The sequence below is a fragment of the Sebastes umbrosus genome, chromosome 12 (assembly GCF_015220745.1).
Source record: "Sebastes umbrosus isolate fSebUmb1 chromosome 12, fSebUmb1.pri, whole genome shotgun sequence".
NCBI classification, from domain to species: Eukaryota; Metazoa; Chordata; class Actinopteri; order Perciformes; family Sebastidae; genus Sebastes; species Sebastes umbrosus.
The window spans coordinates 31,264,973-32,356,291 of NC_051280.1; the positions used below are offsets into that span (position 1 = coordinate 31,264,973).

General features: G+C 40.6%; 34 protein-coding genes, 3 long non-coding RNA genes, 7 other non-coding genes and 1 pseudogene across 81 annotated transcripts; 19 read left to right on the forward strand and 26 right to left on the reverse strand.

Moving 5' to 3' along the window:
- Positions 1-4,454: 4,454 nt before the first annotated feature.
- Positions 4,455-6,245, reverse strand: LOC119499428 (putative leucine-rich repeat-containing protein DDB_G0290503). Of its 2 annotated transcripts, XM_037788738.1 has the most exons (3): positions 5,657-6,245; positions 5,331-5,483; positions 4,455-5,091 (listed from the first exon to the last, which is right to left on the reverse strand). In XM_037788738.1, the coding sequence occupies exons 1-3, from the start codon at positions 5,978-5,980 to the stop codon at positions 4,963-4,965; spliced, it is 606 nt and encodes a 201-aa protein (XP_037644666.1). In that variant the 5' UTR covers positions 5,981-6,245; the 3' UTR covers positions 4,455-4,962. The 2 variants fall into 2 exon arrangements, with proteins under 2 accessions (XP_037644666.1, XP_037644665.1); XM_037788737.1 differs by lacking the exon at positions 4,455-5,091 and having other exon boundaries at positions 5,135-5,483.
- A 17,316-nt stretch (positions 6,246-23,561) lies between these two features.
- LOC119499279 lies at positions 23,562-34,588 on the forward strand (annotated as a pseudogene).
- A 3,298-nt stretch (positions 34,589-37,886) lies between these two features.
- On the forward strand, positions 37,887-39,785 carry LOC119498702 (tripartite motif-containing protein 16-like). The gene has a single exon (XM_037787743.1). It carries the CDS (start codon positions 38,019-38,021, stop codon positions 39,690-39,692), a length of 1,674 nt encoding a protein of 557 aa, XP_037643671.1. The 5' UTR covers positions 37,887-38,018; the 3' UTR covers positions 39,693-39,785.
- Positions 39,786-44,823: 5,038 nt separating this feature from the next.
- Positions 44,824-50,439, forward strand: LOC119498705. The gene is made up of 3 exons (XR_005209169.1): positions 44,824-44,938; positions 45,020-45,203; positions 50,380-50,439. It is a non-coding gene; the product is annotated as an uncharacterized LOC119498705 (long non-coding RNA).
- LOC119498704 lies at positions 46,750-49,115 on the reverse strand. Its single transcript, XR_005209168.1, has 2 exons — positions 48,683-49,115; positions 46,750-48,498 (listed from the first exon to the last, which is right to left on the reverse strand). It is a non-coding gene; the product is annotated as an uncharacterized LOC119498704 (long non-coding RNA).
- Positions 50,440-50,931: 492 nt separating the features above from the next.
- On the forward strand, positions 50,932-52,977 carry LOC119498700 (tripartite motif-containing protein 16-like). Of its 3 annotated transcripts, none has more exons than XM_037787741.1 (2): positions 50,932-52,312; positions 52,346-52,977. In XM_037787741.1, exons 1-2 carry the CDS (start codon positions 51,208-51,210, stop codon positions 52,906-52,908), a joined length of 1,668 nt encoding a protein of 555 aa, XP_037643669.1. In that variant the 5' UTR covers positions 50,932-51,207; the 3' UTR covers positions 52,909-52,977. The 3 variants fall into 3 exon arrangements, with proteins under 3 accessions (XP_037643669.1, XP_037643668.1, XP_037643667.1); XM_037787740.1 differs by having other exon boundaries at positions 50,937-52,282; positions 52,316-52,977; XM_037787739.1 differs by having other exon boundaries at positions 50,938-52,279; positions 52,313-52,977.
- Positions 52,978-56,464: 3,487 nt separating this feature from the next.
- LOC119498699 (tripartite motif-containing protein 16-like) lies at positions 56,465-58,979 on the forward strand. Its single transcript, XM_037787738.1, has one exon. The coding sequence runs from the start codon at positions 56,732-56,734 to the stop codon at positions 58,403-58,405; it is 1,674 nt and encodes a 557-aa protein (XP_037643666.1). The 5' UTR covers positions 56,465-56,731; the 3' UTR covers positions 58,406-58,979.
- A 2,925-nt stretch (positions 58,980-61,904) lies between these two features.
- LOC119498701 (E3 ubiquitin/ISG15 ligase TRIM25-like) lies at positions 61,905-64,171 on the forward strand. Its single transcript, XM_037787742.1, has one exon. It carries the CDS (start codon positions 62,003-62,005, stop codon positions 63,605-63,607), a length of 1,605 nt encoding a protein of 534 aa, XP_037643670.1. The 5' UTR covers positions 61,905-62,002; the 3' UTR covers positions 63,608-64,171.
- A 2,059-nt stretch (positions 64,172-66,230) lies between these two features.
- LOC119499281 (tripartite motif-containing protein 16-like) lies at positions 66,231-68,414 on the forward strand. The gene is made up of 3 exons (XM_037788555.1): positions 66,231-66,305; positions 66,618-67,713; positions 68,383-68,414. The coding sequence occupies exons 1-3, from the start codon at positions 66,231-66,233 to the stop codon at positions 68,412-68,414; spliced, it is 1,203 nt and encodes a 400-aa protein (XP_037644483.1).
- A 2,870-nt stretch (positions 68,415-71,284) lies between these two features.
- Positions 71,285-73,445, forward strand: LOC119498698 (E3 ubiquitin/ISG15 ligase TRIM25-like). Its single transcript, XM_037787737.1, has one exon. It carries the CDS (start codon positions 71,285-71,287, stop codon positions 72,962-72,964), a length of 1,680 nt encoding a protein of 559 aa, XP_037643665.1. The 3' UTR covers positions 72,965-73,445.
- Positions 73,446-75,398: 1,953 nt separating this feature from the next.
- Positions 75,399-76,448, forward strand: LOC119499284 (tripartite motif-containing protein 16-like). Its single transcript, XM_037788558.1, has 3 exons — positions 75,399-75,473; positions 75,840-75,938; positions 76,050-76,448. Exons 1-3 carry the CDS (start codon positions 75,399-75,401, stop codon positions 76,422-76,424), a joined length of 549 nt encoding a protein of 182 aa, XP_037644486.1. The 3' UTR covers positions 76,425-76,448.
- A 4,751-nt stretch (positions 76,449-81,199) lies between these two features.
- On the forward strand, positions 81,200-83,173 carry LOC119499433 (tripartite motif-containing protein 16-like). Its single transcript, XM_037788748.1, is given in 2 exon segments — positions 81,200-82,128; positions 82,130-83,173. Coding segments are annotated over 2 exon segments (1,677 nt in total). The 5' UTR covers positions 81,200-81,244; the 3' UTR covers positions 82,923-83,173.
- An 11,740-nt stretch (positions 83,174-94,913) lies between these two features.
- stard3nl (STARD3 N-terminal like) lies at positions 94,914-111,593 on the forward strand. The gene is made up of 9 exons (XM_037788266.1): positions 94,914-95,069; positions 98,326-98,688; positions 103,939-104,016; positions 105,052-105,129; positions 106,416-106,469; positions 108,028-108,145; positions 108,849-108,947; positions 110,460-110,527; positions 110,611-111,593. Exons 2-8 carry the CDS (start codon positions 98,482-98,484, stop codon positions 110,522-110,524), a joined length of 699 nt encoding a protein of 232 aa, XP_037644194.1. The 5' UTR covers positions 94,914-95,069; positions 98,326-98,481; the 3' UTR covers positions 110,525-110,527; positions 110,611-111,593.
- Positions 111,594-119,063: 7,470 nt separating this feature from the next.
- LOC119498639 (solute carrier organic anion transporter family member 5A1-like) lies at positions 119,064-149,363 on the reverse strand. Of its 5 annotated transcripts, XM_037787665.1 has the most exons (11): positions 149,219-149,363; positions 146,895-147,117; positions 145,758-146,001; positions 131,142-131,274; positions 130,393-130,610; positions 129,841-130,005; positions 125,532-125,730; positions 122,397-122,556; positions 121,935-122,179; positions 121,728-121,792; positions 119,064-120,390 (listed from the first exon to the last, which is right to left on the reverse strand). In XM_037787665.1, the coding sequence occupies exons 3-11, from the start codon at positions 145,957-145,959 to the stop codon at positions 119,870-119,872; spliced, it is 1,908 nt and encodes a 635-aa protein (XP_037643593.1). In that variant the 5' UTR covers positions 145,960-146,001; positions 146,895-147,117; positions 149,219-149,363; the 3' UTR covers positions 119,064-119,869. The 5 variants fall into 5 exon arrangements, with proteins under 5 accessions (XP_037643593.1, XP_037643591.1, XP_037643589.1 ...); XM_037787663.1 differs by having other exon boundaries at positions 145,758-147,117; positions 149,223-149,363; XM_037787661.1 differs by having other exon boundaries at positions 145,758-147,117.
- Positions 149,364-168,127: 18,764 nt separating this feature from the next.
- trnas-uga lies at positions 168,128-168,209 on the reverse strand. Its single transcript has one exon. It is a non-coding gene; the product is annotated as a tRNA-Ser (tRNA).
- Positions 168,210-169,358: 1,149 nt separating this feature from the next.
- Positions 169,359-169,440, reverse strand: trnas-cga. Its single transcript has one exon. It is a non-coding gene; the product is annotated as a tRNA-Ser (tRNA).
- Positions 169,441-170,007: 567 nt separating this feature from the next.
- trnas-uga lies at positions 170,008-170,089 on the reverse strand. The gene has a single exon. It is a non-coding gene; the product is annotated as a tRNA-Ser (tRNA).
- A 528-nt stretch (positions 170,090-170,617) lies between these two features.
- trnas-uga lies at positions 170,618-170,699 on the reverse strand. Its single transcript has one exon. It is a non-coding gene; the product is annotated as a tRNA-Ser (tRNA).
- A 260-nt stretch (positions 170,700-170,959) lies between these two features.
- On the reverse strand, positions 170,960-171,041 carry trnas-uga. The gene has a single exon. It is a non-coding gene; the product is annotated as a tRNA-Ser (tRNA).
- Positions 171,042-171,605: 564 nt separating this feature from the next.
- trnas-uga lies at positions 171,606-171,687 on the reverse strand. The gene has a single exon. It is a non-coding gene; the product is annotated as a tRNA-Ser (tRNA).
- Positions 171,688-171,918: 231 nt separating this feature from the next.
- trnas-cga lies at positions 171,919-172,000 on the reverse strand. The gene has a single exon. It is a non-coding gene; the product is annotated as a tRNA-Ser (tRNA).
- A 5,533-nt stretch (positions 172,001-177,533) lies between these two features.
- Positions 177,534-195,678, forward strand: LOC119499286 (double-stranded RNA-specific editase B2-like). The gene is made up of 9 exons (XM_037788559.1): positions 177,534-177,616; positions 178,441-179,381; positions 186,080-186,185; positions 187,758-187,926; positions 189,089-189,264; positions 189,716-189,869; positions 190,669-190,862; positions 192,206-192,387; positions 194,748-195,678. The coding sequence occupies exons 1-9, from the start codon at positions 177,541-177,543 to the stop codon at positions 194,910-194,912; spliced, it is 2,163 nt and encodes a 720-aa protein (XP_037644487.1). The 5' UTR covers positions 177,534-177,540; the 3' UTR covers positions 194,913-195,678.
- A 2,451-nt stretch (positions 195,679-198,129) lies between these two features.
- Positions 198,130-201,245, reverse strand: LOC119498877. The gene is made up of 2 exons (XR_005209201.1): positions 201,190-201,245; positions 198,130-201,112 (listed from the first exon to the last, which is right to left on the reverse strand). It is a non-coding gene; the product is annotated as an uncharacterized LOC119498877 (long non-coding RNA).
- Positions 201,246-204,768: 3,523 nt separating this feature from the next.
- LOC119498883 (WD repeat-containing protein 37) lies at positions 204,769-226,515 on the reverse strand. 4 transcript variants are annotated; one of them, XM_037787984.1, is made up of 15 exons: positions 226,351-226,515; positions 221,364-221,529; positions 217,126-217,222; positions 213,776-213,871; positions 213,596-213,660; positions 213,267-213,353; positions 210,317-210,452; positions 209,434-209,505; positions 209,122-209,166; positions 208,791-208,867; positions 207,681-207,918; positions 207,372-207,513; positions 206,737-206,871; positions 206,516-206,630; positions 204,769-205,888 (listed from the first exon to the last, which is right to left on the reverse strand). In XM_037787984.1, the coding sequence occupies exons 2-15, from the start codon at positions 221,499-221,501 to the stop codon at positions 205,757-205,759; spliced, it is 1,575 nt and encodes a 524-aa protein (XP_037643912.1). In that variant the 5' UTR covers positions 221,502-221,529; positions 226,351-226,515; the 3' UTR covers positions 204,769-205,756. The 4 variants fall into 4 exon arrangements, with proteins under 4 accessions (XP_037643912.1, XP_037643911.1, XP_037643914.1 ...); XM_037787983.1 differs by having other exon boundaries at positions 207,681-207,921; XM_037787986.1 differs by lacking the exon at positions 213,267-213,353 and having other exon boundaries at positions 226,351-226,514.
- A 1,759-nt stretch (positions 226,516-228,274) lies between these two features.
- On the reverse strand, positions 228,275-239,955 carry gtpbp4 (GTP binding protein 4). The gene is made up of 17 exons (XM_037787864.1): positions 239,802-239,955; positions 238,136-238,306; positions 237,943-238,046; positions 237,201-237,337; positions 237,011-237,111; positions 236,803-236,895; positions 235,428-235,619; positions 234,618-234,683; positions 233,450-233,539; positions 233,234-233,344; positions 233,072-233,149; positions 232,914-232,965; positions 232,722-232,822; positions 231,827-232,024; positions 230,721-230,786; positions 229,672-229,815; positions 228,275-229,049 (listed from the first exon to the last, which is right to left on the reverse strand). The coding sequence occupies exons 1-17, from the start codon at positions 239,847-239,849 to the stop codon at positions 228,897-228,899; spliced, it is 1,905 nt and encodes a 634-aa protein (XP_037643792.1). The 5' UTR covers positions 239,850-239,955; the 3' UTR covers positions 228,275-228,896.
- A 2,818-nt stretch (positions 239,956-242,773) lies between these two features.
- Positions 242,774-289,513, forward strand: larp4b (La ribonucleoprotein 4B). Of its 3 annotated transcripts, none has more exons than XM_037786361.1 (18): positions 242,774-243,740; positions 250,757-250,890; positions 263,984-264,137; positions 267,053-267,226; positions 268,012-268,093; positions 270,968-271,104; positions 272,446-272,549; positions 275,927-276,037; positions 276,747-276,800; positions 278,102-278,311; positions 278,848-278,954; positions 280,100-280,363; positions 281,666-281,711; positions 282,009-282,179; positions 282,825-282,860; positions 283,001-283,197; positions 283,543-283,654; positions 285,319-289,513. In XM_037786361.1, exons 2-18 carry the CDS (start codon positions 250,810-250,812, stop codon positions 285,649-285,651), a joined length of 2,373 nt encoding a protein of 790 aa, XP_037642289.1. In that variant the 5' UTR covers positions 242,774-243,740; positions 250,757-250,809; the 3' UTR covers positions 285,652-289,513. The 3 variants fall into 3 exon arrangements, with proteins under 3 accessions (XP_037642289.1, XP_037642291.1, XP_037642290.1); XM_037786363.1 differs by having other exon boundaries at positions 242,775-243,740; positions 281,687-281,711; XM_037786362.1 differs by having other exon boundaries at positions 242,775-243,740; positions 268,015-268,093.
- A 6,458-nt stretch (positions 289,514-295,971) lies between these two features.
- On the reverse strand, positions 295,972-298,796 carry LOC119497926 (tripartite motif-containing protein 16-like). The gene has a single exon (XM_037786364.1). It carries the CDS (start codon positions 297,675-297,677, stop codon positions 296,001-296,003), a length of 1,677 nt encoding a protein of 558 aa, XP_037642292.1. The 5' UTR covers positions 297,678-298,796; the 3' UTR covers positions 295,972-296,000.
- An 8,030-nt stretch (positions 298,797-306,826) lies between these two features.
- On the forward strand, positions 306,827-520,764 carry LOC119498129 (disco-interacting protein 2 homolog C). Of its 7 annotated transcripts, none has more exons than XM_037786663.1 (38): positions 306,827-307,115; positions 418,504-418,575; positions 426,035-426,145; positions 430,291-430,416; positions 434,293-434,628; positions 449,218-449,346; positions 454,542-454,661; positions 455,175-455,372; positions 465,316-465,407; positions 470,249-470,359; positions 474,597-474,720; positions 477,725-477,834; positions 478,723-478,825; positions 478,954-479,018; positions 479,319-479,412; positions 479,662-479,781; positions 480,347-480,461; positions 482,840-482,979; positions 483,343-483,479; positions 483,567-483,775; positions 484,292-484,406; positions 486,724-486,925; positions 487,182-487,291; positions 496,049-496,129; positions 497,452-497,575; positions 498,740-498,861; positions 500,411-500,522; positions 501,048-501,157; positions 502,354-502,484; positions 503,104-503,272; positions 503,698-503,868; positions 505,222-505,251; positions 507,603-507,664; positions 511,273-511,330; positions 511,421-511,495; positions 515,022-515,196; positions 515,977-516,100; positions 518,391-518,643. In XM_037786663.1, exons 1-38 carry the CDS (start codon positions 307,037-307,039, stop codon positions 518,641-518,643), a joined length of 4,815 nt encoding a protein of 1,604 aa, XP_037642591.1. In that variant the 5' UTR covers positions 306,827-307,036. The 7 variants fall into 7 exon arrangements, with proteins under 7 accessions (XP_037642591.1, XP_037642589.1, XP_037642590.1 ...); XM_037786661.1 differs by having other exon boundaries at positions 306,828-307,115; positions 449,197-449,346; positions 518,391-520,764; XM_037786662.1 differs by having other exon boundaries at positions 306,828-307,115; positions 449,197-449,346; positions 487,182-487,282.
- Positions 520,765-525,051: 4,287 nt separating this feature from the next.
- On the reverse strand, positions 525,052-561,842 carry zmynd11 (zinc finger, MYND-type containing 11). 8 transcript variants are annotated; one of them, XR_005209099.1, is made up of 18 exons: positions 560,262-560,433; positions 552,969-553,104; positions 547,617-547,776; positions 544,701-544,748; positions 543,030-543,053; positions 538,081-538,242; positions 537,768-537,845; positions 536,237-536,329; positions 534,915-535,002; positions 534,732-534,787; positions 533,771-533,848; positions 533,118-533,236; positions 531,770-532,181; positions 530,063-530,137; positions 529,019-529,327; positions 528,743-528,928; positions 526,952-528,304; positions 525,052-526,727 (listed from the first exon to the last, which is right to left on the reverse strand). XR_005209099.1 is itself a non-coding variant. In XM_037786977.1 (17 exons), the coding sequence occupies exons 2-17, from the start codon at positions 553,097-553,099 to the stop codon at positions 528,182-528,184; spliced, it is 2,142 nt and encodes a 713-aa protein (XP_037642905.1). In that variant the 5' UTR covers positions 553,100-553,104; positions 561,506-561,842; the 3' UTR covers positions 525,052-528,181. The 8 variants fall into 8 exon arrangements, 7 of the variants coding, with proteins under 7 accessions (XP_037642905.1, XP_037642904.1, XP_037642908.1 ...); XM_037786977.1 differs by lacking the exon at positions 560,262-560,433 and adding an exon at positions 561,506-561,842 and having other exon boundaries at positions 525,052-528,304; XM_037786976.1 differs by having other exon boundaries at positions 525,052-528,304.
- A 1,983-nt stretch (positions 561,843-563,825) lies between these two features.
- Positions 563,826-565,802, reverse strand: LOC119498973 (tripartite motif-containing protein 16-like). Its single transcript, XM_037788110.1, has one exon. It carries the CDS (start codon positions 565,795-565,797, stop codon positions 564,145-564,147), a length of 1,653 nt encoding a protein of 550 aa, XP_037644038.1. The 5' UTR covers positions 565,798-565,802; the 3' UTR covers positions 563,826-564,144.
- Positions 565,803-567,441: 1,639 nt separating this feature from the next.
- LOC119498971 (tripartite motif-containing protein 16-like) lies at positions 567,442-570,295 on the reverse strand. The gene has a single exon (XM_037788108.1). It carries the CDS (start codon positions 569,680-569,682, stop codon positions 568,006-568,008), a length of 1,677 nt encoding a protein of 558 aa, XP_037644036.1. The 5' UTR covers positions 569,683-570,295; the 3' UTR covers positions 567,442-568,005.
- A 1,912-nt stretch (positions 570,296-572,207) lies between these two features.
- LOC119498969 (tripartite motif-containing protein 16-like) lies at positions 572,208-578,106 on the reverse strand. Of its 2 annotated transcripts, XM_037788106.1 has the most exons (2): positions 577,950-578,106; positions 572,208-573,847 (listed from the first exon to the last, which is right to left on the reverse strand). In XM_037788106.1, exons 1-2 carry the CDS (start codon positions 578,071-578,073, stop codon positions 572,208-572,210), a joined length of 1,764 nt encoding a protein of 587 aa, XP_037644034.1. In that variant the 5' UTR covers positions 578,074-578,106. The 2 variants fall into 2 exon arrangements, with proteins under 2 accessions (XP_037644034.1, XP_037644035.1); XM_037788107.1 differs by lacking the exon at positions 577,950-578,106 and having other exon boundaries at positions 572,208-573,936.
- A 6,424-nt stretch (positions 578,107-584,530) lies between these two features.
- On the reverse strand, positions 584,531-586,591 carry LOC119498974 (E3 ubiquitin/ISG15 ligase TRIM25-like). The gene is made up of 2 exons (XM_037788111.1): positions 586,279-586,591; positions 584,531-586,173 (listed from the first exon to the last, which is right to left on the reverse strand). Exons 1-2 carry the CDS (start codon positions 586,585-586,587, stop codon positions 585,034-585,036), a joined length of 1,449 nt encoding a protein of 482 aa, XP_037644039.1. The 5' UTR covers positions 586,588-586,591; the 3' UTR covers positions 584,531-585,033.
- A 1,505-nt stretch (positions 586,592-588,096) lies between these two features.
- Positions 588,097-591,018, reverse strand: LOC119498972 (tripartite motif-containing protein 16-like). The gene is made up of 2 exons (XM_037788109.1): positions 588,586-591,018; positions 588,097-588,521 (listed from the first exon to the last, which is right to left on the reverse strand). The coding sequence occupies exon 1, from the start codon at positions 590,320-590,322 to the stop codon at positions 588,655-588,657; it is 1,668 nt and encodes a 555-aa protein (XP_037644037.1). The 5' UTR covers positions 590,323-591,018; the 3' UTR covers positions 588,097-588,521; positions 588,586-588,654.
- A 222-nt stretch (positions 591,019-591,240) lies between these two features.
- On the reverse strand, positions 591,241-596,541 carry epdr1 (ependymin related 1). The gene is made up of 3 exons (XM_037788115.1): positions 596,193-596,541; positions 592,584-592,792; positions 591,241-592,350 (listed from the first exon to the last, which is right to left on the reverse strand). Exons 1-3 carry the CDS (start codon positions 596,429-596,431, stop codon positions 592,157-592,159), a joined length of 642 nt encoding a protein of 213 aa, XP_037644043.1. The 5' UTR covers positions 596,432-596,541; the 3' UTR covers positions 591,241-592,156.
- A 975-nt stretch (positions 596,542-597,516) lies between these two features.
- nol7 (nucleolar protein 7) lies at positions 597,517-602,464 on the forward strand. 3 transcript variants are annotated; one of them, XM_037788114.1, is made up of 8 exons: positions 597,517-597,795; positions 598,138-598,198; positions 599,887-599,942; positions 600,018-600,043; positions 600,125-600,215; positions 600,380-600,515; positions 601,740-601,817; positions 601,927-602,464. In XM_037788114.1, exons 1-8 carry the CDS (start codon positions 597,602-597,604, stop codon positions 601,957-601,959), a joined length of 675 nt encoding a protein of 224 aa, XP_037644042.1. In that variant the 5' UTR covers positions 597,517-597,601; the 3' UTR covers positions 601,960-602,464. The 3 variants fall into 3 exon arrangements, with proteins under 3 accessions (XP_037644042.1, XP_037644041.1, XP_037644040.1); XM_037788113.1 differs by having other exon boundaries at positions 597,524-597,795; positions 600,128-600,215; positions 600,380-600,501; XM_037788112.1 differs by having other exon boundaries at positions 597,525-597,795; positions 600,380-600,501.
- A 4,911-nt stretch (positions 602,465-607,375) lies between these two features.
- Positions 607,376-632,887, reverse strand: ranbp9 (RAN binding protein 9). 4 transcript variants are annotated; one of them, XM_037788103.1, is made up of 14 exons: positions 632,167-632,887; positions 626,418-626,529; positions 623,336-623,388; positions 620,492-620,659; positions 618,725-618,747; positions 615,362-615,546; positions 613,687-613,799; positions 613,347-613,455; positions 612,081-612,235; positions 611,419-611,572; positions 610,071-610,189; positions 609,630-609,781; positions 609,297-609,414; positions 607,376-608,824 (listed from the first exon to the last, which is right to left on the reverse strand). In XM_037788103.1, the coding sequence occupies exons 1-14, from the start codon at positions 632,384-632,386 to the stop codon at positions 608,694-608,696; spliced, it is 1,812 nt and encodes a 603-aa protein (XP_037644031.1). In that variant the 5' UTR covers positions 632,387-632,887; the 3' UTR covers positions 607,376-608,693. The 4 variants fall into 4 exon arrangements, with proteins under 4 accessions (XP_037644031.1, XP_037644030.1, XP_037644033.1 ...); XM_037788102.1 differs by having other exon boundaries at positions 610,071-610,192; positions 632,167-632,885; XM_037788105.1 differs by having other exon boundaries at positions 609,297-609,408; positions 632,167-632,884.
- Positions 632,888-638,418: 5,531 nt separating this feature from the next.
- On the reverse strand, positions 638,419-641,369 carry rnf182 (ring finger protein 182). 2 transcript variants are annotated; one of them, XM_037787841.1, is made up of 2 exons: positions 641,320-641,369; positions 638,419-640,180 (listed from the first exon to the last, which is right to left on the reverse strand). In XM_037787841.1, the coding sequence occupies exons 1-2, from the start codon at positions 641,356-641,358 to the stop codon at positions 638,984-638,986; spliced, it is 1,236 nt and encodes a 411-aa protein (XP_037643769.1). In that variant the 5' UTR covers positions 641,359-641,369; the 3' UTR covers positions 638,419-638,983. The 2 variants fall into 2 exon arrangements, with proteins under 2 accessions (XP_037643769.1, XP_037643770.1); XM_037787842.1 differs by lacking the exon at positions 641,320-641,369 and having other exon boundaries at positions 638,419-640,459.
- A 2,029-nt stretch (positions 641,370-643,398) lies between these two features.
- Positions 643,399-664,711, forward strand: retreg1 (reticulophagy regulator 1). Its single transcript, XM_037787840.1, has 9 exons — positions 643,399-643,673; positions 644,928-645,034; positions 647,513-647,543; positions 661,522-661,639; positions 662,157-662,241; positions 662,692-662,814; positions 662,917-662,987; positions 663,525-663,648; positions 663,788-664,711. Exons 1-9 carry the CDS (start codon positions 643,456-643,458, stop codon positions 664,282-664,284), a joined length of 1,374 nt encoding a protein of 457 aa, XP_037643768.1. The 5' UTR covers positions 643,399-643,455; the 3' UTR covers positions 664,285-664,711.
- A 4,110-nt stretch (positions 664,712-668,821) lies between these two features.
- Positions 668,822-676,462, forward strand: znf622 (zinc finger protein 622). 2 transcript variants are annotated; one of them, XM_037788381.1, is made up of 7 exons: positions 668,822-668,977; positions 670,972-671,545; positions 671,982-672,278; positions 672,437-672,599; positions 672,773-672,888; positions 673,225-673,368; positions 675,767-676,462. In XM_037788381.1, the coding sequence occupies exons 2-7, from the start codon at positions 670,978-670,980 to the stop codon at positions 675,898-675,900; spliced, it is 1,422 nt and encodes a 473-aa protein (XP_037644309.1). In that variant the 5' UTR covers positions 668,822-668,977; positions 670,972-670,977; the 3' UTR covers positions 675,901-676,462. The 2 variants fall into 2 exon arrangements, with proteins under 2 accessions (XP_037644309.1, XP_037644308.1); XM_037788380.1 differs by having other exon boundaries at positions 668,927-669,026.
- Positions 676,463-684,199: 7,737 nt separating this feature from the next.
- Positions 684,200-699,861, forward strand: march11 (membrane-associated ring finger (C3HC4) 11). 2 transcript variants are annotated; one of them, XM_037786313.1, is made up of 4 exons: positions 684,200-684,956; positions 692,649-692,804; positions 696,598-696,794; positions 697,415-699,861. In XM_037786313.1, exons 1-4 carry the CDS (start codon positions 684,567-684,569, stop codon positions 697,698-697,700), a joined length of 1,029 nt encoding a protein of 342 aa, XP_037642241.1. In that variant the 5' UTR covers positions 684,200-684,566; the 3' UTR covers positions 697,701-699,861. The 2 variants fall into 2 exon arrangements, with proteins under 2 accessions (XP_037642241.1, XP_037642240.1); XM_037786312.1 differs by having other exon boundaries at positions 696,598-696,790.
- Positions 699,862-704,151: 4,290 nt separating this feature from the next.
- On the reverse strand, positions 704,152-838,394 carry myo10 (myosin X). Of its 2 annotated transcripts, none has more exons than XM_037787266.1 (41): positions 837,952-838,394; positions 800,141-800,239; positions 788,157-788,315; positions 769,281-769,468; positions 755,362-755,496; positions 755,129-755,253; positions 753,874-753,887; positions 752,581-752,665; positions 752,078-752,181; positions 751,422-751,551; positions 751,095-751,216; positions 750,152-750,298; positions 749,766-749,866; positions 747,642-747,708; positions 746,919-747,011; positions 745,560-745,628; positions 745,299-745,381; positions 744,772-744,880; positions 743,671-743,751; positions 732,510-732,634; positions 731,973-732,087; positions 726,350-726,456; positions 726,006-726,251; positions 725,634-725,673; positions 724,365-725,330; positions 723,975-724,095; positions 723,460-723,703; positions 722,627-722,722; positions 721,512-721,605; positions 719,812-719,867; positions 711,719-711,861; positions 711,291-711,482; positions 711,010-711,167; positions 710,468-710,591; positions 710,007-710,304; positions 709,669-709,876; positions 709,281-709,417; positions 709,022-709,142; positions 707,408-707,893; positions 706,291-706,482; positions 704,152-706,102 (listed from the first exon to the last, which is right to left on the reverse strand). In XM_037787266.1, the coding sequence occupies exons 1-41, from the start codon at positions 837,970-837,972 to the stop codon at positions 705,992-705,994; spliced, it is 6,312 nt and encodes a 2,103-aa protein (XP_037643194.1). In that variant the 5' UTR covers positions 837,973-838,394; the 3' UTR covers positions 704,152-705,991. The 2 variants fall into 2 exon arrangements, with proteins under 2 accessions (XP_037643194.1, XP_037643195.1); XM_037787267.1 differs by lacking the exon at positions 837,952-838,394 and adding an exon at positions 815,045-815,615.
- Positions 838,395-848,201: 9,807 nt separating this feature from the next.
- Positions 848,202-907,209, forward strand: basp1 (brain abundant, membrane attached signal protein 1). Of its 3 annotated transcripts, none has more exons than XM_037786951.1 (2): positions 848,202-848,353; positions 903,869-907,209. In XM_037786951.1, exon 2 carries the CDS (start codon positions 903,885-903,887, stop codon positions 904,539-904,541), a length of 657 nt encoding a protein of 218 aa, XP_037642879.1. In that variant the 5' UTR covers positions 848,202-848,353; positions 903,869-903,884; the 3' UTR covers positions 904,542-907,209. The 3 variants fall into 3 exon arrangements, with proteins under 3 accessions (XP_037642879.1, XP_037642880.1, XP_037642882.1); XM_037786952.1 differs by lacking the exon at positions 848,202-848,353 and adding an exon at positions 877,140-877,340; XM_037786954.1 differs by lacking the exon at positions 848,202-848,353 and adding an exon at positions 899,228-899,356.
- Positions 907,210-950,997: 43,788 nt separating this feature from the next.
- On the reverse strand, positions 950,998-1,044,829 carry adcy8 (adenylate cyclase 8 (brain)). Its single transcript, XM_037787730.1, is given in 23 exon segments — positions 950,998-952,216; positions 952,219-952,333; positions 952,335-952,484; positions 952,486-952,601; positions 953,469-953,583; positions 953,912-954,004; positions 957,496-957,642; positions 962,538-962,644; positions 962,647-962,695; positions 968,285-968,337; positions 968,340-968,362; positions 969,812-969,984; positions 971,549-971,638; positions 972,506-972,707; positions 973,616-973,716; positions 979,094-979,291; positions 990,167-990,437; positions 992,513-992,671; positions 997,254-997,381; positions 998,751-998,862; positions 999,843-999,973; positions 1,009,900-1,010,049; positions 1,042,884-1,044,829. Coding segments are annotated over 23 exon segments (3,669 nt in total). The 5' UTR covers positions 1,043,811-1,044,829; the 3' UTR covers positions 950,998-952,157.
- LOC119498689 (tripartite motif-containing protein 16-like) lies at positions 1,021,102-1,024,204 on the reverse strand. Its single transcript, XM_037787731.1, has one exon. It carries the CDS (start codon positions 1,023,920-1,023,922, stop codon positions 1,022,246-1,022,248), a length of 1,677 nt encoding a protein of 558 aa, XP_037643659.1. The 5' UTR covers positions 1,023,923-1,024,204; the 3' UTR covers positions 1,021,102-1,022,245.
- Positions 1,044,830-1,091,319: the final 46,490 nt, after the last annotated feature.

Here is a 1,091,319-nt window from a genome sequence, read left to right on the forward strand (position 1 = left end):
GAAACTTTTGCACTGATTAGTGGTAACATCCTAATCTGTTTCGTGCACCCATTCAAATGGTATCAGCCCATTGAATGGCCATTATCACTGCCATTATAATGCCTCAGACGGGCTAACTGCACCTACCTGCACACTGTGAATCGGTCTAAGTTTTAACACGTGGTTAACTTGTGAATTGAAACAAAACTACTTGTTAGGTTTAGGAAAAGATCACGGTTTGGGTCGTATGATTGTTACAGAACTCAAGTTATGTACGTAATTAAATAAGTGTTTAGTTTTGGTTCTCACGCGGGACACAAACAGCCGTCTCACTTGGTGAAAGGTCCCGTGTTTGTTTGTGTTTGTCTTTGTCAATCTTAATACTACGTTACCTGACTTCCGACTTTGCTTCCGTCATAATTACCACGGCCGCTAGAGGTCTCCGTGGAATAATTTTGAACCTCCCTGCGGTAATCCAGTTTACCGACAGATGCCTACTGATTCAATTAGGACTGATAATGGCATTTCATCGGCTGATAACAAGTGTGTATTTGTGCCCTCTGACATCTTCCATGATGTAGCCCATCTAAGCAAACAGCTCCTCCAGAGTTAATGCCACATTCATATTATGTGGGATGGAAGGTAGCGAGTGTGGATTCCCATGTTTACGATTTGCAAGTGTTTACATTATCTGACAACTGAAGACAGCAACAGCCAGTCTTAATGTGCTCTTGCTTTTTTGCTCCTTAGTGGAGATTCCAGCTGTTTTACTGTCTTACTATCTGCAGTTCTGTAATGGTAGACACCAAATGTACATAACTAATAATGTCCACCAAATGTGGCTGTGTCAGCTGTCCACTGGAGGTCTTTGAGAAGGGAAGCGTCTTCAAACAATCTCTGCAGCTACATTTGTTGTGTATTACCAGCATATTGAAACACATTTGTCGCTTATTATGATTGATGTGGTGGCATTTTTGTTTTTTCATTTAAAGGGACAGCGTAATATGTGACTGGTGTGTTGGAGGAAATCACGACATGAATAAAAATGAAAAACTCCTGCACATTGTTTTCGGCTTACTGACTTAAACGTGCTGGTATATTTATTAATTTTACGATGTTTCAGATATGATGTTTCGATGATCAGGTTCCAAATGTGGATTGATCAGACCAAAATAACGTTCTGAAACATCTGAGGCGTGGATCATCTCTGGCAGCTGTCAACGGTCATTAGGGGTAAAATAACCTGGCAAATATATTATTTGATATCATAACGCTCCATTAGATGGCTACTAATACGCAGCCCGGTTGCACACAGCAGTTTGTGAAAATTGAATATACTGATTCGTGTACAGAGCAGAGGTTTAGGTGGATGGGTGGGTCAAAAAACACAGGACGATTAGCCCGGAGACCAGCGGTTGTGTCCCCGTGTGAAAACCAGAGGTCAACGGTGATTATTTGTCACTAACGTCCGGTGTTATTTTACCCAAACCAGCGATCTTTTCCTAAAACCTAACCAAGTAGTTTTATTTTGAAAAGACTGGAGAGGAAATTGGCGCATGCATCATATGTTGCTGGACATTTGTAGGAAAACACTCAAAAAATACATTGTTGAAGAAGTCGTGCTGAGCATCATGAAAAAAAAAGGGTAAATTTTGCGTCATTCAAAGAGATTAATTTGAACTGTAAATTAAATTAATAATAAATAAAGTACCTTTTGATTATTTCACGAACTGCCGTGAGACTGTGTTGAATATCGAGTGTAAATTTGAACATTGAGAGACAGTTGGCAGAGTTGTTGGCAGAGTTGTTGACGATGCCTTGAAAAATACTGTGCGTCATCAAAAAATTGCACAACAAACTCGGAAAAATCCTGCAAATATATGTGCATACTGCAACACCAGAGATGGGTCAAGTTTAGATAAAAGATAATGGCTGCAGTTAATAAAATCAGTCATGTTAATTGCAGGCCTGTAACAGGAGGTGAACTCAGATGTCAGATGTTGTATTCACGCTGCTAGCAAGCCCACAAAAAGCTACAAGTGATAGCGGAGAGCTACGAGGTGGAATAAAAAATATATACTGTAATAACAAGGAATGATACCGTCAAATAGGTATTGCTTTTTTTGTCAGCTTTGTCTAACTAATTAACTTACTAATTGCATACTGAGATAAGATACATTGCCATGCAAAATTGAGATAACACTTTTTATTAAAACCAGGTGTAAAATGGCAAAAGCCGTGGGATCGGATGTCATTAATAATGTAGCCTACTCAGATACCGATCACCTGTTAATACCAGGTAAACATGGGGCCATCGCTACATAGAGGACAAACTACTTTCTGATTATATTGCACCATCAATATGTATTTAATTACCTTGAACGACTTTCTTTGACTGATGTGAGACATCCATTAATTGCTTTTCAGGCCCTTTCATATTATTTAAAGCCACGTCGGAGCTATTAAAGTTTTTGAAGTTTCTCAGTCGTAACTACAAATTGGCTGTTGATGTGAACAATATTTCGGGGAACAGTCAGAAAACTGATGATTATGGTAATCTCACATGATGGGAGCAACAACAACACAACAGGTGTACTTGCTTGCTTTGTCCTGATTGGACCTCTTCCGTTCCCAGGGCTGTGGAGTGTGTAAAGACTTTCCTCCCTGACTCTCTGACGCACCTGTTGACATTTAAGTTGACGTCCAATTAGACAAAACTGAAAGCCACCTGTGTATGTAAGGCTACTAGATCCTCATGTAGTCAGCAGGCTGAGGGTGAGAAAGCAATGAGTTTTTCTGTTTTGTTTGCTTTGTGAGTCTAATATTGGTGATGGACTCCCTGTCAGCCTTATATTACCTTTCCCATGTTGCATCAAGCTGCTTTTGAAAGGTTTTCCTGCACATGATGAACTATTTAATCAATAAAGACGGCTTTCTGAATGAGCGGGGGATAATTAATCTGGTAAGAGTGCAAAACAGCATGAGCAAAGAATGCAGATCTGTCTGAACTCAGGCGCAGCAGGAAATACAAACACCAAAGAAACATTTTAACATTTTAATGAATAATCTTGAGACATGCATAACGTTCTTTCACAAAATCCTGTGTAGTCGATTTTATGAAAAAGAGAGAGAGAGAAAATGAAGTCTCATATGTGCTTAAAAACTTTAAAGTTTGTTTCACACAATCTCCCCTGTCAATTAAAGTAAAAACAAATGAGAAATCTTGTTAAAGGACATTCATCGTACAACTCTGACTGCCGAACTCCTTTAAAATATTGCTCAATTTACAGAAAGCTGGGAACCATGAAGATTAATTTTGAAATGCTGCTCAGCACTGCGTGACAGATTCTTCTAGTCATAAATCAGAAATAAACATAAATTAATTAAATATATTAAAGATAAATTATTAAAGTGAATAAGGGTTACGAACAATTATTGAGTTGAAGTATAATGATGCCCATTCCCCATGCTCTAATTATGTCTCATAAGTTGTTGCTGCAATTTTTGGGTTGTTACTATTCGTTACAAACAGATTTGGTGCTAAATATAAACCATTTATTTTCCACTGGAAAAATTGATAAAAATTATCAATAATCCCTCAGAATACCCACATTAAGACACCAAGACCTTGAGAACAGCATAGAAAACGCCATGCTGTGATTTGGGATCAAAAACTTTTGACATTTGGAGATTTCTGCAAGAATTGCATTTTTGCGGCGATTGGATGGCGAGCACTTCTGTCGTGTAAACTTCTCAGAAACCCCCTTATTGTCAATCTAGCTAGGAAAGCCATCCATCCTCTGAATGCTCTAGGCCTCTAGTTGTGGCTGTAAAGTTTCAATGAGGCTGGGATTATCCTAGAGTCACCACAAGTCATTTATATCAGTGGAGTCAAGTTTAAATAAAAATGGTCTCACTACAATGACATGTCTCCTATGGGGACTAACATCATCACACATGAATACACAGTTGGAATCATTGGATCCACAAGAGTCTCAGCTTTACAGTGATACCCAATTAATGTATTCAAAACTGTCTAGGGACCCCAGTATGCAGAAATATTCAAATACACCATTTAGAATAGGAGAAAATAACACACTTTATACTGCTTAGCAATAAAACTGCATGTGATTATCATAAAGTGTCTGTAAAATGGGAGCTCGTTGGTACCCATAGGACCTCTCTATTGAGCTCTTGTTGTTAACCAGCGCCTGAAATAACATTTGGAACCTCTTTAATATTCGTAACATTGATCGTTTTATTGATCACGTCAGTTATAAAATCATAACTTAAACAGATACCAGTGCTTTTACTTTATAGTGACCAAAATATCATACAATGCATAATCTCTATGTTTATTCAGAGAGGCAAACACATTGAACTTTTGTTTGATTGTTTATTTGATTTTTAAAAAACGATTTTTTATTTATATATTTGGATTGTGTGAGAAACCTAGACATCAGGAGAAAACCATATATGATCATTATTTTTTATTTGATTTGGTGTATACTTGGATTAAGGGAGAACCTGATCACCAGGAGACACCCTATCCAAATCTTCATCTAGTATATATTATATATATATATAATATTTGGGAGAAACCTGATCACCATGAGAACACCCTATATGATCGAACTTTTGACTGTATTTCACTACAAGCCTCAAATTCGTACATTTTAATTGTGGGACACCTGATCAACAGGAGCAAAACCAAAGGGATGGACTAATGGGATGAGAGGGTGGAGGGGGATGGAGGGAAGGTGGATAGAAGGAGGGGTGATGGAGATGGAGGAGGGGTGAAAGAGATGGAGGGTGAAGAAGTGAAGGGTGGAGGAAGAGAGAGCTATTGTTGTCCCATCTTGAGCTGATCAACAAGCAGCCTCCTCAACCACTCTTGTGTCATCGGCACAACGTCTTCTTGCAAAACCAGCTAAAGCAAACCCTTCTTCTTTTCCTTCTTCTCCGTCTGCTCCTCTTGTTTTGTCAGACCATCTTTCTTAATTGGTTGGTCAGCGCTTTGTATCTTTCACGAGAGTTCATCGCCACTGTACGCATCATGTCAGCAGTCTCTCTGAGGTTCTTAGAGATTCTGTCCTTCTCTTTGCAGAGCTGCTGGAGCTCCTCCACCATTGACGCTAACTCCTTGTTATTAAGCATCAGCGAATCCAAGCTCTGCTCTTTTCATCGGCCAGGGCTCTTGTCATCCTGTCCTCAAGAGCGTCGTGCTTGTCCCGCCAGGCTCGGTCCGACTGTGAGAGTTCGGCTTCTTTGCTCTGTAGCTGACTTGTTGTCTCAGTCAGCGTAAGAGAAAGGCTGTCATTCTTCTTGCTGAGATCCAAGATCTCAGAGACTCTGAGATGCATCTTAAGCGTCAGCGAATCCAAGCTCTGGTCTTTTTCGGCCATAGATCTTGTCATCCTGTCCTCAAGAGCGTCGTGCTTGTCCTGCCAGGCTCGGTCCGACTGTGAAAGTTCGGCTTCTTTGCTCTGTAGCTGACTTGTTATTTCCGTCAGCGTAAGAGAAAGGCTGTCATTCTTCTTGCTGAATCCAAGATCTCAGTCTGGTCTTTTTCGGCCAGAGATCTTGTCATCCTGTCCTCAAGAGTGTCGTGCTTGTCCTGCCAGGCTCGGTCCGACTGTGAAAGTTCGGCTTCTTTGCTCTGTAGCTGACTTGTTATTTCCGTCAGCGTAAGAGAAAGGCTGTCATTCTTCTTGCTGAGATCCAAGATCTCAGAGACTCTGAGATGCATCTTAAGCGTCAGCGAATCCAAGCTCTGGTCTTTTTCGGCCAGAGATCTTGTCATCCTGTCCTCAAGAGCGTCGTGCTTGTCCTGCCAGGCTCGGTCCGACTGTGAGAGTTCGGCTTCTTTGCTCTGTAGCTGACTTGTTGTCTCTGTCAGCGTAAGAGAAAGGCTGTCATTCTTCTTGCTGAGATCCAAGATCTCAGAGTCTCTGAGATGCATCTCCTGCTTCAGCTGATTGACCTGCTCGTGGGATTCCATCCGCTGTTGTTCTTCGTTGTCCTTCAGCTCGTTGAATCTTTTCTGCCAAGCTGCCTCAGTCAGTAGGAGTTCACCTCCCTTGCTGGTCAGCTGGCCCGTGGTCTCTCTGAGTTCCTGGAAGAGACCTTCCTTTTCGTTGCTGAGATTCAGGACCTCGGTTTTCTTCTGGTCAACCTGTTCCTCTAACTGAAACAAATCCTGCTGGTATGTTCAATCAGCAGCTTCTCCAGGTTTGGTTCATTTGCTGCCAGGTGTTTAGCAAACTTGTCCCTCAGTTCCAATCTTTTCACCCTTACTTGTTTGACTTTTGTCTACCACGAGCTGAATTTTTGACCGTCCCAGCTAACTGGTCATTTGCTGCGCCAGGTGTTTAGCAAACTTGGTCCTCAAGTTCAATCTTTTCGCCCTCAGCTTGTTTGACTTTGTCATCCATTAGCTGAATTTTTGACTCCCAGCTCTGTCATTTGCTGCCAGGTGTTTAGCAAACTTGTCCTCAAGTTCAATCTTTCGCCCTCAGCTTGTTTGACTTTTGTCTCCATTAGCTGATGTTTGACTCCCAGCTCTGGTCATTTGCTGACAGGTGTTTAGCAACTTGTCTTCAAGTTCAATCTTTTCAACCTCAGCTTGTTGAGACTTTTGTCTCCATGAGCTGAATTTTTGACTCCATCTCTGGTCATTTGCTGACAGGTCGTTAGCAAACTTGTCCTTGAGCTCCCTTCTTCTCACCCTCCATTTGATTTAGTTTGGTCTCCATTTGTTGAATTTGAGCAGTGCACTTTTCATGGCAAAGAGTGTCACTCTGTGGCTGTACAGCTTTGGTCAGCAGGTTGTCGCCTCAAAGAGCTTCTGAGTGAGTTCTTTATTTTCCCGTGCAGGCGATGGTACATATGCGATGCACCACTTGTTCTCGGGTCGGCCACGATCTTGCTGTAGTGGGTCACAAGTTCCTGTTTTTCATCCTCGAACTGTCCTTGCGGTAGTGTCTCCCGGTGTGACTTCCGTCTTCAATCCCTGTTTGTTCAAGGCCTGTGTGCACTTTTCTCCGATAGCCGTGTATCTTTCCTCCAAGAACTGTAGCACTGCAGGAGTTTCAGCCTGTTTGTTTTCAGCATGATGATCGTCTCACTGAGGTTCTGACGGAGGTTCTTGTTCTCGTTGTCGGCGTATTCAAAAAGCCTCTGCCCCCACTCCTCTTGCTCTTTGAGCTTTTCAGCGAGATGCTGCTTCTCCCAATGAGATCCATAATTTGAGCTTTCTGCTCGCTGGATCTGCTTCTCCATCTGGGCATGCATCCTCAGTTTCTGGAAGGTGTCATCTTCTCGACTCTGTCTGTTAGCAGACTTGAGATGTGCGTAGAAGACTGTAGAGAGTCTCTGTATTGTTTTTGTAAAAAAGACTCGATGTTATCACTGACAGTGGCTTAGATGTCAGTGATGACATCACTGAATGGAAATTCCGATTCACATTCTAATGACAACACAGATTAGAATGTGATGACATCACTCAAAGGGAAGGAACAACACTAAGGTGTACAGAGTGGAACAGGGTTTTAGCTGTGTTACCATGGCAACAGTGAGCTAGAATTTTGATTTAAATATCTGTTTTGGGTTTTGTTTACCTTCTGACCCTGTTCTGAGAAAAACTCAATACACTGAATTTAAGTTGGAAAACAACGCTTTAACTGCAGTTTATTACAATTTGCTCTGCAACTTGGAGGCCAAGGGCCAGTTAAACAAACATTGATAATATTTATCGATAAAATGAATAAATATTAAAAGGCCCATAACTCATCTTTCTTTGACATTCTTTATTTTCAAATTAACTGACTTATTAACTAAATGAAACTTGGCACAATGATTTACATTATGACAGATCAGATAAAGTATGGTACATACAAGCAGCTGCTACCTGAAATAAGGTACAAAAAAAAGTAAAAATACATTTCATAGAAGGCTTATGGGGAGACTATAGAACAAATATGACATGTTTTCTGATTCAATAAAAAGATTAAAAGCATTCAGAGGCGGAAATGTTAATCAAGTAACCAAAAAAATACAGCTCCAACTTTAGAAACTCTTTATGACAATAAAAAAAAAATGTTTGAAATGAATGGGGACTTTTTGACATTTTTAATACAATTGAGATTGTATGAAAGTGTGTTTTAAAGGATACACTAAATTACCCATTTCTGTTCCCGAAGGTGACGTATGGATCCAGAATCTGCCTATAGTTATAGGAATAATAGTCAGACTTTGTGGCCAATTGTATTTATAAATAAATAAGAGAGTGTTTTAAAATAACAGATATGCTGACAGTAGGTATTTCCTCAAGAAAAAAAAGACACATATACCACTCCAGAAGTGGCTATAAAAATAAATAGGGTAGTAGATATTCTCAAGTATGATACCTGCTAGATGATGAGCCAAACACTGCACCATTACAGCTGCCGAACACGTCCTCACTCTGATCTCTCTGCAGAAATCCAGCTGTACTGAGGATGATGTGAGTGTATCTAGACGAATAAAAAGACCTGTTAGATGACCATAAATAGCAGTTAACAGAAGCATATTAGTAATATAACATAATTAGTCCATGAAAGCTGTAATATTCAATGAACTAAACACTCAGTCTGGTTGCACGTGGCAAATTTGGAAAGTTGTTAATTTTTCTGAATAGTCTGAAGTGAACCGAAGGACGGTAATTAGTTAATATGGATGTCAAGTCAAAAGAGATGAAGGAAAGAGCTTCACTCAAATTTGACAGAAAAATCCAAAGAAAAAGATGCCACATTCAAACTGTCTGACTGAGCAACACTCGGCAACAGAGATGGAACACAATTTAAAAAAAAAAAAAAAAAAAACTTGACATTGAGTCTTACAACTTCTTCATTTTCCCTCATTTTTCTTCCTCCTCCTCCTCCTCCTCCTCGTCCCGTGTCCTTCCTACATGTCGGCTCCATCCCCGGGGTTGCCCGGCCTGGAGGTGGCGAGCTGGATGTTCAGTCATCTCTGAGAAGACGAGTTGCTTTATCAGAGCTGACAGAGCGACTTGAGAGCGATGGCGCCAGCTAATTGGGAGGGAGAGGGTGGGTTGGGCGGGGAAGGGGGTCGGTGTTAGGGCGATGATTGAGCGCTTGGCTTCATGTTGCTGGTTGCTGTGCGTGGAAACCAGAGTCCTCCAGAAGGGGGAAACTGAGTCTTTACTGCAGTTTCTTAACAGCCATTAATAAAAAACATAGAGGAGACAGCAAAATACAGAAAATATTTGACCTTTGAGGCATTTCACTGACAGGTTCTGCAATGACTCAGCCAGTGTCAAACAGGCGGCAACATCGGGTCTCAGAAGTGAAGCCAATGCAGAAGTGCCTTAAACTTGCATTCTCTCTAACAGCCAGCAGGGCGACTCCTCTGGTTGCAAAAAGAAGTCTGATTGTATAGAAGTCTATGAGAAAATGAGCCTACTTCTCACTTGATTTATTACCTCAGTAAACATTCTAAACATGAGTTTATGGTCTCAATCGCTAGTTTCAAGTCTTATTCAATACAGCATGATGTTCATTTAGTAAATTATGGTCCCATTTAGAGTCAGATAGACCATAAAGCAGGGAATGCTTAGGGCGGGGGTCTACCTTGTGATTGACAGGTCGCTACCACGGCGTTGTCCGGTCTGAGAGTTGTCCGTGTTTCGTCGTACAACTTTAACCCTTTCACAGTGTTTACAGCTCATCAAAGTTAATATAGCTCCACCCTCTCGTATCACTTCTGGTTGCAAAAAATCAAGATGATCAGACAGCCAGAATCCAAGATTTTATTTTTACATACAGATTTTACATACCTACATTTTACAGGAGTTCGGTAGGGTCAAAAACACAGTACTTTCACTTAGGAGATCACTGTTTGTGTCCCGTATGAAACCAGAAGTTCACATTGATTTATTTGTCCCATAACATCCGGAGTTATTTAAACCCAAACCGCAATCTTTTCCTAACCTAACTAAGTAGTTTTATTTTGAAAAGACTGGAGCGGAAAGTGACACGTGCTTCACGTGTTGCTGGACATTTGTAGGAAAGCACGCCAGAAATACGTTGTTGAAAGTCGTGCTGAGTGTCACGAAAAGAAAAAGGGAAATTTGCGTCTAATGTACACAAATCAAATAGATTAAATTTGACTATAAATTAATAAAAAATAAATTAATACAATTTCACAAAATGGCCGTGAGACTGTGTTGAATATCGAGTGTAATTTGAACACGTAGAATAACTCCTCTTACGCTGAGAGACAGTTGGCGGAGTTGGTCACGAGGCCTTGAAAATACTGTCAAATTGCACAACAAACAGAAATCCTGGATTATATCTGCATATTGCAACAACAGCAGGAGCTACCAGGAGGAATAAAAAAAAAGATATAACAAGGAATGAAGCCGGTGAACGGCACTGCTTTTCTTGCCAGCTTTGTCTATTTCTTTTAAAAGACTGGAGCGGAAATTGACACGTGTGTCACGTGTTGCTGGACATTCGTAGGAAAAATGCATGAAAAATACGTTGTTGAAAGTCGTGCTGAGCGTCCACGAAAAAAAGGGAAATTCGTGTCTATGTACACGAATCAAACAGATTACATATTCTGACTATTTCACAAACTGCCGTGAGACTGTGTTGTGACATACATGTTTCACTGTTGTAAAACCTCATGCCCCAAAATGATGCATCTGTAGTCCGGTGAGATGAGGCCAAATCTGTCTTTTTTTCTGCTGAGGTGTAACAGTATTTCCTACATTTAACACTGCACACACACACTGCACAGTTGGCATACATCATATGAACTGACAGGAGGAGAGGATGTGATAGGTGTCATTATCTGTCATGATGCATCATTTCCACAACGTATAGGCGGATCTTTGACAACCTGCCAGTCTCCGTCATTCCTCTACAGATTAACCATTTATATTTCTGGATGTGTCCCAGGTGTCCCAACGGGTGTAATCACGTTCCTAACAGCTCATCCAGGTTACTGATACGATGTCTGTAATGTATTTATAATGTATTTTAGAATCTTGTGTTGGTGCACTCACACACATACTGGAAACAGTTTAAAAGAGGGAGATCAGCAAGAACATGTATTTATTGTTTATTATTAGGGCTGTCAAAGTCAAAGCTGAAGTAGGCAAGATTGGAGCAAATATGATTTTAAAAAAGTTATTTTTATAAAATGGTCGCTATATCGTGACAGTAGTACATGAAACAGGTAACCTGAAAAAAATCTGGCATCTGCAAGATGTCACTTACCGGAGGAAAACAAGCAGGAGGGAGGTGATCTGAGTTGTGCTGTAATGTCTGCTGTCTAAACACCTGCAGAAAGTGGGAGCATTTAACATCTAAAGAGACATATTTTTCTTAGGAGTGGAGATGGAGACCAAAAACAGAGCTAAAAAAAAGAGAAAATTGGACTTACATTCATCAGGTGGACACAAACACAAAGACTCCTAATGAATCATCATGTTGCTCTATAACTGCTGGATGTGGAAAATAAGCAACTTTTATGTGATATTGTCACGGTCTGGCTCTGTTCCCAGAGGTCCTTGGACTTTTTGTTAAAGGTCCCATATTGTAAAAGTGAGATTTTCATGTCTTTTATGTTATAAAGCAGGTTTAAGTGCTATATAATTACTGTTAAACTATCAAAACGCTCAATATACGGAGAAAAACACACATAGACCGTATTCAGAAATTGTGCGTTTGAAACAAGCCGTTAGGATTTCTGTCCATTTGTGATGTCACAAATATACAATATTTAGACCATTACACGTTTTTAAATGTAAACGTTCTAAATGTGTCCCAGTTTGTTTCCTGTTGCAGTGTATGTTAATAACATCAGCTGACAGGAAGTAAACATGAACCCAAACTGTTGCCTAGCAACGCAATTCCGTTGCAATTCTGTGAAATGCACTAAAACGGAGCGTTTCAGACAGAGGGTGAATACAAGTATATTCAGGGCAGACAGTATGAGGAAATAAAAGTTTTTTGAACATTACAGCATGTAAACATGTTCTAGTAGAAACACAAAATACAAGTATAAACCTGAAAATGAGCATAATATGGGACCTTTAAGACTTTAGACTATCTTGTGTTTATCTTTTTTGTGGCTTCTGATTTTGTCCGGAGGATTTTGGTTTGTAGGTTTTGGGGTTTTCTGTTATATCCCTTGTTCTTTCATTTAGTGTTTCCTGTTTTATTTTTATATACTCACCATGTATGTCATGTCTAGCTTTACTTCCTGCCTTTGGATTTTCCCGCCTTTGTGATTGTCTACTCCGCCCTGATTGGTTTCACCTGCCCCTAATTATCCTCACCTGTCCTAATTATCCTCACCTCCTCAGTATATTTAGTCTGTGTGATTCCCTGTCTCTGTGTGAGTTCGTTCTCCTCATGTCTTTCACTCTTGTCTGAGTTTTTCTCCCATTCAAGTCTATTCTTTCTGTATAAGCAAGAACATTTTAGAGACTGTCTACAAAAGTCTTGTTGAAATTGTCTTAACTTTTAATATGTGTACATGGTATGGGCACCTGGGGCTAAGAACAAAACTAGACTATCCAGAATCACAAACATGGCCAGTAAAATTATTGGGAAAGAACAAAAACAACTGGGATGTAGATATAAAACACAGGCGGGACAAAAAAGCCTGACAAATTGTGTCTGATCCCGTTCATCCTCTTTTTAAAGAGTTTATAAAACTGCCCTCGGGAAGACGCTACAGATCCGCCGCAGCAACCAAGAACATTTACAAAAAGTCTTTACTAAATGCAATAACTTTACTAAATTCATAAACACCATTCACACATTATTGTAGTCAGCACTTTGCATGTCTTGCTATTTATTGTATTTATTGTGATTCACTATGATGTGTTTTAACCAAACTGTAAAGCGAAGGTTAATTTTCCACATTTGTGGACAATAAAGATTATTAATTTTATCCATTTGTGACCAAACTTTTAATGAATTGGTTTGACTCTGCTGACGTTTCTGCCGGATCAGCTGCATTTTTGTTCTGCATTCTAAGTTTTTCGTTATAAAATCATTGAAACTCTGCCGGCTGTCGCCATCATCCTTACCTGTGTTTGGGTCCAAGCCTTGAGCACAGCACTCGGATTGTTTTTCTTCATTTGTTCTTTCTGATGTGTCCTCTACCAGTCACTTGAATATGGTGAGATTGTGTCTGAGAGAGCTGTGAGGGGACGCCACGGCATGTGTTTGTGTGTATAACTGAGGGGAACGGGTGATATAAGACTGACAGCGCAGCGTGGGGCAAGTGGTGGTCGGTGGAGGCTTGACGTCGCCGGGGTTCAGGGGTCATCGGTGGAGCGCGGCATTACGGTAACAACCAGAGGCGTCGGGAGGGTGAGCTGTCACTCCGCCTCAGCCGACAAAAGCCAAGACGTGGTGGTAAATCTGCAACAATCGGGGCCGCCGTCAATCATTCCGAACCGTCATCGATTCAAATGAAATTCAAATTGATTTCCTGTTTCTGAGCTTTTGTTGAGCTCTTACTCGACAACAAATGAGCACAACACGTCCTTTCTTCAAGGATCTCTGCCAGCCGTTTGCAACCTGAACAGAATTTCAAATGATCAAGTTGAAAGGTTCAGCTGCACTGAAAATTACATGGAGACCTTTGCATTTCTGAATATTATTATATTTTCATGTGGAACTTTGAAATAGTGTCAAAGGATTTGACATCACAGAGAGAAAAAAACAAACTTGAGTATATGAATCTTTTTCAACAAAATGATTAAGAAGTCAACAATTCTTATTGATTTCATATTTAGATTTTCTTAAACACATTAACGGAAATTCCTTTCAACGCCACTAATTGTGATTTTTAGGCTGTAGGCTCAGTTTAAGCCTAGATTGCAGAAACAGGCATCATATCAACTAGAAAACCTAATGAATCCATTGGTACCAACCATGTCATACTAGCTTTCGCTAAATTTGGCAAGGAAAAACTGGCATGGCCATTTTCAAGTGGGTCCCTTGACCTCTGACCTCCAGATCAGTGAATGTATATGGGTTCTATGGGTACCCACGAGTCTCCCCTTTAAAGACATGCCCACTTTATGATAATCACATGGAGTTTTGGGGCAAGTCATAGTCAAGTCAGCACACTGATACACTGACAGCTGTTGTTGCCTGTTGGGCTGCAGTTTGCCATGTTATGATTTGAGCATATTGTTTTATGCTAAATGCAGTACCTGTGAGGGTTTCTGACAATATCTGTCATTGTTTTGTGTTGTTAATTGATATCAGATAATAAATATATATATACATTTGCATAAAGCAGCATATTTGTCTACTCCCATGTTAATAAGAGTATTAAATACTTGACAAATCTCCCTTTAAGGTACATTTTGAACAGATAAAAAAAAACGTATTTAATCAATTGACAGAAATACTATATACAAACATTAAATTGGCAATGACAAAATCCAATTTTACTATTTATTCACTTATTATTTATACAGTAAACATGTTAGTTTGTGGTATATAGGGTGCACGAGGGAGTGACTTCTGACACAGCTGCAGCCGCTAGCTTTGTATTTCAAACTATTCCTTTAACCACTGGTGTAGTGATCTGTGTACAGGACTATATTAACTGCGGAAGGGGGTGTTAAAACTGTATGGCAGACGACACTCAATCGACTATCTGGATTTCACCGCTACATGTGAAATCCATGTTGTAACAGGGCGGCTGGATTCTTGTGTCATGTCGTGTTAGAATCAAATGTCTTCAGATGACACACACACACACACACACACACACACACACACAAGCCTAGCTGACGTCCTCAGGATAACATCACCACTCACTGTCGCTGTCACACATGAAATAATCTTTTTTTCTACGATTATGATGCTCCCTCACAGCTGCCTGACAGCAAATTAGTATTTCCTGGCTGGAAGCTCTCAAGATATTCTGTTCTCTGTGGAAAGACGTGCCCTATAAAGTTTATGAAAGTGCCTTTGTGTTTTCTGTTCCACCATCTACGCATCACTCTGGACGTGACTCTACTCAGAATGAAAATGGTCAATTTTTAGCTCTAATTTACAGCTGTGACCGTATAATTTTTGTATTTTCTGTCATTAATTAATACTTTCAAAAAAGAGGTCATCGCAAAGTGCTTTCCAGAGCAGCAGATGCATGACCTGCATGCACATAAAAACAGGTTTGAACCAACACACCATGAAGGATATATAGTCAATGCTCCCAGTCAACCATTAAAATTCAACTCGCCTTGTCACCCATTTACAGAAAAACCAATAGAAACTCTGATAAAGAGGAACATGCTGTGAGAAACCAGTGATGACAGTAATGTGCACAGCTTGACATCAGCAGATAAACACAATCAGCGATACAACAAATGACTGAAAATTAGTTTATTCTCAAGGGAGGCATATTGAGTATTAATGGACCAGATTAGTTCTGTCTGTGCAACGTAGCCTCATACAAGGGTTCGTATGATATCTTACGGAATGCTCATTCGTAAGATATAGCCATAAAGTAGTGGACATACTACCAACGTCAGGAGCGCGTGGCGGCTGCGTGGCGTGTTGTTTTTTATTTCGGCGTCCATGTTAACAGGTTAGAGCAGCCACACTGCCCGCATGAGACGCGCGTCTATTTTATAGGATAGAGGGCTCGCCTATTTTCTCAGCTGCAACAGACAGGGAAGGTGATCTATTGACAGTATATTAACTTCATACCAGCAAGACTTTACTACAGTTTTGATGTCTATCTGTAGAATATGTTACGGAGATGAAAAAAAGTAAAGACTTATTTTAAATCAACACTTCCTGCTTTCATTTCAAAATAAAAGCCCTCAGAGCATTTTGAGAGCTTCATGAATTGATAAAGTTTGGGGTTTGGGGTTTAAATCAACACTTCCTGCTTTCATTTCGAAATAAAAGCCCTCAAGCGTTTTTTCTTTGTATAGAATTCCTTCATTTGTTAACACGAGGCTTTTATTCTGAAATATGTGCCGGACAGTGTTCTAGAACATAGAGTGACTTGGAGAGCTCAATGAATGAATATAGTACGGAGTTTTAATTGTGGATTATTACTATTATTTACTAATTACCACACACGTTTCTGAACCTTTCTCTGTCTAAAATAAATATAAATTATATTTATCATGAAGTTAAATGGCCATTAAAAGGCAAACTCTATGCAGAAAGAAAGGGCTGACAGCAGCAGCAGAAACACAGCCGTCACGCAGCCACCACGCGACGCAGCCGCCACACTCTCCTGACGCGCTCCTTACTTAAGTAAGGTCAAATAAGTCAACGGTGACTTTTGCTTTCACACGGGACATGAACAGCGGTCTCCTGGGTGAAAGTTCTGTGTTTGTTTGACCCACCCATCTACCCATCCATCCCTCCTGAAAGCTGCTGCTGGCTGCCGCCTGCTGCTGTCAGCACCCTCTACCCAGCATCCACCTGTAGGCTCCCAGTCTAGCTTCCTTCTAGGGGCGGGGGAGTTAGAAAATGTGGCTCCCAGCTGAGCTGAGCCTGATGTTTCCCTGTTGGGAACCTGAACACCAAACCATAAATGCTGTACATAAATAATCTATTCCAGTGAGTTGACTGACTGAACTGCAAATGGAAACCGTCTTTGTGATGGTCTGCTACTACAGAAACTGACCCTGTGAAAGCTTTTGACACTTTGTTCTGTGTGGGGAACCCCAAGAACCAAGCTGACGGATGAAGGAAGGACAACCACTGCCGTCATTGCGGCCTCAGCTAATGCATGAGCTAAACCTAACTAAGTGGTTTTATTTCAAAAAGACTGGAGCTAAAATTGCATCATGTGTTGCTGGACATTCGTAGGAAAACACACAAAAATACGTTGTTGAAAGTCGTGCTGAGCGTCATGAAAAAAAGGGAAATTCGTGTCTATGTTCACGAATCAAATATATTACATTTCATAACTGTGGTATGAACTGACATGAGACTGTGTTGTCATTAAACACATTTATTTTCCAACAGTGACTTGTTTTGGAAGTCACTGTCAAACGATGTCGTCCTGCCGAAAAGTTCTGTATCAATAAAGTTATTACTAACTTCCTCCACCGCTGCCAAGAGGAGAATTAGTCTCTGGAACAATACTGAAGCACATGCTACACTTTGTCACCATGACAACAGGGATGCTGGGATTGAATTCAGTTGGCTCAGAGAGAGAGAGAGAGAGAGAGAGAGAGGAGAGAGAGAGAGAGAGAGAGACAGCCTCAACAATTCCCTTTTAGTATTTAAATCTAAAAAAAGAGGCATATCTTCTGCATAGAGATGGTGAGTGTGAGTGCATGCGTTCAAGGCTGATACCTCCTCTGGCAGCTCCAGTCACGTTCCAGTTTGGTGCCCATGAGGAATTCTTGACATTCTGCATCCTGTCATCAATAATGAAGATGTTCCTCTCGCTATAGGGGTCTAAACAGAGAGAATATCATGCACGGATGGGTAATGCTCCACAAGAGAATGGTTCATTGTGTGTCCCCAGCATGTAAAACCTGACGCCACCATGGTTATCTGTCATGACAGTTATCGTATCCACACTGAACCTACAGTGAACTGTTTACATGTCTCAAAGGGATGTAAACAAGCTGAGAGCATGTCAGTGGCTTCTAAAGTTTACAGGTCACTGACCTTAACCAGCATATTCTTGGAACGAGACACTAATTCTGCAATTAACGGGCACAGTGCTGATCCTATACAGTAGCTGTCTGCTTTGTGTGGTCTGCTGATGAGCTGATTAAAGAGCCATGCTGGGAGGCCACGGAGCCAAATGTTGGACCTCGTTGAGGTCAGGTCCAATTCTGTGGACTGGTTCAGATGAGACAGAAGTTTCTCTCTGACCAGAGGGAGTTTCTGGCCGGGACTAATATGCAGGGATACAGGATGTAACAGGGTGATGGTTACATTGATTTCTTTTAACCATAACTGTAGTTATTTTAAGCCCGAACTAACACTAAGTTTGAAAATGAAAAAAATCTGGAGGTGTGGAGTTAGAGAGGAGTGAGTTTACCAGACCTGTAGCCCGCTCCACATCTAAGATATACTTGTGATAGTGTTTTGAAGTGGGGGCTTATCCATAGTAGGTGTATTACCTACAGTAGATGACGGTCGACACGCCCTTAGCTTGGAGAAACAGACAGGAATAACCGACACCGGATCAAAGCAATACAGTGATGTGGACCACCATCTACTGTAGGTAATACACCTACTATGGAAAAATACCTCATTCAACCCCACTTCAAAACAAAAACTCAAACTATCCCTTTAAGTCTAGCAACTCAAGGCTACATTAGCCAACTACTATATACTGTATATACGTATATATATTTCTTTATTTTGTTGTCGGTCTTTAAACTATGTCAACACACTCCCGGAGCACTTTCTCTGAGCGTTTAACATTGACTCATATGGGTTTACATTGTAGTTACATTAACTAAAGCGTGCCTTGTGTTGTATTTAACACCCTGTGAATGAGACCATGTCGGCTTTTTCCTGTTCTTTCCCATGAGTCTGTGGAAAACATCTGACTTGAATGCCATATAAGGTTTAATAAGACTCTTCATGTACAGTTTAACTGCATTAGATACAATGGATTATAAGACACCTTTTATCTAATGGTGTCACTAAAGGCATCCATGCTCCTCCATTTTCCCTGTAATCTGGTTTGTCTGTTAAAATCCGAAGGAGATGAAAGTGGTAAAACAAATGGTGAAAATGAGGTGATAACTGCTCGTCGGTGTCTCTAGATAGAACATGGTGGGCATGGTAATTGTGGTCTGTATTAAAGTAAAGTAAAATGGGGGGAGGGGAAGTGAATTGAAAAGAGTTAGAAAGTAACTTTCTCAAAACAGTTTTCCTCGAGTATTTCTGTTAGTGGTTGAAATATATGTTGGACTTTTAAAGTAGTTTTAGAAAACTTTGCTAAACTATGAAGGAATCATTTTTATCAGATCTGGCTTAAACATTACACTGGGTTACTACGTTATTAACAGTGGCATGTCTGATGGGTTTATTGAAAACAAAAGGCTGTTTTACTGCCACAGTCGGTTTAGCCTGTCTGATACAACAAAGAGTGAGCGCCTGCAGCCACAATTAAAAGGAAATCCAATCCATCGGTGGGATTCTGGAGAGCAGCTCACAGCAGATGAGTGATGCACAGCAAGTGAAGAGAGTCAGTGCCTGCTTAGTTTCAGTGAACCAAGTCTGTAAGATTTCAGTTCAGGCAGACGAGCACAACATCACACATCTGGTTGTTGCTCCTGAGTCCTGCACACAGTGTCGAGCAGAATAAGTAGAAACTATGGAGAGTAGCTGTAACGTTCTCCTCCAGTCTTACCAACCATCCTTCAGACTTAAAGCTTAGCAGAGAGCTGCTGTCCTGGCTCAGATTTTCCCTTACAAAGAAGAAGTTTATTCAAGTATGCTATTAGTATACTTCTTTTAAAACGTATGTATGCATAATATGCATTCAGATTACTTTTTATGTACTTATCAGATTATACTTCAGTATACTTGACTTATACCAACAAGTATACAGAAAAGTCTAAGTATACTTGGCAAGCATACAGAGAAGTCAAGTATACTTGGCTTATACTGAAAAGTATACGGAAAAGTCCCAGTATACTTTGCTTATACCGAACAAGTGCACAGAAAAGTCTAAATGTACTCGGCAGGTTTACAGAAAAGCCCAAGGATTCCTGGCTTATACTGAAAAGTATACAGAAAAGTCCAAATATACTTAGCTTATACTGAAAAGTATACAGAAAAGTCTAAGTGTATTTGGCAAGTATACAGAAAAATCCAAGTATACTTGCCTTATACCGACAAATATACATATAAGTGTACTTGGCAAGTTTACAGAAAAGTCCAAGTATACTTGGCTTATACTGAAAAGTATACAGAGAAGTCTAAGTGTCATTGGCAAGTATACAGAAAAAGTCTAAGTATAATTGGCTTGGCACTATACGTTTACTTAAAGAACCTGCAGTAAAAAACTACTAATTCTAGTAGTTTACTGAGAGTATTCTTTAAAGTGTACTTTCATAAACTAAAAAGTGGGCTACAAGTATATAATTAACAGTATACCTATAAGTTCACTTGTAGTATAGTTTCATATTGTAGTTGCAGTACAAATACAACTTGGATGCAAACTAGTTGTGTACTCATTACATTTAAAGTACACTTTTATAAACTAAAAAGTGGGCCAATTTAGTCCCAAGATGTATTGAAGTAGTATACTTAAAAGTATACTACTCATACATTGATATTATTATGCTTATTACATAAATTATACTTGACCTATACTTAATTTTACATCATGAAATAAACTTGAATTAAAATTCTTTTTTGTAAGGGTTTTGACAGACAGATGATACAGTCTTTTTAGTGGTCTAAATATTCCTCAGTTCTCACTGCCAACTCTTGTTGGGCGGTATCAAACGCAGACGTCCGTGACAAAGCATCAGTGTTTGACGCCCTATGAATGAGAACGGGCTGGATCAGCACAGTGCTTCAGGGTGAATGGAGAGAGAGAGTGCGGTGGGCGGGGGGGCGTTATGTTCTCTTGTTATTATGGAGAGAGTCGTTGTTGGTTTCAGGACTGACCCATTGTCTTTCAAAACGACAGTGAAACTCATTCAGGTCGTTGGCCGTGTACAAGTCGTTGGTGAAGTGGGTGAAGATGATCTGAGACCCTTTCAGACAGGAGTAGAGTCGTTTGCTGCTGTTGGAGTTTTCTCCGAGTACAGTCGTTTAGTTTCTCTCATCGCCGTGCTAAACCTGTACTTTGTCTCTTTAAACATGTCCTTTCCAACCTTTGCTGTCTGAGCTTAGCTGTGAACTAGGGTATTATGTCTATATTGAAATGAAAAAAGATATACATTATTGGATTTCTATCCAACTTCTGTTCACGTTTGCTTAAAACTGAAGAGAATATGACAGATCACATTTTATTGTTTTATTTTAAAGTTTTATTTCATCCATTTTTATTTGCTTTAAAGTAGGGCTGTCAAAGTTAATGTGATAATAACGCATTAACGTAAATTACTAATTTCTTTAACGCAAATTGCGATTTTTATGGCTCAGTTTTAAAGCTATGTCATACAACTTATCAGGAAGGAGGATAAATAACACGCCATACTTGCGCCAAATTTTGGTGAGGAAAAATTGTCATTGCCATTTTCAAAGGGGTCCCTTGACCTCTGACCTCAAGATATGTGAATGAAAATGGGTTCTATTTCATCAGTGCCAATGCTGTTCGTGAGATAAAAGCATCTTTTTTATTTATCTTCTGTAAAATGAAGATCCTTGTTTCAATGATCTTATAATTTTATTATATTACTATTATTTATTACAATTTATATTTCTTTATATTAAATTATGCCTTGAAAAGACATATTCTACTTAATAATTTGTTAGTAACTTTAATATAATAACAGTAATATGAACATTACTCAAATTAATGGAATCAAAACTAGACTTTAAAATAAAAAAAATACATCAGATACCAAAATAAATGTCAATTCATGATGATTTGCTGGCACAACCAACAACCCAATACAACATTCAATTCATCACTTAAGATTATAAGTATAAGCGAAGCAACAGCGAGATTTAATGAGCTTCACTTTTAACACGATGCAGGATCTCCTGCAGTCTCCAGTCCTGCCTTCCTGTTATGACATTCTTGACTGAAAATAGGAACCTGGCGCGTTTGTTTGGCTCTGCAGGGGCAACACGAAACACTGAACAGACCGCTCGCTGCCCAGAAGCTCCGGAAACTCCACTTTGAATGATTTGAACCAAACTCCTCTCCATGCAGGGACACCACAGGCACCAGTTTAAGGTTGATAACAGTGGAGCGATGTGAGCTGCTAGAGCAGGATGTGACGATCAAAGACTCTCATCCACTTTCAAGCTCATGCCTCATTGTTTTTTTGAGCATGGATTTTTGGAGACTCAATTTAAAGGTCCCATAATTGAGATATCCATGTCTTTTATATTATAAAGCAGGCTTAAGTGCTATATGAATACTGTTAAAACTATCAAAACGCTCAATATACAGAGAAATACACACAGCCCGTATTCAGAAATTGTGCGTTTGAAACAAGCCGTTAGGATTTCTGTCCATTTGTGATGTCACAAATATACAATATTTAGATCATCACATGGTTTTAAACATAAACATTCTAAATGTGTCCCAGTTTATTTCCTGTTGCAGTGTATGCAAATAATATCAGCTGACAGGAAATAAACATGGACCCAAACTGTTGCCTAGCAACGCAGTTCATTGCAATTTTGTTGAAATGCACTAAAACGAAGCGTTTCAGACAGAGGGTAAATACAGGTATATTCAGACAGACAGTATGAGGAAAATAAAGAGTTGTTTGAACATTACAGCATGTAAACATGTTCTAGTAGAAACATAAAATGCAAGCATAAACCTGGAAATGAGCACGATATGGGTTATAAAGTTTATAAAACAGAATACATTGTTATAGATTATATTTGTGTCCCCTGAGAAAGACCCATTGTTACATTCTAGACCTCAATATCCCCACGCACTAATTTGTGTAGCAAAACCTATGTTTTTTTTTCCCTCTTCTCTCAGATTTATCTTGTGATCTGACCTCTAGGCTGGGAACCACCGGACTACTCCCTAACTGTATATAAAATAGTTAAAACATGATGCACACTGATGCATCAGGATTATAGTTTATTATAGTCTAATAATCAGTCACAGGAGCCCAACTGTCTGCAGAATAAATACTTTCACTTGTGATAGTTCAAGTGCATTTGTTCTTTTACTTAAGTAGGATTTTGAATGCAGATGTTTTAGTTGTAATGCAGTATTTTTACACAGTGCTTGAAGTGGAAAAAAAAAGTGCTAGTTCTCTCTTATTCACATGTTGTTGTGTGTATCGGCCGGTATCAGCAATCTCTTGTGACTTATTCCTATGTATTCATTATTTCTTTTAGCATGTTGTACTGTGTCAGTCATAATCAGCTGTGGTTTTAGTGCTATATTATTATACTTGTGCTATGCATCTTCTGTTGTAGGCCTTAATACTCCAATAATATTCACACTGGAACATTCTAGGGTTAAGCTGGTGTGTTTAGTGTTAATACTTAAAGTGCTTTCCTGTGTTATCTGTAGCCTATAGTTCGGTATCATTGAGGTTTTAGCAGCAGGATAGAGACATATTCTGAATTTCTAGAGTGAATAAAAGATACAAGGAGATATTGGGTTAGGGGTCTCCCCCACCAAAATGGAGGATTTTTTTAATTAGAACTATGACATTTTACATCATTTTGGACCATTATTATTACTAGTTAAATGATTATTTTATTATTTACACATATCACAGCCTTCGTCTGAACATTTAATTATTCTTGTACATGTTTGTCCTAAAAGAGCAGATTCAGAAAACTTTAAAATAATGTTTCATTAATTATATTTGTTCACAAATTTAAAAAAAGTTATGACCAACAGTTCACAGATTATTTTACAAAACTAAAATGGACGTTATGTATCTCCCTGAGAACCTGATATGGAGAGGGCAGAGGAGAGTATCAGGAGCTTGTGAGAAGTGCCGGTACACAAGAAAAAGTCAAGATACGCCAAGGAGTAAAATGTGACTAACACAAGGTCTGCCCCCGCTCTGCTTCGGTCCAGTCAAAAACCTCCTCCTGCTGGACATCCTGATAACTCCTCCCTCGTCTTCCTGCTCTAAAACACAGCCAGCTCCACTCTGAGAGCTCAGTTTCTGTTTGGAAATGGCGCTGCAAGGAGTTCAGCTTTACTGGGAAACCTTCTCTTGTTCCATCTGTCTGGATCTACTGAAGGATCCGGTGACTACTTCCTGTGGACACAGCTACTGCATGAACTGTATTAAAACCCACTGGAATGGAGAGGAATGGAAGAAGATCTACAGCTGCCCTCAGTGTAGGCAGACCTTCACACCGAGGCCTGTCTTGATGAAAAACACCATGTTAGCAGATTTAGTGGAGGAACTGAAGAAGACTGGACTCCAAGCTGCTCCTGCTGATCACTGCTATGCTGGACCTGAAGATGTGGCCTGTGATGTCTGCACTGGGAGGAAACTGAAAGCCTTCAAGTCCTGTCTGGTGTGTCTGGCCTCTTACTGTGAGCAACACCTCCAGCAGCATTATGATGTGGCTCCATTAAAGAAACACAAGCTGGTGGAGCCCTCCAAGAAGCTCCAGGAGAAAGAAGAAAGGACCGAGAGGCAGAGAGAGCTCGAGGTGAGTTGTCTTAACATCCAGCAGAGGATCCAGGACAGAGAGAAAGATGTGAAGCTGCTCCAACAGGAGGTGAAGGCTGTCAATCGCTCTGCTGATAAAGCAGTGGAGGACAGTGAGAAGATCTTCACCGAGCTGATCCGTCTCATGGAGAGAAGAAGCTGTGATATGAAGCAGCAGGTCAGATCCCAGCAGAAAAGTGAAGTGAGTCGAGTCACAGAGCTTCAGGAGAAGCTGGAGCAGGAGATCACTGAGCTGAAGAGGAGAGACGCTGAGCTGAAGCTGCTGTCACACACAGAGGATCACAATCAGTTTCTACTCAGCTACTCCTCACTGTCACCACTCAGCGAGTCTGCACACTCATCCAGCATATATATCCGTCCCCTGCGCTACTTTGAGGACGTGACGGCGGCTGTGTCAGAGGTCAGAGATAAACTACAGGACGTTCTGAGAGAGAAATGGACAAACATCTCACAGACAGGTGACTGAAGTGGATGTTTTACTGTCACATTCAGAGCCCAAGACCAGAGCTGGATTCTTAAAATATTCACGAGAAATCTCACTGGATCCAACACAGCACACACAGTGGTGTTATTATCTGAGGGGGAACAGAAGAGCAACATCAGTGAGGACGCCAACAGCCTTATCCTAGTCACCAAGAACAGATTCACTGATTGTCCTCAGGTCCTGAGTAGAGAGAGTCTGACTGGACGTTGTTACTGGGAGGTGAAGTGGGGAGGGACAGGAGTTAATGTAGCGGTCGCATACAAGAGTATCAGGAGAGCAGGGAATGTCGAATGAATGTCTGTTTGATTCAATGACAAATCTTGTGCGTTAGAATGTAAACAAAATAGGTTATACATTTTGGTACAACATTATCAATACTCCCCTCTCAGGTCCTCTGTCCTCCAGAGTAGGAGTGTATCTGGATCACAGTGCAGGTATTCTGTCCTTCTACAGCGTCTCTGAAAACCATGACTCTCCTCCACAGAGTCCAGACCACATTCACTGAGCCTCTCCATGCTGGACTTTGGCTTCCTTATTACGGAGACACTGCTGGGTTCTGTTAAAATGAACTAGACAGAAGTCATTTAAGGGTTAAATTCTGTGTTTTAACTCTTAAACTCATTTTGTCTCCATGTTTGTTGCTTAGAGCTGATTGTTGTGTCGTTTCTTCACTGCTCAGAAATCAGCTGACAATCAAAACATTATGGTGATTCTTGGACATCTTCTCATGAGTTGTTCTGTAAATGTGTGAGTGTCTTCAAGTGGCGCTCCTTCCTGTGTCTGTTTCACTGCTTATTTACTGTTTATTTACCTGAACTGACTTTGCATTTTTAGGTTGTTCCACTGTATGGATCTTAAGAGAGAAAGCACCAGACCTTACTTTACTGTATGTTGTTCTCAACCACTTTGTCACTGTAATTATCCTGATCATAATCAATAAGGAGATCATTCATTATTCTCTTTCACATCGCTGAGATTCTGGTCAAACCAACTGATTGTGTTGATGAAGTGAATCTGTATATGATTATTGATGGGATGTGTGAACAAGCTGAAGGTTTACATGATGAATAAACAAACAAGAACAAAGTGTTTCCTCCTGTCTTCATTCCAGGGTATAATACAAAACTGATGGAGAAAATGTAAAACTAATATGAGAGTATACACAAAAAACTACAAAGCACTTTCCTTTTAAACAATTAAAATGCCTTTAAAATGCCTTTATTGTAATGGCATAATCATGTTAGACCCAAAAGCAAACTTCAACTTTGGCATCAGGCCTTTGTCAGGGAGTCAATATAATATAATATGAGAGTATAACTGAGACAGTTTTCCTCCTGAAACACCACAAACTACAGTGTTCATGTTTAGAGCAGTCATTCTCAGTCCTTAAAACTTTCCTCACTTAAACACCTTTGTCACAGAGAAATGAGCAGAGTTTTTAACCATTGTGTTGCATAAATAGACCGATTTTCTAGGATGGCATCATTTAAAATAAAAAAAAAGCTGAAATGATTGCCTTTATTAGTGGTTGTTTGGGTCATGATACTCACTGACTGGAGGTTTAAGTTCTGTTTTCCCTTCTTTATTTCAACTTAAAATCACCCATGTTTTACAAAAGTGCTTTTGGACTTCCTGCTTCCACCTCCTGAAGTTCAGGTCGACCACGGTGTGTTTGAAGATTTCATTTCAAGCTGATACTTTATCATGAACTGATTTATTTACAAATATCAGTAAATCTGTTCTAATTTTAAAGGTATGAAGAAACTAATAAGTTTGAGTGCTGTCTGTTGATTAGTTGTGAAAAAATAAAAGGATAATATTAGTTTAATTAAAGGGACTGTTTGTAACATCTTACACGTATAAATCAATCCGGGTTGGTGTCCCATGCGCGCTCGCGTGTGGGCTACGCTGTTCAGACTCCAACACAAACTACACGGAAGCACCAAAGTTATATCTACTGAAGCCCATCTTGCAAAACACTGTTGGTGGAGGACGCGGGGGAGACCGTAGCTTTGGTCTCCAGGGCCGGAGTCTCTGCTGTACTCTGCTCCTCTGCTCCTCTGCCTGCCTTCACTCAGCTCGCTCCACCTCACGTGCACTACACACAGACATATTAACACCTGGCAAAGTACTCAAAACCGCTTCTGTGGAAGTTCCCGCTACAGAGGGTGTCTCCAGGACCACATTTTGTCATGATGACACACACACAGACTCACAAGGTGAAAACAATATGCTGTCAGGGCTGGTAATTAAATGCATAACTGTTGTGAACTGAGTGTCCTAGCTTTAAGTCCAGCTATTCTTACTGCATGTTGTAAATGACAGATAACACACCTTGCTCTTGAAAAAGACTCTTTGTGGAATGCAGTAAAGCCTGAAAATCATTCCCTTTTTCCAGCTCTCAAACACAGCGAACTCCACCCTATCAAATTATTTGCTCGTTCCCTCCCTTCACAGATCTGCAGGTATTAGGATACGTGTAAACAACATGTTGTGAAATGTTGAGCTGATAAACCTCATTCACTGCAGCAACTGAACAAGAGCAGAACGAGCAGAGATTTGTTGTCCGTCAGAGCACAGAGTTTGTTTCTCTTCATCGAAAGTAAGACTATTTGACAGTCATTGTCACAGAGAGGTGAAATGGCGGCAGCAAGAAATCAGAGGGATCAAGCAAAATTCTGCTGTTCGATCTGTCTGGATCTACTGAAGGAGCCGGTGACTATTCCTGTGGACACAACTACTGCATGAACTGTATTAAAACCCACTGGGATGAAGAGGATGACAATGAGATCTACAGCTGCCCTCAGTGTAGGCAGACCTTCACACCGAGGCCGGCTCTGGTGAAAAACACCATGTTAGCAGATTTAGTGGAGGAACTGAAGAAGACTGGACTCCAAGCTGCTCCTGCTGATCACTGCTATGCTGGACCTGAAGATGTGGCCTGTGATGTCTGCGCTGGGAGGAAACTGAAAGCCTTCAAGTCCTGTCTGGTGTGTCTGGCCTCTTACTGTGAGAAACACCTCCAGCTTCATTATGATGTTGCTCAATTAAAGAAACACAAGCTGGTGGAGCCCTCCAAGAAGCTCCAGGAGAACATCTGCTCTCGTCACGATGAGGTGATGAAGATGTTCTGTCGTACTGATCAGCAGTGTATCTGTTTATCTCTGCTCTTTGGATGACATAAAGGCCACGACACCGTCTCAGCTGCAGCAGAAAGGACCGAGAGGCAGAGAGAGCTGGAGGTGAGTCGACTCAGCATCCAGCAGAGGATCCAGGACAGAGAGAAAGATGTGAAGCTGCTCCAACAGGAGGTGGAGGCTTTCAATTGCTCTGCTGATAAAGCAGTGGAGGACAGTGAGAAGATCTTCACCGAGCTGATCCGTCTCATGGAGAAAAGAAGCTGTGATGTGAAGCAGCAGGTCAGATCCCAGCAGAAAAGTGAAGTGAGTCGAGTCAAAGAGCTTCAGGAGAAGCTGGAGCAGGAGATCACTGAGCTGAAGAGGAGAGACGCTGAGCTGAAGCTGCTGTCACACACAGAGGATCACAATCAATTTCTATATAGCTACCCCTCACTGTCACCTCTCAGTGAATCTACACACTCATCCAGCATCAATATCCGTCCTCTGAGCTACTTTGAGGACGTGACGGCGGCTGTGTCAGAAGTCAGAGATAAACTACAGGATGTTCTGAGAGAGAAATGGACAAACGTCTCACAGACAGTGACTGAAGTGGATGTTTTACTGCCACAACCAGAGCCCAAGACCAGAGCTGGATTCTTACAATATTCACGAGAAATCACACTGGATCCAAACACAGCACACAACACAGCTGTTATTATCTGAGGGGAACAGAAAAGCAACATTAAAAAGTCAACATCAGTCTTATCCTAGTCACCCAGACAGATTCACTAATTGGTGTCAGGTCTTGAGTAGAGAGAGTCTGACTGGACGTTGTTACTGGGAGGTGAGTGGAAAGAAGGAGGAGTTTGTGTATCAGTCGCATACAAGAGTATCAGCAGAGCAGGGAGCTCAAATGAATGTAGATTTGGACACAATAACAAATCTTGGGCGTTAAATTGGTTACAAAAAATATTGTAATTTTTTGTACAACAAAGTCAAAAGTCCCGTCTCAGGTCCTCCGTCCTCCAGAATAGGAGTGTACCTGGATCACAGTGCAGGTATTCTGTCCTTCTACAGCGTCTCTGAAACCATGACTCTCCTCCACAGAGTCCAGACCACATTTACTGAGCCTCTCTATGCTGGACTTTGGTTTATTACATTTATGGCACTGCTGAGTTCTTTAATGACATTATATAGACATACATAATTTAAGGGTTAAATGCTGTGTTCTAACTCTTAAACTCATTTTGTCTCCATGTTTGTTGCTGAGAGCTGATTGTTGTGTAATGTCTTCACTGCTCAGAGATCAGCTGTCAATCAAACATTATAGTTGTACTTTGACATCTTCTCATGAGTTGTTCTGTAAATGTGTGAGTGTCTTCAGTGGCGCTCCTTCCTGTGTCTGTTTCACTGCTCATGATGATCTTTGTTCACCTGAACTGATATTTCTCTGCATGAAAATGTAAACTTCTCTGTGCTCTAAATGTTTAAATATTTATAATAATGCAAATTTTTTTTGTTGTCACTCTTCCACTGCACGGGTCTTAAGAGAGAAAGCACCAGACCTCCTTTATTGTAGATATTTTGTTCTCACCACTTTGTAAATTCGTAAAGAAATCTATTATTACATTTACATTCTTTTGTTTGGCAGATCTGAGTTATTAACTTTAATTATCTTGATCATAATCAAAAGGGTAATTCATTATTCTGAGATTCTGGTCAAACAAACTGATTTTGTGGATAAATTGAATCAGTACATGAAATAATTGAACAAGAGTCATTTAACAGACTTTACTGATGGGGTGTGTGAACAATCTGAAGGTTTACATGATGAATAAACAAACATGAACAAAGTATTTTCTCCTTGTCTTCATTCCATGGTATCGTACAAACCTGGGAAACTAATATCAGAGAATAACTGAGACAGTTTTCTTCCTGAAACACACACAAACTACAGTGTTCATGTTTAGAGTCAGTCAGTCTCAGTCCTGTAAACTTTCCTCACTAAAACAGCTTTGTCACGGAGAAATTAGTAGAGTTTTTAACCATTGTGTTGCATAGAAACGTAGCATTATGTCTGTGTGAGTGTGATACATAGTGTAAAAACTGTGCAGCTCTCCTTTACTTTAATATGTGTGTATGTGTATGCAGTTGCTGTTGAGTTTATATTCGCTCCATGTTGTCTTCTTTGGTGATGTTTTATTCTGCTGTTGATTCTATAAGATGTGGTAGGTTATTTAATTTATGTGGCTTAATAATGCCTTTTGCACCCGCTGCTGTGTCCATAGATTCCTTATTTATTGTTTGTCCCTTTTCCTTAATTGTCTGAGTTTCATTAATTCTGTTGACAGACAACAGAAGAGTGATTTCCACACTGTTACTTTATTCTACAGTACTTAACCTCAACCATACAATGCCAGGTCTCCATGTCACTATATTCACTAATCATACATGAGCAGGAGAACATGCATAACCTGCACCAACTCGTTACGGATGAGAGTTCTCTCGTGGATGTCGGTCAGTAGGCTGGTGACACTGTGTGCACAACTCTCAGTACATCAACTCACACGTATATATAATGTTGTAGGAGAGAGGGCTGCTCCGATACCTTACCTTTTACAGCCTTTCTAGGACGGCATCATTAAAAATTTAAAAGGTGAAATTATTGTCTTTATTAGTGGTTGTTTGGCTGACTGGAGGTTTTGCTTTAGTTTGCTCTTATTTATTTCGGCTTGAAATCACCCATGTTTTACAAAAGTGTTGTTTTCTTTTGGACTCATTCTACTTCATGCTTCCACCTACTGAAGTTCAGGTCAACCACGGTGTGTTTGAAGATTTTATTTCAGGTGATACTTTAATGTGGACAAATTTATTTCCAACTATCAGTAAATCTTTACTAATTTAAAGGGTATGATGAAACTGATAAGTTTGAGTGTGCTGTCTGTTGATTAGTTGTGAAAAAATACAAAGATAATATTAGTTAAATTAAAAAGTAAATCAATGCTACAGATTCATCATTTCATATCAATCAACAAAAGAGCAGCAGAAGCAGCTGATCTGGTTCATTCTGGATTAGAGTCTGCTGTTTGCTGCTGAGCAGGTAGTGTACAGTTGCTTCTCTTGAACAGCCTGTTAACGTCCCTCTCCAGGATGGAGAGAGTCGTCGTCGGTGTTCAGGACTGTCCCATTGTCTTTTAAAACATCAGTAGAACTCATTCAGGTCGTTGGCCATGCAGACGTCGTTAGTGGAGTGGGGTGGGGGGGGGGCTTTAGGTTTGCATTTGGTGATCTATCTGTGACCCTTTCAGACAGAAGCAGAGTCGTTAGTGGAGTGTGGGGGCTTTAGGTTTGCATTTGGTATCTATCTGTGACCCTTTCAGACAGAAGCAGAGTCGTTCACTGAGAACTGCTGTTGGAGTTTCTCAGTGTACAGTCGTTTAGTATCTCTCACCGCCGTGCTAAACCTGTGCTTTGACTCTTGAAACCTGTCCATGTCCCACTCCTGAATGATTTGTCCCTTTCCAACCGTAGCTAACTGAGCTTGTGAACCAAGGTCTAAATATACCAAAAATACACATTTTTTAATATTTTTTTTGCTCAAAACCAAAGAGAATGTGACAGCCACACTTCACAAGAAAATCTTGCATATTTCTCGAATTATTTTGTTGATTTCTTTTCAGATTTATATCAATCTTTTATATTTAATTTGATTTCTTGTGTCTAAAAGATATGGTTTCAAAAGAATCTGCCTTTAATGAGCCATATGCCTCATTGTGTGGAAGTGACTGGGATCATAAGTGTGAGGCAACATCAGACTTGGCTTAAACATTACTTTCCTAACTTCGTAAAACAAAATGTGACCAATAAATACATAGATATGAACTAAGTGAATTGTTATTTATTCTTAAAATAATAAATCATACACCAACAACTTTGTAAAAATTTTTCAAAATTAACAGGAAAAAAAATTAGAATTTAAGTGTAAACCTTTTTAATGCAGCAACAAATTGGCCAAAACTTAAACAGGAATTTAATGAAATAACATAATAATAAAATTACAGTACATAATGTATATAGTATATTAACATAAAATTGAATTGAATAGATCGGCCCATTGTCGCCGATATCCGATCCAGCTATTTAAGTCAATATCGGCCCGATATCCGATCTGGTATCGGTGCATCCCTAATTATAACCTCTCCTATGAGGACATATTTTATATGTTTACAACTGTATTTCTCTATATTGTCGTTAATTATCTACAATTCTACAATTTGATTCTTAAAATCAAATTCTTTACCTTTTCAGATTTTATTGTTTAATTTTACCTTTCTATTTCATTCATTTTTATTATTATTATTTTCTTTGTCTAATGCAAGTCAAGCTCAGAATATGCCTTAAAAACTCCCAAAAGTTCAGAAACAATATCGAGGCCATGTCCTCAGATAGCCCTGATTTAATACTTGGTATAAAATAATTTTTGTCATTAATTTCTATATTATATTAAGCATTAGTTTCTATCAGTGGCAATGCTGTTCCTGAGATAACAGCCAATGGGGAAGCTCAATCTCCACCGACCAACGGTATAACTCCATTACTCACACAGGGCCCATCCCCGCTCTGCTGTGGTCCAATCAAAAACCTCCTCCTGCTGGACAGCGTGATAACTCCTCCCTCTTCTTCCTGCTTTAAACCACAGCCAGCTCCACTCTAAGAGCACAGTTTCTGTTTGGATATGGCGCTGCAAGGAGTTCAGCTTTACTGGGAAACCTTCTCTTGTTCGATCTGTCTGGATCTACTGAAGAATCCGGTGACTACTTCCTGTGGACACAGCTACTGCGTGAAGTGTATAAAAAGCTTCTGGGATGGAGAGGATGAGAAGAAGATCTACAGCTGCCCTCAGTGTAGGCAGACCTTCACACCGAGGCCTGTCCTGATGAAAAACACCATGTTAGCAGATTTAATGGAGCAACTGAAGAAGACTGGACTCCAAGCTGCTCCTGCTGATCGCTGCTATGCTGGACCTGAAGATGTGGCCTGTGATGTCTGCACTGGGAGGAAACTGAAAGCCTTCAAGTCCTGTCTGGTGTGTCTGGCCTCTTACTGCGAGAAACACCTCCAGCCTCATTATGAATCACCTGCCTTTGAAAAACACAAGCTGATGGAGCCCCCCAAGAAGCTCCAGGAGAAAGAAGAAAGGACTGAGTGGCAGAGAGAGCTGGAGGTGAGTCGACTCAACATCCAGCAGAGGATCCAGGACAGAGAGAAAGATGTGAAGCTGCTCCAACAGGAGGTGAAGGCTGTCAATCGCTCTGCTGATAAAGCAGTGGAGGACAGTGAGAAGATCTTCACCGAGCTGATCCGTCTCATGGAGAAAAGAAGCTGTGATATGAAGCAGCAGGTCAGATCCCAGCAGAAAAGTGAAGTGAGTCGAGTCAAAGAGCTTCAGGAGAAGCTGGAGCAGGAGATCACTAAGATGAAAAGGAGGGACGCTGAGCTGAAGCTGCTGTCACACACAGAGGATCACGACCAGTTTCTACCCAACTACCCCTCACACTCATCCAGCATCAATATCCGTCCTCTGAGCTACTTTGAGGACGTGACGGCGGCTGTGTCAGAAGTCAGAGATAAACTACAGGACGTTCTGAGAGAGAAATGGACAAACGTCTCACAGAAAGTGACTGAAGTGGATGTTTTACTGTCACAACCAGAGCCCAAGACCAGAGCTGAATTCTTACAATATTCACGTGAAATCACACTGGATCCAAACACAGCAAACACACGGCTGTTTATTATCTGAGGGGAACAGAAAAAGCAATATTAATGACAGAACAACAGTCTTATTCTAGTCACCCAGACAGATTCACTGATTGTTGGCAGGTCCTGAGTAGAGAGAGTCTGACTGGACGTTGTTACTGGGAGGTGAAGAGGGGAGGGGAAGGAGTTGATGTGGTGGTTGTATACAAGAGTATCAGGAGAGCAGGAGGCTGGGATGAATGTGGGTTTGGGTGGAATGACAAATCTTGGGCATTAAGATGTGACAAAAATAGTTATATATTTTTGCACAACAAAGTCCAAACTCCTGTCTCAGGTCCTCGGTCCTCCAGAATAGGAGTGTATCTGGATCACAGTGCAGGTATTCTGTCCTTCTACAGCGTCTCTGGAACCATGACCCTCCTCCACAGAGTCCAGACCACATTCACTGAGCCTCTCTATGCTGGAATTCGGCTTCCTTATTGTTACGGAGACACTGCTGAGTTCTGTAAACAGAAATAGACAGAAGTCATTTAAGGGTACTCTGACACCTTCTCATGAGTTGTTCTGTAAATGTGTGAGTGTCTTCAGGTGGTGCTCCTTCCTGTGCCTGTTTCACTGTTCATGATGATGATGATGTTTGTTTACCTGAACTGACTTTGCATTTTTAGGTTGTTCCACTGTATGGATCTTAAGAGAGAAAGCACCAGACCTTACTTTACTGTATGTTGTTCTCACCACTTTGTCACTGTAGTTATCCTGATCATAATCACTAAGGGGATCATTCATTATTCTCTTTACATTGCTGAGATTCTGGTCAAACCAACTGATTGTGTTAATGAAGTGAATCTGTACATGATTACTGATGCGATGTGTGAAGAAACTGAAAGTTTACATGATGAATAAACAAACAAGAACAAAGTATTTTCCTCCTGTCTTCATTCCAGGGTATCATACAAATCTGATGGAGAAATCTGTAAAACTAATATGAGAGTATACACAAAAAACTTCAAGGAACTTTCTTTTTAAACAATTAAAATGCTTTTATTGTAATGGCACAGTCATGTTAGACCCAAAAGCAAACTTTTTTGGGAATCAAGCCTTTGTCAGGGAGTCAATATAATATAAGACTGAGACAGTTTTCCTCAGTCCTTAAAACTTTCCTCACCAAAACAGCTTTGTCACCGAGAACTGAGCAGAGTTTTTAACCACTGTGTTGCATAGATAGACAGACTTACTAGGATGGCATCATTTAAAATTTAAAAAAAGCTAAAATTGTTTCCTTTATTAGTGGTTGTTTGGTTCATGATACTCGCTGACTGGAGGTTTAACTTCTGTTTGCCCTCCTTTATTTCAACTTAAAATCACCCATGTTTTACAAAAGTTCTTTTGGACTTCATGCTTCCACCTGCTGAAGTTCAGGTCGACCACGGTGTGTTTGAAGATTTCATTTCAAGCTGATACTTTATAATGAACCGATTTATTTCCAACTATCAGTAAATCTTTTCTAATTTTAAGGGTACAAAGAAACTAATAAGTTTGAGTGCTGTCTGTTGATTAGTTTTGAAAAAATAAAAGGACTAGTTAAATTAAAAAGTAAATCAATGCTACAGATTCATCAATTCATATGAATCAACAAAAGAACAGCAGAAGCAGTTGATCTGGTTCATTCTGGATTAGAGTCTGCAGTTTGATGCTGAGCAGGTAGTGTAAAGTGGCTTCTCTTGAACAGCCTGTTAACATCCCTTTCCAGGACGGAGAGAGTCGTCGTTGGTGTTCAGGACTGCTCTATTGTCTTTTAAAACGACGGTAGAACTCTTTCAGGTCGTTGGCCATGCAGACGTCGTTAGTGGAGTGGGGGGGGGCTTTAGGTTTGCATTTGGTATCTATCTGAGACCCTTTCAGACAGAAGCAGAGTCATTTATTGTTAACTGCTATTAGAGTTTCTCAGAGTACAGTCATTTCTCTCACTGCCTTGATTAATTTGCATTTTAACCCTTAAAACGTGTCCATGTCCCCACTCCTGCATTACTCTTTGCTTTTCCAACCTTAGCTGTCTGTGCTTAGCTGTGAACCAGAGTTTATAAAATATACAAATATTTAAATACAAATAGACCATTCATTATTGAATTTCTATCCTATTTCTTTTCACTTTTACTCCAAACTGAAGAGAACGTGACAAACACTTCACAAAAAAGTATTTGTATTGCTCCAATTATTTAATTTTTTTGAGATTTTATTGTTATATTTTACCTTTTTATTTCATTCATTTTTATAAAATGTTATGTTTTGTCTAACACGAGTCAACTTTAAAGATATGGAATCAAAAAGTATCAGAATATGCCTTAAAAATGTGAGGCATTTCATTTGTATAGAATTTAATATCCTATGTTGTCTAAAACATAAGGAGAACATTTCAGAAACAATATCAATGCCATGTCCTCAGTTTCCACAGTGATAGTTAAAGCCTGGATTTTATTGTTGGTATAAAATATTTTTGTCATTAATATCTATGGTATTTCTAAGCATCAGTTTCCATCAGTTGCAATGCTGTTCCTGAGATAAAAGCACTTCTGACATTTTGTAGTATATGCTGTAAAATGAACATTGTTATTTCAATAGTCTAAATAATGATGATCACATAACCAACCCACCTTTGTAGTTGTGCAATTGGCTGATATGGAATGTATATTTTTGGAATGTATATTTTTTTTTTACCACTTTTAATTTTTTTCTGCTTCATACCCCATTTGAAACCCTATTTAAATGTGGATTTGCCCAAACAAATTCAGTGCATATCGTCAGGTCCTGAGTAGAGAGAGTATGACTGGACGTTGTTACTGGAAGGTGAGAGAATAACTGAGACAGTTTTCCTCCTGAAACACCACAAAGTCCAGTGTTTATGTTTAGAGTCAGTCAGTCTGGTCAAGTTTGGGTGTGAGGAGTCCTGACACACATGAGACAACAGATATTGTGTAGATGATTCTCTACATTTGGTTATAAATATTTCAATGGTGTTTAATCAGAATTCATGACGTCAGAGAAAATTTAACCAACAGCCTCAAATCTCACATTCCCAAATACTATTTACAACCTGAGAGCTGATGTTAGAATAATATTTGTAAAGTGGAAACTCCTCTCTACCATCTTTCCCATGTGACCTGAATGCAGCCTCAGTGTTACAGGGTGTGACTCCTGTGAACAAACTGACATAGTGTGATATTACATCTATTTAAATGTCTCTTTACTGATGTTGTTTGAAGCTGCCAAAGGCTCTGAAGTTTTGACATGTCTTCCTGCAGTGAACATCACAGCAGGTTAATAACAAGAGAAATGTGAAACCTGATGCACAACACAAGAGGGCGCCCTCATCCTGCTAACCAGGGATGTAGTGGAGGTTAAAGCACCTCTACTCAGTCTGTCTGCATGTTTTAAACCATGTTTTTAAGCCCATCAGAAACTTTATAATGTCTCATACATCATGGTCAGGGGTGTCGGACTTCTGTTAGTCTAAGTGAATTCTGAAACTTTATAATGTCTCTTACATTTCTGCCAATAGATCCCCCTAATTGTTACTCACTGATCCTTTATCACACTGTTTGTTTTCATGCAGTTTGCATTTGTTTATTTAGGATATACTTATTATAAGACCAGTAATCTCCCATTAGAGTCAAATGATCTGATGCATTCATGTCCCGTGGGATTCAGGACAACTAACATATCGGATTTATGTGTTTAAATGCATCTGACGTTAAAATACACCTTTTACTCAAAATTATATTCTAGATTAAATCTGTTTTCTACACAAACATTTGAAAGACTTTATCACATAAGTAAAAACTTTTTGGGGATTTAAGTCCTTCTACAGCAGTGATTCACTCTTCTTTTTTTCATTTGCTGTATCAACGTCATCAAACAGTATTTCAGGAAAAACAGAAGAGCTAATTCTGAAAACTGACGAGCTGTCTCCAAACCCAGAGGTACCAAGAAGAGTTTACCTCCTAAAAGCTTATGGCTCCGGTGTTTTTAACTGAAAATGATCTCTATATTGTAAACTAAACACACACGTATCTCTCTCTAACCGCTCCTCTTCCTGGAATGAAGCAAAGCTTGATAACCCCTCCCCCCTTTTCCTGCTCTCAAACACAGCAGCTCCACTTGGTCTATTTATTTCCTTGTTCCCTCCCCTTCAGATCTACAGTTTGAAGGAGGGTGTAACCAACATGGTGAGAGCTGACAGGCCCTATTCATTGCACAAACACATGCTGTTTAGGTCAGAGCTCAAACTTGTTTCACTTCTCAGGAAGTGAAACTCAGACAGTCGTTGCTACTGAGAGGTGAAATGGCGCAGAAAGGAGTTCAGCTGGACCGAGAGTTATTCTCTTGTTCAATCTGTCTGGATCTACTGAAGGATCCAGTGACTATTTCCTGTGGACACAGCTACTGCATGAACTGTATTAAAACCCACTGGGATGGAGAGGAATGGAAGAAGATCTACAGCTGTCCTCAGTGTAGGCAGCCCTTCACACCGAGGCCTGTCCTGATGAAAAACACCATGTTAGCAGATTTAGTGGAGGAACTGAAGAAGACTGGACTCCAAGCTGCTCCTGCTGATCACTGCTATGCTGGACCTGAAGATGTGGCCTGTGATGTCTGCACTGGGAGGAAACGGAAAGCCCTCAAGTCCTGTTTGATGTGTCTGGCCTCTTACTGTGAGAAACACCTCCAGCCTCATTATGATGTGGCTCCATTAAAGAAACACAAGCTGGTGGAGCCCTCCAAGAAGCTCCAGGAGAACATCTGCTCTCGTCACCACGAGATGATGAAGATGTTCTGTCGTACTGATCAGCAGTGTATCTGTTATCTCTGCTCTGTGGATGAACATAAAGGCCACCACACCGTCTCAGCTGCAGCAGAAAGGACCGAGAGGCAGAGAGAGCTGGAGGTGAGTCGACTCAACATCCAGCAGAGGATCCAGGACAGAGAAAAAGATGTGAAGCTGCTCCAACAGGAGGTGAAGGCTGTCAATCGCTCTGCTGATAAAGCAGTGGAGGACAGTGAGAAGATCTTCACCGAGCTGATCCGTCTCATGGAGAAAAGAAGCTGTGATGTGAAGCAGCAGGTCAGATCCCAGCAGAAAAGTGAAGTGAGTCGAGTCAAAGAGCTTCAGGAGAAGCTGGAGCAGGAGATCACTGAGCTGAAGAGGAGAGACGCTGAGCTGAAGCTGCTGGTACACACAGAGGATCACAACCAGTTTCTACGTAACTACCCCTTGCTGTCACCACTCAGTGAATCTAAACACTCATCCAGCATCAATATCCGTCCTCTGAGCTACTTTGAGGACGTGACAGCAGCTGTGTCAGAAGTCAGAGATAAACTACAGGACATTCTGAGAGAGAAATGGACAAACGTCTCACAGACAGTGACTGAAGTGGATGTTTTACTGCCAAAACCAGAGCCCAAGACCAGAGCTGGATTCTTAAAATATTCACGTGAAATCACACTGGATCCAAACACAGCACACACACGGCTGTTATTATCTGAGGGGAACAGAAAAGCAACATTAAAGAAACAACAACAGTCTTATTCTACTCATCCAGACAGATTCACTGTATGTGGGCAGGTCCTGAGTAGAGAGAGTCTGACTGGACGTTGTTACTGGGAGGGGGAGTGGAGAGGAAGAGGAGTTTATGTGGTGGTCGCCTACAAGAGTGTCAGGAGAGCAGGGAGCTGGGATGAATGTGGGTTTGGCCAAAATGACAAATCTTGGGCGTTAAGATGTGACAACAACAGTTATATATTTTTGTACAACAAAGTCAAAACTCCCGTCTCAGGTCCTCCGTCCTCCAGAATAGGAGTGTATCTGGATCACAGTGCAGGTATTCTGTCCTTCTACAGCGTCTCTAGAACCATGACTCTCCTCCACAGAGTCCAGACCACATTCACTGAGCCTCTCTATGCTGGACTTTGGCTTTTAGATTATGATGTCACTGCTGAGTTCTGTAAACTGAAATAGACAGAAGTCATTTAAGGGTTAAATGCTGTGTTTTAACTCTTAAACTAATTTTGTCTCCATGTTTGTTGCTGAGAGCTGATTAAGTCATTTCTTCACTGCTCAGAGATCAGCTGTCAATCAAACATAATGGTGGTACTTTGACATCTTCTCATGACTTGTTCTGTAAATGTGTGAGTGTCTTCAGGTGGCGCTCCTTCCTGTGTCTGTTTCACTGCTCATGATGATGTTTGTTCACCTGAACTGATATTTCTCTGCATGAATATGTAAACTTCTCTGTGCTCTAAATGTTTGATGAATATTTGTATTGATGCATTTGTAGGTTGTTGTTTCTCTCACTGCATGAGTCTTAAGAGAGAAAGCATCAGACCTTCCTTTACTGTAGATATTTTGTTCTCACACTTTGTAGAGAAATGTATTATTTCATTTAATTGTTTAGCATGATCATAATCAATAAGGAGATCATTCATTATACATGGAATAACTGAACAAGAGTAATTTAACAAACTGAAGGTTTACATGATGAATAAACAAACATGAACAAAGTATTTTCCTCCTTGTCTTCATTCCAGGGTATCATACAATGCTGATAGAGAAAATATGAAACTAATCTGAGAGTATAACTGAGACAGTTTTCCTCCTGAAACACCACAAAGTCCAGTGTTCATGTTTAGAGTCAGTCAGTCTCTGTCCTAAATCAGTTTGTCACAGAGAAATGAGCAGAGTTTTACATCAACTGCTTCTTTTTAAAAACAACATTTTCTTTGTGCACTTAGTCAATAAACAGGATTTATTACACAGACTTAAAAACAGTATAAATGAATTTGGTCAAGTTTGGGTGTGAGGAGGTTTTGTTGAGTCCTGACACACATGAGACAACAGATATTGTGTAGATGATTCTCTACATTTGGTTACAAATATTTCAATGGTGTTTAATCAGAATTAAAGACGTCAGAGAAAATTTAACCTGCAGCCTCAAATCTCACATTCCCAAATACTATTTACAACCTGAGAGCTGATGTTAGAATAATATTTGTAAATTGGAAACTCCTCTCTACCATCTTTCCCATGTGACCTGAATGCAGCATCAGTGTTACAGGGTGGGACTCCTGTGAACAAACTGACATAGTGTGATATTACATCTATTTAAATGTCTCTTTACTGATGTTGTTTGAAGCTGCCAAAGACTCAGTGAAGTTTTGACATGTCTTCCTGCAGTGAACATCACAGCAGGTTAATAACAAGAGAAATGTGAAACCTGATGCACAACACAAGAGGGCGCCCTCATCCTGCTAACCAGGGATGTAGTGGAGGTTAAAGCACCTCTACTCAGTCTGTCTGCATGTTTTAAACCATGTTTTTAAGCCCATCAGAAACTTTATAATGTCTCATACATCATGGTCAGGGGTGTCGGACTTCTGTTAGTCTAAGTGAATTCTCCTTTTTTTCGTAAAAAAAACAAACAGAAATGAGTGATTTTCCTGGTGTTAGAATTGGCACAAAAATCCAAATTCCAAGACACTTTCTTTTTAAACAATTAAAATGCCTTTATTGTAATGGCATAGTCATTGTGGTATATTTTCAAGTCTTGCACAACACAGTGAGACCCCTAATTGTAAACTTATGAGTAAGAAGCATGCATGGAGACATATGATCATATGATATGAACGGGGGCTGGAGGATATACATGTAGGACAAAGGAGCCATTCGTGGTCATGCGCTCAGCTCAAGATGTAGCATGACATGAACACTTTCTAAGGAGGCGCGAGAGCCCTGAAGTGCAGGACTTCCAGATTTGACTTGAGACCTCCGGACGCTCTAGACGTTCGTTATGACATTTGTTGCTTGTTTGTAATAAACTCTATTATACCAGCAAGAACAGTGTCCGCGGAGCATCCTTTCTCATCACTTCAACAGCACTGTCGCAGGAAAGATACGACATCATGTTAGACCCAAAAGCAATCTCCAACTTTCGGCATCAAGCCTTCGCCAGGGAGTCAATATAATATAATATGAGAGAATAACTGAGACAGCTTTCCTCCTGAAACACCACAAACTACAGTGTTCATGTTTAGAGTCAGTCAGTCTCTGTCCTTTAAACTTTCCTCACTCAAACATCTTCGTCACAGAGAAATGAGCAGAGTTTTTTAACCACTGTGTTGCATAGAAATGGAGCATTGTGTCTGTGTGTGCGTGTGAGTGTGATACATAGTGTAAAAACTGTGCAGCTCTCCTTTACTTCAATATGTGTGTATGTGTTTGCAGCTGCTGTTGAGTTTATATTTGCTTCATGTTGTCTTCTTTGGTGATGTTTTATTCTGCTGTTGATTCTATAAGATGTGGCAGGTTATTTAATTTATGTGGCTTAATAATGATTGTTGCACCCGCCGCTGTGTCCACAGATTTGTTATTTATTATTCATCCTTTTTGATAAATTATCTGAGTTTTGTCTCTGTTTTCATTAAGTTTGCACCGAGGAAAGCTGTTGTATATTTGTAATCGATCATCAGGTGCTGCAAAGTCTTTACAAATAGAATTTAACTGTTGGTTTTGACATCAGGGATCTGTGGAGTGATGTTGTTTCAGTAGTGATTACATTGACATTTAATGCAATCTATTTTGTAGCCTGGTTTTCTTTAATTTAACAGAACTTTGTCAGGTAGTATTTTGTCACCGTGATGGCGTCACAACCTTGCAAGATGCAGCGATGAAACTTTACAAGTTGAGATCAAAATGAAGGCTGAGTAAAAAACTGGGTGTGATCCAAGCAAAGGTGCAGAATGTAGAGGGGCAGGAATTCAAGTTTAAAAATATGGTTTCAGAATATGTCTTTAAAAAATTGAGGCATTGAATTTGTAAATAATTATGTTTTTAAAAACCCGAAAATTTCAGAAACAATATCAAGACCATGTCATCAGATATCCCTGATTTAATCTTTGGTTTTAAAATATTTTTGTCATTAATTTCTATATTATATTAAGCATCAGTTTCCATCAGTGGCAATGCTTTTCCTGAGATAAAAGCACTTCTTACTTTTTTTATTATATTCTGTTAAATTAACATTGTTATTTCAATAATCTAAATAATGATGATCATATCCCAACCCAACTTTGTAGTTGTGCCTTTAGCTGATACGTGTGTAGAATGTATATGATTATTTGTCTATCATATTTATGTTTTTTACCACATTTTATTTTTTTCTGCTTCATAACTTATTTAATTGTTGTTTGGTAATGTGTTTTATGATGATCTTGATGAAGGCCACAAGCCGAAACACGTTGGTCTAACAATAATATATATTACAAATGTTGCTGGAGTTTTGACTTCTTCAGATAAGAAGTTTCAGGTTATTTAATTTACGTGTCTTCAATGTGCTTCTTGCACCAGCTGCTGTGTCCATACAGTTCTTATTTGTTGTTGGTCATTTTTGTTTAATTGTCTGAGTTGTATCCTCCTCTCTGATTAATTCTAGTGATGCTGCACTGACAAAAGGCTGTTGTATATTTATAATTGATCATCAGTTGTAGTTGTAGTTTTGATGTGTGTAACCGGTGGATTTCTGCATTGTGTTGGTTAGTTAGTAAAGACGCAGTGACAACAAACTAATTGTTCAGAGATTTGATCTCATTGTTTTGAAAAGAATAAGTGTGTATATTTGGTATATTCAAACTCTGGTTTATAGCTAAGTTAAGATAGAAGTTTTTAACAACATAAGGAGTTTAAATTATATACAAATTCAATGCCTCACATTTTAAGGCATATTCTGATACTGTTTGATTCCATATTTTTAAACCTGACTTGCGTTAGACAAGAGCTTTTTTTGGTGAAGTGTTTGTCATGTTCTCTTCAGTTTTGAGCAAAAGTGAAAAGAAATTGGATAGAAATCCAATAATGGATGTCTATTTTTATTTAAAAATGTGTATATTTGGTATATTTAAACTCTGGTTTACAGCTAAGTTAAGATACATAAGGTTATAAAAGAAAGAGTCATTCAGTAGTGAGGACATGAAATGAGCGAATGAGAATAACTTGAAATGTGTATTTCTAGCTTGAGCTTTCAGGGGAGAACACGTTGCTCAGCATTTTGGAACAGCCAATGGGGAAGCTCCATCTCCACCGACCAATGGAGTGACTCCATTACGCACACAGGACCCGCCCCCTCTCTGCTGTGGTCCAATCAAAACCCTCCTCCTGCTCCCCCTCTTTTTCCTGCTCTAAAGCACAGCCTGCTCCACTCTGAGAGCTCAGCCTGTTTGGATATGCGTATTTCTAGCTTGAGTTTTGAGGGGAGAACACATTGCTCAGCAACAGCAACGACTACTTTAGATTCGACAGACAAAGTGCCAGTCTTGACTGCATCTCCTCTCCCCCCAGCCATCAGCCACCAGCAGTAAACACAGTTCACACCAGCACCCCCCAGCTTTCTCCAAAAGCACCAAGCCTGAACACACCCCTCCCCCCCTTCACACCTCTGTCCATCCAAGAGGGGGAGGTCAACAGGCCGCTCAAAGGACAAAACCCCCGCAAGGCAACCGGCCCAGACGCTGTCTCACCTGCAACCCTCAAACACTGTGCAGACCAGTTGTCTCCAGTGTTTACAGGGATTTTCAACACCTCCCTGGAAATCTGCAGGGTGCCTTTCTGCTTCAAAGCCTCCACCATCATCCCGGTCCCCAAGAAGCCAAGGATCACAGGTCTTCAGGATTACAGACCCGTCGCTCTGACCTCTGTGATTATGAAGACCTTTGAACGCCTTGTGCTCCACCACCAGAGAGAATAGGGGCCCACTTCATGTCAAACTCATTTTGACAGGTGTGACTAATCAGGAATGTCTGGAATTTCCGGAACGAATTGGCCAGAACTAATTGACTTACTGACCTTAGTTTGGCTCCTGATGAACCAAGTGATAACACCTGTTAAAGACATGATCCGCAGTTTTGTCATTTAAAGAACTAAACAACACACTGGATATATTGCCTGTGTTTTTACACATCTTTGACACATTACCATGCATTTGGTTTTCTAAAAGCATTTGATTTATTAAAAATTTTCAAGATGAAAACTAATTTCTACCAAACATTACAAAAATAGTTCTAAATCTTGCCTATGATAGCTTTAATGTGTATAGTTGTTTCTGAATGTTGTCACTAAACCGTTTCTGACATTGACAGGGAAACCTTTCCAGAGCTACAGTATAGCATTGTGAAAAGCATTTGATGCATGATTAATGATTAATTTGTGACTCATCTGTGCAGAGATGACTATTATCATTTCATCCAACAACGTGATTATGATTAGCTGGAACAGAAACATTCGCTTTCCAAGGAGAGATTTGTTTGACTTGCAGACATGACAAATCTGTTGTTGAACATATGAATTATTAGGGGTATTTTTTTATTATTTGTTGTTCTGTTTTGCACAGGGAGGTTGGTCAGTCACATTTTGAAGTATAACAGCATATTACATTTTATAACAGTGTCAAGATTTGTAGGCATATTTGCTCCAAGGAGCAGTGTCAACAAAGATTGGAGTTTACTACTTATTTGACCGTTAACCTCACTCCAGAATATAGTGATGCTCAATCACCTGCTTTGATAATTTGTCTATCTTTGCTGAAATGGCTAGTTGGTGCTGGGTATTGGAGCACATTTTCATCTGCTACAATGTCAATTTACAGCCATTGGGGGGAACCGAAGTTGGAATTTTTCAAATTCTACACATAGTGGCTTTAAGTTGCACTTGCAAACAAGTGAATCTTATTTGAAAGGAGGAAGCACTGAGGGAGGAGATGCACTTTTCTTAGTTGTCTTCATCTCGCCGACAGTAGCTTTAAAACTACAATTCATAATTCACTTGATTGTATTATTTTTTGCAACAAACAACCATAAGATAAGATAAGATATTCCTTTATTAGTCCCACAGTGGGGAAATTTGCAGGTAGGGTGTGATATACATATATGTGTGTGTGTATATACATATACTGTATACATATATATATACATACATACATATATATATGCACATACAGTATACAGTATATATATATATATATATATATATATATATATATATTAGGGCTGTCAAAGTTAACAATAATAAAGCGTTCTTGTGATTGTTTAACGCTTTAACGCATTAACACAACTGATCTTTCAGAGGTTGTAGAGGACTCAGTTTTAAAGCTAGAGTGGAGCTAGTAAGGAATCCATTGGTACGAACCATGTCATACTAGCTTGTCACAAAGGAGGTTAAATAACACTCTAAATTACACTTTTTGTGCGCTTTGAGATTTTGGCAAGGAAAAACGGCCATGGGCATTTTAAAAGGGATCCCTTGACCTGAAAATGGGTTTTATGGGTACCCACGAGTCTCCCCTTGACAGACATGCCCACTTTATGATAATCACATGCAGTTTTGGGCAAGTCATAGTCAAGTCAGCACACTGACAGCTGTTGTTGCCTGTTGGGCTGCAGTTTGCCGTGTTATGATTTGAGCATAATAAAGCATAATGCGAATTCTTTTTTAACACCACTAATTTCTTTAACGCATTAACTCAATCGATCTTTTGGAGGTTGTAACAGGCTCAGTTTTAAAGCTAGAGTGAAAATAGGAAACACAGGCATGGCCATTTTCAAAGGGGGTCCATTGACCTCTGACCTATATAGAAATGCAAATGAAAAAGGGTTCTTTGGGTACCCGCGAGTCTCCCCTTTACAGACTTTATGATAATCACATGCAGTTTGGGGCAAGTCATAGTCAAGTCAGCACACTGACACACTGACAGCTGTTGTTGCCTGTTGGGCTGCAGTTTGCCATGTTATGTTTTGAGCATATTGTTTTATGCTAAATGCAGTACCTGTGAGGGTTTTTGGACAATATTTGTCATCGTTTTGTGTTGTTAATTGATTTCCAGTAATACATATATACATACATTTGCATAAAGCAAGTATATTTGTCCACTCCCATGTTGATAAGAGTATTAAATTATTGACAAATCTCTCTTTGAGTTACATTTTGAACAGATAAAAAAATATGATGATTGTCCATGAATAATGGAAATACATTTTTTTTTTTTTTTGGTGCAAGCAAAATATTTCATGGTGTGTAACTACTACTACTAACATACAATTGAAATAAAGAAAAGGCAGTTCATAAGTCTAACAGCTTTGATGCAGTCAGTATTCAGTCAGCTCGAGGTTTTACACCATTACATTCTGAAACTCTCATTCTCCTTACATCTTGCTCACCTTCATAAATACTTTATATCTATTCTAAGCAGGTTCAAGTATGTTTAAAATGCAAATCCTTTTCTAAAACCCACATCCAAAAGAAACTAATGTGTGTAAGTACTATGATTTAGAATACTTTTTAATTTTAAGCATCTAAGAGATTGGTGATTTGAAACGTTTAGAAAATGTTAGATTTTTCTTCTTTTTTTTAAACTTTGAACAGTCACATCCATCTAAAAGACAGGGGTTGAGAGTGACTGTAATTTCTCATAATTCTGCAGCTGTTTGGTCAAAACATCATAAACATCATGTAATTTTGATATTTTTCACATGTTCATTTCATTTAAACTGGACCACCTCAGTCCCTTATAAACTGACAAATGGATCATGACATTTTTTTATTATTTAATATTATGGTTTCACAAACCAGTTACCATTTACATGTCCTATGGTTTATTCTTTCATTAAAATATTACTATGAAAGAAAGTGATATTGCTATTATTATTATAAGTGACTATATTATACTGGGAATGCATGTGTAATTTATGCAATTACACAGCATTTCTGACTACATTTTGGAGCACCTTTTATTTCTATTATTATTTTCTATATGTCCTTAAAGTGCATAATAAATTACATGTTTGCAATGTTTTGATTTCATAGTTTATGACTTACTATTGCTTGTTTTGACAGTTTGTTTGCAGGCCACTTCCCATTCATGTACACTAATTTTATTTTTTATTTTATGATGTTTTATTTTTTACTATAGAACAGTGTAGAAAGGGGTTCCTAAAAGATCAAAAATGTTTTTTAAAGGGAGGCCATTTAAAAACAGAGGTTCACATTATGAAATGCGTTCCCTGTGTAAACTGCTTATAAGCCATCTTTACATTCTCTGTAGTTAAATTGTTGTTTATTGAGTGCTAAATAAGCAGTAAAAAACTTTTATCATTGGCTTACAACTTCGTTTTTTACCTTGTCCACTTCATTCCGAGGGCTGGCAACATTTTTTTGTTGTATCCGCTTTCAACATGCCTGGTTACCTGTAGAAGCAATGGCTAATAGTTGCACTGGAAAAATCCTGTAATGTCCGTTTGGTTATTTATCCATGGAAAATTGATAAATACGCAACCAAACATGGACCCAGGGATGCAAACATCCTGGGTCAAGATTTTATTTTTATATTTTTTAAATGGTGTAAGAAGTACATGTTTGAAACTATTTGAAATGTTCTGACCTTCCAATGAAACACTGAGCTCATACAAATGGGCTCTGACATCAGACACAACCCAACCCAAGTTTGCATTACTATACGAGCATACAAACATGTGGTCTAGTAATCCTGCAATAAGTACAAGCGTGTCTGTGATTCACACAGGCAGAAGACCAAACCTTTATATGCAGGCATGAGGTAACTCCCTAATAAAAAAACTCTTCAGATCTACACAACTCATGGATGCCGTAACTTAGATCCAAAGAATGAATTCGCTGATAGCATTTTTTTATTTAAAAATGTTTTATTTCTCTTTTTTTTTTTTTACTCAACAGGTTACAATCTCAATACAAACTCGAGAATACAAAACTCAAGTAAAACAGGATATATGATTACAAAAAGAAAACTTTGGATATATGAATACCAAAAAGAAAACATTTGGTAACAAGGTAAAAAACTTTGGATATATGATTACCAAAAAGAAGACATTTGGTAACAAGGTAAAACACTTTGGATATATGATTACTAAAAAAAAATAAAATATACAAACTACAAAACTCAAGTAAAACAGGATATATGATTACCAAAAAGAAAACATTTGGTAACAAGGTAAAAAACTTTGGATATATGAATACCAAAAAGAAAACATTTGGTAACAAGGTAAAAAACTTTGGATATATGATTACCAAAAAGAAGACATTTGGTAACAAGGTAAAAAACTTTGGATATATGATTACCAAAAAGAAAACATTTGGTAACAAGGTAAAAAACTTTGGATATATGATTACTAAAAAAAAAATAAAATATACAAACTACAAAACTCAAGTAAAACAGGATACATGATTACCAAAAAGAAAACTTTGGATATATGATTACCAAAAAATAAAACTCAAGAAAAACTTTGGATATATGATTACTAAAATAAAATAAAATATACAAACTACAAAACTCAAGAAAAACTTTGGATATATGATTACTAAAATAAAATAAAATATACAAACTACAAAACTCAAGAAAAACTTTGGATATATGATTACCAAAAAGAAAACATTTGGTAACAAGGTAAAAAACTTTGGATATATGATTACTAAAAAAAAAATAAAATATACAAACTACAAAACTCAAGTAAAACAGGATATATGATTACCAAAAAGAAAATTTTGGATATATGATTACCAAAAAGAAAACATTTGGTAACAAGGTAAGGTTAGAGACAGAAAAGGATAGAAATCCTCTCCCTTATCTCCAACATCCTGTGGAGCCATTCCTTCGCGGGTATCACTAAAACGTTGCGGAATAACCCGCAGTCAGGATTAAATCTCTCCATCACAAAGATGCTGATGGATTTCTCCTGTTCCGGGAATGCCTGTGAACTGTGTGAACGCAGACTGGCTTGAGTCATCCATTTGCCTGAGCCTGTGCTTTTGGATGGCCATATTGTTCCCAAAATGATTTTCATCTTAGCCAACTCCTGGTCATCAAACCGGATACCCAATCTCGGACGTTTCTCCCGAAGAGAGGACGAATAGGACTATGCACTCTCTTTCCGTTTTCCTTTTTCTCATTTTTCTCCTTATTCTCCTTATTCCCATCCTCCTCCTCCTCCTCCTCCTCCAAACAACAACCTGAATCTGACGTAGTCACATTAACATCCTCGCTCTCTTCTTCAGATGAGGCCTCTTTGTTCTCTTCTTTCACAGGGCTCTTGGTCATAGCAACAGCCATCTTTATCATCAGTTTCATCACAGCCCAATCCTCGATGCTCAACACCGTCACGATGGTTGAAGGACCCAGAATTTCCCCCTCACCCAGCTGGTACATCCACAGCTCACCCAACTCATACTTGAACACATAACCCCAGGATCCAGACATCCAGGGATATAGAGACCATTCTTCATGCAGAGATCCTGAAGGAGGAGGCATCTGAGTACGGCACAGATACATCATACATCTCTTTGGAGCTCCTGGTACCTCAGTAACATCTTGATAAACTGTTACAGGCGTCTGACTGAGCAATGATGAGGACCAGCCATCAGAAGGTTTTCTGTTAGAGGAAGACGAAGCCTCTTCATCCAAAGGCTTACAGTTCTCCATTTCAATCGTAATCAACGCTTGCGGATCCATGCTGAGTACAAGGTAGAAGGAAAGAATGAAAAATCCACTTTATTCTATCTTAAAAACCCCACCCTCCCCTCCCATTGCTTCAAAAGAGTTCACACCCCAGTCATCTGTTAAAGACATTATCCGCAGTTTTGTCATTTAAAGAACTAAACAACAACACTGGAGACCTATACATCTGTCCTTTCCCTTTTTTTTTTTGAATTAGATACCCCAGTCATCTGTTAAAGATATGATCAGCAGTTTTGTCATTTAAAGAACTGACGGGGTATACCGGAAGCCAATTCGTTCCGGAAATTCCAGACATTCCTGATTAGTCACACCTGTCAAAATGAGTTTGACATGAAGTGGGCCCCTATTCTCTCTACCACCTAAAGACTATCACCAACCCCCTGCTGGACCCACTGCAGTTCGCCTACAGAGCCAACAGATATGTAGATGAAGTGTTTAACTTCTTCGTATTTGTCTAATATAGTTTACTCTTTGTATAATGTGCCGCTCTGTCTGGCTGTCTGTCAGTAGTCTTATTCATGTCTGTGATTGGTCAGATGCTTCAAACACCTCCTCGTTCATATGAACGCGCTCATAACCAGACAGAGAAACCCTGGGTTGACTTACCGAGTTGATAACCAGCTTCGTAGTACAGTTTAGCGAGATCTCGTTTGTTAGGTTAAGTGAAGCCAGATAACGAGAATATACCCTGGGTATGTTGAACTCACTTCGTAGTACAGGCCTCAGGCCTCTGCTGACTGATGGAGACATCACTGGCTGAAACAATAACAGTAATTTTGTAACAGCCAATTGGGAAGCTCCATCTCCACCGACCAATGGGGTGACTCCATTACTCACACAGGACCCACCCCCTCTCTGCTGTGGTCCAATCAAAACCCTCCTCCTCCTCCCCCTCTTCTTCCTGCTCTAAAGCACAGCCTGCTCCACGCTGAGAACAGATGTTTGGATATGGAGCTGCAAGGAGTTCAGCTGGACCGAGAGTCATTCTCTTGCTCAATCTGTCTGGATCTACTGAAGGATCCGGTGACTACTCCCTGTGGACACAGCTACTGCATGAACTGTATTAAAACCCACTGGGATGGAGAGGATGAGAAGAAGATCTACAGCTGCCCTCAGTGTAGGAAGACCTTCAAACGGAGGCCTGTCCTGCTGAAAAGCACCATGTTAGCAGATTTAGTGGAGGAACTGAAGAAGACTGAACTCCAAGCTGCTCCTGCTGATCACTGCTATGCTGGGCCTGAAGATGTGGCCTGTGATTTCTGTACTGGGAGGAAACGGAAAGCCCTCAAGTCCTGTCTGATGTGTCTGGCCTCTCACTGTGAGAAACACCTCCAGCCTCATTATGATGTGGCTCCATTAAAGAAACACAAGCTTGTGGAGCCCTCCAAGAAGCTCCAGGAGAACATCTGCTCTCGTCACCATGAGGTGATGAAGATGTTCTGTCGTACTGATCAGCAGTGTATCTGTTATCTCTGCTCTGTGGATGAACATAAAGGCCACGACACCGTCTCAGCTGCAGCAGAAAGGACCGAGAGGCAGAGAGAGCTGGAGGTGAGTCGACTCAACATCCAGCAGAGGATCCAGGACAGAGAGAAAGATGTGAAGCTGCTCCAACAGGAGGTGGAGGCTGTCAATCGCTCTGCTGATAAAGCAGTGGAGGACAGTGAGAAGATCTTCACCGAGCTGATCCGTCTCATGGAGAAAAGAAGCTGTGATGTGAAGCAGCAGGTCAGATCCCAGCAGAAAAGTGAAGTGAGTCGAGTCAAAGAGCTTCAGGAGAAGCTGGAGCAGGAGATCACTGAGCTGAAGAGGAGAGACGTTGAGCTGGAGCTGCTGTCACACACAGAGGATCACAATCAGTTTCTAGTCAGCGACCCCTCACTGTCACCACTCAGTCAATCTACATCCAGCATCAATATCCGTCCTCTGAGCTACTTTGAGGATGTGATGGCGGCTGTGTCAGAAGTCAGAGATAAACTACAGGACGTTCTGAGAGAGAAATGGACAAACGTCTCACAGACAGGGACTGAAGTGGATGTTTTACTGCCACAACCAGTGACTGAAGTGGATGTTTTACTGCCGCAACCAGAGCACAAGACCAGAGCTGAATTCTTAAAATATTCACGTGAAATCACACTGGATCCAAACACAGCAAACACAAAGCTGTTATTATCTGAGGGGAACAGAAAAGCAACATTAATGAGACAACAACAGTCTTATCCTAGTCACCCAGACAGATTCACTGATTGGCCTCAGGTCCTGAGTAGAGAGAGTCTGACTGGACGTTGTTACTGGGAGGTTGAGTGGAGAGGGAGAGGAGTTTATGTAGCAGTCGCATACAAGAGTATCAGGAGAGCAGGGGGGAGGAATGATTGTGCGTTTGGACGGAATGACAAATCTTGGGCGTTAGTTTGTTTACAAAACAGTTATAGATTTCTGTACAACAACAAAGTCCAAACTCCCATCTCAGGTCCTCTGTCCTCCAGAGTAGGAGTGTACCTGGATCACAGTGCAGGTATTCTGTCCTTCTACAGCGTCTCTGAAACCATGACTCTCCTCCACAGAGTCCAGACCACATTCACTGAGCCTCTCTATGCTGGACTTTTGCCTTATTTTGATGTCACTGCTGAGTTCTGTAAACTAAAATAGACTGAAGTCATTTAAGGGTTAAATTCTGTGTTTTAACTCTTAAACTCATTTTGTCTCCATGTTTGTTGCTGAGAGCTGATTGCATTTCTTCGCAGCTCAGAGATCAGCTGTCAATCAAACATAATGGTGGTACTTTGACATCTTCTCATGAGTTGTTCTGTAAATGTGTGAGTGTCTTCAGGTGGCGCTCCTTCCTGTGTCTGTTTCACTGCTCATGATGATGTTTGTTCACCTGAACTGATATTTCTCTGCATGAATATGTTAACTTCTCTGTGCTCTAAATGTTTGATGAATATTTGTATTGATGCATTTGTAGGTTGTTGTTTCTCTCACTGCATGAGTCTTAAGAGAGAAAGCATCAGACCTTCCTTTACTGTAGATATTTTGTTCTCACATTTTGTACAGAAATGTATTATTTCATTTAATTGTTTAGCATGATCAATAAAGAGATCATTCTTTATACATGGAATAACTGAACAAGTCATTTAACAGACTTTACTGATGGGATGTGTGGACAAACTGTATGTTTATATAATCAATAAACAAATATGAACAAAGTATTTTCCTCCTTTTCTTCATTCCAGGGTATCATACAAAGCTGATGGAGAAAATATGAAACTAATATGAGAGTATAACTGAGACAGTTTTCCTCCTGAAACACCACAAAGTCCAGTGTTCATGTTTAGAGTCAGTCAGTCTGGTCAAGTTTGGGTGTGAGGAGTCCTGACACACATGAGACAACAGATATTGTGTAGATGATTCTCTACATTTGGTTACAAAATATTTCAATGGTGTTTAATCAGAATTCATGACGTCAGAGAAAATTTAACCTGCAGCCTCAAATCTCACATTCCCAAATACTATTTACAACCTGAGAGCTGATGTTAGAATAATATTTATAAATTGGAAACTCCTCTCTACCATCTTTCCCATGTGACCTGAATGCAGCATCAGTGTTACAGGGTGTGACTCCTGTGAACAAACTGACATAGTGTGATATTACATCTATTTAAATGTCTCTTTACTGATGTTGTTTGAAGCTGCCAAAGGCTCAGTGAAGTTTTGACATGTCTTCCTGGAGTGAACATCACAGCAGGTTAATAATAAGAGAAATGTGAAACCTGATGCACAACACAAGAGGGCGCCCTCATCCTGCTAACCAGGGATGTAGTGGAGGTTAAAGCTCCTCTACTCAGTCTGACTGCATGTTTTAAACCATGTTTTTAAGCCCATCAGAAACTTTATAATGTCTCATACATCATGGTCAGGGGTGTCAGACTTCTCTTAGTCAAAGTGAATTCTCCTTTTTTTAGTAAAATAACAAACAGAAATGAGTGATTTTCCTGGTGGTAGTTTGACTTGTGTCCCTCACTAACCGAGGCGTTTACTGTATGTCCTCCTTCATTTCACTTTTTAAAAACCTCACCTGTGTTTTTAATGTTTTAACACTGCTGTAGTAGATTTTCTACTAACTTTTCTTTTCTTTTTCTGCCAGCTACTGAAGTTCAGGTTGACCACAGTGTGTTTGGGTTGTGTGTCAGAAGGTTATTCTCATATTGAAGCCTTTTTTTGTGAAGAATTGTGTCGATAGCACTGATCAATAAATATCAGTAGTGGAGGTTAAAGCACCTCAACTCAGTTTGTCTCCAGTTTCAGTTAAGAGCATATTTTTAGTCTGATAAAAACCTTTATAGTAAAAGTGCATTGTGTCATATATCATGGTAAATGGTGTCAAACTGATATTAGTTCTTTACTTATAGTTATTTAGTCAGGAACCATACTGTCACTGATTTAATGCACCACCCTGCCAGCACGCTCTGTGACCCAAATCAATCACACCCTAGATGTTGCAGACCAACAAGGTGCATGCTGGATCTGGCCAACCTGCTAACATGCTACTCAACATGTCTGAAAACTTTGAGGAGCAGCAGAGTTGATCCTGGAGCAGATAATGGAGGACTTCATGGTGCACGAGACTCCCAGAATGACATCCAGACAGGTGAGTACAACAACCTCACTGATGGATGTAACTCACTGTACAGAGAGGGACGTCAACAAACACTGTGTTGTATAGAAACAGAGCACCGTGTCTCTGTGTGTGTGTTTTGTGCTACATGGTGTATAAAACTGTGCAGCTCTCCTTTACTTTAACATGTGTGTATGCAGCTGCTGTAGAGTTCATATAGTTTATACGACTCCATGTTGTCTGCTTGGTGATGTTTTATTCTGTTGTTGATTCTATAAGAAGTGTCAGTTTATTTTATTTATGTGGCTTAATAATGCTTGTTGCACCCGCCGTTGTGGCCATAGACTTCTCATTTATTGTTTGTCATTTGTCACGGAGACTGCTGTTCTTGTCCCGTACATTGCAAAATTCTGTTTCATGTTCACTGTCCAAACATAGTAGCTTTAAGTCCAACCATGTTATTTTTTTCCTAAACCTGACTAAGTGGTTTTGTAGCCTGAATCTAAACAAGCAATTTTTTTTAATTCACAACATTAAGCACGTGTTTACCGCCACCGAAAAGTGATGCCGAGGGGTCTGTTTTTTTGGAAAATGGCATTAAAGGAGCAGTGTGTAGGATCTGGCGGTATCTGGCGGTGAGGTTGAGACTGCAACCGACTGAAATCTCTCCCGTGTGCCAAGCGTGTTGGAGAGCTACGGTGGCCGACGCAAAAACGCAAAAGATCCTCTATAGAGCCAGTTGTTGTAAGAGCAGCCTAGGTCATCTGGAGCAGAGCCAGCGCTTAGAGTGTGTGTGTGTACGAGGGAAGTGAGTGGTGAAGCGAGAGAGAGAGGACAGGAGCGAGTAACGGGAGCGAGTAACGGGAGCGAGTAACGGGAGCGAGTAACATTATCGACTCCGGCCCAAGCCGTTCTGGGCTACTGTAGAAACATGGCGGTGTAACGTGGCGGACTCCGTGAAGAGGACCCACTCCCTAAACGTCTCATTCTGAGGTCACGAAAACATGATTCTTATTTTCAGGTGATTAGGCACTAAAGAAAACATACTTATTAATATTATATACCATTTCTGTCAATAGATCCCCCTAATTGTTACTCATTGGTCCTTTATCACACTGATTGTTTTTATGTAGATTGCATTTGTTTATTTAGGATATACTTATTATAAGGCCAGTAATCTCCCATTAGAGTCAAATGATGCATTCATGTCCTGTGGGATTCAGGACAACTAACATATTTGATTTATTTGTTTAAATGCATCTAACATTAAAATACACCTTTTACTCAAAATGATATTCTAGATTAAATCTGTTTTCCACACAAACATTTGAAAGACTTTATCACACAAGTAAAAACTATTTGGGGATTTCATTCCTTCAACAGCAGTGATTCATTCTTCTATTTTTTCATCTGCTGTATCAGCATCATCAAACAGTATTTCAGGAAAAAAGAAGAGCCAATTCTGAAAACTGGGGAGCTGTCTCCAACCTAGAGGTACCAAGAAGAGTTTACCTCCTAAAAGCTTATGGCTCCGGTGTTTTTAACTGAGAAATGATCTCTATATTGTAAACTAAACACACACGTATCTCTCTCTAATCGCTCCTCTTCCTGGAATGAAGCAAAGCTTCATAACTCCTCCCTCCTCTTCCTGCTCTCAAACACAGCAGCTCCACTCGGTCCATTTATTTCCTTGTTCCCTCCCCTTCAGATCTACAGTTTGAAGGAGGGTGTAACCAACATGGTGAGAGCTGACAGGCTCCATTCACTGAACAACCACATGCTGTTTAGATCAGAGCTCAAACTTGATTCACTTCCCAGGAAGTGAAACTCAGACAGTCGTTACTATTGAGAGGTGAAATGGCGCAGAAAGGAGTTCAGCTGGAGTGGGAAACTTTCTCTTGTTCGATCTGTCTGGATCTACTGAAGGATCCAGTGACTATTCCCTGTGGACACAGCTACTGCATGAACTGTATTAAAGGCTTTTGGGATGGAGAAGAAGACAAGAAGACCTACAGCTGCTCTCAGTGTAGGCAGACCTTTAAACGGAGGCCTGTCCTGATGAAAAACACCATGTTAGCAGTTTTAGTGGAGGAACTGAAGAAGACTGGACTCCAAGCTGCTCTTGCTGATCACTGCTATGCTGGACCTGAAGATGTGGCCTGTGATGTCTGCACTGGGAGGAAACTGAAAGCCTTCAAGTCCTGTCTCGCCTGTCTGGCCTCTTACTGTGAGAAACACCTCCAGCCTCATTATGACGTGGCTCCGTTAAAGAAACACAAGTTGGTGGAGCCCTCCAAGAAGCTCCAGGAGAACATCTGCTCTCGTCACGATGAGGTGATGAAGATGTTCTGTCGTACTGATCAGCAGTGTATCTGTTATCTCTGCTCTGTGGATGAACATAAAGGACACGACACCGTCTCAGCTGCAGCAGAAAGGACCGAGAGGCAGAGAGAGCTGGAGGTGAGTCGACTCAACATCCAGCAGAGGATCCAGGACAGAGAGAAAGATGTGAAGCTGCTCCAACAGGAGGTGGAGGCTGTCAATCGCTCTGCTGATAAAGCAGTGAGAAACAGTGAGAAGATCTTCACCGAGCTGATCCGTCTCATGGAGAAAAGAAGCTGTGATGTGAAGCAGCAGGTCAGATCCCAGCAGAAAAGTGAAGTGAGTCGAGTCAAAGAGCTTCAGGAGAAGCTGGAGCAGGAGATCACTGAGCTGAAGAGGAGAGACGCTGAGCTGAAGCTGCTGTCACACACAGAGGATCACAATCAGTTTCTACTCGACTACCCCTCACTGTCACCACTCAGTGAATCTACACACTCATCCAGCATCAATATCCGTCCTCTGAGCTACTTTGAGGATGTGACGGCGGCTGTGTCAGAAGTCAGGGATAAACTACAGGATGTTCTTAGAGAGAAATGGACAAACGTCTCACAGACTGTGACTGAAGTGGATGTTTTACTGTCACAACCAGAGCCCAAGACCAGAGCTGGATTCTTAAAATATTCAAAAGAAATCACACTGGATCCAAACACAGCACACACAGAGCTGTTATTATCTGAGGGGAACAGAAAAGTAACAATTGCAGAGCAGTTTTATCCTACTCACCCAGACAGATTCACTCATTTTTGGCAGGTCCTGAGTAGAGAGAGTCTGACTGGACGTTGTTACTGGGAGGTGGAATGGAGAGGGGAAGAGATTTATGTAGCAGTCGCATACAAGAGTATCAGTAGAGCAGGGAGCTGGGACGAATGTGAGTTTGGAAAAAATGACAAATCTTGGGCGTTATTTTGTTACGGAGAACATAGTTGTAGGTTTTGGTACAACAATGTTGAAACCCCTGTCTCAGGTCCTCTGTCCTCCAGAATAGGAGTGTACTTGGATCACAGTGCAGGTATTCTGTCCTTCTACAGCGTCTCTGAAACCATGACTCTCCTCCACAGAGTCCAGACCACATTCACTGAGCCTCTCTATGCTGGACTTCATAATGTATTCCATTATTCTTATACTGCTGAATTCTGTAAACTGGAATAGACAGAAGTAATTTAAGGGTTAAATTCTGTGTTTTAACTCTTGAACTCATTTTGTCTCCATGTTTGTTGCTGAGAGCTGATTGTTGTGTCATTTCTTCACTGCTCAGAGATCAGCTGTCAATCAAACATAATGGTGGTACTTTGACATCTTCTCATGAGTTGTTCTGTAAATGTGTGAGTGTCTTCAGGTGGCGCTCCTTCCTGTGTCTGTTTCACTGTTCATGATGATGTTTGTTCACCTGAACTGATATTTCTCTGCATGAATATGTAAACTTCTTTGTGCTCTAAATGTTTGATGAATATTTGTATTGATGCATTTGTAGGTTGTTGTTTCTCTCACTGCATGAGTCTTAAGAGAGAAAGCATCAGACCTTCCTTTACTGTAGATATTTTGTTCTCACAATTTGTAGAGAAATGTATTATTTCATTTAATTGTTTAGCATGATCATAATCAATAAGGAGATCATTCATTATACATGGAATAACTGAACAAGAGTAATTTAACAGACTTTACTGATGGGATGTGTGAACAAACTGAAGGTTTACATGATGAATAAACAAACATGAACAAAGTATTTTCCTCCCTGTCTTCATTCCAGGGTATCATACAATGCTGATAGAGAAAATATGAAACTAATATGAGAGAATAACTGAGACAGTTTTCCTCCTGAAACACCACAAAGTTCAGTCTTCATGTTTAGAGTCAGTCAGTCTGGTCAAGTTTGGGTGTGAGGAGGTTTTGTTGAGTCCTGACACACATGAGACAACAGATATTGTGTAGATGTTTCTCTACTGGTTATACATATTTCAATGTTGTTTAATCAGAATTCAAGAAGTCAGAGAAAATTTAACCTACAGCCTCAAATCTCACATTCCCAAATACTATTTACAACCTGAGAGCTGATGTTAGAATAATATTTGTAAATTTGAAACTCCTCTCTACCATCTTGCCCATGTGACCTGAATGCAGCATCAGTGTTACAGGGTGTGACTCCTGTGAACAAACTGACATAGTGTGATATTACATCTATTTAAATGTCTCTTTATTGATGTTGTTTGAAGCTGCCAAAGACTCAGTGAAGTTTTGACATGTCTTCCTGCAGTGAACATCACAGCAGGTTAATAACAAGAGAAATGTGAAACCTGATGCACAACACAAGAGGGCGCCCTCATCCTGCTAACCAGGGATGTAGTGGAGGTTAAAGCTCCTCTACTCTGTCTGACTGCATGTTTTAAACCATGTTTTTAAGCCCATCAGAAACTTTATAATGTCTCATACATCATGGTCAGGGGTGTCGGACTTCTCTTAGTCAAAGTGAATTCTCCTTTTTTTAAGTAAAAAAACAAGGAGAAATTTGTGATTTTCCTGGTGGTAGTTTGACTTTTGTCCCTCACTAACCGAGGCGTTTACTGTATGTCCTCCTTCATTTCACTTTTTAAAACCTCACCTGTGTTTTTAATGTTTTAACACCGTTATAGCAGATTTTCTACTAACTTTAGTTGTTTTTTCTGCCAGCTACTGAAGTTCAGGTTGACCACAGTGTGTTTGGGTTGTGTGTATGAAGGTTATTCTCATATCTATGCTTTTTTTTGTGAAGAATTGTGTCGATAGCACAGATCAATAAATATCAGTAGTGGAGGTTGAAGCACCTCAACTCAGTTTGTCTCCAGTTTCAGTTGAGAACATCTTTTTAGGCTGATAAAAAACCTTTATAGTAAAAGTGCATTGTGTCATATATCATGGTAAATGGTGTCAAACCGATATTATTTCTTTACTTATAGTTATTTAGTCAGGAACCATACTGTCACTGATTTAATACACCACCCTGCCAGCACGCTCTGTGACCCAAATCAATCACACCCTAGATGTTGCAGACCAACAATGTGCATGCTGGATCTGGCCAACCTGCTAACATGCTTACATGCTCATGGTGGATCCTCCAGCGGTGACTTGTGTATTCACTGAGGAACTTTTACCGTCAGTGAGGTGTGTGTGTGTGTGTGAGGCCTTTCTGCTGTTTGTGACAGTAATCCCTGATGTGACTGCAGAACCTCATTCAGCTCAACATGTCTGAAAAGTTTGAGGAGCAGCAGAGTTGATCCTGGAGCAGATCATGGAGGACTTCATGGTGCACGAGACTCCCAGAATGACGTCCAGACAGGTGAGTACAACAACCTCACTGATGGATGTAACTCACTGTACAGAGAGGGACGTCAACAAACACTGTATTGTATAGAAACGGAGCATTGTGTCTCTGTGTGTGTGCTACATGATGTATAAAACTGTGCAGCTCTCCTTTACTTTAACATGTGTGTATGCAGCTGCTGTAGAGTTTATATAGTTTATACAACTCCATGTTGTCTGCTGGGTGATGTTTTATTCTGCTGTTGATTCTATAAGAAGTGTCAGTTTATTTTATTTATGTGGCTTAATAATGCTTGTTGCAGCCGTCGTGATGTCCATAGACTTCTTATTTATTGTTCTTCTGTTTTGTTTAATTGTCTGAGTTTTGTCGTTGTTCTGATTAATTCTGAACAGGCTGCTCTGAGGAAGGCGGCTGTGTAGATATAATTGATGCCGCAAAGTGCATCAATAGAAATAGAGTTTAATTGTTGGTTTGGACATCAGGGCTCTGTGGTGTGATGTTGTTTCATCAGTGAGTACATTTACTTTTATTGCAATTTATTTTGTAGCCTAAAGGTGTAACAGTAGTATTGAGAACTTTGTCAGGTCTTTGGACAGATTGTGTCACCGTGATAGCGTCACCGTGCAACGTGCAGTCAGAAATTGAAGTATTTTGTCACAAATGCTTCAAAGTAGATCATTAAATAGTAGTATTTTATGACAGTTTAGTTCAATAACTCTGCTAAGCTACTGTCAGACAGCTGTTTTAATCAGTAAAAGAAAATCAAACTGAATTTGAGGATGAGTCAGAGAAATATGGAGCCGTCACCAAGAAGTATTTTAAAACTAAAATCTGAAATGTTTTCAAATGTGGAGCAGGTTTTAAACGAGGCTTCGTTGTAAATGAGGAAACAGAGGCTCTGTTCCAAATCGCATACTTCTACTTTTAGTAGATACTTCAGCTGCCCTTACAAAGTACGCACTGTTGCATGCAGTATTGGGACATACTACTTTGCTTTGACCTTTGACCCTCTTCCTCATATATCTGCTGCACAGAGGATTGTGGGTCAGAACAGCCAGAAAAGCATGTTTACTTTCTTTCTGCAAAATGTGACCAGATGTAGTAGGACATCCTGGTATTTTTTGGCATACTGCATTTGACATATGTATTGGGACATACTAAATCTTGTTCTGTCAGACTAAATAGTATGGTAGTATGGGTATTGGAACGCACAGAGTTAAAATTCACGAGCTCCTCTTCCTTGAATGAATCATAGCGTGATAACCCCACCCTCCTCTTCCTGCTCTCAAACACAAACAGCTCCACTCAGCCCTTTTATTTCCTTGTTCCCTCCCCTTTAGATCTACAGTTTGAAGGAGGGTTTAGCCAAAATGGTGGTGAAGTGCAAGAGCTGACAGGCCCCATTCACTGCACAGACACATGCTGTTTAGATCAGAGCTCAAACTTTATTCATGTCTCAGGAAGTGAAACTCAGACAGTCATTGCTACTGAGAGGTGAAATGGCGCAGAAAGGAGTTCAGCTGGACCGAGAGTCATTCTCATGTTCCATCTGTCTGGATCTACTGAAGGATCCGGTGACTACTTCCTGTGGACACAGCTACTGCATGAACTGTATTAAAACCCACTGGGATGGAGAGGAAGAGAAGAAGATCTACAGCTGCCCTCAGTGTAGGCAGACTTTCAAACGGAGGCCTGTCCTGATGAAAAGCACATTGTTAGCAGATTTAGTGGAGGAACTGAAGAAGACTGGACTCCAAGCTGCTCCTGCTGATCACTGCTATGCTGGACCTGAAGATGTGGCCTGTGATGTCTGCACTGGGAGGAAACTGAAAGCCTTCAAGTCCTGTCTCGCCTGTCTGGCCTCTTACTGTGAGAAACACCTCCAGCCTCATTATGACTCAGCTCCGTTCAAGAAACACAAACTGGTGGAGCCCTCCAAGAAGCTCCAGGAGAAAGCAGAAAGAACTGAGAGGCAGAGAGAGCTGGAGGTGAGTCGACTCAACATCCAGCAGAGGATCCGGGACAGAGAGAAAGATGTGAAGCTGCTCCAACAGGAGGTGAAGGCTGTCAATCGCTCTGCTGATAAAGCAGTGGAGGACAGTGAGAAGATCTTCACCGAGCTAATCCATCTCATGGATAAAAGACGCTGTGATCTGAAGCAGCAGGTCAGATACCAGCAGAAAAGTGAAGTGAGTCGAGTCAAAGAGCTTCAGGAGAAGCTGGAGCAGGAGATCACTGAGCTGAAGAGGAGAGACGCTGAGCTGAAGCTGCTGTCACACACAGAGGATCCCAACCAGTTTCTACTCAACTACCCCTCACTGTCACCACTCAGTGAATCTACATCCAGCATCAATATCCGTCCTCTGAGCTACTTCGAGGACGTGACGGCGGCTGTGTCAGAAGTCAGAGATAAACTACAGGACGTTCTGAGAGAGAAATGGACAAACGTCTCACAGACAGTGACTGAAGTGGATGTTTTACTGCCACAACCAGAGCCCAAGACCAGAGCTGGATTCTTAAAGTATTCACGAGAAATCACACTGGATCCAAACACAGCAAACACACTGCTGTTATTATCTGAGGGGAACAGAAAAGCAACATTAACGATGCAACATCAGTCTTATTCTAGTCACCCAGACAGATTCACTGAATGTCATCAGGTCCTGAGTAGAGAAAGTCTGACTGGACGTTGTTACTGGGAGGTGGAGAGGAGAGGGAGAGGAGTTTATGTGGTGGTCGCCTACAAGAGTATCAGGAAAACAGGGAGGTCGGATGAATGTGGGTTTGGACAAAATGACAAATCGTGGGCGTTAAGATGTGACAACAACAGTTATAAATTTTTGTATAACAATATCAAAACTTCCGTCTCAGGTCCTCCGTCCTCCAGAGTAGGAGTGTATCTGGATCACAGTGCAGGTATTCTGTCCTTCTACAGCGTCTCTGAAACCATGACTCTCCTCCACAGAGTCCAGACCACATTCATTGAGCCTCTCTATGCCGGACTTTGGCTTTATTACTATTGTGGAGACACTGCTGAGTTGTGTAAACTGAAATAGACAGAAGTCATTTAAGGGTTAAGTTCTGTGTTTTAACTCTTAAACTCATTTTGTCTCCATGTTTGTTGCTGAGAGCTGATTGTTGTGTCATTTCTTCACTGCTCAGAGATCAGATGTCAATCAAACATTATGGTGGTACTTTGACATCTTCTCATGAGTTGTTCTGTAAATGTGTGAGTGTCTTCAAGTGGCTCTCCTTCCTGTGTCTGTTTCACTGCTCATGATGATCTTTGTTCACCTGAACTGATATTTCTCTGCATGAATATGTAAACTTCTTTGGCTTTAAAAGATATTTTAGAAATAAAAACTATAATTACATTGACATTTATTTGTTTGGCAGACCTTTGAGCTTTATGAAACTGTAATTATCATGATCATAATCAATAAGGAGATCCTGCATTATTCTCGTTCACATCACTGAGATTCTGCTCAAACAAACTGATTGTGTTGATGAAGTGAATCTGAACATGAGATCATTGAACAAGAGTCATTTAACAGACTTTACTGATGGGATGTGTGAACAAACTGAAGGTTTCCATGATGAATAAACAAACATAAACAAAGTATTTTCCTCCTTGTCTTCATTCCAGGGTATCATAGAAAGCTGGTGGAGAAAATGTGAAACTGATATGAGAGAATAACTGAGACAGTTTTCCTCCTGAAACAACACAAACTACAGTGTTAATGTTTAGAGTCAGTCAGTCTCAGTCCTTAAAACTTTCCTCACTAAAACACCTTTGTCACCGAGAAATGAGCAGCATTTTTAACCACGGTGTTGCATAGATAGACAGACTTTCTGGGACGACATCATTCAAAATTTAAAAAAAGTTGAACTTATTGCCTTTCTTATTGGTTGTTTGGTTCATGATACTCGCTGACTGGAGGTTTAACTTCTGTTTTCCCTTCTTTATTTCAACTTAAAATCACCCATGTTTTACAAAAGTGCTTTTGAACTTCATGCTTCCAACTACTGAAGTTCAGGTTGACCACAGTGTGTTTGAAGATTTCATTTCAAGCTGATACTTTACTATGAACCAATTCATTTACAACTATCAGTAAATCTTTTCTAATTTTAAAGGTATGAGGAAACTCAGACGTTTGAGTGCTGTCTGTTGATTAGTAGTTGCAGCTCATCTGGTTCATTCTGGATTAGAGTCTGCTGTTTGCTGCTGAGTAGGTAGTGTACAGTGGCTTCTCTTGAACAGCCTGTTAACATCCCTCTCCAGGTAGGAGAGAGTCGTCGTTGGTGTTCAGGACTGTCCCATTGTCTTTTAAAACGACAGTAGAACTCATTCAGGTCGTTGGCCATGCAGACGTCGTTAGTGGAGTGGGGGGTTTTAGGTTTTAGGTGGGGCTTTAGGTTTGCATTTGGTATCTATCTGAGACCCTTTCAGACAGAAGCAGAGTCGTTTACTGAGAACAACTCATCTTCTGTTTACCTTCTTTGACATGTAAAAGCTGTTTGTTCAGACAATCAGCAGTGATAATGAAATAGTTTTACTCAAGTACTACAGTCAAGTACAACTTTGTGACTTGAGTATTCTTGTTTTCGGCTACTTTATACTTCTACTTCACTACAACTCAGAGAGAAATATTCTACTTTTTCCTCTTCTGCATTGGTCTGAAGGATACAGTTACTGGTAACAAATTTTACATTACAAAACATGACAAGCTTATAATGCATAGTTATAGATTATATGTGTCAACCCTGTGAAAGACCCCCTGTCACATTCTAGACCCCAAACGGTAAAATCCAATATCCCCATACACAAATGTGTGTTTTGATAGTAAACTGTGTTTACTATGTTTTTATCTAACAGACAATTACAAAGAAAGAAATCCCTGAGACTTTCTTAACGTGCAAAATTATCTTTTACATTGACAAACATCATAATGTGTGATTCATGACGCAATTTAAAAAGGGATCAAAAAGATATTTACAATGCAATACAATACATCTTTATTATCCACCAGGGAGGAAATTTGTCTTCGAATCACCAATCACAAGAAACAACATTAAAATCAGACAGGAGTTATTAAAAAACAGATATATAGACAGGCTATGTTACAAATTAAAACAGTTCATGTGGCTTAGATCTGCTCGGTCACTTTGCTGAGTAAAGAATATTGATGACATTTGGGATGAAGGATTTTTTAACCACATTTTTAGTTGCCAGATGGACTCTATAGCACCTCGTTCAGCTCAAACTAGCTGAAGAGAGGATGGGAGCTATCTGCCAGGATACTCCTCGCTTTCTCCTTGATACTGTGGTATCTGTGATTTATCTCTCTCCGTTGACTACTGTTCATATTTTTTCCGAAACAAGGTCCCATGGCGGTCCACCGGAAGAGGCGTGACTTTGGCTTTCTATTGCATGAAAGCTTGATAACTCCTCCCTCTTCATCCTGCTCTCAAACACAGCCAGCTCCACTCTGTGCAAATATCGCCTTGTTCCCTCCCCCTCACTGATATGCAAGTGTGAAGATGGGTGTTACCAACCTGTGATAGGGCAGGAGCTGACAAACCCCATTCAGTGCAGATTAACATATGAACATGAACAAAAGGAGCAGAGTTTGTATTTAAGTCAATGAAACTCTCACACAGTCACTGCTACAGGGCGAAATGGCGCAGCAAGGAGTTCAACTGGACCGAAAGACCTTCTGCTGTTTATTCTGTCAGGATCTACTGAAGGATCCGGTGACTATTCCCTGTGGACACAGCTACTGCATGAACTGTCTTAAACGCTCTTGCTTTGAAAAGCATGGGAAGAAAATCGTCATCTGCCCTGAGTGTTGGCACACCTTCACGCTGAGGCCTGTCCTGATGAAAAACACCATGTTAGCAGATTTAGTGGAGCAACTGAAGAAGACTGGACTCCAAGCTGCTCCTGCTGATCGCTGCTATGCTGGACCTGAAGATTTGGTCTGTGATGTCTGCACTGGGAGGAAACTGAAAGCCTTCAAGTCCTGTCAGGTGTGTCTGGCCTCTTACTGTGAGCAACACCTCCAGCCTCATTATGAATCGCCTGCTTTTGAAAAGCACAAGCTGGTGGAGCCCTCCAAGAATCTCTGGGAGAACATCTGCTCTCGTCATCAAGATGAGGTGATGAAGATGCTCTGCTGTACTCACCAGCAGGGTATCTGCTCTCCAGATGAACATTTAAAGCTCAAGCTGAGTCGACTCAACATCCAGCAGAGGATCCAGGACAGAGAGAAAGATGTGAAGCTGCTCCAACAGGAGGTGGAGGCTGTCAATCGCTCTGCTGATAAAGCAGTGGAGGACAGTGAGAAGATCTTCACCGAGCTGATCCGTCTCATGGAGAAAAGAAGCTGTGATGTGAAGCAGCAGGTCAGATCCCAGCAGAAAAGTGAAGTGAGTCGAGTCAAAGAGCTTCAGGAGAAGCTGGAGCAGGAGATCACTGAACTGAAGAGAAGAGACGCTGAGCTGAAGCTGCTGTCACACACAGAGGATCAAAACCAGTTTCTACACAGCTACCCTTCTCTGTCACCGCTCAGTGAGCCTACATCCAGCATTGATATCCGTCCTCTGCGCTACTTTGAGGACGTGACGGTAGCTGTGTCAGAAGTCATAGATAAACTACAGGACGTTCTGAGTGAGAAATGGACAAACATCTCACAGACAGTGACTGAAGTGGATGTTTTACTGTCAAATTCACAAGCAGAGCCCAAGACCAGAGCTGGATTCTTAAAATATTCCCGAGAAATCACACTGGATCCAAATACAGCACACACAGTGGTGTTATTATCTGAGGGGAACAGAAAAGCAACATCAACAGATCAAAATCAGAAATATTCTAGTCACCCGGACAGATTCACTGTATGGGGTCAGGTCCTGAGTAGAGAGAGCTTGACTGGACGTTGTTACTGGGAGGTGGAGTGGCAAGGAAATGGAGTTCTTATAGCAGTCGCATACAAGAACAACCGCAGAGAAGGTGGCTGGAATGAATGTGGATTTGGACACAATGACAAATCTTGGACATTTAGATTTGACAGAGACCGTTATGCATTTTGGTACAACAATGTTAAAACTCCTGTCTCAGGTCCTCTGTCCTCCAGAATAGGAGTGTACTTGGATCACAGTGCAGGTATTTTGTCCTTCTTCAGCGTCTGCACCAACAATCAAACCATGACTCTCCTCCACAGAGTCCAGACCACATTCACTGAGCCTCTCTATGCTGGAATTTGGCTTTATTACAATTATGGAGTCACTGCTGAGTTCTGTAAACTGAAATAGAGAGAAGTCATTTAAGGGTTAAATTCTGCGTTTTAACTCTTAAATGTTTGTTGCTGAGAGCTGATTGTTGTGTCATTTCTTCACTGCTCAGAGATCATCTGTCATCAAACATTATGGTGGTACTTTGACATCTTCTCTTGAGGTGTTCTGTAAATGTGTGAGTGTCTTCAGGTGGCACTCCTTCCTGTGTCTGTTTCACTGCTCATGATGATGTTTGTTTACCTGAACTGACTTTGCATTTTTAGATTGTTCCACTGCATGCGTCTTCAGAGAGAAGGCACCAGACCTTCCTTTACCGTATGTTCTCACCATTTTTTTTCACTGCAATTCTCCTGATCATAATCAATAAGGAGATCCTTCATTGTTCTCTTTTACATCGCTGAGATTCTATTCAAACCAACTGATTGTGTTGTTGAAGTGAATCTGTACATGATTATTGATGGGATGTGTGAACAAACTGAAGGTTTACATGATGAATAAACAAACAAGAACAAAGTATTTTCTCCTGTCCTCATTCCAGGGTATAATACAAAGCTGATGGAGAAAATGTAAAACTAATATGAGAGTATACACAAAAAAAACTGCACGGCACTTTCTTTTTAAACAATTAAAATGCCTTTATTGTAATGGCATAATTATGTTAGCAAAAGCAATCTCCAACTTTCGGCATCAAGCCTTCGTCAGGGAGTCAATATAATATAATATGAGAGTATAACTGAGACAGTTTTCAGACACCACAAACTACAGTGTTCATGTTTAGAGCAGAAGAAAATTTGTTTTTGTAAGTGTCAGTCCTTAAAACTTTCCTCACTAAAACACCTTTGTCACAGAGAACTGAGCAGCGTTTTTAACCACTGTGTTGCATAGATAGACAGACTTTCTACGACGGCATCATTCAAAATTTTAAAAAAGCTGAAATTATTGCCTTTATCAGTGGTTGTTTGGTTCATGATACTCGCTGACTGGAGGTTTTACTTCTGTTTGCCCTCCTTTATTTCAATTTATAATCACCCATGTTTTACAAAAGTGCTTTTGGACTTCATGCTTCCACCTGCTGAAGTTCAGGTCGACCACGGTGTGTTTGAAGATTTCATTTCAAGCTGATACTTTATTATGAACCAATTTATACACAACTATCAGTAAATCTTTTCTAATTTTAAGGGTATGAAGAAACTAATAAGTTTCAGTGCTGTCTGTTGATTAGTAGTTGCAGCTGATCTGGTTCATTCTGGATTAGAGTCTGCTGTTTGCTGCTGAGCAGGTAGTGTACAGTGGCTTCTCTTGAACAGCCTGTTAACATCCCTCTCAGGATGGAGAGAGTCGTCGTCGTTGTTCAGGACTGTCCCATTGTCTTTTAAAACGACGGTAGAACTCATTCAGGTCGTTTGCCATCGTTATGGGAGTGGGGTGGGGGCTTTAGGTTTGCATTTGGTATCTATCTGAGACCCTTTCAGACAGTAGCAGAGTCGTTTACTGACAGCTGCTGTTGGAGTTTCTCAGAGTACAGTCGTTTAGTTTCTCTCACTGCCTTGATAAACCTGTATTTGAACTCTTTAAATGGTAAATGGACTTGCATTTATATAGCACTTTTCTAGTCATCCGACCACTCAAAGCGCTTTACACTACATGTCAGTATTCACCCATTCACACACATTCATACACTGATGCAGAGGCTGCTAAAGGTGCCAACGTTGCCCATTCAATCTAATCTAAATTAAATACTCACTTTAAACATGTCCATGTCCCCACTCCTGAATGATTCTTCCTTTTCCAACCTTAGCTGTTTAAATATCCCAAATATACACATTTTTAAATAAAAATAGACACACCTATACCAGGTTCTGCTGAGCTGTTTGTTAATAAACTGCATTTAAAAACATCATAAAATGCTGTGCTGGTCTTTTTTCTGAATTTTTTCTAAAAGATGAGGCCGTAACGCTGCTAAAACAACACTTCAAGTGTATTTCTAGTAACAACATTAATACACGTGAAATTGTAGTTTTACTTTATAATATTTTTGACCATTTTTATATTGAAAATACATACTTGACTTTGAATTCTTTTTACATTGTTATTGATCTTATTTGTTACTATCTAAGTTTAACTTGATCATATTTCATTATTATAATAAGAATACTTTCTTTGGAGTCAAAGGTTTACTATTTAGTTGTTTCTTATTGATTTTATACCATGCACAATGGTAGAATGTGCTGATGCACAGGTTAAATGTCATGGCCAAAGAATTCATTGTGTGCACATAGCCTCCTGTAGTAGATATCAGTAGTATAGTAACAGTCACAATGTTACTTACAGTGGGGATGAACCACAGAACCACAACTGTGGTCTACTAACTCTCGTTGTAGTTAAACTGACTAAACACTTTTAAGCCAACAATATCAGGGACCAATTGTTTATTGATATTATACAGTTATTAATAAAAATGAGAAAACATAAATCACCAAAGACTATCGCCAGCCCTGCTACCTAGCAACGGTTTAGTACCATTAATATAATAACAGTGATATGAACATAAATCATACAGCTGGGATCGGCTCCATTCCCCCCTCCCGTGACCTTGAATAGAATAAGCGGTTGCGGATAATGAATGAATGAATGAATGGACATAAATCGAATAAATGGAAACAAAACTAGAATCCAAACATTTGCATCAAAGATACTTTATAAGTCATTAGTTAGTCATCAGTTATTTGCACAAAAAAAAAAAAACATGAAAAAAATATCAAACAAGAACATCAATATTACAAAATCCTGCAAAACGCTGGATTTTTCTCGGTGGTGTTTTGTCCAATCAATTGAATTTACTACAGGTGGACTCCAGTCAAGGTGAAGAAACATCTCAAAGATGATCGAGGGAAATGGGAGGCACCTGAGCTAAATTTCAGGTGTCATAGCAAAGGGTCTGAATACTTATGTAAATGTGATATTTCAGTTTTTCCTTTTTAATAAATTTGAGTGTAGATTGATGAGGGAAAAAAATAATTTTATCCATTTTAAAATAAGGCTGCAACATAACAAAATGTGAAAAAAAGTGAAAGGGTCTGAATACTTTCTGAAGGCACTGTATCTCTCTCCGTTGACTACTGTTCATATTTTTTCCGAAACAAGGTCCCATGGCGGTCCACCGGAAGAGGCGTGATTTTGGCTTTCTATTGCATGAAAGCTTGATAACTCCTCCCTTTTCATCCTGCTCTAAAACACAGCCAGCTCCGCTCTGTGCACATGTCGCCTTGTTCCCTCCCCCTCACTGATATGCAAGTGTGAAGATGGGTGTAACCAACCTGTGATAGGGCAGGAGCTGATAAGCCCCATTCAGTACAGATTAGCATATGAACATGAACAAAAGAAGCAGAGTTTGTATTTAAGTCAGAGAAACTCTCACACAGTCACTACCACAAGGTGAAATGGCGCAGCAAGGAGTTCAACTGGACCGAAAGACCTTCTGCTGTTTATTCTGTCAGGATCTACTGAAGGATCCGGTGACTATTCCCTGTGGACACAGCTATTGCATGAACTGTCTTAAACGCTCTTGCTTTGAAAAGAATGGGAAGAAAATCATCATCTGCCCTGAGTGTTGGCACACCTTCACACTGAGGCCTGTCCTGATGAAAAACACCATGTTAGCAGATTTAGTGGAGGAGCTGAAGAAGACTGGACTCCAAGCTGCTCCTGCTGATCACTGCTATGCTGGACCTGAAGATGTGGCCTGTGATGTCTGCACTGGGAGGAAACTGAAAGCCTTCAAGTCCTGTCTGGTGTGTCTGACCTCTTACTGTGAGAAACACCTCCAGCCTCATTATGAATTATTTGAAAATCACAAGCTGGTGGAGCCCTCCAAGAAGCTCCAGGAGAACATCTGCTCTCGTCACGACGAAGTGATGAAGATGTTCTGTCGTACTGATCAGCAGTGTATCTGTTATCTCTGCTCTGTGGAGGAACATAAAGGCCACGACACCGTCTCAGCTGCAACAGAAAGGACCGAGAGGCAGAGAGAGCTGGAGGTGAGTCGACTCAACATCCAGCAGAGGATCCAGGACAGAGAGAAAGATGTGAAGCTGCTCCAAAAGGAGGTGGAGGCTGTCAATCACTCTGCTGATAAAGCAGTGAAGTACAGTGATAAGATCTTCACCAAGCTGATGCTTCTCATGGAGAAAAGAAGCTGTGATGTGAAGCAGCAGGTCAGATCCCAGCAGAAAAGTGAAGTGAGTCGAGTCAAAGAGCTTCAGGAGAAGCTGGAGCAGGAGATCACTGAGCTGAAGAGGAGAGACGCTGAGCTGAAGCTGCTGTCACACACAGAGGATCACAATCAGTTTCTACACAACTACCCCTCACTGTCACCACTCAGAGAATCTACATACAGCATCGATATCCGTCCTCTGCGCTACTTTGAGGACGTGAGGGCAGCTGTGTCAGAAGTCATGGATAAACTACGGGTCGTTCTGAGTGACAAATGGACAAACATCTCGCAGACAGTGACTGAAGTGGATGTTTTACTGTCAAATTCACAAGCAGAGCCCAAGACCAGAGCTGGATTCTTAAAATATTCACGAGAAATCACACTGGATCCAAACACAGCACACGAAGTGGTGTTATTATCTGAGGGGAACAGAAAAGCAACATCAACCGAGCAAAATCAGAAATATTCCAATCACCCGGACAGATTCACTGAATGTTGGCAGGTCCTGAGTAGAGAGAGTCTGACTGGACGTTGTTACTGGGAGGTGGAGTGGCAAGGAAATGGAGTTCTTATAGCAGTCGCATACAAGAACAACCGCAGAGAAGGGGGCTGGAATGAATGTGGATTTGGACACAATGACAAATCTTGGACATTTAGATTTGACAGAGACCGTTATGCATTTTGGTACAACAATGTTAAAACTCCTGTCTCAGGTCCTCAGTCCTCCAGAGTAGGAGTGTACTTGGATCACAGTGCAGGTATTCTGTCCTTCTACAGCGTCTCCACCAACAATCAAACCATGACCCTCCTCCACAGAGTCCAGACCACATTCACTGAGCCTCTCTATGCTGGAATTTGGCTTTATTACAATTATGGAGTCACTGCTGAGTTCTGTAAACTGAAATAGAGAGAAGTAATTTAAGGGTTGAATTCTGTGTTTTAACTCTTAAATGTTTGTTGCTGAGAGCTGATTGTTGTGTCATTTCTTCACTGCTCAGAGATCAGCTGTCAATCAAATATTATGGTGATTCTTTGACATCTTCTCTTGAGGTGTTCTGTAAATGTGTGAATGTCTTCAGGTGGCGCTCCTTCCTGTGTCTGTTTCACTGCTCATGATTATGATGTTTGTTTACTTGAACTGACTTTGCATTTTTAGGTTGTTCCACTGCATGAGTCTTAAGAGAAAAGGCACCAGACCTTCCTTTACCGTATGTTCTCCCCACTTTTTTTACACTGTAATTATCCTGATCATAATCAATAAGGAGATCCTTCATTGTTCTCTTTTCTGGTCAAACCAACTGATTGTGTTGATGAAGTGAATCTGTACATGATTACTGATGGGATGTGTGAACAAACTGAAGGTTTACATGATGAATAAACAAACATAAACAAAGTATTTTCCTCCTTGTCTTCATTCCAGGGTATCATAGAAAGCTGGTGGAGAAAATGTGAAACTGATATGAGAGAATAACTGAGACAGTTTTCCTCCTGAAACAACACAAACTACAGTGTTAATGTTTAGAGTCTGTCAGTCTCTGTCCTTAAAACTTTCCTCACTAAAACATTTTGTCACCGAGAAATGAGCAGCGTTTTTAACCACGGTGTTGCATAGATAGACAGACTTTCTGGGACGACATCATTCAAAATTTAAAAAAAGTTGAACTTATTGCCTTTATTATTGGTTGTTTGGTTCATGATACTCGCTAACCACGGTGACCACGGTGTGTTTGAAGATTTCATTTCAAGCTGATACTTTACTATGAACCAATTCATTTACAACTATCAGTAAATCTTTTCTAATTTTAAGGGTATGAGGAAACTAATACATTTGAGTGCTGTCTGTTGATTAGTAGTTGCAGCTCATCTGGTTCATTCTGGATTAGAGTCTGCTGTTTGCTGCTGAGTAGGTAGTGTACAGTGGCTTCTCTTGAACAGCCTGTTAACATCCCTCTACAGGTAGGAGAGAGTCGTCGTTGGTGTTCAGGACTGTCCCATTGTCTTTTAAAACGACAGTAGAACTCATTCAGGTCGTTGGCCATGCAGACATTGTTAGTGTGGGGGGGGGGGGGGGGGGCTTTAGGTTTGCATTTGGTATCTATCTGAGACCCTTTCAGACAGAAGCAGAGTCGTTTACTGAGAACAACTCATCTTCTGTTTACCTTCTTTGACATGTAAAAGCTGTTTGTTCAGACAATCAGCAGTGATAATGAAATAGTTTTACTCAAGTACTACAGTCAAGTACAACTTTGTGACTTGAGTATTCTTGTTTCGGCTACTTTATACTTCTACTTCACTACAACTCAGAGAGAAATATTCTACTTTTTCCTCTTCTGCATTGGTCTGAAGGATACAGTTACTGGTAACAAATTTTACATTACAAAACATGACAAGCTTATAATGCATAGTTATAGATTATATGTGTCAACCCTGTGAAAGACCCCCTGTCACATTCTAGACCCCAAACGGTAAAATCCAATATCCCCATACACAAATGTGTGTTTTCACAGTAAACTGTGTTTACTATGTTTTTATCTAACAGACAATTACAAAGAAAGAAATCCCTGAGACTTTCTTAACGTGCAAAATTATCTTTTACATTGACAAACATCATAATGTGTAATTCATGACGCAATTAAAAAGGGATCAAAAAGATATTTACAATGCAATACAATACATCTTTATTATCCACCAGGGAGGAAATTTGTCTTCGAATCACCAATCACAAGAAACAACATTAAAATCAGACAGGAGTTATTAAAAAACAGATATATAGACAGGCTATGTTACAAATTAAAACAGTTCATGTGGCTTAGATCTGCTCGGTCACTTTGCTGAGTAAAGAATATTGATGACATTTGGGATGAAGGATTTTTTAACCACATTTTTAGTTGCCAGATGGACTCTATAGCACCTCGTTCAGCTCAAACTAGCTGAAGAGAGGATGGGATCTATCTGCCAGGATACTCCTCACTTTCTCCTTGATACTGTGGTATCTGTGATTTATCTCTCTCCGTTGACTACTGTTCATATTTTTTCCGAAACAAGGTCCCATGGCGGTCCACCGGAAGAGGCGTGACTTTGGCTTTCTATTGCATGAAAGCTTGATAACTCCTCCCTCTTCATCCTGCTCTCAAACGCAGCCAGCTCCACTCTGTGCAAATATCGCCTTGTTCCCTCCCCCTCACTGATATGCAAGTGTGAAGATGGGTGTTACCAACCTGTGATAGGGCAGGAGCTGACAAACCCCATTCAGTGCAGATTAACATATGAACATGAACAAAAGGAGCAGAGTTTGTATTTAAGTCAATGAAACTCTCACAAAGTCACTGCTACAGGGCGAAATGGCGCAGCAAGGAGTTCAACTGGACCGAAAGACCTTCTGCTGTTTATTCTGTCAGGATCTACTGAAGGATCCGGTGACTATTCCCTGTGGACACAACACCGTCTCAGCTGCAGCAGAAAGGACCGAGAGGCAGAGAGAGTTGGAGGTGAGTCGACTCAACATCCAGCAGAGGATCCAGGACAGAGAGAAAGATGTGAAGCTGCTCCAAAAGGAGGTGAAGGCTGTCAATCGCTCTGCTGATAAAGCAGTGGAGGACAGTGAGAAGATCTTCACCAAGCTGATGCTTCTCATGGAGAAAAGAAGCTGTGATGTGAAGCAGCAGGTCAGATCCCAGCAGAACTCTCTTAAACGCTCTTGCTTTGAAAAGCATGGGAAGAAACTCGTCATCTGCTCTGAGTGTTGGCACATGACAGTGGATGTTTTACTGCCACAACCAGAGCCCAAGACCAGAGCTGGATTCTTACGATATTCACGTGATATCACACTGGATCCAAACACAGCACAAAATTGGCTGTCATTATCTGAGGGGAACAGAAAAGTAACTTTAATAACACGACCACAGACTTATCCTCCGCACCAAGACAGGTTCTGTGCTTTAGGGCCTCAGGTCCTGAGTAGAGAGAGTCTGACCGGACGTTGTTACTGGGAGGTGAAGTGGACAGGGAAAGGGATTTATATAGCAGTTGCATACAAGACTATCAGCAGAGACCGGTGGACAGGGGAAGACTGTACATTCGGATTTAATGACAAATCTTGGTCATTGTATTGTTTCGAACAGAAATATGGCTTTATCCACAACGGTACCTTCACTCGTATCTCAGGTCCTGTGTCCTCAGGTCCTCTGTCCTCCAGAGTAGGAGTGTATCTGGATCACAGTGCAGGTATTCTGTCCTTCTACAACGTCTCTGAAACCATGACTCTCCTCCACAGAGTCCAGACCACATTCACTGAGCCTCTCTATGCTGGACTTGGGCCACACAGGGTTTCTGAGGGAGACACTGCTGAGTTCTGTAAACTCAAATAATACAGACAGGAGTAATTTAAGGGACAGTGGGTTGAATTCTGTATTTTGTGAAACATTGTGCGGATCAAGTGAATCTGTACATGAAATACTTGAACAAGAGTCATTTAACAGACTTTGCTGATGGGATGTGTGAACAAAATGAAGGTTTACATGATGAATAAACAAACATGAACAAAGTATTTTCCTCCTTGTCTTCATTCCAGGGTATCATACAAATCTGGTGGAGAAAATGTGAAACTAATATGAGAGAATAACTGAGACAGTTTTCCTCCTGAAACACCACAAAGTACAATGTTTAGGACGGAGTATTGTGAGCAGATATGTCAGTATATTAGGGCTGGGACGATTCACCTATCTCACAATTTGATACTATCACAATACTTGGGTACCGATTCGATATGTATTGCGATTCTACAAGTATTGTGATTCGACTCGATTTGTATTCACTTTTTTAACACTAGACCATGGGGAAAAGTTGAATCATACACTTCTAGGAACTTTGGAAAATATCAAAATGAATACAGTAAAAATGTCAGCCTGTATGTAGTCAGAGATGTCCTGAAGTCAAATATATCAGTCATTGTCAGGAATTATTTATAAAAGAATTTCCAGCAACCAATAAATCAAAAGAATAAAGACATTTCCCTCACAAATTAGAGGTATTTTCTTTTTAATTTATAAGGGACATGTAATGTTTTATACTTCTGGTGAATATAATCCAATCAATCTTATTTCTATATATCTATTTTGTATATACAGTTCCCTTTGTTAACACCTTATTTGGAAACCAGACGTAGTCACCCGTGTCTACTTCCTCTAACTTCTCCAAGGTGGTCTCTAGCTCTCCCGTCAGCTCCGTTCTCTTTATCCATCCATGGTCAGCTCCATCGGGGCCGTTTGAATGCAGAGAACATAAATGTCAGTATCTGGGTGATCTACAGTTGTAGCGTCGGCCCATTTGACCACGGAGATGAGAGTGACGGCCGGCTTGACCGCCACGTTACCGCGATACGATGACGTTTCCTGTCTGTGACAGAGTTAGCATGCAGCTTTAGCCGTGATGTCTAGCTCTGCTTTTCCTGTCAATGTGTGAAATCCAAAGTGTTTCCATTCTTTACTGGATGTGTAGTGTTTACCACGATGGATTTAACATGTGAGGGTGCAGGTCGGATCCACGAAGACCCTCCGCCGTTTTCTACTTTTTCGCTTCGGCTCGCTGCGGCCGGCTGGTTTGTTTGGTTGACGGATACAGAACGGATATGACGTCACGTTACTCTGACTACCACAATAAAAGTGGTAACTTCCTTCTACCTCCAAATTGACTCAAATGAAGCAAATATATCGATTCTGGCATTAAAAAATTGTTTTATTTAAAAATCGTAAAAACAAAAATGGCGATACATATGTGAATCGATTTTTTTTCCCACCCCTACTGTATATACATTGGTATTAGAGATCGTGCTTGTCTTTTTTTTTTGCATCTTAAGTTAGGACATCCTCCTGCAAAGTCTCGGAGAATTGCATTCTGTGCACATTTTTAAAGGTAAAGACGATGAGAGAATACAAGAGATAAAGAAAATATATATAATAAGGGTGTAAAGTCTACCAATAAAATCAAGAATAAGCTGAAGAAACCAAGTGGTCACTTTAATCACATTTATACGCAGTATATATACATTAAATAAATGGTTTATAACTTACTATAGTAATAGTAGTTGAAACCACATATAATTACATTTTTAAGTGTTCATGATTATACAGTATTTGTCAGTAATTATAACTAAACATAACAAACTGATAATTAACGACAATATAGAGAAATACAGTTGTAAACATTAAATATGCTGTTATAGGAGAGGTTATAATTAGGAATGCACCGATACCGGAACGGATATCGGGCCGATACAGACTCAAATAGCTGGATTGGATATCGGTGACAATGAGGCCGATCTATTCAATTCAATTTTATTTTGTATACTATATACATCATCTACTACAATTTTAATTCCTGTTTAAATTTTGACCAATTTGTTGCTGTATTAAAAAGGTTTACACTTAATTTTAATTCTTGCTACATTACAACATTTTTTACAAAGTTGCTGGTGTATGATTTATTATTTGAAGAATAAATAACAACTCACTAAATTAATTTTCTATATATTTATTGGTCACATTTTGTTTTACAAAGTATGGGAAAGTAATGTTTAAGCCAAGTCTGATGTTGCCTGACACTTATGATCCCAGTCACTTCCACACAGTGAGGCATGCAGCTCATTAAAGGCAGATTCTGATGACTTTTTGAAACCATATCTTTTAGACACAAAAAATAAAATTAAATAAAAAAAGATTGAAAAAAATATGAAAAGAAATCAACAAACTATTTGGAGAAATATACAATATTTTTAGTGAAGTGTGGCCGTGTAGGAAAATGTAGGAAAAATCATTCAGGAGTGGGGACATGCACACGTTTAAAGAGTTAAAATACAGGTTTATCAAGGCAGTGAGAGAAACTCAACGACTGTACTCTGAGAAACTCCAACAGCAGTTCTCGGTAAACGACTCTGCTTCTGTCTGAAAGGGTCTCAGATAGATACCAAATGCAAACCTAAAGCCCCCACACTCCACTAACGACTCTGCTTCACAGATAGATACCAAATGCAAACCTAAAGCCCCCCCCCACCCCACTCCACTAACGACGTCTGCATGTCCAACAACCTGAATGAGTTCTACTGATGTTTTAAAAGACAATGGGACAGTCTTGAACACTGACGACGACTCTCTCCATCCTGGAGAGGGACGTTAACAGGCTGTTCAAGAGAAGCCACTGTACACTACCTGCTCACTACCTACCTACCTACCCCCCCCCCCCCCCCCCCCCCCCCCCCCCCACACACACACACACACACACACACACACACTCCACTAACGACTTGCACCTGTCCAACGACCTGAATGAGTCCTACTGTCGTTTTGAAAGACAATGGGTCAGTCCTGTGCATTTTCTGGATAACCTGCTGCTGTAACTCAAGGAATTCCCAATTTGGGATTGATCTATTGATATCTATATCAAATCTATCTATCTATCTATCTATCTATCTATCTATTTAGATATCTATCTACCATACCAGAATATCAGTGTAGTCTAGCTCAGGGGTCAGCAACCTTTACTATTTTGTCCATCAGTCCATCTTGTTGCTAAATAATAATAAATGTGCTGCTAAAGACATGTGAATCCAGAGGACAGATGGTCATTTTGTAATGGGTTCTGTATGAATAATGGTGATGTGTTTTGTTTTTTTTGTCTGATGGGTCTTACTTGTCTGTCTGTCTATGGTAACAGTATGTCTATTGTATGTGTACTTTTTTTCAAACTGAGCTGCCTATGGATGCAAAATCAATTTCAGTGCAAACTGACAATAAAGTTGTATCGTATCATATCAAAAGAGCCATTTTAGGCAAAAAAATAAATATAATAAATAAAAAATCTGTTTGGAGCCATAACACATTTGATAATCGTGATGAAGGTAACACAGCTTATAGTCTAAGTATATAGTATATAAGTCTAATGCAGTGAGGGCCAAAGTGCAAATGTACTACGGAGTATTAGGGCCACATTGAGAGGGAAAAAAATCAGAGATTTCCAGAATAAAGTTATAATATTACGAGAAAAAAGTAGTAACATTATGAGAATAAAGTCATAACTTAACATGAAAAAAAGAAAAAAACAAAGAAAATTACTACTTTATAATATTATGACTTTATTCTCATAATATAACGACTTTTTTTCTTGTAATATTATGATTTTATTTTCAAATCTCAGATTTATTTTTTTCCCTCAATGTGGACCTAATAATCCGTCGTACAATAGATCTACAATAATGATAAATAAAAATGTAAATAAAAAACAGTTATTCATTTGCATTTTTATAAATCCACAGGGAGCTGCTGGAGAGGAGCTAAAGAGCCGCAGGTTGCTGACTCCTGGTCAAGGTGAATGTTGTTGTGTATCACACTGAGCGTTTTTACATTCCCATTTCAACTGCAGGTCAAAGTATACTGGGAAATGTCAATACTGTAGTAGCTACACGGAAGAAGGATTTGTATATACACAGTAAAATTATTTGTGTAACAACATTTTTACATATACTGTAAATAGAAAAAATTATGTTTTGATTTGATTTTTCATGTAAAGTCGTAAAATAAAATAAATTTAAAAAAACAAAAAACAAAAACAAGTTGTACCTCCTCAGAGTACTAATTTATAGAATATAAATGTATATTAATATAATTTTGATGATTTTGATAACTGAATGGATCATTTTGCATGTGGTGGCTCAAACGATGAAGGAATGTTTAGAAGTTGTGAAGAGGACAGTTTTGATGTGCAAGTGGTTATACTCTTTTGCACACATGTGCTAAAACTGGTGCAATTTGCTTGAATGAATGAGAAATTCTAATCTGTTGTGAGCAACAAACTAATTGTTCAGAGTTTTGATCTTATTGTTTTGTAAAAAAATAATAATAATAATTCTGAGAAAACCTGTGAATGCTTCTTTCTGGCTCGAGCTTTGCTGGGAGAACAAGTTGCCCAGCAACAGAAGAGGATAAGCTGATCGTGACTTCAGCGGCTGAAACAATAACAATCATTTTGAACCAACCAATGGGGAAGCCCCATCTCCACTGACCAATGGGGTGACTCCATTACTCACACAGGTCCCGCCCCCACTCTGCTGTGGTCCCGCCCCCTCATCCTGCTCCTCCCTCTTCTTCCTGCTATAAAACACAGCCTGCTCCACTCTGAGAGCTCAGTCTGTTTGGATATGGCGCTGCAAGGAGTTCAGCTGGACCGAGAGTCATTCTCCTGCTCCATCTGTCTGGATCTACTGAAGGATCCGGTGACTATTCTGTGTGGACACAGCTACTGCATGAACTGTATTAAAACTCACTGGGATGGAGAAGAAGAGAAGAAGATCTACAGCTGCCCTCAGTGTCGGCAGACCTGCACACCGAGGCCTGTCCTCATGAAAGACACCATGTTGGCAGATTTAGTGGAGCAACTGAAGAAGACTGGACTCCAAGCTGCTCCTGCTGATCACTGCTATGCTGGACCTGAAGATGTGGCCTGTGATGTCTGCACTGGGAGGAAACTGAAAGCCTTCAAGTCCTGTCTGGTGTGTCTGGCCTCTTACTGTGAGAAACACCTCCAGCCTCATTATGAATTATTTGAAAATCACAAGCTGGTGGAGCCCTCCAAGAAGCTCCAGGAGAACATCTGCTCTCGTCACAACGAGGTGATGAAGATGTTCTGTCGTACTGATCAGCAGTGTATCTGTTATCTCTGCTCTGTGGAGGAACATAAAGGCCACGACACCGTCTCTGCTGCGGCAGAAAGGACCAAGAGGCAGAGAGAGCTGGAGGTGAGTCGACTCAACATCCAGCAGAGGATCCAGGACAGAGAGAAAGATGTGAAGCTGCTCCAACAGGAGGTGAAGGCTGTCAATCGCTCTGCTGATAAAGCAGTGAAGGACAGTGAGAAGATCTTCACCGAGCTGATCCGTCTCATGGAGAAAAGAAGCTGTGATGTGAAGCAGCAGGTCAGATCCCAGCAGAAAAGTGAAGTGAGTCGAGTCAAAGAGCTTCAGGAGAAGCTGGAGCAGGAGGTCACTGAGCTGAAGAGGAGAGACGCTGAGCTGAAGCTGCTGTCACACACAGGATCACAATCAGTTTCTACACAACTACCCCTCACTGTCACCACTCAGTGAATCTACATCCAGCATCGATATCCGTCCTCTGCGCTACTTTGAGGATGTGACGGTAGCTGTGTCAGAAGTCATGGATAAACTACGGGTCGTTCTGAGTGAGAAATGGACAAACATCTCGCAGACAGTAACTGAAGTGGATGTTTTACTGTCAAATTCACAAGCAGAGCCCAAGACCAGAGCTGGATTCTTAAAATATTCCCGAGAAATCACACTGGATCCAAACACAGCACACGAAGTGGTGTTATTATCTGAGGGGAACAGAAAAGCAACATCAACCGAGCAAAATCAGAAATATTCCAATCACCCGGACAGATTCACTGAATGTTGGCAGGTCCTGAGTAGAGAGAGTCTGACTGGACGTTGTTACTGGGAGGTGGAGTGGCGAGGAAATGGAGTTCTTATAGCAGTCGCATACAAGAACAACCGCAGAGAAGGGGGCTGGAATGAATGTGGATTTGGACACAATGACAAATCTTGGACATTTAGATTTGACAGAGACCGTTATGCATTTTGGTACAACAATGTTAAAACTCCTGTCTCAGGTCCTCAGTCCTCCAGAGTAGGAGTGTACCTGGATCACAGTGCAGGTATTCTGTCCTTCTACAGCATCTCCACCAACAATCAAACCATGACCCTCCTCCACAGAGTCCAGACCACATTCACTGAGCCTCTCTATGCTGGAATTTGGCTTTATTACAATTATGGAGTCACTGCTGAGTTCTGTAAACTGAAATAGAGAGAAGTAATTTAAGGGTTGAATTCTGTGTTTTAACTCTTAAATGTTTGTTGCTGAGAGCTGATTGTTGTGTCATTTCTTCACTGCTCAGAGATCAGCTGTCATCAAACATTATGGTGATTCTTTGACATCTTCTCTTGAGGTGTTCTGTAAATGTGTGAATGTCTTCAGGTGGCGCTCCTTCCTGTGTCTGTTTCACTGCTCATGATGATGATTTTTGTTTACTTGAACTGACTTTGCATTTTTAGGTTGTTCCACTGCATGAGTCTCAAGAGAGAAGGCACCAGACCTTCCTTTACCGTATGTTCTCCCCACTTTTTTTTCACTGTAATTATCCTGATCATAATCAATAAGGAGATCCTTCATTGTTCTCTTTTCTGGTCAAAACCAACTGATTGTGTTGATGAAGTGAATCTGTACATGATTACTGATGGGATGTGTGAACAAACTGAAGGTTTACATGATGAATAAACAAACAAGAACAAAGTATTTTCTCCTGTCCTCATTCCTGGGTATGATACAAAGCTGATGGAGAAAATGTAAAACTAATATGAGAGTATACACAAAAAAACACTTTCCTTTTAAACAATTAAAACGCCTTTATTGTAATGGCATAATCACATTAGCAAAAGCAATCTCCAACTTTCGGCATCAAGCCTTCGTCAGGGAGTCAATATAATATAATATGAGAGTAGAACTTAGACAGTTTTCCTCCTGAAACACCACAAACTACAGTGTTCATGTTTAGACTCAGTCAGTCACAGTCCTGAAAACTTTCCTCACTAAAACAGCTTTGTCACAGAGAACTGAGCAGCGTTTTTAACCACTGTGTTGCATAGATAGACAGACTTTCTACGACGGCATCATTCAAAATTTTAAAAAAGCTGAAATTATTGCCTTTATTAGTGGTTGTTTGGTTCATGATACTCGCTGACTGGAGGTTTAACTTCTGTTTGCCCTCCTTTATTTCAACTCATAATCACCCATGTTATACAAAAGTTCTTTTGGACTTCCTGCTTCCACCTACCGAAGTTCAGGTCGACCACGGTGTGTTTGAAGATTTCATTTCAAGCTGATACTTTATTATGAACCAATTTATACACAACTATCAGTAAATCCTTTCTAATTTTAAGGGTATGAAGAAACTAATAAGTTTGAGTGCTGTCTGTTGATTAGTAGTTGCAGCTGATCTGGTTCATTCTGGATTAGAGTCTGCTGTTTATTGCTGAGCAGGTAGTGTACAGTGGCTTCTCTTGAACAGCCTGTTAACATCCCTCTCAGGATGGAGAGAGTCGTCGTCAGTGTTCAGGACTGTCCCATTGTCTTTTAAAACGACAGTAGAACTCATTCAGGTCGTTTGCCATCGTTATGGGAGTGGGGGGGGGGGCTTTAGGTTTGCATTTGGTATCTATCTGAGACCCTTTCAGACAGAAGCAGAGTCGTTTACTGACAACTGCTGTTGGAGTTTCTCAGAGTACAGTCGTTGAGTTTATCTCACTGCCGTGATAAACCTGTATTTAGCTCTTTAAATGGTAAATGGTAAATGGACTTGCATTTATATAGCACTTTTCTAGTCATCTGACCACTCAAAGCGCTTTACACTACATGTCAGTATTCACCCATTCACACACATTCATACACTGATGCAGAGGCTGCTAAAGGTGCCAACGTTGCCCATTCAATCTAATCTAAATTAAATACTCATACTACTTAGCTGTAAACCAGAGTTTAAATATCCCAAATATACACATTTTTAAATAAAAATAGACATACCTATACCAGGATCGGCTGAGGTGTGTGCTAATACACTGCCTTTAAAAACATCATAAAATGCTGTGCTGGTCTTTTTTCTGAATTGTTACTAAAAGACGAGGACATAACGCTACTAAAATACCACTCCAAGTGTATTTTGTCCAAACAAAGTTTGTTTGGTGATGATTTCAATATTTTTAGTAACAACATCAATACACGTGAAATTGTAGTTTTACTTTATAATATTTTTGACCGTTTTTATATTGAATGTACATACTTGACTTTGGATTCATTTTTGTTATCTTATTTACATTGTTATTGATCTTATTTGTTACTATGTAAGTTTAACTTGATCATATTTCATTATTATAATAAGAATACTTTCTTTGGAGTCAAAAGTTTACTATTTAGTTGTTTCTTATTGATTTTATACTGAGCACAATGGTAGAATGTGCTGATGCACAGGTTAAATGTCATGGCCAAAGAATCCATTGTGTGCACATAGCCTCCTGTAGTAGATATCAGTAGTATAGTAACAGTCACAATGTTACTTACAGTGGGGATGAACCACAGAACCACAACTGTGGTCTACTAACTCTCGTTGTAGTTAAACTGACTAAACACTTTTAAGCCAACAATATCAGGGACCAATTGTTTATTGATATTATACATATATTTTATCGATTTTAGCATAAGGCTGCAACATAACAAAATGTGGAAAAAGTGAAAGGGTCTGAATACTTTCTGAAGGCACTGTATATCTCTCCGTTGACTACTGTTCATATTTATTCCGAAACAAGGTCCCATGGCGGTCCACCGGAAGAGGCGTGACTTTGGCTTTCTATTGCATGAAAGCTTGATAACTCCTCCCTTTTCATCCTGCTCTAAAACACAGCCAGCTCCGCTCTGTGCACATGTCGCCTTGTTCCCTCCCCCCTCACTGATATGCAAGTGTGAAGATGGGTGTAACCAACCTGTGATAGGGCAGGAGCTGACGAGCCCCATTCAGTACAGATATGAACATGATAAAAAGGAGCAGAGTTTGGATTTAAGTCAGAGAAACTCTCACACAGTCACTGCCACGAGGCGAAATGGCGCAGCAAGGAGTTCAACTGGACCGAAAGACCTTCTGCTGTTATTCTGTCAGGATCTACTGAAGGATCCGGTGACTATTCCCTGTGGACACAGCTACTGCATGAACTGTCTTAAACGCTCTTGCTTTGAAAAGCATGGAAGAAAATCATCATCTGCCCTGAGTGTTGGCACACCTTCACACTGGACAGCGTGGAAGATGACAAGATGACAGTGACTGAAGTGGATGTTTTACTGCCACAACCAGAGCCCAAGACCAGAGCTGGATTCTTACGATATTCACGTGATATCACACTGGATCCAAACACAGTACAAAAATTGGCTGTCATTATCTGAGGGGAACAGAAAAGTAACTTTAATTACACGACAACAGACTTATCCTCCGCACCAAGACAGGTTCCGTGCTTTAGGGCCTCAGGTCCTGAGTAGAGAGAGTCTGACCGGACGTTGTTACTGGGAGGTGAAGTGGACAGGGAAAAGGGATTTATATAGGCAGTTGCATACAAGACTATCAGCAGAGACAGGTGGACAGGGGAAGACTGTACATTCGGATTTAATGACAAAATCTTGGTCATTGTATTGTTTCGAACAGAAATATGTCTTTATCCACAACGGTACCTTCACTCGTGTCTCAGGTCCTGTGTCCTCAGGTCCTCTGTCCTCCAGAGTAGGAGTGTATCTGGATCACAGTGCAGGTATTCTGTCCTTCTACAACGTCTCTGAAACCATGACTCTCCTCCACAGAGTCCAGACCACATTCACTGAGCCTCTCTATGCTGGACTTGGGCCACACAGGGTTTCTGAGGGAGACACTGCTGAGTTCTGTAAACTCAAATAATACAGACAGGAGTAATTTAAGGGACAGTGGGTTGAATTCTGTATTTTGTGAAACATTGATTGTGCGGATCAAGTGAATCTGTACATGAAATACTTGAACAAGAGTCATTTAACAGACTTTACTGATGGGATGTGTGAACAAAATGAAGGTTTACATGATGAATAAACAAACATGAACAAAGTATTTTCCTCCTTGTCTTCATTCCAGGGTATCATACAAATCTGGTGGAGAAAATGTGAAACTAATATGAGAGAATAACTGAGACAGTTTTCCTCCTGAAACACCACAAAGTACAATGTTTAGGACGGAGTATTGTGAGCAGATATGTCAGTATATTAGGGCTGGGACGATTCACCTATCTCACAATTTGATACTATCACAATACTTGGGTGCCGATTCGATATGTATTGCGATTCGACTCGAATTGTATTCACTTTTTTAACACTAGACCATGGGGCAAAGTTGAATCATACACTTCTAGGAACTTTGGAAAATATCTAAATAAATACAGTAAAAATGTCAGCATTTATGTAGTCAGAGATGTCCTGAAGTCAAATATATCAGTCATTGTCAGGAATTATTTATAAAAGAATTTCCAGCAACCAATAAATCAAAGAATAAAGACATTTCCCTCACAAATTAGTGCTATTTTATTTTTAATTTATAAGGGACATGTAATGTTTTATACTTCTGGTGAATATAATCCAATCAATCTTATTTCCATAGATGTATTTTGTATATACAGTTCCCTTTGTTAACACCTTATTTTGAAAACCGGAGGTAGTCACATGTGTCTACTTCCTCTAACTTCTCCAAGGTGGTCTCTAGCTCTCCCGTCAGCTCCGTTCTCTTTATCCATCCATGGTCAGCTCCATCGGGGCCGTTTGAATGCAGAGAACATAAATGTCAGTATCTGGGTGATCTACAGTTGTAGCGTCGGCCCATTTGACCACGGAGATGAGAGTGACGGCCGGCTTGACCACACGTTACCGTGATACGATAACGTTTCCTGTCCGTGACAGAGTTAGCATGCAGCTTTAGCCGTGATGTCTAGCTCTGCTTTTCCTGTCAATGTGTGAAACCCAAAGTGTTTCCATCCTTTACTGGATATGTAGTGTTTACCACACTGGATTTAACATGTGAGGGTGCAGGTCGGATCCACGAAGACCCTCCGTCGTTTTCTACTTTTCCGTTTCGGCCTCGCTACGGTTTGTTTTGGTTGACGGATACAGAACGGATATGACGTCACATTACTCTGACTACCACAATGAAAGTGGTAACTTCCTTCTACCTCCACATTGACTCAAATGAAGCAAATATATCGATACTGGCATTAAAATTTTTTATTTATAAATCGTAAAAACAAAAATGGCGATACATAGGTGAATCGATTTTTTACCCCACCCCTACTGTATATACATTGGTATTAGATATTGTGCTTGTCTTTTTTTTTGCATCTTAAGTTAGGACATCCTCCTGCAAAGTCTCGAGAATTTCTAATCTGTGCACATTTTTAAAGGTAAAGACGATGAGAGATACAAGAGATAAATATATATAATAAGGGTATAAAGTCTACCAATAAATCAAGAATAAGCTGAAGAAACCAGTGGTCACTTTAATCACATTTATACGCAGTAATATATACATTAAATAAATGGTTTATAACTTACTATAGTAATAGTAGTTGAAACCACATATAATGACATTTTAAGTGTTCATGATTGTACAGTATTTGTCAGTAATTATAACTAAACATAACAAACTGATAATTAACGACAATATAGAGAAATACAGTTGTAAACATATAAAATATGCTGTTATAGGAGAGGTTATACATTTTTTACAAAGTTGCTGGTGTATGATTTATTATTTGAAGAATAAATAACAATTCACTAAATGTTGCCTGACACTTATGATCCCAGTCACTTCCACACAGTGAGGCATGCAGCTCATTAAAGGCAGATTCTGATGACTTTTTGAAACCATATCTTTTAGAAACAAAAAATAAATATTAAATAAAAAAGATTGGAAAAAAAAAATCAACAAAATATTTGGAGAAATATACAACATTTTTTGTGATAGTGCGGCCGTGTAGGAAAAATGTAGGAAGAATGATTCAGGAGTGGGTACATGGACATGTTTAAAGAGTTAAAAATACAGGTTTATACAAGGCAGTGAGAGAAACTAAAACGACTGTACTCTGAGAAACTCCAACAGCTGTTGTCAGTAAACGACTCTGCTTCTGTCTGAAAGGGTCTCAGATAGATACCAAATGCAAACCTAAAGCCCCCCCCCCCCCACTCCCATAACGATGGCCAACGACCTGATGAGTTCTACTATCGTTTTAAAAGACAATGGGAACAGTCCTGAACACCGACTACGACTCTCTCCATCCTGGAGAGGGACGTTAACAGGCTGTTCAAACCAAATGCAAACCCAATGCCCCCACACTCCACTAACGACTTGTGCCTGTCTGAAAGGGTCACAGATAGATCACCAAATGCAAACCTAACGCCCCCCACTCCACTAACGACTTGTGCCTGTCTGAAGGGTCACAGATAGATCACCAAATGCAAACCAATGCCCCCACACTCCACTAACGACTTGTGCCTGTCTGAAAGGGTCACAGATAGATCACCAAATGCAAACCTAACGCCCCCACACTCCACTAACGACGTCTGCATGGCCAAAGACCTGAATGAGTTCTACTGTCGTTTCAAAAGACAATGGGACAGTCCTGAACACCGACTACGACTCTCTCCATCCTGGAGAGGGGACGTTAACAGGCTGTTCAAGAGAAGCAACTGTACACTACCTGCTCACTACAACCTCCTCCCCCCCCCCCACACACACACACACACACACACACACACACTCCACTAACGACTTGCGCCTGTCCAACGAACCTGAATGAGTCCTACTGTCGTTTTGAAAGACAACGGGACAGTCCTGAACACCGACACCCTGTGCACTTTCTGGTAACCTGCTGCTGTAACTCAAGGAATTCCTCATTTAAGATCAATAAAGTACATCTATCTATCTATCTATCTATCTATCTATCTATCTATCTATCTATCTATCTATCTATCTATCTATCTACTATACCAGAATATCAGTATAGTCTAGCTCAGGGGTCGGCAACCTTTACTATCAAAAGAGCCATTTTAGGCAAAAAAAAAATAAAATAAAAAATCAGTTTGGAGCCCGCAAAACATGTGATCATTGTGATGAAGGTAACACAGCTTATAGTCTAAGTATATAGTATATAAGTCCTAATGCAGTGAGGGCCAAAGAGACAATGTACTACGGAGTATTAGGGCCACATTGAGAGAAAAAAAAAATCTGAGATTTTCCAGAATAAAGTCATAATATTACGAGAAAAAAGTAGTAACATTATGAGAATAAATTCATAATTTAACAAGAAAAAAAGAAAAAACACAGAAAATTACTACTTTATAATATGATGACTTTATTCTCATAATATTATGATTTTATTCTCAAAATCTCAGATTTTTTTTTTCCCTCAATGGTGGCCCTAAATAATCTGTCGCACCGTCCGTACAATAGACCTACAACAATGATAAATAGAAATGAAAATGTAAACAAAAACAGTTATTCATTTCCATTTTTAAAGATCCACAGGGAGCCACTGGAGAGGAGCTAAAGAGCCTCATGACCCCTGGTCTAGGTGAATGTCGTTGTGTAATATTATGACTTTATTCACTGAGCGTTTTTACATTCCCATTTCAACAGCAGTCAAAGTTTACAGGGAAATGTCAATACTGTAGTAGCTACACGGAAGAAGGATTTGTATATACACAGTAAAATTATTTGTGTAACAACATTTTACATGTACTGTAAATAGAAAAATTATCTTTTTTATTTGATTTTTCATGTAAAGTCATATACAGTGAACAGAAATTTTGCCACAAAATGACATCTATGACTAAAAAACACAACAACCCTGCAGCAATGAAAAAAAACCTGCAGTAGTTCAGTTAAAAACAACAAGTTGTTACTCTTACTATTTCTATATTTATCAATATTAGCTTGCTGTCAATCTGATGTGGTGCTCTGTTTCTCTCCACATGGCACTCCAAATATGTATATAGGGTTCTTGGGAATATGTTATGATCATGTATGTATGTATGTACAGTATGTATGTGTTTATGTATATATGTGTATATATGCATATTTATATACTGTATATATATTTGTGTATATGCAGGTATGTATGTATGTATATATGTATATATTTAACTTATTTAGACAGCGAAATGTGATCCTGATTTGATCGATTTTTTATTTATTTTATTTTTCTTTCTTTCCCTCTCTGCTACTGTAGGTGTGTACCCCAACGAATAGCCGGGTGGGCGGGGCGGGCACAATGTTCATTGTATATGTACACTAAAAATCCCAAAAAATGGAAACACTTGTGTCTGCAAATAAAATGAATTTAAAAAAAACAAACAAGTTGTACCTCCTCAGAGTACTAATTTATAGAATATAAATGTATATTAATATGATAGATTTTGATAACTGAATGGATCATTTTGCATGTGGTGGCTCAAACGATGAAGGAATGTTTAGAAGTTGTGAAGAGGAGGACAGGTTTGATGTGCAAGTGGTTATACTCTTTTGCACACATGTGCCACAACTGGTGCAAGTTGCTTGAATGAATGAGAAATTCTAATCTGTTGTGAGCAACAAACTAATTGTTCAGAGTTTTGATCTTATTGTTTTGTAAAAAAAAAAAAAAAATAGTAATTCTGAGAAAACCTGTGAATGCTTCTTTCTGGCTTGAGCTTTGCTGGGAGAACAAGTTGCCCAGCAACAGAAAGGATCAGCTGATCAGTTCAGTGGCTGAAACAATAACAATCATTTTGAACCAACCAATGGGGAAGCTCCATCTCCACTGACCAATGGGGGGACTCCATTACTCACACAGGTCCACGCCCCCACTCTGCTGTGGTCCAATCAAAACCTCATCCTGCTCCTCCCTCTTCTTCTGCTATAAAGCACAGCCTGCTCCACTCTGAGAGCTCAGTCTGTTTGGATATGGCGCTGCAAGGAGTTCAAACTGGACCAAGAGTCATTCTCTTGTTCGATCTGTCTGGATCTACTGAAGGATCCGTGACTATTCTGTGTGGACACAGCTACTGCATGGACTGCATTAAAACCCACTTGGGATGGAGAGGATGAGAAGAAGATCTACAGCTGCCCTCAGTGTAGGCAGACCTGCACACCGAGGCCTGTCCTCATGAAAAACACATGTTAGCAGATTTAGTGGAGAAACTGAAGAAGACTGACTCCAAGCTGCTCCTGCTGATCACTGCTATGCTGACCTGAAGATGTGGCTTGTGATGTCTGCACTGGGAGGAAACTGAAAGGCCTTCAAGTCCTGTCTGGTGTGTCTGGCCTCTTACTGTGAGAAACACCTCCAGCCTCATTATGACTCACCTGCTTTTAAAAAACACAAGCTGGTGGAGCCCTCCAAGGAGCTCCAGGAGAACACTGATACTCGTCACGAGGTGATGAAAGATGTTCTGCCGTACCGATCAGAAGTGTGTCTGTCTTCTCTGTGTAAATGGATGAACAGAAAGCTGCAGAAGAAAAGGGCTGAGAGGCAGAGAGAGCTGGAGGTGAGTCGACTCCAGCAGAGGATCCAGGACGAGAGAGAAAGAGACATCATCTCACCGAGAGGCACTAAAGTGGAGTATTTACTGCCAGAAAGAGATCAAGCCCAGAGCTGAATTCCTAAAATATTCACGTGAATCAAACTGGATCCAAACACAGCACACAGACATATCGCCTTATCTCAGCACAACAAAAAGCACAGTAACGAACAGATTGATTGTTATTCTCACCCAGACCGCTTCACTACTGCCTTCAGGTCCCTGGGTAAAGAGGGTCTGACTGGACGTTGTTACTGGGAGGTGAAAATGGAAAGGTGAAGGACTTATTATAGCAGCCGGATACAAGAATATCAGCAGAAAGGGTTCGGAGAAACCTGAATTTGGACAGAACACAAGTCTTGGGCGTTGCAATGTTGCACCGATGGGTATATAGTATTTTGTACAACCGAGAGATCACTGAAGTAACCTCTCGAAGGTGTTTGGTCCTCTAGAGTAGGAGTGTACCTGGATCACAGTGCAGGTGTTCTGTCCTTCTACAACGTCTCCACCACCGATCAAAACCGTGACTCTCCTCCACAGAGGTCCAGACCACGTTCACTCAGCCTCTCCATGCTGGGCTTGGGGGTTTCATAATTGGTCCGACCTCTGACTGAGTTCTGTAACTGAAATAGACAGAGGTCATTTGAAAAAGACAATTGTTAAATTCTGATTTAGCTGATTCTTGTTGCGACATTTACTCTGACATTTATTTGTTTATCCTGATTCATAATCAATAAGGAGATCCTTCATTATTTCCGTTCACATCGCTGAGATTTAGGTCAAACAAACTGATTGTGTGGATGAAAAATGAATCTGTTCTATCTATTGATATAAAGAGTCCATTTTACTGACGTGATGTTTGAACAAACTGAAGCTTTATATGATGAATAAACAAACACAAACAAGTAGTTTCTTCGTGTCTTCATTCCAGGGGTATCAATAAAGCTGATGGAGAAAAATGTGAAACTAATATAAGAGTTGAACTGAGACATAATCCCCCAGAAACACCACAGCTAAATCAAAAACATTTAATTTTAAAATACACAGGTCATCTCTTTGCATTATATAACCGGTGACCATGTTGTTGCCTTTTACCTTAAATTTACAGCTTGCTTTTTCTTGTCAACGCAATATGGGAAAATACAAAGAAAAACACTGATATTGTACAAAATAATCCCTAAAATACAATCCCAAATAACTTTAAATAATTACCACTAAATATCATGTATTGGTCATGTGTTATTATTGCTTATAGACAATCATTGCCATTACTACACACTGCCCTCTGCGGTGACCACGAGTAACTACACCTCTGTGTAAATTGAAAGTTTATTTTGAAAGGATCTTCCGAAGTGCTATGACATCTGCATTAACGCTTCTTTGACTAATTTAGCAGTTCCTCTCTGTCACCACTAGAGGGCAGCAACACTCAGATCAACATCCTCCTAGCATCAACATAGAGGGTAGACTCAGGAACTACTAATAATTCAAAAATATATAAATTATTCAGGTTAAGACTACTGGTAAATAAAAAAAATGGGCCGTTGATAACTTCACCTGTGTATTTAAAGTTTTAATGTCCTCCAGTGGTCAAAGGTAGGACGCTGCATCATGCAATTTATTAAGCTTGCACCATTGCAGACTTTAGTAGGAATAATACAGTTTATCATTATGATTATATTCTATATATATATATATATAAATGTACATTTTCTTAGCACATACATGATGCAGGGCTTTATATTGTTTTATAAACAAAGTATTATGAACATATAAATGCAAAAAGAAAAGAATATAAAATGATATATATATATTTATATATATACACATTTATAAATATATTTATAAATATATATATACATATATATTTATATAGATACACATTTATAAATATATTTATAAATATATATATACAATTATATATATACATTTATACATGTATATATATATACATATATATAAGCATATATATGTATATATATATACACATTTATATATATGTATATATATATTATATATATATACACATTATAATATATTATATATACACAGTTATAAGTATATTTAGTATATATACACATTTATAAATATATTTATAAATATATATATACATATATATACATTTATACATGTATATATTGTATATATATATACATTTATATATATGTATATATATATTTATATATATACACATTTATAAATATATTTATGTATATATATATATATAATTTTATATTCTTTTCTTTTTACATTTATATGTTCATAATACTTTGTTATAAAACAATATAAAGCCCTGCATCATGTAATGTGCTAAGAAAATGTACATTACCCAGAAGTTGGCATGGCTGCATTGATGCTAACTTGACAAATTTAATATTTCAGTTCTTCACAGACTTTATTCTCGTAATATTACAATTTTTTTTTTCGGTAAAGTTATAACTATTCTTTTTTTCCCTCAATGTGGCCCTTTTTTTTTTGCCTAAAATGTCTCTTTAGATAGTAAAGGTCCCTGACCCCTGATCTAGGGTTAAAGTTAAGGGCTGCTGATCTCCAACATGGCCGCCAGGGGCCCTCTGGGTCCAACTGAAAGCTGTTTGGTCCAGAGACTTCATATCCCAGAATCCTTCGCGTCAGGTTCTTTCTTTTTTGTCATCTTCCGGTTACGTCCTTCCGGTCCGAGCAGACGAAGGGAACCAGATGACTCGTCGGCAGCGTTGAGGTTGAATCCTGCCGACTGAAAACCTTCCTATTCATGAAACTAACCCCCGAAGGAAAGACTGAGCTTTAAAGGTAATAAAACTACTAATATAGACCGGTTTAAAGACGTGACGTCAAGCTAACTAGCTGGTTTAGTTGCTCCACTAACTGCTGGTAAACACCTCTGTGTTATTATGATGGCATCCTTCCACAGCTGCAGCATGATGAGCTTCCTTCATTTCACCATCTGCTGGTGCTTATGGTTGCTTGTATCTAACAGGCTCAGATAATATGCTGAAGAATCCACAGCACAGTGGTGGTGTTGGTGGTGTTGGTGGGGTTGTTGGTGGTGGTGTTGGTGTTGGTGGTGTTGGTGGTGTTGGTGGTGTTGGTGTTGTTGTTTTTGGTGTTGGTGTGGTTGTTGTTGGTGGTGTTGGTGGGGTTGTTGTTGGTGGTGTTGGTGGGGTTGTTGTTGGGTGGTGTTGGTGGGGTTGTTGTTGGTGTTGTTGTTGGTGTTGTTGGTGTTGTTGTTGGTGTTGGTGGTGTTGGTGTTGGTGGTGTTGGTGGGGTTGTTGGTGGTGGTGTTGGTGTTGTTGGTGTTGGTGGGGTTGTTGTTGGTGGTGTTGGTGGGGTTGTTGTTGGTGGTGTTGGTGGGGTTGTTGGTGGTGGTGTTGGTGTTGTTGGTGTTGGTGGTGTTGTTGGTGTTGGTGTTGGTGGGGTTGTTGGTGGTGGTGTTGGTGGGGTTGTTGTTGGTGGTGTTGGTGGGGTTGTTGTTGGTGGTGTTGGTGGGGTTGTTGGTGTTGTTGTTGGTGTTGGTGTTGTTGGTGGTGTTTTTGGTGTTGGTGTTGGTTTTTATGGGTTGTTGGTGTTGTCGGTGTTGTTGTTGTTGTTTTTGGTGGTTGTGTTGGTATTGGTGGTGTTTTTGGTGTCGTTGGTGGTGTTGGTGTTGTTGGTGGGGTTGGTGTCAGTGTTGTTGTTTTTGGTGTTGGTGTTGGATTTTTTGTTGGTGGTGTTGTTGTTGGTGTTGTTGGTGTGAATGCTGGAAAGGCCTTTACAGTTTTCTCAAATGTGCAAGCACATAGTCGGTAGTCTCAGAAAATTCAATCATAACCAGAATAGACCTTTTTTCTGTCTCTGAAACAATCTAGGGTATCATAGGACAAAAGTGACCTAATTCTGACTTACCTTTCTCTATTATGGACACATAAATGGGAAGAAAAGCTGTTTTTGTGGCTGTATTCATACGTAGAAGAATCGACCACACTGGTTATTTGTGTCTTGCTCACCCATTAACCAACGTTTTTTTAAATCAAATGATGTTATGTAGTATTAAATGGGTGGTCGCGGTGATTTTAAAACAAAAGATATGGCTCTGCTTTCATCCCGTGAACCCGTGACACTACCTGCTCAGCACCAAACAGACACAAGCATTTTTCTCAGGTGTTGGTGGAGACCAACGAGAGCTAAGAGAGAGTGAATGCCAGATTTATGCTCATCATGTGGACACAAAACACCGCTCCAGTTGAATGATTACGCTGCTCTGTGTGCGAGTTGTTTGTCTTATCAGCTTCCTTTTAAGTAACCAGAAGAAATCAGATTAATTGGATGTTATTTTGATGTCTTTAATGAGCTGGTAGTCATTAGTCATGCTGTCACGGTGCACAAATATGCTTTGGTCTTAAATAAGCACAAGATTTAAAGAGCTTCTTCTGCATGACTGCGCTCTTCATCTGCAGATGGAACGATTACACTGGAGAAACCGTTTCACACGTGTTTCTGTGAAATCCACTAATCCGTAGAAATCCTGTGACCGGTAGTCAACTGAGATCTAAGAACAGTCCTGAAAAGGAATCTAAGCAGTCAGATCTGAAAGTGCAGATCATTATGATTGAGTTAGCTTGCTGCAGTTATTTTTTTTTAACAACAATGAGACGGAGCAAGTAGAGCCCCACCCATTAGCTACAGGACACCTACTGACCCACTGACCTTTATCTCAGTCTGATGAAATTTCATCTCACTGACGGCCAAAAGAAACATAATATGTCAAAACAAGAGCAGCATTTCAAAAAATAAAACACTTCAAATGGAGAAACACAACCAGATACAGAAACACGCTGCAGTAGCGCCACAACACAATGAAAACTGTTACCAGGGGACACTAGAAAGAAGTTATTGAAGTCAGCTATCCATCAGTCGTGTTGGAAAATGAGCTAAAATCAGGCACCAACCCATAGAAGCAGGTAGTGAGAAAAGTTCATTTCATACCCTGTTTGCCTAAAAAAGCCGAGGGTCAAATCAGGTTAAAGCGTAAAACGTTTAGTGTAGCTATAAAAGCTCTCTAGAATGAGAGAGGAAGCTGGTGGAGGGTTGTACTTTCAGGGGAATTACAGCTTATGATTTGAACTTGTGGGAGTTGCCTTCGTTTTTTGACTCACTCTTTTCCAGTAGATCACAATGATGCCGTCCAATAAACCTCGGGATCATTAATAAATCATTTACAAAATGCCGCTCTAAGCTCAGGTGTTGTAATACCCTGTGTGTTACTCAATCTGGAAATGTAATGCTTAAAAAAATGCATTTTGAGATGAAGCTGATTTCAAACTTAAGTATATGATATGAAAATCATGAGATCACGTGCAACCAGGTTATAACGAGGAGAGCACGTCCACTGTCTTTATCGTCGCTCTGTATCAGAGTGATTTTACAGTAAGTGCAAAAGAGCAAATAGTTTCACTTCCTGAAACACAGACATTTTAAACAAGTGTTACAGTCAAAGGTCACAGCACTCGGACAATAACAACACTATTATCTGAGTCATGTAACAAATCTGTTTTACAATATTCTTGTCAGGAAGAAGAAGTGAAGCAATCAAGCTTCTTCTTTTTTTCAATAAAGCAGTGTTTTGAAGTTAGACACCAACCTCTTGTTGCTACATATATTATTATAACAATATATACATATTTGTCAGTTGTTTTGACAAATGTGTTGGCAAACAGTTTCATATTTGCAACTCAACAGACATATAGCAAAATGATCCTTCATTCTGGGAAGTGTTTTTGTCCTCTTGGTGAATGTAAGTCCAATATTCCCTCTCCTTGTAGCTCTTGGGCCAGAGGAGGGACACATCTGAGGGACACATGTGGCTCTAAATGTTCACTTTCTTCACCAGCTTGTCACTAACTTTGTCTAATCTGCAGATTGATGAGTGGTAGGTAGGTAACGTATAGTGGGTTTATCAGACGTTTGATTAATTGATAATATAAACTTAATGATTAGTGCAGCTTTAAAGTGGATAAATCTCTCGTTCTAAAATCATCTTTTTTGACCTTTTGCTTCATCCTCCCTGCAGATGCAGTGATGAAGTTCACCTTCACAGACTGAGTTCACATCCTCTAAACCGACCTGCTCCAATGACCCACCTCCTCTGACTCCACCTGAGTCCACCTTCTGTTGACCAGCGGGCGGGGCTGGCCCTGCTCAGGGCGGGGGGTGTGCGTGACCGGGGATGGACAGCCGATGCAGCAGCAGCGCCGATTCACGGCTGACCGTCGGCAGGGGGGTGGTGTCTGTCAACACCACGCCCATCTGCGCGAGGGTGGAGTCGTATGAAACCGGGGAGAAGAAGTGCATCTCGGACGTGAGGAGGACCTTCTGCCTCTTCGTCACCTTTGACCTCCTGTTCATCACCTTGCTCTGGATCATAGAGCTCAATGTAAGACATCTGTTTTGTGTTGTGAGTGCGTGTCAGACACTGAATGCCTGGATCGAGGTTAATGAGGGGAGACCAGAGCTGTCAATCAATTAAGATATTTAAACACACATTTTTTATCTGTTCAAAATGAACCTTAAAGGGAGAATTTTCAAGTATCTAATACTCATTATCAACATGGGAGTGGGCAAATATGCTGCTTTATGCAAACGTATGTTTATATTTACCATTGGAAATCAATTATCAACACAAAACAATGACAGATATTGTCTAAACCCTCACAGGTACTGAATTTAGCATAAAACAATATGCTCCATCATAACATGTCAAACTGCAGCCCAACAGACAACAACAGCTGTCAGTGTGTCAGAGTGCTGACTTTGACTATGACTTGCCCTCAAACTGCATGTGATTATCATAAAGTGGGCATGTCTGTAAAGGGGAGACTCGTGGGTACCCATAGAACCCATTTACATTCACATATCTGGAGGTCAGAGGTCAAGGGACCCCTTTAAAAATTGCCATGACAGTTTTTCCTCGCCAAAATTTAGCGCAAGTTTGGAGCGTTATTTAACCTCCTTCCCGACAAGCTAGTATGACATGGTTGGTACCGATGGATTCATTAGGTTTTTCTAGTTTCATATGATACCAGTATCTTAGCTTATCTATCTTAGCAGTATCTAGCTTTAAAACTGAGCCCGCTACAACCTAAAAATTGCAAGTTGCGTTAAAGAAATTAGTGGCGTGTTATTATCGCATTAACTTTGACAGCCCTAAGGGAGACAAATTTGATTCATGATTGATGTTTTTTTGTGTACAATATAAAAGCTTTTGGGCTCTAAACATAGTAACCCTTAAAGTAAAAAAGCCCAACACTTCAGTCTCAGTCTTTTGGCACAAGTTTTTATATCAGTTTTGTTTCTTATTCGGCCGCAGGGAGACTCGTATCAAGGGAGAACTGTAAAGATTTTATTTGACTTGTGTAACAACAGAGTCGGCAAAGACATTAACCAAACATTGACTAACATTTCCACTTCCTATTAAAAGAATTCACCTGACCTTGTTCATGATGAGTTCTTGTATTTTATGTAACACTTTATCAGATACTTCCCTCAAATATATAGCTACGACTGTACACACGGTAATGGCTTTACCGTCAAATGTTTTGTTTGAACTGTGTCGAGGCCGAACAGATACGGATCAGGTGCTGCTGGAGAAGTTAATTGAGGTTATAAAACTTTGTGCCCCAGAAGGAGGAAGTGATTTCACCGCGGCACACATTCCCAGAATGCTCCAGTTTCAACAAAGTGAACCTTGAGCAGAGAAATAGATGTGTGTGTGTGTGTGTGTGTGTGTGTGTGTATGCTGACACACGCTCACACTTTTTGCATAACTGTATTTGGAAGAACTTTGAACAGTAACTCTGCTCACATTCATCTCTGTTAACGTAAACCTGTTGGACAGAAATTCAGATATGTGCTCAAGGGTTTTCCTGCACTTTTGGAAATTTGCCCTGCTTCTTCTCTAAACTGCAACGCTAAAATATAGAACAGTTTCGTTTTTACGGTATTCTGTTCTGAGTCAAGCAGGCTCAACCCGTGAAAACAATGCAACAAATTTGAATCCAGCATGAGACTACAAGTACTCGAGTTATTAGATTAGATTAGGTTCAACTTTATTGCACAGAGTTCAGGTACTGAGACAACGAAATGCAGTTTAGCATCCAACCAGAAGCAGTAAAGTGCAGAGTAATGTACAGAATAATATGCAGAACAAACATTAATACATAGAATACATATAATAAACAGTAAGGGGTAGCTTAACTCAATATTTAGCATATAAACGTTTGTGACTGGTAGCCTTATTCCTTTTTTTTTTATTTCTATTCCAATCTTGGTAATGATTAAGTCATATTTATCACCGGTTTGTCCACTTTTAAGATTATATAATCCTTTATTAGTCTCACGGCGGGGACATTTGCAGTGTCACAGCAGCAAAGGGTATAGTGCAATAACAAGAAACAGTAGATAGGCCTACAATACATAATTTAACAGTAAAAAAAAGCCAAATATAATGGTTGAATTCACATTATTACACATAGGAAATATTGATATTGAACAGTTAAATTGATATTGCCCATGTTCTGGTATGTGCGGTCTACTGGAACTGTGTTAATTGTTAAGTGTGACATCAGCAGGAAGGAAGGAAGGACCTGCGGTATCTCTCCTTCACGCACCACAGCTGAAGCAGCCTGTCAATGAAGGAGCTGTTTATAGAGCCTGCTTTAAACAAACATGGGGCGAAGTGTGAGATGCGCTTTTTGTCGTCCATCTTCGATCATCGTAGTTTCATCAAGGCAGACTTGCGTCAATAACAACCGCCGTTGCATCATCATAATGATGCAACGATGTAAGTGCAGTCGGATTCTCTGAGCACCGCGGTTGTCTCTTCCTTCACGTCTTTCCTTGACCTCATGACGTTTTCCATCGAGGTCAAGGAAAAGACAGTAGGATTTGTTTTGTTGACTTTTTGACCTCAGCCGATGTTGTAGTTAACACTCAGTTCACCTACGGTTGCACAGCGGCGTTGCAGAGGGGAGGATAAGGTCTTTTGCAGAGTACAGACGCCGGCTGCAGAGAGCACTTTAACCAGATATAAGACAAGTTTGGCCTGTTTATTTATTTATTTATTTATTTAGCGAATGCAAAGTCCTCGAGCCAGGCAGTTGCCTCCTGGTCTGCTGTATGGAGGGTGACTAACCCTCCTTTTAGACTGTGGAGCGGGCAAGCTTCGATGATGTGTTCCATTGTTTGCACCTCTCCACAAGCACACAATGGGCTTGGGCTGCTGCCCCATTTGTGAAGGCTGGCCAAGCACGGGCCATGTCCGGACCTGAATCTATTAAGGGTTGACCACTGTATCCTTGGCAGGTTGGTGCCAGGGACCTGTTGGGTGGGGTCTGACACCAGATGTTTGTTTGGGACATCCTTGGGCTCCCATTCCTTTTCCCAAGCTGATTGGGTGGTGAAGTCGGCTGCTTCACCACCCAATTTGTTTGGCCTGTAATCAAGTTCATCACGGAATGACCATGAATTAGTGCTCGATGAAACGTCCAAATACATGTTACATTTACATTACTATTTTATATTTACTTATGTTTATATTTATTTTAACTGCACTATTTTAAACCTTATAATATCATTTTGTTTTTACGTTTACTTGTGGGAGGATTTCCCCGTTTATATATACTTATATTTATGAGCATTGTTGAAGGAACCTGAGACCAAAGATGAATTACATCCTGAGGGAGACATTGAATGTTTGTAGTAAACTTCATAGCAGTCTATCAAACAGTTGTTGAGATGTTTCACTCTGAACCAAACATGTCAACCTGCTGGTGGCAGATGATTAATCGATTTCAGTGCCAAGCATCTGCTAGTTCTTTCTTCTCCAATGTGAGGATTCACTGCTTTTCTTTATCTTATATCATTGTAAATTTAATATATTGGGGTTTTGGAATTTGCAATTTGAAGGCTTCACGTTGGGATCTTAGAAATTGTGATGGCCATTTTCTCATAAATGTTTGACACTTCAATAAAGCGAATAATCTAAAAACTAATAGATTAATCAATGATGAATCATTAGATGCAGTCCTACAAAAATTCGTAGCAATCCTTTAAATAGTATATTGGATATTTCAGTCCGGACCCAAAGTTGGTTACCGACCAACCTACTAGTTATACTTCTCTGTTTGTTGACACACCAACAGCGCTGGGTTTTAGTGAGAGCTGCCTCCTCGCTGTGTCAGTTGCCTGAGAATAAAAAATAATCCCTGGATAACAATCAAACTAAAGACAAAGATAGACAAACAACAGGTCTTTGCTGGGCATGTAAATTCCAGAGCAAAGTTTAGTCACCGAAACAGTTTCAACAACAACAAGTGACCCTTCCTGCCAAACACTTCATTCCACTCATACTGATGATACCGCTGGAGCTGAGGAGGCAGCTGAATCAACTAGATCCAGTCAAATAAGGCCTGTAGTTTGCATTTTGCTGCAGTGTTTTTATAGCAGAGGTAGAGGCCTCCTCTCCTGAAGTAAAAACCACACAATTAACCCCCTGAGACCTGCAGACTCTGCTGTCTTTCCGAGGCTGTAGCAGGTTCAGTTTAACACTTGTAGTGAAGCTACTAAATAACACTCCAAAGTTAGGCTAAATTTGGGCGAGGAAAAACTGGCATGGCCATTTTCAAAGGCGTCTTGACCTCTGACCTCAAGATATCTGAATGAAAATGGGTTCTCTGGGTACCCATAAGTCTCTCCTTTACAGACATGCCCACTTTATGATAATCACATGCAGTTTGGGGCAGTAAACATTCAGTTTTTTGTATGCAGTATAAATGTGTTATTTTCGCCTATTTTAAAAATGGGGTATTTTAATATTTCTGCATACTGGGGTCCCTAAACAATCTTGGAATTACATAAATTATATATAACTGTAAAGCTGAGACTCTTGTGGATTCAATGAGTCCAACTGTATTCATGTGTGATGATGTTAGTCCCCGTAGGAGACATTTCATTGTAATGAGTGTGAGTGTTTTTTTAAACTTGACGTCACTGTATAAAATGACCTGTGGTGACCTCTAGGATAATCACAGCCTCATGAAACTTTACAGCCACAAACTAGAGACCTAGAGCATTCAGAGGATGGATGGCTTTCCTAGCTAGATTGACAATACGTTTTTTTTTTTAGAAGTTTCCAAAACAGAAGTGCTCCCCATCCGGTCGCCAAAAAAATGCAATTCTTGCAGAAATCTCAAAATGTCAAAGGTTTTTGAAACCAAATCACAGCATTACTTTGTCTATGGTGTTCCTCAAGGTCTTGCTGTCTTAATGTGGTACTTTGGAGGGATTATTGATCATTTTTATCAATTCTCAAGTGGTAAAAAAATGTCAAATTTAGCAGTGTAACAAATAGTATCTCCTGTGTTCGTTTTAAACGATCATGATAATAGCATTATTCTTATCAGTTATTAGTGGTAGGTAAATAGTGACCCGTAGGCCATATCCGGACCTCGAACAAAAATATTTGTCTCTTTGACGAAAGCTGAAGTCTTCCCTTTAGTTTACACAAATCCACTGCAGCGAAAAGTATAAATATATGTATATAAAAGACTTGCAGACTTAGTAATAACCAGTGTAAAAGTTTCAAGTGTAAAAGTGAGTGTTCTCATCACTGGTTTGTGTTTGACAGGTGAACGGTGGCATTCAGAAGCAGCTGGAGATAGAAGTCCTGCACTACGACTACCACGCCTCCTTCTTCGATATTTTTGTAAGTTCTTACATTTTTATTTTTTTTTTATTTTTTTTTTTATGAATGTGACATAGTTCAAAGACAGGACACATTTCGACATACAAAATATGCAGACATTAACACAAGACAAGAGGTTATGATTTTGATTTTGTTGGTGGGAATATTTGGTGTGATATCTGGTGTGTGAAGGTGTATTTAAAAAATGCCGAACTGTGAGCAGAGGATTGTGTGAGGAGGAAGAGAGAGGAATAAATAAATAAGTCAATAAATAAATAATATTAAAGGTCCCATATTATGCTCATTTTCAGGTTCATACTTGTATTTTGGGTTTCTACTAGAACATGTTTACATGCTGTAATGTTCAAAAAACAAATTTTTTTCTCTCATACTGTCTGCCCGAATATACCTGTATTTACCCTCTGTCTGAAACGCTCCGTTTTAGTGCATTTCAACGGAGTGGCAGCGGGATTGCATTTCTAGGAAACAGCTTGGGTCCATGTTTACTTCCTGTCAGCTGATGTCATTCACATCCACTTCAACAGGAAATAAACTGGGGACACATTTAGTATGTTTACGTTTAAAACTGTGAAATGGTCTAAATATTGTATATTTGTGACATCACAAATGGACAGAAATCCTAACGGCTTGTTTCAAACGCACAGTTTCTGAATACTGGCTGTGCGTATTTCTCCGTGGATTGAGTGTTTTGATACTTTCACAGTATTTATATATCACTTAAACCTGCTTTATAATATAAAAGACATGAAAAGCTCACTTTTTACAATATGGGACCTTTAATGTTGATAAATATATACATCAATTAAAAGGTGGTGCAAAATAAAATGCATATACTGTATGTATATAATGTACATGTATGTATCTAATATGTGTCTATTATATTATCTTATTGATGTTTAATTTTCATTTATTTTCCTACTTTTGTTTCCTCGCTTCCTGCCTCCGTTTCTTTGGTGTTATTTATCCTCCTCTCGTTGCTCCTTTTTAATCTTTCTCTCTTCATGATCACTGAATGTTTACTTCTTCCTCCCTCAGCTCCTGGCTGTTTTCAGGTTTGCCACCCTCATCCTGGCCTACGCCGTCTGTAAGCTTCGTCACTGGTGGGCCATCGCTGTGAGTCTTCTTTTTTTTTAAAGACTGTAATATGACGATATGTATTTCTTTATTTGTGTCAGTAGAGGGCGCTGCCGGTAAAAAGACTTTCTATGAGCTTCTCTTGAAATGAGATGAGTCATTTTTATCTGATGAATTGATTTTTGACTTTTCATTTTTTAAGAAATTAAATGAAACAGTGTTGTTTTTGTTGTTGTTTGTTTACCTGGATGTAAATGAGTGATCAGTGTGTTTCCTATTTCTGTTTATTGGTGCTTTTATATAGATCTGCCAGAGATTAAGATAAGATATATTTTATAATCCCAATGGGGAATCATACATTGAAATACATTTTTTAAAAGCCAATGTTAATAATAATGATAATAATAATAATAATAATAAACTTTATTTATATAGCGCTTTTCAAAACAAATTGTTAAAAAGTCCTTTACATGGTTGAACAAGGATTAAAACATTTCATCACAAATAAGACATGTTGAAAAAAAAATTAATAAAAGACTTTTTTTAAAAGATAAGTTTTAAGAAGTGATTTAAAAGATGTCACTGATAATAATAATAATAATGATAATAATAATTTTATTTAAAAAACAAGTTACAACGTGCTTTACAAAGACATAAAACCAAGAAATACAGTAACAAATAAGAATGAATTAAAAACACATTTTAGAATTGCAATTTTTCAATTGTTTTTATAAGATTTTATCCATTTAAACATTCCAGATTAAAAACAATATCAAATCATTACAACCGATAAAACCAGTAAGACTGGAATATAGCACATCAATATTACACATTGCACCAGAATATTCATTCAACAGTAAAACCGACAGATAGAGAATGCATATGCCACAGTAAACGCTGCTATAAAGTGCTCTGTCACAGCATTTAACTGCTGAATGCAGGGCGTTGTAAGATGTTTCTGTTATTTTGTCCACCACAATTTTCAATTTTCGATTTTTGTTCATCATATTGGATGGTTTTCAGTGCAGGTTTTAAAGCAGAACACGTGCAGATTGTGGAATCTCTGTGAAAATATTAGAAATAATGTCCTGATTTATGAGAAATGTTTTCAGACCGGGGACGCTGCGGTAACTTTACACATCTTAGACCACATAACGCCAACGGAGATTACTCTGACAAAACATTTTGTTGACCTAATTACTATTTTCCTCTGTGTTGTGTTACAAAACAAAGGTTAATAATGATTATGATCACGATAGAAACATGTAATAATACCAACCCTGCTGTTTGAGTGTCTCTAATCAGTGTTTCCTCGGTTTGCACAGATCACCACGGCAGTATGCTGCGCTTTCTTGATTGTTAAAGTCATAGAATCAAAGGTAAGAGTCACATGATTAATCATGATTTAAAAGATGCACTTCTGTTTAGTTTTTAGAACCGTTACATCACTATTGTGATCAGTCATCGGAGGTGAAGAGGTCGGCACCGTCAGGCTGCTCGCTCATTACTCCACCTGCTGCTCATTATCAGAACTACCATATTGAATAATATCACTATAACACTAAGGTTGTTTGGAGACTCTCGGTCTTCAGTAACAAAAGAAAAACCAACAGATATACTTTACGTTGTTTTATCAGCTTGAGACTTTTTATTATTTTATGATTATTGCATGTTTGTTTCCCTCGTAAAACATTGTTCGATAACATCGCCTAAAGCAGCGGTGTCAAACTCATTTTAGTTCAGGGGCCACGTACAGTCCAGTTTGATCTCAAGTGGGCCGGACCAGTAAAACCATTGCATAATAACCTATAAATAACAACAACATTGTCCCTTCCAGTTAATGAAAAGAAGTACACTCTGAAAACGTTCACAATGAATGAACAATCCATTTATAAAAGAGATGATGAGATGTCTCGCTGACCTTGTATCTTCTCAGCTTTCCTGGCAAGTTCTTGTATTTCACGCCACGAGTCTGATTGTATATTATATTCCTTGAGCACTGAAAGGTGCCGTGAACACATCAAGCACACTAGCTTTCCATTTACCTCTGTGACGAAATAGGAACAGGTCCATTTTCTTGGAAAACCTGACAGTGTCCACTTTTCTTTTCTTTTTTTTTGACAAAGATATTTTCCACCGGTGGCTCCTGCATGACCAGTTTCATGTCGCGTGGGATCTATAATAGCGTATCCAGCATAGAGCATGCTACACTTATTAGGACAGCGCGACCCGAATAGGAATAGCTGTGCATTTTGTTGTAAATTTGGAATTAATGACTTCTCTGCAATTTTTACACTTTGCAAAATTTGCAAAGTCATCTAGTGGGCCTCAGCCGGTTCTTATTTTACTTCTATTATCCTTATTTGATTGCAAATATCACATATATATGAAATGTTTTTATTGTTTATTCACTATTATTAACTATAACACTTTGTGTTGCGTTGCATTTTTATTATTATTTGAATTATTAATTGATATCTGTGATTGGTATTGGCAGTAATACCCCTTCCAAATCACAAATAAGTCTAAATAAGGAAATTGTTTTGTGATGGAGTTAGTTTCTTTGTCTGTGAATGACTTCCTAGTAAACAGAAGGAATATATATTTGTTGGTGCGTAACCCAAACAACGTATAAATTATGAGATATTTCCTTTTTCGGGGTAATAACAATGATTTATGCTTATTTAGCTCATTTTTTAATATGAAAGTGCAGTTTAACATGCTTTGTTTTTATTTTTGCAGCAGAGTTCAAACCTGTTTTAATGAAATATTCAGGCTCAAAATCCAAAATAACATCAGAAACTCTTTCAAATATATTTTTATTATTATTTTTTGTTGGCATGAAGAGTTGTAATCTTTTTTTTGTTAGATGAGGTACGACAGTGAGTGTACTGAAATCTAAAGGTATTATATATGTGTGTGTTTGTGTGTGTGCAGCTGCTGTCTCAGGGGGCCTTTGGGTACCTGCTGCCCATCATCTCCTTCGTGTTGGCCTGGATAGAAACGTGGCTGCTCGACTTCAAGGTCCTGCCTCAGGAGGCCGAAGACGAAAACAGTGAGTCGCAGACACACAGTTCTTCTCTCTGATAATAATCCACTATAGTTACTGCCTCTGCAGTAATACTACTGTTACTGCTGATATTCAGTTCTTTACTTAAACAAAAGTACCAATACATGAATTTAAAAATACTCACATACTCAAAAGAGTAAAGTAGGAAAGAGTAAAAGTATTGCACTCAAAATACTACTTAAATATTTCCCTCTAAAATGTAGTGGATTAGAAGTATGAAGTAGCAGAAAAGTGAAGTAGTAGTACCTCAAAAATTGGGTAACAGGTATTTTTCAACATATTTTGTTGTGTTTTTGTGTCTATACGGACAACAATTTCTGAAATTGGTCCACTATTGAAGGATAGCGCTGTAGACGGCAGCTCATTACTGTATTAATGTAGATATCTTCTAATGTAAAAGTCCCTAGAAGAAAACAAGGGGATAGAGGAGACATGACATGATGCAACAAAGGTCCCAGGTTGGACTCAAACCGGGGACATTGTGATGACAGTCAGCCTCCTCTAGACCACCAGGGCGCCCCGATACTTCTACTATTACTGCTCTTTATGTGACTAGTTTTGTGATTTCTAGTAGTCCTGCAGATATTATTACTACTACTACTTCTACCACCATTAATACTCCAGTATGTAGTCTTTGTCCAGCTGTTACAGTTGCCGCTCTCTTCATGTGTCCTCCTTTGTGTTTCAGGATATCAGTCCTTCATGGATGCCACAGAGCGAGCTCCTCTCATGTGTCAGGGTCCTTTATCTGACGGACAGTTCTACTCTCCACCAGAGTCTGTGGCAGGTCTGTTTACTCACACTGACAGTAACCACAACAGATCTCACACTTACATCAGCCTTTTCTTATCGCTTCACAAGCTCAGTGCGATGATAGAAAGTGTGATCCAGGTTCAAAACACACTGATACTTATATATCGTTTAACCCCTTAAAGGATTGACTCCTCTAAATCCACTCTGTTACCTCTATGATGAAGTCATGCAGATAGTTTGGATTTTATTTGTCCAGGTTTTCAGATATGTGTCTGAGAGTTGAATAAATCCAGTTGTTTGAAGGAGATGTTTTTACAGCAATATAAAATAGATAATAGAGAGGGAATTATGACGTGTTTAACTTCCTAACATTAGCTCTAAGCATCTTATTAAACATTATTAAAACTACTAATGCCAAGATTATTTTTTAATGAAAGTAAAGCAAATAAAAGTACAATAATTTAATTCCCAATCATTTGAATTGTGTGTTTCAATGCAAATAACCACTATAGGTGACAATAACAAAGTACAGTACCCTCCTACCTCCGAAAAATAGGGCGATACCGGAAGCTACGATGTAATTCAAACACTGGAATTTACCATCCATATAAAATAAAATATAGCGAACATTGAATTACATCAGATCTAAGATGGTATTCCTTCATTTAGCGCAGAGATTTCAAAAGTGGCAGACAAAAACAAATACTTGCCTGTCACAGTGGCAGGAAGTGAGAAAAGTTAATTTCAGATCCTTCTTGTATTACTATACTGTGACATTTTGTATAACATTTGTTACTATGACATTTTTATGGCAAATTTAGCATACTAAACTATGACATGTGTTGTGAAATTTTCAGTCATTCAACCTTTATTTAAATCTCGAGGATTATTGAGGACATGCCGAGAGGACAATAAAACTAAATAAATATACACAGAACATAATTAACGAATTACAAGAAGCGATCAGCCAGATAACCACAGAACAATGTTAAAAACAGTTAAATTATTAATTTATTAATTATGAATTTTTGATGGCATACTATAATATGAAAAAAAAACTATGAAATTTTACGGCATACTATAAAAACAAATTGTATTACTATAATTTTAGTCTAATATTGATACTTTTTTTAGTTTTTGTGTTAATTTCATAAATTTTCTTTCATAATCGTAATCGTGCTTTGGCAACACATGTTAAATGTCGTGGCCATTAAAGCTTATTTTTTTTATTTTATTTTATTTTATTTTAATTTATTTTATTTTAATTTAATTTAATTTAATTTAATTTAATTTAATTTAATTTAATTGAAATTAATTTAATTGAAATTAATTAAATTAAATTAGTTGAACTGAAAGGGAGGGAGGGAGGTAAATAGAGGGGGAGACATGTAGAGAGAGAGGACAAAACATTACCGGCAGAATCTCCTCAGCTAACTCTGTAAAACAGTAAATATTCCCAAACTGTTGCTTTAAGCTCTCAGGTTGAACTGTATGTTGAATTTAGCCGTTTTATCTTCACACTGATTTGTTTCTGTCTCGTGTTCAGACTCTGATGAGGAACTGGATGATAAACACGATCCAGAGAAAGGGCTCATTCAGCAGGTGATCTAACAGGTAAACAGGATGTAGTGACATCAGTATCTTTCCCCCAAATCATGGACCTCATTTTGACTCTCTTCGTTTTTTATTCTCCTCAGGATCTCCTCTTCGGAAGGTGACGTTTTTCTCTCGCTCCTGTTGTGCTACTGAGGGAAAATTCTGCCTTACACATTTCTGCCATTTTTGTTTTTATTTGCCTCAAAGAAGTCTTTCATAGTATGAAAACACAAAGAGCTATTTGAGGCATTCTGCACCTCTGTTTCTGATATCAGCCTTCTGCATGTGCACCTGGGAACGCAAAAGTGCCGCTTAAAAAGCAATTTCAGTATCACGACTTATTAACTTTCAGGATTTGTTTTCCCCGCTCACATTTAATAAACCATGTAGCTTCCAGGAGAATTCATATTAACGGATATTTATACACAAATTTGCACATTTTTTGTCCCAAATGCTCTATTTCAGTATCCGACTATAATTCAAAATGTTTGACAAGAAAATACAACTATTTATTTCTTCTCATTAATATCTTATATTTCCAAACATAATGTTTACTTTTAAGTTGATGATCATTTTCACATGCTTGGGTTTCACTGTAAAGGACAAATAGCTTGCTCCATAGACTCTGCATAAAGAAAGGAAGGATTGTTTTCGGCCAGTATTGAGCTTATGGACCACGTTCGTAGCAAACGCCAGGCGGAATATTTACAGTTTACTGCAGAACTCAGAAATGTATTTGACTACTTCCAGGTCTCAAAAAGCAGTGAAACAACTTGCACGCAACATTGGAACAATATTACAGTGTCAAGATTTTAAGACTACTGTCTGCTTCTAAACGAGTGAAGTATTACTTTACTTTAAAACTATATGAGCCATAAGTATGCAGCACATCAACGTAAAGGTATGAGCTGCTCTGTATGAAACTGTAAACTGCTCTTAAAAAGCTGCTATTAGATACAGTTGGAGCTCAATATGAGTTGGAAAAATACATGTACATATCTTCATGCATGCCTTGCAAGCCGAGTGGTTTTGTTTTTATGAAAAGCCTGTCTGTAAAATAGAAACATTAAAATGTGAAATCATGTATAGTTTTTCATGTTTTATTCCTCTCTTTATGCCTCAGGGTTGTCGGTCTGTACGTCTGTCTGTCCGTCCTTCCATTCTTTTGAACGTGTTATCTCAGGAACGCCTGAAGGGAATTTCTTCAAAATTTGGCATAAACGTTTAACGTTTGTCTCAAGGTCACGGTGACCTCACGTCCGTCCCATTCTCATGATATCTCGGGAACGCCTTGATCAAATTTCTTCAAATTTAGCACAAACGTCCACCTGAACCCGAGGATAAATTGATTTAGATTTTTGTGGTTAAAGGTCACTATGACCTCACAAAACCTGTTTTTGGCCATAACTCAAGAATTCATGAGCTAATTACGACAATTTCACAGAAATGTCTTAACAGGAGAAAATGATGAAGTGATGGCCTTTTGGACAGACATGGATGTAAAACTGCATCTTCACTGGTTGGTGGAGGCATACAACCGCGAGGCGGTAATTCTAGTTTGTTTATGGCATCAACATTCTCCTGAACTACGGAGACCCAAATCTATGGAAGGCCGGTGAGAAGTACGCAGATCTTTTTCTTAAGTGAAAGTTGTAACACCACCGTCTAAAAATAATCTTTTTTTTCATGACATTTTTCAACATACTATTCTATGAAATATTTTCATCAAATTGTTCGACAAACTATAATATGACTTTTTTAATCAAATTTTGAGACATACTATGAAATTTTTTCATCAAATCTTTCGACATGCTATATGACTTTTTGTCATGACATTTTTCAACATACTATTCTATGAAATTTTTTCATCACATTTTTTGACATACAACATTCAACTATGACTTTTTTTCCATCAAATATTTCGACATACTATACGTCTATACATATGTCTTTTTATATTTTGATATGACATTTTCTATGAGATACTATACTGACTTTTGTGACTTTATGACATTCCCTATGACATATGTATAAATATTCATACATATGTCATAAAGAATGTCATTCAAGAATGCCATTAATGGCATACTATAATATGACATTTGTACGCAGAAATAAACCCACAAACCAGCAGTTTCTGTAATACTGTTTTATTATTTTTTCACATTTTTATTGACAGAAGTCAAGTATCCAAGGCATCTGTAAACAGTGTGTCCACAAATCTACATTTTGCCTCTCATCAGTGTAGCTTTTCAGTCGGTCAAAAACACTGTCCTTTTGAAATAAATACAATACTGATTTAAAAAAAAGAAAAGAAGAAAGTAAACTGAGAATATTCTAACTACATCTGCCTGAAGAACCTCATACAGATCCAGAGTCTCTGTCTGTAGTCACAGTCTGGAAATGATGCCACATTACTACATGAAACGACCGCACGACACATGGAGGTAAATTACTCCTTCGTACCAAAGAGGAGGTGAACGGAGGATAAAAACTAGTGACGCCGTAAAATCCCAGACATGGTGTCCACAAATGTCAGTGGATTCAGAGAAAATCAACAACATGGGGATGAAATGCTCAGACCACCTTCATGACCGATTTTAGTTTTTTCTCAAACTATGTGTCGAGTGAGTTTCAGGATATTTTGGGTCTTTAAATCTGTCAAAAACACAAATTATGTCCAAAATACTGCAATTTTTTTCAGCTTAATTTTGCAAAAATATCATGTTTGAGCCAACAAATGTGAAATCAGGACATTAACGTAGCAGATACTTAAACAAAAACAAAAAACATTTTGGATTGATGGAGAGAGAAAAAACATTAATTACATGAAAAACATCGGGTTACGTCCCCGGAGTTGGTGTTTTTAAAAGGAATAGTTGAATCTCATGTCTGTGTGTTAGTGATTTCTGAAGCTACGGAGGATGTGGTTAGCCTAAATTAGCCTGATTCTGTTCACCTCTACAGCTCACTAACTGATTGAAGTGTTTGTACAGTGTATATATATATATATATATATATATAAGTACACAAACACAAATGTAAATTTGCATTATTTTTATTTTTTTTTCCGAAGCCTGCTGAGTTGGGCCACATTTTGCCTGTTTTCACGCCACTAAAGGAGGTCATGGATCAAGCCGTAAAGGATAAATATATTTTTCTTTTTGTCAACAAATCCCATTAAAAGACCAAAAACCATCTACTTCCTCTCTGTCATTGAGCTCCATTGTTGTCCAAAATTAAAAACACATCACGGAGCCTCACTGTGTCACTGGATGACATGTTCCTTCATCACCATGAACACACACACTGTAGTGTATTTTGACTAAATCCCACATACACATCCTGCTGCCACAAATACTCACTAGAGCACCAAATGTGGATTAATCCGCCGCTGGAAATAGTCCCCCAACAAATGCTCTATTTGCTCCTGTTTGTTTGATAAAAACTACAAGTCACCAGTTGTTTTAGGAAATTACTGAGACTTTTATAAAAAAAAAAAAAAAAACTATATATTTGCAAGTTGTTTTTTTTTAAGTTTATGTCTTCAGTAGGAACCAATGTGCTTGGCGGACGGACTAACACTTCATTTTACAGGTCCGCAAATTTCATGGTGATAATTAGCAAGTAACCAATTTGAAATTTCTTGTGAATTACTGCCAAATTACCCCAATATTTACCTCAAAATGTATCACAAATTATTTTATTATAAACATTATTTAATAATGAAATGCTAAAATAGCATATAATGGTTAAAATAGGGCCCTTAGGCTTGAGAGGCGGCTCTTCATCGGAGGTGGAAAACTAATAGAAGACACTTCTGATCAGACACAAATCTCACCATTGTGTGACTTATTGTCTACACAGATGTAACCTGGTAGCTAATGTCATGATTCAGGGAGTTTTATAAAGAAATTTCAAAGAAGTTATTTGCTATTTATTATCTATTTACCAGCAGACATGGAAATAAAGCATTTCAATTAACTTTGTATTCTTTTCCTTTAAATGTTTAACCAGCTATTTATTACTGCTTATTGGGAAATAAGTGGAATATAATTATTAAATAATGTTTATAATAGATATAAATAAATAATAATAAAAGTCCAGAGTCAAGTCCCAAGTCAAGACAGACAAACAAAGTCATTTTCAATACATTTTGAGGTAAATATTGGAGTCATTTGGAAGTAATTCACAACAAATTTCAAATATGTTACTTGCCATTTATCACCTAATTACCATGAAATTTGCGAACCTGTAAAATGAAGTGTTACCCACATTGTTGATTTGGTCTATTCATGGGATTCGTTAACAATTAGAAACATATATAACAACACCAGGCAAGTATGTCTAATAGAGAGGAACTCTTTTCACAAAATTGAAGAAGTGAATTCCTCAAAAGAGAAGCTCAGTTTTTCGCTCTCAGGAAGGTGGACTCAACATTTGATCCTCTCAGCGTCGCCGTATAAGAGCGTCACATAAAAAAAAAAAAACAAGATAAAAAATGTAGGCACAGAGAAAGAGGACGTGGGTGGATGAGTATCTCAGTGCTTCACTAACACTACACAGATCCACACTGGAGTTAGTTGTGTTTTGTATTTGTTTGTTTTCTCGCTTTACATGAAAATGGAAATGTCATGTTATGTGTTTCTACTCTAGTCTACTGTCTCTACTGTGTCGAGTACTCAAACCATGCGTCAAGTTTTCTTCTTCACTGCTCTTTGGCAAGTGTAGAATGATCGCCGACTACTTTTCATTTATCGAAAAGTGGTTCTTTTGTGTTTTCCCGCATACTTTTCTCTTCAACAGTGTGCGTCTGACAGACCGGTTATGTACGATTATTATCCTCTCGCCTCTGTAGATGTCACAAAAAAAAAAGTGAGAGCTCTAATCTTTATCTGTAGGACATTCAACATTGCACACCACATTTTAGATTTTAGCTGAATTCAAAGTTTGTTTCACTGGAGCCTTATTGTATAACCCCAAAACATCAGCTCCAGTTTATGTCTCTCGTGTTAGCGTCATTTGTATATTTGAGATTTCTGAACAGTTTTCCTAAAAAAAAAAAAAAAATACTCTTTCAAGGTTTGAAAAACCTGGCAGGTCATTTGACAACACTTAACGCTGATTTGAAGACATTTCCGAAGTCCTTAAAGACTCAAACAAAACGTCATACCTTGTTCAATGCAATAAAAATAGCTTGTAATTGAACATGAAAATAATAGGACATTAAAACCTCATTCCTTTTAGAGTGCCAACCCAAATCTTTAAGTAGCATTGAAGCTCTGATGGCGTCAAACGCTTGGTCAGACTCTTACTATTCTGTTAATCAGAAACAAACTAAATCAGGAAATTAGGAATCTAATGTAATTTTATATTTTTGAGACATATGCAGGTTCCTGTAATGCGTTGAGCAGAGCTGAATCGAGTAGTCCATTAATTAAATTAATCTGCCAATAATCTGTTATAATCAATTAATCCTAATATTACCAATGAATCATGTTAGAAGATTTACTGTTTTTCCTCATCTTGTGCGACTTGTGCGTAAAATTAATATATTTGGATCTATATTCCTCAAAAAGTTCTGCTCCAGTGTTGGTACTAATAACTGCTGTTGTTGGCATTAGTATTATTTAGCATTTATAAGCAGTATATAAACATTTAATAAATGGTTTATAACACACAAATGTAATTGTAAGCAGCATTTTAATGTGGTTATTAATGTATGTGGTTTGTCGTCCACTATAACTCCTCCTGCATGTCTATATTGCTTATAAATGTGAAAGAGGGGTTAAAACAGGTTTAACTCTTTACACCAGATAAAACAGTCTTATAAGGATTTCAGAAATATTCTCAAAAAGCAGTGCGTTAAGAAATGACGTGCTGAGGTTTTCCAGAGCTGAAACGATTAATTTAAGATTTTTCTGGCTTCTATGATCTGTGATTGTAAACTTAATATTTTGGACAGATAAAAAAAACACATCAACTTGAACTTTAGGACATCGTAACAGACATTTTCTCCATTTTTTATACACACAACTATTAACCATTAATCCAGAAATTAATCAGCAAATTAATTGATGATGAAAATAGTGAACAATCTCAAATGTAATCATCAATTCAAAAATCTCAAATGTAAAAGTACTGATTGCCTGAGACACATTTTGTCCTGTTAACACACTGTTTTGGTTGTTTTGTCAATCACAAACATCTGTCCTCTTTCTCTCGTTCTGATCTGAAGTCATGCCGTCCTGCCTCTACATGCTGTTCCACATCTACCCATCAGGTGTCCTCAGAGGACAACGACCAGCCAGACAACTCACGACTGCTTCTTGTATGTGTTTAATACTGTAAGTACACATGTAACACTGAACCTCTAAAGACAGCGGGACAGTCCAGCGTCTTCACTAAGGTCTGAAGATTCAGAGTAAGCAGGGAAGATTTCACACTGCTGTAACACTTGCATGAGCAAGAAGGCTGCCCTTTAGGAAATAATACTGCTTTTAGTTGTTGCATAATGCGTTACTTCAGTTCTTACAGCTCAGAAATGCTTTGGACTAAACCCTTTCAAATGTTTTTCAGCCCCCCCAACCACCAATTATCGCTATAATAATCTTTATTCTTATGAGTAACTGGTTATCTAACTGTGAAATGGAACCATTAGTGAATACTTCATGTTGAAATTTAAATGCCACTGAAATATTTGAAAACCATTTGTCTGAATTTATGTGGTTTCATTTCCCCTCTCTGACTTTGCCAGACGGTTAGTTTAAGTGGGGCAATTTAATAAAAAAAAAATGTTTATGTGTGTTTCTTTAAGATTCATAAAAGGAATAAAACAATAGGAATTCAACCAAATTCAATAAGGTTTAATAAAAGTCAAATTCAGGTTTCTTAAATTAGAGATTGATGAAGTTATGTTAACATAAAACAAAAATCAAACATCCGTGCTAACGTTAGTTATCTGAATTTCTAATTTATCAAATTACACCACTAGAAATGACTTTTGCAAAGAGGAAACCACATAAATTCAAATACATGGTTTTCAAAGTGAAACATCTCAGTGCTATAAATCCAGTGGTATTTCAGTAATGGTTTAAAGTCACAATTACGGATTCAGTCGCTTATTAAAATTCTAATTACGGCATTTACTTTGCTTCCAAACTTTCATTATCTTACCTAACTAACTAATTTTAGCATAAAACATTTAAATGTGGTTGAATTGTTTCTGCTGAAAAATAAAAAAGAATAATTTCTCCGTGCTTTAAAATGTTCCTCTTCAAAACGCCCGACTGCCTTTGAAGAATTACAAGATTAGAGGAGTTTGGTGATGTTCTGTTTGTTATTGAGTCCTAAAGATCTCATTTACGCAAAATAAGTGAAAAAATATTGTTGAAATGACTGCAGCAAAAAATATAATATATTAACTACTTAAACTACTGGGCCTAAACTGGGGACTGATCTAGTGTTAAAACGATTAGCGATTAGTCAAATGATTGATTTAAATTAACATTTATGATAATCAATTGAAGGTTTAAGTCATAACCTAAACATCTAACCGTTACAGCTTCTCAAATGTGAGCATTTGCTGCTTTTCTGTGTTTTCATATCACTGATTTTTGGGTCAAAACGTGAAGCGTGATGGGCATTTTTTCACTTCTTTTTCACTGTCTCTCTTTCGATCAAGCAATTAATTGATTAATTTTAAAGAATAATCAGTAGATTTATAGCTAAAGAAAACAATCAGTAGATTTTTCTGTATTTTTCCAGTGATTTTGTTTAATTTCTAAACTTTTCACGACCTGGAAACTTGCCTTTTTTCTACTTTTCCACACTTTAACCTGCATGTATGCAAACTGCTGTGTCGTCTGGTATGTGGCAAAGAAAACTGCAAATCCTATTCAGTCATTACCCATAAATCATTTGGACTACTGTTCAATTTTTAAGCAAGAAACTAACTTTCCACTCAGGATCCATCCCCAAATTCACCAGCAGCTTTCATGTCCGGAGGTGACGAAGAATAGACGACTACACTATGACCTCTACGTGACGGTCGACTACTTGTCTGCCTACATGTTCAGTATAAACGTCGGTGATGCTGTTGGTAAATGATTGGCTGTATCTCTCATTGAGCCTGGTAAAGAGTCAGAAATACAGTCTGTCAAAGAATGCCAGAGCGCCTCTCCCAGTCCAATCTCGAAAACGTCTCCAAGCGTAGTTTTTTCTTTTCCGTATTCCGACTCGTCCAGCCAGGAATGCGGTCAGGAGAAAAATGCCGACCCTGTTCTTTTCAGGTTAAACCACTTATCACGATGCCAAGTCAGGAGGGAAACAGCTCGGATGTATGGATGCATTGTACGGAGCTGGCAAAAGCCAAACAATCCGACTTCCAGCGGTAATACTACGTATCATTGTGTCAGCGGAGCAACAAAAGGCCTTGCATCGGACAGGAATGCATTCTGTGCGCGCCAAGCTGCTTAGCCCAGTGACATGTTGTCCAGTTGGGTTCTTTTCAAGTGTTTTTAACCCTACAAAAATGACCAAAAAGAACAAAAAAAATGGACACTAAACTTTTTTCACATAGCACCATGCCATCGGTTTCCAGTTCTTAACACTTATTTGCAGTGTATCACATTTCCACAGGTTTTTTTTTTCTTTTCTTTTTTGTTTTTTGTTCCGTGAGAGCGCCGATATGCAGTGTCCGGAAAACAAAAATCACTCGGTGAAGAAATGAAAACACGAATGAAGAAGAAGAAGAAGAAGAAGCACACAGACAGTCAGTGAGGTGACGGGGAAGCAGGAGGATTGGCGAAGCTGAGGTATCTGTTCAGGTGACTCTTATTCCTACAGGGTGACCACAGTCGGTCTGAGGGACGTCCAGTGTGTTTATACTGTACATGTGAGGACCGTGGTGACAGAAGGCACATATTGCCGAGGTGAGGCGGGGGGGGCAGGTGGGTATTTTTGAGCGATGAACTCTCCTCCATCCAAAGTGGGGAAGCGAAGCCTTTGTCCGCCTGCCGCGCCGGCTGATGGATCACAAAGAAAACACCCGGCTGCTTTCAACATTTTCGCCAACGAAGCAGGTTTTTTGTGTCAGAGGAGGGACTCCTGGCCGGATGGTCCCCAAACTGGTCCAACTTTTCATCATTCATCACAGATCTGGAGGTTCTGAATAAATCAGGATGCCCAGTTGATGGTTTTTAACCCACAGAGGCCGGCGGTGCGGACAAAACGTTTCACCGGCCACTTTGAGTTATGAGATGAGAGCGGGACCTTCATGTGATGGTTGGTGCCTTTGACAGCGGCTAAAATTATGTCAGTGGGTGAGACCTGCCTCATCGCCCACCCCGCTTCTGAAGCTCAGACTCGGACTGAAACGTGTTCCAGCGAACGTGCCGGCGCGGGGGCAGGCGGCGCTGCAGGTGGTGGCGCGGCCGCAGGGGGAGGCGTTATTGCTTTAAGCTCGTTGCCGGGGCAACTCTGGGTGCTGACGCCGCGGTTGAGGGGGCCGGCGCGTGGCGGTGCGTTAGCAGGCAGAGCGTTGGGGTCGGTTCGGGGGATGTTGACGGGGCAGGAGCGGGTGCGGGCATGGCCCTTGTGGCCGCCAGGGTGGCAGACGAGGCTGCCCACGGTGTCGACGGGCGACAAGTGGCGCTTGAGCCAACGCTCCACCCGCTCCTCCTTGTACTTGATGGAGTACCAGGTGAGGAAGATGAAGAGGAAGCCGAAGAACTTGAGGCTGGCGGCGAGGCCGAAGTAGACGAAGCGCAGGGAGGTGACGTCGTACTCCCAGCAGGAGCCGTGGACGCCGCAATCCTGCTGCCACAACATGCAGGTGGTGTCGATGACGGCACCGAAGTAAATGGGTGTCGGGATGTAGGCTGAGAGAAGAGAAGGAAAAGGAGAGAGAAGACATAAAAGGAGGAAGAGGAGGAGAGAAAAGAGTGAGGATAAAGAAACAAGAGAAGATAAAGGATGAAAGGAAAGTCAAGAAGGAGAATAGGCAAAGAAGAGAGAGTGAAAAGGAAAGAAGTGAGGGAGAGAGGGAAATGGGAAGAATACAGATGTGAAAATGGTGAGGGGAAGTGAAGACAAGAGAGACAGGGAGAGAGAGAGAGGACAGAAATTACCACACTGAGAAAATCAGGACTGTATATCTAAATCCTGTTTATGTTCCTCCAGTTATTGAGCATCACACTTCTGTAAAGCTGTTGGACTTGTAAGGAACAGATCAAAATGGTCAAAGCTGCAGTAGAAGATGAGATGTGTTCATCCTGGCTCAAACTCCACACCCCCAGTTTGTGTTTCTATTCTGACTGATTCATACTGACAGCAGATCTCTGATCGTTCCGTCTATCAAATCCAATTTACCTCCTTATTCAGGAGAGCAGCGACGTCGAGGCATTAAATAGATAACATCTAATTTCCTGATGCTTAATCAGCTCGACGGTCAGCAGTTACAGAACGTGCAGTGCATTTACCATCGATGCATTTAGCTGACGCTCTTTTCCTCTGTACAGCTGCACTTATACAGATTTCCGATTATTCAACTATTGTCGTTGGGTAGGTATTCAGTTTTCAATTTTGGAATTTGTTTTTTTTTATCCTCTCGGGATTACAAATATGCATAAAAAACACCAAACTATCTGGAAAATTCTTGCAGAAAGTGTTGCAGCGCTATGGCGTCCTTCTCAGCCGAGAACGGAAAAATGTCCTTCCTGAGTAAGGTCATGGAGACAAGCCAAGCCCCTCGTCGCCGTTGCTTATGTCGGAGTGCAACCCATGTGAGGCTCGGGCCAAAAGGAAGGAGAGGAAGTCGCCGCAGGCTGCATTACGCACGGGCTTACAGCTGGGCACTGCTGGAGAGACGGTGAGTGGAGACGGCAGGCTCAAAACGGCGCCGTTTAGGAGGAGAGGATCCGCAACGAGATTTTGAGGCCAAAAACGTGTGCGCGGGGCGTTCACGCGAGGCGTTACCATAGCACCCGTGGACTCATCATGACACATGACGTGTTTTTCGCTGTTGATTGCTATCGACGTTCCGGAGCCCCAAAAATGGTATTCGGGACAGCCCGAAAAATATCACCGCTGATATTCTACCTTTTCATTTTCATGTTAAAAACAAACCTTGTAAAAAATACTGAGGAGTAAAATGTCACCATAAAAAGACAAACTAAAGAAGTAGTTTTCTGTTTTGTCCTGTAGTTTTTTTACTCACCAAGAGTCCTGAGAAGAACAAACTGCATTCCCAGAGCGAACGGCCTCTCCTGCTCCGCTACAGACCTGCAACACACAGAACCACACAGAAAGGTCAAGACTGAGGAACTTCATAGAAATAGAGGATGATGTGAACCAAACAGTGGTGGAATGTAACTTAAGTACATTTCGTCTATCGATACAAATATTTAATTTTAGAGGGTCATACCTGAGCGTGACGATGATGGCGGAGGGCTGGGCGCAGGCAGTGATGAGCGTGACGATGAAGAGGAAGATGAGGAAGGGGATGAGGGTGCTGCAGGTGCGGTCGCACTTCCCCGACACGGCGTAGCCGTTCTCGTTCAGGTAGGTCTTGACGATGACGAGCTGCAGCTGGTTGCTGCCCTGACCACTGGACGACGGCGTGATGACCTGCCGGCTCTGGACGCAGGCGCAGTCCGAGTAGTTACGGATCTGGAGGTAAGTTACGAATATGTATGAAGGTTCAGGTACTGTAAGATCATCATCAACAAGACTGCCAGCCTCACATGAAATCACAACATTTCAATAATTCTATTAAGATCTTACAATTAGACCATCACAGAAACATTAGATGTGTAAAAGCTTGATATTCTTTTGAACTTTTTAGAGTTTTGTCGGTGAATCCCTCCCGGCCTCTTCGGCCTCTTACCCCGGTGCTGTCGTTGGACACGCTGTTGCAGCCGGCCAGGCAGGGGTTGAAGTACGTGATGCCATCGGAGCCGCAGACTGGAGCGTACTCGTGGATTTTACAGCCGCAGTTCACATTACAACCTCCGGTCAGGTTCCTCTGGGTCATGGTGAGAGTCGGTCTGGAGACAGAAAAAAGACAGCAGCTTGTTAGGTTTTGCATTTTAACCCTCTGACCCCCCGAGCAGTTCCAGGGCAATTCTTTTGCTCCGGTCACATTTTACTCACTGTGGTCTTGTTTTTTATTACTGTATATAAATCCTGCACCTCTATGGAAACAGCACAATCATGAACTCAACAATGTCTTTTGTGCAGCATAACACAGTTATGAAATGCCATAAATCATAAAAAAAGGAAAAGAACGTAAATTGAAGAAGATGGGCAGAATAAAGAAAGGTTGGAAAGGGAAAGTAAAGTGATGGATGAGGACAGAAAGGACAGGGACAATGATGAGGAGAGAGGGATGTGGAAACAAGACGGAAAGACAAGATACAAGGAGGAAGAAAGGATGAGAGATTAGAGGGTAAAAAAAGAGGGCGTTAAGGAGGAGATGAAAAGAAAAGGATGAATGAGAAAGGCAGACTGGAAGAAGTAGAAAGAATGATGGAGGAGGGATGAGAGAGGGGATAAAAGAACAAAAGATTATAAGACAAAGAGGATATTGAAAGGAACAAAAGACCAGAGAAATTAAAGAGATAAAAAAGGGCATTAAATAAACAGAGCTAGAGATGAAGAGAGGAGGGCAAGAAGGACAGACAGACAGACTGAAAGAGGGAAATAAAAAAGACCAGAGGGAGAGAAAAAACGAAGGCAGTCAGCCAAACATCGTCTCTTCCAAGCTGTCCTTGGACATTTTCCATCGTTGCCATGTAATCGCTCTCAGGGACGCTCCGTCCAAAAGAAAACGCCTCCGATTACTGGCTCGCTCTCTGATATCCTGCACCGATCTGAACACTCGCTTCCTCCCCGACGCCGGCCACAGATGGGGCGATAAAAACTACCACTGACTCGGGCACACCGGGAAGTGATTTCGTGTGAGAAAGGGCAAACTGCAGTCAGTAAACGGCTGTCTCCGATATAAGTGAAAGCCTCCCGGGACGACAACGAGACCTGAGAGAAGTGACCCCAAGAGAGGTTATAAATCTGTTTTTAGTGGATGTTAATGGTTGATCACGGTGAAAGCTGCTTCTATGTATTTATGCCAAAACTCAAAAGTCTGTCTCTGCACAAAATGTATGACAACGAAATATAACCCAAAAAATTTGTAATTAAAACTGTGATGAAAACAAAGTTATTTATTTGTTGTACCAAAGGTTTGATTTTGATATTTAGGGCTGCGACTAATTATTACTCTTGTTATAGATTGGTCTTCTGCTTTTTTCCTTGATAAATCAATTTCTAATTTTGTCAATAAAATGTTGGAAAATTGTGAAATATGCCAATAACAATTGTCTAGAGTTCAAGGTGACCTCTTCAAAATGTTTGTTTTGTTTCGCCGAAACCCCGAAAAATATTAGTTAACTATTATATATGACAAAGATCAGCAGCAAATCCAAACCTTTGAGCAGCTAGAACTAGAAAATGTTTGGTATTTGTACTGGAAAAAATTATTAATTGATTATAAAAACAGCTGCCGATTAATTTTCTATTGATCAGCTACTGTATTTGTTCCACCTCTAAACCTGTTTTAACTGAAACTGGTGAATTGGAGGTTAAAAACCATGTTTAGGAGGCCGGTCACGCTTTCCCCTCACAATGCAGGATGTGTTGCTAAACATTCAAGTATTAATTAAAATTACTAGGGCTGTCGATCGATACATTTAATCGTGATTAATCACACATTTTTTATCTGTTCCAAATGTACCTTAGAGGGAGATTTATCAAGTATAAAATACAACATTGGAGTGGACAAATATGCTGCTTTATGCAAATGTATGTATATATTTATTACTGGAAATCAATTAACAACACAAAACAATGACAAATATTGACTATGACTTGCCCCAAACTGCATGTGATTATCATAAAGTGGGCATGTCTGTAACGGGGAGACTCGTGGGTACCCAAATAACCCATTTTCATTCACGTATCTTGATGTCAGAGGTCAAGAGACTCCTTTGAAAAAGGCCATGCCAGTTTTTCCTCGCCAAGATTTTGCTCAAGTTTGGAGCGTTATTTAGCCTCCTTTATGACATGCTATGACATAGTTGGTACCAACGGATTCCTTAGGTTTTTCTAGTTCAATAAGATACCAGTATCTTCACTATAGCTTTAAAATTGAGCCCGCTACAACCTAAAAATCGCAAGCTGTATTAATGCGTTAAAGAAATTAGTAGCGTTAAAGCGAATTTGCGTTAACGCGTTCACGTTAACTTTGACAGTATTACATTCTAATCCTGTTCTGAATTTATTCATTTTTAAAAAGCAATTATTTAGTAATGAAAAAGAACAAGAGTATAGATAAAGAACTGAACCGATAAGGAGTATCAAGAGCAGCACCATGAATAAAATCCTAGCGATACCGATCCCTATATCACATCTTTTATCTTAAGCTGGTGAAGATGTTTGTCTGGGGGATTGAAACATCCATCAGGTTACAGCAGAGGAGTGTGTTTAACTGGATCAGCATAACAGGCTTGGACAGAGACAGAGAATAAGACAGACAAAGGAGAAAGAGAGACTATTCATGTGTTGAGATGACGTTAAAATAGTCACCAAGGCTACGTCTCTTTCTAAACCTGCCCTCTCTCTTTCAGCCTCTTTCATAATTCTGTGTTTTTCTCTGTGGGTGTTATTTTTTTTCAACTCTTCCTCCGCAGCCTGTTCGTCTCTTACTTCTGTCTACTTGTTCTCTCCTGTCTGTATCTCTACCTTCCTTCTCTCCTTTATCCTTTGAGTGTGCTTTGGGCTGCCTCCCTCCGTCCTCCACAATCACATCACTGTGGAAACCGCACACCGAACTCTACATCTTCAATTAAGATTCGACACAAAACAAGACAGCCTCGACGCTGCACTGACGTGCTTCTTCCTCGTCAGCAGTGATACATGACAGCCCACCGCTTCCCCGAATTTCACCCTCCCAGTTTCCCCTCCTCACCCGGTGGTGTAGGGGATGTTGATTCCTCCCAGGTTGATGCTCTCGCAGCCCACGATGAACAGCGTGGAGAAGCAGAGCAGGGAGACGCCGCTGCAGATCATAGCCAGCTTGGCCGACTCGCGAGCTCCCAGCTTCAGCTTCTTAATGATGTAACCGCCCAAGACGATGCCCACGCCGGCGCTGGGCACAATAATCACACCTGGGGGGGGGAGGGAGAAAGGTACATATTAGAAATTCAGAGAACTCTCTTATTCATACAGCTTCTACTCAAAGCATCTTACAGTTAGTCTAGTAAGATAAAATTGTAAAATGATATTATAAAAGCAGGAGACAGGGCAGAGAAATGTGGTCCAATGAGAATGTACCTTAAGTCTTATGTCCCTAGTGTAGATTAAAAACTCCACAAATCACCGTTTTCTATATTAACAATGAATCAAAAGACTTCTTTGTCATTCACACTAGTAAGCCCACAGAAAATGTGTCCCAACTCTGCAGCTCTAACAAGCACTTTTTAGACTAACTGGTGGAGAAAGTGGAGCATTTAGCAGCTAAATTGACAGATATTTTTGGTGGTGGAGACCAAACCAGAGCTAAAAAGAGAGTGAATATTGAGTTACACTCATCAGGTGGACACAAACACGACTCCACATGAAAGATAATGTTTCATTTACAATTTAACCTTAACAATGGTGGGATTAGGTATACCTAATATTGCATTTATGCAATGTTGTCAGAGCAGGAAGACCAGGAAAAACCTCCCGTTATTCACACTCTGGGGTGTTCACACATTATAAGATTCTGCCTGCTGCTAGCCTTTTAGTCATTTCAATGGCTTTAATTAGCTACGTTTGTGGTGTTACATATCTGTAGCAGTTTCTTAACAAATGAAACCAGATAAAAAATAAACTGTGAATAAACTATAGTGTTAATATTGGATTTCATGTAGATGCCAGCGACGGAGGCATTGCAGCCAAGTTGTCATTCTTTTTACAAAGTGTTGAATAGCTACAAAACAGCTTGACCTTGTTTTGGAAGCCAAGCAGTTCTTCTATTACTCTTTCAAAGATTTTAAAAGTCATAGATTACTTTGAAGCTCAACAAATTGAATCCGCTGTAAATTATAACTGTGGTCTTTGCAGCCTTCAATGACAAGACAAATCAATAAACGTAGCACAAGTTATACGTTTTAAAACAAAAACGTATTAGTGTGGATGTAGCCTAGGGATGTATTGTGATGTTTTGTAATGTAAATGGATAAGCAAAGCAAAGACGAACAGTATGCCAAGAAGACTGGTTTTCATTTTCAGAAACAGCCACATTAAATGTAGGAACTCCTCGGCTAAATGGAAAGTGACTGATCCGTCTTTCCCGAAAAAGATGTAAAGTTTGTCCAATCAAAAGAGATGACAATCTGATGAGACAGATGCTTCATTAGACCTCTCATGAACCAAAAAAAGGCTGAGCATGACCTCCTACTATGGGTACATAGCACTGAACAAAATACTAAACAAGCCAGGGCACAAAATGATTACCAACACTTGTCATACTTATTCTCTTGAGGGATAGAACCACAAACCCTTGCAAGTGGTGATAGTGCCTTGCTCTACCAAATCACAGCCATACTCCACAGACTTAACAGCTAATATCAAACTGGGGTCCTGTGACCTTCACAAGTCTGTGAGCAGGAATGTTTTGATTTCACCCACTAGAGGCTGGCATCATATAAAACTATGTATGAGTGGCAGCTTTAATCACAGACTTCACAGCCCACTCCACCGACAGCTGAGACAGTTACGCAACTCAACACTAAAACATTTGATAACAAAAGTCTTCCGAGATGGAATTTCTTTGGAGAAAATCTTACCAATGCGAGTATGAATAAAAGGTTTCTAAAACTATATCAAAATAAAGATTTTGTTGAATACAATTTGTTGGTTCAGTGTTTAAAAACTTCAGCCATCAATAATGGAGCTTTCTGTGTGGAAAGTTAAGATGACTCACGGTACCAGCAAGTGTGACTAATGATGAACTGCACTTTGCAATTTAATTTTTTTTTTTTTTTTCAAAAGATGATTTTTTAATCAAACTCTTGAAAATTGCAGTAAGCAAATAATTATATAATATTATAATTTTTGCTTGCTGTTTTAAGTCTAGACATCCAAAGACCTGTGACTCTTTTAGTCATACATTTAGTTGGAGAAGGCATCAACATTTTCAAAACATCATTCTGGTACAAATTATTCAACTAAGGAAGGTTGGCCAGTTGAAAACAGACACCTGCGTGTCATGATAGTGAAATAATACAGATATACAGTGTTTTAGCGTCTGTGCATCTGCAAACATGTCCCTGAAACCTGGAGAGAAAAGCAAAGGCGTCACCTTAACGTCCAAATACTTTTGCTATCAACAGCCACAGAATACCAAAATAGCCACCATCACTAAAAAAGGACATCAGGTCTGAGCAGAACATTCCTCTCAGCTTCTTGACTTATCAGCCACAGCAGAGAGCTGAGTGCCTCTTATCTGTAAGATACACACCTGACAGACTGAAGATTCCTTTGACACAATGCTATACTCCTCTACGGTTGGTCATTTCACTTCTATAACAGAGAGATGAGCTGGTCTATAGAACGATGACAGCGTCAACAAAGAAGTGACCTTTTCTTTACTAAGACTCAAAGGGCCCTATTTAAACTATCTATAGCGCGTGGTCTAAAGTGCTAGGCGCAATTGCATTTAGGGCGTGTCCATCTCCACTTTTGCTAGTTAAGCGGCGCATAATCTGGGCGCAAAAGTAAAACCCTCTGGCTTTGTCCGAAATCGCATACTATGCACTAAATACTCAATATGTGTACCACTGTCCAACATACTTTTGTGTGAATAAACAGTAGTATGTATCTTTTCGGACGCACTGAGCAGTAGTTTACGTCGTCACTTTCTGAGAGCCTCCTTGCCAGTTGGAGACGTGTAACCATGGTAACCTGTGTCAACCTCATGTGACCAAAACGACGGTTTGTGAGAAATCAAAGTCTGAATTGATTTAAAATACATTTAACGCCTAGCAAAGTGAAATCTTGTACTTATAATTAAATTTAAGCGTTATTGACATTACAGAGCTGTCCATCAACGTCCGTTGTTACTACCGCATTGCATTGTGGGATATTTATACCGCCGTAGTGTCCAGCGTTGCATACTGTAATATTTCACAGGAAATAGTATGCACATACTATTGGTTTCATACTAAGGTTTCAAACATAATAAAAAGTCTCACATACTGTTTTAGCGGACTAAATAGCATGATGTAGTACGGAATTTCGGACGCAACCTCTGTTTTACTGCATTTCAACAGAATTGCATTGCTATGACCCAAACATGAACAGCTTTGGGTCCATGTTTTCTTCCTGTTAGCGGATTCACATACAATGCAACCTGGACAAACTTAAACTGTTTACGACGGCTTCTTTCAAAGGCCCAGCTTCTGAATACGGGCTGTGTGTATTTCTCTATGGATTGAGCATTTTGATACTTTCACAGTATTCATTTAGCACTAAAACAGGCTTTATAATAATAAATACTCACTTTTTAATATATAAGACATTTAAAAAATATGTACAATATGTCTGTTTTCACAATTAAAGCTGTACAGTTTGTGCAAGAAATGTGCAAAATATTGATCATCTATTGGATGTAACTTTTGGCATTTTAGAATACAACATTAGCATGTTGTAAAGCCAACAATCTTTTATATGTTGCCTTTAGCAAGGTAGCTTGTTAATATGCTGTGTGTGTGTGAGCATGTGATGTATTAGCCTATATGCCTGTTTAAGCATGCATGTGATTGTGAGTGCATGTAGAGTGCATTTGTGCTTGTATCTGTGTGTATGTGATGCACTCAGTGCCCCAGCTGTGTCCCAGGTGCCCCCTTCATTTGAAGACCAGCAGTTTCTTTATTATTAATGTGTGTTGGCTTGCAGCTCTCTGCTGCTTCTCTAAGATAAAAACCAGCAGAGCAGCTGAACTGGCAGAAATTTTAAGTCCTGTGTGTTGTATGAATATTCTGGTCTGTCTGAGTCCTGTCTGTGCTGCTGTAGAGACGTAAAGGGGAGTTCAGAGAGGAAGGCTGCGAACATGTTTGTCTTTAATAAAAACCTATTTTGAAACATCACATTTAAGTGTATGAATGCCGATCGGTGGAGACAACCACACACCAGTTTTTCAGACAAAGATTACAGAGTGGATCAGAAATTTGATCTGGTGATGAGGTAACTTTGCTGCTTCAGCACAATGTGGCGTGTGTGATCCAGCTCACCGGTGTAGATGCTGGCGCTAGAGGCCGGGATGCCGAACTGAGACTCGATGAACTTGGGGATGAAGGTGATGAATGCGGTGACTATGGCGCTTTCTGCCGTGTAGGAGAGGCTGACGAACAAGAAGGTCACGTTGCTCAGGATCCTCACCGCTGCTTTGGGCAGGTCTGCAGGAGAAGAAGAGAGGAAAGGGTTTTATTTGTTGTTTATTGTAAAGAAGTTATTTGTTCCTGACAGAACCCTCTGTCCTGACCGAATCATAAAAGTATTGTGTTGTTGATTTCTCCTGAAATATATGAGAACAAATTACTTCATGTTTATAAAACATAACACTGATGTGAACCTACAGAGAAAAGAGCAGAAGTACTATATCTATATAACTACTATATAACTAAACTTTAAAGACAGATGTTGACCAGCTGGACTCATATTTTACACTCTGTTATTTTAAAGAGGAGCAAACACGCACAACTCTGAGAGACCCTCCATTTAAAGTCGACATCATCAGTGACATCAGCAGCCCTTTGCTGGCACGTCGCAGTATTTCCCGGTACCTTTAATGTCCTTTCCGAAGCCCATGGATGAGGTGACCGCCTGGTTCTTGTTGTTGGTCTTCTCCTTGAGGACGTCGTCGTCGCTGGACAGGTCGTCCATGCTCACCTTTTTCCTCCTCTTCTTCTTCTTGTGTCGGGGTGGCAGCTTCTTGGGGAAGAAGAACATGGGGAAGATGACCAGCAGCATGGCCACGGCACACAGCAGGAACCCGCTCCACCTAGACAGATGAGGTCAGTCGAGTCAGTCGTGGATGTGACACTTCTCTTAGTCTGAACTTGGTATCATTTTATCTATGTGCCTCATTATTGTGCACATAAATAAATAAATAAACTGTCATCAGGCTTGAAAATCACCGGTACACTCATCCATCCCCTTCCTGCTATCATCACCTATAATTCATGTAGGAAGCCAGCGGCTGTTAGCTAGTGAGTCACTGGTTATGCTGTCAGTTAGAGGATGGCATCACTGAGAGCTGGAAATAGATGACTAACAATATAATAAAAAAATATAACAATAATATAAGATATGTAAAAAAAAAAAAAAAACATGACCTAAAGAGCAAACATGCATCTTATGTGTTTAAAGTGATGTTGCATTTTGGTAGATTCTTGCACACAGTATAATTTAAAATGGGGTTGATTGTCTTTATTGGTTGCAGTTTTTCTCCTCTTGTTTCACTCCTATGCTTCAATAATCACACTCTGTATATTACACTTCAACCAGCCCAAAGCAGCCAGATTGTTCTCACCAGTTGCCGATGAAGCGGGGGTCACTTTGATCGATGTTGACGACGGTCTTGGGGTCCACGTAGAAGCCGATGAGGACTCCTCCCAGCAGGTAACCAGCTGCTGGACCCAGTGCTCCCATCACATACATGATGGCTGAGGAGAGGAGAGGAGAAACGAGATAAGAGTAGAGATCAAACTTTAAAGCTGCAATAAACAAGCATAAAAACAAATGCCTTTGTATTGTCCTTCCTTTTTTCCTCCACAGACTAAAAGGAGTGATCAGGAAAACACACGTAGTGGCAGGAGAAAGAGCACCAGTAGGTGTGATCCCTGATTTTTGCTCAGTATTTAGCCAGGTGTCATCCTCATCACTTTCCCGGACTGTCTGTGTCTTATGAAGATGATTTTAGCAACATCGGTCTGAGAGGAACGACTGTATGTCAACGTTTTTCAATTACCCAAACTCAACACCTATCTGTAACCCTTATGTAACGCTTCAAATCAACCTAATCTAGCTTTAAGAGCGGGGTACAAAAGGCCATGTGTGTGGGTCATGTGTGCAGATCATATGACCACGTAATAAGGGGCCTGCTTGAGGCTGAGAATAAGATTTCTCCAATTAGAGGGAATTAACATCTTTGAGTCCTTGGCTGGAGTTGAAAGCAAAAAAACACAAAAATCCGGTGGCGTGACTTAAAAACTCAAAGCTGGGCCAGGCACTGGACCAGACTGGACGTTATCTAACTGTCAGAGTCCTGGGAACTCACTGGGAGCTCTGTGTTCATATCAGCAGGAGTTTCAAAGTCGCCTCGTGTAGAATTTTTAATCACCAGAGTTGTGCTTTTCAAAATAAAATGACAACTCGTAAGTGATGCATCAACAGCTGTCATGGCTGACTGTGGGGACTAAATGAAAATCTAATCTTCTGTTATTTGGAATAACACACTGCACGTACAGAAAACAAGTATATATAAAAGTCTCTCTTGGGGATTGAACGGCCACTATAACAGACTATTTCCATACAGTTGATTATTTAAATGAACCTCAGAACAACTAGCAGCTTCTTTGTGGAAGCTAGTGGGGAATAAAACAGGTGTCTCCCACACCAGAGAAACTTCCTTCAGCAGAAATAGTAGCAATGAAAACTGTTGACAGTAAGGACTGGGAATAATCAAGAGTAACGTGACATTATTTTCCTATTTCTATTGACCTCTTTTGTGTTGTGGTGGAGGCGGATATCACAGAGACAGATATACGACCACATAAAAGCAAATCTCCCATCACGGCTGGATAACACTAGCAGGACTAACACACTAATGCATCCTTTTTTTTGGTACAGCATGGTATTAATCAATGACACTGGCTCACTCGTAACCTCCAGTTGTCTCTCCCCTCCCCACCAGCCTCCACCTCTCTCTCCTCATTTTGCTTTTTAAAATAATCAGCTATAGACCGCTTCATTTTTGGAACACGGTAGCAGCTAAATGGATCGTTTCATGGAGCCGCTACGTACACGTGCATCACGCGCTGTGCACCGCTACGTACTTCCTCAAGAGTGATGGTAATAGAAATAGAATATATATTTTATTTCTATAGGCTAGAGTTTTTTTTGTAAATTAAATTAAATTTTTTGTGAATTGACACTTTAAAGGGACTATTTGTAACTTTGTAAGCGCATAAATGTAGCGGGTCGTCACACATGCACGCTCGCATATGCGCGTTCGCGTGTAGCCGCTGTACCCTCCTCCTCTGCCTGCTCTCCTTCACTCAGACAGCTCAGCTCGCTCCACCTCTAGACGTGAACGCGCGCTCACTCCACACTGCAGAAGAGTTAGTTTAGCTCTGAGAATATCTAGTGAATGTACAGGGGACGTTTGTGCAGAAATAAATGCTGCAGCTCCTCCAGACCAACAGAGGTTTCCCGTGTCTTGTGAAATGACGGAGCTCTACAGAGATTTACGTTGTCTTCTCGTTACGGACCGGGTGCCGGTGTCTCCCCTGCTCTCTCCAGCTGCGGGCGGAGAGAGCAGGGAGACACGCTGCAGAGCCCCGCTGCCTCAGCCTGCACTTAGGCAGGAAAAGCCAACACTAGGATCAGATCGAAATCATGTTCATGGAGAGACCTTCGTCTGGTCAGCTAACATTACTGCCAAGCAGCTGAAATATAGAGTGATATTGTGGTTTTAGCTGACGTGTGTCGCCTCACTGTTTTGAGCGATGCTCGTTCAGGTATATTTAGAGCGAGCAAGCGCGAGCCCGACGCTGACTTTCGTTGATTTCACGGCCACAGGTGTCGCTGTTAAGAAGCATTTCTGAAAGTTACAAATAGTCCCTTTAATGAGAAAAGTTTCCTACATCGATTCATATAGAGCAAATGTACGCAAAATGAATAAAATAACCAACTGAATGTTCTATGTGACCACGATCCACTGTTATGCATTAACATGATTAAAGCTGCAATGATTATTTTCATTATTTGTCAATTTGACGATTATTTTTTACCATTAATCGCTTTTTCTTTATAAAGTATAACATGTTTAAACACGAGAAAATAATTGACATTACTATTTCCTAAATTGCGTTTGAGTCAAACCCCCAAACATATTCAATTTATAGTGAAATAAAACAGACTGAACCAGCAAAAAGAGAATGAAAAATGCCCCTAAATTAGTTAAACAATTAATGCATTATCAAAATTGTTAATTCATATTTTGTCAATTAATAAAGTCAGCACAAATTGTGAAAAACAACATTTACATGAGGTAAGATTTTGTCCATAATGACCAGCCCTAATGAATGAAAACTGATCATTTGTTTAACTGATAGGCCCTTTCCCATCAAATCTCCAAGATATTCCACAAACTGACAGCATCAGCACGGTCACTGTAGTTTCCCATCTGCAGAGCATCTTCACAGAGGGATAGTTCCTGAACCCCGCACTCGCCCCGCCACACTATTACATCATCTGACTGGGATAGCCAGAGCCTGGGATGATAAAGCATCGGGATGGGATTGAGAGCTTGGGCTTTCCAAGGGGACCCAGCGGCATCATGGATAATCCCTTATCTAGCAGGAGAAGAGGGAAAACCCTCGGCTGGCGGGCTGCCGTGTTACGCAACGTGATGCAGACCATCAGCAGAGGGATGAAAGACGATCAGGCTGCTGGTGGTAAAGACCGGCGACTGGGCACCGCTTGACAATAGAATAGAAATAATTTTGTTTTACTTTCGTAGGCGGGCTCTGCTGCTGGGCGCCGACGTTGCAATGGAACGATCAATTGACTTTCACTTCTTATCAATGTACGTTCTTTGACGGCAGTCCTCAAACCAATGGGTGACATCATGGTGACGACGTCTACTTCTTATATACATGTCTATGGTTTTAGGTTTCAGATTGGATAGACCAGCTGGACTTGTATCATCAACGGCTTTGATCAGACAGTCCATAGTGACCACTTCAAAAGACATAAATGTAATGTATCCTGTGATCCAGTACGCTGAAGCTACACAATGTGCCTTTTTAATATGTTGCCTGTTATACAACACCTAGATTCAGCCAAGCAGTCTGATCTGGTTTAAGACACATTCTGAACTGTGCTGAGTCATGTTTAACTGGCTGCAACAGCAGCTCTAGAGGTGAGCAGGTAGTCAATTAGCAAACGTTCATTTCATACTTTTTCCTTCCTTTCTGTACACGTAACTGAGAGGCAACTTTCTATAATAATAATGGTGTGTTGAATACACTATAATAATACCCTACCATGTCATAATGCCCTCTGCAGGGTTCCTCACAGTGATTATCGGCACTCTGGTGCTGCCAAGGTGTTGCATCACCATCACACACACACACACACACACACACACACACACACACACACACACACACACACACACACACACACACACACACACACACACACACACACAATGATGTTGTTACTGCATCTGTAGTCATCTGCAGCTCTACAACCCTGATTACATGAGTCTGGACCTGCTGGGCCTGCGACACACACCCCAACACGGCCGTAAAAGAGATTGATGGCCGCTGTAAATCAGAGGAGAAGCTAATAAAATAAATAATAAATGTAAAAATGTAATTTTGAAATGACTTGTGTGTGGCTTTCAGAAAGATGTGAACCTCAATCAACATAGCACAACGCTTGTATGCTTTCAATCCATTTAACATAAATCAAAAACATAAATCAGGATCGGGAGTTGCCAAGTTTCATTGGAGGTTTCATTAGATCTTCGCCAGTTGATGGACGGGTTTATTTGTGAGTTTTTACACGCTATAAAACTACAGCAGAGAGAGAGAGAGAGAGAGAGAAGTCATGTGACACAGTGTCTGGAGAGACAGACAGCTGAGGCCAGGCCAGGCCAGGCCGGGCCGTGGCGAGATGATTGGAACAACAACAATGAAATGTTATGGGATGACGGACAGCGTTGTCATGGCAACCTGCTGACACAGCACTGTCTCGTTACAACTTCCCAACGGGCTGCCAGCGCCGAAATCAGCCTCCCCCTGCCTCCATGAAATCTGTGAACAGGCTTACTGCAGGTTTTTGGAGTAATTTCCTGATGCTCAGTTTGTCTGTGTTCAACGTGCTGCTGGACAACACGGCTGTCAGTCTACAGCTGAACATTTACAAGTATTAAAACCACCGAGTGATCTCCAGAGATTTAGCATTAAAGTGCCATAAAGAAAGGGACTCACAAGAAACAGATATTTAAAAACAATAGTCAAAATCTGACTGTTAGTACATGGCATGGAATATGCTCCAAAAACATTGGATCTTCACTTCCCATAATGCGACTTGATAGCTTCTCCTCATTAGACCTTCTCTGCCCCCGTAAATGACATGACCTTCAAACTGTACAACCCAAATTTGTAACACAGGCTTTCCATAAAGAAATTAAGTCTCCAAGTAAAGGCTGGCCCACGCTAAAACAGATGTTGAAAATGTGAGAGACTCCACACATAATGACATGTTATGTTAAATTTAACAGTTTTGTTTCTATAGTGTGTGGAGAGCAACGATTTGGCCATGAAGTCATGGAGACACGTTAAATAAACACTCATGTTGTTCCCACAAATGAACGATCTGGTTGATCTCGGCACCTGTCTGTGTCCCTGCCTGTGGTGTTGCTGCATCTTGTCCGGGGCACGAGCAAGATGCACGGCGGGCTGTATGTCATTTCCAGTAAATATCACAATATAAAACGTGTGATTTCTGTTTTCTACAAATGTAGATAGCATGTACTACTAACCCATCTTTTAAGTGGTTACGTCTCCAGTACGATGTGGAACACACAGCTGATGTGTACGTGGTTTGTTTACATGACGTAGCAGAAGTGCATATTTAATGGATTCAGTGTCACAACAAGAGTGTTTTAGGTTTAGTCTATTTCAAACTACAAAAGCAGTTTATAGCCACATGTTTATATTCAACACCACCACCCGCATATCATCTCCGTTCATCCCACTGATGTAGCGAGTATTACGTTTTCAGTAACCTGTAATCTGTGAACGCAGCAGTGCAGTGTGTGTACAGTTTAGGATACTTGTCGGTGAATAAATGCTACAACTCCCGTGGCTTTCTTGGGGTTAGCCCCAAAGTTAGGCATAACGTCGGCTCAGGCTCTTAAGGTGGGCTGGCTTTGGTCCAGCTATTGACCAATTGTTTCACACTGAAGTGCAAAAGGAAAAAAATATGCAACATATACAAGTGGACCAAATGGATGTCTAGGTTTTAATGTCAACAAAAATTTGACCATTTGGTAAATGCTTTTATCCAAAGTACCTGGCAACACCATGAGTGCATACGTTATGCTATTAGTGACCCCAGCAGGTGTTTGAACCACTAACTCTGCCTGTCTAAGTGCCTTCCTCCTTCAGCTGTTCAGCTTCGCAGAACATTCTGATTTCATCGTCTACTCACACCAGCCGATAAAAGCCCTCTGAATTGAACTCTCTGAGTAGTGTAAAGACGCTTCCACTGACGCGCTCCACATGGCGGATCACTGCTAGATCAATATTTGTGAACACAAACTGTTCCCTGATAAACCAGGGAGCACGATAACCAAACCTCATGGCAGGAGGACGAGAGGCTTTTAAGAACATCTGAAGCTCTTCATCAGGAGAGAAAATGTTTCATTGTACTGGAAGCCTCAGTGTCCTCAATGTAAAAATGTAGGCAAAATGCAGCTTGTCTTAAATAAACAGATGCACTCTTCTGGGAATGTTTAGTTGAGAGAAAATTACCTGACAACAGTTTTAAGTAGGGCTTTCAAATTTAACGCGATAAACTCATTAATGCAAATTTGTTTTAATGACACTAATTTCTTTAACGCAACTTGAGATGTTTAGGTTGTAGCGGGTTCAGTTTTAAAGTTAGAGTGAAGATACTGGTATCATATGAAACCAGAAAACCTAAAGAATCCATTGGTACCAACCATTTTCAAAGGGGTCCCTTGACCTCTGACCTCAAGACATGTGAATGTAAATGGGTTCTATGGGTACCCACGAGTCTCCACTTTATGATTATCACATGCAGTTTGGGGCAAGTCATAGTCAAGTCAGCACACTGACACACTGACAGCTGTTGTTGCCTGTTGGGCTGCAGTTTGCCATGTTATGATTTGAGCATATTTTTTAAGCTAAATGCAGTACCTGTGAGGGTTTCTGGACAATATTTGTCATTGTCTTGTGTTGTTAATTGATTTCCAATAGTAAATATATACATACATTTTGCATAAAGCAGCATATTTGTCCACTCCCATGTTGTTAAGAGTATTAAATACTTGACAAAGCTCCCTTTAAGGTACATTTTGAACAGATAAAAAGCCCTAGTTTTAATATTCAACGGTTAAAATTACAGATCAAGAAAAAATGATAACTCAAAGATAAGTCAATGTATAAAAAAAATACCATTGATAATGAAAATAATCAGTTACTTGCAGCACAAAGTGGTTCCCCGTTTTTCACCGCTGACCCTTTTTTATTATTGTTTCCCGTAGTTCACAATGGTGCCCAGCGCAACCACACACACCGCACAACAGCATTCGATTTGAGAAACAATCCGCTGTGGTGATGGCCTGGTTTCAGACCTCTGACTCACCAACCATACCTCTGATTATTTTAACAATTTAACTATTGTAAGTCTGCTGTTGGGCTCGTTGACGGGGGTTTCCCCATTAAGAAAAACAACCAACCAATCAGAGCTTAAAAATGGGCATCACCTTCCCGTGCTGGAGCTAGAAAAACAGCTAAATCCACGAAACATAGCGACAGAAAATGGCAGCATGGATGAGATTGACACAGCTACACCGGTTGTTGTAAGTTGACTTAGAGAAGTATCAACATGCAAACATTGACAAAGATTAAGCTAACTCCTAGCAACTACCACAGCTTCTGTGTTGACGTTGGTGGGTCGACTATAAAGCAAAATAACTCCCCCACCCAAACAGAAAACCGCCGACATGAACATGGCATCAGGCCGATTAAAGAAGGGGCAATTTAGTCTGATTATCACTCTGATAAAGCTTCTCACAGGACTTAAACACAGTCCAATGTGATAGCAAGGGTTTCAAAAACCATGATTAACCTCTGAGAAAACAAGAAATCACAGTACAGACTTGCATGACTTTATATCTAATCCAGAAAGGGGGGGTTTGGGTGGTTGTTTTAATAGACTCTTAAAGTCCCCATGAAATGAAAAATACATTTTCCCAGTTTTAATCCCGTGTTAATTGTTCATTTTTCTCGTTATATGCCAAATATATGTAAAAAAAACAAAAAACAGAATCAGAGTATTTTTACATCAAAATTTGATAAAATCCCCGTTTGCTCTCTTCCTGTAAAAGTTTGATGACTCATTCTGCACTCAGAGGCGTTTTAAAAATGCATCCAATCAAATGAGACTATGGGCGACTAGCTAGCCAATCGTTTATGGATCGATCAATATACGTTGTTTGATTGAAGTAGCTAATAGAGCAGTATGGAGAGAGACTGGAAGAGATGTGTTTCTGGATATCAGAGGGCAAAAACGCTGTTTTCATTTCCAAAACAATGTGGCTGAGGTCCGATTCATTCAACGGAAACGCTTTCTGCCGGTAAGCGGGGGGGCTCCGGGCGCCGTTCATTTGTATGTCTATATTGTTAAGCGTCTTCGAGTTCATGAAAAGCGCTATATAAGACAAATTTATTATTATTATTATTACGTTCTGACCGCGATGCAGTAACGTTACCACACAGCTGGTTGAAAATCGGCCAAATGTCCCTTTAATCTCTCCCTCGTCCTCCTCCTGATCTAATAACAGGTGAGGGAGGTTTGTGTGTGGCGCCGAGCCAACAGTCCTCTGTAGATCCGTATCGGGCTAAACTCTAACTCGCCCACTTTTTGGCAGCCCAATTAAATGTGAATTATTTTATTTAAATCGCTCTTGTAACTGTTCACCACTCAAATATTCTGTTTCACTGTGAGATACGTCACAGTACCGTAGTTAGACGCTCTAACTTCCGTTTCATGGGGACTTTAATTACAACCTACAGTCATCAAAAAAACCTAACAAAGGTCTGAGGTCTTTATGTGCAGTAACATGACAAAGCATGCCAAACACAACCTGGCGCTGTTCAGGACCATATTGCATCTCTGAGCTGGGCTGGCACATTAAAATTTCAAGTGCCTCTCATGGAAGCCAAACAGAGCGTCTCTTATCGGGGTTACAAAGCAATATTGTGCTGAATTATTCTAATGGATGTCTGTTACGCCTTTGGGCATGATCTCATATGTAGGCTAACGCAAAGCAGGGCCAAAATGGACCAGAATGTTTGTTCTACAACAGACAGCGAGTGTGCTGCACCCATACTGGCAAAACACAGTGTGCTAATGCCGTAAACTAGGCCAAAATTAAGACCTTCCCTGTCTTTACCTCTTCTCATTTCGGTTTTCGCAAACTGTGAGCTGGCCCTTATCACCCAACATCAGTGTTGGATGTCACTAATGCTCTTGTGTTTGTGGTCTTGTGGTTCAAACACCTGGTGGAGAGACTGAAACCAGAAAAGTGATGCTGATTAATGCCCACATTCAACTAACACATATGAGTGCAACTGTCAGGTGTCCATATACTTCTGGACATGTGTTTAGGCCATAGCCTTAAAATATTGAAATATTATTAATAAGCCATACCGCCCAGCCCTAGTACAAATAGTTAGCACGACTAAAACAATGTGAGAAACATCAAGTGGCTTCAAAGCTGTGAATATGGGCTCGTCTTCAGTTGGATTCCTCGTTTAATAACAAGGGAATAAATCACATCTTTGTCCCGGCGTGACGTCCCGTGCTCTTATTTATTCGAGGCGGGGCCGGGCCCAAACAGAATATGCTGCATTGTGTTGCTGCTGGTCTGGCCCTGTTCCCAGTGGACACGGCCATCTGACTTAAGATTCACCAGAAACTCAAGTTTAAATTTCCCTCCCAAAGGTTGACCTTTTATCTCCATTAGCAGCTGAGATAAACCAGAAGACACCTTTGATCTAACAAGAGATTACGAAACAACTGGTACCGATTGATTTCCGGTTTACGTTTAGCGTGGCGGGCCTGTTCCAGGAAATCCCCGCCTCTGCTACCTTAAGCACTCGATCAATCTGTGATTTGAAAAGTGTCTGCAGAGATGAAGCGGTGGGCTAAATGAATACAGTAGTGGTCTGTCTGCTGAATCAACTGTACAGCTGCAGATTTACTAAAGACATCATCTGTCTCCGCTCGTCTCATGTTCCACCACTAACATAATAACCTAAGTAGGCTAAGTAGCATAAGAGGCCTATCTGTGTACAGTCAACCCTTTGTGCACGCTTCATGGTCAAAATCAGACACACTGTAGATCTCAAGTCAGGCAAAAGAGACGGAAAAACTGAAAGGCACTTTAAACAAATTGCAAACTAAAAACACATTTTTTATGCTTCCTCTTGAGCAGATTAGTCGCCTGCCAAAATTTCACAAATGCCGTACAGTAGTCACGTCCATCGAGATGTAACCGAATTTCCAGAAAATCAGCAAAAGAAATGAACGTGTGAATTAATACGCACTTGCGAACACTATTGTTGTGCGAGTATCGGGAGTTCAAGATAAACAGCTGGTGTCACTAATTCTCCAGTTGGGTGCTATTAAACCACTGAAGAAGAAGAGGATGCAATGAGAGGACGCAATTAAAACGGTGCCGGAGTGACATTTTTTTTTTTTTTTTGCAATATTTTGACATTCTTTTGAATTGCAGGTATTTCGATCAGTGTTTTTTCAATGTGCATAAACACAAGAGAGGGCGTTAAGGTTATTTTGGTACCCAAGATTTTTGATATGCAAGATTTGAGTTGGTTGCCTAAAACAATGGTTCACAAAGTGGGGTCCTTGAGAGGGTTCCAGGGGGGCCCCCAGCAAAAAGGGGAATAATTCATTTTCACAATATGTCCATCCACAAGTAACACAATGACAGAATCTATGACTATTTGGTAATGGGTTTATTATACTTTCTGTAATAAAACATTACAAAATCATATCAAGTGGGGGTCTGTGGTCTAATTTGTGTCAGTTTAGGGTTCCTTGATGTAAAAAAGTTTGAGAACCCAAACTATAACTTGCTATGTTATCATAAAATGAAACCCCAAAGTAAATCAATAAGGACGACATGGATATTATGAAATGATAAAAACTCAATTTGGTCGTATGGCAAGAAATAGGTTGCAATACAGCAGCTAACTATATGTAAAACATACTTTCTACATCTGATTACTTTGGAAAATAAAAGCGAGAGTGACTAAGCTTTGCCACAACATTTAACAGCATGCTGGTTTGTGTGTTTTCTAAACTGTGATGGTTTTTAACGGACGGTGTCCTCATTCCAGTGACTGTAGAAGCTGTCAGCTGCCATTAAACCAACGGACCACACCAACGTGTTTCTGCAGCCAAACAGTATCTGCTCCTGTTGGCTGGGATACCCTGCACAGCTCTGCTCTGCCGTTGCTGACCGTAGCCTGTTAAGGCCGGGAAACAAATGTTTTCATTCAGCAGTCACAAAAGCAACTGAATGCCAGAGTTTACTGGTCAAGTGGGTCTCGCCAGACAGACAAACACTTTTTGGTTACTTGCCAAAGTGGCTGGTAGAGCACATAAAGTTACGACCAACAACAACTAAAGATCATTTCAAGGTTAATTAAAACATTTTGTTCACCCAGATTATAATTCAAAATCAAAGTTTAAATGTTACATCTAAAATAGGGCTGTCAAAGTTAACGCTATAATAACACATATGCACGCTGGTGATGAAAAACTGGCATGGCCATTTTCAAAGGGGTCCCCTTGACCTCTGACCTCAACATATGTGAATGTAAATGGGTTCTATGGGTACCCACGAGTCTCCCCTTTACAGACATGCCCACTTTATGATAATCACATGCAGTTTGGGGTCAAGTCATAGTCAAGTCAGCACACTGACAGCTGTTGTTGCCTGTTGGGCTGCAGTTTGCCATGTTAGGATTTGAGCATATTGTTTTATGCTGAATGCAGTACCTGTGAGGGTTTCTGGACAATATTTGTCATTGTTTTGTGTTGTTAATTGATTTCCAATAATAAATATATACATACTTTTGCGTAAAGCAGCATATGTCCACTCCCAGGTTGATAAGAGTATTAAATACTCGACAAATCTCCCTTTAAGGTACATTTTGAACAGATAAAAAGCCCTAGTTTTAATATTCAACGGTTAAAATTTCCATTAAAAGGTACATTTTGAACGGATACAAAATGTGCGATTAATTGTGATTAAATATTTTAATCAATTGACGGCCTTTAAAAAAATCCCAATTCCCAGAACCAGAGGTAACGTCTTATATGTATATGTAAACGGAGAAAAGCAGAAAATACTTGAACAGAGACTGTTGGTACTTTTGCCTGATAAATGACAATTTATTGATTGTCAAAAATTACTGTTGATTCATTTTCTGTCAATCAACCAAAAGATGAATTTACTTATTGTTTTAGTACTAGCTGGAGGACAGGCCACGTGTACATGTCTATGCTAATTTTCATATTATAGGTATTCTATTTGGACATGAATAGGTTACAGACAACTCTACAACAAGATATATACGTAAGATGCTCAAGTTCACTGAGACAACATCATGTTGGCATAATTGTGGCTCCAAAGCATGTTCAAGGACACAATGTTCTTTCACAAAATGTTCTTTAACATGTATTTAAATATTGAATTTTAATGTTTTGGGTTTTTCTTTTTTTTACAACTTGCTCATAATACAGGAAACAATAAAGGGGAACTTCAGTGATCTCTTATCAGACTTCCTGAAAGTTAGGAAATTTGAGAGACACATTGAAACAAACCAAAAAAACGGTCAAAATCTAATCGTCGTTGCACTACAGCCAGACTTTTTCCGAACTTCTAACCACCGAGATGTTGTTGAAATCATTTTTTAACCCTCCATATTTTCCAAGGCCCTGCAGGTAACCTTGTACCACCAACTGGCCGCTCCACTGATCCGTAGCCAAATATTCAACAACATTTGGCAGGTGTCTGGGAGCTATTTCAACATTATAGTTACTTTTATTTTAATTTTACTTTCCAACACTATTCCAAATCTTGTTTTATTTTTGTTTCTTGCACTTTGACTAGGGCTGTCAACCGATTAAAATATTTTATCTTGATTAATCCCATGATTGTCCATAGTTAATCGTAATTAATCGCAAATTAATTGCACATTTTGTATCTGTTCAAAATGTTCCTTAAAGGGAGATTTGTCAACACAACATGGGAGTGGGCCAATATGCTTGTTTTATGCAAATATAAAAGGGACCCCTTTGAAAATGGCCGTGCCAGATGGCATAGCCTTATGCATTCTGCTAATTGCAGCCAAAAAGAGGTACATTTCTTCACTATTTCTTACTGTAATTATTGTAATTTCTAAGCTACAACCTGGAGCAGTCTGGAGGACTCCAGACTCCTTTCGAGGTGACATCGCACCACCAACCGGCTGCTCCACTGATCAAAGCCTCTCTCCTTTTGCTACTGCTTGTTTTAAAAAGAAGAAAAAAGGGGCTCGGACCAGAGCCCAGCCTCTGCGGGACTCTCACTTTATTCTCCCCCCCCCCAACGACAGGAATGCATATAAGACCTTCCCCTATTCCCTCCGCCTCCCCCACTCTCTTTCATAACCCTGCTCTCATTTGTTGGTTTAATTAGGCTTTACCTTGTTTGAGTCCACTGGGGCGAAAACTTGTGGGGAAGCATGTGAAAGGGAAAGGGAAGGATCACACCGTCGATCTGGCCACAGAGATATCTGGAGCAAGTGTCCGACATGTAGGCCACGGTGTTGGTAAAAACAGGGAATACAGGAACTCTCTGCTGATGTTTTCAACTTCCTGCTTGTCAGCCTTTCTGCTGATGTGCCTTTGAACATAGCTCTATGGCTTACTCAGTAAGTTCAAATGTTTGGGGACGTGACAAATGTGGTGCTACATGCTGATTGCAGTTGCATCTTCAAACTGCCAAGCTGCTGAAACGCACATAGCTGTGTGCAAATGGTGAATGTATGTGCAGTCATACATTGTCTGCAGACCAGTCTTTATATCTTTGGGCTGCATACAATGATGTTTTAGACAACAGTGTGCTTCCAACAGTTTGTGTTTGGCCCTTTCAACATGACAATGATCCATATAGGCACAGCCTATTACGCATTATTATCGTGTTAACTTTGACAGCTGTATTGTACATAATTTATTCTTATATTACTCAAAAAGCTAAGAGAGCTTGTAGCGAACTAGCCGCTCGGCAATCACCCAGCTGGAGATGTGCGCGAGCGACACCGGCCAGCTAACGTCACTTCAGCGTTCCTACTGTCGGTGCGAATGCAAACAGAAAAACGCTCCTGAAGGTATGTAGTTCAAGAATCCCCAGAACTGTAACGCCTACTGTGGAAAATTTCCTTTCTTGTATTTTATTGTATAATTCTGTTTTTTGGGTTAGTTTGGGTTCTCGTTGCATACTTGAAAACCTTCCTGATTTTCCTGGTAGAATCTCTTTTTTCATTGCCCCTTTCCTCCTGGGGTCACAATTCTCCCATATTTCTCCCGATTCATGGCCAATTTTCACACTTTTTTTCATTTTCGTTATCTCAACCTGTTTCTGGAACGGAACAGTGTGTATAATCCCTACTGTTTCCACCCGGACGACAATAGAGCTACACCAAATGTTGTTTCCCGGCGGATATGAGTAGGCTATGCTCGCGACACAGCGCAGTTTGAGCTCAGGTTTAAGCTGCGCTTGCTGCTGGGTTCAACAGAGCTGTAACGCAGCTTCCTTGAAGACGTTTTCAGATGCTGCATCACACTGGATGTGAATGTCAGATGATTCTAATAAGATTACAGAGAACATGAATATAACAACAAAAGTCACTGCTTCCCAAACACCTGCCATTTTTCATCCAAACCAATCACTGCAGAAGTGATGTCACTGATTGGATCATATTTAAACTAGATAGTAATGACTACTCAGTGACATCAGCAGCTGTAGAGGTTGGCTGGCGGACGGCGGCTCGTGTTCACTTCCTCTCACATTCACACAAACTCTTACCTAGATACAGCGAGGCGTTCTCCTTCTTGACGTTGTCGTCCAGGTAGGTGGGTCCCAGCGTGTAGATGGGCGTAGACCCCATGCCCACCAGGATCTGAGCGATAACGAACAGCGCCACGTACAGGTTGTGCTCGTTGCCCTCCTGGTCTCTGGGACAGGAAGTGATGTCGACGCGGTCCCTGCCGCTGGCGTTGCTGTTCATGCACAGGCCCTCTCTGCCGAAGGACGAGTTGACCTCCTGGATCTGGTAGGCCGGGGAGATGAAGTGAGGCAAGGAGAAGAGGGCGGCGCCTACAGCGATGAAAACCCCGCCCACCGCCAGCCATCGAGGCCTCTGGCCTCGCCCACCAAAGTAGCTGATGAAGACGACCACTAGGAGGCTCCCTATGTCGAAACAGCTGACGAGGAGGCCTGATTCGGAGCTCCTCAGGCTGTACCTCTTCTCTATGGTGGTGATGACGCTGCTGAGGTAGCCGGACACCATGAGCGACTGGATGAACGTCAGGTAGCACATGCAGAACAGGAAGCAGCGAGAGTCCTGTAAGAGGACGTTCAGGTACTTCCTAGTGGGCAGACGAATCCGAGCCAGCCTGGAAGCGAACAACCCCGGGGGCTTCCTTCTCGCCATGTTTTTACTCCTACGGTTCTCCGTGTTCTCCATGTACGAGCTCGGCCGGTTCAGCGCCGACTTCCCCGGCTTTGGCAGGTAGTTTGTTCTCGTCGGGGACTCGGCCTTAAAGGACTCAGTCTTGGCCGGGAGCTGGATAAATTCCGCGCTCTCTTCCGCCGTTATGGACACCGAACTAGCCAGTAAGGTTTCCTCTTGAGGCGCTTCTTCGTTTAAAATAGGCAAATTTTTACATTTGAAGTCCGTACCTGGCTCCTCCAACTCGCTGCTAGAAAACCCGTCCTCCTTCTGAAGGGACTCTGACAACTCCGCTTCCTCGTGGTCAGCCATTATTCCCAGTCACCTTTCTTTAAGGGGGTAGAAGAATAAACCGCCCCAGTTCCAAGCCTACGTTTACAGTTCAGGGGCTGCTGCCCATTGCATTTATTATTAATAGGTACATCTACTCCCACAAATACAGTCTGGCACACAAAGAGGCCCAAAAAAAAGCAAAGGGGAAGTAGACTCACTGCTTATCTGCAGCACAGGCTAGACAGCCTCTGTTTATCTTGTCATGCACACTTGCCTCATGCCACCATGTAATCCGGAGGTGGCGACCGCTCAGGCCTCCTCAGCTCCAGGGCTCCCTACAGATGCACATTTCCACTCAGAGATGGCTGCTCTCAGCTGGACTCTGCTGCTCCTCCTCGGCCGGCAGGGATGAAATGAAGTTGCAGCGCATCCCTGACACCCCTGCCAATGAAGATCACAGTCACAATGTCACTTCTTTCTGCACATTAAATGATGCACCCCCCTCTTCTCCTCCTAACTCATCCTCCCAGAGTCAAGGGCATCACCCCCCCACCCCCTCCCGATGTTATCACCGCACCAGCTGTCCTCCCAGCAGGCGAGCAAGGCTGTCATTTAGTGATTATATTTCTGTGTAAATCCCTGGAGATGTGCATGAAAAAATAATAATAAAAAATCAGCAAAGAGGAAGAGTAGTCGAGGGTAATGAAAAGAGAGAAGTCCAGGGAGTGTGGTGATGGGCTGCTCGGATAATAACGCTGCTCAGAAACACCGCAGTGCTCAGCTGCTCAGCAGTCGCTGTTTTCAAAACAACTGCGTCAAGCTGCAGAGTTAACTGCACGGAAACCGGAAGAGTACACTTCAAAATAAAAGCGTTAAAAACGTTTACTGTAAAAAAAAAAAAAAATGTACTGACTGAGATGTATGCATAAATATAAAACAGTTAGATATAAAACTGTTATATATGTGTGGATTTATGCACAAAATCAACCCACTGATTTCAAGTTTGCTGCAAAGCATATTTTGTGCTGCCCTGTGAAATTACACGAGATGAAAAAAGACAATGTTGGTAATATAAATACTATTTAAAGGGTTTGTATAAATCTACCGCTCGCATATGCGCGCTTGCGTGGGACTACGCTGTTCAGACTCCAACACAAACTACACGGAAGCACCAAACCTGCAAAGTTCTATCTAGTGTAGCCTGTCTGTTAAACATTGTTAACTCTTCCTGCTCCAGCCCCCCGACCACGACCAGAAGACACAGGGGAGACCGTAGCTTTGGTCTCCAGGGCCGGAGTCTCTGCTCCGCTGCTCCTCTGCCTGCCTTCACTCACACACCGCGCTCGTTCCCACTCTTTCACTCCACTCTCACGTGCATGCGCGCACACTCCACACTGCAGAAGAGTTAGTAGCTCTGAGAATATTTAGTGAATGTACGGTGGACGTTTGTGCAGAAATAAATGCTGGTGAAATATAGAGCGATATTGTAGTTTTAGCTGACGTGTGTCGCCTCACTGTTTTGAGCGATGCTCGTTGAGCGATGCACTTAACGGCCACAGGTGTCGCTGTAAACAAGCAATTCTGAAAGTTACAAATAGTCCCTTTAAGATATGTTGTTCTTATATATTGTTTCTTTTTTGGGGCTTTTATTGCCATAATCCTATGTATTTATATGGTTCTTATTGTAACTTGTCCCTCCAACTGCCCCATGCCTTTAATATGTTTCCTTTGACTTAACTAATTATTGGTTGTCTGTTGTAAATAAATAATAGAATAAAATAAAATGTAGATAAATAAAGTTGTCTGAACTGAACTGAACTGAAGTGATTTCATTCCCTGCTTGTACTATTTCCCTACACACATGCCTTCAAAGTGGGAGCCCCAGTACATGGCGTCAAATAAATGAAAAAAAAATATTCAGAAAAAATGTCGCCGAACCCCATTAATCATCTATATATTTAAGATTGTTTTCTTTGTAGCTTAATGTAACCCCCACATTTGATCGAACTTTTACTATTTCCTAAATCGATGATGTCTAAGGATATATTCGGCCTGCATTACATTCACCAAAAGTCAATGAACTAGACACAGACATGGCTCAAACCAAACGTATGCCCACTTTAGTAGCTAGCTAACGTTAGCAAGCTGGTTGACGTTAGCTAGAGCGATTGAGAGGAAAGACTACAAGGTTTGGTTATTATTAAATAACAAATAGCTAAATAATATGTGCCGAATTTACCAGTAGACAAAGACGCATTCAGAAAATGTTTCCGTTATGTTCTTCGACGTGTGAAATGTTACAGCTTGGCCAAATATGTATTAATTGATGTTTTTTTAAAGGGAGTTTGGTGGCATAACGGAGCGTTCCTCTAGCAAGCTAACCCGCAGAGGAAACGTTCACCGATGGATAAAACAACAACAATGTCGACTCTGCGCTTCACTAAGCTGACGACACGGTTTTTTAAAGCTTCATGTCCGAGTTACTCCACAAAGCAGGCCGTTAAAACCGATAAAAACACGTTCATATTAAGAAATATCTCACCTACAAAAACATCTTCTCACAGCGCTGCGTCAAGACGAGGGGAGTTAGCCCGAAGAGACCGGAAACTCTTCAAAATAAAAGCACTATCTATCTATCACAACTTTAAGAGAAAAAAAGTCGTAATATTACGAAAATAAAGTCATAACTTTACAAGAAAAAGTCATAATATTACGAGAATAAAGTCACAACTTTAAAAGAAAAAAAGTAATTTTTTTTTTAGTATACATAGTAACAGCAGAAAACATTTACATACAAAAGAAGCATTGCGAAAACATAAACAAAGAAGTGTGCCAAACATAAAAGGACAACAGAAATGAAACAAAACCAACATAAAATTAAAAAATTAAAAAAACACAATAAAAAAAAAAAAGACCACAAGAGTATGACAATAATTTCAATTAAAAACGTTTATTTACACATTTATTTATGTATTTATTAATTTATTTATGCACGATTTCACCCCTTATTTATTTCCCCAAACGTATTTATTTCTGTATTCTTTTCTTTAGACATTTCTTTTTACATTTCTTTATACATTTATGCCTCATTATGCAAATGAGAGGGCTGTCACTCAATGTGTTTCATGAGGTCAGAGCATGGGTCAGACAAGGAAGGTGCAAACAGGAGATGTCACGCGTCATCGTCGTGTCATATTATTGGGGTATAACACATGCGCAGTCTGCACTTGCCAAAATTGAGGCAATAGCAACGCAAGACCACAGCTCCAGTTACACTACGCATGTGTCATACCCCATAGCTCAAGACTGTCATCCAGCCTCTTTCAATAGGCCTTGGGGTCAGAGGGCATTGATGTACTTTATGTTAGTCAGCTAGCTGCACTCCAGTCATGGCGTGGAAAAAAGTATGTGAACACCAAATGACACTTATATGCAATTGTTGAACATGTTGTGCTGCCATAACAGCCTCCACTTTTCTGGTACCCATTCAGCCACAAGAGCATCAGTGAGGGTGACCAGTTCATCCCACAGGTGTATTTGTATATTGTAAATTGCAGTAAAGCACACCTGCGTATGTGATAGTGGAATGCATGTGTAAAGAGTGACCTCTAGTGGAGGATTAATATCTGCAAATAGCTGACAGGGAGCGAGACAGAAGATTAAAGTTCAATAGAAGCCACATTAGACATTGACCCAATGATCACCCAACCTTTAAACATACAGAAAGTACCTAAGTACATTTACTTGAGTACTGCACTTAATAAACCTGACAAATCAGCATTTAACTGGAGTATACTTAATAATATAGATGCACACTAGGGCTGTTAACCGATTCAAATATTTAATCGCGATAAATTGCATGATTGTCCATAGTTAATCGGCATTAATAACAAATTAATCACACATTTTTTATCTGATCAAAATGTACCTTAAAGGAAGATTTGTCAAGTATTTAATACTCTTATCAACATGGGAGTGGACAAATATGCTGCTCTATGCAAATGTATGTATATATTTGTTATTGGAAATCAATTAACAACACAAAACAATGACACATATTGTCCAGAAACCCTCACAGGTACAGCATTTAGCATAAAAATATGCTCAAATCATAACATTGCAAACTGCAGCCCAACAGGCAACAACAGCTGTCAGTGTGTCAGTGTGCTGACTTGACTATGACTTGCCCCAAACTGCATGTGATTATCATAAAGTGGGCATGTCTGTAAAGGGGAGACTCGTGGGTACCCATAGAACCCATTTACATTCACTGATCTGGAGGTCAGAGGTCAAGGGACCCCTTTGAAAATGACCATGACAGTTTTTCCTCGCCAAAAAAAATCCTAAAAATCGCAAGTTGCGTTAAAGAAATTAGTGGCGTTAAACGAATTTGCGTTAATGCATTATTATCGCATTAACTTTGACAGCCCTATTAACTATGTAATATTAATTTGGAGGTTGAATTCAGAATGAAATGATAAAACTTTGTGCTGTTTAAGACCTGCAGCCTCTGACAGTTTGATTCCCCACAGAGGAACAAACAGCACCAAGTCTACCATCAGTTTTTAATTCAACGACGAGCCGATCGCTGCAGGTTTCACTTATCAATAACGTAGATATTCCTCATCAGATGGAAATGTTTTGTTTAAAGCAGAGTGACTTTCAGCTTTCTGCTGTAATTAAGATCCTTTTGATCGACTTCGTTCTACACGCACCAGCTCCTCACTGGAAGATATCTTATCTAAATGTCTGCGAGGAGCTGATAGGGAACAAATTAATTTCAGTGCCAGCTGCAGTGCTGAGCATATCAAGAAGTCACGTAGGTTCAACTCGGATAAAGCTCTACATTTAGAGTCTAAAGGTTTCATTCTGGATTAACGGTCTTAAAATGTTCAGAAATGTATACAGTTTTCTACATTCATGATGCAAATAGGTTTGTAAATGTCATATTTTCTAATGTTCTTGTAAAATATTCACCCATGTCTGCAGTCACCAAGGTGTGTTTCACTGTCAGTATCTGTCTGTAGCAATATTTACTACGTCTACTGATGCTGTGGCTCGGATGTTTGGTTTCTTTACACTTTACACTTCTACAGATTGACTTGTTCTAAAGACAAGACACAGATTTTGTGCAAAAAAAATTGCGATGTTGTTCATATCTGTTAGTGTGCATTCTGAATGCCTCCATCATTTCAAAGAATCTGATGCAGTTACGTCTTATTGCCTCTTGGAGCCGCCAGAGTCCCATGTCTCCTATAATGCAGCATTGAGGGGCTTGTTAAGGTAAACTGAGCAATACAAAAGTCATGACTCAAAAAGTAAAAGAAAACAGTAGCAGATAACAGTATTTAACAAATTACTAAACTATTCTCAGCTGTTGTTGCCTGTTGGGCTGCAGTTTGCTATGTTATGATTGGAGCATATTGTTTTATGCTAAATGCAGTACCTGTGAGGGTTTCTGGACAATATCTGTCATTGTTTTGTGTTGTTAATTGATTTCCAGTAATAAATATATACATATATTTGCATAAAGCAGCATATTTGCCCACTCCCATGTTGATAAGAGTATTAAATACTTGACAAATCTCCCTTTAAGGTACATTTTGAACAGATAAATAATGTGCGATTAATCGCGATTAACTATGGACAACGATGCGATTAATCGCAATTACATATTTTAATCGATTGACAACCCTCGTACAGACATGAGCAGCGGTGGAAGAATATGGAGCTTGAACAGTGACAGTAAGTTTTGGCATCGAAAATAAGATTCAGCATTGAAAAAAGACCACCAGATAGATAAGACCAGAGGCAAACTAACGGATGTAGTTCCTACATTTTAATACCCTTATTCTCAGAATTTAATATTATGCCTCAAATTGACTGTTTCTGGAATTTCAATGCTCCTCTGAAATTAAAAAAAAGGACTCAAAACCCTGAAAACAGCAATATGTACGACTACATTTGATGCCAACTGGATGAAGACCTAGAAATAGGATTATAGATTATACACACACACACTAATTTACACGGAAATGTGCAGCGTTCTGATGTGTGCATCCATGTGATAGAATAATAACATGTCCATCATCTCCTCCTGCTGTTTCCAGACATCTGAACTGTTAAGGTGAGATATAGCCTGGATGTGAGACTTTAGCATCATACAGACACAACAGAGAGGCTATTACTGCGCCTGATGAAAAACAGATAGATTGTACTGTATTTCAGCCTGTGGCTAAGATCCCACAGGGCAGGCACAATGAACTGCTCTCCAAAACGAGCTCAACATCCCAGCAAATAGGACACAGCAGCTTCCTTGTGCGCTCCTCAGGCCAAACATTATACTGTACATTAGATCTATCTCACTGTTCCTGCGTAAAGAGCTGCTGCAACCTGCAGGCACGCTCTCTCTTTGGCTGCATGTACACCATAAATGACAAATGTATTGTTGAGTCATCTGGACATTTGTGTCATATTACAGAATTTGCATTTTTCTGTGTCTGTCTCTTTAACTCTTCTCAGCCCACACTTTCTTTGTCTGGTTTTCAACATGTTGCTTCCTGTGTGTTCGTTAGAGAGACATTACATTTATGACAACAGAACAGAAATAATTTAGTTTTACTTTTGTACGGCACTTTGTAGGCAGACGGAAGTCGCTTTCCAGAGTTCGCTCTCTCGCAGCTCTGCTGCTGGGCGCTGGCGATGCAATGGAGCGCCGGATCGGCCATCGCCATGTTGAGAACCGTGAGGAGACAATAGAAATATTCCTAATCTCGCATGTAGCGCCTTTATGCCGAATGTTTCTTTGTAACATATAAATCACAGGAGTCACAGGATCTGTCTACTGATTGGCTGCGGGTCCTCTCTGGCCGCACTTCGGCGCTAAAAGTTAAACCTTTCCCAACTTTTGTTTGGCCGTACTTCGCCGCAGAATCAAACGGCTGAAGCTCGGTGAGCTCGGGAGCGGCTGCCGCAGCTTTTCATTGCATGGCAGCCCGCCACACTTCGCCGCTGCTCTGGTGTGTATTCGGCGTTAAAGGAAGGATATAAATATGTAACGCTGATGGCCAGCGTTTAAAAGGGGTACTGCAGCCAAAATAATGTTATTATTAGAAACAGGAGCAGCAGTTTGTAGTTTCTTTCCTGGCCTTCCTTCCTTCTTTCTTCCCCTCTCTCTTCCTTCGTCCCTTTCTTATGTCTTTTCTGTTAATGTGCTGGATGCTGCTTCTTGTAAAGTGTATTGAGACTTTGCACACTTAATTTCTTTCCTTCTCTCCCTGTTGACTTCTCTTTATTTCCTTCCAGTCTACTTTCACCCACCTTGTCATCAGTGTGTGTGTGTGTGTGTGTGTGTGTGTGTGTGTGTGTGTGTGTTACTTTTATTGTTTTTGAGAGCGGCGCCATGAAGTCAGCCACCCTGGTCACGCCTGAGTGAAGTGGCGGGGAGTTTCATTACGCTGTGAAATAACGATCACACCGTGATTAAGTTGATTAGATTTCATGAATATTTGAAAGGCGAAACCAAATTGCTGATTAAATATTTACTGGTGGTTTCCTTCCTGACAGACTGGGAGATCATATCACATCTCCCAAATGACTGACTGTACTGTGCTGGGACGTCTTTATGTCTTAGCACTGCACCCTTAATATCATATAACTGTAATTATATGTTAATCAGGTTTATTATTGTCAGATTTAATGACATTTAGTTTACGTTGGGTAGCTGTTTACATGGCATGGTTGTGGATCTATTGTGGTTTCTAACTGTAGTAATGATAATAACAAATACCACCAACAAATATTCTACTGATATTTTATTTATGTAACAATAAAGCACTGATGCAAACACAACCTTTACTTAAGTAAAAGTACCAAAACAACATTTTAATTATAACTCCTGCATTCAAAATTGCACTTAAACTATGAAAAGAAAAGTACTGACCCTTAAATATAACCCTAGTTATATTCTACATTAATACTGAGTGTTAAACTGATGCATCAATAAGCAGCATTTCACTGAAGTGGAATTAATTTTAACTAATTTATATAGAGTTGGAGAGTTAAGTCAAAGTCATGAGATGATTAATGGGGAGAGGAAGAATACAAAACAAAGTTCTGCTGCCTGAATATATAATAATTTCCTTTAAATATTGATAGTGCAACATTAAAATGAATATTACGGGCATCTGTCCCTCTTATTATTATTATGCTTTGTCTTGCTGGAGTTTTAGAAGTTTGGTTCCCATAATGCATTGGGAGATGTAGAGAGGAAGTATGTTGTTGCCATGGAGACAGTTAGTCAGGTAGCTGTGGGCTACAACTTCTTTTGCCTGTATTTGTTTACTTTTTGGCACCATTATAAGTATGCTGAATTAGTTATTAGCAGTTCCTGTTTGCAGTGTACACATGCATGTACAGACAACTATCACTGGATTACTTTGATATTAATCGCACATTATTTATCTGTTCAAAATGTACCTTAAAGGGAGATTTGTCAAGTATTTAATCCTCTTATCAACATGGGAGTGGGCAAATATGCTACTTCATGCAAATGTATGTATATATTTATTATTGGAAAATCAATTAACAACACAAAACAATGACAGATATTGTCAGAAACCCTCACAGGTACTGCATTTAGCATAAACAATATGCTCCAATCATAACATGGCAAACTGCAGCCCAACAGGCAACAACAGCTGTCAGTGTGTCAGTGTGCTGACTTGACTACACTGTAAAAAAAGTGTAAAATAACAGAAATTTTCCGGCAGCAGGGGCGCCAGAAAATGTCTGTTAAAAAACAGAAAAATACTGTCCGTTAATTAACCTAAATAAACTGTAAAAAAAACAAAAAACAGTAATTATCTTTATATAATTAGCCTTTATCACTGTAATTTTACAAGAAATATTTTACTTTTAACATATATTTATTGTTAGAATAGTCATACACCGTAAGTCTAAGACCATTTACATATAAATCACAAATTAAACATGTAATTTTACGTTGCAAAAGCCCAAATTTATATTAACTCTAAGAAGTTTTGCAAAAAAAATCTGTATTTTTACAAGAAATATTTTTAGAATTCCATGAAATCCTTTCCTTCTAACATAAATTAATTGTTAAAATAGAGTCATAAACCTCTAAAAAACAGAATAATTATCTTTAAAAATGATCAAGAAAAGCTTAAATACAGATAATTACGATTGTGATTACAAAAAATACTGTAAATCTAAGACCTATTTACATATAAATCACAAATTAAACATTCTGTCATTTTGAAATAGAGACAAAAAATGTAAAATTTCTTGAAAAAAAATGTAAAAAAAAATGTTACGTTTGTTGTTATGAAATGTTATGTTATGTTTTTACAGTGTATGACTTGCCCCAAACTGCATGTGATTATCATAAAGTGGGCATGTCTGTAAAGGGGAGACTCGTGGGTACCCATAGAACCCATTTACATTCACATATCTGGAGGTCAGAGGTCAAGGGACCCCTTTGAAAATGGCCATGACAGTTTTTCCTCGCCAAAATTTAGCGCAAGTTTGGAGCGTTATTTATCCTAAGCTTTTCCTGTTTTTTTACAAGCCAAAATGTCTGTTGTGATTGGTTTAAAGAAATACGAAGAAGTCGGAGCATTAATGTGTGGAGCTTTCTTTAGCGCTGACACAGCGATGTGGAGATAAGTCATGCAGAGACTAGGACAAAAGTGACAGACATCACGATCCCTATAGAGTGATGCTGCTTGCATGGCTAAACAACAAACAGATACCAACTGTACATCTACATTTATTTTCATTTAAGTCACTTTACAAATACATTCCAAATCAAATCCCTAACACTTCTCCAGCGAGAGATTAGAATAATCCTCCAAAAGGAAAGTCAAATCAACGAGTTCATTCCTCCTTTCACTCTGCAGCGCTCAGATTTGCTTCTAACACATGATGAGTGAAGGCACGTGATAAGAAACCGTATAGATAATCTCACGCAGAACGCAGCAGTGGAGCTTTTGGGAGTCAGTGAGGTGAAATACTACAAGACATGTGAATCCCAGAGGCTCAGGAGCACGCCACCTTCAGCTGGAGACAAACAAAGAGGTACAGCATCTCGCTAATCCCCCGAAGAGGGAGTCAGTCACTGGAAACCTGCAAACCAAGAGGATCAGCAAAGGCCAGAGAGGAGGGGTGACGTGATGAAATGCGATGATAGCGACAACAAAATTATGTTGAGGAGCAAAACAGAGGGGACGATTCTGATCTTAGTTTGGACGTAACGCAGTCAGATTATCAGTTTGAGGACGGTGACTGGCAGGGATTAAACAGCTGCTGTTAATTGGAAGTAAAGGTGAAGGGGAGAAGATTATGCAAAGTTGGCATTAAGATGCAAAATAGTGAAGTGGATAGTTCAAATTGGAGCAGAAGTTACGGTATCAGGATGTCTGTTTTTAAAAAGACAGTTTCTTTGTTGTATTCTGTAGTTCATTATTGATCTTCTCACTAATTGACATATTTGGTGTCTTTGGAAGCTATAAGAACTAGAATTAAAAATCAACTTCTGTGGGTTTAAACAAATTGTACTGTATTTCACTTTATCTCTGTTTTATTATCTATTATTTATGTTTTATTTATTGTAATTTAGGCATTTTAAATCCCCCCTCAGTGTTCATTTTGCAGCCTTGCAGACCAAGCAGGAGAGACAAAGGAGATAAAAGTGCCGCATGACTACAGAAGCTCAGTTTGTCTCCTGCTGCTGCTGCAGAAACAGCACAGCTGGACATCTTTATAACCCACATTTCAGTGCTTTAATGTTTAATACATGTGTATATACTGTATGTGTGTGAAAGTAGCATAATAAAAAAAAAATGCATGCAGTATTCATAACTATAAAAATATATACTTTTATCAAATATTCTGTACGTCTTCAGTATAATTTGATGTTATAACACAATTTAATTATTTAATTCATGTTTATTTCTGATGTATGACTAGAACAACTTGACACACAGCGCTGAGCTGCATCTCAAATTAATCTCCAGGTTCCCAGCTTTCAGATGATGTACACCACTTCTATGTGACATGTACTGTTGACCTGCTATCTCCCCCTAAAGACCCCCTGTACCCCCCTAAAAAAGACAAAAACAGGTCTATTGTGGGTCTAACTTGGTGAGGTATCATAAGTGATATAAACGATGAAAAACAGGACTGTAGCCAGTGGTGCAATGTAAGTACATTTACTCAAGTACTGTACTAAATCTGAGGTACTTGTACTTTACTTGAGTCTGTTCTTTTCATGCTACTCATACTCTATTACATCTCAGACGCAAATATTACTTTTTACTTTCACTAGCTTTAGTTACTTTACAAATTAAGATTTTTGTAGTATTGGTGGGATAAAACAGTCACAGGAGACATTTTTCTGCATTGAGTACTTTTACTTTTAATACTTCAAGTACATTTTCCAGATTATACTTTCATACTTCTACTTAAGTAACATTTAAATGCAGAACTTTTACTTTTAACGGTGTATTTTTACCGTGTGGTATTAGTACTTTTACTTTTTAAGTGTTGGACCTGAGTACTTCTCTAGATATAACTGCCATGAGTCTAAATTGTGGGGCTGTCCTCGACCAAAGAAATTCTTAGTTGATGAACATTGATACGATTTTGTCGACTATCGATTAGTTGATTCGTTTTTCTCCACAAAGAATCACACAAAGCACCACTTTAAATCTTGTGTTTACCAAAGTTTCTTGTAAATAATTAATAATTCAGCATGAAAAAAGCATAAAAAATGACTAATCGAAAAAAAGCCAAGTTCACTCTGCACAACTATCAAAGTCGTCAGATCGCTGTATTGTTCTCACTTCACAACCTGCTGTTTTGTAATCGGGAGTCTTTATGTCGTTGTGGTTTTCACACTACATGACTGACCGGTGACAGGAGGTCACACACTACGAGATCTTTCACCAGGAGTAATCCCCGATGAGGTCTCCAGACTACGTTTTGTCACAAAAACACGCGAGAAATACACGGTAAATGACGTGATATCATAAACGAGACACTTTGCTGATGTTGTTGGCACGTGTTCACAAAATAGCCTGTTTCCACACTCTTTTTTACTATTTAATCCTCGAGGTGCAACAACTACTTACATTAGTAAGTTCCTGTTGTTATGGGCGACCCCTCCTCCCACAGGTTTCCCCTCAACCCGTGTCTTGCGCTCTCATTGGCTGTAGCTCGTGGATGGACAGGTCCAGATATTTAGCATGCTAGATATCTGGAATGTGTCTGCGAGGCATCGGCGAGCCTCTCGGGTCGTGTCTTTGAGCAGCTCACACATGAAGCTCGAGCGCCACTGTGCAAGCGGCGAGCCACCGCCGACTTGCCTCTGATCTGGGGTCTCTCAAAACGACCAATTAGTTGACTAATCAATTAAGAAGTTGCAGCCCTACTAAATTGGAAATCCCATTAAGCCACCAAATAGTTTTTGAGACATTTCAGAAAAAATGTGAACCTCAGGGTGGCGTCATAAGTCAGGGGAGTCTTCATCCTCTGGTGACCATAAATAACTGTCCCAAGTTTTATGACAATCCACCGTATGTTTGTTGAGATATTTCAGTCTGGCCCAACCAACTGACAAACCAACATTACCATCTATACAGCCCCGCCGCTAGCATGGCTAAAAACTGAGTGACTGTATCAGTGATGCTGAATCACAGCTTGAACCAGCGCGCTCCCTCTCCTCATGATGTCACAGTCTGAACAGCCGCCTGCCTCCTAAAGCCGGCAGCAGGGGGGAGAAGTCAGTCACTGTACGGGGCTTCCTGCAGCAGAGCTGCACTCTCAGTCCTCAACCCTGAGCTTTTTTTGCTTCAGACAGGAAGAAGAAGAAGAAGAAAGAGGACAAACTACTGGAAAAATTAAAAGAGGAAGGAATCTGGTGAATGGCGCCGGTGCATGGGACGTGCTGCAGGAACATGGAGAGGTCAGATATGAAGGGAAAGTCCAAGAGGAAGAGGAGGAGGAGGTGTAAAGGCAAAGGTTGGTACAGCAGGCGTGGTGGTGAAGTTTATGTGATTATCACTGTGATACTGATAAAACACTAATATTCATATTAATGTGGTGGGTTACAGTTTACTCTTTCTTATGTCTGAATTATTTTAATCTTCTATGGCAACGTTAAATTAATCCTCTACAGGTTTCTTCTCTCTTTTGTGTCTTCAGAGACTTTATTTTTGTACTTTGATATGTTTTTTTAATGTCAGTATAATATTCTTATGTAGGTTTACAGTTTTGCTCTGATATTTACTGTGATTATTATTACTAAATTACATTAATTTAGCAGATGTTTTAAGAAACTTACAATAAGTGCATTCGGGGAAAACTGAATGTCATCAAACTACAGCTCTTAAAAATTACTTCAACCCTCTTCTGGTATTTTTTATAGCAACTTAAGTGTGTTTATAGTGACTTTATTATACATTTTAGTGTTTTAAAGGCAGAAATAACCTTATAGTTTTTGAGTTAAACCTCTGTGGGCAGAGACAAATAATCACAGTTTAATGTTAGACTGAATCTCAGAGGAAAAACAGAGTTTTCTATTTAAATGTTTCATTACATTTTTGGCATTTGGCTTTGCTCTTTAGTTGTGGAGGGAGGGAGGCGTTTGCTGCGGTCACTGACTGTTACAGAATAAGAAAACTCCACTCTGCATAAGACTGCATGTCGGAGCTCCTAATCTTATTCATTGCAATCAAACTCAAGTCAGGTAATATCAAGTTTATTTATCTAGTCCCAACTTACAGATGCATGGTGTCAAAATCAGCTGCATGTGACCAACAAGCCCTTTATCATCAGACCTTTGAGTTAGGAAAGGAAAAAGTAGGTGCAGCAGTGCTTTAAGCTAAATGCTAACATGCTGTTTAGCATGTATAATGTTTACCATGTTTACCATCTTGTTATAGCGTGTTAGGATGCCAACTAGGGCTGTCAAAGTTAACGCGATAATAACATGTAAACGCACATTTATTTTAACGCCACAATTTTTTTTTTTAACGCATTAACGCAACTTACAATTTTTAGGTTTTAGCAGGCACAGTTTTAAAGCTAGAGTGAAGATCCTCGTATCATATGACTCTAGAAAACCTAATGAATCCATTGGTACCAACCATGTCATACTAGCCTGTCGAGTAGGAGGCTAAATAACGCTCCAAACTTCTGCAAAATTTTGGCGAGGAAAAACTGGCATGGCCATTTTTCGAGGGGTCCCTTGACCTCTGACCTCCAGATATGTGAATGAAAATGGGTTCCATGGGTACCCACGAGTCTCCCCTTTACAGACATGCCCACTTTATGATAATCACATGCAGTTTAGGACAAGTCATAGTCAAGTCAGCACACTGACACACTGTCTGTAAAGGGGAAACTCATGGGTACCCATGGAACCCATTTTCATTCACATATCTGGAGGTCAGAGGTCAAGGGACCCCTTTGAAAATGGCCATGCCAGTTTTTCTACGCCAAACTCTAAAAGTTTGTAGCGTTATTTAGCCTCCTTCCAGACAAGCTAGTATGACATGGTAGTTTCATATGGTACCAGTATCTTCACTCTAGCTATAAAATGAGCCCGCTAACCTCCATAAGATCAAAATGCGTTACTGAAATAAGTGGCGATAAAATGATTTTTGCGTTAACGCGTTACTATCGCGTGAACTTTGACAGCCCTATGTAAACAAAGCGACTTTAAGTGTATTAACAGAATGCTATGCAGAGAGGTGGCGTGCGTCTCCCAGAGATAAATGATAAAATCCCGTGTTTGCCTGATCTTCAAATCTCCTGGAGGTAACACAAGTCTGTTCTGCTGATAGTTCACAAACACTGTGTTCAAAAAGACCAACACAAGTAGATGAGAGGCGACTAAAGTCTTATAAACCTGAAAACACTGTACGTTCGATCTCTATTCATGTATCATGTATGTGCATAAATGAAATGTCTCATCATGAGCTCTGGTAATCATAATTACAGTAGAGTTGTCTGGGCAACAGGTCAGCCTTTTAGGATTAAACTGGCATTGTTCTCCACATGCTAATCCTCAGTAACTGCTGTAGATTACTCCGTGATGGCTTTTGTATTAAGTCCAATGGTTATTCAAAGTGCGCTAAGCCTATTCCACTTTCATTAATGACCCATTGGCCTTTTTTGTACATCAGTGCTGGAGTGAAAACTGTCTCTTTGAAAAATCATTACTCAGTGTAGCTCCTCAAATCCCACTATTTTTGGGCTAGAATGCACTTAGCTAATGCTTCCACTGTATCCAACAATGAGCTGTGCTTTAATGCCAGCTGTCCCAACAGAAGGTGGCATCTTTTTCTCGTCTCTGTTTACGATAGAGCTCTCTGAACGCGCAGCGGGAGGGAAACTCATGTTGTGGGACTGTTGTACTCCCTCTTCGTCCAACGCTAATAAAACAATGTTTCTACGGCTAACAACCACACTAATACCTTTACGTTTTAGAACGTGTGTATGTTTATACGTAGCGTCCACGCTACTACGTGTTCGAGCCCCTAAAACGGAGACGTTTGAAAACGCTGCTTTTAGTTTTTAAACTCCTCGGTTGCGTTTTAGTCTGGACGGACAGAAATGGAAACCTTTGAAAACGATGACACAGACACCAACGTTCGCTTCTTGATTGAGTCTTATCAGTCACGCCCCATCACGTGAACTTTTTCCGGAAGAAAACAAACAACATCAACCTTAATTTCAACACGGATGATAAGTTACAAGCGTTGCTGACCTGCGTTGTCTATGCTAGCAGCTGTTGCACAGTTAAATTCTGCATTTTATAATGCTACTACTGCTAATGCAGGAGGCAAGCTATTATTCAAGCGCTTTGCATCAATTCTCGTGTCCAGCGCTGCTTCCTGTTTACACCGGAACGTGCATATCTAGTGTACGTGAATGGTCGTATGATATGCATTTTCAGGCGTGGTAGTATGGACGGAGATTATTTCTGAAACGGCCCTTAAACGCTGGTCTGGATGGAGGTATTAGCATGGATGTAGCTTACGTCTGCATCCTGCCGTCTACATTTTAAAACAGCGTCTTTGTGTAAAAACGATTAACATTTCTACTATAGGTTGCGTTAGTAGAGACCTCGGTGCATATGAAACACCCGAACAACAGAACATATTCTTCTTTACCCTCCGTTTTTAGTTGGCAAACAAACAAAATTGGTTGAAAAAAGAAAGTTTTCTAGTCGTCTAGGTTAAACATAACTCTTGTTTCAACAACATTTCAATGTGAAGCATTGGACTAAAGTTATAGACGTGCTGCTGCTGCGGACTAGGAAAGATGGACTTTGCTGACTCAGGTTGAAATAGGAAACAAATTAAAATTTTATAGATGAAAAGAGCAACATTATTTTAGCTCCTTTGTTACAGAAAACTAAACTTCTCTCTCCCTGTTAGGAATTACTGGACAAAGTCTGTTGAGTACATAATGAAATTACTTTGTTAATAAGGATTTTTCTCTGTGTACAGATGAAGTTATTGCCTGCTTTTCAGTAAAAACAAATTGCCATTTGGCCGTGAAATCCCCTTCTGCTGGCTTTTCAGTCTAAATTTAACAAATTGTCATTTGTTGGCTGTAAAATCCAGTCGGAGGAATCATTTGATTGTCCCGCTTTCAGTGCGGATTATGATTCTCCAACATGGAACAAACAGCTGCTGTCTGTGATGGGCCTGTCAGTGGTTTTCTGATGTCGCGCCACGCGTTTTGGACATATCTGTATATTGGATGCTTTTTGGATAAGTGAGCTCCATCGTGCAGTCAAACTTAGTGGGGCATGCCAGTGTGCAATTTCACTGATGGATTCTGCAATCTCCACACTTCTCTGTGGCTCTGGCTTCATGAAAACATTAGCAATATGGTTTGTGTGCCCATTTAACTTAATTGCAGTGATGCTCGGCGGGTAAAGTGCGATACTAACTCTGAAAGGGTTAGGGGTCCCATTTCCTCTGCAGCTCAGTGTGAAGGCAACTGCTGCTGCCAGGGTCTGAGTTTTGATCCCCACTGGGGCTGAATACGCTACAAAAAAGTTAGTTATTAAAGGAGAAATCTGTAGAATTTCTGCATCGTTTTTGAATCAGTTTTCCTCCTTTTATTGTTTCCCCTGTCCAGCTGCAAAAATACTGTATAAAAACTGAACTAAATCCTTCCTTTGCAGACTCGTTGACTTAAACCTCGGTTATACTCCCAAACGGATGCCAACACGGACGGCTGTCAATCGATTAAAATATTCAATCGCGATTAATCGCAAATTAATCGCACATTTTTTGTTCTTTAAAAGGAGATTTGTCAAGTATTTAATACTCTTATGAACATGGGAGTGGGCAAATATGCTTCTTTATGCAAATGTATGCATATATTTATTATTGGAAATCAATTAACAACACAAAACAATGACAGATATTATCCAGAAACCCTCACAGGTACTGCATTTAGCATAAAACAATATGCTCCAATCATAACATGGCAAACTGCAGCCCAACAGGCAACAACAACTGTCAGTGTGTCAGTGTGCTGACTTGACTATGACTTGCCCCCAAACTGCATGTGATTATCATAAAGTGGGCATGTCTGTAAAGGGGAGACTGGTGGGTACCCATAGAACCCATTTTCATTCACATATCTGGAGGTCAGAGGTCAAGGGACCCCTTTGAAAATGGCCAATCCAGTTTTTCCTTGCCAAAATTTAGCACAAGTTCAGAGTGTTATTTAGCCTCCTTCATGACAAGGTAGTATGACATGGTTGGTACCAATGGATTCATCAGGTTTTCTAGTTTCATATGATACCAGTATCTTCACTTTTTCACTTTCAAACTGATCCCGCTAAATCCTAAAAATCGCAAGTTGCGTTAATGCGTAAGAAATTAGTGGCATTGAAACAAATTTGCGTTAGCGCGTTAATAGCGCATTAACTTTGACAGCCCTTGTGAAGATATAAAAGCTTACTGACATGGGTTGCAAGTCCAAACAGAAGTGACTGAGAATCCACAGGTAACCGGAATGGGACAAAAAGGTGCCGGCAGGTACAGATACAGGTTTCAGGATACAGGCTGCAGGTTCAGGTAAAGATTCCAGGTTCCAAAGTCAAAGGCAGGCAAACAACGGCATGAAGAAAAACAATCTGGCAACTGACTGGGCTGATGAGAGAAAGTGGAAACAGGTGAGCAGGTGAATGAGAGAGTCAGGTGACTGCTGGGACTGGTGTAAAAGTCTGAGGGCATCTGGTGGATGGATGGGGAGTGGCAGGTCCAGATAGTTCTTGGGAGATGCATGGTGAGCCTGGGGGAAGTGAGAAGTGGCTGGAGACTGGGACCGAGTGGCAGACTGAGTCTGGGCATTTCTACACCCTCTCCTTACCTACTTCCACTCCGTTTGCACGTTCGCGTGGAGGGTCCGCCACATTAAGTGCCATCCCAAACCAATTAGCGGAGAGTGGAAGTGGGTTTTATATCCCTCCAACAGCGAACCTGCATCGATGCCAATTTACTGTTTTTGTCATGAAACACACAACGTACAAAATTCAGTGGGCACTTCAGTGGTGGTAATAAGGGAGGGATAAGTGCCTCTCTTTCATTCTTCATTTATATATGTTTATGTTTGAGGTAGCAGTGATTTTTGATAACCTGCTTAAACAGCTGCTTTTTATAAATACAGAATCATCCAGACGGACATGATTATCTGTTAGTCGTTTTTTTATGTATTTCCATCCAGTCAGTCTGAGATGCTTTTTGGAAAATTGCAGTAAATTCTATTTAATGGTTCTCTCATTATATTTGTTTCATCCAGAGCTATCACAGGGAGAGATCCAAATATTAAACACACACACACACACATTAATGCTGTGAAAGCCAGTGGATGGATTCTCAAATGAGCTTTAATACAACAAGAATGAATTTACTTAAGTTGTCCGTCTCAGCTCAGAGGGTAAATAATGAATCTATGACCTAAAACAATGCTGGGCTGAAATTGATGTGTGTTTATGAATTTAACCTACTCTTAAGTACTCACACAGCAACGAGATTTTATTCCTCATTTTTCCTGCATTCTCCTGCAAATATCAAACACATTCTCACTCCCAACTCGTCGAATACCGTCGCTTGGTCAGGACGGACTAGGGACGGCATGCCAATATACGCTCGCTATATTCATAGTGTCCTTTCAAAATAAACTTCTGTTTTTCACCAGAAGTTAGGTTTAGGCAACACAACCACTTAGTTAGTGTTAAGAAACAGTCGTGGTTGACCGACGATACCAACAAATCACGAGACTAAAGACTGACGTGACAAAATAAGTCAACGTTACTTTTAGTTTCGCACGGGACACGAACACCGGTTTCCTGATTGAAAATCTTGTGTGTGTTTGACCCATCCACCCAAGATCGTGGTTTGGGTTAAAATAACTACGGAAGTGGCGTTAGTTAAAAACAGAAGTTACGTGACAAATAAATCAACGTTGACTTCTGGTTTCACACGGGGTACGAACAACGATCTCCTGGGTGAAACTCCGGTGATTTTAGACCCAACCTTCCACCCCGACCTCCTCCCACGCGGACTTTGACACTCTTCATACTTCCTGGTTCACGATTACGTGAATTACATGATAAAAAGAGTATAACCAAATGTATAATCCACATTGGAAATAGCGTTGGGCCCAAAAGAAGAATAAATGAAATGATTCAAACTTTCATTTAGTTGATATCCCCACAGTGCTGCATGAGAAGTTGGAACTTGGATTATGAATTTGTTTTCCAGTCCAGAAAAGCGTCAGTGGCCCTCGATCATTGTTGAACCACAACGGTGCAACTGGGCTCTAAATATTGATCCCTGCAGTCTACTCAGATGTCACATTGAAGAGGTTTAAACTAGGATTATGTTCAGATGATATTCCAATAATGCTAACATGAGACTAACTTTCTATTTCTCTTGTGAAGTGTGAAGAAGAGCTTTGCTAAAACAACACGTTGCAGCCGTTAATCCCAGCTTGTTGTGACCTTGACACTGAAACTGGAACCTGTTCTCGTTTAAATCTGCACACGTTCTGGTGCTAAACTTCCAGTTTCTTTAACCAATGACTGGTGATTTCTTCTATTTTTATTCAATTGTGCTCTGAGGGATCTTCCTCTTTCAGTTGTCAGTGTGATTGAACCATCGTACAGCGTTTTGTTCTCTACGTACAAAACAAAATAACATCTATTAGTTAAGAGGACTTTCTACAAGCTAAAAGCATCAAAGACCATTCAGACATAGAGAGTAGTCCTCTCAGATTTCTGACTACACACAATCAAGCTTCTATATTTATTACAAACTTTTGAACGGTGGTGTAGCTTTACCCAGACTTTTTTACCTGATTAAAACTTAAAAGAGAATAACAACGACACATACAATTCACAATTAGAAACAAATGAAACACAATCTGTCAAACTGATAGTGACAGTAAAGCAGCAGGCGAGGGCATTAAAAGCTGAAACGAGGCCATCGTCAGCAGTCAACAGCCTGCCATAGATTATCGCTGTCACTGTTATTATCTCTCAGTGCAATTTCATTGCACATTACCATATGTTTCAGGCAATAATTTCATCACTCATTTCCAAATAATGATCATCAGTTCGTTGATTTGAAAGCAGACGTTTAGCTTCGCTGCTTCAGTGTTGTCTGACTGAGTTGCTGCACTGAACTAAATTACACTCAAGAGTAGTAGTAATTATTTTCCTTAGTGTCAAGGTACATTTTTATTATGTTTTTCCAGTTTTCCAAGACACAAGACTCTGGTTAAGGTCTTATTAAGGTTAAGCTGTTTGCATGAGTTTCATTGTTGCCACGAATAAATAAATTAAGCTTCTAAACCCTGACTGCAGGGGAAAGAATGAAGTCAAAATACTAGGACTGGAGGTTCAGTGTGTAGGATTTGGCAGCATCTAGTGGTGTGGTTGCATGTCGCAGAAGGACATGGATCTGAATACAGATGGAAGATGCAGACAGACCAATCTGGAGCAAAGTTTGGTTATCACTTAACAAGGATTTGCACTCGTCTAGACTTCGATCGCTGTGAGCAGGACTTGAACCTGTGCAGGAAGACCCAATTGGACCTTGAATCGAACCCCTTAACCACTCAGCCATCACAACTGTTTTCAAAATACAAGCAAGCAGGTAGATACTTCATCCTGATCTATATCACTTTTTTTGCGGAATAAGGAGTTCTTATTTTTAGGATGTTCCTGTGAAAGAAGCCTTTGGGATCTTTCTTGCATTTGACTTCACTTGAATCTTTCTTGTTACTGTCAAATATGTATGTTTGAGCAATATCATATTTTTGGTTGTTTGAATCAAAAAGCACAAGTCTTGAAATGATATTCACAAACTATCGCTTGATCTATTAAGTCAGAAATCGCTGTGAGCAGGGTTCGAACCTGCGCGGGGAAACCCCATTGGATTTCAATTCCAACGCCTTAACCACTCGGCCATCACAGCTGGAAACCCTTTTGGGGGTACTGCACTAATATTCGATACCGGGGTCGTTACTACCAGCCATCCGGTTTTTATACAACAAAAATGAGAGCTGTGACCGTATACTCAGCACAAAGTCAAACACGTTTCCAGTGGGTGTTCACCTCTGCCAGGGTGGTCCCTTGTCACCAATTCTGTTAGTGATTTTTATGGACAGGATCTCAAGGTGCAGCCGGGGCGAGGAGAGTGTCCAGTCGAAGACCTCAGAATTGCGTCTCTGCTCTTTGCAGATGATGTGGTTCTGTTGCATAACTGGCCCCATCTTAAATATGACTGCATTTTCAACTGGTATTAACATTTCAACTGTGAGTTAGTGAGATCATGTCATGTTGAAAATTGGTCTCAAACAAAATTTCTGACCTGCCAGGAATTCAACCAGCCAGATGTTGAACAATGAAATCGTAAAATCAGTCATGGACTGCATTTTTCAAAGTACTTGAATCGAAATGTGTTCAAACTTTAACCGCATACTGTGGAGGGGTTGATCTATAAAGTCAGAGATCGCTGTGAGCAGGGTTCCAACCTGCATGGTTGCACGGCCATCACAGCTGTGTACAGTGACCACGCTGACAGTAATGAGTCACTTGTTGGATGACAAGAAAGGACTCATGTCACATGGCTTACTAAGAGAAACTAGCTCTTGAGCATAAATTGTAAATAAGAAGTGGACATAGTCACCTTGACATCACCCATTGTTTTTTTTGGACTGCCATTTCAAAGCCTCTGGTTCTTCATTTGGCTGTCGCCATCTTGGTTTTCTGCAACCAGAAGTGAAACGACAGGGTGGAGTTAAGCACAACCAAACGCTGTAAAAGACATTTTTATGTGACAAAAATGTTACATTAACTTTCATGAACTGAAAACACAAATTTGTAAGACGAAAACACGGACAACTCCCCAACAACACTGTGTGTTTGAAACTGCGCCGGGAGACCCCAAAGCCACTCGGGTATCACAGCTGTGTGTTAGTAGACATATACTGTTTACATGAGATCAGAATGTTTTTGTTCAGTATGCTTGAAACAAAGTATGACATTGGCAAGCAACTTGCTTATGTAACTGTATTATATAATATTCAATCTTTACAGAAAGACAATTGTTAAAGTTAACCATCGCTGTGAGCAGGGTTTGAACCTGCGCGGGGAATCCCCATTGGATTTCGAGTCCAACGCCTTAACCACTCGGCCATCACAGCTGTATTAGCCTTAACAGTAACAGTGGTCTAGATTATTCACGTACCACTGAAAGCTGCTTGTGGGAAACATGTACTACATTGGTGTTCTTCTGTAGCTACAGTTTTCAGTATTAAGGGTTCAGTGTGCTGGAAAAAATGCAGTTCGTCCAACCACACCCAAAGGCAAACATGTCTATACCTGTTCTAAATGGAAACACTCAAAGGTGGGGCAGAAAGCGAAGGACAAGGCGCGAAGACTCATGCAAACGGTTTGGGGGAAGGGGCTTTCAAATGATCCAACAAGCGCTTTGTTTAAAGCATACCGAGGACATTAGTATGGACAATTTGTATGACTGTTACAGGAGGATTACTCTTTGTGAATTTTCTTCACTCTTGCAGCCATGCTGTTACTGTTTTGGTATGTTCGTGTCAAATGCATGACTGGTTACATTTTAAATATGGTGGACACCGGTGGTGAAGGAGGCTGTCAAGCTGAAGTATGTGTTTATGGCTTACGACCATTTCCCCTGGGAAGTGTTAAATCTTTAAACGCATACTGTGGAAGGGTTGATCTATAAAGTCAGTAATCGCTGCAAGCAGGGTTCGAACCTGCGCGGGGAAACCCCATTGGATTTCAAATCCAACGCCTTAACCACTCGGCCATCACAGCTGGAAAGCCATTGGGGGGTACTGCATGAAAATGGGGTACGGGGGTCATTATTACCAGCCATCTGGTTGTTATACAACCAAAATGAGAGCTGTGACCGTACAATCAGCACAAAGTCAAACACATTTCCAGTGGGTGTTCACCTCGGCCAGGGTTGTCCCTTGTCAATTCTGTTTGTGATTTTCATGGACAGGATCTCAAGGTGCAGCAAGGAGAGTGTCCGGTTTGGGGACCCCAGAATTGCTTCTTTGCTGATGATGTGGTTCTGTTGGCTCCATCAGACCATGACCTTCAGCACACACTGGGGCGATTTGCAGCCGAGTTTGAAGCAATCGGAATGTGTTGGTATGTTCGTGTCAAGTGCATAACTGGCCACATCCTAAATATTTCTGCATTTACACCTGTTATCAACATTTCGACTGCATTGGTATAACAGGTAACCAAAGCAGTGTAGTTTGCATGCTCGTAGTGCACGCACCATCTACAGAGGCCCGCGCTACAGTGTCTCGCGTGATTATAACCAAAGCTTCTCGCTGTGAGTAGGGTTCGAACCTACGCGGGGAGACCCCATTGGATTTCAAATCCAACGCCTTAACCACTCGGCCATCACAGCTTACGTAGCAGTCAGGTAATGGGTATGAAACCACCACGTCGGTTTTTGACTTTTAGTCAAGAATTTTACCAACAACATGTCAAATGCTACCACATCACTAAAGATGATGTGAGATCAATTGACAGCAGTCATGTTGGAAACATTCACCTCTACACTGCCTCCAAACACAGTCTGGGAGTACCAGTTCAGAGCTTAATCCACAACTCTTAAATCATCACATGACAATTACTCAGCATGGCACAGACATCTAGACTTTTAAACGCTGTGAGCAGGATTTGAACCTGCGCGGGGAAACCCCATTGGATTTCAAATCCAACGCCTTAACTACTCGGCCATCACAGCTGGAAATCCATCGGGGGGTACTGCATGAATATGGGGTACCGGGGTCGTTTCTATCAGCCATCCGGACCTTGTACAACCAAAATGAGATCTGTAACCGTATAATCAGCACAAAGTCAAACAGGTTTCTAGTGGGCGTTCGCCTTGGCCAGGGTTGTCCCTCGTCACCAATTCTGTTTGTGATTTTCATGAACAGGATCTCAAGGTGCAGCCAGGGCGAGGAGAGTGTCCGCTTTTGGGACCCCAAAATTGCATCTCTGTTGTTTGCAGATGATGTGGTTCTGTTGGCTCAAATCAGGCCATGACCTTCAGCACACACTGGGGTGATTTGCAGCCGAGTTTGAAGCGATCGGGATGTGTTGGTATGTTCGTGTCAAGTGCATAACTGGCCACATCCTCAATATTTCTGCATTTACACTTGTTATCAACATTTCGACTGCATTGGTATAACACGTAACCAAAGCAGTGGTTTGCATGCACAGCTGCCCTCTGTGCATGCTCGTAGTGTGTGCACCATCTACAGAGGCTCGCGCTACAGTGTCTCGCTTGATTATAAACAAAGCTTCTCGCTGTGAGTAGGGTTCGAACCTACGCGGGGAAACCCCATTGGATTTCAAATCCAACGCCTTAACCACTCGGCCATCACAGCTTACGATGCAGTCAGGTCATGGGTATGAAACCACCATGTCCGCTTTTGACCATTAGTCAAGAATTTTACCCACAACATCACGTGAGATCAATTGACAGCAGTCATGTTTGAAACATTCACCTCTACACTGCCTCCAAATAGTCCGGGACAAACAGTTCAGATCTAAAGCTCCACAACTTTAAGTCATTACATGACAATTTCTCATCATTACAAAGACAACTAAACTTTTAATGCTGTAAGCAGGATTTGAACCTGCGCGGGAAGATCCCATTGGATTTCGAGGCCAACGCCTTAACCACTCGGCCATCATAGCTGTTTTAAAGCTACAAGCATGCAGCTATACACTTCATCCTGATTTATAGAGAAGTCTTCTCATAAACACCAAGAAAGTAAATATGTAAGGTCAAGGCAATCTAATTAAATAAGAAAATAATAAGCCAAACATCTACTATTACAAATATCATTACTGATTGTGAAGCAGTCGATAGAGAAATTATTCCAAAAAGTTTCTATATTTCTTTGCCCTTGAGGAAAGACAGTCCACATTACAAGTAAATGAAACTGCTTGCCATTAATTATGCTTAGCAAATGAGATTATCCACAGCTGTCAAACCACACACACACACCGGACAGCGAGCGGGTGCTTCTCTCTTCCCCCCCGCCATGCCTAATTTCATTATTCTATTAAATAAGGTTCATTAACAGCGGCTGGATGGAGAAACTTTGCTTCTAAGGTTTGATAAACACAAGCACTGTGGAACATGAAGCGATGCAATCTTCCTGTTCTCCTTTCTGCTCGGCTCTTTTGTCTCTATTCTCTCTTGTCCAGCAAATCATAGTCTTTTCCACTGAAGACAAAAGTCAGATGTTAGTGTGTGTTAGGGCTGGGACGATTCACATATCTCCCGATCCAATACTATCAAGATACTTGGGTGCCGATTCTATATGTATTGTGATTTTTAAGTATTGCGATTCGATATAACGATTTATTGCGATTTTTGTTAACTAAAGGTTCTAGGGACTTTTTTTTTAGTGACTCAAATGGGTGTTACAGGGTTTTTTGTCTGATGTTCCCTCTCGCTCTTTAGCTAAGTCTTAGGGCTCAGCTGTCCCACTGTGACATCAGCAGGAGCTTGAGGGCTCTGTCTCAGACGTTTTGAGCCTTTTATGGGAAAAATCCATATCCAATCCTTAACAGTCTCTCCCCGAAGCAATGTGACTGTATGGGGTCTTCTTATTTATCAGCTGTGATGGCCGAGAGGTTAAGCCGTTGTACTTGAAATCCAAAGGGCTCTCACAGCGATTGAAGAAGCTTAACACTTCTTAATTTGCCTTTCCTGTATCATCAGATAGACAGAGGCCGGCTGTGTACTGTAGCTCCACTGCCATCTGCACTTTAGTGTCATACAATTGGAATCTATTTTCTATGCGTTTACTCATCCAGATTAGACATCCAGATAAAGACCATAGATAGATTAATACCAGCTGTTAATGCAGTCATATTTAAGATGTGACCAGTTATGCACTTGACACGAACATTCAAGAAACAGTAACAGTCTGCAAGAGTGAAGAAAAGTCACAAAACAGTAGGATTCATGTTGCTATCAGTCATAACTGTTGACACACGGAGGGGTTTACACAACATATACATGAGAGGTATCGAGTGTTTTAGCAGCCTTAGGGTCACGAAAAGTGTGAATAAAGCGGGGACAGACTAGGGCACACACCTGCTTTTAGGAAATTATAAATTATTAATAGTTAAATTGGTAGCACTGTATAATAACCATCATTAATACATGGTAAATTGATAGTTAATTAAAATTGTAATAGTTATTTTACAGTTAACAAACCATGAAATTATAATTAATAATGTTTTTTAATTATTAGTAATGCTATAATGTTTGTTATTTTAAAAATGTATTGTTGCACATGTTATAAAATTGTATATACTATATTATAATTTTATTTTAATGATTACGATTTGTAATTATTTGTAAACCTTTAAGAAATTGTTTGTGAAACATCTATAAACATTACATAGAAAGATGGATCAGATAATTGTTATACTTTATTAATTCTTAATAATTGGTTTGTAAAACGTCTATAAACATTATTTGGATAGATAGTTAATACTCAATTGTCAATTGTTAATAATTGGTTTGTAAAAACGTCTATAAGTTAATACTTTGTCAATTGTTAATAATTGGTTGCTGGTCCATCTATGTAATGTTTATAGATGTTTTACAAACTGTTTCTTAAAAGTTTGCAAATGGTTTGGTAATCATTAATGAAAACTTAATATAGAATATAAAATGTGTGCAACAATAAACTGTTATATACTTAACTAATATAATCAGAATGTAATTGTTATTGTCTCTTATCAGCTATAATACAATATAGAATTTATAAACTAATTATTTCATATTACACAAACTAATGATAAAATAAATTAGCATTAATAATAATTTAGCAAACTTTATTAATTCTCATTTAATTGGTTGTTAACAGTAAAATACCGTTAACTAAGTTTAATTAACTATCAGTTTTTTTATAAATGATGGTTATTATAAAGTGTTACTGTCAAATTATTTGTTCAGTGAAATGCCAAATACACAACTTTACGCATTCTGGTATGAAATGACATCAGTAAATTAGTATAATTTGTAACTTCAAATAGACATAAACAATAAGAATAAGTGGTTTTCATCCACTTATATTTGCTCTGTTTTTAATTTTCATTTGTGGTAGTGCAAAGGACGACCTGACTGATAGATGTAAGTGCACAAGACCTTCACATCACCTGTGTTGCACAACAGCAGCTCCAATTTCATCTCTAAACTGCTCCACAAACCCATTTTCTTTTTGGAAAGATTTGCTTGTTAAGAAGATTACAGGTAGATTAAGCAAATAATTTGTCATGTTGCAACCTGGTTAACCTCTACTTAAATCAAGTGTAAAGTCTAACACTGCAATTCACAAATGGGGAGTGAGTTAATGAAGTGCTGCTCGAATGAGAGTGTGTTTACGAGGAGCGAGTGGGGAAATAGAGATTGAGAGTGGAGATGACAGAGAGTGTGGGAAGGTGCGAGGGGCTCAGCCGATGTAACGCAAAGACAAACACAGTTATTATCTTTTTTCATCCCCAAAATAAATGGCCCCATTAGCTGTGATGGTGCAGGTCATTAAAACACCTCCAACCTCCACCTGCCGCTGCCTTCAGAAGCTCCAGACTCACATCATTACATTCACATCCCGTATCACAGCTCTCGCTCATATCAACCCACCACTTAATGGCATCACACGCCTGATATAACTGCAAGGTGCAAGGTTAATGCAGAATAGTTTAGTGTGCACTCTTCATTATTCTAATGACTTTTAGTTTGCATTGCAGTGCCCTCCAGAATCACCAGTCACCGGGGTGAAAAAAGGGCCGGCAAAAAAGACTCGTCAGAAAAACATGCATCTTACGGTGATTGTTTCAGATGTAAAACTTATTTAATACTGATTTTTTTTTTCAAAAGCAGTGTCCCTGTTTTACAGATTAATTTGATGAGCTCAACACAGTTTTTCTCAACTGACTCCATTTGATTTATGTATTTTACAGCTTTATGTTTCCTGTACTCTTTTGTAATATTGGAATTTTAAATAATTTTTTCCTTTGACGTGGCTTAAAATTAAAATACAATGAATTATTTATTCCAAAAGTGTGTCTGGAAGCAATTGTAGCTGGTATACCGGTCATTAAAATAATAAAGTCTCTTAAAATGGCTCATTATTTTAATGTTGATTCATTATATGTTTTACTTGCAGCAGGCAGGCATTAATATTTCATAAGCAATATCAAACATAATTGCCCCCTGCAGCCCATATTTCTCTGTGTTTATGTCTGTATATTCTGCCCTGCTGAACAAAAGCTGTTTAAAGGTGGCAGGGCACCAGATAAATCTAACTGGGGATAAATGGGGTCACTGGTTCGGGGGGCCAACAGGGACCAGCAGGTGATCTATTACTATTAGTGATGGAGCTGCAGGTGTTTCCTGAAGCCAAATCCCAACATCAAAAGATGTGGAAGATATAGTACGTTGCTGAGTTTGGAGGCGGGAGGGAGGAAAGGCCTGGACGTAGAAAGGAGGTGCTTCAGAAGGGAGAAACATGTATAATTTGTTACCAACTTAGTTTTTTAATACACTTTAACGATTGGTTACCACAGTACAGTCTTTTTCCGTGGTGGAGGGATAAATCCTGGTAGTCGGGACAAAGCACCAGCAATAAACCTACACACCACCACAAGGACGGAGACGGTTTGTCGATACATCTTTACACCAAACGAGGACTGTAGATTTTGTCCAGCGTTCGAATTACACAGCCTTTATTGGAAGCCCCATTTTTCATGGATGGGAGGGTACTGTACACATGCATCAGAGTCCTGCACGGATCTGATCTCCAAGACCCGCTTCCGCCCCGGCAACGCAACGTGCAATATCGTACCCGCCTCGTCACCAATTAATTATTGACCCGACCCGAAACTGAAAATCCTACACTCACCATGCGCTGTTCAAATAACTCAGTTAGGCAGCACGTTTAATGCGATCATTTTGGGCCATTTCATACATGTGAAACTAATATATTTTAAAACAAAGGTAATTCAGGCATTACAATTTAAAGTAATATTTTGTGCTTATTCTTATAATACTGAGCAGCACATCTCCACAGTTGATGTGCCTGTTTGTAACGCACCTTATTGAAGTGGCTCTCATATTCTAGGTGGTGCAGAAGATAGAGCTGAAACACGACAAAATACCACCCCTGAATCACCTTTTTTGCAAGTTACCCCGATGCAGAACTATGACATGAATACATGAATGCGCCCGCCTATGTGTAAAAATATGTGTGCAACAAACGAGGCTTTCATCCAGGAGACCGTTCGTCTGACTGTTCGTGTCCCGTGCGTTACATTTCACTTTCACTTTACAATCAGCTGTTTGTCTTGTCCCGTGTTGACAATGTCAAGCCACATTTGCGCTGTAAAATCATAGTCAATTTAAGCCCAACCATGTTGTTTTTTTCCTAAACCTAACTAAGTGGTTTTGTCGCCTAATCCTAAACAAGTGTTTTTGTTTAATTCACAACATTATGTACGTGTTTACTGCAACTGGAAAGAGACGCCAAGCACATGTTTAGTGTGACGGAAAAAAGAGGAAAGAGGTCTGACGAAGACTCAGTATATGACGAGTTGGGATGAAAAGTGTTGGACATAATGTCATTATTGTTCAAAGTATAAAAAGATGGGATATTTTCTTATAATTGAAAAACAGCTATCACACCAAGGACACCCGTGAAACCTTCAAACTTACCAAATCAGTTGAAATCTAATGAAAAACGTTTGTGCCCGATTGAAAAACGGTGTGACTGGTTTAATAAGACAAAGCTTTAAGCCCCTCGACGCTTCCCGTCTGAAAACCTCGGTCCTTATCACCGACACCTTTCAATTACCCCGCCTGGCTCTGAGCCGCCTTTCTGTTTGCTTTCACTCCGTTCATCTAAGCTGGAACTCTAATGGCCCTCCCAGCCTCACACATTACGTTTGCACTATCGCCATAAACGTGTTTACCTCAGTCCATTCCATTACTTTTATGGTTGGGAGTGAATATAAAACTATGCAGTATAAGCGTTCAGAGTCGTGACTGTAATTGGGCTCATTTCACAAAAAACGTGTGAATGAGTTGTTTTTTATATTTAATAGTGAAATAGCGTATCTTTCTGTGTGTGATTTATATGATGCTGCGTCATGCTGTGGAGAAAATGCTCAATGACTTCTTGTATTTATGATGCTGTGTTTCAGAACGAGGCAACATGTTATCAACTCTCATCAGTCCCATCAGACACTGGGATGCTGGAGCATCATCTGCTGAGGATGCAGACAATTCAAGTAAATCTTTTTCCTCCGTGCACTTTTAAAAATTATGTTTTTATGCCAATAATACTGAAGTTTTCCATGTTCAGCTACCACGGAGCGATTATCATACTACTAAGAAACCAACACTGTGTATTATGTTGAAATTATTTTGATTATTTTGGTGTATTACATTTACTACATTTCATTTAATTTACACTTCGCAACTCACTCCAAGTGGGTAATCTATTTCCCATATATACTCATTTAGCATACACTGACATTACATTTTTAGTAGGAGTGTCAAAGTTAACGCAATTTCTTCAACACGATTTTTAGGTTGTAGCGGGCTCCGTTTTAAAGCTAGAGTGAGGTGTCATATAAAACTAGAAAACCTAATGAATCCATTGGTACCAACAATGTCATACTGGTTTGTCGAGAAGGAGGATAAATAATGCTCCAAACTTAAGCTAAATTTTGGCGCGGAAAAACTGGCATTGCCATTTTCAAAGGAGTCCCTTGACCTCTGATCTCAAGATATATGAAGGAAAATGGTTCTATGGATACCCACGATTCTCCCCTTTACAGACATGCCCACTTTATGATTACCACATGCAGTTTGGGGCAAGTCATAGTCAATATTTTATTTGCTAAATGCAGTACCTGTGAGGGTTTCTGGACAATAGCTGATGTTAGCATTTAGCTCACAGTCTCACGAGCCGCTAACATGGCTGTAGACTCTTAGTCTTGTCACTTACACGCAGGCCAACTCACACTTACAAATGCCTTGAGATTCTAATAAAAAGAAAACATTTTTCCATCATGTCACATTTCCCGTAATGATTTCGATCTGCCAACAGGTACAAGCAGCGTGGAGGTGAAAGAGAATCAGGAAGATAAAAGCCAGATGGACTGTGACCTTCTGCGAAAGTATCATCCATCAACCTTTTGCACAACTTTCCCCAAACACGGCCCGAGAGCTCTAAAGAGGAAGCAGCCGCTGGCGGATGGAAAAGACCGGCTGCTCCACCAGAGCCCCTTGACTTGTAAAAGAGCAGCCTGGGCCGTCACTCAGAAGAACGCGCTGGTGCAGCTGAACGAGTTGCGACCCGGTCTGCGGTACGAGATCATGTCAAAGACTGGCCCGCTGCATGCTCCGGTGTTCTCCGTAGGCGTGGAGGTAAATGGTTTCCACTTCGAGGGCAGAGGACCGACAAAAAAGCAGGCCAAGATGAGGGCTGCAGAGCTGGCTCTCCGCTCATTCATCCAGTTCCCAAACGCCTCCCAGGCGCACGCCTCCATGGGGAAATTCACCAGCACTCCTGCGGATTTTACAGCAGATAAACTGGACATCCCTGACGCTTTCCTCAAAGAGTTTGACCTGCATGAAAACTGTGATTTCCTGCACTGCAGCACGGCAAAAAAGGAGGTTTTCTCCAGCATTTACAACCACCGACGACTTGTCCGACTCACGCTGGACTTCTCCTCCACTAATCCCAAAAGACGAGTCCTTAGCACCTCACTTTTAGAGCACCTCAGTCCGGTGGCGCTGCTCAACGAGCTGCGACCAGGACTCAGGTACATGTGCCTGACGGAGAGAATTCATGGCAGGCCAATTAGGAGTTTTGTTATGGTGGTTAGGGTGGAGGGGAGGGTGTTTGAAGGGTGTGGTCACAGTAAAAGGCTGGCCAAGGCCCAGGCGGCGGCCGCCGCCCTGCAGTCTGTTTACAACATAAGTCTGGGACCGGAGAGGAAGATCACGGGCCTCCAGGGCAGCAGAGCCAAACATCAGCTACCTCGGGTGAGTAGCTCAGTCTCCTGTTGCCACCACTCAGTATTTAGATCCAAGAGTATAGAAACAAAGAAGCATACTAGCTTGTAGAGAAGGAGGCCAAATAACGCTCCAAACTTACGTTCAATTTAAGCATTTTCAAAGGGGTCCCTTGACCTCTGACCTCCAGATATGTGAATGTAAATGGGTTCTCTGGGTACCCACGAGTCTCCCCTTTACAGACATGCCCACTTTATGATAATCACATGCAGTTTGGGGCAAGTCATAGTCAAGTCAGCACACTGACACACTGACAGCTGTTGTTGCCTGTTGGGCTGCAGTTTGCCATGTTATGATTGGAGCATATTTTTTATGCTAAATGCAATACCTGTGAGGGTTTATGGACTATTTTTGTCATTGTTTTGTGTTGTTAATTGATTTCTAATAATAAATATATACATATATTTGCATAAAGCAGCATATTTGTCCACTCCCATGTTGATAAGAGGATTAAATACTTGATAAATCTCCCCTTAAGGTACATTTTGAAGAGATAAAAATGTGATTAATCTGCAATTATTCACAATTAACTACAGACAATCATGCTATTAATCACAATTAAATATTATAATCAATTGACAGCCCTATAATAAATTCATAATAAGGAACGTAATAGTTCATTTCTATAGTAGTGCTTCTGATCTCGTTAGAATTGCCTGTTATTGACCCCCATTACAGTTTGCATATGCAAAGTGGTGAAATAAAAAGACCAATCACTTCCTTTTGAGTCCTGAAGGATTAAAACAACTTTGTAAATCAATAAAAAACAAAATAGACATCATAATAAAAAGTGTTCTGCAGAAGATAAAAGTCTGGTCAGCGTGTTACACAGAGTACAGAGAGAGGAGACAGACTCAGTGTATCAGTAAATGCCTGTCATATGTTAAAGACAGATTTTCCTCACAAGGAGACATCAGTGGTGACACCGAATTCACCCCGAATCTCTTAAGCTTTCGCCAGTCCTCTAAATGGTCTGGATAAATGGGTCTGAGGTGCGCCGTATGCTACCAAATGGAGTGTGCCCGCCGCACATCAGCGCAGCCATCATGTCCTGAGGCCCGAGAGCTGGATGGTGTCCTGTATGCATCGTCTGTAGCATCTAAACAACTTCATTATGTCTCTGAGCCTCAGAGAATTGTCCTCCACGTCTTTTGCTGTCGTGCTTTATGAATACAAGAAGTCTCCCGAGATCGTCTCCGCGGAGCGACTGAGCATGGCTAATGCAGAACCACACTGTCATCCAAATATGCAAAGGAATATAGAGACAGACATGTAGATACTTTATTAAACCCTGGGGGGATTTGATGAGAGACAGGAGGATGAAAAAAAAAACATTTTGATGCTCTGAATTTGAACAAAAGGGTGATTTCACCCCGCTTTAGGCTGACACACCAAAACTTAATCTGCAGAAGCTTCCCTCCTCCTCTTTGTCTAGAAGATGATCTTTTTTACAGCCTCCCCGACTGATCATTTAGCATCGGCCCCCCCCTTCCCTTCAATATGAACTGTCTGTCAGGCGGCGTGACGCATTAATGAACATTATTACAGCACATTAGGGATGAAGGAGGAGCAGCAGCAGACCGAGGAGATAGAGGTGGAGCGGGAAGGCGGTGTGAAGAGCATAATAATCTGACAGATAATTGTTTAACACACTCATTACACACGACCTTGTGCCACTGTCATCCAGAAAATGTTGAGCCAGAGAGTTTCATTCCCAAAAAAACACCTGCTCTTACAAAATGAGTTGAGACATTTCAGATACAGATAGTTATAGCCTGGTCAAGATGAGGTCACATCTTGACACGAACAGCAGTCTCTTGGGTTAAAGTGCTGTATTTCTTTGACCCGTCCATCCACCCTGATCTCATCCCGACGTGGAATTTGACGCTCTTTATAGACTGTATTTAAGAAGTGGACGTAGTCACCGTGACGTCACCCATTGGTTTGAGGACTACGGTTTTAAAGGCTTTTCCAAATGAACATCATGCTGTATTGAAGAAGACTTGAAACTAGCGATTGAGACCATAAACTCATGTTTACAATGTTTACTGAGGTAATAAATCAAGTGAGAAGTAGGCTCATTTTCTCATAGACTTCCATACAAATCAGACTTCTTTTAGTTCCAGAGGAGTCGCCCCCTGCTGGCTTCACTTTTCAGACTCGCAGTATTTCCGTATAGGAATAAGTATGAAGAGTGAATGAGAATAGCTTGCTTCGTTGGTGCCATGTGAAATCATATCCAGTTTTATTTCTCATGTAATTAAAGGGACTGTTTGTAACTTTTTAAGCGTGTAAATGTACCGGGTCGGGACACATGCACGCTCGCTTATGCGCGCTCGCGTGTGGCCGGCGTCCCCGCTCCTCTGCCTGCCTGCCTTCACTCAGACACTGGCGCGTTCTCGCGTACTCGCTCCACCTCTAGACGTGAACGCGCGCTCACTCCACACTGCAGAAGAGTTGGTTTAGATCTGAGAATATCTAGTGAATGTACAGTGGACGTTTGTGCAGAAATAACTGCTGCAGCTTCACCAGACAAACAGAGGTTTTCGGTGTCTTGTGAAGTGATGGGACTCCGCAGAGAGAAACCTTGTCGTCTCGTTACCGACCAGGTGCCGGTGTCTTCCTGCTCTCTCCGGCTGCGGGCGGAGGGAGACGAGTTTCTCGCTGAGGAGCCCCGCTGCTGAAACCTGCGCTGAGGCAGGAGAAGCAAACACAGTATCAGCATTGATTCATGGAGAGACCTTCGTCTGGTCAGCTAACATTACTGCCAAGCAGCTGAAATATAGAGTGATATTGTGGTTTTTGCTGACGTGTGTCGCCTCACTGTTTTGAGCGATGCTCGTTCATGTCTATTTAGAACGAGAAGTAGCGCAAGCCTGGCGCTGACTTTCGTATACTTAACGGCCACAGGTGTCGCTGTTAAGAAGCATTTCTGAAAGTTACAAATAGTCCCTTTAAAACTGCATAAAACATGACATCCAAACCATTTTTATGTTGTTTTTCTGATCATGTATGAGCAATAAGTAGTTTAAACAATCAGTGGAAGTCTAGTTTGCCCACCCATTACATACACACATTTATTAAACATGAATTATTTGCAGCTACTGCTGGATTCAATTCAGACTGTCAAATATTTCATCTGACTGAGCAGTTTTATTTTCTATCAAATATTCAGCAGAAGAACATTCAGCACAACTGATATTTCTATGATCTAGTCAGAAGCATCACTGGTCCTCCTCCTATTAACATTGTTGTGATGCTCCTCTTGGCATTTCGTTGAACCTTGCTGCAGATAGCAACTAGCTGGAACTCCCTCAGAAAAAGAGTGACAGTCCTCTAAAAATATAATTAGACATATTTTGACAAGTAGGAGTGTGACACCTCTTCCTCCGCAGACTGGGGGAGTTTAGAGTGAGAAAACTCTCGGCCATCATTGACAGACTGTCAGAGATGTTTCGGCGAGCCTCGTGCTCGCGGTCCAGGCGAATGTCTCAGCTGTTGGTGCATCTCTGCAGACTTTGTTTGAAAGTTGTTCTGTGTGTATTTTTTGGTGGCGGTTGTCTGGAGAATATATACGACAGCAGAAGTCACGATGTCCTCAGGTTTAAATATAGGTTTATAAATATAGGATTAACAGAATGGAGCACGCCGTTTCTCCAGACAATCTTTATGGCAAATGTAGGAACATAAAAACATTAATAGCAACAGTGAGTTTTTAGTGGATAGAGAAGATTTTATAGAGGGAATAATTATTTATGCTTCACTTGCAAATATTGAGTCAAATGGTAGATATCGGGTATCGGTGACAATGGAGCCAATCTATTCAATTCAATTCTATGTTTATATACTATATACGTTTTATACTGGAATTTGAATTCCTGTTTAAGTTTTGACCAATTTGTTGCTGTATTAAAAAGGTTTACAGTAGAATTGTAATTCCTGTTAATTTTTAAGATTTTTAAGTTGTTGGTGTATGATTTATTATTTTAATAATAAATAACAATTCTGTAAATGTATATCTATGTATTTATTTGTTAGGAGAATTAATTAGACACTGGTACCGGATCGGTACTCGGTACCGGCCGATACCCAAAGCCCTGGTATTGCTATCGGTATCGCGACTGAAAATGTTGGATCGTGCATCCCTACTCAAATCTGTGCAAAAATCTTTCTAAAAAGCGAGCTTTCGGTCAGAGACCGCCTTCAAGGCAACAACAGGTAGCAAGTGAATGCACCAGTATGAAAGGTTCAAGGAAAACCACTTGATCAGCCTTAACAGTAGGGAGGCGTGGGGTGGTGGGCGTGCCCTTATCCTGTTTATATCTTAGATAATAATCCAAACTTTAGAAATACCAATTTCGTTTAGTTTTCTTTACAGAAATGAATGAAATGCTGAGATATAGGCCAACTGTAAAGAAATTGTCTTACACACAACAGGCTGTTCTCATACACTGTTCGTAGCTATAACTACGTAAAGTGATGTATTGTAATTTGTTTATATCCCACGAAATCAATTTGTATGTAATCCACGTAATTGTCAACCAGGAAGTATAAAGAGCGGTGAACGCATATGCATAAGAAAGCATTTAGTCAAGCATCCTGAACCCATGATGACACACGTTGAGTGACAGCCCCCTCATTTGCATAATGAGGCAGAAATGCATAAAGAAATGTAAGAAGCAATGTATAAAAAAAAGAATACAGAAATAAATAAGTGTGGGGAAATAAATAAGGTGTGAATTGCAAAGGGAAAATCGTGCAGAAATAAATAAAGGCGTATATAAATAAATAAATACATTTAAAAGTAAATATAAAATAAATAAAAATTAATTAATAAGAAATATATGCAAAAATAAATAAATATACAAAATGAATAAAGGGAAAATTAAACAGAAGAGTATATAAATAAGTGAATTAATACAAAGATAAATAAATAAAGAAGCAAATTAAACAAAAATATCAACTTATGTCAGATTTTATCAATTAATTAATGGCTACATTCATTTTTTAATATCATTTTATTTGCTATATTTCATGACATATTTATTCATTTATTGAGTCATTTATTTATTTATTCATTTATTTGTCCTCCATATAAAAACAACTACTTCAGTGGACTGACTAACACATGCAGCTAAATCCAGGCAAGCAATGCTAAATAATCAATATAACCACATTAAACATGAAGCACACACACAGCTCAGTGAACAGTAAATCCACAGAGAGAGAGAAGTGTGTGTTTCACTCACCCTGTTTGAAGAGGAAGCTCATTCTCCTGTCTGTCTTGGTGGAGAAGTGGCCACAAGTTTCATTGTGCTTCTTTGTGTTAATGCTTCTCACTAACTCCAGAAAGCTTCAATTTCACAGCTCAGTCTGTGTGACTTTTTGATTTAATGTGTGTCTCAATCACCTGTGACAGGTTGGAGAGGTCCATGAATCCTGTAGTGGTCCAATGATTGTCCAGTCAGCATGAATCCTTGTCAACAAGAATTCCAGCAAAGTAGCTACTGAAATTTAGTTAGGTTGCCTCTTCTGATTGGTTAATCCCCCTTTTTAGTAGTAGTGCAATGCAGTGTTTCACCACACAGTCAGAGGGGGCGCTGTTTCACTCATTGTAAAACACTCAATGTGCAGCAACAGCACAGAAGAATTAAACTGTTAAAGTATTTTTATTAAAATGACAACTACAGTCAACCACAAAAAAAAAACAGTGGGCTGAAGATAGCAAGAAAGAGTGTTTTTTTTCCTTTATTGCACATATAATTTATTAATTAAAGAAACCATAAACTATTGATAATCCTAATCATAACAACTAGATAAAATCAGAATCAGTTTTATTTTCCAAGTACATACATACAAGGAATTTGACTCTGTTTTTTATGCATTTATCTAAATGTATTTACACTGGTGTTTATACACTGGTGGACAGGTGGGGAATGACAGGGCAGGCGTCACCATGACAACATAAAAAATTGGATGAGATAAAAACATGTTTGAGATGGGATTTGATATTATATTAATGTGATATCTCTTGCTTTCCTTTTTTATTTAACTTTCATTAAAGGCAGAATACCGCCATTGGGATACGTTTTTACAAGTTAAAGCAAACCAGGATACACAAGGATGTCCAGACCGTCAAATGGAAACACACAGACATGATACACATATTTTTAGACTCAGTGTGACTTTTGCTTTCTGAGGATATCATTAGCCCAGATATCCGTAATGAATTAACTTCCATAAATCTGCTTAAAAATCATATGAAATGAACAGAACTGGCCTGAGAATCATCACATTTTTAAGTTTTCTTCAGTATGAAAGTAATCCAGTGATAGTTGTCTGTACATCCATGAGTACACTGCAAACAGGAGCTGCTAATATATAATTCGGCATACTTTTAATTGTGCCAATTGGCCAAAATGTGAAAAAATAAAGGCAAAAAAATTGGCAGCAAACTAAGAAATTCCCTGGCAACATTATACTACCTGTTTACATGCCTCAAAGAATAACAGTTTCACATTTAGATAATCCCAACCTTAGTCAGAATAATAATAAATACATCTCATAACAAACTTAAATTAGAGGAGAGTGACAGAAAGAAAGAGGACATGTTCATGATGCATCCTCCACTCTTGTAACAACTGTCTCTACAATTTCTTCTTCTGCAGTTCTTCGCAGAGTCCATCTTCCACCTGGTGAGAGAGAAATACTCCGAGCTGACAGACAGTTGTTTCTCCCGTCACAAGGTCCTGGCAGGGGTCGTAATGAGCAGAGGTGAGCGCTGGAGACACGACGGTCAGAACTCTGATAAGAGAGGATGAGGTCAGACACTAAGAGAGAAAATCACTGTCATGGAAATACACAAATAACTGTAGCTGCTGTGCAGCTGTGGGTCGGGGCCGGGGGGTTTGAGGAGGAAGAAGAAGAAGATGACAAATCACAGTCCATCATCACTAATCCTTTAAGGCTTTAGCATGTTTGTTTTAACTCAACCAGGGTTGCATCCCTTACAAAAAAGAAGTTTATTCAAGTGTGCTATTAGTATACTTCTATTAAACTCAAAATAAGAGAGTATGCTTTCAGTTTACTTTTATATACTTTACTTGAGTATACTTAGCTTATATCGACAAGTATACAGAAAAGTTGAAGTGTACTTGGCTTATAGGTCTACTTGTACTTAATCTTTTGATTGAGATATACTTAAGAAAAGTATGATTAAGTATTCTTGCTTTATAGGCCTACAGAAAGGAATACTTGGCTTGCAGTTGTGCTTACTTTTTGATAGAGTAACCTATTAAAGTGTTTGAGAGTTTGTAAAAGGATGTTTTGATATGAATTTACTTCAATTCATCAGAAAAAAAGTTTTTGTATTCTCCGTTCACCGTGGAGGCATGAACAAGAACAACACATTTTATTTATTTTTTTAATCTCATCACAAATCATCAAGTCAAATAGCAAAAGGAGTACATCTCTTTATGTAATATATAAACCATTGGCTAAGTACTATAAAGTTAGAGTATACTTTCATGAACTGAAAGGCAGAGATGCTCACAAGTCATTTTTTGCAAGTCAAGTCTCAAGTCACTGTGTGTGCGTCTTAAGTGCGACTCGAGTCCCCTTCTCTGCTTAAAAGTGAGCTACCAGTATATACAAGTATACTTGCAGCATACTTATAGTATAGTTGCGGTAAAAAATAAATCTTAGGTGTACTCAAAGTTTACTATTCTTATACTTAAATTTATAAACTAAAAAGTGGGCCTATTTAGTCTTAAGAAGTCTTAAAGTACTACACTTACAAGTATAGTACTAGTACATATATATCAGTGTACTTACTACACAAAGAATAAGAAATATTTCAAAATGTATACTTGAACTTTACTTAAGTATATTTCATAAAATAAACTTGAAGTATACTGCTTTTCGTAAGGGATGTTTTTCCACTCGTCATTTAAAGCAGTCAGAAGAGTAGTGCAGGAGCATCTGAGTACATGAAAACGTCCCGCTGCATTTCAAATGAGTCAGGGGAAACAGTCATCTTCTTTACCGTCCTGTGAATCTTTGATGAGGCCACATTGCAACACAACAGCATGTTTTTGTGGCGTTGGAGTGATTGTTCACTCATGCACTTTTCATCAGCTCGTCTCAGCCTGTTATTGTCCTGGTTATGACGGGACGCCGAGGCGGAGAACAGCAAAGAGGAAAATTCTTGTTCTGAGGGTCAAATGAGGCGTCTTGTTTGAGCTGCATCATGTTCTTCTTCCATCGGAGAGTCAATCATTTGCTCAACAAGTCACCAGAAATCTGAGCTGTTGCAGATATATCTACCCGTGTGTCTTTCTTTTCCAGGATTTGACCTCAGGTCAGCGCAGGTTGTGTCTCTGGCCACGGGGACTAAGTGTCTGGACTCGGACAACGTCAGCGACCACGGCAGTGCGCTCAGCGACTGCCACGCTGAAGTCGTCAGTCGGAGGGCGCTGGTTCGATTCCTGTATGCTCAGCTGGAGTTGCTGCTCTGGTACGAACCCGAACAAGGTTTTTGTTATTCTTTGTTGTCTAGTCTTGCTGGGGAATTTGCCTTCAAGGTTGTTTTTTAAAGAGTTTTAATCTAAAGCACAAGGCAAGGAGGAAATAGAGCATTTGTTGGGGAATATTTTCTTTTTTACATGTTTTATTTATGAAGTTTTTCCTTTTTACAATACAATGATGCTGCTTAAACCTAAAGAAGTTGTAGTTTTGTTGCCTAAACATAAAGAAGTTGTAGTTTTGTTGTCTAAACCTAAAGAAGTTGTACTTTTGTTGTTTAAACCTAAAGAAGTTGTAGTTGTGTTGCCTAAACCTAAAGAACTTGCAGTTTTGTTGTCTAAACCTAAAGATGTTGTAGTTTTGTTGCCTAAACCTAAAGAACTTGCAGTTTTGTTGTCTAAACCTAAAGAAGTTGTACTTTTGTTGTCTAAACCTAAAGAAGTTGTACTTTTGTTGTCTAAACCTAAAGAAGTTGTAGTTTTGTTGCCTAAACCTAATGAACTTGCAGTTTTGTTGTCTAAACCTAAAGAAGTTGTACTTTTGTTGTCTAAACCTAAAGAAGTTGTAGTTTTGTTGCCTCAACCTAAAGAAGTTGTAGTTTTGTTGTCTAAACCTAAATAAGTTGTAGTTTTGTTGCCTAAAACTAAAGAAGTTGTACTTTTGTTGTTTAAACCTAAAGAAGTTGTAGTTTTGTTGTCTAAACCTAAAGAAGTTGTAGTTTTGTTGCCTCAACCTAAAGAAGTTGCAGTTTTGTTGCCTAAACCTAAAGAAGTTGTAGTTTTGTTGCCTAAACCTAAAGAAGTTGCAGTTTTGTTGCCTCAACCTAAAGAAGTTGTAGTTTTGTTGCCTCAACCTAAAGAAGTTGTAGTTTTGTTGCCTAAACCTAAAGAAGTTGCAGTTTTGTTGCCTCAACCTAAAGAAGTTGTACTTTTGTTGCCTAAACCTAAAGAAGTTGTAGTTTTGTTGCCTAAACCTAACAAAGCCTTTTTGTTTGTATTCAAAAAGTGATGTTTCATTCAGTTTTAAAACATGTTAGAACGTGTTGCTTTTAAGTTTCACTTTCACTTTTACAACGTAGTAGGCGTAGTAGATCTTGTTTCTTTCACCCCGTCTCTGTCTCACGTTGGACTTCTCGTTGTCTTTCCTCTCTGAAGTAAGCCAGCAGACTGTGAGGAACAATCCATCTTCGTACCAAATAAAGATGGTGGCGGCGGTGTTGATGGCAGCGGTGGCCTCCGGCTGCGGGACGGCGTCCTCTTCCACATGTACGTCAGCTCGTCGCCGTGTGGAGACGCACGACTCAACTGCCCCTACGAGACCACAGCTGCATGTGAGACCAACACATTTAGACGATGGTGATGATGATGATACCGACTCATGACGTTTTGTCTTCTAGTGTTTTGCACCTTCATGTTTTTGTATTATTATCGATACGTACTTTGTTGTAGACACATACTGGGTAACACAGTATGCGTCCACAACAAAGTACATGCAAAATGTATTCCAATACATTCAATAGTTGTGCAGATATTTTACTCAGCAACAGCAAAAGGGAAATTTATGGTGGCGCTGGAGGAAAAGTTAGAGGATCACCAAAGTCAGTAGGATTCATCTTCTGGGGAACATGAATGTTTACCATGAATTTCACGGTAATCCACACGATAGTTACCGACAGACCAACATTGAGCCTTGCTCAAGAGCATTTCAGCAGTGGCAGCAGGGGAAGGGGAGATTATTAGTCACCTTCTAAATCTCCTTCTTCTGTTTCCTTATCGTGTCAGATCCCAGCAGGAGGTTCCACTGTCGCCTCAGGGTGAAGGTGGACGGAGGCGAGGGCACGCTGCCCATCACAGCGCGGAGAGCCAATCAGAACTGGGGCGGCGTGGTGCCGGGCAAATCTCTCGTCACCATGTCCTGCACTGACAAGATGGCAAAGTGAGTTTATAATCAGCCCTGGAAGGAAGGCGTGTTCTGATATTTAAGTGAGGGATAATGTACAGCGAGCCGGTCATTGTTGTGAAATAAACCCCGACAGGGCGATGCGAGGTTTATTTCACAACAATGACCCGCTAGCTGTACATTATCCCGCTTATTACACGGCTACTTACTTAAGGAATCAATCATTTGACACAAAAATGGTCCTCCAGAGTCCGAGATAAAATCTGTGCCCATAGCAACGGTCTGGTATACATAGCAACAGTAAAGAAATAACAGACCGTAGAACGCCGTGATCGACCAATCAGAATCGAGTATTCAACAAAGCTGTATAATAACCTATAATAATAATAATAGGCTACATCATTATCTAAATCTGCAAAGTAACTAAAGCTATCAAATACATATGTATAAAGTAGCATAAAATGGAAACACTGAAGTACATCAAAATTATACGTAAGTACTTGAGTGAATGTACTTAGTTACATTCCTTTATGTTGGGAAACACTTCAATTAAATATCCAAATCACCCAATATGGGATATAATCTAGATATAAACCATATCTATCCACAGTGTACCTCTCTTTTGGATCTCAGTGGATGTCTCTCCACCAGTCGTCTATTTCAGGGACACTGCAGCTGGTTTTCATATTATGATGTCCACTCCGTTCAGACAGCTTGCTGCAGTCTAGACAGTCAAACGCCGGTCAAACATTTATGAGCCCTGAGTGAAAATCTTCTCAGCTGTCAAACTGCCGTCATAACTGTGCTCAGATTTTATTTTATTTTTATAACTTGTGTGTCTCAACAGGTGGAGCGTTGTGGGCGTCCAGGGGGCACTGCTGTCTCACCTCGTGGAGCCGGTTTACCTGCACAGCCTGACGGTGGGGACGCTCAGCCACACGGGTCACCTGGGCCGGGCCATGGCACGCCGCCTGGCGCCCATCAAGCACCTGCCCTTCCCATACCGACGACAGCAGCTGCTGCTCGGCTGTAGGTCTAAATGTTTAAACACACCTAAAGTGTTACTCATCTTTAGTAACACAGTTCAAGACAGACTCAGAGTCTAGAAGTAGTCTAGTCTGATGCACAGGAAGTTTCATTCATTTGAGACGAACAAAAGAAGAACTGGGCCGTTTGCACGAGCATTAATAGCGGAAACTCAAACCACAAAAAACAAAAATTACTAAAAAAACCAACTAAATATCAAGTTTAAAACAATCTGATTAATACATATTATCACTTTAAATCAGAATGTTATCATAGCTATGCTTAGTGCATGGTGGGACAGCATCCTGTGGGGGAAATAAATAAGTACATTTACTTACTATATGTGCCGTACTTGACTATAGTTTTACATTTTATGCTACTATAAACTACTCCGCTACATTTCTAAAAAGGAAATATTGTTATTTTTACTCCACTATATTAATCTGACAGCTGTGATACTGGGCAGGTTTAGATAAACACAAATATGATGCATTGTTATATATTATACTACCAAACAGCACATACAGCTGTGCAGCTGTAACATTAAAATGTTGTTTTCATGTTAATGCATCAGTAATAACAAGCCAATAATTATAAATAATACATAAGGCCATGGTGTTTGGATACTTTAAATACTTTATGTACATATTCTGTTCTTTAACTAAAGTAAAGGTTTACTTGTAATGGAGTATTTTTACATTGGATTATTGTGGTTATGTGAGGATGTACTTAGGCACCGTGGTGCTTTGAGCTGCACGCAAACGTCAACATGCAAACATGCTGATGTTAAGCAGGTTTAATGTTTAGCATGTTCATCATCTTAGTTTAGCATGCCAGCCAGGGCCGGCCTAAGGGATATAGGCCATATAGGCGGTCGCCTAGGGCGCCACCTTCTGGGGGGTGCAGGTCGCCCTCTAAAAAACAAAATAATTATAATAATATATATATATATATTTTAATGTTAGTGTGCACCCTTCCTCATTTTCTGCATTGAGGTAACAAATAAACAAAGACAAAAAGAAAGAAATACACTTTTCACCCCTGTAACTCTCGTTGTGAAACTGACTAAACACTTTTAAGCCAACAATATCAGAGACCAATTCTTTATTTATATTATAATATATACATATATACATATATACATATATATACATATATATATGTATATATGTTGGAAAAATTAACATTTTGACCTGATGATGAAGAGATGAAAAGAGGAACACCAAAGTTATTACAGTTCATCCTGAGGGGGACATGAATGTGTGGACCAAATCTCATGGTAATCCATCCAATAGTCATTGAGACACCTGTCTGTTCTCCCCACCTTACCTGTGGTTTCCTCTCAGGTCTGAGCAGCAGCGAGGTTCGACCCACAGGGAAGGCCCCGAACGTCAGTGTGAACTGGAGCTGCGGTGACGGAGGCCTGGAGGAGATCAGCACCTCTACAGGAAGGAGGAAGGACTCAGGGACGCTGTCACGGCTCTGCAGGCGCTCCATGTTCGCCTGCTGGCAGCGGCTGCAGCAGCAGGTGGGTCAGAGACACTCAGAGACAGGAAGCACTGAACCTCGTCAGGAGACGCCTCAGGAGGCTCAGGCAGGGTGGACACCATCACCTGCTGGGCTTCTTTACAAAAGTGGTTGTATGTGGGATCATGAGGATGAACATTATCTGCTTGATCAATTAGTTAACATCAAGCACACCACAAAACATTAACAAAGGCATATGATTATTAAAAAAGGTTATTCATATAGAGATAAACTCATAACATTTACTTTAGGCAGCATTGCAATCTTTAAGTTGATTATTGAACATCAGCATTGGAGGTTGACTTATTCACAATGTCACATAAAAGTGGCATCACTTAGAAAAAGATACCAATAAAAGACAAATATGTTGAGACGCTGGTTGAGGTCCAAACCGTCCTCAAGCTCCGTCCCAGACCAAACCCACCACGATATAGTGATGTTTTTAAAAGCAGGGTTTCATTTCCACTGTGAGATGATAAATGAATGATAAAATATGTATGCCGAGAGTGTTGTGCTGGACCAAACGGCCTCGACTTTAAAATTTGATGACGGCAGACACAGTCGTAATAATTTACAAAAGCAACTGGACGCGTCGTAAGAAAAAGACACAGAGGAGGACGAGACAGAAAGACTGAATGAGATTATACAGTATTTTAAAAACTCAATGACTTGAGAAAGAATTAAATGAAGTGAACATGAAAGAAGGACTACACATTAGAAAAAAGGAAACCAAAGCTCCTCAATGTGAAAAACATGGATATACTGTAGATCTATTTCCTCATGTAAAACGTCTCTGATTGGAACAATAAAAAAAATCTTAAAATTATGCCTACTCTTTCACCTTCATTGAAAAATCCAGAATCTGTGAATATGCAAATATGTTTGCATTTCAAATATACACAACACAGTCTCACGGCAGGTATGTGAAACTGATGAAAACTTGTCATGAAATTTAATCTATTTGATTCGTGTACATAGAAACAAATTTCCTTTTTTTTTCATGACGCTCAGCACGACTTTCAACAACTTATTTTTAGTGCATTTTCCTACGAATGTCCAGCAACACATGACGCACGTATCAATTTCCGCTCCAGTCTTTTCAAAATAAAACTACTTAGTTAGCTTTAGGAAAAGATCGTTGTTTAGGTTAAAATAACACCGGAAGTGGTGTAACTTAAGTACGGAAGTTACGTGACAAAAACTACTTAGTTAGCTTTAAGAAAAGATCGACTTGGTTAGGTTTAGGCAACAAACTACTTAGTTATGTTTCAGAAAAGATTGTGGTTTGGTTTTAAATAACACCGGAAGTGGCATAACTTAAGTACGGAAGTTATGTGACAAAAACTACTTAGTTAGCTTTAGGAAAAGATCGCGGAAAACCACTCTGGATGTGCTGTAACTTAAGTACAGAAGTTACATGACAAATCAATGTTGGCTTCTGGTTTCACACGGGACACAAACGAGCGAAAGTCCGATGTTTTTTCACAATTACGTGGATTACATACGAATTGATTTTGTGCTGGCATCGTGAAAAAAAAAAAGTGAAATTCCTGTCTATGTACATGAATCAATACATTCAATTTCGTGACTATTTCATGAACTACTGTGCGACTGGGCTGATATATACAGTAACTACTACTACTATACTTCACTGAAAAGTCTATTCTGAGTGCCTGTGCACTGGAGGCTTCAAGTTTCCACATGACAACTGTATAAGTTGTATATTGGACAACGATTGGCTTCTACTAAACTAGATGCGATGTCTCAAAATCATCTCATACATACAAGTCTTAACACTTACTCCACTTGGATGAACACAGTAATAAAAGATGAAGTAATAAACAATGTAAACAGTAGAAGAGGTGGACTTTAAGTTTTAGCCATGTGTGCTTCTTCAGAAGAGTGGAGAGGCTTAATAGACCTTTCTCCTTGCCGATACTCCGATTTGTCAAACTCAGGTGTGACCAATAACATTATCGACGTGTCAGCTCCAGGTCCCTGCTGCTGAATCACCGCTGTGGTTTACAGGGAACTCTTAATGGTTAATGTTATTAGTTACACCGGTGCTTTACCCGCAAGTCAAAATGTCTGCTGTGCAAAACATCCATTTCCATGGGACAGGTGTCATTTAGTGGAGGCTGAACAGTCCAACACATGATTGACAAATTTTATTATTAGCCGAGAACTCAACATGGCCGAGTGTTTCCCTCGCTCGACTGTCATCGGTCGTTCGTATCAACATTTCAAATTGTAAGAAACAGTGGATGTCATCGTAACACTGCAAAATATCCACCACTTTTATTTGTGTATTTTGGTTATAACGGTATGAGAGTGAATCACGTTTCTGTCTTTCTTTCTCAGTTGAACGGTGCAGAAGCCACTCCAGCGACATATTCTGGTTCCAAACTGTCCGCCGGACGCTACCAAAGGGCGATGCAGCAGTTTACCAGCGCTCTGCAGGGCGGAGGGCTGGGAACCTGGCTCAGAAAACCTCCAGAACTGGGTCACTTCAACGTCGGTGTGTGAAAAACTGTGTGTTGAAGGCTGAATGTGAAGAGAGTGAAGTTTGTGAATGTGCATGTGGATGAGGTACAAAGAATGTGATGCTAGATAGAGAAGAAAGTTGTTAATTCCACCTCCATTTATCTCATGATTAACTGATCGGAGAGACAAGTAAAGAATTCACACAAGTAAATCAAATTTTAGGCAAAAGCTGGTGTAGACTTCTTAGTGTGTGTAACGTTAGCTCAAGTTGCATAAACGCTGCTAACTTCAGCTCTAGAAGAACTAATGCTAGTTTGTGTGGCTACTTTAAATCTTAACAACCACATCACTTAGTAACATTGAAGATATTTCATGTAAGTTTAACTGAGCGATATACAGTGTTTGAGTAACATTTAACTAATCACTAACTTGCAAAGAAACAACAGTTAGAGCTGGATGTGTAAATGTGAGTTTAGCACTAATAAAGCAGTGTAACTGTTATATCATACAGACTGTAATAATAATAATAATACTTGTCTGATATCGGGAACTTCCATAGCTATGATATCTCCCACCTGGCGAAAAGAACTACAGTAGGTATCAACAAACTGGTGGCAAGATGGCTGCAAAAATCCAATCAGCTAATTAAAAGTGGAGCTACACACTGTATGTGGTTTTATCTGACGACGTTAAGGCTTAAAGCTGCAGTAGGCAGTATATATTTTTGGCATCATTGGGCAAAAATTCCGTAATAACCTTTCAGCATATTGTGATTCAAGTGTTCTGAGAGACTTCTGCTCCTCCTCATGGCTCTGTTTTCAGGCTTTAGAAAATCTAGCCCGTGACGGGAGACTTTGACCAATCACAGGTCATTTCATTGAGAGAGTGTTCCTATTGGCTGTGCTCCGGTCATGTGACCGGTACTTGGCGTTCCTTGAACAGATTTTACAATGATGGCGACGTCACAAACTTTCTCAATTTACAGCTAAACCGTGCACTACAAGATGATTCTGGAAACATCTGAGGAGAGAAATAGGCATTAACGTAACATAATATTGATTCATATTTGATCAGCGTTGCCTAGTTTGACCGCTTGGTCGGAGTTTGCGAGTGATTGACAGCCGGCTCTCATAGACTGCAGATGGACAGCAGACCTCAGATCAGCTCTTACTGCTGGTTTTCCTCCGGTCTGTGAAATCTTGTAGATGCTGTTAGGAGCACCGGAGGACACTGAGGAACATGATTTTTTTCAGGTTACCTGTTTCATGTTCTACTGTCAGGATATAACGACAGTTTTATAAAAATAACTTGTTTTAATCATATTTGCTCCAATCTCACCTACTTCAGCTTTAATTTGTAATCATTATGTGCGACTACAAGGCTAGGCATTGGACTAACAAACTTGGAATAATTCTCTTTGCTCCAAAGTGAGAATAAACGGAAATTTTCCACCTCTATTATTTTTGCAAACATGGCATGGATGCTGCATCGTTCCACAGGAAACAGACACTGGAAGACCCTCCTGATGTGTTGTAATAAATGTGAATGGTGGGTCAAGGGTCGTGTTTGCTGCCCCCAGAATGAATAGCATTAGATACCCAAAGATAATCCAGTTGGACCCATTCATCCCATTTTATCTTCCGTGTATAATTTCTACTTGTAAGGCACCGTCACTGACATACTGCCCAGCACTTAATCAGCCTTTTCTCAAAGCAAAATCTTCTTCTGGTTTCTTTTACGACTGAACTGAAAGTCACATTTTCATTTTAATCTTACTTATTTGTGTTTGTTTTGTTTTACAAAATTTGTGTTCTGTTATTTCAGTAATATTTTAATGTAACTGTATGTCTCACCTGTTCAATTATGTTAACGTTTTTTTACCCTTCATGCATTTTGAACAGTGTTGTAGAGTACCAGAGAGTCTATATGAGGCTCAGGAGTGAAGGCATGTCGCCACCTAGAGGGAGACTGTGTGCATTACAGAACGTGGAGTCCAGGTTTTACAGAAGAGATGTTTCCCTTTATTTTGTGTTCTCTATATTTCCCCTTTTATCTCTTTAAATGATTAATTTTCTTACAAATATCCCAAAGGCTTTTATTTTCCTGAAAAAAAAAGTATTATTCCTGTGTAGTCGGTGTCTCTTGGTGTTAATTTGCAGAAAAGTTCTCTGAGGTAAGGAATGTAAAGGAGTATTTCTACTGAAAGCCACCGGTGTTGAATGATATGTAAACTTTTATTATTAGGTATGCAGAATGTATGTAGTCTATATTGGTCATGACTATTTTTTATCACTGGGAATAAATGATCCTATTTGTGTTAGTTTCTTGTGTTTGTATCACATCAGAGTCAAAGCTCAAATGCTGTTGATCACACGTGAAAATAGCCACTTCAAGAGCGTTTCACACTGTCCAAAAAAAAAGACTTTATATGAGTTACTCTCAGGATCTTTATTTTGTGCTGTGTGCCCGTGATGTGCACAAAGTGAACACCAATATGCATGTGAGCAGAATTGGCCACGCATGCATGTTTACACAGCCACCACTTCACTGGATCACTTCAAGTTACTTTGACTAATATATTTTGATTTGTATATCAGCAAACAACTGAGTACTTCTACATCAAATTTCATGTTTTCAAATGAATCTTTTAAATTTTTAAAAAAATGACAGATGGTGCTTTAATACATTAATTAAACCTGTAATGATGCCGCTTGGGGGCAGCAGGAAAGTTGAGAGGTTTAACTTGTTAGCAAAGAGTTGCTTATTTATGAGGGCTGTCAAAGTTAACACAATAGAGCAATTTCGTTTGAACGCAACTAATTTTTTTAACACCCTAAACACAACTTGTGATTTTTAGGTTGTAGCGGGCTCAGTTTTAAAGAGTGAGTGAAGATACTGGCATCATATAAAACTAGAAACCATAATGATACTATTGGTACCATGTCATGCTATGTCATACTAGCTCGTCATGAAGGAGGCTAAATACATTTTAAAGGCTAAATTTTGGCAAGGAAAAACTGTCATGGCCATTTTCAAAGGGGTCCACCTGATGAGTCCAATATTCTCTCTTTTAGCTCTGCTTTTGGTCTCCACCCACTCTTGAGGGAAATATCTGTCTCATAAGCTGCTAAATGCTCCACTATGTTCACCAGCAAGAGCTAAGTTTGCTCTTTGGTGCTGAGCAGGTAGTGAACAGTCGACTGAATCTGAATCCTTTGCATGCAAAGACAAAAACAATCCAAAAACAACACAACTAGAAAACGTTCAAACAGCACAAATGGTTTATTTTGATTTCACAAGCAGACGCTTGTTCCTTTATTACACAGCTTTAACCCACGGAACTGCTGTCAAGTCGATCCAACAGTTTTATTTTTTTCTTCTTCTTCTGAGAACTGAGCTGTGGTGTTTGTTGTTCTACATCAACCACACAAAACACTGTTAACACCAAGGAGCCACAGTTTAACAAGGCTTCACGACGGTGGATCTGAGATGGCAGATGCTCAGTGACGATGTGACGTGGTTTCATTGTGATTGAGAGAAAGAGAACATTGTTAACATTATTATGAACGTGGCAGCAGAGTGGCTCAGTGTTGGTAAAAAAATGAAGTTGAGTGCAGTGAAACTTGTTTAAACTCTCCGCGAGGAAGAAAACAGTATTGGATAAACTAGAGATCAAACATTCACACACGCACACACAAACACACAGCTTTTAAATTTCCTTCACACAAATAAAATGTTTTGTCAGTTAAACCAGGGATAACTCCGAGAAACACACATCGATGGTCTCTTCTAAACACATTTGGATTACATTCACCTTCCCTGGTATAAATGACAAAATGAACTCAGTTTTATGTGAATGTAAAGCCTTTGACAGATGAACTATCATCATCCATCATGAAGCAGTAAAATGGGTTTACACAGAATAAAAACAAACGCGGGATCATGTCATCAAGTTATAAAGGCTAATAAAAACTGCTGCAGCTGAAATACACTATACAGCCAAAACCGGCTACTTTCTTCATATATTACAATTTATATGATACAAATGTTATGGTTTTAAAGTAAGAGGTTAACACTTTACATTCGCCTTTTGACAAGTAATCACTTCAGTTTATTGGAAATCTCCATTTATTTCATCTTAAATGTAATGATGATGTTTTTAGACCTGTCAAAATACAAATTTATTTCAACTAACATGGAATTTCTAAGATTTTTCTTTTGTTATAAATACATTTCACTGCGTTAATACTCTGTAAAAAGGCAGCTGTAAAGTGTTACCAAATATACACACATATGTTCGTCATGTCAATGTACTCGTTTCAATGAACACTTTTGTTACAAACCGGCGAAAACGGTCCACAAACCTAAAGCTAGACTTAGAAACAATCAGTTTTAAATGGACTGTGCTTGTTCATCGTGTTAATGCTGTAACCACAGAAATAGAATAAGAGGAGAACGGACATTGGACTGTTTTCTGTGGTCATTTGAGCAGGACAAAAGGAAATGGCGATTGTTGTTAGTTAGTTGTTATGGTGACAGACATCAGTGGGGACGTAAAGTTTAGTCGCAGCTCGCTGGGAAGTGAGCGGACGTAGCTCCAGAGATAGATGGCTAGCTAATTAGCTGGGTAGCTTGTCCTTGTCCTTGTGAGTTTAGTTTATACAGAAGTTCGCCCGCTATAACGGTCGCAATGGCACACATAAAGATCGCTGCCACTCTGACCATCCTGTTACGTTGATTTGAATGGGAATGTCCGTTCTACTCCTATATTCTATATCTATGGCTGTAACTCATGAGTACAACAGAGTACAACAGTTGTACTGCAGTCAAAACTTGAACTGCCCTGTTATCACAACATTAAACACGTTTTTAGACGTTGATTTGTTTCACCACCACACAGACGGACACGCAGACTCGTGAAATCATCTCAAACACACACACACACACACACACACACACACACACACACACACACACACACACACACACACACACACACACACACACACACACACACACACACACACACACACACACACACACACACACACACACACACACACACACACACACACTCACACTCACATATCATTACAGCCTCTCCCATTCACTTAAATGCAGCTTTGGCTGTTTTAGTGGCAGTGGGAAAGCAAAGCAGCGGACAGCAAACGCATCACGACACTCCTCGAAAGATTTCACTAGTTTTAAAGTACCATAACAAATATGACACTGACAGAATCCCCACGACAGTGTTTCAACACTAATGACTAAAGGGCACTGCGAAGAAATAGAAAAAAAGTTTTTTTTACAATCATGTCAAGTATTGGTACAACGGCAGGGCCGGGCATCCGAGGAACACCAGTTAATAAATATCTACAATTTGACGCCAGTTTTAAATGAATCCTTTTTGTTGTTGAATGAAATCTGATTTCAGGATATGACAAACTGTTATGTAACATTTACAAATAAGTTGCTTTCTCCACTGAACACAGCTTATTTTATTCCCTACATATCTGCTAAAAGTCCCCTTACATGAGAACTCACTGTGTAAAACTTTCTCATACGTTAAAAGGACTCTACAGGCCTGGTGGAAGTTTGGTCCAATGGTCATTTTATTTCCAAGAGTTATCTCTGTGTAGACTTGTTTATAGACACAGTATGTTAGTATGTTTTTATTCAAAATTTTGTGCATTTAGTTTTAAGATTTGTGGGCGGATGTTAGAATTAGTAGCTATAAGTTTGAGCTCAGGATGATTAAAAAAAGGAGCCAACGCTGGAAACATTTTTATTCACTACTCTACACCGACAGAAGTAAACCTTTTTTTTTTACTGTACGTGGTAGGTATAGATACAGGAGTGTTGTTGTCCTTTTCTTTTCCTTTATTTCATTTAAATGACTGATTGGAAATATAGAAAAAATATATGTGGTTGATGTATAGTATTTTGAAATCAGTGCTTTTTTAATCTTATATTTATCATTATGAATTTTATGTCATCCTCCGTGTTTAAAAAATGTATTATAAGAGACGATAAAATGTTTGATGGATATTTCGTTGAAGAGAATAAAAAAAGGAGCCAATAGATACATTTATATCTGAAAACAAAAATGTCCATCATTGTTCAAGCTCTTAAGAAAAATTTAGTTGTTTAACTACTTATTCTCACTTAGGATGCATCGATACCGATACCAGATCGGGTATGGATCGGGTATTGGTGACAACGGGGCCGATCTATTCAATTAACTTTTATGTATATATATATATATATATATATATATATATATATATATACATACACACATATATATATATATATATACATATATATATATATATATATATACACATATATTGTTGCTGCATTAAAAAGGTTTACACTTGCACGATTTATTATTTTAATAATAAATAACGAGTCTTGAGTTTGCCATGTTATGATTTGAGCATATTTTTTCATGCTAAATGCAGTACCTGTGAGGGTTTCTGGACAATATCTGTCATTGTTTTGTGTTGTTAATCGATTTCCAATAATAAATATATACATACATTTGCATAAATCAAGCATATTTGTCCACTCCAATGTTGATAAGAGTATTAAATACTTAACAAATCTCCCTTTAAGGTTGGTTAAGGTAGTTTCCATGCAAAGATTAACTCAGTCAATACTTTATTCTATTTGCAAAGATATGCACCCTATCTGTGTATATGTGCCCTCTAAAAGTAGTGCTATGATGTTGGAGTTATAGGGACTGTGATAAATGCAAATACAGATCCCTCTGTTCCGATTGCATAAACAAGTTCACTTTTTAACTCTGATTTTATGCGTATGTTGGTGTGTTCTTTATACAACAGTTTTCCTCAGATTAGATTTAAAAAATTACAATATATCGCCTTGCTCATATATTGAATCCAAACCCCTGTATCATGATGCGTTATCGTATCGCCAGATTCTTGTCAGTACACAGCTCTACTGCAAAGTAGCAACAATAAACTTGGTTTTATTTATTTCTGTTTTAGTGCATAACCTGCTTGAATCAATTAGGAAATAGTTTTGTTATGCACTTGCTTGTTCTCTCGGTCGCACACTCTTTAACTTTAACATCAGTAAACATTCAAAGGAATTTCCACCCCTTGTCTTCAGGACAGGAAGTCAATTTAGACCTCGGTTCTTCCACTCAAATCACAGCTGAACTTCTTTAGTTCCTAAGAAGTTCCTGGAATAGTGTCTACGGTTGAAAAAGAGTCCATTTAGTCCTTCAAAATTAAAACAAATACCAAAAAAGAGTATACTGTGGGTGTTATGTCTTGGTACCCAGCCCTGCCTAACGACCATTTCAACAGGTGTTGCTCTTAGAGACTAAAGGTTTAATTAGCACATGTACAGAAACACTGAAATCACCTTTCCTCCCCTACATTTCCAAGTCTTAGATGGTACAATGTCTACACATCTATCAGCCTCTAACAATAAACCGTCAACAGGACAGGGAGTTGACTATTTTGTCTACTAGACACACAGTGGCTGGTTCATGGCTTCACAGAAACAGACGTCAACACTGTGAGCAGAGTGACCTATCAGCTAAAAGATCATGTGGGAGGTCATACTGGGACTACTGGGACCAACACTGGAGAAGTTTCAGTCAGCAAAGAACACCCAAAACACTAGAGCCTCCACACAGGAGAGGAAGCCGACATATGTGACCAATGTAAGAGGTTATAACACCAACACATCCAAACTGAAGAGAGACCACACCGGTGTCAGTGCTGGGAGAAAACACCAGCATCCACACTGAAGAGAAGCCATACTGGTGTGGAGAGAAACTGAGAGAAACAAGAACACTGTGACAAGGAAATCTGGATGGCTATCAAACGGAACGCAAACATTTGTGTTTTTGTTAAATTTGTTAAAGAAGACTGCTGAAAATACAATCAGCAAATTCAAATTTAATTACAAAACATGTTAATTAAAACGGAGCAGGATTTATTTTTCCGCTAACCAACTTGAGTGCTGCCTCTGGTGGCTGGAAGCTATATTGCAACAACATTACTATTAAAACAGTAGTGTTATTTATATATTTATATTAGGGCTGTCAAAGTTAACGCGATAATAACGCGTATCAAATGAAGGAATCCATCGCTACCAACCATGTCATACTAGCTTGTTGAGAAGAAGACTTAGTAACGCTCCAAACTTACGCAAAATGTTGGCGAGTAAACACTTGCATGTCCATTTTCAAAGGGGTCCCTTGACCTCTGACCTCCAAATATGTGAATGTAAATGGGTTCTGTGGGTACCCACGAGTCTCCCCTTTACAGACATGCCCACTTTATGATAATCACATGCAGTTTTGGGGCAAGTCATAGTCAAGTCAGCACACTGACACACTGACTTTTTTATGCTAAATGCAGTACCTGTGAGGGTTTCTGGACAATATTTGTCATTGTTTTGTGTTATTAATTGATTCTAATAATAAATATATACATACATTTGCATAAAGCAAATATATTTGCCCACTCCCATGTTGATAAGAGTATTAGATACTTGACAAATCTCCCTTTAAGGTAGTTCCTTCTTTTAACAAGCTTGTTCAGGTTCTGTCTGAAAGCCATCCAGAATTGTGATCTGTAGTATGGCACTACTGTATCCACACTACACGTTATAGTACTAACACAGCACCCGCACAGGAAATGTTTTTACTCACATTGTTTTTTTCAGATCGCCGTCACAGAAGAGAAACCAGCCAATTTCAGTTCCTTTATCAGCCATCTTGATTTTTACTACAGAATAGGACCATTATGTGCCAAAGTGTCTGGCTGTGCAGACGACGATCCTTCCAGCCACCAGCTGAAGCTCACCAGCTTTGAGCTGATTTGCATTCTGACTGTGTTGACTATGTACAGAAGCTGCAAAGACGTTTTTTGTTTTCTAAAACAGCAACAAAAAGCTATAAGTATTTTCAAAAAGGTGCATTACTGTATCACGCAGTCACTCCTGACCGTCTGAACCATGAATGTATAATAAGAACTGGATACCGGACCTCAAGATGGCGCCTATTCACTCCAATGAGAATTGCTCGCCTGGCGCATACGTCAAAAAACAGTATTCTAGCTTCCAGGTTTGCTTTTCTCGGCTCGAGGAAAGTTTTACAAATATAAAACCTCCATGGATCAAAAATTCATAATAGAAAGAGTCAGAATCAACCTTGTTTGCAGTTCGAGTTGTCCTGTCAACAGTTTTAAGGCCCTGACACACCAAGCTGACGGTCGGCCATCGGAAAGTTTGGTCTAGTTTTTGCAGTGTGTCCCGCAGCGTCAGCTCTAGTCTGCCCGTGTTGGAGTTTTTTCGGCCAATTCAGCATGTTGAATCGGCGGGGGAGCTCGTCAGTGAGAGAAATCACTCTAATTGGCTGTTCAGCTTAAACTAATTAGTGCACAAGAAGAGAAACGGAAGTGAGGAAAGCAAGCCGACGAGTAAAGTCAAGAGGACACACACAGAAGGCTCTTCTAGGTTCTAGGTTCATCTCATCTGATCATTCCAATACACGGATATTTTCACAGAATGAAAATGGTCTGCAAACGCCACTTTGTTTCATGTACGTATCATAACAACGGCTTGTATATCCGCCGTCCTCGGTCGAATTCAGACTACCGCCACCTGCTGGCATGGAGAGTTATTTCCTCTCACGGAGGCGCAGAACGTACATGGTAGTTGGTCGTCAGCTATAGTCTTTGCGGTGTGTTCAAATGCAACTTGTCGGCCAAGAAAAAGACGACGTGAGGCGACGCAACAGTCGGCCTTCATCACCGCTAGTTGTTTGATGTCTGCTTGGTGTGTCTGGGCCTTTACAGATGTCTTTTTTACAGTGGTGGTTTCTGGTGACAATGCTTTTTGGACCACAGGGGGATTTTTTGCTGCAATACTGCGAGTGGCCACTGGAAGCAAGACTACAAGCAAGACTTATTATACATCCATGGTCTGACCTCTGAGCAGGACTGAGCTGTGACAAACAAGAAGAGAGCTACTCTTATGATAGCCTGTTTTAAAGTGTATTTTAAATGTTAAACTATGAATCTCAGGTGGCGAAGAAAATGTTGTGGAATTAAACTTAAGAAGAAAAATCCACTTTTAACACTGTTAAAAAAAATCAGCTAACTGAAATGGACGACCAGCCAAACACAATTTAGACAATGTTTGTGTTGTCAAGTTATTTCCAGAAGCAGAAAATCTCAAAAATGTTTGAGAGACTCAAAAAAATAATGGTAAAAAAGATTTTAGCGTCAATTCCTCAAAATCAAAGAGTGAGGGCATCTCTCTTGTTCTGCACTAACATTTACCAATCATAGAAATCAGGAGATTTAAGTAAAGCAGAAAGTAAATGGCAAGTTATCACAGATTAACTCCTGAAAACTAACAAAATTGACGATATAAAACTAGTGGATTTTTCCTTTAAAGCATCAGACTGCCTTTCTTGTCCAAACATAAATCTGCTGTTAGTGGAACAGATTACATTACTCACTTATCTAACTCCTCAGTGTGTGTTATGTCTCATCAGCGGCATAGAGGTTGTTTTTTCTCTTTTGGATGGCGAGGAATCGCTTCCACACAAATGTGTTGTGCGTATATTGGTGGCGGTAAATTAGAGAGCATGACAGATGCAGTAGACAGTCTGGGGGAGGTCAGACTAAATACTGACGGCCAGTAGACTCAAAAGGCGGCTGTTAAAAGTCTATAATCTTATCTTTCATTGAGTCATTGCTCGGATCACGTTGGTTACAACATGTGACAAAAAGATTCTGTAAACTTTTTAAAGCCACCTTTTAAGCCTGCAGGATGCGAGTGTTTGGTGCTCCAGAGAGACAGACTTTGGGTGGAGTTTCACCGTGACATGGAGGTCATTTCTCCTGCAGCAGCGCAGGGATGTTGATGTTCCAACCGATGGCCTGCCGGTCAAAGCCACAGGTGAACAGGTTGCAGGAGGTGTTGTCTTCACACCAGGCGGAGCAGCACACCATCCGCCGGTGACCCTGAACCACGACAGACAACACAGCAGCAACTGTTAAACACTGAGGACATGTGAGGTGTTATGAAACATAGTAATCTGATTACAATATGCATATTTTTGACTAAATCTATATGCTTGTATGTATTTAATTTCTCCTTTTTTTGTCCTTTTCTTGTCTTTATTTTGCCGTATATGATACACAACAAAGATCCCTGGCCGGACTTTAAAGGAACAGTTTGTAACATTTCAGGGGATCTATTAGCAGAAATGTAATATAATATTCAGAACTATGTTTTCTTTAGTGTGTAATCACCTGAAACAAACAAAAACAACTTTTTTTCACCTGTTCTTAAGTCATAAACACGGAAAGAAAACAATTTAGATCAGGCTTAGAAAATGGCCTCTCAGGGCTTCCGTAGATACCTCAGAAATAGCATTATCCAGTCAGCAGACATATCACCTATTAGTCAACTATTAAGTTTCAATTGTTTTCATTGATACTATTATACAGTGCAGATGAATGATGATGTTTTTCTAAATGTTAAGTCTCTATTTTAGAGTCATAGTCATAATGAATGGAAAGGTTTGTGTGCTGTGTATGGAAGCTGTGAGGGGCCAATCGGAGACCCTTCCTCCTCCACTGACTGACCTGTCTGTTGCTTCGTGGGAGTCGAGCCAGTCGCACCCCGGACATGTCGAACAGCCGGACCTGCCGATTGTCGTGAGGAAGAGCGATGATTTTCTGACCCACCGACACGCTGATCCTGGACACAACAGCAGCAGGACGAAAGAGGTCAGATTTCAACTGCAACACATGCTGCTATACGATACACAATATACTATTACACATCTTGTTTACAGCTCACAGACCTGTTGACAGCGGAGTCGGTGCGGATGGTTGCTATGGGCGACCTCATGTTCTTCAGGTCCCACACTTTGACGGTTCGATCGTCGCTCCCAGACACCACGTTGTCGCCCACCGTGAACACAGCAGACGTCACCGTGCTGCCAAGGACAAGAACACAGGTTTGTTTAGACTGGAGGGAGGAGAAGGAAACCCTGAACATCTTAATTATTATGATGTTTTGTTTTAACCATATTTATTTCCGCAGCATTTCCCTTTTAATACTTATTAAGCTGAATATTGAGTATATTGTTTTATACAGTAGAAGATTGCTTTTTTTTTTTCATGTGTAGCTGTTACAACCAATGTCTTATCGACCCCTAGTGGCACAAATAAAACCAACATGTAATTTCAATTGTAGTACATTTAAATTTTGTTCACTTAAATATAATAAATAATAAAGTAAGTTCAACAATAATAAATCAATGTCAAAAGAGATTAAAGCCATAACTGAAAAGCTATAGTTTACTACCAGTCCCACAATACACACCTCAAAACTTTCAAGTTACACTTATAGTTTTTAATTAAATTATCAATACTTCATTTGTGTGTGTGTGTGTGTGTGTGTGTGTGTGTGTGTGTGTGTGTGTGTCACACTGACTCAGTGTGTCCCTGGAACACGTTGACAGAGTGGATGGACGGGTCTCTGAAGTCCCACAGTCTGAAGGTGGTGTCTCTGGATGAGGTGACCACCAGACGCTGGGTGGGGTGTGTGCAGCAGTGGGTCAGCTCCTGGTCATGGCCTGAACACACACACACAATGTTAGCACAGAGAAATCTCAAGAAATCTCCAAAACTCCCTTTTAAAATGGCAAATTAAACCTTTTTACATTTCTGACACAACACGTAAATAAATCAGCTTTAAAGATATCGGTAGTTTATCGAGAGTGTAACATTCCCTTCATCCTACCGGTGAGTGAGTGGACAAGCTCCGAGGTCTCTACGTCGTATAGGTTGGCCGCTCGGTCCCAGGACGCCGTCACGACCTGTTTGCCCCCCACAAGCCAATCGGCGGCGATCACCACACCCTGATGGCTGCGCAGAGTCGTGGTCGCCATGCGGATAGAAGGGCAGTCGTTTGGACCCTCGACCTCGCCGTCGGCCTCATCTTTATCTGAAAAGTCCACGTCGTCTTCGCAGGGTGTCTGCTGCTGACGAAGGAATACAGTTTCAGAAACAACTATAAGATCTCCGCCAGGTGGGTCTCCCTCTGCGCTCCCAAACAAAGAAGAGTTCTCTCTCCCGGCTCCCTTACGGTCAAGATGGCGGCGAAGATAACAAAAACGTATTGGGTATCATAACATATAACATATAACATATTGGGTATGGAATTAATCTGCAAATGCTCCAAGTCAAATTAGACCAAACTTTTCGATGGATGTCAGTTTTGTTTTGTTATTTATGATTATTTTTTGGGCTTTTTTGCCTTTTAATGGAGAGCGACAGTGATAGATATGAAAGGGGGAGAGAGAGGGGATGACACGCAGCAAAGGGCCACAAGTCGGATTCGAACCCTGGGCCGCTGCAGCAAGGACTGAGCCTTGCTACATGGGGCACCTGCTCTACCAGGTGAGCTACCAGGGTGCCCCGGATGTCAGTTTTTGAGCCACGTCAAAGGCCAAAATGTGGCCTGCAATAGACTAGATAAGGCTTGTTTTTAGCCTAGCAGATTGCCGGAAAGGCCTTTTACTGTTGAAGCAGATGTTGATCACCTGCGGCTCCTACCGGCCGGTTAAGAGGAGTGAGGAGTCAGCGGTCAATGACGCTATAAAACAGTCAATAAAATAGGTTTTTCAAAAGTGCGAATCGCTGTCAGATATGTGCAGACAAAATATGAAACTGATGGGTCCACTAGTATGCGAGATTAGCCGTGGACAGACAGATGCACACACACACATGACTGAACACATGATCTCCCCAAAGGCTTGCGTTTGGCGGAGATAATAAAAGGTCCAAACTTAAAGTAAATCAGGCGCTCAGTAACACACACAAACAGGTTTGTGGTGCTGTTGAAGCTTACACTGATATCAGCAACAGGCTGTGGAGTCGGCAGCTGCACCATGTATCTCCAGATGTGAGCTGTCTGGTCTCCAGAGGCTGAGGAGGAGAGGGACGAGACAGAAAGACTATTAGAGTCAAGATGGCCCTTCCTGAAAACATCACCATAAGAAACAGCGTCTGACTCTGGAGATGGTTTCCCAGCGCTGGGACACCAATATTTCATTCAGATTTTATTATTCCAGCTGTGGAAGCACTACAGCTGCTGCAAGTTAATAAATGTACAGGAAAAACCACCTGCTGTGTCTGCTACCACCGAGAGTTTTAAGGATGTTTTAGTTTTGGATCCTTACCTGTTAGAGCCATCTGTTCAGTGGGGTGGAACTTGATGGAGTTGACTGCGGAGACAGAGACACAGATGCTTTACGTCACACCATAATAGACACTGTTAACTCTGACCTTCAATTTTCTGATGGTCGCTTCCAGTTTGCCTTTTCTGATGAGTTAAAAGGGAATTAATATATTCTGAGGAGAGTACTTAAAGTTTTCTAATAATGTGCTCAACATATATTGGATTCAGAAAACAGTCTTGTGTCTGTGAACACAGTATTAGTGAATTTAATTTGATCTTTTCTTATAGATGTACTTTACGTTTCTAACTGTACCTGATCCTTGATGGCCCATATATTTGAGGAGGCACTTTCCCGTCTCAATGCTCCACAGCATCGCAGAGTGGTCTGTTGAGACACAGTACAGGAAAAAAATATAAGATTTAGAGGACATTTAGATTTAGAAAACATTTTAACTACTGTCTACATTCAACAGTGGTTATACAGTGCATACCTGATGTATGCAGACTGTCTGAATACAGAGCTTCTGAAGTTAAATCTAGCATGAAATTAACCGCTCTCTCAGAGTGGATCGATAACAGTTAAATAAATAAAAAAGATATTTCGATTTAGAAAACATTTTAACTACTGTCTACATTACATACAAATGGTTATACAGTGCATGCCTGATGTATAGAGACTGTGAGTTTCTGAAGTTAAATCTAGCATGAAATTAACCGCTTTCTCAGCGTGGATCAATAGATGTTTAAAAAAAAGATATTTAGATTTGTTAACAGTGTGAAAACCAGGAATACTGGTTACAATCCCACCTCTGACTGAATACAGTCAGAGGTGGGACCAAGTCATTGTTTTGCAAGTCACAAGTCAAGTCTTAAATAGTCCTAACCAAGTCATAATGTGCTCTTCACCAAATGTAACGCCATTTTAACAACAGAGTAACTGGCGCCGAGTGGCGTTCAGTAACGTAACGTTAGTTCTTCATGGTTTTGTCCTGCAACTTGATTGGATGCTTTAAAGTTAAAGTCCAGGTCGAGTCTAAAGTCATCAAATATTAGACTCGACTCAAGTCCAAGTCATGTGACTCGAGTCCACACCTCTGAGAGTGAGCCAATGAGATGTGTTAGAGACAGAAAACAAAACATTAAGCCAGGGAGAAAACTCATTGTAGGAAAGAAATTGATGAAAATGAGTGAGATACCTGCAGAAGCAGTCCCGAGCACCACAGGCTGTGTCCGGGTTACGCTCAGGTCCCAGATGCCATCTCTGTGGCCGACATACTCCCTGACCAGCTGGCACACCGCTCTGGACGTGGTCGCTTTGAAACTGGACACAATCTGACACCGACAACAAACTCACGTTAACACAGAAGGAAATCACGGTACTGAACCGATCCAGGGTTCCTACACACTTTACTCCTCAAAATGGCATCTTCTGCATCCGTTTGTTGGTATTAAGACTGATCTATCAGTGATTTCAGCATTCCCACACGTCAAATTAGTGACTTTAAATGTCAATGAAATTGTATCAAATCAATTAATCCATGTTTTGCCTGGAAATGATCAAATTTAAATATTTCAGACTTTTGCAGAGCTGTGTAGGAACCCTGGTCTGATAGAGGGAGGGAGCGGGTCAGCAGAACTGAGGAGCTGCTCAGCAGGGTCCTTGTAGTATGCCAGTGCTAAGAAGCTTTGGTTATTCATATCAGTCCTGGGTTCAAGAGGTTTTACAAAAGAAAAAAAAAATGTATTGGTATTTGTTTTAAGCTCGTTTTCAGCACATGCTAAGGTGGGGTCGCCACCAATCTGATGCTCCAAGTGCTTTAAAACAAACACCACCAATGACCAGTCAACCCAGATCTGGTATCAACACAAATGCAGACACATTAAGTATCATTACTGCATTTATCATACCAGGATTACTATAAATGCAAAAACCGCAAAGAAAAATCTAGAAGGGGAAGAAGAGGGAGCAAAAAATACAGTGTTAAGGTGAGACAAGAAATTGATCAGTAATTATTATCAGTTGTATGAATGTTTGATCAAAGTGTTTACATTAAAGATGGGGATGATACAAACTGGACCCTCGGTTCGTTTTGGGAACAGACCACTAAATAAGTTCCAACTGAAAGGAAGCAGGAGAGCATAAAGACCGACATCAACCATCCGAAAAATAAATCTCAGGCTACACATAGAACAGAGCAGATCCTTCAAATTTTTGATCTGTTAAAAATATATAAAAAAAATCAACAAATTATAGTCAAAATAAAACAGATAAAATTGACACTGTATGGAAAATACCATTGTTAAGCATGGTGGGAACCAGTGGTTGCTGGTTGTAAGCAAGCAACACGGCAGATTCTCTTGTAAAAAAAAAAAAAGTTAAGTTACTGTTTGTCAGAAACGCAAATGCATGGTGACAACGTGAAAATGAACGCTGACTCTGGATGGACAGTATTTTGTGTACTGAGAGTGATGATGGATCCAGAACAAATGAAGCAACATGCTATATTAAAAAAAAAAAAAAAAAAAGAAGCAACAGGGACAGGAAGGTTTAAGGAAACGCCAAGCACCGCAAAGAAATAAGCTGAGCGGCGAATCTAACGCACCCAGCAGGTTAAAGCTCTACAGTTTGTAGCTTCAGTGTGCAGTCTGCCATAGCCACATCAAGATTTTGCTTGTGTAACCTGGAATATTGGCTGATATAAGCTTATCACAGATATATTGGTACTGGTGTATATGTTGACTACTAAGTAAAAAGACAACCAGACAAGGCACAGGAAGTGCATTATTATCATAGTGTCGGAGATGTGTTGGTGTTTTTGTTCCGCTGCTTTGCATGGAACGGACACCCGCCCGCCCGCTCGCTCTCCTCCCCGGCTCTCTGGAGCTCTGTATCCCGCTGTTGTCTGGCAAAGGCAGCGGTGCCAGCGGCACAAAAGGTCCCTGGGGACCGCCGGTACCATAACCTTTTATTTTGATGTAAATAAAAATGTACCCGACTTAATGAATATGTATGATACTACTGACATTCATGTAATATTACGTCACAACGTCTGCTGTAGTAGATGTGGGTTTACTACGTGTTTATTTGCATATAGAGCGGGGAAGTGAGATCGGATCACAAGTAGTTACTCAAGACGTATGTGGAGACGCATTCTAATGCCAGGTGTGAACAGACATACTTAAAGCTGTCCACTTGTGATCCGATCACTCAGGTCGCATGTTACTGCCAGGTCCAAACAGGGACTAGTTCAAATTGGGACTATGGCAGGCTACTAGCGGTAGCCAGGTTGCTATCGCAAACGCCAGCAGCCAGAAAACGAACCAGGAGCCAAGACCGGCCAGAAACAAACATCTACGTTAGCTAGCATAGCTAGCGTTAGCCATGTTGCTAAAAATTGCTAATGCTAACACTAGCAGCCAGAAACATCTATGATTCATTGTCCGTTTGATAATCTCAACAAAGAACACATTTTCTTCCTGTGGCCTTTCTAAAAATGAGCAGTGGTGAATCTTAGCCTACTATATTCTGTTATATTCCTGATCCGGTTTGTCTTTGTGACAGCGGCATCAACAATTATACCACTTGGGAACGCTAGCGGGGGAAAAGTTGCACTACATCTGATAAATCTCTCTTAACAGATACAACTAAAGAGGTATCAACTACTCTAATCTCAGTGAAAGTCTGTGTTAATCTTAAAAGGATTAAAAAAAACAACAATAATAATTTGAAAAAGAAAAGCAAAATCTGATATGGCCGTGCACTTTTCAGCAGACCACACACTCTACATTGATTGAGCAATGATCTAAAGCAGCCAACGGATGCTCCTCTACCTTAACTATTTTATTAATCAAGGCACAAAAAGCATTTTGAGGTAACAGCTGCTTCATGTTAAAGATGTCTCCATAGTGTACCATTATGTGAATGCCGACAAGAAACTAAATGAAAGAGATGCAACTGAGGTGCAACTGAAAAAAGCCTGTTAGTGAGATAATAAAAGTTGTGTTTTATCTCACACCAGAAACTGATAGAAAAGCTCAAACTCCTACATTTGAATGACCAAGTCTCTTGGGGAAGGGGGAGTGTCGACCCCTTGGCTGGGCTGTTCATGCATATTGGCACACAAGGGGGAGAAAGCAACAAGTTACCCATGAGTCTCCACCCCACAACTCCCAACTGGTTACGCTGAAGTTGCGGGATCCACCTACTCTGGCATGGCAAGAGTTTGAACGCGGCTACGAGCAAAAAGGTGGGGGAAAAAACACAGCAATTCTTCTCTTTAACATTGAAAAGTCAATCGATGTACACTGACGAAAACACAATTTACCTTTAAAATAATTTTGTATTCTACATTCCCCTGATACAAGTCAACAGCTTACAAATCAACATTTTCTCAAAACATATACACACACCTATAATATCTACAACGACAATTTACAAATTTCTGGATCATAATTAAAAAAATAAACAGTATTACCTTGCTTGTGGAAGCCTTGTAGGTCGTCTTTAGTTTTTGTGACAGCTGGCTTGTGCTATGACTCGCTGTGTAATAAGAGAGAACAAGAGAGATCATGTAGACGTTTCACTATTTAAAATATTTTATACTCTTGAAATGCAAATGCCCATAAACACGAGGGGATAGTGAGATGTGTCCCACCTTTTGTTTTCAGTGCTCCTTTGGCTAAATCCGCCCCTTCGAAAGTCTGTCCTTCCGCGGCCAAACGATCGTTCAGCGTTTCGATTTCTCTGCGCACTGAGAGTCAAACAGATCACGTGTTAACAGACTGACAGCAATGAAACCGACTGCACTCTGCACTGCAACATTTAGCAGGTTTCAGCGCCGCCATGTTCAGTCCAGATTACTTGCCATGGAAGAGCAGGAGCTTATAAAAGCCTATCGGAGAGGCTCAGGTCTGACAAAAAACACATTGTTGTGTCATTGTTAGCTGGCTAGCAAGTCCAGTATAAGATACTTGTTCCACGAACAGACATCATGGGAGATTCTGAAATTATCCTGCTTAAAAAGTCCTGCAATGGGCAGAAATCTATAAAGACCGAGTGCCAGCATTGACACCAATGATGCTTCATGATGATCATGAACATTTTTAATTGATTATCAAAATAATTTGATCCACTAATCGATTAATCCACTAACCATTTCAGCCTTGTGTGTATGTGTGTGTACAGATGTATTAATGTGAAGTAAGCTGAGGCTGAAAAAAAAAGCAAAAATTGACAGACAAAGCATAAAAGGGATGTGAAATTTCATATTGACTCAGCACGAATCCCTTCTCCACTTTTTCTCCAATTACTTTATAGAAGTCACTATTTTTGATGAATTTTATTTAGCATATTCTGTATGTTCTCTTCAGCCCAGATGTCAAGCAAACATCAGTCAGTCCTCTCCTACTCATGTTAACCTGTCGTTCACCTGTGTCCATCTCAACAAATGCCGGATAGGCAGCCTGCCATTTGGAAACAGTCGCTTGGAAACAGTCCCGAGACCACCTCTTGAAAGTGGTCTCAGACCGGCTGTTTTGGTTCGCACCAGAGTACGATTACTGCGTTCACAACCGCCAAAACAAACCGCTCCAGAGTTTGATTAAAACTGACTAAATGTTGACTTGTGAAAGCGCCCTAAGAGACCTACTTTTATCAGAATTTTTTTTCTGACATTTTTTCAGACTTTTTTTCAGACATTTTTCAGATCTTTTTTTCGGACATTTTTCAGATCTTTTTTTTCGGACATTTTTTTAGATCTTTCTTTTAGGACAATTTTTTCAGACATTTTTCAGAACTTTTTTTTCAGATCTTTTTTTTCGGACATTTTTCAGATCTTTTTTTCCGGATATTTTTCAGATCTTTTTTTCCGGACATTTTTTTAGATCTTTTTTTTCGGAAACTGTTTCCGACATTTTTTTCCGACATTTTTCCGATCATTTTTTCCGACTTTTTTTTCGGACCATTTTTTTAGATCTCTTTTTTGGGACATTTTTTTCAGACATTTTTCAGATCTTTTTTTTCAGCCATTTTTCAGAACTTTTTTTCAGACTTTTTTTGGGACATTTTTTTCAGACATTTTTTCCGGACATTTTTCAGACTTTTTGTTTTGGATATTTTTCCAGAATTTTTTTTGGGACATTTTTTTAGACTTTTTTTTGGACATTTTTTCAGACATTTTTTTCAGACATTTTTCAGATCTTTTTTTTCATACTTTTTGTTTTGGACATTTTTCCAGAATTTTATTGGGGATTTTTTTTTTAGACTTTTTTTTCGGACTTTTTCTTTGGGACATTTTTTCAGACATTTTTTTTTGGACATTTTTTCCGGACATTTTTCCGATCTTTTTTTCCGACTTTTTTCAGATCTTTTTTTCGGACCATTTTTTAGAACTCTTTTTTCGGACATTTTTTCTGACTATTTTTTTGATCTTTTTTTGGGACATTTTTTCAGACCGTTTTTTTGGACATTTTTTCAGACATTTTTTCCAGACATTTTTCAGATCTTTTTTTCAGATTTTTTTTGTGTTGAACATTTTTCCCGAATTTTTTTGGGGACATTTTTTTAGACTTTTTTTTGGACATTTTTTCAGACATTTTTCCGACTTTTTTTTCGGACCATTTTTTTAGATCTCTTTTTTCGGACATTTTTTTCAGACATTTTTCAGATCTTTTTTTCCAGCCATTTTTCAGAACTTTTTTCAGACTTTTTTTGGGACATTTTTTTCAGACATTTTTTCCGGACATTTTTCAGACTTTTTGTTTTGGACATTTTTCCAGAATTTTTTTTGGGACATTTTTTTAGACTTTTTTTTGGACATTTTTTCAGACATTTTTTTCAGACATTTTTCAGATCTTTTTTTTCAGACTTTTTGTTTTGGACATTTTTCCAGAATTTTTTTGGGGATTTTTTTCGGACTATTTTTTTGATCTTTTTTTGGAACATTTTTTCAGACATTTTTTTTGGACATTTTTTTGGACATTTTTTCCGGACATTTTTCAGATCTTTTTTTTCAGACTTTTTGTTTTGGACATTTTTCCAGAATTTTTTGGGGGATTTTTTTTTTTACTTTTTTTTCGGACATTTTTTTAGATCTTTTTTTTCCGACATTTTTTCCGACATTTTTTCCGGATATTTTTTTAGATCTTTTTTTTCGGATATTTTTTCAGACATTTTTTCCGGATATTTTTTCAGACATTTTTTCCGGATATTTTTTCAGAAAGTTTTTTCAAACATTTTTCAGATCTTTTTTTTCGGACATTTTTTTTGATCTCTTTTTTCAGACATTTTTTCTGGACATTTTTCAGATCTGTTTTTTCAGACTTTTTGTTTTGCACATTTTTCCAGAATTTTTTTTGGGACATTTTTTTAGATCTTTTTTTACAGACTTTTTTTTCAGATCTTTTTTCAGACTTTTCAGATATTTTTCCGACTTTTTTTGGGGGATTTTTTTTAGACTTTTTTTTAGATCTTTTTTTTCTGACATTTTTTCATACATTTTTTTCAGACATTTTTCTGATCTTTTTTTCCAGATATTTTTCCGACTTTATTTTCTGACATTTTTTTAGACTTTTTTTTCAGACATTTTTTTAGATCTCTTTTTTCGGACATTTTTTCAGACATTTTTTTCAGACATTTTTCTGATCTTTTTTTCCGACTTTTTTTTCAGATCTTTTTTTTGGGACATTTTTCAGATCTTTTTTTTCAGACTTTTTGTTTTGGACATTTTTCCAGAATTTTGTTTGGGACATTGTTTTAGACTTTTTTTTGGGAAATTTTTTTAGATCTTTTTTTACAGACTTTTTTTTCAGATCTTTTTCGGACAGTTTTTCAGCCTTTTCAGACATTTTTCAGATATTTTTTTCAGATTTTTTTTTCGGAAACTTTTTCAGACATTTTTTTCCGACTTTTTTCAGATCTTTTTTTCCGACTTTTTCCCGACTTTTTTTTTCGGACCATTTTTTAGATCTCTTTTTTCGGATGTATGAGTAAAACTTTCTAACTTACATTCCAGGTTTTCTATGTAGAGGTTTTCAAACTCCCTCTCGATCTGACTGAACAGGTCCAGCAGATTGCTCCTCAGAGACAGCGGCAGTTTGGAGTCCTGCAGGGAAACAAAAGGAGGACATTAAACAACCTGGAAACATCAGTTTAGTGTGTGAGGCTGGTGCTTCACTTCAAATACTGAGTAAAGGACTCGTTTTAGTGTAAGTGTAGGGATGCAACTAACAACTATTTTCATTATTGATCTGCCAACTACTTTCTCAAATGATCATTTTGTTTATATGTCAAAAAATAGTGAAATATTTAGTTTCCCAGAGCCGGAGAAGGCGTGTTTATCTCACACCCAAATATGTTCTATTTAGTAACATTTATGACAAATAAAAGCAGCAAATCCTGACATTTGAAAAGCTATAACTGGTTAATGATTGCCGCTTTTTTTCTTGAAAAATTTTAATTGATTATAAAAAATAATTTGATCCACTAATTGATTAATCCACTAACCATTTCAGCCTTATGTGTATGTGTGTGTACAGATGTATTAATGTGAAATAGGTTGAGGCTGAAATAATAAAAAAAATTGACAGACAAAGCATAAAAGGGATGTGAATTTCTTGGCAGTCAAACCAATGAAGATTGTGAGCCCCTATTCTAGATCATTAGACCGTACTGTAACCTCAACATCATGGGTTTAATCTCTTAAAATGCAAATGTACAAAAAACCTTAGATACCGCCAATAGCAAACATATTACTGCAACAAAGCAGAAGAAAAGACTCTTATAACACAGTAAACACTTTGAGGAAGGAAATAAGAGTGAAATAATCAATAAAAGTATTCAGAGGTAAAAAGGTTATGGAGAACAGCGGCTGTGTTGGTGTCTTACAAACGCCAGAATGTGTTTTTAGCACCTGCAAACATGGACCTTAAACTTTGGTCTGTTGGCTTTAAGATGCAAACACAACATTGATTGTACCACTGTGCAAATGTTTCAGTTAAAAAACAAATTATGGACAAGATCCCATTCATCTTATTGATGAAAATGGGCCCATTTACGTATTCAAAACTCACATATTGCTTGTGGTGCGATATGTACCATATACATGTCATATATGTATTGCAGTAGTGAGTAAACAGTTTTAACATTTCTGCAGTTAATAACATCATTTATTACAGACAGTCTGTGACGGGGTCGACAGCACAGACACAAACAGGAAGTGGGCCACGTCTCCTCGAGGCTTTGTCCAATCATGATGAAACTGCTCAGTGTGTCTTTGTACCTGAGTGCAGTCGGTGTACTCTGCATAATGCACTCTTGCTTGGGCTGAATTGCTGCTCGCAGCCATATTTTCTAAAGGAATCAGTCAAGTGTGCTGCTCGCATTCACAGGCTGATGTTGGCAGCAGAAAGGTTTGTGCACACAGAATGAAAGCCTGAAGGAGAGGAAAGGCTGCAGCATGGAGAAAATGTACATATATGCATGTTGCATAAAGCCTTATATACACTGTCAACGGCTGTAGATCACTTCAAAACTTAAAGTATGTGGAGCAACTTATTTTGGAGCGTTTGCTTGTTTTATTCGTTCAAGTTCATTTAAGCATGTGAGAGTAATTAAGACTGAACCAAATATCTGAAATGAGACGCCTGAAAATTTCGATTCTAAATCAACTACAGGACACAATACTAAAACACATTTATGTTTATAGGTAGGAGCGTGTAGATTCAGATGTATGATAGAAGTCCCAAATGCTATAAAATCTTTGCATACACACCAGACTGATGCTCATATTTAGCTAATTTCTTCTTGTGTTTATTTAAGGGAAATTACAATCCATTATCCACATATTTTTGTGCATTATTATGATCGGTGACGACAACATTTTACTTTAAGAGGGTGCAACAAGATGACGCAATTAAAAAAGCACAAGTCAAACCTCCAAAATGGGAAAACCTGATATGGATGGTAGATGCATTTATATTTCATCCTTCTGCTGCCCATTTTTCTTCTCTTGAGTGGATGTTTGACATTTAAATCATGTTTTATGGACGTCATGATTTAATCTCTAAGCCTGTTTTCCATTGCACTTTGTCTCATTTTCTTTTAATCAAAACACCAACTTTTCCACCTCAACAAATGTCAGCTTTTTTCCACTCAGGTTTGTACATCAATTGATAATGCACTTGGAGAATATACCATATAATCATAGAGTCTGTAAAAAATCTGACATCTGGAAATACAGCAAACAGTTGCAGACAAGTGTATCATGTTTAGTTAAATTTACAGAACTGGACATTTCTTTCTTCTCTCTCTCACCATCAACATCTCATAACGACAGGTTACTAAACTGTCCAGTGAATTAAAGAGAATCGCGTGATCTTGAGTTACAAGCCCTGATTTGTTTTGAAACTGAACGGTGTGGATGCAACTGCACTAAATACAAAATACAATCAAGTCTAATCTTTCACTTTAGAAAAAGAAAACCTGCTGTTAGTGTGATTGAATCCTAAATGTTGCAGGAAAATCACATTTTAAAAAAGGGGAAAGGATATACTGATTCGAAACAGAGCAATCACTCTCAGAACCACCTCCTCTAAATACTAATCAAACCTAAACTACACCAGTAAAGCTAGCTCTAAAACTATTTTGGGAGATACACTACTGTCTGAAACACTAGACACCTGAAACTTACCTCCATTCTGATGAGGGACTCCAGATTATCAGAGGACTGGGACCAAAAGGGACCAGAGTGACAAAACAAAAAGTCATGAGGAAGAGATTACACTGTTGCATCTCGTTTGGTTAGAAACAGCTTCTTGCAACTGGCCAAAGATCACAGATCACAGGGGGGTGTGCCAGGATTTTTGAACCTCTCTTTTGGTTTATCTTATAACAATAAAGGATCACGCCACCAATTTTACACATGAAGCTCAGTTTACTTGCAGAGTACTACGGAGCCTTAGAAAACAGAGAATAATGTCTTCTGTGGAGGACCTGAGGGGTCAACGTTGGCAACCTCAGTAGTGTTCAGGACGTACAAATTTACAGGTGAAAAGCCCCTTCCGTTGGATCCCATGGGACCTTATTTCTGAAAAAATATGAACGGTAGTCAACGTAGAGGCACAAATATTTTTTTGATTCCGTTTGAATTGTGCCATGAGTCACACATTATGATGTTTATCAATTTAAAACATAATTTTGCAAGTCAAGAAAAGTCACAGTTTGTCGTAAAACTGTTGAAGTATCAGACTGTGAAAAAACGGAAATAGAAAGACGACACACACAAAAGTGGCGTTTCCCAAAGATGGTTTCATTCATTTTAGGTATTTTATCACACTGATGTATGTTCAAGTGTTCATTTCCCTGATAAATTTGGTTTTCATTAGTTATTTGATACTATAAAAAAGAGGGTGAGACGTCATGACTGGCAGCTTTGAGTCTCTCTAGCTGACAAGCAGCAGTTTGTGATTGGTTTGGGTGGGTGACCTCGATAACGCGGCTCCACCACCCGATCATTACTACGCAGACTCTGGCTCCAAATAACGTCAAAATCTCAAGATGGCAGCTCCCGTGTCCGGGATGTTTTGGCTTTACCTCTGTATGGTGGGAGGAAGTGGAGACGCGTCATCCATCTTTATATAAAGTCTATGATAAAAATTCACCAAGCTTAAACTAAATAATATAAATAAGTGGAATATAGCCAGTCTTTGATTCAGTGGCTCTCACTACCTTTTTTTTCTTCTTCTTGGTTTCAGATCATCAACTCCAGGTCACTGTGTTTACCCAGCATCCCAGGAGACATTCAGTTCCTTATTAGCAAGCCAGATTGAAACCAGCATGGCTCTCATTCCAGAGAACCAGGAACAAGCACCACCGATCTAACCGATCCACCTGAGCAAAGTGCAAAGCCTCTTCTGAATCCATCTGCTTTAACCACCAAGTTAAAATAACCTCACGGCATTCGTGTTGTAATTGTAGCACGCTTAAGCCGACAACAATATAAACCATTATGTGCCCTCTAAATGGTGGCATCAAAACCTAATTGGCTTAGGCTTACCACAAGAGTGCTTACGGGTGCCAACAGCAACGGCAGCACAGCAAGCTAATGATGGCAAACAGGAGTGTCGTTTGACACTTCCAGAGGAGCAGCTGGAAGTTCCGGGTGGTGATTCTAGTGGTTGTTACCTAGACATTTAGACTTTTAAATACTAGTTTTTTTGTGTATTTTTAGTTGTGTAAATGGTCACCTGTCCCTCCAGCATGTCTCTCTGCAGGCCGGAGCGCTCCTGCTCGGTGCTGTTGGTCCTGCGGATGGACAGGCTGTGGGACTTCCTCTTCTGCTTGGCCTGGCGGGCGGCGGCACTGCTCCCACTCTCCACCGGCATCCCTCCTTTCAAAGCTGATGTAACCAGTCTGAAAGCACAAAATCACAGGAAAGAAGGTGACCAACGGGCAAGAGAACAAATCCTGGTGGAAATAATCTGGGTGTGAGTCCTTCACTTGAAAACTACACTCAGTGGAAAACATAAAGACGGCTGTGTTGCACTTGGCAGTGGTTGTATTTGGCAGCTTCCTCGTGTGAATGTGTGAGATGACAAAGCGAATGAGTGTGAAGCAGAGTGGGTACCTTAAGGTGAAACATGAGTGATTACTGGAACAGAAACTGAGACGTGTGGAACAATATCAGAACCTTTTTCTTCCTATATTTTTGCTGGAGAGGGCTGAAATGTTCAGCTATATGGCAACAAAACACCTCTACCAAATCTAGTTAATATTCATCACATTGGACTGACATTTTAAATAGGCATTTAAATGTTTTAATACGGCAGCAATAAATCATTATTTTCAGTGAACAACCACGATAAGTTCGTAGAGCCCATGTTAACATCTTCAAATAGCTTGTTTTAACCAACACACAATCCAAATTAAAGATATTCAACTTAAGGATGCAACTAACGATTATCTTTATTTATTCTTTTAATTAATAGATTAATTGTTTGGTCTATAAAATGCCAGACAATTTCAGAGCTCAAGGTGTTGCATCAGATGTCTTGTTTTGTTCAACCAACTGCCAAAAAACCCAAAATATTCAGATTACTATCATTGCCTATTTTGGATACATACTTATATATATATATATAAAATAAAAGTAAATAAATAACGAAGCATTCGAATAGTGATTTGGAGGATGAATACCATGGCAACGCTTTGAAGCTTTGAGCCCTAAAATATACTGTTATTCCGTTAATATATGGACGGCCCACCCAAGGTACAGTCTACGTGTGAGAAACACTGCTCATGTTTCTAATGGTTTTTACATTTACATTTATGTTTCACAAAACAAATATATTTTTAAGAGTTGTACTGAAGTACTGAAACACTGTTCTTATTGAGTAGGTGAGTTGTAGAGCAGCTAAAAGGCTTTTGAAGCAGTTATTTAAAAGAAATAAATATTTTTCATGGGAAGGAAGGTTATATTAAAGTTTGTTTCATTCAAAGACAGTGTAATGAAATGCTGAATGGCTTTAAAAGAGCTCAGTTTCAGACAGAGGGTAAATACCGGCATATTCAGGCAGACAGTATGAGGAAAATAAAGTTTTTTTGAACATTACAGCATGTAAACATGTTCTAGTAGAAACACAAAATACAAGTATGAACCTGAAAATGAGCACGATATGGGACCTTTAAAAGAAATAAATATTTTTCATGGGAAGGAAGGTTCTATTAAAGGTCGTTTCATTCAAAGACAGTGTAATGAAATGCTGAATGACTTTAAAACAGCTCAGTTGTTTTTTATTTATTTATATAATGAAGAGGTCTTTGTTTCCCTGGCACAAAAGGGGCACAGTAAAAACAAAATAAACATCTGTTTAGGCCAAATTGTTATTTTAATCATTGGTATCTGTGCATCCCTAGTAACTGGAGTTAAATAATTATTTAACAAAAAAAGCCTGTAGGTTGTAAGTTGTCATACTATAATATGTATGTATCATAATACCTGTTAAAAGGACTGTAAATCTCTTATTACAATGACACACAGGACTCAGCTCATCAGAGTATCAGGATGGAGAGAGTAATTTTTTTGGATGCTCATATATCACAGTTTAGTTATGACACAACATAAGCCTGGCTCCAGCTGTCACTAATCTTATGTCCTTGAGTTGACATAAGAAGGTCTCTGGACACATGAATCAGGGGATTTTCTTTCTACCACCAGCCAGCCTTTTTTAACCAGTAAAGAAATAACATTACTGCTTCTGTTAAAAGTCTCTTTGTGCTGAATAAAGAGACTGCCTTGTTTAGCTGTCAGACACACAACTAACTAAGGCTGGTAGTTAGTTCCTCTTGCTGTCTGAGGGCAATGAAGAAAAACAACATTTACCGTGTATTTGGCAGGTGGCAGGTGCTAATTCCATTCCCTGCACACAGGACTCAGCTCATCAGAGTATCAGGATGGAGGGAGTCATTGTTGTGGATGCTCATATATCACAGTTTAGTTATGACACAACATAAGCCTGGCTCCAGCTGTCACAAATCTTTTGCCCTTGAGGAGACATAAGACGGTCTCTGGACACATGATTCAGGTGGTTTTCTTTCTATCATCAGCCAGCCTTTTTTAACCAATAGAATATAATAGAATAGAAAGCTTTATTGTCATTGTATTAAATACAACGAGATTCAAAGTTTGCCACTTCTGGTCAGTGCTTTAAAACAAATACTTGACAAGACTAAATGAGGCAGATAAAACATATAACAGGTCAAACACACACGCAGTTATAAAGCAAATAAAACAGGTAAAGTAGATGTAATAAATAAATATAAACAAGTGTTACACTAGAAGTATAAAATATAAAAAATAGATGTAATGTAAACAGAGGTAATTGCACTTGTAAAATAGGTAAAATATATGTAATAAATAAATATAAACAGAAGTGTTACACTAGAAGTAGAAAATATAAAAAATAGATGTAATGTAAACAGAGGTAATTGCACCTACAAAATAGGTAAAATATATGTAATAAATAAATATAAACAGAAGTGTTACACTAGAAGTATAAAATAGGTAAAATAGATGTAATGTAAACAGAGGTAATTGCACCTACAAAATAGGTAAAATATATGTAATAAATAAATATAAACAGAAGTGTTACACTAGAAGTATAAAATAGGTAAAATAGATGTAATGTAAACAGAGGTAATTGCACCTACAAAATAGGTAAAATATATGTAATAAATAAATATAAACAGAAGTGTTACACTAGAAGTATAAAATATAAAAATAGATGTAATGTAAACAAAGGTAATTGCACTTGTAAAATAGGTTAAATAGATGTAATAAATAAATATAAACAGAAGTGTTACACTAGAAGTATAAAATATAAAAATAGATGTAATGTAAACAGAGGTAGTTGCACTTGTAAAATAGGTAAGGTATATGTAATAAATAAAATGTAAACAAAGGTAGTTGCACTTGATGTATGTATATTGCATCAAGGATATATTGCACAGAAATGTATTCACATTCAGTGTATTAATATTGCACAGACAAGAAAGATCATTACTGTATCTGTTAAAAGTCTCTACGTGTCTCTATGTGCTGTTTAGCTGTCAGACACCTAACTAACTAAAGCTGGTAGTCAGTTCCTCCTGCTGTCTGAGGGCAATGAAGAAAAACATTTAGGCTCCATTGAATTGCTGCACATTTGGAGGAAAAATACAAAACCTGAGGAGTGAATACAATCCCCTGACAGTACGTGAAGGTGAACAAGTGTAGAGACAATGTTATTCGTATTACAGCTGCACCGTTAAACACCGTTAAACACCGTTACACACCGTTAAACACCGTTACACAGCGTTACACAGCGTTACACAGCGTTACACACCGTTACACAGCGTTAAACACCGTTAAACACCGTTACACAGCGTTACACACCGTTACACAGCGTTACACAGCGTTACACAGCGTTAAACACCGTTACACACCGTTAAACACCGTTACACAGCGTTACACACCGTTAAACACCGTTTCACAGCGTTACACACCGTTAAACACCGTTACACACCGTTACACAGCATTACACAGCGTTACACACCGTTAAACACCGTTACACACCGTTAAACACCGTTACACCGCGTTACACAGCGTTACACACCGTTAAACAGCGTTACACACCGTTACACCGCGTTACAAAGCGTTCAGCTCAGCAGAGCAGAGCGACCGTTATTATCCTCCGTTAGCTAGCAGGTTTCACACCGTTAGACAGCGTTAAACACCGTTACACCGCGTTACACCGCGTTACAAAGCGTTACACCGCGTTACACCGCGTTACAAAGCGTTACACCGCGTTACAAAGCGTTACACCGCGTTACACACCGTTACACCGCGTTACACCGCGTTACACACCGTTAAACACCGTTACACACCGTTACACACCGTTAAACACCGTTACACACCGTTACACACCGTTACACAGCGTTACACAGCGTTACACAGCGTTACACACCGTTAAACACCGTTAAACACCGTTACACAGCGTTACACACCGTTAAACACCGTTAAACACCGTTACACAGCGTTAAACACCGTTTCACACCGTTAGACAGCGTTAAACACCGTTACACCGCGTTACACAGCGTTACACACCGTTAAACAGCGTTATACACCGTTAAACAGCGTTACACACGTTACACCGCGTTACACCGCGTTACAAAGCGTTACACACCGTTACACCGCGTTACAATGCGTTCAGCTCAGCAGAGCAGAGCGACCGTTATTATCCTCCGTTAGCTAGCAGGTTTCACACCGTTAGACAGCGTTAAACACCGTTACACCGCGTTACACACCGTTAAACAGCGTTACACACCGTTACACCGCGTTACACACCGTTACACCGCGTTACACACCGTTACACCGCGTTACACCGCGTTACAAAGCGTTACACCGCGTTACACCGCGTTACAAAGCGTTACACCGCGTTACACACCGTTACACCGCGTTACAAAGCGTTACACCGCGTTACACCGCGTTACAAAGCGTTACACCGCGTTACACACCGTTACACCGCGTTACACACCGTTACACACCGTTACACCGCGTTACACCGCGTTACACCGCGTTACAAAGCGTTCAGCTCAGCAGAGCAGAGCGACCGTTATCATCCTCCGTTAGCTAGCAGGCTAACAGGCTAACGGTCAACACAACCAGCCCAATAAAAACACGGAGATACTACTCACCAGAAAGTCTACACACACACAGTTTTATTCCGGGATATTGTGGGATGTGTCGTCGTTTCTAACATGTTCTTCAAGGTGTGAGAAAGCAGCAGCAGCAGCAGGTTTAGTCCAGAGAACCGTGTTGACAGTTGACTGAGATCCGTTAAGTGACGTCACGACACATAACGAAGCCAATTCCGGCCCCGGGGTTTTTCACAATAAAAGACGATTGAAGACAGCGTAGAAGACCATAGTCCATTCACAAATGGTTAGTTTCTTGTTTTCTTGGGTGTTTTAACCATGGTTATTACATGACAGCATTTGAAACAATTAACTTACTTTTAAATGGCGTCTTCCTCTGAATTCGGCTTATTAAGAACTTACCAAAGCGCTTCAAATTAGGAAATACTACTACTACTACTACTAATACTACTACTACTACTACTACTACTACTACTACTACTACTAATAATAATAATAATAATAATAATACAACTACTACTACTACTACTACTACTACTACTAATAATAATAATAATAATAATAATAATAATGATAATAATAATAATACTTATACTAATACTAATACTACAACTAATAATAATAATAATAATAATAATAATGATAATAATAATGATAATAATAATAATAATAATAATAATAATAATAATAATAATAATAATATCAAATATATATATAAATATTCAAATTAGGAAATAGGAAATAATAATAATAATACTATTACTACTAATAATAAGATAAGATAAGATAAGATAAGATATATATTTATTATAAACTTACCAAAGCGCTTCAAATTATGAAATAACAGGAAATACTAATACTAATACTAATACTAATAATGAATTTATTTATATAGCACTTTTAAAAAGAGATGTTACAAAGTGCTTCCCAAGACAATAAAAAAAGATAAATAAAGTGAATATATGGTAACTGTTAAAACAGAACATCACAGAACATATCAATAATAATAAAGTGGAAAAATGGTACAACAAGGTGATAAAAACAAATATATATATAAATGTGTAACTATATACAAATTATGACACAAACAGGTGTGTGTGTGTGTGTGTGTGTATGTATGTATGTATATATATAGTTGTTTATTTATATGTATTTACAGACATGCCCACTTTATGATAATCACATGCAGTTTGGGGGCAAGTCATAGTCAAGTCAGCACACTGACACACTGACAGCTGTTGTTGCCTGTTGGGCTGCAGTTTGACATGTTATAATTTGAGCATATTGTTTTATGCTAAATGCAGTACCTGTGAGGGTTTATGCACAATATCTGTCATTGTTTTGTGTTGTTGATTTGAAATTGATTTCCAATAATATATATATACATATATTTGCATAATGCAGCATACTTGCCCACTCCCATGTTGATAAGAGTATTAAATACTTGGCAAATGAAACTGGACTGAATTTTGAAAACGTTTTTTGCTTAGTTTAAAATGTAATAAAGTTCTTATAATGTAATAACTCATCACATTATGCACAAAACTGTTGTTATTCGCTCGTGGCTTTCTCATGTGCTGATTATTACATTATGAGCTTTTTATCACATTGAAATGATTACATTATGAGTTGCTAGAAGGCTTCTTACTAAATAAAACACATGCCGAATTAAAGAGTCGCTGTTGACGGCTTGTAAAACGTGTTAACTCGTGTTTTATCACGTGGGTATATTTGACAGAAGCAAGGAAACGCTTAAATTGTTAAAAATCCAAATGGGTTTTGATCTGGTCGCTATCTCTGTGTGAAAGAACAAGACGCCAACGACAAAAGTCAAATAACCAACATTTCCAGCTCAATACAGGTATGATAAAGGTGAAGGTAAATTCCGTGCATGACCTCTGGTTTTCAAAATAAAAGCACACTATATAGAGGAATGTGTGTAAAACAACATGACAGACTGCAGTTTACTTCAAGTGTGTTTTTATTAAATTCACTTGTTCATTAATATCTATCAAAGGGAGTTATCATCATCACTTTATCCAAAGTAAACCCAGCATTTCCTGAGCCACGTACAAGCTGTATGGCATAAAAGTTCACTTAACTGTGAATTGCCAAGAGAAAAACTTGAATACAAATCAGTTTTACACAACTGAATAACATTTATATTTGTAAGTTTTTGATCATGGCAACTGCAGTAACAAAATGTGACATTACACAACTGGGTTCTGAGTCTCAGCTTTTCCATATAGTTCTGAGATCTTTACAGTTTTACTCTTGTGAGCAAACCTTTGACAGCTGACATTTAATAAGACACTGTTATTATAATAATTAATCATTTAAATGGGTAGGGTGCATTTCCCCAGCAGCTTTACAGTCTTCTATGGCGCCACCATCCTCAAGGATGACACGCCTATGTCACAAAAATATGAAATGACCAGAGTTTCCTCTCTTGAAAAGGGAAATATATTTCATGTTTCTCTTTTTTACTGCTGGGGAAATATACAGAATGAAGACACTGATCTCCACACAGAAGCCTCTCTTTTCCATAAGAGTGTCCAGGTCTCAACAGTCCAGAATATGCAGTTTTATCTGTAGTCGTGGGTGCCGGACTTCCTCTTCCCGGCAAAGAGGTGTTTGGGTTTGAGGTCAAACACGTGTCGGTCTGCCTCTCCCTTCTTGCCTTCGCGGTTCATGTCTTTCTGGGAGTTCTTCATCATCTTCTTTGCCTTCTTTGCCATCTGAGGAACAAACAAAGACACTGACGTGAGTTCTCTTCAAATTAACTTTCAGAACCAGTGAGTTTTCCCCCACATGTTGTAAAATGTTTTAATTCTTTCTATTTTCAGATTTTGAAGAACGACAGGATAGGAGTCTTGACCACTGCAGAATCACAATGCCCAATTAATACTGTAGTCATAACTGTATTAACAGAGTACTCTGTTGAAATTCAACACTTTCTAGAAAGCTGTAATATTTGATATACGATTAATTTAATTATATATCATATTATAGATTTCAAGAGTTGAATTTGTGTCAAATAAAAAAAAACATACAAAAATTGTGCATGTTTTTTCATAAAATGTTTCTAAATAAACACACAAAACATATTGATAAAAAAGATTTCTAAATGTAGAAACATGGACAAAATATTTCTTAACCCTTCGCAAGTTATTAGAACTATGCACATTTTTTAGACTCTGAGATATGCTCATTTTTATCAGCAGATTTAATGCAAAGGTGTTTTTGTAGTTTCGTTATGTTCCATATGTAACGCAACATGATGTCGTCATCACAAGCGTACAATGTAATGATGCAAAAGACAGAAGTCTTAGCTTTCTGCTGCAAAAACACGTCACGTACCTTTGGATCTCGTATACCAGACTGGTCTCGCGGTGGGCGGGAGGCGCTCTGGCTGCGGGTTTTGGAGGTCGGAGGTGCTGAAACTTCACGCTTACGTTTCTTGGTGACGCTTCGGGACCGCCGGGCCTGTTGTGCGTAGTGGCTCTGAAAGCACAAGAGGAACATACTTATGAATCCACTATGTGTGGGAACAACTATTTCTGTAGCAGGTTTCAGGCATTCACATACGGAGAACGTAACATGACAAAATCAGAAATATATGAATAAATAAATGAATGACTCAATAAATAAATACATTTCATTAAATGTAGCAAAAATATTAAAAATAAATGTTGACATAAATTTATATTTCTGTTTTAATTAGCTTCTTTATTTATTTATCTTTGTATTAATTCCCTTATTAATTTACTCTGTTTAATTTTCCCTTTTAATTATTTATGTACTTATTTTTATAATTTATTTAACTATATTTCCATTTATTTGTTTATTTTTGAATTAATTTTTTATATATTTATATAAAAAATAAATAAGGGGTGAAATGCGAAGGTAAATCGTGCAGAAATGAATAAATACATAAATAAATACACATTTAAAAATATATAAAATAAATAAATACTAAATGAAAAAATAAAGAAATATAAATAAATTATAAATGCAAAAATAAAATTGATAAAAATAAATAAATTAATAAATTAAAGGGAAAATTAAACAGAAGAATAAATAAGGGAATTAATACAAAGATAAATAAAGAGGCAAATTAAAAAAGAAATATAAATTTACGTCACATTTGATCAATTAATTAAGGGCAACATTATTTGTTTATATTATTTTTGCTGCATTTAATGACATTTATTTATTTATCGAGTCATTTATTTATACTGTCATCATAACTGTATTAACAGAGTACTTTGTTTAAATTCTAAACTTTCTAAAAAGATGCAATAAGTAATATTTTCACTTAAAATTATGAAATAAGACAAAGTCCCACATGATTAATTTGATTATATCGTATTATAGAGTCAAAGTTCTGATCTGAAGGAAGAACTTACATCGTCCTTGTCGTTCATGTCCAGACCGAGGTCACCCATCTCCTTCTCTAGCTTCTTTCTTTCAACCTGTACATAAAAACAAACACACAAACAGTGGTAGACAGAGGTTAGTCAAATATTACAAAAGGGAAACTAATTATTTCATAAAACAAAAGCACGATTAGCTCGTTCACACTACACGACTTTCACTTTAGCTTTAAAAGTGAGCCCGCTACAGCCTAAAAATCTCAAGCTGCGTTAATGCGTTAAAGAAATTAGTGGCGTTAAAACTAATTTTCATTAACGAGTTATTATAGCAATAACTTGGAAAGACCTACTTTATACACATCACTATTTTTGTGGACTTTATCAGATTCTGTATGTCTGTCTGTGTCCATCTCAACAAAATGCCAGGCAGCCTGTGTTTTGGTTCGCTTAGAAACGGTCCGATACCATCTCTTGCAAGCGGTCTCGGACCGTTTGTTTTGGTCCGCACCAGAGTATGATTATTGCGTTCTACTAACTCCACATAACATACATCCTGTCGTCATCACCTACGACAGCCGCGTCTGCCATATAGCCATCCTCTCGTATCCTCTCTCTTTCATCCTCTCCGAAAATAAGTGATAAGTGTCAGAGCTTTTGTGAGTTTCTTTCCAACAGACTCTTTGTAAAGTCGTCGGACCAAATGCCAGGTAAACATTTGGTCTCCTCATCCCGCCATGTGCTACCGCAGCTCATTTTGCTTTGTTGCGTTGTTCCTCTTTCTGATGACAGCTTACCAGAACTTCCTATAAAATTTTCTGTCCAAACCATCCAAAAAAACCTTCACACACTAGAAATGAACTGAAACATGGTTCGGTCTGATCCGGACCACCTCTTTGCGTCGGACCAAGGTTCAGCTGTTTGGTCCAGGGAGGTTTCACACCTGTAATTTTGGTTCGGATCAAACTGAAAAGTCCAAAAGTCTGGACCTAACAAAGTTGGTGTGAAAGGGCCCTTAGAAAGGAGACCTCTGTAGTCTTAATGTGAGTAATGTCTCAGTTATATTCCTCATACTGTAGGTTTAAATTCTCTCTCTGATACCTCTGTCAGCAGCAGACCCGACGTATTAACGGTATCCTCACCTTGGTGGTGGTCCTGGGCATGCGAGGCCCGTGCACGTCCTTCTCTTTGGACTCCACGATCATGCGGAACTTCTTCTCGCGGATCTGTTTGGCCAGGACGCGGATCTCCTGCATCTCTTCGTCCTCGCTCTCGTCATCAGAGTCGTACTCCCCGGCTTTCTCCTTCAGCTCCTCCTCCTTCTCCAGCTGCTCCAGTTTCTGCGAGACAGGAAATCAAGACGTTTAGAAAAAAGACATATTAATCCTTTCCTTTCCACTGTCAAAGTTAACACTATAATAATGCGTTAACAAAAATTCATTTTAACGCCACTAATTTCTTTAATGCAACTCGTGATTTTTAGGTTGTAGAGGCTCAGTTTTAAAGCTAGAGTGAAGATACTGGCATCATATGAAACTAGAAAACCTAACGAATCCATTGGTAGCAACCATGTCATACTAGCTTGTCGTGAAGGAGGTTAAATAACGCTCCAAACTTGTGCTAAATTTTGCCGAGGAAAAACTGGCAAGGCCATTTTCAAAAAGGGGTCCCTTGACCTCTGACCTCCAGATATGTGAATGTAAATGGCCAAGTTGTGTTTATGCGTTAAAGAAATTAGTGGCGTTAAAACCCATTTGCATTGACATGATATTATGGCATTCATTTTGACAGCCCTACTTAACGCTAAAATACAGTTTTGTAGAAACTGCTGGGTGCGACCGATAATATTCTAAATGAACCAGTAACTTGTTTGCCAGCCGCTCTCTGGTTCCAGATGCTAATATGAAATAAGTTTTATTTAAAAGTTTGAAAACTGCTACCGCACCCAGGAACCTTCTGTCACTGCAGACAGCTGCATTTAGTTTTAATTACAGTCTTCCAAGAGGCAGTTTTCCACTTAACTCTGCAGAGACTCACCTTCATGATTTCAGGATCAATGTAATCTGCAATGTTGTGGCCCTCCCACACCTCAGGGATCTTATCCTGCTTCTCTTCCTCGTTCATCAGATCCCAGTATTCTTTAAAAGTAACACAAATAAAAATGATATCAGCATTGCAGGTGTAAGCGTTTCTACAAATTCACAGTGTTGAAATGAAAAGTCTTCTTACTCTGTAGATCCAGAATGTAGTCATCGCCAAGCTCCACCTCCAGGTCTCTCTCCTGCGAGATGAACAGTAAAATGTTTTATTATACACAGAGAGCTGTTAGGGGTGTCACATCTCATCGTAATGAAAGCCCCGTTGTCTGACGTGAACACAGGACGTACCGTTTTGCGTTTGGGTGTGTCGACCTGCATCGCCTTCTTGCGCGTCAAGGCTCCTTCTGGGATGAACGGAGGCCTCACCTGGAAACGACAGGCTTCATATCAGATACAAATGAGAGGACGTAATTTGCGTTGACTTCTGATCGAGTCAGCGACTGTTTTTACCTTCTCGTCTCTCTTGGCGGGCATGGCCAGGTGGAGCCGGTTGAGAACGTCGTGGACCTTCTTGCCCTTCATCTTGGTGTCGACGCGATGGGAGAGGAGCCGGTCGCAGGCCTGACAAACACACAGAAGAAGCATGAAGCACAACGCGCTCGCTCACAGCAACAATACAACACTCTGTTCCTCAACACCTCCAGGACTCACGAGGCTGAAGCTCACCTCAGTTTTAACTTCCATGACTCCCTCCTCGGTCAGGGTGCTGGTCTCAATCACAGAGATTCCCTCAGTAGAGAAATCTGCAAAGATTTTCTGAAAGCGAGAAGACAACAGTCAAAAAGATAAACCTTTACACCACGGCGTATTAGGGCCATTGTAGGTTAAAAAAAAAAAAAAAAAATTACAGAGGCGGGGGATAATATCACAAATTTACAAGAAAAAAAACATGGAAAAATAGTGGAGTGCAATACTGTGGGTTTTTTTTGTCAAGGAACCACATCGCTTCATGTTGCAAGGTTGGATCACCCTCATTTATCTCGAAAGTTTTCTTTCTTAGAATATTACCCCCTTCCCCAGCTCCATAATTTTTTTTTTTTTTTTTTACCTACAATGGCCTTTATATGCCGCCGTACCTTTAACCTTAACTCTTGAGCTTATTGTAAGAAAGTTAAAAAGCTAATAAACAAATCTGCTTAAGACCTCTGATATGGTAATAATGACCACAAAACCTTCTGAAAACATTTGCATCAAAACAATTGAAAAACATCAGAAGAAATGTCCAAAAAGTTACTAAATATGTGAAAAAAATTGTGAAAAATTGTGAAAAATGTATGAAAACTGTCCTACAAATATGTGAAAAATATCAAAACATTATTGGTCAAATATGTGGGGAAAAAACTACAGAAACATTTCCGAAAAGAAATGTAAAAAATATCCAAAAATTAGCAAAATATATGAAACATATAGGTGAAAAATATCCGAAAATTAGTAAAATGTAAAAATAATAGTGAAAGATGTCTGAAAAAATGTAAGAAATATCCGAAAAATGTCATAATGTCATTATTAGTAAAATATGTGAAAAATATCAGAAGATTATTTGTAAAATATGTAGAAAAATTTACAACTTTAATCTCAATTTTGTTCTCTCTGAATATATCCGTTATTATTTTTTTGCCCTACAATGACCCTAATATGCTGTCGTACCTTTAACACTCGTGTTTATTGTAAGAAAGCTAACAAACAGTCTGTTTAATATTTAGATTTCACTACAACAAACAAGCAGTTCTTAGTGTTAAGAATCAGCTTTGCAATATACTCTCCTACAAGTTAATTTCTGGTTCACCTCGTCCACCAGAGACACTTTAGACAGATCAAACTGTAAATCACCCACCTGGTCCTCCTCAGACAGCTCATTGATCTTCTTCACGTCACACTTGTTGGCCACAACGATGAGAGGCTGCGGGGAGCGAGACACCAGCATTACTTCACGTATTACACTGTCAAACTTTTTCATCTTTTATTTATCCTCAGAGAGACCTGCTAAATATACAGGATACTTTCCACTAACAGAAATTCACCTCTTTTGCTCAAATTAAATTGTGCGGTTGGTATTGTTACATCCAAGGTTGGGTATTGAGGGTTCTAATTCGGAAAAAGGTTAAGTTTGCAAAGTTTGCACTTACTATGCTTCCATGTTTACAATATGGTAGACAGGAGCTAGTGCTCTGATGTGTGGCATCTCAAGAAACACATTAAACTGATGCAGCAAAATCACCGTGATAAAATAATTCCATGCAGGGAAAAAGATGGTCTTATATGACAAAGCATTTCCTGCAGCCTGGTGTAAGACCTGAAGACATTTCTGATGTCATAACTGTCATGAAATGACTGCTGCTCATATTTCTATTTTTATTTATTCATTATAAAATAAAAATATATCTTTACAGCAGCCTGTAGGAGCTGTAGTGGAACAGCAAAATGTATTTGTGCATCCTTGCAAACTAGGTGCACCTCTGCACTTGGAGGCCACCACTGCCCCACATTAAGAGGAGCTCCATCCAGAAAAAGCTGACATGTTTCACATATCCGTCGTTTCAGACGTGAATAGGAAGAAAATTGGGTACAAGGATTTTGCAGTTTTTTTTCTGACATCATTACTTCACATGATGAGTAATCAGCTGTAACATCGTAAAAGCCTGACCTTGTTGGCGAACAGGGGTCGGATGCTGTTAAAGAGCTCCAGCTGTTCCTGCAGGTTGTGGCCGCACTGCTCTGATACGTCCATGACGTAAAGAACCGCCGCTCGCAGGTGAGCCAGAGCCGTGATGGCCTGCATCTCGATGGTGTTCCTGTCCTCCAGAGGGTGGTCCAGGATACCGGGGGTGTCCACCACCTACACACACACACACAGAGTAGGCATAAGAATGACCGGGGTGGAGTGTGGAATAATAAGGGAAACGTGGATTTCTGCAGGTTTAACACCTTTATAATGATCTCAAACTACTTCACCTCCATGTGCAATTGTTTTCACTGAGTATTGTCCTCTTTTGTTTTGATTTGTTTAACTCTGTATTTCTAAACATCAGTGTAAATGAGGGAAAACTCAATGAATTGAGGCTTCAATAAAAGGTTTTGAATGAATAATGGAATTATAGTGTGTGAATCTATAATAAGACCTCTGATATGGCAATAATGGCTTTAAGACTGTATTTAAGACCATAAAACCTTCTGAAAACTTTTAGCATCAACACAATAGAAAAACATTAGAGAAGTGTCCAAAAATTAGTTAAAATTGTGGGAAATTAGTGAAACATTTCAGAAAAATTTGTGAAAACTGTCCTACAAATATGTGAAATATATGTGAAAAATTCTGAAAATAATTATTAAAATGTGAAAGAAATTAGTGAAAAATGTCTGAAAAAATTTCAGGAAAAAAATTTGAAATATATCTGAAAAAATGTCTGAAAAAATGCGCAAAAATATCCAAAAAATGTCCAAAAATTATTAGTAAAATATATGAAACATACAAGTAAAAAATATCCGAAAAATGTCCAAAAATTAGAAAAAAAAGGGAAAAATATCCTATAATGTCCAAAAATTATTAGTAAAATGTGAAACGTGTAAGTGAAAATATCCGAAAATTATTTGCAAAATGTGTGAAAAAATGTCCGAAAACATATCGAAAGATGTCCAATATTCTTAGTCAAATATGTAAAAAATATAATTCAAAAACGGCCGTGTTGATATACCTTCATATTATGAAACAATAATACATGTCATTATTTTCATATTTGGCATAAACACACAAAAAACCCTGAAAAACGTGTCTGTATGTTTAGGAAATGGTTGTACACCGTTCATCTGATAGGGATGTAAACACAGTATATTTAAATTGATTTAAATATCATACTTCAGAGTCAACACAATGAAAATGTGTGTCACTGCCCAAATACTTTGTCACTGCATCTACAGTTCATGTAGCCCGAGTTAGAACACATCTGTAGCTAAAGAACATGTATGTGAAGGAGAAAATAAACCATGAGTGATGTGTAAGAGTAAGAGCTGCGGCGTCTTACCTGCCAGCGGAGGTATCTGTAGTCCATGTGACCCACAAACAGAGACTTGGTGGTGAAAGCGTAGGGCTGGACATCGACATCAGCTCTGGTCACCTGGCGAGGAAGACCATTTACAGCATGTTAACTTTACTCAAAACGTCCAGGGACTGAAACACCCTGAAACCAATGAAGGGTACAAGTCTGACTCATGCTCAGCTCTTACGCTTACCTTGTTGATGAAACTGGACTTGCCAACGTTGGGGTAGCCGCACAGTAGCAGGGTCCTCGTGTTGGGGTCAATGCTTGGCAAACGGGACAGATGCTGACGCACTGTTGAAGGGGGACGACAGCGAGATTAGTCATTTTCACTTATCAAAAAAATTATTTTAATTTTTCGCCTCTGTAACGGACACCGTTACCTTGTTCCAGATACTCCAGACTTGACTTCTGTCGTTTCAGGATGGTGCACATACGACCCAGAGCAGCTCTCTTCAGCTGTTTACACCGGTAGAGAGAATCGCCATACTTCATCAGACGCACATAGTCTTTGGCAACACTGGAGGGTTGGAAAAAAGGCAGTTACAAACCTGTCTTTTATCTGTTTCTGGGTTATGTTGAATTGCTGTTGTTTCCTTCTCTTTTATAATTATTATGATTATGTATTAGATCTTGATTGATGTATTTTTGTGTGTATCACTGAACCCCAAAATCCCTCAATAAGCATTTAATGGCTTAACTTTAACCTTTTTTTAACAAATTTTACTAATAACTTTCTGACAATTTTCACATACTTAAAAAAAAAATTCTGATAATTTCACTTATATTTTTCAAATATTTTACTAATAATTTTCGGACATTTTTTGATATTTTTTTTCAAATTTTTTCAGACATTTTTCACAATTTTTTCACTTATTTTACTAATAATTTTCTGAAATTTTCAGATATTTGTAGACAGTTTTCACACATTTTTCACTGATTTTTTCACATATATTACACATTTTTGGACCAACTATTTTGCATTGCTTTAAGGTTCATTAGAAAATTAACTGGATAGATAGCATGAACTGAAAAAGGAAAACTAAAAGACAAACCACAGTAAATGTTACAGTCAACCACAGCAATGAACAACAACATGCAAGACAATAAGCACAACAAACTTACTTGTCGATCAGATTCTTGGCGATGTTTATCTGTCCCAAGGCCAACTTATAATGGTCTTTGTCATACAACACATTCATCAGATCAGCGTAGAATGGATGGATGTCCTGAAGGAAGATAACGGCACATTATCAAATTACCACAAAGTAAAACAATGATTACTTAAAGGACACAAGAGGAGAGCATCTTGACTTACGTCGAGCTTGGGGAAGTCGGTGAGGATCTGCGAGAGGCGGTCATGGTAGCTCTGCTGGGTGAACTTCACCTTTCGCATGTAGAAATGTCGGATGCGGTGGATCTGGTAGTGCTTGTGCACCACTGTGGGCGTCTTCCTTTGTGTTTTGGATAAAGTGATGTCGATGAAATCCTGCAGAGAGGGGAACAGTGTGCAAGGTTTTAGTGAAGGGATGTGACATTATTCACTTTATCAGATACCAGATAATCATTACCATTTTATTTTTGGTAAAGCATAGGAGTATTTTCTCTCTAAAAGAAGTTTGTGTTTAAATTATTTGCCTCATCTGTTATGTCTTTGGCCTCACCTGTTTTAACTTGTAAATATTAGGTCATTGCAAAATTTACTGTCTGTTATTTGTTTTTCATATCTATAAATACTGTAGCATGCACTGGAACAACTACATAATATTTATCCACAAAAACATGCCGTTTTCGTATATCTGCACCCATCAAAATCTCATGGAAACTGTTTTTCCCAGAGCGTCCTGCCAAACTACATTAACAAATGTGTCAGTTTAATATACATTCGCTTGTCGGCAAAAGCAGACACCTTATAGCAACGTTTTGTATGATGTCCACCAATAACTAATGTCCTCTTGATAATTCGGCATACAATTAATACAAATCGCAGCTCTTTTTCTCGAGGAGACTAACTTTTGTGACTACAGCTCCCAATAGCTACACGGTATTTAAATGGACAGACAGGAGTCTTAAACTGGCAGATTTTCGAACGGGGTTTGGTGCGGGACATATTTAATGTCAACTGTCTCATTTACTAGATGAGAAAGCCTCATTATCACCTAATACTTGTTAGATTCAATAGTTAACTGTTTCATCTCTTTTTTTCTCTGTTCCTCTTGTGATACTGTAAGTAATAAAGTAGACTACTTGGACATACTTGTATAGAAACCTGCTGCTGTCTCTTTACAGCAGCTCAGCACGTGTTCTTCATATCTATAAATACTGTATTATGCACTGGAACAGCTACATGATATTTATCCACAAAAATATGCCGTTTTCCTATATTTCCACCCATCAAAATCTCATGGAAACTGTTTTTCCCAGAGCGTCCTGCCAAACTGCATTAACAAATGTGTCAGTTTAATATACATTCGCTTGTCGGCAAAAGCAGACACCTTATAGCAACGTTTTGTATTATGTCCACCAATAACTAATGTCCTCTTGATAAATCGGCATACAATTAATACACATTGCAGCTCTTTTTCTCGAGAGAGACTAACTTTTGTGACTACAGCTCCCAATAGCGACACGGTATTTAAATGGACAGACAGGAGTCTTAAACTGGCAGATTTTCGAACGGGGTTTGGTGCGGGACATATTTAATGTCAACTGTGTCATTTACTAGATGAGAAAGCCTCATTATCGCCTAATACTTGTCAGATTCAATAGTTTGCTGATTTATCTCCTTTTCTCCGTTCCTCTCCTGATACTGTAAGTAATAAAGTAGCCTACTTGGACATACTTGGGTAGAAACCTGCTGATGCTCAGCACGTGTTTTCCACCATGTTGTTGTTTTATATCTTCTAATTGTCTCTTAAAGCTCGATGTTAGACGGATAAAACAAACAGCCGCTTAAAACAATAAAGACGAAGAATAAAACGTACCTTTGCGGTGGGAACCACCATAATCTTCTTGAAATTATATAGTGCCATTTTGTCGGACACGTTGTAGTCCGCTGACGGCACGGGGGGAAAGGAGAGCTCCTCGTTCCGTTAAAACCGGAAAAAGACGCTGTTTGTATGGTCGTGTGTAGAAGGTAACCCGCAAATTGCGAAAACTCGCGAGACTCGTTACCCGACGACCTATCTTAACCGTAACTATCCGAAGTTAATGCCTAAACTTAACTATTTAAGATTAATGCCTAACATTAACCATTCCATGTCAACACTTAACTTTAACTATTAGAGATTAATGCTTAACCTTAATAATCTCGCGAGAGTTGCTCCAAATTTCTGGTTCCCTTTTAGACACGACCGTTTTACATCCATGGACGAGTTTTCTGCACATCGCCCCCTTAAGTCCGAATACAGACATAACAGAAAAAAAACACATTTCTGTAACAATTTCTATCTAATAAATATTTATTTTCCATTTTTAAAAAGCGAATAAAGTTAGCTATGATTTTCATTATGTTTATATTTAAAGTCACTTTTGCACATTCATGCACACACCTGTACATCTTCTTCATTTTTATAACAGATGTATTGTGCATACTGTATATTTTATAGTATTTTTTCATAATTTTATTGTATAATTGTCTTCATACAGTATTACAGATTCATGTTTTTCTTTTTAGACAGTAATATTCCCCCTTTATCCCCCCCCCCCCCAGCAATCCCCCCCTTCCCCAAAATAAAAATATAAATATAAAATAAAATAATGATAAATAAATTAAATAAATAATAATAATAATAATTGAATAAAATACATAAATGCAAATAACAGAATGATTGTAGAGCTTAAAAAATAAAAATGGTTATACTGGTAATACGCAAAATCAAAAAAATAATAATAACAAAGATTGAGATATTACTCACTTTGAACAATCCCAGTTTTTTGGCAGATGAAATTTAAGTAATTCATTTGATTAATATCTTAGCAAAATATTATATCCATCAAATGATACCCTTAAAAAGCTACCCTCCTTTTATACTTTTAAAAATACTGATTTTAAAACATATTTTACTACGATTGAAGACTTAAAACTCAAAAATTCTAAATTGCCAAAAACATTAGATTAGATTATTTAGACATTTAAAATTTATTCCAACTGTTTAACAGACCCTGATTGTGTTTTTTCTTTCTTTTTTTGTTTTTATTCATCTTCTTTTCCTTTACTTTTTCATTTTTATTTTATTTGTTGTAAAATTTATTTTATTATATATTCTTTTTATACTGTAAAATATTTACTGAATTTTTTTATAATGAAAAATCTGAAAATTTTATGTAACTACTATATTGAACTTTCTAAATAAAGTATTAAATATATAATTTTTTTAAAGTACAGATTATCACCATGGATGTACAGACTCCATATTTGTTGTGATCCGCGACGATGGAGAATTAGCCAATCAGCGAGCGCCTTTGTCTTTAGGCCACACCCACTCCCGTTGATCACGAGTGGCTACGCGTGCGCCCACTGCCAGTCTCGACCAATCAGGACGCTCCGCTGAGAGAGCGAGGAGGGGCGGGAGCTCGAGCTCTGTGTGACAGCTCCGGGTTCAGTGCTGCACCAGAGAGAAGAAAAATACGAAGAGGTCTCACTCTGCTAAATTCATCTTTACCGACCATCTGTCTCTCTAAAAAGCTTAAACATGATACTAGTGTTTCCCCACTGGTGGAATGTAACTAAGTACATTTACTTAAGTACCATATTTAAGTGCAAATTTGAGTTACTTTATTGGAGTTTTTTTTTCTTTTCATGGCACTTTCTATTTACTCCACTACATTTCAAATGAAATACTTTTTACTTTAATTTAATTATTTGATATGCAGCTTTAGTTACTACTTTACAAATTGAGATTTTGGATTTATTGACACAACAAACATTAATCACTTCTTTATTGTTTTCTTCCATTTACATGCATGTTCTTTTTAAATATCTATATAATATAATTTGCTTAAAGGGATTATTTGTAACTTTCAGAAATTGCTTGTTAACAGCAACACCTGTGGCCGTTAAGTCAACGAAAGTCAGCGTTGGGCTCGCGCTTACTCGCTCTAAATAGACATGAACGAGCATAGCTCAAAACAGTGAGGCGACACACGTCAGCTAAAACCACAATATCACTCTATATTTGACCTGCTTGGCAGTAATGTTAGCTGACCAGACAAAGGTCTCTCCATGAACATGATTTAGATCACATAGTGCGCGTTCTCGCTGTCTCGCTCCACCTTCACTACACAGAAGAGTTAGTTTAGCTCTGAGAATATCTAGTGAATGTACAGTGGACGTTTGTGCAGAAATAACTGCTGCAGCTCCTCCAGACCAACAGAGGTTTCCAATGTCTTGTGAAGTGACGGGGCTCCGCAGCGAGAAACGTTATCGTCTCCGACCGGGTGCCGGTGTCTTCCTGCTAACTCCGCCTGCGGTCGGGAGGCGATAACGTTACTTGCTGCGGAGCCCCGCTGCTTCTGAGCCCCGGCACCGACGCTGAAGCAGGAAAAGTCAACACTAGGATCAGCATTGATTCATGGAGAGACCTTCGTCTGGTCAGCTAACATTACTGCCAAGCAGCTAAAATATAGAGTGATATTGTGGTATGTCTATGTAGAGCGAGCAAGCACGAGCCCGGCGCTGACTTTCGTTGACTTAACGGCCACAGGTGTCGCTGTTAACAAGACATCCTGAAAGTTACAAATAGTCCCTTTAATGAACTGTATATATGTATATATATGTTTTTTTTATTTGTATTTATTATTGAACGCTTATGCAATATTGTTCACCTGACAGTCATGATCAATAAAGCAAATTGAATTGAATTGAAGTTATTGTTTTGAGAAAAATAAAATAAAAATTCTCATTAAAATGAGAAGAAACTGTCAATGCGCTGACTGTTGGACACGGGATGACTGGCCTTTGCTGCTCCATCAACAACACTATAGACGATCTGTGAGCTGCTCAGAAAGCGAGAGGAAGCAGCTTCTCCTCCACTCTGCCCCCCTCCCTCCTCGCGCATCTCTAGCTGAACCGACTGTCTGATCGATCGGGAGCTTCAGAGACGAGTTCACGTTAATATCTCCGGTTTCACGGTTCCTCCGCTTGTTTCTGACCACACAGCCTGCTGCTGACCGTGAGGACGTTTCAGCTTCGCGTCAAATTCATCCAGATTCATCGAAGCACAAAGTTCATAGACGAGCTAGCTAGTTAGCCACCTAGCTAACTCTGTAGCTAGTTAGCCACCTAGCTAACTCTGAAGCTAGCTAGTTAGCCACCTAGCTAACTCTGAAGCTAGTTAGCCACCTAGCTAACTCTGAAGCTAGCTAGTTAACCACCTAGCTAACTCTGTAACTAGCTAGCTAACTATAGCTAGTTAGCTACCTAGCTAACTCTGTAGCTAACTAGCCACCTAGCTAACTCTGCAGCTAGCTAGTTAGCCACCTAGCTAACTCTGAAGCTAGTTAGCCACCTAGCTAAATCTGCAGCTAGTTAGCCACCTAGCTAACTCTGCAGCTAGTTAGCCACCTAGCTAGCTCACTAGCTAACTAGCTTGCAGTGCTGCTGGTCGGAGCAGGAGACAGTTTTTTTGGGGGGGGCGTCGTTTTGTGTCATTGCACCGCAACTAGTCGTGTCTTTACCACCCTTCAGATCTGCAGACTATTAGCAGGGAGTTGAGGTTTAGAGCGGTTTAAGCCGGTTTGCTTCCTACAGCTAGCGTGCTCGATATAGCCTGCTAGCTTTAATACCCTGCGTATTTAGACTGGAAGACAGTTTCAAGGCCTCAGTCCATCCAGCACCACCATCACCATCAACATCAGCTGCCTCCACCACCACCACCACCACCACCAGAGGATTTGCATTGCCGTGCAGTGAGAGTTGACAGGTGAGTAAAATAACTGTTTTGTTAACACTTATTGTTATGTCAAAGTGGACATTAGAGCAACAAACACGCAGGGTGGATACAGATAGAGATAGCTTTATTTATCCCCGAAGGGCAGTTCAGTTTCTGCAGTCCATCGAGACATACACACATTCATATACTGCACAATCATCAATGCCAGACAGAGGGAACACAGTAGGTGGCATATTGTAATTTGTAATGGGTTATGTATGAATAATGGTGATGTGTTTTGTTTTTTTGTCTGATGGGTCTTACTTGTCTGTCTGTTTATGGTAACAGTATGTCTATTGTATGTGTACTTTTTCTCAAACTGAGCTGCCTATGAATGCAAAATGAATTTCAGTGCAATACAGTTGTATCGTATCGTGTCGTATATGGGGAGGTGCAAGATCAATACCAGTACAAACTGTTTTATTGGCTGCTCTCTGAAGTCAGGTTAAGTTAGCCTGCTTGCTAACTGAATATTAGCTTGATTCAAAACGATGGTGGTGGTGGTGGTGGTGGAGGGGTGGTGTTGGAGGGGGAATCCGCGAAATCACGCCGGAGGTCGCCATCTTTCATTGGATGCTGCTGCTGCAGGCCAGCTAAACAGACATGGCTGCTACTTTCTAGCCCAGAGAGTCAACTTCTTTGGTACACAACGGTGTGGTGGTGTGTTTACGGTTGATTCGCCTCCCCCCTTTTATCATTTATTGACCACATTCAGCCTGTACTTCGCCCTCATGAAGCCGGCATATTGCCTAGTGACGAAGGAGTGTCGCTGTGCATGGCCCCTTTGGCATGGGCATGGCATGTGAGCTGCAGTCTTTTCTCGGCTGTGTCAGCTGCTAAGTGCGCCTGCATTGCGTCTTTAGTAGAAGTTGCAGTGCTCGATTAGTAAAAGTTGATGCAAACAAACGCATCTGGTCCCCTATATGGATGGATGGAGATAAACACTGGTTCAACACCCCCCGCAGGGACATGTAAGATGCCTGGTCACCATCCTCCACCAGCGGTAACCCACCCACGACTAAAAATAAACTCCTTTGGCCCCCCTGTTGCATTTTTCACCACCAGGCTCATTTTTAGAACAACAGAGTAGCATTTGGGTTATAAATCACCTCTTGTGACTATGCAGGGTGGAAACAAGGAGGAGGCGGACCGAGCAAAGCGTGTGTTTTGGTTCAGCCCTTGTCTAGACGTTATGATTGACTCACTCTATCTGTAGAGGAGGAAATGACATATACTGTGACCAGGGTCAGTCTTTTTATGGGATGTATCGGGTCAAACTGCATTGTCAACATTGTCTTGTGATTACCTTCTGCCCCATATTATATAAATACCAAGACCTGGCTACTCACAGTTTGACTATAGTTAATGTTTTTGCGTTGTGCTGCAAGGTAGATTGTGTGTTTGTGAAAGGTGTTGACTAGGGGTGTAACGATACCTTTTTACAATACGATACGTATCACTTTCTGTGGTTCCGATACGATTCAAGGACAATATTTGGCTCATCTAGAGCGATACAATGCGATTAAATGACTTGAAATCGATACAGGGGATAAGGGAATCAGGGATAAATTAATTATGGATAAACAAGTAAACACAACGATGAATGGCAAATACATACACCTTTTATTTGAAATGATAAAGAGTGCAACTTCAGGACCTGCTGCTTCAGTTCTCAATATACAAGGCAGAGCAATATTTAACAAAAAATAAAATAAACCAACTTCTAATCATGTTAAATGAACAGTAACCTGGTGCTTCTGTTTTTGTATTCAAAGCAAAAGGTAGGGCATTAATATTAACAAAAAATAAAATGCAACCAACTTCTCTTCATATCGAATGAACAGTGGTTTAACCACCTGCTGCTTCTGTTCTCATTTTCAATATAAACGGTAGAGCAATAATATTTAACAAAAAATAAAGTGCATGGCGTCTTAGTAGGTGCGTGGAAAGTTTGCTTGTGTAATCGTTGTATTTTCAGCGAGCGATTTATCAAGGACATCTCCCTTTTTGCAAAAGCCAAAATGTTTCCACACGCTGGACCTCAAACACGGCTTGAAAATCTCTCGCTCGTCTGGCTCTTCCTCGACATCAGCCATGCTTCGTTTTGTTGTCGTATTTCTGAGATTGGCGCTGCTGGCGCATGTTGATGACATCATACACAGGGAGCTTGAACTGGAGTTTAAAATTTCTGTACTATTAAAAGTGCAAAAAAATACATCCATAAAATGTTTGTCATGCTTAAATACAAGAAAATTCTTAGTATTGATACAATTGATTATTTACCCTGCAAATTGATTTTAGATCGATATACGTCCCCAGGGAAGGACACCTAGCTGAGTACCTATCGATGTAGTTGGATCGTAGGAATATAAATCGCTACACCGATGTAGTAGATGAATCGTTACACTCCTAGTGTTGACTTAAATAGTTTAAAATTCCAATGTTGTACACATTTATTATATTGTTGCATTCTTGTTAAAGTCATGGATCTCTAAACTGTTGGTGTTTCAGGATTTAAGGACCCACAGTCTGGTTTTAAGATGAATATTGTGCATTTTCAGTGAGTTTCTGTGACCTAGGATATAATCCGGGGCGCCCCAGTAGCTCACCTGAGCAGGTGCCCCATGTATCAAGACTGAGTCCTTACCGCAGCAGCCCGGGTTTGAATCCTACCCGTGGCTATTTGCTGCATGACGTTCCCTCTCTCTCCCCATTTCAAGACTATCACTATCAAATAAAGGTAGAAAAGCCAAAAAAGTGGATATAATCTCTCCCTCATGAAGTTGAAAAATGGACACCGACCTTTGAGTTTACACTGCTTATAGGCCTACATGACAGTAGCAGTATATAGTTTCCAAAACACAGCAAACTGTCGGAATTTGCAGCAGAGTAGGATGTCTATGGCCAAGTTTAGATCAGTTGCTCAGGTTTTTTTTGGAGGGGGACAAAAAAGGCCTCTTTGCCAAGTAGGCAGTGGTCTAAACCTACTTGTGAATGCTTGAAAAACCACAGAAATATATTTATTTAACAAATCCCTTAAGCCTGGTATTCATGTTATTTGCTGTGCCATGGTGTGGCTGAAGAAAACACACACACACAAAGGTCACGGACGTTAAATGTACATTTCAGTTGGCAGGTTTTAAGGCTACTGTTGAGAAACGTCTATCACACAACAGCTGTGTTGATAGCTGACTGGTATTGATGGAGAGACGTGTTTAGCCCCATTCATCGCAGTGGCATGACACAAACACACACACATGCCGTGTATGGGAATCAGTATGTGGATCAAAGGTCACCAGCTTTACAGCAATGCCATTCTTTTTCTGCTTTGTATGCAAACACAGCGAGTGGCCGTGTCAGAGACAGGCACCCGATTGTTGGGGTGGATTATCGCTGCTTTACAAACGGCTCCAACGGGACAGAAAAGAAGGGGTTTCCAGTGATGTTTGGACTCGGTGGGGTCACTTTTGCCTCTGTGAATGTGTAACGTTGAGGTCAGGTGTCGTGGAAGTGATTAACCAATCAGACTGATGGTACTGAAACTGCAGCCTTAAAGATGCAAGAATGATGCTGAAAAGTTGTCGCCCGCTGGTACAAAAAATAGGAGAGAGTGCAATTAAATGTCCCTACAGGGGAGAGTACAAGGGCTGGGACGATACACATATCTCATGATTCTATACTATCACGATACTTGGATGCCAATTCTACAAGTATTGCGATTCGATATTATGATTTTTATATTAGATTTTTGTTAACTTTAACACTAGACCATGGGAAAAAGTTGAATCATACACTTCTTAGGACTTTAAGTTTGGAAAATATCTAATTAATACAGTAAAATGTTTGATTATAAGCATGTATGTAGTCAGAGATGTCCTGAAGTCAAATATATCAGTCATTGTCAGGAAGTATTTATTGAATTTTTTCCAGTAACCCCAAAATCAAAGAATAAAGACATTCCCCTCACAAATTAGTGGTATTTTCTTTTTAAATTTATAAGGGACATGTAATGTTTTATACTTCTGGTGAATATAATCCAATCAATCTTATTTCCATATATGTATTTTATATATACAGTTCCCTTTGTTAACACCTTATTTTAAAAAACAGACGTAGTCACACGTGTCTACTTCCTCTAACTTCTCCAAGTTCGTCTCTAGCGCTCCTGTCAGCTCCGTTCTCTTTATCCATCCATGGTCAACTCCATCAGGGCCGTTTGAATGCATTTAACATAAATGTCAGTATATGGGTGCTCTACAGTCGTAGCGTCGGCCCATTTGACCACGGAAATGAGAGCGATGGCCAGCTCGACCGCACATTACCGAGATACGATAACATTTCCTGCCCATGACAGAGATAGCATGCAGCTTTAGCCGTGATGTCTTGCCACCCCTAGAGAGTACACTACACCAACTGAGGTGGGGAGTTGATGGTCTTTTGTGCTGAAGCAATTAAATGGCTGATTGACCAAAAGTTAATTAAATTGAATCAAATTATATCTAATTCAGCCGCTTTTCCTATATCTGCAAAGCCACTTGTTGCAGGCTCCTCACTACAGCCTCAACAATTTTTGTTATCAAATAATCCACAGATTACTTAAATGATTTGGTGTTTAAATTGTCAGAACATTTACATATAAATTCAAGCTCCCAGACCTCAATTTTCATTTTTAGATTACATGTTTTGTCTGAAAATACTCAGTTTATTAACACAGAAAACTTAGCAAAAACGTCATCTATTCACACGTGAGAAACTGCAACCAGTGAATTCTTTTGACATTTTTGCTTTAAAAATTTACAGATATTTGATTATAAAACTGATGATTATTATTTTTCCAGACATACAGCTTATCATTTCAGCTCTACTCCTTTGCGATTCAGATGAGCATTTTTGGAATTTCATAGAGTAAATGATTAATTGATATGTTGAACAGAAAGTAGGCCAAATAGTCAGTTGCAGCCCTAATGGTCGCATATTATATATCATCACGGCCTTCTTAAGATAAATCTGGATTTATTATTTATTACTACAAGATCTGATCCCTCCAGAGTTTGTGTTTTTGTTTTAATAATTAAATGTGCAAAAATCAAATATAAACTTTGAGTGAAACTCTGCACTTTAACTGTTAATTGTCCTCCTTTTTAAAATTGCTTTGAGGGAGGCATATTCAGAACGTCATTAGCAATTCCTTCCCGTTTTTATTTTCACTTTTGTTTTTCGTGAAGCAGCATGTTCTAAATTGTTGTAAACCAGTGGACAGTATCCTCAGGCAACAGGAAATGTGACATATTTTTAACAAGTGGAAACCTTAAGTCCAGGTTAAACCTTGAGGCTGTTTAATAGGTTGTTCTCATTAATAGTTTTTAAAATCTTTTGCCTGCCTGATTGTAAACATGTAGAGAGTTATTGTAAAGGAGAATTAGGTTTCTTGTGTGTTTTAGTCCACACAGTCTGTAAATAGCTATTATCTAATAAATTGGTTTGGGGGTCCTCCCCCAAGAAAATCTGAAGGTTTTTGACTCAAAACTATGTCATTTTACATAATTTTGGAACATTATTATTACTATTGATGTCGCCCAAAAGGCTGAAAGAGAAAACTTGCTGAAGTTGAATAATTATTTTTTATTTACACTAGGGCTGTCAACTGATTAGAAAATTTAATTGTGATTAATCACATGATTGTCCATAGTTAATTGCGATTAATTGCAAATCGCCCATTTTTTGTATCTGTTCAAAGTGTACCTTAAAGGGTGATTTGTCGAGTATTTATTTACTCTTATCAACATGGGAGTGGACAAATATGCTGTTTTATGCAAATGTATGTATATATTTATTATTGGACATCAATTAACAACACAAAACAATGACAAATATTGTCCAGAAACCCTCACAGGTACTGCATTTAGCATAACAAATATGCTCAAATCATAACATGGCAAACTGCAGCCCAACAGACAACAACAGCTGTCAGTGTTCTGACTTGACTACTGCTTGCCCCAAGCTGCATGTGATTATCATAAAGTGGGCATGTCTGTAAAGGGGAGACTCGTGGGTACCCATAGAACCCATTTTCATTCACATATCTTGAGGTCAGAGGTCAAGGGACCCCTTTTTTAAATTTTTCCATGCCAGTTTTTCCTTGCCAAAATTTAGCGCAAGTTTGGAGCGTTATTTAACCTCCATTCTAGTTTCATATGATGCCCGCTACAACCCCTGAAATATTGTTTGCGTTAAAGAAATTAGTGGCATTAAAACAAATTTGTGTTAACACGTTATTATCGCGTTAACTTCGACAGCCCTAATTTATTCACAGTGTCTGCTAATGATGATGATAACAATCATAATCATCATAATAGATGAAACTACCTGCCCAGTTTCCAGTTCTCTCTGCTCTAGCACACCTGAACCAGCTAATGCTCACACCCTGATCCAACAGTAAGGGCTGCTGAGTCAGGTGTGTTCAAAACATAACACGATTAGTATGTTATAAATACTATTGTTGTGTTATTGACTTTCACTGCTTGGGGCCAATAAACCAATGCCCATGACAGCGGTGTGTACTCACATGTTGTGGATTCACAGTGTTTAGAAAATTAACATTTAATCACAGGCAGCGACAGTCTTCTTGTACACTACTTTTTTGCTATCTACCTTGCTGCTATATTGGCATTTAATTAGTGTGATGAGCATTGTTTAATCAGTGCTCATTGTTGCACATCATTAGTTAACAACCGGGAATAATCGCGATCTCAATATTGATCAAAATAATTGTGATTATCATTTTGGCTATAATCGTGCAGCCCTATAACATACATTATTCTTTACACAAACTGGCATCCAAAACAAGTCCCATTTGTCTCAGGAGGTAGTTTTATTTTTAAAGTTCACCAGTCCTCAACAGGCTTTTGTAAAGTAACTATCGGACACTGCCCCCCCGGCCTTTTCATCGTACACGTGTAACATCCATTCTTGAATCTAACTTGTTTTTCCCCTCCGCCCCCCTGCAGCTTACTTGGTGACACAGAGACTTCTCCCTGAGGAGCCAAGAAGCAGACGGCTCATGACTTCTGACCAGGACACGAAAGTTGTAGCTGAACCACAGGTGCAGCAAGTACAAGAGGCAAAAGAGAACTCTCATTTGGTGAGTTTTTACATACACACATGCATGTTTTTCACTTGTTGTCCTGCTTTTTCTGCCTGAATCTTTTATGCATCTCTTGACGTATTTGTGTATTTCCAGTGACCATGAAAATCCCCAAAAGGTTTGGAATTTGTTAAGTTTAGGGCTGTGTATTGGCAAGAATCTGTCGATACCATATGCGTCATGATACAGGGGTTACGATTCCATATATTGTGATACTGTAAGCAAGGCTTTATATTGCGTTTTTTTTTGTTTGTTTTTTTTAAGCTGATTTTAGCAAAACTGTCATAGTATAAAGAACACACCACCATATCAGTGGGATCTGCATTTACATTTATCACAGTCCCTGTTACATCCAACATCATAGCGCTACTTTGAGAGGGTGCATCTCTTTGCAAATGACAGTGTATTGACTGAATTAATCTATGCATGTAAACTATTGATTAAAATTTGATACTGTGATTTTGAGAATCGATACGGTATCGCAAAATATAATATCGCAATACTCAATATTTTCAATATTTTCTTACACCCCTAGTTTAGTTGTAGTTGTTTACAGTTTTGTAAAATATTACAACAAATGGGGAAGAAAAATCTAAATGTAGTGAAATGAGATTGTCATACATACGAATAATATTATTGTGAATAATTTCCTCCTTTACCTTCATGGACACTGTTGGCAGTACACTCTTTATTTTACATTTTCAAATCACGAACAAATGAGTAGATTAATAAATAATTTCTCAAAAATTGTCAGTTTTCGATAAAATAATGTAATACTGGAGCATTTCCCGTTTGGGGTGGGCAGTATGGATAAAATCCTTGGTCTTTGTATATGTAATTTTATATTTTGATATTGATATATATATATATATTGTGATTTACTATATTTTCTACAAAATCATTTGACAAACTTTTTATGGATAAAATAACTGGACAGGAATGTGTGTCTTCAGATAATCCAGCAAATTAAATTAGGGCTTCAACTATATAAATATTATGGAAAAATCTTTGACGGTTGACATATTTTCTCACAGCATACATCATATCGCCCTGTATACTATCATACTTGCAGTTAAATCTGGTATACAGTCATGTTGGAAACGTAAGAATCAATTGCAAAATAAGTGTTTGTTCTGGCGCACACGTTTTGTAGCCGTTTCTCTGATTGATCCAAGTTGACTTCATTAATGTTATTACATATTTGTCAAGTCATCCACATTTTGTAACCAGACGAGCAACAGAGCTGAATGTGAGATACCTGCTGTGGCATCATTGTGTGTTTTTATTGAAACCATATGCCGGATGGATGATTGTGTTGCATCAGTTTAATGAGTTTTAGGTGTTTTTTCAACTATCAAACACATTTTCCAATGTGGACTGAGCTTGTATACACAGACAGTGGATTACTTGCATTGCAGTAAGACGTACAGTTGACACTCTTATCCTGTGTTCAGACCAAGAGCGTAGCAAATTTTCGCCTCGCTTTACTCGCGAGTGAGTTGGACCGCCGGTATTATTGATATTCATTCGGAGGAGGAGGAGCAGCAGCTTGTCTTCATAGATATCAATATCTTTTCGCCGTTTCCGCCATCAACCATGGAAGAAATAACCACTGTTGCTGCTTTGTACATGGTGTGGAAGTCCCAGATATGTCGGGGTCTGGGCTCATAACATCACTCGGCGGAGAGCTGTATGTGTATCTAAGCAAGCCACACTTCGCTACTGCGTTGTGAACTTAAATAAACAGATTTTGCTGTGCTTTAATTGCAATAAACCGATCAAAAGGATGGCGAAAAAAACTACATAATGATGCTGATTTGTAAGAAGTATGAATTCATGCTTTGTCAGGACGGGAGAGTTTGGATCAATAAGTGCCAGGCTATGCAGCTGCTCCATCAACACTCAAGATAAAGTTTATACCATAGACAATCTGTGGTTTATACACATACATTTATACACAGAGTTTGGTCCTGTCTCTGTACAGATATGATGTATTATCGTAGCTCTGGCTGACCACAGACAGCTACAATATTTATTTCCACCATTTCTGATTCAACAACGTCAGGACGTCAGTGATGAGAGGAGGAGAATGTCAACGCTCATAGGCTTTCATGACACAGCGCCACGTGCATTTCTCGCTCGAGTTGAAATATTTCGATTCCCGTGAATGACGCAGATATTGCGTGTTCGTGTTGTGTCTCTATGCCTCTTTGCATTGACTTTGTATGTAATCGCGCTGCACGAAAACTTAGCTTCGCTCTTGTTGTGAACGCACCATTACCCAGACTAAAGGAAGCAGTTAAACAGTGAAATGGTCTTTGAATTTGAACTATAAACTTGTAGTTGGAGAACGTTCGAGTCTGACCTGCTGGCCATGTGGCTTCAGCAGATGTTGTCAACGTTTTTAAACATAAAAGTTTACATGCAAACTCAGCAGTAGTTGGCGGTAACTTCAACAGTGCTGTATAGCGAGTTTGACTCAAGCCAGCTTTTGTCTTTTGCGGCTGCGGTTTGTTTTGGTTTTTAACGGATACGGAACGGATATGACTACAACAATAAAAGCGGTAACTTTCTTTTACCTCCACATAGACTCAAATGAAGCAAATATATCGATTCTGGCATTAAAACAATTTCACTTTTTGTTAATGTCAAATCTATCTTTCTATTCAAACTAGGTATGCATTTTGATTATGAAACATCCAGTTATATTGTTTATGTTTTGCATGTTACATCTGCAGCATTTCGCTGGTGTAAATGTGGATTGATGTTAAACAAGTGCAACATTAGAGGAAGTTTCAGTTCAGGCATCCAATAGTGAAGTATAGCAGATATTAATGTGGCTGTAGTGGTAGAAAAAGCACTCCCAAGTCATAGTCAAAGCCCTTCTAAACTGGCTTATTGATAAAGAGTGCATCATTACCAGCAACCTCAGCCCTTTCTTGACTGGCGTTGATTTCCCACACTGATTATGTATAATAGAGAAGTGCTTTGTAAAGAAACACAGAAGCAGAGAAAGACGCAACTGTAACTAAATAACCATGACCTGTTTTTATTTCTCTCTTTTCATGAGCTTGTAGTGGGCCTATTGATCACAGGTGTGACATTATGCTTCTTGTTGGAACGTGAAGGCCGGGGCTGAAACAGGAGCGGTGCCGAAGAGCAGCGGTCGAGATTTGATTCTCAGGCCTTCATGGGATGTGACGACGCAACATAGCACTTTTTAATGAGTTTTTGGGACTGAAAAATAAGATGGCATGTTAATGTCATCACACTAAGTTAGACTGGGTGTGGATGTTTGGTACGTTTCAGCTGCTCCTTCGTCAAAGTTGCTTGTCCTGGGTACGACACTTTTATTTTAGGATAACGAGAAAAATAAAGGCGTGTAGCAAGCCGACTTCCCTCCAAAATACATTATATCCTTCATAACACTCAGACTGAACTGTTGGTGGTTGAGTTGCATTGTGGGTAATGTAGGCGCCAGGTTTTGACAAGCAAGACAAACACATGGAATAGAAATTACAGTATCTCTGGTTCTACTTAGTGGTGTAGAAATTTCTCGATCATAAGATGGATCGTAATGCACACAAATGATTCTCATCGATGCGGTTTCCACATAATCGTGAGTTTGGTTTTATTTCAGCTAAGTGTGAGTCTTTACTGCGTTTTGCTGTCATTTACTGTCACTTGTTTCTTCTCTCTCTCTCCTCTGAGCGCTGTGTGTGACGGAGGGCAGAGCTTTGCACACATACTCCGTGTGCGCGGAGCTCGGAGACGGCGCACGGCAGTCTGCTGGCTTGTTGCTTTGCTACTAATATCAGCTGCTCTGTTTCAACAATGTTGAGCTGAAAAACGTGCATTCAGGCTGAAATTAAACCGTGGTGTCGTTCTGTCAGGAGATGACAAGTAAGAGTAGAAGAGCTATGAATAAGGAAAAGTCCGCTGGCCGCAAGGCTAATTCATACAGTGTAAAATGCTGTAGGCATCCAGGAAGAGCTTAGGGATGTGACAGTGAGGAAATTTTCCCACCGGTTAATAAACCGGTGTTACCGGTTACACCGGACATTTTACAAGAAAAGGTGACGTTCAATTTGTGTAGCCGCTTACTCTGATCTTTAACGGTGGATAGCTGTGTGTCTGGGCTCTCCGCGAGAGCTTTCGCAGCGGGGCCGCAGGTTTCCGCCCGACGCTGTGAATGCTCCGTCCTCCTCATGGCGATTACCTCATGAACGTTATGGTATAGCGCTGGGTTTAAATCTGAAATATTGCCAAATGGGCGCTTTTGCTTTTCGCTTCAACACCAAATCCTCCGCCATCTCTCGGCCTGTCTTCTCTCTCTCTTCCTGTGTGTGAAATGTGACTCCTGCTACTCTGACACTTTCATTTTCAGTTTGTAGTGTCCGTCGTCCAACTCTGTATTGATAACACGGCGCTGATATGCCAAAATAAAATAAATGGGTTTTATTTCTGTAAAAAAAAGCAAAACGATGGTGGGGGCGGTGGGTACGTATTGTAATCGGTGTCTTCCCGACCACCTTGTAACACCGACTGCCACGGCAAGCCTAGAAGTGCCCTGTCTTAGAACTGCTATGTGAAAACATTGTTTTTGCAGGTTACAGCACACTTTTAATGAACTGCAGAAGGATTTCTGTTTTGGTTTTGTAATGATTATGTACTGAGGTGGCTCACACAGATACTGATATTGAAAAGATACAGCTTTTTATATTGTAGACTGGTGTAGTCTGATTTTTGAAAGCACTTTCTAAATAAAAAGGAGTTCAGATTTATCTGACTGCTTGTATTAGTTGATGAAAAAGTAGCCTTGTGCAGTAATATAGAAAATTGAGGATGCGATACATTGAGATACATCGAGAATCTTTGTGCATTCGAGTCGTTGACAGGTGAATTTTCGATAATGTTATGGGAGTGCAATGCTAAATCGGTAGAGTCCTCTTTTAAGGAAATTACTTAATTTATTTGTTGTTTGCACACTTCATCTTTAAAGCTTTTCTACTGAATTGTTCAACCGGATGTGGACAAACTACCATGACTGCTTTAATATGTTTGGCTAAGAGTGTGAAGTGCCATTTTTGTCAAGTCATCTACCCATGTTGTATCTGCCAGATAAACCACAAATAACGTCAAGCTTAATTTTGTGGCCTCAAAAGTCATAACAAACCGTGAAGCATCTTTAATGTTTAATTAATGTTAATCTGTCTTTACTATTCGTGATGGGTGTGTGTTATGGGTGTATTATAAGATCACCACGGTTCTTAATCAGACATGTGCCAAAAGTTTTCATCATAGTAATGGTGAAGAAGCATCCAGCAGCAACATAACTCTTATTTTGGAAAGTATTTTTAGAACGAGAGCTGATCGTTTAGTGCTCTGCCTGTAATCATCCATCACACAGATCAAACAAACTTTAGTAGAAAACTTAACAAGGTGCTGAGGGAGTGTCTGATAATGTTTCTGGGCATGTAAACTGAAAAAAGTCCCTGTAGAGAACTGGCTAAAATAATTAGTACAACAGCACAATGTCAGTGAATCTTGTGCTTGACAGGTTTGTGTGTAGAGTTGAGCACCGTGTTGAGCGATGAGCAAACATTTTCAGTCTGATTTTATTTGTTGCATTTATTGTAAGCGTGTCAGAAACGTCCAGATAACTAACTGCATGTGTTACGTCTGTCAGTGGTTGGACAATTTTTATCTTTATGCTCATTTTTTTTTCTCATTGGTTGCCTCACATCTGCTGTCAGCAATATGCAAAAAAGAAATACCGGTAGATTGAAACAAAGCAAGGTTAGTTAACCGTGTAGAGCAGATGTGGTGGCTGTGCAACCAACCAGGAGCCTGTTTGATAGATCAGCCATCATTTGCTTTGATTTATATTTTTAGAGAGAGTATATGGTGGTAAGAACAGAAAAGACAGATGAGAAAAAAAAAATGCAAAGGGACATTATTAGTCGCTGTTTAACTCTTGAGCACCCAACTGATGCATTTTACATAAAAATTCACAGTCTCTTCAATGTAAATCCAGGACATAAACATGCTTTGAAATCACTTAAAGAAAATATTCTTATTATAACATACGAGGTGCTAACTGTCTGTGGTAAAATTAGACTATTTTTCAGTGTTTAAAGTAGCCCATGTGATTGTGGTCTGTACGTCCATGTTTACAGCGTGAACAGGAACTGCTGGTAGCCAATGCAGCGTGACATTTTATGGCTCCGATTCACTAGAACATGAACACCTGTAGGCTAAAAAGCCACTCCCAGCTAGCCCACAGCAAACTCGTCGACTCCATAGCAACATTATACTTCCTGTTTGCATCACCCAAAGCATGGTGGGAACTGTAGTGAAAACATATTAATCACAAAATACATGGAAAACTGCAGGCTTAAAACTGAGGCCGCTCCAAAAGACAGAATAGCGACCGGGGCCGCCGGCGGAAAGTCAAATTTTTAAGAGGTTAATTAAAAATCAATACAGCGTTTAGGAGAATCGATACTGTACACTTACACCCCTAATAGAGCACACTGACACTCTCCCGTGTATTCACATACAGATATTTCCTGTTTATTAAAAATATTTGAACATTATTTTTATAAAAGAGTGTTGGAACATATAAAAATGAATCTTAGAACATGTAGAGTACCACAAATAACGTCATTCCTGAGTACCTAAAGCTATCTTGGGAGAAGAATATGGCACAAGTAAGCTAAGAAATGTAGTGACTGTCCCAAAAACCTGTACTTTAAGGAAGTAAAAATGAAGCAAAACCATCCTGAGGTTCAAAGTGTACTGCTAGGAGGAAGTACCATTCATGTTAAGCTGTGTTTTCTTTCACACTGACCTCCCTGTGTGGGTGATCCTGCGTCCCCCACAGACTCCTCAAATCATTTGCACAGACTGTATAGGTTTGGATTCTGCTACACAGCCCTGCTGGTTTGATTGATGGTAGCACATGTGACACACAAAGACTGTCGGGGCTAAATGCGGTCACCAGGGTGGGATGTTTCACCAGCCTCCAGCCAAATACTGTAAATTCTGGCCGCGACGAGTAAACTTGCCTCCTCTACCAGCCACTTAACCAACTGTCGTTTAGCTTTCTGGTTCTTTCCTAAGAACAGACACGGCTGGCTGGCTGGACTCAAGGTGGGTGGTGAGTAGTAGTAGCTGCGTAAGCACAGTTACTACTGCGTAAGTACAGTATTTGGCACCAACACTATGGCTTGAGGTGGAAAGTGTTCAGGTTCCAGATCACTCCCCGTTTTGGTCGCGGTTATGTTTCAGATTCTGGCGCTTTTTTAAGTCATTCCTCCTCGGACCAGATATCATGGTTCTTTGTGTTTTTTAGAGGAAAATCTTTCACTCTCTCTGGCCATGATGGCAATTTACGGCTGCTGCTTCAGGACAGAGGAGAATTGAATTGAGAAAATGAACCGATGTCTGTCACAAAACGAGCACAGGGATGTGTCTTTATGTTTCCCTGATGGGTTTCAATCAACCTCTACAAATAGGAAAGAATGTGGAACGAAGGAAATGGGTAAGAAGTAAGCGGATGGCCTTCAGGCAAAGAAAAAGTTATTTTTCCTGAGCACTCCAAAGTTAGGAAATGGAAAGAGCCCGCTGTCTTTTTTTTTTTTTCCACTGTCATTTACACATGCTCAAGATCGGAAAGAAGATTGGCAGCGAAAAAGGAAGGGGCAAACTCCAGTGGGCTAATGCCTCAGGCTGTAGGTCTCATTACAAGCCCGGATTAGTGGTGGGAAAAGCGGTCAGAGAACCAAAATACTGCTGCCAGGGTTGAATACACACAGTTCAGGATGTCAAGGCTTTTGAGCAAAGTCTCAGACATTATAGAACACCCCCCCACACACACGTTTTCAGTTGTTAAATAGTCACAAAATGCACACGAAGTCTGTACAGAAGTTGTAGTTCAGTCCAGGTTATCTATATAAATACACATTTTATTTGCTTATAAACGTGTCACTATGTGTCTGTATGTTTAAGAAGACTTCCAAAATGTACAATGTATGGAAATTGTAAAACAGTGTTTTTATTATGCTTTTTATTGTTTCCTGACGAAAAATGACTACAACCTAAACCATAACAAATGAAGTAATTTGTCCATATAATAACAGATAGTAACTGTAAAAAACAGTATTTGAAAAAAGGGAGGAAAAAAACATTAATAAAAGATATATAAATAAATAAGAAATAAAAATAAAATATAGAAAAACAAAATATAGAATAAATTGAAAAATACAAATTTTAAATCAAATAAATAATAATAGTAGTAGTAATAATAATAATAATAATAATAATAATAATGAGAATGATAATAAATATAAATACAAAATAAATGAAAAGAAATATAAATAAATACAAAATTAAAAATATTTATATAATAATATATATATAAAATAATAATAAATAAAACAAAAAAAATGAATAATATAAATTTACACACCAGATTCCCAGCACAAATAGTGTTGTGACCACAGGAAGTAAAACAAATGTCAACCCACATACAAATAGTCAATAATTTGCTCAGAATTAAGATTAAATAAGCTATTGTGAAGGCTGCACTCTTATTTTTGCATGCCTGTGCAATTTAAATCATGTTCTACAATCCTTAAATATGGAGCATTTAACTTAGAAATATTAAAACATTTCATTTAACTGAGAGCACCTAGTAGATCTTACAATAAAAATATAGTACAGTTAATTTAAGACACATTTATAGTTCTTTTTTATCCAAGTAATCAAAATCTAGTTTAACCCCAAATCAACCGGGTACCATAGTAACACAAGCCATGTGGTGCTACCAAACCCATGTGTTTTCCACCTCATTCCTTATTCACACACATGCATACACAGTGATACACCATATGCTTAGCACATATGTGTTAGAAACACAGCAGAAATTGAACATGACCTATTTATTGCCCTGCGTGATAAAATTACAACCTTATATAGCTTATTATTGCACAACATTAGCTGTGTAAGTAATTCGTTTTAAGCATTTACCGCATAGATGGTGTGAAAGATTTGCAGTGTTGGAAGTGAAACTTGGTGTCTGGGGGTAGGGTTGGACCGGTGTAAAAATTGCCATTTCCAGTTGCCATTTCTTTCTACATTAAGTTTGCTTTTCAGACAGGCCATTTCATTATAAATATCATTCATATTTATTTTAGACAGATAAAGGTTAAATAGCGTGTGCTCATTTGTAAATAATAATAATCCATGATTTAAAGCTGCTACTCTATTCATTTATGGAGCCGTGCAAGTCCCTGCATTTTCCACAACACTGTTTTGCAAATGTTTCAGAATAAAAGCCTTGTGTTAACAAATGAACGGATTCAGTCCACAGAAAAATGCTAGAGGGCTTTTATTGTGAAACAGAAACAGAAAGTGTTGAGTTGAAAAATCTGAACTTTTTTCCTGTCTGTGACATATTCTGTAGATATAGACATTGAAACTGTATATACGATAAAAGATCATTTTCACTGTCTGTTTTTGCTTTGAACTGTCCCACGGAAAAATTAGGCGAGACCTCGAATCTCTTGAAGAGGCGCAGCCTGAGCCGCACTGCAGTGTGGCCTGGCTGTAAGCTGGTTTGCCAACCGTCAATAAACACTAAACTTCTTTTCGGCTTCAAATCCAAAATGTTGCCACATGCGCACAGTTTTTAGTTTTCTTTGAGACTAACTCTGTATGTCTCGTCTTGTCACCCGAAAAAACACATGAACATGATTGTCCATAGTTAATCACGATTAATCACATTTTTTATCTGTTCAAAATGTACCTTAAAGGGAGATTTGTCAAGTATTTAATACTCTTATCAACATGGGAGTGGACAAATATGCTGCTTTATGCAAATGTATGTTTGTATATATTTATTACTGGAAATCAGTTAACAACACAAAACAATGACAGATATTGTCCAGAAACCCTCACAGGTACTGCATTTAGCATAAGAAATATGCTCAAATCACAACAGGCAACAACAGCTGTCAGTGTGTCAGTGTGCTGACTTGACTATGACTTGCCCCAAACTGCATGTGATTATCATAAAGTGTGCATGTCTGTAAAGGGGAGACTCGTGGGTACCCATAGAACCCATTTTCATTCACATATCTGGAGGTCAGAGGTCAAAGGACCCCTTTGAGAATGGCCATGCGTCAAAATTTAGCGTTATTTAGCCACCTTCGCAACAAGCTAGTATGACATGGTTGGTACCAATGGATTCCTCTGGTTTTTCTAGTTTCATATGATAGTTTTAAAACTGAGCTTGCTTATCACATTAAATTTGACAGCCCTAATTTAAGTGCTATCCTACATTGAGATAACTGAATTGGTAATACATCATCACCTTGAGCCACTTCTGTTGATGCTTTATTAGTGGTGTCATTGATGCTCAGGACGAAGCATTTTACAGTAGTTGTGATGCGTTTGACTCCTGATTGCTCAGCACTCATCTGGCCCGCTGTCCCCTTCAGCTCGGTAGCTGTCAGAGAGGGAAGATGAGCCTCAGGTCTGCAGACAGACGGATACCTCCAAATTCAGCTGTTTTTGTTTTCTACCCTGAAGGACTCTTGCATGTCTGCTGTCTCTGTCTTTCTGTCTGCCGCTGCCGCGAGCTCGCCTCCATCTCCATCTCCATCAGACAGGCAAAGCAATAAACCCAGCGCTACACCGGCTGCCCTCCGATGACACTGACAATCACTCGTCTCTGTCCGCGGTTCATGATGAATCACATCTTCTCGTCTCCTCCCAAAATACGCCCTCGATCAGGGAAGCAGATAACCTTATCCTCCTCTGTGAATTTTATAAATGCTGAAAGGTCAAGCGGTGCCCAGAACGTACACATCCGGTGATGTCAGCAACAGTTTCTATGGCAGCCGGCTCGGACACGAGTGGGAGTTTTTCATTAGTGCAGGGCTGGATTATTAGTAGAGGGCGGGGGCGTGTGTCTGTCTGGCCAGACACATCCCGAATGATCTCGTAGTGCAGCGTTTGTGAAATACGACCCAGGAACAATGTGTTTTGCTGCTCATTTTGTATCAAGTCAGTCTTGTGCCCTTAACTCTCTTTCCTTTAATCTTCCTTTTACTTCTGACTAATTCTATATTTAACTCAATTTCTTCAATAAGAAGCAGGTTTTCCCAGCCTTTCTTGTGCCTCAGCAACTCGGCTCGTTAGCAGAATAATCTATTAAAACCAAGGCTCAAGAGGGCTGATTTAATTTGAGCGATGCCTCGGGGTTGATTTTAGCACGTGGATCACTGGAGCAGGCTCCGTTTGAGCTCAGGTGAGCAGCTCAACACTCCCTCTACAGCTCCAGTATTTTTTTGCCGGAGAATGACTCAGTGCATCAGCGACAAAACAAAAGCAGAGACGGCTGCTCAACAGGAGCAAGACAGCCAGTCAGCTTCTGCAACGTCAGCCTATAGCCCACCGGGGCAGCGGAGCCTCAGTGCTGTCATCAGATTTGTTGAATCAACCCAGCAGCTCGGATCGGAGAGGCCAGACGGAGCATGGCAGTGCCTGTGATTTGACAGGGATGACTTGGGAGAGGTGCGGTGGCGGCAATTTTGCTTGAAGGAGCCCAGGTTATGGCTTAAGGCATACAATGTTGGTTGGGAGTCTCCCTCTGCCTGCCTGTGGAGATACTTAGACTCTGTTTATGTGTGTTAATGATGGATTGGATGCAGTGGAGCCTTATATCAGCACCGTCAGGAAGCGCCTGGCCCGCTCTGCCTTAGGACTTCAATGAAACGCTGGCTCTGACCACGGCTCTGGGTTACAGTCTGTTAGCCTGTGAGACATGCATGCTAAACTGCTGCTTTGATCCTGTGAGTATGTCCGGCAGGCAGCTGGGCTTTATGGGCCTGGCCCCTGTCAGCTGGTACCAGTGTCTCTGCTATTTGAAGTGTCGCTTCTCCTATGTATCGTGATTTCTTAATATTTTTTTTTACAATTTTGATATTTTTAATGCCAGAATCGATGTATTTGCTTCATTTGAGTCTTTGCGGAGGTAGAAGGAAGTTACCGCTTTTATTGTTGTAGTCTGAGTAACGTGACGTCATATCCGTTCTGTATCCGTCAGCCAAAACAAACCACAGCAAGCCGATTCGAGAAAATAGAAAACAGCAGAGGGAAAAGCAGAGCTAGACATCACGGCTAAAGCTGCATGCTAACTCTGTCACGGACAGGAAATGTTATCGTATTGCAGTTCTGGCCGTTTAGCCGGCCGTCACTCTCATCTCCGTGGTCAAATGGGCCGACGCTACAACTGTAGAGCACCCATGTACTGACATTTATGTTAAATGCATTCAAATGGCCCCGATGGAGCTGACCATGTACCTTGGAGAAGTTAGAGGAAGTAGACAAGTGGGACTACGTCCGGTTTTCAAAATAAGGTGTTAACAAAGGGAACTGTATATAAAAAATACATCTATGGAAATAAGATTGATTGGATTATATTCACCAGAAGTATAAAACATTACATGTCCTTTTATAAATTAAAAAGAAAATGCCACTTATTTGTGAGGGAAATGTCTTTATTCTTTGAATTTTGGGTTGCTGGAAATCTTTTTATAAATAATTCCTGACAATGACTGATATATTTGACTTCAGGACATCTTTGACTACATACATGCTGAAAATCAAACATCTTTTTGTTAATCACTCACAATCTTGTTTTTATACAGATTCTCTTGTTGTTGTATTTGTGCTCTTTGCCTTGCTGCTTTATGTTAGACTAGCTCTATTTTCCTCTTCCATATTTTTACTGGCAGGTTAAGTTGTGAGTTTGTCAACTTTCTGTTGAGTAATAATATTTTATATATTGTATTATATTTTACATATTTACTAGTAGACAACAAATTCTTAATGATTTTAAAATTTTTAGTTTACTGCCCATTTATACTGGACATATCTTTCCTATCATGAGTCAGAATTTTCTTACAAATAAAGTACAATGAGTTGGTAAATATTTCTTTTTCTTTTTCAACTTTTGATGTGCAGATTTGCATCCGCCAATGTTGACATCTCTGACCAAAACTCTGTGTTGTGTTCACAGGAATCCGCCAAGGTTTCAGACCTCAACCCCAATGCGAAAGCATGGGCCAACCACATGTTTAGCCTGGACCCCAGCGGGAGTGCTCACACCACAACTGCTGCCCTGCAGCCATGGAAGGAAGGCTGCGATAGTTCGGCCGACCCCGGCCCAGAAGGTCAGCCAACGATTTGGGATGCAAAATATGTTGACCACTTCTATACTTAGCGTCTGTTTTTTTGGTCATTGTAATAAATTAAACTAAATATAAATAATACACATTAGAGGAGTCAACAAAAGTAATCTAAAACACATAGATGTAAGCAGGATGCACAATTAAAAAGAAGTAGTTAGATTGAACACTAAGATACTTGTAAAAAAGGGGGGAAAAGAAGTTCCCTGCCACTTTTTAATAATTGGCTCTTAATTCGATATTATTACTATCTGCAATGGAAAACGATACAGAGAAAAGTACTGGTACCAAAAGTGAGTCGAGTCAAGCCGAACCATGCAGTGGAAATGGGGCATTAGAGGTGTACTGGTACAATGTGCGGTGGAGAGTTTTACTGGGAAAGTGTCTGCATGTCTCCGATACTACACGCAGCATCGTAGCTGCTAAGTTAACGCTCCCAGACGGGTTAACTGGGGACTGTCTGTTGTGCTCATTCACAGCTGGCGCACCGCTGCATGCGAGGCTAACATCTTGTCGGTTAATGGTTAATAATCGGTTAACGAGAGTCGGTTATCGGTTAAGAAAATTTTTCAAAGTTAGCATCCCTAGCACACACACTCCTACAACACTAGTTTTCCCCCCCGACGTCAGTCACATTCCTGTTTTGCAAGACGGGCTTCACTAGATATAACTTTGCGTTTTTTGTGCTTCCGTGGAGTTTGTGTTGGAGTCTTTTGGTGGAGGCTGGTCGTTTGTCTGTGTCAGCGGACTCCATTTTCAACCGAATGTTAGCTATCGTTAGCTAGCGAAGAGAAGTAGGAACACGCAAGCGCACATGGCGTCACATCCGCTGGGACACCGACCCGACTCTTTCACATTAAAAGCAGTCTACAGGCTGATGGAGGAAACACAGAAAGTTACGGAAGGTCTTGTTTTTTAGGTTAGGTTACGACCAGTTCCCTCATTTGCAATAAAAAAAATTATTTATACGTGTAAAAAGTTACATACAGTCCCTTTTAATTCTGAAACACTAAACAGAAGACATTTGAAGTTGGTTGGGGTCGGGTGGAGTTGAGGCGTTAAAAGGAGCTGGAGTATTACAATGCAGCCTATTTACTGCTCATCTGCCAACACAATATATCTATAATAATCCAGTAATGTTGGCTCGTTGAAACAACAGTTGGGCTCCACACACGAGCCCTCATTTTACTTTGCAGCCCGCCTCTGTCCATTCTTGTCACTTTTCATGCTGCGACGCCTCTTAAATCATTCATACTCAATTTAGTATGAGCTATGAATATTCCAACCACAGTCACCGTTCCCTCCACACAAATGACCGTAATCACTCACTTTAATGTGCCCAGCCAAGTATAGCCACGCAGAGGCAACAAGGATATGGTGGCGAAACAGAAATTATTGATTAGTCTACGTTTAGACTCTGATTGACGTCCTGGCCCGTTTCATCTCTTACGTCTGCGAGGACATTTATGGAAAATTCATTGCATAAGGCTGGAGACTCGATATAGTCACATTGTGGCCTTTTTTCACCACTACAGAGACTTAGTGTTGAGGAAAATAAGTTCCCTTTCCTGATGGTAAATTCACAATAACAGTGGCTGGTTCCTCTTCCTTAACGACTCAATGTCACTATAGCTGTATCTGTAGGAAAGAATGGCACCTGCAGGCGGAGTTTTATTTGTATGTTTTGGTAAATAAAGATCTGAGTTTGAGTGGTGTTATTAAGGTGACTGCTCAGCACCATCAAGGAGTTATGGACATTTGAAATGGAAGTTACCCTACCACTGCTCTCATGCATGTTACCTTCCTCCATAACATTCATACTAGTTTATATATTTTTTTCGATCACCCTTTTTTTCAGTAGTAAACAACCTTCCGAGTCTAGAATTGTGACAATTTTGCAAAATCGTCTTTACAGTTGGGGAAATGTGTGGGACCAAGCCTTACGATTTCATATCAGAGACAGATCTTTATTTCTAGTTTAACCTGTCAGGTGTCATGTTTCCTCGAGGCGTCTCCCTGTTTTCTGACCAGTTTCCTGGTTTAATTTGCTGTGTCCTACTACGAGCTAAACACTTCCTCTACGCCTACCGGCTGTCTTGATTAAATTAAATAAACTGTTTATTCTAGAGCACTAATTCAGGCAGTATAACAACCTGATTATGTCATACTATTACTATGTTCTCTCTGAGAAAAACACAGTTTCCAATAACAAATAATTTACAGCCGCTTTCTCTTTGCTTTTTTTTTTTTATTGCTGTAAGCTTCTGTTAGTGAAACTCAGCACTTCCTTCCCAAAATGTTTCAGTTAAAGCACTCCAGCAGCTCAAAGGATGTAAATCCTGTCTTTCTTGTTGGACTTTTAATGTGAAATTTTTCCGTGAATTCTTGAGTTTCATTAACAGAATCTTAACAATGATAGAAAGAACAGAGAAATAGAGTAAAATATTAGTTAATAAAAAAAAAATTCCTGTTTTTTTTAAGATCTCAGAGCATCATATTATAGATTATGATATGACTTGGTTTTGTTTTGATGAAATTAGTGCTTCTGAATTTATAAATTAAGATGTTATAATAAAGGTAATCTCACTTGTTCTCAGTGTTTTTTTACCCAACCTTTATTTGTTTGTGCTGACTCGTCTATTATTTGAGATGCTCACATTATTTGATATACCATCTTATTTAATAGTGATCTAACAAAGACAAAAGAGTTAGGAAACTGATTGGTCCTTTCATATTTGTGGGCAATTACTAAAGCAGAAAATAAGAGACGAACATATTTACCAGCATCCCAGGCACTTTGACCTTTTAAAAGTCACCACTTTTAGTTTAAATGGCTGTTGAGATTTGCCATCCTCACACCTTTTAATAATCATTATACCTCCCCTTTTTGATTGTGACAGGCTATGAAGCCAGTGAAGACAAGGCTTTCAAGGAGCCCCTACTAACCGACCCAGATGAGCCTCCACCGGTGCCAGTAATGCTGGCCGAGCCGGCCCCCGTGGCCTCCGTCACCCTGGAGTGCTCCGAGCCAGCCTACACAGAATATCCCGAGCCTGGGCAACCAGGGCGCACAGGTGGGCTGGTTAGTGATTGGTTGTTTGTCAGAGCAGGCTGTGGGCTGGACCCATTGAATAGGTTTTCAATAAAACAAATATAGGAATCTTTATTTCTCTGTGTATGTGTGGCTGCTGGAATAAAAACAGAATCAAATTTAAAACTCTTATTAATGTTAGAAAGTTTTTAGGCTTTAAAAATGGTGTATTTGTGATATTAGAAATGCAACATAGTGATTTGTAGACGTCACAGTGCTGTTGGCTGAGACAGACTGTATCTACTTGTTGTAGTTGGCAGGTGAAGTGAATGATCACAGTTACGGACTCCTGTTGAGTGATGCAAGCACTTTTGTCTCTTTATTTTGTTGTGATTGGAGAAAAATGACATCATGTTGTTAAGAGCTGTACTCTTGCCTCGAGTGGCAGAATTTATCAACTTGGAGGCGTCGCAGTGACCGCTTAAGAGCTATTTGTTTTTATGTTTTATTTATCGCAGCATTAAAGTTTAATTGACCAGTACCAGACACTATTCATGACAAGACATTTATCCTTAAATGCCCTGAAGGGCATGGTTGAATTTTTGTTGAACTACTAACGAGCATGCTACATGTTTTGTGTATAAATAAACTACTTTTTAATACAAGTAATCCTTGAAATGTTCTGCATCTGCTCTTCCTCACCCACATCCTGCTTTAAACTCAGTTTATTTATTACCGTCTTAAATTTCACTGGTTTGAGTAATGTTTTGGTCAGGGATTTGTTAAGGTGCTCTTTAATTTACAAAAACATTTCCACCTGTGTGTCAGCAGGCAGTGATCCCCAACAAGAGAGTCCTCAGGAGGGCTTGAGGGAGCACCTGAAGAAGACCTTGGAGTTCTGTCTTTCCCGGTGAGTTTACCTTGATAGTTTTACATCACAATGAGGTACTGGCCGTATTTTTACACAATAATGAGTAGGTTTGTTTACAGAGAGGTTTCAGCAGATAGGTTTTTGATTCAAAACCAAGACACAGAATGGTGACGTTGGTCGTTCAGGTCCTCTAGATTATAGACTCAATAGTCTGGAGTCATGTTGTGATCAACCATTGTATATAATTAGGAGTTCTTTTCTTATATGACATTTTTTTTAAAGAAACTCTAAAAATATGGAAGCATTTTCCCTACAATGTGACACAGGAAGGAAGCAAAAAATATGCTACTAAACCTCTGTTCAGGAATTCCTTTTTAATGTACACCATGCTAAAATCTCACCGGTTTCATCACCAGTGTCACGCTCGGCCACGACATGGACTTTGCAACATCGTTATTACCGTGATAAACACACACACATTTTGGTTTAAGCACACACACCAGAGGGAGATGCAATACCCAATAAACTACGTCATACCCACACATGTCGTCTATGGTTACGTACAGGCTACCGACGTTCTGTTCCGTTGCGCCTTTCGCTTTGCATTTCGGTGCCCATGTTAACGGGTTAGAGCAGTCACACAGCCCGGGTGAGCAGCACGGCTGCAGCCGCTGAACTGCGGTTCGTACGTGTGTGGCGTCCACACAGACAGCGTTGCTGCCAGCCCTCAATGGATAATTTTCACCGTCTATTTTTGCTGAGAACCACGCGCGTCACGTGGAAAAAATAGGCGACACACGGCAAATCTCTAGATGAGCCGCCCGCAGCCGAGTCACGTTGCTCAAGGCCCACGGTCTCACGGTTAGCTTCAAGCCCTGACGGTACCTGTGGTACTGTAGAAAAACAAGTATCGTCAGGTTTTCAGAATATTGGCATCGACTTGGTACCGAAGTATTTAGTTAAAATCACATCAAAATAAATGTATTAATAATTAGTTCTAGATGTTTTCTGCCACCAATGTGGGACTATGCATTGTTTTTGATACTGATCAAGCATCTCTGCCTCTCTCTCTCTCACTCTCTCTCTCTCTGTCTCTGTGTGTGGGCGTCAGGCGTGGTCTGAATGAAAGCTTTATTTCATACTGTTAAATGCCTCTGTGGTGGTGGTGGTTTAGCTGCTGGTTTGGAGGAAATCAAGGCCTTGCAGACTTTGACTTTTCTTTTTTTTCTTTATCAACTTGGAACAAGTTATCAAATATAGTTTAGTTAGCTTCTCGAAAAACTACAGAAGAAGTAACACAACCTAATTGGCAATGACCAGACCTGAAGGGGAGACTAACGCTAAGAGGTTAAAGAAACCAGAAGGGACTGGGTTATGAAATACTGGATGAGAAAATATCCGGAGAAAGTGAAACCATGGACACCTACATAATATTTCCTTTGAGAAAAGCACTTAGCTTTCATAAGCCGAGCAGCCAAGTGTGCAACAGCTGTAGACTGAAGTATCTGAGAGGTTCAAGAGTTTCATTTGTGAAGGTAAAACTATAGAACATCTTCCCAGAAATGTCACCAATTTGTGAGAAATGGCAGATTTACTTCATCACTATGCATTTCGCCCTAAGTTACAAGAATTCTTGTTTGCAGTATTTTCATTTTCAAGGATTTTTAAAGTCTAAATAAGACCAGATCCACTTTTGGTTATACTAGGCACATCTGAAAACTCTGAAAAACCTACACAGCATCATCTCCTGTCTTCTGGCCTCCTTTGTGTAAACTTATTCTCTTATTCTGGAAAGGGAAAGATGTGCTGACTTTTAAATCCTCGACAACAACACTGACTGATACCTGATTTTTTCAAATGGAAACATCCACTTAGCGGTTGCAAAAAAGCAGTGATGTAGATTACCACAGTAAGCTAAAGGTTATGGATAATGTGAGCGCTAACACTAGCTTAGTCAAAGTTAGCTGTGCTAAGTTTGGAAATAGCTGAAAGGGTTAGTTTGGATTTTTTGAAATGGGGTTGTATGTATACTCTAGCGTGTTGAGGTGAAATTACTGCTTTTGTGAATGTAGTCTGGTGGCTTTGAATAGAGCGATATAACGGCTTCAGTTCTCCGTCAGAAAGAGTTGTCTGATGGTGAGGTAAAGCGGCTGTGGACGGGAGCGGCAGAAAAGCATATTTTAGCTACCTAAAAAACATCAATATCAGTTTAAGTGTAGGCAATATTCAGACTATTTTCACAGCTTTACCTCACCATCAGACAGCCCTTTCGGACGGGGAACTGAAGCCGTTATATCGCTGTCTATTATCTCACCAGACTCCATTCACAAAAATAGTAATTTTACCTCTCAGAACACGTGAGTTGCTGGTCTACCGCTGCATCAATCGGTCAGTTTGTTTGTGTTATTGTGTGACGTTCTGATCTGAACTAACATGGCGACCACAGCAGTACATTGCTTAGCTTCCTGCCGGTACTCCTGTCTGCTTCTCCAAACTGGGAGCACGCCAACCGCCATCTAAGTTACTGTATGTGACGTTAATACACTGACTATAAGGATGTATATATACTGTACATGTAGCAGCGTCATCATGCAGAAACCTACCTCAGGTCACGTGAGAAAAAGCTTTTTTAGGGGCTTGAAGGGAAAACAGCATTTTGAACGTTTGGATATGAATACATGAGGAGCACCACTGGGAAGCTACAGAATGATATAAAAACCTCCAAAAACAAAGCTGCTTGATGTTCATTAGATGTAGAGCGTATTTTAATGTGACACCTCTCAGGTGAGGACACTCTGTAGCTGGTAATCAGAGAAGTGCAGTCAACTTTATCTGTGTAAATAAAGGTTTAATTTCACCGTCGCTCGAGGTGCCATCTGAGCTGACTTCCTCTGCCTCTTCTGTTTCTCTCAGGGAGAATCTGGCCAGTGACATGTACCTCATCTCCCAGATGGACAGCGACCAATATGTGCCAATTGTGACGGTGGCCAACCTGGACCACGTCAAGAAGCTCAGCACTGATGTGGAGCTGATCGTGGACATTTTACGATGTGAGTAAAATTGTTGTTGTGTCTTATTATCCACTTTATGATTTCACTGGCCAACTAGAATCTTGGGAGTGAAGCAGGAGTTTAATGATGGTTGCTTACCTGCTTTAGGAGGCTGTAAGACAAGACAAAATTACCAAGCACGGTGCATTTTATCAGCATGTGGTCGGGGTTGATTTCCCAGGAGAGGCTGTTAAAGTGCATTCAGCAGAGTCTTACCTGCTTGTGTTTGATTTATACACAGACTTAATTTACTACTTAAATTAATCCCGTCTGGCTTGAAGCTGCTCTCCTGTTTTATGGCTCAGTGTCAAGATTTTATGTATGAAATTGGATGAGGTACTGTAAACAAACTAACTTTATTCGTGCTGCTGTTAGGCCTCATGTATTATTGTAGTATTAAGTATTTTTTTTGAGGCAACTAGGTTAACTCTCGCTAACAATTTGCCATGTTATGATTTAAGCATATTTTTTACGCTAAATGCAGTACCTGTGAGGGTTTCTGGACAATATTTGTCATTGTTTTGTGTTGTTAATTGATTTCCAATAATAAATATATACATACATTTGCATAAAGCAGCATATTTGTCCACTCCCATGTTGATAAGAGTATTAAATACGTGACAAATTTCCTTTAGGATACATTTTGAACAGATACAAAATGTGTGATTAATTTGCGATTAACCCTCTGAGACCCACAATAGACCCATTTTTTTAGGGTGGTACAAGGAGTCTTTAGGGGGAGATAGCAGGTCAACAGTAGATGTCACATAGAAGTGGTGTACATCATCTGAAAGCTGGAAACCTGAAGATTAATTTGAGATGCTGCTCAGTGTCAAGTTGTTCTAGTCCTACATCAGAAATAAACATGAATTAATTCATTCATTAATTAAAATAAATTATGATAGTGTATAATATTTAGTGGTAAATTCAACCATTTTTTTTACCACTTGAGAATTGATCAAAATGATCAATAATCCCTCCAAAATACGACATTACGACACCAAGACCTTGAGGAACACCATAGAAAAAGCCATGCTGCGATTTGGGATCAAAAACTTTTGACATTTGCAGATTTCTGCAATTGGATGGCGAGCACTTCCGTATAAACATCATTACACTTGAATACAATTGGAATCATTGGATCCACAAGAGTCTCAGCTTTACAGTGATACCCAATGTATGTAATTCTAAGACTGTTTAGGGACCCCAGTATGCAGAAATATTCAAATAGACCATTTTAGAATAGGTGAAAATAACACATTTATACTGCATTCAAAAAACTTTTTATAATTTTTGAAATCAAAGTCTGTGAAAGCCTCATTCTGTCTTTGTAATCTCCAGCTCTGCCACTGGTCCAAGTGGATGAGAAGGGGGAGAAGGTGCGACCCAATCAGAACCGTTGCATCGTGATCCTCCGAGAGGTTCCTGAGAGCACGCCCATCGAGGTCAGTGGATGTTGCATGGTGTCTCGCTCACTCTGGCAACAACAATATAGTCCTCCTTTACAGAGACGTTTGTCATTGATCTCCAGCATTGAGTCAACAAAGACTACATGTTTGATTATTCAGTTCATACACACTTTCACAGAATCTGCTCACATCCTAAATACAAGCTTAACGTATGCACATTGAAGGTACCAAACATGCCTGGATTCACATTTCTTGGTAGGTCTTTTATTTAAAGTCTTTAAAAACAATTCAAATATAGTCTATTCTCATTTGGTTATTTAGTTTTTTAAATGCCTCAAATTGTTATTTTTTATTAATCCAGAGTTTAAAAAGAAAATGTAACCAAGACAAAAAAAATGAAACCACATTGCGAATGCATTATTGATATAGTTAATATCAGTACTTTGCACAATCCTAGGTCTTGGTGATGCAGAACACCATCTGTGTAATAGAATCAGTTGAATAAACCATGACAGCAGGGTGGTGTGGTGACCAGGGAGCCCATCCTGCATTCATACATCCAATTTCTCACCTGTTGTTCCCTACACCGGGTCAGGATTTTAATATGGAGACGCACTCCATCCCCTTTTTCCACTAATGCAGCTGCCACACACTACGGTGCAGATTTTAGGAGGTTTAATGTTACTCTGAAGCCTTTTTCCTGAACCAGTCGAGCAGTAGAATATTTGCAGGTTTATAATATCAGTAACTTATCTGCCTCGGCGTGACAAAACATTTTCAGTTAAGCCGATTGAAGAGGGTTATTATCACAGCAGTACATTTTACACTTCCAACAGTGTGTCCAGTAATCCTTAATCGCATACAACAATTAATGTTATTGTATCGTGTTGTGTCAACGTTAAGGAAGCATGTCAAAAAATGATGTGTTCATGTTTATTTCAACTGCATTAAATGACATTAGTGGAACTTAGGGCTGCACAATTAATTGAATATTAATCGCGATCACGATTATGGCTTCCCACAATTGAATGAACATGATAGCCTACAATATTGATGTTTAAAATGCGTTCTCCGCTCATAGAAAACTCTGCTGCATAAATCAAGCGCCTCCTAGACTAACTGCTAGATATGCACCGTCAATCAGCAGCCGCCTGAAGCCGGCCCGTTTTCAACAGTCTCATATTCATATATCTGTTGTTTTTTTTGCCACGCACACACGCACGCACACACACACACACACACACACACACACACACACACACACACACACACACACACACACACACACACACACACACACACACACACACACACACACACACACGCAGCTACCACATGATCATCATGTAAAATATCATTGTAAAACGCACTTCATTCAAACTCGACAGAAACAAGATAAAACTCATCAAAACTGTGTTGGTCAGTCTTTCCACTGTTTCAACTATCACCAACTCTGGTTGCTTTCTACAGAAGCTTGGCTTCATTAGTTTTAAGTATGTATTATTACAACCTGCTCGGAGCTAGTGTTAGGAAGTTAAACAGCTCATAGTTCCCTCTCTATGATCTATTTTATATTACTGTGAAAACATCTCCTTCAAACAACTGGATTTATTCAAGTTTCTCTCCAAAAGCTACATTTTACGAGATTACATTTGAACACATTATAATAAAGTTAGAATTCACCTTTGCTTAATGCTCATTTTTTACTGAGCACAGATTGAATGTACCATACTGTAACCCAATGGAACATCCATTAACGTTTGCTGTTAGGTGCTTTATTTACATGGGAGAAGTTTGCTTTCAGGGATTTAGGATTTATGAGGAAAAGATCGTGGTTCGGGTTAAAATAAACCCGTTCTGGCAGAAAGTCCTGAAGGCATATTTCTCCTGTGTACGGACTGTGCTGCCAACTGGCTGCTAACAGCTAACGTTAACTAGCTCTCCTTCAGCCGGTTTCAACACAAATATGTTGTTCACATAGTAGCTTCACGCTATGGGTGCGTTAGAAAATAGTCACTCCGAGCGCCAGAGCACACTCTGGCACAAACTGGACCGCTGGTAAATTCGGAGCGCTGTTGGAATGTAACGTTACCGTTCAGTTATTCAGAGCACTTCACTCTCGGAGCGGAGGATCATATTCTGGGCACTCGAACGAAAGCATTAACACCGATCTCCGATCACATATTTTTACTGAATATCGGGACATCACTAATAAAGATCACATTTATTTTTTACTAGCCAGATCGGACAACTGCATGAGGCATTCCACTTGCCCGAACACAGAGTTTACTTGCCCCAGGGCAAGCGTTAATGTCGAGCCCTGCTCCTCCTGCTCTACTTCACTCTCCTCCTCCATGTCTGCCCAAATCACGTTACCTTGTGAGGCAGCTGGATTCGCGAGATCATGTGATAATCGCGAAAATAGCCACCGCGCTGGAAAAGATATTGCCTACCGGTGGACACATTTCTAGCGTTGCACGGTATATCCTGTGATATCGCCCTACCCTAATGCGGAATAAGGCCTAATTCGAAATATCCTAACTGAATATACTGTTTTTATGACTCATATCAAATTTGTAATATTGTTATATTTGGAATAATAGTGGAATATTAGTGTGCATGTAAACGTAGCGATGAGGTACCAATCAAGGGAGGAAACCTATTTTTGTTGTTATTTAATCTTTTTTATTTATTGTGCATCACCAGCAGTACAAGCACATACTTAAATTTATCAGCCACATAAAGTATTCAGAGACAACTAAATTATTTACAGGAGGACTCAGACATGATAATTGACCTTACAGCTTTCTTGCAAACAAATTCAAGTTCACGGAGCACCCCAGCTCCAACTATACTCTGGTGTTAATTTACCAGGCATATTGTGTTATGGGTTCTCATTTTTTTTTTTGTTTTTAGTCATTTTCGTCCAATGTTTGAGTGTGGCAATCGAGTATGTATGTTTTAAAAGAGACGGGAACAACAGTCAGTTTTGGGGGGGTGTTTTCAAGTTAAACAAGCCTGGAGTCTGCACATATTGGACCTGAAAAAGATTCAAATGATGGTTTATGTCACAGAATTTCTCAGTTCCTAAATGTTATATTAGCTTTAATGTTTTAACGCACCATAAATTAAGTCAATTAGATCATCTGCTTTCACACAGAAGGAAAACGTGTAATGTTTTTCTTAAGGTGGAAATATTTTGGATGCCGAGTAAACACCAACTTGTTGACATCTGTTTTAGGTCAAACTAATAGATAAGACACAGTTTTCCTGTATGACTCGATGCTTAATTGGTTTGGTTTAACTTTTATTTCCTGGTGCAAAGCTGTTATATTCTGGGAAAGGTTGTTTTTCAGTGCGTCACTGTGAAAACAACTGAAGGTGATAACTTCCTTTCCTGTTTTGTTTTGCAGGAGGTCGAGGCTCTTTTTAAAGGGGACAACTTACCCAAGTTCATCAACTGTGAATTTGCCTACAACGACAACTGGTTCATCACCTTTGAATCAGAAGCAGATGCACAGCAGGTAACAACAGTGACAAGATACTCTATTTTATTTTATTTAATTTTATTGAACTGTTATTTATTATTCTGCTTCCTCTCTCACCTGTGTTGTTAGAACAGGAGGATTAGGACGAGGGTGAATTTAATAGATTAGACCTCAACCACACATTTTTTTTTTTTTAACTACTACTGACATTCAGACACACTCACACCCCATGATGTTGCTCTGCTGGTTCCTAGTCCCACAAGCTAATGGTCAAATGCTGTTTTATATGAAAGGTGGGGTTAGGTTAACAAGTCACACCAAATCACTTTTGATTGGGGAACAGGATTAGAACTAATTCTTTTATTTTGCTGTCTTTAAGCCCATATTACATTTCCCTTCTATCTCGCAATCCACTTCATTAGTACGCTGGCGTATTAGGGCCATTGTTGGTTAAAAAAAAAAAGATAATAAATTACTGAGCCAGGAGAGGGGGCTAGTATACCGAGAAAAAAACTTCCAAGATTAAAGTTGTAAATTTACAAGAAAAAAACTTGAGATTTAAGTCACAAAGTTGCACTTCAGGTGTATATTGCACCAAGGATATATTGCACAGATAGCTGATGAGCTGGGTGGGAGGAGTGCCTGAGAACAGTTGTGGACCTACTGAGGCAGCGGGAGCTGGAGATCTCTTCCAGGGATGGCAAAATTGACCTAACACCGTGTTGTTCACTTTCTCTTGATAAAGGCATATCAATATCTCCGTGAGGAGGTGAAGACCTTCCAAGGGAAGCCTATTAAGGTGAGTTACATTACATTATTGTACAGAAAAACATCATGTGTACCAAATACTGACCCAACAACCAAAATCACACGTTCAAAAGACTGCATACCTCTTTTAGAGACCATCTTTACATTCCATATAAACTCAATATACATGTTTATCGTCCACTCTTTAGAGAGAGAAGATCATATACTAATCAGTATGAACTTTGGTCAATTGTCGCTCATTTTCAGGAAAGAAAAAGTCTAAATTAAACACTCATTTGTGCCGTGAACTTTCTGGTTTAAAGTGACGGTCAAACACTTATTTTTCTTTTTGTTCATTTCACTCACGTTGCCGTCCGTCTGTTTGTGGGAAAGTCTTTTATTTTCTGTGATGATAGGACTATGTCAAGGTCGGTTTATGCGCTTCAAGCCAAATTCAAGCACATTTGTGCTTCCACAAAGTCTTAAATGTTGAATTTTCATTAGTGAAGAACAGGAAAAGATGTTCTTCCTCATAATTAATCAGTGTCACACAGAAACACACATCGAGGTTTTCAGCAAGAGGACTCTCAAATCACAGACCTTCACTTAAGATGTTCATTCAGAGCCGGCGTGGCTTCACACTTTTAAGTAGTTCCACTAATGTATGAAAATCTCCATCAACACCACAGAAGAAAAGCTGCTTCTTCTCCCACTCATTTATATAACGTGTTGTTGGACTGCACAATGAGTTTGATTTTATTGGTTCTGTCATTTACTACTTATTTACACTTAATGAATACATTCAATTATAGAGCACAAAACTAACTTCTGTTTGCGAGCCACATTGGTTTATATACTTGCCCCCAAAGTTGTACTAAATTAAAAATGATATGGGACTTATGTGGCCAGTGGTTAGTCAAAATGATTGCTTAAATTCAGGTCAAAACATTAATATACCTTTGTCAGGCTTTGTCAGTGATAAGCAATAAACTAATGGCACAAATGTATATTTAATAACGAGGAGTAATTAAAGGAAATAGATGTAGACCAATGCTGATATTTATCAAACTGCTAAAAGTGAAAATTTGGGTTTAAATAAAAATCCTTCACAACACATTAGTGAAAGCTTTTTTTTTTTTTTAATCAAATTTAAGCAGACTTTTGTTTTCATACACCCAACTTCCTATAATTTCATCCTGCACATGTGAATTTGGGGTAAATCATTGTGTCTGATTGGTTATTTACTATTATATAAGTTGCTTTTTAAGTATTTAGAAGAAGCAAAGAAATGTGCAACTTGGTGTATAAAATGATAATTTCCCGCCCTGTTCTTTCTCTTTCTCTCTCTACCAGGCGAGGATAAAGGCGAAGGCAATCGCTATAAACACTTTCATGCCAAAGAACGGTTACCGGCCGGTGGAGGTGAACCCGTACGCCCAGCAGCAGCGCTACACGTCCTACTACATCCCGCCGGTTTACAGCCCCCAGCAGCAGTTCCCCTTATACAGCCTCATCACGCCGCAGGCCTGGTCGGCCACACACAGTTTCATCGACCCCACACTGGTGAGAACCATTGAAGTCAAGGAAGTGGTGTTTAATCAGTCAGTTGTGTGTTAAAATGGTTTTAAGATGTTATTTTTGCATTTTCATTTAACTGCTGGACATTAAGGCAAAAAACATCAATAGGGTCAAATTTATTAACGACTTTGTCCTGTATTTATGAACCAGTCGACACGCAGTGGATAAGAGGCAATACGATCCTTCAATTTTGATTTCATGGCATCTGGTTTATTAGATGTACATTTAAACTATTTAATTGTTCTTTTTTTAAACTGCTTATTTATACGTTCACAACCAGCTTGTGTAGTTGAACATAAACCAGCTGTGAAGATTGTATTTTTGATTTGGAGGTTAATTTTGTCCTAAATTTAAACATATTAGGATCTTGTAAATGCCTCCCAGAATTTGTTGGTTTAGTGAATGTATGTGTAATATACAACCAGAAACTATCAAATATAAACATTTTAGCTGCAATCACTGAAACTGTCATTCTGACTTCCTGTTTATGCAGCTGATGAATCATGTTTTCTGTCTGCCAGGTTGCACCATTTCACAACAACCAGTTCATCAATGGATTTACGACATCACACAGTTTCAAACCAGCGACGTCCCCCCTCACCGTCAGACACTACTCGCCCAGGAACAGGTTGGTACCTGTGGCTTCTCGTTAACGAATGAAGGAAAACGAGCACTGTCAGATCCTGCTAATTGAAAATGTTGTATTGCGTTGTAAATCTACATGAATCACTTCAATAACAGTTGCTTTTTATTTGTATTTTTAGGCAAAGTCTTTCAGTCATATTATTTTGTCTTCTCGTCCTCTCCTTTGTCAAATGAACACAAACAGCAGACTTAAAGGGACTGTTTGTAAGAATCAGAAATTGCTTGTTAACAGCGACACCTGTGGCCGTTAAGTCAACAAAAGTCAGCGTCCTGTTGCTCGCTTGTGCTCGCTCTACATAGACATGAACGAGTATTGGTCAAAACAGTGAGGCGACACACGTCAGCTAAAACCACAATATCACTCTATATTTCAGCTGCTTGGCAGTAATGTTAGCTGACCAGACGAAGGTCTCTCCAGAATCAATGCTGATGTTAGTGTTGGCTTTTTCCTGCCTCAGCCTCCCGACCGCGGCCGGAGGGAACAGGGGAGACACCCGAGTTTTGGTTGGAGACGATAACGTTTCTCTCTGCGGAGCCCTGTAACTTCACAAGACACGGGAAACCTCTGTTGGTCTGGAGGAGCTGCAGCAGTTATTTCTGAACAAACATCCACTGTACATTCACTAGATATTCTCAGAGCTACGAACTCTTCTGCAGAGTGGAGTGTGCGCACATGTACGTGAGAGTGGAGCGAAAGAGTGAGAACGAGCGCGGTGTGTGAGTGAAGGCAGGCAGAGGAGCAGAGGAGCAAAGACTCCGGCCCTGGAGACCAAAGCTAGATCTCCCCCGCGTCCTCCGACCGCGGCTAACACTGTTTAACAGACGGGCTTCACTAGATAGAATTTGCGATTTTGGTGTTTCCGTGTAGTTTGTGTTGGAGTCTTGTCTGAACAGCATAGCCACACGGGAGCGCGTATGGGACACCAACCCGCAATGATTTATACGTATAAGAAGTTACAAGCAGTCCCTTTAAGTTCTGATGTGATATTTTTAGCTATTTTCAATTAAAATCTCAACATCAAAAAACTCTTGCGACATCTTAACTGCAACTTATTGTTCTCATTATTCTTGCTGAGTCACTTTATCACACGTGGCACTTGTTCACTGAAGCGTACCTGTTTCCCGCAGGAATCACAGTAAACCTCACTTGAGGCCGACCATCCCCACAGCGGACCGCAGCGCCGGGCTTCTGGACAACCCAGGCCTCTTTCCCAGCTTCCCCAGCGAGAGGCTCAACGGGATTCGCAGCAGTCCGCCAACACGACTCCCCACCAGCCAGCCCAGAACCAGGTTACCCTCCACCGCAGCCTTCCCCCGCAGGGACACCGTTGGCACGGGGCGAGTGACCGAGCCCACGACCCCGGACTACTCCCTGGGTATCGGCAGAGGAAGGTACGGCGCTGCTCCATTAATGCAGAAGTCCTGCTGTGTGCCACTGAACACTGCTGTGGCTCGATAAGGACACCACGCTGTCCTGATAAAAGGGGTTTTCTTTTCCCTTTGGTTAAATATTCTGATCTTTGCATCTGCGAAAAAAGTACATTTATAGACATACATTTTTACCAGGTAGATAAACGACCGTCTTGTTAATCACATTGAGCGTCAGTAGCTATAAATTTAAATAGTAGGGCCTTTAAATCTAAATTTATTGACTTTTAACTGTCACACTAACATGCTGTCAAAAGTTCATATCAGCACACACATCGGCTTTTCAGTTTCTAAACTATTGTGTAAAAGGCTTTCACTAAAATAATGACCACCAGCTTTAGACTAGGCTGATGACTCAACATGTCAGCATGACTTGTTTCTTGAGTCAAACTGTGCAGAAATTAAAATATGAATACAGTTACACCTATTTAGAGATCGCTAACAGATACTTAGAGGAAAAAACGTTTTGTTTTTTGTCTCTGATCCAAAAAACATATACAATTAGGGCTGTCAATCGATTAAAATATTTAATCGTGATTAATCGCACATTTTTTATCTGTTCAAAATGTACCTTAAAGGGAGATTTGTCAAGTATTTAATACTCAGAAGTACTCGCCATCTAATCGCCGAAAAATGCAATTCTCGCAGAAGTTTTTGATCCCAAATCACAGCATGGCTTTTTCTATGGTGTTCCTCAAGGTCTTGGTGTCTTAATGTGGTATTTTGGAGGGATTATTGATAATTTTTAATCAATTCAAATGGTAAAAAATGGTTCAATTTAGCACCAAATCTGCGTAACAAATGGTTTCAATTCAAAAATTGCTGCAACAACTTATGAGACATAATAGAGCATGGGGATGACCATCATATACTTCTATCATAATATTCTAAACCCTGATACACTTTCACGATTAATTTTAAATAATGAATTCATGTTTATTTGTTATTAATGACTAGAACAACTTGACACACAGTGCTGGGCAGCATCTCAAATTAATCTTCAGGTTCCCAGCTTTCAGATAATGTACACCACTTCTATGTGACATCTACTGTTGACCTGCTATCTCCCCTAAAGACCCCCTGAACTCCCCTAAAAAAAACACAAAAACAGTTCTATTGTGGGTCTCAGAGAGTTAAATCAAACGATGTGAATACTTTAAAAACGGTTAGTGTTGTGCAGAATTATTTATTTTACGTTGTACAGGGTGAAGTCAGTGTTTCAGATAGAATGGATGTTTGTAAATTGAAGTGTTCTCTTTCTTAAAGGAAAAATGTTTCTGCTTCTAGGAAAAAGAGGGACGAAAAGTTTACAGTAAGTACTTTTTTTTTTCGTCTTCCTTGTCAGTCTAATGGTATGAATCGAGCTTCACTTTTTATGAAGACACTAACAGAAGGGAAACAATGAAAGCAGGATTAAACATATCCTGTAATGTAATTAGTAGTTTCATTGTTTTCCTTTCTGTTTTTAAGCTTGTAGTGAGTCCAGAGCTGTCAGCAGACGTCCTGTCGTCTGACTGACTAGTGCTGGAGTTTGACTTCCGAGGTTGTTTCTCTTTCCCTCCTCCTTTTTAAGTTTTGTGCTGACTGTGTGTTTGTTGCCGCCGTGTAGAGAGTGACGCCTCAGTCGCCGCCTCCTCCTCCCAAACCCCCGTCTCCGAGCTTTGAGCTGGGTCTTTCCAGCTTCCCTCCCCTGCCCGGAGCGGCCGGCCAGCTCAAGACCGACGACGTGTTCGACAACCGGCTGGCCAGCAGCGTAGTTGTCGGAAACGGCAAAGAACGGGTAAGGACGCGTACTGAAATTACATTTGGCATACTGCTGTCAACTTATCACCATTATTTAAAAGAAATTATCTTCAGTATTTAAGTTTCTGCATTTTAGTACAACAAGATTTCAGGGTTAAAATCTGAGGACGGAATGTTCCAAAATAAAAGATAAATAAATAAATGACTTGATAAATGTCATTAAATGTGGCAAAAATAATATTGAAGATAAATGTAGCCATTAATTAATTGATAAAATGTGACATAAATTGATATTTCTGTTTTAATATGCTTCTTTATTTATTTATCTTTGTATTAATTCCCTTATTTATTTACTTTGTGTAATTTTCTCTTTTATTTATTTATGTATTTATTTATTTTGGGATTTTCTTTTTTTTTTTGCAGAAATCGTGCAGAAATAAATAAATACATACATTTAATAATAAGTATAAAATAAATAAAACATAAATGCAGAAATGAATTTATTAATTAATTATTTAATTAAAAATAAATACATAAATAAAAGGGAAAATAAAAAAGTAGATAAATAAGGGAATTAATACAAACTTAAATAAATAAAGAAGCAAATTAAAACAAATATCAATTTATTTTCTGATATATTTATCGAGTTGTTTATTTACTGATTTATTTTGGATTTTTGCAGGTTCCATCATCCATAAAAAGCTGCAGCACCAAGACGGTAGATTTATCAAATACTCCTGTTCCTTCAATATTTACGTAGTATAGAACGACTGATGATAATACTTCTACTACTACAACAACTTGCTTTCATTGCTTCACTTTAAATCTCTTCCTGTTTGTGTGTTGTTTTCATTGCAGAATGTAAGTGCTGATTCCAGTACAGGAGGAGCTCTCTCTCCAGCGGGCCCCAAAGAGCCGCTCCGGTCCTCCACCTCCCCGATGCCCACAAGCTTCCAGCCCTCGCCGACCACCCCGACACCGACCCCAGCCTCAGCCCCGACCTTGACCCCAGCCGCCGGCACGCCGCACAGTCCCGCTCCCTCCCTCCCAGCAGCGTAAGAACCACACTGACGGTGTTGAAATCTGAAGTGTAGCGCAGGGTCTGGAAGTAGATTTTGTGCATGTAAACTTAGTCACTGTCCAGAAAAGCATCAGTTTCATGACATTTGTACCACATCCCGGCTGCTTTACCTCGACTTCTACTTTGTTGATTTGTACCACTGAGCATCACATTCAGCGTGTGTCACCCTTACAAGAAAGAGACTTTTCTCTCATTAGATTTTTTCCATCTTCAAAGAATGTCTAATTTCTACGACATCATCACTCTGACCTGTTATGTTTCTCTACCCTCTCACCGCCTGTTTAACGTGGCATTGCCTCCTTGGTTGTGTTTATTTCAGGGAGGTGAAGGTGGCGGAGGTGAAGCCGAAGGAGGTGCAGTTGTCTGTGGAGCGAGTTCCCGGCACTCTGTCCACCGCAAGCAAATCGGTGCAGGTCAACGGTGCTGCCACAGTCAGTATTGATTTCTTCTTTACCTGTCTCACCTCTCCAGTCCTTTTTAATGCTTACCCCCCTCAGACAAATCAATCCTAGCATGAACAAAAGAGGGCTAATTAATCGTGCCTTAATTCTGCAGCGTCCCGTATTGATTTGTTTGAAGTCAACTCCTGGGAGAACAAAAGTTGTGCATTTTTTAAAAAAACAATACAGTCTTAAAGATTCATTGTAAGGGAAGTTTTATTATTTAGAATTGATTGCACTTACCACTCCTCCCATAAGAAGGATGGCCTTGGCAGGAAAAACAAATCTCTGCTTCAGTCCTGGTGAAATTCCCCTCGGCTTTAGTTTTTTTAGCATTGCAGTAAAACACAAGTGAAGTGCTAAAATCTGCAGCTGATGAAACAGGATGATGGAAGGAAGACTGCAGATGTGTGTAGGTGTGAGCAGAAGTCCCCAAAGGACCTGTAAGATGAGGTGAAATATAATATAGGATACAGCAAATGAAATACTGTCTACACACCAAATGAGGGTTCAATAAACATCAGGGGTTGGGGAAAAAAATCTTTTATTTTTACAATTTTTAAATTGTTTTCCAATGCCAGAATCAATATATTTGCTTATTTTGAGTCTATGCGAAGGTAGAAGGAAGTTACTGCTTTTATTGTTGTAGTCAGAGTAACGTGACGTCATATTCGTTTCAAGACCAAAACAAAGCTGAAGTGGAAAAGTAGAAAACTGCGGAGGGTCTGCGTGGATTCGACCTGCACCCTCACATGTTAAATCCAGCGTGGTAAACACTACACATCCAGTAAAGGATGGAAACACTTTGGGTTTCACACATTGACAGGAAAAGCAGAGCTAGACATCACGGCTAAAGCTGCATGCTAACTCAGGAAACGTTATCGTATCGCAGTAACGTTGCGGTCGAGTCGGCCGTCGCTCTCATCTCCGTGGTCAGATGTAGCCGACGCTACGACTGTAGAGCACCCATATACTGACATTTATGTTAAATGCATTCAAACGGTCCCGATGGAGCTGACCATGGATGGATAAAGGGAACGGAGCTGACGAGAGAGCTAGAGACGGACTTGGAGAAGTTAGAGGAAGTAGTAACTACGTCTGGTTTTCAAAATAAGGTGTCAACAAAGGGAACTGTATATACAAAATACATCTATAGAAATAAGATTGATTGGATTATATTCACCAGAAGTATAAAACTTGACAGGTCCCTTATAAATTAAAATAAAATACCACTAATTTGTGAGGGAAATGTCTGTATTCTTTGATTTTTCTTTGAAAAATTAAATACATTTCTAACAATGACTGATATATTTGACTCCAGGACATCTCTGACTACATATATGCTGAAAATCATTCTTACTGTATTAATTTAGATATTTTCCAAAGTAAAAGTCCCTAGAAGTGGATGATGGTCTAGTGTTAAAAAAAAGTTAACAAAAATCACAATAAATTGTAACATCGAATCGCAATACTTAAAATTCGCAATACATATTGAATTGGCACTCAAGTATCGTGATTGTATTGAATCGGGAGATGGGTGAATCGTTCCAGCCCTATACCTAACATACATTAAGAGGTGTGCAGAAGGAATTACATGGTTGAGGCCAGTAGGCGAGCAGAATGTTTTATGACTCTGTTGTTGTTTTTCCTGCCAGGAGCTGAGGAAGCCCTCCTACGCTGAGATCTGCCAGCGGGTGAAGGACGCCCCGACATTACAGCAACCGCCGACCCCCAAGGAAGCCAAGCCAGCCTGCGCTGCCCCCGCGGGCGAGGAGAGGAAGTGCCCCGACGCCGCCACCCCTGCAGGGGAGGCCAAGGCCAGAGAGACATACCCCCCCTCCTCCAAACCCGGCTCGGCGGCCGTCACCTCGGGCAGACCCCCGAGGGAGGCCCGAAGGCCGGCCGGGCGGTGGGCCTCCCCGCCCCCACACCCAGGGAAAACCCCCAGCAAAGATCCCCACCACACCCCGCCCAAGTCCCCGCAGTAGGGCGACTCCCTGCCCACTCCACGAGTCCTTCAACACCCCCCACTACGCTCCACAGATGCGTTTAAAAAAAGGAAATATAAGTCAGGGCTACTCAATACTTATATCCCAGAATCACCAGTCACAAACGAGAATAGAGGACGCCTTCTTTTCTGGATCAGGGCTTGCAGACAAAAAGCACTTTACTGTGCATGTAGAGCACCGTTTCATTCTTTTTATTCTATTTATTTGATTTTTTTTTTTTTTTATTTCTGTTTTATTTCTCCTTTTCTCTTTTTTGCATTAGTTGTGTCAGCCTATAAGTCGGCACAGACAACACTGAAATTGATTCATTCTGTCCGAATGGCCTTGTGGGATTAAATTAGTCAGCAGGGCATTGTTGCATTCACCCCAATGGATGATGGGAAAGAGTGCGTACAGCAGACTCCACCTCGTTCGGCTCTCATAGTGAGGGGTTTGTTTGCATGTTGAGTGGCACTGTTGTGCATCTTTATGTAGCTTAATTATGGGTCATAATCAGCAGATTTAATACATATTCACATCCATATGCAAGACTTAACCTCTAAATCACCACAAGACTCGGATCCTTTTTGTCGCCTCAAACGGATTTTTTTTTCAGATTTATTTACACTTAAAGTTTGTTGATGTGTTTTTTTTTCCAGCAGCTCAGCTTTGTCTGTCGGTACAGTTACTCCCGGCGATCGTCGCTGGGTGTCGCCTCAGTGATTTCTTCCTCTGATCATTTTCTCTGTAAAGAATCACCTCCCTCTGCTGTGTTGTTGTTTTTACTGTTTGCTAACACTGCTAACTAGCTGGCTGTGTTGCATAGCTTGTATCTTAACGGCCGTGATGTGATATCAGTGCTGTTTTTTTAGCGTCAGACAAGAAGGGCATGTGGATATCTGCAACCAAAACTTTTTGCTTGAAGACGAATTAGGCATTGAGGCAAAATGAGTCCGTTGCTCGCCGTGTGTGCGAAGACATTTAATGAGTCGGGGTGGGGGGGTGAAGTTTCTTGGCATTGCATTTTTTGGGAAAAGCGGAGCAAGCTTTCACGGCTTCAACGCTCTCCTCTCTTCTCATTTTTCTATTTAAAAACTGTGGAATTAAACAGGCACATAACTGTCAAAAGAAAGACGCAGGGCGGGTTATAGGCAGATAAATTTAAGATCCAGCTGTGACGATAAAGCGGCTGCTACTCGTCTGAAGCGGTTCGGTTCACTCTGGAGGTGAGGAAACACTGGCGAGCTGCGATAAGGATGGAGGAAGTTAACACTAGCTACCATTCAGCTGCTCGGCCTGTTTACCGCTGTGACGGGTGACTAACCGTCATAAGGAGGAGGCTGAGACTTCTGCTGAGACAACGTGACAAAAAGTGTTAGTTTCCTGCCTCAAATGCACCAAAAGAGTTGATAGTCTTTGTCCAGAGAGGTGACCGTGGGATGTTTTATGTTCTTTCTTCTAGATATGGTGCTAGACGTCGAGCCCTGGAACCTGCTACTCATCTGATTATATGTAGAAAATACTTGATTTACATCGACAGAACTTTATTTGCACTGTTAGTGTTTTCTCAGACTCACAGGCAAATGCATTATTAGATTATTGTACCTGAAGCGGAAAAAAAAGGGAATTGATCCTGAAAGTCAAGGGAAGAGAGGAAAGAAAATAAAAAAATGCAAAATTGAGTTTTCCAGGAGCAAATCAACTCTGCAACACCAACAATCGCTGAAGCCTTTTTGTTTTTGTTGTTGTGCCTTGTGGATGCCTGTTGAACACGCCGTGGTGAAGGATGTGCAGCGTCACATGACTCGTCACGTGACGGCTCGTTACAGATGCTTATTTTTTGTGCTGAAGGAGTTGGTGCGGTGGTTTGGATTTTGGCCTCTGGTTCTGTATCGGTGAGGATTTTCATTGACAGAGTGCTTGTAAAATATGGAAAGTGAGGCGGTTGAATAGACCTAGAATGTTTTACTAAATGATGAGTGGGGGTTTTTTTTGGAATGTAGTTTGCCATGTTGGGAGTGTGAAAGGGATTTTTGTCGGGAGTCCTGCTGGGGCTCATGTGAACGGTGTTGAACCAAACATCCTTTAAAAATTGAAGACAAACAGGCAGACAAGAGCAGGTGGGTTTACAGCAGGAACGCGATCAGGGAAATCTGAAACAGTCGTGTAAAAGATGTTCGGCTCCCCCTTCTTCTTCTTCCTCGGCGTCGAGTCTTTACCACTTTGTTTTTCTGTCGGCATGCTCCCCTCGTCGGTTTCTTCTAGTTCGAGTTTGCACACTTTGATTTAGTTTCAAAAGAAGATCGGAAAAGATTGATCAAAGCACACGGTCCTTCTTACTGCTTCACTCCTGTGTTCTTGGGATTAATTGCACCTGTCAGGAGTTAAAATTTAAAGCACAGAGTGTAAAAGGAACCTTTTTTACATCCTTTACTCACTTTGAGCCGCCAGGTTGTGCTTCAGGATGGAGACCGCTAACACAAATTGAGGCTCAACTGGGACTTAAATCGAGCAGCATTTCGGACGACAGCTGGAACATTTTCCTTCCCTCGTCAGAGTGAAGTAGCAAGAATTGAGATGCAGGGAGGAAACTTTTGTTAAATGTAAGCTTCGGTTGGGAGGTCTGTCTACTGTAGCAGCCACTCTGGCAGATAACCAACCAAGTCTTGGATGTTTTACTGTATTCTAAAAATGTAATTGGCTGGCGAAATGGTAAAAATGATTGGTATATGAGTTTTGAAATGCCAGGCGAATGATAAAACTGTCATTCTGAAACGTTGAAAAGTTTTTTGGGGGCGTAACAGAATTTAAGTCCCTCCCTGATCATCAGTCGAGTGCTCGGGTTTAATCTCTTTCTAAAATTGTCACCTCAGATGCAAAACACCCTTAAAAAAACCACTGTACTATACACAATATCTGTTTTTCGGGGGAAACACAAACCTACATGGGACCTCACATGTCTCGCCAAAGTCTTCCTGCAACAAGAAGCATTCTGGGTAATCCCACTAAGAGAAAACAGCCCGTCTAGAGAAGGGGATGCTTCATTAAAAAAAGCCTGTACTCCTGCTCATAGCTGCTTTTGATTTGGACATAAAATCTTACTAAAAATATTTTTGTGGGATTTTTTTTTTTTTTTTTGAAGGACTGAGATGCACTTGGATGGGTCGATTTATTTTATTTTTTTCTCATCGGTGGAAATGGTAAAAGATGAAAATGCACCATATCCACCTATTTATAAACCAATGCTGTTTATTATTCCATGAGAAATATCGTTAAGTTTTCTTTTTAGGGAGAAGAAAATAAATAGAGATGCATCGAAGTCTCTCTCTCTCTATATATATATATAAATATATATATATACGCAAAATGTAAAAAAAAAAAAAAAATCCATCCAGTGTTTGAGAAACTTGAATTTTATTTAAACTTGAAAAATGACTTTGCCTTAACTTTTATACAAGACAAGCATAGAGTTTATTTCTTTTCACAAAAAAAAGTCCCCAAAATGTTAATGAACGTGACGCGTGGAAAATATTTAGTCGTACCGGACGTCACAAGTCTTACTGAGAGAGAGAGAGAGAGAGAGAGAGAGAGAAAGAGAGAGAGAGAGTACAAATCTAGCAGCAATTCTTTCTTTTTCCTTTTTATTTTTTTGTAAAATGTACGAAAACGATTTTTGTTTCTTGTAGTTTCAGGTGGTTGTTTTTTTTTTTTTTTTTTTTCGGGGAAAAAAAACATAAACCTTGTAAATGCAAAACTAGTCAATACTGTATTAAATTTGTGCACTTTGAAGTGTGTGCTTTGCTTGTACAGTTGTAAATACTCAGAAAAATATAAGAGGTACCTTAAAATGATTATAAAAATATATTGATCTTGTTGAACTATTAATGTCGCTATCGAGCTGGATGTAGGATATGAAAAAAAACTTAATGTTGTGCTTTCGGAAATATTTTTTTTTTTATTATTATGATTATTTTTAGTTTGGGTGTGCAGAGTTCTGCTCCTCTCTGCAGGGCGGGCAGCTTGTCTGATTGTACATTTGTTTTTGTTTGTGGTCTTTCATTCCATTTTTCGTACCTGTGTGGTCGGTTGCACCTGGGTGTACAGGTGTGTCCTTATCCCCCCTCCCCTCACTGTGCACTAATTGGAAAGAGCCTGTGGTACTGACGAGCATCTTATTAACCAACCTACAAAGCTGCGTGTCCACCAACGTCCTCTTTAAAGCTCTGGCTTCTTTTTGTTTTACTGTTTACGCTTGATTTTATCTTTTCCAGATATTTTTGTTTGTTTTTTTTAGCACAAAAAAAAAATCACTACATGTCAGATTTAGTCGTCAGCTGCAGCCACTAATGCAATGCTTTTTCTTTTTTTCATCTTTCAATACAAGTCCAAGAAAATGAATAGACGTAACATAAAGTATTGTTTTCCAACAGAACTGTAGAAGGTATGCGGGTGACACTAATACTGAACATCGACACACCGTGATGATTATGACATGTTCGTACATATGCAGCTCAACGGTGTGTAATCAAGCTGCGTTGTGTCCACCTGATGTGAGCAGCATGACAACAATAACTAATGTTAGACGATATTAATACAATAGAGAGCTGACGTTCTGCCGCTGTTGAACTTCAGCACGATGACGTATTTCAGCCAAATTGCACAGCAGTACGTGAAATAGTCGCAAAATGTAATGTATTGATTCATGTACATAGACACAAACTTCACTTTTTTTTTGTTGTGATGGTCAGCACGAAATCAGTTTGTATGTAATCCTAGTAATTGTGAACCGGGAAGTGTAGAGAGCGGCGAACACCGCGCATACGGAGGTACACACACGCAGGTCGGGGTGGATTGGTGGGTCAAAAAACACCTGACTTTCGCTTTTTGAGTGTTCGTGTCCCGTGTGAAAACACAAGTCAAAGTTGATTTATTTGTAACGTAACTTCCGTACTTAAGTTACGTCTTTTCCGGTGTTATTTTAACCCAGACCGCGATCTTTTCCTAAACCTAACTACGTAGTTTTGTTGCCTAAGCCTAACCAAGTCGATCTATTAAACCTAACTAAGTAGTTTTATTTTGAAAAGACTGGAGCGGAAATTGATACGTGGGTCACATACCGCTGGACATTCGTAGGAAAACGCACAAAACAAATATGTCGTTAAAGGTCGCGCTGAGCGTCACGAATAAAAGGGAAAGTCGTGTATATGTACACAAATCAAATAGATTACATTTCGTGACTATTTCACAAACTGCTGTGAGATTTTGTTGAACATTTTCTCTTGGAGGGTTTCTCTCGTCGTTTTTGCTGAACCTGTTATTTGTGTGTTTTTCTGTCCATATTCAAAGAGTATATTTTACTGTACTGCGTGACAACATTTAAGCGTTTTATGTTATTGAAGGAGTAGTTAAACATTTTGGGAAATGCACTTATTTCTTTGTGAGATTGAGACAAGAAGTCAGAACTGTTTTGTTAGCTTAGTTTAGCACAAGGAACTGTTAGCCTGGCTCTGTTCAAAGTTTAAAAACGCGTCCACCAACACCTTTAAAGCTCATTAATTAACACTTAAGTTACTTAGGAGTTCTACTAACAAGATACGTGTTAATTATTGAGGTTTAGAGGTGCTGGTAGGTGTATTTTTGATCTTGGGACAGAGCTAGGCTAGCTGTTTCCCCCTGTTTCCAGTCATTATGCTTAGCTAGGTCAGGGCGTCTGGCAAAAGTTCAGCTCAAAACGGCGCACAGCATTTCGTCGCTCACGGCAAGTTAGTTAATTCCAATAGAAATCAATGCAATCAAAGTGATTTTGTCACTGACGCTCGCTCACGTCGCGTCCTGTGTGGAGGGTGTAATATGTAGGCAACACACAGCATCCCATTACATTAGACCTCTCTGTGTTGTGCACGTTACATTCCCTCTAGATTGTTTCTGTGAACCCTCAACCTTAAAGTTAAAACTGCGCCTATGCGTCTGACAAAATACCAAAAGCTAGAGAGGAACAGAAGCAAAACTTGGCAGAACTTTTGCTCTCTAAATCACCGCGATGTCCGTTAGACCCTTCACTGCAAGCTGCACCTCCTCCAGCGCTCTTTAAAAAAAACAGAGCGAGGCCTGATGGACACGTCCTAGTTTTTATCTTCAGACACGCTTTGCTTCGATGTGATGCGGTGACGCCCACGTACGATATCAAAACGGAGCACATTTCAGAGCATTCAGCTTGTACCGTACACGACGCTCAAGTGGGAGGTTATTGGCAGCCGCCTGCAAAGGTGATGACACATTTTTGGGCCTGTGGATTGTACATTTTGCTGACACCAAGGGAGGGCATCTCATTTCTTTCTTTTTTGGGAAATAAAGTGAAATGTTTGAGTTGTTGTTGCGCTGAAAGTTCCCACCACGAGACATCCACTCAGCCAAAACGCTGTTAACCTGCTCAGTGTTTTTACCTTCTTTTCTTTTGTTTCCTTCTGATTTATCTGTTTGAGGTTTCCTGTTCATGTTCATCAGCTTTCATGACTTCCTCTCCTGAGAAATACATGTACAAATAATTTTTGTTTTTGGGGCGACAGAAGCAGAGGCTCAACTGGAATTTTATTTACCCGTGTTTCAGAGCGACATCTGGCACATACTACAGTAACATGTGCAGATTGAGATGTCTGTTTAAACCACTTGATCACATGTGGACTGCATTTTGACGTGGCAAAGAAACCCAATAACTGTGCCATTATACAACTGTTGTTTTGTTTTGTCTGGGCAGTTTAACCTGTACATAGCTGAGCTAGCTGAGCGCTTGCCATCTTTGGCTTGTAGTTTTTTTGTTTTTTTATTTTGAAGATGTGATTTTCTTGTTCCTGAAAATCCATCAAAGACTTCTCACATCTGGAGAAATCTACAATGTGACACCACTGACTGTAGGAGCAGATTTCCGTGCGTTGTGACTCGATGCGTGCCGAGGTCGAGGCACGTTCGACCTCCAGACTTTTCAAAACACAGACGCTGATTTTACAAACTGGGCATCCCTGAACTGTGAATGTGTGCATGTGTGGAATAAATAAATGTACCACCCAGAAATCCAGAGCGATGCAAAGGTGACTCTTTTTCTGAAGCGCGGTACCTCAGACTGGACGGTACCGCTTTCGAAGGGATCTCTCGTTTCTTTGGCGACCACGAGTTCTGCACGCCTCTCCTGCACCGCCGGCATTAACACAAACGCTCATGGCGTTTTGAGGAGCTCCTTTTCTCTCATGGACTTCTACACGGAGCCTCATATCAGCCTGTCGGTCGCCTCAGCTCTCAGTCTCCTCCTTCCTTCCTGTTCGCCCGTTTTTTTTGACAGTGCCATTGTTTTGTTTTGTTTTCCTGAAGGGTTGCATCTTGTCGTAAAAATGTTCCCCCTTGTGTCTTTTATTTTATTTGTCAAAGATAAAATAAGGAATGCACACCAACTGACTGGAACAAGATCTCTTTATCAACTCACTGTGGTTTAACTCATTAACACTCTTTACCATGCTACGCTAACAGCTGTGGACAATCGATGACTCCTTCCTGTTGGGGTTTGGACAGATAATTGTTTGCCTAACGACACCTTTAACAGATGTGGATCGGAGGTTGCGTTCAAGAGGGCTTCTATTTTTTTCGTTGTTTTGATTTTCTTTTTTGTTATTTTTTTTGGGTCTATTCTTCCATCGAGACTGGAATCAAGCGTACATGTCAGCTATAGATAATTTAAGTTACTCTGTGTCATGATGTAAAACTGTCTAATTTGGAGAAAAAAATGTAGCTTACTGAAAAATAAAGATTTAGGCACTGTTGAGGAGCCACTGTGTCTTTTTTGGGGGCTTTTTATAAGCAAATTTGCACCTTTAATTTGCAGAATTTCGTATTTTATTTTTAAATTTAGATGTTTATTTGTGCTAGTGCTGGCAATCAGTTAAGATATTAAATTGTTTCTCTCTTCAAAATGTATCTTAAAGGTTGATTTGTAAAGTATTTAATACTCTTATCAACATGGGATGGGACAAATATGCTGTTTTATGCAAATGTATGTATATATTTATTATTGGAAATCAAATAACAACACAAAACAATGACAGATATTGATCCAGAAACCCTCACAGGTACTGCATTTAGCATAAAACAATATGCTCAAATCATAACATGGGAAACTGCAGCCCAACAGGCAACAACAGCTGTCAGTGTATCAGTGTGCTGAATTGACTATGACTTGCCCCAAACTGCATGTGATTATCATAAAGTGGGCATGTCTGTAAAGGGGAGACTCGTGGGTACCCAGAGAACCCATTTACATTCACATATCTGGAGGTCAGAGGTCAAGGGACCCCTTTGAAAATGACCATGACAGTTTTTCCTCGCCAAAAATATAGCACAAGTTTGGAGCGTTATTTAACCTCCTTCGCGACAAGCTAGTATGACATGGTTAGTACCGATGGATTTGATGGTTTTGTAGTTTCATATGATGCCAGTATCTTCGCTTTAGCTTTAAAACTGGTCCTGATACAACCTTCGAAAGATTGATTGCTTTGTTCAATATTCAATTCTGATTGGTCAATCACGGCGTTCTGAGGTCTGTTATTTCTTTATAGCAGACCGTTGCTATGTATAACAGACCGTTGCTATGGGTGCAGTTCTGATGTTGGACTCTGGAGGACCGTTTTTGTGTCAAATTATTGATTTCTTAAGTAAGTAGCCGTGTAATAAGGGGGATAATGTACAGCTAGCGGGTCATTGTTGTGAAATAAACCCCTTCAGGGCGACGCAAGATCTGTCGTCCTGTCTGGGTTTATTTCACAACAATAACCGGCTTGCTGTTCATATCCCTTACTTAGTCTATTTTTACACTATAAAACAATGAAACCAACAGTGCTGAGAAGGTGTCCCACGAGTTACTGAACAACAGGCCCGACAACAAGGTAAATTAATTAATAATCCATTGTGACAAGTGGCTCAGACGTATGAAGAGAAACTTATGACAGTAGCATAATGTCAAATATATTTATTTAAAAGTGAGGGGAAAGAAAATCAGATTTACATATTTAGAATAAAATATTTCAGTTTTATAGCAAAGTGTGGTATAAAGAATCACATATGTACATAGTAAATACTGCGTTTTACATAAAAACAATAAATGATATATGATTAATAAACAAAAAAATATTTAAAATGAAGTTTGATTCTTAAAAATGTGAGACTTCAGCGTCAGGTGTCAGTTGTTCCTGATGAGAGTGAAGAGCCACAAGATGGCAGCATGTTCACAGAGAACGCTGCAGACGCTCCTTCATCAGCACTGTACTGATGATGATGATGCTGCTGCTGCTGCTGCTGCTGCTGCTGATGATGATGATGATGATGCTGCTGATGCTGCTGCTGCTGATGCTGCTGCTGCTGATGATGATGATGATGATGATGCTGCTGATGCTGCTGCTGCTGCTGCTGCTGCTGCTGCTGCTGCTGCTGCTGATGATGATGCTGCTGCTGCTGCTGCTGATGATGATGATGCTGCTGCTGCTGCTGCTGATGATGATGATGCTGCTGCTGCTGCTGCTGATGATGATGATGCTGCTGATGCTGCTGCTGATGATGATGATGATGATGATGATAAGAGAATTTGCAGCCGTTACTAAATCCTTGACATCTTGTCCTCTGATCTCTCAAACACTTTGCCATTTTTCCACAAATTGATTTTTCACTTTAGTCACACTATAAAATAATATATCAATAATAAGTACAAGAAGAAGAATCATTATTATTATAAATTATATTATTATCATGAATGTGTATATGTCTTTATATGCACATGTGAATATACTGTATGAATACTTTTGTAATAGATTATTATTATGTTTAATTAACCATCTTTTCTACATTTACATTTATTTTTAATTTCTAATTATTATTTACTACTATTTATTATTATTATTATTATTATTATTATTACTACTACTGTTTTAATTAGAATGTATCTATTCGTTCAGTTATTTGTTGTTATTTTCTCCATGTTGTTTACTTTTTGGGTTTCCCGGGTTTGTTGGAATATGTGATACATTGTTGAAAAATTTAAAAACGTATAAATAAAGTTATTTTTTAAAAGAAAGAGGAATGAGATATGGGTTATGAGAATGGAAGGAGATGAACGCGCTCACAGCCAGACTGAGAAAACCTGGGTTGACTTACCGAGTTGATAACCAGCTTCGTAGGACCGTTTAGCGAGATCTTGTTTTAGTTAAGCCAGATAATGAGAAGATACCCCGGGTATGTTGAACTCACTTCGTAGTACAGGCCTCTGATCAGTTTAAGAGTTAAAACACAGAATTGAACCCTTAAATGACTTCTGTCTATTTCAGTTTACACAACTCAGCAGTGACTCCAGAACCATATAAAAGCCAAAGTCCAGCATAGAGAGGCTCAGTGAATGTGGTCTGGACTCTGTGGAGGAGAGTCATGGTTTCAGAGACGCTGTAGAAGGACAGAATACCTGCACTCTGATCCAGGTACACTCCTACTCTGGAGGACGGAGGACCTGAGACGGGAGTTTCGACTCTGTTGTACCAAAATGTACAACTGTTGTTGTTGCAATATAACGCCCAAGATTTGTCATTCCGTCCAAACCAACATTCATTCGGCCCCTCTGCTCTCCTGATACTCTTGTATGCGACTGCTACATAAACTCCTCTCCCTCTCCTCTCCACCTCCCAGTAACAACGTCCAGTCAGACTCTCTCTACTCAGGACCTGAAAACATCTAGTGAATCTGTCTGGGTGACTAGAATAAGACTGTTGTTCTCTCATTACTGTTACTTTTCTGTTCCCCTCAGATAATAACAGCTTTGTGTGTGCTGTGTTTGGATCCAGTGTGATTTCTCGTGAATATTTTAAGAATCCAGCTCTGGTCTTGGGCTCTGGTTGTGACAGTAAAACATCCACTTCAGTCACTGTCTGTGAAACGTTTGTCCATTTCTCTCTCAGAACGTCCTGTAGTTTATCTCTGACTTCTGACACAGCCGCCGTCACGTCCTCAAAGTAGCTCAGAGGACGGATATTGATGCTGGATGAGTGTGTAGATTCACTGAGTGGTGACAGTGACGGGTAGTTGATTAAAAACTGATTGTGATCCTCTGTGTGTGACAGCAGCTTCAGCTCAGCGTCTCTCCTCTTCAGCTCAGTGATCTCCTGCTCCAGCTTCTCCTGAAGCTCTTTGACTCGACTCACTTCACTTTTCTGCTGGGATCTGACCTGCTGCTTCACATCACAGCTTCTTTTCTCCATGAGACGGATCAGCTCGGTGAAGATCTTCTCACTGTCCTCCACTGCCTTATCAGCAGAGCGATTGACAGCCTCCACCTCCTGTTGGAGCAGCTTCACATCTTTCTCTCTGTCCTGGATCCTCTGCTGGATGTTGAGTCGACTTACCTCCAGCTCTCTCTGCCTCTCGGTCCTTTCTGCTGCAGCTGAGACGGTGTCGTGGCCTTTATGTTCATCCATTAAGCAGAGATAACAGATACACTGCTGATCAGTACGACAGAACATCTTCATCACCTCATCGTGACGAGAGCAGATGTTCTCCTGGAGCTTCTTGGAGGGCTCCACCAGCTTGTGTTTCTTGAACGGAGCTGAGTCATAATGAGGCTGGAGGTGTTTCTCACAGTAAGAGGCCAGACACGCCAGACAGGACTTGAAGGCTTTCAGTTTCCTCCCAGTGCAGAAATCACAGGCCACATCTTCAGGTCCAGCATAGCAGTGATCAGCAGGAGCAGCTTGGAGTCCAGTCTTCTTCAGTTCCTCCACTAAATCTGCTAACATGGTGTTTTTCATCAGGACAGGCCTCGGTGTGAAGGTCTGCCTACACTGAGGGCAGCTGTAGATCTTCTTCTCATCCTCTCCATCCCAGAAGCCTTTAATACAGTTCATGCAGTAGTTGTGTCCACAGGAAGTAGTGACCGGATCCTTCAGTAGATCCAGACAGATCGAACAAGAGAACCTTTCGTGATCCAGCTGATTTCCTTGCTGCGCCATTTCACCTCTCAGAGACGACGACTGTCTGAGTCTCACTTCCTGAGAAGTGAAACTAGTTTGAGCTCTGATCTAAACAACATGTGCACTGAATGCAGCCTGTCAGCTCTCACCGCACCACCATGTCGGTTACACCCATCTTCAAAACTGTAGATCTGAAGGGGAGGGAACGAGGAAATAAGAGGACCGAGTGCAACTGGGTGTGTTTGAGAGGAGGAAGAGGAGGGAGAGGAGGAAGAGGAGGGAGGGGATATCAGGCTCTGGTTCATTCCAGGAAGAGGAGCGGCACTTTGTTTCCTCAGTTACAACAGAGCCTCGCGGTTAAAACATGCCCTTTAGTTGTGAAATACTTCTCGGCTCCTCGGCTCGTATTCTTGATGAAGCAGGTGAATTTCGTCCTCAACCAAACCTGCATTTCAAGCTTCAGAGCGATTTAAAACCAATATCACCAAAGAAGAAGTACTACAGTGTAATACTCCACTAGTATTACAAAGCAAAGAGTTAACAGTTCAAAATGAGCTCCAGCTCAACCAACTACTACAGTTAAATCCTGCTTTTACAGGAATGCATCAGTAATAATAATGTAATGATAGACCTGCAGCTTTAACAGAGTACTTTTACAGTGTGGTATTAGTACTTCTACTGATCTGAATACTTCCTCCACCACTGTTGATATGAGTATAAATCTGCATGTAGTGAGCAGTGAGATCTCACCTGACAACATGTGACTGGACCCTTCAGTCTTCTTCACCAAGTTCATCCTGTAATGTCAGAGTTAGGAACACAGAAATCAATGTAATACTTTACTTTTCTTTCAAAATAAAATGTGTCAGAGGTAATAGAACTGACATTCAACTGATAAGATCTATAAAGAGCTGATGGTAAAACACAGTTAACACAAAATGTGGTGTACAAATTCACGCTTTTCGTTTTACTGAAAACACCCGTTCATTTGAAATGTAACTAAATTAATTTATTTTCTTTTAATACATGAATAGTAATATATTAATTGTGATTTAAATTTGGAAACTAGAAACAAGTTTATGAGCAGCAGAAGATGAAGAAAGAAACAGTTTTATACACTAACGTTTCTAAAAGGATTAAAATATTCAAATACAGCGACGCACTAAAAGAAAAGTAAAAAAAATTAAATCAAAATTTTAAATTTCCGTTAAAGGGACTGTTTGTAAGAATCAGAAATGTCTTGCTAACAGCGACACCTGTGGCCGTTAAGTCAACTAAAGTCATCGTCCTGTTGCTCGCGCTTGTGCTCGCTCTACATAGACGTGAACGAGCATCGCTCAACACAGTGAGGAGACACACGTCAGCTAAAAGCACAATATCACTCTATATTTCAGCTGCTTGGCAGTAATGTTAGCTGACCAGACGAAGGTCTCTCCATGAATCACTGCTGATCCTAGTGTTGGCTTTTCCTGCATCAGCCTCCCGACCGCAGCCGGAGGGAACAGGGGAGACGCCGGAGTTTTGGTCGGAGACGATAACGTTTCTCTCTGCGGAGCCCCGTCACTTCACAAGACACGGGAAACCTCTGTTGGTCTGGAGGAGCTGCAGCAGTTATTTCTGCACAAACGTCCACTGTACATTCACTAGATATTCTCAGAGCTAAACTAACTCTTCTGCAGTGTGGAGTGAGCGTTCACGTCTAGAGGTGGAGAGAGCTGAGCGAGAACGCGTGCTCTGTCTGAGTGAAGGCGAGCAGGCAGAGGAGCAGTGAGTCCGGCCACACACGAGCGCGCATGTGTCCCGACCCGCTACATTTATACGCTTAAAAAGTTACAAACAGTCCCTTTAATATAGCACCATATACATAAAATGGCTCATTAACAGCAGTATATAAACAGTACAGTAGTTATAACAGTGTATGAAAAGACAATTTGATTAATGGCAGTAAAAGACTGTAGTTGTCATTTTAATAAAAACACTTAGTTTAACAGTTTAATTCTTCTGTGCTGTTGCTGCACATTGAGTGTTTTACAATGAGTGAAACAGCGCCCCCTCTGACTGTGTGGCCAGACACTGTATTGCACTCCTACTAAAAAAGGGGGATTAACCGATCAGAAGAGGCAACCAATTTCCCATCAGTTATTTAGCATTAGATTTAAATCTATTTCACCCACTTTTATATGTCATATGTGCCCTATTATACACATTTAATTTAAATCTAATGCTAAATAATTGCTTTAATAATCTGATACTTTACCTGTTATTTTCCTATAGTGATATATAATTTTACACATTATTTTTCATTGGAAATATCACAATATTGTAGTGTTGTGACACTGTGAAAATATTTAGAAAATAACCCTTCTAAACCCTCCCTGTAAATACTTTAGATTATGTTAACTAAAATACTTAGAATAAAAAAAAATATATATAATGCATAATAATATCAATAAGAAGACTTTTATAAACAGTCAAAAAGGGCCTTATTAATGATTTATGTGTGATTTATCTGCTTTATAGAGCAGTTATAAACCATTAATAATAACAATTTATGGGTTGCCAGGTTGTGAAACATCCCTTTGGCTGGTGTCAGAAGTAAGATCCGTCTGTCCTTAACTAATATATAGTCTGAGCTGGGATCATATGTGCCATATTGCACACATTTAATATGTAATGTAAAAGTGGGTGAAATAGATTTAAATCTAATGCTAAATAATTGCTTTAATAATCTGATAATTAACCTGTTATTTCCCTGCAGTGACATATAATTTTACACATTATTTTTCATTGAATAGAATAGAATAGAATAGAAAGCTTTATTGTCATAGTATTAAATACAACGAGATTCACAGTTGCCACTTCTGGTCAGTGCTTTAAAACAAATACTTGACAAGACTAAACGAGGCAGATAAAACATATAACAGGTAAAACACACACAGTTATAAAGCAAAAATAAAACAGGTGAAGTAGATGTAATAAATAAATATAAACAGAAGTGTTACACTAGAGTTATAAAATATAAAAATAGATGTAATATAAACAGAGGTAATTGCACTTGTAAAATAGGTAGAATAGATGTAATAAATAAAATGTAAACAAATGTAGTTGCACTTGAGGTGTATTTTGATGGACTTCTTTGTGTCAAGGATTCATGCTGACTGGACAATCCCAGCCAAAGCTACATAAAAGTAAATGAATACATTCATCATATATCTTCAAATTTGATATTTCTGCTTATTGTACTTATGTGTTTGTAGTACTGTATTTACTTTCTTGGCAGACTCAGATCATTTGGAGCCAGTAGCCAGATTATTTTTCTATTTTTCAGTTCAGTGATTCAGAGTGTTCTGTTGTACTGCAGCACAGCCTGGCTCAGTAGTATATCTGTAAAACTTAAAACTAAACTTTATAGCCAAATCAAAATCTGCACGAAGATCATGTAAAGTATCTAATATTCCTATCAACATGGGAGTGGACAAATATGCTGGTTTTATGCAAATGTATGTATATATTTATCATTGGAAATCAATTAACAACACAAAACAATGACAGATATTGTCCAGAAACCCTCACAGGTACTGCATTTAGCATAAAACAATATGCTCAAATCATAACATGGCAAACTGCAGCCCAACAGGCAACAACAGCTGTCAGTGTGTCAGTGTGCTGACTTGACTATGACTTGCCCCAAACTGCATGTGATTATCATAAAGTGGGCATGTCTGTAAAGGGGAGACTCGTGGGTACCCATAGAACCCATTTACATTCACATATCTGGAAGTCAGAGGTCAAGGGATCCCTTTGAAAATGGCCATGACAGTTTTTCCCTGCCAAAAATGTAGCAGAAGTTTGGAGCATTATTTAACCTCCTTTGCGACAAGCTAGTATGACATGGTTGTTACCGATGGATTTGATGGTTTTGTAGTTTCATATGATGCCAGTATCTTCGCTTTAGCTTTAAAACTGGTCCTGATACAACCTTCGAAAGATCGATTGCTTTTTTTTCAATATTCGATTCTGATTGGTCAACCATGGCGTTCTGCGGTCTGTTATTTCTTTCCCTGCAGTGACATATCATTTTACACATTATCTTTCATTGAATAGAATAGAATAGAATAGAAAGCTTTATTGTCATCGTATTAAATACAACGAGATTCACAGTTGCCACTTCTGGTCAGTGCTTTAAAACAAATACTTGACGAGACTAAACGAGGCAGATAAAACATATAACAGGTAAAACACACACACAGTTATAAAGCAAATAAAACATGTAAAATAGATGTAATAAATAAATATAAACAGAAGTCTATTTACTTTCTTGGCAGACTCAGATCATTTGGAGCCAGTAGCCAGATTATTTTTCTATTTTTCAGTTCAGTGATTCAGAGTGTCCTGTTGTACTGCAGCACAGCCTGGCTCAGTAGCATGTCTGTAAAACTTAAAACTAAACTTTATAGCCAAATCAAAATCTGCGCGAAGATCATTGGCCAACCTGTGACAGCCTTCTTTCAAGCAGCTCACAACAAGAGCATGCTCAGACTTCTGATCCCTTGCATGTTTTAAATGGGGAGTATCAACTTCTGCCCTCCAAGAGGCGATTCAGTGTCTCTACATTTGACCTCATCAGACTAAAGAACGCTTTTGTCCATCAGTCCATCTTGTTGCTAAATAATAATAAATGTGCTGCTAAAGACGTGAATCCAGAGGACAGATGGTCATTTTGTAATGGGTTCTGTATGAATAATGGTGATGTGTTTTGTTTTTTTGTCTGATGGGTCTTACTTGTCTGTCTGTCTGTTTATGGTAACAGTATGTCTATTGTATGTATACTTTTTCTCAAACTGAGCTGCCTATGGACGCAAAATTAATTTCAGTGCAAACTGACAATAAAGTTGTATCGTATTGTATCGTATCGTATTTCCTCAATGCATCAATATATTCACACTCTGTTTCTTTACACATGTAGAGGAACCCCCTGGCCATTATCACACCAAATTTGGGATCAATCAGAGCTTGCATTATGAAATTACAAAAATATTTTTATACAAGAATCCTTTTTGTATATGGGAGACCTAAGAGAATATGAAAATCATTGTTGTGTTTTGTTCTACCTCCGGTAGGGGTATCTCAAAAACTAAAGCACTTTTGGGGGTCTTCCCTCAGGCCTACATTGGACCATTACAGGATTCATGGACCTCTCCAACCTGTCACAGGTGATTGAGAGACACATTAAATCAAAAAGTCACACAGACTGAGCTGTGAAATTGAAGCTTTCTGGAGTTAGTGAGAAGCATTAACACAAAGAAGCACAATGAAACTTGTGACCACTTCTCCACCAAGACAGACAGGAGAATGAGCTTCCTCTTCAAACAGGGTGAGTGAAACACACACTTCTCTCTCTCTGTGGCTTTACTGTTCACTGAGCTGTGTGTGCTTCATGTTTAATGTGGGTATATTGATTATTTAGCATTGCTTGCCTGGATTTAGCTGCATGTGTTAGTCAGTCCACTGAAGTAGTTTTTTTTTATATGGAGGACGAAACCTGCCAAAATCAAAAATAAATAAATAAATGACTCGATAAATGAATAAATATGTCATGAAATATAGCAACAAAATTATATTAAAATAAATGTAGCCATTAATTAATTGATAAAATGTGACATAATTTGATATTTTTGTTTAATTGGCTTCTTTATTTATTTATCTTTGTATTGATTCCCTTATTTATTTACTCTTCTGTTTAATTTTCCCTTTTATTTACTTATGTATTTATTATAGTTAGTCCACTGAAGTAGTTGTTTTTATATGGAGGACGAACTTGCCAAAATCAAAAATAAATTAATGAATAAATAAATGTCTCGATAAATAAATATATCATGAAATATAGTAAAAACATGATATTAAAAATATATGTAGCTATAAATTAATTGATAAAATGTGACATAATTTTATATTTTTGTTTAATTGGCTTCTTTATTTATTTATCTTTGTATTAATTCCCTTATTTATTTACTCTTCTTTTTAATTTTCCCTTTTATTTACTTATATATTTATTTTTATAAAATTTTAAATGCATTTATTTATTTTTGCGTTTATTTAGTATATATTTATTTATTTATTCCTCTTTTATTTATTTTTTATTTTTTTATATTTACTTCTAAATGTATGTATGTATTTATTTATTTATGCACGATTTTAGTTGTTTTATTGCGGTTGTTTACACTCAGAAATCAGAACCATAGACAGCACCCATATAGAGCCAGGTTTGTTATTTTTTTTAACATTTGAAACTTCAATTCTTTCAATTTCAATTTCATTACTTTTTTATCTTCTATTTATTGTAATTTTATCTTATCTTATATATTGCTTTAGTGATGAGCTTGACCCGTTCTCTCATCCCATACATGTCATTCATTCTGTGTTAATGTGACTGGTGGACTTCTGGGTTGTGTTGGTCAGATAGTAAAGACTCCATGACACCAGGATCTCTTTATGGTTGGCCTCTGTTTATTCTGATAAACACCAATAGAGTGCTCGGTTTTTAGTTAAATGCCTTAAATAAGGTCTGTGGTTAACACAAGCTGAAGGGATTTTAATATTTTGTTGTACGATATAAAATACAATAAATATCCCACTTGTGAATTTTTAAGCCTTTATGTGTCTTAAAAAAGGCGGTTGCTAACAAGTGGCTAAATAAGACTACTAACTGACATCACGCCGACTCATCCACCTTTACAGCCTCGTTGTGTTTACACACACATATATATGTATATACATACATATATATATTTGAATCAAATGACACCTTTAATTAATGTCCTTAATATGTTCTCCTGAGATTTTAAGGGCCTAATTTTTGGGTTGGTTTATGCACTATATATATATGTGACTTCTTGTGCTTAGTTTAATTGTTAATGTGTAAAAAGAAAGTATTCAATACAAAGTCCAAATCTAGTATCTATAACTGGAATATGTGGTTTATCTGCATAGATAGATAGAAAGATAGATAGATAGATAGATAGATAGATAGATAGATAGATGGATGTTGTCTGGCGCCCTCTGATGGTTATTTTATTATTGTTATTATTCTAAATGTTTCCTCAAAACAGAAAAAACAACAACTTTATCTGAAGTCGATGTAAATAAAATAATTTGTGTTCAGTAACTGATGTTTTCAATTTGTCCAAAGTCACCTACAGACAGTTTATTCTAACTCTCAGACAATTAACAAGAGTCACACAGGAAGAAGGGTGATTTCACTTTCAAAATAAAAGCATAATGGTAGTTTGGTGAGTGAAAAATTAAGTTTTGGGTCTGCATAGTATAGTATCTCTTTCTGCAAAACAAAACAAAACAAATAATAATAATTATTATTATTTTTAACATAATGATACCAAATACTAATGTTTAAAAGCTCGCTCTGTGTAATTTTGTCTGCTTTACATTCCTGTTCTTAAACTATATATTATGTGTCCTGTTTGGTCTTTGTAACCTACATTTTTTTTATTTACTTTTAAACATTTTGTCTAATTTTATTTATCCTATTTTAAAACATTTAATTACATGGTGATTTTGTGTAAATTGTTTTAACGTTGTATTATGATTGTTTAACCCTATTATACTTGCAGTATTTTAAATTGTGCTATAGCTAAAATTAAATTGATTATTATTATTTTATTATTAAAGCTGTCAGACAAATGTATTGCAGTAAAAAGTACAATATCTCCCTCTGAAATATAGTGTAGTGGAAGTATGAAGTTGCATAAAATGGAAATACTCAAATACTAGTACCTTGAATTTGTACTTTGTTAATGTACTTGTACATGTTACTTGAGTAAATGTACTTAGTTATATTCCAGCACTGGAACTACAGTAGTAACACCAGTGTAGTGGCAGCTTGCTCTAAACCGTCCTCGCCACTTCTAGCAGGATGTAAAGGTTTCTGACTCACGTAGACTACCATGTCCAACTTCCACTTGCCTTCTGCAGACACTCACTCCCTGGTCAGCTTCAAAGATGAGGCTTGTATAGTGAGTGAAAAGTTTATTCCACGAAAATTAAAACAAACAAAAATATATCCCCATGACAAATCTTGGACTATCAAAAACAGACCAATTCCGCTGGAAAATAACTGAATCTGTGATCTGTGTGATCTGTGTGTGGTCAGAAAAATTGTTGCTCCCCATCCTGCTCCACTGAAGCCTAACTAGCATTAATCACACTTAAAGGGACACACCCACATTGTTCAATAGCAGGACCACTAGAGGAGCACATCTTAACAGGGCAAAACACACATCATTGAGTCTATATAGACCAGGGGTCAGCAACCTGCGGCTCCGGAGCCACATGCGTCTCTTAAGCTCCTCTCCAGCGGCTCCCTGTGGATTTTTAACAAATGTTTTTTTGTTTACATTTTCATTTTTATTTATCATTGTTGTAGGTCTGTGTTACGACGGTACGACGGAAAATTAGGGCCACATTGAGGAAAAAAATAAATCTGATATTTTGAGAATAAAGTCATAATATTACGAGAATAGAGTCGTAATATTATGAAAATAAAATCATAAGTTTAAGAGAAAAAAGTTGTAGTATTATGAGAATAAAGTCATAATATTATAAAGTAGTAATTTTACGTGTTCATTTATTTTTTTCTTGTTAAGTTATGACTTTATTCTCGCAATATTACGACTTTTTTCTTGTATTATTCTGACTTTATTCTGTAAATCTCAGATGTTTTTTCCCTCAATGTGGCCCTAATACTCCGTAGTACATTGTCTCTTTGGCCCTCACTGCATTAGACTGATATACTATATACTTAGACTATAAACTGTGTTACCTTCATCACAATGATCACATGTTTTGCGACTCCAGACAGATTTTTTTTTTCTTTTTTTGTCTAAAATGTCTCTTTTGATAGTAAAGGTTGCTGACCTCTGATATAGATCAAAGCCCATTCTATTACATGACTAACTGACCTAAATTATAATGTATCATTAATAATGTAACCTTTTTGATGGCATAACACAATGTACTTTTTAATTGATAATCAAATGCAAAAACTGTAACTAATACAATATGGCTCTTACAACCAGTATGTATTTATGATCCACAAAGAAATACTGCGTCGGCTCTTATTTTGCTAAAGCCACCGGAAGAGAAGCCTCCACGTGTTGTGCAGCTTGCCTGTGGTTCTGCAGGAGGAGGAGGAGGAGGAGGATGAAGAGCTCAGCTAACAGCCTGCTGCTGCTGCTCAGACAGCGACACGCAGAGACTCAGTCTGACTGACTTTGGATATTTTGGGGTGTTTTTGCAGGAGAAGCCTGGAGAGAGAGAGAAAAGAGGATAAAAGAGACGGAAACCAGAGATTTAAGTCGGTTTCTAACGGGGCTGGGGCTGGAATGGCGGACCGGGACCCGGTGCCTCTTCCTGCGGAGGTTCGGGCCAGACTGGCCGAGCTGGAGCTCGAGTTATCCGAGGGTGAGTACTGGATCTCGGCTCTGCTGCTGCTGCTGCTGCTCTGAGCTCTGAGCTCTGTGTGTGTCTCTGCTGGTCTCTCTCTGTCTCTCTGCTGAGAGGACCAGCCGGTTCAGAGTTTGAGCTGCAGAGAGGAAAAGTGTTGAGCTCAAACTGCCACAAGTTCAAGTCCATTATTTCCATATAAACACACACATGCTGCCACAGACACATGACTGCTCTGCTTTATCTGGCTGTGATTTGGATGCAGTGGATGTGGTGGTGTGGCAGACTCAGCATGCTCTGGAAGTATTCCTATGGTATTCCTCTGATATGTCATAGTACAAGTATAGAAAATTACTGCAGAAACACACCTTAAAGGCTTTACTTAGCACCAGTTATCATAGGAATACCATACAAGATAAAACTACAAAACTCTACAATTATGTTTTGACTTTCTTTACCAATTAATTAATTGATTCTCAATTTATAAAGTGCTAAAAAATAGTAAATAATGCCCATTCTAAACCCAAATTACCCAATTTACAATGATATAAAACAGAGAAAAGCAGCAAAGTAATTATTAGAATATTATTTTTTTGTTGATTTGTGGACTAATCTCTCCATCACAGCAGATAAACACCTTAAAGTAACACTTAAAATGTCCATATGTATAAACACACACATGCTGCCACAGTCAGACTGCTCTGGTTTATCTGGCTGTGATTTGGATGCAGTGGATGTGGTGGTGTGGCAGTGAAGTGGAGTCAGACTCGGCATGCTTTGGAAGTATTCTTATGATCTTCTTCTTATATGTCATAGTACAAGTATAGCATCAAATATGGCATAAATGGATCTAAAAGTACACAGAAATCTAAAATTACTGCAGAAACACCACTTAAAGTCATTACTTAAGCCCAGGTATCATAGGAATACCATACAAGATAACACCACAAAACTCTACAAGAATGCTTTCACTATCTTTCCCAATGAATTAATTGATTCTCAATCTATAAAGTGCTAAAAAAATAGTAAATAATGCCCATTACAAACGTCAAGAGCCCAATTTAACATCTTCAAATAGTTTTTTTTTTGGCAAATTGCAAACCTAAATTACCCAATTTACATTTAAGTAATTATTAGAATATCATTTTTTGTTGATTTGTGGCCTAATCTCTCCATCACAGCAGATAAACACCTTAAAGTAACACTTAGAAGTCCCTGCTGAGCACCAGAGGGGCGTTATAGCTCCCAGTGGAGACATCATAGGAATGCGATAGAGATTTATCTTTCAGGTTTGTCAATAAGAAGTTGTTGTCACATGTGAGGTTTCTTTTTTTTGTATTATTGGAAAATCCCGTTCAGCAGAGAGAGCCCTGCATGCTGCTTAGATTATGTGCACGGAGCGTGCAGCTGTTACCAGACACAGTTTTCACATGACACACTGCAGCCAGGCAGCTTTTGGAGGGGATGAATGATTTCCATTATATTCCAGCTTCTTTCCATAACACCAGAGCACATATTGGCTTCTTTTTGCAAGACACTGAAATACAGCCTTGGTATTGATTTTCTCATTAGCTCCCCCCCCCCTCCTCCTATTCTTTTCCAGATTGATATGTCACATTGCTGCAGACTCACTCTCAGCCTGGAGAGTATCATAGTGTCATATTTCAGCTGCCTGCGAGCTGTGTTTTCCCTGTTTCTCATGGAGGCTGGTGGCTTTCGCGGAGCTCAGCCATGTATGGAGAAAGAAAGAAAGAAAGAAGAGGGAGAGAAAGAGAGAGAGAGAGGAAGTGATTTCAACAGCTGACTGCAAATGCACACATTGCATTTTAATGTTTCCACTGCTGCTGCTGCAAATGCAGGTTTCAGAGGGATCTGCATCTGAGAGGGAAATGAGAGGAGAGGAGAGTTGAGGAGAGGAAGGGAGGAGAGGAGAGGAGGGGAGGGGAGGAGAGGAGAGGAGAGGAGAGGAGGGGAGGAGAGGAGAGGAGAGGAGGGGAGGAGAGGAGAGGAGGGGAGGATGGGGAAAAAGGTGACACACATTCCTTTTTCTTTTTTTTATTATATAAACCGCCAGCTCAGAGTTGCTCCAATGTAAACAAGTGCGTCTGGGGGAAATGGGGTCAGATGCCCCGGTGCATTATTTACATGCTTAGCTGATGCTGTAAATGCACGCCGGCAGCGAATGCAAAGCTTTCCCTGCATCCCGCAGACTTTGACCTAATTTTTTGATTTCCACGCATCATCCCTTTCTCCTCCAGAGCCCCTCACCGCAGGAAGGGGGGGGGTGGGAGACGGCGGCAGAAAATGACATTATGAACAGTGAGGTGTCACTACAGCTTCACAGGGGCCACGTGTGCTGTTGAGGAGCCCTTGAGCAAGACAGTAAACTCCTCTATCCTCCAAGAATTTGGCGATGCGTCATGTATCACGATTCAGGGGTAACGATTGAATACATTGCGATACTGTAAGCAAGGCGACCTTTTGGTCACTGAGCAGCTCCACTGGAGCAGCTGGGGGTTCACTGCCTTGCTCAATGGCACCTCATTGGTTGGAGGGTAAAGTGTTGTTTTGAGATTCGACCCACTAAACTCAACGTTTTCTTGGTTACTTCGGGTTTTTCTCCACCTTTCCTCTCTGTTTCTACTTAAGCCAGTGAGTTCCTACATTTCCCAGAATGCCCTTTGACAACCCTCAGAGGAGCACATGTGTGAACTTGAGAGGGACGTTTGCAGCGTCCAGCTGTTGGTTGCATGTGGAGGTGAAGAGTGATGCCAGAGGACAGAGCAACACAGTGAGCTGCTCTGCTGCAGATAAAATGGTCAAATGGCAACCTGTGTTGTTGCTGCATTGCATTCTGGGATATTAGTTGCCTTTGTGGGTGTGTAAATTGGTTTTCTGTCTTGTGCTGATTGCTGAGTATTGGTGCAAAAATGAAAGTCCCTGAAAGCAAAGCCTGATGTTTACTGCTGGAAAATGTAGCATGTGACGAGATGTTGTCCTGTTGACCTGCTGCTTCTGTTCTCATTTTCAAAGCAACAGGTAGAGCAATAATATTTAACAATAACTAAAGTGCATGGCATCTCAGTAGGTGCGTGGAAAGACTGTCTGTTGTCTGATCGATATACGTCCCCTGTGAAGGACAACTTGCCGAGTACCTATCGATGTAGTTGGATCGTAGGAATATAAATCCATACATCGATGTATTAGATGAATTGTTATACCCCTAATATCGAGTGACATTTTTTATTTAACCCACACACCAATCTGTTTAAATGTTTTGCTTGCAGGCTTTTTGAATAAGAAGGAGTCACTCGCAGACTAATAGATATTTCATTAATGGAGCTTCCTGCAAGTTAAAGGAGCATTTACACAAAATTTCCTGGCAGTCTGTGTACAAGATGCATCGTTCTCATCATTGTAATCAAGCTAAATTGCTTCATCCATAAAGTGATGCAGTGAAGGGATGAAAAACACTGATGCTCTGGTACTCATTAAACCTTTTCTCTTTTCTTCTTCTCTGAATCGTCTGACTTTAAATGCAGCAGAGTTTAAGACCCTTTTGAAAGTTGAGATGATGCCCACCGCTGCTACCTGCCTTGTACAGTCTATAGTGTTTATTACAATTGCAGTTATTTGCCTTTTCCTGAGAAAATCGAGTAATTCTATCGCCAAAAAATCTGTGAAACATGTTGCATTATTCTTGGGGAAGCACCTATCTGATGCTGGATCAATATCAAAACCTTGCATCGTGGTTACATCGTGGTTCAAACCGGTACATCTCTGCAAAACATTCAGTTTATTATTGATCGTTTCGTCTATAAAACATCAGAAAACGTGGAAGAATGCCCCTCTTAATTCACAATTCCCATGTCTTCGAATTAGGGCTGTCAAAGATAACGCAATAGTAACGCAATAGTAACGCAATAGTAACGCGTTAATGCAAATTAATTTCAACGCTACAAATTTCTTGAACGCATTAATGCTATTTGCTAATTTTAAGTTGTAACAGGCTGGAGTGAAGATACTGGCATCATATGAAACTACGAAACCCAATGAATCCATTGGAATTGCATGTCATACTAGCTTGTTGCGAAGGCGGTTACATAACACTCCAAACTTACGCAAAATTTTGGCAAGGAAAAACTGGCATGGCCATTTTCAAAAACAGTTTCAGGTTTTCTTTTGCTTAAAAAAATTGGGCTGAAATGCAAGCCATGATTTTTTTGCAGCTGTATTGTTTGAAACGGTTCAGTCAAACACGCTTGAGACACACGATCCAAAAGTGTGACTGATTCGGTGTATTACAAACAGTGGTTTTGAGCACAGTTTTCTATATGTGGAGGATGCAACGTGTTAAGCTAAAGCAGTGTTGGTATGACATTTCAAAAGAGTATCAAAACGTTACTTTTAGTATTAAATATGATTGTGTCATCCTGTCATAAAGGGAAATCTGGTGCAAAGTGAAATTGAGCACTTCTTTTATAACGCTGTAGATCCCCTTCCTTTTCCCCTCAGTCACATCTGGTCTTGATAAGATCCCTCTGTGTTATTTTAAAGCTCTCACTCTTCTGTCTTTCTCTCTCGTTCCTGAAAGATCTTTGTGTTCACGGCGGAGCAGAAAACCTCTTCCTGTTCTCATAATTACAGTCGGTACCTCAGTGTATGATTTACCGGCCTTGTTCTGGCCCACAGACGCCGTGTTTTCTGCTCTGAGAGTAGCTGTAAATGTGAGGTCTGAGCTCGGGCAGGCTTCTGGATCTGTGAGGGTCGGTTCCCAGAATGCATCTCACCAAACGTACAGTATGTCGTCTCGGTTCACTCGGTTTCTTTCCAGCTGATCTGAGCTCAAGAGGGACTTTTGTACTTGTTTGCTGTCATGATTGAGCTCTATTCCCAGAGGGCTCTGCAGGAGTTTATATCTTTAATAGAGTAGATTAGTCTCGTGTCAAATCGTCTCAACACATTTCAGGGTTTTTCCTGCGTAGAGAATTACGAGGCGGCGGCCGCCTGCGTCAAATTTTGCTCCAGCTCCCGACAAAACTCTGATGGGTGTCTTCATGGAAAATACTATTTTCTAACAAGCGTTGCACTTTGTGGATTTCTGTAATTTGTATCTGCAATGGCGGCATTACGCCGGGTTTCCGCTGTCAACGTCTTTGCTACCATAGCAAAAAAAATAAAAAAATAAAAGTCCTTTCCATTTTCGTTAATGAAATTAACACAGATACGGAAACAAAGTAGCATAAGTGTGGAAAACATGTGACAAACGACACTAAGAAACAGGTGACAAAAGTCACTAACGTAACTAAACACCGGTCTGAAAGTCCTGTGTTTGTTGGACTCATCATCTCCTCTGTTACCCACCATAAACAGTCTCTCTCACTTTTTATTCTACGTCACTAGCTCTGAGTGTAGCGTATTCACGTGGATGTGTTTGCATGGCAGTCAGTACAGACTACATGGTGTACAAATGACATGGCAAAAGCAAGGAAAGCGTTCTTATTGCCCATATTGAGCATTATCTTGTCATTCATACGCCTTTTCGTGTGAATGGGCTGCTTGTTTTGGCCGACCCAAAGATATTCACTTTATAGTGCTATAAACTGAGAAAAGCAGCAAATCATCACAATGGAGTGTTTGATATTTTGGCTTGAAAAAATGACTGACATTAATCCATTATCAAAATAGTTTGGGATTAATTTACCATTGTTCCAGCTCTTCAGGTGTACATCATTTACGTGCAATTCCACGGGACTGACTGTGACCTTTGACTCTTATTTTGTTCCTCTCGCTTGTCTTTCTTTTGCTTTAATATAACAGAGTCACCCAAAAAGTGTAAATACTGTCACCCAGTTCAGATAAAAGTCTCCTTCTTTAGAAACAACCTGATTAATGTTTCATGTATTCATGATCGAAACGCCAACAAAGATGTCTTTTACTTCTCTAACTGACTGAACTGACCTGTGGGATTTCTTGCTGTTAATAAAAGGCCAAACTCACTAAGCCTCCTGCTTCTTCACAGCTAAATGTATTCAGACAGCTGACATTTCACTGCATCACTTACAAGTTATGGGCTAAAAAAACGACATCTCTTTATATATTTAATTTCTGTCTACTGTCTTCTTTACTTTCCTTTTTCTTAACTCTTTCATTTTCTTACTTTCAAGTGAATTTTACAATCTTGACATGTGCCAAAAATCAAACATTCATAAGTGAGTCTGCATCAGAGGAATAAAAACAAATTACCAACAGAAACTGCATGCATTAATCTAAAAGAACAACTGATAAATAACTAATATTCATCCAATTAATTGATGGACACACGATCAAGAAGAAGACTTGAAACTTTGGAGTTTAATGCCAGAATCTTTATATTTGCAGAGGTAGAAGGAAGTTACCGCTTTTATTGTTGTAGTCTGAGTAACGTGACGTCATATCTCCAAACAAACAGTAAAAGTGGTAAACACTACACATCCAGTAAAGGATGGAAACACTTTGGGTTTCACACATTGACAGGAAAAGCAGAGCTAGACATCACGGCTAAAGCTGCATGCTGACTCTGTCACGGACAGGAAACATTATCGTATTGAGGTAATGTGCGATCATGCCGACCGTCGCTCTCGTCTCCGTGGTCAAATGTAGCCGACGCTACGACTGTAGAGCACCCATATACTGACATTTATGTTCTCTGCATTGAAACGGCCCCGATGGAGCTGACCATGGATGTATAAAGAGAACGGAGCTGACGGGAGAGCTAGAGACCACCTTGGAGAAGTTAGAGGAAGTAGACACGTGGGACTACGTCTGGTTTTTAAAATAAGGTGTTAACAAAGGGAACTGTATCTACAAAATACATCTATAGAAGTTAGATGTATTGGATTATATTCACCAGAAGTATAAAACATTACATGTCCCTTATAAATTAAAAAGAAAATACCACTAACTTGTGAGGGGAATGTCTTTATTCTTTGATTTATTGGTTGCTGGAAAAAATGTAATAAATAATTGCTGACAATGATCCTGATATATTTGACTTCAGGACATCTCTGACTACATACATGCTGAAAATCAAACATTTTTACTGTATTAATTTAGATATTTTCCAAAGTAAAAGTCCACCACGGCAACAGGTGATGTCACTTTGTCGTGGCTTTCATTGATTGCTAGGCGATCGAAAACTGGGTGTGGCCCGACCTTTGGATGGGAGCATGTAACCGATTATATATGTAGTAAGACACACACACACACACACACACACACACTTCCCTTATCAGTGACACTGACTGTGAATGAATGCTTAATGATTGCCTGTGACTCAGAGATGTAAATAGAAAGAGTTTCAGAGAAAAGCAGCTGAGACTCTCCATGTGTCTCATGTGTGGAGGATACGCTTCCTCAAGTCCTTCATCCTAATTTTAGGTGCTGAATCCCCCCCCCATTGACCCCATCAATTAAAGTGGTTAATTCGTCCTGTGAATCTGATTAAAGGGACATCACGGTTTATTACAGCTCGGGGTTTATCGTGTCATTTCTAAGATAAGATAAGATAGAACTTTATGGAATCGTTGTGCAGCAGTTACAGTATAAAGTAGGAAAGAGTTTGACATATAACATATCGAATATCACTACTTATCAGCGTCATAGATATGGGTTAGCAGGGGCCTGCTACACCTACTTGTAGGTTCAGGAGGCTGTTATCATCTATTCACATAGTCGATCACTGATACGAATACAAGAAGGCGACGGCGACCTCTAGTGGCCGTAGTAATTACGACACGAGCTAAGAAGGAAGTCAGGTGACGTAGTATAAAGATTGACAAAGTCCTGTGTGAAACCAGAAGTCAAAGTTGATTTATTTGTCAAGTAACTTCCGTACTTAAGTTACGCCACTTCTGGAGTTATCTTAACCCAAGCCGTGATGTTTTCCTAAAGCTAACTAAGTAGTTTTATTTTGAAAAGACTGGAGCGGAAATTGACACGTGCGTCTCGTGTTGCTGGACGTTTGTAGGAAAAAGCATGAAAAATACGTTGTTGAAAGTCGTGGCGTCCCGAAAAAAGGGACATTTTTGTACAGGAATCAAACAGATTATTGAGTGACTACTTCACGAACTGTCGTGAGACTGTGTTGCAGCGTCACCCAGGAGACCGCTGTTGGTGCCCCGGGAAACCAAAAGTCAACATTGACTTATTTTACTGTAGTTTTGTTTCGTAACTTACTTATTTTAACCACAACCACAATATTTTCATAAACCTAACCAAGTAGTTTGGTTGCCTAAACCTAAAGTTGTTTTGTTTCAATCCACAACATTGATTACATTTACATACAGGTTATAACACACACACAGACACCTATTGCTTTGTCTCCTTTGTGGGATTAAGTATTCCAATGGCACAGGTAAATAAAGCAATACTTTCCTTATTTGCATCGCTGCTTGTTGTTTTTGCTTCTTTCCCTCTTAAAGTAATCAGTGTAGTATTAACAGATCAGTGTACTGCAGGGTGAAAACATTATGCCTATGTGTCTGCTGGCTGTGGTCGCCGTGTCTTCTTCTCCTGCATCGTAACGTCTCACCTTTTAGACCGGCAGTTGCCATAGAGATGTTATTTTCTCTCCTCCTTCCTGTGAGATAACGACCTGTGGGGATGGAGAGAGGCTTGTTCTACTTTAGTGACACAGAGCTTCTATCACGCGGCAGCAGGGCCATAAATTCATATTCGCTCTCTTTTGTTGGCTCCCTCGAGCGATATGAGCGGTGATTCAGGACTCCAGACGTGCAGTCGCTTCACGTAAATCCGACCGCTGTCCTCTTTTGACTCCCGCCGGAGAAATATCCGCGGAAATTGTGGCTTTATTGCAGACGCGGCTGTTGTGTAAAAAACAGTCTTGGTTTGAGCCGGCTGAGGTGAGCAACACTTGGGATCCAGCGAGGCGACGCCAGCCTCTCGGGCTGAACAAACACCCCAAACGTACAGCGGTGGAGGGGTGAAAGCCTCCTCAGGGCGCTGAAGAGAAATTGTTATTTTCTCACTTTCTTTTTTAAACAAAACCCACAGGGTCATACAACTTACTCAGCACAAAGAAGAGCATGACAAACTTTCCACTTTGAGGACGAAAAACAAAATGAAAGTTCTGTTTTCTTTACCAAACAGCAGCTGTATCGGATTCCCCGGAGCGCCAACGCCGCCTTCATCCACAAACACTTGTTTCAACTGAATGCAAATCATCCTGCTGCAGCTCTTTCACTCGTCCCTGAGTGGCTTCTTCTTCTTCTTCTTGTCCTCTTCCTCCTCCTTCTTCTCGTCCTCCTCCTTCTTCTTCTTCTTCTTCTTGTCCTTCTTCTTCTTCTTGTTCTTCTTGTTCTTCTTGTTCTTCTTCTTCTTGTCCTCCTCCTTCTTCTTCTTCTTGTCCTTCTTCTTCTTCTTCTTCATCATCTTCTTGTCCTCCTTTTTCTTGTTCTTCTTGTTCTTCTTGTTCTTCTTCTTATTCTTCTTCTTCTTGTCCTCCTTCTTCTTCTTGTCCTTCTTCTTCTTCATCTTCTTGTCCTCCTTTTTCTTCTTCTTCTTGTTCTTCTTGTCCTTTATCTTCTTCTTCATATTCTCCTCCGTGTCCTCCTCCTTCTTCTTCTTCTTCTTGTCCTTCTCCTTCTTCTTCTTCTTCTTCTTCATCTTCTTTTCCTCCTTCTTCTTCTTCTTGTTCTTCTTGTCCTTTATCTTCTTCTTCATATTCTCCTCCTTGTCCTCCTCCTCCGTCTTCTTCTTCTTCTCATCATCATCTCCTCATTCTTTTTCACCCTCCTTCTTCTTCTTCATCTTCTTCTTCATCTTCTTCTTCTTCTTCTCCTTCTTCTCCTCCTCCTCCTCCTCCTCCTCCTTCTTCTTCTTTGTGACTTAAGACAAACATATGGCAGGTTAATGCTCTAGAATAGAGAAAAAACAACTGAATCCAATACTTTAATGTGTTAATTCATTCCTTTTTGTAGTGCATCTCTCCACATCCAGTCAGTAGGATGGTATGTTGATGGTGTGATCGTTATGCAAACATAAACCCATCAACCTTGAGTAGATTAATAAAGCTTAAAAAGTGAGAATCTAAGTGTAAACGCGCCGTGAGGTTGATATATAAACAGTGTGCAACAACAAGCAGTCAGTCAGTCAGTCCACATGTTCGTCATCAGCTGTCGTCCTCCTCTCTGAGCGCCGGGTGGCTTCTCGCAGGAGGCATAAAGCGCCATAAATATTCATCTGCCCTCGCTGTCAGCCTCGCAGCACAACAAATCTGAGGGCTGGAAATGTCAGCGGGTTGAACAGCCGTTTATTTCAGGTTGTCAGTTCTCGGCAGGAAGACAGAGGACAGGTTGACGTCCGAAGAAGCTCTCAAAAGACAAAATAAAAGATTGTATTTTATTATTATTTCTTTTGAGTGCAGTTAGAATAAACGGCTGGAGCCCCTTTAAGACATCATGCACCCCTTTATGTTAATCTGACGGCACTTTAACATGTCGGTCTGACCATAGTCATGTTTGCGACTGAACACCATCAGATTAATGTAAAAAAAAAATAATAAATAAAAAAATATGCACCTAAATATTGTTAAAAGTAGGGTAAAAATTATAATAGATATCACCATGAAACTTCCCCAGTTGATTACTGACATTAAAACAATATTTGTTTGTATTTTCTGAAATTAGAAATAGACTGAAAGTGGTAAATTAAACACATAAATGTATATTTTGGATGTCTTCTTTTCCAGTTTGTTTTAGTCTGAAAGAAGACATGTTAGTGGAGTACAGAAACCCAAAATCTCTAAATTAACCTGTGTAGGAAAAACGATGTTTTTGCCTGTAGTCTCACCTTAATAAACATTTGTTGTTTTATAACACTGTATAATGTTGTTGCAAATATAGTTGTAAGCACATTTAAGTATATTGTTTAAGTGTTTATGAATGTACAGTGTTTGAAAAATGAAAAAATATTTTGTATTATTTAAGGCTGTCAAAGTTAACGCAATGACACATTTGTTTTAACGCCACTAATTTCTTCGCAGTCGATCTTTCTGATGTTGTAGCGGGCTCAGTTTAAAGCTAGAGTGAAGATACTGGTATCATATGAAACTAGAAAACCAAAAGGATACATTGGTACCAACCATGTTGCACTAGCTTGTCTTGAAGGAGGTTACACAACGCTTCAAACTTAGGATACATTTTGGCGAGGAAAAACCGGCATGGCCATTTTCAAAGACAGCCCTAATATTCTTACAGCTGTGTTTCACTATATTGTCATTCATAGTCTTGTTTATACAGCAGCATCCACTTATAGGTGACCACAGACAGGAGACTTACACCAACTTACAACTACATAATCAACCATTTATTAGATGTTTATATACTGCTGCGGGACTTAGAGTAAAGTGTTGCCAAGTTTTTATTTCAATCTTCATTTCTTATGCATAAAATCAGTTTAATAAAGTAGAAAGCGCCGTGAAATATCAGTTTATAAACAATTTGATAATGTTTTTTGTCAGCCAAACTGAAAATATTCAAACTGTTTCACTTTTTAGGATTCAGTTATAAACAGAAACAAGTTGATAAGATGCAGAAGTTGCTTTTATCTTTACCCCGACGTGAAGCACTCAACCTTTCAGATCTCAACGCTCTTCTCAACATGTCTGAGAGGAGAGGCGAACCCTCAGTGTGTTTATCCTCCTCGTGATCTAAACGGAGATGGCATTTGTGCTTGCTCAGGCGATTTGTAAAAAAGATCCTGGGTGTAATGGGCTTCGGCTGCTCCATCTGCCATTAGAGCAATCAGAAGACCTCCAATCAGCATTTTCATTTTGCTCCGCCTCCCGTGTCCGTCCGATCAATGTCAGATCTCAGAGCTTTACAGCTCGGCAGCTTCTGAAGCAAAAAGCCCTTCAATCACCTAATTGGCTTCAGCAAGCGGCCGGGCGCTGATCATAAAAACAAAGTTGTATTTTCCTGCAGAATCAACAATTAATGAGCTGCGTCTACAGTCCCAGACGGGGCTGATTGTGGGAGTTGCTTTGTGGCATGACTGAGTGTTTATTCTGAACTCAGACCTGTTTTATTTTATTCATTTTTACATTAATACATTTGTTGGCAGCTGATTCTTTGGCTTTTGTGTAGGGGTGCAGACTGAGAAGGGGTAAAATGTCATGTCGTACAGTTTGTTATGCCCAGTGGTGGAAGAAGTATTACCCTTTTACTGAAGTAAAAGTGGCAAATACTACAGCGCAGTAAAAGTCCTGCATTTAAAGTCTTACTTAAGTAAAAGTACAAAAGTATCAGCATCAAAATATACCGAAAGTATCAGAATTAAAAGTACTCATAATGCAGACTGGCCCATTTCAGCATAATATATATTATATTATATTATTGAATTATAAATAGTGATGCATGTGTTCATCACTTTAATGTTGCAGCTGGTAAAGGTGGAGTTTAAGTACTTTATATACTGCTGGGTACCTTAACCTTTAATAATACATCATAATGTATTAGTTGATTTCTTTTCTACTAATAATCTGAATATGCAAAGTAACTAATTACTAAAGCTATCAAATAAATGTAGTGGAGTAAAAAGTACAATATTTGCTTTTAAATTGGAGCGGAGTAGAAGTATAAAGTAAAATAAAATGTAAATTTGAATGTCTTCTTACTGACAGCTGTTGTTCCCATTTGCATATTGTTTTATGCTAAATGCAGTACCTGTGAGGGTTTCTGGACAGTATCTGTCATTGTTTTGTGTTGTTAATTGATTTATAATAATATAATATATACATACATTTGCATAAAGCAGCATATTTGTCCACTCCCATGTTGATAAGAGTATTAAATACTTGACTAATCTCCCTTTAAGGTGCATTTTGAACAGATAAAAAATGTACGATTAATCCCAAATCGTTTGAATCGACTGACAGCCCAAATATTAGATAACTAGTGGAATGTTTTTTTGCGAAGGGAGAGTAAGTGGCGTCCAGACTGCAGACCTGATGAGCTCGGCCATGAAAGTGCGTGTAGGGTTAATCCTGTCAGACTGACCGGGAGAGTTTACTCTCTGCCACAACAAGAACATTTAAACCCCCATCTGTCCTCCCAGGCAGCTTGTGAACGCATCGCTGCAGCGCTGTGGACGTCAGCACTACACTCAGTAACACTCAGTGGTGGAATGTAACTAAGTACATTAATTAGTGGTATTTTCTTTTTAATTTATAAGGGACTTGTCATGTTTTATACTTCTGGTTAATATAATCCAATCAATCTTATTTCCATATATGTATTTTATGCAGTTCCCTTTGTTAACATCTTATTTTGAAAACCGGATGTTTCTGAAAACATTTGAAGAAGGCATTTTTCTCTTAAGAAAGGAAAAATCTTTACGTCATTTTTATTTTAGACATTCTTACTGTGATACACAATGAATCTACATCATTAAAAACATACAGAAATGTGAGTAGACCGACTTTATATGAGATTTAATTAGTGTGTTTTCATCGTTAGGTTTCTTCTAAAGGGAATTACAGCACATGAAGTCACTAATCTTGGATACAACCGTCTCAGTTACGACAGCTTGAAGTAACTGCTGTTGGAAATCCAGCGACCGCATGCCGCTGTGCAACTGTTCTCTGCCATGTTGCTTCTCAGGGAGGTGATGTCATCACTGGAGCGGGGAGGGAGGGAGATTTGGGGAGACTGTGTGTGTGTGTGTGTGTGTGTGGGGAGGTGTTTCTGGCAGATTGCATCATTAAGCCGCTCAGACAGGCACTTTCAGCCCTCTCTTGCCTGTTTTCTTCCCTCTTTGCCACTTCCCGCCTGTCGCTGAAGCCGGCGTGCTGCTGAGAGAGAGGGGGGGGTGGCGTTCAGAAAGTGAGGTCTCGAGGGGTGAAGGGAACAAAAAAAAAAAGCAGCAACTCCTTGTGCCCTCTCGCTGGGAAAATAAATGAAACTGACGGGGAAACACTTTTTCTTTCTGCTCAAACACACGCCACAAATATTTACCTTTCAGACGATGCGTTTCCTCTCTCCACCCCGCTCGTGTTCAGTTTCAGCTTTGACCCCTGTGAACTCCTCCTGTGATCCCTCTCTAACCTCGACCGACCCGGACACTGTGATGAATATGTTCCTTTCCGTGTTGCTGTTGGTGTGTAAATGACGCCACCTCCTGCGCCAGATGCTGCTTGTTTTTTATGCTTAAAACCACTTTTATGTTCACGAATCTTTGGAAAAGTTAGTTTTTTACTCATCATATTTAAACCAACTGTTGTGTCTGGAGCTCCTCGGAGAACAACACTCTCAATTAATGATCCCGAGGGTGACAGAGTTCCTCCAGCCGGCGAGTGGAGGGGGTCTGAACTGTGCCCCGCGTCGGGCTTTAGGGCTTTAGGGCTTCAGGACAATGAGGCTCTTAATCCGTTTAAATAGTACAGCTTTATTAGATTCTCTGCAGAGGAGCGAGATACGGCGCTCCCATGTGATGGATGTGGTTGGCCGAGGGCCGCCTGATTACAATTTTGTTTTTCTGCCTTTGCAACAGCATTTTCGGCGTTCTCTCTCTCACAGTTTATTTCATCCTCCTCGCTTGTTATTTCTACATCTTTTAGCGCTTTTAGCGTCTTCGTTCAGGCTGTTCTCATACACTGTTTGTACCTCGAATCAATGTGTATTTAATACTCATTATCAAGAACCAGGAAGTATAAAGAGCGAAAAAAAAACCCACCGGACTTTCGCCGCTCTTTGTGTCCCGTCTGAAACCAGAAGTCAATGTTGATTTATTTGCCACGTAACTTTTAGAGGTGGGAAAGAGATCGATTCACCTACAGTTAGGGATGTTACGATACCAGAAGTCTAGTAGTCGATACCAATACCAGTGAATTTCCACGATTCTTGATACCAAATTCGATACCACGGTAAAAACAAAACAACAATAAATCCCATGTAATTCAACACGTACTCTTTTATTAAAAACATTTGAACATTAGAAAAAAGTCGATAGTCAGACGACGGACGCTACATACTGACCGTGAACGCATCTGGTCCGTCAGCTCAGAGTAGTAGGAGTAGGAGGCAGAGGAGTCAGCGCTCTGCACATGTTGACCGTCATCTTTCTTGTAAAGTGTCCGGTGTAATCGGTAACACCGGTGTTGTCACAAGTTTATTAACCGGTGGGAACATTTTCCTCAGCGTCACATCCCTACCAACGACCGTTACAGACATCGTACGGTACCGTCGGTAATGTAGAAAAAGAGTACCGTCACTTTTTTTGAATTTTGGCATGGACTTGGTATCGAAGTATCGGTTCCCGTGACATCCCTACCTAGTACACCAGTATGTGTCACTTTTTTATTTTTATTTTTACAATTCTTACGTGTTGTTGGACATTCGTAGGAAAGCACACGAAAACATGTTGAGTAACTTTTTGTAAGATATCATACAAACTGTTGAGGAGGACGTTTTCCTTGTTGGGCTTTCTCTGCTGTTACTTTATTTCATTGTCTCCTCAGAGGTTTTCATCGTCTATCTTTAACCATTTGTGTGATTAAATGAAACCAGATTGGAACCACCACCTCCTCCTGTAGCATCAGCGGGTCAATAGAGGCTCTGTGTTGGACGTTTCTCCCCCCACCACCTGGTTGAACACATCAGTCTCTCTGCAGGTGAACACTGCAGCTTTGTCAGACGGTTTCTGTCAGAGAGGTATGCCGTTCCTTCCCGTGGACTCTCCTCTTCCTCTCGCTGTGTGGAAACACTCTTCTTCAAACACTGCTGCCCCCGTGACTCAGCCGCTGCCAGCCGGCATTCTTTACAGAGTAGCTAATGTAAAAAAGTCTTTCATACCAGTTGTAGTGTTAGAAACAGGATTGGTCTTAGCAGGAGAGATGGTTGCTTGTGATCTGTTCCTTTAGGCTATTAGTAAGATAAATAAACCACCAACCAGTGAGGCCTGCTGAAGTGTCCTTGAGCAAGATCCTGACACACTTTCTGCTCTCTCTGTGTACACAGTGTCTTTTATAACATCAGTTAAACTGTAAAATACGCCTTTGAAGACACACATCAGCAAGTCTGTGGTGCAGCTCTTGTATAATATAGACTCAGTAGCCAGTTTATTAGGTACACCCAGCTAAAACTAATGCAGTCTAATACAACAGTTGTTAGGCTCATACCCCTCTCCACCCGACCACCATAAGGGGTCTTTGTCACTTTTTCTACTACGTCACTAACTCTTACCGTAGCATTTAAACACGGATGCGTTTACATTGTCAGTACAGGATACATGGTGTTCAAATGACACGCGGAAATCAAGAAAGACATGCTTACTGCATGCTAAACGCCATGCGCATTATCGTGGCATTTATACGCCTTTTCGTGAGAACGGGCTGACTACAGATACACCTTCTAGTTTTATGTAAAATCCTAATTTCTTGCCACTTTCAATGCACCGACGAGCCCAAATGACAGACGTCTATAGAGTCACTCACCACCGTGCAAATATCAAGCTGAACTTATTGTCCTAAAACTAGTTCTTAACACTCTAAAGCCGGTTTTTAACAGGAGGAGGCAGCCTGGTCTGCACACAGAAAGAGTACAAGTGATGAATTCCATCTGTGTCTCTTCGTCTTATCCCAGGAATCTGCCTAAAAACGGCCCTCATCCTTAAAGACATTCCCCAAACGGGTTTATACCACTTTGGAGATTAGAACGTTGTTGGCTTTAAGAGACGAGAGGAGACGGATAAGAGAAGCATTGTGCTGTGAATGTTAACAATGCCACGACGGCCTGCTGGAGCTGAGGCCCGGCCCGTTGGAGGTTTGGCTGCTTGTTTGTCTCCCGGTATGTCGGGGTGATAAACCTTTCCTGAGCAGCGCGGATCCAGAGAGCCTGCCAGGAAAAGCTGCCTGGCAGATTAGTTGCAGTACTACGTGGACAACGTCTCACCGACTGAGCACCTTCCAAAACAACACCACAGTGTGCATGAAGAGACTATTGTAACAGGACATCATGCACTTGTGTTCAAAATCTGCACAATTAAAAAAAGATCCTGAAGAATACCAGTTGTTTCCAGAGCAGCTTGCAAATGCCGAGAGGCTTTAAACAGCTGGAGGGATCTGCACGCCGACTGTCGTGGAAAGTTTGACACACACGCCACCATGTTGGAAGACGGACAAGAAACTGAATGTAATATTCTCACCTCCCCCTCCTGGAACTGAGAAATCACTCTCAGCTAAACACAGACTGTAAACCAGAATGTAAATGAAGTGTATTTAAACTGATGTCAAACTGATTCAGTGAACCGGAGAAGCACGACGTGAACGTGCTGCATATGAATTACAGGAATCTCTTAATGCATTGAGTGTAGGGCTGGGACAATACACCCATCTCCCAATTCAATACTATCACGATATTTGAGTGCTGATTTGATATGTATTGAGATTTTTTAAGTATTGCGATTTGATATTACTATTTATTAGGATTTTTGTTAACTTCTTTTACACTAGACCATGGGGAAAAGTTGAATCATACACTTCTAGGGACTTTTACTTTGGAAAATATCTAAATTAAAACAGTTAAATGTTTGATTTTCAGCATGTATGTAGTCAGAGATGTCCTGAAGTCAAATATATCAGCATCATTGTCAGGAAGTATTTATTAAATCTTTTCCAGCAACCCAAAAATCAACAAATAGACATTTCCCTCACAGATTAGTGCTATTTTCTTTTTAATTTATAAGGGACATGTAATGTTTTATACTTCTGATGAATATAATCCAATCAATCTTATTTCTATATATGTATATATATGTTCCCTTTGTTAACACCTTATTTTGAAAACCGGACATAGTCCCATGTGTCTACTTCCTCTAACTTCTCCAAGGTGGTCTCTAGCTCTCCCGTCAGCTCCGTTCTCTTTATCCATCCATGGTCAGCTCCATCGGGGCCGTTTGAATGCATTTAACATAAATGTCAGTATCTGGGTGCTCTACAGTCGTAGCGTCGGCTACATTTGACCACGGAGACGAGAGTGACGGCCGGCTCGACCGCAACGTTACCGCGATACGATGGTGTTTCCTGTCCGTGACAGAGTTAGCATGCAGCTTTAGCCGTGATGTCTAGCTCTGCTTCTCCTGTCAATGTGTGAAACCCAAAGTGTTTCCATCCTTTACTGGATGTGTATTGTTTACCATGCTGGATTTAACATGTGAGGGTGCAGGTCGTATCCACGCTGACCCTCCAGCGTTTTCTGCTTTCTCGTTTTGGCTCGCTGCGGCCGACTGTGGTTTGTTTTGGTTGACGTATACGGAGACTACAACAATAAAAGCGGTAACTTCCTTCTACCTCCGCATAGACTCAAATGAAGCACGTATATTGATTTTGGCATTCAAAAATGAATTTCAAAATTGTAAAAAACATTTTCCCACCCCTAATTGGCTGTATGGCTTCTGAAAACTCTCCTACAGTTGGCGGCATTAACATCTGCCCTGAACAGTCCGGCCTCCAGCTCGTCCTGGAGACGAGACACTTGGCTCAGACTCAGTTTGTTTCTCATCGGAGACGAGACACTTTGGCCCCCAAAACCGACGGAGGAGGAACCGCTGGAGACCTTCGACCTCTGCCTCCCTCTTTGTATACAAACCATGTCGCTTCTCCTCCTACTAACGAGATCCAACCCCGGACCTGACTGTTGGGAGTCTGGAGCTCAGCCAAGTGTGGCTCGGCGGGGCGTTGGAGGTTTACAGTACTCCAGATGGTGTCTTTTACATATGTAAATAAAAATGCCTCTGAACTTGACAAATAGAAACCTCCCTCTCCCTCCCTCTCCCTCCCTCCCTCCCTCACATTGTGTGGTGACTCCCAGGTGCTGATCGTACACAACTGTCTTTATCTCTGTGGTGTTTTGCTCAATGGCACTAACAGGGTGAGAGGTTCAAATCCTCGGACAGGTGGACTGATAATCCAGTATTATCATCATGCTACATCAGAGATATTTCTTATGTGTATTCTGTTATTCAGCCTGCCCTCATTGATTATAAATGATTATAAAATATATATTTTTGTGAGTGTGTGTGTGTAGTAAAAAATCGGACAAAATGTGATTCAAACGTGATGATGTGACTCTTCTTTCTAAAGCAACATAAAGGCTTCACATTGGGATATAATTGTTCCCTTTTTATGGTTTTTATTAGACATATTTCAGGGGCTCAGTTTTTGCTGTTAGCGGTTTCGATGACAGGACGGCGTTTCTGTTGCTGTGTTCTGATATCACGTATTAATCATCTGCAGTAATAATTCCTCTCCCTCCCCTCTTTGTGTCATTTTCTTTTCAGGGTTGTAATCTTGAGATCTCTCCGTGTAGAGAAGCACAAACACCTTTTTTTATCGTTGATGTTTTTTTTTTTTAACAGAGAATGAACCTAATTTGCATTTTTATGCCGTTGGCTGGGCTCCATGACCGGGGGGCAGATTTATCTCGGTGTAATCAACACCGACATGAACAAAGAGAAACAGTCTCCGGATGATTATGGACTCGTGAAAATGACTTTGCCTCGACTGCTCATGTGGAAAAAGCTGCTAGTTTACAATTCAGCTTAAAATAACAGTAGCAGTGTTGTGTTAAGAACGTTTTTTGGGGTGTGGGAAACGTCTCGTAACTGAAAGGTCACAAGTTCAAACCCTGCAACAGTGAACATGTCCAACACTGAACCTCAACCTGCTGTTGTAAATGAATTGCTTAAGAATGCAAAAGAAGAATTGACTATTAAAATATGATACCTTTCACTGACGTTTCACAGAGTAAACCCCTCATTAAAAATGAGAAAAATTGCTGATTGAACGATACTTTTTCTCTTCTTTAAGTCCTGCAGCAACAGGTTAACACAACCAAAATGAAAGCAGTGTTGAGTGTTAAGCATGGTGCTGAAGCCAAAACACGCCAACACCGTGAAATGCTCAAACTCCAAAGCTACACAGGTTTAAGCCACGTATACCACGATCTTTTCCTAAACCAGACTAAGTCATTTTGTTGCCGACATCTATTATTAAAGTATTTCATGAGTTATTTTATCCCAAACCAGGATCTTTTCCTAAATCTAACCAAGTTGTTTCCTGTGAAGTTTATTTTGAAAAGACTGTATGCATGTAACGAGAGGAACATGACACACGTGGCTGAACATTCGTAGGAAAACACACATAAAATTAGCACTAACTTTTCTTAAGCTATCATACGAACCGTTGTAGGAGGATACGTTGCTTACCAACAACATGGTGGGAAAACAGAAAGAAAAAGAGCTGCAGCACTTGTGTGAATAAAAGCTCTCAAGTTCATTGAGTGACAGCCATTCTGCAGCTTTTGACCCTTAAAAAAAGGGGGAGAAACCTTCTTCACCCTCGTCATCTGTTAATGTGCACATGGCCTGTCTGAATGCACAGAGGAGAGGGAGTGTGTGTGTGTGTGTGTGTGGTGTCAATGTCTTTCCTGCTAAGCGTTGACAGGATTATCTAAGTCCAGTTTACTGATGAAGATGGATGATTTGTAGACATCCTCCCTCCCTCGCGAGCGCTCTCACAGAGGATGTTCCGCTTCACATCGGAGCTGATTGTCTCTCTGTGCAGGAAGGAAGGACGGCGATTTCATCATTTGTTCCTTTCAGGCTAAAAACAAAAAAAGGCTTTTCCATATTCCCTTTTTTTTTTGCTCTCCCGCCCGCGCCCCCAATTTGCTCATCAATAGCATCAAATGGCCTCCTCCTCACTCCTCGCTCTGTTGGGTAATCCTCAACAATGTGACTTTTCTGTGCTGCTTCAAATGAGCCATTGTACGTTTTTCTTTTTTTTTGGGAAGAGCGTGAACGGTGTCTTATGTTACACAGGCCTTCCTTCTTTTTGGTTTGTTTTCTCACATAACCAGGCAACTGGGAGCGCTTGGAGTCAGTAAGTGAGACTGTGAAAGTGATTGTTAGGTCTTGGTGTAAGTTCCTGATGTACTGTACGGGAGATTTGGATAAGGGTCCACCAAATGGGAAATATTACCCCAGATTGTTATGTGACAGTGAATTTGACTGGTTTAAGCCAACAGCAGACGTGCTGTCAGAGTTACACAACGTTGGCCTACTTTGAATATAATGAGGGTCGTGAACTATGGAGTATTATGTCATGCTAAGAAAGCTCTGGAGGGATCCAGCTCATCAGTTTGTGGTTACAGCAATGTGGCGTTGCATCTGTCATCACAGATACACGTTTTGACCCGTAACCTCCTCATTACTGGTGAGGATCTAGGAAATAAAACAGATTTTACTGCAGCAGCTTAAGACTAAAAGGATATATATCAAAAACAGTTTCCTCGTGGTCGTGTCTAGAAGGTAGGGATGGGAAAATAAATGTATTCACCTATGTATTGCAATTTTTTATGATTTTTAAATCAATTTTTTAATGAGAGAATCGAGTGACTCATTTGAGTCTACGGGGAGGAAGAGGGAAGTTACCGCTATTATTGTTTTAGTCTGAGTAACGTGACATCATACCCGTTTCAAAAGCCAAATCAACGCCGCAGTGAGCCGAACCCATAAATGTATTATTGGAACAAAAAAGTAGAAAACGTCAGAGGGTCCACGTGGATCCGACCTGCACCCTCACATGTTAAATCCAGCGTGGTAAACACTACACATCCAGTAAAGGATGGAAACACTTTGGGTTTCACACATTGACAGGAAAAGCAGAGCTAGACAGAGCAGAGCTAAAGCTGCATCCAACTCTGTCACGGACAGGAAACGTTATCGCATTGCGGTAACCTGCGGTGGAGCCGGCCGTCGCTCTCATCTTCGTGGTCAAATGGGCCGACGCTACGACTATAGAGCACCCAGATACTGATATTTATGTTCTCTGCATTGAAACGGCCCCGATGGAGCTGACCATGGATGGATAAAGAGAACGGAGCTGACGGGAGAGCTAGAGACCACCTTGGAGAAGTTAGAGGAAGTAGACATGAGTGACTACGTCCCGTTTTCAAAATAAGGTGTTAACAAAGGGAACTGAATATACAAAATACATCTATGGAAATAAGATTGATTGGATTATGTTCACCAGAAGTATAAAACATTACATGTCCCTTATAAATTAAAAAGAAAATAGCACTAATCTGTGAGTGAAATGTCTTTATTCTTTGATTTTTGGGTTGCTGGATAATAAATAATTCCTGACAATGACTGATAAATTTGACTTCAGGACATCTCTGACTACATACATGCTGAAGATCAAATATTCTTACTGTATTAATTTAGATATTTTCCAAAGTAAAAGTCCCTAGAAGTGTATGATTCAAGTTTTCCCCTTCATGGTCTAGTGTTAATAAAGTTAACAAAAATCGCAATAAATCGTAATATCGAATCGCAATACTTAAAAATTGCAATACATATTGAATCAGACCTCAAGTATAGTGATAGTATCAAACGGGAGATAGGTGTATCTTACATGATTAGATTTCAGTGGATACACATTGGGATGTAATCATTGAAGTGTTGTTGAAATATGTTTCCTAGATGTAATAAAACCCCCAGAATGATGCCCAAGAAGAAACCTGCAACTTTTGACCTGTGAATCATCACGTCAGTGCTTGCTGGGTTGCACTCTGGTTGTGCAACTCACACAGTGTATTCTTTCCAAACACCCGTAACATTGCAAAACCACAAGTCTCATTTATTTGTTTCTTTGGCACATTTGCACATTAGAACGTCTTGACATTTGGCCGACACTTTAATACTGAGATATGCGATCCAGTGAGCGGGAGGCTCGGTGTTTCAACTGTTGCAGGGATCAAAAACCTCCAGTCGTCGGGTTACAGGATGCTCTGCCATGCTCCGGCCTCACTGTGGCATCGCTCCAGTAATGAGAGTCTGTTTTTGGCCCGTGTTATCTAAGTGTTTGGCTGAGTGTGAGCTGTGAGTGGTGGGAGCTTTGTGTGTTTTTATTTTATCTACGCACAGCGGTCGTGTTTCTGTCTGATAGCGTCTCATCCAGATAATCACTCCCACTCTCTGCTTCAGGGATATTAACATGTTGTTCAGCCCGCATCCAGATTTTTTATTTTTATCTCCCAGACAAAACAGTCTGTAGGCAGGAGTGTGCATCTGTCAACTGTGTGTATGTGTAGTTTGGTAGAATAAAAAACGTGGCCCAAATATTATTTGGGGCACAAAAGTGGAATTTGACACCATCGGTCTCTCTTTAAGAAAAAAACAAACAAGTACAGGTTGTAAGATGATATTTGCTTTTGTCTCTTTCTGGCTCTACTAGTGGTAATTCTATTAACAGCTGGATAATGAAATAACAGCTCAGAATGTAGTGAAATGTACCTTTTTAAACAACTCACAAATGTGGTAAACACTGAGCTTAATGTGATTACATTCAGGAAATTGATGGCAATTTAGCAGCTGTTTCTCCTACAGTCAAACATGTAATCAAATGTGTCCTAAATGTAACAAAGTGAGCGTCATTAGGAGACATTATCACCACATATATTCTCTGTAGATAAGATTAACACTATAGGCCCTCGCTATACTAAATGCACTTCTTTCACAACTTAGTTTTCCTTCCTGTAATATTAAATAAACCAACCTGTTCTCACTCCCAGCTCTTCAATTACCACCGTTTGGTCAGCGCCCCTCGGCATCGGAAACCGGCGCACAGAGGCACCCTTTAGCGTCAGTATGTGACAAACCAGGCTTTCAACTAACTCCAATGTAAACCCACCCGCGGCGTTAATAGACGGTTGGAGGAAGTGATGTAGTATTAATAGCGTGAGAGTCCGTTCAGGGAGGGTGAAAGGTGTGGTGGACGGGTCAAACAAACACTTTCAACCAGGAGACCGCTGTTTGTGTCCCGTGTAAAAAATAAAAGAATGTTGACCTATTTTGTCACGTTAGTCGTTTTTTAACGTCACTCATCGGCAACGTCAGTCCCGTTAGTCACGTGATTCTTTAATATCGTCAGTCCAGTGAGTCACATGAGTCGCTAGTCACGTGAGTCGTTGGTATCGTCAGTCCAGTGAGTCACGTGAGTCGCTAGTCACGTGAGTCGTTAGTATCGTCAGTCCAGTGAGTCGCTAGTCACGTGACTCACGTTAGTCACTAGTCAGTGAAGTGAACGTCAACCACGACCATTTTTCTAACCCTAAGTGGTTGTGTTTCCTAGACCTAACTTCCTGTGAAAACTGAAGTTTATTTTGAAAGGACACTGTGCATGTAACGAGCTTACATTGACACACCGTCCCTGGTCCGTCCAAAAATAACACCAGCGGGGTACCCCGTGCGTTGGTCTCCGAGTCGGGAGCGAGAATGTGTTGAATAAACTGGACTGAAGGAATTTGAACTGAGTCATGGCAGACTAATAAAGAGGCTAACAAATAAATAGAAATACAGAGTGAAGAAAAATGAAACCTGAAGCAGCGTCGAGATCTTCAGGTCAAAGGTGAATCCTTGGCTCTGTGAGAGAGTTTGAGAAGCTCAGCTCACTTTGAGAGAAAATATATAAACACTTTACAAACCCACTGAGGACGCTATGGAGCGCCCACGCACTGTTTATATGCCTTCCCTCACATGTAAACACATTCTGATAGGCCTGTTTGTAATTCCCTAAATTCTGAGACGGGCTATTTTTACTGCTTTATTTAGGACATTGTCTTTTTTTACCAACAGAGTTTTTACAGTTAAATCTAATCCTTCATTAGGGTTTGGTATTGACGCTACGTTGCATTCAGGCTCAGTGTTTGTTTATGGACGTGCTACAGACATTACCTGAAGAAATAGAGTTGGACGTAGAAATTTTGCAGATGGATTCACCTCAAAATATCTGAAACATGCATTCAGTTTTGGCTGAATTCACCAGGAGACACTAAGAATTCATAATGGATTCCAGCTGTGTTTCACAATGCATGTGTGGTTTGCACACAACAAGGCAAACTTAAATTTGCTGATTTTTCAAGGGAGTTTTGTGACTTTTTACTCAGATGTGAAACAAGTGCATCAGGACAGAGTTCTTGTCAACTTGAGGTGTGAATGTGCACTTAAATATACATTGCAACTTCAGTTTGTACAAATCTTATTTCCCAAACATCGACGTCATGGAATCGCAGAAAGAAATGGCAATGCACATCGAGCAAAATGTAGAAATCTAATTTTGAGTATAGACTTATCTTCAAATACCTGAAGCTTGATTGATTACCTTTATGCCCGAATTCACCAGAAGACACAAACAGCGTGGAATCAGTTGCACATTTGATAATGCATATATTGTTTATTCATTGCAAAATTAAAGTGTTTACATGTATAAGATGCATGTTTCATAAATATCCATTGCAATTTTATCTCTACAAATTAAGATAGTGTGAAACATTATAGATGTAGAAATGCAGTGAGTTTTGCAGGACGACTGCTGATACTACACTGAGTAAGATATACAGTACAGGAGGGTGTATGTACACACACAGGAGGCATTTGTGTAAATCCAGGATGTACTGAGCTGCCAGGATGAGAGGATTAACCTGCTAGCGGTCCGGTCACACGCTGGAGAGGAAGATGCTTGCGTGCTGAAATATAATGCTGGAACAAAACCATGCAAAAGTGGTTTTAGGATGAAGACATGCTGTATAATGTTTTTTTTTAAAACTGCTTTGAAGAAGAAGTGTCATAAAAAATAGGGCTGGGACAATACACATATATTACACATATCTCCTGATTCAATACTATCACGATATTTGGGTGCTGATTCGATTTGTATTACGATTTTTAAGTATTGCTATTCGATATTACGATTTATTGCGATTTCAATCAATCTTATTTCCATAGATGTATTTTGTATACACAGTTCTCTTTGTTAACACCTTATTTTGAAAACCAGACGTAGTCACACGTATCTACTTCCTCTAACTTCTCCAAGGTGGTCTCTAGCTCTCCCGTCAGCTCCTCTTTATCCATCCATGGTCAGCTTCATCGGGGCCGTTTGAATGCAGAGAACATAAATGTCAGTATCTGGGTGCTCTACAGTCGTAGCGTCGGCCCATTTGACCACGGAGATGAGAGTGATGGCCAGCTCGACCGCCACGTTACCGCGATACGATGACGTTTCCTGTCCGTGACAGAGTTAGCATGCAGCTTTAGCTCTGCTCTGTCTAGCTCTGCTTTTCCTGTCAATGTGTGAAACCCAAAGTGTTTCCATCCTTTACTGGATATGTAGTGTTTACCACGCTGGATTTAACATGTGAGGGTGCAGGTCGGATCCACGACGACCCTCCAACGTTTTCTATTTTCTCGTTTCTGCTCGCTACGGCCGACTGCGATTTCTTTTGGTTGACGGATACGGAGCGGATATGACGTCACGTTACTCAGACTACAACAATAAAAGCGGTAACTTCCTTCTACCTCCGCATAGACTTAAAAGAAGCAAATGTATAAATTCCGGCATTAAAAAATCAATTTCAAAATCCTAAAAATAGCATCACTCATGTTTATTTTGAGGGTAAAATGCATCCATCTGTTCCTCACGCGTCCTCCAACGCCAAAGCCGTTCTTTCCGTTCTTTTAGATGTATGAAAACGCTCTGAAGTTTAATGACTCCAAACGTATTCTTTGGAAACGTAATCTGAAGCTAAAGATAAAGCTTTAAGACGCATCCTCTGCCAATGAGTAGCCTGGTTTGATTGGATTTATCTAATGAAGTGGTTTAGGATCTAAGGGAGATGTTGATAGTTGACCTTTTGATAAGGTCAGTAATGGGAGTGTTGCTCTCTCTGGTGGCCTTTAACACAGATATACCTACCCTTTGCATCTCAATTAAACCTCTATTCTCTCTCCGGTTTTACCTTTTCCTTGATGGGTTCCACCCACTTTTCCCTCTCTTCCTGTCTCCATCCTCCTACATCTTTCTCTCTCTCTCTTCCTTTCATTCATTAACCCCATGTGACTCTTATAGTCTTATTTTTTGTTTTCTCTCTATTCAAAACCAGCAGCTGCAGGATGAAGCTTTTTACTTCAGATTTCTCGGGGACGGAAATCCCTTTTTTTCCCTCTTGGTCCACTTTTTTTTTTCCTTCTGGATTGTCGAGAGATTTAGAAATCCGAGCTGTAATTATTTATAACCCGAGAACTCCTTTATCTCCATCTCTTCTCCCTCTCCGTCCAACCTTTTTTTTTTTCAAATCATGTCTTAATCCAGCCGTTTTTTGCTAAATATTTAATGTTCCTGACGCAGCAGGCTGTGGCTCTTATTGCCTCGAGGTCAGTGTGTGCGATCCAGACGGCAGGAACGCTTCACTCTGAACGTCTGTGAAAGTGCTTCGTCTTGTTTAAAGAAGTGAAACCTCACCGCTCCAGACTTCTTCCAGTTCTCCTTTTCAACCGGTGTGGAAAATACTCCTGAGCAGATGGTCGCTGTGGCTTTGGATGGAAGTCAGGGCCGTCGTTGAGTCATGTGTTGTGCTGCTGTATGTCCCACACGGTCCCTTTGGTACTGAATGTGACTTCCTGTCGCACGGCTTGTACCATATGTTACTCATATGCCTTGTAAAAATCTATAATTTATTAGTATCGAAGTGTCATCAAGGAAAAGAAACTGCAGTTTTGTCACACTAGGGGTTATTGATGATCATATAAATGTATGCATGAGACATTTCGGCTCCTGCAGGGATCGGGATAAAAAGCATTTTCTTTTACTACCTGTGTCTTACTTGTGTTCGTTGTCACCATCAATCCTGTCGGTTATGATGACAATATACTCGCCGAGTTAATTGTTGAGATCTGGGGATACAATGACACCAAGAGAGGAGATTAAAAAAAAAGGTTTACTGTTAAACAATAAATCATTGTGCATCAGACGTAACTCTTTGTTGGCTTGTTGGGTGTTTATGTGATAAAAAAATAATATCAGCTCATAAATCAGTATCATATGTTTACTATTCTCAAATACTGGTTTAGTTTTGACCATAAAATCCAGTTGCACAGCAGTACATCCACATGTCAGAGTCCGTCAGCAGTCTCAGGACCGATGGTTACAGTGACTTTGGTCGACATTCGGGTCAGTCCCACAATGTGAGACAATTTGCTGCCAGCCACATTAGACATGGAGCTGTGCAGTGTGTATGTGTCTTATTGTTCTGTACTGTAGCTTTGCCCTTTAGGGACGGAGGTTGGCTTGTGAATTAGGTCATCGCCAACCCGTCTGCATGTTGTCATTGTTGCCAGGCCGCAGAAAAACATGGCATCTGCTGCTGTAACCGGCATGTGAGAGATAGCCTTCGTTTCTTTTCCCCCTGTGTTTAGGAAGCGGCAACATTTTTTAAGAGACTTAATTAAATGTGAATCGAGCCCAAACTCGACTCCTTTCTCTTTACGATCAAACTTATTGTCCTCTAAATCTGAAATGTTGTCACGAAATCACATGCACTGCAAAATAATTTAATTAAATACTGAAAAAAAGACAAAAATTGGCTAAAAAAATCAACAATTGAATTTCACTAAGTATACAATATAAAAAATTATAAATAATGACAATGACTGATATATTGGACTTCAGGACATCTCTGACTACATACATGCTGAAAATCAAACATTTTTACTCTATTAATTTAGATATTTTCCAAACTAAAAGTCCCTTTTTGAGCTATCCTGGCCACAACATTGTTTAATATAAATGACAGTGAACAGTGCAGCTGGAAATACAATACATTTTTGAACCATAGGGACATAAAAGAGGCATACATTACAGCAGAATGTATGTAACTTATGTTTTGCAGTACAAAGCAAGAGATTCAGTAGAACAAATTGACGCGAGATCTCAGTTACTTACTTACTTATGATGATAAACATAGTTAAGAGACACTTGTTTCTCTGTGAGTAGTCTTTAGACAGTTAGTGACAAACTCCCGCCTAGGTCCTCTCTTTCTCTTTCTTTTGTTTTCCCTCTCTATAAACGCCTCCCATAATGCCTTTCTGTCTCTGTGCTGCAGGCTCAGAGAGGTCCGTATGTTCTGCCCTTCTGTCTCAACCCTCGATTCGGGGGGCGAACGGAGAGGAAGGGAAATGGGGAAGGGTTGAAATGATGCAAACATGACATGCCTCCAGGGGGTGGTGGGAGGTTTACTTACACCCTCCTGCACACCGCCACCCACTCAACACACCACCCACCGTCACCACCACCACCTACCGCCACTATCGCCCCTTTAACCACCGTTTCCATCATGATCATGAGGGCGTGAGACGAGGCGCGTGGGCTCTGACCTACATTTTTATCCTTAAACATCCTCTATGATGGGATGTACGGATCAGAGCTGGTGAGAGGAGGAAGGGGGTTGAGAGCAAAATCTTTTAATATGAACAAAGGCATACTGATATGTCAAATTTTAATCTTCAGATTTGTAAAAGCTCATCTTCCAACCAAAGCAGGCCAATGCAACGGTAAATAAGTGACTGTGGTTTGTGTGTACGTCATTCAGGATGCTGATTTCTTGTGTTATCTCCAGCTGATGGGAACTTCATTTACATTTCTGTTTGCTTGTTTGTCTCTTGTGTATATTTCATTCACCTCTAGTAGTGTTGCACGGTATACCGATACTAGAGAGGTATCGCTATACCATGCCGTTAAAAACGGTACGATGCCACGTTTTATTAGTACCGATACTTTAGGAATGACGGTGTTTTAATACGAAACGTGAGTTGCGTCGATGTGCGACCGCGGGGCCACGTGTGAGTGTGCAGCACTCCGCTTTAGAGGACCCCATCAGGATTGTGATCCCGCAGGAGCAGGCGGTCATAACTTAACTGCGTGGAGGATGGAGGAAGGATGGAGTCAACAAGTGAGGTTGAAAATAAGATTAAAGCAGGTCTTGAACTATAGTCCCGCTCTGAGCTGGTGTCTCTCTCAACAGAACACCCTTAAAAAAAACAAGGAAATAACAGCGTGGTTCTAATTACCAACCAAATGTACAGATAAAATTAGATTCACCATCTTTTCTGAATCTATCCAAGCACCTCCTGTAATACGGCAAACACATAAACCACCAAAGAGCACGTTTTAAAGTGTTATTTTACCGTGTTCCTCTGTAACGTGAAATGGACGGAGAGTAAAAGAGACTCTTCTCTCTCTTCACACCACTTCGACAAAACACAGCACTTTCTACAGTTACTGTGGTGTCTTTCTGATTTTAGCAGCTTTTCTCTCATCAACTTCTCACAGAACAACTTCATCTGAATTTATTATCGCTTTGTGAGTTTTTGTTTAGGAAGCCTCTTCTGTGCTGCAGTACCACTCTCCGCCTGAATTGTTACTAATGCGCCAGCGGGGGCGCTGTTTTACCAAAAAAAACTTATTAAACACAGGTTTTTTTTACAGTTGTTCCATTTTAGAATAAAAATATATATATGAATCCCCGGTCTTTGCAAAATATTATAGCCTGTGATTAAAATCTCTGTGGCTTAAGATGCATTGTCTTTAGATGTGAGAGGTTGTCAGACTAATGTCTGGTAGGCATAAGTTTGTCCTAGAATAGCCACCGTACAGAGGATGAACCTTTTGGTACCATCCTCCGGCCAAACTATGACTATATGTCTGACTATGTTTGTTGTTTTTATAATTTCAGAGCAAACAGAAATGTTTACTTGACGATGAGAGCATATTGAATCAAGTCGAGGAGTGAGATTGTTAGATTGTTCTTGTTCCTCCACTGCCAGGATGACGTACATTCACACAACAGCCTATACCGTGAGGCTTTCTCATTCTAGCTGAACTGATAGAAAATAAACATTCAGCCTTGACTCAAGTCTTTTATATTGTTTTTTTCTTCTCCAGTCATGAGGACGTGGGGAGAAAATAAGTGAGTGCAAACTGCAGGGGAGGAAATCAAGATGACAAATAGAGACAGGAAAGATAATGAGACAGGGAATAAATGAGTTAGGTGGTGAAAATATAAAGTGTGTTTATTAAAAAAAAAGCAAGAGAGAGCTCAAACAGAGGAGGAAGAAATAATAATAGTGTTGCTGATTACAGAGAAAAACAGGACAAGAAGGGAAGTCTTTTGTTCGTCATCTGTACTGACTCAAACCGTCTTTAAAGCTCAGTCGCCCAGAAAGCTTTGCACCGTTGTTGGCCAGAAAGCTGCGTCACCACAGAGGGAGCAATTAATGCCGATAATTCATGTATAATCAAATACTGAGGAATCAGTTTGGTATATTGGATTTTCTCATATGTGGAGAGGTTTGCTGATAATCAGGATTTAACCTTGTGGTAACCTGTTGGACTCACCAGTGGTCCTGTCATTTCTCACAAGAGCTTTGTTTAGTTCTTCCTTTGGTTTATTTTAATTGTGGTGGAGAATTTTTCCAAAGATATCAAACATGTCAGGCTGAATTACAGGGAAATGTGTGTGGAAACATATCTAGAATATTTCCATTTGATTCACTGGTGTTGGGCTGCAACTAACGATGTTTTCATTGTCGTTTAACCTGCCCATTATCTTCTCAATTAATCGATTACTTGTTCGGTCTATAAAATGGTGAAAAATGTCAATCAGTGTTTCCCAAAGTCCAAGATGACATTCTCAAATGTCAGTTTACTGTCATGGAGGAGTAAAGAAACTAGAAAATATTCACATTTGAGAAGCTGCAATCAGAGAATTTAGACTTTTTTTCTTTAAAAAATTACTCAAACCGATTTATCGATTATCAAAATAGTGCCCATTAATTTAGTAGTTGACGATTAATCGATTGATCGTTGCAGCTCTACACTGGTGCAGCATATTGATAATTGATAGCAGGTTCTAGGGGTGGGCAATACATCAGATGTACTCAGTGTACTGTCGGATGTAGTGACAAAATAAATATTTATTTTTGTAGCAGAAATATTTTTTTTCTTTTATTTGTATTCCATCATCTTGCAACCTTTTTTTTTTTTAAATTTTGGATCTACTGGCTGCTGGACAGAGTCGTGATCGGTATCATTGAACTGTGAAGTTGCTGCTGAGGATGCACGAAACATACAAAGTCTGAATTAGCATCAAGGATGACGCTCATTGAATATTGCTGTGCTCAGCACTCTCTTGCCATTCAATTGAGATGTTTCCACGGTTATTTGTAGTTTGGTGTGTTTGATAAAGGCGTCACGGCTCGCTGGTGTCGCCTCTGAGGGTAAAACTCGGTCAAGCTCCGGCTTTACTATGCTAATTTCCCCCCTAATGAATGTTTGAGCGGAGTCCAAACCCAGAAATGTGTGTTTGCTGTTAAGTGTGGTTCTCTGAAACACTGGAAGCACTACAGGCTGCTTACTGGTCCCAACACACACTCCACTTTCAGTTTGTTTTGCAGAATATGTTCATTTGACTCAATTCACTGTCACTACAATTGGATTATTTATTTTAATCTACTCACACACACGCTCTGTGACGATGCCTAGCAACCGCCTCTGCTGGGACTGAGAGGTAAAAATGTGATGACACATCATAAATAGGTCGGACAGCTGCAGTATAATTTCCAAATAAGTAGTTTTTGGGAAGAGTGATGTGAGATATTTGTCTATATAATCGTGGAATATGAATTTGCCCTTTAATTTGAGAAAGATAATGTTAGCTTAAAGGTTTATTTACTAGCTTTTTTGAGCTTTCAACATTAACTCATTGTCTTCACTGTCTTCTTTTGTGCTTGAATAAGACTGTGAGATGTACAGACAGTAAACCTTTAACAACTAGGATTTTAAATATCAACCCTAATAACCATCGTCTTCATTATACTGATCATTTCAGACTCAAATATCTTGGTTGGTAGTTTTTTTATAAATGCCTTTCTTTACCGACATGTTTCTTTATACACAGAACAGTAAATATATTATCTCGTTATTACGATTTTTGCAATTGGTTGATGCCTTTATTCGCGGTGCGAAAGCTTAGAAAAATCTACCATATTCCGTAAAAAAGTACACAGTAATATTCATGTTCTGTGTGAAAGTTATCAAGACAAAAACAACAGTTCGCGCAAATTAAGTGCACGAAAAAACCACTCCCGGTGTGTAAAGGCTTTAAGCCTAACCAAGTGGTTTTGTTGCGCAAATAAACCTAAAAACTTTATATTGAAAAGAGACTGTATGCATATGGGAATCATTATTAAAGTAAAATGTCGAAAGACGCCAGAAGAAAAGTCCGACAATAGTTAAAAATAATGTCGGAAAAAAAGTTTGATAAATTTCCTCTTGTCTTTTTTTCTGTGATGACTGCAGTTAGTGCCTTGCATTTTTCAGTATCAAATAAGCACAAATAAGCAATATATAACATTTTACTTTCCAAGAGCTCCTTTTTTAAACTGCAATGGGTAGTTGCACCGGTGGACGGAGAAGAAGGCAGAAGTAGCTTAAAACAACTGATGAGATTTTGGTCAGATTTGATCAGTTAAGATGGAAAAAGATGTGAAAAGTGGTTTATTTTAAGAGCTCTGGATATTGGCACAACATCTTCAACAGACTTAAAATAAGCACAAAAATGTCTTTCTCATTTTGAATTAGCTGCAGTCACACTTTGTTCTCACTCATGAACACACGTCTTATGACTGTCATGCTCGCTCTGCAGGCTGCCAGGCTAACCGTGTTAACCTTGTTGACTCCCTCCTCCATTAAAACCTTAACAGCTCCCTTGAGCTTCTGTACAGCCACTTTGGGACTCCAGTTCCCATGATCCCACCCCCCATGTTGAGGTCAGAGGACATCTCCCTGTAGGAAAGACGCTCCTGCCTACTCATTAATCGCAGCTGATGATTGTAGACTCCCATACTTGAGAGTATGTTTTTGATTGGCCACACTACATTAAAGTGATTTTCTTTGCAGATAACACGCTTTTATATCACTCTAGCAGGCTTTGTTCTGTCAGTCATGTGCCACGCAAACTTTAAACCTAAACTTGTTTCCTTATTTATTCACGTTTGTCTTGCTAACGTAAGCAGGCAGACCGTGACACTGGGCTGTCTGACCTCCAGGGCCCTGGATCCAGTTGAAATGTTGGTGGGCTGAATGTGCAGCCATGTGATGTCTGCTCCTCTGTCAGCAGCCAGAACAGAACAGTTAGAGCCTGTTTGAAATTCTCCAACATAACGGGTGGTTGATTGAGAAGCCACACACTTAAAAAAAAAAAAATGGCAGATTAAACAGAGTGTAAATGCTTTTCAAAATTCTGAAGAAATCAACAGAAGCTGTGGGAAACCAACAGAAAACAAGTAACACAAATGAACGCTGCATTCCAGAAAATAAGCATTATTTCCTGTAGTGAATTTTATAGGACAGAAAGCAACGTCTTCATGCAAAAGGCCTTTAAAACATTCGTGATTTCACAACAGTGTTGCCTGATTTTTGACTTTTCCGTGATGAAAATACCTCCCTTGTTGTACAAAACGAAGCTCGCTCTGGATTTTTTGCACCCTGCAGAAACCTACAAGCGTGGCGTTAAAATTTCGAGACAATTTCAGGATCTGGAGTTATCAACTGTATTTTAAGATATTTAATGAAAAGGTTATTGGTACCACAGTTTTAAGGGCAATGTAACTTGAATACAATTGTTGAAATATTAAATTTCTTATTATTTCTTTTGAAGTTTTGCATCACGTTTTCTGAAAAGTAAAATGTTTAGCTGTGAGGTCATATTAAAGGTAATATTATAAAGTATTTTATCCATTTATCAATTAATTATTTTGTATTGTTTGGCATTTTTGCTTAAAAGTTAACGATGACATGATTATGAAAATAGTTGCTGTTTAATTTTCCGTCTATCAGTTAATCGACTAATTGTTGCAGCTTTTAATGTAATTTCACAAAAACTAGCCTGAACTAAAATAAGAAGTAAGGTTGATTAGTCTGAATGCCAAATTAAAATCCATCGCCAGGCTTGTAGTTGGTTGCCATGGAGATCGGCCATTTATTTTAATCCAGCACACATGCTGCTTCTTCCTGCCAGGAGTTTGTTTTCCTGCGTTTTACTGTCTTGTTAAAGTTCAGGTTAAAAGTTGAAGTTTCCATAAAACATCTGACGTTGTGTTACAGCTGGAGGGGGTGTGCAGTGCATTCTGGGAGCTGTAGTCCAGTTGACTAGCCCTTCTCCCTCCCTTTCTCGTCTGTGCTTTATTCCCTTCCTCCTCCTTTCTTCCCTCTCTCCTTCTTCTTTTTGTCTTTCCACCTTCTCTCCTTCATCCTTCCTCCCACTTTTTCTATCTCTCTTTACTTCTTCCCTCTTTCCTCTCTCCTCATCTCCTTGTTTCCTTTTATCTTCCCTTCCTTTCATCCCTCTTTCCTATCTCCTTCATCTGCCCTTTCCTCCCTCCTTTCTATCTCTCCTCTCCTTACTCTTTACTTCCTCCCCCTTTCACTTGTCCTCACCCCATTGTCTCCTTTTCCTTTTCTCTTTCTTCTACCCCCCCTCTCTCTATTCGTTCTTTTCATTTTCATCCTTCCTGTCTCCCCACTTACTCCCTTCTTACTCCCTTTCTCTTCTGTGCTTTATTCCCTTTCTCCTCCTTTCCTCCCTCTCTCCTTCTTTTTTGTCTTTCCACCTTCTTTCCTTCATCTGTCCTCTCCTTCCTCTGTTACATTTTACTTCCTCCCTCTTCCCACCTCCTTTTTCTTTCTTTCTTTCTTTCTTCTGCTCTATCCGCCCTCCTCCCTCTCTCCTATTCTTTCTTTATTACTTCCTTTCTTCTCCAACCTTCTCTCTCTCTTTCTCTTCTGTGCTTCATTCCCTTCCTCTCCTTCCTCTGGTACTCTTTACTTCCTCCCGCTTTCCCCTCTCCTCCTTGTCTCCTCTTCCTTTCCTTCTTTCTTTCCTCTGCCCCATCCTCCCTCCATCCTCTCTCTCTCTACTCTCCCTCCCTTTCTCTTCTGTGCTTTATTCCCTTCCTCCTCCTCCTTCTCCTTCGTCCTCTTCTTCTTCTTCTTCTCTCTCTATCATGATTGCAGTCATGTGCTCCGGACTCACAAACACACACATTCTTTGGCTCTCTAACAGACACTCACAGTCTCACACATGCAGTAACACACACTCTGAGACACACACCCATCATTTACCTCTCTGATGGAAACCTGGGCGAGTCTGCAGAGTAAAAACTCACTGAATGCTCCTTTAAAGAACAGAAAACAGACTCTGTGTGTGTGGGATTAATCCTCAGGACTTTATTCTGAGTGTGTTTCAGTCCAGCAGCTCCTCAGTCTCATGTTCATTGTTCTGAACTCTTGTAGCTCCGCTGATAAAAGAAACGTTGTGTGGTCAACGGAAGACGTACAGAGCTGCTTTTGTTCACCGAGGACAAAGAAAGTAAGGAATTATGTCCAGAGGGTTTCAGTTACACAAGTTAACTCAGTAGTTTCTTTGTGTACATGCAGTAAAACGTAGTATTTAACTACATTATAAACCTTATTTTTTACAAAGTACACTTAAAATAATATAAAATAAAAGTGGATTAGTTCTGGTTTATTACAACGTGGATCTTATTTTTATAGTTTTGTTCATATTATTCTCTCAAATAAATATCAAAATATTGTACTCACATCATGACTTAATAGCTGAGACCCGGCGAGCTCGCTAAGAAGTCCGAGGCTCGGACAGGTTGGAAACGAAACCCCAGGTTAGCTGAGTTTATTTGTGTGGTTTAGATAATCTGGATTAACGGTTGGCTTGTTTAAAACCTGTCTTTGTTGTGGTGGTGTCTCTGTGTTCCCACAACTCAGTGATTAGTTTGGTCGGTACATAACTAATGGCAATGATGGCTCAAACTATGAAAATAAGATCAAACTTAGTACTTATCTTGTAAAATGAAGGATTTATTCCAAAGTACACATCATGTAGGTTCATGTAACTGGCCTTTAGTCTAATACAGTGCATTAGCATTAAAGAGTTAGCAGCAAACAACTGTTAGTGTACTGTATGTAAAGATATAGAGGAGTAATGTCTACCTGAGCAGAGAGTGAAGTCTCTCTCCCTCTCTGTGTTTTGTAATCAGAGCTTCTTTGTGCTTTGTTGACATCGCCGGGCTGGCTGCATGTACCTTTTAGTGCTTGTTTGTCATGTGAGCGTGCCTCACTCGCTAGCTGACGGCCGCCGCTCTGCACTGCTCTCATACGGCAGTTACAGATGATAACGCTAGAAAAGCTCCCAATCTCCCATTCAGCACAAGATAACATTTTTATATGAGCGTCGTAGCCCTCATCTTTTACAGCAGTTTCTGAAATATTACATTTTCAACTTGGTTGTTTTTCCTGTTCTCCCATACTTATTGCTATACATTTTATTTAGCATTCTTTATAGACTCACTATAACTAACACAGAGAGTATATAGGCTACTTTTTTCACTCGAAGGCTTTGCATTAGTACAGTTCTTATCTTTAAGGTAACTTTAAGTAAAACAGTACGTCTACTTTAGCAGGATATTGGGAAAGTTGACATAAGCTTCTGGTGAATGGTTTGCACATGTGCACCACTTTCCAATGCAACATGTTATTCACAGGTAGACGTTAATACAGATTGTGTTTGACAAAAGCATAAAGGAATTTCAACTGTCTACACAAGCATTTGTAGAAGACAGAGTAGGAAACGGAGAGGAAACAGATAAAAGAAATGAACGTGTTCTGCATGTCTGACTGGAGGAGGTGTCGTCCAGGTCACTTCCTCCTGGAGGAGGAAAAGTGTCGGTGGTGGAAATATGGCGGAAAGTCCCAATGTTTAACCTCAACAACATGTTTTAACACCTGGGCAGTTGAACGAGGACAAAGGAGACACAAATCATAGTAATTGTTAAGTTGTGTCATCAGTTTAAGACCCATAAATCTATTAGCTAATACTTTAGTGCGAATTCATGTTTTTATAAGACGCCAACTGCACAGAAGGTTTTCCGTTGCTAAATGAGAAAGGAAAAAACAAACACATATTTAAAAAAATATATAAAATAAATTAAAAATAAATGCAAACATAAATAAATTAAAAATAAATGCAAAAATAAATAAATAAATAATGCAATAAATAAATGCAAAAATAAATAAATTAAAACAATTTAATAAAAATAAATACATATATAAAGGGGAAAATTAAACAGAAGAATAAATAAATAAGGGAATTATTACAAAGATAAATAAATAAATAAAGAAGCAAGCTAAAACAGAAATATCAGTTTATATCACATTTTAGCAATTAAATAATGGTTATATTTATTTTTAATATTATTTTTGCTACATTTAATAACATATTTATTTATCGAGTCATTTATTTATTCATTCATTTATTTTTGATTTTGGCAGGTTCCGTCCTCCATACATGGTGGCGTTTTAATCTGAACACGCAGGAACAATGACGGCTTCATCTTGCAGCCACATGAACAGGTGCAGTCAGTCCTGCAACATGCAGTACACTGCACTCATTGTTGTCTCAAACCTCAAACTACTGACTGTAAATGATTAAACTGAAACTAAATCCTATAAACTATAAATTGATGAAGATGTGAATGAGGTGTTGAAACATTTAAAAAGCGGCTGCAGTTCACCAAAACAAAGTAAAACTACTCATCTGCATTTGCAACAATGCTTTATCAACTAATTTCATTCATTTTCATATTGTCTTTTGTCATAAAACGTCCTCAGTATGTAGTGGATGCTGTCGTCTTGAATTTAAAGCAGAAACATGAGAACTCAGTTTAACTGGAGTGAGATTTTTAATCTCTTTGTCTATTGTGGTCTCTCACTGCAGAACAAATATTGCAGGAATTCAAAAGCTGAAAAAAAGGAAAACAGACAGAAAGCAGTGGAGCATTTGGCATTCAGGCTGTTTTCAATTTTCTATCTGCTGAGAGGCCTTTTTCTGTTTTTGGATAGAGGGAATGTGGATGTAGCTGTTAGACTTTTCATGTGTGTTGCTAGAAGAGGAATGCTCTCTCTTTCTCTGATGACCAGTGACAGATGCCCTGCTCCAGGCGGGGGTTCAAATCTGTGTGTGTGCATAAATGTGCATGACACCGGGCTTCAAGACTCAGTACAAAAAGGGCTCCTGTGTTTGTGTGTGTGTGTGTGTGTGTGTGTGTGTTTGTTTGTATGCTGACATGCCCACAAGGAATTGTGGGAGCTGGGGCGGCGCTCGTAAAAGTGGAAGAGGGAATGAGTCGGGCGATGGAGTCTCTTTCTCTTTTTTTTATGTTAGTACTCAAAAATCTTCACTTAAATAAAAGTCTGTATCACAAGTGTTATCTAACGCTGCGTCTCGATTCACAGAGTCTAGAAGCAAAGAGACGAAACTCCGGTGCTTTTTTGTCAACAGCCGCTACGTAGCGGAAAGGGAGGGACCACCAAACTTGTGAAAATGGCGGTGTATTTTCTACCTCGTGTTAAACGGGGACACACAAGCAAGTAAAAGTTCTTTAATTGTCAAGTGAGCAATTAAAGAAACTGGCAGATATTTTGGCGGGCAACAATCGTGGTCAAATGTTGGCGGTAATGCTCCGTCCATTTGCAAAAATGGCAACAAAACAGAGACAACACTACCCTGTCGAAAGTCACACACTACGCAATTAAGTACATAGCGTACACAGTGTACTACATGGAAGTGTACTAATAACGGAAGTATCCCAATTGAGACACAGCAGTAGAGTGTTACATTATCAATGTATTGATCTGTAATCAGTATTTTAGTGCCGATACTTTGGTTTGCTCTACGTTGCTATCCCTCACTTGGGCTGGAGCCACGCTAGTGCTACCACTGATGGTGTTGTCTTTTCATAATAAAAGCTAATACAAGTTTCCCTTTCACCAAAATAAAGGAAGCTCAACTCATGATTCAAAACCGGCCACACATCTTGTACAAAATTGCCAAATTGTAGCCTAAAATATCAAGGGTGGAAAGGAAACATTGAGGTACTTTGCTTCATAATTTACATTTTATTCTACTTTTATTCTACTTTACTACATTTCAGAGACAAATATTGTACTTTTCACTACATTTATTTAACAGCTGTAGTTATTGGCAAATACATTTTAATGCACTTCTAGTAAAGGGAATTGTTTAATCTAATCCGGTTTGGTTTTGTTGTTTTGATTTTGTCCACATGGAGTCGTGTTATGTTGTGATATTTGTCCCAGCATCTTTAGTATATTACTTCGTCCCTTGATGATGTTATAAAGACGGCCTGTCCTCCCCGGTCCTCCCTCTCTCTGTCTGTCTTCCTCCCCTTTTCTCTCTACGGGTTCTATTTCCAGCCCTCATCCTTTAGTTCTGAATTATCACCATCATCCCCGTCTGGCCCTTGAGAGTCTGATTTCAGGCTCCGAGATGGACGACCTTTCGTCAGCTGGGGGGAAAAAGCTTTGAATGGCCGAGCGCAGCGACGCTCCGCACTTATTGATGTGGTGTAATTGTCTCCTTCTGAGCGGTGTAATTCTATCGGCGTCTATTCAGGCTGAATGCTGGGGCGGTTATGAATAAAATGTGCTGTAGTGAGACTGTGGGAGGAAACAGAAAGCTCAGACTCTTATTGTGCTCCATGGAATTGACTGATGGAGAAATTACATGGAAACTGTAATTCATTTATCCTAGAAAAGGTGACTCAGTTATTGCTGATCTGTCCCAGACACAACTGCTCCACTATGTATAATTGTCTGTTGGCATGCCTTTCACCACCTAGACTATCACAACTGCTCAGTAGATATGAAACAATGACTTAAGCAGCTGTATTTAATATATTTAAAGGAGCTGTGTCAGCAATTTATTTGGGTGCTCTGGGGCATGTAAACAGGAAGTATAAAGTTACCATGGAGTCACGTTTGTAGGCTTTGGCCTGCAACTTGAATCCTGTTTTCTAATCTATATTTTTGTTTACATTTTGCCAAATTAGCACCAAAAAAAGTGTGCCAAATTATCTATTAACAGTACCTGTTTGCAGTGTATCCATGAATGTACAGACAACTATCACTGGATTACTTTGATACTGAAGAAAGCTTAAAGACGTGATGATTCTCAGGTTCTGCTGAGTTTTCTATGATTTCTAAGCGGATTAAAGGGACTGTTTGTAACTTCTCACACGTATAAATCACCCGGGTCGGTGTCCCATGCGCGCTCGCGTGTGGCTACGCTGTTCAGACTCAGACTCCAAAACAAACTACATGGAAGCACCAAAACCTCTTGGTTGTATCTAGTGAAGCCCGTCTGTTAAACAGTGTTGGCCGCGGTCAGAGGACGCGGGAGAGACCGTAGCTTTGGTCTCCAGGACCGGAGTCTCTGCTCCTCTGCCTGTCTTCACTCACACACTGCGCTCGTTCTCGCTCTCTCACTCCACCTCTCACGTGCATGCTGCTCACTCCACACTGCAGAAGAGTTAGTTTAGCTCTGAGAATATCTAGTGAATGTACAGTGGATGTTTGTGCAGAAATAACTGCTGCAGCTCCTCCAGACCAACAGAGGTTTCCCGTGTCTTGTGAAGTGACGGGGCTCTGCAGAGAGAAACGTTATCGTGTCCGACCAAAACTCCGGTGTCTCCTCTGTTCTCTCCGGGTGCGGTCGTGGTCTGAAGCAAGAAAAGCCAACACTAGGATCAGCATTGATTCATGGAGAGACCTTCGTCTGGTCAGCTAACATTACTGCCAAGCAGGTGAAATATATAGAGCGAGCACAAGCGCAAGTGAGAGCAACAGGACGCTGACTTTTGTTGACTAAACGGCCACAGGTGTCGCTGTTAACAAGCATGTCTGATTCTTACAAACAGTCCATTTAATGGAATTATACTGATAGAGATAATGATATCCTCATGTCACACTGAATCTAAACACACATGTTTGAAGGCCTCTGTCTTCAGTCAGTTAATTACCTGTAACTTGAATCCTGTTTTTAGTAACCTATATTTTTTTTACATTTTGCCATTAAAAGTATCCTGAATTAGCTCTTAGCAGTTCCTGTTTGCAGTGTACTCATGAATGTACCGACAAAAACTTCAAAACATGACGATTCTCAGGGAAGTTCTGTTGAGTTATAAGGAGCATCTTTTTTCTATGATTTCGGATTAATGTAAATAATTTATATTGGCGTTTGCCTCAAATGGTTGAGGTTAGGATAGGTCGTCTGGCATCAAGTCTCGTGAGAGTTTTCACACGTAACTTGGGGATTACCTTCTAGACACGACCAAAAACTCTACAGCCACAATAATGGAAGCATTATGACCGTTAGCATGTCAGCATGCCTACTAAAGTTAGCAGACTTTTATCCCCTCATACTTCAAACTGAACTCTGAACCGTTGCTCACTCAGAGTTCCCATGAATCAATGAGGCACTTCAGCTCCCTGCTAAAGAGCACTTTGACTGTGGAGCCCCAGACCAGCTATAAAAAACAAAAAACAGCCATCTTTGGTCTTTCCTTGTGTTTCTGAGTCGGATTAGCTAAATGACGGAGTATGCAACAGTTGCTGTGTGTGTGACAGCTCTCTTTGTACTTCTTTGTGTGTGTGTGTGTGTGTGTGTGTGTGTGTGTGTGTGTGTGTGTGTGTGTGTGTATCTATGACTACCTCTTCAACACACCAAACTACAGATAGACATGCACACAGTGGGCATTGTCTATCACATAGCATACAGGACACACACACACACACACACGCACACACACGCTCACACACTCACACACACACACACACACTTTGAACTTCATACTGAGAAACATGCAAACAGGCGTCTCCTGTTTGGACGGTGGATGACAGTTTAACAGCTAATTCTGCTAAAGAGACACCTAAATACACCCCCCACACAGACACACACACACACACACACACACACACACATACTCACACACACACGCACACACACACACACACGCACACACACACACGGATGGCATTCAGTCATGCATTCCAGGCATATGAACAGCAGCGCTGGCAGTCAGACCCTCAGCTGTGCCTTAAGGTCACCATGAACACACGCACACACACAATCACACACACACTCACACGCTCACAATGTCACACACACACTCACAGTTGGTTTCATTAATGTAACTGGGACAGTGTTCATGTTCCATGTTCATACATCCTCTGTATATTGATTCATATTTGTTCGTTCAGGGGCTGAAACCACGTGAAACAGCCTATTGTGTTATGTATTGTGTTATGTAGTGTGTGTGTGTGTGTGTGTGAGTGTGTGTGTGTGTGTGTGTTCCTACATCGTATTGAATAAAACCGGGCTTCAAATGTAATCTAACACAAATATTTGCCCGGTGTCTCTGGGCTCTTTTGTCTGCTCGTCTTGCTGCAGCTCTGATTGTGTTCTGAGCTGGTTTGTTGGGAGCAGAGTGGCTGTTTGTTGATCTGGAAGACTCTAATGGGCCTTTTTCTGACCACAGGTGACCTTTTTTAAAAAGGAATACTAAACAAACAAACTAAACAAGAAGTATAATGTTGCTATGGAGTCAGTAAATGATCTGTGGCCTACAATTTGAATCCTGCCAGCTATATATTTGTTTACATTTTACCATTAAAAAGTATGCTGAATTAGCTATTAGTAGTTCCTGTTTGCAGTGTATCCATGGATGTACAGACAGCTATCACTGGGTTACTTTGATACTGAAGAAAACATAAAAACATGGCTTTTCTCAGGCAACTTCTGTTGAGTTATAAGAAGCGTCTTTTTTGCTATGATTTCTAAGAGAGTCTTGAAAGAAGGTTGAGTTTAGTTCAACCTGCAGCCTGTCTAGTTTGATTTAATGTCGCTTAGCAGTTAATTCCCTGTTGTCATGTTTCTCATTCTGCGTTTATAAGTTATATACACGCTTTCTTTGTTTCTGTTGGTTTCCTCAAGCGGCTTTGAAAGTTTAATTCCAGGTAGAAGTGAAACGTTATTAAGAGAGTACTGGAACACAAGCTTTTTACTGTGAAGGAAACAGAGATAGATGTGTGTGTGACCAGCTGTCGGAGGTTTATTTAGCCGCCACTCTGCTGCTTCTCATGACCTCCAGACGTCTCATATAGGTGACCTGTTGCACCCTGGTGTGTTAAATATGGTGCATGGGCGAGCGTCATTTAACTAAAGAAACATTTTGTTCATTATTAACGGAATTAGACATCGATGAAATACGGTTCATTCATGACTTTGTGATGGTTTTGATGTGTGTCAGTACTTTATTTATTTGTGTCTGTATGTGTAAGATGTACTTATCCCCCTGTGTGTGTGTGTTTATATATATATATATATATATATATATGACCTCCTCCTGTTTTATAGTTCAGCTCTTTGGTCTTTTTTTAGGCGGGTAAACGTAGCCTCTTGCCTCCTGAGAGTTGACCTCTCCAGTTGACCTCTGTGACCTCTGACATACTAAATACACTCACTGCTGCAGGAGCCAGTTTACTCAGGCCACTTGTAAATCCTCCACATCTTCAATTCTCTCTCTATTTTCATTTCATTTCTGCACCTCAGTACACTGAGAACACCTGTCAATCAAACTCCTTTTATATTGTGTGATTCTTCTGCTTTCAATAAGTCATACTAGAAACTGAAAACACAGAAATGAATCTCCCGTGTGCAGAGAAAGAGGCAAGTGCCAGTGTGTAGAGCATCAAATATAAAAATGTTCATAAACTGGCTTTAGGTTAATGTAATGTATATATATGAATATGTAACTTTTCCGCATTAAAATGTCTAAAAACATTGTTGAGTCGTATTTACAATATCCTAAATGTTCCCACTAATTTTCAAAACAGAGAAATCTGTCATTTTAATAAAAGTTTCATTTGGTCACATGTCAATGGCGTCATATCCTCTTTGAGCCTGCGTCAGCGCTGTGGTTGTCTGCCAGAAACTGTCATGAATAGACTTTTGTTCCAGTTTCAAGCCACATTTTTACAATACACTTTCTAAATCTTGTTGGTTTTTAACTCTATATTTAACCGGATGAAGGTTTTTAGTCGTCTGGATCTTAAGGCTCACAGCCCTTCAAGGACGTCCCGTGTCTGCTGAACAGCGTCGGAGAAACACAGATTTGTAATGTGTAAGGGGACGTTCACAGGCCGCGTCTTTTGCACACTCATCATCGTTGTCAATGTAGATTCGAGGCAGGCACGCTCAAACGCGAGAGCTGCGCCCCGAGATGAAAATAGTTGAACTTTTGGAACGCTGCAGGATTCACCGCATGTCATGTGATGAGAAACAACCAATCACAGCTGCCAGATATCTTTTCTTTCTTCATCAGTCTACAGTAAATATATGGAGGAGAAGTTAATCATTTGAGTGCAGGACTACCCGGAGCTTTACCAAATGTCCCAATGGGCTATTTTACTAGCGTGACCCTTTTTGTCCGAGGACGTCACAACATCCGGTTGAAAGGTCAAGCCAGACTGACTTTACTGTGGTAAAAAGAAGCTGACTGCAATGAAGACAGCAACTCCCATGATTCCACGCTGCTTCACCACGTCACCAAACTCCCACTTTTGGTATTGTTTTCTATTGAGAGACCCGTAGTGGCAGAGACACTGAAGACACTTTTTATTGTAGATACCTGTCTAGCGTTCACATAATTCATAACCTTAGTGATTAGCTGACTTTGGTAACCTACGTTACGGCTTTTCGCTAACGGCTGAGAACGCAGATTGAGTCGACCTTTAAATTCAGAGAGTGTAATCAAACAGAGATAAAAGCAGCCAAACAAACGTTTACTGTTCCAACCACACAGCAGATTACTGAGGGACTCGCTGGTTATATTTAATTCATGTTCTTAAATGTTTCTAGATGTCTAACTTTATGCTTTACATGCTCAGCATTGTTTTGCCTCAATTATTTAAGAGGAGATGACATCTAAACACAGTGTTGGATTGGATGTGAAAGTGTTTAGTTCATTTATATTTTAGGCTTTCAGTTGATTTAAAGTGACTTTCAGTGAGCAGGAAAACTCAGTGACTGTTGATGGACACAGCTGGCTGCGCTGGGAATTGAACCGGAGACCTTCTGGCTGCAGAATAACAACACAGAGTTGTTCACATTTGTTTTATTCATTCAGAAAATGATCGAAAGGGGAGAGACAATACTGCTTTATTTTGCTCCCAGCTGATCTGGTGATGCTTCCATGGTGAATCCATATCAACATGAAGCAGAGTTTGCTCATATAAATGTAGGATTTAAAAAGGAAAAGCAGCATTTTAATACTTTAAATGTTCTTTAATTTCAAGGACGAACATGAGCAGAAACCAGCAGACAGCGTCTCCTCTGACTGAGTTTAACTGGAGCTGTCGAGCTCTTTAACCTCATAATACGGTTTGTTAGTTCTTGATTCAATTTAACAATTAGGGGGTGATTTTCCAATCGCCGCTCGTCCCGTCGGCTGGATGAACGCCAGCTTGTATTTACCAGAACAGCACTCCTATCAGGTCGTTTGTCTTCATCTTTTGTCTGTTTCTGAAACCCGTCCAGACACTTCCAGAGAAGCTCCTCTCGCTGTCGCTTCTCATAATGTAACTTTTGACTGGAAATGATTTGCATAGAGTCTGGGTGAGCGAGGACGGGAACATGAATCAACAAAGTCGTGATGTTTGAAACACTGATGGACAGAAAAAGGTTTATGGTTTTAAATGCAAACTGAAAAGAAGGAAAAAGAGGAAGAAATATTGAAAACCTGTGCTGCAGAAAAATCTAAAAATTAAAACAAAAAAAAAAAACACCTTTTGTAAAATGTTTTGCTCCTTCGTTCAGAGAACTGGCGGGTACGAAGGCCACCAGTTGCGCCTTTGTCTTTGCCGACAAGTTGCACTCGAACACACCGCAAAGACTACAGGTTGCCCCGAGCGATAACATTGCAGCCTGTTAAGCAGCTGGCAGCTCTAACGTTCTCCCTCAATACTGGACGACTTTCAAAAATTCACTTAGACACAAAAACATACTGAAGTTATCCGTGAACATGCATCCACATATATCGAGTCTCATCAGTAAAAACAGCCAGATAATAGGATTAATAGTGTAATATATTTACTCTGTACCTTTTCAGACACACAGACCGCTTCATGGTAACAATATCAGGGTTATTAAATCGATCAAACATGCTGGTAAATCCTGAAACAAAAGGGGTTTAAGTGGTTAAACACACACACACACACACACACACACAGCGTATAAGAGGATTAGCTGAATCATCCTCGTAGGGTCGAGGGGGTCGAGGGCTCTCGCTCTACACTGATAGGTCAACAGCGTTGTTGACCCGGTAAATCTGGGCAATTAGACCAATTGCAGCCCAGCGGCTGGTGAGATGAACGAAGTGGGGTCGAGTGGGAGTCGACATTGAAACTGAATATTTATGCAGTTTGGTGGATGCTGCTTGTAGTGACTGCATACATACTGCATTATAGTACAGGCGTTATCATCAGGAATCAAACCTACAACTCCGGCTGTGTTGGTGCCTTGCTTCCTGTGGAGCTGATACAGGATAGCATCTGTTATAATATGCAGTTTTAGATAGAAAGAAACTAAATGTAAATAACCACGATAACAAATCAATTATATTTTCTCTAAGATGCTCTTAAATATATCATAAGTTTACAATAAAGAATATTATGAATCTACATGTTGCAGATGATTTGAAACAGAAAGGAAATAAACTAATTTGTATATTAAAAATGTATTAAAGTTCGAGAGTTGTACCTTTTATTGCCTCAGTGCTGCAGAAACATGAAATACAAAAAGCTTTACAACACCGGTCCTCTTCAGCGTCTCCCACGGCAACCCTGCGTCCGGCCCTCATTACATCCTCTGCTGCAGAACATTATTGCCAGCTTTATCTTCATCCTCTTCATAAATGCTCTCGCTGACTCCATTTGTCTTTGGCGTTTGCTCTCGTTTTAAGCAAATTGGCTGGTTGCGGTCTCTGGACATCCTAGAGTTCATTATAACAGAATAGATGTTTTTCTCTCTGTTCTTTCCTGGTACTAATTTAAACACCTGAACTCAGTTCTTTCTGCTGATACCAAACACCGATCCAACACCTGAGCTCACTTTTTAACAAAGTTGTTTTTAAATAAGTTAAACCAAACTAGTGTGACAGAATGAATGATGGCAAAAACACTTAGTTTTATAATAAAACTGACAAAGAAGCTTTATGTAAAGGAAAATTCCAGTGTTTTTCACTGAGATTCACCTCCTGAGGTCACTGACGTCCTGACGTTGTTGAATCAGAGATGAAGGAGAAACCTATTGTGGCCATTTGCAAACTCTGTGTATAAATGTATGTGTATAAACCCCAGACTGTCTATGGTATAAACCACAATATTGATGCTGTCTTTATGCCTAGATGACGATATGTTAAGTGTTGATGGCGCAGCTGCATAGCCTGTCACTGATCGATCCAAACTCCATTCAGAAAACAAGCATTTTAAGTTATTTGCTTGTCGTCTTGCAGACAGACCTGACAAAGCATGAATTCAGAATTTTTTCAAATCAGCAATGTTATGTCGTTATTTCTGCATCCTTTTGATCTGTTAACAACAACGTTGCTTCCATATTTATGCCTAGATGACGTTATGTTGAGTGTTGATGGAGCAGCTGCATAGCCTGGCACTGATCCATCCAAACTCCATTCAGAAAACAATTATTCTAAAAGTTGTTTGCTTGTTGTCTTGTGGACAGACCTGACAAAATATGAATTCAGACTTTTTACGAATCAACATCATTGTGTAGTTATTCCGGCATCCTTTTGATCCGTTTATTGCAATTAAATCACAGCACAATGTGTTTATTTTGGGTTCATACAGCACTAGCGACGTGTGGCTTGCTTAGATACAGTCAGTGCAATGGCATTGTCTGACTTGTTGTGAAGTAAATGCAACGGAACGGAGGAGGGAGGATAAAACATCTAGTGGCTAAATGTTATCAATAGCACCTTTTGAATGAAACTATAAATAATATACCATTTAATCCAACTTTAGGTGGGTTTACTGTCCACTTCATCACTGATATTAGTGGCTTTTCACTTCAGCTAAATCTTTATACCACTTCAACTTCCCTCATTAACTTTGTGACGTGCTAACAGCAGGTCACAGCTCAATGTCCGCCTGCTACAGTACATTTATACATTTCTTTTCCATTCATGTCGACATTTAAACAGCAGCAGCAGCAGCGTTTTAAACAGACATCCTGGTGTCACCTGCGCTCCCAGCTAACAAGGTGACAGTGAAAGTGAGATGACGTCCCTGCAGGCGTCAGAAACGAGAATCTGAAAAAAGAAAAAAAGTATTCCTAGAGTATCCCGACACTGACAGCTGTGTTTTGACTTCTCATTGCTTGATTGGTGCTCGTTGTGTAACTGGATATGTAGCTTCGGGGTGCCGGGATCCTGAGTGACGGCCCACAGACGGCGTCGTTAAGACATCTATATGTAAATCCTCTCTCGCTGGGCTGAATCTCTGCATTCATTTGTGCAGTCAGACATCCAGCTTCATCCAGCAGGCCGGTTCTGGATGGTAGGATTGCTTTGAGCTTAGAGAAGCTGGACTGCACATGGAAAAGGGTCACAGGTTCAATCCCCGATACACTAAACCCTCCCAGCCTCGTTCATTTACAGTCAGTGTGAGTAGGAGCACCGGTTTACTACTACACAGTTTTTACTCTGCAGCTTCATTAGATAGGAAGATTTGAACGTTTGGTTGACTCACAGGGGTTAATTGCTTTGCTCAAGGGCACGCTGACAGGTGTGTCTTTAAAGGATTACCTGGTAGAAGGATGAGAAGCTAGTATGAAGAGTATGAGATCACCAGTACACCATATTTTTTAAAATGTGAATATGCAGTAAAACCAAATTATTTCTGCTTTTATAGTTGAATACATCTTTTAGAATAAAATGTTTATTGTGTAAAAAGATTTTTGCTTTTTCAATTTAAAGTTCTTCAGTTTCCAAGCTGTTTAAAATACTTCACTTTTTTTTTATCTATATATTTTTTTTTACAGTATACAGTAGTGGTCAAATAGACAAACACAATTACACATAAACAAAAAACAGTCCTGGAACGTAACTAAGTACTGTACTCAAGTACAGTTTTGATGTTCTTTACTTAGTATTTTCATTTTATGCTTCTTCTACTCTACTACAATTTGGAGGCAAATATTGTACTTTTTACTCCGCTACATTTATCTGATATCTGTAGTTACTTTGCAGGTTCAGATTATTTATAAGATATAAATACACTAATAAATGATGATGTATTATTATTTAAATTGATTTAAGTGATCTCCACCTTTACCTGCTGCAACATTAACATCACAAACACATTAATCCATCAATATTTATAATCCAATAATATATTATAATATTTATTTTGCTGAAACGGGACATTCTGCATGAGTACTTTTACTTTTGAATATATTTTGATAAATATATATAATTATATAAATTATATATATTTATATATAAATATATAATATATATATATATATATTATATATATTATTATATATATAATATATATATTAAATTTATATATATATAAAATATATATATTATATTTATATATATGTGTAATATATAAAATTAAATAAATATATATATTTTGATAAATATATATATATATATATTTTGCATGATTGTCCATAGTTAATCACGATTAATCGTAAATTAATTGCACATTTTAATCTGTTGCACCTTAAAGGGAGATTTGTCAAGTATTTAATACTCTTATCAACATGGGAGTGGACAAATATGCTGCTTTATGCAAATGTGACAATAAATGACAATAAATAAATAACATTTAGATTAGTTAAATGTTGTTTGAGAGATTAATTGAGCTGGGATTCAAACCAGCAACCCTCCATTCACACAGCTGCATCCTCTCTGTGCTGTAATCCCTGTCTGGTACAGACTGTCTGGTTATTAGCAGAATTTATATTACATAGACACATTTTCTAATTACACTTTTTATTTATTTTTTTGACCCGTCTGCAGCACTCGTCTTCACACTCAGCTAATTATCTCCGTTATTAATTAATGAGCTGGTGATTAACCCCCTCTCCGCTCCTCCGACAGCCCGATCCCTCGTTCACGGATGTTTTACGGGCTGTGCTGCTCAGCCGACGCTGGAAATGTCAGTGTGGACTCCGCGTTAGAGGCAGCGCACGATAATCAGATGTGACATTTTGTCATGAAGAGCACTGCTGTTGTTACAGAGCTGGAATGATCATTTGTCATGGTAGGGCGACCTTAAGAAGGAAGGAAGGAAGGAAGGAATGACGGAAGGAAACACAGAAAGAATGAAATAAGTGCATCACAACCTTCCTTCTTCCTTCCTTCCTTCCCTCCTTCTTATATCCGTCTTCCTTCTGTCCTCTTTCCTTCACATTGATCTTATTTTGCTCCCTTGCCTCATTACATCCTCCCACCTTTCCTCTCCTCCTCTCCTCCCTATCTTCACATCCCTCCTTCCCTACATCCTCCGTCCCATCCTCTTTTGCTTCCTTCTATCCATTCTTCTCACTTTTCTCCATTCTTACACCTTTCCAATCTGCCTTTCTATCTTCTTGTTTTCCTTCCTTCCTCACATCTACCCATCCTCCATCCTTCCTCTCTTCACTCCCTTATCCTTAGATGCTTCCCTCCATCCTTCCTCTCTTCACTCCCTTATCCTTAGGTGCTTCCCTCCATCCTTCCCTATTCCTCCCTAATCATCTCAACTTTTCTCTTCTTTCTCTTCTTGCCGTTTTACGTCCTTCAATCAGTTTACTCAACACAGGGTTTTGATGCCTTGCTCAAGGGCAAGCATTAAGGCCACAAGGACACATTGGATGCAGTGGGAATTGAACCTGCAACCCTCTGAGTAACAGCACAGTCTTTCTAAATACAAGCGTCTGACTTTGCAGTATGTGAGCAGAGGTGAATCAGATCACATAGCTCTTCCTCCCCTGTGTGTGTGTGTGTGTGTGTGTGTGTGTGTGTGTGTGTGTGTGTGTGTGTGTGTGTGTGTGTGTGTGTGTGTGTGTGTGTGTGTGTGTGTGTGTGTGTGTGTGTGTGACATTGCAGTTGTTGGTATCAGGGACACAGCCAGTCAAGGGGAAAGAATCTGTGCACTGACACACACACACACACACACACACACACACACACACACACACACACACACACACACACTATCAGCTGTTCAATTTTACATAATCATTCAAAGACGCACACACCTCGGCTCCCACGCCTCAGGCAATTTTTAGACGTGTGTGTAGACGAACTCAATGTTTGTACCGGAGCTTACAGTTGGAAGTTGTGTGCCTTGCTCAGCGGCACGTGGGCAGTATTAGTAGAGGCTCCCAGACAATCCAGTGGTTCAAACTTTGTGGTTACGAGTTTGTTTCTGGCCCAGGTGTAGTGCAGAACCCAGCCCTGTCTCCTAAAAGTTACCTTCCATACAACTAAACTGCATATTTTGTCGCGGATTACGTCGGTCTCTTACGTATCACAATGACTTTTGTAAGTCTGCCGACGGCCGCAGCGAGTGACGTCGTACAATGAACAATGCACAGAGCAGGTGATGTAATATATATCGAGCGACTGTGAATGAAAGTGACATTAAATAATAACTAGGTCTGTCAAAGTTAATGTGATAATAACGCGTTAACACAAATTCGTTTTAACGCCACTAATTTCTTTAACGCATTAACGCGACTTGCAATTTTTAAGGTTGTAGCGGGCTCAGTTTTAAAGCTAGAGTGAAGATTTGGGAAACATATGAAGCCAGACGGCCGCCTCGCCAGGAGGAGACGGTAAAGAAGAGATCTTCTAATTCTTGTATCATTTGTGGTCTGATAATATTCAGTAAATTCATCTAAACTGGGTTGAAAAACGATGCAATCTGGTTGCTTTGGTGATGAATTACGTCTGACTATTAACCACAGCCCCGTTCTCTGTTTGAAAAACAACGTTAATCGAAAAACAGGAAGTAAAACCGGCTGGAGGGGGGGGCTTTAATACTGTTTAAAACAGCAGTTTCCTTCAAAACGTATTTTGGTTATACAGTTTAGTTGTACGGGAATGTAATTTTGTGGGAGAACCATATATCTAGATAGCTGTGAACACACACACACACACACACACACACACAGAGGCTAAATGCTGTGTTATTAATAGAAGCGTCAGGGTGACACAGTAATCCCACATGGTAGAGGCATTCCTCCTCTCTGATATCAGCACTTCACAGAGAGAGATAGCAGTACAGTATGTGTGTGTACTTAAGATACCTTAATTAGCTCCATTTAAAGCAGTTAATAAACCAGTTAATAAACCAGCCAGCCAATCAGTACTTTAGCACCGAGGGAAAAACCCAACCTGCATTACATTATTAGTTGTTTGGTCTATAAAATGCCACAAATTGGTGAAAAATGTCAATCAGTGTTTCCCAAAGCGTGAGAGGACGTCCCCAAACGTCTTGTTTTGTCATTACTAATAATTAGTAAACATTATTAATTATCATTCCATTATTTGTTAACGGTAAAATAACAATTAACAAAGTTTAATTAACTATCAATTTGCCATTTATAAATGATGTACTACCCAGGAGAGGGCGCTATAGGCTATGCTTGGCTGTAATCCGCCGGTAAACAGAGTAGAAGAAGAAGTAGAGGTTGTGAACTGGAAACAAAACAAGTCGCCATCTAATCTGTTCTAATCTATGAGGGGAAAAATTAATCGAGATCTTCAGGAATTAGTTTCAGTTGTTCTTTCATGTCAGCTGGTATTCGCCGTGTTTCATGTTGTCTATATAAATATATATCTGAGAAGACGCCGACAGCAGAAAACAGCTGATCAGTTATCGAATTTTGCCGTTTCCATTCAGCTTTTTTAATGCGATACTTACAAATATGTGCGTGTAGTGAAGCTTTTCAGCTGACAACACCAAGCTGTGATTACCAACAGACCACACACACACACACACACACACACACACACACACACACACACACACTGTAGTGTATACATGGGACAGGACTCCTGACTGTTCTTGGGACCGACACCGCGTGTAGCTGCAGGGTTTCTGGCGATACTGTGGACGCTGGCAGAGACTGAAACATGTGACTCAGCGACTCGCCTCTATTCTCCCAGCAGCCTCGGGGAGCAACACATCTCACAGCCAAGACCCGAGTAACACACACTGGGTTTCAATCCAAAAACACGATATTCACCCACTTAAAAGATTAACAAAGACATTCAGAAATGATTCGGCTATATGTGAAAGAACACAAGTTAATGTCTTTGTTTTTCATTGAGTCGGATACAAATGTGCCAAGAAAAGTGTCTCGAAAGAGGAAAGCACTGAGCATTTATGTTATCTGCATGGTTTATAGGGTTGTTAGTGGTTTTATAGGCAAGGCAGCTTTATCTATATATCACATTTCAAACACAGAGGCAATTCAACATTCTTTACATCGGCAAAGAAAGGCATTAGAACGGCATTTAAAAACAATAAGCAATAAAAAACACAGATTAGATCAAATAAAATACAATAAGAATAGATGATACAGTTAGAGTGCAACAAAGGAAATAAAAGTGCAGTGCAATTAATGAAAGGCAGCGGAGAGTTTGGTTTTATTCAGACCAGGTTTCACTTGTTCAAATCCCAATCACATATTTGGGTCACTTATGTGTGTTTTTTTCCCCACAGTTGGATTTGTAGTATGAATGTAATCACATTCCTGTAAGTCCACGTTCTTGGATGCAAAAAAAAATCACCTTCACCGATTCTCAATTGCATGCTGGACAGATGTTTCTGTGATTAAAGTTATTAAATGAAGTGAGAGCTGATGTAGCTCAAAGAGACCTGAGAACAAAGTGTTTGAGAGTTTGAATCCTGTTTGGATCTTAAAATGTCAATGGGATCACACCAGCCGCGACGCCAAATCAGGTTAGATGTATAAAGTCTTTTCCCCCCTACATCCGGCACCATTGCTCGGACCACACCCATCCTCGTACTCGACCGTGGGTGCATCCCAAGTCTCTTAATTGCATCCACGTATCCCTCACTTGCGTCTTTTCCTTGCGTCCTCCCACTGGGGAGGCATCGAGAGACACAAGGAAACCATGCGAGGAAAGAGGGAATGAGGAAATATGTTTATAGAGAAATGAGACGTCCTTTCCTCTGAAGCGTCACGTGAAACAACGTCTTTTTTCTGATGATCACGGCTGGATCAGCTGTCAGTCGGCTTTAACAGCTGTGGAGACTGTACTAGACTAATACTAATACTAATAAAGGCACACAGTTATCACTGCCTTTCTTCTTATTTTGCTGGTATCCAATAGAGCGCTGCAGGAATGAGTCCTAAAACCCAGAAATGAGTTAGTATTTTAGCACTTCCTGTTCCCTCGTCTGGAAGTCAATGGGTTTTTAGTTAGATGCCTGACATAATGTCTGTGGTTAACACAAGCTGAAGAGGTTTTAACGTTTTGTTCTACGACATCAAATACATCAATAAATACCCCACTCGTGAATTTTGAAGCCTTTTATATGTCTTAAGTGTCTAAATGAGACAACTGAATGTCATCACGCCGCCTCGTTGTGTGAACTTGCATTCATGCGACCGTGGTGTATTCGCTTATAGCCTAACGTTAGCTTTTTACTTCTAGTGATTGCATTCAAGCTTCAAAAATCATAAAAGCGGTGTTCATTTGTGGAGATTATCTTATGGAACAAAATGTGGAAGTATCATAAATGTGTATTTGCCACAGAGCTTATTTTCTGCAATAATACTAAACCCAATGGAGAAATCCCGTTGGCTTTTTGTCGAGGGAACCATGGCGATGCTAACTTCCTGGTTGGCCTACAAAAATACGTCATCCCTGGAGCGCTCTATAAAGGGGTGTGTCGGTCAATAAAAGACTTCCGTGAAGGCTGCTCTCATGTATCCTCGGCCATTGCTCCTCGGAAATCGCTCCTCACTCCTCTGAAGAGAGATAAGAGCTTTGAGACCGTCAGAATGACTTTTGGTTCAAGCGAGGATGGAGGAGGGCCAAATGGGGTCAGGGGCGTAAAGTGTGTGTGGGGAGGAGCCCCCCCCGCCCCCAAGTTAAAATGAAAATTGTCGGACAACTTTATTAGCTTTTGCTCTATAGTGACAGTGAACCAGTTTTGTGTTTCATTCCTGGCACCAGTTCAGTGGACCAGTTGGACCAGACTGAGGGAGCTATAGTTCAAAACATGGTGGATTGTGTTCGACGTTCACCACCAAAACGAGAAATGACCCACGGTTCACGCCTTCTGCTGACATGCTTGTCTTTCTGCACCCGACCATGTGTGCTCCGCAGAGACGACCAGTTGTCCGTTGGCATGGTGACACTATGAGTGTGTGTGTGTGTGTGTGTGTGTGACCTCCTGTACATACTGTGTGTTGCTTTCTGCTGCTATTGTTCCTATAATAGCTTGAATATAAGACTGTTTTTCAGTCGGTTACATTTATAAACTTGCATTCACATCATCACAACAGATGTTCTCTTTCAATGGAAATATTGTCTTGTGTTACAGTGTAAGCTCATGACTTTTAAGAGTATTATGGGTTGTTTTGTAGCCCTGTTGCCTGGTTACTAAGTTTCAATCCGTCCATCTTCAGTGTGTCTATGAACCACGTTTACATTTTATCCTACAGCCCATAATTATTAGCGGCCATGTAGAGGAAAAACTGTCAATGTCAATGTCTGAGATGATGTGAATGTCTGCCAGCTGCAATATCTCCGACATGTGGTGGAAAGGACTACTGACATATCAAAATATTAAATGGTAGCACAATGGCTGATAAAACCCAACATCAACACTAAAACAATCAATTCAGAAGACTAAAAAGTAGCTGTACACTGTGTATCTGGTTTGTTGTTAACAAACTGCTACATATCAAACAAATCTCATGGGAAGGCGTATAAATAGCACGACATTACAAGGTCATTCTGCATGTCATGATGCCTTTTTAGGCTTTTCGTGTCATTTGTACTCCGCTTCATTTGTAGGCAACAAAACTACTCACTTAGGTTTAGGAAAAATGTCATGGTTGGGCTTCAAATAAGTACGTAAACTAAGTAAAATATGTGCAGAAACAACGTAACGTGAGTATGGCAAACACGTCACAAACGTGGGGGCGGCTGTGGCTCAGAGAGTAGAGCAGGCTGTCCACCAATCGGAAGGTCGGTGGTTCGATCCCCAGCAGCTCCAGGTCACATGTCGATGTGTCCTTGAGCAAGACACTTAACCCCAAATTGCTCCCGAAGGCAGAGCCATTGGTGTGTGAATGAGTATTTAAATTAGATGCTGATGGGCAAAGTTGGCACCTTGGCAACCTCTGCCATCAGTGTATGAATGGGTGTGTGAATGGGTGAATGCTGATATGTAGTGTAAAGTGCTTCGAGTGGTCAGAAGACTAGAAAAGCGCTATATAGTCCATTTACAAACGTCACTAAAAGACATGTGACAAACGTCAGTAACTTAGAAAAACAAAACAACGGTCTGGAACACCGGTCTCCTGGTTGAGAGTTGTGTATTTGTTGGACCCATCCACCTCCCACCCACCATAAGCAGCATATTTACAGTCAGTACAGGTAGAGACGACAAGGCGTACAAATGACACGCCAAACGCAAGAAAGGCGTTCTTATTGCACGCTAAATGTATCAGAGTATACATTTTTTTCTACCTTTAACCTCAAGTGGTATCTTGTCCCACAGATAGTCTTGGATTTGTTTTCCTAGGTTTTCAGATATCTGTGTGAATGGAATATCTTTTGTTGCGTTCAAAGCAAGTAAAAAAAAATAGCAGCAGCAGCATCATCTGTTTCCAAACACAGTGTACCTGTTTCCACGAATAGTTCACGGACCTCTACCGTTTTAAAAGGATTAGTTTTAATGAAAACAGTTCACAGCGAGGTGGAGATTCTTTAGGATATAGTTTGTCATGTTCAGTCAGGGTTCTCTCCAGGAAATGGAAAAATGTTTCTGCACCACCATAATCATATATCAGGGCTTTCATAATTATTCCCATATGATGTTTTTAAGTGAAAGATTTTTGCTTTTACGTTTAAATATGCACACGGAAAATCCCCTAATTCATAACGACACACCTACACTTCTTGGTGAAATAATGGTTAAAACACAATGAGCAGAATGTAAATGGTTGAGAAATGTGTACTTAATAAGTGCAGTTATTGCTGACACCACAACATTTGTGGTCATTTAAGATAACATGTAGAGCTGGTAGACCTCGAGGGGGATTTCACTGTAGTGCTTATGCACTTTGTTGATTTTCCTCCCCCACCCAATAGGAAACATGCATATCAGTGTATCATAATTAACTGAGCGCTAATTCCCTCTCTGGTGGCCTCAGTGTGCTATATGGGTTACGCTGTGACCCAGAGCAGTGATCATTTATTTCAAATTCATATTTTTAATTAATGCTGCGTCGGTCGGTGCTGTGATTGATGTGTCTCCGGTCGCAGGGATGTTTAACGGCCACAAATCTCCATGTAGAGCGATTATTCAGCCGCTACCGGGCATCGCCGTGTCAACGATGTCACAGACCCGTGTCCATATGTTTTTTATTTGACTTATAGTTTAAACTAAATGACGGTGATTCAGATCTTTCTGTCTGAATGCTCTTACATAATCCCAACAATCTGGAACATTCCTGCTGTTTTTTCAATGAAATCCGAGTGGATTCCAGGGCAGCGCTGCAGGGCTATCTTTGGACACATGCACTATTGTGCCAAGTGTACTTTAGTATTTAAGGAATGCATCTTTTCTCCATTACAGGGTAGCCGTTTTTGGACCGGGGTCAGCTGGTTTATAGCCTGTCGTGAGAGTCTCTCCTGCCTGTAACAGCACGAAACAGACTTTAAGTGGTAGAACTACTCTGCAACCCTAAACTAAAACTGATGCAGGAGGGCTCATGGTTGGGTACATGTGCTGACAAACCTCCTTTTAAAGGAATGTAGTGGTTAAAACCTACATTAATAAACATGTTTTTACATTAACTTTGAGTCAAATGACTCTGTTTAATGTGAAAGTACAGCCTTTTAGTGATAAACCCACAGCAAATGATCACAACTCTGCAGCTTTTTAAAGCTCTTTGGTCTCTTCTGGTCTAATCTCATTTTGGTTGAACAATCTGTCACAAAAATCTTGCCATAAGTGTTCACAATAATCCTTTTGAAAGTTGAAGGCATTAGATCCAATTTTGGGGAGGTGAGATGGCAACAGGAGTTCACATACAGAGCAGAGAGATGGTGCAAGACATGCAACAAGTGACCAGTGATGCATTAGTCTTATTTAGGGCTGCCCCCTCTTCGTCGAACCAAAATATAATAACACCAACATACGTCATTTCTACCTTTTTGGAGTCCAATCTTTGACCACAATTTCACGGCTGAAACAAGCTTCTGTATTAATTGGATTTCCATCACTGTGAATGACCGCCGTGGAGTAATAACCCCAGACTACTGGATTAGCATGGTTTAAGCGTGGCGGGGCCTCAGTATCGACTCAGGTAATTACGTAGGAAAGTGAAGAGGTTAGATTGTGTTACTTCACATCACGGCTGAATGAGTTGGGAGGCTCCGGGAGCTGCTCACCGGCTCGGAAATGAGGAATTTGATATTTGGCCTCAATTCTCGGTGTCTGACTTTCATGAAAGAAAAGCTATCAGTACTTTTTTGGATATTTCCAGGACTTTTAAGAGCTGATGATTTCTGCAGCACCTGTCCAGTGAAAAGTGTTTTATTTCAGCCGGCCTCGTCTGTTTCAGTCATACCTGGGGAGTCTGGACTGTTGTCTGGGAGCGTTCGCCCAGAGTCTGGTGGAAACATTATTGAAGTGTTGTTGCAGAGAGACCAGTTCAATGCCAGTTGTACCACTCAGTTGAACCCGGTGCTCATTCCTGCCCTCTCCGTTTCAACCACCTCTTTCTATCTCAGACTTCCTTTAAACACACAAAATAGAGGACATTAATAAATAGTACATGCATACACACAATATAGTAAGATCAAATCCAAATAAGCAGTCAAAGACAATAAAACATCTTTCTAGTGTTTCGTCGTATTGATCTTTGTGGCACTAAAAAATGGTTTCATGAATATGTGAAACTTTATTAGTTGTCGTTCTCCTCACCTAATGCAGTTTTAATCTTTCATTTATCTGTTATGGCTGTAAAGTTTGATACTGTACCGTCTAATCTCTGGAGCTCCAGACTTATAATTAAATCCTGTCCCCTTAAAAATTACATTTATACACTACTAAATGGTTTTTGCCAAAAGCCTTTTGGAGGAAACTTAATTTGCTGCCTGGATTGTCTTCACTGGCGGTGCTTTTCCCAGTTTTCTTTAAACCATCCGGAAGATCATAACAGGGATGTTTTACTTTCCTCTCTGTGGAGGGTGGAGTCACAGCGATCAGCTGTCCTACAACCACACCATCCTCTAATCAAATCTAAACAAAGGAAAAGAAGAACAGTGTTTTTGGTAATGTACACTATAGCAGCATTTACACAAGTAGGACTATTGTTTTTTAGTACTGAAAATATTTGATATCTGTTCACAATCGACACTTTTTAATACCTTAGTTTGGGGGAATATAAACATGTTTTAACGTACTGTACATCATTTTCAGATCGAGAAACATCTCCTCAAAGAATAAATACACACGCCAGTGAATTTGACCAAAGCATGTACTCTAATTCGGGACGTATTGTTCTTGTGAAGCTCAGTTGGTGTTCACTAAACACTTGGAGCACCCTAAAATACAATGAAATATACTTAAAGTCGATTACACCATGATAATTTACAGTCTACAACTTTACCAGAGTTGAATTAGAGTTAAATACAGGATGAATACAGTAGAGTGAAGTACATTGTGTTAGATTGTACAGGTGTTAAGGTGTTTCCATCCATTGCATCATCAGTGTGTTCTACACACTGATGATGCATGAACCTTCTATCATTATGCCTAATTTTGTGTAGAAAGTATTGGTTGCAGACGTTTCTATAACTCCCAATCCCACAGTTTTGGCTGCTTCAGTGACCCAGTTTGATCGTGAGGAAATTCACATTTCACAGGTCTGTGCTCACTATTTTTACTCCCAGTTACGTGGAACCACATAAAAAGTAAAGCTCTAAACTGAACTAGGTGTTCTGAGTACAAAAGGAGAGCCAGGTGCATGGCTTCTGTTTGTCTCTCTACTCTTTGATGTGGCTTGTTGACTCAGTGATGTCACTCTTTCAGACACTTGTAGGGCTCATATATGAGGGGGAATACAAATATCTGCTTTAGTTTGGTGGATTTCTTAACCCTTTACTCTTTGATCAGATGCAATGGATGGAACAAGTTCTAATCTTTAACAGGATTTATCTTTTATTAACCCTCCGAGACCCACAATAGACCCATTTTTGTTTTTTTAGGGGAGTTCAGGTGGTCTCTAGGGGAGTATAAGGGCTGAGGACATTATGATAGAAGTTTATGATTTCCATCCCCATGCTCTATTATAAGTTGTTGCAGCAATTTTTGAGTTGATACCATTTGTTACACAGATTTCGTGCTAAATTTAACCGTTTTTTACCACTTGAAAATTGATAAAAATGATCAATAATCCCTCCAAAATACCACATTAAGACAGCAAGACCTTGAGGAACACCATAGAAAAAGCCATGCTGTGATTTGGGATTCCATCCATCCTCTGAATGCTCTAGGTCTCTAGTTTGATCCATCCATCCTCTGAATGCTCTAGGTCTCTAGTTTGATCCATCCATCCTCTGAATGCTCTAGGTCTCTAGTCTGATCCATTCATCCTCTGAATGCTCTAGGTCTCTAGTCTGATCCATTCATCCTCTGAATGCTCTAGGTCTCTAGTTTGATCCATCCATCCTCTGAATGCTCTAGGTCTCTAGTCTGATCCATCCATCCTCTGAATGCTCTAGGTCTCTAGTTTGTGACTAAAGTTTCATGAGGCTGTGATTATCCTAGAGGTCACCACAGGTCATTTTATACAGTGAGGTCAAGTTTTAAAAAATGGTTTCATTACAATGAAATGTCTCCTATGGGGACTAACATCATCACACATGAATACAGTTGGGCTTATTGGATCCACAAGAGTCTCAGCTTTACAGTGAGACACAATTTATGTGATTCCAAGACTGTTTAGGGACCCCAGTATGCAGAAATATTCAAATACACCATTTAAAAAAAGGAGAAAATAACACATTTATACTACAAACTGCTGATTATCATAAAGTGGGCATATCTGTAAAGGGGAGACTCGTGGGTACCCATAGAACCCATTTTCATTCACATATCTGGAGGTCAGAGGTCAAGGGACCCCTTTGAAAATGGTCATGCCAGTTTTTCCTCGCCAAAATTTAGCCTAAATTTGGAGCGTTATTTATCCTCCTTCCCGACAAGCTAGCATGACATGGTTGGTACTGATGGATTCCTTAGGTTTTCTAGCTTATGTGATATCTGAACCTTCACTCTAGCTCTAAAACTGAACCTGCTGCAGCCTCTGAAAGACAGTCATTTCGGTCTCAGGGGGTTAAGAATGCAAACATTACCCCAGCCTCTTGACGTGGGGTTTTGTCTTTGCTGTCAGTGATTTTGTTGTATCTTTATGGACGTCTGAGGGGAAACTCTGCTCAGTTTTTGCACTGCATTTTATCTCTATGATTTCTTTGGAGCTCTCTCCTACTTTCTTTTCTTTTCTCTTCTCTAAGATATCTGATAGAGATTTATGATGTTATCTCTCCCACATAGAGCGCTCATCGTCACTTTTTCACACGGTGGATGTCTCATCTCGCAGTGAAACTCCTCTTTTGTTAATGTCATCACAAAAAAGCGCCGGCTGCACATCGCTCCTATCAGCACTCTGCTTTCTCTTCTCTTTCTGAAGCTTTGCTGTTCAGCTCTTTTTCAGTCCGTCTGTGATTGATGCCTGACAGAGAAACCAGACGGAGTCCGTACAGACTTGGCTGCTCTGCTCGCTGCTATTGATTCTTTTTCACTTAGGCCATAATGAAGTATTGGTCAGCCTCAGCGAGTGTCAGCAGTGCTTAGCGAGGCAGCAGGTGAGAAGAGCCTCCAGACACTAGACTTAATTACAACCGGTCCTTGTGTATTCAGCTTCTCTTTGAGCCGCGCTGATGGCATTAGCGTGGAGTGGCGGTGGATGTAGTGGGAGTGGGCTGCAGCTATGATGAAATGAGATAAGAAATGATGAGTCTTTATTTATTACCGGGAGGTAAATTCATATATTCAGTGGTGAAAAGAAGTACTCTGATCATTTACTTAACAAGTAAAAGTCCTGCTTTCTCAGTCTCACTTAAGTAAAAGTACAGAAGTATTATCAGTAAACATACTTGTAGAAACTTAAAAACTAAGTTCTGATACACAAATCAGTTTTTATTTCCAATCTTTGCTTTTGTTGTGAAATATTGGATCTTTTTACATGACTTGCTAACAACTCAAAATCATCTAAAATGAAACAAAAGGCCCCAACTAGACACTGCTCCTCTAGAACGGCTCCTTTCCAATGTTAATATATTATATTATATTATAGAATATTATATTCTGTTTTTATCTCTACAGTACGGCACCATATCATTTAACCTCATTGTATGTTTTTTAGTACCTATAGTCGTCAAATAAATGTAGTGGAGTAAAAAAATACAATATTACCCTCTGAGATGTGAGATGATGATCTACAAGTATGTAATAGTATAAAATGGAAATACTCAAGTAAAGAACAAGTACCTTAAAATTGCACTTAAAGGTCCAGTGTGTAGGATTTGAAAGGCATCTAGTGGTGTGGTTGCAGATTGCAACCAACTGAGTACCCCTCCGCTCACTCCAGCTATGGAAGGATGCATCTGCTAAATGGCTCAAATTGAAACGTTGTTTGAGATAATCACAGGCAGGTTGTTGTGGCTGAATTTCTGCTGAAGTCCCTCCGACAGCAACGCTAACACCGGCCTGATTCTCTGGTTACAACGCCTTGAGCCAATCAGAACGCAGGTAGTGTACATGTCGGGATGCATATCAGAAATACCCCCCGAGGCCCTTGTCTCACACGCACGCGCGTACACACTCATATACACTCATATATTGGAAACATATGCTTGTGGAAGAAAAACCCTGCATTATTTATTACATGCTGTCAACAACACGTGCCTCCTAACACAGGAAACCATATGTTAACCCCCCCAACATGTATGTTAGTGGTGTGTGTGTTATCTGATGGAAGAGCTGAATGTTGGAGGGAAAGTATGTATTTGTCACGACTCATGAGCCAGGTTTCTAGCCAAATGTTTCACACATTTTAGCGGAGTTTTATGTAAAGAATACATGATTTCTAGGAACTGGTTTAAAACCTGCAAAATCACAGATTCTTTAAACGCTTTACTTCAAACCTGACCGTATGTTTCACTTGATATAAACCTTAACATATGTAGGATGTTTGTTAGGGCTGGGGCGATACACATACCTCACGATACTATCACGATACTTTGGTGCCGATTCGATATGTATTGTGATTTTTAAGTATTGCGATTCCATATTACGATTTATTGCAATTTTTGTTCACGTTTTTAACCATCGGAAAAATTTTAATCATACACTTCTATGGACTTTTACTTTGGAAAATATCTAAATGAATCCAGTAAAAATGTTTGATTTTCAGCATGTATGTAGTCAGAGATGCCCCGAAGTTACATATACCAGTCATTTATCAGGAATTTATAACATTTTTCAAAGAAAAATCAAAGAATAAAGACATTTCCCAAACAACTTAGTGGTATTTTCTTTTTAATTTATAAGGGACATGTAATGTTTTATTATTCTGCTGAATATAATCCAATCAATCTTATTAAGACAAATATATAACTGTATACGTAAATACAATTAAAGTGTGTTAAATATAAATGCAAGAATAGTATAAATAAGAATTAAATAAGAATATTGCTTGATAATGCGTGGACGAGTGGTGGAGTATTTTCTTTTTGTTATTTTGCATTTACTTGAAACGTGGATAGATGCAGAGAGATGTCATGCAACAAAGGTCCATGTTTGAACCGGGGACTCTGTAATTACGTGGCGTGCATCTGAGACCGCAAAGCCTCGAGGACGCCACAACGACCTCTGTCATTCATTTTGATCAGCACATGAACTTGTTTGAGACTCCTAAAGAGCTAAATTTAGGACGTCAGACACTAAATCTAAGCATCTGTGGTCTGGAAAACTGCAGCTTGGCTCTCTAGACGTCTCCTCTACGTACGAGCTGTCATTTTATCTACTCGTGATTTGCAACCCGTCTTTTGCTTTCCTCAAAGACGGTCTGTTGTAAAGATCAAACCTCCATTCCACCTTAAATCCCGGGGAAACTGTGTGTTGGTTTTCCTGAAGGAGCTCCGAGCGCACTGCCCATAAATGGACACGCTGAAGGGAGAGAGGAGAGAGAAAGGGGGGACAGATAAGAAGAGAAGAAGAGGTGTATAAAGAGGGCAGCAGGAGGGAGAACAAGGTTTAGAAAACGTTACAAAATGTAGAGAGAAAGAATGAGAGTTTAAAATAGGGAGAGGAAGGAATGCCAAAGGAAATGAAAGAGAAGAAGAGAGTGAGCGAGCGAAGGGGGAAAAGTGATCCGTTAGCCAACACAAACACAGGAAACGCCGAAGTCCAAAAAAGAAAAGAAACGTCTTTCTTTGAACAGAAACAGAGATCCCCTGACTCTCTGGCAAACACCGTCAGCCTGCTGACTCTATCCTGAAGTGAACCGAATGTCTTTTCTCCTTTTTCTCAATCGCTTCTCACTACGCCACCTTTTGTAAAGCTCCAACCAAATATTGATAAGAAGTGAAAGCCAGTTGATTGTTCCATTGCAACATCAGCACCCAGCAGCAGGCCTACGCCTCCGCCATTTTGGACTGAAATCGACTACCGGACACCAGTAAAACGTCCGCCTACAAAGTGCCGCACAAAAGTACAACAAAATTATTTCTTTAGTAAATAGCCTACAACTCCATTAAACTCTGTTCATGTCGTGCTACTAGCACTACTAGCTACTGGTTAATACATCCACCACGGTACAGGCTGACAGCATACAGCCCATGGATGTATTAGAAGATAATAAAAGTGATGAATTACAGCCAATATATCCAATATATCCATTATTACAGCCGCATACAGCTAGCAGGAAGCTGGCAGAACCCGAAATGTCATATGAGCGTGCCGGGCGTTGCAGTACAAACCATGTCATACTATCTTCTCGGGAAGGAGGTTAAATAACGCTAAAATACGTAAACTTTTGGTGAGGAAAAACTGGCATGTCCATTTTCAAAGGGGCCTCTATCAACCTCTGACCTCCAGATATGTGAATGAGACCACTTTATGATAATCACATGCAGTTTGGGGCAAGTCATAGTTAAGTCAGCGCACTGACACACTGACAGCTGTTGTTGCCTGTTGGGCTGCAGTTTGCCATGTTATGATTGGAGCATGTTTTTTATTCTAAATGCAGTACCTGTGAGGGTTTCTGGACAATATCTGTCATTGATTTGTGTTGTTAATTGATTTCCAATAATAAATATATACATACATTTGTGTAAAGCAGCATATTTGCCCACTCCCAGGTTAATAAGAGTATTAAATACTTGACAAATCTCCCTTTAAGGGATATTTTGAACAGATATGTGATTCTTCAGTGTGCATGTGCTTAATTGCTCTTTAAATGTGAAACACTGAGCTCAGATCAGCTGAAGTTTTAATGGAACGGTTGAACAACTTAACTGAGTAGCCTGGCAGGGGGTGGAACAACGTCCTAGAAAGCACTGAGGAGACAGTGTGTGTGTGTGTGTGTGTGTATTTATGAGTGCATATATAATATAGTATATGGGTCTGTCTGCCTGTGTGTGCTCATAAATGACAGCACAGGCTGCATCTTTGTGTGTTTTTGTGCAGTGGGACACGCATTTCTGCTTAGAGACATTTCCTGCATTAGGTGTATGTATGCACACGTTGCCTGTGTGTGTGTGTGTGTGTATGTGTGTGTGTGTGTGTGTGTGTGTGTGTGTCGGACCAGAAGGGCCCTGTCACCCGGCGGCGAGTGCGAGGTGAAGTGACAGATTTGGATCAGCGGGGGGAGACCGGCCGCTGCAAACTGTGCCACGCGGTTTAATAATGCAGCAGATCTAATTCACACACCTGAATTATGGAGACGGAGACGCCGTGTTTCCGGGGAGCGTTTTTCTTGGGACACAGTCTGAGGACTTGAGGCCAGACGGCCAGCAGACACCGCAGCCCTTCAGACAGTCTGGAGGTCAGTCGGGGAGAGACGACGCGCCGACGGAGATACCTTTAACTACGTGCTGCTTTCTCTGGAGGTAAATAGACGGAATCATTACATCCATTTATCGACCGCTGGTTGACTTTAATATATTTACTGTTAACAGACGTTTGCTGATGATGTTCGCTTTATTGATCAAAACAAGTTAGAGGGGGCTGTTTTTGCAGTGGATCAAATCAGAGCTGCAACAATTAGTCAATTAATCAATTAGACAGGAAATGAACTATTTTTTATTAGTAATCATTTTATTGATTTATTTACCAATCAGTGGCTGATTCCAGCTTCTCAAATGCTTTTCTTTGTCATACACGTTTGCAAACTGAATGTTTTGGCTTCTTTGTTGGACAAAAGAAGACATTTAGAAGACGTCGACCGGGCATGTTTCACCGTTATCTGACGTTTTATAGACATAACTGACCGATAAAGGAAATAATCTTCAGATGAATCTTTGGAGGAACTCGAGCTGTAACATTAACGGTAATTTCAGTGCTTCAAAATGCTCTGATTTGAATTAGTGATAAGCAATTAAAAATTGATGTTTACAAATGCTCCTCTCAGCTCTTTTTAAAGCTTCTTCCTCACATGTTTAATGGTAAATCCTTTCCTTTAAAGGGTGGATCCATTATTTTTGAGTTTTACTTAGCCAGTATGCTATTTTCTCACATGACCTGATGTAGGTTTCTTCACGCTGACGCTGCTACATGTACAGTATGTATACATCCTTATAGTCGGTGTATTAACGTTACATACAGTAACTTAGATGGCGGGCGGCGTGCTCCCAGCCCAACCCTTCAGTTATTTCCAAACTTACCACAGCAAGTGTGGTTGACCAACGTTGACTCAGCTAGTGCTAGCATTCGCATCATTCATAACCTTATTGATCAGCTTACTTTGGTAACCTACATCAACGGCTGAGTGGGCGTTTCCATTTGAGAAAAACAGAAAAGAACACAGATGGACCGGCCCTTTAACTTTCACCATAGAAGTGTTTTTTCTTTGGACTACAAAGAAAGAATGAACCAAATAGTTTCAACGTGGAGACGACAGTTTTAACTCAATAGCATGTTGAGATAAAAGTGTATGTTTCTCTGTTTGTCGTGTAATTACAGCAGACGGCCGGCTGCTTCACGGTAATAATGTCTGTTATTCAGACTGCAGGAGGCTCGATAGGAAACGAACACATGGACGTGCAGCACCGTCGGCCTCGCACGCTTTCGACTGCCCTCTCCTCCCTTCACACCTCACACATTCACAGACTGACAGTCACAGATAAGAGCTCTTAAAGGTCTTGTGTGAGGGTTTTGGTGAGTGTGTGTGTGTGTGTGTGTGTGTGTGTGTGTGTGTGTGTGTGTGTGTGTGTGTGTGTGTGTGTGTGTGTGTGTGTGTGTGTGGTCCACACTGATTTATTTCAGCCGACACCTGATTTGAGGAGTGTACTTCCTCAGTTACAGTTCTGTCTTTTGAGGTCATGTTCAGTTTACTCACATAGATGTTTCGTTCATTATTGAAGGGGAGGTTTGGGCCGTTAACTTCTAGTTTGAAATAATATCATCCTAGAGGGAATGGGAATCACGGAGCATTCTGAGGCGCGCTGACATTTTTGGAGGGTAGCGTACGGAGCTACGGTAGACTGTCATTATCTGTCACCGGTCTATTCATCTGTCATCTGTCAATCACTCATCACCACAAATGTATAAAGTATTTGCCAAAGACAACTATGCATAAAGTGACAGAGGCAAAGAGGCGATAAATTACAAAACTGAAGTTAGTTAATGATATAAATCCTTATGAATTAGGAGGATCTTGACAGTTTTCCTCCCATTACAGTCACTGATGTGTTTTGGCGTTAGTGAACATCTGTCAGCAGTTCAACATGTGTTAATCTTTGGAGGCCGATATATGACATTAAGAACTACAAGCTAAATGCCAACTACGCAATCATCCGGACAAAGATAAGCTAGCTTATCTTGAAACCTATAACGTTAGCCTACTTTTGTGTCTGACTGTATATTATATATACAACAATTCTGCTTTTAAATCGTATTCACTGTGCAGTGTTTCACGTTATCTTTGCAGTAAACAGCCAGCGAATGGCAATCTTATCCTTTATCCTCCCAGAATGGCCAACTTGCGCTCGGTTACGTCACATTTCCTGTACAGAAATTATCTTGACGTACACAGTAAAGACAGATTAATAGGAAGCAGCATCAACAATACTGTTTATTAAGAATAAACTGGGAACAGAGAGAGAGGTTTTGGCAATTAGTCTTCATTAACATCTGCTTGAAATGAAGTCCATGAGTTACATTATGATATCGTTCAAGCTCCAATCAGTAAAAAGAGTATTAGGCAAAGGTACATTATAATGTTATCATAATGTGTTCAAATGTTATCTTATAAAATTTTGTTTTTGGCTTTTGAAACTTGAATAAATCCAGCTGTTTGAAGGAGATAGATCTCAAAAGTGGCTGATACATTTTCTGAGTGGCAGACAGTGAAAAAAGATCTGATTTCTGCACATTTTTATGTTAATTTTGCGTGTATGTGTGTTGCTGGATGTTGTTTGTGTGTGTGTGTTGCTGGATGGGCGTGGACAGGATCTGTCAGACATTGAGGCCAGACGGAGAAGCAGAGAAAAGGGGAATACTCTGGAGATCAAATAAAGGATGAAAGAGACGGCAGCATAAAGGTAGAAGACAGAGGAGGAAACACACAGTAGGTCAGGCTGTCAGAGAGAGAGGGAGAGTGGTGAGAGGTCTCTGGTGTGTTCATGAACCCGTTTCCTCAGCAGCAGCAGCAGCAGCAGCAGCAGGAGGAGGAGGAGGAGGAGGAGGAGGAGGAGTAGGAAGAGGAGGAGGAGGAGGGGAAGAGTCTGTCGACGGGATTTGTTCCAACGTATGTTAGTGCTGTTTCAGACGGCATGAAAGATTGATGGAGATGAAAAGGCTGGCTGGTCGTCTGGGTGGGTCCCTCTGATGGAGGTGCAGGAGAGAGCTGCAGTGGTCCACTTCTACAGATACACAGGAAGGTATGATGAACGAGGCTTCGTGATCTGTCGACTCTTACAAGCTGCTCTTTGATGTGTCCTGTTGCATGTTGCTGCTGCGCTGGTTTAGTTTCCCCATGGAGGTTGTTAAACCTTAATTTACACTAATGAGGTAAAGTCTCTTCTGGTAATGTCACGTGGTTGAAACTACAGGTAGTGGAAGTAGTATTCAGATCTTTTAAAGGGACCTTGTGGAGTTTTTGACCACTAGCGGCGCTGCAGAGCAACGCTGTATTCTCATAGTTGATGCAATCCACATTGCAGTATGTCAGCTACAAGCAGGGAAGAAGGAAAGTGATAGCAAACATGGATGTAAACAATGCAGGTTCCACAAATATATTTATATATTTTTTAATTGGCTTTTAAAATTTGGAACCACTGACTTGGTTGTTTCATTGTAAGGGTTTTTAGAGGCTTGAAGATGTGAAAGTATCTAGTATTTCTCGAGCAAAAAATTAAACAAATGCAACATCAAAGAAAGAACAAATATGTAATAGGAGGGGAGGGTGTTGTAATGCATTATTATATTTAGTATGAAGCAACCAGACAATAACTACAGTACATGTTCTGGTTAGAATCACTCCGTTGTTCCAGTGATTTAGACGTGGATGTGTTTCATCTTGGTTCAGCAGTGTGAATAAACAGACTTTCCAGAGATTGCAACAATTATTTTCTGACTCCTTTGGGCTTGGATTTCAGCGATGCGTCACTCTGTTGCTTGTCCTTGCATCAACAATTAAACCTGATTGCGTTGTAAAAAAAAGAAAAACAAGCTTTGTGAGTGAGTAGAGACTGAAGTTGTGAAAACAGGAACAGCTGCTCCTCGAGGTGGACAACTCGAGGAGGATTTGCTGCCGGTGTTTTACAGCAGCGAGCGGAGCGCCGTTGCGTTATCGGCATACCACGAGTTCCTCGGTCGGTCTGTCGTCACCTTCCCTTCAGAGGACCACCTGCTGAGGGAATACAAACGAGCCGTTTCATCCATCCGTCTTTCAGCGGAGCACTTCATGTTGTTGCTGCTGTTATGATCAACATCAGTTCAACATGACGACGAGTGCAGAGAGACCGGGACGGTTGTTATCTATCCATCTGAACTCTCTGACCTGCTGCTTTATTCTCATACTTTTCCTCAGATGGCATTATATTCTGTGATTGACTCTTAAATTTGTCAACTCCACATCAACCTGGATTCATGTTTGGTTCAATTAGGGTTAGTTTTTTGCTTTGACTACCCCCTTAAAGGGACTATTTGTAACTTTCAGAAATGCTTGTTAACAGCGACACCTGTGGGCGCGAAATCAACGAAAGTCAGCGTCGAGCTCGCGCTTGCTCGCTCTAAATAGACATGAACGAGCGTCGCTCAACACAGTGAGGAGACACACGTCAGCTAAAAAGTATGCTTAAAAAGTTACAAACTGTCCCTTTAACTGTATCTTTTTTTTTTTTTAATCGGAAAATGCTCCATTTGGAATAAGGTTTACATGACCCGTATCAAATTCAGAATATTGTCATGTTAGAAATAGAGGAATATTAGTGTGCATGTAAACGTAGTTAGTGTTGGACCTCAGTGATGCTCTTGTGTCTGAATGGGAGTAAATCCCTGCAGACATGTTCTTAAATCTGGTGGGAAGCCTGAAACCAGATTAACGCTCATGGTTTTGGACTAACATGCTCACTAATCACATTTGGCTGTAATGCTCAGGCGTCCACATACTTTTGACCATGAAGGGTATCTGGTCTGTCCTCCTGCTGCTCCATCTCAAGCAACTCTCTCTTTTATCTCCGTTGGCTTCAGCGCTGCGATGCTTTGCTAATCTTGTCCGGTGTGACGGAGCGCTACAGCAGCCGTCCTCCTCCCCGTGATAACACCTCCACCTCTGGCTCCGCTCCTCCATCTTATCTGGACGAGAACGAGCAGCTGTCGACCCCTTTAGCTTTGAGCTAGGCTAACAGTTTAGCTCAGAGAGGCCTCACTTTCAGGATCAGCATCACACCTTGAGTTCAGCAGACGTTCCCAAGGTGACTGCTGCTTGATGAGCCTGTGGCTCCATTTAAGATTCATGTGTACAAAAGAAGCGTGTTACATTTGAGCTGTTCAGGGATAAAGTCGGCTCTTTTACAGTTTATACTTCAGCTTAGAGAGCCTATAGTTTGAGATTTATATAATATAATAAACTATATAAACAAACATTTAAGCTAAATGTCTTTACACACTGTGGGTGTTTTTTGTGTACGATTAATTCGCACGTCAATATATGTTTTCAAACTGTTGTTTTTGTCATGAGTACTTTCACACAGTTCACCAATATTACGCAGCAAAAAGGCGGAATGAGGTTGATTTTTCTGAGCTTTTGCACTGCAAATAAAGGTATCAACCAATCACGTTGTGCGGAACGGGTTGAGTTACGCCTATATTTACGAAACAACAACACAAAGATGCTGTAGTCTGAACCAAGACGGCAAACTGTATTACTCCTTCAACCTCGACAAAGGCAGCCTAAACCAGATCCACTCCTTCCCTTCTTACCTTTCACAATAAAAGCCCCACACATATAATATTTGAGTATTTCGCATTTTCGTATTGTTTATTTGTCACGCCCTCAGTGTGTAAAGGCCTTAAAGGGATAGTTCAGGTGTTTTGAAGTGTGATTGTATGAGGTACTTATCCGTAGTAGGTGTATTACTTACAATAGATGACGGTCGGTGTGCCCCAACACGGGACGGGTATGGCGGAAAACGTATTTTAGCCACCTAAAAGAAAGGCCCACCTAAATAAAATCCCCGTCCACAACACTGTATTGCTTTGCTCCGGTGTTGGTGCTCCTGTCTGTTTCTCCAATCTGGAGCCACGCTGATATCTACTGTAGGTAATACACCGACTATGGATGCGTACCGCATACAACCCCACTTCAAAACACCCAAACTATCACTTTAATTGTTATGCTACTGGAATTAAATTACCATTACCATTCTTTACGCCTACAGTTACAGGACAAGCTTTTTGTCTACTTGGCTACTTTTTGTTTTTTTGGCTACTTGCTAACATATGGATGGTAAATGGACTTGGACTTATCTAGCACTTTTCTAGTCTTCCGACCACACAAAGCTCTTTACCCTACATGTCAGTATTCACCCATTCATTCATACACTGATGGCAGAGGCTACTAAGGTGCCAACACCTTTGCCCATCAGGATCTAATGTAAATACTCATTCACACACCGATGGCGATGCCTTCGGGAGCAATTTGGGGTTAATTGTCTTGCTCAAGGACACATCGACACGTGACCCGGAGCAGCCGGGGATCGAACCACCGACCTTCCGATTGGTGGACAACCTGCTCTACCCTCCGAGCAACAGCCGCCCACGGATATAGCAGCTTTGAAAGTGAGTTCAACCTTTGAAGAGTGAACCAAAGTTTTGTTCTTCCAGACTTTTACTGCTATCAAGTCAGTGCAGTATTTTCTACACCCACGTCCACATGAAGAGGCGATGAGAGGAATGAATAACAAGACCCAGACATCAGATACCAAACAGTCATTCATGCTAACAAGGCTATCGTTCTCTCACGGAGGTTCAACCTTCAGGTGGTTTTATCAGTGCGGCTGCTAGCAGGCGACCTCGCCGGGGGCCAGCGCAAATTGATTTTTCCGTTCCGCTTCATTCCCTTTCTGATGGTGGACGGCTTTAGATGGACAGATTTAGCTGCTAACGGCAGCTAGCAAGGCTAATCCCCAGCCTCCTAATGCAGCAGGTATACCTCGGTGCTGCTGTTTGCCGCTGCAGCTGAAGGAGAAACAAGGTCGACATGTGGGAACCAGGGGGTTATTGTTTTATATTTTTTTTTACAGTAAACCAACTTTTTTTCCCCTATACCTGGCAGACCACTTGTATTTTTTGTAGTATATGTTTTAATTTGAATTGGACGTAGTGTATTTGTGCAGACTTGGAGCATCCTTCCTTATTATTTCACAATAAATTTCAAATTATAAACTGGATAATAGGTCATAAACATGTGAAAACCAGCCGTGTAACGTTCTTAACACAGCTTCAACACCCATAATATTCTTGTGCACTTGCAGTTTTTTGCCAGAGGATAATACACGTCTTTCCTGTTCTATTTAAATCCACGTGACGTGAGCTGCAGTGAAAAGTTAATTCAGGACAAAACCCGTGTTTAAATTGTTCTTGTGACTTCAGGCTGAGACGGAGCTGCTTCCTCTTACACAATATGAGTGATTTTTTACAAGACTCATTAGGGCTTTTGGTGCGGCGGAACTGCCAAGGTGTCGTCCTCGCCGAATGAACTCCTAATCGTGTAACGGTTAAATGAGAAAGTGTAATTAGAGTTGATGAAGAGGAGCAGAGGGGTAACTGGGTTGTTAAGCCACGAGGGCAGACGAGGACGCTGGGTATTATTCCTGTCAGACACCAGAGAATCATCGTCTGACTTTCCTTTTCTGCATTTCTGCTTCAAAATATATAAAATCTTATTTTTTCCTGTTCCTCTCTGCCTCTGCTGATGTTTGAAGCCTCTGCTGATGTTTGAAGCCTTGACGTTCTTTACAGTCGGACTTGTCGAAGCGTTGTTGACATGACAGGAGGCTCAGATAGTGGAGGAGTAAATATTGTAAACACTGCTGTCAGACGGGGTTATTCATGCTGGATAAAATCAGTGTGCATCTTGGTTTGTTATCCGTCTCTCTGAGTCTCCGCTAAACATGCAGCGAAAAGCAGATTATAAATACTGTTTTAGTTACACTGCTGAGAGCTGCTATTCTTCCTCCAGCCATAGAGGTCGAGTCAATTCACAAATATTCAGGAGGAAAACCGATTGTGTGATTTGGGTGAAGTGGAAAGTGAGTCCAATTTTCTTTTGTACCAAAACCCTGAAATATTGTGGTGTACAGACGAGTGTTTAAGAACGTGTTTAAGTTTGCTAACTTCGTCTTAAAAGCCTGAAAAGAAGGGAAGATAGATTATTGAGTTAGTATTTATTCTGATTTATGAATTTTGTTGTCGTTAATGATGATCTAAAGATTGGAACGTGAAAGATGCTTTAGCTGCTTCTCTATTTTTTTAGTTTTGTCTGGGCGTAGTTATATCTTATATTATCAATTATGTTTGGAGGGAAACTAATTTTCTCCCGGATCACGGTCGCAGTTTTAAACACGTAGTTCATGTTGTTAATTGAAACAAAACATACCAAACGCACCGGACCGACTCGGTGGGCTGCTGGCGACGGCAGCAACGAGCGGTGCGGATGGGGGAGCCCCAGTCTTCGCTCTGTGGTGTGCGTCGGCTTGGGATTATAACCGAGTGAGTGAGTTAGTTTGTTAGTTTGTTAGTTAGTTAGTTGAAGGAGAACACGGGTAACATTAGGCCGATAGTGTCTCTAGTGTTTGCTTTGGTGATAAGTTTTACTTTGCGACGGGAGTTTTGGTCTGCTCATGTTGAGCCAGTAGCTAGCTAGCAGAAGCTACCGGCAAGTTCCGTAAACAGACGCCATAACGTGGGCGCTTCAGAATACAGAGGTGCTTTCGGCGTTTATTTTCTTAGCGACCCTGTCTTTGAATGGTCTGAATGAGACAGCAGAGGAGGAGAGACAGGTGAGACAGGTGATCGGAGAGGGGAGAGGACGGGAGATGGGGAGACAGTCGGCAGCAGCTGGACTCAGTGCCTGTCGGAGGCTCTTTCAGTGCCACTAGCCAGCGCTGCAGTAACGTTACTGATCTCCGTTTCAGCGTCAGCAACTCAGCCGAGCCAACCAACCTCGTGACGTCACAGGCTAGAGTACTGCAGCATGGCGGCGCTATTGTCACAAAATAATGAAACGGAATCTTCTTTTTTTTCTTAAATGCTGACATTTGTCATGTTTGTTATTTAATAGTTCATCAGAGTGAAAATCCCTTCAGTAAACCAGCTTCACTTTGGTTGAACACTTCATTTCCACTTTAAGATTTAAGACTGTGCTCATGTGATCACAATCCCAGTTTGAGTCCCGCCAGTGACATTTGTTCCATTTTATTCCCGCCTCTTTATCCCCTGTCATCTCTCTGTTGTAGGATATCTGATGGAGGCAAAACACGCCCCAAAAATACACAAAACAAACTCTCAATACTTCATGCTGGGTGTATAGAAAGTAACAGACTCACTTTGCATCGTGCTGCCTCTCTGTTATTATCTCATAAGGTCATTTCTCTCTTCCATATGTTCATTGAGTTTTCATTGCATTCGTGTGATTGCAGCTGTGCTTCCCTGCTGTGTCTGAGGTATTTATGATAAACAGACTGAGATAAATGAGTAAAGTGGACTCTTCATTCCCTTTTAGAGTCATAAATCTTCAGCTGTTTAGTGTGCGAGGTATCATGTTTGTAGGTGTCTTCCAAGTAGAACAACCACATCTGTTCCCATGTCTAACGGCTGTAGGGATCTGGTGGAGATGTAATGTAATACAGAGATTAGAGCAGGACAATGCAGACAGATTCCTTCTCTTGTTCTCTTGGTGCACCTTCATTGCTTCACTTCCCTCGAGTCCTGCGACAAACTCTGGACCGGAGCTGCCCCTACCCCTTGGGGTCCAGTTTCAGATATGCTGAGAGGGCAGGGAGCGCCGCCACCGCCGCCGCTGTCGTAATGCCAAACCTGCTTTTCAAGAACTGATTATAACACTCTGCTGTGCCTCGAGTCCTGGACAATAAATGGTTTCATGGGAGCGGAGAGACAGTGGAGCACATTTAGTGCAACTTAATCCAAAAACACAATTTTCCTATAAAAGGTATTAGCTTTGCACAAAAAGCTCAAAACATAGAACCTCAGTAAATCAAAATAACACTGAACTCACTGTACAGACATTTTTTTTTATTAAAATAGAACAAATAGCTTAATAAAGTGGCAAAAAGTTCAATCCTCGCTGCAAAATACAGTTTTGACCTGACCGATCATGCAGACTTTCATAGCAAAAATGTGAAAAACATGTAAAAGCCAACAAGATTACTTAGTAATTTAAGTAATCTTTCAGTTTTCTGCTGTAATCTGAGTAGGCCTGTCACCATAACTACTTTTGTTGGACGATATATTGTCCAAGAAATAATTGCGATAAACAATATTATTGTCATTTTAAGACCATTTTGTGCCACCGATATAATGATAATATATTAGCATAATAATAATCCAAGTACACCTTCTCAAAGAGCAATGAACTTTTCATTTTTAAGAATATTCAGACATTGTAAAAAAACTGTTAAATATCTTAATTAAATGAAACATATGAAATAAAACCACACAACCAAAACAATAAATAAAATGGACTCTCACAACAATCGTCAGATACGTGACGTGATTAGTTTGTTGGACCCATAAACCTCCCCACCCCTCTCACCGAAAGTGGTCTTTATCGCTTTTTATACTACTACTACTACTAATAACTTAGTATAATCTCTACGAACTCCTAATGTGCTAACTGTACAGACATTAGTAGTTGTTGGCTGGCTAACAGAGTGCTTTGAGTGTGTGAGGAGGAGTGTGTGAGGAGGAGTGTGTGAGGAGGAGTGTTTGTAGGTGTTACAAAACCTGCAAAAAACAGGAAATCAAGTTTCTGTCCTTTTTCTTGAGTCTGTGCATTTGTGAAGTGGAGTCGTGCCGGTTCAAGTGCAACCTTCAGTCTCTTTTGTCTCTTTTCATGCCGCCTGTTTGCACTCGTCCACATCTTCACTTTGACTTTGTTTGCAGTTGAGCTGATTCTTAACATTCACTTTGCATTCAGTGTAAACGCCTTAACAATAACAGCAGTTATCAGTGATAATAAAGTGAATTAAATAACATTGGTAGCAGAAATAGCAGTAGAAGCTAGAGCTGTGTGTGTGTATTAGTAACCTGTAACAGCCGTCTCTCACCCCACACTGTTTAATGGAGTTTAAACTCTTCTTTATGGACTACAGACTTCCTGTTCAGAGACCGCCGCCGCCGTCTTGACGCTGTGTGCTGCTGCACTACATATGTTGTCAAACTTCACATTTTTAATTTAAAAAAATGCTCAACTAAAACACGGCTGATCAGCTTTTATATTCAAGTGACTTTGAATGTTTAAGAGTGATGTGAGCGGCGACGTTTTCATCCAGCTGTGGACCCACGATTGTACGAAATAATTGAAAGGTCATTTAAAGAAATCAAGTGTTGAGTTTACAGCAGCTGGGTTGAGCTTCAACTTCAACTTCAGCTCTCTAAAGGTTGAAAACAGTGTTTTGAAGTGGTGTTGTATGAGGTACTTATCCTCCATAATCAGTGTATTACCTACAGGAGATGGCGGTCGACGTGCCGGGAGCAAAGCGATGTACTGCTGTGGACGGGGTAGCAGCAAAACGTATTTTAGACACCGAAAAAAATCAATATCAGTTTAAGTGTACGCTATATTTAGAATATCTTTGCCACTTTACCTTGCTGTGAGACAGCCCTTTCTGACGGAGAACTGAAGCCGTTATATTCATCTATGCTCTCTTCAAAGCCACAAGACTCCATTCACAAAAACAGTAATTTTACCTCGCAGAACACAGGAGGTGCTGGTCTACCGCTGCCTCGATCGGTGAGTTTGTTTGTGTTATTATGTGACTTTAGTAGGGCTGCACACATTATCCTTTTTTAATCGTCATCGCAATGTCAACTTATGCAATAACACATCACGAATGTCAAAGAGAGAAAGTGTAGAAAACTGCACTTAAAAATGTAACTATCATTATTTTTGTATTGGTGCCTTTTGTGTTCAGTTAAATGATCAATTTGTTTAATAAATAGAAAATAATAAATAGTAATTTAGCAGAATTGAGTACACTTTAATATCTATTTATTTATCACATTATCGTGTTATTCATCAAAGTAATATTATAAGGATATTAGTAATAATATTTTCCTAATATCGTGCAGCCCTACACTTTAGTGTTAGATTGGATTCCCCCAAAGTCACACAATAACACAAACAAACTAACCGATCGATGCCGCGGTAGACCGGCAACTCCTGTGTTCTGAGAGGTAAAATGACTGTTTTTGTGAATGGAGTCTGGTGGCTTTGAGGAGAGCAGAGATTACGGCTTCAGTTCTCTGTCGGAAAGGGCTGTATGACAGCGAGAACATCAAAAGGAAATGCGGCAGCAGAAATCTGATAACAGAGCAAGAAAGGAACTATTGTGTATTTGCGCTGTCACAAGCAGGTTAGGAGTCTCTTAAAGTGAATCTGTGTTTATGTGACAAATGTTCTGCCAAATCTAAAACAGGCGCCGGTTGATCTTAACTTGACGGTCAGCGGCCTGTTGTTACTGTCTGAACCGCAGGATGTCAAAATAACGTTTTTATGGAGTGAAATGAGAGGCTGCTCTGTTGCTCAGCAGTGTCCAGTGGTTTGAAATCATCTGCAGGATTATGGGAATTGTAGGCTATTGTTAAAGTTGTTCGCAGTAGCATTTACATTCCCAGTTAAGGCACAGGGAGGAGGACTGTATGTTTGTGCTGTTATGTGTGTTGTTAACATGTCATCACATGGATGCAGAAGTGTGTGTTTGTCTTAGCATGAGTGTGTGTGTGTGTTTTGTATCTCAGCAGGATGTCTGCGTCCTGACTGGGTCGGCTTTCTGCCTTTTTCCAACATCCTGTTTTCACACATATGTAAAACACACACTGATACATAAACACACACCTGTATCCTCCACTACCGAGGCCACATAAGGCCTCACATTACCTCAGATGTTTGTCAGTATCAACAGACAAACAATTCTCACATGACTTCACCAAAAGTCCACTGAACTAAACTCAAACAGACAAATACCTGAATACTTCCTTCACCACTGAGCTAACAGTATGTATGTTTCAGCGCTGAGCAGTCGGCTGTAACTGGGTTAAAGTTCACTCTATTTCTACTGCGGTTACATTCAGCACCGTGTCCTCATTATATCACTGACAATCAACCATCCTTATTATCCCTTGTGCCTGTCTGTGTGTGTTTTCAGCAGAGGGAGTGGTTGTTGTAGTAATCGTAGTAGTTGTGGTTCTAGTACAGGTAGTAGCACGGTGCTCATGCCTCTGCTGCTGTTGCTCTTCTGCCTTTAGTTTTTCATAATCGTATAACTTTATATTTTGTGTTCTCATACGCAATACGTAGCTATACCTACGAAAAGTAATGCACTGTTATTCGTGCCAATCAATTTGTGTGTAATTCACGTAATCGTGAACCAGGAAATATAAAGAGCATCCAACGCCGCGTAGGGAGGAGGTCGGGGTGGATGGGTGGGTCAAAAAACACCGGGCTTTCGCCCAGGAGACCGGCAGTGGTGACCCGTGTGAAACCAGATGTCAACGTTGATTTATTTGTCACATAACTTATGTACTTAAATGACGCTACTTCCATAGTTATTTTAACCGAAACCACAAGCTTTTCCTGAACCTAACTAAGTAGCTTTGTTGCCTAAGACCCGGGACACACAGGGAACGTCAGCAGCGCGTGGTGGCTGCGAAACCTGTTGTTTTTTATTTTGGCGTCTATGTTAACAGGTACAGTAAGAGCAGCCACACAGCCCGCGTGAGCAGCGCGGATGCGTCTCTTCAAGAGATTCGAGGTCTCGCATATTTTTTACCGCGCGTGATTCACGGCAAAAATAGAGTGAAAGTGATCTTTTGACAGTATATTGACATCATATCAGCAACATTACCACAGTTTCAATCTCTGTATCTGTAGAATATGTCATAGACGTGAAAAAAAGTAAAGATTTATTTTTAACTCGACACTTCCTGCTTCCGTTTCAAAATAAAAGCCCTCAAGAGACTTTCTGTGGACAAAATTCCTTCATTTGTTAACACAAGGCTTTTATTCTATTTACAGTGTTGTAGAACATGCAGTGACTTGCAGGGCTCCATGAATGAATAAAGTACCAGGTTTTGAGCACACGCTTCTTAACCTTTCTCTGTCTAAAATAAATATAAATGACATTTATAATGAAATGAAATGGCCATTATGAAAGACAAACTCTATGTAGAAAGAAAGGGCTGACAGCAGCAGCAGAAACGCTTCCAGCGTGTACGCCACACGTGTGAGCTACGCAGCGGTTCAGCGAGGCAGTCGCCACGCGCTGCTGACGTGCCCAGTCTGGCCCGGGTATAATCCTAACCAAGTTGATCTTTTTCTAAACCTAACTAAGTATCTTTCTTGCCTAAACCTAGCAAAGTTGTCTCCTGTGAAGACGGAAGTTTGTTTTAAAGAGACCGTATGCATGTAACGAGCGGAAATTGTCACGTGTTGCTGGACATTCGTAGGAACGAAAAAGGAGGACTAACTTTTTCGTAAGATATCATACGCTCCGTTCTATGAGATTACGTTGGTTGTACGTGGCTGAACACTGGCAGTACAATAGATGTAAATAACATGACAGTACTCATTGTTCTGTTGGTATTTGTAGTACTGCTGATGGTAATGGTAGCAGTGGTAGTACACAGACGTACAGTAGTTGTAATAACATGACAATACTCATTGTGTTGTTGGTATTTGTAGTACTGCTGATGGTAATGGTAGTAGGTGTGAGATGGTTTATAAATCTACAGTCTGAGCCCAAAGCATCTCCTTCAGCAGGTCGCTGTGGCGACTGGTTCTCCAGGTAAATTGGGGCCGTTTGGGGCGTGTCCCGTCACGCTCTCACCCTGCAGGCTAAATAAATAAACCCGGGTGTCCTGTTACAACAGGGTTCAACTGCTTATCCCTCATCTCATCTAACGGTAACCCACATTAGTCCTGAAGTGTGATTCAGCAGATTAACGCCAGTCACTGGAAATGTGTGACGACTTGTTGAAGTACTTCAGGGGGAACTGGTTTTAGGTTTTTAAACAGGTGTATTGATGCAATAAAATAAAACATACTTTCTCACTCTCGATATCTGGCAGATAGTTTTGGTTTCATGTGTCAAAGTTGCTGCCTTCGATGCAACACAATGGAGTACACTAGGCGTTCACTTATGGAGGACAAAACCTGCCAAAATAAAAAATAAAAAAATAAATGACTCAATAAATAAATAATGTCATTAAATGTAGCAAAAATAATATAAAAAAGAAATGTAGCCGTTAATTAATTGATAAATTGTGACATAAATTGATATTTCTGTTTTAATTTGCTTCTTTATTTATTTATCTTTGTATTATAAATATATTATAAATGCAAAAAAATGCAAAAAATAAACAAATACATTTAAAAATTAATAAAAATAATACATAAATAAATAAAAGGGAAAATTAAACATACTTCTACCTCTGCATAGACTCAAATGAAACAAATATATCGATTCTGGCATTAAAATTTCAAACTCGTGAAAAGAAATCAGCATGCTTAAACACTACTAGAGGACCTATAAACAAAATTGCCTAAATAGCTGTAGATGTTCTGATGAGTGCCAGACGAGCATCGATTGTCAATACTCGGCTCTAGTGAAAAGGTTCAGATTGGACTGAAACATCATACAGTATATCCAGCCTCGCAAACTTCTAAATCAATCTCCCGTCCTTCAGCTCAGGCTTCCATCACCTCACCTGAATACCAAAAAGCAAATACAGGAGGAGCAGAAACCTGTGTCGCTGTGCAGCACCGCGGCTGCTGCAGAGAGTGTGTATAAAGTCTGATGGAGGGAGAGTCAAAACACCACCTGTTGAGACGGCAGCGATGACGGCGACGACTGCAGCCCAGTGTGTGTGTTTGCGATAGAAAGCTTTTTTTCCCCCCCTTCCTCCTCTCCTCCCAGATGGAAACAGTTTGCAGCTCATCAGTATGCGTCTGGGTTCGGTAGACGAGGCTGGAACATGTTGCTGTGGTGAACGCATCACAAATCATGACTGCCGCTCTCTCTCTCTCTCTATCTTCTTTTTGCCTCCATCGATCGGTCCGATTTTTTTTTGTCAGAGCATGAAATGGACCAGCTGCTGTGAAGTTGTTAAGGTGTGTGAGTTTGTTGTGTGTGTGTGTTTTTGTCGTTTGCTGCATCATCCGCCGCCTCCCTCTCAATTGAATTCATTAGTGTTTATTGGCATGAATGTTACATGAGCCGAGCTGCCAAAAGATCCTGAATATAGCAGCAGTTTATTATGAAACTGTAAATATCTGTGTTGCAGAGCCTCTCTCTCTCTCTCTCTCTCTCTTCTCTTCTTTGTATTTCTTTATACTTCTCTCCATCTCTCGGTGCAGCAGTGGCTCATGGGAGCAGCCCCGAGCGACCCTGTGGGATAAATCCATTTTAGAAAAACCCGAAATCTTGACAGATACTGTTTTTTTTCTCCTGTATGAGAAGGAAGGAGGGGAAAGAGGGAGGAGGGTAGAAGGAAAAGACAGAGTGCGTGCATGTACGAACACACACACACACACACTCAGCAGGGAGTGTGTGTGTGTGTTCGTACATGCACACACTCTGGCAGGAGCCTCCCAGGCATTTTACTCATGTAGGGAATGTAATGAAATCTGAGCCGCTCGTCCTCCTCTGCTTCCCCATGCACCACATACATGGCATTAAGAGGACAGCAGGAAATCCAACACAGAGGACCAACGCTGGGTTTTTGTTTACTGCAGAAATGATGATGATGATGATTTATAACAATATTGTATTCAAACAGTGAAGTGGAACTCAGGGACTCTGGAGCACAGAAATAATTAGAATATGAGGATTTATGTTGGAAGTGTAGTCGATTAAACAGACAGAAACTCATTCAAGCTGTTGGTCTGTACTAACTTTACAGATTAATGGCTTTAATATTTAACATTTAATTAGGGCTGTTAATCGATTCAAATATTTATTCACGATTAATTGCAAATTAAGGCACAAAATGTACCTTAAAGAGAGATTTATCAAGTATTTAATGTTCTTATCAACATGGGAGTGGACAAATATGCTGCGTTATGCAGATTTATGCATATATTTATTATTGGAAATTAATTAACAACACAAAACAATGACAGATATTGATCCAGAAACCCTCACAGGTACTGCATTTAGCATAAAACAACATGCTCAAATAATAACATGGCAAACTGCAGCCCAACAGGCAACAACAGCTGTCAGTGTGTCAGTGTGCTGACTTGACTATGACTTGCCTCAAACTGCATGTGATTATCATAAAGTGGGCATGTCTGTAAAGGGGAGACTCGTGGGTACCCATAGAACCCATTTACATTCACTGATCTGGAGGTCAGAGGTCAAGGGACCCCTTTGAAAATGGCCATGACGTTTTTTCCTCGCCAAGATTTAGCGCAAGTTTGGAGCGTTATTTAACCTCCTTCACTACAAGCTAGTATGACATGGTTGGTACTGATGGATTCCTTAGGTTTTTCTAGTTTTGTGTGATACCAGTATCTTCACTCTTAACTCTTTAAAACTGAGCCACTACAACCTAAAAATTGTGAGTTGCGTTAATGCGTTAAAGAAATTCGTGGCATTAAAACTACTGATGATATGTTTACCTGACAGTAGCGCTGCTCCCTCTCCTTCTATCAAATGAATATATTCTAGATGTCTTGTGCATTGTCATTTAATACACATTTTATATTTAGTATCTTGAGGAAACTTTGGGATCACATGCCGGATCAAACACGCTGATAACACACCAAACAGCCTCCTCTAATTACACTTGTCTGTGGCCGGGTGGCGTGTTCATGTGTTTCAGGTGGGAAGAAATTCTCTGTGGCACCTACATTACCCACAATGCAACTCAACGGCTTCAGTTTTGGTGTGTTTGGCTAATATAGCCTGAATCGTTATACAGCTTATTTTACATATATAGTCGTTCCCCTTTAAGCTTCCTCTCAGTGAATTAAATTGCTGCTGTGGGTTGATATTGGCCTTTACATGAAGTACAGCCATACCATAAATCTGCCAGACTCAGACTCTTGGCCTTTACGTCTGGGGTCTCCTTCAGGTTTTACATCTTCCTTCCTCCATCAAAGCACCGCTTGTTTGAGAGGAACCCAGTTCTTATAACTCACGTTTACGGCGATGTTGAAATATCCCGTCCTCTTTCCCGCTCCGTTCCTCTGAGAGGGAATCACAGCGAGTGTTGGTATAACACCCACCTGAGCTTGTTTCGTCGTTGTTTCCTCACGATTAGTGTTTATTTTGGCGGCTCCATCTTCGGTGTCCGTCTTCATTACTACATTATTAGTTTTGTTCAACCTCAATCACCTGAAATGAGGTGTTTGTGGAGGCGGGATTCCAGCTGCTGCTTTTTGAAACAGCAGCTGGCGATGGGAGAGGAGGAGGAGAAGGAGAGAGGAAGAAGGAGGTGAGCTGAAAGTGGTCATTTCTCTTCACCTCACCAAATCCCCAAATCATTTGGCTGTTCTGTTTTTTTTCTATTTAAACTGAGAGGAACGAGGAAGAGGGAGTAGAGGTGGTGTTGGTGGTTTATGGATCTTAATGGGCTCATCTAAATGTAAATGAGCACTGAGGTGGAGACGGAGTGTCTGTGTGTGTGTCTGTCTGTCTGTCTGTTTATCTGTCTGTCTGTCTGACTGTCTGTTTATCTGTCTGTCTCTCTGTCTGTCTGTCTGTCTGTCTGTCTGACTGACTGTCTGTTTATCTGTCTGTCTCTCTGTCTGTCTGTCTGTCTGTCTGTCTGTCTGTCTGTCTCTCTGTCTGTCTGTCTGTCTCTCTGTCTGTCTGTCTGTCTGTCTGTGTGTCTGTCTGTGTGTCTGTCTGTGTGTCTGACTGTCTGTCTGTCTGTCTGTCTGTCTGTCTGTCTGTCTGTGTGTCTGTCTGTGTGTCTGACTGTCTGTCTGTCTGTCTGTCTGTCTGTCTGTCTCTCTGTCTGTCTGTCTGTCTGTCTGTGTGTCTGTCTGTGTGTCTGTCTGTGTGTCTGTCTGTGTGTCTGACTGTCTGTCTGTCTGTCTGTCTGTCTGTGTGTCTGACTGTCTGTCTGTCTGTCTGTGTGTCTGACTGTCTGTCTGTCTGTCTGTCTGTCTCTCTGTGTGTCTGTCTGTCTGTCTGTCTGTCTGTCTCTCTGTGTGTCTGTCTGTGTGTCTGACTGTCTGTCTGTCTGTCTGTCTGTCTCTCTGTGTGTCTGTCTGTGTGTCTGTCTGTGTGTCTGTCTGTCTGTCTGTCTTTCTGTATGTCTGCCAGGAAAGTAAAACTATTTAGAAAGAGGCAAATAGTGTTTCTTTACAGAGTTCACTTCAGTCCACCTCGGTGTGCTTCACCACAGTATTTATTCACCAGAAGCTGCTGCTGCTGCTGCGAGCATCATTTTAACATCAGTAGCTCATGATAACATCAGTATGGAGACAAATTACAGTAAACAAATGAGACCATGATGGTAAAAACTGATTTTTGAGATGTGGTTGCTTTATGGCACAAAATATGAGCTAACTATAGGCTATTAGTTTTTATGCAAAAATGTTTTTAGCTTTGTAAGTATCCTGTTTTTCTTCATCTTGGCATGGTAAATAGAATATTTTGGGTTTTTTTGGGAAGCAATTCGAAGGACATTTTCCATTATTTTCTGACATTTTATGGTCAAAAGTTTAATTGAGAGAGTAATCAGCATTTGCTGCAGCCCCTAAATATATGTTTATATTTTCCACGCAAGCTTTATCACATCATCATGTGGAGCCTGGAGCCTCCACCGGGCAAAATCAACGTTATTTTTGAACGCGTATTGACTGTTATCAGCTTGAATATTGCTCCTGACACATAAACCAAACAGAGCGACACAAGCAGAAGGTCAAATAAGAAGATCTTCTATCACTGTTAGGAGAGAGAAAGTACTACAAGCAGCACCATTTCTGTCGGGGTCATTTACATCTTTATTCAGGCTGGAACTAATAATTAGTTTGATTTAATCCTAGTAAGCCCATTCAAGTGTTTCCAGAGCTCAATGCGACGTATTCACACTACTACAGTCCAAAACTCAAATATATTTATTTTACTATCAAAGGAGTTTCTTGAGAGGCTGGAATCAGACAAGCTTTAAACATTTTTACTAGGGCTGTCAAAATGAACGCGATAATAACGCAAATTCAATTTAACGCCACTAATTTCTTTAACGCAACTTGCGATTTTTAGCTTGTAGCGGGCTCAGTTTTAAAGCTAGAGTGAAGATACTGGTATCATATGAAACAACAAAACCAACCATGTCATGCTAGCTTGTCGGAAAGGAGGCTGAATAACGCTCCAAACATCGATTGCCGAAATAGTTGCAGATTATTTGAATAGTTGACAACTAATGGATTAATTGATTCATCTTTTGCAGCTCCACAGAAACAGTTTAAGATACTCTCTAGTTTGAGTAATGTGTCTGCCGTCAGCAGCTGCTCTGTTAGCGGGTCAAACAGGGATTTGGCTTGTTGATATCCACCCACCACTGCAGATACAACCACCCATGGTCTCAGTGTGTGTGTGTCTGTGGGCCTGGGGATTAGCCATATTAGCCATGTTAGATACACACATGTGGCCGGCACAGATGCTGTGGAAACTCAATCTGTACAGTTGGAACGATTGGGGTCACCAGAGGTGGTTAAGCACCAGCTGCGTGTGTGTGTGTGTGTGTGTGTGTGTGTGTGTGTGTGTGTGTGTCTGTGTGTGTGTGTGCTATAACTACGGCGTAGCGGAGGCTTCTGGACTCCAGTCTCATGGCCGGGATCCAGTCTGAGGATATTCAGGGTTACAGGAAGACGTCCAGCTTCAGCCGTTGCTTTGTGAGCAGAATCACTGCTTTATTTTCTACCGTAAAAAAACAAAACATTCAAACTATGTTCAACTATGTGACGTTTTCCTCCTAATTTGTTCCAGATGAGTTTCTTTTTTTTCAATTTTTAATATTAAATAGTAGAGGTAAACAAGGTACGGTGATGAATAATGTTTGTTTTGCTGATGAAAACAAACTGTAACTGCATCAGTAAACAAAAAGCTGGTGTATTTTGGTGTTACGATGTTGTATTTTGACCTGTCAATCAATCAGTTTCAGACTCGTGACAGATTTCAACCCTGTGGTTTGACAGTTGGCGGAGGGTTGTTTGTTTACATCTGCCAAATTATGCACAAATGTCATATATCCATCAGCAAATGAAGTAGTTTGGTACGATGAGGTTTTATTTAGTGTCTGTATTTGTACAGCAGAACAGAGTTTAGGTTGTTCTTCATCTGGTAATGAAGTCGAGCCTTTCGACGAGTTTCAGCCCACATAGTCTGGCATTTATTCACTGAAGGGATATTTTATTTGCATTTTAGCCGTTGAATTAAATCAAACCAGAACAAATCGACTCTTCAACATGCAGAATGTTTCTGTCCGTCTTCATCATTAATCCCTTTACTGAAAATAACTGAAAATGTTTCTGCTTTTTGCGCCTCACTGACCAAATACCTCGTCTTGTGCTCGAGCTCCTGTATCTTATATATGTGCAAATTAATATTTTAAGTATAGGGCTGGGTATCGTTTGAAATAGGGAAGTTATCGTAGCGAAAATAATTCACAATAACAACATTATCATGATATCTATAGAACATTTGAAAAAAGGATTATAATTATGTTATCAGGGAAATTCATTTTTGTTTATTGTGCATTTGTCTCTGTTTTTTTGCAAATGAGTTACACACAAAATATGAGTGTAGGGAGCTGGAGAGAGAGTCTGGAACCAGAACTGCAGAAATGAAATTATTTAAGAGGTACTGGATTATATACACAATATCATCTTATGTGTAATATTTACATGATATCAATGTTTCATTTTTAAATATCACGGTTATCGCCAATACCGATGTATCGCGACACCCCTAGTTTGAATAGTTTTTGGCATAGGGAATATACGGAAATAATACTTTAATGTATATATATTTGACAGTAGAGATAGACATGAAACATGGAAAGAGAGCAAGGAGGGTGATATGTGACAAAGTTCCCCGTCAGAAACAATTATTAGTATTCCTTTATAGCGGACCCGCTGCTATCAATAAGAAACCGTTTGCTCGAACGCAGTTGTGATCTCTGTACACAGCCATTTTGTGTCAAATTATTGATTTATTTAGTAAGTTGCCGTGTAATAAGCGGGATAATGTACAGTGAAGGTCATTATTGCAAAATGAACTCGGACGGGGTTGATTCAAGACCCCTCCGCACCCTGTCGGGGTTCATTTCGCAACAGGCTCGCTGAACATTATCCCTAAAAGACGCCCCCTCGGTGTGTCACTTTTCAGTCGCAGTAAACACCTGGTTGTGAATTCAAACAAAAACAATTGCTTAGGTTTAGGCAGCAAAACCACTATAGTTAGGTTTAGGGAAAAAACAACATGGTTGGGCTTGAAACTACGATGTTTGTGGAGTGAAAATGAAAGTGAATACAGGACACAAACAAACAGCTGATTGTAAAGTGAAAGTGAAACTTAACCTCATGGATAGAAGCCCTGTGTTTGTTGGACCCATCCACCTCCTCTCCCGCCCGGTGTGTCTCTTTCGCTCTTGAAACTACTTTCTCTAAGCGTTGACTGCTAGATGGGTTTACGTTGTACTTAATCGAAAGCTTGATGAAAGGGTGCCTTGTGCGTCGGTATCACACCCCAAGGGGCGTGACAAAGCCTCGGTTTTTGACGCCCTGGTAATGAGAACGGGCTTGGCAGCCGTACAAGAGCTTTGACTGAATAAAATAGTCAAAAATGCTGCTTTGAATCCGAAACTGTCTAACGAAACAAGAAGCTAAGAAGAGTTAAAGTCCGGTTTGATGCTCCATGCTGAGGACATATTCAGTAGGTACCAAAGAAGCATTGAGGTTGGATCCCCGGCACTAATATTGAGACATTCAGCAGCTTTCTTGCTCGAGGACAGTCTGTAGAATCAACCCAGCGACCTTCCCTGTCCAAAACTTATTATTGTGTCTTATTCACCGTCAGCTCACCCTGCCGGCCAACTTTCAAACACCACGATGGAGTGAACCAGAGCTGCTGTTTCACACCCAGTTCCTGTGGTCACATCAGGCTGTTTAAGTTGTAACGCCCTCGGATTTCACATTTCTGCAGCTTTAAATCTGCTCCGGACTGTATAGGAAATTGTGTTTTCTTCTTTCATAGCTTGGGCATTAAGTGGGATATACAGTAGGTTGAGTTGGAGAGGTGAAATGTGTGGGAGTCGGGGCGATATTTCACTGCTTTCTCAGGGTGATTTCTGTTTATGGAAGATTACATTTTGACAGAAAAAGAAACCCCAGACGTGAAATGATGGAGGACACCACCCTCGCTCATTATGTCGCGGTGAGGAGTGGAAAAGAGAGAAGTCTTTAAAACCCAAACACTTCACGAGAAAGCTCTCAGCGTGACGTCTCGGCCGTCCAGTTCTTCAACACAAACTGATTCAAAAGTGACAGGAAAAGACGTCTAACGAGTCCTTCGCTTGTGTTTTTTTAACCATCTGCCCACTTTGATCTCCTCTCAGCTGCTGCTACAACATTAATGTCTGCAGCCATGTTTGATTTGGGCCGAGGCCTGAAGTGTGAATAGCGAGGTATCAAGGTTGAGGGAGTTTCTGTGTTCCCGCACTTCGCAGTGAGTAGGAGTCCTTTAGCGACAGGGAGCTGAGGAGGCAGGGAGGAAGAGGATAGAAAAAAGGAGGAGATGATCAAAAACAGAAGAAGAAAGGGAGAACAGAGATGTAGAAGAACAATCTTCTGCTGACTAAACCTCCGAAGTGAAAGTGTTTTCTTGTATAAAGCAGTGAGAGAGAGAGAGAGAGAGAGAGAGAGAGCTCCTGAGAGACTGAGGGAGAAACTGAGCTAAAGGCCCCTCAGATTAAAACCACATTGTTTTAGCAGCACACGTTGGTATTTCCTCTCGGTCGGGCTGCTCGGGGGCTGCTGGGTGGAGCACCGGGGGGAACACGAGAGCCTCGCCAAGCAGCTGACTCTCTGCAGCACATGGAAGCACCTCCGCCGCTCTCGCCATGCCCGGCAACAGAGGGAGGGATGGAGGAAGTCGTCGCTAGCGGTTAAGGTCCCGGAGGGTTGAAGGGTGCGCTGGTCGACTCTCTCGGGCTCCGTCTGGCAACTGGGATGAAATGCGAGTAAAGTTTCGTCAGGCTCGTAAGGAGCGCTGACGAGCAGGAGAGTCACGGTTTGGATCAAATCAGTAGCATCAAAACGGTTCAACGCTGCAGCCAAAACCTTTAATCTGTAAACTTTTCAGGTGAAGACAGAACTGATTCGCAGGTCAAAAGATGTCAAAACATCTGGCTAGGAAAACTAGGAACAACTCATCGATTAGTTGATTCAACATGAAAAAAAAGCATAAAAAATTACTAATCGAATAAATAAATCTTAGTCGAGTAAGAACAACACAACAGATTATTCAATTAATCAACTAAGCTAAATAAATTATAATATAAACTCTTATTTAACAGAGCTTGATCTGAAAATATGCCGACTCTACAGGTCGTTTCCCCCGCTGTCTCTCTCTCTGCCCGCTGAGCAGCTGAGCGGAGGAGACCGCCGGCGTTGTCCTTTCAAAACTACTTGCTGACTGCTAACGTTACTCGTGATGAGTGTACGCCATCCAGTCGAGTAACCTTGACGGCTCGTTCATCCTGTTTATTAACTATTTTAGGGAACCCAAAAGTTAAACTTCATTTACAACTACTTTCCACTTATGAATATGATAAATGAAGCATAAAGACAAAAAGAAATCCCTCCTCTGACGGCTCAAACACATGAGTGACAGGTTGACACAGTTCACATTACTACCCAGAATGCCATTTGGCAGTGAGCAGCACGTCGTTGGCTCTGTGACATACTCTATTTCCAAATGAGCAGAAGGCAGTCATATCTGGGATCTGAGTGTGAAAGGCTAATACTGTGTGATGGTTTTACACAGCTGCTGGATTATGTACTCATATATGTGTGTATTTGTACGGTATATAATCTGCCGGGATTAAAACGCACTCTCGTCAAGCCACAGCAGAAACAGAGTATTCACAGTAGAAACCAAAACGGCGATATAATCGAAGCAAAGCTCCGTTTTCTAACCGTTCAGCACAACCAGCTGAAGGGCTTATGATTGGTTTAACTTGTATTTATTGAAGCTTTATTTACCCAGTCAACGCTAACTGAGCACACATGTTCTTCTACAGCAACGCCCTGCCTCAGAGCTCGCACATTTACACCAGCGTTCGTCTGCTGAGCTTCTCTACTGGAAGCAAATGGGCTTGTGTTTATTGGTAAAAGACTCCATTAAGTGACGGGAGCTGCTGACACTCCCACCCAACGTCTTCTGACCTGATATGTGAACTTCTAAACTTTAGTTTCCTTAAACTCGTAGCACGAGACACAGGTTGCTGGAATCAGTGGAACTTGCTTTTCCTGTGATGGCAGTTTCTCTGATGTCCACAGAGTACTGAGTACTCCGCATAACTTCAGATCTTCTTCAGTATTAACAAGTAGTAATCTGGGAGATTCTTGTGTTTACATCAGTGGGAACAGGAACTGCTGGTAGCTAATGCAGCACAATTACTCATGGTGGAAATCTGCCAAACATCTGGCCCGTTTCAGAATAATATATAATCTGGTATATTATTGGTTTATAATTATTGATGCATTAATGTGTTCATCACTTTAATGTTGCAGCTGGTAAAGGTGGAGCTCATTTTAATTACTTTTATATAATTAATAAGAATATATTACTTAATAATACACCATAGTTTATTTATATTTTGGGTAATTTTACAGGTCCGCAAATTTCATGGTAATTAGGTGATAATTAGCACATAAGTTATATTAATTTCTTTGGAATTACTGCCAAATTACCCCAACATTTAAATTTAATTTTAATATATTAATATAATTTTAATAAGAAATTATTTGCTAATTATCTTTTTATCAGCAGACATGCAAATAAAGCATTTCAATTAACTTTGTTTTCTTTTCCTGGAAATGTATTAAATAAATTACCAGCTATTGGGGAAATAGCGGAATATATTTATTAAATCATGTTTATAATAAAGTAATTTTTGATAGATTTTGAGGTAAATATTGGGGTAATTTGGCAGTAATTCCAAAGAAATTTCTAAAAGGTTACTTGCTAATTATGACCTATAATTACCATGAAATTTGCGGACCTGTTATCAAACCTTTTCGTTTTACGACATGTACGGTATCACCCTTAAGCCAGTTAATGGTACTTCTGAGTAGCTTAACTTATCCTTAAAATAACAATGTATGACATAGATAAATAAAGAAAGGGAGAGAAGATGAAGCCGAGGGTTCAGCCTCCGTATCCACGGGGACGAAGCATAAACTCCAGCATCATATAAATCCAATGAGGGAGTTTTGTAGCTGCTGCACTGCACCTCTCTGCACCGTGTTGTACATTTCCTGGCTAACACAGCTGCTCAGCCGCTCGGTTCCCCCTGAGATCACAGTCAGCTACACCGAGAGCCAAAGTCTGGGTCAACACTTCCTCTTCCTCCTCCTCCTCCTCCTCCTCCTCCTCCTCCTCCTCTTTTTCTCCAGATTGCAGCTGGCGGATGTAATTGAATTAAGGCGGAAGCTTTGTGTTTTGGTTGTGGATGCAGTAGAAAGATGCGTGCACATAGGTTACCTGTTGGTGCTTTTATTTAGAAGATCTTTCTCTTAAATAGTCTGGAGTTATGCTGGGAAACAGTCACACAGTATACTGTATATTTATATATATACACATCTGGGAGCTGCCCAATACAACAGCTGTCTGTCAGCCAACTGAACTCGTCTGCCAAAGCAATCAGGAGTTCAAGTGTTTTTAGGCAGTGGAGAAGGGTTTTCTTTTTCACTTCCACCGTCCAAATATTCTTTTACCTCCAGGCCAAACTCTCCGGCACTGAAGAGCAAAAGAGCCCTCTGCCAACACATGATGTCACACCCAGAGACTTCACTCCTGTCACTTTGATTTAAAGTCACTTTTATTTTTAGGCCCCGCAAACATGGAGTTTCTGTTTTGTCAGTTTAAAAAAATACTACGCTGAAAATGTATTTTTTGAGTATCACTTTACACCATCCGTTGGCTCGAAAGGTCATGCACTTCACTGTTTTCTACACCGGGTGTCGGCAAAGAACGTATATCGATAAGAAGAGAAAAAGTCATACACTACAGCTGGAGCACCGCTGCATGCAAAGCAAAAATCTTGCCGGTTAACGGTTAATAATCAGTTAACGAGGGTCGGTTATCGGTTAAGAATTTTTTTCAAAATTAGCATCCCTATACGTAACTCAACTCCAGAAAGTCCATTTTTACTACACCCTTTACAATTTGTTTTATCTATTAGCGGTAATCAAATAATAACAAATACCAAAGTTAATTGTCATGTTTAATTAGGACTATCAATCTATTCAAATATTGAATCGCAAATTAATCACATTCTTTATCTTTTCAAAATGTACCTAAAGGGAGATTTGTCAAGTATTTAATCCTCTTATCAACATGGGAGTGGACAAATATGCTGCTTTATGGAAATGTATGTATATATTTATTATTGGAAATCAATGAACATCACAAAACAATGACAAACACCCCTTTGAAAGAGCCGTGACAGTTTTTCCTCGCCAAAATTTAGCCTAGGTTTGGAGCGTTATTTAGCCTCCTTCGCGACGAGCTAGTATGACATGGTTGGTACCGATGGATTCCTTAGGTTTTATAGTTTCATATGATATCAGTAAATTCACCACTTACCCATACGGACAAGTGATTTGCTAGCGTAACTAGCCCGACATGACATTTTGCTCACCCCGGGCAATCAGGCAATCGTTGTTGTTATTGTTGAGCCCTGAAGAGTCCAGAATAGATCAGCTGCTTCTCCATCCTTCTGCCGAATTCCCCAGGAATCTGTTTTTTTATTTAGAGCCAAACTAACCCAAGGCTGAAAGATAACCTTTTTTTGTTGCAGGAAAAAATAAGAAAACATGTTCAAAATGTGGTTGTTGGTGTTTTTTTTTGGCACACTTAAAACCAGCCCGATCTCTTGGCAGATATCACCGTCATACAAAACAAGTTAAAGCTTTCGAGCTCCTCAGTAGATAATTGCACTGACTTGCGAGGCGGCATCATATTCCTCTAAATGACCCAGACGAGAGCGTGTGGGCTCCAATCACACAGGGTGCATTTTGGGAAGTGTGCGTCTATTTTGAGTCTGTGTGGTCGCTCCTGTGGGTTTCCTCTAAGTAGCTTTTAGCAGTGGTTTGATAAGACTTCAACACACACACACACACACACACACACACACACACACACTCTGTTAAACCCTGCAGTCTTACAGGGCATTAAACCCCCATTTTCATTTTCTCTAAGGCAGCTTTTGTTTGAAGGCGTGTGAAATGCGCCGGGCTCCCCTGATAACGCAGCACTTTGGAGGTTATCGACCGCTCTGCGCTGAAGTGATCTCTATCGGATCTTTACTGTGATGGGGTGCATACTTTCTCACATGCCAGCTCCTATTGGCTTATATCTTTAATCTTTTTTTACCTGTAAAGCTTTCAGGTGGATTCTTTCTTTATTGTTGTTAGCTGATGATGGATTTGGAGATTATTTGTCATCATTGAGGCTTAAAGGAAAAAAGGGGAAAGGTCAGCGTGGAGGAACAGGAAGGAGAGGAGGGATCGTCTGTTATCTGGACTACATGGAGTTTTACTTTCACTGCCCTCTTTTATTCTGCCGATATCGCAAATGTGCGAGAAACTGTTGCTCTGACCTCCCTGTGGAAGCAAATATAACAATTATACAGTGAAGCATTTAACAGTTTATAAGACATATTTATGATTACATACTGTTATTAAGCATCCGTTAACTTTTAATACGCCGGTTTTGAATGCTTCATGGCAGGAGTCATAGTTGTTGACAAACACATTAATAGACATTTAATAATCCGAGTTACTCAACATTGATTGTTTATATTATACTGATTATAAATATTTGAGTATTAACTAATTTACTGTATTTAATCTTTGTTTAGATTAATGCATCTACGTTAATACATTTGCCAAGAAAGCAGCCTCCTTTTTAGTCAAACAGTTCATAAAAACATCCACACAAAATACAATCAATATCATAGAAAAAAGGGAAAAAGCAAATGATAATCGCAATGTGATTTTGCTTGGTAACTACCTGCAACATGACTCAGTGTTGAGAAACGTCACGGAATATTTAAGAAGACTTGTTTTTATTAGACAACTTCACACTCATTGTCTGTATGCGTGTTGATGTCTAAATGTCATAAATGTCAAACCATTCACCAGAGTAGACCACAGCGCTGAACCCCAACACGACTATAACACCTGTTCCTTCAGACTCTCTCTTCCTTCCATCATAACTTCTGCTCACTTTGTGTTCCTTCACTTATCTGTTACTTTATTTCATTCTCCCTACAGTACCATGTACCGACGGTACAGCCCGTTAGAATCTGACCGAGTGTGACTGAGGATGGTTTCTGTTTAGACTCCATGATGGACTCAACAGAAGCTGAACTGGAGGTCTGCTGTCCTCTCAGCACCTTGTTGATTTAAGTCCTGGGTTCAAATGACTTCAAACTGTTTTTGTTCAGTTCAATATTCCTCTTCTTACCTGTTATCATGTAACATACTGCTCTCATGAGAGAAAAGCTCGATCAAAGGCTGACAGTGATTATTATCATCAAACCCTGCCTGGAGCTGAAGAACTGCAGTTGTTCACCTGATGTTCTGTCATTTCATATCATATATGTTAGATCCCTAAAGGAAACATTTAATAGTTTTCAGTTGACCTACATCCCTCCTTAGGGAGTTCAAAGGTCAAGGTCAGGTGGCGTCAAGTGAAGAGTTGGTGTTATGACTATTAGTCATGTCGGTGAAGGTGAGACAAAGAGGTGCAGCTGAGAGAAGAGAAAGTGTTTGTCTGAAGTCTAACTGTCATCATTTCAGCCCTCAAGGTAAATATCATGTGACTGACAGCCAAGTCTACCTGTAGCACAGGTGCTAGTGCTGCGTGTGTGTGTCTGTGTGTGTGTGTGTGTGTGTGTGTGTGTGTGTGTGTGTGTGTGTGTGTGTGTGTGTGTGTGTGTGTGTGTGTGTGTGTGTGTGTGTGTGTGTGTGTGTGTGTGTGTGTGTGTTGGCACAGTGGGACTGCAGCAGTATCGAGTATCAAAGGTTATCTTGTTCTATTTTGGGAATCTTCTTCTGTAGGCAAATTTCTACTGGCTGCAGGATCCGGTCCGTTACACACGCACACACGCACGCACACACGCACGCACGCACGCACACACAAACACACACACACACTGACACACACACTCCCACAGTTTATCCAAAACATTTTGTGTTCTTCACCTTCTGTATGTTCCTGTTGTTTTAAGAATATTGCCTTAAAATGGAAATAATACTTCCATACTTTATTACACTAGACTAAACTTTACAAACTGACTCATGTTCACTAAAGTGCTAAATTCATTATCCCTAGAGTAGCATCAAACAATTATTGCCTTTGTAAGGACATAGAGGAGTAATGTCTACCTGAGCAGAGAATGAAGTCTCACTCCCTGTTTGTGTGTGGGATGTAATCAGAGCTTCTCCTCGCTTTGTCGTGCATGTGAGCGTGCCCTACTGGCTAGCTAACGGCCGATAACACTGTCCAGGCCCACAGCAAAGAGTCCAGAAGCAAAGAGACGAAGCTCTGGTGCTTTTTTGACAACAGCCGCTAGATGGCGCTGTGGTAGTGCTGCCGCCATTTTGGACTGAAAACGCCAATAAGTCTTTGGATGTGTAAAGAGACGTCTGTAAATCAGAGGATCATTTTTTATAGGTAACTCAACTTCCCAGTAGGAACACTTAAATATCCCTCATTTAAATCATGATGTCCTAAAAGTAGTAAAATTAGTAATATCTGAATCCAGAGTTATTTTCCTCTCCATAATGAACATGCATCAGACCCACAGGACCGCACCGCTCTGCACGCTCATATGACACATCTGGTTCTGCCAGCTTCCTGCTAGCTGTATGTGGCTGTAATAATGGATATATTGGCTGTAATTCATCACTTTTATTATCTTCTAATACACCTATGGGCTGTATGCTGTCAGCCTGTACCGTGGTGGATGTGCTAACGTCTCTTTTCCCAAACAACCGGCTATCGGCCAGTAGATAGTAGCGCTAGTAGCATGACATCAACAGGATTTAATGGAGTTGTAGGCTATTTACTAACACGCAAAAGCACAGGACATTTCGGTTGAGATATTACATATGACAATAGAATAGAAATAATTTATTTTTTGTACTTTGTAGGTGGACGCTTTACCGGCGTCCGGTAGTCGCTTTCTGTTCAAAATGGCGCTAATGCTGCAATGGAACGACCAATTGGCTTTTGCTTCTTATCAATATACGTTCTTTGCTCTTGGCGCCATTGCGGAAGCGTAGCACCCACCTTCCAGAGAATTTCTTATGAGTCCTCCAAACAAAATGCCAAAACAGGCCGTTAGTAGGATGTGAACAGAGATTTTGTTACAGTCATGATCTACAAGAGTTAAACTTTAGGTTGACTAATGTGCATTATCCATTGATTTTGAGGTCTTAGTAAGTCAGACTTATTTAGTGATGCCTGATCAAACAGCTGCAGAAACGGTCTCTGTCAGTCTCTGATGCACTTTTGATTTGATTTGATTGACTCTCCCTGATGAACCGATTATATTAAAGCAGGATATGATGTTATAAAAAAGCCCAGTGATTACCAGAGATCATTAAGCATCCCTGAATGCACGTGTCAGCCTGTGAAAAGCCTCATCAAAGAGCAGCATGAATGTGTTTTTAATCTGAAGCGTGTAATCTACTGTAACAGACACATGACACTCACCCTGCTGGAAACACCGACCCAAATCATCGACCGTGAGTCGGTCCGCGAAAATCACAAGACCACCAACGAGGAACATCATACTTATACTGTTTTATTTTCTGCATCTGTCCTCCAGTCTGTGGAGGGTTACTGCAAACATCAAACACCAACAGGTCATGAAGTTCAGCAGGTTTGCAGTTCAGTTAGACTCAACAGTTTCAACCGTTTTGACAAACTGTTGAAAAGCTCCGTTACAGACAAATTAAATGCAAACATCTCTGTGCCATAGAGGATTCATTTTTAGTCGTTTCAGACGGTTGAAAAAGTTGAAAAACAGCCTCAAATCAGGTGAATCTAAATGTAAACAGAGTCAAAAAGTCTTGCGTGTAGGAGTAGTAGCTGTGTCTTTTTTTACTTACAGCGTCTATAAAGGGATTATTATTTGTCTCTCCATATAATCAAACGGAGAGACAATGAAGATTTTAACACAATCTGTCACAGTGAGAGGAGAACATCTTTTTTACGCAATAGTAGCGCAAATGTAACACCACTAATTTCTTTTAAAGCTTGAGTGAAGATACTGGTATCATATGAAACTATGAAAACCTAAAGAATCCATCGGTACCAACCATGTCATACTAGCTTGTCTCAAAGGAGGTTAAATAACGCTCCAAACTTGCACTACATTTTGGCGAGGAAAAACTAGCACTGCCATTTTCAAAGGGGTCCCTTGACCTCTGACCTCCAGATCAGTGAATGTAAATGGGTTCTATGGGTACCCACGAGTCTCCCCTTTACAGACATGCCCACTTTATGATAATCACATGCAGTTTGGGGCAAGTCATAGTCAAGTCAGCACACTGACACACTGACAGCTGTTGTTGCCTGTTGGGCTGCAGTTTGTCATGTTATGATTGGAGCATATTGTTTTATGCTAAATGCAGTACCTGTGAGGGTTTCTGGACAATACCTGTCATTGTTTGGTGTTGTTCATTGATTTCATTTGCATAAAGCAGCATATTTTGCCCACTTCTCATGTTGATAAGAGTATTAAATACTTGACAAATCTCCCTTTAAGGTATATTTTGAACAGATAATAAATGTGCAATTAATTTGTGATTAATCACGATTAACTATTTTAATCGATTGGCAGCCCTAGTTTAACCCTATATTATCAACATTAGTTTAACTTTTTACGGTGCGATTCTGAATATTAAAATAAATGTTTCTGATAATTATCACAATATTGATTTCATCCACATTGCTCCCCCCTTTTGTTGGCAGTTATCGCCATAGTAACCACTAGAGATGGGAGGTCCACATCCTGAGGTGCAGAGGCTGGGGATATGAAGACAAGAACCAGGGGGAAGTGTGTGCGTGTGCGTGCGCGTGTGCGTGTGCGTGTGTGTGTGTGTGTGTGTGTGTGTGTGTGTGTGTGTGTGTGTGTGTGTGTGTGTGTGTGTGTGTGTGTGTGTGTGTGTGTGTGTGTGTCCTTTCTCTCACCTCACTGTGAAGTCGGCCGACAAACAAACCAATTTGTCTGTTTTGCTGATGTCGCCGTGAAGCGTGTTTGGGCAGGGAGGTTGGACCGTACCAACTGAGGGGAGAAAGAGGGGAACGGACTCGGTGTTTATAGTCACACACACACACACACACACACACACACTGAACACTGAGGTGAAAAGTAGTTCCTTCCTAGCTTAAAAGAGGTGAAATAATTGCCAACCAATCCTCTGCTGCAAAGTGTGCATGTGTGAGTGTGTGTGTGTGTGTGTGCTTGCGTGTGTTTGTGTGTGTGTGTGTTAACAACAAAGGCAGCATCAGTAGCTAGATGTCAGCACACACCTTCAGCCCTTTGTCTGTGTATAGAGGAGGTTGACCTGCTCCTCTTTGAAACTAATAAGCTGCTTGTCTTTGTGTGTGCGTGCTAATAGTGTGTGTGTGTTTGTGGATGTGTGTGTGTGTGTGTGTGTGTGTGTGTGTGTGTGTGTGTGTGTGTGTGTCCTGCCAATGGGGAATAAGCAACCAGTGTTTTCACACAGTGAGCGGCGGGGAGGACCACAGACGAGGACGGAGGCTCGTCTGAGAGGAGCATGAAGCTCAGTTTGTCAGGTTGTTTTAACTCCTGCTGCCTGTTAGCGTTATGCTCGGTGAGTAGCTACATATCGGGTGTGTGTGTGTGTGTGTGTGGTCGTGTGTGTGTGTGTGCGTGTGTGTACGAGCTGACTGGATCTAATTAGCCTAATTGGAGAAATGTTTCACAGTTGTTTAGCTTCACTTTGTTTGTTTTTCTCATTGATGGATGGAAGAAGTAACGTGAGTTTAAATATCACAACTTGTTTAAATGAGCTCTGCTTTGATGTGAAAGTTAACATTTATGTTGTTAACTAGTAGCACTGAAAATATCATAAGTTACTATTAGTAATATCATTGGTAGTAGTGGTAGTAGTAGCGGTGTGTGATATAGAGTGCTGTGCCATGTGTTGCTCGTAGCGTATACAGTATGCCGATGATGTGATGTGATGACGAGCCATGCTGTACTTCAGTCAAACTCTGCTGACCTTCTTTCTGTGGACATTTTAATTAAATTGAAGTGAAGCTTTGCAGAAATATGATCTGCAGCTGCTTCGAGCTAAACAACCATTATATTATGTGTGTGATAGTAGTTCTCAGCAGCAGTAGAAGTAGTATTAGTGGGGATAGTAGTTCTCAGTAGTAGTGTAGGAGTAGTATTAGTGGTGATGATAGTAGTAGATCTCAGCAGCAGTAGTAGTGCTGAACTGGATTAGCTCAGTCTGCTCTTTAATGAACTGACTGCACTAATGAAGCCACGTGCTGCAGACTAATTCATTTCCTCCGTCGTTTCATGCGGTCCAACATAAACCGTGATGGGGACTTTCCACCCAGTCCTTCTTATTGTGCGTGTAATGGTTTTACTGGAACTACAGCCACCATAGTTAGCTCTGTTTTTCCACAAGTGCACGTACTGCTGGGCCCGTAAATCACTTGAACTGCGTCTCTTGAACTCACGTAGATTTATAATTGTGCTGGATGTGCCATGAGGAGAAACGGTTACATCGACCTCTCTCATAGTTTATGACAAGCGGCGGGGGAAATGTGTTATTTTAACACCTTCTGACATGTAGTTTGCTCCTTTATTTGCCATCAAGTGTACTTTGTGAATCACTCAGATGGGAGAAGGTAGCATTTGTGGTTTTCTTCTTTGCTTCTACAGTTTGGAAAGGACAACAAAGACGCCAAAAAAGCTCTCATAGTGTTTGTGTCCAGGGAAAATGTCATAACTCTAAAATGTCCTCCTCTCAGGAATCAAAGACGAGCAGACATTTTTCAGCTTGACAACCAAAATATTACGGCTGGAATGATACACCCATCTCCCGATTCTATACTATCATGATACTTTGGTACTGATTTTCAAGTATTGCGATTCGATATTACGATTTATTGTGATTTTTGTTAACTTTTTTAACACTAGACCATGGAGGGGAAAAGATGAATCATACACTTCTAGGGACTTTTACTTTGGAAAATATCTAAATAATACAGTAAAAATGTTTGATTTTCAGCGTGTATGTAGTCAGAGATGTCCTGAAGTCATTTGTCAGGAATTCATTTATACTTTTTTTTTTCTTCCAGCAACCCAAAAATCAAAGAATAAAGACATTTCCCTCACAAATTAGTGGTATTTTATTTTATTTTTTATAAGAGACATGTAATGTTTAATACTTCTGGTGAATATAATCCAATCAATCTTATTTCTATATATATATTTTGTATATACAGTTCCCTTTGTTAACACCTTATTTTGAAAACCGGACGTAGTTACTACTTCCTCTAACTTCTCCAAGGTGGTCTCTAGCTCTCCCGTCAGCTCCGTTCTCTTTATCCATCCATGGTCAGCTCCATCGGGGCCGTTTGAATGCAGAGAACATAAATGTCAGTATCTGGGTGCTCTACAGTCGTAGCGTCGGCCCATTTGACCACGGAGACGAGAGCGACGGCCGGCTCGACCGCCACGTTACCGCGATACGATGACGTTTCCTGTCCGTGACAGAGTTAGCATGCAGCTTTAGTCGTGATGTCTAGCTCTGCTTTTCCTGTCAATGTGTGAAACCCAAAGTGTTTCCATCCTTTACTGGATGTGTAGTGTTTACCACGCTGGATTTAACATGTGAGGGTGCAGGTTGTATCCACGCTGACCCTCCAACGTTTTCTACTCTTTCATCTCGGCTTACTGCGGCTGGCTGTGGTTTGTTTTGGTTGACGGATATGGAGCGGATATGACGTCACGTTACTCAGACTACAACAATAAAAGTTGCTCCCACCTCCACATAGACTCAAATGAAGCAAATATATCAATTCTGGCATTAAAAAAATTGATTTCAAAATCATAAAAAAAAGAAAATCCTTCTCAGTGAAGATAAAAAGCACCAGGACTGTAGTTTTCACCTGACGATGATGAAATTTAAAACCCCGTAATGCAACGTTCAGATGTATAAGGACAAACAAGCTTGATGTGCCTGCATTGAGCTTCTTCCTGTGTGTGTGTTTCTACCTGTGTGGAGGTGAGTTACCGTCCTGACTCAGCGTGTTGTCGCTGTAAACACCTGCGGCCTCCTGCTCCTCAGTCCCGGGGGGGTCTTTGGGCGTTTCCTCTCTGTGTGTTTGTATGTGTGTTTGCAAAGCTCTGTGTGTTTATGGGGATGTGTGTGTGTATTTGGCTTCCTCTCTCGATTATCTTAGCTCTGAGAATATGTCACTAATCATCGCCCATGTTTTTGCTAATTACAGCATTTAATGAAAAACCATAGAAGTAATGAAAATGCATCAGTTTAATAGAAATGCTCTCGGTGGGTTTTTATCTTATAACAACCGCTGTGAGACTTTTTATTTATTTCATCTGACCAAATATTCAAAATATTGTTTTATGTTTGTAATTTTGACAGAATAATGACGGTGTTGATAATTATGATACCAGCTTGACATGTTTGTAAAATTAAAGGCATGAGATTGCTGTAATGAGTTTGAGACAGGAGAGCGCTCCAGGGATGACAGATTTTTTTTTTTATCAACCAGGAAGTTAGCATCGCCCCGGTTCCCTCGACAACAAGCCGGTGGGATTTCTCCATCGTGTTTTTGGATTATTGCAGAAAATAAACTCTGTGGTAAACAAACATTTATGATACTTACACGTTTTGCTCATATATATATAAAGTATATAAAGATAAAGTGACAATGGTAAAATGGCCAAACCACGATCTTTTCCTAAACCTAACGAAGTGGTTTTATTGCCTAACGTTTTTTTTTTCCGTGAAGACGTCATGTAACGAGGGGAAATGACACACGTGTCTCTGGACATTCATAGGAAAACGAACAAAAAAGGGGTAGTAACTTTAAGATATCATACAAACCGTTGTATGAGAATATGTTGTACTACTAAACAATGTCTTTACACTGAAAAGAGCTGCTACACACCAATAGTTTATCCTTATAAAGAGCTTTTCTTGTGCCGCTACACATATTCAGCCCTGTTGTTGTTTTTCTGTCTTTTGCCTTCGTTCTATACTCTACGCACTATATTCCTGTTTCTGTTGGACAGAAATATTAAGACAGAGAGAAAGAGAGAGAAAGAGAGAGGGAGGGATGTTCTGTTCTTTCGTTATGTTTAGCTTCCAATGACCTGGAGTCACATGACACAAACCTCTCTCTCTTTTCTCCCTCTTTCTCTCACCTCTTCTCTTTGTCCCTATCTGTCTCTTCTTCCTGCAGTCCTTCCTTCTCTCCCTCTTCTCATTAAACTCTCCTTTATATGCTCTCAGTTCTCCTCTCTGTATTTCTATCTCTAGTGTTGCAGCGTGGAAACAATAAAATCAACTCTGTTTCCTTTTTAGGTGCTGGATGGATGCAACACTCATCTCTCTCTCTCTCTCTCTCTCTTCCCCCCCCCCCCCCCCCCCCCCTCTCTCTCTCTCTCTCTCTCCCTCTCTCTGTCTTTCTGCTTTGTTTTTATCAGTCTCACTCTTTCCTCTGCTCTTACTTTCTTGTTCTTTTCCTTCTCTTTCTTTATCGTCCTCACTCTTCATATTTCTGTCATAGCTACCACTCTCTCTCTCTCTCTCTCTCTCTCTCTCTCTCTCTCTCTCTCTCTCTCTCTCTGTCTCTGTGTCTCTCTCTTACTGTATATGGTCATGGAGGCTCGGCCCGGCTGTTTCTGTACAAACTGCCTGGAGGTGATTTAGCAGAGCAGAGTTGTGCTCTGACGCTGCATTATGAATTATGTGTCCAAAAGTATGTGGACAACCTGGACAGTTGGACTCTTCTGGCTTCAGTAGTCTTTCTGCAGAGATTTACTCCCATTCAGACACAGGAACATTAGCGAGGTCCAACACTGATGTTTTGTGATCAGGTCTGGCTACAGGCGCAGTTTGCGTTGGTTTCAGGGGGCTCACTGAACCCCCTAGCAATGCATCGATATTTATTATTATAACGCAGAACTAATAATTTATTGTAATGATGAATAATGTCGACCTTGTTGTGTCTTCATGCGACAGCATCATTCTCGCGTTTGAGTGCGCCTGCTTTATTGACAACATTGGATTTGAGCGCGCTAAAGACGTGGCATGTGTACGCTAAGTCTGCTTTAATCAAATTCTGGTGCGGTTAGTTTGGGCGGTTGTGAACGCAGTAATCGAACTCTGGTGCGGACCAAAACAACCGGTCCGAGCCCGCTTGTGAGAGGTGGTCTCGGAATCAAAGCCATGAAAAACAGACTAAAAGTAGCGGTGTCCACATACTTATGGCCTCATAGTAACATTGATATTTCATTAAAACATCTATCTGTAAAACTGAATGTAAAAAGTGACAGTTTGTGGAGCTATTACACAATCTGGTCGTCATTACATCATCCGTTGCCATGGTGACTTCAACAGCAGCCACAGATGCAGTGTAAGTGCACGAAGGAGAGATTTACACCACAGCGCTCGACTTCAAGGTCGAGGTTATGAGCAGACGAGCTTGGCGTCAACACAGGGAGTCACAGAGGGTGCAGCCTGCTGTATATATGTACAGTATATGTGTGTGATGGTCAATAATTCATAGGGAGCTTATAGTGAGGTTATTATACAGCCGTCATCTGGCTGCTGCTGCATATTTTAAAACTATCTAATGCGTTTTTACTCAGAGATGAACGCAGGATTGTTAGAGAGCATTCTGATCTAAAGTCTCATCACTATGGTCCTCATGCTTTTACTTCACTTTTACTTTGTTTTACTATATAAAATAAAATAAAATATTATATTCAGGACAGCCCTAATATTTGACTACATTTTACGCTATTGTTTTATGTTTTTACTTAATATTCAAAATAAGTAAAATTTCACAGACATTTAATGTCCAAAACTATTGCTACCTAATATATTCTGTTAGTACAGCATCATCTTCCTGAGAATAATTATTGTTCAGCTGTAAAAGTTCTTATCTCATACGCTCACTTTGGTTGCGTCTGGTTGCTATGATACGTTATATACGCAGAAGCACGTAGGGAGAGAGGACGGACCCGCCGGTCAACGTGTATTAGTTTCTCCTCCAGTGTTTTTGTTCAGCACTTGTTGCTACATGTAGGATGTGACGGTTGGTCTTTGTGGTATTTGTCCCGCCCCTCCTCTATTGTGATTGGACAGCTGGGTAAAAAGTGACAGTGACGAGCGCAGCGTTTTACCCAAAGTTGAACATTTGGCAACTCTCGGCGACTGGAAAAAAAACACACAGAGCTCAGTGCAGAATAGACACTCAGTTCATAGCATAGTGTTAATACGTGGCGCTCCCATTGCAAAGAATTCAAAACAGAAAAAACGTGAACATAGCGATTGTTGCGGTTGCCCGCCATCCCCTACGGTTGGCTTGTCAATAGCGCGGTATTGCAATAATGCAGTTATTGAGACAGTCCCAACGGCAGGATGCCTCTAAGAACAGTGTTCATGCTTAGTGAACTAATTTCTGACTGTGTTGTCCTCCTCCACGTGTGTCTAACTCAAAGACGTTAAATGAACGGTCTCTCTGAGGTCAAAACATGAAAAAGGTGATGAAGGTTTTGTTAAGGTGAACTCCCACGTGTGTTTCATGATGGAGTATTTTATTCATTGTTACTCGTGTTTTCACCATTTCTTAGCAACAGTATTTCAAATAGTACGGTTTTTTTTTATCTCCTGTCTGGGTCAAACTGACAATAATGTGAACTGCTGTCTGTGTGATTCAGAGAGTTTGAAGTCAAAGGTTTCATCTTATCCTCTCGCTAAACTGCTGTGATATGAAACATGTTGTCAGGCAGCGTGTGTGTGTGTGTTTGGATGAGCAGGAAACCTCCTCACAGCTACAGCAACTCTCTCTGACCTCTCTCTAACGGCCTGTGGCAACGTCATCCAGAGAGAGAGAGAGAGAGAGAGAGAGAGAGAGAGAGAGAGAGAGACGAGACAGTTTGGAAGCCGGCAGGAGAGGAATAGCAGCGCCTGAGTCATCCTTCCTTCCTCTGTCTCTATTTAAAGATCTTCATCCCTCCATCCTCATCAACGGCTGCTTCATTCCTCTCCCCCGGTCTAACAATGTTTTGTTGTTTCTGTAGAACTTAGATCTTATTTTCATAGTTTCATATTCCGTTTTATTTCAGTAGGGGTGGGAAAAAAAATCAATTCACCTATGTATCGCGATTTTGACATCAATTTTCTAACGCCAGAATCTATATTTTTGCTTCATTTGAGTCTATGCGGAGGTAAAAGGAAGTTACCGCTTTTATTGTTGTAGTCTGAGTAACGTGACGTCATATCCGTTCCGTATCCGTCAACCAAAACAAACCGTAGCGAGCCGAAACAAGAAAGAAGAAAACGGCGGAGGGTCAGCGTGGATACGACCTGCACCCTCACATGTTAAATCCAGCGTGGTAAACACTACACATCCAGTAAAGGATGGAAACACTTTGGGTTTCACACATTGACAGGAGAAGCAGAGCTAGACAGAGCAGAGCTAAAGCTGCATGCTAACTCTGTCATGGACAGGAAACGTTATCGTATCGTGGTAACGTGGTGGTGGAGCCGGCCATCGCTCTCATCTCCGTGGTCAAATGTAGCCGACGCTACGACTGTAGAGCACCCAGATACTGACATTTATGTTAAACGATTCAAATGGCCCCGATGGAGCTGACCATGGATGGATAAAGAGAACGGAGCTGACAGGAGAGCTAGAGACCACCTTGGAGAAGTTAGAGGAAGTATACACGGGTGACTACGTCTGGTTTTCAAAATAAGGTGTTAACAAAGGGAACTATATCTACAAAATACATATATGGAAATAAGATTGATGGATTTTATTCACCAGAAGTATAAAACATTACATGTCCCTTATAAATAAAAAAGAAAATACCACTAATCTGTGAGGGAAATGTCTTTATTCTTTGATTTCTGGGTTGCTGGATAATAAATAATTCCTGACAATGACTGATATATTTGACTTCAAGACATCGCTGACTACTTACATGCTGAAAATCAAACATTTTACTGTATTAATTTAGATATTTTCCAAAGTAAAAGTCCTTAGAAGTGTATAAATCAACTTTTTCCCCTTGGTCTAGTGTTAAAAAAGTTAACAAAATTGGCAATAAATCATAATATCGAATCGCAATACTTAAAAAACGCAATACATATCGAATCGGTACCCGAGTATCGTGATAGTATCAAGTCCTACTAACTGTCCGTGTTGCTGTCTGATGGATGGAGATTACTAACATGGAGCTGTTACAGTATCTAACAGAAGAGCTCGCAGACTGACGCATTCATTTCAGTTTGACTCGTCTTCCCTGATAAGACCGTGTGTAGCTGAGTGTGTGTGTGTTTATGTGACTTTAAGAAGTTAGCCTGTTGAAGACAAGGTCAGACCTCCCTCCATTCATCCCTTGTGTCGCCCTTCAGTGTCTCTTCTTTCCAGCTCCTCTTGCTCTCTGCAGGGTAGTTAGCTCCCCTACCAGAGACGCTAATTATTACCATGCGCCTTCACGCTACCAGAAACACACTCACACACACATAGTGACGCCGTCACCGATGACGTCCGTGCCCACAGTCAGACGGCGTGTTGATCCGTGCCAGTTAGTCACGTGTACGTGTGTTTAAGAGGGATTTGTCAAGTCAGCCGCACAAACAGCTTTTTTCCGTGTTCGACAAATCCTCTGCAGATTTAGCGTCACTCAGGCCGGCTTCACGCGTCTCTCACCGCTTGACTCAGGCGACGCTCGTCACTCTGACTTCCTCTGAATTTCTTTTTTTCTTTTTACTTCGTCATCCTCCAGTCGTTGTCTGCAGTTTCAGTTACAGATGTCGCAACATTTCTGAAAGCACATTTAGGCTTGATGAGTGTTTGAGAGTGAATATTTACTTATTTTATGAAGAGATATTTGGCATTTTTGAGAGTTGTGTGTGTGATTGGTTTGCTTTTAAAACAATAAACACATACGGCCACACATTTGTCCAATTTTTAGAAAATACACAAATCTAAAAAACACAATGTGGAACATTCCAATAAATTAAAATAACACAAAATGTTGACACAAGATAAAATGTTTGGCAAAATTACAGCAGAAAAACACTAAAAACATGCGTATCAAGGTGCTGTTTGTTAGAATGTCGTCTTTTACTGCTCACAAAAATGTGTTATTACTCTTCAAACTACAGTAATGTGATCCACCTTTCTAACAGTGTTTTATTTTATTAGGTGTTTTTGTCCTTATTTTGTCCGACTGTGTAGGAAAAGTACATTCAGCATTAGTAACAATGAATTCCAGATTTACCCTTATAAAACAATATATTATGATTATTTTATTATATATATATATATAATAAGATAATATATTATTAATTTCTTATATATATATATATATATTAAATAAAATATTTATAATAATATAATTTATATTATAATATAAATATACTGTTAGAGTCCACATTAATTGAATTATAATATAATTTATATAATAATATAAGTATACCATTAGATTCCACATTTACCGTTATAAAATAATATATATATAATTATTTTATTTTATACATTAAATAAAATATTAATAATAATATAATTTATATAATAATATAAATATACCATTAGATTCCACATTTACCGTTATAAACCGGGGAGTGTTAATTCTGCTGGTGGGATTTTGTGTAATTTACTGTGTTGATTTCACCCGTTCACAACACACACAAATGCAATGGTGAAAATAAACACACTAAACTAAAAAATAAAATGAAAACCCTCCGTTAGCTAATGCAACGCCTGCAGCTTGGATTATGACCGTTGACCTGCAGCTTCTAATCAACTTAGTCAGAAAATGACTCAAATAAAATGGAATGTCATAGAAAAGCCAAAATATGCCGGAGGGGGGGCTTTAAGTAGTTCACCCAGAAAGTATGTGTGAGTGTTTGCTTTACTTCTCTACTTGGAGTACACGTTCGGTGGAGTTAAACACATTCAGACGCTGTCAATCTAACACAAGCACTCAGCTGACATTCATTTACTCCCACAAGTTTCTGGCGCTCTTTTCTAAAACTTCCTTTGTAAATGTGACGAGCTCCTCCCGTCCGGTGTTCCCCGGAGATTAAAACAGAACGCCAGGAATCTCTTTCTGAAAGAGTTATTGGATTCAGATGTGCTGTGTGGAAATCTGCTGATGGTACCTTCAGGTGATTTATCGCTTCACTTGGGGAGATCGGTCAGCAAATTTTGAGGTGGTTAGTCGCCACCGTGAAAGGTGAATTAAGTGCATCTGCAGTGCGTTGAGGTCCAAATTTATGCACATACACACACACACACACACACATACACACACACACATGCACCCAAACTGCACCATCTGGTCTTGGTTGAGTGGAGAGAATGACTAAGCATAATGTGATCAGCTTTCGCTCTGACTGCTTTGTGTGTTTTCATCTCTTAGATTGCAGATTTCAGTGCAGCCTTGTTGTTTCTCTCTCATCTGTTTCCATTCATTCATGTCTTGTGCATCTTTTTGTAAATTTTTTTAGCCTCAGATATTTAGATTTCTAGCTTTGATATCTTTGAAACAAAGTGCTCAGGGGTTTGAAAAACGTCAACGACATGCATTGCATATGCTTTATTCTATACTGTGACTTTGCAGGCTTCAGTATTAAGAATATGTAAATTAAATGTCTCTCTCTCTCTGTGTTTTCTCTGGCAGGTGATATCACACAGAAGGGCTATGAGAAGAAGCGATCCAAGCTGATTGGAGCCTTTTTCCCACAAGCACCAGGTAAGACTGACTTCCCTTCACCTTTTCATGCAGCGCTTTTAATAAATGTCAGCTCATGAAGTGTTTTCAGTTTTTAAAAATATGAAAAATGATACCAAATACACACAAATTAGGGCTGTCAATCGATTAAAGTATTTAATCGCAAATGAATCGCACATTGTTTTATCTGTTCAAAATGTACCTTAAAGGGAGATTTGTCAAGTATTTAATACTCTTATCAACATGGGAGTGGACAAATATGCTGCTTTATGCATATTTATGTATATATTTATTATTGTAAATCATTTAACAACACAAATCAATGTCAGATATTATCCAGAAACCCTCACAGGTACTGCATTTAGCATAAAACAATATGCTCCAATCCTAACATGGCAAACTGCAGCCCAACAGGCAACAACAGCTGTCAGTGTGTCAGTGTGCTGACTTGACTATGACTTGCCCCAAACTGCATGTGATTATCATAAAGTGGGGATGTCTGTAAAGGGGAGACTCGTGGGTACCCATAGAACCCATTTACATTCACATATCTGGAGGTCAGAGGTCAAAGGACCCCTTTGAAAATGGACATGCCAGTTTTTTTTCGCCAAAATGTAGTTCAAGTTTGGAGCGTTATTTAGCCTTCTTCGAGACAAGCTAGTATGACATGGTTGGTACCGATGGACTCATGAGGTTTTCTAGTTTCATATAATAATAGTATCTTCCCGCTACAACCTAAAAATTGCAAGTTGCCTTAATGCGTTAAGGAAATCAATGGCGTTAAAACAAATTTGCCTTATCGCATTAACTTTGCCAGCCCCAATTCTGATTCATATTTATAACTCGTGAGTAAAATACACGGATATTTAGATGTGTGTCTTAATCCTAATGGGAGTATTGCAGATTGAAGAACTTGTATTAAATACGTTTGTTCATAGAAACGGATGCATTTTGGTTGTGCAGGATCTTTTTGTACTTGCTGGACTTTCCTTTTCCTTCAAACTGTTTTGTAAAATTGGACATCCTGTGGATACTTCTTCTTCTACGTGTTGAGGATGTTTAACCAGGACACATTGGAAAGACACTTTTTTGCCAAAAAAGCTAAAACAAAGAACATTTTGTGCACGTATGAGTTGGTTTTACACAGAGAGAATAATTCTTCTGAAGCACTGAAAGGGCCCTTCAGACAAGAATATCAAGAATAGACATTTATTTATTTATTTAGATGTTTTTGTATTCGTCTGTTCGGGTTGGGTTTTCTTCTAAAAGGAAACTGGAGACTTTGATTTTCCTTCGTATCGGATCTGTGTTGACTCTGATCTTCGTACGTTTAATAAATCATCACCAGTTGAGTTGTTTTGGTAACGCACCACGGATGGATGTTATTGAGTCCGACCTCAAAGGATCTAAAAGTCCATTTCTCGGTAAGACGCCACATCAGACTGACTGCTGAGGATGTGAGGATGGGACTGGAGCGTCACTGGAGACCAGCAGACACACTGGCACTGCCAAAGCTATTACTGGAATATACTGTGTCTGTGTGTGTGTGTGTGTGTGTGCGCGCGCGCGCGCGCGCGTGCGTGTGTGTCTTTATAGGGTGGAGGGATGTCAGGAAGTGCATTATGGGAAGGAATGAAGGGTGTGGGATGGAGAAAATGTGTGGTATTCACATCCAGGCCCAGCGGGGGGTCGTCCCTAGTTTGCTATGGGGGGGGGACCGGATGACTCACACTCTACACACACACGCACACACGCACACACACACACAGCTGTGTACTTCTATCTTTGTGAGGACACTCATTGACAATGCATTCCCTAGACCCTCACCCTAAATGCCCCGACATACCAAACCGACGGTTTGGGGTCGTCGGTGACTGTCTGTCGCCCTAGTTTTTTTGGTGTGTCCCGCACCGTCGGCTCTAGTCTGCCCGTGTTGGAGGTTTTTCGTTCGATTCAGCATGCTGAATCAGCAACGGAGCCCGCCGGTGAGAGAAATCACTCTGATTGGCTGTTCAGCTTAAGCGAATCTGTGCACGAGAAGAAAAAACGAACGTGAGGAAAGCAAGCCAACAGCCTCATCTGATCATTACAATACACAGATATTTTCACAGCAACAGCGACCTAAAACTGCTGCTGTTTTTAGAGGTCACTTTATGAACATCGTTTTATGCATTTTATTTCTTATTATTATTTCCAAGTTCCAAGACGGTGGCAATAAAGCCAAACCCAGGGGCTTTTAAAATATCCCTACTACACTTTCACTACGTCCATCTATCGTTCTTCTATTTCAGGACTATAGAAACTGTACATTACCCAGTGTATTAATCAATGATAACTGAAAAGTGTTTTCATTTTCTTTTCTTGGCTGATATTGAAAGGACGGCATGCTGGATCTCATGATATCAAAGTCCCCTCTGGATGAACTAAACCTAATCTATAATGTGAAACCTTGTGATTCTGGGTAACTGGGGAAATCCATTACTTTGAACACTGTGAATGCTTTAATCAAACTATATCAGCCTGACTGTGCACCGAGCAGTGCGGATTAACAGCCCTTAGAGCTGAAATACATCACAGGGAAGCAAACCGTGTTACTAGTGTGTTACTGGTGTGTGTGTGTAGGAGTGTATTACTCATGTTGTAGGGACATAAATCTGTTCAAACAGTCACATTGTGGGAACTTGCCTTCATTTTGGGGACAAATTGCACGTCACAATAACGTAAATCATTCTATTTTAGAGTGAAGACTTGGTTTAGGGTTAGGTTTAGGTTTAGGTTAAGGTCAGGGTTAGGATTAGGCAATATATATACAAGCCGTTGTTATGATACGAACATGAAACAAAGCAGCGTTTGCCCTTTATCCCTGAATGGAATATTACAGTCAAAACTCTCCCCCAAGTCCAACAAGCACATGTAGACGAGAGGGTGGAAGTTTCCTGAGGAGGCTGCAGTGTGATGCGCTAATAATTGGACCTTCCTTTTTTTGGAGCATAGGAGCCTCAAGTCTACGGGCGCAGATCCCGACCTTCATGCACGTTATTGAAAAGTCATAACAGCCATGCTTCCAGACAATATCCAGAGCCTTCAAGCATCTCAGGGAGAATATTATCAACCCTTGCATCTGTTATCTCTGTTCGAAGGATGACCATAAAGGCCACAACAAAGTCTCAGCTGCAGCAGAAAGGACTGAGAAGCAGAGAGAGCTTTGGATGACTCGGCGAAACATCCAGCAGAGGATCCGGGACAGAGAGAAGGATGTGAAGCTGTTTCAACAGGAGGAAGACTCCATTAATCACTCTGCCGAAAATGCATTGAGGAACACTGAGAAGACCTTCAACGAATTGATCCGTATCATTCAGATAAGAGACTCTGATGTGAAGGAGAAGATTAAATCTCGGCAGAAAACTGAAGTGGGTCGGTTCAAAATGGTTCGGGAAAAGGTGGAGGAGGAGATCGCTGAGCTGAAGAGGAAAGATGCTGAGCTGGAGCAGCTCTCACACACAGAGGATCACACTAATTTTCTATTAAATTACCCCCCTTTGGCACGTCTAAGTGAAAAAGACACACTAAGTGTCAAAGTCCGCCGTCTGCAGTACTTTGAGAAGGTTACAGTGGCTCTGTCAGAGGCCAGAGATAAACTACAGGAGGTTTTTGGGGAAGAATATGCAAAGATCTCAGTGACTATGATGAGACTAACGACTCACGGGGCCAACAATAATAACGACTCACATGACTCACAGGGCCATTGATAATAACGACTCACGTGACTAGCGGCTCATGTTGCCGACAAGTCACGTGACTGACGTGACAAAATAAGTCAACGTTACTTTTAGTTTCACACGGGACACAAACAGTGGCCTCCTGGGTGAAAGTCTTGTTTGTTTTTGTAATTTCATTTTTTTGGAAACTATGGACCCACAACGTAAAGCGTTGCCCAACTCTAACTTTATTGAACTTGTCTGCATATTATGTATATAATGAAGGCCCTGAATATGCATATTTTTAACTTATCCTACCATGTAAAGGCTACTTCCTTATGTCACATTGTGGTTGATTTTGATTAGCAGTTTACATTCACAATCAGTGACACTCTGCTTGATGAGTTGGCACTAATACTGGGGCTCACAATTCTCATCTGACAGGAAAAATAAAAGAAAACAAACTGGTTTCTGTGCAACAGGTATGTCATCATAAAAATGTTGCTGCTTACATTTACGCCCTTGGATCCTGCCAGTAATAACAAGCAACTGATTGAAAGTATCCTCCCCAGTATATGAACATTGAACAATTTGTTGAAATTTAAATAACAATATCTGATTGTCTTAACTGTGAATATGTTTCTGTAACAATACCAAAATTCAACTTCATTTATTTTTTAAGATAGTGGACATACAGTGGTATCATATGAATCTTGAGATTGCGATGAATCCGTTGATACCAAACATATCATGCTAGCTTTCTGGGAAAGGGAGTAAATATCGCTCCAAAGTTGAGCTTTGTCTTTACCACGAGGTCTGCGACACCTCAGTGGCAAACGGCAGTGTTACGGCCGGCTGTTTGTGCCTCCTCCGGCATGTTACTTGTCATGTTTATAATTTTTGATTTGTTTGTAATAAGTCAGTCTGTGCCTGAAAAGTACATGTTGCTCAGAAGAGAATCCGACTACTGGTAGTTTAACTCAAATGAGATCAACCATCTTTTACCCTGTTCAGCATTTATACACTTTCCCTCTGAGAACACTTTCCCTCATCTCTTATTCAGAGCCGGCTGTGAGCCGTGTACTGTGAACTTTTTAATGATTAATTAATGATTAATTCAGGCCTTTTGTTAGCGAGCATTTCTTCACTGTCTTTGAAGATGTCTTTTGGAGATAATATTTAGTGTTTCATGTTCCTGAAATGATATTTAAACTGTTGGGGAAACTTTTTAAGCAACATCTTTTGAATTTTACGAGGATTTCTCATCATGCAATCCGTAAATTGAACGTTTTATTAACCTCTTTGTTAAAATGAATGATTTATGAAGAGCTGATTATGTGTGCTGTGTATATATATTATGTATTTACTGTATGTTTTTGTACGAGTGTTGTAAGTGTAGTAAAAGATAGTAAAACATGTGGGAACTACAGTCTGCGGGTGTCACTCTTTAGGGTGTTTGAGGTGCTGTTGGTGTCAGGGTTGTCCACTTCATCCGTCTCAGTTCTTTATTGGATTTAGTGTCTTTCTTCCTGCAGTGGCTGACAGAAAGGGAATGAATGAGAGGCCCGCATTGATTTCCTTTAAAGTTTCCCTGTGTGCGACCGGGTCACATCGTGTTTGTTGTAAGGAGTATGAGACGGATGAGGTGTAACTGGGGGATTAACATGATTCAGATGGATGATTTATTTATCAAACGTCAGCTACCTACTTGTATTTTCCCAGCAGCGGCTGTATTGGTATGTTACAAACCTCACCAGTGTGACACTGGGATTTTAAAACAATCAATACATAATACGTGCAGGTATGACGTGTACTTGTATGAAGGGTTCCTGCAGGTATACATGCAGGTGCACCATGTGAACATACTGTCAGTTAACATGTGTGAATTGTTCATCTTCTTGATCTAATTTATTCAATATAAACTTCAGCTGATGCTCATAACTAGCAGGACGCCTCAGTAGAATTACTTTGAGCTATAATGATGGCTGCTCTGAAACTAATGCACCAGTTTTTGCAAGTGTTGTAGCTTTAATGATCATTGTGTCTAAGAGTGAGCTTTCCCCATCATTTATGTCGTTTTTAAATCTTTAGTTGGTGATTCAAAAAGTTAGAAACTTCAGAAACAGACCTGTTTTTGCTACAGATACCCAGAACAAGCAAACAAGACAGCCATGCTAGACAAGAGTCCAGAGCCAAACCGCCGGCTCTGTAAGACCATGTAATGTCTATGGAAAGCTGTGGCGGCCACTCCGAGCTCAGCTGCCGTTTGATTTTGCGGCAAAGTGCGACCAGACTAAAAGTTGGGGATCGTTTGACTTTTGGCAGCGAATTTCGACCAGAGAATACCCGCAACCAATCAGTAATCAGATCCTTTGACTCCTTTGACGTGTCTACCTATGTTACAAATCATTTCAGGTATTGTGTGATGTTTGACATGTTCACCATCGTACTTTATTACACAGCATTGTTGAATACTCTATTCTGATTGGTCAATCAAGGCGTTCTACGGTCTGTTATTTCTTTATAGCAGACTGTTGCTATGTATAACAGACCGTTGCTATGTATAACAGACCATTGCTATGTATAACAGACCGTTGCTATGGGTGCAGCTCTGATGTCGGACGCCGGCGGACCGTTTTTGTGTCAAATTATTGATTTCTTCAGTAAGTAGCCGTGTAATAAGCGGGATAATGTAAAGCTAGCGGGTCATTGTTGTGAAAGAATCCCCTTCAGGGTGATGAGAGTTTCTTTCACAACAACGACCGGCTCGCTGTACATTATCCCTTACTTAGCATGCTAACATTTGCTAATTAGCAATAAAAACAGCACTGGACAAATTGAAATTTTGACCTGATGATGCTGCTACAAGAAAAGTCCGAGGATCACCGAAGTCATTAGGATTAATCCTCTGGGAACCATGAATCTCTGTACCAAATGTTGTACCAATCCATCCAGTAGATGCAGAGATATCAGTCAGAGGATCACCAAAGTCAGTAGGACTTTTCCTCTAGTAACCATTGATGTATGTACCAAATGTCATGGCAATCCATCCAACAGTTGTTGAGATAATCCAGTCTGGACCAAAGTGTTGGACTGACTGACTGAAATCACTAAAATTGTCAATATTTTATCATTTTTCTGTGACTAATGAATAAATAAGCAAACAAAGAAATACACATGAACAGACAAAATAAGCTGAGTGAGAAGAGAGACATTTTTAAAGAGGAAGTAGAACGAGCCAGATGGGGGGGAATCCATCCATCCAGACTCCCCAGAGGGAACAGCAGAGCGAGGTATTTCCCAGACCCGTCATTTATCCCAGCGCTGGCTGGTAGCCGTTATATGGTCGGCTAATCAACTTTTAGCTTTTCTCCCGAGCAGCAGCGATACTCTGAGAGCTCTAATGAAGACAGACGAGGGTGGAAGTGTGAAGCTGAGATGGATGCTCATAGATCAGCAGCTCCGGAGCGGTCGTAGCTGTCAGTAACAGGGTGGTTATTATCATCAGACTTATTGATCGCTGTATAGGGAGCTTGTTTTACTCTGTCAGGGTGCATGGATCTACCTCAGTTTCTGTTTTGATATTTTATAGTTATTTATGAATGTATTTATTATCAATTCCTCATGTAGTTTTTAAGCTCATAGTATAGTATATGTGTAGAAAAACATACAAGAAATACACAAAAATACTAAAGTTTTGTGGGGTTATTCTGTGGAATAGATTTTTCTAGATCGGAAACATATGAAGGCTTTTAATTTAAATCTGATCCTTTCTGTTCCAGGAATGGATCCGTCCATGGGCCAGGAGAGGAGAACCCCGGTCACGCCGTCCTCGTCCTCCCGCTACCACCGCCGGCGGTCCTCTGGCTCCAGAGACGAGCGTTACCGATCAGGTAAGACGAACGGTTGTCCTTGACCTTACATCTTGTCTGTTGTCTGTCTGTCTCTCAAACACAGACATGTCTTACTCCCACATTCGCCTCACGCACACCAGATGCATCAACATGGAACCAACGGTGTGTTAATGTCTGACGTGCTGGCAAAGAAATAATCAGGATGTTAATTAGCTCCGTTAATCGCTCTCATTAGCATAGAGGGTCATGTGTGATAACTTAAGCAAGACATGGTAACATTTTTTAATTTTACTTTATTTCCAATAAAGACGATGATGTGATTATAATTTGGAGGTCTTGTCTGCATAACTTTGCATATCAATAAGGAAACCTGCTTTTATTACTGCTATAGCTCTTTAATACTTTAATACATATTAATATCACCCATGAGTTATATGTAGAGAAGTACGTGGACATAGAAATACTGAATTTATGTATTCATTATCTTAAAGCAGCAGTAGGCAGAATGTTTTGGCATCATTGGGAAAAAAATCCCATAATAATCTTTCAGCATCTTGTAATTGAAGTGATCTGAGAGAAAACTACACTTCTGCATCTCCTTATGAAGATTTATCTATTTTACATCTATTTTATACTGTATCTTAAAGGGACTGTTTGTAACTTTTTAAGCGTATAAATGTACCGGGTCGGGACACATGCGCGCTCGCATATGCGCGCTCGCGTGTGGTCGCTGTACTCTCCTCCTCTGCCTGCCTGCCTTCACTCAGACAGAGCGCGCGTTCTCGCGTACTCGCTCCACCTCTAGACGTGAACGCGCGCTCACTCCACACTGCAGAAGAGTTACTTTAGCTCTGAGATTATCTAGTGAATGTACAGTGGACGTTTGTGCAGAAATAACTGCTGCAGCTCCTCCAGACCAACAGAGGTTTCCCGTGTGTTGTGAAGTGACGGGGCTCCGCAACGAGACACGTTATTGTCTCGTTACCGACCAAAACTCCGGTGTCTCCCTGCTCTCTCCGGCTGCAGGCGGAGAGAGCAGAGAGACACCCTGCGGAGTCCCGCTGCCTCAGCCTCAATGAGGCAGGAAAACCTGTGCTGAGGCAGGAAAAGCCAACACTAGGATCAGCATTGATTCATGGAGAGACCTTCGTCTGGTCAGCTAACATTACTGCCAAGCAGCTGAAATATAGAGTGATATTGTGCTTTTAGCTGACGTGTGTCTCCTCACTGTTTTGACCGATGCTCGTTCAGGTATATTTAGAGCGAGCAAGCGCGAGCTCGACGCTGACTTTCGTTGATTTCACAGCCACAGGTGTCGCTGTTAACAAGCATTTAAGAAAGTTACAAATAGTCCCTTTAAACTTTATCTAGCTGTAGTCCTCAGTTCCCCAGTTTAGGATGGAGTGAAATAAATAATCAATTTAAGCACATTGGTTTCGGAGAGGTTTTCCACATGTCTGTTTTTGGTTTTGATCCAACACGTTGTCCCTATGAACACCTCCACACTGTGACGACCCTGTTTGATAGTCTCAGTCTTTCTCTGCAGCAAATCCACTGTTTGGCACAAATCTGTGGAGAAAAAAAAGCCTTTTGACAAATCTGTCCCAGCTCTTGCAACACGCATTGTTTGGTTTTGTTCCATCTGGTGTCCAGTAAAGATTAATAAAGGATTAACTGAGGATTTTACATTCTTTTCAGTGACATCTCATTCAAAATTAATCTGTAAGAATTCTCTGTGGTGACATTTTGGGTGTTAGCAATAAAGATCTGCAGCAGTCCAATAAGGAAAGAGTCGAGCTGGAGTTCCTGGACCAGTGGTTTACTTTATTATTCTACTCCCACATGCTGTTGAGAGAGTTTGTTTGAGTTTGTCCTGACAGAAAATAAATCCCGTAAAAACCTTTTAACCCATTAAATTGAAAAAGAAAAGCTGTGTGAGCACCTTGAAACGCCGCGCACACACACTCACTTTCACACACTGCGCCGTCACACTCAGTCAACCACAAGACAATAAACGTGCACTTGAGATTTAAATCACCTCCGTTCACCAACATAAGCACACACACACACACACACACACACACACACACACGAGCCAAACAAACGTACATCTGTGAGCCCCATTCACTCTGACAAATGTCTTACTGATGTCATTATCGGGTCCAGTGTTTGCCGTCTGACAGCGATGGACAGCGTTCAAACAAACCCGGCTGTGGCTCCATGGCAGCGCTTTATCTCCAAACACTAATTTACAAAACGTCTTCTTCGCCGACGCTCCCTCCGACCTTAATGCAGTCGGAAACCACAGGGCCTCGTGGGAGCCGCTGTCAGGCCGGGAATGTTTGTGTACGTAAACTGAATGTGAATAAATGGGAACACGGTGCTCATTGTAACGAGAACAGTGCAGCACAAATACAGCTGTTACTCTACTTCAGTGCTCTGGATGGACGGACGCTCTGGTTTCTCTATTATTTAACACCTTTCCTCAACGTTTACACCGAACGCCACGTTACTGCTGCCTGAAAAATCAACTTCTTTCCTTAGTTAGAGGGTCAGCCCTGCCATGTTTATACTTAGCAATCAGACTTTTTACTTATATAGAAGTAAAAGTACAACAATGGACAAATACTACAAAAATGTAAATCCTACTGTAGTAGAAGTAAAGAAGTATTATTAGCTAAATGTCCCCAGTGGCTGATTCTGATTATTCTGAATTAGATTGATTAAAACATTGATGTGTAAGCAGCATTTTACTGTGGTGAGAGTTTTAACTACTTCATATACAGTTCTGGCAGTTTAGTCCAGTGGTTCCCAAACTAGGGATCGGGCCCCTCCAAAGGGTCACCAGATAAATCTGAAGGGTCGTGAGATCATTAATAGGAGAGGAATGAAGAAGAAACAAAGTTCTGATGCCCAATATATAGAGATTTTTTAAAAAACTTTTCTCTCACCTTTCTTTTTTTTAAGAAATATTGGATAATTTATTCCTTGAAAAGTTATTTAAAGCTGAAGTAGGAGAGATTGGAGCAAATATGATTAAAAAGTTATTTCTATAAAACGGTCACTATATCGTGACAGTAGTACATGAAACAGGTAACCTGAAAAAAATCATGTTCCTCTGTGTCCTCCGGTGCTCCTAACGGCATCTGCAAGATTTCACAGACCGGAGGAAAACAAGCAGTAAGAGCTGATCTGAGGTCTGCTGTCCAGCTGCCGTCTATAAGAGCCGGCTGTCAATCACTCGCGAACTCCGACCAAACAGCCAAACTAGGCAGCGCTGATCAAATATGAATCAATATTCTGTTACTGTGATGCCTATTTCTCTCCTCAGATGTTTTCAGGAACATCTTGTAGTGCACGGTTTAGCTGTAAAATGAGAAAGTTTGTGAACCGGCAGCCATGTTGAGATCAGGTTGAGATGGCTTGAAGGAACGCTGAGGAGTCAGCAGTCAATCAATGGCAGTATCAAACAATAAAGGGTGTTTTGAGAAAGTGTGAGTCATTACAACCACAAGAGGTCCGTGAGCATGCAGCCATAAAAAGCAGTGTGCAAGATTAGCTGTGGACAGACACAGAGATGCACATACACACGACCGATGTCATTATCTCCTGGCGGAGATGATAATAATACGTTGTATATTATAAATGTGTCATGTGATTTACAGCTATGAACTACGGCTGTAGTGGAGTTAACAGTATAATATTTGCCTCTGAAATATAGTGGAGTAGTATAACATGAAAAAGGAAAGTACATTTTACTGTTTATTGTACTTTATTTACTTTCCTCCAGTGATGGGTTAGAGAAATATCCAGATCAGTGGGTTTAGAGCCAAAATGATGATAAATTTCTGTCCATTTTATGTTATTAGACCAATATTATGATATGTATTTCCCGCCCTCAGTGCCGCCTCTGGTCTCGGGGCAGTTGACAGTCTGGTACAGTTAATTTCACGCTGCATTATACAGCAGCAATAACATCTGATACAATCATATGCAGACCTGCTGGATTATCAATCTCAAGCAAGTTTTAAGTATCTACAAGATCATTTTCTGACTGTTAAAAAAATGAGAGGAAATCAATGGCTTTTTGGCAGGCAGAGAAAACTCATTAAAAAACATAAAACACTGCAGTTTGTCTTGGGAATCCAACGCTAATACAAAGTATACTGTTTGTGTGTCTCCAGATGTGCACACAGAGGCGGTGCAGGCGGCCCTGGCCAAGCACAAAGAGAGGAAGATGGCGGTGCCGATGCCTTCGAAGAGGCGGTCGCTGGTGGTCCAGACCTCAATGGACGCCTACACGCCGCCAGGTACGGAAACTCTTTTCCTCAAGTCTGTCACCTTCAAGCTGTCTATCGTTTGAGCATTTTTATTTGACGTTTTGATGTACGTTAAGTGTCTCTTACAGTAGTTATTAAAGCATAAAAGAGAGAAAGATCAGTTTGACTATGAAGTTCATAAAAGCTGCAGTGGTATTGATGTCCTTCTTGTGTCGGTGACGTTGGCAGATGATTGAATCAGATGATGGAGTCAGATGAGCCTTCATTGACTGAAAAGACAGTTTTCTCTGTGAAACCTGGAGATTGATGGACGCTCTGCTCCGTCAGCCAACTGGAAATAGCTAATCATTGCTTTGGACAGTCTATACTGCAAGAAAAGAGGAACTACTTTATTACACTTCTTTGGCATTTTAAGTAGATTATGGTTTTGGAAGTGAACTGGCTAACCTTGGAATAATCTCTCTCATCAGTCTGCTCTGCAGTGATGGATGTCAGAAGTGGGAGGTTTCAGTGACACTTTTATTGAAGAAGAAGATCTGAATACTTCTCCCTCCACTGTTGATTTTCATCCCTGTAGCGTGTCTTCTGTCCAGGGCGGGCGGCGGTGGCAGTCAACTGTGTCTTTATGGTGCTGGTGTCGTTTAATGAGGGCGTTAATGAGGCCGTTATGTCTCTGGCTGCAGGGTCGAGCGTCACAGGGCTTCGCTGAACTAGCCGTGATTTAGACTAACGGCACAAAGAGAAAGCAGCCAAATGTTAACTAAGAGGGTATGTTATTGGATCAATCTGCACAAACGTCGCTCCCCTCGTGGTGCTTGACAAATAGGATTTTGTCAAGAGTGAATTCAAATGTCCATTTTAGGACACTCCTCTCCTCCCTGCTGCTCTTCCTCCATCTGCCTTCTCTTGTTTGTCAGTTCTCATGTTCCTTCTTCCTTCCAATAAAACCAAAACTAGACACAATGCACATTAAAAATAGCAGCATTTTATTCAATTATCATCGGGGAATAACCTCTGAAATATGTTTGGCATTCAGCGGTATTCAGAACTGAGTTAACTTCTAACTGAGTTAAATCTCCAATAGAGTAGCTCTCAAGAATTCACATTAGCAGAAGTTTTTATCGTAGTATGTAAGAGCAAAAACTCAAAATGATTTAAAAAGACAACTCTTAGACCCGGCGCAAATCGGCCCAAAGCGCAGCTCTCATTGCTAGTTTGCAATGGAGTTGAATGAAATGTTTTGGAGGGGTGGGGTGTGGCACAATGAACAATCCATTCGATTTTTGATGGCAATTCAGGATTTTATTTACGGATTCCGATCAGCCTGAGCATTAAGACCACAAGGTATAACACATGCGCAGTGTAACTGCTGACGCGTTGATGACGCGTGACTCTGCCTTCTTCCTCCTTTTGAGAGCAGAGAGATACGTGTGTGGATGTGTGGCGAGACTCTGAGGTGCGTGAGCTGCTGGCCGTCCGCGGTGAGAAAGAAAAAAGCGGTAGATGACGGGACGGTGAGAGACAACGTAGTGTAACGTTATACAGACATAACAAGGCTGCTGAATGAGAGAGGCATCCGCCGATACGTTACACCGAAACACACCGTGTTAATAATAAGCCGACCGCCTCACGGTACCGCCGGCTGTGAGCTGGGATCTGTTTTTAAAGTCAGGTACCTTGGCGGAGGTCTGCGCTCTCCGAGTGCCATTCTAGTTTTCATTGTTTTAGTCATCACAATGCAGGAATCAAAGTCTCTGAAACTCAGTTTGTTTCTGGGGGAGGATCCATAGACCCCACGCTTCGGTTTTGAAATCCTCCCTATTTTTAAGGTCTCGAGGTTGGCAAGTATGGTACTTATACACGATGCACCATATTCACATGATTTCTATGTTTTTATTTTTATTTTTTACACAAAGGGGAGTAAAAACAAGCTGAGAGGAGTCACACATGACACACAGAAACACACGCACACACACACACACACACATAATCCATCTTGCAGATTTAAAAAGCTTGTCCTGAGGGAGCGGTAAAAGCAGTCTGACACACACACACACACACACACACACACACACACTAAACATCCACACACACACACACACACACACACACACACACACACACACACACACTAAACATCCACACACACACTCACACACGGCAGTCTGTCTGCCAGCGAGGTTCATTTGAGGACGGCAGAGTCGCGGGTTGCTGAGCAGCATGTCGTATCGTGCAGAGATGACAAGCGAAGGAGGACTCTGATGAGCTTTTTATTGGTTTCTGACTGCTGCTTTTTCTCAATTTCTCATATTTCAGCTTCATGAAGAGCTGCTGTGAGTCAGGGTCTCTCTCTCTCTCTCTCTCTCTCTCTCTCCTCTCTTTGTGTGTTTGTGTTTTTTTATTTCATGACATCCCCGGGTTGCCCGGCAGCATCTTATTTTTGTCAACATGTTGTTGTTTTGTCACTGGTAGCCTCCGCGGGGTCCGGCTGATAACGAGGCACAGATTCGCCAATCAAGCATGTCAGCAAAGCACCATGGGTAGTTAACATGTTGAGACGGCGTCCAGTCCTACGGCATTTTAAGCTGCAAATGTCAGCTGTAATTCGTGAAAACAAGAAGTGTCTACTTTTAAAGTTGGCGGTGACAAAACAAGGAGACAATCTTTGATATAAAAATGTACTTTCAACATTTTCAAACCTCTTTATGGAGGACGTTGAGTGACAAAATCTAAAGTAAATGCCTCAATAAATAAATAAAAGTCATTGAATGCAGCAAAAATAATATAAAAATAAATGTAGCCATTAATTCGTTGATTAAATGTGACATAAATTGATATTTCTGTTCACGTAATCGTGAACCAGGAAATATAAAGAGTGACAAACGCCGTGTAGAGAGGAGGTCGAGGTGGATGGGTTGGTGAAAAAACACCAAACTTTCGCCCAGGAGACCGGCGTTCGTGTCCCGTGTGAAACCAGAAGTCAACATTGATTTATTTGTCACATAACTTTGGAGTATAACTGGAGTTTTTTAACCCAAACCACAATCTTTTCCTGAACCTAACTAAGTAATTTTGTTGCCTCAATCTAACCAAATAGTTTCCTGTGTAACAAACGGAAATTGACATTCATAAGAGAACGCATGGAAAATGAGGAATGACTTTTTGTAAGATATCATTAGGAACCGTTGTCTGAGGATACGTTGGTGTGGGGGCGGTTCAATCCTCTTCAAATGCAGAAAACACACAATCATTAGTCATTTTAGAAAGCAACCTTCTGTTGTCAGACGAATCACAACGAGATCCTCACGACTAAAACCGGTTTTCCTTTTTGAAAAATCTGACCTCATTAGTTTTATTTCGGTGTAACGACCTGAATGTCTCCGTCCTCTGTCCTCCTGATGAACACGTCTGATTTTGTCTGATTTTTTTCATTTTGTTTGGGTGATTGTTGGACTTGTTTAATGTGTGCCACACACACACACACACACACACACACACACACACACACTCAGCACCTGTGTGTGTGAGAACTGGGTCAGCTTCTGTTGTTATTCATTATCACCACTTACCCTGTAGGCATTATGGAAATCACATGCAAAACATGTACACACACACACACACACACACACACACACACACACACACACACACACTGTAGCTTTCCAAAACAAACTTTACTCCATTCCCCCCCTGCGGCGACTCCACACTGATGGGAGCTCAAACCTTTCCAGACAATAGACTGCGACGTACAAAGATCCTATTGTTCTGTGTGTCTCTAAATACAGCAGATTATAATCTGGATGGGATTAAACCAGACTCTTATTAAAAGAGCAACTATTATTTTTCTATGGTTTCATTTAATTTTCACTTTGGTTCCTCATCCCTCTGATCTGTGTCCCTCCTCAGACACCTCCTCAGGCTCAGATGGCGAGGGTCAGGGCGGCGGCGATGAGGAGGAGGGAGGAGATGGCGAAGAAGGGGACGGAGGAGGCGGCGGCGGAACCTCGTCCAGCCATGGGAGCATCAGCATGGAGCGCTGGATAAACCGGGCCATCCAGGGCACTTCCTCCACCACCACCACCTCCTCCACGGCCTCCTCCTCCTCTTCCTCCACACGCAGCGGAGGCAGCGGGGCGGCCGGCGGCAGGCTGGCCGACGTCCTGGCCCAACACGTCCACATCTCCGCCCACCACCACCACCTTCGCCACCACCATCATCACCACCACCACCACCGCAAGACAGGTAAGAGGTTAGGACGGAGTTTAACAGTCTGTGTGTCCCTAATCCTGCCACCTTTAGCCAAATCTTAACGCTCTTCATCAAAATACAGACATCTTTTAGCAAAGCCCTGAGACAGTCCTAGCAAACACCAAATAATTGAAGCACAGACGCCCTCTAGTAAAACATAAACACCTTCAGCAAAGAACAGAAACACTGTTAGCAAACAAAACACACTGTAATGCCTGCAATACAATAGGAAACTATTATGAGACACCTTCTCACATCTAAAGACAGATTTTAGTCACAGAATATAATATTTTGTAAAGACTGGGGATCTTACAGGGTCACTATTTACAAGACTACAACTAGATTCCTTTAGAGATGATGTCACATCCTGCTCCTGGTGGAGATTTACAAGAAGAAAACCTGCTGAGAAACAAGTGGACAGAAATTGCTGCAGCCCTCCAAATCCCCGATGAGTATGCTAGAGCGAGCGAGTACTGCCGGCAGATTTATATGATTCAAGCCAGCAATCCTCAGCTGAAACGTGCAGATAGCTCGTAGGCTAATAGCAAACATTCCAGTAGTTAACGTTACCTTGCAGGTAGCCCTGTTTGGGACAGTGGTTAGCTAGCTAGCTATAGTATATAGCATTCTCACCGCAGCTGTTTTCCGTCTCCACTCTCTCGTGGTGCAAATGGGAGGACACGTCAAAGAGACGCTCTTGTTCACTCCACAACTCCACCAGTTCCTCCATGGTTACTATTCTACCCCGTTTGCTGCTTCCTGTTTGGCGCTGGAGAGAGCGCTCCTATTGGCTGTTGACGATGTTTCCACGTCATTGAACTTACGATATTATCAGAACGTCAAGACGAGGAAAAAGACTGACTCAAGACAACTCTAGCAAATATGGAAATTATGTCCGCGAGAGTGAAATCGCCTGAAAAGTCGTTTGGTGTGAGGTCGCTGTTAGCTAAATCTAGACACCTCAAACAAACTCCAGACATCTTTAGCAAAGTCCAGACACACTTAGTCAACTCATGAAACCGTTGGCCGAAGCTAGACTCTTTCAGCAAAATCCAGACACCCTTTTACTTTCAGCAAACTTTAGAAAACTCACGCAACGAAAGAGAGGTACTCAGCCACATTCAAACATATTTCACAAAGTCCAGACACCCTTAGACGTCTCTGGAGAAATCTAGATCTAGATTAGAGTCTTTTAGCAGAGACCAGACCAAAGGCTCAAGGCGACCTTGTTACCTAAACCTAAAAAAGGTATACGTCTTTGTATCAGGGATCATCCAGAGGTACATTTGGTGAGTTGTGAGCAAAAGAAACTCCATTAAATCAGTCCTTCATAAACAGTATATATGCATATATTACTTTTAGCTTCTTAAGAACAGGATATAAACAGTGCTCTTAAACTATTCCATATTTTGCTGAAGGATCCTCATAAGACCCCGTGGAGGTCCCTGAATCCCAGTTTGGGAACAACAAGGCCAAAAACATGAAGCGAGGAACTTCAAAGCTCGTCTGGTTCGGTCTTTAAGGAAAGAACTCATCCTTGAGTTTATTTAGTTGAAGGTAAAGTTAGTTGGCTGTTGAGAGGTTTCTAATAAAAGTGTGTTTGGCTGGGAGGAGTGTGTGTGTGTGTGTGTGTGTGTGTGAGGGGATCAGCATACAGTAGTGGGTGGGTGGGCTCACTGTGTTTGAAGTTTGAATGTGTGAACTGTGGATGTTGGGTGGTGACGTGTGTTTATCTGGAGGGTCGTAGCTTGTTGTGTACAGTGCTTCTGCTTCCTGTGTTAACTTTGGTCTGTTTATTATCTTTGCTTTGTGTCACATGTCTGAAATGACGGCAGCTCTACTATTTGGATTTTCTATTTACTTACTTTTTTGGAAACTTAATTTTCTCATTGAGTCTAATGCCCTCACAGTCCTGCTTTTTAAAATAGATTTAACATCATATTTAGCCTTCAGATTTCTTTCCTCTTTAAAGAACATACTTTTTTTGGTCATTCTTTGTTTTTTCCATGACAACAGTATTGTTGATACGCCAAAGTCCACTGAAAACATGTGCTATGTTTCATGGTCTACAGGAGCCAAGAATCAGATCTGTCATGATGCTCTTTTGGTCATTTTGTTGTCTCTTCGCATCCGGTTGGTTTTTGCCAGACTAACATGAAAAACCCAAAGCTTGGGATATACTTTTTTTCTGACTAAAAATGACATGGACATATAATCTTTAATATTTTTTTCAGTATCCTGTGACAAATAATGTATCTTTAAAACATCAACGTTTAATGTGACAAGAAAATCAGCCCTGTTTTTCAGATAATCTAGTTTTGTTTTTTCAAGATTTATTTTTATTAGCGAAAGGCTTATTTTACAATTCAATTCCAACGTGTATCAACATTTCTGTTTTGTTTTTAAAACAAATATTGAAAACAGAAAAATGAAATGAAATGAAATGAAATTTAATTTAATTTAATTTAATTTAATTTAATTTAATAATAAATAAATAATCATAGAAAAAGAAAATGTGGTAATGATATATTATTGATAATGAACCTATCCTTGTATCAAATATACTTTAACTACATAATAATAATAATAATAATAATAATAATAATAATAATAGTAATAATTATAATAATAATGAGTAAATGAAAAAGTAATGATGGAAATGATAAAGAAAAATTAAAATAAAATAAAAAAAATACATCTTAAAAAAGAATACATATTGAATAAAATGTATATAAATAATAAACACACATATTTAGTGTACATACACGTTTATAAATCTAAATGCGTCAGTAGCAGTCTGTCAGTCTTCGTCTGGGGGCGGTAGCCTATTAAAAACTACAGAACCAAAAGAGTCGCAGGTGAGCGAGACAAACCGGGTCCATCCCCTGTGAGTTCATAAATGTGGTGATTACGATGATGCAGTTCATATTACACCTGTTCCCCTTTAAAACTAAAGCCTGGAGGATTTACAAAGGAACATTCAAACGTACAAACCACAGGACAGATTGTGAACTCCTCACCTCACTAAACACACTAAACACACCACACTCCTGCATAGCTGAAAGGGCACCAGCACTACAGCAGGGTGGAAGTTCCTTTCCCACTGCTTCTCCCGCTGTTAGCTGAGGTAACGTCGTGACTAAATGCTAAATTGTTTTCATGCTGGTATCCAGCTCTGAAGATAATGCACGGACAGACACAGAGAGAGCCCCCCCGCCGGCTCCACCCAGCCGGCGTTCGGCTCTTCCACAGCTCAGATGTGACGGGAGAGGAACTGTGTGTGCGGCGCTGCTGGTTCGCTGGTTTGTTTGTTTCCACTGATTTCCTGTGTCACCTGTTCCCCGCAGTCTCAAATTAGCAAAGTCAGAATAGATGTTTCCAAAGGAGCAGCTGCTCAAAGCATGTGGGCCTCCGCAGAACGGCACTCAGTCTGGTCTAAAGGCAAGGCAAGGTTATTTAAATAGCAGCAACAAGGCAAATCAAAGTGCTTTACACAAAACATCAAAAAGCATCGACACAAAGAGCAAAAGGAACACATCAAAAAACAACATTCAAATATAATTAAAAACAGCCAGTAAACAGCCAAGAGAATAAAATTAAAACAAGCTAAAATAGAATAAGACGTAAAAATAATACAATAATTAAAGTTACAGTGCAGTGGAAGAAATGACTAATTATTTGGTTTGAGAATAAACTGAGAAAGATGGTGAAGATACCGGAGGAAAACCTGTTGCTGTTGTTTGAGCTGTTAGCACCGTTAGCTGTGAGCTGCCGGCTCATCCGTCTCCATGTTGAGAGCCGTGTGGAGGCAATAGATATGCTCTGAATTTCTCTACAGAGAGGCAAAGGCCCGCCCCTTCCGGTGTTTTTTGCAAGTCGAGAAAGTCTACTTCAACTACATTTATCAAAGGAAATATATTTGTGAACCTCCACCTACTCATGTGGCTTCTTTTGAGACTGTTTTACCGTGCTGTTTTCACACAAAATACACAAATTCAGTGAGCATGTGACTCGAAAAATGTCATATCTCATAAAACACAATGCACAAATAAATGCAGAGTGATTTAATAAATAGATTAATCTCCATCAGTATCTGTTATAATTTACAACTTGTATATCATCATTTGTAAATTCAATTCAATTCAATTAAATTTATTTTTATATAGCGTCAAATCATAACAGAAGTTATCTCAAGACGCTTTTTATATAGAGCAGGTCTTAGACCATACTCTATAGTTTAGAGACCCAACAAGAGAACACACCAAGAGCATTGCATTGCACAACAGTTGTATGAACACATTGTCATCCATCCATTATCTGTAACCGCTTATCCTATTCAGGGTCCACCAGCTAACCAACCGACCAGCTAACAGTGGGCGAAGGTGGAGTTGGTTTGGTAGATTTTGTCTGCTTTATGTGTTCATTCAGTCTTTTGTCCAGACTCCTCTTTGGTTGTAGTTTATAGTTTGGTTTCTATATGTTTCATAGCCATCTCTGACAGTTACACATTTCCATTACATCACATCATTGTTGTACATTTATCAATTGGCGTAAAAGTTTCATTGAGTCTTTTCTTCTTGTTTATCACAGAGGAAATCCTGTCGTTGTGCACACGTGTGACCTACAGCTCTGTTTCTCATTTCCTTGTCCGGGGCCAAAGCAGCAGGTCTCCAGTGTTTTCAGCGTGTGTGTGTGTGTGTGTGTGTGTGTGTGTGTGTGTGTGTGTGTGTGTGTGTGTGTGTGGGGGTGTGTGTGTGTGTGTGTGTGTGTGTGTGTGTGTGTTAATACTTCAGAGAGATTGTTTTGCGTACGGCCTCGTTTTTCATCCAGCTCTTATCGGAGCAGCTCGGCCTGTATCATGTAGATAACTTTCTGTTCCCTCTCCCCGATCTGTCGTCACTCCTTTCATCCCTTTTACGGGATCGTTGTGGACGATCTGGTTGTTCTGGTTGACTTTTGGCTTCTGAGTTTAGGTTCGACAGAGCGCACTGTGTTTGTGACACCTGGTGCCTCTTTTGTTTCAGATAACGGCACTAAGTGCTTGTTTGTGCTGCTGTTGCTATGTGATTATTGAAAACCCTTTAGAGACACATGGTGCTCTTTGAAAGTTGAAATATTTCTAATCTCAAGCACCTGAGAGCAATAAAATAAACACAAATACAGATTCTACGTTGCCCCTTAGTATATTGATGATTGATTTAATTTAAATGTCAGGTACAGATCTAGTCTTTTCACAAAAAGTACTAGCTATACTATACTATAATGGCATGCAATTCTGTATTATAAAAAAACTGACTTGCAAATATGTATGTATATATTTTTTTCTATAGCATGATAAAGTTTAATAGTAGTTTAACAAGACTGATGTGCTTTTTAAGGTAGATTTGTCTGGATATATAACGCTGTGTTCAAGACTCCAGCGCTGTTAAAGTGAGGTTCCTGAATGACCCACGACTTGACACCACTTTTCAAGATCCCCCCTCCCTTCTTGTTCCTCACATGCAGGCCTTTTAACCCACCTCTCCTTGAGGAGGAGGAGGAGGGCCGTGCCAGCTGGCACGGTAGAGAATGGAAACTCTGGGCCACGACGCTCCGGTAAGTTGAGATCGGAGCATGGCTGGCAGAGAGAAGAAGCAGGGTCAGTCTCCTGCCATCCCTCGGCTCACGGCAGGGATGCTGAATTTTCCCCTTCATAAGTTTCAGTGACTCTTCCCCCCCGAGTGTCCTCCGTCATATGCTTGCTGTTCGAGTCGTGCCCCTCGTTGGTTGTGCCCTGCTAAGTCAACTTATGCTTAGCAGTGTTGTGAAAGTGCAGAAGAAAATATATCAATGCTACCCTCACTAGCATTGAGCGTTGCATGAAAGTGTTTTTGTGTGGATTAAAACACAAAACAAGCTGTTGCATTCAGAGTGTGAATTGTTGTTGATGAGGAGAATCAACAATGCTTTTAAAGAGGCTAGATAGCAGCTTGTATGAATGAGTCTTCCCTCTTTTCAAGGTTACTCTGTTTTATTGATTTGACTAATTATGCAGCATGTTTTTTTTAGTTGTTTGCTCAGCCAGAGGCAATCTGCTTTCAGAACGGCTTCTCATCTGAGCCAGAAAGCAGATGGTGGAGGAATGTAGGCCGTCTGCCTGCGTCCTCTTTTCGGTTTTGTGGGGGTTTTTTTTGTTTAAAACAGTATTCTTAAAATGCTGTATCAAAGAATGTTTCACCTGCTTTTGTGTGGTTAAGAAAGGTCCTCATTAACAGACTTAATAATATGGACTCACTGTGCACAAAAGAGGTTCAACCTGAAGACTCCATCAGCCAACTCGCTGCTTGGCATGTGAAAAGGCAGCAGCTGACTCTCTCAATTTACTGAAGTGGCTCCCTCCGTTGAGAATACAAAGCGATCCGCATCGAGCATACAGTTAAAGAAAAGGCTGAATACTCGACCTTTTAATCAGCCATTCATCACTGTCAGAAAAAGAACACATATACCCTGAATCCATTAACACCGTTCTGGAAGCGTTCCCATATTCAATGTAATTAAGGCTGCAGTGTTGGGATTGCAGAGCAGCTTAGCCTCCAGGTCGGTGCTGTATATCTGTCAGGGGAACGCTCTCTGGCCTCTGAGGAATAACAGTTCAGCAGCTTATTCATCAGGTGTCTCGTAACGCTGATGTGAGGGGAGTTTTCGCTGCGGGGACGTCATGAGATGCAGAGTTGATTGAGGGTTTCTTCCTACATGAGCTCTCTTGACTTGTAGTTCTATAAATCCTGCCTTCTTTCACTTGAAGTGCAGTTTGGATAAAGTCTGATTTAAAGGCAAGGTATGTTCACTTGTATGGTTCTTTCATCAACAAGGCAATCCAAAGTGCTTTATATGCCGTAAAGGCCCAGACACACCAACCAGATATCAAAGAACTAACCTTTATCTTGGCCAAAAAGTTGCACTCGAACACACCGTTAAGACGACAGCCGACGGCCAGTTAACACTCTCCACACCAGCAGGCGGCGGTAGTCTGTATTCATCATTCAAAAAGGGAAACCGGAAGACCGAGGACGGCAGATATACAAGCTGAAAATATTCTAAATATAGCATACTCTTAAACTGATATAGATTTTTTTAGGTGTCTAAAATCCTTTTTGCTGCTCCCGTCCACAGCCGCTTCACCTCGACGTCAGACAGCCCTTTCCGACGGGGAACTGAAGCCGTTATATCGCTCTCTTCAAAGCCACCAGACTCCATTCACAAAAACAGTAATTTTACGTTGCAGAACACAGGAGTAGAACAGCGAACCAACCCTTTCAGTTATTTCCAAACTTAGCACAGCTGACGTTGACTCAGCTAGAGCTAGCGTTCACATTATTCATAACCTTATTGATTAGCTTACTGTGGTAACATACGTCACGGCTGAGTGGCTGTTTCCATTTGAAAACCCCAGAAAAGAACGCATGGATTGGAATGATCAGATGAGATGAAGCTGAAAAATGAGAAGAGCCTTCTGTGCTTTCCTCACGTCCATTTCTGATCTCGTGCATTGATTCGCCTAAGCTAAACAGCCAATCAGAGTGATTTCTCTCACCGACGAGCTCCGCCGCTGATTCGACATGCTGAGTCGTCCAAAAAATCTCTAACCTGGGCAGACCAGAGCCGACGTTGTGGGACACACCGCAAAGACTAGGTTGACAGACGCTCACCGACGACCCCAAACTGGCCGTCGGTGGACCATCAGCTTGGGGGCTTTAACCTCACCACCACCCTCTCCCTGCACCGTCACACTACTAGCTACATATCTAGTAAAATGCTGCCATTCTTCTGCAGATTTCAGTCACTATTTGCGTGCTCGTCTTGATAGACGGACTCACTTATCCACAGAAACGCCTCAACAAGAGTTTTGGGATGTGATGAAGACATTTCAACATGCCACCAGTCAGTATCTTAAACCATCAAACCACCTTTAAACCCTCCTTGACCCATGCGGGGGGGAGATGGAAGTGTCCCTGAATCAGCCTCCTTCAGCCGACCTGATTGGTATTCCAGCGGCGAAGGAGGCATTCATCATCATCCTCCTCCTCAGCCAGGGCTGATATTCCTCGCCGTCACACATCATCATAAATACATTCTGATGAGGTCACTGGATACTCGTGCATGTCACACACACACATTCAGATAGATAAACAACACGCGGCTTCATAGAGTGCATGTCTAGCTCGCTGTAGCTCAAACAGACAGCCCAGATGTTGCAGAGACAGAACGTACAGCGTGCTACAGTAATTAGCATGCCTGGGCTGTGCGCTGCAGTATTGATATGCAGTCCATGTCTGGATAAAGAATTCTGTTTGGTCTCGCTGGCGTTGACTCTTCGGTGCTTTGCTGGGAATCATTTCTCTCTCTCTCTTTGTCTCTCCCCTTGTTTCTTCATCCTTCCACTCTCCAGTTTGACTCTTTCTCAGCCTTTCAGATCATGTTCAGTTCAGTCTTAGTCAGCGTTATTGGCATGACTGGATGGAAGAGACATGACATGAATAGAAGAGAACAAACTTTTCCATCTGTTGGTATGTTTGGTATAAAAGTAGGCTCATAGAGCTATACACTAAAAGATGCAGATACCAAACAGAAATGGAGGAAATGAAGCGACAGAACTTACACACTAAGTTATAGACCCTTTTTGTGTCGACGTCATGATGACATCACAGTGTACAGTTAGCTGGAGGCTAAACAAAGGAAAGACTGGAGGCTAATGGTACGTGTCCACAGCCTCCGTGCTTTCCACGCTCCCCATTCAGTCTATGTAAGCAGCCGCGCAATGCATTCTGGTAGCGCGACGTCGCAATTCGAGAAACGGAGCGTCACAACGCCCGCTCCTCATTTGCATAAAGTTGCGGGCTCGTCTACTTTATGTTAATCACGGGCGTCCGACGCGACTCTCCGCCTCTCGAAACTCCCGAGAATCTTTTAAAATAAACGTTGCTGATCCAAAATAAAGACAGATTCAGCAACTGCGTGGATTATTTCTCGCCTCAAATGTTTTCAGAAACACATTTCAGTGAACTATTTTCGTGAAATAAGAGAAGAAAGTTTCCAAACGAGCCTCCATACTGGTTCCGGTTTGAAAGCTGGGAGCAGCAGCCAACGGAGGAAAAGCGTTCGTCCAATCAGGTGGGGAGAGCCTTGTGTCTAGTGACACACGCCCATCAAGCGTCCAATGTTGGAAAGCTCCGCGTCCCCTCGCGATAAATAACGCCCCTGTGGACACGTACCATAACGCTAGCAGTGGGCTAAAGTTACACATCTAAAATGTCATCTTGCTGTGTTGTTGGGTGTTAGAATCCAGATATCACAGAGGCTACCGTTGAGATGACAAACTGTGATTCGAAGCTTTAGCAGGCTACAATATCCCGAAACGTTTCAGAGATGGAGAGTAAATGTTGCCGTCTCCTCCTCCTGAAGTTTTCTCCAGCGGCGTCGGGGTCGGCTAATCTGGTCCGTTTGTTAATGTGAACTTTGTCAACTACCACTGGTGATCCTGGAGAGTGAGTGACAGCACATGTTGAGAGAAACAAGTATTTTCTTCAGCTATTGTTAAAAATACAAGCCAACAATACTTGCTAAACAGCGTTAACTAACATGTTCAGAGAATTATTCTGCCTCCACTTAACGCTCCACCCACAGGATACGTTGTCATGGTTACTAACAGAAAAGAGGTCTATAGGCTGCTATATTCAACAGAGACAAGAACACTAGCTGAAATCCAGTAAATGCAATTTAAAGTAGCCGTTTTATAATGTGAATTTGGCTTAAAAGACTTCTTTATAGTGTTAATTAAGGTAGAATTAGCAACTCAATATACAGCACAAAGTAAGTATGGTGTGTAGGTAAATATGGGGCGGACTTGGCTGAGGAGATAGAGCGGTTCAATAATCAGAAGGTCGGTGGTTCGATCCCTTGTAGTAACATGTCCAAGTGTCCTTGGGCAAGATACTGAACCACAAACTGCTGATTGTGAGTGTGTGTGTGAATGTTTATAGCTCCTGCTTACTAGAATAAAGCTTTATATAAATGCAGTCCATTCAGCGTGTACTTTATGTATTTCTCCCAGAGAGAACCAGCGATGATGAAATATTAAGTAAGAGGGAGACTGAGAGATGAGAGCAAAAACACATCTTTGTTCTATCGCTGGCAGTTTGTAGGTTTTGTTTCTTTGGAATACTGAACAACATGTTTAATTCAGTTCGATTGTGTTTGTACGAGTGGAGAGCAGTCAGAGTACATATAAAGTATAAGTATTACTAGCAGACGACTCACGGCATGCAGTATGTTTTCATAATACACTATATGACCAAAAGTATGTGGACATTATGTACTAACTGATATGAAAGAACTATTGAAACAAATTCCTGAATACCTCTCTCCATTCTTTCTGGTTCCCAACCTCTACTTCTTCTTCTACTCTGTTTACTGGTAGATTACAGCCATGCGTAGCCTATAGCGCCAACTTCTGACCAAACGACGCTGTAGCCGAGTTTATTTTCTCCAAACCAGCTGATGGAAACGCATCTAATTCATATTTCTTTTTTTTGCGGCATTTCAAAAGTTCACTTAAAATTTGCTTGACAATTGAATGGAAACACGGCTAGTGTTGTAGAGGTTTTCATTTAATCATATGTTTTAGCATTTAGGTCATAGCTAGTGGTGGTGTTGTACTGGAGGTGTTTTTAATATTTTGCCCCCCTCGTACGTAAATAGGGAAGACAAAAAAATAGAACTTGAAAAATGTTTTTTTAAAGAAATCATCATTAGTGGACTCGGAGACGGAGTGGTTTCTTTGTGCACATGAGCAGCCTTTCAAAATAAAAACATTCAAGTGTAACTTGCTCTGCTGCCTTTCCACTGCGGGAGCCTGAAGTAGTTTGATCCCCTTTATCTTCTGGTCCTTGCGGGGAGCGGGGAGGCGAGGGTTCCTCGTTTAAGTCCTCTAAAGTGGCAAGCTCTCTCAGCGTCCGTTTCTCTGAGGTTTTAGAAGTAGCATAAAGAAAACAGGCACACCCTCCACGCTTGATTTCCAATGCACTCAAGTGCATCTCTGAAATGTCAACTTTTCATCAGTAAATTGTTTTTTATCTTTGTCGTAAATACCTTGCACTCCTTCTACTTCTCATTCGTTTATACTTAAATGCATACATATTTATACATGGCCACGTAATGAGGTTCATCTTGTCTTTGATTGACCTTTCTTTATCTCATCTTTGAAAATTGTGGTTGATTATCATGCATATTTTACTTTATGCATATTTTACAGGGCAGTGCAGTGTGTTACCAGACTATTGTTTGAATACCTGGTGATTTCAAGCTCCCACTCTGCTGAGGTTAGCAAGACACTAATGGTGTTTATCAAATCTGAATGGTTCAGGAAAAGAGACCATTTGGACAACAAACAAAAGATGTGGTTATTGCAGTTTTTGTAAGGAGAAATCTTTGAATAGTTTCGGGTTTACAAACAACTATCTTTGACCATTTTTTGTTGACTACGTTTTACTTCTTCTTAAACAAAAATAAAGCAAAATCATGCAACAATTTTGAAACGAGCACAAGACATTTTTGTTGTCAGACACCTACAGTAGGGGTCAACCTCCGGGTCTGACAAGTGAAGCCAATGCTGAAGTGCCTTAAACTAGCATTCTTTCTAACAGCCAGCAGGGGGCGACTCCTCTGGTTGCAAAAAGAAGTCTGATTGACTAGAAGTCTCTGAGAAAATGAGCCTACTTCTCACTTGATTTATTACATCAGTAAACATTGGTAAACATGAATTTATGGTCTCAATCGCTAGTTTCAAGTTTCTGCTACAACCTAAAAATCGCAAGTTGCTTTAATGCGTTAAAGAAATTAGTGGCGTTAAAACGAATTTGTGTTAATGCGTTATAATCGCGACAGCCCTACTGCCAACATGTTCCATTGAAGTGAATTGATTGAGACTCAGACTGAATGCAAAGGGCCAGTAAACAACACCGCAGGCTGCACCAACATGCATCCCTTTTTTAGATTCAACACACATCTTCCTCCCCGCATCATTTCATGCTCCGACCACTCAAAGTAAAGATTCCCTCGGGCAGAACAGTAAACACCGTTTGATGTTGTCGAACAGCAGCTGAGCCTCTTGAAAGAGGTAAATGTGAAAAATGTTGAGGCATGGTGGGAGCTTTGAAACATCAGGCGCACCAGATAGGCTGAAACACAATCTAAATGTAGCACAAAACACGGGGGGAGAAACGACTTAAAGAGTGAACGTTATGGTGTGGGTGTTGATGGAAATGGAGTCAGCGAAAGGCGGGCGTCGCAGTTTGTGATGGTGGGTAGTTTGTGAGTCGTGGTGCTGGTTCTGGTGGATTTTCTCTCTATATTTGTGAAGTGTGTCGGATCACCAAGTCCCAAACATCATTTCCCTGAAGGTTTCTTTGCAGGAAGTCAATGAGAGATCATCCAAACTCCTCACCGTGTGTTTTAGCTCAGCGACTAGTTTCTAAATGCTGCCTGTAGTTTGATAGATAGAGTCCATTAGAGAGTGTAGAATTCATTATTTATAAGTCTGAGAAGAAATAGCTGTATCTTGAAGTCGCTTTAATTGCTGGAAGTTATGAGCTTGATTCTTTTTCTGTTATGTTTTGTTCTTTTCTCTCCCATGTTTGGTCTCTAATTGGACACAAATATCAAAAGTTTCATCCAACTTTAGATTCAATAGGAATCAGTTTTCTTTTGAAGTCACTGAGCATAAGACATCCCTCAGTTTACATTCATTCATTCATTCATTCATTCATTTATTAGCACAATGATTCACATGGTTTTTGCCCTCAGACTAGTTTACTGAAGAGTACAGCTTGCTAAGACTCATAATCTTCTTTTTTTTCAAATGTTTTCAGCACATGCACGTTAACAGTTAAAGTGAGTGTCACATGACCTGACACTTCAACTGCTTTCAGCACGTAGGCCCTGATCACACAGAAGTTGGAAAACGTGATGCACACCGCATCGGTTTTTTTTGTTGCCCGATCGGACGGAGCGTTATTTGCAGTTTGCTGCATCTTTTTTTAAGATTGTTGCTAGGCAACCACCAAATGAGTGCTAACATAACCTTAAAGCTGCAGTAGGCAGTATATATTTTTGGCATCATTGGGCAAAAATTCCACAATAACCTTTCAGCATATTGTAATTCAAGTCTTCTGAGAGATAACTAGACTTCTGCTCCTCCTCATGGCTCTGTTTTCAGGCTTTAAAAACATCTAGCCCGTGACGGGAGACTTTGGCCAATCACAGGTCATTTCAGAGAGAGAGCGAGAGCGTTCCTATTGGCTGGGCTCCGGCTGGTGGGCGGTGGTGCTTGGTATTTCCTCAACTGATCTCAACATGGCTGCCGGGTCACAAACTTTCTAATTTTACAGCTAAACAGTACACTACAAGATGTTTCTGATAACATCTGAGGAGAGAAATAGGCATTACAGTAACAGAATATTGATTCATATTTGATCAGCGCTGCCTAGTTTGACCGTTTGATCGGAGTTCGTGAGTGATTGACAGCTGCTCAGAGACGGCAAGGCTCCAGCTCAGCTCTGATTGGTTGTTTTCCTCCGGTGAAATCTTGCAGATGCCGTTAGGAGCACCGGAGGACACAGAGACACATGATTGTTTTTCAGATTACCTGTCTCATGTACTACTGTCAGGATATAGTGATCGTTTTATAAATAAAAAATGTTTTTAATCATATTTGCATTTCTACTCACTGCAGCTTTAAAACAAACCATGAACTGTACGCTACCTCATAGTTAATTGTACAGTTTAAATGAATGAAAACAACTTTCCAAGAATCTCAAGTACGGCACTAATTTGCCTCCTGCTGTTTTCTGTTCAGATCAATGGTAACTGCGGTTGGTAAAGTCATATACTGTAGCTCCGGGTATCTAGCAAAAGTCACCACAATGAGAAAAAACTGCTAATGACATCCGCTCTGAGTTGAACTCAGCGCAAAAGTAGCGCGCAAAACGCTTCACTCTCATCGAAAACGATTTCAAAAAGTCGCCCCGGTCTGCTGAAACACACTCTGTCTGATCAGGGCTTAACATTATTTAACTGACACATCAACTGCTTTCATCACTTACACTTCAAAAAACACCTCAACTGGTTTCAGTGATTGCAGTTCAGCTGAAGCTGCTCATTTCAGGGCTTTACACTTCAACTGACACGTCAACTCCTTTAAGTGCTTCTGCTTTAACTGTTTCTGCCAAAAGACAATTCAGAAGGACATTTTTAAATCTGCAATTTTATCAGAAGTTAGCACATTTAACGTTGGGTTCTAATCTAACTCATGGTTTTAAAGTCATTATTATTCTTACAACAGTGGGACGTCTATTTGAACTAACTACATAGTTAACACCAACCTGTCATGTATCCACGCTGTCTGACTCGTCCTGATTGTAAGAGTCCCCCGTTAAAAATGTTTTAACAGCAGGATGTGTGGGGGTGTGGGGGAACTAACCAGGCCTTCCTTCCCTCCTCGATCCCCCCCGTTTTCTCACATCCCAGAGAACCACTCTGCCCCTCCAGATGTCACCGGCTACACCAACAACACCTCCGCCGACGGGATCCAGGTGGAGAGAGCCCCCGGCGCCGGCACCGCGGCCCAGAGGCAGACGCCCAAGTACGGCAACGCCGAGCTGATGGAGACCGGAGACGGTGAGTTGATGATCTGGGGAAGAGAGTTTAGAGGGTGGCTCAAATAATTATAGTAACAAAAAGTTCACTCATTAAATGGTGACAATATTTACATATTTGTTGCTTAGTTGACAGCTTTTAAAGTTTAAATCAGTATAACATGGATCTGAGTTTATGGCATTAACACAAAATCTGACTTTTTTGGTGACAAATAAAATGTGAGCAATTCATAAATCTAAAGAGGCAGCAGGTGGTTTGGTTAAAGCGAAGGATTTACGCCTGAGTATCTGAATCAGGGTTCCCATTTCATTTATTCAATGCAGATTTTAACCCATTTGTGCCCGTAACTGAACTTTTTAATTTCCTTTGGTGGAAGTCTAAACTACTAGATCTAGTATTTGGGCACATGGGACTACTGTTTTTGCAATAGACTCATTATATTTTTGGAAAAAACAGAAGTCCCATGTGCCCAAAGACTAGATATAGTATAAGAAAATGGCTGTATCTCAGAAACTACAAGCAGCATAATCAAGTATTCGGTATCTATGAACTCATAACAAGTTGAATATCAAAGATATGCACACATATGCCGTGTGAAAAAAGATTTCATATGGAAAACATGTAATAAACACAATGTTTTCCCGCATAAAATCCTGATTTGACAATTAAAGATAGGGTCGACGATGTTGGAAAGCTAGCACAATTTGAAAGTAGCATCGCCTCAGGAGCTCTGTCTAGACCCCCCCACACACACACACACATGCACGAGCACCGCCGCATCATAACTACTTCACAGACACAGAGCGGAGAGAGGACCTCAACTCAACAACGCTACCTCATGACCAGTAACCGCGGCAGTGCTACTGCAGGGCTGAGTTTTCTCTTCCATTCTCCAGGAAACGTGCGGCGGCGACGCGCTTTGAGTTCAGGCTGGTGCACGCCAAGGGTAGAGTACGAGCAGGGAGTCAGGGAGGCATCTGATTGGTTCTTCCCAAGCGGACCGCGAGGCAGTGATTGGTAGACGTTTTTACAGGATCACAGCAGCTACAGATGACGGCTCTTTTCCGGTCCTTTTTCAGAGCTCCTCAGTAACGGATCACTGTCGGGGTGTAAAGACCATTTCAACCAATATAACTAATAGTGTTTACTGGAGAACATCCTCAACACTGCCTTTAATAAAAGTATGATTTTTCATGTGATCCAAACATTTCAAAGTTTTACGGCCCCAAATTGTGTCCGTACCAAATTTCAAGACTTTTGACCAATCAGAACAAATGTTGTGGCATTTTTCCTCATCATACTAAATCTAAGTCTTTGGGCACGAACGGGTTAATGTACCGAATCGTAAATATTAACTTGAAGTAGTTTTTTTTTATGTTGATTAAGGAATTCAACGACACATTGAATATGAGAACACATGACCTTTGACCTTTGGGTAGATCTGCATCACAGCTTTATTTCGTTAGAATCAGTCCGAGGTCATTTTGGGGGGATTTTTGTCTTCAGATGAAACCGAGAGATGTGAATCTAAAGACACGAAAATCAGGTCTTGAAAGACTTGTTAAACATCCAGACTTTCTTATGTTCTGCAGGACTGATTATTCACTCTAAATACAACTCACTTCCTTTTACTTAAGTTTCATTCTTCCCTGATTGTGACCTCCGCTGAGCTGCTGATTGGAGGACTTGTGAGTCATGTGTAAACGTATTGTGGACCAGCTGTTGTGTCTGTTCAGCAGCCTCCGGCCCGACTCTGTGGTCTGACATGTGATGAGGATTCACGTGTTGAGTGTTTTTAATCTGGGGAAACATGAAAGCTTCACATTTAATAGTCTGACTGGGAGAAAGAGTCACTCGGGTGCTTTTAAACTAGACGGACCTGCAGCTGCTCTGATACAGTCTTAATGTGTCTTCTTTGTTTCATGTGAAGGACGTTGTTTAAGCTTAGAAAGAACTAAAGTTTTAAAAATAAAACATCTCTACCAACTTGCTTTTAATGACGGTCTTTACCTACGTACAGTATTTACTGGCTGGACCGCCGAGGGCCAGCTCTACAAACACAAAAGTCTGTCACTGACTGAGAGATGAAGTTACACGATTGGTCTTCCGAGTGTTGGAGTTTCCTCATCGGTCGTTGCTCTTTCAAAATGAAAAGGCAGGAACAGTCCTTTGTTTACTTTTTCAGGGGGGGCGTGTCAGCGGTTTCACTCCCAGCATTAGACGCTTGATTGGCTGCCACTATAGACACTCGGCACCTGATTGGACGAACGCTTTCCCTCGTGGGCCCCCGCCACATTTGAAAACGTTCTTTTCTTATATCACGAAAATAGTTCACTGAAATGTGTTTTCTGAAAACATTTTATAGCCATGCAGTTGCGAACTCGTCTTTATTTTAGATCAACAACGGTTAGTTCAAAAGTTTCTCTGGAGTTTCCAGATGCGGCGAGTCGCGTCGGACGCCCGTCATTTGCATAAAGTAGCCTAGACCTCAACTTTATGCAAATGAGGAGCTGCCAACGTGACGCCCCGTCTCTCGAATCGCGCCGCCACGCTACCAGAATGCATTGCGCGGCTGCTTACATGGACGATGAATGGGAAGCGTGGAAAATATGGAGGCTATGGACATGTACCATTACTGGATTTAACAATTTGTGGGCTAATTCATGATAGTTCAGAGTAGATATTTCTGTAAGACGTCAGTTTGCTGGTTCATAGTTTCATAAGTCCTTCTCTGGAGGGACGTGATGCCGCAGCAGATGGAGTTGTTCATCAGACGCTGCGATCGCTGCCGACGTGGACGGAGATGTTGAACGCAGCTCAGGGCGGAGCAGCTTGACAGATCAGGTGCCAGAGTTTACAGATGGGAGCTTATCGGGATGTTTGGCTGAAAGAGGATTTCACCATCTTTGTATTATGTTGCTCACAATGGCTCTTGTGCCTTTTTGTTTTTAGAGATTTAGACTTTTAGATTTTTAAGGATTTAACCTTTGAGTCAGTGTGTGGGAAGGACTTTTGTTGCCCCTTTGTTTGGAGGCATTTCACTGCTATTACTGACCTATAAAACAATTCTTAATCAAATTCACACTCAGTTCTTGCTTGTAAAATTTATTTTATTTTTGATCAGATAAAAAGAGTCTCAGCCAGACATATTGTAAAATGCATTATAGTCCTCCAATATTCTTTATCACCATCATTTTTTTATTATTTTAACAAAAAAAAATCTTAAAAACTGCAATATCTTCATGAGCTACCCCCCTCTTAGTAGATTAGTCGACTAATCAGTCGTATTGGCGTTAGTCGACTATTTCTTTAGGAGATTAGTCATTTTTTATGCTTTTTTCATGCTGAATGACTTATTTCCAAGAAACGTATGAGCACATCTCTCGGAAAAACGAGTTAAAGTGATGCTTTTTTGTGATTCTTTGTGGAGAAACTCAGTTTCACAGATCTGTCGATTAAATCAACTAATCGATTAGTTGACAAAATCATATGAGTGTTGGTGGACTAAGAATATGTTTTGGTTGAGGGCAGCCCGAATATCTTCTTTGCAGCACTTTGTCTATTGCTTTTTGACCAACAACTTTTAGTTTTGCACTTCTTAACATTTAATGAACTTTCATTGAAAGTTTATGCTATTCCTCTTCTGATTTCTGCTCCATCTGACCCCGGCTGCCTTTGCAAAAACTCCCAATGTATGCCGTTGTTGGAAATTGAAATGTGTTCAAAATTATAGATGTGGGGTGATATTGAATATTAAATAAATGCAGACGTGAGTGGACTCACTTTTAACGTGAGTTAAAAGTCAATTTAGTACTTGTTTATAGCTCAGTTTGCATTCAGTGTGAACACACAACCCGTTCTCACTCCCAACTTGTCAAATACAGCCTTTTGGTCAGCGCCCCTCGGCATCGGAGACCGACGTACGGAGGCGCCCTTTAGCGACAGTATGTGACGAACCGGGCTTTCAACTAACTCCAATGTAAACCCACCCAGGCGGGAGGGAGAGAGGGGAGGTGGACAGGTCAAACAAACACAAGACTGTCAACCAGGACACCGCTGTTTGTGTCCCGTGTGAACAGACAATTTGTCGCATGAGTCGTTAGTATCTTAAGTTCTGTGAGTCGCTAGTCAGTGAAGTTAACATCAACCATGACCGTTTCCTAACCCTCACTAGGTGGTTTTGTTACCTAAATCTAACTTCCTGTGAAAACGGAAGTTTATTTTGAAAGGACACTATGCATGTAACAAACGTATATATTGACACGCCGTCCCTAGTCCGTCCAAAAGTAACGCAGTACCCCGTGTGTCGGTCTCCGGTGCCGAGGGGCACTGACCTAGCAGCGGTGGGGAATGTATTGGAACAAACCATCTGACTGTTAAAATGTGAAACAGTTCAGTGCTGAATATCAACAAAACTTAGATTCTGTTTGTTCTTTATGTGTTCACCCATGAAGATTTCTTCATCCCAGCTTGATGGAGACTGAAATAAAAAGTTCACCAGAGGATTGAGGGACAAGAATGAACCTCTGGTTGTTCCATCCAGAGACATAAACTACCTGCCAGTACACCCACTTCTTCATGGTCATTTTGCCAACTATCAGTTATGTCTTTGGCTCACCCAGCTGCCGAAACATCTATTTGCCTCCAGATCTTCCATCCCACCTCTCCATCACAAATCGTATTTTTTCCTTTATTGCATCTCCATTGTAATCTCCATGGTGATATAGTTTAATTTACTTACAATTCATTCATATTCCTTCGCTTCTTACCTTTCAAAGGAGACCAAATATATGCATATAGGCCGTATGGTTGAGGAGCAAGTCCTGATTCATTTTGGGTCGTTATTTTAGGCGATTTAAATTAAAATATTCACGTTTTTTAAGAGGTTAAAGCTCCACACTCACGGTCACAGTTGGGTTTAAAATCAGCCTTAATGAAAGAGCAATTTGTTCCTCATCTCGCATGCCGTATTCATCTCTGCCATCACGGAGTGTCGTGTTCAACGGCAGTTTCGTTGATTGCTCACTCGAGGAAAAAAAAGGTGCCACTTTAATGTAGATTTAAAACTTGTGGATGTTTTATCAGAGCTGAAGGCGAACGGGGAAATGACTACTTCAACACCTGTGAGAGCACAACTAGGAGTTTAGTCGAGGACATACCTTAATGTGTGTGTGTGTGTGTGTGTGTGTGTGTGTGTGTGTGTTCGTCCTCTGCAGGCGTTCCAGTCAGCAGCAGAGTTTCAGCCAAAATCCAGCAGCTCGTCAACACGCTGAAGAGACCCAAACGGCCGCCGCTGAGAGAGTTCTTTGTCGACGACTTTGAGGAGCTTCTGGAAGGTAATAACTTCACTCCCTTTATTTTGAAAATATAAACACTTTATAATAACCATCATTTATAAATGGTAAATTGATAGTTAATTAAACTTTAATATTTTACTGTTAACAAACAATGAAACAAGATAATACCCTGAAAAACAGTTGAGAAGCTGCACAATAATCCACACAACTAAATCACTCGAGTCTTTATTCTCTAATATCTGCTGCGACAAAGACAGAAACTAACTGATGCATATTTCTTTTTGTTTCCAGCATCAATGCTTAAGTTAATTCATAATTTAAGCATGAATAGTAAATGTTGGACAGACTGAGCTTGTTATCGAGCCGGTATTTTGAGTGATTAAAAGCTTGATTCCTTCCAATGAGCATTCTCTCTGTGATCCAGTAATTATAAAAACACGGAGTAAATGCTGCAGTACTTTTTATAAATCACATAAGAGGAGGCTGACTCTTAATTCAGACAACATTCTGTATCATAATGGTGTTTCAATCTCTTCTGTTATCCTCCTCCAGTCCAGCAGCCAGACCCCAACCAGCCCAAGGCGGAGGGGGCACAGATGGTGGCCATGCGGGGCGAGCAGTTGGGCGTGGTGACCAACTGGCCGCCGTCTCTGGAGGCGGCCCTGCAGAGGTGGGGCACCATCTCTCCGAAGGCCCCCTGCCTCACCACCATGGACACCAACGGCAAGCCGCTCTACGTGCTCACCTACGGTAAGCTGAGAACTCGCTGCACTTTTTATGGGATCGAAGAGAAACACTTTTCAGCTCAGTTGTCATATAGACTTTTTCATTTTTCACTCTATAGCTTTGGGCTTTTCTTGCGAAACAAGTAAGTTGTTGTAACATTGCAGTGCCTAATGCCAAATTTGGGGTTTTCAGGAGCAACTGAAAGTGGCATCATTGAAGTATTTTGATTTAAAGCAGGATTTTGATAGTTTTCTTTGACAAATATAACAGGCTGTTCTCAGACACCGTTTGTAGCTAAACCTACTCAACTTATCCTCATACAACAGTTCGTATGATATCTTACCAAACAGTTATTCCTCCTTATTTGTGTGTTTTCCTAAGAATGTTCAGGAACACGTGTCAATTTCCGCTTGTTACAGGCATATAGTCTTTTCAAAATAAACTTCCGTCTTGGCAGGAAACAACTTCCTGTAGTACAAAACTACGTAGTTAGCTTTTGGAAAAGATCGTGGTTTGGGTTAAAATAACTCCGGAAGTACGTAACTTACGTGACAAATGAATCAACGTTGACTTCTGGTTTCACACGGGACACAAACGCCGGTCTCCTGGGCAAAAGTCCAGTATTTTTTGACCCACCCATCAGCCCCGACCTCCTTTCTACGTGGTGTTTGTCGGTCTTTATACTTCCTGGTTCACGATTACGTGAATCACACACAAATTGATTTTGTGGAATCTACAAGAATTACAGTGCATTACTTTTCGTACTTATAGCTACGAACAGTGCATGAGAACAGCATGACCCATGAAAAGTAATGCACTGAAACAGGAAGTATAAGGAGCGACAAATGCTGCGTATGGAGGAGGTCGGGGTGGATGGATGGGTCAAAAAATAACAAACTTTCCCCCAGGAGACCGGCATTTGTGTCCCGTGTGAAACCAGAAGTCAACGTTGATTTATTTGTCGCGTAACTTACGTAGTTATTTTAACCCAAACCACCATCTTTGCCTAAACCTAAGGAAGTTGTTTGCTGTGAAGACGGAAGTTTCTTTTGAAAAGACTGTATGCATGTAACATGCAGAAATTGACGCTCGTGTTGTTGGACATTCGCAGGAGAACGAACAAAAAATAAGGAATCATTTTCATGAGATATCATACGAACAGTTGTATGAGGATACGCTAAATATAACGTTTATGTTCTTCGAAATCGATTTTTTTCCCACTAAAGAAATGCACCATCTTTCCGAAATGATAAATACCGACAGTAAACACCGGCAGTCACACAAGAACTTTGTCTAAATAAAATAGTCTCATAAATCATTGATCATAAATCAGATCATAAAATAAGTAAACACGATTACAGATCTGACCAGATGTTTGATGCCAGCTGTCAGACAGTTTTCAATAATCTGTGTGCACCAGATGTGTGTGAGAGAGTTTGTGCTGAAATATGGCATCGTGTCTTCTGTGAGTTTTTACTGGATTTCTAGTTGTTAAATGAATCAGTGCTGTGTTTGAAAGTTAGTCACCAATAACAAACTATTATAGATCAAATATATAAATCTAAGCCCAACATTTAACACTCAGTAATGAATGCTTCCAGTAGTTTCTGTTGCAGTTCAACTTTATGCATCATGACGCACGTAAACATACGTATCTGACAGCACACTCGACCTCAGATCAATCGTCTTCTCAGTATATCGTCTTAACATAACGATCGATACTAAAAATAAACGTTTGCTTTTTGTTTTTTTCTCTGACTTGCTTCCTGTTTTTTTGAGCCCATACGGTGGCTCTCACAAGCTGATTAACTGAAGCACCAAACAATGTTTAACACCCGCTGTGTGAGCATAATTCCACTAATGGCAGCCGGGCAGAGCGCTAAGCACATTAGCAAAGTGTGAAAACGACACTTTCAAGAAAGCTGCTCTGCTACGGCAGGAGGGAAAGTTTGTTTTTTTATATCCTAAAGGCCCAGATTTGTTTCCAAAGTATGCCTTTAAATGAAAGGAATTTATCCTGAGTGACTTACAGGACAGCCTGTGTTCGTCATACTTGTGTTATTTTGAAATTTTTGGGCTGACACTCCTTATTTATGATTTGGACAATGATTTTAGATGCATTTGTCCTGAGGCACGTATTTGGAGCAGTTTGATTAATCTCTGGACTCATTTTGGATCCCAAAATTGCAACAAAAAAAAGTGCATTTTGACACAGTTGCCATCAATCGCTTGTTTTTTACCTGAATGATCTGAAGCTGGATTAAAACCTCTGCAGAAGGATCCATTGAACGAAGCCTTCATAGCTACTACAGGCTATGCCAGAGCTGACATGCATTTCCTCAAAGTAGTTATTACAGATCAGGTGATGGCGATGGAGACTATAAGAGCTGGTGTGGACCTGGTCCAAAACGGGCCCGTAGAAAACTTATGGCACGCACAAACTAGTCAGCCAGGTCGCACGAAAATGCGTGAGAATGACACGATAATGCGCAAGGCAAAAAGAACTGAGTTCTTGCTTTTGGCATGTCATATAGTCCATGTAGTCTGTACTGACTGCAATGTAAACACATCCACATGAATATGCTTCACTCAGAGCTAGTGACGTAGAATAAAATTAAAGAGAGAAAGACTGCTTATGGCGGGTGGGAGAGGAGGTGGACGGGTCCAACAAACACAGGACTTTCAACCAGGAGACCGTTGTTTTGTTTGGTAAGTTACGTTAGTGACATTTGTCAAGTCTTTTCTGTAGTTGTGTTGCGTTGATTCCGTACGTATTTTACTTAGTTTACGCACTTATTTTAAGCCCAACCATGAGGTTTCTGATGCCCTAAATGTGTGTTTTTGTTGCCCCCTGCTGGTACTGCACCTTCATACATGTGTGTAATATTAAAACACTTTGGCGTGATACACGCGACTTTCAATGTCCTCAGATTGCTGTACTGATCACGTTACTTGACTCTGTCTTATAATGAGGTATCTTAAAGTTGGTGTGGTTTTCACATTACACAAGTGAACATTTCACTGGAGGAATCCCCGACAAGTCTGTCTGGTTTCCAAACTACGTTTAGTCACCAAAACACGCGCGAGAAATAATACAGGAAAAGATGCGAGACGAGTTCTTTCCTCTAAACATGGATGTCTACAAGAAGCTGGCGATCCAAGTTGTTTCTGCGCTGATTTGCAACGAAAAACCATGGAAGAAGAAGAAAAGAACAGCCGTGCTTGCTGATGTTGTTGTTGCAGGTGTTACTGATATTTGCGCTCTCATTGGCTTTAGGTCGTCGTTGCTGTCATTACCGCTCTCTTGGTTGCATCGGCGCATCTCTCAGATGGTGTCTTTGAAGATTCACACAGAGCGGTCGTCACTCACGGGAGTGAGCGCCGATTTCCCTCTGATCTGGGGCTTTTGTCGGCGGGCTAAAATCTTGTAGTGTAAACTATTACCTGAACTCAACGTGCACCTCATCATGGGATCCGAGGATAGACCAGGTCTAAAATAGATCCGAGGGATAGTTAGATCCAGAATGCAGTGATATTTGTGATTTCTCCTGCATTTCACAGGTAATAAACAGTCCACTTGGATTAGACATATTGACACACACTTTGGGAGACTTGAGACCCAACCCTGACTCAGATCTTGGTTATTAGGAACCAAGTGGACCTGTGAAAACCCCCCTGGAGAACGTAAACATAAAGAGTTAAAGAAAGTCTCAGTAATGTTTCACTTTTCAGTAACACCAGACGGATTCGATGATCTAGAAAATCCATTTACGCTGCAAACCATCTGCTCGCCACAATAGCGAGTGAAACCCTGTGAACACAGTCGTGGTTGTTTATATAGTTAAAGACACATCCGTCTAGTGTCGCGTGGTGCTATCAACAGGTGAAATCTGACACTGATCTATAAACTACGCCGGAGGCAACGACCGCCTCACACAGACGTATAAATCCTCCTTTAGTGTTGAATCTATCAGAAAGCAAATAGAGGGAAACAAGTTTTTTGAGCAGCCAGAAGTGAGAAGACAAACACACAGCAGGTAAAACCTAATGAGAACACGTATGAACCGTCTCGCCTGCAGCGCTGCCATCGCCTCAGTCACATCACGTCCTCTAACCGCCGCTTCAGCGCCACGCTTTAAGTCTACATTCAAATTGGAACAAACTCTTTAGTTCAGCGGTTGAAGGCTGCAGATCCGAGTTATTCATCTCCCCGAACAGCAGCGGAGGAAATGGCTCCGGGTCCGGAGGGTGTAAAGAGATTTAGCCGCCGCAGTGAAGCGAGCTGCTTCTCTCAGGTCCTCATGAATTTAGACACGGACCTCCTCGCTGCACAGCGGAGAGAATGAAGTGACACCGAGACGACACGCAAACACACACACGCATACATCACAGAGCCATGCACACACATTTTGAGGTTTAGAGTTTAAAGACGTACTCACATCTTTTCCTTAAAGGAACAGTGAGTAACATTTAGGGGGATCTATTGGCAGAAATGGAATATAATATTAATAAGTATGTTTTCTTTAGGTATAATCACCTGAAAAAACACAAGACTTTCAACCAGGACACCGTTGTTCGTGTCCCGTGTGAAACTAAAAGTATTGTTGACTTATTTTGTCACGTCAGTCTTTAGTCACATGACTCGTCGGTATCGTCAGTCACGTGAGTTGTTAGTATCAGGCTCGTTGGAGATGAGCCAGGCCTGCGCAGAATCGATCACCAGCGATCGCGCACAATGCATGCCGGTTAGATTTATGTCAAACTTGCTCTGACGTCATGCACACATGGGTAACGATGATTGAGTGCTCATTATTACAAAGTGCTTTACAAAGCAGACATAAAAAATAATAAAGGATAGAATCCAATGCCAGATACACGCACACTTCCACATAGATTTACAAACAAATATAAATACATCTGAACGTGATCTGAAAACTACAAGTATCCTACAGATCGGATCTAACAGGATGTGACTTTCTCTGTGACTAAATTCTTTGAAGGCTGCTGAAAACTGTCCGACTTGACCGCAGCTTTTTGTCTCCGCCCCCTGCTGCTGCCGCCTGATCTCGTCTACTTTCCAGGCGTGGCGCAGTTCATCTCGAAAGAGCCTATCGTCAGTCCCGTGAGTCAACGTGAGTTGTTACTCGAGTGAGTCGTTAGTATCCTCAGCCCCATGAGTCACGTGAGTCGTTAGTATCATCAGCCCCGTGACTCTTTAGTCACATGAGTTGTTAGTCCCGTGACTTGTTAGTATCATCGGCCCCGTGGGTCACGTGAGTTGTTAGTCCCGTGACTTGTTAGTATCATCGGCCCCGTGGGTCACGTGAGTCGTTAGTCAGTGAAGTTAACGTCAACCACGCCTGTTTCCTAACCCTAACTAAGTGGCTGTGTTGCTTAAACCTAACTTCCTGTGAAAACGGAATTTTATTTTGAAAGGACAGTATGCATGTAACGAGCATTTATAGAGACGCCGTCCCTGGTCCGTCCAAAAGTAACACTACAGGGGAACCTCGTGCGTCGGTCTCCGATGCCGAGGGGAAGTGACCAAGCGGCGGTATTTGATGAGTCGGGAGTTGAGTCTAGGTTGCCCACACACACACAACCCAGACTCAACTTTATCCCTGTAGTACATCAACTTTCTTCAAATAGGCGTACAGTGTGTGTGTGATTTGTGATGATGAGGCGATATGCACTCACCAGACTGTGAAATATCTTCAGCCAGCACTCAGGAGTCCGCCACCAGAGAGACGACAACATGGTGAGACAGTGTGTGTGTGTGAGTGTGTGTGTGTGTGTGTGTGTGTGTGTGTGTGTGCGGTGCTGAATCTAAATCTCCATCTTTCTTTATCTTTCATTCCTGTGGTGTCTCTCTCTTTGATGTCGGCCGACAAGGACAAACTTGTTTTGTTTTCTTCCTGCCGAGTCGTCGGAGAACAGAGAGAATTCATGATACTGAATTTTCCCGCTGTCCTTAAACTCAACCCTCGCCACGCTGCACTGCAGATAACCTCACATAATTGGCAAACTGTTTTAAGAAGTCGACCGAGCCCTCGGGGAGCTTTGATCATGTGTAAAAAAAAGCAGCAGGACTGATGTTATTTATCAGTGAATCACGTCATCGATGGAGACGTTTGGATTAGCGTACGGCATGAAGAGGACTCCTAAACCTTTAAAGCTCTGCGTGGTTTCATCTGCTTTCTTTGATTCTTCTTTGTGTTACATCTGCTTTTGTTTGGAGTGTTAAACTTCTGTTGTAAAACTAGAGAGAACCTCATCACCACCTTTTATAACATCCCTCCATAAACTTTCCAGGATCGGCTTTACTTACAAACTATCGTAGCATCTGACCCAGGTAGCTAGTTTAAAGAGTATTATAGGGGCCCTGGGTTCTTTAATATGGTGCCAAGACAACAACTAACCATAATATCTGTATAACTACAGTTATGATCAAATGGACACGTTCTATCACACAGACTGGTGATGGTTATGTAAGAGATAATGTACAGCGAGTCAGTCATTGTTGTGAAATAAAGCCTGACAGGACGATGCGACGATGTGCCGGGGACTTTATTTGATTTATTTCACAACAAAGACCCGCTAGCTGTACATTGTCCCGCTTATTACACGGCTACTTACTGAAGAAATCAATAATTTGACACAAAAATGAGTCCTCCAGAGTCCGACATCAGAACTGCGCCCATAGCAACGGTCTGTTATTAAACAGACCGTAGAATGCTGTGACTGACCAATCAGAATCAAGTATTCAACAAAGCCGTGTAATAATATGCTAAAGTTGCACGATGCAAAAAAGGATTTCATAATTTACTAACACAGTACAATACCCTGAAGAAGACGGTCATGTTGAAACGTTGGTAAATCGTTTTTTTGTATCGTGGCTACAAGTGTGCGACTGCTTTTCTTTCTTCTTTCTTTATTTTCACCGTCGTCAATAGATACAATAGTATACGTATGTTACAATACACAAAATACCACAAAAGTCAGTACAGGTTTTACAATTGTTTAAAAACAGAGGAAAAACACATTTCAATGTTGAAATTGTAGTCCTGTTCACAAAAACAGAAACTGCTGTATATTCAGTTGAAATCGGTCACTCAGTATGTCTGACCTCTCGTCCCGGTACAGAGATGTTGTGTTATCCTTTTGTCAAACCAGAGCTCAGTATGTGACCTTCTGTCTCTCACTTTTGTTCTTGCAGTCATTTTCTGAGCTGCTCCCAAACGGGCAAATATCTAATTTCAGAACAAAAGCACCCTCTTGAATTAAATTAAACTCGATGATTGGGCAGTTTCCTTTCCCCCCCTCTCCTCGGTTTCAGAGGATAAAAGGCTGCTGGATGTAATGTCATCCTAAAAAACAACCAGACCCCGGCTCTGCACAGAAAACACTCTGATTACATCTGCAGCTCTCTGATTTGGACTCTTGTGCAGTTTCAGCAGGAGAGATGCTTTCTAACATGCCAGCGGGAGTCCTGTCCTCTGATTGTTGGACATGTTTTTTCCAGCTGTAGGACGGCTGGTTGTCACCTCCAGGGTGCCCACTATCACTGCTGAAGTGCCCTTGAAGAAGGCATCCTCCTCCCCAAATCCATTCAGGGTCACTCAGTAGTTTCATCTACAGAAAAGATCATCTCTGGGTATCAGTTAGTAAAGTTGTTCCTGTTTTTTTAACACTATCCTGATACTCATCAGCGGGACATCACTCATAACAGTCCTACTAACCATGACCTAGGGGACATCACTCATAACAGTCCTACTAACCATGACCTAGGGGACATCACTCAAAACAGTCCCACTAACCATGACCTAGGGGTGTAAGAAAATATGGATACACACGAGTATTATGTGTTGTGATACCGTATCGATTCTCCAAAACACTGTGGAGATACTGGCATCATATGAAACTAGAAAACCTGACAAATCCATTGATGCCAACCATGTCATACTAGCTTGTGGGGAAGGAGGCTAAATAGCGCTCCCAAGCGTCTGTAGTGACGCGTCTCTGTAGTGACGCGTCTCATCGTACGTGTCCACAGGGTTTTTTGTTTTTGGATGCGAGGAGTCGCCTCTCTTCCTAGCAGTGGACATTTGATGGGCAGCCACAAGGCACTAGGGCTGAAACGATTCACCAACTGTATCTCCCGATTCCATACTATCCCGATACTTGGGTGCCGATTCGATATGTATTACAATTCTACAAGTATTGTGATTCGATATTTCGATTTATTGCTGAAAATGTCTAAACTGATACCGTTTGACTTTCAGCATTTGGTTTGTTTGGTTTTTGAAACTGATATGACGTCACGTTCTGGCATTAAAAAATGTATTTCAAAGTCTTAAAAAATAGAATAGGGATACATAGGTGAATAAATTTTTTTCCCACCCATACAAGGCGCTAGGCCTCTGATTGGATGAACGCTTTCACTCGTGGGCTGCTCCTCCCAGCTTTCAAACCGGAACCAACATGGCGGCTCGTTTGGAAACTTTTCTCTCGTATATTCTGAACATAGTTCATTGAAAATGTGTTTCTAAAAAACATCTGATGTAAGAAATAAGCCATGCAGTTGCTGAGTCTGTCATCATTTTTAGATCGACAACGATTCATTTCAAAGTTTCCAGGGAGTTTCTAGAGGCGGTGAGTTAGTCGTGCCGGACGCTCCTGATTTGTATAAAGCAACCTAGACCTCAACTTTATGTAAATGAGGAGCGGCCGATGTGACGGTCTGTTTCTCGAAGCACAATGCTACCAGAATGCATTGCACGGCTGCTTACGTGACGTTGAAAGGTGGCGGTGAAAGGACGGATCCTGTGGACATCGGTGTGATCAGGGCCTGAGAATATCTATAGCAAGAAATCCCTTTGTACTCCTGGAAGACACTGTTATTATCACTGTTATTTGTGGCTTTTAATTCTGAATTCATTCATTAAACTCTTTCTTTAAATTAGACTTTTCATGAACTCTGTTCGCACCTTGTGTAACCGAGTCACTGCTGCTGCTCTGCCTTTGTTTGCCGTTTATGTTGTTTTTCTCTCCTAACTGTCTGTTCTCCTCGTGGGATCCCAAAGCTCTCCTTTTCTTCAATTCATTAGCTCTGACAAACATCAGAAAAACCTCATTTAGCGTGAAAAACAATGAGGATTTCACGCTGGATCGCTCATGCATATTATCTGCGTCTGCCAGTCTGAATTAAAAAAAAAAAAAATACAGCAAAGGAAGGAAATTGATTCTATTGTTGTGAGTTACTGCGTTAATGAACAGAGCCAACTACGCCTGGCGGGTAAAATGAAACTGATCGGAAAGATTAGATAATATTATATATATACAAGGTGATATTTAAAGCTGCAGTTATTTTGACAAACACAAATATAATTCTCAGTTTGTTTCTTTTTAAAAAGAGGTACAGAGTTCATGTTGCCTAAAGTAGCGTGAGCACTGAAATTAAAACTAAATACATCCGTCAAGATACCAAAAGCCTTTATCGCTGTAATGATACACTGATGTGGCCTGTATGACTTCCTCTAATGTGCTGTGGTCGTGTCTCTGTGTGTGTAAAGTATCACTGTACATGGATCCAATTACTCCACAGGCTTTGGGTTTCTGCTGGATGTTATGAAATCTGTGTGATCATCTCCATACCAGTCTACCCGCGAGGTGAAATAATGTGTTTTAACACTGAGCGTCATGTCAGCGCAGTAATGTCTTGCATATGTGGACTCGTGATATCATCCTTTGTTCCTCCGTGCGCTCGTGAGAAAAAGAAAAAGTCCAACGAAGACATTTTTCCTTTTCTAAAAAAACACAGAAAAGTTTCCTGACGATCACTTTGACCTCTTGACCTTAGCCGTTAGCGGTCATTTCTAACCTTCCACAGAGAACTCTATGGTTTCCTCTCTCCTCCCTGCATGCTTTCTATAGTTTCATAATAATAATTCTCGTAATCTGCCTCTAGGGAAACTGTGGTCCAGAAGCGTGAAGGTGGCCTACAACCTGCTGCACAAACTGGGAACCAAACAGGAACCGCTCGTCAGACCTGGAGACCGGGTGAGTAAACAGAACAGATGGTGCTGATGGATTGGGGGTGGAGGGGACACACATTGGTGGTCAAAGGTTGGAGTCATATCCCAACTTGTGGCTCGAGAGTTGAACTTGATGTGGACGTCAGTCAGAAAACTTTTAACTTGACTTAGGACTGCTGTGAGAACTTGACGAACTACAGACTTGACTTGGAAGTAAAGACATTAAAGTTCCCATGAAATCAAAATTAGGGATGCACTGATATCAGATCGGACATCGGGCCAATACTGACTCGGTTCGGGTACCACGGACAACTCCCAGACCGGACAACGCCGTGGTAGCGACCTGTCAATCACAAAGTAGCCCCGCCCTAAAGTATCCCCTGCTTTATGGTCTATTTGACTCTAAAGTGGACCATAATTTACTAAATGAACATCATGCTGTATTGAAGGAGACTTGAAACTAGAGATCGAGACCATAAACTCATGTTTACAATGTTTTCTCATAGACTTCTTTACAATCAGACTTCTTTTAGAAACCAGAGGCGTCGCCCCCTGCTGGCTGTTAGAGAGAATGCAAGTTTAAGGGCGTTTTCACATTAGGTACGATTGATCCGTACCGTACTCCCCCCTCTCTTCTCAGACCCGGACGTTGCCCGCTTGATACCACTTTTTGTGTGAACTGACCCTTTAACAAGAGTCAACACTGCTCAGAGACATCAGTCAGTCTTTGTCTCATCTGTTGTCTCTTTGGTTTTCTTTGGTTTTAAACATCACAGAGCAGCTGGGTTAAAAAAAACAGGCCGTTAACTGACATCACCTCTCAAGATTTTTGGGTACCGGCCAAACGATCCTTGGCGACGCCGACGCACGGCCATTACTCAGTGTTTTAAAAATGGACACATGTGTAGTCCTTCCTTCCTTTCCTGTCAGTATAACCATCACGTCACACTCAGGGCCTCTTTAAGCAGCGCTCCACAGTCCACACGCCTCCACACATGAACACACGATCACACTGAAGTGGAAAAAGCTTCAGTAACAGTCCCACATGTGTCTGCTGCCATGCGACACCCCCCAGCGTCTCTCTTCTCCTTCTTCTTGTCCCTCTTTCATCTTTATTTTAAGCTCCATTTCCCTCTCGGTCGGAGACTAAGTCAAGACTGGCTCGATGCCAGTGTGTGTGGGTATTTATTTTAATGTATCTCAGCCTGAAGGGTGTGTGTGTTTTAATCACTGTACAACTCCTTTTCCTCGCCGCTCAGTGTGAATTACAAACTGCTGTTTCTCACAGTTTAGCTGAAGTTATAATAAGTTCCACACTGAGGAATTACAGTGTTGTTTTTTATTATTATTTTGACGAGGGGTGTCACCGTGTTGCAGGATGGTTTTACTGAGACCGTGTTTAGAGGCTGACGAGGTTTTAAATGATAGAGAAGTTGTTGTTTTATGAATTAGAGGTCGTCTCAGAGCCTGGTGAAGAATCAAGTATGGTTTATGGATGTGATGTGACTTTCAGAACTAAGACATGTTTGAATTTCAGGCTAGTTTTTTATTCATTTTCATTTTCATATCAAGTAGAACATTTCTAAATGGTTTCATGAAATATATGAAATGTTCCAGAGGTAGGAAATATTAAAGTTTCGCAACTCCAAAGCACTATATTCCGTGAAAACAAACATAAACCACTACAGAAAATTAAAAAGTTGGATTGGCATCACAAAAAATTCCTATAAGTATACATTTATTAATATATTTATGTTATTTTGAATGTCAATGGTGTATTCTAATAATATTTATACAAACATTTTAAATGTTATCCAACTTGCATTTAAGCTATTTTTTTTTAAAAATCAGATAAGCTACTGCATAATCAATAAGATATTTTTATTATTTTTAAATTTATATTTATGAATAAAACATTTTGTCAACTTATTAAATTTGTTATAAGAAATTATTATTATTATTATTATTATTATTATTGTTATTGTTATTATTTTTATTATTATTATTTTTATTATTATTTGTATTATTATTATTGTTATTGCTATTATTATTATTATTATTATTATTATTATTATTATTATAGCCTTTTTGAGAGGTTTTGAAGAAACCAAACACCACATGTTCCCATAATAATGTCTTTAAAGCTATTATCAATGACAAATCTGCAAAGGTCTTTATGTCTTTTTTAATTTCTGCATGTAGTGATTGACAGGGTAATATTTATGAATAATTTTAATGGACACTTCCTTATCCTTATTCACTATTAAGTATTTATGAGGAAGCATCCAGACCTTCTTCCGATCTACCGATCCCTGTATGTGATGATGACGTATCAGCATCTCTTAGAAACAGGGCAGGTGTGGCTCTGCATGGGAATGAACTACCTGTGTGCGTAATGTATCACTATATTCTATATATTTATTCTTTTATATATATTTTGATCTCCCTCTTGCCTTTATGGACCAGCCTCCGCCGATCTACAGATGAAACCTGAACGTCTCCAATGAGACCTGCACGTCAACATTAGTCCTGTTAAAGCATCATTACACCGCTCTCATTCGCTCAGGTTCACTTAGCTTATAGCTCCAACCACACACACACACACACACACATCCAGCCTTATGGAAGCTATTAAACAGCACTTAAGTCAGGGGGTTCACCGTTATCATCACAACATGCAACTGGAGCCAAACTGGATCCAACATGGCCGAGCAGGAGATAAAGGCTCCGCCGTGACGCTGTAGAGACATGTTGGATGTTTGGATCATGTCCCGGTGAAAGATGGCAGATAGAAGCACAGGAAATATGTTTCAGATGAGCTTTCATGGCGTAGATGTGATCTTCACCAACAAGGAAACATGTAGTGAAATGTACAGAATGAGTCTGTGGAGAGGACATTAACATGATGTTACTATTCTCAACTAAAAATAGCAATAGAGTCCAATGTACTCATGATAAACATTATGAACGTTATAGAGTGTTCCCCTGCATTAAATCCTTTTTGGCATTTCACTGAAGAAACTATAGAAACTAACTACTATATATGTGCATTAATTCAAAAAGCAGCAGAGCTACGCTTCCGCCATTTTGGACTGAAAGTGACTACCAGATGTCAGTAAAACGTGAACCTACAAAATGCCGTAGAAAAGTGAAACAATATCTACTCATATTTAATGTTTCTACTGAAATGGCCTGTGTTGAACATTAAAAAATTATAAATATGCATACTATTATAACTATTTTTTTACTTATTTATTAAACTTTTTTGCCCGGCTGCTTCCCAGAGGAGCGTAAAGGATGGACATAAATGGAAGTTAGAAAAATCCATCACACAGATTTAGAGAGCAATCTCCAAAATCGAAGTCCAACAGACCACAGACCATGGATGTAGAAGAGGGTCCAATAGACCACAGACCATGGATGTAGAAGAGGGTCCAATAGACCACAGACCATGGATGTAGAAGAGGTTGTGTCCTGTGCGTTTGTCCTGCGTGTTAGTAAACAACCTACAACTCCATTAAACTCTGTTTATGTCATGCTACTAGTGCTACTAGCTACTGGCTGATAGCCGGTTGTTTGGGAACAGAGACGTTAATCCATCCACCACGATACAGGCTGACAGCATACAGCCCACGGGTGTATTAGAAGATAATAAAAGTGATGAATTACAGCCAATATATCCATTATTACAGCCACATACAGCTAGAAGGAAGCTGGCAGAACTGAATATGTCATATGAGCGTGCCGGGCGTTGCGGTCCCGCCGTGGGTCTGATGATGCACATTCATTATGGAGAGGAAAATAACTCTGGATTCAGCTGTTAGTTCATTTTACTACTTTTAGGACATCATGATTTAAATGAGGGATATTTAAGTGAAAAAAAATGATCCTCTGATTTACAGACGTGTCTTTATACATCCATGACCACAGACTCATTGGCGTTTTCTGTCAAAAATGGCGACAGCTCTACCATAGCGCCATCTAGCGGCTGTTGTCAAAAAAGCAGCAGAGTTTCGTCTCTTTGCTTCTAAAATATTTGGTTCAGGTGTGCAGAAAAAAAGTGAAATAAATATTATGTTTAATGAATGTTTCACCCCCTTTCAATATATTTACTTCCCCCGTTCATAGTTTATTGTTCTGATTTCCTTTTCTTTACATCCACGGGTTTGTTGTCATATTTGCAGCCGTTATATAACAGTTTTTTTGCAGTTTAGCGTGACCTCAGTGTGCCAGTAAAACTGAAGTTAAATGAGCTGCAACAGAGAAAGGAGATAAACAGAGAGACACTCAGCCATGGAGAGAGATACTGGAGAGGGAAGTTCAACGGTATATACAGTATGTGATACTGTAGGTAGACTGACTGGGTAGAAAAACTATAGCAAACGTAGAAAAAGGAAGATATGAGGGAAAGGATTTAGAGACAGCAGGCGAGAGACACTGACCAGATGCCCTCTGAAAGATTTAGCTTTATTCTTCTCTGATAAGACCCATCGGCTGCTCGGCTGGCGACAGTCCATATCAGTGATCATCCTTCAACATCACACACGCACACGCACACGCACACGCACACGCACACGCACACGCACACGCACACACACACACACACACACACACACACACAGCACAGTTAGGTTTTTTGGGGGTTAAATTATTTTTGTTTTGCCTTTTCGTTCTGTAGTGAAACACAAAATGTGTCTGTGTCAGTTACATATGCAAATTAAATCACTTACTGACACACTTTATGATTTCCTTTCACTCGTCCCCCTCCTGTATATTTTAGATACAATTTCAGGCTTAAAAGGCAGAGAGAACTATTTCCTGTGTAGCAATGCTAACTCGTCTCCCCCGTCTCCCTCTGCCCTGCAGGTGGCGCTGGTCTTCCCAAACAACGACCCCGCTTCCTTCATGACGGCGTTCTACGGCTGCCTGCTGGCCGAAGTCGTCCCTGTGCCAATAGAAGTACCGCTGACCAGGAAGGTGAGCTTTCACGGTGCAGAACGTCAACCAAATAATGATGAATTTAATCCACAGGATGATTTGTGTGTCAGTGAGTGCTTGAACGGATGCATCATGTCGATCTAAACAAATCAGAATAGAGTGGCAGCCTTTTAATTAAGTCAACTTTCTTGGGTCAAATGTGTCAAGAAGTATGGATGGTATGGAGGTGTTTTGTAATATTAGATGGAAGAAAACATTATCAATATAATGCACTTCAATAAAAGTAAAGTAAATTTACTTTATTCATGGGTCATGTTCACAGAAGTCTCGAAACACTTTTCCAGACCACAGCGTGCATCCAAATACAAATAGATCTCCATATGCACGCTGTATTAACAGAGAAACTAAGACAGGAAAGTTGATAGAAAGAAAAAGATAGTGAATAACAACAGTAAAACATAGTAAACAAATACATTTGTACCAGGTGTGAAGAACTTCAGAAATTAGTGTCATGTGTGTAAAAGTTATCAGCTTTACAAAGACAGGATTTGTTGCAGGTCTATCTTCGTTGTACCCTAAAACGTGTGCTAACTTTATCTTTCTAAGACTAAACTTTGCTCGAGCATAGTTTTTAAGTATGCCGCCTAGATTATGTCATTTATCAGACTAACGAAGAATCGTTTATATTTAACGGATCTGCAAATGTATGATAATAAGTCAGAGAAGGAGAGAATGTGATGGGAGTCTGTTTTCAGTTGTTTGAGTCAACAGTTGGACTTCAGGCAGTTCTTCTTTTTCTTCACGTCAAACGGCATTAGTGAGTTGAAAAGAGGACTCGCAGCAGAGCCCAACAACGCTAATTCACACCAGTCAATGGGGCTAATTCTTCACCGGGGGGATTGTATTGAAAACATGAGTCATCAGAAAGGCGCCGTGGTGAGTCATGGTGCAGCACAGAGGACACTGAGCTCTGCTGAGGTGTAATCAGAGCTAAATGTCTCTGAAGAAACATCTCTGCTGCTGCTGCTGCTGCTGCTGCTGCTGCTGCTGCTGTTGTTGGTGTTGCTGTTGCTGTTGTTGGTGGTGGTGGTGGTTTGTTTGAGTCATAGTTTGGATTGTCACAGCGCGCTGTAGCGTCATCTGGGAGGCATCAGGACGGCCGAAGTGAGTGTGTCAGAGTCAGTGGAGGTCCGAGTGTGGCTTTGCCTTTTACTAATTCATGTTAAACACATTTATAAAGTTACAAAACACAATAAATATAAAAAAACATACATTACTTAAAGGAACAGTGTGTAACATTTCGGGGGATCTATTAGCAGAAATGGAATATTATAGTCATGACTATGTTTTTATTAGTCTGTAATCACCTGAAATGAATAATCGTTGTGTTTTCATTGGCTTAGAATGAGTCCTTCATGGTATTGCTATCTGAATACTTCTTCCATCATTAATTGAACCACACTGACACAGAGTGGGGAATTACTGCATTTCCAACAATAGTGATGCACTGTAAGGCAAAGCGCCACCTGCTGCTGGCAGCAGAAAATAAATGTGCTTTTAGTGATACTGAGTAATTAAAAAATTATATAATTCAGGATTAATGCATGACATTAAAAAAACAAAACTTGCTTGCTGCTGTTATATATCATTATTGTACAATTTAAGGTGGTGTTTTTAACTAGGTTTAAGAGGCCACAACAAAGAGTATATAGAAGCAAAGAGATAAAAAAAAAAATGTAAACCGCCGCTGCCGCCATGTTGGATTAAAAACGCTTATTATATTGATAATATTTTATTGTTCAACACAGGACATTTTGGTAGAATAAGACCGTAGAGTAGGAATAATTATCTGGACGTTATACTGTCGTCTGGTAGTCGCTCTCAGTCCAAAATGGCTGAATTGCTGCTGAGCGCTGATGTTGCAATGGAACATCTTGGCATTATACGTTCTTTGGCCGCAATGCTCACTACGCATGCGCAAACCTGCAAACTGCAATCTGATTGACTGTTTGCCACGTTACTGTTACCGTTGATTGCTTGTACGTCCCTGTCAGACGTTAACACAGCCAGCGGTCACCATGAACATATACACTAAACTTCTACAGCACACGTTTAAAAGTGGGCTTTGTAAAGAAAAAATGGAGATTAACTGTTAGTGAAGGCTGTATCTCCTTACTTTGGACACATTTCTGCAACTTCTGATGTTTCACAATCTGCGACTAGTCCATAAAGTGTCACCTTTAAATGGTTTCTGTACAACTTAAGCAAATAAATATACCACTAGATCCTGTAGAGCCTGCTACAAGCTGACATATAGCTAAGAATTGAATTGAAACAAAGGTTATATGGAATCAAAATGTCTGTTCACCTGCTGCTCAAACCATAAACTTGAACTTTAATACATTAAAAAAGAAAGCAAAATCCACATTCCTCTGCTCCATGAAGTCATTTTAATACCCTGGCCACAAAGAGAAGAATTCCACTTTCACAATCTCACATGTTTTAGATTAAAATGACGTGTTTTCATCTGACTCTACTGCAAGATATCACGGACAGCTAGTAATATGAATGTTTGATGAGAGCAGAGCAAATCAAATATATGGCAGATTAGTGTAAAGGGGGGTTAAATGGTGCAGTTATAAAACATGGGTTATGTATAGAAGTGTGGGTTTAGTGTTTACAATATGAATCCAGCAGAAATGTCCTGTTTGCCTCTTGGTTCATTTCTAACTGACTGGTAGAGCTGCAGCTGAAGGGATTTGAAAGCCGTCCAAACACTGACCACTTGATGAATCACATTTCTACAAACTATATTTTAAAAGAGAATATCACTGCAGTGGATGTTTAAGATTACAGACATGTACTTGTAGAGCGTGCTGCTATATCGACCGTTTAAAGGGGTCATTGTACGATAGTGTAATCTTGTTTTAGTGATTTGCCCCATGAGGCATATGATTTGTGATATTGGGCTATATAAATAAAATAGACTTAACTTGACATATACCAGAGAAAGAATATAATATGTTTACATTATTTAATATATATGGCTCACTTTCAGATTATCCTCATAAAGGAAGTTATAACTGCTCCATATTTTCTGACGTCATTTTTCACCTTTCATTTCACCGAATCAAATGACTTTGAGGTTTTTACAAAGTGTAAACTTCAGCTTCCATTTCCTGTTGCCGATGCATACATCAGAATTTTTAGGCTTAATTATTGAATGTTACGTACTTAAATGAACCTTGGGAGTTGTAGTTGACATAGGACTGCACGATTATTCATCCATTTTTATTGCACTTTCATATTTAAATAAACAGAGCACTGCTTTCATTTCCATGTTTTCAGTGCATTCCTGTAAAATTTACAAATCTTTGCATTAAAATAAGACTTGTCCTTATTCACAGTGAATCTCCTAGAAGCAAAATATAACTGTACCAAAACTTTTTACCTTAAGTGAAATCAGCAAAGCACTGCTAACACTTCCATGTTGTGCTACATTCTCACTAATCTTCAAATCTTTGCATCAAAATAAGACTTAAAGGGACTGTTTGTAACTTTCAGAAATGCTTGTTAACAGCGACACCTGTGGCCGTTAAGTCAACGAAAGTCAGCGTCAGGCTCGCGCTTGCTCGCTCTAAATAGACATGAACGAGCATCGCTCAAAACAGTGAGGTGACACACGTCAGCTAAAACGCTAGAACTCAGAGCGTTTTCTTTTTGCCCATCTGCTCTCTGTTGTATTAAACAATAGAGAGCAGACGGGCAAAACAAGTACTATACAGTATTTTACTCTTCTACTCTGGACTGCAGCGGCAACATTCAGGGACGTTTTTCCCAGGCTGCCGCTGAAGAGTTCACGCACAGCGGCATGACAGCTTTCTAAAAGTGAAGCCAAAACATCTCGAAGTGCTTGATTTGATATGCTGCAGAGTTTTCTATGAGCGGAGCACACATCTTGAACGTCAATATCGCAGTCGATCATGTTCATTTAATTGTGGGAATCCAAAATTATGATCACGATTAATAATTGATTAATTTTGCATCTCTAGGTTGACTTCTCTCCTTTCATTTTTATGTCCACAGGCTTTTACCTCATACCAGGAACCAGTTGTAGTGATGGTTCAGTTAGGAAAGTTTCATGTCCATGTTGCTACTGTCACAGTCAACTGTATAGAGCAGAGGATCTGAGCAGGACCAAGAAGCCGTTATCGATTGATTGATCAGAATCCAGTTGAGATGATTAATCACATTTGATGTCTCTGTCTCTGTCCAGGACGCCGGCAGTCAGCAGATCGGGTTTCTGTTGGGGAGCCTTGGAGTGACGGTGGCTCTGACCAGCGACGCCTGCCATAAAGGCTTACCCAAGAGTCCCACTGGAGAGATCCCACAGTTCAAAGGTCTGTACACACTCCGGTTTGGAGTGTCTTCGTGGCAACATGCACACACTTTACACACTAAATATCAAGAATCAAGATCCCAGTATTAGTGGCAGTTCTTGCCAGGATCAAACAATGTGGACACCTTTTCAGCATGTTAGTGTTTATGTGTTAGTGTACTGAAGATGATCATAAACACTGAAACATAAACACCATATCATGATTATCAGACAGCTGCTGACATTGCTGAATACTTAAAGGAATACTTCACCCACAAAATGACCATTTGTATATCAATTACTCACCTCATGATACGTTGAATTCTTGAAGAAAAAGTTGTTTTTCTCGCATGCCTCCATGTCAGAGGGGGAAACACTACAGGTGAATACGGTAGACATCTAACTAATAGATATGACCATCAAACTTCCCCAGTTGATTACTGACATTAAGACAATTCTGTTTTTGTATTACACGTTTTCCGAAATGTTATGTTTAAATGCAAATGAGGCATTATCTAATGCTAATTTTTGGTGAATTTAGGAGAAATCTACAGATTTAAATAGACAAAGTAGTAAAATAAACACCCAAATGTGTATTTTGGGTGTTTTCTTTCCACTAGTCTGAAAGAAGACATGTTATAGAAGCAAGTTTTTGTCTGTAGTGTCTTCCCTTAAAATCAAAGTTAATTTATGACAAAAATATTAGGAATCTCTCTGAAAAATAGTGATGCATAACCGGGAAGTAATTATTTTTAAATCATGGGAAAACATTAAACCATGGGCAGGTTAAGTTCATTTGTATAGTACCTTTCAAACACAGAGACAATTGCTTTACATAAGGTGAAGAAATGCTTCAGGGCAACATTTAAAAACACAATTTTAGAATACAATTAGATAACATTAAATAAAAATTAGACATAAATGCCATTACAAGGCAGTAATAAGCCCAATAATACAGTGAGTACAGAGTTCAGAGGATCTGAGCCTGTTTCAGCCCATCCTTCCTGTGTCTGTCAGTGGGATGAATGAATGGACAGACTGATGTCAGCAGACAGCGAGGCTGAGTAATGTACGACACAGAGAGAGAGAGTAGAAAAAGAGAAAGAGAGAGGCAGTGAAGCGATTTTGCAAATCGATGGGGAAGCAGCCGACAAGAAGGAAGAGCGAAAGAGACATATGATGAATTGAGAATAGAGAGACATTAGCACCGAACAGAGAGAGAGAGAGAGAGAGAGAGAGAATCCTAGTGATTAATAACGACTGTTTGCTTTTCAGTAATGGATGTATAAATAGCAACATGATGCCGCCAGATTTACTGCTCCTCACTCAGTATGGATTTAGTATGGAGTGTGTGTGTGTGTGTGTGTGTGTGTGTGTGTGTGTGTGTGTGTGTGTGTGTCATTAAGGTGGAGTGCTCCTCTTATTGATCAGCAGGCTTTAAACTCTTCTCATTCACATGGCTGATTGTTTCTCCTGTCTCACCGCCCGGCAGCATTAATTCAGACATTAACATACTCAGGATTTTACATCCACTCATGTTCTGCCTTGTAAACACTCACTGACATCCTCGTAGGAATGATCATCTTTATAACGGAAGCAGTAAAACCTGTAGATGCTCCACATGCTTCCACTTAAATAATACATTTCTTTTCAGTGATATGTGGATGACATGCAGCAGTCCGACGTCAAGTCCTGGATGTCTGATACTGTCCTCAAATTAAATAGAAAAAGAAATATACAGTATTGTTTGAGTTAACTCCGCACATAATGGCACCTTTCATTAAGCATACAGTGCTTTGCAAAAGTATTCACCCACTTGGTGTTTTCCTTTTTTTGTTGCATTACAGCTGTAGGGCTGTCAAAGGCTATTTCTTTCTAACGCCACTAATTTCTTTAACGCATTAACGCAACTTGCAATTTTCAGGTTGTAGCAGCTCAGTTTTAAAGCTATTTAAAGCATATGAAACTAGAAAACCTAAAGAATCCATCGGTACCAACTATGTCATACTCGCTTCTGGCGAAGGAGGCTAAATAACGCTCCAAGCGTACGCTAAATTTTGGCGAGGAAAAACTGTCGTGACCATTTTCAAAGGGGTCCCTTGACATCTGACCTCCAGATGTGTGAATGTAAATGGGTTCTATGGGTACCCACGAGTCTCCCCTTTACAGACATGCCCACTTTATGATAATCACATGCAGTTTGGGGCAAGTCATAGTCAAGTCAGCACACTGACACACTGACAGCTGTTGTTGCCTGTTGGGCTGCAGTTTGCCATGTTATGATTTGAGCATATTGTTTTATGCTAAATGCAGTACCTGTGAGGGTTTCTGGACAATATCTGTCATTGTTTTATGTTGTTAATTGATTTCTATTTTTTCTATTTATTTATTTATCTACCTATTTATTTATTTTTTATCTATTCCATTTTCTTTTTTTTCATCATTTTTTATTTTCCATTCTTATTTTTACATGTACTTTTGATTTTTTTAAATATTTATTTTTCCTTTCAATTTTTATTTTTTATATTTATTTATTCATTTATTTATGTATTTATATATTGTATTATACATATACAAATACTACATATACATATACATTATACATAAGTACCTGTGAGGGTTTCTGGACAATATCTGTCATTGTTTTGTGTTAATTGATTTCCAATAATAAATATATACATACATTTGCATAAAGCAGCATATTTGCCCACTCCCATGTTGATAAGAGTATTAAATACTTCCCTTTAAGGTACATTTTGAACTGATAAAAAATGTGATTAATTTGCTATTAATCTGGATTAAATATTTGAATCAATTGACAGCCCTAATTATGACCAAAGAAAGCAAACTAAGTATCATCACACAATGAATCCTAAATCCAAATCCAGTTCTAACTCTAGTTAAAAACCTGATTCCAGTCTATTTGAGGTTTAGCAGGTAAACCAGGAAGGAAATATCAACCTCTGAATGTTGTTCCCAGACGTTGGAGACATTAGGATGTTTGTTTTGTGTCCCTGTTCGTCCAGGCTGGCCCAAGTTGCTGTGGTTCGTCACCGAGTCCAAACACCTCTCCAAACCTCCCCGAGACTGGTTCCCACATATCAAGGACGCCAACCAGGACACCGCCTACATCGAGGTAACACACCGATACAAACACTGAGTGAAGTGTGTCCACTCTGGGGCAACGAAACATTTCCACTCGTGTAGTTCCACTCATTACTATCTAGTGAATGGAAATCAATGGTGCTACATGTCTTTTGGATTAGAATCACACTGCAGCCGGGTGGATGTCTCGCTGCTGATCGATGGTATTATCTCGTCTGATTGATTTGAATTTACCTTTAAGCAGCCGGGCAGTGGTTTCGCCGGCTGCAAGGTGAAATGTCTCCTTGATTGCACCGCGGATTGAAAATGATGAAAGTCGAGGGATGATTGAAAAACGATCGACCTTTTGTTTTTAACAGAGGGCCGCGTCCCAGACAGCCGAGACAGAAGAAATTACTGAGGCTCAAAGAAATCTGTCTTTTTTTTCTTTTCTTTCAGTAACACTAACAGTTTTTTTGTTAATGTCTCAGCATGATTCATAACTTTAATAGCAGCCCATAATGTGCCTACTTTTCATTCCTGCAGTCATTTGTCAGATATGTGCCAGACGGAGGAGATCTTATTTTGGAAAGAAGCAAATCGATTGCTGTCGACTCTGCAGCGCTCGCGAATCATTTTGTTTTTGAGACTCAAGAATAAAAGGTTCTTCAGGTTCATCAGTCAACATCAGGCCTCAAACATATATTAATATTGTTATGACAATAAATTCAATTTTCAAATGAATTAAAAAAAAAAAAAACTACAACATTTCCCTCTGAATTGTAGCAGAGTAGAAGTACAGAGCTGCATAAAGTGGAAAGAGTAAATTACAAGTACCTCAAAATAATCTGTCAGAACAAAATCAATGAGCCGAAAACACACAGTACTGTAAGTACACATCTCTAGTATACTCACTCTCTGTCTGTCTCTGTGTGTCCAGTATAAGACCTGTAAGGACGGCAGCGTCCTCGGTGTGACGGTGATGAGGATAGCCCTGCTCACACACTGCCAGGCCCTCACACAGTCCTGCTCGTACACAGAAGGTAACACACACACTTTTACACTTCACCTTAGACACAATACTGTTGTTGTTTCTCCCTGAATGTGGCGTTAATGTCTCTCTCTGTCTCTCTCTCTCTGTCTCTCTCTCTCTCTCTCTGTCGTCCTCCAGCTGAGACCATAGTGAATGTATTAGACTTCAAGAAGGATGTAGGACTGTGGCACGCCGTCCTGACTGTAAGAAAAACACACTTTACCGTCCCGCTGAATCATTTCAAATGATGAATGAAAGTTATGATGGCACAATTAAACTATTATATGTTTTTTTTCCTTTAATGCAAGATAGAAAATCCTTTTTATTTTGTCATTTGGTGACTTCTGAGCAGTAAATAGTGAGCGTAGAGTTCAATATTTACTTTTCTAACTTTCTATCTGTCTAAGTTATACATATTTCAACTTCATACTTAACAAGAGCGAGTTCTCCTGAAACATCCCTCACTCTTCCACTTCCTTTCTCCCTCTGTTTGTCTCCGTCAGAGTGTAATGAACATGATGCATGTCATCAGTATTCCCTACGCCCTCATGAAGGTCAACCCTCTGTCCTGGATCCAAAAAGTCTGCCAGTACAAAGGTAAACAAATCAACCCAAACTCTGTGCAAGCAGTACTGGAAATGTCCCAGTTTAATGATGTCAAAATGATCATTCCCTCTAATATCACAAATCATATCTCACAGAGACGTGTGTTGGATTTCACTACGATGTATTTTTCTGACAATAAAATGTGAAGTAACTGCTGAAACAGAAATCAAACAGTCGGCCACTAGATGTGTATAAATATACTGTATGTATGTGTGAGATGTTTTTGTGTTCTGTGTGTAGCCAAGGTGGCGTGTGTGAAGTCGCGGGATATGCACTGGGCTCTGGTGGCCCACCGGGAGCAGCGAGACGTCAACCTGAGCTCCCTGCGCATGCTGGTGGTGGCTGATGGTTCAAATCCCTGTAAGAACACACTCAATACACTGCTTTAATAAAGGTCATAAAGTCATTCATCCTCTGGGGACAATTAACCCCACACGAGCAGAACAATGGTGTTGGTTTAGCAGGTCATACTGTATGTATTTTATTGTTTTATATTATTTAAAGGGCCTTTAGTGAGTGAGAGATGGAAAGTACTACGAGAAAGAAATACTCAAGCGGAGGCAAAAATGAATGAATGAATAAGAAAGTTTATGCCAGAGATTCACCCCAGAGGAGCGAATAATTCAGTTCTCTTTCCTGAGAATTAAAAGTTAAATTAAAAGTAGGCCTATTTATCATAGCAATGCTGTTGCAGTGTACTTATTATTTTGTTATTTTCATTGTGAAAAATTACCAGGATGCACAAGACAAAGTCTCTGAAACTAATTCCTATTTTTGAGGTCTCAATGTTGACAAGTTAATAAAATGTGGCCATCGCCAAGTGTAACTAAAATTCTAATTACAAGTACAGTATCCAGAATATCTGTAATGATCTGCCTCCATCTTGACTTCTACTGTAACTGACTTTTTAAATTGTGTCTGTCAGGGTCGATCTCATCCTGCGACGCCTTCCTCAACGTCTTCCAGACTAAAGGTTTGAAGCCGGAGGTCATATGTCCCTGTGCCAGCTCCCCCGAGGCCCTGACTGTAGCTTTAAGGAGGTAAACACACACACACACACACACATATATATATATACATGTCTTTTTATTTTGTATGTGCACATGAAATGTCACAACACACAGAAATGCATGAAGAGTTACAAAATTTAATTTAAATTTAATGAATAAAAAAAGTAAAAATCTAAAATCATCTGTGTTTTTGACTGTAGAGATTTTCAATGTAAAATTCCAAATGCACTTATTTTTTAAAAATATAATCAGGTTGTCATCATCATACAGCAGGGCATCCAATCCTCCAACTTTAAACAGAAATCATGAAATATAAATAACACTTATTTTATCTCCTGCAAACTTTTCACTTCCATATATATATACACATATTTATTCACTCTCCTCAGTGTATAAATAGATTGTTTTTGCGTCCCGCTCTAATTTTAGCTCATTAAAATTCCTGACTTTACAGTTTTGTGGCTTTTGAAACTTACGACCTTTCCACCTCTTTCATCCTCCACATTACAGTCCAGCCAGGGCGGCTTTCATTCACGTGTCGGCTGTAATTTATGCTTCACGCTCTTAATTACGACACTGTAAAACGCTGGTGTATGTGTGAGCGTGCGCACGAGTGTGTGTTTTAAGTTTGTGTGTGTGTGTGTGTGTGTGTGAACGTGCGCGAGTGTGTATTTGTGCCACACACAGTCTAATAAATAGCTATTTGCCTCAGCGGGTGTTGTAGTAATGAACTCACTTTATTTTCAGAAGAGCTGCTTCAAAACTCATTAAAAAAATCTCAAAACACGACACACACACACACACACACACACACACACACACACACACATAACCATACTAGTACTTGCGAGGACCCTCATTGACGTACATCGTACAGCCTCGAGCTCCTAATTCTAACTTTAACCTCAATTTAATTCTAACCTTGAACCTAAATCTCCCTTAAAAGCCTCAAACATCCGGTGACGACCAGAAAAGAATCCCCTCTCTTTCCAAACATATCTTGACTTTCCAATAATGTCCCCAGTTTACAGAAATATGCCCCATCTTAAAGAGAGAGTGTACCCCAGAATCACAAATATATATTTGTCCTTTTACCTAATCTAGATTGTTTTGCATTTTAAAGGGACTATTTGTAACTTTCAGAAATGCTTGTTAACAGCGACACCTGTGGCTGTGAAGTCAATGAAAGTCAGCGTCGGGCTTGTGCTTGTGCTCGCTCTACATATACCTGAACGAGCATCGCTCAAAACAGTGAGGCGACACACGTCAGCTAAAACCACAATGTCACTCTATATTTCAGCTGCTTGGCAGTAATGTTAGCTGACCAGACGAAGGTCTCTCCATGAACATGATTTAGATCTGATCCTAGTGTTGGCTTTTCCTGCCTAAGTGCAGGCTGAGGCAGCGGAGCTCTGCAGCGAGTCTTCCTGCTCTCTCCGCCCGCAGCCGGAGAGAGCAGAGGAGACACCGGCACCCGGTCGGTAACGAGACAACAACGTAACTCGTTGCAGAGCTCCGTCACTTCACAAGACACGGGAAAACCTCTGTTGGTCTGGAGGAGCTGCAGCATTTATTTCTGCCCAAACGTCCACTGTACATTCACTAGATGTACTAGACACTGTCTGAGTGAAGGCGAGCAGGCAGAGGAGGAGAGACAGCGGCTACACGCGAACGCGCATATGCGTGCGCACATGTGTCCCGACCCGGTACATTTATACGCTTAAAAAGTTACAAACAGACCCTTTAAGTTGTGGCAGATTTCGGCCGTAGAGATGTCAGTCTTCTCTCCGTTAATGGAACTAGATGGCACTCGGCTTGTGGCGCTCAGAGCGACCCGGTTACTCAATATAATCCACAGACGTCGTTGTGAGCCGATTCATGTAAGAACTATTTTCTTTCTACACCCGCCTACCGTATCACTGCACAGAAGGAAACGTGCATCTACTCCTTTGAGCTATGATCGGACCCATTAAATCAGGCTCGACTCTATATGAACCTGCATAGCCATTTTGGGTGTAGTTCAGTAGAAAGAAAGTAGTTCATACATGAAATCTGCTCGCCACAAGCCAAGTGCCATCTAGTTCCATTATATTGGAGAGAAGGCAGACATCCCTACGGCAGACACCTCCAAGACTCAGCAACTCTCACCAAAACAATCTAGATTGATTAAATAGCACTACAGGCAAGAGGAGAAATATGTATTTTAGATTTTTGGGGTGAACTTTAACAAAACTTTCATTACTTACTTAAAATGTCCTCACCCCAAAATGTTCCATTACTTTCCAAAACTGGTGTCACTTTCCAAGAATCTAAAGATTGTTATGACAAAGATAGAGACTCAAGAGCACACAGCGCTCCGTCACCCTCCATGTCAGCTGATTGTCTGTCTGTCTCCACCCGTCCTGCAGGCCCGTGGAGGAGGGCAGCACCCCTCCTGGTCGCGGCGTCCTGTCCATGCAGGGTCTGAGTCACGGCGTGATCCGGGTCGACTCGGAGGAGAAGCTGTCGGTGCTCACGCTGCAGGACGTCGGCTCCGTCATGCCCGGAGGTGAGACAGACGATAAGTATCGGTGGAGGTCCTGGTGCTCCACTTTCTACTTTTCAGGGGGAGATATTGTACTTTTTACTATTTATCGGATTGCCAGAGTTACTTTTCACTTTGCAGATTCATATTTTACATTCAAGATAAATGTGAATGTTCTCAGGTAAAAATCGAAAAAAATCTCCAAAATGTTGACTAATGTTTTTGTTTCAACTTGATGTCTCTATGACTTTAAAACATTGACTAAAAAAATAAAAAAAATGTCATTTGAAAACGGTCATTTTGTGTTTTTTAATGAAGTAAAACTACACAAATCATTGTAATAATTTCTCATTCATAAAATCCCAACGTTCCTCTCTCCGTCTGTAGGAATGATGTGTGTGGTGAGGTCTGAAGGAGTTCCTCAGCTCTGTAGAACCGATGAGATTGGAGAGCTGTGCGTTTGTACTGTTGCCACGGGAACCTCCTACTACGGTCTGACCGGCATGACCAAGAACACCTTCGAGGTGAGCGTGTGAAGGATTCTGTTAATTCATCTATTTATTGTTTTTTTACTGTTTTAATACAGATGTTTTTCTCCCCCTTCTGTCCAGGTGTTCCCTGTGACCAACAACGGGGCTCCCATCAGTGAGTTTCCCTTCACCAGGACCGGCCTGCTGGGATTCATCGGACCCGCAGGTCTGATCTTCGTGGCGGGGAAGATGGACGGTCTGATGGTGGTCGGGGGCCGGCAGCACAACGCTGACGACATCGTCGCCACGGCGCTCGCTGTGGAGCCCATGAAGTTTGTGTACCGGGGCAGGTAAGTGTCCGATGCAGCGTTGTGGTCTGTATGTCGGCTGCTCTGTTCTCTGTTATAACATTTAAATGGATTATGATGCATTTCAACTGTAGGAAGCATTTTAATGTTGCAGTTGCAGAACGTCTTAATATACTATTTACTATTAAATGTAATATTAGTATTTTATTAAATGTATCAATGCACACTGACTACGTGAGACGGGCGTCTGACGGAGACCCACCTGCGTTTTTTTACACTTCAAGTCTAATTTAGTCATGTTTAGGGAAGCGTAATCTGCATAGACAGCTGTTTAAATCACACAGATATCCCGCTGTTTATGTGTTTTGAACTTATTAACTATATCTACATTGATTGATCAAGGCTACCAGTCTGTCTGAGAGCTCGCCTGTTTCACTACAGGAAGATTCCCCTCACTCGCTACGGTGGCCGTGGAAATAACTGTATATACATAGCGTACAGTTACATGACTGTATCTGGCTAAGACACCTGCTGAGGCTGTCTGTGTTTGTGTTTCAGGATAGCAGTGTTCTCCATCACAGTGCTTCATGACGAGAGGATCGTGGTCGTGGCGGAGCAGCGGCCCGACTCCACCGAGGAAGACAGCTTCCAGTGGATGAGCCGAGTTCTGCAGGTACACACACACACACACACACACACACACACACACACACACACACACACGTTTATGTACAGTATATACACAGTAGAGCTGTCACAATACCAGATTTTGACTACTTTATTATCTGTTTCTATATTCTGTTTTCACTACTTATTATCTGTTTCACAATATTAATATTTCAAAAAAGTAAATTGGCAAATGAATTACACTCAAGTTGGTGGTCATTTTTGCTATTTATATAAATTTACATATACACCTATTTAGCTGTTTTTCACCTACTTGTATGTACATAATAGCTAATTTTTACCTGTCTTTGTTCAGCTCTGTTGTCCTTGTTTTTAGCTCTATGTCTATTTCTAATTTTCTCTAAATTGTTCTTTGTGTAAATTACATTAAGAGCAACTTAAAACCGGAGTTTGTGTGCACAAACTTCTGATTCTGATACACAATGAGACTACTGGCTTTTACAACCACAGAGACACAACTTAAATGATAAGTCTGATGACAGTCTATATTTTTTTTTCATCCTATTAAAAGACTAAAAGCAACAGTGAATATTTCTACTAACAAGTAGCCTGATATCTCGGCTTCCTCTGAGCCATAGAGCTCCATTAAAAACACACCAATGAGCCTCACTGCGTCACTGGATGACATGTTCCTTCATCACCATGAACACACACTCTGTAGTTTATTTTGACTCAATCACACACACACCGTCCTGCTGCCACTAATACTCACTAGACCACCACATGTGGATTACTCCGCCGCTGAAAATAGTCCCCAACAGATGCACTGTTTCCTCTTGTTTTGATAAAAACTACAGTGACCAGCTGGTTTAGAGAATTAACTGTATATTTGTTATTTAAGATTTACATCACCAGCAGGAACCACTGGGCTTAATGCCATCGACGGGGTAGAGAAGATGGAAAGTACATGTTTTGGTCTTTTCATGGGATTTGTTGATAAAAGGAAAACTATTGAATAAGACCAGATTTATCCTTTAACACAAACCAGCTCAGGAAAACTGTCACACTCAGGAAACACACCAGACAGACACATTTTAACAGACCACCTCTAAAAGAGACAAAACAGCTCACACACATTCTTTCACACCACATTTCTGTTTCTTGGCTCCGCCACACACACACACACACACACACACACACACACACACACACACACACACAGTATATGATACCGTGCTGTACATTCATACTGTGCATGAACAGATAAAATCTCTATAAGCCGGCGTGGAGACTGCGGTGAAACTATAAAAGCTGTCTGCATTTTTACGGCTGCAATTAAAACCAAATCTCTTTATTCCTTTACCATCACAGATACTTCCTGCTGCTTTTCCATTCAGCTCGTTGGTTATCGACACACTCAGCGTTTTAGATCGAGGGCTGCTCTTTGGTATAGAAAGTAGATGATGGAAAATGTTTCAAAATGTATAAAAATAAATTCTCTTCATTACATTTATATATTATGTTTTAGCTAAGGATTATATCAGGTGTCAGATGTTAACCCTCTGAGAACCAAATAGACCCGTTTTTGTCTTTTTTTAGGGGGGAACAGGGGGTCTTTAAGGGGAGATAGCAGGTCAGTAGTATGGGTTTTGCCCCAAAACTGCATGTGATTATCATAAAGTGGGCATGTCTGTAAAGGAGAGACTCGTGGGTACCCATAGAACCCATTTTCGTTCACATATCTTGAGGTCAGAGGTCAAGGGACCTCTTTGAAAATGGCCTTGACAGTTTTTCCTCTCCAAAATTTTGCGCAAGTTTGGAGCGTTATTTAACCTCCTTCACGACAAGCTATTATGACATTGTTGGTACCGATGGATTCATTAGGTTTTCTAGTTTCATATGATACCAGTATCTTTGATCTAGCTTTAAAACTGAGCCCGCTACAACCTAAAAATCGCAAGTTGCGTTAAAATGAGTGCGTTAACTTTGACAGCCCTGAACGTCACATAACATAATGACATCATCACAAGCGTACAACGTAATGACATGAAAGACAGAAGCCTTAGCTTTCCACTGCAAAATGAATGCTCTAGCTATTATGGTTTTTATTTTACATCGATTTAAACAGGATCATACAAACAACGATCTCCCTCGGCCGCCCGTGGGAGGTCTGTTTTTAAAGGGTTAATGCAGAAAAGTTACATATTATACCTTTAAATAATCCCAACCTTCTACTCTATGATCCGTTCTTTACTGTGTAATCTCCGGCCTCAACATCCCTTCTTCTGCAGGAGTCACATTTAGGAAGTAAAGAACTTGTTTCATTCTGTCTTTCTAAAAGTAAACCCATCTCAACTTTCCAGGCGATAGACGGTATCCATCAGGTGGGGGTGTACTGCCTGGCTCTGGTGCCCTCCAACACTCTGCCCAAGACTCCCCTGGGTGGCATCCACCTGTCCGAGACCAAGCAGCTCTTCCTGGAGGGGGCGCTGCACCCCTGCAACGTGCTCATGTGTCCGCACACCTGCGTCACCAACCTGCCCAAACCCCGGCAGAAACAACCAGGTACAGTGTGAAGGAATGTGTGATGGTATAACTCTAGACCAGTAGAAAAGATAAGGTTTACTAAGGGAACAATAAATACATAAAATAAAGTATTCACAGACGCAGCTCGTTTTTCAAAACTAAAGCGATCGACGGCATGTTGCACTCAATTATGTAAAACAAGGTTGGAGATGCTGTCTCTTCTAACATCACATACTGTTTCCCTTCCTCTTCTTCTTGTCCTGATCTTCTTCTTCTTCTTCCTCCTCTTCCTCAGAGATCGGTCCTGCGTCTGTGATGGTCGGGAATCTGGTGTCCGGGAAGAGGATCGCTCAGGCCAGCGGCAGGGATCTGGGTCAGATCGAAGACAATGACCAGGCAAGGAAGGTGTGTGTGAGAAGGGGGTTGCTGGTTTTCACCATCGTCATCACCGTCATCATCAACATCACACAAACACACACACACATATACATATAATGAGGCCATAGGATCATTTCTTTGTGGTTATTTCCCAGTCGCGCTCGTCATTTTGTTTCATTTGTTTAGCTCAGTTCTTGGCTGGACCGCAGAGGGCCGGCCCTACAAACGCAAAAGCCTCACTGAGTGACTGACTGAGTGATGAAGTTACACGATTGGTCGGCCGAGTGTTGGAATTTCCTCATTGGCCACTGCTCTTTCAAAATGAAAAGGCGGGGAACAGTCTCTTATGAAAATGAGCCTGTCCAGTGCGACGCGTCCGGCTCACGAAACTTGGGCCAAGCTGTGAAACGAGGCGACTAGTTCTAAAATTAAACCAGATTCAGCGATGGAGTCGCCTGTTTCGGCAAGCAGGCGATCTTCCGCATCCATTGGGCCCATGGAACAGGCGCAGTAGCGTTTCCTTTAACTCCGCCTCCCAGCCCTCGCTCCATCCTCGGTCTGGGTCTCATTCACATGAACGGAGGAAGGGAAATAACTTTGGATTCAGCTATTAGTGCGTTTTACAACTTTTAGGACCTAATGATTTAAATAAGGGTTATTAGAGTGTTCATACTGGGGAGTTGATTCACCTCAAAAAAAATTATCAGCTGAGTTACAGACATTTCTTTGCCAATATAAGTCTATGGGAAAAAGTATTTTTGGGCCCAATGGCATCACGTGACGGACACGGAAGTTGTAGTACCGCCGTTTGGCCACTACGGAAATTTTCTTCAAAGCCGGCGCTCTTCCTGGGGGGCATGGCGTCCCCTAGTGTCTTCGCCGGATCTGGTGGACATGTAGCGCTGGATTTAACATCATAGACATGACCACTGACTATTAGTGGAACAATGACCGTACACGGTCCAGACATATACTCGGTTTGGACCGCGTCTTGTTATCCGTTAACTTGGCCTGCAGTTTATTGACATTCATTACATAAACATTATAAACATTAACATTCATTGTATCACGTTGTTTTGATTCATCACCTTTTTCCTGGAAAATCCAGCTGAATGTACGTTCAGATTCAAGATGCAAAGTGTTCTTCTTCCTCAAGTTGTTTTTATGACTGGAGATTAAAAAGCAGTTAATGAAGCAAGAAGGAAAGTCTGATGCCGGGAAGTGATGGCAGCGAAAGTTAGATGCTTTGGCAGCTCTGTTCATTTCCTATTTGTGCCAACAAAAGTGAGTAAGACGGGAGAGAAAAGTCAGAGAAGAAACCAAAGCAGAGAGCCAGAGAACAAGACTGAAAATCAGAAATAGAGATCATAAGAGCAAGAAAAAACAGACAGGGAGAGAGAGAGAGAGAGAGAGAGAGAGAGAGAGAGAATTGGAAATAAAGAGAAAACACAGAAAACAACGAAGAGTAATTTAAGTAGAGAAACAACAATAAGCGAGAGCAGAGGCGTGATGGAGAGAAACAGGCAGTCTGTGTTACTGACAGAACTGATTTTCCTCCCTTCTCTCGTGCTGAAAATGTCATCAGTTACAGCGTCAGGCAGCCGGCGGCGGTGACGGCGGCGGTGGCACACACCATGTAGACTCTAATGAGAAGAGACAGGCCCCAAATAATAACAACCAGCACCTCCACTGCAGCTCACTGGGAGGCCGCAGCGCAGCAGCCGGTGACATCAGCACGTCTCGCAACATGCTGCAAGTCTGTTGGTTTGTTTGGATGTCACCAAACATTCTTTCAAAATCTTGCCAACTAAACTCCACAACGCCTTCTCTGATTTCCACTTCTGGCTTCCTCAAAAGACCAGAACATGTTAGACGAGGAGAGAGACATATTGTGTCAGTCTGTTCTATTAAGTGGTTTAAGGTGTATTCTTGCCGTCATTTGACAGTTAAAGGAATTGTTTAACAGTTTGGGAAAGCCAGTTAGCTTAGCATAAAGACTGGAAACAGCTAGCGTGGCTCCGTCCAAAGTTGAAAAATTCAAAGATAGTGATTGTGTCAAGCAGTAAATATTATCTTGTTCACATAATAAACTTCCATCAAAAGCCAGAAGATACTGAGTTTTGTTTTTCAGATGTTCACAGAAAGGTCATAAAGGTTTTGTTTGACTGCGATTGCGTTGGAGCGTCTGTCTCCACAGTAAATCATCTGTTGAGTGTTTGATGGTTATTTATTTGTGCTTTAGAACGTTACCGCTGTGAAACAATCTCTCTTCCACCGCTCGCCATCTCAGCGCGCTCGCACGATCTCTCTCTCTCTCTGTCTTTTATTAAATGAGTCGGGAAGCCGACAGCAGAGCCGAACTTTACTTTTAATGTCATCAAACAAAGAGAAATGATCTCCCCTCGTTCTAAAATGGTTCTAAATCAATACTAGAGTACTTCCTTGTTTTATTAATGAAGCGGTACAGTTGAAGCAGCGGTGCTGTGTGTGTTTGACCAATCAGCGACAGTCAAAACTGCAAACTCCATCCAAAAGTTGGGGACATTTTACCCCCTAAAAAAGGCCCTGGTTGGGGGGGTAGTACTTTCGGAAAGTACCAGAACTTAATTTAGATCCTGATCCCTGCAGTCAGAATGCAGTGAGTTCCTCAAAAGGTTCCTAGTTCGGTTGCACACTTTAGCAGCTGCACTGTTGACTGTCTAAAAAAGACTATTCTTGGAAAAAGTGTCAGTATCGCTGGTTTGAAGGCAATGTTGCATCTAAATCTGCTCTGCCATTTTCAAAATGATGCTAATAGTCCTGAGGCTTGGTGCCATAATTACGAGGCTGATGATATTGGTGGTGATTAGCTCAGACGTGGACTGCATCGTTTGTGCAGAGCGACGTGTTTACTCTTCCTTGTTGAACTACACTTTAATCGACTTTGGCAACTTTTGTCAGCAGGTGAAGCGGAGGGGTCAGTGGTCCTGCAAAATGAGTTAGTGATCTGGGAATGATTGTGAATTTGGTTTAACTTGTCTGGCAGGTTGTTATTTTTTCAGAAGGTCAGAAGGGGACGCCTCATTCAAAATTAAATTTGTGATTTGGGAGTTTTGTTTGAGCGTGTCTGCTGAATGTTAATCAGGTTTAGAGGAGGAACTCTCTGCTTACTCGTACTGGGCTTTTGGCTGCTGCTGCTTCTCCTCATCAATAAGCTCATTGATTCATTCCTTCATCAATTTGTTTATTCATCGATCACTGTATGTGTAACATCTCTCTGAAAACCAAGAAGCCCTCTGTGTGAATGAGCCCCTCTGCAAACTGTTGGTGCTGAAAAGTTCCCGTGTTTATTGAAATATTGTGTGTATGTGTGTGTGTGTGTGTGTGTGTGTGTGTGTGTCGTGCATCAGTGTAATCTTATAGAGTGAAATGTGATTTACTTTGAACGTCTCCTCAGATTGCTCTTCTGATAACGTTTATTTATCCAGGGAAGGTTAGACTGAGCTCTGTGCTGCTACACATTGACTCTGTTAAACACGTGGGACCAGCTGAGTGTGATTTCTTTGCTCTACAGAACCTCAGCAGTAGTTGTTTAAGTCATGGAAACTGTCACTGTCTCTTTACCGTTGTTTCCTTAAAGGGTGTGTCTAACTGACTAATGGGGACAACAGCTTTTGAAATTGGTCCAGTACTGAGGGAGAGCGCTGTAACCAGCAGTCGTGAAATGAGCTGCGAGGGGAAGTGCTTAGCCTCTCATGGTAAAAACAAACACTTTTAGTGAACGGTGCCAGCTTGCCCCAATGAATCTTAAGGATTATAACTATAGTTGTTAAAACAGATAAAATGTGAGAAAGCGCAAACACTTGTGACTAAGTCGTCTTTGCTTTTTCAAACCTGAAAACATGACGGCTGCTCTGGAAATGTCAAAAACACGTTTTAGGTGCAACATACTGTAGGTGTTACAGGTGTGTAATCTTTTCTGCACTTTGCTGTTTGGTCCAGTGCCAGTTTTCTAGATTCCCAGTCCGCTTGGTTCAATGATTGAACCACTTTCTTTATGTAAATGTAGGCATTGTAAAGTGCTTCTAGTGGCAGGTGGTCGACGTGTCGGGTTTCAGCGAACATCTGATAATGACATCAGATACAACTGAGCTGCAGACTTCAGTGTATTAACATGAGAATTCAATACCAGCGCTCACAGACTGATAAAACTCTACTGTATGAGACCAGATTTCTATCTACGGCCTGAAACACACACACACACACACACACACACACACACACACACACACACACACACACACACCAGACAGAGGTCCTTTGTGTTGGTGTTTAGCATGCCGGTCCTCTCTCATAGAGATAACATGGGTTTTATCTGCAGGCAGGTTCCAGTTTGTTCTGTCTCAGGCTTCAGTCGAGCTCTGGTAGTTTAACCAGGGGTCACAGCTTCTCTTACATACAACACAAACCACATCTGATCCTTCTCATGGTTGAAAACAAAGACTCTGAAACACCAGGAGGTATCTCAGTACCCAACAAAATCTTGTATATTTGCTTGAAGTGAAAAATAGTTTTGACGTTCGTATACATTTTTTTGCATTCATTGGATATAAATAGCGACAAAGGATTCAATTTCATCATGCAAGTATTTTGGTTAAAGTACTTGTTCTACTTGAGATAAAACTTTATTTATCTCGAGGGAAATTGCTGTGCAGCAGTTGCAATATAAAGTCAGAAGAGTGCAAATATAAAAAGATAACAATAAGGTGCAAATCCAATATTTACAATGTCAAAATCAGGTAACAGTATATACTACGTTTATAGCAGATTATCAGTGTGTTTTCTTGCTAGATTTGTTCGTAGCAAGCGGAGAAAATAGATCAGATGACAAAACTATCGCTGCGAGCCGGCCGCCGAGTTTCGTGGCGCGTTGCGTCCTATGTAACAGCCCAAATGATTTACATGTGCGCTGAAAGGACGCTGAAAGGACGCTGAAAGGACGCTGAAAGGACGCTGAAAGGACGCTGAAAGGACGCTGAAAGGACGCTTTCAGCGCTTCTCCAAAAATTCCGCCGCCTCTTTCGCGGTCTCTGTGAACCTGGTTTAAGAGTACTTCAAGAAATGTTAAATCTACACAGCTACACTCTTAACATACTCTTTACATAACAATAAAACTGTTTTGGATGAACTAATTAGAATTTGGAGGTCAAAGGTCACTATGACCTCACAAAACACGTTTTTTGCTTTTAACACAAGAATTCATACGCTAATTATATCAATTACACACAAATGTCTAACGGGATAAAATGATGAAGTGATGACGTTTTGGTCAGACATGGATGTAAACTGCAACTTGACTGGTTGGTGAAGGCGTACAACTGAGAGGCAGTTATTCTAGTTTCTCCTGGTAATTATTAAAAATAGGTAATTAGAAATTATTATTAATATCGATATCGACTGAAATGAAACATTCTATCGTGATAAACCGATTAACGGCAGGGATCATCAGTCTATAGATATGTATACAATATCAGATCTGAAGTATAAGATTTGTAAGAGGACCTCAAGAAATGTTCAGTAGCTTCACTCTTATAAAAAAACATTTTTTTGTTTATATAATATTTCAAAGTTTCAAAACAAATGTTTCATAGCTATGTTTTTTTCGTTGAAAGCAGGAAATATGACATATATACATAATATTAGTTTAACACTGAATAAATCTCAGGTAGGCTGCAGTGAGTTAAATGATAAATGTTGCCGTAGTGAGTTTGTGACTTTTAGAGACTACACCGTTGATGTTTTATATTTGAGATTTTAGTTTCCTTTTTGCCAAAATTGAAATGTAACATTATGATAATTACCCCCTTATCAATGTTTTTAAATAATTCTGATTTAGTGGGAGGTTTGATTGATCGTCATGTTTTATCAGGAAGATTTTATATCACGTCCCACAATCAGGAGATCAGCCGTGACTCAATAGCTAGGTAAAGACTTGGACACTGTCAGGGTTCGTATGTGTGCAGTCGTGGTGCTTTAGGGCATTTTGGTAGATGGTAATGTTTGAGGCAGGAAACTGGAGAGGAAGCAGACTTTCATTTGCTGTTATGAAAGTTTTATGAAAGCTCCGAGCCGAGCCGACAAGCAGCTGAGTGATGTTTTCATCGGGGGAGAAAAACCTTCTTTAAATCTTTTAACCCCCCCCGAGAGATTTGTGAAGCATGAAGCTGGTGGTGAGTAGATGAGAGAGCGTTTCGTCAGCCAAACTCTGAGAGTCGACTACACAAGTTTAAACAGTGAAACGGGAAACTTTAACCGATGAGGAGCTGAGTGATGTTTTCAGCAGGAGAACACTGGAGGTTATATACACATCGCTTAAAGGCTTCCTGTACGACACAATCTCTTAAATTAACAATCGTGATAACTGGGGCAGTTAGTCTTTGTGTAAAACACACAGTACGGTGATCACACAACCTCACAGTAGAAATAATATGGATATTTAACTTCACTTTGTATTATTTAGACTTCATTCTGTATGTGGAGGCTAAAACACTGAGATATCACACCACTTAAAGCTGCATTAATCAATATTATAATGTTAACAATGGATCAAATGTGAACGGTGTCCCTCCTAGTATTCCCCTCAGCTCTATGAAGCAGTTTTTTGGGTCATTGTTTTGGTACGTTGTTTTAAAGTCCGGGTAAAGCAAAAATAAATATTTAGGTTGTCAAAGTTAACGCGATAATAATCCGTCTAATTACTGACAGATACAAAGTCTTTTCTTTTAAGGACAGAGTCTCTAGTTTTAATTGTTTTTATTCATATCTATCACTTTGTTTAACCTTTCATTCATGTGTTTGTTGTTATCCTAATTCTGATTTTTTTTACATGAAAGCAGGAAGACATTTTGAGTCATTTGATATCTAGATAAGAACCAATAAAGATGTTAAACATCCTGAACTGACTACCCATAAAACAGCTCATTAAGTATAATATGAATACTGAAATCAGGAATGTTATATTACACCCAGTACAGTACATATGGCAGAAGAACTTGATGGCTTAGTGGTTACGTTTGAGTCATGCTAACTGCCAAAGTGACCTTAAGCAAAGCATCAAACCACATCTCAACCATCAGTATTTATTCTGCAGCTGCATGAATGTGACAAAAAGAATCACACTTGCTTATTTCAACCCTCGGCTGCAGGAGCAAAGGTTCACACAGGAGCCCCTCTAGCATAATAATTCACTTTTGAACAGTTGGTGAAATTTGCAGTAGAAATCAAGCGCGCCCAGAGTTGCTCCCAGACGTGACGGACGCGGCGCAGAGCGGAGGTCCGTTTGCTTTGCGGTTGGCCGGGTTAAGACTCTGACAGCTGAATCCTCATCACTGATGTCGACGGGCTGGCAGCACACACACACACACACACACACACACACACACACACAAATAAAACTGACTTTCTCTGGCAGAACAAAACGTAACATGAATTACGCTCCATGCGATTCCCCCAACTCGGCAGCAAATCTTGAAAAATTCATGAGGCCAGAAACAAACTCTCTTGATTTGTTCTCTCCTCCCATCTCTAATTTCCATCTCTATCTTTCTGTCCCTGCTGTTGTAAAGTAGGAAGCCTTGTTACCTCACTTTGCTCTCCTACTTTCATTCATATTCACTTTTTCTCCTTCTCTCACTGTCTCTTTTCCAAATTAAGTTCACCCCCTAACAGACTGCACTGTCACCGAGCTGCCAAAATTGCATTTTATCTATGAATTTTGCAGCTGCATTTCCAAGAAATTATGCTAATTTAGCAACTGTTTTTCCAGCGGTACGTTTTAAAACTTCATAACCTCCACACACAGGTTCCATCTTGTGTATTTAACACGTGTAGAAAAAGAAAATGAGATGTATTAAAGGAGTGTAGGATCTGGCGGTATCTAGCGCTGAGGTTGCAGATTACAATTTCTCCCGTGTGCTAAGCGTGTTGGAGAGCTAAAGTGGCCGACGCAAAAACACCAATGGCCCTCTCTAGAGCCCGTTGTTGTGAGAGTAGCGTCGCTCATTTGGAGCCAGTGTGTAGAGTGTGTGTGTATGTGAGAAGTGAGTGGAGAAGTAAGAGAGAGAGAGAGAGCGGCGGCGACAAGAGTGAGTTACGTTATCGACTCCGGCCCAAACAGGAAAAGTTAACGGAGTTTGGTTTGTCCGTTCTGGGCTACGGTGGACTCCGAGGATAGAGGACCTGCTCCAAAGAACGTATATTACCAAGAAATGAAAGTCGATTGTTCATTCCATTGCAACATCGGCGCCTAGCAGTAGAGCAACGCTTCCGCCATTTTGGACTAAAAGCGACTACCAGACGCCAGTAAAACGTCCACCTACAAAAGTTTGAAAAAAAATATTTCTATTCTACGGTCATATTCTACCGAAATGGCCTGTGTTTAACAATCAAATATTATAAATATAATAAGCATTTTCAGTCCAAAATGGCGGCAGTGGCTGTTGTAAAAAAAAATGAACACCAGAGTTTCATGTTTTTGCTTCTAGGGGTTTAACAAGCAGAACTTTAATTCAGAAGAACTCGTGATTATAAATGTATTATGTACTTAACTGATAAGTGATAAAAGGTAAGTTGGGATGGATTGGTTAAGTTTGGGATGGGTGTGTGTGTGTGTTTGTGCATGCGTGTATGTGTGTGTGTGTGTGTGTGTGTGTGTTTGTGTTTATTTGTGGATATGTATATTATTTGTGTATATATTTGTGTGTCGTCACTCTGTCTCACTGTTCTTGTGTTTGTTTGTGTTTCCAGTTCCTCTTCCTGTCGGAGGTGTTACAGTGGAGAGCCCAGACCACTCCAGACCACATCCTGTACACACTGCTCAACTCCAGGGTAAGACTTACACCTGACGAAAACCAACATTTCCTGATTTTGCTGCTTCATAATAAAAGCTTTTAAATAACAAAATAAGGGGGAATTTTAGTGTGAGGAATATAGGAAATGAAATGTGTTTATCACCGTTTTACAGTCGTCTCCTTTGACAACTAGTCACAACCGTGGTTACGCACACTCTCAAGCAGGTAGCTCTGTTGTAACGGAGACGTAAATCCCTGCCACGCTGGGCTGACGCGCCGAGTAATGTATGGAAAAACCCTTCAAGACACAGGAACTTGGCTCGTGTCTTGAGGAGTTGTAGCATTTATTCACCGACGGCCTAAACTGTACACACACTGCACTGCTACGTTCACAGCTACTTACAGCTGACTTCATCTCACCGTCACTCCGTCACACACACACGCTCCCTCCCCACGCTAACGAGTTATTCCTTAAAGGAGTTTGGGTACTTGTAGAACACATTTTAGTTTAAAAAACATCTTAAAAATACGTAATTCCCCGATGCTTTGAGTCATCCGGGCCTGCAATACATTGGCACTAACCCTGCAATCTGCCCATATTGCTCTGTTAGCTGCTGCGATCCACAGACGGTGAAGTGCGGTTTTATATGACCAGTGTGGCTAGCTAGTCGCCCAATGTCTTAATTTGAGTGGATGAATTTCTTAAACGCCCCCGAGTGCAAGATGAGTCATCAAACATTTGAAACCTTTTACAGGAAGAGAAAAGATGGGACTTTGATGTAAAAATACTCTATTGTTTTTTTTTTACATATATTTGGCAATATAAAAAGAGATAATTGAACAATTAACACAGGGAAAATGTATTTTTCTTTTCATGGGGACTTTAAACTCAATCAAGCCCTGAAAACCCATAGTCATCTCACTGTAATATGAGTTATGAACAATGCCAGATCCCTTTCCCTGTGTTGCAACATTTGCTTTATATTACGCTGCTTTTTTGTTTTGCAGAACGGCAGAGAAAGAAATAATCTATGACATATTTATTCATTTGTTTGTTCACTTGATAGATTGTTGTACAGCATCCCAGAATAAACAAAAAGAATAGTTACTGTTGTGATGCAGTTTGTAAATGAGATTGAGTGTGATTTGTCTCTGTATGACAGCTGTGTTAGTTTGCATAATGGCAATATGATCCACCGGTTTTGTTTACAGCTGTTCAGCACCGAGATGCTGCGACGGAAAATGTGACATGACATCTGCTGATACACACTGCTGATTGAATGTGTCAATCATCTTTCTCTCTCTGTGTGTGTGTGTGTGTGTGTGTGTGTGTGTGTGTGTGTGTGTGATCTCATCCAGGGTACGATAGCCAGCTCTCTGACTTGTGTTCAGCTGCACAAGAGGGCAGAGAAGATCGCCGGCATGCTGGCTGAACGGGGCCACCTACAGGACGGAGACCACGTGGCACTGGTGTACCCTCCAGGTAAACACACAGCTCCATGCCTCGGTGCTTTGCATGTATCAGGTATCAGGTATCAGTTTCAGTCATAGAAATAGAAAGGGATAGAACAGACATTATACTGTTTGTCGTGGTCATTTGACTAGTTCAAAAAAGTGGCGCTTGTTAGTTATAAACATGTGTCAGCGGGGCCGTAAAGTGCGTCACACATTGTTGCTCCGCCCCTAAGCCGGCAGCGGAGTTAGACACACAATCGAATGACGAGACCTACATGGGATTATATGACATACATGATACCACATGTTCTGTAAAGAAGGACAGCGCTGATTGATTTGAAAAGTCTGCATCACTATATAATAGTGGCCTATTTTGGAGAATGGTCAGTGTTATCAAGTTTACATGATAATAAACAAGGACAGATGTTTTGAAATGAGGAAGGACAGGACAGACATTCAGAGCCGTCGGATCGAAGCGAGCACCGGCGGGGGAAAATGAAGGAGAACGGAAAGAATTATAATTTCCCTCAGAGACACGGAGCCTCGCGTCCGTCAGGGCAGGACGGACGCAGCCGTGTAGGACGAATTCCCCGACACGAGGAGATTGTCTTAAAGCAGCATTCAATTAAACGCCTCCAGAGTCCGCCGCTCAATACTTAACCTCCCAGCCTCTCAGTGTGTATGTGTGACTATTTCTTCTCTCCTTTCCCCTTCTCTGCTTTTCCTTCTTTCACCATTCTTCCACCTTCTCCTCCTCTTCCTTCCATCACTCCTCACTTCCCTCCCCTACGTCCCTCCTTCCCTTGTCTCCCCTCTTTCTTCCCTTTCTTGTGCATTTATGCCCTCCTCTCCCCCATCTCACCTCACTTTTCCTCTTCCTCCATTCTCATCTTCCCTCCCTCCTGCTCTCTTTCATAACCCCTCTGTCTTCTTCTTTCTCTCCCTCTCTTATTTTAATCATCTTCCCTTCTCTCCTCCCTCTCCATCCTCTTTCCCTACTCCTCTTCCCTTTTCCCTCTATCCTCCTCCCTCTACCTTGCTCTCTCCTCGCTCCCTTCATCCTTGTCCTTGTTGCTACCTTACACGTTTCCATTCGTCTCCCTTTCCTTACCATCTCTATCCACATCTCCTTCTTCTTCCTCATCCCCCTTCCCTCCTCTTCCTTTCTCCTTCCTCCTCCCTCTTCCTCTAGGTATCGACCTCATCGTGGCGTTTTACGGCTGCCTTTACGCCGGTTGCGTGCCGATCACTGTGCGACCGCCTCACCCGCAGAACATCGCCACCACGCTGCCCACCGTCAAGATGATCGTGGAGGTAAAAACACTCTGACAGATTATTTATAACTTCTTAAGAGCATCTTAAACAGTCTTGAATCACATAAATTGGGTATCACTGTAGAGCTGAGACTCTTGTGGATCCAGTGAGTTCAACTGTATTCATGTGTGATGATGTTAGTCCCCATAGGAGACATTTCATTGTAGTGAAACCATTTTTTTTAAACTTGACCTCACTGTATAAAATGACCTGTGGTGACCTCTAGGATAATCACAGCCTCATGAAACTTTACAGCCACAAACTAGAGACCTAGAGCATTCAGAGGATGGATGGATCAAACTAGAGACCTAGAGCATTCAGAGGATGGATGGATCAGACTAGAGACCTAGAGCATTCAGAGGATGGATGGATCAGACTAGAGACCTAGAGCATTCAGAGGATGGATGGATCAGACTAGAGACCTAGAGCATTCAGAGGATGACTAAATCAAACTAGAGACCTAGAGCATTCAGAGGATGGATGGATCAAACTAGAGACCTAGAGCATTCAGAGGATGGATGGATCAAACTAGAGACCTAGAGCATTCAGAGGATGGATGGATCAGACTAGAGACCTAGAGCATTCAGAGGATGGATGGATCAAACTAGAGACCTAGAGCATTCAGAGGATGGATGGATCAAACTAGAGACCTAGAGCATTCAGAGGATGGATGGATCAAACTAGAGACCTAGAGCATTCAGAGGATGGATGGATCAGACTAGAGACCTAGAGCATTCAGAGGATGGATGGATCAAACTAGAGACCTAGAGCATTCAGAGGATGGATGGATCAAACTAGAGACCTAGAGCATTCAGAGGATGGATGGATCAGACTAGAGACCTAGAGCATTCAGAGGATGGATGGCTTTCCTAGCTAGATTGACAATAAGGGGGTTTCTGAGCAGTTTACACAACAGAAGTGCTCGCCATCCAATCAACGAAAAGTACAATTCTTACCGAATGTCAAAAGTTTTTGATCCCAAATCACAGCATGGCTTTTTCTCTGGTGTTCCTCAAGGTCTTGGTGTCTTAATGTGGTATTTTGGAGGGATTATTGATCATTTTTATCAATTCTTGAGTGGTTAAAAAATGGTTAAATTTAGCACCAAATCTGTGTAACAAGTGTCATCAACCCAAAAATCTGCTTTATAGCCGTGAATTCACAATACAAACAGAAGTCGTTCATGTTCAACTCAATAAAAAGACGGAGTGAAAACCAGAGAAAGATGGAGTGGAGGGGCAAAGGATTCGACAGCTCGCTGTAACCGGGAAACTAGCCAGCAGTCTGGAAAAATAAGAGAGTGAATGAATGTGAGTCGTGAATAACGACGAGCCTCGTTCATCTTTTAAGAGAGCTGGCAGGAGGCGATGTAGGAGGTCAGAGCTGCAGCTACTTCACTATAAATCTCACAGGCAGTTGAATTTAACCGTTTTGTTTCAACGGGCGATTTAAAGTGAAGCTTCCGGGTAACGCGTGATAGAATGTACTGTGGTGTTTCTTTCACTGGTTCTTCTGTCAGGTTTCAAGTTGTCTGTGTTGTGTCGTGCAGGTGAGCCGGTCGGTGTGCGTGATGACCACACAGCTCATCTCTAAACTGCTGAGGTCGAAGGAAGCCTCGGCCGCCGTGGACGTCCGGACCTGGCCCCCCGTCCTGGACACAGGTACACACACACACACACACACACACACAAGCACAGGTTCTCACAAAGCTAGATATTAGGGCTGTCAATCGATTCAAATATTTAATTGCATGATTGTCCATAGTTAAACACGATTTCTATCTGTTCAAAATGTACCTTAAAGGGAGATTTGTCAAGTATTTATTACTCTTATCAACATGGGAGAGGGTAAATATGCTGCTTTATGCAAATGTGTGGATATATTTATTATTGCAAATCAATTAACAACACAAAACAATGACAAATATTGTCCAGAAACCCTCACAGGTACTGCATTTAGCATAAAACAATATGCTCACGATATGCTGATAGAGCTCACGTTGTTTAATAGAAAGTAATCAGTGCAGAAATGCACAGAAAAGAAATAGAGACAAACATTAAATGTAATAATATTAAAAAAAACAAATCAGATAAAAATCTTACTAATCCTGAATGCATGGAGATGTGTTTGTTTGTGTATTGTACATTTACTGTAAACTGAAGCAGCAGGTTGATTTTCTTTTTTAGACGATTTGCCAAAGAAGAAACCTCCTCTGCTTTATAAACCGTCCAACCCCGACACCCTGGCCTACCTGGACTTCAGTGTCTCCACCACCGGCATGCTCGCTGGAGTCAAGGTACACACACACACACACACACACACACGCACACACACACACACACACACACACACACACAAGGTCAAGTGTTTGCGACGTTGTGTGTGAATGCATACACGCATGGATGCATGCAGGTACTATGTGGTTGCGGCTATTGCGAATTTGCCCTTGTGCATTAACGTATTTCATAAATAAAGATTTTTGTTTAGGATCTAGTATGACACACGTATGTACTGAGCAGGAGGGCCCGTTCATCGCTGCTTGCAGCTTTAATTTTCTGATTGTTTCACAGCGTTAACATTCTATAGCACAAATAAATAACCATCAAACACTCAACACTGTGGAGACAGACGCTCTTCCCATCACTAGCGTTTTACCTGTCTGCCAAAGTTGTGGATGGCCCGATGATTTCACCCTCCGCTGTCATTTGGCGGGTGCTAATTTCAGACCCTGCTCCCACAGCTACAGTACATTGTAAACCTCACTTCTTACCCCTTTTGAACAGCCCTAACCAGATTTGATCTAATATATCTTTGTTAAACAGACAGCTGTAAAATGATTCTCCATTGCTGGTCGTTGTATCGTATTCTGTGTGCCACCAGATAATTCTTCTGACAATGTTCACACCATCAGCGACTGTTGCTTTGTCATCATAATCACAATATAAAAAAAACACAAAAGCCTCATTAATGAACGCTTTGAGAAACACACACTAATCAGCTAAAGAGGAAAAAGCCGGGCAGGAGGAAACAATGCCAGCATATTTTCTCATGTGCTGCTAAATTGCCTGTCCATTATGTTTAATCACCGTACTTAATGAGCAAAATCAGTCAATGCTGGGGTATTAAACGCTACGACGGGCAGCGCCAGTGTCAAAACACAATGAGGAAAACAAGGCGGACAATTCATCTGGTCACTGCTGCACCCAGAGTTTTGTTATGCTAATTGATGCGCTGTGGACATATCTCTAGTTAATTAATCGTCTTTAGCTCCAGCAGGACGGACAGGAGGTCCTGAGTCCAAACTTTAGATTTTCTCTGTGTGTGTATGAGGCTGAAGATGCTTTTTCTGTTTCTCATTTCAAGTTCACAGACCAATGAGAATATCCACACTTGTTGACGCTAGTAAACTAAAATCATTGTTTCTTTCTAGGAAGTTTCAATCTTGGATCTACTGCATGCACGAATGACTGTTTTCTGTTTCCTGCTGTTTAGATGTCTCACACAGCCACCAGTGCCTTCTGCCGCTCCATCAAGCTGCAGTGTGAGCTTTACCCGTCCAGGGAGGTCGCCATCTGCCTGGACCCGTACTGCGGCCTGGGCTTCGTCCTCTGGTGCCTTTGCAGGTCAGACAAACAAACGCCAATGTGAATCCAGATGAAAAAGCACAATTTAGTGTTACTTAAATACTCATTCTAGTCAGGGAGGGTCGATGCAGGAGAAAGGTTGAAAGCAGGTCGAAGAGGAAGTTTTGAAGAGTATCTTAAAGGGTCACTTTGGTGTTTTTCAACCCTATTTTCCCATGTTTTTGTAACTAATTGGGACAACAATTTCTGAACTTGATCCAGTATTGAGGGAGAACGCTGTAACCGGCAGCCGCGAAATAAAAAAGCAGCGTCGATGTAACGTTACGTTCACTGAAATGGCTTGTTCTTGCCACGGAAAGGCTCAGATTGTTATTATAAGTGTCTGACAACATTATGGAAAGAACCCTACAGGGAAATAAAACACTTTTCTTACCTTTCGCTCGATCCGGTCTGTTTGTTAGAGTCACAAGACTGCTGAACTCTTCAGCTCCTGAGCTCATCACTTGTCACTTTACCATTATTTACCTTTATAAACTTTACATACTGTTTTACGAACTGTTACACCTCTGTGTATATACAAATATACATTTATTTCCATCAGTACCTCGACATAATCCCTCCATGCTCAGCTGTTCTCTCGTCTGGTTTCTCTCTGCAGTGTGTACTCAGGTCACCAGTCCATCCTGATCCCTCCGTCCGAGCTGGAGGTGAACCCGGCTCTCTGGCTGTCGGCCGTCAGTCAGTACAAAGTCCGCGACACTTTCTGCTCCTACAGCGTCATGGAGCTCTGCACCAAGGGCCTCGGCCTGCAGACCGACTCTCTGAAGGTAAAGGGGACGCCGTGTCTCGACAAGAATTCATATTGCACACTTGTACACAAATTTAAAGAGGACCTGTTGTGCTTATTTTCAGGTGCATACTTGTATTTTGGGTTACTACTAGAACATGTTTACATGCTTTAGCGTTCAAACATGCATACCAGCAGTGCTGCAGCACCTCTTTTCACCCTCTGTCTGAAACGCTCTGTTTGAGCTCCTGTGTTTCTGTGAGGGAGAGTAGCTCCCTTTGGCGTTGACACTGGGCTTTGTAACTTTGCAGACCTTTTACATGCACAGAAAAACTGTATATAACACACTAAAGGAAAGGGAAAAAGCACAAAAGCTCCTCTTTAAGTGGCATGCAAAGATAAAAGGGAACGGATCACAGATATTAAATGTCAGACAACAACAACTCGTTCTTCGTCCTCCTTCAGTCTCGAGGGTTGGACTTGTCTCGCGTGAGGACCTGTGTGGTTGTAGCGGAGGAGCGTCCCCGGACGGCCCTGACGCAGTCCTTCTCCAAACTCTTCAAGGACCTGGGACTCCACCCTCGAGCCGTCAGCACCTCCTTCGGCTGCCGGGTCAACCTGGCGATCTGCCTGCAGGTCAGTCAGACTTTCACCTCTTTGCTCCTGGATTCCTCTGCTTCCAGAGACTCAGGACTTTTCTTTGGTGTGACACCGTGGCTGGATTCACTATTTAAATTGCGCGTTCACATTTGAGAAACTAGCTGCTTTTATGTCTGTCTATTAGCCTCAAAGGTAAATTACAGTTACAAGCGTATTATCTCCTTTATACTTAAAGATAAAGACAACACCAACTTCGCTTAACTGTGGATTAGTGTGTAAATGATGACCAGCTGCTTTTGTGTTTATAGCTGTGAATCCAGTTTGTAGTAGTTTTGTTTTGTTGTCGAGTACATTGCATCGTCTGCAAGGTGCAAGAAAGTCTCTCTTATCCAGAGTCTTTTCCTCTCCTGCTCACTTTAAACCTGTTCATTTCTGGCTTTGAAGTGTAAAGAAATACATGGATGTAAATGCAAGAATGACCAAAAGTACCTCTTCTTGCAGATGCAGGGTATTAAGTCAGTGATATGTTTGTGGGTAACTAGATAACAAGTTTACAGAGAGATAAGTCGCAAAAACGCAAAACATCCAAATTCAAGCCAAGGTCATTTTCTCTTCTTTCATCCAAACAAAGCAGTTCTTGAGACATTCAGCTTTGTCTCTGCATGTCTCTCTGGTTCAGCGTCATCGTTCCATTTCAAGCTGATCATTTGCTTTTACATCTCAGCTATGATTTGCAACCTTAAGTGGATCAAATCATCTTATTACCCAAGTTCATATATTAATGTCACAAAGTTTTTTTTTCCCTTTTGCTTCTTCTTAAAAAGAACGAAATGGAGAGGAATAAACTCATCTGCTCTTCATTTAAAGTTATTTACAAGTTTCTGTAAATGCTGACCATTTTATAGATATTGATGGTAAGATATGATGGAAATTCAAGCCTTTTTTAAAAAGACATGTAAAGAAATGTTATTTCAGATTTTTAAATAATCAGCTGTACAGTGATTTCTAACTGCACGGAGTCAATATACACTAATATTACAACTAATACAACTAATATTACACAGCGTATTGAATGACTGCTCTGTGATAGGAATAACAGAACTGTTTCTAGCAGCTTTAAATGACTAAACTAACATTTGGCTGAACAGTTCTTTCAGTCCTGACTGCCTGTTTTGTTTCTTTGAGTTTTCCATTTTGACATTTTTCTTCCTTTCGTCCTCCTTCCTTGTTTTAATCATAACCCCGCCACATATCTCATACTTGGTTTTGTCTCCGCCCTCCCTCCTTCCTTACCTCCCTCCTTACCTCCCTCCTTACCTCCCTCCTTACCTCCTCCTCCTCTTCCTCCTCCTCCTCCTCCTCCTCCTCCACCCCTCTCTGCTGCTGTAGCCTCACAGGCTGGGAAAGCTTGCCGACCAGGTAGGGAACCACCATCAGTCCCCCCCACCCCCCAACCATCACCACCTCCACCCCACTGCTTGTCAGCACATCACTCATCAACTGGATTTAGATCAACGTTTTTAGGGATTGTTTTGAGTATTTACATATGACAGGAGCTGCAGTCGGTTTGGAGTCACTAAAAGTTAGTGTCTGCTCACACCAGCATTTATGCTGAAATTACAAAATAATGGACCAAAATGAACACATTTCAGTGGAATCACTGCCCTGTCGGAGATAAAAAATACATTTGCTTAAACTTTGATGAACTTTGACATCTTAAAGGGAAACTCCACCAATTTTACAAAGTGTGTTTACAGGTGTTGAGGAGTTCTACCACATATGTGGAAAAAAAGTAGAATAAAATAGGGCTGTCAATAGATTCAAATATTTAATCATGATTATTTGCAAATTAATCGCACATTTTTATCTGTTCAAAATATACCTTAAAGGGAGATTTGTCAAGTATTTAATACTCTTATCCACATGAGAGTGGACAAATATGCTGCTTTATGCAAATGTATGTATATATTTATTATTGGAAATCAATTAGCAACATAAAACAATGACAGATATTGTCCAGAAACCCTCACAGGTACTTATATATAATGTATATGTATATGTAGTATATGTACTTACTTATGTATAATACAATATATAAATAGATAAATAAATAAATATAACAAATTTAAAGGAAATATGAAAAAATGGAATATAAAAAATAAGAATGGAAAATAAAAAATAGAAAAATAAATTAAAAACAAATATGAAAATGGAAAAGAAAAAATGGAATGGATAAAAAATAAATAAATAGATAGATAAATAAATAAATGAATATAAATCAATGAACAACACAAAACAATGACAGATATTGTCCAGAAACCCTCACAGGTACTGCATTTAGCATAAAACAATATGCTCCAATCATAACATGTCAAACTGCAGCCCAACAGGCAACAACAGCTGTCAGTGTGTCAGTGTGCTGACTTGACTATGACTTGCCCCAAACTGCATGTGATGATCATAAAGTGGGCATGTCTGTAAAGGGGAGAGGAGACTCGTGGGTACCCATAGAACCCATTTTCATTCACATATCTGGAGGTCAGAGGTCAAGAGACCTCTTTAGAAATGACCATGCCAGTTTTTCCTCGCCAAAATTTTGCATAATCTAGCTAGTATGAGATGATTGGTACCAATGGATTCATTAGGTTTTTTAGTTTCATATGATGCCAGTATTGTCATTTTAGCTTTAAAACGAAGCGCGCTACAACCGCTGGAAGATCGAATAGCGGCCGGAACCGACAGATTTTTAAGAGACAACTTAAAAATCACAAGTTGCGTTAATGCGTTAAAGAAATTAGTGGCGTTAAAACAATTTGTGTTGACATGTTATTATTGTTTTAACTTTGACAGCCCTAGTTAAAACATTTTAAAAAAAGCCCACAGAAACTTCTCAAACCACTTCTCCATCATTGGTCCGTATCTACCAAACAGTAAATGAATATTCTTCTGCTGGTGGAGTTTCAAAGTTAGAGAGATTTAGCTAGTCTGTGGAGATGATGCTCTCTGCCATGTTGTGCTCTGGGTGTGTGGGCTTCTGACTCCCAGCATGCCGCTGTGTGTCCGGTGGTGGGCTCTGTGTACAGTTTCCCTCTGCAAAGGTCTTTAATCACCTCTGAGAGAGAAGAGGGGGGATGGAGGGATGGTGGAGGAAGAGAGAGGTCGGAGCGGGGGTCTCTATCTCTTTCTTTTTCTCTGACTTGATTTGAAGTTTTCACTCTCACACAGTCAACACATCTACAGGATATGTTGACCACACATAAGTCCAATCATATTTCATAGACGTTTATGTGTTTATATTCAAGGATGTAATCACTCAGCTACGTCATCATCACCCCTTTCTTCCATCTTTCTTTGGCTTTGTATCACTTTCCCCTCTTTTCTTTCCTCTAAAAGACTTTGTGTTTGCATGTCGATCAATCTGAATTTAGAAAGCTTTTTTTTAAATGTTGGATTAATATATTTGTTTTGTTTTGCTGATTTCCTTTAATAAAAAACCATCCCGCTGCCGTCTGTCCCACATTGTTCTCCCTTCCATCTTGTAAAACGTTGTTTGTGGGATCCCGTCTTTGTTCTAAAGCCCAAAGCTTTTCCCTCTGCTGTGAAGGGAAAGCTTGTCTCTGTGAGCACTAATGCACGAGCAGTAGCCTCCACTGGTAGGAGTAGAAGTAGTAGTAGTAGTAGTAGTAGAAGACGTCTTTGTCCTGCAGTGGTACAATGGTAGCAGCTGTATTAAAGGACACTGTGTGACCCCGTTGTTGTTGGTTTCTCAGGGCACCTCAGGACCCGACCCCACGACGGTGTTTGTTGATATGAGAGCGCTACGGCACGACAGGTGAGTTAAACCAACCACATCTCAATGAACTGATTCATTGTTTTGTAACTGAGAACTGTGATTGTATATCTTCATGGATCTAGGCCTCATGATTTTGCTCTCAAAGTTCCCCAGATTGGTTTGAGATTCCTCAAACCAAACGACTTCTCAAGCGATCTCACTGTTGCAGACATATTTCCAATGTCGGGTTGAAATAAGGAGAGTGTTGTTGCGGCGCGTTCCCGTGATCTCGATCGTTTAGTGTAAGGTGGTCATAAAACTCAGTCCAAGCTGTCTTTAGTCAGTCTCGTCTTTAGTCAGTCTCGTCTTGACGCTCCAATAAAATCAAACAAGTTTAATATTATCGTAAGTTCAATGACGCGAACATTGTCAACAACCAATAGGTGAGCTCTCTCCAGCACCAAACAGGAAGCAGGGTAGAACTGGTGGAGTTGTGGAGTGAACAAGAGCGCCTCTTTGACGCATCCTCCAATTTGTACCATGATAGAGTGGAGACGGAAAAAAGCTGCAGTGATTATGCTTCATGCTATACAGCTTTTTTCCGTCTCCACTCTATCGGGGTACCAATGAGAGGACACGTCAAAGGGACGCTCTTGTTTACTCCACAACTCCACCAGTTTCTCCATGGTTACTTTCTACCCCGTTTGCTGCTTCCTGTTTGCCGCTGGAGAGAGCTCACCTATTGGTTGATGACAATGTTTTCACGTCATTGAACTTACGATAATATTAAACTTGTTTGATTTTATCGGAAAAACAGATTTGGAGGGCTGCAGCAATTTCTGTCCACTTGTTTCTCAACAGTTTTCCTTCTTGTAAATCTCCACCATGAGCAGGATGTGACATCATCTCTAAAGGAATCTAGTTGTAGTCTAGTAAATAGTGACACTTAAAGATCCCCAGTCTTTACAAATATTATATTCTGTGACTAAAATCTGTCTTTAGGTGTGAGAGTGTGTCACACTTTAAAAGTCTTTTCAAAGTCTCCTAGTGTATGGTAGGTAGGCGTTAAGATGTGCAACATGTTCTTCCGGGAGAGTAAGACCCTGGACCCCCCTAGAGGGTCCGAGGTCCCCCCACCACAGCCTCATCAAATCCTGTTGAAAACGCTGCTCAGGTATCTTCTTGTATTTTCTCCTGGATCTGTTTTCCATCCATTAAACATCTTCTGTGCCCACAACATTTTGTGTTGGGCCTTGTGGGGTTTTGTTCGTCCTGTTGCAGCCTCTTCTGGGCAGCTTCAGCTTCATGAATGTGAAGCAGCCGAGTGTTTGTGAATGGAGAGCATGCAGCTCAGCAAACACTGACAGAATATATAAAGTGCTCAGTAAAACTTGAACACGACTTGTTCTACAGCTAAGAACCGTCGCTCCTGGCTGATAGTAAAAAGTTTGAATATAATGACAAGCTGAAAAGTTTCTTCAAGACAATATGATGATTTGAGGCACGTCAAGCTTGACGCCCCGGCTGTCACCCTCACAGCCTCGAAAACACTTCCAGTCTGAGGAAGATGCACTTAAAACCCATCAAACCCAGTCTGAGTCACATGTCATGCTGGGTGACACCGTAAATAGCAGCTTCGGGAATCTCCAGAATTTGTTTCGCCAGGCTTTCAGGGGAGAGAAATGTGACGTTATGAACCGAATGGAGATTTGAAAATCGCCGCGAGGGTTCAACATTAGTGTCAGATTTCATCTTTCTAGGCGGTGAAGCTGTCAGTCTCCAGGCAACAGAGACGGACAACGACTCGGCGAGGACGAGCTAGACTTGAAATTTATTCAAACATCTCCTGACAAGGTGGTCCGGTGGGATTAAAGGAACAATACTGAGACCCAAATCAGCTCCGATAGACACCAGCTCAGAGCAGAAACCGTCGGGAGCTGTTTAACAATAGTTTCCCAGAGTGTCTGGAGGGACTTCAGCTTCCTGTTCTCTGATCCAGCAGATCATTATGTCCTTCAGCCTGCGACCGCTCTGCTGTCATTTTCCTCCAGAGAAGTCACAGTTCACGAAGCAGCGAGGCTGCTCAGTCCCGCTGTGTTTAAATATAACTGTCAGTGAACATGATTACATGTAATCACTGTTGATTTAAGCAGCCCTGTTTCTACCAGAGACGTTTATAATCTGACCGACCGCTTCCGTCACGTTCCTTTTGAGGATCAATATTTTATTTTATTTTTAGCTGTTAGGATAAAAGTATAATTATTGGTTTTCTCCAACATCCTTTGTAATTTCTTCTCAGATGATGTATTTACAGATTCACTTTTGGGTTGTGATGTACAGGAACAGAGATATCACTATCGACACGTCAAAGTGCTTTTGATCCTAAAACTACAAACAGTGAAATATGAAATTCTTTTATTCTGAGAAGAGAAGGAACAATTAAAAACTGCAGAAAACTGCAAAAAGATACAGAAAATAAAATATATACATTTTTAAAAAGTTGAAAGAAATTACAAATATTTAACAAAAAAAAAAAAGTTAATGGTATTTACAGTCGGGCTGTCAAAGTTAACGTGATAATAACGCATTAACGCAAATTCATCTTTACGCCACTAAATTCTTTAACTGTCATGTCCATTCTCAAAGGGGTCCCTTGACCTCTGACCTCCAGATCAGTGAATGTAAATGGGTTCTATGGGTACCCACGAGTCTCCCCTTTACAGACATGCCCACTTTATGATAATCACATGCAGTTTGGGGCAAGTCATAGTCAAGTCAGCACACTGACACACTGACAGCTGTTGTTGCCTGTTGGGCTGCAGTTTGCCATGTTATGATTGTGTTGTTAATTGATTTACAATAATAAATATATACATACATTTGCATAAAGCAGCATATTTGTCCACTCCCATGTTGATAAGAGGATTAAATACTTGACAAATCTCCCTTTAAGGTTCATTTTGAACAAATAAAAAATGTGCAGTTTATCGCAATTAACTATAAACAATGATGCGATTAATCGCAATTAAATAATTTAATCGGTTGACAGCCCTAATTTACAGATAAAATATTATAGCAGGACATACATTAGTTGTAGTTGGCACTTTTGGCCGCGCCGAATCAAACCATGCTGCGTTGATTTGCGTTTCCATCCGGAGTCCCGCCCGAGATCGACCATCTTCGGACTCAGGCTAAAGTGACACTCAAACAAGCGCGTGTTGCGAGAATCGACTCATGTCTGTGCAGGAGATCAGAGAAAGAAAGACGTTCAGTCAAATGTGTTCAACACTGAATTAGCAGAGTTTTTGTTAGCAGCAATAAAAACAAGTCTACTAATACTTCAGGGAGGAAGAGTACCAACAGAGAAAATAACGGGGGACTTTTAATGTGAAGAATTTAGGAAATGAAATGTGATTATCACCATTTTACAGCCGCTCCTTTCACTACTAGTCACAGCCATGGTTACACACGCCCACAAGCAGGTAGCCCTGTTGTAATGGAGATACAAGCTGAGCCAGCAGGTGTATGGAAAAGGGGCTTATGTGTTCCTTATTGGAGTTCCTGTTATGTTCACTTCTGTCCCCTTTAATTAAAACAATGTTGTTTCCTTGAATCTGTGTTAATGTTGTTCAGTTAACAGATTTCATGGTTTTGTTTTTCCTCTCCAGGGTCAGACTAGTAGAGAGGGGGTCGCCTCACAGCCTGCCGCTGATGGAGTCTGGGAAGGTGAGGTGTTTTTTTGTTTTTCGTTCGTCCCTGTAGTTCAAATGTTTGAATAATTTAAATGTTGATGATTGGTCTCTGGTTTCTGAACAGATCCTGCCGGGAGTCCGAATCATCATCGCCAACCCAGAGACCAAGGGACCAATGGGAGAGTCACATCTGGGCGAGGTTCGTCTGCAAAGCATTTTTTACACAAACAAAGATCATGACAGCAGACTGTCAGAGGACTACAGTACTTATTACTAGAAAAAGGTTTTGTACTTCCCTGTTTAGTTCTGACTCACCTCTGTTACCACACTCGAATGTGTCGGACAAAAAAAGTCTGAAAAAAAGATCTGAAAAATGTCTGAAAAAAAAGATGTGGGCAAACTGAGATTAGTACCGCTAAAAAAAGATTTGAAAAATGATTGCAAAAAAAAGTCTGAAAAAAAAGATCTGAAAAATTTCTGGAAAAAAAGTCTGAAAAAAAGATCTGAAAATTTTCTGAACAAAAAGTCTGAAAAAAAAGATTTGAAAAATGTCTGAAAAAAAGTCTGAAAAAAAAGATTTGAAAAATGTCTGAAAAAAAAGTCTGGAAAAAAAAGATCTGAAAAAAGTCTGAAAAAAAAGATGTGGGCAAACTGAGATTAGTACCGCTAAAAAAAGATCTGAAAAATTTCTGAAAAAGAAGTCTGAAAAAAAAGATCTGAAAAAGAAGTCTGAAAAAAAAGATCTGAAAAATGTCTGAAAAAAAAGTCTGGAAATAAAAGATCTGGAAAATTTCTGAAAAAAAAGATGTGGGCAAACTGAGATTAGTACCGTTAAAAAAAGATTTGAAAAATGATTGCAAAAAAGTCTGAAAAAAAAAGATCTGAAAAATGTCTGAAAAAAAAGTCTGAAAAAAAAGATCTGAAAAATGTCTGAAAAAAAAGATCTGAAAAAAGTCTGAAAAAAAGATGTGGGCAAACTGAGATTAGTACCGCTAAAAAAAGATTTGAAAAATGATTGCAAAAAAAGTCTGAAAAAAAAGATCTGAAAAATTTCTGAAAAAGAAGTCTGAAAAAAAAGATCTGAAAAATTTCTGAAAAAGAAGTCTGAAAAAAAAGATCTGAAAAATTTCTGAAAAAAAAGTCTGAAAAAAAAGATTTGAAAAATGTCTGAAAAAAAAGTCTGAAAAAAAAGATCTGAAAAAAGTCTGAAAAAAAAGTCTGAAAAAAAAGATCTGAAAAATTTCTGAAAAAAAGTCTGAAAAAAAAGATCTGAAAAATGTCTGAAAAAAAAGTCTGAAAAAAAAGATCTGAAAAAAGTCTGAAAAAAAAGATGTGGGCAAACTGAGATTAGTACCGCTAAAAAAAGATTTGAAAAATGATTGCAAAAAAGTCTGAAAAAAACGATCTGAAAAATTTCTGAAAAAAAAAGATCTGAAAAATTTCTGAAAAAAAAGTCTGAAAAAACAGATCAGAAAAATGTCTGAAAAAAAATTTGAAAAAAAAGATTTGAAAAATGTCTGAAAAAAAAGTCTGGAAAAAAAAGATCTGGAAAATTTCTGAAAAAAAATCTGAAAAAAAAGATTTGAAAAATGTCTGAAAAAAAGTCTGAAAAAAAAGATCTGAAAAATGTCTGAAAAAAAAGTCTAGAAAAAAAAGATTTGAAAAATGTCTGAAAAAAAAGTCTGAAAAAAAAGATCTGAAAAAAGTCTGAAAAAAAAGATGTGGGCAAACTGAGATTAGTACCGCTAAAAAAAGATTTGAAAAATGATTGCAAAAAAAGTCTGAAAAAAAGATCTGAAAAATTTCTGAAAAAGAAGTCTGAAAAAAAAGATCTGAAAAATTTCTGAAAAAAAGTCTGAAAAAAAAGATTTGAAAAATGTCTGAAAAAAAATTTGAAAAAAAAGATTTGAAAAATGTCTGAAAAAAAGTCTGAAAAAAAAGATTTTAAAAAAAGTCTGAAAAAAAAAATCGGAAAAATGTCTGAAAAAAAAGTCTGAAAAAAAAGATCTGAAAAATTTCTGAAAAGAAAGTCTGAAAAAAAAGATTTGAAAAATGTCTGAAAAAAAAGTCTGAAAAAAAAGATCTGAAAAAAGTCTGAAAAAAAAGATGTGGGCAAACTGAGATTAGTACCGCTAAAAAAAGATTTGAAAAATTTCTGAAAAAAAAGTCTGAAAAAAAAGATCTGAAAAATTTCTGAAAAAAAGTCTGAAAAAAAAGATTTGAAAAATGTCTGAAAAAAATTTGAAAAAAAAGATTTGAAAAATGTCTGAAAAAAAAGTCTAAAAACAAAGATCTGAAAAATGTCTTAAAAAAAAGTCTGGAAAAAAAAGATCTGGAAAATTTCTGAAAAAAAAGATGTGGGCAAACTGAGATTAGTACCATTAAAAAAAGATTTGAAAAATGATTGCAAAAAAGTCTGAAAAAAAAAGATCTGAAAAATGTCTGAAAAAAAAGATTTGAAAAATGTCTGAAAAAAAAGTCTGAAAAAAAAGATCTGAAAAATAGTCTGAAAAAAAAGATTTGAAAAATGTCTGAAAAAAAGTCTGAAAAAAAAGATCGGAAAAATGTCTGAAAAAAAAGTCTAGAAAAAAAAGATCAGAAAAATTTCTGAAAAGAAAGTCTGAAAAAAAAGATTTGAAAAATGTCTGAAAAAAAAGTCTGAAAAAAAAGATTTGAAAAATGTCTGAAAAAAAAGATGTGGGCAAACTGAGATTAGTACCGCTAAAAAAAGATCGGAAAAATTTCTGAAAAAAAAGTCTAGAAAAAAAAGATCGGAAAAATTTCTGAAAAGAAAGTCTGGAAAAAAAAGATCTGGAAAATTTCTGAAAAAAAAGACTGAGGTAAAAGGCAAACTGAGATTAGTACCGTTAAAAAAAGATTTGAAAAATGATTGCAAAAAAAATGAAAAAAATTATTGCAAAAAAGTCTGAAAAAAAAAGATCTGAAAAATGTCTGACAAAAAAGTCTGAAAAAAAAGATTTGAAAAATGTCTGAAAAAAAAGTCTTAAAAAAAAGATCGGAAAAATGTCTGAAAAAAAAGTCTAGAAAAAAAAGATCTGAAAAATTTCTGGAAAAGAAAGTCTGAAAAAAAGATCCGAAAAATGTCTGGAAAAAAAGATGTGGGCAAACTGAGATTAATACCGCTAAGGTTTACAACCTTAATCTGATTAAAGTGATCAAAATGTAACTGTTGATGTCACTTATTCAATCATTCCCAGAAAAAATAACCTGTTAGTTTTTTAATATTTAGAAAATATTAAGGCTGTCAATCGATTAAAGTATTTAATCACGATTAATCTCACATTTTTTATCTGTTCAAAATGACCCTTAAAGGGAGATTTGTCAAGTATTTAATCCTCTTATCAACATGGGAGTGGACAAATATGCTGCTTTATGCAAATGTATGTATATATTTATTATTGTAAATCAATTAACAACACAAAACAATGACAGATATTGTCCAGAAACCCTCATTTAGCATAAAGAATATGCTCAAATCACAAGTTCCCGTCATCCGTTTTTGATGGGATTCGTCCTTTTTGTATGACATTTTCTGGACATAAGCAAGTCATTGATTGATTGAAAATGTAACTGATAAATGAATTGATATCTCATCATGTCCTCTTTATAGGAGTCAGTTTCCCTCTTTTACACATTAGATATTAGAGCAGTAGAGAGCTCCACCTGCTCCATGTGGTGTAACAGCTGACTCTATGTGTTTGTAGATCTGGGTGCAAAGCGGCCACAACGCCAGCGGTTACTTCACCGTCTACGGAGACGAGGCGCTGCAGTCGGACCATTTCAACTCCAGACTCAGCTTTGGAGACACGCAAACCGTCTGGGCTCGAACCGGATACCTGGGCTTCCTCCGCCGGACCGAACTGACCGACGCCAGCGGAGGTGAGGACCAAATGATCCGTTGGTAGAATAATGGTGAACGTGTGATTGATCGATGGGGCCGACGCTGACCTTTTAATGTTCTCATATAACAGAGAGCAGGATTAAACCGCTTCAGGGCGGATTTTAAGTGCTGCCAATCTTGAAGGAATCCATTAGTCTGGTTTTCACCGGAGAGTTACGTGATGCTCTCAGAGAGGATTTTCCTCTCTGATGAATCTGACTCACTGCAGTCCTATTTGTTTATATCTTTTGTATTAATGTAGTCAGATGCTTAAACACGGAATAATAGTAGTAAATATGTTGCTTGAATCCAAAAATTTCATTACCAATCTTCACAAATCTATATCCGTTTTAACCATAAGGGCTGCATGTACCATCAGCTCAGTCCTTAAATCAGCCGAGGTTATCTTTATGACTATAAATCAGTGGAAACCGCTTATCGTGATCACGTCTGTCCGGGGCAAATTTATTACTATAAGCAGATTATTATTATATATATATGTATTTCTTTTATTTATTTCTCATGCAGATTACTGCGACGGCGTATTGTAGGTAAAAAAAAAAAATTAAATAAAATTACAGAGGTAGGTGACACCTTCACCTGCGTCCGTCAAACCCCTACCTCATGTGAAATAGCACAATACACAAATAGTATCCTCTAATTTTTATTTACAAAACATTTTGTCATAAAGTTGCTGTCAGAAAACAAAGTTACAAATGTATTTAACTTGTGTGTGTGTGTGTGTGTGTGTGTGTGTGTGCGTGTGTGTGTGTGTGTAGAGCGTCATGACGCCCTGTACGTGGTCGGTGCTCTGGAGGAAGCCATGGAGCTGAGAGGGATGCGTTACCACCCCATTGACATCGAGACCTCCGTCATCAGGACGCACAAGAGCATCACAGAATGGTGAGTAACGGCAACACGCTAACATGAGACATCATGACATTGTGACATCATGACATCATGACATCATGAGACATCATGGCATCATGACATCATGACATCATGAGACATCATGACATCATGACATCATGGCATCATGACGTCATGACATCATGAGACATCATGACATCATGGCATCATGACATCATGACATCATGGCATCATGACATCATGAGACATCATGACATCAGGACTACACAAAGAAAACTGGAATGACTAATTTGTGGTAATGTTTCCATGCAAATGATGGCATTTTTTCTATTAATTTTTTTCACCTACTGTGACTTTTAAATTACTTTTTATGACTTTTCGACATACTATACTATGATGAAAAAGTCACATACTAAATTATAACTTCATGACTACTTTATGACATACTATACTATTAATATTTCATTTTTTTGGAACTGCTTTACTATGACTTTTTTAGGACTTTTTGACATACTGTGCTAGGACTTTTTCTTTTTTTACATGCTATACATATGTAAAAAAAAAAATAATTCTTGGCATACTATTGCTTTTTTAGGACTTTTGCGATATTTTTCTTTTTTTTTCATTATACTATACTGAATTTTTCAACATATTATACTATGATTTTTTTTATGAGTTTTCTCGACATACTATACTAAGACTATTTTGGAACTTTTTTTGACAAACTATAATATGACTTTTTTTCAACATACTGAATTATTAATTTTCTTGACATACTATACATTTTGTTTTTCGACATAATATACTATGACTTTTTAATTTTTTTCACATATGACTTTTTCTCGCCATACTATGACTTTTTTTTCTTTTTTTTTTGACATACTAAGTATTCTTTTTTTTTTTAAATTCGACATACTATACTATGACTTTTTTTGACATACTATACAATGACTTTTTTAGTTTTTCGACATGCTATACTATGACGTTTTTATAACTTTATTTTTCTATGACTATTTTTACAACATACTATACTATGATTTTTTGTGACTTTTTCAACATATTATACTATGGATTTTTTTACAACTTTTTTCAACATGTTATATTATGACTTATTTTTTCGACATACTTTACTATGACTTATTGATTTATTTATCGGCATATTATACTATGACTTTTTTTTACTTTATGAATTACTTTTTCAACATACTATACTATGAATGTTTTGTTACTTTTCAACATTCTATACTAACACTATTTTAGAACTTTTTTGACATGCTATACTATGACTTTTTTATTTTTCAACATATTATACTTAATTTTGGGGTTTTTTTCGACATCATACTATGATTTTTTTTTTTTTTCGACATTATCATAATATGATTTTTTTTTTTTCGACATTATCATACTATGATTTTTTTTTTTTTTCGACATTATCATACTATGATTTTTTTTTTTTTTTCCGACATTATCATACTATGATTTTTTTTTTTTTTTTCGACATTATCATACTATGATTTTTTTTTTTTTTTCCGACATTATCATACTATGATTTTTTTTTTTTCGACATCATACTATGATTTTTTTTTTTTTCGACATTATCATAATATGATTTTTTTTTTTCGACATTATCATACTATGATTTTTTTTTTTTTTTCGACATTATCATACTATGATTTTTTTTTTTTTTCCGACATTATCATACTATGATTTTTTTTTTTTTTTTCGACATTATCATACTATGATTTTTTTTTTTTTTTCCGACATTATCATACTATGATTTTTTTTTTTTTTCGACATTATCATACTATGATTTTTTTTTTTCGACATTATCATACTATGATTTTTTTTTTTCGATATTATCATACTATGATTTTTTTGTAATTTTTTCAACATATACTATGATTTTTTTTTTTTTTTTTCGACATTATCATAATATGATTTTTTTTTTTTTCGACATTATCATACTATGATTTTTTTTTTTTTTTCGACATTATCATACTATGATTTTTTTTTTTTTTCCGACATTATCATACTATGATTTTTTTTTTTTTTTCGACATTATCATACTATGATTTTTTTTTTTTTTTCCGACATTATCATACTATGATTTTTTTTTTTTTTCGACATTATCATACTAGGATTTTTTTTTTTCGACATTATCATACTAGGATTTTTTTGTAATTTTTTCAACATATACTATGATTTTTTTTTTTTAAAGTAATGCAAAAAAATTACCACAAATTTTCGGGCGATCACAAATTAACCCTGTGAGATCCTGAAGGGACTCGTGTCATATCTTCTTCTTCTTCTCCTGTCCCTCCAGCGCGGTGTTCACATGGACCAACCTGTTGGTGGTGGTGGTGGAGCTGGACGGCTCGGAGCACGAGGCCCTGGACCTGGTCCCCCTGGTCACCAATGTTGTCCTGGAGGAGCACTACCTGATCGTGGGCGTGGTGGTGGTGGTAGACATCGGCGTCATCCCCATTAACTCCCGCGGCGAGAAACAGCGCATGCACTTGCGCGACGGCTTCCTGGCCGACCAGTTGGACCCCATCTACGTGGCCTACAACATGTAACGCCCCCTGGTGGACAATATGGAGTTGGATGAAAGATTATTTAGGAAGATGCAAAGACGGTTTGCTTCTAAGACTTAAAAGAATAAAACCGGAGTCCGAGGCACAAGAAGTTAGTCGACTTTTTTGCCCTGTATTTCTCAGGCAGCGCTTACCCCCAGGCGATGTGCTGCTACCAACTAGCTCCCAAAATCCAGTGGTTATGTTTCGGTTATTAGCGTTCAGGCCGTGGCTTTTAATTTGGAGGAGGCAAGATTTGCACTCTAGCCTGAGAGGAAGAGCAGCCAACCCCATGCAGAGCAAGAAAGTTCTCCTATGTGTCTCCTCCGACTGTTTACCGAAAAGTGGCAATCGTGCATCCCAGAGGCGGAAGAGGACAATCGTTAACAAAGATTCTGGCTTTTAAATTGCGTGTGGCTCACTTTAATATTTTCCTGTTAAGTATTTGCTGAAGTTGCTTGTTTTTTTTTTGTTTTGTTTTTTTTCGTTTAGTTTTTTAACATGTCCTTGAAAAAGTTTAGGCTATTTTTTGAAAAGGATATTTACACTAAAGCAAAACAAACTGTGGCAAAAATGATATTTTACGATATCAACCAATTACAAAGAGCGAGATATGTTTTGATACGAGGGTGTGGGTCTGAGGGGGGGCGAATCGCAGCTGTCCTTCAACTTTACGATGAGGTACTACATGTTTGTTTCATGCTAGCTTTGTTTTTTGTTTTGTAAGCGTTCATTTTTTTTAAAATTCTTTATTTTCTGAACCGTCCGTCCCATCTCAGCGGGACATCAGTGTGCTAATAGCTACCAGCTGCAGCCTTTAACTCCGTTTATTTGTTCCGTACAAACATGCTTCGACTGAAGCGAAACAATACAAATTCATATCATGTAAGTATGTACAAAAAGAAACTGATTTAATTTATTTTGTTTTCTCTTTTAGAAGTATATGACGAGACATTCAAGAATGTTTTGCTCTTGAATATTTGCTAATATAAAAAAAAACAATAAAGCATTGTATTATCTTGAGTGAAACACTCACGTCAAGCATATTATGGAAAAATAGAAATATATGATTATAGATTATATTAAAAGTAAAGGATTCACACCAGACTGAAGCAGATTTTACACGCAATGTTTTTTTTACCTGCACGTTGGTCTGAAATGTTTAAATCAGTTTTATTTCACATGAAGAGTTCTGAACCAAAGCATCAACTTTTATCAGATTAAAGGACCTTTTCCTTTCCAGGTTTTGGATTCTATGACACAAAGTTGACTTTAACAGAACAGCAGATCCATTTACTGTCTCTTAGTTCAAGATGAATTAAATATGTCATTAATTTCAGGGCAAAGATTACATATTTTAAGCATATGAATTACTGAATTCAGGGGGCAAAACTAAACGTATTAAATGCACAAATTGTAATTTAAGATCATATGACTAATTCTAATAATAAAAAAAAGTGTTGTCTAACATAACTGTGTGTGAAAAATAAGTGATCCACGACCTTTGCTGACCTCTAGTGGCAACCAGGAGGAATTAAAACAACATTGTCGTTGCACTTTGGATCAGAACTCTTCATATAATCACGTTTATTGGGGAACAAATAGGTTTTATGGTCTTTAAATAGGAATACATTTTAAATTTCTGTCATTTTTTTAAATTCTCCAATTCAAACAGACCAACAAGCAGCACTGGATTATTTTAAGAAAAAGGTGAATCCTCATCAACACCTTTGAGTGTCCCCGTGATGGTAGGTTGGCGAGCAGCCGCTACTATTGTAAATATCAGAGTCAGAAGTCCTTCATATTTTTTACATGGACAGATAAATCAGGGCTCATACAGTGATGTCACGACAGGAATAAAAGACTGAAAACAGGAAGCGGAAGGTGAAGGCGTTTTACCAGAGGCCCTTTAAACTCATCACAGAGCTGTGGAGAGGTCAAAGGTCTCAGGAATACAAGAATGTTCTAGTTTCAACACACGAAAAGAGAAAAAAAAGCACTTTCTTCACTTTCTTTTTCTTGTATCAGCAAAATGTATGTCGTCCCCTCCCCAGTATGTTTTTTTTAAAGGTTTTAAAAATGTCTTATTTGAGTTGACATAAAGTCTTTCAATTAAATAAATATTTCAGCAATTTTGACAATAAACATGGGATGTCGGTGTATTTATTATTAGTATGTATGTTTTGAGAAATTGTTGAACTAATGTCTGAAATGTTTAAAAAGTGTCTTTAGGCCATCTATGCTACATATACTATACTCTATAGTATGCTATAATATAGCATGTGGAAAAAAAAAAGTCATAGTATAGTATGTTGAAAAAAGTCATATTATACTATGTAAAAAAAACAACATAAAGTTATAGAAAAAAAATAGTATAGTATGTCGAAAAAAAGTCAGAGTATGTGGAAAATATTAAAAAAGACAAACTATAGTATGTCGAAAAAGTCGTAGTATAGTATGTAAAAAGAAAAATCATAGTATAGTGTGTCCAAAAAAAGTCATAATATAGTATGTAAAAAAAATGTAAAAGGTCATAGTATAGTATGTCAAAAAAAGTCGTACTATAGTGTACCGAAAAAAAATAAGTCAAAATATGTCAAAATGAAAAGTCATAGTATACTATGTCGAAAAAAATAAAAGTCATAGAATACTGTCGAAAAAAATAAGTCATATTATAGTGTGATGAAAAAAAAGTAAAAAGTCATAGTATAATATATAGAAAAAAAGTCGTAGTATATTATATCGAAAAAATTCATAGTATAGAATTTCGAAAATAGTCATAGTATAATATATCAAAAATAGTCAGTATAGTATGTCAAAAAAATTTAAGTCATAGTAAAGTATGTTGGAAAAAATCAGAAAAAAAGTCATTGTATAATATTTCAAAATTAGTCAGTGATGAAAAAAAATTAAAAAGTCATAGTATAGTATGTCGAAAAAAAAAAAAAAAAAGTCATAGTATAGTGTGTCAAAAAAAAAGTAATAATAAAAAAAACTGGAAACAGGAACTTGTTGATACATTTATTTCCTCCATGTTAGCACATAGAATATATTTATATACATATTGCTAGCTAAAGCATAAAAAAATGAAGAAATGTCAGGAGCATAGAAAAAATGTTAAGCCACAATTAATAGTTTACATATGGACAGAACAGAAGATGACCTACAGGAGGTGAGGACAATGGAAACTTTACACGGGTTTTTATTCCAGTTGGAAGTACATAAGTACTCAAAGTACAAGCAGGATATCATCTAGTACTCACATGGTATTATGTACTGTAATACTGTGGAATAAGAACAGTGAAAAGTCGAATTATGGGCGACAATCTGATCGATTTACTCACTTTTTCAAAACGGCTTCAAAAGATTTTAGCTTGACTGAAGTTCCAGAAAATAAAATTAAAAAAAACCCATCATTGTCATATTGCTTTACTCTGAGGGAGTGCAACTATGTCCATTTTTTTTTAATCAATGAAATAAAAGAAAAGAAAGAGGAGCCGAAGATACATACACCTTTTACTCATGCAGTTAAAAAAACAGATACAAAGTGGAATGACATCAAAAAGTTTTCCAAAACTTTTCACACTGAAACCTTTTTTTTATTTTTATTTTTTATGTTTTTTTTAACGGCTGGATGGACGAATATAAAAACAAAAAAGTGTGTAACATAAAAGTGTGTCGGTTTGTGAAGAACATGCAGTTTATTGGTTTGGTTTTTCAACATGACGTTTTGAAATATTTGGATAAATCGAAGGTGCAGTGTAGCTCTAACTGTGTTTAAAATAAAAAACCAACCAAACCAAACCAGAAACATGTCGTTGTGCTGAAAGTGACACAAACCTCAGAGTGTGGTGGGAACATCAGAAGCTGATATGATTAACGGTTGTACATTGTACAAAACTAGAACTAACAGTCATCCAGAATCACTGTGAACACAGAAAAAAACCCACAACTGAAATCTAATATGTGTAAAATCCATTTACAATGTACATATAATATGAAGGAGGAGATATTTATTTACATGTAGTGCAATGATGATTAAAAAAAAAACAAGCCTGCAGAGAACTGTGATAAAAACACGAAAACATTTAAGAACTGTTTCCAGAAAAAATCAAATAGAAGCCGCGGCACGCTGGATAAGAAGAGAGGTCAAACTGTACAATTACATGTTACATCTTAAAGTGATACACTTAAATGAGTTTCCAAAGAAAGACTCGGAGACGAGTGAGTGAAAAGTCTTTTAAAGTCTGGAACAACGGTTACCGTAAATTCTCTAATAGTGGACCCATTTTCAAACAAATAACAATCATTTTGTTTGTTCTTATAAAATAGTGATTTCCTCATTTAATCCCATTAAAGTATCTAACTACTATTGTGTGTGTATCTAAAGGCAGATATCTCTTCTTCCTCTGTGTCATAGAGCTCCATTAAAAACACATCAATGAGCCTCACTGGGTGACATGTTGCTTCATCACCATGATTTTATGATTTTTATTTTGACACAAATTACACCACGGATCCATATTTCATAGGATTTACGCTTCCAGATGTTCTATGTGTATGAAACCCATGACCAAAATAATAATACACTCTACCATCGTTCTACTTATGGATGTAATTATAGTGAAAGGATATGGTTCTCCTTTTAGCTGGGGACCTTGAGGGGGTTGCACTAGAGCACCAAATGTGGATCCGCCGCTGAAAGTAGTCCAACAAAAAGCACTATTTCCTCCCGTTTGAGTAAAGTTTGATAAAAACTACACTGATCAGCTGTTTTAGGAAATTACTAGTGCTGGGACGATAGACCTATCTCCTGATTTGATACTATCATAATACTTGGGTGCCAATTCAATATGAATTGTGATTCAATATTATAATTTATTGCGATTTTTGTTAACTTTTTTAACACTAGACCATGGGGAAAGTTGAATCATACACTTCTAGGGACTTAAAAAAAATATCTAAATTAATACAGTAAAATGTTTAATTTTCAGCATGTATGTAGTCAGAGATGTCCTGAAGTCAAATATATCAGTCATTGTCAGCAATTATTTATTCCATTTCCCTCACAGATTAGTGGTATTTTCTTTTTAATTTATAAGGGACATGTAATGTTTTATACTTCTGGTGAATATAATCCAATCAATCTTATTTCCATAGATGTATTTTGTATATACAGTTCCCTTTATTAACATCTTATTTTGAAAACCAGACGTAGTCCCACGTGTCTACTTCCTCTAACTTCTCCAAGTTCGTCTCTAGCTCTCCCGTCAGCTCCGTTCTCTTTATCCATCCATGGTCAGCTCCATCGGGGCCGTTTCAATGCATTTAACATAAATGTCAGTATCTGGGTGCTCTACAGTCGTAGCGTCGGCCCATTTGACTACGGAGATGAGAGCGACGGCCGGCTCGACCGCAACATTACCGAGTTAGATAACGTTTCCTGTCTGAGACAGAGTTAGCATGCAGCTTTAGCTCTGCTCTGTCTAGCTCTGCTTTTCCTGTCAATGTGTGAAATCCAAAGTGTTTCCATCCTTTACTGGATGTGTAGTGTTTACCACGCTGGATTTAACATGTGAGGGTGCAGGTCGTATCCACGCTGACCCTCCAACGTTTTTTAATTAGCTGTTTTGGCGCGCTACAGCTTTGTTTGGGTTTTTGAAACGGATATGACGTCACGTTACTCAGACTACAACAATAAAAGCCGTACCTTCCTTCTACCTCTGCTTAGGCTCAAATGAAGCAAATGTATTGATTCTGGCATTAAAAATTCTATTTAAAAAAATGTGCAATACAAAGGTGAATCCATTTTTTTAAATGACTATATATTTAAAAAAATGTAACTACATATATGTGTTTTCACTGTTTTTTTTGTCTTTTTTTGGGGGGATTCGATGACAATAATTAAAATATGGAACACTAGCCTTTGCTTTAGGCTGCTATTTATGAATCTAATCACACTTTGTGTATAAATTCCACAATAAAAGCCTTCCAGAGTAAAAGGAAGCGATTATATAACAAGGTCCCAATTCCATATTTCACACAAATTCTAAGCAACCAACTAAATTAAAAAAATGTATTTCTAAAATGTGAGGATTTGCTGCTTTTCTCGGTTTTATATCAACGTAAAAAAAAATATTTTGGTATTGAACGGACAAATGAGTAAATTGAAGACTTGAAGACCCTTTCCACTATTTTCTGCCATTAAGCAAATAAATAAAAATAATGGATAGATTAATCAATAGTATATTAGTTGCAGCCCTAACTTGACACAAAGGAATTGGAGGACATCCGATAAAAGAAAAAATAACTACTAGGACAAGACTTTAAAACGGGATAAGAAAGTAAGAGGATTTAGATATAAAAGTTCTGTCTTTAGTTGAGTTGAATAAAAAGGTCCCGCCCACTATGTGAGAATTTACGGTATTTTATTTGTCACATGTTAACAGAAGCACAAATTGATTAACAGCAATCTGTGTGTAAAAAGAAGCGCTGCGTCAATACAGAGTAACTGAATCATTTTCCTCCGTTCAGTCAATCTTCATAACTGAGGAAACAGTCAACAAACTTTAAAAGTGTCACACTTCTCAAAAGAAAATCAAAAACTGGCAATTTTATTGCCCCTTTAAAAAACAAAAAAGTTTCCAAGCACCATATTTATACACCATCAACACTCAACATCCAGCGCAGGGAGAACTAGAAAAGGTTAATTTGATCATTCACATTTTGCATAATATTTTATATTGGTCCATCCGTCGTCACTGCTTATTAAACACCAGCGAGCGTCTGGTCTTTTTTTTGTTTTTGTTTGTTTTACCGTAATGAAAGAAAAAAAGACAAACTATGAAACTATCAACATGCATGTCGCTTCACTGGGAGTCAAGAGGATGAGAAAAGAAAACGAGAAACAGGCACTGACCACCAACTACAGCATAAGCAGTGAAAGAGTCACTTCAGGTTAAAAAAAAAGAAAAGAATGAATTTTTCAGTGAACATCACTATAAAAATGTACGGAAGCCCCGAGAGGCAAGTGAGAAAAAAAAATTCTGGTGCTCCATTTAAGTGTGGTCTAAATTATTTGCCAGGATAATCTTTCTAAGCTCCTTATCTATTTTTATCTGTGAAACAGGTGGAAAAAAGTGTATTTGTTGTTGTAATACTCATTTCAGCCACAAGAGGCTGAAGTGCACCACTATCTCATGTTCTAAATAACATCATTCATGTTTTCTTCCAGGTGAGTTTTAATTTACATAACTTGCTAGCACACAATTATGTACTAGGGATGCTAATTTAGAATTTTGTTTCTAACCGATAACCCTTGTTAACCGATTATTAACCGTTAACTGACGAGATTAGTGCGTTTCACGCAGTGTTGCTATTTTTAGTGCCTAACAAGCCACCCAGTTGCAACGAAAAGCCGACGCACAAACAGGTTAAATCCATCATTTATCGCCGGCTGCAGTGTGTGAGCACAACAGACAACTGAGTCCCCAGTTCAGTCAGTCAGTTCAGCTGTAGCTGTGAACGTAGCAGTGTGTGTACACTTTATTTGTCGGTGAATAAATGCTATAACTCCTCAAGACCCGAGCCAAGTTCCTGTATCAACACCGGCTCAGACTCACTTAAGGTGGGCTGTTAAGGTGGACCAGCTATTCTCCTTTAAGTGAGAAGACGCTCCTCTAAGTTTTGCTCAGCTTTTTATCGATTTTTCAATATTCCCTTTAACCGTTTAGCCGGTAGCAATAATCGGTTAAAATTCTTAATGTCGGTTATTAACATCCCAACCTTGTGTTTAGAGTACATGGAGAAATTAAAACTCCCCTGGAAGAAAACATGAATGATTTTAGTCTTATTTATAACATTGGGTAGTGGTGCACTTCAGCCTCTTGTGGCCAAAATTAGTATTACAACAAACAAAAACAAAAAAATCACTAGGCTTGTCGCGGTAACCGGTGTTACACAGTGATACACAGTGTTACACGGTGTTCAGGCACACACCGATTACATAACGTACCCACCGCCCCCACCGTCGTTTTGCTTTGTTTTATAGAAATAAAACCCACTAAGTTCATTTACGCGTATCAGCGCTGTGTCACACACATAGTAAGACGGACGCTACAAAGTGAAAGTGTCTGCTGCGTACCGAGTCTCAGCTCAGCTCAGTCATCTTTTCGTGTAAAATGTCCGGTGTCATCGGTAACACCGGTGTTGTCACAAGTTCATTAACCCGTGGGGAAATGTCCTCACCGTCACATCCCTATAAATCACCGCCCACATTTTTTTTCGTGTTTCATAGATTAAAAAAAGGAACTTCGAAAGATTATCATGTTGTTGTTGTTTTTTTCCTCACTTGCCTCTCAGGGCTTCCGTAAAATGACACCGACGACGCTCGGAAAAAATACACAATTATTTGAAGGTTGTAGGAGGAGGAAGGATTCACCAGATCTTCTCAGGTAGGTTCAACCAAATATCAGATTTTTTTTTTTTTGGCAATATTACGAGCATTTGGGTTGTTAAGAAAACGAAGTGTGCAAAAAAGTGGTCTAATCACGGAACCTCTCTAAGATCCAGCTCAGGAAAGATTGCTCTACATTTTCCCCAATTTAGAACCAATTAAAAAGTTTTTTTTTTTTTTTTTTTAAATATCTGGCTCATAAAAACTAGTCTAATAAAAAAACACCCCCAAAATGTGCATAATATTATTATTATAATTCTAATAATACATGGAAGATTTATTTCGTCGACGTCTTTTAAGGCCGACATTGTGACCCTGTTCCCAATAAGTGACTTGAGGACACTAAGATTTTAGGTAGAAATGATAAAAAGGTGCTATCCACCGCAAAAGTTTCATGAAAAACCCCCAAAATATATATTAACACTGGTGAGCCACGTCATCCACAAAGCTTATGCAGTTTTTTGTCATTTTTTTAATGAAGTTTTTATCTATGAAAGCGGAGCTAGTCCTGCGATAGTACTCACGGTATGTTTTCATTTTTCTTGTTAAGATTGACGGCGTGTATTTGTTGCATTTACAGTAAGAAAAGTGATTCGTTTTAAAAATTCAGGTAATAAAGTGTATTCAGTTAACGCTCATCTGTTACGACACACTTAAATAACACATTCTCTGACACAAGCTCAAAATTAGCACTTCAGTAACGAAAAAAAAAAGAAAAAAGAAAAAAACAAAAATCATACCATGTCTGCATTCGAGCCATGCTCTCGAGCAATCCGTTCACGATTCAAAGAGAAAAAATAAAATATATATACGTATAGAAATCAATACAATGGGTACATTAAATAATAGAAACAAAATGAGAACAAAAAAAGGGAACCAATTGCTCTTTTCACACAGAAAACATCGGGTCCACAAAGTTTTCAGGAAGGCAAGTAGAGAAGCAGGAGGGAAGTGTGTGTGCATGTGCATGTGTGTGTGTGTGTGTGTGTGTGTGTGTGTGTGTTGTAGACACTGACTGACAGGAGGAGGAGAGGGCGAGAGCCAATGGCGAGCTGTGTAAGGTCAGAAGGGGGGGGCGGGGCTTGTTCATCTCTTCCTGCGGCAGGTTCGTTTGTGGTCGGCGTGCCAGTGCTCCTGTTGACACTTGATGGAGCAGTACGAGGTGTTCCAGCAGCAGTGATACATGGCCTCCTCCTCACAGTTATAACACTGCAAACAACAACACAAACAAGTCTGGTTACAACTTCAGCTAAAAGCATGAAGAAAACAAACAGAAAAATGTTAACTCATTTTATGGCAACTTTAGAAATTCTAACACCTGCTCCCCTTTAATTGTTGTGCATATGATCAATAAAGATTTTAAAAAATCTTTAAATATTTATGGTCCATGTGCAACAAACGGCAAAGGAACCTGTTATCGGCAGATGACAGAACAATTTTTAAGCTTTAGTTATATATATATTTTTTGGCCGAGGGCAGAGGAGAAGCAGAGGATCGCGCAGCCATGACATCTCATCGTTTTATAGATATTAAATTACTGAATGAATCTGGTTTCAGCTCAGGAAACAATAAACATGTATCGTTACAAACACTCAAACTTCAGTTGAAGAGCTGAAGGATCAGACAGCTAATTTGCCCAGAACTCACCCACTGCTTCTTCTTGGTCTGGGAGATGAACTGTTTGTGTTGGGCCACCACCTTCTTCACCTCCTCCACAAGCTCCTCTTTACACTTCTCCTTCACCTGCTTACACTTCCTCTCCATCTCCGCCTGAGCTCCGGCCACCGCCTTACTCACCGCCTGGCGCTTCTCCTCCTCCATCTCCGCACGGAGCTGTAGGGGGACAGAGACAGGCTGGGTTTCTAAACCGAGACACTCTCACAGATGCAGAACCTTTCCCCGATCGTCGAACGCAAACCACACCTTCTCCAGAGCCTCTCTGACGACCCTCTCCGTCTCCCGCTTGTTGTCGGCCTTCATCATCTCCTTGACGTCGTTGAAGACCTTGGTGTACTTCTCGTGGCACATGTTCTGGCAGGCGCCGTCGCTGTTGGTCTGGGTGCCACGATGCAGCGTGCGCGGCGACCCTCCGCTGGCCTTCTTGGTCTGCGTGGACACCGACAGCTTCTCGGGCTGCTGGGGCGCCGAGGACACCGGGATCTCCTGGCTGGAGCTGACCGCCTCCATCTCGGGCTCCGGGTCCTGGTGAAGAGACGAAGATTGAAGCACAGACTGAAAGTCAGATAAAAAAAGAAGAAGACATTTTTAAATGCTTAAGAAAAACTGATGCACAGGGTTAAATTTAAAGACCGTTTAAAGACCGTTTTAACCGGTATCGATAGTGATTATCAGCCCGCTACAACCTCTGAAAGACAGAATAGCAGCTAAGATTTTTTTCAGGCCTTTTTTTAAGGAAACTGAACTCAACACTTTTAAGACTTTCCAAGACCTGCAGACACCCTGGATGTTTGACCGACATTAGCTTTCTGGAAGCAAACATTTGGATATTAACGGTCACTTTTTGTGACGTACTACTACATTTCCCTGAAACTTCACTACCTTCTGCTGCAGACAGTAAATCTGATCTGGTAAATAATAAATAGAGAACAGCAAGCAAGCAGTAAGAGTGTCATCTTTCAGTTTTTTATCTTTTTAGCATCATCATAAATCCTCTGAAGAGGTAAACGATTTCAGCCTGACTCACACTGAATTTTTTAGTCCATTAATAATGTATTTTTTTTACATGAACATACACAAAACATGTCGATAAGGATTGAGATTTTTTTCGAAAAACCTAAAAAGTATTTGTAATATCTGTATAAATCTTGCAATCTAGCGTTGCAATTAGCTAGTACTGATAAGAACCAAAACAGACAATACCTTTATCCAACTACTAACACACATTATCTGTGTAGCCACAGTCTGATTTTTGCAGATTATTATGTGTGTGATGACAATCTAACTTACACTGGCTTCTTCTTTGGGCTCGACCATTTGAGATCGACGGCTTTTCTTGGCCTTGGGCTCCAGGCTGCCTTTGAGCTGGAAACAAAGAACAAAAAAAAGGAACAAGATTTGGTAAAACGTTCATCTTTAAGGTGTTTCAAATATAGACAGAGAAAGCACTGTGGGGACATTAATTTAAAGCATTTTACTTAATTGTTAAAAGGGAACCTGGATGCTAGAAACTATTTTAAAACAACAGTTACAAAATCTTTTAATTATCTGTATTTTACCATGTCATAGAAACCATCTGTGTCTTTGTGAAGGCGACAGGTAACTTTTAAAATAATAAAACACCTACTGCTCTGTTGCTATTCTCCCCTAAAACCCTTTTATTTCTACTTTGGTATTATGATAAGTTCATCTTGATAATTAATGAAATAATGTTTTCAGCTCTCCAAAAATGTGGATATAACTAAAATACCTGTACCATGTTGTACTAACAATGTGCAGTTCAGCCACCAGGTGGCACTATTTCCTGTATTTATCTCTACAGTATTCCAGTGTGTGTTATTTTAATGTATTTCTACCTGATGACTCATTTTTGTTCCTTTTATCCTTTTTCTTTAAAGCACTGTATAACTTTAGTTTAAACGAGTTTCACACCAAACTACCGGTTGGTTTGGTGTTTGATGTTTATATCAACAGACAAACTGATGTCTAAAGTAAAAAAGTGTGTGGATGTTTTATGTGTGACGGTGAGAGATGCTGTTTGTTGTGTCAGATGAAAATCAGCTGTGGCGAAAAAACAAACAAGATCATAGAAAGACACAAATAAACTTGATGAAACAGGTTTTGTTTTTTTCTGTCAACCTTCACTTTTCTGTTCTGCAGTGGTCAACGTGGACTTTATAAAAAAAAAAAGGTAATTACATCTACACAATTCCATTAAAAAAATGATGAACTACAGCAAAACAGAAAAGAACGAGGACTTGCATGACTTAACTTTTTAGTATATTGTTGGACCGTGTTCAGTCAGTCTGGGAATTTGTGGCTAAACTGTTCCACTAATAGTCAACGGTCATGTCTATAATGTTAGATCCAGCGGTAAACGTCCACCAGGTCTGGCGAGGACACTCGGGGACGCACTGCTCCACTCAACTGGCCGTTCAAGCAGTGACGTACTTTATCGTTGAATGCACCTGATTGGTCCCTGGTTTTCTGCTCGCCGTTTCAAACAGGAAACAACATGGCGGCCTGCTCGAAAACTTTATTCCTTTATTCCGTCTAAACAATCCACCAAAATCTACTTCTGAAAACATTTTAAGTGAGAAATAGGCTATGCCATTGTTGAATCTGGTTTCAATTTTAGAACTAGCTGGCCTTGTTTCACAGCTTGGTCCAAGTTTCCTGAGCCGGACGGGCTCATTTGCATAAAGGACTGTTCTCCGCCTTTTAATTTTGAAAGAGCAACGGCCTAGGAGGAAACTCCAACAACCGTGTAACTTCAGACTTTTTGCGTTTGTAGGACTGACCCTATTGGGTCCAGCCAAACACCTGGCTAAGTACACGCCCCTGTGGTAGTTCCTGCAACAGTAGGCGTCTCCAGGACACACACATTTGGTCATGATGACACACACACACACACACACACACACAGACAGACTCACAAGATGAAAACGATACCAGCGTCGCTGTCGCGGCTGCTAATTAAGAACTGATCCCACTTACATGTCGGACCTGCTCGTTGCTGGTGGAGGAGATGCTGGACTCGGCTTCGTCTGTCCGCTCCAGCCTGTCCGTCCTCCCGCTGCCCTCCTGCTGCTGCTGTTGCTGCTGCTGCTGCTGCCGCTGGCTCTGGCTCTGGCTCTGGTTCTGGCTCTGGCTCTGGCTCTGGCTCTGGCTCTGGTTCTGGTTCTGGCTCTGGCTCTGGCTCTGGTTCTGGTTCTGGTTCTGCTGCAGTTGTTGAGGAGACTGCATGTTGCTTTCCTCCATCTTTGTTTTCCAGAAGCGGCCCTCCCTCAGGAAGCGCTGGTAGAGCTCTAGCTCCTCGCACGCCTTCTTCCAGCCGTTGCTGCGCTTCACCTGCAGCTGCTGGATGCTCACCTTGATGTCCTGGATGTTGTCCGCCGGGATCCACGCTCTGCGGAAGGCAAAGAAAAACAGTGCTCGAGATTTACCAAGCAGCACTGCAGCTTTTTAATTTGTTTCAGTCCAGTTTAAGGGCGCTTTCATAACCCATAGTCTATTTGTCTCGACCGAATCAGAGTGAAATTGATAGTTTTGATTTGTTTTCCATTTATTTAGTCTGGTTCGGTTTCACAGTGCACAAATTAAAGCGGACCAAATAAAAAAATTTAGTTGCTGAGAGGCGCGTATGCAGGAGTGTCTTTTATGCAGGGATTCGCAGACTTGGAAATACTGTATTTTCACTTTGACTCGACACTGATCTACCGTTCACACAAATCCCCTCTCCTCCAGTTCATCTCAAATGACTTTATAAACTATTTTCACTATTTTTGTGGACTTTATTTAGCGTATTCTGTATGTTTTCTTTGGCCCAGATGTCAAGCAAACATCAGTCAGTCTTCTCCCATCCATCGTTTACCTGTCATTTACCTGTGTCCATCTCAACAATTGCCGCACAGGCAGTCTTCGTTTTGGTTCGCTTGGAAACGGTCCGAGACCACCTCTTGCAAGCGGTCTCGGACCGATTGTTCTGGTCCTCACCAGAGTTTGATTATTACGCTCACAACTGCCCAAACTAACCGCACCAGAATTCAATTAAAACAGACTAAATGTTGGCTTGTGAAAGCGCCCTATGAGCCTGGCCTTCTTCTTTAACTGTAATAACCTCGAATCTGAGATGTTCTTAAACTGGTTTCAGCTTTCTAAATGGTGTGAGAACAGAAACAAGTCGTCGTTCTGTGTGATCTTGAGAACAATAAAAAAATAATAAAAATAAAGATGCCCTGTAGTAATAAGGACACAAGCAGTCTCAACCTGAGGTGCTGATATCCAGCCAAAGCACATCGAACAGAAAAAGTGTGTTGTTGTGATGTCTGCCAGCTGTGCTAACCTCTGGTGCTGATGGCCAAAGAAGCGTACGTCCACCTGGCTTTCATCCCTCTGAAGGACTTTGGCCGGCCAGTAGCCAAATCCTTTCATCTTGGCCCACACCAAGTCGTGGCTGGGGCTCTGCCGAGGTAACACAGACACAAAGAAACCTAATAGAGCAAAGATACGACCCAGAGGCGTATCTCTAACAAGAAAAACTCACTTTATTTTATGGTGGGTTGACTTTTGTGCTAAAATTACATGTAATACGGCAAGACTACCTGCTTAGTACTTCTTATTTTTGTACTATGCATAAATGTATAAAGTATGTTATGTATTGTTATGTATGATGACTAGGGCTGCAGCATTTTTTACATCATCAACTAATCTATAAAATATTTTTTATTGTTTAATCCTTTTAGTCTAAAAATCCTTAAAGTCACAAAAAAGTAAAAAGAAATGTCAGTTTCCCTGCGCTTGTTTCTTTAAACAAACTCCTTCATGCTTTGTGCAAAAACAATCCTATAATTGCATCTTACAACTGCTACCAATAAAATGCTTCTGCCGTTAAAAGAAACAAAACCATCAGAAGATAAAACTGTGTGTTGCTGCATCTGTTACTAAAGTACAGTTTGGTCCTGAGAAGCTGATGGGAGCAGGTTTGGTTGTACTCACACAGGGGTAACAGAACCAGTTGTCTGGCCGGGCGTTCGACAGGTAGAAACAGTTCTTACACAGCAACAATTCATTCAACTGGAAGAGAAAAAATACAGGAAGAGAGAACGAAGTTTAATGTACGAGAACTTTTGAGTACTTTTTGAAAATGTTTTGGCTCAACACAAATTTAAAAATCAAAGGAAATGTATACTAATAAGCTCTTAACCTAAGAACTAAACAAAATAAAAAAAATAGGGCAGTCAAAGTTAACGTGATAATGACGCATTACCGCAAATTCATTTGAACGCCACTAATTTCTTTAACGCCTTAATGCAACTCTTTAAGGTTGTAACAGGCTCAGTTTGCAGGCTAAAGCGAAAAGACAATGTCATACTAGCTTGTCATGAAGGACGCTAAATAACCAAACTTACACTAAATTTTGGCGAGGAAAAACTGTTACGGGGTCCCTTGACCTCTGACCTCCAGATCAGTGAATGTAAATGGGTTCTATGGGTACCCACGAGTCTCCCCTTTACAGACATGCCCACTTTATGATAATCACATGCAGTTTGGGGCAAGTCATAGTCAAGTCAGCACACTGACACACTGACAGCTGTTGTTGCCTGTTGGGCTGCAGTTTGCCATGTAATGATTTGAGCATATTGTTTTATGCTAAATGCAGTACCTGTGAGGGTTTCTGGACAATACCTGTCTTTGTTTTGTGTTGTTAATTGATTTCCAATAATAAATATATACATACATCTGCATAAAGCAGCATATTTGTCCACTCCCATGTTGATAAGAGGATTAAATACTTGACTAATCTCCCTTTGAGGTACATTTTGAACAGATAAAAATGTGTGATTAATATGATTAATAGCAATTAACTGAACAATCATGCAATTAATTGCGATTAAACATTTTAATCGATTGACAGCACTACTAAGAACTAAAGTAAAAAAAAAAATTAAATAGTCACCTCATGGCATGTGTCGCTGAAGAGCAGTCGTGCAATCTCCGCCTGGTCGCTGTGAACTGCAACAAACAAAACCAGATGACACTTTTTATTGTTAAATTAAAAAAGGGGGTTTTGTAAAAAAAATAAAAAAAATAAAAAAAAATAAAAACAAACAAGGTTCCACAGATTCAAACTTTGACCCACCTCCATACAAGATGGCAGTGTTGTGAACTATCAGCTGAGCGTCTGCTTTGAACTCCTCGAAGGTTTTATACTTTCCTTCAGACAGGTTCTGAGAGAGAGACAGAGGCAAACAGAGAGAGAGAGAGAGAGAAATATGGAACGAGAGAGAGAAAGCTGGTCAGACAGAGAGGGAACAAGTACAAAGAGGTCTATTCACATGCTGGGCGGGTGTGTGTGTTTGTTTGTGTGTGTGTTTGGTGACCGACATGCGAGAGGTCCAGGAGAGGGCAGTATACTTATTAACACTAACACACACACACACACACACACACACACACGCACACACACACACATACAGGTCTGGGCAGTGCTCCAGTGTGTCTGGCAGAAGCTGGGTGTGATGCACCACTGACCACAGCACAGCAAAGTCCTGCCTGAACAAACACACACACTCAAAATCTCACAACACTCGCACTGAAACAAGGTGTTACCAGTAAGACGTAAAATATAACATCACAATAAAGGAAAAAAAATAGATTTTCAAAGAAACGTTGAGCAGTTCAGACAGCTCTTAGAGGCAGTTAAGGCGCTTTAAAACACTTAATTGCAGCAATTTGCATCAAAATTCCTTCCCTGAGTCATAACCCAGTCAAATCTGATCAAACAGGTATGATTCACAGATTTTAACATTTTCCCTGTGATTTACACTTTCCAGTGACATCATTATCTCCAATGTCCACCACAAAGAAGTGTCCATAAATCCACAAAGAATAGAAAAAAAAGATGCTCTTTATAACTCCAGAACTTTACAGTTTTAGTTTTCTTCAGTATCAAAATAATCCAGTGATAGTTGTCGGTACATCCATGAGTATGATGCAAACAGGGACTGCTTATAAATAAATTTGGCACACTTTTAATAGTGCTAATTTGCCAAAACATAAATGGGACAGTTGTTTCTAAGTTTTTAAACTAGAAGGAGGGATGTTTCAATCTAACAGTCTGAGGGGAATTTGAGTAAGGGTTAAAAATAAAAGCTTAAAAAACAATAAGGTCAATATGTCCACATAGAAATCCTAGAAAAAAGAAGATGCTCTTTATAACTCCAGAACTTGCCTGAGAATCTTTACAATTTTATCTTTTTTTCAGTATCAAAATAATCCAGTGATAGTTGTTGGTACATCCGTGAGTATAATGCAAACATGGACTGCTAATAGCTAATTCGGCATCTTTTAATAGTGCCAAATATAAACGAATATAGGCAAAAAAAAAAAAAAAAAAGGGGCAGTTGTCTCAATTTCAAAAAGAAAATCATTAGAAGAGTAAATGGGCATGATGATGGTTACCTCATGGATGTTTGAGACTTCCAGCGCAGTGTGGATCAGCCGTTTGTACATGGGATGTTTAGTGTCTTTGCCTTTCTTGTTCAGGTCCACCGCCTGCAAATGTAGAGGAGGGATGATGATTTAATACCACTTTATAGAGAGGAGGAAGAGGAGGAGGAGGAAGAGGAGGAGGAGGGGAAGTGTTAGAGGGAAGGTAATGAAGCAGGGACACATAGACGCAACATGGAAGGTAACTGATGAGATTTGATACCATTTTTTTTAGGGAGCGGTGGGATGAAGGGAGAACACGAGAGGTGGGGAGGAAAAGTAATGAGATTTATCACAACTTTAATAGAGTGGAGGTTGGAGAGTGAGGGAGGAGAAAGGAGAGAGGTAGTGGACGGCGATATAATGGATGAAAGGCAGATGAAGGGTGGGGGAATGGGAGGAGAACAAAGGGGGTATTTCTTTCCTAACTGGGGAGGAGTGAGGGTTATTGTGGGTAGTTATATTAGTGGAATATTTTAAAGTACACAGCAGAGACTGAGTGAAGAATTCAGCTACATGACAAAAGTCATGCTTTCTGCTGTCAAAAATCCCCAAATATCCTTTTATTTATAAAACTAATATTCTGAGATTTCAAAAATGCTCCTTTAGATGGTCTAACGTCCATGTCAGAGTGACAGCTGAGACACAATGCAAACAAATTTGCGCTGGTAACTGTAGTATGAAAGCATGAAATCACTGGCTTAAAGGTAGAGTGTGTTGGATTTAATTGCATCTAGTGGTGTGTAGTGAGTTCCCCTTCGCTCAGTCCTCCCTTTGAGGGCTTTCGGTAATGCGAGAGCCGCGGAGTGCAAAACAGTGGTAACGCCGTTTGCCTCGCTCAGAGGCCATCCTAATGCACACTCCTGTGTTCTGCGAGGTAAAATGAGTATTGGTCTGGTCTTGAAGACCGCAATATAACAGCTTCGGTTTCCCGTCGGAACGAGCTGTCTGACGGCGAGGTAAAGCGGCTGTGGACGGGAGCAGCAGAAAACATATTTTGGCCACCTAAAAAAAATCTCTATCACTTTAGTGTAATTATAGTGTTCGCTGTTATAGAATATTTTCACAGCTTTACCTTTAGCATCGTGCCGGTACTCCTATCTGCTTCTCCAAACTGGGAGCACGCTGACCGCCATCTAAGTTACTGTATGTGACGTTAATACACTGACTATAAGGATGTATATATACTGTACATGTAGCAGTGTCATCATGAAGAAAAAGATTTTAGAAGGGCTTGGAAAAATAATATGTTGACACTGAAACATACGTACTTTTACAAAATTGTAATGTTTGGATTTGAATACATAAGGAACACCACTGTGAAGCTACAGCATGATGTTAAAAACTCAAAAATAACGGGCCCACGCTTTAAGAAATATGAGAAGAATTAGTCGTAGACAGTCGTATGACGATAAGATAGTTAGTGTCTTAGGGAGGTTTGATGAGTTGAAGGCAGATGACAGCAAAAATAATAGGTAGAAGATAAATATGTGGTTGTTCTCACCCTCTCCTTCATACGCTGGACGATGAAGCGCAGGTATTTACTCATCTCCTGTTTGTTCAGGTTCTTCTTTTTACTGCCCTGCAGGCAGGAAGGAGGGATGACGTGGAGAGAGAGGAAAGAGAGAGGGAACGTTTAGATTAGGTCTGATCTGACCCTGTAACCCAAACCCTACTCTTAATCCTCAAACTGCCCTCTGAAGTAATAAGAACTGGACATAATGTCTTTCCTTTCCCAAACATATAATCATTAGTCATAAAAACATGAGACATATTAGTCATTTAAGGGAACACACACTTCCTGTCTGACCACCTACCCTGCAGACGACACACTGCCAGTGGGAGCCTCCGTCTCTGGGCTTGAAGTCCTCCGACAGACATTTGAGGTGGTAAACCCGGAAGCAGTTGTCACATGCGAGGACGTCGCCCGGTAGGTGACACTCAAAGCAGTACCAGTCGTGGCTCTCTGCCTCCCACTCCTGCAGGGAAGAAACAGCAGAGCACAAGTTTGGGTGACCCCCCCACCTCCAACCCGCGAACCGCAGCGGGCGGGAGGAGGAAACAACTTTCTTCATCCTCCATTTTTAATTACAACTAACTCTGAGATGTACAGATTTATGATGACTGGACTCCTCGGTGTCGGGGTGTTTCAGGTTCGACCCCACGACACTGAAGTGAACCTCCTCACTCAATGAAAATAAAGAAATTATGATTGCGATGATGAATTTGAATGAGGCTCGTATGATCACTGTGATGCTTTTTAAATGGAAAAAAAGACTGATTTAAAAGAACCAGGTTACGTTAAAGCTGAATAAAAAAAACAACAATGGCTGGTAACCTGTTAAAAGTGGCCGCAGGGTATACAGAAAAAATGTCACTGCTTTTTAGTTGCTACGGTTCCAAAACGCACCAATCTAGCCAATCCTAGTGCTGCTGCACAGAGAGTACGCGTTCATAAATTCAAGCTTGATTGACTGAATAGATTCAGATCTGGTAGCATGCTTGTTATATCTGGGCACACTCTCATTCCCCAGTGTATTTCACCAGCAGCTTCAAAATACACCATTTCATTGAAATTCTAAATCAAGCACTCTAAATGCAAATTTAATAAAAAAAAGAACTTTCACACAGTCCTTAAATTTTTTTTAATATTTTTTTGTTTTTTACCTCCTGAATATGTGAATAAGAGTTGAACAGGATTCACTGAAGGAGGCGTGAAGAAACTGAAGTGACTTTTGTAATTTAGACAGATGCATATATCTGGTCTCAATTTAAACAGTAAGAACCTAAAGAATATGAATAAATTGTATATAAACTAAACTATATTACCATGGCGATTAAAATGGAGAAGCAATAAAAGATTTATTTATCCTCGCCTAGTATAAAATCTAAATTTCAAAGGCAGTATCACCATTATAACAAATATCCCATAGACAATGATGCAACTGAATGTATTCTACTTTTTACTACAACTGGGACTGTAAATTTGATGAAAATACACTGAAATACAACATTTATGATACAGAAAGATCTACTCAGGCCAGGATATGTATTGTACTTAATGTTAGTATAACTATCATAATGTTATTAATAAAAATAACATCATAACCTGCCTTTATTCTGTGATGATTAGAAGTTAATAACACATTATTTGAGTGTGTGTTTGTGGCTGGAAGGTGCTGGATAGATGAGAATTAGTCAATGCTTTCTTTAATCTTAATAGAAACATAATACAGTAGTAGTTTCCATTAAGGGGTTCAAGTGAAGGGCACTAAGACGGGAAGTATGAAGCGCTAAATAAATCAACTATCAACCTGTCAAGAGTCCAACTCCTCCCACTCACAGTCTGGACCGACTCAGTAGGGGAGAGAGTCATGAATGAACGCCGCTCAGTAAAAGCTAGAAGAAAACAACAGCACTATCTTGATCTTTTCTCCGTGTGTCCGTGTGTCCGTGTGTCCGTGTGTCCGTGTGTCCGTGTGTCGTACGTTGGGTTTGAGCTGGAGGAAACATGCTAGATTTAGCTTATATTTGCTCCTGGGGGAAGTCTAGTTGACAATAGGTTGCTCAACGCTGTGATTTGGATTACAGAAGAACATCTTACCGGGAGAATGCATTTTCCTAAATAACCCTGACACGCAGAAGACGTTAACAAGAACGCACACTGCGGCAGCTACATGCAGATTTAAACCAACTTGGGCTTGAGCCCCTCCGTCGGATGTGTAGGGGTGAAACCGGCCCAAACGCAACCATAAATAGTCATGGAGTGACAAAAGGAGTGAGGACAGCTCTGACATTCATGCTGCCAGCCAGTGTAGCTGCAACAACCAAACCAGGCCTGCCAGGAGGAAGCACTAGTCTACACTCTGAAATCCAGGGCTTCATTCAGGCTCTTTTAAAAGGGAAAGTTCTTGAGGGTTCACAATTAATCAATTAATCTAGGTGTAAATATACCACTGAAAATCCTTCCACAGGTTCCTCAAAGGGGACTTCTACTTTTTAGAGCGTAACAGACTCTTCACCCACACAAACACTTGACAATATAGAAATGGTCCTTGTGTTCTGTCTAATGTCAAGAGGCACTTCACTATTGTTGGGCTGCCTGATGAAAGACAAGAGGCTGACTTCAAAAGGCCGGAGCTCTCTGAGCCAAGGACACTGCTTCTGTGATTCCACAACAAAGTGTGTTATTGACAGGAGCATGAACAGATATTACAGCGAAATAAAGTTTGACACTTAAAATTATAGCAAAACATATGAATGTTTTTGTTAAGATATTCTGTTAAACTAGATGGAACCAAAGTTAAAAAAAATGTTTAAGCCCTGACCAGCAAAATCAGGGAAAAACTTCAAAAAACAAAGCTGGAAAATCTGCTTTTGGGGTTTGAATCACTTCTCTAAACATCCGTTAAATACCTCTGTGCTTTTTGGAGGGAGAAATGGGCCCTCGACTGAAAGCTGCCAACAAGGGCAGGGACTTGGATAGTGATAGAGGACAAGTTGAGGCAGCCAGAGGGGTTGGCTGCCTTCAGCCGTCTCCCCACCGCTTTCCTACTCTGGTTAACAGCTCTGCGCTGCCCGTATCAAGCTGGGACACGCCAGAGAGCCGAGAGAGGCTGAGCAGCAGGGTTAGCATGCCTCCTAATGACCTGCACAAAAACAAGCCCAGGATCCTGCTGCACTTGGGAGTCTCACAGTTTCTTAAAATGCACATTAATCTGACACGGCGCCGTAAATAAGTATGCACTTTTCCAAGTTTTACCAAGTTTTCTATCTCCTAATATATATATTTTATGCTGTTAACATTGTAGGCAATGTTGCAAATCACTGAGCAGGACTGCTTTATAACAACATTGGACTTTATATGATTTTAGCATCAGTTATGTGCTTGGAAGTACGTTGATTTGTCAGGTATTTAATTTGCTAAAAAACAGTTATTTTATCCATCAGCAAAACATTAGCAGATTCAAATTTCTTATATTAAAAGGAGACACCTCTGTATAAAACCTGTATGTTAAATATCTGACAGTACAAAAAATGTACATATCCATGTTGTCTCTTTATGTACCATCATATCCGTATTTCAGCATTAATAGCACCTCTCTTCTTCCTCAAGGATTAATGTTTTATCTCATAAGTGTATGAATTGTTTACGATGTTAGCAAGGTGGTTTTTGTTTTTTTTGATGAAACTCCTGCACTCAAAATTCAAATTAATCTGAAAGCATCATCCATTTAGAAGCTTGTAAAGCATTCATAAAAAAAAACATTCAAAATCAAAGTAAAATCACTGAGGAGGAGGAGGAGGAGGAGGAGGAGGGTGTAAAGATGAATACCGTGTTTGAACAAGGAAGTTCACTGAACTTTGTCAAAATAATGGGTTAGTAAATGAAATGAAATAATGTGTATTTGGGCTCTTTTACAGTGTATAACGTGTATATTACTGTCAAAGTGCATCAAAACATCACATCATGTTCATTATCATGCAATCTCAAGATCACGCAAAGATTCAAGTTTCAAGATTTACCACCAAACTATGAAATTCACCAATAAATATGCTAAATTTAGGTCATGAATTCACAGATAAAAAGGTAATCATTTTGGGGGAAACCTGGATTTAATCCAATCTGACTTGAGGCCGTGCATTTAAAACTTATTTTCAAGAATTTGACAGTTCCATCTTTAAAATGATCAGTGTTGAAACGCTGAGGTTTTCTCTTTGAGGAGAAAATATTCCTGAGGTCAACACAAGGAACACGGCACATGCCAGTTAGATTGAATCCCGGCACCTGAGGAGGGAGAGCCACCTCCCATCTAGCAACTGCTTAACGGTGCTTCTCACATTCAAACTCTGCCCACAGCGACTTTATTGCTGACCTGAAAGAACCATTCGGATGTGTTACTAGCAGCAGGCACGGAGAAAACCAAAGAGCACAACCTCCTCCCCCCCGCCTCCACCCTGTTTCATCAATCCAAAAATGAAGGACAAAAAAGAAAACACGCATGCCAGACAGAAGTTAAGAACACGGCAGAACACACCCCCTCTGAGGAGAACTACAACTACCAAGACCAAAATACTACAAACGTACAGATGCTTGCTACCAACCTGCGGCTGTGCTAGCATTGCTTGTCATCTCATTCAATTAAACAAATGCTGATTAGTGTTCAAGATGAAATTTTACACTTGATATTTGACTCGTATAAATGCCAAAAGGACCGGATGCAGCTTTGTGCCGTACCAGGCGAGTGTTTGTGTTTTTAAAATCAAGCAACGGCACATCTGCAGATAAGTAGCGAGCACATATTTCATCAAGATCACTTCCACAAGAAATTTGTCCACGTGGATGCAGCGCTGCGATGGACTTTCATGAAGCTTTTTTTTTTTTTTTTTACAGCAGAATTGAATGACAGCAAATAGCTTCTGGTAGTGTGTTTAATATAATGTACTGTAGGCAATTTCAGGATGGAGATCTGATCACCTTGTGTGATGATTTGGTTTAACTCCATCACAAGCACTACATAGTGCAAGAAGACTGAATTTCTCACAAGCAGGTGTTTCCATATAATTTGTTTAATATAGCCTTCAACTTTTGCACATACCAGAACAAACTGTATGCTGTTTAGACTTTCTGCAACCTGCATAAAAAGATTCACTCAAATCCCCGACTGCACTGCATGTGGCAGAGCCCATTTCTCACAGGATGATGTTAGTTGAGAGGAGGGGAAGAAAATGAAGGGATCAAATGAGGGAACAAATCAGTCCTTACCTTGCTTCCCTCGGCTTTCGGCTCCTGTGATTGCAAGTAATTCAGAGAGTAATGTTTAAAAGTCTTGCTGCTTAAAAACGACCTGAGCTCCGCTGGACAACAGGAGCATGTCGTGAGAACAGATTATTTTTTTTCCAATCATATCAATATTTTGTGGTGACAACACATCAGTACAGACAGACCCCACAACAAAACAACAAGGACCACGATGGATATAAGTACTGGACTTTGTTTTTTTTGTTATCCCTGACAATGTCTTATAGACCATTAAACAAATGTGTCCCAGATTATTTCCTGTTGCAGTGCAATGAATATATAAAAGAAGGAAGGGTCATTACGTCACTGAACTCACATTGGCCAGTAGTATCCTACACGTATTTGATTGTAATGGAGCATCTTTGTTATCAATAACTAACCAACCATTAAGGAGGTTTTCACATCAGGGACCCGGGCCCGGATCAGAGTACACCTGACCCCAAAGTCCAGTTCGTTTGATTAGTGTAAACGCTCCATACCGTACTCGGGCACGGTTCGTCCATCCGTACTCGAGTCCACTTGAAAAAGGTGGTCTGCAGTACGGATCATGTGTACTCGGGTACGGTTCGCATCAGGTGTGAAAGCCGACTGTACCGAAATACGGAAGTGGACCGCTAGTTAACGTAAGTAACGTTAGCAGTCAGCGAGTAGTTTTGAAGAGGCAGGCTTTATTCAACGCAGCAGGTCTCCTCTGATTTCAGTTTATTTCGACCAAACCAGAGTTGGTGACTGTTGGAAAGACTAACGACGAAGGTTTTGGTGAGTTTTATTTTGTTTCCGTCTAGTTTGAATGAATTTTTTTAACGATGCTTCGCCGCTAGAACAGCTGATCTCAACATCAACAAATACACGTGGATGATGACGCAAGTGTCCTCGGGTACAGAACAACTTTACTAATGTGAAAGCTGAGCGGAGAGGGGGGAAAATCGTACTCGGGCATGGTACGGATCAATCGTACCTAATGTGAAAACGCCCTAAAACTGTTTATGATATTTAATAATATACAGGAGAGCTAACGTTAGCCAGCTCTATAATAATGTCATGAGGTGGCGCTAATCAACAAATTTGATATTCCTCTATAAATCTGGACCTTTATACTGGTACTTGTAAAATGAGAATGGTGTCATGATAACGTAATGACCCTTCCTTTTTTTTTTTATATATATGCCTTGTTGCAGTGTATGTGAATGACATCAGATGACAGGAAGTAAACATGGACCCACGCTGTTGCCTAGCAACGCAAATCCGTTGAAACGGTCTACACCATAGAAATAAAATAGGAGTAAAACGGATATTGAATTGTTTTCTGTGGTCATTTGACTAGTACAAAGGAAAATGGCGATTGTTGTTAGTTGTTAAGGACACTAGTGTTGCACGGTTTACAGATACTAGAAATGTATCGCGATACCCTGCCGTTAAAAACGGTACGATACCCCGTTTTATTAGTACCGATACTTTAGGAATGACTGTGTCTGTGTGTGCAGCGCTCGGCTTTAAAGGACGGCATTAGGATTGTGATCCTGCATGAGCAGGCACTGATAAATTTTGCAAGAATAAACTGTAGTGATAACCAGAAGGATGGAGTCAACAAGTGAAGCTGAAAAAGAAGATTAAAGCAGGTCATGAATCTCTCACCGGCTGCTCTGTCCCGCTCTGAGCTGGTGTCTCTATCAGCAGAACTCCCTTAAAAAAAACAAGGAAATAACAGCGCGGCTCTAATTACCAATCAAAAGTACAGATAACATTAGATTCACCATCTTCAGTGAATTAGTCCAAGCATCGCCTGTAATTCGGCAAACACATACACAGTTTTACAAAAATCCTTATTAAACACTGTTGAATAAGTGATATTATCCCCGAGGGGAAATTACAGTTGTTAAATTTTAGAATAAAAATATATATAAACATATACAAGATATAAGAAAAATAGAAATAATAAATAAGAATAGAGATGAAATGTAAAGATGTGCATTATCAAAAATGAATGCAAATATAAAATTAATTATCACAGAAATCACATAAACTTAAGTATAAGGAACATCAGATTACTGCATACCATTTATTCTTTTAATGAATACATTTTTACATTTAAAATTTTTTAATTAATAAAAGAATAATTTTAAGTTCTGTCATCTATTATTCCATTACTTTTCCTGATGTTTTAGATTTTTGCCACGGTATCGTTTCAGGATCGGTATCGAGATATTAAGGCAGGGTATCATATCGAAGTCAGAATTTTGGTATCATGACGACGCTATAGCCAGCTGCCCGCTAGTTAGCTAATTAGTTAGCTAGCTTGCTAATTCCACCATGCTTTACATGTTGCTGAACAAAGTTGTCACTAATCTGCTGATATCAATGTGCTTTCCTGCGCTGTGATAAGAGTTTGTGGATGAAGCATTAAGTTGTTCTATTTTACTCATTTACTCTGGCTCTCTGTGCTTCGTAACGTTACTACTCCACTGCTCGTTTTAGACTGTAAATCGGTTTAGTTTCTACAGAGGTTAGCCTGCTACGGCGGTCACAAAGATAACTGTACACATAAAAATGGCCGCCGCTCTGTCCATCCCGCTATGTTGATTTGAATGGGAATGTCCGTTCTACTCCTATTCTATTTCTATGGTCTATACACTTGTATTTTTACTACTGTATTTGGAATTTTGTAAAATTAAATACCCCAATCTTGCATGCTTATTTCCACAATTCCCATAACTCCTTTTCTGACTTGTTAATCATAATAAAATAACCTTGGATGCAGAGATGTTTTCTACAAAACGTACCTTGAATCATTATAAACTGGTACACGAGCATGTGAAAATCAAACCCACTAACTAGTTAGAACTGAGGAAAGCAGCTTAGTTACTTATCATATTATTCTTATCAGTTATTTCTGTGTTGCCTGCATGATATTTCTGCCTTAAAAAAAAAGAAATCACTGATGATGCTGCTCTTGTCGTTTAATTTAGCACCCTGGTGCAAAAAGCACTGGGATTAAAGCAGCCACCAAATACATGTTAAGGCCACTTGCACAGTAATCCATTAAGTGCTCTTTGCATTATAAATGGTAGAAGACATGAGGAGTCTCCCCAGGTAGTGCTGATACACTGTGAAATGACGACACTACTGTGGCAAAGACAAGTGAAAGCATCGCTACGCTGTGAACTAACAAGGGAAATAAGAGAAAATGAAAACAAGGACTTCACATGAAAACAGAAAAATATAAATATATTAATATAACCCCACAACGCTGCACAGGGCTGCCTGAGCAAGTTAAAAGATGATACATATTTAATATTTTTCATGTACACAGAGAACTAAATATTGAAGATCAATTTGGCCAAAATATCACTCTTTTTTTTAACTTTAATACCTTTCCTGTTGTCTCTGATTTCAGAGGCAAATTTCCCCTTTAACTGTGTATTTCTTCATCCTCCTTGGTCACTTCACAACAGAAATATTTGCTCCGTGTAATGTCTGCGTGCTGTGACTCTGTTAAAACTGTGTTCACACCACAAGCAACTTGACAGATGGGAAGCTACATCCTGACAGAATCTGTGTGCTGGGCTCAAATACTACTAACTTCATCACTGAAAATGTGTTTCCTACGGGGCTAGTTTCTCTTTATTAGCCAAACGGTCTGTTTATTGTTGTTGGAGAACATTATATAAGTAACAATATTTTATATAAATAATATATTGTGTTTCTTAATAAAATAATAAAAATAAACTGAAGCAGTAATCTGGAATCAGGAAACTAAACAAAAGAAAAAATAAATCTATTAATAAAAGAGATAGACGCCATTCAACGAGACTTTTATCTATTTAGAATTATTGTAATCTTTCACAGAGTTGCCAACAATTAGTCGATTAATTAACTATTTTAATAGCCGATTAATCGCTGATTGTGATTTTTTTAAGCAAAAATATCAAACATTCTCTGGTTCCCACTCATCAAAAACTGAAGTTCCTGCTTTTCCTCGTCTTACATTAGGGTCAATTTAATATCTTTGGGTTTTGGACTGTTGGTAAAAACAAAAATAGAAATGTAATGGCATCACATGGGGCTCTAGGAAACTGTGCTTTTTCACTGTTATCTGATGTTTTATTACACCAGATTATTAAATCAATCAATCAAGACAATACTCAGCAGATTAACCAATCATGAAAATAATCATTAGTGCAGCACTAAACCCTTCTAATAAATGTTTTAGAGAACTGTCGAGCTTTGATTGGCGATAATTATATTTCTTGTTTATTTTGCACTTGCCAGCTAAAACTTCATCATAAAAATAAATGTTGGCCTTTAGAGGCCGGCTAAAAGCAAAGTTATTCAGTTGTTATTAAACAGGTTTGCTTCCAACATTCAGCTCTTTTGGGAAATTTTGGACTTCTAGTGATTTCTTAAAAAAATGTTGCTCACAGTGTGAACACAGGTACTGACGGACACCCCCGCCCCCCCAGGTAGAGATCTGACATGAAAAGCTTGCTTTTGATGACAGAATCTAGAAAAAGGATTCACTGTTGCCTGTGTTAAGACGCCTGGTAAACTTACCATCTCATCCCCGGGCAGCCAGTATCCCTCCTGCTCGATGCCGGCCTTGGAGCCCTTGCAGCCAACAGTCAGGGTCTCCACCACCAGGCCGTCCTTCACGGCCAAGCTCAGCTGTCTGGCGGTCTCCTTCGGGTGCATGCCAAACACACGGCTCAGGTACCTGGGAAGGTGAAGGTTGAGAAGTAATTGAGTTATGTGCGATTGGCAGCCTTTTTATTTCCTTGGCGGAGACCTACAACTTGGATAAGAGCTGCTGTCATAAAATGTAAAACTTGCTGAAGACGCTTTACATCCTTGAGACCAGCTCTAATAACCGTATACATGATCATCAGTTAGAGAGCATGCATTTTCTATGGTCTGAAAATCACTCAGACTTGTAATTTTCCACCAACAATACCCTCCATAAATTGTATTGAAACTACCCAAGACACAGATTAGCGACACATTAGGTCTGAAATTACAAGCAGAGACAGTCTTCCTCCTCTAATTCATCCCACCATTTCAAATAACGGCCTGCTTCTTGATTTCTGCAGCTGCCTGCTGACTGGCAGGGAACCTCTCGGAGCAAGGTCATGTATCCTCCACTGTGGCAGACAGCCAGCTAACAGAGCGTCAGCGGGGAGTCAGGTGAGAGACTGTATTTACTCCTGAGTTACAATGGAGAGGCCTATAGTATGTCTGTGAGGTGAACACAAGTCAGACCGGATTACTTAAAGCAAAGATGTTAAAACCAAGGCAGGGCTGTCACGGTGAAGGATGATGATGATGATGATGATGATGATGATGATGATGATGATGATGATGATGATTGGCTCAGTGTGATATGCTGTATTATTTTGCTATATAAATATTATTTATTGGTAGGCTATAATTAGGTTTTTTTCAATGACAGTTTCAAAATGAATGAATTACTTATTGCTGAATGCAGAACACAGAAGGGCAACGAGGCGCAGCTGAGAAGTTTTGGTTGCGTCTGGTTGCTATGATACGGAATATCTGCTGAAGTAAATATGTCGGCACAAGGTAGAGTATTTCTTCTGGATGAAGGGAAGGCTGAAGCACGTAGGTAGAGAGGACGGACCCGCCGGTCTGTTTATTAATTTCTCCTCAATTGTTGTTGTTCAGCGCTTGTAGCTACATGTAGGATGTGACAGCTGGTCTTTGTGGTATTTGTCCTGCCCCCTCCTCCACTGTGATTGGACGGCTGGGTAAAAATGACAGTGACGAGCGCAGCTTTTTACCCAAAGTTAAACATTTTTCAACTGTCGGTGACCGGCAAAAAAAGAAAAACACGCAGCGCTCGGCAAAGAATCGATGCAGGCGCTCCCACTGCAAAAAATTAAAAAAAGAAAAAAACATGAACATAGCGATTATGGCGGATGCTCGCCATCCCCTGCGATTGGTTTGTCAATATTGCTTTATTACACCAGCAATAACAAAGGAAGAACTTTTATATATCAGACTGACATTTTTATCTATATTTTTCACTGTTTTTTTCTCTGTAGTTACCGTTTTGTAGTAAAACTGCTGCTTAAATTTAAAATGATAACTTTACTAATGAGTGTCTAAACAAACACGATCTGGTCTCCTCAGTTCATGAGAACAAAAACAAACCATCGAAAATTACAAACTTGCATTTTATAGCAATTACTTTGTCAATAAAATCTCGGAAAATATAAAATAAGAGCCAAAAATGACTTATTCGTATTACTCGTTTTTGTTTGACAAATAGTTCAAAACTTCAAGATAGCTGTTAAAAAGTCTTTTGAAGCAGTTATTTAAAAAAAATAATAATAATAATAATAAATTAAAAAAAAATATATATATATATATATATGTATGTGTGTTTTTCATGTGAAAGAAGGTTATATTAAAGGTTGTTTCATAAGTTAGTATGATTGAATTTGTGCTCATTCAAAGACGGTGTAATGAAATGCTGAATGACTTTAAAACACCTCAGTTATTATTATTATTTTTTTAATAATAAGCCCTTTGTTTCCCTGGCACAAAAGGGGGAATAAACATTTAAACATTGATATCGACCCAGAATTTTGCAATTGGTGCATCCCTAGTTGTTACTATATTCAAAGTGCAATATCACAGTCCTTCGTGTTGTGTTTATCGTGCAAGCTGACATCGCGATGATGATTAAAAAAAAAAGATATGTTGTGCACAAATCATTTCAGCTCTATCACTTCACCATTGCTGATGTGTGTTTATTTGTTTTGGGTCGACATAAAAGTTGTGTTGCTTTTATTTGGTCTCTTTGTGGTTAATTTTTATGGATACAGTACAGAGTTATTCTGTATTATGATGACTGATCGGGTGTTTTTTTTTTTTTCTTGGTTACTCTATTTCTTATTAACCAACTGATCATTTTGACTATAAAATGTTTACTAAAAAACATCCCATGAATTTTACAGTTGGTTAAACACATAGCAGGTTTTGTAACTTAGCAATTAGCTCAGTTAATGATTAACTAATTGGTTCTAAGCAGCCTGACTGTTGTGGCTTTGACCCGAGAAGATTACATTTTCATCATGTCAGAGAGAGGGCGGTTAATTATTTGCCGCTGCCTCGCTGACTTTAGTCTCCTCTATTTCCACAAAACCAAAGTCATCACCCTCTTGGCCACAAAGCCTGTTTGGTGAAATTAAGCTACAGTGTGACTGGGTAGGGTGGAGGTGTGTAGGGGAGGGGAGGGGGGTGGCTATGAAGGAGAGCTGGGGCTATCCGTTGCATGCCACTGCTTACTGTTGCCATGACAACAGCCGCTCGCCGCCGGGTATTGATCTGGCGAGCAGCCAGCCCCAAGGTGCTCGCCAACTTGCCGTATGAGATGTGCTAAGTGTTCCATTTAGTCTCTGCTCCATCCACGAGGTCTGCCACGGATGATACGTGTTCAGTTCAATTTGCATAGTTTGAACAATGTGAGATTCACTCCACAGATGAAATAAAGACGTTTAAAGCATCACGAACCCAACATGCTGTAGATACTATATCAAGGCCCACTGGGTGCAATACAGGGTGGCTGGCTTCATGGCAAGAATGGCAATGAGTGAGTAACGTTTGGAGAATGTCAGAAGTCCAACAGCTGTCAATCCAACTATTGATCACTGCCTGGCGTGGCACTGAGTGCAAACAGGGCTCAACAGAACATCCAGGCCTCGACTTTGCAGCTTGCGCCAATACACACACACACACACATTAACGACGATGTCAAACAATTAGCGGGTCCATCGATTAGTCATTCAACAGAAAATTAATCAGCAACTATTTTGATGATTGACTAATATCTCTCCAGCTTCTCAAATGTGAGTTTTGACTGCTTTTCTCTGTTTTATTTAGGGCCGTCAATCGATTAAAATATTTAATTGAGATTAATCATGTGATGTCCATCGTTAATCGTGATTAATGGCACGTTTTTTATTATTGGAAATCAATGAACAACACAAAACAATGACAGATATTGTCCAGAAACCCTCACAGGTACTGCATTTAGCATAAAACAATATGGTCAAATCACAACATGTGAAACTGCAGCCCAACAGGCAACAACAGCTGTCAGTGTGTCAGTGTTTTGACTTGACTATGACTTGCCCCAAACTGCATGTGATTATCATTAAGTAGGCGTGTCTGTAAAGGGGAGACTCGCTGGTACCCGCAGAACCCATTTTCAGTGGCACTGATTGATCCAAACTCCATTCAGAAAACAAGCATTTCAAAAGTTTGTCAGACTTGACAAAGCATAAATTCAGTCTTTTTACAAATCGGCATTATTATGTAGTTATTTTGGCATCTTTTTTGTTCGTTTATTGTAATTAAATCACAGCACAATCTGTTTATTTTGGGTTCATACCGTAGCAGCGACGTGTGGCTTGCTAGATACAGTCAGTGCAATGGCACTGATGATGTCATGAACCCAGACACGACGGCGTTTGGTTTTCTGACATATCTGGGACTTCTTCCACAACATGCACAAAGCAGCAACAATAGTTTTTTCTTCCGTGGTTGATGGCGAAAACGGGCAGAAAGAATAGTTGTTTAAGCAAATGAACACAAATGATACCGGCGGTCCAACTCGCGCAAGTAAAAGACGAAAATTCGCTCTTGGTGTGAATGCAACATAAGTCTGTGAAAACAAGCTATTCTACTTTGAACTCCAGGAAATTGTGATAGAATTTTTTGGCTACTTGATCCTGTAATTTTATAAACTAAAATGATCAATTGATTATTTTAAAAAATGTGTCAATAGATTAAATAGTTAGTTGCAGCCCTAAATTTTATGAGATATTCAGCTGCCGAGCCCTGAGATCTGCAGACACAAGTCAGCCTGTGAAAAGCCTGGGAAACGATTCATATTACACAACATGTCCACATATAGCAGTAGGTTCAAGTAACGGCATGTTTGTGTGTTGAGCTGTTTTTCTCCCCTCAGGTCATATCTGTGCTGATTTGAAGTACCTGAAACCTTTTGAATAGGGAGCTGTTAGGGAATACCTTGCTTAAGGACATGAAGGCAGGCCAAACCAAAAAAGTTTTTTTTTTTTTAAAAGGTTAAATGATTCCTCACAGACAATATTCCTCACAAAAGGACACTGCATTTGTACCTATAATTCTCAAAAATGTACATCCTCGTGGATAAGTGGGCCTAGACACATGCCATACAAGTCCATTACCCTTCTCACTCTTCTCAGTGTCTCCTGTCACTTTATGTTGTACAACAAAAATGTCAAAAGTAGTCACTGAGAAAACTATCAACAGTGAGATCTGTGGATTATCCAGAATAACCCGAACGTTGTTTCTAGAAGGACACGTGGCCGTTTACTTTTTCAAATGTCCCTTTTCAGTGCTGCGAACGCGATAAACAAACAATCACAATCACCTCATCTGTACTGGGCTGGTTATGAGAGACACATTTCAAACCCTCAGCAGATGAAATCAGAGCAACCTGCACGGCTAGATCAGTGCAGAAATCTCCAAATGTCAAAAGTTTTTGATACCAAATCACAGCATGGCTTTTCCTATGGTGTTCCTCAAAGTCTTGGTGTCTTAATGTGGCATTTTGGAGGGATTTTTGATCATTTCTATCAACTCTCAATTGGGAAAAAATTGTTAAATTTAGCACCAAATGTGTGTAACAACCACTTCTATGTGACATCTACTGTTAACCTGCTATCTCCCCCTAAAGACCACCTGTAACCCCCAAAAAAAGAACAAAAACGCGTCAATTGTGGGTCTCAGAGGGTAAACGTATCCTTTAACAGTATGGTGTGAACTTTAGTCAAAGGACAACTCACATATATTGAAAGATACACATCAACCTATCCATCCTGTTTGTGATTAACTTACTTGGAGATCCTGTCCATGTTTGCAATTTGTTTCTGGTTGCGGACGACCTCGATGGCCGCCCACACATACTGGACCACCTTGGGGTCCGCCTGCCTCTTCTTCACCACGCGTGACATGATTTCCTTATTCATCTCAACTGTGGGGAAACAAAAGGAAAAAATAAATAAATCAGCAGATGTATTTTTCTTTTGTTCCGTGAATCAAAAGTAGGTTTAAGTTTAGTTGAGTTGTTGTACCAAAATACAGACTACCAATTAATGAATACCAGCCTCTTTGTATATCTTGCTGCCCTGTAAGAAATAATACCAATCAGCAATGCTGAACATCAAAATATGTCTTTATATATGTGCATTAAATAATTGCAACGGTGTTCATCGTGTTGCCCAAAATGGTCATACTAATTCGACATAAAACAATTTTCAGTTGCATTTTATAAACTTGGTTTTATAGTCAGATTATACAGAAAATATGCTCGTTATCAACTTAGAAAGCACAAATACTCTGCATATATCTAAATATTAATACAATAATGAAGTTTGTAACAAGTCACGATGCTTTAGTGTGCACATACGGCAGCACACGTGATCTGAAATCAATTTTCTGTTTCATCAGCCAAGATCTGGGCAACTAGACAAAACATTTGCTGGCCAAAAATCTTTTTTTTTACAGGCAAATATAATGAGAGCTTTTCACAGCATTGGGTCATTTCTTTACAGTTTTGGCCACAGTGGTGTAGTAGTCACTTAAAAGTTTATAACACCATGAATTAAAGAGTGCCGTTTGTTGTCAAGAGAGGATTTTGTATTACTTTCACTGAGTTAAATTTCTTTGTTAATGCTCGGCTGGTATTATAATTATTATAATTAGACTAGCTAATCATCAAGACAGCAGGGAAACACAAGTGCAGGTTGTGCAGAGCAGCTTAACAGCAGCCCCTTTAGATAAAGAGCCACTGTTTTCATTCCAACTGATTTGCGCAGGACGAGAGCACACGGTGGTCAGCAGGACAAATGACGACAACAGAAAGACTGTGGAGAACCATGAGAATCACATGTGACCGTCTTTGAAGACATTACTGACCATTAAAGTCCAGATGAAATGAAAAATCCCTTTTTAACCCTTTTAGATCACCTCCCCGCCCATTTTTTTAGCGGTCCAGTCAAATGTGCAGGGTTTGATTTAAATCCCTCTCGTAACTGTTACACTGGGGAGTGCTGACAGTACAGAAGCTAAAGACGCTCTAACTTCCGTTACACAAGTATGATCAGGTGGAAGATTTAGCCATTTGACACCTGATGAGTGGTCATTTCATATCTTCCGAGCACTCCTGTCATTTTCCAAATATTCAGACTGCATGTAGTATATCCGTCATATTAAAGAACAGCCATGTGTGGCCATAAAATGTTTAACCAAAGACTAAGGAAATACTGTGATTAACAAACCAGCTAGTGTTTCTTTGTATATCTCGCTGCCCTGCAAGAGTTAGTCCATAATACCAATCAACAACGCTGAATCAACATGTCTTACATATGCAATAATCACATTAAACAATCGAACAAATGTTCATTGAGTTGCATTAAATGGTCATAATAATGTGACATAAAACAAAAAAAATATTTTAAATACTTGCATTTTTTTAATCAACATTTTTATAAAATATGTTATCAAATTAGAAAGCACAAATACTCCAATATATCACAACATCATCACAGTATAAATTCCACACAAGTATGATTAACAGTAATTGTAGTGACTACTATATATCAAAAGCAGCTAAGAGGTTAAGTAGGCTCTTAACGGTGACTCGCTCCAAGAAATCCAGAAGACCAGATGCGTTTATGTTGTTTACATATATGAAAAGAATCACAAACAATAGCTTAACTGGAAGAACTAAAGTATGCAATGCGGCGTGACGGTCAACAGAAAATGCCCAACCCTCTTTGTCTGCTTTCCGCTGTCCAAGCGCACAGGTAAATAAAGTGAAAACCACACACCTGTGCCAATTACCAGAAGTGATACTAACCAAAAGAACGTGTGCAGCCTAAACAAATAATAATAATAATAAACAATACAGGCTAAATGCATATTTTGGCTCCTACAGTAATATTAACAACATGACAGTATAAACGCAATGCAAACAAACAAGAGTATCTGTCCAGCCAGAGGATGGCTTAAATCTCCTTCCATCATCAAATGAGCTCTAAGCTTCTGAGACAAAACACCTCAGTGATTTATACCTCGGTTATTTTCATGTTTCCAATCATAACACATTTGGTCCAGCATTGTATCTCTGAAGCCATTACCTTAAATCTAATAACCAGAACCTTCACTAAGCATCCTTGACCTGTCTGAATCAACAATAAAACGTACTCAAACTCTTCATCCATCCTCCTCATTACAACAACAACAAAAAAATAACACTCATACGCTAGAAGAAATCTATTGTCCCAATCATTAAAATGTGGCTGGATGACTAAATCAATTATCATTATGCTTTAAAGCACAAAGTCTGTCAACCTTGCTGCTTGAAATTAGGAGCCAAACTACATTTTACGTCGTTGTAATAGTTTAAGTATCATACAAATATGAGTAAACAACCTACAGGGGATGGGTTAGGGTGACAGGGTGGGTGGCTTTTTTGTTTCCTTTTTACATTTTTTTCCAACTCAGTTTATTTAGTTATTACTAGGGCTGTCAATCAATTAAAATATTTAATCATGATTAATCGCAAATTAATCGCACATTTTTTATCTGTTCAAAATGTACCTTAAAGAGAGATTTGTCAAGCATTTAATACTCTTATCAACATGGGAGTGGGCAAATATGATGCTTTATGCAAATGTAATGTATGGAAAAGCGACATTTATTTAAAATGCATGTATGTAAGCCATATTCCTCCTGAAAAGCATTGATTACAAGTCAGACATAATTATATCATGTCTTGTTGTCATTAAGAGGACAATCTTAATATGATGTGGACTTCAAACAAATACTGTGGTTCTGATGGACGCTCAGAAAATGTCAGAGGGAATATGACAAGGAAAACTCTTAGAGACCTTCAAAGGTTCTGAATAACACTGGCAGCCTCTTTACTGTGGTGCAAAGGCCTGGCCTTCCACGAATATCTTCAAATCCAATTTTATGCGGTTCTCCTCTTAACCATCCGTGAAACTTAAGATGTCACTTTCATAAATCGCAGCCAAAAGCTAAACATAATAATGCTTGGGGCATTTTTATACGAAGGAGGAGGCTTGGCTTTAGTGCACTTTGTGGTAGAAGAGGCTGTGACAGATGTCGTGAGAGGATGTTCATCTTCACACTTCTCTCATGAGAGTATGGACTGTGGTTAAGGGTGAGAGAAAAACATGCAAAAAATATATTTGGTGTTGAGAGCAAATAAGCAACTCATCCAAAAATAAATGCACATGAAGTGAGAATCAACACAAAGCATGTGTAGAGGTTGATATTTTGATCATGGTCAGAGTGGAGGTTTCGTAAGTTGAGAAGGTGTGTGATAATCATCTCTTTAAGCATAGTATTTTATATCTCTGCTCTGTTTCAGGCTGGTACAGACTAGATCTGAGCCCGGGCTTAAGTACACAAATATCAGCCTGATGCATTTGATATTAAGGTTGCAAGTCAGGCTCACCTAAACCACTCATTGTCGGCATCTGGATTCCTTTAAATGAACACTTAGTCAGTCATACACTATATCTATATACTATAAAATCACTATAACATCAATAACCCTTTAACACCAAATATCCTCTGCTACCGTTATAGATTCATTTTTACATGACATTACATGACATGTACATTTACATTTTTTGGTAATATGTACATCTGTCCCTTTATGTACATATTATAATATGTACATACCTGTGACTGTGAACATAAATCCTACTCACTGTACATACAGTAAATAGACATCTCCACATGTGCATGCATGTACATGATCAAGGTTTCTTTCACAACAATGACCCGCTAGCTGTACATTATCCCGCTTATTACACGGCTACTTACTTAAAGGGACTGTTTTGTAACTTTGTACACGTATAAATCAACCGGGTCAGTTTCCCATGCACGCTTGCATATGCGCGCTCGCTTGTGGCTACGCTGTTCAGACTCAGACTCCAACACAAACCGGGTGCCGGTGTCTTCCTCCGGCCGCGGTCGGGAGGCTGAAGTAGGAAATGCCAACTCTAGGATCAGCATTGATTCATGGAGAGACCTTTGTCTGGTCAGCTAACATTACTGCCAGGCAGGTGAAATATAGAGTGATATTGTGGTTTTAGCTGACGTGTGTCGCCTCACTGTTTTGAGCGATGCTCGTTCATGTCTATGTAGAGCGAGCAAGCGCGAGCCCGACGCTGACTTTCGTTGACTTAACGGCCACAGGTGTCGTTGTTAACAAGCATTTCTGAATCTTACAAACAGTCCCTTTAAGAAATCGATAATTTGACACAAAAACAGTCCGCCAGCGTCCGACATCAGAGCTGCGCCCATAGCAACTGTCTGCTATACATAGCAACGGTCTGCTATAAAGAAATAACAGACCGCAGAACGCCGTGATTAACTAATCAGAATAGAGTATTCAACAAAGCCATGTAATAATTTGTTTATAATGAAAAGGAGTTTTTTTCCCTAGCACAAAAAGGGGAATATATAACCGCAAAAACAAAATAAACTAAAAACATCGGTATCGGCTATTGTTCTTTTAAACATCACTATTGGCCCAGAATTTTGCAATCGGTGCATCCCCACTTCACAGACTCACAACACAGCTGAAGGAGAAAGAGGGAATGAGAGCAGAAAGGTGACAGTGAGTAATGTGAGCTCCCATATTCTGTGTCAAGTGCAGCCAGTGTGAAGGAGGGACACCTGTGCCACGATGCCAAGGCAGCATGGCCACTCAGGCTCTCCTCCGCATGCGTCCGCTGGGCTGGCGTGTACACAACACACAGCCACCTCTGTCTGGCACACTGCTGCCAGCCTGCACCTCTGTCTCCAGAGAGCTCACACTACATGATGAAAGGTCGACGCCTACGTGCTCCCCAATCAATTAGACAAGGTGTGCGACACCGGAGGCCAATTAGAAGACGGCTAACACAGGTTGAGAGGGCTTTTTGGCTCCCAGAGTAAACAATGAGACTACACAGCGCTGTTGTTCCCGCTTAACCTCTTTTACCCCACGGACCCGGTACCGGGTTCGCCTGAGCTGTGTGTTAAAACGCTGCTTTTAAAAACTTCATAAAATGCTGTGGTGGTCTATTTTCTGAATTGTTTCTAAAAGACGACGCCTTAACGCTACTAACGACTATTTTGGGTATGTCTGTACTAGGCAAACCACACCTTCCAGCACCCAAAGGTTTAATAGGTTAATAAGACCTGAGAGAAAGTGACTCCATATCAAGAATCATCCCTGTTAGTTATGATATCAATTAAATCAGCTATGATGGCAGTCTTGAAGGATGCAACACTGTCCAAAGATTGTTTAGCATGACTCTCTGCCAGCTAATAGCAACCTCAGTGTGACACGGATATGAGGAGGCCAAATAGGCCGATCTATGACCAATCATCTCACTATCACACTGTCATTTAAAACTCAGCAACAAAGCTGGTAATTAAATGTCACATTAAATACAAACTCGTAGATTTGTGGCAACAAAGAGGCTGAGCCGTGGAAAGCCACACGGGACATTGCCATTCAATAAGCTGAATGTATGTGCTTTGTATTATTTATATCTGCTTTGGCACAGTTGTAGTCAATGAGTTACTGAATGAATTCAGTGGCATCTCTGTGCATGGCATCATTGCTATAATGGTGTTATCTACTGTCTAATCTAGAAAACATTTCAGGCAAGGATAAAAATGTAATTTTTTCCTTTGGTTCACAATGTTACTGACACTGGGGGTGAATTATCTGAGGTCTTACCTATGCATAGAGATCCAGATCCTGCATATAGACCTGCTAGTTGTGGAGCTATTCTTGATTTATTTTGTGTATGTCTGTCTAGGTGAACCACACCTTCCAACATCCAAAAGTTTAAGAGGTTAATAAGACCTGAGAGAATGTGAGTCCATATCAAGAATCATCCCTGTTAGTTATGATATCAATTAAATCAGGATCTTGAAGGATGCAACGCTGTCCAAAGATTGTTTATAGCATGACTCTCTCTGCCAGCTAATAGCAACCTCAGTGTGACACCGATATGAGAAGACCAAACAGGCCGATCATCTGTCACTATCACACTGTATTTTGAAACTCTGCTAAAACAAAGCTGGTAATTAAATGTCACATTAAATACAAACTCTTAGATTTGGCAACAAAGATGTATGTGCTTTGTGTTATTTATATCTGCTGTGGCACAGTTGTAGTCAATGAGTTACTGAATGAATTCAGTGGCATCTCTGTGCATGGCATCATTGCTATAATGGTGTTATCCACTGTCTAATATAGAAAACATTTTAGGCGAGGATAAAAATGTAATTTTTTCCTTTGGTTCACAATGTTACTGACACTGGGGATGAATTATCTGAGGTCTTACCTATGCATAGAGATCCAGATCCTGCATATAGACCTGCTAGTTGTGGAGCTATTCTTGATTTATTTTGTGTATGTCTGTCTAGGTGAACCACACCTTCCAACATCCAACAGTTTAAGAGGTTAATAAGACCTGAGAGAATGTGAGTCCATATCAAGAATCATCCCTGTTAGTTATGATATCAATTAAATCAGCTATGATGACAGTCTTGAAGGATGCAACGCTGTCCAGAGACAGGTCTCCTCATGCTGGTGTCACACTGAGGTTGCTATTAGCTGGCAGAGAGTCATGCTATAAACAAACAGGCTTATCATTTCACTATCACACTGTAATTTAAAACTCAGATAAAACAAAGCTGGTAATTAAATGTCACATTAAATACAAACTCGTAGATTTGTGGCAACAAAGAGGCTGAGTCGTGGAAGGCCACACTGGGAGCATTAGCTAGCTAACCACCAAACCAAAGCGTGTCAAGACAAAACCACCCATTTAACTAAACACTAAATCACTCAAACCAGCCAATTTACATTATTTATATCTGCTAAATGATAACACACCAGAACAAGCAGGCTAAATGACTGGTTGGCTGCCAGACAGACAGGCTGTTTTTGTTAGCTATATGCTAGCAAGCTAACGTTAGCTAACTAGCTAGATAACTAAACAAGATTCACAATCAAAGACGACAAACTGGTATTATTATTATTATTATTATTATTATTTAAGGTTCACATTTAACGCTCTAACTCACCGTTATAAGAACACAGCCGAACACACTCCGGTTAACTGGCTAGTTTGTTTTGGAGGGCGCCATGTTCACAGTCCTCCATCACGGGATGGAGAGGCAGCTAACGGCTAAGCTAACGGCTAAGCTAACGGTGCTAGCTGGCTGGCCGAGGCCTGTAGAAGGAGGATGAGACACGGCGGTCTGGGTGGGATGGAGCTACTACGCATGCGCAGTAGTAATGTGTCGGTCGCGAACGAGTCGGTTCAAAGAGCCGGCTCTTTTAAGTGAACGATCGATCGATCAATCAATCAATCAATCAAAATGTATTTGTATAGCCCTTTACAATAACCAAAAGGTACCCAAAGTGCTTTACATTAACATCAAGAAATAACAGGAATAAAAACACAACATATCAAAAAATCATAAAAAGGTGCATAAAAAGCACAGGAAAAATGTCACCGGGCTGCTAGGTATTAAAAGCCAATGTAAATAAAAAAGTCTTGAGTTTAGATTTAAAAAGTACTAGGTCAGTGACAGTGCGTATATATGGGGGTAACTAATAATAATTTAGGAGCAGCAACAGCAAAAGCATGATCACCCCACAGCTTATACCTCAACCTTGGGACTTCTAAAACATTTAGAAAGCAGCTGAAATATAGTGATATTGTGCTTTTAGCTGATGTGTGTCGCCTCACTGTTTTGAGCAATGCCCGTTCATGTCTATGTAGAGCGAGCAAGCGTGAGCCCGACGCTGACTTTCGTTGACTTAACGGCCACAGGTGTCGCTGTTAACAAGCAATTCTGAAAGTTACAAATAGTGCCTTTAAGAACATTGCGACAAAGTGCAAAAGAACATTAAGGCATAATTAAAACAGTCATAAAAACTTAGAAAATAAAAACAAGCTAAAAATAAAAGCTAGGATAGAAGCTGAAACAGAATATAACACACAAGAGTAAAAGCTCTAGTGCAGTATATAAGATCATTATCTGGTTTAATAAAAGGCAGCAGCAGCAAACAGGAAAGTTTTAAGCTTTGATTTAAAAGAACTCAGAGTTGGGGTTGGTTCTGCAGGTTTCTAGGAGCTTGTTCCAGATATTTGGTGCATAAAAACTGAACGCTGCTTCTGCATGTTTAGTTCTGCAGCTTCAGTCACACTGCGCATGCGTCATACACCAGGACCCGTGTCCCAGCCTCCTTCTATAGGCCTTGTCGCTGGCTGGCTAGATAGCTAGCTCGCAGTGTTTGTCAGAATAAACATCAAACTCACCTTTAATTCGGTGTCACTAAACACACAGCTTCTGCAAGGAAATCCGCGAAGGATTGAAGGTCGAGGCAGCTTACATTAGTGATGTTTCGGGGCTGGTTGAAGGCTGTGGATGGTGGTTGTGTTTGTGTCCAGCTGGCCACAGAACAGCAGCAGCGCTGGGCTGGGAGGTAAACAGAGCCGAGCTGGAGAACCAGAGGGAGAACTCTAGTGGTGGAATCCGACTCACTGCACCGAACACCGGGGAGACTTAAAGGGGCAGCCCGTACACTTATTTTACTAATATTCCCAGATTTTTCGGATATTTTCCCAGATTATTTCGTATCTTCACGTATTTTTGGGATATTTTTTACTTTTTTTTCACATATTTCTGAATGTTTTTTTCATGCTTTTAGAAAGTCCTCTTTAATAAATAATTTTTTTTTTGTTTTCATATATTTTACTAATATTCCCCGATTTTTCAATATACTTTTTTCACATATTTTCAGACATTTCCCCAGATTTTTCGTATCTTCGCGTATTTTTTTCACATATTTCTGAATGTTTTTTTCATGTGTTTAAGCTTGTAGAAAGTCCTCTTTAATAGATACTATTTTGTTTAGTTTTCAGATATTTTACTGGTATTTTTTGTGATATTTCTCAGACATTTTTCACTACTAATAACGAGCTGGAGAATCAGAGGGAGAACTCTAGTGGTGGAATCCGACTCACTGCACCGAACACCGGGGAGAGTTAAAGGGGCAGTCCACCGATTATACATGTCAAAGTGTGGTGAAATAAGAACTCGGATCTTGTGAAAAAATAACAAAACCACAGTGTAGAAATACTCTTTCAAGTCCTGCAAAATGTTATTTAAGTAAAAGTACATAAATGCATCAAAATATACTTAAAAAAACTCAAAATATACTCCAGTGTATTTTGGCATTTAGTGATATTCCATATTTATTTGACTCATTTCCAGACTAAGTTGATTAGCCAAATTTCTTTTGATAAATAACTTCATTTCAAACAGCAGACCTCAGAAACATATCTATCCGTACTCCGGTGCGCTGTGGTCAGCGTGCGGCGGTGTGGCTTCTCAGTGCAGCAGCCAGACAGCCGCCTCGCCAGGAGGAGACGGTTCAGAAGAGAGCGAGTGAGAGAGAGTCGGTGCATTGAGACGATTATTGTCTCATTTGTGGGCTGATAAACAGTGAATTCATCTAAACTGGGTTGAAAAACGATGCAATCTGGTTACCATGGTAATGAATTACGTCTGACTATTAACCACACCCCCATTCTCTGTTTGAGAAAGAACATTAACCTAAAAACAGGAAGTAAAACTGGCTGGAGGAGGGGCTTTAAAGTATTAAAAGAAGTGCTCATTACGCAGGGTGCCCCATTTCAGAAAAAATGTGTATTATATAACATAATGTGTTCATCACTTTAATGTTGCTGGTGGTAAAAGTGGAGTTAGTTTTAAAAACTTTATATACTGCTGGGTAGCTTTATCCATAATAATAGGCTATCTTGTGATTTTATTAGTTGATTTATATTTTGTATAAACACAGTAATCTGAATCTGCAACGTAAGTAGAGTTATCAAATAAATGTAGTGGAGAAAAAAAGTAAAATATTGGCTTACAAAATGTAGTGGAGTAGGACTATAAAGTAGCTTGAAATAGAAATACTCAAGTGCAAGTACCTCAAAATTGTACTTAAGAATTAGAATCGGATTTATTTGCTAAGTACGTGTGCACACACTAGGATCTCTCTAAATGTAGGCTATTTAAACAGAAATAGCAATAACAGTAAGGGATAAGGACAACAAAGCTGGACAACTAAAGGTAAAGAACAGAAAGGACTTATGTTTGCAAGTATGTGAAAAAATGGTGTATATATAAATATTATATTAAAAAAGTACCAATGATCAACAATAAAATAAGAAATAAAACATTAAAATCAAATGTTCTGTAAGTTGTAAACAATACAAATAGTGCAAATGGAACACTTAATGGCTATACATGGACTGGATGATCACGTCCAGTATGTACATGTAAAGCTGTCTATACTGACCTCAAGATATGTGAATGTAAATGGGTTCTCTGGGTACCCACGAGTCTCCCCTTTACAGACATACCCACTTTATGATAATCATATAGAGTTTGGGGCAAGTCATATGCTAAATGCAGTACCTGTGAGGGTTTCTGGACAATATTTGTCATTTTTTTGTGTTGTTAATTGATTTCCAATAATAAATATATACATACATTTGCATAAAGCAAGCATATATGTCCACTCCCATGTTAACAGTATTAAATACTTGAAAAATCTCCCTTTAAGGTACATTTTGAATGGATACAAAATGTGCGATTCATTTGTGATTAATCACGATTAAATATTTTAATTGATTGACAGCCCCTGTATCACACATTACACATACACATATTACACATCCCATCAGTAAAGTGATGATGATAGAGAAGCTCAAACATTTACAGAACAACTCATGAGAAGATGTCAAAGTACCACCATAATGTTTGATTGACAGCTGATCTCTGAGCAGTGAAGACATTACACAACAATCAGCTCTCAGCAACAAACATGGAGACAAAATGAGTTTAAGAGTTAAAACACAGAATTGAACCCTTAAATGACTTCTGTCTATTTCAGTTTACACAACTCAGCAGTTACTCCATCACAATAAAGCCTAAGTCCAGCATAGAGAGGCTCAGTGAATGTGGTCTGGACTCTGTGGAGGAGAGTCATGGTTTCAGAGACGCTGTAGAAGGACAGAACACCTGCACTGTGATCCAGGTACACTCCTACTCTGGAGGACTGAGGACCTGAGACGGGGGTGTGGACTTTGTTGTAACAAAATGTATAACTGTTTTTGTCACAATCTAACGCCCAAGATTTGTTTTTCCATCCAAACACACGTTCATTCCCCCCCCCTGCTCTCCTGATACTCTTGTATGTGACTGCTACATAAACTCCCCCTCTCCACTCCACCTCCCAGTAACAACGTCCAGTCAGACTCTCTCTACTCAGGACCTGCCACCAATCAGTGAATCTGTCTGGGTGACTAGAATAAGACTGTTGTTGTCTCGTTAATATTGCTTTTCTGTTCCCCTCAGATAATAACAGCCGTGTGTATGCTGTGTTTGGATCCAGTGTGATTTCTTGTGAATACTGTAAGAATCCAGCTCTGGTCTTGGGCTCTGGTTGTGACAGTAAAACATCCACTTCAGTCACTGTCTGTGAGACGTTTGTCCATTTCTCTCTCAGAACGTCCTGTAGTTTATCTCTGACTTCTGACACAGCTGCCGTCACGTCCTCAAAGTAGCTCAGAGGACGGATATTGATGCTGGATGAGTGTGTAGAGTCACTGAGTGTTGACAGTGAGGGGTAGTTGAGTAGAAACTGGTTGTTATCCTCTGTGTGTGACAGCAGCTTCAGCTCAGCATCTCTCCTCTTCAGCTCAGTGATCTCCTGCTCCAGCTTCTCCTGAAGCTCTTTGACTCGACTCACTTCACTTTTCTGCTGGGATCTGACCTGCTGCTTCATATCACAGCTTCTTTTCTCCATGAGACGGATCAGCTCGGTGAAGATCTTCTCACTGTCCTCCACTGCTTTATCAGCAGAGCGATTGACAGCCTCCACCTCCTGTTGGAGCAGCTTCACATCTTTCTCTCTGTCCTGGATCCTCTGCTGGATGTTGAGTCGACTCACCTCCAGCTCTCTCTGCCTCTCGGTCCTTTCTGCTGCAGCTGAGACGGTGTCGTGGCCTTTATGTTCATCCACATAGCAGAGATAACAGATACACTGCTGATCAGTACGACAGAACATCTTCATCACCTCATCGTGACGAGAGCAGATGTTCTCCTGGAGCTTCTTGGAGGGCTCCACCAGCTTGTGTTTCTTTAATGGAGCTGAGTCATAATGAGGCTGGAGGTGTTTCTCACAGTAAGAGGCCAGACACGCCAGACAGGACTTGAAGGCTTTCAGTTTCCTCCCAGTGCAGACATCACAGGCCACATCTTCAGGTCCAGCATAGCAGTGATCAGCAGGAGCAGCTTGGAGTTCAGTCTTCTTCAGTTCCTCCACTAAAACTGCTAACATGGTGTTTTTCATCAGGACAGGCCTCCGTTTGAAGGTCTGCCTACACTGAGGGCAGCTGTAGATCTTCTTCTCTTCTTCTTTTTCCCAGTGGGTTTTAATACAGTTCATGCAGTAGCTGTGTCCACAGGGAATAGCCACCGGATCCTTCAGTAGATCCAGACAGATCGAACAAGAGAATGACTCTCGGTCCAGCATGTTGAGCTGAATGAGGCTCTGCAGTCACATCAGGGATTATTGTCACAAACAGCAGAAAGGCCTCACACACACACACACACACACCACACTGACGGTAAAAGTTCCTCAGTGAACACACAAGTCACCGCTGGAGGATCCACCATGAGCATGTAAGCATGTTAGCAGGTTTGGCCAGATCCAGCATGCACCTTGTTGGTCTGCAACATCTAGGGTGTGATTGATTTGGGTCACAGAGCGTGCTGGCAGGGTGGTGCATTAAATCAGTGACAGTATGGTTCCTCACTTAATAACTATAACTAAAGAACTAATATCGGTCTGACACCATTTACCATGATGTATGACACAATGCACTTTTACTATAAAGGTTTTTATCATAATAAAAAGATGTTCTCAACTGAAACTAGAGACAAACTGAGTTGAGGTGCTTTAACCTCCACTACTGATATTTATTGATCGGTGCTATCGACACAATTCTTCACAAAAAAAAAAGCATCGATATGAGAATAACCTTCTGACACACAACCCAAACACACTGTGGTCAACCTGAACTTCAGTAGCTGGCAGAAAAAACAACTAAAAGTTAGTATAAAATCTACTAGAGCAGTGTTAAAACATTATAAAACACAGGTGAGGTTTTTAAAAAGTGAAATGAAGGAGGACATACAGTAAACGCCTCGGTTAGTGAGACACAAGTCAAACTACCACCAGGAAAATCACTCATTTCTGTTTGTTATTTTACTAAAAAAGGAGAATTCACTTTGACTAAGAGAAGTCTGACACCCCTGACCATGATGTATGAGACATTATAAAGTTTCTGATGGGCTTAAAAACATGGTTTAAAACATGCAGACAGACTGAGTAGAGGAGCTTTAACCTCCATTACATCCCTGGTTGGCAGGATGAGGGCGCCCTCTTGTGTTGTGCATCAGGTTTCACATTTCTCTTGTTATTAACCTGCTGTGATGTTCACTGCAGGAAGACATGTCAAAACTTCACTGAGCTTTTGGCAGCTTCAAACAACATCAGTAAAGAGACATTTAAATAGATGTAATATCACACTATGTCAGTTTGTTCACAGGAGTCACACCCTGTAACACTGATGCTGCATTCAGGTCACATGGGCAAGATGGTAGAGAGGAGTTTCCAATTTACAAATATTATAACATCAGCTCTCATGTTGTAAATAGTATTTGGGAATGTGAGATTTGAGGCTGTAGATAACATTTTCTCCAATTTCTTGAATTCTGATTAAACACCATTGAAATATTTGTAACCAAATGTAGAGAATCATCTACACAATATCTGTTGTCTCGTGTGTGTCAGGACTCAACAAAACCTCCTCATACCCAAACTTGACCACATAAATCTTAACAGTTTTTACGTCTGTGTAATAAATCCTGTTTATTGACTAAGTGCACAAAGAAAATAAAGAGAAAAAAGCAGCAATTGATGTAAAACTCTGCTCATTTCTCTGTGACAAACTGTTTGATTTGAAAGGACAGAGACTGACTGACTCTAAACATGAAGACTGGAATTTGTGGTGTTTCAGGAGGAAAACTGTCTCAGTTAATTTTCTCATATTAGTTTAACATTTTCTTCATCAGCTTTGTATGATACCCTGGAATGAAGACAAGGAGGAAAATACTTTGTTTATGTTTGTTTATTCATCATGTAAACCTACAGTTTGTTCACACATCCCATCAGTAAAGTCTGTTAAATGACTCTCGTTCAATGATCTCATGTTCAGATTCACTTCATCAACACAATCAGTTTGTTTGAGCAGAATCTCAGCAATGTGAACGAGAACAATGAAGGATCTCCTTAGTGATTATGATCATGATGATTACAGTTTTATAAAGCTCATAGGTCTGTCAAACAAATAAAAGTCAATGTAATATAGTTTTTTTCCCTAAAATATCTTTTAGAGCACCGAGAAGTTAATATATTCATGTAGAGAATTATCAGTTCAGATGAACAAACATCATCATGAGCAGTGAAACAGACACAGGAAGGAGCGCCACTTGAAGACACTCACACATTTACAGAACAACTCATGAGAAAATGTCATAGTACAACCATAATGTTTGATTGACAGCTGACCTCTGAGCAGTGAAGAAATGACACAACAATCAGCTCTCAGCAACAAACATGGAGACAGAATGAGTTTAAGAGTTAAAACACAGAATTTAACCCTTAAATGACTTCTGTCTAGTTCAGTCTACAGAACTCAGCAGTGACTCCATTAGAATAAATCCAAAGTCCAGCATAGAGAGGCTCAGTGAATGTGGTCTGGAATCTGTGGAGGAGAGTCATGGTTTCAGAGACGCTGTAGAAGGACAGAATACCTGCACTGTGATCCAGGTACACTCCTACTCTGGAGGACCGAGGACCTGAGACGGGAGTTTCGACATTGTTGTAAAAAGAATTATAATTGTTGTTGTCATATCTTAATGCCCAGGATTTGTCATTTTTTCCAAACCCACATTCATTTGACCCCCCTGCTCTCCTGATACTCTTGTATGCGACAGCTGTATAAACTCCTTCCCCTGTCCTCTCCACCTCCCAGTAACAACGTCCAGTCAGACTCTCTCTACTCAGGACCTGACACCAATAATCAGTGAATCTGTCTGGGTGACTAGAATAAGACTGACGTTGCGTCGTAAATGTTGCTTTTCTGTTCCCCTCAGATAATAACAGCAGTGTGTTTGCTGTGTTTGGATCCAGTGTGATTTCTCGTGAATATTTTAAGAATCCAGCTCTGGTCTTGGGCTCTGGTTGTGGCAGTAAAACATCAACTTCAGTCACTGTCTGTGAGACGTTTGTCCATTTCTCTCTCAGAACGTCCTGTAGTTTATCTCTGACTTCTGACACAGCCGCCGTGACGTCCTCAAAGTAGCTCAGAGGACGGATATTGATGCTGGATGAGTGTGTAGATTCACTGAGTGGTGACAGTGAGGGGTAGTTGAGTAGAAACTGGTTGTGATCCTCTGTGTGTGACAGCAGCTTCAGCTCAGCATCTTTCCTCTTCAGCTCAGTGATCTCCTGCTCCAGCTTCTCCTGAAGCTCTTTGACTCGACTAACTTCACTTTTCTGCTGGGATCTGACCTGCTGCTTCACATCACAGCTTCTTTTCTCCATGAGACGGATCAGCTCGGTGAAGATCTTCTCACTGTCCTCCACTGCTTTATCAGCAGAGCAATTGAAAGCCTCCACCTCCTGTTGGAGCAGCTTCACATCTTTCTGTCTGTCCTGGATCCTCTGCTGGATGTTGAGTCGACTCACCTCCAGCTCTCTCTGCCTCTCGGTCCTTTCTGCTGCAGCTGAGACGGTGTCGTGGCCTTTATGTTCATCCACAGAGCAGAGATAACAGATACACTGCTGATCAGTACGACAGAACATCTTCATCACCTCGTCGTGACGAGAGCAGATGTTCTCCTGGAGCTTCTTGGAGGGCTCCACCAGCTTGTGTTTCTTTAACGGAGCCACATCATAATGAGGCTGGAGGTGTTTCTCACAGTAAGAAACCAGACACGCAAGACAGGACTTGAAGGCTTTCAGTTTCCTCCCAGTGCAGAAATCACAGGCCACATCTTCAGGTCCAGCATAGCAGTGATCAGCAGGAGCAGCTTGGAGTCCAGTCTTCTTCAGTTCCTCCACTAAAACTGCTAACATGGTGTTTTTCATCAGGACAGGCCTCGGTGTGAAGGTCTGCCTACACTGAGGGCAGCTGTAGATATTTTTCTCATCCTCTCCATCCAAGAAGCTTTTAATACAGTTCATGCAGTAGCTGTGTCCACAGGGAATAGCCACCGGATCCTTCAGTAGATCCAGACAGATCGAACAAGAGAATGACTCTTGGTCCAGCTGAACTCCTTTCTGCGCCATTTCACCTCTCAGTAGCAATGACTGTCTGAGTCTCACTTCCTGAGAAGCAAAACTAGTTTGAGCTCTGACCTAAACAGCATGTGTCTGTGCACCGAATGGAGCCTATCAGCTCTCACCATGTTGGTTACACCCTCCTTCAAACTGTAGATCTGAAGGGGAGGGAACAAGGAAGTAAATGGACCGAGTGGAGCTGAGCAGGAAGAGGAGGGAGGGGTTTATCAAGCTATGATTCATTCCAGGAAGAGGAGCTCGTGAATTTTAACTCTGTGCATTCCAATACCCATACTACCATACTATTTAGTACGACAGAAAAATAATTAGTATGTCCCAATATATAGTATGTTAAATGCACTATGATAAAAAAATTCCAGGATGTCCTTCTACATCTGGTCGCATTATGCAGAAAGTCCTCCATGATCTGCTTCAACTCTGCTGCTCCTCAAACTTTTCAGACATGTTGAGCTGAATGAGGCTCTGCAGTCACATCAGGGATTATTGTCACAAACAGCAGAAAGGCCTCACACACACACACACACACACCTCACTGATGGTAAAGTTCCTCAGTGAACACACAAGTCACCGCTGGAGGATCCACCATGAGCATGTTCGCATGTTAGCAGTTTGGCCAGATCCAGCATGCACATTGTTTTGTCTGCAACATCTAGGGTGTGTTTGATCCGGGTCACAGAGCGTGCTGGCAGGGTGGTGCATTAAATCAGTGACAGTCTGGTTCCTGACTAAATAACTATAACTAAAGAACTAATATCGGTCTGACACCATTTACCATGATGTATGACACAATTAACTTTTACTATAAAGATTTTTATCTGACTAAAAAGATGTTCTCAACTGAAACTGGAGACAAACTGAGTTGAGCTGCTTTAACCTCCGCTACTGATATTTATTGATCTGTGCTATCGACACAATTCTTCTAAAAAAAAGCATCAATATGAGAAAAACCTTCTGACACACAACCCAAACACACTGTGGTCAACCTGAACTTCAGCAGCTGGCAGAAAAAACAACTAAAGTTAGTAGAAAATCTACTAGAACAGTGTTAAAACATTAAAAACACAGGTGAGGTTTTTAAAAAGTGAAATGAAGGAGGACATACAGTAAACGCCTCGGTTAGTGAGGGACACAAGCCAAACTACCACCAGGAAAATCACTCATTTCTGTTTGTTTTTTTACTAAAAAAAGGAGAATTCACTTTGACTAAGAGAAGTCCGACACCCCTGACCATGATGTATGAGACATTATAAAGTTTCTGATGGGCTTAAAAACATGGTTTAAAACATGCAGACAGACTGAGTAGAGGAGCTTTAACCTCCACTACATCCCTGGTTAGCAGGATGAGGGCGCCCTCTTGTGTTGTGCATCAGGTTTCACATTTCTCTTGTTATTAACCTGCTGTGATGTTCACTGCAGGAAGACATGTCAAAACTTCACTGAGTCTTTGGCAGCTTCAAACAACATCAATAAAGAGACATTTAAATAGATGTAATATCACACTATGTCAGCTTGTTCACAGGAGTCACACCCTGTAACACTGATGCTGCATTCAGGTCACATGGGAAAGATGGTAGAGAGGAGTTTCCACTTTACAAATATTATTCTAACATCAGCTCTCAGGTTGTAAATAGTATTTGGGAATGTGAGATTTGAGGCTGTAGGTTCAATATCATTGACTTCTTGAATTCTGATTAAACAACATTGACATATTTGTAACCAAATGTAGAGAAACATCTACACAATATCTGTTGTCTCATGTGTGTCAGGACTCAACAAAACCTCCTCATACCCAAACTTGACCAGACTGACTGACTCTAAACATGAACACTGGACTTTGTGGTGTTTGAGGAGGAAAACTGTCTCAGTTATTCTCTCAGATTAGTTTCACATTTTCTTCATCAGCTTTCTATGATACCCTGGAATGAAGACAAGGAGGAAAATACTTTGTTCATGTTTGTTTAGTCATCATGTAAACCTTCAGTTTGTTCACACATCCCATCAGTAAAGTCTGTTAAATGACTCTTGTTCAATGATCTCATGTTCAGATTCACTTCATCAACACAATCAGTTTGTTTGAGCAAAATCTCAGTGATGTGAACGAGGATAATAAAGGATCTCCTTATTGATTATGATCATGATAATTACAGTTTTATAAAGCTCATAGGTTTGCCAAACAAATGTTGTTGTTTTTTTTTTTTTTACAAATTTACAAATCGGAAAGAACAAAATATCTTTTAGAGCACAGAGAAGTTTACATATTCATGCAGAGAAATATCAGTTCAGATGAACAAACATCATCATGAGCAGTGAAACAGACACAGGAAGGAGCGCCACCTGAAGACACTCACACATTTACAGAACAACTCATGAGAAGATGTCAAAGTAACACCATAATGTTTGATTGACAGGTGATCTCTGAGCAGTGAAGAAATGACTCAACAATCAGCTCTCAGCAACAAACATGGAGACAAAATTAGTTTAAACACTGAATTTAACCCTCAAATGACTTTGATCTATTTCAGTTTACAGAACTCAGCAGTGTCTCCGTGACTATAACAAAGCCAATGTCCAGCATAGAGAGGCTCAGTGAATGTGGTCTGGACTCTGTGGAGGAGAGTCATGGTTTCAGAGACGCTGTAGAAGGACAGAATACCTGCACTGTGATCCAGATACACTCCTACTCTGGAGGACAGAGGACCTGAAAAGGGAGTTTGGACTTTGTTGTACAAAAAACTATAACTGTTTTTGTCACATCTTAACGTCCAAGATTTGTCATTTTGTCCAAACCCACATTCATTCGACCCCCCTGCTCTGCTGATACTCTTGTATGCGACTGCTACATAAACACCTCTCCCTCTCCACTCCACCTCCCAGTAACAACGTCCAGTCAGACTCTCTCTACTCAGGACCTGCCCACATACAGTGAATCTGTCTCGGTGACTAGGATAAGACTGATGTTGTGTCGTTGCTGTTGCTTTTCTGTTCCCCTCAGATAATAACAGCAGTGTGTGTGCTGTGTTTGGATCCAGTGTGATTTCTCGTGAATATTTTAATAATCCAGCTCTGGTCTTGGGCTCTGGTTGTGACAGTAAAACATCCACTTCAGTCACTGTCTGTGAGACGTTTGTCCATTTCTCTCTCAGAACGTCCTGTAGTTTATCTCTGACTTCTGACACAGCCGCCGTCACATCCTCAAAGTAGCTCAGAGGACGGATATTGATGCTGGATGTAGATTCACTGAGCGGTGACAGTGGGGAGTAGCTGAGTAGAAACTGATTGTGATCCTCTGTGTTTGACAGCAGCTTCAGCTCAGCATCTCTCCTCTTCAGCTCAGTGATCTCCTGCTCCAGCTTCTCCTGAAGCTCTTTGACTCGACTCACTTCACTTTTCTGCTGGGATCTCACCTGCTGCTTCACATCACAGCTTCTTTTCTCCATGAGACGGATCAGCTCGGTGAAGATCTTCTCACTTTCCTCCACTGCTTTATCAGCAGAGCGATTGACAGCCTCCACCTCCTGTTGGAGCAGCTTCACATCTTTCTCTCTGTCCTGGATCCTCTGCTGGATGTTGAGTCGACTCACCTCCAGCTCTCTCTGCCTCTTGGTCCTTTCTGCTGCAGCTGAGACGGTGTCGTGGCCTTTATGTTCATCCACAGAGCAGAGATAACAGATACACTGCTGATCAGTACGACAGAACATTTTCATCACCTCATCGTGACGAGAGCAGATGTTCTCCTGGAGCTTCTTGGAGGGCTCCACCAGCTTGTGTTTCTTTAACGGAGCTGATTCATAATGAGGCTGGATGTGTTTCTCACAGTAAGAAACCAGACACACCAGACAGGACTTGAGGGCTTTCAGTTTCCTCCCAGTGCAGACATCACAGGCCACATCTTCAGGTCCAGCATAGCAGTGATCAGCAGGAGCAGCTTGGAGTCCAGTCTTCTTCAGTTCCTCCACTAAATCTGCTAACATGGTGTTTTTCATCAGGACAGGCCTCGGTGTGAAGGTCTGCCTACACTGAGGGCAGCTGTAGATCTTCTTCTCATCCTCTCCATCCCAGTAGGTTTTAATACAGTTCATGCAGTAGTTATGTCCACAGGGAATAGTCACCGGCTCATTCAGTAGATCCAGACAGATCGAACAGCAGAATTTTGCTTGATCCCTCTGATTTTCTTGCTGCGCCATTTCACCTCTCTGTGACAATGACTGTCAAATAGTCTCACTTTCTCTGAAGAGAAACAAATCTCTGCTTGTTCTGCTCTTGTTCAGTTGCTGCAGTGAATGAGGTTTATCAGCTCAACATTTCACAACATGTTGTTTACACGTATCCTAATACCTGCAGATCTGTGAAGGGAGGGAACGAGCAAATGATTTGATAGGGTGGAGTTGGCTGTGTTTGGGAGCTGGAAATGGGAATGATTTTCAGGCTTTACTGCATTCCACAAAGAGTCTTTTTCAAGAGGCAGGGTGTGTTATCTGTCATTTACATAGCTGGACTTAAAGCTAGGACACTCAGTTCACAACAGTTAGGCATTTAATTACCAGCCCTGACAGCATATTGTTTTCACCTTGTGAGTCTGTGGGTGTGTCATCTTGACAAACTATGGTCCTGGAGACACCCTCTGTAGCGGGAACTACCACGGAAGCGATTTTGAGTACTTTGCCATGTGTTGATATGTCTGTGGGATGATTTTTTCAACACAATAGCACCACAACCGTGCAAGATGCAGTCACAAACTGCCAGAGTTGTGATATTGCTGCAATGCCAAATAGTGCCACAAAGTGGTAGCCTCCCCCTCCTGTTTTGTTGTAATGTACTGAGAGTTGAGTTGAAAGTTTAGCGCACAGTCAGCGTTGCCAAGTCTGCTTATTATAAGCAACTTTGGGCCTGTTTTCCTGGAAAGTTGCTTACAAATATTGGTAGTCTCTGTTTTTTTGGGCTTGTTTCTAAAGTTGCTTATCTGGGCTTGCTCCTGTCTCTCTTCTGTATAACGGTATAGTTTGTTCTGTTGCAGGATCCGTACACAAACCCGATCTCTGATGACGCACCGCCACCGCCGCCACTCAGAGTGTTGTTGTTGTGAGAGAAATGTTCATGGGGTTGATGAAGTTTAGCTAACAATGCCTGGTGCTAAGTGGGCAAAAAAGAAATATGGCGAAAAGTACAACAAAGACTGGAAAAAAGAGAGTGGACTTAAGGATTGGATTCACCGCGTGTGATATACGAGCACATCATGCCGATCTGGTTCAACATGCTAGCACTGAAAAACATAAAAGAAACACAGCACCGTTCTCTTCGATGAGGCTTATCTTACCTAAAAATGCAATGCAAAATAAAGTCATACACATATTTATATATATATATATATATATATACAAATATATATATATATATATATATATATATATATATATATATGTCAACTCTCAGAGTGCAAACGACTGATGACTAATTATAATACCTTTGTTGCAGATGCATTGTTTGGGTTCTAGTTTTGTTTCCATTAATGTGATTCATGTCCATATTACTATTATATTAATGTTACTAAACCATTGTTAGGTAGAATATACAATATAATATGTAATTCAAGGCATCATTCATTTTTCATAATCACAAGGTTATTCCAAAAAAGAAGAAGAAAATAGAGAATGTACATAAAATAATAAAATAACTAACATTGCTCGTTTCTACAGAAGATAACACAAACTGTAAGAAGTGCCTATATCTTATGAAAAGCATTACCACGGGTGAAACTGATTTAGACGTTAATGACAGAAATATTTTATAGAGAAGATTAAATGTTGCCTGTAGCTACCGCTGAGGAAAATGAGAACATTCCCTCAATATTCTTTTCTGAAATATTGTTTTCAGTTTCAGACAATGTGAAGAGGAATTCAAATTTGAATTATATCAATATCCTTAAAGTTGATTTGTTTTAGACACAAAAACAAAAATGTAATAAAATGATTGAAATAAAACTGTAAAATAAAATCAGAAGGAAAAAAAAATGATTAGAGAAATATTCAAGCCAATAAAAGCTGGATAGATGTCCAATAGTGTTTATCTATTTGTATTTAAATATACTACAAAATTAATACAAATCCTGTTTCACATCTAAGCTCAGACAGCTCAGGTTGGAAAAGGAAGAATCATTCAGCAGTGAGGATATGGACACGTTTAAAAAGTTAAAATACAGGTTTATCAAGACAGTGAGAGAAATCAAACAACTGTACTCTGAGAAACTCCAACAGCAGTTCTCAGTAAACGACCCTGCTTCTGTCTGAAAGGGTCTCAGATAGATCACCAAATGCAAACCTAAAGCCCCCCACACCCCACTCCACTAACGACGTCTGCATGGCCCTCGACCTGAATGAGTTCTACTGTCGTTTTAAAAGACAATGGGACAGTCCTGAACACCGACGATGACTCTCTCCATCCTGAGAGGGATGTTAACAGGCTGTTCAAGAGAAGCCACTGTACATTACCTGCTCAGCAGCAAACAGCAGACTCTAATCCAGAATGAACCAGATCAGCTGCAACTACTAATCAACAGACAGCACTCAAACTTATTAGTTTCTTCATACCCTTAAAATTGAAAAAGATTTACTGATAGTTTTAAATAAATCGGTTCATAATAAAGTATTCATTTGAATGAAATCTTCAAACACACCGTGGTCAACCTGAACTTCAGCAGGTGGAAGCAGGAAGTCCAAAAGCACTTTTGTAAAACATGGGTGATTTTAAGTTGAAATAAAGGAGGGCAAACAGAAGTTAAACCTCCAGTCAGCGAGTACCATGAACCAAACAACCAATAATAAAGGCAATAATTTCGGCTTTTTTAAAATTTTAAATGACGCCGTCATAGAAAGTCTGTCTATCTATGCAACACGGTGGTTAAAAACGCTGCTCAGTTCTCTGTGAAGTTTTAAGGACTGAGACTGACTCTAAACATGAACACTGTAGTTTGTGTTGTTTCAGAAGGAAAACTGTCTCAGTTATACTCTCATATTATATTATATTGACTCCCTGACGAAGGCTTGGTGCCCAAAGTTGAAGTTTGCTTTTGGGTCTAACATGACTATGCCATTACAGTAATGGCATTTTAATTGTTTAAAAAGAAAGTGCATTGTAGTTTTTTTGTGTATACTCTTAAATTAGTTTCACGTTTTCTCCATCAGATTTTTATCATACCCTGGAATGAGGACAGGAGAAAATACTTTGTTCTTGTTTGTTTATTCATCATGTAAACCTTCAGTTTGTTCACACATCCCATCAATAATCATGTACAGATTCACTTCATCAACACAATCAGTTAGTTTGAATAGAGTCTCAGCGATGTAAAAGAGAACAATGAATGATCTCATTATTGATTATGATCAGGAGAATTACAGTGAAAAAATCGTTGAGAGGGCGTCGCAGTAGCTCACCAGGTCGAATCCGACCTGCGGCCCTTTCCTGCTTGTCATCCCCTCTCTCTCTCCCCCCCAAAAAACTATCTCTCTGTCTCTGTCAAAATAAAGGTATAAAAGCCCAAAAAATAATCTTAAAAAAAAAAAAAAAATTGTTGAGAACAACATACGGTAAAGGAAGGTCGGTGCCTTCTCTCTGAAGACGCATGCAGTGGTACAACCTAAAAAAAGTTAGTTCAGGTGAACAAACATCATCATCATGAGCAGTGAAACAGACACAGGAAGGAGCGCCACCTGAAGACACTCACACATTTACAGAACAACTCATGAGAAGATGTCAAAGAATCACCATAATGTTTGATTGACAGCTGATCTCTGAGCAGTGAAGAAATGACACAACAATCAGCTCTCAGCAACAAACATGGAGACAAAATTAGTTTAAGAGTTAAAACACAGAATTTAACCCTTAAATGACTTCTGTTTATTCCAGTTTACAGAATTCAGCAGTGTCTCCGTAATCATAAGGCAGACTAAGTCCAGCATAGAGAGGCTCAGTGAATGTGGTCTGGACTCTGTGGAGGAGAGTCATGGTTCCAGAGACGCTGTAGAAGGACAGAATACCTTCACTAGGATCCAGGTAGACTCCTACTCTGCGGGACGGAGGACCTGAGGCGGGAGTTTGGACATCGTTGTACCAAAATCTATAACTGTCTTGGTCACCAGCTAATGCCCAAGATTTGTCATTAAATCCAAACCCACATTCATTCACCGTCCCTGCTCTCCTGATACTCTTGTATGCGACTGCTACATCAACTCCTGTCCCTCTCCACTCCACCTCCCAGTAACAACGTCCAGTCAGACTATCTTTACTCAGGACCTGACCACATCCAATGAATCTGTCTGAGTGATTAGAATAAGACTGTTCTTCTATCATTATTGTTGCTTTTCTGTTCCCTTCAGATAATAACATCTCTCTGTGTGCTGTGCTTGGATCCAGTGTGATTTCACGTGAATATTTTAAGAATTCAGCTCTGGTCTTGGGCTCTGGTTGTGGCAGTAAAACATCCACTTCAGTCACTGTCTGTGAGACGTTTGTCCATTTCTCACTCAGAACGTCCTGTAGTTTATCTCTGACTTCTGACACAGCCCCCGTCACGTCCTCAAAGTAGCTCAGAGGACGGATATTGATGCTGGATGAGTGTGTAGATTCACTGAGCGGTGACAGTGAGGAGTAGCTGAGTAGAAACTGGTTGTGATCCTCTGTGTGTGACTGCAGCTTTAGCTCAGCATCTCTCCTCTTCAGCTCAGTGATCTCCTGCTCCAGCTTCTCCTGAAGCTCTTTGACTCGACTCACTTCACTTTTCTGCTGGGATCTGACCTGCTGCTTCACATCACAGCTTCTTTTCTCCATGAGACGGATCAGCTCGGTGAAGATCTTCTCATTGTCCTCCACTGCTTTATCAGCAGAGCGATTGACAGCCTCCACCTCTTGTTGGCGCAGCTTCACATCTTTCTCTCTGTCCTGGATCCCCTGCTGGAGCTTTAGTCGACTCAGCTTGAGCTTTAAATGTTCATCAGGAGAGCAGATATCCTCCTGGTGAGTGCAGCAGGACATGTTCATCACCTCATCATGATGACGAGAGCAGATGTTCTCCTGGAGCTTCTTGGAGGGCTCAACCAGCTTGTGCTTTTCAAAAGCAGGCGATTCATAATGAGGCTGGAGGTGTTTCTCACAGTAAGAGATTAGACACACCAGACAGGACTTGAAGGCTTTAAGTTTCCTCCCAGTGCAGAAATCACAGGCCACATCTTCAGGTCCAGCATAGCAGTGATCAGCAGGAGCAGCTTGGAGTCCAGTTTTCTTCAGTTGCTCCACTAAATCTGCTAACATGGTGTTTTTCATCAGGACAGGCCTCAGTGTAAAGGTGTGCCAACACTCAGGGCAGATGACGATTTTCTTCCCATGCTTTTCAAAGCAAGAGCGTTTAAGACAGTTCATGCAGTAGCTGTGTCCACAGGGAATAGTCACCGGATCCTTCAGTAGATCCTGACAGAATAAACAGCAGAAGGTCTTTCGGTCCAGTTGAACTCCTTGCTGCGCCATTTCACCTTGTGGTAGTGACTGTGTGAGAGTTTCTCTGACTTAAATCCAAACTCTGCTCCTTTTGTTCATGTTCATATGCTAATCTTCACTGAATGGGGCTCGTCAGCTACTGCTCTGCCACAGGTTGGTTACACCCCTCTTCACACTTGCATATCAGTGAGGGGGAGGGAACAATGCGACATTTGCACAGAGTGGAGCTGGCTGTGTTTGAGAGCAGGATGAAGAGGGAGGTGGTTTCAAGCTTTCATGCAATAGAAAGCCAAAGTCACACCTCTTCTGGTGGACCGCCATGGGACCTTGTTTAAAAAAATATATGAACAGTAGTCAACGGAGAGAGATAAATCACAGATACCACAGTATCAAGGAGAAAGTGAGGAGTATCCTGGCAGATAGCTCCCATCTTCTCGTCAGCTAGTTTGAGCTTAAGGAGGTGCTATAGAGTCCATCTGGCAACCAAAAAATGTGTTTAAAAAGTCCTTCATCCCAAATGCCATCAATATTCTTAACTCAACAAAGTGACTGAGCAGATCTAAGCCACAGACACTGACATGAACTGTTTTAATGTCTAACATAGCCTGTCTATATATCTGCTTTTTAATAACTGCTGTCTGATTTTAATGTTGTTGTTTCTTGTGTTTGGTGAGTCGCAGACAAATTTCCACCCTGTCGGACAATAAAGATTTGTTGTATTGTATTGTAAATATTTTTTGATCCTGTTTTAATTGCGTCATGACTTGTAAAATTATGTTTTAAATTGACAAACATCATATGTGTGATTCATGACGCAATTCAAACAGGATCAAAAAAATATTTATCTCTCTCCGTTGACTACCGTTCATATTTTTTCCGACATAAGGTCCCATGAGGTCCACCGGAAGGGGTGGGATTCGCCTCTCTCTCCAGAAGGAGGGTTTTTATCTTCAATAATATTGAAGAGAAAATATTGTGTTCAATATTCATAAACTACTTTTTAAATCTATTGTTACAAAGTGCTTCACAGAAGAATGAAAACAGAAGGAGTGAACAGGGCCGGCTCTAGTCCTTTTAGTGCCCTAGGTGAAATCCAGATTTGGAGCGCCGCTCTAGGGCTGTATTCTAAACCGCAAACTATACTAGTGGTACATGATTTGGCCAAAATGTAGTATGTAGTATGCGAAAAAAAGCAAAATCTACAATATGCCAAAAGTACCCGGATGTCGTACTGATTTGGAAAGAATCTCCAGTATCCATCGGACCAGTCTACCTCGCCTTCTGTATCCCACAATGCAGAGCGCTGGAACAGAACAGGCTATGATTGCAACAACAGCAGCTAAAAACTGCTTGTTTTTACATTTTTTGTAGCTATTTCATCACTAAATTCATTTCTGAGAATTTTTTAGGAGAGAAATCAACTGTGTAGATTTTGAATATTGACAGTTTTACGATATTAGATGGCAAATCGAACATTTGCTCCACCGTTTTCGGTGTTGAGAAGCTCCACAAACTGCCATGACAGCTAACTAGCGCCTGCTGGGGTCGCTACCTCGTCAGGCGGGCGGTCACACTTTCAGACCGCTATGAGCTGGCTGGAGCTCTCTAGAGACACCGGTCTGTAGACAAGGGGCTTTTATTTCCTTGTTGACGGATAGTTTGTTTAAATATCACAACACAAATGTCCATTATAAAATTAACGGGAACCTGTGGTTGTCTGTCTTTTGAGTTGGAAAACTCCACAATTGCCCACGGGCACTACGAGCTGTTACAATATATAGTTTAAACCTGCAGTATCTTATGAAGTAAACAACCAGAAAATTTTCGATAATATTGTAATAGTGGTACAAGTTTGTTTTTTTGTCCAGTGCTTTAAGAACTGGTTTAAAGGCTAAAGCCTGGCCTAGCATACTGCAAAATACATCGCTTTAACTGTTTCATACTGCATACTACTGAGGAACGCAGTATACAGTATGCAGAACTACATACTGTATGTAGTAGGCGGTTTTGAATACAGCGTATGGCCTGAAGCCTATAGCCTGTATTTTTCTCCACTGAGAATAATTCAAAGTTTTGCAGAATTGTCTTATATTGATGTTCTTGTTTGGTGTTGCATTTCAAAAAAAAAAAAAAAAAATACAACCCTTTTTTTGCCCATTAAAATATCAGATTTTTTTCTTTGTTTTTGGTGCAAAAAACGAATGACGAATTAATGACTAACTAGATTATCTGATAGAGATACAGTAGATACTTCACTGAAACTTCACCAATGTGGAGAAATTCTCACATTCACACATCTGACACACTTTTCTTTTTGTGTAATTGTCTGTTAGATAAAAACATAGTAAACATAGTATATTATAAAAACAGATAGTTTTGCTACACACATTTGTGCGTGGGGATATTAGATTTTACCTTTTGGGGTCTAGAATGTAGAAGGGGTCTTTCACAAATATAATCTATAACTATGCATTCTGTTATATAAACTTGTTATATTTTTTTTTAATGTAAAATTTGAGAAGTAACCAGTAACTGTATCTTCCAGACCAATGCAGAGGAGGAAAAAGTAGAATATTTCTCTCTGAATTGTAGTGAAGTAGAAGTATAAAGTAGCCGAAAATGAGAATATTCAAGTGTTAAAGTTGTACTTGACTGCACTACTTGAGTAAAAGTACTTCATTATCACAGCTTTTACATGTCAAAGAAGGTAAACAGAAGGTGAGTTGTTCTCAGTAAACGACTCTGCTTCTGTCTGAAAGGGTCTCAGATAGATACCAAATGCAAAACCTAAAATGCAAAGCTAAAGACACCCCCCCCACCGTTGTCGTTCAAAGACTTAAAATACAGGTTTATCAAGGTGGTGAGTGAAACTCAATATGACTGTACTCTGAGAAAGTCCAACAGCAGTTGTCAGTAAACGACTCTGCTTCTGTCTGAAAGGGTCTCAGATAGATACCAAATGCAAACCTAAAGTCCCCCCCCACTCCACTAACGACGTCTGCATGGCACTCGACCTGAATGAGTTCTACTGTCGTTTTAAAAGACAATAGGACAGTCCTGAACACTGACGACTCTCCTTCCTGGAGAGTGAAGTTAACAGGCTGTTCAAGAGAAGCCACTTTACACTACCAGCTCAGCATCAGACAGCAGACTCTAATCCAGAATGAACCAGATCAGCTGCTTCTGCTGTTCTTTTGTTGATTCATATGAATTGATAAATCATACTTTTTAATTTAACTAATATTATCCTTTTATTTTTTCACAACTAATCAACAGACAGCACTCAAACTTATTAGTTTCTTCATACCCTTAAAATTAGAAAAGATTTACTGATAGTTGTAAATAAATCGGTTCATAATAAAGTATCAGCTTGAAATGAAATCTTCAAACACACCGTGGTCAACCTGAACTTCAGTAGGTGGAAGCGTGAAGTCCAAAAGCACTTTTGTAAAACATGGGTGATTTTAAGTTGAAATAAAGGAGGGCAAACACAAGTAAAACCTCCAGTCAGCGAGTATCATGAATCAAACAACCATCAATAAAGGCAATAATTTCAAATTTCTTAAATTTTAAATGATGCCGTCCCAGAAAGTATTTCTATCTATGCAACACAGGGGTTAAAAACGCAGCACAGTTCCCGGTGAAGTTTTAAGGACTGAGACTGACTGCTCTAAACATGAACACTGTAGTTTGTGATGTTTCAGGAGGAAAACTGTCTCAGTTATACTCTCATATTATATTATATTGACTCTCTGATAAAGGCTTGATGCCGAAAGTTGGAGTTTGCTTTTAGGTCTAACATGACTATGCCATTACAATAAAGGCATTTTAATTGCTTAAAAGGAAAGTGCTTTGTAGTTTTTTGCGCATACTCTCATATTAGTTTTACATTTTCTCCATCAGCTTTGTATTATACCCTGGAATGAAGACAAGGAGGAAAATACTTGGTTCTTGTTTGTTTATTCATCATGTAAACCTTCAGTTTGTTCACACATCCCATTAGTAAAGTCTATTAAATGACTCGTTCAATGATCTCATAATCAGATTCACTTGACGTGGAGGTTCTGTTTCCCTGTGTGTTTATCAGAGAATAAACAGAGACCAACTATAAGGAGATCCCGGTGTCACGGCGTCTTTACTAACTAACCAACACAACGCAGAAGCCCACCGGTTACACACATCAAAACTGATGAGTTTATCAGGAGTTTGTCAGGAGTGGGGACATGGACACGTTTAAAGAGTTAAAATACAGGTTTATCAAGGCAGTGAGAGAAACTAAACGACTGTACTCTGAGAAAGTCCAACAGCAGTTGTCAGTAAACGACTCTGCTTCTGTCTGAAAGGGTCTCAGATAGATACCAAATGCAAACCTAAAGCCCCCCCCCCACTCCACTAACGACGTCTGCATGGCCCTCGACCTGAATGAGTTCTACTGTCGTTTTAAAAGACAATGGGACAGTCCTGAACACCGACGACGACTCTCTCCATCCTGGAGAGGAACGTTAACAGGCTGTTCAAGAGAAGCCACTTTACACTACCAGCTCAGCATCAAACAGCAGACTCTGATCCAGAATGAACCAGATCAGCTACTTCTGCATTTCATTTGTTGATTAATATGAATTAATGAATCATACTTTTCAATTTAACTAATATTATCCTTTTATTTTTTCACAAATAATCAACAAACTCAAACGTATTAGTTTCTTCATACCTTTAAAATTAGAAATGATTTACTGATAGTTGTAAATGAATTGATTCATAATAAAGTATTAATTTGAAATGAAATCTTCAAACACACCGTGGTCGACCTGAACTTCAGTAGGTGGAAGCGTGAAGTCCAAAAGCACTTTTGTAAAACATGGGTGATTTTAAGTTGAAATAAAGGAGGGCAAACACAAGTAAAACCTCCAGTCAGCGAGTATCATGAACCAAACAACCATCAATAAAGGCAATAATTTCAAATTTCTTAAATTTTAAATGATGCCGTCCCAGAAAGTATTTCTATCTATGCAACACAGGGGTTAAAAACGCAGCACAGTTCCCGGTGAAGTTTTAAGGACTGAGACTGACTGCTCTAAACATGAACACTGTAGTTTGTGATGTTTCAGGAGGAAAGCTGTCTCAGTTATACTCTCATATTTTATTATATTGACTCTCTGATAAAGGCTTGATGCCGAAAGTTGGAGTTTGCTTTTAGGTCTAACATGACTATGCCATTACAATAAAGGCATTTTAATTGTTTAAAAGGAAAGTGCCTTGTAGTTTTTTGCGCATACTCTCATATTAGTTTTACATTTTCTCCATCAGCTTTGTATTATACCCTGGAATGAAGACAAGGAGGAAAATACTTGGTTCTTGTTTGTTTATTCATCATGTAAACCTTCAGCTTGTTCACACATCCTATCAGTAATCATGTACAGATTCACTTCATTAACACAATCAGTTGGTTTGAGCAGAATCTCAGCGATGTAAAAATGAATATTGAAGGATCTCCTTATTGATTATGATCAGGATAACTACAGTGACAAAGTGGTGAGAACAACATACGGTAAAGGAAGGTCTGGTGCTTTCTCTCTCAAGACTCATGCAGTGGACCAACCTAAAAAAAGTCAGTTCAGGTAAACAAACATCAACATGAGCAGTGAAACAGACACAGGAAGTAGCGCCACCTGAAGACACTCACACATTTACAGAACAACTCATGAGAAGATGTCAAAGTACCACCATAATATTTGATTGACAGCTGATCTCTGAGCAGTGAAGACATTACACAACAATCAGCTCTCAGCAACAAACATGGAGACAAAATTAGTTTAAGAGTTAAAACACAGAATTTAACCCGTAAATGACTTCTGTTTATTTCAGTTTACACAACTCAGCAGTGGTTCCATAATATGTAAGCCAAAATCCAGCATAGAGAGGCTCAGTGAATGTGGTCTGGACTCTGTGGAGGAGAGTCATGGTTTCAGAGACGCTGTAGAAGGACAGAATACCTGCACTGTGATCCAGGTACACTCCTATTCTGGAGGACAGAGGACCTGAGACGGGAGTAGTGACTTTGTTGTACAAAAATCTATAACTGTTTTGGTCACATCTTAACGCCCAAGACTTGTTATTGTGTCCAAACCAACATTCATTCCAAAACCCTGCTCTCCTAATAGTCTTGTATGCGACTGCTACATGAACTCCTCTCTTCTCCACCTCCCAGTAGCAACGTCCAGTCAGACTCTCTCTACTCAGGACCTGACTACAATCAGTGAATCTGTCTGGGTGACTAGGATAAGACTGTTCTTCTCCCATGAATGTTGCTTTTCTGTTCCCCTCAGATAATAATAGCTCTGTGTTTGCTGTGTTTGGATCCAGTTTGATTTCACGTGAATATTGTAAGAATTCAGCTCTGGTCTTGGGCTCTGGTTGTGACAGTAAAACATCCACTTCAGTCACTGTCTGTGAGACGTTTGTCCATTTCTTTCTCAGAACGTCCTGCAGTTTATCTCTGACTTCTGACACAGCCACCGTCACGTCTTCAAAGTAGCGTCGAGAATGGATATTGATGCTGGAAGAGTGTGTAGATTCACTGAGCGGTGACAGTGAGGAGTATCTGAGTAGAAACTGGTTGTGATCCTCTGTGTGTGACAGCAGCTTCAGCTCAGCGTCTCTCCTCTTCAGCTCAGTGATCTCCTCCTCCAGCTTCTCCTGAAACTCTTTGACTCGACTCACTTCACTTTTTTGCTGGGATCTGACCTGCTGCTTCACATCACAGCTTCTTTTCTCCATGAGACGGATCAGCTCGGTGAAGATCTTCCTACTGTCCACCACTGCTTTATCAGCAGAGCGATTGACAGCCTCCACCTCCTGTTGGAGCAGCTTCACATCTTTCTCTCTGTCCTGGATCCTCTGCTGGATGTTGAGTCGACTCACCTCCAGCTCTCTCTGCCTCTCAGTCCTTTCTTCTTTCTCCTGGAGCTTCTTGGAGGGCTCCACCAGCTTGTGTTTCTTGAACGGAGCTGAGTCATAATGAGGCTGGAGGTGTTTCTCACAGTAAAAGGCCAGACACACCAGACAGGACTTGAAGGCTTTCAGTTTCCTCCCAGTGCAGACATCACAGGCCACATCTTCAGGTCCAGCATAGCAGTGATCAGCAGGAGCAGCTTGGAGTCCAGTCTTCTTCAGTTCCTCCACTAAATCTGCTAACATGGTGTTTTTCAGCAGGACAGGCCTCCGTTTGAAGGTCTGCCTACACTGAGGGCAGCTGTAGATCTTCTTCTTATCCTCTCCATCCCAGAAGCTTTTTATACAGTTCATGCAGTAGCTGTGTCCACAGGAAGTAGTCACCGGATCCTTCAGTAGATCCAGACAGATTGAACAAGAGAATAACTCTCGGTCCAGCTGAACTCCTTGCAGCGCCATATCCAAACAGAAACTGTGCTGTCAGAGTGGAGCAGGCTGTGCTTTAGAGCAGGAAGAAGAGGGAGGAGTTATCATGCTGTCCAGCAGGAGGAGGGTTTTGATTGGACCGCAGCAGAGCGGGGGCGGGTCCTGTGTGAATGATGGAGTCATACCATTGGTCGGTGGAGATGGAGCTTCCCCATTGGCTGTTTCAAAATTACTGTTTTTGTTTCAGCCTGTGATGTCTCCATCAGCTGATTCACTTCCTCAACACACGTTCGGTTGTTGTTGCTGCTATCTATCTTGTTCTCTGTTTTTTATAATTACACAAAATTGATCTGGTTACAGTTTATTTTGACTGGGAGAAGCTTCAAACTCCAGAATATGTGAAGTTCAGAGCCCCTCCTCCTTCATTTCTTCTTCTGTGGTCTTTACTATAAACCCCTCTCCCCTTTTGTACAACTATGCTGTGGGAGAGTGGCTGTCATTACTTTTGGCTGATTTATTATCCTTATCTATCCCATTAATTATCCTACTCTTTTGTTCATATTTTTTTTTCTTACGATGTTATAACGTCTATCCCGACACAATATGGATTTCAATGAACTGGCATTTAGGAGTAGTTGTTTTAAGAGTAAATGCTGCTAGCTTAACGTTACGGCGAGTTAAGCTGACGTCCGTTGTGTATACTGTATTCGTGTGTGTCACAGCTGGAGTGGGCAGTAGATTTGACATGGAGGTTCTGTTTCCCTGAGTGTTTATCAGAGAATAAACAGAGACCAACTATAAGGAGATCCCGGTGTCACGGCGTCTTTACTAACTAACCAACACAACGCAGAAGCCCACCGGTTACACACATCAAAACTGATGAGTTTATCAGGAGTTTGTCAGGAGTGGGGACATGGACACGTTTAAAGAGTTCAAATACAGGTTTATCAAGGCAGTGAAAGAAAACTCAATGACTGTACTCTGAGAAACTCCAACAGCAGTTGTCAGTAAACAACCCTGCTTCTGTCTGAAAGGGTCTCAGATAGATACCGAATGCAAACCTAAAGCTCCCCCCCCCATCCCCACTCCACTAACGACGTCTGCATGGCCAAAGACCTGAATGAGTTCTACTGTCGTTTTAAAAGACAATGGGACAGTCCTGAACACCGACGACTCTCTCCATCCTGGAGAGGAACGTTAACAGGCTGTTCAAGAACAGCATACACACATCCTCCGACCGCGTCCAACACTGTTTTGCAAGACGGGCTTCACTAGATATAACTTTGCGGTTTTGGTGCTTCCGTGTAGTTTGTGTTGGAGTCTGAGTCTGAACAGCGTAGTCACACGCGAGCGCGCATATGCGAGCGTGCATGGGACACCGACCCGGGCGATTTATACGTGTAAGAAGTTACTAACAGTCCCTTTAAAAATAAAGTGTCTTGGAATTTGTAGTGTAATTTTTGTGTACACTCTCATATTAGTTTACTATTTTCTCCATCAGCTTTCTATGATACCCTGGAATGAAGACAAAGAGGAAAATACTTTGTTCATGTTTGTTTATTCATCATGTAAATCCTTTAGTTTGTTCACACATCCCATCAGTAAAGTCTATTAAATGACTCTCATTCAATGATCTCATGTTCAGATTCACTTCATCAACACAATCAGTTTGTTTGAGCAGAATCTCAGCGATGTGAACGAGAATAATGAAGGATCTCATTTATTATGATCATGATGATTACAGTTTTATAAAGCTCATAGGTCTGTCAAACAAATAAAAGTCAATGTAATATAGTTTTTTTCCCTAAAATATCTTTTAGAGCACCGAGAAGTTAATATATTCATGTAGAGAATTATCAGTTCAGGTGAACAAAGATCATCATGAGCAGTGAAACAGACACAGGAAGGAGCGCCACCTGAAGACACTCACACATTTACAGAACAACTCATGAGAAGATGTCAAAGTACCACCATAATGTTTGATTGACAGCTGATCTCTGAGCAGTGAAGAAATGACTTAATCAGCTCTCAGCAACAAACATGGAGACAAAATGAGTTTAAGAGTTAAAACACAGAATTTAACCCTTAAATGACTTCTGTCTATTTCAGTTTATAGAACTCAGCAGTGTCTCCATCATAATAAAGACAAAGTCCAGCATAGAGAGGCTCAGTGAATGTGGTCTGGACTCTGTGGAGGAGAGTCATGGTTTCAGAGACGCTGTAGAAGGACAGAATACCTGCAATGTGATCCAGGTACACTCCTACTCTGGAGGACCGAGGACCTGAGATGGGAGATTCGACTTTGTTGTACAAAAAATTATAATTGTTGTTGTCACATCTTAATGCCCAAGATATGTCATTCCATCCAAACCAACATTCATCGCAGCTTCCTGCTCTCCTGATACTCTTGTATGCGACTGCTACATCAACTGCTCTCTCCCTCCACTCCACCTCCCAGTAACAACGTTCAGTCAGACTCTCTCTACTCAGGACCTGATGACAATCAGTGAATCTGTCTGGGTGACTAGAATAAGACTGTTGTTGCATCGTAAATGTTGCTTTTCTGTTCCCCTCAGATAATAACAGCTGTGTGTATGCTGTGTTTGGATCCAGTGTGATTTCACGTGAATATTGTAAGAATCCAGCTCTGGTCTTGGGCTCTGGTTGTGACAGTAAAACATCCACTTCAGTGACTGTCTGTGAGATGTTTGTCCATTTCTCTCTCAGAACGTCCTGTAGTTTATCTCTGACTTCTGTCAAAGCCGCCGTCACGTCCTCAAAGTAGCGCCGAGGACGGATATTGATGCTGGATGTAGACTCGCTGAGCGGTGACAGTGAGGAGTAGCTGAGTAGAAACTGGTTGTGATCCTCTGTGTGTGACAGCAGCTTCAACTCAACGTCTCTCCTCTTCAGCTCAGTGATCTCCTGCTCCAGCTTCTCCTGAAGCTCTTTGACTCGACTCACTTCACTTTCCTGCTGGGATCTGACCTGCTGCTTCACATCACAGCTTCTTTTCTCCATGAGACGGATCAGCTCGGTGAAGATCTTCTCACTGTCCTCCACTGCTTTATCAGCAGAGCGATTGACAGCCTCCACCTCCTGTTGGAGCAGCTTTACATCTTTCTCTCTGTCCTGGATCCTCTGCTGGATGTTGAGTCGACTCACCTCCAGCTCTCTCTGCCTCTCGGTCCTTTCTGCTGCAGCTGAGACGGTGTCGTGGCCTTTATGTTCATCCACAGAGCAGAGATAACAGATACACTGCTGATCAGTACGACAGAACATTTTCATCACCTCATCGTGACGAGAGCAGATGTTCTCCTGGAGCTTCTTGGAGGGCTCCACCAGCTTGTGTTTCTTTAATGGAACTGAGTCATAATGAAGCTGGAGGTGTTTCTCACAGTAAGAGGCCAGACACACCAGACAGGATTTGAAGGCTTTCAGTTTCCTCCCAGTGCAGACATCACAGGTCACATCTTCAGGTCCAGCATAGCAGTGATCAGCAGGAGCAGCTTGGAGTCCAGTCTTCTTCAGTTCCTCCACTAAAACTGCTAACATGGTGTTTTTCATCAGGACAGGCCTCGGTGTGAAGGTCTGCCTACACTGAGGGCAGCTGTAGATCTTCTTCTCATCCTCTCCATCCCAGAAGCCTTTAATACAGTTCATGCAGTAGCTGTGTCCACAGGAAGTAGCCACCGGATCCTTCAGTAGATCCAGACAGATCGAACAAGAGAATGAGTCTCGGTCCAGCTGAACTCCTTTCTGCGCCATTTCACCTCAGTAGCAACGACTGTCTGAGTTTAACTTCCTGAGAAATGAATCTAGTTTGAAGTCTGATCTAAACAACATGTTTGTGCAGTGAATGGAGCCTGTCAGCTCTCACCATCTTTGTTACACCCTCTTTCAAACTGTAAATCTGAAGGGGAGGGAACAAAGAAATAAGCGGACCGAGTGGAGCTGTCTGTGTTTGAGAGCAGGAAGAGGAGGGAGGGGTTATAAAGCTATGAGTCATTCCAGGAAGAGGAGCTTGTGAATTTTAACTCTGTGTGTTCCAATACCCATACTACCATACTATTTAGTATGACAGAAAAATATTTCCTATGTCCCAATACATAGTATGTCAAATGCGGTATGCCAACAAATAACAGAATGTCCTACTACATCTGGTCGCATTTTGCAGAATGCAAGTAAACATGCTTTTCTGGCTGTTCTGACCCACAATCCTCTGTGCAGCAGATATATGAGCAAGAGGGTCAAAGGTCAAGGCCAAATAGTAAGTCACAATACTGCATACAACAGTGCGTACTTTGTAAGGACAGCAGCAGTATGTACTAAAAGTAAAAAGGGTGCAATTTGGAACATAGCCTCTGTTTCCTAATTTACAACAAAGCCTCAGTTAAAACCTGCTCCACATTTGAAAACATTTCGGTTTTTAGTTTTAAAATACTTCTTGGTGACGGCTCCATATTTCTCTGACTCATCCTCAAATTCAGTTTGATTTTCTTTTACTGATTAAAACAGCTGTGTGACGGTAGGTTAGTGGAGCTATCAAACTAAACTGTCATAAAATACACAGTTTGCTTTAAAATAATTGTTATTTTAAGCTGCGATGTTCACTGCAGGATGACATGTCACAACCTCACCGAGCCTTTGGCAGCTTCAAACAAAATCAGTAAAGAGACATTTAAATGGAGATTGAAACACTGGCATCTTTAATTCAGTGCAGCCTGTCTGGTCAGACCAGAACCAGTCAAATAAAAAAGATTGCTGAGAAGAAACATATTAAATTAAAATGACAGTAAAATATTAATAAAACTTGTGTCACTCACTGGGTGAGAGTCTATAGTCAGAAAACTACTCTGGAACATAAACTCTCCATCAAACACGATGAGTTGGCATCAAAGTAGTCTGAACATCTTGTTGCTTTTGGACATGAAGTCTTCCTGATGTTTATTCCCATTTGAGTGAATGCAGCGTCACATATATAGGCAGTAGCATTAAGATACAGTCCTTCTTACAGTATTTGTGTGATGTAAATAGTGTAGCAGTTTAATAAACTAATGCAATAAACTAATTAAGGTTGTGAAAGATTCAAGTCGTGAAGCTAACCGTTTATGGATCCCAATGAGCTAGTTTGTTAGGTTGCAGCTATAAAGTGCTCATTGGTCCGGGTAACAGTTTTAACAAATTAGCAGCAAGTTAACAAACAATTCTATAAAAACACAAGACGAAGACCGCGTCCGAAATCACTCCCAATGCATTACGCAAGGTTCTTCTGACTTTCCCAGTTGGAAATGCTACTGAAGTCGGGGGGCGCTCCAGTTGAAATTTCCGACTGGGAACTCAGAAATTCTGACTTTCCAGTTCAAATGAAACAATCCCAAAATGCAATATGCCAGATTTTATGGATGCAAAAGTTACATTACACCTGTAAGTGACAAAATAAAGATGATTAAGTGCCTGAAATCTCAGTTTACTGCTCACCATGACTGAACTGTTTTGTGTCTGTTATACAGGAAGCAGAGGATGAGTGAACAAGGGAGTGATTTCAGACTCAGAATGCCCATTAAGTGCCTAAGGTCAAAGGTTAGGGCGCGGCGAGGCCTCAGCAGACGGACTCGGCCATCCTCTCAGGCCGAGCTGATTGACAGGTGCTGGGCGGGGTGAAGACGTCGGGGTCGCTGATGCCCAGCTGGAGGTTGAAGAAGCGGGTGGAGGTGGTGACGCTGCTGTTCCAGGTGTAGGTCTCCTGCACTGGGTAGCAGTCCTTCAGGGTGTAAACGCCCACCCAGGTCTCATCTGGTGGAAGACAAGCAGACGTAGCAGCTCAAAGAGGAACTTATTCCACCGACAGCTGCTCTTTAAAAGGACCAATATGTAATATATTTACTGTAATAAATCATAAAATGAGCATTACGTGTCATTACAGATTAAGGAAACATGCTGAATTGAAATACTGGCTTCTCTGACATAATGCCTCTGCACCAGCGACAGCCGTAATGATAAAAACAAACCACATTTGTGTAACTTACGTTGGCGCGCCGGCTTCCTGTCCGACCACTCCAGAGCCTCCACGTTGTCCCCGGGGCCTCCGATGAAGTACTGGTCCTCGAAGGTGGAGTTGTCTGGGATGTCGAAGGGATCCCAGGCGTCCGTCAGAGCGACCTTTGAGCAGTCCTTCGTCTTCTGGTCGATCTGGAACATCACCATGCTCTGGTACAAGTAGATGTACTCAAAGAACCTAGAGCCGGACAGAGAGAACGAGGGAGGGGAAGTGAGAAGCTGCATTTTTTTTAGCCACTTGGGGGCAGCAGAACGACCTCAACACCATCCAAGACCTTGACCATGAACTCAGGCCTCAGTGAGAAAATCTCTATTTTTGTTGATTCTTTTTTAAAACCTCATTTTATGTCTCTTCTCCCACATTTGTGGGATACAATCGATAAGATTAACATCCTAAAATCTATTGAATACCTGTGAACCAAAGAACCAAAGAGACACATAGACAATAATAGATGGAGAGAATAGAATGAACACTGTGACCATGTGATTTTTTGCTGTTTTCTTATTTGGCCCATCGAGAAGTATTTTTTATTTTTTATTATTAAGCGGAATAAGGGGAACTATTATGATGATGTCATGATTATTATCATTTTAATGAATTTCAAATTATTTTCCACTCACTTATTTAGTTACCATTATTATTATTATTATTATTATTATTATTATTATGACTGTTTCTCTTTGCTTTTATTTTAATTTGTTTATTCTTATTTCTTTCTCCTCTTTTTTTTCTCTTGAATTTTTCCCCCCTTTTGCATAAAAATATTGCTTTTGGATTTAAACATGATGCTACGGCATGTTCTTTGTCTTATGTAAGGGATAATGTACAGCGAAATAAACCATGACAGGGAGATGTAGTTCACGTCTAGCATCGCCCTGAAGGGGTTTATTTCACAACAATGACCCGCTAGCTGTACATTATCACGCTTATTACACGGCTACTTACTGAAGAAAACACAAAAATAACGGTCTGTTATACATAGCAACGGGAACGCAGTCTGTTATACATAGCAACGGTCTGTTATACATAGCAACGGCCTGTTATACATAGCAACGGTCTGCTATACATAGCAACGGGAACGCAGGCTGTTATACATAGCAACGGGAACGCAGTCTGTTATACATAGCAACGGTCTGTTATACATAGCAACGGCCTGTTATACATAGCAACGGTCTGCTATACATAGCACTGGTCTGTTATAAAAAAATAACAGACCGTAGAACGCTGTGATTGACCAATCAGAGTCGAGTATTCAACAAAGCTGTGTAATAATCATTGATATAGTACGATGCAATGATTTTGTTGATCTTGGAGAACAAAGTACATGTATGGTTTAATTGAGTCAATAAATAAAAAGTAAAAAAAAGAAAATACCTGTGAACAATATATTATTTACCACATGCGGAGCAAATTGAAGCAATTTACTTTTTTCTGCAGGATTTTAATTTAAATATATCACCAAGTGTTGATTGCATGTAGGAACTAATAAAGTTGGTCTCAGCTAAGAAACGTTTTCATGTAGAAATATGAATTTCACCTCAAGATAAAAGCAGAACAAGCAGAGTTGGAAGAATACTGTAAAATATATATATATATATATATAATGTTGTAGCATTAAGACTTCCCTTCACTGGAACGACGGGGCTGAGGACAGGGTTGTCCATATACATTTGGCAGTGTACTGTAATTCTGTGAAACATGTGGCAGAGCTTAAGTAAGCAAGCTAAACAAACCAAAGTCGATTAGCTGACTTTGTCCTTGTTTACCGGCCAGAGAACATTTCTCAATGCAGACTTCAGTCCTGGCAGAGACTCAGTGTTGGTTTATTCTTGCATCACTGCTACAGTAAATAATACAAACTTTAAAAAGGCAGTCTCATACAGCAGGGCTACAACGAGCTGTTAAAGGATTGAACTCAAGGGAAAATGCATCAATTAGTAGGTAAGCCTAAAACTTTTGGGTTGCCAGGTTGTGAAAAACACTTGTAAACCTTCTGGAAAAGGCTGCAGATAATCTGGAAATGTATTATTATTTATTAGAAATAATTGTGTATTTTTTTATGTGTATATGTGTTTATTTAAATGTATTTTGTGTTATTATTATTATTGCTAGTGATATAACTTTGTACCTTTTCTAAATAAAGCTTTACAGATCATTCTATACACAGTCAATACAAATGGGTTTAGGGTTGCCAGGTTGTAAAAAACAAAACAAAACCTTGACTACTCACTTTCTGGATCTGGAACAAACATCAATTTATGAACAACTTATTAAGCATTTAGTAATACTAATAACACCATTATGACCTATCAGACAAGATGAACACCAGCCCAAGGGATGTTTCACAACCTGGCAACCCATAAATTGTTATTATTAATGGTTCATAACTGCTCTATAAAGCAGATAAATTACACATAAATCATTAATAAAGCCCTAATATTAACTCTTTGTAAAAGGTATTGTTATGTCTATCTTCTTTTTATTGATATTATTATGCATTACATATATATTTTTGTATTCTAAGTATTTTAGTTAACTTTAATCAGTTAATTTTAGTTAGGGTTTAGAAGGGTTATTTTCTAAATATTTTCACAGTGTCACAACACTACAATATTGTGATATTTCCAATGAAAAATAATGTGTAAATATATATGTCACTGCAGGAAAATAACAGGTAAATTATCAGATTATTAAAGCAATAATTTAGCATTAGATCTATTATTTATTATTATTATTTATTTTTTCTATTATTTATTTTCAATTATTTATATTAGATTTAAATCTATTTCACCTACTTTTACATTACATATTAAATGTGTGCAATAGGCCACATATGATCCCAGCTCAGACTATATTATACTAGTTAAGGACGGATGGATCTAACTTCTGTCAACCCATAAATTGTTATTATTATTAATGGATTATAACTGCTCTATAAAGCAGATAAATCACACATAAGTCATTAATAAAGCCCTTTTTGACTGTTTATAAAAGTCTTCTTATTGATATTATTATGCGTTATATATATATTTTTGTATTGTAAGTATTTTAGTTAACATAATCTAAAGTATTTACAGTGAGGGTTTACAGGGTTATTATTATTATTATTATTATTATTATATTATTTTAGGGTTATTTTCCAAATATTTTCACAGTGTCACAACACTACAATATTGTGATATTTCCAATGAAAAACAAAATAATGTGTAAAATGATATGTCACTGCAGGAAAATAACAGGTAAATTATCAGATTATTAAAGCAATTATTTAGCATTAGATTTAAATCTATTTCACCCACTTTTACATTACATATTAAATGTGTGCATAGAAATAACAATAATAATAATGACAAAAAGAAAGAGTAGATTTAGAAAAAACTAAACAAATTAGCAAACAAAAAACAACAACAAAAAAGCAATTATTTAGCATTAGATTTAAATCTATTTCACACATTTTTACATTACATATTAAATGTGTGCAATTGGACAGATATATATATATATCTAAATATATATATATATATATGCTCCCAGCTCAGTATATATATTATATGAGTTAATGACAGGTGGATCTTACTTCTGACACGGTGTGTGTTTCTTGTTCTGCTGCAGGACTCGGAGCCTCTGCTTCAGGCCGTCGTAGGAGACCGCTGCTCGGCGGTTCCTCCCGGTGCTGCTGTCGAACATCACCCAGCTGCCCTCCCACTGCAGCGGGGCGAGGCAGGGCGCGGCCGCCGGGGAGGCCTCCAGTCGGCCGGGGAGACCGAGGACAGACGCTCCGGCAGCGGCCACGAACACCAGCAACAGTCGGTGCATTGCGTCGTCTGGAACAGCTAGAGTTAGTCCCGTTAGATGGTTCTGGTGTTAGTGTTGTTGATGTTGTTGAAGCTGCTGCAGACAGGTGGACAAAAAACACCTTCCGGTTGGGTTTTCAAAAATAAAAGCTGGTATGAACCTTTCTGAAATTATATATAATGTTAATGTAGCGCAAGTGTCTTAAATAAACAGTCTGTAAATAATAATAATAATAATAATAATGATAATGATAATGATAATGATAATGATAATAATAATAATAATAATAATGATAATAATGATAATTGTTATTATAATGATAATAATAATAATAATTATTATTATTGTTATTATAATGATAATAAAATAATAATATTTACTTTAATATTTAATAATATTTATCTACTTATATTCAGTATATCATATTATATTCAGTATAGATTTATATATATATATATATATATATATAAAAAATAAAATAAAATTAAAAATTAAAAATAATAATACAAAAATTTAAATAAAAAAATATCTAAAAAAAAAATATATATATATATAAAATACAAATAGAAAATAGAAAAAATAACAAATTAAAGAATAAAAAATAAAAAATAAGTTCAACTGGAATTTAAAAACGCGTTTTGCTGCTCTCTGTTACAAAAGAGAGGAACTGCAGTTATTTCATGATGGTTATGGCTGTCAGTTGTGCCGACAACACAACATTAAACTTAAAAATAATACATTATTAAAAATGTTAAAATAAAAAATAAAAAAAATAAAATAAAAAGGAAAAAATTTAAAATTAAAAATAATAAAAAAAAAATTAAATAAAAAAATTTAAATAAAGTAAATATGTAAAATAAAAAAGAAAAGAAAAGAAAAAAAATAAAGAAATTAAAGAATAAAAAAATAAAAAATAAAAAAATAAGTTCAACTGGAATTTAAAAACGCGTTTTGCTGCTCTCTGTTACAAAAGAGAGGAACTGCAGTTATTTAATGACGTTACGGCTGTCAGTTGTGCCAATAACACAACATTAAACTTAAAAATAATACATTATTAATAATGTTTATTTCTGAGCTTGTGATTCTCCTCTCTGCCACTAGAGGGCAGACCTTCTCATTGGTCGCATTCTCTTTCCGTCACGCTGTGGCGGCGCGGCGTGATGACGTCTCCTCCTCCTCACCAGCACCAACATGGCGAAGAAACAGAAACAACGTGGGAAAACATCCTCGACCTCAAAGACGACAGATATGGAGAAACACACGGAACATTTCAGTTTAATACTCGCGTCCAGTGACGACGACGAGATGCCCGAAGAGGTGACGTTTGAAGACTCGAAGGCTGAGGCTTTACGGAGCATGAAACAGGCGCTGGACGCAGACAGACGGTAGATAACCAGCTAGTTCTGTGTTAACCAAACCCCATTCAAAATAATATGACTTTCGACATTTCCGTGCTGCATGGCAGAATGAACACACCACAACGAGTTGTTCACCACATATTCTGATTACTACAGGAGTACTCTTTACATCGGCGTGCACATTCAGCACTCAGCATCTCCCTATATGTGTAATTATTTAACAACTTAACAGCGTCTCCCCAAAAATGTTCTACATTTGCGTGAACAAGATGCGCTGTTTTTTTACCTTTTTTTCAATGGAGTTTGGTGTGACGATCTGACAAGATACACTGTCTGCTGCCACTAAGATAACTTTTAATGTGTTTGCAGGGAAAAAGAGCTGCTGAAAGAGAAGAGAAGGAAAAGACAGGAATTGTTCCAGGAACAGAAGGTCTGTGTTTGTGTGTGTTTGTTGTATTAAAATGTCTAATAATACCATTTCATAGACATCCTGGTAATTATGAAGCCTTTTAATGTCCAAATGGGACTTTTAGAAATCATTTGAATAGATAAAACCAATATCTAACTTTAACTTTTACAGTCTTTGTGTGCATGTTTGTGGTGCTTTCAGATATTTGGAAACATTAGTGTTTATTAATATACCAGGGCAGGTATTAATAAAGCCCTGTTTTTATTCATTTATATAAAGTCTCATATATACAGTAGAATATTAGCATGACTATTGGTACAAACTACATACATGGTGCAGATGTAATGAAAAATTATTTATGTATGTTGAATTACCAGGAATATTATCTCATAACAGATAGTGGCTAAACTTTTTAATATTGTGCATCCCTATATGGAGGACCATAGGAGTCACGGAAATAGTAATAAAGCATTTAATTGATTAATAACTAATTGTACAATAAAAATAGTTTATTAAACTATGAATAAATGGAATTAAATTACAAAATACTTAATTATTTGACATTTTAATGGGCATTAAAAAGAAAAATTATAAAATAATTTACAAATATTAATCCATCAATACATTTTTCAAATTAAAAAGGGATTTACAAAAAACACCGTAAAACGGTCAATAAGTACATCATGTAAAAAATACATTAATGAATTCATAAATAAATAATGGAATTTAGATTTGTATTGAATGTGCACTAACATGTTGTTGGTTTTGGTCTTTTCATGGGATCTTTTTATAGTTATAGAGATATACTTACCGTCAGTTGAAGCTGCGATATGGTGTCATATTAATTTATTGTGAAAGATTTTTAATTTTGGATTTTTTTTTTAAATCCATGCAAGCTACACTCTGTGGCAGAAGTCTGTAAAGACAATGATCTGCCTCAATTTGAGCATTGCTACAGTGACGTCTGTCGCGTCCCACTGAGGCGTCCGTTCACCTGGGACTCCTGCTGCGGACGCGACGGCGACATTTAACAACTTTAGTCCTGTAAAATGTTATTTGAAAATGCAGTTTAAAAAGAGAACTAAATAAATGGATTCAGAAATTGAATTAAGAATACAGGTTTTAATCAGGCATTTAAGAGGGCAACTTCTTTTCCCATTTGCAAATTTTTATTTATGGATTATGGTGTTTTTGTAAATCCCTTTTTAATTTCCAATTAATTTTTAATTTGAATTTTTTTAATTTAATGATGGATTAATATTTTATTTGCAAATTCTTTTTATTGCCCATTAACATGTCAAATAATTAATTACTTTGTAATTTAGTCCATTTATTCATAGTTTAATAAATAAACACATTTATAAACAAATGTATTAATGCCTATTTTTAATGTACAATTAGTTATTAATCAATTAAATGCTTTATTATTATTTCCGTGACTCTTGTGGTCCTCCATATCCCGAACTGTCAAGTAATGCTGCTTTTTAAAAAATGTATTCCTGAGTTTTTAAAAGTGTTTTATGGATTTTTTTTCTCCCTGAGATATATTCAGTGTCAGACCAATACATGTTAATCATGTTAAAATGTTATAATTATAATCTGAAACTTATCTTTCTTAATAATAAATAAATCGTCAGACTGACTGGATGCAGCAGCCAAATATAATAAATAAATAACATTAACCATGTGATTTTTAATGTTTCCCACAGAAAAGAAAACTCTTACCGGCGGACGTGTTGGAGGAAATCGCCTCGGCTCCTTCAAAGTAAGTTTACCGGTCCTGCAGCTCTCCTCCGTCTCTGTTTAGCGAACGCTTAATTAAATCTGCTTTATTTTACAGGAAGCAGAAACCGTCTGAGGCTGAAGGTAAAAAAAGCTCATTTCTGCCGTCAGATTTTAAAAATTAAGCTGACACACGTTAGACTTATGTTTTCAACCTGTCCTCAGCAGCTGAAGAGGAGGAGGAGGCTGAAGAGGAGGAGGAGGCTGAAGAGGGAAAGAAGAAGAAAGGGAAGGGGAAACCGGCACACGCCCGAATGTATGTAAAAATCCTCTTTTTCTATTATTGTTTTCGTCAGCAGTCAAACTGAATTAATCACTAAGCACACGCTGGCTGGTTGGTCTGAAGTCGAACTGATCAGACTCATCAGATTTAGCCGACGACGCACAATTAACACATGAACACTCGTTTCCGTTTGTCAGTCTGAAGGGAAACTACACGGTGACGACGGGGAAGGAGCGAGCGGCGGGGTCGTTCCAGCGGCAGGCGGCCGAGGACTTCCTCCAGTCCAGACTGTACGGACCAGGGAGCTGCAGGACCACGAGTGAGAAAGAATCAGTTAAATCATAAACTATAAATGTCAAATATGCTTGTTTGAACTCTGAACCCTGCTCTAAAATCATCTGTTTCTATTTATTATATTTGTATATGTACTGTACTCAGTGAGTCCTTGCTAAAGAGAACTTGCTCTCAATGGCCTTCCATGTTTAAATAAGGTTATAATACTATAATAATTTACATTTTATTAGACAAAATAATCAGTCTCTATGTCTAGATGAATGACATAGACCTAGATTCAAGAGAATATATATATATATTTTAAAATAATAGGACTTCCTGCTTGTTTGATTGAAAGCTACAGTGAGCAGCTGGAAATGACTGAGACTTTTAAAGAAAATTAAATATATATATATTTATATTTGTATTTGTGTCGGTAGGCCGACTAACACGTTGTTGGTTTTGGTCTTTTCATGGGATTCTTTTATGGAAATAGAGATATACTTAATGTCAGTTGAAGCTGCGATTTGGTGTCATTTATTAATTTATTTATTGTGAAGATTTTTTATTTTTTAAATCCTTGCAAGCTACACTCTGTGGCAGAAGTCTGCAAAGACAATGATCTGCCTCAATTTGAGTTTTGCTACAGTAACATCCCGTCGCGTCCCACTGAGGCGTCCGTTCACTTGGGACTCCTTCTGCGGACGCGACGGCAACATTTAACAGCTTTAGTCCCGTTTCCACCACAGGATCTTTCCCCCCCAGAGCTAGGAACGTTTTTATGAACTCTATATTTCAATAGCAGGGACATTTAACTCCCCAAAAAAGGCCCGGTGGTCGGTGGAGTAGTACTTTCTGAAAGTACAGGAACTTTCGGGGTGGAGTTTGCAGAAACGACCGTCTCTGATTGATCAAACACACACAGCGCCGCTGCTTGTCCGCGGCTCTACACGCAGCATCTAAGTTATCTATCTGCTAAGTTATCGCTCCCGGACGGGTGAACTGGGGACTCAGTTGTCTGTTGTGCTCCTACACTGCAGCGGGCGCACCGCTGCATGCGAGGCGGTTAATAATCGGTTAACGAGGGTCGGTTATCGGTTAACAACATTTTTAAAATTAGCATCCTTACCGGGGTGGAAACGCAGACAACAGTCGGCCGAAGGAACCTTTTTAGTTCCTTGAAAAGTAGTTTCAGGGACTAAAAACGTTTGGCGGAAACCCGCCTTTTCAGTCTGGCTTTCGGCCCGATGTCCGGCTGAACGTGTTCACGCTTTCTGCTTTCAGGTAACGAGATGCTCTCCCTCCAGAACAAGAAGGGGATGCATAAAAGTGCAGCGGTGCAGTTTGTTAAGAAAGACTGGGGTGAGTTCTGTAGAACAGACGAAGCATTTTATCCACGGATAATTATCGTGTACGTGAGCTGTGTGTCGGTCGGTCTGTAATCACTCGTCTCTTCTGTCTGATCCTCCAGCCAGTAACGAAAAAGCCAAAGCGGAGAAGCTGAAGAAGAGGTGGATCCACAAGCAGAAGATTTCCTCCTGCTGACCGGTCGGACCGGCATCGACCCGGGCCAGCAGACGTTCGCTGCTCCTTCCGCACGCTGAATTTAAACGGACACCAATCATGAGCGACCGCCAGAAACACGAGGAAGACGTCATGTAAGCTTTGGGCTGGGACACCCTCTGGACAACTGACTCTATTGACTTGATGTGGACACGGCAGCAGCCGGAACCGCTCGGCCCGAATCACCAACGTGGAGCAGAACAACGCTTGAATCTTGAGACTGATTAGAGGCCCTTTTCCACGCCTTTAACTACCCATCAACGGGTTCTCATAAACCTGAATTAAAAAAGATCATCTGCTTCTTAAAGAGCAGAACATGTGACGATACAGTCGTTTAGTGTTTAAGGATTTTTAATCTGTAACCTTATAGTCAAGTTAATTGATGAGAATCTGATAAACTTTGTTTTCTGTAAAACAAATAAAAAATAAAAGCTTATATCTGTAAATATTTTTTTCAATTTTCCAAGCAGAGATGCCAAATATTTGCAGCTCTTTTTTGGGTCATTTCTGGGACTTTGTTGGTCTAAACATGCATTTTGAAGACATTACTTTGGGCTCTGGTAAATTATAAGTTGCTTTTGTCACTTTTTTAAAATTTTATATACTTAAGAAAACAATCATTAGTTTCAGCACAAATTGAAACTGTTCCTTTGTTATTGTACCTGTTGGAAATATCTGGATATGATTTATCATTAATTTAGTACTGAATAGAAAGTCAATAGGCGGTGATATTCCCCTCAAAACATCTGATTGTTTCGCTTGAATAAAAGGCCAAAGGAGGCAAAACTGTCCCAACATTTCACAATAAAAGATTAGGGAAAAGTCCAAATATTTTGACCTCTCAATGTATCATGAGACCCTGGAGGGTTCCTGCACCCCAGATTTGGAAAGGGATCAGAAATTGCTTGTTAACAGCGACACCTGTGGCCGTTGAGTCAACGAAAGTCAGCGTCCTGTTGCTCGCACTCGCGCTCGATCTACATAGACATGAAGGAGCATCGCTCAACACAGTGAGGAGACACACGTCAGCTAAAAGCACAATATCACTCTATATTTCAGCTGCTTGGCAGTAATGTTAGCTGACCAGACGAAGGTCTCTCCATGAATCAATGCTGATCCTAGTGTTGGCTTTTCCTGCCTCAGCCTCCCGACCGCGGCCGGAGGGAACAGGGGAGTCACCGGAGTTTTGGTCAGAGACGATAACGTTTCTCTCTGCGGAGCTCTGTCACTTCACAAGACACGGGAAACCTCTGTTGGTCTGGAGGAGCTGCAGCAGTTATTTCTGCACAAACGTCCACTGTACATTCACTAGATATTCTCAGAGCTAAACTAACTCTTCTGCAGTGTGGAGTGAGCAGCATGCACGTGAGAGGTGGAACGAGAGAGAGAGAACGAGAGCGGTGTGTGAGTGAAGGCAGGCAGAGGAGCAGAGACTCCGGTCCTGGAAACCAAAGCCACGGTCTCCTTTGTGTCTTCTGACCGCGGTCGGGAGGCCAGAGCAGGAAGAGTTGACACTGTTTAACAGACGGGCTTCACTAGATACAACCAAGAGGTTTTGGTGCTTCCATGTAGTTTGTGTTGGAGTCTGAGTCTGAACAGCGTAGACACACGCGAGCGCGCAAGAGACACCGACCCGCAATGATTTATACGTGGAAGAAGTTACAAACAGTCCCTTTAACCATCTTTAGTTTTGGACTGTTGATCAGACAAAAAAATGAAATTCTTACTGATATTCCTTTATATGCGATAGCCGATAATTAACAAGAAATTACAGTACAGAAATGCATAAGATATGTTTGCGGTTAGAAACCGTTGCAATTTCACTACTTTGTCCGGCAGAGAAATTTATTTTTTAGCTGTAAAATGCCCGGTTTATAAACATGTTTGAGAGAATATGAGATGTGGTTCCATTTTTAAAAAATCAAATAACGGCGAAGAACATTAAATATAAATTTTAACCTAAAAAATCTAGCATCGCTTTCATGTCACCTTGAGGTCGGCAAACTTGTGATCATCATTTTCTCACATTATAGACGGACAATCAGAAACAACCGGGTTTTAAGGTGGACTTTTTCTTTCGGGCTTCATACGTGGGTTAGTGTGCTGAGAATGAAAAAAATAAACACTCTGAACAGCCTCAGCTGGTCAAAGAGGACAAAACTGTTTGGAGTCAGGAGAACAGACCTCATGGAGCTCCAGGCGTCATGCAGCATCCAGACACGTGCCATCATCATTTGTCATTTTTAATATAAATCTTTTCACCCTCACACAAATTGCACTTTTTTTTTTTTTTTTTTTCTTCTCCAAATGGACACAGTCAGCAGTGGACAACTTAACTGGTTGACATCTTCCTTACACACCGTGAACTGGCTAAAAGAAGGAGAAACAAAAAAGAATAAAAGAAGAGACATCTAACTTGATCTTACCACCACTTTTACTATGGCATGCATAGGTTTCAGACCTTACTCAGAGAGACAACAGACACTTTGTCTAAGAACGGTTTCTAAACGGTGCCGTGACTGCTTGCGATCCGAAAAAAAATTAAATAAAAATAATAAAAGAGGAACAAAACCAAGGTACAGAAAAAGCTCGGTTCCACCGTGTTGGAAAGTCAAAAACTAGAGGAAAGGATGGAGGTCGTTGTTTAGCGAAAGCCTCGGCATTCCCGTTTGTCTGCGAGTGGTGAGCACGAACACACAGGCTTCAAACACACAGCTGCGACGTCGTCTTCCTAAAGTATTTGGTTCTTTATTTTGTTAACAGTGCTGTTGACAATACTGAATGTTTTTATGATTTTTTTCTTGTTTTATTTTTTCCCCCGTCGAGGCTTCGAGCGCTAAGAAGGACCTGGTAACAAAACGGAGACCTAGTGGGTTAGAGGAAGCTCGTCTCCGAGGGACGACGGGGAGACACGGGTAGTTGGGAGACGAGCGGACTCGAGGGCTTTTCATACCTGAATGCTATTTCAACAGCAGCTTTAGAAAAGAATGACTAGACAGCAAAATGCTACCAGGGAGCAACAGGGAGTCGGTAAACCAGCGTCTCAGCTGGTTGGAGGTTCATTATCGGGCAAACTGAAAACAAAACAAGCAACAAAGTTCACTTCTGCTACTCAACATTAACAACATATTCGCAGAGAAATCAGTATACATCTCCTTGGTGTTTGAAATTAAAGTTTTTCTGCAACGATAGCGCCCTCTACATTAGGGAAAGTTTTGGTACCGACTGTTGTGTTGATATGTTCCCCCCCCACCTAAACCAAACTTATAGAGAGGCAAAGCCCCGCCTCTTCCGGTGGACCACCATGTGACCTTACTTTGTACGTTTGTCAATTTAAAAGATAATTTTGCAAGTTGAGAGAGTCTCAGTTTGATGTAAAACTGTTGAAGTATCCGACTGTGAAAATACGTCATTAGAAAGACGACACACCCAGAAGTCACGTAAGAGACGTCTCTCTCTCTCTGAAGCTACGATGTCTGAGTGTTTACTACTGGGATGAACTCACACCAGCAACGGGTCGGATCGGTTCTTTCTCTTCCCGGCTGATGAAAAGACCAGGAGTCGCTGATAAAACACATCAGGTCAGATAACGTTCCATCTGTGTGTGCGTGGATCATAGCTAAGTTAGCGTATGGTGACATATATTGCGCAAAATGAAAGATGTAGAGCGGTTTCACACTAAACTAAATGATACTAGAACAAAACTGAGACATTCTTGACTTGCAAAATGATCTTTTCAACCCCTGAGCTCCATCTAGTGGGCCGCGGAGGTACCGCCAAATGGTTAGATCAACTTAAAACTCCCGACAGGCCGCTATTCTGTCTTTCACATGTCGTAGCGGGCTCAGTTTTAAAGCTAGAGTAGACATACTGGTATCATATGAAACTAAAAACAACAACTAAGGAATCCATCGGTCCTGTGTCATGCTAGCTCGTCGGGAAGAGAACTAAATAACGCTCCAGAAAGACATGACGCTAAACTGGCGTGGCCATTTTAAGGGGTGCCTTATTAAGAAAATGGGTTCTGTGGGTACCCACGAGTCTCCCCTTTACAGACGTGCAGTAGCGTTATAACGTTCTGGGATGCAGTGACACAAAATGGAGCATTTGTCTTTTTAAACGAAGTCGTCGTTTTGGAGACAAACCCTGCACCAGTAAAAGCCGAAAGCGTGTGGTGACGAGATATGACCCTGAATACTTTGGATTCATGATTGCAGGCAGTGATGGGTGAGGGGAAGTCTCATTTATTTGAAGTGGGCCTCAAGTTACAAAAGGTTGAGAACATCTGGACTACCGTACATGTTTTTTCTGAAATAAGGTCCCATAGGGTGGTCCACCGGAAGGGGGCGGGACTTCGCCTCTGTGTACCCTAACCACGAGGGAAACGGACTTCGACACAACACCAGATCTCAAGTTGTCAGTCAAAAGATGGGAAACGTCGACTCAAGAGGCTTAAAGCTTAAACACCGTCTCCACAAATATGTCCAAACGTACTTTTATCCTCTTGGGGAAAAGAAAAGACTTCAGCTGCAGTTATCGTTATCTTTATCTTTATCGTTATCTTTCCTGACACGCAAAGTGAGAAGAACGTCAGTTCCACTTTAAAACCAAACGCAGCGCTCGTTTAGACGCCGACTTCACAGCAGCTCAGTTTTGCTGTCGCTTTGTTGTTTTTTTTCTTTCTGGTCTGAGTCTGAGTCTGAAAAGCCCGTCGCTGTGCTGCTGCTAAAAAAAACAAAACACCTGTACTGGAGGCCCCGGGGGGGGGGGGAGGGTCGGTCGGCTGCTTGGTCGGACCTTCCTATTCTAAACCGAGGAGTAGGAACAAAGGGACATTTTGGCTCCTGAGTTCTTTGTGGGTTAAGGGTTAGCATAGACATCGATACGAAAATAAAGATTAACAATGTTTGCATCAAACCTGCTGTGCAGCCGGAGATCTGGGGGGTAACAAGTAAAAATGGGGTCATCACAGGGTTCCTACACAGGGAGGGCTCCCATCTCAGAAACATCCAGACTTTGTCCAGAAGATTCTTTCCCATTAATTGACAAATTTAGCTAGATTAATCCGCGGCGGCAAGTACCACAATATGTGAAATTAAAAGTGATGTTTTCCATTTTACAGACCAGGAAACGGGTGAATACGTCAGCGTCCTCACCTGCGTAGGAACCCCGGAGTCAGCAAAAACGGGAGACATAAAAAGTTGTACGGACGAGGAACAACCAGCTTCAGGAGTCACTGGCGTCGGTACAAAGTTGTTTTGTTTCAATGATTTCCTTTCATTTGATAACTAAATATCTCACTCTATTGATATAATTCATATATAAACGTTAACATGTACACACGCTCGTCACTGGTAGTCGGTGGGATTGGGACCTTTATTATTAGGATAATAAGAAGTGGAACTTGCTCTTGCTGACGCTCAACAAATATACTGTGAATGGAAGTAACAATAATTAATATAATGATAATTAGAATAATAATAATAATAATAATCGTCTGCACCATGCCTTGTAAACCTGGAAAAACAAAAAAAGAGCCAGGTAACCACCTCCCCCCCCCCGCCACCCTCCCCCCGACTTCGCCCATGAAAAACAAAACTAAAGATTTAAAAACAGGGAACGTTGAGACTGTAGATTCTCTCTCCGGCTTCTTCAAAAGTCCCGAGTCCACATGCGTCACACGGATCTCCGCCGATGTCCTGAAGTGAGTGGAGGGTGTGGAGGGGTGGGAGGGGGGGCGGGGGAGGGGTAAGGGGGGGGAGGCTATCCCTAACGGAGCCGTGCGTTGGCTGGAGGGGTTTGAGCACTCAGCAAGCCTCGGTGGAGACGGACTTTTTCAATTCAGCATCAGCCTGCCTCCGTGTTCGCGTTTGTCATGTGTGAGAGAGAGAGAGTGTGTGTGTGTGTGTGTGTGTGTGTGTGTGTGTGTGTGTGTGCGTGTGTGCGTGTGTGCGTGTGTGCGTGTGTGTGTGTGCCAGGTTTACAGGGACCACGTTGAAGGGCGGTCGGCCATGGCGGTCAATCTTCTTTTTTTTTTGTCTTTCTTATTTTTCCATTTATATTTAACCAGGGTTTTTTTGTTTTTTTGTTGCCAGTCTGTCCGCCCCGGGTCGATGCCCCCCCCAGGTACACGGGGGAGCTGAGAGGGGGTTAGGGGGGGGGTCTGGGTATCTGCGGCGAGTCCACACGTGTTCAGCTCTCCGAGTATTTTCAAGTCGGCTACTCTTGGTTGGCGTCCCCCGCCGTCGGTCAGAATGATGCGGACGCCAGCCTCGCAGGGCTGGAGGTAGGGGCGGGGGGGTTTGCGAGGCCAACCAAGGTGGAGGCGTATTTTCATATTTACGATGGAAAGGGGAGGAGGTGTGTGTGTATATATGTGTGTGTGTGTGTGTGTGTGTATGTGTGTGTTTTTTAAATGATGTGTATTAGCAATCTAAAGATCTGCCCAGAAATGACTCCCCAATCCTCGGCGGTGTTCGTGAACAAGCAGAACAAGAAGCGAGTGAGGTGGTTTAACTTTCTACTACTTGTTATCGTGCAGAGGAGCGGCGCCTCAGCTAATAGGACTACACTGATGGAGGAGGTCGGAAGGAGACGTTTCTGGACAGGTCCTCAGAGTGTGTGTGTGTGTGTGTGTGTGTGTGTGTGTGTATGTATGTGTGTGTACACGGGGGGCTAGTGTAGGTAATCGTCCACAGAGGCGAAGGCGCAGGAGCCGCTGCCAGTTCGTGCCATGATGGTGAGGCACTGGGCGGCCTGACCCACGGCCTGGGCCAGGGGGGGCTGCTTGGGCAGGTTGTGAGTCTCTGTGAGGGAGAGAAGAAAGGGGAAGGAGAGGGGGAGGGGGGAACAACAATGTCAGGATGCAACAAAGAACAGGAGCGCTGAGGTGTCAGTATACTTGACTAGTCAGATCAGTACCTGAAGCTCCTTTCACACCTTCCAGACGTCTCATGTGGTTAAATTCAAACACATTTAATAGGGCCGTCACAATAAACTCAATATTGCAATACTGTGCTAATGACAAGCACCTTGGCGGAGGTCTGCGCTCTCCGAGTGCAATTCTAGTTAGTTTTAAAACTGTCATCTTTGTCATTAAAAAAAGCAATGATATACTTAATATGTATACAGCACTAAAATTAGGATAAATTAAGAAATTAAAATAAAAGGTAATAATACTGCATGTTGCTGTGAGCCAATCATTACCACCGCAGGAGAAATTCCTTCACTGAAATGGCCCCTAATATTTAATACAGAGCGCGTGGACAGCTGACCTACCTAATATTGCACTGTTGAGAGTGGAGCACACCGGCTCTCTCTGAATGGCGTCCAGCTGGTAGCCGACTGGGCTGCTCCAGGGGTCCGAGTAGGCCAGCAGGCTGAATGCATCCTGCAGCAGGAGACACAAAACAACAACAGACCTTCATTTTCTCTACCACGCATTCACTACTAGACTGTAGATGTGTACTATTATTCTATAGTATACTATTATCATACTACTACGAGTCTATCAGTGATGTCCAGTTCTGTACCAAGGTCCCTAACTCAATAGAATACAATATAATTCAACAATAGGTTTCACAGCATGGATCTTAGTGATTCTTTTGTTACCTTGAGCATCTTCTTGTTGGCTGAGTTCTTGCCACACTCGCGGCGGAGGTGTTCGCTCATGCTCTGGAGCTCCCTGCCAAAATGGATCATCCTCTCGATGGCCGCCTGGCTCCCGCCGCACAGCTGCCTCTTGGACTGAGTTGACTCCACCTCTGCAGAGCCACGGCCAGTTTGCCGTGCAAAATGGGCATGTTTTAATGTAGTGACGGTACATTCACAGCACAGGCATTTGAGAGGGGAATGCTTACTAAGGCTGGGACGATACACCATCTCCCGATTCGATACCATCACGATACTTGGGGTGCCGATTCGATATGTATTGCTATTTTATATTAAGATTTATTGTGATTTTTGTTAACTTTTTTAACACTAGACCATGGTAAAAGACAACCAGGAGTACGTTGCCATGCTGATAGATACCTCCGCACACACTCTACTCACCCATGTCTGCGTCACAGTCGTCGGGCTCGGTGGCGTGTTTGGAGCTGCCGTTGAGGAAACCATTGGAGGACGATTCTGTCACTCCGTTGGTGAAGTGGTCAACCTCCATATCCATATCGCTACTGAGGCAGGACAGAGAGGCAGTGAGCAGCGGGACAACAGGAAGTTCAGTCATTCCTCCTCAATGAATGTTGCATGCTGATTTCATATCATCACTGATTATCTCGTGTCAAACACTTTCTTTACCGCCGGTTCATCTGACTTTGTGTCAAGATAACGCTAATATCCTGGATAAGATATCTTATAGGGATAGACCGATACCACTGTTTTCAGACCGAGTACAGGTACTTATATTTGGGTATTCGCCGATACGAGTACCGATACCGAGTACTTCTCTGTGCCAAAAGACCCTCCTTAATAGCAAGCTGGAGGGTGTGAGCGACACACCGCAGGCTGGGGAGTCCCGCATACGAGGCGGTGCACTGCGACCGGCTCTATGTCGGCTTGGAAAGGCTCGGGGCGAAGGTGCTTCCCGGGGCCGTGGCCAAAGCATCAACGGGGCGGACTGTCCTTAGTGCGCCCCAAACCACGTCGTGCCTCCAGGGCAGAGCTCGGCCCACGTAAAAAGGCGCCAGGGGTCTGCGGCGATGTCGGCAACCCACATAATTCTGTCTAGTCATAATTTAATTTTAGATATCTAAAAATGACAATGTAGATATCTTCAATTGAGTGGAATTAAAGATATCTTGAACTGCAAAATATGACTAGTCAGAATTCATAAAACCCCAAACACATGAATGGCAAAAGTTGTTTGAATCGTATTGTTAAAATGTAATTATGGATGTCTAAAATTTGAGTTTTGCCTATAGTCAAAATAGAATTAGGGATATCTTGAATTAGAGTTTTGACGAGGCAAAATGGCATTTCAGATATCTCTAATGAATATCCTGTCTAGCTATTAAATGTTAAAACGTCTTGCCAAAAGCACCTGCAACCACACCCCCCAGTGATGTCACAGTATCCTGACACAGATGATAAACCACACGTTGCTCTTTAAGCTTACACTTTGTTAAAGGTAAGCTGTGCTCTTAAACACAGCAGTGTTTCTGTATGAGCTAAAATAGGAGTAAATGTAAAATCAGAATATCTAAGATAATGAATTATTGTTGAGTTCACAGAAATGTCTTTCAGCTACATAGATTGAATCTACTGAAGTTAATGTGGATTAAAAGGTTTCTGTGTGGGTGTTGGTACCAATCACGGACTGTTTCGAAACAGAAATTCAGCTTTCAAAAAGGGCAAATTAAATGAAGCGTTGGTTGTGTTAGTGTGTTTTTTTTCTCAGTACCTGGTTATGGGCTGTTGGCTGCGGCTCCCGTTGAGGCTAACGTCAGATGCTGGGAGGGTGGAGCCGGAGCCTGGGGGGCAGGGCTTGTGACTGTGAGGGGAGGAGCTGTGGCTCTTATTGGACGTCACACCATTACAGCAGTTACTATCGAACCCTAGAAACAACAACAGCAGAGTGAAAGATGGACATGATTTTAACTATTAACAAATTACTTTTCTAATATAAAAGAAGGCTCTGCTTATACTGATGAGTCCTTCTAAACTAAAACATGATTTAAAAAAGATGCAGCTCTATTTTTTTAGCAGCAAAGACCGGATTCATCAAATTATAAACTCAAACTCACTGGTAATCTGATGCCTAACCTTGAAACAGAGGAAATTTTGTTTTAATTTGTGGTTCAATGTGATTATTAAATGGTGCTTAAACATCTGTATTTTTGTTGCAACTTGCAATTAGAAAATGATCTGAACATTAACTTTTGATAAATGTTAATTCAGTGAACTGCACGGATACGGTTAAAAGTTTTAGCCAATGAAAAGGAAGATGTCAAGGCTGCATTATGACCACACTGAGAACAGATACTAGGCTGTAAAATGGAGAAGTACTTCTACATCTGTTCTAATCTCCAGATGTGAATACACCCAAGCACAGCTGGACTGTACCTGGGAGGTAGGGCTGGGAGCTGCTGGCTTTGTGGCTGGGGCTGCTGAAGGGCCGGGGGGAGCCGGGGTAACTGTCCTGAGACTTTGGGCTGCGACCTCCAAGACACCTCACCTCACTGTCCGTCCCATTCACCATCTCTATGAACTGTCTCACCCTGAGGACGCATTAAGGAAGGGGAGAGGATGAAAGGAAGAAGGTAAGAAGAAAACAGAAGACGCAACAATTAAAAGGACAGGAGAAGGAGACAGAGGAAGAAGGGAATGAAAAGAGGAAATAAATACAGACAAAATGAAGCAAAGATGGGATGTAAGAGTGCACAGAGAAACAGAATAAAAGAGAGGGGAGGGAAGGAATAAAAGAAAGGATGTAGAGAAAACAGGATGAACAGGAGAGATTATTATTATCAATATCATCATTAGAGCTGTACCATTTTTTTTTTTACATTTGAAGCTTCTATTAAGGATTTCGAATTAAGCTTTGAATGTCTGTCGTTATATTTTATGACGTCATCACCGTAACATTAAAAAAAAAAAATTAAAATCCTCGGACAAAATCCACAATTTTGAATAAAGTGCTTCATTGGATTAAATTAGTTAGTCTTTTTTTTTATTAAATCAACTTTCTTTAATGAATATAACTCGTCAGTGCATGCCTCCCTTTGTGTGCAGCCAGTGGGAGAGCGAACCGCAGTGAAAATGTCATCAAATATGGACTGAGGCAGAATATTTTGTTAGATTAAAACTTGTGTTTTTTTTAGTATAATACTAATAATATCTGCAACTGTGCAGAAATACCAGGTTAACAATAAAAGCCAAAGGTTTAAGCTCTCAAATGTTTTTATGTCATGTTTCTATCTGCTTCAGAGGCTGAGAAATAAAGGTTTTAGGAGGTTGTTTTGAAATGTTTCTTAGGTTTTAGAGTGATTGTTTTCTAGGCGGTCTCATCGGGTTAAACACAATGAATAGACACGCAAAAAAAAAAAAAGCTACCCAGCATTCAACTGTTGATTTTGAATTTGAATGTCAATGTTATGAATGAAGCTTCGAAGCATCAGACTATTCGGTAGAGCACTACTCATCGTTGCTAAATCCATCAGTTTCAATAAGCCGAAGATGCCACAGAAGGTGGACAATCACATTTTTACGCCATAAGCAGCAGGATTTTGTTGAATTATGGTCTTTGTTTTAGTATTTCTAAGTAATAACAGTCTTCCATTCGTCAAATATGTGAAAAAAACATCATTCAAATGCAGCCTTGGGTCTTACTTGAGCATGAAGAGGAGGTCTGGGTTCCTCTCCAGGAGGTTGGGGTAGAGCTGCTGGGTGGTCTCGATGGCCTCGCCCATTCTACCTGACAACACCAGCTTCTGGATTTCTGCAAACCGACAGTCGACATGTTTACAAGACGTACTGTAATACTTATTATGTCTTTCCAATGGTGATGCTGTCTGTGTGATTTCCTGGCAGATTTTGTTCTCCATATATTCATAGAAAGTTCTACTAGCCAACATGAAAAAAAAAAGTCGGTGCAGCCGAAAATCTCTGGTTCCTATTTTTACCCTGGTACCAGCATTATTTAGAAATGGGCCAACCCAGAAGGACTCACTCTGTCGGTTTTTGATGGAGGCCAGCTCCTCGTGCACGGCCTGGTCTGTGGATTTGGCAAAGGCTTCAGCCGTGGCACAATAACTGTGGTGCACCAGGTAGGAAGCCACCATCCTGAGACAAGACAAAAAAACAAAATGTACTCAGTGATTAGACACAGCACGCAGGAGAAATCAAACAGACCATTACACTGAACTAATGAGAGCTTCTCTTCATCTGGTCACACGTAAATGTGACGTAAACAAGCAAACAGATTATTCGGATTATCTAAACCATTTCATTTAGAGACAAAACTCAAAGTGGGCACACCTGAAATGTCACAAAGAATCCACTCATTGTTCAGGAAAGCTGCTCACAACTCTAGGTCAGAGTTGAACCAGGAAGTTGGTTTGTAAACCCGGTTTTACGATGGACAGTTTGGGTGATAATTGGACTGTTGGCCTTTGTTTTCATGTTCGTGGCTAAACTGTTGTCTGACTGCTCTTTAGTGTTCCCAAATCTGAGCAATAAACTTCGAGAGTTCAATAGAGTTGGGTCGATTTCCGGTTTTGCCGGTCCAGTCCGGTGTATGAGCTTGAACCAGTTTGAATTTATCTAAACCGGCTGAACTGGCATTTGTCATTATGACACGTTCTGGCAAATTCAGCAACCTGTGCCGACGCCATCATGACGCTAAATCCAGCTTGTACTGCCACAGTAATAAGCAATATGACAACGTCATCATGGTTATCATGTGTCTGCTGCTCTACAAAGACAATAACACTTCACATCCACCAGTCGAGCAAAGAAACGTTCCCGTTTTCTATCCCACACGGTGAGGCCACTTTCCTGGATAAAAAGGCAACAGCTCCCTCCACCCCGCCCTCGACCCCAATCCCCATCAAATGGGGATTAAATCCATTCAGGACAAGTAATCATAGCAACAGAGAGCTAATCCCATCAGGACATGGCATCAAGAGAAACCAAGTCCCACAGCTTTAACTTCTGGATCACGGCTCCTGCTCTCTGACGGGGAAGTGGTCCATCTGGGCCTTGATCCTCGTCATGTCAGCAGTCATTTCTTGTCACTTACAGTGTCCAGTACTTCCTTCTATTACACGGCTGTGTTGAATACTCGATTCTGATTGGTCAATCACGGCGTTCTGCGGTCTGTAATTTCTTTATAGCAGACCGTTGCTATGTATAGCAGACCGTTGCTATGGGCGCAGCTCTGATGTCGGACTCTGGAGGACCGTTTTTGTGTCAAAACATTAATTTCTTCAGTAAGTAGCCGTGTAATAAACGGGATAATGTTCAGCTAGCGAGTCATTGTTGTGAAAGAATCCCCTTCAGGGCGATGCTGCACTAACTTAACTGCTAACCATGGGATGGACAAGAACGGCACCTGTAACCATGGTAACTGTACACATCAAAAATGGCGAAAAGCCTCGCAATGCTTAAAAGACAATGAAAATGAGACTAGACCAAAATGTTTTTAGCTTTTGTTGATTAAAACTAATAATTATCAAATGACTAAAATGTGAAAATCTAAAAAAGGCATTTTAGTCAAAAGGCTATTATTAAAACAAAATCAGCTGCCAACATTGCTTGTATTCTCATCCAAAGCCCATTACTCCACAGTGAGCATGTATCGTACAGGTTTACACCAGAATAATTCACTTTTACAATCCTCTTACTTCTGGATCATGGACTGCCACTCGCCCTCGCGCTCTCCGATGGGGAAGCGGTCGATCTGGGCCTGGATCTTCGTCCTCCACTCGCGCATGTAGTCCTCGATGTCGAACACGAAGGGGTGCTGGCCGAAGTTTGCGTCCACCACCTCCCCTGGAGTCTGAAGGCCCACGGTCGGGTACAAGTTGGGCTGCAGCAGAGAGAGAGATTGGAGAGTGAAGAATTAGGATGATAGAGGAAAAGGAGAGTTTGGGAATGTAATCTGGACAATAAATCAAAACAGGAAATAATGAGAGGGGAAAAACAGGAAAACATGAAATCTCAGGAAATAAGCTTTTTGTCGGACCATCTTTTCACGGGAGAGCCGGGGTTCAAACTCCTGAGACGTTAAAAAAGGGGGCAGTAGGCAAGACCTCTATTGCACAGATTGACCACAATGCATCTGTCACGTTGATCAATGTACTGATTTGTTCTTAAGAACCAATGACTCAGTGATTATAATGCCAGGAGCTGAGATTTCTGCCTCACTTTCTGGTCTGCATCATTTGAGCACTCAACTTCCCGGTCTACTGTTTTATGGGAATCACTACAACCTCCACACCTCCAGATAAACGTCTCCTTCAAGGATCAATACTGTATCAGTTGGACGGCCTCTTATATATATATATATATATATATATATTGGTAGAAATGAGCAAACATAACCAGAGTTTAGAGGAGTAAGGGTAGCTTTAATTACTGAATACAGAGCATATCAAATACAACTATCTTGTTTTGGCAAACATTGCTCACACAGGAGGAAATGGTGCATTTGTTGAGGACTATTTTAAACCGCGGAACAACACACATTTGCTGCCGAAGTGTGCCCCCATTTACTTCACTGTATCAAGACTTTTCTATGTTTTTTTTTATTCTTCGTTCACCGTTGGAGACGTACGAGAAAGATAAAGTTTTCATCAAGAATTCAAAGTAACACGGCGTGAGTAATTGATATACAAATGGTCATTTTGTGGGTGAAGTATTCCTTTAATAGGAATGGTAAATGTGGAAAGGAAAACTGGAACCATATTAAAGTGCAAGTTGTTGTGTTGTTTTGTTTTTTTTATATTGCAAATGTTGTTGAAATTCTATACTCTTTACATTCATGTCGCCACTGACGGGCAGTTGCTGTTAACAGTGACGATGCTGCCACCTTGTGGTTTCCCGGTGCGCCCTCTCAATACGCACATACATGAGCAACTTGCAGTATTTTTTCCATAATGTTATATGGCCTCCAGAATAATATCAATGTTTTAAAAGAATGGCCGTTGCTCCCCTTTAAGTACATGCCTATGAATTGTTCTTGGAAACAGCCGTCCATGACATCGGTGATGACAGGATGAGGAGTCAAAACATGAGGTGAGGAGGCTTGTTTGGGTGCATTGTTCTACCATCCTACCAATCTAATCACAGCCTTGATTTGATCAGAGGAGGTGATGACTGATAGCAGGTGTTCACCACATTGACTGTGTGTGTGTGAGAGATTGTTGTTGTTGGATTGGTACAAGTGTCCTGAAAGTATCACTACAGGTTTAAAATCCTAGAAATATAAACAGTTGATTGTATGACGTAGTAGGGTTAGGTTGGAGTAGTAAGTAGTCTGAGAGTAGAGGTTAATGATATTTCAGGGTAAAGGAACTGGTTTGAGTTAGGAGCAGGGTAATGGTCAGGGAATAAATATAGTCGATTAAATAAGAGCATATTTTATAAGAGCTATAGCACAAAAGGTGTCTGTGTGTGTGTGTCTCTTCGAGTTGCCTTTGTCATGGTCCAATAACCACAAAGGTCAGCTGTGCCGAGGTGACGCACTTCACTGCACAACTCTGGAGGAACATGAATGTCTGGCTCACAGCCATGCCTGTTTTTGCTGCTCAATGGATTATTGTTGTGGCTAAGACTCTTATTTTCTCGAAAAACAGCCGGCCCCTTTTTCATTTGCTAGCAAGCGAGAACGGGGGGGTGGGGGGGGACACCCTTGAAAAACAACCGTTTCCCTCACATCTCAATGCGGTTTAATACATGCACGAATCCCATTAGAATGAATGTCCTTTTGGTGTGGGAGTCGTTCACATTAATGAAGCATGGGAGCCGACGGGAGTGAGACTCGCCTGACGATGAGCCACAACAGCACAAAGCGACACAAGTGATGTCCTGTTCTGACACAAACATCAGTTCTTGTTTCTTTGGCCACTTGGGAGCAGCAAAAACGAGCCGACATACACGGACATATTATCTCTTTATATTATGATATGGCAAAGATGTTAGCAAACAGTTTCCTAACTCCACATCCAGCAGATATGGAGCAAAATAAGCCTTAGGAATCTTGTTTCAACCGTGGTGTTAAGAGAATCTGACTGCACTTACACTAGGCTCCGTAATGCTGATGCGATGCAGCGGGTGTTAGTGACTGCCGTGGTGAAACTACAATGCACCGAAGATGGACTACAAAAATCGCTGCTTGTTAAATAGGTCTTTCAGCGACAGGCTGCTTCACCGGCGGTGTAATAAAGGATTATCTTACCAAACATAGACAACCGGTGAAAAATATCAGCTCATTACCAAGGTTGGAATTGAAAAAAGAATAACCTATTATAGGCTACAACAAAAGTTCATATGATAAATAATGAATTACTGTTTGAGTTATGGAGACGGTGTAGAACCATTAAATGTATATTTCTTCCTACTCCTTTTTGGATGTAATATTTATTTATGTTGATTATTTGTTTGCTATATGTTTACTGTTCATTATATTTGTTATTCTTGTTTTATTTTTTACTTATTGTTTGACATAAATAAATAGAAATAAAGTGAAACGAAATGGTTGTCACTGCTTACTCATATTTATCAACATGAATTAGTATATGACTGTATGAAAATAATATGCAAGATAAGCATATCGTTTGTTTTCATGAACGCGCAGAATGGCGCGTCGCTTTAAAAATTGCGGCCGCAAGGTATTGTGGGGCGGCATTATCTCCTTTCCTTTGGTAATAGATGCTCCAGTGTGCTAAACTATGCTAAAGGAGAAAGGAAGCACTGAAGCACCTTTCCCTAACATCTAGAGGATTCAAGCAGCTCTTATCACGGCTGCTACTGAGTCATTTTACTCCGTTAGGAACCTTACTAAGCAAAAGAAACGTGTCCTATTTTTTCCATCCAACTCCCCGACCATTAACATCTGAACCCCACAAGATCTCCAGCCTCCGATACATTACATACACAGCGTAAACATTTTTGACTACATTCTGCAGGAAATCAAACATTTCATCTCTATAAACAGCCTCATGTCCTACAGTTCTGATTGGAAACTAAAAAATGTGGGTACTTACTGGTAGGTCTGTGAAGGCAATGCCTGCAGAAGAAGAGAGAAAAGTGTCAGTATGGAGAGGAGTCCTTTCTGTTTCTACACACACACTGGGAGGCCACAGTCAGTGTGTTTACACGTACTGAAGTAATCTGGTTACTCTCATCTTCCTGCAGTAAGATGATTTCTTAAATGTCATGTTAACGAGAGTTATTTAACTTGAGAACCCTGATTTCTTCATCAGGAAAAAGAAAGAGACGATGGTGAATCCATCTAAACTTAAATATTTAAATCTATATACATCGGTTTCAGCAGGTTATTTGTAACATCCAAAGACATTTGAACAGCAAGTCGAACTTTGGTTTCCCTCCCTGAAACTCCAGCTGAAGGCAGCGGGGAAGAAATGATGATGACCGACCAGCTCTATGCAAAATGAGGGTTAACCGGTAGCCAGGTTACTACAGTGCACAGAAACTAATTCTCTCATTTCCTGTCCTAACTTTATTTTCTCCCCATAACCTGGTCTCTAGTGAGCATGAGGGTCCCTGAATCATTTTTTTTGTCTGGAATTTATGCTTTGTTGGCTAATTTGGGCACCCTTTGAGTCACCCTGAAAAGCACTACATATTTAAATAGCATTTAGTCATCCCCTTTTAGCACTCAGAAATAATGTCAACGTGTTTTTAAAATGTATTGTTAAAGCCCCCCTCCAGTGTATTTTGGCATTTCTATGAGATTTCATATTTAATCATCATCATTTTCAGACTGAGTTGATTAGCCAAACTGTTTGCCAACATTTTTTTGACAAATAACTTTTTTAATTCAAAGTGAAGAAAAGAAGCTTGTTGCCAAAATGGGAATATGACGTGTGACTATAGTACAAGCTGCAAGTCATACGTCATCCAGGCGCACTCACATAGTTTGAATCTGAGCAGCAGCAAACCGATAAACCTGTTTCTGTCAGTTTGTCTTTCTAATTAGTTAACTGGTTAGGTGTAGTTAGCTCGCCCAACTTGCTGCATTAGCTAACTGAGGAATTTCATTTTATTTTTTATTATCCCCCACTTTAGTTTAGTGAGTTTATTTTCCCAATAGTGTTTCTGTGTGCGGTGAATGGGTGAAATCAACGCAGTGAATTACCAAAAAATCCCACTGACTGTCTATCTCACTCGCTCTCTTCTTTAATGTCTCCTCCTGCTGGAGATAAACTAACGTAAAGCAGCCGATACCGGAGGTTTGCCGGCCTCTAACAGGTCTGAACGAAGGGGAGCGCACAACTTTCAGCCCGAAAGAAAACAAGAAAAGTCCCGTTAGAGAAATAAACGAATCACAGTGCAGCCCGGTGCAGTGGGAGCTGAGGCGAGAGCGGCCGTTGCTGGTGGACGGTGAACCTCCAAAACATCACAAAAGTGCATTTCAAACGGTGGCAACATGTCTATCCGTCCTACAGTGCGCTGTGGTCAGCATGCGGCGGTGAGGCTCCTCGGTGCAGCAGCAGCAGCCAGACGGCCGCCTCGCCCGGAGGAGACGGTAAAGAAGAGAGCGAGTGAGAGAGAGTCGATGTGTTGAGATGATTCTTGTCAACGTCTTAAACTTCCAACAATTTCACAACAAACTGCGACTTTCTTGACTCGCAAAATTATGTTTTAAATTAACAAACTTCATATGTGTGATTCATGGAGCGATTCAAACGGGATCAAAAAGATATTTTTGTCTCTCGCCGTTGGCTACCGTTCATATTTTCCCAAAATAAGGCCTTCACCTCCCTATGGTAATTGGCTGTGGTCCTTACCTAGGCTGTGGCCGTTCTTTGTGTAGAAGCAGGTGTTGTTGATGAGGTTAACGCAGCAGCCGATCACGTCGCCTGTCGTAAACGTGGGTCCGTAGGGTTGCCCGGTGCCGGACGAGCAGAAGGAGTGCCCGTCATCTCCGTGGTAACCGTATGAATGCTTGTCCCAACCTGAGGGGTGAGAAGTGTCAGAATAAGAGCTCGGTGCAGGCAGTTAAAAGGTGTAGAAACACAACAGGTAGCTCATTCACAGACTACATTTTAAAACAACGCACTCACACACAATAACAAAAAATGCATCAAGTCTAGTGTTTTTACAATAATCAAATCAATAATGAAGACTATCGAGGAGGACTTTAATGCTGTAACCAAGCCCTCTGAAAAATAATTAAAATGCGGTGTGAATGTGTGAATAAACAAAATAATGCTGAAGAAGAACTACCCTGCACTGTCTCCTCAAGAAAAATGTTAACCACAAACCATCAAAAATAAAGGCTGGATATGACCGTGATTTCGCTGCAACCCAAGTAATCGAATTTCGCAATTCCTGTTTTAACCATATTTTGAGGAAAAATGTGAAACGGTGCAAACAAACTGCAAGTCAGAAATTCTTTGGATTTTTTAAAAAAAGGAAATGTATCCAGTCCAATAATAGAAATGCTTCGTCATTGTTCCAAAGCTTCGGCAAATACTGGTGTGTTCATGTGCTCATGAGGGCTATGAAGCAGCAGACGCCTGGTTTAAAGGTCCCATATTGTAAAAAGTGAGATTTTCATGTCTTTAATATTATAAAGCAGGTTTAAGTGCTTTATAAATACTGTTAAACTATCAAAACGCTCAATATACAGATTAACACACACAGCCCGTATTTAGAAATTGTGCGTTTGAAACAAGCCATTAGGATTTCTGTCAATTTGTGATGTCACAAATATACAATATTTAGACCATTACAAGGTTTTAAATGTAAACATTCTAAATGTGTCCCAGTTTATTTCCTGTTGCAGTGTATGTAAATAACATCAGCTGACGGGAAGTAAACATGGACCCAAACTGTTGCCTAGCAATGCATTTCCGTTGCAATTCCGTTGACATGAACTAAAACGGAGCGTTTCAGACAGAGGGTGAATACAGGTATATTCAGGCAGACAGTATGAGGAAAATAAAAGTTTTTTTAACATTACAGCATGTAAAGACGTTCTAGTAGAAACACAAAATACAAGTAAGAACCTGAAAATTAGCACGATATGGGACCTTTAATGCCTTGCTAAAGGACACTTCCGCGAAGCAGGACACATGACCGCCTGCTGATGGGAACTATGGTAATTGAACCTAGGAAGTCAGTCTTTTCAATCACTGGGACAGCGTGTTGTTGTTTTCAGTGTGACTGCAGAAGGACACAGCAGAAAGCTGGAGATCCTCACAGGATATTTTAGCATTTGTATCTTAATTTCCTTCTTTGGCTGTTGATTCAAACACCTATAGACTGCAGATCATTTATTTTTTCTTTTTTTTCAAATCTCAACTCTTTACTTAACCTGAGTAAATATTACTTGTTATGAGCATAAAATACAACAAATGACGTATTTTCCACTGTTGAACAAATCTATGTAATGTACTTTAGAATGTTGGAGCTTTTAATATCTACATTTCAAGTCATGTAAAATTTCAGAAGAATTAAATACACAAGCAATATCGTGTGTATGCGTCGGGTTTATTTCTCAGGGGAGAGGGGAGGCTGCAGAATTGGTCGGCCTCAGGACCGTTTCAACTTTAGAAACCAAGTGGCAGGACCCCGTGAGTTACTGCTGAGCTGCAGAGTTAATCCTGCAATTGCCACATTCATCACTAGAACGAGCACTCGACTCTGAAGCATCAGTTCCTCACAATTAGTGGGTTTTCATTAGCATCTATCCATCAGCTGGGACTCCGCAGTTTGCTCTGGGCCTCCTGTTATCTTACGTACGAAGGGACTGGGGCTCCTGGGCGGGTCCAGTTCTCAGGCTGGTGAAGGGGTGCCGGGGGGCTCCTGTTTGGCCTGATAACCTCTGTGGAGCGCAGAGCTGATATCTACCAACGCTGTCTTTAATGGTACCATGTCACGGAGAGCACAAAGAGAGCAAGCAGCTAGGTAGCAGCAGAAATCTTTTCATAATGAAAAGTGGATGATACCAGTTTTGAAACTGTGCCAGATTTTGGTCTTTCTTAATGTGGTGGAGGATTTTATTTGTAATCTTTTCAGGCTAGCCGTTAACCTTTACTTCCAGTCTTTGTGCTAAGCTAAGTTAGCCAGCTGCTAGCTGTAGCTTCATATGTAACGGACAGACACGAGAGTGATATCAATCCTCTCTTCCAACTCTCGGCAAAAAAAAAGCAAATAAACATATTTCCCAAAAAGTCAAACTTTTTCTTCAATGCACAATTTTCAATTTGGTTATTAAAGAACTGTGGCCTTTATATGTAGTGAGCGGGACATTTTACAGTTGAAATACAAACTTGCACACCTCAAAACACAGGAAAAGTTAACGCAACCCTGCACAATATCAGTGCAATATCTATCTCCACCTTCCATACTCCATATCTCAATGTGTATATTGGAGGTTTGTTTGACTGTTGTTTTCACTTACAGTCACACCTACACCCAGCGCATCCAAGGCCAATCTCTACCAGACAATAAGTTCACAGACAAAATGACACCCACACAAACACAGTCTAAAAGATCTCTGGTGTAATATACAGCAGAAACAGACGGTGACACGCGCAAACAGACAAATTCTTCTCACCACACCCGAAAGGCAGTGTCAATGAACACACAGAGAGAAAACAAACACACACAAAGTGTCGTCTTACCAGGGAGTCTGTTCATGTTTACACCCTGAGCGGAGAGGCCGATGCCCATGTACCTGTGGAACAGACAGATGAGAGGTTAGTTGGACATGTAGAAAAAAAGACTGAGGAGTACATAGCTACCAATAATGCCTTGCTGATAAACTCCTAAACATCGTCCATAAAGGTCTACAGCCACACTAACAGCCTGTGGTGTCATGATACTTCATTCACATCCAAATGAAAAAAAAATGTTGGATGGATGAAAAACAGAGGGATAACTTTGCTATGCTTACATCCTCATTACAGTTAGCATATGAACGTGCAAATGCTTTGTTTATGCTCGACGCAGTGTCCCAGACAAGCCCCCAGGAAGAGCGCCGGTCATTGATGCCAGTTTTAGTAGTGGCCAACCGGTGGTACTACAACTTCTGTGTCCATCACGTGATGCCATTGGGCCCAAAAATACTTTTTTCACATGGACTTCCATTGGGAAAGAGACATCTGTAGGTGAATCAACTTCCCAGTATGAACACTTGAATAGCCCTTATTTACATCATTAGGTCCTAGAAGTTGTGAAATGCACTAATAGCCGAATCCAGAGTTATTTCCCTTCCTCCGTTCATGTGAATGATACCCAGACCAAGGCTGGAGCGAGGGCTGGGAGGCAGAGTTAGCAAGCCGTGATGACGCAGTGACGACGCCGTGATGTTGTGACCATGTAACCGAGCGGACGCTACTGTGCCTGCTCCATGGGCCCAATGGATGCGGAAGATCGCCAAAAGATCCGGGAACTTTTCCAGTTGGAAGTCGAGCCATTTTGGCTTCATGCGCCACTGAGCAACTTTCATAGGATATGAACAGGACCTTGCCTCCAACGCTGCATCCAGTTCTCTAAATACATCCATAGTCACAATGCTAACAATGCAGAAAATGTGCTGCCTTGATCATCTGTGCCATCCTGTCTGCTGAAACGTCTAAAAAAAGAGGCGCCGGCGTATATGGACTCGCAGGTGGCTAGGAAGACGTGGACGTGGACGAAGCTGAAATCCGGTCAGACTATAAAATGAGTCATGCGGCTCAAAACTCGGGTCAGAAACGGGCTAAAATTGTACAGCGTACGCCCGGCTTTAGATACAGTCATTTATCTTATGATAAACTAATGAGCTTGAACTTTTGACCTGCTGGAGGCGCTAAATGAAAAGTCAAGTGATCATATTAGGATGCATACTCTTGGAACCCTGAATGTGTGTACTAAATTTCAAGAAAATCCATCCCACAGTTGTAGAGACGCATATATTTCTCTCCGTCTCAACTGACAGAGCCGAGCAGCTAGTATGGCTGAACATGTTTAATTTGACTTTTGAATCAGATACTTCCTGTTTTCTAATCACTACACACACACACACTACTAAACCATGACAGAATCCAATTAAATGTGGGACTTTATTTATTATCAAAGTATTCAGACATCTTGGGTCAAAGAGGGTCAAAGAGGTTGAAAACAACCAGTGAAGTAATGTGACTTCATGTGGCTGTCACACTGTAAGATGAGGCCCTTTATGGCTGAAGTCTCAATTTAGGATTACAAATTGACCTCTAGCCTTGTGAAGATTTTAATCACAGTTCCACTTCATTACATTGTCCTGTGTTTTGCAGTCTCCTGATATGAATTTCTAAAAAATACGTATTTGCTATATAGGGCATGTTTTGAATAAACTTAACTAATGACTCCATCATAATGTATAACTAAATGATTCCTGATGATTTACAGTTTGGGGTCTTACAGAGTTAGCATGGCATTACTTAAATCAACATTCATATACATGTAGGAGTGCCCCAAGAACCTGCTTGCATTTAGATATTAGATATTGACAACATCACAATATGGCAGCACGCTCAAAGACATTATATAAGAATGTCAGGTATGAAGAGAAGGAGAACAGCATTGTAATCTCCTGTGGGCCATCATCTTTTCTTTAGATGATTACTGGTCTACCACAAATAGATTTTAAAAAAAAATTCAGGGCTGACAAACTGCAGCAGACGAACTGAACTGCTGATGCAAGTTTATGTCTTAAATAACAAGCAGCTAAAGTAAAATGAGAGTCACGGTGCTGCATGCAAATCCAGATTAGACTGGTCAATTGTTCAGGCTTGTATTGTTACCAAATTAAGCTTTGAGCAACTCTCCCCCTTGTGAAAAATAATATGAACACCATATTAGTTATGATAGTTGAGTTTGTAGGTCATTTATAAGATAGTTAATATTAAAAGTCAATAACTTCCTAATAGACCTCATTAGGCTCAAGTTTATCACACACACCTGACAGAAGGAGCTCAAACAGAGCGTTTCAGACCGAGGGTGAAAGAGGAGCTGCAGCACAGCCGGTACGAGAAAAATGAACTATTTGAACATGAAAGCATGTAAACCTGTTCTAGTAGAAACCCCAAATACAAGTATGCACCTGAAAATAAGCAAAACAGGGCCTCTTTAAAATCATTACAAGCTCACAAGGCTGTTACTGTGGCTGTAGATTTGGCTCAGTGTTCATTAGTTCAGCGCTAACATTAGCATGCTAACATTCTGTGTAGCGTGTCAGAATTACCACGTTAGCTGATAAGCACAATATGCATACAGTTAGCGTGTTGACATGCTAACATTCTGCATGTAACATTGTGTGTAAACAGGAAGCAGCGGTGGACATAGGAATAGATGCGAAGAGCTTGAATAATAACTTGCTAGTAGGGATGCTCATTTTGAAAAATGTTCTTAACTGATAACCGACCCTCTTTAACCGATTATTAACCGTTAACCGACAAGGTTTGTGCCTCGCGCCAGCTGCAGTGTATGAGCACAAGAGACAACTGAGAACCCAGTTCACCCTGCCAGAAGTGTTACTTAGCCACGGTGCTGCGTGTAGTGTCGCCGGAGTAGTGTGGACCCTAGGCGTAAACGTAGCAAAAGTTATCCGTTTTAAAATCTAAAATTTATTAGTGTGGCTGTAGCCTAAAGTCTTGGAGAAACCCATAGACACTGCCATCCCTTGAGCCAAGCCGCTAAATCACGTGTTGTGGAAGTTTTTGCTTTGCTCTGTGTCCTTACCCATCTCGGCCTTTGCTGATGATCTTCACCTCGAAGTAGTAGACTCCACAGGCTGCTGGGATGGGGTGGGTGGCCCGTACAGACGCTGCATCTTTAGGGGTTTTGCCGTGACCTTCAGATGAGGGGTAAAAACACACAAAAGAGTAACAGAGTGTGGTTATTACAAATAGATACTGGATCATTCTAGAATCAAAAAATAATCAAAATGAGTAGACAGAAGCTTTTCTCCTGTTGTTGTCAACCAGATCAAACAAAATGTGTTTAAGAAGCAGAGGGCTAACGTCTCAGCAGTTTTTAAATGTGATTCAAGTCTTTTTAAAATGTTCCTTATGTTTGCCACTCGTCGCCTCGGGTTTTTGAAGCTTTAACCCCGAAGGGAACGTTGACCAAACCCGCCAGTTATTTCCCCACGATGAAAGAATACTACTCAGAGCAGATGAAGTCAAACTGGATCAGAAGAGAGGTGGGGCTCAATACCAAAAACGTTTAACAACCCAAGTCACGGTGTAAAAAGAAAGCGGCTTGAAGGCAAATTAGTGCTCGTCCCAATATTTTTTCCAGGTACAATTTTATAAGTAGTATTTTGTGTTTAATAACTGCATACATTATTTGTTTTCCAGTGGTTTGACACATTTCCACATGAACCAAATAAATGATTACAAGTAGGTCTAGTGATCCCAAAACACATGATGCCAATTTTACTAGATGACATTTTGATGAATATCTGAGCACACAGTGGTTTCAAGATTATCACCTTAGAGCAGTCAATAGCATTATTAGGGGTCAGATATCAGAAATGTTTACAGTGTAAGAGGTTACTTAGCAGCAGTTTACAACATGTGGACAACTAGGCTGCTGTCAAGTGTACCACTAATATAATAATAACTTACTAAATGGGAGCTAAATCAGTCCGTTTTCTGTAGAAAACAAGCTGTTTACTGCTTTGTTTACTTAGAAGTTAAAGAAACTGGTTTGGGGGAAAACAGCATCCTGGGACGACCCCAACAACAAGCAACTGCATCATTTTAACAGATTGTTTTCACGTAGAAACAAGATAACTGTGATTATGCTAGATACAAACATCTTGTTTAATGCTGCACAGACCACAATACAAGCCTGGAGTTTAAACTACAAAAAATAATCACAATTTAAATATTGGTTAAAAAATAAAATAAAATCATAATAAGATGTTTTCCTAAGATGTTTTGTTCAACCCTAAGAGGAGGCATTTTTTTATTTCATAGGATGTTTAAATGGCAAGTGGTCTTTTAAATGGAGTCCGTTTAATATATATATAAAATGGTTGCCAGATGATTACACCATACAGGTGAGGAAAACAAGAAATACAGTAACACCCACAGAGCCTGTATTAAAAACCAAATTTGTAACACTATTATACGCTATTAAATATGCCCATCATAAACCATGAGCCCATGGTAACGTCTTAAAAGGTCTTATGTCTAACCAACAGTCCAAAACCTAAAGATATTCAACTTACAAAGAAACCAAGAAAACAGTAAATCCTCACTTTTGAGAAGCTGGAACCAGCAAATGTTTGGTATTTTTTGCTTGATAAGACTAAAATGATTTATCAATAACAGCGAGACGATTCATCAAATTAATCGACTAATTGTCTGAAAGTTCTATGCAAAACTCAAATCATTATAGTCATCATCATGATGATGATTACTAATTACCTGCAGAAATGATGTAAGGCACATTACTGTCATTATTGTTTTATTTAGATTTTCTTTGTTTGCAATCTGGGATTCCTAAATGAGATTGGCAAATGTTGTGTAATCAAAACTGTAATTTTCAGAATAATGTTTATTCCTATTTTCTGCTATACGATGTTGCCTTCACTTCAGTGACATGCTTTAGTTATTACACAGCTTTTCAGACATGTTCACCTCGAAGATGCATGACCTCATTACAAGTAGCTATGTTATTTTTTTAAACAAATGTCTCAAAATGCAGTATTGATGTTCTTGGGGCTCTAATTACTTTTATTTTCAATATTTGTTAATCTCCATAAAATGTCATAAGTGGAAAATTCTCATCGCAATTTTCCAAAGCACAACTTCACATTTTCAAACATCTTGTTTTGCCCAAACAAACACTAAACCCAAAGTTATTCAGTTTGTTATAATAGAGTATAAGGAAAACCAGCAAATATTTGCAATTAAGTAGCCGTATTGTTTACCTTTTATTTGTTAGGGATGCACAGATACCGGATCAGATATCGGGCCGATATTGACTTAAATAGCTGGATCGGATATCAGTGACAATGGGGCCGATCTAATCAATTCAATTTGTTTATATACTATGCATATTATATACTGGAATTTTAATTCCTGTTTAAGTTTTGACCAATTTGTTGCTGCATTAAAAAGGTTTACACTTGAACTGTAATTCCTGTTGATTTTGAAGATTTGTTACCAAGTTTCTTTCTTCTTTTTTTTAAATCTATGGATTCATTTGTTACATTTTGTTTTACAAAGTTAGGAAAGCAATGTTTAAGTCAGGCCTGATGTTGCCTGGCACAAAAAAGACTGATCCCAGTCACTTCCACACAGTGAGGCATACAGCTTATTTATTAAAAACACTGGTATCGGATCGGTACGAGATACCCAAAGCCCAGGTATCGGGACTGAAAAAGTCTTATCGGTGCATCCCTATATTTTGTTTTAAAAATGAATAAAGTGATCAATCAATTATCAAAATAGGTGCCAATTAATTGACTGATCATTTCAGCTCTATGATAGTAGTATCAAATGTTTAGCAGGCCTTGGTATTTGAACATAAGTGACATTTAGTTTTTGTAATAACAACTAGTGGAAGATCCTTTTGGTGGATTTTAGATAACACGGCTTTTACTGATTGATAATAATAGATGAGGCCATGAATACTAGGACATTTAAAATAGCATTGATGTGGAAATCATGTTCAAACATCTCTGGGGATGGTTCATGTAAAAGTTTGCAGTGTTTGAAATGCAAACGTTACACCTGCTATGACATTTCCAGGTGTATGTGTTGTGTGTGTGTGTGACAGAATATTCTAGTTGTAACAAGGAAGAGTGTGCGTAGAGGGCATGGTCAGACCCAGAATAGTAGAACACACCCAGGAAGCAGTTACACCTTTTTTTTTTCTTCTTCCTACTCTCTAGGCTTCTCTTGTAGGCCGACACAAAAAAAACCCCTATTGGTAGCTTTGCTAAGCAACTAGTCTGTCACTTGATAGTCACTTGATATTAAACCATCAAAGCAGCAAAGAACTAGCCTGTCATGGCATCAATAAAGGCTTTCAATTCTTCTGCGTAATTCAGGGCTAATCATGATATTCGACCCTGTGTATTTCCTGTCATTTAATTACCTGATAATGCTGCATTAGCCTACCAAGAAGGCTGTCTAGCTCATGTCTCTTTTGGGCTAAACGTTAAATGATTATGTGTGACTTTAACCTGGTTCTATACATGTAATGTGTTATATTCAGAAGAAGAAAGCCTGACAGGTTAAGGTTAAGGTTAAGGTTATTATTATTATTATTATTATTATTATTATTATTAGTTCTTATTGCTGACAAACTGGTTAACAGTGTACAAGAAGCTAACGAGCTAGTAGGTCAATCTGTTTATATCATGTTTATAGCTTATTTTGTATATTGGTAGAAATTCAATTTTTTTATTCTAACGTTTTTAATCTATTCTTTTTGTTATTATTATACTGCTTACTTGCACCAACAAATCCAAAGCAAATTTACTGGTGTATCCCTCTTACACCTGGCAATAAACACCATTCTGATTGTGATTGTGATTGTGATGCTTTGGTTTTGTTGGTGCAAGTAAGCAGTATAATAATAATAATAATAATAATAACAAAAGAATATATAAAAACTTTAGAATAAAATAAGAATACAAAAAAATTGGATCCACCTCGCCAGCTGGTCGGGGGTTGCAAGATGTCCTTTAGTCTTGTTGTTCTATACATGTAATCTGTTATATTTAACATTATTAGTTATTATTGTTGACAAACTGGTTAACAGTGTGGGAAGAAGCTAACGAGCTAGTATGTCAATATTTGCACTATCTGTTTATATCATGTTTATAGGTTATTTTGTATATTGGTAGAATTTCAATTTTTTTATTCTTATTTTATTCTAACGTTTTTAATCTATTCTTTTGTTATTATTATACTGCTAACTTGCACCAACAAAACCAAAGCAAATTTCCTTGTGCATCCCTCTTACACCTGGCTATAAACACCATTCTGATTGTGATTGTGATGTGTGGCTGTGGATCCAGCTCGCCAGCTGGTCGAGGTTGCAAGATGTCCTCTAGTCTTGTTGTTGATGAAGAAGCTAGTAGCCACTAGCCTACTTTGTTTTTAGCCACAATGGGCAGCTAACTGTCAAGCTAATGCTAACGTTAGCATTATTAGCAGCAAATAAAGTGCCACAGTTACACCTTGTTTTCTTCTTCTTACTCTCTAGGCTTCTGTTGTAGGCCGACACCAACAAAACACCCTCTTGGTAGCTTTGCTAAGCAACTAGTCAGCCTGAATGTCACTTGATATTAAACCACCAAAGCAGAGAACTAGCCTGTCATGGCATCAACTCTTCTGCGTAATTCAGGGCTAATCATGATGATATTCGACCCTGTGTATTTCCTGTCATTTAATTACCTGATAATGCTGCATTAGCCTTCCAAGAAGGCTGTCTAGCTCATGTCTCTTTTGGGCTAAACGTTAAATGATTATGTGTGACTTTAACCTGGTTCTATACATGTAATGTGTTATATTCAGAAGAAGAAAGCCTGACAGATTATTATTATTATTAGTTCTTATTGCTGACAAACTGGTTAACAGTGTAGAAGAAGCTAATGATCTAGTATATCATGTTTATTTTCGTTTATAGCTTATTTTGTATATTGTATATTAGTAGAATTTCAATTTTTTTATTCTTATTTTATTCTAACGTTTTTAATCTATTCTTTTGTTATTATTATACTGCTTACTTGCACCAACAAAACCAAAGTAAATTTCCTAGTGTAAGCCTCTTACACCTGTCAATAAAACATGTAATGTGTTATATTTAAAAGAAGAAAGCCTGACAGATTATTATTATTATTATTATTAGTTCTTATTGCTGACAAACTGGTTAACAGTGTGGGAAGAAGCTAACGAGCTAGTAGGTCAGTCTGTTTATATCATGTTTATAGCTTATTTTGTATATTGGTAGAATTCCACATTTTTAATTCTTATTTTATTCTAATGTGTTGATCTATTCTTTTGTTATTATTATACTGCTAACTTGCACTAGTAGGTCAATGGCAATATTTGTTTATATCATGTTTATTTTTGTTTATAGCTTATATTGTATATTGATAGAATTTCAATTTTGTTATTCTTATTTTACTCTAACGTTTTAATCTATTCTTTTGTTGTTATTATACTGCTAACTTGCACCAACAAAACCAAAGCAAATGTCCTAGTGTAAAGCTCTTACACCTGGCTATAAACACCATTCTGATTGTGATTGTGATGCTTTGGTTTTGTTGGTGCAAGTAATCAGTATAATAATAACAAAAGAATAGATTAAAACGTTAGAATAAAATAAGAATAGAATCCAGCTCGCCAGCTGGTCTGGGTTGCAAGATGTCCTCTACTCTTGTTGTTGATGAAGAAGCTAGTAGCCTACTTTGTTTTTAGCCACACCAGCAGCTAAATAAAGTGTGTGAGTCTGTTTCTACCTTTATAGTGAACACGCAGGTTGTTCTGAGAGAGCCCGATGTAGCTGAACTTGTCCTTCGGGCTCCAGGAGCGAGGCAGCGGACTCTCCGTCTCGTTGACGGCCGGATAGAGCCTCCGGAGCCGCAGGTTGAGCTCCTTCTCCTGCTCGTTCAGAGCCGAGTCTCCGTGCACCACCACCGACATCAGGAAGCCTCCACAGCCCGACGACTGGCCGGACATCACGGCTACACCACCACCACCACCGAGGTCTGCTGGTTAAGCTTTAATGTGGCTTGTCAGGAACAAGCCGGAGCCTCTGGCGTCCGTCAGTGTCAACGTGTTTTTAAAGGGTTTAGTAAAGCTAAGCTAAGCTAAGCTAAGCTAACTAGCATGCTAAGCTAACTAGCTAGCAGGCTAAGCTAACTAGCCAGCTAGCAGGCTAAGCTAACTGGTTTAGCCTCAGGTTGACATTAGCTGACACAAAAGACACAGAATAGAGACACTAGGACGGAAGGAGACTGGCTGTCAACGCAGGGATCCGGACACGGGAGTTAAGAGACACCCAGAGACAGAGACAGCGAGAGGACAGCAGCTGGTTCGTCGGTTGAGAGCAGAGTAAAGAACTCACTAACGTACTGACGTTAGCGGAGCGACCGGACGGATCCAGAGACCAGACGGATCCAGAGTCAGTCTAACGTTAGCGGAGCGACCAGACGGATCCAGAGTCAGTCTAACGTTAGCGGAGCGACCGGACGGATCCAGAGTCAGTCTAACGTTGGCGGAGCGACCAGACGGATCCAGAGACCAGACGGATCCAGAGTCAGTCTAACGTTAGCGGAGCGACCGGACGGATCCAGAGTCAGTCTAAAGAGCTCAGCTAGCAGAGCTCTTTTGTTTGTTGTCGGAGCGTGATCCGCTCAGCTGATTGGCTGAGAGCGGCTCACTCACTTCCTAATAAACACACAGAATGACCAGCACAGTGGATGGATGGAACTACAGCAGACAGATTCAAGACTCAAGACTCAATATGTTTATTTATAACAATCGTGTGAAATGCTTTTTGCTGGGAAGCTCCATTAAAATAATAAGATATATTACATTAAAGTTATATTACATTAAAATAATAAGTTATATTACATTAAAGTTATATTACATTAAAATAATAAGTTATATTACATTAAAGTTATATTACATTAAAATAATAAGTTATATTTAATTAAAGTTATATAACATTAAAATAATAAGTTATATTACATTAAAATAATAAGTTATATTTAATTAAAGTTATATAACATTAAAATAATAAGTTATATTACATTAAAATAATAAGTTATATTACAATAAAGATATATTACATTAAAGTTATATTACATTAAAATAAGCTATATTACAATTATAATTATAAAAGGAAATACTTTGTACAAGGGCATATTAAGAACATATACATTAAGAACATATATATATCAGGAAGTATGAATGTACATATATAAGAAATACTTTGTACAAGGCATATTAAAAACATATACATTAAGAACATATACAGTATATACATTATAAGATATATTTTTTAGATAGAAGATTTTTTATTTTTTTTTAGATAGAAGGTGTTCTGTAAAAACAGGACAAAAACCATCAGTAGTTTAGTTACAAGGTATACTCTAGATACAGTCAGTATTCTGAATTTAACCCCTATTACACTTCCTTAATTTTAATATCCAAAGACATCAGTTTGCTATACAGTAAATAGCATTTTTTACTTGTCATTGACCTATCATCACCAGGGCAACCGCTTTGGTCCAGGTTTACTTCCTGTCATCTTGAGGTCAGAGGTCAAGGGACCCATTTGAAAATGGCCAGTTTTTCCTCACCAAAATTTAGCTTACTTTTGAAGTGTTATTTATCCTCCTTCCTGAAGGCACACAGAATGACCAGTACAGTGGATGGATGGATGACTTTATTTTGAACATAAAATAAATAAAAACAGATACAAAATAATAAAAAACAAAACAAGAGTAATAGTGTCCGAAAAGGAGCAGGTAGAAGTAAAACTTATATTTCCCTACCCCTTTCTCACTTCTCCTCTAATAACTCATATATCATAGAATGATAATATATAAACTATCCCAGATTTATTTACATCCCAAATTGAATATATGAACAGCATCCCAGGTTTATTTACAACCCACATATCCATCCGGAGTTAAAAAGTATATAACCAACCCTTAACACAACCCTTATCACAACTCTTCCTCAACCATATACCTCCCAAAAATATCTTTTTTGTATAGCTTTTTAAATTGATTTATATTTGTGATCCGCTTCAACCCATCACCCAACCCATTCCACAAATCCACCCCACAGACTGAAATACACATACTCTTCTTTTTGTGCGAACACAATGCTTTTTAAAATTTAATTTTCCAGCAGATAGAAGGTGTTGTGTAAAAATTAGGGCTATGAAGCAGCAGACGCCTGGTTTAAAGGTGAGATAAAAAAGTGAGATTTTCATGTCTTTTATATTATAAAGCAGGTTTAAGTGCTATATATAAATACTGTTAAACTATCAAAACGCTCAATATACGGAGAAATACACACACAGCCCGTGTTCAGAAATTGTGCGTTTGAAACAAGCCGTCAGGATTTCTGTCCATTTGTGATGTCATAAATACACAATATTTAGACCATTACATGGTTTTAAACATAAACATACTAAATGTGTCCCAGTTTATTTCCTGTTGCAGTGCATGTGAATGACATCAGCTGACAGGAAGTAACCATGGACCTAAACTGTTGCCTAGCAAGGCAATTCCATTGCAATTCCGTTGAAATGAACTAAAATGGAGCGTTGAGACGGAGGATAAATACATCATATTCAGGCAGACAGTATGAGGAAAATAAAGTTGTTTTTTAACATTACAGCATATAAACATGTTCTGGTATAAACACAAAATACAAGTATGAACCTGACAATGAGCACGATATGGGACACTGTCAGACTCACGATGGAGAGGTAAAAAGAGTAATGGAATTAATGCAGCGAAACCAGAGATATTTTCGAGATATTGTCGTCACTTGAGGCAATTTATCAAACTTCATGCAGCTCCCTCTGGAGACACAAAACGCTTTATATAACTTTTTCCACATATGCAGTAGTAGGCTACTCTCCAACACTTTTTTTCAGCATAATATCAACTATAATAAAAAATGTAGACTAGATTTTGCCACAGGGTCCTCGAGGCAATATGTGTGCCCTTCATTAACACCAAACCGAGATATTTCACTAACCTTAAAGGTGCAACGTGTAACGCCTAGCCACCCGCTGCCTCACGGCGGCGGAGAGGACGAGGCGAGGGTGTGAGTCATTTTCTTATTTCTGCCATTTGGGATTTAATCCTATAAACAAACTATCAAAACCCACATGAACCATGGATGTATTATTGTTCTCACTCCCAACTTGTCAAATACCGCCGTTTGGTAAGCGCCCCTCGGCATCAGAGACCGACGTACGGAGGCGCCCTTTTAGCACCGGTATGTGACGAACCGGGCTTTCAACTAACTTCACGTGACTCGTCGGTATCGTCAGTCCCGTGAGTCGCTAGTCAGTTTCCTAACCCTAACTAAATGGTTGTGTCGTGTAAACGGAAGTTTATTTTGATTGACAATAAGGGGGGTTCTGAACAGTTTACACATCAGAAGTGCTCGCCATCCAATCGGCGAAAAATGCAATTCTTACAGAAATCTAAAAAATGTCAAAAGTTTTTGATACCAAATCACAGCATGGTTTTTTCTATGGTGTTCCTCAAGGTCTTGGGGTCTTAATGTGGTATTTTTGAGGAATTATTGATAATTTTGATCAATAATCAAGTGATAAAAAATGGTTAAATTTAGCACCAAATCTGTGTAACACGTGGTATCAACCCCAAACTTGCTGCAACAACTTATGAGACAAAATAGAGCAAACCTTTATGCACTTTTACAATTTATTTTAAATAATTAATTAATTCATGAACAACTTAACACACAGTGCTGAGCTGCATCTTAAATTAATCTTCAGGTTCTCAGCTTTCAGATGATATTCACCACTTCTATGTGACATCTACTGTTGACCTGCTATCTCCCCCTACAGACCCCCTGTACCCCCCTAAAAAAAGACAACAACAGGTCTTTTGTGGGTCTCAGAGGGTTAAATGACCCCGGACTAATTAACACACTCTGACCTTATGGCCTTGTTGCCTTACCAGTGCCTAAAACCCACCAAAGCACACTATAATACAGCATCATTTAACAAATGATTGGCAGTAATATATTAGTCATGATTGCCAGTGAATGAACTAAAAATAAAACCTTTAAACCATCACGTTTTGTCGTCTTGTTTTTGTTTCCGACCGCTCTGATCAGAGTTACGAGGTAGACCATAGGCTGAAGGGAGGGTTTTTTTTTTTTCAGTTTGGCTTGTACTTGTACAGCCTGTGAAAGTCCCTCACACCAACATGTGGGAATGTTCATTGCATCACTAAAAAGGAATCTGAAATGATGTTACGGTCCCTGTAGGGAAGCACTTGCTCAGATTCAGAGTCCCCTGGAAAAGAAACACAAATGGTAGAAGGCCTGGGCTGTTTATCATCAGCGAGACGAGTGTTGTAGAAGGAGGAGGACGGGGACTAACTGTTCTTGGAAAAGATCCTCGCTGTTTGTTTTATATCCTGCTTGGACAAGTGAAGTTTAACAGCATGAAGAAATACTTAAAAACATAGTAAAAACTGCAAATAATAACTTGATTGCAGTACAAGTGACAGTCCTGGATTCAAAACCAGCAGCCTAGTGGAAAGTACATTTACTACTAGTAAAGTAATTAGTACTAGAAAATACACTTTTTAGATACTTTTACTTTACTTGTGTATATATATTTTACTTTTTACTCCATTACATTTAAAAAGGTTGTATTATAAGAATAAAGTCAAAAGTTCAAGAGAAAAAAGTCATAATATTATGAGAATAAAGTCATAACTTTACGAGAGAAAAGTTGTAATATTATAAGAATAAAGTCATAAGTTTAAGAGAAAGAAAGTCATAATATTATGAGAATAAAGTCATAAATTTAAGAGAAAAAAGTCATAATATTATGAGAATAAAGTCATAAGTTTAAGAGAAAAAAGTCATAATATTATGAAAATAAAGTCATAACTTTACGAGAGAAAAGTTGTAATATTAAGAGAAAAAAAGTCATAAGTTTAAGAGAAAGAAAGTCATAATATTATGAGAATAAAGTCATAAATTTCACAGCACCCTCTGGTGGTCCAGGCTCGACCTCACCACACAGAATGAGTCATGAGTTAATGCAACACACTGCAGTCATACTGTCATACTGACAGTTCAGTTCTGTTCTGAAGGAAATTTGAGATTTATATTAACTATTTCAGCAGCCAGAATATTTGAATCAGAACCAAGAGACTTGATATCACACATGTTTCATTTCCTACATTTTAGAATTGATTGTGAGAGCTTATTGATTACTTTATTTAAATTGCGTCATGGCCATGCAACATTTTTTTTTACCCTGTATATTTAGATGGACCTGTCCAAGGAAAAAAGGCTGGCTGGATCAGTATCATCTTAATCTCCTCGTAAAACATTATTTTATCAGAGAGCATTTCCTGATTTTACTTTTTTTTTAAATTTTTTATAATGTCCTTTTATTTCTTTTATCTTACATCATTGGAATGAGTTTTATCTCTTTCATCATGAAATCTGATTATTTTATAATTTGTTGATTTTAATTTGCTGCCTTGTGTGAAGAACTTTGCAACTCGTGCTGTATGAATAAAAATTAAGATTATTATAGGGAACGATTGCGATAATTTTCTTTGTAGTTTCATCAAAATAATAATTATAAAAAAATATCAAAAAAAAAATCAAATTGATTTCATGTAAATGTGTGCAATGTTTGTCACACGAGACCTAATACAAAAAGAATAATGGTGCAACGCTTCTGACAGCTTTCAGTCAGCTTTTCCATTACAAAGCATACAATTCTTTAATATAAATATTAATTAATATATCTGATCCCTCACCGGCTTCCCATCTTTGCACACCGCCAGCGGTTGACCGCGGGTCTTTAGGTGAACGTACCATGGCAGCACCCGGCATGTTTTCTGGGAACAAATTAGCTGTATATTGGTGTCAAGACCCCCCAAATAAAAAAAAATAAAAAAAATATATATATATATATTTTATAATAAATTTGAATAATAATTGAGAATGTCATAGATGTCATTGCGCCTGCTAGGGTTTAATCATCCTCTGGTAAACAAAAAGCAATCCGTAATGATCCAGAAAGGGGAATACCCAAACTGGTCTCTGCTTTCCGTGTTGATGTCAAGAACTGTCAGGAATTCATGATGTTAAAGTTCACAATTGATGCATTTATGGCCGTGACACAATCTGAAAATTACAACAAATTAGATCCACAGGTGTCAGAGCCAAGTTATTATTACGACCTTAAATACCTTCAGGTTTCTCACTATAGGCTATTGTGCATAATATTTTAGCAGATTCCACCAGAACTGGCATTAAAGTTGTAGCTATAAATCTGACACTTTGAGCTCTATCTACCAAGCTAAACAAAGCTAACATGTATAATAATGAAACTGTGAGCTCCGTCTGTAATGTACATACTGTTCCTGCTCTCTTCTTCAACAAAGAAAAGGAGGCATTTTTGTTTCCTGCTATTGAAATGTTTACATGGTCAGTTACACAGTAACATCCCCATTAGTGGATTCTGGAGATCCATTGTCAAGCATATTCAAAGCAAAACCGTTGCCCATTCATCTGGTCCCATTACGGCGGCATGCAGTCCCACAACTCATGGCAGATACATTGGCAGAACCCGTAGACCATGATCATGACGAGGCTGGCGGGAACCAGGCTCACCAGCAGCACCCCGAGCGTCGTCCTCTGCATGATGAGCAGGTAAACCCCCATGGGCAGCGAGCTGAAGTACAGCAGCCCCAGCACCCACACCAGCGCCCGGGCCGAGGTCTGGCACAGGAGGGCTGCGCAGTTCCACACCGTCCACCTCTGCGTGATGGACGCCATGGAGTCCAGGCTGGACGAGCGGTAGCCCCGGTTTGACGTGTGAGATCCATGTGGCTGGCGGTGGAGGTGGAGATCTTGGCTGGACGTGGGCATCGGCGGGGGCTCCATGATGGTAATGACCACAAAGTTAGGGGAGCCCCGGATGGAGGAGTAGGTGGTGGAGGAAGAAGAAGCGGATGATGAGGATGAGGAGGACGGGGACGTCATGGGTGGGTTGCAACCCATCAGCGAGGTCAGGCGCCTGGGGCTGAGGAGCAGCTCCGTGGTCGCCTCCTGGTGGAAGTGGAGGTTCCTCTGATTCCTGCTTTGGAGGGCCAGCGCCGCCACCAGGTTGCAGTCATCTGGCAGGCTGCTCACCGCCTGGCCCGGCAGTCTGGTGACGTAGCGGCAGAATGGGCACACCACGGCGTTGGGAGGCGATTCGCCAAGGTCCAGGATCTTGGCGAGGCACTTGGCACACAGACGGTGGCAGCACTCGAGCACCTTCGGCCTGCGGCTGCCCAGGTTGTACGCACAGTAGCAGATCTTACACTCCAGCTCCTCGGTGCTCAGAATGTCCACGTGGCCACCTCCGCCGCCATCCTCAGTGCTTTGCAGCTCTATCATCGTCCTACCCCCCCGAGCTCTATCCTGCCTCGAGATCAGCAGAAAAAAATCCAGCCAAAAGCTCAGCTCCAGGCTGAGCACCGAGGGGCACGGCGAGTTTCCCACAGATGGCGACGGTGACAGCGGTCCACTGAAGGTCTGGGGTTCATTGTGGCTGTCCAACAGGCTCCTGCAGTGTGTGTGTATGCATGTGTGTGTGTGTGTGTGTGTGTGTGTGTGTGTGTGTGTGTGTGTGTGATTTGATGAGGGAAGTCCCTCGTGAGTTCTGGCCTCTGGGGTTCGCCTGCCTCTGAGCAGTTGGGGTAACGGTGCATCGTTTGGGGCAAAAAAAGCCTTTCATGGGCCGCATGAGAAAAAGAGAGAGAGAGAAAGTGAGAGTTAGAGAGAGTGTGAGAGAGAGAGAGAGAGAGAGAGGGAGAGAGATAACTGTTAACACAGCATTAGAAGAGAACAAACAGAGGCGAAGGGACAACAAAGCAAAGCCTGTACAAACCGGAGCTGGAATTTTCGAGCCTGATCTTTTGTTGCTCGGTGAAATTCAGTCCAATTAGTGGCTCACACACACACACACACACACTCACACACACACACACACACACACACACACACACACACACATTTCTGCTGCTGAATAAATTTCATGATCCCTTTTTTTTTTTTCGCACATTGTTTTTTAATTTTACAATTTGGGATTTCTTGTACAATTCTCAGTTTTAGTTGTACAATCAAAAGATAACCTGAGAATAAGGATCATCCCAACATCAAAAACAAAATCACAGAATTGCAATCTGGTTTTCTATATATATTTATAATGCAAACCGGAGGAACAGGATTTTTTTCCAGATTACCTGTCATATGTACTACTACCAGAATATAGTGACCGTTTTATAAAAAAAACTTTTTATAATCAGAATTTGCTCCATTTCTACCCACTGCAGCTTTAATAAACACTAAATATATCTGGGTTCTGACTCCAGACAGCCCGCGGGGTGTGGTGGTGGTGATCCAGGGCGGCAGGACGTTGAGCGTGGCCCAGTCTTCTAGGGATAGACTCACCAACACAACAGCCCATAATGCACCACACATGGCTAATATAGCTCGGCCTTCAACTAATTGGACTTCTTCGGATTTCCAGCCAGAGCACAGCCAATAGGAACGCTCTCTCTCTCTCTGAAATCACCTGTGATTGGTCAAAGTCTCCCGACACGGGATTTTAGACACATCGTTTTTTTTAAAGCCTGAAAACAGAGCCATGAGGAGGAGCAGAAGTCTCTCAGAACACTTGAATTACAATATGCTGAAAGGTTATTATGGATATTTTTGCCCAATGATGCCAAAAACATTCTGCCTACTGCCACTTTAATATCTTCTGTATGTTCAATCTTCACTTGATTAATAAAATGTTCTTTAAAAAATTTGAATATTTGCTCTTATCATTCGATGTCATCATCATCAAATCACAGTCTACTTACTGTAAGAGGAGATTTTTTACCGTATGATACCGTGTTCATCAGCGGAGGGAAGTTTGCTCAGTTGTCACGGAGACGGAAATCGTGGCAGCTGCAGGGCCTGCATGCCAGCAGATCCATCGCCGTGACAACTGGGAGAGAACTAAAGCTAGTAAGTGGACATTGAGTCGGGATTGTTTTTTTGTCAAACTACAAATTTTGCCTTGAGAACATGCAGGCCTGTAGACGTGAGCTCGGCGGAGTGGCGTGGCGTGGAGTGAGGGAAGGAGAGGCCCCGGCAGTTGGAAAAGTGGAGCAGGTCATTGTTGGAGATCACGGTTTGGCACTGAGCTCTGATCTTGATTTGGGTCCAGAACGGTGCAGCGAGGCGGCATGCAGTGTAAAATGGGTCATCGTGTCTTTGTGGTTCTTAGTTTCGCCGTTACTCCTCCCTAGACGGGTTCATTCTGACTCTGTCTTGTGTGGCAAGTGGCCCGGTCTGCTGTCTGTCACACAGCGTCTCCATAGCTATTATTCTGTTTGCAGAAGGCCTAAAATGTATCACAAGGTCACAGTAGTGGCATGCAATGACCTCAACGCTCGTTAATAAGCCAGATGTAGGGTTTCTGTGACTGCAGGTATGTTCACATGTGTCCATGGTGAATTGAACTTGGCAAATTTGTACGTGCAAAATGGCAGGGAGGATTGCAGGACTGGCTGTTAACCCAAATCCAACTACTTGCTTACTGTCTATCCAGTATTTCCACAAGAAGAAAAGTCAGAAAACTAAACATAATTTTCCAAAAGACATAAATTTAACGTCTCTGTCAACCGTCCAAAAGACGTCCACTGAGGAGCCAGAATGAAATTTCTGATTTGCATAAAGTAGACAAGCCCCCAACTTTATGCAAATGAGGAACGGTCGTCGTGACGCTCCGTTTCTCGATTCGCGACGCCACGCTACCAGAATGCATTGCGTGGCTGCTTACATAGACAATGAATGGGAGGCGTGGAAAGAATGGAGCCTGTGGACACGTACCATAAGCCAGAGGATAAAAACAGGTATATTCAGGCAGACAGTATGAGGGAAATAAATTACAGCATGTAAACATGTTCTAGTAGAAACACAAAATACAAGTATGAACCTGAAAATGAGCACGATATGGGACCTTTAAAGGGACTATTTGTAACTTTCAGAATTGCTTGTTAACAGTGATACCTATGGCCGTTAAGTCAACTAAAGTCAGCGTCCTGTTGCTCGCGCTTGTGCTCGCTCTACATAGACATAAACGAGCATCGCTCAAAACAATGAGGCGACACACGTCAGCTAAAAGCACAATATCACTCTATATTTCAGCTGCTTGGCAGTAATGTTAGCTGACCAGACGAAGGTCTCTCCATGAATCACTGCTGATCCTAGTGTTGGCTTTTCCTGCCTCAGCCTCCGGGGCTGAAGCAGGAAAAGCGGGTCAGTGCCGGGGCTGAACTAGGAAGAGAAACGTTATCGTCTCCGAGCGTGCCCGCAGGGAGACAGCAGCACCCGGTCGGAGACGATAACGTTTCTCGCTGCTGAGCTCCGTCACTTCACAAGACACGGGAAACCTCTGTTGGTCTGGAGGAGCTGCACCATTTATTTCTGCACAAACGTCCACTGAACATTCACTAGATATTCTCAGAGCTAAACTAACTCTCCTGCAGTGTGGAGTGAGCGTGCATGCACGTGTAGATGTGGAGCGAGACAGCGAGAACGCGTGCGGTGTGTGAGTGAAGGCAGGCAGAGGAGGAGAGACTCCGGCCACACGCGAGCGTGCATGGGATCCCGACCCGGTAGATTTCACGTGTAAAAAGTTGCAAACAGTCCCTTTAACGGCCACAGGTGTAGCTGTTAACAAGCATTTCTGAAAGTTACAAACAGTCCCTTTAACTGTTTAAAATGGGGTATAGGAAAGGTTACAAACAGAACCTTTAAATAAGATAAATGGCTTTAGCTGGATGCATTTAGAGCCCTAACTCTCCATAAAACAAATTGCTTTTATTTTGAAAACCCAGCACCAGAACTACACTGTGGTAAACCATCCGGGTAACTTGACAGGTCTCTGCTGGAGGAGCGGAGCGGAGCGGCAGAGAGAGGAGGAGGAGGAGGGCTCCAGTCTGTTTCTAATGCTGGGGAGCCGGGAAACAGGGACCACGGGCAGCGGGGAGGAGGCTGCCGGGGCTCCGGGGCCTCCGGGCCGGCCTCACCGCGGGGAGGAGCCGCCTCCAGGCCGGGAGGAGCCGCCTCCAGGCCGGGCAGGGTGTCGTCTCTCCGGCCTGGTCAACTGGAAGCAGAGACCCTGCAGGACTTCAGCGCTGTTTGCTGCAGCCAGCACGGTGATCTGGTAGGAATCATCATGCATCATGACGCAGAGATATCATCCTGATCACTCTGATCTCCTGTTCATTACAGGATGACACCTCAGGAAAACATCAGAATAACACTGATATGGCTTTGTTTCAATGTATAGCTATCTTCTGGGTTTTTTTCTTTTTCTTTAAATGTATTTAAAGGTGGTATTGATAACATTATAATGTAGTTCAGAGGTCAGCAACCTTTACTATCAGAAGAGACATCTGTCTGGAGCTGCAAAACATTTGAGCATTGTGATGAAGGTAACACAGTTTATAGTGTAAGTATATAGTATATCAGTCTAATGCAGTGAGGGACAAAGTGCAAATGTACTATGGAGTATTAGGGCCACATTGAGGGAAAAAACATCTGAGATTACAAGAATAAAGTCATGATATAATGAGAAAAAAGTAATAACTTTACGAGAAAAAAAAGTCGTAATATTACGAGAAAAAAGTAATTACTTTACGAGAAAAAAAGTCGTAATAATGCGAGAATAAAGTCATAATATTACGAGAAAAAAGTAATTACTTTACGAGAAAAAAAGTCGTAATAATGCAAAAAATTAAGTTATAATTTCATGAGAAAAAAAGTCGTAATATTGCAAGAATAAAGTCATAACTTTACGAGAAGAAAAGTCATAATATTATGAGAATAAAGTCATAACTTAATGAGAAAAAAATCATAGTATTATCAGAATAAAGTCATAATTTTTACGAGAAAAAAGTCGTAATATTACGAGAATAAAGTCATAATTTTACGATAAAAAAGTCGTAATATTGCGAGAATAAAGTCATAATTTTACAAAAAAAAGTCGGAATGAAATTACTACTTTATAATATTCCGACTTTTTTTCTCATAAACTTATGACTTTATTCGCGTAATATTCTGCATATTGTAACAGTATTTTTTATATCACAAGCAAGACCTTTGTAATCCTGCATCATTTTGAAACTGACATAAGTAAGTAAAAGAAGAAAATTATGGAAATCATAATGATAGGATATAATTTACATTGAAATACTGAAAAAAAATACAATAATAATTCATGTAATAAGTCCCTTAGATGGATAGTAATGTTATTCACCCCTCAACGTCCATTGCAACAAGAATCCAACAATAAAAAAATCTCTCAATAGTATCTGCTATGAACAGCATCAGTCCAAAGATATCAGCGTTACCCTTCAAACGACACACCCCGATACAACGTGATGCTGTAATAATAAACTGCTTTGTTTCCCTTCAGGTTTGTGGCCTTCAGCCCTCTCCGAGCCTACAGCCTCCTGGTCGTCCTGCTGGCTCTGCTGGTCGTCACGGTGACCGCCAGAGACATCGCTCGGTCCAGATCCACAGGTAGTGCCAAAAACACCTTATATACATGTACAGTATATTCTGGGGGCAGGGCTGCACGACTATGGCCAAAATGCTAATCACCATTATTTTGATCAATGTTGAGATCACAATCATTTATCACGATTATTCATAGATTTTAGGGACAAACTAGGGACGAGTTTTTCTCAGCTTTTAAATTAATTAATTAATTAATTGATTGATTAATTACATTTCTTTTAACCGTTTTAACCGACAGTGTTAATCAGTTAAAATGCTTTATGTCGTTTAACGGTTAAACGGTTAATTATTAACATCCCTACTTTCATGACATCACCGTTTTCAGATGTATGGACAATCAAGGAATCGAGAACTTATTTTATTATTGAATCTCTAACCGAAAAACGCTGGCAGCAGTTCATCCAAGCTGCTCCAAGACTTCCAGATGATTTCACCCTGGTGGTGACTCGTTAGCCTGATGAGAAAGGACATGAGACACCGATGGTGACTCATCAGCCTGACCGTTGCTCACCAATCCACTCCTGTTTAAATGCATGTATTGTTTATGTGAGTGATGCTTTTATAAGCATAAAAACGTACCGCTTCAAGTTGCTATTATCCAGAGAAATGATAATAGCTTTCCTTTTCATTTCTATGTCTTATCACTTATCTAGAAGGAGCAGCGTGGCTCCCGCCCTTGATTGTAACCTTAATGAAAACGCCATGTCAAGGCAGAAAAACAGGCACATTAAAGCAGTCTACAGGCTGATAGAAGAAACCCAGAAAGTCACGGAAGGTCTCATTTTTTAGTTCAGGTTACAACCTGTTCACACATTGGCAATAAAACCCCCCCCCAAAAAAACAATTCACAAACTTACCTACAGTCCCTTTAATGTTTACATTTTTGTCAGTACCTGAAAATTACAGCGTGAGCCCTTCTTCCTCTGATAGTCAGTCATCATTCTGGAATAAATGATGATCTTTGAAGGAGAAATGAGCAGTGTTGCAGCCTCTCTGCATCCTGCGTCAGCCTGCTGGACTATGAAGTACAAAATGTCCACATACGTTTGTGTACTCATAGACCGGAAGCTGTTTTTAATGGTTTGGGCCTCTTGTTCCAATGAAGGGAAATATTAATGTTACAGCACACAATATATTAGTTAGACAACTCTGTCCTGTTGGCACAAACCTTTAACCCCCCTATTCACTGTATAAACATGTAATAAATGGAAGGTATAATGTAGTTCAGAGGTCAGCAACCTCAAAAATCAAAAGAGACATTTTAGGCAAAGAAAAAATCTGTTTGGAGCCACAAAACATGTGATCATTGTGATGAAGGTAACACAGTTTATAGTCTAAGTATATAGTATATAAGTCTAATGCAGTGAGGGCCAAAGAGACAATGTACTACAGAGTATTAGGGCCACATTGAGGAAAAAAAAAAATCAGAATTTATCAGAAAAAAGTCATAATATTATGAGAATAATGTCATAACTTTACGAGAAAAAAAGTCATAATATTATGAGAATAAAGTCATAACTTTACGAAAAAAAAAGTTGTAATATTACGAGAAAAAAGTCATAATTTTACAAGAAAAAAAGTCGTAATATTACGAGAATAAAGTCATAACTTTATGAGAAAAAAAGAAAATAACACGTAACATTACTACTTTATAATATTATGACTTTATTCTCGAAATCTCCGATTTTTTTTTTTTCTCAATGTGGCCCTAATACTCCGTCGTACCATCGTACCAGAGACCTACAACAATGATAAATAAAAATGAAAATGTAAACAAAAAACAGTTATTCATTTCCACTAATTTTTTTAAAAATCCCCAGGGAGCCACTGGAGAGGAGCTAAAGAGCCGTGATGTAGTTAATCAGATTAACAGTATCAGAAATATTTGATTGATCCCTCTCTGGGGGTAAATTGGGGCGTTACAGTTGCTCTTATATATAAACATAAAGAAATGTAAGAAAATAGAAATAAAGGAGCAAGTATCATGTAAATTATGTACATAATGCTACAATATAGTATAACACAATATATGTAGAGAAATATAAGTAAATAATACAAATAAGAATTGATAAATATGTGCATTAAAGACGTACAATATATAACATATAACCACAGTGCAAATAAGTAAATACAAAATGCTGAGAAGTGAGATCTAGTGAATTAAATAAGAATATTGCAGTATTAATTGCACAGTTGAGTTATTGCACAAATTATTGTACAGTTGAGTTAAGTCAGTAAAAGTTATGAGCAGATATACGGAGATTTATGAATGTACAGTATTTGTCAACAATTTATAACTTATATGAAAACATATTTTATATTATTACAACGGCTTTTTTTTTTTCCTATATAGTCGTTCATTATCTGTTTATACAGCAGCCATGTTTTTATTAGTCATTTTACTCTCATGATGATGCCGTTTTCCCGTGACGTGACCTACTCAGTGATGAGGATGAATAATACATTTCTTTTCTCCCACAGGAGCTCACTTATGGCGCAGCATGACTGCAAGGTAGGACACTGAGATGGATGTTTGTTTGTGTGTTTGTGTTGGGCAGGAGTTGTCTTATTGGCTCGTAGGTTCGTAGGTTAGCTTACCGGCTAATCTGTGTGTTAAACTGAATGCTCAGATGTGTAGAACACGCAGTACTCATCCCAAACCTGCTCTGGACTGCTGAGAAGCTGGAAGCCCTGCAGAGCTGAGTGGTCACACATGACTGTCTACGTAATCTAATCCTCTGAGACTGAACCATGTGACCACCGCTCAGTTTCAATCACAGACTCACCTTGTGATACATGAAAGATTCGATGATTAGGGACTCTGTAGGGAAGAAATATCTTTTGAGATCTCAAGAATAAAAGTCAAAATATGTCGAGAATAAAGTAGGGCTGTTAACGCGTTAACGGAAATTCATTTTAATGGCACTAATTTCTTTAAAGCATTAACGCAACTTGCGATTTTTAGGTTGCAGTGGGCTCAGTTTTAAAGCTAGAGTGAAGATACTGGTGTCATATGACACTAGAAAACCTGATGAATCCATCGGTATCAATCATGTCATACTAGCTTGTCTTGAAGGAGGCTAAATAACGCTCCAAACTTGCGCTAAATTTTGACGAGGACAAACTGTCATGGCCATTTTCAAAGGGGTCCCTTGACCTCTGACCTCCAGATATGTGAATGTAAATGGGTTCTATGGGTACCCACGAGTCTCCCCTTTACAGACATGCCCACTTTCTGATAATCACATGCAGTTTGTTGTTGCCTGTTGGGCCATGTTATGATTTGAGCATATTGTTTTATGCTAAATGCAGTACCTGTGAGGGTTTCTGGACAATATCTGTCATTGTTTTGTGTTATTAATTGATTTACAATAATAAATACATACATACATTTGCATAAAGCAGCATATTTGTCCACTCCCATGTTGATAAGAGTATTAAATACCTGACAAATCTCCCTTTAAGGTGCATTTTGAATTGATAAAAAAAAAATATTTTTTAATTAATTTGCGATTGATCAGGATTAATCATGCAGCCTCTAATTTTCAGCTTTCAGATTGTTCAAAGTTTTTATTGATTGATAATTTGCGTATAACAGAAAACTGCGTATTTAGCCTAGAAAATATGATTATTTAAAAATAAAAAGTATAGTCCATGTTTCTTGCTGGATTTACACACCTTAATATTAATGTCTCTATGTGGATGGCACTGATGTGTTTGTCATTCTCTCCTCACATGTGAACTTGTACCACTTGGTGGAGCCTGAGCTCGTTCAGTTTGTTCAGAGGTGACAACATGAAAGAGTTTACATCACCTCAGACACCACAGACTGTAGACACCGGATCAACATGCCAAGTCAGTTATTTTGGGTAATGTCATGTTTCGGTCATGGTTATGAATATATAGTTTAGTATTTCTATGATCAGTTTACTTAAGATAATGCAAAAAAACTGCAGAGTGAATAAGATTCAAAAGCCAAAATGTAGTATATATACTGTAGTATACAGTGAGACACAAAGGTCGGCTAACGTTATGGGTTTGCAAGATACCGGTAGATTAAATATTAGGACTGAGACGATTCACCTATCTCCCGATTCGATACTGTCACGATATTTAGGTGCCGATTCAATATTACGATTTATTGAGATTTATTTATAACTTTTTTAACACTAGACCATGGGGGAAAAGTTAAATCAAACACTTCTAGGGACTTTACTTTGGAAAATATCTAAATTTATCCATTAAAAACGTTTGATTTTCAGCATGTTTGTAGTCAGAGATGTCCTGAACTCAAATTTGTCAGTCATTATTTATTACATTTTTTCCAGCAACCCAAAAAAATCAAAGAATAAAAACATTTCCCTCGCAAATTAGTGGTATTTTATTTTATTTTTTATAAGAACCATGTTATGTTTTATACTTCTGGTGAATATAATCCAATCAATCTTATTTCCAAAGATGTATTTTGTATATACAGTTCCCTTTGTTAACACCTTATTTTGACATCGGTTGCCTGGTTCACACCCCTGCCCTCATTATGGGGGGGTTGGTTGTCCGTTACTCGATGCCAGCCCTGAAAGCTCGGTGGGATTCAGTGGAGGTGACAGGGATTTGTGGGCGCCAGGCTGGATGCAACACATCTGAGTTATATAACTGATAGGCGGGTGAGTCCAGGTCAGGGGCAACTCACAGTGTTGAGTGTTTGAGTATAAAGACACACAAACAAACCTCACGAGCTTTCCATCTCACAGTAATACCAGTAATCAGGGTTAGAAAGACCATGACCACGTTTGTAGTCACACGCCTGTTCCCAACAAGTAGTATGGTATGTAGTAGGGATGAGATTACGATATTGAAATACATTTTTTAATGCCAGAATCAATATTTTTGCTTCATTTGAGTCTATGCGGAGGTAGAAGGAAGTTAACGCTTTTATTGTTGTAGTCTGAGTAACGTGACGTCATATCCGTTCCGTATCCGTTCCGTATCCGTCAACCAAAACAAACAGTAGTCGGCCGTAGCGAGCAGAAACCGTTGGAAGGTCAGCGTGGATCCGACCTGCACCCTCACATGTTAAATCCAGCGTGGTAAACACTACACATCCAGTAAAGGATGGAAACACTTTGGGTTTCACACATTGACAGGAAAAGCAGAGCTAGACATCACGGCTAAAGCTGCATGCTAACTCTGTCACGGACAGGAAACGTTATCGTATAGCGGTAACGTTGCGGTCGAGCCGGCTGTCGCTCTCGTCTCCGTGGTCAAATTGGCCGACGCTACGACTGTAGAGCACCCAGATACTGACATTTATGTTCTCTGCATTGAAACGGCCCCGATGGAGCTGACCATGGATGGATAAAGAGAACGGAGCTGACGGGAGAGCTAGAGACCACCTTGGAGAAGTTAGAGGAAGTAGACACGTGGGACTACGTCAGGTTTTCAAAATAAGGTGTTAACAAAGGGAACTGTATATACAAAATACATCTATGGAAATACAATTTATTGGATTATATTCACCAGAAGTATTAAACATTACATGTCCCTTATAAATTAGAAATAAAACACCACTAATCTGTGAGAGAAATGTCTTTGTTGTTTGATTTTCGGGTTTGCCGGAAAAAATAATAATAAATAATGCTTATATATAATAATAATATTTACATATTTTCCAAAGTAAAAGTCCCTAGAAGTGCATGATTCAACAAAAAGTTAACAAAAATCGTAATAAATCATAATATCTAATCGCAATACTTGTAGAATCATAATACTTAAGAATTGCCGGCTAAGTATGGTGATAGTATCAGGAGATAGGTGAATCGTCCCAGCCCTAGTATGTAGCCTAGGCCCTACACTGTCACCATATTGAGAGCCGTGTGGACTCTATCACACAGACTACATCACTGCACAGTACAATGCAATCCAATGCAACTGTTGTGCCATAAAGTCTACTTTTATGATGCCTATAATGTTGTTGACACTGTCATCGAGGTGTTTAAAGGTTTCATAAATTCCTCCATGTATCCGGTTGATGTTTGACCGGTAGCAGTTTGATCCTTCTGTCCCAATTTGCATAATATCTAGTACTAAATAGTTCTCTCTGCCCTCCGCCTGCCTCTCTGTCTCTGTGACATTTGGCCAGCGGGGTGTTTTGGATTGTGTTGTTGTCACCTGCTGTTGTCTGTCAGAGGTGTCTTGTGGGTAGTCAGTCGTACATCAGGCTCAGAGCGAGTCTCGGGCAAAGGCTTGTGGGAGATTAGCTGCTGACCCAAAATGCAGGCTGACAGCTGGGACGTTTGAGCCAACAATGTCCGTCCATGTTGTGACTGTGTGTGTGTGTGTGTGTGTGTGTGTGTGTGTGTGTGTGTGTGTGTGTGTGTGTGTGTTATATAAAATAATATAAAATAATAGAGCTACGCTATTTTGGATCAGCCGCTGTATCTGCAGGGCTCCAGACTAACTTTTTTTACATCGGTTGCACATCATTTAAGTGCACCCAAACATTTTCACCGTGCCTTTTGCCGCTGCAATATTACATTTTAACCACTAGGGATGTCACGAGAACCGATACTTCGGTACCAAGTCGATGCCAAAATTAAAAAAAACGGTACTCGGTACTCTACAGTTTCTACAGTACCGACGGTACCGTACGATGCCTGTAACAGTCGTTGGTAGTGATGTGACGGTGAGGAAAATGTTCCCACCTGTTAATAAACTTGTGACAACACCGGTGTTACGGTGACGGTCAACATGTGCAGAGCGCTGACTCTGATCTTTACCGTCGGGTGGAGGTGTGTCTGGCCTCTCCGGTAGCTCTTTTGCTGCGGGGGTCTACCTGGTGCCGCTGCTCCGTGCACACCGGCTGTGACGGCTCCATCCGCCTCGCACCGATTACCTCATTAACATTATGGTTCCCTTATAGCGTTGGGATTAAACGTGAAATATTGCCAAATAGGTGCGTTTGCTTTTCGCTGCGACAACAAATCCTCTGCCTCCTGCTTCTACTACTCTGAGCTGACAGACCAGATGCATTCAGGGTCAGTATGTAGTGTCCGTCGTCTGACTATCGATTAATAGCATGCCACTGATACGCCAAAATGAACAAAATAGGTCAATTATTTGTATTAATTACTTAAAGGCTACGTGCCTCTGTTTTTTGTAATGTTCAAATGTTTTTAATAAAAGAGTAGGTGTTGAATTACATGGGATTTATTGTTGTTTTTTTACCGTGGTATCGAATTTGGTATCGAGAATCGTGAAAATTCACTGGTATTGATATCGACTACTAGATTTCTGGTATCGTAACATCCCTACTACATCGGGATGTCAAGATTATTATATAATTTAGAAGTCGATACCAATACCGGTGAAATTCTATGATCCTCGATACCACAGTAAAAAACAAAAGTAAAACAATAACTCACTCTTGTAACTTTTTTAGGAGGCAGGTCAGAAAATGTTCATATTGGTTCCTGGAAAGCACGGACAATATTTTATTATTTGGTTTGGCGTGTGAGTGTTTTTCATTTTCCAGTTTTATGTTTCAGCAAAAAGAGATCCTGACTTAAATAAATAACGTGACTCATCACATGCATCATAGAAAACACACATATAGAGCACGACCGTCATCTCAGAGACGCGTCATTCTGACATGTGATCGAACGTCACGTGACTTTAAATGGATTTTGTTTTTGTGTCTCCGAGGAAAGACTCGCTGTGTCGCCGTTTGTTCCCACAACAAACACACAAAGTGTCTTAAGAGTTGTGAAACCTGAGCGCAGTGTGTGTGTGTGTGTGTGTGTGACTCAGCTGTTTGAACTGATTCAGAGGTGTGACATGAGGCAGTGGAGTCAATCGGGTCACTTGACACAGATGGGGGGGAGGGGGGGTGTGCTTCAGAGCCAACCCTCTGATTGGACGGAGGTCGACTGGTAGAAAACAACACAACAAACCAGCCTTGACATCACAGTCAAGTGATGTGATCAAGTCATACATGTATATAAACAAGAGTCATGGTGTTGAAATCTTCAAGTGTTTGTGATTTAACATGTTAAAATCAGACGTTTATCACTCAGAAATGTCTTTTTGTGGTTACTAATTGAAATCTGGTTGACCAAGTGGTACTTCTTTAACAATCTGAGAGCCACAATAGAGCCGTTTTTGTCTTTTTTAGGGGGGTACAGGGGGTCTTTAGGGGGAGATAGCAGGTCAGCAGTAGATGTCACATAGAAGTGGTGAACATCATCTGAAAGCTGGGAACCTGAAGATTAATTTGAGATGCTGCTCAGCACTGTGTGTCAAGATGTTCTTGTCATAAATCAGAAATAAACATGAATTAATGAATTAATTAAAATAAATTGTTTTAGTGTATAAGGGTTTAGGACATTATGATAGAAGTATATGATGGTCATCCCCATTCTCTATTATGTCTCATAAGTTGTTTTTGGGGTTGATAAGATTTGTTCCACAGATTTGGAGCTAAATTTAACCATTTTTATACCACTGGAGAATTGATAAAAATGATCAATAATCCCTCCAAAATACCACATTAAGACACCGAGACCTTGAGGAACACCATAGAAAAACCCATGCTGTGATTTGGGAGCAAAAACATTTTGACATTTGGAGCAAGAATTTCATTTGTTTGGCGATTAGATGGCGAGCACTTCTGTTTTGTTAACTGCTCAGAAACCCCCTTATTGTCAATCTAGCTAGGAAAGCCATCCATCCTCTGAATGCCCTAATGTCGTTATGTGTGAGGTCTCTCACATTTTACACATCAGTTGAGATTTGATAAATCTCTCAGTGTGGGCCAGCCTTAATGTGCAGATTCTGCATCTGAAAAACACTGCAGCATCACACTTGAGCTCGTATTGTATCGTCCTAAGTACACAGAATGACTGGAACTTGTTCTGTGCATCGGCAGCTGCTGATTGAAGCGGTGACGCTTGGTAATCACCAATTCTAGATCAGTTTACATTCCTGTTTTAACACAACATCTCCAGAGCTCTGTGTACTGAACATTATGTTTACCATAAAACTAACCATGGACCATCTGTGCAGCACTTGAGACTAGAATTTGCGCAACTTCCAAAGAAGTATGCGTGTAGTAACGTACACCTGTCATCATGACGTAATCATGTGGAAACAGAAAAAATCTCTACTTTCTTAAATCTGAAGTTTAAATCTGTCAGTAATGTTTTACAATAGGAATCATAATGTTTCAAATATTTTAGAAAGTCACGGTATTTTTTTATTCTAGTGCAGTGTGCCTCATTTAAAGGAACAGCACTGGCAGATTTGTCGTGTCATTGCGAGCAGCTCTCCTCCACTGGGAAAAGACATTAAAGGGGACATATGATGCTCATTTTCATGTTCATGTTTGTATTTTGTGTTTCTACTAAAACATGTTTACATGCTTTAATGTTCAAAAAACACATTATTTTTCACATACTGTCTGTCTGAATATACCTGTATTCACGCTCTGTCTGAAACGCTCCGTTTTAGCGCATTTCAACGGAATTGCGTTGCTAGGCAACAGCTTGGGTCCATGTTTACTTCCTGTCAGCTGATGTCATTCACAGACACTGCAACATGAAATAAACTGGGACACATTTAGTGTGTTTACGTTTAAAACTGTGAAATGGTCTAAATATTGTAGATTTTGTGACATCACAAATGGACAGAAATCCTAACGGCTTGTTTCAAACGCACAGTTTCTGAATATTCCATGTGTGTATTTCTCCATGGATTGAGTGTTTTGATACTTTCACAGTATTTATATATATCACTCAAACCTGCTTTATAATGTAAAAGTCATGAAAATCTCACTTTTTACAGTATGGGACCTTTAAGTGTAGCTCTGAACAGTAGAGCTTATACATTCTGTACAGCACCAGAAACAGGTTGAGGTAGCGAAAAGGGAAAAAAAGGTGAGAAAATTTACCACAAATCGGGAGAAATGTGACCCCGGGAGGAAACCGGGAGAGGGCGATGAAAAACGGGAGTCTCCTGGGTAAATCAGGAGGGTTGGCAAGTATGAGGCTTGGTGGTGTTGGGGTTGGTGGTGGAGGTGGGGGTGGTGGAGGAGGGTATTGCTGTTTCTACCCCCCTAACCCCATCCCTCTGTCCTCCTGATGGCTGCCAGTTGGAATGTAGTGTGACCGGGTTATTTTTAGACGAGGCCGCTTGAAATACTCCAACCGGGGGCTTCATTGAGGATAAACACAAGCTGCTCTCACGCCGTGTGGCACGTAAAATCCTAGAGTTTGGCTCGACCCTGAGTTTCATTATTTATTTATTTTTTATATATATATATATTGCGAAGACAAGTTCTAGCCGTCTCCATCATCTTGACTATCCAGCGTTTTTGGCTGCTGCCTTTAAATAGCGTCGTCACATCTTCCGAAGGTACCCGAAGCTCTTGTTGAGATGTCTCCTGAAGATCGCGGGGCAGGACTGAGGTATGACTGGAGAAGAACTTAAAGGGTTCTGCTCACCCAAATCACATTTTGTTTCTTCTTTTTTCTCACTTACCTCTTGTGGTATCTTGTCATGCAGATAGGTTAGGTTTGGTAATTTGTCTAGGTTTGGAGATATATGCCTTAGACATTTCGTCCATGCCAAAACAATGGAGGTAAATTTGTTTGTGGTGCTTTCCAGGAACAACCGCCCACTTACCCCAGGCTACTTTTAACTTAAAAAAAAGTTTTTTCATTTGTTTTCTTTTGTTGATTTGGTTGAACTGAACCTTTAAAGGTCCCATATCGTGCTCATTTTCAGGTTCATACTTGTATTTTGTGTTTCTACTAGAACATGTTTACATGCTGTAAATGTTCAAAAAACACTTTATTTTCCTCATACTGTCTACCTGAATATACCTGTATTCACCCTCTGTCTGAAACGCTCCGTTTTAGTGCATTTCAACGGAATTTCAACGGAATTGCGTTGATAGGCAATAGTTTGTGTCCATATTTACTTCCTGTCAGCTGATGTTAGTTACATTCACTGCAACAGGAAATAAACTGGGACACATTTAGAATGTTTACGTTTAAAACCATGTAATGGTCTAGATATCGTATATTTGTGACATCACAAATGGACAGAAATCCTAACAGCTTGTTTCAAACGCACAATTTCTGAATACATGTGTGTATTTCTCCGTATATTGAGAGTTTTGATAGTTTAACAGTATTTATATAGCACTTAAATCTGCTTTATTATATAAAAGACATGAAAATCTCACTTTTTACAATATGGGACCTTTAAGGCTTTTGATGCTACAAGATATCATCGGGGACTGAGATCTTGTACTTTTTGTTTGGATTGTGCAATCAGTGTTTAAAGTCTCAACTCATGATGAAGGAAGTTGGTTCACATTTCTTTTGGCACATTTGACTATTAATTTCAGTCTAAATAGATCAACAACATGAACAACACGCCACTTGGAAAGTGGTACACATCATTGCATCATCACACCCCATCCGCCCATAACACCGGTGTCTTGTATTACTTGTAGCTTTTGGCGTCGTGTCCTTTTACGAAGGCGTCAACTGTCAACTCGATCGGCTGTAACTGTGCGTTCTCACTCCGTTAACGTCGGCTCAATGTATACGTGGCTGTACGCAGAACATAAACAGGTATTAGTTGCTTCAGAGTCAGGTTTTCTGTGGTGTGTGTGCCCACACAGACAGGTGGGTAAACATATTTACACCCCCTCCTCTACCCTTCTTCCCAATCACAAGTGAAGAGCTGCGATGCTTTTGCCGCCATTCCTCGCATTGTTTGTCTCGCTCTATTTTTAAATCAGCAGGGCTTGTTAGAGGCTCAGACGTGCTGCTTCCTGTGTTGTTTCAGAGATTACTGGTTGGGTAGAAAGTAACCCGACAGCTGCCCTCCTTCCCCCGCCTGGAAGTCCTCTGACGTGACAAGTTGAAAAGTTGGACATTTGGAGTGAAAACACTTCTTGACTTGACTGATTGACACACCAGCGGGCGGTGGTGGCGGTGGCGGTGGTCGGTAATGATCTGGAGCAATGAAACGTGATATATTCGCTTCTCAGTATCCAAAGTGTTCGTGGGAGCTCAGACAGCATGTGACATGTGAGGGCTGGAAAAAAATGTCAGGATTTGCACCCCCCCCCGTGTGGATTAGGATGACAGTTATTCTTCTCAAGTTGTGCAAATGCTTCTGGGTTAAACTAGTGAGGTGTAATTCACTGGAAAATCTCTCGAGGACAGAGGCAGTCAGATAGACGGATGGGAATATAAATCCCCCCGACATAGAGTCTGGATTTTAAACCCACTGTCTCTGCTCTGTCGATCACTTCTGCTGTGTTCTACTTTGAGGAAAACGATAAGAAACTAAAAGGGAGAAATGTATATTTTTGTGGTTTCATGAGGGCAATGTGGCCTGCATTAATTCATCTTCGACATAGATCAGGGGTCAGCAACCTGCGTCTCTTTAGCTCCTCTCCAGTGGCTCCCTGTGGAGTTTTAAAAATGGAAATGAATAACTGTTTTTTGTTTACATTTTCATTTTTATTTATCATTGTTGTAGGTCTATGGTACGACGGTACGACGGAGTATTAGGACCACATTGAAGAAAAAAATAAATCTGAGATTTCAAGAATAAAGTTGTAATATTACGAGAATAAAGTCATAGTATTATAAAGTAGTAATTTTACGTGTTATTTTAGTTATGACTTTATTCCCGTAATGTTACGACTTTTTTCTCGTAATGTTACGACTTTTTTCTCGTAATGTTACGACTTTTTTCTCGTAATATTCTGACTTTATTCTGTAAATCTCAGATGTTTTTTCCCTCAATGTGGCCCTAATACTCCGTAGTACATTTACTCTTTGGCCCTCCCTGCATTATACTTATATACTATATACTTAGACTATAAGTACCAGTACAAACAAACAGTTTCACCCATGGCATTAAACACCGTCACCTCTAAGAAAAAGAGTTTGTCTCCACGTTGGCGGGAAAAAACAAACTCCCAACAAACTATACTCTCCATGTGGTGAAACTTTACGGTACTTAATCCTAGAAGACTCGCGTCTCTTTCCAGGGAGGTCGTCTGTCTTTCGTGGAACGGAGAAATGCTTATCCTCCTTTTCCAACCCTTACTGCTATTATTGCTTCGCGGTATCGCTGTCACATGTTCGACCCGTCATGTTTCCCTGGAAATCAGACTCCTGCGGGGGGCATGTGCCTGGAAGTCGAGAGGGGAGCAGCGGGTCGACCTTTTCGTCATAAGGGTTATGTGAGACTGGGCTGGGTGTGTGTGTGGGACGGGGGGGGGGGGGTCAGGTGGCCTCTTGTGTGCTGGTTCCTTGCAGCCTGGCAGATATACACTATTAAAGGGAGGCAGGTTTGGACAGGTTATGGGGGGGAGAAAGGGTAATAGGGTTCAAAACAGAAGGACTTTGGGTGGTTATAATAATATATATATTATATTATATATATAATAATTGCGATACATAGTTGAATCGATTTTTTACCACCCCTAATATTTATGTAATTTTACAGTACATATGTCATCAGATCGCCTGGTGCCCCTTTTCTGAAATAGTGTATAACTCAGTTCTGATGCTCACTTGCCCATTATAGGGCACATTCGGCTGTGGACACGGGTCAGCATGCCACAAAGAGACACAAAATGGCCACAAATGGACAATAAATTACCACAAATAAACACAAAACAACTACAAAGAGACACAAAATTACCACAAAGAGACAATAAATGACCACAAACAGACAATAAATGTCCACAAAGAGACAATAAATGACCACAAATAGACACAAAACAACCACAAAGAGACACAAAATGACCACAAAGAGACACAAAACAACTACAAAGAGACACAAAATTACCACAAAGAGACACAAAATGACCACAAAGAGACACAAAACAACTACAAAAAGAGACACAAAATTACCACAAAGAGACAATAAATGACCACAAACAGACAATAAATGTCCACAAAGAGACAATAAATGACCACAAATAGACACAAAACAACCACAAAGAGACATAAAATGACTACAAAGAGACATAAAATGGCCACAAAGAAACACAAAATGGATTGAGATCTGGAGAATCTGGAGGCCAAGTCAACACCTCAAACTCGTTGCCGTCCACATGATGTAAAAGAAAACGTGATTCATCAGACCGGGCCACCTTCTTCCATTGCTCCGTGGTCCAGTTCTGATGCCCATTGTAGGCGCTTTTGGCGGTGGACACGGGTCAGCACGGGGCACCTTGACCGGTCTGCGGCTACGCAGTTCCATACTCAACAAACTTCTGACACCGGACCACAAACAGGTGTTCTGACACCTTTCTATCAGAACCAGCATTAACTTTTTCAGCAGTTTGAGCTCCAGTAGCTCTTCTGTTGGATCGGACAAAACGGGCCAGCCTTCGCTCCCCACGTGCATCAATGAGCCTCGGGTCTGACCCTGTCGCCGGTTTACCGGTTCTCCTTCCTTGGACCACTTTTGGTAGGTCCTGACCACTGCAGACTGGGAACATCCCACGAGAGCTGCAGTTCTGGAGATGCATTGACCAGTTTGTCTAGCCAGCACTATTTGGCCCTCGTCAAAGTCGCTCACATTCTTACGTTGGCCCATTTTTTTTTCTGCTTCCAACACAAAGTTCAAAATGTTCACTTGCTGTCTAATATATCCCCCCCACTGCCAGGTGCCATTGTAATGAGATAATCCATGTTATTCACGTCACCTGTCAGGGGTCTTAATGTTATGGCTAAAGGGTGTAAAGTACCTTTTCTTATAGAAATGGAAGCCCGTGATCACACATTTCCAATTAGCACAGGAACCTCTCAGTTTGTGTTGGCGGGAACTTGCTCAGCTGTTGCGGTAACCAGATCTCCATGGTGATTCCACACCAGCTGTTTCCAGGACAGCTGCTTCCACAGGGACATGTGGTTTCCACCCTCTTAAATTTAGTACCTTGTCATTTCATCTGATGAAAGGTGTTGAGGCAGTTACCTTGCCCCTGAAAAACATAGTGCCATGTTGTTGTTGAATGTTTTAGCTAAGAGACACGCCCTTATCTATTTATCGCACATGACCTACACACGAGCCACACGTGAGCCTTTAATAGCTGTTTTATGTGAAGTGAGCACGAGGGGCTGATGATAGTAGAGCTTAAACAGGATATGCTTTTTGGGAAAGGGGAAAGTTTCATACATCACCAGGTGGCCCGTGATCCCCAGCAACACTGAAAGCACGTTCACATTCCTGTTCCCGTTCTGCCACCTGTCTGTTTAGTCATCTCGCCGGTTTTATTGTAGGCTTCTTAATTTAGACTTTGACATTTGCATTAGACTAAATTTCATCAGTGACCATCAACCAGTAGAATTCAAAGCCTCCTAATAAACCTCCTCAATCCCTCTCTTGGTCAAGTCAAATGTTGATACTATTTTTAATGCGGAGTCACTGCGTACGACATCAGTAATTACATGCTGAGCATCTACACACACCAACAACCAGAGTCTGAAATGCCACTGTGGTAGGCAAGTATTTTTTTTGTCTACCACTTTTGAAATCTCTGCGCTAAATGAAGGAATAACATTTTAGAGCTGATGTCATTCAATGTTCAATATATTTTACACAAAAAACATCATATACACGGTAAATTACAGTGTTTTCGAATTACTCCGTAGCTTCTGGGAGAGCCCTATTTTTCAGGGTTGGGATGGTACTGTACTTTGCAATTGTCATCTATAGTGGTTATTTGCATAAAAACACACAATTCAAACAAATTTACCTTCATCCAATGGTCATTTTACTGAACAGAGCTTGAACGCCTCATAATAATAACTCAATGGCACCTCTGTTAACGTTTACGGCGTTGCTGCGATGCTGTGATGTGCGGCGAGCGCAGCTCAAAGCGTGCCGCGGTGTTGCGAGCAGCTCTCCTCCGCCAGGAAAAGATAAGAGAGAGAATTGTGACCCCGGGAGGAAACCGGGAGAGGGCGATGAAAAACGGGAGTCTCCCGGGTAAATCGGGAGGGTTGTTAAGTATGAGGGTTGGTGGTGTTGGGGTTGGTGGATGGTGTTGCTGTTTCTACCGTCCTAACCCCATTATTTGCATAAAAACACACAATTCAAATGATTTTACCTTTACCCAATGGTCATTTTACTGTGCAGAACTTGAACGCCTCATAATAATAACTCAATGGCACCTCTGTTAACGTTAGAAGCTCCGTTATTTAACCAAGCAGGACTGTGCTGCCCCAAAATGAGTGATCTGGTGCCTTCAGCGGTCAAACAAAGACAGACCAGCAGCACTTTGTTTCAACTTTAGGCAACTAAAACTAATGGAATGTGGTTAGAGAAAGATTTTCTGTCAGACACTGTGTGCCCGCCTGACCTCCTCCTGAGACGTTTAGCAGCACCATACACTGTCAGGGTGAGTTATCTTAAAGATGACTAACATTGCTTTTGTCTGTCTTATCTTGTAGCTGGGAGATCATTGACTCAGGCCAGGACAGCCGGTCTGGGACCGGACCTCAGCTCAGCGACTCGATCAAACTCTTCCTCCAGGAGACGTCGGCTTTCAAACAGCAAAACCCCGGCAAGGTGAGGCAGAGTCGGCCGATGTCCTCCAGACGAACCTAAACTCTCTTTACTGAGTTACAGAGAAGCAGGCTTTCAGGCTTTTTATGCCCGTTCAGATTCTAATGGCGTATTCATATTAAGTACATTTGATCCGTACCGTGCCCGAGTACGATTGCCCCCCCACTGCTCAGCTTTCACATTAGTTAAGTTGATCCGTACCCGAGGACACTTCCGTCATCATCCACGTGTATTTGTTTATGTTGAGATCAGCTGTTCTGGTGGCGGAGAGTCATTTTACTCAATGGATATTTGAAAAGTTTGTACACAAGTTTCGACAGGTAGTGAGTCTGCAACCACATCAGCTACATGATGAAATTTGTATAAAACGATTCTTCCATGATCCGGGCGTCCGTGTGAACATTTTCTGCATTTTAAAGGAATAGTTTGACATTTTAGGAAAATGCTTATTTGCTTTGAGAAGATGGATACATGTCTTCATGTTTGTGTGTTATATGTTTGTGTTTTCTTTCTCTTTTAGTTTTGTCTGCTGGTTTGCAGTTTGTGCACCTTCTTTGCTGTCTTAGGACGCTACATTCCAGGGATTGTTATCTCATATATTCTAGGTGAGTAAACTGAAGTTTTGCACATGATGAGACCATTTATATCATGCTAGTAGAGACTTGCATGCTTAGTCTAGAATATCCAGTACAGCTGGAGGATTGCTGCATGTTGGTTAAATTGACCTCTAGAGGAAGCTAAGATGCAAATCTGTGCTCCTCTACTAGTTGGAAGAAAATTCTTTCACTTATATCAGACCATTTATTTTTGGTCAGCAGCAGTGATGCTGGATTGTGACACTTAAATGAGAGATATAATTGTGTGTCATCAGCATAACGATCAGTAAGATATCGCGATCAATAGCATCAGATATTGTATCCCAACATGGTGAGCAAACAAAATGAAGATAAAAATGACTTTTTAATGTGTTTTCATGGCTGGTTTGTTCATGGATTTTCTGAAAACAAATACTTATTAAGCCTATGTTTTGTCTCTCTTGACGTTTCTCTGTGCAGTGCTGGGCGTTTTCCTGTTGCCTTTGATCTCATCTCGTGAAGTTGGTTTGTGGCTGGAGCCAGTTCTGCAGAAGCTGGACTTTGGCATCGGGGAGTTCCTTCAGAAAATCAAAGAAAACCATGGTACCTATGAATTTGAATCATGCCCTAACAATCTTCTCCTTTACTTTTTGTATTCAATATTGGAGTAGAAATCTCAACGCATCCATGTTGTCTTCCTTTCAGAGAGGAGAATCATGCAGGCTCAGACTGAGAAAGAAGGCATCGAGTCGGACCTCTCTTCCATGTTTCCTAAGGTTGGCTGATCTCATCTCATCTCAGTCTAATGATGCCTCTGTTCACCGACAGTGTCCAGTTAAAGCTAATTGAAATGCAGTACACATGGTCCACGTCAGCATCGAGGCCTGAGCCAAAGGGAAGACGTCTTTCTCTTCAAGCCAAACACCTTGTTACACATTACAGGAGTGTCCCTCAAAAGTCTCAACTTTAGACCCCGCATACAGTATATCATCATTTTCTTAATAGAGTGGATGTAATGCAGAGGGATGAGTCATCATACAAGCAGGACTCTAGGTTGAGAATAGAGACGTCAGATTTAAGCCACAAAAATAAGGGCTCGATTTAGATTCAAGTTGAACTGAGACTGGAAAGCAAAGGTCCACTTACTTGAAATTTCCAAGCTCGAAAAATTTCAAGTATTAACCTGATAAAATCCTGGAACGATATAATATATTTTCTAGTTAATAATTCATCTTTTATTTCTGCCCCCATCTCAGCTCCGTCTGTTTTTTGCACTTTAAAATGTGACGCCTCCGTGTGTTTCCCTCCTACAGCTCGACTCCGCAGTGTGTAAGGAAATGTCTGTATCGGACACAGAGGTGTCTGATGTGACGTGGACGGACAACGGTACTTTCAACCTGTCAGAGGGACACACGCCACAGACTGAGAACTCAGAGGGTACGTCAGCTCCACGTTGTCCTACAGATGGACACGGGAGGTTTCACATTTTTCATCTGTTCAAAATGTACCTTAAAGGGAGATTTATCAAGTATTTAATACTCTTATTAACATGGGATATTACCTTTTTACCTCACAGACCTTGACAGAGAAGAAGCGTTCACTGGAGGCCTCCCAGAATTCCCCTCACTTGACAACGGCGCAACGACCAATGGCGACGACGACGACAGCCTCGGCCTTCCCTCGCCTCCACCTCAGCTGCCGATCAAACCCAAGCATACGCCACAACCCGCCGACAATGCCCTCGAATTAGTCAACCAGATGGCGGGCGACTTCATCGCCGCTGCCGTCACGGCTGCCATGCAGGAGAGGATAGAAGCGGCGATCGGCCTCGCGGCGCCGAGCTCCGGCTATGAGCGGTCGAGACTTCCGGATTCCGCCAGGCTGCTGGAGCTGGCCGAGGAGTCGGACAGCGAGGTGGAAGACTTTGAGCTGCTGGACCAGTCGGAGCTGGAGCAACTGGAGGGGGAGCTGGGGCTGGGAGAGGAGAAGGTCCAGGCCAAAGGGGAGGCTCAGGCCACGAGTGACGAGCCGGGCTCTTCTGGATTCTTCTCCAAACTCCTGAGACGCCACTGATTGATGAAAAGTACGATTGGCAAGGGAGGGGTTACAGAGGACATGTGGAGGAGAGATGAGGGTGTTCTGGTCACAGAAGACTGTCGGGGGTTGTGAGAAAACAAATGTTTCCATTTATATTTTTTCCTGTAGAGCTAACATCAACAATTCAGAACTGGACAGTTTGTCTAAAGCTGGGCATACGCTGTATCATTTTAGAAGTGTCGTTGTGTAACTCCTTCTCCGACTGTACGAGTACAACGCTTGCGATGTGAAGCCAAAACTCACGATTTATGTGCTCACGATGTACGGTCCGATCGACAGCCACGATCTGAGTGCTCACACTGTACGTGTAAAATAAAAAAAAAATACACGGCCCGTCGGCTCCTGCAGGCCGCTCTGGCTGTTGACAGCAAGCCCCCAGGAAGAGCGCCGGTCGTTGATGCCAGTTTTCGTAGTGGCCAAACGGCGGTACTGCAACTTCCGTGTCCGTCACGTGATGCCATTGGGCCCAAAAATACTTTTTCCCATAGACTTCCATTGGGAAAGAGACCCAGTACGATCACCTGAATAGCCCTTATTTAAATCATTAGGTCCTAAAAATTGTAAAATGCACTAATAGCTTATATTATGACCCTTCCTCCGTTCATGTGAATGAGACCCAGACCGCGGCTGGAGCAAGGGCTGAGAGGTGTAGTTATGACAGCGTGACAGCTGTGATCCCGTGACCGAGCCATGTGACCGAGCAGACGCCACTCCGCCTTCCGGTCCGTCTCTAAAATGAGTCGTGCGGCTCAGAATTCATGTCAGAAACTAACTAAAATCGTACAGTGTATGCCCGGCTTAATATGAAGGCCAAAGTCCCTTTAATCAGAGTCATCCATACGTGAAAAGATGAGTATAACTGCAGCAAAACTCTCCAGCCAACAACACACCTAACACTCACTTTTGATGCTGAAAGGATTCATCCAACTACAATACCCAGAATTCCACAGACACAGACAATCACGAGGCAATCACAACACCCTTAATGTTAAACATACTACTACTGGTTGCATAGCTGACTATGAGGATTAGAAAGTAGGAAACTTCTTTTTTTTAATTATTATTTACATTTTTAATTTTATAAGTATGTTTTTTTTTCATGAAACATTTATGTAGTTTTCATTTTATAACAACATGCAGCAGGTCTCAAAATACAATGCATGCAAATCTCATTTTGCAACATAAATCGATTTAAACATTTTACTTCCAGTGCCTTCCAACCCACGTGGCTCAATGTGGTCGTCAGTAAACATAAAAAAAAAAAGAATAATTTTGCATTTGGATCATCCTCGAATGAGTGAGAATTGTAAACTAAATTTATTATATTATATTTATTTATATGTCGATAGTCATTGTTGTCGTAATCTAAACTTCTTAACGGACATTTGACATTCAGAGAGGCAAAGTCCCGCCCCTTCAGGTGGACCTCACGGGACCATATTCTGGAAAAAATATGTCCAATAGTCAACAGTGAGAGAGACATTTTTTTTAATACCGTTTGAATTGCGCCATGACCACGACCTCCTCTCCACGCCAAACAGATAGAGCCAGAGCAACACGACCTCCTCTCCATGCCAGATAGTTAGAGCCAGAGCAACACAACCTTCTCTTGACGCCAAACAGGTAGAGCCAAAGCAACACGACCTCCTCTCCATGCCAGTTAGATAGAGCCCGAGCAACACAACCTCCTCTCCACGCCAAACAGATAGAGCCAGAGCAGCGTGAGCTCCTCTCCACGCCAAACAGATAGAGCCAGAGTAACACAACCTCCTCTCCACGCCAACCAGATAGAGCCAGAGCAACACGACCTCTTCACGCCAGATAGATAGAGCCAGAGCAACACAACCTCCTCTCCACGCCAAATAGATAGAGCCAGAGCAACACAACCTCCTCTCCACGCCAGATATGTAGAGCCAGAGCAACACGACCTCCTCTCCACACCAGATAGATAGAGCCAGAGCAACACGACCTCCTCTCCAAGCCAGATAGGTAGAGCCAGAGCAACACAACCTCCTCTCCACGCCAGACAGATAGATAGAGCCAGAGCATTATGATGTTTGTCAATTTTAAAACATAGTTTTGCAAGTCAAGAAAGTCGCAGTTACGTCATTTAGTTTTGTGTGAAACCGCTCGACCAAAATTTCTGACATTCCGACGGAATCGGTCCTCGGTACCCCTCCGTACACTGCACGGCAAACGACGCCTGACGAAGCTGAAATTCAGACCGTGCGGCTCAAAATTCAGGCCAGAAACGGGCTAAAATGGAACAGTGTATGCTCGGCTCAAGTCAACTGATAAATGGCCCTTTTAAAGCTACATTAAGCAAATGTTGACCGATTAGGAGGCAGAAAAAATCCAAAGTAAACTCAAAGCAGTGACCATTTAAGTCGTTACTGCAAGTGTGCACATCTAGTAAAACTGGAGGAACACTGGCCTCCTTTTAGAGATCTTTTTCTAACTAAATGATGAATGTGAAAGGAGATTTATAGTTGTGCGATAAGAGGTTATGCTACACGTCTGGCCTACGGTGGAGACACCTTGTGAACAATCCCAGCATTGCAACTGGTCAGTTCGGGCTTCTTGTGCAGCGATAGAACAGGATTCTACCCGACCCGGTCAGACTGATTAGAATTGGGAGCCGGCCCGACTCAAGTCCCCGGTCAAGTCTTGGCTACTAACTAAGTGAACTCACGTCACAGGATGATCCAAAATTAAGCTCAAAATAAAGTTTCAGTGCACTGAAAGTAAAATGTTACGAGATGACGTATTTCCATTTGCACCTTAATTATTATTTAACGATGTACCAACTGTACGTAGGTCAGTCCGCTGTGTCAGCATCAGTCGTGGATTCACCGAATGAAGACGGAAGAATGGCTGAACTGGTTCTTCAACATGCCTTGTACATTACAATACATTGTTTTTATAATAAAGACACAGCAATGTATAATGTATCCTCTTGTAATAATCATGTAATGCCTTGTATTAGCATAACTCATAACGATGACATATTGGTTTATCAGTGCCTAAGAGGACTTTGTAGTGGCTGCAGTTCATTTCTAGCTCACATGTGATGTATAACTGTATAAGACAAAGAAATGTTCCAACCTCTGAATAAGAGTTTAGGCAAGTTCAGGCTTCACTAAAGAAATACCTTTTTTAAGTAGTTAACTGACAAAATGGTCAATGTTTTTTCATTTATCTTCTGGTTGTATCCATGCATTTGGTCTAAAAATCCTTTGAATTTAGTTCAACATGTCAGTGGGTCAGAACCAAAATGTACTTTTATGTAATTAAACTCAAGAATGTCAATAAAATGTTGTAACACAGTCTGTAGTTTCATTTATTTTGACCTCAGTGTGTGTTTGTGATTATGTCTTGTTGTAGGGACACATGTTTACACAGTCACATGGGACTTGCCTACCGTCTGGGGACAAAATTCAAGTCCCCACAATGTAGATTATTCATTTTTAGTGTTAAGACTTAGGTCTTGAGTCAACTAAACATCCAGCAGAGGATCCAGAAAGATGTGAAGCTGCTCCAACAGGAGGTGGAGGCTGTCAATCGCTCTGCTGATAAAGCAGTGGAAGACAGTGAGAAGATCTTCACCGAGCTGATCCGTCTCATGGAGAAAAGAAGCTGTGATGTGAAGCAGCAGGTCAGATCCCAGCAGAAAAGTGAAGTGAGTCGAGTTAAAGAGCTCCAGGAGAAGCTGGAGCAGGACATCACTGAACTGAAGAGGAGAGACGCTGAGCTGGAGCAGCTCTCACGTGGACAAACGTCTCACAGACAGTGACTGAAGTGGATGTTTTACTGCCACAACCAGAGCCCAAGACCAGAGCTGGATTCTTACAATATTCAAGCGAAATAACAGACACAATAAACAAACACAGCACACACACGTCTGTTTGTTACTGGGAGGTGGACCGGCTGCTTTCCGTTAATTTGTCTGTTTATTGTCAATACTGTATATATTGTTCCAATTTTTTAATATTCCCCTTGAATATTGTTCCTATTTTTAATATTTCCTTCTATTTAAATTGTTCATATTTTACATGTCTGTCTACTTTTGTTTTGCTTTTTGCACTGTGTTGTATCTTGATTTTTGTTTTTTACTGCTGCTTCTTGTTTCTGCATTATTTCCCTTTGCTGCAGTACACTGCAAATTCCCCCACTGTGGGATTGATAAAGGAATATCTTATCTTATCTTATTTTATTTGTCTCCGGCAGGAGGAGACGGTAAAGAAGAGAGCGAGTGAGAGAGACAGTCAGTGTGTTGTGTTAATTCTGTCGGTGAGATTTTGTGTAATCCGCTGCGTTGATTTCACCCGTTCACCGCACACACGAAATATCAAAATAAAACACACTTAAAAAACTACAAGTTGGGCTAGCAAACTACACCTAACTAGCTAACTAACTAAAAACACATTGGGCACCCTTGCATTGTATCTCATAAGCTGTTGCAGTATAATCAGGCGCCTCCTGCTGCTGACCACTAGGTGGAGCTATTGAGTTTGAAACTGGTTAGCAACCACCAAAAAACACCCAGAAGAAGAAGAAGGTCAGAGTTCACCCGGAAGTGACCCTCGTGTGTTTCAGCAGAGAGGAGATCACTGAACAGAAGAGAAGAGAGGAAACAGCCTCGTTTCAGAGGAGACAGCTCACTGAACCAGTAAGTCAACATTAGACCTTACCCTCCTTCTGCTGTTGTCATGATTGTTGTGAATATTCTGATCTTTGAGCAGCTGTTTACATCAGTTAGCTTCATCTGTTGGTAGCTAGCTGATGTTAGCATAGCTCTTCTCAGACTGGAGCAGCAAAACAGTTTAACACATGTTTCATTAGTTTAATACTTTAATACGTCACGGTAAGTGTCCCTTAAAGTCTGCTTCATTACAAACCTGCGTGACTTTAACTGTTACCCGACAGCTAGATAGCAGCTACCTAGGAGCTAGCCAGCTACTGGTTAGGAGCAGGTGGCATAATGTCAACAGGCCAGGGCTACTGGCTACTAGTGGGCTACTGGCTACTGGCTACTATAATGAAACTCAACTCTATATTAAAGCCCTCCTCCAGTGTATTTTGGCTTTTCTATAATATTTCATATTAATTTCCTGACTAAGTTGATTAGCCACAGGAGCTGAAAATATTTATATTTTTAAACATAAATTAAAAACCCATCAATTTAGTCTGGCTTTTTATGTAGTGTTTTATAGTTTTATAATTTTATGGTTTTTATTGTTTCTACATATTTTATTTATCATCATCATTATAGTGTTTATTTTACTCTATTTTATTTAATCAATACTTTGTTGCTGATCGTTATTATCTCTTTTATTCTATTTTATTTTATTTTATTCCAATTTTATTATTTTAATATAGTCTGCTTATTTTGTGTAGTTTCTTAATTTTAGCTTCTAGCTAGTTAGGCTAACCAACTAACCAGATTTAATCTTAAACAATTTAACGTTAAATTAATGTTATTTAACCCAGAACCAGTCACCAGGTGAGCTAACTTTACATCCAAACAATAACATTTCTCCTCTTTGAAGCTCACATACAGGACTCTCACCAGCACACTGAGGAACAGGTTTCCCCAGGCCATCAGACTTTTAAATATTCATATGACACCTTCTCACACAAAAATATATCTTATACTGTATATACTGTATATGTTCTTAATGCATATGTCCTTAATATGCCCTTGTACAAAGTATTTCCTTTTATAATTGTAATATAACTTATTATTTTAATGTAATATAACTTTAATGTAATATAATTTATTATTTTAATGGAGCTTCCCAGCAAAAAGCATTTCACACGTTTGTACCTGTATAACCGGCGTGACAATAAACATCTTGAATCTTGAATCACATGTGTCAGGATTAGGAAACATCCTGTAAGTAACTTATTCTACTTTTCTTTATTTTTACATAACTACTCAGTGTCCAATTTGTTTGGTAACGTTACACCTAATGCTAATGCTTTAATACTGTCTAATACAACAACCCTGCAGTAAATCCTGTTATTATGAAGGTTATATAGTTTCTGTTGAAACTGTGTCAGTGTCAGTGGTGGAAAGTTAGTACTGTACTTCAGTACAATTTTTATGTACTTGTACTTTACTAGAGTATTCCCATATTCTGCTATTTTATACTTTAACTCCACTACATTTATTAATAATCCAAAGTCAAGTTTGTACATTCAATATAAACACGTTCAAAAATATTATAAAGTAAAAATACAATTTCTCGTGCATTGATTTTGTAACTGAAATATTGAAATCGTTGCCAAACAAAACAGCTTGGACAAAATCCACTTGGTGTGTTTTAGTAGCGTTAAGGCCTCGTCTTTTAGAAAGAATTCAGAAAAAAAGACCGCTTTGATGGGCATATTCCTTCCCTTTTTTTCATACAGTTATTAATTAAGGAAATGGATAAGTTGTTGCAGTCCTAAAGGTTAAATAAAACTGGCCATTTTTAAATTGAGTTTGGTCTGACGTTCTCTCCTTTCCTGAAAAGAATGGCACATATTTAGGGAAGTAGGTTTCCTTTTTGAATAAAGTGTCTAATGAAAGAGGGTGTCGATTGTGAAGGCCACTGAGACTAGTTAGTGATTTTGAATTATATAAATAATCTTAATTTGACTTTCCCTTCTTACCTTCAGGTTGCCATGTCCTCCTACACCTGCATCAGCTGCCGAGTTGCTTTCGCAGATGGCGAGGTGCAGCGAGCGCACTACAAAACTGACTGGCACCGCTACAACCTGAAGCGCAAGGTGGCCGACATGCCACCGGTCACTGCTGAAAACTTCCAGGAGCGCGTCCTGGCACAGCGGGCAGCCGCCGAACAGCAGCTGAGCGACACAGCGGCCACTGAGGGCTGCGCCGTCTGCAGCAAGAAGTTCTCCAGCGCCAACGCCTACCAGAACCACCTGCAGTCCCACAAACACCAGCAGGCTGAGAAGCAGGCCCTGCTCGCCGCCCAGAGGAAAGTGGAGAAGATGAACGAGAAGAACCTGGAGAAAGGACTCGGCGATGAGAAGGTGGATCACGACGCTAAGAACGAGGCCCTGCAGCAGGCCCTGAAAGAGCAGCAGAGGCCGAGCCCGGCCCAGCAAGGGACGTCACAGGGAGCGACGAGGCAGAAGGCGGAGAAGCTGGAGAAACCGCCCAGGATGATGTGGCTGGAGGAGCAAGCCAAGAGGCGAGAGAAAGAAGAGGGAGCCACAGCTGTGGAAGGTAAGGAGCAGAAATAAAACCATCATAGACATCACTGAATATACTTTTTAAAAGCACAGTCTTGCTTGTTTTTATGTTATTTTTCATACAGTTCAGAGGTACAGAGAGTGTTCAGAGAGTCTCAGAGTGTCTAGATGCCTTTGTAAACAACAAAATCCGTGTTGAAATCAGCAGGACGAGAGCTAGTTAACATAAGTTAATGTATTGAATTGGTATCGAGAATCGTGGAATTTCACTGGTATTGTTATTGAATACTAAATTTCTGGTATTGTGACATCCCTAATTCCTTCACTTGGAGACTAATCAGAGTAAATAAACTTCCATTGGTTGTAAGATAACGATCCATGATGTCAGGTGAATTTAATTAAGAGTTCAAGATCTTTATGATATTTTTGTGTTTAAAAATTGACACTATGTTCCAATAACAAACTTCCAGAAGAGTGGGAGGACGTTGACGAGGAGGAAGATGACGATGAAATGGAGCAGGTGGAGGAGGAGGAGGAGGATGAAGATGAAGATGAGACGATGGACCAAGAGGAAGGGGACTCGGCGGCCGCGTCTGACCCCCAGCCCGCTGCTCTGCCCGGTTCCATCCCCGTCACCGACTGCCTGTTCTGCTCCCACCACTCCAAGTCACTCATGAAGAACGTCGCCCACATGACCAAAGCCCACAGCTTCTTCATCCCCGACGTGGAGTTCCTCGTCGACGTCAAGGGCCTCGTCCGCTACCTCGGTGAGTTTTGGTCTGTAAATGTGAGGAAACTCCAGGTGAACTTCAGGCAGATACTAGCTGCACAGTGTGAAGGGTCAGGACTCGGCGCTCCTGTTATATGAGTGAAAGGTGTTTTTTTTTCCAACCCAATCTTATATTGTTCATTTGTTGTGTTACAGGAGAGAAAATCGGTGCCGGAAACGTGTGTTTATGGTGTAACGAGAAGGGCCGATCGTTCTACTCGGCAGAAGCAGTACAGCATCACATGACCGACAAAAGCCACTGTAAACTCTTCACAGACGGAGACGCTGCGCTGGAGTTTGCAGACTTCTACGACTTCAGGTAATAATAAAGTCATCTTTAACTAATTACTCTGTTTACATGTTTAATAATCTGGGATCTGTTTAACCTTGTTTAGTGGCTATGGATGAAATGGATTGCAGAGCAGTATCCAAAGGCTTTTATGCTGCATCTTTGTTCTTCTGATTCACACGTTTTGTTTTTTTTGCCAACAGGAGCAGCTACCCAGACAGGAAGGAGGGGGAGGATGCTGAAATGGACGAAGAAGAGCTGCCTGATGACAAGAGCCTGGAGTACGATGACGAAATGCTGGAGCTGACTCTCCCTTCAGGTGACCTTGAAATGAGTTTTTATAATTGGCAAAAGTCAACGGTGGAATATAATTGAAAGTACTGAATATAATAGGTCTTTAAAATGTATGAAAAATTAAGTACATCACATTTGTGGGTGAAATGGCAGATAATCGGGCGATTTACTGAAGTGAGGATTGTGAGGAGTTTCTGCTTTTCTCCGTCTCAAATCATTGTGAATAGAATATTTTGGGGTCAGACAAAAACAAGCGATGCAAAGACGTGAGAGATTGTGAGGGAATGATCTCTGCTATCTGTTTATGTTGAATGTGTTCACATTGTAACAGAATGCTCGTCCTTCCTGTGTGTTTCTTCAGGTGCAAAGATCGGCCACCGCTCCCTCATGAGGTACTACAAACAGCGGTTCGGAACTCAGAGAGCGGTGGCGCTGACCCACAACAGGAACGCTGTTGGCAGAGTCCTCCGGCAGTACAAAGCTCTGGGCTGGGGAGAAGTGGCAGGTAAGATTCAACCAGGACCACTAAACAATAGAATAGATTTATATTTAAGAGTTTAAAGGGAGAAACCTCTGACAGAAAGAGTCTGACAATGTCTCCCAAACATTCAAACTTCTCGTTTATTAAGCTTTGTCAACATTCAACTTGCATTTTACTCAGTTGTGCAGCACTTAGCATGCATGTTATAAAGATGAACTTTCATGGTCCCATCAAATGTTCAAGTGGCCCAAGGAAGGAAAAAAAGTCTAGTAAAAGCAGGTCTAGAAATACTTAATTAATCTTAAGAGGAGATTAAAATCTTTTAGGTAAAGGTAGCGGTGCTATTAGAATCAACTTTATCGGCCAAATATGTTGACTTATACAAGGAGTTTGATTGCTGTTGTGTGACTTTAGTGAATCTGAACTAACCCTTTCAAAGTCTCACAAACAAACTAACCTATCGAGGCGGCGGTAGATCAGCAACTCTCTTGTTCTGTGAGGTCAAATTACTGTTTTTTCAATGGAGTCTGGTGGCTTTGAAGAGATTATAGATAACGGCTTCAGTTTCCCCGTCAGAAAGGGCTGTCTGACGGCAAAGCAGTGAACATATTCTAAATATATAACACCCTCAAACTGATATAGACTTTTTAGGTGTCTAAACACACGCCACGTCAGTACATTGCTTTGCTCCCGTGCTGGTGCTCCGGTCTGTTTCTCCATCTACTGTAGGTAATACATGAACTATGGAGAAGTACCTCACACAATCCCCACTTCAAAACTCCCAAACTATCCCTTTTAAATTCAATACTTTTGGCGCAGAGCTGAGTTTCCTCAGTCGATCTGATTCCGACCCTGCAGTGTTGCCTTATCCCACTTCTGATTGATTGTGTTTACTCTCCAGAGTTTTGGGGAAAGAAGAGTCTCTTATCGCTTCCTTTGGAAGTCTGACTCTCGTAGCGGTTGTCAGCTTTTTGCCCGGGGAGCTCAATTTTTCAGTTGTGTTATTTCCTTTGCAGCGTTTTGAGGACGTGAATGTGAACGTTTATTTGAGTTCTGTATTGTGGCGATGGCATGTTTTTGGCAGTTTGGTTTTTATTGATAATGCTATTTCCTTTTTGTTTATCAGTTCCTCCAGCTTCATCTTTCACCCTTTTCTTTTTATTTATTTATTTCCTGTGTGGCCCCAGTAGGTAGAGCGAGGCACTATCACTGCCAGGGTGAGCGGGTTCCTTCCCGTGCTTCACATCTGATTAGTTTATTATTTATTTATGATTTTATTTATGTCTGGCAGCTGAAAGTAGAGCTATGTTCAGGCACAACGTGTGCTTTACAGTGCAGAGAGAAAAGGGAAAGGAGAGGACGAGAAATAATTCAATTTAGAAAGTCAAATAAAATTCATATTCCTGATAATGCACACAGACACAACAAACTCCTACAGAGAGACGGTGAACAACATATGGCTCAGAAGAAATACATAAAAACATTTGATAGGATGAAGGGAATTCCTTATTGAGGAAGCCGTGTCCCTATAACACTTGGTCCTGGATCCAGGGACAGACAGGAGCCTTTGATCAGAGGATCTCCTCGGGCCTTTCTCAAACCGGACCCTCCCCATTCCCACTCCATGACGGAGTGAACTCCGTTTGTAGTCACACTCACAGCTGACTGAAGCACCCGTCTTTAAGGTCTAGGGTATAAATACAGCGGCAAGCTTTGGGATGAACTTCCCTCTCTCCGACGGAAACTGTCGTAACGTTTGGTAGCCATGGTTTCGTATCAACTGTTATACACAGCACTAATAATAACTACCAGTGTGGGCAGTGAGGTGGCAGACTCATTACATTCACTCCACATAACATTTATTGCCAAGTAGGTCTTCACACAAGAAATTTGCTTTGGTGTTTTACTGCATTAACAAGAAAAATGAATGCAGAATAGAAAACAAAATACAATAAAATAGTAACAAATGGGCCTATTACTTAAAAACAATATGTACGAGCTTGCAGGAATGTGCAAATATATATTCTAGGTCAGGGGTCAGCAACCTGCGGCTCTTTAGCTCCTCTCCAGTGACTCCCTGGGGATTTTTAAAAATTTAAATGAATAACTGTTTTTTGTTTATATTTTCATTTTTATTTATCATTGTTGTAGGTCTATGGTACGACGGAGTGTTAGGGCCACATTGAGGAAAAAAAATAAATCTGAGATTTCGAGAATAAAGTCATAATATTACGAGAATAAAGTCATAGGTTTACGAGAAAAAAAGTTGTAACATTATAAAGTAGAAATTTTACGTGTTATTTTCTTTTTCTCTCGTAAAGTTATGACTTAAAGAGTCATAAAGAAAACTGCTCTGAAGCATCATTATGACACACTGTGTGAACATGCATGTTGTACCTCCCCATCTCTCTCTCTCTCTCAGGCAACGGCTCCTTCTATCAGAAACCGAAAGACATGCAGTACGTACAGATGATGAAGTCAAAGTGGATGCTGAAGATGGGCATGAGCCACAACTCCACCAAGCAGAAGCACTTCAGAGCCCAAGTGATGTTCTAGACTGTCTGGAGGGAACCCGACGTGGTGCAAAACGTGGCGTGGACTGCTGCATTTTAAAACTGAAGATCTTTGCTATTTTCCAGCCAACAAGACTTTCAGTACAGAATCGAGTACAGCTGCAAAGATGTTGGTTTGTGGCACGGTGGCAGGAAGAAATATCAAACATGTGGATCATGTATCATATCACATCTGTAACGCTGTATTGTGTTTGAAGGAAATGCAGACATGTTGATATGTTTGATAACTGCAACAAAAACTGGTAACACTTTATAATAACCATCATTTATAAATGGTAAATTGATAGTTAATTAAACTTAGTTAATAGTTATTTTACTGTTAACAATGATTAGTAATGCTATGATTTATTAGTATATTATTAGTTATTTTATGAAATAATTGTATAAATTATATATTGCATCGTAGCTGATTGGAGACGATGACAATTACATTCTGATTACATTAGTTAAGTACTTATCAACAGTTTATTGTTGCACACATTATAACATTTTATATACTATATTAAGTATTCATTAATGATTACCAGATGATTTGTAAACCCTTTAAAAAATAATTTGTAAAACGTCTATAAACATTACATAGAGAGATAGACCAGAAACCAATTATTAACTATTTAACAAGGTATTATAATCATCAGTTGTAACTTTACTTAACAAACTTAAAGTGTTACAAATATCTGGTCCATCTATCTACGTAATTTTTACAGATGTTTTTTATATATATATTTATATATATTTATATATATATATTTTTTATATTTATATATATATATATATATATATTTATTTATTTATATAAATATATATATTTATATATATAAATATATATATTTATTTATTTATATAAATATATATATTTATATATATAAATATATAAATATATATATTTATTTATAGTTTGCAACAATAAACTGTTAAAATAACAAATCATAGCATTTCTAATAATTGGTAAACATTAATTATCATTTAATTGTTTATTAACAGTAAAATAACTCTTAACTATGTTTAATTAACTATTAATTTACCATTTATAAATGATGGTTATTAAAGTGTTACCCAAAAACCTTGATGGGAGAAATCTTTACTAATTTCTTAGTATTCTTGTATAAAGAGCAAATTAAATTTTTTTCCTGGTGGGAAACCAGATTTCCATCTCAGTCATCTCGGTGATCTCTGTTACGGTGCGTCTCTGTGGAAAGTGTAGGTCCACTGAAAATCTGCTTGAAAATGACTTGCGATGTGAATCCAGTTGGAAGCTCTCTCGTCTCAACTTCACTGCAAAAGCAAAACATTTCTAAAAAATAATAATGTAGGTTTTACTATTCTGGACTCTATTCAGTTAGATAACAACAACTAATGAACCAATTCCATCTTTATGATTCAATGTGCTCGTAATACATCCAACCAAATAAATGTGTTTTATATTTATTGGATACATGGCAGTCTTCCTTAAATAATAACTATTCTTTTAACTCTTCCTTTTCAGGTGGTAAAACGTCATTCAGTGCTAAAACTCTCCGACTAAAATCAACACGTCTTGCTCTTTGTTTATTGTTAAAACTGTCAGGATACAAGCTTGTTAACATGTAAAATGTCTCGCTTAGTAGGTTGGCTTACATATCTTGGTCACAATAACCAATACAGTGAGGATTGAAGAGGAGGAGGAGAGAGGAGGAGGAGGAGGAAGAGGGAGAGGAGGAGGAGGAGAAAGAGGAGGAGGAGAGAGAGGAGAGAGAGGAGGAGGAGGAGGAGGAAGAGGAGAGAGAGGAAGAGGAAGAGGAGGAAGACGAGGAGGAAGAGGAGAGAGGAGGGAGAGGAGGAGGAGGAGAGAGGAGGAGGGAGAGGAGGAAGACAAGGAGGGAGAGGAGGAGGAAGAGGAGGAGGAGGGAGAAGAGGAGGAGAGAGGAGGAGGAGGAGAGAGAGGAGGAGGAGGAGGAGGAGGAGGAGGAGAGAGAGAGGAGGAGGAGGAGGAAGAGGAGAGAGAGTAGAGGAGGAAGACGAGGAGGAAGAGGAGAGGAGGAGGGAGAGGAGGAAGACAAGGAGGGAGAGGAGGAGGAAGAGGAGGAGGAGGGAGAAGAGGAGGAGAGAGGAGGAGGAGGAGAGAGAGGAGGATGCGGAGGAGGAGAGAGAGGAGGAGGAGGAAGAGGAGTAGGAGGGAGGAGGAAGAGAGAGGAGGAAGCGGAGAGAGGAAGAGGAGTAGGAGAGAGAGGAGGAGGAGGAGGAAGAGAAGAGAGAGGAAGAGGTAGAGGAGGAAGACAAGGAGGAAGAGGAGAGAGGAGGAGGAGGAAGAGGAGGGAGACACAGTAACCATAGTTATCAGTTGTTTTACGTGTTTATTGGCCAGTACTGTATATATATATAGTTATTGGAGTTTGTAATCTGTCATATCTTTCAGTATTGACCCTAAAAACATCTCATGTTACTGTAATGTAGTAGCATAAAACATGTTAGCATGCTATATTAGCATTCATTTCAATGACCAGCTGATGCTGAAGACTTCTGTCATTAGTTTAATGTTTCCATTCATGAATTGAAGTGCTAAGATCAAGAATAACACAGCTTATTGAATAACCTTAAATTTAGTATCCCCTGTTATCATGTTGTGATTTTTCTTTACAGTCATCTCTCTTTTCCCTCACCTGATCTGAAAGCACAGAAATCAAAGACACCTACACCCTACTCTTCTTCAGAGTGAGTATTCCTACTTTTGGTACTCAACTACTTTGTTATTAGTAGTATTTGTTCACTTATACTAAGTAAAACATGTGAAAACAGGCCTTTTCTCTTCTGTGGTATTGCTACTTTTCGTACTAAAACGAATGATTTTCGCTCATCCTCATCATCCCTGTGGTTCTTTTCAGGTGCGTCAGACTCATCAATGACTCTGAGCCTCGTGCAGATGATGTCATGGAAAGCTGATCAGGGCCCCGAGCAGGATGCTGACCCACCACACCACCGCCCCTTTAATGAGCTCAGTTACTCCATTTGTTTGTGGTCCTCCACTTTATCTTTGGCAGGCTCTCCACTTCCTTTTCTGCAGGCTGGGAGAGTGTTTGCGGCGTGATGGTTTCAGGGGGTTTTATGGCACTCTGCCCGTACACTATACGCACTGTTTGACAGAGTCGACAGGAAAAACAGGGAGATGGTGGGGGAGGAGGATGAGGCCGTGCAGACAGGCCGACGGCGAGAAGGAGACTAATTGATCAGGACGACTTGGGGAGAGAAACGGGGCAGATGGCTGAGAGGCATTATCGCTGTGGAAGTCATGGGAGGAGGTGATTCTTTTGACTAGAACGATGGTTGGACCAATCTCTGAACGCCGATACCGATCATTTTGGGCGCAAGCTGTTGATTCAAATCATTTCCTCACATCCAGTAATTTCAGATCTACTCCAGCTCATGTTGTTCATGATATTATGCAAATAAAAAGGCAAATTTGATAAAGTGAATTAATGTAAAGACAGCAGATATCAGCAGCAGCTTTCTTTCATGCAAATCTAGCAAACTGCTAATGTCTGCTGCTGGAAACTGGCCTGATTGGACAGATTTGAGTAATTAGATCACAGCTAGACTTTGTCCTGATTGGCTCCCTTCTCTGGTTCCTGGAGTTGCTCCAAAAGTTCCTGGAGGAAAAAATATTTTTAGCCACGTTAGAGGCGTGGCGGTCTGTTGGTCCATCGCTTTGTTTCAGACTGAAATATCTCAACAACTATGAAATATGGTTCAGACATTCATGTTCCCCAGAGAATGAATCCTGCTGACTTTGGTGGCAAATTTGTATTCGTCCAATACTTTAGTTTATGACCAAATACCTGCAGAACTAATGACATTGCCATCAGCCTCGGCTGTACTTTGCATGCTGGTGAACACAGTTAACTAATACCGGCTAAATGTCAGCATGTTGGAGTTGTTATTTTGAGCACGTTAGCATGCCGACGAAAAAAAGCTGTAGCAAATGGCGGAAAGATTAAAAAATGTTGGTTATGATTAGTAACTAAAAGCTTTTTTAATGGTTAAATTGTTTAGTAAAGCTGTATGCATCAGTTATAGTACGTTTATAAGGAGAACATTTGGGTTGCCAGGTTGTTAAATACCTCCATGCTTGCATAGTGCTTATCCTCCGTCATGATGCATTGACCTTTTGAGCTCTTTAATTCATCAGGAAGACGGCTCCAAAGGACTGTTTGACCTCCAAAGGACTGTTTGACCTCCAGTGCTGCAGTGCATTCCGGGCCAAAAGCCATTTATTAACATTTACAACTTGATGGATTTTGATTAAAAAGCATTTTATTACTAACGAGGGGCCGAAACGAACGATTGTCATTATCGATTATTCTGCTAATATTCAGTTTACCATTAGAAATGAATGGTAAATGGTACGGCAGCTGCACCAACGTGGACCGTAAGGCGCTGGAAAGGGTGGTGCGCTCGGACCAACACATCACCGGGTGCGAGCTGCCCAGCCTGCAGGAGCTTTACACCCAGCGGGGCCTCAAGAAGTCCCTGAGGGTCATTAAGGACACGACACACCCCCACAACAGCCTGTTCTCCCTCCTGCCCTCTGGTAGGAGATACAGGACCCCCAGGACTCACACCAGCAGACTGAGGAACAGTTTTTCCCCAGGCCATCAGACTTAAATCTATAATTCATTCGACACATTCTGACACAAAAACATATCTTATACTGTATATATTCTTAATACATATGTTCTTAATATGCCTGTATATGTTGTTAATATGCCCTTTTATAAAGTATTTCCTTTTATAATTGTAATGTAAACGTAATATAATTTATTATTTTAATGGAGCTTCCCAGCAAAAAGTATTTCACACGTTTGTACCTGTACAACCGGCGTGACAATAAACATCTTGAATCTTGAATCTTGAGAAAAGCATCAAATACTCACATTTGAGAAGCTGGGAGGAGGAAAAGTTAGGAGATTTTTCCTTGATAAATAAGTGATTTGATTGATTTACCGACTCATTATTGCAGCTCTATTAATGACTTACTAATATTTATAACTACTGACTTGTTGGCTTATTAAAAAGTGAGACGTAGCCTTTTATAAATGTATTATTAACGTTTCCAAAGGGTTTTTTTCACAGCTTGGCAACACAAACATACCTTATAACTGATGTATAAAGCATTAGTGAATGATGTATTTACATTAATAAAGTGCATAGTTGTTAATTTATAAACCCTTGATAAAGGAGGTTCTTCTCAGACCGATCTAATTTGGTTTCATTAACCGTAGTTGATTTGATGTAGTAACCTCTGACCTGTCTAAGAACCTGAATTCCTATGATAGAGGTCTTTTTAAATATGTATTAGATGGACGGGCGCCACGCTTTCTGACGGAAGGTAAAATACTAAAAGTAAATTCAGAGACCGTCCATCTCATCCACCCCTCCTAAACCAAGACCAAGGCAGTCCGCCCGGCCCTCCCTGCTCTCAGCACGATCCCGGTCTCCCTCCGAGCCCTGGGGACCTGCTATTGATCGGGGCCTCGTAGGTAGTGATTGGACATGAGTGGATAATTTCCTTTGCTGCATTAGAGTCCATTACTGGCCCGCTCCCCGGAAAGCGATAGACATCCTCAAAAGAAAAAAAAAAGGAAGAAGAAGATTCTTCTTGGAAAAGCAAATGATTCATCGGCCGAGGCTCCTCGAACTTTATTATCGGGTCCATTATTTAGAGGTCGGAAATTAGATACGAGGTCATGGCAATAATTTAGACTTTTTTTATGTCCTTTACTGAAGACTAGAACCGTGAGCAGCTCCAAGGGGGGGTAACACTTTGGTTTAAGTCCCCTCTGTTTAGTATTGAAGTAGAATAATAAATGGTTTATAACACACTATAATGTAGTTATAAGCAGATATAGAAGTGTTTATTAATGTATTAGTCACCAAATATAACTCACATATATATATATATATATATATAACAGTATAACAGTCATTAGTGGAGGCTGCTACTTCAGCACCACGGACAGCGCCATGGACTTATCAATACACAGCACAGTTAGACTACTGATATCTCAGAGCCGTGGTCGGGACCATAGATTCTAACTTACTGATATTTCAGAGCCGTGGTCGGGGCCATGGATTCTAACGTACTGATATTTCAGAGCCGTGGTCGGGGCCATGGATTCTAACGTACTGAAACTTCAGAGCCGTGGTCGGGGCCATAGATTCTAACTTACTGATATTTCAGAGCCATGGTCGGGGCCATGGATTCTAACGTACTGATATTTCAGAGCCGTGGTCGGGGCCATAGATTCTAACTTACTGATATTTCAGAGCCGTGGTCGGGGCCATAGATTTTAACTTACTGATATCTCAGAGCCGTGGTCGGGGCCATAGATTCTAACTTACTGATATTTCAGAGTCGTGGTCGGGGCCATAGATTTTAACTTACTGATATTTCAGAGTTGTGGTCGGGGCCATAGATTCTAACTTACTGATATCTCAGAGCCATGGTCGGGTCCATAGATTGTAACTTACTGATATTTCAGAGCCGTGGTCGGGGCCATGGATTCTAACGTACTGATATTTCAGAGCCGTGGTCGGGGCCATGGATTCTAACGTACTGATATTTCAGAGCCGTGGTCGGGGCCATGGATTCTAACGTACTGAAACTTCAGAGCCGTGGTCGGGGCCATAGATTCTAACTTACTGATATCTCAGAGCCATGGTCGGGTCCATAGATTGTAACTTACTGATATTTCAGAGTCGTGGTCGGGGCCATAGATTGTAACTTACTGATATTTCAGAGCCATGGTCGGGGCCATAGATTCTAACTTACTGATATTTCAGAGTCGTGGTCGGGGCAATATATTCTAACTTACTGATATTTCAGAGCCATGGTCGGGGCCATGGATTGTAACTTACTGATATCTCAGAGCCATGGTCGGGGCCATAGATTCTAACTTACTGATATTTCAGAGCCATGGTCGGGGCCATAGATTCTAACGTACTGATATTTCAGAGCTGTGGTCGGGGCCATAGATTCTAACGTACTGATATTTCAGAGCCGTGGTCGGGGCCATAGATTCTAACGTACTGATATTTCAGAGCCGTGGTCGGGGCCATAGATTGTGTTGTTAACCCTCTTTTATGCTGTATCTTTTTGTAAAATGGCAAAACAAACCATGGGGATATTATAGTGATGGAGGGATTAAAAAAGGAGTGATAGCACATAGGAAGTTGCTGCAATGCTATCATGCATTTTGGCACGACCAATGTTGCAGTTAATTAATTTTGTAATTTGCCAATTAAGTTCTGGTATTGACTCTCAGTACCTCTTATTATTGGACCCCTAAATTGTCCACCAAGAACCACAGGCTTCAGAGAGTTAATAGCTCTATCATGTTGAGGTGCGTCTTTAAGATGCAGAGACGCTTATAGCCACCACCCTGGATAATGATGGCATTTGTAACCCAGCAGGTGACCCTTTAACACAGGGAGGTGCTGCGGGTCTCCACATCTCACCACAGCCTAAAGTGGACGGACCGGGCTGTGAATATGATGCAGCTCATCTCTCTCTCTTATACAGCCAGCGGTGCAGAAGAAGAAGTGCGTGCACGGGTCTGGAAAGTTATCTCCTCCATCATATTAATGGGATAATAATGTGATTGATTGGTGATCTCTCCGGGGAAATGGTCTTTTCTGCTTCCTGAGAGCAGCAAGACTCGTCAGAGAAGTTGCTGCTGAGGATTCTTGCTCAAGAGCTCCTCAGCAAGGAGGTTACTATCGGCCACAGCAGGGGGGGGTTTCAACCCGGGTTGTCCTGTCTTCAGCTGCTGTGTGGCGGTCAGCATCCTCGGTGGGAACTAAAGAGGAGGAGGAGGAGGAGGAGGAGGAGAGAGAGGAGAAAGAGGAGAGGAGGAGGAGGAGGAGGAGGAGAGAGGAGGAGGAGGAAGAAGAGGAGGAGAAAGAGGAAGAGGAGGAGAGAGAGGAGGAGGAAGAGGAGAGAAGAGGAGGAGGAAGAAGAGAGAGGAGGAGGAGCAGGAGGAGGAAAGAGGAGGAGGAAGAAGAGAGAGGAGGAGGAGCAGGAGGAGGAGAGAGGAGGAGGAAGAGGAGAGAGGAGTAGGAGAAGCAGGAGAAGCAGGAGGAGGAGGTGGAGAAGGAGAGAGGAGGAGGAGGAGGAGGAAAGAGAGGAGGAGGAGGAAGAGGAGGAGGAGGAGCAGGAGGAGAGAGAGAGGAGGAAGAGGAGGAGGAGGAGGAGGAATAGGAGGAAGAGGAGGAGAGAGAGGAAGAGGAGGAGGAGCAGGAGGAAGAGGAGGAAGAAGAGGAGGAGCAGGAGGAAGAGGAGGAAGAGGAAGAGGGGGAATCCGGCTGAGTCCCGGTTGCGATGCCTGGAGGAGGCTGCTGCTCTGAGATGCTCCCCGGGTCTCCGGAGCGCATGAGGCGGTTCCAGCCGAGCGACGGGGCCGCTGATCCGCACCTCTGCCCGGCTACAGCACCATAGGTTCGGCTTTAGGAGCTCGGTTCGGTTTCCACGGAGCAGGAGACACATCTAGGAGCCTTTAAGGCTGCATCACACATCACATCCTCTCTGCGTCGCAGTGCTGCTGGATAGAACTGTGTGTAAAAGCTGTCGGGTGGTGGCATCTATGCAATTTATATCTCGACTTTTTCATTTTTATTATGAGCACAGAGGAGGGAGAGGCGGGTCCAGCTTGTGGGGGTGCAGACACCACCACCTCCATCACTTCCATCACCTCCATCACCCAGCACCACACCTGGGATGAAGGCGAAGCGCACGGATCCCAAGGACGCCGGCAGCCAGAGGATGAGGACGAGGCAGGGCAGGGAGAGGAAGAGGAGGAGGAGGAGGAAGAAGAGGGCCGGAGCTGCAGGGATGCATGCGAGGGGAACAATGTGGGTGATTTGTCCGGTGAGGATGGAGCTGATGGAGCTGATGGAGCAGTCGGAGGCAGATCATCCTGCAAGGAGCAGACGATGCATTCAAACTGCAGCAGCGACACCTGCATCCCCACTCCCAGCTGCAGGATCTGCTTCCAGGGTGCAGAGCAGGTAAATGCACTGACACCTACACAATAAAATAGAACACAATAGAATAGAAAGCTTTATTGTCATTATTGTATTAAATACAACGAGATTCACAGTTTGCCACTTCAAGTCAGTGCTTTAAAACGAATACTTAACTAAGACTAAAGGAGGCAGATAAAACATATAACAGGTAAAATACACAGTTAAATACACAGTTATAAAGCAAATAAAACAGGTGAAGTAGATGTAATAAATAAATATAAACAGAAGTGTTACACTAGAAGTATAAAATATAAAAATAGATGTAATGTAAACAGAGGTAGTTGGGGTATATGTAATAAATAAAATGTAAACAAAGGTAGTTGCACTTGAGGTGTATATTGCATCAAGGATATATTGCACAGACAAATGTATTTCACATTCAGTGTTTTAATATGCACAGATTTATTGTTTGTTCAGTGTCCATATGGCCCAGGGAAAGAAACTGCCTGTGAGTCTGGAGGTTTTGGGCTTTCATTGACCTGTAGCTGTAGCCAGAGGTCAGCAGGTCAAACAGGTGATGAGCTGGGTCGGAGGAGTCCCTGAGAATAGTTGTGGACCTACTGAGGCACAATATGTGTTTCCATGCTTGGGAAACTGGCCTGATTGGACAGGTATCAGTTGTTCTGTAGTGAAGAGAGCCAATCAGAACCAGAACCCAACCTAAAAAATTCAGACCCATTTACACCCGGGGAGGAGTGGTACAAATAACTAAGAAAATGATCTAAAACACATGTCATTCATATCATTGCATACAGTATCATCCACATGTGATTGTTAAATGCAAGCCGTCCATAATGGCACTTATTCAAAAACAGAGAAACAATGAATATATGAATACAAATGCTGTCAAACTGAGTCCAAATGAGATTCTTGAAAAGATTCTTCCCATTTTTAAATTATTAGTTCGCAATTTCTCCATGTGGATAACTGAAACCAGTTCATGTAACCAGTTTCTGAAGTTGGTGTCTTCCAGTTTTTGAGAATACGCTAATACCATGTCCATCAATAGAGCTGTTTGAATGTGTGAAGGGAGAGTTGAAGAGTAAGAGAAAGAAAACCAAACTTAAGAGTATACAGCCATCTATGACAGTACAGAAAAGTTTCATTTGAACAACGCCGGAGCTTTAACTGCTGCAGGGACTTCAGCACCATGGACAGCGCATAGCTCAGCAGTTCCAAAAGTGAGCTCGGGGGTCTTTTAGAGGCCCACAGAAAACCCCCCAGCGTAATGAAGAATATCATCATTTTACAATCTTAACAGCTGAGTTATTAGGGCTGAAAAGTAACTACATTTCAATTACAATTCCTTGTATGTGTTCACACTTAGTTAGCATTTAAAACTGAGTCGGATTTCAGAGAGAAATGTTATTTTTACTCGGTTAACATTTATCTGACAGCTGATTACTTTGCAGATTTTAAATACTTTAAAATGCACATTAACGTTAGTCCTCCCTCGACGTGCTACAACATAGAAAAGCAGTCAGTAATAATCTCAGGAAAGGCTAAAAGCAGCTGAAACCATTTCCAAACATAATGCATCATCAATGATTTAAAAACTGAAACCACAGCGAGCCACAGGGAGTGTGATCAGTAGGGCTAGGACGATACGCCGTTCTCCCGATTCGATACTATCAAGATACTCGGGGGCCAATTCGATAAGTATTGCGATATGACATTGCGATTTTTGTTAACTTTTTTAACAATAGACCATGAGAAAAAGTTGAATCATACACTTCTAGGGACTTTTCCTTTGGAAAATATCAAAACGAATGCAGAAAAAAATGTTTGATTTTCAGCGTGTATGTAGTTGAAGTGAGATGCAGCACTGTGTGTCAAGTTGTCCTAGTCATTAATAAGAAATAGACATGCATTTTTTTACCTCTTGAGAATTGATAAAAATGCTCAATAATCCCCCCAAAATACCACATTAAGACACTAAGACCTTGAGGAACACCATAGAAAAAGCCATGCTGTGATTTCGTGGGTACCCATAAAACCCATTTTCATTCACATACCTTGAGGTCAGAGGTCAAGAAACCCCCTCGCCAAAATTTAGCCTAAATTTCCACGGGTCTCAGAACTGAAATCACGGCTGTAGATTTTATTTGTACATATGTACAGATCTCTTATTAAAACATTTTGTCTTAAATACAATAGCAAACTACGAATTTTGAGCAATGTTTTTCTACTTTTCAGTTAGTTACAAGTGAATATCATGTGATCGTCGGCATAAAAACACAGCTATTGGTTCAGGGGAAGCTTGTAGGTAGATTGTTGTCTCCCAAATACCAGACTCAGAGAAAAAACTAAGACTGCCTTATCTCTGTAGATCAGACTTGCAGATTTCAAAGTTACACAAAAATACATAGTAAAGTCTAACCTGACTCTAAAGTAATACAGACATGCTGTATTGTAATCCAGGAATAATCATTTTAAAATGATACTAATTTTAGAGTGCAGAAAAGTTGCTTGTGAGGGCTCATGACATCTCTGAATGGCCGTTCAGATCAGAGCAGCAGCATGAATGAGTTCTCTAAGAGACACGTGGGTGTTTAATCATCTGTAATGCATCCAAATAACATTCCTTTGTTAATTCTATTCATCATCACCGATCAACTAAAGGCAGTATTGTAGTGCAGTTTTGTTTGCAGAGCTACTACTGTACTGTTGGTGTTGTAAACAAAATGTTATTCTCCAATTTGATTCCGACCTAAATCCAGATGCCATTAACTTTCCTGTTGTCCTCGGGTCAAATCTGACCCGTTTTCAAACTTCACTATATCATAAATATGGATTTCTGTCATCTAATTGACCTAAAATAACATGGATGGTTCCCTACTATGGTCTTTGCCAAAACAAAAACCCACTACTATCGTTGAATTATGGGTGTTTTATTCAATAGCATGTGCCTCTGATTTTTTTTTTACTCAAAAATGACGTAGAATTTCACAGAAATCAGGTTTATTAACCATAAATTCAAAAAAAGTGTTAAACTTTTGGTAATGCGTTGGAATGAAGTTGGTCAAAAAGGTGTATCACAGAATTGGGTGATAATTTATACTGTATGCTTTATAAACAGTCAAACCAGATTGACCCGGGAAGACGATAGGAGGGTTATACATGAGAGGAGGAAGAGGAAGCTAGAAATGGACATAGCAGGTCCCTCCGGAGGGTCTTTATGTTTCATAAATTAGATTTTATGGTATGGCTAACACTTATATAGACTGATTTCCAGAAATGTGGCAAGGCAAGTTTATTTGTAGAGCACCTTCCAAACGCAAAGGCACTTCAAAGTGCTTTGAATAATGTGAAGAAATGCATTAAAACAGGAAGATAAAAGCAATTAAAAGAGGATAAAAAGATGATGAGAACATTATTCTTATGAGGCTGAAAACAGCATTTAAATCCTCATGGAACGCCAAAACTCTCCACTGAAAACCACAATAATGCTGTAAAACTAGGGCTGTCAAAGGTAACGCGATTATAACACGTTAATGCAAATCCGTTTCAGCGCCACTAATTTCTTTAATGCATTAGCGCAATTCGATCTTTTGGACGGTTGCGGGTTCAGTTTTAAAGCTAAAGTGAAACTAGAAAACCTAATGAATCCATCGGTACCAACCATGTCATACTAGCTTGTCCAAACTTCCGCTACATTTTGGCGTGGAAAAACCGTCATGGCCATTTTCAAAGCGGTCCCTTGACCTCTGACCTCCAGATCAGTGAATGTATATGGGTTCTATGGGTACCCACGAGTCTCCCCTTTACAGACATGCTCACTTTATGATCATCACATGCAGTTTGGGGCAAGTCATAGTCAAGTCAGCACACTGACACACTGACAGCTGTTGTTGCCTGTTGGGCTGCAGTTTGCCATGTTACGATTTGAGCATATTGTTTTATGCTAAATACAGTACCTGTGAGGGTTTCTGGACAATATCTGTCATTGTTTTGTGTTGTTAATTGATTTCCAATAATAAATATATACATATACATTTGAATAAAGCAGCACATTTGCCCACTCCCATGTTGATAAGAGTATTAAATACTTGACAAATCTCCCTTTAAGGTGCATTTTGAACAGATAAAAATGTAATATTTTAATCGATTGACAGCCTAGATAAAGGCTAGATAAAATACATTATATTATCATATATATTTTTTTATTTATAGAGTCACTTAAGTTCAGGTCTTCCCATAAACTCTGGTAGTATCGGTCAGTTGTACGATCAATACACAATGAAACATCTTAGAGGTGGATGACAGTGACTAATCGTAAAATCTGTGTATAATAAATATCATCCCCGAGTGATGCATCAGTCTGCGTGTCTTCCTGGAGGTGGATGGACAGATGCGGACCTGTAGAGACAAATAGACACTCTGTCCACCCGTCTCTGAAATCTGACACTCTGCAGGCCTATTTGGCTCGTGACAGCGAGCGAGCCTCGGTGAGGGACGATTCATCCTTCCCAGAGCTTTAAGGGAAAGAGAGGAGTCAGGGCAGTAAATGCCTAAGTGAATATCCTGTCTTCTGAACGTGGGCTATAGACTATTAGCAGAGCTAATCTAATAGCTCTGCCTCCGGGTCCAGACTGATATTTGATTTTGATACAAGACCTGCAGGCTGAGCGAGCTCCCCAGTTATCAAGGAGATTGCAAAAAACGGAAATCTGACACTTTAAAATATTCATGTCTGAGCAGATAAGAGTGAGAATGAGATGTTCTTTAACACCAGAAGAAAAGGCCAATTAAACCTCAGTGGATCGCTGTTTTAAATGCTGATCAAAGTTGAACTTCATTCTTAACTTCGGAAACAAGCAGCTGATAAAACTCCAATTTGTGCTTGATAGTTTGTTCAAACAGCAGTTGATAACTGCTGCCTGCCAACACTAAAGGTTCACTTACTAGACTTTTCCCGAGATTTCAACCGCATCCCATGATCCTCAATAAGTGGACCTTGATTTAAGATTTTTTGGCAAGTTCTTTGACAAAACTGTCATAACTGAAGGTTTACTTACTATCTATTTCAGCAGCTACTAACTAACTGCATTTAAAGCTCCAGAACAAGTGAGTAAGTAGATCTTGAGTTGAGACTGTTTTGGAAATTTTGACAGGTCTTTAAAGGATCAGTGTGCAGCATTTAGTGGAATCTATTGGCAAAAATGGAATATAATATTAATAAGTATGTTTTCTTTACTGTATAATCATCTGAAAATAAGAGTCGCTGTGTTCAGGGGTCAGCAACCTTTACTATCAAAAGAGCTGTTTCAGGCAAAAGCCACAAGACATTTAAGCATTGTGATGAAGGTAACACAGTTTATAGTTTACAGCGTAAACGGGCCTGACGGTGAAGGGCAGTCATTGCAGGCTCCCTGGTAGTCTTGCAGAATACACTGTTTAGCATTGGCAGAGCATTTTGGCAAGTTTTTCTTGGGCGCTACCCACATAATCAGCTGTGCTGCTCATCCCTTAAAAGCATGATCCTTACAAGTTGGACATCATTGCGAAGGTAAATAAACAGGCTTTCCAACGATGTAAAATACAATGACCATTAGCATTGTAACAACAGAGAAATAATTGACCAAACACAAGTGTCCGAGTTTATTATAGTTCTATTAACACCCTTTAGTTGGAGCCTTGTTGACTTTCTTGTAGACTCCAGAATCCTTTGGCCTTTATAATACTAAAATAAGTGGAATGATTCCATCAAATGTGCCCTCAGAGATTTCAGAAACATATTAAAATCCTCCTTGATGTTGGTTTTTATTAATCACAGCTTCGGTGGATAGCCGACCTGCTTCAAGTTGATTCAAGCGAAAGCCTCCAAGGTCCTTTTAAATCCACAAGGTTAATATGACACGATGAAAAACGAGCTGCCTGACCACTGACCTTAATATACTATTAATATGCCACTCACAGCCCTGCCGGCAGGTCAGAGCTACAGTTAATGGCTGCTTCAGGAATGCCTGGAGGAAGAAAAAAAAAGAAATGGCACAAACAGATACGACCGCGATGATTAATGTCACGCCGCATCCCGCCGTTAATATCCGCGAGTGTTGTAGCTTTTGAGAAATGATCATTGATGTGAGCGATGCTGGTAAAGCCCTCTGGTGAACAAGTCGTGTATTTTCTTTGATGTATGACCCGCTGGGAGAAAAAAGGCCAAACAGGTCTGAAAACTTGACACTTGGACCTTGAAAATGGATGTAAGATTAATATAAGGGAGATGGTTCCGATATTGACCCAAGAGCAGATAGTTTCCCTCTATTTCTTCAAGACTCTGTCACTGGCACTACAGAGAGTGGTCAAGATAGTAGAAACACCAACACAAGATATGAATATTAAGTAACATTAGCAGTCTTTGTTTTGCTGGCTCCATGTTACATCGTTAAGTGTGTGCAAAAGGAAAGCTTCTTTACAGCCGCTCAGATGATGAAACAGGCAGAAGTCTGCTTCCTCTGTGCTGATTGTTCAGCCGATTAGACTGTGATCAAGCTATTAAATAGGCGTTATCAGTCACTGTAGGCCCCATAGTTGTGGGTCAAATAGGGGCCATGCAGCACCCATTAGTAGATTTTATCATCTATTCACATAGACCACTGAAAGAAGGTATAAAAGAACACGACAGCGACCTCTAGCGACCGTAGTAATAATGACAGGAGCAGAAGTGGAAGTCAGGCGCTGTAGTATAGACAGTGTGATACTCTGTAAGGGTGGAGATCGCATCCCATGAATCCAATAATGTGTAGATGTCTTTGTGTTCGTAGTTATTTTAAGCCAAAACAGTGTTTTCCCTGAACTTAACTATGTGGTTTTGTTTTTGCCTAAACCTAAAGAAGTTGTAGTTTTGTTGCCGAAACCTGTTTTTTTTTACCTAAACCTAAAGAAGTTTTAGTTTTATTACCTAAACTTAAATAAGTTGTAGTTTTGTTGCCTAAACTTAAAGAAGTTGCAGTTTTATTAACTAAACCTAAAGAAGTTGTAGTTTTATTACCTAAACCTAAATAAGTTGTAGTTTTGTTGCCTAAACCTAAAGAAGTTGTAGTTTTGTTGCCTAAACCTAAAGAAGTTGTAGGTTTATTACCTAAACCTAAAGAAGTTGTAGTATTATTGCCTAAACTTAAAGAAGTTGCAGTTTTATTAATTAAACCTAAAGAAGTTGTAGTTTTGTTGCCTAAACCTAAAGAAGTTGTAGTTTTATTAACTAAACCTTAATAAGTTGTAGTTTTATTGCTTAAACCTAAAGAAGTTGTATTTTTTTTGCCGACGCCTTTGTGAATGCTGGCTCACTGTCACTGGAATACTTGAATAGAACGATATTTATGTTTAGGTTTTATGTCAATATATATTCATGACAAGTATTTTAGGCGATTTAAAAACAAACAAAAACCAGAGTCTACAGCCATGTTATTAGCACCACTACAATAGTGCTTTGAGCTAAATGCTAACATGCAGGTATAATGTTCACGATCATTGTTTAGTTGGCATGACTATATGCTCATATGACAACATCAACTTTCTTACTGCCTTATTATCGTATTTCTGTATATTCTGTGTAGTCTGTATATTCTGTATATTCTGTATATTCTGTATAGTGTATTCTGCCACTTGTTGGCCCCCATTTATTCTACAGTATGTCCATATATTGACCTTTGGCCTCTCTCCGGTCTCCAGGGCGACCTGCTGAACCCGTGTCGGTGTGATGGCTCAGTGCGCTACACCCACCAGACCTGCCTGCTGAAGTGGATTAGTGAGCGAGGCTGCTGGACCTGCGAGCTCTGCTGCTATCGCTTCCACGTCATCGCCATCAACATGAAGACACCTTGGCAGGTAAATTACTGCAGAAGGGGCTGCTGGTTTAATGGGCTGGTTTCTCTGTTTAAAGGTGCCTCAGTTAGGGACTCTATTGAACGGTTTGGTGGAGATGGCTAAGAAAGGGCACACTTGAAGATATAGTCACCTATGGAAACACACACTTTCTTTTAGGAGGGAGGGAGAGCTGTGTTCGATTTAAGTCACATGTTGTTGGAAAGCACACTTTGTATGAAGATGGGAGTTTAAGTGATAAACTGAGAACTCGTGGATATCAATGAAAAACCGAGTGCTCTTCTTCCTGGAAAACCCTCTTTTCACATTAAATGCCTGGCAAGCGATGTGACATCAAAACTGCAGCCCATTATATTCTTTCTGGCATTTTAAACAGCTTTTTACAGCCATAAACATTTTGAGGTTACGGTTTTCTCCCTCCGAGCGTGCTCTCTAAATTATTCCGGAGGCATTAACAAGAGGTTGTTTTTTTACAGTCTCTGATGTTATCGACCCACCAGTTAGATTTATGCTCTTCAGAAATATTCACAGCTTTCTGTGCTGGAGGAAAAAACAGCCACGCAGAGCTGAACTGGTAAAACGCTGTTTAACTGGCGAACTGACAACAAATAAACCCACCTGCGTCTGTCGGAGCTCTTCCTGCAAAAAACCCAAATGTAGAAGTGCTCTTATGTAATTTAGTTCTTCTTCTTCACCCTCTAAATAAAACGTTTTAATAGAAGCTTATTATTATTTTTTTATGAAAGACTCATCACTCATAAAATGTAGAAATAAGTCAACAAGTCTGCCACAAGTGCACATTTTCAACCTTTTAAAATGCGATTTAAAGGAACAGTGTTTAACATTTTGGGGGATCTATTAGCAGAAATGGAATATAATATGAATAACTATGTTTTCATTAGTGTATAATCACCTGAAGTTAAGAATCGTTGTGTTTTTAGTTAGCTTAGAATGAGCCCTTCATCTACAATACAATTGCAGCCTTGTTAGCATGCTAACAAGCTAACTGAGATGGTGAACACAGTGGGCAACTCGGGGGTTTGAAAAGTGAAGCCAATGCTGAAGAGCCTTAAACTTGCATTCTTTCTAACAGCCAGCAGGGGGCGACTCCTCTGGTTGCAAAAAGAAGTCTGATTGTGTAGAAGTCTGTGAGGAAATGAGTCTACTTCTCTCTTGATTTATTACCTCAGTAAACATTGTAAACATGAGTTTATGGTCTCAATCGCTAGTTTCAAGTCTTCTTCAATACAGCATGATGTTCATTTAGTAAATTATGGTCCCATTTAGAGTCAAATAGATGATGAATCAGGGGATGCTTTAGGGCGGGGCTACCACGGCGTTGTACGGTCTGGGAGTTGTCTGTGTTTTTGTCTTCGAACTTTAACCCTTTCACAGTGTGTTTTCACTTCATCAAAGTTAATTGTGACATTTTGGTCGCCTAAAAATGTCGTATTCAGCGTTCGGTTGTACTTAGCTCCACCTTCAACCTTCTGGTTGCAAAAAAACAAGATGGCGATGGCCAAAATGCTGAACTCGAGGCTTCAAAACCGCAGTCCAGACCAATTGGACTGAAAGCGATGACCGAATGCCAGTAAAACATCCACCTAAAAAGTGCTGTACACAAGTAAAACAAAATAATTTCTATTCTATCGTCATATTCTACCAAAATGGACTGTGTTGAACAATAAAATATTATAAATATAATAACGGTTTTCAGTCCAAAATGGCGGCAGCAGCAGCTGTTGTCAAAAAAACACCGGAGTTTCGTCTCTTTGCTTCAACACTCTTTGGCCATATTATGTACTACAAATCAGGACATCTCTGCCTCTGCTGCTCTGATTTTATCTTTGATTGTTAAAGTACTTTTTCTGTTTCAAATAATTGTATTAGGAATTATGTGCATATCAGTAGTACAGACTTCTGTGAGGTGGATATCATGCCTCATTTCAGATATGTAGTAACACAGACAAACAATACTAGGAACTACAGGCAGAACAAGACAAAAAAAAGAGAAAAGCAAACACATGAAAACATGAATAATAAAAATAAAAAATACACCCACATACAACGCTCTAGGGCACACAAACCAGGAAAACATTAACAAAAAATATAAATGGATATTTACTTTGTCAATGGGTTCTGCTCAACCAAATTTAAAAAGCAGTGCGTCTCAAATCCGTTTATTTTCAAGAAAACACAGATGTTGTTTATGGCAGCGTTGACTGCGAACCTGCGGAGTGTTTCTGTTTCCTCTTCAGGTCTCTGTCGTCAGTTTGGATTCCTTCAGTCCTCTTTTCCTCCAAAGCTGAGCAGACAGAGACTCCCGAGGCTTAAAAATATCTGCATTCTGGATCGTTTCTTCCACTGAAGAACATCGAGGCCTTTTCAGATCTGTTCGCTCCAGATGGGACTTGAGTCACTGGCAGACTGAGCAAACACACAGCTGAGGCTCGGCAGAGCTCTGCTTTCTTGCTTTCTGTCCACTCAGTCTGCCTAGAAGTCTTTTCTTCTGAAGCGAACAGCGTGCAGCTTTGCGATCATCCGCTCGGCATCGATAATTTTCTGTTTTCCGAGTTGTTTATTCTGAGCTTTTCTGTTTTCTTCTCATCCGCTCTCCTATTTTCTCTTGTTGGTGATTTGTTAACTTTACAACTTTTTGTCGTCCTCTTTTCCTCCTGATTTTGTGTTTCCGTGTCGTGACGTAACTCGTCGTGTTCTGTTTCATGTTGTTTTCCAGCCAGACGGAGGTCCTGCCAGTCAGGCTGCTTGACATTTTAGCCTTTATTATGGTGGAAATACACATGGAAATAACTGGTGTGCAAAAATAATTGTATATTTTTTGCACAATTCATTATAATGTTTGCACGAGATTACATCATGGTCGCACAAATTACGAGTGGGTTTACATGGGAATCAATCTGTGTGGGTGTTATCAGGAGCATCATATGTGTTTGTTGCACTTAGAGGAGAGGAGGTCGGCGTGTTTGGCTGTACGATGACACTGAAGACCTTCGAACAGTCAGTGTATTAACCCTCTGAGACCCGCAGGATTGCAGGCGAGGCTAAATAACGCTCCAAAGTTGGGCTACATTTTAGCGAAGAAAAACTAGCATGGCCATTTTCAAAGGCGTCCCTTGACCTCTGACCTCAAGATATGTGAATGTAAATGGGTTCTATGGGTACCCACGAGTCTCCCCTTTACAGACATGCCTACTTTATTTAGTTTTGGGCAAAGAACATGCAGTTTTATGAATGCAGTATAAATATATTTCTGCATACTGGGGTGCCTAAACAGTCTTTGAATTCCATAAATTGGGTATCAATGTAAAGCTGAGACTCTTGTGGATCCAATGAGCCCAACTGTATTAATGTGTAATGCTGTTAGTCCCCATAGGAGACATTTCATTGTAGTGAAACTTGACCTCACTGTATAAAATGACCTGTGGTGACCTCTAGGATAATCACAGCCTCATGAAACTTTACAGCCACAAACTAGAGACCTAGAGCATTCAGAGGATGGATGGATCAGACTAGAGACCTAGAGCATTCAGAGGATGAATGGATCAAACTAGAGACCTAGAGCATTCAGAGGATGAATGGATCAGACTAGAGACCTAGAGCATTCAGAGGATGAATGGATCAAACTAGAGACCTAGAGCATTCAGAGGATGGATGGATCAGACTAGAGACCTAGAGCATTCAGAGGATGGATGGATCAGACTAGAGACAGTGGCAGATCAGAAAATGTGTGTTTGTAACAGTCCTTTGGGTTCTCTCTCTCCTCTCTGTGTGTCAGTGGCAGTCCATCACCATCACCCTGGTGGAGAAGGTGCAGATCATTGCCGTGTTCCTGGGCTCTCTCTTCCTGGTGGCCAGCATCTCCTGGCTGCTGTGGTCGGCTCTTAGCCCGCAGGCCGTCTGGCAGCGCCGCGACGTCCTCTTCCAGATCTGCTACGGCATGTACGGCTTCATGGACCTGGTCTGCGTAGGTAGGTGAGCCTGCAAATGAGTCACACAGCTGGAGTCAGCAGAATGTAAAGAATTTCCTCTGATCAAAAAACTGTTGAATTTCAAGTTGGGAAACTGATCAAACCTCTCTTTGAAACCTTGATGTTTATTTGTGCATAGAAAAGATGATTTCACATTTTTTTTTTCTCTTTCTAGGTTACATAAGACAAAATCTATAGCACAGATGGAGCATAGCTTTAGTTAGTTCAGGCAGAGCACTGAAGTCACAGCTTGCATTTGGTGATTGACATCAACTGCTTCATCGTCTTTCACAGGCTGCTTGACTACCGGCTGACTGTACATCCACTCATGTTTATACAGATGTGCACAACACCCTTTATAACCTGACACTGACACAAAGCTTCAGTGGGTAGAAATGGAGCAAATATGATTAAAAAAAAGTTATTTTTATAAAACGGTGAGATAGGTAATCTGAAAAAATCTGAGTGGAACCGCTAATATGTCCCCCCTTTTCATTTTGAAAGAGCAACAGCCAATGAGAAAACAATTGCTTTACTTCATCAGTCAGTCAGTGACAGGCTTTTGTGTTTGTAGTGACAGTATCAGAGGATTAACATTTCCTTTGTTTTATGTCCTTGTGACAGGCTTGATTGTCCACGAGGGGGCAGCGGTGTACAACGTCTTCATGCGCTGGCGGGCCGTCAACCTCCACTGGGACGTTCAGAGCTACGACAAAGCGAAGGACATGGAGGAGACGAGCGCCGGCCATTCCTCGTTGTCCCCCAGGACGCTTTGGTTGCCTCTGGCCACCTTCGGGCCCAACGGCCCTTTGCGTCCCACCCAGCTGGGGCCTCAGCCATGGACCTGCCTCTGTTTGGGCCCCTTTTGTCCCGGCTTGGTGCGCCGAAACAACCTCAGTCAGGACAGTGACTCGGGAGAGGTCGTCATTCGTGTAACATCGGTGTAACGGTATTTATGCAGGAACAAAAGCATCTGATGGTTTGCACTTGGTGGTAAAAGTCTGGGCTTCTCTGGGCGGGTTATAACATTACACAACATTGATTTTTTTTTTGCAGATTTCCTGTCACTAAATGTTTTCCGATTGAGTTGGAATTGTTTGTCTGCTCTGGGGCCGGTCCTCACAACAATCTCAACAGTTAAATGAACTCACGTGGTGATGTTCCCTTTCACAAACTACACCTCTACTATTTATTTTTCCAGACCATTTGCAGCATTCATGTCATGTTGGATAAAAGGTATTCAATCAGGATTGCTGTGTAAGAGTAAATAGATACTGTGCATGGTCAGCGTAGCACTATACTACCTTGAACAATGGGCTTTGACTGATTTGAGGCATCCGTGCTTGTTTGCTTTTATAGACACTTATTGTTCGGCACCAGGTCGGATATATGAGATCTTTTGGAGAAAAAAAATGGCTTCTCAGTCTTGACATGAACAAGTATTTGCTGAAGTTGCCACATGACATGAACGCAGCACAAGGGCCGATGTGTACTGAAACAAAATATCTTCAGATATTCTGATCAACCTTAGTTTTACAGTACCGTAGTTTCCTATAATTTCATAGAAAGATATTTAACTCTAAATTTTATAGGAAGGTTCCTAGAAAGAGCTGCAATTTGGGGGAAATGGAGGCCATGTTAAATTAGTACACCTCCAATTTACATAAATAAATAACGAATGAGAATTTACCTTGGGTTTACTTGGGATCAAATGGAGGTCCTTGTAATTGGTTCCAAATCATCAGAATCTTACAGGTCCATAAAATAAAGTGTTATTGATATACAGTTTAGCAACATGTCTTTCTAGCAGCCCAGTGAGGCTGTAAATATGTTACACATCAGAAAACAATTGCTGGACGGCGGCAAAATGAAGAGAAGGCGCTTACCACTAGTGGGGCAAAAAAAACCTTTTATCAATCTGATCTGGACTTTGTATTCAGACTCAATGCAAAGCTAGTTTTAGTGGTGGTACTATTGCACATTAAAGGTATAATATGTAACCGTTGTCGGTTGCTGTTTGTAAACACACCGCATTCAAAGTTGGCCCCTCGTTCTCAGCTGAACGAGCGAGCGAGAGAGAAAAAGAGCTATAGAGTGAATGAAGAGAGGGAGCGATGAAAAGTTATCAAATGTTTGTGTGTTCATGTTCAGGATTGTTGCCGTGGTGGCGAAAAGCGCCTTTCGCCATAAAACAGGAAGTTGTTGTAACTTCAGCATACTTAGTCCAATCTGCTCCAAATTTCTCAAGCATGACAAGGGTCCAGGCCTGAGGGCTTTTACCTGACAATATAGACTCATAGCCCCCGTCCTCTTTCATAACTCATGAACCGTCTGTCGTCGAGAGTTCCTGTTTCATTGTGCCTGGCCACGTCGACCGGCGTCCTAACCCCCGCACACAGGAAGGCGGAGGGCCCGTTCTTCGCTACTTACACCGCTTTGATTCTAGGTTTAGAACTGCACTGACTGAGTTTATATAGCTTTGAGTTTCAAACTGGATCCTTCCAAATCTGCTGGACTATGAAGAGAGAGCTTTGTATCTTCATCACTGTGTTTCCTTTTGGATAAACCTGCTTCACGTTTTGTACAAATATATCTTACCTTTTAGAAGACCAGAAGGAGGCAGGATTCAGAGATTTGGACAGATTGTAAATGAGCACAACAACCAACTGATGTCAGAAAGATACTGAGGTTTTAGTTTCACTCAACAATGCAGGCAGCGAATATGGACGTCTTTGAATGTCACTTTAACTCGGTCCTCAGATGAATTGTGCCAGTTATAAATACAGCTGTTGAAAATTGTGGATTTTGATCTGTCCGTATGCCATTCTGTTGAGCTTCCAGGAGCCCTGTGGTGTTTGGGTTGTGGGGTTTGGGGGTTTTGGGGATGGGTTTGGGGGTTCTGTTCTCAACCTTGGGTCATTTGATTTTTTTTGGTGCCTTAGGAGGCTGGGTGATGACGTCTCAATGACGTCAAAATGACTTGAATGTGACTTTTGCTGTTGGCTGTATTTCTATTTCTTTTGAGTGTTAACATGGATGTAATGTATAAAGAATATTTCTATACACAGAGAGCAGTGTGGGTTATTTGCTTGATGTAAAATAGAACGTAGTGCGTTTGGCTTTAGAGCTGCACTGTCGGGAAAATAAATGATGGCTGCTGTGGGGCGACGGCGAGTGGCTGAACTTCACTACCGAGAGATCCCAGTGGTAGCGGCAGTAGCTTCTTCACATCGAGACCCAAGGCACGAAGATGATCTAATGTTGGTGAGTCCAGCTTTATTCGGTATGCAGAGTTAGTGGCACTAAGGTTTGAACTTCTCTCTCAAGCTCTCTTTTTTTCATTCTTCACACAGGCTTACTTCTCACGTCACTGTTCATGTGTTCAACCAAGCACAGCATCTTTGAATGCCTTTGAGCAGAGGTTGTCCAAAGGTGAGCGCTTTTATATCGTATTATTTTATTCAATTCTGGGAGACGTTGGGACTAATATATATGGGACCCATTGTACAAGGATGATTATTTTAATGCTTTCACTTTATTCCCAGATTGAGTCTGCTGCCATCACAACCCGGAGAAGCACTGATGCCAGCAGGTGATATTACCAGGTGAGTTAGATTATCAGTCAGACGGGTGGGACCGAAACCTCTTCCGTGTTCACGGATGAAAGTGAGTGAAACGCTCAATTCACACAGAAATACACACAGCTCATATTCAAAAACTGCGCCTTTAAATCGAGTCGTCAGGATTACTGTACATTTGTGATGTCACAAATCTACCATATATAGAACATTTAAATGTGTCCCAGTTTATTTCCAGTTGCAGTGTATGTGAATGAAATCAGCTGACAGAAAGTAAACATGAACCCAAGCTGTTGCCTAGCAACACAGTTCCTATAATGTCACTGCTAGGAGTTGTGAATTATTCCAGTGTGGCTGTAAGCACAAGGCAAAAAAAAAACGTGCGTAAAGATCGTGAATCGTGTGCTACGACTTTTCTAAGAGATTCGCGCAGCGCATTCCGAAAAAATGGCGCAAAAGCGTGATTTTTTTGCTCCATAGGAATGAATGGAAAATCGACGGGAAGATAGCTCAAAAACACTCCTCTTTGGGGCCATACAGAGTCGCCATACGTTAACCTACAAACATGATTAAAAGTTTAAATGGATCATGAGACTTGGGACTTTATTGGGCCAAATGGGCATTTTGATAGCTATCACGATTTTCACGAAATCGCAATTTACGTTTTGTTAAATTTTCAGAACGTTTCACATTTTATAATGGGTGTGTATTGCGTGGGTCGTTAAAAGCTAGAGTGCGTGACATCACAGCTAGAGTGGAGGAAAGTTTTAAAATCTTTTGAAAATTTTCCGAACAAATTGCTCCCTCGCCTTCACTCTTCATAGATAATTTTTTCATCAAATTGTAGGAAATTTTGTGCTGGTCGCAGTCATGTAGCTATGGAATCAGTCTGAATTACACATTTGTCGATAAATGCCTGGAAGTGAGAGCAACTCCAGGCTACGTTCCCATAGGGGCCAATGTTAAATTTGGGACAGTTTTTATTGGAAGACAGCAAAAGTTAGTACTTTTAGAAACTGCTGCTGAGGTCACATTTTTGACACTACACACACAAATTCCACACCATATGTTCATCAGAGAGTCCTTACTCGTCTCCTCAGAAATCTCAGCGATAAGAGTCACGTTTTTTGTCAGAGAAGCACTTTTATGACAAGTATGTCTCTGGCTAACTTCAGCACACTGGTCTTGACCTCACTGCTTTTTTCCCAGATTGAGTCGGCTGCCATGACGACAATAGAAGCATCAGAAATGGATGGATGGACCTAAGAACAGGTGACATTACCAGTTAGTCAGATACAGAGGAAAGTTAGTTTAATGGCGATTATACTGGCCCACCAAACTGATCTCAAAGTAATTAATTGCAAAGTACTCAAAACATGAAACTACTTCTGTTGATTCTGTCTTGTGTAAAATAAAGGAAAAAGTGTGTATGAATGCAACTTCAGACCAAATATGTAATCATTTATTGTTAAAATCATCCTTTCAATACATAACACAGCTAATGCAGATTAAAAAACAAACAAACAAACAAGATACCAATATTGCGTCAAATATCCACCGTTAGTCGGATGGTTTGCGTAGAGAAAAATACAACAAGATTTTTTTAATCTTGAGAGAATCACCATGTGGTCATCATTCAGGAGAAAAAAAAAATAGAAGGCAAAGACTTACAGTATAAAATGTACAGCCACGTGATTATAATATATATATACTGTATATATATATAACATTGCACATTATACCAGAAAAAAAAGAAACCACACATGGAAAACAAAATACACAATATACAACAAGGCACTGTGGAAGAAAAACCTGCACACGCGTCTTTGGATGGATCTGCCGCCCGCGGAGCTCCGGTGAAATGTTGTAGGAATGTTACACTGTGAACTGTCCAACTGAGCAAGTCATCCCAACTCAAATCTGAGTGATCGCATCGACATCCATCTTCCAATAATGTCCAATCATTGCAGTCTGTGTTACTTAAAGGGGCATTGCGTAATGTTTTAAAGCCAAACAATAACTCTGCTACAATCTGGAGGGTACGAATTTCTTCGAAGATCTTGCAGGTGCGGTGAAGCAATTATGTACAAAAGAAAAGCGGAACAGAAGAATGAGTACTTTTATCTTAGTGTGCAGGGTTTTCTTTTTTTGTCTGTTACTATTTTGCAAGAAAAAACAATCTCCAAACATTAAAAAAATCCCTAAAATATTAAAGTATGTACAGTATATATATCCCAGTTAGAAGGTGATAGGTGACTGCACACCCCTGTTTAGTTAAAGGGGATGTTTGTGTCACTGCAATTCAACAATAACGATAACAACAAGTCCTTTTAGTGGCGATAAAGTACATTTTCTATACAATTAATTTAGAAACTGTTTATGGACTAAATAAGCAGACAGGAATGTTAGATTTGAGTGAATCCGGGAAATTAGATGATGTACTTTATCACTTTTTTTTTTACAAAAATCACATAAAAATCTATGCAGCAAAATAATTTGCAGCATTGCCAACAATAGTCTAATAAAACCAGAGATATTAAAAAGTATATATTCTTCTGTATAAATATAGTATGACAAACTCAAAACCCAGCCCTATTTACACCTGAGATTAACATCTCTTTGCAGCCATATCGGTTTGACGCTTTAAATTTTGCTAAGAAGTAATCAAACTACTGTTTCGTGGTAGTGTTGATTTGAGGAGCAAATGTGATAAAATTGATGCACCGATATTAAGAAATTAACAAGATTTGTCACGAGAACAAATTTGAGCTTGAATGACTTGTGTAGCTGGACAGATTCTGCAGTGTAAAAGTACATTGGTAAGTTAAAGGGAACATGGGAGCACCTTCCAGATTCTGGTTACACAGGAACAAGAGTGGCATCGATGAGACAAAAGTCTGATTTTTGAGTTCAGTTCGTCCTGCTTTAGTCTTAAAGGGATTTGTACGGGTGTTTTGAAGAGGGGTTGTGTGAAGTACTAATCCATAGCAGTAGATGACGGTCGGTTATGCCACCAGTTTGGAGAAACAGACAGGAGCACCGGCACCGGAGCAAAGTAATACAGTTTTTATTACGACTTTTTTTCTCGTAAAGTTCTGACTTTATTCTCCTAATATAACGACTTCTTTTCTCGTAATGTTACGACTTTTTTCTCGTAAACTTATGACTTTATTCTGTAAATCTCAGATGTTTTTTACCTCAATGTGGCCCTAATACTCCGTAGTACATTGTCTCTTTGGCCCTCACTGCATTAGATTTATATACTATATACTTAGACTCTAAACTGTGTTACCTTCATCACAATGATCAAATGTTTTGCGGCTCCAGACAGATTTTTTTTTTTCCGCCTAAAATGGCTCTTTTGATAGTAAAGGTTGACCCCTGACTTAAACGGATATTAATTGATTTTTTTTTTTAAGATAAGAATTTCTTCAGGTGTCTAAAATATGTTTTTCTGCCGTCCCCATATCTGCTCTGGTGTCTGTTTCTGGACGCTGTTGGCGTGCCGACCGTCATCTACTGTTGGTAATATACACTCACTATGGAGAAGTACCTCATACAACCCCACTTCAAAACACCCAAACTATCCCTTTAAACAGGCACTTGTGTGTGACCTCAGCAGTCATCAGCAAATCAATCCAAACAATGAGTCCCAAACTTGAAATGCTTCAGACGAGTACAGTTGCATATTATTTACAGTGAACAGATCATCCTAGAGAAGGTTTGTATAGAAGGTCAAGTCCCAGAGTGTTTCAAAGCAGAGGAAAAGGCTTTAACTATTTTCTTTATCTTCTCTGCTTTTTTTTTTTTTTTTTTTGCTTTTTACATTCAGACATGTAGACACACCTCTCTCAAAACTCACACTCACACACACCGAAACAGTCATACGAAAAAAAAACCTCAGTAACAAATAGCCCCATCCTGCAACAACAACAACAACAGTCCTTGTAGTGTCACAGCACATTAGCATCAAGAAGAAATTAACCGATTTATTCCAAAACAAGACACATCCGCACCTCCAGAGTAAACTCTGACTGAATGGGTTAAACCTTTCAGCTGGTTTTCTTTGGTCTGAGAAACTGTGGAGAAGTTGAACTTGTTGTTGTATTTGGCTGTTTCAGGAGCCCAGTAGGAGGAGAAATTGTTGTATCTTTTTTGTTATTGTCTAATCACTTTGACTTTAATGCGGTTTTATGTTGATATTTGACTAATATACGTTGATACACTTCTGTGTTTTGCTCTTAAACACAACATTGTGTTGTCTTAGTCCAGTGGTTTCTCAAACTATGGTACACGTACCACTGGTGGTACGTTAGCGGTTAGCAGCCGGTGGGCAGCACAGTCCTGACTGGCTAAATACCGGAGATACAAACGTTAACGGAGGTGCCATTGAGTTATTGTTATTAGGCGTTCAAAGGCAAATTATAACGTTATCATGATGTGTTCAATGTAGTTTTGGGTGAGAAACTTGAATAAATCCAGTTGTCTGAAGGAGGTGTGTTCACATCAATATAAAATAGATCATAGAGAGTTGAATTATGACCTAAGATCTAAGCAGCTTGCCAAGATTTTTTTTAATCAAAGCAAATAGTTAAATAATCATAATCATTTTGAATTGTGTGTTTTTATGCAAACATCCACTATAGATAACAATAACAAAGTACAGTACAGTACTGTGTACAGTACCCTCCCTGCCCTGAAAAATAGGTATTTTTTGACCTTCAGTGCATGTTTTTATATGTTGGCATGCTGGGGAATTCTCTGTTTTGTTAAGTTTTGTTAACGGAAACATTATTACCCAAAACAGTCAGTCCTGTACGGTTAAAAAACTCCTGCATATAATGTAATTTTCTTAATAATGATATGCTTGTTTGGTCCCCCGGCAACAATCTGGGTTTCTCATGTGTCTTAGACCGTCTTTTACATGCACATTTTAAGAGATAACAGATTGTTTCACTGTAAAAACTTTGATAATACTGAGGATGTCATCCTGTTCATAAAACCTTAGATTCAAGGTTCTTGTAGGAGGCAAATTAATGAAACTGTAATTTACTTACAATTAAGGACATTGAGGTTGATTTATCAAGCAGGGCTCCTGGTTTTCGTCAGTGTAAAGTTACACGACTCAAGTAGTTGCTTTGTTGGATTTTCTGAAAACTTGTGTTTGATTATGGGCGTCATCCCTCGACCTTCTCAGCACTGGAACCTGCTTACAATCAGATGTCTTATCATCATGATAATCTCTAGAGGTTTAGCTGGTTTCTAGTCTGTCACGGTTATCAAATTGTTCTGTGTGTGAACTTTAGCAGAGCGAAGCCTTGTGGACTCCAATAACAGCTTTATCCTACCTGCTTGAAACAACTGCTGACTGTGTTTCTTTTATAAGTTGTGATCTATCAGGTGTGGATGTTTCATGTTTTGGAATGAAACCAGTCAAAATAATTAACATTAAGAGCATCGTGGTTCGTCTCCAGCATTCACAGAGTCAGTCTGACGTGTCAAATGTACGAGCTGCCTCTCTCTCCAGAGCGCCGAGGACGGGCGTCCACACGACGGCCAAGCCTGACCCTCCGCGGCACTTCAGGCATGTGGCCATAAAGTCAAAGGTTAATAGGGGCGGAGTTCACCAGGCACTACACTGGCTGCCGTGGCTGCTGACGGACTGACAGTTGCTGTAGCGCTTCTTGACGATCATGCTGATGTAGGCCTTCATCAGCTTGGCGATGTCCATGACCTGCAGAGGAAGAGGAAGAGGAAGCGTTTATACAGTTCATGATGTTTCAAGATCAAAGGTTGGTGTTTCATTTCATCGTCTGCATGCTCTCCTAAATCTGTGAGATGAACTTTGACATGTGAATATGAGGCGTTGGCTAATTGTAAAATGATTTGATTTATTTCAAAAGTTTGTGTTGTCGTACGAACCATTTGCGTTTCAAAGACAATCTCTCGGCCCTCGATGGTGATCTTGTAGGCGTTGGCCAGCGGAGCTCCGAAGGAGAGGATCTGTTCATACGGGAAAACCTCCAGAGGCCACGGCTCCCCTCGCTTGTACACCGATATGGCCTCCCGGCTCACGCCCAGCCAAAGCTCGGAGGGGAACGCTCCGTCCCGACACTAAACAACGAGCAGAAACAAGCAGGTATGATGGTCAGATTCACATTTTGATTTTAAATGTTGGAACATGAAATCATTACCCAGTTTGCTTTTAAATACGTATTTCCTTTAATTCTCCGCAATTTAAAAAAAAAAATAAATTCCAATAATTCCCAACAATAATCGTCATTTCTTTCAGATGTAAAATGTTTGCCGGTATTCCAACACAAATATTATTATTAATACAGTCTGTTGGAGTTTTGGAGTTTGAAATGTCTATTATTTGTTTTAAAATTATATAAATAAATAATAAAATAAAGTGAAGAATTAAAAAATAATTTCATAAAATTTGACAGAATGTAACAAAATATTCAAACAAGGGACCCAACAAGCGAGCAGACTGACATTTAAAATATGATTCTTTTATTAAAGGTCCCATATTGTAAAAAGTTTTTTTTATTATAAAGCAGGTTGAAGTGATATATAAATACTGTGAAAGTATCAAAATGCTCAATCCATAGAGAAATACAAACAGCCCGTATTCAGAAACTGTGCATTTGAAACAAGCCGTTAGGATTTCTGTCCATTTGTGATGTCACAAATATACAATATTTAGACCATTTTACATTTTTAAATGTAAACATTCTAAATGTGGCCCAGTTTATTGTCCTGGTTGCAGTGTATGTGAATGACATCAACTGACAGGAAGTAAACATGGACACTTGCTGTTGCCTAGCAACGCAGTTCCGTTGCATTCCGTTGAAATGTGCTAAAACGGAGCGTTTTAGACGGAGCGTGAATACAGGTATATTCAGACAGACAGTATGAGAAAAATAAAGTTGTTTTTTTTAACATTACAGCATGTAAACATGTTTTAGTTAAAATACAAGAATGAAACTGAAAATTAGCCCAATATGGGACCTTTAAACATTAATCCCGTCCTCACCTCCACGTTGAACAGAGTGGATCCGTATCCCTGCCACTCCTTCGCCACCGTCATGTACTTGACCATGGCCTGTTCCTGGTTCATCCCCTGCAGCTTCTTCCACTTGTCCATCACGCTGGTTCTCACCGCCGCCGCCTCCTCCCTCATCCACGCCTCCAGGCTGTTCTCTTCCTCCAGCTTCTGCCGACTCAGCGAGCCGCTCCTGAAGCTCCGCCTCAGCGTTCCCTCCAGGAAGCTCGAGCGTTTCCTCTCCGACGACGACGTCCCCCCAGAGCGGTCGGCCACCGAGCCGGCGCCCGGGGCGAACGTCTTGGCCGAGTTCTGCACCCGGGCCCGCAACCGCACCATGGGGAACACCTGGGACATTTCGGGGACGCTGGCCTGGGAGCCTTGATCTCCCTGGAGGTACTGGAGTCTCAGGGCAGCCATGAACTGAAGAGTCTCCTCAGGGCCCGGGTACTGACCACGGATGACGGCTTCGTGGGCCTTTGGACAGCACACGGAGAACATGTAAGATAGTGACAGCTTCCAGAACAACTGCCTCAGTAAGTAAGCTTCTGTTTCTAGTTATATATCTGTCAAAGCCGGCATTCTGAAACTATAATAGGCCCACATGAAATATAACAACTCCCAAGATACCTGATTTACCTGATGAGCAATACTGGTACTAATACTACCAACTGTAGGTTTATGTACAATACCCGAAACACATGTTTTTCAGTGCCTTGCTTTGAGGAAAGAATATTAAAGAAGCTCAAACGCACCAGTGTTTTTAATCAACACAAAGCTGCTTTATTAGAACATTAGCTGGTTCTCACCGGACACATATAAATAAATATGTGTCCGGAATAAATACCCACCCCTGCTCAATACAAACTCGTGATAATGTTTTGGTTGAAACAAAAAAAATATTTTGAAAAAAAAAGTTAAATAAAATATATTCTAAATAATTTTTATTATTTTTTTATATATTTATATAAATATATATAATATATATATATAATATATAATGTATATATATATATACTATATTTATAGTATATATATAATATATATAAATATCATATATATATATATATATTATGTATTATATATATATTATATATATATAATACATAATATATATCATGTATCATATATATATATAATATATATATTATTGACTAATTGCTGAATCTGTAATAGAAATTTGATAAATTATATAATATATAATATATAAATTATATTATATATATATATTTATATATATAATATATATATTTATATATAATATATATATTATATATAATTTATCAAATTTCTATTACAGATTCAGCAATTAGTCAATAAATCAGTTAGTCGACAGAAAATTAAAGTCATGTAATGTTCATAAAAAATGTATATCTTTGTGATTTGAACTCAAGGTCGAACAAAATAAGGAATACGGAACCTTCTGCTTTAGGAAACTGTGATTGTGATTTAAAGACCAAATAATTGAGTAAGTAATCAGCAGATTAATCAATAATGAAAATACCTGTTAGCTGAAACTCAGATTAGATATTAAACTTGGACGGATCATCTGTCAGTCTGACGGCTCGGCACTAAAGAAAAATGCTGGTTTGGTTTACGTCTTACTTGTTCAAACATGAAGGCGAACTCCACGCTGTCTTTGGGAACGTTGTCCGTGTCCAAGAAGCAGTAGAGCTTGAAGTAAAACTTCCAGCCAGTGTTGTGTTCGTCTGGGCTGGCTGAAAGCCTGGAGACCAGAGAGAGAGAGAGAGAGAGAGAGAGAGAGAGAGAGAGAGAGAGAGAGAGAGAGTTCATAAGCATTTGTCTGCTTCAGACACAAACGCGTACACTGACAAACGCGCACAGACGACACCGCAACGCTTACTTTTCAAACTTGGCGAGCACGTCGGCTACCACCATGCGGCTCTCGATGGCTTTCTCTGTGGTGTCGTTGTGTTCAAACAGAGCGAACATGTTCCTGCTGTCCTCCATGGCCAGGCCTCGGATCAGCTTCTCCACCACCTGACACACACAGATACAATCAACCAACACTATCTTTAGAGCCGCTGCCTAATAATCCACAACTACATGTTCTAACATGAGCAGATCAGATGAATAATGGTATATATATTTAGGAAGAAAAGAAACGGGAGAGACTTTAGGAAGAGGAAAGTTAAATTAAACTTAAATGGAAAGTGTTGCATGAAAGAAGAAGAGGGAGGTATTAGTGGGGGATCGGTAATGTCTGGAAATGTTTAATATTGTTGCCGCACCTCTCCGGCTGTCGTGTGTGAGTTGATGGTGATTTTGCAGGAGCCTCCTCCGTGGCAGTGGACGGTGGTGCTCATGTCCTGCCGGGCCACGATGGAGCGGATCTCCTCCTGCGACGGGACGTTCTCCCTGGCTCGAGTCTTCCTCAGGGAGTTGAGGGCGAAGGCAGCGTAACGATCCATCTCCGAGCCGGGGAGGAGCTCTCGAGTCCTGCGGAGAGAGAGAGAGCGGTTCGGATTGGTCAGTGTGAGTGAGAGTCTGTAGATTGATCTATAGAGAAAAGTTCCTCCCCAAAAACCAGACCCAACCTGTCTCCATCCATCTGTTAACATGCCCATACCTCTTCAGGTGGAACTTGAGGTATCTGAGGACGCTCCTGGTCGGGATGAAGGTGCAGGACATGCAGGCCAGGATCTTCCAGCTGCAGAGGTTCCCGGGGCTGGCGGGCTGCGGCGGCCGCACCGTCTGCTTGATCAGCTGGCAGTAGAGCTCGTCCCGCAGCGGTCTGAGCTCCTGGCCGGTCTGCAGGACGCCCTGGATGATGGGCACCGGGTCGGCCACGCCCTCCAGGTGCTGCAGAGAGCTGAACACTTTGAGGGCTTCGTCCTGCAGGGTCGAGTAGCTCCTGTTTCTCAGAGCTGAGCGGGGCGGAGGGGAAGAGGTTAATGATGTGATGGATGGTATGTAATGTCACAGGCGCAGTTTGCGTTGGTTCAAAGGGCTCACTGAACCCCCTAGAAATACATCTATATTTCTTTATAATAACATAGAGCTGTTTCTTTGTTTGTCTGAGTGACTCACCAGTGATGTGGATGTCTCCGTAGGGCAGTGGCAGCAGCGGCGAGTGCAGCGGGTGGTGGCTGTAGCGGAGGATGGGGTTCCTCTTGTAGATCTGCTCCACCACCTCCGAGTTCAGACAGTTCTCCTGCAGAGAGCAGAGGAGCCAGACGTCAATACGACGCTCTGCTGATTATCTGTGGCTTTACTGCCTCACGTCGGTCTGACATTGGACTCTCGTGCAGCAGGTGTCATTGTAATAGTGTAAGTCAGTGAGACCTGAATTATGATTGCTGTAAGCATAGACATACAGTATATGCATAGACGCCGCATTGACTCCTGGATCGCACGTCAACGTGGGCGCCATATTGGACAGGGCAAGACTGGCCTGTTTTATATTCAAACGTTTATGATCGTATATATATACGTATATATGTTTATGGCTGTAAGTGTTTACTGTGTTCTGCCCATTCGCCCTCTTTTAGCTTCTGTTGGGAACTACAAAGACATGGACGGAGCTTCCACACACGTCTCCGTCGGCTTTACGGTTAAAAACAGTTTCCTACCTTGATGTCCTGGAGGAGCTGCTGGGTCGGCGTGTCGATGGGAGCTTTGGTGTCGATGACGTTCTGGATGGAGTTGGCCCAACGCGTGGCCTCATTCAGCAGCTTACAGTAGAGTCGGTACGAGTGTTTACGGCCATACACGATCACGTTCCAGTAGCCTGTCAAAAAGGATGACGACAAGAAGAGCCCAAAGAAGTGTTACGTTAAACGACATGGCAAAGGTACAGTTGTTTCTGTCTGTGAGAAAGAGATTTAAGTCAAGTGCTATTTTCTTTTCTTACCGGTGTCTTTGAAGACCTTTTCATCCGGTTGAACCACCGAGCAGAGGCTGTTCAGCACCAGCGTTCCCAGCTTCAGGGCGTTGCGTTCTGAGCTCTTGTAGTAGTCCAGGGAATTGTGGGTAAGCAGGAACCAGCGCTTCTTCAGCTTCAGTGAGGCTTTCGTACTGTTCCTCAACTCTTTGTGCAACCAGCCTGGTGGAATTAAAGGAATCAGACATCACAAAAGGTGAAAGCAGCAAGTGAAAGCACTTAATTACAGTTCAACCTGTCAATTGTTTCCCAAAATGTTGAATGGGGAAGTTATTATGTGTTGTTGCTCTGCTGCTGTAAATCTGATCTATTTGTGTTCTGCTTCAATGCATTCTAGGATGGACTCCTGCACTCGAGGCCCCTCAAAAGGCATGAAGAGTGAAGGGACGTCGACTCACCTCGGATGATGAACTCCTGGCCATCGACGCGGGTGTCTCCTTTGGAGCGCTGCAGCAGAGTGATCCAGTGGTGCATTTCCTCCGGCGTGTCAGCGTTGCAGTGCAGCACGCGGTTCGCCGTGATCATGACGAAGGAGTTCGGCCTGTGACGGTTCAGAAATGCGGTTAATGGTCATAAAAAGAAGATAGAAAAACAAGTATAACTTTTTATGACATACTGTACTATGAATTTTCATGACATTTTTTCAACATACTATATTATGTTTTGTTTTGACTTTTTTCGACAGACTATATTATGACTTTCTTAGAAATATTAAGCTATAACTATATGATTTTTTTTCGACTTATTAACTTATGACTTAGTTTTTTATTTTTCACAACATACTATACCACAACATTTTTATTACGTTTTTTGGCACATTTACTATGACTTTTTGAAAAAAATTTCGACATACTATAATGTGAATTTTTTGGGACTTTTTTCGACATACTATGACATTTTATGACCTAATATACTATGGCCTTTTATTACTTTTTCGATGAACTATACTGTGAATTTGAACTCTTTTTGAAATACCATACTATGATTTTTTTGATAAAATATATTATGACTTTTTTCAACATTGAAAAAAGTCATAATATATTTTATGACGTTTTTATTAGCTTATATTGTATATTGGTAACATTTCTTATTTTATTTTAACATTTTTAACTTTTCTATTGTTATTTTTTCTGCTTATTTTCACAAACAAACCAAAGCAAATTCCTAATGTATACCTGATACACCTGTCAATAAACAAGATTCTGATTCTGATTCTGATTATTTCATGCAACATACTGTACTATGAATTTTTACGACATATCATGTTATGAATGTTTAATCACTTTTTCAACATGCTTTTTTCATGAAATTTTTAAAATTGACTTTTTTCATGAAATTTTTCAACATACTATACTTTGACTTTTTTCATGACATTTTTCAACATACTATACTTTGACTTTTTTCATGAAATTTTTAAAATTGACTTTTTTCATGAAATTACTCAATATACTATACTTTGACTTTTTTTCATGAAATTTTTCAACATACTATACTTTGACTTTTTTCATGAAATTTTTCAATATACTATACTTTGACTTTTTTCATGAAATTTTTAAAATTGACTTTTTTCATGAAATTTCTCAATATACTATACTTTGACTTTTTTTCATGAAATTTTTAAAATTGACTTCTTTTCATGAAATTTCTCAATATACTATACTTTGACTTTTGTCATGACATTTTTCAAAATACATACTGACTTTTTTTCATGACATTTTTAAAATTGACTTTTTTTCATGAAATTTCTCAACATACTATACTTTGACTTTTTTTCATGAAATTTTTAAAATTGACTTTTTTCATGAAATTTTTAAAATTGACTTCTTTTCATGAAATTTCTCAATATACTATACTTTGACTTTTTTTCATGAATTTTTTAAAATTGACTTTTTTCATGAAATTTCTAAACATACTATACTTTGACTTTTTTCCTGAAATTTTTCAACATACTATACTTTGACTTTTTTCATGAAATTTTTAAAATTGACTTCTTTTCATGAAATTTCTCAATATACTATACTTTGACTTTTTTCATGACATTTTTCAAAATACATACTGACTTTTTTTCATGACATTTTTAAAATTGACTTTTTTCATGAAATTTCTCAACATACTATACTTTGACTTTTTTTCATGAAATTTTTCAACATACTATACTTTGACTTTTTTCATGAAATTTTTAAAATTGACTTTTTTCATGAAATTTCTCAATATACTATACTTTGACTTTTTTTCATGAAATTTTTAAAATTGACTTTTTTCATGAAATTTTTAAAATTGACTTCTTTTCATGAAATTTCTCAATATACTATACTTTGACTTTTGTCATGACATTTTTCAAAATACATACTGACTTTTTTTCATGACATTTTTAAAATTGACTTTTTTTCATGAAATTTTTCAACATACCATACTGACTTTTTTTCATGAATTTTTTAAAATTGACTTTTTTCATGAAATTTCTCAACATACTATACTTTGACTTTTTTCATGAAATTTTTCAACATACCATACTGACTTTTTTTCATGAAATTTTTCAAATTGACTTTTTTTCATGAATTTTTTAAAATTGACTTCTTTTCATGAAATTTCTCAACATACTATACTTTGACTTTTTTCATGAAATTTTTCAAATTGACTTTTTTTCATGAAATTTTTCAAATTGACTTCTTTTCATGAAATTTCTCAATATACTATACTTTGACTTTTTTTCTTGAAATTTTTCAACATACTATACTTTGACTTTTTTTCCTGAAATTTTTCAAATTTACTTTTTTTCCTGAAATTTTTCGACATACTATACTATGACTTTTTTTCCTGAAATTTTTCAAATTTACTTATTTTCCTGAAATTTTTCAAATTTACTTTTTTTCCTGAAATTTTTCAAATTTACTTTTTTTCATGAAATTATTAAAATTTACTTCTTTCATGAAATTTATCAGTATACTATACTTTGACTTTTTTTCCTGAAATTTTTCAACATACTATACTTTGACTTTTTTTCCTGAAATTTTTCAAATTTACTTTTTTTCCTGAAAGTTTTAAAATTGACGTTTTTCATGAAATTTTTAAAATTGACTTCTTTTCATGAAATTTCTCAATATACTATACTTTGACTTTTTTTCATGACATTTTTAAAATTGACTTTTTTTCATGAAATTTTTCAAATTTACTTTTTTTCATGAATTTTTTAAAATTGACTTTTTTCATGAAATTTCTCAACATACTATACTTTGACTTTTTTCATGAAATTTTTCAACATACCATACTGACTTTTTTTCATGAAATTTTTCAAATTGACTTTTTTTCATGAAATTTTTCAAATTGACTTCTTTTCATGAAATTTCTCAATATACTATACTTTGACTTTTTTTCATGAAATTTTTCAACATACTATACTTTGACTTTTTTCCTGAAATTTTTCAAATTTACTTTTTTTCATGAAATTATTAAAATTTACTTCTTTTCATGAAATTTCTCAGTATACTATACTTTGACTTTTTTTCCTGAAATTTTTCAAATTGACTTTTTTTTCCTGAAATTTTTAAAATTTACTTTTTTTCTGAAATTTTTCAACATTGACTTTTTTTCATGAAATTTTTAAAATTGACTTCTTTTCATGAAATTTCTCAATATACTATACTTTGACTTTTTTTCTTGAAATTTTTCAACATACTATACTTTGACTTTTTTTCCTGAAATTTTTCAAATTTACTTTTTTTCCTGAAATTTTTCGACATACTATACTATGACTTTTTTTCCTGAAATTTTTCAAATTTACTTATTTTCCTGAAATTTTTCAAATTTACTTTTTTTCCTGAAATTTTTCAAATTTACTTTTTTTCATGAAATTATTAAAATTTACTTCTTTTCATGAAATTTCTCAGTATACTATACTTTGACTTTTTTTCCTGAAATTTTTCAACATACTATACTTTGACTTTTTTTCCTGAAATTTTTCAAATTTACTTTTTTTCCTGAAAGTTTTAAAATTGACGTTTTTCATGAAATTTTTAAAATTGACTTCTTTTCATGAAATTTCTCAATATACTATACTTTGACTTTTTTTCATGACATTTTTAAAATTGACTTTTTTTCATGAAATTTTTCAAATTTACTTTTTTTCATGAATTTTTTAAAATTGACTTTTTTCATGAAATTTCTCAACATACTATACTTTGACTTTTTTCATGAAATTTTTCAACATACCATACTGACTTTTTTTCATGAAATTTTTCAAATTGACTTTTTTCATGAAATTTTTCAAATTGACTTCTTTTCATGAAATTTCTCAATATACTATACTTTGACTTTTTTTCATGAAATTTTTCAACATACTATACTTTGACTTTTTTTCCTGAAATTTTTCAAATTTACTTTTTTTCATGAAATTATTAAAATTTACTTCTTTTCATGAAATTTCTCAGTATACTATACTTTGACTTTTTTTCCTGAAATTTTTCAAATTGACTTTTTTTTCCTGAAATTTTTAAAATTTACTTTTTTTCTGAAATTTTTCAACATTGACTTTTTTTCATGAAATTTTTAAAATTGACTTCTTTTCATGAAATTTCTCAATATACTATACTTTGACTTTTTTTCATGACATTTTTAAAATTGATGTTTTTCATGACATTTTTAAAATTGACTTCTTTTCATGAAATTTTTCAAATTGACTTCTTTTCATGAAATTTCTCAATATACTATACTTTGACTTTTTTTCCTGAAATTTTTCAACATACTATACTTTGACTTTTTTTCCTGAAATTTTTCAAATTTACTTTTTTTCCTGAAATTTTTCAAATTTACTTTTTTTCCTGAAATTTTTCGACATACTATACTTTGACTTTTTTTCATGAAATTTTTCAACACATACTATGACTTTTTTTCATGAATTTTTTAAAATTGACTTTTTTCATGAAATTTCTCAACATACTATACTTTGACTTTTTTTCATGAAATTTTTCAAATTGACTTTTTTTCATGAAATTTTTTAAATTGACTTCTTTTCATGAAATTTCTCAATATACTATACTTTGACTTTTTTTCCTGAAATTTTTCAACATACTATACTTCGACTTTTTTTCCTGAAATTTTTCAAATTGACTTTTTTCATGAAATTTTTAAAATTGACTTCTTTTCATGACATTTTTCAAAATACATACTATGACTTTTTTTCATGACATTTTTCAAAATACATACTATGACTTTTTTTCATGACATTTTTAAAATTGACGTTTTTCATGACATTTTTAAAATTGACTTTTTTTCCTGAAATTTTTCGACATACTATACTATGACTTTTTTTCCTGAAATTTTTCAAATTTACTTTTTTTCCTGAAATTTTTCAAATTTACTTTTTTCATGAAATTATTAAAATTTACTTCTTTTCATGAAATTTCTCAGTATACTATACTTTGACTTTTTTTCCTGAAATTTTTCAAATTTACTTTTTTTCATGAATTTTTTAAAATTTACTTTTTTCATGAAATTTCTCAACATACTATACTTTGACTTTTTTTCATGAAATTTTTCAAATTTACTTTTTTTCATGAATTTTTTAAAATTTACTTTTTTCATGAAATTTTTCAACATACTATACGTTGACTTTTTTTCATGAAATTTTTCAAATTGACTTTTTTTCATGAAATTTTTCAAATTTACTTTTTTTCCTGAAATTTTTCAAATTTACTTTTTTTCCTGAAATTATTAAAATTTACTTCTTTTCATGAAATTTCTCAGTATACTATACTTTGACTTTTTTTCCTGAAATTTTTCAAATTGACTTTTTTTTCCTGAAATTTTTAAAATTTACTTTTTTTCTGAAATTTTTCAACATTGACTTTTTTTCATGAAATGTTTCGACATATTATACTTTGACTTTTTTTATGAAATTTTTTCTACATACTACACTAATATTTTTTTTCATGACATCTTTCGACATATTAAACTATGAGGTTTTTTTTCCAAGAAAATGTTTGACATACTATACTATGACTTTTTTCATGAAATTTTTCAACATACCATACTGACTTTTTTTCATGAAATTTTTCAAATTTACTTTTTTTCATGAAATTTTTCAAATTGACTTCTTTTCATGAAATTTCTCAATATACTATACTTTGACTTTTTTTCCTGAAATTTTTCAACATACTATACTTTGACTTTTTTTCCTGAAATTTTTCTAATTTACTTTTTTTCCTGAAATTTTTCAAATTTACTTTTTTTCATGAAATTTTTAAAATTGACTTCTTTTCATGAAATTTCTCAATATACTATACTTTGACTTTTTTTCATGACATTTTTCAAAATACATACTATGACTTTTTTTCATGACATTTTTAAAATTGACTTTTTTTCATGAAATTTCTCAACATACTATACTTTGACTTTTTTTCATGAAATTTCTCAACATACTATACTTTGACTTTTTTTCATGAAATTTTTAAAATTGACTTTTTTCATGAAATTTCTCAACATACTATACTTTGACTTTTTTTCATGAATTTTTTAAAATTGACTTTTTTCATGAAATTTCTCAACATACTATACTTTGACTTTTTTTCATGAAATTTTTCAACATACTATACTTTGACTTTTTTTCATGAAATTTTTCAAATTTACTTTTTTTCATGAATTTTTTAAAATTGACTTTTTTCATGAAATTTCTCAACATACTATACTTTGACTTTTTTCATGAAATTTTTCAAATTTACTTTTTTTCCTGAAATTTTTCGACATACTATACTATGACTTTTTTTCCTGAAATTTTTCAAATTTACTTTTTTTCCTGAAATTTTTCAAATTTACTTTTTTTCCTGAAATTTTTCAAATTTACTTTTTTTCATGAAATTATTAAAATTTACTTCTTTTCATGAAATTTCTCAGTATACTATACTTTGACTTTTTTTCCTGAAATTTTTCAACATACTATACTTTGACTTTTTTTCCTGAAATTTTTCAAATTTACTTTTTTTCCTGAAATTTTTAAAATTGACGTTTTTCATGAAATTTTTAAAATTGACTTCTTTTCATGAAATTTCTCAATATACTATACTTTGACTTTTTTTCATGACATTTTTAAAACTGACTTTTTTTCATGAAATTTTTCAAATTTACTTTTTTTCATGAATTTTTTAAAATTGACTTCTTTTCATGAAATTTCTCAATATACTATACTTTGACTTTTTTTCATTACATTTTTCAAAATACATACTATGACTTTTTTTCATGACATTTTTAAAATTGATGTTTTTCATGAAATTTTTAAAATTGACTTCTTTTCATGAAATTTCTCAATATACTATACTTTGACTTTTTTTCATGACATTTTTCAACATACTATACTTTGACTTTTTTTCATGAAATTTTTCAACATACTATACTTTGACTTTTTTTCCTGAAATTTTTCAACATACCATACTGACTTTTTTTCATGAAATTTTTCAAATTGACTTTTTTTCATGAAATTATTAAAATTTACTTCTTTTCATGAAATTTCTCAGTATACTATACTTTGACTTTTTTTCCTGAAATTTTTCAACATACTATACTTTGACTTTTTTCCTGAAATTTTTCAAATTGACTTTTTTTTCCTGAAATTTTTAAAATTTACTTTTTTTCTGAAATTTTTCAACATACTATACTATAACTTTTTTTCATGACATTTTTAACATTGACTTTTTTTCATGAAATGTTTCGACATATTATACTTTGACTTTTTTTAATAACATTTTTCAACATACTATACTATTACTTTTTTTCATGACATTTTTAACATTGACTTTTTTTATGAAATTTTTTCTACATACTACACTAATATTTTTTTTCATGACATTTTTCGACATATTAAACTATGAGTTTTTTTTTCCAAGAAAATGTTTGACATACTATACTATGACTTTTTTTCATGACATTTTTTGACATATTATAGAAAGTCATTAAAAAAGTCATAGGATAGTATGTCCAAAAAAGTCCTAATTTGTATGTTAAAGAAAGTAATTAGAAATGTCATAGTATAGTATGTCGAAAAAGTCATAAAAAAGTCATGTCTTTAAAAAGTAATTATATTTCAAAGAAAGACATTAAAATGTCAGTATATTATGTAAAATAAAAATTAGTGTACTATGTCAAAAAATCTTACAAAAAAGTCATAGTATAATAGGTAATAAAAAGTCATGGCATCTCATGTCGAAAAAGTCATAAAAAGTCCTAGTATTATATCGAAAAAATGTAATGAAAAAGTCATAGTATAGTATGAAAATTGAGTAATTGCAGCAGATATCAGTTACAGGAAGCCATAGAAGAAAACCTACATGAGCTTTTGCAACTATGAGGGATATTAAACCGAAAGCAGCATCAGAATGCTTTTATCTAACAGGCACTTTCCGGTTCCTTCACTTTGCTATAGTATGTGAAACAGTGTAAGTGTGTGAAGCAGTGCAAGTTTGCACAAAGAAAAGCCAGAGACGTGTTTGATGCAGGCCCTCACCTCTCTGGATTATCTGACGCACAAACCGAATCGATCATTCCCACATCCAACGTGCCCTGAAGAGACGGAGGGAGAGAGGACGGTTCAGTGACAGTGCTCAGGGTTTGGATAATGAGTTTGACCTTCTTCTGCTCCATGGAAACCAATTATTTCTCTCTCTCTCTCTCTCTCTCTCTCTCTCTGTCTCTCACACGCACAGGGATAAAAGCAAGTGTATTTCAAAGGTGGCACAACAAAGACAATGGAAATTGGTAGAATAGACATAAACAGACGCACATAATCTTAAATCAAAGAAAAGATACATCCACATGAGTTGAGATGCACTTATTAATAAGTGTAATTGTTTTAACTAAAACCTTTGTGATTATACTGAACCTGAAACTAGTCTGAGGATATTAACACAAACAGTCAGTGTTTTGGAGATTTTTCTATACCATTATAATGCGGTATCTATCCTTTTAATATCTCTGGGTGCAAATCAATGATCAGGACTGCTTTATGGCAATGTTTTGTTTACAGGGGTTTTGTATCAATGTGAGGCTTGAATCACACAACAAAGGACTGGACTTCATAATGCAGTAAACAGAGTGCCCTCCTAATCAGTAAACACAATATGAAACTCACCAATATAAGACAACTCTAGGGCTGTACCGAATAGTCCGAAGCTTCGAAGCTTCATTTATAATGTTGACATTCTAATGCAGCTTTTTTTTGCATGTCTATTCATTATGTTTAAACACGGTATTTCTGCACAGTTGCGGATAAAGATCAGGATAATATTATTAGTATTATACTAGGTGTAGGATTAGATTCCAGTGGTGGTTGCTCAGGATTGTTCACGACTTGTGTGATCCAAACATTTCCAATAACTCCAGAGCGTTCCAAAGTCAAAATGTATTGAAAAAAGACAAATGTAATCATATCCCAAAATTCACATGTTTTTTATCCAACAGAAAATTCTGCTTCAATCCATATTTGTTGGCGTTTAGCCTTTAAAAAACAACATTTTCACTGCAGAAAACAGCTCGTTTCTCCTATTTATTTTGCATGGCTATTCATTCTGTTTAAACCCGGTATTTCTGCACAGTCGCAGATAAAGATCAGGCTAATATTATTAGTATTAATTCGTATTATACTAGTTGTAGGTTTAGATTCCAGTGGTGGTCGCTCAGGATTGTTTACGACTTGTGTGATCCAAACATTTCCAATAACTCCAGAACGTTCCAAAAGTAAAAATGTATTGAAAAAAGACACATGTAATCATATCCCAAAATTCACATGTTTTTTATCCAACGGAACATTCTGCTTCAATCCATATTTGTTGGTGTTTAGCCTTTAAAAAACAACATTTTCACTGCAGAAAACGGCTCCCATTTGCCCAATCCGCCATTTACATAGCAACAAGCCAAGTGCAGGTGCACCTGGCTTTTAAAGGGAATGGGAGATGACACTCTGATTGGTTTATTTCATGTTACGTCCAAAACACACCTATGATTAATTAAGAGACTAAATACAACCCCTTTGCCCCTTGCGCCTTACTTTGAGCACAGACTATGTGTCGTATCCCGTAGTTGTTAAGACATCATTTGACAGTGTAACCAATATTAAGAAGTAGTTTTCTCTCTAAAAACTTCCAGCTCAGCATACAGTATTACAACTCCATTTCCCACAGTGCTTTGCTTCCCCCACACAGTACTCACCACTGCATTCTGGGGGTTGGCTTGCTCATCGTGCATCTCTCTGATCTCCTGTTCTGTAGAGCCGTGGACCTGACTCAGCACGCTGAACCACTGGCTGTAACCATGGAAACAACATCATCATCAGCATCAGTCACAAGTTTACATGCAAAATTATTTTGTATTTTAAGTCTGATTTACTTTTGTTTATATCGACAGGTGTGTACGTTTCAACGATTCTCTGTCACACATGTTAAACACATTGAAATTAACACAACGAGAGGAAACTTTAAATCTCTTTTTTTCAGATAACTTTTGTCCAATAGAAAAGGTATTAATGCACACCTATTACTGTCTATGTGTGTCAATATAAGTAAGGAATAATGTACAGCTAGCAGGTCATTGTAGTGAAATAAACCCAGACAGGGCGACAGGTCTTGCATCACCCTGAAGGGGTTTATTTCACAACAATGCCCCGCTAGCTGTACATTATTCCTCTTATTACACGGCTACTTACTGAAGAAATCAATAATTTGACACAAAAACGGTTCGCCAGAGTCCGACATCAGAACTGCGTCCATAGCAACGGTCTGCTATAAAGAAATAACAGACCGTACAACGCTGTGATTGACCAATCAGAACCGAGTATTCAATTAAGCCGTGTAATAATGTACAGTAAACAACGGGGATCTGTCTCAGACATCTGGAGCTGATGTTGGCTCACACTGAGAGAAAGGCTGGCACTGTAAACCTGCTGCCAAAACAGTTCATCGTCCTGTCAGGGCAGATATATGGAGGAAGTGGACTGTCCCTCTGAGAGGAAATCAATGTGTTGCCAGGGGTAACAGGCACACCGACACCATGGCGACAATGGCTCCTCCTCTTTACACTGTCTGTGACCGACAATGTTTATGTGAGGCTGGGTTTAAAAGCTAATGGGGAAATAATAAAAGACTTGAAGGAGTTAGAGAGAAAGAAAGAAACTGGTAAGAGGAGTTGAATGTGTGACGTTAGCGTTGTAATAATGATATAGTTTCTACATCTCTGCATGAAAGTTCCTATATAGCTGAAGTTATACATGTTTTTTTTTTGGTAGTTGTGTGGAGCTTAGCACATATCTGAAACAAACCGGAATTTACCTGGCATCCTCGGCAGACTCTGCGATCAGGTGGAACGTCCTCTCTGGCATCACGATGTCGAGTCCGTTCTCCTTACCGGTGTTATCAATGATTTCTCTGAAGATTACAAGAAACGTACAAAAGGTCAATCTCTCTCTACAAAGTCAAACATTGTGTGTGTCCCTGAAGGTGACATGAAAAGCCGGTCCATTTCAATACTTTCACTTTCAATAGGCTACATTTAATAGACTACTCTGCTACCTTAGCCCCCCTAACAAGCGTCTGTCAGGTTAGGTATAACACATTGTAGAGGTGCTACTGGTTGCTTGGCAACTAGTGGCACCTCGTGAGTGTCGCAGGAATTCCGTTCGGTCGTCGATCTCATTATGTCATCACTAAAGTTAACGATTTCAGCGGACAACCTGGCAGTTTAACGTGGAAGTGAGATGGAAAAGATATTTGGTAACACTTCGCCATCATTAATAAATGGTAAATTAATAGTTAATTCAACTTAGTTGATAGTTATTTTACTGTTAACAATGAAATAATAATTAATAATGTTTACTGATTATTAATAATGCTATAATTTATTTAGTTATTTGCTGATTCCCTAAATTGGCAGAACACAATAAAACAATAAAACATCATCTAATACGACTGTAACTTTTCTTGAAATATATGTTCTAAATTACATTTTTAGAAAGTAGTATAGTCAGTAGTACATTAATACCAGATTAGTGTTTTCAGCAATGCAAAAAACAAACAACTAAATGTCTTTGGGACTTAAAAACGGACTCCGCCCTGTTTGATGACATCACACTGAACATTTCTGAGATAGCCTGATTAGCCCTTACTTGGCATCGTGCATGTCCAGCACCCCCTTCATCTTCTCCTCGCCGTCGTTCTCGAAGTACATGAGCTTGCTCTGCCGCAGCACGAACCAGCGGCGCTTCCAGTTGCGGCGGGACAGCGTGGACGAACCCCCTCCCTTCTTGTGGAGCCAGCCCTGCTTCAGAGCCTCCTGCTTGGCCCGGAACCACAGGAAGGTCTCGTCCTTCAGGACGCACCAGCGCCGCTTCCACGTGTTCATCAGACCGCCTGGAGGAGGAGAAAATAGGACATTTTTACTGATGTGTTTACAACACTTCTGCTGCAGAGAGGACAGAGGGACGCTAGATATCACATGACATTTGATGCATTAAATCACCTGCAAGGCAAAATTTGAGGTGAGGATGGAATAAACAGGAAGAAAAGTCTAAGGGGCCGTGCACATGGGTAACACTACGATACTTTATTGTTCGAGAGGGGAATCTTCTCTTCTCTTTTCGGTTTCTTAAAAGAAGTTGGAAGTATGTGATGAAGGAGATACCTTTGATGAAGAGGAAGCTGTGGAAGTATGGAAGCGTGACGCAGCTGTAGACGGAATCCCGCCGGTACGACAGCTCGTCGTCGGTGTCGAACCTGTCGAAGTCGTCCTCGCTGTCCTCAAACTGGAATAGAAATGACAGAAATGAGACATTCAAGACGTACAAAGTAGCATTACTTTGTTAGTTGTGAAGTACTTTTAGCCCTTTGTATCAAAGGACATTTGCAAAATAAACACTGGACGCATTTTTACCTTGACTTGGACGACTATTAGAAAAGTGTTAAGTCTAAATGCATCCTCGCTGAGAGCGGTGACCATTATGATTGTAATTGACTCTTCTAACCGTGACCTTACTTCTACGAAACCCTTTGGGGATACTGAGACACGACTCACCGATGACTGAGCCCCCTCCGAGCTGAAGCGGTAAGCCCCTGAGCTGTTGTAGGTGCCTACAGAGCCGCGGTAGTCAGGAGACCACTGGCCGCTACGAGGGTTGGAGAAGGCCACACTGCCACTGGACACGATGGCGCCCTCGTCGTAGTCATCCTGGTCGTAGTCCGAATCCTCGTCTGGCGGTATGAGCTCCACCAGGTCATCGGACTGAGCCTCAGACGAAGCCTGTGGGTGGCAGTAGACAGAGTCCCCACTGGATGAGGCGCTGTGGCAGGCGGGGGGCACCGGCGGTAAAGGCAGCGGCTGGTGAAGCAGGGCGGTTGGCGGCAGCGGTGGCGTCACACCGTCATTGGCGTACGGGTCTTCTTCAGACGAGTCATCGCTCGTTCGGATCCCGCTCGTCCGCTGGCCGTCCGAGTGGCCGTGCTCGCTCGGGTTTGGCGAGTCTTTGAAGGCCTCGTCGTCGGCCCCGAACCCTTCGTCGACCTCTTCCTCGTCGTTGCCTCTCCGCCGCCCGCTCTCTTTCTCCTTCTCCTCCCCTTCGCCGACTCCCAAGGAGCTCTCGATGTTCCTCACGCACTCGTCGATCTCGTCGAAGTTCAGCGAGTCGAGGAACTGCTGCGCCGCCTTGCAGGCCTCGTCCTCCAGGCGCATGAGCTCCTGGTCACGGAGGAGCTGCAGGCGGTTGAGGGAGGCCTCCGTCAGGGAGAGCTCCTGGCGCTCCTTCAGCCGCTGCAGCGACTGGATCTCCCGCTCCAGTCGCAGGATCTCCTCCACCTGAGATGCCTCGTGAGGACGGATCACCGCCTCCTGTTCAGACGGCTCCGCCAGGGCCTCTGCTGACTCAAGCTCCTCCAAGGTGTCCGGTGATGTCGCGGCTGCTACTGCAGGTTCAGGTTGAGGTAGAGCCAGAGAGGCCAACTCCTCAGCCCGATGAAGCTCTTCCAGTCTTCTGGCCATCTCAACCTGAGGATGGAAAAAAGACCACAAATTTGAGAACTATCTTTTTGGATCCAGTCCAGCCCAGTACGACAATAAACTGAAGACCGTAAATATTGCAGGAACATAAGATTGCATCGTAAACATTGACCTTTGTCTGGCTTGAAGGATATAATAATAATGACTGTTCTTTCTGTTTGATAAAACTTTTTAAAAGAATTAGAAAATAATAAGAAAAATCAAGTTAAACAAAACCCATCAGTGAAATGTCGAAAATAAAACCTCACTTTTTCATACACATTAATTCCTTAATAATCAGTTCCATCATACCTCTGTGGCGAGTCTCTCAGCCTCCAGCCTCTGTCTCTCCCTGCACAGACACACACAGACAGACACAGACAGACATCAGCTGACTGGAACCGACAGTAAGAGATAGGATTTACCAAAACACGAGTAATTACATTTCCCGTCTCATCGTGGCATTAAAATCCCGTAAAACCCATCTAGAATACAGACGATAAAGATCGGAAAGCAAGTAAACATCAACATTCAAACACCATTTTAGAGTAGGCGGAAATATCACATTTAGACTGCATGAAAAAAACTGCATGTGATTATCAGCAGTTAGTATTTAGGATTAAAAACTAATAACTAGACTAACTAACTAAAGCACTAACTACTCCTTTTACTTGACTAGCCCACCTCTCCATCTCCATCTCCTCCTCCTCCCTCCTCCTCCTGCAGCGCTCCACCTCCTTCTCTTCCTCCCTCCTCCTCCTCTCCTCCTCCAGCAGCTGGCCGTAGGCCCGGCGGGCCAGCTGGCCTCGCACACGTTTCTGGAAGGTGAGCGCTGCCCAGCGGAGCAGCAGGAACTTCCTCCTCCAGTAGAAAGCCCGGTAGTTCTTCTGAATGACCACAATGCACTGCAGCAGCTTCCTGTACTGCTTCCTGTGTGGAGGACAGCATCAACAAATCAACGAATGGGACTTTAAAGCAGTTTCTAAGGAGGTTTTTGATGTTGACTGTTGAGCCGATGGTCTGCATACCTGGCCATGTAGCCCATGACGTGAGCCTGGATGATCATGGCTGCTCTCAGCACCTCCATCTCCCTCTGCTTCTCCAGGCGATGCTCCAGAGACTCCCGAAGAAACACCTGAGGGGAGAGAAGAGGAGAGGAAACAGGAGAGGAGAGGAGAGGAGAGGAAACAGGAGAGGAGAGGAGAGGAGAGGAGAGGAAACAAGAGAGGAGAGGAGAGGAAAGGAGAGGAGAGGAGAGGAGAGGAGGAGAGGAGGAGAGGAAACAGGACAGAGGAGCTATCAGTAAAGATCAATAACATCATTTTTTTCCTTTCCCCAATTTTGCAACACAACATTTTTATATATTATATTATTTATATATATTTTTTTCATATGAATGAGTTCTATATTTATTGGTAATTTCTTCAGCTTTGACTTGGATCTTGAAACTGTACCGGGGCTATAAATCTAGTCTTCCCTCCTCTTTTTGTGACCGAACAGGCCTGATGGAGAACGGAGATTGCTGTATGGTATTAAAACAGTAAATATGAACAAATATCCTCACAGTAGAATATGTCTGACTCCCAGCTTCTGCCTAACACAGTTCATCATTACACATTATGAATTTACAAGTGAACAGACTTAAAGAGACTCCTTTCTCTCTAACATCCCCATTTAACAGAGAGTACCCTCCACCAGAACAATGAGGTGAACAAAGCAGCCGACATAAATCAAAATCCAGATCCTCCTCTTTCTTTTTGTTCACGCCGCTAAAGACCGCCGATTACTGCAGCCGCTGATTTTCGGCTACATCTCTCTCTCTGTGAAAAGGCCGATCTTACGAGCACTTAGTGCAGCTGCCCCGCTGTAGGAGCCAAGCTGGCGTCCATTGATAGAGGAACCGGGCCCTCTGAGGGACGCCGGGGGTTAATCCGATTAGGGGAGGGAGGAAAATGAGATACGGGACGCGGTCTCGGGGCGACAGAGGAGACGGTGGGGAAATGTCACGGTGCTACGGGGGTGCAGATTGTCTTTCTCCTGTTGAATGATGTACCGTGTGTGTGTGCGTGTGTGTGTGTGTGTGTGTGTGTGTGTGTGTGTGTGTTGTTGGCACAGAGACAGTGTTGAATCCTCAGTGGTGAAGCACTAATGAGATTTTCAGGAGGAAATGTAAACTCGTCGGGGTGATTTGGACGTCACTGACGAGCAGGTTAATTAACAAGGAAACATGCAGTACATGCCCCTGCACGTGCACGCGCACACACACACACACACACACACACACACACACACACACACACACACACACACTAAACCAGCCGTGTCTCCCCCTGAATTCACATGTTGGTTCAGGTTGTAGAAGACTTTGCAACAGCAGTTAAAGCCGTCACAGCAGATTAAAACTCTAAAAGCATCTGGATAATTCCTCTATTCAGAGGTAAAAAAAAAAAAAAGGAAAGTATACTACACTCAGGGTCTGAAATTTAACTTTTTTCACTTCCTGCCACTGTGGCAGGCCAGTATTTATTTTTGTCTAAATAAATATGGTTAAATTTTATCTGCCACTTTTGAAATCTCTGCGCTAAATGAAGGAATATCATTTTAGATCTGTTGTCATTCAATGTTCAATATATATTTTACACAAAAAAAAACATTATATGCATTTGAATTACACCGTAGCTTCCAGGGGAGCCCTATTTTTCAGGGATGGGAGGGTAGTGTACACAGTACTGTACTGTACTTTGCTATTGTCATCTATAGTGGTTATTTGCGTAAAAACACACAATTAAAATGATTATGATTATGTAGATATTTGCTTTGAAAATAAAAATGTTGGCAAGCTGTTAGGAAGTTAAACAGGTCATAATTCTCTCTCTAATATCTATTTTTAAACATCACCACCTTCAAACAACTGGATTTAAAAAATGTAATTTAATGAGATTACATTTTAATGCATCATGATAATGTTGTAATTCACCTTCAGAGCTTGAACGCCTCGTAATAATAACTCAATGGCACCTCCTTAACGTTATTAGCTCCGTTATTTAACTAGTCAGGACTGAGCTGCCCACCGGCTGCTAACAGCTAACGTTATTAACTCTCCTCCTGTTGATTACAACACAGGTTTGTTGTTCACAGTGTTGCATTATCAGCAAAAAATAGGGTGCGTCCCCTCAGGTTTAGTAGCACCACGCTGTTGAGCGTTTTTTCTCTCTCCACCCTGGCTCCAGTCCGAAACAAACTGAAACATGATACAGCGTGCGTATGCGTCATTGTGCATACGTAACTGTCGGAAAGCATCAATACAGAGGAATCGATAGTCACGGAGGCATGAGATGCCAAGGAATCGGACAACTAGGAACCGATTCTCTATTCACATCTCTAGCGTTTTCCCTGTCTGCAAAAGTGGCGGAAGGCCTGATGATTTTATCCTCCACTGCCAACAATTTACCTGCATTTGGCGGGTGCTAATTTCAGACCCGGTCTACACTACAGTGGTGGTAGAGGCATTAAGAGCAAAAGAAACAGTACTGCCGTGTAAATATACTCTCTTACAAATAACTCAATACTCAGCCAGGACCTAGTTTCCCTTTTATAGACACGCACGCACATCCAAGTGTACTTACAAAACCACCAGGTCTTTGTGAGTCCCCACAATGTCTGATCGGATTTATGTCCCCACGGCGTAAACACACACAAGTAAACACATACACACAAAACACACCCTCACTTTATTAATCAACTTCCTCCAACATGAGTCACACATGCTCAGAAGGGTGTACGAGCGCACACATTTGCATCCCAATGAATTGAACAGCTAATCCTTTTTAATCATTACTATGCTAATTAGCGCAACAAAAGCCGCGCTAAGCCTCGGCGCACTTTTTTGATTCTTGCTGTCGGGGGCCTTTAGGGAGGAGCGCCGCTCGCCGTGACAGGTCAGGCCCGTGGAGAGAACAGAACCATGGGAGACGCGAGCGGAGCCGCATCACTTCCAGGAAATTAACTTTGAGGTTGTAAAAAAACAAAAAAACAACTCCCAGACAATAGACAGGACATGTGCCGACTGAAAGGAGCTGGAGGCCGGCTCGATGTAAATCTCGCTGTGAGCGGCAGCGGGACAAAGTGGACGAATCCCTCTGAGGGAGATAGAATTGATTTAACGGTTTACAGGCAGTCGCGGCAGCAGGAGAGACGCTCTACAAAAGGCTTTCAGGTGGCGTGACTCACACCCTGGTAGCCATGTTGGATGTTCTAAAGCAAAGTCTGCAAATTAAAATGCAAACTAACGTGTGTCAAAAAGAGAATTTTAACAAGCCCCAAGAAGAGGAAGAGGAGGAGGAGGAGGAGGCCTGAATAGCCTTCTACAGAAGAAGAGTTTTTACATCTTCACCCTTCAAACTCTGAAAGATGTCTTCAAGAAGAATATGAAATAGGGCTGTCAATCGATTTAAATATTTAACCGTGATTAATCACAAATTAATCGCACATTATTTATCTATCTAAGTATTTAATACTCTTATCAACATGGGAGTGGACAAATATGTTTGCTTTATGTAAATGAAATCAATGAACAAGTAGGAGATAAAAAAATAGTAATACAAAAATAGTAATAAGAATAAATAAATAAATAAATATTATAAGAAATTGCACTTTTAAATATTTAAAAAATGGGTTTTGTTGCACGTTGCAAGCTTGAATATATTGTGTGACATTTGATAATTTTTTGTATATTTGTTAAGACATTCCTAGTAGTAGGAGAGAAAAAAATGGGAATAATAATAATAATAATAATAATAATAACAATAATAATAATAATAATAATAATAATAATAATAAATAAATACATACATAAATATTATAATAAATTATATTTTTAAATTTTTGTTTGCATTTGTTAATTGTTTTGTATGTTTGGTAAAACATTCCTATTATTTTATTATGTGCAAATACATAAATGCACGTGCAAATTGGTGAATTGATAAATTGATGTAATATCAGGTGACACCTGAGTGCTGCAGTCCTGACTCTTAATTCAGTTTCTTGTGGTCTCGTTGGTCCTGGACACACACACACACACACACACACACACACACACACGACACACACACACTAATGGCCATTCATCCGTCCACCCACACATACATGCATCCACCACTGCTGTCACCTCCTGCAGCATCACACAGTCATGCTGTGATTAGGGATCTGTGTCCCCATCTGTCATTCCCCCACAGCAACACGCTGGCAGCAGTAGGTTCATTCTATCTGATCCGGTGTAGTGGAAGCAGAGAGCAGCGGACCGAGGGGGATGAAGACTGGATCCAATAACTGTTGGATTCCACGCTTCAGGTGCTCCGGACTTCAATTATTCATGATCTCACAGAGCCGGCAGCAACACAGGTTACCTGAGCTCTGGAACGGTTTCATCGAGCTGGATTTTGTGAGACGCGTGAAGCCAAATTAAGCCTTGAGGGGAGCGGAGTGCAGCCAACGTGGATTGGCGAAGTTAAGTCTGCATCCAGTCGTATTCATGTTAGCGAGGAGAAAAAGGCATCAGCCGGTGTGAGCCAGAGGCAGAACGAACGGCGGGGCATTCAGGAGCTCAGGGTTTGACGGGAAAAAGTAAATTATACTGTGAGCAAGAGGGATATCTTCCACCGCTGAGAGACAGGAAATGTAAATGTGAGGGAAAAATTGTTTCTGAGGAAAACAATTTTCTGTCGTTGATACATTTTTGAATTAACCAAAGGACCCTTAAGGCCTGGACACACCAAGCCGACGGTCGGCCGACGGACAGTTTGGGGCCGTCTGTGAGCGTTTTATTGGCCGATCCAGCATGTTGAATCGGTAGTGGAGCTCGTCAGTGAGAGAAATCACTCTGATTGGCTGTTCGGCCTAAACTAATCAGTGCACGAGAAGAGAAACGGACGTGAGGAAAGCAAGCCAACGAGTAAAGTCAAGAGGAAAAACACAGGGGGCTCTTCTCATTTTTCATCTTCATCTCATCTAATCATTCCAGATATTTTCAAAGCGACATGAACATCTGGAATGAGGCTAAGCGGTGAGAGAGAGTGGTGTGAAAATGGTCCGCCGTCCTCCGTCGAATACAGATTACCACAGCCTGCTGGTGTGGAGAGTTATGTCCTCTCATGCAGGCGCTGAACGTACGTGCTAACTGGCTGTAGTCTTTGCTGTGTTCAAAAAATGCAACTCTTCGGCCAAGACAAAGGAGACGTGAGGCAACAGTCGGCCTTCATCGCCGCTAGTTCTTGGTGTGTCTGGGCCTTTAACCGTTTTTCAGAAACTACCTGAGTTGTAGAAATAAACCACATTTCTGCACAGGGTGTTTATGTCTGCGTAGCACTTTTATCTTTCTGCTTGGTGTCTGTGTTCAGGATTAAAAATACATCGTTACAAAGTAAAGCTCCATGTGAGAGTCAGCTTGGATCCACTCTGGTATCAAACATACGGACACACAGACCAGAGACCTGTGGCAACACAACCGGACCCTACCAGACCCGATTGGACTGAGTATAAATTGGTCCTAACCTGACTAAAGGACCTCTGAAGACCAAAAACAGCACAGGAAGATGCCAAAACAACTTTATGTGAGTGTGGCTGTAAAAGCAAAGAGCATCTGTCGTCCCTCACCTTGGTCTTTCCCAGCTGCCACTCGGTGCTGCTGCTGTCGTAGAGATGCAGCAGCTGGACGCAGCTCCCTCTGGGATCTTCCGGCGTCGTCGAGCCCCGCATCAACACCTTGTACCTGGGGATAACCGGTGAGGTAAAGCGGAAGGTTAGAATCCAGCACTGTTGTGGTTCACGGGATGGAGCAGATAGGAGACTATTTAGAGCAGGGGTTCTCAACCTTTTGCAACTGAAGGCACACTTGTGATTGTCAAAACATTTCCGAAGCACACCTTCCGTGTTGACAGAGAGGGATATTGGTTCTCAACCAATGTTGAGAACCAGTGTGCCGCGGCACACCAGTGTGCCACGGCACACTGGTTGAGAACCCCTGATTTAGAGAGTATTGGAATTAATCAAACACTGGTTTCAACAGAGCAGTGTGGACACAACCATCTCTATCTGTCACAAAAGAATAAAGGATGATATACTCTATGTGTTCATATAAGAGTGATATATGACTGAGATGATGGGATGGAAGTCTTGGGTGTGGAGACAAACCTGCAGCAGAAGTCTTGGAAAGGTCTCCGGATGGGGAAGCCGGTGCGTCGGATCTTCACCGTCTCCAACATGCCGGAATATCTGAGCTGGTTCAGAACCAACGTCTGGTCGAACTGGTCAGGCATCTGGAAGCAGACAGCGATTGATGGGAATTTAGGATAAATATGAGGCTGAAAACAGTCACATTCACATCTGAAATGACAACTTTCAGACCCCATAAAGATGTTTAGATAACGGCTAAATATGTAAACATGTAAATATCTGAAAATGTCAACAACTAAGAAGATCATTTCTCACAGAGAAAAAGAGAGAGAGATCGTGCGAGCAAGATGAGATGGCGAGAAGAGAGAAAGACGTAGCGCGGCGGTGCTGTGAATGAGAGACAATAAAGTTCCTTTCTGATTGTTTCATGGCGTTAACGCTCTAAAGCACAAATAAAAAACCATCAAACACTCAACAGATGATTTACTGTAGAGACAGACGCTCTTGGTTTAATTTCATCCATTACATCCAACATGCATCAGTAAATATATGCAGCAGTAAATATCAAAACTGTAGTAAACGGGCGACACACTGAACGTCAGGCTGCAGAGTGTGTTTACCGCTGTGACCACCAGCTGTCCTCGTCACATGTCATGATGCTTTTTCATACGTCAGTGGACTCATTTCTCATTTTTTTCACATTTTTTACAGCTCTTTAAATTCCTTTGAGTGCTGAATCAGTCAAACTATGCCCTATGATGTCTGCAGCTAATCCACACGCCTCTTCCCTCTCTACGCATGCAGACATTCATACATACATAACGCCCCTCATTCGGCAACTTTGAGAGAGACGTGCATATGACAGCAGCGGCCGGCAACGAATCAAAACCCTCCAAAAAAACACACTTGGCATTGAGATACCATTATGACTTACAGAAGTACATTCAGTGAAAGCCATTTTCCCGGGGACCCCTCTCACCCTGTGACCTCAGTGGGCGTCGGGGGCTCCGAATAAGAGGGGGCTTTCATACCCGCTCCTAATGACCCCCTTTATTCAGCCCCCATCGCTCCCCTGATAGCCCGTTGATGGCCCATTTGAGCTGCTGACATGAAGGGAGGCCAATTCACCACCAGATCTTGACTGAGTGATTGAATGGCGCCCTTTAACTGCCGCCCGGCCGCAGAGAGAGCACCTCATTAGCATAAGGTCCATTTGCATACGGCCGGGCCGCGGCGTACAAAGCCGAGCGGTGTCAGGAAGCTGCCCTCTGCCTCCTAGCCTTTCTTCGCCTCTGTTTCCTCTTTCTGCTGTCATCAACCACTCTTTCTGGGAGGCTCATACAGTCTCCTGCCCAGCTTGGTGAATTAAAAAAATTCTCCTTCTTTCTTCTTTTCTATCTTTATTTCAGTCTATGGAACACAATCTGGAGAAGTTTCATGCTGTGTCAAAGAGCAATTTGAAAGAGAAAAAAAGGTCTGCAGCCGGTGCTTTCTCACTTCATCCGCGACATTTTCAGTTTCAGAAAGGTCCATTTTGTTCTTTCTATTCAGTATTTCTAATAATGAATAGACTAAAGCTGCCTGAAGTGAGAATGAATAGCTCAAACTGACACCAATACAGACTTTGTACCTTAGAAATTAAAGCAAAGGTTGGAATATTTTACAGGAAAATCTACAATTTCTTTCTGGGTCAAATGCGTGGCGGTCATCTGCAATATCCATCTAATGTAGGGATACTCAATTTTATGTTTGTATACTATATACTGTACATTTTATACAATAATTAGCAATTAAATAAATGTATATTCATGTATTTATTGGTCGCATTTTGTTTGACAAAGTTAGGAAAGCAATGTTTAAGAAAAGCCTGATGTTGCCTTACACATAAACCATTCAGTGAGACATACAGTTAATTAAATGAATTAAACACGGGTATCGGATCGGTACTCGGAAGCCCAGGTATGGCCATCGGTAATCGGTACCGAAAAAGTCGGATCGGCGCATCCCTAATCTAATGTCTTTTCTATCTTTGGAGCTGAAGAGTTGCTTATGGACGACCCAGAGACATGATAGTTAAAGACAACTCGTAATGTTACAGCATACAATAAGAGACAAGATAGTGTGCAAAGCAGCTCCATGAAGAAATGGTTCTCCCAGTTTGGTGTGGAAGAACTTGACTGGTCTGCACAGAATCCTGACCTCAACCACCGAACATCAGTGTTGGACCGCACTAATCCCTGCAACCAGGTTCAACATCTGGTGGAAAGACTGAAACCAGACGAGTAGCGGCTGCTGATTAATGCCCAAGGTTTCTCCAGATTACCCATTAAAACTGTTGCATATGACTGAAATGTTCAGTTTTTGTTGGGATTGTTGGGAAATGATGCCTCTTTCAGCCATATCCTTTGATTTAAAACTGTTTTGGGACAATATCCCAACTGTTCCGGAGTAAGTTAGCTAGAGTCCATAACAACAACAAGTGATGTGAATTAGCATCCAGAGGTCGGACAGACCGTCTCAGGAACTCTACAGGGGCGTGACAACAATAGCCTGAGGGGGTAAACTCAGTGTCTTTCTCAGCCCAACTTCCCTGCTAAAAGACTCAGAGCTCGGGGCATTCAACAGGACAAAAGGGGGGCGTGGTAGTCCGCTCCCGAGGGGGTTGGGAACCGGCGGGGGGAAGATAACCGAACTCAGGATGAGCCGTCCATCATTCACCACCGGTAAGAAGGTACAGGAAAGCTGCATCATCATGAATCTTCTTACTTAGACATTTTTCATTCTGTATGTGATCTTCAGCAAATATTCACGTATTCTAAAGATTTTCCACATGAAAATATGAAGCACTCTTTAAAGAATAGGGTCATCTTGGATGAAGTTAGGATGTCCATTTGTGTCAATGCTGAAAAATCATCTCTGACATCCGGCCCAAGGTTCTTAAGTCGTGTTTCCACGGCATGGTATGGGGGCTGGAGCCGATCCCAGCTGACATTGGGTGAAGGCAGGGTGAACCCTGGACAGGTCGTCGGACTATCACAGGACTGACACACAGAGACAGACGGCAACTTTACAGTTATCGTCAAGTCAAGTCAATTTTATTTGTATAGCCCAAACAGGTAGAGCCAGAGCAACACAATCTCGTCTCCACGCCAGATAGGTAGAGCCCGAGCAACACAACCTCCTCTCCGCGCCAGATAGGTAGAGCCAGAGCAACACAACCTCCTCTCAACGTCAGATAGGTAGAGCCCGAGCAACACCTCCTCCTCTCCAGGCCAAACCGACAGAGGCAGAGCAACAAGACCTCCTCTCCACCCCAGATAGGTAGAGCAAGAGCAACATGACCTCCTCTCCACACCAACCAGATCGAGCCCGAGCGATACAACCCCCTCTCCAATTGCACTTCAGCGGCCCGAGTGGCAGCAAGAGATAACTGAACATATTAACCCAGAAAGAATGAAATTAGATTTCCTCATTTACTCAGGCGACCTCTTTAGGAAAACAGAGTTTTATTCTTTCTTTTGCAAAATTAGTTTCTGCCTCTGATTACACTGAAAACCTCAAATATTGATGAATCTATACTATACAAATACAATGTCAAAAAGGTGACACCTTCTAACTGCTTCTTTTGTTTGACCAATAGTCCAAAAACCAAAAGGTTCTCAATTTACAATCAGATTAACAGAGAAAATCCTCACAGTTCAGAAGCAGGAAACAGAGAATATTTGATATATCTGATTTATGTTTCTACATATTATTGTTCTACCTCTAAAGTTGAAAGCTAGACGACCTTCGCTCTCTGTAAGGATCAACATTCTTGCTTTAAACAGGACTTAGAACATCTAAGAGCATCTAGAAGCCAAAGACCTCTGCGTTTCTTTGTCAGAAGTCTTGTTTGCTTCTGGGCGTTCCAGGTCTGACTGTGGGAGCCAGCAGGGATTATCACTCACTCCTTCACTGGGTTTTGGGGAATCCCTGGCTGGAACAATGTTTTCTGCACATAGAAGGACATAAATCCAACCTAAATCCCTGACCCTACTGGATTTAAGCCTGACCCAGTTTGCAGGAGGATTCTTGTGGGTTTGTATTTCTAAAAAAGAAAACATCAATGACACAAAGGAAACCTGCAGAGGGTAGAGCTACTGAGGTGAAACCAATAAAAACAAAGACAGACAGACATATATCATGGACAATTAAGTCTCCATTAGTGGATTAGAAAATTACCTCCAGCTTCTTTGTGCAAGTTCTCGTAATGAATGAGAATGTCAGAACAAATGCTGTTTGCATTTTTGTGCGGGTTGAATAAAAAGTTTTCACACACACCAGTCTGAACTAAAATAATAAAAGACAATGCACTTATTGCAGATCAGTGTTAAATGCTCTAGTTTTTCTTTTAAAAAGAGAAAATTCAGAATATCAACATGCTGCAGAAATAGCAGCTATGACCTAGAGATGCAACAAACAAGTTTTTCTTCCATTATCGATTCATCTGTCAATCATTCTTTCAACAAATCGATCGGAGGTTCAGTCTATAAAACGTCAAAAAAGGCAGTGAGAAATGGCCATCACAATTTCCCAGGTGACGTCTTCGGTCCAAAACCACTCAAATCACAATGATATGAATCAAAGAAAAGCTGCAAATTCTCACATTTGAGAAGCTGGAACCAAACAAATGGTTGGCATTTTTGCGTCATTAATGATTTTTAACACAACAGAAGAGATTAAAAATGACACCAAATCTTGAAAAACTGGCACCTTAAAGGGACTGTATGTAAGTTTTGACACGTATAAATGTTTTTTTAATCGTTTTTATTGCCAATGATTGAACAGGTTGTAACCTAACTTAAAAAATAAGACCTTCCGCGACTTTCTGGGTTTTCGCGAGAGCCTTTACTCTCTTCAGCTCTGCCACACGGCTCACAGTGTGCAACCATAGCTAACGTTGGGTTAGAAGTGGAGTTCGCTGACGCCATCAAACGACCAACACAACTCAGGTTTTGGACATCAAAACAGACCCCGAGCTCGCAAAATTCCTATTGGACAGATAAGCTAACATTACTGCCAAGCATGTGAAATATAAAATGATATTGTGGTTTTAACAGGCTAATGTTGCTAACGTTAATCACGTTCAGTCTCGTGTGTGTCGCCTCACTGTTTTGACCGATGCTCACACGTGTCTACGTAGTGCGAGCTCAAGTGGACGCTGTTGATTTAACGGCCACAGGTGTCACTGTTAACAAGCAATTTCTGATTCCTACATACACTTGACATGAGAGAGCACTGACGTTATTTCCCATCTTTGCATCACAAAAAAAAAATGAATCTGTGTTTGGGACATATTGAAGGATCAACAGCGGTGACGTCCCGTTAGAAAGAGAACTGAGCTTTTCTTACACAACAAGTCACCAGATAAACTACTTTTCTCCTCATCATCATGTCAGTAACCAAACCGTCTCCTCAGTATCTATTCAACCTCAATCACGCTTGATGCTAATAACCATCATGCACTTATAAAGCAGACACAGTAGACCTGCAGGCTCCATCTCTAGTCAAATGATGGTTTGTTTTCCTTCTTGAAATTCAATGTGGATCAATTTGGTTCTGAAAGCCTTCGAGTCCAATTAACGAGACAACAAACAGGAAACACCAGAGGGACTGTCTGTACGTCCAGTGCATGGCATTATATAAACCACTAATTCTTGCAGTTGAATTCATTAAAGGAACAAGCTGTTGCATCTCGTGCGTTATGGTCAGAACCGGGCTTTCCTCTAGTATGGTTCTACCCGACAACACAGACGAGCCTTCAGAGCCTTCCCATCGCAATTTTAGAGGAAAGGAAAGGAAATCTAACCAGAGTGCAAACTAGTAAAGTGCTGATTGAGACAATAATATTATATTATAAGTTATTATAAGTTGCAAACTGATGAAATATTGTATAAAAAATGTTGTTTAGGAGTATTATATATATTATCTCTATACACAGAGAGGTTATGCACATAGAGTTATATGCATATATGGAGGTAAGTGAATATATATAAGATGAATATTAGAGAATAGATTTTCTATATACAGGTTAATTACTGCTGCAGCTCTATTTTACTGTCTATGTTTAGAAGTGATTGAGCAGGAGAGCTGAATCGGTGTCATTCAAAAACACATTTAGATATTAAATGCATGCTTCTTTTTTAAAAAAAATTCCTTATTAGATGGCACTTTCTTCAGTTTGTGCAAAAGACTGGAAATCAAGCTGCCTGGAAAGCCTGGAATGATGAGAATTAAACCGCTGCGTCTCACCTCATTCCACAGCACTGGAGAAACCCCTCCACTGGACAGTTACACACCTCCGTGCAACAAGCGTGCACTTGACCACACCGCTTCCCATTTAAAAAAAAGCAAAGCAAGCATCAGGTCTCACCGTGCATCCTATAGCTCCCGAGCTTCGCTTCCTTCAGGGTTTGTCAGATCAGAAACAAAACGGGGAAAAATGACAGAAAAACTTCCCCAAAGCTGCTGTCTTGTCTCGTCTCTCTCTCTCTCTCTCTGTATGTGTCTGACCGGCTCACACACACTCACACTCAACACACACACACACACTGCCACCACAGAGTCAAACAAAGGCTTTCAAACCCAGAACTCCACTCCCCCTTTTTTTTGTGTGGAGAGGGAGGGCCGTGGTTGCCATGGCGATGCATCTCTCCTGCTGAGGCTAATTTGTGCAGGCCACTTGTAGGGCCTGACAGAGAGAGAGAAAGAGAGAGTGTGTGTGTGTGTGAGAGAGAGAGAGAGAGAGAGAGAGAGCGAGAGAGAGGCTGTTTACATTCAAACGTGGTGGTGTTGACTTCAGTGTCCACTCACTGCAGCTTCTACTGGTCTGACACACTGGTTGGTGTGTGACGCTGCCTCAGACTGGCTGAACATGAGCCCATCATCTATCAACTCCCCGTCGAACCATTTTTCTGATCTTATCATGAGATATTTCATATCGTAATGAAAGTAAAATAGATGCATCTTTAAATGCAGTTTATATATTAATTAAAGCTGGTGCTGCATCATCATTTGTAATTTCCATTTATTTCAAATTTTTCCATTTATTTTATTCTATTTTATTTAAACGTGCAGTAGGCCGAATGTTTTTGGCATCATTGGGCAAAAATGTCCATAATAACCTTTCAGCATATTGTAATTCAAGTGTTCTCCAGCTCGGCTCTGATTGGTTGTTTTCCCCCGGTCTGTGAAATCTTGTAGATGCCGTTAGGAGCCCCGGAGGACACCGGAGGACACAGAGGAACATGATGTATTTCAGATTACCTGTCTCATGTACTACTGTCAGGATATAGTGACCGTTTTATAAAAGTAACTTTTTTTTAAAATCATATTTGCTCCATTTCTTCCCACTGCTGCTTTAAATAAAAGAAAACCTAAAGCTCACAAGCAATTTCATTTTAGGTTTGGTTCATTTTAGCCAACTCAAAGGGGATAGTTTCTGTTTTTACGTTCCAGTCAGAGACAAGCGTTTTATATAAAACTAGAATGGCACTCGGAGAGCGCAGACCTCCGCCAAGGTGCGTGTCTTTAAAAACAGATCACAGCTCACAGCCGGCGGTACCGTGAGGTGGACGGCTTGTTATTATTAACACGGTGTGTTTCTATGTAACGTATCGGCGGATGCCTCTCTCATTCAGCAGCCTTGTTATGTCTATATAACGTTACACTACGTTGTCTCTCATCCCATCATCTACCGCTTTATTCTTTCTCACCGCCAACGCCCAGCAGCTTCCGCACACACATCCACACACGGATCTCTCTGCTCGAAGAAGGAGGCGGGGTCATGCGTCATCAACGCGTCATCAGCTACACTGCGCATGTGTTATACCCTGTGGTCTTAATGCTCAGGCTGATCGGAATCGCCACCAAAATCTAATGGATTGTTCATTGTGCCAAAGCCAACCCCTCCAGAAAATTTCATTCAAATCCATCGCAAACTTTTGGAGTAATCCTGCTAACAGACAGACAGACAGACAGACAGACAGACAGACAGACAGACCAACGCCGGTGAAAACATAACCTCCTTCCGTGGCCTTGGTGGAGGTCACTAGAGTTTAGTTGGAAAGCTTCAGGAGGCTTGCAGTGCTTGTAGGGATATATGTATTGTTTTCCTGGAGGTGGCGAATGCAGAGTTGAGAGAGATTAAGAGCCAGGTTGAAAAACACCAGGATTTTCCTTTCTACAACAATAAGTAAATATCTGATTAGGTTAAGTTACGTTACAGACAGACTGCTACCAGATCAGTGACCTGGTGGGACTCCTGAGTCGTTGGCGTGTGACTGTGTCCTAATTGTGTTTAGAGCCAACAGTCTGTCCACGCTATTATGCATTCAGTCAATATATTGATATTTCCAGAGACTCCACTTACCATCTGCAGGAGTCCCATGACCCAACACACCGTTACATCACTGCACCCAAAATAGCTGTTAGTCAGTCAGTCCGTCTGTTAGCAAGTTAACCTCTCCTCACTTCCCAAAGTGTCAAAAAGAAGAAGAGCTAAAGGTTGAAACTCATTCTGAGGGTTTCTGAGGCAGATCAGTCAAATATTCGTCTTTGTTTCCACATTGAAGTGTTCTTCATCCTTTCTTCTGACACCTGCTCAGAGTCAAACAGGCAGATGACAGGGACGCCTCTCAGGGGGCTTTTAGGGGCCGCGTGCCGGGTCAACCTGACCCTTGTGTGTTTCCCCTGGGGCGCCCCCCCCCCACCTCCTCGCCTCACTACATTAAACCCCATTCAAAAGTCATCATCCAGCCTTGTTTAACATTTGATCAGGAGAAGAGGAGTCCAGACGGTCGTGTTTCGCATCATAAAAACACGACCAGCTGGTCTCCCAGAGGACACCGAAGATACCCACAATGTGTGTCTTATCTTCAGATCTATGTATCTATCTGTCTTTTTATCAAGACATTAAGAAAAGAAACTGCCCTGTAGATATAAACGGCTCATTCTAAGGTAATTCAAACACGACGATTCTTATTTTCAGGTGATTATACACTAAAGAAAACATACTTATTAATATTATATTGCATTTCTGCCAATAAATCCCCCGAAATATTACACACTGGTCCATTAAAGGCACTATATGTAACTTTTCATAAGATCCTTATCAATGATACCTTTGGTTGTGGTTAAGTGAACTGCAGTCAGCATCCTGACATCCCTCCACGCCGTCCATTAACTCCTGATAATGGACAGCTCGTTGGGCATTATCCCTCAGTTAATGTTATGAAGCAACCAATGGCAGATCCATGCTGCATAGTTACTGTAAGTTACAGCGAGCTGGCCAATCATACCTTAAGCACTCAAGACAATATTTTGCTATGTTAGCTGCACACTGTTTGCGCTTTAGGGGAGCTGAAGAGAGGGCGAGGCACTTGGGAGCGCACATAACCGTCATATTCTTTGGATTTTCCCGGCAAAACAGTCCCGAAACCTTTACACAGAAATCAGTCCTCAGGCTGTTATAGGCAACCGAGAAAGTCGGGCAAGGTCTCAGTTTTTAAAGGTCCCATATCGTGCTCATTTTCAGGTTCGTACTTGTATTTTTATGTTTCTACTAAAACATGTTTACATGCTGTAATGTTAAAAAAAAAATGTATTTCCCCCATACTGTCTGCCTGAATATACCTGTATTTACCTTCTGTTTGAAACGCTCCGTTTTAGTACATTTCAATGGAATTGCGTTGCTAGGCAACAGTTTGGGTCCATGTTTACTTCCTGTCAGCTGACGTTATTTACATACACCGCAACAGCAAATACACTGGGAAACATTTTGAATTTTTACGTTTAAAACCGTGTAATGGTGTAAATATTGTCAATTTGTGACATCACAAATGGACAGAAATCCTAACGGCTTGTTTCAAACGCACAGTTTCTGAATACAGTCTGTGTGTGCATTTCTCTGTATATTGAGCGCTTTGATAGTTTAACAGTATTTATACAGCACTTAAACCTGCTTTAGAATATAAAAGATCTGAAAATCTCACTTTTTACAATATGGGACCTTTAAGTTACGTTACAATCCGTTCACACATTGTAAAATATAAAATGATAATTTCATATAAAATGTTATATATAGTACCTTTAACTCTGATTTGGGAGATTTTGTTAAACATTTTGAGAAAATGCTACGGAGAAATACCTGTACTGGGTGCATAAATCTTGGCTGGCAAAAACTGCTTTACAACATCTTAGTTTCCTTTAAAAAAAGAAGTGTGAAGTGTTTCCTCACAGATTCCCACAATTCACCTGCAGGTTAAATGCCAGCGCCTTCCACAGAGATGACCCTGTGGTCACAGAAGAATCTCCAGAAACGTTCACAGTCAGCTACTTAACACATCAATTAGTTTCTAGCAGACAACCTATGACTCTCTGGTAGTAAACCAACACCGACGACCAGGCGTGGGAACTATCAATAACCACTGGCATCAGAAATCAATCAGTGATTCCATGTTGACCGCATTCCCACTTAAACTTGACACAGCTGACGTTTGCAATGATGTTGCTAATGAGCGAGAGGACGAGGCACCCAGACAGATATCGATAAGACGCTGATCTAAGAATAGTCCTGCCGATGAGATAGTCAATACTCCCGGGTAGCCTGGGGAGTTTCAAACCACAGACGAACACGTGGTGACGTCACCCAGAAGAAGAAGAAGCTCTGATACCATCTTTCCAGTCACAGGCCACGAATAAAATATAGAGCAAAGAGAGAGGAGCCTGGTTGGTGCCGAGGAAGCAACAACCAGCGTGATATCAAGCAAACACACCCACGACAAGCCTCCCTTTCCAGGTTAGCCTGCGTTGAATCCCACCACTCTTTCCTGTATATCATTTGTGTACATTATCCACGCATTCTCCACTACTCCAGCCTGTTGCTAGGCAACCAGGGGGAAGGGTCAAAGGGCACCAAAAAGGGCCAGACACGTCTCATTCCTGTCTGCGGCTGGTTGGCTGGCTGGATGGTTGGCTGGTTGGTGGGGGAGGACTGTTTGATTATTAAAATGACACACACTCTCTCTGTGATACTTCAGCGCTCCGACATCCTGACCTGCTAATGTTCGCTCAAGGCAAAATGTGTGTGTGTGTGTGTGTGTGTGTGTGTGTGTGTGTGTGTATGCATATCAGCACTCACCTTGTGTGTATTTGGTTTGATGCATCGGATGAAGAACGGGTTGGAAGTGCTGAGCGTGGACATCAGGGAGTGCAAAGAATCCTGCAACCACACAAACACTTCTGTTACGACTAGTATCACTATTATTACTGCTGTTGCCTCCACTAAGACTACGGCTACTACGGTATTTTTACACTTTGCTACAAACGGCAGCAGCGTGACGAGGTGCTGAGCGTCTATTCTGCGCTGAGCGCTGCACGTTTGGTGTTTTTTTTGAGAGTTGAAAAATGTTCAACTTTTGGTAAAACTTCACAAAAGACCAACCGTCACGTCCTACATGTAACTACAAGTGTTTTACAACAACAACAATAGAGGAGAAATGAATAAACATAGACCGGCGGGTCCGTCTTCTCTCCCTATAGGTGTTTCAAACTTCCCTTCATCCAGAGCCAGTACTCTACCTGGTGCCAACATTTTGGTATTCCGTATCATAGCAACCAGATGCAACCAAAGCGCAGCTGAAAAACAAAACGCTGTGCTTCGTTGCCCTTCTTTATTCTGCATTTAACAATAAACAAGTATTTCATTAGTTTTAAAATCATCTTTGTCGTTAAAAAAACAACAATATAGGCTACGTAATCATAGCCATCAATAAAGCGTATTTATATATAGCACTAAAATCCGGATAAATGAAGTAGGTTGCGCAAAAAAAAGCAATAATACAGCATATCGCGCTGTTGAGCCAATTATTCTCACCTACAACTGTCATCCTTGTCATTTAACAACCAACAATATAATATATAATAATAACAATATATAATAATAATATTTATACAGCACTAAAAATCAGGATAAATAAAGTAATTTGCAAAAAAAAGTTGCAATAATATATTTATATATATATATATATATATATATAAATATTTCTTATAAATAAGGATTTCAAAAGGGTTCTTCCTGAAGGGCTGAGGTAACAGCCACCTCTACTACTACTAGAGTCAGAACTAACTGACTAAAATAACATGCACTTCTGTATAACGTGTCCTACGTCAGATCAGAGAGTGGTGTTGTGTTCGTGCAGCCGGTCCCGGTATTCAGCACCGATCTCCACAGTGAACTTACCTTAAACTGGGAGCTGACGGTGGGCCGTCTGTGCTTGGAGGTGTTCCTCAGAGTGTCCTGCTTGTTTCGGCTCAATACGTGTTCAAACAGATCGTAGACAAAGTCCAACCTGACGAAGCAAAAAGGAAATAGTTAGAAAACACATGCTGTGATTTACGCAGAGTCTAAACGTTAACAAGCACATTCAGATGCAGTACAGGACAGCACCAGAGCTTCATGATTTAATAGGAACTGCAGTTAAAATGGTTGATAATGCAAAATAATAATGAATCAATTTAAATGAAAATTAAAATGTCGATCTATACTGGAGCAGTTTAAATGGAGCTCAGTGGACATACAGAGGGAAGTTGGTTTATGAGTGAAAGAAGGTCTAAATGAGAACATCTGGAGACACAAACCAACATGCCACTGAGCAAGGCATTTTAATCCCCAACTCCTTTTTATACGTGTGAATTAGTAGATAGGATGAAGCATCCCTCTCTGCCTCCACCGGCCTCTCCTCTTCAGTTCGGACGGCTGTAATCTACCTGCTCTCCCTCAGCAGGTTGAGGATGTCGTCTCTGAAAGTGTCTCTGTTCTTCTCCAACATCCCCCTCACGTCGTACACCACCTGCAACCGGCCACAGGGGGGCGTCAGAGAGTTCACCAGGAACAAAGAAAAGAGGAGCAGCTCCTTTCAGCTACTCAGGTTAAATGAATCAGTTTAAAGTATCATGTACGACAATGAACTTTGTTCTTTTACACACAACTACACTATAATAAATAAACAATAGACAGGCAGCACTCACCTCTCCTGCATAGTGCCTGACTCCAAAGTTGTGCACGGCAACGCGTGGTTTCACATAGAAAGAGTTTTTCTGCAGGAGGAGAGAGGAACGAGTTTAATCACAGAGAAAGAGGCAGATGATTACTGTACAAACCACATCTGTAATCTTTACAACAGCTGCTTCCTGAGGGCCGAACTAATCACCTGTCCACCCAAATCATACCTGCATGAAACTGGGAGAATGATTTGTTCCTGATACTGGCATAAAATATAAAATAAAATGAGTTTCTGCCAGAAAAAAAAAGTTAAATTAATGTGTGGATAAAGACTCGAGTCTCGTAGATGGTTGTCCTTTCAACCCCGTTTTAACAGTCTTCATGTCTCTGGTTTGATATGTCCAAATAGTCTTTTATTTGATCATGATCCAGTTTAATAAGGTTGTAAAGCTTCACTGAGAACACAGCCAGGAAAATACTCACTGAAATATTTACAAGCGCTCATATTTATTCAAATTAAAGTCCTCCACCTCTTTTACTAGTCGCAGTCACATCAGAGTTTAAATCAAGTCAAGCTGTTCGCTGCTGCAGATTCAAAAACAAAGAACTGGACCAGACCAGATTCAGTATCCTGTTAGCAACCGATGCTAACTATCTTTAAAAATGCAGCTTTTACTTTTACCATTGAATGCTGAAATATTTATTTATTTATTTATTTATTTAATTATTTATTTAATTATTTATTAATTTATTTAATTATTTATTAATTTACTTATTTATTTAAAAAGGATTATTAAATTCATTAAAAATGCAGCTTTTACTTTTACCATTGAAAGCTGAAATATTTATTTATTTATTTAATTATTTATTAATTTACTTATTTATTTAAAAAGGATTATTAATGACAGGATTATTCTGTCAAAATAATAATGAATAAATGACCTTAATACCAAAGTACTAAGATCTAAAACTACTAATACCACAGTGAAGAAATACTCTGTTACTTATAAAAGTCCTGCATTCAAAATGTTACTTAGGTAAAAGTACAAAAGTATTAGCATCCAAATATACTTACCAAAGTATTAATTACAGAATAATATATATTATTACAGAGTTATAATGTGTTCATGACTTTAATGTTGCAGCTGGTAAAGGTGGAGCTACTTTCAATGCCTTTCTATACTGCTGGGTAGCTTCAACTATAATAATACATCATTAATTGATTTATGTTTTATATTAATAATCTAAATCTGCAAAGTAACTGATGTAGTGTGAAGTAAAACATACAATATTCACCTCTGAGATGTAGAGGAGTAGAAGTATAAAGTAACAGAACATGGAAAGGTGAAAAGGTCAACTGAAGGGCGTCGGGTGGATCAACGTACCGAGTGCTGGCTGTGGAGTTTCTCCAGTAAGGTGCCGTCTGTGGCTTTGGGGAAGTGACTCTCCTCATTCATCAGTGCCAGGAGACCCAGTTTCTATGGAAACACAAAGACATCATCATCATCATGATTGATATAATCATGATCATCAGCATTCAGAGGATGGATGGATCAGACTAGAGACCTAGAGCATTCAGAGGATGGATGGATCAGACTAGAGACCTAGAGCATTCAGAGGATGGATGGATCAAACTAGAGACCTAGAGCATTCAGAGGATGGATGGATCAGACTAGAGACCTAGAGCATTCAGAGGATGGATGGATCAAACTAGAGACCTAGAGCATTCAGAGGATGGATGGATCAGACTAGAGACCTAGAGCATTCAGAGGATGGATGGATCAGACTAGAGACCTAGAGCATTCAGAGGATGGATGGATCAAACTAGAGACCTAGAGCATTCAGAGGATGGATGGATCAGACTAGAGACCTAGAGCATTCAGAGGATGGATGGATCAGACTAGAGACCTAGAGCATTCAGAGGATGGATGGATCAAACTAGAGACCTAGAGCATTCAGAGGATGGATGGATTTACCTGCAACAAGATATATTTTAAAATGTATCATAGAAACTCTCTTTATCACCAACAGCATCCTCATCCTACTTCCTTCTGTGCACAACTTGACAGTTCTCAAGTCGAGCAAGACTTTTAAATCACTCCTCGTACCTTCTCGATCAGATCCAGACATTCTCCGTTGTCCATCCAGTTGATGTCGACCCAAACCAGGCCTTCCCTGCAGGATGCAGCCAAAAAATAAATAAAAAATAGGGGTCAGACATTTTACAGCAAATAAAAGACATGGACATCATGAAAGTAAACCCATCATTATGTCTTATTTGAGTCTTTCAGGGGACCTCTTCCTGCAAAGAGGGAATATTTCCCCTCCACCTCTGACTACTTGTTGCTGAGATTTTTCAAATAGTAATGAACGGATTGTGATGAACAGATGCTGTGCTCGTGTGCAGGTAGGAAAGTCCTACGATCAGGACTTCTAACAGCATTCTGGTGCCGTTTTTATCCAGAAACATCCGACCCAGAGGACGAACAGAAAGTCTCAGACTGGCTGCAGCTTTTACAAATGACACCGTTGTTGGTGGAGCTCTGGAGCGACTGCCTTCAGGCTGGTGACCTCAGCTTCTCTAAATACTGACAAACATCAGGTACCAATTGGGTCAGAGAGGATATGAGATGATGTTTTGTATATAAACTGTATGTGGAATACAACAACACTTGGCAGACTACTACACGCTGCAGGGCTCTGATTTTCCGTGCTAGCGTAACCAAAGCAAAGCAGCGTTTAAAGAGCGAGACTGAAGGTTCGACGGCCTTCAGTGACGTCTTATTTCACTTAGAACGTGTTCAGTTCTGAAAGATTCAGTTTAATCAAGACAAAACACACATTCACCATTTTAAAACAAGACAAAAGCCTTTAATATGGATTGACATTATTAAGTTATTGCCCTCGCTATAAAGCCAAAGTGCAGCAACTACATATTTGGTATAGGGCTGTCGAAGTACTAGGATTATATATGACACTTTTTAGTTTATAGCGGGCTCATTTTGAAGCTAGAGTGAAGTTACTGGTATCATATGAAACTAGAAAAACCTAAAGAATCCATCGGTACCAACCATGTCATGCTAGCTTGTCATGAAGGAGGTTAAATAACGCTCCAAATTTGTGCTAAATTTTGGCGAGGAAAAACAGTCATGGCCATTTTCAAAGTGACCTCTTGACCTCTGACCTCCAGATCAGTGAATGTAAATGGTTCTCTAGGTACCCACGAGTCTCCCCTTTACAGACATGCCCACTTTATGATAATCACATGCAGTTTGGGGCAAGTCATAGTCAAGTCAGCACACTGACACACTGACAGCTGTTGTTGCCTGTTGGGCTGCAGTTTGCCATGTTATGATTGGAGCATATTGTTTTATGCTAAATGCAGTACCTGTGAGGGTTTCTGGACAATATGTGTCATTGTTATGTGTTGATAATTAATTTACAATAATAAATATATACATACATTTGCATAAAGTAACATATTTGTCCACTCCCATGTTGATAAGAGGATTAAATACTTGACAAATTTCCCTTTAAGGTACATTTTGAACAGATAAAAATTGTGTGATTAAATATTTTAATCGATTGACAGCACTAATTTGGTCCTTTCCCCTCTGACGGTTTTCTGTGATTTATACATTTTCATAAACCTATACATCTTAGTAAGTTAACCTTGTTATCTCACATAAATAGCACTAAAGCTAATCTATCTATAAATCTATCTTAACGTAGCTTAGCAGTATCTTAACTGCCATTTCAGCCTCTAACTCCAGAAGAGCTAACTTACTTCGGTGTGGTTACGACACCTTAAATCACATTTTTTAAATGTATTAAATTGATTATATTGATTTTGATATAAATATTAAATAGTAGACACATAGCAAGGTAGAATTATCCCTGAAATAAATAATCAAAATAAAGATTATTTTCTTAACAAACTAACCTAATTCCCTGAGATTGTAAGAAAATAAGTGTCCACATCTTTTAGGTTTTATATAAGAGTTATGCCAGTTATTTTTGGGGTAACGTTGAATTAATAAGCCTAAAGAGCCCAACATGAAGGCATAACAACTTAACTGTTATTCTCATCAGCTAACAGTTAATAGCATAACAATTTTTAAATGAGTCTTATTATGAAACAACGTTTTGGCCAAAGTAATGAACCGCCAGACGACAGACTTTTTGGAGGGAAGTACAAAGCGATCCAAGGCGAGTAAATAGCCTCCACCTACTTGTTGTATTCAAGTTGCTCCAGGGAGAAAATGTGCTTGTTAAAATATTCCTGAAGCTTCTCATTTGCATAGTTGATGTTGAACTGCTCAAAGCGGTTGACCTGTTGGGGAACAAAAACGAGGCGTCAGACGTCAGAAGCAGAAAACACAAGACGGAGAGTTAATGAACCCCTGAGGTGTATTTACTGATTAACAATTAAAATATGATTAAAATACTGTGGGAGAAAGAGGAGGAATAAAAGGTCGTGCTGCTGAGTCTAATTGAGTGTGTGAGGGATTGGAATTTAATTCAGTTCAATTTAATTTATTTATCCGTTGGAGAGATTCTGGGTTCATATCAGACAAAAAGTGTTTTATGGTGAATCTTTCCTCGAGTCCAAACACACCTCGAAGTTCTCAAATCCAAAGATGTCCAGGATGCTGATGGACTTGAAGTCTTCTTTGCCCCTGATGCGGTTGTTGAGCTTGCGGATGATCCAGTTGAAACACTGTGCGTAAAGTGCCATGGCCATGGAGTCTCTGGAGTCCACCGCCTGCAGACGAGCAGCAGGGGAAAATACCACTCAGATATCAGTCAAAATGAAAACACAACTATGAGAAGACTTCAGTCACGCTTGATTTGTTTTAAACTAGCATTATACTACAGCAGGGGTCAGACACCTTTACTATCAAAAGAGACATTTTAGGCAAAAAAAAAATCCGTTTGGAGCCGCAAAACATTTGATCATTGTGATGAAGGTAACACAGTTTATAGTCTAAGTATATAGTATATCAGTCTAATGCAGTGAGGGCCAAAGAGACAATGTACGACGGAGTATTAGGGCCACATTGAGGGAAAAAAAGAAATCAGAGATTTCCAGAATAAAGTCATAATAATACGAGAAATAAGTTGTAATTTTATGAGAATAAAGTCAGAACTTTACGAGAAAAAAAGAAAATAACACGTAAAAAATTACTACTTTTAATATTATGACATTTCTCGTAATCTCAGATTTATTTCTTTTCCTCAATGTGAAATAATAATAATACTCCGTCGTACCATAGATCTACAACAATGATAAATTAAAACGAAAATGTAAACAAAAAACAGTTATTCATTTCCATTTTTATAAATCCACAGGGAGCCACTGGGACCCCTGTACTACAGTATGTATAACAGACCGTTGCTATGTATAACAGACCGTTGCTATGGGCACAGCTCTGATGTCGGACTTTGGCGGACCGTTTTTGTGTCAAATGATTGATTTCTTAAGTAAGTAGCCGTGTAATAAGCGTTATAATGTACGCTTCTGCACATTATCCCTTACGTGGTGACTGGAGTTTACTCACCTGTTCCACAGTGAGCGGTGTGGAGATCATCTCACCCCTGAGGATCATGGACCGGTGGGTCAGGACCTCGGCCATCTGATCTGGGTTCAGCCCCAGGAGGTCAGACGTCCGGCTGAGAGCCGCTGATGATGTTGAGGAACACACAAACACTCATCGTCAGAGACTTCAGAGATGTTTGGATTGAAAGTTTCATTTTAAAACTCAGCCAACGTTAGCAAAAGATGTCTGCTCGTAATCGAAGTCATTTATGATAGTGGAAGAGACGGAGGTGAAAGACGGCGTGAAGCAGAGGAAGAAGGTGAGGAAAGTGAGGAGTAACTCTCTGACCTGATTTGGAGGAGACTTGCGCTCCTCCGGCCGTCATGAACTCGATGTTCCCCGCCTGGAGGATACCAGCCAGGAGGCGCAGGATCTCCCCGATGTTCTCCTCTGTGAACTGCATCGTCCGCATGGCATTCTGGGAAACCACAGAAAAACCCAAAGAAGAAGTAAAACCTCAGGTCTCTGAATTCCTCCAGCAGCTGATTTAGTTTCTTCTGGGACTGAAAATATGTCTGAACGCTGCGGTTACTTCCAATCTGTCTCCAGCAGCTGATTAGTCTTTTGGGGTGTTCTGGATGTTTGGACCGAGTCTGTCGTTTTGAGTTTGACAGCAGTGGTTTCACTTTTCAGTCTCACCAGGATCAAATATTCAGAGAGTTTCTGACTCTGAATAAATGAATGATTGAGCTCCATACATACATTTAATGTATGCAAATATATGTGGGGAATCAAATCTAATGTTCTTGGAATACAAAATATAACATGCTAAAATGCAGAATTATTGAAAAAACGTTTTTGAGACGTGTCATTTTTGACATTTCAAAACAATTGAATCAAAAAGTAATCCCTGGATTAACACGTCTGCTACTTTTAGTCTTCAATGAGTGAGTGTATATATGCATGTACAGGTTTAGTGATGAAGCCGGTTGCGTCCTGCGTACCAGAACATCCTGAAAAGTGGCGCTGTCGTTGATTGTCTTGTCGGGGAGGCAGCTGGACTGTCTCAGGTAATGGTAGCTGTCCGGTTGGGTCAACCCGAACGCCTCTGCAGCAACGCAAACAAACACAAATACACATGCACACGGTGATTTCACTGCCAAATAATATGTCGATATTCACACTTTTGTTTTATTATCTCCTGCATGCACCATGTTGCAGCTGTAATACCCTGCGCTGTTAATATTACTGTGTCCCAAAGGTTTTGTATTTAAGGGGAGACACTACAGGGTGATAGATATCAGCATGAAACTTCCCAGGTTGATTACTTACATCAAGGGAACAAGTTTTCTGAAATTTGATGTTTAAATATGCAAATTAGGCGTTATCTAATGCTAACTTTTGAATTTAGGAGAAATCTACAGACACAAATAGACTTAAGTGTAGTAAAATAAACACGCAAACGTGTATTTTGGATGTTTTCTGTCCAGTGTTCAGCGGGACTGACCTCTCTGCTGGGTGTTGGTTCCTGCTAACAGGGCGTAGAATATGTGGTAGTTTCTCTCCCCTGGGTTCTGTCGGACCACTCGGTTCTGTAGGGAAAGAGAAGATATTAAGCGCTCATACTGATATCAACACAAACACACACAGAATCTCAAAGTCCGGCCCGTTCTCATTCCCAGGGCGTCACATACAGACACATTGTCACAGCCGTCGGCGTCTGATACCGACGCATTAGGCGTTCTATTAATCCATCTGCACCTATCGGAGGACAGAGGACAGGAGGAAGGACTGATACTGACTGATGTCTGTGTTCCTCATTAATTGTAAACTTCACTCAGGAATATTATTTATTTAATTGACATTCTTTAGATTAGCTTCTAGTTAGATATTATTGAGTTTATATAGTGATTTGTTGTTGTGAACATGACCGCTGCTGCTCTAGAAACAAATTTAAAATACAAATAAATTCTAATCTTTTCTGAATTGAATCTTTAAAAAAAAATATATATATATTAAAAAGCAATTATTTAGTAATGGAAAAGAACCATATTGATAAAGAACCAAACTGATAAGGAGTATAGTAAAGAGTAGTAGCATCAATAAAATCCTAACGATACCCATCCCTAGTAAAAAGGTCCAACAAGCACAGGGCTTTCATCCAGGAGACGGCTGTTTGTGTCCCGTGTGAAACCAACAACGTGTTGTTTGTCTTTGTGTTCACAACGTTCACTTTCACTTTACAAACTGTAATTTTAAACCACACTATGGTGTCTTATCTTAAACCTAACTATGTGGTTTTGTTGCTTAAATCTAAGCAAGTGTTGAAGTGTTGAATTCACAATATTAACCACACATTTACTGCGACTGTAGTGGAGCGGCTGGGCTACCGGTGCGTGAGAAGTGTGTGACGAGTCGGGATGAGAACGGGTTGCTAAGTAGTACTCCAACCACAATATAGTATATCTTCAGAGCCTGAGACACTAACCCTCTGCCTGTTTAGATCACTGTCTATAAAATGTTTCATCCTTAACAGAGAACAGACTCTGCGGTCTTCCAAACCCACTACTGCAGCATAATCTGTGCTGTCGCCTCCGAGCTTCAGTTCCTCTGTCTTCAGTCATATTTTGGCAAAGTGATGATGAGAGTTTGGAACGTACAGATCAGAAGACTATCATGCTGCGTTAGCGGTTTGAGAAGTTTTTGTTTTACAGCATGAAGTTGTCACCACTGAGAGCTGCTGGATGAAACTTCTAAACATAAATGCAGTTACAGAGGTGGTAGCAGGAAGGACACTCACCTTTTCTAAGAGGTCTGTGGTCAGAAAAGGGTCCGTTAAGGTACATAACAGTTGGAGACATAACAAGCTAGTCAGCTGTCCTGCTGTCCAAGGTGAACACCAGGGTTATGCATGATTAAAAAGCGGTGTTGGGCAGCAGAGGAGCTACTAGTTGGATGACATTTCTCAGTAGTGTGGTTGTAGCGTCGCTGCTTTCTGAATCAAATAGCCTTTCAGTAGCTTAGCTCTTCTGTTGATCAAGTTAGTGGAGCAGTTGAGCATAACAATTGTGCATTTTGCAATAAAAGCAACACATTTGGCACAGATGAAGGTTTACATGTTATGAAAAGATATAGATATCAGGCGCAGCCATTTTTTCAAAATAGCCGCCAAATAGGCGCTTTATATTCCTAAATGTTGCCTGAAACTGATTTTATGACTGTTGATAATTTCCAAAGGGTCACTTCAGGGTCAAACATCACCCCCTTGCCTTCATGATAGAATGACAACCTTTAGAACAACAAGATCTACTAATACGACCCAAAGTTCAGTATCACATTTACAGTGATTAGAGGTTACTGGAGAACTAGAAATGTATCCAGCAATATCTCTGTCAATTTTACTGCTAATGAAAAGATAAATACACCGATGGAAAGCTGAAGATCTTGTTGCTCTAAAGGTGGTTGTCATTCTATCACAAAGGCAAGGGGGTGACGTTTTACCCTGAAGTTACCACGCTCCTTTTATTCGGTTTTCGCGTTTTTCTCAGGTTAAAAGCTTTTAAAACATGTCTGTGATCTTCTAACAGCTGACCTAATCAGATTGAATACACCTTGGAAATCATCAACAGTCATAAAATCAGTTTTCTGCATAATTTTTGGAATATTTTTGGAATATTTTTGGCGGCGCCCCGATATCTATATCTTTTCGTAGCATATAAACCTACATCTGCCCCGCTATCAGTGTAGTGAAGTGAAGTGGGTAGTTTTGCTCACCACACTTTCTAAATAGCTTTCCCCAACACTGTTAAAAAGTCATTTCCATTTACCTGAGCAAGCAAATAACAGACTGGGCTTTTTATGACTCACACCATCAAAACAAATGCTCTAAAAGGCTGCAGCTCTTTCATTCTCCACGGTGCTCTGCATCTCTTTACCTTTGCCAACCCCTTCAACCCCTTCAACTACTTCCTTCCTGCATATTAAGCCTGCGTCTGAAATGTGCAGAAGGGAAGGAAGCGGCGGCCACTTAACACCGAGAGGGTTTCAAAGGATACAGTCGATGATTCGGCCTCCCTGGATGTTGCCCTTCTGGCAGAAATGCAGCTGGACAAACTTCCCAAAGCGACTTGAGTTGTTATTGTAGACGGTCTTGGCGTTCCCGAAGGCCTCCATGATGGGACTGTGGAGCGGAGAAGGTAGCGGGATCATTGACCACCAGGCTGACAAACGAGGAGGATCCTCTGGTTGATGTTACTCATCTGAAATAGTTGACCATAAACAACGTTACCTGCTCTCCAGCAGCGCCTCCTCCACGTGGGACGTCCCGTCTCTGGACGATACGTCCAGGGAGTGCTGGCTCATGGCCGACAGGAACTTGAGGATCAGCTTGGTGCTTTCTGTTTTCCCAGCGCCGCTCTCTCCGCTGAGGGGGAACAAAACACACGAGTGGTCAGACTACTGATCTGTTAGAGTGCCCTTGAGCAAGGCACTGGCCTCCCTGTAGGGAGGAGCGCGAGAACAATGATTTACCCACAGAATCACAATATAATTATTCCTATTTCCTATTTCCTATACTGTATACTGTATGTTGTTCTCATTTTTGAAAATAATAATATTAATATTCTTCTCCTTATTGATGTATTAGTATTTTCTGTAGATGTTGTAGCCATTTTCATTATCATTTCATTGTTTGTTAACAGTAAAATAACTATTAACCGAGTTTAATTGACTATCAATTTACCATTTATAAATGATGGTTATTATAAAGTGTCAACAATTTTTCATGTTTTATGGTTTTAATTTCCACAGCGATATGAAAGTCCAACATTAAGTCCGTTCTGGTTTCATCTGGTCTTTGACAGCCTCCAGCATCCTTTCAGACTTTAGATTAAAACAGAGATGAAGTGTGTCTTTATTTAAGGTGACGCTGTGTGTCTTTAGGTTTAAACTCACGTTCACTCACAACAAATCGTCTCAGACGTGAATTAACTGACTCATGAATGTACCACACAGATGCCATTTTTCACACATGCAGCTGACGGCATCATGGGAAATATTCAGGGTAAATGTTCCGGCCCTCGACCACCAGATGGCACACTGGATACTGCTAATTAGGAATTAGAAATCTAGGATGGCTCAAGTTTGTTTTAGCATCTTTTTCTCCTTAGAAAATCTGCTTAATGAGGATTTTTTTTTTTTTTTTTAAACAAATGTATTTATTGAGTTTTCAACATAACTTCTCCAGTATTTCAACGAACAAGCAAACAAGTAAGGTGCACTGAAGAACATTCACGTCAAGGCGCTATCTAATTATTATACAGTATGCTTTGACTGGGCAATACAACAAGCATTACTAAGAACAACAGAGATGCTTACTGTGGACAAATACTGTGGACAAATGGCCAAAAATCACCACTCATTGCTGCTTGAACTTGTTTCTACTTGCATAACAGTGACTGTTAAAGGTGAAAGGAAACATGATAATGCTATTTAATGACGATGACGATAAGGTGAACTGGTTAACACAGAACATGCATTTTGTTTGCTTCACAAAGAAGGTAATGGAATGAATAAAAACTGTGTCTCTGATGGGGCCGAACCGTCAGAGTCTTTGGCTTCAGTCCTGTGTAGTGACACCGTGACGCATCATCGTACTGACAGTGACGGTATCATTCAGGGTTTTGGCTGCGTGCACTGTAAACTCTGCACTACACAGAGCTGGCATTTAAAACAGCTCCTCTCCATCCACTGCTGGCAATCACTATGATTTTACATGTCAAACCACCTGACAAGCTTCATCAGCCTGTAATCACTGGTGTCACTCCCGTCCCACTGCAGGCTTTGTTTACACTGACTGACTGGCAGGATTGGAGACATTTTTCCATTCATCGTTATTATCATCGGAGCGTCTCGTACGGGGGCCTGGCAGCAGAGCGGCACGGATTCTGGGTCTCTGACGACTTTGTTTAACTTTGTAATGCTTTTTTTTTTTCTTTTTCTTTGTTGACTCTTTGATTAAAACAGGTTTGTAGTTTGAGTTATGACGCATTGTGAACTTTCTTTCCATCTTCATTGTTTTTCTGTCTGAAAGTCAAATAGTTTCCAGGACTCTCCATGTTTGGAGAGATTTAAATTTTAGATGCAAACGTCAATATTAAAGGAAAAACGTGCAGCGGCCATCAGCATACTGACTTCCCTCAAAATGAAAACTCACTAGAAACTAAATGAACCCAATGCAACATGGCATCAGATTCAATTACTGCAATAATAAAAAAAGCTTCTGGTAGAAAATGTCCAGAATTAAACTTTGATAATGTTGCACTAGAATAACCGCCTCACGGTTTTACACCTCCACCGAACAGTAAAGTTGCAGTTTACATCCACGTCTGTCCAAAATGTCATCACTTCATCATTTTATCCTGTTAAACATTTTTGTGTGAAATTGTCATAACTAGCATATGGATTCACTTCACTTCTCGTTGAGGCAACAAAACTACAACTTCTTTAGGTTTAGCAATAAAACTACAACTTCTTTAGGTTTAGGCAACAAAACTACAACTCCTTTAAGTTTAGGCAACAAAACTACAACCTCTTTAGATTTAGGTAATAAAACTACAACTTCTCAGATGGGATGCAAACTCCGCTCTCCTGGGTGAAAACCTTGTGTTTTGTGTCCCATCCATCCGCTTCTGCTCCTGTCATAATTACTACGATCGCTAGAGATCGCTGTCGTGTTCTTTTATACCTTCTTTTGGTGATCTACCATGTGAATAGATGATTAAACCTACTAGTGGGTGTAGTCGGCCCCTAATGACCCACGTCTATGGGGCTTATAGCGACTGATAACGCCTATTTAATTAACAGTTTAATCGGCTGGCTGCACAGAAAGCGATGTGTTTTTTGTTTCCGAGTCTGCCTGCAATAAAGAGGCATCAAAGAACACAAGGAAAGGGCAGCCAGCTAAAACTCTAACAGGTGATGATGATGCATGTGGAGTAAGGACAGATTAAAAGGTGCTCAACAAAGACAAAAATGAACCAAAATCAACCCGGACTCTGGAGGGTTTTAATTCTTATTTCATAATCTTACTGGTATGTTTGTGTAGAGAATCAATTCCCCTCAAATCTGATAGTTGATAGTAATTATGTACATATGTATGTTCAGTGTTGCAGGAGTTTGCACTCAACTGATGCCTTCAAACTGTATTGAATTTTATGTCCGTTTTATAGAGCGTGCAACCAGAAATGAGCCTTGTCAGGTTTAAAATTGATATGTGTGTAATTTGTACTGAAAACTTAATGTAAACTGCATCTGAGAGGTAAGGAACGGACTCATACAGTACAGCCAAAACTAATTAACCTCATCATTTGTCTTTTGGACAGCACTCCGTGCAGCGCTGCTTGCTTTAGCCGTGCTATATAAATAAAGTTGAACTTGAATGTCATGCATCAGCCGCGTAGCATGATCAGCCACATCCCCGGAGTCAGTGGCACATTCCTGATGGACAGAAAACAGGACTGGAGATAACGTAAACTCTCAGGGTGTCTGGCTATAGCTTGAGACGTGACCACGCTGCACATGTGGACAGATGTTATGACAGGACGGGCTGCGGTTTAGACGCTCCACATGGGAACATCAAGTCAGAGATGAGGTTCGGGTCACTAGCTTTCCTTTAAAGCGGCTGTTTGTAGCATGTTTAAAACATCAACATGTCATTATCTTTTGAAGAAGAGATTTGAAGAAGAATTACCATCAACAACGGAGAACATGGAGGAAATGATTGGTTGATTTCACCTCACACCAGTGGAACGGTTGTTGCTTTTGTTTCTCTACACTGAGACCACATTTCTGTTGTTTTCTTTCCTTCCCCTCCATGAAAAAGAGAAATATCTTGAGTTTTTTTTCCACCTTTCAATCCTTTCACTATCAGCCTTCAACAAAACATGTCTGTTTTGTGTCATAAAGAAACACAGCAATTTTCTGCCCCCTAGTGGACGAAACTGAATTAATGCAGCTTTAAAGTTTGTGTCTTTGTGCAACTGTAATAACACAACCAACGAAAGACAAGCAAAATAAAGCAAAATAAAACTTTAATTTAACTTTTTCTTATAAATACTGATTTTCTAATACCAGTATTTTTTTATTTATATGCAGGCTGTTCTCAAATACTGTTTGTAGACAACTTCTTTAGGTGTAGGCAACAAAACTACAAATTCTTTGAGTTTAGGCAACAAAACTACAACTTCTTTAAGTTTAGGCAACAAAACTACAAATTCTTTAAGTTTAGGCAACAAAACTACAACTTCTTTAAGTTTAGTCAACAAAACTACAAATTCTTTAAGCTTAGGCAACAAAACTACAACTTCTTTAAGTTTAGTCAACAAAACTACAAATTCTTTAAGTTTAGGCAACAAAACTACAACTTCTTTAAGTTTAGGCAACAAAAACTACAACTTCTTTAAGTTTAGTCAACAAAACTACAAATTCTTTAAGTTTAGGCAACAAAACTACAACTTCTTTAAGTTTAGGCAACAAAAACTACAACTTCTTTAAGTTTAGTCAACAAAACTACAAATTCTTTAAGTTTAGGCAACAAAAACTACAACTTCTTTAAGTTTAGGCAACAAAAACTACAACTTCTTTAAGTTTAGTTAACAAAACTACAAATTCTTTAAGTTTAGGCAACAAAACTACAACTTTTCTAGGTTTTTAAGTAGGAAATAACAGTTGTATAAGACTCAAATCTTTCTGTTTTGGGGGGGTCTTCTTCATTACAGCTGAAGAGAAGCAGCACAGCTACAGATCTCACCAGTGGCTCTCTCCTTTCTTAAAGAAATTGGATCTTAACTTTAAAGGGCTCGGTGTGTGTAACTCATTTAAATAGCTCAGACTATAGTGATGGCCAAATGTGAAAGGGCCTGCTAAATGTAACTCATTTAAAAGACCTCTGGCAGCAGGCCAACTTATCCAAACTAGGACAGACAACTAAACAGCACCCTGCCTTTGTGCTAATCCCTGGCTCTCCAACATGCTGTTGCCACCCACGGTAAAACCCCCCGCACAGGCAGGAAGGAGGGAGTCTTCGACTGTTGGACAAACTGCCCCCACAACTCTGGACCTCACCCAGGCCTTTTGTACCGAGGAGCAGAGCCGCAGACTCTGCTGAGCCCCTTTCCCACTGGACAACAAAAACCCACTAACACCCACTAACATCTGGCTTTTGCTTTCAATGGGGAAGGTTACAATCAGCATTCATTCCCGGGACAAATGACTCTGCAGTGGTGGCTGGTATTTATCGGCTCCAGCTCCATTCAGGAAACATTTAACACCTAGGTGGACTCACTAATATTCACTCCTTCTCCGATACGATGCTATGTGATATAATCAGCAGGGATTTTGATAATTATTGCAGTTTATTAAAGCTGCGGTGGGTAGAAATGGAGCAAATATGATTTAAAAAAAGTTATTTTTATAAAAACGGTCACTATGTCCCACTATATCCAGCTGTCAATCACTCGCAAACTCCGACCAAATGGAGTATGAATCAATATTCTGTTACTGTAATGCCTATTCCTCTCCTCAAATGTTTTTAGAAACATCTTGTAGTGTAGTGTTTAGCTGTAAAATGAGACCCGGCAGCATGTTGAGACCAGTTGAAGAAATACCAAGCACCGCCCACCAGCCGCAGCACAGCCAATAGGAACGCTCTCTCTCTCTCTCTGAAATGACCTGTGATTGGTCAAAATCTCCCGTCACGGGCTAGATTTCTTTAAAGCCTGAAAACAGAGACATGAAGAGGAGCAGAAGTCTCTCACAAGACTTGAATTACAATATGCTGAAAGGTTATTGTAGACAAAAATATACTGCCTACTGAAGCTTTAACGTACAAAGCATACAATTAACATGCTCTCCTCAAAGCCACCAGACTCCATTGACAGAAACAGTCATTTTGCCTCGATGATCATTGAAACACACTTCAGACTTGAAGAGAAAACTCATAAATACCATCTTTGTTAGTCTTTCCACTGTTCCAACAATCACCAACTCTGGTTTGAGAGTCCAAGGCAAGTGCAACGGCACGGCATACTCGCATTGGGGAAAGGAGTCTTGGAGGAGATGGTTTTAAAGATCTGTACATACAGTACGCGCTAATTTTAGTGGGAAAAAAGGCATTAGAGAGTGAAAGAGTTTCTGAGCAAGGAAGAGAAACTGAGACAAAAAGTGAAACACTGTCAACACGTCATCTAATCTGTTTACTATTTCACTGCAAAATATAAAGGACATGATCTCATCAAGCTACCTGCTTGTTTAAAGCAAATTTAAAGATTAAGATTAAATGACTTGTTAAAATGGACTGGAATGCAGGTCTGAAGTCTGCCAGGCTGCTCTGCAGGCGTTGAGCTAGTCTGCCAGAAATATTAAAGGTTAACAAGTCAATTAGTCGGCCACTTAAAATTAAAATATTAGCATGCTAGCAGACTGGCTTTGGAGATGTGGGTCTGTCGGTGCAACACTTGGATTCAGGGACAAACATCTCAACAACTACTGGATGAACTGAGTCAACAACAGGTAGAACTTTACACCTGTCCAACGCTTCCACTCATGACACAAATCTTCTTACTTGCAGAAATAAATTAGCATATTTTTTTTCGATCATTTCAAGTGTTCAGTCCAACAAACCACAAGAATCCAATGTGACCTCATGAACAAAGAAAACACCAAACTGTTTTACTTTGAGGGACTGAGATTCACTTACTCATGAATGCCTCTAAATTATAGCAATAAAAGACAAATACCGACAAACCAAGAAAAGCTCAGCTTTAAATAACTCCTCGCCTCACGTTACACCTAAAACAAACATGGTTAGTTTCCTTCCCATCGTGCTTTCCTCTTTCGCTGGTGATGCATTCCTTTCCTTCGGTCACAGTCAAATTATTAATCTGACTCACTGACGCAGACGACGCAGATAAAGCCTGCCAAATCCCCAGAGAAAACCCTCTCAGGTATGTTTTCGCAGAGCTCGGCTGCGGGGCTTTGGTGACCCCGGATGCCTGAGTAATTAACGAGGCTGGAGATCCTTGAGTTTGACCTCGCGCCCACCTCTGGGGGTCAGGAGGTCAGGGACGAACCGCTGGGTCGGGGGGGCTGTCGGCCGTGCAGGATAACACCCTCGGAGCTTCATCGTTTAATCAAATCTGGGCTGTTTTGGACACAACGGGCAACCAGTCAAAACAATATCAACCCTGAAATCTTAATTAGTGTAAATGAGAAAGTCTCCCAGTGTTTTATGATGCTCTTTGACCTTCAGATATATTCTAGAAACAAGTAGCAGCATCTTAAATCAAGTCACTATGAGATTTGTGTTTTGTTTTATTAAACTAGGGCTGAGTATCAAACCTCAAAACTTTTTTTTGGTACAAACCAAAATGTTTCTGTGATACTGAGAATCCAGTGGGCCCGGCCACTAGTCTGTCTTTCGGAGGTTGTAACAGGCTCAGTTTTCAAGGTATTGGGAATATACTGGCATCACATGAAACTAGAAAAACTAAGGAATCCATTGGTACCAACCATGTCATACTAGCTTGTTGGGAAGATAAATAAAGATAAAGACACAAACAATGTTGTGGACATACGGTGCTCTACATGACAAAGGTATGTGGACCCCTATGTGACCAGCGTACACAACCTCCTCTCCACGCCAGATAGGTAGAGCCAGAGCAACACAACCTCCTTTCTACACCAGATAGGTAGAGCCAGAGCAACACAACCTCCTTTCTACACCAGATAGGTAGAGCCAGAGCAACACAACCTCCTTTCTACGCCAGATAGGTAGAGCCAGAGCAACACAACCTCCTCTCCAGGCCAGATAGGTAGTGCCAGAGCAACACGACCTCTTCTCCACGCCAGATAGATAGAGCCAGAGCAACACGACCTCTTCTCCACGCCAGATAGGTAGAGCCAGAGCAACACGACCTCTTCTCCACGCCAGATAGGTAGAGCCAGAGCAACACGACCTCTTCTCCACGCCAGATAGGTAGAGCCAGAGCAACACGACCTCTTCTCCACGCCAGATAGGTAGAGCCAGAGCAACACGACCTCCTCTCCATGCCAGATAGATATGTGTTGTTTTGTTGCTGGTTTTGGTCTCTGAAGCTAATATCTTTGTTCATGACAACTGTACGGTGGGTGAATTTTTATATAACTCCTCTGTTTAGATTATATTAAAGCTTAAAGTTAGTGTGACAGGTGGGTGCTGCTCTGCCGCGTCACCCGGCCCGCCTCAGCTCCACCGACGATCCAACTCTTTGCCCATTTTTTTGATTAGTCGGGAGTTAGGATGTGTCGTCACTGCCAAGATGGCCACAGCCGGAGCCGCCCACTTTGAGCTTCGCAGCGACTCTTCAGAAACCTGTTTGACATTACGGAGACTACGTCCGTGCTTTATACAGTCTATGGTTCAACCTGCTGCAGGGATTCACTCCCAGTAGGACTCAAGAGTGTCACTGAGGTCCAACACTGATGTTGATCATCAGCCCTGGCTCGCAGTCGGCGTTCCAGTTCATCCCAAAGGTGTTGGATGGGGTTGAGGTCAGTGCAGACCAGTCAAGTTCTTCCACACCAAAACTGGGAAAACCATTTCTTATGGAGCTGGCTTTATGTCACAGGGGACACTGCCATGTTGAAAGAGGGAAGGCACAAACACAAACTGTTGACACAAAGTTGGGAAAGCACTGTTGTCTAAAATACAGCAGTGTAATCGAGGCCCAAACCAGGAGAAACAGCCTCAGACCAAACGCAGCGTATTAGGTCATAAAAACATGCAGATTGTGTCTGAATCTCTGTTTTATTGCTTTATTATCCAGAAGGAAACCTGCCATGGTGGCATCTGCTGCGTGCAGCAATGAAGGTCTGGAGGTTTTCCAGGAGTTTCTTCGTTGGCGGTTTAGAACAAAATCTTGCTGAAATCTGCAGCAAAAACCCAACGGGGGGGGGGGGGTCCATTAAAATCATGTGGCTGTACGCAGGCAGGTATCCGCATCAATGGAAAGGCAAAGTGGCATTCATGAGCATTAATGAGCAGATGCCTCGTGTTAGAGCTGGTTTCTTCTTCCTCCTCCTCCTCCTCTTCTTCTTCTACACCAGCTCCTGTTTCATTCGCCTCCCTCTGCCTGGATCTGATTACCCACAATCCCCTAAATCTGACGAGAAAGCTTCCTGCCTCGCCTGGATGTGCCAGCTTGCAATTTATAGCTCCTCACACACACACACACACACACACACACACACACACACACACAGATGAAGTGATGGTTTCTGTGTGTGGGTGGGGGTGCTGCCATGTTACATGTTTTACGAGGGTCCGCTCTGAGATGGCTTTGGTGTTTTTTGGGGGCGACCAGCGGGGGGGAAATGTGTGTGTCATCATTGTGAACCAGACCACGTACTGTGGCAGCTGGACTGTGACTCAGTGTTAAAGTGATCCTCCACCCAGAATCTAACTTTAGATATCAAACACACAAACATTACGAGCTTAAAACCTGGCTGTAAAAAAGCGTTGGTTTGTGAATGTTAACTTTTTAAAGGTCCCATATCGTAAAAAGTGATTTTCATGACTTTTATATTATAAAACAGGTTTAAGTGATATATAAATACTGTGAAAGTATCAAAACACTCAATCCATGGAGAAATACACACAGCCTGTATTCAGAAACTGTGCGTTTGAAACAATCTGTCCATTTGTGATGTCACAAATATACAATATTTAGACCATTACACAGTTTTAAACGTAAACATACTAAATGTGTCCCAGTTTATTTCCTGTTGCAGTGTATGTGAATAACATCAGCTGACAGGAAGTAAACATGGACCCAAGCTGTTGCCTAGCAACGCTAAATTGTTGCAATGTGCTAAAACGGAGCGTTTCAGACGGAGCGTCAGTACAGGTATATTCAGACAGACAGTGTGAGGAAAACAATGTGTTTTTTGAACATTACAGCATGTAAACATGTTCTAGTAGAAACCTGAAAATGAGCATGATATGTCCCCTTTAAAAAAGTTCAGTCTCGCGTCAACACATTCTGTTTCACTTCTATCACAGAGATTCAAATCACAGTGAAAATACATATCAATTAGGGCTGGCAAAGTTAACGTATTAACGCAAATTTGTTTTAACGCCACCAATTTCTTTAACACATTAATGCAACTTAAGATTTTTAGGATGTTGTATCTGGCTCAGTTATAAAGCTAGACTGAAGATACTGGTATCATATGAAACTAGAAAACCTAAAGAATCCATCGGTGCCAACCATGTCATACTAGCTCGTCCAAACTTACGCTAAATTTTGGCGAGGAAAAACGGTCGTGGCCATTTTCAAAGGGGTCCGTTGACCTCTGACCTCCAGATATGTGAATGTTAATGGGTTCAATGGGTAACCACGAGTCTCCCCTTTTGCTGCAGTTTGCCATGTTATGATTTGAGCATATTGTTTTATGCTAAATGCAGTACCTGTGAGGGTTTCTGGACAATATCTGTCATTGTTTTGTGTTGTTAATTAATTTCCAATAATAAATATATACATACATTTGCCATAAAGCAGCATATTTGCCCACTCCCATGTTGATAAGAGTATTAAATAATTGACAAATCTCCCTTTAAGGTACATTTTGAACAGGTAAAAAATGTGCAATTAAATCGTGATTAAATGTTTTAATCGATTGAAATCCCTAATATTGATACTTGTTGCTGCTCACCTCATTACCTCAAAGAGGACATTGTTTACTGTAACTGTGGTTAACAGGTTTGTCTTGCAATAAACTACAGAACCAGTTTGACTGCAGAGGGACGTTTCTTTTCTCATCATATTTTCCAGTGAAATCAATAAAAAACAAAGACGTAGTAAGCTGTATTGAACCACAGTAGTTGTAAGATGATTTAAAAATAACCTTTGATCAGGGTTGCATGTTGCCTCCCAGCAGAGCACCGTGAACCCTGAGCAGCCTCCATCCTGCCTGACGTTCACTCAGCAGTCGGCCCACACAGACGGGCAGCAGCCCTCCGGAAAAAAACACTAAAACTGAGTGTCACTGCTCCGCCCAGCGATTATTCACAGCCTCACACATCCATCACCCACAGAGGGAGAGAGGGAGACGGATCAGACGGAGCTCCAGCTTCTGCTTTTACTCCAAAAATCCAACACAAAATCGGACTTTCTAAAGTTTTAAGAAACTTAACATGCAACCACTAAATCACAAAATCAATTCACTGAAGTTTGATAATAAACAGTTTTCATCACGTGGCCATCACATGATGATGAGGTGGTCGGATATAAAGAGAACTGGAGCCTGAGACCGGATCACCTTCCGGCACCAAGTATCAAATCCATCAGCCAGCCTCGGGGACACAAACGGGACACTGACACGCTTTCTCCCGGTGGGCAGGCGGGTCTATTACACGCTTTGCCGTGAGCCTGGGCTGGATGTACACGGACAGACGAAAACCTGCCGCTCGGAACTCACGCGAAGGGGCGTACCTGATGGTGTGAGGTCACTTCGGCCGTGCGGACACTCGCAGATTGGTCAAGCATAAAACCGGCAAAAGACCCACAGCCCAAACCAGGGACACTCAACTTGCTTTGCCTGGGGGCCACTTCTGCAAAATGACAGCAGGCCAGGGGCCCGTTAATAAACCAATGTTAAACTCTCGGGGGTCCGGGGGGCCAGATTTAGCCCATGAGCCGTAAGTTGAGTATCACTGTCCCAGACCGTCCTGTTTGACTTTCACAATCCAGTTAAAAGATGAAACGTTTCAACCTCAAAATGTTCTCAGAGATGCACATCATCTGATTTAGAAGAGGAGTGTGTGTCTTGGGAGGCTCAGCGTGTCATTTACTCTATTCTAACACACAGGCAGCTCGTGTTTTAGCTGAGGCAACAGTTAAAGGTCACGGCTGTGGTCTGTGGTTGGTCCTGTCTGGCCTGCACGGCTTCATCTGTTGCTGCTGCTGCTGCTGCTGTCATGGAAAAACTATGCAACCAAACTGCTTTTCTTTGACTTGAAGTTACAGATTCTCAGAAGTCGTTGAAAAGTCTGCGCCATAGTTTGAAAAATAGCTCAAGAGGAAAATGCAAAATATGTTTTTTGAAAAGCAGAAAGAGACTGAATCCTCCAGGGACATCTGCTTGTTGCAGCAGAGCAGGAATCGGATGAAGCAGATCTACATCAGCGACACGTCTCTGTGAACAGAATGGCAGCGTTGTGGAGCTCAGGGCCTTCCCCGACGACCATACGACAACATGTTTGTGTTTACGCCTCGCCGTGTGCGCCCCGCTGCATATTCTTCCCACGACCAACATCCTGCCAGACAAAAGAGTTTCTGTGTCCCGAACAGAAGCACGAAGGCAACTCAGACCAGAGGACGACATATGAGGTGAGGCTGCACACACGGAGCTGCTGCTCTTCCCACATTTCAATAGCAATACATCATTCTGTTCAGCTGGTGTGTTCACGTCAAAGAGAGCTGACAGTGACCTGAGAGTGATGCAGGGATGTTTTCTCTTGTTTTTAAAGCTGCTCATGTTGATCAGTCGATGCTTCAGGCTGCAGAGACGCAAATCAAATCAAAGCAACGCTGATGGAAGTAAACTAAAGAGCTCTCATAATGAATTCTCACAATGAAAGCAAAGCCGCCTTTTTCACTTTCTTCACAAACTCAAACCAGCTTACGTTTAAAAAGGGGGACATGTGTGTCTCATTACCCACAATGCCAATGAAACCGGGCCAAACGGGGCTGTAAACTAATGCCAGTTAATTGTCAGAGAACTGCAACACTGCAGGGCTGCGACTCGCCACCGCTCGACTGGTTTCACCTTATTCTGCTTTACATCTGAGTTTCACAAGATCTCCGTGATCGCTGACATATTTGAGCTTGAATCTTTTAACCCCCTGAGACCGACTGACTTTACTGTCCTTCAGAGGCTCTAGGAGGTTCAGTTTTAGGGCTAGAGTGAAGCTACAGATATCATATGAAACTAGAAAAACCTGAGGCATCCATTGTAGGATGGATTGGGATGGGAATGGATGAGTTTCTGAGCAGTTTCCACAACAGAAGTGCTCACCATCCAATCGCTGAAAAAATGCAATTCTTGCAGAAATCTCAAAATGTCAAAAGTTTTTGATCCCAAATCACAGCATGGCTTTTTCTACGGTGTTCCTCAAGGTCTTGGTGTCTTCATGTGGTATTCTGGAGGGATTATTGATCATTTTTATGAATTCTCCAGTGGTAAAAAATGGTTAAATTTAGCACCAAATCTGTGTAACAAATGGTATCAACCCCAAAGATTGCTGCAACAACTTATAAGTCTTAGTCCCTGATCCCACCCAGTTCCACACAGTGAGGTTCACAGATTTAAATTCATTTAAAATCTTTTATTAGATTTATTTTGTTCTCGTATAACTCTCTTAACTCTGTGACTATTTTGACATCCCCACAGGACTGAAAAAAATCCACTGGCCACGTATTCAGGATACCTCGATGACCACAAGCACAACAGTTCCCACAGAGTCAGACGCTGTGATGTCTCCTGTATCCGCTGTCCGCTAAATCGGGGGGAACAAATATTATCATTTCTGAAATGTAAAAATAACTGTGGCTTTTTGAAGTCGGGGGGGAAAGAGAACGTCTTCGTCTGTTCGACGAAACAATGGAGCGACGTGCGGAGGATGTGAAAGTCGTCCAGCTTAAAGTCAAAGAGAGGAAGGATGTGAGGAAGGAAAGCAGCGGACAGCGAGGACGGAGATAGTAACAGAGTGTAAGTGTGGCGCTCAGATCCTCAGAGCTGCAGCCAAACTGCCCCGGGGATTTGAAACTTGATCAAAGTGTTTGGCAGACTGATGGGGAGAGAGCGATTAAACGAGCTTAAGACCAGAGCAGTTTATTCAAGCGGCCGATTAGACGGCTCGGTATAAACTCTGACAAGAAAGGTGCGGATATCCTGACTGGGCATTCGCTGTTGGTTGGTCAGCAAAAGTTGTGGAAAGAAAGAAACATTTTCATGATTCTCAGCCAACATCTTATTAGATTTCTGTGTCCGTCAGCTTGTTCTGGAGTTCTTTCTGCCCCCTAGTGGCCATAAATATATTGCAGCAGCTTTAAATCAATAAAAAAAAAGAACCAATTAAAATAGGAAGATCCAGTGAAGATCACCTACCTGATCAGGACACACTGGTTCTGCAGCCTCTTCCACAGTGAGCGGTAGCACTCGTTGGCGACAGCGAAGATGTGCGGGGAGATTTCACCGAGGTGGTGTCGGCTGTACATTTCCACGGCCGGCCGGTCGTACAGGCCGGTGAGCAGTTGGTAAGGGTTCACCGCCGCCAGGATGGAACCGATGTACGTCTGTGGAGCAGCAGAGACGGTGCGTTAGAAATATAAACGTGTATGAGAAGGAGGTACGTACAGTACATCTTCACCAATGCAATGATGTGAATCAGGTGTATCAGTGTTGTTTGAAGCTTTGTAGCATGGCTAGTGTGTCTTTCTGAAACCAAAATGTACTGCAAGCAGTGGCGGCTGATAGCACCATGAACTGTGCATCACTTGCGACCGCTATCTGCCCCGTCTGAAAGTCCAATTCACAAAAGATTTCACAGCTTTAAAGACATTACAGTGTAAACACGCCCATAAAGTTTTGCAGCTGAGTGCAATTTGGCCTTTTGTTTTGCGTCTGATTGCAATTATCTTTGTGGCAAAGTATAAATGTTGCCTCTTTTGGCAGAACAATGGCAGAGAGAAAAGACAAAATATCATTCAATACTGCCACGATCACTGGAAAGTCTGGACGTGACACTCCTAATAAATGTGCTTCAGTTCCCGCCAACTCTCTGGAGACGCTAATAATTAGACTGTAACTGTGTGCGGCTGTTAGTGTTGACCTTTGTGAATTGGACTGTTTCGTGAATTGGACTGTAATGAAGCTAATTTGCATAGAAAGTGGCCAATTTTACGCCAAATGTTTGCATATAGGTGCAAATAGCACAGTCCAGTGTTGGCGAGTTAAGAGTTTGTGCATTCATTGCAACCCAAACGTTAGACCAACCCGAGTCCCTCAGCAACCGTAACGTTACTGATCTAACGTTAGCTTAACGTTAGTTCCACTGAACCATTCCCAACGTAATGTTACATTGAACATGGTAATGTTTTATTATTATTTATTATTTGAATGATAAAAATTGGTTCAATTCAATTCAAATGCAAAGCGGTTCCTTTAAGGAACCTTTCTGAGGGGTTCTTTGAGGAACCTTTTTGAATTGAAAAGTCTTCCTCCACAGTGGCAATGGTGAGGAACCCCAAAAGGTTCCTCGAGGCTCTTCTACTTTGAAGAGTGTATCTGGAGAGAAGATTATAAAGCGAAGATGGTTGTATCTTTCTTTAACAGACTGAGGGGAATACTGACTGAATTAAAAATGAAAACCTGTATTTTACAGCACCAACAGTTGCAGAACATCCGTTTCTGAAAACCCATCTGATGACAATTACTCAGATCTGGACCTCTACGTAGTAATCCCCGATCAGAGCGATATATCTCTGCTGCCTGTCAGTGCTCAGGTGGAAGCACAGATGGGCCAAAGGCTGCACGTAATCCAATTTATCCGACATAAAACTCTTATTAAGTTTCCTGGAAGGCGAACGACAACAAACAAAACACGTGACCTCGGTAACACACACAAAACCTCCTTCACCAGTTGTACTCAGCAACACAACATTCAACACATTTGACCTTTAAGCTCTTCTTTTCACCCCTCCCCCCCTCCCTCCTCCTCAAACTGCACATTTTCCAAAACCAGCTTCATATTTCAAAGTTCAAAGCAAAAACAAACCAAAACTGCTGAAATAGAAGCTTGTGAAGCCAGAATACGTGTTGGCAGCAGCTTCACTGCTGCGGCGGTGGCGGTGACTAATGGATAAATAGGCAAGGCTTGGAAAAAAAGGGGCAGCACATCAGCATGTATCTGTGAGAAAACAACTGGATGTTTTCTACTACCGGCCTCGGTAGGTACGAGGAGTCGTAAAAGAGGTTACGGCAGCGTCATCTGGACTCTCGGAGTCACTCAGGTTGTGCAGAAAAAAAGAGGTGATGCTGTCAGAAATGCTCATCATCATCGTCAGTGGTGAAGCTTTGAGCGGTGGGAAAGGTTAGAGAGGCATTAAGCTGCTTTTTGAGCAACAAAAACAGTGATGCTGTCAAAACCGCTCAATGCTAAGAGGAGCAGTAAACAGGCTGAGAGAAGTTTCCATGATTACATTCCAAAAAAAGCTACTCTTAAATTGGCTGTTCCTGTTCGGAAACCTTTACTACCAAAAGAGCCATTTTAGGCAAAAAAATAATAATAATCAGTTTGGAGCCGCAAAACATTTGATCATTGTGATGAAGATAACACAGCTTATAGTCTAAGTATATAGTATATCAGTCTAATGCAGTGAGGGCCAAACAGACAATGTACTACGGAGTATTAGGGCCACATCGAGGGAAAAAACATCTGAGATTTACAGAATAAAGTCAGAATATTACAAGAATAAAGTCATAACTTTACGAGAAAAAAAGAAAATAACACAGCAAATTATTACTTTATAATATTATGACTTTTTCATGTAAACTTCTGTTTTTATTCTCGTAATCTCAGATTTATTTTTTTCCCCTCAATGTGGCCCCAAATCTCCATTGTACCGTCGTACCATAGACCTACAACAATGAAAAATAAAAATGAAAATGTAAACAAAAAACAGTTATTCATTTCCATTTTTATAAATCCACACGGAGCCACTGGAGAGGAGTTAAAGAGACGCAGGTTGCTGACCACTGGTTTAAAATAAAAACAAACATAGGAAGAGTAAAGCTGATCCACAGTTTGGAACTGTCCCTTGACCTCTGACCTCAAGATGTGTGAATGAAAACGGGTTCTCTGGGTGAAGATGAGAACGTTTTGATCTGTGCATCTTGGATTGAAAAGTGAAAATGTCATTACAGCAGCAGAGTGTTCCCAAAAGCACACATTAGGACGTGAGTGGCTGTTGCCTGGAGGAGGTGATGTTATGCATTTAGAAGAAAGAGACGGAGAGCAAAGGACATTTAGGTCTGCAGAGCGTCTCCGTCTCCCGTCTCTCTAATCCTGTTCATCTCCTCACTGACCGTAAAAACACCAGACGACATCTGAAAGCAAACATGGCCGTCCGTCTTCTGTCCGTCTTCTGTATTCCACAACTTTCTGACTTCTTCAGTAGCTATTTATTATTGCTTTATTACCTGTTAGTAAAAGTGCTACTCAGGTTTAATATATCAGAGCGGAGCTTCAAAGTGTTGCTAAAACAAGCAGATGAATTAAAAACAGACTCCTTTTCCTCATTACAGAAGTCAGTCAGAAAATAGTGTGTAGTTTGAAGAAGAAAAACACGTAAATGGATCTTTCTAACACCGTCTGCCACGCCTGAGGTGAAACCGTGTTCAGCGCTCTGAAGTGGAGAACTCAAATTACAGCCCATAATAACGATAATTAGCTTAATGGGCATGCCGACGTACGTATGGGGCATGAAAAGAATAGCAGCTATAAAAATCAGCCTGGCCGTGCTGAGTAGGTCGTAGCTGAATGGAAATACTTAAAGGTCCCATATTGTAAAGCAGGTTTAAGTGCTATATAAATACTGTTAAACTATCAAAACACTCAATATACGGAAAAAATACACACAGCCCATATTCAGAAAGCGTTTGAAACAAGCCGTCAGGATTTCTGTCCATTTGTGATGTCACAAATCTACAATATTTAGACCATTACACGGTTTTAAACATAAATATTCTAAATGGGTCCCAGTTTATTTCCTGTTCTAGTGTATGTGAATGACATCAGCTGACAGGAAGTAAACATGAACCCAAGCTTTTGCTTGCAACGCAATTCCGTTGAAATGCACTAAAACGGAGCATTTCAGAGAGAGGGTAAATACAGGTATATTCAGACAGAGAGTATGAGGGAAATAAAAGTTTTTTTGAACATTACAGCATGTAAACATGTTCTAGTAGAAACACAAAATAAAAGCATGAACCTGAAAGTGAGCATGATATGGGCCCTTTAAAGGGAACTTCTGATCTGACTGACTACAGTTATATTTACCAGAGACGGATAGTTATGAAGCTCATTCAGCTTTAACATTAGAAATATAAGAAACCATCAAACCTCTGGTTACACACATGCATGATCCTTACAAGTTGGTCATCATTGTGAAGGTAAATAAACAGGCTTTCCAATGAGGTAAAATACAATGACCATTAGCACTGTAACAACAGAGAAATAATCCACCAAACACAAGTTTATGAACTTTTTTTCCCCAGTTTATGTTCACATTATATTATTTTTTTTTTTGTCATATGGATTGTTTATGTTGTACTTGACATCACAGAACACCATGTTTAAAAAAAAAGTTAACAAAAAATGCCTTTAAAACCACCAAACCACCAAGAACCAGTTTGAGCCGTCCCTCCCCGTGTTACATCCTGATTAAACATCCTGGTTAAACATATCACATTACAGCAGCAGTATACTCCTTAACTGCTGCTTCACAGTCACTTTAAAACGGTAAGATGAGGTCAAAGAAAGTTTTGCAGACAAAGATAGACGTCTATTTGGAGTTACCGACTCCCCTCCTGTACAAACGTCTTTGTCACCTGCCCTCGTTAACCCCCCTACTACGCACTAATCTCCCCTCGCCATGTAAACGGCCTACTGACTGACTGACCTACATTCAGCCTGGATGCAAATACATTTGAATGGCAGTTGAGGTGACAGTATTTACATGACAAATGCATGGCTCCGGACGATCCCGCCTGTGCAAAGTGGGCGTAGAGAAAAGAGGTGAGTGAGGGGATGTTGTTATAGTAATGTACAGTGGATCATAAATCAGCATGCGTGTTATCTCTAAACTCAGCGAGGCAGCTCCCTGCTCAGGTGAAGGATTCAGTTTATAGGCATGAAAGCAGAAGTGTAACCGTCTTCCTGCCGGCAGTGTAAACAGTTTATGGTCGGACTGATCTCGTGCATCACTCAGCCCGCCATGTAAACGCCTTTGCAGACGCTTATATAGTGTCACGTAATGTTTGGGGATTTTTACTTGAGTTATGTTGTTTACAGTATCCGGGGGAAGTCGACCGAGAAGCAGCCTGCGACTCTTTCACACCTTGTGACTGCTGAACGGGGTAATTCTGCACGCACGCCAGATAGATAGAACCAGAGCAACACAACCTCCTCTCCACGCCAGATAGGTCGAGCCAGAGCAACACAACCTCCTCTCCACGCCAAATAGGAAGAGCCAGAGCAACACAACCTCCTCTATGCCTATTATAGTATCCGGGGCAGTCGACCGAGAAGTCACCCTGTGACTCAGACGTTTACACATTGTGACAGTTGAGATGTGGATCAAGGTGTTTATTTAAGTGTTTATTTATTTTTTTTCTATTTTGTTTCATTTATTTTCCCCTTTTGGATATTTCTCAAATTAAAAATGTAGTTATAAGTGAAATACTATTTACGCAAAATAAAAGTCACAGTTCCTTCAGCAGCGGTCTGGAGGGGGTTAAAGTTCATACGAGACGGTGAGCGTCGCTAAGAGTAAAAAAAATTTGGGTAAAGTCACGCCTCCCCTTAACTCCATGAATTACAACCATTTGGACTCAATTAGATCCCCCCTGTTGCTCCGTCCTGGTAACAGTTTCCACGGCAGCACCCTGGCTGGGAGCTAATTGGCTGTGACTCTCATCAGAACCCCCCCGTCCCCCTCACCACCCCCCTATTGGCTGATGTGATTAGCCGCGGCCCCTCGTCCTCCATGAGTGGTGTCAAATACGCTGCGTCTCAGAGTCATACCACAGAGGTGACGCAAGGAACGTGATACCCACATTTACATTGTTTGTTTGAGGTACTTATCCTGTGGTATTTAGGACAGTCAGTTTGACATCATTCCAACACTGTGGTGGCTGGAGAGGCCCAGGTTTTAGCATTTAGGAGGATCTATCGGCAGAAATGGAATATAATACTAATAAGTATGTTTTCTTTAGTTTATAATCACCTGAAAATAAGATTTGTTGTGTTTCCGTTGGCTTAGAATGAGCAGTTTATATCTGCGTAGGGAGCGGGTCCTCTTCACGGAGCCGGCCGCCATGTGTTCTACGGTAGCCCAGAATGGACAAACCAAACACCGGCTCTAGAGAGGTAACCCTGTCTCCTACAAAATTGCGTTCCCATACAACTAAACTGCGATTATGTTTCGAGGGAAAAGTATTTTTTTTTTCTAGATTATGGTCGCAGTATTAAATGGTTTCAAACACATGGTTAACGTTGTAAATTGAAACAAAACTAAAAACGTAACTGAACTACTTGGATAGTTTGGCTTAAAATGTCTACGTTTGTTAATTTATTTAATATATAAATTAAGTAAGGGATAATGAACAGTGAGCCTCTTAAAGGGACTCGCTCTACATAGACATGAAGGAGCATCGCTCAACACAGTGAGGAGACACACGTCAGCTTAAAGCACAATATCACTCTATATTTCAGCTGCTTGGCAGTAATGTTAGCTGACCAGACCAAGGTCTCTCCATGAATCAATGCTGATCCTAGTGTTGGCTTTTCCTGCCTCAGCCTCCCGACCGCGGCCGGAGGGAACAGGGGAGACACCGGAGTTTTGGTCGGAGACGATAACGTTTCTCTCTGCGGAGCCCCGTCACTTCACAAGACACGGGAAACCTCTGTTGGTCTGGAGGAGCTGCAGCAGTTATTTCTGCACAAACGTCCACTGAACATTCACTAGATATTCTCAGAGCTAAACTAACTCTTCTGCAGTGTGGAGTGAGCAGCATGCACGTGAGAGTGGAGCGAGAGAGCGAGTGAGAACGAGCGCAGTGTGTGAGGGAAGGCAAGCAGAGGAGCAGAGTACAGCAGAGACTCCGGCCCTGGAGACCAAAGCTACGGTCTCCCCCGCGTCCTCCGACCGTGGTCGGGAGGCTGAAGCAGGAAGAGTTGACACTGTTTAACAGACGGGCTTCACTAGATAGAACTTTGCGGTTTTGGTGCTTCCGTGTAGTTTGTGTTGGAGTCTGAATCTGAATAGCGTAGCCACACGCAAGTGCACATGGGACACCGACCCGCAATCATTTATACGTGTAAGAAGTTACAATCAGTCCCTTTAAGTAAGTAGCTGTGTAATAAGTGGGATAATGAACAGCTAGCGGGTCATTGTTGTGAAATAAACCCCTTCAGGGCGATGCAAGACACAACAATGACCGGCTTGAAAGTTGAGTTTCACTTTACTATTTGACATCACATATCTTACATTCAACGGATAACTCCCACTGATAAATGGCCGAGATGTGTCACCGGTCAAATTGCCCTGAAGTGAACCTTTCTCTCTCTCGGACAGATCGCGGTAACTGAAGCTGAGGAGACGTTTACAGAAAGGCGTCAGTCGGTGCTGACGGAGGAACTGTAGAACAGAGGGAGGCATGCAGGCAGTCGGACCGGTGTCCAAAAACACAAGATCTCTCAGAGACAGAGCCAGATAAATGCACCGAGAGGGAAATGAAGACCAGATGGAGAGAGAGAAAAAAAAAAGCTGCTGGAGGATCAGAGCCAAAGCGCCGTGCAACCTGCCTGACTGACGGCAGGAAATGTAAGAGAGTGGAGAGGAGGGGGGGGACGTGCAGCCGTCGCAGAGTTACCGTGTCACTGAGACAAATTCCTGCATTTGTTATACTTGGCGATTAAAGCGTTCCTGATCCCACAGTTCATGTTTAATGTCGCTGTTGACGGACGGAAAAGCCCACATCTGCAAAAGTCGGCTTGTTCAGGAGAGTTTATTCTCTCAGCGATGCTCGGATAGTTTTAAAATGATGCAGCGGCAGTTTTGACAGGTAACCTGGAGACGTGAAACCTGCTAAACGTACAGTACAATCAATTGTGGAAGGTTTTGATTCTAGAAGGGAAAAAAATAAATATATTAAAAATTCATTTTTAATTTCCTGACTGGAGGAGCTCTCTGACAGATGAGAAAAATTATGCTGGATCAGGATCTGATGCTGCAGAGCCGATGATGTTATATGGTGCCAAAAGTAAGAGGCAAGCAGATCATGTTTAGTTTTTGTGTGCATTGTTTTATACTATAAAGCCCCAAAACTGTGTTTTATGTTTAAGAAAGTTAGCTTGTTTACAGATCGCTGCCCACATCTCTGAAAGCAAATTACACAAAAGGACAATTCAAGATTGATAATCACCCACAAACTTCAAACAACTGTCAATGTGGGAGCCTCATTTAAAAAGCGCCTGGTAGAAACCAGTGGGTTACCTCTGGTTCTGAAAAGTGAAGCCAAGGCTGCCAAAGTGTCTTAGACCTGCATTCTCTCTAACAGCCAGCAGGGGGCGACTCCTCTGGTTTCTAAAAGAAGTCTGATTGTATAGAAGTCTATGAGAAAATGAGCCTACTTCTCACTTGATTTATTACCTCAGTAAACATTGTAAACATGAGTTTATGGTCTCAATCTCTAGTTTCAAGTCTTCTCCATACAGCATGATGTTCATTTAGTAAATTATGGTCCCATTTAGAGTCAGATAGACCATAAAGCAGGGGATGCTTTAGGGCGGGGCTACCCTGTGATTGACAGGTCGCTACCACGGTGTTGTCTGGTTTTCTGGGAGTTGTCCGTTAGGGAGGCTAATTTTGAAAATTTTTCTTAACCGATAACAGACCCTTGTTAACTGATTATTAACCGTTAACCGTCAAGATGTGTGCCCTCGCATGCAGCTGTGCGCCAGCTGCAGTGTAGGAGCACAACAGACAACAGTTCACCGTCCGGGAGCGTTAACTTAGCAGCTACGATGCTGCGTGTAGTGTCGCGGACATGCAGCCACTTTCCCAGTAAAAGTCTCCACCGCACATTTAGTTTAGTTTAGCAGGTTGTCAGTTGTGTGTCTGCGCAACGCAACTTTAGCGAGTGTCCGACAAACAGTGTGTTACCGTTAGCGTTAATCGGTTAAAATGCTTAATGTCGGTTAAACGGTTAATTATTAACATCCTTAGTGTCCGTGTTTTCGTCTTACAACTTTAACCCTTTTACAGTGTGTTTTCACTTCATGAAAGTTAATTGAAGCATTTCAGTTGCCTAAAAATGTTTGAGTCAGTGTTTGGTTGCACTTAGCTCCACCCCCTTTTGAGTCACTTCTGGTTGCAAAAAAAAACAAAATGGCGACGGCCAAAAAGCTGAACTCAAGGCTTCAAAACGTCAGTTCACAAACCAATGTGTGACGCCATGGCAACTACGTCCACTTCTTATATATAGTACAGTCTATCAGAGCAACCTTCAGGTCCAACACAGCCTAACGACCACAGCTGTAAAACTCTCAGATCTTGCAACCATAATTTAATGATCTGAGCCAAAAAAAAAACTGCGTCCACCAGATTCCAGACAAATCTGTTTTTCTGTTATTAGCAAGATCATTTAACAAATAACAGACGGGTGAATAACTTCTGCCAAAACTAACCGTAATTAGTAAACCAAAAAAATGCTAAAAATGGTGCTAAACACTTAAAACCACACTCTGTGTCTCATTCCACTACTTCACTCACATGTTCAACATATTTCTAACTAAAAAATGTAAATGAAACCAGCGGGACAGTATGGTCTAAATCTGGTCTCACAGGAAGTGAGGTATAAGCACAGAGTATTTGTACACACAGCCCAAAGGAAATGACATCAGGAGAGTTTTTCTGTGGAAGCGTGACGCTCCGTTGGCTGGAGGGCCGTTTCTTCTCCACATCTGAAACTAATCAGGACTCCGAAGCTGGACGACGACGAGCGCTTCGGCTGAAATCTCTGAAATGTAAATGGATCTTCCACACATGCACACGCTCTGCTTTCAATAAGGAGTAAAGTGGGTTAGTGTTTCAGTGTGTCTAAAGGAATGTGTGTGTGTGGTTGTTTATGTACAGATAGTACCGGATATCTGTGGGGAAAAAACGGACATGTAATCTAACTATGACTTTAAATGACTGCCTGCAGAAAACACTGCATCATCTGTTTTTTTTTTTTTCAAATATTGGGAAATGAATTTGGGCCAATACCAAACCATCTATCACTGTTATCATGCCTGTAGATGCAGGTCTTTGCTCGAAGGTATTCTGACAAAAGCAAAGGCTCAAATGAGGCGATTTAGCAGGTTTCACCGACTGTAATCTGGTTCTTCTGCTGCCGTACGTTACACCTCTCAGCTCTGAGCCGGGAGTGTGTGTGAAAGTGGAGCAGCAGCTCGGCTGTTGCCGTGTGTCAGCGGGCCGGCAGCGGACACGGTGACTTATTCAAAATAAGCCGAGAGACGAGTCACAAGACTGATTCTTGACCGAGTTGGCAAAGTATTCGATGGGAGCTGGAAAAGAGGAAGAACACTGAGCGTGATTGAGTGGTTTGCCCTCGATTTACCCGTGTGAAGCCTGGAGAAACACAAACCTTCCAACCATCTCTGCTAATCTGAGCTCTCTCGGTCCAACGAGACCTCATGTGAACCACAACAACGGGTCATGTGTGAGCGCCTCCTAAAACAAAACCACACAGAACTGCTCCAAAATGACTCATATGTGAGTGTTTTATGATCTGACACCTCTTTGGTTATAGTTTGGTTAAGTTTAGGCAACTAAAGTTACTCAGTCTATCGGCTCAAATCAAAACAGTGAGCAGGCTGCATTTTTCACGCAGAGCTAAAGTGGGTCTGAACGCAGCCTTAAGGCCTTTACACACCGGGGGCGACACCAATAAACGAAACAGAAAAGAAATAACATTGATTTCTCGCAGCGTAAAACAGCAGTTCGAAAAAAAATATATTGACGTGCGAGTTGATAATAATTATTTTGGTGAGTAAAGGCCTTTAGTGCTGTAAATTGAGACATGTTACCCAGGTAAGGAATGTCCTGCCATTAGCCGTACTAATATAACTAACTACATACAGTATTTATATTCCTATGTATCGGTAGGAATGAAAAGGTCTTGATTTGAAAGACCCCCTGCTGGGAAGAGAGAGAGGGGTATGTGTGTGTGTGTGTGTGTGTGTGTGTGTGTGTGTGTGTGTGTGTGTGTGTGTGTGTCTGTGTGTGTGTGTGTGTGTGTGTAGGGATGAGGGGGAGTTGAGAGAAAATATTGATGTGTGGGGGGGCAGACGAATAAAGAACAGCGTGTGATAGAAAAATGAGAGCATGTCAGAGTGTTTGTATGAGAGAGGGACGGTGTCGGGGTACAGAGATTCCTGAGAGAGACTGTGTGTGTGTGTGTGTGTGTGTGTGTGTGTGTGCAGTCTTTAGCTGCTGTGATTGTAACCAGCTGTGCTGTCGACTGGTAGCCTCACTCGTCTCCTCTGCAGATTCCAGTCTAAATTCCCTGTTCAGCTATATATGGAATGCTAATGTAGCATTGAGGCTGCGTAGCTTCACAGTTTAGCTAAAACTAAAATATGTTCCCAGGCAGACGAGCAGAAAGCAGCACCAAGAAAACAAGTTTGTATCCTCAAAAAACATCCATGAAAACCAGAAAGTTATTACAAGACGAGCGTGATTGTTGAAGTGATTTTAAATGTGTATGACATATTCTCTCAGTCCATCAAATCAGGCTCATACACTGTTCCTAGCTGCTTACAACAAGTACTGCACTGTAATTTGTACTGATCGTATAGATTCATATAGACGTAAAGCCACTTCTGTAGTTATTATAACCCAAACCGAGATCTTTTCCTAAACCTAACTAAGTTTTGTTGCCTAATCACCACAGGAGTTTCCGCAGAGGCACTGGTCGCTCGTGTTTATTTAGGTCTAATCCAAAGCCCTTAATAGTCCGTCTAATAGTAAAATAAGATACTCTTTCTTTAATAAACCAACATTTGGGTCAGCTTACAGCAAAGAAGGTCAAGAAGTAAGTACACCAAACTGTTTGGTGAACGTTGGTTAAACTCATTAATTCTCCTGATTTAATTCTCTCAGAAGTCAGCAGGGGTGCTTTGAGGAATTTCGGGGCCCCCTGACAGGTTACGACACCGGGCCCCTCGCTCTGATGCATTTCATTTCATGCATTAGCCTCGTCACCTCACCTTTCTCTGCCCCCACTTTTCCCCCCCGCAGGGACTTTTCTGGGAACCCAAAAACTGTTTTAGGAAGTCAGGAACTTTACCTGCGTTTCGCCCACAGAGTGAAATATAAACTCTACATATTATTACCTCCCACACACACACACACCTTCTTATAACAAGCAGATGATACACACACACGGAGGCATGAGTATTAATAATCTGCACATATTTCATAGAAATGTCTCTTTTATGAATCCACAACCAATCTGCCCTGAAAACGACTCGTAAAAAAACATCTCTCATGTCATCGAGGGCACCGACTTTTGAAAGAGGAAAAGAACATGTGAGGTGAGACCGAGGCAGCGTGTTTCTGGAAGGTCTCAGCCGTCAACACTCGTGTCCAGAAGTCAGGACAGATATCATCAAGAGACAGAGAGGAAGCAGCAAAGTGACAAAATCCAGACACTGGAAACATCTATGAGCGGTTAACTATTACATTATTGATTGATAAAGCGTCTGTAGTTTGGACTTAATTGAACCCAATCGTTTAAGTTATTAGTAGAATGAATTCAAGAAGCAGTTAAATCAAGAACAAATCAACTGTCATGGAGCCATTTTTAATAGCGAGCTAAAGACTATTCTCTTTTCCACAGCTTTTAATTAATCATTTCAATCAAAGGTACTCTATGTAAGAATCAGAAATGCTTGTTAACAGCCACACCTGTGTCCGTTAAGTCAACTAAAGTCAGCGTCCTGTTGCTCGCGCTTGTGCTCGATCTACATTGACATGAACGAGCATCGCTCAACACAGTGAGGAGACACACGTCAGCTAAAAGCACAATATCACTCTATATTTCAGCTGCTTGGCAGTAATGTTAGCTGACCAGACGAAGGTCTCTCCATGAATCAATGCTGATCCTAGTGTTGGCTTTTCCCGCCTCAGCCTCCCGACCGCGGCCGGAGGGAACAGGGGAGACACCGGAGTTTTGGTCAGAGACGATAACGTTTCTCTCTGCGGAGCCCCGTCACTTCACAAGACACGGGAAACCTCTGTTGGTCTGGAGGAGCTGCAGCAGTTATTTCTGCACAAACGTCCACTGAACATTCACTAGATATTCTCAGAGCTAAACTAACTCTTCTGCAGTGTGGAGTGAGCAGCATGCACGTGAGAGGTGGAGAGAGAGAGAGTGAGAACGAGCGCGGTGTGTGAGTGAAGGCAGGCAGAGGAGCAGAGGAGCAGAGGAGCAGAGGAGCAGAGACTCCGGTCCTGGAGACCAAAGCTACGGTCTCTCTCGCGTCCTCCGACCGCGGCCAACACTGTTTAACAGACGGGCTTCACTAGATACAACCAAGAGGTTTTGGTGCTTCTGTGTAGTTTGTGTTGGAGTCTGAGTCTGAACAGCGTAGCCACACGCGAGCGCGCATGGGACACCGACCAGCAATGATTTATACGTGCAAGAAGTTACAAACAGTCCCTTTAATTCTGCTTCATTATTTTCGCCTGAAGCTGCTAGTTTGCTGCTAAATTTATTAAAAGTTTGCAATGATTAGTTGTGTTTGAATTCTTCAAGTAAAAAAAAAATCTGAATATATCTAAAATAATTTTTCTTTGTGCATCACAAGAGTTTACGCTAGATAACGGATATAAACTGAGATAAATGTCCTCTTATTTCTACATACTATGAGCCATAGTTAGTTCATAACAATTATAAATAAAGTTTATAAGAATTATAAATAAATAAATAAACTGATATTCAAAGCAGTGACTTCAGAGGGTCATTAGCATGTAGCGTGTTTACCTGAGACCACCTGAGCTGCCATTTGAAATAGAATTTGATAGATATTTCATATATATTTAATATAATGTGTTTGTTGTATCAGAGACTGTTGTTGGCTCTCTGGCTCAAAGTCCTTCCCTTCGGGTTACCACGACCCGCTTCACTAAAACCTCTCCTCTAATTCTCCCTCTTTGCAGCTTTTGGACCAAAGAGGGTAAAAAAAAAAGCCCCGTCAGAGCAGAGATCAGGCGGCTGTGATGAATTGATTGGATAATTTCGACCATACGGGAGCATTCACATGTGATTAAAGTAACGAGATGGCATTTGTCAAAGGTTACTGCGGATAACGCGCGGCAGAAAGCACAAGGCCGTCTTTGTCGCCCGGCTTGTTGTGGTTTCTGGAGAAAGTGCTGGGTCAGGTTTGTGCATTAGTCCAAAAGAGACCGTAATGGTTGAGAGCTATTTGTCCTACATCTTGCTTTGTTTCCTACACGCCATACAGTAGACTCATTTACTCTGACTGAGGTCAGCAGGAACAGAGCTGCTTTGTTTGCTCATTAGCTCGCTACATGTGTAAAGCAGGAATACATTACAGGCTCTGAACACTACTACCACTCCTGCTTCCACTAGAACTGCTTATAACCCTTTGTATTGTGGGAATGCTGATTCAGCATTCCCAGTATTGTTCTTCTAAGGTTTATTCAACTTCAACTTCAACTATTTCTTCCGTACGTTTTTTGGCCTTTAACTAGTCCTGCATACTTTCAGCTACAGAAACCATTCAACTATCAAAATAATCAGCTCTTTATGTAACTACTGTTACTGCTACTACTACTACCAGTGATGTTACTGCTACCACTACTGCTACTACTGCTCCTGCAGCTGTTCCTACTGCCTCAACTACTACTACTACCACTACTACTACTACTCTTACTACTACTACTACTATTACTACAACAACTACTACTACTACTACTACTCCTTCTGCTACTACTACTACTACTACTACTACTACTACTACTACTACTACTGCTCCTTCTGCTACTACTACTACTACTATTATTACAACTACTACTACTACTACTACGACTACTACTACTACTACTACTGCTCCTGCTGCTACTACTACTACTATTACTACTACGACTACTAGTACTATTACTACGACTCCTACTGCTACTTTCCACCCAAATACCACTTTCTGTGTAACAACTTATAGATTTTAAAGGTTCATTCAGTGAAAATACTATTTCTGTCCAAGCACTTATAGTTTTAAAGGTTTATTTCACCCAAATACTACTCTCTCTCTTTCTGTCTCTGTTTGTGTTTAGCAATGCAGTTCATCTGTCTGATATACATACAAAGCATTTCTTCTTTCCACCTATTCAGGAAAATTCTAATCTACCACTTTTGACAGTATTACAGTTTAGCTTCCAGCTTTTCTAGCAATGTATTTCAGCTCTTAGCTTCTTTAGCTAATGCAGTTCAGCTTCCAACTCTGCCAGTTGTACATTTCATCTTCTAGGGTTTTCAGCAGTGCAATGCAATGCATTTGAGCTTTAACATTTTTAGGCAAGTCATTTCACATTTCTGCATTTTCAGCAATGCTTTGCAATAAATTTCAGCTGTCAGCATTCCCACGCATTTTCAGCAGGAAATGCATTTTCTGGTTTTAGTTATGATACACCCAACAAACACTTCCAGAAGAATACCGAAACCTAGAAAGTCTTATTTGTGCTTAAACCTTAACTATAGTGCTGTCACATACGTTCCATGAATATATTTCATTCCCCTTTAATTTGGTATATGGACAAACATCTTCAAAAACATGTTTCAGCTTGTTGAAAGAGACACTTCATAAGTGAGTTACCAAAGCTAGAGGAACAAAGATCAGAAGAGGGAACAACTATGACCACATGATCACATATATTACAGAGAGAAACAGCATTTTCACATTCACTGAGGTTTTGCTGCAAAGCTAACATGCTCTTAACTGTCTCGTCTCACAGCTTGGACGACATGGCGGCTATCAGAGCCGAGCCAGAACGCACCGGCTCCCGCCAAACTCCCGGTGAGGCCACCGCCGGAATACCAGCGTCTAAAATGAGCTTCATCCTCCGTCTCACTTAGCAACCTGCTGCTCTTGGCTGCCAAACAAGGAGCTCCGTTCAGGTTTTAACAACCTGAAAATCTCCCTACTTGTTTGGGTTTTATCACCTGAGCTTTTCATCACCTGGTCAACGCTGGAGTCGTGTAAACATCAGAAACGACCTTTAAACCTTAAACCTCCCAGAAACATGGTGGAACGGAGAAAGTTTATTCACGTTTGATTTGTTTTCTCTGATTAGAACGGATTTACTTTACGAGAACAGAACTAAACTAAACTTCTCTGGAGTTGTTATATTTGCAGTCACAGTGCAGTAATATATATACCACGTATTTCCTTTACTATAACAAGTATTTCATTTATTCTACCAAGTATTTTCTTTATTATACAAAGTATTTCCTTTATTATACCAAGTATTTCCTTTATTATACCGAGTGTTTCCTTTACTATAACAAGTATTTCCTTTATTATACTGAGTATTTCCTTTACTATAACAAGTATTTCCTTTATTATTGTACTGTATATTATTTGTGAATACACTGTTATTTCTATTTTTATTTTATTTTATTTTTTGCTACTTAACTTTTACTGTTTCCTTAATGGAGCTCCTCAGCAAAAAGTATTTCACACGATTGTACTTGTATAACCGGTGTGACAATAAACTTGAATCTACTGTATGGACCAATGTTACACACCTGGAAACACTTCAGAATTCAACTACTTGCATAAATACTCTGTTAATTCGGTGTAATTAAAGTCAATTTTTTAACAGCGTTTTTGGGGAAAAAGGTGACACCTAAAGTGATCAATGAACTCTTAGATATTAGATTATATAATGAGCGGTGTCTTTGGAATACTGCACCTTCTTTTCCCTAACATATAAGAAGTGTTTTAGAATAAAATGTAAGAGCTGGCAACAGCTTTTTTCTTTTTTATTCTGAACCCTCCTTTTAGCTCAGGCTGAGAGAAATGTTATATCCCATGTCGCAAAGAACAGCAGCATCTAAAATGACTATTGGCATATAGTTCATGGCTTAACCACAAGAGCTCAAAATACAGATCTGATGCAACAGAACGAAGCAGACTTGTATTTTTTTTTTTATGTGGACAGAGAAACAAGTGGTGGTTTTAGTGAGAACTAAGGGGAAAAGGACCATTAGAGAAACTTAAAACCTTAGCCAGGCCTAAAATGAACCTTCTCACACAACAGTGTGTATAGAAAAATATCTTATTTTGAAATTTTTTGCAGAAAATTCTGTCCTAAAAGATTAAAAAAAAAGCTCTTTCTATGCAGAAACTACAAAAAAATGAGAGTTTTATCCATGTTGGATTCATGCGGAAATCTCTGAATGTAAAAAAACAAACAAAAAGCAGTCAGACGGGTTTATGTTTCATTGTGAAAAACCTGCTGTCTGCACACGTGTCTCCTGGACGTTACTCATACTTCTCAATCAGGTGCACACCTGAACCTGGAGCTAAAACCTCACAGACAGAAAGCCAAACTTCTTTTGACAGGATGTCCACAGACAGACATCGCTGATCATTCCAGGAGGACGCGTCTCGCCGTTTCACAACAACAACAACCTGGAGCTTTCTGACCGAGCCATCACCTTCTGTTATCTCGCCTGCGTTTAGACGCTTATCTCTGCTCTTGCGCAATGATTGAGCAACTCCAGCCGTTCATGGGAGATTCCTGCGTATAGAGCTTTAGAAAGAAGGCAGCGTGGACGCCGGTGCTGCAGACAGTTTGTTTTAGAGGTTTTAATGTCAGACGTTCTTCTCCATTCTCAGATTTCCCCCTAACATGTCTCAGATCTGACGTTTTCTCATCAGTATGAACAGGAAGTCGTCATTTTTCACTGCTGTTTTATGATGCAAAATCAGATCCAGAAGCAACATGTCAGAATGTGGTGATCTTTTGAGCAATTTTCTATTTATTTTCACGGTTTTCCCCCCTACTTTTTCGCTATTTTCTCCTGGTTTATTATTATTTTTTTTAATTTAAATTTAGATTAAAAAAATCAGCATCATAAAACTCATTCTGTATTGATGCGTCTACCTCACTTCATCTACCGTTTTATAGTTTTATAGATGCTTCTATAAAAACACTCTGTTTTAGGCATTTACCCTCCCTGCTCTCTCTGGATGTTGATACGCTATTCATGTAAAAATGTGGATTAAGCAGTAGATAATATTCACTTTCATTTTGTGCAATTTTTACTCTTACTTTTTATCTTTTAAATTAATTTTGTTTTCTATTAGGGCCCGAGCACCGACAATGCTGAGCAGCAAGGACCCTATTGAAACTAAGGATTATTATTATTATTCAAATTAATTTGCCTTAACATGCTCAAAAAGTTGTTAAACTTGGCACACTTATCAGACGTGGTGAAAAATGTATTATTTTAAGGCTTTCGGGCTTGGGTGTTGCAAAATGGCTCGCTAGCGCCCCCTAGAAAGTTAGAAAAATCGAGCCCCTCGCTCCGGTTTCACCTACATGTATGAAATTTGGCAGACAGATGTAACATGTGGAGAAGCACAAAAAAGCCTCTTGGAGGTATGCCCACAACTCAACAGGAAGTCAGCCATTTTAAATTGAATGTGTGATTTTCGCCCATTTTTAGTGTTTTATAGGCCGTGTGCTTTAACAAACTCCTTCATTAGGGCCCGTTCATCGCTGCTTGCAGCTTTATATATAATTATTTGTTATTATATTTGTTTTTTGTGTAATTGTTTTCTCTTTCCCCCATACGTTTTGTACATGTATACTTTTTTGGTATTTTTTCCTTCGCCTATTAAATGTAAATAAAATACTCAAATGTTGTCTCCAGTGGAGTGAATGCAAGCTGTTGTAAAAGCAACTTCAGGTTCATTATCATCTTCTTTCCAAATCAGCTAAATTACGACCGCTGCTCTCATAATGCATACTGGGTCACAGAGAACAACTAGACACAGTGGACAAAATCCCGTCAGGCCAAAAGGTCAAAGTCAGCAGCATTGAAAACTCTTCAATGTTTTTAAATCATCATCATGGAGTGTGTCTCAGCTTGTAGGGAACTTACATAGATGTGTCTTTGCTGGTAGCGCAGGAAGAGGTTGTGCATGATGGCGCCGTCGTGGAGGTCCTCGAGGGTCGACATGTCCTCCACCCCTCTGACGCTGCTGTGGTGCATCGGCTGCACCTTCTGTCTGGTGAGTGCATTCTGCTTGTAGGTGTACACCTGGATCAGAAAACGGAAAAAAAAACATGAGGATATGCTGAAAAACGGAGGATCAAATGGTTTCCCAGCTCAACAATAATGCACAATAATGCATGACAATAACCTTAACCTTCATTTTTCTGTTAAAAAAATTCCAGTTCTCAAGTTTAAGAGTGAGATATTTCCCAAGAGGTAATATTTTTAAAATCACAGGAAAACATTCAACCCTGTTACTGAGTAGGTCCGTGTGAACCTCCTCTTTAGGTCTGGTCCAGTTTTTTCTGTACCACGAGTTTTACATCTTTATTTTTAGATGCAACTTTCTCTCTGGACCAGAGCAGCTTTTCATAAAAGCCCTGAGATGCTAAAAGAAAAATGACATGACATATCTGCACATTCTTTTAAACAGTAAACTAGCAGAATGAATTTCCCTGCAGTTCTTCACTGACTCTCTTATCAGGGATGAACTCTGAGTAAAGATCACATAGCAGACGGTTCAACACATATTTCTGTGCTGCAGTAATAACGATGTATGATAGAAAACAGAAGAGAATGTGAAGCGAGACTGAAAACATTAAGACAGACAGCGGTGTGACTTTATATAAAAAGGATTAGAACCAGCTAATATTGTTTAATCACTAGATTGAGCAGATGTTTGGGTGTTGTTTTCATCCTGCAGAAGATGACGTGATGTACTGCCGGGAGGTGAAACTCTGACAGGGTTCATCTGTTCGTGCTAACAGCCTGACTGGTCAAACAGTTTAACCGTGTGATTTACAGCAGGACACGTCCTGATTCCTGACTGACAGATTCTCTCTGGTGTTACTGGAGGAGGACAACGTCTGGAAGACAGCCTGGAGGTCAGAGAGAGACACTCCTGGATTACATGTCTTCTGTATCAGCCAGAGAGGTATTAGGGTAAATATTTTTAAAAAGGGTCAAAATTCACAGCAGTAAAAATAAATGAGTGGTTGTACCAGAGTGAAGCCAGATGGAGGTGAAATCAAAGCTGCTTTCAGTGGCAGAAGAAGAACTCAAATCGTTGACTTGCTCAGTAAAACGAGCAGCATCACATCATCCACAGGTTGACTCAAGAAAACTAAAGTAGCAGAAGTAAGACGCTCCGCAGTATCTAGAATTACCGACTGGAAGTCAGAGGACTGAAGTCAAATATCACTTCTCATGCTTTCAGATCATTTAAAGAAGGAGAAGAAGGAAGGACAGAAGAAAGAAAGAAAGAAAGAAAGAAAGAAGTTAATGAATGCAATCAATAAGGAAAAGAAATTAAGAAAGAAAGAAAGAAAAGGAGGATGAAACAAGTTAAAGAAAGAAAGAAAGAAAGACAGAAAGAAAGAAAGAAAAGGTGCAATAACAGCTGTTTTTGACGTGTAATAAGCGTGATAATGTACAGCGAGCCGGTCATTGTTGTGAAATAAACCCCTCCACGGTTGCGGCATCGCCCTGTCGGGCTTTATTGAATCGGATCGGAATCGGTATCGGGAAAAATGTTATCAGAACATCTCTAGTTTTCCAACCACCAGACAAACATAGTGGGGTAAAAAGTACAATATTATATAGTATAAAGTCTAGAGTAAAGTACCAGTAAGTTCAGTTCAAGAGTAAAAGTACCATTAAATAATCGTGTCCTGTGGCAAGAACATCTACCTTCCTCTGCTGGTTGGAAAAAACCTCCTCACGGCTCGTATTTCAGGTCACCTTCCACCGACGTGACATATGGCAGATAGCTAGCGGAGGTAAATACTGTATGACCCGGGGCCGGTAAATAAAGCTGCATGAGGGTTTCAGCAAACGGCTGCTTATCATCGGAGTCTGAGGAAGGACAAGGCTGGACAGCTTTTCAAGACAAAACTAGAATTTGTTGATGTCGAACCCTTTTACCCTGATAGATACGTGTGATATCCCCAGTTCTACGTGTTTTAAGGTCGATTAAGGTCAATTATGAGGATGAGTTCAAACTTTAGTCAAAACATCTTACACAAGTCTCAACTTCAACATCAACAGAGGACATCTTATCTTAAGAGACGTGTCTAACGGTGACATTATGATCTCAAAACATCCTGAATACGCTGGAGACATGAGAGACGTTAATGGTGAAGTTAAGAATGATTTATTTTCAGATTCCAGACAAGTCAAGTCAACACATTAGTCCTCCAGATAAGGCCAGTATACTCCAGTCCTTAATTGTTTTCTTTTCTGCTATTAGCGATATTAGATTTGACAATTTCCACATAAAACCACTTTTTTCACCCCAAAATGAGGAAAACAGAAAGTGATCCGGTTGTCTTTGCGACAGCGGCGACAGCCATAATACCACTTGACAACACCAGGGGGGAGAAAAGTTGAAAAGTTGTCCGTTGCCATAAGCCTCCAAAAAATGATTTAGCCTTTCGGTTTCATTTGAAGTAAACATAGGAACTATGAAAAAAGGTCTCCAAATCCCCAAATACATGCTGCAGTAGCGCTGAGGAACAAATATGGAGTCTCAAAATACAAGAATATCGAGGAAAACCACTTTAACATGTAGACAAAGAGGTTCTTCTTCTGCTTTGTACCGTCTCTCTATAATAGACAACTACTGTATGTTAGACCACAGGCAGTCCAGTCGAGAAGAGGACGAGCCGCTGAGGTTAATTAAGAGAAGAGCTCAAATTATCAGCACTCTGCAGGAGGTCTGCAGCCTGCAGGAGGACGCTCAGAGAGATCACGGCTCCAGATAATGATCCGACACGACGGCATCACAGAGGTTCAATAGAAGAAGTTAATCAATATGTTGGAGGAATTGTGTTGCCTGAAGCGACACAGAAGACCTCCTAAACTGTCTCCGACTCTGTCCAGGACACCTTTGGCAGGAGGTGCTATTTACATTCTGTAGTTTCTTCTGTGAAGTTTTTACACCGTCAGACTTTAACCACGTCGGCTTGTTCTGGGTGGAAACAAGGAGAGCAGCCAAACCCGGTGCTGTCTCAGCCTTTTCCACAAACAGCAACGCCACAAAAGATTATTCAGGAACACACGACGCAAACACACAAGAACACACGGGTCCGGCATTTCTTAGAGTCCGTGATGGATTTCAGTTGTTCCAAACCTTTGTGTCCTGTCTACTCTTTGTCACAGGTGTCTCTACATCTGGGTGTTTCAGATGATTTCATTAAATAGTTTAAGGCCTGAAAAATTATCCAGTATTATGTTTAAACATGAAGGAAATCTTGCAAACTGCTCGTCCACTAAAAACACCATTATATATTCACATTAAGACAGTTAAGGACTTTAAACCAAGAGGTCAGTTGGAGATGTATGACTTTGCGGAGGCCAATAAAACACAGACATTTCCTACCAGAGTTCAATATATTTAATAATCAGCGAGGAATCTCTGTCTGTCTTTCCGTGTGTCCTTCACATATCTCGAGAACCGCTCATCCAATCTGTTTCACACTTGGCGGGTGTATTGCCGGGGACCCAAGGGAGTGCAGTGTCAAATGTGGTGCAATTTGACCAGATGGTGGCGCTATAACAATGAACTTTATGTTTTGTCTTGTAACTTGTGAATCGTAACACTCAAAAACAAAATTAGATTCAGATTTTTTGCTACTCCTACAGATTTTGAGCAATCGTCACCAAATTTGGTACAGACCATCTCTGGACCAAGCTGGAAAAAGTAACTTTTTCGGATTTTTTATGTTCAATACAGTTTTGCCACAGCTGGCCCTCAAAGTTAGCTCAAATGCTGTGGGTAGGACTTATAGTATATTACAAAAAAAGTCTGAAAATCTCCTGAATGCTTTGTGCCATCGCAACCACATTTGGTGGACATGTGTAGATATGATGTCTGAGTGACCGTGACTAACTTGGTGCCATTTGGCCAATAGGTGGAACTGTAGCAGCATCATTTAACTATAAAGGAAGGAATCTCTGTCTGTGTGTCTATATATGTATGACTGCCCTTCGTATATCTCGAGAACCGTTCATCCGATCAATCTTCACACTTCCGGATAGCGTGCTCTGAACGGGTACACACTCTGAATGGGGAATGCAATAGTGTTAATAATGTTGATGACCCATGAAAGACATATTGCTCTTGTTGTGTTTACTTGTGTCTAACAGAAAATCCCAATTGAAGCTTTAACACTGTTGCTGGTGATGTATGTTGGTTTCCTCTTCTGTGGCTAATTGATAATCTGGTTTCCCACATGACCAGAGCAGCATAATGAAGTATAACAAACTAGCTGACTGACTGTAAGACCATAAGCTGAACATCAGAAATGTGCGCACGCACACGCACACGCACACGCACACGCACACACAGAACTCTGCTGCTGGTCGTTGATCCGCTGTGACCAAGCAGCTCGGGGTGACTTCCTGAAGAAAGCTGCTCTTTGTCTGAGGAGTCAATCACATCTGACCCCCCACACAACACACACACACACACACACACACTAACACCCTGCACACCCCCCCTCAGCATCCTGCCAGGCCTCATTTCACACATTCCAGCTTCGGTGACGCTTCAGGGGAAACTGAACGTCACAGATGAATGAAACACGATCGCATCTTTTCAACGGCGTGTCATCAACGCTGCGTTCACAACCGTCATGTTCTGACGGGTTTATCGCTCCTGAAACAAACAGAAGCGAAAGTCTACGGCTCCCAAATATATACATCCACCATTAAAAATGCTTTTTCTTCCTGTAATGTAATGTACTGTTACACACTGACCTGGAGGGGACTATAACTGCTTTAAGAAATGAGACACACTGTTCAAAAGACCAACATGTTTACATTCGCTGAGAGGTCGACAGTCACAGGGAGACTTGTTAAACTGGTTCAATGTAAACACAGTTTACAGTCATCAGTCAGACATGTGCAGTCAGTCCTGAGGTCTATATGTAGGGACCATAAACACACCTTCACCTCTCAGTCAGCAACTAAGAAAACTACTTAGTTGGGCTCAGGAAAGATCGTAGTTAAGTTACACCAAACCAAAAGCGGTTACACGACACCGGAAATGGCGTAACTTAAGTACGGAGGTTATTACTCCAGGAAAAGATCGTGGTTTGGGTTAAAATAACACCAGAAGTGGTGTAACTTATATGGAAGTTATGTGACAAATAAATCAGCTTTGAATTCTGGTTTCACACGGGACACGAACGCCGGTCTCCTGGGTGAAAGTCCTGTGGTTTTTGGCCCACCAACCCATCCCAACCTCCTCCCTACACGGCGTTCGCCACTCTAATACTTCCTTATTCACAATAATGTGGATTACATATGAATTGATTTTTGTGGGATATATAGGAATTACAGTGCATTACTTTTCGTAGGTACGACAGAAGAGCCTGCAAGGGCTGAGTCATTTTGGGGGTGAAGTGTTCCTTTAACTATTGGCAGGGAATGTCAAAGGGTTTCTATAAAAGGTCTTCACTGTCTCTCTTCTGGTCATGGACAGTAGTCATAGCATTACAGTCAGGCCTCAGTAGAGGACAGGTTGTCCTCTGGCTTTGGCCTAATTAGGTTTCTAATTGGTCCAGTTGTCTTGTGTGGAGCTGAGGAGGGTCCACGCCTCTAAAAAACAAAGCCGTGGGGCCCGGACGCTAAGCCTAGCGACAGATGCTAACGGGAGTAAATCTCTGTGAAACAAAGCCATTAGACAGCAGAGCAGGAGGAGGTGCTGGAGTCACTGCTGTTCCTCGGATCAACAGGCTCTGTTCCTGGATCAGTCGGGATAAAGTTTGTTGTTCTTTGCTTATGTGGATCAGGAAAGTGAATTCACAATTATGTTCAGGCAATTAGAAGACTCTTAACTAGAGAAATCAGTGACAGAGGAAGGACTTAATGGGTTTCTGGAGTTGATACTGGTCCTGTAGTGGTCCATCACTCATATTATAGGTGGATGTGAAAAGTAACCACCACAGTCAGTGTTATCAGCTATAGTGGTGGAGCGATACAGTGTTTTTGAGTCTTTATATTAATCCACATTCTTAACTTTACAGCAGGTTGATCTTTCCAAAATTAGATATTTAGTTTTTCTTGGTTATATATTGAAGTGTATTCTTGTTTTTATTCTTGTACATTGTCTTGTTCCCAAGAGGAGGGTTTTAATGACGCTTTGATTCAGGCAAGCTGTTCTCACACACAGTTCGTAGCTATACCTCCGAAAAGTAATGCACTGTAATTCACAGAATCGTGAACCAGAAAATATAAATGGTGGTAAACGGCGCATAGGGAGGAGCTCGAAGTGGATGGCTGGGTCAAAAAGAACGTTCTTGTCCTGTGTGAAAACAAAAGTTAACGTTGATTTATTTGTCATGTAACTTAAGGACTTAAGTAACGCCACATCCTGAGTTATTTAAGTTAAACCGCAATCTTTTCCTGAACCTAACTAAGTAGTTTTGTTGTCTAAACCTAACCAAGTCGATCTTTTCCTAAACCAAACTAGGTGGTTTTGTTGACTAAACCTAACCAAGTCGATCTTTTCCTAAACCTAACTAAGTAGTTTTGTTACCTAATCCCATCCAAGTCGATATTTTCCTAAACCTAACTAAGTAGTTTTGTTGTCTAAGCCTAACCAAGTCGATCTTTTCCTAAACCAAACTAAGTAGTTTTGTTGCCTAATCCTAACCAAGTCGAACTTTTCCTAAACCTAACTAAGTAGTTTTGTTGCCTAATCCCAACCAAGTCGATCTTTTGCTAAACCTTACTGAGCAGTTTGTTGTCTAAACCTAACCAAGTTGATCTTTTCCTAAACTTCAAGTAGTTTGTTGCCTAATCCTAACGAAATCGATCTTTTCCTAAACCAAACTAAGTGGTTTTGTTGCCTAATCCCAACCAAGTCGATCTTTTGCTAAACCTTACTGAGCAGTTTGTTGTCTAAACCTAACCAAGTTGATCTTTTCCTAAACTTCAAGTAGTTTGTTGCCTAATCCTAACGAAATTGATCTTTTCCTAAACCAAACTAAGTAGTTTTGTTGCCTAATCCTAACCAAGTCAATCTTTTGCTAAACCTAACTAAGCAGTTTGTTGTCTAAACCTAACTAAGTTGATATTTCTCTAAACTTCACCAAGTAGTTTGTTGCCTAATCCTAACCAAGTCGATCTTTTCCTAAACCTGACCAAGTCGATCCTTTCCGAAACCTAACTAAGTAGTTTGTTGCCTAATCCTAACCAAGTCAATCTATTCCTAAACCTAACCAAGTCGATCTTATCCAAAAACCTAACTAAGTAGTTTTGTTGCCTAATCCTAACCAAGTCGACCTATTCCTAAACCTGCAGAAGTTGTTTACTGTGAAGAAGGAAGTTTATTTTGAAAAGACTGTGTGCATGTAACGAGCAGAAAGTGACGTGTTGCTGAACATTTGGAGGAAAAACGCACAAAAAAGGAGGAATAACTTTTTGGTTAGATACCATACGAACCGTTGTATGAGGATACGTTGATTCAGGACTCATTTTTATATTGGTAAGACTGGTACATTCCCAGTAAGTTGTTCACCGTATGAAAGACTTTGTGTATAGTAGGTGGTCAATACAGCGGTAAATATCAGAGTATGTCCACCATATTTTTACGTGTGTCTTGTCGGAGGTCGCCGGGTTTCTCTCGTCTTGCTCAGGTTTCAGTGTTTTTGACTGAACAGACAGTCTCCTCCACTGAGCTGACTGCAGGACAATGCAGCAGGAGATGAATGGTGATTCAAAGAGCAGCTGCTGCTTTTGATGATGATGATGGAGGAGGAGGAGGAGGAGGGTGAAGCTTGAGGCGGGTGGAGGGGTTACCTGTTCAACTCTCTGACAGACAGACAGCGTGAGGGCTCAGTTTCCTCTCCTAACGACACATAATGACGAGTTTCATTCCTTCTCTTTGCTGGCGTGAAAGTGAAGATCCTGGTATCATTTGAGACTACAAAGCTAATGAATCCATCGGTACCAACCATGTCTCACCAGCTTGTCAGGTTGGAGGTTAAATAACGCTCCAAACTTACACAAAATTTTGGCGAGGAAAAACTGCCATGGTTATTTTCAAAGGGGTCCCTTGACCTCTGACCTCCAGATATGTGAATGTAAATGGGTTCTATGGGTACCCACGCTATGAGTCTCCCCTTTACAGACATGCCCGCTTTATGATAATCACATGCAGTTTTAATGATTTGAGCATATATTTTTATGCTAAATGCAGTACCTGTGAGGGTTTCTGGACAATATCTGTCATTGTTTTCACAATGGACAATCATGCAATTAATTGCGATTGAAAGCCCTAATTCATATACAAGCGTGCATGTACTGTACTCTTCAAACACACACACACTGAAGTGGGCGGGGTTTATAGTAGTGTGCTTCTCTGATTGGTCAGTACAGGTTTTCCTCACAAAGAGCAACATCTGCTCTGAAGCTGAACAGGTGACGTCCGTCTCCAGTTACACACAACAGACGGCTGGCACACACACACACACACACACACACACACACACAGGTCACTGTCGTATTATGGTCTGTTTCAGGGATTGAACCTGTGACTTTTGTGTTACAGGACGGTCCTGTTCTGTCAGGCTGCTCCTTCCATCTCACATTCATCTCATTGTTGCTTGGAGTAAAAATGATTTTGAGCAGCTAATGCTAACTCCTGTAAAGCTGTTAAACAGATCGAGTCTGGTGCTGAGAGGAGAAGAGAGGAGAGGAGAGGAGAGGAGAGGAGAGGAGACAGGAGAGGAGATGAGAGGAGAGGAGAGGAGACAGGAGAGGAGAGGAGAGGAGAGGAGAGGAGAGGAGAGGAGACAGGAGAGGAGAGGAGAGGAGAGGAGAGGAGAGGAGAGGAGAGGAGACAGGAGAGGAGAGGAGACAGGAGAGAAGAGGAGAGGAGAGGAGAGGAGAGGAGAGGAGAGGAGAGGAGAGGAGAGGAGACAGGAGAGGAGAGGAAACAGGAGAGGAGAGGAGACAGGAGACAGGAGACAGGAGAGAAGAGAAGAGGAGAGGAGAGGAGAGGAAACAGGAGATGAGAGAAGAGGAGAGAAGAGAAGAGGAGACAGGAGAGGAGAGGAGACAGGAGAGAACAGAAGAGGAGAGGAGAGGAGAGGAGACAGGAGAAGAGAGGAGGAGAGGAGAGGAGAGGAGAGGAGAGGAGAGGAAACAGGTGAGGAGAGAAGAGGAGAGAAGAGAAGAGGAGACAGGTGAGGAGAGGAGACAGGAGAGGAAAGGAGAGGAGAGGAGAGGAGAGGAGAGGAGAGGAGAGGAGAGGAAACAGGAGAGGAGGGGAGAGGAGAAGAGAGGAAACAGGAGAGGAGAGGAGAGGAGAGGAGACAGGAGAGGAGGCAAAAAGAGTAGAGGAGAGAATCAGACATCGAGTCACACCTCTATAGCGTTGCTAAGAACAGCCACATTACCCTACAGCTCTACAACCACAGCAACAAACAGCAGCCTCCTCCGGCTGAGACTGTAAACTGGTGTGAGGAGGCTCATTAGCTCCAGTGACCAGCAGGTCTAACGGAGTCTCTGTCAGAGAGCCGGAGAACAGGAGATAAGAATGTCTTAATCTGCCAGTAAATCTGCAGGACAATACGCTGGCTCAACATGACCCCAAATCCCCTCAGCGCTCTCATTTACAGACCGTCTCTCTGCTAGTGACCCTCTGCTGCACACCGCCGGCTACACAGGAAGTCTTTGTTAAAGCTGTCAGCACAGGAGAGTAAACCCCCCCCCCCCAAACAGTTCACACAGGTTACTGTCTGTTGGCCTCATGTTAAAGGCTTCGGTTAAACAGCAGTTAGTAGTTTAAACTCACTAAAGTTCAGGCTTGTTAAAGGGACTATTTGTACAACAAGCGACACCTGTGGCCGTTAAGTCAACGAAAGTCAGCGTCCTGTTGCTCGCGCTTGCTCGCTCTAAATATACCTGAACGAGCATCGCTCAAAACAGTGATGCAACACACGTCAGCTAAAAGCACAATATCACTCTATATTTCAGCTGCTTGGTAGTAATGTTAGCTGACCAGACGAAGGTCTCTCCATGAATCAATGCTGATCCTAGTGTTGGCTTTTCCTGCTTCAGCATCGGTGACGGTGCTCCGCAGCGAGTAACGCTATCATCTCCCGACTGCGCCCGCAGGGAGATACCGGCACCCGGTCAGACACGACAACGTTTCCCGCTGCGGAGCTCCGTCACTTCACAAGACACGGGAAACCTCTGTTGGTCTGGAGGAGCTGCAGCAGTTATTTTGCACAAACCTCCACTGTGCATTCACTAGATATTCTCAGAGCTAAACTAACTCTTCTGCAGTGTGGAGTGAGAGCGTGTTCACGTCTAGAGGTGGAGCAAGACAGTGAGACCGCGCCGCTTGTCTCAGTGAAGGCAAGCAGGCAGAGGAGCGGGGACACCGGCCACACGCGAGCGCACATACGCGAGCGCACATACGCGAGCGCGCATACGCCATAAAGCCATGCTGGTCTGGTCTATAGCTTGGAGCCATAAAGCCCTGCTGGTCTGGTCTATAGCTTGGAGCCATAAAGCCCTGCTGGTCTGGTCTATCTGGACGGGTTGATTCATGTTCATTCTTATTAATAACCGTACATAAAGGCCACTGTGACCCCTGCCCCGTGTGTCCTTCACCTCGTCTGTATCTGCTGTTTTGACAACACATGGATCAAAGAGGTAATGAAGGACCATATGGGGCTTTAAGGGGATTTGCAGCATCTTGAGCTTGATCCCAAATTATAAGTGGACCTCTTTAAGCCTTTGTTCTCTCTGAGGTTGACAAAAAAAATCTGTCGGCGTAAGAAGAAGAGGTATGGGAAAGACAGGAGAGAGAGACAGTCGACTTCGCCTGGTGTTTCTGGGACAATAAGGTCAGCTGAGGAACACAATATTAGACCTTTTCTACTACTCATTTTTGTTACTTCTTCACATCTGAAGCACTGTGAATATTACGCAAATTAGACCAAAAAGCGATCACATGTTTTGGGACGAGTTTGGGACATGACGAGACAACAACAACAGAATCATTGTGTTCTTTGTAATGTTTGTTCTTTGTCTTGTGACGAGTTGTTTTTCTGCTTTAGTGAGTTTTTACTAAACTGATTTAAATAGCAAATAATGTTAGGTTGCTGTTTTGGTTCCCTCACTTCTTCTTCTTCTTCTTCTTCTTCTTCTTCTTCTTCTTCTTCTTCTTATCCACACCAATAATACGTTTTAAAACGCATGACTTTTGCTACGTTAACGCCTCGCGTCAACGCTACTCCAGCCTTTTAGAAACCCTAAAACATTCAGTAGGCGTTTGAAAACGCTGCTGACGCTGTTTTAGTTGCGTTTCAGTCTGGACGAGCGGAAACAGAGACACCCACGTTCACGTCCTGATTGGGTCTTATCAGTCATGACCAGAGTTATTATAGTAAACGAAAACGAAAACTAGAGTGGCACTCGGAGCGCGCAGACCTCCGCCAAGGTGCCCGAGTACGATTGCCCCCCCTCTCCGTTCAGCTTGCGCCATCATCCACGTGTATTTCTGTTTATGTTGAGATCAGCTGAACGTAGCGGAGCATCGTAAAACACTTCATTCAAACTCTCACCTAAACCGTCGTCGTTACTCTTTCCAACAATCACCAAGCGTGCTTTGGTCCAACTCAACTGTAATTTCAGTTTAATGTGAATAAATGCCGAATCTACAGTTGTTTAACTGCAACTGAGATCCTGAAGTCAAAATGCAGGAGAAGTTCCTGAGTTTGTATAAACATTCATTGAAAGGTGCTGAAAGAAGACAAGAGGCTCTGATGGGATTCATCCATCAAGTTTTAAAAGACATGAGTGTGGTTTCAGAGAGAGGATCACAAAACAGGAACTTTAGTGGCTCTTACCTGGCCGTAGTCTGTGGCAAAGGCAACCACACCTCCAGAGCACGAGGACACGGTGCTGGGAAGGTACTGCTCATCCTCCCGTAACCACACACGGTCACCCTGCAGGAAAGGAAAACATATATATGAGTTTTACTTGATCAGGATGATCCAAGGTGGGCAGAGTTTACCACACAATCACATAAGAAAAAACGTTGAACTACCGACTGATTTAACAGACACAGAAACTGGATGTTCTAAAGGAAGGACGGTCCTGGACCAAATGACTTGTTTTTTACAAAGTAAAAACAGGGGTTCTAAAACGGCCCAGAAAGAAACCACAAAAAAAAGACCAAGGCACGTCACCTGTAAAATATGATAAACTTAAAATGTATATTTATTGTAGCATCTGATGTGCTTCCATCACTAAGTTGTTTTCCATCACGGACAGATCATTCATGTTCATGTTCATGATGTGTGAGTTTGAGGTCATGTAATGCTATACTCTGCACTGTGCTAATGGCACAAGAAGCTGTATTAGCCTCCATGTGTTGTTACCATGGCATTACCGTGACATTGACCTTTCCCTAAACCAATCGGAGGAGACCTCGGCCGTCGATGAGGCACGGAAACCTCTGTGCGGTGTCGGGTTTCAGAGTATCCGTACCTGCAGCCACCCGGGAGGCCCGTAAAACCTGCATGTTTATGGATGCTTTTTAGTGAGCGACAGCGGAGCAGAGTCAGAAAACACTTCCATACCCGTTGACCTGTTGAGTTTACAGCTCCTGGTTGCTACAACGTCTCCCTCCAGCTAACAGCTGCATATTTCATCACCGCTGCTCTGCTGTGTTTGTACAGAATTAGAAGGGAATTTGGGGAATTCAGGAAGAAAGTCTGAGTCTTAACTGTATGTTTGGAGGTTTGCATCTTGGTCTTTTTTTATATTTGTTGGCTTTGGATGTGACCACAGTACCAAAACAGTGACAGCATAGTCATCCTCCAGGTTTTGCCTCCCACTTGCACGATTACTGAAGATTATACTGACGGTATTCAGTGGTCAATTCAGACTAGAAGCACCAAACTCTCCCCTCGTTGAAATACGACTGAGCCGAAGAACCGAGGGGCCCTCCAAGTGGATTCCCTCTTAATCGCATAGCCACATGTGCCGCTGTTCGTTAGCATGACGAGCTAATGCTAATGGGAAAAACAAACTTTAAACACTTTTTGTGAGACGCCCCTCCTCCTCCTCCTCCTCCTCTTTCTGAACCAGGCATTTGGACGACCTTTGACCCACAGGCTCTCATTCTGACAGAGCTGTCCTGGTGTGGTGTGGAGAGGGGGGGGGCACCTGTTAACGGATGAATGGATGGAGAGTAAAACACACACACACACACACACACACACACACACACACACACACACACGGTAAAGCTCAGGTCTGCAGTGTCAGCAGTGGATCAGAGGGGAGCTGTGTGTTGTTCTAAACCCTCAGCTGTCCTCTCTGAAGAGGGAAAAGGTCCCGGGATGTTCTGGGACGGTCTGAGGAAGCTCATAAACAAACTCTTCAAATCTTTTGATTGTGACTTTGTGACATAAAGTCTGACACAGAAATGACTCGTCGTCTTCTACTTTGTTAATGTGCAAATTCTAAAATAAAACTTCATCATGTGGGGGCACAAAAATGATCTGGGATCGTCTGTGAGATTCTTGTTTTCATTTATTTTCTATTTAGTCTCCATTTTTGTTACGAATGTTGGTGGTTTCTGCACTTCCTTTAGACTTTTTGGCTGAACCGCAGAGGGTCAGACCTACAAACGCAAAAGTCTGTCACTGAGTGATGAAGTTACACGATTGGTCGGCCGAGTGTTGGAGTTTCCTCATTGGTCGTTGCTCTTTCAAAATGAAAAGAAGGGGAACAGCCCAGCCTTCAGGAAGAGCACCGGTCGTCAATCCCAACTTTCGTAGTGGCCAAACGACGGTACTGCAACTTCCGTGTCCGTCACGTGCCATTGGACCCAAAAAGACATTTTCCCATAGACTTACATTAGAAAAGAGACGTCTGTAACTCAGAGGATCATTGTTTTTGAGCTGAATCAACTTCCCAGAAAGAACCGAGAGACGGACTAACACGTCGTTGCTTTTAGATTTTTCATTGATTTTATATTTAAAATGATTTATTAATTTAAGTAAAAGACACACAGCAAAGGTGACTGTGGTGTTGTCGGTGACTGACGTCCGTCTCTTTGATGCTCCACAGAGGAACCGGACAAAGGAAGATGTTCCATTGTGACGTGCACAAAGAGGAGGCGTGTGCTGTTTACCAGCCCAGACCGTATGGACATTCCTGATGTGCACCACCGGAGGAATCTGATGCTCGGATCAAGAAAAGAGAGGGGTCTCCCTCCTCCCACCAGCACACTTTCCAAGGCTCAAGACCCCCCCAACACACACACACACACCACACACACACTAAAACACACATCCATGTTCTTTGTGGGCAGCGTGTGCCGCCCGCCTTCTCTCCGCTGAGGGGAGAGAAAGAGGCATCCGACAGTTGCACACTATCTTATTGTGTTTTCCCTCCCTCCCTCCCTTAATCCACTCCTTCTCCCCTCCCTCCTTCCCTCCCTCCCTCCTTCCCTCTCCCCTCTTCACACACATTGACCCACAGAGCTACTAGCCCATTTCTAAACTAGGGCTCTGAGCCAGAAGCCCCGTGCTTCACCTCGTCTCCCTCATTCATCACCACTGATTGCCTGAACTCTGAACATCAAAGATCTCTAATTTCCGACGGACCGAAGAAAATGAAAACTCGAGGTGCATTTCTCTGTTAGTGGATAAAAAAAACACACTCTAAAAAAAAAAATAAGCAAAAAAAGCAAAGAGAACTAGAAGAACCCTGTGAAAAATAATGCTTGTATCCGCTCCAAAATGTAATGGAATCTTCCTTGGCCTGTGCTACACCCTTCCACCGAATTTCATGGTAATCGGACCAGTAGTCTTTTCCGTAATCCTGCTGACAAATACACCAACAAACCAAACTGAAAACAGAACCTCCTCGGTGGACGTGACTAGAAAGCACTCAGAGAGCCAATATACCTCCCTCAAGGCAACACGATGTCAACAGAAAATGTTTCGAGGCTTTAAATCTGATCTGACATAATGCAGGCAAGCTAATGGCGGAGATGATTTTTTAGAGAAAACCTATATCCTGACTGGGGATATTAGGGGTTAGGGTTCACTTAAATCCATCAGGTACCCAAAAAAGTTCCAGGTACCATCCACAACTTTTGCTAATGGAAACGCAAAAATAACCATTGAACTAACAAACTGAATTGAACTGGACTGCTTGGTGGAAACGCGGCTATTGTGGTGCAACCGGATACAGATCTGCAACACAAATGAATAATTACCCAACGTCTTAGTCAATGACGTAATGTCTCACTAAATTCTAGAGAAATGTTGTTAAGCTGAGATTTTATTCTACAAACTATTAGATGGGACAAATTGACCGGAGCCAAAACATAAATCCTCTGTATGCTCCAAACAAACTAGTTTATATTAATCACAACACGGTGACGTTTAAGGCGACCTGTAGACGTGGTTGTTGGGGTGAAGAGGCAGTTGTCATAGAGACGCGATGAATTGTACAAATGGGGATAACGACACATTTTTGAACGTTCTCTTCTTGAAATATTTATGGTGTTGGACTGATTGTTTCGAAGAATGAAAATTGAGAGTTTTATAGAACAGTTTAAACGCTTCCTTCATTCACTGTAAAGTGGGTGTGATTGTTGGATTTTCTATTTTAAATTTAGAAACAGTCAGGCGCTGCACCCCCGCATTCTGCAGTCAGAAAGGAGGTTTCAGACGTTGTTGGACAATCTAACCAGCATTTGAAGCATACTGAGGCTGTGGTTTATTAATGTTATTCAGTCTAATCTCCCCTCCAGTAATGCCATGAATGTTTGAGATTCCCCAACGTTGACTTCCACTGTGCCGAAAAAGGCTCCACAAACAAACACCGTGATATTCTAGAAATTTCACGAACCACCAGGAATCACATAGATCAGCTTTCATGGACTCAAGATGTGACGAAACCTCGCTCGACACAAAACCAACAACTTTTAAATTAAGAAGGAAAAATAATCCAGGACTGCTTTGATGTGGTTTTTCTACCGAAGCGGAGACATGAAAGGAAGCTGGAAGCCTCAGCCGAGCTAATGTCAACACATGAGCAGTGAGACGCTAAAGAGTCTGGACAGGGACTGGGAGCTGTGGATCAAGGACCCAGCTGTTGCACCAGCGAGACCTCTGAGCCTCCATCAACTATCTCACACAGCAGAGACAGAGTGTGACCTACATCAACAGGTCGGATTGTTAAAGTGGGAACGAAGCTGTTGGGGGAATTAAAAGCCAGCATCTCACTGTAAAAAAAAAAATAGTCTAGACAGACTGCATCATTAAAATGTTTGGATTTAGTGAGGAAATGAGATGGCTTTATACTGATTTTGCTTTCTTGGTTATGTCAGCAATCATTTTGTGAGAGATGTCATGTTCTAGGAAATATTTTAACAATGAAGAACATCCTGCACCAACACTGAAACCCTACATTAATAAAGTCAAAGTCATCCATAGCTGAAATTAAAGGTCCAGAAACACCAAGCCAACGGTCGGCCGTCGGACAGCGGGGTCGTCGGCAATCATCTGTCGGTCTAGTTTTTGCGTTGTGTCCCGTAGGGATGTCATGAGAACCAATACTTCGGTACCAAGTTGATGCCAAAATTCTAAAAACGTGACGTACTCGTTTTCTACAGTACCTATGGTACCGTACGACGCCTGCAGGGTCCGAAACACACAGACACACAACAGCGCCATGCAGCAGCGAGATCCAGAGATGCAGAGATCCTTCATGTTCGAGAAGAGGATTCACTCGTGGTGGAAAAAACTGAACTGAACAAACTGAATTTCTATCTCTTGTTGCTTCTTGCTAAACCTCTGAAAAGTGGTGTTTTTTTTTTATTGAACTCTGGACTCTGTATTTCTGGTGAATGTTATTGGGACTTGCATTTGATTATCCACTTTGATCCACTTTGTTTGAACCGATCAAACAGCATCCAATCAAGTTTCAGGAGAAAACCATGAAGAATTAACGTTACGTTACTGAGCTCCAGTTGTATCCAGTTACTCTGCTGTTAAAATGACGTTACATCTGGTGAAGAGCGCATACGGCTTGTTTAGGACACCAGACCTGAGTTGGGACTTGAGTCACAGACTTGAGACTTACTTGTGACTTGCAAATCAATGACTTGGTCCCACCTCTGGTAGCCTTTAACCAGTGAGTGGATTTTCTATCGTCATAACTGTTCATGCTGGTTGATGAACTTGGAACCTGCTGCTGTTTACCGTCTATAAAATGAGGTTTTAGTCCTTTCTGATCCATAAGAGTTGGAGTTCTGCTCATCCACCACTGGATAACATCCTTGCACATCAAGTCAGCCACATGTGTCCAGAGAGACGCCTGGTTCTGGCCTTTATCTCGATCCTGACACCTCCTCCCGGGCCAGAAACCAAAACACCAACACAAACCTCCCGCCCTGAAAGCACTGGGGGGAAAACCGAGGCAGTGACCCTTCCCCTGCTTGTATTTTCCCTCCGTAACCTCGACATGTGTGGCTAATGCTCTCTCTGCGGGGCGCGGGGGGGGAGCTAGTAAAACGAGGATCTGTGGCGGTGGGAGCGTTCGTACGCCGTCGGGGTTGGAAATGAGCAGCTGTCTCGTTTGAGAGATTCCTCTTCCTCTCCCATAACAAACAGAGTCCTGTGTTCGACCACAGCCATCCTCTCTATCAGAGCCTTCAATGGGAGAGCCTGTGAGCACTAAAACTGTGACTCAACACTACTGCCGGTATGTTCTCCGAGAGATGATGCATTGCTGCTCTTGCAAACAGCTGGCACTATTTGCTGCAGTCTGTATTTATTCTTGAGCCTCTGGTGAGGACAGCAGGCTCAAGTTTACAGACAAAACCGTGCAGAACATTTGGAGGCGACGAACGAGACGGCAGAAGTCCAGTTGTTTGTACTGAGTGTGTGAACACCGTGTTGCCACTGCTGATCTTTGACCTCGTCTACACCGGCAGCACATCAGCAACAGCTGCAGTCCTCCATCAGCGGCTAAACACCGGATCAATTCAGCGACAGTCCTGCTCCGACTGATCTCAGAATAGAGTCAACACTACAAGCAAAAATTGCGAGTCAAGTGCGAACCCGATTCAGATTCAGTTTCAGACAACTTTATTGATCTCAAGAAGGACAATTCATTCACAGCTTACCTCATCAGCCCAGATCAGTAAAACTGACAAACAGAGGTCGGTAAAGGACAGCAGATAAGTTAATAAAATATAATAAATAGCAATAAAATAGATAAAAAGAGAAAACAAATAGATAATAAATAGACATTGTTACATGATTTGTCATGTAAGGGAACTGTCATTAAAAGTCTCACGTGAAAAGACTCCCGTCTTGAGTTTAATAACCTGATAGCAGAAGGAATAAAAGAGTTGGAGTAATGGTTAGTTCTCCTCAGAGGTGCCTGATAACGGCGGCCTGAAGGCATCAATGAGAACTCATGAGACAGAACATGAAGATGGTTGGCTGATAAGATTCTTAGTCTTCTTTACCACCTGATTCTCCCAGAGGGAACACAAGCCTCTTTGTTGGACTGCAGTAATCTTGGAGCAAACCTTAACGATGCTATAGAGGCTGTTTTTGTCCTTAATGGTGAAGCCACTGAACCAACAAGTAAAAGAAAAGGTTAGCAATAAAAGTTACTTAAGATCCTCTCACTGACATTAAAAGAGTACAAAGAACACGACCACAGCTCTTACGTGGCTTTTTTTGAATGCAAACAAAAAAATATCATTACATCTTTGTTGAAATAATGAGCCGTTTACTCTACATGTTACAGTCCAGGTTTGTCTGCAGCTGTCGGTCAAGTTCCAAAAATTGGCATCAAATTCTGGTCAGATTAGTAGTTTGGATTTACTTCTTCTTTGATCAGCTAGTTCCTGATTAAAATCCTAGTTTTGTCAATTTTAGACTTATTCATTCACAATGATTGTACAGCTGTTTAGACACCATTTAACATTTGAGAACTATGAAAACAAGGAGGTATCAAGAAGAGGCTTCAGTGTTGGAAGTGAAACTCGTACACTAGATTCTAGGGCTGCCCCCCTTCTTAGTCGATTAGTCGACTAATCGGTCGTTTTCTTCTTAGTCGACTAACATTTATTTTTCTTTATGCTTTTTTCATGCTGAATGACTTCTTTCCAAGAGACTTATGAGCTCATCTCTGGTAAACACCAGATATAAAGTGGTGCTTTTTTGTCATTCTTTGTGGAGAAACTCAGTTTCACAGATCTGTCGATTATTCGACTTAGAATTTCTTTGGTTTGAGGACAGCCATACTAGATTCAAAATATGTCAAACGATAGCAGCTCTAGTTGTCCATGTTGTACCATGTAATGTATCAGTAGATACTATGAAATTGTCCCAACAGTCTCCACCAATCACGTCCTTGTGGGTAAAAGTTCACCCCCCCGCCTGTAGAGCAGCAGGTTCTCAACTCTCAACTCAGCCGAGTGGAACAGATTATCTTCTCCATGTTTGTACAAGCCCCACATGCTCATCACGCCGTCGCCCTCAAACAAGGCTGACAAGAAAAGACGGGTCTGTTAATGGCAGATAAAAAGAGCGTCACGCAGCACTTTTAAAACCACCAGTTCCAAAAGGTGAACAGCGGATCAGAAGCGTCGCGTCACGCACCGTTTATCTCGTGTTTGAAAGGCTAAACGGCGCCCGTTTTCTTTTTATCTCGACTATCTGAGAGCAGGTGTGCTCGGCGTTTCTCTTTGACCCGCGGGGCCTTGAAACCTCATTCATGTGATTTCAAAAACACTCAGCTATCAAAGAGGAATTATTCTACGTCTGCATTGCTGCAAAAACTCACTCTCTGAGAGGCCTTTAATGTCCATCTACTAACAACAGCAGCCGGCTATAAGGCCGCTCATTCATCGACCAGACTGGCAGGCGTTTGCAAAACAGATGCAGAGCAAACACAGACGCCTTTATTACGTCCTCAGTCCTGCAGGTACTGATGCATTTCCATTGTTGGAGTCACACTACCAGTGTAACAGTAATAGTTTCAGGCCCTTTGCTTTGCTTTGCCGTTGGGAGATAAGCCAGGGACGTCTGATTAGACAGATTAATTATTAACTTTTAGAGGGAACTGCTCTTTATGACCGAGGTTAAAGTGAGTAACCGTCTCTCTTAACATGCTTGTGTGTGTTTTTGAATTTGTCTGGCTCTCCTTCAGCCAATAAAGAGCAAGACACAGATTTCAAAATAAAAGCTAGAGCTGGAGACTGAGCCCTTCACATTTCCCAGCTGTTGCAGGACAAATCTTACATTCAATTGTTGAAGACAAAAAACAGCAAAAGAATTTGGGTCTTGAGGGTAAAGAAAAGTGTTGAGCGTGCTCCCCTGTGATGACAGTGAGTGACAACACAATAGAGACAACGCACACACACACACACACACACACCAGTGTTTAGTGGGAAGCTGCTGTCTGGGAAAACGCAGCCAGGAGGAAGTCTACGAGCGCAAACTGACCTTGAACCTTCACCAGCATGCGGCGCGGACCAATCGACTCGCAAAAAGCCCTTTGTGGAGAACCAATCAACGCGAGGTCAGAGGCAGAGGTTATTTAGGTTTGAATGACTGGACACACAAAGAGCGAGAGAGAGCAGGGGATTGTGGGAACTGATTAGGTTGCCGTGTTGACTTTTGGAAAGAAGTCTGAGAAAATGGCCTCGCGATGACTCACACACACACACACACACACACACACACACACACACACACACACCAAAATAAACAATCATACGTGATTAAAGTGTGTCAGTGTGAACCCATCTCTCACTCACACTGTATGAACGAACACACAGCTGCACACACATCAGTATACAAACATGAATAAACATGCATGCATTCACGATCACATGCAAACAGATTAATAAACAGTCATGCATCAACTTACATGCGCAAACAAGCAAATCGTACAAAGATTTATTTACGCTGGTTATGTTACGTTTTTATCTGAACACCATGATCTTTTTTCTAACCTTAACTAGTGTAAATTGCATTGTGCATTTCTGCAAGCATGATACCAGGCGGATATGAAACGTATTTATGAAACATAGTTCTAGTTTAAAAACATCGACATCCAACGTATCCGTGGTTTGCAGAATTGTACAATGCCAACATGTTTTTCTGGCGACTCGGTTGATTAAAGTCTGGGAGTGTAACGCTACGTTTTTACAACGATACGATACGATACGATTTCATTGGTTCCGATATGATTCAAGGATGATATTTGGCTCATCTAGAGTGCTACGATACGAAACAATTCAATGATTTGAAATCGATACAGTAACTATTTTGCCAATGAGATCAACCGCTGATTGACGATAGTGATCAAACAGCTTGGGACAATAATCATTCCTATAGAAACGCTGTTTAAATAATCTGCTCATAGTAATTAAGTAATGCACCTACAGTGTTCATTTGGGGTCTTTTCATACATGAAAACATCTGCAAAAAACATTTTAAAACTCTCTCAGACTAACGTTAGTTGACTTTCTGTTTTGTTTTTTACTTTACTCCCGTGATGCTTTGCCTCGCGGACCGTCTGCTCTCCGGCTGGATTTGTGAGGCTGATGCTGCGTGCACATAGATATCATGACGGGAAAAAAGGTAATTTTCTCCAAATAAAAAAACGACAGCGCACGGGGAAAAAGCTCCTGTGGGTGAAGCCATCCTCGTCAATGGACTGATAGCGCCTGAAACTCTGCCAACCGGCCACTCTACCGGGTGAGAGAGCGAGGAGTCCAGTGCGCCATTCGTCTGCGTGCGGGCCATGGATGCGGGCCATGGATGCGTGCTCGCGCTGCAGAGGGCGGAGCTGGCAAGCTGGCGCACGTCTGGTGAGTGAACCGGAGTAACGTTTAACATTTCTTTACTAATAAAAGTGCTAAAAAACACTTTCATATAACGTTTGTCGTCCTTAAATACAAGGTGCAAATCCTTAGTAACGATACAATCGATTTCATATCGATATATGTCTCCCGTGAAGGACAACTTGCTGAGTATCTATCGATGTAGTTGGATCGTAGGAATATAAATCGATACATCGATGTAGTAGATGAATCTTTACACCCCTACTTAAGTCATTAGGATTCCTCCTGAACACAGTTTCATGGCTATCAAGTGGAGTCAAGATATATTGAAGTCTCTTCAGATCCCATATTCAGTGTTTGAACGGTTTAGTCGGCTCTCATTATATTGATTGTGGACATGTGTAACCTACTTTCTCTTAAAGTGTAACTTGCTTTAATGTTCTTCCATCAATGGGTCTGTAAAAGCAGCTCTTTTCTGCTCTTATCTCTGGTTATCTTTAGGAACCAAATTCTTCTGTAATCCGTTCAGGACTGAAGTCCACATAACTGAGTTAGAGGAAAGACTTCTGAGCCTGACGTACGTTTGTTTTTGCTTTAAAGGAAAATGATTGCTAGAGTTGTAGGAGGAGGGAGGTTAAATCTTCTTTGCGAGCCTTAACATGAAAACCCCCCCAGTAAATGTAGCTGGATCTATAGAATACACACACATCATCTGTCATAATAACTGCTGCCTTCACTTCAGCTCCCCTTATTGAGTTTCCAGACCCTTAATACCCCTTAATTAGATGTTAGATACCACTTAACCACCCGGCTCAGTGAGCAGTGCCACATATTATTCTACTCTAAGCGTCTGGAATTCATTCATTCATACATGACGTGTAACTTCGTCAGAGGGCCGACAAGGTTTTTTTCCAAACTTTAATCTGGACTAACGGAGACTGGTGGCTGATGGTTTTTGTCAAAAATCCAAATACCAGAGGGAGATTAGATCATATATACATGTGTGTATGTTGTCTGGAAAACATCTGGATCTATAGAGCCGAACGTACATGTTTATTTAGAGGGTTTAAAAGATAAATACATAATTAAGCTGACAAGCCTGAACAGTGAAATGAAATTGAATCATTACGTCAGACAAAACCTCCACTATTTGTTTTCTTAGTTACAGTTTGTTTGACATTATTAAATTAGGCCGGTAAGTTTTTTAGGGTCCTACTACTTTTTCATATGATCATATCATCATAATAGGATTCCACTGAAAGAGTACAACATTAACATTCATAAAGAAGCCTTTGCGTGTTACTTTATTAACTACAAACCATTCATTTAATCCACCATGTGAACTTGTAAAGACTTAAAGTAATAATCTGTGAGATTTACATTAAAATAAATGTCTGTAAAGTCACACAGTGGTGACTGAGCCTATGGCCCACTGATGACAGCATTTGCAGTACTACGAACATTCCCAGGAAACATCCCAAGCGGCACACAGTTAATGACGTATTTCAATCGTCCAGCAGTGGTGCTAGCGTTGCGAGAAAACGGTTACTATGGCCGAACAAACAGAAAAGAGCGATGAATGCCAACTGCCACCTGACTGACATCACACAGGCAACACGGTTTGGATCTCTGAGAAGTGAGATCCAAAAAACACACCGGTAATTACCGCTTATCACCAGAGGTGTCGCCAAAACGAACGAAACAGAAATCTTCGAGATCGTAACTTTAAAATTAATGAAATAATAAATCAACTTTATATTTTCTGCATCATGTGGTAACTACAGTTATGATCAACAAACATTTTAAGAAGTCGCGTGGTGCTGCATTCAAGGACAACACAACCAAACACAACACAGCAGCACAGGTTTGGCATTGATAAACTCTGCTGGTTGGTTATCACATCCAGAAAACAAACAAACACTGTAAAAAGAACATCCTAGAACACGAAAACTAAAAGTTTGGGGCCCGTGAGAGAGAAAAAATATATTGCATGCTTTAGCAAAATGGTCAGCAGCAATGTAAAATATATGAAATATTCAGCCGAGACATGCAAAGCTACGAGTGTTGGCCTTTAAATGTGAACAAAAGCCACTGATCTGAGTTCTCATGAAGACACAAACAAACCATCCCCGACATCCAAATGATTTCAGCATGTTGGCTTGAAGAAAATGCTTCACAACACGAGCATTGGAAATTACAAAGGGGGGCAAATTTACCCTTCAAAATGTCAGGAAGAAGAAAGATTTAACACACCAGAAGCCATTATCCGTCCCGTCTGCGACCGCTTGATGTGGCGGCGGAACAACGGAGCCCAATCACAGCCTGATCACACCCACTGGGCTTGTAAGTGAAACACAGAAAAAGCCCAAATTCCTGCTTTTCTGATGGGGGAATGAATGCTGTTAGCTTGTACGGGGATTAAATGAAACCATATGTGAGGCAGGAGTTCTGCGGCCACATCCGGCCGACAGAAGCCTCCCTCTGAATATTTCTTCATAATCCAGAAAAAGGATTTATTAAACCATACTGAAGGTCTATTTTGGATCATTTCTGATGCTGAAACTTATTCAGGATGGAAGCCGTCTCTCCTGTAAGAAGCCTTTGTCAGAGTGACTCAGTGCATTGTGGGAGAGAGGAAGCCAGTGGTTGGTTGGTTGGTTGCAGAGGCCGTTACCGGGGCAACTGATGATGATGGAGAAAGGAGGGCTGTGTTTATCGCACTCAAAAACACGCCAACAGACTAAAGGCACAGACATAAATACAGTAAATCTGCACACACACACAAACACGATCTGTGACTAATTGCTACCACATGAACATGTAGAGCGGCAGCCAATCAGACGCTTTGAGGAGTTGCTGACTGGAGTTTTAAATAGTTCAGTTCATGAGCTGCAATAATCTGACGAATGGCTTCATTCTGAGTCTGACAGTGTCTGGATGAAGCTGCTTGTTTATTGAACTATTGCACGTACATAGACAGGAAGTCCCGCCCCTTCGAGTGGACCACCATGTACCACCAATAGTTTTATTGTCTAAACCTAAAGAAGTTGTAGTTTTATTGTCTAAACCTAAAGAAGTGTTAGTTTTGTTGCCTAAACCTAAAGAAGTTGTAGTTTTATTGCCTAAACTTAAAGAAGTTGTAGTTTTGTTGCTTAAACCTAAAGAAGTTGAAGTTTTATTGTCTAAACCTAAAGAAGTTGTAGTTTTATTGTCTAAACCTAAAGAAGTTGTAGTTTTGTTGTCTTAACCTAAAGAAGTTGTAGTTTTATTGCCTAAACCTAAAGAAGTGGTGTTTTATTGCCTAAACCTAAAGAAGTTGTAGTTTTATTGTCTAAACCTAAAGAAGTTGTAGTTTTATTGTCTAAACCTAAAGAAGTTGTAGTTTTGTTGCCTAAACTTAAAGAAGCCTTTTTGTTTGTGTTCAAAACGTGATGTTTCGTTCAGTTTCACAACGTGCTAGAACGTGTTGCTTTTAAGTTTCACTTTTACAACATAGTAGGCTGAGTAGGCTCCTAATGACCCACCTCTATGGTGCTTATAGCGACTGATAACACCTATTTATGGCCTGATAAAAGTCGAATCGGGTTGTTTTCTGGTAATTCAATAGATATACAGTCTATATGAAATAACCACATGGCAAAGCCTATTTTTGTAAAACTCCTGATTTAAATTAAATACTCGACAAATTAAAAGTACTTTCTCATTTTAAGAACTGGAGTGCAAAATGAACATAACAGTTTTAAGTGAAACTAGAAGTGCACTCGGAGAGCGCAGACCTCCGTCAAGGCAGGTTTCATGTACGTTGCTGAACTGCTGAAACTGGATTTGTTTGAACTACATTTAACTCACCGCAGCAAAGAGAGCTGACCCACTACGGCAGGAAACCTGAAATTAAAATAATAAATTACAGCGAAACCCAATGTCTCTCTTTCAAAAACACAGAAAATATTTAGCTAATCGCTTCGGTTACTGCATTCAACCACCGAACAGTTTTAGTGCCAACGGTCGAACCAAAACCACAAATGACACCGGAGATTAGGGACAGATGTCAGAGCAGTAAAGACAGATCCGCCATATGAAATCCATATCACAAAGATTCACCACACAACGCGTACAACCTGCAGCTTTTTCAGGCAGAGTGTTTTTACCAGACACAAAAGGGACACAGAGGGAAGATGTGAGGTGAAGTTCACAGCAGATCCCGACAGACAGTGAAGAGCTGACGGCCTGCCAACAGGCTCCAGTAGCGCTGGTTTATCTTGATGTAGAAATTACAGAAGTGACTGCACTCGTTCATAAAGCATCACTCACGAGCATCAGCTAAAATGCCTTAAATTGTTTTCTCTTGAAAGTCAGAAACACATAAAGAAAAAGAAAAACTGGAAGCTTCAAAATGGGCAAAAGGAAATCTGTTTAGTAGAATTCATCCAGAGCTTTCAGCCTTTCCACCGACCACAGGATCAAACTTTTAACAAGCTTCCCTCTGCTTACAGTTGCTCCTGGGTTCTTATTCTACCGATGATGACTTCAACATTAGCTCAGAGGCTCCGTGGTTGGAATATATTTAAGAGCCCAGACTCAACTTTAGAGATGGTCAACATATAGTGTGTGGTGCGTTTCCTCTCAGCCCGGACAGAACTGCTTTAAACACATACGCTGACACCTTGTTGCCACGGGATGATTCAAATTGACCCTTTTTTCTGTCTGTTGCTATACTGTGTTTTAAGTTCCTTGAATGTAATGTAAACTATGTCTGTGACGTTGCACCATGTGACCGTTCATTTGTGTATTTCTAAAGAGTAAAGTAGAGAAGAAGTAAAGAATACAGCAACATATGTTTGACACAAATGTAACACAGTATAACCGCAGCTTTTAAATAAAACACCAGCTCACAACCCACTCAACAACACACCTAACACCTGGTGGGTTTGAATTATTAACAAAGCTATTGTCAGGAAGGGTCAAAGGTCACGTCACTCGGCGCGGTCTGGTGTTTGAGAGTGGGCGGCAGCAGAGGTGTCGACCGGAGGCTCCGATAGGATGCAGCTGCTCGTCGGCGGACCGGCGGTGATCGGGTTATCAGGAAAAGAGACGTGATGAAGAGGCGTCCACCAGGTGATGAAGGGGACACTGACTCCAAAAGGACGGCACTTTTCAGGAGATGGCAGGTCGATTAAAGAGCCAGTAGAACCAGATTACAAATGTTTTATGAAACCATTTCAGCCGTAAAACAAATGGGAGGACAACACTTTCCCACGCTGCGTTCTGAAAACTTCAGAGACATCGAGTTGAGGGAGATGAAGCTCTCAGTGTCCTCCTCAGCTGCTATGTGGATAATTAAAAGGCATGTTAGTCGTGGATCTGGAGAGCAGCTGTAGGGTGGATCCGTGCGAGTTTGCAGCTGACTCGAGAGAGAGAGAGACTTCAATCAATCAAACCGCCAGGGGAAAAACACAAGGCAGACTGAGAACAAGAAATCCAACAGAAAGCACTGCAGCAGAGGAGAGTCAGCAAACACAGCAGCTCTGGACTCTGGACGGGACGCTCTCATTGTTTACATGTTAAATATGTTTGGGACTGTTTTGTCTAAAACAGGAACCTCTAGTCTACAGTATGAGGTCTAACCTTCAGCAAATGACAACTTCTCAACTGTTGATGAAATAAAGAGAAGGAGGATTTTTTATGCAAGATAATATTCAGCTTATGAAGCTCTCAGCAAACCAAAACAGAGCTGCTACACCACATATTTAATAAACACATTTTGTGTAAGTTTGGAGTGTTATTTAACATCCTTCACAACGAGCCAGTACGACATGGTTGGTACCGATGGATTCATTAGGTTTTCTAGTTTCATATGATACCAGTATCTTCACTCTAGCTTTAAAACTGAGCCGCTACAACCTACAAATCTCAAGTTCTTCCAACTGAGTCCAGGTGACTTTATTTTACATTAGCAGCTACCGTATAACCAGAAGCACGGAGGACTCCCCCGCGGTGTGTAACTACTGCTCTAATGACAGTTTTCTCTCCGCCCGGCGCCGTCATTATCACCGCTGGAACTTTCTCATCTCACTTCTCTGCAGGTGAACGCCATCCAACAGGTAGTTTTCTACCTCTGACACCAAGTCACCACGTGTTAACACACAACACACTGACGTGCCTCAATGAAGGAAGTGACGGGACATTTGGTATCTTTTCTATATCCATATCGTCTCTACTGCTCGTCAGGGTCAGTTAAAAACCTTCTGAAACAGCACCTTTCCAGGAACAGACTCCCAGACAATATGTTTTTATTAATGCAGAAATGTGTTGCTGAACACCAGGTCCCTTTTTTCAATAAATCTAATTGCTCAATCGTCCATAAACTGGCTCGTGGCCTTCTGTGTCTGAACATGTCTGATTCAAGTTTTTCTGGATGAATCTGTAGGATTTGGTGATGACACCTGGCTGACTCAACGGGGCGTGTGAGTTTCACCGTCCTGCAGCCGCGGAGTCTCAACCGGCGGACTCTGACCCCAAAACCAGGGAATCAGTCTGAACAAGGAGGTGTTATTAATCACTGGTGTTTATTCCTCCATGTGACTGCAAGTAATGTTAACATCAAGACGTCTTGATTGAAGGTTTTCAGATGATTTGACTTTATTCTCATAATGTGACTTTTTTTATCTTGTAAAGTTATGACTTTATTCTGTAAATCTCAGATGTTTTTTTCGGCTCCAGGCAGATTATTATTATTTTTTTTTTGCCTAAAATGTCTCTTTTGATAGTAAAGGTTGCTGACCCCAGGTCTAAATTAAAACAATGAAAATTATAAAGCAATGAAAAAGTGACACCCTTCAGACTCCATATCATAATGATGTTATTTTACTGTAGAGCCTCCGTGAGTCTTTCTGTCATCCACAGTGTGGACCCGACGGCCGGTGAGCAAACACTCGCCCTCCTTCAGCGTTCCCTCAACAAACCGACCTCCACATATTTATTTACCGGAGCTATGAATTCCTGATGACAGCAGACGTTTGTTTCGCTGAAGATGAGTCACCGTGTCTCGTTAACTAGTCAACAGCTCTCATTATGTTGTTCTGGTAAACTCGCCGTACGCCGATGACACCGTGGTGTGTTAATGAGGCCGGTGTTTATGACTCAGCCGTGTGTTCACTATTCAGTGTAGATTAGACTTTGAAACGGGTCAATCCCTCACGACATGAAATTGCCCCATTTCCTACTTTGGTGCTGTCACATGAGCGGGACGTCTTTACATCCAAATGGACATAAATGTGTGTCACTGCTCAGTAACACATTGACACCATTTATGACGTTCCCTTGAGAAGACTTTGAGTGTGTGAGTAAATATATGAATGTGTAATTACAGGCTGAACATAATCAAACAAACAATGTGCAATGACTCAATTCATAAAGAGAAAACAGAGTTTAACATGTCTTTAAGGTCAGACTTGGAAATGCTGGAATGTCGCGACTCCCCCCTGAATATCTGAGAGAGGCGGGTGAGTTTGGTCGTGAGAGGAGGCCGATGGAGGAAACAGGTGTTTGTGTTTATAGCCCCGACCTGGCTGTTTCTTAAGGATTGTTAACACGCTCTACTTACTGCAGGCTACGTGCTGTAAAACACAGCAGACCTGCAGCTCAATGGAGAAAACAGGGCAGCGACTCTGCAGCATTTATATGTTGGATTCTTCCATCGGATTGAATGAAAATACTCCTGTACCACATGCACCTTCTTTTATAAAAGCTGTGGACCATTTCAGCCTCCTTTTACAGACCTGAATATGTCGTAACTGGTCGACAAGACGGTCCTGTTACAAAGCCAAATTTGCAACTTTTGCATGACTTTAAGGCCCTGTGTCTACACATATACACATATTTTTATAAAACAAATATTTCCCCCTCCATTTAAAAATAAAAATCTGTCCAAACGACCTTCGTTTTACAAAATATCTCTGTCCACAATCAACAAAACAAAATCTGCACCTTAAAAGGCGTTTTCAGAAATATCCGTTTTTGTGACCCAAAACTCCGTTTGGACGTAGAGGAAAATATCTGTTTTTAAAAATACCTGCACGTGCAGACAGGACCTAAGTTGCACCTTAGAAGTGTCATTTTTTGGCTGCACCTGCACCCGAGGTTCAAGGTTGATTTCTGACTCCAGAGGAGCGCTGCCAGATGTTCAACCCGGTATCACTCCAAAGTGTGTTATAGACCCGCCTCGACACCAGAGGATAGCATGGTGTCGGTGTCACATTTTGCCTATTACACACCTTTATGAAGGTGCAGTATCAGCAGGGGTCCAACAAAACCACTCACTTAGGTTTAGGCAGCAAAACCACTTAGTTAGGTATCGGAAAAGCATCATGGTTGGGCTTAAAAGAAAAACCTAAACTAAGTAAAATACGCAACATCAGTATGGAAAACACGTTACAAACGTGACTAGCGTAACTTACAAAACAAAACACCGTTCTCCTGGTTGAAAGTCCTGGGTTTGTTGGACCCATCCATCTCCCCACCCACCCAGAACAAAAATAGTTTGAAGTTTGTGTTTGAGCTGATCTAAGACGGTCACACTGTGACCTTTTACACTTTTTCTCAAACTGCAGAGCTCTTCGTTTTCTTTGAATTGGCTGGTTATTTCATCATTAGTGCCAGCACCCGGTCGGTCGCTGGCCCGGCTACAGACGACCGAGAGGATGGTCCCGTTTCAAGACGGCCACATGAAACAACAAAGGGGGTAAAAACAAACTCTGAGACATTTTTAACCCCCCGACTAGAACATAAACACACGTATCCTGTGCATGCGAGAAAGATGAACGTGTTCAAAAGAGATTTGAAGAAGCCCTTTGAAAACAAACAGCTTTGAAGTGAAGAAATTCTAACTTGCTTTTTCCTGTCTGGACTCATGTCTTTGGTCGACCGCCTTCCTGCTTTTCAGGTGGAATATTTTTATCCCGGCGGCGGGCATTTGTGGTTCATATTCATATCTGTTAGGGTTAGAGAAGGCCAGTGTGGATCCTAAACCATGTGGGATGATCCAGGTAAAGAAAAGGACTGATAAAAACAATCGTGTCCATCACTAAACCAACTTGTGATGTGGTTTGTGAGTAGACAGTCAGAGCAGCTTGCAGGTGAGACAGCAGCAGCAGAGCGTTGCTGTAAAGAGCCTGAATGCAGTCGACTCACCACGGCTGACTAAAAAGTACAAATAAATACTCTTTTCTCTTTTGTGTTTTTTTTCTGAATGAGGAGGCGCTTTCAAGCTGTTTTTGGTTTACAGAACAAAGCAGACAGTGAATCCCACAAGCCCAGGCTGTAATCTCAGTTATGCTTGCTGGGCAGCTTCCTTGTTTTCTCGTCACCGAGTCAAACATGCAACATCCACAGAAAAACGCAACAGGGTTTTTGTCTGACATTTTTAGTCAGGGGCCTCTGTAACCTAAAAATGGAACCGGTTAGTTTTTGTTTTAAAAAGGGAGAGACTGGGATGTTTAGCCACGGTTGCTTTTTTATTTGACCTTTTGGAGGTGACACGTCCGTCAGCAGGACGGCATCAAACCTGAGGATACGTTGCAATGAAAATAACTGATTCCATTTAGGTGTTTAAGGGCGTTTTCACACCTGTAGCTGGTTTGCTCTGCTCCAAATCAGGGACCGAATTGTTAACGTGCTGCACATTGCCTCGAGTTTAATTTGTGTTCACACGGCAGCATTTACAAGCGGACCAAAAATTTGGTGGCAAAGAAACGGCCCTCTCTCTTTTGTAGTAATGTTGTCTGGTGTCTGGTGTCGACGTGCACAACGCTGCTCGCTACCGGAGCTGGTTTAATCCAAAGAGGCGCAATGCTTTCTCCAGTTGGGCCGGATCGAGGTCGGATAATGTTCTCACCACAAACAAAGTGTACCGAACCGTAGCGCAGCTCGTTTGGGACCGAATCGAGAGACCACCCCTTCAAGGAGGTCTCGGTTCGCTTGTTTTGGTGCTGCACCTGAGTGCGATTGCTGCGTTCACACCTGCCCAAACGAAGCGCACCGAGAGGTTAAACGCTCCAGGGTTAGATCCAACCCAACTAAACAAGGCAGATGTGAAAACGCCCCTCCCACTGAGCAGCACCTCTCTAACACAAGGGACCGGCTGCACCACCATCACTGTTGTTTATCCCATCACAGAATCTCTGAATATCATCAGCCTTTGTGTCGTCTACTTCTGCTCATAAACACACAGATTCTACTTTCCAGATTCCATGAAGCCAGACCACAGGAAATCCAGCCTTGATTAAATAAAGTCACGCTATTTATTCCTGTCCGAGAGCTATTAGTCAAAGGAAGATCGATGCCGGGACGTCTGAACGATGAAGTGTGGAGTCTTTATTTTTGATTAAAAGGAGAGAACAGTTCAGAAATAGGGGCGATACGGGATCTGAAATCAAGGTTGTAACCTTTAAATCAGATCAGAAAGTCCCAGAGAACTGCATGCAGTGAGAGAAGTTTGTGATTAGGCAAATGTCCTGTCTGTGACTCATTAGTCACCACAACCATGCGTGAAGAAGAGCGATTCGTCTCCGCCGCCGTCTGAAGCAAACGAGCCAAATCAAACTCACATGAAGAGAGGAATTCTGAATCCAAAGAAAGAAAGAAAGAAAGTTTGCAGAGACTCTGCAGCATCAGGATCAACGAAGAACAAACTGGACTCAGACCGGTTTCCACCACTAAAGACCACTTAAAGCCCATAAAGGGGGGGGGGAGGTAATGACCAAACCCCCCTCGCTAAAGCCCACCTGACCTACTTTCTTCTCCTCCGTGTGTGTGTGTGTGTGTGTGTGTGTGTGTGTTCGTCAAAGTCAGCATGTGCACGAGAGATATTGTTTGTACAAGTGTGTGAAAGCAAGAGTGAAACAGTGTGTGTGCACATACAGTTACATGCATTAAGTGACTGTTGAGGAGGTGTTCATGGAGGATATCATGTGTGTGTGTGTGTGTGTGTGCGTGTGTGTGTGCGTGCGTGCGTGCGTGCGTGCGTGCGTGCGTGCGTGTGTGTGTTACGGGCTGGCAGCTGAGGCCAGAGCCGCCATGTGTTGCCCAGCTGTGGTCGGCTGCCGTTCGGTTCTGCAGACTCGTAGCGGAGGCAACGGGCAGAATATAAATACTGTCTTCCTCCTCTCTGCCTTTCTTCTGGGACAAACAACAGACGCCTCGTTGTGCAGTTTTACCCTGAGAAACACACTGTGTGGCTGATTAAAGCCGTATTTCACTGTGACCTGAAAGCGTTTAAAGGTGGGGGAAAGTGGTGGCACATGTAAGTCAGGACTGGGTCTCGGTTCAAGTCTGGTTCTTGAAGTTTTAAGTTGAATTTGGATGAAATCAAACTTTATTTTTAACACTATTTATGGTCAGCATTTTTTCAGCAATTTAACCATTCAGTTTTATCGTTAGTGGCGGAGTCCGCCGTTCCCGTGTCGGATTCAAATTACCTACACACGTGAGGTCAATTTGATCTCATTGCTCTTCGAACAGCGAGTTTCATTAAATTACAACAACTGATGCAAACGGAACATTTCCTTCTGCTGCTGCTTCACAATAAAAGCCATGAGACTTGAGGGTGGCTTTTATTGTGAAGGAGTCACAGGAAACAGGTGGCGAGATCATTGTTTTCTTAACCTCTGCTCAGAGCTGACACTTCCTGTCCCTGCCTCACAACTACAGCTTTACACCAAGCCCCCCAGGAAGAGCGCCGGACGTTGATGAGCCGAGGCTGGAGCGCCAAGCCGCGACGATGGCGTGACGTTGGGACCCCGTGACCGAACCGTGTGACCGAGCGGACGCTACTTCGCTTGTTCCACGTGCCCAAAGATCCGGGTACTTTTCCAGACGGAAGTCGAGCCGTTTAGGCTTCATGCTCCACTGAGCAACTTTCATAGGAATGAACAAGGCCCCGCCTCCAACGCTGGATCCAGTTCTCTTCATACATCCATGCTTTCCACTGGACAACCACGGTTCAAATTTTATTATGAAGTAGCTGCAACTTCCTGTAGTCTCAGTCGCCGACGTTGGTGCATCAGAAACAGGTCTACAGAAAGATGTGGATGCTTCTCTGCACTCTGGGTTTGTTTTAAATATTACGTACAGGAATGAAAAAAGAGGACAACACATCACCGAGGTCAGAAACACCTACAATCATGTCTGTTAGGAAACCCACTCACTCATACTGTGATGTTCCAGACATACTTTTACATACTAGCTTTGCTCCGCCACGTTGGAAAGGCCCAGACACACCAAGAACTAGCAGCGATGAAGGCCGCCCGTTGCGTCGCCTCACGTCTCCTTTGTCTTGGCCGACAAGTTGCATTAGAACACACTGCGAGGATGACAGCCGACGGCCGGTTAGCATGTACGTTCTGCGCCTGCATGAGAGGAAGTAACTCTCCACACCAGTAGGAGGCGGTCATCTGTATTCATCATTCAAAACAGGAGACAGGACGGTTCCGTCGCCGATTCAACATGCTGAATCGGCCGAAAAACATCCGACACGGGCAGACTAGAGCCAACGATGCGGGACACCTAGGACGACAGACGCTCACCGACGGCCCCAAACTCTCCGACGGCCGACCGCCGGCTTGGTATGTCAGGACCTCAAATGATAACGGTGGTTTAAACGCTCATCCGGTAAAAGTTATACCAACTTTTCTTTCAGCTGTTTTGGGAAACTCCCGTACACCACCTCCTACAGTATATTCAATAACATGAGATTTCCCTCTCATCCCGTTCAGTCACTCCTTGACCTACATTTTCACATTCTGCCTCTAGTTTCTGAACGACCTCTATCTCAGACAGATCTGACTTCAGGAAACGAGCCTCGACCTTCAGGTATAGAATCCCGTTTGAAGCAGTTTGACCCACCGAGCTGCACAGATAACCTCGTTCATTCTGGCTCGTATGCTCAGGTTTAGTGTGAGAAAGGCCGATGATCCCGGGAAACGCTTTTAACTTCCTCTAATGACTTTATGGCTTTTTTTTGGAAAAGTGTCAAGTCACTGAGTGCACTCGCGAAGACGGTCTAATAACTCTGGTGGCTTGGCCGTAGGAGACGTGGGTTAAGTGGCGAGGCGAGGGTGGAATTAGAGGAGAATTACTCTGCAGTGCATGTGTACACAAACTGGAAGGGTCTGTTTAACCATAGGAGACCCAGAAGTGTTTAAAACACCATATTTCACACAGTCTAATGAGGAAATTATCGTCTGGGACGCACTTAATGCTACACGTTTCAAAAAGAGAGGTCAGAGGTGATGTCACTAAAACAGTTCAGTGCTGGAACAGTCCAACAGTTTACTTTAAGACATGAAAACAAGCTGTGGTTCAATCTGTAGAAGGACGGTCCAGCGCTAAATGCTGGATTGATTGGTGATTTAAGAGTCATTGAACTAGCTAAAAGGCGTCCCGAGTTTAAGCCAGCAACAACAACAAACTGTGTATTGATCCGTCGGCGCTCCTCGCACCACAGAGGGATGACAACGGGCCAGACGGCGACTAAATGGCGACTAATTAACGGCGTCGCTGTAAATCAGACTTAAACAGTTGCGCCTTAATTATTATGTTTCTTTCCATGCTTGAATCAAGAGATTACACCGAGGAGTTGGTCTCCAGGCTGGATTCGGTTTAAATTTGATTTGATTTTTCTTTCAAAAGGTCTTTTTATTAATTGTCAATAATCAATAGAACAGTCATTATGCAGGGAATCAATCATACCTGACAACAACATAAACACAGACAGCCACAGCTGGCCACATGAGACACAACTGATTCTCAATAATGGATTCATAAAATTCAAATTGTAGGAAATACAGGGAGAATATCCACAAATAAGTCATGAAATAATAATAATAAGAGAAAAAAAAATAATAATTATAAAATGTAATAAAGAAATAAAGAAATATAATAATAATAATAATAATAATAACAATAATAATAATAATAATGACAATAATGAATAAAATAAATAAATAAATAATAATAATAATAATGACAATAATGACAATAATTAATTAAATAATAATAATAATAATAATAATGAATAAATAATAAGAAAAAAAGGAAAAAGAAGATACTACTACTGGCTACTCAGAGATTACTGTAGTGGGTTTCTCAAAAATGGATTAGATTATATTTTTGACTTCTAGGTTACTTATAAGTAGGGCTGTAAATCTAAAGTTTTTTTTCGGACAACAGTATGATATTTGCTGATATCACAAAGTCTGCCACGATAGGATTTAGATTCGATTCAATTCAGGAGCCTGCGATCGATGTGAGACGACATCATCACGTACATAAAAAGCAGATAAAATATGATTCGACAATTTCACAATAAAGGCGATATTTTCACTTTGCATCGATGCTATTGGATCGTTGATCACTGAATCGATGTATTGTTACACCTCGGGCTGGGCAATATATCGATATCATATTGATATTGTGATGTGAGACTAGATATCGTCTTATATTTTGTATATCTTAGTATTGTAATCTGGTTTTAAAGGCTGCGTTACAGACGTCCAAACTTTGTTGCCACCTCTCTTCCTACAACCCAAAGACACAACAACACATAAACATGTAATTCCAAAAGTTATCTTGATCATTGAAACTTCAGTAAGTCTTAATGGACTTCATGAATGAAGAATGACTCTCTGATGTCTACAGTGAGGAGACATCACTCCACGCTGCGCAGAAAAAAATCAACTAGCTCATTAACTCAGATAATGACCTGACTGCTTCCTGTACAGCAGCCAGAGTCAAACTCTAGTCTGATGAACCACGGAGCGCTCGGAGGAGTCCTGAGAGGAGAAGACCTGCACTCTCTCTCTCTCTCTCAGGACTACACCATCGCATGAGAAGCAGCTAATTGCTGGAAATGGATGTTTGGTTTTTCGGGTTGTGCCCGGCCAGCACTTGTTGTGTTGTTTTATGTTGTGTGTGTGTTTGTGTGGACGGGGCTTTCCAGGAAGGTGCTGTCAACAGAGTCCAGATCAGATAACCCTCCTCCTCCTCCTCCTCCTCCTCCTCCCTCCCAGATCTGATCACAAACACAACTGGATGTATCAGAGACAATAACCAATGTTTGTGAGTTAGCAAATTAAGATTTTTAGGTTGTTGTGGCGGCTCAGTTTTTAAAGCTAGAGTGAAGATTTGGTATCATATGAAATTAGAGAACCTGATGAATCCATCGGTACCAACCATGTCATACTAGCTTGTTATGAAGGAGGTTAAATAACGCTCCAAACTTACGCTAAATTTTGGCGAGGAAAAACTGTCATGTCCATTTTCAAAGGGGTCCCTTGACCTCTGACCTCCAGATGTATGAATGTAAATGTGTTCTATGGGTACCCACGAGTCTCCCCTTTACAGACATGCCCACTTTATGATAATCACATGCAGTTTGGGGCAAGTCATAGTCAAGTCAGCACACTGACACACTGACAGCTGTTGTTGCCTGTTGGGCTGCAGTTTGCCATGTTATGGTTTGAGCATATTGTTTTATGCTAAATTCAGTACCTGTGAGGGTTTCTGGACAATATCTGTCATTGTTTTGTGTTGTTAATTGATTTCCAGTAATAAATATATACATACATTTGCATAAAGCAGCATATTTGTCCACTCCCATGTTGATAAGAGGATTAAATACCTTTAAGGTACATTTTGAACAGATAAAAAATGTATGATTAATTTGCAATTAAATATTTTAATAGATTCACAGCCCTAATAAATAGAGCAGTAAGGATAGAGAGTAAGAATAAATTAAATTAAATTAAATAAGAGGTATATGCAACTCTGTAGAAAGAATGATAAAACAGTAATTAAAGACAACATTACGACATCGCCGAACAGCTGCCTTTAGACATGCTGTATGTTTGCCTGTAAAGACGGTTACTGTAGTTGAGTCCGTCTAGGGAATGGAAAAAAGCCAAACAGCTTCCATCCTGCAGGTGTTTCCATTAAATCATTACAGTGGTTTGTGGGCCAGGTGTGTGTGTGTGTGTGTGTGTGTGTGTGTGTGTGTGTGTGTGTCATGAATAAACTGCCCTCAGGCATGTGTGTGAATCGTACTACAACCTCTGTAGTCAGGTGTGTTTTGGACAGGTGGGACAGAAACCCAGAGCCCGATGTGTGCAGGTGAGAACACGCAGATCATGTCCTGGTGACACCTGTCCTCCGTCCTGCAGGACTCTCCGGGGAATCCCAGATACAGGCTTGTTTTGGTTTCAGTCATTTGGAACTTTTTTATTCTTTGCTTTTGATTTTTTGTATATATACAGTATGTTGTATATATTTTATCATTTCATTGGTGAATTTAGTTATTTTCAGATTTTCTGATCGCTGAAACAATTAGTCGATTGTCAATTGCCAATTAATTATTTAAGTCATTTATTAAGCGAACATGTAAAAACCTTCTCTGTTTCCAGCTTCTCAAATGTGAGGATCTGCTGTTTCTCTCCTGTTTTATAAAACAGATTTGTGGACGGAGGAACGTTTGAGTTTTTCAGACAGTTAGTCCGACAAATTTGCAGAGGACACCCTGTTCTCTAAGAAACTATGATGGACACTTCTTTACTATTCTTGGACATTTTATAGACGAAACAATGAAACGGTTAATTGGAAAAATAGTCGTCAGATTAAGTGAGGATAAAATGATGAACGATGAACTCTTGCAGATTCTTTTTTACTTTTATTGGTAGTTTTTCTTATCATGTGGTGATCGCTTAGTGGCAGCAGAAGGAGATATAAATAAAGAATACTCTAAAGAAAGAAATATGAATAAAGGATCAAACGTTGCACTCCAAAACCAGAGAGAAACATTGATCTGAATCTTGGCCCACAGACTGAACGGCAGCAGGTCCGACACGACCCGGATCAAAACGCTCGTCTTCCTGCAGCAGAGCAACACCTCGTCGGTGAAGATAAATCAAAACCGGATCCAGAAACCTCATTCCTGGTTTTAATTGACCATTTCAGCAGCGGGGTGGGGGGACGACCACGACGCAGCAGGACGCTGAGGGATTAGTGTCAGGAGAACGTCTCAGACACAAATATTACCTCTGCAGCCAGCGGACCGAGAAATGAGCTCTGAGCTATCAGGCAGCGGTTTGAAGGTTCCCCTGTTACTGCAGAGCTGTACAGTAAGTACAGTATGTGGTCGGGTGAACGCGTCACATACAGGAGGAGTGACGGATTTAACATCAGCTTAATGTTCGATCTGCCTTATTACACAGTGACGTGGGAGGTCATACAGAGGTCAGGTGTAAAGGTGTATGAATGCTACGATAATGCGCGAGGCGTTTAGCGTGCATGAAGAACACCTTTCTTGATTTCTGCGTGTCATTTGTACGCCATGTATCCTGTACTCACTGCGATGTAAACACATCCGCGTATAAATGCTACGGTAAGAGTTAGTGACGTAGTATAAAAAGCAAGAACGACCACTTATGGTGGGCCGGCGGCTGGAGTTGGATGGGTCCAACAAACACAGGACTTCTAACCAGGAAAGTTGACCAGTGTTTTGTTTTGTAAGTTACATTAGAGACGCTTTTTGTTGACGTTTGTGATGTGTTTTCCGTAGTTGGGTTAGGTTGTTTCCGTACATATTTTACGTAGTTTACGTACTTATTTTAAATCCCAACCATGACGTTTTCCCTTACCTTAATAACTAAGTGGTTTTCTTGCTTAAACCTAACTGCTGATGTTTGCGTTGAGCGCAAATAGTAGCGTATAAATGACACGCGAAAAGGCAAAAATGCGTCCACACGACACGCAGAATGTCAGTGTGATGTCGTGGTATTTATACACCTTATGCCAGGATTACACGATACTACACGATATTTTTGATGGTTACAATGTCAGATTAGACGATTGAGAGTCATAGATCCTTGTCGTGACTTGGCCGCGACACATGACGGACTACACATCGGTCCCCTGTTCCGACAATACACGCACTCTCCCGGCACCGCCGTCTTAATATACGGGCTTACCGGGGCTCAAGATGAAGACAGCCGTCTGCAGAGCGTGCTCTGTGTGAACACACGTGTGGAGGGAGCTAGAGTTGGAGGGAGAGGTCAGGAAGTGTCACAATCCGGAGGAATGTTTAGAGCCATCCGACAGGAAGTCGAGACTTTATAGAAAGCCAGAGGAGGAAAGAAAGAGGAGGAGAGAACAGAGGGAGAGGAAGGTGATGAGATTATGGATGGAGGGAAAGAAAGATATATGGATGGAGGGAAAGAGAGACAGGGAAGTAATAGATGGAAAAGAGATTTACGGTCCCTGCTGATCAAACTGAAGACCTGCAGTAAAGAATCACTCATGCAGGACTAAATGGTCAACGATTGGGAAGCACTCGAGCTCCTTTACTTTTCACATTTTCATCTCTGACTGGTGACTCAGTTTATACAGATATTCTTGCTTTCCAGCAGTCATATGCATTTAGTTTTTCAAGCTCTCCGTTTCATGAAAGAGATAAAAACGTTTTGTCCTGAAACACTTTATTGTACATCGAGGACATTAACTTATGTCAAGTTCCCAGTGTTCCCAGTTTGGCACCTGATTTTGACTTTTTGGTACATTAAGTAGAATCACAAGTCTTTTAATTCTTATCAGTTATATTCTAGTTTTAGTCGACAAAGTCATAAACGACTTTGTTTAGTTTTTGCCAGTAAATACGGAGACTTAGTCTAACTTTAGCGATGCTTTTTTTTGTCCCGCTGGACTATTTCATGAAAACTTTACAGTCACATTTCTTCAAACAGGTTTTATATAAAAGTGTGATGAACTTATTTCATGTCTTCATTTGTCTATAAATGGTGCAAACATACATTTTAAGGAGCCTGCAGTCATTATCTTTGGTGTGTTTAGTTCTCATCTGTCGACGGCTGATGTTTCCTGTTTAAACAACGAGCGGTCCATCTTTCACATCGGGGTTTCATATTCTTAAATTGACAAAACAAATGCACTCTTTTTTTTTCTATGGTCGGTGTTCCTTCATGTTGTCACTCTAGAAAAATGTGTGTAGTTTTGCATACATGTTGTTAAAGAACACAACGCTGCAGCTGTGAGCGAGCTTAACGTGGTTAGAGGAACATTTTATGAAATGAAAACAAAAACAAATAAAGACGATTGTAATGTTTATCCTAAAACCCTAATCCTTGCAGTCAAAACATATGTGAGAGATCGACCTTCACCTCGTCCTCGTCTGGACCCGTTATCACAATAACGCAGACCTGCACACACAACGCCGCTATCGTGGCGTCTAAATCACAGATTAACCCACAAACTGAGACGAGAACCTGGAGGAGACGGTGGTACGGAGCACTTTGAGGAGATCAAGTCCAAAAATGTCTTATCTTAAAAAGGAACTAATCCCTCGGTGTGTATGAACAGCAGCGATCTGGTCAGTCGGCCATGTCGGCGCCTGCAGCCAGTAGAGGCTAGTTCAGTCTGTGCGGCTGTTTACGGCTCTGTGTTGGTTGTCGTTTGCTCAAGGACACTTCAGCAGAGTGGATGTTTTAAGTCTAGTCCTGAACTTGGAGTCTCACCAGGAGGCTGCTGCTATTAAAACCATCAATTCAAATGAGAATTTTGGTCCACGTTCACCACCGCAGCCAAAAAGGAGGAAATCAGAATAAATAGGTTTCCTGTCTGGGCCTGGTCTCTGGAGTCTGGAGCTACAGGCCTGACACGCTGTTTGATTTCCCACAGTCACAGCCGCCCCCCCGCCCCGCCCCGATATACACCAGAGTGGGCTGAGACAGAGCAGTGAAACCAGATTCAGATGGAGTTCAGGCGGCTCTGGCTCACATCCAGAGTGTCTGCCTTCTTGAGAAGGTGTTATTTCAGCAGCAGCAGCGTAAAGAACACTCAACAGACCAGCAGCCATGTTTTACTTTCACTAAACATTAACAATGACGTGAGAAATGAGATACCAGCTCCCCGTATGTGACTCTGGAAAACAAGGTTTCTGTTGCAAACTTAATTAGAAGCTTCAAGGCGGGAAAGCAAGACAGTAACACAGCTCTTAATATACACATTTACACTATATACATACATACATAGAAGTATGTGGACAGCCCTGTTTCTCCAGACTGTTCTCATTCAGGGAGCCAAATACCGAAGGTTTGTCACGGCCGTCCCGTCGGCGTTCAGTACTGCCGCACAAGGCACCCTTTAGCGCCGGGATTTAACACAACGGGATTTAACACACCGGGCGTTCCATCAACTACAATGTAAACATGTCCACGGTAACAGTTAAAGCTGCAGCGGATAGAAATGGAGCAAATATGATAAAAAAAAAGTCATGTCCTCCGGTGCTCCTAACGGCATCTGCAAGATTTCACAGACCGGAGGAAAACAAGCAGTCAGAGCTGATCTGAGGTCTGCCGTCCAGCTGCCGTCTATAAGAGCCGGCTGTCAATCACTCGCGAACTCCGATCAAACGGTCAAACTAGGCAGCGCTGATCAAATATGAATCAATATTCTGTTACGTTAATGCCTATTTCTCTCCTCAGATGTTCTCAGAATCATCTTGTAGTGCACGGTTTAGATGTAAAATGAGAAAGTTTGAGACCCAGCAGCCATGTTGAGATCAGTTGAGGAAATACCAAGAATCGCCCACCAGCCGGAGCCCAGCCAATAGGAATGCTCTCTCTCTGAAATGACCTGTGATTGGTCAAAGTCTCCCGTCACGGGCTAGATTTCTTTAAAGCCTGAAAACAGAGCCATGAGGAGGAGCAGAAATCTAGTTTTCTCTCAGAACACTTGAATTACAATATGCTGAAAGGTTATTATGGATTTTTGCCCAATGATGCCAAAAAAATGTTGCCTACTGAAGCTTTAACACTCTGAGAAAGCGCGCCAGGAGTAAAGAGCAAAAAGATCCAGGAGACCGCTGTTCGTGTCCCGTGTTCACAACGTTCAGAGACATTTTCACTATATAGACGTAGTAGTTTTAAGCCCTACCATGTAGCTCTTTCCTAAACCTAACTATAGTAGTTTTGATGAAATAAAGTGACGCCTACGGGGTGTGAAATGGTTAACCCACCCGTTATCACATCAACAAATGTCCTTATGTTAACAACTAAACCATCTCCATTACAACCACTTGAGCCACTCCATTCGGAGAGGAAGGTCATGAGATGTGATTGAAAAAGCTTTGGAATTACAAAGTGAAGTGGACCTTGAGCTGAGAATCTTTTGCCAAGTTGCTGTTTTCAAGGTCAAGAATGAACCTTCAAGCTCATCCACATACTTTAGTCCCTATAGTGCATCTGCAGAATGTTTTCATTAGTCTGCCATAGTTGTACTATTCTTAGAGACAGGAGTCACTGTGAAGAGGAGATTCCTCAGACTCTGATTGGTCACTCGTCACGGTGACCTGAAGGAACTCCTGAATGAACAGAAGCTGCAGACTGAGCAACAATTCATCAATTCAATACAACACAGTTGTCTTACGAGGACAGCGAGGAGCGGGGGGAGGTTGGGGGGTCTGCAGTGCACAAAACGACAAATCTGCAAGCTGTTTAAATTCCTCCCCGTTCTTTGTGGCTGCTCCACATGGTGTCAGGTTTCTGCTTGAAACCAGCCAGGGAGACTTGGAGGGAGGGAGGGAGGGAGGGAGGGAGAGGAAACGCTCCGACACAGAAACCCTCCAAATCATCGTTAAAATGAAGCCATTTAAAACGAGGCGGGGCATTTTGTTTGCTGCGGTGAGCCTATTAACATCTGTGATGATTGGGCTCTTACTTTTTAATGGTTGTAATGAGGAATGCAGAGACACACCTGAGGAGAGGCTGAGGAGAGAGGACAGAATAGACTGAAAGAATAAGAAGAGATGGAAGTTTCTGGACTGTATGGAATCAAACCAGGTGAATCGCATTCGTACTGTCTACTTGGTCCTTCGTCCACTTGGACTCAAGGATTAACTGATTAAGTTTTTGAGGTCAAAGGTCACTGTGACCTCACAAACCAGGTTTTTTGGCCATAACAAATAAGAATAAGAATTCACATGCTAATTATGACAATTTTACACAAATGTCTAACAAACTTTTGTTCTCAGTGTTTTCAGCTGTCCTTCCTGCAGAAGGTGGAGGAGTTAAATGGTAATCAGACTATAGAACTCCTTCCCCTTCTGCAGGAAGGACAGCTGAAAACACGGAGAACAACAACAATAATATCAATATCATGTGCAATATTAAAGGTCCCATATTGTAAAAAGTGAAAGTTAAATGTCTTTTATATTATAAAATAGGTTTAAGTGCTATATAAATACTGTTAAACTATCAAAACGCTCAATATACAGAGAAACACACACAACCCGTATTCAGAAATTGTGCGTTTGAAACAAGTCGTTAGGATTTCTGTCCATTTGTGATGTCACAAATATACAATATTTAGACAGTTTCACGGTTTTAAACATAAACATTCTAAATGTGTCCCAGTTTATTTCCTGTTGCAGTGTAAGTAAATAACATCAGCTGACAGGAAGTAAACATGGACCCAAACTGTTGCTTAGCAACGCAATTCCGTTGCAATTCCAATTTCAAATGAAATAAAACGGAGCGTTTCAGACAGAGGGTGAATACAGGTATATTCAGGCAGACAGTATGAGGAAAATAAAGTTTTTTCAAAATTACAGCATGTAAACATGTTCTAGTAGAAACACAAAATACAAGTATGAACCTGAAAATGAGCACGATATGGGACCTTTAATGTCCATCGTATGCAATATGCTTCTTTTTCTGTTTTTTAGCTTACTTTAAAAAAATTAATAAAATGTTTTACTTATCTTATTTACTCATTTTACTAAATATATCTTACTTTATTGTTATTCTATTAGGCACTGGTGCTAGAAATACTACTTTTTATTTTATACACTTGAATTTGTCATTTCTGAGCAATCTCCGGTACAAGAATTTCCTTCGGGATTAATAAAGATCTATGTTATCTTATCTTATCTTAACAGGATAAAATGATGAAGTGACGAAAGTTTGGACAGACATGGATGTAAACTACAACTTGACTAGTTAACGAGGGCATACAGTACAGCCTCGAGGCGGTGATTCTCGCTAAATATGAAGCATTTTAGGCATCAAGTATTAAAAACTTTGTACTCATGTCTTATTAATACGTTGTATAGTAAGTAAGCCATTGATAAGCAACGTGTGCCGTCTTTCTACCTTTAGTAAGTCACTGTTGTCCCAGAGCCTGACTGATCTGAGGCCTGTTATCTGCCTCCCTTGACTAACACAGTCATCCCTGCAAAAACCCAACATCTGAGGCAAGCCCGCTCTCTGATTGGTGGACAGGTGAAGTCTGTACCTCTCACACACACACACACACACACACACACACACACACACACACACACACAGCACGCCCACCGGTTCAAATAAAAACAAACCCTGTAACTGTCAGACTCCACTGTGTCAACACACACACACACACACTCCAGCTTCAAACATCATCCAGCGCTGCCCGTTCATTGGATATGATAAAACAGGATATTATTGGCCAATCAGAGGCGAGCAGGATTCCTCTGCAGCCTGGAGGGAGTCAGTCTGTTGAACCTGAGAGAAACCTGCCTCGTCATGCCTCCAACAGCTGCTGCTCTCAGTGTTTCAAAATGTTCATTTCAGAGGGTTTTTTCCACTCTCATTTTTGTGCGATCCACTTTGGGTTGGTTAAAATGGAAACATAATGACACTCTGAAAAGGTTTGGGGTTTTTAAAGGCTAGTTTTGATACAAATAAGTAACAGTATGTGCCAATATGCAATATAACTATCTTATCAGGATGAAGGTGGTCTTTAAATCCTAATACTCTGCTTACTTGAACTCACACCGCAAAGACTACAGCCGACGGCCGACTACCACATACGTTCTGCACCTGCGTGAGATGAAATAACTCTCTACACCAGCAGGTGGCGGTAGTCTGTAGTTGTCATTCAAAAAGTGGAACAGGAGGACAGATGACAGCAGATCTATAAGTATAAGTATAAGTTGTGAATCAACATGCTGAATCGGCTGAAAAACCTCAGACACGGGCAGACTAGAGCCGACTGTGCGGGACAGACCGGCAACAACTAGACCGATAACTTAATCATTTTTTATTGCCAATGTGTGAACAGGTTGGAACCTAACGTAAAAAAATTAGACCATCAGCGACTTTCTGTGATTCCTCTACCTATCAGCCTGTAAACTGCTTTTAATGAGAATAATGTGGGACGTTTTTTCCGGTAAAATCGAACAAATGTGACGTCATGCGCGCTCGCAAGTGCCTTTACTCTCTTCAGCTCCGCTTACAGGGCTAACAGCGTGCAACGATGGCTAACGTTCGGTTAGAAATGGAGTCCGTTAACGCCAACAAACTGACCAGTCCCCCACCACAACTCAGACTCCAACAAAAACTCCACGGAAGCACTGGTGAGGTTCAACATCGGCCGGGCCTTTGATTCATGGAGGAACCTTCGTTTGGTTTTGGGTATCAAAACGGACCCCAAACTGGCAAAATTCCTATTGGACAGGTCAGCTAACATTACTGCCAGGCAGGTGAAATATAGAATGATATTGTGGTTTTAGCTGATGTGTGTCGCCTCACTGTTTTGAGCGATGTTCGCTCGCGTCTACAGAGTACGAGCACAAGCGTGAGCAACAGGACGCTGGCTGTCGTTGACTTCATGGCGACAGGTGTCACTGTTAACAAGCAATTTCTGATTCTTATAGAGCCCCTTTAAATAAGGTCCTGTTTGTGCAGCCACACTAAATCCTGTAGAGGATATAAAATGTTTGTGATTGAACTTGTAAAAATCTGCAGTCTGTATGTGTAGTCACTCTATTTATGGTCCCTGGTCCGACTCGGGCTGCTCACTAATTAGAAACCTCCCGTTAAAAGATGTGTCACTGTCAACACGTTCAGTAAACTCTATAGTGTCGGGACAATGTGCTTCGCTGCATCTCTTCAGCACTACATTTTATAGAAGTTGTTGGAAAAAAACTTTAAAAAATGCACCAACAAGGAGCAAAACGTCCCGCCAACAGGAGCACAGAACCAAATACAAAGACTAAACATCACACATGTACCCATGATGCTTTGTGGGTCTGAGTTTACACCGATAATGAGACGTGTTTTGTACACAGGAGAATGGAGTAAACCGGTAATCTTAAGAAGGAGGACGGTTGAAGGCTCCACAGAGTGTCTTTGTCCAGCTTCAGTCTGACTGTGGGTCCCTCATCTAAACTGTCTTCAGTATAAATATGAAACACTCCAGTTTCCTCCCCAGTTTAAATTCCTCTCAGCTCAAACTGCTGGCCTCCGTCTGCAGCGGGCTGGAAGCTGCTTCACTTCCTCGTCAAATGCCCTTTTCCTTAAAGACTGGGCTCTTTGTTTCAGCTGCGATTCGCTGGCAGATATAAAGGCAGGCAGGACGATATTTGAGACTATTGTGAACGCCCGCCTGCTTCTGGCACTCACAAATATTCCCCCTCTCTCTCTCTCTTTCTCTCTCTCTCTCTCTCTCTCTCTCTTCCTCCAAGACTTGCAGGGAAGAGCTGGACAGCCAGATGTAGCGTCCACTCGTCAGGAGAAAAACCTCAGAGTGTTTGTTTTACTCAGCTCAGTCAGCGCTGTGACCTTTGGCCCGTCATACCGCCGAAAGCCTCGCTGGGTTTTGAAAATGCACGAGCACCAATGAGAAAGCAGGCAATCTTTCAACCAGCAGTCTCACCGTTGCACCACTACCTGAAGACAAACCGGTTTTAAATCGCTCTCAGTGTTTTTCTATTCTCAGTGAAAGTACACTTCTCCTCAAAAATAAAAACACACACTCAGGAGTGACTCAGGTGTGTAGCTGCCGTTACCTGGCCGACGTCATCACGGAAGAGGTGCGGACGGCGATGTCGTAAATACGCCGCAATGAATGCTCATTAGCCGTGAGTCACAGCCTTCAGACTATCGAGATGAACAGGATTATCATGGAGGATAAACCCACCTGAACCACCCACCTGTCGACTCAGAGCTCACCTGTTACACCCCACTGAACTTCAGTTTGTATCAAGCGGCTGTCAGTGATGTGATGACAGGATCTTTCATGGGAAATAACAGGATTTGTGTTCACATAGGAAGTCATCTAAGGATCTTCCTATGAAGATACAACATTCAAACCAGCGGGGCAGCAAATGACAGTTGTTTTCTTGTTTAATCACTTCATCGTTTGTTCTATTAAACATCAGAAAACTGTGAAAAATCCCCACCACCTTATCTCAAATGTCTTATTTTGTCCAACCAACGGTCCAAAACCAAAAGATATTTAGTTTACAATCACAAAAGACAGAGAGAAGTTGGAGCTAAAGGATGTTATGTGATGACAGGATCTCTACAGGAAGATTAAAGCATGAATATCTGATCTTCAAAACAAGAGAATGTATGTTTCTTTGCCTCATAATGATCAGATAGCAGCTCAGTGGAAACAGCACCAGTGGAAGGAGGCATCCTCTCATCCTCACTGGGACAGTGTTGGCAAACAGGAATTAAAACCCTCAACTGTCCTTCATCACTTAATTGGCTCTCAATCAAACTCTCCCATTGGCTCCCACAATTCACACTTCTATTAAGAACTTTACAGTACTGGAACCAGGTCCAACCACAGACCCACTGGGACCAGGTCCAACCATAGACCCACTGGGACCAGGTCCAACCACAGACCCACTGGGACCAGGTCCAACCACAGACCCCCAGTCTGACCAGCACAGTCCCCTGTGTGACACTCCAGTAGGTGTGATGAGTTCAGGGCTCATTTAAAGCCCTTTATGACATCCTTTGCTCCAATAAAAACATTGTTGCGTAATTGTGCTTTTATCACATCTAATTTGCATAATATCATCTTAGAGGTGAGCTAATGCTACTTTATGGCACTTTATTGTATCTATATCCTTATAATAATAGAACAACAGCATTCTGTGAGAACTTGTGGAGGTGTTTAGCTGCAGGATGCTTCCTACACACACAGACTGTTCATACATGTTTTAATAGTTATAAACATGCTAAAGTTTATTATAGTAGTTATAAACATACTAAAGTTTATTATAGTAGTTATAAACATGCTAAAGTTTATTATAGTAGTTATAAACATGCTAAAGTTTATTATAGTAGTTATAAACATAATAAAGTTTATTATAGTAGTTATAAACATACTAAAGTTTATTATAGTAGTTATAAACATGCTAAAGTTTATTATAGTAGTTATAAACATGCTAAAGTTTATTATAGTAGTTATAAACATAATAAAGTTTATTACAGTAGTTATAAACATGCTAAAGTTTATTATAGTAGTTATAAACATGCTAAGGTTTATTATAGTAGTTATAAACATACTAAAGTTTATTATAGTAGTTATAAACATGCTAAAGTTTATTATAGTAGTTATAAACATACTAAAGTTTATTATAGTAGTTATAAACATACTAAAGTTTATTATAGTAGTTATAAACATACTAAAGTTTATTATAGTAGTTATAAACATGCATATGTTTATTACAGTAGTTATAAACATGCTAAAGTTTATTATAGTAGTTATAAACATGCATATGTTTATTACAGTAGTTATAAACATGCTAAAGTTTATTATAGGAATCCTAAAAGTCTTCGTGCATGTGGTGTTTGCGCTCCTGCAGACAGACAGCCGGTGTGTGTGTGTGTGTGTGTGTGTGTGTGTGTGTGTGTGTGTGTGTGTGTGCGTGTGCGTGTGTCCAACATGTTGCATGAATGAAGAGAAGACAGACAGCTCTCTCACCTCTGTGAAGAAGTTATCCATTGGCCTGGTTTATTTTAATCCCAGAGGGTTTAGTGTATGGAACCGGTCCGGTTCATCCAACTCATGTGCTGCAGGTTCGTGTTGAGTCCAAACACAACAAGAGAGAAGCGGATCCGACAGTCTCAGTCCATCATGGTCCTCCAGAGACGCACTACAGTAGGACATGTACTCTTTGTTTCATGGGTTACTGCTGCAGCACAGAGTCCTCTCAACAAACTTTCTCCTCCTGGAGCTGGACCTGGAGCTGGACCTGGAGCTGGACCTGGACCTGGACCTGGACCTGGAGCCTGGGTCCAGCCTCCTGTCTCTCTGTGTGTGGTCAGGAGGTCGCTTCTTTCTTCAGGTCAACTCTCTCTAACGTGCAGCACGAGAGAAGAAACGCGAGGCAGGCGGTCAAACTTTGGAGACGCTCACAGACAGACTGTGACACCGGTGCACAATAATCCTGAAGCTCCTCCTCCTCCACCCAGCACCTCCTCCTCCTCTTCCTCCTCCTCCTCCTCCTCCTGCAGCCTGCTGTCTCTCGGACCCCTCCTGCTGTCTGGATGTGGATCTGGAGCTGGAGGTGATGTTTGCAGGTAAAAAGCGCAGAAGCACAGTGGAAGGATTAAAACAGAGAAAATAAAATAATCTTCATTCTCATACTTTCCAACCTTGAGAGCTATAAAATAGAGAGCTAGTTAGGGATCCTCCTTGTTTTCTGCATTCTGGTGACTTTTAAAGAATGAAAATAACAATAATAAGTACTGTGCAACAGCATTTTTATGTTAAATAGACCTACTTTTAATTCTCTGGAAATAAAACTGAATAATTCCCCGCTCCGGTTTGAACTAATGTTCTTCCGTTTTTTTATTCATTCCTTCATGTTTTTCCCTGATGGAGTATTTCTTTCTCTTAGTACATTCACTTCCTTTCAGACACAATGAAATTTTATGTTTAAATATGCAAATGTGGCATTTTTATGATATTAAATATGTGCATACATTTCCGGAACAGAAATGTGAACATTGGATAAAGCCGGGTTCAAAATTCTGGTTTCATTTAGTGGACATATTGGAGTCAAAGGTTTTTACAGAGGTATCTTTGGATATCTCTTTTTTATCATTCCATAAATCAGAAAATATTGTCAACAGACATTAAAAAGATAAATTTTCTGGATGTTTTTACGGATAAAATGTTGTATAAATCCGGCTATGAATGATATCTGATCAAACCCAGAGAGGTTTGCATGATAAGAATATGTCAAATTAAGATTCACAGATATCCACACAGTCCATTTGTGTATATTCTGTATCCTGTTTCATCAGAACGCTTCATATCTGTGAGGAAATCGTCTCAACTGAAGGATTCTTGTTGAAACAAAGTACTGAGGGTCTTTGTTGTCCTGCCGAAAACACTTCAGAGTTCTGAAAGTGACTCAGTAATCGTCCAGTAGTTCACTGGAAGCCCTAAAGATACTGAGGGAGGTTTATATCAGACAGAAACATTACACAACGTTGCTGCTGAGGAGTCAGTTTAGTCTTTGTTTTGTCTTTCTAAAGGCCCGCTCAGTTCTGGAAACATTTCAGGTTGAAGATCTGAAGACTTCATTTAGAATTTTACACAAAGCCTGTGACTTCTATCTGTCTGTAGAATCACATAATGAGCTACACGGTGAAGCATTAACATTCCAGCTGTAGGTTAACAACACACACGTCTAATCCAAACATAGGAGCATGTGTGTGTGTGTGTGTGTGTGTGTGTCTGATTTTCCCCTCGACTTACTCAGCACACAGGATGACCCCTGACCCCTGCTGGTCTGGGCCCCCGGGGGCCCCGCCAGACGTCCATCCTGTCCTTTGGGATGTAGTGCCCCCTGCGGCTGACTGGCAGGATAGCAGCAAACCAATCATAAATAAACAAATAAATAAACAGATAAATAAATAGATAAATAAATAAATGTCATTAAATGTAGCAAAAATAATAACTGTAGCCATTAATAATTGATTGATAAATTGATACATTTTGACATAAATTGATATTCCTGTTTTAGTTTGTTTCTTTATTTATCTATCTTTGTATTGATTCCCTTATTTATTTACTTTTCTGTTTAATTTCCCCTTTTATTTATTTATTTATTTATGCATTTATTTTTTATTAATTTTCAAATTTATTTATTTATCTATTGCATTTATTTATATTTATTTATATATTTTTTGCATTTATTTTTTATTTATTTAATATTTATTTCTAAATGTACTGTATGTATTTATTTATGTTTTTATGCATTTTGTTTTTATTTATTTATTTATGTATTCTTTTCTTTTTCGATTTCTTTACACAATTTTCTTTACATTTCTTTATACATTTCTGCTTCATTATGCAAATGAGGGGGCTGTCGCTCAACATGTGTTATACATAAATAAATAAAAGGGAAAATTAAACAGAAGAGTAAATAAATAAGGGAATTAATACAAAGATAAATACATAAAGAAGCAAATTAAAAACAGAAATATCAATTTATGTCACATTTTATCAATTAATTAATGGCTATATTTATTTTTTAAATTATTTTTGCTACATTTAATGACATATTTATTTATCGAGTCATTTATTTATTTATTACTTGGGCAGGTTCCGTCCTCCATAGGAGTTATTTTCAAAGTAAAGTAACATATTTTAGCACTGCTAGGCTCCTAAACAGTTTTAATTAGAACATTAGGAGATGCAGGAGACTGAGGTGCTCCAGATGACACTGATGGTTTCACTCTGAAGCCTTTTCTATTCAAATGCCCTGGGCCTGTTTTGAACTTGTGCAACAACAAAACCACAATGTTGCATCATGTGGTTTTGCAATCCTGTGACTCAGCTGCTCATTGAGGAGTGAGAAAACAACCTGAGTCAGCAACAGACATAAAAAAATGTGTGGGTGTATAGGAAGGGAGGAGATGGATGAAGAAGGTGCAGCAGGTCTGCAGCAATTCAGTTCACATTCAGCTCAGATCTACACGCGTTCTAACGACAAGCTGAGTGTCGGTGCACTCGGGCATGTTCTGGCACCAGAAGCCAAAATACGGCTGACAGATTTGGGCAGTTTTGAGGGAGCTGACTAACTCAGCTACTGTAGATCAGATAACATTTCTTGGCCAGCTTTGGAGCAAATGTGACTCAAATTTCGCACGTCATAAGTATCAAATCTGGTATAATATCCAGCGCCCAAGCATGCCCAATTTAGGCCAATGCTGGGCCAATAAGTTTTGGTTATCCTCATGTGTGACTTGTTGTTTGTACTTTGTTATCAGCTGTTTCCAAAATGTAGTATTTTTAGATGTTGAGTATGTGTGTATCTGGGGATGTGTTAGGTAAAACAGGGGCCCATCATCTCATAAATAAATAAATAAATAAATAAATAAATGAATGTCATTAAATGTAGCAAAAATAATATTAAAAATAAATGTAGCCATTAATTGATTGATAAAATGTAATTTCCCCGTTTATTTATTTATTTATTCATGCATTTATTTGTTATTAATTTTCAAATGTATTTATGTATCTGTTTCATTTATTTATATTTATTTATATATGTTTGCATTTGCATTTTTATTTATTTAATAATTATTTTTAAATGTATGTATTCATGCATTTATTTATTTATTTATGCACAATTTTCCTTTTGCATTTCCCCCCTTATTTTTTCCCCCAAAATAATTTTTCCAAAATGTAGTATTTTAGATGTGGAGCATGTGTGTATCTGGGGGTGTGTTGGGTCAAACAGGGGCCCATCATCTCATAATCTGTCCAATAAAGAAAATACTTGAATGACTTTGCTTACAAACCTTGGATGATAAAAAAAATAAATCCTCCTTAGATGTCTAACTGTTGTTTCAACAGCATTTCCATGACTAGATTTCAACAAACGACAACAAACGACAAACCACTCACATCTACGTAGTGCGAGCACGGCCACGAGCAACAGGACGCTGAATGTCGTTGAATACCTGAAGTCATTAGGCGCTGGGCGGATTCTTTTCCTCACCTCACCGCCTGTTAATCCGTCTTCACAGCTGTCCTCTCCGAGGTGTCCTCCACCCGTTATCGCTGTCCACAGGTCACCTGTCTGGACAATGTCCCCTCAGTGACCCCTGACCTCTACCTCCCCGCTGCTGACAGGTTAAGTGACACTCGTTCCACATAGCGATGGGCTTTAAGCTGCTGAGGATTCTTCAGTCAGGGTAAAGCTGGATTTAGTGCTAGGAATGAGCTTTAAAAACACGCAGTAACGTGAACGCGGCTCCACCTCTCGTCTCGACCTTTTGTGTTGAGGGTTTTTGGGGAGTTGACGTTGCGGGTGTTGATTTTGAGTGATGAGGAGCTGCTGAAGCACTTCAGTAAACTCTGCATGCTTTACCATGTTCACTACAAATCACACAATGTTTCATATGTAAAGAGATCAAACTGAAACATACAAATACATCAGTACAGACTAAGATCTCTAACTGCACCATGATAACAGACACTACTCCCTTTGTTTCATCGGACCGATCATCTCATCCTCGAGCAGTACCGGAGGACTACAGGAGCCATGATGTCTCGTGTTGTTTGATTCTTCGCCAGCATCTCCAAACTTCCGAACTGCCCAAAACAGGATGAGGAAGACAAACATTTCCTGTGGCTGTTTCAGCCTCCTCCTAAAAGATGTGAGATAACGGGGCCGGGACTCCTGCTAGTCGTGTCAGTGGTGAAGCCAAAACCGACTTCCTCCGACCGGCATCACGCTAAGAAGAAGAGGAGGAGGAGGACAGAGAGAGTGGACGACTGGCAATGACACATGACAAGACATAAAACACCTGGAGGAGAAGGAGAGGATGGAGAGCCAGGTGATGTACTTTTGATCTGTTGTGTCACTTTAACCGCAAATTACAGCAAATTTACCATATTTTCATAGATTTCAACAGGGACAACAGGATGTATCATACAGTGTAAACTCTGAATACATTGATTGCACATGAGCAGTGGACTCTATTTGAATATTTCTGCATAATGGGGTCCCTAAACAGTCTTTGAATTACATAAATTGTGTCTCACTGTAAAGCTGAGACTCTGGTGGATCCAATGAGCCCAACTGTATTCATGTGTGATGATGTTAGTCCCCATAGGAGACATTTCATTGACCTCACTGTATAACATGACCTGTGGTGACCTCTAGGATAATCACAGCCTCATGAAACTTTACAGCAACAAACTAGAGACCTAGAGCATTCAGAGGATGGATGGATCAGACTAGAGACTTAGAGTATTCAGAGGATGGATGGCTTTCCTAGCTAGATTGATCAATAAGGGGGTTTCTGAGCAGTTTACACAACAGAAGTGCTCGCCATCCAATTGCCGCAAAAATGCCAATTCTTGCAGAAATCTCCAAAATGTCAAAGGTTTTTGATCCCAAATCACAGCATGGCTTTTTCTTTGGCGTTCTTCAAGGTCTTGGTGTCTTAATGTGGTATTCTGGAGGGATTATTGATCATTTTTATCAATTCTCCAGTGGTAAAAAAATGGTTAAATTTAGCACCAAATCTGTATAACAAATGGTATCAACCCCAAAATTGCTGCAACAAATTATGAGACATAAGTGAGCATGGGGATGACATCACAAAATGATATCATGATGTTCTACACTCTTATACATTTACACAATTTATTTTAATTGATTAATTTTTTTTAATTATTATTTATTAATTTCTTATTAATGACTAGAACAACTTGACACACAGTAGAGCTGCATCTCAAATTAATCTTCAGGTTCCCAGCTTTCAGATGATGTACACCACTTCTATGTGACATCTACTGTTGACTACTTATCCCCCTCTGAACATCCCCTGTCCCCCACCACTACCCTTCTAAGAAAGAGGGCAGAATGGTAAGAGGTTAAATTGCTGTAATTTACTGATAACACGTTAGCGGTAGTTCTATTGTAGTTAGGCTATGACCACCATGTGGTTCATCATGATGACGTATCATATATATGATTATGACACATTAAACTGTGGATCAACCTCAGCAACAAGCTCATCATTAATCATTAGGAACCCCCCCACTCCCTCCTCAGTGGATCCTGGAAAACCTTCAAGGACCCCAGAGACTCCTGGAAGTCCCCTCAAAGACGGATGGAGGGAGGAGAGGCTGATAATTACTTGCAGTCGAGCTTGTCTTCAACTCCCTGTGATTACTGAAGGCTAAATGCTAATCTTAACCACTTACCGACAAATGATGACGCAGCAAACTCTTCCTACGTGGGCAGGGCACGACAAGCCCAGTTATTACTATTAAGCCCTGATAAAGACACAGAGGCGTAGTGAATGTCGCGGTATGTCTGTGAAAGTTGATCTCAATCATTCAGGTGGTAGAAAATCAAGACTCCACTCCAGTGATTTGGTTACTGTGGCAGTAAATGAATAAGTGGTTAACTTTATAATCCTTAGTCAATCAGCCCAATCAATAATGAGTTTAACAAAATCAACCATATTTAAAGACGCTGCTATTAAAGATAGCTGCTATTGACAAATATCCAAACTTACGTAACTTTGCACTTAATTTGTTCCAATACTGACAATTTAAATTATTGTTTTTCTCCAATAAAAACGAAGGTAAACTGTCATTACAGTCTCAATTCACCTTAAAAATACAACATTAAAGGTGCAGTGTTTAGGATTTGGCAGCATCTAGTGGTGAGGTTGCAGATCGCAACCAACTGAAGACAACAACTCTCCTGTGTGCCAAGCGTGTCGGAGAGCTACGGTGGCTGACGCAAAAACGTGAATGTCCCTCTCCAGAGCCAGCGTTTGGTTTGTCCATTCTGGGCTACTGTAGAAACATGGAGGCAGGCTCCGTGGAGAGAGGACCCGCTCTGTATGTAGATATAAACGGCTCATTCTAAAGTAACGAAAACACAACGATTCTTTTTATCAGGTGATTATACACTAAAGAAAACATACTTATTGATATTATATTCCATTTCTGCCATTAGATCCCCCTAAATGCTACACACTGTTCCTTTAATTTCATTGAAACCGAAGTGAAATTCAACTGAAGCTGTGAAGAAGTTCAGGTGAAAAAGTGACGAGTTAAAGGAGAAAACAGATCTTATGCAGCGTAAGGCTCTGCAACCAACTGCAAAACTCCGGCTCGGACCGGACCATCTGGAGGCAGCTGATTGGTCCAGAGCATCAGGCCAGTGTTAAAGATGCACTGAGCAGCTATCAGTCACTCTGAGCTGTAGATCTTTAGTCAGTACATGATGAACTTCTATGTTTTTGACATTATAATCAAGCATTATTTGGTATACTGGATAAACAGCAGCAGTTCATGAAGCAGACTTTCAGTTCAGGACGATCTGCGCAGTATAATTAAATAATGCTGATGAGTGTGGTTCGTCTGTCATGACTCGTCCCCCCACCGCATCACCACAACCAAACGCTTCAAAGCTGCTTTTGAACTCAACTCTGATGTTTTGAAGCAGCTTCTTTCTTTTTTTAACCTCAGGCCGCATCTTCACTCCAACAAACTGTCTTTAATAATCTCTCCGCCGCGCAGACGACGACAGACTCTTCAGTTCAGAATGATAATCAAAAGGTGTAGAGGCGCCTTCAACCGGATGATTCAGCTGCAAATGAAAATGAAGCACCCTTAGTTAGTTATTATAGGTTGTTCACCGCAGCATGTGCACCAAACAAACTCATAAATATAAAGATAAAAATCTTCAAGGTTTCTGTTATGTCAAAGAAAAATGCAGCTGCAATAATAACAGTTATTTACAGTGAATGGCAGGTTAACAAGGGGGATGGCATCCCCCCCTCATCCACCTCAATTCTCCGACTGCTTACAGTAGACCAAACCAGAGATGACATCATTATGACTTTATTCTCGTAATATTATGACTTTTTTTCTCGTAAACTTCTGACTTTATTATCATAATATTCCAACTTTTTTTCTTGTATACCTACGACTTTTTTCTCGTCATATTATGACTTTATTCTCGTGATATTACGACTTTTTTTCTCATAAACTTCTTACTTTATTATCATAATATTACGACTTTCTTTCTTGTAAACCTACGACTTTTTTCTCGAAATCTCAGATTTATTTTGTTTCCTCAATGTGGCCCTGATACTCCGTCGTACCGTCGTACCGTCGTACCGTCGTACCGTCGTACCGTCGTACCGTCGTACCGTCGTACCGTCGTACCGTAGACCTACAACAATGATAAATAAAAATGAAAATGTAAACAGAAAACAGTTATTCATTTCCACTTTTATAAACCCACAGGAAGCCACTGGAGAGGAGCTAAAGAGACGCAGGTTGCTGACCCCTGCTATAAGTGGTATAAACTTAGTGCATCTTTAACATGAACTAGAATGAATTCCCTCCGTCGTCCTCATGTGGAGGCAGAACTTTCTAAAGTGCACATCTCAGCACATTAAAAACCAAAACTGTCGTCATGACGCCGCCGTCAGCGAGTGAAGGTTTTTCTGTGTGAACTGACCCTTTAAGATAAACAGCCAGAGGCCTGTGCAGCCCTGTTAGTGGTATGTGGCTTTGTGCTGGTTGTTAGTGACCAGAGAGGGAGAGATGTCGGATCTGAAGGGTCAGTTATAGTTCATAAGCAGCTCTCTGCAGCTGAGAGACACCATCTCAGAAACATGCAGGATTTATCAGCAGCTCTGAGCAGAGGTCAGGTACGGCCGAGTCAGTCAGGTCACAGCGTCTTAAACTGACATCTCTCCCTAATCCCTGCATAGTTCCTGCTGGAGGGGAGGGGAGGGGGCTGCAGTTAGCTGCTCCTCACCCTGGAAATCCCTCCAGCAGCTGAGATGTTGACAACAAACTGCTGACACCAACAATGAAGGAGGATGCATGTTCATTTAGCGAAAGAGCCTCTCCTGCATGGTAAACTCTACGTAAGTCAAAGTATGAGCAGTAGCAGTGCTCACGGTGTTGAGTGGTCCCAGTGGTGTTGTGTGTCATAAAGCAGTTTCTGCAACAGCCTATAATCTCATCCTGAGTGTCAGTAACAACATTTACCTCTGAAATGTGGAAAGTCTCCCAAAAGACCAGAACCTTCAAACTGAAGTACTGAACTAAATGAAAGCTTGAGGTTAGGTTAGAGAGGAGAGGTTAGTGATGTTCATTGGTTCAATTAAGCAAACACACTGACTCACCTGGAATCACCTCCTCAGTAGAAGGTTCATAGGAGCAAATGAAACGTCTCAATTCTTTGCAAACACTTCCATCTAGTGTCCAAGTGTAAGTACTACATACAAAACAAAACAAGCATGGAGAGCTCCAACATTACACATTATATTTTGTGATAACTCAAAGTTGACGCCTTCTTTTGGTAAATTCAAAATGCATCTTCATTCAGAAACTCTGGAAAAGTAACGCCAAAACAGTGAGTTGAATTATTGTTTTTTCTATGGACGTAAATTTAATTAAAAAAAAAAGATAATCAAGTAATTTGATATTTATTTCTTATTCATATTTATCAAGGCAGTATGCCCAACATCTTCTGGTTCCAGCTTCTCAACACACTATTGTATTATTAATTAGGCTAAAGAACATTTTTAGTTTTGACCTAAAATGCAGGGCACATGGGGTGTTTCTCTACTGATCACATGTTTTAATTAAATGAGTTCTTCTTCCACCTGTAGGGTGTCAGGTGCATCCATTTGTGCATCAACAAGTCCATCATTTTTACCCCCAAACTAAAGGACAGAAACGGTGTGGAGCTGCAGTGCACGGCAGAGGGCGCACGGAGGACACCAAACTGGAGAGAGACACAAGAGGATGGATGATGGAGGATGTATTTCCACTAAAACATGCGCAGAGAAAATGCACATTCCCCTCCAGTGCGCATTGCAAAAAACCTGAGTAATTATTGACTAAAAACACACACACATCCACCAGGAAGAAGAGATCAAAATAATCTGGTGCACTTTGGAAACACAGAGCTATTGTGATAAATGTTGGAGGGAATATTATTGTTGGAATATTACAGTGATTGCATCGACGATTAAAATCACCAATAAACTAGTGATATCATACAACAGTATGGATCACCATAAAGTATCGTCTCTTTTATTAGATATATCATAGAAAAAGACAGACAGTAAAATACATTTTTTCCTCTTGAGCAAAAAAAGAATTGTGCATCTGTGTGTGTGCTTGCTTGCTTTGCGTGCACCAACCGCGCGCGTGCGTGTGGAGCCGAGCTGAACCGTGCACCGTGCAGCAGCAGCAGCAGCAGGCACAAGCCGCTGGGCGCGCAGGAGAAGCCGCAAAAACACATTAGAGCAGCCGCTACTTGAAGCTGCGAGGAGAGCAGAGGAGCCGAGGAACTTCAGCGTGCACGGTAAGACAACCACACTCTCCATTCACCTACTAAAACACGCGCTTTGGACGCTTTTTAGGCTATTTTATTATTTTTGGTTCATCCCTTTTGTCTGTTTTTTTTTTTTTTCCATCTCTCCATTTGGTGGAGCCTCCGGTGCGCACGCGGCGTGCATGAGAGTAGACAAAAGATCCGGTAGATTTAATAATAATAATAATAATGAAATAGAAGAAAGCTGAATAAGCAACAATTCCAGAAATTTATTCTCCCTTTTCTTTTTTCAAGCAAAAATAAAATGTGCACGAGCTTTTAAAAAGGGGTGTGTACCGTCTGGAGGAACACGCGCTTCACGCACAGATTCTCCTTTTTATTCCTCACTTTTATTGAATGGGAAAAAATGCACCACGCGCTCTTTATTATTTATTGATCAGCCCTGAAATTGTTTATTATAATTATCATTATATAATTTGCGCAGGTTGCTAGGCAACGCTTCATCATTTACAGCCAGTTGAACATCCAGAAATCAAAGAAGAAGAAGAGGAGCCTCTTTGTCTGTGTGGAGGTGTGACACCATTTGGCTGCACATGCACACTCACATGCACACTATCACACACACATCCAGCGGCCTCTAACCACATTATGTCATGATTTAGATGAATTATTGATCTCATATTTCCGTTTTATTGCACTGAGAAGAAGAAGAAGGTGGAGGATGGAGGAGGAAGAGGAGGAGGAGGAGGAGGAGGGGGGGGTGATGAAGATGTGGGGTGGTGTACCTGAATAACCCCCACCTTCCGCGTGCACATACATCAGGTTCATCCTTTTTCACTCCTGCTTGTGTTGCTGCTGCTGCTGCTGCTGCTGCATCCATGTTGGATGTTATTTCTGCAGCGAGTCAAACTTTATTAGCCATCCTCCGTCGGTTCAATGCCTGGTCCTTTGTTTGCCGCGGCACGCATGCGCACTGGGAGTAGGGTGTGGATGGGAGAGATGCCACCTTGCCTATCAATAGGATGGAGAAGAGGAGGATGGAGGAGGATGGTGTTGGGGTTTTAATTCGTGCTCTATTTATTTACTGCGAAGAAAATTTGATTATAGAAATAATATGAGATGCTTTGTGTGTGTGTGTGTGTGTGTGTGTGTGTGTAGCCACAGTGATAGTGATGCTGGTTCAGGACTAGACCTTTTTTTTTGTTCACTGAAATATCATTCAGTAGATCATAAATAATTAGTCGTTTAATCGATTAGTTGACGAAAAGATAACAAGTAAACAACAATGCGGATAGTCAATTAATCCTTAAGGCCGTTATCAAGCAAAAAAAATAGATAATTCCTGTTTCTTAAAGGTACTATATGAAACAATTTACATGTATTAATTGCTATGTATTGAAATTTATGTGAACAGATTGTAATGTAACTTAAAAACTGAGACCTTCCCCGACTTTCTCGGTTGCTTATATAACAGCCTGTCGACTGATTTCTGTGTAAAGGACTCGGGATGGTTTTGCTTTGTAATGTTAGATGATGATTTGTAAATGGCGAACTATTTGGTATCATGGAGATTGGACAATAACGGTAATATAATATGATTGTACTGTAATGTCACGTTACCGTTTTGGCCGATGCCCAGGATGATTGCTGCACCCGATTCAACTGTTATCAGGCCATTGAATAGGCCTTATTAGTCGCGGTAAGCACCATAGATGTGGGTCAGTAGGGGCCTACTACGCCTACTACATTGTAAAAGTGAAAGTGAAACCTAAAAGCAACACGTTCCGACATATAAAATTGAATGAAATGTCACATTTTGAAGACGAACAAAAATGCTTCTTTAGGTTTAGGCAACAAAACTACAACTTCCTTATGTTTAGGCAAAAAAACTACAACTTCTTTAGGTTTACGTAACAAAACTACAACTTCTTTAGGTTTAGGCAACAAAACTACAATTTCTTTAGGTTTAATAAAACTACAACTTCTTTAGGTTTAATAAAACTACAACTTCTTTAGGTTTAGGCAATAAAACTACAAATTCTTTAGGTTTAATAAAACTACAACTTCTCTAGGTTTAATAAAACTACAACTTTTTTAGGTTTAATAAAACTACAACTTATTTAGGTTTAGGCAATAAAACTACAACTTCTTTAGGTTTAATAAAACTACAACTTTTTTAGGTTTAATATAACTACAACTTTTTTAGGTTTAATAAAACTACAACTTATTTAGGTTTAGGCAATAAAACTACAACTTCTTTAGGTTTAATAAAACTACAACTTTTTTAGGTTTAATAAAACTACAACTTATTTAGGTTTAGGCAATAAAACTACAACTTCTTTAGGTTTAATAAAACTACAACTTCTTTAGGTTTAGGTAACATAAAAACACTTGGTTAAGTTTATGGAAAAACATTGTGTTTTGGGTTAAATACTTAAAGACTTTCGCTTCTGCTCCTTTCATAATTACTACGGTCGCTAGAGGTCGAAGTCGTGTTCTTTTATACCTTCCTTCAGAGATCTAACATGTGAATAGATGATAAAACCTACTAGTGGGTGTAGTAGTCCCCTATTGACCCACATCTATGGGGCTTACAGCGACTAATAACTCCTATTTAATAGCCTGACAGCAGTCTAATCGTCTGTCACCGGTATCATTAATAACAAGGACTTTATAAAAGTTACATATAGTCCCTTTAAATGTGAGGATTTAATGCTTCTCTCTGATTCATATCGTTGTAAACTGAATATTTGTATTATGTTCTGTCCTTTTAAAGACTAAACAACTAATAAATTATTCAAAGAAATAGCCTACAGAGTAATCGATAATAAAAAGTTTCATTAGTTGCAGACCTAACTCCTCCAATATAAAGTAATCCTATTGGTGCACATCAATGCAATATTAATGTAATACTCCTTTAGGGACAGGCCTTGTTTCTGTGGTGCTCTGCTGTGAGTTTATGCAAGTACTCGGCTGAAGTACAATTTTCATGTGCTTATACTTTACTTGAGTATTTCCACTTGATGCTATAGACCTTTTCATTGCCATTCTGTTGCCGGGTCAACAGCTTTGGTCAAAGATGACTTCAAAGGGGCCCATTTAGAAGGTTTATGATGTCAAGTTTGAGTCTATACTACTCTTTAATCCACTATATTTATCTGACAGTGATAGTTACTATGCACATGAACATTTTACATACAAAAAATACAATAAAACTTCTGCATTTGTACAGTTTCACATCCCGTTGTCGTGTTTAAAACGAGCTCCTACATTCAAATGCTGCTTACATGTCCCTGCATCTGAAATGCTAATACACCAGTATAGGGGAGAGCGGGGTGAGTTGAGCCAGTTTTTAATGGTATATGTCTCAAACTAAAACATGTACACGTATGCATCTTTGGGAATGATCAATTTGGATATAAAAATAAACAGTTTTCAAAATATGACTTTCCAAAAAACAAAAAAGGTCTCTTGGCTCAACTAAGACAGATGGTGACGCACCATAAAACGTGAACCAATCACGTCCTAGAAAAGGTTAAAAGTCGATTAGCCTATAATATGATAATCTTTATCGTTTTTGAACTATTGCAGTTGACATTGCATTATATAACAAGTCGAAGCTATTATCTACTGATATATAATAATAAATAGCTCAACTTGCAAACAAACTTGTATCATCCAGCAGTTTAGAGCTGACGTCATGCTAACAGTATAGCCTCATATTGTAACTTCGTGTGAGATTTTTTCGAACTTGTCTGTAATTGTTGAGACACAAGAATCACGACTCCTTGAATATAAAAGAAAAATCACTTTGAGTGGTAAAAAGATGTTTTTGAACCTAAATGTGCTCACCGCTGGTCTTATGGGCCTCTCTCCATCACAGAGTCAGTAAAATGGAGGACTCTTGTGTGGTGTGTGTGTGTGGTCACATGACCAATTTTGTCTATGGTAGGCTCAAATCAAAGCTCTACAGGTTCTTGTTGAATTGGCGTTGAAGTGTTGGCAGCGATGGTGTCCCTCTGAGCCGTGTTATAAGATCACCGTGGCAACGTGGAGACTGTGTAGTAATGTGTCCTGTCAGTGTGGCTGCTGATTGGCTCCCATAAATCCGGTCCGTTCATTCATCCTGCTGGACGGAGACAGAACAGCGACCTGATGAGAAGTTACGACGATGACTCACCCGTTACCGCTGCCGCCGCCGTCGGCTGCTCAAGGTGTGTGTGTCGCATATCCTGTCTGACTCTGTTCTGTCTGGAAAAAAGTATGTGGACAGGAGGTCATAGGGCTTATAGGGGAGATGTCCATATACTTTTGTCAGACCGAAAGGAGACAAACAAAGAGAGGGACCGTGCAGGTCTCAGGAGGTCCTCTCTTTGTCTGTCTTTGTGGTTCCCTCCCCGCCGAGATGTCAACGATTAAAAAAAAACCCAAAACAAATGCACTCTTTGTGGCTCCAATGAATCATGTGATCAACAGGATCACTTTTCATCCGTCTTAATTAAACCATCAGCCTGTGTGTGATGCAGTTAACTTACAGCGGAGGAGATGGAGCAGGACAATGGGAGGCTGCAGCTGCCGCTTAATGCAACCGACTGTGTGTTTGTGTGTGTAGAGGAAGGTGGGGAATGGGTGCAGCTGCAGGTTGAGTCACCGCTGCTGCTGCTGCTGCTACTACTGTCACTATACCGCGGCAAAGAAAGTGGACAATTTAACACAATTGGGTCAGTTTTCGGTCCTAAAATTCTCATTAGGTGACATTTTCTTCACTACCTAGTGCAGCTTCACTCTAGAAATGAGTTTCAGTATCATGAAATTAGACAGAATAAGGGCGATTGCTGCTTTAGAGTGGAGAAAAACGCCTTTTTTATTCTAGAAAAGTCTTGAATCACGTTGATATACAATAAGTAAACAGCAGATGTAATTATCTCTTGTCATTTTATTAACATGAATAAGATGTCTGGGATTCAACCACGGACAAAATGAGCTGATATGATATGTCAGAACTATTGCTGGAGTGCAGGCAGCTGTGTGTCATGTTTAAGTACATATAGCGGGTATTATGGGAGCAGGTTGTGTTGTGTTTCACGCTGTAAGGAAAGTACAGTAGCCTATAGGTGGCCAGATGCTGACTGCCTCGCAGCATGTAGCGGTATCTGACACGGGGCGCTGCGGTTGCACTAAAACCAGTATGTTTAAAAGTGGTTGTGAGTATACTCTACGTTAAGCATGAAATAATGTGGAGGAAGCTTATTTTATTGCGTGTGTGTTTTTGGCATGAACATGAGGACATTTGAGGCCCACCTTGGTTGGCGTGAATGGGCATACTGTATGCTACATTTTTGTTATTTTGTTAGTGTGTGCATGTCTTATGTTAGGGATGTCACGATACCAGAGATTTAGTAGTCAATACCAGAAAATTCCACGATTCTCAATACCCAATTCGATACCACAAAAAAAATCCCATGTACTTTAACATCCTATATTACCGTTTGCAACCTGGTTTTGCATTTGAACACATCATGAAAACATTATGATTCACCCATTATTTTTACTGAATAGAGCTTGAGCACATCATATTGTAAATCAATGCAATCTCTGTATGTTAGCTGTTAGCTCAGTTATTTAGCCAAGCAGGACCGTGCTCAGTGTCACGTTTTTGTCTTGCGGAGATGTGAATATTACACGCCTGTATTAACATGCAGCACCAGCAGGGGGAAAAAAAGCCACTTAGTTAGGTTGAGGGAAAACGTCATGGTTGGGCTTAAAATAAGTACGCAAACCAAGTAAAACACGTACGGAAAACATGCCAAACATCACGTGACAACTGTCACTACAAAACATATGACAAACATCACTAACGTAAAACACGCAAAACAAAACACCGGTCTCGAACAACGATCTCCTGGTTGAAAGTCCTGTGTTTGTTGGACCCATCCGCATCCCCACCCCCACACCATAGGTGGTCTTTCTCATTTTATATACTACATAACTAGCTCTGAAGAAAGACTTACGCCTCGTCCACACTGGGGATGTCAGGAGCGCGTGGCGCACGTGGATTACATACAAATTGATTTTGTGCTGACCATCACAGAAAAAATTTGAAATTCGTGTCTATGTACACGAATCAATACATTCAATTTCGTGACTATTTCATGAACTCCTGTGCGACTGGGCTGAAATATTCTCATAGTTTATGTTTATGAGCATCAACAGAAAGCTGGGAATCAATTTGTCTGAGAGTGTACCTTTTAAATAATTAAAGAAAGAGTAATAAACGGACATTTTCTCTGCAAAATATCTTAAGAGAAAGACCTGACGCCAGCTCTTGCTTCAACATTAGCACTAACATGATTTTACAAATGCTAAACTCATGTCTTTGACCCGGGGTTTGATGTGTCTTACAGTCAAAAGTGCATGAAAAATAAAAGTGGAAGTGGCGGCCGACCCCTCCTGCCCGCTCCTCGTCCCGCCGGAGGTTTGACGGCGGTGCAACATGTCCTCGTCCTTCGGCAGCTCTTTCACCATGAGCGCCATCTGTCACATCGCACCTCGTCTTTCAGGAAATTACAGCTCAAACCGAAAGCGACAACGTTATCTGATATGTACCCCGGCGGGGCGGGAATGAACTCGGCAATCTCGGCTCGCTCTCTGCTGAATCCCAAATCCACTCACTCACTCAGTCGTCCTTGTGGATTGGAAAATGATTTGGCGATAGATAAAAGGCACAATCCGGCCATACTTCTCTCCACCGACCTGTCCTCTTATCAGTGGAGGAGACGAATCTCCTACAAGCAGAGCAGACAGTGATAACATTTTTATAGTTTGAGATTTCAATAGGCAAACAATTTCATTTCAGACTGAAAACAGGCACCTCTTACTGCAGAGTAATTGCTATGTAAGAGGAAGTGTTGGAGTATTGTTGAGGCTTTTTCAGCTCACAAAAACAGGAACATTTTGTTACAGAGTTATTGCTTGTGGTTTGGTTAAATAATAACTCCTGGCTCTGAAGGAAAGGGGAGTTTTGTCTCACTGGCTTCAGGCTTGTTTACCGTGTGAAATGTACCCAGCAGGTACAGAGCAGTCAATCCTGACTAAACCATGAGATACGTGGCATTCCTGTCTCGTGATTTCACAAGTCTTGGCTTCAATGGAGGTATTTCGGATATTGTGTGCAAGGATCAATTATTAACTGCTGGAATGTCCCCCTGCAAATATGCAGTGTGAATTATAGATCAGCGTGAACCTCAGTGAGAGTTCACAGTCATATCTGCTGGCTGCTGAACATGTTCCTTTACCAGTGAGGTGGGCAGCAGCCATCTTGTTTCAGCAGGCAATCTGCTTCATGAACACTGAATGCATTTATTTCCATAACAAAGTGTAATACCTGACCCCTACCCCACATGCTCCGAACAAATAGGGGTCAGCATTTCACGCCTACTACTCGGTCCATACAATCTGAAATGTACAGTCATCAGTTATTAACAAATAGCCAACTACTTACTAACGGCAGAGCAAGAATACGTACAAATTCAACCATACTTCATCTGCATGTTTACTGTGCCGCTAACCGGGGGCTTTACGGTCCACCTTCCTTTTTTTAATTGGATTAAATCCAAAGTGGCAGTAACGAGAAATGACTCGTATTTTCGTTGTTTTCGTCCTCTCCGCAACCAGGAGACTACTTCGCTGGGAGTAGAGTAGGGATGTCACGATACCAGAAATCTAGTAGTCGATACAAATACCATTGAATTTCCACGATTCTCGATACCAAATCCGATACCACCGTAAAGTAGTTTAAGTAGTTTAAATTCACTGACATGTTGACATTTCACCGGGTAAAGGCTACCAGAGGTGGGACCAAGTCATTGTTTTGCAGGTCACAAGTAAGTCTCAAGTCTGTGACTCAAGTCCCAACTCAGGTCTGGAGTCCTAAACAAGCCGTATGCGCTCTTCACCAGATGTAACATCATTTTTAACAGCAGAGTCACTGGATCCAACTGGAGCTCAGTAACGGAACGTTAGTTCTTCTTCATGGTTTTCTCCTGAAACTTGATTGGATGCTGTTGGATCGGTTCAAACAAAGTGGATCAAAGTGGATAATCAAATGCAAGTCCCAATAACATTCACCGGAAATACAGAGTCCAGAGTTCAATAAAAAAAAAAAAACACAACTTTTGTTTTTAGAGATTTAGCAATGAGCAACAAGAGATAGAAATTCACTCATGAAACCCACGAGTGAATCCTCTTCTCAAACATAAAGGATCTCTGCATCTCTGGATCTCGCTGCTGCATGGCTCCGACACAGAGAGCAGAGGACGGAAGCAGCCGCATTTGATGCTTGGCGGGTGTTAATTTAAGACCCTGCAGGCATCGTACGGTACCTCCGCTACTGTAGAGAGTAGTACCGAAGTAATGGTTCTCGTGACATCCCTAGAGTAGAGCGTGCGGCAACTCTGGGAGACGGACCTCCAGTTAGCGGCCACAGACACTTGAATTCAGCCAGTAGAAACTCCAGCACCAGGATCAGACCCAGTTTGCGCTGGCTGAATTCGAGCTAACTGCAAACTGAAGGTCCGTCTCCTGGAGTTGCCGCTCACCCTCTCCTCCTGGCGAAGTAGTCTCCTGGTGGACGAGAGGACAATTCTGCCACTTTGGATTTAATCCAGTAAACAAACTATGTAAACGTACACGGACCCTGTAGGCCTACCGCCAGCGTGACTGACCAGCCCCTCGCTGCAGCTCTACTTCTTCATGTCGGACTGAGGGCCGACTGTACGCCACAGAGACTCGGTATCGCCTCTCGAGGTATTGAAGAGGTATTACAAGACAGGACGGGCCGGGGCTAGCTGGTTAGCATGCTCATTTCACTAGATATCTCTGCAACACAATACATAGACATCTTTGACATGTTTGACATGACACATTGCACCTTTAATGATCAGTAGTGTAAGGTGATTGGAAGAAACAATATTTCAGCCTCACGCGGATTCGTTTAATCATCTGCCAAATGACTTTATAGCGGAAACAACACAACACTGACATATCATCACCCTTTAAGTTGATATGGTGAACTTAAGCAAAATGATCATTCTTTAGGAGTTGTGTTTGTGTCCACCTGATGAATGTAAGTCCAATATTCACTCTCTTTTAGCTCTGGTTTTGGTCTCCACCAACTGTTTGCTGCTGAGCAGGGTAGTGTACAGTGTGTTTTTACGGCTTTTTCTCTGAAAACGACGCTATGTGAGCCGTTAGAGTGAACCGGAACAGTAAAGCTGAGGGCCGGACAGTTGAAAACTCTCAGTTGAAAGCTCCGTAAGCCAGTAATGAAATATTATGTTATATGTAAATTTAGCATTTTCAACAAATATTTCGGTTCAAATTGGAGGACAGTGGACAACGGTCTGCTCGGCATGATAATGGAGCTAGAAAAACTGGACAAATATTATTCTATTATTCTACTCAGCAGTCACAATGAATATGTTTGAGCTCCGCAGCCGTCAGCAACGATCAGCATCTCCCATCATCCTCTCTGTCGTTACCTTTCCGCGTACATCTTTAAGGGCTGCCAAGGAGTCCTGAAAACGTTACGGGCGCTGCTCTTTCACAGTACGTGAATCTTAAACAGTCCCGAGACTGTTTCAGAGAGTCTGAAAATAATGAGATGGTACAACAGAGATTAGACTCGTAGGTGCTTTGGCCTCCTCGCGCTTGTGTTGCAGTCCCAGTTCTGTCAGCTCCCATCAACGAGAGAGAGAGGCCGGCGACGAGGAGGAAATTACAAGAATATCTCTCACCGGGTTTTTTTTTGGTTTTTTTTCCTCAAGTGCGAGACGTGATCAAGGGCTTGTCTGAAACACTCAGCGATGTGTGTGTGTGTGTCTGTGTGTGTCTGTGTGTGTGTGTGTGTGTGCCACATTAGACTGTGAGGAGGCTGATAGTTTGCTACATGCATGGTAACAGTAAGGGGTCGATTTTACAAAAGCTTTATTGTATTATTCAATGTTGTATTGTTGCATTTTTCAATATTCGACTACAACTGATTCCTTAGAAGCAGAAGTTTAATTAATTTTTTTGTAGTTATATTTAAAAAAATACTGTATTAATCCTTTAGAATATTTTTTAAGATTAAAATTAATGTTGAATAAATTATTTTTAATGTTTTTATATTTGTATTTTATTTATCTATTTTCATTTTGTTTACATAATAAACTAAATTAATTATTTAAAATATATTTATAAAAACAAATCTTTTATTTCAATTTATTTAATTTAAAATGAAATTAATTAAGTATATATAGTATAGTATATTGTATACATTATTAAATATAGTAAAATATATAATATAAACTATAAAAATAGTATAAATTATATTATTAATAAATATGTTCATATTAATTATCACATAAATAAAGACAATACATATTATTTTTTATATATAAATGATTAAATAAAATAATATATAAAATAATATATTATATATAAAATATACATGTATTTAAATTAAAATATTTCTTATTTTTAAATAAGATGAATAAATGTGGAATTAATAAGCATCTATAATTATGAAATAATAAAAAAATGCATACAACTTAATTTTAAATAAATTTAACAACATTTAGTTCAATATAATCATAAATGATGACATTTATTATATTTAATAAAAGCAATGAAAATGAAATTAAACTTTTATTTTATCTGATGAACATCTGTTCATCAATTATTGTCTCTATAGAGTATTTGGTGCTTAAACTTGAACCCATAAAAGCTTGCCGTTGCATATATCTCATTCTGCTCCTTGCTCAGCTATAACCCAGTTGATACCAGAAAGACCAATTAGACCCGTCTAGACTGTGTGCCCCGTGTCCTCAGCGAGTCCGCTCTGCCTGCATGGTGCTGGGTGATGTGTGTCTTGGCTCTCACCCCCCTGTGGCTCTTTTTCGGGGTTAGCTGGAGTTTAGAGTCGACTTTGTCCCGTCTCCTCGTCTGGCCTGCCACCCAGCGTCGCTGACTGCAGGGCTGCCCTCTCTCTCTCTCCCTCTCACTGTCTCACTGTTGTGGCTGGAGACAGCGGACGCCCGCCACGTCCAATTTTGCTCCGCCGGCGTCTGGCCGCCGGCTGCCGACGCGCTGGTGACAGGGGTCATTTAGATGCGACGCTGAGAGGGCCAGTTTAGCCGAGACAGCCAGACAGACGAATGGAGGAAAAACAAGGCTGGGGTGGATGTCTGAGTTTGCAGCAGATATGTTTGCTGTTGTGTTGTTGGATCTCAGCCTGAAGCCTCCTCTTACTGCTGCGTCTGTGGAGTCGAAGCTGAGTGCTCCTTTCTGGTGCCATTTTGAAGTTTCCTTTCTTCAGTTGAGCTCTGCTGGAAACCAGGCAGGAGGTCGGAAACCAAAGTCACCTGACTCACGTGCAGTTCATTTATTAGACACTTCTGGTGACCTGTCATCCCTCCAGGGGAGACAATTTTGGCAGCAGAGGAAGTTTGTGTCTTGTGTTGACACTTAAGAACAAAGTAAGAATTAAGGGGTTGCTTCCTGTAGTTATAGAAAAAGAAAGAAATATGTCTGTCAATCGATTAAAACAGTTAACTGGATTAATCGCACACTTTTTATCTGTTCAAAATGTACCTTAAAGGGAGATTTGTCAAGTATTTAATACTCTTATCAACATGGGAGTGGACAAATATGCTGCTTTATGCAAACGTATGTATATATTTATTATTGAAAATCATAAACAACACAATAGAACCCATTTACATTCACATATCTGGAGGTCAGAGGTCAAGGGATCCCTTTGAAAAACGGCCATGCAAGTTTTTCCTCGCCAAAATTTAGCGTAAATTTAGAGCGTTATTTAGCCTCCTTCGCTAAAAGTTAGTATGACATGGTTGGTACCGATGGATTCATGGGTTTCTTCTTGTTTCATATGATACCAGTATCTGAGCCTGTTACAACCTAAAAATCCCAAGTTGCGTTAATGTGTTAAAGAAATTAGTGGTGTTAAAATTAATTTGTGTTAATGCGTTATTATCGCGTTAACTTTGACAGTCCTAGTATAAGAAATAAAGAGAGGACGCATGTTTTTACTTGTGACTAAAACCGCTAAAATCCCACAAAATCAAACAACATTTTTTGAGGCGGGATCAAAGATCCAAAGCCAGGTAAAACTGTACAGCTTTAACACATTGAATGTTATTTTTTTTCTACATTTCCCATCCTGATAATCATCTTGCAACCTTGTAGGGGTCTCGACCCCCAGGTTGCGAACCAATAAATAAGGCACGAATGAGATCAAATATAAGTAATAAATATCAGCGATAGAAAGTGTAGAATCTGAGCAGGATGTATATTCAGGTAAAAGGAACTAACTGCTATTCTGAAAGAGGGAAGTGTGAGCGCTGCATGGTTGGTCTGCGTGGGCAGCAGCAGTTGATAAGACCGTTGGTCTCATGCTGGTGAGCTCGCCGCCTCCTTTAAAACGTCTGAGGGGAATCTCGTCAGATTTATGGAACGATATTAAAGATGATTCCAGTGCCGGTGCTTTATGTTTTCCTGTGCACTGGGATGGAGCTGGTAAAGCGGATCGTAAACATCGCAGAAAAGTCCCCAGAAAGCAGTCATGGAGTTATTACCTGACTCAGACGGCCGGAGAGCCTCGAAAGCTTGTGTACCCTGTTCTGATTGACCAGGAACGAACACATAAATATATTAAGCCGACCACCTGACGACATTGACTGTGTTTACATGCACAAAATATTCTGTTTTTTTGCCCTTATTATGAAAAAGATAATATTGTTACCAAGCCGTTTACATGGCTAATGAAAATGAATATTCCACTAATATTACTGTTTACATGCAGCCGTGCATACTCTGATTAACGTAACCGGTGGCAACCTCAACCTCCCTCTTTCATAACTTCAACCACCTTCTTGAAAAGGTTGGCATTGTGATCCAAACATCTGTTGATATCCAAGTCTTTCATAATGTTTAAAAGTAGGTGTGGTTCTCCTTCCAACCACAAATGTGGGCTTTTTTTTTGGGCATGCATCTCTGCAAACTGTTGGCTAGTTGGTTTGTGTTCAGGCAGGCAAGAGGCCGTATGTCGAAAACTAAGACGCACATACTGAATGTGCTGTATACATGTCCAAAGAATGCTCCTAAGACCTGAATAATATCAGCATAACCCACATATCTTAATCTGAAAATGCTCCACTCAGAATAAGGCTTAATTCAGAATATCCTAACAGAATAATCTGTTTACATGACCCTTATCAAATTCAGAATATTGTCATATTCGGAAATATTTGTGTACACGTTAAGGTGGATGGGTCCAACAAACACAAGGCTTTCATCCTGGAGACCGCTGTTCGTGTCCAATGTTGGTTTTTGGGCTGTTGCCATTTTGGTTTTTGGGCTGTTGCCATGTTGGTTTTTGGCCGTCGCCATCTTGGTTTTTGGGCCGTCGCCATGTTGTTTTTTGGGCTGTCGCCATGTTGGTTTTTGGGCCGTCGCCATGTTGTTTTTTGGGCTGTCACCATCTTGGTTTTTGGCCGTTGCCATGTTGGTTTTTGGCCGTTGCCATGTTGGTTTTTGGGCAGTCACCATGTTGGTTTTTGGCCGTTGCCATGTTGGTTTTTGGCCGTCGCCATCTTGGTTTTTGGCCGTCGCCATGTTGGTTTTTGGGCAGTCACCATGTTGGTTTTTGGCTGTCGCCATCTTGGTTTTTGGGCAGTCACCATGTTGGTTTTTGGCCGTTGCCATCTTGGTTTTTGGCAGTCACCATCTTAGTTTCTGGCTACTGCCATCTTGGGTTTTTGGCAGTCACCATCTTGGTTTTTGGCCATCATCATCTTAGTTTTTGGCCATCACCATCTTAGTTTTTGGCCATTGTCATATTCAGAATATTTGCCTGCACATTAAGGTGGATGGGTCCATCAAACACAAGGCTTTCTTCTAGGAGACTGCTGTTCGTGTCCGGTGTTCACAACGTTCAGTGTCATTTTCACTGTACAAACATAGTAGCTTTAAGCCGCCCAACCATGTAGTTCTTTCCTAAACCTAACGAAGTGGTTTTGTCGCATTGTTATGTTGTTACATCATTATTTGAACACAAAAAATAATCTTTTTTCTAACCATAACCAAGTCATTTCACAATGTTAACCACGCGGCATTGCGTGTTTCTTCAAGCGTGATACGAAGCTGATATGGAACGTATTAATGAAACATATTTTTGGTTTAGAAACATCAACATTCAACGTATCCGAGGTTCAGAGAAATGTCAAATGCCAAAACATTTTTTCTGGTGACTGGAATGAGATTTCAACAGTCCTCCTCCATTACTATGCAATGAAAAAGTATCTTTGGTAAGAAATAAAACTTCATTATATTCGTAATATAAATTTGACATACATACAAACATACAGGTACATACGTGAAATTTGTCCTGCATTTAACCCATCCTAAGTATTTAAGGGCCCGGGGAGCAACCTGGGATTCAGTGTCTCGCTCAAGGACACTTGGACATGCGGACAGTAGGAGCTGGGGATCAAACCGCCAACCTTATAGCCAATGGTTAAAGGACGACCACTCTACCCATTGAGCTCCAGACACCCCCATAAGTGAGATGCTGTTTACTGTACTTGATCATCAATCTCAGTAAATATCGTCTCTGAAACATGACTTCTATTCTGTATTTCAATAAGTGGAAAACAATTGCTGCCTGAAAAGTAAGAAGCTAATGAGAACTAATGACAGTCATGTCAAATATGTGCAGTTAATGAGCTAAAACATGATAAAAGACACTAATGATGGTCTCTTAAAAGCCATGATTTCCCATCAGAGCTGCTCGCTTCATTCCCAGAACTTTCTCAGAAATGTCACATTGGCTCTGATCCGTTCTGAGAAAGCCGCTCTGCTCACCGGGCGCAGCCCTGCAGAGATATTGATTGATGCCGGACCATGTCTGGCTCCGGGGTGGAAGCCGGGGGGGCCTCGGGGATCCGTGCAGACAGATGGAAAGGAGGATGGTGTGGGACGGCTGAGCTGCTAGCGGTGGGCTCAAAGCTGCAGTGCTATTGATTGACACAAGAGATAGAACCCTCCGAAGCCGAAGCTGAAAGCGAGACAAAGAGAAAAATAAATATTCTTCTCTGAAACAATACCCGGGTGGTTTTGGTAGCCAAAATGGAGCCTCTATCCTTGTGTGACGTGTGCAGATTATATCTACCTCTGTAGCATTTGTATCACTCTCACTGGAGTTGGACAAAGAGCAGATAAGCAGTAATTAGACATATCCCCACTCCCATATCGTACCCCATCACAGAAACATAATCTCTGTCTGGCTCCTGGTTTCTCATTTCTTAAAAGGCTTTGATCATTTCAAGGTTAAAGTAATATTGGCAGGTTCCTCCTCACTGTTGGTGATTAAAGAACTGACTTTATCTTCCCTTCACTGGAGAACATAACAGCTCATAATCCAGTATCCAAGTGTTTAATGATAAAGTCAAGCTTTCAGCCACTAAATCCTCGTTGTGGCAAATGTTTGCCCCCAGAGCTAATAATGACATCAAGCAGAGCACACCTGTGCTTTGTCATGCACGTACACACATGGGAAATGTAGTTCACAGTTGTATTGTAGTTCCTTCTGGTACGTGTCATGTAACAGAAATTGAGGACAACCGAATGCAGACAGCTATCAGGAAATCAAAATGCAGAACAGAAGTGATAAAAGGGAAGGAGATGTTTGTGCTGTTGCTTTCGCTGTAAGCTCTTCTGGGTAACTGTGTCAGATAAATGTCAGATGTAAATGTGATTACCTCTTTTGGGAACGCAGGCTGAACACAAACACAGCAGATCTCAAACCAATCAGGAGCTATTCTGACATCAATTAACGCTAACCTACAGAGCCCAGAGCTGCACGCTGATGCACCGCGAGAAAAGAGTTCCACTTCTCTTGGTCCTGTTTGTTGTGTCTGTGAAGGTTCATCTTAATCACTCAGATGGTACAATGTCTGAAAAAAGTTGAATCCAAATAATTCAATTGGAGTTTTAATTTTTATTGTTCAGCAAAATTTTCATAAACTGCTGCATTTTCTGAAAGGTGAAAAATAGAAATAACAACCAATAAAAACTTTGGAAATCTTTCTTATATTATGCATGATCCATGAGATGATAGCTAACAACAGGATCTTAACACAGAAACATAAATCTCACATGTAAGTGTAATGTTGTATGAGAATATACGTTGAACATCAGCATAACTTTATTAATTGCAGCATGCAGCTCATGTTGGAGAAATGCAATCTTCTACTTATTGATATTCATAACATTTTGATTGTCCTAACATGTAATGGCAACAAAGACTGCAAGTACAACAACAGCACACACATTATAGATTTTATTATTTAATATTTCATACGAAATGTCCGTAGACTGTATATAAGAAGTGGACGTAGTGACGTCACCCATTGGTTTATGGACTGCCGTTTTGAAGCCTTGAGTTTGGCATTTGGGCCGTGGTCATCTTGGTTTTTGGCTACTGCCATGTTGGTTTTTGGGCCGTCACCATCTTGGTTTTTGGGCTGTTGCCATCTTGTTTTTTTGGCCGTTGCTATGTTGGACTTTGGCTACTACCATGTTGGTTTTTGGCTGTTGCCATGTTGGTTTTTGGGCTGTTGCCATCTTGGTTTCTGAGCCGTCGACATCTTGGTATTTTGCAACCAGAAATGACACGAGAGGGTGGAGCTAAGTGCAACCAAACACTGAATACGACATTTTTGGGTGACTAAAATATTACAATTAACTTTTCTTTTTCCGTTTTTATGATCAGATTTCTGTAACTCCTTTATGTGTATGCTTCACATCTGCTCAACTACTCCACAACCGTGCGGTGTCTCTGTACCGACCCTGAGCACCTGTTCAGGCCCTCCAGGTATTCTCTTGTTCTCTATGTGTGCTTAAAACCAGATACAAAAGGGAAGGTATTCAAATAATGCAAATAACAAAGCTGATGTACATTATTGATAACATGCAAACACAGCTGAGAACACAAAGTCCTCTTCATAACACGGTCCACAATACTGCAAACAGTGGTTACGACACAGCGCACCATGGCTTATTTAAATCAGATTTAATATAGTCTATTGTTTGAATTAATAGACTCACTGTGAAAACCTCCACGGTGAAGCGCATTCAAATTGATTAATTATTTAATCGGGCCATAAAATGGCAGCACGCTTCCAGTTATTCATGAGGTGTTTTGTCTGTCCGGGACGCCCAGTTTGCATAATGACCACGCCGCAGGTGCATCAGGTTGTTTCCATAGGTTGTAGGTCAAAGGTGAACAAGTAATCCAATTATATGACTGTTTTTTTTTCCAGTTTTGAGTCAAAAAACGACAAAAAATAAACCCACCCAGCTTGCCAGGCGGGTGGGCCTCCTCATTTAAATTCAGCAGTGCCTGCGAGGAAAGATGCAGAGACGAGATCACGATTCCTTTGAAAGCACGCAAACCGAGTACTTGACAGCTCTTGAAGTCTCCTGTCTTAACAGCGTGTATCTGAGGCCGGGCGGCGGCGGCGGCGGCGGCGGTGGTGTGTGTTGGGAGGAAGGAATATTGGCAGGAGCCTGTGATGGAGTGGAAGATAGAGCCGGCTGTCACAACAGTTTGAGACGAGTCCCTTTGAGATGACAAGAGAGGACTAATACATCCACCCTGCGCCGTCTCCGACTCCGACTCAGGGTCCATTTTGATTTGTGGTTCATGATGTGCACTTTATTGCAGCTCATCTTACATGTACAGTGTGCACTCCCTGCTCAAAATGGCTGCCGTGTGGACTGATCAGAGAGGATGGCAGACGCTGCTGTAAGGCCCTCAGTGAAGGACCATCGAGCAACAGCTTTCCACATGGAGGTTAAACAAAGGGACTTTCTCATCCCGCTGGGCGAAGGATGAAAATCAAACTAGGTTCAAATTAACGTCATCATTGATATTCCACCACGCGTCCTGAAAAATAATTAGAGAGCATGTTCTGCTCGGACAAACTGAGGAGAAAATGGACTTCACATTAGACGAGACGAATGAGTTTAGTCGTTGATATTCCACCAACACACCGCAGGCACTAATTCACGTCCTCATGCCCTTGTAGCCGCTCTATTACACCGTGACACGATAACAAAACACCGCAGTTAGCTTGGAAGATGTTTGCTTTTAGCACTCCTGATTTATTATCGCCTGAATGCAAATGACCCGACAAGCTTCCTGACAATGTCACTGAATCAGACACCGTCTCGGTATTTAAGCCTATACGGGCCCAATATTCACAGGTATTTTTGCACATTCACATCATATGGGAGGACTGTATAACTGCACATATAGTTTTATATCCATTAAAGTTCAATTACATTTTGTCACCTGCACAAAAAGAGATAATGTCAGGACATTTTCCATTAAGTTTACGGACATTTTCTTCAACCCTAAAATTTTAAATTTCTGTTGACTTACAGTATATCCTCCATACCGAGCCAAATAGCAGGCCCAACCTTTACATTCTCGAGGGAAACAGACGCTAAAGCTAGCATTTGCATGTTACCTGTCGGTGTTTGCGGACCACCTGAAGCTAAACCTGGGGCTAACTCTACCTGACGTCCACTCAAGTCTAAAATATGAGCATTGGTGAAACGTAAATTACGATATCAAACTTGAGTTAGTCTCAAAGTGAGTCAGCAAAATATTCCTGGTGTATCTGGTAACGTTAACGGTCGACATAAACAGCTGAACTAAACGACAAAACAGCTTTCCAACTAAAACGATACGGAGCTCACGTTAAGTCCTGAACATAAATAATGTTGGTTAGACATTAAGTGTTGATTTTTTTTACCACTAAACTTTGCCGTGTGTGATGGTCTCTGCCTCTTCCAACTTTCGCGCTAGCTGAGGTTCTTGTTCCCACAATGCAATGTGTATTTAAAAGTAAGGGTAAAACTCAATAATACCGTACATTGGCCCGTATTTTTACGGACCTTTCTTAAGAGTGTGCTCATGTTTGCTGGGATGCCCATTCAGGGAATCAATCAAAATGTATGCCTGGACTGCATGCACCTACGAGTGTGCCAGGTGCACATGTGATGCAACACATCTATGAACATAGATGGCGCCCAATGTAGTATTACAGAACTGCATCCATGTCTGCATCCTCTGTCCATCTAGCAGTCCAAGTCCGTTTATATCAGGCACTTAATGGTCAGCTGACAACGCTGGCTAGCTAACAAACTGCAAATATGAAAACACAAAATCGATCAGTAGCGGAACAGCACAGATACGTAAAACCAAGTACTTCCTATCTGTTGAGAACTGTGTAGTTCAGACAATCAGGCTCATTCTTACCCGCCTCTACCCAAGATGGAGGGCCTCCAATATGTCTACCAGAGGTTACATTATGTTAGCTGAAAGCCTTCAAACATTTAACGTTAACAAAGACAACACAGAACACAGCTGATCCATGACACATACTGAATTTCTGTCTGACACAAGACACAACACTGACACAATGCTGGTCATTGTGTGGGTGTAGACGGTTTTCTGTACAACAGGGAGTGAGCAGGCGATGATCCAACAGGAAGTGAGAACGATTTACTTACAACTGATTTACATATAAGTGTTGTGAAATATGCAAGGTTACCAGGAAACACACGGAAATCATTACAAACTTGGGTGTTGTTCAGGTATTATGAGATTATAGAAATGTAGCTTCCAAGTACTGTTCCAGGTGCTGATCTGAGTATATAAGCATGTATTGCTTTTTTGTACCATAAACCAAACAAAACTTAACCAAACGGTTTGGAAGTTTGCACAAGGTTGTGGTCTCACAAGATCTCGTCAAAGATGTGATTGGTCCCTTTTATGTCAATGTATCCTCATACAACGGTCCGTGTGATATCTTACGAAAAGTCATCCTCTTCTTTCGTTTGTTTTTCGATCTATTCAAAATAGGGATGCACCGATACCCCTTTTCTTCAGACCGAGTATAAGTATGAGTACTTATATGAGTACCGGTATATATTTGAGTACCGATATGGGTACTTCTCTGTGCCAAAAGACCCTCGTTAACAGCCAGCTGGAGGGTGTGAGCGACACACGGCAGGCTGGGGAGTCCCGCATACGAGGCGGTGCGCCGCGACCAGCTGTAGGTCGGCTTGGAAAGGCTCGCGGCTTTGCAGGGCCGTGGACAAATTGCTCGCTGCGCCCTCTCTCCCAGCCAGGGAGGAGGGACGGGGCCCCTACTCACGGTGCGACTGTTGACTGGGGCGCAGACTGTCCTCAGTGTGCCCCAAACCGCGTGGTGCCCCCAGGGCAGAGCTCGGTTCACGTAAAAGGCGCCAGGGGTCTGCGTCGATGTCTGCAACCCACCCGACCCGTCTTGAAACACAGACCAAGGAGTCTAACGCACGCTCGAGTCAGAGGGTGCAAGCAAAACCCCGCAGCGCAATGAAAGTGAGGGCCGGCGCGTGCCGGCTGAGGTGGGATCTTGGCCCCGCGTCTCGCCCGCACCGGTATCGGGTATCGGTGCATCCCAACTTTCAAAATAAACTTCCGTCTTCACAGGAAACAACTTCCTTAGGTTTAGGCAACAAAACTGCTGATAGGTTTAGGAAAAGATCATGGTTTGGCTTCAAATTATGTGACAAATAAATCAACGTTGACTTCTGGTTTCACACGGGACAAGAACGCTGGTCTCCTGGGTGAAAGTCTGGTATTTTTTGACCCACCCATCCACCACGACCTCCTCCCTACGTGGTGCTCTTTATATTTTCTGGTTCACGATTATGTACATTAAGTGTTTTTTCATAATTAAGGACTTACAAAAGGACTAAATTATCTTACAAATGCAATAATTACTATACTGCTTCAAAGTTGTCTGTGTCCAATTCTATAGGAGCACAGAGTTATGCATTCATTCTTCCATAATTAGATGCATTTTCATTGCTTTTTCAAGTGTAGTCCTTCACTCAGCTGAGAAGGACTGTTTAAATGAATATTTTATGTAAAAAGAACACATAGTCATTGATATGCTGCAGCCACACTAGCCACTAATTTGCATCCAAATGCAAGTACAGACTGCTATTCATTAGCCTTAGCCATTTCCTATTTTCATACTCGACACGTTACAGTCGGGATGGAAAAGGATGGCTTTTTGTATCCTTTTAGTACAAAATGACTACATTTATAGCATAAATTATGGCAAATTAAGTCCAGCGCTGCCCATATGCATGCCAAACAAACGGTGAATATAAAATAACTACCTTTATTTCTTCAAAACTGATGTATAGGTAATATTTGCAGTTCTCTGAAGCAGCATCAGTTAATACCCTTCGGGGTTTAGCACTTCAGCTTGTGTTCGGTTCCCCTTTGAAACCAAGAGACAATATTAATAAATGGGTATTATAAATAAACTGCTCTGGCAGATTCACTGGTATGAAAACACCGGGGTGTTTTGGCTACACTTTGCAAGCTCTCCTAATTGAGAGGATTCAGAGCGCCTTTGACAGACTGAGTGGACTGCAGTGCATCGCACGATTTAGTAGACGGAGGGGCGAGTTGCCAGACTGAAAACATTCGCAGGGTTGGCAGCATCCAGAGCTGTGCACTCGAAGGAAAAGACAGCAGGCATCGCTTCAATTATCGTTGTCTTCACACAGTATTTGGTTCAATAGTCACTGATATGTAATGGAGTTACAGCGTGGGTGATGAATTGTTGATTTCTGATACGGTTCATGGTGAGGTCAGTCGGGAGTTGTTAACATATCGGTTTTCTGCACATTTATTTTCTCTTGAAAAGGACATTTTTAAAGCTGCACTGAGCAACATTTTATATTTATAATAAATCAAATGTGTTGCTTGTAGTGATAAACTTACAGAAAATCATCACCTGACCACAGTTCCCCCCAGCATTACAAAGCTTTTTAGCATCTTTCACCTCATTGCTTTAGTTAGGCTGCATGACCAGCCTGTTCTCATTCCCAGGGCGTAAAATACCAAAGCTTTGTCACACCCCTATAGGCGTGTGATGCCAATGTACAAGGCACATTTTAGCGCCTGTATAAGACGCAACAGGCTTTCAAGTAACTACAATGTAAACACACATAGGGCGGGCGGGAGGGGAGGTGGATGGGTCCAACAAACACAAGGTTTTCATCCAGGAGAACGCTGTTCGTGTCCCGAGCCGTTTATGTCCCGTGTTCACAAAGTTCAGTTTCATTTTCACTTTACAAACGTAGTAGTTTGAAGCCCAACCATGTAGTTTTTCCCTAAACATAACTAAGTGGTTTTGTTAGATATTTTTCTCAGGAGTCGGTGGAGACCAAAACCGGAGCTAAAAGAGAGAGAATATTGGGTTAAAGTCCTCAAGTGGACACAAACACGACTCCAAATTAATGCTAATGTTGCTCCGTGTTTGCTAGATGTGTAAATAGGCTAGTAAATTGTGCTGACAAGTTTGCCATATCAACTTTATAAGGTGGTAATATGTCCAATGTTGAGTTTTCAGCTTGTCGCCCCAAGGGGCCAAAAAAAATCAATTAATGCTGCTTTAAAACTGGGTATCAACCAATCAAGCATATAGCCTCCAGCTTTTAGTTCCAGTTAACGTACCAGCCAGCCCAAGAGCAGGATCACATTTCCAAAGTCAACAGAGAATCTGAAGGGCTTCAATAATCCTGACCTGAAGAGCACCTGATCATCGGGATGCTAAAGCTACCGTCTGATTTAAAAGTGTTGATCATTCTGAGTTTGTTTGCTTGTTTATTCACCCATTAAATTCCTCTATTCGTATATCTATCTGGTGTCCCCGTTAATATGAGTCACAGTGTGTAGAGGAAGCTGTTATCGGCACACACACACACACACACACACACACACACACACACACAACCAGTTCCTCTCTCCTGTCGACCTCCGGACGCAGTGAAACTGAAGAATCTCATCAGACTCTTTGTCACTCTGACAGGCCGAGCAAACCAACCGGAACAAATGTCGTCTCTCTGTGCTCAGCCCAAGGTGGCACATCTATTTGTCTGCATGGTCTCTGTGTGTTTGTGTGTCTTCAACTTTATTATCTCCCTCTGGTCGTCTCCTCGCTTAAACAGCAAAAGCTTGTTGCTGGGTGCTCTTAGCATAGAGCTAATTAAACCCATCGGTAGCGCCTGCCACCACATTTTTTGATACAGATACCAAAATTAGATTTTATCAATACGTCACTTTGAGGGAATTAAACATGTTCCAGTATCCTTTTGTTGAAATGTTACGTGGCTCCAGGTTTGCGTTTGGTAATTTAACGAAACACTTTAATTTGCACTGTAACCCACCTCAAAGCTAACCTCGGTACAGCAGCTGGATTCTCGCGATTTCACAAGATTACGCAAGAATCGCGGGATCATATGTCACATGAAAATTATATTTCTTTGTCGTTCATTCATCACGGCCCCGGTGTGGGAAGTTGTTCAAGAGCAGGACCCACATTAAAGGTGTCATATCGTGCTCATTTTCAGGTTCATACTTGTATTTTGTGTTTCTAATAGAACATGTTTACATGTTGTAAAAAAATGTTCCAAAAAAATCTTTATTTTCCTCATACTGTCTGCCTGAATATACCTGTATTTACCCTCTGTCTGAAACGCTCCGTTTTAGTGCATTTCAATGGAATTGAAACAGAATTGCGTTGCTAGGCAACAGCTTGGGGTCCATGTTTACTTCCTGTCAGCTGATGTCATTCACATACACTGCAATAGGAAATAAACAGGGACACATTTAGAATATTTACATTTAAAACCGTGTAATGGTCTAAATGTTGTATATTTGTGACATCATAGATGGACAGAAATCCAGACAGCTTGTTTCAAACGCACAATTTCTGAATGTGGGTTGTGTGTGTACTTCTCCGTATATTGATGCGTTTTGATAGTTTAACAGTATTTATATAGCACTTAAACCTGTTTTATAATATAAAAGTGAAAAGAAAATCTCACTTTTTACAATATGGGACCTTTAAGGCCCTAATGTCAGTTGATATTGGGACTTTCGGGGGTCCCTATAGGGGTCATGGGCTCCGGAGCAGTCGTCTGCTTTGCATTGTTGGTATTCCAGACTTGCACAATATGAACCAAACATATAAATATAAAAATACTAGTCTACAGTTGGCAAAATGATCATTTAAATGAGGAATTATTCGGTCACAGAATTAGTAAACAAACAAAAGTTTTATCAGCCAGTTTAACACCTTCTTCTTCTTCTTCTTCTTCTTCTTCTTCTTCTTCTTCTTCTTCTTCTTCTTCCTGTTCTGCTTTGTTAAATCAGGAAGTGATGACTTATGTCAACTTCTGACCTTATTGCATCAGCAGAAATACCGCTGAGCTCTGCCCACACTGGCATTAAAACCCCTATCCTTTACTGTAATATACTGCCTTGCTCAACCCAGCTGAACCCTCAACCTTTGATGGCCTGCAGGGATGCATGTTCCTTTAGTTCAGACCGCTTTTTTCATGATTATAATCTCAACAACAGCCTACAAAGAATAATAAAACATCTAAAGTATCTGAACCTAAGATTGCTAGCATGTGTGTCTGACGGGAATCCAGACAATCAGCAACAAAAATACAACAGCTGATAAAAAACAATCATATAATATTACATAAAAAGTCTGCAAATGTGTTTGTGGTTCCTGTTACAATGATAATCAATAACTGAGTTTCTTAGCTCTTTTCCAGTATTTTAAGATAATTGGTTCATCCCTCTGCGGCGTGGTGTGATAAAAGTACCGAGCACGCAACGAACAAATACAAAAATAGAGCTGGTGTCTCTCTGTTGCATAATATAAGGGGAGGGCTCGTATAGTTTAGAGTTGTAGCTGCACTTGCCCTTTTGAAGTAATTACTCAAAATATCAACACTTAGTGATGACATTTTCATGTGAGGCAGGACACGTCTGAGCGTCCCTCTCAGGTCCTGTTAGTGGGACATTTAAAAAATGTCACAATTACCTCATCGGCTCCACAGAGCGACCCATGAGAGATACAGTACGGTTACGTTTGAATGATTTCATAACCTGACGATTAAAGATGTGCTTCAGATTGGTTTAGAGGCCTGGGTGTGGCTTTAATTAGTAACATCCATGCTTGTCCTATGATAAGTCAAAATGTCTTCAATGAAAAAAGCCTATTATTAAAAGCTGCAGTAGGCAGTATATAAATTCCATAATAACCTTTTAGCATATTGTAATTCAAGTGTTCTGAGAGATAACTAGACTTCTGCACCTCCTCACGGCTCTGTTTTCAGACTTTAAAACATCTAGACTTTGACCAATCACAGGTCGTTTCAGAGAGAGAGAGAGGGTTCCTATTGGCTGTGCTCCAGCTGGTCGGCTGGTTGCCTAAACCTAAACTTCCTGTGAAGACGGAAGTTTATTTTGAAAAGACACTATCCCTGTAACGAGCATATATTAAACTCTGACACGTCCAAAGCGTCGGTATTTGACGAGTTGGGAGTGATAATGTGTTGACATAAACTATTTGGAAACTTTTTGGGACATTTTTCAGACTTTTATTTCGGTTATTTTTCATATATTTGTCAGATTTTGTTTTTCCCGGACATTTTTCAGAATTCTTTTTTTTTCGGTTATTTTTCATAAATTTTTCAGAATTTTTTTTTTAGGTTATTTTTCAGAAATGTTTTTTCTAACATTTTTCAGACTTTTTTTTTCAAACGTTTTTCCAATTTTTTTTTTTTTCCAAATTTTTCATAAATTTTCCAGATTTTTTTTCGGTTATTTTTCAGAATTTTTTTCCGGTTATTTTTCAGACTTTTTTTTTTCAAACATTTTTCAGAATTGTTTTTCGAACATTTCTCAGACTTTTTTTTTTTTTTTAACGTTTTTCAGACTTTTTTCTGAATTTGTTTTCTGACATTTTTTAGACTTTTTTTTGCAGAATTTCAGAATGTTTGCAGTGTTATAGCAGCAAAGGGGGACAGTGCAAACAACAAGAGGCATCTGTAAATAACAGAACAAGATATAATAAATAGTAAGTAAACAATAAAGATATAATAATAAGTAAACCATAATAAAGCTAAATAAAGAGACCTCCTGTGAGCCAAGATTGATCATCTCAAAAACAATCCTCTTCTGTTGACTACCCAAACAGCATATTAATTATTTAAGTTATGATTCATAGGTTTATCCAGTATAAAACTCCTAGAATAAAAGACTATAGATGTATAATACAATTCAGGGATTTGTTTTTCCTTTTTCCTCGTGGAAAACTCGATCTTGAAATAATTAAGTGTAATGATGGTGTTTCCAGGAGGAAATGTTCTCTTTCATGTGGACATGCTCCACTTTCTACTCCCAGAGACCCTCAGTGATCTCCCAGAGGATGGAAGTCCTCTGAGGACGTCGCTGCTATTTTAGGAGAGACCATTTGGGAACATGCACATCATTTTCATAAAGAGGTAAATAAATTCTTAAGTGCTTTTTTATGAGCTGCTCTTCTGTTTTGATAATGTGGACGCAAGTAAAATATATCGCTTCCCCTTTTTTTAAAATCAACTCAGAACTAACTACAATATATCAGAAGGACATGAATCAAACAGAGCTCATTAGAGTTGTTTCAGCTTCATATTAAGAGGATGTGACGGTTTCTAGGCTTTCTAAACCAAAGCTGTCATATCGAGGTTCATCAAGTTCATGACAACCCGGACAGGAAAGAAACACAAGAGTTATGGAAATCCTCTGGCCGGCGTCCAGAGTAAACGGTGGAAATCACATAAACCAAACAACGAGGCAAGAAAGCAAACTGAGACGACGGCTTGGCGGCTTCTTCTTCTTCAAATGAAACTCTCTTTGTTTGTTTAAAACTCTGAGTTTGTCTGTGAAAGAAGAACGAGGCTGACAGCCAACGTCCACAAACACAATGCACGGTTACAGTTTGTCGTCATTATTTCAGATTTGATTGGACATTTAACACCATCGGTCTTGACCTTTTTCTCTACTGGTCATTAGGAGTTGTTATTGCCACTAAACCTGCCAGTCAGACTGGAGCTTTTAGGTTAAAAGGCACTCTGCTGAACAAAGGGGTTGCTGGTTCAACTAGTGGAAACCAACAGAAACAGCTTCCTGTGTGAATGCATGGGAGCAGGATGGAGTAAACAGCACATGGACATTGCGTTCGTTACCAAAATCAAAGTATAAAAAGCTGCGAGCCTCTCCTCTCGAGGGTGACGACCTGCAAGGTGACGATCACATGGTCAACCTGGTAGAAAGTCCTGTGCTTGTTTGACCCGTCCACCACATCTCTTTTGCTACGGCCACCAGAGGTTGCAGCCCAACAATAAACGTAAATATAGGACGTAATAAGCTGCTTGCACAGACGACCTGCGGGGTCGGATAGTCTCTACATGTGATGGTTTACATTGGAATCACAGAAATAAGGTATTACTTTGTTAAAACTAATAGGCGTAAAACAGGAGTGTCAAACTTTAGTTCATGGGCCACGTACAGTCCAGTCTGATGTCAAGTGGGCCGGACCAGTAAAACCATTGCATAGCGACCTATAAATAACAACACCTCAACATTTCCCCTTCCTGTTAGTGTAAAGAAGCAGAAGTACGTCCACAAAACGTCCACACTTAATGAAAAATGCATCCCCAAAATAGGAATAGAATTGGAATTAATGATTAATTCTGACTTTAAAAAGTCATACATTTGACTTAATATCGATAACTTTGGCTTACTATGTCAAAATTTTGATTTAAAATCTGGACTTAATTCCTAATAAAAAGTCATGAATGTGACAAAATATCCAAAATTCTGACTTGAAAAATGAAAATCTCATTCTTTTGATATTTAAAATTCATAACTTCGAGTCGTATCTTTTAAGTCAAGTGAAGTTTAACGTAATTCTCATAATTATGACTTCCTATGATAATTATTACTAGTATCTCATAGTTTTGTTGTGAAAGGTCATTATTCTGACTTAAAAAGTCATACATTTGACTTAATATCAATAACTTTGGCTTATTATGTCAAAATTTTGACTTTTGTTTTTTTTACTTGAATTTTGAAGTATCTCAAAAGTGAGGCTCGAAAAATTTAAATCTTATACTTCCCTGCAATTTGTACAACCTTTACAGTACATGCAACCCAAAAAAGTCCATTGAGTCTCCTGTAATAAATCCCCTTAAACTGCCTCCTAAATGTGCCCTCAGGTAACCTTGAATAATTAGATGAATATAGTTTTTTTTCCACCGTGTGACTCAGTTTTTAGATATTTATCTTTTCCTGCTTGTTCCAACCGTTCATTGAAGCGATATCACTCCTTACCTTGAGAGAAAGTTTCAAACCGTTAACATCAAAAGCCACAGGTCTTATATAGATTTCCCCGCAGTTCAGTGTGACCTGCAGCGTCTTATCTTTGAGAAAAAACTCCTGATGAGAATTTAAATTGAACTTCTGTCAGTTTGGGCGAGGCTCGGCCACTGAAGAGCGCCTTTGTAACGATGGAAATAATGTGTGGGAAAGAAAAAGAAAGTAAGATAACTAACAAAGCCTTTAATGTGAAAGTAAAGTACTTTTGGTTCGTGTAAAGAGGAAAACTTTTCTACCCTTTCATACTGACTTCTTCTTCTTTCATCGTCACATTAAGTACACGGAAGTGTTTTATTGCCAAAGCGCTACCTCTTTGACCTCAGCCTCTGCTTTCTGTAATCCCACTGATAGACACAACTATTCTCATTCTGCTGCTGGATTTCAAAGGGCATCAGCTAAAAGCCTTAAACGTAGAAGGTGGTGCAGATTTGTTGAGGCCACGTAGTGACATTTACCAGGTGACATGGAAGCAGGATCTGCTGATGGAGCTGACCGCTTAAAACCACTTCAGAGACAAAGAGAGGACGAGACGGACAGATAAGAAGGTTCAGATTCTCAAAAAAGGCTGCGAGGAATCCACAAATACTGACGAAGGCTGAAGAGGTGAATAATGAAAATGTTGTAAACAAATTGTTCCATGTTATTTTTATGAAGTGATAGTAGATGAGAAGTGTGTCAGACAACCAGAAGTGGTTAACGGTAGAGCACAAGTTCAGTCCTGTAAACCTTATGTGGGAGGTGGAGCTGCTAAAGAGGCTTTTTTAATGTATATTTCAAGAGCTTCTTCTCTGCTTTTCTGATTTCCCAGTTAGCTTTCTGACTTCCTGCCTGTGGCTCTCAGCTCTGCGAGCTCATTGGTTCCTACTGAAGACGTAATCTTTAAAAACACCTCACAAATATATAGTTGGTATGTTTTTTAAAGGCTCGGTAATTTCCTAAAACAGCTGGGCACCGTAGTTTTTAGCAAACGTTACACAAACACAAAGAAAATAGTGCATTTGTTAGGGACTATTTTCAGCAGTGGATTAATACACACGATTGAAGAGTCATCTTCATTTCTTTACCACAACAAAGCTGAACCAGACGAGTAAGAAGCAATTATTTCGGTCATCTTGTAACTGTTTTTTTTTTTTTTTGTCATGCAATTAAGACGCAGGTTTGTGTAACGCCCCAACGTATCCTCACACAACGATTCGTACGATATCTTGCCTAGTTTGCCTACGAATGTCCAGCAACACGTGTCAATTTCCGCTCTTTACATGCATACAGTCTTTTCAAAATAAACTTCCGTCTTCACGGGAAACAACTTACTTAGGTTTAGGCAACAAAACAACTTAGTTAGGTTTAAGAAAAAGATCGACTTAGTTAGGAATAAGCAACAAACTACTTAATTGGGGTTAGGCAACAAAACTACTTAGTAAGGTTGAGGAAAATATCAATTTGGTTAGGTTTAGGCAACAAAACTACTTAGTTAGGGTTAGGAAACAAAACTAATTAGTTATGGTTAGGCAACAAAATTACTTAGTTAGGACTAGGAAAAATTCGACTTGGTTAGGGTTAGGCAACAAAACTACATAGTTAGGTTTAAGAAAAGATCATGGTTTAGGTCAAAATAACTATGGAAGTGGCGTAACTTATGTACGACACTAACAGTTGTCTCTTTTTGACCCACCCCGACCTCCTCCTTACGCAGATTTCTCGCTCTTTATACTACGCCAGTTGCTCTGAGCATGTAATAATGACGTAGATGGGTTTACATTGGAGTTAGAAAGCTTGGTACGTCTCATACAGGAGCTAAGTTGCGCCTTTGTGCCTCGGTATCAGACGCCGAGGGCCAGCGTCGGTATTTGACGAGTTGGGAGTGAGAACAGGTTGGAATATCATTTTTCTATATGCTTGCAGATAAACTGCAGATATATGATTTATTGTTTCCTGCTCAGATGGTGGAGTTTGTTTTATGAGACCAGCCGATGTGATAGGCAACTTGGTGACCTTATTTTGCGACTGACAGTTTACCTGACACCGTCTGAACTGCACTGACGTAGTAAACACCGCCCATCTGGTACGGCAGGCAGTTCAAAACAAACACCAAATATGGGCCAAGGGCCCTGGGCTTGTGCTGATGGAGGAGCGAGGCCGGGAAGAGGAAAACAACTTCAGAGTCCTTGACTTATGAGTGAAGAGCTGAATCATTTCAGCTGAAGCGCTCTGCTTCTCTGTTTCCCGACTATCCAGTCTGTGGGAGTGTACTGGATTCAAACGAGGCCACAGGTCACGATACTGCTCCATAAATAGCACCACAAAGAGAGAGAGGAATGAAAGTCTTTCAGCCCGTCCAGCTCATTCATGCGTCCAGCGAGGACTCCCACCCAGCGGCGTCTAGTAGAGCATATTCTACATCGCATGTTGCCTCGTAAACAAGTACTGACTCATGGAGCGGCCTGAAGCTGGGGGGGTGGGGGCAGAGGGGTCGTCAGCAGGTTTAGTTAGCATCGGGACCTGAATTCACCCCCCCCACCCCTGCAGTGAATCAGATCAGTCTGCATTTCTCAATTGTTTCTGGAGATATTTCTTAGAGTCAATTATTAGTCTGTAGGTTAAATACCTGAGACGCTGAAAGTCTTATTTTGTTATTTAACCTTCTTCAGGCCCTGCAGAATCCAGTTCAATCAAATCAATTAAATGAACCATACCAGCTGTTTTGCAGTTAGCCGCTATGTGGAGAATATTTATGTGATGGATTTTTAAGATTTTGTTCTTATAAAAATGAGACGCTCCCAGTGGAAATTGGTATAATCCCAACCCGTTCATGTCATTGTCTCTGGCTGGAGACTGTTGGAGGTATCATGCTTCCGCTGGGGGTCGACAAAGTCCCTTTAAAGGACCAGTGTGTAGTATTTAGGGGGATCTATTGGCAGAAATGGAATATAATATTAATAAGTATGTTTTCATTAGTGTATAATCACCTGATAATAAGAATCTTTGTGGGTTTTTTATCTTAGAATGAGCCATTTATATCTACATAGGGAGCGGGTCCTCTCCACGGAGTCCGCCTTGTTTCACCGCCATGTTTCTACAGTAGCAGATAACGTTACTCGCTCCCATCACCCGACGCCGCTCTCTCTCTCTCTTGCTTCACCACTCACTCACACGCTACTCTTACAACAACTGGCTCTAGAGAGGGACATTTGCGTTTTTACATCGCCATTGTAGCAATCCTACACGCTTGGCACACGAGAGAGGCTTCAGTTGGTGGCAATCTGCAACCTCACCGCCAGATCCTAAATGCTGGACCTTTAATTTGACAGCTACTACTTCTGCTGCCGGATTTACAACAAACAGTTCATCCTCAGCAAACAACATCATATAAAAACAGGAAAATAATATAATTTTTTGGGACCTTTAACTTTTTTTATCTCACTGGAAGACAAGTCATCTTGCAGCCACGTATCTTAAAAAGACTTCAGCTATGAAACCAGTGCTCTCTGAGGAGTGACAGATCCCTGTCCAGCAGAACACTACAATACACCACTGTTTCCATAAACACTTATATTGTGTTGAAAGGTTAGTCCAGGTTTCCTTGTCGTCTGAATCGTTCTTCACTTCACAACCACGTCTGGTTTTATGTCCAACTCACTGAAGAAAGTCTAAACCAGATTCATGCCTGATTCTGATTCTGTGTCTCTGCAGACATTTATAGCCGTACTATCTCTTTAAATGAGAATGTTTGGTTGAGTTTACATTTTGCAACGAAGGGCCCCTTCTTGTTTTCTTTATAGCAACCTTGAGGCTGACGGATGGCTCTGTGTGTGTGTGTGTGTGTGTGTGTGTGTGTGTTAGCAGAGAGCCGAGCTGTGGGCCGGTCAGAGGTCGCATATTTCTCAGACACACTGTCCACATCACTCATTAGTAAACAGCGTGTGTGTGTTTATCCGTGCACGTTTGTTTTTGTATGCAAGTGTTTCTGTGTGTGTGTGTGTTTGCGTGTGTGTGTGTGTGTGTGTGCGTGTGTGCGAGTGTGCGTGTGTGCGTGTGTGTGCGTGTGTGTGAACACATGCGTCAGCGGTGCCTCTGTGGCCTTCTGCAGAGACAGACTGTCACATTGAGGGCTGGAAACTGCTCCTAGTGTTTGGTCGTAGTCACCTCTCTACCTCAACAAAACGCACACAGCTTTATACTTCTATACATTCTTTAGTTCAGGGGTCAGCAACTTTTACTATCAACCGAGCCATTTTAGGCAAAAAGAAAATCTGTCTGGGGCAAAACATGTGATCATTGTGATGAAGGTAACACAGTTTATAGTCTAAGTATATAGTATATAAGTCTAATGCAGTGAGGGCCAAAGAGACAATGTACTACGGAGTATTAGGGCCACATTGAGGGAAAAAACATCTGAGATTTACAGAATAAAGTCGTAATATTACGAGAATAAAGTCATAACTTTACAAGAAAAAAGTCCTAATATTACGAGAATAAAGTCATAACTTTACGAGAAAAAAAGTCGTAGTATTGCGAGAATAAAGTCATAACTTTACGAGAAAAAAAGTCGTAATATTGCGAGAATAAAGTCATAACTTTACGAGAAAAAAATGGTAATATTACGAGAAAAAAAGAAAATAAGTAAAATGACTACTTCATAGTATTATATATATTATATATTATATTAAATCTCAGATTTATTTTGTTTCCTCAATGTGGCCCTAATACTCCGTCGTACCATAGACCTACAACAATGATAAATAAAAATGAAAATGTAAACAAAAAAACAGTTATTCATTTCCATTTTGATAAATCCACAGGGAGCCACTGGAGAGGAGCTAAAGAGCTGCATGTCGCTCCGGAGCTGCAGGTTGCTGACCCCTGGTTTAGCCCTTAACCCTGTGTTTCCCAACCTGACCTAGAGAGTTGTAGAAATAAAAAACAGTCTCATTTTCTTCATCATTATTGCTCTCAATCAGTTCTCAAACAGCTGGAAACACTTTGTTTCTTTTGAAATCCTGACACGTTGACATTAGACAAAACCTTCAAATAAACAATGTGACATCAACCGATCACAGCTAATGAAATGCTTCTGAGATTTATACCACTGGCTGCTTTTACAACCTGGGTCTCGCTCTCCTTTTAGCGTCACTCCTCTCAGTTTATTCAGCGCTGATGTCTGAGGACGCAGCGACAGCAGGAGTAGGAACACCGTGTACTCAGTTTAGACACTATCTGACACATTTGAAGGTGAAATAGCAGGTGAAGAAACTTTTATGTAGTATTTTCTGGAAGCAAATAAACCCCTCTGGCATCAGGACTTCCCACAAAGAGACACTTTGACAAACAACATTTCATCATGGATGCCAGGAGAAGGTCAGCAGGTCATTATCTCAGGCTGTTCTCGTACAACGCTCAAAGCTATACCTACAGTATGTAACCACTTCCAATGAGGCGTAACTTAACCGCAATCTTTTCCTAACTAAGTTGTTTTGTTGCCTAAACCTAACCAAGTTAGAAGATGGAAGTTTATTTTGAAAAGACGGGAGCGGAAATTGAAGCTGGACGTTTGTAGGAAAGCGCACGAAAAATGAGGAATCACACATCACACAGTCTGTCAGTATGATGGATAAGTCTTCCTCTAACGTCTGAACACTCACTGTTAAAGTATTTAGGGAGGTGAGGTCACTGTAGTCCGTCTTTCCTCTCCACATAACAGCTCAAACTCTCACCTACAGTCTCAGTACAGATGTATTACTCCGGCCTCCAGACACCGATGCTTGTTTTTAGATATCTGGAGTCTTTTTTTTTTTGGCTTCGGGCGGCTTCAACACCATCTTATCAGAGCCGGGAACGCCAGGTGGGACAAGACAGATGAGACACCCCCCCAAGCATCACAACGTTAAAGCCTTAACATCCTCTAAATCAGTGTTTCACAAACTTTTTTCGGCCATATCTATAAACCGTGAGAAGAGCAATGAACATTCCTGACCATTTTTTACTACCATTTCCACATCACCTTTTATTATCTTGAACAGGTAAAACAGCCATTTCAAAGGGATACATGTTTGATGTTGATTATGTCATTGAAAACCAGCCCGTTCACACGAAAAGGCGTATAAATGCCACGATAATGTGCAAGGCGTTTAGCGTGCAATAAGTACGCCTTTCTTGATTCAAAGATTCAAGAGTTTTATTTGCCATTTGCACCCAAGTACATTGGAATTCTGAGCAGTTTACACCGAGTCAGCTTTAAGAAAAGAAAAGGTAGAAAAGACACGAGGTAATTACAGAACAAAAAAAGTAGCACATTCAACTTGACACAATAAATAAATAAATAATTAAAACATAAAACGCCCTCAGTGTTGTCAATAAATAAACTAAACAACCCTCTGCATAGGCACGCGTGTCATGTGTACGCTATGTATCCTGCACTGACTGCGATGGAAATGCATCCGCGTATAAATGCTACTGTAATAAGTTAGTGACGGAGAATAAAAAGCCAGAACGACCACATATGTTGGGCCGGCGGGTGGAGCTGGATGAGTCCAACAAACACCGGATTTTTAACAAGGAAAGTTGACCGGTGTTTTGTTCTGTAAGTTACGTTAGAGACGTTTTTATGTTGGCGATTTCTGTAGTTGTTCCTGTACGCGTTTTACTTAGTTTACTTACTTATTTTAAGCCCAACCATGACGTTTTTCCTAAACCTAACTAAGTGCTTTTCTTGCCTAAACCTAACTGTGGACGTTTGCGTCGCGTACAAATAACACCCGGAAACATTAAAATGTGTAATCTAGTGGTATTTATACGCCTTCCCGCGATATCGAGTTGTTGAAAACATATACGCATGTTAAATACATGAGAGAGACCAAATAAATGCATTTAGGTGGAGTTAACAGGCTTGTTTCCTTCTCATTAGTGAAACAAGATGAACATTCAGGCTCCCTCATGTGGCTCAAAGGTGTACTGCAGATATAAATGTTAAAAGAAATTCTCCTTATAATATGTCCTGCGACCCAGTCTGTGGGTCCCGACCCAGTCTGTGGGAATCACTGCTCTAAATCAAACAATACTTCTCAAAGCCACCACTGACAGACGGCTAGCAGAAGTGAAATTAGACATAGAAACCACCGAGAGACAGACTTTGTACTTAAAGCAAGAAGTTGGGGTTTTATTGAGCACTGGAGGAACTTCACATCAAAGTCATAAAAAGTCATATAGTCATTTTAAATATCTGTAATAGACGTTGACAGATTTCTTTTCGCACAAGGCGTCAAACATTCTCTGTTTTATTTACACAGGAAGTATAAAATTCAATTACAAACATTTAAGGCTTATTTCAATAGTCAAACATGTCAATAGGTGTTGACACAGTACAAAAAGAAAATAACTCACTCAACAAAACCAAAGAAAAAACATCAAACAAGACTTGCTTTAACAAAGAGTGAGGGTCGTACCGGAGCATTGAAAGTCCAATAACGGAAAGAAGTTTCAGAGAACTTTTGTCCGTTGTGCACTGAGGAGATTTGGGGAGTTCATTCTTCCGTCCGTTGATACGGGTTTTAACTTTTAAATACTATAAAGTGGGCAAAGTTAGCTTGACTGTGTTCACAGAAATGCACCAAATCAATGATCTTTGCGGACTTAAAAACACGACGCTTCAGTCCATCATGGATGAAGATGGGAGATTGAAAACCTTCGAGTTTAACGTCCCTTTACATACACTGTCTTTATTATGTTTATGGTTTTGGCCGGATGACAAACTGCTTCTCTATTAGGCCACACAGGCACGTGGACGCCGGCCAACATCGGCCCATTATTGCATTAAATTAAATCAGACTACATCATCGGAGCGGACGGACGTAAAGTCGTCTGTATAGCTGAGCTGTGAGTCTGTATGTGTGTGTGTGTGTGTGTGCAGGTTAACGCTCGTCTCGGGGAGCTGCAGACATCGTAGCTGAAACGCACCACAAAAAAAATGCAAATCAAAGCGTTCAATTGGCAACATGTAGTTTTAGGTTGAGCTGTGATTGGTTCATTGCTGCAACACAATAAGGACACAATAAAAGGTCTATTTTCCTTCCACAAGCTTTGCAAGAGAAAACTTGCAAGTTGCAGTTACTGTCAATATCAGTTTGCAAATGTTATTGTTTTTTGGACATTTACAACTTTACCAAATAATTTCGGTACAAGAATTGTCTGCTTTTGCCGTGCATGCTTTCATTCAACGTAGGAAATGCTCTAATTAACACTGCTATAATATAAAGGAGGATATATGGATATGCGGCCTTCCTCATCTCTATATTTGTTTAAGATAAAGAGCATGTTCTCTGTGTTTGCTCTCCAACACTGAACTTCCGCTCCAGTATGGATGAGTCACATATTTACCTCTGAACTTCATGTTTGCCTCCTCTGTGTCGCCTCATCTTATCTTTTCATTATGCCGTACGGGTCAATACACGTTTCATTGTTAGCGCTCACATAATGGTGTTTGCCTTAACTGTTAGAAGCTGGATCTTGTTGTGTAGATTGATCGACAAATACAGTCTGAAATAATCTGGGCGTTAATGACGAACCCATCGAGCTCAATGCAAATCTGCGTGAGAGTGAATCTTCAAGCTTGCAGGGAAATATTCTGGAGTCAGAACGGCACCCACTGTCTTCAGTTTCTCTTCTGTTCCACTGAGTTGAACAGATTTTTATTGAAGTTGAAGTTAGGTCTCACACCCACTCATATCCGACATCTTCATCATCGTCTAAAAGACTTAGTGTGAAGTTGATCTGACCCTAAAAGCACAGATTTATGGATGTCTTGTTGAGTTATGTCTGTCAGATACTGTCTCTAAATGAATATCAGAGCAGATTTTGTGCACTAAATTGGGATTGGAAGTTGTTTCATGCTTATTAATCCGTCCCTGTGCACTCAAACCTGCAACACCTACAGGAGCTTAGTGTCTGTGCTCCTTTGTTTTGTTCTTAATAAACTCCACCATTTCCCAAACCGGTCATTCAGTTTTTACGACTCATGGAAGGTTTTGTCCTCTGTTGCTCTCACTCATCTAATTCCAACACGGTAGCCCGTGAAATAGTCATAAAAATTCAATCTATTTGATTTACGTACATAGACACGAATTCCCCCTTTTTGTTCGTGACGCTCAGAGTGACTTTCTACAACACACACGTGTCAATTTCCGCTCCAGTCTTTTCAAAATTCAACCTTTATTTAAATCTCGAGGAATCTTTGTGGGCATGCCGTCATTTACAATGATGTCAAGAGTACAATAAGTAAGGGATAATGTACAGCGAGCCGGTCATTGTTGTGAAAGAATCCTCAACAGGTCGATGCTGCTGGGTCTCTCATCGCCCTGAAGGGGTTTATTTCACAACAATGACCCCGCACATTATCCCGCTTATTACACGGCTGCTTACTTAAGAAAACAATAATTTGACACAAAAATGGTCCAACATCCGAGTCCGACATCTGAGCTGCGCCCATAGCAACGGTCTGCTATACATAGCAACGGTCTGCTATAAATAGCAACGGTCTGTTATACATAGCAACGGTCTGTTATAAATAGCAACGGTCTAATATACATAGCAACGGTCTGTTATACATAGCATCGGTCTGTTATAAATAGCAACGGTCTGTTATACATAGCAACGGTCTGTTATACATAGCAACGGTCTGTTATAAATAGCAACGGTCTGTTATACATAGCAACGGTCTGTTATACATAGCAACGGTCTGTTATACATAGCAACGGTCTGTTATAAATAGCAGCGGTCTAATATACATAGCATCGGTCTGTTATACATAGCAACGGACGGTCTGTTATACATAGCAACGGACGGTCTGTTATACATAGCAACGGTCTGTTATAAATAGCAACGGACGGTCTGCTATACATAGCAACGGACTTTCTGTTATACATAGCAACGGTCTGTTATACAGAAATTACAGACCACAGAACGCCGTGATTGACCAATCAAAATCGAGTATTCAACACAGCCGTGTAATAAAACAGAATAAATACACAGAACAAAATCAACAAATTACAAGAAACAAGCGGTCCTGACATGCAAATCGGTCGTCGGATCTGGGTAGCATATAGGGGCGAAAGACTAATCGAACCGTCTTGTAGCTGGTTCCCTCCAAAGTTTCCCTTCAGGACACTCAGGATACTCATGGGCTCTGAGTTGCAGTAATCTAGGTTGCTATAGGTTTCTGGTTCTGCAGCGTTAGCTAGTCTACTTGGTCTTGTAAACCAAATGAAATGTGCATGCAACTGCAAACAATGTTGTCAGGCCATGTGGAGCGATCACTGGGACAGAAATATACTAACATCTCATTCATTAGTGTTTTGCACGTAGCAGCACTGAACAGCTCTATAGCTCTTGCTCCTACAGATATACTCTAAGAGGCTTTGGACAAAATGTAAATGAATGAATCATGTAATTCAAGAATTAAGGGACAAAATCCACAACCCAAAACACTTTTGCATGAAGGCTTTGCTGCTACGAACTGAAAAAAACCCCCACAGTCAGCAACAACTCTGATAATCAATTAATCCTTTAAGTCATTTTTTTAGCAATAAAAAGCCACAAAATTCAAAATGTTTCCAGCTTCTCAAATTTGAATATTTGCTCATTTTCATTCAGTAAACCGTTAGACTGTTGGTCGAATCAAGGAAGCATTTAAGCTTTGGGAAAATGCAATGGGTTTTTTCTTAAAGACCAAATAATGATATTGAAAAGGAAAGCACACACTTCGATGGGCTAACTGCGAGCACTGGAGCATAACTTTGGCTAAAGCTGAAATGTGTTTATTTGCTAAATGAGGATTGTAGCTTTGTGGGTTTTTGTGGATTCATGCTGATAAGCTAACACAGTTAGGATAAGGATAAACTTAGGACAGACTCTCCAAACCCAGCCTTTGCTACATGCTGTCATGCTCTGCTCAAGAAGCTCTATCATTTCTACTCTTCAGCCGTCATCAGCGTGATGTGGATCAGGTGTGAGGAGCTGGAGCAAACACACACACACACACACACACACACACATGCACACCTGAACTCTTGACTCGAAATCACAAAGGTTGAATGAACCCTGTGGACGTGTTTCTTCAGGCTGAATATGGATCCATACAAACAGCTTCTGTCGCTGCATAACCTCCTTTAGGAATGGGTTTAAAGTTAATTTGTGGCGTTCATGCAACAAAGACAAACAAAGTCTCATTTAACATGTTCTGAAGAGGCAGATGATCACATCAACCCAACAATACCTCTCCCAAACATTGTCGAGTATTATATCCACGTACGTGAAAATGGAGCAAATATGATTAAAAAAATATATATTTTTATAAAGCGGTCGCTATATCCTGACATTAGTACATGAGACAGAAAGAAATCATGTGCCTATGTGTCCTCCGGTGTCCTCCGGTGTCCTCCGATGCTCCTAATGGCAACTGCAAGATTTCACAGACCGGAGGAAAACAAGCAATCAGATCTGCAGAGAGAATACCAAGCACCGCCCACCAGCCGGAGCAAAGCCAATAGGAACGCTCTCTCTCTCTTAAATGACCTGTAATTGGTCAAAGTCTCCCGTCACGGGCTAGATTTGTTATAAAAAAAAAAATATTACCTGCTGGAGGAGATGCAGCTTTGTGTTTAGAGTTGTATTCTTTCTTGTTAGTTCAGTCTGGTCTGCCTCTAATTGTCCGAGCTGTTGTCATTTTGCCTGCTAAATTAGTCAGACATCAGGAGATTAAAACGCTACCTTCAAAGTTTCACAACTTCACGTCTTAAAAATTCCTTTTTTTTTCCAACCTATGTCTTCATAGTTTTTTCTTATCAGTTATGAAAACATTTTGGCATCTAAAACACCTATGTGGTGGGGAAACTGAACGCTATATCAAACCCAAAATATTGGATATCATTTCTTTTTTTATGTAGACCTACTGTTGAATAACTGTTGAACCATCTGCAAGATTCTTATTAAGCAAAGTTATCATAATTAATAGAAACGTTGCCCAGATTGGTGATTGGTGATTGGTTTGATTTGTGACGTCATGTTTCCAGTTACAGTGCACACCAACAGGTTGCGACAGCTATTAGGCTTCATTAAATTTGCGTCCTGTCCCGGAGGACCCGCCTTCACACAGCCTCTCACTGAGATACAAGGCTGAAGCTAAAGCCCCTTGTGGGTCTTATGATGAAGGCTGATCCACCTGAAGCTCTTCAGCTGAGCAGGTGATGAGTCTCCGGGGTCCGGCCGTGTCGGCATTCATCGATATGGCCAGCAGTGAGTTATTCATTACCTCATAATGAAAACAAACAGGAAGGACACATAAGTATTAGCCTCTAGTTGAGGAATTAGACAGAGCTTCTCTGAGGCTGGCCGGTCCAGACTTAACTGTCTGGACCAGGCTGCAGGTTTCAGCAGATGACTCCATGTAGATAGTAAACAGGCCTTGGGGGCTCAGTGCCTTCGTCCCCGGCCTCCCCGAGTCTCTTATCTGTCTGAGAACACAAAGGCGAGGCAGCGAACGCATCTGACAAGTCACATTAACCACAGCGTCGGTCGGTGGGATCTACTACAAGTACACAAAAGGAAGTGGGCCAGGTCAGGTGACAGCCAAAAACCTGTATGATAATAATATAATAATAGGTTCATGTTGTTCTTTGTTGAATCCACCACCCCGTAGATAACCAGCTGACATGACCCAGTTATATCAACTGCTGCTGATTGGTAAATGCCTGTAGCGCAGTGGATTGTGGGTATTTCTGCTGAAGCTTTGATGGCACCTGTTCGATCACTTAACGGCGCCTGAAAGAGTCTGACCTGGATGTGTCAGACGACAACAAAAATCTCAGTCTACAGTGAGGAACGAGGCCAGAGGCTTCGCTCCGTCTCACAATGAATCAGGACGGAGTGACAAAGTGTTACAGGTTGGTGAGCGGAGAGAAGAAACGCTCTTTATCACCGCTTCAACCGTTCTTAGAGTCGACAAAGACGAGACGTCAGAGACATCAGGAACAGAAAACTTCGCTGGTTAATTAATCAGACAGGCTTTGTTTTCAGCTCTCCTGGCTCTCCTTCAGTCATGGCTGGAAACATTATTTTAAACTGTGTAGACGTCAGTGGATCCCTAAGTTTAATGTGTATGTTTAGTTTGAGCTCAGATGACCTTCGCAGGCTGGATCTCAGAGCCCATTCTGCAACGTGATCTCATCCCTACTCTCAGGGTCTGAAATGAACTTCTCTCACTTCCTGTCACCTCCATACCATTATTGCCTTCTACTGTGTAATTCTCTGAATTCTCTGAAATATATAATTGTTTTTTTTAAATATTTTTATGAGAGCTACAAGTTCTTTTAATATGGTGGTGCGGTGAGGTGAGGGGTATTTGTGTCCCTCTTTAACGTCCTTTGCCACCAGTCTTATTGTAGCTGGGAAGAAGCTGTTGTGAAAGCAGAGGTGCTCTGTGAGTGGAGATGCTCTCTGGCCTGTGGTGCCTCAGGTTCTATCCTGATTCCCTCCACCTGAACAGAGAGGAGCAGGAACAGAATAACCTTTCAGCATATTGTGATTCAAGTGTTCTGAGAGAGAACTAGACTTCTGCTCCTCCTCATGGCTCTGTTTTCAGGCCTTAGAAAATCTAACCCGTGACGGGAGACTTTGACCAATCACAGGTCATTTCAGCAAGGCATGTGATTAATGCCAATTTACAGGAAATACAAGCTCAATTTTCCTTTTGAGTTTCTTATTGCTGTTATAGCAAAAATATTGTTCAATATAAATCATATCTATTTTACCTCCACATACTCCGTATTTAGTGGATGCAGTCAGAAAAAAACAAAACAAGAGATAAAGGAATAACAGAAAATGTAGTTTGACAACTCAAACTATCGTTTCAAGGTCAAGAATGAACTTTCTCACTCATTTAAAAAGTAGTTTTGGTTCAGAAATGGAAACCAGCAGAGCATTTGTGGTGAGCGACTTTCCATCCAGACAAACTTCTGCCAGCTTTGCAGACATGGAGGTCATGTGAGCGTCTGAGGAGGTGGAGGAGGAGGAGGAGGAGGAAGAGGAGGAGGAGGAGGAGGAGAGAGGGATTTCTGCAGAGTGAAATGCCACCGACTCCACAGAGATGGACGTAATCCCTTTCACTTCTCTGTTTTGTTTTGTCTGCCGTTGGTTTCCCTCCGCAGCCAACAAAGCGTTGGGAGCGATTTTTGTATTCAAGTAATAAACGTCTCAGTAAAAAAAAAGCGTCTCAAAGCGCCTCGCTGGCTTTCATCTCCGCTGAGTGCGTCCTCGGACTCGTAAGCAGCAGCAGCTGAACACACAGCGGCTCTCTGTGGTCGCACCGCGCCGATCAATAACCATTTCTGGCCCAGGAGTTTTCTCAAGCTCCGTCAATCTGAGGATTGATCCTCTAAACACCAGTGAATGTGTGTGTGTGTGTGTGTGTGTGTGTGTGTGTGTGTTTATTTATGCCTCTGAATGTGTGTTTAGCTTTAGTGTGTGTGTGTGTGTGTGTGTGTGTGTGTGTGTGTGTGTGTGTGTGTTCAGCCTGAGGCCAGAATAAGCAGTGGGCAGTCTGTGTGTACTCTGGGTAATTACACTGCTCTCCAGAACAAAGTGATGACTTTGTTTAGATCACTTCCTGCTTCTGTATAAAATCCACAACAAGACACCAGATCCCAGGTTCAAAAAAAATAACTGGATCTTTTGTAGCCAGATTTGCAAGAATAATTTTTTGACCGTTTGACCAGTTTTAGCCGCATCAGCAGCTACGAGTACAAATCAAATATCTCAAAAACTATTGGATGGATCGCACGAAACTCATTTCATGACATGTTTTCTATTTTCAATAGGATGGATTCCAATAGGTTTGGTGATCCCCTGACTTTTCGTGTTGCGCACCATCAAGTGACATTCCCGTCAGCCTCAGCTGTACTTTGTGTTTAGGGCGTTGGAGGCTCCCGTTCCATTCCTATGAGAGGTGCTCAGTGTTGCATGAAGCCCAAATGGCTCGACTTCCAAGTGTTAAAGTACCCGGATCATGGGAGAGCAATATTGCAGGTTAGACTATTAAAGATAGGGTGCACGATGTTGGAAAGCTAGCGAAATCTGAAAGTAGCACCGTCTCATGAGCTCCGTCTATACCCCCCTTCCCTTTCCAAGGCAACGCCCCCCCCACACACTCACACATGCACGAGCATCGTAACTCCTTCACCGCCACAGAGCGGAGAGAGGACCTCAACTCAACAACGCTACCTCATGACCAGTAGCTGCGGCAGTGCTACTGCAGGGCTGAGTTTCCTCTTCCATTCTTTGAGTTCAGGCTGGTGCACGCCGAGGGTAGAGTACGAGCAGGGAGGCAGGGAGGCATCTGATTGGTTCTTTCCAAGCGGACCGCGAGGCAGTGATTGGTAGATGGTTTTACAAGATTACAGCAGCTACAGATGACGGTTCTTTTTCTGTTATATCTTTAGTGTACTACTGAAGGGTAACGCAGGTTTAAGACCCGTCGTCGTCGTTTTGGACAAAATGAGCATTATGCAATAATGAAATATTTGTTCTAGGTCCCCAGTAGTTCTCTCAGTTTAAGACTTTTAATAACATCCTATATGAAGCAGCTTCACCTCCAGTTAATTGAATTTTTATTTGAAAAGGGACGATGTACTCAACATTCAAACGTAAATGTAAATGTACCCGGGTTAGCTGAAAGGCTACTTTTCATTCTCCTGTAGACTGAAAGCATTTACTGTTGGACAGGAATAGCTGCAGCCGGCGGTGCTGCTGCTAGCTGTGACACAGGGGACCACTACTTTTTACTGATGGTACACTTTGTGCCTGCTACTGTATCCTGAAATCCACTCACACGCTCTACGCTTTCAGGCTGGAGTAAAAGTGTGGAAGACTTTTGCATCATCTTTGGCTCTGATGTCGTACAGCTCGCCAAGGTTCTGCCAAGGTTCTGCCAAGGTTCTGCCAAGGTTCTGCCAAAGATCTGCGTTTTTAAAATAGTGCACCGCTGTGGGAAAATCATACCAGCACCATCTGAGAATCTAGCTTTTCTATGGACTCCAATCTGTCATTTCAGCGAGCTGAATGTCTGAATTCGGACTCCCATCTCCCAGAATCCTCTCTGCTCCCCGCTGTTTCTTCCAACTCAGTTGCAGAGAGCCGGTGTGGAGCTTTTTTCTTTTTTTTTTTTATTATTTGTGTGTCTGTGTGTGTGATTGGGCCAAATTTTCTGCTCCAGTTTCTCAGCCTGTCCGCTCAGCCGCCTGCTGCACTTTGGTGAAACAGACTCATCTCAAATCAGCCAGCTGGATGACAGCGAGAGGAAGTGTTCAGGCCTGTGTGTTGAGTTTATAGCGTTACATTCACGTCGGGAGCTTCACTGTATTCCTTCACCTATCGCTGGGCTTAGAGGGTTTTTTAAGTCATATATTATTAGCAATTTTACAACATACCTTCCAAAGTGACAGATCAAAACAACAACTGATTTAACGAGGAGTTTAGTGCAGGCTAGCTGTTTCCCCCTGCTTTCAGTCTTTATGCTAAGCTAGGCTAACCACATCCTGCATCCAACTCTTGGTCCCAAAATGTTGAACGATTCCTTTCACTTCTTCTTCCTTTGTTAAGACGTGAATTACACAAGTGCTTTTTTGTCCGGCATAATAACTAATTTGTGATCAAAATAAATAAATGAATTGTGGTGTGACGAGTACTAACATCAGAGCATGTTTGAGTAATCGCAGGGTCGACTGTAGATACAATATTAATATTAAAATATGCATATGGACAGATATTTATGTTATAGAAGATGCTCATGTTTTCTGTAGGTATGCATGCTTTAAAACTAAAGCTTTGGAGCGGACTGACTGAGCAGTGACGGAGTCTATAAATGTACACCAACCGGGCTGAAGCAGAGAGCTGTGTGTGTTGTGTTGTGTTGTGTTGTGTTGTGTTGTGTTGTGTTGTGTTGTAGCCGTAGATCGGTTCAGAAACACTCTGATACGGCAGTAAACTGCTTTAAAATGGAGGTCAGTGTGACACAGGAGGTGGAACTGTGTCGTAGCCCCCTCAGGCTGGATTCAAAATGGGATGCCATCTCTGTCAGTGCTCCATGAAAAAACATGTTTCTCCCCAAATGTCAATTTTTAGCAACAAAAGAAACAGTGCTGCTAATGCCAAGTGATGCTTTTTTGATTTTTTTTTGTCATTCCAGCCAGGTATATTTTTGATAGGCCAGTATCACATCCTGTAGAGTGTCTCAATGGGATCACAGGCTACATTACAGCTGTGACGGGGGCCAAAAAAAGCAGGCCCGACCTGAAATGAGCCTGAACCACGGTAGCAGTTTTAGGTCCGAGTCTGATTAAAAACCTGAATTTCCACTAAAAAAATACAAGATATATAGCCTATAGTAAAAAAATGACATGCTTAAGTCAACTAGTCTTTCTAATACAGGTGCGTGTCTTCCTTTGTGTGTGCCGTGGCAAGCAGGACAGCAAACAGCTTTTTGACTGCAGTGAAAATGTTTTATTTGAAAGGCTAAACACCAACAATTTCGAGCACTACGCCCCTTACATGTCCTGGATTCAGACACAACCGTTTATCCACATGCGTGGGGACGTACCGGGGCAACGTATTGTTGTACGACAGTTCGTATGATATCTTACGGAAAAGTTATTCCTAATTTTTCGTGCATTTTCCTACGAATGTTGAGCAACACGTGTCAGTTTACGCTCGTTACATGCATATGGTCTTTTCAAAATAAACTTCTGTCTTCACAGGAATCAACTTCCTTAAGTCAAGGCAACAAAACTACTTTACTGGGTTTAGGAAAAGATCTACTTGGTTAGGATTAGGCAAGAAAACAACTTAGTTAGGTTTAGGAAAAGATCGACTTGGTTAGGATTAGGCAAGAAAACAACTTAGTTAGGTTTAGGAAAAGATTGATTTGGTTAGGTATAGGCAACAAAAGTACTTAGCTAAGTTTAGGAAAGGATCAACTTGGTTAGGATTAGGAAACAAGACTACTTAGCTAGGTTAAGGAAAAGATCATGGTTAACTCAGGAAGTGGCGTTAATTAAGTACGTAAGTCATGTGACCAATAAATCAACGTGGACATCTGGTTTACCACGGGACACGAAAGAGAGAAAGTAAGCGCAGGAAGAAGGTCCAGAAGAAGGTCATATCTGCCCAAATATCAAAAAAGGCAGCATACTTGGTTGCTAGTCCAGGTCAGACCTCGATTCATTCTCCGACTATAGCTGCTCGCAACTGCTGATTTTGCTCATCTGCATCCCATGTGCAAAGTGCACCTGGCTACGGGAGCTTAAACATGCAAGACTACGCCTGATATTTGGGTCACATCATAGTCTCACCACAAAAGTCCACGAGGACGGACCAAGCTCAGCACAACGGGGAGTGACGACACGTCTTTTCTAGGATGGCAGGTTTTGTTACGTCCTTGTGGCCAGTGTGGGTGGGTAATGCTCTCTGGAGTCTCGCTCCGATGACCTGTAGCCTAGATTGTTCTCCATTTTTTTCCTGCACACATCAAAATGGGCGCTAATGGCATTTCCCAGTAGTAAACCCTGCTGATGGTTGTTTTACTTTATTTCATGCAAAAATAGCTTTTCATGACATGATCTAAAAAAAAGCTCTGCAGCTCCTCCTGCTTTCTGCTGTCAAGTCGATTTTATCCAACGGACATGAAAGGGGGATTGAGAGTGTCCTATAGCAGGACGGGGAGTCGGGCGGTGACGCCTTTAACCTTTAACGAGTCATTTTGGACGGCAAGAACACAGAACCTGCCAGGCCGGGCTCACCACTGCTCCAAAGGCCAGGGATTTACTGAGACCCCAGGACCTCCTGGAGACCTCCATCTGCCTGACCAGAGGAACAGGAGAAAGGGATTACAATCCGACCCGCAAAACAAATATGCAGAGAGAAAACAGAGATCATATATTGACAGAGAGGAATACGATATGTGGGCACTATTTACACAGACCGCTTTAGTTTTGACAAGATATAAGGAGTAGGAGAGAGGAGACTTTTTTATTGATTCAAATATTTAACCGCGATTAATGACACGTTTTTTTATCTGTTCAAAATGTACCTTAAAGGGAGATCTGTCAAGTATTTAATCCTCTTATCAACATGGGAGTGGGCAAATATGCTGCTTTATGCAAATGTATGTATATATTTATTATTGTAAATCAATTAACAACACAAAACAATAACAGATATTGTCCAGAAACCCTCACAGGTACTGCATTTAGTATAGAACAATATGCTCCAATCATAACATGGCAAACTGCAGCCCAACAGGCAACAACAGCTGTCAGTGTGTCAGTGTGCTGACTTGACTATGACTTGCCCCAAACTGCATGTGATTATCATAAAGTGGGCATGTCTGTAAAGGGGAGACTCGTGGGTACCCATAGAACCCATTTACATTCACTGATCTGGAGGTCAGAGGTCAAGGGACCCCTTTGAAAATGGACATGACAGTTTTTTCTTGCCAAAATTTAGTGAAAGTTTGGAACGTTTTTTAGCTTGCTTCATGACAAGCTAGTATGACATGGTTGGTACCGATGGATTCTTTAGGTTTTGTAGTTTCATATGATACCAGTATCTTCACTCTAGCTTTAAAACCGAAACCGCTCCAACCTCCAACAGATCTATTGCCTTAATGCGTTCAAGAACTTAGTGGCGTTATTATCACGTTAACTTTGACAGCCCTACTATTAACATCACAAAGTTGCTTGCTTTTGGAGATGAATGAAGTGAAATATCTGGCTCTCAAGCAGCTAAACGTTCCACTTTGGAGCTCCACTTTGGCGCATTAAGTGGCTGGCTAATCGCTATCTTTGTCTGTCTGCTATTTGGAGTTGAACAGGTAGTGTACAGTGGATTTATCAGAGCTTATTTGCTGAACAGAACAGCTGCCTGCTGCTTCTGTTGCAAATAACACTGATGAGAGCACTGAGACTGATCCAAAACAGCAAAGTTGCGAGTTATAAAACCAAAAGAAAGATGCTAAAATGCTCCATAGAGATGAAGGGACGCGCAGAGTTGAGTGAAAATTCTCTGTGACTGTGAGCGGGCATCTATCTATGGCTTATTATTATCAAAGAATTGATTAGCGTAGCTCTACTCACGTAAAAATTCTACGCACATAGGGGCTTTAACTTTGCGTAACTATTAAGAAAGAAGAGGATCCAGCAGAGAGAAAAGAGAAAAGTGAAGCTGCATCCTCAGACTGAAACAGAAAGAGAAAAAATAATCCCAGGAGAGAGAGTCTAATTTAGACGTGCCAAAGAAAACACAACGAGAGGCTGCAGAGCAGGGAGGAGAAGCAATTCGGAGGGTTGAAATTGCACGCTCAGGACGGAAAAACACTGCAGGTGAAGCAGACGAGAGCAAAGACGTGGAGAGGAGGGGAGGCGGGAGTGATGATGGAGGGATTGTTGCAGAGAGAAGAAAGTGTGAGGCGGGTAGACGGGAAAAGAGAGCGGTGGCGTCGGCGTGTGGGCGTGACAGATGACTCGCCAGAGACGATGACACTTTGAGAAAATATCTGACGAGAACTCAGCCATCTGTTCCTTCGGGGAGATTTGCTCGTCTTAAACCGCTCTGCCACCTTTAGACTCGCCAGACACAGATTTGATCGTCGATTAATAACGTTGTATAAATACTTCTTCGCGGAACGCCGCCGTTCGAGTGATCAATCATGTGTTTTGTTAACTCAGCAGCTTGCGGGGTTGAGAGATTGGAGAGTCGGTGGTTAAGGGAGGCAACTGCTGAACACGGTGGAAAAAAAAACAGGGGAAAGAAAGTGCAGGTGGTGTTAATCTTGTGCATTTGCTCTCTCAGGAAAAAGAAATGGACCTTAAAAAGATGCACTGGGTTTTCACTGGGGTCTGTAAAGACTGCGTTTGAAAAGAGGGTGAGTGCAGATCCTTAAAGGACTCTCATCGGTGTCGTAATCGTACAACTGGTCTGAGAACTCTTGCAAGAGGTGGTCTCCAAGGGAACCCTTGTGCGGTTCGATTGCAGTGAGAACACAATCCCGCCCAATTGCAAGGAGGTACAACGCATGTGCGCTGTCCCAAAACAGGATGTTCCCTAAATTTGACTGGTTTTTTTTGCCTAAACTTAAAGAAGTTGTAGTTTTTTTGCCTAAACCTAAAGAAGTTGTAGTTTTGTTGTCTAAACCTAAATAAGTTGTTGTTTTGTTGCTTTAACCTAAATAAGTTGTAGTTTTGTTACCTAAACCTAAAGAAGTTGTAGTTTTGTTGTCTAAACCTTAAGAAGTTGTAGTTTTGTTGCATAAACCTAAAGCAGTTTTAGTTTTGTTGCCTAAACTTAAAGAAGTTGTAGTTTTATTGCCTAAACCTAAAGAAGTTGTAGTTTTGTTGCCTAAACTTAAAGAAGTTGTAGTTTTGTTGCCTAAACCTAAAGAAGTTGTAGTTTTATTACCTTAACCTAAAGAAGTTGTAGTTTTGTTGCCTAAACCTAAAGAAGTTGTAGTTTTGTTGCCGAAACCTAAAGAAGTTGTAGTTTTGTTGCCTAAACCTAAAGAAGTTGTAGTTTTTGTTGCTCATCTGGTTGAAGATAGTACGTGAAAAAAAACCCTGAAATGTAACCAGATATTAACGGACAAATGTGTGAATGGCAGGTGGAATCTTTTTTGACTAATAGTTTTATAACAGAAGAATAAGAGATTTCAAAAACCTTGGTCAGGGAACAAGAACTGATTTCACAGTGATTGAGATCAGGGATTTACACGGTTAGAAGATTAGCTCTTTACAGTGGTAACAATGAAACTGTGTCTAAACGGATTGAGACACTTGATTCCAAATCCTTATGGGTACGTCTGAAAGGTCAAGAAATCCATTTAACTTCATTAATTTAAAGATAGAAGCGATAGGAACGATGTCTTTGGTTGTAACGGGACATTTACTCATCGCCTCGTAGTAGGGTTTCACTTTGTCCTGATTGCCACCATCAAGCAGTCTCATCCAGGCATTATGCTTCTGTTGGACTCATTTTAAGACCTATTAAAGACCCTTTTTCACCTCATTTTCACACACTTTGGGTAGGTAAACTTGTATTCTTCCTCAGCACTGATAACTATCGTCCATATGAAGTGATGCTGGAAGTTCTCACAGCTGGCAGATCAGACTTCCTTTTGTGCTCTCCCTGACTGCAGTTTGCAGGTCAAATTAAGTCTTTTGTGCGACCCGGAGCATTTTCTCCAGGTTGTCTCGGCCCTGCCCCAGCTCTTCAAACACTAAAACCACACGCCTAGCAGCGAGAAAGCGTGCCTTTGGTTGAAAGGAAGCCATTGTCTGGCTCATATGATTGTGAGTCATTGTACTGGCAGCACAAGCCGGGAGTCAAATGATGTGATGTAGCAGAGAGACCTCCATTGTGGCTCCGTATAAAGCTGCGGCAGGAACGGCGGCCCTGGCAGATACCGACTGTTGGACGGTTCAGGGGAGTTTTGCATGAATAGTGGGGAGTAATTCCAGTCAGTGGCGACGAGGTGATTAGCATTTTGAGTGGATCCACCGCCGGCTCTGTCCCATTCACGGGGCGAATCTGTGAGTAGCCAGCAAGAATCTCTCAGTGGTCTGGTTTGTTTGGGAGGAAAAGGTCACGTCTGCTTTCAGAGACGTTGTGTGACGGATTTTACATTTACAGATGGACAAATGGATGATTTTGGTGGCAAACACATAAATGAAGATGACTTTTATTTGTTGATTTTACATTTTACACCATTTTCATTCACTTAATGTTGTTTTAACCAATTACAATAGCTATTTTTAAACATTTTTTAAATTCATATTGGCCATTTTATAATATTTGTACAAAATACCATGCAGAATAGTGAAATCATTTTGTGCCTGTTTACCCTGAGACTGGAGACCAGACTTATTTAAGTTCCTCTTTATTGCTCATACCTTTATAACTCATTTTATGTGGAAAAATCCCAAAAGGTGGGACCACGGAGGATGAATACAATGAAAACTCTTGATACATATGTAAATCCCAAAATGCATGATTTAACATTTGAGAAATTGAAAATGAGAAACCAAGGATCGGGTGTTTTTCGATCTTGCTTGCTTTTTAGTCAGCAAAATATGTAAAAAAAAAAGTGCTTTATAAATTGCATAATATAGTTAAATGGATAAGACAAAAAAGAACAACTTCATTGGAAGCAACAACTAAATTAAACTACAATCTCAGAGGAGTCGGAGGTTCAAAAGTTCACTTGCAGGCAACGGTTAACATAGAATTTTTAAATTTAGATTTAAACGATTGGACAGTGCCTACAGGAGGCTGTTCCAAGTGTGCAGCATAGTTGCAAAATGCAGCCTTGCCATGTTTTGTATTGACACTAGGGCTGTCAAAGTTTACGTGATAATTATGCGTTAACGCAATTTTGTTTTAACGCCCCTAATTTCTTTAACGCATTAACGCAACTTGCGATTTTTTTAGGTTTTAACGGGCTCAGTTTTAAAGCTAGAGTGAAGATACTGGTATCATATGAAACAAAAAAAAACTCTCGAATCCATTGGTACCAACCATGTCATACTAGCTGGTCATGAAGGAGGTTAAATAACGCTCCAAACTTACGCTAAATTTTGGCGAGGGAAAAACTGTCATGGCCATTTTTCAAAGGGGTCCCTTGACCTCTGACCTCCAGATATGTGAATGTAAATGGGTTCTATGGGTACCCACGAGTCTCCCCTTTACAGACATGCCCACTTTATGATAATCACATGCAGTTTGGGGCAAGTCATAGTCAAGTCAGCACACTGACACACTGACAGCTGTTGTTGCCTGTTGGGCTGCAGTTTGCCATGTTATGATTGGAGCATATTGTTTTATGCTAAATGCAGTACCTGTGAGGGTTTCTGGACAATATTTGTCATTGTTTGGTGTTGTTAATTGATTTCCAATAATAAATATATACATACATTTACATAAAGCAGCATATTTGTCCACTCCCATGTTGATAAGAGGATTAAATACTTGACAAATCTCCCTTTAAGGTACGTCTTTAACAGATAAAAAATGTAATTAATTTGCGAATTAATGAATGAATCATGATTAAATACTTTAAGCGATTGGCAGCCCTAATTGACACTATTCTCTTATGAACTGCCACACATAGTTGAATGAATGAAAGAGATTTGGTACATTTATCCATATGATAAATGAATGTTTAAATGCAGCTTCGAAGCCAAAGACCAAAAATCAAAATATAGAGGACTGTGTTTATGGCTGAGGTACAGTATGTGCTCTGAGTGCGAGTCATAAATCTAAGAGTGTTGCTTTTTCAGGGACAGTAAATAAATAGTTTAAGTATGTCCTTGTCAAAATACTGCCATGGTCGGAAAAAACAGATCTTTAGAGTTTAAGTGGTACTTTTCCACAGTGGATGCAGCAGTTTGGGAATTCAGAGGCAGAATTTAAAACATGCACAGCACTTATTTTTTTTCTGTCTTTTCCTAATGAGCAGAATAGACTGCCAAGTTGTTTTTTGGCAGTTTTACGCATCAACATACAGACTTCATATTTCAAACAACAAATTGTACCGTTCTTGAGTCTTTGCTCCTAATAAGCCTGATTTGTTGTGGCATTGAAGTCCTCTCCCCCACCGAGCAGACAGATGGTGATATCCATGAAAAAATGCTTCAACTGAAGGAGTGAGCCAGGAATCTGCAGGTGTTTGTGTGTGTGTGTGTGTGTGTGTGTGTGTGTGTGTGTGTGTGTTGAGCCTGCCTCCACACAGCGCTATCTACCTGCTCAGTGACGGTTCAGCTCTTAATCACATGAAATGCACTCTTGGAGTCCCTTCACATGGAGCGCTACAGATCCACGGATTACATTCAGTTTGCTAAAAAAAACGATTCTTTGCTGATGATAAAACGTTTTACATGTTACACAATATTTACATCCGTTTGGCTGCACATTGTTACTCCCAATTCGTCATCTCTTTTCATGCCTTTACCTACGAATGTCCAGCAACACGTGTCAATTTCTAACTGTTACATGCATACAGTCTTTTCAAAATAACTTATGTCTTCACAGGAAACAACTTGGTTAGGTTTAGGAAAAGATTGTGGTTTTGGGTAAAATAAGTACAGAAGTGGTGTTACTTAAGTGCGAAAGTTATGTGACAAATAAATCAACACAAGCAGTGGTCATCTGGGTTTAAGTCCGTTGACCTCCTCCCTATTATGTAGATTAAATACAAATTGATTTTGTGGGATATATACGAATGACAGTGCATTACTTTTCGGAGGCATAGCTACGAACGGTGTACGAGAACAGCCTGGTCAAGGACGGCGGGTCCATTTCTGCTCATTACATGCATAGTGTATTTTTAAAATAAACTTCTGTGTTCACAGGAAAACGTATAGTTTATGCTTGTTACATGCACACAGTCTTGCTTCAAAGTAAGTTGGTTTAATAAGTTATTAAGCTTAATTATGCAACAAAACTTGGTTAAGTTTAGGAAAAGATTGTGGTTTGGGTTAAAATAACTTTGTTACATAAAATAAGTAGGCTATGTTTATTATGTAACTGGCATTAGTAAGTAACTAAGTACATAAGCTACGTAACAAAAACTACAGTAAAATAAGTCAACAGCAGTGAAAGTCCTGTGTTTGTTTGACTCATCCATCCACCCTGGCCTCCTCCCTATGCGGACTTTCTCGCTCTTTAAGTCAGTTGCTCTGAGTGTCTAATAATGACGCGGGTGGTTTTACATTAGAGTTAGTTGAAAGACGCTAAATGGCGCCTCGGTGCATCGGTATCAGACACCGAGGGGCACTGACCGAGCGTCCGAATGAGGCCACACAATGGTGATTGAAGCCCTTGTATTCGCAGTATTACAATCTGGATGTCTGTGGCGACGTTCCCGGGAAAAATCACAAGCGGAAAGTGAGATCCAAAAACACTTATTGCCGTAGGTGCCGCCAAAACAAACGAAACGGAGATCTTCGAGATTTTAACTTTAAATAAATTTCAGTCAGCCAACTCACATGGAATGAGCTCATTATTAAAGGATCATTTCACCCAAATTACATTACCAAATAAACATGTGTTCTCGGCTACTCATGGTGGTAACAATTTAGGCGGATAGTTTTGGTTTTATTTGTTTTGAGACACAGATTCTGAAATCAGATGTTTGTGTTGAAATTTGAATGCTGTGAGCACCCCAAGCAAAATTCCAATCATCTCCATTGTATTGTGTTGGAGGCACATCGCTGCCTAAAAATACATTTTTATACTACTAAATGGTTTTGTTAAATACATTTAGGAGGGAACATAATTATTGTCTGGTTTACAGTATGTCCTCTGGCATTTAAAAATGTATTAGTACGTTCTCTGTAAGGTGTGGATTCAATTAGCCAGATTCAGTAGCCCTTAAAGGAACTGAGTGTTGTCTCAGTAACATTTCTCTGCTCTAGGCATGTCAGCTGTGGAAGCACTTTTTTTTTTGCATCCTTAATTAGAAGTGGTTGATCTGAGCTGTTCTGAGTCTGACAGAAGATGAACATCACAGATTCAAACTATTACACTACTGTTTTCATTCAGTTTTCTTCTCTGTAGCATTTCAACTCATGTTTAAATCAGCTTTGCTCTGCTCTGAGAGAGGAAAACATCATGCTGGGAGGCTCTCTGAGGACCATGTGCTTCAGTTTGAGAGACTTCATCAAAAATGCAATATGGGAGATGTTGTTCCATAAATGCATGGCTACTGCGTATCATTTCTATGAGCATCTTCTTCTTCTTGGTCTCAGCTCATACAGAGATGTCAGATTCTGCACTTACTGTCTTGTACAGAAACGTATGAACACAAAAATCCTCCTCCTCAGAAGAGCATTGCTCGAAGCATCACATCAGATATTTCATGTATTTCCATGAGGAGCTTCCAGTGTGCTCAAGACTGGATTTTTGTGGTTCTTGTTCACATTTGGTCCGTTGTTTGGATTATATTCGTAGAATGTTCTTGCTTCTTATTATACTTTCTTCTCAGGGAAAGAATGACTATAACTTCCTATAATTCTGAATTTGTTTATTTGTCCCTTCTGTTTCAGAGGCCAGAGATCCAAAATGGGAGGCAAGCTCAGCAAAAAGAAGAAGGGATACAACGTAAATGATGACAAGGCCAAAGACAAGGACGCCAAAGCAGAGGGGGCCTCTGCCGAGGAGAGCGAAGCACCGAAAGACAACAAAGACGAGGCCCCGGCTGCCACCGACACTAAGGAAGTAGCGAACGACACGGCGGCCAAGGAGGCGCCGGCAGCAGACGCTGCAGCGCCTAAGGAGGAGGAGAAGAACGCCACTCCCGCCGCGAAGGAGCCCGAGAAACCCGCCGCCAACGCCGAGCCGAAAACGGAGGCGCCCAAGAGCGCAGAGCCCGCCAAGGCTGAGGAGAAACCAGCCGCGCCCGCTCCGGTCAAAGAATCGGCCCCCGCCGCCAAGGAGCCCGAGGCTAAGGCCGCGGCACCCGCCCCGGCAGCTGAGAAAAAAGATGAGGCCGACGCCAAAAAGACTGAGGCCCCCGCGGCACCAGCAGCCAAAGCCGAGGCGGGCCCCGCCACCTCCCCTGACCCCAAGCCCACAGAGGCGGCGGCGGCGGCGGCTCCCGCACCGGCAAAGGAGGCCGCCGCAGCCCCTAGTTCAACACCAGCCGCCGAGCCTCCCGCCAAGGAGGCGAACGCCACAGAGGCACCAAGCAAGGATCAAACCGTAGCAGTTCAAGATTAATGGACAGCTTCTTTTCGGAAATGAAAAAAATAAAGTACCTAACTCAACGACGATGAAGATAAAAAAAAAATGAAATTAACTAGCCCACCCATATTATGATAATAACAATAATAATAATAATTGTAATGAAAATTGATTGAGGAGGACTGGAGCAACCACCTGGAGAAGTTTCCCACCGCTGCAGATGATTATTGCTATTATTATTGTTATGTTTTATTCTATTTTTTTCTGCTGTAGTATTTGAACTTTGATACGAGTCTGTGTCGGCCATTCCATAATCCATCGTTCCCTCTCCTTCATACGTCAAGAACCTGACTCCCATCTCAGTCGTCCAAACACTCACCTGCGGCTCTGCTCTGTGGATTTCAGAACATCACAATTTGGGGGAAATGGGACTGAGGGAAGGAGGGGGTTTGAGAAATCACTTTACCAGCTGGACTTCCATTGAATCTGTCCACTCTTCAGCTCTCCCCCCTTCCACTCATCCTCCTCTTCAGAGTATCATGCTCTCGGCTTTGGCCCGGTACCTCCACTTTTTCTTTTGCTGTGGAATTGTGGCTGTGTCCTTATTTAACCCGTCTCCCCCGTCCTCCCCCTCGGCTTTTTGGTATTGTTGGGTTGTGTTGCTAACCCATTTTTCCTCTCAAGGTTACACGCCACTTTCTCTGTACGGCAAAAAAAACAATACGCACCTTTAAAGGGTAGCTTAAATCTCCTGTGAGGACTGAGAATGCTCAGGCTTTCTAAAACATTTCGGAGGTTGTAAAAAGGCCGGCTTTGCAGAGCAAAACACATTCTTAGACGTATAAAACAGTCGTAGGAATTTTTCAGATAAACTTCTAGATTTTGTACTGAAACCCTTAGGTATATTGTAAGTGAACTAAGTGGGTTTTTTAACATTTGTAATACGCTTATAAAAATCTGCAAAGCCTCGCTGAACAGATCCACCGCAGTGTTTTTTAGAAAGTCTGATAGAAATCTCTGATCCTCCATCCAGATCTGATGACTGAAATTTTAATTTTTGGTTTTTAAAAGACATATCTACTGCTGACCTGTGTGAGATTAGTCCTACAGTTAGTCTGATTTTGCTTAGAAGACCAAGTCGGTGACGTTTAGTCCGGAGAGCTCTTTTCTGTGATTGTCTTCAGTTTCTGGACTGTGTCGCTGGACAAATCCTTCACTTACTTAAGTAAAAGTAGACATACTTTAATAAGTAAAAGGCCTACATTCTACTTAAATCGAGGATTAGCAGCAAAATATACTTAAGAAGCGAAAGTATATTGATATAATGGACAGCGATGGGAACTGTTAACATGTGCTTACCACGTGTTATTGCCTTTGTAAAGAAAATCACAAATCAAAATACCAATTTCTGGGATTTTGGAGTTAAATTTGGGATTGAAATAAAAAACTAGCATTTGTATTAAAGACTCTTCAACCAGTAGATTCATTTAAAATTGGCATATACAATGAAACTCTCATATGAATATAGCAGGAACATGAGTAAAGCAGTCTGTCCTGTGGAGCAAACCTCAACAGTTTGGTGTCTAAGCAGGTGAAAACACCCCCAGACGAGACCACGTTCAGGTCTGTGAGTCTCCGTAGCTCCGTGTGACTCTCTGTCATTAACAGTCTGATCCCGTAGAGGACAGGTGGACAACCTACTCCATCTATTGTGGTCCACGTTCCCATGGCAACCGTACGCCACGTTATCATTATGGGAAGGAAAAAGCCGTGCACATGAAACGGGAGCTTCTGATTTTGTCATTTTCACCCCCTCCATGCATTTTTCTTTTACTTTTCAGAAATATATATGGACGTATGCGTATACAAATATGCAGCGGCGGACGAACAAGGTACTTTACATCTTTTACTCAAGTAAAAAGTAATATTAAAATACTCCATAGCAACCGCCTGTATTGTCATATAACAAATGTATCCAAGGTGTAGTGAAGAAGAAGGTTGACTATTGTCGTGGTTTAGGATCAGCAGAAAGGAAGGAAGGAGGCTTTTATATGACAGAAAGAAAAATGAAATAAGTAAACAAGAAAGGGAAGATTGAAGAACACGAAACATCAGTGATATTTCATAATCGTATCTCGTGATTAATGGAAAATCTATCAGATCAAATATTACAAAATTTACCAGCCCTCTAAGATCGTACTGAACTTCTTTGCTTGAGTAAAATGTGCTTTCCTTATTTCCACCTTTGCATACATGTATGTATATAAGTATATATTTATTCATCTCAGCCATCCATTTGCCAACTTTTCAGTTTCATCCGACTGGCACACGACGTTTTCCTCCCAGCACTTGTCAAACCGTAGCAGAAACAAACACTCGAGGAGCGTTTGTGTGTCACTTGGTTCAGTTTTTTCTTCCTCTCTTGACTCAGTAAAATTGCATGTCCGTGGTTGGGTGAACCTGTAGTCCTGTCTTTTTGGTCAAGTGGAAAAAATAAATAAATAATAATTTCTCAGTCTGCATTCATGGCAACTACAGTTGATATTCTCATTCCCATGTCTCACCACTGCTATTTTCCACAACACACACGCTCATTCAAAAACAAAAACAAAAAGATGATATGGAAATTGATGCATTCAAAATTATATGTACTTGTATAAATGGTGCAACAGTAATAAAATGTAAGAAATTGACTGAAACTCGAGGATTTTGTGCAAAGTCAACTTTTTTTCACGCACTCACAAAACAATGTGTTTCTCTCAATACTTCCTTCCCGTCTGTGATTCTCAGCTCTGAGCACATTGGTTCTTACAACGGAGTATTAGGGAAAGAAATAAATCTGAGATTTCCAGAATAAAGTCAAACATTTACGAGAAAAAAAGTCATAATATTATGAGAATAAAGTCAAAAGTAGTAGTATTATGATAATAAAGTCAGAAGTTTAAGTGAAAAAAGTCGTAACATTATGAAAATAAAGTCAAAATTTCATGAGAAAAAAAGTTGTAATATTATGAGAATATAGTCAAAAGTAGTAGTATTATGATAATAAAGTCAGAAGTTTAAGTGAAAAAAGTCTCAATATTATAAGATTAAAGTCAGAAGTTTAAGAGAAAAAAAGTCGTAATAAATTTGGTATGACAATAAAGTCAAAAGTTTACGAGAAAAAAAAGTCGTAATCTTATGAAAATGAAGTCAGAAGTTTATGAGAAGAAAAGTCATAATATAAAGAAAATAAAGTCAAAAGTTTACGAAAAAAAAGTCGTAATATTATGAGAATAAAGTCATAATATTATAAAGTATTAATTGTACGTGTTATTTTAGAGGGGAAATAAAGTGAAAATGAGGAACGTGGAGTATCTGGTGAAGCTCTACTTTAGTTTAGGTTTCACAAATAACCAAATCCTTCATCTTCTGGCTCATCAGCAGCACATTATCATCAGTACCAGGACCTGAAAAAGATTGCGCAAGAGAGTTTATTTTGAAGAACGAGCCACACGGACCTGATGAGGAAACTGACTCTTCACTGGAGGAGGAAATGATTTCTCGTAAAGTTATGACTTTATTCTCGTAATCTTATTTATATTAGTATTTATTTTTTCCCTCAATGGCCGTAATAGTCCGTCGTAGGTTCCTACTGAAGACTTAAATCTTTAAAAACACCTCACAGATAATTTATATAGTTCCATGTTTAAAAAAACCTCTCAGTTCCCAAAACTGCTGGTGACTGTGGTTTTTAATCAGGAGTTCCTCAAACAGGAGGAAATAGTGCCTTTGTGTTGGGGACTATTTTGAGAGGCGGATTAATCCACATTTGCAGAGGAAGTGAGTTCAACATACCCAGAGTCTCTTCTCGTTATCTGGCTTAACTAACCCTAACAACCGAGATCTCGCTAAGCGGTCCTACGACGCTGGTTATCAACTCGGTAAGTCAACCCAGGGTTTCTCCATCTGACAGCGAGGGCGTTCACATAAAAGGGGCGGGGTTTACAGCATGTGACCAATCACCAACATGGGAAAGTCTACTGTCAGCAGAGCGGCTTGTTATACAAACCAAGAGCAAACTATAATATTAGACAAATACCAAGACGTTAAACACATAATCCAGACTAAAAGTTACACAGTTGAAGCTGCCAAATGCAGGAAGGACAGCTGGCAAAAGAAAAAACTCCCGATGTGTAAACGTAAATTAACAGACTTATTAATTTAACGGAATACTCAAAAGTCAGATATAGTCGTCTAGACGGGGCAGTGATATATAAATAGCTTTCAAAATATAATAGATAAATAGATTACAATTCATTATACCATTTAACATATTAGATACATGATATAAGATGTTTATTCTCACAATTAAAAAAAAACTTTTTGTTGGGAATTTCCATTAAGAAAACAGTAAGTTAAGTAGCAAAAAATAAAATAATAATAATAATAATAATAATATTATCATCGATCCGCGCACCGAGCTCTGATTGGTCGGTAGGCGATGCTTTTATACGAGTTGATGTCTTTTATCTGGAACATAATCTGCTCCGGAGCAGGTCAGGTGTTCAGCATCAGCATCGCCAAGGCGATCTACCCCGGTAAGAAGTCACCCACCGTCGTATAGGAGGTTACCTCGCTAACCGCAAATCCTGCTTCGTAGTACAGGCCTCGGCTCTGGTGAGTAATTCCAGCTGCAGGACTGTTGTTTGCTTCCAGAAAACAAGCTCAGACAAACCCAAGTGCTACTGCAGACAACTAGCCGTCCAACAAAGTGGCAACTAAAGAGCCAGTTTTCTCAGTTGTAGGTGGAGACCAAACCAGAGTTAAACAAATACACTACAGCCTCAATATGATTACATGATGTGTATTTGGACTCTACACATTTGCACCTGCATACTTGCAAGTAGAGTAGTAGTAAAAATGTCCTTTTTTAAAGTGTGTTTTGGCCTGCTGCCTTTACCTCTCATAAGGGTATGAAAACCATTCAGGCTCATCCGTGCAAAGTGATTCACAACTTTATGACACCTGAAGCACCTGGCACAGTTTCAGCAGCCTCTCCGTCTCTGCAGCGCGAGACATTAATACCAGGACAGACGTTATTTTAAGGAATCCAAGTGTGTAATTTGGGTTAGATCAGCGATGGATCTACTATTGGCTCTACTACTGATTAAGAAACAATGAGGAAGACATTTCAGGACTTTAAAGATAAAACGAGCAATTAGAAGATGTCAACTTGGGCGCTCAGGGAAATCATAATTTTTCAATGTTTCCTGACATTTTATCAGTCCCAAGACCACCTCTTGCAAGTGTTCTAAGTCCGGCTGTTTTGGTTCGCACCATAGTACGATTACTGCGTTCACAACCGCACAAACAAACCGCTCCAGAGTTTGATTAAAACTGACTAAATGTTGACTTGTGAAAGCGCCCTAAGAGACCTACTTTTATCAGACATTTTTCAGATCTTTTTTTTCTAGACTTTTTTTTCGGCCATTTTTTCAGACATTTTTTTCGGCCATTTTTCAGAACTTTTTTTTCAGATCTTTTTTTTCGGACATATATTTATATCTCATTTTTTCCGGACATTTTTTCAGACTTTTTTTTCAGACATTTTTTTCCGGACATTTTTTCAGACTTTTTTTTCAGACATTTTTCAGATCTTTTTTTTCAGACTTTTTTTCAGAACGTTTTTTTCATACATTTTTCAGATTTTTTTTTTCGGACATTTTTCAGATCTTTTTCAGATCTTTTTTTTCAGAACTTTTTTTTCAGACATTTTTTTCAGACATTTTTCAGATTTTTTTTTCAGACATTATTTTCCGGACATTTTTTCAGATCTTTTTTTCGGAAATTTTTTTAGATCTTTTTTTCGGACTTTATTTCAGACATTTCTTTCAGACTTTTTTTTAGATCTTTTTTTCGGACTTTTTTCCAGACATTTTTTTCGGACATTTTTCAGATCTTTTTTTCAGATCTTTTTTTTTTTTTTTTTCGGACATATATTTATATCTCATTTTTTCCGGACATTTTTTCAGACTTTTTTTTCAGACATTTTTATCAGACTTTTTTTCAGATCTTTTTTTCAGACATTTTTTTTTTCAGATCTTTTTTCAGATCTTTTTTTCAGATCTTTTTTTTCAGACTTTTTTTCAGAACTTTTTTTTCAGACATTTTTCAGATTTTTTTTTTCGGACATTTTTCAGATCTTTTTTTCCAGACATTTTTTTCGGACATTTTTCAGATCTTTTTCAGATCTTTTTTTTCAGACTTTTTTTCAGATCTTTTTTTCGGACATTTTTTTAGATCTTTTTTTTCGGACATTTTTCAGACATTTTTCAGATCTTTTTTCCAGACATTTTTTTCAGATTTTCTTTCAGATCTTTTTTTCAGACATTTTTTCCGGACATTTTTTCAGACATTTTTTTCAAACATTTTTCAGACATTTTTTTTCAGACATTTTTCAGATATTTTTTTTCAAACATTTTTCAGATATTTTTTTCAGACATTTTTCAGATATTTTTTTTCAAACATTTTTTTCGGACATTTTTCAGATATTTTTTTTCGGACATTTTTTCAGACATTTTTTCCAGACATTTTTTCAGACTTTTTTTTCAGACATTTTTCAGATCTTTTTTTCAGATCTTTTTTTCAGACATTTTTTTAGATCTTTTTTTTCGGACTTTTTTTCAGACATTTTTCAGATCTTTTTTTTCGGACATTTTTTCGGACATTTTTTCAGACATTTTTTCCGGACATTTTTTCAGATCTTTTTTTTCAGGCATTTTTCAGATCTTTTTTTCGGACATTTTTTTAGATCTTTTTTTCTGACTTTTTTTCAGACATTTTTTTCGGACTTTTTTTTAGATCTTTTTTTTCGGACATATATTTATATCTCTTTTTTCGGACATTTTTTCAGACATTTTTTCCGGACAGTTTTTCAGATCTTTTTTTTCAGACATTTTTCAGATATTTTTTTCGGACATTTTTTTAGATCTTTTTTTCTGACTTTTTTTCAGACATTTTTTTCGGACTTTTTTTTAGATCTTTTTTTTCGGACATATATTTATATCTCTTTTTTCGGACATTTTTTCAGACATTTTTTCCGGACAGTTTTTCAGATCTTTTTTTTCAGACATTTTTCAGATATTTTTTTCGGACATTTTTTTAGATCTTTTTTAGATCTTTTTTTTCAGACTTTTTTTCAGAACTTTTTTTCAGACATTTTTTTCAGACATTTTTCAGATTTTTTTTTTCAGACATTTTTTCAGATCTTTTTTTTCAGACTTTTTTTCAGATCTTTTTTTTCAGACTTTTTTTCAGAACTTTTTTTCAGACATTTTTTTCAGACATTTTTCCGATTTTTTTTTTCAGACATTTTTTCAGACATTTTTTTCCGGACATTTTTTCAGATCTTTTTTTTCAGACTTTTTTTCAGAACTTTTTTTTCAGACATTTTTCAGATCTTTTTTTTCAGACATTTTTCAGATCTTTTTTTCGGACTTTTTTTCAGACATTTTTGTCAGGCATTTTTTTCTGATCTTTTTTTCCGGACATTTTTTCAGACTTTTTTTCAGAACTATTTTTTCAGACTTTTTTCAGATCTTTTTTTCGGACATTTTTTTAGATCTTTTTTCGGACTTTTTTTCAGACATTTTTTTCAGACATTTTTTTCTGATCTTTTTTTCCGGACATTTTTTCAGATCTTTTTCAGATCTTTTTTTTCAGACATATATTTATATCTCTTTTTTCGGACATTTTTTCAGACATTTTTTCCGGAAATTTTTTCAGACATTTTTTTCAAACATTTTACAGACTTTTTTTTCCAGATCTTTTTTTCCAGAGATTTTTCAGATCTTTTTTTTTCGGACATTTTTTTAGATCTTTTTTTTCTGAGTTTTTTTCAGACGTTTTTGTCAGATCTTTTTTTCCGGAAATTTTTCAGACTTTTTTTTCAGACATTTTTCAAACTTTTTTTTCAAACTTTTTTTGTCCGACATTTTTCCGATCTTTTTTTTCTTTGGATTTTTTCTCCAGATATTCGGACATTTTTTATCCGGACAGATAATTAAAGTAAAATGAGCAAAGAAATCAGAGCTTGGATGTATGAGATATGTCAAAACGAAGAGAGAGGAATGAAAGCCAGATGGAAAACGAGAGAGATCAACTAATGAACCAGCTTTTATAGCCTGGAGAGCCTGGAAGGAGGAGCTCACCAGGTGAGCCACATCAGCTGACGATGGCCTGAAACTGTGCAGCAGTAATATATCCTGCTTTATTCTGATTGGTTGGGTCGTGGACGTGGTTTCGTCGCAGCACTCGCATTGTGAGAAAGCAGGTTGGTGGATGTTTTTATCATCATCTCAAGTCTCAAGTCCACCACTCTTGTATATGCAAGGGAAAACATTTATTTATATTAATATAAGATAGAAATGTCTTTATTTTTCATTCATAGCCAAACATTGATGATGTTCAGAGGTTGAAACAGGATGTTGTGTGTTACACCCTTGACATACTGTCTCTGTCAGAATCACAGGGTTGTTTAAGTTGACTGGGTTCGTGCAGATGACACACAGAGCACCCAAGAGCCCTCCTACAAACTGTCTCTGAGGCTGGTGGCGCTCCAGCTGAGCAATGATTTCACTCCTCGTTATCACATAAAAAAGAAAAAAAAACATTGTCGGGGACACCAGAAAGAGGACAAATATACGAAGGAACGAAGCCTTGCCGAGAGGTGATGGATGATGTGTTTATCTCTTCCTCTTTCTCGCCGCGCTCCCTCTCTCACAGAGACAGAGAGGGAGGGGCAGTAAATCAAGTACTTAATCTCTCTGCTGTGATTTACACCTGTTCAAACGTCGTTTCTCACCTGGTAATACCTTCCCCGTGCCTTTACTCAGGCCACAAAGAGGCTAGATAAGATGTGACGCTGTTGCAGAAATGGATGGAACTGGAAGGGACAATCCAATGAATCTAACACAAGGTCTGATAATGTAAAACTCCAGATCAAGACATAGACTGTATATAAGAAGTCAACGTAGTCACTGTGATGTCACCCATTGGTTTGTGGACTTCTGTTTTGAGGCCTCGAGTTCGGCATTTTGGCCATCGCCATCTTGGTATTTGGCCGAGCTCGTGTTTACAACACGGGAAGTCGTGAACACGATATACGTGGCGTTCAAGTGGTTAAGTCGTGAGAACACTGCTGCTAAGCAACGGCAATATCAACGTTACTGTCGGCGTCTAGAAGCCACAGAGGCTAACCATTTGGCGATGCAGGAAATGCAAAGGTATAATGACAGAGGAAAAAGATGAGGCTGTTGGAAATATCATCATTTTCCTCAGACCTGTTATAAAATTCCAAAGAAAAACAATATACGACTAAAATTACAATATATTCATTTATTATGCACCAAAAAATTAACTTCCATCACCTCCGCTGTGTCTGACAACGTCACCAAACGAGTCACAACTCGTAAACTCTGAGCTTTCGGAAACTTTCCACTTACGAGGTTGTGAATACAACATGAAGGGGGGCGTTCATACGGACTCATCTCATGAACACGGTAAACATGACCCCATGTGAAGGCACCAGTAATCCACGTATATGTGAACCGGGAAGTATAGAGAGCGGAATAGGGAGCAGGTCAGGAGGAGACCGTTGTTCATGTTGCGTTCTGAAACCAGAAGTCAAAGTTAATTTATCTGTCACGCAACTTCCGTACTTAAGTTACGGCATTTCCGGAGTTATTTTAACCCAAACCGATCTTTTCCTAAGTAGTTTTGTTGCCTAAGCCTAACCAAGTTGATCTATTCCTAAACCTAACTAAGTCAAATGAAAACACTGGAGAGGAAATTGACACGTGCGTCACGTGTTGCTGGACATTCGTAGGAAAAGGCACAAAAAATACGTTGTTGAAAGTCGCGCTGAGCGTCACAAAAAAAAGGGGAATTGATGTCTATTTACACGAATCAAATAGATAACATTTCATGACTACCGCCGTGAGACTGTGTTGTATGTTTCCTTTAAAACATATTTGCAAATTAGTTGTATATAAATGTAATTTCTAGGAGACGTTGGCTCGTATGAGCAGCAAGTTCAATACTTGAACGTTATTGCAAGATTAAAAGAGAGAGATCTACAGACACTGTCATCATTTCGACAGAGATATGAAGATATAGAGCATCATGACAAAGAACACAGGTAGATTTCAACCCTCGAACACACACACACACACACACACCCTCTCTCTAACACTCAAACAGCCCCGCTGTAGTTATTTCTGCAGTGTGGGGGGGCACGAGTGATGCTTTGTGACATTTCTATTTTTGTTTTTATTTGAAAACACTTGTAAGGCTATAGCTCTGTCTTTCTGTCTGTCAGAAATATTAAAATGCTCAGAAGCAGAAGCTCTGACCTTTAGTACCCCCCACCCCACACACACACACACACACACACACACACACTCCCTGTAGTGGTAACTACAGGCTGCCGGTTTCATGCAGAGGCAGAAAACAGAGCTGAACACAGATGGTGAACAATGAAGGAAAAATAAAACTTTTGTCTAAGCTGCTCTTTCCTCTCACAATCCAGTCCATCAAGAGATAAAAGAGTCAGACATGCAGTAATTACAGATATACAATGCTGTCACGTTGAGGCCTTATCATTTCCTGTCAGGATGACTGTGAAGTGTCAAGTAATGCCGCGGTGATGAGATGAATGCAGCAGGTGTCTCCGCTGAGTTAGAACAAATGTTTGAGGAAAAAGCTTGTTAAACATCTAACATGGAGAAAAAGCTTTTAGGGCCGAAGGAGATGATTTTGTAGCTGGGACAATGTGGCAGCAATGACTCGACAGAAAGTTTTGCACCTAGAGGTGTGGTTTAAAGCCTCGTCCACACAAGGAACGCCAGGAGCGCGTGGCGGCTGCGTTACCTGTTATTTTTTTACCTGTCGTCTCACGTGAGATTCCAGGTCTCGCCTATTTTGACGCGAGTCACGCGGTTCACAGCAACAACAGACAGTGAAGGTGATCTATTGACTGTATATTGACATCTTATCAGCAACATTACTACAGTTTCGATGTCTGTATCTGTAGAATATGTTACAGAGATGAAAAAAAGTAAAGATTTATTTTTAAATCAACATTTCCTGCTTTCATTTAAAAATAAAAGCCCTCAAGCGTTTTTTTCTGTGGACAGAATTCCTTCATTTGTTAACACAAGGCTTTTATTCTGAAATATGTGTCGGACACTGTTGTAGAACATGCAGTGACTTGGAGAGCTCCATGAATGAATGTAGTATGGGGTTTTAATTGTGGATTATTACTATTATTTACAAATTAGCAAACGTTTTTTAACCTTTCTCTGTCTAAAATAAATATAAATGACATTTATAATGAAATTAAATGGCCGTTATGAAAGGCAAACTCTATGTAGAAAGAAAGGGCTGACAGCTGCAGAAACGCAGCTGGTGTGAACACCCGACGCATCAATCACGCAGCCGCCACGCGACGTAGCGCCACAGCCGCCACCACGCGCTCCTGATGTTCCCACTGTTGACAAAGCGTCACTCTTGCATAGCCCACTGGTTTACAGGAAAACGCTGCATATCCAGCCAACGTAACAGACGTTCTCCAGGCCTCTAGAGGGAGCACTAAGAGGAACAGCTTGATTTTTGACCCGAGAGAGAGACCAGACGAAAGAGAGTGGAAGAAAAGTCGAGTAAAGACGCGACACAAAAACGTACATACTCTGTTTTACATTGGCTTCAGTGTTTTACAATATTATAAAAGAGCTAACGCTAGCTACGTAGATCTGTTGCCCTTTTATGATATTATAAAATTGTAGAGGCCTGGAGAACTTCTGTTGTGATGCAGCTGCTGCTGTTGCATTTATTTTCGGGGTTTGTGTGTTTTTGACTTTGAATTTGTTTCTGTTTCTGCAACGTGTCTGCTGTTAATGTATTTGTTTTAGCTTTCTGTAGTACGCTTTGCTTTATTTCTCACTTCAACGTATCCTCATACAAAGGTTCGTATGATAGTTTTCAAAAAGTTTGTGTGTTTTCCTACGAAATGTCCAGCAACATGTGAGGCATGTTTCAATTTCTGCTCCAGTCTTTTAAAAATAAACTTCTGTCTTCACAGGAAACAACGTCCTTAGGTTTAGGCAACAAAACTACTTAGTTAGGTTTAGGAAAAGATCGTGGTTTGACTTAAAATAACTCCAGAAATGAGTTTACTTAAGTACGTAGTTAAGTGACAAATAAATCAACGTCTTCTGATTTCACACGAGACACGACCGCTGAGCTTCTGGCAAAAGTCCTCCTGGTTCACGCTTATGTGAATGTACGAGAGCAGCCTGTGAATATAGAGACAAAGATAGGGAGCTTATAACTGGACTAAAACATAGGTGGTGTATGAAAAAAGTGTTCATTACAACTTCAAATTAACCATCTTGTAAGTGGCCTTATCTGTGAGAGGCCTAAAACATGACAACCATAAGTTTAGAGTGGCTGGAAGGCCAAAGAAACCTTTGTTTTCCTTCTTCTGCATTAGTGTGGACATGATCTGACACCACCCGTCTCCTGCCAGGTCCTAACCACAGGTCACCGTGTGTCGAGAAGCTGCTGGTTTGCTCTTTATTTGTCCCTTTCTGTTGCTCACTTGGCTTCCCTTTTTCCTTTCTCTCCGACGTGACTGTCCTTTGAAGCCCGTGCGAGGAACTGTGCGAGCGCTGCTTTTCAAAGCGTCCGTGTCATTTAGCTTGCTGACTGTGAGCGGGTCCTTACCCAGCCTCCATCTCTCTCCATTTTCAAAGCCAGGCAGCGTTGTGGGGGAGGATCAGAGAGAGAGAGAGAGAGAGAGAGAGAGAGCTAGACGGAGGCGAGGCTTTGTGGAAGATCAGTCAGATCCTCCTGACGCGTGGATACTTTGGATCGGGGGGTGGAGGGGGCCTTCGGGCCAAATGTGCAGAATCTGCCGGCGTCTCTGCTCGGCGGCTGTCAGGGAGGATCTGTTAGGATGTTTGTCAACCAGACATTCGGTGTGTGATGGTAATCAGACATGTTTCAGGCTCAGGGGACACAGACAGGGATCTAATGTAACGCTGGAGAAATGAGAACTTCATGATATATTTCAGTGTGTTGAACGTGGAAGGCTCTGGTCTCTCACAGGTCCTAAGGTGCAGAGTGTAAAACGACAAAATCTGAACTGAAACGAAGAAAATGTCAAACAGCTTCAGGTTCACTGGAATATTTGACTGTACTTTGAATACAGCTACAACCGATTGCAAGTTAGGAAGGAAAACTCAGAAACTCATTCCACGATGCAATATGTTTCTGTTTTAAAGAGTGATTACTTAAAGGGCGGGTTGACGATGTTCTCCAGTCTCCACTATTAGTTATATTGGTTGAAATGGTCTTTACACCCCGACAGCGATCCGTTACTGATGAGCTCTGAGAAAGGACCGGAAAAGAGGCGTCATCTGTAGCTGCTGTAATCCGGTAAAAATGTCTACCAATCACTGCCTCGCGGTCCGCTTGGAAAGAACCAATCAGATGCCTCCCTGCCTCCCTGCTCGTACTCTACCCTTGGCATGCACCAGCCTGAACTCAAAGCGCGTCGCCGCACGTTGGAAGAGAAAACTCAGCCCTGCAGTAGCAATGCCGCGGTTCCTTGTCATGAGGTAGTGTTGTTGAGTAAAGGTCCGTTGCCTTGGAAGGAGCCCCGAGGGGAGGGGTGGGGTTTATACGGAGCTCCTAAGGCGATGCTACTTTCAAATGATACTAGCTTTCCAACATCGTCGACCCTATCTTTAATTAATCGGACCCCAGATGTGATGGTAACGCTAACGCTAGCTGTTGTGGCTAGCCTCGTTCCGTGACCAACATTTAAAACGTTATAAAGTGTATATCAGCTACATCTTCAACATATCCCAGCTGCTGGGCGATCTCAAGCCATTTATTGTCCTTTATTTGGTTGCTGAGGTGGTCGAGTTTGTCGTATATATTGTTGGCTGTTGAGAAGGAGATGGATCATTGTTACTCCGACACACCAGTAGTTCGAAAAATGTCCCATTGGACAGTCCGGTACCCCGGAAACAAACGGCCTTTGTTTCAAGGCCCCCAAAAATACAAACTCTCCGTGCAACAAACAGAAGCACATGGCTAATTATCATGCAGAATGACAGTGATCAGTTGGAACAAAGCATTTCATAGGTCAAACATATATTTCCACTAGTGGAAATCCACTGAAGGTCAAGGTCCATCCCAATATGTTTTTTCCACACACCAATTTAACTAGCTTTAAATCTGTTATGTTGTATAAAAGCTTCATCTAGTTGTAATGTACAAACTGTCTATTAATGTATATTGAATATATGATGGTTAGTGCCTAAATGTGATTGCTATCATCTGAGAAGGTGTTGCCAGCTGTTACACAGGGAGAGGCAGAATAAAGTTCCTGATTTTAAGAGGAAACGACAGCACGTATATATACTGTATATATATACAGTATATAAAGCTTGGATCATCTATATATTAAAAGCCACTGAACTGATTACCTGAAGGAGTCGTTTCCTGAAATGAACATTATGGAAATGAAGCCATATTAATTTCATTAAGTGGCGTTTAGCTGTAATGAAAGAGTCTGTGCATTAACATGAGAGATGAAGAGCTGCAGTCCAAAATGAGAAAGTGACACCAACTTATTACAGAATGACTGACAGCATGGAGGAAAAGATAATAATTATGGCGCTTTATTACGGATGATAAATGAACAGCTCTTTATCCACTGAATGCTTTTATTTGACAGTATCAGTAGGTCAACCAGGAAGAGCATCTGTAAACTGGATTATCTTCTGTATTTGCAGCATGTTTGTTTTGTGCTCAAGTCAAGTCAAACTTTATTTGTCTCGTACGTTTAAAAACAACCGCAGTTGACCAAAGTGCTGAACATGTACATAATAAAAATGAATACAAAGCAAACAACAATAAGAACAGAGCAAAAAACAATAACCATAATGTGCAAATAACAGCAGTAAAAGAGCAGCAGCAGCACAACAGAAAATAAATTAATCGAACGCCAGCGAGAAGAGGTGAGTCTTCAGCAGCGACTTAAACGATTCTACGGTCTGAGCAGTTTTAATCTGAACAGGTGAGCTGTTCCAGAGATTAAGGGAAGGCCAAATCTGTCTGGAGCCGCAAAACATTTGATGACACAGTTTATAGACTAAGTATATAGTATATAAGTCTAATGCAGTGAGGGCTAAAGAGACAATGTACTACGGAGTATTAGGGCCACATTGAGGGAAACAAATCGGAGATTTCCAGAATAAAGTCAGAATAATATGAGAAAAAAGTCGTAATATTACGAGAATAAAGTCACAACTTTACGAGAAAAGAGTCGTAATATTACGAGAATAAAGTCACAACTTTACGAGAAAAGAGTCGTAATATTACGAGAATAAAGTCATAACTTAACGAGAAAAAAGAAAATAATACGTAAAATTATGACTTTATAATATTATTACTTTATTCTCATCATATTATGACTTCATTCTCTAAATCTCAGATTTTTTTTTTTTCCTCAATGTGGCCCTAATACTCCGTCGTACCGTCGTACCATAGACCTACAACAATGAGAAATAAAAATGAAAATGTAAACAAAAAAACAGTTATTCATTTCCATTTTTAAAAATCCACAGGGAGCCACTGGAGAGGAGCTGAAGGTTGCTGACCCCTGCACTAACCTAAGATCACAATACAAAGAAAAGCATCTATGTGCCAAATATGATAAATATACAGGGATGTGCACCAACTCCTCAGATAGAGATCACACACAGTACTGTACAGTATATAACTCTCTACATACAGTCAGTCATTAGCCAGCAGGTCAGTCGTGTGTCTGTGCATAAGAGGTCAAAACCGAGTTGAGTGAAATGTGCATTTTGCAGTATTTGTTAGCCACTATACTTGGAGCACTAAGTGGAGCATGAGGACGTTGTTAAAATATTCAGTGTTTCCCATGATCTCCCCCCATGTTTCCCCGGTCTCCCTCGTTCTTGCGTAATCTTACATAATGTGTTGAATATTTAAAGCGGGTTCAGCTCGACTGCTCGTTTTTGCCGCCGAAGGAGCAAGGACGACGGTTTGGATTCGCCGGAACGGTGATGGGAAAACACAACAAGAGACGACTGTTGGATGTAATTAAAGGACGTGTTCTCCTAGTCGTCGAGGATGTACGCACAACTGAACACGAATACTCATGAAACCTGCCTGGTGTTGGAGTTTGATTGAAATGTTAACTTTATTAAAAGTAGATGATAGTTTCACATGTAAACTGTCTAGGGTTTTTTATTCCAGCAGTTGTTTTTGTAATAAAGTATTCATTCTTTATGTGTATCGTTGTGTACCAATTTCTGTTGTTTCCTACATTTCCCAGAATCCCTTTCGACAGCCTCCAGAGAACTCTGGACTTCCACCCGGCTGTTAAAGATAATAATTATAGGAGCAATAGTCGTCACTCAGGAAATTGTGATTATTGATTTATCGTTTGAATAATTTGAAAGAAAAAAAATTCAGCTTCTTAAATGTGAATATTTAATTTTTAAAAATTTTTTAAAAACTGCGGCCGCCTCGAACTCGTGAGGTCATCGTTGCCCACGTGTGCATGACGTCAGAGCAAGTCGGACACAAATGTAACCGGCATGCATTGCACGGCGATCGCCGGTGATCGATTCTGCGCAGGCCTGACTCAACTGGAACGAACCTAACCACTGGATGATCCAGCAATAAAAGGAAGCCTTCTGATTGAGCGGGCCTGAGTGCCAAGTGGGTGGACCCTGGCCCACCCAGGCCCAACTAGGCCCACCCAGGCCCACCTACAGCTATACAGCTGATCTGTGGGTCTCTTTTAAAATAACCATTTTACTCTGAATATTTAAAGGAGGAAGAGATGGCTTAAGTTTTACAGCATTGTCAACACCATCTCCAACATCCTGATTACTTTATAATAAGTAAAAATATAATGAATACAATGACAGAAAACATGCTATTAAATTCTATTTAATCTCCAAACCCCTCTTTATGTCGGTATAATAAGAGGTATAATGTTTTTTTCCAAATGAAGACCTGGAGTTTAACTACTTATTTCACAAGAATTAATTGAGCATTATTTGTGGAACTATTAGACTTTAACATGTTTTTTCACATTAATGAGGCTGTCAATGATGCACAAAATCCATTTAAAGAAAAAAAAAAAAACTACATTTTTGGAGCCTCCACAAATGAACCTATTTATGAATTCCTTAAATAATGCGTGATAATTTCGGATGTGACATTTAAACAAAACAGAGAAGACATTCGTGGGATTAAATGAGGTGTTTTTTTGGTTTGTAGAAAGGTCAGGGTTGATGAACATTTTTAATAAGCTGCATCGAACCGGATACACAAATATGGACTGAAAACTGACACATGACAACAGGAGGATGATGAAATTTGAGAATTAATGATCACTTTAATTACTCCCGAGAGCTTCGCCGTTAACAGCCCACGACGGAGAAGACGACGCCACCGCCGCCGCTACTAAAACAAAATAAGGGGAGTGCTGAAAATATGTGCAGATACCTGCTTTGATGTCCAACACAGAACAACCCCATTGAGAAATCAGTCGGTAAAAACCTCCATGAAGAACCTGTGAGCGCCGGCCTCATTGGTCCGGGAGCTTCCTGCATCATCACGATTGGCTGCGGAGGCGGCCGACGGTGCCGACTCTCGCCTAGCAACAGGCACAAGTGCAGCCACTGCAGAGCACCCCCCCACCCCCCATCCTCCTCCTGCCTCCCTGTGGGGGAGCAGCTGATAGATGGAGCATGTGGAGAGAGAGCGAGAGAGAGAGAGAGAACATAGGATGGCACATATGTACATGAGCACACAAACACAGAATCACAGGGAGATGGAGATGCATGTGCACACACACACACACACACACACACACACACACACACACACACACATACAGTAAGTACATCTTGTACTGTCTTGATGAACCTTACATAACCGGGCGAACGTTGGCAGCTTCAGCCTGGAAGAGCAGCTGGAGGGAAATCAAACACACGACACGTTACACACTATTTTAATCTCCTACATATCTGCTCGTGAAAGAATAATAATTAGTGTTTCTGTGGTAGTACTCGGTTAAGGTTAGGGAAATGGTTAATACCGGGTAGGAGACGGTTTCGGGCCTGATTCGTCTGAATCCCTTTGATTTTTTGATGGTTCTAAAGATGATCTTTCCAGGTGTTCCTGTGGTGTGAGGTATGTTAAGAGTGTTTCTTTACATCCCCGATCAGCTCGGAAGTCCATCCTGGCCGCACAGATTTCAAATCGTAAATATTAAACATGTTCAATATTTACAATGTGATATCCTGTATCCTGGCGATGACGCAGTCCAACACAGTCTCACGGCAGTTTGTGAAAGAGTAACGAAATTTAAAGGGACTGTTTGTAACTTTTTAACGTTTAACGTTTGTGCAGAAATAACTGCTGCAGCTCCTCCAGACCAACAGAGGTCTCCCGTGTCTTGGGAAGTAACGGGGCTCCGCAGAGAGAAAGAAGCATTTCTGAAAGTTACAAATAGTCCCATTAATGTATTTAATTTGTGTACATAAAAACATTTTGTTTTCGTGACGCTCAGCACGACTTTCATCAACGTATTATTAGCGTGTTTTCCTACGAATGTCCAGCAACACACACGTGTCAATTTCTGCTCCAGTCTTTTCGAAATTAAACTACTTAGTTAGCTTTAGGAACAGATCGTGGTTTAGGTTTAAATAACCCCGGAAGTGCTGTAACTGAAGTACGGAAGTTACATGACAAATAAATCAGCATTGACTTCTGGTTTCACGCGGGACACTAACACCGTTCTCCTGGGAGAAAGTCCTCAAAAGTGAAATTTAGTGAGATTTCTGTTTCCACACTACAAGAACAGAACTGTTCAATTTAAAATATTGAAAACTCTTTTAGTGCGGGCCATCCTATAGTCTTTACAAAATTAACTTAAGTCTTAAAATATCTCTTGCATACTTGCTCTCACAATGAAATGTACATTATTTATTTGCATCAGTAAAATATATATTTCAAACTGCTGCAGATGTTTGGAGACAAAAGGCAAATCAAACATTGTACGAAACCTAACTTTGTTAAATTAAGATAAATGCAATAATGTAATACTCGTGGCAGAAGATATGCAGCAAAAACAACAAAGTAAATATATTTTTTAAAATAAATAAATGAGTAAATAAAGAAAGCCACTCATCCTCAACCTCGTGTAATGCTTCAGACATATCTTCATTTTACATAAAGTGAATATAAAGTTCCCAAATAGTATCAAAGGGCTCCTTTTTACCTTAAAGAATATAAGTGAGTTTCTCTTTTGAGAGGCAGAAAGACACATTCAACACTACATTTTTGGGAAATAAACTCCGATCTCTGTTAGTTATCCACATGCTACAGCATGTACTTCATACCTCAAGATGGAGAGGGAAAAGCTCATCAAATGGAGAACATGCTGTTGAGTGTAACAGTCCCTTTAAGCTGTCGGTTTGAACCCGTTGTCCTCTCGTTGGTTTTTCCAAATTTAGATATCACAAGTTTGGCAGACGGTTACAAAGAGTGACAGGTCTGAAGGAGGATGGGCCATCGTGCAGGTTTTGGAGAAGAGGATCGAGGGTGTTATGTACGATTTTAACAGTTTCATTTCAAGGTAGAAAAATGTCTCAATATTCACAGTGTGCACTGTAGCAGGATACTGCTGCAGATGAAACACTGTAGTTAAGATGCGAAATGGTCAATCATCAAGATGTATTCAAGTATTAATGAACACAGAGGGAGACTATCCAGAGCTGCATTTACAATTTCCCCTCACTTATCACAGATCGGGTTGTGTTTTAGTTGGACAAATATTTCTCTGAGATGGAAATAGTCTAATTTTTATCGATAGAGGTTGGTATATCTTCAGCGACGGTCCACAGAAGCTCTCTTTGACCGGAGACTTTCTGATTCCTCTGATATATATCTCACAAAAAAAGTTATTCCTCCTTTTTCTTTCGTTTTCCTATCAATGTACAGCAACACGTCAACTTCTGCTCGCTACATGCATACAGTCTTTTCAAAATAAACTTCAGTCTTCACAGGAAACAACTTCCTTAGGCTTAGGCAACAAAACTGCTTGGTTAGGTTTAGGAAAAGATCGCGGTTTGGCTCAAAATAACTCTGGAAGTGCTGACGTTACATGACAAATAAATCCACGTTGACTTCTGGTTTCTCATGGGACACTAACGTCGGTCTCCTGGGTGAAAGTCTGGTACATTTTGACCGAGACATCCACCCAGAGCTCCTCCTTACGCAACGTTCGCCACTGTTTAGTTTTCCTGGTTCACGAGTACGTGAATTACACATGAACTGATTTCGTGGGATATACACAAAATATAGTACAATACTTTTCGTAGGTGTAGCTACGAATGGTGTATGAGATTGTCGAAGATACATTTTAGTGAGACAAAGGTAACCACATTGTCATCTACGCTGTCTTTCTCCCTCTCTCACCTTTTCCCAGCCAATGTACAGCGTCTAAGGCCCGGTTCACACCTGGTATTAACATTTTGAAAATTTGGGTTGTTGTCTCACTTTGATATGACGCCATTGGTGCGCAAAGGCATACTTCCGCTTACCTAGAGGACGTCGTTTGAGTAGGCGGTCCTTCAGTGTGGCTGTTGTGGAACAATCAGTCCTGATATCTGGTTTGACCCCTTGTGAGTTGATTCTGAAAGCAGTGACGAGTTAGAGTTAGTATGATGTTATAATCAAAGGTATATGACTAGAACGTGGTCATTGTCCTGAAAAGTTTGGCACAACCCATGAGCCATTATGATGTTAGAAAGAGCAGAAAAGGTCCCAACTCCAGCGTGCTCCATATTCAGACTTTAACCACTAAATAATTAAAACCACTTCATTTTGTACAAGTACAACAAATGTTGCAGGAGTTTGTCCCGGTGGCACCGCTGCAGACGGGTCAATAAAACAGAAACGCTAACACAGCATTGATACGTGCAGCAGTACAACAGGAAGGAATTCAATACTGCAGTTTATACACATGATTAGATTTTAGATGCCGTCTCTGCTCTGCACCGTACCTGCCCAGTACAAAATAACTGCATTCCAAATGATGCTGCCTGCGTTCCTCGGGCTGATGGTAAATGATGGTAATAATATTATTTCTGCAACCGGTATTAAATCTCATTCATCAACGCCATTTTGCACTCAGATGCTCTTCCTCGAGGGAGGTGAAAGAACTGCAGCGTGTTCAGAAATCTTCACCTCTTTAACAGTTCAGACGACTCATTTTCTCCTCGCTAAATGCCTCACGTACACCAGCAGACCATCACATTCAAGTTCTACTCCACGGTCTTTAAAGAGGAACTCCATGTTATCCTTTTTTTTTTGCACTGTACACATAGTCTCATATATTCCTGTTGGTATATGATGTCACATACACACACTTCTCAAAATGTACTTGTATACGGTGGTCGTATATCAGCCAGCCTGATCCATAGACGGTGTATAAAAAGTGGACGTAGTCACCGTGACATCACCCATTGTTTTGTGGACGATGGTTTTGAAGCCTTGGCTTTGGCATTTTGTCCGTCACTTTCTTGGTTTTTTGATTGGAGCTAAGTACAACCGAACTCTGAATAAGACATTTTACGGCAAACAAAAAATGTCACAAGTATCTTTCCTGAACTGAAAAGTCACTGTGAAAGGGTTCAAGTTGTAAGACAAAAACACGGACAACTCCCAGACCGGACAACGTCATGGTAGCGACCTGTCAATCACAAGGTAGCCACGCCCTAAAGCATCCCCTGCTTTATGGTCTATTTCAGTGGTTCTCAAACTATGGTACACGTACCATTGGTGGTAAGCGGAGGAATCTCTGACTATCGATTCCTCTTATTGATGCTTTCCCAAAGTTACGCTGCACAATGACGCGTACACATGCTATATCGTGTTTCAGTTTGTTTTGGACCGGAGACACGGTGAAGAGAAAAAAAAGCGCTCAACAGCGTGGCGCTACTAAACCTGAGGGGGCGCACCCTATTTTCCCTGATAAAGCGACACTGTGAACAACAAATCTGTGTTGAAATCAGCAGGAGGAGAGTTAGTAACGTTAGCAGTTAGCAGCCGGTGGGCAGCACAGTCCTGACTGGCTAAATATTGGAGATACGAACATTAACGGAGGTGCCATTAAGTTATTGTTATGAGGCGTTCAAAGTTGGATCAGGAAAAATGACTATTGGGCGAAGGTAAATTAAAACGTTATCATGATGTGATGAAATGTAGTTTTGGGCAAGAAACTTGAATAATAATAATAGAACCGTTACTACCCAAAACAGTCAATCCTGTACGGTTCAAAAACTCCTGCATATAATGTCACTTTCTTAATAACAATATGCTGTTTGGAGTGATTTTCAGTGATTTTCTGAGGTGGTACATGATGTAAAAAGTTTAAGAACCACTGTTCTAATTGACTTTAAATGGGACCAGAATTTACTAAATGAACATCATGCTGTATTGAAGAACAACAAATTATGTGTGCACATGGAAACAAACTGCTTCTTTAGGTTTAGGTAAGAAAAGATCATATTGTGGGTTAAAATAAGTAACTTAACTTAACCTTTGCAAACTAGTTTTGTTTGTACAACTAAAAGTCTCAATTTAAGAAAAGCTTTTCTATGGATTATCTCTGTAAATTGCTTACTGATAATGAGTTTTTACTGATTATATTATAATGTGAATATTAATTCTTAATTTAACTTTGTCTCTGGAATGCATGTGATGCAAATATCTTTTTTTTTTTCTCTTCTCTCTCTCTTTACCATCCTTTTTTAATAATTTATTCCCTTTTTAAAATTGATTAAGGTATGCACTGGAGAGTGCCCTGATCGAGCCCCACCGAGGGTTTTGTGCACCTCTCCATCACATTTGTTTATGTAATCTCTACTTGTACCTTTTTTTATATGTGTAAACAAATAAAATATAAATCTAAAGAGAGTAGGCTTCGTGAAAACCTATGGCTGCAGCCTCCTCTACTGCAGGGACATGCTCCTCCTTTAACTTGTTGCTAAGGTTCATGTTGATTTGTTCATGTGAACTATAAGAGTATGCACGCAGCACATTCAAAAAATGTCCATTCAGAGAGAAAAGCTTTTTATTCTAATTTCATTCGGTAACCAACGAGTTCAACAAGTGCTTCTGCAGCTTCGTGCATTTCATCAAACTGCAGGACAGATTCAGGCTGTGACACGTTCACTCCCTCAGAGATGCTCGTCGTCAGCTGAGCCTCCTCCAGCTCCCTCCTCCCGTCTTTTTTTATCCACTTCTTCTTCATCCTGCCCAGCGGGGGTGGGGGGGGGGGGGGTCTGTGCATCCGTCAGGCGCCGTGTGGGAAACAGTGGGACTGGAGCTTTGTGATTGTTGTAATTTTCATCTCACCCCTCCCTTCCTCCACGTCTCTCGTCCTCGGCCACCTGCCTTTTTTTTTTTTTTTTTCTCCAGCTGCTGATGCTGCTCGCTTTCTCCTGAGAGGAGTCGGCGGGTGTCATTGGCTCACTATATCGTCATGGCAACCGCATACTTGGAAATTTGCTGCTCCCGGAGAAGACGCAGCGATGCCTCTGAGTCATATTTGTTATATATATATATATATATATATATATATATATATTTATTTATATATAATAACAAAAAATAAAGATCTTTTCCTTTCAGGATTTATTTGACTTTTACTGATTAAATGAACCTGAAACCGTGAGCTGCTTTGGTTTTGTATTTATTTTTTCTATTTCTCCATCTTGTCTGAGAAGAAGAAGTATTGAGTTCACAGAATCGAGGTGACAAAGTAGATGTTGAGTTTCAACTTTATCTGGCAGCATCAATTGTTATCAATAGGTGATTTATTAATCTTTAACAGGGGGGGGGGGGTGGACCCGGTTTGATTTGTTCACACCCGACTAGCGAACCGCCCCTTGAACGTCTCTTTTGGTAGCTTCATATATAGTTTAGAGAATATTATAGAACCAACACAAAACTGCCAGAAAGGCGGCACTCAGAGAAAAAGTCGCAATTACAAATCCGTCTGCTACTTCAGCACCACGGACAGCGTCGTGGATTTATCGATACACAGCACCGTCATGGTACGAGTCCAGTTTTTATAAGGAGGGGACGCGCCGCTTCCCAGCATTGGACAGAACGCATTGCACGGCTGATTACGTAGACGATGAATGGGAAGCGTGGAAAGGACGGAGTCTGTGGACACGTACCATCTTGCACAAACCCCAGTCAGATATTTAATCAGGTAGACTAGACTAATATATTCTGCCTCTGCACTCTCTCTGCTACTAGAGGATGGAGAGGGGGGGCGGCAGGTTAACAAGGCGGAGGTGGATTTTGGTCATTTTGCTAACAAGGGTTATGACATCCCTCCTCATCCCACTTCAAATCGCCTACTAGTTTTTATGATGACCTGAACTTGTGACTGATAATTCACTAAACAATTTGTGGTCTATTTAGGTTGAGAAACATTAACAAACTGCTTTGGCCTCATCCTCAAACTCTTAAGGTCACTAAACAGGCATGGACCAATGTCTTTGGTGTGCAAGGAGAAACAGAAACACATGTCTAACTATAGCTGCTGGGTTTTGTGCATAATATTTATCATGTAAATTCAGACTTGGTTAAAACTGTAACTCTGAGATGCTGCCGTTAGTCTCAATCACTGCTTAAATACGTCTCCGTTAGGTTTACAGCTGTGTTTATGTTAATGTGCTTACTCACATACATGGTCGGAGTTTACAGATGAACATTTAAAGATTGCAGTTAATGCTCTGTGTTTCTGCTCTGGGAGCTTTAACTGGCGCTCTGCACAGTCTCCCCGCTGAGGACGCCCATCACAAACATTTTTAGAACAAGCGAGCGAGAGAGAGAGAGAGCATTCATTTTTTTTGGCTCGTTCGCCTCAACAAGCTTCAATTTGTCTCCCACTTAGAGACCAATCGACTCGCTCAGCCCTTCGCCCCTGAGACCCGCGAGCGGTTTGGATTAGAAAATGGAGCTCTGCTAAACAGCACTCAGCAGTGCGTGAGGTCCTCGGCTTGGATGTTCGGTACAGAAGAGACGTTGGCTGTGGACAAACACAAACATCCAGATTGGTTACCTCTCCAACTATAATGTGCTCAGTAAGGTTCATCTGAGGAGGTTAATGTTGATTTGTGTCTGTTCTAGATCACGCAAGTGGTTTCTATAGATAGATGGTGAAAACTGAAATCTTTAGAGGGAATTACTGGCGTCAGGGGTTTCGGTCACGAAGGCAAAGAAATAAATCCATCCATCCATCCATTTTCTTTTTGCGTATCCGGGGGCCGGGTTGCGGGGGCAGCAGGCTTAGCAGGGAATTCCAGACGTCCCTCTCCCCGGCAATGTTTTCCAGCTCTTCCTGGGAGACCCCGAGGCGTTCCCAGGCCAGATGAGATGTATAATCTCTCCAGCGTGTTCTGGGTCTACCCAGGAGTCTCTTACCAGTTGGACATACCTGGAAAACCTCCAAAGGGAGGCGTCCAGAAGGATCTTGATCAGATGTTGAACCACCTCAGCTGGCCTCTTTTGACGTGAAGGAGCAGCGGCTCTACTCTGAGCTCCCTCCAGATGTCTGAGCTCCTCATCCTCTCTCTAAGGCTGAGTCCAGCTACCCTACGGAGGAAGATCATTTCAGCCACTTGTATCTGAAATCTCATTGTTTCGGTCACTAACCCAAAGCTCATGACCACAGGTGAGGGTTGGAACGTAGATGGACCGGTAAATCGAGAGCTTTATTGCCTTCCGGCTCAGCTCCCTTTTCGGCACAACAGTCTGGTACAACGCCCACATAACTGCAGACGCTGCACCAAACCGTCTGTCCATCTCCCGCTCCTTTTTTCCCCTGACTCGTGAACGAGACCCCGAGATACTTAAACTCCCTCGCTTGGGGCAAAGCCTCCCCACCTGAAGGGTGCAGTGCAACGTTTTGTACGGCAGAGCACCATGACCTCTCAGACTTGGAGGTACTGACTGTCATCCCGACCGCTTCACACTCGGCTGCAAACCACCAAGAAATAAATCTGCACTCTGTTTTTGCATAGAGTGACATTTTGGTGAACTTTGAGAGATAAATTTGCACCACTGACAAATTACAAACCATCTTGACAGCGCTGACCTTTGTAAGTAAGTGGAGGAAGCTCTCATATCAGCTGTGTCGCACCGTCCAACTTAATACAACCCTCCTCTGCTGCAGTATAACTCTCCTCTAAAGAGGTATGGCTTGTATTCGGTCGTGATAATGGTATAAATACATGTACAGCTATAGCTACAAACTCAACAGGTCCCAACAAAGTATGGTGTATTGTTCATGGGGGTTCAGGCTGTTGTTGCTTTAGCTCCATGTCATGTGTTGATAGTCGACTCCAGAAGGCAACAAAGGCCCAATGAGTGTTATAGACTTTTTATGCATGAAGTCCAAATAAAAATGGGTTTACTGTAAACTAGGGCTGTCAAAGTTAACGCGACAATGAGGCGTTAACGCAAATTCGTTTTAACGACACTAATTTCTTTAATGCATTAACACAATTGATCTAGAGCTAGAGTGAAGATAGTGGCATCATATGAAACTATAAAATCTAATGAATCCATTGGTACCAACCATGTCATACTAGCTCGTCATGAAGGAGGCTAAATAACGCTCCAAACTTACACTCAATTTTAGCGAGGAAAAACTGGCATGGCCATTTTTCAAAGGGGTCCCTTGACCTCTGACCTCCAGATGTGTGAATGTAAATGGGTTCTATGGGTACCCACGAGTCTCCCCTTTACAGACATGCCCACTTTATGATAATCACATGCAGTTTGACAAGTCATAGTCAAGTCAGCACACTGACACACTGACAGCTGTTGTTGCCTGTTGGGCTGCAGTTTGCCATGTTATGATTGGAGCATATTGTTTCATGCTAAATGCAGTACCTATTGTATTGTTTATTGATTTCCAATAATAAATATATACATACATTTGCATAAAGCAGCATATTTGTCCACTCCCATGTTGATAAGAGTATTAAATACTTGATAAATCTCCCTTTAAGGTACATTTTGAACAGACAGTTTGACTGAGACTTGAGGAACAGAGGCCAGCTGGGTGCAGAGCTTCAGCTCTCTGCCGTCATCATGCTGCTGCTGGTGTGGCTTAAAACATACAAGGAGACCAATACTGGAAAAATTCTCTGTTTGAGGGTTGGGGGGGGCACTTGTCACATTCGGTTAGGTGTGTATGAGACAGCGGCTGTGTGTGTGTGTGTGTGTGTGTGTGTGTGTGTAGGGGGGTGATGTTTGAGACTGGTCCTTGGATGTGGGTTGAGCCCCGACAAGCCAAACACCATCATCCCTCCATCACCACCCCCCCACCCCGAAACCCAGCCAGTCTAGCAGCTTGTCCTTCCCCAGGGCCCCGTGTCTGCCATGTCAATCCAAGTCTGGGTGGGTACACACTACTAGACATATAAGGGATCACACACACACACACACACACACACACACACACGCACACACACACACACACACACACACACACACACATGCACACACCGTTTATATAAACAAATTTTATAAAAGAACACGATAAGAACTAAATCAGAATCCGGATCATCTCAAAGCAGAACAGACTGGAGAGAAACGTCTTCCTCAAAGTGGGTTAGAGCTTCCAGAAGCAGTCATGTGTGTGTTTCATGTAAACACTTTCTGATTACTTTCTATTTTCAGAATGTTTAACCTCTTTCTGTACATGCACACATCCACTTAAAGGTGCAGTGTGTTGGATCTGGAAAAAAACACAAGACTTTCAACCAGGAAAGCGGTGTTTGTGTCCCGTGTGAAACGTCGTTAGTCACATGACGGTGTGGTTAATCAACTTTGTCAGGAAATGACTCAAACAAATATGAAATATCATAGAAATTCCAAAATACACTGGAGGGGGGCTTTGCTAACATTAGCACTGACTCCCACTAAACATTACTTTTGGCTCCTGTTATTTCATCCCGTTCTCACTCCGAACTCGTCAAATATCACCGTATAGGCGCCCCCCGGCATCGGAAACCAGTGTACAGAGGCACATTTAGCAACAGTATGTGATTAACCGGGCTTTCAACTAACTCCAATGTAAATGTCTGTTTTGTTTGTTATTATTTTGTATCTGTTTTTATTTATTTTTATGTTCAAAATAAAGTCTTTCATTCATTCATTCATTCATTCTTTCAACCCACCCGAAGCGTTATTCAACAGTCGGAGCAAGTGACATAGAATTAATAGTGTGTCCGCTCAGAGCGGGAGGTGGACGGGTCAAACAAACACAAGACTTTCAACCAGGAGACCGATGTCAGTGTCCTCTGTGAAACTAAAAGTAACTGCGGAACCTGTTGTTTTTTATTTCGGTGTCCATGTTAACAGGTTAGAGCAGCCACACAGCCCGCGTGTCAGCTGCGTCTCTTCTAGAGATGTGAGGTCCACAGCAACAGCAGACAATGAAAGTGATCATTTGACTGTATACTGATATCATACCAGCAACATTACTACAGTTTCAGTGTCTAGACATCTGTAGAATATGTCGCGGACATGAAAAAAAGTAAATATTTATTTTTAAATCAACACCTTCATTTCAAAATAAAAGCCCTCAAGCCTTTTTTTTTCTGTGGACAGAATTCTTTCATTTGTTAACACAAGGCTTTTATTCTGAAATATTTGCAAGACCTTGTTGTAGGACATGCAGTGACTTGCACAGCTCTATGAATAAATAAAGTACTGGGGATTATTACTATTATTTACATATGAGCACTTGCTTCTTAACCTTTTTCTGTCCAAAAACAAATATAAATGACATTTATAATGAAATGAAATGGCCATTAGGAAAGGCAAACTATGTAGAAAGAAAGGGCTGACAGCAGCAGCAGAAACGCTGCCTGTGTTGACGCCACATGGGTGGGACCCGCAGCAGTTGTGTTGCCTAATATTAACTTCCTGTGAAAACAGAAGTTTATTTTGAAAGGACACAATGCATGTAACAAGCGTATATTGACACGCTGTCCCTGGTCCATCCAAAAGTAATGCTAGAGGGGTATCCCGTAAGTCGGTCTCTGACTGTCCAAGTGGTATTTGATGAGTCGGGAGTGAGAATGTGTTGGTCAAACCTGATGCAGACATTCCAATGATTATTCCGATGTGATGAATGTTTAGCCAAGACATGAGCAGGAATGTTTGAATCCTCTAGTTTAGGTTTTGAGATGAACACCTCAACATCGTATCAGAGGCAGTAAAGTGAGAGTTATTTTCAGTCGGCCTCGTCGCAGGAGGCACAAAGATTACAGCATCTTCTCACTTCTGTTCATTATATTTTCATGGGTGTAATGGTTGCTAAGCAACAACAGCCGTACTTGTGTGTGTCTGAGGAACACAGAGAGGAAACTACAGACAGGCTGAGTGGGTTTTGATTAAAAAAAAGAATAAATCTTTGATCTTCTGCCGCTCCGCTCGTTGAAAACACGGTTTGGATGTGAGATTTGTTTTAAGAGTGGACGTGAACTTTCTGCTGCATCAAAGTGAAACTAATAATAGAGGCTGCGTTGAGTGACAGACTGAGCTTCTGTTATGTAAATTAATATCAGTCATGTTTTCCTTGTTTATAGCAAATCGTTTTCAGCTTAAAAGTCAGCTTTAACTTTTTCTGTACTTTGGTTTGTAGCCCACCATTAAAGGGGACATGTTGTGCTCGTTTTCAGGTTCATATAGAGCATGTTTACATGCTTTAATGTTCATAAAACACATTATTTTTCTCTTCCTGCCTGTCTGAATATACCTGTATTCACCCTCTGTCTGAAATGCATACTTACTTATTTTAACCTTACCTTTTGAGGGGGTTCAAAGCCGCCAGAAAATGTCCCTGGAACTTAATTTAGACCCTGGTCCCTGCAAAGGTTATATAGTCCCTGAGGAAAGTTGCTGTGGTCCAAAAAGGGGCTCAGGTAATCTGTCAGTGCCATCCAAAAAGACCCATAGGACCATCACAACAAAACTATTCATAGGACCACTGTTCGATCCTCCACCTGTATATTTAAGGTTACTTTCAGCAACTAAACCAACTTGACCTCTCGAAGAAGTTTTGTGGCGTCACGTTCTTTTTCTTCCAGGATGGACAGATGTGTATAGATGTCGTGTGTACAGAGTAACAACATAATGAAAATACAACATAGACAATCCATATGACAAAAAATAATACATGTAATGTGATAATATGTGAGAAGGTGTATCCAGGAGGATGTCAAGCAGCTTCCCGGCGTCGCCAAACAGATAGAGCCAGAGCAACACCACCTCCTCTCCACGCAAAACAGATAGAGCAACACAACCACCTCTCCACGCCAAATAGATAGAGCCAGAGCAACACAACCTCCTCTCCATGCCAAATAGATAGAGCCAGAGCATCACGACCTCCTCTCCACGCCAAATAGATAGAGCCAGAGCATCACGACCACCTCTCCACGCCGGATAGATAGAGCATTATGACCTCCTCTCCACGCCAAATAGATAGAGCCAAAGCATCACGACCTCCTCTTCACGCCAAATAGATAGAGCCAGAGCATCACGACCTCCTCTCCACGCCAAATAGATAGAGCCAGAGCATCACGACCTCCTCTCCACACCAAATAGATAGAGCCAGAGCATCACGACCTCCTCTCCAAGCCAAATAGATAGAGCCAGAGCAACACAACCTCCTCTCCACGCCAGATAGGTAGAGCCAGAGCCAGAGCAACACAACCTCCTCTCCACGCCAGATAGGTAGAGCCAGAGCCAGAGCAACACGACCTCCTCTCCACACCAGATAGGTAGAGCCAGAGCCAGAGCAACACGACCTCCTCTCCACAATGGAACCTAGAGAGAGGACCATATTTCTATTTTTGTTTCACAATTGCTTAGTAATGTAAACGTATGTTACCAATGCCAATAAGCCCCCTTGGACTGAAGTAACAGGTCACTTGTAACCATAACCATGGGTAACCATAACAGGTCACTTGTCAAAAAAACATTTTAAAATCTTGGCATTTGATCAAACAGCCTATGCCATTTTTTTTCTGGTGAGGACAGTCTCGGTTAGTCATTAAAATGTAAAAACAAAATGGTTAAAAATGTCCATTACACACAGAGCCCGAGGTGACATCTTCAAATTTCTTGTTGTGTCCAACCAAAATACTCAAATCACAATTTACTTAAAGGATTAGATTATTCAGATATTTGTTGATGACATTGACTTGTAATTCAGTTGGAAGGATTTATGCCACTAATGGCTGCTGAGTCAATGTGTCCTACACCGGTGAAATATATATCCCAGAGGATGATAACAAATATTTAAGTGTGTATTTCCACCATAAAACTCTTCTTTAATGAATCTTTTCTGTGGCCGTACACTGTTTTCAGACGCTGCCGGTCCCCATCGAGCAGGACTGAGGCGTCTGATGTATTATTTCCTGCTTTACAGAAAGTCTCCTCGTCGTTTGAATCACCCCGGCCCTCACTCGCTCTCCTGAATTATAGATAGTTAAGCTCAGTGATTACAGCAGATTGCCGTACAATTGCCTGCGTCAGTCAACCGGAGCGCTATCGACTGTCCTAGATTCACAAATTCTCCCCCCCTCGAGTGTCTCTCCTGGGACGGAGGGTGCTACTCGTCTCCCGACTGCTCCCGTTTAAGAGGTTTATAGGCTGAGAAGTGACAGGAATTCATAGAGAGAGAGAGTGGAACTATTTCCAGCGCTTTTCAAGTCGCGTGGCATGATGATAGTTCTGCGGTGGGACTGTTTGTCACGAAATCTTAAGTGGAGGTTATTTTTGGTGTGAAATTAACAAGGTTGCTGTGTTGTTTTTGTCTGTCAGAGGAAGTAGGAACAGAGACAAAGTCATTTCAGGTAAATCTCCTACAGTAAAAGTTTCAAATCTTTCTACACGACAGCCAACATATTCAGCAGATTTTAGTTTCAGATGTTGGCTAAAACAATTCTCTGATTCCAGCTTCTTAAATGTGAATATTTTCTGTTTTTTTTACACCTCTATGACAGTAAACTGAAGATCTTTGAGTTGTGGACAAAACAAGACTTTTGGGAAACACTAATCGACACATTTCACCATTTTCTGAAATTTTTTAAAGCAATCAATGAATTGATTAATCAAGAAAATAATCAACAGACTAATCATCAACTGTTTTTAGTATTTCCCATGTGAAACAGAAGGATAGTTTTACATCTTATGCGTGTTCAAATTGAAACACTTAAAACAGCATTTTCATGACAGTGAATGACGGATAAGCCAGATCATTCAGAGCCACGGTGTCTCCCACCACAGTTATGCAGATGACACTCAGCTATATGTCCCTCTCCACCCCGGTAACTCCTCTAGCTTAGATAGCCTTCTTTCCTACCTCAAAAATGTTATGATGATAAAACTGAACTTATTGTAGCCATTGGTACCAGCCTGCTTCACATCAAGTTTGGTTCCCTCAGTATAAACATGAAACAGACTGCTAGAAATCTTGGCCTAATATTTGATGCAGATCTCTGTCTCGATGCTCAAGTAAAGGCAGTTGTTCGGTCATGCTTCTTCCAGCTCAAAAAGATCTCTAAAGTCAGATCTTTATCTCCAGCCGGAGCTCCATCCCCCGACTCCAACTGGTGCAGAACGCTGCTGCTCACATCACTTCTTTGCTCGCCAATTTACACTGGCTGCCTGTTATGTTCAGAATTGATTATAAAATTTGAATGATCACTTTTAAAGCATTAAATGGCCTTGCCCCAAATTACATCGAGGATCTATTGACCCCCTTCGTCCCTGGGCGTTCCCTTAGATCAGCGGATGCAGCTCTGCTGGTTGCTCCCAGATCTCGGCTTGTGACCAAATGTATTTTTTCCCCAGATGTTTATTGTTTTTTTGCTGTTTTTCTGTTGTTGTTTTTTTCTGAAAAGCACTTTGTAACATTGTTTAGAAAAGTGCTATATAAATAAAGTTTGTTATTATTATTATAAGTCACATTAATCCTGCATCCCATTTTTTCATTTCGTCTTTCCATTTTTCCCCGTGAGATGTTGACGTTCCAAAACAAAACTTCTATTCCAACTTTTTATAGTGTCGAATCATAACAGAAGTTCTCACTAAAGCTATCTATAAAGAACCTATAGTAAGAGCACGACTCAGCAGGTAGATGCAAAATTAAAGAGTCTTAACTTCAATCATCCAGGCAGTTAAACAAGGTACAAAGGGGGTCAGGCTGAGGCAGAATCAGTAACACAAAGTAGGGTCAAAAAAACTAGATCTGGATCGAAGAACAGACTAACTATGAAACGCTTGAAAGGTCAGAAATGAAGCACAAAGACAATGTGGCAGCGAGCTGGTGGAAGTGGGCCGGTAACTATACCTACTGGGGAGCTAATGAGAGGATGGGGAACAGGTGAGTGAGGAGAACAACAAGGTGAGGTGAGAACTACTGGCAGGAGGACGGGCAGGTGGGAGTGGCCGGGTCTGAGATGGAAGCAGAATTAGAGCACTTTATACTACCTTGTATCTTTGTGTTTCTAATTTATCGTATCACCCATTGATCATATTGCAGTTGGTAGAAGAGTTACTGTAGAAAAGTCAAATGCAGCAGAAAGCAATCAAACCAATGCTGAAGCCGATCAACAGAGCACTCCACAGGTGTGTGTTGTTTCTCTACAGCACACCTGCAGCCCTCTTCCTCCTTTCTAATCAATCTCTCTCTCTCTCTCTCTCTGTATACGTTTCATAGGGGAGTACATGAGGAGCGAGCCCTCTGCGTCTCTGCGTGGATAGTGATTCGTAAAAATGTGGAATCAAACATTGATGAGGGAGCGGTGAATAATTCAGAGGGCGGCGTAGAGATCTGTTTGGTGAGCACGAGTTCAAAGAGCAACACCGGGGTTCGTTAGACAGGAAGCAGCGGCGAAGCCCAGAGAAACGCCACGGTTTGTGATTTATGTAACATGCACTTTCAGTGCACTTTCAATAGATTCTGTTAACACCAAAAGTCTACCTGACATTTTCACTCTGTGTGGGGAGGATCAACTATAAAGACATTATTACACTATTAGCCGTGTCTCCATTCTGTTGTCAAGGAATTTTTTAAACGACCTTTTGAAATGTGGCTGTAATCCGCCGGTAAACAGAGTAGAAGAAGTCGGCTTGGCCCTCTCACCGTCTACGAGAGAGAAACGGGAAGAGGTCTTCAGGATTTAGTTTTGATAGTTCTTTCATGTCAGCTCGTATTGGTCAGGTATCATGCTGTTCGGAGACAAAGACAATAGAAATATCCAGGAAGACGCCGATAGCTGAGACAGTTGATCAGTCGTGTCAGTTAAATGTTCGCTATACGTCAGAATTTATTCGGTAAAGGTATTTCCAAAGAGATGTTTTACAGACATATTATACTATCGCTTTTTTAACAAGCTATACTATTGCATTTTTTTATGACCTTTTTCGACATAATATTACTTTTTTCAACTTTTTTCAACATACATACGATGACTTTTTTATGAATTTCAACCAGGAGACCACTGTTTTGTCCCGTGTGAAACTAAAGTAACCAGTGATTTTGTCACATCAGTCTTTAGTGACGTGACTAGTCAGTATCGTCAGTCAGTGAAGGTAACGTCAACCATCATCTTTACTTTTCTAAACTAAGTTTCTGTGTTGCCTGAACCTAACTTCCTGGGAAAAAGGGTAAAAAGTTTATTTTGAAAGGACACCATGCATGTGACAAGCATACATTGACTCGCCATCATCGGTCCGTCCAAAAGTAACACTAGACGGGTACAGCGTGTGTCGGTCTCCGATGCCGAGGGGCTCTGACCAAGCGGCGGTATTTGACGAGTTGTGAGATAGAATGTGTCGGTTATTTCAACGCCTGCAGAGTCGCCGGCAAATCGTACACACTCGTGTATCCTCAGACTTTTTTAATGTCAAGTCAATACAATAAATACTATATAGTACAACATACACAGTCACTAAGATCTGTATAAGTAGAAACATGATTAAACAGCAAAATGAAGCAGATCAGACATCATCATGGTGAGTGAGCATGTTCCTCCGAGCTTCTGCTATGAGGCAGCAGCATCATCCCTTTACAGGATTTAATGCAGGATTTAGCACCTTGTGTATACACAGAATTATTGACTTTGCAGGCCGATGCTGAATGTGAATGTGAACTCCAGATGACCCACAAGTCTGTGAGGCAGGCCGTGAACTCTCTGAATGCTCAGACCTCATCATCAGTCTGCCCTTGAGCTGACGTCATCAGACGGAGATAATCCTCCGCCTGTTTGAAAAGAACCAACACTCAAGTAGTGTCTCTCATCTTAAGATACAACAACAGCAGCACTGTCTCCTTCTGTCTGTGCTCGGTCAGAGTTCCTTAACGTTAGATGCTGTCATCCCTGTCAATCAGCTGTCCCGTCTACAAGCTTTCCTTTTTCTAAGCTTCACATGCCTCTTCAGTCAGAACAATCTGATTTGTTTCTCCGATCTGATCTTTAAAACAGTCCTCAATGTTATTTGCAAGTGATCAGATGAAAAAATAAACAGATTTGAGCTGGCAGCTGGTTCCCTTACGGTCACGATGGCGGCGAAGTTAATAAAAACTGTGATTTATTAATCTTGCATCGTGCATAACTTTAGTGAATCATAACATATCGGGTACTGAATTGATTTCAGTTCAAAATGAGACCAAGCTTTTCAGTTTTTGTGCCAAGACAAAAAGCCACAACGGACCAGGTGAGGCTTGTTTTCAGCCTAGCAGATTGCCGGAAAGGCTTTTTCCTGTTGAAGCAGTCGTCGATCACTTGCGGCCCCTACGGCCAGTTATCAGGAGCGAGGAGTCAACAGTAAGTGACGGTATAAAACAGTCACTAAAACAGGTTTTTCAAAAGTTGAGAATCACCACAACCACGAGAGGTCTTTGAGCATACGGTCATAAGAAAATATATTAGGCAGATGGGTCCAGTAGTACGTGAGATTAACCGTGGACAGACAGACAGACTCACGCCTGGCGGAGGTGTTATTATGAATCCCAATGCTTTCCTTGGCAAGACCCACCCTGCGTAGCATTCAAGTGCTAGGATTTGCCAGGTACCAGTAACCTGATTTTTTTGGGTCGTGTGCCCGAACCTGTGGGCTGCTATCCTGATCCAGAACACTCCAGGTCAACTGAATGCGTCAAATATGAAAATGATGGGAATCATGTGCAGTGGCCTCCACAGTCCCCAGACCCAGAGGTCAGCAACCTTTACTATCCAAAGAACCATTTTAGGAGAAAAAAATCTGTCTGGAGCCGCAAAACATTTGAGGGCCAAAGAGACAATGAACTATGGAGTGTTAGGGCCACATTGAGGGGAAAAACATCTGAGATTTCCAGAATAAAGTCATAACTTTACGAAAAAAAAGAAAATAACATAAAATTACTACTTTATAATATTACGACTTTTTTTCTGGTAAACTTCTGACTTTATTCTCAAAATCTCAGATTTATTTGTTTTCCTCCATGTGTCCCTAATACTCCGTCGTACCATAGACCTACAACAATGATAAATAAAAATGAAAATGTAAACAAAAAAAACAGTTATTCATTTCCATTTTTAAAACTGCCACTGGAGAGGAGGTAAAGAGCCGCAGGTTGCTGACCCCTGACTCAATCCAACTGAACACCGATAGAAGACTCTGCAGCGAAAGCGTTTGAACGTTCCACCATCATCAAACCACCAGGATCCTCCTTTGTGTCACCTATCTTAAATCTGTCCAAGCAGACAGCTGAGGTCTCCCTTCACCACTTTAACTCTTCTGACAGAAACTGCCTGTTGTTGCTCTCCCCAGCTCCTCTTCCTCGGTCCGTCCCCCCCTGACTAACAAACCTCATTATACAGGACACACACTAGATGCTGAGTGCAGACCAGCACAGTCCCAGGGACATGGATGGTTTCATGTTCTTCTTTTCTTGCCGTTCGCCCGGTCTGTCTCTTTTCTTTTGTCCGCGCTGACCCATTTGAGCACTTTCAGGTATACAGCCGCGGCCCAGCGAGACTCGACGACTATGATGGGGCTCCGGGGCTTGTTGCCTAGCAACAGGCAGCAAGCCGGCTTGTGTGGTTTTATGTAACAGTGGGTTTGATGGTGGTTGAATGTAGGCCGCTCAGTCTCTTCGGGGGGGGGGGGGGAGGGGGGCGCTTGTGTCAGCGACCATGTCCCCCCCCCCCTACCCCGACCCCCCCCCACCATGCATGCAGTGGATGGACAGTAAACAGAGAGGGCACCCAGCGCGAATAACTGACAACAGACTCATCTCTCTCTGGATGATGATGATGATGATTGGGTAGGTGGTGTGATGAAGTGTTTGATCTACTATCATCTTCATGACATCATAAAAGCTAAAGAAAAGGTACAGATATCATATGAAACAAAAAAAAAATAAGGAATCCATTGGTACCAGCCATGCCATGCTAGCTTGTCGGGAAGGAGGCTAAATAACGCTCCAAATTATGCTTTATTTTGGCAAAGAAAAACTGTCATGACCATTTTCAAAGGGGTCCCTTGACCTCTGACCTCCAGATATGTGGATGAAAATGGTGTATCTGAATATTTATGCATACTGGGGTCCCTAAATAATCTTGAATTCTATAAATTGTGTCTCACTGTAAAGCTGAGACTCTGGTGGATCCAATGAGCCCAACTGTATTCATGTGTGATGATGTTAGTCCCCATAGGAGACATTTCATTGACCTCACTGTATAAAATGACCTTGTGGTGACCTCTAGGATAATCACAGCCTCATGAAACTTTACAGCCACAAACTAGAGACCTAGAGCATTCAGAGGATGGATGAATCAGACTAGAGACCTAGAGCATTCAGAGGATGGATGGATCAAACTAGAGACCTAGAGCATTCAGAGGATGGATGGATCAGACTAGAGACCTAGAGCATTCAGAGGATGGATGGATCAGACTAGAGACCTAGAGCATTCAGAGGATGGATGGATCAGACTAGACACCTAGAGCATTCAGAGGATGGATGGATCAAACTAGAGACCTAGAGCATTCAGAGGATGGATGGATCAGACTAGACACCTAGAGCATTCAGAGGATGGATGGATCAGACTAGAAAGGCCCGGATCCGAGTACACTTGTCCTGAAAGTCCAGTTAGATTGATTACTGTGAACGCTCCGCACCGTACTCGGGTAAAACTGGTTTAAAAAAAAGATGTAATCTGGTTGCCATGGTAATGAATTACGTTATTTTATTATTGAATTACAAACTATTAACCACACCCCCATTCTCTGTTTGAGAAAAAACAGGAAGTAAAACTGGCTGGCGGGGGCTTTAAGTTGATCTAGGGAGGAAATTGTTATCCGGGGTGTAACGACATCAAACATTGTACGTGAGTCGGTCAGTCAGCTTGTTCTCGGTGCGTATGTCAATAAAGCTTTACATATTTAAACATTGTTTTCCGCTGAGTTTCCTGCGTTTGTGTGCCTTTGCTTCATCAAGGTTGTGTGCTGACTTCTTGTTTGTACACTAGCTGCTTCTCCGTGCTGGTGTGTGTGTGTGTGTGTGTGTGTGTGTGACATTATATTACTTTTTATGCATGCGTGCAGTCACCTGTGACAGTGTGTGCTTGTGTCTAGTTATGCATGTCTAGTGTGTGTGTTGGTGTGTGTGTGTGTGTGTGTGTGTGTGTGTGTGTGTGTGCTTCACCCTCCCCCCAGATGGCGGTCGACTCTTTGTGGTCAACTGAGGAGCCTCACCGACGGAAAGGAGGCGGTTGCCATGGTGAAAGTGACGTCTGATTCATATTCAAACAGCTTCAGAAATTGTTGGTTTGACTTTGAGTATTTTTGAACAGTTTTCAGCAACACATGCAACGACACTGTCACGTTGTTTAAACATTAATACATCAGTTCTATCAGGAATGAACTGACTGTTGATGCCTTTCTCAGTTTGTTCTCTGTTATTTCTTGCTGTTTTTTAAAGTGAAGATTCAGTGATGGCGGTGGGTGCGGGGGGCGAATGTTTGCCTTCAGTGGCTGTAAATAAAGGCTCGTCTCTGGACTCTCCTTCGATGCGGCTGCTTCATTTGATCCGTCCGACAGGCTCTCGAGCTCTGAGGTAATAAATCTGAGCTCAGCTGCGATGCCACAGGGCTCTCTGCTGTGTCTGTGACAGAGGAGAGGAAATAGAGGAGTGTGTTGGTTGGTGTTTTACATTACAACAGGACAGTTCTATGAAACATGGCAGCAGCTCGGCGAGGCTGCGTGGCCAGAAAACAAAATGGTTGGATGCATGAAAAGATTGATTTGTCATTCTTATTATTACCCCGAGGATACAGATTTTAAAAGGTCTGTCCTGAGAGGCGACAGAGGAAAGGTCACATTGTTACTGAGGACACTTTAGGACATCTCAGACTCTCAGACTCTCAACATAGACAACCCCGTCTCCTATAAAATTACAGCCAACAGGAGAATACCAGTAGAAAAGTGGACTTGGCAGCGTTGTGTGTTTGTGGTCAGTCGGGTCGGAGACCTCTGAGAGCAGAAATGATCCGAACACACCGAGAGCTCGGCCTCAACCTGGACCTCTGACCCCCTGAGGCCAAACACTGCCTGGACAATAAAATCCATTAGACCCTCCCCCCCCCTGTCTGCTTGTTGTGGTCTGTTCTTACTTTACCAGAGAAGCTGTTTCTTTATTACATGACTGACAGCATATATTATTAAAATATCTAATAATAATAATAATCCCCTTTGCATAAAAGTGATTGCTATTGGTCATATTGATAGTTTACTCTCCTTTTGAATAATTTTCCATTTTATTTATTTCAATATTTATTTTTTAATTTATTTTTTTAATGTATTTATTTTTTTGCATTTATTTTTTATTGTATTCATTTATTTATTTTATATTTATTTCTTTATGCACATTTTTACCTTTGTATTTATATCCCCAAACTTATTTATTTCTGTATTCTTTTCCTTATACATTTCTTTTTAACATTTCTTCATGCATTTAAATACATAAATAAATAAAAGGGAAAATTAGGAGAGTAAATGAATAAGGGAGTAAAAGAGTAAATGAAAAAGAATATATATATATATATATATATATATATATATATATAGACATAAAAAATAAATAAAATAAAAATATCAGTTTAAGTCACATTTTATTAATTAATTAATTAATGGCTACATTTATTTTTAATATTATTTTGCTACATTGAATGACATATTTATTAATTAATTAATTAATTAATTAATTAATTAATTAATTAATTTATATTTATTATTTTTATTTGTATTTATTTTTTTGGCAGGTTCCGTCCTCCATACTAATCAGCCATATTAAGAGCAAACACCTGTTGGGGGGCGCAGTGCCTTTAAAGGACAATTCTGGTACATTTCAACCTAAAATCCTGTTTATCTGGCTGTAGATGGAGATGTAGATGCATCTTTGTGAGAGATGTGTTATTTTCAGGATGAGAGAGTGAAGCTGCAGCGTTACAGCTCCTGCTTCTGCTCTGCAGGATAAATCCCTCACAGGTCGAACATCTGAAATCTAAAAAACTTCCTCTGCTAACAGACACACACAAACATGCACTCATAGTCAGGGTTATACACACACACACACACAGTGCACCCCCCCCAACATGCCAGTGGTCGCCATGGCAACTCCATTCTCCACATCTCTGCCTCTCCCGTTGTTTCTCCCTCTTCCTCCTCCTCCTCCTCCTCTTCCTCTTCCTCCTTCATGTCTAACAGAAAATCCATTGGAGGGAGGGAAACGAGACAAACACGATCGATTCCTCCTGAACACACAGCGTTTGTGTTTGTCACCGTCGTGGTGGCCGGATGCTCCGAGTCGTTCGGTTTGATTTACTGATTTATTCATCGGCGAGGTCTCTATTTTTGGGGGACGCCCACTATGTGAGGCAGATGGGAGAGTGGGAGGACATTTAAAAGCTGCAATATGCAACTTTCAACACATTAAAATGGCAATAAATCAAATGCATGCAATATTATTAGTCTGTGTAATAAGGTAGACGGTCTGTTTGTGTGACATTGACTTTAAAAGGATTCCTGTGGGCGTGGTCAGCAGTGAGGTTGACTATAAAGAGTGAGCGCTGATGGAAGAAAACTATGAAGATGAACATCATCGACCTCCGTCATCATCAACCAGCCCCGTCACCAGAAGAAATGTTGGCATTGTCAATTCTACAAACCACGGATGTGTTGAATGTCGATGTTTCTGAACCAAAAATAGTTTCATATCAGCCTCGTATTACGCTTACAGAAACGCACAATGCCACGTGGTTAACGTTGTGAAATGATTGGTTAGGTTTGCGCAAAAAAATAATTGGTTATGGTCAGAAAAAGATCATTTCAGGTTTCTGTTCCAATAATATGTAACATCATAACAATGTAGTGTTACAACGTAGCGTTACAACGTGGCGTTACAACATGGCGTTACAACGTGGTGTTACAACATACAACGTAGCGTTACAGTGTAGCGGAGCGTAACAACGGAGCATAACGTAACATAACAATGTAACATAACGCCTCAACAACAAGCCTTGAGTTCAGCATTTTGGCCTTCACCATGTTGTTTTTTTTGGCAATCATCATCTTGTTTGCATGCCGCGTTTTTAAGCGCCTTCAATTTCATTGTTGTCAATGTAGACGCGCAGCAGGCGCACTCAAACGCGCTCCCTCTTAGCAGTTCACAAGTGACGCTCGAGCGCTGATGTGCGAGCGGCGAGCCAACGCCGATTTGCCTCTGATCTTTGGGCTTTTGTAGGGGTTCTCCAAAAACTGTCGGGGAGCACAAAATCAGGGCTAAAGCCGTGTAGAGTGAACTAGGCTTTAGTCGGCATGGATGCAGGCTCGCTGTTGGAGGGTTTCATAATCCACTTCCACTCCTCACTAATTGTCACTTAACATGGCCGACCGTCCACGAGGGCGAACGTGCAAACGGAGTGGAAGGAGGTAAGGAGAGGGTGTAGAGGTGAGAAAGGCCCTAACTCAAAGTATCTGAATAAATAAACTTTCGGGGATATCAATCTGTCCATTTAGTGAATCACTTTCAGCTGCTTTGGTGCAAATGAAAGTGACAACAGGTGGAGAGGCAACAGAAAGACAACCCCCAGAAAGGGAATGGTTCTGCATGTGGTGGCCACAGACAGTCCTCATCCTTCCTGATTGATTCTTCTCTAGTTTTGTGTTCTACTAGTGTCCGTGTCACTACTTGTAGCATGAGGCCGGTACCTGCAGCCCAATCAGGTTGCACAGGTAGTCCAGCTCCTGGACATCCATACGTGCGGTCGCAAGAAGTTTTGCTGTGTCTCAAGAGCACGGAGGAGATACCGGGAGACCGGCCGTTACACGAGGAGGGCCGGATGGGGCCGTAGAAGGACATCAGCCCAGCAGCAGGACCGGTATCTGCTCCTTTGTGTGAGGAGGAACAGGAGGAGCACTGCCAGAGCCCTACAAAATGACCTCCAACAGGATACTGGTTGTGCATGTTTCTGACCAAACTGTCAGAAACAGACTCCATGAGGGTGGCATCAGGGCCCGACGCTGGACTACCTGTGCAAACTGTTGTCACTTTCATTTGCACCAAAGCAGCTGAAAGTGATTCACTAAATGGACAGATTGATATCCCTGAAGTTTAACTGACAACACCATGTCCTGACTGAATATTGTCCTGTGTCACTTTTATCAGAAAACATTCACCACCAATGTTCTCAGGTCCAGTCCTGGTTCAGAGGTCAGAGGTCACAGCACCATGACAACAGATGGGATGACATACTCCTGCAGCCACAGAAGGATCATCTGCTTTAGAGGATGAAACCCTCCTCACTACACAGTAGAAGCTCTGACTGAGCTTCTACTGCCATCTAGTGCACGTTTGTACACAATGCAACAGGGTTGTGTTGAGTTACTGAGCTCTCCTCTTCTAATGGGTTCTCCTCTCCACTTGTGGATGTATGGAGACTAGAAAACCTTCCCCAGTTAGACAGTGATACACCGATGTGAGTTATTATCAGATGGAACTGCTTCTTAATGCGCTAACAGGGTTTTCTAAGCTGCAGCGTCTTTCTTCTTCTGTTGTTGAACAGAACAACCAAGAACACTTAAACATGGGGATGAAACCCCAGCGCCAGCGGAGACGACAGACAGACAAACAAACCGGTGGAAACAGGGAACACAGCTGTTTATCTGATGAGTTAATGAGTTAACTGGAAACACCTTCACCCTCTCACCACCTGATAGCTGTTGGTCTGACAGCCTCGTTAGTTTCTACATTAACAGGAGCCTGTTCTGAAACATGACTGAAATGTGCACTTTTCTTTCACATGTTGTTGTTAAATGAAGCACCAATTTTTAGAATCTGAAGACAGTTTTTTTTCCTGTGATGACCCTTTTTTTAAAGATCTTACAGAAGAATCTTCTCATAAGAGCAGCTCTTACGGCGTGTTGGTCTTCTCTTACTCACTAAAACTCCACTGACTTGTCACCTGTTAGTGTTTTAACTAACAGCCACCCCATCATGTTGTCTCTGCATGCTTCATAGAACTCCATGCAAAGTACAAATGGCCCTAAAATGAACAAAAGACCACCAAGGCCAATATATTAAAGTTTTAATCCATTATACTACTCGGGGAACAGAGCGTACATTTTACTATATTATTATTATTACTTTTACTATACTATATTATTTTTTAATATTTTATTTAATATAATAATATTATATATATATTTATATATGTATAAATAATAATTATTAGTAGTATTTTATTTATTTTTGTATATTTATTTTTATTTTCCTATCTTATTTATCAATTTCTATTTCCTTTATTACTATTACTATACTATATTATTAAAAAATTTAAATAAAAAAATTATATATATATAATTTTTTATTTTAATGTAATTTATTTTAATTATTATTATTAGTAGTATTTTATTTCTTTTTATATCTTTCTTTTTCTTTTCCTATCCTATTTACCAATTTTCTATTTCCTTATCTCTCAACTTTTTTTTTTTATAATATAGGTGTATTTTAGATATTTTCTCTGTACTGTTGTCTATAATTTGAACTTTATTTATCCATAATTTAAAATATGTTTTCGGTGGTCGGCTGTGTGATTGTTTTTTTGTGTGAGCAGATGGATGTGTTGTGAGGGTTGTTCGGCAAAACAAAATCTTTTCAATGTGGCGCCAGCGGCCGCAGCCTTAACGCATTGCCCACCCTCAAATGAGTGGGAGGACTGGCGTTTTGGCCTCAACGCCTGATCTGGTGTGAACGCAGCCTTTTAGAGATCACATGATCAAAGTTTACCTCTGATGCTTCTCCCCAATATAACTTTCTCTGCAATTATGACAAAATGATGCAACCAGACACACAGCTTGTATAAAAAATTAGACCCCTTTTATTGTGTTCTCATATATAAAAGAAATACAAAAAAGAAACATCGACACCGGGCGAGGGTCAGAGCGGGACGGGGTTTCTGGGTTTTTGGGCAGGGCGGGGCCGGGGGGGGGGGGGGGGGGGCGACATTAAAAGGGGAAGTGGAAACGACAGGAGGAACGTCAGACAGTCCGAGGGGATCATATCGAAACAGACATCGAACGGACGAGGGTGGACGGAAACAGAACGCAGCGGTCCCGTCCGGTCCCTCCAGACCCCACCTCCTCCTCCTCCTCCTCCTCCTCCTCCTCCTTCTCTTCATCCTCTTCATCCTTCAGGAACAACGTGGAGTTTCAGTTCTACAAACATTCATGAAAAGCAGAGCAGCTTCAGGAGGCAGAAACAACCTCATTGGTTGAGTCAAACCTGAGTGGGAGGGGCCAGAGAAACCTTTTTTTGTCAGAGCATGTTCAGGCAAACCTGTGCAAACCTGAAAAAGTGTAAATATGTGAGTGGCTTCATTCATTCTTACGTGACATTCATGGTGTTGAAAGGTCAGCAGGTCTGTTCACTAGGTCACCTCGAACGCTCAGCCAAACTAACCTGCTAATTAACCTCATAACGTGAGACTGGTTAATGTTCAGGCTGGACTATAGTCTGTATATAAAGATGGACGACATGACAGCTCCCCAAAAAGTGAAGCCAAAACAACTGGATCGCCCCCTGGTGGCTGGCTGCAGTACAGCTCATAAACCCCGCGCCCTCCATGTTAGTCGATGGGACACGAGCCAAGCTAAAAAGTTAAAATACACATCAAATACATTTTTCCTAAAGATGGTTTCTGTCATTTTAGGTAGTTCTTATCACGATGATGTACATTCAAGTGTTCATTTTTCTGTTAAGTTTGGTTTTAAATAGTTATTTGATGATGTAAATGAGATAGGAGATACTGTACGATAGAGGAAATGTAACTTTAACTTTCCATAACAGTCACGAGTTTGTGTAATAGAACATGTGTCAATTTGATCATAAATATAGTTATAGGAAGGTGAAGTCTCACCCCTTCTGGTGGACCACCATAGGACCTTATTTCGGAAAAAATATGAACGGTAGTCAACGTAAAACTATTAGTATATATAGGTATCAGACTGTGAAAATACGTAATTAGAAAGATGACACACCCAAAAGTTGCCTAAGTGACGTCTACGATGTCTGAGTGTTTCCTACTGGGATGAACTCACACCAGCAACAGGTCTGACTCCTTCTTTCTCTTCCCGGCTGATAAAAAGACCATGAGTCGCTGGATAAAACACATCAGGTCAGATAACGTTACATCTGTGTGTGGAACATATCTACGTTAGTTAGCTAGCTAGTGTTGGTGACGTATATTGTGCAAGACGAGAGATGTAGAGCGGTTTAACACAAAACTAAATGATACTATGACAAAACTGAGACTTTTTCTTGACTTCCAAAATTATCTTTTAAATTGACAAACATCATGAAACATGAAACATCGTGAAACATCATCACATTCGTGAAATAGTCACGAAACTTAATATATTGATTCTTGTACATAAGACACGAGTTTCACATTTTTTTTTCGTGATGGTCAGCATGAAATCAATTCGTATGTAATCCACGTAATTTTGAACCGGGAAGTATAAAGAGCGGTGAATGTGGCCGCGTAGGGAGGAGGTCGGGGTGGAACTACTATTGGTGCCCCGTGTGAGGCAACAAGTCAAAGTTGATTTATTTGTCACGTAACTTCCGTACTTAAGTTACAGCCCTTCCTGTGTTATATTAACCCAAACCACCATCTTTTTTCTAAACGTAACCAAGTAGTTTTGTTGCCTCAACCTATCTAAGTATTTTTTTTTATTTAAAAGGCTGGAGTGGAAATTTGCCCAAAAAATACGTTGTTGAAAGTTGTGCTGAGTGTCATGAAAAAAAAAGGGAAATTTGTGTACACGAATAGATTAAATTTCCCGAACTGCCGTGAGACTTTGGCTCCAAATGACGAGATGGCAGCTCCCATATCCGGGATGTTTATAGCTTCACTTTTGTACATTTGGAGGAAGTGGAGACGCGTCGTCCATCCTTATATATACAGTCTATTGCCTGTACATGTAGTTAATCTCAACAACCAACTCATCCGAAATGAGTATGTAGCAACTTTTTTTTGTTTGCATTGAGTGTTTCTCACTAAAACACACTGTGTGTATCCTTGAGATCTATCAAACTCCTTCCTTCATAAGTCAATTTTTCTTAAATTTGAAACCTGCATTGTTAGCATCCCTGGATATTAGCTGGCAGTCTTCATCTTCTTTGCCTTTGTTGGTGCGTTGCGGTGTTTCTCGGTACATTACTGCCACCTGTAGATCAGTGGAATAGTGTGACACCATTGTAAAAAGTTTCACAAACTGTGCTTTTTGTGATATGGGAGTCGTACTCTACACCCCATAACTCCTAACCTTCTGCGTAGACCTGCAGTAACGTTTACGAATATCTTTGGAGAACCATAATTGAAGCGTTAGGGGTCAGAAGGGTTGGCTGAAACATAATAATGGATTCCACTTTACCCTAACAAGTAGCGACGGATGTCTGACACCACTGTCAGTCAAAACAGAAGTTGCATTAGAATGGATTCTGGCTCCGGTACAGGAACATGATACCCCAGTTTTTAACCTTGCCTACAAAGCTCTGATGGGTCAGCTGTTGTTCCAACCGTGGAAACAACTGAACACAACACCTATGAACTGCTGTAAAATATCAGAGATACGTGCAGCCATTCAGCGGTCTGGAACCGGCAGAGCTTTCAGTACTCAAATACTAAACTCGCTACGACTCCTGAAGAACGTCCGCCTGCTTTTCTGAGTCCTAACGTTACTCACCACCGAAGTTTAACTCAACCACTGGGATGGTGTTTGCCTGCAGAGCGGCTCTGCCTCTGAGAAACCCGCGTGGAACTAAAACTCCAGTCCGCTCTTCAGGACAGCTCAGTCTTATCAGCTGCTTCGGTGTGATGCACCCCCCCGCCCACCTCGGAGCTACCGGGCGGCTAACAACGTCCTCCGGTTGTAGTGGTGGTGACCCTTCAACATGCCGAGTTGTTGTTCTCGTTTAGGATCTGCTTCTGCTTCTGCCTGTTGAGCGACTGCACCAGGCCGAGCACCACGGCCGCCAGCGAGTACTGGCCGGTTATCTTGCGCGGCTGCATGATGAGGCGGGTTGGGCTGCATGCGGCCCAGCAGGTAGTGCGTTCGGATCTTGCCCTCCTGCTCGCTGATGCCCTTCACGTAGATCTCGCCACGGTACTCGAAGGCGAAGCCGCGCTCCTTCAGGATCAGGTAGGTGTCCTCGGGCACCTGGATCTTTGCCGCTGATCCCCGTGCTGTCCATCCGGCTGGACAGGTTCACCGTCTTCCCCCAGATGTCGTACTGAGGCTTCTTGGCACCGATCACGCCCGCCACCACCGAGCCGTGGTCCATACCTGCCGGAGACACACAGATGTTTTTAGTAATCCAGTTTTAATACCAGCAGCCTAATGGTACGTGTCCACAGGGGCGTTCTTTATCACGAGGGATCGCCTTGCTTCCCAACTTTGGAGGCTTGATAGGCTACCACTAGACACAAGGCTCCTGATTGGACGAACGCTCTCCCTCCGTGGGCTGCAGCTCCCAGCTTTCAAACCGGAACCAAAACGGAGGCTCGTTTGGAAACTTTCTTCTCTTTTATCACAAAAATAGTTCACCGAAATGTGTTTCTGAAAACATTTTATGCGAGAAATAAGCCATGTAGCTGCTAAATCTGTCTTTATGTTGGAACGTCACTAATTTTTGTAACGCATTACACAATTACAATTTAGCCCCGCTGCTATTCGATCTTTTGGAGGTTTGTAGCGTGTTGTTGCCTGTTGGGCTGCAGTTTGCCATGTTATAATTTGAGCATATTGTTTTATGCTAAATGCAGTACCTGTGAGGGTTTCTGGACAATATCTGTCATTGTTTTGTGTTGATAATTGATTTCTAATAATAAATATATACATACATTTGTATAAAGAAAGCATATTTGTCCACTCCCATGTTGATAAGAGGATTAAATACTTGACAAATCTCCCTTTAAGGTACATTTTGAACAGATAAAAAATGTGTGATTCATTTGCAGTTAATCGTGATTAAATAATTTAAAGACTTAGTATTAAAATATGGATAAAGATGTGATGAGATGAGGTGGAAGACAAGATTGACTCAGTAGGGAATATTTAAGAGGAAGCATGATTAAAAATCTGAATAAAAACCCAAGAAAAACAAATGAAAAATAAAAAAGGTAGAATGAACAAATGACTCGGAGCTCTCACCGATCCTCAGCTCGAAGTTGTTGAACGAGTGCTTGTTGATCTCCTGGATGCTCTCGTTGAGGGCGATGGCGAAATCAGCCAACGCGCACAGGTGACCCCATTTATCTTCACATTGCTGCGGGTCAGAGGAGAAGAGAAGAAGAAGAAGAGTGTGAGTCGGCTGACGTTGGCATGCCGCACGAGAAAATCTGACACTTGAGAGAGAGTCGATGTGTCAGAGAATGAACCGGCTGCTGTCACTGTGGCCGACCTAGAAGTCTCTGACATAGGACTTATATGGCTGCATATTCAAGTACACAATGGTGCTGTACTGACTCCAGTGTTTATTTTTACACTGATTCGTATGCCCCATCACATGAACCTTTTCCAGAAGATAATAAACGACATCAGCCTCGACCACCTGGCAAACTGATAAAGTTTAAATGCAGCCTGGAGGATCTCACCTGTTTTTCAGGCGACAGGCCGGAGACAGCCATGTAGGTGCTGCCGATCGTCTTAATCTTCTCGATGTCCTGGAAACGATCCTCTCCGAGCAGCTGTGACAAATGATTCAGTGAGAAGAGTTTACTTTCCTGATCTCAACGACATCCAACACTTTAATGCATTGACGCAACTTACCACTTTTAGGATGTAGCAGGCTCAGTTTTAAAGCTAGAATGAAGATACTTGCATCATATACAACTAGAAAACCTGATGAATCCATTTGTACCAACCATGTCATACTAGCTTGTCGCGAAGAAGGTTAAATAACGCTCCATACTTCAACGCAAAATGTACGAAAAAAGTCTGAAAGGGGTTTCTGGACAATATCTGTCATTGTTTTGTGTTGTTAATTGATTTCCAATAATAAATATATACATACATTTGCATAAAGCAGCATATTTTGCCCACTCCCATGTTGATAAGAGGATTAAATACTTGACAAATCTCCCTTTAAGGTACATTTTGAACTGATTAAAAATGTGCAATTCATTTGGGATTAATTAACTGACAGTCCTAATTATTATAAACTAGAAAAGACATAAAACTATTGGTGATGAAGTAATACATATAGTCTGCTGTATATTCCAGTCATACAAAACTCAGCAGTTTTGCAGTTTCTGTCCGGGCTTCTTTCCAGCACAGGAAGTCAGATTTGGAATCATTCAACAGGACTGAAGAATTTCTATTTCTGACTAGAAAAACCTAAAATAAAATGGCGTTTGTGCAAGCTCAGTTTTCCTGACAAAACACCAAATGTCAGTTCTGATATTTCCCATCCTTCAGCCGCATGTGAACGCAGCATCAATAGAGGAGAAACTGTCTACTCAGCACGGCTGAGGATGAACCTGCATCAGGAGACAACTCAGCATAATCCTGCCGACATGACCGACTCACACAATGAGCAAGAAACATACAAATGAAACTGGGACGATTCACCTATCTCCTTATTCGATACTATCACAATACCTGGGTAGCGATTCGATATGTATTGAGATTCATTCACGCGATTTATTGCGTTTTTGTTAACTTTTTTTAACACCAGACCATGGGGGAAAGTTGAATCCTACACTTTCAGGACTTTTACTTTGGAAAATCTCTAAATGAATCCAGTAAAATGTTTTGATTTTTCAGCATGTATGTAGTCAGAGATGTCCTGAAGTCAAATATATCAGTCATTGTCAGGAATCATTTATTATCCAGCAACCCAGAAATCAAAGAATAAAGACATTTCCCTCACAGATTAGTGGTATTTTCTTTTTTAATTTATAAGAGTCATGTAATGTTTTATACTTCTGATGAATCCAATCAATCTTATTTCCATCCATGGTCAGCTCCATCGGGGCCGTTTGAATGCAGAGAACATAAATGTCAGTATCTGGGTGCTCTACAGTCGTAGCATCGGCCCATTTGACCACTGAGACGAGAGCGACAGCCGGCTTGACAGCCGGCTCGACCGCCGCGTTACCACGATACGATAACGTTTCCTGTCCGTGACAGAGTTAGCATGCAGCTTTAGCCGTGATGTCTAGCTCTTGCTTTTCCGGCAATGTGTGAAACTCAAAGTGTTTCCATCCCTTACTGGATGTGTAGTGTTTACCAATTACCCACGTGGACTACCGTTTTCTGCTTTTGGTTTCGGCTCGCTGCGGTTTGTTTTGGTTGACGGATACGGAACGGATATGACGTCACGTTACTCAGACTACAACAATAAAAGTCACTTCTTTCTACCTCCCACATAGACTCAAATGAAGCACATATATCGATTCTGGCATTAAAAAATCCATTTCAAAATCCCCCCCTACTATCTGCTGCTAACATTATGAGCCACTCTGCCGTCTTCCTCCGTGTCTCTTTGAAGGCGAGCTCCCTGACGGAGAACACAGAAGTCTGCTCGTGTTTGAGGAGACAGCGAGGAGAGAGAGTGTCCCGAGGCAGCACAGAGCTCAGCTGGTGTCTGGTGTCCCGTCTCTGCTCTTTATTAGGACACTTTGACACTTTCTGTCAAAAACTCTCGATCAGGACCGCGAGTTCCTCCTCCAGACTTTCAGTCTGTCCGCGGGGACCCCGAGCTGTGGAGAGCTTCAGGGGAACTTCAGCGAGCGGGCTACACATACATTCAGAAAGCTATCTACAGTCATTTGATGTGCCTGTTTCAGAAATCAGGACACGTTTAAACGTGTAAAGTTTCAGTTTAAGCAGTCTGACTCTGACTAACCAACACGGTCTCCACTTCCGACGCGTCAAATACCAATGTTTGAGGTGCCCTTTAGCGACAGTACGTACGACAGTACCGGGCTTTCAACTGACTCCAATGTAAACCCACCCATGGCGGTTATTAGACAGTCGGACGTAGTATTAATAGGGTGAGAGTCCGTTCAGAGCGGGAGGGAGACGGGGTGGACGGGTTCAAACAAACACAAGACTTTAGAAACTAAAAGAAACGTATTTTGTCACATCAGTCGTTAGTCACATGAAACCGTTTAGTATCGTCAGTCACGTGAGTCACTAGTCAGTGAAGTTTAAAGTCAACCACGACCGTTTCCTAACCCTAACTAAATAATTGTGTTGCCTAAATACCTTCTTCTTGCTTCAAATACATTTGAATATTTCTCACCGAAGCTTCGAAGCCCAACAAAAAGGTATTCGGGACAGCCCTGCGTGAGTCACATGACTTGTTAGTATCATCAGCTGTTAGTCAGTGAAGTTAACGTCGACCCACGACCCTTTCCTAAACCCCTAACTAAGTGGTTGTGTTGCCTAAACCTAACTTCCTGTGAAAACGGAAGTTTATTTTGAAAGGACAAAAGTACTTCTCGTTACTGCGTACTACACTCCCATTTACACCCACACTCCCATTTACAGTACTTCTCATCATGAATATACTACATCCTGTTTACATTCAGTTTTACCATCTGAAATACTGTCGTCAACTAAATTACATATTTACATTTACATTAATAATTTTATATTTACTTATGGTTATATTAATTTTAACTGCACTATTTTATGCCCTAGGTTATCATTTTGCTTTTATATTTACTTGTGTGATTTTCCCTCTTTATACATATATATATATATATATTATGAGCATTGTTAAAGGAACCTGATACCAAAGATTGGCTTCGCTGGAAATGACAAAATAAAGAACCTTGAACCTTGAGATTAAAGTGGCAAATTTACTCCTAAATGTTGTTCCTCCTAAAGTAGTGTTATTAGTGATTATTAGTTAGTATTTGTAGTTTATATCTGAGTATTTTCTCTGAATAATTTGGCCCTAAAAATGGTTGTGATAAAGAAACCTCAGTCCGACTCTTCCAACTCCTGTAACTCAGGAGGGAAATCAGTCCCTGGAATAGAAGCTCATACCTGGATTCTATTTTCTACGTTGAGTGTTTAGTCTCCTCAGGAGATAAATGCCTCGTGATAACCTGCAGACGTGAGCTCTCCTTGTTGTTTCTGAAGTGTTGCTGCTGGAATCAGAAACTCCTGCATGTTTAAGAAGTCGTGCTGAAGTGGGGAGTGGGGCTGCACTTCAGAGTCTCACCTCGTCGAAGTCGGCGATGATTTCGTTGAGGAGCCTGAGGCACTCGACTCCCTGGTTGTTCATCTCGGTCTGGGAGTAGAAGTCAGCGAAGCCCGGGATGGACGCGAACATCACGCCCACGGAGTCGTAGGACTGCGAGTACAGCTCCTGTGGGACAGACGTCACACGCTAAAATGTTACTGATGAAAACGCTGAATCATTTCAGTCAAAATGTGATCTTTGTAGAATAAAAGCTGTTGATGCCTACATGAGGAAATGAACTGGTAACACTTTATAATAACCATCATTCATAAATGATTAATTAATAGTTAATTAAACTTAATTAACAGTTATTTTACTGTTAACAAACCCATGAAATGATAAACAATAATGGTTAATAATTATTAGTAATGCTATGAAATAATAGTTTATAGATTATATATTGTATTATATATCATAGCTGATAAGAAACGATAACAATTACATAATGATTACATGAGTAAACTATTTATTAAGAGTTATTGTTGCACACATTATAAGATTTTACATACTATATTTAGTATTTGTTAATAATTACCAGATGATTTGTAAACATTTAAGAAATAATTTGTAAACATCTATAAACATTACATAGATAGATGGACCAGAAATCAATTATTAACCATTTAACAAAGTATTATTTATCAAATAATGTTTATAGATACTTAACAAAGTATTTATTAACCATTTTAACAAAGTATTATAATCATCAGTTTTAACTTTATAATAACCATCCAAATAAAAAGGCAATTAAAGGTTTACAAATAATTTTCTAATCATTAAAAGAAAAAACTTATATACAATTTTATAATGTGTGCAACAGTAAACAGTTAAAATAAAATTAATAAATAATAAAATTAGAAAGTATTGATTATCATTTTGTCAACAGTAAAATAAATATTAACTACTTTTTAATTAACTATCAATTTTCCGTTTATAAATGATGGTTATTATAAAGTGTTACCGATTGCATTCAGATTATTTTTTATTTAGTTTTGATTTTATGTTTTTATGTAATTTGTTTGATTTCACCGTGTGCAAATAAATAAGACTAAACTCAAAGTTAAGAGATGCTTTAATGGATAAACCCTTGCATGTGTTGTGTGATGCAGCAGCAGCAGCAGAGTGGATAACTGCAGCAGCTGCACTGCTCCGTCTCCACCACCGGGGGGGCAGCGAAGACACACGAGCGACACGAGACATACTAACGTCACATGAGTGATCCATCACGTCGTTATGGGAATATTTGAATAATAATAAGCTGGTAAACATTAATGTCCAGTTCAACAGTTCATATCAATAATTGAGGAGTCTTCTCTGTCTGTATTCTGCCTTTCTGACTTTTCAATTTAATCACACGTATAAAATCAGCCTCTGACGTCACCGTGACGTCGTCACCGACATTATTCACACCTAATGAGCTCAGTCAAATGTCAAAGATCAGTCCAACTAATTGACTGCGTCTCTTAGGATCACGTCAGTCAGCATAATGAGGTTTATTTGTGGCTTCATCCTGCAAGGTGAACGTACTTGAGGAGGATGTGGGTGAATATTCTGCAAATATATGAATATATTTATTATTGTAAATCAATTGCCAACACAAAACAATGACAGATATTGTCCAGAAACCCTCACAGGTACTGCATTTAGCATAAAACAATATGCTCCAATCATAACATGGCAAACTGCAGCCCCACAGGCAACAACAGCTGTCAGTGTGTCAGTGTGCTGACTTGACTATGACTTGCCCCAAAACTGCATCGCAAACTAAAAATGAAAACGTTATACGATATGAATGACACCTGATTAATTCTTAAGATCATCAACACCTCTTCAGGGTTGTACGAGCCCCCATTAGTGACGCAGGATCTAAATCACGGAACAATAATCAGCCTAATTAATAATGTAACGAGTGATCAGCGACCCAACCTGTCCTAATGGATGCATTTTTAATCATGTCCTTTTTTTAATTAGGAGGCAGGCACCGGGAGCAGAATGATATCAGCTCTCCTCTCCTGACATTCATAATTCCATCGGCTTGCTCGCCTCTTTGTTCGGGGAGGCGACGGAAGATTGGAGGAGTCGATAACGAAGGAGCCCGACGAGGACAATACGGCGATTTGACTCCGGAGCGCGATAACCGTCCTCTCCGCCGACCAGAACAATCAGTCATTATCGAGTCGGTAGACGAGAAGAACGCAGCAGAACCAACGGGGGAAAAGAAAGAAAGAAAGAAATGAAGCCATTTTCTTGTCACATTGTTTTTCTCCCACATGAAAAAAAGCTTTTTACTTTTGTGTGAATTAATATGGAACCCTGGTGATGGATGTTTAAATAGATTCATCCCAAAGTCATCTCATCTTTTCATCTTAATTGCTGGCAGCTCATTACAGAGTAAGTTATCAGCTACCCTTTGATTATGAAGGTTTCACTTTTATGGTGTAATAAATCTCATAAATCTCATTAAAAACTAAGATTTTTTTTTTTTACAACCCGTTCTCACTCTCAACTTGTCAAATACCAGCCGTTGGTCAGCGCCCCCTCGCCATCGGAAACCGACGCACGCAGGTGCCTTTAGCGACAGTATGTGATGAACTGGCTTTCAACTAACTCCAATTTAAAACCACCCACGCTGTAATTAGACGGTCGGAGCAAGTGACGTAGTATTAATAGCGTGAGAGAAGCTCAGGCGGACGGAGGGAGGAGGACGGGTCAAACACACACAAGACCTTTCAACCAGGAAGGGACCGCTGTTCGGTTTCCCGTGTGAAACTAAAAGTAACGTTGACTGTATTTAGTCACGTCAGTCGTGAGTCATGTGAGTCACGTGAGTCACGTGACCTCACGTGAGTCACGTGAGTCGTTAGCATCGTCGATCCTGTGAGTCGTTAGCCACGTGAGTCGTAAGTCACATGCGTTGTTAGTATCATCAGTCCCATAAGTCGTAGTATCGTCAGTCCCGTTAGTCATTAGTCACGTGAATCATAAGTATCGTCAGGCCCGTGAGGCATGTGAGTCGTTATATCGTCAGTCCCTGTGGGGTCACGTGAGTCGTTGGTGTCGTAAGTCACGTCAGTTGTTAGTATCGTCAGTACCGCGAGTCGTAAGTCATATGACTCGTCTGTATTGTCAGTCCCCGCGAGTAATGTGAGTCGCTAGTCAGTGAAGTTAACGTCAACACGACTGTTTCCTAACCCTAACTAAGTGGTTGTGTTGCCTGAAACTTCCATTTTTCATTGACTTCTATACAATCTGACCAGAGGAGTCGCCCCTGCTGGCTGGTAGAAAGAATGCAGGTTTAAGGCATAGAATATGTCATATTAATCAAATCACATTCAAGGTAATGCATTCAAGGATCTAAAGCACAATGATTAGAAAAAAGTATGCAGCAGCTTTACAGAAGACCAATCTGTGTGTGTGTGTGTGTTGTGTGTGTGTGTGTGTGTGTGTTCCCCTTTAGACGTTTAACGAGTGCGGAACCAGGAGGCATTAAAAGGAAATTAAAAGTACAAAAGGAAAAGGGCAGCAGAGATAAGGTGAACAACAAGAGAAACTTTGTAAAAAGTCTGACTCTGCAGAGTCGGGCAGCTGAGTCACTTCCCGCGACGGAGAGATGAATCAATGTGTCTGCTGCCGACTGACAACGTGTTATTAAAATCAAATCAAACGCGTACAACCAAAAAAAAAAACCTCCCCGGTCTGAACGAACCGCCCCACCAATTCCCTCCCTCTCTCTCTTCCCCTCCCTCTCTCTCTCCTCTCTCTCTCTCCTCTCTCTCTCTCTCTCTCTCGCTGTGTGCAGTTGTTGAAAAGCAATTACAGAGTCTTTTTCTTTCCTTGGCGGCTTGAACACTGAGGCGACGGGAAACGGCTGTAATAAACGTATAGGGGGACTCATTTTGGAGAGCAGGTCAGCGGTGAAGAATGAGGTGAATACTATGTGTGCAGATGTGTGAGAGGAGGTGCTGCTTTATAACAACTCTGAGCTCCGAGTCACCGTTGTGTTTAGATCTGTCATTACTGAAAATATTCATCCTCAGATTCATATCCAGAGGTTGAAAGGAGGTCCTGCATGTGGGTCTCATCATACTTACCACACATTTCTATCAACTACATTTTACTCACTAAGTTAATAGCTGAACATCGTAACGAGACGTCCTGCTCAGACAGGTTGGAAACAAACCTCCAGGTTAGACAAACTTCCTTGGAAGGTGGTTCACCTTTGAGCTTCTGTACTTATTTAATTTATATATAGAAATAAAATCCATTTAGCTCATTTTCTGCATATCAGCGCCTGCGTTCATCAAATAAAAAATTGAGTGTTATTAGTGGCCTTCGAATGAAAACTCGTGATCTCCTGTTACAACAACAGAAGTCGTGAATGACAATACAGTAGGCGTGGCGTTCAAGTGGTCCTGCTAGGCAAAGACAATATTAACTTTACTGTCGGCGTCTAGAAGCTACAGAGGCTAACAATTTAGAAAGCTAAATGTTTTTAAAGTTTTAAAGCATGCACCTTGGCGGAGGTCTGCGCTCTCCGAGTGCCATTCTAGTTTCAAATGGATTGTATCATGCCATGATGAATTTTCGCTGCATCGAGCAAAAAGCCGACTTGGTGCATTACGCGTTGTGATTCGCGAGAAGCTCTCTTCTGCTGCCGGTAAACGACATTAGGTGTAGCTGTATTGTTGTCCGGATGGAAACAGAAGGGATTATACACGCTGTACAGAGCCATAAACAGGTTGAGATAACGAAAAAGGAAAGAAAAGGTGTCGGGAGAAAACTGGGAGAAAGACGGGTAAACTGTAACCTCGGATTAAACAGGAGACGGCGATGAAAAATGGGAGTCTCCCGGGAAAATCGGGAGGGTTGATAAATATTGGTCGGAGACGCTGTTGTGAATAGTGAATATTAAAGTTATTAATAATATTAATTGTGACTGATGTATTCCTGTTTCATGTCTGTCTGTGGACTGTCACTGTGAGGGGAGAATTAAAAAAGCGTGACTGTGGTTTTGTTCAGACCTCGTTGTCCCGGTCCTTCTCCAGGAAGTGTCGGGCCACGTGGCTGGGCAGGATGTTCCTCAGCATGTTCTCGTTGTGTTCTCGCAGCTCCTTCATCTCGTTGATCCCTCTTTGGCCTGGACGCGCCACAGGAAGTCCAGCCGGGCCGTGTACTCCAGCTGAAGACGGAAGAAACACACACAAAGACAGTTAGTAGAGAGTCTTTAACTTCTCCCCACATGATCATCATCAGCTTTCAGATGATGTACACCACTTCTATGTGACATCTGCTGTTGACCTGCTATCTCCCCCTAAAGACCCCCCCAAAAAAGGTACTATTGTGGGTCTCAGAGGGTTTACTGCTTAAAGATGTAAGCAAAGACCAGAGGGAAGTCTGTTGTTTACGTCTGTCAGATGATGTAGAGGCTGAGCTGCAGCTCTGGAATGAACGGCTGAATTTAAAAATGCGCTAAAGGTTGGATCAATTATGGAACACACGATCAATAAGGGCTTTAATATGCAACCACAAATTGCTTTTCTGAATGCACAATTAATACAAAGTTCATTTGAATACATAAAGCCAAACGAGAATCGGTACCATTTAGTTTGTACATGCAGAAGAGAGAGAGGAAAAAAAAGAAATATTGAAAATTAATTCCGGGGGGCAGGCAGATAAGCCTGGGAGGATTTAGGCGTCTCCCTCCGGGCGATTGGCGGAAACCGTTTTGGTGATTAATATCGGTATCAATTAGTCGTTTAATCATACGAGGTGAGTGCAAAACTTCAGTATCATTTTTTTTTTTTTGTAATTGCGAATGCAAAGCCTGCAGGGCCGGTTTTAGCGGAGGGATAATGAGGATGGTGGGCCGTTGGCGGTGAAATGAAATGACGGGTTGCTCAGGCGTTAATCAGCGCGACCTCCGCAGTGCGCCCCCGCTTTCATTCTAAACAGCTTCTATTATTAACATGGGAGAGACAAAAACACTAATAAACATTTTACTCAGCATTAGAGCCGCCGTCGTCTGACACACTGTGTAATTACTGCAGATTAATGTTCAGCTGTAGCGTCATATGTTCTGCTCTAACAGCCCTTTCACCCGGCCGGTGGTTCAAATATATATATGAGGGTATTAAACTCAGAGCAGAGTGAGGCAGCAATAAAGTGTTATTAAGCTTTTTAGCTTTTGTTGAATGAACTTGCCATGGCGACGCATCATTCGCCATGAACAGGAAGCTGTTTTCGAAGGGCTAGATATACTTGCAAACAAACAAAACTTGGCACGCTCATTAAAAGTGCTCAAATGTGTTAACAGACATGGTTTATGTGCTTGGGTGTGGCAAGGGAGCTCGATAGCCCCCTTGCCACACCACGCACAATTTCAACGAAGCAGCCTTCGCCGTACGTTTCACCTAGATGTACAAAATTGTTGATACGCAAATGTATCACATGTAGACTTAAAAAAAGTCTCTTGGGGCCATGCTCTAACCCAACAGGAAGTCGGCCATTTGGAATTTTGTGTGATTTTATTTGTGTATTTTTGGCTATTTCCAGGCTCTGTACTTTAAAGAACTTCTCCTTCGGATTTAACCTGATCAACTTCAGATTTGGTCAGTACAATCTAAAGACCTTTGTGATGAAATTTGTTCAGATCGTGAGGTTTTTTTAAACAACGTTGACGTGGCGTGGCGGAGAATTTACATGATTCGCCATTGAAAGACAAAACTGTTGTAACTCGACTGTACTTGGTCCAATCTGCCTTTAACTTGACCTACTTCATAAGAGTTCAGGCCTGAGGACATCTACATGGCAATATGGCTCATAGTCATAGCCCCACCTACTGTACTGGCAACAGGAAGTCAGCATCATGTGACAAACATCATCCCATTCACATGAAATTTACATTGTGTGGTCTACACTTGAGAATGAGCAACATAATGCATGTTTAGCGTCTAGTGCCACATAGTGGTCATTCCTGTGCCACTCAATCCACACAGCAAATAACGTCTAACTTGTGCATGCAGTGTCCGATGGTCACTGAAATGTACGGGTGCCTGACCGGCGTTCCCGCCAGTATTGCCTGTCGTGCGGGAAGGTGAGAGGGCCCGATCATCGCAAGTTTTTTACTTATTTGTTACTTGTTCGACATAAATAAATATAAATAAAGTGAAACTAAATAGTTGCCACTGTCTACTCATATTTAATCAACATGAATAGTATATGACTGTATGAAATAATATACAAGATAAGCATATCGTTTGTTTTCATGAACGGCAGAATGGTGCGTCGCTTTAAAAGTTGCGGCCGCACGGAATTGTGGGACGACATTATCTCCTTTTCTTTGGTAAAGGATGGTCCAGTGTATCCTATGCTAAAGGATAAAAGGAAGCATTGAAGCTCCTTTCCTTAGCATTTAGAGGATTCAAACAGTTCTTATCACGGCTGCTGCTGAGATACTTCCGTGTCATTTCAGGGTCACCTTCTAAGAGAAAAAAGACTTTTCGACTGCAGCCAAACACTTAAAAAAAGTGGACTTGAGTACTACAGCCCTGAGTTATTACGACCTGTTATTACATTTACTCTGTGGCGTTACTTTCTTCACCATCACTGGTACCATTACGTAGCCTCGACTAATATACTGGTCCTAAAAATGATTCAGAAGAAAAGTAGAAGAAAAGAGAAATCTTAATCATTTCAAAATAAGAGCCTTGTCTGCAGCTTTGTTAATGAAATGCTTCATGTTGACTGTGCTTGATAATGTAATTACTGCTGTGACAGGAAGCAGCGCTCATGAAGAACAACCTCATCTGGCTTCAGTGCTCTGCTGCCATTAGTTTATGATGTAAAAGCTCAGTGGCCTTCTTAGGAAACAAACGTCAACGTCACACGGCAGAATACACATGACTCATTACATCATCTTGTATTACTCACAGTTAAATACACAATAATACAGTTAAAGAGAAGAGTGTTAAAATTGTACTGTAATCATCTCCGTTGTTATTGTGAAGACATCATACATAACACTCACATTTAACAAGCGCTGAATGAGAGCGTCCTGTAATGAAGAAGAATAAAAGAGTGTCCTCCATCTTTCTGCTCTAATAGGCTCTTCTTCACAACACAATAACATCACTGAAGTGTCTCTTGTGAAAGAAGCACTAACTAATGTTTTTTATACCCTTCTCAACAAAAGATGCGGTGCTTTGAGTTTTCAGCTACAAAAGGATTGAAAAGCTGTGTTCTTGTTCCCGAATCTAAATGATGAAGCTGCTACAGTGTTTAGTTTAGTTGATATTCTACCTCGGCTTTACTCCATCACTACGTGTTTCTGTTCAACGTATCCTCATACAACGCTTTGTTATGATATCTTACGAAAAGTTATTTTTCATTTTTTTGTGCGTTTTCCTACGAATGTCCAGCGTCAATATCCGCTCCAGTGTTTCAAAATAAACTTCACAGGAAACAGCTTCTGTTAGGTTTAACAAGACAACCACTTAGTAAGGTTTAGGAAAAGATTGACTGGTTAGGATTAGGCAAGAAAACTACTTAGCTAGCTTTAGGAAAAGATGGTGGTTTGGGTTTCAAATAACTCAGAAAGTGGCGTTACTTATGTGTTTTCTGTGCTGCTGTCCCTTTTCCCTCTCCATTAGCTTTAAAGTAGTAGTTTTAAAGCTGTCTTCTGTGGTTGGTTTGGGTCATTGTTGGAGTGTTGTTTGCCCCAATAGGGCTGCCCGAGGGTGGGGCGTAAACAAATGGTCCCGGACGAGCCCCCCGTTTGTTTATGCCCCACCCTTGGGCAGCCCTATTGAGGTGAACAACACTCCAGCACTGAACCCAAACCAACCACAACCACCAAGCACAGAAAACACATACAGTCCAGTCCACTTCTGACTGGAGTGGTTCAACCAATCAGATTGCTTGATTCTGAGGACTGCACTACATGTTGTTGAGACCCGTGTCCTCAGCTGCACATAATCTATAAAGCTGCACATAAGCAAATGTTCACAAGGGTTGTCTGGGCATGTTCACATTTATTTTACCCTTGCATGAATTGCGGGTATAATGTGCATGTCCACTAAGAAACGGTGTCAGAAAACATAGAAGAAATCAAGAAACTTGCTTCTCAAAAAGTCAAAAGGTCGAAGGAACCCAGTCTCATGTTTTAAGTTGGCATTGATTTTTAAATATCTAATCCTGATCTCTTTCCTCCAAATGTTTTTGAAAAATGCAGATTATTATAAAAATGTTACGTAAACATTTTGGTCATTATGTTGACCAAAACTCTGTGTGGTATAATATGCAAATAGCTTGAATATGAACGTCATTTTTAGGAGACATGGTTGTAACGCAACACCTGCTGTGAGTCTGAGCATGAGAAATACAACCAAAAGAGTTCCCATTGTGTTTAAACCAGACAAATCAAACCATTAACAGAGAGCTGGATGTGATGCTGCACCTCGGACCTCACTGTAGAGAGTTAAACAGTCTCTTTTATATGCGCTTCTTTTTCTCTGGCCTGATGCATCTCACACAAACAGCTTTTCACGCTGCGAGCCGTCCTTGTGTCTGCTTCGCACAAACAAGTGGTAAATTGACCCAGGGAAAATCAATAGGCCATCCCAATATGCCACTGGATGACTTCAAATGCAGCTGCTTTCTGCTTTTATGAGGCTTCAAAGGAATCTAAATTAAGGCCGTCTACCCTCCATCTCTGGTCGACGCTGAACTTGCGTGATCAAAGGTTACCGCAGCGAGAGCGTGATAGCAACAAGGTGATACCAGTTTCCTGCAGGCTGCTGGACTCTGACTGCATCTCTATACAAATTGGAGCTTTATGTGTAAACAAGCAGTTCAACCAAAGAGGGTATTTTTCCTCTGCCTTATTCCTTTATCTCACAACTCCTCACATTTACTGAAGAACTTACTTAACAGTTCTAATCTTTTGATTAACAGTGTAAATTGTAACAAAACAAAACAAAAAACACCTAACCTAGGTTTAGGCAACAAAATAATCAGCCCTGTTGCCAAGAAAAAAATGTTGCCATTGGACGTTTCTGCAAATCAGGGATACGTTGATACCGCTGTTTCGTGTCTCGTGTTCACAACATTCAGTGTCATTTTCACTCTACAAACATAGTAGTTTTAAGCCCAACCATGTAATTCTTTCCTAACCTAACTACATGGTTTTGATTCGTTGTTACGGTTGTTACCTTACGTTGGTATGTGATTACGTTATTATTTCAACACAAACCATGATCGTTTTTTAACCTTAAGCAAGTAGTTTTGCTGCCTAAATATGAGGCAGATATGAAGCGTATTTCTGGTTCAGGAAACATCGACATTCAACGCATCTGTGGTTTGCAGAAACGTCCAATGTCAACATTTTTTTCTGGCGACTTGGTTTGACAAAACTACTCGGTTAAATGTTTAGTAAAAAACATCATAGTTTGGCTTAAAATTATTACACCATTGAATCAAAACAAAACACGTTTCCCTCCAAACATGAGAATGCAGTTTAGTTATATGGGAACGTAAGTTTTAGGAGACGGGGCTGGTTTTTGGATGAATGTTTCTCTACTTTACCCGTGGACATCAGTGTCTAACAGATTAAATACAGCAGCATCTGGAAGATGATGCTCATTTTTTTCCAGTGAGCACCTCTATGGTTGAGGTCTGGTTATATTCAGGTGATCATTTTGTGGATTATATTCGGAGGTTTAATCTTAAATTCAGTGATGGTGAAAGTGTTTGGAGCTGGTTGCGATCTCACCTGCTGGCCGTGGGTAAACACAGCGAGGAGGAACATGGCCATCAGGAGCAAGACGTCTCTTTGGTCCCCAGGAAGTTCCTGTTGGAACAAAAGAGAGAAGAAGACGCTGCTGAAGGACGATGTTTAGCTCAGTTGACTCTTCTCTTCTGTCATTTCATTGATGCAAAGTGCAGCTTGTTGAGCAATAAGAAGGAAGAAGTCATGTTTTCATGCTCTGCTTTTTTATTTTCTTTAGTTTTTAGACTCGTATGACTCACATTGGGCTCACTTCTATAGTGAATCAAATAGTGAAATAAAACTATTCCCCATTTTTCTGGGGACCTCCTGGAACTCCCACAAGGACCTCTGGCCCGGGACCCCGGCGTATGAAAACCTCATACGCTGGCGTAAGAAGGTTTTGCAACAAAACCTAACGTCAGCGGATTAATTTGCCTAATCTCCGCAGGTCTTTAGACCGCGGTTGAAACACAGACAACGGTGGGCCGAAGGAATCTTTTAGTTCCTTGAAAAGTAGTAACCAGGGACTAAAAGTCTTAAAACTTTTGTGGAAACCGAGTTTAGTTTCACATACATTACTATTAAAACTTATGCTGCAAATTCTTTAAAATGAAATCAGATCATTAAGTGTACGAGGGGGAAGTGTCTGGTAGAGGAAGGTGGTCGTGTTCAGTCATGTTTTGTTCTTGAGTTCATATAAGAAGAAAGTTTGATGATCGAGCTGTAAAAATGTACCACCAAGTTGCAAGAGGAGTCTCTGAAAACTCTGACATTGGGAGCTTAACTGAAGCTTGATTTATCAGGCTGATACTGATACAATACGATATCTGAGAGTATGAAAAACTCTGTAAACTTACTTTAAAATACTACTTACTGTATAGCATTTAGGCTCCGTTACATATTCCATATGTGTGCAGAGTGGAGGGAACCTTGGTTCTTTCAGTGGGAACAAAGGTTCCAATGTAACCAGACTCCAATCTCTGAACCTGTCAGCTATCGGCATGACAACGGATAAGGCTCTGGGGGGCAAGAGGCTATATTCCTGTGGTTCTGGTGTAGCCAGCCAATACCCGGGCCAAGACTTTGTCTTGTCTTGTCATTGTTTACAGTTCCGATTAGAAACTGAGATGCGAGAATGGAGTCTGAGTTGAGAAACGACGTCTACGACCGGATTGTTTCTCAAGTAGCCAGTTTACAAGCTAATTTCAAACCAATAAAAAGCTAAATCATCATCAGTCGATAGCCGCTGGGTTCCCCTGATTGCGTTTCAGCCGATGCGTTCCGCCTCTTGTGCTCTCCACACAGACTGTTTACCTGCATTCAACCAAAGCCTGCTCAAACGTGATTGGTCGATACTACTCGGACATCAAACGGAAACCAATTTCTACTTGGAACTTATAGAATCTGTTTATAGAGATTATCCAGACGCTACATGACAATGGCACATCAACATCCAAACCAACTATGCACAGTACACCCGAACGTTACGCCGATAAGTGATCGCTGAACGTGTCATTGTAAAGCACTCACTCTGTGTTGTGGTGGACGGTGTCGTAGCGAACAAACAGCGAGGTGTAGAAAGCTTCGGTCAGCAGCGCGTAGATGGCGATCATCACCAGCAGCACCGCCAACTTCAACACCGAGTTCAGCCGCAGGAACACGGCACACGTCACCATCGCCAGGACCCCCGTGAACACGAAATACTGGGGAACACAAAGACATCGCTTAATCAGATCAAATCAAATCAAAGTGGGGTAAGATTGCTGTCAGACATTCATGTTCTCCTTTCAGGATGAATTGTAATAACTTTGGTGACGACCTTGACTTGTCTTCTAGCGCCATCGTTCAATGTGGCAGACGTAACCTCTATTTTATCACCACATTCATTTATAGAAAACATACAGCGCACTTATTTTTTCAGCATTTATTATACTGAAAATCACTCCAAACAGCATATTATTATTAAGAAAATTACATTATATGCAGGAGTTTTTGAACCGTACAGGACTGACTGTTTTGGGTAGTAATGGTTCCATTAACAAAACTTAACAAAACAGAGAATCCCCCAGCATGCACTGCAGGTACAAAAAGCCCTATTTTTTCGGGGCAGGGAGGGTAGCCTACTGTACATAGTACTGTACTGTACTTTGTTATTGTCATCTATGGTGGTTGTTTGCATAAAAACACACAATTCAAATGATAATGATTATTTAAACTATTTGCTTTGATTAAAAAAATCTTGGCAAGCTGCTTAGAGCTAGTGTTAGGAAGTTTAACAGGTCATAATTCTCTCTCTGATATCTATTTTATATTGACGTGAAAACATCTCCTTCAAACAACTGGATCTATTCAAGTTTCTCGCCACACATCATGATAACGTTGTAATTTACCTTCACCCAATAGTCATTTTTTCCTGAGCCGACTTTGAACGCTTCATAACAATAAATCAATGGCAGCTCCGTTAATGTTCGTATCTCCGGTATTTAGCCAGTCAGGACTGTGCTGCTAACGTTACTAACTCTCCTCCTGCTGATTTCAACACAGATTTGTTGTTCATAGTGTCGCTTTATCATGGAAAAAATAGGGTGCGCCCCCTCAGGTTTAGGTTTCTCTCTTCACCGTGGCTCTGGTCCCAAACAAACCAAAACATGACACAGCATGTGTATGCGTCATTGTGCAGCGTAACTGTGGGAAAGCATCAATAAGAGGAATCGATAGTAAGAGATTCCTCCACGTACCACTAGAGAGCACGCGTACCACCAGCGTACCATAGTTTGAGAACCACTGATATAAACATTATAATGACCGATCTGATACTCCACTGCACCAAACACTTCTGATTTGGCATTTTTTAGTTTGTGTGTCTAATTTAATATGCAGCTAAATAAAGAGTCAATAACTCTTTTCATGTATCTAGAAAGTGCTCTTATTTGTGCACACACAAGCTCTACAAGAAGGTTGTGACGTACGTATTCAACGACGATACATGACTCAACCCAAGCTTGCAGCTATATAAAAAGCGTTTCCTCCCTTATTGAGTCCATCGATCAGCTGCATATTGTGTGAGCAAAATAACATAATGGATGTTTTCTCCGTGACGTTCTGATGGCTACATCAGTCGCCGTTGTCTGAAGCGAGACCTCCCTCTGGGCGCGAGCAGATGTCTGGGATGTTTAATTCATCATTTTGCCGCCGTCGCAGAAGTGAAAAAAAAAACACAACAGATGGACCCGACTGCAAAATTCAGACACCTCATTTAGTCGGTACCTCTGGGTAGAAGCAGATGTCTGGGATGGAGGCCGACTCGTTGTACGTCTGGTTCCTTAAGGTGCTGGACTTGTCGAAGTCGCACCACAGCTGTGAGAGACCAACAGGGGGGAATTATACTGTTGTTGTACAGTGTTAAACCGATGCAGGATCAATGTTAAAATACACAGAATCACGCTTCAGACATTTATTCATCAAGCATTTCATCTTTCAAGGTGTTCAAGCTCTCTGCAGGAAGGACAGGAGAGAACAACTTTTGGGTATGTGAGGGACATAAAATCATAATTTATATATCATTTGAAGCACTTTAGTGGCTTCTACTAGCAACAGCAAAATGTATTTGCAAGAGCAGATCTGCAAAGTCACAAAATGTTTGGACCAAATGTGTCTGCAACATGTTCATGTCAAGTCACCATGTCATACTCACACAAGATATAAATAAATAAAGCTCCAAACTTACGCAAAATTTTGGCGAGGAAAAACTGGTATAGTCATTTTCAAAGTGGTCCCTTGACCTCTGACTCCAGATCAGTGAATGTAAATGGGTTCTATGGGTACCCACGAGTCTCCCCTTTACAGACATGCCCACTTAATGATAATCACATGCAGTTTGGGGCAAGTCATAGTCAAGTCAGCACACTGACACTAAAATAGTCCCCAACAAATGCACAATTTGCTCTTGTTGGTGTAACATTTGGTAACAGCTACAGTGACCAGCTGTTTAAGGAAATTACTGAGTCTTTTTAAAACATTAAACTATATATTTGAGAGCTGTTTTAAAACAGCTTAGAGTTTAAAGTCTCGGGGTCTCAGAAGGACACTTGTGCAAAGTGAGAACTAGAAACAGAACAAAGTGCTGAGTTTGGTGTATCCCTGCATGTTTAGACAAACAACAAATATCAACCCTGTAAATATCAAACAATCAAACAACAATCAGGAAGTGGAAACCGAGCTCACTATATTGATCATGGCCGCCAGGAAGTTGATGAGGATCGAGATGAAGATGATGACGTTTCGCGCTGCGTAGGTCTCGTTGATCCAGCAGCAGGCTTTGCGCAGGACCAGAGGCAGACACTTGTAGTCTTCCGCTGTCGTAACTAGGACCAGACAGGAATGGAGGACGATGAGGATTGAGAACTGGATCACCATGGTTACCATCCTGCAGAAACACAATGAATGTTACAACGTTACGTAAAACAACGTTACGTAAAACAACCTTACGTTAAACAACCTTACGTTAAACAATGTTACGTATAAAACAACGTTACGTATAAAACAACGTTGCGTATAAAACAACGTTGCGTATAAAACAACGTTAGGTATAAAACAACGTTACGTTAAACAACGTTACGTATAAAACAACGTTACGTATAAAACAACGTTACGTATAAAACAACGTTACGTAGAACAAAGTTACGTAAAATAAAGTTACGTAAAACAAAGTTACGTAAAGCAGCATTACAGAAAACAAAGTTACGTAAAACAAAGTTACTTAAAACAAAGTTACTTAAAACAAAGTTACGTAAAACAAAGTTACGAATAAAACAACCTTAGGTATAAAACAACGTTACGTAAAACAGCGCTACATATAAAACAACGTTACGTAAAACAGCGCTACGTAAAACAGCGCTACGTGAAAACAGCACTACGTAAAGCAACGTTACTTAAAACGTTACTTAAAACAACATTAAAAAACAATGCTACGTAAAACAACGCTACGTAAAACAACGTTCAAAAACAACGCTATGTAAAACAACGTTCAAAAACAACGCTATGTAAAACAACGTTCAAAAACAACGCTTCGTAAAACAACGCTACGTAAAACAACGCTACTAAAAAGCGTAAAGTCAGCGTTTATTTTGGTTTCACAGGGGACACAAACAGCGATCTCATGGGTGAAAGTCCTGTGTTTGTTTGATCCTGCCTTTGTTTTTTGTTAGTATGTCCAAATTCTCTTTGTGTGTGTTCACGAATTGGTGAATAAAGGGGAAAAAACTAAACAATAACGACTCTTTCTGTTATCAGTCTCTCAGTCAGAACTGTGCTGGACAGTCTGTCCTCCTTTACCTGGCAGAGGGAAGCAGGCTTTGGATGGTGGTGATGAAGATGAGCACGATGAAGGCGCACACCAGGTTGGACTTGAACACCTCGTCCCTCATCTGGGAGTACTGCAGCACGAGAAGAAGAAGAAGGAGAAGGAGGAAGAGGGAGGTGAGGGGAGGATGGAGAAACAAGTTTTCAGACAAACACAGAAGAGCGAACAAAGTGAAGATGCACCTCAAACACACACCGACGCACCGCCACAGACGCATTCAACGGTTCAACCACAAGCGTCAGAGAGAGACAGGAGCTGGTGGGTTAGCCGGGGGGTCCTGGGGAAGCTGCAAAGCTGACAAGCACAATGCTGGCTGTTAACCACCAGCTGTTAGCCGATAGCAGAGTCAGAGACACAAGCAGAGAGCGCTGCACCAGAATAAACTACCTGTTGGGAGGGTTTCCCAAAGCTGAACTGAAACGTGAATTCTCTGCATTTGAGAAATATTCATTTTTGAAATGTATTAATTTTCACAGGGTTTAATAGCGCCAACAACGCTAACAAGCAACGTCAACAAATACATGCATTATGTTAGTAGCCTACTATCTAAATGCAGTTTTCAGAGACTTTCTACATTGATTTTACCTTCAAATTACAATAAAGTCAACTTTTTTGTGTGCGTGTATACTGTATATGTGTAAGTAAACATGTGTACATTATGGACTACTGTAAATATAGGCTATATAGTATGTGTACTATATGTATTTGCACCATCATACTAGCTGACTTTATTCTCTTTTTTTCAATCTTTTGCCCTTGTTTTATAATTTTCTTTATTTTTATTTACTTTTATATTATTATTATTATTATTATTATTTGTCATTATAATGATTATTATTATTATTATTAGTAGTAGTAGTAGTAGTAATATTGTTAACATTATGATTATTATTAGTAGTAGTAGTAGTATTTTTATTTGTTATTATATGATTATTATTATTATTAGTAGTAGTAGTATTTGTATTGTTATCATTATGATTATTATGATTATTATTATTATTAGTAGAAGTAGTAATATTGTTAACATTATGATTATTATTATTATTATTATTATTTTTATTTGTTATCACTATGATTGTTATTATTATTATTATAATTATTATTATTATTATTATTATTATTATTATTATTATTATTATTAGTAGTAGTAGTAGTATTTTTATTATTATCATTATGATTATTATTATTAGTAGTAGTATCATATTGTTATTATTTTCTCTATAAAATATATAAACATTGTAGGAATTCAGTATGAACATCATCATTAAAAAAGCAAACGTACATTTTTTATTAACTCCTGCAATAAAGTATATATATATATATATATATATATATATATAAGACATAATACAGCTGTTGTTGGGTAAAAAGTACGTCAAGAATTTGGAAAAGTTTTTGTGATCCTTAAACTTCTTTTGAACTAGAGATATTATTCACTTGTAGTTGATTATTTTTCCATTACAGTATAACTATGTGTATTTTATTTCAGTTTATTTGCCAGGGAATATGCTCATAAATTAGCAGAACAAAGAAAAACTATGAATGAATTCAGATTCAGATTCATCAAATGTATGAAAAATAAATTTGACTTCAATTTGAGTTAATATTTTCACTTCAGTCATTGGTTGTATTGAGATAAAAGAAACTGCCTGCTATATTGAGGATGTGGGCATTAGCCTTTCCTGAAGAAAGCCCTGCTTTGTGCTGATGTAAGACTCCAGACTGATGAGTCACCGGTCTGGTACCGACAGCCTGACTCATCTCAATCTGAAGCTTTCCGCCCCCCCATGTAACCCCCGCTGCCCCGTCCTCGCTCTGTCTCTTTCTCAAAGGGTGCTGGGAAATTAGCAAGAGGATGCTTCACGTTTCGTCACAACTTTGGCAAAATAATAAAAATAAAAATGAGAGGAAGGCCAACAGCAAATCACTGCACACTTACTGAAGAGGAGGTTCACCCCAAAAGAAAATAAGATTCTTGGAGAAGTTTCGAAGATGGCGGTGGGGATTTAAAGGGAAACAGAGATGTGGAGGTGGGGGAGAGGTAGGGTCCATATGAAGGTCAAATCAAAGGTTGAAGGTTAAAGGTGAGCTTATTCATGGAACACAAAAATGGGGAGAAAGGAAAATCTACAGGAGTGCATTCACCAAAGAAAAAGAACATTCAGACACATTTTCGTGTAATTATGACTTCCATACATCATGATTATGACTTACATCCCATAATTATAAGAGACCTATGGATTATCAACGTTAAGTGATCAGTCAAACTGCTGCTAAAGGCTATTTCATTGTTGCCATGGAAACAACTTGTCCAAGTTTACTTGGTGTCAGCTGTTGACAGAAAGAAATTGCAGCTGTAAATGAACAAATTTAGTGTTTACGTACCTCTACCTTCCAACAAGAGAGGAAATATAGCAAATCAAGCTTTTCATTGAAGATATATTATAAATATATTTAGTAAAATGGTTCAAAGTATGGTTGAACCATCCAGTAAAATGGAGATTTACTTGATTTTTTTCTTGCACACTGTTTCCCCAAAATTCAGCCCGATATATTCAGTATCTTTTAGGACTTCCAATTGAATTTAGAATATATTTCTTCGGGTTTGTTTGGCTGCACAGGATGAGTTTGTAATAACCAACCCGGTCTCACGGGAAGGCGTATAAATACCACCATATTACACGGGAATGTCACGAGTACGCATTTTAGCCTTATCGCGTGTCATTTGTACGCCACGCAAACGTCCGCAGATAGGCTCAGGCAAGAAAACCACTCAGTTAGGGTAAGGGAAAACGTCATTGTTGGGCTTAAAGCTTCAGTAATTCAGTATATTTTTGGCATCAGTGGGCAAAAATTGCCATAATAACCTTTCAGCATATTGTAATTCAAGTGTTCTGAGAGCTAACTAGACTTCTGCTCCTCCTCATGGCTCTGTTTTTAGGCTTTAGAAAATCTAGCCCATGACGGGAGACTTTGACCAATCACAGGTCATTTCAGAGAGAGAGAGCGTTCCTATTGGATGTGACCGGTAGTTTGGCGTTCCCTCAAGAGATTTCACAATGGCGGCGGTGTCACAACTTTCTCATTTTAAAGCTAAACTGTTTACAAGATGATTCTGAAAACATCTGAGGAGAGAAATAGGCATTAACATAACATAATATTGATTCATATTTGATCAGCGCTGCTTAGTTTGACCGTTTGGTCGGCGTTCGTTAGTGATTGACAGCCGGCTCTCATAGACAGCAGATGGACAGCAGACATCATATCAGCTCTGACTGCTTGTTTTCCTCCGGTCTGTGAAATCTTGCAGATGCCGTTAGGAGCACCGGAGAACAGAAAAATATTGGTAGTCTCGCAATTTAGTATCGTAGTAATTAACTCTAGTATCTATATAAAACATTTTTCAAGGTCAAGGTCTCATAATTATGAGATGTAAAGTCATGATTATGGGATATAAGTCAGAAATTTGAGAAAACATCTCAGACATGCTTTGTTTCTTTAGTGAATGAAATGTGCTCCTGAAAAAAAAAAAAAAAGTCATCTTTTTCTAGCAGAGTGTAAACCGGTCCGTGGCACGGACCATGGGTTGGTCATGAGTAAACTCAAGGGGCTTCTGCAATCTTGGCAAAACAAATCAAACATCAATGTTTTCGCCCAGTTGACTTTTCTATCCTCGTCGAAGCAAAAAATCAAAAGCTGATTTATTTTAAAATTTCAGAATCAAACATGAGTCATGGTCAGGATGCTTTAACATTTAAACAACATTAGCAGTAGCTCAACAAAAAAGACTTTAAGTGAGTTAATATCTACCGTGTTTGTTAGTACGGAGTCTGAAGTGTGTCAAATTAGACTTCTACAGTCTTTCAAAATAGCCAATAAATCAATTCATACTTTTTAAAAAGCTATGATAAGCTTGAGAATGAAATATCATTCTTGACCTTGAGAATGGTAGTTTGACTTAACTCAAGGTCCATCTTCAGAGGTTTCAACTGCATCTCATGGTCTTCCTCAGGAGATGGAGTTGAATGGATGGAGACTCCATGAGATTTGCAGATAAAGACCGTGAAATGCAGTTGAAAGCTCTGAAAAAGTGGATCTTGAAAAACATAGACCTACTTTAAACTAATCAAGTTAATGTTGTTTTGAATGCTGCATTAATAAATAAAGTAAATATCATATTTAGGGAACCGATACTTGCCAATTCTGAAAAGGTGACGGTACTTGTTTTTTCTGGGGATCAGGGATTGAAACTATCGATGTCCCGTCCTCCCGAGGACGATAAAGAAATTCCTCGACAATGCTTCATTGTGAACAACAAATCCACGTTGAAATCAGCAGGATGAGAGCTAGTTAACGTTAGCTAACGTTAACTAACATCAGCTAACAGTTAACATACAGAGGTTGCATTACATTATGATGCATTCAAGCTCTATCCAGTAAAAATATCAAAAATATTATATTTATATTTTTTTTGCAGAGAAGCCTGAGGCGGAACATCAGGGATTAATAATAAATTCACTTCAATTCCACTAAATGTCTGGTATTGTGACTTCCCTAGTTATATTAGCACATTAAATAATTCAATCTATTTTATTAATAAGTGTAAAATGGAATTGCAAAATCATGAAACTTTTTAAATTAGACTTCTTTGTAATTTATAATCTAAAGGCAGAAAAATATTATTAATTGCCAAATTTATCTGCATTTTTTTTTTACGTTATTAGTGCATTATCTAAATCAATTTATTGTCCTTTAAATTGATCAATTTATTAACTGAGTATAATTAAAAAGTCCATAAGAATTCTGGTGAAACACTTTAGACTCCGTACACCGGAAGACCGAAATGGAGGAAAGTACTGGCCCTGGACCAAAGTATGTTTATTGTATTACATTATGTGGATAATTAAGGGATAATGTACAGCGAGCTGGTCATTGTTGTGAAATAAACCCGGACGCAGAAGCAGAGGTCTCTCATGGCCCTGAAGGGGTTCATTTCACAACAATGACCCGCAATAATTTAACACAAAAACGGTCCGCCAGAGTCCGACATCAGAGCCGCGTCCTTAGCAACGGTCTGTTATACATAGCAACGGTCTGTTATACATAGCAACGGTCTGTTATAAAGAAATAACAGACCGTAGAACGCCATAATTGACCAATCAGAATGAAGTATTCAATAAAGCAGTGTAATAATTTCCCATAATGTCCCTCAGTTACACCATGAACGTTTTTTTTATTAAAGTGACTCATGTGAAAACAGTAAAATAATTTAAAAAAATGCTAAAATTCGTCTTTTTTATCTCAATGCCTTTAGCTTACTCATGATAGGAGGAAAAAAATGTTGGTTGTTGTTTTGCTTTTGAAAATCTTCATCTAAGAATAAATATGGAGGAGGGAGAGAGAAAGAAAAAAAAAAAAAAAAACAGTGATCTGTCTAAAACCCCAGCTACCTTCTCTTCCAGGCTGGAGTCTTTAAACATCAGTGAGAAAGGCTTGATATGCTCTCTTCTCAACTTATCGCCACTCCGTAAGTCGATGGCGCTCTCTATTCGCTTGTTAATTTCCTCAGGACCAGAGTGGACATGCAAAGCTTGTGCGAGATGGTTTGGAAGCAGATTTATCGAATTTCTCGTTAGGGCAGCCAGAGTCTATAGGGGGAAAGCACATGCACATCAAATGAACCTGCTTGTCCCCCTTTTTGTTTCATTCAAGTTACAAAATGAAAAAAGAAACAGACACACAGTTACGTTCATTACATACTCGAAAGAAAAAATAAGGAAAAAAGGGACCAAAATGCAACGTTCGCTATCAAGACAGACACGAGCAGGTCATGCATCTCTCATTCACTCACAGCATCGATGTTAGTGGTGACAAAAGCTCGGAATTATGCACACAAAGCTGTGATTTATGTGCACGGCTGTGATTGGGAAGGGAAAAGGGCTGGGAATGAAAACAAAACGGATGAAAATTTAAAAAATATGAAGCATTAAATGCAGGACAAAAACACAGAAATGCACAAAATAAAAGCAAATTCTGATTTTACTGCATTAATCTTTAGTTATCCTCAAAATAAATTCATTCAACTTCCAAGTCGCTTTCGAAACAAACTTCTCCTCCTCAACCAGGACAACCTCGCATTACATTAATATGCAATATTTAAAAAAAAGAAATTGAATGACACAAGGTCCTTTGGTTTATAAGGGTCTCCTCAGGTTTTAATTTACCACTTCATCACTTCTCGTCTCGCTTGGCCTTCCTTCTCTCTGTGTGACAAAAACACACCGAAGGTCATAACCTTCCATAAACTCTCTTTTATTTAATCTTTAAAGAACCGCACTGATGGTTCGGCATGTGCAGTCTATTTAATATCCCCAATGTAAAGCTCTAAAATATGTTTTGGTGGAGAAGATAATGTATTTATTTGTGTGAATAAATACTGTAACTGGCCTATGAAAGAGTTTCCTCAATGGTACCTGGCTGCAGGCCATAGAATGTATATCAGAAGTGGATGTAGTCACTGTGACGTCACCCATTGGTTTGTGGACTGTTGTTTTGAAGCCTTGAGTTCAGCATTTTGGACGTCGCCATCCTGTTTTTTTTTTGCAACCAGAAGTGACACGAGATAGGATGTTTTTAGGCGACCCAAAATATTACAATTTGCTTTGATGTACTGAAAACGCACCATGAAAGGGTTAAAGTTGTAAGATCAAAACACGGACAACGCCGTGGTAGCAACCTCTCAATCACAAGATAGCCACGCCATAAAGCATTCCCTGCTTTATGGTACTTTTTCAGTGGTTCCCAACCTGGGGTCCGGGCCCCTGTTTTGCTCATGCATAACTAAAATCATAATAACAGACTTACTGGTTAATTTATACTAAAGTTTGGATGTAAAACTATTTTAAAGGTAAATTTTTTTGCAACTTAGTGGCAAAATCTAACGAAATATTCAGTTTCAATTGATATTTGTTGGCGTTAGCCTATCAAAAAACAACAATTCCACTGCAGTCGAAAACCGATTTGCTCTCCAGCTCGCTGCACACAAAGGAAGGCTGTATTGAATAGTGTATTAAAGTGTATTAAACACTTGACAAATCTCCCTTTAAGGTACATTTTGTACAGATAAAAAATGCAACAAAAAAAATACGATGCACCTTTTGCAAAGGTAGAAAATGTTTTCTGATCTCGGCAGCATACAATAAACTGACTGGTTTATCTTATTTCATAGTTTGTGGGATGGTAGACACTCCAGATACCTAAAAGTATGTTCACACACACTGAAAAGGTAAGTTTTTCATGATATATCCCCTTAAAAACACACTGGTGTGGGTCAAGGAAGTGAGTCAAGGTGAGCTCCTGTGCATCACGGCAGAGACGTCACATTTGTTCCAGAGAAAGCACTTGAGGTAAAAGTGGCAGAGGTCATACATGAGGATCAGAGTCATTCTCTCATTAGCTCTCCGCCATTAGCCGTGAGTTAAAGCAGCAAGCGTGGCTACTTTGGACAAATTATACCCTTTGGAGTGGCAGAGCCCCGTAGAGAGTCGGCAGCCATTAAAGTCATTATGAGAGAAATGTGTGAGAGAAATTCAATACGTCTCTCAATACGACTACAGGCAATCAATGTGTCACCTCGTCTCACTGAATCCAACACCTTACAGGGGTCATATCATGAGAATCTCACTTTTTTCAGTGCTAGTGCTCATACATCTGGATATCTAGAGTTCCTATCAATCCACAGACTGTGAAATAAGACAAAGAAGATATCGGCCAATTAATCCGCTTTTTTCTGCTCCAAACTGTCGTTATTATATCGGCCTTTAAAAATCGGTTGACCTCTAAATGCAGGTGTGAACCTGAAAATGAACATATGTCCCCCTTTAACAAATGAAATCCATCATACTGAGATCATTAAAAGTTCATTTCCAGACAGAATTGACTCTGACTATCACTGGCCGTCATTAGCGGTAGATTTACGTTTCCTCAGAGCTTCCTGGAGATTATAAATGACTGTAAATTTGTAGGTTTATCAGTCAACGTCTCATAAATCACAAGAAACTGCAGCATTTATCAACGTGAGAGGAAAGATATTCTCCCATATTGAGAAACATGGAAGCCAGACGAGCCAAACCACTCACTTCCATGTGATGATAACCAACCACATGAGCAACGCTAAAAACACTTGTTAACACAAGGATTTTATGTGATGGACAGTGCTGTAGAACATGCAGTGACTTGCAGAGCTTCATGAGTGAATGTAGTACAGAGTTTTAATTGTGGATTATTACTATTATTTACAAATGATCACACGTTTCTTAACCTTTCTCGGTCTAAAATAATTATAAATTATATTTATAATGAAATGAAATGGCCATTAAAAGGCAAACTCTATGTAGAAAGAAAGGGCCACGCAACGCAGCCGCCACGCAACGCAGCCGCAACGCAGCCGCCACGCAACGCAGCCGCCACGCAATGCAGCCACCACGCAACGCAGCCGCCACGCAATGCAGCCACCACGCAATGCAGCCGTCACGCGCTGCTGACGTTCGGGGGCTTACACTCCTAATGTTTTATATTTCTTTTAACTGTTTAACTGATAGCATTAACGATTAAACGGTTCCACTCAATCAATACAACGGTTTGTATGATATCTTACGAAAACGCTTTTGGTTTGCTTTCCTACGAACCTTTTCAAAATAAACTTCCGTCTTCACAAGAAACAACTTGGTTAGGTTTAGGAAAAGATCGTTGTTTGGGTTAAAATATCTCCGGAAGTGGCGTTACTTGAGTACAGACATGACAAATAGATCAACTTTGACTTCTGGTTTCACATGGGACATGAACAGCGGTCTCCTTGGTGACATTTTTATATTTTATGACGCACCCATACACCCCGACCTCCTCCCTGCGCTGCGTTTGTCGCTCTTTAAACTTCCTCGTTCGCGATTACATGAAAGACCGAATATCAAATAATAAAATTCATAATGTTATTGAATATCGTTCTGTTATCGTGGCCAACCATTATTGTGTTGAACGATAATGTGTTATTTTGAAATCAGTCAAAATGCTACCGTACCTATTTACTTGTTACTCACTCTTTCACCGACTGTAAAGAATCACTTCATCACTATAGCTGTTGCACTCTCCACCTTTATCTATGCAGCGCAGACAGCCCCCTAATGTGAGGTTCAACAGAGGGAGTTTTTGGGGGAGAGTAGGTAGGAAACCACTGACTTGAAGCAGAATATATAATAACTGCTGGAATGCTTTGAACTTCACACACTGATCATTTATTATCAGCATCTGAGGATGGATATTTTTCAGTTTTTTTTTCTTCTCGGTTCAGAGAAGCAGCTGGATTCAAACATTTCTTGGCGAAGCTTTGAAGCTTTAAACATTTGGAACCTTTATATCCCCCGTAGACTGCCAGCATTTAAAAGTTACAAAAACATATCTTCCATATATATTATCAGCTGTTCTCGTTCCGAAGAGCGTCAAATACTGACGTTTACCGACGTATACGGCCCCTTTTAGTGCTTCTATGAGACGCACTATTTTTTCTATTAACATTTGCAATGTAAATCCATCCACAGCAACAGGAAACGCTCAGGGGAGGTGCTGTGGTGACGTAGTTTAAAGAGCAAAGGAGACACACAGAGCGGGAGGGAGGGGTCCAACAAACACAGGGCTAGAGCTGGGTTTCCACCAAAAGTTCCAGGGACTAGGAACTACTTTTCAAGGAACTAAAAGGTTCCTTCAGCCCACTCTTGTCTGTGTTTCGGGCAATTAGTCCGCTGACGTATGAAAAGGCAACATGACATTTGACGAGGGCTGCTGGTGGTCATGGCAGTAAACACACTCTGCACCCTGACGTTCACTGTGTCGCCTGTTAACTCTAAAAAACTAAATGAGGTTTTGTCTTACTTTGATGACATTTACTGCTGCATATATTTACTGATGCTTGTTGTAAGTAATGAATGACATGAAACTAGGAGTGTCTTTCTCCACAGGAAATCATCTGTTTGATGGTTATTTATTTGTGCTTTAGATTGTTAACGCCGTGAAACAAAATAACCTTTCTTTCTCTCATTCACCGCGCCGTGACGTTACCGCTCACCTTCGCAATCTCTCTCTCTTTTTCCTCTGTCTTTTCTAAAATGAGTCGGGAAGCCGACAGGAAAGTCTAACTTTGCTTTTAATGTTACCAAACAAAGAGAAATGATCTCCCCTCGTCCTAAAACGGTCCTAAATCGATACTAGAGTACTTCCTTGTTTTATGAATGAAGCGGTACAGTTGAAGCAGCAACGCTGGGTGTGTATTTGACCAATCATTGATGGTCATCCCTGCAAACTCCACCCCGAAAGTGCCTGTACTTTCAGAAAATACTATCCCCCGACCACCAGGGCCTTTTTTGGGGTGTAAAAAGGCCCCGTTAAATGTCCTCAGAACTTAATTTAGACCCTGGTGTTTGCAGTCGAAATGCAATGAGTTCCTGAAAAGGTTCTTAGTTCGTTAGTCTACCGTGTGTCACAACGTTCAGCTTTCATTTTCACTGTAAAAACGTAGTAATTTCAAGCCCAACCATGTACTTTTTTCCTAAACCTAACTATAGTGGTTTTATTGCCTGAACCTTAGAGAGGGGTCTGACGAAGCGTCAATATGTGACGAGTTGGGATGAGATATAGTTGATACTATACAGTATACCCTCTTCTTTCCACATATTCAATTCATCTAGCAAAACATTCAAACCCAAGACGACACTTCTTAGAGATATTCTGCACTACAGTCTTCTCCCTGTAATTCATCCTGACACGTCTGCTATCTGATCTCCACTTCAACTCCGACACGGATCAGAGTAAAGAAACTCGATATCAGAGGGGGGGATCTAATACTTCACAGTCCACTTCATAACCTCAACAAGCCCTCAGACGTCCACTCAAGACACAAGACGCTCAAAGGTGGGTGGGGAGGGGCGGTTACCAGTGTTATGAGCCGTGCGGCCATGATTGTTTTTGGCGTGCACGTTCCCCCCCGAGGAAGCACGCGGCCTAAAGGCCACATGCTTCCGCATCTGACATTTCTCAGTTGTTTCTGTGTGATGTTGCTCCGGAGCGGTGCTTGGCTGTATGGGGGGGGCAGCAGTATGGGGTCACATGTATGATACGTATTATTAATAACACAACATATCTGTCTCTTGGAAATGCCAACATATGATGCCAGGAAAAGGGCAAGTGGATGTGGAGGGGGGGGGGGGGTGCATGGTAAGATCAGAGGATGTTCATGTGCTGACTGTCTCACATGTGTGGTCGTGTGACGGATTAACTTCAGAGCCAGAAAGTAGAATTCACCGCTACATGACTTGTTTGGAACCGGAGCTCTTCAAAGGATTGCAAGCAGGGCGTTATGTAAACTACAGACAGGCTTCAGGGCAAATGGATCTGGACTGTAGTACACTGTAGTACACTGTAGTACAAAGACAGATTGCCATGATCCTTGGTACATATATTCATTGATCCTCTGACTTCTCATGAAGCACCAACAGGTCAAATTTTCACTTGTCCTGAAACTAATGAAAGAGTTCCCATCCAGGGCTCCAGAGAGCCGTCTGTCAAGTGTGACTAAACCGTGAAACCCTGTACTCCTCCTTGGGAAACATCACAACCATAAAACCTTCCGGTATTTAAAAATTAACTATTGATTGTTTTTTGTCGTCAAGAAAAATGCTGCGGTACACCTGAACAGTTCAGCCCAGACCGACATCACCTCTCCATCACCTGTCTCCCCAGTAAGATGCCTAATACTTATCAGAGGCGACAGATTAATTTCACAAGTGGGGAGGGCAAACACGAGACATCTTCTCTACTTCGATCGATCGCCAAACAGCTGATCTGCTTTGAGAGCAGTTGTCTGTTGTCCGCTCACTCACAACGCACACAATACATCACGCTACTCTTCTACCAACATAACATGTGGATACCTGATGGTACCGTAGGTCAACTGTTTGAGACGCAGTAAACTCACTATTGGGTTGCAACCTATTTTTCCCCTGATAACGTAACATTGTGACCAACAAATCTGTGTAGAAATTGTTACGCCCCACCCTTGGGCAGCCCTATTGTGGCGAACAACACTCCCAACACTGACCCGAAGCAACTACAGAAGACATCTTTTAACACACTTTATTCCATAGGATTTATTAACAAAGAAATACGAAAAAGACAATACAGAAATCATAGGCCGAGAGCCAGCAGAACCAGCAGAAGCCTCTCCCTTCTGCTGCTGGCACTGGAGCTTTTCAAGCACTTCCCTTCCCAACCTCATTGAGCAAATACAGCACACCTGGGCAGAGATACCGGAGCCGTAACACCATTGATTTACATCATGAGGCGTTCAAGCTCCAATGACTGTGAATGAATGTCACGCAACACGTTTCTGCTCCAGTCTTTTCAAAATAAAACTACTTAGTTAGCTTTAGGAAGAGATCGGGGTTTGGGTTAAAATAACTCCAGAAAAGCTGTAACTTAACTACGGAAGTTATGTGATGAATAAATCAACGTTGACTTCTGGTTTCACACGGGACACCAACAGAAGTTTCCTGGGTGAAAGTCCTGTGTTTTTGACCCACCCATCCACCCCGACATCCTCCCGACACAGCGTTTGACGCTCTTTATATTTCGTTATATATTATATATTTGTTTATATTCGTATCAATGTACACAAATCAATACATTTCATTTTGTGACTATTTCACGAACTGAACTGTATAGTATGCCATCAAAAAGTGTGCAAGGAACGCCATTCACTGTTTCTAGGCATCAACATTTGTTGCACTTTGAAAGGTCATTGGCAACCGAGGTCAAAGTGGAAATAATTTGAACATTGAGAGAAGCGTTTGGTGGCAATTTCTAGCGGTGCGCAACCACGCCAAGGGTAGCGCTTCCATCTAGTCTGGCGACACCGCTCTCCCCATAGATAAAACAATGGCGGTTTAAGACTGCTACTGGGCAGAATGTAACGTGTATTTTAAAAATAATTTAATCAACACCTGACATTTCTTTTTTATTTGATGACACAAACAAAACCTTTTTTTTTTTTTTCGTTGGATGTGATTGGAGAACTGGAGCTGAACCGTACTTTGTTCTAATATTGTTATTTAGTGTTGTAGCCTTCGTTATGGGACATCTTAATGTGAAGAGGCGAATGGAGGCAGAGTGAAATACCACCTTCCATCATTTTAAACATTGAAGAGATTTCCCTCAGCAGACAGGAGAGCAGACGTCTCAACAACCAGCACTAACACAAACAGAAACCAAAAAAACAGAAAACGTGAAAATGAACCCATTTCCTTTTTGGCCTGGATTTCACAGCATAGCTGAGTAACCGGGTCTTCTGAGGAAACACACAACCTCCTTTGAGGTGAAAGCACTGTGACAGTGCCGTGCATCATGGGAGCCAGCAGGCACACAGCGAAGCATGAAAGAAGTAAAGACAGAGCCACTCAGCCGGTACAGAGAGCCTGCACAGAGCTGGGAGTCTGATTCCAGGACTCACAGGTCCTCCCTGCATCTTCTGGGTTTGATGATCACAATCAGGACCCGGGTGAACGACAGTTCACAGAGACGCAGTGACGGACAGGATGTGATGTCATTTATTCAATGCTTATCGGTGTGTACTATAATGGGCTAGCCTCAGATACCAAATAGTGTGTTTATGGCAGCTATCAGCAGAGAGCTGTTACCTGGATACTGCTGATTCATGCAGCCAACCGATGGGTTGTCTGTCATTACTCTTTATTGCATGTCTGCAACCAGCTGTCTACAGTTAAAGGGACCGTATTCGTCCTCTTACCCTGTAGGGCTATTTTGGTGTGAGTTGCATGACATGAGTTATAGTGGAACTAGACGACACTCGGCTTGTGGTGCTCAAAACGCCCCAAAAAATACATTTGAAAAACTCAACAGCGATGTCTCTTTCCAGAAATCATGATCTGATTACTCAAGATAATCCACAGACCTTGTTGTGAGCAGCTTCATGTAGGAACTATTTACTTTCTATCGAACTACACCGCTCGCCGATGGCCAAAAACCAACATGCCAATGGCCAAAAATGAAGAAGACAACAGTCAAAATGCCGAACTCAAGGCTTCAAAACGGCATTCCACAAACCAATGAGTGATGTCATGGTGACTACGTTCTCTTATTATATACAGTATGGATGGCAACGGCCAAAAAACCAAGAAGGCGACGGCCAAAGACCAAGATGGCAACGACCAAAAAACCAAGAAGGCAACAGGCGAGGTTTCTCCTTTTAACTGGTGACTACAGTAATTACTCCATCATCACCTAAACTAAAGATGTCATTGACAGTTACAGACCTCACAGCGCACCGTTTTCACGCACTTTTGCATAATTGAACCAAAATAAAATACACTCTTTTTCTCCGTTTCACTCACTCACTCCTCGTCGTCTCTTATTTCGTCTCTGCCTGACTGACACACACTAACAGTCTACCTTGTCCTCGATCCAGTGATGCTGAAAACCGAATCAGACTAACAGGGAGGGAGGACCGGGACCCCGGAGGACAGAAAAACCACCGGAGAGGGAGAAGTTCAGCTCCGAGCAGAGACCAAGCGACGGCATAAAAGACACTTCAAAAACTCCTCCGAGAAGCCTTTGATATGCAAAGAGACAATCTTTGAGATGACTGTCCTGACAGCCTCTCATTGTGCGCCAGAAACAAAGAAGTGGCACTTGTCAGAAATTTTTTTTAAAAAAAGCATTCCTCTGAATCCGAACGCACGACTACATCAAATACTGTGAGCTCCTGACAGGCCCGCGGTGAAGGCTGCACATCTCCTCATATATATACACACAGGAGGTAACGCAGAGTTCACTGTGAGCTCACTGCTGCAGGAGATGAAACAACAAAAATAAGCTGCGGCTCTGCACATTTGTCACAAGCTGAGACAAATTTCACAGTGAGCACGAGGGGCTGGGAAATATTGCTTCATCGTTTTATATTGTAGATATTATAGTACACAGTACTGAGTTACAGTATGTAGTGTTTGTATTTAAGACACCCGTCTCCGAATCGTGCCCCTTCTCTCGAATCGCACCGCCACACTACCAGAATGCATTGCACGGCTGCTTACATAGACAATGAATGGGAAGCATGGAAAGGACGGATCCTGTGGACACGATCAGGGTTGTAACGATTCATCTACTACATCGATGTATCGATTAATATTCCTACGATCCAACTACATCAATAGGTAATTGGCAAGTTGTCCTAAATGGGGGACGTATATATCGATATAAAATCGATTTGCAAGGTAAATAATCTATTGGGGTACTAAGAATTTGCACCCTTTGCCAGGGTAGTGGCGTAGAGGGAGACGAGCACCGGTCTGCATATGCAGAGGAGCCATTCTGCAGGGCGTTAAGTGACGAGGTGTTATCAATCCACCTGACGAGAGCGGCTTCACCCACAGGTGCACATTCGAGTAAACTGAATTGGATTTTGGACTGTTGGTTGAACAAAACAAATAACTATTTGGCTCTGGTAAAATGATGGATGGGCATTTTTTTAACTGATTAATTTAATCAATAATGAAAGTAATTATTAGTTGTAGTCCTAGTAAAATTGAATATCATCTGCATAGAAAGCTATTATCTCCCCAAAGGGGGTTTAAGTACAAGGCATGACAGAACCCAGAAATAAACCACAAGCCAGAGTTGCAGGATGAGGACGACACATAGTTTTACTGTAACTTCCAGTGGTGGCTCAGTGCCAAAAACACTCTTTAAACGCTTAGCTTCTCCAATATGAACCAACATTTGCCTTTATGTGCAAAGAGCTAGTTAGATATGGTTTGGGATGTCACATCCTTTATGAGCTGGTCTCTCACTTCCTCCATAAAGAAGAAAAACTCAAGCCGGCGCTGCTTTCTCTTAAAATCAAACCACCTCAGACAAAAAAAAACACCCAACATGTCAGCACGATGCCTCCGGGGGGGCGGACGGGAACGCAGACAAATGAATGAAGAAGGAGAGGATGGGGAGGATGTTTTTAATGGGCCACACAATCAGAAGCTCGTCATCCTCACAAACAGGCGATGCGTTACCACAGTAACACAGTCTCTCCACAGAAAGCCACTCATTCCCAGGAAAACAAAATAAAAAAAGACAAAACAACAAACAGGCGACACAACTGAGAAGATCCCATGCACTGCGAAAAAGAAACGTCCATCTTAAGAAACCACTTGCAGCGAGGCTTAAAGTCTATCTGCAGGCTCAGATTATTTCTGTTTGACAAACAGCTAACACGTCCTGTTAGACGCGTGATTTTAACACCATATGTCCTCCTAGAAAATGCAGGTTATTTACGGCCACCTTAGCATAAAAATAACAGTTTAAATCTTCAACTGCAGAACAGGTTTGCTGTTAAGTCAGACGTTTTCTTCACAGTGTGATAAAGTGCACACAACTCAATGACTTGAATCACGAGCAGCCGCGGGACTTACGTTCTGCTTCCCCACGATGTTGTCGAAGGGAAGCTCCGGGCTCCAGGACGCTTCGTTGAAGGTGGTGCTGCTGGCCCGGCGGTCGGACGAAGTGGCCGACTCCTTCATGATGTCCTCCGGCAGGCTGAGCATGCTCTCCTCCGGCTGCTTGATGAGGTACGTCTCGATGTTGTGGCGGCGGAGGAAGTCGTTGCGGTCCTTCCCGTGGCCCTCCTCCACCTCGTAGTCGCCGTTCAAACAGTCCAGAGCCGCTTTGGAGATGTGAATCCTCCTGTGAACGGTGACGGGAAGAGTCCAGTCAGATTTATTTAACAAGGAAATGCAACAACGTAGCGCAACAACGTAGCACAACAACGTAGCACAACAACGTAGCGCAACAACATAGCACAACAACGTAACGCAACAACGTAACGCAACAACGTAACGCAACAACGTAGCGTAAAGAGAGTCCAGTTCGATTTATTTGGGCATATTTAAAGTGTTTGGTGACTAGGGGCTGACTGACACACGGCTCTGACACTTTATCACCTTTTAAAGTTAAAGTTAACATCCCATTGGAGTGCTGTTTGTGTCCACCTGATACGCAACAGCATAACGCAACAGCATAACGCAACAATATAACGCAACAACGTAACACAACAATATAACGCAACAAAATAACAACGTAACGCAACAACGCAATGTAACAATGTAGCGTTACAACGTAACTTAACATAACTTAACATAACTTAACATAACTTAACAACGTCGTGCAGCAACGTCGCGCAGCAAGGTAACGCAACAAGGTAACGCAACAAGGTAACGCAACAACGTAGCATAAAGAGAGTCCATTTGGACTAGGGGCTGACACACAGCTCTGACAAATGATCACCTTTTAAAGTTAAAGTTAACATCCCATTGGAAACATCTTCAGCCAGAGAGGAGCAACTTATCAGTGAGATGTGCAGGTGTGAATGAAATCCTGCACAGTGTCAGGTGGTCCAGTATGTTCCAGCACTTATTGGAGGGCCCATGTCGGATGAGATGGGCCCCCCCACGTTATGCAACTGGAGCTCAGTATAGAGGCCACAGGTCTGGGTTACAGCGTGGCTCAACAGCAGATGCTGGCAGGATATTTAAAACCAGCAGTTATAGAGAACTAATCCCAGCCCGTGTCCCGAGGCCAAACAGCCACATCAGAGTGAAAATGCAGATATCATTTGGCAGAAAGACACTTCAAACTGATGACAGCAAAATATCCACATCACTGTGTATTAAACTCCAAAAAAACACCCATTTACTTCCACATTCCCAAAGGAAATGTTTATTCCACAAAGCTCAGACTTCTGTGATAACACTAAAGTGTACTGGTTCTTGTTTGGACTGCAAAAATGTGTATTTTTGTAAAAGAGAGGCAGAATTTAAAGCCATGACCTCTGTTACAAAACCAGCTTCTTTACTGGGAAACAAATACAAAAGTAACAAAAAACATACACAAAGTATAAAAAATAACAGCTCTGAAACTAAAACCTTTAAGTATGGTTAATATGTAAGCCAGTCGCCAGAAAAAAATGTTGGCATTGGAAGTTTCTGCAAACCACGGGATATGTTGAACGTCGACGTTAATGTAACAACGTAATGCAACAAAGCAACAACGTAATGCAACAGCGTAACGCAACAGCTTGTTTTAATGCAACAATGTAACGACATAACGCAATAATGTAACAACGTAACGCAATAATGTAACCACGTAATGCAACAATGCAACAATATAACAATGCAACAATATAACAACGTGACGCAGCAATGTAACAATGTAACAGCATAATGCAACAATGTAACGCAACAACGTAACACTGTAACGCAACAAAGTAACGCTGTAACGCAACAAAGCAACGTAAAAATATAACATAACATCATAACGGAACAAAATAACGTTAAAATATAACGTAACAGCATAACGTAACAGCATAACGTAACAGCATAACATAACAACATAACATAACAGCATAACGTTAAAAGCGTAACTACCGTAAATAAATAACAACCACCCTTAGCAGACCTTCTTATATAACATAACAAGCGTAAAGTCAACGTTTACAATTGGTTTCACTCAGGTAAAGGTTCTGTGTGTGTTTGTTTGACCCGTCCACCACCCCTCCCACTGTCACTTACTGGACTTTCTCACTTGTTATACTCATTATTATACCACATAACTCTCAATAACGATCACTTGAAACACTTCGTCACTTGCTCTAACTGAATGCAAAAAACATGTCTCTGTTTCCTGTTCGTCTCCACAACCAACAACCAACAATCAAATCAAAGACAAAATCCACCCAGAATGCTTCTACTGGGTTTACTCACCCTGGGATCCCTCCAGACTCCAGCTTGTTGGCGATGTCCACGTCCCAGGACCAGACGTCGAACTGCCACTTCCTGAGTCCCAACACGCCGCACAGCACGGAGCCCGAGTGGATCCCGATACGCATGTCGATGTCGTGTTTCGTACGTGACCTCACATATCTGGAAGAAAGAAAAAAGGGTAACCATCAGAAGGGATGCAGTAGTCGCTCTAACAGCAAATATATCGTTTTTACTACGGCTGTCATGTTGTTGATGTTTTAACGCCACTAATTTCTTTAATGTATTAAAGCAACTTGTGATTTTTAGGTTGTAGGTTTAAAGCTAGAGTGAAGATACTGATATCATATGAAACTAGAAAAACCTAAAGAATCCATCGGTACCAACCATGTCATACTAGCTTGTCGCGAAGGAGGGTAAATAATGCTTGGAGGGAAAATCTGTCACGGTCATTTTCAAGGGGTCCCTTGACCTCTGACCTCCAGATATGTGAATGAATATGGGTTCAAGGGGACAAGAAGACAAGAAGACTGACCCACCAACCCTTCCATTAACAGCCGACCCACTCTACCTGAGCTACAGCTTCATTATAATTCATAATAAATTAGTGATAAATGGTATAAAACATGCAAAGACACTGGTGTGGTCCTTTAAATTGAATACTACTAATAATAGGGTTTTATATTGTAATTAAAATGAATCTTTAAATTGATAAAAGTAATGATGAAAATAAATATTTAATGATGAGCATGTATATTTTAGTACAATATGAAAAATGTATATATTTAGTTTTTTCCTTTCAGCAGCATTCTGTCTGAACTATTTCAGGGTGACTTTGGGTCACTGTGCACAATACAGTCTGTGTGCATTAATTCAGCATATCAATATACATGGAATCGACCTCCTGCAAAACAGAGATAACGCTGATGGACAAACAGTGTTCATAAATTTATCAAGAAATGAGCAACAATACATTTCACGCGTATCAAAAAAAAGAGGTGGAAAACATTCTCAGCAGACTCTTCACACGTTAGTACGTCTGTTTCTCATTTCATACTTTATTATCTCTGAACACAATAAAAACAGGACAGACTGAGGCTGATAAGGAGGCTGTGAGGAGAAAAACACCTCCCGGCCTCATTTCATGCTTCATAACAGCAGTGATGAATGTTGAGGTGAAAGGCATCCTGGGAGATTGTGACAGGTGCTTAAAGTCAGTCGACTGCTGAACGACACACCCCGGGGGCTGGAAATTAACTCAGACAAACTGCAGTCAGTCACGACGATGACGACGACGACGACGACGATGATGATGATGATACTTTATTGACTCTGCGGGGAAGTTCGTCACCTCCCTGTGGAGGTCAGAGGTCAGCACCACGGCCACCAGAGCTCATCACAGTGACACCCATCTTACAAGCATCGACTACTACTAGAACATCACATGTATTCACTCATAAGAAGCAACGCAGTCACCAGAAAACATGCCGGCATTATACGAATGTCGACGACATTCAACGTATCCATGGTTTGCAACAACATGGTTTGAGTTAAGATAATGCAGCGTGACGCGACAGCGAACAAAATCAGATAAGTTGAGTTAAGGGTTAAAAAGTGGATTTGCTGTGCTGTTTAGAGTTTCCTGTGTTGAGGTTTAGTCCTTCACTCTGCTGTTGTACGTCTCTCACTGCCTGCTGTCATCACGATGGAAGATCAACACTATCCAGACATGTTAGTTTTTGCTTCGGAGGTTTTTCTGCTTCACCAAACACTTTGGTGTCAGAGCGACCCACAGCTCAGACAGACTGTTTTAGTATTGCGTAACATTATTTCATAATTCATATGACTCTTGGGTGACACTTATTATGTGTTTGTACATGCGGGCTAATAGCTGCCTTTGTACCAATTTAATAACCCAAATTTACTGGATGACCTCTTGTTTCTTTTTCAAATTTTGTATTCTTTTGATGATGATGATGTTCACAAGAGGTGAGCTAATTAAGAGCCAACAAAGAGGTCTAGTGCCTCGTTCATCCACACCACCGATGCATATCAAGATGCGACGTTCCTCTTAAATCCTGGAGGTCAAACATGAGTACGGAGCAGGTGAGACATGCTGTCCTGTATTGTTGTTTGTTATTGAGTGATATGGATATGGAGCAGTCCGTTTCAGGATTAAAGCTCCCGTACGTTTAGAGTTTCAGAGTTGGGACTCTGTGAAAGCTCAGCGCAGGCCACGCCTTCAATTATGCGTAACTTTAAGCCTTAATATAATCATAACGGGTGAGTTATATAAAGATTCACCCCCAGTACAGTTGTCATGAATGGAGAAATTAGCTGTAGAGACCAAAACCTTTTTTATACCAGGCTGTAAACATGTTTATTTCTGCTGTAAAGTTGGGTATTTGAACATGGAGGTGTATGGGGATTAGGGGCGGGAATAAAATCGATTATGATGATAAAAACGTTATCGAATGGCGGTAACGTGGCGGTCACAGCCGACAGCTCTACGACTGTAGAGCACCCAGATACTGACATTTCTGTTCTCTGCATTGAAACGGCCTCGATGGAGCTGACCATGGATGAATAAAGAGAACGGAGCTGACGGGAGAGCTAGAGACCACCTTGGAGAAGTTACAGGAAGTAGTAACTACGTCTGGTTTTCAAAATAAGGTGTTAACAAAGGGAACTGTATATACAAAATACATCTATGGAAATAAGATTGATTGGATTATATTTACCAGAAGTATAAAACATTACATGACCCTCATAGATTAAATATAAAATACCACTAATCTGTGAGGGAAATGTCTTTATTCTTTGATTTTTGGGTTGTTGGATAATAAATAATTCCTTACAATGACTGATATGTTTGACTTCAGGACATCTCTGACTACATACATTTTTACTGGATTAATTTAGATATTTTCCAAAGTAAAAGTTCCTAGAAGTGTAGGATTCAGCTTTTTCCCCATGGTCTAGTGTTAAAAAAGTTAACAGAAATCACAATAAATGTTTTCTTCTTAGCAATATTTAATCACATTTAGGCACCATTTAAAGTCAAATCAGCGACCAGTAGTTCCTGTTTGTAGTGTACTCGTGGATTGGAGTCAGAGTCCACATAGATTAGATGAACAGCATAATTCCATTTTTGACATGAACCTCACCAGCTGCAGACACTGGGTTTGATGAGAACTAACTATAACTGTGTGTCTGCAGCATTCACGGATCTGTTACTCAAAGCGTCCACTCTGGTCTGTATTTCACCAACACGGCTTCTTGTACTGCTGTGACAGAGTGCTACTGTCAGTGTGAGCACCTGCAGACCTTTGTATTTTTAGCTCCTTTAATTAACGTTTGGACACACGAGAAGAAGGCAACATGGACCGAGCTGCACTTTTTGCAGCACAAAGTGGTCGCCTGTAAGCAGCTCACCATATTGACTTAATAGTATACTGTACAAATCTCACAGTTTATCCATCACTAATCCCTCTTTTTCCTCTAAACATGAGGCCTCCTCTCCTCCCTCGCTGTCACGCTGAAAGTGATGCAACGGGGGGACAAACGGCGACAAAGAAGATAATCGAAATGAAAAAAGGCCTCGGGCTTTAAGAGCACAAACGCCGGGGTCAGTGAGCCTTTGCAGGAGGAACTGCAGGCTGACTGTGGGCTTTATTTCTGCCGCACACATCCCTCTCCTACATGCACTGAAGATTACAGTCAGATATGTGTCATGATTCATGAGCTTGTGAGATGTGTAAATCCCTGTTGTGTCATTTCTAAAATATGATACCATCACTGAGAGTATTTTGTCTTCCCGTCTCAGCGATGCACGGATGTGTGATGTGTTTTGAACCGCGGTGATTTTATGTATTATTTGCGACTGATATTCTGCAGAAAACACAGCCGGCGGCTGAATTCTTGCAAATGCAAATATTGCAGAGGAAGCTGCTTTCAGATCACAGACCTGGCGTACCGAATGCTGTGAGAAAATGAGATAAAAGAAATGTACGGATAAAAGCACTGCTGTCCGACACCTCGGGGGAGGGGAGGGGGGTTTGACATGTTATGATTGGAGCATATTGTTTTATGCTAAATGCAGTACCTGTGAGGGTTTCTGGATCAATATCTGTCATTGTTTTGTGTTGTTAATTGATTTACAATAATAAATATATACATACATTTGCATAAAGCAGCATATTTGTCCACTCTCTCCACGGCTTGTTTAGGACTCCAGACCTGAGTTGGGACTTGAGTCACAGACTTGAGACTTATTTGTGACTTGCAAAACAATGACTTGGTCCGACCTCTGGTAGCCTTTACCCAGTGAAATGTCACCACATCAGTGAATTTAAACTACTGCTTTCAATCTGAGGATACAGTATATATAGATGTACACATTACATGGGATTTATTGTTGTTTTTGTTTTTTTTTACCGTGGTGTCGAATTTGGTATCGAGAATCGTGGAAATTCACTGGTATGGGTATCGGCTACTAGATTTCTGGTATCGTGACATCCCTAATAGGTATAGATGTATGCAAATAAATCATGACCTGGATGTAAAGTCAGGGGATGACTTAAGTTATTTAGTGAGGGACCAGATTTGATGGGAACTCATCCAACAATCGTTTCCGTATTTCAGTTTGAGCTTGCGGTGTGAAGTGTTGGAGTCTCCGTCCCTAACGGTTACAGTTACAGGTGATGACAACCACACCAAACAGCATGATGGAAGCAGACGGTACCTGATGGTTTTGATCATGCTGAGGCCCATCTCCACACAGCAGTGGGCGTGGTCCTGTCTGGGCTCAGGTAGACCGGACACGCAGTAGTAACAGTCCCCCAGGATCTTTATTCGTAGACAGTGGTTCTCCTGCAACACACCAGTCACATCAGTTCAAAGCAACACTCACAACATACAATACATTTCATTAACCTTAATACAACACAATATACCAATATACGTTATTGAAAATAGAATTTCCATGTCATGCTGGTTCTGTATTAACTGTGAAATCCTGACTGGCCGAGCATGACGGTCTGAAACGCTCTTCAATCTAATATCAGACAAACATACAGTCCCACAGAGTGAATGCTGAATCAATTATTCGCTCTGTTGTTTTCAATGAAATATTAATCCGGCTACTGGAGTTTCTCTTTATTTAGCTTTCATGAGCGTTGGCAGGCCTGAGAGGCTGTCGCAGACGGGATGAGCTCAGAGAAAAGATGCAGCCGAGCCGCGTCACCGTCGGGTTTTAGAGGGATTTAGAGACTTGTTTTTTTCTGTAAGACATGGAGCGTAGAAATGTTTAAATCTGATCAGGAGCTGTGAGGAAGATGTCATCAAACTGGGGTAAGAACTTTAAAACACAGCGCTCCCCTCTCCGTCCTAAGCCCCTCCCACCAGACGAGCGTGGCCGTATGCACGTTCAACGGCGAGCTCTGAAACCAACGTGAAGTTCTCTGCAAATCCGAAACTGTGACTGCGTTTATTGTCGACCCTCTTCGCAGTGTCGGCAGTTGTTGCCAACGCTGGAATAGCAACTTTTCAGCCACTGGGGAGGTGCAGAAGTCTAGTTTATATTACAATATGCTGAAAGGTTATTATGGAATTTATGCCCCAAAACAATGCCTGCCCACCCCTGCTTAAAACTTAAATCTAATCTTACATTTTAAGGCAAGACACTGCAGGCAAAAATGTTTTTCATGCACGGGTATTTTTTAAGATTTTGTGCTATTTTGCTTCCATAACACATCTTCTTTCAGACTAGTGGAAAGACAACATCCAAAATATCCAACACAGTCTCACAGCAGTTTGTGAAATAGTCACGAAATTGAATCCATTTGATTTGTGTACACAGACACAGAACAGATAGACAGATAGAACAAATCCAGCATGTCGTAACTTTAAAGTGATACTAAAATACTGATTACGGGCAGTTGAATATCCTGAAAAACTACAGTTTCCTGGAAAATGCACAAATTAAAATCACTTGAACTTAAATAACAATCCTGTATTTCTTTGGCGATTCTGTCAAATCAAACTGCCCGTCTCTCCGTAACCGACAGCCGTGTGGATTATGCTGCAGGAGTAGTTTTAAAGGTCTATGAATGCTCTAATATTGTTTTTTGGAATCAGTAAGTGACCTATGTGAAGTATTCAATGCTGAAAACACAAAACAGAGCACTTAGAGAAGTGATAATGTACATGCATCTGGAGGTTAACAGCTAAAATCACTTACGTGTGCGAGGCGGTCGAAGCGTGCAAAGAGTTCATTCAACATTCGCACCAGCTCCTGCGCCGACAGCGTCGTGGAGAGGTTAGTGAAGCCTTTAACATCTGCGAAAAGAATGCTGAATAAAATACGGAAATGTCACTTTCATATCCAGATCAGTTCTTTTAACACCATCCAAATACTTGTAATAATATGTAATGCTACTGAAACATGTAACCTGGATAAGTCAGGTCCTGTTTTCAATGTACAGTCTGAGATGAAGATATGTGAAAACACAAAGTCCAGTGATGATAAACATGACCAGCTGTGACCTCAGGTCACAAATGAGAAGCTTCTCTGACAAAACTACAGTAGTATCAGTTAGAAATGTTGATGTCTATCAAGTTCTACTGTGACTGAAGCTGCAACTGGAGCTGTCATGGTGAAGGAATTTCCCCTGCGGTGACAATGATTGGCTCAACAGCGCAATATGCAAAAAAAAACAATTTATCCTGATTTTAGTGCTATATAAATAAGTTTTATTGTTCGGCATTAAATATTATATATATTGTTGCTTTTTAAATGACAAAGATGACGGTTTTAAAACAAAATTAAATACTTGTTTATTGTTAAATGCAAGACACAGAAGGGCAATGAGGCACAGCGTTGTTTTAGGTGTGCGTCTGGTTGCTGTGATACGAAATATCGTTGCTATGATACGGACTATCGTTGCTATGATACAGACTATCGTTGCTATGATACATAATATCGTTGCTATGATACAGAATATCGTTACTATGATACAGCATATTGTTGCTATGATACAGAATATCGTTGCTATGATACAGAATATCGTTGCTATGATACAGAATATCGTTGCTATGATACAGAATATCGTTACTATGATACAGAATATCGTTGCTATGATACAGAATATCGTTGCTATGATACAGAGATTACAGCATTACAACAGTAAATGAATGGGAAATATGAAATATGCAGAACATTAGAACATCATTTAGGAATAAAGCTTCTCGACAGTTTGGCTCATCACAGCAGAAAAAGGTACAGCAGGTGAAACTAATGAAGAAAACATCACAACCCAACTGGTGGCCTCACCTGACATTCTCATAGCGGTGGATGTAGATTCTGTGAAACTGGTGCTGGAGGTGTTCGTCCTCTACATTTGTCATGTCGTTGATCATTTCCAAAACTACAAAACGTGGCAGGACTGATAACACCAGTCTCTCCTGTAGGGGGTGGGGTGAAGGGAGAAGAAAAAAAGATCACATCAGTGCTCTGAAGCAACAGAAAAGACGGATAATAATCACATGTTTGGATATAATGAAAAGGACACCTGCACTGACTTCTTATGAAGTCATTTTTGTTGATTGCTGACTCTTTTTTGGCCGAAAAGAATCAGCCACTGAGGTCCAATATTAATCAGCTTGTTTCATGAAGGTTCTAGTGTAGGTTTAACAACCACAGCTCAAGGTGTTCTACTGTTTCACGGGGTGTCCCCCAGGCGTCAGTATTGGGTCCACTGTTATTTATCATTTACCTCCTTCCCCTTGGCACCATCCTCCGTCATCACGATGTCCACTTTCACTGCTATGACGACGACACACAGGTCTACATTTCAACAAAACCCACCGCTGCCCTGCCACCCACCTCCCTCGCCACCTGCCTTCAGGACATCAGGAGCTGGATGAGAAGGAACTTTTTAAAGCTCAATGGCAATAAAACCCTGCTCATCGTCTCCAAAAACAACCTCTTCATTGATGGCTTCTCCATCAAGCGCCTTGGGGTCACCCTAGACAGCACCCTCTCCTTTGCACCCCACATAAAAAATGTCACCCGGACTGCTTTCTTCCACCTCCGCAACATCTCCAGACTCCGCCCATCCCTGTCTCATCCCAGCACAGAAATATTGGTCTTTGTAAGGTGCCCTTCGGTGTCTTGAAAGGCGCCACCAAATAAAATGTATTGTTATTAATATTATTATTGGAAACAAGTTTTATTGCACTGGCAGGTTGTTTCACTTCTTTAAAGAAAACAATATTTTGACATTACAATATTATATTTATAATATACAAACAACAATTATGCTTGAGATCTTTTGCAGCAACTTTGAGTTTGTAAGTTTAAAAACGTGACATATGTACATTTCCTAAGAGTTAAGTGTTCTACAGTGAATAAACAGATTAAGAGCAAAGAGGAATTAAAAGGGAGTCAAAAAAATGGGAGTATTAAAGAGGCAAACACGAGTAAAAGAATCTTGTGAAAACAAATTACATAAAGGCCTGTCTGTGAGAAATGATTTAAACGATGACTCTGCCAGCCTAAGCTCCTCCAGCAGCATCCCTTCAAAGCCTCCAGGCCCGCAGGAACCAACGACACAAACAACCACATTTGTCTCATGTTTTTTTTTTTGTAATGACGCACTGTCCACTTGGCAAAAGCAGAAACAGATTTGGAGTGGGAGCCGTGCAGCGTCCCCTCGCTAGTTTTTGTCCTCGGGGATCTGCACAAGCAAACTGTCTCCATCAGATACTGAATACATTCAAACCAAGACTCAAGTTATTCAATCTCACAACGCATCGGCTATCGGTCTGACGACCATTTAGCCTCTGGGGGCAACGGACAATATTCCTGGGGTTCAGGTTTAGCCAGAAGATATCCCCGCCGAGACTTCCTCTTCTGTGCTCTCGTCATTGTTTACAGTCCGATTAGCAACTTGAGTTGGAGTTGAGAGACGACGTCTACGACTGGATGGTTTCATGTTTCAATGCAGATTGATTGAAATAGATTTTTTTAATGCCGGAATCGATGTATTTGCTTCATTTGAGTCTATGTGGAGGTAGAAGGAAGTTACATCTTTTATTGTTGTAGTCTGAATAACGTGACGTCATATCCGTTCCGTATTCGTCAACCAAACAAACCGAAACGACAAAACAGAAAACGTTGGAGGGTCAGCGTGGAAAACACTACACATCCAGTAAAGGATGGAAACACTTTGGGTTTCACACATGGCAGGAAAAGCAGAGCTAGACATCACGGCTAAAGCTGCATGCTAACTCTGTCACGGACAGGAAACGTTATCGTATGGCGGTAACGTGGCGGTCGAGCCGGCTGTCGCTCTCATCTCCGTGGTCAAATGGGCCGATGCTACGACTGTAGAGCACCCATATACTGACATTTATGTTAAATGCATTGAAACGGCCCCGATGGAGCTGAACATGGATGGATGAAGAGAACGGAAATAGAACGGAGCTGACGGGAGAGCTAGAGACCACCTTGGAGAAGTTAGAGGAAGTAGTAACTACGTCTGGTTTTCAAAATAAGGTGTTAACAAAGGGAACTGTATATACAAAATACATCTATGGAAATAAGATTGATTGGATTATATTTACCAGAAGTATAAAACATTACATGTCCCTTATAGATTAAAAATAAAATACCACTAATCTGTGAGGGAAATGTCTTTATTCTTTGATTTTTGGGTTGCTGGATAATAAATAATTCCTGACAATGATTGATATATTTGACTTCAGGACATCTTTGACTACATACATGCTGAAAATCAAACATTTTTACTGGATTCATTTAGATATTCTCCAAAGTTTTAGTCCCTAGAAGTGTATGATTCAACTTTTCCCCATGGTCTAGCGTTAAAAAAGTTAACAATATCGCAATAAATCGTAATATTGAATCGCAATACATATCAAAACAGCACCCAAGTATCGTGATATTATCGAATCGGGAGATAGCAACTTGAATATATGAACATAATATGATGTTGTTTTTGTCCTGTTAGGTTCGTTATGCAGACTCTCCAGTAAAAAATAAACCTCCTGTGAACTCTGTGAAGCTGCCTGACGCCGTCTGAGAGCTCTGAAGAGCCTCTTCAGACCTCCAGCATCCTCTCTGCTCCATTCACTCTCTACTGAAACACACATACATCTATCTTCATTCATTATTGTCACACCAAATGAAAAACAATCCAGAGACGCTGTTTCATCGCTGCCTTCGTTCACACACACACACACACACACAGGAAACCGGTCTGAACTGCCAGTCCGTTCGCATGAAAAGGTGTATAAATGCCACAATAACGCGCAAAGCTTTTAGCGTGCAATATTGACACCCTTCTTTATTTCCGTGCGTTATTTGTACGCCATGTATCCTGTACTGACTGCAACGTAAATGCATCGGCATATAAATGCTAAGGTAAGAGTTAGTGACGTAGTATAAAAAACGAGAAAGAGTGCTTATTGTTACGTTAGTGACGCTTGTCACATGTTTTTTTATTGACGTTTGTGACATTTTTTCTGTAATTGCGTTAATTTGTGTGTTTCACTTAGTTTACTTACTTATTTTAAGCCCGACTTTCACCACATGGACTGTTTAGCTGCATGCAACCAAAGCCTGCTCGAACGTGATCGGTCAAAACTACTCGGACTACAAGCGGACTAAAACCTGAATTTTTCCAACACAAAAATGTTGTCCCATTGCCTCCAGATTCTGGATTCATTTGCTGAATCTGTACAAGTTTCAGGGATGTCGGTTCACAACATGCTAATGTTAAAAAAAAAAACACATCACGTTATGTAACGTATTGGTTACGTTGTTTCCGTACGTTTTACTTAGTTTACTTACTTATTTTAAGCCCAACCATGACGTTTTCCCTTAACCTAACTGCGGACGTTTGCTAAATCTAAAATGCGTACTCATGACGTGTGTAATGTTGTGGTATTTAACCCCAGTCGCACAGCGGTTTGTGAAATAGTCACGAAATGTAATGTATTGATCCGTGTACATAGACACAAATTTCAAATTTTTTTCGTGATGGTCAGCACAAAATCAACTCGTATGTAATCAACGTAATTGTGAATGGGGAAGAACAAAAACGACGATGACACCACGTAGGGAGGAGGTCGGGGTGGATGGGTGGGTGAAAAAAACAGAACTTTCGCCCAGGAGACCACTATTGGTGCCCCGTGCGAGGCCACAAGTCAAAGGTTATTTATTTGTCACATAACATCCATAAGTTACAGCACTTCTGGAGTTATTTTAACCTAAACCAGGATACTTTCTTTAAGCTAACTAAGTAGTTTTTTTCAAGTAACTTCCGGGGTTATTGTTATAAGTGGGGATGTCTGTAAAGGGGAGACTCGTGGGTACCCACAGAACCCATTTTCATTCACATATCTGGAGGTCAGAGGTCAAGGGACACCTTTGAAAATTGTTGCCGTAAGTTTGGAGCGTTATTTAGCCTCCTTTGCGACAAGCTTTCTTTCCAGTTTGATATGATACCAGTATCCATACTTTAGCTTTAAAACTGCCCGCCACAACCTTAAAAACGCAAGTTGCGTTGATGCGTTAAAGAAATGAGTTGCATTAAAACAAATTTGTGTTATCGTTACGTTGCGTTAACTTCGACAGCCCTATCCAAATAACATTTTAATGTCAGGTGTAAAGAGGGTCTTATTTCACTTTTTTATTATATACTCATGTGGTTTTTTCATCCTAAAATATCCAGCGTCAGTGATGTCTGAGACATTATTAATTCCTTTTAATGTTGGTTAGGTAGCTTTTTCAATATGATTCTATGCATATTTAACAATAAAGGTACTGCAGCTGGTGATGCTGTGATTTTTTTAACCTGAAGCTGATTGGACGGCTCCTCTATGGACGCGACCATCAACCGAGTGTGTAAACTGTGTAAACTGTGTCGGAGGAGAGAGCAGGTGCTTCGCCTCGGCTCCGCTGTGTTGTGTGTGTTGACCTGCTGTCTGCGCTGGAAAGCGAAGAGCGGTGCATCCCCCAAATTAAGGTCTAGACAGACAAACATTCCAGTGGAGCGTTGCTAATGCTTCGGCTGCTGCATCGCAAACCAAACGCTCCGGGGGTCTGGTGGTGGAGGGTCACTGCAAGAAATGTTGATTTGATTTAGTTTTCTACAGAGGCGTCTTGAATGAAACACTGAAAGTTTGACCCTCCGAGGAGCTCGGCTCGGTTTAGTCTCTGCAGAGCTGTGATGTTTCTGTGCTGCACCACAATCAAACTGTGTTTACACGGAAGCCTTTGATTCCTCCAATCATCACATTGGGGTGTTTGTTTGAACAGAAATGCCTCGTGTATAAAAAGCTGTCTTTCATAATCCATTTAGATGAAATATGAAGTTGCATTTTTCTATTTTTGCTGCATTTTCTTTTTTTACATATTTGCACACTGACTTTACACATGTCGAAGTGATGTTTATTAGTTTCTAAAAGCATCTAGGAGATTGAACTTCCCTGTTAAACCTTAAGCTGATACATAAAATATATTATTATCAAAAATGCTATATTAGCTTGTCGTGAAGGACGATGAATAACGCTCCAAACGTTTACTAAATCTTGCCAAGGACAAACTGTCATGGCCATTTTCAAAGGGGTCCCTTGACCTCTGACCTCCAGATCAGTGAATGTAAATGGGTTCTATGGGTACCCACGAGTCTCCCCTTTACAGACATGCCCACTTTATGATAATCACATGCAGTTTGGGGCAAGTCACAGTCAAGTCAGCACACTGACACACTGACAGCTGTTGTTGCCTGTTGGGCTGCAGTTTGTCATGTTATGATTTGAGCATATTGTTTTATGCTAAATGCAGTACCTGTGAGGGTTTCTGGACAATATGTGTCATTGTTTTGTGTTGTTAATTGATTTACAATTTTTATATTTATTTATTTATCTATCTATTTATTTATTTTTTATCTATTCCATTTTTTCTTTTCCATTTTAATTTTTTTTCATCAAACGTCATCTATTTATCTATTTTTTATTTTCTATACTTATTTTTATATGTATTTTTGATTTTCCATTTTTTTTTTTTTTTATATTTATTTTCCCTTTCAATTTTTATTTTTTATATTTATATAAATATAAATTATATAAATATATAATAATATTTATACATAAGTAAGTACAAATACTACATATACATTATACACAAGTACCTGTGAGGGTTTCTGGACAATATCTGTCATTGTTTTGTGTTGTTAATTGATTTCCAATAATAAATATATACATACATTTGCATAAAGCAGCATATTTGTCCACTCCCATGTTGATAAGAGAATTAAATACTTGACAAATCTCCCTTTAAGGTACATTTTGAAAAGATAAAAAATGTGTGATTAATTTGTGATTAATCGTGATTAACTATGGACAATTATGAGATTAATAGCGATTAAATATTTGAATTGATTGACATCTCTAAAATAAATAGATATTATATGTTTGAAAAGGCGTAGGTAGAAGTAAGTACGTCCTACACCACTTATATAGCTTTAATAACTTAAATAATGAACTTAATGTTTATCACAAATGCGCATAAATAATCATCTTAATATATAAAACAACATAATATTTATATATAACATATATACTCAAATATATAACAAGTTTGTTTTTACAATTTACAATTTACTATATTTGTTTAGTAGTTTTTTTTTTTAAATGACATCTATGTCATCTCTGCACATGTGTTTATTAAAAAATAAAAACAACAGCAACTCACAATAACTTTCATTTTTTAGCTGGCTTTCTCTAGAATGTTCTGAAATACAATGACGTTTAACCAACATTTACATAGTGAACTAATCTTATTTGAATACACAGTTGAAGTTGCTTTTTATTGTTCTGACCACAGCAGTATAAGTGACCGGCTCAGGAGGACATTTTTTGCAGTGTGGGCAGTGGACGGGCGGTTGGGGGGGGGGGGGGGGGGGCTGCAGTGTGCGTTTGCTCCACTGGACATGGTCTCTGGTTTGGACAGCTGAGAGCCAGCGGACTCAGTGTCAGATTAGCTTTGAAAGTCATTAGCGCAGCTTGATTTTAGCCGAGAGCTGAAGGCCTCCAGCAGCTCGCTGACAACTTCTATCTTCATACTTCATTCAGATTGAGTTAAAGCTTCACTAGGAAACACTTTGTCCTGCTTTTAGTGTCGCTTCTGGTGTTTACATGTGTTAACACATTGGCTACCAGCTGCCCATTTACAAATCCAGTCCAGCAGACAGCAGGTGATGCTGATGTAAGTCCAAACTTCTCTCTCTTTTAGCTCTGTTTTTGGTCTCCTCCACCAACTCCTGAGGGAAATATCTGTCTCTTTAGCTGACAAGGGACCCCTTTGAAAATGGCCATGACAGCTTTTCCTCACCAAAATTTAACATAACTTAACCTAAATGTATTTAACCTCCTTCTCAACAAGCTAGTATGACATTGTTGGTACCAATTGATTCATTAGGTTTTCTAGTTTCATATGATACCAGTATCTTCAGTCTAGCTTTAAAACGAAGTGATTTATTTTCTTGCTATCAGTCAAAGCACAGCATCTTCTTCCTGTTTTATGCTGTAAAAAATCCCATCCAATGCACCACAAACTGTAAAATACATCGAAAAGGCCACAACGTCAAGGGACCCCTCTGAAAATGGCCATGACAGCTTTTCCTCGTCATAACGTAGCCTAACTTTGGAGCGTTATTTATCCTCCTTCCAGGCAAGCTGGCATGATACGGTTGGTACCTATGGATTCCTTAAGTTGTCAAGTTTCATATGATATCTTCACTCTAGCCCTAAAACTGAACCTGCAGCCTCTGAAAGACGGTGAATTTGGTCGGGATCGCGGGTCTCAGAGGGTTGTATCAAAATATTGATGAGAACAGCTCTTAAATTCAGCAGCCTCTTTCTGCTTGCACATAAATAGAAATACAACAGAGTTCGGAGAACAGAAACGTGGCTCTGTATTCTTACAGCATGTTGACAAAAATACCAGGCCCTGATTGGTTCCCATTAAGGTGGCCTGCTCGGGGCGGGGCCCCATCTCGATCCATTACAACCAGCCCAGAGCTTATCAGATCCGAACCCCTTCCAGGAAACACGACGCCGTAAAAGCTTTTCTGTGGCTTCTCAAAGCCTGACCGTCCACTCCACTGCATCAACAAAGCTCTCAGTGTGGCGCTGTGTGTGTGACTCAGACTGTGTGTATTGTTTTTATTTGTGTCTGTGTGTGTGTGTGTGTGTGTGCGCGCACGCTGCACTGATGCACAGTTTGCGTGACAGCAGCGGATCGATGCGGCGTCCATGTTATTCTCTTCTCAGCGGGCTCATTAGCCGAGCCGCTAACATCCAGTCTTGTCAACTGAAATCCATCAATCGCTTTGCTTCCTTTATATCAAAGTCTCTTCACACTGAGCTCCAGCACTCAACAACAGGAAGTACAAACACCTTAGTCTGTTGTGTGTTTTCGTGGTCCAGTGATTGATGAAGGTCAGCTAGAGGTCACTGCTCGATAACTCTTAAAGTATCCAGAAGAGACTTTCATGTTTGGCCCAACAGCTGACAACATCTTTCAGTCCAAACTTAAAGCCAATAACATTAAAACTCCACCATTCCTGCTGTGAGTTAAGAGCCCTTCCTTTACGATGAAGCACCCAGTAAACTGTACATATAAAGAAATAAACAGTAGAAGCTCATGAAGCTCTCACTGAGCATCACACACACAGAGAAACAAGTCCAGCAGCATCACTAGAGGCAAACAACATCTCAGCACGCTAGAATGCTCACAGTGACAGTGCTAACATGTTGATGTTGAGCATATACAATGTTTACCATGTTCTCTGTGTTAGTTTAACGTGTTGGCATGCTAACATTTGCTAATTAGCACTAAATACAAACAGAGGCTGATGGGAACGTCATTAGTTTTGCAGGTATTTGGTCATAAATTAAAGTATTGGACAAAATCTGAAAGATTATGGCCAAAATAATAATCACGATATTCTGATTAATACTGAGATCACAATTATTAATCAAGAATATTCATTGATTTTTAGGAGGAAAATATTTTTATTGCAATTTCACATTTAAATAATCAGAGCGCTGCTTTCACTTCCATGTTGTGCTACATTTCAACCGTCCAAAACTCTAAATGTTCTCCTTTTACTTTGTTATTGTCATCTATAGTGGTTATTTGCATAAAAAAAATCGGAAATAAATAATTGCATTTTTATTTAAATAATTGCTTTGATTTAAAAGAATCTTGGAATTAGTAGTTTAATTTAGTTAGAGCTAGTGTTAGGAAGTTAAACAGGTCATAATTCTCTCTCTATTATCTATTTAATATCGCTGTGAAAACATCTCCTTCAAACAACTGGATTTATTCAAGTTTACATTTTACAAGTTTACATTTAAACACGTCATGATAGAGTTTTAAGTTACTTTCGCCTAATATTAATTTGTACTGAGTAGAATCTGAACACACCATAATGTAATCAATGTTTTTTTTAAGGTTGTTCCTCTGCGGCTTATTTTGGACTTACAGTTGTGACAAATTGCAGCTTTTTGTCTTCTTCACTTGAACTGAAGAACTTCCACATCGACGACATGTTGCTGACATGTGACTGTGCCGCTGACGTAAAACCATCATGTGGCGGCTGCACATGTGTGTGACCAGCAAAAAAAACAGATATATGAGACCGCTTCGATCGGCTGCTGATTGACAGTACATCTCAAGCCGTTAGTTTAGGAAGCACTTGATTTATGCAGCACAGTTTTCTATGAGAAGAGCACGCATTTTAAAACGTCCATATCGCAGTCGTTCATGCTCATTGTGGGAAGCCAAAATCGTGATTAATATTTGATTAATTGTGCAGCCCGAGGATGATGGCGCTATAGAGCAAAAGTCAGGGGATCACTTGGCACCATTGTTATTTGTACCAACCCAGTATATGTTGAGAACATTTTACTGGAAAAGTGGAAATCTTTTAGTTGCTGGAACAGTGAGCACCCAAATCATTATTCCTCTAGGAACTTTGATTATCTGTTGCAAATTTCATGGCACATCCATCAAATAGTTGTTGAAATATTTCAATCTGACCCACAGATGTCAACCTCGCCAAAGTCAGTAGGATTCATCCTCTGGGGAACATGCATGTTTCTACAAAATGTCATAATTGTTGAGATACTCCAGTCTAGATCAAAGTGGAGGGCGACCAAACGACAGAGCGTCATTGCAAACCTGTCTCATTCAAAAGAACACATTGTTCCCAGTTTATCACTCTGGCAGCTCTGAAAGCAACCGGCACCTCAAGCAGTTTTCACCTTGTGTGTCTTTCGTCACATTGTGGACTCACCTGTCTCTGGTTCTCCGTCTCGAGTCGCAGCCGAGCCTCGATGCAGCGCCGCGTCTCCAGGAAGGCCTGGCGCTGAGCCCGGTCAGACAGGTAACTGATGAATATCCCAGCAGTGTTCATACACAGGAACAACACGGCCTGGGCCGCTACCTGAAACACACAGAGACAAACATCACACATACTGTACAGCTCTGGATTGATTTGTTTCAGTTCACAAAGGCAAGTCGCCAGCGAGTCAGTGACTGTAAACAGAAAAATAAATCTAAAATGAATAACAAATGGCCTACATGTGTCAAAGTAGCATTTTAAATTAAATATTGTGGTGCTGCAAAAGTATCCTGGCCTACATATCATATTCATATTCAGCGGTTTGTTTCGGTTGACGGATACGGAACGGATATGACATCACGTTACTCAGACTACAACAATAAAAGAGGTAACTTCTGTCTACCTCCACATAGACTCAAATGAAGCAAATATATCGATTATGGCATTAAAAGATCTATTTTAAAATCGTAAAAAAAAAAAACATGATATGTAGGTGAAAGGATTTTTTTCCCCCACCCCTAGTTTTAAAACAAAAACGTATTACACTTCGTCCGCACTGGGAAAATCAGGAGCGTGTTCCACGTGGCGGCTGCGTTGCGAGGCGGCTGCATTGCGTGGCGGCTGCGTTGCGTGGCGGCTGCGTGAATCATTCGTCGGATGTGTCTGCTGTGTCTGCTATGTCTGCTGTGTTTCTGCAGCTGCTGCTGTCAGCTTTTTCTTTCTACAGAGAGTTTGCCTTTCATAATGGCCATTTCATTATAAATGTCATTTATATTTATTTTAGACAGAGAAAGGTTGAGAAACGTGTGGTAATTTGTAAATAATAGTAATAATCCACAATTAAAACTCCGTACTATATTCATTCATGGAGCTCTCCAAGTCACTGCATGTTCTACAACACTGTCCAGCACATATTTCAGAATAAAAGCCTTGTCTTAACAAATGAAGGAATTCTGTCCACAGAAAAAACACTTGAGGGCCTTTATTTTGAAGTGAAAGCAGGAAGTGTTGATTTAAAAAGAAATCTTTTACTCTTGTGTTTAATTTTTTCATCTCTGTAACATATTCTACAGATACAGACATTTAAACTGTAGTAATGTTGCTGGTATGATGTCAATGTACAGTCAATAATAGGCGAGACCTCGAATCTCTAGAAGAGACTCAGCCGGGCTTGAGACGGGCAGTGTGGCTGCTCTAACCTGTTAACACGGACACCGAAATAAGAAACAACAGGTAACGCAGCCGCCGCGCGCTCCTGATGTTCTCTGTGTGGACGAGGCTTCAGTGTGGATGTATCCTCAGTAGATTTCCCGAGCAGATCCAGGAAGCAGCAACAACAAAACACATTGGTGACTCAGAAAAAACATGGCTGCCCTCCTTCAATTCTTTGAAAGAAGACTGTAGAAACACTGAGGGGTTTTCATCAGCTGTGATCCTGTAAAGTGGAGAGCAGTTGGGCCCGTTAAAACCAGCACAAAGCACAGCTGATGTAACACTGTGCAACAGGACCGTCCTCCTCAGCTGCACGGGGGATTTCACCACCAGCAGCACCTCCTCCACCTCCACCTCCTCACTTCCACCTCCACCCGGCCGGCTTCCTCCTGCCTGCTGAAGCTACATATGACGCAAGCAATGATCAGTTTAGAAGAATGAAAGAGTGTTTATTTATGGTACTCTCATGGGGTGAGGCATGTGTGTGTGTGTGTGTGTGTGTGTGTGTGTGTGTGTGTAGTAAATACAGTCAAAGACAGGTCTGGACAGGCCCTGAGAGCATCTGCTACCGTCTCTAGTGTCTCCATCAAAAGGTCACTGAGGACGTTTTTTATTGGCCCTCACAATGAGCAGACTGTTCTGTATCTGCAGGTGGCTGATAAGGTTGTCGATCAATAGCAATAAGTCATGATTACGTGTCCAGGTGAGGAGATTTCTGGCTTTTAAAATACAGTATGTCCTGTGAGGCAGAGCTGGATTACGATCACTGTGAGCTCCGAGGTCTGGGTCTTCTGGAAATGTTCATCTCTACAGCACAGAATGAACTAGCCTGATAAAAGGCCTTACAGCGATGGGCTCACTCTGTCAGAATTTAGTTTTAACACCTTCTTTATTTCAGATTTGAGCTTATATTTCTACTTTTACTACAAAGCAAACCCAACTCAGTCGCCAGAAAACATGTTAGCATTTCTGCAAACCATGGATACGTAAAATGATGACGTTTCTGAACCAAAAATGCAACACAGTCTCACGGAAGTTCGTGAAATAGTCACAAAATGTAATCTATTTGATTCATGTACATAGAGACGAATTTCCCTTTTTTTTTCGTGTCGCTCAGCACGACTTTCATATAACCCAAACCGGAAGTGGCGTAATGTAAATACCGAAGTCACATGACAAATAAATAAATGTTGAAATTCCCAACGACCTCATCTTTCTCCTCTGTCATTACGCCTTTGCATTTACTTCATTACGTTATCTACCTACTAACGTGCTAAATCGTTATCCTCTGTGGCTTCTAGACGCCGACAGTAACGTTAATATTGCCGTTGCTTAGCAGCAGACTTAACCACTTGAACGCCACACATATTGTGTACACGACTTCCCATGTTGTAAACACAAGCTCACCAGTTTCATTTGAAGGCACATACTAAAGTCCTGTGTTTTTTTGACCCGCCCATCCACCCCGACCTCCTCCCTATAAGAGGTGTTCGCCGCTCTCTATACATCCCGGTTCACAATTAACGTGGATTACATACGATTAGCCCTTAGCCGACTTTCTTAAGCAACAAGTTACGTGTTGCGTCTGTTTTGTAACCAGGTAAATAAAAAAAAACATCTAGAATCTGCCTCTAATTCTATCATTTTGGATTTAAAAGCATTTGACGAAATTAATGAATTGAGTTTCAAGTCTTTCTGCAACATATTCCACGCCAAGGATACACTTTTTCCTAATGTCTGTACAGGACAGGAAGCATAAAGTCAGATGATAAAGATAAAGATGACAGGTGCAACAGAGCTAAAAGAGGGAGTCTAATCAGGCAAGATGAGTGGAAGGGCCTTCATCAAACTGTAAATTCAAAGTTGGAAGCACACTTTTGTCTAATAATCTACCATTACAGCATTAAGATTTGAACATTTATCACCACATTTGCTGATTCTTGTCGGTCTGACCCAAACACATTATCCACCATCACAGCCGCTACAATAGAAAAACACCCCGCTACTTCCAGTATTAATCGTAAACTGCAGATTTATCCGTTATTAGAGATGTTTCCCAGGCAGCTGTTTCAGATGACAAAACGCATCTTTGATGACATAATTCCACGCCAAGGATACAAATTTTTCCAATGTAGGTAAGGGACAAAAAGCATAAAGAAGTCCTGTAAAATGTTGTAAAGTGTCCGGTGCTGACAGGTGTAACAGAACTAAAAGAGGAAGACTAATCAGGCAGGATGAGTGGAAACACCTGAGGAGGAGGATCATGAGTGTTCAGAGGTAGGCCACTAAAAATACACCAAAACAGGAAACTGTAAGCACACTTTTGTCTCTTATAGCCCTACCATTATTCTTGTCTGTCTGACACAAGCACATTATCCACCACCACTACAGCCGCTACAATAGAAAAACTCATAAACTGCAGATTTATCCGGTGTAAGCGATGTTTCCCAGGCAGACTGAGCTGTTTCAGATGACAAAACGCACCGTCGGTGACTCATTTCTGCTTCTAAAGCTTATAAAACAACCTGCTTTCCAAGAATAAATAAATGTCAATGCAGGTTTATTATTCCAGGATTCAGTACAGTGATATTTTTCTCCTGGATTACTGCTTTAATTAACGTGAGAACGTGCCTCCTGTTTGTCTCAGCGATAAAACATCTGTAAAAATGTGAACACATTAAATGTGTATTTAAATGCTTCTCTTATAGTTCACTAGTCTCATTAGCATGAGGCAAAACAAAGTGATGGTGATTAAATGTTTCATCGCTTCCTGTCTGCCGTCTCTGTGTTTTTTTTTAGGGAAGAGAAAGTGCTCTCTCTCTTACACTCGAGGCACGATTGTGTCACAGCTGATAAAAACCTCAAACAGACAGTTCGGCGTCCTCCGTCGCTGAGAGAGAAAAGCTCTGAAGTGCTCCGCCGCTGTTTTTCCTCTGCAGTAAAATTGCTGCACTAAGAGCACATTTCAAGAGGAAAAGATTGAACATGAAGAGGGAGTTTGTCTGATTCTCGGCGCTTTGTGGAGAGCATGTTGACATTTTATGAGAGGGGGTTTTCCCCCGACGGCGGCCTCTGCATCGCTGTGGATCGATGTTGGAGTTAGCGGAGAGGAGAGTCTGCTGGTTAGAGCCGTTAACTGAGTATGCCGTCAATGCTCAAATATTTGCCGGAGATTCTGGCGTTAAACTGAGACAGATCCTGAGTACGGCTGGATACGATACTGATAATAGTTTCTGTACCAATACCAAATTTATGATTTGTTTTATGTAACAATCCTGGAGCCTCCAGCCTGCAGCAGACACCAGAAGTCTCGTAGTCTGACTTCTTTTTAACTCGACACATATTCTTTTACTTTTCAAACTTGTAGACTTGAGTTTCCTCCCACACCGAGCGGCTGTCCCTAATGCCGGGATCAGACCAAAGGACATTTTTGTCTTTGATGATGGTCACCATGTCAGATCTAGCGATCACAGCGCCATAAACTCTTGCAGTGTCTTGGTCGGGTGACTGGCAGGACTACACGTATGACCACGATCAATCACGGAAAGTCGTATTCCACGATCATGCGCGAGTTCAGATGCATCGGAGAGCACCTGATTGGTCAACGCAAAGGAACACGTCGTTGGAGATGTCACACTAGGCGTGTCAAGACGAAACATTCTGACAGGCTAGACTTTTCCTCGGGGTGTCGTGGGGCGTTCCAGACGTGGCGTCGGTTGTCGTGAAACTATGACACACTACACCAGATTAGAGGATTGATTTTCGCACGGTGCGAGGCCGGTAACGGCAAGCGGTCTTCCGTACGCCAAATTTCCCCACTCCGCCCGTCGGACGCCGATGGGCACTGGGTTCTTCCCTCTTCACTCGCCGCCACTGAGGGAATCCTGACAGGCTGCACCTTCCCCTCTTGTGGGCGTGGTTTCAGCAATGGACATATTAGGAGAGGTTTCAGGTTTCAGCGTCTCAGAGCAGAGAATACTGATGATTTTTCCATGATTTTGAAAGCTAATTATATTTACTTGGCGATTTCTTTAATCATTCAGATTTTGGCTGCGTGGTTAGTAACACATTTTTCTGTGATGTGACAAACCCAGAATGCAGATTGATTTTTGCTTTACACAGACTTTAAAGAAAGTGCTGCAGGAAAACCTGCATGTCACCATAAAAACATGAATCTGTTGGTGTGTATTTCACATGTGTAGGAGTATTTTTCCCTTCAAGCTACACACACACACACACACACACACACACACACACACACACACACACTCACAGCCTTCTCCCCGGAGGCTCTTCACTGTATCTCACCGAGCTGAGGAGCCTCCCGGTGCATTACGGCGTGTTACTGTGTGTTATTGTGAATCTCTCCCAGGACGCCATCAGCGCTGATTCAATTTCTAAGTCGCCCCCTGAAGGCCTCCCTCTGCTCCTCCCACGGAGACCTAAATTAACCCCCTCCCCCCCCATAAGCTGCAGCAGCTACAGTAGCTGTGGCGGCGTCCATGTTGTTTTGGAAAAAAAAGAGCAGCACCAGCTCGCCATAAAGGGCATCAGCATGGAGACCGCCGGTGCACTCATTAAAAGGAAAATGCCAGTGATGTGGATGTTTTTAACAAGGCCTCATTAAAGAGCGGCGGGCCAGGAGGAGGCTTACAAACAGCTACATGGAAAATAATGAGGCAAGGTTAATAATAGTAATAATTATCATAATGTTTTCAATTTGATTCGAGGGGGTGAGTAGTGGCGTACGGCGTGACACGGAAAAAATAAACACGCTACAAGTCCAGATTTAACAATGCATAAATCACCCTTCAACAGATCAGACACACCCACCCAGCATCAATATTTCAGAGCTCTCAGTTACCTCCCCGCACAATGAGCCGACTCGTGTTACAGCCACGGAGGAGACTTTACAGAATTACATATAGAAGAAGCAACATCTTAAAAAGCTGTCGGGCCGCCTCGGTTTAAACCTGCTCCCGGTGTTTGTGATGGGATGACAGCTGTATGAAAACACGTTAGAGGGGCAGCTGGTGATGAGCAGCAGAGCTAAACCTCCTCCGCTGCCAGCACCGGTCTCTGCAGAAAAACACTCCTCTGCCAAATGAAGGGATTTATTCTGTGGCTCCGAGGTAGAGGAGAGGACAGCGGACGATTAACTCGGCTTCACACGCTCGCTTGTCGGCCGACGACTACATGAAGACGTCCCACAGTCAACACGGGCCGTCAGGAGATATTATATTTTTAAATTTAAGACGACACAGACAGCCGCCATTAACAATACCGACGAGTCACGACTGACGTGACATAATAAGTCAATGTTACTTTTAGTTCCACACGGGACACGAACAGCGGTCTCCTGGTTGAACGTCTTGTGTTTGTTTGACCCGTCCACCTCCCTTCTCACCCTCCCTGAACAGACTCTCACGCTATTAATACTACGTCACTTGCTCCGACCATCTAATAACGCTGCGGGTGGGTTTATGTTGGAGTTAGTCAAAAATAAAAAATCAAGACGGGGACAGCCAAAATGACGGACTGGAGGCTTCAAACCAGCAGTCAACAAAACCAGTGGGTGATGTAACGGTGACTACGTACTTCTTATATACCATAAACCAGGACCAGAATCTGTCACATGAAGAATGAGTCAGATGACACACCTAACAAGCTTTACGCAGCATTGAGTTTCAGTAATTAGCAGGATTGAGCGAGTCCATCAGGACCAATCAGTCATGATAAATGACCTAAACAAAATGCGATGAGAATCAGAACCACCTCCTCGTGCTCAGTTAAAAACCCGTCCTAACACAGAGTTGTGAGTGAGTGAATGACTGAGCAGCACACAAGACGAAGAGCCACAACAGTTTCAATTAATAAGATCCACACTGACGGCGTATTAGAGCAACATCTCTCAGGTGTAAAAGCCTCCAAAGAGCTGCTGCCACATTTACATTTCACTGTTTTATTAATGGTACTCACGAAGAGAGGCTGTTCAAAGAGAACCAGACTGACACTCCACAGATATTATAAACACTACTCTAAAATATATCTTTATAAGTCAGTAAATGTTCAGACTGGATTACCAAAATGTTCAGTTTTTCATTTGTTTACATACTTAATTTAAGTTACGCTTTTTAGCCCAAACCATGATCTCTTCCTCAACCTAACCAAGTAGTTTTGTTGCCTAAACCTAAGTGACACCACGGGGTAGCCAGTGCGTTCAAAGGTGACGCCAAGGGTTCCTGACACAGCGACTGACTGACTGAATGGAAAGTCAGTTAAGATCCTTTGTCTGTTCAATAGAAACACCGCCAGGCTCTTCAAGGCTACTGTTTTCTCCAAATCCCAGGCCAAAGAGCGTCCATTAGATGGGCCATTAACGCCTCATCAGTCTCCATCTCTTTAGTGCAGCAACGACATCAGTCGATACGCAGCCCCCACACACCATACACATCTTATCTAACAGTTACAACCTATATAAATATGGTCTACTCTTAGCAGTGTAAAATGTGCTATATATGCTTCGCGTCGGGGTCCAGCATCGCCCTGTCGGGGATTCTTTCACAACAATGATCCGCTAGATTTACGTCATCCCGCTTATTACACGACTACTTACTGAAGAAATCAATATTTTGACACAAAAACGGTCCTCCAGAATCCGACATCTGAGCTGCGCCCATAGCAACGGTCTGTTATACATAGAAACGGTCTGTTATACAAAGCAACGGTCTGTTATACAAAGCAACGGTCTGTTATGCATAGCAACGGTCTGTTATGCATAGCAACGGTCTGTTTTGCATAGCAACAGTCTGTTGTGCATAGCAACGGTCTGTTATACAAAGCAACGGTCTGTTATGCATAGCAACGGTCTGTTATACATAGAAACGGTCTGTTATACAAAGCAACGGTCTGTTATGCATAGCAACGGTCTGTTATGCATAACAACGGTCTGTTATACAAAGCAACGGTCTGTTATACAAAGCAATACAAGACATACAGACCACAGAATGCCGTGATTGACCAATCAGAATGGAGTATTCAACACAGCCGTGTAATAATATAATATATCATATATCTATTTTTAGAAAGACTATTTGCAGCAGTAGTCCATGGCGAAGCAAAAGTACCGAAAAACAAAAATGTTGTTTTTGAAAGGCTAAATGCCAACAAATATGGAAGCTGAAGCAGAATTGTGAAGACTGAGACAATACGCCCAATACGCTATACGACCATTATGCAAATGTCTATTTGACTGCCAGAGGAGAGGACCGACGTTAATCGGCGCTACTCCTGGCGACTAAAGGGGGCTTTTGCCATGAAAACAATACCTAACACACCATCTATTTGGTTTCCTAAATGTTATTCTATCAATATGATGATACAAGCATGTGCAGAATAGGTATTTAGGAAAAGTCAGAGCATACACAATGACAATAATTCAAATGTTGGAACCACAGCGTTAAACGGCGTTGGCTATGGCGGTCCCAGTGTTGGACTGCGTCAGAGAGGAGCTGGAGCGACTCAGCTATATATAAATGTTATATAGCTTATATAAATGAGTTGGACAAAAATATTTAGAAAGAATCTTAAATTTGACAACATTAACTTTGGCACGCTGGCAAAAGAAGAGTTAACGCCAAAGCACTGATCCTGATTCAGTCAACATGTTGTCAAAGAGAGACACAAGAACTTCCACGCTGTGCTCCGACTCTCCCGCTGACGTGAACGGCTCCGTTCCCACTGCAGCTCAACGTGTCCCACTTCAGGATCTTTTTTTTCCTCCCAGTGACACAGATCTGATGTTTTCTTCTCTTCTGTTTGAACATCAGAAGGTTGACTTCTTTTTTCTATTTTTCAAATTCATTCTAGATCCAAATATGCTCCAAAATATGAATCCCACGGCATATGACCTATATGTGACTCGTTACCATGACAATATCTGATGTCACTCAGCAGAGGCGATTGTCACAGGCGGTTTATTGGAGTCGTCTCAGTTTTCTTCTTCGTCATTGTTCGCGGTGAGGACGAGTGAAAGCAAAGGGAGGGAATGCAGATCCTACGGTGTCTGGGGAGAGAAGTCGAGACACATAACCGACATCTGTACGACACAACCAGATGTGCACGTGTGTGACTTCCAAACAAGCTACTTCCTACAGTTAGATATGTGCTACCGAATATACCAGAACTATCAGGACAAGCAACATAATAAAGGTAAAAGGTGTTCCGATCACAGACGAGCACATTTCCCACATTTACTCAGGAGCATGTTTGGAGTGGGGGGTTGCTGTGCTCTCTCTCTACCTCAGCCACCTCAGGGCAGAACGGTGCACCACCTGAGGCCGGGAGTCCACCTGTTCCACCTCTACATCCCAAGAGTACTATCTGCTGTTCTGATGTATTTTAAATGTGAAATAACTAGAGCTGTCAATCGATTCAAATATTTAATCGTGATTAATAGCACATTTTTGATCTGTTCAAAATGTACCTCAAAGGGAGATTTGTCAAGTATTTAATCCTCTTATCAATATGGGAGTGGACAAATATGCTGCTTTATGCAAATGTATACATATATGTATTATTGGAAATCAATTAACAACACAAAACAATAACAGATATTGATCCAGAAACCCTCACAGGTACTGCATTTAGCATAAAACAATATGCTCATATCATAACATGGCAAACTGCAGCCCAACAGGCAACAACAGCTGTCAGTGTGTCAGTGTGCTGACTTGACTATGACTTGCCCCAAACTGCATGTGATTATCATAAAGTGGGCATGTCTGTAAAGGGGAGACTCGTGGGTACCCATAGAACCCATTTACATTCACTGATCTGGAGGTCAGAGGTCAAGGGACCCCTTTGAAAATGGACATGACAGTTTTTCCTCGACAAAATTAAGCGTAAGTTTGGAGCGTTATTTAACCTCCTTCACTACCAGCTAGTATGACATGGTTGGTATATAAATGATATACAGTAGAAAGACATTATTGGTATAACAAGCTGAATCTGACAGTCAAATCAGAAACACTGTTTTCCAAGACAGTCTGTAAACAGCTCTTCTTTGGCACCTCCTCCTCCAGTATCACAGCTCGGCTGTTTTTCTCAAGCTGAACGTGTAAATTGGACTAACGACTGAAGATGACAAGTGAACGTCTGCAGGATGTGTGTGTGTGTGTGTGTGTGTGTGTGTGTGTGTGTGTGTGTTACAGCGGCTCGTTTCAAACACACAGCGATGATGAAAGCTGAGACATTCACCAATATGTTCTGAATGTGTGATCAGAAGCAAACGCCGTGACGAAGAGAGCGCTGGATTAGCTCTGCACATCATCCGGCTGGGCTGTATATGTATTTTTAGTGTGCGCTGTTTGAATGTTAATAAGAGAGCTGGATGCTGTCTGAGGCTTATGGATCAGCAGGACGAAGCCTCCGACAGCCTCTGAACAGGGCATGCCTCAACATCCGTGCGTCAAAACATGGCGGTTACACTTCTTCGTCTTTTCGCTGCGACTTCTGGGATCGGATGCACCAGTTCAGAACTCAACTGAGTCCACACTGAACACTTCAGTGCAACCTGCCTGATCGGATAGTGATCAGATGTATTTCGTGGTCAAAGGAGCGACTGTAAAACGCTGGATAAACACATTTCATTTCCTATGAGTTCTTCACAATAAAAGTCTGCCGCTATTTTTGCTGCTTCCTCTTCCTCCTCCCTGCACTGACGGCTTATCAAGAAGGAGGTTAAATAACGTTCCAAACTTCCGAAAAATTTTGTACTCCATACTCTGACACTTTGTCATTTTTTTTTTTAAACTTCATTTTTTACAAGTTTACAGAAAAAGAATACCTATAGATAGGACATGGGATGGATTACAATCATAAAAATACAATACAAAACAAATTCAAAGTCTGATACTCTGGAATGAAGACAGGAAAAAAAGACTTTGTTCACGTTAGTTTATTCATCATGTGAAGCGTCACTTTGTTCACACATCCCATCAGTAAAGTCTGTTAAAGGATTCAATGATCTCATGTTCACCATCAGCTGGTTTGACCAGAATCTCAGCCATGAGAAAGAGAATAATGAATGATCTCCTTATTGATTATGATCAGGATGATTACACTTCTAGAATACCTCAGAACAACAACAACATCACATCAATGTGATTCTAGATCTCTTTACAAAGAGAACAGAGTATCTACAGGATAAAGGAGGTCTTTGTCTCTTCAGAGCCATGCAGTGGAAGAGACACAACAACATACAAATACATCACTACAGATATTCATCACACATTTAGAGCTCAGAGGAGTTTACATCTTCATGTAGAGAAACATCATCATCATCATGAGCAGTGAAACAGACACAGGACGGAGCGCCACCTGAAGACACTCAACATTTACAACTCACGAGACGACGTCAAAGTACCGCCCACAATGTTTGACTGACAGCTGGTCTCTGTGCAGTGAAGACATGACGCAACAATCATCGAAAAAAAAAAATGAGTTTAAGAGTTAACACCAAGCGTGAACCTCCGGTGCTGAGCAGTGAAGCCGATGCAGAAGTGCCAACAAACTGCAGTTCCTCTAACGGCCACTAGAGGCTCCAAAAGAGAGTCAATCCCCACAGACCTCCGTGTTAAAACTGTACAGCAGAAATAAACATGTTTACAGCCTGGTACAAAACAACTGTTCTGTTCATGACGACTGAATATTTATATAACTCACCCGCTTGAATTATATTAAAGTTATGCATAATTAAGGGCGTGGCCTCTTTGAGTGACAGGTGGGCGCCATCACAGCCGCTAGCCAGCTGCTAGGCGTCGCCTCAGCTAATTCCAGTCATTGAGCTCTCAGACGTGTTTGGGGAGAACTTTTCATGCAACATCGGACGTAGTAAAGGCTTGCTCTGCGGGGCGTCGGATGACGGTCTGGATGACCTTCGCATCCGCATCGGTCGGTTTCCAACAGGATATCAGAAACTGTCCTTGTTTCACGGTAACTTGGCTAAATCCTGCAGTAACGTTACCGGACAGAGCCATTCGAGTCCTGTTCTAATTAGCGATCTGACAATTTAACCCTCTGTCCCTTAAATGACTTCTGTCTGGTTGAGTTTACACAACTCAGCAGTGGCTCCATAAGAATAAAGCCTAAGTCCAGCATAGAGAGGCTCAGTGAATGTGGTCTGGACTTTGTGGAGGAGAGTCATGGTTTCAGAGACGCTGTAGAAGGACAGAATACCTGCACTGTGATCCAGGTACACTCCTACTCTGGAGGACTGAGGACCTGAGACGGGAGTTTGGACACTGTTGTACCAAAATGTATACCTGTTATTGTTACATTCTAACGCCCAAGATTTGTCATTGAATCCAAATCTACATTCACCCCTCCCTGCTCTCCTGATACTCTTGTATGCAACTGCTACCTCAACTCCCCCTCCCCACTTCACCTCCCAGTAACAACGTCCAGTCAGACTCTCTCTACTCAGGACCTGACAATAATCAGTGAATCTGTCTGGGTGACTAGAATTAGACTGTGTTTGCCATGTTAATGTTGCTTTTCTGTTCCCCTCAGATAATAACAGCTGTGTGTTTGCTGTGTTTGGATCCAGTGTGATTTCTCGTGAATACTTTAAGAATCCAGCTCTGGTCTTGGGCTCTGGTTGTGACAGTAAAACATCCACTTCAGTCACTGTCTGTGAGACGTTTGTCCATTTCTCTCTCAGAACGTCCTGTAGTTTATCTCTGACTTCTGACACAGCCGCCGTCACGTCCTCAAAGTAGCGCCGAGGACGGATATTGATGCTGGATGTAGATTCACTGAGTGGTGACAGTGACTGGTAGTTGATTAGAAACTGATTGTGATCCTCTGTGTGTGACAGCAGCTTCAGCTCAGCGTCTCTCCTCTTCAGCTCAGTGATCTCCTGCTCCAGCTTCTCCTGAAGCTCTTTGACTCGACTCACTTCACTTTCCTGCTGGGATCTGACCTGCTGCTTCACATCACAGCTTCTTTTCTCCATGAGACGGATCAGCTCGGTGAAGATCTTCTCACTGTCCTCCACTGCTTTATCAGCAGAGCGATTGACAGCCTCCACCTCCTGTTGGAGCAGCTTCACATCTTTCTCTCTGTCCTGGATCCTCTGCTGGATGTTGAGTCGACTCACCTCCAGCTCTCTCTGCCTCTCGGTCCTTTCTGCTGCAGCTGAGACGGTGTCGTGGCCTTTATGTTCATCCACAGAGCAGAGATAACAGATACACTGCTGATCAGTACGACAGAACATCTTCAACACCTCGTCGTGACGAGAGCAGATGTTCTCCTGGAGCTTCTTGGAGGGCTCCACCAGCTTGTGTTTCTTGAACGGAGCTGAGTCATAATGAGGCTGGAGGTGTTTCTCACAGTAAGAGGCCAGACACACCAGACAGGACTTGAAGGCTTTCAGTTTCCTCCCAGTGCAGACATCACAGGCCACATCTTCAGGTCCAGCATAGCAGTGATCAGCAGGAGCAGCTTGGAGTCCAGTCTTCTTCAGTTTCTCCACTAAAACTGCTAACATGGTGTTTTTCATCAGGACAGGCCTCGGTGTGAAGGTCTGCCTACACTGAGGGCAGCTGTAGAGCTTCTTCTCATCCTCTCCATCCCAGAAGCCTTTAATACAGTTCATGCAGTAGCTGTGTCCACAGGAAGTAGCCACCGGATCCTTCAGTAGATCCAGACAGATCGAACAAGAGATTTCTTCCTGGTCCAGCTGAACTCCTTGCTGCGCCATTTCACCTCTCAGAGACGACGACTGTCTGAGTTTCACTTCCTGAGAAGTGAAACTAGTTTGAGCTCTGATCTAAACAACATGTGCACTGAATGCAGCCTGTCAGCTCTCACTGCACCACCATGTCGGTTACACCCATCTTCAAAACTGTAGATCTGAAGGGGAGGGAACGAGGGAATAAGAGGACAGAGTGCAACTGGGTGTGTTTGAGAGGAGGAAGAGGAGGGAGGGGTTATCAGGCTCTGCTTCATTCCAGGAAGAGGAGCGGTACTTTGTTTCCTCAGTTACAACAGAGCCTCGCGGTTAAAACACACTCTTTAGTTGTGAAATACTTCTCGGGTCGTATTTGTGACAAATCAGAAGAAATGCAACTCTCACAGCTCCAGTTCAGAAATCTCTGAGTGGGGCAACTTTCAGCTGCTTCCTCTTTTGACGGACAGTCTCAACGAGGCAGTGAGCAGACTGCCAAATGCCACCGCAGGAAGACTAGAAATCTAGTTTACAGGCATATGGTGCTGTTTACGCAACACCACTTGAGTTTACTTGTGCTGAAGAAGCACATCTGCTCTGCACGGCTATGTGACCATGTATGAGCGAGAGCTGCACCCACCAAACCACCAAACCACCAAACCACCAAACCAACACGCCACGGCTCAGTCTGAAGGGAAGATTAACCTGAGAGGATAAATATTTCTTTATGAAGCTGTTTCACGTAGCAGTGATTTAACACAGCTCTAATACAGCTGTAAAGAGGGATCATTAAATAGGGAGGCAGATATCAACCAGGGTTATTGTAGTAAACTGAAACTAAAATGAGCAGAGAAAATAGTGTTAGTGAACTGAAACTAAATAAAAACTATATTAAATAACACTGCAAGGACTGTCAAAAGTTAACACGATTATAACGTGTTAACGCAATTTCGTTTTAATGCCATTCATTTCTTTAACGCATCAAAGCAACTTGTGATTCTTAGGTTGTTTTGGGCTCAGTTTTAAAGCTAGAGTGAAGATACTGGTATCATATTAAACTACAAAAACCTAAAGAATACATCAGTACCAACCATGTCATACTAACTTGTCATGAAGGAGGTCAAATAACGCTCCAAACTTACGCTTAATTTTGGCGTGGGAAAAACTGGCATGGCCATTTTCAAAGGGGCCCCTTGACCTCTGACCTCCAGATCAGTGAATGTAAATGGGTTCTATGGGTACCCACGAGCCTCCTCTTTACAGACATGCCCACTTTATGATAATCACATGCAGTTTGGGGCAAGTCATAGTCAAGTCAGCACACTGACACACTGACAGCTGTTGTTGCCTGTTGGGCTGCAGTTTGCCATGTTATGATTGGAGCATATTGTTTTATGCTAAATGCAGTACCTGTGAGGGTTTCTGGACAATATGTGTCATTGTTTTGTGTTGTTAATTGATTTCCAGTAATAAATATATACATACATTTGCATAAAGCAGCATATTTGCCCACTCCCATGTTGATAAGACTATTAAATACTTGACAGATCTCCCTTTAAGGTTCATTTTGAACAGATAAAATTTGTGCGATTAAATATTTTAATTAGGGCTGTCAATCGATTAACATATTCAATCACGATGTGGGCAAGTGGGCATGTCTGTAAAGGGGAGACTCGTGGGTACCAATATGACCCATTTACATTCACATATATCTGGAGGTCAGAGGTCAAGGGACCCCTTTGAAAATGGCCATGACAGTTTTTCCTCTCCAAAATTGAGCGTAACTTTGGAGCGTTATTTAACCTCCTTCATTACAAGCTAGTATGACATGGTTGGTACTGATGGATTCATCAGGTTTTGTAGTTTCATATGATACCAGTATCTTTACTCTAGCTTTAAAACTGAGCCCACTACAACCTCCAGAAAAGATCGACTGCGTTAGTCCTAATTTTAATCGATTGACAGCCCTAAAAAAAACATTTCTAAGGGTCATCGATGGTTTCCTGAATGCAGAGGCCTGAAAAGGAGGAGTCACATGTACGTGGCTCTAGACCACATCGATGGTTTTATAACAGCGACCTCTGACCCCTGACAGACCCCTCCCCCCCCCCCCGTCTGTGGCCTCTGGCGCAGCTTCTCCTGAGCATGTGATCGTGACATTTCCCCACAGCTCAGCCTGCAGCTCAGCAGCGTGCTCGTCTCTTTAATGTCACTTTATGGATGTAACGTCTTAGAGCGGGAAGCTAAGAGAGCAGCGTTGTGGGGAGCTCCATCAGCTCCATCAGCTCCATCAGCTCTCTGTGTGGCCGTAAACAACTCTGACTGAGTGCTGACTGATATGTGAAGCACGTCTTCCTGTGTTCCCTCTCACGGTATTAAGAGTTTATCAATATTCTTCTAAGGCTGATTTACTGATATCGCTAATGGAATCCTCCCTGGACTCGCCAAGACGACAATATATCCTACGCATGAGCTCCCCTCTTCTCTTAAGATCTGGGAAATCTACAATCCAAATCCCCCAAACTATTTAAATAAATATATACATTTAAAATTTAAAAAAATTAAATACATAAATAAATAAAAAGGATCAAATTAAACAGAAGAGTAAATAAATAAGGGGAATTGGGCGCCTGGGTTAGCTCAGTTGGTAGAGCGGGCGTCCATGTATCAAGGCTTGGTCCTGACCGCGGTGGCCCGGGTTCGAATCCGGCCTGTAGCCCTTTCCGCATCCACTCTCTCTCTCCCCCCTTTCAAGACTCTATCCACTGTGCTCTCAATAAAATGGAAAATGCCCCCAAAAAATAAAAAATAAATAAGGGGAATTAATACAAAGATACAAATTAAATAAAGAAGCAAATTAAAACAGAAGTATCAATTTACATCAAATTTTCTCTATTAAGTAATGGCTACATTTATTTTTAATATTAGTTTTGCTATATGTAATGACCTATTTTTTTATGTATCGAGTCATTTATTTATTTATTTTATTTGTAATATTATTTTTGCAATATATAATGACATATTTATTTATTTATTTATCGAGTAACTTATTTGTTTATTTTATTTTTAATATTGTTTTCTCTATATTTAATGACATATTTATTTATTCATTTATTTATCGAGTCATGTATTCATTTTTTTATATTTTTAATAATATTTTTTGCTACATTTAATGACATATTTATTCATTTATCGAGTCATTTATTTATTTTAGTTTTAATATTAATTTTGCTATATTTAATGACATATTTATTTATTTATGGAGTAATTTATTTGTTTATTTTATTTTTAATATTATTTTCACTATATTTAATGACATATTTATTTATTAATTTATTTATCAAGTCATTTATTCATTTGTTATATTTTTAATATTATGTTTTGCTATATTTAATGACATATTTATTCATTTATCGAGTCATTTATTTATTTTATTATTTTATTTTTAATATTATTTTTGCTATATTTATTGACAAATTCATTTACTTATCTAGTCATTTATTTATTTTATTTTTAATATTAGTTTTGCTATATTTAATGACATATTTATTTATTTATCGAGTCATTTAGTTATTTATTTTATTTTTAATATTATTTCTGCTATATTTAATGGCATATTTTTTTATTTATTTATCGGGTCATTTATTTATTTATTTTATTTTTTATATTATTTTTGCTTCATTTAATGACATATTTATTTATTTATCGAGTCATTTATTTATTTATTTTTATTTTTTGGCAGGTTGCGTCCTCCATACTAGTGAACCCCAGTCAAAAGCACCCAATTGCAGCCTATGCAGTTAAAATATTTAAAATAGACTAGATGGATAAAATGTTTTACATGGGTCACTATCAGTATAGTTTTGAGAAAAAATAACTTAACGTTTTTTCGATGAATGTTGTTCCTTACAGTAGTACAAAAAATCATTTTGTCTTTCATTTGACCTGACTTGCACTTAAAATAAAATAATGAATCACTCCGATTTCCAGAAAAATCAAAACTTTAAAAGGAAGTTACTTAGGTCTGTTGTGAGCCATTTTTTGCAGTGTGGGCAGCCTGTTTGCGGAGGATTCCCCCCCCCCGACACAGACTGGGCGACAGATCCCTGAGGGCAGGTAGCAGCTTTAAGCATCAACAGCCTGAGGGAGAGGAGAAGGAGTCTGTGATACTGTAGCCGCCGAAGAGCGACCGGTCCTCCCAGGAGACGCTCAGCTCACTCAGCTCAGACGACGAGCCGCTACGAGCCTGGAGAGACGTGAGCTGCACGGTCCAGTTAGTCCTGAGACAGCACTGGAATACAAAAACATAGAGGACGGAGACGAATGTAGACGACACCAGTCTTACCGAGCAGGAGGGGACAACATGAAGTGAATTCTCACCGGCTCTTTCTTCAGCCTCCTTTAGCTCAATGTTTAGTTTTTTCTAGTTCAGTGTTTCCATCAAACAGGCTCTGATAACGCCGCTGTGCTCGACCTGCTCGACCTGCTATCATCAGCAAACAGCAGACAGCAGACAGACTCAGTTAGAGACCAGCTGGCTCGACCCGGTCTCACAGGAAGGCGTATATATACCACGACATCACGCGGAAATTCCGCATGTCACGAGTACGCATTTTAGCCTTTTCGCGTCATTTGTATTCTGATTTTCTCGTGTCATTTGAACGCCACGCAAACATCCACAGTTCAGGCAAGAAAATCACTGAGGTTGTTTTCACACTTTCAGAGCGATTAGTCAGCATTTTTTGCACATATGTGAACACTCCAAAAGAACTCAGACACATCTGAAACGAAGGTCGGCTTTACCTTTTGCCATCGCATTTTAGCCCTCTAGCGTTTAACTGTCTCTAGTAACCAAAGTATTCCTGACAACATGAAAAACAAAACAGCAACATGAGAAACAGTCCAGAGCCACAGACAACTGAAGTCCTGATAAGGATGTCTAGAACCAGCACACTTCCACAGTTCATTTTTTAGGCATGAATATTAAAATCCCAAATTACCAGCCTAAAGCAATATGCTCCAATCCTAACATGTCAAACTGCAGCCCAACAGGCAACAACAGCTGTCAGTGTGTCAGTGTGATGACTTGACTATGACTTGCCCCAAACTGCATGTGATGATCATAAAGTGGGCATGTCTGTAAAGGGGAGACTCGTGGGTACCCATAGAACCCATTTACATTCACACATCTGGAGGTCAGAGGTCAAGGGACCCCTTTGAAGAATGGTGTTTGTGATCACACATTAAAAACATTAAAAAAAAGTTGATTACAGAAACGCTTGACAAGTTGTAACTAGAAGGTGTTTTCCCCACGAGGGTTGAATACGGACGCTGTTCGTTCCTCTTCCTGAGTACCTGCTGTTTTTCAACATTTCAAACAGATAACAGTAATCCAAAAGTAATCTCATTAAAAGCTGACCGCGGAGGAGAGCGGTGAGCGCCGCTGGCTGGCGCCCGCTATGCTATGAATAGATTACAGCTGGGGAGGTAATCCCGTCTGAAATCACCCTCAATGTGAAGAATAAGCTGAAAATCACCCCCTCACTTTAAGCCTAAAAACCCTCACTCAATGTGTTCTCCGACTCAAACAGGACAAATGTTGCATATCAAACCTTAAAGCTTTAATCTGTGGGGGAGGGGACACAGGAAGCTGAGACTGATGCTCTCAAGAGTTGAGAGTTCAACTAAACATCATGTTGTTTTTGGGAAAGTGTTGCTCAGCGGACACGAGAGGAGAGTCTGATCCTGCTTTACTCTGCAGGAAATAACTTTTTATACCCGTCATGTTTTCAGAAAGCTGCTCTCCTCGACGTCCCTTAGATCCCTGAAGTATTTATTTTTGAATAAATAATACCAGAGTACAGTATGTAGTCATTGATATGGGAATTTTGCAACCCAAAATACTGAAAAAACTGTGAGATCCACAAGCTAAATTCGAGACGGGTATCACAAAACCTGGACAAAAGGTGCATAAAGATATACCATTAACTTGTGATTTTTAGGTTGCAGTTTTAAAGCTAGAGTGAAGATACTGGTATCATATGAAACTAGAAAACCTGATGACTCCATCGGTACCAACCATGTCATACTAGCTTGTTGACACTGGCGCTCTTCCTGGGGGCTTGCATTAAAGTTCAAGTCAAGTTGCAAGTTTTCTCTTTAATCTGTCAAGTCGTCAAGTCAGACCGTTGCTATGTATAACAGACCGTTGCTATGTATAACAGACCGTTGCTATGTATAGCAGACCGTTGCTATGTATAACAGACCGTTGCTATGTATAGCAGACCGTTGCGATGTATAACAGACCGTTGCTATGTATAGCAGACCGTTGCTATGTATAGCAGACCGTTGCGATGTATAACAGACCGTTGCTATGTATAGCAGACCGTTGCTATGTATAGCAGACCGTTGCTATGTATAGCAGACCGTTGCTATGTATAACAGACCGTTGCGATGTATAACAGACCGTTGCGATGTATAACAGACTGTTGCTATGTATAGCAGACCGTTGCTATGTATAACAGACCGTTGCTATGTATAACAGACCGTTGTTATGCATAACAGACCGTTGCTATGCATAACAGACCGTTGTTATGTATAACAGACCGTTGCTATGCATAACAGACCGTTGCTATGCATAACAGACCGTTGTTATGTATAACAGACCGTTGCTATGCATAACAGACCGTTGCTATGTATAACAGACCGTTGCTATGTATAACAGACCGTTGCTATGCATAACAGACCGTTGTTATGTATAACAGACCGTTGCTATGTATAACAGACCGTTGCTATGCATAACAGACCGTTGTTATGTATAACAGACCGTTGCTATGTATAACAGACCGTTGCTATGTATAACAGACCGTTGCCATGGGCGAAGTTCTGATGTCGAACTCTGGAGGACCATTTTTGTGTCAAATTATTGATTTCTTCAGTAAGTAGCCGTGTAATAAGAGGAATAATGTACAGCTAGCGTGTCATTGTTGTGAAATAAACCCCTTCAGGATGACTAGGGAGACCTGCAGCATCGCCCTGTCGGGGATTCTTTCACAACAGTGACCGGCTCGCCGTACATTATCCCTTACATAAAGCAAGGATGTATGTATGTCCTTCGCATAGGAAACTGCTCCTGGAAGACTAGAAGCAGCTCAGGAATGTCTATAAATGTGTGACTATCACATATAACCCCACAGTGGGAGTGAGTCTCCTGACTCAATGAAGATGGACGGGTCTCTCTGCAGTGATGAAACATGTCTCCCTGCAGTCATGATCCCAAACGTGTGTCACCGTCAGTCAACCGTTTTTTCTCCTCATTATTCTGTTAGTTGTGTGTTTGACCTCAGGAGACTTTGCTGGAGAGGAGAGGTGTCTGGATCAGACCTTTTCTCACCTTGCTGTCCATTAAGATGACAAAGCTGCTGCTGTGTGTTTTAACCTCCTGACCTCGCCTAGGGCCTTAGCTACACTTAATCAATACAGCAGCAGAGGGGGTTTGTTTCGGTTGACGGATACGGAATGGATATGACGTCACGTAACTCAGAATACAACAATAGAAGCTGTAACTTCCTTCTACCTCCACATAGACTCAAAAGAAGCAAAAATCTATTGTTTTTCCCATCCCTATTCTGTATATGATCATATACGATAAAGAAAAGTAGCAATTAAGGCATTTTTTAAATAGTTACTACTACTAATTGCTTCAGTTCTATATATGCTATATCTATATCTTTGTAACTGTTTTTGGTTTATCTTTAACCAAATCCTCTTTATGTCCCGCAGCTCTCTGTGAATCAGTCTGTGAACACTTGGCGAACTGTTTTCCTCCGTCTTTGTTCTCATGATTTAAAGTCTTGTTTACTCTGGACGTGACTCAGCTCTCTACACAGACTCCTGAAGCATCTCTTCATACACCTAAAGTACCTGGATGGGATCCAAGCCACATCCTCCATCAGAAGCTTTTGATTGTGCAGCAGAAATGCGTCACGAGGTAACGCTGACGAAGCATATTTCGCCGACACTCTGCTCTCGTGACGCAGCCGGGGTCTCCGAGAAAAAAAAAAAAAAAAGAACTCAATGAGTTTGTTGAATTTGTGCAGCGAGAGTTCCCATCAGAGCGTTTAGCCTCCTTATATATTCACCAGCTGCACCAAACACAACAATAACCAACAATAATGATGTTCTGTCAGACGTTCCAGTGAGATGAACGTCTGTCTGCCTGGATGATAACAGAGGAAGAGGAAGAGGAAGAGGAGGGTTGAGGGGGGTGTTGAGTCAGCGCTTGGCAGGAAAAAGTGAATGACTTGCAGGTATCTTTGGAGGTCGGTCGCCGCTGCTGAACACGCTGGATCGAAACTGACACTTTACATTTCAGGAAACTTCGAGAATAAAATTATAGCTGTACAGCAGCTGTCGGTCGGGGCCGGGCGTTTTGAGGAGGAAGATGAAGAGGAGGAGGAGGAAGATGAAAAAAGGAAGACAGATGAGGAAGTACAGGACGGTCCATCATCAATAAACCTTTAAGGCATTAGCATGTTTATTCTGCCTAGATCGGGTCACAAACTCACAACCTCAGACACCAACAACATGTCACGATGTTGAGCTTACTGCCCGGAGGAAACTACCTCTTCACACTATGACATCACAGCAAAATTGTGTTCATTTTCATGCATGGGAAGGCAGATTTCCTAGGAAGAAGATGAAGAAGAAGAATATCGATTAAAAACAAAGAGCATAAAAACACCAAAGAAATAAAGTTCAGTGACAGAAAGAAGAAGGTGGAAAAGCATTCATATTCCCTGGAGGCGTTTTCAGGGACCGAGCGCACTGTAAACCTACACAAGGTGTCATTTATCAGGTCAGGACACTCCTCTGGCTCTAGAAGTCCACAAAAACAGGTTTAAGAGCCCCCAGCGGAGAGTAGAGATGGGAGGAAATGAGCCACCACGCCTGCTTTTTATGGCTTCAGAGCCAGGACTCAGGGGTCTGTAACTCTCCCAGACAGACTGGTTCATTTGGTCTCAGCGAGGACGAGGCCGGAGGAATAAACAAGGTGACAAACGGGCGGCCGAGGCCAAAAAATCCCCTCAGTGTGAAGTTTGTGATGGCGTTGAGCCGGATACTAAATCAAGCTCCTCATTCTGTCTGCTGTTAAACAGACCTGAGTGGCTGCAAACGGCCACACTGTGTCTTACTGTTTAATCCATTTTATTCTTTCTCCCTTAATATCTGAGGGGCCGACATAAAACTGAGAGACAGTCCAGACTTTCTTCCATATTTCCTCTACTTGGATGGATTAAATGGATTCTAGGGTTGGAGCGATCGTTTCTTTTCTCATATCTCATATATTCTTTTCTCAATCGCAGCTACTCAAGATCGCCGATCGCCAGCAGGAGTAGTAAGTTATGTGAATAAACATTAATAAAAGTGCATTTTTATTTAAAATATTTGAATTAGGGCTGTCATTCGATTAAAATATTTAATCGCACACATTTTTTTATCTGTTCAAAATGAGATTTGTCAAGTATTTAATACTCTTATCAACATGGGAGTGGGAAAATATGCTGCTTTATGCAAATGTATGTATATATTTATTATTGGAAATCAATTAACAACACAAAACAATGACAGATATTGTCCAGAAAAGCTCACAGGTACTTATGTATATATCCATATGTAGTATATGTACTTACTTATGTACAATACAATATATAAATAGATAAATAAATACATATAAAAAATAAATAAATAGATTAATAAATAAATATAAAAAATAGATAAATAGATGAATAAATATACAAAAAAACAAACATTAATAAATATAAAAGAAATGTAAATTAAAAAATACCTATAAAATGGCTTAGAAAACCCAGAAAGTTGCGGAAGGTCTCATTTTTTTAGGTTAAGTTACAACCTGTTCACACATATAAAAAGGATTAAAACACGTTTATAGGTGTAAAAACTTACATGCAGTCCCTTTAATTACACACTGCTGCTCCAAGTTCCTCTTTTCAAAAGATTTTACTCACAGGTTAACTCCATTATGTCTTGTTTTGTTTTGTGCAGCGTTAAGCTACAAATATATTACATAAAAGGGAATAATTCCTCCCTTTCTTTGATATTGAACAACACACAAAGAAAAGAAGAAACAAATGGAGTTAATTAGTGAATAAACATCGCTGTAAAAAAGAGAAACTCAGAACAGCAGCGGTGGTGAGTTTGTCATGTAGGGAATCAACTAACGATTATTTTTATTATCGATTAATCCGACAGTAATCTTTTGTAATTATTCAATTCATCTTGTCTGTTTTTAAATCCCTTCCAGGTGTTTAAATGAATCATGTTTCTAATGTGAAAGAGATGCTGTAAGTGCTGCAGCGATGTCTTACTAAAATATGATAACAGGGTAAATTATTAATAAATGTCTGTCTCTAAAATAAGCCTGGTTCAGACACTATTTGACAAGTTATGGTACTTGTGCAAAATATTCAAGGTATAAAATAAATATTTAGTGACGAGACTAATTGAACTGTATTTGGAGGAAGCTTTCATAATATTTGAGATTCAAGCAGTAGAAAAAAAGAAGACATGTTTGCATGTTAAGTTTTAATAATGCCTGCTGATTTCTAAAGTGTTTATATCCTGTCCTGATTTTTGGGGGCTCATTCATGACAGAAGAAGAATAAGAACGAAGGACGGTAAAAAGCTTTTTAACGTCCTGCCGCAATTTTTTGGGAAAATGCCTCGGAGGTCATGGCGCAGATATGTCACTGGAAAAACTCTGCCGTTAAAAGCTCAAAACGGCTGCTGCTGCTGATGGCCCTGATCCTTCATTAAATATTAAGAGCGGCTGAGTGCAGTGTCTGGTAACGGCAAGATTGTCCGAGATCAACCGCATGACACCGGCGAGAGAAAGGAGGAGGAAGAGGAGGAGGAGGAGGAGGAGGAGGAGGAGGAGGAAGAGGAGGGTGAAAGAGAGGTGAGGTGAATGAGAAGGAAGGAGAGGAGAGGAGATAAAGGATGGATGGAGTCACTGATTCGCCTCCGCGTCATCAAGCTGAGTCAGTCTACGGACGCGTGGCAGCTCACAGGAAGAGGAAAGCTGCAGATAGACGGCACTCGTTAAAGGTCACGACGACCTCACGTGACAGAAACTGTGTCAGTATCAACCTGCTGCCTTTCATTGACTTCTTATTCAGGGTTTAAGGGACAGACAAGTACTAACTAGAGACCACAGGCTGCAGGGAACGCCTCAACAATATGTAACGCTGTGGACAGACCAGGCACATCAAGAGAGTGTGGAGTTGCGTCGCGTGGTGGCTGCGTGATTGACGTGTCGGGTGTTCACACCAGCTGCGTTTCAGCCGCATTTCTGCTGCTGTCAGCCCTTTCTTTCTACATAGAGTTTGTCTTTCATAATGGCCATTTCATTTCATTATAAATGTCCTTTATATTTATTTTAGACGGAGAAAGGTTAAGAAACGTGTTGTAATTTGTAAATAATAGTAATAATCAACAATTAAAACCCCGTACTATATTCCTGCATGGAGCTCTGCAAGTCACTGCATGTTCTACAACACTGTCCGGCACATATTTCAGAATAAAAGCCTCGTCGTATTTCACACACAGGACGAGAGAGAGTTGACAGGCCGAGAGATGGCGGAGGATTTGTTGGCAATATTTCACGTTTAATCCCAACGCTATAAGGGAACCATAACGTTGATGAGATAATCACCGCGAGCTCTCACAGCCGGTGCGCGCGGAGCAGCGGCGCCAGGTAGAACCCCAACGGTAAAGATCAGAGTCAGCACTCTGCACATGTTGACCGTCATCTTTTGTTGTGTAATCGGTAACACCGGTGGGAAATGTTCCTCACCGTCACATCCCTACCATCGACCATTACAGGCATCGTACGATACTTTCAGCACTGTAGAAAAAGAGTACGTCACATTTTTCTTTTATTTTGGCATCGACTTGGTACCGAAGTATTGGTTCTCGTGACATCCCCACACAGGAAACCTCAGATGTAAATGAAAGCACACAGAAGAAAACAGACGTCTTTGATTGCGATTGTCTGGCAGCGGTGTAAAACAGCACCGCCTCTTCAATGTTGAAACTCACTAAAGATTTTTTTTAAGGGCACTCTTAAGGGCAAGGGAATGAAAATGCACGCTTATGAAATCCACGCTCCCTCCTCTATCTCCTCGGTGCAGCCGGCGCTCCAGGTAAGCCGAGTTTGACCTTGAAAGAGGGAACAGCGGCGAGCTTGAAGAAGGAATAATTGTGTGTGAACACGAGTGTGTGAACAGAGGAGAAGAAGATACAGAGCTATTGACAGTTTTATAATGCTCTTAGCTGCACCAAAACACACACATTATCATCCACGGCCCAGAAGCAGCTAATCTGTTATTTACTGACGCCTCCGTTCATTTAACAGCAAGTAAAAAAAGGCTAAATGACTCCTGCAACAAAGGCAGCTGTCAATACGGCAGCGACTGGAGGACCAGGATCTGTTTTTCAGGAGGACAAAACGGGTCAATATGAGCTCATTGTTGAGAGAAGACGAGACGTGACAGCACTGGTGTGAAGGCTGATACTGAAGCACTCGATGGGCCGGAGACAAAAGGATGTGGTGCCAGGAGGGGCTCAGAGAGGCTCTAAAGAGACGGAGACGGATCGATGGAGGCTATTCTGAGTCTGACAGGAAGATTCAGGCTCAGAGGCGGAGGGAGAGGTGGACGGCGGTTAACGGTAATTAACCGGGAAAATAACCGTCTTTAGGGAAATTACACTTCTTTTAATTCTGCTACTTCAGCACCACAAACAGCGTCATGGATTTATCAATTCACCGCTAGAGCCATGGTCGGGGCCATAGATTCTAACTTACTGATATTTCAGAGCCGTGGTCTGGGCCATAGATTCTAACTTACTGATATTTCAGAGCCGTGGTCGGGGCCATAGATTCTTACTCACTGATATTTCAGAGCCGTGGTCGGGGCCATAGATTCTAGCTTACTGATATTTCAGAGCCGTGGTCGGGGCCATAGATTCTTACTCACTGATATTTCAGAGCCGTGGTCTGGGCCATAGATTCTAGCTTACTGATATTTCAAAGCCGTGGTCGGGGCCATAGATTCTAGCTTACTGATATTTCAGAGCCGTGGTCGGGGCCATAGATTCTAGCTTACTGATATTTCAGAGCCGTGGTCGGGGCCATAGATTCTAGCTTACTGATATTTCAGAGCCGTGGTCGGGGCCATAGATTCTAATTTACTGATATTTCAAAGCCGTGGTCTGGGCCATAGATTCTAGCTTACTGATATTTCAGAGCCGTGGTCGGGGCCATAGATTCTAGCTTACTGATATTTCAGAGCCGTGGTCGGGGCCATAGATTCTTACTCACTGATATTTCAGAGCCGTGGTCGGGGCCATAGATTCTTACTCACTGATATTTCAGAGCCGTGGTCGGGGCCATAGATTCTAGCTTATTGATAATTCAGAGCCATGGTCAATGTCCTCCCTCCTCGTCTGTCCTCTCTGTAGTTAATATGTACATAACGTGTTCTCCACATCCTGATGCAAACACAATTAATAAGAGCAGATTAGCACCGCTTGAGTCCAGGATGTTGAATTGCACAGCGAGCCCTGTCTTCCTAACCCCAGGAGTGCAGTATGAGCCGTCCTAATCCTCCCTCCGCCGCCGCATCCATCCAGCCGCACGCACCCGACCCGCAACACACAGCTCGCATGTCATCGTAGCCCCATTCAGACGAATGTGTAAGGCGCTGATCTCACAGCATTTTCAGGTCGACTAATACCAACACGCCACGCTATAATAATCCCTCCCGCCAACAGAGTTTCCATCGAGTTAATACTCACAATAATAATGACACAAGCTGAGACATATCACAGCGCCGGTGGAAGCTAATTAATAGACTCATCACTAAACCTACATGTTGGTGGCGTTGTTACACAGACATTTAAATAAATAATGTGTCTTTTGACAGGATAATATGTAGGAAAAAAATCAATTCTTTGTTGTTCAGCTGTTTAATGATCATAGTTTCTTAATGTTCATCATGGATTTGGAAGGTATTTGGTTTAAAACTGAGCTAAATTTGGCTAATTTGACACATTTAAACAGTACTTTGACTCCAAAAACCCAAAGACATTCATCTGATACTATAAAACACACCTTAAAATATGACTTTTTCTCCAAAAATGACTCAAAACAATTGATTTATTTTCAAACTAACTAGACTAATTGATTAATTGACTGATTGTTGAGGCTCTAAATGAAATATTGTCATTGAAATTCAGTTGAACCAACAGCCATAAGTAACCTAAACATGTAGAAACATTCACTTTGCAGCCCATGATTGTAACACTCACTCTCGACCTCAGGAATAGTAGTTTTCAACTGCATCTAACGGTCTTCAGCAGTAGTTGTCTCGGCACTAATGGAGAAGACCTAAGAATTAACTTCAGTCACCTCATAATGGATGGTTGGATATGAGATTATTTTTGTCAGATTTAGCCCAGTTGACCTAAATATGTAGACATTTTGTGGCACTGTTAAAGGGACGGATATAATCCTAAACTAATGCAGACACAGGCAGCGAACGCAACACAACGGTGTCTTTATAAGTGGCAATGTAAACGCATCCGCGATAATAATGTGTTCTTTAACGCATTAATGCAATTTTTAGGTTGTAGCGGCTCAGTTTTAAGGCAAGAGTGAAGATACTGGTATCATATGAAACTAGTAAACCTGATGAATCCATCGGTACCAATAGCTTGTCATGAAGGAGGTTAAATAACGCTCCTAACTTGCGCTAAATTTTGGCGAGGAAAAACTGTCACGGGCTATTTTCAAAGGGGTCCCTTGACCTCTGACCTCCAGATGTGTGAATGTAAATGGGTTCTATGGGTACCCACGAGTCTCCCCTTTACAGACATGCTCACTTTATGATAATCACATGCAGTTTGGGGCAAGTCATAGTCAAGTCAGCACACTGACACACTGACAGCTGTTGTTGCCTGTTGGGCTGCAGTTTGACATGTTATGAGTTGAGCATATGTTTTTATGCTAAATGCAGTACCTGTGAAGGTTTCTGGACAATATCTGTCATTGTTTTGTGTTGTTAATTGATTTACAATAATAAATATATACATATGTTTGCATAAAGCAGCATATTTACCCACTCCCATGTTGATAAGAGGATTAAATACTTGACTAATCTCCCTTAAAGGTACATTTTGAACAGATACAAAATGTGTGATTAACTACAGACTGTTTGTGACAGTCCTAGTATTCACTTTATTTAAGTATTACTGTAGTATTTCTGTATACTGGTGGTGTTGAATCCAGTCATGGTGGATATCACTTCAACAAACAAACCGGACAACAATCAGCCGGACGGCGAGTGTGTTTTTAGCAGCGAATGGAAAAGCTTTTAAGGACTGAAAACAAGCTGAATCACCGTTCAGACACCAGAGAGATTTATTGATCTGCATCCTAAAAACACCGCAGTCACTCACTGCATAGCAAAGTGTCAGCAGCCTCGACCTCCGACCTTTCCTCTGAGAGGCTCGGCGGCTGCGGGCTGAGCGGAGCGACGCCAGCTGAACCACACGAGCTGGGAAATCCCCCCACAGCTACACAACAAGAGACACGCACAGCGCGGCGTACAGTCAGCTGCATCACATCTACAGTCATCTATTACACGGCCACACGGAGGGTCAGCGGGCGTCAGCCGAGACTCAGGAGTGAAGCATGATGGGATTCGGCGTGACACCAGTAGAAGGACGAGGCTCTGTTCATCCAGGATGACGCGCACCGAGCATGCTCAGTCTCATCTCACCGTGTTTAAGCTGCAGTACGTGAGGTTTCTGGAGTATTTTGGGAGTTTCATGCATGACTCTGAGCTGCAGCAACATGACTCAAAACTTCACTGTGTCCCTGGTTTGTATAATAAGACACACTGACATTTGTTTATAACGTCACTCAAAAAATACAACGTGTACGTCTGCAATCATCTGTGAATACAAGACTGAGCACAAGAACAATCAGTCTAAATAAATAACATCCACTGTAACTAAATCTGACTAATCTGTGGGTTTGTCTTCTTCAGGTCTTGTTTTTTCCAACCTACAAAACCTGAAGATATTCAATTTACAATAATATAAAAGAGAGAAAAGCACGAGAAATGACTTAAACGGTTAATCAAAACTGTTGCCGAGGAATATTCGTCTTCTTTTTCTTCTTCTGACTAAAACATTAATTTAAAGGGACTGTTTGTAACTTCTTCCAGGTATAAATCATTGCGGGTCGGTGTCTCTTGCGCGCTCAATGTGTGGCGACGCTGTTCAGACTCAGACTCCGACACAAACTCCAGTGAAGCACCAAAACCTCTTGGTTGTATCTAGTGAAGCCCGTCTGTTAAACAGTGTTGGCCGCGGTCGGAGGACGCGGGAGAGACCGTAGCTTTGGTCTCCAGGACCGGAGTCTCTGCTGTACTCTGCTCCTCTGTCTGCCGTCACTCACACACCGCGCTCGTTCTCGCTCTTTCGCTCCACCTCTAGACGTGCATGTGTGCACGTGACAGTTTAGCTCTGAGAATATCTAGTGAATGTTCAGGGGACGTTTGTGCAGAAATAACTGCTGCAGCTCCTCCAGACCAACAGAGGTTTCCCGTGTCTTGTGAAGTGACAGGGCTCCGCAGAGAGAAACGTTATCGTCTCCGACCAAAACTCCAGTGTCTCCCCCGTTCCCTCCGGCTGCGGTCGGGAGGCTGAGGCAGGAAAAGCCAACACTAGGATCAGCATTGATTCATGGAGAGACCTTGGTCTGGTCAGCTAACATTACTGCCAAGCAGCTGAAATATAGAGTGATATTGTGCTTTTAGCTGACGTGTGTCGCCTCACTGTGTTGAGCGATGCTCCTTCATGTCTATGTAGAGCGAGCACAAGCGCCAGCAACAGGACGCTGACTTTCGTTGACTTAACGGCCACAGGTGTCGCTGTTAACAACACATTTCTGATTCTTACAAACAGTCCCTTTAAATATGAAATAAAAAAAATAAAAAAAAGCAAATTGTCTTAATATCACAAATCTGCAAAGAGATGGAAAAATGTGTGCAAATGTGCTGCTGACGTCAAGGACCGACAAACTGTCACATGAGACTTCAAAGTGTGAATCATCATCATCTCATTTTAAACAGCAGGACTTCCCTTCACTCACTGATCCTATAAATACTACTGGACACTGTTCTTTAACCCTCTGAGACCCGACCCAACTCATTTAACTGAACTGCCATTCAACCATCTAATAATAAACCCAACAACATCAACTATGATCAAGGAAAGATTCACTTCATTCTGTAGAAAACCAAAAACACCCAAACCAAACCTGTTCCAGTCAGACAGCGAGCACGCTTTCAACTGTTCACCACAGTTTCAAGAGCACACTTCAACAGATGCACTGCAGTTTATGTGAGAGCTGGTTTAAGATATAATATTCACCAGTAGGGGGGGCTGGACCTGTTCAGAGCTGCAGTGTGTGTGTGTGTGTGTGTGTGTGTGTGTGTGTGTGTGTGTGTGTGTGTGTGTGTTGGACAGCTCCTGGTGCTGAAACCTCAGCAGTCAGACCAGAAACAGTCTGATTCATTCCATTAATACAACTGAAACATTTCACTAAATACAAACACCAAATCAGGGAGCAACAAACAGAACAGGTGAACCAACAACTGAACACCTGTTTACACACACAATAACACACAATGACACACAATAACACAAGCCACGTGTAGTTTCACCAACGGAGAAACTGTTGCAAATAAACTGACGCTCAGTTTTAGTTTTTATCTGCAGAATCAAGCAAAAAAAATCTGAATGAAAAGCAGCCGGTGTTCTCACAGCGGAGCGTCTCAGTAAACATCAACATCTCATCAGACAGACACTCTGCACACACTCATCAACAAGTTCACAAGTTATAGGAGAGAGGAGGAGGAGAGAGGAAGAAGATGGAGAAAGAGAAAAAGGAGGAGAGGAGGTGGAGGAAGTGAGGAAGAAATGGAGATGGAGAAAGAGCAGGGTGGAAGAGACAAGAAGATGGGAGGAAGGTGGAGAAACTGGACGAGAGGAGGAGAAGAAAGAGGATTAGGTGGAGACGTTTTGAAGGAGGAACAAAGGAGAAGATGAGGAGGATTAGGAGGTGAAAGAGGAGGAGGAGTCCAACAAAGCAGAAGAGAAGAGGGGAGAGGAGAGGAAGGTGAGGGGTGAGATAAAGAGGAGAGGAGAGGAGGATTAGGGAAGGATGCATGGAGTGGTGAATGGAGAAGGAGGAAGAGGATGGGTAGAGAGAGGAAAGGAGGAGAGAAATTAGGGAGTCAAGGAGAGGAGACAAAGGGGACACTGAAGAGGGGGAAGATGGAAAAGAGGAGGGTTAAAAGGTGAAAGATGAGGAGGTCAATAAAGCAGAAGAGGAGAGGGGAGAGGAAGGTGAGGGGTTAGATAAAGAGGAGAGGAGAGGTGGATTAGGGAAGGATGCAGGGAGGAAGAAAGGTGAGGAGAAGGAGGAGGATGGATGGAGGAGATGAAGGGGAGAATGGGCGGTGTGTGAATGGAGGAGGAGGATGGATGGAGGAGATGAAGGGGAGAATGGGCGGTGTGTGAATGGAGGAGGAGGATGGATGGGTGGAGGAGATGAAAGAAGAAGAGGAGGAGGAAGATGGATGGGTGGAGGAGATGAAAGAAGAAGAGGAGGAGGAAGATGATGGATGGAGGAGATGAAAGAAGAAGAGGAGGAGGAGATGGATGGATGGAGGAGAAGAGGAGGATGGGTGGAGGAGAAGAGGAGGATGGGTGGAGGAGAGGAGGAGGAGGATGGATGGATGGATGGAGATGAAGGGTAGAAAGGGCAGTGAGTGAATGGAGGAGGAGGATGGATGAAGGGTGAATGGAGAAGACTCTGACAGGTGGAACCACCTCTTACCTGGTTGGTAGAGAGCGGTGCATTCTGGGAGATGAGCATCTGGACTACGATGTGCAGACCGGAGGTGAGCAGCCCGGCCATGATGCTCCAGGTGAGCGGCAGCGGCAGCATGCTGTAGGTGGCGAACAGCGTGAAGAGCACGTATCCGACTCCATCACCCAGCAGCCCGTAGCCCAGCCCGGCCGCCAGGATCTGCGTCGCCATGGCAACCCAGGTGACCACGCCGCTGTACTGCAGGTAGCTGTGCGACGTGGTGTCCTTCCGCACCACCACTAAGGCACAGATCACCACCTCGATGCCCGTGAAGAAGCCCAGCAGCGTGCCTTTGATGGGGTCCATCGGGTGCGAGGCCAAGGTGAGGTGGAGCACCAGCAAGGTGAGCTTCGTCACCACGTCCAGGATGTTCATCACCACCACCGACTTGCGCCTCTGGCCCAGGAAGTAGCGCTGGTAGAGGTGCTCCAGGTCGCGCGACTTGAAGGCGTTGCGCAGCGTCGGGAAGATGACGCCGCGGTACGTGTAGCCCCAGTTCAGGAAGAAGTCCGAGTTGCTCGGCGCGCAGTCGATCTGCAGGAAGCCCAGGTCGCTGCTGGCCGCGCGCTCCGCCGGGAACACCTTGGTGCCGCCGTTGTTGTGCCGCTCTCCCAGCGACACCGACGCGCGGCCCGCTGAATGCTTCCGCGCGTCGTCTCCGCCGCTCGACTCGTCCTTCACCGCGCCGCATCCACCGCTCTGTTCGTGGATGAAGCGCTGCTCGGTGATGTGCCGCACCGCGTTCTGCCACAGCAGCCGTTTGGGTCGCGCGTTGCCGCTGCCGCTCCCGCCGCTCCCGCCGCTGCTGTTGCTGTTGTTGCTGCTGCTCGAGGTCTTGTTGATGGTGTACAGCTCCTCGCTCGCGCTGGAGCACCGCACCTCGGACAGCTCCATCACGCACCTGAACAGCCTCTTGTTGTTCTCCTCCTCTCCTCTCCGTTAGTGTGTGTGTCGGTTTACTGCCCCCCCCTCCCTCCCCGGTTCTTCTGAGTTATCTCAGTGGTTTTGGGGAGAAGAAGAAGAAGACCTCTCGTGCGCATCGAGAGGATGCGCGCATGGAGATGGAGATGGAGGTCATCACCGTCACGCGAACGGTTCCACTGAAGGAAGAAACAGCAACATAAATCCGACTCCAGTGGAAAAAGAAGAAGAAGCATCTCCAGGATTAACCGAGAACCATCATCACCATCATCTTCATCATCATCATGCACCCATCATGCGTCTCCGTGGTGATGGTGCTGATGCTGCGTGTCCAAGCGAAGAGGCAGCTCGAACCGCCGTGCGCCCGCGACCTTTCCGCACCATCAGGGTGCCGCGGAGAACCGGAGAACCGGAGAACCGGAGAACCGGGGAGAAAAACAAGGCGGAGGTTTTTTTTTTTTTTTTTTTGGTGGGGTGCACGTGGTGTCAGGAATGTTTAAATTAAACCCCCCCCCAACACCACCAACACCACCTCCAAAAACAATAATATGCCTCGCGCGTCGTTTGGCACACCTGGATGCGCTTATATTCGCATCTTTACGCGCACCACCGTAGAGCAATACAATCACGGTAATTCCTGTAACGTTCACGAACAATGCCACATAAAGAAAAACAACAAGATCCGGTGAGGTCAGCAGCAATCCGGTGATGGAGACGACGTGGTCTCGAGCTGGAGGAAGAAATCAAAGGACAGGATCAAGCGTCCTCCTCGAGCCTTTCCATCCACACGAGGGGCTCGCGCTTCAGTGCAACACCTGGATGAGGTTGAGGTGTCTGAGGTGTCTGAGGCTGCAGGATGAGAAACAGAGATCCTCCTCTTCCTCCTCCTCCTCCTCCGGTGAGCCGTCTCTCCTCTCTCCGCTATAAGTCCTCTCCCGGTTCCTCTCCTTCTTCTTCTTCCTCTCTTCTCTCCTCGGTGTGTTTTAAAGCGCGTGCAGCAGGAGGAGCAGCAGCAGCAGCAGCCGCGTGGAGGAGAGAGGAGGATGTGCAGACAGCGCGAGGCTGCTGGTCAGAGAGGAAACAGAGGAGCGAGCCAGTCAGCTGGGCTCCGGTCTGACGTCACAGTCACCTCTGTGTGTGTGTGTGTGTGTGTGTGTGTGTGTGTGTGTGCGTGTGTGTGTGTGTGTGTGTGTGTGTGTATGTGTGTGCTCCCCCTCTCTCCTTGTCTCAACCATCTTTCTCATCCCACGCTCTTCTCCTCCTTTATCCCCATTTCTACCATTTCATTCTCCCTCTTTCTCTCTCTCTCTCTCTCTCTCTCCACCTCTTCTTCCCTCTCTCTATCCCTTTCTCTCTGCCTCTCTCTGTCTCCCTTTTTCCATCTCTCTCCCTCTCTTTCTCCGGCTCCCCTTCCATCCATCTCTCTCCCTCTCTCTCTCTCTCTCTCTCTCTCTCTCTCTCTCTCTCTCTCTCCACATCCCTTCCATCCATCTCTCTCTCTCCCTCTCTCTCTCTCTCTCTCTCTCTCTTTCTCTCTCTCTCTCTCTCTGTCTTCATTTCTTCAGATTCTTTGTCTTTCGTCTCGCCCTCTCAATTCTGTTCAGTGAACCTGTACCATGGGTCTATACTGTAGGTATGGATGGATTACTGGACGCTGGGCCTGCTCGGTACCGGCCCACAAAGAGACACAAAACAAGTAAAGAGAAACAAAACAACCACAGAGACACAAAACAACCACAAAGGGTAGAGCAGGTTGTCCACCAATCGGAAGGTCGGTGGTTCGATCCCCGGCTGCTCCAGGTCACATGTCGATGTGACCTGGAGCAAAACACTTAACCCCAAATTTCTCCCGAAGGCATCGCCATCGGTGTGTTAATGAGTATTTAGATTAAATCCTGATGGGCAGCCTCTGCCATCAGTGTATGAATGTGTGTGTGAACGGGTGAATACTGACATGTAGTGTAAAGCGCTTTGAGTGGTCGGAAGACTAGAAAAGCGCTGTATAAATGCAAGTCCATTTACCATTTACAAAGAGACACAAAACAACCTCAAAGAAAAACAAAACAATGACAAAGAGACACAACAATGACGAAGAGAGACAAAAAACATGAACAAAGAGAAACAAAACAACCACACGAATAACTACTCCTTTTAACCAGGAGACCCGTGTTCCAGACCGATGTTGACCGTGACGTTTGTCACGTGACGTTTGTTTTTGTCACATTTTTTTATTGATATTTGTGACGTGTTTTTGGTAGTTGGGTTACGTTGTTTCTGTACATATTTTACTTAGTTTCTGTCCCTATTTTAAGCCCTACCTTGAAGTCTTCCTTTACCCTCACTAAGGGGTTTCCTTGCCTAAACCTTACTGTGGACGTTTGCGTGGCGTACTCATGTTCGTGTAATGTCGTGGTATTTTAACGTCTTCCCGTGAGACCGGGTTGCATTAGCTGTAGCTTTTAGCTAGCAGGCAACATGTTGACATGTGACAACCGAACTTTTCCTTTTACAGCAACTATTAGTGATTTAAATCATCTATGTAACAAACAAAACAAAAATAAATTGATTTCTAAAGAAAAAAAATAATTTGATTTCAGTTTGATTTTTAACAGTTTAATACTTTGGCCTCTTTCGTAAAATGAAAAAAAAAAAGTACCTCAGAAAACACATTTAAATTCATTAAATTATTTAAAAAAAACAACTACTGTTCATTTCATGGCACAACTCTCTCTAGTTTAGAGAACCTTCCTTCAGTTGACTCTGTATGCAGTCGCCTCTACGATTCCCCTCACGTTCAGTCTAATCACATTATGCGTCTTCGTTCTGGATCCACGGTATCAAGTATCTGTCTGAGATCTGTTTTCAGCTGCTGCTCTACTTCTGATTCGTAATGTTGGTAATCTTTAATTTGGCGGTTTATTCTGCTTGCTCAGTGTAAACCACCCTTTAGTGAGAGCATCAATTTACTAACTAAAAATGTAAATAATATCCTGGGCGATATAGTAACTTGATCATGAATCTAATCGGATGCTCTGCAGGCTCTCACTTGTTAATCACAAAACAGTAAACTTCATATTAATCACCAAAGCAGAGCTCCCCAGAGATGTTTATTTTTACAATCATCCTCCACAGATCTTTCTACTCACTTGGTCTTGCCCCGGGAGATTAATTCAGATTAATTCATCAAAATGCCCAAAATGTAGACAGAATATTGGAGAAGGAAAAACGTTCACGGTGGAGGCTCCAGCATCATCGCCCCCTCGCCACCCCCCGCCGTGCGCGAGTATCTTGTCCCACTTTTTCCTTATCCGAGAGAAGCAGGGCCAAGGCCTGTCAGAGCTCGCCGGACGCGGATTAGATCGGGTAAAATTATTCCCTCCCTAAACCTTGAGGAGCTGCAAGAGGTCCTTATGAGGAGAATCAACCCCCACTTTGACTCACGCAACGGCTCCAGGCGAGAGGAAAGTCGCCTCATTGCTATTCAGTCTATTTTTACCGTCTCCACTGTAGCTTCTTTTTTTCTTTCTGCTGATTCCCAGGAAAGGAGAATTACTGAAATCCTTCCCCCAAACTGAATGCTATCAAGCACCAGTCGGAGCCGGCTATTATTCAACATGCCCTTTATTTGTCCTCGTAAGTAGGGCGTCCTAACTGAGAACAAAATTATTGAAATTGTAAAGCCGCAAGTTCCCACATCGCCGGAGTCTGAGCTTCAGAAGGAAAGCTGCTCCAGAACGACGTCACAGGAACTAACGCACTGTTTGTATTTAAGGAATAATGTTGCTACTCAGCAAAAATGTAATAACATTTTTCCTTCAAATGAGTCCAAAACATAATTCAATCATACCAGAATAAATGACTTGGCTCACCAGTCTATTACATTACTGAGCACTTAATTGTCATGGTAAATTGGAGCATATTTTAATTAAATTAAATTGTGTTTAGACATGATTCTTGATGTGCATGAAAATAGTAACCTTGTGAACTCAATTTGAAATGATACCATGAAGAAACTCTTAATCAAAGCATGTTTAAATCCACGAGTCCATGTCGTGTAGATATAAAAAAATATATATAAAAAACTGGAATTACCGTCTCGCGTTTGTCCCGTTAATTTTCAAGTAAATTTCAAATCACAAATCACAAACTTGCCTCGGGGCCAGATAGGTAGAGCCAGAGCAACACAACCTCCTCTCCACGCTAAACAGATAGAGCCATGGCAACACAACCTCCTCTCCACGCTAAACAGATAGAGCCATGGCAACACAACCTCTTCTCCACGCCAGATATATAGAGCCAGAGCAACACGACCTCCTCTCCACACCAGATGGGTAGAGCCAGAGCAATACAACCTCCTCTCCAAGCCAGATAGGTAGAGCCAGAGCAACACAACCTCCTCTCCACGCTAAAGAGATAGAGCCAGGGCAACACAACCTCCTCTCCACGCCACATAGATAGATCCAGAGCAACACAACCTCCTCTCCATGCTAAACAGATAGAGCCAGAGCAACACAACCTCCTCTCCACGCCAGATAGATAGATCCAGAGCAACACAACATCCTCTCCAAGCCAGATAGGTAGAGCCAGAGCAACACAACCTCTTCTCCACGCCAGATATATAGAGCCAGAGCAACACGACCTCCTCTCCACACCAGATGGGTAGAGCCAGAGCAATACAACCTCCTCTCCAAGCCAGATAGGTAGAGCCAGAGCAATACAACCTCCTCTCCACGCTAAAGAGATAGAGCCAGGGCAACACAACCTCCTCTCCACGCCACATAGATAGATCCAGAGCAACACAACCTCTTCTCCACGCAAAACAGATAGAGCCAGAGCAATACAACCTCCTCTCCACGCTAAACAGATAGAGCCAGGGCAACACAACCTCCTCTCCACGCCAGATAGATAGAGCCAGAGCAACACAACCTCTTCTCCACGCCAGATATATAGAGCCAGAGCAACACAACCTCCTCTCCAAGCCAGATAGGTAGAGCCAGAGCAACACGACCTCCTCTCCAAGCCAGATAGGTAGAGCCAGAGCAACACGACCTCCTCTCCAAGCCAGATAGGTAGAGCCACAGCAACACGACTTCCTCCCCAAGACAGATAGGTAGAGCCATAGAAACACGACCTCCTCTCCACGCCAAACCGATAGAGCCACAGCAACACGACCTCCTCTCCATGTCAGAGAGGTGCACACTTCAACCCACCATGACAGTGATTCATGTGCACTTTTATTTATGTATTGAAGAATAAACGTCACATTTTTTGAATAAACATCAACTACAAAACCTTTTAGTTGTTGCTTAGTTTTCTGATTAGTCTTTCCTCATTTTAAAGATCATTAAGCAGATTGAACGGCTTCATGTTAATGTTTTATATTAAGTCATGAAAGCCAGGTGCTGATTTAAATGTAATGTGTCTACATTTACTTTCAGTCACATTAAAGTCTGCATACATCATCTGAAGAGCATGGCGTCTGCGCGGCCCCCTCGGCCATCAAAACGTCGCCTCAGAAATTAAGCTGTTTTGCCATTTCGCCCGGACCTGCTCATTTCAGGGTGTCAGCCCCTCTGACAGCTCTGCGGGGTCGAGCGTGACAGCTCATCAATTCCACGGTGCCGTAAATTTGAGGTTTCAATGACGAGATGACAGAAAATGAGGGACGGCTCGGCCTCCCGTTCATATGTACGGAGCTTAACGGCGGCGAGCGAGCGCGCAGGGCAAGGACGAATGTGTCCTTATCGCCGTCACCTGACTGCGTGTCAAGGCTGCAGTCCCTCCACAGGCCATGCCCCGCGGCTAGCTGCAGAGCTAAAATAGGTCTTACCTTGAATAATGGAGCGAGACACGGGAAGGTTTTTTAGCTCTGCGGGAGCTTTTATTCTCATTATTTGTCCCCGCTGGAGGTTACAACCTGCCAGGAGCAGGATGTCGTTTCTACTTTACTTTCTTTCTTCTTGTGTTTTCTTCAGTTTGAGGTTCATTCTAGGAGCTACTTTGTCTATGAATCTTATATAGACCTAAGAAACACTCAGGACAACCAGATTTAGAGATTTGTAATGTTGGAAAGAGAACTCAATACTCATGAAAACACAAATACAAAACCATGAAAGGAAAATACTCCATTACAACTAATCCATGTTGTAGCCGACTTAAGTAAAAGTATCATAAGGATGAACTCAAGAGGGAAGTTGAACCGAAAGAAAAGAAGGAAAAGAGGATATAAAAGAACGGTTTTACGGTTTGGTTAAATATTCTAAATCTCTAAAAATGTCTAAAAGTCACGGTGCAGGTTGTTCGTAGCTTTACCTACGGAAATTAATCCACTATAATTCGTATATAACCGACTTAATGAATTTGTATGTAATGAACATAATCGTGAGCTAGGACAGGTGGCGTAGTATAAAGAGAGATAAAGTACGCGTAAAGGAAGGAGTTCAGGTGGACGGTGCTCGTGGCCCGTGTGAAACCAAAAGTCAACTTTGACTTATTTGTCACGTAACTTACGTACTTAAGTAACATCACTTTCGTACTTCTTTTAATCCAAACGTTGACTTATTTGTAACTTTCGTAGTTATTTTAACCCAAACATTGACTTATTTGTAACTTCCGTACTTATTTTAACCCAAACCTTGACATATTTATAACTTCCGTACTTAATTTGACCCAAACCTTGACTTATTTGTAACTTCCGTACTTAAGTAACGTCACCTTCGTAGTTATTTTAACCCAAATGTTGACTTAAAAAAAAATGTTGGCATTGTACGTTTCTGCAAACCCCGGATATGTTGAATGTCGACGTTTCTGAACCAAAAATACGTTTCATAAATACGTTTTACATCAGCCTCATATCACGCTTGCAGAAACACCCAAATATGCATATCTTACTCTGTAAACACATATTTTAATTTCACATAAAAATGTTATAGGTTTACATGTAATGTGATATATTCCCATTTGTACACGTGGAATGATATTTGCTCATTTATGGATCGCTTCCTGTCAGTCTGTGGACCACGCGACATTTGTAACTTCCCTTTCTGTTTGTTTACGTAATTTTGGCCAGTTCGTACCACATCAGATCTGTAGAAACTGAAATCTGTAAGTATGACGTGCATTTGATCGCTCCACCAGAAGGTAGTTACAACTATTAAAGTCCAATACAAACTTCCATATGAGATCAGATATACTGACATTTGAAATGGTGCCATGCCATCGTTCTGACGGCCCATTTCTACACAAAGTATGATGGTCGATATATCTTTGGTCTGAGTGTCCTCAGAGGGATTTGAACCTCTCGCCCTGCTGTAAAGTTTTTCCCGCCTGTCGTCTACAGAAACATTTTCTTCTCCTCTCTCCAGACTGCAGCCGCCCGCTGAGAAGGTCATTTACCACTTCATTTGTCAAACCACTTCAGCTACCTACGTTTCATACTTCACCACTTACAGTTTCCCTTCCCTACGTAATGATTTATTCCACGTTACTTCTTTGTCTTTGTTCAAACCGTGTTGTTGTTTGCGTAGCATGAGTAATAACCTTATTAATTCCTCTGGCAGGCTGGTTTCTGGTCCATTTCCCCCACTGAAGACGAGGTCTCAGAGGGCTTCCTCTAGCACCAGTTGTGTATCTGAGTCTTAATGTGTTTCAATGAGTGGAAATATGTCAGTTGATTATGTTGTATACAGTATATTATATTGGTTATATGCAGGAATCTCAGAGTGGATGTTAAACAGTTTGTGTCCTGTCTGAGGGTGTTTTCACACCTGTAGTGCGTTGTTACCATGCTGCATATTGCCTCGAGTTTGGTTTGTGTTCACACGGCAGTGTTTACAAGCGGACCAAAATGTTTGTGCGCAAAGAAACTGCTCTCTGATTGGTCAGAATTCCCATGCTAGAAAACTCCCGGAAGAAAACAAAGAAGAGCAGATTTCCAGAACGCAAAAAAAAAGCTGTGGGGTACGCACATCTGAAAGGTTTTTACAGGTGCTGGATCGACACAAGGCAAAAAAAATCATAAAACAGGATCTGCACACTGCATAGGTAGCTCCCAGCAACGTTTCGATCTAACAGAGATCTTCGTCGGGCGTTGTCAAGTCACCATCACAAAGCAGATCAGGCAATACGTGGACGCAGACACGTCACCACTCAGGTGCTTGTGATCTGCTTGATTGGAAGTCAATCAGGTCACACAGCTGGACCAATCAGGGGAGGCAGAACAATCCTCTAGAAGACAACACTGAAATGATCAAGTCGTTGTTAGATTTCAAGATTTGCCAATGTTGCTTGACAATCTTTTGAAATTCCTTTCCCAAAGGGGAATGATGTAAAATACATAGAGAACTTTCATTATCTGAATCGATCCTTCTCTTGTTGAGACATCTCTACAGCATTTTGGATTCAGCCTTCCTCATACTGCCTATCCCTGAATCTTTCCACCATGTCAACCCCTATGTTTATCCTAGGACTCATCCGAACTACAAATGTGCCGTATTCTATATACTAACTACTTTTTTTTAAGAGAGGTGGGATGAAAACTCTTACCATGTAATATTGTATTCTGTCAGCTAACCAAATCTTAACCTTAGGGGTGGCAGATGGCTCGTATTGAGTTGTTTTATTAATTCATTTTGTTGTAAAGTTGATAATGTAAAATTGACAAAAAGATTTATCGGCTCACCCGTGCGTTACACTCATTAGTCCGTGTTTCAAGATGGGCTGGGTGGGTTGCAGACATCCGCGCAGACCCCTGGCGCCTTTTACGTGGGCCGAGCCTCGCCCTGGAGGCACGACGCGGTTGGGGCACACTGAGGACAGTCCGCCCCGGTCGATAGTCGCACCGGGAGCAGGGAGCCCCGTCCCTCCCCGGCAGGGAGAGAGGGCGCAGCGAGCCCTTTGGCCACGGCCCCAAGCCACCTTCGCCCCGATCCTTTCCAAGCCAACCTAGAGCCTATGCGGGACTCCCCAGCCTGCCGTGTGTCGCTCACACCCTCCAGCTGGCTGTTAACGAGGGTCTTTTGGCACAGAGAAGTACTCGTATCGGTACTCGGTATCGGCGAGTACTCAAATGTAAGTACTTCGGTGCATCCCTATAGAGTATATACCATATATATAAACAGTTTGTTATATATGTGAAATGTTCCTCTAAAGCTCACAGCCTGATTTGAGTTGCTTTTTTTAGGTTTTCTTCTCCATACATGTTAATTCTGACTACTTTGAAACAGCTCTTCTGTGATTAAAGACATTTTGTATATCAGTTTTTCCAAACATCTCCGGTTCATTCGCTCTAATTCAGCTCCAATAAGAGCGAGCTGTGATTGTCCTGGCCCGCTGCCAGGCGTTAATGTACGACTGGAAGGAGGGAGTAGGTGGAAAAAGAAAAGAGTGTGTAAAAGCTCAGCCACCCTTCTCTAGTTAAATAAAGGTTAATAATTACACAGATAAATGCTTCCCTCTCTGCGTCGAGTCGGTGCTCTGTGGACCCGTTCAGGATGAAAACACAGAGGCTCTGCAACAAAACAGACTTTTATTGAGGCAAATAATGAAGTTTGTGGAAACCCGGTCTGACAGAGGGAACTGCAGACAGACTCTCTTCATTCCCTCGTAGGATTACCGCTCATCAGCGGACGGAACAAAGACGAGCAGCGAAAGAATAGAGGCCTTGTTTCATTTTTGCTTCTGTGGAAGCGTTGACTGACTTTGAATCTGGGTCAAACAGGATCCAAGAGTATAAGACTCCTTCTGATCCTCCTGACAGGGAAACCTGGTTTGTACTGTAGGGGGGGAACATACTTCAGATTAAGAACACAGTAACTCACTCTGGATGTAATGAGGACAAACCTCAGCTCATTGGATCAGACAGATTGATGCATTGCAAGGAACCTGAATTGAATCCTGTTTGTAATGTTGTTAGCCTGCTTCCAGAAACAGCCCAGCTAATCAGAGGCTTTGTGGGTTGGACTGAACACTGGGGATGTTGGTAACGTTAGATGTTAAAAAACGAGAGTAGTACGTTACTACAGTGTGTACATAAAAGTTTGTATTAGGGCTGTCAGTTTTTATTAAAATATTTAATCACGATTAATCACATGATTGTCCATAGTCAATTATGATTAATCGCAAATATTTCCCTCAATGTGGTCCTAATACTCCGTAGTACATTGTCTCTTTGGCCCTCACTGCATTAGACTTATATACTATATACTAAGACTATAAACTGTGCTACCTTCATCACAGTCATGAGTATGTATTGTTGTCAGGAAACAGTTAAGTTTTGATGCCAAGTTTTCAGGGGATGTAAACATTGCACTAGCCACGGTCAACTGTTTCCATCACTAGAGTAAATAAATAAATTAGACACATCCATTTATCTCTTTTCTAAGAGAGGTGAGTCACGCAGCAGACACAAAGCCAATGAAGACAGCCTGGCTATCTAACCTGTCAGATGGTTTGTTTCAAAGAACCATCTGAGAAGCCGTCATTGGACACCGTTTGGAAAAGGGCAGCCACTTTCAAAAAAATACTTGGCGGGTGATTGGATGAACCATCTGTCAATCAAACTAATGAAAGCGAAACACAACAAAACTACTTGTTTCGGTTTAGTAAAACATCGTTTGTTACGTTATTTAAGTTATGGACGTAGATTAAAATAAGTTAACGTTGAACATGAACAGCAGTCTCCTGAGTGGAAGTCCGAAAAATATGGACTTGTCAAATTGTGATCATGGGTAAAATAAACCAACGTTGACTGTTGGAAGGATGGGACTCATTTTTTCCCCTGAGGTCAGGTGGTGGGTTAATCCAGCCCTGCCTGTGGTTCGATGCCGTTTTGTTTAAATGGTCTTTACTGAATGAGTTTAAACACTAAGTTGATTGGCCGACAGCAGTAATAAGTCCTTTAATTCAAACCTGCCGAGCTGAGCTGAGGTTTTCCAGAATAATCTCAGCCAAAATGCAATCAGATTTAATTAAAGTGGAGAGACCAAATATCAAATTTCAGCAAAGCCTTTAAACATATTGGATCATATATGGATGTACATACAGGAAAATTTGACTTCAGTCGTTACAGAGGCTCTATTCAACAAACTGTTGAAGGATGAATAGTAGTCAGTGTTCACGGACTTCTATATTATCTTCCTGGAAAATGTCAAATAACAAAGTTTTGCTACAATGTGAAAAAACATCCCATCATCAGCTCATATCCTCCAAAGTCGAGTTAATACAAATGCATTAAAATGAGACATTAAAATGACCTATATCTAAAGTTGAGCTGCTGATGTCCACTATTTACAGATCTTAACAGAAAAACATAATTTTATCATTTGTATTACAGAAAATAAATCTAAAATACCCACTTAAATTAACATTTTTAAGTCTCCTACCAACCAGCCTGGTCTCCTAAAAGTTAAGTTTCTATCCGACAAAACTGCATTGTCAATTGCGTTTTGAGGGAAACATTTTTTTAAGTTAGGTTTCTTTATCAAAAATATGTTTGTAATAATCATAGTCCACAGAAGTCCTTAGACAGAGGGGCGGAGGTTGAGGTGGATGGAACGGGCCAAACAAACACAGGACTTTCACCCAGGAGACCACTATTGGTGCCCCGTGTGAGGCAAAAAGTCAACGTTCACTGAATTTAATTTACATCTGTAATTCAAATAACATAACATGCATATTTATTATTTGCCAAATCATGATGGTTTACTAATCCCAGTAGTTTTGTTGCATTTTTATTTTTGTTTTGTTTCGATTTACAACAAACCACGTGTTTAAAAAATGCGACCACAATCTGGGAGAAAATACGTTAACGAGGATGCAGTTCATGGGAACGTTAGTTTTGTAGGAGACAGGGTTGTAACAGTCCACAACTGACCACAATCTCTCCTCAACCTTAACCAAACCATAACCACAGAGGCACAGACACAAAATGTTGATACTTAAAGTTTTCAGTAAAATGGTCACTGTATAGACAATGCCATTTGTTGCTGGACATTTGTAGGAAAATGCTGAGCATCACAAAAAAAAAATTATAAACTATGAACTATAAACTGATAAACTATTTCATGAACTGCCGTGAGACTGTGTTGGTTGCCAATACCTAGCGACTACCATCAACCCGACCACACAACTCTCGTGACTGTCATGTTATCATCTTGGCAGACTAGTTTTTCCTTGTGTTTCCTCTGTTTCCCTGCCCTTTTGTCTCCTGTGTGTTTTCCCTGTGTGTCTAGTCTGTCAGTCCTCCCCCTCTTCCTGGGCAGGCACTGCTGGAGCAGCTGACAGCAATCAAGTAATCAACCAATCATCACACACACCTGCAGTATATCTACCCCGGTCTTCCTGCCACTCATCGCCAGATCGTTCCGTCACTCACAGTGGTACATGACGTATTCAGGCTCCCTTGTATCTTGGTTTTTGACTTGCTCATGCTCGTGTTTTTGGATTTTTGGATTCACCCTGTTTTGTCCTCTGTTCAGGTCTGTTCAGCTGTGGCTGCTTCCTGATATCAACCTGCCTGCTCACTCCTACACGCTGCTCCTAATCGACCTGGATCCTTACCTCCAGGAACTCCAGCCCTGTTCACAGTTCCTTTTATATTATTGTAATAAATTATATATTTGTTACACCTTCAAAAGACTTGTGTTTGTGCCTGCAATTGAGTCCATGCTTTTGGTGAACAAGATCATAACAGTGACGTACAACAACATAGCAATTGGAAAAAACTTAATCCGGGCAGCAATAACGTTTCCAGTGAATCAGCAAAACAACAAATTAGCTGTATATGAACATAATTTCCGCGAGGCAGGGATGGATAAAATGAAGCATTACCATTATTTATTTCCCAACGTGAAGCTCTAAATGCTGTTTCAAATCTAAAATATAAGGAGATGAACTAACTACTGCCTTACATGCAAAACCACTGGTGTGGTCCTTTAAATAGAGATGAAAAGGAAAAATCAATTCCCACTGAAATATGTCCTCATTTTACGTCATTGCCAGAAATCTGTGGAAGTCTGTGCAGCATAAAATACATCTCTAGTAATCCTACACTTGTACTAGTAAGAAAAATGACATACCATAACAAAAAGCAAGCTGATCTGCAGTGAAAACACACAGAAAATCACCCTCATGTGTTCCAAGTGATATAAGTTTTTAATCCTCTGTACAAGATTAAAGAGAGTTTTTGCACTCAGATGATGTCACGGAGACCGAGGCCGGCTCTGGAATTGATCATGTTTGAGGGTTAACGCGGCTGTTTGAGCCTGCTGCAAATAACCGACTGTGCTGGCATCATATCTGAGAGGCAGCCTGAGGGGATGAGTCATCCAGAGGACTTTCTTTTTTTTTTCCTCCTCCTCCTCCTCCTCCTCATTCCTCCAGTCTCTGGCTTGTAATCTGCTGCGCTCAGCTCGTCGTACATTTGGCTGCCGGTTCTCGTCGTTTGGCTTCGAGCCGCAGCGTTAATCATCTGTAATCACGTTGGTAATCAGAGAGAATACCGGAATATGATCAATACAGAAACATTTCTCTCTGATTGTCCACTTGAGCTGAAGACAGTCAAGATGCTGATGTACAGGAGACAAAAACATTTGAAATTCATGATTATGATTGTGACTCTGCATCATCTCTTCACTCAGAGTCTAAACGTGGAGTTTTGATTCGTCTAAATTTGTTTCTCGTCTCATTCTGATTTTTCATTTCTGTTCTTTGCTGTTTGTTGATGTTTGAGTGGCTCACTTGAAAGTCATGATTAGATTTATCAGCAATACAGATGATTGTTATTGTTCGTGCTGAAGAACAAATCACTTCCTCCTGTACAGGTTTTTACCATGGATGTATTAAGAGAACTGGATCCAGTGTTGGAGGCGGGGCCCCGTTCATTCATTCCTATGACAGTTGCTCAGCGGCGCATGAAGCCTAAATGGCTCGACTTCAATCTCGAAAAGTACCCGGATGTTGGGAACGTGGAACATGCGCAGTAGCATCCGCCCGGTCACATGAATCGGTCACGGGGTCACAGTCGTCAAGCTGCGTCATGCCGCCATCACGGCTTGCTCACATAACATAGCGTACACGAGTTTACCGCACGTTCATGAGCTTCCTCGCTCGTAGCTAGCGGTACTACTGCTGTAGTAGCCTAGCCTGCTAACCACAGCAGCTAGTGTTTGTTTAGGAGACAACGCTGCAATGGTAATTTAATAATCAATCGTTAGGTTGTTTGGAAACGGAGATGTTAATTAACGTACGTTACATTAACAGAATGCATGAATACATTCACGGCACAGGCTTTCCCTCATACAGCCCATGGTGTATTATAAGACAATAAAAGTGATGAATTACAGCCAATTTATCCATTATTACAGCCGCATACAGCTAACAGGAAGCTGGCAGAACCAGATATGTCACATGAGCGCGCAGGGCGGCGCAATCTAGTGGGTCTGATGTGCGTTCATTATGCCGAGGAAAATAACTCTGGATTCAATTAGTTCATATTACTACTTTAAAATCTTAATTTTAAATTAATTTATATAAGGGCTATTTAGGAGTTCGTACTGCGAAGTTGATTAAAAAATGAGCCGCTGAGTTACTGACATCTCTTTCCCAATGTAAGTCTATGGGGAAAAGTCTTTTTGGGCCCAATGGCATCACGTGACGGAAGTTGCAGTACTGCCGTTTGGCCACTACGAAAGTCGGGAACGACGACCGGCGCTCTTCCTGGGGGGTTGGTTTTTACTCCGTCATCGTAGGAGACACTTTCTTTAAGAGGCTGAATTCTGTCTTCACAAAAAGTGTTGCAGGGCAGCAGCAAGGCCTGATGGGAGAATCCCCGGTTTGATGTCCACACCGGTAGATGTGTTCGTCCTTGTGAAAAACGCAAGGTTTGTTTTGAGCTCTCAAGAGAGAAGTGTGCATCTGTTTACGGACAAGAGTGAACGATTTCCATCTGTTTGTTTAGGTTTAGTTTTATTTTAAAGGCTGGCTGACACTAAAAGATTTATCAAATCTTAACAGATGTGTAAAATGTGAGAGAGCCCACACATTACGACATGTTATGATCAATTTAACACTTTAGTTCCTATAGTGTGTGGAGAGCAACGATGTGGCCCAAACAGCACACCACACACTAACTAACTAATTTGCAAAATATCTCGTGATCAAACGTGACTTTAGTGTAAATAAACCGAGCTGATCGTGGGATGTAAAAAATCACCCCAACATACCTCACACCACAGGAACATCTGGAAAGATCATCTTTATAGAACCATCAAACAATCAGTCGGGAGAATCAGACCTGAAATCGGTTTGATTTTCATGTAGTGTGAACAACGAATCTGTGTTGAAATCGGCAGGATGAGAGCTAGTTACCGTTAGCTGTTAGCTCCGTGCAAGACGGTGCTGCTTACCAGCTGCTAACAGCTAACGTCAGCTAGCTCTCGTCCTGCCGATTTCAACACGAGAGGGATGTGCCATTGATTTACGTTACGATGGGTTCAGGCTCTATTTCGTAAAAAAATATTAGTCTGTTGAAGTACATGGGATTGATTGTTTTACATTTGTTTTTTACCATGGTATCCAATTGGTATCGAGAATCATGGAATTTCACTGGTATTGGTATTGGTTACTAAATTTCTGGTATCGTGACATCCCTACTTTCAAAATGACGTTCCCGTATAACTAAACTACATTCTCAATTATGTTTTGAGGGAGAAGTAAAACATTAGTAAAACATCATGATTTGGCTTAAAATAAGTACATTTTTACCTCATTAAAAAAAAAAATCTTAGGGGACAATAAAGTATTTTGGAGATTTTTTGAGGTTAGACAACATCCAGAAGCAAAGACTTCACACCGGGTCCATCAGAGAGTACGAGGCATCCAGAGAGTCACTCCTGTGTGATTTATTAAAACGAGGCTGCTGCTGCTGGTCGGTGGTATAATGATGTCTATCAGCACCACCTTCACCTCCGTTTCCCATGGGTCACTGCTTTTTTTAAAGGCAACACAAATTACCTCGACACCGAGCTCATCAGTCTTAATACCTGTTGGGGGGGCTTGCGGCGTCCACGCTGCCTGCGGAGGCGTCTCATTCGCCGATCAAACAGCAGGACGGTTCAGATTGTTCGTTTAATTCAGATCAATTCAGTTCAAATCAAGTGGAGTCTCCTTTCATTTAGTCTCTTTCTTTCTCGCTTTAAGTGTTTGTGACTGATGTTTTTCTGTTTCCCAGCGATCATCAGTCAGTCAGTGTTGACGAGGCTCTGAAGTCATTTCATTTCCTTTATCTAATTACGTTTCTGTAGGTTGTGCTCTTTTCTGATCAGTTGTGTTTTTGTATCACTACAGATACTAACTACTCCATTACTCTTCTGCTGTTTAGTATATTTCTATGCCAGTGTTGATTTTGTACTCTACATTTAATAACTCAGATGACAGCAGAGGTTGTGGCCTTCAGATGCTCATTCATGCAATCTGATAGTGTACAGGCGATCTAGCGGCATCGCCATAGAGAGGTGTCAAGTCCTGCCACTACCAATTACTTTGAAAGCTCCATAAATCACACATATTATGTTTGTCAAGGATTGGTGCTTGGACCAAGCCCCCCAGGAAGAGCGCCGGTCGTCGATGTCAACTTTCGTAGTGGCCAAACGGCGGTACTGCAACTTCCGTGTCCGTGACGTGATGCCATTGGACCCAAAAAGACTTTTTCCCATAGACTTACATTGGCAAAGAGACGTCTGTAACTCAGAGGATCATTTTTTTTTTGTTGAGGTGACTCAACTCCCCAGTACGAACACTCTAATAGTCCTTATTAAAAAAATTAAAGGGACTATTTGTAACTTTCAGAAATGTCTTTTTAACAGCGACACCTGTGGCCGTTAAGTCAACGAAAGTCAGCGTCCTGTTGCTCGCGCTTGTGCTCGCTCTACATAGACATGAAGGAGCATCGCTCAACACAGTGAGGCGACACACGTCAGCTAAAACCACAATATCACTCTATATTTCAGCTGCTTGGCAGTAATGTTAGCTGACCAGACCAAGGTCTCTCCATGAATCAATGCTGATCCTAGTGTTGGCTTTTCCTGCTTCAGCCTCCCGACCGCGGCCGGAGGGAACAGGGGAGACACCGGAGTTATGGTCAGAGACGATAACGTTTCTCTCTGCGGAGCCCCGTCACTTCACAAGACACGGGAAACCTCTGTTGGTCTGGAGGAGCTGCAGCAGTTATTTCTGCACAAACGTCCACTGTACATTCACTAGATATTCTCAGAGCTAAACTAACTCTTCTGCAGTGTGGAGTGTGCGACCATGCACGTGAAAGCGGAGTGAAAGAGCGAGAACGAGCGCGGTGTGTAAATGAAGGCAGGCAGAGGAGCAGAGTACAGTAGAGACTCCGGTTCTGGAGACCAAAGCTACGATCTCCTCCGCGTCCTCCGACCGCGGCCAACACTGTTTATCAGACGGGCTTCACTAGATACAACCAAGAGGTTTTGGTGCTACAGTGTAGTTTGTGAGCGCGCATGGGACACCGACCCGCAATGATTTATACGTGTAAGAAGTTACAAACAGTCCCTTTAAGTTTTTAAAGTTGTAAAAAGCACTAATAGCTGAATCCAGAGTTATTTCCCTTCCACCGTTCATGTGAATGAGACCCAGACCGAGGCTGGAGCGCCAAGCCGTGACGGCGGCGTGACGTTGGGACCCAGTTACCGAGTCATGTGACCGAGCGGACGCTACTGCGCAAGATGGAAGTCGAGCCATTTAGGCTTCATGCGTCACTGAGCAACTCTCATAGGAATGAACGGGGCCCCGCCTCCAACGCTGGATCCAGTTCTCTCTATATATCCATGGTCAGCACAAATGGTGGCTCTTTTAGTGAAAAAAATTACGAAAATCAAACCTGTTTCGAAAACTTAAATGACAGACGTAAGTTTCAGAGTCGGTGTGTAAACGTGATTGACGTAACGTGAGGTAGTATTTAGTTTTAAACGCGCGACAATTTCAGATGAAAAATACGGACTCGGTGTGCGACGGCCTTCAAGTGATCTAATAAACGTCTGAAAATAATCATGTGAGTCTGTGTGTCGACATTCTGCTTTTTCTATCTTTGTGTGTGTGTGTGTGTGTGTGTGTGTGTGTGTGTGGAGGAGAAGAAGCTAGTTAATGAGCAGCTATTTCCGACCCTCTCCAGGACAGGATGTCGTATTTGCTGTGACTACGCGGCGGTGGGAGGCACACATCAAATCAACACAGACAGAAATGGACCATTAATGAGCCTTCGAAAATTCAGACAGCACTTCTGATGTGTCACTGGGCATGTTCGCTGTGTGTGTGTGTGTGTGTGTGTGTGTAAGAAAACCTCAGTGTAAAACCCTCCAGGAACAGCGAGAGGTCTTTCAACACCGACAGTAATTTAAAAAAGCAAACGTGTTTCGCTGCGAATTTAGAGCCTCTACAGCCTGATTTCACACAATGTTCTGAGCTTATTTTAGTATCTTTACTCACATCTCGACCTCGAGTGGCGGCTGCAGGGGGAAGAAAAAGACACTTAACTACAGTCAGCTATTCAGAAATATATGTAAAAAAATACTTGTACTTTCTGCTCAGTTTCCAGTTTGTGATGATTTTGGTAGTTCTGTCCATCATTTCTACCACTGATGATGACAACATTGTACTCACCAAGTTAATATGTGACATCTGGGAACACGGTGACATCACTAGGAAGAAGTCCAGCCATTCAAGACTGTTTATCCAGATGAGCTAAACCACTTTATTTGAAGGTCAAACTGAAAGTGAGCGCACCTAAAATTAGAAAGTTGAAGCAGGAAATGTAAACTGTGATGAATGTTTACAGTGAACTGGTAATAATTTGGGAAACTCGCCTTTGTTGTCACTTGTCGTAGATATTAACTATTACCTTGGTGAGTAAAGTGTAATAACTAGAAATTGCAGTGTGAATGCTGGATGCTGAAGAATTGACGCTACGCTGTAATGCTGGCTTGAAGGTTGTGAGAAGAAGGTGAAGTAGTAGGAATATTTGCAAAAATGGGAATGGGTTAAATTCATATGAATGTCATTGAAAAGTTGAATAATACCAATAATGTATAAAAGATGTGGAATATTCTAAGTTTTTTTGAAGAGCTGATGCTACACTGCATTGTTTGATTTAATAGTTGAATAATACCAATAATGTATAAAAGATGTGAAATGTATGAAAGGTTTCAATGGAGTATGAATCACTAGATAAGAGTTGAAAATGCGTTAAAAACCAAAAAGACAAGAAAAACAAGATGTTTTTGTAGAAGAACATTGGTTGTGAATGCTTCCAACATTCACACCAACAACCAGTTCAGACCCGGCAGAATGACGTGAACGTTGTATTGATACATTACAGCATCCTCGTTGTCCCCGTGCCATGCTGGTAATGGGATTTAAATGTTGAATGATGGACTATATGAAAGTTTGAAAGGAGTTTCTACGTGAATGTTTGAATAGTAGAGTAGATAGCAGTTGAATGTGCTTGCAAAAAGCATTGTGTTGTGCTGTAGAGTTCTGTGTGTTTGTTTTTGGAAACCACGAAACATAAAGGTTGAACGCCACCAGATGAAACGACAAGTCGGCTCCCGGGCCAGTCCTCTTCCACACTGCAAGAAAAGCCTGATTCACCCAGGGATAAAAAAAACAAAAAACACTTTACACAAGATCTTTTCAGGTTAACCTACTCTAAGAGTTAGAGTTAGAGATAGAGATAAATAGTAGGGAAATTCTCCTCATCAAGTTTCTTTTATATATGCAAATTAAGTTTTATTTACCTAAAACAGGTGAAAAAGATTGATTGCTGTAAGAATATTTAATTTGTTAACATTGCAGTCAGAAATCACTTCATAAAATTTTATTTTTGTATTGCAAAACATTGGAACGGTCAAAGAGGTTGAGCAACAGCGGGTGCAGTGACTTTTTTGCAGTGTGGGGACGAGGCGATGGAAGAGCCAGCTCAGCGTGGTCGGTGTCGTCGACCCCCGCTCTATGATTAAACTGACAGTTGGGATGTCGCAGAGCGCCAAAGCACTGCTATCGAAACTGTGAACTAGCTGCCGTAATTAACGGCTTCGGCTGCACCGGGAACAAAGTGCCGGAGCAGCTGAGAGAGAATCAGACACACAGTCAGCAGCCTGATGTCTAGGAGAAATAAACTGTGAGGACAAGCTGTTGTTTTTTAAACTCTGTTATTTGCAATAGGAAAATGTGTTTTGGTGTAAATGTACAATAATGCCACCTAGAGTTCAGTTTTCTTCAACATACCAGTCAGAACAATCTGTGAAATGTCCATGTTTTTCAATTGACCTTGTCTAAATTGGATGTTGTTTGGCTCTTCAACGTATCCTCATACAACGGTTCGCATGATATCTTACGGATATCGGCTCATGTGTTGATATCCGCCTGGTACATGCGTAAAGTCATTCCAAAATAAACTTACATCTAAACAACTTGGTTAGATTTAGACAACAAAACTACTTAGTTAGGTTTAAAAAAAGGAAGTTCATACGGAAGCTACGTGACAAATAAGTCAACGTCGGGGTTAAAATCATTACGGAAGTGGCGTAACTTAAAGGTCCCATATTGTGCTCATTGTCAGGTTCATACTTGTGTTTTGTGTTTCTACTAGAACATGTTTACATGCTGTGATGTTCAAAACAACCCTTTATTTTCCTCATACTGTCTGCCTGAATATACCTGCATTTATCCTCCGTCTCAAACGCTCCGTTTTAGCTCATTTCAACGGAATTGCAACAGAATTGTGTTGCTAGGCAACAGTTTGGGTCCATGTTTACTTGCTGTCAGCTGATGTTATTTATATACACTGCAACAGGAAATAAACTGAGACACATTTAGAATGTTTACGTTTAAAACTGTAATGATCTATACATTGTATATTTGTGACATCACAAATGGACAGAAATCCTAACGGCTTGTTTCAAACGCACAATTTCTAAATACGGGCTGTGCATATTTCTCTGTATATTGAGCGTTTCAATACTTTCACAGTATTTATATAGCACTTAAACCTGCTATATACTATAACAGACATGACGGTCTCACTTTTTACAATATGGGACCTTTAAGTACGGAGGTTACATGGTCTAACGGGATTCAATCAGATATGTAGAGATGTCTGGATCAGTAATATCCGGCCACTGTGTTGGACGGGGGACATCTGAAGGGACATGGCGGCGAAAAAGCCTTCATTTATTAAGGTGTCACCAACGCTCAGATTCAGGAAAGATCGCAAAATAACTATAAGACATGTGTATGAAACAAACGCTTGTATAACAAGAGATGAATGCACACGAACTTGTCAAAATTTGGTTTTCTATCCCCCAAAAGGGGGCGTGGCCTTGACTTTTTGCAAAGTACCCGTATGTGCCGGTCTGATTTATGCACCCCCTGCTTCCCCAGTAGTGCCTTGCTTCAGCCACCGATCCGCTCAGACTTGCTGTGTAGATAAGTTGTGTGTTGTTATGCAGCACACACACCTCGTCTGTCCTCCGCTGAATAAATCTACACAAACCAAGGTCACACCTGTAAATATTGTCTCTGGCCACGGACAGGTTTCCCAGCCAGCTGTCACTGCAGAATGTTAATCACGGCTTCACTACTTCACGGTTAAACCATCGACAGGAAGAAGAAAAACACATGTTGTTCAGTGCACATCTTAACTGTAACATGTGCTCTAAAACCAGAGCAAACCTTTAGTGGAATCACAAGCAGGTGAGCTGAGTGCAGCTGACTGAAAGTCACTTCACACAATTTATGTGAAGTTAAGTGGAGCAGCCGACTGTGTCCTAATAGGCTGCGGCTCTAATCATCAGTTTGATGAATTAAAATGTGATCTGCCTGCCTCACTGGTTCATCGCCTCTCTTCATTTCCTGTCACGTTAAAAGTACAGCATTTGTTCTGCTAAAGTTAGCGACTGAATAGAAGCTAACTTTGAAGACAGACAGGTACCAATTTGACAACATAATACAGTTTTTGTATACACTGATCTTTAAGACAGAGTATTAGGGCCACATTGAGGGAAAACAAATCGAAAATAAAGTCATAGGTTTACGAGAAAAAAGTCGTAGTATTATGAGAATAGTCGTAATATTATAAAGTAGTAATTGTATTCCGATTTTTCTTTCGTAAAGTTATGACTTTATTCTTGTAATATTACGACTTTTTTTCTCGTAAAGTTATGACTTAATTCTCGTAATATTACGACTTTTTTTTCGTAAAGTTATGACTTTATTCTCGTAATATTACGACTTTTTTTCTCGTAAAGTTATGACTTAATTCTCATAATATTACAACTTTTTTTTCGTAAAGTTATGACTTAATTCTCGTAATATTCCGACTTTTTTTTCGTAAAGTTATGACTTTATTCTCGTAATATTACGACTTTTTTTTCGTAAAGTTATGACTTCATTTTCGTAATATTACGCTGGGACACCGACCCGAGTCCTTCACATAAAAAGCAGTCTACAAGCTGATAGAGGAAATAAGTCGTGGAAGGTCTCATTTTTTAGGTTGGGTTACAGCCTGTTCCCTCGTTTATACGTGTAAAAAGTTTCATACAGTACCTTTACGTGTTATAAAGATGTCAAACAGGAACTTTCCTTCCATACTTTTTCTTTCCTTTCCTTTTTTGTAATGGTAAAGTAAAGATGTCAAATGGATATTTCGTTTTCAGAGTAAACTGATTCTTGACTGCTGAGGTGAAAAATACATTTTTAAAGCAAGTAAAGAAAAGTGCTGTAGGGTCGACAGCTGGTTTTAATTCACGTAAATGAGTCAAATGACATGAAGACTGACGGTTTCTTGTTAAAATTCTCTCCATGTTACAATGAAAATGTGAATGAGCGGTAGGTAGAGGCAATATATGAGTTTTTTTTCCAAGAGGAGGAGCTGGGTCAGTAGACTGTCTAGACACCCAGCTCTGGTCCTGTGTACAGAAATAGACTGACCTGGTGTATATATCTGTCCAGATAACACACGGACTGAAGCATCCTGGATTTGGCACATACTCGTCTTATCAAACCAGTCAGCAGCACAGTACGTTATATCTGTGATGAGCAAAACGTTACAGACTGACTCTTACCTGAGTTTCTTTAAACTAGTCTTTAAAATATGGGACTTGTTTAGTAACTTTTGCATAAAGGTTAATACATTTATAAGTAAGTAATGAGCAGAGCTTTTATTTGCTTTAACTGAGGGGAGACCTTTATTTGAGACCAGCTATTAATAAAGGCAGGCTTTTATTTTGTTAAGGAGCACTCCTGTTTTACAGCCCGTTCTCATTCCCAAGGCGTCTAATACCGAGGCTTTGACACGGCCATCTGGGCTCGATACCGAGCGATGGGTCCAACAAACGCAAGGCTTTCATTCAGGAGACCGCTGTGCGTGTCTCAGTGTCATTTTCACTGGACAAACGTAGTAGTTTTAAGCCCAACCATGTAGTTCTTTACTAAACCTGGAGTGGTTTTGTTTCCAAAAACAAAGTGACGCTAAGGGGCCTGACGCTAAGGGGCGTTGGTCTGTGACGAGTTGGGATGAGAACGTGTTGTGTTTTCTGATCTGTTCCTGTTCGTCTTGAGTTTTGCAGTCAGTGGAAAGCAGCTGCAGCACCTTGATTTGGTGAGGTTATTATCGTTGCTTATGTTCACATGACGTCGGAGCGAGTCGGGATCAAGTCGTACAGAAATCTAACCGGCTGCATTGTGCAGTGATCCCTGGCCGTCCGTTCTGCACAGGACATCTCGAAACCAGGACTAAAAAATGACTTAAAGGGTCCATCTGCATTCTTTTCCCTTATTTTTTTTCCAAATGGAAACGCCCAGTCAGCCGTTACCAAAAAAGTGACGTAGGTTACCAAAGTTAGCTAATCATGAAGCTAATCAATAAGGTTGTGAACAATGTGAACAATGTGAACGCCAGCTGTAGTCAACGTTAGCTGTGCTAAGTTTGGAAATAACTGAAAAGGTTACTAAGGATTTTCTTAAGTGGGGTTGTATGTATATATCCGTGTTCTGCGAGGTAAAATTATTATTTTTGTGAATGGAGTCTGGTGGCTTTGAATAGAGCTATACAACAGCTTCAGTTCCCTTGTCTGACGACGAGGTAAAGCTGCTGTGGACGCGAGCGGCAGAAAAACGTATTTTAGCCAACTACAAAAAAACGCTATCAGTTGAAGTGTATGCTATATTTATAATATTTTCATCGCTTTACCTCGCCGTCAGTCAGCCCTTTCTGACGGGGAACTGAAGCCGTTATATCGCTCTCTTCAAAGCCACCAGACTCCATTCACAAAAACAATAATTGTACCTCACAGAACAGAGGAGTTCCTGCTCTACCGCTGCATCCATCGGTTAGTTAGTTTGTGTTATTGTGTATCTTTCAGATCCGAACTAACGTGGTGTCCACAGCAGTACATTGCTAAGCTTCCTGTCTGCTTTTCCAAACTAGGAGCACGCCGACCGCCATCTAAGTTACTGTATGTATTGTACTGTATATGTAGCAGCGTCATCATGCAGAAACCTAAGTCAAAGAAAGTTAAATACATAAAGAACATCACAGGGAAGCTACAGAATGATATAAAAACCTATAAATAAATAAATAATGGACCCAGGCTAACCACGTCTCTTTAAAAAAAACAAAAAACACTGTTTATTTATTTTCAGGTTTCCAAGAAGTCTTACTTTATATTCCTTCACAAACAATATAAAAAAAAAAAATCCTAATTTTGGAAGGAAACATTTTTATTTAGCGCCTGTGAACTTGTTGACAAACCTGAACCGTACGCCAAAAAAGTCATTTATTCTGATTGATGCATTAGCAGAACTGATCCTTTAATTCTGTTTCACACCCCAGTTACTTTTCAGGGCCTGACGGGAACACGACCTCCTCTTCCCCACATCCACCCCCACCCCCTCCCCCCACCCACCACCCACCACCCACCACCATCACCATCACCTATTTACCCAGAATAAACTCCTCATCCTCATCTCCTCAATGCCTTCATTATCATACCTGTGTGTCCCCATTTAAAACACAAATTCATCTCAGTAGAAATGATGCACAACAACAAAACTTCTGATCTAATAATTTTTCCGTTTATAGTGATCAATTTGACTCGGACAGACGTCATCAAATAATATGAAATTAAGTTTAAAAATATAATATCAAATCTTTCTGTTTTACTGACATACTGTTTCTTTTAGCTTCTGCTGCCGTTAGTTGAGTAAATATCTGTGAATGTGAGTGCAGTATCGGAGCTCCCTGCGTGCACATGGAGCCATCCAGTGAGTCACTGACAGGAGGTTAAATAAGATGGCCGTGACCTTTCCCTTTCTGAATTGGGCAGGAAACAAGCGTGTTGGCAGAATGTGATGTTTTCCTGCAGCTGACCGCTGTACTCAATCTGCCTCTTCAACGTGGTGTCGTTTTCTGCTGGCTGTTGGCTTTCAGGATTTCCATGACAGCGTGTGACGTACAGGACACGGCAGAGGGGTTCTTAGAAACTATGAGTTCACGCTGGAGACAAGGAAGGTTATCTTTTAGATGAATAACTTTGGACAAAGTAAGTATAAAAGATAAGAGATAGAAGAGGAGGAGGCTAATTAAATGAAGTCTAGTGATGTAATGATAAATTAAAACATTTAAGTAGGGTGACCATATTTTCAAATCCCCAAACCAGGTCCCTTAAGTGTACTGCATGTTTGTGCGCGTGCAACAAAACGATGGCTGCATCACATAGCATTGCATCATTTGACATGCATCGTGTACAGACAAGTAATAGTCAGCTTGCAGTAGCTGGTCGTGATGCGTGGGTCGACCCACAACCCCAGAGAGTCCTGTGGATTGACTCGTGGGTTGGGCAGGTTCGGGTCAGCTTATTAGAAAATACTGCGGGTTCAGGCGGGTCAAAGAGTGACACAGCAGCGTTCCGAGTAATTTATTAATAACTTACAGAAACATCGGTGCAATAGTCAACCTTCTTTTTGACTGTCTCTCTGTCTCTCTCTCTCAAACATAGGCCTACACCACCAGCCGTAGTGTCGCCAGGTAATGCGCCGTCAAAAAGTCGTGGTCATTTCACACAGATCACTCACGTATTTCTGTGAGATCACACACAGCGCGAGCCGCAGCGCTCGAGTCTGCTTGTCTCTGTCCTTGTCATTTATTGTGCTACTATGATGCATAAAGTTGGCGGCTTGCGGGTCGGTTTCAGGTGGTTGATTAACGCATATTTTTGAGAAACATACACCGGCGTTGTCAGGCGTAAGGTTGACGTTTATTGTAAAGTGTTCAATCAAATGAAACCAAACGGGCTACAGTCAGTCGCAAACAATGATGCAGTCAACACAACTGTGTTAATACACTAAAGGAAAAACAGGAAACGGAAGCAGATGGCACCGAAATAAACACAATAAACAAATAAAACAATAACTACTACAAACTAGAACTTGAAATAACAGCGATGGTCATGTTGTATCTTGTTTGCCTAAAGCTTCATTTTTCTTTCAGCCGAGTAAAATGCATTTAATACACAACTCATGTTGAAGGAAGAACATGAATAAACCCCGTGACTGTCTTCACTGTATGTGTAATTTCACACAGTCACCCTCCGATTAAGAGGACGGAGCATCGGGAGGCCAATGTCACGCTTGATATGCATCCCAGAGGCTGTGAAGGCATTACAAACACAACGCTCCACTCAACACACAACAACGACCCCCTCGGCTCCATTGATCACGCAATCGATGATACATTATCGTCGCACAATAACAACTCATCACCAGAGCGTCTGACATTCACCATCGGGGCCAAAGACCACAGAAGACCCAGGGGACGTCCGGAGGCTGGGTACAGTGATTGATAACACGCCGTCTGTTAGCGGCGGCCGAATGGAGAAAGAAGGGCCGGTGAAGACGAGGAGGAGATAGAGAAGGAGAGTTCTCCAGCTTACCCTGGGCGGCTCTGTTTCAAATGTCACTTCTTTAATTAGAGACACCAAAACAACGCAGCGCTGAACGATGAAGATCTAATCAGGACATCTGCCTCCGATGACCTGCCGTCTGCGTGTTACTCTCCGGCGTTTCGTCCGCCGTCGGGCTCCTTGTCACGTCTGTTTCTGCCTCCCTGACGAGTAATTAAACGTCACAAACGATTATTGTTCTTCCTCTCCGTCTTCATCAGTGAACACTTCCACAGTCGTTCCTGCTAACGGGGAAGGGGAAGATGTCGCACATGGAAACAACTGATGAGGGTTGGGGTTGATCCTGAATGACAAGTAGACTTGGTTCTGCAGTGTGATGAAAGTTTAGCTTCGAAATCATTAAGTGAAGTCGATGTTACAAAGAAAATGTAGGTTATAATAGTGACTTCTGTAACCTCTCCTCTTGAAGCCCCCCTCCAACCAGTTTTACTTCCTGTTTTTCAACCCAGTTTAGATGAATTTACTGTTTATCAGATCACAAATGAGACAAGAATTAGCACAACACACCGACTCTCTCTCACTCTCTCTCTTCTTCACCGTCTCCTCCTGGCGAGGCAGTCATCTGGTTGCTGCTGCACTGAGCAGCCGGACCGCCGCACGCCGGAGGACAGAGAGACATGTTGACGAGGTCCGCCCTTTGAAATGCAGTTTCGGGACGTTTGGAGGTGCATTGTCCACCAGCACCGGCCGCTCTCGCCTCAGATCCTAGCGCCGACACCGCATCGGGACTTTTTTCTCTTGGGTTAAGAAGCGTGTGCTCATTTGTAAATAATAGTAATAATCCACAATTAAAAGTCAGTACTTATTTATGGAGCCGTTCAAGTCACTGCATTTTACACAACACTGTTCTGCAAATATTTCAGAATAAAAGCTTTGTGTTAACAATTGAAGGAAGTCTGTCCACAACATAGACTGTGTGGACGTTGTCACCATGACGTCAACCGCGGACTGCCGTTTTGAAGCTTTGAGTTCGGTATTTTGGCCGTCGCCATCTTGGCTTTTGCACCCGTGACACAATAATTAAAAAATGCCTTAATGTTCTCAATCTGTGACTGTATAATCAACCGACACCTCTTTGATGTTATGAATATGTACTATATACTCCATGTCCAATGTGTAAATGTAATGCGACTGTGTAATTGAGCTACGTTCAGTTTAGCTGGAACACGTCGACGTCACAGAGAACAATCCCTTTACATTCATGTCATTCAGCCGTTACGGTCACACTGATTCAGCTGCTTCTCTCTGTGAATGTACAAACTCTCTCCGTCACGCATGTTGCCGGTGACCTTGTTATTATTAAAGTTGTGGAATTAATATGTTCGGAAAAACAAGATTCCTGATTGGCACGCATATGATGAATGAATTAGCCGCCGAGGCAGCTCTTCAGAGTGACTGAATCCAGATATCACAGACATTAGAGATGACAAACTGTGATTGGAGGCTCTAGCGAGCTACAATATCAGAGAAACGTTTCAGAGATGGAGAGAAAATGTCGCTACTATTTATTTATTAATCCCTGATGATCCGCCTCATGTTTCTCAAGTCATAGTCAAGTCAAGTCAGCACACTGACACACTGACAGCTGTTGTTGCCTGTTGGGCTGCAGTTTGCCATGTTATGATTTGAGCATATTGTTTTATGCTAAATTTTTTATATTTATTTATTCATGTATTTATATATTGTATTATACATAAGTAAGTACATATACTACATATATATATACATATCTATCATTGTTAATTGATTTCCGATAATAAATATATACATGCATTTAAATAAAGCAGCATATTTGTCCACTCCCATGTTGATAAGAGTATTAAAATCTTGACAAATCAAATCACACATGGTATATGTCTGATTTCCTACAGCGGTGTGGTATAATGTGTTATTGTGCAGCGTGTCGGCGTTTAGCCTGCAGTATAACAGCGAAGGTCTGCAGAGGTTAACTCTCAGGGAACAGTTGGATAACAATATTTTCTCCTCTAATCAGACCCACCAGTATTCTTAATGAGGTGATGGTGGTGTCTGCGGCACGGTCCGCCGTCTCCCACGGATACGAGTGGCTCTAAATCAGCCAAATGAAAAAGCCGGTCACCGCAGGGGGGGATGTAAAAACCCTGCCTCTCTGCCCTCACAAGACGGCTGAATAGTGGACATCTCAATGAGTTTGGAGAGGAAGTTGAGTCGTGCTGTAATTAACGAGACAAAACGGATGGATGGCTTTCAGAGGAAACCGTATGATTACTGGTTCATACATTCGTCTATACGGTCTGAACCTCAGCAGTAATATAGAGCCATTAAATAATCTGCACACTTCCTTTGCAGATGTACAAAATACCGAGAAATAAGAGACGCATACATCACACTGTCACACAGTTAACTGCAATAAAGCAGAGACTGGTTACAGCTGTGGGACAGACAGAACTATTTCTACTGAATAGAAGCTGCATTCAGTAGAGAGTGTAACCTGCAATTTGCAGTGATGGAGTTTGAATCCAAAACTGATGCTGTGAAGGCAGCGCGTCACTTTATGTTCAGACTGATCGGTCTTTAACGTGCACATTCATTCAGACAGGAAGAACAGAAGAATGCTGTTGACTTCCAACACCTTTCGCTCATCTCCATGAGCTGTCATCCATCCCGAGGTTTAGTTAAAAAGGTAGGTTCACATTCAAGTCTATCTTAGTTAGGGCTGTCAATCTATTCAAATATTTAATTGATTTAAATGATTGTCCGTAGTTAATTTAGGATAATCGCAAATTAATTGCACATTTTGTATCTGTTCAAAATGAACCTTAAAGGGAGATTTGTCAAGTATTTAATACTCTTATCAACATGGGAGTGGACAAATATGCAAATGTGTGTATATATTTATTATTGGAAATCAATTAACAACACAAAACAATGACAGATATTGTCCAGAAACCCTCACAGGTACTTATGTATAATGCATATGTAGTATATGTACTTACTTATGTATAATAAAATAAATAAATACATAAATATAAAAAATAAATAAATACATAAATATATTGAAAAATATAAATGCAAAGTCTAAAATACATATACAAAATAAAAATGGAAAATAAAAAATAGATAAATAAATGGAGAAAAAAAATGCAATAGATAAAAAATTAATAAATAAATAGATAAATAAATAAATATAAAAATATAAATAAATTAGCAACATGTCACATGGTTCCCACAATGGCTGTTTTGGCACAAACATTTTACAAAAGTAGAGAAAATGTTTGGAAGTGATGCAGCCAGCCACGTTTGTATTTCTATAATTTTATTATCAATATTTTTTTTTTTAAAGGAATCAATACCAAAATGAGTAGCGGTGAAAACCACAGAATCAATCCGCTGTATCATCTCTAACGCTGAGCCATTGCGAGTTTGATCCATACAGTTGTCTACACAGGCTCGCGTTTCACTCATGTAACCGCAACCCAAAGAATATTTATACGCTTCTATTTCCAGCCGTTTCAGCGTGTGCACCTCTACAGTCATTGTTTGCTGCAATGAGCACGGCCAAAATACAAAATACAGGTGACCGACACTCAATACTGGGGCCGAGTGCATCCTGTCTAGACGCTGACAGGATGCACCGGGACTGAAGCTGCTGCTGCTGCTCTGCTTGCATGTCGCTTCCACTGTGCAGACTGATGAGACAAACAGAAGGAATTCTGTTCTAAAAAGACGTTAACTTTGAAAGATATTTACCTGATTTGTCTAATTCAGACTGCTGAAGCCTCATATTACCTTTTTCTAAACTTTCAACCTAAATATTTCAGACCTGTTTCATAGTGATAAACAGAAACACATTTCAATTTGAATCATGTTAACACCACTCTGTTAATCCCCCACGCGTCCGTCCGTCCGTCTGTCCGTCTGTCCGTTCGCGTGTCACTTTAGTTTCTGGAGCAGAACTCGAAAACTTAGGAACTTCAAATTTGGTATAATGGTTGATAGTTTGGTCTATCTGTGCCATTTGAAGGTTAGAAATTGTTGCCATTTTTTTTTTTTTTCCCCCAAAAAATTAGTTTTTTTTCAACTTCCATTTCATTTCCGGAGCAGAAGATAGACATTTTTCCTGGACTCCTTCCAACTTCAGTTACAAACACTAAATTAAAACTTTATATTACGAGTTGTTGAGAAGTTTAATGGACATCGGCAAGAATGAATGTTTGTAACGGTTCAATCTGCTCCGTGGGATTCTATATCTCCTGCCGGAAGGTCAAAGTTGGTACTCCTGATGTAAGATGTGAGTTGGGTCTGATGACAGACTGCTCATGAAGCATCTGGAGGGTAGGGTTGTTTTTGACCCTCATAATCTTCATGGCAGTCTGCACCAGGCAAGAAATCTGTGACCTCGACTGCACGGTCAGGTTACCGTACCGGGCCGTGATGCCGTATCTTATGATACCTTACAAGACAGCCTGGTTAGAAAAGTACCATGATCTTCTGCTCCACTCTATAGAACCTGAGTCTGCATAAAAGCCAGCTTATTAGCCAGCTTGCTAACATTGTTCGCTCAATATGATAGCTACTTTGGGCTTAGCGTCATTTGATGATAAGGACTGATCTCCATGCTCTCCATGCTCGCTGAAAAGCTAAGCTAAGCAGCAGCAGGAACGGCTCGTTGTGCCCCGATTGAAGTGACTGAGAGTTTCTTTTGGACCAGAGCTAACTTCGGTGGAAGTAATGGACACAATATGCTTGTTTTATTGGTGCAAATGGTCCCAGTATGTAGATACAGTGTGCACTTTAGATTGTTTTCAGTTCCACAAAAGTAAAAACAAAACGGCAATTATGCAATCTAAAAGTTGTCATTATCATCTTATCAAATTATCATATTTTATGAAGTGAGAAACACAAGGGAATATGTTTTATATGCTATAATTAATTAAGTGAAGACTACTTTTTCACCATACAGGGGTCATTTCTATATATATGGGTATGTTAGATACATCCTTGCTTGGTTCCTCCAGTTTTTAGGGATATTACAAAGTTAATGTTTGGAACATTTCTCCTAAAATAGATTATAATATGTTATGAAATGAATCTCCAATCTTCCATTTCTAGCCCCCAAAAACAAAAACAATCAGAGAAGAGCTGGGAGCTTTGCTAATGATGGCAGGATTTGGAGGCTTTTAGCAGAATTGCGTCGGCGAGAGGTCACGAAGAGCAGGAAGAGCTTCGGTTTGCTCCAGTGGTCTTCGCCGCCCTGAATTAAGGTCAGAACCAAACTGACGGGGAGTCAGTCCCCCAAAACAACCATGCCAATCTATACACAGGTCTGATGGTGATGAGACATTCTGTACAAAACAAACACCTACTGGAACTTCAGCTGAACTCCAACCATTCCACCAACCAGTCTCCTTAAGCCTGGCCCACACTAAAAGATTTATCAAATCAATCATTATCTAAATGTGTGTAAAGGCCTTTATTCTGAAAACAAACGTCCATAGAGCGCTCCAGGGATGACGTATTTTTGTGGGCCAACCAGGAAGTTAGCATCGCCCTGGCTCCCTTGAGCCAGGGCGATGGGATTGTTCAATGGGATTGTGGGATGGGATTGTTCCATTGGCTTTCGGATTATTGAAGAAAATAAACTAGTAAAAAGCTAAACGAACTACACCTACGGTCACATGAGCGCGAGTATAAACACAACGAGGCTGTGAAAGAGGACGAGTCGGCATGATGCCGTTTAGTAGTCTCATTTAGCCACTTGTTAGCAACCGCCTTTTTTAAAGACACATAAAGGCTTCAAAATTCACGACTTGGATATTTATTGATATATTTTGTCGTAGAGCGAAGCGTTAAAATCTCTTCAGCTTGTGTTAAACACAGACCTTATTTCAGGCATCTAACTGAAAACCCGTTGATTTCCAGACAAGGGAACAGGAAGTGCTAAAATGCTAACTCATTTCTGGGTTTTAGGACTCATTCCTGTAGCTCTCTATCGCTCTGACAATACAAACCGTCAGACTAAAGAAGCACATGGCTAATTATTATGCAGAATGACATCAATGGACTGCAATGGACCTTCAAATTGATGTGCATTTGATTTGGGGACAATGGGCTTTCGGTCCAATGGGACATTTTTCAGACTCTTTGGGTTTTGGAATAATGTGACGTTGGAACAGTGGCATGGCGCTGTTTAAAAGGCAGCCCTACCTATTTTATGGTATTGCAAACTGGTTTGGGATTTATTTGTTAGTCCCAAGAGCTGAATAGGACAAGTCCCCTTTCTCTCCTGCATCAGAAGACCCTCCGTCTTGTAGCCGTCCACATCTTTTGTTTACTGACATTTCCTCGAGAGCAGATTTATTGGCCCACATAATTAAAATGGCCGGCGTCACACGCAGCAGCTCTGCTACCTGCCACCCCATAAAACGCTGTCGGAGATGTGACGGATGGGACGGCCGGAACGTGACGCCAAGGCCGAAAAACAAAACATCTGCACCGTAAATCTCTGAAACGGCGATAGAGGCCTCAGCAAGCCGCCGTACACACTCCGCGTGGCTCAATCTGCATCGATGAACAGTAGCCTATATATATGAGACACGGAGCGTATAACACCCGGGGCAGATTTACTGCAGGGAAACAGATCTAGTTTGTCAGCCACAACATTAATCTCATTTTGCTGAGCATACATTATGTTAATCTCACTTTGCAGATAACATGTGTGTCTTTAATCCGTCTTTAAAAGTGGGGCTGGGTGGAAACGGGCGCTTAAGCTCTGGATTTGATGTGACTTTCCTCTGTAATGTGAACAGATATGGGATAACTTTTGGTTTACTGTAATTTTAAACTCCGTCCTGAACGCGTGCACAGTAACTATAGCAACAGCAGGACCATTATTTTTGCATTGAAACAGAAGAAACAGAGGTCTTTTTGCCTCTTAAACTTTCTATTTATCACCAACAGGTTCTACGTTTTTTGAAATGACAATCACAACTGCACCTCATAATACACCATTATGGAACAATGGATGTACACATCACAAAAAGAAAATTTCTGTTTTGTAAGAATAATTGGTGTGTAATGGACCTATTAGATTCAAATTCACATGTATTACTTTAAAATGATTTTGTTGTAAATGTGACTTTTGATTGTAATATCAAAGTATTTAAATCTCTTATCAATAGCAAAACAATTATCATTGTACTCTCAGTTGCCATCTTATCTCTCCACACCTTTAATAAATGGAATGATAAAAGATGTTCCAACAAATTCACAAAGTCAATCAAAGGGGTCAGTAACCTGCGTCTCTTCAGCTCCTCTCCAGTGGCTCCCTGTGGATTTATAAAAATGTAAATGAATAACTGTTTTTTGTTTACATTTTCATTTTTATTTATCATTGTTGTAGGTCTATGGTACGACGGTACAATGGAGTATTAGGACCACATTGAGGAAAAAAAATAATCTGAGATTTAGAGAATAAAGTCATAATATTATAAAGTAGTAATTTTGCGTTTTATTTTCTTTTTCACTCGTAAAGTTATGACTTTATCTCGTAATATTCCGACTTTTTTTCTCGTAAAGTTTTGAATTTATCTCGTAATATTCCGACTTTTTTTCTCGTAAAGTTTTGACTTTATTCTCGTAATATTACGACTTTTTTTCTTGTAATATTCTGACTTTATTGTGTAAATCTCAGATGTTTTTTCCCTCAATCTGGCCCTAATTCTCCGTAGTACATTGTCTCTTTGGCCCTCACTGCATTAGACTGATATACTATATACTTAGACTATAAACTGTGTTACCTTCATCACATTGATCACATGTTTTACGGCTCCAGACAGATTATATATTTTTTTGCCTAAAATGGCTCTTTTGATAGTAAAGGTTGCTGACCCCTGACCCCTGGTCTATCCCAAAAAACGATCTATATCCTGCTCAGTATTGTTGAGGTTATATTTTGAGTATTCTTTGACCTACCATCTGTATCTAAACTGAGATCAAAGTATACTTCAAATACCCTGTTCCACCCAAAAGAAATTCACTACAAAATAATGAATGATTTCTACCCTTCCAGTGAATCATCCTGGGTAAAAACAACCACATTAATATTCTATTTAAAATCACTGCCTTTAGTATCAATCCACTATTTTTCCCTCCTACCATTCCCATCCACAGAAACGCAGTTGCTGGTGGAGCACGGAGGGGATTTGCGGAGGATTGATTCCCACGGTAGAACTGAAACACCAGTGTTTGCTTTTTTTTATGTACTCTGCGAGTCCTTAATTATTTGCTCCAGAAGCCCCTTCTTCCCACTTCATCGCCGTGCAGCCTGTCGCCTTCATCTGTTTGACAATCAGCCACCTGCTCACTGCTTTCCGACACAGTTTGACTCCAACCAGAGCAAAATGTATGTGGACAGATTCGCAGAAAGCGCCGCACGGTCGGCTGGAGACGACGGCAGGAATACGGGGGAGGGGGAGCTGCAGGAAAACAAGTCGGGTTCATATCACAGCCTTTTACATTAGTGGACATTGTGTTGCCATGTTACATGCAGTAGACAGAATAAAGACATTGGCGATTGAACTCGTGACCTCGTTGCAGGTGTAGTCCATCTATCAGCGGGGACACACAACAGTAAATGAACCTAAACGATATTGATCTTTACTCTAACACCCTCTTATTATCTTTCTGCGGCTCTATCGGTCAATCAGGAGCGGATCAATCAGGGTTGTCTGCTGCCGACCGGTCATGAATATCAGACAAGCAATTACAAGCAATCAGCTCTCGAATATGCACAAAATATTCACACGGACATCTCAAACCAGAGGGTAACAATCGTATAATCAATACCTGTAGGTTGAAAAGACTAAGCCTTTATAGAAACAGTTTGAATGCAGGACATTGGATGTACCAAATGATCTGAAGACTTGTTCCCCCACTGGCTGTTGTCAAGAAATAGTTACAGCAAGTACCTCCACACAAAGCCACATCTTTTTTTAGAGGTGCAGGAATATGGAAAATCTGGTTCCGCAGCGAATTATCAGCTTTGTTGTGTTTTATTTTCGTTAATGAGGACAAGTGAGTTTCCTCCTGAATAGTGCCCGTGTCCACTCCACACCAATAAAACCAAACAGCTGGACCATCAGCCGTTCCGTGACGTCTCTCTGCCTCTCCGGCTGGTGGTGCCTCATCCCACATGACAGACCTGGACCTCCATCCTCCACGAGATTTAGCCTCTTTAACAACTTACTTCAGTCCAAGGGGGCTTATTGGCATCGGTAACATGCGTTTACATTACTAAGCAACTGTGAATTAAGAACAAAATTCTGGTCCATAGTGGAGAGGAGGTCGTGTTGCTCTGGCTCTATCTATCTGGCGTGGAGAGGAGGTCGTGTTGCTCTGGCTCTATCTCTTTGGCGACGCCGGGACGTTAATCCGTGCTCGGTATGAAACGGCTTTAATTCAGGACAAAGTAAATTTAGGCTGTAAAATAGGTTCCAAACTAAATATATATTGTTACAGGTTGAAGAGATACCGGGAAACGTCTTGTGTAGTTTAGTATTTAAATTGTGCTATTCATTTGATTACTATTATTATTCAATGTTGTGTGAACACGGTTTGGTAAACAATACTGCAACTACTTACTGTACAAAAAGGTTTCAAAGTCGAGTAACAGCAGCTGTTTTGTCTGAAACTCCTGACTGACATGAACACTTTAATTCCCATCTTGACATCTGGCTTCTGTGTAACAGCTGGGCTGTTGTGTAAAATGAGAGTTAGTGATGTGACAGGTAAGGTTCTTTCTAAGTCACCTCGTTGAGATAAAAACCCGGCTGAATCTAATGATAGACTTTGTTCCAGCTCCTGTCCCTGCTTTTGGTTTAATTGCTAACACCCTGAACAACTGGACTCGTGACCCGTCGATCTAACCAGCAGGACACCAAAGAAAAACCAGGTCAATGCAGGAAAAGAGCTTTTAGATGTTGGTATCTTTGAGAGCTTGATAATGGCGGTTCGGTGTAAAGCGAAGGGGCTGACGGAGTGCAAGGAGAGTGTCAGGTTTCACAATGTGAAGTACAATAAAAGGTTTCCATTTTCCTGCAGCACGTCCTGTTTCTTGATTTAAATTGTAAGCCGGGAGAAGATGCTGACACATCCTCAGCCTCTCTTCGTGGAAAGCTTCGCCGGAGACAAATCATCACCCACGCATTGCAGCGTTCAAGCTGAGGGGCCCCGGGGCCTCGTCACTGCAGTCTCCTTTCTCTGTTTTTGGGGAGGAAGAAGATGATAAATTAATGTCCTCTTTGTTTCGCTTTCTGAACTTGGATTTCAACTGAGGTTTTTTTTTGTCAAGTGCACTTTACCTCGCGATGAAAACGAAGGACAGTTGAGGTGTTCTGCTAAAGGCCTTAACCTTTCCAAAGAGAACTTACTTTATCAACTCAAACAACTCCTCATTTACCGTTAGCGAGGCTCTTCAACTTCTCCTCTCAGCGGCAAAACAAACCCCACGCCGGTTGACCGGAAACAAACGGCAAAACAGGAAGTGACTGATTGTAACTGCCTGCATAAAATAAAAGATATTGCTTTATATTAGCTATTCAGAATACTAAAGACAGTTCTTACATAATGAGTTCAGGCAAAAATGAATAAATTGTCTGCAATAAAAATGCACAATTATGGGATTATCTTCATCTTCTGTCTGGAACCGCAAAATATTTGAGCATTGTGATGGAGGTAACACAGTTTATAGTCTAGGTATACAGTATATAAGTCTAATGCAGTGAGGGACAAAGAGACAATGTACTACGGAGTATTAGGACCACATTGAGGGAAAAAATATCGGAGATTTCCAGAATAAAGTCATAACTTTATGAGAAAAAAAGTTGTATTATTACGAGAATAAAGTCATAATTTTACGAGAAAAAAGTCGTAATATTACGAGAATAAAGTCATAGGTTTACGAAAAAAAAGCCGTAATATTGTGAGAATAATGTCATAACTTGACAAGGAAAAAGTCGTAATATTACGAGAATAAAGTCATAACTTTACGAGAAAAAAAGAAATTAACAAGTAAAATTACTAGTTCATAATATTATGACTTTATTCTCGTAATATTATTTCAGCAAGTTTAAAATTGGACCGAGGTAAGATGGTTGCCATATGGTTCCATAATGGAATGGCAAGTCATTAGAACATTTCACATCTACTGTTTTATATATTTATATATATGGTTAAATACAACATGTGTCAAGTGTCCTTAAACAAGAATTGCTCCGTATCCAGTGTGAATATCAGCAGACGTTACAGCAGCTCTGCAGAGATCCGCTGAGTCTTTTCTTTTTCCCCCCTGTTACCCGAGCCGCTCTTTCATTTCCCATCTCAAAAAAAAATGACTGGTCTCCCGTCGGAGCGCTGCTTAGTAATTTAAAAGCTAATGAGAGAAAATTAAAATGACACAGTGTTTCATTGGCAAGACATCTCTCTTTGATCGAGTGGCCCAATTAAAAGTAAGGAAGATAAAGAGACCCGAGGGGGGGAGCTCGCTCTTTGTCAGGTGAATTAAGGTGCGGCTCGGTTTGAACTGGAGACCGGAACATCAGGCTGCCATTCAAATTGGATCCAGTAGTCAAATACAAAAGGAATACTGATTACTGAGCCCTGAAAGGGAGGACAGAGCAGAACGTTTGGTTTCACTGTATGTAGTTGACGTTAAATATAGTGGCTGACTGCTGTTTAATGCAATCTATGTGTTCTAGGGGTGTAACGATACGATCGCTTTCCACGGTTCTGGTACAATTCAAGGACGATATTTGGCTCATCCAGATTGACACGATACGGACAGAGCACGTCAGGATTCCTCAAAGTTTTTCTTGTAAGGGAATCAGGGATAAATTAATTATGGATATAAACAAGTAAACACAATTAATTGCAAATACATACAGCTTTTATTTGAAAATAATTTTAAAAAAGTGAAACTTCAGGACCTGCTGCTTCAATCCTCAAGATACAAAGTAGTAGAGCAATATTTAACAAAAAATAAAATGAACCAGCTTCTATTCAAGTTAAATGAACAGTGGTTTAACCTACTGTCCTCATTTTCAATATAAAAGGTAGAGCAATAATATTGGCGTCTCAGTAGGCGCGTGGAAAGACTGGTTGTTTTGCCGGTGTATTTTATCTGGCCTTCGCATGTTATGCAAACAGCGAGTGATTTATCGAAGACATCTCCCCTTTATGCAAAAGCCAAAATGTGGCTTGAAAATCTCTCGCTCGTCTGGCTCTACCTCGCCATCAGCCATGCTTCATTTTGTTGTCGTTTTTCTGAGATTGGCGTATGTCGATGACTTCATACACAGGGAGGGTGAACCGGAGTAACGTTTAACATTTCTTTACTAATAAAAGTGCTAAAAAATACATCCATATAAAGTTTGTTGTGCTTAAACACAAGGTGCAAATTCTTACTACCAATACAATAAATGATTTACCTTGCAAATTTTAGATCGATATACGTCTCTCGTGAAGGACAACTTGCCGAGTACCTGTCAATGTAGTTGGATCGTAGGAATATAAATCGATGTAGTAGATGAATCGTTACACTTCTAATCTGTTCCCTTCTGTTATATTTAAGTCAGTGAAAGACACCACGACATCCCAATCACAGAATATGATCACTTCATTTTTTTGTTTCTGCAATACGCATGTTGTTTGCTAACTTTGATTTTCCAGAACATAGGCTACCCCAGAGGATACCACAAGTGCCCACACAGTGGCTGGATGATTTCTACATCCAATATAACCAACCATGTTTCTCTTCAGACTACTGACGCCACCTCAGACGGCCAAACTACAGCACCACAGGAAACGGCCTTCTTAGTGGCGTCGGCTGATTCAAAGCTGCAGGGTATAATTCACCAACACGTTCTCATCCCAACTCGTCACATACCGCCCTCTTGGTGTTACTTTATTTTCACAACAAAACCAATATATTTACCCTTGGCGGCACTTTAAGATTAGGCAACAAAACCACTATAGTTATGTTTAGGAAAAGAACAACAGCTGATTGTAATGTGATGCAAGGGACACAAACAACGGTTTCCTGGATGAAAGCCTTATAAGAGCTTAGGTTTAGGAAAAGACAACATGGTTGGGCTTAAAACTACTACGTTTATACAGTGAAAATGACACTGAACGTTGTGAACACGGGACACGAACAAACAGCTGATTGTAACGCTGTTCCCGTACTTATTTTACTTAGTTTAGGTACTTATTTTAAGCCCAACCATGACGTTCTTTCGAAACCTAACTAAGTTGGTTTCTTCTCTAAACTGCGGTCATTTGCGTGGCGTACAAATGACATGCGAAAAGGCTAAAATGCGACCTCATTGACAGCTGTGTCCGTCACATCCACATTTATTCGTTAGGAATAGATTGTAGCACAGAAAGATGACATCCCCGTTCTTCATCCGTCCTACAAAGCGATGATTGCTATCAAGGTGTACTTTGGTGTATATTTCTGCTTGCCATATAAATGTGTGCTTGCCACATCCGTGAGTAGTAATAACCAGTGAGTGCATTAGTACGTCAATACGTCAGCTCGTATTTATATCAACGTTAAAATCCTGGTTATTTACAGAAAAAAACAATCTGTGCAACTTACAGTAAATCTGGCTGCGAGGATTTTCTCTTCCCTCTAACCTATGAACAGCAGTGACATATTCTACATTTTGCTTGCAAACAGGGATCTCGGGTTAAGAAGCTTAACTACTGGCCCAAGTATCATTCTCTAGAGTTTTATTAAGCAAACGGATCATCAGCTTATAGAGACTAGACTTTACCCAATCTAGTGGAAAATAGTGCCGAGAGGGAGGGAGGGGCGGAGAGCTATCTGGATGGTATATATAGGATTAAATTGCCTGTGCCTGAGGAAAATGTTGGCCCTACAAGTAAAACTATTAACAGGCTTGTCTGGGCCGAGGGCGTTCGGGAAGCTTTGGGTCGGAGTCCGGAGCTAAATGTTAAAATGTTAAAATGTAAAACTAAGTAGTTTTGTTGACTAATCCTAACCAAGTCGATCTTTTCCTAAACCTAACAAAGTAGTTTTGTTGACTAATCCTAACAAAGTCAATCTTTTCCTAAACTTAACTAAGTAGTTTTGTTGACTAAACCTAACCAAGTCGATCTTTTCCTAAACTTAACTAAGTAGTTTTGTTGACTAATCCTAACAAAGTCAATCTTTTCCTAAGCCTAACAAAGTAGTTTTGTTGTCTAAACCTAACCAAGTCGATCTTTTCCTAAACCCAACTAAGTAGTTTTGTTGACTAAACCTAACCAAGTCGATCTTTTCCTAAACTTAACTAAGTAGTTTTGTTGTCTAATCCTAACCAAGTCGATCTTTTCCTAAACTTAACTAAGTAGTTTTGTTGTCTAATCCTAACCAAGTCGATATTTTCCTAAACCTAACAAAGTCGTTTTGTTGTCTAAACTTAACTAAGTAGTTTTGTTGACTGAACCTAAACAAGTCGATATTTTCCTAAACCTAACTAAGTCAATCTCTTCCTAAACTTAACTAAGTAGTTTTGTTGACTAAACCTAACCGAGTCGATCTTTTCTTAAACTATTTTGAAAAGACTGGAGCGGAGAGGGACATGTCCATCACGTGTCTCTGAACAAACGCATAAACAATACGTTGCTTAAAGTCGTCGAGTGTCACGTAAAAAAAGGAAATTCGTGTCTCAGTACACGAATCAAATAGATTCAAATTCGTGACTATTTCACAAATTGCTTTGAGACTGTGTTTAACATTTTGCTGTAATATTTACTCTACTCGTAGTGGGTTTTTTTTTACTCCTCACTCACATGAAACATTCGGAGCAGAAACATAATAAAGGGAAACACAATAGGTAATGCGGTGTGCTACTTTCCTTCATCGGAAAGCTGATTATAGCAGCTATTGATCTGCTAACTGGGGACAAAAGAGTTTAGTGATGAATAATTGAGTCCAATGCTCTCGTGTGTCTTGCTGTTTATCGACGTTGTAGCAGATCATTGGATGATGTGAAGGCAGGACAGAGCTGTAACCTTGGCGCCTTATCTCCGTGGACACACAAACACACACACACACACACACACACACACAAACACACAGTACACACTCTGTATTATAAACCAACCAAGAACTCGTGTAACTCTGGAGGCAACATTTTTAACAGGCCACTATTTTAGCACCACAAAATTAATTTTACTATGCATATGTTCAAAATCCACTTATATAGTCTATTGACGGGTACACGCTACACAAGACTCAAGCTGATTTCCGGACCGATTCCCCGATTGATGGTTCTAAAGTTTATCTTTCCAGATATTCTTGTGGACCCCTTTGAAAAGGGCCATTTTGGCCAAAATTTAGCATAGGTTTGGAGCATTATTTAGCCTCCTTCCCAACAAGCTAGTATGACATGGTTGGTACCGATGGATTCATCAGGTTTTATAGTCTCCTCAACAACAGCTGTCAGTGTGTCAGTGTGATGACTTGACTATGACATGCCCCAAACTGCATGTGATTATCATAAAGTGGGCATGTCTGTAAAAGGGAGGCTCGTGGGTACCCATAGAACCCATTTACATTCACTTATCTGGAGGTCAGAGGTCAAGGGAACCCTTTGAAAATGGCCATGACAGTTTTTCTTTGCCAAAATTCAGCGTAACTTTTGTAGCGCTTTTTGACCTCCTTCAGGACCAGCTAGTATGACATGGTTGGTACCGATGGATTCATCAGGTTTTATAGTTTCATATGATACCAGTATCTTCACTCTAGCTTTAAAACTGAATACTATAATATTAGACACTTTTGATGCAGCTTCATCTTTGTTTTTGCCATGTGCATAGACAACCGTATCATCAGCGTACATCTGAATGTTAACGTCAGAGCAAACCGATGGTAGATCATCTATGTTTGGAGCGTTATTTAACCTCTTTCACTACCAGCTAGTATGACCTGGATTCATCAGGTTCTCTAGTTTACTATGATACCAGTATCTTCATTCTAGATTGAAAACTGAGCCGGCTACAACCTAAAGATCACAAGAAATTAGTGGCGTTAAAACCAATCAACATTAAACGCGTTATTATCGTGTTAACTTTGACAGCCGTGGATTTCCAATAAATCAAGATGCTCAATAAATGTAGCTTCAACCTGCCTGTTGATTAAAAAAAAACTAAAAAACAAGTGCCTTTTCTAAAAAGACTTTTATGGTTCCAAAAACTTTTTCACTAAATTCTATAAATCACTTTTAAAAGAGAGTTTGAGCAACTAAAGGCATAAAAAAAACAAGTGTTTCCAGTGATAAGAGGTGATGAATGATTGCTGGGTGATGTCTACATTAAACCCCCCCCGAACACACACACACACACACACACACACACACTAAGCGCTCACACAATGGGAGGTTAAATGAAGCTCCACAAAGCCGTTGATCTTCCTCAGAGAATATCTGATGACCCGTGTTTTTTTTATTTAGACGACACAAGGACGAGGCTATAAACAGCCAGAGCGACATGGCGTTGGGGCGGAGCGGAAGATAAACCGACAAAAGAGAAAGAGAGATGGGTCAAAGAAGAGGCGCAGTAATACAGGTTTTTTTATTTTTCTCTTAGCTCGACAGGTAAACAAAGATAAAAACAAACAAGAGCTAAAAATATGTAACTCAACATCTTGAGAGGTAATAACGTTGATCTCTGGGTGCAATGTGGAAATTGCATATACGATGTATGTAGTGTTTAAAATGGGGATTATTGAGTTATCATGTCTTGAGATAACTTCTAGAATGATTTGACACAATATAAAAATAAGTTAACAGTTCACTTGTGTATCATCAACACGTTCTCATCCCAACTCGTCACATACTGCTGCTTACTGTTTAGACAACAAAACCACTATATTTGAGTTTAGGAAACACAACTGTCTCTCCGTTGTTGTTGTTGTAGCTGACCGGGAACCAGCACGCCAGTCTTGCAGCTCCGGTGTTTTATTTGCACTCGCCATAGTTTAACTGACTCGCTTTTTGTGCTAACCTCAGCACCTGTTGCTAACGACTAAAAGTTGCGGCCAGAACTCGTTCTTTTGACATTGGCTTCCTTATTACGTGCATCAATCTACATACTGTGTATTCTGCGTGTGGCTGTGTGCACCGGGCCGCAACAGTTGGGCACAAATACACGAGCCGTTACGGCCCTAGTCAGAGGTGTAAATAATGAAATGAATGATCCAGTTAGCAGCTTCAGTTTCAGGCTCCTGGTATTGTGCATGTTGGTTCACTGTCATGACTAACTGGGATACTTGAATATTCAGCCCAGTCGCACAGCAGTTCGTGAAAAAGTCTCAAAATGTAATGTATTGATTCGTGTACAAAATTATTTCTATTCTATTGTCATATTCTACCAAAATGGCCTGCGTTGAGCAAAAAAATATTATTAAATATAATAAGCGTTTTCAGTCCAAAATGGCGACAGCAGCTGTGGTAAAAAAAACACCAGAGTTTCATCTCTTTGCTTCTTTACTCTTTGGTTTGGGCTCCTACCCGAATTCAAGAGTTCTCTGAATGTGAAACTGAGTGAAGCCTCTCAACAAGAGGAGCAGCTCCGTGTCTTTGCACTGGAACTACAGTATAGCGTCTGTGTGTCGGTGTGTCGGTGGTGATGGTGGAGAAATAAACTCACAATTTAATTTCAGTTCGGTTTGAAAGAAACGAGCGCCTGAGAAGGAGATAATCACGTCACTGTGACCTCTGACCTCTGACCTGTTTAGCGTAGGATGCTGGTAATGATCTAGGGATTAACTTTGACTGTTTGGAAGCACATTGGAACGAGGATGTGTCTTGAACTATGGTGGAGCTGTAGAGCGAAATATGGATCCTGTTTCAAGTGGCAATAGACACGTGTTTTGCTTTAACTTATCATTATGAAGTAAATGTCTGTAGAATAATGACACCAAAACAGGAAGAGGATAGCGCTTTTGTTTTCATCGAGTATGTTCACATGCACACTATTATTCCGGATATGACGATAAAATGCACCGGGCGTTCCATTAACTACAATGTAAACCCATCCGTGGCAAGAGTAAACGCGCCGGGAGTGTGATGATGTAGTTTAAAGAGTGAAAAGAGACATACCGGGCCAGCGGGAGGGAAGGTGGATGAGTCCAACAAACATTCAACAAGTTTCCTTTTACAAACGTAGTCGTTTTAAGCCCAACCATGTAGTTCTTTCCTAAACCTAACTATAGTGGTTTTGTTGCCTAATCGTAAAGTGGCGCCACGGATAACTATAGTGGTTTAATGCCAAAAATAATGTGAGGATTTGTAATGAGAAAGTGTTGGATTGTTATTATACGTAGGCCTACTTTTAATTCTACTTTTAATTCTACTTTTAATTCTACTTTTAATTCTCAGGAAAGAAATCTGAAAAATTCGCCCCTCTGGCATGAAATTATAAACTGATATTCAGCAGTTTTTATTCAGTCAGTTTTTGTTCCTGCTTGAGTATTTCTTTCTCTTAGTTTCCCTCTCCTTCTCTCACTCACTGAAGGTCCGTTCAGACACAACGCGACAACGGCGCCACCGCACTCTGAAACCCGTCATTTCCAATGGTTTGTGCCGCACCACGACGGTTTTCGCTGCATTGAGCAAAGCCCAACTTTGGGCGCTGCACGCTGTGATGTGGCGACCACAGCTCATTGTGTCGCGAGCAGCTCTCTTCCGCCGGAAAACAACATTTGTCGTAGCTCTATTGATGTCCGGGTGGAGACAGTAGGGCTTATACACGCTGTGCAGCGCCAGAAACAGGTTGAGATAACAAAAAAATTTGTGAAGATTGGGAGAAAAACGGGTGAAGTGTGACTCCAGGAGAGGGCAATGAAAAACGGGAGTCTCCTGGGAAGGGTTGGCATGTATGGTGATTCCATCCATCTATCCATCTTCAACCGCTTATCCGGGTTCGGGTCGCGGGGGCAACAGCTCCAGCAGGGGACCCCAAACTTCCCTTTCCCGGGCCACATTAACCAGCTCTGACTGGGGGATCCCGAGGCGTTCCCAGGCCAGAGTAGAGATATAATCTCTCCACTTAGTCCTGGGTCTTCCCCGCGGCCTCCTCCCAGCTGGTTGTGCCTGGAACACCTCCAAAGGGAGGCACCCAGGGGGCATCCGTACTAGATGCCCGAACCACCTCAACTGGCTCCTTTCAACGCAAATGAGTAGCGCCTCTACTCCGAGTCCCTCACGGATGACTGAGCTTCTCACCCTATCTCTAAGGGAGACGCCAGCCACCCTCCTGAGGAAACCCATTTCGGCCAAAATGGGTGTATGGTGTATGGTGATTGTCAACGGCTTTTCACGATGTTGCCACATTCACAGATCTCAGTAATTAACTTGGTGACTATCATGTTATTATCACTAGAAGAAGTGATAGAGAAATCTACTGATGAGACCCAGGATGGAATCAGGAATGATCCTTTAATGCAGCAACTTGTATGAATAATACCTGCAGAGCAGAAGGACAGACGTCTCTGAGGAGACAACAACAAAACGCTGCCGCCGCGCTGCTGGACGAGCTCTTCATGGTTTCTGACTCCTCTGCAGCAGCTTTGTTCTGTGAAAATGACAGATTTCACTGAGCAGCTGTGTCGGTTTCTACAGAGAGAGAGAGAGAGAGAGAGAGAGAGAGAGAGAGAGAGATGTTGACTTTCATTTTGTTTTCTGTTATCCATTTTTTTTTTGGTCTTTTTGTCTCCTCTTGACAATACAGCAGGACGAGCTGCTGCTGCTGGCAAGCCGCCACGCTTCGGTTCAGCTAGCGTGATCTCAGCCTCCGTAGCATCACGCACACACACACGACTTCACATCAACAATGACACAGACGGCAGCGTACAGGCATGCCACACACACACACACACACACACACACACACACACACACACACACAGTGGCTTATGCTCACTAATCGTCTTTCTCGTCATTCTCGCTCTAACTTGAAAAAAATATGGAGGGGATTTGCTCAGCGCTGGGCCAGATGTGATAATAGTGATCCAGGAGGGTTGACCTGGGGGGGCAGGGAAGTGTGTGTGTGTGTGTGTGTGTGTGTGTGTGTGTGAGTGTGTGTGTATGTGTGTGTGTAGGAGAGGATATCACAGTCACAGTAAATAGTCCCAGAGGAGACAATCTGCTCCTCTCCTCTCTGTGTCATCGTCTCTTTGTTGAGGCTCCAGGAGAGCCGCCGCCGCCACCGACAGATTAGCAGCATCATCAACAGCTAACGGTGCAGAGGTCAAAGGGTCAAAGTAACCGTGGCGATTCAGGAGCTAATCTCCTCGATGGAGACGAGTCAAAGAAATACATGAGAGATCAACGTCCTGGTCGCGTTTTAAATCAGGGCTGTCAAAGTTAACGCAGATTCATTTTAACGCCACTAATTTCTTT

Excerpts from the sequence above, each read along its gene's own strand:
- march11 (XM_037786312.1), top strand. The coding sequence starts at position 684,567 with ATGAGCACAGAGGAGGGAGAGGCGGGTCCAGCTTGTGGGGGTGCAGAC. Across the intron at positions 684,957-692,648 it reads GCTTCCAGGGTGCAGAGCAG|GGCGACCTGCTGAACCCGTG; the intron begins GTAAATGCACTG and ends TCCGGTCTCCAG. Across the intron at positions 696,791-697,414 it reads CATGGACCTGGTCTGCGTAG|GCTTGATTGTCCACGAGGGG; the intron begins GTAGGTGAGCCT and ends TCCTTGTGACAG.
- LOC119498689 (XM_037787731.1), bottom strand. The coding sequence starts at position 1,023,922 with ATGGCGCAGCAAGGAGTTCAGCTGGACCAGGAAGAAATCTCTTGTTCG.
- LOC119499284 (XM_037788558.1), top strand. The coding sequence starts at position 75,399 with ATGGCGCAGCAAGGAGTTCAACTGGACCGAAAGACCTTCTGCTGTTTA. Across the intron at positions 75,474-75,839 it reads AGGATCTACTGAAGGATCCG|CCCAAGACCAGAGCTGGATT; the intron begins GTGACTATTCCC and ends CCACAACCAGAG. Across the intron at positions 75,939-76,049 it reads TATCTGAGGGGAACAGAAAA|GTGAAGTGGACAGGGAAAGG; the intron begins GTAACTTTAATA and ends TGTTACTGGGAG.
- LOC119499281 (XM_037788555.1), top strand. The coding sequence starts at position 66,231 with ATGGCGCAGCAAGGAGTTCAACTGGACCGAAAGACCTTCTGCTGTTTA. Across the intron at positions 66,306-66,617 it reads AGGATCTACTGAAGGATCCG|CCTCATTATGAATCGCCTGC; the intron begins GTGACTATTCCC and ends CAACACCTCCAG. Across the intron at positions 67,714-68,382 it reads GTACTTGGATCACAGTGCAG|GGTATAATACAAAGCTGATG; the intron begins GTATTTTGTCCT and ends TCCTCATTCCAG.
- LOC119498702 (XM_037787743.1), top strand. The coding sequence starts at position 38,019 with ATGGCGCAGAAAGGAGTTCAGCTGGACCGAGAGTTATTCTCTTGTTCA.
- LOC119499286 (XM_037788559.1), top strand. The coding sequence starts at position 177,541 with ATGTTATCAACTCTCATCAGTCCCATCAGACACTGGGATGCTGGAGCA. Across the intron at positions 179,382-186,079 it reads CCAAACATCAGCTACCTCGG|TTCTTCGCAGAGTCCATCTT; the intron begins GTGAGTAGCTCA and ends CTTCTTCTGCAG. Across the intron at positions 187,927-189,088 it reads CAGCTGGAGTTGCTGCTCTG|TAAGCCAGCAGACTGTGAGG; the intron begins GTACGAACCCGA and ends TCCTCTCTGAAG.
- LOC119498639 (XM_037787663.1), bottom strand. The coding sequence starts at position 146,715 with ATGGCTGACCACGAGGAAGCGGAGTTGTCAGAGTCCCTTCAGAAGGAG. Across the intron at positions 130,611-131,141 it reads CCCCGCTTCATCGGCAACTG|GTGGAGCGGGTTCCTGCTGT; the intron begins GTGAGAACAATC and ends TCATCTGTCTAG. Across the intron at positions 122,180-122,396 it reads TGTCCAACGACAGCACCGGG|ATCCGTAACTACTCGGACTG; the intron begins GTAAGAGGCCGA and ends ACTTACCTCCAG.
- zmynd11 (XM_037786977.1), bottom strand. The coding sequence starts at position 553,099 with ATGAATAAGGAAATCATGTCACGCGTGGTGAAGAAGAGGCAGGCGGAC. Across the intron at positions 533,849-534,731 it reads TCAGCGACACATGCCATGAG|TTGAATGAATTGTTGCTGTG; the intron begins GTGACTATTTAA and ends TTTCTCTTCCAG. Across the intron at positions 529,328-530,062 it reads AGCCCAAAGAAGAAGCCAGT|TCTGTGCTTCAATCTTCGTC; the intron begins GTAAGTTAGATT and ends TCTGACTTTCAG.
- LOC119498883 (XM_037787983.1), bottom strand. The coding sequence starts at position 221,501 with ATGCCGGTGGAGAGTGGGAGCAGTGCCGCCGCCCGCCAGGCCAAGCAG. Across the intron at positions 210,453-213,266 it reads TGTGGGGTGGAGACTCATGG|ATTGTGTCCAGTTTCAAAGC; the intron begins GTAACTTGTTGC and ends TGTCGGTGTCAG. Across the intron at positions 205,889-206,515 it reads TCCCACGAAGCAACAGACAG|GGTCACCGGCGGATGGTGTG; the intron begins GTCAGTCAGTGG and ends GTCGTGGTTCAG.
- LOC119498972 (XM_037788109.1), bottom strand. The coding sequence starts at position 590,322 with ATGGCGCAGAAAGGAGTTCAGCTGGACCGAGACTCATTCTCTTGTTCG.
- myo10 (XM_037787266.1), bottom strand. The coding sequence starts at position 837,972 with ATGGATAACTTCTTCACAGAG. Across the intron at positions 800,240-837,951 it reads TGGATAACTTCTTCACAGAG|GGTGACCGTGTGTGGTTACG; the intron begins GTGAGAGAGCTG and ends CCTTTCCTGCAG. Across the intron at positions 724,096-724,364 it reads CGGAGGGGGCTCAGTCATCG|TTTGAGGACAGCGAGGACGA; the intron begins GTGAGTCGTGTC and ends TTTCTATTCCAG.
- LOC119498129 (XM_037786661.1), top strand. The coding sequence starts at position 307,037 with ATGGCGGACCGGGACCCGGTGCCTCTTCCTGCGGAGGTTCGGGCCAGA. Across the intron at positions 470,360-474,596 it reads AAGTACCGCTGACCAGGAAG|GACGCCGGCAGTCAGCAGAT; the intron begins GTGAGCTTTCAC and ends GTCTCTGTCCAG. Across the intron at positions 503,869-505,221 it reads ACCTGGCGATCTGCCTGCAG|CCTCACAGGCTGGGAAAGCT; the intron begins GTCAGTCAGACT and ends CTGCTGCTGTAG.
- LOC119498974 (XM_037788111.1), bottom strand. The coding sequence starts at position 586,587 with ATGGCGCTGCAAGGAGTTCAGCTGGACCGAGAGTTATTCTCTTGTTCA. Across the intron at positions 586,174-586,278 it reads CTGAAGATGTGGCCTGTGAT|AAACACAAGCTGGTGGAGCC; the intron begins GTCTGCACTGGG and ends GCTCCGTTCAAG.
- rnf182 (XM_037787841.1), bottom strand. The coding sequence starts at position 641,358 with ATGAACACGGTATCATACGGTAAAAAATCTCCTCTTACA. Across the intron at positions 640,181-641,319 it reads GTAAAAAATCTCCTCTTACA|GCTTTTTTTGCCCCAAACGA; the intron begins GTAAGTAGACTG and ends GGCCCATGAAAG.
- LOC119497926 (XM_037786364.1), bottom strand. The coding sequence starts at position 297,677 with ATGGCGCAGCAAGGAAATCAGCTGGATCACGAAAGGTTCTCTTGTTCG.
- retreg1 (XM_037787840.1), top strand. The coding sequence starts at position 643,456 with ATGCTGGGGAGCCGGGAAACAGGGACCACGGGCAGCGGGGAGGAGGCT. Across the intron at positions 643,674-644,927 it reads GCAGCCAGCACGGTGATCTG|GTTTGTGGCCTTCAGCCCTC; the intron begins GTAGGAATCATC and ends GTTTCCCTTCAG. Across the intron at positions 662,242-662,691 it reads TGTTATCTCATATATTCTAG|TGCTGGGCGTTTTCCTGTTG; the intron begins GTGAGTAAACTG and ends TTCTCTGTGCAG.
- LOC119498971 (XM_037788108.1), bottom strand. The coding sequence starts at position 569,682 with ATGGCGCAGAAAGGAGTTCAGCTGGACCAAGAGTCATTCTCTTGTTCG.
- LOC119499428 (XM_037788737.1), bottom strand. The coding sequence starts at position 5,980 with ATGGAATCCCACGAGCAGGTCAATCAGCTGAAGCAGGAGATGCATCTC. Across the intron at positions 5,484-5,656 it reads TTTCTCTTACGCTGACGGAA|ATAACAAGTCAGCTACAGAG; the intron begins ATAACAAGTCAG and ends ACGCTGACGGAA.
- LOC119498969 (XM_037788106.1), bottom strand. The coding sequence starts at position 578,073 with ATGTTATTATCTGAAGGGAACAGAAAAGCAACAATAATGATAGAAGAA. Across the intron at positions 573,848-577,949 it reads AGATAGTCTGACTGGACGTT|CAAAATTCTGCTGTTCGATC; the intron begins GTTACTGGGAGG and ends AGAGGGATCAAG.
- LOC119498700 (XM_037787741.1), top strand. The coding sequence starts at position 51,208 with ATGGAGCTGCAAGGAGTTCAGCTGGACCGAGAGTCATTCTCTTGCTCA. Across the intron at positions 52,313-52,345 it reads GGATGTTTTACTGCCACAAC|CAGAGCACAAGACCAGAGCT; the intron begins CAGTGACTGAAG and ends TACTGCCGCAAC.
- basp1 (XM_037786951.1), top strand. The coding sequence starts at position 903,885 with ATGGGAGGCAAGCTCAGCAAAAAGAAGAAGGGATACAACGTAAATGAT.
- LOC119498698 (XM_037787737.1), top strand. The coding sequence starts at position 71,285 with ATGGCGCAGCAAGGAGTTCAACTGGACCGAAAGACCTTCTGCTGTTTA.
- LOC119498701 (XM_037787742.1), top strand. The coding sequence starts at position 62,003 with ATGTCTCAGGAAGTGAAACTCAGACAGTCATTGCTACTGAGAGGTGAA.
- nol7 (XM_037788112.1), top strand. The coding sequence starts at position 597,602 with ATGGCGAAGAAACAGAAACAACGTGGGAAAACATCCTCGACCTCAAAG. Across the intron at positions 597,796-598,137 it reads GCGCTGGACGCAGACAGACG|GGAAAAAGAGCTGCTGAAAG; the intron begins GTAGATAACCAG and ends ATGTGTTTGCAG. Across the intron at positions 601,818-601,926 it reads GTTTGTTAAGAAAGACTGGG|CCAGTAACGAAAAAGCCAAA; the intron begins GTGAGTTCTGTA and ends CTGATCCTCCAG.
- larp4b (XM_037786361.1), top strand. The coding sequence starts at position 250,810 with ATGACTTCTGACCAGGACACGAAAGTTGTAGCTGAACCACAGGTGCAG. Across the intron at positions 278,312-278,847 it reads GTTTCATCGACCCCACACTG|GTTGCACCATTTCACAACAA; the intron begins GTGAGAACCATT and ends TCTGTCTGCCAG. Across the intron at positions 283,655-285,318 it reads AGGTCAACGGTGCTGCCACA|GAGCTGAGGAAGCCCTCCTA; the intron begins GTCAGTATTGAT and ends TTTTCCTGCCAG.
- stard3nl (XM_037788266.1), top strand. The coding sequence starts at position 98,482 with ATGGACAGCCGATGCAGCAGCAGCGCCGATTCACGGCTGACCGTCGGC. Across the intron at positions 105,130-106,415 it reads GTCACTGGTGGGCCATCGCT|ATCACCACGGCAGTATGCTG; the intron begins GTGAGTCTTCTT and ends CGGTTTGCACAG. Across the intron at positions 108,948-110,459 it reads TCCACCAGAGTCTGTGGCAG|ACTCTGATGAGGAACTGGAT; the intron begins GTCTGTTTACTC and ends TCTCGTGTTCAG.
- znf622 (XM_037788380.1), top strand. Across the intron at positions 672,600-672,772 it reads GCAGACTTCTACGACTTCAG|GAGCAGCTACCCAGACAGGA; the intron begins GTAATAATAAAG and ends TTTTGCCAACAG. Across the intron at positions 673,369-675,766 it reads GGGCTGGGGAGAAGTGGCAG|GCAACGGCTCCTTCTATCAG; the intron begins GTAAGATTCAAC and ends TCTCTCTCTCAG.
- ranbp9 (XM_037788102.1), bottom strand. The coding sequence starts at position 632,386 with ATGTCCGGCCAGTCGTCGGGCTGTGGAGGCTTCCTGATGTCGGTGGTG. Across the intron at positions 618,748-620,491 it reads AAAGAACGGCCACAGCCTAG|GCATTGCCTTCACAGACCTA; the intron begins GTAAGGACCACA and ends CTTCTTCTGCAG. Across the intron at positions 608,825-609,296 it reads TCTCAACAGTGCAATATTAG|AGACTCACAACCTGCCCAAG; the intron begins GTAGGTCAGCTG and ends TCTCCCTCACAG.
- LOC119498699 (XM_037787738.1), top strand. The coding sequence starts at position 56,732 with ATGGCGCAGAAAGGAGTTCAGCTGGAGTGGGAAACTTTCTCTTGTTCG.
- epdr1 (XM_037788115.1), bottom strand. The coding sequence starts at position 596,431 with ATGCACCGACTGTTGCTGGTGTTCGTGGCCGCTGCCGGAGCGTCTGTC. Across the intron at positions 592,793-596,192 it reads AAACACACACCGTGTCAGAA|GTTCTTTGAGTACATCTACT; the intron begins GTAAGATCCACC and ends GTCCGGCTCTAG. Across the intron at positions 592,351-592,583 it reads CAGGAAGCCGGCGCGCCAAC|ATGAGACCTGGGTGGGCGTT; the intron begins GTAAGTTACACA and ends GTCTTCCACCAG.
- LOC119498973 (XM_037788110.1), bottom strand. The coding sequence starts at position 565,797 with ATGCTGGACCGAGAGTCATTCTCTTGTTCGATCTGTCTGGATCTACTG.
- gtpbp4 (XM_037787864.1), bottom strand. The coding sequence starts at position 239,849 with ATGGCACTATATAATTTCAAGAAGATTATGGTGGTTCCCACCGCAAAG. Across the intron at positions 237,338-237,942 it reads GCCAAGAATCTGATCGACAA|TGTTGCCAAAGACTATGTGC; the intron begins GTAAGTTTGTTG and ends CCAACCCTCCAG. Across the intron at positions 232,025-232,721 it reads TTGATCCTGAAATCATGAAG|AAACTGGAGCAGCTGGAGAA; the intron begins GTGAGTCTCTGC and ends CCTGTCTCGCAG.